At 41.2% G+C, this 1,153,433-nt stretch overlaps 7 protein-coding genes across 35 annotated transcripts; 4 read left to right on the top strand and 3 right to left on the bottom strand.

Annotated features, from left to right (window-relative positions):
* Positions 1 to 3,473: 3,473 nt before the first annotated feature.
* SIPA1L1 (signal induced proliferation associated 1 like 1) lies at positions 3,474 to 506,682 on the bottom strand. Of its 20 annotated transcripts, none has more exons than XM_079911870.1 (28): positions 506,031 to 506,682; positions 505,258 to 505,374; positions 505,001 to 505,179; positions 487,498 to 487,771; positions 479,626 to 479,696; positions 346,506 to 346,601; positions 300,459 to 300,525; positions 202,961 to 203,022; positions 148,625 to 150,427; positions 128,366 to 128,496; positions 122,309 to 122,497; positions 108,749 to 108,923; positions 99,830 to 99,933; positions 96,780 to 96,937; positions 86,437 to 87,010; positions 85,567 to 85,841; positions 76,193 to 76,462; positions 61,819 to 61,968; positions 56,808 to 56,932; positions 53,878 to 53,996; positions 50,438 to 50,880; positions 35,813 to 36,046; positions 34,633 to 34,798; positions 28,937 to 29,183; positions 18,167 to 18,313; positions 9,030 to 9,144; positions 6,323 to 6,407; positions 3,474 to 5,646 (listed from the first exon to the last, which is right to left on the bottom strand). In XM_079911870.1, exons 9-28 carry the CDS (start codon positions 150,120 to 150,122, stop codon positions 5,503 to 5,505), a joined length of 5,349 nt encoding a protein of 1,782 aa, XP_079767996.1. In that variant the 5' UTR covers positions 150,123 to 150,427; positions 202,961 to 203,022; positions 300,459 to 300,525; positions 346,506 to 346,601; positions 479,626 to 479,696; positions 487,498 to 487,771; positions 505,001 to 505,179; positions 505,258 to 505,374; positions 506,031 to 506,682; the 3' UTR covers positions 3,474 to 5,502. The 20 variants fall into 20 exon arrangements, with proteins under 20 accessions (XP_079767996.1, XP_079767999.1, XP_079767998.1 ...); XM_079911873.1 differs by lacking the exon at positions 505,258 to 505,374 and adding an exon at positions 505,780 to 505,854 and having other exon boundaries at positions 506,031 to 506,104; XM_079911872.1 differs by lacking the exon at positions 505,258 to 505,374 and having other exon boundaries at positions 506,031 to 506,119.
* A 58,479-nt stretch (positions 506,683 to 565,161) lies between these two features.
* Positions 565,162 to 737,099, bottom strand: PCNX1 (pecanex 1). Of its 7 annotated transcripts, none has more exons than XR_013827110.1 (37): positions 736,837 to 737,099; positions 706,039 to 706,247; positions 691,818 to 691,923; positions 687,674 to 687,719; positions 686,429 to 686,518; positions 678,172 to 679,875; positions 668,456 to 668,588; positions 662,348 to 662,532; positions 649,829 to 649,919; positions 648,265 to 648,322; positions 646,248 to 646,465; positions 640,473 to 640,626; positions 632,600 to 632,632; positions 630,876 to 631,047; positions 630,241 to 630,351; positions 628,073 to 628,164; positions 621,466 to 621,575; positions 620,943 to 621,048; positions 619,107 to 619,199; positions 616,212 to 616,362; positions 614,186 to 614,327; positions 613,334 to 613,511; positions 610,710 to 610,818; positions 609,736 to 609,865; positions 606,705 to 606,763; positions 604,728 to 604,943; positions 599,091 to 599,344; positions 596,612 to 596,842; positions 590,417 to 590,517; positions 589,497 to 589,647; positions 577,410 to 577,640; positions 576,280 to 576,554; positions 574,527 to 574,732; positions 572,128 to 572,570; positions 571,554 to 571,694; positions 566,412 to 571,366; positions 565,162 to 565,283 (listed from the first exon to the last, which is right to left on the bottom strand). XR_013827110.1 is itself a non-coding variant. In XM_079913209.1 (37 exons), exons 1-37 carry the CDS (start codon positions 736,987 to 736,989, stop codon positions 569,805 to 569,807), a joined length of 6,942 nt encoding a protein of 2,313 aa, XP_079769335.1. In that variant the 5' UTR covers positions 736,990 to 737,099; the 3' UTR covers positions 566,112 to 569,804. The 7 variants fall into 7 exon arrangements, 6 of the variants coding, with proteins under 6 accessions (XP_079769335.1, XP_079769333.1, XP_079769334.1 ...); XM_079913209.1 differs by lacking the exon at positions 565,162 to 565,283 and having other exon boundaries at positions 566,112 to 569,827; positions 571,330 to 571,366; XM_079913207.1 differs by lacking the exon at positions 565,162 to 565,283 and having other exon boundaries at positions 566,112 to 571,366; positions 668,456 to 668,585.
* A 67,867-nt stretch (positions 737,100 to 804,966) lies between these two features.
* Positions 804,967 to 878,502, top strand: MAP3K9 (mitogen-activated protein kinase kinase kinase 9). Of its 2 annotated transcripts, XM_079914263.1 has the most exons (12): positions 804,967 to 805,862; positions 813,068 to 813,481; positions 849,447 to 849,627; positions 858,811 to 858,959; positions 859,897 to 860,072; positions 864,015 to 864,255; positions 865,992 to 866,114; positions 867,387 to 867,540; positions 869,799 to 869,867; positions 871,309 to 871,421; positions 872,637 to 873,443; positions 874,557 to 878,502. In XM_079914263.1, exons 1-12 carry the CDS (start codon positions 805,460 to 805,462, stop codon positions 875,039 to 875,041), a joined length of 3,315 nt encoding a protein of 1,104 aa, XP_079770389.1. In that variant the 5' UTR covers positions 804,967 to 805,459; the 3' UTR covers positions 875,042 to 878,502. The 2 variants fall into 2 exon arrangements, with proteins under 2 accessions (XP_079770389.1, XP_079770388.1); XM_079914262.1 differs by lacking the exon at positions 869,799 to 869,867.
* A 40,088-nt stretch (positions 878,503 to 918,590) lies between these two features.
* Positions 918,591 to 960,894, bottom strand: TTC9 (tetratricopeptide repeat domain 9). Of its 2 annotated transcripts, none has more exons than XM_079914748.1 (3): positions 960,321 to 960,894; positions 932,824 to 933,006; positions 918,591 to 918,707 (listed from the first exon to the last, which is right to left on the bottom strand). In XM_079914748.1, the coding sequence occupies exons 1-3, from the start codon at positions 960,718 to 960,720 to the stop codon at positions 918,655 to 918,657; spliced, it is 636 nt and encodes a 211-aa protein (XP_079770874.1). In that variant the 5' UTR covers positions 960,721 to 960,894; the 3' UTR covers positions 918,591 to 918,654. The 2 variants fall into 2 exon arrangements, with proteins under 2 accessions (XP_079770874.1, XP_079770873.1); XM_079914747.1 differs by lacking the exon at positions 918,591 to 918,707 and adding an exon at positions 927,883 to 930,079.
* Positions 960,895 to 1,006,300: 45,406 nt separating this feature from the next.
* On the top strand, positions 1,006,301 to 1,030,279 carry MED6 (mediator complex subunit 6). Of its 2 annotated transcripts, XM_079909108.1 has the most exons (8): positions 1,006,302 to 1,006,401; positions 1,009,238 to 1,009,397; positions 1,010,465 to 1,010,556; positions 1,012,171 to 1,012,253; positions 1,012,560 to 1,012,668; positions 1,014,100 to 1,014,215; positions 1,023,778 to 1,023,805; positions 1,024,412 to 1,030,279. In XM_079909108.1, the coding sequence occupies exons 1-8, from the start codon at positions 1,006,380 to 1,006,382 to the stop codon at positions 1,024,540 to 1,024,542; spliced, it is 741 nt and encodes a 246-aa protein (XP_079765234.1). In that variant the 5' UTR covers positions 1,006,302 to 1,006,379; the 3' UTR covers positions 1,024,543 to 1,030,279. The 2 variants fall into 2 exon arrangements, with proteins under 2 accessions (XP_079765235.1, XP_079765234.1); XM_079909109.1 differs by lacking the exon at positions 1,014,100 to 1,014,215 and having other exon boundaries at positions 1,006,301 to 1,006,401.
* A 34,784-nt stretch (positions 1,030,280 to 1,065,063) lies between these two features.
* On the top strand, positions 1,065,064 to 1,068,782 carry LOC307182203 (disintegrin and metalloproteinase domain-containing protein 20-like). Its single transcript, XM_079913422.1, has one exon. It carries the CDS (start codon positions 1,065,139 to 1,065,141, stop codon positions 1,067,341 to 1,067,343), a length of 2,205 nt encoding a protein of 734 aa, XP_079769548.1. The 5' UTR covers positions 1,065,064 to 1,065,138; the 3' UTR covers positions 1,067,344 to 1,068,782.
* Positions 1,068,783 to 1,107,794: 39,012 nt separating this feature from the next.
* Positions 1,107,795 to 1,110,234, top strand: LOC307182630 (disintegrin and metalloproteinase domain-containing protein 20-like; the record flags this gene model as incomplete). The annotated part of the gene is made up of 1 exon (XM_079914022.1): positions 1,107,795 to 1,110,234. One exon carries the CDS (start codon positions 1,107,795 to 1,107,797, stop codon positions 1,110,186 to 1,110,188), a length of 2,394 nt encoding a protein of 797 aa, XP_079770148.1. The 3' UTR covers positions 1,110,189 to 1,110,234.
* Positions 1,110,235 to 1,153,433: the final 43,199 nt, after the last annotated feature.

The raw sequence follows: 1,153,433 nt of genomic DNA on the forward strand, positions 1-1,153,433 counted from the left end.
TGGGGATCTGGACACCCACTCAAATGTCTTCCTACCAGTCTAGTTACATAAATGTGTGCAGCGAGTTGGGGGTAGGTAGGGCAATAGGGAGTAGAAGTGTCAGTGCTGAGTGGGAGAACCCACACCCTCCCAGTCATTTATACTTTTGCCAAGGGAAATGGATTTGACTGGTGGATAGCCATTTAGTGATTCTGTTCTTACATGCTGAATTACAGAAATGTGTAGGAGAGGTACGGCTGGGTGCGCTCATTAGAGATTCAGGGAGTGTTCTCATATCTAAAAAAATGTGTACAGAGATGGGTCCCTTTAAGAGAACAGAGCATTCTGGTTAAGGACAGGAAGTGATGGGTGCATCCCTAGAACATGTGATGAGATCCCTTAAGGAAAGTATTTAAAAACAGAGTAAAATGCCCAAAGTTTAGGGGATTTTGCCTGGGAGATCATTCAGGTTGAAAATGGGTCACGAGGGATACAACTTGCAGGATAACATGCGCTGCATGTATTTGCAGGTGGGGCTGTCCTGGCAGAGGAGCCCTTTAAGGGGTATAGTGACGTGTGCTCATTTAGAAGTAATGGGAGGACATGTGAGACAGGCATGACCAAAGGCAAGTGCGGTGAAGGTGTATAATGAGAGGTGTAATGAGAGACAGGGAAGGTGAAAGCTCTCTTGGGTTTCAGGTATGATGACTTGGATGCGCTAAGGCATGAGAGGGGGAGATGCTTGGATATTTAAGGATGGAGGACCGGAGGGGCTCAGCTGACAAGGAAACAGAGGAGCACGACACTGGCCGACTCTTCTGGGGAGAGGTGGGAGACCCGAGGAAAGGAGAGCAGGAAGGGGACAAAGCAGCAGCAAATCAAACCATGGTTATAAAGATCTCCAAAAAGACAGCCAGTGTCTTCAAGCCTGAGCTGCGGCTTATCTAAAGGATATAGAGGATCAGCAATGCTTTCCTTCTCTCTGGACAGTGGCACAGAAAATGGGCTGTGATGCAGCATGAGGATAGATTTCTTAAATTTGGAGCAGGTATGAGGGCAGTCGGGAAATCTGCTTGTCTAGTAACTTTGAGGGTTGATAGATTCTTGGAGAGTAGGGTAAACAGGACGGGCTGAATTTGGAAATTAGTGACTGGAATTCAATGCTCCCAGCCTGGGACGTAGTCTCCCGGGGTTTGCACTCCTGTGAAGCCGCGCACTGTGGGCCTGGCTGAGGGCTCTTCACTGGCTCCCAAACTGTTAGCCCCTCAAGGTCACCACGGTCATTCCTTGCTGACCTGGTAACTAGTGTCATACCATTAGTGGTAGTTAAGGACAATCCAGTCACATCCAGGTAACACAAGAATTTAAAAGTCAAGTGGCAGAAAATTTCATGCAAAGGGGTCTCTAAATTACCTTTTTAGTAAAAAAGAAAAAAAAAGTTATTTTGCCCAAGCTCTCTTTAGCCATAATTTAAGCCTGTTTCCTCCGGCAAGGTGCTCTGTGGTTAGCCAACCTGTCAAAATAATACTCAGGTTTCTGGACATGGTCAAGAGCCTCGCATCATAACATCTATTTCTTTCAATTACTAATGGGCATGGCTATCCTCTTGTTATCTCTATTCTTCAAAGTCCTGCTTCTAAATCATCACCTGCGAAGTTGGAGAAAATACGAAGTTCCCACCCCAGGCCTGCCCAATTACAGATCCTGGGGATGCAACCCAGTGACCCAGGGTTTTAACCAACCCTCCAGGTGATTGTCATGCAAGCTCAAGTTTGAGTCACTGTTCTAAAATACACGGCAAAGGGTGAAAAGCCCCGGGCGGATATTAGGCAGAGTGGACGAGCTCATTCTGGCTCTTCCATCCCCCTCTCCTATTAATATGTCAGGACTCCTAGAAAAACAACATCAAAGCCCTAACATATTGGAGGTGGAAGACAAGGAAAGACACATAATTATTGAGTGCCTTGAATTTGCCAGTTACCGGCTTTACACATATGATCCCACTTAATTCTTAAAACAGTATGAGCCTGTTGCTGTTTCACCAGATAGGAAACGAAACGCATTAGGTAATGTACCTAAAGACACAGCCACTACACAATTGGATGGGATTTGAGTCCAAGTCAAATGCCTTTTTTATTAGAGTATGTTGATTCCTTATGGACAGGTCCGTAGTGGCATAATTCATACAGGGAAAAGGTATTACTGTGCTCTCATTCTTTTAAAATAACACAGTTCATCTTTAACAATGCCCACATCTTTACTGTTTAAGTGCATTTCTGACCAAGGTGTGCCACCTTGCACTTTAATCTCGATTTTGTTCGTTCTGGGGAAACAGCACCAGGTGGCTACCTATATCTACTGTGAGGTTGTAATCTGCTCAGGTCATTGCTCTGCATTTAACTGGAGGCAAATGGCTTAAGCTTGCTGGGCCTATTTCCTTTGCCCTTGTACTACCATTTTTATCCCCATCTACAGAGTCAGTAATCCAACACAACCCAATCTGTTTATCACCTGCAGCAGACTTGCAGTGCAACCAATTGGCCCCTCCAGTCAGCTCATGGATGAAGATCCTCCATCAATGTAGGTGGCGCCTTCTCCCAGGAACTCACAACCCACGTCCAAGCCCTTCGGAAACCCTCTAAACCAGGTAAAAATCATGGTCTAAACAGACTCTTTAGCTTGCTAATCAGAGTATCTTGTGGCATCCGGTCTTAGCCCGTCTTGTAATTCTAGAATTTGTAGAAGTGCTGAACCAAATAAAAGGAAGAAACTATACTGTCAGCTCTCAATTAGCTCCACCACTGGAGAGGAACAGTGACATGGTAGATTTAAAAAATTTGGTTCCATTTGGCTCTGGAATGCATTGTGATTTTTTTCAGTAGATTAACTTTCCTAATTACATTTTGCACAGCCTAATATTAACAGGCATTTGTATTCCCTCAACATACGACATCTAACATTGACAGTTGGGGAGATGCTGTAGAGGAGTCCAAAATGTGCTGGTCTCAGGGAATGAGTGTTGTTACGGACAGTCCACACACGGGTAATGAAGAGGGTGCTAATTATAAAGTGCTCTGCAAATATTAAATCGTAAGCAGAGAGGGCAAATTAGGAATTCTCTATGGACGTGAACAGACAGTATAAAAGCTTATTAAAATTCTAAAAGGGACAAAGTTTCAAGGATCATCTTGGGTGTTAATGGAGTCTGATGGAAAAATAAGGATACAAGGAGGGTCAATGAGTTACTGGGTGGTCTTTCAAATAAGAAAGAGAATGGACTTGAGGACATGGGGAGGGGGAAGGGTAAACTGGGATGAAGTGAGAGAGTGGCAATGGACATAGATACACTACAAAATGTAAAACAGATAGCTAGTGGGAAGCAGCCGCATAGCACAGGGAGATCAGCTCGGTGCTCTGTGACCACCCAGAGGGGTGGGATGGGAAGGGTGGGGGGCGCGGGGCACGGGAGGGAGGAGATATGGGGGTGTATGTGTGTGTATAGCTGATTCGCTTTGTTGTGTAGCGGAGGCTAAGAGACCACTGTGGAGCGGTTGTGCTCCAGTAAAGATGTTAAGAAAAGAGAAGAAAGGAAAAGAAAAAAATAAATAAATAAGAAAACCTCAAGCAATAATACCAAAGTGTTTTAAAAGAGTGTTTAAAATGAATTTTATTTGAATTTTACAAGTAGTCTTTAAAGGCTTCAAACAAGAACTCTGTTGCAAAACTCTAATAAATAGCTTGCCCCAAATCCCCAAACAAAATGTAAAACAAAATAAAAACTAAACTCAGAAGGATAAGCAAGACTTCAGAATGCTTGGATGTTAGCAGTATTTCTCATTTACAAAGAGATATCAGGCAATGTACAATCTCCTTCATACAAGTCAAAGAGAGAAAGAGACAGACAATTGAGATCTTTACAGAGCACTCCGAAATCTTCCTATTTCCATGACAGAAATGTCACCAGAAAAAAAAAAAAAATCCCATGGAGAAATCACAATCGTGAACGAAACTGTAGCATAAAAGTCTAGTGATGGGGGTGCGGGGGAGAAGAGAGGAAAATCCATCCCGTTTCTTTCAGGGATGGAGAGAGGAATGGGCTGAGATTACTTGGGGCAGGGAACTTCTGAGCAGGTGCCACTGGATAGCTGAACGTTCCCTTAGACCAGAGTTACCACTGAAGGGGCACAGGTGGTAATTTAGTGACAATTGTGAAGGCAAGAAACAAGGCCACCAGGAGCTCCCCTGGGGCCTCTCAGCACTAGTGACCCAGTTTCTCTGTTCTGTGCAGGACTGAGAGCCTTGGAACAATGGCCAGGGGCCCAAAGCAGCTGCATCACTAGACAGGAAAAATAGCACATCAATCATTTCTGCAGCAGAATCCTTTGGATGCCACACAAGGATGCAGAAAATGCTGGGCTGAAATTGTACACTGGGACATGCAGGTCTCAAAAGGCCATTCCATGATCACAGTCATTGCTCCTAACAAGTAAGTATTAAAGTTCACAATTTAACATTCACTTTTCCTAGTTACAAATACTGGTGAAGTCTTGCTTTGGAGAGAAGGATTTACTAATTTATTAATCAGATCATTTTGAGCAAGCTAAAAATACAATTTTGCCACATTGTTATCTTTAAAAATCTCAAACAAAAACTCTACTTTTGACCAAAATGCATATAAATCATATGATTTTTAGTTTGGAGGAATTCTGAAACCAATTACTGTTTGGAGCCAGGAGGCTACAGAAAGGCTGATCCCACTTTAGAGGGACTGACTTAAGCCAAACAAACAAAAAGGGCTCCAGCTCAGAGGAGCACACAGCACCTGGGACCATTTTCCCAGGGAAAGGAAGAAGTAGTGATGTCATAATGCAGGATGGGAAAGGGGTGTGGCCCACAGCCTCCGTCTCTGCCTCTCTCTGGTTCACTGATTTGTTATTGACAAGTAACCCCGTTCCTGCTCATCTCTGTGAGATAGATAGGGACAGACATCACTAGCTCATGCACAAGCCATTCGAGGGAGGTAGGCATTTTCTCAAAGCACCTCCCTCCCCAGGCATTTTAGGAACGAAGGTAAGAAAATCCCCCTCCCCAAATAAACAGTTTTTAAAAACTTTATTTTCTTCCTAGGAATAATGACATTTGTCAGGATACTGAGGGAAAGCTTGGGTTACCTGAAATAGATAAGAAAGAGCTGATGGAAATAGAGGCAGATGGGCCAGTGGGGGGAACCCTGGTCCTAGCCCCAGTTTCTTTTTAAATACATAACAGATAAAGATAGATATTGTGCAAAAAAATAAAGACATTCACATTTTAGCAGTTAAACTTTTATTTTACTTTTTAAAATTTTTATTTACCTTTTTCTTTTTCTTTTCTACAAAAGGCAGATAATGATTGTTGATCTGCAATTGTTGTGTTGTGCGCTCCCCTAAAGGGGGCAAAGTTGGGAGCTGGGGCGGGAGCTCGGAGGATGCCTTCCTGGCGGCACTAAGGGGCGCGCGCCCCTGCGGCCCCCCCCCTCCCGGCCTAGCTCATGTCGATGGTGTTGAAGACCCACTCTGTGAACTTCTTCAGCTTGTCGGAGGCGTTCTGGGATTCCTCCTGCAGCCTCAGGTTGTCCTCTCGCAAGTGCTGAACCTCCGCCTGAAGGTGAGCTTTGTCTTCTTTTTCCTGGGAGGGCGAGCAGAGCAGGAAAGAACTAAGAGGGTGGCCTCCCCCTGCCCAGCCGTGAGGAGTGGCTGTGGATCTGCATGCGCCCTTCACCCACTTCCCTCCTTCATTCCACTGAAGAGCTGTCTATGTGGCCTGGTGCTGGGCCTTAAGATGCTCTCACCCAGGGAACGGGACTCCCAGAGGCATCCGCTACAGGCTGATTTTGGAATGTAAATACATGACTGAGTAGTTTAATGTCTTTGTTAAGTTGCAAGGAATAAGGGCTGTCTTACATTTTAGACGATTGTTCTGGGGGCTCCTGTGTTAATATAAAGCCACTCAAGAAACAAACAAATAGCATCTAATTCTTTTGGTGCAAGAGCCTGAATAGCAGTGAGGACACGTGGGTCTGGGCTATGGACCAGGGGTGCGGAGGCTGGGAGAGGGCTGGCTGAGGTCTAAAGGCGTTCACAAAAAAGGGAACGCTTTTTCTGTGCGTGTGGCAATGAAAGCTTTCTTGCACTATGTGTGTCAGTGGGAACCAAGCTCTAAGCAGCTCCCTAAACATGTGTACGGAGAAAGTAGGGAAAACAACCACATCTTATTCCACTAACAAACACTGCTGACAAAGGGCTCTCACGGTTCAAGGGCAGCTTGCATGGACTGGGTGACCTGCTTTGAGAATACGGTTTACCTTCTTCAGATCTTCTCGAAGCAACTTCAGCATACCTTCCAGCTGGTCCACTTTAGAAGCCAGAGTGGGAGAGGAATTTTTACTGCTGGGAACAAGAAACAAAAGACCTTGCTGGCAGGACCCTCCATGGCTGGCTTTGTTTGGCTTTTTTTTTTTAAGGAGGCGCCTGAATTAATTTACAAAATGGTTTTCAATGTCAAATTACTCAGGATGGTGACACAACCGTGCATTTTCATTTTAAAAAAGAAAATGGCAGTCTTAACAAAAGGTAATACAAGTGTGAACTACAGCCAATCAATGGCTTCCTTTGTTTAAGATGCTGCATCTTTGTGACAATATAGGACAATAAGTGAAAATGGTCTCTTTGGCAGCGCAAGAACAACTTTCTGGCAGACACAACTGTCAAACAGTGAAATGAGTATCTATCTCTTTAGAGGCTCTAAGAAGAGGAGAGTTACTCCTCTGTGTGTGCATGTTGGCTGGGGGAGGGTTAGGGCAGGCTCTACGTTGGGGCAACCCAAGTAAGTAAAGCCTGTGGCCGCTCACCCGGTGGCGACTAAGTCATCGGGCCCACGTCTTAACTTAGACTAATTTAAATATCTTCAAATATTAAAAAAATAAGGCTACATCTTTCAGAAGCTTCTCAGTCCAACCTTAATGTCTTAAGCTCTTCGCTATTATGATCAGCAAACTCTACGGCCCACAATTTTCTTATTTTCTCCCATTTCATTTAAGTGCTAAAAATGGCCATGCCAGTGGAGCATCAGAAGGAAGGGGAGGCAGAGGACGAGAGGCCATGCAACCAGCTGGACAGAGGACAGCTTCGCGGGGGCTGAAGACCTGTCAACTCTCCCTCCCAGACTCTCCTCGACTTGAATTCAAGCTCCAAAACGTTTCCAGGTGAGTTCTAGCCAGAAACACCACCTCAGCCTCACACAACCAAAACTCTGAAGGCGTCCATGGAACCAACTGGCAGCTGCCTCTTTCCAGAGGTCAAGGGGAAGAGGTGGTGACTCTGAACTCTTGGCGTCATGAAATAAAAGGTATTCTTTACTTTAAAAATCAAAGTTCAAGTTGGAATTCCTGACCTAAAATAAGCTGTGTCAACGTCTTCTGCTAATTCTAGGTCCACAGCAAGCCCACAGTGGCATGGAGTGTCCCAAGGCTGTAAATAAAATGGAATGATAATGACCTCCTCACTTCTAAGAAAGACAGGACGACCAATCAAAAGCTGACAGTGAATGAATGGATTTTAAAAGGGAAGTGGTCAGCTGCAATCCACCGCACCTCACAAGTAGGTCAGGTTTGAATGGGTTGAAGGCCAAGGATGTGACAGAATAAGAGTGGTGTTGAACAGAAAACAGAGGCTGGGGATGGGGGCAGGGCTGTCCTTCACAAGCCGTTGAGTCCACAGTCCCCGCTCCTGGCAGGGCTGACGCAGCCACTGCAGGCTGTTAGTAACTCTCTGTGGCGTATCTTGACTTCTGAAGGTCTGCAAAATGAATTCTGTGACTGTGAGTGCACTGATAATCTTTAAGAACATATTTAACCCCATTTGCATTTGCTCGTCCACACCGAACAAAGACCCAATCATCATCCTCATCTTAAGCTTCTACAGGTTCTACAAAGATTTAGGAGCCGCTTAATAATCCTTTCTCAGGAGAACTGTCTTTGCTCACTCAGACTTCTCTTCATCCTAAAAAGGGACATTTGGGGCTCTCCCCTCGACTCTGCAATTTTTAAAAAAGTTCTCAACAGCCAAACTCACTGCCTCTTTCCTTCCCCAACTGTCCCAACAGTAGGATAAATGCAGCATCTGTTACACTCACAACAAACAACCCATTGCTCTTCTACTTCCTCTTGAAGAGGGTTTCCTTACAGACTTGCTTCAGAAGTCTTCAAGCACAAGTCGCCGGTATATCTGTGCAAACCTATGCCAACCTCACTCTTCCCGTTACTGGCTGTTTCTGACCAAGTTTTCTAGATACCTGGATTCTTATCCATCATCAAAAGGTTTTAAGAGATTTCAAGCTGATGAAATTATTCTCCATTAGGGAGGGCTCACTGTGTGTCCACGGCTGACTGCTGGGATGCTTTAATATATAGGAACGTCACACATTTATCCAACAACCTCACCATTTGACACGGAGGGGGAAATGGAAGAGTCAGCCTCTACATAGCTAAGCAGAAGTCAGAGTCCATGCCCTTCACTCAGCTACTGCTTTTAACGTCTTAGTTTACATGCATCTTGCCTATCCCGGTGGCCCAGTTCTAACGTAGGTCTGAAGCAGAACGCTGGGGGCTGCTAATGCAGGCACATTTACAAGCATGAGCAACTGACAGCTTCAAAACTGGCAGACTCAAAACCCAGACTCAAGGACTAAACGCACAGGAGTCCGAGGATGTTCAGCACACATGATTTCTCTTACCTTACCTAATAAACCCTGAGGATAGAAATGTACGACGGCATTAAATAATAACGAATATTCACAATGATGACCTTTAAGCCATCAAGAACAGTTTCATGGTGTTTAGAGTATTTGGTTACAAAGCATTCGAACGAAAAGTGACGTGTCTGGCACCAGAGTGATGACCTTCATTCAGCTGATACGTGTGGCCTCCATCGCCTCTTCCCCACACCTGCGGTCTGTCACTAATGGAGGTGATGTGTGGTGTGGAGTGGTACCCTCGCCACTGGATGACTAACCTGCTGTAAGACTTCATCTGGGCCAGAGCCTGCTCTTCAAGCTGGTCATTGTTGGATGCAGCACTCAGAGGGCGATGGTTTTCATCACTAGCAGCAAAGAACGAGGCTCTCTGGACTGAAACGGAGAGAAGAAACCATTCAGTATTTTGGAACTGGATCCTGGGCCCTCTCTATGGGGGCCCTCCATTTCTAAAAGAAATGGCCTACATGCACAGTCAGATCTAATCAAGGGGCAGGAATGCATCGGAAACCTTACCTCCCAACCCTTGTAGGAAAATTTTTTTACTGTTTTAGCTGGAAGAGGATAGTAACATTGTAATTTCTCTTTTAAAAACAGTTGTTGTGACTCAGCTTCGATTCCAGCTTTTCCCTTGCTCATAAAAGTACCATTCTATTGTTTCCCTGGAAACAGGCCTCGTGCCAAATTTCCAGACCGATGCTTTCCACTCAGTGACAACATAAAGCGCATTAAAGAGCTAGTACTAAGCTTCCTGAGGCTTCCTCAAGTATGTTTTCCCTAAGACTCCTGGCCACCTTGGTGGGCTTTAGCCTAGGCCCACACCACCTCTGTTTCAAAATACACAGACTTCAGGCTTGAGCCAAGAAACAAAATCAAATTAAAAAAAAAAAATCTCCCACTGAAAAACCAAAACTTCTTTGCAGCAACATGGATGGACCTAGAGATTGTCATCCTGAGTGAAGTAAGTCAGAGAAAGACAAATATCATGTGATATCACTTATATGTCGAATCTAAAAAAAGGGTACTAATAAACTTATCTACAAAACAGAAGTAGAGTTGCAGATGTAGAAAACAAACTTATGGAGGGAGAACGAGGGGAAGATGGCGGAAGAGTAAGACACGGAGACCACCTTCCTCCCCACAGATACACCAGAAATACATCTCCATGTGGAACAACTACGGAACACCTACTGAATGCTGGCAGAAGACCTCAGACCTCCCAAAAGGCAAGAAACTCCCCACGTACCTGGGTAGGGTAAAAGATAAAAAAACAGAGACAATAGGGACGGGACCTGCACCAGTGGGAGGGAGCTGTGAAGGAGGAAAGGTTTCCACATACTAGAAGCCCCTTTGCGGGCGGAGACTGTGGGTTGCGGTGGGGGGTGGGGCGGGGGGGGGGGAGCTTCGAAGCCGCGGAGGAGAGTGCAGCAACGGGTGAGGAGAGCAAAGCGCAGAAACTCCCGCACAGAGGATCGGTGCCGACCAGCCCGAGAAGCTTGTCTGCTCACCCACCAGGGCGGGTGGGTCTGCGAGCTGAGGCTCGGGCTTTGGTCGGAGCGCCGGGAGAGGACTGGGGTTGGCGGCGTGAACACAGCCTGAAAGGGATAGTGCACCACGGCTAGCCGGGAGGGAGTCCGGGAAAAGGTCTGGAGCTGCCGAAGAGGCAAGAGACTTTTTCTTCCCTCTTTGTTTCCTGGTGCGCGAGGAGAGGGGATTAAGAGCGCTGCTTAAAGGAGCTCCAGAGACGGGCACGAGCCGCGGCTATCAGCGCGGACCCCAGAGCCGGGCATGAGACGTTAAGGCCGCTGCTGCCGCCACCAAGAAACCTGTGTGCGAGCACGGGTCACTATCCACAGCCCCCTTCCAGGGAGCCTGTGCAGCCCGCCACTGCTGGGTTCCCGGGATCCAGAGACAACTTCCCCGGGAGAACGCACGGCCAGCCTCAGGCTGGTGCAACGTCATGCTGGCCTCTGCCGCCGCAGGCCCACCCCGCACTCTGTGCCCCTCCCTCCCCCCCCTGGCCTGAGTGAGCCAGAGCCCCCGAAGCAGCGGCTCCTTTAACCCCGTCCTGTCTGAGCGAAAAACAGACGCCCTCCAGTGACCTACACGCAGAGGTGGGGCCAAATTCAAAGCTGAGCCCCCGGGAGCTGTGAGAGCGAAGAAGAGAAAGGGAAATCTCTCCCAGCAGCCTCAGGAGCAGCGGATTAAAGCTCCACAATCAACCTGATGTACCTGCATCCGTGGAATACATGAATAGACAACGAAAAATCCCAAATTGAGGAGGTGGACTTTGAGAGCAAGATTTATGATTTTTTCCCCTTTTCCTCTTTTTGTGTGTATGTGTATGCTTCTGTGGGAGAGTTTGTCTGTATAGCTTTTCTTAGACCATTTGTCCTAAGGTTCTATCCATCCTTTTTTAAAAAATTTTTTTAAATTTAATAACTTTATTATATTTTACTCTATTTTATTTTATCTTCCTTCTTTCTTTTTTCCTTCCTTCCCTCCTTTCTTCCTTCCTTCCTTCCTCCCACCATCCCTCCCTCCCTCCTTCCTTCCTTTCTTTCTTCCTACTTCTACTAATTCTCTACTTTTTCTCCCTTTTATTCTGAGCCGTGTGGAGGAAAGGCTCTTGGTGCTGCAGCCAGGAGTCAGTGCTGTGCCTCTGATGTGGGAGAGCCAACTGCAGGACACTGGTCCACAAGAGACCTCCCAGCTCCACATGATATCAAACAGCAAAAATCTCCCAGAGATCTCCATCTCAACGCCAGCACCCAGCTTCACTCAACGACCAGCAAGCGACAGTGCTGGAAACCCTATGCCAAAAAAATAGCAAGACAGGAACACAACCCACCCATTAGCACAGAGGCTGCCTAAAATCATAATAAGGCCACAGACACCCCAAAACACACCACCAGACGTGGACCTGCCCACCAGAAAGACAAGATCCAGCCTCACTCACCAGAACACAGGCACTAGTCCCCTCCACCAGGAAGCCTACACAACCCACTGAACAACAACCTTAGCCACTGGAGACAGACACCAAAAACAACGGGAACTACGAACCTGCAGCCTGCAAAAAGGAGACCCCAAACACAGTAAGATAAGCAAAATAAGACAGAAAAACACACCGCGGATGAAGGAGCAAGATAAAAACCCACCAGACCTAACAAATGAAGAGGAAATAGGCAGTCTGCCTGAAAAAGAATTCAGAATAGTGATAGTAAAGATGATCCAAAATCTTGGAAATAAAATAGACAAAATGCAAGAAACATTTAACAAGGACCTAGAAGAACTAAAGACGAAACAAGCAACGATGAACAACACAATAAATGAAATGAAAAATACTCTATGGGATCAATAGCAGAATAACTGAGACAGAAGAACGGATAAGTGACCTGGAAGATAAAATAGTGGAAATAACTACTGCAGAGCAGAATAAAGAAAAAAGAATGAAAAGAACTGAGGACAGTCTCAGAGACCTCTGGGACAACATTAAACTCACCAACATTCGAATAATAGGGGTTCCAGAAGAAGAAGAGAAAAAGAAAGGGACTGAGAAAATATTTGAAGAGATTATAGTTGAAAACTTCCCTAATGTGGGAAAGGAAATAGTTAATCAAGTCCAGGAAGCACAGAGAGTCCCATACAGGATAAATCCAAGGAGAAAGACACATATTAATCAAACTGTCAAATACAAAGAAAACATTTTAAAAGCAGCAAGGGGAAAACAACAAATAACACACAAGGGAATCCCCATAAGGTTAACAGCTGATCTTTCAGCAGAAACTCTGCAAGCCAGAAGGGAGTGGCAGGACATATTTAAAGTGATGAAGGAGAAAAACCTGCAACCAAGATTACTCTACCCAGCAAGGATCTCATTCAGATTCAATGGAGAAATTAAAACCTTTACAGACAAGCAAAAGTTGAGAGAGTTCAGCACCACCAAACCAGCTTTACAACAAATGCTAAAGGAACTTCTCTAGGCAAGAAGCACAAGAAAAGGAAAAGACCTACAATAACGAACCCAAAACAATTTAGAAAATGGAAATAGGAACATACATATCGATAATTATCTTAAATGTAAATGGGTTAAATGCTCCAACCAAAAGACACAGATTGGCTGAATGGATACAAAAACAAGACCCATATATATGCTGTCTACAAGAGACCCACTTCAGAGCTAGAGACACATACAGACTGAAAGTAAGGGGATGGAAAAAGATATTCCAAGCAAATGGAAACCAAAAGAAAGCTGGAGTAGCAATTCTCATATCAGACTAAATAGATTTTAAAATAAAGACGATTAGAAGAGACAAAGAAGGACACTACATAATGATCAAGGGATCTATCCAAGAAGAAGATATAACAATTGTAAATATTTATGCACCCAACATAGGAGCACCTCAATACATAAGGCAAATACTAACAGCCATAAAAGGGGAAATCGACAGTAACACAATCATAGTAGGGGACTTTAACAGCCCACTTTCACCAATGGACAGATCATCCAAAATGCAAATAAATAAGGATACACAAGCTTTAAATGATACATTAAACAAGATGAACTTAATTGATATTTATAGGACACTCCATCCAAAAACAACAGAATACACATTTTTCTCAAGTGCTCATGTAACATTCTCCAGGATAGATCATATCGTAGGTCACAAATCAAGTCTTGGTAAATTTAAAAAAATTGAAATTGTATCAAGTATCTTTTCCAACCACAACGCTATGAGACTAGATATCAATTACAGGAAAAGATCTGTAAAAATTACAAACACATGGAGGCTAAACAATACACTACCTAATAACGAAGTGATCACTGAAGAAATCAAAGAGGAAATAAAAAAATACCTAGAAACAAATGACAGTGGAGACACGACGACCCAAAACCTATGGGATGCAGCAAAAGCAGTTCTAAGAGGGAAGTTAATAGCAATACAAGCCCACCTTAAGAAACAGGAAACATCTCAAATAAACAACCTAACCCTGCACCTAAAGCAATTAGAGAAAGAAGAACAAAAAAAACCCAAAGTTAGCAGAAGGAAAGAAATCATAAAAATCAGATAAGGAATAAATGAAAAAGAAATGAAGGAAACAATAGCAAAGATCAATAAAACTAAAAGCTGGTTCTCTGAGAACATAAACAAAATTGATAAACCATTAGCCAGACTCATGAAGAAAAAAAGGGAGAAGACTCAAATCAATAGAATTAGAAATGAAAAAGGAGAAGTAACAACTGACACTGCAGAAATACAAAAGATCGTGAGAGATTACTACAAGCAACTCTATGCCAATAAAATGGACAACCTGGAAGAAACGGACAAATTCTTAGAAATGCACAACCTGCCAAGACTGAATCAGGAAGAAATAGAAAATATGAACAGACCAATCACAAGCACTGAAATTGAAACTGTGATTAAAAATCTTCCAACAAACAAAAGCCCAGGACCAGATGGCTTCACAGGCGAATTCTATCAAACACTAGGAGAAGAGCTAACACCTATCCTTCTCAAACTCTTCCAAAATATAGCAGAGGGAGGAACACTCCCAAATTCATTCTACAAGGCCACCATCACCTTGATACCAAAACCAGACAAGGACGTCACAAAGAAAGAAAACTACAGGCCAATATCACTGATGAACATAGATGCAAAAACCCTCAACAAAATACTAGCAAACAGAATCCAACAGCACATTAAAAGGATCATACACCATGATCAAGTGGTGTATGCAAGGATTCTTCAAAATACACAAATCAATAAACGTGATACACCATATTAACAAACTGAAGGAGAAAAACCATATGATCATCTCAATAGATGCAGAGAAAGCTTTCGACAAAATTCAACACCCATTTATGATAAAAACCCTGCAGAAAGTAGGCATAGAGGGAACTTTCCTCAACATAATAAAGGCCATATAGGACAAACCCACAGGCAACATCATCCTCAATGGTGAAAAACTGAAAGCATTTCCACTAAGATCAGGAACAAGACAAAGTTGCCCACTCTCACCACTCTTATTCAACATAGTTTTGGAAGTTTTAGCCACAGCAATCAGAGAAGAAAAGGAAATAAAAGGAATCCATATTGGAAAAGAAGAAGTAAAGCTGTCACTGTTTGCAGATGACATGGTACTATACAAAGAGAATCCTAAAGATGCTACCAGAAAACTACTAGAGCTAATCAATGAATTTGGTAAAGTTGCAGGATACAAAATTAATGCACAGAAATCTCTTGCATTCCTATACACTAAGGATGAAAAATCTGAAAGTGAAATCAAGAAAACACTCCCATTTACCATTGCAACAGAAAGAATAAAATATCTAGGAATAAACCTACCTATGGAGACAAAAGACCTGTATGCAGAAAATTATAAGACACTGATGAAAGAAATTAAAGATGATACAAATAGACGGAGAGATATGCCACGTTCTTGGATTGGAAGAATCAACATTGTGAAAACGACTCTACTACCCACAGCAATCTACCGATTCAATACAATCCCTATCAAACTACCACTGGCATTCTTTTCAGAAGTAGAACAAAAAGTTTCACAATTTGTATGGAAACACAAAAGACCCCGAATAGCCAAAGCAATCTTGAGAAAGAAAAATGGAGCTGGAGGGATCAGGCTCCCTGACTTCAGAGTATACTACAAAGCTACAGTAATCAAGACAGTATGGTACTGGCACAAAAACAGAAACATAGATCAATGGAACAGGATAGAAAGCCCAGAGATAAACCCACGCACATATGGTCACCTTATCTTTGATAAAGGAGGCAGGAATGTACAGTGGAGAAAGGACAGCCTCTTCAATATTGGTGCTAGGAAAACTGGACAGCTACATGTAAAAGTATGAGATTAGATCACTCCCTAACACCATACACAAAAATAAGCTCAAAATGGATAAAAGACCTAAATGTAAGGCCAGAAACTATCAAACTCTTAGAGGAAAACATAGGCAGAACACTCTATGACATAAATCACAGCAAGATCCTTTTCGACCCACCTCCTAGAGAAATGGAAATAAAAACAAAAATAAACAAATGGGACCTAATGAAACCTCAAAGCTTTTGCACAGCAAAGGAAACCATAAACAAGACCAAAAGACAACCCTCAGAATGGGAGAAAATGTTTGCCAATGAAGCAACTGACAAAGGATTAATTTCCAAAATTTACAAGCAGCTCATGCAACTCAATAACAAAAAAACAAAGAACTCAATCCAAAAATGGGCAGAAGACCTAAATAGACATTTCTCCAAAGAAGATATACAGACTGCCAACAAACACACGAAAGAATGCTCAACATCATTAATCATTAGGGAAATGCCAATCAAAACTACAATGAGATATCATCTGACACCAGTCAGAATGGCCATCATCAAAAAATCTAGAAACAATAAATGCTGGAGAGGGTGTGGAGAAAAGAGAACACTCCTGCACTGCTGGTGGGAATGTAAATTGGTACAGCCACTATGGAGAACAGTATGGATGTTCCTTAAAAAACTACAAATAGAACTACCATATGACCCAGCAATCCCACTACTGGGCATATACCCTGAGAAAACCAAAATTCAAAAAGAGTCATGTACCAAAATGTTCATTGCAGCTCTATTTACAATAGCCCGGAAATGGAAACAATCTAAGTGTCCATCATCGGATGAATGGATAAAGAAGATGTGGCACATATATACAATGGAATATTACTCAGCCATAAAAAGAAATGAAATTGAGCTATTTGTAATGAGGTGGATAGACCTAGAGTCTGTCATACAGAGTGAAGTAAGTCAGAAAGAGAAAGACAAACACCGTATGCTAACACATATATATGGAATTTAAGGAAAAAAATGTCATGAAGAACCTAGGGGTAAGACAGGAATAAAGCCACAGACCTACTAGAGAACGGACATGAGGATATGGGGTGGGGGAATGGTGAGCTGTGACAAAGCAAGAGAGAGGCATGGACATATATATACTACCAAACGTAAGGTAGATAGCTAGTGGGAAGCAGCCGCATAGCACAGGGAGATCAGCTCGGTGCTTTGTGACCGCCTTGAGGGGTGGGATAGGGAGGGTGGGAGGGAGGGAGACGCAAGAGGGAAGAGATATGGGAACATATGTATATGTATAACTGATTCACTTTGTTATAAAGCAGAAACTAACACACCACTGTAAAGCAATTATACCCCAATAAAGATGTTAAAAGAAAAAAAAAAAAGAAAACAAACTTATGGTTACCAGGGGGTAAGGGGGGGAGGGATAAATTGGGAGATTGGGATTGACATGTACACACTACTATATATAAAACAGATAACAAATAAGGACCTACTGTATAGCACAGGGAACTCAATACTCTGTAATGTCCTATATGGGAAAAGAATCAAAAAAAGAATGGGTATATGTATATGTAGAACTGATTCACTTTGCTGTATACCTGAAACTAACACAACACTGTAAATCAACTAGACTCCAATAAAAATTAAAACAAAAAACAGAACTGTGATTTTATATGAAGGAGAGTGACCAACACATTGAAACTGACAATCAAGTTAGTCCTGGGGAATTGCCATCAGCTAAAATGGGGATTCACTGTTCACTGCTCTGTGGTTGTCTGACTGCTGAATTCCATGGCCTAGGCAATTGGCTCCCCCAAACTGGAGCTTGACTGAAGAGCAACTTTCAATCCTTCCAAGTAAGGGCAATAAAACAAAACCTCAAAACCAATCATCTGCTAGCACCATCATTTTACAAAGACCATTTTAGCATCAAAAAATCGGGAAGGGCAACCTCAGAGTCAGTCTATCAAAAAAAGACCTCTGACAACCTCATGTCAACACACACAGCAATACTTTTAGTTTTTTTCTATTTCAGCAGAGCAGGTCAGCACTAGTCTAAGGGCCTGCACTGAAGAACCACTGGCTTAACGCAAGCACACAGCAAGTAGGTTGACGTAGGAACGAAGCAGGCAGAAAGCACATCTGCTACCACACACCCGAGAGATGAGTGAGAAGAGCAGAGGAAGGAGCCTGGGGCCGGGCCAAGCAGGCCAAGCATCCTAACAGATCCAACTGTGCGTTGAGCAATGATGTCTTCACGACGTGATAAAAAACTCTCCCGGACACGTGCTGTTTTCATTCACGTGACAGTTGGGATTCCCCTGCACTCTGCCCTTCTCAGGTACAGGGAGGCGAGGCATCCGTGTGACGAATTCCTATGTAGAGGAAACACTGGGTTCCACCTGATTAAATCTGACAGTGGGGGCCCCTACCAAGTGCTCAAGGACTGTTAGCTCAGCTGGTTTCTGGCTGTGATGGTAAGATGTGTGTCCAGAGCACTCACACTGCCCAGGACCTCAGTGTGGCCCAGCCCGGACCGTCAGTAGACTCACCCTCATATGCCTTGGCGGCGTCCACCAGGTTGGACCAATCCAGATCCGCAGCAGCGTCGGGCAGGGGCATGAGGCCGGGGTCGGGAATGGGCGGCCTTTGGGTCTCCTGGATGTCATTGAGGGAGCTGTCCGAGGCCGAGAACTCTCCTGCAGGAAGGGACAAGGGAAAAGCTGCTTCTCATGCCCACAGGAGAACCACTCGAAGTTTTACCCATTTTCTGTTACAATATATTTGTCAGTCATTTGTTACCTGGAATCAGTTTCTAGTCTAACAGGCCGTCAGTGGTCACTCTAAAGCTGAGTCGAACTGGGAACTGACTTCCTCCAACCTTAATTCACTTTTGTATAACCTCCCACTGTCCCATTTCTAGTGGGGTGAGTCTTGGAAAAGTCAGTCCTGCACCGAGGCAATGTGTCTGCTTTGGCAGGAGCTGCTTGTCTACAGTGGGACCCAGGGCAGCTCCTCGTGTTTCCTCGCAGAGTCGAGAGATTCAGGCTGGGGTGAAGGGACCTACTTCAAGAGAGGTGGGTTTTGCAGCCAGGCCAGGGAGGCTTGCTGATGCTTGTTTGAGGGGATAGTAAAGCTTATTTTTAACTGCACTGGAAGCTGGGATCTGACTGCCCTCCATGTGGACTCCCTGCATCCCTGGCCCACGTCTGTTCTGTATCCCAGGAACGGCCCACTGGTTTCTGCAGTTGGATGTATCCAGGGTGGTGTGAGAACCAAATCAGAGCACGTGACAGTGAGTGCTGGGTCACCCAGCAGAGTTAACACAGGTTAACTGGTGTTGGCTCCTCCTCCTTCCCAAGGACACACTAAGCAACTCTTGGCATCAGTTTTCTTTGTTTTTGTTTTTTTAACGCACATCTTATAATCTTAAGTTCTTATTTGAGAATGTAAAAATACAAGGTACGATAGACTTTGGCAGTCTTAGTTGAGTGCCAAGAATAATATAGAAAAGGAAGATAGTTGATAAATGAGTTTATAGGGTTATAATCTTAAGTGTAAAAATGTAGAAAGACAAAAAGAAATGGTCCACATCAAAAAAACTTAAAAAAAATTCAATTATGTAAACTTACGACTAAATAAATCATATTTTAAAAAGATGGTACTCAAGACTCATCACTGGTTGATTACATTTTTTTGCTATTTTCTATGTTGTGGTGGTATCTATATGGTGGAAACTCTATACAGAAGTGTATCTGTATACATCTCTTCCCAGTCTGCTTTCAGTGACATCACTTTGGTAACCTGAAATCAGCTGAGGTAGGAGTATATCTACACCACAATAACTGACAAGTGCTGCAGGTCAGGGCCTGTGCCTCCTTCCAGGAGCTGATTGTTAAACGTTTACCAGCACAACAAGAACCATACTTCCAGTGAGGACAAAAAGACACTGAGAGATACTCAGCTGGGAAGTGATGTAGTAAACTTTGTTCATTGGGAAGATCATTTTGTTTTTTTTTTAATTCAAACAGAAAGTCACAGAAATTATAATCATCCTCATCAGTTCACTCAGTCCCATGTGATTAATTTTTTTTTCATCTTGATCTTTTGTTAGCACTCTTATGAATTCATCAGTTTTCCATTAGAGTTCTGAAAATGCTTCTTCATTCAGTTCAGCAATATAGTCAATTACCAGAAACCTGTACAGTTTTCGATTTACAGCAGCCCAACATCCCAAGCCCCTTCTAAGGTGACAATTTTTAAAAATACAAATATTAAACTACAGTAACAGCTCATCTCTGCTTATCCTGGGGACGGGAGGAATGGGTGAAATGAGCCCCTCTGTGCAGTGGAGGGCGTGCTGCTACCGCTCAGGTTCATATAGGTGGAGGAGAGAGGGAAACGTAGCTCAGGAAACGAAGATGCTCTCGATGGGGCAGCAGCTGGGGCAGAAACGAGAGCAGAGCATGTGTCTCCATGAGAGGGGTCACCCGCACAATGTGACTGTAACCCTAAAACTCATGCAAACACAAAGCTGAAAGTGAACTTCTCAGTTAAAATCTCTAAGCGACCCTGGAAATAACTGTGAATTAAAAAGTTTTGTCAATTATGATAGCCTATAAACCAGAGAACATTTAGTGCTTGCTTTCCCTTTCAAATTACGTAAAGAACTGGTCTGAAGTGCAGTTACTAGTTATTAATGTGCTTAACATTAGCAAAATTATGAGTAAATGGACATCAACAAATGTGGCCTGATATTAAAGGCTCAGTTGTATTTAAACATGCTCCCACCAAGGGTAAGTAGTTGGAATGATTTACAATGTTGGGTTAGTTTCTGATGTACAGCAAAGTGATTCAGTACATATATATATTTTTTTCGTTTTCAGATTCTTTGGAACAGACAATTTTGTGTGTTACACACAACCACCCTTCTGCCCTTTTATCTCTGGGGCCCAAATTTCCACTTGGAAAAAAAGAAGTCGCCCATTCCCCAAACACATCTCAGTATCTCAGTGGTGGTCACACCAACGAGGCCAAGGCGTAGGGATCAGCCCCCCAAGGACTGCTCAGTTTAGGGCGTGGGATCACTGTGGCTGCTGCCTGATTTTTAGGAAAGCAAGAAGAGGTGATGGAAGGAGCTGGGAGAGGGTGGCCCGCTCCTTCCCTCCCTCAGTGCCAGGCCTTCAGCCACAGGCTTCACAGGGAAGGTGTGAGGGGGGCAGATTTCCAGGCTGTTCTCTTAGTATGTGAGCTTCCAGAAGGCAGGGCCTACTGTGACATGACACATGCAGACAGGCTTTCACAGAGGGTTTATTTTTATCCCTATAAAGGTTAAAAAAAATGGGGAAGTGAAAGAAACATTCAAGGTAGGCAGGAAGTACTTGTAAGAGGAATGGAGTGCAGGGAGAGTGGTCCCAATGCAGGGAAAGAAGGGGAGGAAAAAAGGCTACTATTTAGGGCACAACTGGGAGGTGGTTTCTAGAGTCCAGATGGTAAAACGTGGTCATTTCATGTGTCAGCTTTGGTTCATAGACAGTGACCTTTCAGGGCAAAGAGAAATCAGGTTCAAGCCACAGTTGGACCTCTTATAAAGAGGGAGGAGGGGGAAGCTGATGTGATTCTTGAGTGATGTCTGCCACAGGGGAGAAGGGGAGAAGGGAACTGTGTAGGAAGCAGGATGGAGATGATGGAGGAACAGTCATGGGAGTGGGTTGAAAGCTCAGAAAAGATGCCGGGAGAAAGCAAACTAGGAAGGCAGGAGATTTAAAGAAAACACTGCTTCAGAGAAGCAGCAGAAGGAAAAGAAATTGGGTATAAATGGACATAGAGAGAGATAAAGCGGCAGAGTTCCCTGAAGGAAAAAGGGCAGAAGGGAGGTGGGGTTACAGCCACCTGCATGATAAGCAGGCAGACAGCTTCCATAATAGGTATCTGCTGTGCTGGGCAACAGTGGGAGGGTAGCTGCAGAACCCTGGAATGCAGCTGGACAGAGGAGAAAGAAAAAAAGCAATTTTTTTTTGGTCCCTGAATATGGCCCTTAATAAAACTGGGATCAAGTAAGGTGATGGAGGAACAAGGCATTTATGAATCAAAGGGAAGAATACGGAGGTGCCCGGCATCAATAAGCCTTTTCCTAAATAATACTCACTCACTCAATGAATGAATGAGTCAACGAGTGACTGGCCGACACCACAGCTAATATTCTCATAGCTGGGAAAGACAGAACAATGCTGTGGCTCAGGGAAGCCAGTGGATAACATTCTCTAAGAAATAACTAATCTGGTGTTAGCCAAATGTGCCCAATCCTAACAGCAGCTGGGATGTTTGGTAAAAAACACAATACAAACCAGACTTTTGTATTCAAATTCAGCAGGTCTTGGGTGAGGTCTGCAAATCTCTATTTTGAACAAGCAGCCCAAGGGAGAGCTTTTACCACATCAGGAGCCCCAGTTTTGTGGCTGCTGCACAGTGGCTGCCCCTTGGGCTCTGGAGCCCAAGAGGAGCTCATGTTTCTGGGTCCCATGGGACTCTAACACCTGAAGAGGCAGCTCTTGGCAGGCTACCACCCCCCCAGGGCACTGCCAGGCAGCAGACTGAAACACACCCCAGTCTTTCTGTGAAAGAGTCCTATTCGCTAGTCCTGGAGCTTTGGCCACAGGCATAGCCTTCTGTTCTGGCACATTTAGAGGCCTACGAGATGCTCTCAGGGAACAGAGGCCTGTGGACGCAATCTTTGTGTCCTCCATCTGCCTCACTCCAGCTCATAGGCATCTCCAGAAAGGCGCTTATACATACATGTGGTGTCCCAGTACTTATGACTGCCACCCGGCAGACACCTCCAGGTCCCTGGTGGTGGTGGTGGTGGTGGGGTGCTTATACTTGTGGTCCCATAGGACTGTACATACGTGCATACTTTAAAAGCTGCTGCCTGAGATTCCGGTTTCCAATCTAAGTGATGACTGAGACCTAAGTGATGACTGAATCTAAGTGATGACTGAGATCCATCCCTTGGAGACACTGACAGGTCTTGTCACACCCTCAGCTACCGGAGGCTCTTAAAAATAAACTAGGCTGCTTGGACAATCACAAAAGTTTGAGAGACAACCAAGAGCTAGGGCAGGGTAGGAAGACACGGTTCATCCTCTACATGAGGCCACGCCATCAAAGCTGGGAGAGGTGGCTGTTCTGCCTAATACGTAGAAACAAACACAGCATCGAGGAAGATGTGAAACAAAGGAAAATGTTCCAAATGAAAAACACAAGAAAAATCTCAGGAAAAATTCTCAATGAAATGAAGATAAGTAACTTACCAGATAAAGAGTTAAAAATGATGGCCATAAAGATGTTCACGAAGCTTGAGACAAGAAAGGATGAACACGGTGAGAACTTCCACAAAGACACAGAACGTAACAGAGAGTACCAAAGAGAAGTCACAGAGCTGAAGAATACAGTAACTGAACTGAAAAATACACTAGAGGGGCTCAACAGCAGACTAGATGAAGCAGAAGAAAGGATTGGTGAAGTCTAACATAGGGTAGAGAATTCAGTCAATCAGAGAGGCAAAAAGAAAAAAGAATGAAAAACAGGGAAGAAACATCAAGAGTACCAACATTCACATTATAGGGGTCCCAGGAGGAGAAGAGAGAAAGGGCAGAAAACTTATTTGAAGAAATAATGGCTGAAAACTTCCCTAACCAAGGGAAGGAAACAGATATCTAGATCCATGAAGTCCAGAGAGTTCCAAAAAAGATGAACCCGAAGAAAACCACACCAAAACACATAATTAAAATGCCAACAGTTAAAGAGAAGGAGAGGGACTTCCCTGGTGGTGCAGTGGTTAAGAATCTGCCTGTCAATGCAGGGGACACGGGTTCGAGCCCTGGTCTGGGAAGATCCCACATGTCGCGGAGCAACTAAGCCCGTGTGCCACAACTACTGAGCCTGCGAGCCACAACCACTGAAGCCCGTGTGCCTAGAGGCCGTGCTCTGCAGCAAGAGAAGCCACCACAATGAGAAGCCTGTGCACCGCAACTAGAGAAAGCCTGCACGCAGCAAGAAAAACCCAACCTAACCAAAAATAAATAAATAAATTAATAAAAAAAAAAGAGAAGGAGAGAATCTTAAAAGCAGGAAGAAAAGAACAACTTGTTACACAGAAGGGAACCCCCCCGTTAGACTATCAGCACATTTTTCAGGAGGAACTTTGCAAGCCAGAGGGGAGCCGCATGATATATTCAAAGTGCTGAAAGGAAAAAACTGCCAACAAAGAATACTCTACCTGGCAAAGCTGTCAATTCAGAATTGAAGGAGAAATAAGAGTTTTTCAGATAAGCAAAAGCTAAGGAAGTTCATTATTACACTGGTCTTACAAGAATAAAGGGACTTCTTTAGAGAAAGAGTGCTAATTAGTAATAAGAAAACATATTCAAGTATGTATCTCACTGGAAAAGGTAAATATATACTAAAGGTGGTCAACTGACCACTTGTAAAGCTAGTATGAAGGTTAAAAGACAAAAGTAGTAAAAATAACTATAACTGTAATAAATTAAGGGATATGCAAGATAAAAAGATGTAAATTTTACATAAAAACATGAAATGGAGTGGGGAGTAAAAGTTAGAGCTTTAGAATGTGTTCAAATTTAAGTTGTTCTCAACTTAAAACAGACTGTTATAAGTTGTTTTAAGTAAGCCTCATGGTAACCACAAACCAAAACTCTATAGTATATACAAAAAAGATAAAGAAACCAAAGCATGCCACTAAAGAAAGTCATCAAACCACAAAGGAAGACAGTAAAGAAGAAGAAAGGATCAGAGGAACTACAGGCATCCAGAAAACAACAAAATGGTACAAGTACATAGTTACCGATAATTACTTTAAATGTAAACAAACTAAATTCTTCAATTAAAAGATACAGAGTGATTGGATAAAAAATATATATCTAATTGTTGCTTCAAGAGATTCACTTCACATGTAAGGACACACACAAAGGGATGGAAAAAGATATTCCATGCAGAAGGAAACCAGAAGAAAGCTGGGGTAGCTATACTTACATCAGATGAAATAGACTTTAAGACAAAGACTGTAGTAAGAGACAAAGATCATGACATAATACTAAAGTGGTTATTCAACAACAGAATATAACATTTGTAAATATTTGTGCACATAACCTAGGAGCACCTAATTATATAAAGCAAATATTAATAGACCTCAAGGGAGAATAGACAGGAATACAACAACAACAGGGGACTTTAATACATCACTTTCAACAAATGATAGATCACCCAGACAAAAAAACAATAAAGAAACATTGGCCTTAAATGACATGTTAGACTGATGGTCTTAACAGAAATACAGAACATTCCATTCAAAAGCAAAAGAATGCACATTCTTCTCAGGTGCATATGAGATATTCTCCAGGATAGACCATATGTTAGGCCACAGCAAGTCTTAACTAAATTTAAAAAGATTAAAACCATATCAAACATCTCTTCTGACCACAGTGGTATGTACCAGAAATTGATTACAGGAGAAAACTGGAAAATTCACAAATAGGTAGAGATTAAACAAACAACATGCTACTGAACAACCGATGGATCTAAGAAGAAAGCAAGAGAAACTTAAAAAATACTTTGAGACAATTGAAAATGGAAATACAACATACCAAATTATGGGATGCAGCAAAAGCAATTCTAAGAGGGAAGTTCATAACAATAAATGCCTACATCAAGGAATGAGAATGGTCTCAAAAAACCAAATTTTACCTCTCAAGAAACTAGGAAAAGAAGAATTGAAGCCCACAATTAGTAGAAGGAAGGAAATAACAAAGATCAGAGCAAAATAAATGAAAGACTAAAAAGAGAACAGAAAAGGTCAATGAAACTAAGAGCTGGTTCTTTGAAAAAAAAAAATAAACGAAATTGATAAACCTTTCGCTACACTCAGGAAAAAAAGAGAGGACTCAAAATCAGAAATCAAAGAGGAGATGTTACATCTGATACCACAGAAATACAAGGGATCATAAGATACTATAAACAGTCATATGCCAACAAACTGGACAACTTCAAAGAAATGGAACACACAACTACCAAGACTGAATCATGAAGAAACAGAAGATCTGAACAGACAAATTACTAGTAAGGAGATGGAATCAGTAATCATAAATCTCCCAACAATGGAAGTCAGGACTCAGACAGCTTTACTGATGAATTCTACCAAACATTCAAAGGAGATTTAATACCATTCCTTCTCAAACTCTTCCAGAAAAATAGAAGAGGAGGGAACCCTTCCAAACACATTTTACAAGGCCAGCATAACCCTGATATGGAAACCAGACAAGGATGCCACAAGAAAAGAAAATTATAGGCCAATATCCCTAAAAACATGGATGCAAAACCCCTCAACAAAATATTAGCAAACCTAATTCAACAATATGTTAAGAGGATCATATACCATGTTCAAGTGGGTTTCATTCCAGGGATGTAAGGATGGTTCATCAATGTGAAAAACCACATTAACAAAATGAAATATAAAAATCATATAATCATCTCAATAAACGCAGAAAAACCATTTTACATTTTCAACATCCATTTATGATAAAAACTCTGAACAAAGTGAGTATTGAGGGAACATACCTCATCATAATAAAAACCATATATCACAAGCCCACAGGCGATGCCATACTCAACTTTGAAAAGCTGAAAGCTCTAAGGTCAGGAACAAGACAGGATGCCCACTCTCACCACTTTTGTTCAACAAAGTATTGGAAGTCCTACCCAGAGCAGTTAGGCAAGAAAAATAAATAAAAGGCATCCAAATCAGAAAAGGAGTAAAACTGTCACTATTTGCAGATAACATGTCATATACAGAAAACCTTAAAGACTCCACCAAAAAACTATTAGAACTAATCAAAGAATTCAGGAAAGTTGTAAGACACACCATCAATACAAAAAAACCTGTTGTTTCTATTCACTAACAACAAGCTATCAAAAGGATATATTAAGAAAATCCCATATACAAAAAAGAATAAAACACCTAGGAATAAATTTAACCAAGGAGGTAAAAGACCTGTACACTGAAAAATACAAGACATTAATGAAAAAACTGACGAAGACACAAATAAATGAAGACATTCAGTGCTCACGGATTAGAAGAATACTGTTAAAATGTCCATACCACCGAAGCCATCAACATATTCAAAGCAATCCCTATCAAAATTCCCATGGCATATTTTACAGAAATAGAATAAACAATCCTAACATTTGTATGGAACCACAAGAGACCCTGAATAGCCAAATCAGTGTTGAGAAGAACCAAAAAACTGGAGGCATCATGCTTCCTGATTTCAAATTTTATTACAGAGGTACAATAAAACAGTATGGTATTGGCATAAAAATAGACACATAGATCAATGGAACAGAATAGAGAGCCCAGAAATAAACCCACACATATATGATCAATAAATTTATGACAAAGGAGGAAAGAATATACAATGGGGAAAGGACAATCTTTTTAATAAATGGTGTTGGGAAAACTGGACAGCTACATGCAAAAGAATGAATGTGGACCACTATTTTACACCATATGCAAAAGTTAACTCATAATGTATTAAAGACTTGAGTGTAACACCTGAAACCATAAAAATCCTAGAAGAAAACATACATGGTAAGCTCCTTGACATAAGTCTCGGTGAAGATTTTTTGGTTCTGACACCAAAAGCAACAAAAGGAAAAATAAACAAGTGGTACTACATCAAACTAGAAAGCTTCTGTGCAGCAAAGGAAGCCATCAAAAAAATGAAAAGGCTACCTACCGAATGGGAGAAGATATTTGCAAATCACATATCTGATAAGGGGTTAATATCCAAAGTATGTAAAGAACTCATACAACTCAATAGCAAAAAAGCAAACAATCCGAGTAAAAAATGGGTAGAAGATTTGAATAGACGTGTTCCCAAAGAAGACATACAGATGGCCAACAGGTATATGAAAAGATGGTCAACATCACTCATCATCCAGGAAATGCAAATCGAAACCTATTGAGATGTTATCTCATAACTGTTGAATGGCTATTATCAAAAAGACAACAAATAACAATTGTTGGTAAGAATGTAGAGAAAAGGGAGCCCTTGTGCACTGTTCATGGGAATGTAAATTGGTGCAACCACTATGGAAAACAGTATGGAGGGTCCTCAAAAAATTAAAAATAGAATTACCATATGATCCACCAATTCTACTTCTGGGTATTTAACCAAGGAAATAGAAAACACTAACTCAAAAAGATATGTGCACCCCCATGTTCACTGCAGCATATTTACAATAGCCAAGACATGGAAGCCACCTTAGTGTCCACTGATGGACGAATGGATAAAGAAAATGTGGACACACACACAATGGAATATTACTCTGCCATAAGAAAGGAATGAAAATTTAGAGTCATAGATGTAGAAAACAAACTTATGATTACCAGGGGGAAAAGGAGGAAGAGGGATAAATTGGGAGATTGGGATTGACATATACATACTACTATATATAAAACAGATAACTACTAAGAACCTATTGTATAGCACGGGGAACTCTATCCAATACTCTGTAATGACCTATATGGGAAAATAATCTAAAAAAGAGTGGATACATGTATATGTAGAACTGATTCACTTTGCTGTACAGCAGAAACTAACCCAACATTGTAAATTAACTATGCTCCAATATAAATTAATTTAAAAAAGAATGAAATGTTGCCATTTGCAACAACATGGCTGGACCTTGAGGGCACTGTGCTAATTGAAAAATGTGAGAGAAAGACAAATACTGTATGATCCATCTCACTTATATGTGAAATCTAAAAAAAAAAAAAATTGAGCTCATAGATACAGATAACAGACTGGTGGTTGCCAGAAGTAGGGTGGGGGTAGTGAAAGATGCTGGAGGGAGTCAAAGGTACAAATTTCCAGTTATAAAATAAATGAGTCATGGGGATATACAGCATGGCGACTATTGTTAATACTGTACTGCATATTTGAAAGCTGCTACAAAAGTAAATCTTAATCTGAAACTAATATAATGTTATATGTCAATTACACCTCAACTGGAAAAAAATAAACCAAGCATCCTAGATGACTCTTGCGGTCTGGTGAGGCTCAATGCCTGTGGTCTGGGATTCCAGGTGAGAGGCTGAATGAGGGAGGGGTGGTGAGCCCAGATAATTGGAGCAAGCAAGCAGGACTTCCTGTAATTCTCATTCTTGAGCAAACCGAGTGGCAAGTGTCTGCGGACACTGGCCATCATCAGCAGGGCTGTTCAGCTGCAGCTGAAGACACACTTACCGTGCAACGACTTCATTCCCAAGGTGTAAGAAGGCCTCCGCAATGGAAGAGACTTGGGGAGAGAAGGGTAGGTGCTACTGAAGAGGACATCGTTGGGCAGGGCTTGGTCCAGAAGCGAAGCCCTTGAGGTGAAAAAGTGCTCCCTCTGGCCGCTGTAAATACTCTCATCGGACAGCGTTCTGTGCAAGGCCCGCCTTGAGGTGGGAGTGGTGGGAAAGGGAGACTGAGGAGAGGAGAGCGCGTGGAACTGAAAAACAGAGTCAAGACAACAGAAAGTCAATCTTCTGGGTCACACACCCAAGACCGGGGGCGGAGGATGGGTGCGTTAACAAAATCACTCTGGTAGACACAACCTTTCAGATCCTGGAGCCCAACAGGGAAGCCTCAAGGTCCACCATCATTGTCTACATCCTTAAGGGCTAAAACAGGAGTTCCGGGCGCCGCATCCTCACAGCCCAGCATGCTGGCTGCAGCTGATCAGTGCTCAGTACAAAATCCAGATGTGGGATTAAGCAGATTCATCACTATCGTGTCATGGTTAACAAGACTTTAGGATCAGACAAATATGGGTTTTATTTGAATCCCGTGTCTTTGACCAAATCATGTTATTGCTCTGAGCCCAGTTCCTCGTCTATGAAATGGGGTTCACCTCTCAGGATTATTATGAGGATTCCATGAAACACTGGACTGAGCACAACAGTACGTTATCAGTGGTGTTATGAAATAATGTTACGGTCCCCAGCGAAACAGCCATGGTGCCGGGAAGGTATCCTCAGAAGCTTGTCAAGCGATTGCATGTTTGCCAGGCAACAAGAGCCTTTGATCATCACAATATATTCACCCAAATAATAGGTGGCTTTTGAAAGCATTAACTACTAATATTATATTTAATGAGCTTGGGAGATAATTTATTTTTTTAGATGGATTTCTATTCGTGAAATAAAAATAGGGAAGTCATCTTTATAAGTGATAAGTATTTATACAGTTATATATAAATGACAAAAGCTCTAATAGCTGTATCTCTTGTTAATGTCTTTTGCCTTTGTGACCAGATTTGATTTTTATTTGAGATTTTTCTACAAATAGCAAGCTTTTGAGAATTCCATTCATGGAGAAAAAACAGACACGTTAACGATATTGAAATATCCAGCATCCTGCAAGCCAACAGAGTATGCGGTCCATTAACAGAGTTATCCTGGTGGCGCAGTGGTTGAGAGTCTGCCTGCCGATGCAGGGGATGCGGGTTCGTGCCCGGGTCCGGGAAGATCCCACATACTGTGGAGCGGCTGGGCCCGTGAGCCATGGCCGCTGAGCCTGCGTGTCCGGAGCCTGTGCTCCGCAACGGGAGAGGCCACAACAGTGAGAGCCCCGCGTACCGCAAAAAACAAAACAAAAACAACACCAACAAAAAACAGAGTTATCCTTATTTAGTTCTTCTTAGTTAACGGTTCACCTTGGCAGGGAGAACAATTTGGAGAACAGGTGAGGATGTGAGTAGGAGGGCTGAGTCACTGCTGGCAGGAAGCCACTGTGAAACTTTCCATGACACTTTGAAGGGATAGAGAGAGAATGATATGGCAATGCCTCCATCTAGGAGGCTGAGAACAGATCTGATGCTCAGACTCATTCATGGGTTCTGAGGTCTACCATGCTTCCGGTCCAACAAGCCAAGGGTTGATCAAGTCAAAGCTACCCGCAGTGTGGTATGCACAGCTGCAGCATAAATATGAAAAAATTACTAATCAAATGCATTGTCAATGAGCCCCAGGTGTAGCCAACTGTGTTCACTTCTTAAAATTCACAATGAGTTAAGCCCAAAGTACATACGTGCTTACCTTGAAAACTAAGCTGTTGTGATAAATGCTTTGTGAGTCTTTAAGTGGGAGGCGACTTGGTATGGAAATGATTTCCCTTCTCACTTCACACGGAAGAGTGGGCATTAGAGAGGTTAAATGGCTTGCTAATTGTAAATTAAAAAAAAAAAAAAAAGGGCTTCCCTGGTGGCGCAGTCGTTGAGAGTCCGCCTGCCGATGCAGGGGACGCGGGTTCGTGCCCCGGTCCGGGAGGATCCCACGTGCCGCGGAGCGGCTGGGCCCGTGAGCCATGGCCGCTGAGCCTGTGCGTCCGGAGCCTGTGCTCCGCAACGGGAGAGGCCACAACAGTGAGAGGCCCGCGTACCACAAAAAAAGTCACCTCCCTCCCCTGCAAGGTTCTAGGACTGTCACATAAGGCTCCTGCCTACTAGACCAGATTTCAGATCTCTCTATTCAAAAACTGCTCTCAATCATTTCTAGCACATCTGGGTTTGGCAAAGGGACTTCCTTTTCCAGTGACTATCCCCACCCTGATGGTTTTACAGGAGAGAGATTTTCCACCAGTTCTAGTTTCAGCCTCTTTGGGAAATGTTAATATACTTCAAGGTAGTAAACAGCTACCTTGAAGAGATCCTTTGAGCAGTGAGATTTATTCAGTTATAACATCCTGCACTAAAGGGAGGCAGGGGAGGAGAAGGAAGGAAGCAATCTACCTAGATGCTTTCTATCCGTTAAAAAATAGTAGGACCTAGCCTGGGCCAAGCACGTTGGGACGGCTCCTGACCGCAGCCCTCTTCAACTCCAGTCTTAAAGGTATGTGCACCTATCCAGTCCCCTAGGGCACCCTCTGTCTTCCTTGCAGGTCATACCTGAGATCGCTGAGTGGTGCTGCCCTGTGCTGCCACACCCTGGGAAAGAACCACAATACGATGGGTGGCAGACTTGGAAGGGATTTTAGAGAGCACCAGGAAGGGGGATCTCAACCGTGTTCCAAGGAGCCCTAAGGGTTCCTCCCAGCATCACTGCCTGGGGAGAGGAGATGTTCAGGTGGGACCCAAGAGCCCAAGGCACCCCACCCCTCCCCTTGGAGAAGTTCTGCTTTCTTAGTTCTACATGCTGGGCTGCCATGTGTAACTAACTGTATTAGGAAGAAAAGGGTTCCTGAACTTTAAAATCATTTGGGCACCATTGATCTAGTCTGGTCTTTTGTTTCAAAGCTGAGAAGCAAGGCCTAGAGAGGGGGCGTCTTGCTTCAGGTCCGTCTCCTTCCCCTCCTCACTCTTTTCACTCCTCCTGGCTCTCAGTGAAACGGGTTACCCGCACTTGCAATAAGCGAGTATCGGCTCTTCCTAAACACTAGAGCCGCATGAAGCCTCTTCCTTTGGTCTGTATCTGAGAGTACTGGCTAGAGAGCAAGGCTCTCAGTTTGCACTACTTACTGTCTGTTCACTTGCCAGACTCATGCAGCCCTCGGGGAGAATACAGTGATCCCAGCTCTGCCTGCCAATGAGGGTTCATACAACGTTAATAGCTCTGCCCTTTTCCTTGAGATACGAGTTCCACAGCAGCTGCGCGGGGCCCTGCAGCCACCCACCTCTCAGCTCCAGCCTGCCCAGCAGAGCCCTGCCACGTCCTGCAGCAGATATCTCACTCTGCTGGCAAACGAGCCGGGGAATAACCCCGTCATTTGCTATTCATGATGGCTCACTGGTAGCACTTGCTATGTGAGAAAGCCAATGTGGCGTGAGTGGTTTCCAAGTATCACAGCCCGAAGCAAGCTACTCCTTGTACCCTGAAGCCTGATGCAGTGGCTCGGAGCCTTGAGCCAGGCATGGCCTGGAAGACCTCGCAAGGGCATGTCAGCCTTACTGACACAGCAGAGGCACGGCCATTCAGATGATGAGTCTCACAAGACACACAGAGCTACTTAGCTGAACTCATCTGAAACCAAACCAAAAAGGATGAAACGAGAGAGAAAACAGAGCGTATTTCCAGCTCCTGCTTCCAGCCTTTTCACCATAATAGTTTAGCCAGCAGAAGCATTTTCTTTGCAGAGGGTCTCACGGTAATATAGTCACAACATAAAGAATGTGCATTCCTATTTCAAAAAGGAATGTTAAAGTAATTCACTTTGGAAATAAAAGCCAAGGCCTGAATAAGGGCAAGACAGACATTTGCTTTCAATTATTTCCACTGCATGAGTAAATCAAAAGGATGAAAGCTCTGAGCTTGCTCCTTTCCAAAAATGTTAAACTAAGAATTGGTGGAAAGATTCCTTTCAGGGCAGGTTTTATTTTCCTCTAACCTCAAAGGAAAAATCTGAAATAATTTTTGTTTTGAAACTGGTAGTTAAAAATTTTAATATACCTCTTTGGTTTTTGATGGATAAAGAAAGAAGTTTCAAGTACTATCTTTTGCAAGGTTGCTAAGGAAACCATTTGTGCCCTGGGTGATGAGTCAGAACTGTCAAGCGCTGGCTTATAAAATAGAAATTACAGAAGTCCAGAATGGCAAGTCTTTAAAATGATTTATGATGTTAATGTTTATAACTCATTGATTTCTCAGCAAAACTCCAGAATGGTCTTTGGAGCACATCTCATCTCTGTAAATGTTGATTTGTAAGTTCAGGAGGTATATCTGACCTGTCTGAAGGAAGATGCACACACACGTGTGGCACACGCATACACAGAGGCATGTACGTGTGCACATAAACTAGAATGGTGACGAGAAAGCCTGGATGAGACAAGACCGCACAGCTCATCTAGCTGAGCATGTCTCTCACCCTCTGATCACAGTCTGAGGATGGTGAGTGGTTAAGGGAATAGGTCAGCTTCCATTTTCAATCAGTTCTCAAAGGTCTTCTTAAATTAAGCTTTCTAGTCACTTCCAAGAGACTACAAATCATTTAACTAAGAACACAGAGAACAGAAAACATTAAAGTTTGTAGCCATGACCTTCTGGGGGGTGGACTCCCTTCTCTTGGGGCCACCCGGTACACTGCAGACAGGAATACCAAACGCTTGGCGTGAAATACCTTTGGGCCCAGCTAAGCCAACACTAGCTCTGAGCCTGGGAGCGTGAGACTGCACATTTTAGAGGACAAGAAAGCAGAGAGCCTTAGGTGGGCTTCAAGGGTCCCCAAGCTGAGGGGAGCAGAACAAACCCTTCCTCGTGGTCATGCAGGAGTCTGGCCACCAACATACCCACCAACTCTGAGCAAGTTCTCGGGACTTGACGGGGAGGGTGGCTGGGTTCCAGAGAAGGCATTTCTAGTCTGGAATTCTGAGAGTGGAGAGAAGGCTTTACGAAGTGAAGAGAATCTGGGAAGTTCTGAAGGTAAACGTGCAGACTTATGTTTGCTGGACTAAACAGCATGCAGTGTGTGGCTGGTAGGTCTGCCTGGCCAGGGGCAGGGGGCAGAGGCAAGGCCAGAGTGCAGGGTGCCGTGGACACACCCAGGGCAGGAAACACACTGGGGGCTACTGTGGAAGGAGGACGAGGACCCTTCGGACAGAAAGCGCTAAAGCCCTTTCAGAAAACTTTCTGTCTGACAAGGGAGCCATGGGTGTCTCTGCAGAGTTCTGAGAAGCAATGTCATCTGAGTAATAATGTCAAGAAAGTGTAGCCTGTGCACTGTAAGTAGGATACACTGGAAGAAAAAAGCCATGGGGGTAGGGACAGGTTAATATAAACACGACTCAAGAGATGTGGCTGCAGGGACAGAGCATCTGGAAAACATGTGAACCAATTACTGGGACAGTCAGCTGATGGTGGGAAGTGGGGTCTGATGAAGAGGAGCCTGGAACCACCACTTCCTGGAGGGTGCAACTGCCCCGTTTGGTCTCTCTCTAACTGCTATTTACCCCAAGTTCTACCCTGTACCTTAAAGTTCTTCTGGGATTCAGGAGTTGGGCTTTCCAGATTGATGAGTTTCTTGAGATCCTCCTCAATGGTGGACTTGGAGGTTGGCTTTGGGGATGCCCGGAGGTCCCTGGTTGAGGCACGCAGCCTGGTGTGGGCTATTTCATTGCCATCACTCTGATGACGCCTTGAAAGAAGAGGAAGAGAGGGTAGAAGTTAAGTCGACAAGGTTGACTCAAGGGCACGATGGGCTCTGAAAGAGGTAAGTCAATGGACAGCTATTAAAGGAGAGAAAAGGAGAATCACTTCTGTTCAATTACATTAGAATCTACTCAGATAAATGCTTGTTAGAGAAACAAGACCAATTTGAAATACAAAATAAAAAGCCTGAAGAATAAATCACTCTTTCATAGGAAACTATTAACTACATTAAGTCAAAATTAGCGACAGACTTATTAATAAAAGCCCACAGGGTATGAAGCCCAAATGCAATCCTGGTACAAACAAAAACAAAGTCATTCACTGAATCGTTTATTTTTTTTGTCAAAAAGTTCTTTATGTTCAGAGGTGGTCACTTACTTTCTAACAGTCCCTCTGGTGCCTCCTGGCCCATTTAGGAATTGCATGGGAAGGCTGTGATTAATAGCATCAAAGGGACAAGTGTGGTCTTAGCACCAGAGGGACGATTATTCTGAAGTTTGTTCTTCAGACATACTCTTTCCTAGGAGACTTAAGATTCTCAAATCTGAATGTTTTGCAATCTATCTTATTTAAGGAATGTGTCAGAGAAACAATTTAAGACAAGTTTCACTTAGGGGAAAAAAAAAAAAATCTCCCTACCAAACCACCCTCTTCCTAGCCCCTAGCCCGGCCTCCTCTCTTGTAGGAAATTGCCCCAAGCTTTTCTGTTCTCTGTCATGTTAAAAGCAAAATACCCAGCAAGAGGGCTTCCCTGGTGGCACAGTGGGTGAGAGTCCGCCTGCCGATGCAGGGGACACGGGTTTGTGCCCCGGTCCGGGAGGATCCCACATGCCGCGGAGCGGCTGGGCCCGTGAGCCATGGCCGCTGAGCCTGCGCTTCCGGAGCCTGTGCTCCGCAATGGGAGGGGCCACAACAGTGAGAGGCCCGCGTACCGCAAAAAACAAAACAAAAAACAAAACAAACAAAAAAAACCCAGCAAGAGAAGCAAAAGAATCCTTACTTTCTTGTGTCCATAAATCCCACAGAGTTTATGGTTCCTTCGGGTTTCTTCCATCCAATTAGGTACTTGCTAGTAGCACCCTGGCGAGGGTAGAAAGTCCTAGGACCGGAGGAGGAGGAAGATGAGAAGGGAGGAACGAGCTGCGAGGAGGTGGCAGGATGCAGTTCTTCTTTTGGTGAACTTCTGGCACTGGTGAAGACAACTGGGCTGGCAGAGTGTCGGGAGCTCAGGGTACTGAAGAGAAGCAGGACAGAGACAAAACGGCGCGTGTGCGTGTGTGCATCCTGGGGTCAGTATGTCAGCTATAAAAGCGTCGTCCAGGACAGGGGTTATGGCCAGGTTAAAGAACAATGAATATTTCATAAAATATTAATGGGGCTGGCTGGCCTTCCTTGCTTTCTCGCTTTAATTTAAATGTCTGCTGTCAAAGTGAAAGATGGTGACTGGGGCTTATTCTGCACTTTAAGTGGAAAAGTAAAAACAGTTAAGACAGTCAGGGACACTTTGAAGTATGCTAGCACCGCTGAAGTTTGTGACGGTGAAGTCTAGAAGAGGCAGGTCGTAGAGGGGAGCCGGCAGTAAAAGGTCTGGAGGTATCAAGGGCTCTCTGTCCTCCCTTCCTCAGAACTAAGGGTCACGGTGACATTCCCCAGGCCCGAGCTGAAGAGGGGATACAAGACTAGATCAGCCATAGAGCTCTCTACACACTCACGTCCAAGGCCAAAGGGGCACCTTGGGGTCTCCTTCCCCATGGCATCTATCAGTAACATTGACTCTCTACAAAGCTGTTTATCAGATTAACCTGGACCATTACCTTACAACATACACAAAAGTTAACTCATGATGGATTAAAGACTTGAATGTAAGACCTGAAACCGTAAAACTCCTAGCTAGAAGAAAACATAGGCAAGTAAGCTCCTTGACAGTGATTTTTTGGATTTGACACCAAAAGCAAAGGCAACAAAAGCAAAAATAAACAAGAGGGACTACATCAAACCAAAAAGCTTCTGTGTAGCAAAGGAAACCATCAATAAAATAAAAAGGCAACTTACTTGCAGCGGACACGGGTTCGAGCCCTGGTCCAGGAAGATCCCACATACCGCGGAGCGACTGGGCCCGTGAGCCACAACTACTGAGCCTGCGCGTCTGGAGCCTGTGCTCCGCAGCAAGAGAGGCCACGACAGTGAGAGGCCCGCGCACTGCGATGAAGAGTGGCCCCCGCTTGCCACAACTAGAGAAAGCCCTTGCACAGAAACGAAGACCCAACACAGCCACAAATAAATAAATAAATAAATAAATTTATATTAAAAAAAAAAGGCAACTTACTGAACAGGAGAAAATATGTGCAAATCATGTATCTGATAAGGGGTTAATATCCAAAATATATAAAGAGCTCATACAACTTAGTAACAAAAAAAGCAAACAATCCGAATAAAAAAATTGGGGAGAAAATTTGAATAGACATTTTCCCAAAGAAGACATACAGATGGCCAACAGGTATATGAAAAGATGCTCAACATCACTCAACATCAAGGAAATGCAAATCTAAACTATAATGAGACCTCACACCTGTTAGAATAGCTATTATCAAAAAGATAAGAAATAACAAGTGTGAGCAAAGATGTGGAAAACAGGGAACCCTCGTGCACTGTTGGTAGGAATGTAAATTGGTGCAGCCACTATGGGAAACAGTATGGAGGTTCCTCAAAAAATTAGAAAACCAAACTCCTAGATACAGAGTAGTTGTCAAAGGTGGAGGCTGGAGGGTGGGGGAAATGGCTAAAGAGGGTTCAAAAGGTACAAACTTCTAGTTATAAGATAAGTAAGTCCTGGGGATGTAATATTAGGCATGGTGATTAAAAATAAAAAACTGTTCATCACCAATGTATTTTAAACTTTGGTTAGAAATTACAAAACTAAAGTCCTGTAGGACTCAAGGAGAAGACTACTCATTGTACCTTTAAAACTCAGACAGAATTTTAAATAAACTAGAGATGAGAGTTTAAGCTAACAACAAACCTAGAGGGCCTTTAACTGCAGGATTTCCATTCTTTCTTCCCAGTGATCTCATGGGACCTACGGTCACACCACTTGAGCCCTGCTGAGTTTTCCAGCTTAGGCTGAGACCAAAGACAGGTCACTCCAGGGGACTTTGTTACTGAAGGTTAAGGTAACAGGATGTGGTCTCAAAGCATGCCTCACTAGCACTTCCACTGGTCAAAATCTAATGGTCCTGCTCTGAATAAAGTATGGATTTTAGTTCGTAAGAATGTATCAACATTGATTCCTTAGCTATGACAAAAGTATTATAGTGACATAAGATGATGAGAACAGGAAAAATGGGTAAAGCGTACATGGGAACTCTCTGTACTATCTTTGCAACTTTTCTGGAAATCAAAAACTATTCTAATAGAAAAGTTCATTATAAAAAAATAAGCAAAAACCAAAACAAGATACAACAAAAAATAAAACCCTAATGGTCTAGAGATTATATATGAGTGTGTGCATACATACATGTACAATATATATACACACACACGTACATACATACATACACACACACATATACACACATCTGAAAATGAATCTTGAACTCCACCTCAAACCTTACATAAAAATCAATTCCAGATGGGCTGTATATTTAAATGTAGATCTAAAGATTCTGGAGTGTAACATGGAAGAACATCTTTATGATAGAGGCAGAGGTTTCTTTAATAGGATCGTAAAGGAAATGATTGAACCCCATTAAAATTAAGCACCATTCATCAAAAGGCAAAGAGAATATATGTAAAACATATATGCAACAAGGGGCTCCTCTCCATACATAACTAACTTCTACAAATTAACAAGACAGACAACCCAACAGAAAAATGGGCAAAGATCTGGAAAGGAAGTTCACAAAAGAGGATATCTAAAAACCATTAAACATTGGTGCTCGACATTATCAGTTATCAAGAAAATGCAAATTAAAGCCACAAAGAGGGACCACTATACGCCTACCAGAACAGCTAAAATTAAAAAGACAATATCAAGTGCTAGAAAGGATGGGAAGCAACTCATCCACTGCAGGTGGGTACTTGTTACAACCACTTTGGTAAACTGGTTCACAGTCTCTGCTAAAGTTGAATATGTGTAAATCCTATGCAAGCAATTTCACTCCTAGGTATATACTGAAAAGAAGTGCATATATACATGTACCAAAGGACATGTACAAGAACTTGTATTATCTCCAAACTGGAAGTACTCCAATGCTCGTCAACAGTAGAGTGGATAAACAAATTGTGGTGTGTTCTCACAATGGAAATATAATACAGCAATGAAATAAACGAATGCTACTTACTTGCAACACACAGATGAATCTCCCCAACATAAGGTCGACTTAAGGACACCAGACACAGAGTAATACATATGGGATGATTCCACTTACACAAAGCCCCCAAACAGGCAAAATGAGTGTATGGCTTAGGATTCAGGATTGTGTTCACCTGGGGAGGAGGGGGAGGTGACTGGGTGGGCGGGCATGTAGGAGGAATGGTGTCTGGATGCTGGTCAAGTTCCAGTTCTTGATCTGGGTAGCGATAACATGGGAAGTTCACTTTGAGAAAACCCAACCCAATGTATATTTATGACCTGTGCCTTTTTTTGTACGCATGTTATACTTTAATGAAAACACACCCACAAAAACAAAGCAAAAATAGATGACCTGAAAGAAGGCCATGTCAGTCCCTGAGGCTTTGCAAAGACTGGAGAGACGGGGACAGAGTGTCGGGGGAGGAACAGGACACAGGGCAAAGGTGATCTCGAGGGTTTTCCACACTAACTGGGTCTTAACACTTCCGATGAAATATAACCATTTCCTTTATTTCTGTAACTAAGAAGGAGGAACCAGGTTCAAACTTCATAGAAAATATAACTTAAAAAATGACTAGCCATACCCTAATAATCCCTGTAACAATTTTCCCCCAAAGATTTTTCTATCTAGGGAAAAGGGGAAAGAAAAGACCCCCTCACAAAACCTCAAAGGGCAACATCACTTTAAAGGCAATGCGATCTCATTTAGTTTTTACCCCTTGATAACAGATATCCCATTTGTTTGCTTTGAAAATTAAGGGAATGGGACTTCCCTGGCGGTCCAGTAGTTAAGACTCCCCACTTCCACTACAGGGTACGCGGGGGCAATCCCTGGTTGGGGGACTAGGATCCCACCTGCCACGGGGCGACGCAACAAAATCAATAAATAAAATTAAGGGAATGCAAAACTCTTCCATTAGTGTAGTCAATTATTGATAAAGCAATAAGAACAAAATAATAGTAGGTCTCTGTTACGGAAAAGAGACTAAAAGTGGAAAGGTGAACCAAAAAGAAAAAAGCAGGGAGAGACACATAAAGATAGAGGCAGACAAGCCCACAGACGGTAACACCAGAGACCCAGGTTAACAGCAAATGCGTTATCAGCACAGGGGGCATCAACCCAGAGAAGCTTCTGAAATACTAAGAGTGCAGCCTTTGGGATACTTTAAAAGCATATGACAGGTGTGCAGCTATTTGTTACTTAGCGACAAGACCTAATCTTTAGTTTGCAGATTTTTTTCACCCAGCTATACCTACCTCACACACATTTGTAGCCCAGATGTGGAGATGTCTCAAGCCTCAACCCTGGTTAGTGTCTGAAGCAGATGCCAATTAAGTGAAAAACAGCGAATTAGGGTCTAATGGACTCACCTCTCCTCTTGGATAATCACGTGCTTGCTTCACCTGCCTTGACTGGTATCCACAAGTGAGTAACGTGTGTTTGACTGACTCAAGTCATTCTTCCTCATCAGCACGTTAAGATACAGATTGTGGTGCTTCAACCCAGAGATTGATTCGGGAGCTTGGGTGGGATGGGGTACAGGAGAGTTTGCACTTCTAACTTGTTCCCAGGTGATGCTGTGGCCCTGACTCAGACCCTAAAAGCCACTGTACCAGAGGCACATTTGACCGCTTATAGTTTACATTTCTCATCAATAAGTATCTTGATGTGATAACACAGTAAATTGCACAGTCTGTTAATTTACAAATCTTTCCTCCATGTTTTAGGAAACAGCTATGCTGCTTTTAGTCATAATGTATGTACTGCATAAAAGGGAGCGTTATGGAAAAGGCTTAGAAACATCAAAGGCAAGAGTGAAGTATACAGCATATACAGTTTCTGGAGCTCTTTCCTTCCTATGTAAATTCAATTACTACCATTATTTCCCTGAGAGGCACTTAATAGGTTGTCTTTGATTTTGTATTCGATGACAATACTCTTTGAAGGCAGGGATATCTTTGTATATTTAACAATGCCAGAATACAGTAGATTCTCAGTAAGATATTTATTGCACAGAGGGATTCTCTTTAGTATTTACAAAGCACACTATATATTTAATTTCTTTATCTTGTTTATCATCTTCTCCCCCAGTTTAAATGTAAGCTCCATGAGGGCTGAAATTTTTGACTGTTTTGTTCACTACTATATTCTCCCTGCTTAGAATAGCCCCTGGACATTGTAGGCATGCAATATTTGGTGAAGGAAACTGTCAAATAAATGACAAATTAGCCATCTGTTTTAAATGCAAGGGAGAGTTGTGCACAAAGATAGTGTATTTTACTCATACTCTATTTAAGACTGGATGTTGCTTTCTTTTTACTGCAAGAAATAATTACATCTACAGAGTATGCTTCTGTTTACAAGTGTATTCTTAAAAGGATAAATGCTTAATTATCCATGACCCCAATTATTGGTTTTATCTGTGACCACAGACCCTGATTATTGGTTTTATCTGTGAACAGGGCAGCTGACACTAGCTCCCGGGTGTGAAATGCCAGCACACTTTTGTTCACTAATGGTTATAATCAAGGACAGCCCTACTTAACAATTGATTAGATTTGGGAACCATGGTAAAAGCAAAAACAAATGATTAATCCATTGGTGGTTCTTCCTTCTTTACTGTGTACAATTCACAGCACGAAGGTGAGCACTTTAGTTTGTTAACCTGTCCCCTAATTCGATTGTCACAGGAGGATCACCTGGGAGCTTTAAAAATACACATCCCTAGGCCCTAATTCCAGAGATTTTAATTTGACAGAGTTGGGGTGGTGCCTGAGCTGTGTATGTTGGCAAAAATCTCCCCCAAGTGTGCACATCCATTGAGAACTGCTCGAATCTAGGTGAATTATCGTATTGTTATGACTTCATCAAAATCCAGCTTCACACAGTCAAGATCAAGAAGGAGGGCTTCCCTGGTGGCGCAGTGGTTGAGAGTCCGCCTGCCGATGCAGGGGACGCGGGTTCGTGCCCCGGTCTGGGAAGATCCTACATGCTGCGGGGCGGCTGGGCCTGTGAGCCATGGTCACTGTGCTCCGCAACGGGAGAGGCCGCAACAGTGAGAGGCCCGCGTACAGCAAAAAAAAAAAAAAAAAAAGAAGGGGACGGCATCAGAGCAGTGTTTCTGCAGCCATGAACTTTGGTCACCTGCAGGTGTTGATGTAAATAATGATTCCTTGGCTCACGTCCCATCTCCTAGAGCCCCAGAAATGTAATGTATTTTAGCAAACCCCCAAAGGACTCTCACATTCCCTAGAGCTTAAGAACTACTGCATTAACCCCTCAACTCTTCTCACCCCACAATGGGTTGTCTCCTCCTTCCTCTGTGGCCCCCTCCCCCGGCCCAGGGTGTGTGTGTGTGTGTGTGTGTGTGTGTGTGTGTGTGTGTGTGTGTGTGTGTGTGTGTGTGTGTGTGTGTGTGTGTGTGTGTGTGTGCGTGTGTGTGCGTGTGTGTGTGCGCGCGCGCGCGTGCGCGCGCCCGCACTGGGGCTCCTTAAGGCTCACCCATCTGCTGGCCTTGAACTACTTGGAGGGACCTGCACATACACACTTCCCCAAAGAATCTCTGAGTGGCTTTAATTACAAAACGACTGAAATGAAGTTGTCAGCTTCCTACTTTCAAAGGGGAACTGTGTGGCTGAGCTGTTTCATTATCCTGGAGATTTCATGTTAATTCAATAGGCTGCAATTTAGTTGTACACATGGCAAATTAAATCTCTCCCCAGGAACTGCGTAAGAAGCCAATAATACAGAACAAAAAGAGACGAGCAATAGATATGTTAGGAAATGACAAGTGCAGTATCTGCTACTTTTCTATCTGTAGAAAAAAGTGAGTTTAGCTGTGAATATGGCTAAACTGGAAGCACTAAGAATTTAATCAGGGTGTTCCCGGATTCCACACGAAGAGACACTAGCTTTCTTTCTTACATGAAGTATAGGGCATTTCCCCTTTCCTAAAAATGGACCAACCTTTGATTCCTTTGGTCATTCCAGGACATGAATTAAAAAAAATTTTTTTTTCATCGAAGTAGAGTTGATTTACAATGTTGTGTTAGTTTCAAGTGTACAGCAAAGTGATTCAGTTATATATATATATATATATATATATATATATATATATATATATATCCCTTTTCAGATTCTTTTCCATTACAGGTTATTACAAGATATTGAATATAGTTCCCTGTGCTATACAGTAGGTCCTTCTTGTTTATCTAGTTTATATATAGTAGTGTGTATCTGTTAATCCCAAACTCCTAATTTATCCCTCCCTACCCTTTCCCCTTTGGTAACCGTAAAATTGTTTTCTTTGTCTGTGAGTCTCTTCCTGTTTTGTAAATAAGTTCACTTGTATCATTTTATAAGATTCCACATATAAGTGATATCATATGGTATTTGTCTTTGTCTGACCTACTTCACTTAGAATGATAATCTCTAGGTCCATCCATGTTGCTGCATTCTTTTTTATGGCTGAGTAATATCCAATTGTGTAATATACGTCTTCTCTATCCATTCCTCTGTCAATGGACACTTAGGTTGCTTCACGTCTTGGCTATGGTAAACAGTGCTGCTCTGAACACTAGGGTTTACAGGACATGAATTTTGAAAAGGAAGAGAGGGCACACACATATGCATGATTCGTCATATAAACAGAGGAGAAGAGGCAACGGGGCATCTGAGAATTTGGGACAGTCTGAATCTATCCAAACTTCTCATCCTGACCTGTTGCTCAAATGAAACCATGAACCAAATGTGCTGCAACCTGGTTACTTACATTCCCAGCTGTGCTAAAACTTTATAGGAGACGATACTAGATGACTAGTTTCCAAAAAGGACGCCAATCACGGCGGGGGCCACTTTGCAGAGGAGGAGCTACACCTGCTTGCCGACCTCGCAAAGGGATGAACCCGTAGGACAGGAGGGCAGTCTGCATGTTAAAGAGTCAAAGCCCCAAGTGGTGAAGCTATAAGGGCCTGGGAAACAGTTCTGCAATTTCTTCATCATCAATGAGGCTACCGCCCCCTACCAAAGACATCTGCCGGCCACTCTCCCTGTCACCGAGAGCTGCTGAAGGAAACACCTGGAGTCACCACTATTCAGGCACGACACAGAGGGACGGATTTTAGACTGGCTGGGATGGTATTTTCAGGAGGGGGAGAGCAGCAATTAGTCACTTGTCAAATGACTGTGGCAAAATCTGCCCAAAGGCTGAATGCTGGCCTGATACCAAGGGGAGGGGAACTGATGGGTTTCCTGTGATTAGGTGCACAGATAACAAATAAGCCTTCGGGTGACAGATAATGCGGAGGATAATGATTAAGGACGACTCCTCCCACTGTGTTCAGCACTAGCCAGTTATGTCCAATACTGGCTCTACAATTTAGGAGAGCTTCAGAAGATACTAATTCTAAAGGACTGGGGGAAAAAGAAGTGAGGCAGGAATGATGAAGCTGGCAAAGGGGATATCCAAGTGACTGCAGTAAAGAAGACTGTTCATCTATAAGAGGGAGATATTTAATAAGTACAAGGGCACACGAATGCATAAAGCATAGGGGAATGAGTGGCTAGGCCTAGCCAGCAGAAGAGACCTCAGGGGTCACGGCAGACCTCAAGCTGAACAAGTCTGCAATGCTGAGTGAGTTAACAGGGAGCTAACAGGATAACTACGAATATTATCATTCTATTAGGCATAGCTGAGAAAAGTGTCACGTCCAGATGTGGCATCTAAAAGGATAAAGAAAACAAAGCAGGAAACTCGAGAAGCAAAGTTTCTTGGGAGATACATGTTTGTTGAAGGAAAAGTAGCTAGATAACTACACTGAGTGATGGAGTGCTTATAAAAGGAAATGACAGAAAAAGGACAGTTACAGTTTGCAATACCTTTGATAACATTTTTTTTTATTCTCAACAAACATATAAAAACAACCATTTAGTAAGGGGACTAGGTATTATTAAGTTACAGATAAGGAACAAGCTCGGTGAGATGGCGGGACTGGCCAGAGGCCACATGGCTGGTCCACAACAGAACTGAGACTTGAACCTGGATTTCAGTATCCAAATCTATTCTCCCTACATTTCTCTCTCAACTTGCCTGGAGGTGAAGGGCTGTCACTATATATATATATATATATATATATATATATATAAAATATATATGTATATATAGTTAAATTATTTTAACATCACCACTTGTTGGTATCTACAAATTTCATAATCTTAGACTTCAAAAATCTTCTTCAGTCTTTAGAAAAGACTCAGCTCAGAAACACTATTCTCTCTCTTAATCACAGATTTAAGCTGCAGCTAGAGGAATTCCAGATAGGTAGATACAGGACAAAATTTTGAAGAGGGAGGGGACTTAAGTACTGAGATTACTCAGAAAGATTATGGAATCTCTCTCTTCTTGAGATTATTCTTTCTTTTCTTTTAGCAACTGGATAAATTCTCACCCTAGTAGTATAGTAGGATGGTTTAAATATGGCAAAGAATAGAGACTCTGTCCTTGCAGAATTCCTGCTGGTCTTCAATTTAATGGCATTTGGAGAATTTGGGCTTTCTATATGGACTGGATGAATGCTTCAGTTGCTTCACAGAACCAAGTAATGAGAAACTTTTTGTCAGTGACCTCTGCATCAAGAAATCTGACCTCTGGGGCTTGACAGAGCTCTCATTTTCTCAATGTTGAAATTTCAACCATAGTCGTTGTATTTATTCATTCTTTGAGGTAAGTTGAACATCACCGAAGTTCTGGCTAAAATCATCACCCACTTTCATAAGCTGGAAGAAATGGAAATGGGGCAAGAGAGCTTAGGCCAGATCCCCTGGAGTCCTGATGTGTAAAAGCAAAATAAAAGAGAACCCTGAATGTTCACGCTGTCCGGGACCACAAAGCAAAAGTTACCAATGAAAACAATTCATAAACATATGACAAGTGGAGCCAACCACATGTTGGAGAGAAGTCCTGGGGGACTGTAGAGGCCTCACTTTAAAGTCTTAGTCCATAAAACATAGAAAAACAACAGTCTCACCCTAAGAAAAAAATGTAGAAGAGAGGTAATTAATCATTAGCAATTTTAAAAGATCCCAGGCAGAAGAGATTTAAGAGGGAAATATTACAGATAAAGACAACAGAATAATTTCTAAACAAAGAAGCAAGGCCTATTTTTCACCCAGGGTGCCAAAGAGGGTAGAGAACAAAATTTAAACTCACAAGTGCTAACACACACACACACACACACACACACACACACAGAGGCACTCATACATAGTCAGTACACTAGAGTAGCCTGAGGCATTCCTTACTGTTCCATGTAAACTGAATATAAGAAGTCCTTCTTCACCCCTACTCTCAAGAAACGTACAGCTTTTCTGGCATGAACAGTTAACTATTAGGTCAACCAGAAAAAGCACATTCATGAAACTGAACTGTACTAACATCTGTGGGCAGGCATTTTTCCTGGCCTTTAATCATGCCCTCTAGTGAATGTCAGACACTGACCAGCTTATACCCAGATATTGATTGATATTTGTAGATAAGCTGTTATAAAGTCTCTCCCTGTTATATTCTGCAGATTAAGAAATCTTATATAGACAACTAAAAACGCATGCCATACAAGGACTCTAGGTACACACTTACACATACACTTGTATATAAAAGCACTAGAGCTCTGTGCAAATACTGACAGGTCTATACAGTAAGCTTTGAAATGTAGTGGTAGTTTTCCAGAGCAGTCAGGAGTTAAGGATTTATGCTATTTTCAAACTGGTTTATTAGTAGGGACCTTGAGTCATCAGGCACAAAGTAGGAACAGAAAGGAAGAAATGATTCCTATTTGTTCATCAAAATGTACTGAACACCTATACTGCTGGTGTATTGAGCGCCTCTCTGTTATGCTCACAGCGGTGCACACTCTGCACAGGTGCTCAGGATGAACACACTGGATGAGAAGTTCTTTTGTACTGGAGGGTAGTAAAAGTGTGTATGTGATCACATAAGTGGGTACTAATCGGCACCAGAGCTCTGAGGGGGCCTACAGGAAGCAAGACGCAGCAGCAGAACGGCTGGCAACGAGTGGGTGCATTAGTCTGGACATTTGAACAGGTCAGGTCAGGATGTTACAGACAAGACGTATACGTGCAAGCCTGAGGTGGGCTGTTTGCTTTTCATTTTTTTATGTTTTGGCAGCACTGCGTGGCATGCGGGACCTTAGTTCCCCAACCAGGGGTGCAACCCATGCCCCATGCAGTGGAAGTGTGGAGTCTTAACCACTGGACCACCAGGGAATTCCCTTTAGCTTTATAATATGTGATCTTGAATCTAGTTCTGTCATTAGCAATGGCCCCTGGTCAGCAGGACTAGAGTTCTGTAAGCTAAGGAAGTCTTTGGTCACCACACAAACGGACACACGGCCTACGTCCGAGGCCAGAACTCTAAGACAAAAATGAACCCAGCTGGTAACAGTATACTAAAATTGGAACTATCTTCACCTCTCCTATGTTCACCACAGATCATTTTTTTGAGTGGTTTAACACCTGAAAGTGAAACAGCCATTACCAAAAAAAAAAATTTTTTTTAAAAATCTCTACCTAAATTCCCAAGCTTCATAGAAAATACATTCTAGGAAATAACACTTTAGAGCAATTAATAGACTTTTTAATTGTCGAAAGCTTTCAATGTGTATGGTTCCTCTTAATGACATCCGAATATAACAACTCTATATAACTACCAACCTACATTAAGCAATTCTCATGGGGGGCCACAAAAAAACCTGCACAATCATCAACAGGGAGACTGGAGGACAGAGGGAGGAGGAACACAGCCCAGGCAGAAATACGCAGTGGAACTTAATCACTGTAATTTAGACTTTGTCACCAAGTCCCAGGTACAAGCTCTTTTATGCACTGTCAAGAGATCTCCACATTAACTGCTGTTCCTGTCTTCCGAGGACACAAACGCTCTAATTTGCAGTGATTTTAGTTTCTCTAGCAATGTGCATTTGGTGGCTAAGTCCCCCTTTCCTCCAGAAAAGGAAGTCTGCTAAAGCTCTGATTATCCAGCTCACTCTGCCAAGATCAACAGATTGAAGTCACAAAGCATCCCCGTTACCAGAGTCACGAATGAATGTGACAAAACCTATCAGTGGGTGGGAAGCCTGGCCATCCTCCCTGAAAGGCCACATTCTTCCTTAGCAACTTTGATTTTCAACAGAAGAGTTATTTCTAAATGATGATTTAAATGATTTCTGCATGGTCAGTTGGAAGCAGAAAATGTGGATAATCCTTTAAGACCTTCAGGCAGCCTCAGTCAGCATATTCAGATAATGCAAGCCCAGGTGCTGACTTTTCAGAGGGTACTTTGTACATCCCCTGGGATTTGGTAGATTTGTGGGATGGCACAGCCCACGTTCTGTGCTTTGGTTTCAGAGGCCCGGCTCTTTTCAACTTTACTCCGTGGTGATGCCATTTGAGACAAGACTTCTATGACTGACTTTCTTCTGCCATCAAATGAAACCAGAGATACATCCCCAGATGGAGTATCATTTCGAAAAAGACATTCTCCTTTCAAAATGAAGAACGGAAAACCAAATCTAGGAGTCAAGGTAAACCTGAAAACCACAGAGGAACTACTGTTCTGGGTCAATGCACAGGCCATACTTAATGAGATGGTGGGTGTGCCAGAAACAGCAAGCCAGCGGCACAACTCTGCGTCAAGTGATTCTACGTCTATATTATATTATTACGGTATTTGACGCCTGGCTTTCTGTCTTCCAAACACTTCCTTATTCCACTTGAACCAAACAATCTATTTTCTGAATTATGGAAAGGTAACTGGATGCATGGTACCCAAGAATCCTGAGATGACTTTCCCAGTTGCCTTTCAGCTTGGAGGCCATGCGGTTTCCAGACCTGTGGCCATCACTTTTTTTTTTTTTAACATCTTTATTGGAGTATAATTGCTTTACAATGGTGTGTTAGTTTCTGTTTTATAACAAAGTGAATCAGTTATACATATACATATGTTTTCATATCTCTTCCCTCTTGCGTCTCCCTCCCTCCCACCCTCCCTATCCCACCCCTCTAGGTGGTCACAAAGCACTGAGCTGATCTCCCTGTGCTATGCGGCTGCTTCCCACTAGCTAACTATTTTACGTTTGGTAGTGTATTACTGCAATGTGGTGGTGGTAAACAGAGATAAAACTCCGGAAACACAATGGGAAGCTTGCGAATCTTATCAGTAACAATACAGACAATGGGAGAAGTGAATATTTAACTTATCAAGTTAAATCCAAATTAAGTCAAGGATGTCCTCTCTCATTAAGATTATCTGGGGTTTACTGACAGATTATGTGCCTGGATTCCCGTTTGGAAAGTAAAACGAAACTCAACTTCTCTGCTACTTTTCTTGAGGGCATGATAGTAAAAGAAGCCTAGAAGACAGCAAGGTTGGATGCTATCATACAAGTTGATCAACAACTGACAACAATAAAAGGTAAAAGGAGAAACCACCACAGAGATCAACAGGCCCCAAAAGAGAGTGACGGAATGTTTCCTCCCTAAAAGAAAGGATCTTATACTTTGGATTGTAGGCTCAAATCCAAAAGAGGAAATGAAAAATAGTATTTACTTTGCCTATCACCGCGATCTCCAAGGATACGGGGGAATGTGTACTTTTCTCTTCTGAAAGGTAGACGGGCTGTGTCTAATTTTATCTACACTTTCCTGTTGGACACGTCCCCCCAACACGTGACTGCCAGGAGCCAATTACTGAAAACAAACTGCGAACACTGGGTAAGCGATGTTCTCTGATAGAGAGGCAGTGTGAAAGATGCGTTCAGCATCATAAATGATGCCATGATAGTCTTGGAAAAGACCCCTTCCTTTTAAAAATATGGTCAAGATTTTCTTTTAATGTCTTCCAAAGACTGTCCCATTCTATATTCTCTATCACTAGCTGGAAGCCACATGACAAAATTCTTCTCTCATGCTGGTATGCAGCTAGGAACGTTTGTATAAAATCAAATACAGCTATGAAGAACAAATCTGCAAACCTTTCCCACAGTTTAAAATAATACACTAGGATGGCAGGAATAAAGGATTTGGGTGGTAAATAAAAGGCATTAAATATATAAAAATAACTGTCACTGTGCAAAAAAAACAAACCAAAATAAAAAAAAACCCTTTCTTTATACACTCTTGAGCAAAGGGAAGTGGGATGAGGCCGGAAACTGGCCGCAGGGAGGCCAGGAGCGGGAGGGGCAGCAGGGAGGGGCAGTTACCTGGTATGGGAAGCAGCGTCATTGATACTGAACGTGCTGTTCTCCCTGGTCAGAGGGTTTGAGCCGGCCTGGCTCTTGGCATGGATGTCCAAGCTCAGGGAGGACTCGGTTTTCCGGTCCATGCCGTGGCTCTCTGAATCTAAAGTCCGATCTGCCATGGAGATGACTTCACTGGAACTGTGCCACAGGGGGGCCACTTTCTCCTTGCCCGGCCCCGAGCGTGGTGACGACGTGGCCGCCCCCAGGGAGGCCGTGCTGCCGTGGCTAGGGCCGTAGGAAGTGGTGTCAATGCCGCTGTCTGCGGAGGTGCCTTGCAAGTAGTTGTAGCTGTTCAGCTCGGACTCGGTGCGGTCCCCGTCATACCACTTCTCGTCGCTGGGGGCGCTTGATGCGTTGCTGGAGAGGGTATTGCTGCTGGAGTGGCTTGAGTAGTGGCTCTCAGACTGCAAGGGAAGCAGGCTTTCCTTAACTACAGGCTTGGCTTCTTGAACAGCAGGGAGAAAATAACGGGGGAATGACCCTGTGAAATGTGTCTAAATAGGGGGTTCTCAAGACACAAAAACTCCTGTGAACACAAAAATAAGGCAGGAGGTATCTGGAAAAACCTACTCAGAAGATTCCATGGCGGACAGTGCTGGAAACTTAGTTTTTAGAATCCATTTTTCATTATTTGGCTTATGCTAAAGTATTGAGAGAATTTTAGCCAGGAAAAAAAAACCACCTAAACTGTCATTAAAGTCTTTAATATCTTAATCTTAAAATAGAAAGTGACACTTCCAAAGGGCTTATAATTAGAAAGACCCTATTGATCATAGTAAATAGAAGGCAGAATATAAGACTTTCTCTTAAAGACATCCTTTCTTTCCCCATATAGTATCTATTTAGGAGACAGCTTTCTAAGGAGTGCTTAGAGGTAAACTTACACAGAGGTGCCAAGAGAATTCAATGGGGTAATCTTTTTAACAAACAGTGTTAGGGGAACTAGATACCCACATGCAAAACAGAATGAAGCCGGGTCCTTACCACATAGAAAAGAAAACTCAAAAAGTCAAAGACCTAAGTGTAAGGGCTAAAACTATAAAACTCTTAGAGGAAAACATAGGTATACATCTTCATGACCTTGGATTATGCAATGGTTTCTTAGATATGACACCAAAAGCACAAAAATGATAAGAAAAAAAGATAAACTGGACTTCATCAAAATTAAAAACCTCTGTGTTTCACATAACCCAATAAAAAAATGGGCAAGGGATTTGAATAGTCATTTCAAGAAGATATACAAATGGCCAACAAGCACATGAAAGGATGCTCAATACCATTAGTCATTAGGGAAATGCAAATCAAAACCACAATGAAATAACACTTCACACTCACTAGGATGGCTCTAATAAGAAAAGCAGACAATAAAGATGGTGGGCATTGTTGGTATGAATGTAAAATGCGGCAGTTGCTGTGGAAAAACCGTTGCAATCCTACTCAAGAGAAATGAAAACCCATGTTTACACAAAAACTTCTACATGAATTTTATAGCAGCATTATTCATAATAGCCAAAAAGTAGAAACAATCCGCATGTCCATCAGCTGATCAATGGATTAAAAAAATGTGGTACATCCACAAAATTATTCAGCCATAAAAAGACATGAAGTACTAATACATGCTACAACATGGATGAACCTTGAAAACAGGCTATGTGAAAAAAGTCAGACACAGAAGGCCACATGTTGTATGATTCCATTCATATGTGATGAAATGTCAAATAGGCACATCTATAGAGATAGAAAGTAGATTCGCAGTTGTCGAGGGCTTGGAGGGGATGGGAGAGGTGGGGTGACTCCCTAAGGATACAGGTTTCTTCCTGGGGTGATGAAAATGTTCTGGAGTCAGATCGTGGTGCTGGTTGCGAAACTCTGTGACCGTACTAAACGCCACTAAACGGTACACTTTAAATGCGGGAACGTTATGATATGTGAATATGTGGTATATGAGTCATCTCTCAATTTAAAAAATGTGGGCAGAACCCCTGTTGCACAGTGGCTCAGTTGCTTAGAAAGAACATTTTATGGCTAACCAAAGAAATACAATTTCAAAAGATACCTGAGTAAAATAATATTTAAGTGAGAGGGCGGTCAGAAGTTCAGAAACTTGGTGGAGATGGAGAGAAAAGGAGAGAAAAGACTTGTGTGTGTGTCTTTACCAGCTGTGGGGAGAGGGCCACAGGAGGACCATCTTGTCTCACTTCAAAGTGAAAGACCTCCTCCCCTTGAAAAAGGATCAATCCCAGTTATTTTACTGGTGCTACTCTAGTTTTTCTCAATAGCAACTTCTGCATTATAAGGCCATCATTTATTTTTCCTATTTCCTCTTTAGCGCTGGACCTGGGCTGTAGAATTTGCTAGTCCTGGCCACGCGTGGCTGCTGGGCATTTTCATCGTGACTGGTCTGCATTCGGATATGCTGAGTGTGTAACGTACAGGACAGATGTATATGGAGATAAAACTCGAACCACATCTGGAATTTGAAGTGTTCTAGCCAAATTTTAAAAAGAAGAAACAGGTGAAATTAACTTTAACAATGTATTTTATCTAACCCAATCTTTCCAAAGTATTATTTGACCATGTATTCCATATAAAAATTGTTAAGGAGGGGAAATTGACAGGTGGCCTAGGGTAATCTAGCACTTACAAGTGGAACTGTGACAGCGTCACATTTCATCAGTAACTCTCTCTCCCACAGCCTAGCACGCTCATGAACGTGTTGTGCTCTCTTTAAGCTTCAATATTCATTTCACTGAAGCAAAACTGAGCCCTCTCATTAAAGTTCTGAGTATCTTATAAATTAGTGAATATGAAATACAGTATCTCCTCATCCTATAGAATGACATAAATATAAGTACACATTCCAGTGAAGAGACAGACCAAGGAAGTCAACTGAATTTAAAGAAGGAGGAAACGATAGCCTCTTCTTCCCAATTCCACCTGTAAGTGATAAGGAACTGTTTATAACTATGGTAATGGGACAAAAATGTATGTAGCCCTGGAAGATAAGAGAAGCAGTAGGGGGGCTTGTCAGGAAGCTGTCTGTCTCCTTGATCGGTGCTCCAGCCATACACACCTCATGCTGGCAACTGTGTAAGCAAATAAAATCTATATCTAGCACATTCTATTCCAGACATTAGGACTGTTTGTGATTGGATCACATGGCCTTCTATCCAAATCTTCAGGTGCATACCAATGAGGAATTTCAATTTATCTCAAAGCAAGCTTAAGGCCATTGGCAGTAGAAATTCCAGGGCTGTGGCAGCCAACGTCCACCTTCTACTAGGACGACTTCCTCTCTGACATTGGGGAAGAAAGAGAGAGCAGACCGGTACCATTTTCACCTTGCAAGAAAGGTACATGGCTAGGGATCTATCATTTTTATTATTTTACAGTGAACTTACGTGCCCTTGTTTGTTTGGAGACAAATGAACCACCGGATCCTGACGCATTAATCTCCCACCAGGGCTCTCTCGGAAAGCTGGCAGTACCTTTGATACTGCTGGGAGGTGGCACGTTGGCTCTGGAATACAGAACAGGACATTCTGGTGCGGGCACTAAACAGATACTGGCACAGGTTGACAAACGAAGACGGCTTGCCATTGCACCTCTCAGTTCACTGGCCAGCAAACTCGGAATTTCAGCAAGAAGCTTGTTGAAAGTTTACACAATAGACAGCATGTCAAAAACTAAGTGGCTGATGGATAAAGCTTGCAGCTGGTGACAGTGTGTCACATCATACACATTAGCATAGCCAAGTACCACCAAACCAGAGGCCATGAACAATGCGGCAAAGTTAGGAATCAGCTTTCGGTTTGGGGGGAAAGTCTCAAATATATGGATTAAATTTATGAAATTCATTCATTGCAAAGTGTGGCTAACCTCGCTTGGTCTACATTACCTAGACAGGCATGGATGCAATCACGTGTTACTTACCATGACACTTTGGAAATATTTTACCTGTATATTCATGCTGCTCGAGGACAAAAGAATTGAAATCCTGAGGTCCTCTATAACTGTAAGCTAAGCACAACAGAAAAGACACACAGCAACTAGTTTACTTAAAACAATTGCTTCCTTTTGGACTCCACTGGCATTCAGGATGGGGTTCAAAAGGTGAAAGGTAACACACCTAAGAGCTCACGGCAACAATTCTGCATTTCTGCAACACCATTCCTAACACGTACAGGACTGGGCGGTGTACTCTTTGACTCTCAACCGTATCCAAAAGCGGAGAGGCAGAAAAACAAACTGCACTGAGATAAGTGAGCCAATTAAGCAAGCTAAGCTCCACATCTCCCCTGGGCATCAGTTTATTACACACTGATGGACAGAGACAGGTGGGGTCTGGCTAACAAGTAAGAATCTGCTTGACATTTTCAACCAGTGACCTGAAGGTCATTAGAAAATTGTGTTCTTACAAATTGAGTGTAGGAAGGTCAGCCCTTTATACACTCAATACAGTGTATTGAGGAATGAGAACATAACAATTACTTGTCTTCATTCCTTCCTAGCATGGCTTATACCAGCAAAGCCCCAGATTCCTTCTGAAATGCCAGGCAGAAAGGGCTGGGTTATCCTTCTGGAATGCTGGAATATCAAAAGTTATAAAAATTTATCTGAACATTTTCTTTGAAGGCTTAGATTCTGGATGGAGAAAGGCCTTCGTTAAAAAAAAAAAGGCTTCTCTGGCAGGCTCTAGGGGTATCTTATTTTTTAAAAAAAGGTATACCTCACCAAAAGGATGAATGAATGTGTTAAAAAGGTTCACCGATATTCATTTCAGATTCATCTGTGCAACGTGGATGCCACTAAACTATAAAGTGGATGCAAGGAAAAAAAGACTAGAGAAGGGCTTATGTGAAAGAATGAAGACGGGTCTAGGACAAACCTTGTAATGACCCTTTCAAGTCCCAAGATACTGCTTCATTCCCCGCATGACTTCACATGAGTGGGAAGAGGGACCCTGAACAGTGCACAAGGGCTCGAGGGCAGCTTTGTTCAAAGGCTGCAACTAAGAGCCCGAAAAAGCTGCCAAAGTCATATGGAAGAAGGGATCCTGTTCACATGGCGCTACCCTCTCAACAGTATCAAAACACACGGGATTTGAAACATTCTGTCAAGAGCAGAACAGTGGATCAGAATATGCTCAGGTTTTCGGTGGCGGGGTGGGAGTTGGGATGAGAGTAGGGAGTGACGGACGGCTTCAGTAACGAGGCCCATCTCACTGAAGTGATGGAACAAAGCCTATCTTCAGAACCTAAGAATTTCGTTTCTCTTCCTCAACTCCTGTCTTAGCTGAATGCATCTCCACTCCCTTCCATGTTCTTGGGTTGTTTTTTCTGTTGATCCCCCATTGAGCAGCTGGGAGCCCAAACCTGGCTCCAACCTCTGCACTGAGGATGCCCTTCCCAGGCATGGAACATGGGCACAGTCGTTAAAACAGAACAAAACGATGCATTTGCAGAGAAGATAAAATGATGCAGTCTTTGCCTTACACGCAGATCTTTTTTCAGCCCTGAAATTTACTTCTTTTTATGGTACTCTGATGGGAAAGCTACTAGAGATAAGATAAAGGGAAAAAACCCTAACAGTCCAGATTCAAGTCCCTGATGTATCAATTGTGTTGATACTTAATTCCTGGTGCTACTGTGTTGAAACTTAATCTTTCTCATGGCAAAATTTTATTGTATCAACTAGTGTTTTGGTATCTTGTAGAACTGCTTAGAGAGAGAGGGAAGGGCGATGTGCCAGAAACCCAAAGGAAGGCTCACTCATGCAAATCTTTCCCTTCCAGCTGTTTTATCCTAAGACATTTCCTTAGCTGACAGCTTAATAGCAGAGCCAGGGGAAAAAGCATATAAAGGGAGGAAAGACATTCTCACCAAGCTACAGAAGTGACTAAAGAACAATTATATTTCTTTCCTTCTCTGCACATAGTTAAAAAAATTTTTTTTAACTCAACATTAAGAATACCAACTAATCTCCCACTTATACTGGGCAAAAACAAACAAATAAACAAACAAACAAGGGGGGAGGGAGATACTTAGGACACATGTGGCCTGGTACTCTGGCATTTTAACCTTGGTGCTGAAAATAATTCCTATGTTCTTTCTGTCTTTAAAGTCGGGGTTACTCAGAATTCCTTGACTTTTCTCTCGGGTCTTAATTGCTGCTTTCACTTATACATAAGCTAACTGAGACTTAATGCTCATTCCCATTTATGACCCAGGGCTGTATTATAGAACAGAATGCCTTGATGACATCATCCAAAGGTAACCAATGTCACCTTAGTATAAAAGCAACTTGCTTTTTGTAGGAACTGGTTACTTACCCATCTGGTCAGCAATGCTATCCTCACTTCTTTGCCAGCTGGGTGTGGATTTCCCGCTGCCACCAATGTCTGACTGGGTGTTCTGCCTGTCGATGGAGGCTGGGGATCTGCGGCTTATTCCAAACCTGTGGTGATTTCCCCAAAGGCAAAGATAACATCAGGGACCTTACCCATAAGGGAAGGTAGTCCTGGGAGTAATGAACTAAACTCTAACGACAGGTACTACTAGTTTTGCTTACATTTCTGTACTTGCGTCCTCATCCTCGTGCATGTGTACATGGATGCTGGAACTGTGGATGTTATGGTCAGTATACACCCCTCTGTTCAGAAAGGTATGTATGCTAAGTATGTAAACTGTGAACAAGGGCAGGGGCCATTAGGACCGAGCCAACCTAAGAGATATGCAGTAAGAAACCAAAAATCTTCTGGCCCTTGAGTAGTTAAGCTCAGACTGTCATTCGCACCCAAAAGAAAAATGTCACCATCCTAGTGTTCCGTTTGTGTCGTCCAATTGGCACATTCCAGGGGTTTCTCTTAACTCGGTTATCTGCTAAATCACTAAGGCACTCATTCTTGGAACAAGTATTTTCTGAGCACTTACTCTAAGGTCTGAAAAACAAAGATCGCTATCATTTACATTACATAGGGATCACTTCCAAAATGTATAAGTTTTTTTTTTTGTTTGTTTTGTTTTGTTTTTCTGGTGCTACGCGGGCCTCTCACTGCTATGGCCTCTCCCGCTGCGGAGCATAGGCTCTGGACGTGCAGGCTCAGCGGCCCTGGCTCACGGGCCCAGCCGCTCCGCAGCATGTGGGATCTTCCCGGACCAGGGCACGAACCTGTGTCCCCTGCCTCGGCAGGCGGACTCTCAACCACTGCGCCACCAGGGAAGCCCCAAAATGTATACATTTTAAATCGCCTTTAGGAAGGCAATTTGGAAACAGGTAAACTGGCATATATAAAGGCAAATGTCTATTCCTGGAAAGAATGTTTAGCTATTTAATGAGCCCATTTTAATTTTCCCTGTGTAGACTAATAATATAACGTAGGCTTAATTGAAGCATATGCCTTGATTAGTAACATCAGCAAAGCAAATACTGACTGAGCCCAGGAAAAAGGGCCAGAGTATAAAATTCAAAGATTCATGTGGAAATTTACAAATCTGAGTGTGGTTACTAATGAATGTATGAGTAATCTACACAATAAAACACAAAAGGGCCTGAATTAACTGATGCATGTGACAGGTGTCTTCTTTGCTACAAATTGATAAATGTGTGGGCAGAACCACCAAGCGGTGCTGTGCATTGGAAAGAGCAGGAGATTAGGAGGAGGAAGGCTGGGAGCCAAGTTCAGCTTCTACACCCAGAATCGCGGCAACTCTTATATGGATCCAGGAAGAAACATCTACATAAAAGCATTTGGAAAGCACGGAAACTATAAAATATTTTAGTAAAACTCCTACTACAACATCTCCCTCATTACTTTTTGCACAAATGACTGTCATTTACAAACTTGACTCCTACGCCTCACTAAACAAAGTTACCTCCATTATTAAAAACAAACAAAAACCTTGATTTATGAAAACTTCAGTGAAAGGGCTCATTGAAAACAAAGGATTCACTAATTATGATCTCTGCCACTTCCTCCCTAGGTGGGGTCCTTGTTTAGGTTAGGAGAATGAATATCCTCAAACTGGTCCTATGATCCTATTCTATTTAGTTATCCTATTTAGTTAAATACCTATTTATTAAATAGATTAATTAAATTTAATAATTTAATAGATTTATTAAATCTATTTATTAAATATCCTATTTAGTTATTTAGTTATATGCACTAACTAAATTAAGACTTTTCAAAAAGCCACAGTGGTTGAGAGTCCGCCTGCCGATGCAGGGGACACGGGTTCGTGCCCTGGTCCGGGAAGATCCCACATGCTGCGGAGCGGCTGGGCCCGTGAGCCATGGCCGCTGAGCCTGAGCGTCCGGAGCCTGTGCTCTACAACGGGGGAGGCCACAACAGTGAGAGGCGTGCGTACCGCAAAAAAAAAAAAAAAAAAAAAGCCACAGAGATCAAAGTAAGAAGTGGATCGGAATCTTGCTTTTACTTTTTGGTAGCAGTGGAAACCAAAGACAACTTTTTAAACTTCTGAATTTAAAGTCAAATGCTTTTTTGGCTGTCTGTTTTTAAAGAAATGATAAAGTAAGGCTGCCTTTCAACTTTGCCTTGAAAAACATTTTCATCCGATGAATTTTTAATTTCAGTTCTCACACACACTCCTAGTTTACTACGTGCCAGGGCATCAGGGCTATGAAGGTCCCATCCTTGAGGAGCTCAGACAAAACCTGTTCTAATTTGACACTGTGCCTCTTTCTGAAGAGATTCATTGTCCCTTTGCTTGGAGGAGCACTTAATACTTTAAGAGTCACGGTTCAGACTTGAAGGAGTTTTTAAGTAATCATTTGGCTGATACATGAAACGCGTTCACTGACCAAGAACTTCTACCTCGTGAGACAGTCCATTGCTCTCCAGGGCAGGCTGACAGCTTCGAAATACCTTCCTCATAATGGGCTAGAAACTCCTTCTCTATAACTTTCACTTACTGAGCTCAGTTGCCCTCAGAGACAGGTTTAATCCCTCGGCTAAGAGTGCTAGGAGAAAGCCATCGCGGCCTCCTTGCCTCCACAATGCCCACCTGTGGGCTGCACATCCACGGTTACGATTCTTACACCACGACCTCCAACTCCGCATCTGCCCGGTCCATCCTTCCCTCTGCACGTGCCCTGCCTCGTCAACATTCCTCAGAGTATGTGGCCCCAAAACACATCCCAAGGATGGTAGAACAGACCCTATGTCTTTTCATCAGTGTTGCTTTTTAACTCTCTCTCATTCCCATGCTAAACCGGTGCAGGTGCCTCTTCCGCCTTCACTCAAGTAGAGCAGGTTTTATTAACCAGCCTGTGAAACTGTGCCTCTCAACTGATTTGGATGGTCTCAACATCCTTACACCAGGGAGCAGGCAGCATACACCACGTACAAGCAAGGCACTGAGCCCGCTGAAGCACAGGGAGGGCAACAAAGGGGCGGATTACATTTATGGACGATCAGTGTGTCCGGACCTGTTGTTATTACCTCACACTTTGGAGCTTTTCCAAGTTTAACATTAATGAGTTTGCAGCAGACTCCACACACTCCTGCTTCACTGTCACCCTGTACCTATTGACTTTTACTGGGCTAAGTTAAGGAGTAGATGTAACGATTGTCCCCTTGGTAAGTGTGAACTTTAGGATCAAACCTGGCCCATGAGTAAGGCATGTGAATCAGACAGTGAACACCAATGTCTCTTGCATCACTGATACAGAAAACAATTGCTTGGGATCTAAAGGAAAACACTGTATCAGTATCTTCTTGTAAAGTTTCACCCCAGGTAAAACTGATGTTATACCGTATAGCAAATAATCCCCAGGTAACCTCAAAAGCAATGGCGAAAACCCTCAATACCACCTATGGCAGGTTTAGTATTAAATATCAAGTCAAATAATTACCACTGCATTAAAAAAAAAATAGTGTATGTAGCACAAACACTGGGAACCATGTTTCTAACATTAATATTCACCAAAAATTAATGTTTCAAATTACATTTTGGCATGCCTTGAGAGTGTATACCAAAATGGACAGAAGAAGCAAACAATGATTTTTGTCGTGGTTGTTAGCTCATTTATATTTTATTGCTGTATTAACACTGAAGTTGCAGTGAATTCTTACTTTTGAAGTCAAACCAGGCCATTTAAAATCTACTAATTAAAACAAGAAATAGCAAGAGGGAAGAGATATGGGGACATATATATATGTATAGCTGATTCACTTTGTTCTAAAGCAGAAACTAACACACCATTGTAAAGCAATTATACTCCAATAAAGATGTTTAAAAAAAAAAGAAATAATTAGTTGGGCTTGTGGTGTGGGCTAATAATAATACTTAATTCATAAAACTTCTTGCAGGGGCTCATAAATAAGAGCTAGAATTTTTTTTTACTAATTGTCACTGAAGTAATTAAAATAAGAAATGGGCATTTTAGATACGCTACCAAGGGAATCCTTGGTGGTAGGGTGGGGAGGGCCGTACATTTTATAGTGGTTTTTGTTATTTACTTTCTGCTAACATAAACATTTAGCAAAAACATGAATAAAATTATACTTAGCTATAAAAACCAACACAATACTATAGGATAAAAAATATCCATTATGAAATATTCTCATAAGCATAATTATTTTGTAATATGGTAAAATCTCAAGAAAGTACACAAATCATGTGCGTTTGTTAAAGGTAATTCGGGGAAAACTTGGCATAGAAACATCCTTTTTTTAAAAACCCCATTAAACACCCCATTTCTGATTTTCCAGTGGTTTCAAGTTCTTTATCAAGTTCGCCAGAGGTATCCCAGCAGGAAGCTGGTGATGAGCAAAGCCAGCTTATGTGTGTCATGTGATGTTTTGCTGCTAATTACTTCCCAGCTTCAGACATTCCAATTTTTTTTTACCTTTTAGTAGCCTCTTTAATCATGTACACTTAGCTTTTTACTTTGTGAGTCTGGTCAGAAGCAAACAGATTTCTAAAGCATGAGAAAAATCACTTTTAGCTTTGGATATGATAAACATTTCCCCTACTTTAACATCAATACAAACTCCACCCAGTGCAAGCAGTACACTACTGAGTTCCCTTTGGAGGAAATTTTAAGAAGGGGCAAAATCTGTACTATGAAACTAGACAATACATATAACGGAGGAACTGATGTAATTTGATTTCTTTGCCATTGAGTCCTTAGAGACTAAAGAATGATAAACTTCCTAAGAAGTGGTTTGAACCAGCCACGAAAACATTGTTTAATCTGGAGTATTAACCATATTTTCCCTTTTGCTCTTTTGTGAACTGATCCAGTCTGGCTGAATGGAAGTTCTTTTACACGTCTCAATTACATATGAGAGACAGCGATGCCAACTCCGGCACACCTACCCTTCGGGCATGGACTTTTGCCTGTAAGTGCCCCCGCCAGAGCCAGTCTCGCTGGATGAAGACAGATTGCTCGGGGAGTTGCGACATGGCTGGGATCTTGCTAAAGCCATGGATGAGACCGTCACATAGATGTCTGAACCAGGAGACAGCCTGTGTGTGCAAACCAAAAACGTGAAGTCAACAATTCAAAGGGAAAATCCCGAGGCAATGCATGATGGATAACATATAAATGGGACAAACGCAGCCACTTCGTGGAGATAATAAAAATAAAGCCAGCTGGAAGCCCACAAAAGAAATTTCCCCATAAGACTACTCCCTAAGGGGACAGCGGGAAAACTGCCTTGAAGGGGGTGGGGGCGTGAAAAAATAATAGGGGAAAAAAGGAAAACATGTATGTTTCCAAAAGCTGCCAGAATTCAAGGGCTGAATTGCTTATGCAATTTCGTAGTATGGCAGGGCGAAGTATAAATGAGCCCCAGTGACATTAACATAGCAATTAATTCCGATTTCCCCACTGGCTCTCTCAGAGTATATGACCACAGTGAGACCAGTACATTCTTTGTATGCTTCTTTGTTTTCCAATTTTATTACTCAAAGTCTGGAATGAATATTCAGAGATTGCTATTTAGTGTGTATACATTTGGTTGATAGTAGCATCACCACATAAAAACTTCCATGGAAACGTGCCTAGAACTGCAGTTGTTGAATTTCACTGAAATGACCGAGTTTATACAATAACACAGCAGAGATGTGCTCCACGTAGCCCACAATACACCTCTTTCTAAAATTAGGGATCCCTCACCCTGTGGACTGGCTCGACACAGAAACCAGAGCTTTGGAGTTCGGAGAGACGTGATTTTCTGGCCTCTACCTTCTCCACTCAAATAGGCATTGGGGCAACTGCTGGGATATTAACAAGTGAGCCTGCAGACTGTGACGAGACATCAGCTAAATCTCGATAACAGTGATATTTTATTTCCGAAGTGAACGCTGGTACAGATCACTGGCTCTTGTAGCAGGGCAGGTCATTTCCATTTTATAGCTGAGGGAGGGGAATCAAGGTCACTCTTTCAATAAGCCAGGCTTCTTGATTCTGAGTCCCTACAGAAGGCTGGGTTTTCTGTGCTTAATAAGACAGTTTGCAAGGGGTCTGCAGGGTCAGACGATTTTGCACATGAAGTCTTACACTGAAGCCAAAGTTTTGAAGCCTTGGGACTGAACCTGATTCACTGAAACATGGCAGCTTTTACAGCGAACCTGCGTACCTTCTGAAGCAGGGCAGGATGGGGCTTCAGGTACAGAAACTGACAGAAGGCATAATAAAATCACGTCGAGAAGCTTTTCTATCAGAAAAAGAATAAGGCCAGGCACCGAAAAATATGACCGCCCCCTGCCCCCGCAAATCCGTCTATGCCCACGTGGCAGATCTGACTTGGGAGCCCTGGTTCTTCCCTCAGTGACAAACCTGTTATCAGCTGTGATTCTGTTATCCCTTCTTTTCTATTAAAACATCTCCCAAACTTCTCACTGCTTATTCTGAAGTACTTGGAAGGGGACTGGAGTGGGGGAAGAATGGGAGGAGTAGGTTACAAAGAAAACGAGGTAAGGATCAAGGAATGGCATGAACCACTCCTTTCTGCTTTAAGAGTTTGGCTTTTAGATGCACCTAATACGGAGAAACTTCAAAAAACAGTTCATTTTGCAGCTGCTTTGATTTTCTTACTGCGAAGAGGAGGAGGTGTTACAGAAAGATGGAAAGAAAGGAGACAGCAGCAGAAATGTGAACGGGGTTGGGGCCAATGCCACGTCTGGGGGCCTGATGACTTTTTAGCTCTCTTTGGGGTAAACAAGTAACAGCCAGCGAATTATATTCACGGTGAACGTTAAAATGCTTTTGCATCTACGAAGAAGTGACAACGTGATTCCATAGCCAAAGTCAAGATGTAACTTTTGTATTTATATTTAGAGCTTGCTTTTCTTACCCTGCTCTCCAAAACGTACATTAAGCTAAAATATCTCATGCTAGTTCTCAGCCTCAGCTCTTTTATTTGGCAAATGTATCAGAAAATTCTATTTGGTTGCTGGAGTAATCCCAAAGTGAAAAAAATAGCATTTCCAGAAGGCCAGCCTTCATTCCAATGCCTTTTCTGAATTTATATAACTCAATAGTGGCTTTGTTTTCAGGCTGTCCACACACACAGAACACACATACAGCAACTGATGGAAATGCCACCCAAATGTTTTTATGACTCTAGATGTATGTATGGTAGGCAAAAAAAAATTCAGAATTAGCCCTTATTCTGATGACTTACTATTCTTTCCAAATACTCTGAATTTGATCCCATCTCACAAATATTATTTGAGCACAGATCTAGGTCAGGGAGTGGGCGGTACCCACCTGCCTGGCACTGGCTGCCTACTTCTGCCAGAGGCTGTGGCTCATCATTTCTGCAAGTTGGGCTCGTTGCTGTCTTGCCACTTTGAAAAAGAATAACCCCCGCATTGGCTCACATGGGAAGCCAGCATGCTAACCTCTTGAATCTCTGACCTCCCCCCTACTCTACCTTAATGGATCACAAATCTTCTCTTCTCTTTTGAGATAAACTCAGATCCTTCTACGTTCTCTCAGCCTTAATGAGCCCGGGCATCTGGATGTTAATGCCCAAATAGGTTTATAGGACTAAGATGAATACATCTTTCACTCGCCGTGAGATCTTTCGATTCTGTGGAATATAAGAAATAATCTTCTTCAAGAATGCTATGGTCACTGTCAGAAAGGAAACGTTCTAAAAATCTTTTAGCCTTAATTTCAGTAGATTCTCTTCCCTCCATTTCTATCGATTTAGCTGAGAAATAACTAAATGTTTTTAAAGTAACCGATCTTAAATGTTCTCTAGGGCTATGACTTCCCTCTGCAGAAATAAAACACCAGGGCTTTTGGACTGTACAAAGAATGCAGCAATTGAAAAAGTCATGATCATTAGCTCGACAGACAATACTCCCATAGTCTGCAGGACTGCACTCAAGTCAGCTTTCCATTTATATGCAGCACATTTCACTGCAATGAAAACAAAGAGTTGAATGGGATGGATTAGGAAGCGATGGTCCAAGATCAATATCAGTTCTTTTTTCCAGAAGCCTCCTCACGTCAGGATAAAAGACAGAAGAGAAGCGCCAAAAAAACCCCCCAGATTTCTGATAGAATAACCCCTGCCCCCCACCATACCCTTCCCATGACTCAACTCACAGAACTAACATTGATAGACTCTTATTAAATTGATCTCTTGAGACTGTGACATCCATTTATGGATAAGGAACTCTCAGCATCTGAGTAATTGATGCTTAATTTTTCTTTCCTGAGTATTTATGTACGGGTTTAATTATGCCTCTGTTTCCTGCTTTTTATTCCAAAGTGACAGCACTGCTTGGATGTGTCCAAGGAGATAAGGCCCTCTGTAAACTCAAGTGCAGACAGTGGAATGACGGCAAGAACAACCGAGAGGATTTCAGATAGCAGCAATGACTGACGAATGAGATATCCGAGTCCTTAATTAAGCACAGCATTTTACCACAACTTAGCCATTAAAACACTATTCACCCAGGGAACAGGATCCAGTCAAAGTCTGTTTTTAGCAATGCCTATCAACCAGGATTCTTCCAGAATTGTTTCAAAAAACTTCTCTAAAATTACTCAAGGTAATGTCATTCGGGTGCTGTATCCAGACTAGAGTTTGAACAAGTTGTATTCAAATTCAATCACCCCACCCCCCTGTTGTTTCATCTCTTCCTAACTTTGTGAACCAGAGCCATTCCTGGCTTTCTGACCATACGATCCCTATCAGCTATTCCGACTGGACCATGGAAGTCCTGTTCCAACTGGACCATGGAAGTCCTGTTCCGACTGGACCATGGAAGTCCTATTCTGATGAACCTCTTGTGACAAGATCAATTTACAACAAAGAATAACTCTTGCATAGTTAGGGAAATACAGCAACTCATCACACCGAGATAACCGATCATCATCTCCCAGCTGCTGGCAAGCTGTTGGAGCGTCACAGCCTGGCACCCATCACGGGTGCCTCTTGAGAAGAGTCAATTTTATATCTAAGGGTGACTCTACAGGACAGAACATAAAAATGGACTGCAGACAGGACCAGATACATCATTTGAGGGACTCAGTGCAACATGAAACTCTGGGTCTCCTTGTTCAAACGTATTACAAATTTCAAGCAGAACACTGAACCCTGCTGAGCGTGTGGCCCTGTGCAGCTACACCCCTGAAGCTGGCCCTGATTGCAGCACACGTGGCTGGGCCCCCTTAGCACACAAACACGCATGCGTTCATCTGGCAAGTATTTCTTGAGCACCATCTATAGATGGTGGTAGGCTTCATCCCTGCAGCATGGTGGCTAAGGTAGGGGCTCCGCAGTCTGGTGGCCTTGGTGCTAATTTCAGCTCCACCACTAACCAGCCAGGACTCTGCACAAACGATTTCATCTCTCAATCCCCGGGCATCCTTATCTGTAAAAGGGGGAAAGAGCCACCAACTTACTGGGCCTGTTGGGTGGATTAACTGAGAAAAACTCACATAAGGGACTCTGAACAGAGCCTGGTGTATGTGCCATTGAGCTGCCATCGTCATTTGTCATTTTCTAAATATAATGGGAAACTAGAAGAGTCAAACAAAAAGCCAGAGATTGGGAGACTCTAGGCTATTTAATCAGGCTGGATTCCGATTCTCCCCAGGAGTGGGGACTGGTGGGGAGACAGCAGTGAACTTGCTAGCAGGGCCGCAGTGTAGGAGTCAAACACCTCCCCTGCCATCCCTCCTTGTGTATTGGTGCTTGCTCCTTAAAAGGAGCCTGCAGATCCTAAAGAGGTGGGTCCAGAGAAAATGGTCCAGGGCCATCTTCGTGTGGCCTGAAGCAGTGTCCAGCAAGCCCTCTGGTGGTACAAGTCACCAGCCGAGAGCCCAGTGGCCAGAGACACACATACACACTCGGGTGAAGAGATCAATTCAACTCTGCTGACCACGCCCAAGGACACTCTGCCAATCTCATTATTTCACAACAATCGTTCCTGCAGGTAAAAAGGAGACTAAACCCACTTTTCCCGGCAAGCACTTCAATGATAGGTGGATCCCAGACTGCCACTCTGTCACCACACTGAGGGAGTTCCATGGGTGGAAGTAGACCTTGGTCAGACCAGTCACTGTCCCGGGCTCTGAACAAGAGGCTTATGGGGAGACTTCACACTGCTGACTGTGGGGGTGGGTCTAGGCAGCTCATCTGTCTCATTCTCACACGTTTACACATGTGTTGTGCAATCAACAAATCTTAAAGAAAAATGTCAGTGGTTTCAAATATAAGGCAGCGGGATATCCCTTTTTACCCCTGAGAATTATTTAAATTCCTAATGATAAACGTGTCCCTATGGCTGACGTGCCCTCGTCAGGCAAAGGGCCTAAGACTCCTGTTGCCTCCTCCATGAGGGGAGCGCTACAGCAGGACCCATTGTAGATCTGGCTTCTGGGAAGGCCTTCCCCGTGTCAGGTGTCTGGGGGTGGACAAGGGGGTGCTTTTGGAGGAAGCCCCAGGGCCACTGTGGGCCTTTAGACCCTTCCCATAAGGTGGGACCAGGCCAGGCCTCCCTGGGTGGTCCTAATGCAGCACTCCCTTAAAAAAAGGGCTAAGAGGGCAAGACCCTGCGGCTGGATGCACGTAGGAGAACAGTTCCTTACTGACATGCAGAACGATGGGCCCAGCTGCCACCTCATTCTCTTCCCATAACACCACCGCTTTCTACAAGATCACCTCTCAGTCTATTCTAATTCAGTGGATGGTTTTTGCAGTATTTCCTACACCTGCTCACCATGACTGTTCCCAGCACAGCAGCCCTCCTGAACTCAGCCTCTCCGTCTCACCGAGGGTAACCAGGATACTGGCGCTGAAGACGGCACAACTTGCTCCTGGGAAACACACTGACTCACCACATGCGTGACCTGCACTAGGCTGCAAACTGACTCATCAGTCCAGTCTGGCCAGCTCTACCCATAGCCCTAAGTACCCAACTGCAACTAGCTCTCTTTGACTTCCATGTAGCTGTGTGTAGAAGAGCATCTACAAAACGACACCAAAGACAAACAGGGACTAAGCCTCACCGTGTGCCAGGCCTGTCCTAAGAGCTCGGGTTGAACACAGAGTAACTATATTACCATAGTTAATCATCATGCTGACTCTGAGAGGTGGGGCTAGTGGCCCGTTTGGTTCCTGGCGATGATGAAGTGTAGACGGGATCAGGAACTTCCCACCATCACATCGCTCCCAAGGGGTGGGGCCGGGATGCAAGTCAAGGCCCCTGGACGGCCGAGCCTGCACTCCTGGCACATCTGGGAGTTTCTGGGCGGGTTTCAGTAAAACACTGGTGGCTCTGCAAGGAGGAGCCCCCTGGAACACTTCCCTGGGTGGAGTGCAAAGCAGCTACTTTCAAGGCCCAAGGAACGATGAAGCAATTCAAGAGCCTAAGCTGGGGACCACATGGGAGCACCCTGGTCTCATTCCCTGGCTCACTCTAGAGTTTATAAAGGAAAGGAAACTGGGAGGTGTGCCAGGCTCAGGCCGCTGTGCCCATTTCCTGAATGCCTGAAAAGGAAACACCTTTGTTCTCTAATCTAAAAGTGTGAACTTGCAACTTATCTAAACTCTGACCCCAATGTAGACGCCAGAGTACACTCACTCCTTTGAAGAGTTGGGGAAAAAGAGGCTTAAGAGCTCGGTGAGTTTAAGTTAAGTACAGCCCTCTGCTTTTCTACCTTAACTTGGCTGACAAATAAAATGCCATAATTCAGTCCCCACCTAACTGAAACCAAAGAGAGGAAATTCAATCAAGAACAACTCACTTTTCACTTTGAATTTTAGACAGCTTTACCCACAATATACTTTTAAAATATTCTAAACTTAGTCAACAAAAAGCAAAAAGCAAAGAATTCTACTTAAATCTAAGCTTCAATTCTATAGCTTTATCGGATTATAGCGTGTTTCACTTTTATGTGTCATTTAATTTTATAAAAATAAACTGATTTACCTGACTGTCCATTGATGGATGAATGGATAACAAAATGTGGTACATACATACAATGGAATACTATTCAGTCTTAAAAAAAGGGAAAGGGGGCTTCCCTGTTGGCGCAGTGGTTGAGAGTCCACCTGCTGATGCAGGGGACATGGGTTCGTGGCCCGGTCTGGGAAGATCCCACATGCCGCGGAGCGACTAGGCCCGTGAGCCATGGCTTCTGAGCCTGCGTGTCCGGAGTCTGTGCTCTGCAACGGGAGAGGCCACAACAGTGAGAGGCCCGTGTACCGCAAAAAAAAAAAAAAAAAAAAGGTAAAGGTTATGGACTTAATGACTCCCCCCACTCCCAAATTCATATCTTGAAGTCCTAACCCCCAACGTAATGACATTAGGAGGTGGGGTCTTTGGGAAGTAATTAGGTTAAGATAAGGTCATAAGGGTGGAGCCCCCATGATGGGATTAGTACCCTTATAAGAGGAGGAAGAAACCAGAGCTCTCTGCCGTGTGAGCACACAGCAAGAAGGCCCTTTCTACAAGTCAGGAAGAGGGTCCTCACCAAGAACCAAACGTCCTGGAACCTTGATCTTGGAATTCCCAGACTCCAGAACTGTAAGAAGTAAACGTCCATTGTTTAAGTCACTGAATCTATGGTATTTTGTTATAGCAGCTTGAGCTAATAAGCAAGAAGGAAAACTGGACATATGCTACAACATGAATACATTACACTGACAAGAAATAAACTAGTCACAAAAGGACAAATATTGTATGATTCCACTTACATAAAGTTTCTACTTATGTGAGGTACCAAGAATAGTCAAATTCACAGAGACAGAAAGTAGCATGGTAACAGCCAGGAGGTGGGGAGAGGGGGAGTTATTGTTTAATGGACACAGAGTTTCAGTTCTGGAAATGGATGTTGGCGGTGGTTGCACAAGGATGGAAACATACATAATGCCACAGAACTGTGGTCCTAATGGTAAGTTTTATGTTATGTATATTATACAACAGTAAAAAAAAGTTAAAAAAAAAAAGAAAAAAAAACACCAACTGATTTATTTTCTCCCAAATTGATTTACTTCTGCTCCTACTTCTTTAAGTTTTTTTGCTTACTGGTTTAACTAATGAAGTTTTTAAAAAATTCACTGCAAACCTATTAAAATGCCAGAATCAGTGGTTGGTCCTTGGGATACGATGATGAATAAGACAGGCTACCTTAAGTTGGAAAAATGGACCAATAAGATTAAAATGAGGTATAATAAATTCTGTGAAGGAAGCGGACAGGCAGCAATGTGAAAATTCCCAGGATGGGCAGATGAAGGCAGAGATGGGAGGAGACGTGTCGGAGAAGGTGAGGCTTGGGCTTGGTGTTACAATACCAGCAGTTGTTAAGCTGCTGAAGGATGGGGTAGAAGGCAGGTCAAGCCGAGCTGCAGGTATAAAGGTTATCAAGAGAACACCTGGCAGCAGAGAGTCACAAGCCTAGAGCCTGGGAAAGACAAAGCCACGTCAGTAAATCCACAGCGGGAGGTGGACTTGATACTGAAAGCTGTGCGGAAGGCTAAGGTGAAAGGCAGGGCCTGAGGAGCAATTCCCTTTGTATTAGGCCATCCCTGCAGTATGCAGCGCAGACAGGGAGAAAGTGGGAGGCTGTTCTGCCCAGAAAAATCTTAGTGTGAAACGAGAGCCCCTAAGGCAATGACAAGGAGGATGCTTACAGGAGGGACTCAACCGAAGGGCAGAACTTGATAACTAAATGGGTGTGGAGACGGGGATGAGGGTGCAGGAGGCTAATTATGAATTCTAGTTCTGCTCTGGCGACTTGGGCAGAATGCAAAGCCCTTCAGCAAGATGGGCAACACGTGAGAAGGAGGAGGTGGAGGGCGGGCAGGAGTATGGCTGAAGTCAGTTTGGGCTGGTGAGTCTGGGACACTGGTGTGACATTCAAGTGCAGATATTCAGTAGGGAGACGGGCATATGAATATGAAAAGTAAAGAAGAGGTCAAGACCAAACGTGTACTATCCAGGAACTGCCCACATACAGATGATGGCTGAGGTTACTAAAACAAATAAACTATTCAGAGATATTGCACAGTAGGGGATTAAAAGAAAAATGAGGAAGGAGTCATGGGAAACACAGCATTTGGGGGGGATAAGACAAATGCAAAGAGCTGACCAAAAAAAAAAAAATCAGGAGGAAAGTTTTGGAAGATAAGGAAGAGGAGTTTGAAGGGGAGGGAATGGCAAATGGTATTGGATACGCCGAAGCCCACAGCATCCAGTGGCTCTGGGAATACAGCAGTCAATGGGGATGCAGCCTGAGCACCTCCAATGAAACTCAAGAATTCCAAGAGTCAAGGTCCTCATGTCAACTCAAACAACTATGATCCAGGAGGGCCGTATTTGAAAGAACAAGTCATGAAACTTCTAGCCACAGCTAATATTCCAATCAAAGGAAGAGTAAAGAATGAATGCGTGCTGGCTTTGTCTGAAAACAGAAAATGACATTTTTATTAACACAGAACCTGTTATTTACACAGAACTTCGAAATAAACCTAGAAAACATTTCCTTGAAAATAAAGATTGAGGGACTTCCCTGGAAGTTCAGTGGTTAAAAGATCTTGCATGCAACACGGCACGCCCCACCCCCCCCAGAAAAAGAAGAGAACTCTTTTCATTTGTTTCAACAGTATCCTCCAGCACAGTCTTCATGCTCTGTATGGCGCAGCTGTGTCTGCAGAGGCGGGTGGAGTTAGGGAGGCTGCAAGTGTAGCCAGCTGTAACTCCATAAAGGAACCAACACTCCATCCAGCTGCTGAGCGCCAAATACAGTAGGGAAAGGGGAATAGTATAGTATCCAGGTAAAATGCAGAAGTATCAATGGTTCAGTAAGATCCGACATTAAATATTTATATAAAGCCTGGAAATACTTCATCTACAAAAAAGAGAAAGGAAAATTCCTTTGTGTGCCAACGTGCCTGTTGTTTATGCAAAGCCTCTGAAATAGTTAAGCTTTTCTGAACATGTTAACCCACATCAGGGTTTTATTACTGATCCCACATTATATTTAAACACAGTAATGTGTTAAGTTCAATGTACTATAGCCAGCTACTTATTTATTTATTCATGTGTAGGGTCTTCGTTGCTGTGCACAGGCTTTCTCTAGTTGTGGCAAGTGGGGGCTATTCTTTGTTGCGACGTGCAGACTTCTCATTGCAGTGGCTTTTTTGGTTGCGGAGCATGGGCTATGGTATGCGGGCTCAGTAGTTCAGTAGTTGTGGCTCGCGGACTCTAGAGCGCAGGCTCAGTAGCTGTGGCACATGGGCTTGGTTGCTCCACGGCAGGTGGGATCTTCCTGGACCAGGGATCAAACCCGTGTCCCCTGCATTGTCAGGCAGATTCTTAACCACTGCGCCACCAGGGAAGCCCTAGCCAGCTATTTTTATTTCAGTCCTACCCTTACACTCTAGATAAATTTGAGGCCGGAAGAGCAATTGCATCGTATTACCTATTTTTGTTAAATATTAATTCTGTCAATAAGAACTACTCCCACAAATACCATAAAATTCTGTACTTGAAAGGCCACCTAGGGAGCATAAATCTCCTGTATTTAAACCCAATCAAATCAGACTTTTTTCTACTTAGATGGCAAATGCGTCATCTGTTCTTACTGCATCAGTTTCTCTTAACAATGTATAGAGAGCACAAGTCAGTGAAATAATTCTTGTTAGAAACTCCAAATACCCATACCTTTTAGTATGTCAAAAATCCTGACCTTGGTACTAAAGGAAAAAGGATAATCTGTTCCATAAGTATTTTTTAAAAAAATTATTTCGAATGGCCTTTAACTCTGGGATCTTGCACACAATTTAAGAAAAACTATGCTTCTAGTTTCTAGAAGATTAAGCAGTAGATTAAGTTTCTACAAGCAGTATATTCAGTTTTCATCTAAAATGAACCGTGCTGGGTCCAACCGTGGTGAATGAAGTAGGCAGATTTGTGTAGCACGTGCAGAGTGGCTTGAGGCGGCTGCTAACTTAAGCTTAAATACAGCTGCTTTCTCTACAGTTAAACACAACTTGCCTAACCTGGAGGAGAAAGATAAACGGAACAAACGAACCGTGTAAAGGCAATACAGCTGACCCTTGAACAACACGGGTTTGAACTGCGTGGGTTCACTTCCACGGGGATTTTTTCAATACATACACTACTATGTTTACGATCTGCAATTGGTTGAATCCGAGGACGTGAGGGTCAACTACGGAACTTGAGCAGGTGCAGATTTTGGTATCCATGGAGGGCTCTGGAACCAATCTTTGCGGATACCGAGGGACTATCCTTGTCTGAGTATCAGGCTCATGCCACTATTGGTAAGGCAAGATTCAGGGAATGGCAGACGTGGGCATTCGTTTTGACTATTTGTGATTCATCTGAACGGTCCATATCACACTCTCTAGATGGCCCAGGTACAGATGCAAATGGCACCCAGGGCAGGGCTGGTATGAAGGGGAGAGTCAGACGGAGGAGGTGCGCCCAGCCAGGGGCCTCACTTCCACATCACAGTAAGGTGGTTTGTTCTCAGTAAGACTATGAAGGGAATGCTTAAATTTTTTAGTTATATTTTACTACGTTTCGTGGAGGAAATTATATTCCCAGGTACACTGTATGAATCTCAGGAATCTGGACGTATTCCCGATGAAGGCCACGAGTCTATTCTATACTCAAATATTCTGCAAACAGTAGCAATACAAAGTTTCTCAAACAGTACCTTCTATTTATGACTCAAAGTTGAAACTTAACTAATACTGCTTTACTAAAAGTTAAGAATGATGGGATAGGACAGCGAACTCTTAAATTTTCATGAAAGAATAGCCGTCTAATTACCACACCTTTCAAAATGAAGAGGAGACAAATAACCTGAAAATGTAAAGCTCAGATTTTACAAGCCCTCCGTCATAAGATCTTAAATCCTAGTCCAATGTCCTCAAGGATATCTGAAACTAAGAAGCCTCAGAGGGAAAGTGAGTAGAGGTTAAAAAACCATTGGCAGCCTCACTTCTGTCACTTGCATCTTATAGCTTGGAGAGCCCCAGGGCTATTATTATTAGTCTTATAGGGAGAGCACGCGGATTCCCTTTCCTCTGGGTGGAGTTATGATGAAAGGCAGACACAAGTACCCACAAAAAGAACCTCCAGAACTCAAAGATCTCCAACTGGAAAAAATGGAGTTGATGCCTTCTTTAGCACTAAAAGTTGCTTGCATGCTAAGAGGATAATTAGCTACAAAAAATATTTGCACTTTCAGAGGTCAGTATGTTCAGCAATAAGCTTTAGTTTCCGTTGCAGAAATTAAATTCAACGTGGAAGCAAAATATATTCTGCTATTTTATTATAGGGACTATTGTATAAAGAAAATAACACAAATCCAATTTCACTCATAAAAGCCTGATGACTGTCCTGGAGAGAAAGAAAATACCATTGAGAGGAACAAAAGGTCCTTCTCTAAACAATGGTTTCCTAGGTTCATCCTTCCAAATGTGGGCCAAATCATGAATTCCAGTTAACACACACCTCAGAGGGAGCCAAGTTTGGAATGTGCAGAACAAAGAATTTATTCAGCGACCACTTGGATGTTTTTCCTTCTCGAAAATAATGAAAGCAAGAGGAGTCCAGATGGGAATGCAGCCACTTTGGGAGAGGAATCCTTTATTGAGATAAATAGCAAGGCTCTGTAAATAAATCCCCAGTATTACATGAGGAATTTTAGAAAGACAACTAGGCTTTTTTTTGGTTGTCTGTTGTGATTAAACTATTTCTACATGGTATTCCAGTATTTCTGAAATAGTTAAGTGACAACGTTTTATGTCTTTTAAGATAAAAGACATCATTGTGTGGTTTTTAAAATCTCCAACTTTCTGCTCTCAACTTGAACCAACGACTCCTGAAGCATAGCTGGGATCTCTTTTCCTTGGCACCCTGTTCTTGCTGGACCTGGTTCCTGAGGCTCAGATGAGTCAGGCTCACATTTTTGCTCCAGAGACCTTCCTTCTACCCATAGCAGCTCCTGGAACAGAGACTTCTCCCCACCAGCTCTGAGGGTTCCTGATCCTTCTGCAGTGCGGGGGCCACAAAAACACTCAGAGATGTGATCAAGACAAGCACAGTGATGGGGAAAGGACGGTGCATGGACAGAAAGAAGTTGGCTTCTTCTAGGAGGGCACTACCAGGTTACTGAGTTAAACCGTCTCCTTCATTAGCCTAGGTAATTTGGGGTAACTGAATTTATAGTGCAATGATTTAATATTATGTAGTCCATTTGTATTCACTTTTTTTTTTTTTTTTTCGGTACGCCGGCCTCTCACTGCTGTGGCCCCTCCCGTTGCGGAGCACAGGCTCCGGATGCGCAGGCTCAGCAGCCATGGCTCACGGGCCCAGCCGCTCCGCGGCACGTGGGATCTTCCCAGACCGGGGCACGAACCCGCGTTCCCTGCATCGGCAGGCAGACTCTCAACCACTGTGCCACCAGGGAAGCCCTGTATCCACATTTTAAGAGTACTTTATCGAGTTCAATTTTTGGCCAAGGTTCTTAGTTCACAGTGCTGCATTTTACAGTGAATTCGAGACAAAAGTGCTAAGGCATGCTGGTTAAGGAAGAGTTCACCAGTTATCACCTGTGAGGGAATCCACTGTGACTTTCAACTTAACAGCAAACCTCATTTTGTTACTTTCTGGGATCCCTCAATCCCTCTCCTTTTGCTTACTTTACTCAGGACTGAGTGTTTTAACATATCCACTATTTTCTTTTACATTCAGAGCAGTGGAAAAATATGTTTGTGCTATACTAGTGGATTTCCCTTCTCACAATTCTTTATTAACAAAGTGACACAAACACAGACACTCAACCAAAAGCCTGCATTCTCTTGCCACTGTTGTATCACTCATCTCCAAAAGACACAGACTGTCAAAGATGATGATATGGTCAATGTCACCTCAAAGAGTCTGCCAAGTTCTAGCTCGTATGGCTACTGAGCGTGCAGTGATGATTTCTGTTGATATCACATGAAAATGAAAGAGCAAAGCCCAAATACCATTGTACAGAGAGCTGCACGCTTTGCTGGAATACATCTTCACTTATCCTGATGGCTTTGGAATGCTGCCATGCTTTGAAAACCACTAGCGCATGCATCTCAGTTTTAAGTTTTGATTTCTAGTAAAATATGGGAAGACCTAAAGCTAGTGCTTATGGGCCTGGCGCTATTTAAATTGGGGGCAGAGATTCAGAGAAAAGCTTGGGAGGCACACTCACCGCCTCTCCAGTGGGCGCCCGTCACTGGAGATGCTTCGGGGAATGTTGGCGGCTCGTTCTGGAGGAGGCATCTTCCCGTCTCCTTTCCCGGCATTCAGCCTCGAGGTCATGGGACTCTGCACCTGGGATGGAACTTGAGGTGAATGAGGCCCCTTGTTGGCATTCCTCTGCCACTTGTTATTATTTCGAAAGGGAAACTTGAATTCGTAGGAAACCCCTTCGTTCATTTTGTACTCCATCACTGGCATGCGGTAGGTCTCAGAGCAACTCCTAAGGGGAGGGCACAGAGAGAAGAAAAATCAATATTGATTTTTCTTGTTGGTGGAACCACACTGATTCTCATTAACAGTTAAAATGGATCAAACACTTCATTCTCAAGTTTCAAACCATCTTTCAATCATTAGGCCTGTAATTATTTTCCTTTCAAAAACCAGAATCCCAGGAAGTATTATACTAGTATTTTCTTTTGATCAATCCTAAATGCTGAGTCTGAGATACGGAGTCTTGAAAATTCAGTGAGACCTATGGTCACCCTGGTGGGGATGGGGGTGGAGTAGGGGGCAGAGTCAGCACTGAGACCTGGGGAGGGAAGGTGCCCAGACAGCATGGTGGGAACAGACCCCTAAGATGGGGCCTCGGAGGAAAGAGTCAGCTTTATATCCTTAATCGTAAGGGAAGCTTTAGATCCTTCCCTTACGATTAAGGATCTAAAAGGGTATATAGTTTTGAATTCGTTGGGATCCCGATAGTCAAAAATAAGTGGGGAGAATTCTTGAAATCCAAACTGAGAGCCAAATTTAGCTCAGGAGGAGGGGAAAAAAAGCCTGTTATTGAAATCAGCAATTATCAAATCACCAGGGAACAAAGCACAATCTGAAATCAGGCCTTTTTTTTCCCCCTTGAAAGCCAGAAATCTCCCATAGCAGAGCTGTCCCCAGGCAGCAGTCTGAGTGAAACTAATGGCAGGCACAAATGTCTTCCATCACTTTACCCTCTTTTTGTGCCATCATTCCATCCCCCAAAACTTAGGAAACGAGGAACCCACTTTCCATGACCTTTACCCAAACAACCAAGGAAGGTTCGACCAATTATTGACTTGATTGATAGAAAAATTACTGAAAAAACCTACCCCCACGAAAACATTAACTCAAACTGTGCATTTGAATTTCATCACTAAGAGAAAAAATGACTTTCTTTCTTAAAGACATTTCAAAGATTGAGAAGCAGGTGGGAAGATCTGGAAAGAAAAGATTAAGAGTAATTACGAAATAGTCCTTTAAGAGGTACTTTAGAGATAGCATAAGGGGAGTCCAGATCAGTGCTGCCCAACAGAAATACAATATAAGCCACACACAGGAGCCGTGTATGTAAGTTTTAAATGTCTAGCAGCCATACTACAAAAATAAAACGAAACAGGTGAAATTAATAATACATTTTATTTAACTCAATATATCCAAAATGCCATCATTTCAACATGTAATCAATAAAGCAGTATTACAAAATTTACGAGACATTTTACATTCTTGTACATTTGGAGTGTATCTTATACTTAGAGCACGTCTCACTTGGGACCAGCCACGTTACAATGGCTCTGTAGTCACAGGTGACTCATGGCTCCTGTACTGGACAGTGTAGGTCCAAAGGGCATCCAGCCGAAGGCCTGGTCTTGATTTAGGGAAGGTGCTTATGTTGGTGGGAGAATGAACACAATGGAACGGGCCCCCCTCTATGACCTTGTCCATGTATCTCAGGGTATGACTCATGACATTTTAAATGTACCCCACCATGCGTCCTCTCCCACGTCTCCATGACGGCCACAGGTTTTGAAAAGTGCTGCTTTTGGAGCATGTGCATTTGCTGGGGTCCTTGCCCTCCTCGGTCTTAGCCCAAGTCTCCAATGGGCACCTTTGCTTGGAGTTTCCTTAACCTCTCCCTCCGACTCCTCAAAAGCCTAGGTCTACCTTAATCTGACCCTATGCCCAAGAGGCTGCTATGCCCCTTTTAATGGTTTGATGACAATGGCTTTCAAATGTTTTGGACCACAATCCTGGTGACAAGTACATTTTACACTGTGATACAGCACAACCACAAATACACACACACATACACCCTTCCTCTGTCAGCTTCCATTCTGCTATATTCTGGGTTAATCCATTTCATTAAAAAAATACATTGGGTACAACCTCCTAAACTCATTTCATGATCTACTTAAGAATAACGATCTACAGTTCGCAAAACACTGTATGGCCTACTTGACATTAGTTTCAGCAGTTTTGACTTCTTATATAATAAACGCTTTCCTCTGAAATGAAGGATTATCACCTTAGGCCTTGATATAATTTCTAGCTTTGAATCAATATTTCTGACAAAAATATGCCATTACCATACTTTTTTGGTTGTTAACACAGGTGTTACTGCAGTGTATCTGAAGTCTTTCATTTCTGATCATGCAGTATCTAGAGCTCTGGATCTGGAAATACAAGAATGTTGCAAGAATGCAAAATGCAAGAATGTTGTAGCTTGCCAAAGAAATATTAATAAAAATTTATAATAATGCATGGAAAAATTTCTTTCTACCTCAAAATCAGCACTAGCTTTGCTTCTCCTCAGCACTGGTCTGTTTAACTTGTAAATTCAGTGGATCATATCATCCATGTCCCTTTCTTTTTTGTTTTTTTTGCGGTACGCGGGCCTCTCACTGTTGTGGCCTCTCCCGTTGCGAAGCACAGGCTCTGGACGCGCAGGCTCAGCGGCCATGGCTCACGGGCCCAGCCGCTCCGCGGCATGTGGGATCTTCCCGGACCGGGGCACGAACCCGTGTCCCCTGCGTCGGCAGGCGGACTCTCAACCACTGCGCCACCAGGGAAGCCCCATGTCCCTTTCTGTTGGCTGCCAGGAACCAACCACATGTACAGAACACGTACAGACCTTTATCATGTATTCCAGGGCATTAACTTTTCAAAAATTTCTCCCTTGGCCACATTTTCCATCTACCTCCCCCCATTCCCCATTTCCCCACCACACATACACAGAGATTCCCTCACTGAATTTTAATTCTGTACCTCCATAGGCTGATTCAGGCCCATATTGCATCAGGGTAGAGAATAAGTAAATAATTAAAATAGAAACAATCATAATGTAATATCAAATAGACAATATCAGCTTTGGGGCCTTAGTTTCTTTGTAAAATGAAAGACTTGTAATTGATAATTACTAAACTTTCTTCTAGTTCAAGCACTCTTTGAAAGAGTCTTTCAAGCTGCAGAATGTTTAATACTAAAACTGGTTAAAAGATCCCATTAGCCAAAGATTTTGTCTCCTCTCTATATTTCATCCCCACCACCCTTAGCATACTATTAGAGACCTTCTGCATATTCCATAATCACAGAATGAAGTACGATAAGGCCAAAGCAGGGAGAGAAGATTCATTTACAGAGAATGAAAAGCAAAGATTCCATAGCGCTGAACCTTTGCCACCCCGCCGCTTCTGACTGCCTTCTACGGGGGGGGGGGGGGGGGGGGGGGGCGGTGCGGGACACCACTAGCTTCTGCTCCCTTACTTATCCCTATGAGAATGAGGCATGGAACCCAGAAGTGGGCAGTACACTGAAGGACAAAGATAAAAGCTGGCTGTTAATGACATGCATGAAAGTTCATAAAAGGATTTATATTGTATTACTCCAAGTAAAATCTGGTGTTGAACAATAAAAACTCGGGCACCTAGAGCTCACGATGGGCCAGCACTAATCCGGCTGCCCTACACCAACTCTCTGAAGTACGAGTATCATTATCCCCGTTTATCAGATGGGGAAATAGAGGCCTAGAGAGATTAATTTGCAAAGACTACACAGTCAAGAAGAAGTGGCAGAGCCAGGATTTGAACCCACAGAATAAGTCTACTTGTAGATTAATCTTATTTTAGTCACTAACTAAAGGACATTTCTACTCCAGGTTCCCAAACTTCATCTTATACTGACTATTGCATTTCATTCGGGCATGGGCTATGACAAAATGTCAACAATTCTTAAAGAGCTATGGTCAAAAGGAATTACAATTTCGGTGCTAAAAGTGACACATGGTGACAAGCTGAAACCATAAGTTAATTGAAAAGTCACTCCATCTTCTTTCTCTTTTTCAGTCTTTTCATTCTAACTTTTTCCTCTAATTTCTTATTACCCACTACTCTCTCCTTTATTCCTAAGACACTAAGAAATACAGATAGAAAAATCAGCCGAGCGGTAATATTGGACAGAACATCACAACACCTGGACTCCTGAATCAGAAAAGTTGGATGTCTGGGGACAGCTGTGTCCCTAATCATTCATGTGACTTTGGCTTGGGAAAAAAAAGCGTAACCTCTTTGAACCAAAGTTCCTCATCTAAAAAATATGAGAGACTTGAACCAAATGATTTCTCACAGCCCTTCCAGCTCTAAAGCAGGATGCTTTTGCAGTTTGAAATAATTGTTTTTTAAAATGAAGAAAAAACTCTGCAACCCATTCTTACTTAAAAGGTGATCTGGTCCTTTTAGGTAATGTGTTTTTAGCGCTTCCTCTTGAATGGCCCTTGACTGCTTTCTTTAGGGAACTACATTCAATATAAGGGAAAAGGATATGAAAAAGAATATATACACATATATGTAAATACGTAACTGGATCACTGTGCCATACACCTGAAATTAACACAACAATGTAAATCAACTATACTTCAATTAAAGAAACAAACCCATAGGCTGGTGGCCCTCAACAGAATGATGGCCTACCACTCCCATGCGATACCATTCAGAGCATCACAACTGAATCTGCTATCTGGGTACTTGTAATTTTGCCTAGAGAATGACTGCTCAAGAGTCAGAGGTCACAGACACCAAGACATACAGCTGGTCATACACTCTGATTGGCGATGGAGGGGGTGGGGGTCCCTCCTGCAGTGCAACATCTTATTCTCTGGGGGGAGCCTTCTGATGACGTCTGCAGCCAAATTCCAAACCTGTTTCTGCCAAGACTGCTTCCATCATGCTGTCATCCTAGTTGGCCCTATTCACTCTCTGGGCAGCTACTAAACCTCTCTAACCCTCATTCTCCTCATTGTTTCAATGGAAATGAGGCTGCCATGAAGATTGTTTTTAAAGCCCAGTACACAGTAGGGTCTCAGGAATTTTGCTTTTCTTTCCCGGTCCTCTCTTCTCTTTAAAACAGTTGCCTCTGGAAACAATTCATAGAGGGTCTGCTTATGTCCTGCAAATAGGGAAAAGAGCTTGATTTAACAGGTGTTACTAAAGCCCCATTTGTTGCTGTTAAACTGGCTTTTTCACTTACAAGCAGCTCATGCAACTCAATATCAAAAAAACAAACAACCCAACCCAAAAATGGGCAGAAGACCTAAACAGACATTTCTCCAAAGAAGATATACAGATGCCCAAGAGGCACATGAAAGAATGCTCAACATCACTAATCATTAGAGAAATGCAAATCAAAACTACAGTGAGGTATCACCTCACACCAGTCAGAATGGCCATCATCAAAAAATCTACAAACAATAAATGCTGGAGAGGGCGTGGAGAAAAGGGAACCCTCTTGCACTGTTGGTGGGAATGTAAATGGATACAGCCACTATGGAGAACAGTATGGAGGTTCCTTAAAAACCTAAAAATAGAACTACCATATGACCCAGAAATCCCACTACTGGGCACATACCCTGAGAAAACCATAATTCAAAGAGTCATGTACCATAATGTTCATTGCAGCTCTATTTACAATAGCCAGGACATGGAAGCAACCTAAGTGCCCATCAACAGATGAATGGATAAAGAAGATGTGGCACATATATACAATGGAATATTACTCAGCCATAAAAAGAAACGAAATTGAGTTATTCGTAGTGAGGTGGATGGATCCAGAGTTTGTCATAAAGAGTGAAGTAAGTCAGAAAGAGAAAAACAAAAAACTGTACGCTAACACTTATATATGGAATCTAAAAAAAAAAAAAAAATGGCTATGAAGAACCTAGGGGCAGGACAGAATGGACTTGAGGACACGGGACGGGGGAAGGGTAAGCTGGGACGAAGTGAGAGAGTGGCATGGACATATATACACCACCAAATGTAAAACAGACAGCTAGTGGGAAGCAGCCGCATAGCACAGGGAGATCAGCTCGGTGCTTTGTGACCACCTAGAGGGGCTGGATAGGGAGGGTGGGAGGGAGGGGGATGCAAGAGGGAAGAGATATGGGGACATATATATATGTATAACTGATTCACTTTGTTATAAAGCAGAAACTAACACACCATTGTAAAGCAATTATACGCCAATAAAGATGTGAAGAAAACAAAACAAAAACAAAACAAAAACCACCTGCCTTTTCAAAACTAGTGACTCTTGCATATGAACATACGTGGGTGTTCGTGACTACATTTGATCCCCATGCCGGTGTCTGTGTCCTGGGACCCTCGGATCCCAGTGACCCTGAGAAGCATGGTGCTGGGGACGGAGGGCAGCGTATTTCCAGGAGGCCTGCTCTTCCTGGCGGCAGCACCAGCTGACAGACAGGAGAGTGACTAGTCAAAGAGCAGAGTAATTAGCTGCAAGGACAACAGCCGTGGGAGTGTGAAGTGCAGAGGAGAGGAAAAAAGTGACAGAAGAGCATTGTCTTATTTTGTTGAAAATTGTACCAAGGTGTTAATGCTTCAACTATTCCTTTCAAGTTGTTTCTGAAGGAGGGAAGGGGAGAGCAGGCTTCTAGTCCTCCAGAGGTATCAAGGGCATCATTTCAGACCCACCTAGAAGGTATGACGGTGGCTTTTCGGGTGGAAACTCTAGGGCAAGGGGCAGAGTGTGTCTCCGAGGCCTGAGGGGCTGTGCGGTGCGCTGCTCCTTCAGCCCAGTCCCCCATCCCGCGCTCTAATGGGGGCAGGTTCCTAACACTCTTCTGTCCCGTCACTGCCAGCTCCCTGGCTATGAGAGGATGACAATGATGCCCCAGAATTGGTGCTGGGAGATGAAGACAAATACAGCAAATACTACAAATCAAGGTTCTTTTCCCCAACAGAAAGCCAGTTTACCATCATACCTCTGCTTATGCTGGTACATAGGAAAGGATTTGGGTCCCGAGCATACAAAGTTAAGAGTCTGGATTCTGTTTTTGTTGGGTTTTTTTTTTGCGGTACGCGGGCCTCTCACTGCTGTGGCCTCTTCCGTTGCGGAGCACAGGCTCCGGATGCGCAGGCTCAGCGGCCATGGCTCACGGGCCCAGCCGCTCCGCGGCATGTGGGATCCTCCCGGACCGGGGCACGAACCCGCGTCCCCTGCATCGGCAGGCGGACTCTCAACCACTGTGCCACCAGGGAAGCCCCAAGAGTTTGGATTCTGAAGTTAGACCTGAATTTGCCAGATGAGGCTGGGGAGTTACTAACCTGAGTGTTGGTGTCCTTTAATTAGGAGTAATATTAATACTACTACTTCATAGGGTCGTTATAAGGATTGGATGTGCTAACCCATATAAAAGTGCTTTTCCTAGGGTCTGGCACATTAAAGTAATACTCAGCAAATATTAGTTGTTTTTACCAACACACCACAGAAGACGTACCTAGCCTAGTATTTTGCTGTAGACAAATCACTTCCTGTCACGGACCTGTCATCTATCCAGGGCCAGGCCTTTGGACCCATCTTTCTCGTAACTACTATTCACAATTCAATGTCAGTAATGTTGCCCATTCCATCCTCTCTCCTCACACACTCACACACACCTATTTCCCTCTCCCCCATACGAACTGAAGAGCTTAGAAACACGGGGAAAGACCCCTGAGCAGACAAGATGGTGTCGCAAGATCTACAGGCTTCCTCTCGAGTAGATTAGTCCTTAGACCAGTGTCTCTAACTCTGTACTGTCTAAGGTTGACAAGTTACACAGCTTGGTTATCTTCTCCAGTTTATAGATGCCTGTTTAGACATATAAACTATAAAGCAGACAATTTGTAGGAAAGACCTCGGGATGGAAAACAGACGAGAGGAAGAGGAGGAGAATCACAGAGCACTTGGAGAGCGTTGTAAGGACCCAGCTGCCTTTCTGATCACCCTCGAGTCATTCTTGAATTGTGGTTCAGCAAAATACTTAACATTAATACGATGCGGTTGAGGAAACGAAGGCAGCACTTTCAGAATATACCCTCCCTGCCCTCAAGACGGCTAAAACAAAAAGTTCTGGATATAAATTCTGGTTTCCAGGGAAATCCAGTCATCCGAATGGGAGCATTTCTTAAAACTATCAGGCAAAGGGATTTTCACCACATTCTGACATCAGCACATAATCTCTGGGCCATCTAGGAGGTAAGCAGTATTAAATACCATCCCAAGCACAGTCTGGTCTATAACACTTGGTTTCAGGAACTGAAGTACATTGATACTGTCATTGCGCTTACTTTTTAAAGGGCACAAATAACCCCTCGTAACTGTTTACATATTCTGCCATCTGATGTTCATGAATCTATGAGAGCTCAGGTGTAGGACAGGTCATGTTTTGGGGGAAAAAATAGCATAAAGAATATTGTCTTGGCTTTAGAAAGCCTAAGAATTAATTGCCGAAGCTTAACAGAAACTCTTAGAAAATAATGGGTTCAAAGCAAATTAACAGCTTGAAAAAAAAAACCCCAGCAAAAACAGCAATGTGCATGCCCAAAGGAGAAAAGAAACAGTTGATTAAATTTGTTCCATCAGGAAACCTCCCCAGAGACAGAGAAATTAAATTTTCAACAGTGCTGCTGGCTTGGCAGGAGCTGGGAGGGGCGGGGAGCTCCTGGGCTTCCCTTTGGGGAAGTCGGGAAACCAAACTGCCCAAGCATCACAAGCAGGACCAGCTCATTTGAAGCCAATTTCTGACACATGCAGATGCAGTTAAGGAAAAGCTTGGTAAGTCACATTCAGCCCTCCAGGCTGAGAGAGCAGGGGTCAAAAACAGCACTTTGAGTTTTGGACAGCAATTGGCTACAAATGGGAGATTTGGGGGAATAAGAGTGTCATGGAACATAAAAGAAAAAAGTCTAACAGTTTGTCACGCTGCGTCTCTTTTTAACATTAAGTGTTCACTGTTTCTCAGCTACTGGTGCAAGATGTTTAAAATGGATGTTACCAGACATCTCTATCTGTAATGGTGACTTTATATACTCAGAGATGTAAATCCTGTGAATGGTCCAAGTTAGTGATTCTTTCCAGTTGCTGCTGCCACATGCTGAAAGGGAGCTCTGTCCTGAGTCAGACTTTCCATGGAGGGAACTTTCAGCATCGCATTGTAAACCTAGCGCTCTTCATAACCTCCTACACTCTGACCCAGTTGGGGATGTTCTCCACGGTACACAAATGGCCCTGGACTCTCAGACCTACCTCCGTGGGGTGCAGTCATCATGTGGGGGGATAATGACAACTTTCACCGTGACAGATGTTCTCAGGAGATCGATCATCTGCTCGTGGCTCAGAGTGGCCACCGCCACCTTGCAGATCTCCACCAGCCGGCTGCCCTGCCTCAGCCCTGCCTGCCAGGCATAGCCGTAGGGCTCCACATCCGCCACGATGCCCTCGTAGTTGACGTGGAAGCCGAGCTGTCCCAGCCCATTCCTTCGCAGAGTCATCTCCACCGATTCACAGCCTTTTGACACGAACTGGACAAAGAAACAAAAGATACACAGGTTAATGAATGCAGCAGGGTCTTCAGTGGTACGCATGGCAAGCAGGGTTATTTCTGAATACCCTAATGCCGGCTGAAGAGCAGCCTGGTTATTCTGCCTTCACTAATCTCCATTCATTAGGCCGAAAAGAACACACTTGTCTCAACGGCTTCTCGGAGACCTACAGGGAGCTGGCAGCAAAGAAAAACGGTATTCTGCTACTCATTTTGCCCTTAAGACAGACATTCAAAGCAGCAGATACCCGATCCAACAATTCTTTTCACCAACTAAAGCAGATTGGTTGGGCTACATCATCAGTCACAAGGCAATGGGATCAGGTCACACGCAAATGAGTTTCCAACAAAAAATGCACAGTCAGTGTGTCTTCCCCCCTTTGTTCTACTACTTTTCCTTCTGAAAAAAATGATGGGAAGCAAGTGTGACATAAACTCTGTGTTCCTTCGCATTGTTAAGGGAGTTTTCAGAGGAGCTAATAAAACAGAACAAGCTTCTGTAACTTAGCTCTAGCCTGTACTGAAAGCTTTATGAAAGGGACATGCATGTAGGTAAGTGGAAGGAAAACACTGACCTGAAGCCTTTTGACAATCTCTTTGATGTCCTCACTGTTAATGAAACTCTCCACTGACACACATTCACCTCGCTCGTAGAAGATTTTGAGGCTGGTGTCGGTTGAGGTCCACCCTATCACATCTCTGCAGGAACAATTGAAAACCACGCTCTTTGTTTCCTGTTCGATGAGGACGATGAACTCATTGGAGACCCCGAGGAGGCAGTCTATCTCCATAGCCTTGTTGTAGTCTTTGGCCCGGACAGCCCACACGATGGCCCCCATGCTACTGAGCTCAGCTCCTGGGTACGGCTTAGACTTTTCTTTCTTCTTGGAGGCCAGAGAGATGAACGGAAACTTGCCGGACGGGTCAATAGGGGTGTTGGTGACGTTCTTCTCTGCCAGGTCTTTCAGGTATTCTTGACGTGTCCGGGTTGCCATGGCCCGGAACTTCTCTGACTTATGAGCAGCGTTTTCTGCATTAATCACTTTGGCCAAAAGGAAGTCCCTGAACACATTTGACTTAGGGAAAGTGACCCCTTTGGGGATGGGAGGTCCAAAGGAAGGCACATCTCTGGACCTGGTGACGGCCACACTAAGAGACAAAGCAAAGATCAATGAGAAAGAGGCTTGTCAATACTTCTCAGACTCACAGCATGAGAATAAAATACACTTTCTCAAAGACAAAGACGCCCTTCAGAAGGAAAATAACTGTCATCGTCCCACAAGAAGCAACACACACTTCTGCTTAACATGTGCGTACTTTGCATTCACTCATATTTAGGATTTATAGAACAAAATTTTTTCTGGGTCAAAATACCCAAAAAGCTTAAACTAAAAATTTAAATCAACCATAACTCCATGAAAAAAAAGATTTATTGTAATATTCTTCATAGTAGATAACATTTTAAATCCCTAGTGATTATTTCCAAAGGGGGGAGGGGGTTGGCTACTATAACCATATAACCTTTCAGAACAAGCACAGATTATGTAAGAACATAAATATTATCCCCATTTTAGATATGATGCCCACAGCAGTCAGCTTATGATGAAAATATCCACAGATGCATGACATAAGAGAAATGGATTAAATTTAAAAGAAATTAAACAAATATTATTTGTTGTCCTGTGTGTCAGGCCTTAAGCAACCAGATCAAAGAGCATAATTTTAAAACAAAAATTGAAATCTGAGTAACAGAAAGAGATTATGATTTTTTTTGGTAAGAGCAACAGTGCTTTAAAATCATATTTTTAAACTTTGGTCCCAATTCTCTACTTTTGGTATGGGAGTCTGACTATCTGTGAGACTATGCTCCTTTTCCCATTCCTTTAAGCAAGACTGATTTAAGAAAGCCTGTTCCACATGGACACATATACACTACCAAACGTAAAACAGATAGCCAGTGGGAAGCAGCCGCATAGCACAGGGAGATCAGCTCGGTGCTTTGTGACCACTTAGGGGGTGGGATAGGGAGGGTGGGAGGGAGGGAGATGCAAGAGGGAAGAGATACGGGGACATATGTATAACTGATCCACTTTGTTATAAAGCAGAAACTAACACACCATTGTAAAGCAATTATACTCCAATAAAGATGTTAAAACAGAAAAAACAAAACAGAAAGCCTGTTCCAGTCATTTCCTCTGCATCTACACTGCTAAAATTGGGACTAAGAAAAGGATCATACAAGCATCTGTAAGAACCTATTATTTTTAATCTCAAAAGGAAAAAGACTAAGTTTTTCCTAAAACAATAATAACAACAACAACAGAAATTAAATGGAGATAGGTTGTATGTTTTATATCATATTTCAAGATCTCCTTCCAGGACCTCAGCAAAGTTTGAGAGGGCTGCAAATGAAGATTCTAACAGATCAAACATCCCCTTTTCAAATTATCTAATTATTTAAAAGTGAGCCAATTATGCAACTGTATTAAGTATTAGCAGAGCAACACAAAATGTGTTTCTCCAGAACTCCCAGAATGGAAAGGACATAATCAGAGAGCGTGCATCTTTCAAATGAAACTGAAGAGCTCTGCTGCACTATTTTTTCTTTATTACAAGGGTTTGCTTGAAGATACTCAGCTTTGCTTTTCAGAAAATGATTGTTGCTTGTGAAAATAGGATAAATAAATAAAAATCAGCAACCTCAGAAGACAAACTATATATTTTGTTAGAAAATGCCACGAGACGGCCTATTTCTGAAAATGTCTTTTCAGAAATTCATTAAAAAAAAAAAAAAAGAAGACTACGTAGTTCACTTCACGACAAAGAAAGGTGGCAAGCAACATCCCATTTTCTAACTGGAGATGAGAATTCACAGAAACCTCCACATGCGTGTTAGCCTAATTACATCGGTATTAGAAAGGCAATTTTTCTTGTCTAATGTGAACTGTCTGGCTTGAATGCTGACAGCTATATAATTTTAATTTGATTATGTTATTTTTTTTCAAGTCAAGCAGATGACGCTAATATCCAGATTTGCTAGCTTTTCTAAGAGGAATCCCGTAAGGATCCAGAAATATTTAATATCTTTCATTTTTAAATTGGCAATTTCTTCTCTTGCTAATTTCACATCATTATTCTTTCTCAAGAAACAGCTGTGATTTTATTTTAAATAAGGAGAAGAAAATGCTTAGCAGAAGGTGTTGATATGAGGACCATCCATCCACTTGCCCCTTAAATTCACTGGTTATCTATAGACCTATTTATTAACTAATAGGACTTTAGACAAACATATACTGAAAGCCCACCAATAATTAGAAGCCTCTAGAATGAACTATGAGGGAAAAGACTGAACCCTTAACATATAATTATCAGTGATTCATCATGGTAGGGAGGTAAATGATAAAGACACTATAATCAGTTTTGCATCATTAGAAATAGAATCCTCACAGAAGAAGATGAGGAAGATGATACCCTAGAATGTCCTTTTCAAATAAAGGGTTTTGTTTTGGGCAAATTTAACTTTCAAGGTTTTCTACAAGGTTAAAAGCTCATTAATTTAGATGCCACCAATTCTGAACTCTTAATAAGGCCTGTTTTAAATTGAGAGAATATTTTTGCCTTCCTAAGAAGCCTTTCTAGAATTTCAGTGTGCTATATATAGATACTTGAGGTGTATTAATTATAAATGGTTTTTGCTTTTTTTTTTTTTTTTTGAGGTGCGCGGGCCTCTCACTGTTGTGGTCTCTCCTGTTGTGGAGCACAGGCTCCGGATGCGCAGGCTCAGCAGCCATGGCTCACGGGCCCAGCCGCTCCGTGGCATGTGGGATCCTCCCAGACCAGGGCACGAACCCGTGTCCCCTGCATCGGCAGGCGGACTCTCAACCACTGCGCCACCAGGGAAGCCCGGTTTTTGCTATTTTTAAAAGCAGATTCCAAAGGGCTTCTTGTCTACACTTATGTTCGCCTAGTATGCAATATTGTATCTCCTTAGAAATAACACATTCTTTAAAATTACAGCCATGCCTTATTTGCTCAGCATTGTCAAGGCCTAGTATGTTCTACTCAAGAGGGTTATCTAGATGACAGAACAGACAGAAGATCAGAGCACTGGGGGGTGGGGGACTTAGAGAAGTCAGGGTTCCTCAAACTCTGCCAATACAATCTTGAGTTTCATCTTAACACTCATCTTGATTTTGCATTCCACTGAAGAATATCTGTATTCATTTTAACACAAAAATCTGTTCTGTTCCCCAAATCTCGGAGTACAACTGAGGAAGCAGGAAGGTGTTCTGTTTCACTCTCATTTGACACATCCCTGAACCTCCTTTTGAACAGCTGGTAGACATTCTTCACTGCTCCAGGAAACAGACTCAGAGAAGTAAAATGATTTGCCCAGAGCTTGTTAGAGAAAGCCAGGACTGGAATCTGAGCTTCTGGATGGCCAGCAGTGTGACAAGACCACACATTCCCTGAGTGTGGAATCTTCCACTCCTGAAGTGCTTGCAAAAGGGACCATCCACAAGAGTCACATGGCCAAAGAGACCACCATTATAGGCTGTTTCTAATGAGCCTGGGCGTTTGTTGGCATCAAAGACCTTGGATGAAGTAGCAAGGTGATACATGGGAATGTTCCAGAGACATCTGAACAGAGGTCTCAATGGAAAAGAGTGAGAAGAATAAGACACTTGAACTTCTGAAGCACCATGGAAACAGCAATCAACAATGAAGTCTAAAAGGAAGGGGACTTAGCATCCAAACAGTAGAGGGAAGTTTCCCCTTGAAGCTTAGATCAGACGGCCAGCTTCGGGAGCTTTCCAAGAAAGCAGACCTTGGCAAAGGACAGGAGAGATGAGTGGCAGAACAAATGTGTGCTCACTGTTCCCTCTTGGGGCCTCTCCGCTTCTAACAGTCTTCAATCACCAGCACTCACTGGGCACCGACTATACGCCAGGACCAAGGATGAGACGTCACAGGCGCAGCCCTGCAGAAGCTCAAAGCCTGGTGGGGCTACCGCTCATGGTGTGAGTGCTCTCCTAGGGAGGTGTAGCGCGCTACTGGAAACACTTCGGAACGGCCGGCACTTTATCCAGTCCTGGGAGGTCAGGGGAGCACTCCCAGAGAAAAGAAGAGCAGGTGTTCATTGGATGAAAGTGGCAGGGGTGCGTGAGAAGAGGCATTCTTGCCCAGAGAGCGGCATGTGCAGAGAGGAGGGGCTGTAAGTAGCTCTATGCTGGGGGGAGGACTGGGAGAGGTGCCAGTGGACGCCGAGGGACAAGAGAGGCCAGACCTGAAGGGCTCCATGAAGGAGGCTATGCTGGGGAGTCTCAAAGTTGCCCCAAATGGGGCTTCCCTGGTGGTGCAGTGGTTGAGAGTCCACCTGCCGATGCAGGGGACACGGGTTCGTGCCCTGGTCCAGAAAGATCCCACATGCCGCGGAACGGCTGGGCCCGTGAGCCATGGCCACTGAGCCTGCACGTCTGGATTCTGTGCTCCGCAACGGGAGAGGCCACGGCAGTGAGAGGCCTGCGTACCGCAAAAAAAAAAAAAAAAAAAAAAAGTTGCCCTAAATGGTTTTAAGCACAAAGAGTGACATATTCAGAGTTTTGTGTTAGAAAAGTCAGCTACATGGGACAATAGGGATGCTGATTAATGATGGCTTGGAATAGACTTTCTGAAAGAAATTTCCACCTTTGTTATTTTTCTTCCTGGTTGAAGCTTGCATATTTATTTATTTTTATTCAAGAGGAGAAAAGAAGAAAAAGGCATGGTCATTTAATGTGCATACACAACACTCCCTGCCTAGACCAGATACTTTACTTATGGGATTTCAGGTAGATGTCAAGCCACCTTCCATTGAACAGAAAGGGAAATTTAAAATCTGATATGTTTAACTGTCTGGTCTGATTCCAGGTGCTTTTTATACTACCTCACACTAACTCCTTTCAACATTTATTACATCTTAACCACTGAATACAGAAATCTTTCTGAGAGGAGTGACATATATATCTACCTTCCCAAACATAGTTACTGACCACAATTTAACATGTTTTTGAAGACAGTCTTTATAAAAACCACTTACTACTCTACTAGTTTTGAAATGAACAATAATTCTTTAATTTCATCATAGAGTGAATCAAAGTTCTATCTTTCAATTGTTTAAGATGTCCTAAGATTTTTAAATAGTCTGTCTGAAATGAATCCAAATAAGGCCCATACATTACAATTAATTAATTTTATCTTAAATTTTTGTATTCTGTTAATGCCCCTCCACTTCTCTTACTTCACTTCTCTTTTATTTCTTGCAATTTATTTGTTGAAGAAACTGGGCTATGTGTCACACAGTCCAGAGCCTGAATTTTGCTGAATACAAACATGTTCTTTGGTCTTTTGTATTTCCTGGCCTCTCTAGAGGTTTGATTGGATTCACATTCAATTTTGGGAAGAGAGGATAAGACTAATTCCGAGATGCGGTTGTATTCTTCCATTATGAGACACGCATTTATCTCTTTTTATGATGTTTGCAGCCTTTGATGATCAATGCCTAGATCCATTAATTTATTACCTGTTAAAAAAAAATGGTGACAAAGATTTTGCACCATGTTTTTACAAAGTGAGGCCCTCGGGGTGAGTGATGGATATTTGGTTGTTTGGTCCCAAACCAAGTGACCCCAGACTGCTATGCTTATTGAATTTGTACCTTTAATGTGAATCGTTTTTCTACATCTCCCTTACTGGTAATCACTTATTGATGCTTTCAGTACATCCTTGCCACTAAAGGCTCATCTTTTTGATTTGTTGCTTCTAATCTGCTCTATCAACTGAAACCAGACGATTAAGCTCTTTGTAATGATACAAGTAAACTAATAGAGACCACAGGGTCCTCTTATCAGGTATGGGCATAATAAGCTTTTGTACACAGACGTAGTGATTCATTTCTGAGTTCTTGGCTAGGTCTACTCTTCAAGGTTAACTGGCCTCTGGCATTAACTTAAACTAGTCAGTTTTTCCTGTATAAACTTTCTAGTTCCGAGGGCGATACAACACACATTATTTCCATATTCACTATAGGGATTTTTGTCACTTTGTTCCCCCCTTGAATCCCAGAGCCTAGAATGGTGCCTAGTATATTCTGATAAGGACTGTAAAGAACTAGTGAAAAATAAATGAATGACAATAAAGCCTAAATTTGTGTTTCTGTATATAAATTTCCTCGCACGGTGACGGTGAGTAAATTTTCCTAGAACTATTTATACAGTGCTATTGGCTGGCCGAGCATTCCAAGGGCTTCCACTGCCCACTCATCTCTCTGACAGCATAGCCTTCTTACTGTACTGTCCACTTTCCTTCCTGTGTCTACGTGTTCATCTATACCACTTTCCACCCCTGGACTCACAGAATTATTCTCATTTTGCCACTGAATTCCACCATCTGTGCTTCAAAACACACACCGAATCCCATTTTCTCAGTTAAATGTTCTCTATATCTTGAGCCTGTATTGACCCCACAATTCTCTACACAATTAGAGCAAGACATTCCTTTGAGGAAATAACTTTCCACACTTTGGGCACCAAGTAGACGTCAGTAAATAAAAGTGAGTGTTCACAGTGGAGAAAGTGGGAACAAGAGATTTTAAATGATGAAAAGGCTTTGAATTATTCTAACTACACCTCTTAGAGATAAATGAGATTTAAATATAATTTGTACAAATTAAATGCATCTCTAAGCTTTCCCACCAGAGTATCCCTAATGAAAGAAGCCTATAAATTCACATCTCTAATGGTGTGGGGAGGGGCCAATGTATGAGAAAAGCCCACAGGTATGAAAACTCTTTGAAGACCCACATTGTATCTTAAAATTGATACAAATTTTCCATTCTACTTCATAATACATTTATTTTCTCATGAAAATAAACATCCCTTCCCCCAAGCATTAAAGACTACAAGAGAGGTACCCTCGTTATTCTGGGCCTTTAAACATCTCCTGGCATCACCACATACCCCAGGAAACAAACCTACTTGAGTTTAAGAAGGACTGAGAAAAATTCATGTACACAAAGTTTATAATAGGAAAAGATCACTACTTTAGTTCCAAAAATCACAGTGCACTGGGTCTTCAAGTAAGCTTGGCAACTAGGGAAATTCCAGACTAGCCCATGTCTTGTGAGCAGGGGTGTCCAGTGTCCCCCTGCAAAGGTTCCCAGCATCACAAGGTGGGCTTAAGAAGATGGGCTCTCCAGGTAAGAGATTAAAAATAAGAAAGAGAGAGAGCAAAAATCATGAGTTTCAGGCTGGGAAGGAGGGTTTGAAAAGAATAAAACAGATATCACTTACTCATCCAGCCAAGTAATTAAGAAGGTTCAGACACCTTTGCTCCTATCAGTCTATTTAGACTCGCACTGGCCATACTTCAGTGGCTACTGAGTACTGGAAATGTGGCTAGTACGACCAAAGAGTGTTAAATCACATTAAATTTTAAAAACTGACACTCGATTCAGTTCTTCAAACGTCTTTGAAGGAGAGGGAGACATACTTAAAAAGTATGTTTGCAATAAGCTATTATGAATCTACTTCTCCAATTGCAAATTGTATGAAATCTAAATACAGATTATTTCCAATGAAAATTGAGCATCCTGAGATGAGCTGTAAGTCAGAAATGCACTCCAGATTTCAAAGTCTTAGTCCAAAACTACATAAGGTATCTCAGTAATTTTTAAAATTTAAAAATTACGTGTTGAAATAATAATATTCGGATATATCAGGTAAATAAAATATACTATTGGGTCAAAAACATATTGTTAAAATTAATTTTACCTATTTCTTGTTCCTTTAAAAATATGGCTATTGGAAAATATAAAATTGATATGTGACTTGCATTATATTTCTATTGGACAGCACTTTATTTAGACAAACACCTTTAAAAGAAGAATCTCTTTTTAAAAGAAAGTACACAGCTTTCCGCTCCCCAAACTTCCTAGCGACCGTTGCAAAAAGGATTTAGTTTTCTATCTACAAAGTAGTATGAAATCCTTTGCCCGAATCCAGTACATAGAACATTTCAATTGCTTGGGGTATTTTCTAAATGCAAATAGTTATCCACCCCAATTACAGTCAAATGTTCTGCACTAATTCTTTCCTTCTACACCTAAATAAAGCAGCTTTTGGAGACCATATTCTTAAGAAAAAGCTTCAGATCTAGGTTTCCTTTGTTTGAGTTTCCACCCACTGAGTCTAGGAAGCTACAGAACTCCCTGGTCTGGGGTTTTCATATTGGCACCCGAGAAGTTCAGGAATAGCTGGTACGTCAGCAGCAGGGGCAGCAAAGACCCCTACTGCACATGGCATGGAGGAAGACAGCATGGCAGGGCCATTAAGAGACTGGGCTCTAAAATCAGACTTGGTACATTCAAATCTAAACTCCACCCAGTACCAGCCGACCTCGGGTAAGTTACCTTACCCCCAAGTGCTTAAATGTCCTCATCTGAAAACAGGGATTAAAACAGCACCTACCTCAGAGGTTTTAAAAATTAAATGAGGGCTTCCCCGGTGGCACAGTGGTTAAGAATCCGCCTGCCAATGCAGGGGACACGGGTTCGAGCCCTGGTCCAGGAAGATCCCACATGCTGCGGAGCAACTAAGCCTCTGTGCTGTAACTACTGAGCCGGCGCTCTAGAGCCCAAGAGCCACGACTACTGAGCCCGCATGCCACAGCTACTGAAGCCCGCGTGCCTAGAGCCCGTGCTCCGCAACAACAGAAGCCACCGCAATGAGAAGCCCGCGCACCGCAACGAGGAGTAGCCCCCACTTGCCACAACCAGAGAAAGCCCGCGTGCAGCAACAAAGACCCAACGCAGCCAAAAATAAATAAGTAAATAAAATAATTTAAAAAAAAATTAAATGAGGTAACACAAATAAGGTGCCTAGATCAGAGCTGGGCTTCTAATTAGAGCTCATCATACGTAGTTACTGTGGAATGGGCAAGGATGATGGCAGTCAGCAGGAGTCCAATGTAACCTTGACTTGTTTTGTTCCCTGAACTTGCTCGTTCTCCTATATTTAACCTGCATTACACCTAGGGATTAGACAGTTGTAGATCTCACAATAAACCAATTATCAGTCTGCACTGGCCACTTTCTGTGTAGGTGGCTCTGTTAATTCAAAAACAAAAATCCAAAATTAACAAAGCCTTGTCTTCTAAATTTTAGGGATGGAAAGATACGACAATCTTTCATATTTTGAAAAGATAGATTCCTATTAGGACATCTTACTAATGCTAGAACATCCGCGCACATCTTCTTGGCACTACACTCATGTCAACACAGCGTCACAGGTTCGTACCCTCTTCAACACCAACCCTCTCCAGGATTCTTGCAGAGGCCTCTGCAGGTAGATGCTTGAATTCTGATACTCATGAGACTAGGTCAACGAGGGACACTGAAACCATTCCACCAAATGCTTAACAAAGCATAGAAATACCCCTAAGATTGCAGTCAGAAATGTTAGAGGTAATCAAGTCAGTCCTAAGCAAGGGTTTGGGCTTTTAAAAAATAATAATAATAATTAAAAAAAAATTAAACTTCTCTTCCCTACTTATTATGATCATTCTTCTCTGCTTTTGGCATGGCAAAAGCAAAATATAATTAGCAGCATGAGTAATTAGCTGGTGTCCAGATGGCATGGATGAAGGATGCCACCTAAGAAGGAGGTGCAAATGGAAACGGCAGGTGTCTAACCAACACGTCTGGGGAATGTCAATGCCATCAGGTTACGTCATCCTGTGAATTCAGCCATCCGCAAGCATAGTTTAAAGACAGAAATAAATAGCAATAGACTTCCCACTGCAACTTCAGAAAGCAGAGCTGGAGGGGGCCTTCGATGTGACCGCGCACCAATGCCCATCCAGCCACCTCTGGAGCCAGTACCTGTAACAGACACTGTCAGTGCAGGGGTTGTGAACCCTGACAATGACGAAAACGTGCTGAAAGTGGGATCGGATGTTTTTTGGGCTGAATGGCTGTGCTCCAGGCTCTTGGAAAACAATTGTTACGATATCGTTTCCAATGTGCCGCTTCCGTAGGAGCTAAAAGAAAACATAAGCAAGAGACATAAATGACAACGCTCTGCTTGTAACTCCCCGATTCCCTTATGTAACTGTATTTAAAACATTCATTATTAATCAGTACATATTAGGGGAGGTAACCTACACAGTTATTGCCAATATTTTAGCCGGTCTTATCATTCCCTCCAAGGAAGAATATGGAAATGAATATTCAGAAATTTGCATAAAACACACAGTCCATTCAAATAGATCTAACTAATCTCTAGCATATTACGCCAAGTCCCAGCATCTCCAAATCTTCAGTTTCCATAACAACAGTTTTGTTCCATTTTCATGTAAGAAACTTGCCATAGGGAATATTTTTTAAAGATGAGAACGGCTAAAGTAATTACAACGCAATTTATGTTCTGATTTAATTAGCTTCATTTAAAGAAATGTGGCTAAGGTGCTTTCTGATAATACTTTTTATGGCACAAGCTGGGAATACAGAAATTAATAATATTCCAAAACATTCTAACAGTTTTAAAGCAGGTTAAATTTCAGGTTTAAATAGCTTCTTTAATTACAGTGAAAGCTGCTTAAGACCACCTTCTGTTTCACATTAAACGGTGTTTTGGAAAGGTAGCTTTCAAATTCAGGCACTCCAAATCATCCTAGCTCAGCGCCTCTCTAGAAAGGGGTTATTAGGGAGTTTAACTCAATCATGTGAAGAAAAACTGAACAAAATTTGTATTACTCATATTTATTACGTGGAGGCTCCTACCAGGAGGAAAACAACTAAACATGACATTTATATAAACTATCTATTAGACATAAGCTTGTATTTATAAACCTTTAAAAAAAACTCTCCAGTGACTTTACCTTACACAGATTACGTATCAGTAAAATCAGTGACTGAGTATTGGCTGCCAGCTGGGAGAAACAACAGCCTATTAGATTAGGGTTGCGAATTGGGAGTTAGAATGTTCAGGAAATGGACTTTTAACCTTAGGAATTTTAAAGCATCCCAAATGATCTTCTAATGAGGCCGTGTACTTCATTTCTAAACATGCAATATTATCAGATGTTACAAAATAAAGGCTGCTCTGTATTGATTGCTATATAAAATATACCCATTATCAAAGATTATTAATCTCCTCAGAATCTTGAACCTATCAAGCTCAAATACAATCTATGTATATGTCATTCCTGCATAGATGCCATTGTCTTTTTGATACAATGTCATTCTTCCTTCAAAATATGGCCTGATATGTAATGTTACTGTCTTACTAAAGGACCCAAATAGAAATAAACCTATCCATCTCACATTATATATAATGAAAAAAAAGACAGTATTTATAAACCAATTTCTGCAAAAAGATTTTGAAAGACACATTCTTTCTGGGTTTTCCAAGCATAACATAATCTATGTAGAAGAAATAAATTCTTTAGCTAGAGAATTTTAAATTTCTTAATATGTAGAATACAAATTATTCTTTCACTCTGATTCAGGACCATAATACTTTTGCCTTGATTGGACCCCAAATTAAATAATTTGGATGGATGTCCACCTAAATGCCAACTCACTCAGCTCAGCCCTTTGATTCATTTAGCTGGATATACAATTGAGTCTTGTTACTAAATTTTTTACCCCCATTCCCCCACATGTTACCTTTCTCTGCTGAGCAATCAGGTAGAATAAGCCTTCATCTCCCCTTTAAAGATCATTTGTTGATGTTCTTAAATTCTCTCTACTGTCTGGTCAGAGTGAGTTTAGTATATTTTTCTTAGCAGGGTATTTTCCTCTCAAAAGTCTAGAACTTGGAATTTGCATAAAACAAACTGTCAACAAACTCCAGATAGGGGAATTTATCTTAAAATAGGTTTATTTCAGATTTATAGCTGATTCATTGCTTTGCTTCCTACGTTTTGATTGCTTTGGTAATCGTAAGAGGCAAGATTTTGTTACTGAGATGTGTGATGTAATCAAACCTAAAGTGACGATGTGTTCAGATTCGATCCATATTTTGTTAAATTCTGTGAGAGGATGTGATTCATTCTGCAGCTGGCCCTGTGTTCTGTTAGTACAACAGTTGACACTAAGAAAATCTATGTCCGTTTTAAGGTCAGAAGTGATACTAGACTGCTGTGTTTGTAACAGCTACTGAAAGGAGAGTCTGTGAGTTCTCTGGTTCTTTTAAGTTTCAGTTTGGTATCATTTGTTTTAAAACATTTTTTAAAAACAACTACCACCACATACTCTTTAAAGCAGTTCCATTTCCATCTTGCTCTGTAACCATCTGCCATTTCTTAGTTTTCGCATTTCATCATCTCACAGACTACATTTTAGTACTAGGCCTTGTGCTTTTAGATCTTTTTAAAAGAAACTCTGTGTATGAGGCACACAAGAGGTACACAAATGCAATTGTTACTTATGTTGTCCCCTGAAGAACACATCAAGAAAAAACATTTTCCTGAGCCCCCATCGACATTCTGATTTTTCTCCAAGTTAGTGGAGGAAACCTCCTTTGAAATTTGAAATGAAACATCAGTACTTTCCTGCTTTGTACACTGGCCTCTTGAGATGAAATTTCACCCACTCATATGTGTTCTTTGCAACCCTGCAGAGTCATCTAATCACCATGATTTCAACTTGTTCTTTTCAGATTTCAGGAAAACCTCAATTCTCGTGGGTGAAAAGCAAATGATTAATTCACAAAGCCATCCAGCTGGCTGTTAACCCAGAATTTGTGTCTCTTCATTTGTTTTCAGCTCATTTGCTATTCCTTACTTCCACAAAGTACAAAGCTTCCTGCTGCTGTGACAGGTGCAACATTAAATTCTGGTTTAAGATTTTATAAACTTGCCACTTAGGCTTCTGGGGGAAATGAAACAAGGGCAAAAAAACCCACAGATAACACAAGGATCTCTTACCTGCTGCTTGTTGTTAGGTGTGTATGGCAGCATGGTAGAAACATGGAACATGATCTCATAGTCTTTGTATGTTGTGTACAGAGAATGGGTTCCAGTGGAATCAGCTACAGTAAAAAAAAAACAAAACAAAACATGAGACAACTGTAACAATAGGAAAAATAGTTCGTTTAAGAGATGGAGCTCAAAAAAAGAAAAAGGGAAATGGTTTAGGATGAAGACATCCTAAGAGAAGACACAGTACAGGAGTTCTTACCCATTTTTTGTACCCAACCCCCCCCTTGGCAGTCTAGTGAAGCCTTTGGATTCCTTCTGAGAATAATATTTGTAAATGCATAACATAAAATACATAAGATTTCAACAGAAATCAACAGATTGAAAAATACCACTATCAAAACAATTTTAAAATGATATAATAGCATAAGATTTATATAATAAGTTTGAGCAGTTGGTCTAATAACTACTATAATTCTGACATAGTGAAGTGCATAAGCAGTATCTTGACATACTTCCAACAACAAATAATATAGTATGAAAATACCTATGCTTTCTACTGGTGACAGAATCACAGGTAGAGCTTATACTACTGTGGTGTGTTGCCTACATTCATAACTGAAGGAAATGCTAAATTTCAATTAGGGGTCAGTGAAGATAAATGTAAAATTACTTCCCATCCAAGTTCACAGACCCCTGAATTCCGTCCACAGACTTCAAGTTCAGAACATTTTTTTCCAATACTTCTGACTCAAGCAAGAGAACCGTTTTGTTCTTAACAAATAGATGGAAACTTAACAAGACTGTAACGCTGAATAACAAAGGTATTACAGCAATGTCCAACAATTTAAGGCTGAGTGTGTTCTGTTCTCACCTTCCTTAAGGAGAAAAACAACCTCGACCCCCTTAATCATTAACAAATCAACGTGCTCATAAATACCTGGAAACCAAAGAGAATTATTAACTGTCCAATTGAAGGGGAATCTTTAGATTAGGACCTGGACTTACAGGCAGCAAAATGAACAGAAATGCATTCATTTTGGGTAAACTCAATCCTCCACCAACCATATTGCTAAGGAGCAAACACTTTACCGCATTTTAGAGAATGACGCTGCAAGACAGCCTCTGGCATGTACCGAAAGGCAGTAGTTCTCAAACTGGAGTGTGCATGGAATCTGCTGGGAAGCCGCTTAAAAGGCAGCTTCCTATCCTCCACTCCCAGAAATACTGCTCCGTAGGTGTGGGGCTGGGCAGAAGAATCTATTTTAATAAACACCCCCAGGGGACTCTAATGCAGTAGGCTGCACTGCCCTTAGGTGCTGCTCCAAGAATAGACCATAAGGGAGGTTTGCAGAGACCTGTTAAGATGTTCTAGAGCCCTGAGTTTCAACCCTGGATCTTAATTTTGAAGAGGGCATAAAACACAAAGGGTTTTAAAAACAAGATAAATGTAGAATAAAGCAAAGACTACTTTTGAAAAACTGCAAAGATACGTACCAACACGTAAAGCCCCAAGAAAAATATCTTCTAAATGTTAATGACGATTACCACAAAAAAATACAACTGCAATAAATCATTGACCTACTTAAGACAGATCTTGAGTATGAAGAAGGTTTCTATTGTTAAGGACCCTTGCTATAAATACCTCTAGAACTGATTCCCACATTTTACAACTTTCAAGTCAATGTGTCAGCTGTGATGAGTACTTTCGTGCGTTTCAAGTCAATTTAAAGCAAAGTTAATGAACTAGAAAACAAATTACCATCCAGTGTTCATTTACTACATTTTGCTTTATATGTCTTTCTAATTCTAAAGGCATTACTACCAGGAAAGAAAAATGAAGACAACCCTGAAGATAATTTGTTTTCTATTTCTTGTCCTTTCTCTCTTTCTGACGCTTGCCTCATTTCATACAATGGATGCTGCATGACCAGTCTTCTTCTAGGGACCTCTGAAAACCTCAGCTTTGCTGATCATTTTAAACAGTCTGGAAACAGTTTCAAAAGTTTCAGACATGAAACTAGGGCCAAAACAATGAAATTTTCTTTTCTGAGAAGAAAGGAATTCCAAAATCCTGAAATTACTGTACATAATAGAATTGCTAAACTTTACCAGAGAGAATGGAAACTGAATGTTTGTTATATTCTCTGAAGAATAAGGCATTTAATGTTGTTATTATTATTATTTTAGTGACCTTGAGACCATGAAACACTTAACAGAATGAAAATCAGGAAGATGACCATTGGGAAAATGACAAAAATCTTTTTTTCTCTGGTTGAAAAGAGTATATACTGAGTGATTTCTAAGGGGAAAAATATGTTTATAGAAGAGGGATAAAAAGAAGATAATGCTCCTTCCTATTTGTATGGAGCTTGAAAAGTCAAAAAATAAATTTGGGCATCTTATAGGTCATCTTGATAATCATGTGATTTGCCTCCAAATTATACTACCAGCAAATGGTGTATATCCACTAATAAGGTCAGCCCTCTACGCTAAGTCATAGAAAATAAAATTTCTAATATTCAAACTAGATGATAAGAAGACACTGAATAATTGAGGAATGATGAGAATATTCTTGTCAGCTGCTTTGAAAAGGTGTCGATAAGTGATAATACCCTACATTAGGCACTCCTATTTGAAGATGGTATGAAGAGGTTAATAAGTTTGTAGAAGCAGTTTCAGATCCGGTCGATGTCATATTCATCCTTGACTTCTCTTGGCTCAACTCTTTTGCTTTAAGGGGAATAAAACTTGGATGATAAAGGTGGATGTGTAGGAATCTGAATCAGGAAAAAGTAATTCGATTTTTATGTAACCACTTCCTGGTCACTAACAGATACGTTCGACTTCAGAAAAGCTAGATAAAGGATCAAGCCTAAGCAATTTGATTTTGGGGAAGTTCCTAGTTTTAAATATTTATGAATACAAAGAGAAAAGCAATTTCATGACCTAATTGCACGTAGACTAATAAAGTCAACAGAATGAAGAAAGCTTAAGCTCAGCTTATGAACGTCCTCACCACTACAGAACACATCAAAGGCAGAACAAAATCGCAGACAGGTTGCGGATCTGATTATTATCCATAGCTTGAAATCCTACAATAGTCAGCCGGCTGCTGAGGGCCATCCATTTAAGACCCCAGATCTCCCTTCTATGAAAGCTTGCCTCCGGGTCTGGGGATGCAGAGGTCAATGCTCAGAAGCACAGCCGGGGACAAGTATTAACATCTGGAACACTGGATGGCACACCTCTTGTAGTACTGTTCACGCCTCCTTGTAGTACTATTTCACACACGCAGTAACAAAGTATTTGGGGAAGTTGAGAATCCCACCTTCTCTGGCATCTACCATTTTTACTCGTGTTTTTTCAGTGTACCTTTAACCATGGTCAGGAGGTAGGTTACTTTACTTCACTGAGGAAGGGATCAAGGAGAGTTTGTAATACCACCCTTTGCCATGACAGGAGAATTCATACTGTGTCAGTTCAGGGAACGTGCAAGTATGCATGTGTATGTGCCCAGGACTGAAGGCTTCTTAAAATCACTAACATATGGTGAGAAAAGGATAAGCGACGATGTGGGACAGGTACTTAGGAATCAGTCACTACTATTTTCTACCTACTGAGCACTTTGCAAGATACCTGCAATTACCTGGATTCCCACCTGGAAGTAAGAAGACCTGAATTCCAATACCTCCAGCATCATTTACTAAATGACCACAAACAAGTCACTTCACTTCTCCACCCCTCGCCCCTCGATATTCTTCTCACTGTTCTGAGGATTGAAACAATGCATATGAAAGTATTAGCCCATAAAGATGCTCAAGAAATGTGTTGATCAGAACTTAGAATTTTGTGCAGTTGAGATAAAAAGTGTAGCTGCCTTAAATAGGGCCTTTTACATATTTTAATTTCTTTGCCAACTGCATCTCAGTAACACTCAAAGGAAAAACCTTACACTATAACACAGTTTAAAGTTTAGGAGATGAAAAAAGAAAACTTTTCTTCATTCATCAGTCTCTAGAACTCCAAACAGTCCTTTGCATGTGTGAAACATTTAAATAATGCTAGTTTTACTCCCTTCTTTATCAAAGGTTAAATATTCCAAATAAAGGATTTATTTTCTTTATGAAAAGTCTTTCATCTCCTCTAAGACCGTGAATCTCAACGATTTTTTTTTTTTTTTTTTTTGCGATATGCGGGCCTCTTACTGTTGTGGCCTCTCCCGTTGCGGAGCACAGGCTCCAGACGCGCAGGCTCAGCGGCCATGGCTCACGGGCCCAGCCACTCTGCGGCATGTGGGATCTTCCCAGACCGGGGCACGAACCCGTGTCCCCTGCGTCGGCAGGCAGACTCTCAACCACTGCGCCACCAGGGAAGCCCTCAACAATCTTTATAATACTGCTGAAAAATGGGGGAAGCAACAAGCATTCACTAATATTGTGGCAAATCAAAGAAGGCAGAGCTTTGAAGGAATGCTTTTCAAAGGGTTTCTAAGTCTCGTACGTGCTGACTTGACAAACATGCTTCATTCGGGAAATAATTTCCCCAATAATAATCCATACACACAGCTTAAAATGAGGGTGGTCTCCAGCTTTCAAATAATAAACTGCTTGGTGGGAAGCTTATTTTCGTATTTACTGTAGTGTGAGGGGATGGTAATTATCTAGAGGTTATGCCATCCAAATAATGAAACAAAAAAAGGAGAAAAAAATTTACTCCTGAAAGTTTCTTCATTGCGGAACTGGTCCAATCCCCGACACACCTGTAGCTTGTTTGCTAGGAGTCCTTATTTCTGAGATGGAAACTGGACTTTGTATGGAACACTGGGAAAAAGAAGAAATGGTTTGACAGTTCCATCAATCCTTCCTTTCCTGAGCCTCTTCCTCCTTTACCAAAGTACTAAAATCTGAATATAATTATAATACATGACAAGTGGAGCTGTCTCATGAGACGGCTTGAGTATTTTTAGCTCAAGGGCTCGAGAGAGGGGAAGATACAGCCACAAGGCAGAGCTCTGCGGGCTTCACTGTACCTAATTCTACATTTACGCTTTCTCTAAACACGTCATTAACCATAACACTAGGACCTGTTCTCCCTCCTTGATGCTTACTGGCTGCCTAACCTTGGGCATGTTAGTTGATCTAAAGAAGCCAATTCTGTAAAATGGGGATAACTGGCATCTAGCAGAGTTTGTGGGGATTAAATGAGATGACACGTAACAAGTGTCTAAGACTTCTACTTCTGGCCATAACAGCACTTGGTAGAGGACCTGCTCTCCCATTGTAAATAAATAGAAAAACAGACAAAATACCTGAAACAACCTTTTTTCAGACATTTTACAATAGGCAGCATTGGATAGTGTTCCCTGAGAAAAAAGTATCGAAGAAGGTGAGCCCTGTGATCCCCACCCAGCTTTCTACTTGGAAGTACTTTCCAAACAACGGCACAGAGCAGGGATCTGAAGAGGGGAGCCAGAACATGCTGGAGGTCTGGAAGGTTGAGGCGGCTGATACTTGCTGGGCAGAATACCAAAGAAGAGGAAACCACACGGTGAAAGAGGCTCGGAAACCAACACAGGGGTTCCCTTGAGTCTTGAATATTAAGCTGCACAAGCATAGAGTGAGGTTCCAAAAGCCAGGGAAAGAAAAAACATTCAGGTAAGGTACATCATGGTGACTACAGTTAATAACACTGTATTTCGTAAATGAAAGTTGCTGAGAGAGTAGATCTTAAAGGTTCTCATCGTAAGAAAATAAAATTGTGTAACTAGGTATGGTGACAGATGTTAACTAGACTTATTTTGGTGATCATTTCGGGATATATACAAATACTGAATCATTATGTTGTACACCCAAAACTAATACAGTGTTATATGTCAATCATATCTCAGTTAAAAAAGAAAAAAGAAAAGAAAAGAAAAACTATTGGGGAAAGAACAACTACCAGAGATTTGTCAGCCAAACCATTCTCAAAGTTCACACAGGGGTAGAAGTCATTCAACTTCTGACTGACCACAGCAGAGATATCTCACTGAATATGCTGGTATTCAGGTGCCTTAGCAGGAGGGCTAAATTAGCCAGAGAGTAAAGGCTACTCTAGGTATGCTTTTAAAGAGCCTAAGAACAAGATTCATAAAGATCAAGCTGTTCTATAATTAAATTAATTGCCCACCAAAATAAAATGACACTCTTTAAAGAAGACAACAAAATCCAGGTCCTCAATGAAGAAACATTCACAATGTCCACTATCCAATCAAAAATAACCAGACAGATGAAGCAGTAAAACGTAACTCAAAAACAGGAGAAAATCTGTTAAAGGGAGACCCCAGATGACAGGGATGACGGAATTAGCACATAAAGACTTTCAAACAGCTATTATAAATACGCTCAAGGCTTTAAAGGAGGACATGAACCTAATGAGAATAATATGGAAAATATAAGAAAAGAGAACTCCCCCCCGCCAAAAAAAGAAAAGAAAACCCAAATGCAACTTCTGGACCTGAAAATCAAAATATCTGAAATGAAAATTTCACTAGATTGGATAATAGCAGATTAAGACACTATGGAAGAAAAGAAAAATACAGTGCCTTAAATGCATTCATTGGAATTATCCAAACACAAGCACAGAGGGGAAAAAAAGTTTAAAAATCGAATCACAACTAGTAAGTGACCTAATATATGAGTAATTAGAGAGTCAGAAGGTGGAGGTGCAGAAAAATTAAAAAATGAATTTGGCAAATAATATTTTAATTTGATGAAGACTACAGATCCAAGTGACAACTACACTGTCATAGGGAGACGGAGTGATCCTTCAGGAACACATGTTCTGGAAAGCATTTTCTCTTTTTAAAGATCACACTGAGGGCTTCCCTGGTGGCACAGTGGTTGACAGTCCGCCTGCCGATGCAGGGGACACGGGTTCGTGCCCCGGTCCGGGAGGATCCCACGAGCTGCGGAGCGGCTGGGCCCGAGAGCCATGGCCGCTGAGCCTATGCGTCCGGAGCCTGTGCTCCGCAACAGGAGAAGCCACAGCAGTGAGAGGCCCGCGTACCGCAAAAAAAAAAAAAAAAAAAAAAAGATCTTATTGAAAGCATTTCTTAACACAGCATAAAGTTAGGTAAGATGTGGTGAGCTTATCTCACAGTACACAGAACCAAGTCTCACCTCTGGGTGTGTCCTGGCCAGTAGGACGCTGCTGGGGAGAGTGCAGAGGCTGGTTGATCCCTATTTCTGCGGTCTGTTATTGTTTAATACCCATTTAAGTGATGAGGCTAATGGTCTCTTCTAGCTTGGAGTAAGAGAGATAAACATGCATACTGTCTTCTTCAGGCTTTAGAATGGAAACACTTTCCTACTTTTCATTCCCTTTAGGAAACTTGACCCTCTGAAAGGATAGAAAAGGAAACTGAACCCTCCTTCTCAGGAGCTATGCCTCAGAAGGTTACACGGAGCCTTAAAGGAGAGTAGTTCAGTGAAAAGGAACCCGTCCCAGATGGATGTATTACATAACTGAAAAATGTGCCATTAGAGGCAGTGTGCTGATCCAGGCCTTTGCAGTTCCTGGCATGTTGGGGCAAAATGTGCAAAGTGCTTACTTTGCTTATTCCACTGCCTTACTCAGGGCCACACTGCTTAAGTCTGCCCTTGCTATGCATTTCTCACATTGCCCTTCATCATCAAGAGATGGCTGGGACCGTGTAAATACACACATAATAAATAATCTTACCAACTCCCAATCTGGCCATTCATTGACAGAATCAAGGCGCTAATTACATTTTCTTCCCAGACCCTTTTAATAGCTCTTTGTGGTGATAATTTCCATAACATAACAAATCGGGACAACGTGAAGGAATTACAAAGGAAATGTCAAAATATCTTGATAAAAAGACTTTAAGGGCATATTGAGATTTAACACATTATGCAGCTGCAAGCAGAGTATGGAACGTTCAAATAATATTTAAGAGTCTAGGCTATTTATGGTTTTTCATAGGTTCTCCTGCATGTCGTTTCCAAGTTGGCAACAGCAAAACCATGGCAACAGGAAATTCTTCCCTGCAGTAGAGTTTATGAATGCTTTTCTGTTTTCATGACTCAACTCCTTATTTAATTTCCTGTACAGAAAATCAGAGCGATTACTATAGACTGCAATACAGATGTGCTAATCCAAAGACCCTCTCAAAGAAAAACAGGTCACAGGTGTCTATGGATGGATTTTGAGATAAAATTTAAAATTGCCTTCACTCAGACGCATAGCAGAAGTCAACATACTCTAGATACTTGAGAACATAACTCTTTTATTAACCACCTGGGAATGGGAAGGGACAAACCTCTGTGTTCATGAGCTGTAGCTAAGCAGACTGCTGCACTATTGTGCTTTGAATCAACACATTTTACGAGCCAAACTAATATCAAAGCTAAGCCTATTTGCTTAGAGATTAAGTTAGACTATGGACAATAATAACAGGAAATAAACAAAAATACCTCTAGATATTAAAATATAAAAATGATTAAAAAAACCATACAATGACTGACTACACAGATATGCACAAGGATTATGAAATGAGTTAGTGAAAGTCAAAAATTCTAGGGCTTGCAACCAGATGGTTTTAAGTTGCAGGAGTTTTTCAGCTAAATATAGTGAAATTTGTGCAACACTATCCAGGGGCAATTCTGCATGATCTCCATCCACTGCTTTCTACCTTCCCCATTTCTGATAACACCATTTTTTTAAAAGTCCAATCCCAGCTACTTTGACTATGGTCTTCAATTGTTTTAGAGCCACATCTTCCCTCCCTGGCTTCTTCCTCTCCCCCATCACCAGCAGTTTTCTACAGTAAGTGGCCATGTTGTTTTACAGGCAACTTATCAGGTGAACGTCAACACAGCAGGAGGACAATATGCCTAGTAGGAGGGTATAAGTATTTCTTACTTTTGGTGTCAAGCTGCGCACGATACTTCTCAAATCCTTTGAGCCGAACGCGTTCTCCCAATAGCTGGAGGAATTCCTCAAAGGCTGGGCCGGCTGATTCATTGTTGTACATCTCTTCTTCCGTGCTCTGTCCAGCTTTGCAGTACATGATGCCTACTTTCTGCTGATAGTTCAGCTGTGAAGGCAGGTGATACAATGCATATAAATATAGGCAGACCCACTCCATCCGCTTAAATGCTAATAAGTCTTGAGGGCCATATGCCCATCAAGTAAGCTAACCTCTTTCTTCTCTTGAAATCCTTCTGCTTTCGTTCTTCCCCTTTTAAAAAGGGAGGCCTTAAGAATTTAAAAGTAAAGGTCTACTTTACAAAAGATACTTTATTTTTTAATTGAAGTACAGTTGATTTACAGCGTTGTGTTAGTTTCAGTGAATAGCAAAGTGATTCAGTTACACACACACATACACACACACACACACGCAATCTTTTTCAGATTCCTTTCCCTTACAGGTTATTACAAAATACTGAGTGTAGTTCACTGTGCTATACAGTAGGTCCTTGTTGGTTATCTATTTTATATATAGTTGTGTGTATATTTTAATCTCACACTCCTAATTTATCACTCCCTTGCTTCTCCCTTTGGTAACCTTAAGTTTCTTTTCTATGTCTGTGGGTCTATTTGTGTTTACAAAAGTTACTTTAAACTGTATTGCACTAAAAGCCCATTAAAGTTCTTATAAAATTTGGGGGCGTAAAATTGGAAGAGACTTATCTCCTAATGCCACTTTTCCAATATATTAAATTATAAACCTTGGTTATATCTTTGTGACAGCACTAGCATCAGACACTATGCTTTTCAACTATTTTTCTAGAAGACGAGTACCTGGATAGAAACTTTAAAAGGGGCCTCATAATGGCAAATCAGCTAGTGGTAAATATTCTTCCTCAAATACAGCTAAAACAGAGCATTCAAGAAATTTAAATATGATACAACATTAATAGAAACACTCATTCATCACTGAAAAGTTTAGTCATTCTATAAACAAATTTTAAAGTTGTATTAGTCATTTAACACTAAATGAGTTTTCAATCTTAAAATTTAGACTTTTAATTCTCCAGTAAAATCAGGGCAGTCCACATCACTTAAGCCTGTTTCCAGAGTGGCACTGCAACCACTGTATCAGTAAATTTTTATCTCATAAAAGGGAAGGGGGAAGAGAAGAGGCAAAATTTTAATAGCTAACATTTATTGAACAGCCACTGTCTGCCAATCACTGTTTAGTGTTTAACTTACATTATCTTATCCTCATAAAAGCCTACAAAGCAAATATTACCCCTGTTTGACAGATATGCAAAGAGAAGGTCAGAAAAGGGAAAAGCAAGTAACTGGTCCAGTAGGGAGAGATCATAAATTATCAGCCCTGTGATTCAGTTCTATTAAATATTACCAGGACTCAACCAGGCTTGTCGTGCTCTATTTCTGTCACTGCAACGTATGTCCATAGCCCCTTATTAGCAATTCCACAGTTGAAAACCAAATTTAAGCAAATACATTTGGCAGTAAAACTTGATATGAGCCGACAGTAATACCTTTTAATTTATTCCTCTTTCTGTGAATATTCATATTTTTTGGAAATATTAACGTGTTCGATTGTGGGGTGCTGCTCCAGACCCTGGGGACTATTACTCCATGCCACGTGCATTTTATGATCCTTCTAAAGCTGGACCTTTCTTAATTCGGAAACATATCCAGCTCCTATTGTTTTACACAAGACCGTGAACCTGAGCAACTCTTTTTCAACTTTCTAAACCCAATGGTTCAGAATGGTGATAACTAGAAAATGTCATGACGGAACTCCTGCTTGCTTTCCCCCCTCTCCACTGCGCGCTAACTAGTTGACAAGGAAGGTTCAGTAGCTTTTACATGACCCATAGGCATGAGAGCTCCTTAGGAGAATTGTGCAAAATTGATTTTACTCGGCCTACTTCCACAAGTGGAAGGCAAAGTTCCAAACGTGAAACTTGCAAATGACTGGATATACCAATGTCGGAATCTTTTTAAAATAGCATCCAACCTTGCATTATCGCTGCTTCATTTTAATTATTAACAGAAACACATTTAGGATTTAGTTCCCTTTTTTTTGAATGCCACATGCAGTAAAGAAAAAGAAAGTAAAACCTACCACATACCACTGGCAGCTGGCCTCCTTCAAAGGTCTGAATGTTACTAATACTTAGAGGGGAACTCCCACAGGTAGCGATTTCATCTTGGCTTTAGAATTCAGCTGAGTATCCTATTAGGTCTCAACAAATAAAAAAGTAGTGGTAGGCTCTATGTCTGTTACAAAAGAAGTCCTTAATGAAGCCAGATTCTTACTCTCCCCCTGCAGGGAGAACTGTCAAAGAAAAGGAGCAATCTGGAGCTGGGAGTTATTTGCTCTTTGGCTCTGTGCCTCCCAGATCAGCCTTCTCATGCAACAATGCAAAACAAAAGTCACCCTGTTCAGTGGAAAGCATCGCAGTGATATTGGATTTGTGGGTGGCTTTTTAAACTTCTTAGATAAAGGCCTAAGATTTCACTGGGCAATATTCAAGAGGATTCATTTACATATATGAGAAAAGAGTTCGGAGAGAAGATAAGTAACGGAACTTCCCCCAAACCACTGTGGAAGCAGAATGCAAGGACAATGAGACAGAGTACTGCCTTCTTTTGACGGGTTTCTCACACTCTAGTGAGCTCCACCTGCAGACAGGAGAACAGACTGGTATTTGCTGGTTGTGAAAGGAAGACTCCTTTAAGAGGATGAGGAAATTTGTTGGAATGTCAAATTTCCTCTGAACAGTGCCAAATGTCAGAGCTCTGTCCTCGGAGGTGACACTATGACTGTATCCTTGTTTCTGCTGCAGTAAAGTCGAGGTAGGTGGGTATTCTGTGAACACAGGCTCCTAGAATCTTCAGTTAGCAACCTTGTTCCCTGCCCAGAATATGAGAAGTTGTTAAGGAGGAGTTATGTAAGTAATAATGAGGAATATTTCAAGAGAAAGAGCAAATGGAAATGGAGTTTAGAGATACGGTTTGGGGATTTTGAATTGCTCTGAGGTTATATAAAACACTATATATTTTTTGAGACAAACACATCTGTATGGGTTTATGTATATGAATATGTAATACCTTCCTGTAATGCTCAAAATAGAGTTATGATGACGCCAGAAGCCATCTTGGAAACAGGTTCGGTTTATCCACAGTTTAGGATTTTGCTTTTGGATGACTGTGAAGTCATGCTGTACAGTTCCATCCTTGCATATCTATTGTTCATATGGAGCACTGATGGAAGTGTTTGGACACTCAACAAATGTTTGCACTGTAAAAAGTGATGATGGTCAATCCAACAGGACCAAGGTTCTGTTTGAGATAAAAGCCTTGAATCTCAATAAAGAAAGTGTCTTTCAACACCCACCAAAAGTGATGTTGGGCTCCCACAGCTGGGAACCAACAGTACAAAAATTGCTCTTCATCTCATAAAATAGGCACTTGAACAAAGAATCAAAGAAACAGGTACTGCAAAATCTGACTTACGCAGCCCTGAGTTCCTGGAAAGATGGATGATAAAGTCAGAGCTGTCTACCAGTAGAAACAGGTTTGAATAACCAAGTTCTCAGAGACCTCTTAAGTTCCGTATTTTCACCTCTTCTTTCCTGATGTCACAGCCAGAGGAAGGCCACTGGGGGCAGCACAGACCATGAGAACAACCCAGTTCTTCCCTTCTTACAAAATCTTTTAAATTGTCTGATTTAATCCAGAGATTTAAAACAGTCACTATGAGGTATTTCATTGTCCAGCAGTTCTCAAAATGTGGGTCATGAACCCTTGAGAGATGCCCGAGCTTTGTTCTGGGACACAGTTAACTGGAAATAGTTTGATCCTTTCAGTTCTTCCTTTCAAACTCTGACAGGTCTTAATAGAGCAGCATTTAATTTGAGGTTAATTTTGCCCCATTATTGAGGCAAAGTCATTTTGAGACTTTACCCAATGCTATGTGAACTGTGTATGAGGTTTTCCAGATTGCCTGGTGGGAGCAGGAACGATTCTCAGCCAGCCAGAGGTCTGAGGATTTGCCCCCTTCAATCTGAGAGTGGTTCTTACCCTGGCCGCAAAGAGTTTCCTCAAATACATGCACTTACCAGTACCCAGCTCTGCAAATCTTTTCTCTCTCTGGACTCACATCTCAATCTCTACTCAGGAAGACCCCTGGGCTTCAAGTGGGTGCCCCTCCCAGCTCCGCAGCCTGGAAACTCTCTTCAGGCAGAAATCTGGTGCAATGTTACTGTTCATTTGGTTCCCACTTCCCAGAGACCACTGTCCTTTGTTGCCTGACTTCCAATGTCATAAAAACCAATGTTTTGTTGTTTTGCCTAGCTTTTAAAAGTTGTTTCACATGGGAAAGTAAACTAGTTCCTCTCTTTTAATCTTGGCTGGAAACAGAAATCTGACTCCATTTTAAAGTCAACTACTGGTATATAATTTCCGAACAGTAAACACTGCATCCATTTGAGGCATACACAGTTTAATGATTTCTAATAAACCTCCAACCCAATCAAAACACAGAACATTTCTATCACGCCAAGTTTCCTGGTTCCCATTTGCTGTCCATCCCTGCATCAACTAACAGCCTCAGATAATCACTGTTCTTTTTTTTTTCCACTGTAAATAGGTTTGCCTACATTTTAAAAGAATATTTTTGCTGGGTAAAATTCCTAGTGAGAGCTCTTCCCTTTCAGCATTCTAGAAATGTGGCTTCCACCTTTTCATTATGCTTTATAGCTCAGGAAATGGTTAATTTTAATCCAATTGTCTGTCTTACTGTTCCTCTTTGAAAGTATTTTTTCCTCTGGCTATTTTTAAGATTTTTTCTTTTAATTTCAGCATTTTTTCCTATGATGGGCCTACATCTGATTTTCTTTGTATTTATCCTGCTTACAGTAGGCAGAGCTCCTTGATTCTGTCTCAATTCGTGTGTTTCATCAGTTTTGGAAACTTCTTTACTGGTATTTCTTCAGACATCAATTCTGTCCCCAAATATTGCTTTAATTTCGCTTCTCCTCCTGGGAATTCCATTACATATATGTATTTCACTATGGCCCACATGTCTTTTAGGCACTTTTCTGTATTTCTCATGTTTTCTTGTATACATTCTTCAGTTAAAAATTTGCTGGTAACTTCAATTCATCAATTTTCTGCTGTGTCTAAAGTGCTTTAACCCATCTGCTGAGATTTTAACTTTTTGTTTTTGTTTTTTCAGTTCTAGAATTTCAATTTGATTTTTTAAAAACAAATCCCAAGTTCTCCAGTGACCCTTGATCTCCATTTTTTATTTTTGCAGCCCCCATGAAATTAATGAAAACTCTGAACTGTCACCTAACTTCTTATCTGCAGCTTTATGCTATACTTAAGCCCCAAGCCTCTTACAAATCAGCAAATGTCCAAGGAAAAAAGTGCTGCAGGATGATTTAATTTTGATGAACCCAAGTTTCTCAATTATCTCTTTTCTAGAAGAGAAATAATTTTTGGTGTTATATCTAAGAACTCTTCACCAATCTTCAGGTCCCCCAATTTTCTCCTATGTCTTTGTCAAAAATTTTTATAGTTTTACATTTCAAACTATGATCCATTTGAATAAATTTCTGTATAATGTGTGAGATTTCGGTCAAGTTCATTATTTTGTCTATGTAATTGTTCTGGCGCCCTTGTTTGAAAAGCCTATCCTTCCTCCACCTTTGTCAAAAAAATCAGTTGGATATATTTGTGTGGAGCTATTTCTGGTTTCTCTATTCTGTTCCATTGATCCATGCATCTATCCTTCCAATAAGACACAGTCTTGATTACTGTAGTTATACCAATATAATATAATGTCTTGAAATCACGTAGAATGATTACTCCCACTTTATTCTTTTTCAAAATTGTTTTGGCTATCCTAGTTCCTTTGCCTTTCAATATAAACTTCAGAATAATTTTGTCTATAATTTCAAAAATCTTGCTGGAATTTTGATATCGATCGTGTTAAACTGATATCAATTAGGGGAGAATTGACATCATTAATAGGTTGAGTCTTTCAATCCAAGTACATGGTATGTTTCTTTATTTTATTTAAGTCTTCTGTGAGTTCTTTCATCAGTGTTTTGTAGTTTTCAGCATACAAGTCCTAAACATGTTTTGTTAGGTATATACCCAGCTATTTCATTTTTTATTGAAGGATTGTAAACGGTATTGTATTTTATTTTCAGTTTCCACATGTTCATTAAAACAGATCCAACTGATTTTTGTGAGTTGATGTTGAATCATACAACCTTGCTGGACACACCTTGCAATTCTAGAAAGTTTTTGTAGATTCCTTGGGGTTTTGTACATAGACTATCATGTCATTTGACATAGGGACAATTTTATATTTTCCTTTCCTTTATCCACCTGACTTTTATTTCCTTTTCTTGCCTTATTGTACTGACTAGAACTTCTAGTACTGTGTTGAATAGCAATAGAGACTGTGTACATCCTTGACTTGTTCCCATTAAGTCTTTCACCAACTATGATGTAAGCTGTAGGGTTTTTGTAGCTGTTTTTAATCAAGCTGAGGAAGTTCCTCTCTATTTCCGTTCTTATCGTGAGTGACCACTATGTCGTTCCTTATCCCAAGTTCCCCAGCCAATCTGCTTCCTTCGTTCCACCTTTCAGATTCATGTTTGCTTTATATACAGTGTACAAGGTTTTTAGCTGTACTTAGCAGGAAGAATAGGGGAAAATTACATCTACCCCATACTTCCAAAAGCAGAAGTCCAAATTTATTTTTAAAAAACACTTTGTCCAGTGTTTCTGGTTATTCTCAGTGGGTGGGCTGGTCTGAGACAAGCTACTCTGCCATTACTGGACATGAAGACCTTGGTCATTTTTTCAAATCCTCATGATTCACATTGATGGCATTTACTTTGGCTTGTTCTTCATAAACATGATAACTGTCTTAACTACTTCCTAAAGATTTACCACTGTATTGTCCTCCAAAAAGAATGACAAAGAGACTGGAAAAATTCAGTGTTGGGGGCAAAAAAATGGTAGGTAGAAAATTTATCTTCACTGAAATTTACTAACAAAAATTAAATTGCTTTAAAAAAAATGACATATGGGGTCTTCCCTGGTGGCGCAGTGGTTGAGCGTCCGCCTGCCGATGCAGGGGACACAGGTTCGTGCCCCGGTGCGGGAAGATCCCATATGCCGTGGAGCGGCTGGGCCCGTGAGCCATGGCCGCCGAGCGTGAGTGTCCGGAGCCTGTGCTCCGCAACGGGAGAGGCCGCAACGGGAGAGGCCACAACAGTGAGAGGCCCACGTACCACAAAAAAAAAAAAAAAAAAAAAAAAAGACATATGGATACTGGGTAGAAAGATCATTTTAAAAAAATCTGACAGAGATGCTGTCAAAATTATTTATATACATGTGCACAGACAGATTCTAATCTATTTTTATCTTTGGCATAATGTAAAGGAAATATTCTATACACACACACACAATAATCTTATCTAATAACATGCTGTGCAAAAGTTCTCCCAAAAATAGAAAGCTTCATATTGGGTATTAAAATGATGATTTATGTACTTGTATTGTTTGACATTAAGATGAATTTCAATTACACAGGAAAAGGCTCTTCATTGCAGCATTGTCTGTAATAGGAACACTGTTATCCATCTAAACGTCCATTAATAGAGGAACTAATGAAGTAAACTATGGTACAGCAACAAAACAGAATATTATGCAGCCATAAAAACAATGGGAAAACTTTCTGTGTACTGACATAGAAAGGTCTCCAAAATATATTACTAAGTGAAAAAGCAAACGTTTACAGCATGCTATATTTTGTATAAGAAAAAGGGAACTAAGACTACATATGCATATCTGGTATATCTGTATAAAGAAACATAGGAATACGTAAGAAACTAATAAAAGTGGTAATATAGGGGAGAAGAGAGGTGAGGGACAGGAACAGGGTGGAAATGGGATCCCTCAATGTAAATACTTTGATTTTTGGATCATTTGAAGATATTAGCTAATTAAAGTCCTGAATTTAAAGCACAATTCACAGTTTACAATCAAGAAGACTGAAGTATCTGCAAACAGTTCCTCTGTCTTTTTGGATTGTGAACCAAAGAATCCGCACTGCAAGTCTTAGACATGCTGAGCTCCTTCAACTGCAAACTGCAGTCCTACCCAGCCAAACATCTTCCAAATGCTACATGTTAATCATAAATCTTACTACTGGAAAGGACCCCATCCAGTCACCCACCCCAGCCTCAGCCAGGCAAAAGAGCATGGATGAGCCTGTGTAATCATTACTTGTGAACAGACGAGACAAAGCAACCAATGCCACTGTCTCCTTTCTCTGACCTGAGGACAGTCGTGTATATGTCTTCCTGATAATGTACATATGGAACCCATCTGGTGGCCATCTGAACTTTCAACATTCATTAGCTGATACCATAATCTAGAAGAAGATTGAAATTTCAGAAATGGTCATTGTTCTGCCAAAGCTTCATTCATAGAAAACAGGTTTTGGAAAAATTGTTTTCCCTATGGTTCATTCTTTAAATCCAGCTGCCTGAATCAAAGAGGAAAGTGGCTAGTCAAACTCATTTATCTTCAATAGAATAATGCACCAGGGCAATGAACAGGCTAAGTCAGCAGAGAATTTCACCCATGCCCTTAATCAAAGGAACAGTGCTATTCATTATCAAATAAACACTGCTTCTTTCCTTACATCTATTCTTGAGATGTATATTACAGACCTAATTAGATATGATTACTTTTCCCCTTTCACTTCAATAACTTGAAGGGCAACATTTTAAATAGAGAATCCAACAAATATTTTCATTTCTTTGTATTTTTAATAAGTATCTAGAAAAACAGTGGAGATACTCATTTAGGTAAAATCACTACTGTGTACAGGAACCTTGACATTTCCTAATGAAAACAGGTCTTCCAATTTTCTCTTCTGCAAACTGGCAACTGCACTTTACTTTTAAGCTCTATTCTGATCCTATTTGGGTTTTACATGTTATACTTAATATTGGGCACTGTAGCCTGTAGCAATAAAACTTGGATCCATATTTCCAGTTCCTTCTCCCACTCAAGGGGAGGGGAGGGGAGGATGAGGTGTACAGTGTATTGGGTAAGAAAGTGGACTCTGGAGCCTGAATGCCTGGATGCAAGACTTGCCTCCCCCAGATCCTAATTGTGACCTGGGGGGGTCCTTCCGCCTCTTTGTGCCTCGGTGCTCCTGTCGGCAAAGCAAGAACAATAATAGCACCTATATCAAAGGATTCTAAGGGTTAATTAAAATAATTCATGTAAATTGCTTCACACAGTTCCTGGCTTAGTCACTGCTCAGTTCCTGGCTTAGTAATCTGTTTTTATTACTGCCTTACACTCCTGCTCAGCAGGACTGCTTGCTGTCCCATAACCACATTCTGTGCTTCTGTCCTGCTGCGCTTTGTTCTCATTGTTCTGAGTCTAGACCACCGAACGGCTTATTCTCTAGTCTGATGAAAGGTCTGTTTCATCCTGATCCGTTTCATCCTGACCCATCTAACCAATCATGACTTGGCCCCACTGGCTTGTCTGTTTGCAGTTCTCTTATTATACTCGTTATATTAACCCTACCTTTCATTACAGTAATTTATGACTTTGTCTCCTTCAAAGGTAAGGACTGTGTCTTACTAGCCTATTTATTTTCTACAGTATTTAACAATCTGCAAAGAGTGGTTACTCAATTAGCATTTATTGAATTTGAAAAGTTACGCTTACTTCTGAAAGTTAAGCACAGTATATTATACTATCTATAACAGCAGCTTTCTCACAGGATGCTGATAAAGATGAAATGATACCTATAAAGGACTAATGAGTTATTATTTTATCATTATTCATGCGCAGTAAGTGCTTTACACGTGTGAACTCCTTGAAACAGAGCCTGGTATAATGACCTTTCATTTCTCTTGCACTGGGTAGATGAGATAAAGGTGTTTTTTAATGACTGATGAAGAAAAACGGCATTAATATGGCAAATTTAAAAGTAACTGAACTAGCCATATTATTTAAAAGTTGGCCTGAATAGATAATGAGATTCCTGATATTTCACAGTGTAGTGTAGAGGGCCAAAATAATTTGAGATGTGCAAAAAGAGATGAAAACTTGCAAATCTTAAAAACAAAAGGTAGTATCGTGCAAACGCGTACCCAGTGTTCAGGACTCCTAAGGGAAAGTGGCACTGCTTCTGAAAGCCTCGATCCTCTCAATCATAAAACAGGCCAATAACTGGAACCTACTGCCCACGGGTGCCATGAGGATTAAATCAGATGATGTTGGTAAAGAGCTTAGAACAGTGTGATAAGTAAACATATATATTTATCTAATGTGTTTTCATCATAAGAGATGCTCTCAATTATCTAATACGTGAAGATGTAGGACCATGATGGAAAAACTAAATCCAGAGTTGATCTAAATTTGCTGGGTCACAAACTGCTCTAAATTCTTGACAAAGTGAAATCATTGGCAGGTTATTTCATCTTCTTATTGACCTTTAGATGATAATGGAAATGGACATCAATCAATAGTGAAAAACCCAGGAAGGTATCAGGAAGGTGAATGTGAAAGCATGGGTAAGCCACAAAGCATACAATCATTTCTTAAAACTTTGGGAATTAAAATACCTACTTCAGTTCCCACATAAATATCAGTCTAGTCGAATGAAAAACAAATTTTTATATTTTTGTGAAATACTATCTTTTATAGTATATAGATATAACTTACATCTGCTCTTCTGTTCATTTCATTTTTAAATGGTAAGATGAAAAAAAAAAAAAAAAGAAAGAAAGAAAGAAAAAAGCACCAAAGATCTGAAAGGCAAAATGCCACAATATAGCAAGCAAATAGTGTTTTCTTTATTTAAATAAAACTTAAAGGGAGATGTAGAAGGTCCTTTCAGTGAGTCCAGTTTTTTGGTATTCATACTATCAATCTCTTTAAATATAAGGATGTACAAAGCATGAAATTTCAAAAAGTGATGACACAGATGGAAACTAAAAATGCTTTGCAAAGATTCAAATGCATAATGTACTGCACTTACAAGCATTTCTTTTTCAAAATCTGTATTTGTAAAGGCACTGAAATAATTAGTTTCTCACAAGGATTTCAAGGCATTAATAAAATTTCCTACCAAAAATATGACTCCCCAGACTAAACACCTAAGTACGTGTGTCCTCTGTTTTTTATCAGTATAATTCTGGGCTTTAAACGCTATGAATATATAAACGGAAAGAGAGGCCAAGTGGTGGTGTCCCTTAGTTCAGATAAAGAGCTGCTCATACAGAATAGCAGGTTTTAAACGTCTAGATTCTACTGCCTAGAATTTAGTAAAATTTCCAAAATAAAATTGGGGAGACTCACCTAGACTGCCAAATTTTAATTTTGCCGGAAGGGATTAAAGAAGATGACTAACACATATTATCGTCAATAATTTATGAAGGAAAGGATAGTTTAATATCCCCAAGAAACCCATCATTTCAGAATAATGGGCAGTTTTGTGAATTAAACAAATGTACCTTTAAGTTAACCTCATTATACTGCTCTTTCCTGTGTGGACGGGACCATATAGTGTTTATCACAGAGCAGCCCCATCTCCAACATTTTGTAAACACTAAGAGAGGGCACAAAACGTGACAGAGAGCCCATACAATGTCTACAATTGGAGCACCCATTTTTAAATTTAATATAAGTAAAACAAAGGGAAAAAGGAAGAAAATACCTCCTTTACACAAAATAATCTGTTGAATTTAGAATGTGCAGTATATGATTATATTATCAATGTCTAAATGTTGTTCTTTTCCTTGAAAAGTGTAGTAACTGAAAAGACTGAATCAGTAAAGTTGAACCTAATCATTATTTTTCTACTCTTCCTTTGTTAGAATAAATGCTCAAAATATTTATTGGAAGAACAGCACCCAAAATAGTTAAGTTTATGTATCAGTAGTCTTCTGAAGCATTCAAAGTGCTCAAATTTACATGTTATAAACATGGATACTCACAGCCTATTTGAAATATACATATGAAATAGACATTAGCTATGCTTTACAATAAGTGAGATGAATGGACAAAAGGAGCAGTGATTAGAAAAGTTACATCCAAATATTGGTTCCTAATAATATATTCCTATCAGCTGATTTAAAAGAGTGAATATTCCTTGAAACTGATTTTTTTGAACTACCATTCATTTTAATAAAATTCAAAATTTTTTCCTAATTAAAAAAATACCATCAAAATCTGTTTATAAAATGGAATTCAGTAACTGGACCAATTTTACTTTTGGAAGAATTTTTAAAAAGTGCAATGGGAAAGCTACTACCACTCACTGCCAGGACGCAATATGGCTAAAATATTCAAAGAAAGAATTAAAATAAGAGTATATAGATACAACATCTAATAAAACTAGCCCATATGCTCAAATGATTCCAAGTAGAATGTGTATACACTCTCTGGTTAGTGGATTTTCCAGATTATAGTTCTGCATTCTCTACTCTTCCGCCTCCTCTATATGGATTATCCTATCACTCATTTGTGTCTGGATCAATGGCTCCACATTAAGGTATAGGAAATATGGAAGAGAGAAAATCTTGAGCACTTTCATTTTATTACAAATTAGGACCCAGATTTTTTAAATTTTGAATTTTTTATTTAAACACCTCAGCTAAAATACATTTTTGGTGGTATTAATAGACTAAAAATTAAAGCTTTTAAGAATGGTGTGGAGTAGTGGCTCCCAGTACAGGCTTTGAACTTATTAACTGTGTGAACTTGGACTTACTACTGAACCTCTCTCTGTCTCATCTCTAAAATGGGGATAAAAATGGTATCATTCTCTTGGGGCTGGGACAATAGTTGGGATAACATATTAAGGTACTTAAAACAGAGCCTGGTGAATATGTTCATTAGTGTTAGCTACTGTTATTATTGTTATTGCTACTACTTATTCCTGGAGTATTTGAAAAATTCATTGCATTTATGGAAGATTACCAAAAGAGTTGAACATTGTTTAAGTACTGTATCAGTCAGTCCTGACAAAGAGAATTTCAACACATGAGAAATGTTCAGAGTTCAGAGTTAAGAAAAAAGAAAGTGAATAATTGAAAAGAGAAGATCCTTCACAAAAAATAGTATCAGTTTTCCCCATCAAAAAAGAATTATTCAGGGCTTCCCTGGTGGCACAGTGGTTGGGAGTCCGCCTGCCGATGCAGGGGACACGGGTTCGTGCCCCAGTCCGGGAAGATCTCACATGCCACGGAGCGGCTGGGCCCGTGAGCCATGGCCGCTGAGTCTGCGCGTCCGGAGCCTGTGCTCCGCAACGGGAGAAGCCACAGCAGTGAGAGGCCCGCGTACCGCAAAAGAAAAAAAAAGAACTATTCAGGTCTGTATTCTGGATGCCTAGTGGAAACCTGAGCAGCAAGAATGTTCTCCCCTGGAAGCCCCACTTACCCCCTGTTCGTCCAGTTTCATGAGTTGCTCTGTGACTTTGGGGGTGTTGAAGGCCAACCGCAGGCACTGGACGTTGAGCTCGGGAATCACGTGCTCCAGCACTTCCTTCAGGGGCAGTCCCCGGGCCGTCGAGTGCTTTGCCGTTGAGGGTATGGCATCCTCCAGCACTGACCCTCTCAGTGTCATGAGCTGAAAGAGAGACATGTGCTCCGGTGAGATGAGCAAATATATAAAATGCACTGAAAGCCCAGTCTGAGGTCCCCCTTAGGGAGCTGGAAATGACATTTGATTGGTTGAGCCAGTGAGGGAGAAAGGATGAGGGAAGTGATGTAAGATACTTTATATATGAAAAATGAGACCAACACTTTCAAGAAGACCCAGGTAAGTCCAACGGAACTCATAATCAAACCTTGCGAGGACATTTCCTTAAATACCAAATAGAGTGCATATTTCCCTAGAGAGCTCAGAAAGATCAAGGTCTCCATATAGCTATACAATGCCACTCACACACTCACCAGGAAATTAAGAAGGAGCTATTCCTGAGAATATCTGAAGACTAAATGCTGAGAATTTAGATGTTACACCTTTTTGAATTATAAAAGTAAGGGTGGGGGGAGAGGAAGTTTTAAATTTCATAACGTACCGTTGACTAGCTTAACCTATTCCCATCCCCAAATGCTGCTAGAACAGGACAGTGATTATAGGTAGTAGAGCGGCACCATCAACAGCATTTAAAATGACTTTTGCTTTACGCTTATGTCTTGAGATCCCTTCCATTATTATGAAATAAAAACATGAGCAAAGAATTTTCCTTAAGTAATGATGATCTGTCGAAGTAAACTAGTCTTAATTTTCAGACATTTCCATGTGGCAAAGTTGTCAGTATAATTTAAACACTGTACGGTGACCTAAAGAAAAAACCCATTAAGTCGAACGAATTTCTGTTAAGTGTGTAGGTTACAAGGCACTGTACTGCAACAGGAGCAAACGTTGAGGGCTGGGTGTGGCATGCAAGAGGCTGAGAGGTAAGAAATACCCATTCAGGAGGACATATCTACTAAGAAAAATTTAACAAGGTCAGGTTCTACAAGAGTCCAAAGGCAGAAAAGGGATCACCGTGGCTCAGGGCATAAGGAAAGGCCCTCATGGAAACGGGTGGCACTGAAAAGGGGCCTTGAAATCTAGGAAAAATTATACAAAAAGACAATGTCAGAGAGCAAAGGTGTGGAGATGAGAAAGATCGGGGTGTGAGTGGGAAAGAGCGACTGCTGTAGCTTAGCTGGATCTAAGCGAGCCCAAAGGGGCAGTGAGCGGTGAAGCTACAGGCAGGCCGGAGCCCGAGCCAAATGTACCCTGACGGGCCCGAATGTACCCTGACGGGCGTGCACCTCATCCGGCTCCAACCGGCCATATCAGAACTTGTTTGCATAGGGATGATGATGTAAGAAAATTCAGGTGGCAAATAAGATGAACTGCCGGAGGAAGCAACTACAGGTAGAGAAAACAGAAACAAACTGTAAACAGTCTTCAAGTAACAGGCAGAGGGTGTGACAGAGGATTAGCAGGGAAAATGGAAACCAAAGGAAGAATCACCAGGGAAGTAAAATCTATAACCGTGCCAACTGATGGAGAAGAGAGATGGGGGTAGGAAAAGCCAAGGTTACCAACCTCTGACTCTCAAGACAAGAAAAAGGTGCTTGGGGTATCTGCAGTCTGTTCATTTGATTAGTATCTTTTCTTTCATTTATAAATAGTTTGCTTTCAAATGACAGCTGTGTAAAAAATATCTTTTTCCTGTGACTTAATATCTAATTTGACAGAAATAATTTTTGTTTCATTTTTTAAATCACGGAAACGGCTGAGCAACTCGCGTGCTCCTGGCAACAGGAGGCTGCAAAGGCTGGACGTATTTCCAACTGAGAACCCCAGACGAGGAATGCTAATCATTGCTAATCCTGCACCACAGGAAGACAGCAACCCACCTCAAGAAAGCCAGAGCAGGGCCTCCCTGGTGGCACAGTGGTTGAGAGTCTGCCTGCCGATGCAGGGGACACGGGTTTGTGCCCCGGTCCGGGAAGATCCCACATGCCGCGGAGCGGCTGGGCCCGTGAGCCATGGCCGCTGAGCCTGTGTGTCCAGAGCCTGTGCTCCGCAACGGGAGAGGCCACAACAGTGAGAGGCCCGCGTACCGCAAAAAAAAAAAAGAAAGCCAAAGCAGAAAACCAAAAAGGAATGATTCCTTTTTATACCTGAATCACTAGTGTTACTGATATTTTTGTTAATGACTTCCAGAAACAGGAAGAGAATCCTCCTAAATCCCTGTGCACCCATGCTTAAAAGCACTCACACCACAGATTTTGTTCATAAACAAACGTCATGCTTCCAAATACATGTAAATTCCTTTTTTGTTTCTTTGTTGTGCAAAGCCTATTTCTACTGAAAGAGATTTGTTTGTATTTCTGTTCTCTTGATGCCATTTACTGAAGCAACAGCAGTGTCACTGTGGTGACTATGTTTTCTTTTTTCTCAATGGATTTATTAACAGGAGAAATCAATAGCGTGAGAAGCCCCTACAAAGGCATAAGAATTAACTCTTACTTTATTATATACTCAGTGAACTGCCTTCAATGGGAAAGAGTGAACTGCCCATCCTACAATGTGCAGCTCTGGAGCAGAACCAACATCTAGAGATATTTCTATCAAAGGACTTTCATTAGTTTATTTCTATGAAAACTCTCATAAAGATACTGTAACCGAGCAGGACCCTATGGGAGCCTTCCCGGGACAGGCCTTCCCCCATATCCTCTGCTTTAGCTCCTCTCTGAAGCACCTAGATTTGATGCAAATTTCCCGAGTTGTTTTGCAGATGTGACAACCCCCCACCAAATGGAAGAACAACTTGACTACCCTGAGTAGTTTTTCTCAGGCCTCCTGGAGCCTAAGGACTCATAATGTTAACCCCTGTGACACCACCTTGCTGCCTCACCATCAGCCAATCAGAGAATTGTGCACAAGCTGATCACCTACCCTGCGACCCACCCCCACTCCTGGCCTTTAAAAATGCTTTGCCGAAACCATTCAAGGAGCTCGAGGCTTTGTCTCCTTGCATGGGCTTAAGGTAAACCTCTCTCTGCTCCAAACTCTGACGTTTCAGTTTGTTTGTCCTCACTGTGCGTTGGACACACGAATTTGTGTTAACAATATTACAATTAAACCACACTTAAGGATTATTTCTATCGTAATGAAAAAACTTACACAAAGGCTAGTGGCGATTCATTAAATAAACATTAGAGAGGAAGGAAGGAATGAAGGGGTAGGGCTGTTTTAGGCATTAGGAATGTAGTCACGAATAACTCAGAATCCTCATGTTCCCTGAGCTTATATCTGAGTGGGAGAGTCACAAAATGAACCAAGTGGGCTTCCCTGGTGGCGCAGTGGTTGAGAGTCTGCCTGCCAATGTAGGGGACGCGGGTTCGTGCCCCCGGTCCGGGAAGATCCCACATGCCGCGGAGCGGCTGGGCCCATGAGCCATGGTCGCTGAGCCTGCGCGTCTGGAGCCTGTGCTCCGCAACGGGAGAGGCCACAACGGTGAGAGGCCCGCGTACCGCAAAAAAAAAAAAAGAAAAGAAAAGAAAAAAGAACCAAGTAAGTAAGTACGTTGCATGAGATAGTGGTTAAGTGTTCATGTAAAAAAGAAAGCCTGGAATTGGACATGAAATGAGATATGAGGGAGTAGAAATTTTAGATCCAGTGGCCAAGGAAGGCCCCTGTAACTTAAGAGTATAAGGCCAGAAGGAAAAGAGAGAGCTGCGGCCACGAGGATGCCTGGAGAGAACACTGAAGACAGAGGAATAGGGACTATCGGAGCCCTGAGACAGAGGTGTCCTGAGATTGCCCAGAGGGAAGGAGGCCAGTGTGGCTGGAAAAGACTAAGTGAGGGGGAGTTTTCGGAGATGAGGTCAAGGTCGGAAGCAGATGCGTCTGGACTCCTAGGCTAGCAAGGAGAATGACTTTTAACTGGAAGATGGGAAACCATGAAAGGATTTTGAATTGAGGAATGACAAGACGTGGATTACATTTCTAAAGGACTCCTGCTGGGCTTGAAAGGATGCAGGGCTTAAGGGCACAAGCAGGAAGAATGGTTTTTGGAGAAAGACGATGGTGGCTTGGCCCAGGCAGAGGCAGTGGGATTGGAGAAGCAGTAGAATTCTGGATACATTTTGAAGACAATTGAAGACAAAGTCAACCAGTTTTGTGGAAACACCCGATGTGGGGAGCAGGAGGAAGGAGAAGAGAGGAGTCAAAAGTGGCCTCAAGGTCTCTGGCTTGAGCAATTGTAACAACGGGGTTGTCACTGGTTAAACATTAATTTGAACATGAAAACTGGTGGTAATGTGTTTCTGAACCACGAACGACATTTGACTTGGATGTTTCAATCAAAGGGTAAGGAAGTGGCCCCATGGACCGTCAAATGGGTTGGCAGGAAAAGGACTGAACTACAGGACTAGAGAATCCTTAGGTGTGGTTTAATTGTAACTGCAGGAGGGAGGTACAGGTCGAGCATTTGAGGCTGAGGCAGGGAGAAGCAGAGGGACCACATTCACCTAGGATAGGAGTTGACCTGGAGAGAAAGGGGTGACCAGCCGTGGTGTGCTTGCAAGGCAAGCTGGAAGGGACAATCGTGGACACCAGAGACAGGATCTGAGAACGAAAGTACCGATTTAGAAAGCTTCAACGTCCGGCATGAAGAATGATAGGATAGTGGCAAGAAGAGAAATTGAAATGGATAAAAAAACATAGGAAAGGAACAGTATGATGAGGACTTAAATCAGAGTGGCCTTAGGGAAGGGGAAAGGTAAGGACAGGAAGGACAAAAACAGGTGGGAGGAGCTAAGTGTGGCTCTCAGGAATCTGGTGGCATCTGAGGAGCGACTACCGACACCCAACTTGAAAAACACAGTGTGTTCTCTGTGCTTTTCACGTGCAACAAAAGTACTGACCCTGCTTAACGATCGGCTTTGGCACAGAGAAAAAGGACCCTACAGCATGTGAGTTCTTCGTTTCTCTCGGGCCACTCGACACAACACATTAGATATTAAAGCCGTGCCTTTAAAAATCCTATTTTTAATTTCCCCAGAGTTCAAGCTGAGGAACAATTACTAAGTGAAGCCAACCCCTGCAAACTGCTTTGTATTCAATGGGGGAAATGAAGCCAAATGCCCTATTTAAACTAGTTTCAAAACCATTATTTTCTAGATACCTCAAGGGAGCATTAGGCATTAATGCATAACAACAATCCTAAAGTGATCTGGTTCAAAGAGGCAATAAATTGATAGCTGGCACAACTAAACATATGTTTAGAAAGAAAACAAAGGAAAAAAACCTCATAGTCCCAAACTTCACGAGTTTTGTTTTTTTTTTAAATGCTTTGTTGGCTATTTTATATTTCCTTTTCTTTTTTTGACCTGAATTTCATTTTAAAATAAAAACTCACATATTATGTGTACTTAGATCCCTAAAGAGCTCCAAGAACCTGTCTTACCCACAATTAGACAGCCTCTGGTTCAAAAAGCCCGCATTTTAGGCCTCCGAGAATAGGTCCAAGATGGCAAAGTGAAAATGCAAGAAGAAAAGAGTTTTCTTGGGTCACGAAATGTCCTAAGCAATAGTTTGGAAAAGTGAGTTAAGTCTTGGCTGACCCTCTCTGCCTCCTCAAGCTGGCTCGGTGCCTTCCGGCTGCCCAAGCAGGATATGTAATATCCAGTTTGGGATTCTGAGGACTCCAATTTCCTTGGGTCACACTTAATGGACATATCTTTCTGTGAATCAAAACTCCCATTCATTTATTGCATCTATCCAGAGCTAGATGGGAAGAAAGGGTCCAGATCTAACCATTATGTCCAGCCCTATCACCACCGGAATGAATGAAAGGGGTCTTTGTTTATTCTAAAGACATTTGTAACCATGAGCTATTAAATTTAATTGCTTTGCTACTGCTACTACTCTATTTTTTCCTCAATTAAATTAAGCCTCAAGTCTTTCTCATGTGCGACTTACCTCACTAGTTCTAAAAATTATTCGGTAGTTGTATGGAGATCCATTTTCTTTCGTTTCTTCAGGTTTTTCCCTTCGAATGCTCACAGCCACCGGACCAAGATTCTCATCTGCCCCAAAATAGTTCCAGTGTTCTTAGGTACAATGAGACAAAACAAAATTAGAATATTTATAGAATGCTTAAAAATGTTATATGCTGCCTGCTATGTAGATCACTCAGAAATTATACCAATAAAATGTAAACGCATTTAACAAAATCAGCATTCTTCAATGAGTTATAAAAGTAAAGACTTAGCTATGCAGGTTTAGTCTCAGAGGAGGTAAGACAACAGAGGTGGCCTGTTCAGGTGTTTACTACTCAGCAACTTACTGCTCTGCTATTTTTTTAAAAAGAAATTTATGTTTTCTCCTTATAAACAGGATATATTGTGTCAGGGCTTCTTAGCTTTCATAAAAACAACAACAACAACAAACTCCCCCCAAACCTATTGAGAACAAAGTTTGCATACGGAGGGATTTCCTGCAGATTAAAAAAGATTCCCTGGACTGGAGAGGGGTCTGTGAGTTACTGGGCAGCTTTCCTCCCATGGTGCCCAAGTAAGATGGAGTCTTAGCTTAGAGGTAAGAGCTTCAAAGTGCTCCTGGGAGGCAGAAGTTCAGACCCAGGGCTCTGGGCCTCACCAATGGTTCCCACATAGTAAGCACAAAAGACATTCCACAGAGCCACTGAACCTGGAGGGAAGTGAGGGCTGGGATAACGGGTCTCTCCTAGGCAACCAGTGTGGCCGTGTGACTAATGACGACTCAGGGGCCTCTCTCCTCAATGTCTGGCATTGCTCCAGACTCCAAACCTTGGCACAACCTTGGGGTTTGGGGGAAAGTGTCCAAATGACCGGTGTTGACTTTACCTTCCTCCTGACAAGAAGGAAGGTCACAATCAAAATTAAATTAATTTACAGAAAACGTAAAAAGTGATATTTACTCTACACCTAAATATCTACTTTTTAAAAAAAATTAAAATCGTTGATACAGACATGATACGTTTACAGATGAGAAAGCGAATAAAACAAATATATGAAAAGCCAGAACAGATAACTTACTGTTCGAACCTCCAAAACACTTTCTTTACATTGTCCTATTTCATTTACATGTGACATGGTTAAATGACTGAGTTGTGACATGGTAGGTTATTCTCATACAAAATGCATCAATATTTGAAAATCCATGTTATTCTCATACAAAACATGTATTTGAAAATCCATGAGAATAATAAGAAACAACAGCATAAAATATCTAATCATGTCATTTTAAAATTTAGGTAATAACGTATGAAAATGCTTTGCAAGTACTAAAGAACAATTATAAAAGATGTACTCATTAATATCACGGGCGCTCTAAGAATATTATAATCCATGGAAATTCAAAATAAGGGAAACACAATGGGAATACAAGCAACAAACATCTCATATATGGACAGCTGAGAAACAACCCAATAAACATCACAAAATTCATGTACAAACACTTACGTACGCCCTCAAAGCATAGCACGTGAGAATCACACTCAGAGGTTATTTACTCTTACTTTGCACATAATTTTAATAAGTGTGGTTGTCTGATTTTCAAGCCCACAGCTTGATTTCAGAGGTGTGATAATTCCAGGTGTTGACAAAGTCCAGGGTGTAGGGCTGATAGAGATTTTCATGCAGACAGCAATGGGACAGAACAACTGACAACAAGGAAGAAAACAGAAAGGGAGGAGACAGAAATAGTATAAAAACGCGGACAAGAACTGAAAGAGAAACGACAGCAGTCTGGGGCCATTCACTGAAGGAGCGAAGAGCTTAACAAACTTCAATAACGTCAGAGCATATTTTAACCCGGCAGCAGAGAACACCAGTGAATGTGTCAAAGATGAGCGTCTCATTCATTATATCCTGTTCCTTGCACTTCATGGACTCTACTGAAACCTGACTCTCCAGAAACTCCTCAAACACCCCCCACCACAAACCTCAGGAAGGGCAGGTGAGACTGCTATTCTCTGCTGCTGGAGAAATTCACCAAGACGGGGGTCGCTCTCAATTACTGCCAATAACCTCAACTCATCCTCAAGCTGTCCCTGGTCTGCTCTTGCTCTCCTTCTCCAGAGAAGAGGTCTCAAATATTCTCTGTTCTCCCTCAAACTCCCCCCATTTACCTTCTCTCAATCTTAGCAGATAATGCTGTCTACATCACAGAGAAGATAAAGAGCCATTTCAGAAGCAACTGTCCTCACTTTCCACCATCACACACACTTACCTGGGTCCAGACTTTTGCTTCCTTTCCTTTACAATCTAAAAGCCAATCTCCCCCGAGATTCTGGTCTCCACTCATTCCACCTTCCCAGGGACACTGATGCCTGGTCACCCGCCCTGTATCTTCAACTTCCCCTCTCTGCCTGCTCATTCCCATCATCATTCAATCAGGCTCGAGTTTCCTTCATCTTTAACCATAACACTTACCCTCAATTCCTTATCCACCTCCAGGTTACCTCCTTTTTCTTTCCTTCCACTGGAAACTTCTTGAAAGAGATGCCTAATTCTTCACTTTAGGATTCCTATCATCTGACGCCACTGCACAGTCACCAATGTCAGCCTTAAAGTTAAAACAAATGGAAACTTTTGGCCCTCATCCTGCTCAAATTCACCACAACAACTCGCCAATGGCACAGTTGGCCATTTCATTTGTTTTCTAGAAACACTCATCCTGGCTTCTCAGACACCACACTCTCCTGATTTTCCTTCCACCACTCTGGCTCTTCTTACTCAGTTTCCCTTCCTCTTCCCATCTGGAATCTTCCATCCACTCTCAGAACTTCCACTGCCATCTCAATGCTGATGACTCTCAAGAGTCCACCTGCCCGCTCTAGATGTCTGTGAGCCCTGGATCTTTACATCTACCTAACGGAACTCACTGTTTCTTTGTCCCATGGCACCAGGAAAAGTGAACCCATCACCTTCCATACAAACCTATACAGCTCTCCCTGCAACCCCAATTTCGGCAACTGCTACCACATTCCTCTAGTTGCTCATGCCAGACCCAATGTCATGCCTCGTGAATTCTAGTTCCTAAATAGTTCTCAAATCCATCTCCTTTTCCTCCGTCTCACTGCCACTGATTTACCCTCATCATCATTTGCCTGGATGTTTGTGAGTCTTCTGATTGATTGGCTTTTCCTGATTGGCTTCTAAGATGCAAACTTGACCATCACTATTAAGTTTAAAACCCTCCTCTGGTTTCCCACCTGTCCTTGGATACTTCTCGTGGCTTCCCAAAGGCTCTCACAGCCTGTCACCAGCCTATCACTCCAGTTTCAACTTGGACATTTCCATCATCCTTCTGAACTCTGAGAACCAATCATACTGAACTTCTCAACTCACTGTGCCCCTTCTCACCCGAGACACCCTACCTGAACATTCTTCCCACAACTCCTCTTTATTTGACTAAGTCCTCTCATCCTTCAGGTCGCATCTGAAATATTATTTAGACATCCTCTCAAAGAGTGATTGAACACTGGAGCAAAATGAAAGTGTGTACTTTGTATAGTAACAATAATACTTTAAGAATTCATGGGCTTCCCTGGTGGCACAGTGGTTAAGAATCCACCTGCCAATGCAGGGGACACGGGTTCGAGCCCTGGTCTGGGAAGATCCCACATGCCGCGGAGCAACTAATCCCGTGAGCCACAATTACTGAGCCTGCGTGCCACAACTACTGAGCCTGAGCTCTAGAGCCCACGAGCCACAACTACTGAGCCGGTGTGCCTACAGCCCGTGCTCCACAACAAGAGAAGCCACCACAATGAGAAGCCCGCACACAGCAATGAAGAGTAGCCCCTGCTCGCCACAACTAGAGAAAGCCCGCACACAGCAATGAAGACCCAACGCAGCCAAAAATAAATAAATTAATTAATTAAAAAAAAAGAATTCATAAAAATACAGATTAGGGAAACCAAATATTTAATATATTTCAACTACAAAAATTTAGAAATGTTACAAAAGAAAAATGTAAATTTATAAAAATACAAATATTAAACACCATCATTTGAGTATAAATTGGCAGATAAAATAATAGCGTATTTTAAAAAGAAACTAAATCCTACATAAAAATGAAGAATATTGATTTAAAAATGAAAAAAAAATTAAAGATCATTTAAACTTTTTTGTGTGTGTCGTCCTCAACACCTGGCTATATTTCTGTGCGATTTTTTCAAAGCTACTGAAGAAGTACATTTCTGAGTTGGGGGAATGCTGATGAGATCATTATAAACTAACTTCTAACACCTTCTTCAGACTCTATGTTCATACAAACCCATCTCTGATTTGATAACTCCAGGAAGATCTTTTAAAAACTTATTCGTGTGTTTGTGCAGAAACATCAATCTTTTTTTACTGAAAAAGAGCTCTAGCTATTATTTCCAAGAAAGCATTTCCATTTGATCTTTATTTCAGTTTCGTCAGTAGAGATGGAGATTCTGGTCTGGCTTCCTGTGTTAAATTCACTAATATCATGTTCAGACTCTACTTGTTCAAAAAGTCTTTCAACTTGAGTAAGAATTATTCTTACAATAAAAGCCTTGCTTTTTGGTCCACCATCCATTTTTCTGCTTCTGAGGATTACAGAAGTATAGACAAAAATCCTTTCTACACGAACACAACTTTCTCAGTTCAAAATCCGAATGCAATGTATAATTCGCCAATAGAGGAGTCTGGTTCAGCAAATTACCTTAAATAGAATTTTTGAGTCTTTAAACTTTGATCTCAAGACACATGACTTTTTTTTTTTTTAAACTTAAAACCCAGCCTTTTAGGGATATCCTGTGTCCAGTCCTTCTGGCCACTCTTGCCGCTGCCTGTCCTTCAAGTTCACTGGACTGCGGTACTTTCCTCTTGGGACCACAGGCTTAGGGCAGCACTTCTGTACTTGCTCCCCTCTGCAGCATGTTTTATTTCTTCCTACCAGCCATATACCTCCGCCTTTTGCTGGCGGTGCAATCCATCAACTGCAGAGAGCTCTTCCAGCCATACCCACAATCCGCTTTGTCTTTTTGGGGGTGGCGGGACAGAAGGGAGAGAAGGGGTACAAGGACAGGGGAGATGCAGATGATAAGTGTTAAAGAAAGGCCAGGAAGCCTTTGATGATGAAAGTCAGAGGGAGGAAAGGGAAAGGAAAGAGGAGTTGGAGACTCAAGCAGGGTGGTTAAATCTGCTGATGGATGAACTGAAATACAGGGATTACACCACCAAAAATAATGATATTTTTGTGCCAGCCTACTGGAATGCCAAAAACCAGTATTGCAATCACCCCATTAGAATGATATAATGCAGCAAAGTGAGGAACTCTGCCAAGCACTCTAATACGCACATCAACCATGAAAATACAGGCTTTGCCTTCTTTTTCACAGATGTGGCAAATATGATTTAGACAGAATAAGTCACTTCCCAGCCACAACTAGTAAACAGCAACACCAGAACTCAAACATATTATTTTAAGTACCAATTCCAAAGCTCATTTTCTTAGCCATTACATCTAACATTATCTTCCCAAACGTTTCTAAAACTGTATTGTGAATAAAAACTAGTTAAATAAAATGTGATGCCTAAAGGGATTAACTAGCCAGATGACACAGAAAGCTTTACTCCTTGATGTGCTAAATTGCCAATGGGTCACTGTGGGGTTTTTTCTGTTTGTTTGTTTTTTAATAAATTTATTTATTTATTTTGGCTGCATTGGGTCTTCATTGCTGCACGCAGGCTTTCTCTAGTTGCGGCGAGCGGGGGCTACTCTTCGTTGAGGTGCACAGGCTTCTCATTGCAGTGGCTTCTCTTGTTGTGGAGCACGGGCTCTAGGCACATGGGCTTCAGTAGTTGTGGCTCGTGGGCTCTAGAGTGCAGGCTCGGTAGTTGTGGCGCACGGGCTTAGCTGCTCCACAGCAATGTAATGTGGGATCTCCCCGGACCAGGGCTCGAACCCGTGTCCCCTGCATTGGCAGGTGGATTCTTAACCACTGCGCCACCAGGGAAGCCCTTGTCACCGGGTTTAAAGGGACCAATATTCATGTTTTATCCTTACATGCCTGATTCTCCGCTGCCTTCATTTCTCATTTTTAGCACCTAAACAAATTTTCAGCCTGAAGTTTTCTTATTAGTTCTAGTTCTTGAGTTTTAACAAGGATGGTACGAAGAGCACCAATGCCTAGTTCTGCTATCACTAGAACATTCCACACAAATAGCCATATTTCTGGCTGACATAGTCACAATAATAAATAATAAAATTTTCACATTTTTACAGAGGGGACATAGTAAATAGTTCAAAGCCCCAAGTAATTAGATCAAGTACAGTCACATCACCCAGTTTCAAGCTGCGGATAAGCATGTGTGCAAAAAGGCAAAAAAAAGTTAAAAGCCTGGCATTTTAATTGTAAGGAAAGGAAAATAAAATCACAAAAAAGCGGCAACAGCATATTCTGCTTTAAAAATGAAAACACAGGTTTGCCAAAGTGGAGGTAATAAGGATCCAACTGTTTAAATGGCTCTTTCCGAGGACTTCCCTGGCGGCAGGGGTTACAAATCTGCCTGCCAATGCAGGGGACATGGGTTCGAGCCCTGGTCCGGGAAGATCTCACATGCTGCGGAGCAAGTAAGCCCGTGTTTCACAACTACTGAGCCTGCGCGCCACAGCTACTGGGCCCGCGTGCCACAACTACTGAAGCCTGCGCGCCTAGAGCCCGTGCTCCGCAACAAGAGAAGCCACCGCAATGAGAAGCCCGTGCATCGCAATGAAGAGTAGCCCCCGCTGGCCACAACTAGAGAAAGCCCGCGTGCAGCAACAAAGACCCAAGGCAGCCAAAAATAAATTAAATTTTAAAAGTTTTTAAAAATTTAAATGAATGAATGAATGAATGGCTCTTTCCAAGAAGAGCACTACTCAGAGGTTCTGTCTCTGGTCCCCAAAGGGCTCATCCTAATTATAAGGGTGGAGGTTCCGTGAGAACGAAATAGCCTAGGACTTCGCATCATAATCAAAAGCAGGTCAGAGTAATGGATGGGGACATTTACACAGGACTGGCCACAGGCCAGAATTCTGTCCCAAAGCACTCCACTAAGCTTATAATTATGGTTGCATAAGAGTAATTGCCACATTTACAAAGTGCACAGTACTCTGAAGTTCCAATTCATCCTTCCATAGGTAACTCTTAAAAGGTAAGTTGGTCTATTTGCCAAAATTACATGAAGTTGTTAGGCTTAAAGTCTCACGTGACTAAGCAGCCCCCAGTAGCCCCCTAACTTGCCAATAAAAAGTAGACTAAGACCGACATTAATAAATTGCATACAAATGGTTAAAGAAAAACAGTACAAAGAAAGCGCTAATTGAAACAAAGGGAAAATAAAAAGTATCAGTGTCAAAACAGGAGATTTTTAATTGGCCATTGTCTATGACAAATAGCCAATAATTATATTTTAAAAAATTCAATCTCATGAGTGATCGAAGAAATGAAAATGTTTTGGACCTATAATAAATGGTCTAAAATAAAAACTGTAAATATTTAAAGTAGTCAAGAAAATATTAAACACTATACAGTCTTAAAATATCAATTGGACCTTCCTGGTTTAAGCTTTCTTAAGAAAAATTTGGCAATAAAATTCAAGGTTCCTATAAAGTTCACACCAGGGCTTTACCTTACGTAAATAATTGGACATGTGGAAAAAAAGTTACATAACAAGATCATTTATGTAAGGTCAAGGTTTTTAAACTTGTCTATGGATAGAAATTAGGGGGTCCATGAACTTGAATGAAAAAATTATACCTTTATTTTCACTAACTTCTAAATGAAACGTAGCATTTGTTAGTTGTAAATGAGCCAGCCAACTACAGTAATATTAGCTGTACATGTGACTTTGATGCCAATAGAAATCATACATTTTCATATCACATTACAGTTGCTGCAGACATATCAAAATATCAGTTATGCTCATCACAACTTTGAAATTATGGTAGTTATCAGATCTGATGCTACATCTTTTTGTTAATGCAATAAGAAGCATCTATATAGTATGTCACAAAAATTTTAACACTCTTGCAATTGTATTTTAATATGCTTGGTTTGCTTTGTACGTTTATTTTATGCACTTAAAAACATTATTCTAAGGAGAGGCCATAGATTTCACCAAACTGCCAAAGGGGTCAATGGGGGAAAAACAAACAAACAAACAATCAAAAGACACTTAGGAAGATCTAATGTAAGAATGATTTATAATAAGAAACTGGAACGCCTGAATATAGAACAGCTGGAAAACTTGAAATAAATGATGGCATAGCCAATTATGGAACCATGAAAAAATACATAAAACTATATTTAATGATCCTTATTTTACTTAAGAAATGAATATGTGTTAAAAAAAGATGAGAAATAAAATCAGTAGTAATCACATGATTAATTGGCTATAGTTGCTAATTTTTCTGTAATGAATATGTGACTTTTACAATAGGAAGATTTTTATAAGTATAAAAAATGTATTTGGTTTGCAAATGGTCAAAGAGTATATAAAGCATAGTTTACAAGGTTGCATATTAATGTAACTCTTTAAGTTTAATGTTAGTTACAAATGCCAGCTCAGGAAAAAAAAAAATTAACATCCAAATGAAAGAGATTATAATGAAACACCTGTCTCTAACTCAATGTCTTTATATTTAAAAAAATCTTCTGTATCTCCTTACTAGGGATATTGCAGCAAGATGTCTGTGTAAAATGCTTCTGAAGGGTTTGAAAGGAAGTCCCTCAGAAACAGTCAGAAATTCAGTCAAGGCCAAAGTCACTGCCACTCATGAGGGTGAAGCCCATGCAATGTGTCTCAAAAACTCGGCACAGCCCACACACTTGTGTCGATAGGGGTTGCTGAGGTTGCTTCTGCTGATGCTTCTCCATCACTGAATGCTTCTACTTGACTCGAATGCAGTTAGGGAGGTCTCTCCTCTTGCTGCCCTGAAGTTCAGATGCATGACCTCCCCGTACACAGCAGGGAACTCCAAGAGAAGAGAAGCAAAGCAAGTGGTACAATAAAGCAAGTATGTTTTGAGCATCTAATTTTGGTGGCTCACTGGTGTCTGAAGTTAATAATGAGGTGTGCATTTGAAAAATAGGTGGCAGGATTTATTGTATGTTAACTTGTACTGAAATAACAGATCTAAAGGGCCCTTATGTCCTCGAAACTGCAAAACAAAGAGCATAGAAATTCTTTGGGTATAGGAATTAGTAAGCATGGCATTCGCCTTGAGGCATGTTAACACACAAAGTTGAGGAAGCATTCCCATTTTCATGTGGATGGTTCATGTCAGCTGCTGTTATCGACTGTACCTGAAGGTTTTTGTTTTTTACATTTTATCTTGACCGCTTTTGGACTTACAGAGAAGTTGCAAATATAGTACAAAGCATTTCAATACATATATCCTTAACCCAGTCTTCCCCAATGTTAACATCTTATGTAACTACATATAGTACAGTCGTCATTAATCAGAATCAGTAAATTAACATTTACTAAAGATCTTACTCAAATTTCACTAGTTTTTCCACTATGTCCTTTTTCACTCTGAAATCTCATTCATTATCCCATGTTGTACTTAATTGTTATTATTTCTCCTTAGTCTCCTGCAGTCTGTTACAGTTCCTCAGTCTGTAACAGTCTTTCATGACCGTGACACCTCTGAACAGTATTTATCACTCAATTTGGGTTTGTCCGGTGGTTTCACATGATTGGACTAACGTATGCATTTTGCGCAAGAGAACCACAGAAATGATGTAACCTCAGTGCATCATTTCATGGAGTTCATGAAAGAAACCTGATTCATTCCATTAAGGTGGCACGTGACAGGTTTCTTCCCTGAAAAGTTACTATTTTTCTCCTCGTGGTTTACAAGTATCTTTGGGGAGATACTTTGAGATTATGTAAATCCTGCTTCTTCTCCTGTTTCTCCTCAAACTGTCATCCACTGACTTTAGCATCTATCATTTGTGTCTAAGAAGGTTTACAACAGTAAAAATCAGTCTCCATAATTGTGTTTTGGGTCTATGGGGATCGACTGGTGGTCGTGGTTAATTTCCACAAAACCACCATGACCACACACAGACTTATCTGTGGTCTCATTTTCTGAAAAGAGAGGAAAAGGAACTGTAACATACTATTTGGCGCCCAGAGTATAACACAAGGTCATGTACACAGTGGGCCCTCCCTGCCTCTACCTGATGCTATATATAAATATAAGATACACTGGCTCCTCAACGCAATAAATTTTATAACTTGCATCAGGACCAAACATTCATTCAGTTGGGAAACGTTTGCTGAGCCTGCCTAACCTGTGGTCCTTGCCTTCAAGGAATGCTTAGACTGGTTATGAACCAGGACGCCATAGAAAGCCCTGGGCAGAGACCAGGGCATAGGGTGACTTGGAACAGTGGTGGGAAAGCACTTGCATCTTTGAGAAGGAGCAGGTTATTCAGAATCCCAGGAGACACAGGGAGAACAACCCACTCTGATGCACGGGCGGGAGGAAAGGCAGGAGGGGAGCGCAATAAAGCCCTCCCGACTCCGGCGCCCATGTGGGTTTCTATCTGCACCGGGTTCACTACCCTCTCAGTCTACACACTCCCCCCTGTTAGGGGGTCTCACTACTTTTCCAGTGCTAGCCCTCACTTCCCCCATGTAATGTGAGGCCAGCTAGGGAAAGAGACCCACAGCGCTGCAGGGGAAGCTTGCCACCTATACCAATTCTCCTTGGCCTTTGTTCATAAACGTGGCAAAGATTACTGGACAACTAAGGAAAACCGACAGCATGAAAGACAAACAGAAAATACAACTCAGAAGACACAGATCACTTAAGGGAAAGAAACTAGAAAAAAAATTATTTGCTTTTGTTCTGCCTCTGAGCACTGTAGCTGGCATGGAGTAGATGCTTAATAAACATTATGTCATGAACAAATAAATAAATGTATGAATGTGCAGTTGTTAATTCTTAAAACTACTTAAAAAATATGAAGGGCACTCATTAATAGTAAATTGGATAATAAATTTTTGAGTAAGAAAAGATTCAGAAACGTATAAAAACTGCTATATATAAATAGGTAAACAAGAAGTACCTACTGTAGAGCACAGGGAACTATGCTCAATATCTTGTAATAACATATAATGGAAAAGAATCTGAAAAAGTATCAATCTTTCTATATGTATGTATAACTGAATCATTTTGCTGTACACCTGAAACTAACACAACATTGTAAATTAACTGTACTTTAACTAAAAAAAAAGAAAAGATAGAGAAGATTACAAATCAAACTATTAGAATTAGGAGAGGGATTACTTTCTCCAACTCTGCATTATTAATTTTCACAGTAAGCATGTATATACTTTTGTTTGATTTGTTTACTGTCTGCTTCCCTCCACCAGAATGTAAGCTCATGAAGGTGCTCTATTTTTTTTAGATTTTTCTTTTCTTTTTTTTTCACCTTTATTGGAGTATAATTGCTTTACAGTGGTGTGTTAGTTTCTGCTTTATAACAAAGTGAATCCGTTATACATATACATATGTTCCCATATCTCTTCCCTCTTGCGTCTCCCTCCCTCCCACCCTCCCTATCCCACCCCTCCAGGCAGTCACAAAGCAAGGTGCTTCGTTTTACTTCTCACTCCAAGTGTCCAAAATCGTGCCGAGCATGATGAAGGCGCTCATGCACCTGTGGCAGCCACAGAGGCGCAACACTTAACACCTCTCCTTCCAGAAAGGGCTCACAACCCATTCAGCCACAAGAAATGCAATTAGCTGAAAGTCTCTGGCTGTAGCATCTCTGGATCTTCCACAGTTTTCCAGTCCAGCCACACTCTTCTTGGGCAGCCCAGGACTGAGCATGCCAGGGGTGAGGGGGCCTGGCTGTTACTGCCCAACAAATGACTTCTCTAATGCTCTTTCTCGTTCCATGGCATTGGCTGAGACTTTGCCAGATGTGCACGGTGGGCTGAGGCTCCCCCTGCCCACTTTTGCTTCTTTTCCCTTTTACTTTCATGGTGTCAGACCTGCATTGTGGACTGAAGGCCTTCCCTGCTAACTTCTGCTTCCTCTGCCCTCTTCTTTCACAGGCGTTACCCCCAGGTCCCTAACAAACCACTTGCACGCCTATACTGTTTCAACACCTGCTTCTCAGAGGACTTGACCGATAATGTATTTGTTACATGATTAAATCATAAATGCAATCATGTAAAATGTAAACTGCTATGTGATCAGACTGTATTTGGCAAAGACAAGAAGTTGCATTTTGAGTAGGACGGACTAGAGATGGAGAGACTAAGACAATGGCCAAGAATTGGGGCAAGAGGTAACGCCGGCTTGAAGTGACAGAACTGGGATTGGGACACAGAGAACAGAAGTCAGCAGCAATTCGAAGGTAGACTCAAGAGGCCTTCCCAACTGACTGGAGGTTGAGAACAATGAAGAGAGGCAACAAAGAGGCTTTGGTGTTTCAAATCCAAGTGACTGATAATAATGGTGGCATTTACAGCATGAGGGCAAGGATGTGGGATGGGACGCTTGTTCAGGGAGAAAAATGAAGTCAAAAAATTTGTGTCCCAGGGTTCGAGTTGCCAACTAGATAACCAACCAGGTGGAAGCAGGTAATGGAGAGTGAGAAACGTAGCTAGAACTGAAGACATAGCCTGGGAACAGAGGTCTTTTATTTGGATATAGATGTATACTAATTACCTTTTCTAAAAAGAATTTTTTGAGGTCATTCATTATAAAGGAAATATGTAAGTTGTGCTAATGAAACAGAAATTGGAAAATAAAAGACAAAAGTGGAAACAAATGTGTTATTAATGAAGGTTATAAAACTGGAGCATCAAATTTGCTTCTGGGAGTTGAGGTAAAACAGGAGATACAGTAAAAATAAATAAATAAAACAAGCAAACAAATAAAACACACCTGTCATTAGAAAGGCAGGCATTTGGTAGCTACCAGAAAACAATTCCTGGCATCAGATTCTAAAGTAAGTATCTCACGTGGAACTTCCTAAAGGGCTGAAGGATGACCAAATGGCCAATGTCTCCCTCATCAGTTTCACTGCAAAAGCACATTCTGTTTCTATATGATTGGATCTTTACAAGATGACTTTGAGTAAAGTCAAGTGTTTGAGCAAATGTGGCCTTGGGCCAGTCTAGCTTGATTTCAAAAACAAAACAGAGAGGAGCAGTTGAGGCACATGCCCTTTTAACCAGCTTTCACAAACCTCTGCACGGAGATGGCTCAGGTAATATGAAATCCCAAACGCCTCACACATCAGAGTCCAGATGATCAGTGATGGGACTCGAGAGATCACGGCCAAGAAAGGAGAGGATGCTTGTTTTCCAAAGAGCAGACGTGCAAACCTTCCTACTGAATGGCCTTCTTGCTACCAGAATCCCTGAACAGGTGAAGAGACAACAGCAAAACGCTCCTAGGTGAGTTTCTCAAGAAGTTATTTAGTGCCCCAGATCTCTGTGAAAAGGGTTAAATAACTAGAGAGCTACCTTTGAACAAATTAAATACAGTTGATATGCTCTCAAGAAAAAATAAAAGACAAGGGCATTAAGACAATAAGTTATTATACATGTATGAAATCTTTCCCTATTAGTTTTGGCAGAAATAAACTGTTCAGTGCAAGAGCAGAACATGGCTCAGGAGAGCAGACGTGCTGACTCTGGAGTTTACCACTTCCTTGAAATACGACTGTCCACAAAAAACTAACCGCAGAATAGCTATCCTTAAAGAACTCTGAGCTATAAGGCATCCCATAGTACTTTCCTCAAGCTTAATGTTGCTATACTTACAGAAGAATTAAACAAACAAAATAAGCTAGGGCTTTACAAATAAGTTTAGCTGTACGATGTTCTCTGATGTTCTATATGTACCCTACGATAATCCACTAAAACTTACAACAGGTACTTAACGATGCTCATTTAACAAACTGAACCAGATGAACAGCTCCTGATAACACAACTGGAGAATATATCAGAGCACTAAAGCTGTCACTCCAAGTACAAGTGAAGTTCAGTGCATATATTCTAAAGAAATGTGAAAGACAGCTGATAAGAAGAGGGTGAGAGGTAAATACAGAAAATTGGACATTGCGAGACCAACTGAAATCCAACGTGTTTGTGTCCTCAAACTGATAATCCTGGAGCCCAGCGGACTGCTGAACCTGACTTGTGTGGGTGTGGGTGTGTGGGCGTGGGTGTGCGAACACTCACGTATGGTGGGGTAGGGTGGGGTGGAGGTGTAGGAGGAGGAAGGTAAACCAGAAAAGAACAATCAAATCTGGTGGTTCAAAGTTATCAGAAGAATAATCAGGTGCAGAGCATTAGTGTTTCTAATGGGAAAATGTTCGCAGATGAGCTTCAGACCAGATGATGGCAGCTGCTCCTGGCCGCTGGGCAGGGGGAAGAGGCCCTTTCCTATCACAGCATCTTCAATAACTTGACTTTGAGAGTGACACCCTGTCTGGCATCAGATAAGCCTATCAACACTTTTGATCAATGGAGCAACAAACACCACTGCCAAGGCAACCCATGGGCTCCTCTCTTTTCCATTAGTGCATCTTTCTGAATGGGATTCAGCGAGGATGTGCCTCAGACACTTGTACGCTCAGTGCAAAACCGAAAAAGCCCCATACTGCTACTTTAATCATGGTGACTATCTAAGTAAAAACTAAACACAAAATATATGTACTCAAAGGGAGATGACCAGATTAATTTTGATGCTATCCTACTGCCTAGTTTGTGCCTAAGAAGGATGTTGTTGTATCACTTGGACGTATCACAATGACAACTTTGCCTTGGGGTCTTATGAGCATTATGTGAGGAGGTTTGCATAAAGCACAAAGTAATAACACAATACATGTTAGCTACATTATTACTGTCATTTAATCCTAGGTGAGTCTCAATAAAAACACCACACACATTGGCAAAACAGCAAAGAGAAGTGGGCAGGAGGAAGGACCAGAAAGAACACTGATGGTGTGTTGCTTATTTCAATAAATGCAAACAGTGGGATTCCTCTACTGGGCCAGCATCTTTCCAGCAATGGACTTGACTTATGTGATAGAGCCAAATATCCTCTCAAGTCTAAATCTGCAAAATAATGATGTTCATAAAAACAATTTAATATTAAAAAGTGATGGCAGCTTCATCAGCCTAATACAATTAAATTTTACATATAATGTCAACAATATACACTTCAGTAAAGTGAATATTTTCCCTCCAGAGACTTAGCCACAGTGAAGTCAGGAATTCATTAAATGGCAGAATGGAAAATATCTGGTGATGAAGAGGTTGTAGTACAACCAGGTCAGTAGTGCTACTCTATGTTGCTGGAAGATAAATTACAACTGACGTTGTCGTACTCCTTCAACAAGGTGACTCACTTTCAGGTTCTGATTAGGAAAAATGAGTTAGTGCACTAATTTCACTGAATCAAGTTGTATATTAAAAATAAGACAGAATTACTTGTCTAACCCTATTTTATACTGTGATGAAAAGTACAGATACCATTTATATATGGAATCTAAAATATGACACAAATGAACTTATCTATGAAACAGAAACAGACTCAGAGACATAGAGAACAGACTTGTGGTTGCCAAGAGGGAAGGGGAATGGGGGAGGAATGGAGTGGGAGTTTGGGATTAGCAGACACAAACTACTATATGTAGCATGGACAAACAACAGGGTCCTACTGTATGGCACAGGGAACTATATTCAATATCCTGTGATAAACCATAATGGAAAAGAATATGAAAAAGAATGCATATATATGTATAACTGAATCACTTTGTTGTACAGCAGAAAATACAACATTGTAAATAAACTATCCTTCAAGAAAATAAAATTTAAGAAAAGTTTGGATACTATATAAATTTTTTAATACACAGTTATACTTTAAGGGTGTTAATTTCAGCTTCAAGTGATGTCATTCAGAGCCATAATTTGTTGTATCTTATCATATTGTGACAAATGACCTGCCTAATTTGAAAATTCTAAGTCGTATAGCCTAAGAAAACACAGCAGGTGCTCTCTGATATTGCGTTCCACTGGACCAGCTTCATGTATTAACTACTGCTCTGTGTCCCCTCTGTAAACCACAATGATAAATGCCCAATGGCACCAGCAGGCAATCTCTAGTGCCACACACACTTTCTGCTCCCACCAGTTGGGACTCCGTGCTGACAAAGAATCGGCTGTGTCTTCCCAAACCTGTTTATGCCAGTTGACTTGTTATTGTAATTATGAAATTTAATTAAATATTATGAAAGCTGATGGAATGTGAGTACAAGAGATAAATCTTGTTTCTATTAAAAACTAAACTGAAGGCTTTGGAAAGACTTCATAAAAGCAATCACTAAAGGAAAGCTGTTGGATTAGATGTGGGCGAGATCTATAAAAAATGAGAAAAAATTCTGAAACCTCAGATTCTGTAAGATTCAGATTGCTTTGCTAGTGTCTATATTTTTGCTCTTATGGTTTATACTATTCACACAATGTAGAATTCAAAATAGTAGAATCACTGTGAAAGAAACGCCCTCGGCCTCTCACAAGAGTTTAGCAAATATATAGCTATTATTATAAATTTTAATGAAAATAAAATACTTTGAGTACATATACTTCTGAAAGATTCCCTGTCTTTTTTTTTTAACATCTTTATTGGGGTATAATTGCTTTACAATGGTGTGTTACTTTCTGCTTTATAACAAAGTGAATCAGTTATACATATACATATGTTCCTATATCTCTTCCCTCTTGCGTCTCCCTCCCTCCCACCCTCCCTATCCCACCCCTCCAGGCGGTCACAAAGCACCGAGCCGATATCCCTGTGCCATGCGGCTGCTTCCCACTAGCTATCTACCTTACGTTTGGTAGTGTATATCTGTCCATGCCTCTCTCTTGCTTTGTCACAGCTCACCCTTCCCCCTCCCCATATCCTCATGTCCGTTCTCCAGTAGGTCTGTGTCTTTATTCCTGTCTTACCCCTAGGTTCTTCATGACATTTCTTTTTCTTAAATTCCATATATATGTGTTAGCACACGGTATTTGTCTTTTTCTTTCTGACTTACTTCACTCTGTATGACAGACTCTAGGTCTATCCACCTCATTACAAATAGCTCAATTTCGTTTCTTTTTATGGCTGAGTAATATTCCATTGTATATACGTGCCACATCTTCTTTATCCATTCATCCGATGATGGACACTTAGATTGTTTCCATCTCCGGGCTATTGTAAATAGAGCTGCAATGAACATTTTGGTACATGACTCTTTGAATTCTGGTTTTCTCAGGGTATATGCCGAGTAGTGGGATTGCTGGGTCATATGGTAGTTCTATTTGTAGTTTTTAAAGGAACCTCCATACTGTTCTCCATAGTGGCTGAACCAATTCACATTCCCACCAGCAGTGCAAGAGTGTTCCCTTTTCTCCACACCCTCTCCAGCATTTATTGTTTCTAGATTTTTTGATGATGGCCATTCTGACTGGTGTCAGATGATATCTCATTGTAGTTTTGATTTGCATTTCTCTAATGATTAATGATGTTGAGCATTCTTTCATGTGTTTGTTGGCAGTCTGTATATCTTCTTTGGAGAAATGTCTATTTAGGTCTTCTGCCCATTTTTGGATTGGGTTGTTTGTTTTTGATTCCCTGTCTTAATGATTTCTTTCAGTTAACTTGTTCCAATTATGTTAGCTAAGAGGGTATTTTCTCTAAGCTATAAGCTAAGAGGGTAGCTTAAGCTACCTTAAGCTACCTTTCTCTTAGCTATAAGCTAAGAGGGTAGCTTAAATTAGAAACTACTTTCAATGATCTGCTCTTAAATTTATGAAGTGTTATGACCTAAGCTGGATGAACTCTGGAATATAGGTGTTCAAATTTTTATTCCTTACTTTTGAAAGATAAAATACGTTGAACAAAATTTTACCAGGTTTAAAGATAAAAATATACTCCTTCCCTTTAGTCTAATATAATAGAGATCAAGGCAAAGCAGCCAAGAACATGACTCTAGTCAGTCTCCCCAAAGGTGAAATCCTGGCTCCAATATTACTAGCTTCGTGACAGCTTAACAGCTTAAAACCAGCCACTTAAACCCCAGTTTTCTCATCTGGAAAATGCCATCTATAACGATACCTACACCCCAGTGGGCATGGAGAGGGTGAAATGAGAAAATGCATGTCATACCAAATGCTAAGTTCCTGGTACACAGTAAGTCCTCAAAATGTTCATCATTAATGTGATCACATTGCCTAATGGGAAAAGAGCAACTACTACATAAACAAAGACTGTAAGTAACATGTTCTTTCTCCTGTTGGAGTGTCAGTTCTTTAGCAAGATGGCCTCACCTATAGACAACTCACAAACACCTGTGGAAAACTTCCCCAGGTTCCACAAAACAGGGCTTTTCAGCTAGGGGCAATTTTACTTCCTAGAGGACATATGGCAATGACTGGAGACTTTTTAGGTCATCACAGTTGGGGGCACCTATTGGCATCTGGGGTGTAGAGGGCAGGGATGCTGCTAAACATCTTATATCCTACAACGCATATGACACATCCCCCCAAACAAAGAATTATCTGGCCCCAAATGCCAAGATGGCAAGGTCGAGAAACACTGTAGCCCAAGGGACAGAATGAGAAAGAAGTGATTTCTAAAATCTGAACTCCAGAAGGTTATGCTGAGAAAATAAAGATGGCTTACAGGGCTTCCCTGGTGGCGCAGTGGTTGAGAGTCCGCCTGCCGATGCAGGAGACACGGGTTCGTGCCCCGGTCTGGGAAGATCCCACATGCCGCGGAGCGGCTGGGCCCGTGAGCCATGGCCGCTGAGCCTGCGCGTCCGGAGCCTGTGCTCCGCAACGGAAGAGGCCACAACAGTGAGAGGCCCGCGTACCGCAAAAAAAAAAAAAAAAAAAAAAAAAAAAAAAAGATGGCTTACAAATGAGTTTGGGATTTTCATTATCATATTGGTTTCAGGACCTATGCCATAGATGTTTAAGAGACATGGATACTGAACACCAAGACAAGATTCTTTTGGTCAATAAACTCTCGTGAATGGGGATGACCATGTAATAACCTCACAATAAATTTTATTTTAAAGGGAGCACTGTCATAAAGCTAGAGTACCAGAATGAAGTACTAGAAATGAAACTTCATTCGGAAGAATAAATCTCAAAAGGACTTAAGCAGGACTCAAAACCCCCAAACAGTAGGTGGGAAAACAAAAACTGCTCTAGTAGCTTGCATACAGGGGGCCTCTCACTTGGGCTCAATGCAGAAATTACTGAGCTAGCTAGTGGACCACAGGTGTATGTCCTTGCTCAGCAAGCATCCTGTTTCCTAGCTTGGGTGCCTGCGTGACAAACTCATTCTTCAATTAATAATGCTGCTCAAAAACACTATTAGAAAGCTCTTACGAGTTCATTTAAACTACTTTTCAATGAATCACAGAGTTTTCTTACAAGCATGAGATAAAACTGTATACAAATACAGTTCACATACAGTACAATCCAACAATATAGGTATATATTTTCCCCCATACAAAACGGAAAAGGAAGTCACCAACATGTTAACAGTACTTCTCACTCCAGTGACTTTTATACTCAAATCTAGAAGACCTAGGTTTGATTCCTGGCTCTGACACTTTTGTCAAATAACAAAATTAATTCTCACTAAAATTCCTGTGAAATGAATAGGAATGTATTATAATTCCCATTCACTGATGAGAACATTGAGGCAGAAAAGAAATGGTCCCGCACTAACTGTAAAAGTGCTAAATAAATGAAAAACAGCATTAAGATTGCTTTAGTAACCCTTAAAAAAAAAAAGCTGTATTTATAATATTTTTAACTTTATATGACATTTATCCCTAAAGGTGACACAGCAAGTCTTCTACACAAAGATTACAATTTCATCCATTAAATCAAAGGTTTTAAAAAAATTAATATTTCATAAGCTAGTCAATACAAGATATTTAATGTATCTAAAAGGAGGAAGTAACTCAAAAATGCAAAAGGAAATACACGGCAGCAAATAACTATTTAACTCTTTCACCATCAGGAGAAGGCATTCATGCAAATCTTACATCACGCTGCTTAAAAATCCTAATAGACAGTACTCTTTTTCAGAAAGTATGGCAAAAGAAAATGAAAAGAATAAAAGATCTCTACTCACCCTTCTGATAGAAAAACTTCCTGTAATAGTATGCGCCGAGATCCACGTGTTCCACGATGTATCTTTTCACTCGATCCAGGTGCAACACCAAGTTTTCCTTGGGCACTTCAAGTACTGCCACTCCTGCATTTGTACAATGGGAGCTGAGGGTAGACTCAAAGGAGGCACTTTCACATCCACTAAAGGAACCAGAATTTGATTTGGACAGGCTGATTTTCCTTTCCCCTTCTCCACCGATCTCATTCCGAAAATACGGACAGCTCATTACAAGTTCATTGCTTTTATCGTCTCCCTGGTCCATGCTGAGGCTTCCTTTGGAGTTCAGGTCCTCCGTGCTGCCCATCGGGGAGCTAAAACTGGCCGAGTGGGACAAAGGCCCCGAGACCAAGGATGCCACCGCAGCTGCCGAAGCCCCCGTGGTGGTGTTTCTCCTCTTAATTACACTGTGCCTGTTCATAACCGCCTCGTTCAAGTCAAATAATATACTCTGGACGTCGTAGTGGGCAAAGCACTTTGGGCACGTCCAGGGCCTGACGGAGTCTTCCGATCGATTATCTTCAAGATCCGACGATTTCCCAAGTTCTTCACCTTTGGTATTGCGTAATTTACGAAAAATGGACGAGTCTCCGGTTTCAGACTTGGAACGCCGCTTGAGTGGTTTTTCCCTTTCCTTAAAGAGCCTGAGGTTCTCTCTCTGTGAGATGGGCCCGTCTATGACATCCAAGGAGAAACCAGAGCCCTTGCCCCCACTGGCGATGAGAAAGTCACTGAGCTTGGTCGGAGTGGGACCTCGATCAGACTTGTCGTCTTTGTAGCCCTTTAACAAGTCAAAGAAGCTGTCTCCGGACGTTCCCTGCTTATCGATTGAAGATGTGCTACCGTATTCCCTGTGCAGTGACGGCCCCGTCTTGTAGGTGGGCGAGATACATTCATCAAAGCTATCCACATCAAGTTCACTTATGGTGATGTCGCTGTTGCTGCGCTGCCGTATCCGGCGCAGAGCTTTCCTGGGGGAGCTGGGGTAGGCTTCAGGCATGAGAAATCTGGAGTCCATGCTCTCCGACGGCCTCGTCTTGTTTTTCAGTGTGTTCTGTATGCTTTTTAACATGGCTGAGTCACTGGAATTGAGGCTTACAGAACTTCCCTGACTCACAGGACTGCTTTTGGAGGACATGCTCTCAAGGCAACTTGAGGTTTCTATTTCCTGGCTTGAACGGCTAGATTCTTTTACATTTTCCTTTCTTGGGGGCCAATCCGCAATCCTTGCCCGAACCCCCATCTTTGGGACTCCAGGGGTCGAGGTTATATGATGAGAACCTTCACTTCGAGGGGGGCCTACAGGAGCCATGACTGATGACCCTAAGCTGCCGTTTTGGGACCTGAAGCGTCGCATGTAGAAGTCGTCCGTGTGGACTTTGGGGGTGCCATCTGTGCCCACAACAGACGCCCTTTCAGTGGCAACCGGCCTTTCTGTCTGAGACCGTTTCAAGCTGGTCATGATGTAAAAGCAATCAGACTTAAACCCCTGCAGAAAGGACCATCATACCTAAGTTTTAAATGTGCACTTCCCTTTTGGAGAATGGCTCCCAGAAAATACATCAGTTGCATGAGATCTTAATCTTTTCCAATTAAAAGGTTAAACAATGCCTTATTTTCACACCTCTGAAAATCCAGACCCCTTCAAAACATTATAATCCACAAGAGTTCCTCTGCTTCACTTTGATAGACGGCTTTCTTTCAGAAAAAAACTGAATGGAACTTGTATCTCTGGGACTCTGTGATTGCCATAATCCCATGCTTTCTCTAAAAGAGACAAGGACAATTGGAATTAGCATTTGATAAATACATCTAAAAATAAACATGCAATTGCCAAAACCAGACACATGCAAATAAAAGACTCACTAATGGATTGTGACTCACAGTTCACAACCCATCTTTTTAGTAAAGCAGGCTTGAAAGGAAGGAAGAAAGTGAAAGCATTTAATAATATCCATCATTTAAACTATATATATTTTAAAAGACTATTAACACTTCAGATCAATTGAACTGTTTCATATCACTATGAAGGGGGGTGAGGGATCTCGTTCCAGGATATCAAGGCTCCTAGCCCAAGTAAAGACCACGTACAGACTCCAATGACCTCTAATAATGTAGAATATCATGAACCACTGTGCTGACCAGAAGTTCAAGGCATAACCAACAGAGTTCGATAATTAGAGCAACGTACAGTTTTTTAACAAGACTAAAAATTGAAAAATTCTGTTACTGAATATGTCACAACACTCACTTTTTAACCTCTTCTGTATTTCAAAACCCAAACTTGTTTTTTTGTTTCTTTACAAAGGCTTAACAGAGTTGGCAAGAGCAAATACAATAGAGAGAAAATAAAAAGGGTTTTCCCGGAGCCATTCTACCCATTAGCACGCTTCTATATTTCCCTCTATTACTATGCCAAAGGAGTATTTCAGAATGCATCCAGCATTTTCCACCACCTCTTCCCAAGCTCTGAGATCCATCTACCCTTAAAGCTAGAAACATTTTGCTCATTAGCAAAATGCCTTCATTTCCTTACACACTGCAACCCACCCCACCCTTTGGCACTAATTTATGAAGACAGCAGAAACCAAATGCTGCTGTGGACAGACCTTTCCATATCCCCCAGCCGACGACAGAGAACTGCTAACATCCTTCCAGGTGACAGGTGAAGAAACCCAACTTCCTCGGGAGCACATCAAGCAGGAGGAGAGAGGCACAAATTCTGAGCACAAAATCCTGCATGGTTGCATTCGTCGTGAAAATAAAGGCAGCGCACCCTTTTCCAAGGTTCCACAAATTACACAAGAGGTGGCCTTTAAATTCCTGCCAAATGCATGTTTGGAAAGATGCTGCTGAACCAGCACTGCGCTGCCGGGGCCGCATTGTCTACAAATCACGGCTGACACCCAGGCCGACCCGCGCTCGCTGCGCTCCGCTCCCCGGCAACAAGCACTTACTTCCACGGTAATTAAGCATCTCGCTAGTCGGCTTCCTGCCTCCCAGGCAGCCGCTTTAATTTCTCCTGCGCTATGCAGCATCATTTTAGAAGACTCGCTGCTATTTAAAGGCTGGAACATTTAGGGGTGTTTCAAAACGTACGGCCGCCTGCAGAATGCAGGGCCAGCTGAACTCCAGCCGGGCTCGCACGGGCTGCTCAGACCAGCCTGGCACAGAAACGCCAATTGTTTTCCCTCTCTCTCCTCTTCACCATCTTTTGTGAAAGGGATAATGGTTTTGCACAGCTACCCATTAAACCTGGCTTTTGAGCTTTCTAGATACTTCTATCGTCAGATTGCTATGATTTGACTTTATATCTGGGAACTGTCCAGGCTCCTTTTGAACTGTAAACCTTCAAGTGGAATAATGTGCTAACTGCTGAATCTGAAGGCAGCCCATGTGGCCACAGCCAAGGTTCAAGAAGTGTTCCTTATAAAATGGAAGGAAACTGGGCAACTGAAGCAAGATGCAAAATAAACACTAGCCTATTTCAAAAAAAAAAAAAAAATTGACAACCCCAAACCACAATTTATGAGCTATTTTGTAATGAACTAGGGGAAAAGAAGCTGTTTATTTCAGTGAAATGGCTTTCAAAGAAAGAATACACTGACATACAAAATAATTCTCAATAGATTCTTATGAAAATCAGATGTTTGCAATGCTTCTCACAAGCTCACAGAAATGCAAATAAATCACCTACCATTCCCAGAACGGACATTCTCTAAAAGGCCAATGCACCAATCCCACTGGGGTAAAAACTCTCTTTCCACATTTCCTTTCCCTTAGAATAGAGTTCACTGCAGGACTGTCTTTTTTTTAGGATATGTGAAGTTATATCCATTGTAGAGGGAAACTGAAGGCCAGCACCAAAATATAGTAAATAGCACTGACTTGAAAAATCTCCACTCTTCGCCGTCACTACTACAGGACACCTTTTCAGAACCATCTCATATGCTTCCTGTGTTTTTTAATGGGGTTTAAAAAACCTTATACAGATATAACTATATTTCTTTGTAATTTTAAAGAAATGCCAAGACTCCTATTACATCTTGATTATAATAATAATTCAATGTTATCTTTTAATTTCAAAATATAGACGGGCACATAGGGGAGAGAGTACCCACAGTTTAATGACCTGTAAAAACTGAGGAGGTTCAAGATGGACAACTAAGTTAATAACAGATTTTCTTTTCTTGTCATGAGGACCTTTTTTCCTTTTCTCTTCCCCTTCCTCTTTCCCATCCTTATTTATAGCAACAAACCCCTTTAGGCACAATATGAAACTTCAGACACAGAGTAGCATCTATACAAACATATATGCTTTGCATTTATTCAAGTACTAGTTGAAAATAAAGATGCCATCCATGTGTGTAATATGATGACACATCAATAACACCTAAAACCTACTCCTCGGGGTTGATGGAAAGAGCAAACATATGCTGACAGTTATTAGCAATTCTCCTAATTATCAGCAAACCTGCCTAAGCATCATTAAATATGGTAAAAAACGACAGAGTAGAAGGGCAATACTAATTTATAGCATGTCACCTCCATCTGTTGAAAGAGTAAACTATTTAAGAAATATCCTTGTTATATATTTAATTTTACAGCTCTAGGTACTATTTGAGTCCATGGTAGATCCATTTACCTAGAATACCAATACCAGTCTAGTTCCATGAGGTCCTGGAAACTATAAGAAAAGGCGAAGATGTGTTCAACGTCTAGTAGATGAAAGTCTTTCCATCACTCAAGGTCTATCACCAGGTAACCTATCAGCTTTTTCTGATAATACCATTCTTCCAGAAGAAGTACCTCCCCCTCTCCTATAAATCACCCTAAGCCTTTCTGCATTCTCTTCTGAACATAGACCACACACTTGGTGCTAGGGATATTTGGGGAAACAGTCCCTCCCTCCAAGGGAAGCTACAGGTATAAAAACAGTCCCTGTCATCCTGGCTCACTGAGACATTTACATTCTTGACCTCTCCCCCTCCTTCCCGAAACTCTGTCTTCTCTAGGCCTCCATGATGAACACGGTCTCCTTAACTTCTGGTGCCTCTTTCTTTTGGCTCATTCCTCAGGATCACTGGTGGGCTCCATTCAAAAGCTAGTGATTCCAGGGGGGTATGCTTGGCTTACTTCTCTTACCAGTCTTCAGAGTTTTGGAAGGGGCTGTAAAGGGTATCAGCATTAGGATGCATTTGAGCACCGAGTGCATTAGGATGAGATTGCAGGCCTGGGTACACTGGAGTAAAGATATTAACTCTGGAGAGCAGGGTGTTGACTTCATTGGATCAGCTGCCTGTGCAACTGAATGAAGCAGAATAATGAAATTACTTCGGGAGATATCTGCATGGTAGCCACTACTGTCTGGTGATGTCATAGGTACCCACAGCTTTAAATATTATTATCTCTATGCAGTTACCTCCAAATTTCATCTCATGACCCTCTCCCCTAAACTCCAAATAAAATATATGCACGTGCTCATTTGATATCTTCCCTTTTTATCTATTTTCAACAATGAATTAACTAACAAGTAAAAAAAATGGGAAAATAAAATTTTTCCAAGAAATAACTGGGTGATAAGGAAGTGAGAACAATAAATAATTGAAGGAACCAAACGAAAGGAACAACATGGGAAACTTTCTTTATGCCAAGGGCATAAAGAATAGTTTAAAGGTTACACAAGAAGACGTGGGAAGGAAAGAAAAAACCAACAACAACTTACAGTTCCTGCCCTGAAATAATCTGCAATACGATGTTACATTCACTAAAAAGATGTAGCATTCGCCATCAATTACTTCCATATTCCAAAATGGGATGTTGTTAGATTCCTTAACTGGTACAGCCTCAAATACAGGGCCAACTCTCAATGCTTCCAGGCAATAGAAGGAATTTTGATGATGAATAACTATACAAATACCCCGAGATTCCACAGATGTACAACATCAGTATTTATGAAAATGTCAATGTAAATAGTTTATGAAGTTGTATACACAGATTTAAAATACCCATAAATATTCTTGCTTTGGATTGTAACAGGAAACTTTATTTTTAAACAGAAATATCACACCACAGTGCTTGAACATTAGATTAGCTAAGATAACCAAAGAAGGCCAACAATTCTCTTTACATCCCTTCTTGGCTTTCCTGAATTTCACTCACATTACATAAAAGTAACATCTCAGATAGAAGGACGCCTCACTCTTTCAAGTTAGCCTGAAACACATACAAACGACTCCGTACAATGTCCCGGATAATTTAAGCTTTATGAATCAGCACATAACTTTTCAGACTGGACTACCCCCCTTCTTTCATTTCCGTTCTATCCCTTCAACAAAAAGCAGGAAGGACTGAGAAGAGAGGAGTTGATAAATCTAGTTCCTGCTCTCCAAATGTTCACTACCTAAAAAAGACAGCACTGATGGAGACAAAGTAGATGCAGATAACTTGCCCTGGAATTACCAAAGTGAAAAAAGAAGTTATGGATACAAAACATACATAACAGGATAAAGTTACATTTGAGTTTAGAGGTAAGAAAGCAATTTAAAATGTGCTTGTTTGGAGACCTCCCTGGTGGTCCAGCGGTAAAGAATCCGCCTTCCAACGCAGGGGATGCGGGTTCGATCCCTGGTGGGAGAACTAACATCCAATATGCCGCAGGGCAACTAAGCCCACTCGCCACAACTACTGAGCTTGTACACCTCAATGAGAGAGCCCACGCACTCTGGAGCCTGCGTGCCACAGCCAGAGAGAGAAAACCTGCATACTACAACTACAGAGAAGCCCAAGTGCCACAAGTAGAGAAACCCGAGCGCCACAACAAAGAGAACGCGCACCATAACGAAAAGATCCTGCCTGCCTCAACGAAGATCCCATGTGCCGCAACTAAGACCCAACGCAGCCAAAATAAATAAATAAATAAGGAAAATAAATAAATTAAATAAATAAATATTTTTTAAACAAGTGCTTGTTTGGACAGAGTGAGGACCAAAAGAGATAATAACATTTGCCTCCCACCCACCCTCCAAACTAAAAAAGTTCAACGAAGAAAGTTCCATTTCAAAGGCCTAGTAAGGCTTGAAGATACTTTGCATAGTTGCGGGTGAAGGAAACAACATGAAAATTTGGCAGTGAGCTTGATGGCAGAAGTGGGGTGATAAAATTAAAAACGTATGGAGCAAGATACATTATAGAATTACTGATGGGTACGGAAACGATTCCATAGCTGGCAAAGTAAAGGAGAATAGAATAAATTCGAACACTTATATTTACATATGACAAAATTCACGCAATAAGCAATTAATATAATGCCAAAGAGCTAGGCGTGAGGAGCTTGAAGTAGGGAGGTAAAAGGTAAAAAGCAGGGTAAAAGGTAATAAGTAGAAGGTAACAGTGGACCAGGATTATTAGGGGAAAAATAGTGTTTGAGGTGCAGCAAATGAACACTTTCAAGGAAAAGAAATCAGAGCTCACCAACTCATCAGGGGCATGGAGTTTCCACGGCCGGCACCCACGATATCAAGAGAGCAGACTAGATCCACGAAGGTAGTGAGCGTTTTGAAAATACTAATTTGTACATTAATCTTTGTTTAAAATCCATTAAAAAGTCATTCATCAACCCTGCAAACTGTGATCTAGTACTGATCATCCTATTACCAAACAGGATCTGGGGAAGGGCATGTGAGAAATGGATGTCAGGGGAGACAACCGATAAATGTCTACTATACAGGGGGAAAGGCTTATCAACTTTCCCTGAATTGTGCTTCAAATCCAAGTTATTAATTCATAAGAAAGGGTTCCATAAGTAAATAAGGCAGGGACACACTATCACCTCTGTTACGACATGATAATATATGTTAGTATATTAAGGCTCCATGAAATCTACAGTTAAAAAAAAAAACAAGAAAAACAAAAACCCAACACTTACTATTAAACTAAGATATTTCTTAACTGATTTGACCATGGACTAACTTAAAAAAAAATTTTTTTATACAGTGCATCCTATTGAATGTAACTGGGCACAAACAAGCCCAGTTTCAGAAGAATTCAGGATACAAACAAAATGGTATATACGTTATAAATTTAGCTATGCTTTTTAAAGTTATGTAAAGATATATAAACAAGCCAAAGGAAGCTCACCAAAGGATTTATAATGCTTGTTGTTACATAGTTAAGATTATGAATAATTTCTTTTTTTCTTTCTTTTTGGTATTTGTCTATATTATTTATTTTCTAAAATGAGTACTATAACTTTTATAATCAGAAGAAAAAACTTAGGAGAAAAAAGAAACATCATCCTGTTACTAAAAAATAAAATAAAATATGATCTGGGTATGTAGTATGATTTTGACTACTAATTATTAAAGACTGCACCATGTTAAACCTCCAATCATTCAAATCACCAAACAAGTCAAAATTCAACAGATATCAGGTCCTTCCAATAAGATGACCTTATGCTAAATCCCCTGATTAAAATGGAATCAAAGAGGGCTACATAAAGTATAGATTACTAAAGATTGTAAGGTTAGCAGTATTTACAGGATTTGAATAATTACTCAATACAGATGATTAACACAATGGCTTATATTGCCTCATTTCTTCGTATTTAATATTGCTTTTTTAATATTTAATACTGACATACCCAAGAGTCTCCATTTCACCCTTTCACAAGGTTGCAGTGATGTGGGCAGTCAGGTGAGGCTGCCTAAACAAAGCACAGACTGAGTCATCATCACTCGTTGCCCTTTCCTGGAACACATCTCTTTCCAATGTACACGTACTTCTCACCTTTTGTCCTCACAACCCTCCTTCTGCAGAGATTCGGGCTAAAGTGGAAGAAGGTCACCATTTGGACTGCAGACCAACACTCTGGAGAGCATTATAACAGTGCTATGAGCTATCGATGGCTCAAGGAACTGAAACTGTATATTTAACCCAGAAAGGAAGAATCTAGCAGTATTGACTTTCTCTGAGGGCAGGAAGGAAAGAGATGGTCTGAACTGTATTAAGTCAGATTTAAACTATACAAGCCATGAAAAATTGCCTTTGATCCACACATGATGAACCACAGCTGAGAATCTGCATCACTAAGGACAGCTTTTCAGGCTGCCAGCGTGGGCTATTCGAGCACTGTTCAATGCTTTACCCTGAGCTAGTCACTATCAGAGGGGGAGGCAAAGAAGGAACATTTCCACTCTCAGGTTCCTACAATCTAACTGGAAGAGGAAAAGAGGAGTGTAGGAAACCAGAGGCTTCAGTAAGACAGAACAACTGGCTTTGTCAAAGACATCATGGTTTTCTCATTTGAGTATTTATATTCCAAAAAGAATTTAAGAAAGGGCACCTTGAGGCATACTTAACGTTGGCTTAGGAAGAGTAGAAAGCCACATCCATAAGAACAACAGGTGAACAGAAAGTTCCTTCCACACGACACGCTAATATCCTAAACGATATTAATCACGATTGATATCAACAGTAACCATATTTCACATAGCAGCTTTTAAAATACCACCCAAGAACCAAGAGCTTAAAAGGAAAAAATTGAAACATAAAATCATTCCACATTGCCTTAGTGTTTCCTTAAATACAGACTGCAGATGGGTTATTTGTCTGTTTCACTGTACTCTTATTTCTGAGGGTAAACTCTCTCCCCACAGAGCTCGGAGAACGTGGGACTCCGCCATGCTTTCCACTCTCTGAACCTGTGCATCCTCTCAGCCCTCACAAGCACCCTGGGAGGTGAGTATCTCCCCTTTGGAGAGGTAAGCACACTGTGTCTGACAAAGCGCTCGCTGTGTGGAGGGCTCTCAATAAATACTGGGATAGCAGTTAGAGGATTTATGGCAGAAGAGCTATTTTGAAAATACATTATAAAAGAAAAAAGGCCTCCATTTGTAGCCTGAGTATCACTTCTGAAGCCCAATCCAGACACGAATCTCTACACCCAGTGGGGAAAAATATTGATAATTAACTTCCTGAAAATGCTGCAGTGGTCACGTCACTTGTCTTTCGTGAAACTTCAGAGGCCCCTCAACTGCAGCCCCATTATTGTGTGACTCAGGCCTGGAGCTCAGAATTAAGTGGCACCCACCCCTAAAAGCCTTCCTTCTTCCTGTAACAGCAGGGAATAGTCTGCCCTCCACAAACCAGCACCTTTTCCTAAGGCTCCACAGTGACTGAACCGGAATGGAGGGTGTCCCTCTTGACCTTACATTCAGAATTTTAAAACTGTGAGTTATCAGAATGAATACCTTGTCTGATCCCTTCATTTTCCACATGGGGTGTGTCTCAGGGCCACCGTTAAGTCCACCAAGGTTAAACGGCCGGGGCTGAGCCCACATGTGAAGCCAGACTTCCTCATTCCCTGACTCCTACCCTGTCTGCTTCACCAGGCTGTCCTTCAAGAACATGCTTTTTCAACAATCTGCTGTCACCAGTTGTAACTACAGTCTGAGCATCCATCTTGTACCACCTACTGTGCACTAACTACCTCCTTTACTCCCCACATCAACCTGCAGGCAGGTATCATCCCCCGCAGTTTGTATTAAGACCCTGCCACTCAGAAAAGACCGGGTCACTGCCGGGTCTGATCCCTAAGCCCTGTTCCTGGCACCGGAGGACCCACCTCCCATAAAATGCGTCTCCTTCTCCTACTTTCTGAAATTAACTCTACACATGGTTGGGGCCTTTCCTCCTCAATTAGATTTTAGGTTCTGGAGGACAGAGATCCATCCAATCCTTACCCTCAAAGCCCATAAGCTCAGTATCCTTGAAATGGAATCCTTTGCAACAAAAGCCATGCGGTTCCAGCGAAGATGAACTAGAAATTAACTGATACATTAATAGAATTTATACTGTAATCTAAAAAGTAATTATGGTTATCTCATAAAAACTGTGTTGAGGGAGACATGTCAAAAGAAGTCACCATCACTGAAATTTAATATAGATTTCAGCTTCATGGTTCTCTCTTAAGGAGTCTTCACAACAGTCGTGAGTGAAAAATAAGAGCGGTTTGACCCTCCTCTCTTCAGTCCACTCATCATCAAAGTACCTGAAAAATAGCCATAATAATGAGAAAATCTCTTAAAAGAGCAACAAGAAGTGAATCAGAACTGGATAAGGCACCACCACATGAGATAACTAATGCACAATAGAATCTGCTATAAGAATCCTAGCAAAATAAATAAACACATTCACAGGAAAAGGGAAGGAGGGGAGGTTAGTACAGCACAGGCGGCAGACAACAGAAAACAGAAATCAAAGATCACTGCCATCAAATTAATAATGGTCAAAATAGTTGTTATCTTTTACCGTCAAATAATTTTTCTCCCATACGAAGTTTCCACTTTGCTGCCCCCTTTTCAGTTGTTTTCAAAAAATGAATACGCTTTGTTTAAAAAAACACAAAACTGAAATAGTGCTAAAAAAGTGAAAAATACGTCTTTCCTTCAAGATATCCCAACCCCAACGGTAGCCCCCCGCACTGGTTCATGAATTCTTCCCGACTCTGCCGGGGGTCGGGAGCACAAACACAATAAGACAGGCACTGAATAAGAAGGAGGGAGGGAAAGGATGCAGTGCAGGGAACAGCTCACATCTGAAGAGATTTGACTTCAGTGCTTACAGAACCAGAAAAAAAAGAAAAGAAAGGTGGAGGGTGGGTGATGAAGCGTGAAACAATCTACTTATGTTCAGGAGAGGCAGGGGACCTCCCGTGCCAATCTGACATAAAGCACTCGATGAAACACTTCACAACTGACACATTTTGAATCTTTTATATACTTATCCTGGTTCTGAAAGCAGGAGCCCTGTACAAATGTTTCTGGCAACTTGTCAACAAAAATTAAGACAAAAGCAAATGAAAGAACTTTAAGTCAATGCACACCACAACCCTCCAAGGTTTTTTTTTTTACTATGTAAATTTTTTACTATATATAAAAATTTTAGTTTTCTTTTACTAATTATGTACATATACAAATATACATAAACATTATAACCTTCAAATGAAGTTATTTTTATCTATGCCTCCAAACTTAAAACCCTCTGATTTCGGGCTTCCCTGGTGGCGCAGTGGTTGAGAATCTGCCTGCCAATGCCGGGGACACGGGTTCGAGCCCTGGTCTGGGAAGATCCCACATGCCGCGGAGCAACTGGGCCCGTGAGCCACAATTACTGAGCCTGGGTGCCTGGAGCCTGTGCTCCGCAACAAGAGACGACTGCACACTGCGATGAAGAGTGGCCCCTGCTTGCCACAACTAGAGAAAACCCTTGCACAGAAACGAAGACCCAACACAGCCATAAATAAATAAATAAATTTAAATCATATGGGCTTCTAAGAAGACTTCTGCTTAAAAAAAACAAAAAACAAACCTCTGATTTTTTTTTTTTTTTTTTTTGCGGTACGCGGGCCTCTCACCGCTGTGGCCTCTCCCGTCGCGGAGCACAGGCTCCGGACGCGCAGGCTCAGCGGCCATGGCTCACAGGCGCAGCCGCTCCGCGGCATGTGGGATCTTCCCAGACCGGGGCAGGAACCCGCGTCCCCTGCATTGGCAGGCGGACTCTCAACCACTGCGCCACCAGGGAAGCCCCAAACCTCTGATTTTTAAATGAGATCTTACAAACCTATTATCACTTAAATGTTCATTTACAAACTAGGGGGAAAAAAGTTAAGTAAAATGCAAACTGACCAAGTGTTCAAAGATAAAACCTTGCGGCAGGAAGTCTTCTTTTGTTTCTTGGTCACCCTTTTCATTTTTGTGGCAAAGTGAAATAAATCCCCTAACTGGACATAGTAAGTTTGATCTTAAAATGTAGTCCTGTTTGCATTATCACTCGCTTTAAAATGTGATCACTTTGCCTATGCAGGTGTTTCTATAAAGTGCACGCAGGCAAGCACAACACTTAAACTCTCTTGCTCGAAACCTCACAATAACTTCCCTCTGCTCTCAAGGCAAGAGAATTTCCCAAATGCATGATGCATCTCCCTGGTTAACAGCACAGCCTCTCTGCACTCTCTGAACCTGAAGCTCCAGTAAAAGGGAAAAAAGGGGAACCAGCTGCGAGTACTTTAACGCACCTTGAATGCACTCTGGAGCCTCAGGAGAAACCAGGTGGCAACTTCTGCTGAAAACCTCACACAATTCTCTTCCCTCCTTCTTTGTGCTTAGTCCTACCCATCCCTCTTTCTACTGCTGAACTCTTTCTTTTCCTTCAAGACTGCATTTGGGTATTGCCTCTTCCAGGAAGTTTGTCCACACTCCGCCCCATCCCCTGACACGTTACCTTTTTACAGCATCCCTTGAGAGGACTGCAGGTAATTTATGGTGATTAAAAAACAAGAGAGGGATTCTCCACTTTCAAGAAATTGATTTCACTTTGCATTATTACCTTCTAACACCAGCTGTGCTGGGAATAAAAAGCGAGGGACGGTCAGTTTGAAGTTTTCTGACAAAGTAACTGATTTTGAAAATTTTTTGATGAAACTTTTGTTAAAATAGGTTTAAAAGAATGGATATGTTGGAGTAAAAAAAAAAAAAGTTTCAACAGAGCACAAATGCAAGAAAAAGCCTAACTAGTGTTACAACAATCGTGGGTGTAATAAGCAACAAAAAACATACAAATCAAAACAACACTGCATCATTTTATACCTATTAGGAAAAATTCTAGGGATGTCAGTCCTCCCACTGTTAATGGTGCTACAGTTAAAACAGACATCCTTGTGTTGGTAGAAGCAATGGAAACTGGTAGAACCGTTTCAGGAATTAAAAAAAGGTGGGTAAACCAGAAAATATTCATACTGTTGGGCTCCGTATTCTCTCTTTCAACATTTGCAAATGGATGGCTGTCCAGCAGCAGAAGGGATTTTCCTCTGCTGAGCCCCAGGTCTCCTCACACTTCCACCAGCCCTCTCTAATCATTGTTCCTTCAGCAATTTCCCATTCCTGTGAATTTCCCATTCCTGTGAGCTATGGGCATCCACTCTTTCTCTTACAGTCCCCAACACTCCCCCCACATTCTTAGTCCCCAAAAGGCAATCATAAAGAACATCTTGATTTTTTAAAGTCTCCTGATACACCACCCACTAAGACACAAGTGTTTCAGGCCAGGGACTGCACCTTATTTAACTTTATGATCCTTAGCCTTTAATAGAGAATGTCAACTACATCTGAACAGGAAAACAAGTGGTACAAGAAACATTGAGAAGTGATTTTTACCATCTGTGAGAAGGAAAACCTGTGGTACAAAGATACTCATTACTCTGCTCTTTATTTAGCTTTTCACTTATGTTTTTTTTTTTACCAAAGTAATGCATACACTCGTTAAAGCAAATAGTACCTTCAGGCATTTAAGGAAAAAACAAAACCAAACAGTAGTGCTTTATTTCATCTTCTCCATTCCCAGGAGCAATCACTTTCAATTCATAGCACTGTTTCCTCCAGTATTTCCATGTTCCTAAATAACATGCTTATGCGCTATTTCTTGATTTATCAATCTTAGATATTCTCTGCTGAAGTTCTGTTTTGGAAGATGAGAAGTAAGCATGCTTCCAGTAAGTGTCTCCCCACCTCCCTTGCCCTATTTTATGTAACTATGCATGGATAGATGTATAAGTGTATGTCACAGTTATATCACATATATACATCAGGATTTATATTACTACGGCTGTATTTGCTCAGTTGCTTACTTTTATTTTTCCTGGAGTTAATAACTGCTTCTTTTCGATTGCTTAGTTTCTATATACGTACCCTTAATTCCTTCTAAATTCAACAAGAGAAGCAAACAAACAAACAAAAACACTTTTCTCATTCTTGTTTCTCACATGGTCAAAAGTAACAGGTGCCCATTCCATTTCTCTCTCCTGGAGACTTCTCTCCATCTTCATGCTCCAATCCAGCCCTGCTGATCTCCAGGTCTACTGCACAGGCACCTCCAGAAAGACATCATCACCATCATCATCCTGACATTTCCTTCCCTCCTCTCCTGGGATGAATGCCATGCTTCCCAGATCTCATTATCTTTCTCTTTCTTAGTTTATTCCCTCATTTTAATGGACCACTATCCTCATTCAGCAACTGCCTAAGAAAAGTACCTAAGTGTTAAAGTTTTGAGTCTTGGCACATCTAGCCTTAATCTGACTGATGGTTTGGCTGGGTATAAAATTCTAGGTAGTAAGACATTTACCACTAGAATTTTTAAGGTATTATTTCATTATCTTCTAGCTTCTACTGTTGGAATTGAAAGGTCCAATGATATTCTGATTCCTGATCTTTTATACAAGTTCTTTTCCAGTAATATTTTAGGATCATCTTTTCAGTACTGGAGTGGCCTCTGTGCGAGTCTTTTTATAGTCCTTGTATTGGACACCCAATAGGCCTTTTCAACATAAAAACATACCTCTTTCAGTTAAGTGAAATGTTATTTATTTGTTTTGATATTTCCTTTTCTTCCTTTTTTCTTTCATTTTGTAAATGTTTTATTTATTGGATACTGTACTCCCTCAATAGTTTCTTATCTCTTCTCTCACACCCCCCATTTCTTTTTCATTTAGGTACTTGGGAAAATCTTTGACCTTTATTTTCAAACCAGACTATTTAATTTTTCCTATTTATTCTTTTTTTTTTTTTTTTTTTTTTGCAGTACACGGGCCTCTCACTGTTGTAGCCTCTCCCGTTGCAGAGCACAGGCTCCGGACACTCAGGCTCAGCAGCCATGGCTCACAGGCCCAGCCGCTCCGTGGCATCTGGGATCCTCCCAGACCGGGGCACGAACCCGTGTCCCCTGCATTGGCAGGTGGACTCTCAACCACTGTGCCACCAGGGAAGCCCCCTATTTATTCTTGAACTCAATTTTGAAAAAAATTTGTGTCCTCTCATTGTTTCTTCCATTAAAAAAAAAAATCTGTTCTTGTTTCATGACTATGATATTTTTGTCTTATCCCTGCTATTATTAAACTAATTTGAAAGTGTTCTTTTTTTTAATACTACTTTCATTTTTAAAAAAAAATTATTTGGCTGTGCTGGGTCTTAGTTGCAGCATGCGGGATCTTTGTTGCCACATGCAGAATCTTTAGTTGTGGCATGTAGGCTCTTTAGCTGCAGCATGCAGGCTCTTAGTTGTGGCATGCAGGATCTGGTTCCCTGACCAGGGTTCGAACCTGGGCCCCCTGCACTGGGAGCGTGGAGTCTTAACCTCTGGACCACCAGGGAAGTCCTAAAAGTGTTATTTTCATATTCAATGAAAATGAATGAAATGAAATGAAAAAGTAAATTTCTCAATTTACTTTTCTTCCATTTCTTGTGTGCACTGTCCTTCTCACATGGAAGGCTTTTCCTCATATGTCTGCTATCACTGGCCATCCTTTTACATTTAGTACCTGGGTGGGGGCAGGGCCTGGTGACTACTAAGTAGACTTTCCTGAAGGGGACTGGGTGGGGACCCATTGGTTTACCTGGGGAAACTGGACATAGGGGAAAATATAATCATTACTGCCTAGCACCTGTGTAGTCCCTTCATATATCTGGGGAAATTCTTTGCCTTATACAGAACCTGCCTTCTACAATAGAAGCCTAAAAGTGCCACACTGTCAGTTAACCAGCTATTCTTACAGATAGGGCACAGACATTACCTGCTCCTCAGCCAATGAGATGTGCACATCCTGGACTCTGAACTGAAAGGCAGCATCTGGAAAGAGCAAGGATGAAGCAAATACATTTACATGGAAGCTGGTGGCATCAGCAGTAGCGACGGTGCAGTAGCTCCCTCATTTAAATGCTGGTGGTGGGACTTCCCTGGTGGCACAGTGGTTAAGACTCTGCCTGCCAATGCAGGGGACACGGGTTCAAGCCCTGGTCCGGGAAGATCCCACATGCCGTAGAGCAACTAAGCCCATGAGCCACAACTGAGCCTGCGCCATAGAGCCCGCAAGCCACAACTACTGGGCCCGTGTGCCTAGAGCCTGTGCTCCACAACAAGAGAAGCCACTGCAATGAAAAGCCCATGCACCTCAACGAAGGGTAGCCCCCGCTCGCCGCAACTAGAGAAAGCCCACACGCAACAATGAAGACCCAATGCAGCCAAAAATAAATAAAAATAAATTTATAAAAAAAAAAGTGCTGGTGGTGACAATGCAAAACTGGGCAACCCGTGCTCAGGGGCAGCACCATGCCGGCCTTCTTGAGTGATGTGAGTGCTGTCTTGGCCAGCTGGCCTCCCTTGTTCTTGCCTATTTTTCAAACCTAGTTCTACAGGCTTTCCAGTGATTCAGCAAGTCACTAAACACTATTTCCATAAATTCCTTTCCTGCTGAAATCAGACTGACAGTTTTCCCCCTATACTGGGGACCCAAAAATGCTAGTACTCAGAGGTCATTTTTAGAATACACTTCACTTTCTCTAGAGAAGAATGGTTCCATTTCCTGCCTGGCTTCCAGCATTCTGGGAACCAAACTCAGCCAAAAATGTTTCAAATAATTCGTCCCTGCTTCCAGAGCCTTTACAACTACACCGGTTGGGGAAGGGACCCGACTATGTACCTACGACCAATCTCTCAGTGCGATCTTCCCAGCTACTTGGGGCCTCCAACTCTTGGACTGTATAGGGTCAAAATTTTCTAGAATTTCTCTGTAAAGGCCTTCACATGCAGCTCTCTCCTCATCACTAAATTAGTTACAATACATCCATCTCTCTTTGCTGACCAAAACAGTGTTGATAATGCTAATCTGCTTCTATTTCTTTTCCTCATATTCGACCTTGCATATTTGCATCTTTTTCGATTCCTTTAGTAACACTGGCGTAGGGTTTGGGAGGGGAAGAAAAAAACTGCAGCATGTGTTCAATCTGGCGTGTTTAACTGGGGACTGCAATGTTATTAGTCTGAACTGAAAACTTTCAATTATGAAATATTTGAAACATGCAAAAACTTAGAGATATGTAGTACCCCTCATCTGGATTTAATAAATGCCAGTGTTCTGCCAGATTTGCTTCAGATCACAAAGAAATAAAATGTTATAAATACAGAGAAAATATCAACTTCTAACCCCATTCTTCTCTCAGCCTCTCCAGAGAAACTTCTCTCCTGAAGATGCTGGGCACCCTTCCCACAAGTATTTGTATATTTATGAAATCTAAACAGTATCATTGGGAACACATCCTTTCCCAACTTTGTTTTTTCACACAAAACTGTCTTCTAGATTTACTCATGGTGATACAGAAAGATACAGATCCTTTACGATAACCTCTGTACGCTTTACATTCCGTGTATATACTTGGGTTTGTTGCTTGAAATCTAGGTTATTTCCAGTTCTTTGCTATTACAAAGACAGAATAGCCATTCCTTTCACACCTTCTTTGTGAACATGGGTCAGTCTCTCTAGAGGACTCTATAATGGGAAGTGCTGAAACCTTGAGTTGGAGCGTTCTTCAACATTATTGGATACTATCAAACTACACTCCAAAGCGGTTGTAACAATTTTACAATCCAACAGTCACATATAAAACATTTGCTGCCATATTTTTTACTTTAAATTATCAGGATCGCATAAAATGTTACCTTGTTGCTTCTACTGGCATTTACCTGATAATCAGTGAGAATTTTAATTCATTTATTGGTCTTATCTACTTCTGTTTTGTCCATTTTTCTACTAGGTCCCTGTTTTCTTTGTTACTGATTTGTAGGATTTCATTATATACTATGGATATTAATCTTCCATTAGACATGTGTCTGAATATTCTATAGGTTGTCTTTTACCTTTGTTTAAGGTATAATTTCTTATACACGCATTTAAAATTTTTAACATAGTCAAATTCATCTCTCCTCTCCTTTATAGTTTGGGCTTTTTGTATCTTGTTCAAAAAACAATCCTCCCAATCTCTAATATTATACAGACGTTTTCCTATATTTTAAGAGTTTAAATGTCTCTCTTTAAAATGCATGTCTTTAATTCATTCAGAATTTATTTACAGGAATATAATTTTAATTTTTACCACACTGTCCCACCATTGCTTTTTGAATAGCCTGCTTTTTCCATACGAATTTGTAATACAGGTCAAAAACAAGTTCCCATACCAAGAAGGTCTCTTTTTATAGTCTCTCTTCTGTTTGAATGGTCTATTCTCTATCCGTATGCCAGTGCAGCACCAATTCAAATATCACAGCATTATAATAAATCCTACTGACCACATTAATTCTACTTCTTCAATTAATTTTAGTATTCTGCCATGTTTCATGGCAAACTCTCTTGCCTTTGTTGCTTTATTCTATTTTTGAATTGCATCAAATTCATAAATTAATGAGAACTTGGTCGTTGCATACCTTCTGTTATCCTTATTATGAGGTACATTTTAATATTTTCTTATTCTGACTAGGATCATTTATGTAATCACATTTTCTAATAAACTGTTGCTAGTGTACTAAAAAAATCACTGATTTTTTGGTATATTTCATATCCAGTAATCTTACTGAACCCTTATTAGCATTAATATCAGTTTGATGGTTCTTTTTAATTGTTTTAGTTAGACAATCATATTATTTGCAAAACAACTTTTTCCTTTTGTTGCCTTATCAAGTTGGCTAGTAGTTAGCATGGCTTAATTTTAAAATGTAATGTTAAGTTAAAAAAAAAGGCTACATTCTACTTTGTAAACATATTTATATACCTGCAGAAGCACAGGGACTTTGAGAAAATGAAAATAGTTGATTTTTTAGGAGGAAGAATTTTCTTCTTTATAAATATTTGTTACATAGTTTTCAAAAAAACACATACGATTTTAGAAGTACTATGCAAGAAAATACACTCTATATAATTTTTATTAAAAGTAAACTGATGGTATTTTAATTTTTATTAAAAGTAAACATGACTTTGTAACTGACAGATCAGTTAGAAAGTCATGAAAATATGCCAGAATATTTAAAGGAGGAATAAGTCTTAACCACATGTGGGAATTTATTTGGGATACGATAAAGGCCTTGCCAGCTAGCCACCCAAATGGCTCTACTCCCTGCAGTCCCCCATATTCACTAAAGCAAATGGGGAGAAGTCCACTTTGGAGTGTGTTCTTGTATTCCCTATGGCATGATTTTAGGAGGAAAAACAGATGGATTATACTTTCAAGAGCTTTTTAAAAATGCTGTTAATTTGGACTTGGTTACAAAATGAATGAATGATGGAACCTTCAGTAAAACCATAAGGCAGGCCTACCCACCACCTTCCCAAAACCAAATTCAGTATCTCTATAATTAAGAGCACATATAGGAAATGACTTCAAAAAGTCTCCTGTAAGACTAGATCCCTGATGCCTAGCGAGTTAATAAGAAAACAGACAAAAATAACATCCTGACCCAACTGAGAAAGTTGTGTGGTACAAGTGAAACTAAAACTGAGAAATAAAATGAAAGGAAAGCTGTCAGAAAAATAAAAATGAAAGACATTAGGGTTACTGTGAAAGTGAAAGACAACAGAATAAATATGAAAATTTCCAAATAGAAACTCCAAAAGAGAAACTATCAACAAGTAGAAAAGAATCAATGTTCTCCATGAGAGGGTCCATTTCTCCACATTCCATCCAAGAACTTTTCATTTTTGCCAATTTGCTGATGTGAAATCCAAGTACTCTTTCTACAGTGAGAAATGGAGGGCATGATTCAGGGGATGAAAGGAAACAAAAAAGGTACCTTTAACTGAGGAATTAAAGCATGTTAAAGTACTGATAAAAACCTGTAAAAGTAACTAGTACTTATTTTAGAGTTAAAGTAAACAGCTACATTGAGTGGAGAAAGGGGTGAGGAAGAGGACAGAAAAACTAAGGACAAGAATTGATGACAATAAGAAAGGTGAAGAAATACTGCTGATATTTCTGTGTGGATTACATGCTAAAACAAAGCAGGCCTCTGTGTATTTTTTTAAAAACTCAAAAAATTAAATCATGTATTCATGTGAAACCAAAGAAAACTGGGTCTGCAGTATAGAGAAGAAAAATGTGCAACTACATTATAAGTTATAAAAGAAAATAGCATTAAGGAAGAAGAAGGGAAGAAAAGAATATAGATAGCAATATTTATTGAGCACTGACTATGTCAAGACACTGAAAATCACAATTACAAGAAGAAAGTGACTAGAAATGTACACGGAGTGCAGTAAGAGAATACAAGACAAATACCTAAGATTTGCTGGGGAGTTAGGGAAGGCTTCACAGAGAAAACAGTTGAGCTGAATCTGGAGGGTAAAATAGGATGGAACTGGATGCAGAGCTTAGAGAGAGTAGTTGAGTAAAAAAGGAACAAGTGCTATTGCAGAGAGAAATGAATCAAAACACACTATGGAAGCATAAAGAATAGTAACAATGGGATTAAGAATGTGGATGTAATATATAAACAGGTCACAAGAAATAGTTTTGTCCAGGGATTACACTCCAAACCTTATAAAGATACAAAAGAAAACAAATCATGATCAACACGTCAGAAAGAACTGATTATAATGCTTAAGGATTCACAGCTTTAAAACCATCACACAGGTTCTCAGATTTGAAAAGAAAAGAAAACTTAGTAATATACGTATGAAAGCAAAAGCTAATTACCTCAACTTACTGAAAGAACCTCAGTTGTTAATACAACAAAAAAACAAAATCCAACATCTTACTCTAAAGATGTATAAACCAAAAGACAGAAAAAATTTTTAAGGAGATAGTAATAAAACTGTATTTTTAAAAAAACAGAGGAAGCAATATTATTGGGTATCAAGATTAAAAGAGGGCTTCCCTGGTGGCGCAGTGGTTGAGAGTCCGCCTGCCGATGCAAGGGATACAGGTTCGTGCCCCGGTCCGGGAAGATCCCACATGCTACGGAGCGGCTGAGCCCGTGAGCCATGGCCGCTGAGCCTGCGTGTCCGGAGCCTGTGCTCCGCAACAGGAGAGGCCACAACAGTGAGAGGCCGCGTACAGCAAAAAAAAAAAAAAAAAAAAAAAAAAAGATTAAAAGAAAAATATCAAGCTAGATGTTATGGTAAAAGAAATATTTGTAGGTAATTCCGTGGTGGTCCAATGGTTAGGATTGCGAGCTTTCACTGCTGAGGGTGCAGGTTTCCCTGGTCAGGGAACTAAGATTCCACAAACTGTACAGCACGGCCAAAAAAAAAGAAAAGAAAAGAAACATTTGTAATAAAATACGACATTTTATGTCAAGTACTAACAAATGAAATCAAGGCAAAAACTGAGACATAGAAGGAGAAATCAGCTGAAAACAATCACATTTAGTTATTAATGAGACAAATTATTAACAGTGTGTCTACAGTACACCAGGTATTATTCTTGGCACCCAGGCGCTGAATAAAATTGACAAAATTCTCTGCCTTTCTTGAAGTTACATTCTAGGGAGAAAGACTGACTATAAATAAATAAGTAAACAAACAAATAAAATTTATTTTTGACATGCTGCGAAATGCTACAAAGGATAATAAAGCAGGAAAGGGAAAAATGCTGGGCGTCTCAGTTCTAAAAAACAGTCAGGGGACACATGAATTGAGAAGTGGACATTCCTGCCTCAGCAGAAGGAAGAAAGGGAGCAAGGCAATCACAGTGTCATACAGACCCAGTGCACAAACACAGCAATGACAAAAGAAAACAAAGAATGAAATTAATGAAACCAATAAAAGTTATACTGACCTCTATACCTACCCTAAAAATGGGATCAACTTTCTAGTTAATTGTCCATGGTATGTATATAAAAACTGAGCAAACATAAAGTATTTTAAAAACCTAAAATGTATATATATATATATATTTTTTGCGGTACGCGGGCCTCTCACTGTTGTGGCCTCTCCCGTAGCGGAGCACAGGCTCCGGAAGTGCAGGCTCAGCGGCCATGGCTCACGGGCCCAGCCGCTCCGCGGCATGTGGGATCTTTCCAGGGCACGAACCCACGTCCCCTGCATTGGCAGGTGGACTCTCAACCACTGCGCCACCAGGGAAGCCCTAAAATGTTATTTTTTTTTAATACACAGTCTATATTCTTGGATCAAAGTTTAATTTTTAGGAGCGTTCAATAAAAACAAAACAACTACGTGTATGAGCATATTGAAACACAAGAAGAAGTCATTTACAATCCTGAAAAATAGAACAGCAAACTTTCTCACCTAGTGGATTAAGCCAAAATCATACACTGAGGTAAATATGTGGCTTTTAATATAAACTATAAACTGAGAATTCAACTCAAAACATCAGAAAAGTACAGAAAAATGTTAATGAAATAAAGAAAAAAGTAAAATTTAATAAACATACTAATAGAATAAATAAATATATCTCAAACATAATTCTTTGATAAAAACAATAAAATCTTCATATCCCCAGAAATCACACTATCTTAGAAATGAGAAAAAAAATTGGAGATTAGATATATACACCAGAGAATATTTTTAAAAATCTGAAAATGAAAGATAAACAAGGACATAAATGATTTCCTATTAAAAACACAATAGCCTAAGTAGAATACTAGAAAAGACCGATAAAACTAAAGAAGAAATGAAAAATTATCAATAAAATACATCCCAAATATAGGAGATACAGAGATTGCTGGTAATTCTTTCCAACTTGAAGAAATTTTAATTTCTTAATTAAACTAAGAAATTACAGTGTGTTCTGCATGTATATGAAGAAACACACATAATAAACAAAACATGAAGGAAAAACCAGCAGGTTATCCAATCCAATTAAACCTAAGTTAAATAGGGTTTCAGTCTCAACACTCAAGATATTTAAGAAAACTAAACTATTGTATTTTACATATTGAGAGATTATTATTTGCCAAGCACTATAATAATAACTTTACATATGTTATCAGCAGATACAAATGAAATTTTAGGCAATATAATTAGTATTCCGCATAAATAACTTAAATGAGAACAAAAGCATAAGATCACTTAATAGATACAAGGTAGGCATTTAAAGTTCTATACAAATTTCTATAAGAATGGTTTCTATTTTTGGTACATATTTCAAACAACCAAAAAGGAAAACAACCGATTATTATTAAAGATTAGATAATTTTCTATGACCTAAAATGAAATGACAGAAATATTAGAAAAAAATGAGACAAAGTACAATTATTTTTTCTGATATCATGGACATGATAGCTGTTATACTGACAATAGTATTCCCAGGGTCTGGTATATTATCAGGCACATAGATTGAGAAAAATCAATAGTATATATATTAGGAATAAAATATATAATTACTTACATAAAGAGCTTACACAAATCAATAAACTTGTTCTTTGTGAAGTGACAACTATGGCTAACAAATGTTGTACAGTGAGAATGTATCATTTTACAATGTAAAAAATATATTTTGTTATTTAGAAAAGTAACTGGAAAAGAACAGGAAGAGCTGGCTCACAAGGGAAAGAAATACGGGAGAAAATGTTTCACCTTACTACCTTAAAAAAAGGTCACACTAATTCTCTAGTACAATGCTACTGGGATGCAATTAGCTAAATGCTTCTAAAAGCCATTAAAATGTGAGGGTTCTAAAAAAATAATCTGTAACATTAAAAATTAATCCATATAAATAAAGATATAAATTTCAGCATTTTTAACAGCAGCACAAAATGGAAGTAAACCAAATGTGTAACTGGAAAATGGTTAAGTAAATTAAGACACCAATTTTTTTAAATGGCATACACTACATGGGAAACATTTTATAATGCAATGTTAAGCTTAAAAGGAAGAAAACACATATACATATAAATGATCACTATCCGTGCATTTTAAAAATGAATCACCTTCAAGGTATTTTACTCATAAATAAAACAAAATTAATCTTCTAGATGGCTACTGAGAAGAACTTCAAAAAGTACAAATTCTTCAAATTAATTCCAAAATCCAATTTTAGAGTATTATGACTAAATTCCCATTTTTCTCAACATAATATTAAGGAAGACTCTAAAACATAGCATTTGCTGTTCTAACATCTAAGTCATTCATGAAAATGATGGGCTATGACTAAATAAGAATAATTGAAATAAATTTTTGAAAAAAAAATCTGTAATTTATTCCAGGAAATCTGAGGAGCTGAGGGAACTGAGGATGCACAGGGCTTCTAAACTCATGTGGTACATACTGTACTCATTCCAGCAGGTGTGGCAGGCAGACACTATCCATTACCTACCCCATATTTCTCCCTCCCAATTCTTCCCAAACAGGAGATTCTCAATTTGTTCGGGTAGTCATGGAGCACCTTGGCAGGTACTCTTTCCCCTACCCCAGGGGAGAAATCAGGAATTCTCCACAGCAGTCATGGACTCTCATGCCCCTCGGCCTTGGCCAGTGACTGGTCTAGGGGTAACTACCTAATGTAGTTCTGACCAATGAGAAGGAAGCAGGTGTCTGCAGCATGCAACTTGCTGGGTAACTTAAGCTCTCTTGACAAAAAGCAACAGACTGGGCTAGCAAGCCCTTGGCCTACCACCTTCTGCCTCCCCCTTCTTCCTCTTGGGAGTACAGGAAGCTTGGAAGAGCAATGGTACCTTGCACTGCCAAGGCCAGCCTGAGGGAAGATACCAAGGAAATGAAGGGCAAAATCCAGGGTCCCTCGTGGCATTCCTAAGCAGCACATGCACCAGCCCTGGAGTGTTGACTTCTGGGGCTGCTTCTTTCCATTTGCTTAAGTCACTAGACTGGGTTTCTAATGTCTGAAGCTGATCACATTCCTAACATATACAGCAAATAAATCTGAATAGGTAAATGTGATTTTTATTCACGAATACTTGTTATTTAATTTTTACCAAAAGTAGACAATATTTTGATCAAAGACATTTAAACAAGAGGTTGTAAGTAGAATAAGGGATGAAGAAACAAATTAATAAATAGGAGATGACAAGAGGATGTTTAAGATGCATCGCTAAATTTAGTTCCTATAGAAACGAGTCCACTAAAAAATATTTTTAAATCGTACATATGAAGTATAAATTTTGGATTTTAATGAAGAAGTCTCATTCTCTCAGCTCATATTTTAATGACTATTCAAGAAAAAGTTCTCCACATCAAATCTGGCTCAGGAAAATGAAGTGAATCTTCACACAAAAAATAAATTTACATAGTTTTCCCACTTTAAATGGGAGTTGGCTACTTGTTTTTTCAACAGTTGGAAAACTTGCTTTTGGAAATTCAAAATTACTTTTACATTTGGTAGGAAAAAGTGCAGAAAACTCTTTATTCTGTTTGTAAAGATGAATCAGATTCAAAGTGTCCTAGAGATGAATCAGCAACTAAGTCCAAATCCTTTGGTTTAAAAAAAAAAAAATCTCTTTATTACTCTATGTTTACCCATCACGTAAATTAAAAGGTCACAGTATTTCACACAGATATTTCTATAAGATCATTACTGCCCTATCTGATAAAACCTTGAATCTTTTATAATGTTTTAAATGTTGGTATAAAATTTTTCATGGGGGAGTCCATTGCCATGGGGAAAAATAAACTATAAATGGTGTATATTTAAAAAAACGATAAAAACTTTTTTGTCTTACTATGCCTTTCTCTACAAAAAGTAAAGTTGCAGTTAAGATTGAATAGAAAATGAAATATTTATGGCTGCTGCTAGTTTGCATGCATTCAAAATGCTTCAGAAAATTCAACAGAGAGGTGACTTAGATCATCTGAATTTACAAACTAAACCTTCACAAGGAAATCCCTACATGACCTCATCCGCAGCTTTCACCAGCATCCACGACACTTCTGATTACTTGGTTAAATGAAAGCATAGGGAATGACTGGTTCACTGAGGCTCTTGACGTACCTTCTCTCAGAACAGAAATCTACCTTCAAACATGTTGGAGCTCCCCACATGTCTGGGTGGGGAGTTCTCTGCAGTCTCCTTATAATCTATTGCCCATAATGTCTCCAGAAAATTAACAGAAAAGGTAAATCTTTAAAGGTTCATCTTTAGAAAAGCAAGGCTCTCTATATGGTCATAAGAACAGTATCTAGTATAATGCCTGGTACATTCTGGGCACTCAAGCAAAAGCACTACTTTTTCCTCTATTTTTCAGTCTATACCCTGATATTCGCTCAACAAATATCTATTACTCAACAAATATCTGAGGCGCTGTTCTACATGCTGAAGTTACTGCCCTAAAAATGTTTACATTTAGTGGGAGAGAAAATGAACAAATAAACATGATTTAAGAGCAACATACAGTACTCAGGCTTTGAATTCAACAAAATATTTTTTAACCTATTCCACCTGGAATGCCATCAAGAATATTAATTCTAAAAGTGGGATTTTGGTTTAAAAATCCTAAAAGACAACTTATTTACATATCACAAACCAATACTTTTAAGAATTACCTACAACGGTTTAGCAGTATTCATTTTCCAGCAAGCTGGAAGTATTTTCATTTCAACTGAATTGCATATGTTTTAAAAATTGAACTTGTACAAATTAGAAAATTAGTAGTTATTATAATAAAATAAGCTAAAAATATTTTACATTCTTTTTTGGCAGTCAACTCTAGCCTAGTATTACAATCCATAATATTCCTACCATGGAAAAGTGAGGTAGCTTTCTTTATATTAGTTACAACCTGGAAAGAGTCAACTTTCATTTCTGGGCCTCTTAAACACAGTATGAACTTGAGTAGGAGTCAATCATGACTGGTTTAATTTAATTTTACTTTGCTCACTTCCATCCTTTATATTTAATGAAGTACTTTCACAAGGACCCAAGTTTAACAGAACCATAGTCATATGAGTTACATAGGCACTCCAGTACTGAGTGCCAGAGCGAAGTCAGAAGAACAAACAGCGTTAAGTAGCCCCTTTGTGCAGAGAAGTACAAAAACACAACCTGTAGTAGCCATCTTTAGCAGCAAAGTCCTCCTGGTTTGCCAACAGCAGACTTCCTTTCTTATGGAATTAATGAGTGAAAAGGACTTAGTTAAAAATTTAATAAAATGTCAGAGGAAAATATGATATATAAATGAAGTTTTTCCATGTGTAAAAGTAATGAAAGAAATTACAAAAGAAAAAGTTAATAGATTTGGTTACATGAAACTTTAAAACATCTATATATTAAAAGGTAAACCAAAAACTAGTAAGAAAACTACACTACAACATAGGTTTAATGTACTGACTATACATGATAATTATATACATAATACTCTATAAAATGCTGAATTCACAGAGTCACTGTAACTGTAAGTCAAGATAAAATATTAAGACTCCAAAAGAAAGATGGGAAAAGAAACATTAATAGGCAATTCACAAAAGAAAACAATAGATAACTAGCTAAACATTTGAAAAATGTTTCTATTCAATAAATAAATACAAATGAAAAGAGGTTTTTTTGGGAGGGGTTGTTTTTGTTTTTCATATAATGTGATCATTGGCTACTGGGAGGAGTGAAAACTAGTTTCAAAAAAAGAACTTTTAGGAATATGTATCAAGAGCCTCTATAAGGTTTACAAACTTTTACCCAGTCATTTTATTCCTGAAAATGTCTTAAGGAGATATTCCAAAAGACAAAATTTTATGTAGAAGATGTTCATCATGGCATTATTTACAATAAAAAAGAACTGTAAACTACCTCAATGCCCCCAAACTATATAAATTATGGAATGTCCAAAAATATTATATACTCACAAAAATTAGTGCTTTTAATTATGAGAGAACACAATATAATATTAAGTTTAAATTTAAAAAACTATGTGTGCAATGTGACCTCAACAGCATAAAGAGGGAAAAGAGCTAATAACAACAGCACATACACAGATGGGGAGAATACCACCAGCAAGTAGTATTTTAGGGTTGGTAATGTTGATAGTGTTGGTTACCTTTCTCTTTCCACTCTACTGTAAATGCCAGGCTTTCTCCACATTCTAAGAAGATGGGGTCTCTGCCCAATCATCACTGTGCTCCCAGCATTGTGCCTTTCACACAGTAGGTACTTAGAAATATCTGTTGACTAAATTTAAAGCCAAAGGGAAAAAAATAAATATTTCATAGAAAAATTAACAAACACATACATATATACACACACGTAAATATACATGTATGTGCATGGATGTGTACACATATATATATACATCCAGAGTACCAATATCAAAACTTAGAAAGGGAGAGGGTAACTTTTCAGCATCTATGTTTATATTCTTAATATTGTAAAAAGCAGGGTAGGGCTTCCCTGGTGGCGCAGTGGTTGAGAGTCCGCCTGCCGATGCAGGGGACATGGGTTCGTGCCCCGGTCCGGGAAGATCCCACATGCCGCGGAGCGGCTGGGCCCGTTAGCCATGGCCGCTGAGCCTGCGCGTCCGGAGCCTGTGGTCCACAACGGGAGAGGCCACAACAGTGAGAGAGGCCTGCTTACCGCAAAAAAAAAAAAAAAAAAAAAAAAAAAAAAGCAGGGTAATCTGGGTACAGCAGGTAAGGGGAACAAGAAAGAAAACATCCAAAAAGTTGCTTGAAAAGTTTTTATAAGAATAAAATCAGAGGATGTTATAATTTTGAACTGTTATCTTTGTTAATGAACTCTGTAGCTCTTTATACTGAAGGTCACCTGTGGAGAGTTTTACTCAAGAATGCAAAGACTGTTTCCTTATGTTATAAACTGGGGGTAACTCACAAGGAGCTAAAGAATTAATGCAACAGAAAAAGACCATCTTTTCTCATTAGCCCATATCACAAAAGCATTTGTGTTTTTAAACGTTGTTTTTAATCTTTGCAATGATTTTTAAGTCTCTGATGTTTAAATTCCATAGTTTACTTTAAGGTCATCCACTTTAAAATTCAGTACCATATTCTCATTCATGCAAAAAGAAACAGTAATATTGTTTAAAAAGAAATGACGCATGTAAACTTTCTGAAATTGTTTGAAGGTTTCAGCACAGTGCAACCACAATTGGATTGATAATTAATATCAAAAGATAAGAACACTCCAAACCACGCTTGCTGAACAGAAATAACATACTAATTACATGAAATTTCTAAAAATCTTAAAAAAAAAAAAGAAATAACATAGTAGTGCATATTGCTACAAACTAACAGAAGATGCTACCATTCATAAATATGAGGGTGAAAAACTTTTGTCACCAATTTGATATTAATCCTTGGTACGTGTGAAAGTACTGAATAGAATGTTCCACTGAGACAGGCCATGGCTCAAAGTCTATAACTGGGTGAGGCTATGAATTTCAAATAAAAAACCCAACATGAAAAATATAAAGGGCAACCAGAGGCATCTTGTGCATCTCCTATGAATATTAAATGACTGGTTCAAGCAGGCTACATCTGTCAATCTCCAACATCTCCACTAAGGAGATTAGAAACTCAAATCCTTCAATTAACAGACTGATTACTTAATATTTCATTCACAATCCTGTGCTAAGTTCACATTTTAAGAAAGCTGATAAGTACACAAGCCTCTTAGATAGCCTCATCAACCAGAGGGCAGACAGCAGAAGCAAGAAGAACTACAAGCCTGCAGCCTGTGGAACAAAAACCACATTCACAGAGAGAGAGACAAGATGAAAAGGCAGAGGGCTAGGTACCAGATGAAGGAACAAGATTCAACCCCAGAAAAACAACTAAATGAAGTGGAGATAGGCAACTTTTCAGAAAAAGAATTAAGAATAATGATAGTGAAGATGATCCAGGACCTCAGAAAAAGAATGGAGGCAAAGATCGGGAAGAGGCAAGAAATGTTTAACAAAGACCTAGAAGAATTAAAGAACAAACAAACAGATGAACAATACAATAACTGAAATGAAAACTACACTAGAAGGAATCAACAGCAGAATAACTGAGGCAGAAGAACGGATAAGTGACCTGGAAGACAAAATGGTGGAATTCACTGCTGCGGAACAAAATAAAGAAAAAAGAATGAAAAGAAATGAAGACAACCTAAGAGACCTCTGGGACAACATTAAATGCAACAACATTCGCATTATAGGGGTCCCAGAAGGAGAAAAGAGAGAGAAAGGACCAGAGAAAATATTTGAAGAGATTATAATCGAAAACTTCCCTAACATGGGAAAGGAAACAGCAACCCAAGTCCAGGAAGCGCAGCAAGTCCCATACAGGATAAACCCAAGGAGAAACACGCCGAGACACCTAGTAATCCAACTGGCAAAAATTAAAGACAAAGAAAAATTATTGAAAGCTGCAAGGGAAAAAAGACAAATAACATACAAGGGAACTTCCATAAGGTTAACAGCTGATTTCTCAGCAGAAACTCTACAAGCCAGAAGGGAGTGGCATGATATACTTGAAGTGATGAAAGGGAAGAACCTACAACCAAGATTACTCTACCCAGCAAGGATCTCATTCAGATTCGATGGAGAAATCAAAAGCTTTACAGACAAGCAAAAGCTAAGAGAATTCAGCACCACCAAACCAGCTCTACAACACATGCTAAAGGAACTTCTCTAAGTGGGAAACACAAAAGAAGAAAAGGACCTACGAAAACAAACCCAAAACAATTAAGAAAATGGTCATAGGAACATACATATCAATAATTACCTTAAATGTGAATGGATTAAATGCTCCAACCAAAAGACACAGGCTTGCTGAATGGATACAAAGATAAGACCCATATATATGCTGTCTACAAGAGACCCACTTCAGACCTAGGGACACATACAGACTGAAAGTGAGGGGATTGAAAAAGATATTCCATGCAAATGGAAATCAAAAGAAAGCTGGAGTAGCAATACTCATATCAGATAAAATAGACTTTAAAATAAAGAATGTTACAAGAGACAAGGAAGGACACTACAAAATGATCAAGGGATCAATCCAAGAAGAAGATATAACAATTATAAATATATATGCATCCAACATAGGAGCACCTCAATACATAAGGCAACTGCTAACAGCTCTAAAAGAGGAAATCGACAGTAACACAATAATAGTGGGGGACTTTAACACCTCACTTACACCAATGGTCAGATCATCCAAAATGAAAATAAATAAGGAAACAGAGGATTTAAATGACACAATAGACCAGATAGATTTAATTGATATTTATAGGACATTCAATCCAAAAACAGCAGATTACACTTTCTTCTCAAGTGTGCATGGAACATTCTCCAGGACAGATCACATCTTGGGTCACAAATCAAGCTTCAGTAAACTTAAGAAAATTGAAATCATATCAAGCACCTTTTCTGATCACAATGCTATGAGATTAGAAATGAATTACACGGAAAAAAACGGAAAAAAACACAAACACATGAAGGGCAAACAATACGTTACTAAACAACCAAGAGATCACTGAAGAAAGCAAAGAGGAAGTCAAAAAATACCTAGACACAAATGACAATGAAAACACGACAATCCAAAATCTATGGGATGCAGCAAAAGCAGTTCTAAGAGGGAAGTTTATAGCTATACAAGCCTACCTCAAGAAAAAAGAAAAATGTCATGTAAACAATCGAACCTTACACATAAAGGAACTAGAGAAAGAAGAACAAACAAAACCCAAGGTTAGCAGAAGGAAAGAAATCATAAAGATCAGAGCAGAAATAAAGGAAATAAAAACAAAGAAAACAATAGCAAATATCAATAAAACTAAAAGCTGGTTCTTTGAGAAGATAAACAAAATTGATCAACCATTAGGCAGACTCATCAAGAAAAAGAGGGAGAGGACTCCCATCAATAAAATTAGACATGAAAAAGGAGAACTTAAAACAGACACCGCAGAAATACAAAGCATCCTAAGAGACTACTACAAGCAACTCTATGCCAGTAAAATGGACAACCTGGAAGAAATGGACAAATTCTTAGAAAGGTATGACCTTCCAAGACTGAACCAAGAAGAAACAGAAAATATGAACAGACCAGTCACAAGTAATGAAATTGAAACTGTGATTAAAAATCTTCCAACAAACAAAAGTCCAGGACCAGATGGCTTCACAGATGAATTCTATCAAACATTTAGAGAAGAGCTAACACCCATCCTTCTCAAACTCTTCGAAAAATTGCAGAGGAAGGAACACTCCCAAACTCATTCTATGAGGCCACCATCACCCTGATACCAAAACCAGACAAAGATACTACAAAAAAAGAAAACTACAGACCAATATCACTGATGAATATAGATGCAAAAATCCTCAGCAAAATACTAGCAAATAAAATCCAACAACACTTTAAAAGGATCATGCACCATGATCAAGTGGGATTTATCCCAGGGATGCAAGCGTTCTTCAATATACGCAAATCAATCAATGTGATACACCATATTAACAAACTGAAGAATAAAAACCATATGATCATCTCAATAGATGCAGAAAAAGCTTTTGACAAAATTCAACACCCATTTATGATAAAAACTCTCAAGAAAGGGGGCACAGGGCTTCCCTGGTGGCGCAGTGGTTGAGAGTCCGCCTGCTGATGCAGGGGACACGGGTTTGTGCCCTGGTCCGGGAAGATCCCACATGCTGTGAAGCGGCTAGGCCCGTGAGCCATGGCCACTGAGCCTGTGCGTCTGGAGCCTGTGCTCTGCAACAGCAGAGGCCTCAACAGTGAGAGGCCCGCGTACCACAAAAAAAAAAAAAAAAAAAAAAAAAGAAAGTGGTTATAGAGGGAACCTACCTCAACATAATAAAGGCCATATACGACAAACGCACAGCAAACATCATTCTCAATGGTGAAAAACTGAAAGCATTTCGTCTAAGATCAGGAACAAGACAACGATGTCCACTCTCACCACTATTATTCAACATAGTTTTGGAAGTCATAGCCATGGCAATCAGAGAAGAAAAAGAAATAAAATGAATACAAATTGGAAAAGAAGAAGCAAAACTGTCACTTTTTGCAGATTACGTGATACTATACATAGAGAATCCTAAAGATGCCACCAGAAAACTAATAGAGCTAATCAATGAATTTGGTAAAGTTGCAGGATACAATATTAATGCACAGAAATCTCTTGCATTCCTATACACTAACGATGAAAAATCTGAAAGAGAAATTAAGGAAACACTCCCATTTACCATTGTGACAAAAAGAATCAAATACCTAGGAATAAACCTACCTAGGGAGACAAAAGACCTGTATGCAGAAAACTATAAGACACTGATGAAAGAAATTAAAGATGATACCAACAGATGGAGTAATATACCATGTTCTTGGATCGGAAGAATCAATATTGTGAAAATGACTATACTACCCAAAGCAATCTACAGATTCAATGTAATCCCTATCAAATTACCAATGGCATTTTTTACAGAACTAGAACAAAAAATCTTAAAATTTGTATGGAGACACAAAAGACCCCGAATAGCCAAAGCAGTCTTGAGGGAAAAAAACGGAGCTGGAGGAATCAGGCTCCCTCACTTCAGACTATAATACAAAGCTACAGTAATCAAGACATTATGGTACTGGCAGAATAAGAGAAACATAGATCAATGGAACAAGATAGAAATCCCAGCGATAAACCCATGCATCTATGTTCAACTAATCTATGACAAAGGAGGCAAGGATATACAAAGGAAAAAAGACAGTCTCTTCAATAAGTGGTGCTGGGAAAACTGGACAGCTACATGTAAAAGAATGAAATTAGAATAACTCCCTAACACCATACACAAAAATAAACTCAAAATGGATTAGAGGCCTAAATGTAAGACCAGACACTATAAAACTCTTAGAGGAAAACATAGGAAGAACACTCTATGACATAAATCACAGCAAGATCTTTTTTGATCCACCTCCTAGAGTAATGGAAATAAAAACAAAAATAAACAAATGGGACCTAATGAAACTTCAAAGCTTTTGCACAGGAAAGGTAACCATAAACAAACGAAAAGACAACCCTCAGAATGGGAGAAAATATTTGCAAACAAATCAACGGACAAAGGATTAATCTCCAAAATATATAAACAGCTCATGCAGCTCAATATTGAAGAAGCAAACAACCCAATCCAAAAATGGGCAGAAGACCTAAATAGACATTTTTCCAAAGTAGACATACAGATGGCCAAGAAGCACATGAAAAGATGCTCAACATCACTAATTATTAGAGAAATGCAAATCAAAACCACAATGATGTATCTATCACCTCATACCAGTTAGAATGGGCATCATCGGAAAATCTACAAACAACAAATGCTGGAGAGGGTGTGGAGAAAAGTTAACCCTCTTGCGCTGTTGGTGGGAATGTAAATTGATACAGCTACTGTGGAGAACAGTATGGAGGTTCCTTAAAAAACTAAAAATAGAATTACCATATGATCCAGCAATCCCACTACTGGGCATATACTCAGAGAAAACCATAATTCAAAAAGACACATGTACCCCAATGTTCACTGCAGCACTATTTACAATAGCCAGGTCATAGAAGCAACCTAAATGCCCATTGACAGATGAATGGATAAAGAAGTTGTGGTACATATATACAATGGAATATTACTCAGCCATAAAGAGGAACGAAATTGAGTCATTTGTTGAGACATGGATGGATCTAGAGACTGTCATACAGAGTGAAGTAAGTCAGAAAGAGAAAAACAAATATCATATATTAACGCATATATGTGGAAACTAGAAAAATGGTACAGATGAACTGGTTTGCAAGGCAGAAGTTGAGACACAGATGTAGAGAGCAAATGTATGGACACCAAGGGGGGAAAGCCGTGGTGGGGTGGGGATGGTGGTGTGATGAACTGGGCGATTGGGATTGACATGTATACACTGATGTGTATAAAACTGATGACTAATAAGAACCTGCTGTATAAAAAGATTAATAAAATAAAATTTAAAATTTTTTAAAAAGCTGATAAGAATTGTATTTATTCATAGAATCAATTAATTCTACACTAAAAACTAGTACATACACATTTTGATACTTGCTTTCTATATGAGAAAAAATTTCTGTATGATGTAGAGGAGGTCTAAGTACATAAGTCTATAAAATGGGTGCAGGCCAAGGAAAAAGGCTTGCTCCCTACCCAGTTCTGGTATACTTGCCATTATCTTAGAATATCAATTCACAGGTCAAATTATGTTGACATTTTCCAGGGGAAAAGAAAATGTTCTGAAAAGCATGCCTTTCCTCCCCTGATACCCAATTTAAAAACATTCAAATTGAACATCCCACTTGGTTGACTGAGGGGTAAAGAAGAACTGAAGAGAAAAAAAGAAAAAAGCAGAAGAGAAACATTTTTTCCTCTTCTGTCATTACTGTTTTTAACCTAACATGTCTCTCAAAGTGTTTAGCTCCATGGTGATGAGAGCAAGAGAAAAACACAGAAACACTGAAAGAACAAATTCCCTCAGAATATTTTAGGGTTTGCAACACAAAGCTTAACATGGAATTACAGAGGCATTCAAGTTGAAAATAGATTCTTATAACTTAGTAATGATGTAAGATGAACAGTCTTTATAATAGCTTTAAAAAAAGCTGATACGTTCCTCCCCACCCCCAAAAAACCCCAGCCTTCTACTTGACTTTTTCACATTAGTAATTTCCCAATGTAAAGAATATAGAAGAAACCATAATCATTGTTTAGAAAAAAGGGTTTCCACTTTGCCCCCCAAGGGGACACTTGGCAGTATCTGGTGGTCACAACTTGGTTAAGAGTGCTACTTGCATCTAGTGAGTTGAGGCCAGGGACACTGCTAAACATCCTACAATCACACAACCTCCATAACAAAGAATTCTCTGGCCTCAGATGGCACAGTTCTAAGGCTGAGATTCTGGTTTAGAAGTAACTTTAACAGTGAAATGCAAAGATTTATAATCACCCCAGTTCCAAAACTTAGGTCAAAGCAAGTAGGGAAGTCTCCCAGGCTCTCTGTACTACCTACAGGCTGATGTTTGCAATGGTTCTACTTTCACATGGGATACAGTGCTGAAAACTGCTATAGGAAGAGATTTCACTGTTGAATAACTTATGAACTTATAAGAAATGCAGAGTACGGTAAAATACATTTACAAATAAACATGAAAAGGTACTTTAAAAATGTTAACCAATGTAAAATAATGATGACAACTCATTAAATGAAGAAAACATCAATGATACTATACTTTTGGTAGTAACAATGTCAATAATGTTCATTTCCACTGACTGATCCTTGCTTGCTAAAAATCTTTCACAATCTTCCTTCCCTCAGAGCTTTAATTACATGGCTTAAATTTATTCTTTACTTCAATTAATATTTCCTGAACACCTACGCTGTGAACTGTTCCAAACCCTGGGGCTAGGATGGTGAACAGAGCAGAAAAACCCTCACTCTTAAAGAGCTTACATTCTAGTAGGGGAATGCAAGAACAAGGATATCAATAAATAATGTAAAGATCAGAAGTGAAAAGTGCCCTGTGGAAAAATAAAATTAAAAAGTGATATGGCTAACAGGACATGGAAGCAACCTAAGTGCCCACTGACAGATGAATGGATAAAGAAGATGTGGCACATATATACAATGGAATATTACTCAGCCATAAAAAGAAACAAAATTGAGTTATTTGTAGTGAGGTGGATGGATCTAGAGTCTTTCATACAGAGTGAAGTAAGTCAGAAAGAGAAAGACAAATACCGTATGCTAACACATATATATGGAATCGAAAAAAAAAAAGAAATGGTTCTGAAGAACCTGAGGGCAGGACAGGAATAAAGACAAAGACGTAGAAAATGGACTTGAGGACACGAGGAGTGGTAAGGGTAAGCTGGGACGAAGTGAGAGAGTGGAATGGACATATGTACACTACCAAATGTAAAACAGATAGCTAGTGGGAAGCAGCCGCATAGCACAGGGAGATCAGCTCGGTGCTTTGTGACCACCTAGAGAGGTGGGATAGGGAGGGTGGGAGGGAGAAACAAGAGGGAGGAGATACGGGGATATATGTATATGTATAGCTGATTCACTTTGTTATACAGCAGAAACTAACACAACATTGTAAAGCAATTATACTCCAATAAAGATGTTAAAAAAAAAGAAGACCAAAAAAAAAAAAAAAGATACTCCTAAAGAAGAATAAGATGAAAGGACTTTCCTTCCTAGCTAAGATTTTGGAAAAGAAAAAAAAAAGCTGTTGTGTATATTAGTGTATCAAAATCTAAATTGAACTTTGGAAGTAAATAGTAACCCCAGAAACAGTCTGAAATTCAAATTTAATTTGGTCTCATTCATTTTATCTGGCAATCCTACACATAAGAGGAAACAGGTACAAAAATGTTCATAGTAACATTGTTTATAACAGCAATACCTGGAACCCACCTAAATCTGCATTGAGGAAATAATGGATAAACTGTATATTCACACGATAGAATATTAAGCAGCAGTGAAAATAAATGAATTAAAGCAACGAGAAATAACATAATGAATAACATTAAATAATGAATCTTAGAAACATTATTAAACTTAAAAACAAAAAAAGTAATATGGCTAAGATGGCTGATTGGATACTCTCATCAACTGGTCAGTCAAGGAAGGCCTCTCTGTGAAGAAGTGATTTGAGATAAGAAGACCTAAATGTCCAGAAGGAACCGGTTACACAAAGGAAGGACGTTCTAGGCAGAAGGAAGAGCAAGTAGAAAGACCCTAAAACCTGAACAAACTTAGCACGTCCGAAGTAAAGAGAGCAGGCGTGGCTGGAGGGCAGGGAGATGACACAGGGTTAAGAGAGACAGACAGCTTCAGACTGTAATGAAGCTCGGAGGCCTCAGTAAAAGCAATGTGAAGCAGCTGCAGGGCTCCACGGGCTTGTCTTGTGCGTGACCCAGCAGAAGATGCAAATGGCTTGCTCTAAGGTGGGATCAGCAGAGATGGAGAGAAATGGACAGAGTTGGGTACTTTTGGAGGTAGAAACAACAAGGCATGCTGATGGATCACATATGGTTTAGAAACTTGACATGCTGATGGATCTAGAAAGAGATGAATCAAGGATAACTCTTGAATGTCTAGCTTGAGCAACTGGTTGGATGATTCTCCTGGGGAATTCAGAGCGGGCGAGAAGCAGGTTTATAAACAGGATGACCAACTATCCTGGTTTGTCCTGGACTGAGAGGTTTCCTAGAATGTGGGACTTTCAGTGTTGAAACCAAGGAAGTACTGGGAAAGTAGGATGACTTGATCACCCCAGATATAAATCAAGAGTTCTCTGCTGAGGGTGTCTATTGGACATCTATGTGGAGCTATCAGACTCACAGTTTGAAATACAGGTGTGAAACCAACTCTGAGCTGGAGACACAGAACTGGGAATCACAGAGGCATACAGGTGGCATTTAAAGTCCCAAAACTAGATGACATCACCTCGGGAGAGAAGAGAAGGGGTCCTAGAACAGAGTTGGCATTTCTCTTTTTCACAGATAATATAAAGATGTCTGCATCAGTACAGTTCCCCATCTACACAGCCTTTCAGACTTAAGACTCCATGTTTTTGACTCTTACTTTCCAGATCTTGCCAGAAAATTATTATAGAAACACAAAGTAAAATGCACATCTCAGATGCTTTGGGTGACTTATTTAAGCTACTGATGGTTTGCTTAAAGCCTCAGCTTTGAGGGCCCCATGTCAGATCCTTCCCAACAGTCACAGACGAGCCCAAATATACAGAATAGGTTTGTTTATTGTCCATCCTTTCCCTTCTCTTTCCCAAAGCTTCACTGCAAAGAAATCCCACGACTACTACTGACAAATGTTTGGCCTCTTTTCCCTACTTCCAATCCCACTTCCCTCCTTTTCTAAGTATCTTTAAGAAGCATGACCTTCGGGCTTCCCTGGTTGCGCAGTGATTGAGAGACCTCCTGCTGATGCAAGGGACACGGGTTCGTGCCCCGGTCCGGGAAGATCCCACAAGCTGCCGAGCGGCTGGGCCCGTGAGCCATGGCTGCTGAGGCTGCGCGTCCGGAGCCTGTGCTCCGCAACGGGAGAGGCCACAACAGTGAGAGGCCCGTGTACCGCAAAAAAAAAAAAAAAAAAAAAAAAACAAAGAAGCATGACCCTCAACTACCACAATCAAAAAGTCACAATGAGGAAAAGGAACACAGAAAGAAATAAGTTGACCATAAAAGCTCTCCAAAGGCAAGTTTCACTTGAGAGAGGCCCACAGTTCAGCGCATTAGTCTCTGAAAAAACTGCTAACACCCTTGGCTGCAACTTAACTTGGGTACACTGGTATTCAAAAAAGGAACAATTACCAGAGTGACTCAACAGATGGCCCATTTAAACTATGGGATTAATACAATGTGTCTGGTGACCTAGTTCAAGTAACTAAATAGAAGCCTCCCAATTGGCCAACTTGTGATTGAAAATATCAAATGTTTGCAGCAGACCTTGTAAAATCTAACTCTATCTGGCCAATGTGGGCAGAGAAAGAGAATGAAACACGAGAAATAATCGAAAGAGGTCTAGGGCTTGGAATGGCCATAGCAGAATTACCTGGCTCCCCTGTGGGACATCTTCATCCCTATGAGGGTAAGCATCCTGGCTAGAGAGAACAAGAAGACTTGGGCATTTAAAAAAATACATTAAAAAATTAAAAAAAAAAAGACTCTGTCTAAAAGATAAGATAATTGAAACGGTAGAATTTCAGGGAGAAGCAATTGATGAGAATAAATTTTACCTAGCAAACCCTACTCTACCGATAAATGGACCACCCCCATTGTGGGTCCCTCTGTAGGGGCCCTCTTGTAGGGGCACAGTCACTCTTCAAAAGGACTTCCCAAATTCTTCTCTAGCACTTAAAAACACTCACATGCTGGATCACTCTGAACTCTTACTAAGTTTAATAAACGTGAAGCATTTTTAATCATATGTAAAGAAAACGAAACAGAAAAGGCAGACTTGAGTTTAAAAATAAAAACAATACTAAAAACCTCAGAAGAGTAAGGGTCAAAGGTTTCTGATCAAACAGCTTAAGCAATATCTTATTATATCATTATGCCTTTTCATTTTACTTTTATACTGAATACCAAATTTGTTTGATTTTTCACTAACAATATTAGAAATTTAAACATCCTAATGTAAATCACCCTTAAAACATTGATTCTCCTGTTGATTGACTGCTGATAACTACATTTTCAGGGCACTCAAAAAATATCATCATATTTTTATGTATGTAAAAAATACTCATATACAATAATTTTATCTACTACATAAATACCTTCTATAATCACCACATTCCTCTCTGTAAGGATGTACATTTTAAAATCCATTGGTAATAAAAGATCATTCCTTTATCTTTCAAAGTAATTTAAATTTTGTAAATGATAGAAATTCAATGAAAAAAACGCTGATAGCAAACTTCATAACATAATTGGGTTTACAGACTTCTGACATTATGCTTACCCACAGTAAAGCTATACAGACACATTTAATGGATACTAAGTTGCATATAATTGCCTGAAGCAAGAAATACATATTTTAATTTACATATTTTTAAATGCACTTAATTGCTTCACCTTCATTCCAGTGAAATCACTAAACGATGCTTCACATATCTATTCCATTAGCATTAAGATGCTATTTATAGCTTTAGAATTTAATGATCTGAAAATACATTAATCCTTCTAAAAAATGTGTTCTGTGATGTCATTATGGCTTTATAAGGATACGCAGAGCTTTTTACTGAGAGGCATTCTGACAAACAGAGAAAAGCAGACACCGTTTAAGTGAAAAAATGAAATGAAAAACTCCAGGTAGGAGTCTTGAAGACAGGGCGCTCAAGGACACGTGTTCTCCAAAGAAAGAGTCTGCTGTGCCCAGAGTCACAAGCCAGAGAGCCATCCTACTGCCCAGCAGCTGGAGGGAAAGGAGACCTCTGCAGGAATATTTCAATAAAAAGAATTATGCTGGAAAAGTAACATACTCTTAAAGTATTTTCATAATTAAGTTAATTTTAAAAAACCTATCCAGTAATGAAATGTAAGATACAAATGAACTCACAAAAAAGTTTTCAGTGAGCTCCTTTTTGCAAAAATATCTTTAAGTTTCTGATGCATATAACATTCTACAGAGTCTCTAAAGATTAAGACAAATTACTACTGTCCAGTGCTAACGAGCTATTAGGGGAGCTCTTTACATAAAACCACATAAGGAACAAAGCAATAAGCACCGCAGTATAATTCTGACAACTATTCCTCTGGCTGGATTTGGAAATTGTGCCCAGAGAGATGACACAGAAACAACTGAGAACAGGTGTGAGCACATGCAGAGGAGGAATAAAAGAGAACCAATCCCTAATCCTGGGCCTTTGCCCATGAAGGGGAACAGGAGGCAGCACCGTCATCTCCCCCAGCAGGTCTTCTCTCTGACCACCAGACCAGGTGAGATGTCCATCCTTTTCAGGGAATCCAAGGATCCCATTCTTTCAAAGCACTTTCCACACTTTACAGTGAGTTATTTGGGGGCAGAGATCAGCTCTTTCCATCCTTCCCAGGGAATCCAAGGATCCCATTCTTTCAAAGCACTTTCCACACTTTACACTGAGTTCTTTTGGGGCAGAGATCAGCTCTCATCAACCTGTACAGTCCCAGATACCAGCACAGTCACAAAGTACCTGCTCATTAAATGTTCGATATAAAAATAAATGAATGAGAAGAAAAAACAGTAAAAGAGAAGAAGCTATTTTCATGGAAGCAGGAGAACCAAAATGAAGAAAAGAGTAACTCCTTGGGAAATGAGACAGAAAACAAAGAGAAGTAGAAAACAGTCCAGGAACAGACTTACACATGTATGGTCAGTTGATTTTCAACCAAGACACCAACTCAGTTCAAGCAGAAAAAAATCTTTTTAAGCAAACAAACGGTAATGGATGGATATACAGATGGGGGGAAAAAAACCACCTCGACAATTACCTTATTTCATACACAAAAAATTAAAGATAGGTTATCAATCTAAATGTAAAAGATAAAACCCTAAAGCATCTTCAAGTAAATATAGAAAAACATCTTCCCAATATTAGATAGGCAAGGATTTCTTGGATAACACATAGTTAAGCACTAACCATGAAAAATTATAAATTGGACTTAAAATTAAATCTTATCCTTATCAAGAGACATCATTAAGAATATAAATCTCTCTGGGCTTCCCTGGTGGCGCAGTGGTTGAGAGTCCGCCTGTCGATGCAGGGGACATGGGTTCGTGCCCCGGTCCGGGAAGATCCCACATGCCGCGGAGCGGCTAGGCCCGTGAGCCAGGGCTGCTAAGCCTGCGCGTCCGGAGCCTGTGGTCCACAACGGGAGAGGCCACAACCGTGAGAGGCCCGCGTACCGCAAAAAAAAAAAAAAAAAAAAAAAAGAAGCTAATTGACCTCATATGGAGTATGAATTATTCTCACTAGAGGTGGAGATAAAAAATTACACGTAACATGAACAAGTTCTGGCTTCTGTAGAAGCTACAACTTAGACTTCCTTTTCTCTGTACACTGAGTCCCCTTTTTGAACACTACATGATTTTACCCTAATTTCAAACAATTTAAAATGTCTAAATAACTGATAAGTTTAATATCATCTCTCTTTTGAAGGAGGAGAATTCTAACCTAACAAGAGCTAAAATGTTTTCCTCGGGGCAAATCAAGTGTTTCCACTGCTAGTATATCCTTCTTTTTCTTATTCAACAATACTTCCAAGATAACTGACACAACTTTTTTGTCTTCCCTAGCTAACACTGTACTTTACAAACATCCAAAATTCTGGAAAGCAAATTCTAGGAATCAACGTTATTACAGTCTTTCACAGAATTTAAGTTCCATATACATTGGAAAGGAAAGAACAGACAGGGTGAGCTGAGAAATGTGCCTCCGATCAAGCGGTCTTAGAGTACATGCAATAATCAGCTCATCTCTTCCCCTCAGTGGAGCAAGCCGCTGGCAGTGAGCAATTGGTGTTTAGAAACAATTCCAAGAGGCTTGTGAAGGTAAACTACTGGCCAGCTACAAGGAATGTCAAATCTCCATGATGCGGTCTTTTTAGAGTTCACCATTAGAGTCAGCACTGGTTTACTATGAGATGCAGGAAAGCATTTCTCATGAGGAGCCGCTGCCAGTGAAGAAGCAGTTTTAGGCCAGCTTCCAAATGCCACCTGGCATCGCCCCAGGGATGAGGCACCAGCTCAGATGATATCTGCGGCAGAAGCAGCATCTCTTCACCCACAGGGGGTTGGGGACTTCACAACAGTTCCGCTTTCCAGCTACTCTGGAAGACAGGGGAAGGAAATGTCTCTCTCCACCTTTAATTCTCCTCGCAAGTTCTCTTTCTGTAGTCCAGGTCATATAGCTCTCTACAAGAACATCAGTGTACACAAATTGAAAAGCCTGAGGGTGAAGAGTTAAATCACACACACACACACACACACACACACACACACACACACACACACACACAAGCTGTATTCTGTATGAAAAGCTCAACAAAAACTACAAGTCCATCTGTCAGAGAAAGCGTCCTCTCGCTGAACAGGAAGTGAGATGGAGACCTGAAAGAGTAATTCCAAGAGCCAGTTATTTTTCATGGGGCCGGGAACTTCATGGTCATTGCCAATAGAAACTTATTGCCATATATAAAGGGCAGTGACTCCTCTCTTTGTAAATATTATGAAATACCAACCACTAGCTTGAATGTAATATAAACTACATTTGTTCAATGTGTGAAGCTTTTTCTTCTGCAAAAGGTCCAAGTAGGTAAAAGCCGGCCTAATCAAGAAATAGCTATTCCCTGGAAACAGGAATGTCAAAAGCAGCCGGTTCTCAGATGGAGGTCAAGAACTGAACAGAGAATATTTATAGCCGGCCACTCAAGCAGAGAATAACTGTAACAACAACGTCCTCGCCCATTTATGACACTTTACAGTTTACTAGAGAGCATTTTTGTATTCATTATCTCATTTGGAAAAATAGGCCAAGTCCACTCAGAACTGTAGGAAGTATCCCAGCACCAAAGAGCATGTGGCCCTCTGCCCTCAGAGGGAAAATACTCACAAAATCAAAATAACTGCATCTTCTCTTGTGCTGAAAAACAGTAACTAAAAAACTATCTTGCATACCCAATTTGAAAGCAACATCCCATGACCGCAGTTAGTGGTGAGCTACATGCAATAAACACGACCAAAAAAAGGGGTGTCTGGAAAAGAAAGACAGTAACTACTTACTAAGAAACCAGACTTTTTTTTTTCTTTATTTTTTGATTGTTCTTCAAGCACTGAAACGTAAAGGAAGGGGCCTACTTTGTCCTTTTGTATCCAGAAATATCAAAAACAGACAAAAACTCCAAAAAGCATCATGACCCTGGCTCTATTTTATAACATTTGGAAGAAAATGAACTTGACAATGAAATTTAGAGCCCTAGTAATGAAGACAGAGAGATCTGAAGTAGCAACAAGAGAAGGCAGAAAAGAAACGCTCAAGTCCAGATCCCATTCTGCCAGATGACTTCCCTGCCAAGGACGATATCCCTACCTAACAGGTGAAAGGATTATCCCTCACGCAGTGATTCCCAACTGTGGTTTCAGACAACCACTAGGGGACTCCAAAAATCTCAAAGAATATGGCAAAATTTCAGAACATAATTTTAATCCCACCAATTTATGGAGGACTAATGTACCCCAAAGACTGAGTGTAGGAATGGTTGGAAATCACCTCTCTGGGAACTAGGCAACAGTACAGCCTTTTACTTTGAAACATGAAGAGAAAGTAACTTCTCACATTTCTCACTCCCCTAGAGAAAAAGAGATCCTACTATATAACATTAGGGAAGAAGATTTGATTTTAAAAAAAGGGTATTCAACTGATGTCACAGCCTCCTCACAGAATTAATGAAGGAGGAATCCATCTGGTCAGAAATTAGAATGGCTGTTTTGAAGAAAAAAGAGTGAGCCTATTTTTTTCCCTGCAGTTAACACGTCAGCAAGTCAATCAAGCTTTCTATTAACTGAGCATCTACTATGAAAAGCAAAACAAAACATGGACAAATTAGCTACTGCTTAAAGATGCCCTCAGACCTTGCTTAGAAAATGGTAGCTACCTGGTGTTATTTCAGGTCAAAAAAGAAGCAATGGCAGAGTTAGCAATTCCTCTGTGGTGGGTTACTTTTTAAGACTACAAATTCCTCACCTGAACTCTTTTCTCTCTAATTTTCTTCCCACATCAGGTTGACCCCTTCATTCTTTACCTGAACTTGACTTTATTCCCATCCTCCACTTAGAACAAAGTCAAACTCCTCCCCCCTCTTCCTACCAGCTGCCCCCCCATGTCTTTCATATCAAAAAAAAAAAAAAAGGAAGGAAATGGGGAAGGAGAGGTAAAAAGATAACCCATTTTGAAGGAATGAGAATGAGGATTGGGAGACCAACTGTAAATGACTTATCCAAATCCTTTTGGAGAAGAGATTACATTGGAATCTTATCTGAAACAAACAAACAAACAAAACCCTATCAAGCTATCTTTGTGAAGGAGTAGTGAACTTAACAGAATCAGGAACCCACTGATAAAGAGACAGTGTTATAACGTGTTAAGAGTCAAAGTAGCAAATTAAAAAATAGGGAGGTTTCTTTATTTATAACTTTAGCATTGGGTCTGAGAATAAAATAAATAAATTTGAAATAAATCTGAAGTAAATCTAATGAGTGCTATGCAAGAAAATCAACTGATACACACCCCCAGCACTGTGAATACAAAGACCACAGTTCAGAATGTTAAACACGATCATGGAAAGTCTAAAAGTCCCATGAAGCCACTCATAAGTAAAACAGGCAGAAAAGATAGGATCACTATTTATTAATGATAATATTTTGAAAACAAATTAAAATTTGCTTTCTTCAACCATTTAAATGCAAAGATCTTAATTTGATGCCTAAAACTAAAAACACACTATAACACCCAGGAATCAAAGTTTGAGTGTTCTCCAACAATACAAAATTATAAAATAATTTAAAACTGGACGCTATTTGACTAATATAATTCAAATCAGTCTCTCAGTGGAAGAGAATAACGTCGCAAAAGTGGAATCCCGCATGCTGTTGCTGTCTAAAGAATCTTCAAAGACAGTGCTGTGTTCTTACTAACATTAACAGCTGCTGAAACAACAATTCTTTTAGAAACCCTCATTTTCTTCCAGGGGTGCAGTTTGCCAAAGAATCCCAGGCTAAAATCTAAATGGACACAGGGCCAAAACTGAGTGATAACACAAAATTCAGACTTCATTTAAAACAACTTTTACACTCTTTCCTTGGAAGAGAGGACAAAGGACAAAGCTCTCATCATTTGCTCTGTTTACACCACAAAGGCTTCAGGACAATAAACTCTGGGGCTGATTACTGGCCAACTGGTTGAAGTGCATCCCTGCTCACAGAGAATGTTTCTGTTATGGACAGACACTTAAAAGAAGCCCTCTGGAAGCTAAGAGGGCTGTGGCATACATACCAAGTTATTTTGAGCCTCAGAGAAAGAAGCCAGCAAACAAATCCTCAGAAACAATCAAAACACCACAAAGGGCAAATAGTTTCAGATCCAGGGAGATGTCTGTTGCTTCCTTGTGGTGTGATGATTTGAAAACCAGACAATAACCGGACTTACTGTAAACTGAAGCATGAAGTGGGATAATGGAGATGTGAGTCAGAGCAGGGTTCCCTGTGCTTTGCAATGTTGCATTGTTTAAGTTACGGGACAGGGGAGGGAGCAGAGAGGAAGGGTACATCAGACAGAATGAGGCAGGGGACAGATACACCATATCAAAAACAAGTCCAGGAGGGACCCTGAATTCAACTACCCTTGGAGAATTACCAAATGCAGCCTTCGGTCACTTGCCTTTTTTCTCCTATCTTTCTATCAGGGGAACGGAGACATTTCTTTTAAAGATATAGTATTCCTCTTCCTATATAATGGCTTACTTTATAAGACTCCCTCACTTAAAAACAAACAAAACAAAACCACGGGTCTACATAGAGAAATATACCCTACACCAAAAATCTCTCCCTAAAATGGTTAAAAACAAAAGCTAACCAGAATAGGCCAGAGCCCAGCTTCCCTTTAAAAAGGCTCCCTCTTTATCCTATGATGAAATGTCAACAACCTCTTGATATAAATACTTGAAGTTCAGATGATATTATGTTTAACACATTCCATATACAGGTATTTAAGAATTTCTGGGTGCCACCACCCAGGTTAGTCCTTCCTTAATAACTGGTGTGGGTCCCCCTGCACCACCCTTTTAATGGTGCGCTCTGTGTTCTGTGAGAACACATTATTAGCTCATGTTAACCACAGCTACTTCTGGGTGGTAAAATCACAGATGCTTTTCATTTTCATCTTCATTTTATGTTTGGCTGTACTTTCCACATTTTCGTAGGTATGTATTGTTTTTGGAAAAGTTATTTTTTAAATTTGGGAGGAACGGAGTGTTTTCCGGAGGTTTTCTGGATACTTCAAACAAATACAACCAAATGGATATTACTCCAAATGATTAGCAAAATACAATAAAAGAACAGAATTTTAGCCACAATGAATGCTGGGCCTTGGCTTGGATCTTTATAACCAACAAGCTCCACGCATTTGCAGAGTGAATAGATGTCCACTGATGTCTCCATCTTTAAAATGAGGACACTGGGCTTCCCTGGTGGCACAGTGGTTAAGAATCTGCCTGCCAAGGCAGGGGACACAGGTTCGAGCCCTGGTCTGGGAAGATCCCACATGCCGCGGAGCAACTAAGCCCGTGCACCACAACTACTGAGGCTGTGCACCACGGGTACTGAAGCCCATGCGCCTAGCACCCATGCTCCGCAACAAGAGAAGCCACAGCAATGAGAAGCCCGCGCACTGCAACGAAGAGTAGCCCCCACTCGCCGCAACTAGAGAAAGCCCACGCACAGCAACGAAGACCCAATGCAGCCAAAAATACATAAATAAAATAAATTTATTATTTTTATAAATGAGGCCACCATGCAGTAATAAAATGGGAATACCATCAAATTTTCAAGATGGGGCCAAATATTCAGACAGAAGTAGAGACAGCTGGTCTGTCTTCACACACTGTTTAGCAGTTTTCCAGAGTACAGAGCGGGTACCTACTGGTACAGATCAGACTAATTCTATTTAATTGATTTGAGAAGAAAATTTAAGAAAAATAACAAAAAACAAAGAGGGTGGGAAGCTTTCGCCAGGGATTAGCATTCATTTAGAAAATTGAGATTTCATTTCCACAAAGTTAGAAGGCATCTGCTACTGAGGGGATAAGACATCATCAAGCATAAAACTCCAGCTATTGCTACACTCCTTAAGAACTTTGGAATTCTTGACCTGGCCTGTCACTGCACCCACTGACGAGAGATACTGACTGCCATGGAAGAAATAATTCACACAATGTAATCTAGAAGCCATAAAGTGATGCTAAATTCCCACTAGACTTAAACTTTTCACGCCCAGTCTGTTGAGGTGTTGGCTAATGACCCAATTATTTACACAATATGCAAACTGAGGGCCATAAGTTTTCGTGATTTGTATTTGGTACTGAAGCATGGTCTCTTGGCTCCTAATTGCAAAAAGAGATTAAGTGAGAGGTATTAAACAAGGCCTTACGACAAACAGGACCAAAGTGCTTCGTAAACAGGCACCCTTTTTAAACACAGCCTAAATTGCTAATATGAAGGTCTCTAAGATTTATATCAGGGAAAAGAGCTTAACTAACCGTGTAATAAGGAATTTTATCAAGGATGTTCACTGACAGGAAATACTTTATCAATCAGTTTCTTAGAAACTCATTCTAAAATCTTTCAACTTAATTCAGCAGATGTGCTAACCATAATTTTATAATTTGAACACCTGATTTTCCAAAATGAACATGACAGTGTATAACAAATAGCAATGACCCAGACCAGCAAAGACAACCCAACTCACGTGCTCGTGCACATACACCCACAGACGCAAAACAGTAGTCACGCCTGCAAAACACAAAATTACACAGCGAGCTATGGCTTTCTTCTACTTCCTGTCAAAAGATGCATTCCTCTGAGAGGCCCACTCACAGATATTTCAATGTGAAAACAAAGATTTATCCACGTATTAAAAAGTCAACTCACATGACAAGTTGAAAATCTGGTCTTTTGGCTACTGACTGGCTAAGTCTGCTTGTCTTTTTCTCTTTAGAGCAGAAACAATAAGATGTTAAGTGCTGGGCAAGATCCCTAAGGCACCATCAGAGAAAACCCATAGGAAAACAAAAAACAAAAAACCTCATTAAAAGGCTTACTTTCTAGCTAAGAAAAGTCTTCATTTTATCTTTATCCCCAAATGACTTACAAATGTCCTCCACTTTAGAATGAATATGATTATTTTAATGTTTTGTACTAAAATAAATTGGAACAAAGCGAACTTATGATTCAGTGAAGACCAAAAAAAGACTTTCACCCACTTCATTGCCAGGTAACTGACAGGTGTCAATAAGTCAGAGAAGAAAAGGATATCAAATTCCGTCCTAAATATGAGAGACACTGATGAGTGGTTCAAGTTAGAAGATGCAAAACGCACACAATATAAACTTCCAGGATTCCCTCCTGCGTCAACCACGCTGCAGCAGTTAAGCTGAGACTCTCGGCAGCAAGACAGCCCCTGGGGGAGACCAAACTGGAGCTGAAGACAGGCAACCACTACTACCCCTTCACAAAGGAAAGGCTAGAAAGCGCGGAGGAATGTTCTAAAACAGACCCGCAAAACCCAAATTGCTTACAAATGTCAAATGTTCCACTGCTTTTCACTCTATCTAGGGAAGAAATTTGCTTTCACAAATGGGCACATACCCATCTTCAAACTCAAAGAACAAGTCTCCCTTTCTAGTTCCTTCAATCAGAATAAAGAGTGGAAAACATTTAGTAGCATTCTGGATAATTTGCACCAATTTAGATGATTCATGTATTGCTTCCCCAGACTAAATGGTCTATGGCTAGTGATTTCAAGTCAACAAGGGTGCGGAAAGCAAGACGTAATTACAGATCTGGGTCACTGTCTAGAAGTTCCCTCAGCCCAGTGGAGCATCCCCCAAAGGGCACCATTTCATTTTGAGGCATAAAAATAAGCCAAGTCTACAGATCCCTTTACACAGGAAATAAATGAGAAGACATCCTTCCACAAGAAATAAAAATATCAGTTCACTGAATTGATCTTTCAAAGAAAAACGTCAGTAGTCTTTTTCCCTTAAAAAACAACACTAAAGTTTTTGAAACAAGAATATGGAAATAAAATTCATTACAGGATTATAGCTTAAATATCTTGCATTTCTTGTCTATATTTGGCCTGCTGTACAAATGGCATTCCATTTGCAGTCTGGTCATCTCCCAATGCAAAAGATTTACTAGCTCTTTTCATAGGGGCCTCATTGATTGGGTGTTTCCATTTGATGGTTATAATCTTCTAGCATTGGCAACATTTGAATTTATGATCCTGGGCCCACAATGAAGGAAAAAAGCTAAAGACAGTTACATTTAAATAAAATTAAAAGAAGGATTCATTTTTTTAACAACAGAAAAATGCATGCACAAAGCACCAAAACCTAAAACTGGATTTCTACAAAAGATGTTATTGAGTCTGTAGTGTGGATACAATCTATATGAATTAAGGGGAAAAAAACCTTTTGGGTTTACTGTTTTTTTCACGTTAAACATTTAAGCGATGGGACTTCCCTGGTGGCGCAGTGGTTAAGAATCCACCTGCCAAGGCACGGGACACGGGTTCGAGCCCTGGTCCAGGAAGATCCCACATGCTGCAGAGCAACTAAGCCGATGCGCCACAACTACTGAAGCCCATGTGCCTAGAGCCCCGTGCTCCGCAGCAAGAGAAGCCACCGCAATAAGAAACCCGTGCACCGCAACGAAGAGTAGCCCCCACTCACCGCAACTAGAGAAAGCCCGCGTGCAGCAACGAAGACCCAACACAGCCAAAAATAAACAAAATTAAAAAAAATTTAAGCGAAAAATAACACCCTGAAAAAAAAAGGAAATCCTCTTCTGATTGTCATAAATCTTTCTCTGACATTTTATCTGTAATTACGCTCCCAAATTGAGAGGATTAATGATCTCTGAGTGGAAATGACTATTCAGTCTGTGGAGGCAACATTCCAAACAAGAACCGGGGGAGACGACTCCTCAAACGGCAAAGAATGGGTGTTTTGAATGCAGAAGTTAAACGACCTAAGAAATGTTTCAGACAAGGATGCTACAAAATCGTCTCCAAGACTCAGGCTGGGGCACAAAAGGAAATAATGAGATACTACAATTCAAAGTACCGTGCTTCATAATCTGTTGATAGGAGTGGATGCCTCCTCTATTACTGCTGCCACAAGGCGGAAACAAATTTAGGAAGTACATGAGGCAACTCTGTCAGTATGATGGCTAACTGTCAGAGTGCAGAAGAATGCAGTTTTACCCAAGTTTGCCAAAAGCATGCATTATGACCACACGATGAATGGAGCTATTTATATGAAAAAGTAACCAACACACTCTGAAAAGCTCACTGATGACACAGTAGGTCCTGTACATGCCAAACCTTCACAGGAGTGCAGGCGCGGGTGTGAACTCAGCAGCAGACCAAGCACCAGACTCCAGAAGATAAGCGTGTTGATGAAACTCATCAGCCACTGAAAATCTAACCCATTTCATTACGGATCACCAAGATGCCTAGTGACAGATCTTCGGACAAGTATCTGAGAACACATTCATAGCTTCCTTCTGTGATCCTGAATTTCTTCTCAAATTCTTTGTGATCTTAAACAACAAATACACGCACAGTATCTACGTTTACCTGAAGTGAAAAAGCATACAAAAACCATCCTACTCATACGTGGTAAAAGCACAAACAAATGCATGAGAAGAACAGAGATCAAAACCAGGAAAGAGGTTCCTCAGAGGCAGAGAAAGGATACTATTATGAGGGAGGATGGCCGTAGGTTTTTAACTGTTCCATAGGATTGGTAAACATTCTATTTGTCTAGAGTGTTGTAGCAGGACACATAATAAATATCTGTTATATCATCCCTTATGCAGTTTCTGTATTTGAGTACTCACAGTAATTTTTGAAGAACAAAAGCAAACAAGGAATTAGAAGTCTGGTATAGACTGTTCTAAGAAAACACAAGGGACAGCTCCACACTGTTAAATATATACCTATAGAAGGGGATGGTTTTCAGGTCAGCAGTCTAAGACCCTTTTCAGCGTTCACAGCCCAAGTGGGTTGATTAAAAGGCAAAACCTCCAGGGAAAGGAAAGACAGAATCCGAAAGCAATGTATTTCATTCTCATGTCTTTGAATATGAAATCACTGCCTGTGAATTGTTCAGAATGAAGAGGGTGCCCTCCACAGCAACACATCCTGTCAGGTTAGTTTAACAGTATGAGTTTGCCTCCCTTTGCAACTGCTCCCACATTCCCCAGGGAGAAACGAATGGAGTACTAAAAACAAATGGAGATGAAGTGAATCACCTACGGTCTTTTGGCTCCCAACTCAAAATGGCTTAAACAGAAAGGAAATGTTACTGGCTCACATGCTTGGACTTCCGGAGGAGAAACTGCCTTCAAGGCTGGTTCCTCTGTCCTCCACTCTGTGTGACTTCCTGCTTGGCCTGGAGCCACACCAGACCTCACACCAGCGCAAAACAACATCCAGAAGAAGAGAGGCAGAGGCAGGCTCTTCCGGTAGCTCTGTTTGAAGTATGAGAAGACTTCTGCCAGAAGCTCCCGGCAAACTTACTTTGGAGTCTCCTTGGCTAGAGCAGGATTAGAGAACCATTCTTGAAGCCAGGCCGCTGGCCAGTGAATGCCCACCACTGGCTGATGCCTCCTCCCCGATGAGTTAATCATGCGTGGACACAGCAGGGATGGGACTGCCCCTCACCAGGGCCCACCCTGGAGCTGTGGTCAGCTCCTCAACCCCGTAACATGGCGGGGGGGGGGGGGGGGGGGGGCGGGGCTTGTGGTGGTGGGGTAGATGAGATGCATAACATGGATTCAATCCTAATGTCTACTCACTAGCATTTACAGGGAAAGGCCTGAGCCATTCTGTGTTTATCAGAAGATTAAATAAATCATAATCGTGATGTATTTGTACATATATAAAGCTAGAGATGCAAAACTCAGATGATCAAATTAATTACTTCCTTTGAGAAAAGCAGATTTTTTTTGGCTTCACCGCGCTCCTTACAGGACCTTAGTTTCCCAACCAGGGATTGAACACAAGTCCACGGCAGTGAAAATGCTGAGTCCTAACCACTGGACTGCCAGGAACTCCCGAGAAAAGCAGATTTTTAAAAACTTTGTTCCTACACCTCCACTGCTCCAATGAGAAATTTAAAGACAGAAAATTAACACTTTATAAAGCACGTAGGTCATAGGAAGTATGGTATAGTACTTACTATATTCTTGTGCCATAGCTACAGAAATTCAGATAATAGCAACCACATTAACAATGTATAACCTGAAAAAAAGAATAAAAATAGTTAAGTACAGAAGACATTTCATTAAAAACAGTTGCATAACTTTGACAAGTCTTATTTTTTTCCCTGAAAGAAATAAACCAGTCTTTTTAAAGTAAGCAGCTGAACTTAAATTAAAAATGAGAAAAATATCTGCAGTATAAAAATTCTTCTATCTTCAAGTTATAATTATCTGCATCTTTTGTAGATCTGACCACCACCAAACAAACAAAGAAAATACATTTTAAGCAAGGAAAATTGCCCTGGACTGCTATTTATAAAACGGAAACAAAAGCAATTATTAAACGGACCTCAAAACCCATGTCATCTAACCTCTACAACACACATCCAACCTACTGAGTTCAACGCAACTTAAAGCTAGATAAATCAGCTTCAATTTCTAAATTCCTAAACTCAGAGATCTGAGGAAACAGTCCCCAGAAAAAAATGCACGTATCTGATTCAAATATTTGACTCTGCATTTTAATAAAACCTTTGAATATTCAGCATACCTTGAAATGCTAAAGAAACACAGCCAAAGAACTGGGGACTCTAAGACACTGGAATGTCTTTTAATATTCAAAAGAGAAAGGTCTGTCCCTATCCAGACCTCAGGACAAATAACAATATGGCAAGTCACACTCTTAATTCAGAAGGAGTTTAAAAACATAAAACTCTAACCATGGCTGCTTGGTGTTTCCTGGGGATGGTGTGCCTTGGCAAGGCTGAGGATAGTAACCGGCCATCAATCTACGAATATCATGTCTAACTTCACTTTCCTCAGTGTATGTAAGATTCAGCCACGTTGTTGGCATTAGTTATGGTCTTCAGAAGAAGAAAAAACTTTTCCTCTACCCTCTTGTATTCAATTCCTGGGGACTTGCAAATTCAACTGACGAAGACAAATTAATAAGAGAAGAGGCATATGTTTCTTTATTGATGTTAATGTTTTTACATGCATGGAGATGCCATGGAACAATGAGAACCTAAAGTGGCAGTTAGATCCAGGGGCTCATACGCCATTCTAACAAAAGGGCAATAAATAGTGGAGAAGTGACTAAACAAAGGAAAAAAGGGGGTTAGGCTCCTAAGGATGAGAAATTGTGGGAAGGTGACTAGGAAATGTATGGGAGATAAGAATTATTGAGTAAGATTTGTTACACAGACTCAAGTGTCATTCTCTTCTTCCTGGTATGGCAGATGGGGTGCCCTGCTTACACCCCAAATTTATGCCCTGCTTTACAAATGGAAATTTACAAATGGAAATTTATGCCCAGCTTTCTGGAAGAAAGGGGGAGGGCAAAAAGCTCTTCCTGTGTCTGATGTTTTTAGACTTCCTTCAGTCCAAAATAATTTTCATGCCAAAGTGGCATATTTTGGGGTGGCATATTCTGATCCCCTTCATGTTCATAAAAATAAAAAAAAACAAAAGCACTATTAAAATAGAAGTGCAAGTCTCAGAAAAGAAGATATATTTGCAATATATAAATCCAGCAAAGGACTCATTAGAATATAACAAACTCCGACAAAACAAGAAAAAGACAGGTCACCCAAACAGGATATGAAAAATGGCCAACAAGCACATGAAAAGGTGCTCAACGTCATTCATTACCATGGAAATACAAATTACAAACCACAAATGAGATCAAATTACATGCTCATCCAAATGGCTCATATGCAAATATCTGACAATACCAGGTCTTAGGATGTGGAGCAATTCAACTCTCATGTGCTGCTGTGGGAGTGTGAACTGGAAAACTGCTCGGCAATATCTAATAAAGCAGAACATAAACTGTGGCCTAGCAATTCCACTCCTGGGGAAATACCTTCTAGGAATGCATATACACAGGTCCTAAAGACACATATATTTAACGAAGCATTAATTGCAATAGCCAAGACTCAGTAACAAATAAACTGTGGAATATTCATATAATGAATACTACACAGCAGGAGGTCAATCAATTTTTTCTGCAAAGGACCAGACAGTAAATATTTTAGGGTTTGCAGGCCAAACGGTCTCTGTGCCCTGTTACAACTACTCAACTCTGCCACTGGAGTGCAAAACTAACCACAGACAATATGTAAATGAATGGGTGTGGCTGTGCTCCAATAAAACTTTATTTACAAAAACAGGCAGTTTGCATACTACACAGTCATGAACATAAATGAACCATAAATGATTCAACAACACAGATGAATCTCACAAACTTAGTGTCGAGACAAAGAAGCCAGACACATGACAGAATGTACCATATGATTTTATTTTATAAAGTTCAAAAGGAGGTAAAACGATGTAAATCAGGATAGTAGTTATCTTTTAGAGGGGGCAGTAAAGCCTGGGGGGAAGGAAGAATTCTGGCAGGCTAGTAATACTGGGTTCCCTGGTTTGAATGGTGGTTTTCCGGTTATACTCAATTAGGAAAATTCATCAAAGTGCTCCTTTATGACACATTTGTCTCTATATGTGTAACACTTGAATAAAAAAGTGATATATTTTCAATTTTTATAAATAAAGAATATGGGCCAGTAAGATAAGTGAATGATTTCTCAAAGCTCACTAGCCCCGGACATCAGACACTCGATGCAGTAGCTGCAGCTCTGTACCCTGCTAAGCGCGGTCCAGAAACAACACCCCCGCCCCTTTGCTTAGTGTGACGTCTACATTACAACTAAACCTCTGTGCTGAGTAGCAGGTAGGACTTCGGAGAATGAGCTATGATTAAATAGAACACACAGGCAGGAAGAGAATGCAATACAGAGGGAGAGAGGGAAGTAACAGATGGTGCATGAAGAGACTGGTGGAAATAAGCCCCTACATTTTAACATAATCTGCTGAATAATCTATACAGAATACAAAGTAAAGTAAGCAGCTTAGAAACACAATGTGGAAGGTTACTAAACTTGTCTTTTGGACAATAATAATGACATTTTAAAAGCTGACTAGTGCTCCTGAAAGACCGTTGAAAGGATTTTGTTTCCAGTACGACAACTTCTTCCAATCTAACAGGTTAAACGGGCAGCAAGCTTCAGCTTTCAAATGAAAAGGCAAATCGGACAGATAATATAGTCTTGACTTTTTAGGTCTGCATATTTTAAACAATTTCTATACCCTGGTTTCACCTCATCCCTCTATACTGTGTCCGAAAATTTAATTAGATATTGTGACTTCCCAGGGATCACAGGAAGCCATTAAATTACCAAGGTTGTGCCCAAATATATGAGGAGAGGCAGAAAATACAAAAATGCCAAACAAGATCATGGGCATCACATTCTATTAATATGGGCTTATATCATGAGTGAAATAAAGAGAGAAAGAGTAAAGAAAAAGTGAAAAGAACTGACATCCACTCACTATACTGTATTCACTGTATAACTGATAAGTGCAAGAAACTGAACTAGATGCTAGAAATCCAAGGACAAAGTTCCTGTCTTTAAGAAGCTCACAGTTATAAAGAAAATGAAAAGCCTATGCATCAATAATTTAAATCAAATGTCACAAAAGTTACACGATATTTACAAGTGCTATAGAGCTATGAATTAACAGAAGAGAATTACTAAATGGAGGAGTGAAATGCAAATGAGGAGAGATGGGTGAGGAAAGGAAGTCTTTACCTAGTAGGTAAGAGTTGAAATGGGTTTTTTTTTTTTTTTTTTTTTTTTTTTTGCTGTACGCGGGCCTCCCACTGCTGTGGCCTCTCCCGTTGCAGAGCACAGGCTCCAGACGCACAGGCTCAGCAGCCATGGCTCACGGGCCCAGCCGCTCTGCGGCATGTGGGATCTTCCCGGACCGGGGCACGAACCCATGTCCCCTGCATCGGCAGGCGGACTCTCAACCACTGCGCCACCAGGAAAGCCCTAAAATGGGTTTTGAATGATTAAAGATGGGCAAGACAAGAAAAGGAACAGAGCATTATTCCAGGCAGAGGGAGAGAATATGCAAAGGCATGGAGGCATGAATGAGCCACTCATGCTTGAGGAATAAGAGGAAATCTGAGGCTTCCAGAACATGGTGTATAAGGACAAGCTAAGACTGAGATGATGGAGGGACTTGTCAATTATACTAGGTTCAAATTTTATCCTACAGGCATTATGGAACCATTCAGGTGGGAACTGGGGGAATGAGAATGGAATACAAAGAATAGAGGGGGAGTGATAGGTCTCCAGATATATCTTCTTGCATAGTTTTGACATTTATAACCATAGTACTGTTAAACAAAATAAAAAGGTAAACAATCAAAATCAAACAGTATGTGAAGGTAACTCAAAATGAAACACATTCAGTAATAAGGGAACTGCATTACAAAGGTACAAGTAACCACACTTAACTGAGTACAGAAGAAAAGAACTAACCTAACCGCTTTGGAAGCCAGTATCTTGACTATATACTCTGAGACTAGAGAAAAAACAAAGAAAGGAATGTGAAAGACCAGAATGAACTGTATGGTATCAGACTGGAATCAGAGATATCATGGTTTTTAATATATTTCAGTAGATAATAGATATTGGTAGAGGCAGGTATGTGTAGCTCTGTCCTCTGACAAAGACTAGGAGCAATGATACCCCTGTAGCAATGAGCACATGTAGCACCCAAATACTGGCTTCTAAACACCATCCTCCAATAAGGGGAACCAGGACTACTTAGAGAAATGTCTGGCTGCAAAGCTAGGAAAGGGAAAGTACCAGATGAACCTAGAACATTTTGTGGTACAACAAAGTAAGGAGTGCTCAAAAAAGATAAGGATTTATCAAAAGGACTGGAACTAACCTGAAGGGGCCAAATCTGAGCAAAAAAATTAAAAAATTATATTAATACATTTTAATTTATAGGATAAAACAAATACCCATGAGTCCATATCGATAAAAATTAAGTAACTGAATACACAAATAAATGGGCAAGAAGGCCAAGCTCTTTCTTGTAAGAGAATTTCAATTAATAAGTGTAGAGAAGAATGATGGAAATAGAAAAACCACCATTTGACAAACAGCACAGATTAAAGAAGACAAAGGAAATAAAACAACTAAATGCAATGTTGGATCCTAGACTGGATCATGGTCCAGACATAAATATTAGTGAGATAGGTGATAAAATATGAATAAGGTCTGTAGCTCAATTAACATTACCGTATGAACGTGAATTTCCTGATTTTGATAAGTTTACTATAGTTATATAAGACATTAGCATTTTGGGAAGGTTGGTGAAGGGTATGTAGAAATTGACCTATTTTTGCAACTTTTTTTTTTTAAGTCTAAAAGTATTTCAAAATGAAAAGTAAAAAATAAAAGAAAGAAAGAAAGAAAGAGAGATAAAAGAAAAGAAGGAAGACATGAGAGACTGTGAGTTACAATCATCTTAATCTAAAACCTGGCTTCAGGCCCTCTTCTCTCTGCGCCAAATATTAAAGCTAATAGTTTTTTTTTTTAAGGTATATATATATATACATAAATGTATAAATGAGAAGCTTGCAAGTAATGAACAAATAGAATATTGTAAATAACTAAACAGAACTGAAAAAAGAACTGAATAGAATTTTAGAACTAAAAATATGATAATAGAAGTTTAGAAAAAATTAATGGGACTTCCCTGGTGATGCAGTGGATAAGACTCTGCGCTCCCAAAGCAGGGGGCCCAGGTTCGATCCTTGGTCAGGGAACTAGATCCCACATGCATGCCACAACTAAGAGTTCACATGCCACAACTAAGGAGCCCACGAGCCACAACTAAGACCCGGCACAACCAAATAAATAAATAAATATTAAAAAAAAAGATCTCTACATTTTTAAAAAAAATTCATTAGGTGAATAAATTACATTTGGACACAGATGAATAATGGAACAGGAACTGGAAGACAGATCTAAAAAAAACCATCTAGAATGCTTCCCAAATAGAGAGATGCAACCATAAAGGTGACATTAAGAGACACGGATGGTAGAGTGAATAGGTCTAACATTCACCTAAGAGGAATACTAGAGAAAGATAATGGAGAGAATCAATACTGTAAATGACACCACTCCTTGAATCCAGAAAGGCCAACAAACAACAAGCAGGGGGAAGAGCAATACTGAGGGACATCAGAGTAAAACTGCAGAACACTAAATAAAAAGCAATCTTAAGAGCAGCAAAGAGAAAAGAGAATCACCTACAAATGAACACTAATTACGATGACTCTTGATTTCTCAACAGCAACAATGGAGCCCAGAAAAGGACTACTATCTTCAGTGACCTAACAGAGATAACAATCAACCTGGAATTCTATAACTAAACACGATTCCTTCTAGAACAATAAACATTTTCAGCCAAACAAAACCGAGAGTTTACCATCAGCTGACACACTAAATTATAAAGGAAATGACCTTTGCACAGAAGTAAAATGATACCGGATAGAAGATCTGAAAGGCAAGAATGAATGATGACCTCACAAAAGACAACAAAGAGATGAAAGATGCTCAATTTCATTAGTCATCAGAGATACACAAGTTAAAATCCCCAGTGTGGTACCACTACATACCCACTGGAATAGCTAAAATTAAAAGCCATGTTGACAAGGATGTGGAGCAAACAGCACTTCCCTTATACCTTTGGTAGGAGTGTTAACTGCCCACCTGAAAAACCGTTTGGCGGTATCTACTAAAGATGAATGTATGCATACATTATAACTCTGCAATTCAATTCCTAGGTATATAGCCAACATAAACAGACACATGTGTGGCAAAAGACATGAACAAGGATGTTCACAGCAGTGCAATTCATAACAGCCCAAAACTGAAAACAACTCCAGTGTGTATCCATAACCGAACGAAAAAATAACCGATGAATTCATATAATGGAACGCTGCAGTTAGAAAAAATTTAATACCTGCAACGACATGAATATATAATGCTGAGAGAAAGAAGCCATATACAAAAATACATGCTATATGATTCCTTTCATATAAAGTACAAAACCAGGCAAAATTAATCATCAATGATTATAATTTGAAGTCAGAACAGGCGCTTTTCGAGTGACAGACTGTTCAATTTCTTGATCTGAGTGCTGGTTACATAGACAAGTTCAATTTTTGAAATTTATTGATCTGTCCACATATGATTTGTCACCTTTCTGTATGTATGTCATAGTTCAGCACAAATTTATTTAAAAGCAGAATGAATGATGAGCAAAGATACTGGCAGGAATATTACAGAAGAAAACTCTGTGTTCTTCTCATTGCAACCCACCAGGTGGCATACAATTTTCATTTGTATTATTACTGATGATGTTCACATTGATGAACTGATTAAGGTGGTATCTGCTAGTCTTCTCCACTGTAGAGCTACTTACACTTTTCCTCTTGGTAGTTAGTAAGTATTTCTTAGGGAGGTACTTTGAAGCTATGTACATATACTGTTCCTCATCAAGATTTCAATTAATCAATCCATTCATTCTTACATTTATATTATTCATCCAAGTATTCAGTGGGTTATAATATATTATTATTATGGTTTCTTATAATCCATTATTACCAATCAGCCCAGACTGGGCCAGTGGAAACCCCTTCAAGATGGCTTCTAGGTCATTTTGACATGACCTCATCATTTTGGGAGCACTCCCTTACTTTCTAAAACTAGATGTTTCAGTCTCATTTTGTACTTTCTTCACATTTCTCCAAGGAGCCCTGGTTCCTTTTATTAGAGAGTGGTATTCAGAAATCAAGATCCAAGGTGGCATCAAGATGGCAGTGTAGGAAGATCCTGAGCTCACCTCCTCCCATGGACACATCAAAACTACAACGACATACAGAACAACTTTCTCTGAGAACCACCTGAAGACTAGCAGAATAGCTCATCTACAACTAAGGAAATTAAGAAAAAGCACATCAAGATGGGCAGGAGGGGCAGAGACACAGTCTAGTCAGAACCCACACCCCCAGTGTGACAACCCACAAGCAAGAGGGGATATCACTAATATGGAAGTCCTCCCTAAAGAGCAGGGGGGCCCTGCACCAGTGAGATGAGCCCCCACAATGTCTGGGTTTGAAAGCCAGCAGGGTCATGTCCAGGAGAGCTGGAGGGCTATGAGAAAAGGGCCTGTGCACAAACTCACTCACTCTAAGTCCCAGTGCAGAGGTAGCAGTTTGAAAAGCATCTGGGCCATACATAAAGGAGATTCAATGACCGATGTTATGGCAAGTGCCAAAGGGGCAGGGATGTGCTGGAACTTCCTCCCAGAATGAAGTTCTGGTGGGTGCCATTTAAAAAAAAAAATTATTTTATCCTCCCTCTACCAAGCTGGCCTGGCACTGGTGGATGCTGTTTGTGACATCTGCCAGGTATCTTACTAGTGCCACTCACCCAGCCCCAGCTTACCCCTGTGGACCTGCTCCAGCCAGCACCCTCCCAAAGTAGCTCTTCTCCCATCACACCGACAGGCGGCCTCTGTCGGGATGGGAACCCCCCAAAGCAGATCCTGTCAATCTACACTGGTGCATGGCCTTGGTCCAAATCGCCACCCCTCCCCAACAAAGTGGCTCCTACCCCTGGAGGCCAGCCCTGCCCACCAGCACAATTGCAGCAGTCAGAGCCAAGCCTATAACAAGCCAGCCTGGAGGCCAACAGCGCATCTGCAAGAACTGGAGGACCACCACAAAAGGAGGGTGCGTGCACCCCACATGAGGGAGTCTTCTGGGGCACCCGGCTCTGGTGACCAGGAGGGATTGCTCATCTGGGTCCCACAGGTAACCCTCTACATAAGACCACTCCTTCAAGATGAGGAGACACAGCTGATCTACCTAATACATTAAAAAAAAAAAATGCTGCAGTTAGGCAAAATGAGGAGACAGAGGAATATGTTCCAATCAAAAGAACAAAATAAACCTCAGAAAATGAACTAAATGAAACGGAGATACCTATCTGATAAAGAGTTCAAGGAAGTGGTCATAAAAATGCTCACTGAACTCGGGAGAAGAATGTATGAACACAGTTAAGAACTTCAACAAAGAGATAGAAAATATAAAAAAGAACCAATCAGAGCTGAAGAATACAGTAACTGAAATGAAACTACACTAGATGAAATCAACAGCAGATTAGATGATGCAGAACAATGAATCAGTGATCTGGAAAAGAGGGTAGTAGAAATCACCCAAATGGAAGAGTAAGAAGAGAAAAGAATTTTTTAAAATGAGGATAGTTTAAAGGCTCTCTGGGACAATATCAAACATATTAACTTTCATATTATATAGGTCCCAGAAGCAGAAGAAAGAGAGAAACGTACAAAAAACTTATCTGAAGAAGTAATGGCTGAAAACCTCCCTAACCTGGCAAAGGACATCAAAGTCTGAGAAGCAAAGAGAGTTCTCAAAAAGATGAACCTAAATAGACCAACACCAAGACACATTATAATTCAAATGTCAAAAGTTAAAGATAAAGAGAGAATTTTAAAGGCAGCAAGAAAAAAGCAACTAGTTATATATAAGGGAATCCCTGTAAGACTATCAGCTGATTTTTCAGCAGAAACTTTACAAGCCAGAACAAAGCGGCATGATATATTCAAAGTCCTGAAAGGAAAGTACAACAAAGAATACTCTACTTGACAAAGTTATCATTCAGAACTCAAGGACAGACAAAAAGTTTCTCAGATAAGCACAAGCTAAGGCACTTAATATGCCTTATAAGAAATGTTAAAGAGACTTATTTAAGAAAAAAAGAAAGGCCATAACTAGAAATTAAAATATATGAAAGACATTTTATAATAACCTATATGGGAAAAGAATCTGAAAAAGGTCACAAAAGAAGTCTCAATAAATTTAAGAAGAGTGAAATCATATCAAGCATCCTTTCCAACCACAACAGTGGGAAACTAGAAATAAACTACAAGAAAAAAACAGGAAAAGACACAAACACATGGCGACTAAACAACATGCTACTAAACAATCAATGGGGCAATGAAGAAATAAGAAAATACCCTGAAACAAATGAAAGGTTGGAAGGTTGTGTTTAAACTTCCAAAATCTATGGGACACTGCAAAAGCAGTTCTAAGAGGGAAGTTTACAGTGATATAGGCCTACCTAAAGAAACAAGAAAAATGTCTCAAATAAACAATCTAACCTTACACCTAAATGACCTAGGAAAAAAATAACAAAGCCCAAAGTTTGTAAAATGAAGGAAATAATAAAGATCAGAGTGGAAATAAATAAAATAGAGACCAAAAAACAACAGAAAAGATCAATGAAAGCAAGAGCTGAATCCTGGAAAATATAAAAAATTGCCAAGCCTTTAATCAGACTCATCAAGAAAAAAAGAGAAAGGCCCCAAATAAATAAAATCAGAAAGGAAAAAGATGTTACAACTAATACCACAAAAATACAAAGTATCATAAGAGACTACTATAAACAATTATACACCATCAAATTAGAAAACTGAGAGGAAATGGGTAAAATTTTTAAAACTACAATCTTCCAAAAACGAGGAAGAAATAGAAAACCTGAATAGACCAATTTACTAGCAATGAGATTGAATCAGTAATTTTAAAAACTCCCAATAAATAGAAGCCCATGGCTTCACAGGTGAATTCTACCAAACATTTAAAGAAGAGTTAAAACCTGTCCTTCTCAAACTTTTCCAAAAATTGAGGAGGAAGGCAAGCTTCCAATCTCATTCTACAAGATGAGCATTAGCCTGATACCAAAACCAGACAAAGACACTGCAAAAAAAAAAAAAAAATTACACAATACCCTTGATGAACAGGATGTAAAAACGTTCAACAAAACATTAGCAAAGCAAATTCAACAATACATTAAAAGGATCATACCCTATGATCAAGTGGTATTTATTCCAGGGATGCAAAAATGGTTCAACATCCACAAATCAATCAACATCATACACCACATTAACAAAACAAAGGATAAAAATCATATGATCATCTCAGTAGGTGCAGAAAAAGTCGTTTTCACAAAATTCAACACCCATTTATAATAAAAGCTCTCAACAAAGTAGGTACAGAGTGAACACACTTTAATATAACAAAGGCTATATATGACAAACTCACAGCTAACATCCTACTCAACAGTGAAAAGCTGAAACGCTTCCTTTAAAATCAGGAACAAGACAAGAATGCCCACTCTCACCACTTTTATTCAACAAAGTATTGGAAGTCGCAGCTACGGCAATTAGATAAGAAAAAGAAATAAAAGCCAACCAATTCATAAAGGAAGAAGTAAAACTGTCACTATTTGCAGATGGCATGATACTATATATAGGAAACCCTAAAAACTCCACCAAAAACTATTGGAATAAATGAATTCAGCAAATTGCAGGATACAAAATTAATATGTAGAAATCTCTTGCATTTCTATAGACTAATAACAAACTATCAGAAAGAGAAATTAAGAAAACAATCCCATTTACAATTGCACCAAAAAGAATAAAATAACTTGGAATAAATTTAATCAAGGAAGTGAAAGACCTATAGTCTGAAAACTATAAGATATTGATGAAAGAAATTAAAGATGTCACAAATAAACAGAACGATATACTGTTCTCATAGAATGAAAGAGCTAGTACTGAAAAAATGTATTACAATCAGTATTAGAAAAAATGTCCAAACTACCAAAAGCAACATACAGATTCAATGCAATCCCTATCAAAATATCAATAGCATTTTTCACAGAATTGGAACAAATAATCCTAAAATTTGTATGGAACCATAAGAGACCCCAATTCGTCAAAGTGACCTTGAGAAAGAAGAACAAAGTTGGAGGTATCATGCTCTCTGATTTCAAACTATAATACAAAGCTACAGTAATCAAAACAGTAAGATATTAGCATAAAATAAGACACATAGATCAATGGAACAGAAGAGAGAGCCCAGAAGTAAACCCATACACATATGATCAATAAATCTATGACAAAAAGGCAAGAATACACATGGGGAAAAGACAGCCTTGCTTCAATAAATGATATTGAGAAAACTGGACATGCAAAAGAATGAGTCTGGATCACCCTATTATACCATATACGAAAATAAACTCAAAATGGATTAAAGATTTGAATGTAAGACCTGAAACCATAAAACTCCTATAAGAAAGCATGGGCAGTCAGCCCTTTTACATCAGTGTTCACGATATTTTTTTTGGATCTGTCTCCTCGGGCAAGGGCAACAAAAGCAAAAATAAACAAATGTACTACATCAAACTGAAAAGCTTTTGCAGTGAATGAAATCAGCAACAACTGAATGAGAGAAGATATTAGCAAATCATATATCCGATAAGGGGTTAATATCCAGAATATAGAGAGAATTCATATAACCCAATATCAAAAAACAAACAATCCAATTAAAAATGGTCAGCGGACCTGAACAGACATTTTTCCAAAGAAGACATACAAATGGCCAACAGACACATGAAAAGATGAAATTACAATGAGATAGCACCCCACACCTGTCAGAATGGCTATTGTTGAAAAGACAACAAATAACAAGTGTTGGCAAGAATGTGGAGAAAAAGAAACCCTCATTCACTGTTGGTGGAAATGTAAATTGGTGCAGCCACTATGGAAAACAATAAGGAGGGTCCTCAAAAAATTAAAAACAGAACTATCACATGAGTCAGCAATTCCACTTCTGGGTATTTACCTGAAGAAAACAAAAGTACTAATTTGAAAAGACATATACACCCCTATGTTTACTGCAGCATTATTTACAATAGCCAAAATACAGAAGCAACCAAAGCATCTGTCCATCAATAGACGAATGGATAAAGAAGAAGTGATACACACACACACACACACACACACACACACACACACACAACGGAATATTAATCAGCCATAAAGAATGAAATCTTGCCACTTGCAACAACATAGATAGACCTAGAGGGTATTATGCAAAGTGAAATAAGTCAGCCAGAGAAAGACAAATACCGTATTATTTCACTTATATGTAGAATCTAAAAAAAATAAATAAATGAACAAACGAAACAAAATAGACACAGATTCACAGATACAGACACACACTGGTGGTTGCCAGAGAGGATGGGGGATGGGAAGATGGGAAAAATCAGTGAAGGGGATCAAGAAGCACAAATGCCACTTACAAGATAAGTCAGTCATGGGGATGCAATGTACAGAATAGGGAATATAGTCAATAATACTGTAATAACTTTAAATGGTGACAGATGGTAACTTATCATGGTGAACTTTATCATTCATAAAGTATGTAAATGTCACTATGTTGTACACATGAAACAATTATAATAACTGTATATTAATCATACTTCAATTAAAAGAAAGAAAGAATTCAAGATCCAGGTGTTAGATGTGTTTATGGTTATTGGGGGCTACCCTCAGGCAGTCTTAGTGAAAGGGCTAGGGAATACAGTGGGTCCTCCATATCCATGGGTTCCACATCCACAGATTCAACCAAACATGGATGGAAAATATCAGGGGCGGCGCGCCGCGGAATTCCACAAAGTTCCAAAAGGCAAAATGTGAATTTGCCATCCACTGGTAAATATTTACATAGCATTTACATGTTATTTACAACTATTTAAATAGCATTTATATCGCATTAGGTATTATAAGTAATCTAGAGATTATTTAAAATATAAGGAAGGATGTGAGAAGGTTATATGCAAATATTATGCCATTTTTACATAAAGGACTTGAACATCCTCAGATTTTATATCTGCAGGGGTCCTGGAACCAATCCCCCACAGATACCGAGTGACAGATGTATATATGTGCTTATACATACATACATACACACATCTACATCTATATCCACAGGATTTTTCAAGGAACTCAATAAAGTGATTATATATAAAGTTTACATGAAAAGTCAAAGGCCCAAGAAGAACCAAGATACTCCATAAGAAGACAGTAGTGAGGGACTTGCCCTACCAACGATCAATTACAACATAGCTGTAAATGTAGATTCACACAGAAAGGTTGAATTATTTAATAGTGGTACTTGCACATATGTTTATCCATGTGGGAGAAAAATTAAATTGAATCCCTATTCCACTTTTTTTTTTTTTTTTGTGGTACGCGGGCCTCTCACTGTTGTGGCCTCTCCCGTTGTGGAGCACAGGCTCTGGACATGCAGGCCCAGCGGCCATGGCTCACGGGCCCAGCCGCTCCGTGGCATGTGGGATCTTCCCGAACCGGGGCACGAACCCGTGTCCCCTGCATCGGCAGGCGGACTCTCAACCACTGCGCCACCAGGGAAGCCCCCATTCCACTTTTTATATTAAATTCATTTCCAATTTAACTGAAGACTTGTATGGAAAAGGCAATATTATAAAACTTTTAGTAGACAAAAGAAGTCGATTTTATGGCCTCAGAATACATTAACAACATAAGAAAGAAAAACCATAAAGAAAAATAATAAATTTGTTCTGTATTAAAATAAAGAACTTCTGTTCACTAAGAGTCATGTACCACAATGTTCACTGCAGCTCTATATACAAAAGCCAGGAAGCAACCTAAATAGCCAATGACAGATGAATGGATAAAGAATATGTGGCACATATATCCAATGGAATATTACTCAGCCATAAAAAGAAATGAAATTGAGCTATCTGCAGTGAGGTGGATGGACCTAGAGACTGTCATACAGAGTGAAGTAAGTCAGAAAGAGAAAAACAAATACTGTATGCTAACACATGTATATGGAATCTAAAAAAAAATCGTTCTGAAGAACCTAGGGGCAGGACAGGAATAAAGACGCAGATGTAGAGAACGGACTTGAGGACACGGGGAGGGGGAAGGGTAAGCTAGGACGAAGTGAGAGAGTAACACTGACATATATACACGACACCAAATGTAAAATCGATAGCTAGTGGGAAGCAGCCGCATAACACAGGGAGATCACCTTGGTGCTTTGTGACCACCTAGAGAGGTGGGATAGGGAGGGTGGGAGGGAGACGCAAGAGGGAGGAGATATGGGGATATATGTATATGTATAGCTGATTCACCATTTTATAAAGCAGAAACTAACACACCATTGTAAAGCAATTATACTCTAATAAAGATGTTAAAAAAAAAGAAAAAAGGATAAACCACAAATTAGAAAACACATAACCAGCAAAATATAATTATCTAGAATATATATCTCATAAATTTGTAAGAAAGACAGACAATCCAACAGAAAAGTGGACAAAAATTATAAAAGGAAATACAAAAGCTCCTTAAATACATGAAATGATGCTTTGTTTCTTTAGTAATTAGGGGATTACAAATAAAAAGCACCTTTACACACCTATCAGGTTGACTAAATGTAAGAAGTCAGACAATGTCAAGTGTGTGGCAAAGATGAGGAGCAATGGAAACATTCAGACTCCGGTGGGAGTCATACACTGAAACAACCACTTTGAAAACTGTCCAGCATGAGGATACCCTACCAGCCAGCAATTTCACTCCTGAGTTTATGGTCTCCAGAACTGTCACTCAGAGACAAATACAATTATTCACAACCACAGAAAACTGCAAACCCAAATTCCAACAGTAGAATGAATAGGAAAACAAAATATGCCTTTGTTTGCAGTAATATCAGTCAACTCTGATGCTAAATGCATCAGTGTGGAAAAAGTCAAGGGAACAATATCCCTGAATACTTTTTCAGAAAAAGATTAGTGATAAACTAAATTTTTAAAAACTAGATACCAAGCTCACTGAAGGCTGGGTCAATACCCCTTAATAGTCATTAAAAGCTTTCCACAGTTTTGTGTTCAGAACTGTTGAATGTTTCCAAGATACAGACAATTAAGTCCTCCAAGAGATAACAGCATAACTTCCTATAGCTTTGAACACAACATTGAGCCCATGGCAAACACTAGATTAAACTAACAAAACCATAGGTCTCATTTAGTTTTTTAAAGAAGAGGGTGCTTGAATTCCCAAGGTCTATTGAATATACTTGCGAAGGCACCATCTACATTGTGATTTTCCAATTTTTTTCTTTAAGTATTTAAAGACTGAAAAAAATGTTATTTTGCTAGTCAGCTACTGAGACATGTGAGATTGCTCCTAAGAACTTATACCAACTAGACCAGCAATTCATTTAAAAATATATATTAGAACAGTATAACTTTCCACCGCTCATCCCCCAAAAAACCATGTTTTTAAATCAATGCAACAGGATTAAAAACAAAACACTCATATGAGCAAAATGCTGAGCTGTATCTGCAATCTTCTGATAGCAATGAGCTCTGATGACACCATGTGCTAAGCTGACCCAGCCGAGGTTAGAGTGAAGTGTGTCCCACGAACCTCATAACTACCCTCAAACCAAACCAACTGTAACAATTTGGAAAAATCATAAGCTATGTATTTAAATTTGGCATCAAAGATATAATCTATTTTCCTTGATTTTAAATGTTATATAATAGTGTTCAGAATTTAGAATATTATGGTCCCTATTTTATATTGGTGGGTGTATGTACAAATCTTTAAAACAGATGGTAACTTCCAGAGAAACATCAAGTGACAGTTCTAGCTGATTCAGCTCTAATTCATTGTTTGCTTTCTAACGATAGTATTTGAAAAAGAGCAATTCTGTAGCCCATAGAAAAGATCTCTATTTTTTTTAAATTTATTTATTTATTATTTATGATTGTGTTCGGTCTTCGTTTCTGTTCAAGGGCTTTCTCTAGTTGTGGCAAGCGGGGGCCACTCTTCATCGCAGTGCGCGGGCCTCTCACTATCACGGCCTCTCTTGCTGCAGAGCACAGGCTCCAGACGCGCAGGCTCAGTAATTGTGGCTCACGGGCCCAGCTGCTCCGCAGCATGTGGGATCCTCCCAGACCAGGGCTCGAACCCGTGTTCCCCGCATTGGCAGGCAGATTCTCAACCACTGCGCCACCAGGGAAGTCCAAGATCTCTATTTTAAGCAGAGGTGACAATCTTTACTTATGTAAGAAGCAGTAATACAGGTTAGCAAAAGACATGAACTGTAATGGAATACACTAGAGATAAGTCAGGGGAAACCATTCGTTTCATTCTCAAGGGTATGTACTAAGTGTATAGGTCTAACAGTCACCAAATTGACTAAGCCATAATTTTGCTCCACAAATTCTCCATTCTTTCCTTCAGAGCACACTGGATAGCAGAAGGCAATGTTTGCTTTCCTCTCTACAGCAGCAACTGTGCATTTGGCCTGAACTCTAAATAATCAGGTTCTTTATGAAATTCTTGAAATTCAGCCAATATACAGATCTTTTCACTCAAAATAAGCAAGAAGGAAACAGGCTCCAATCATAACTGTCACATTTAGCTACTCAAAATGGGGGAGAACAGCCTTCTCAGACAAGTTGGATAAACATGTACAGACCTCAGCCTCACCATACATGCTCCACTGTCACTGAAAGCAGAATTGTTGCTAAGAACCTGAAGTGGGAGTATTCAATTGGATGTCTGATGACATCAACATCTACGGCTTAAAATCTACTGCACACTGATCCTTGGGACTAGAGAAACACCCACAGTGGTCCTGAGGACTAGAGAAGCTGGGCAACATTCCAGACGACTTACAGTTTACCCGCACCCAGAAGGCAAAGAACCCACACATCTTCTGGGGAAGCGCACCCTACCCCATGTGGCTGGCCCTCCCGCCATGGCTCCCATGAATGAGAGCCCACGGGCACAGGTGGACAGAATCTCCACAACGCTAAATTCAACCTTTTGGTCCTATCATTTACTACAAATAAATCTATGATAAACAACTGAAGGGGTTTAGAACATGCTACTCTAAAACATGCTGATTTGGCATACTAACTATTTTGAGCTAAAGGCACTTAAAAACAACACGAGTGAGAAAGGCACTCTAACCTCACCTTTTCTTCCTGAAAACAGGAGATTAAAAAAAAAAAAAACCTCCCATGTGAAAGATACCCTCTCTGCACCTGGAAGAAAAGAACATTTTGATCACCAGAAACAGGGAGTCAAGGTTGAGAAGAACCTGAATAAACAAACTTTTTTAAAATAACCCTGTTATTTTCCTTTAGCCTCTGCCTGTATCTTAGTTATTTTTTCACAATCACTGCTCTTTGTTCAACCTGATAATATCAATACTTAGGCCTAACTGGTTCTTTGGGTCTTCATTTTCCTGTGAAAGCTCCCATGTACACGTTAAAAAAAAATATCTATATGCTTTTTCGCTGTTAACCTGTCTTATGTGAACTTAATTCACAGGCCCAGCAAGAGACCCTAGGAGGGAAAAGGAAAAGTGTTACCTCCCCTACTCATCATCGTTCTAAGAAAACCAGCAATGTGAAAAAAAGTATCAAATTCAAGAATGCCCAAGGAAAAAGAGTAGTAACATGACAAAACAAAGAACATGTTTTTAAAAGTAAAATAAATTTCCACAAGAAATGCAAGGAAATACGATATCCACAAGAAAAGAAAAGAGAAAATGATTATTTTTGGTTAAAACAAGATTACTGGGAAATAAAAGCAGGAAGGGTGATTAGCATCTGATCATGGAGGTCTGTAGTTGGATTCTACACCTTGGATCCCATCTCCAGTGGACATCCTGGGCTCTGTCCATTATCCTCTTACTTTGGCCTCTTCCTTTCTGCCTAGAAACATGTTCTAATCTCCTTTAATTCATAAAAAGCTTGTCCCTTGACCCAAACACTCCTCCAAAATAAAGAACTAATGCGGTAAGAAGATGTCAGTGATGATTTGGAAGTTCCTGGCTTAAATAACTGGGCAGATGGTTCTCTCACTAGATGAACAATAAAACAAAAGGGAAGGGTGGGAAATGGGGGAGAACTTGATGATGACATAGAAAATTTAAAGTGTCTTTAACAGAAAAAGGTTATAAACTAAGAGCCTGTGTACTGAACTTGGTCCATGGGCATGCTTTCTTTGGCCCATGCAGTATTTTACAAAAATTCAAGGTAATTAACAGGCAAATCCTGATTTACAGCTTCTCTTGAGAAACTGGGAGATCTGGTAACTTTGGGCCAACATTCCCAAATAGCAACAAAGGCCAGAGCAAAACAGCCTGCATGGGGCCTGCACTCTCCCCACCCATGACTGCCTTCCTGACCCTGAGTCTATGTCAACAGCCACTTATCACCCCACTTACCCTGTTGTTTTCCTTAGTGTATAAAAACATTTTTTTCTTACCCAAAGGCCTGCTTTTTACTCACTTACGTTGTTAGCCAGGCTCTTAAGCTTGTGAATCTGCTGTAGAACAACAGAGTCAAGAAAGGAGTTGAAAATGTGGGTCTCTGGCTGGTAAGAGAAGAGAGGGCTACAGTTGGGGTGTAAGGTAGGTTTGAAATAGGTTAACATGAAGACTGAGCTTACAAAAGAGAATGTATAAAAGGAGGTGGCAACTACCGATGGAACTTTAGGAAATGCCAATAATTCAAGTCAGTAAAAGACAGGGTAACAGTAACAATAAGTAAAGGGCAAGTTCAAAGAGTGAGAGGTTCAAGAGTTCAAAATGAATTAAGTTGATGGTGCACAGATTACAGCAAAAATTCATTCAGTTGTGAGACCAGTGCCATAGAGAGAGATGAGGGTCCACTGTAGAGTTATTTAGCAACAGCAACAACAAACCAAATCTAAACTACCCATGAAACTGTACTACGTATCAGTTAGTTAAGGTTAATAAGGAAAGATATATCTTTTAATTTCTGTCAATATAAATGTTATACCAAGTTCTCTCTGAAAGCCTTTTTCATTCACCAGAATTATCACATGATATCTAAATTAAGTTGTATTTTACATGTCAAAAGCATTTTCAAATAAAGAGCAGAGGCAGAAAAATACATTAGGCACAGTTCAACAACAAATTGTCAGAGAATCATTTTTATTATCATTAATAACAAAACTGGTCAGCTAACAAATGGAAAAAGTCACCAGGTTTTCCTCCAGATTTCTATGTAATGAGTAGAGGGGAAAAGTCCATTTAACATTAAAAGATATTTAAAGCATCACATTGGCAAAAGCCATCAGACTGTGAATAAGTAGGAATATTTCTGTACATTTGGTTTAAAAAGAGGGTAATTCAGAAACCCTGCAATCTAAGACAAGTTTCTCTGTAACAGCTTTTGTACTAGATTACTAGATAGATAAACAGGATACAGTATAAGGGTAGAATTCATAAGGAAATGGAAATTCAATATAAAACAGATGTGAAAATGCTCGCCCTCATTAATTATCAAGAAATAAACATGAAAACAAAAATGAAATAGGCATCATATAGCTATTAAATTAGCATGGTAATATTTTATACATTTATAACTATTAGATGAGCATGGTAATATTTTATACATTTATAACTATTAAATGAGCAAAACAATTTCGGTACACTGACACTAATAAGCCTGAATTAAAACTCCTTGTGGCCCTGTAAATTGGGATGGCACCTAAAATCGTAGTTAATGTTCAGCAAAATGCTCATAACCCTTGGAATTGATGGCTAAGTCATCAGTGGTGCTCCTAGAAATGGATCTTATGTAAATAATACAAAAGAATCAAAAGGTTATATGAATGAAAATACTCTCTGCTACAATGTTTGTTAAACAAAATAAAGAATCTGGAAACAAGTAAACTGTCGGACAAGAGACACATTATATAGAAAATTATAGTGCATCCACGCTAGAATCTATATGTTTATATATATACTGGAATGGCAGATGCATGGAGTATTTTTTTTAATGTTTCAATATTCTTTTAATAATAGAATAGGTGAAACAGGAAGAAAATCTGGCATCACGATTTTATAAAAGTGGCACAGGGACAAAAACTGTAGCCATAGTTCTAAAGAGAGAGCATAGAGAGAGATGGGTTTTAACAACCGAACTAAAAAGAGGTAACCAGCTTTAGAAAATGAGAAAGCTACCGGGGACCTCAGAGAAAATAGCTTTAACAAAATGGTAGAGACATAAATCTTATGCAGAGAATTGTTTACTAAATAATGGAGGTGAGGAAGTGTGCGAGTCAGGCAATGCTGGGAAAAAAGAAACAAGTAGCAATCTGGAGGAAAAACGAAACATGATAGTAGCTTGGGGAAGAATTAGGATTGAGAACAATTTTTTAGGCTATAAACTAGAAAGAGAGTGAGTAATCGGTAAAGAGAAAAATTGAAAATTCAGAAGAGAAGGAAGGAACACGATGAAATAGCTCTTGGAGGCCACATGGTACAAGTACTCAACTTATATGGAACGGAATTTTTTTTTTATTCTCTGTTCCTGTAAAGCACTCAAATTTGTCTACAGAAATAATACTTCAATGAAAATTTGGTATCTTCTTAAAATAAGAGACACTGTTTAGAACATGTCACCAACAGTATTTGAGCATAAAAGCAAGCAACACAATTCAAATAAATGATTCTCACACTGACTTCTAAAAATGCTAGAGGTCCTAAGTTAAACCCCAAATAAAAACTGTGTCAGGGTGATGAATGTTTTGCATGGATCTAAAATTCACATTTTTCTTCATTTTAACATCACTAAAATCAGGATGCATCTTATAATCCTGGCATCTTAGCACTGTGTCATAGTTTAAAAAGCTATGGTCTTTTCCTTAATGATACATAGAATAATAATATATCTTACAATTGAAGGCATCTTAAATTCAATAAAATGTGGTATCTCTCTGTCCTTACAAACTACTCTCTCGGGGCTTCCCTGGTGGCGCAGTGGTTGACAGTCCGCCTGCCGATGCAGGGGACATGGGTTCGTGCCCCGGTCCGGGAAGATCCCACATGCCGTGGAGCGGCTGAGCCCGTGAGCCATGGCAGCTGAGCCTGCGCGTCCAGAGCCTGTGCTCCGCAACGGGGGAGGCCACAACAGTGAGAGGCCCGTGTACCGCAAAGAAAAAAAAAAACAACAAAGAAAACTACTCTCTCACGTTATTATATAACTACAATAGAAAAGAGGAGAAGGGAAGAGAAACTTGGCATACGCAATTTTAAACTACTTTTCTTTTACAAAAATATAAAATTGTGAATATTTTACCAGGCAGATTTCTGTTTCTATAATTAAATGATCCCCATGGTCCTGATTCAATAAGGTTTATTCCTGCTCATAAATGTGGTACATAAATCACATATATATACATTTATGTTTCACAGCTCTCCATGTACTCAATAGCCATTTTACAGCACAGGAAAAGTGATATTTAAGGAAAAAGGACAACTAAAATAGCAGACTTTCACTTACACATACATTAAAACAAAATAATTTCCTAATGAACAAAAATCAGAGGCAATGTGCTCTAGAGCCCGTGAGCCACAACTACTGAAGCCCGTGTGCCACAACTACTGAAGCCCGTGCGCCTAGAGCCCGTGCTCCGCAACAAGAGAAGCCACCGCAATGAGAAGTCCTCGCACCGCAACGAAGAGTAGCCCTCCCTTGCCGCAACTAGAGAAAGCCCGCGCACAGCAATGAAGACCCGACACAGCCAATAAATAAATAAATAAATAAATCTATAAAAAAAAAATCAGAGGCAGGAACATTTTATTAAAGATTTAAAACTTTTAATAACAATGCCAATTAAAGGAACTATCAGTTAGGCATTTTAAAACATTCATATCTTTGCAACGTTTCTGTAAATCTAAAATTATTCTAAAATAAAGACTTTACTAAAATAAACAAGTAGATATACATATTAACAATTTTTACTGGCAGTTTCATTGGTGTTTTAACCTCAACAAATAGGTTATCTGAAAAGATAAAAGTAAGAAAAATACTTAATGAAACATTTACAGTATCAAGTTTCTTTGGCAATTACCATAATCACAACAATGAGCAACTCCAAACTGGCACGCATTACAAATTTTTAAATATTTTACAAGGAAACCAAACTCGGCAGCTAATAGATTTATTATACCCCTACCTATTCTACTGGAAATGCACAAGACAACCAAATCAATGAAATCAGCATCTTAAAATGTTTCTCCAGCATAATCAACTTATGTTGGGCCAGATTTACTCATAAAACATTTAAAAGTGATTCTGAATATAAATATGGGCTCTGTATCAAATCTAAAATAGGAACCGTGCCAGAAAATTCCTTCACGACCTGCTGGTTCTAATAACTCTGTAAACTTACAAAGCACTTTCACACAGCATTGTTCTTAGGATAAAATGAGTTAAACGATCTTCCAATTTTTAAATACTATTATTTACATTGTTTGTGGCTAAACTTTGGCAAAGTTCATCACAAAGTTCATCACAAAGTTAATATATATATCAAGCACATTTTTTTCATTAAAGGTCAGAGGTTATGATGGCTATAAAATTTCAAGACCATCAACCAGGATAGCTGTTACATCATCATCATGTAAGAAACTGCAACTAATTTCATTTGAAATAAGAAAAGGGGAATATGTAGTAGAATTCAAAACCTCTAGTACTTTATCACTCTTCTATAAAATGTGAAGACAATCAACATTTTCTATTTAATAAGCAATACATTAGTTAGAAGAAATAAAGAAACAGTTTCTGCCCTCAAGAAAATTACAGTATACAGGGGAAAGAAATATAAAGACCTATAACATGTGGCATAATATAGTAAGCGTTAGAGGAGTTTTATGAGAATACAAGGATGATAAAAAACATACCATTAACTGAGAAGTGTATTAGACCATAAGTGGATTTGCATTATTGCAAGTGAAAAATATTTTCTCTGGACTAACAGAGATATCTCCGGACTAAATACCTTATCAGCAGCTTATTTTAGTTCTCTGTAAAAATTTTTAAAAACTGGTAAGTTTTCATATTTAATAAACTCACTATAGTTTATTCCTAACCTAATAACCAAGAAACTTTGTTTCTGACCCTTCAAACTATTCAGATTTCACAAAGATCCTTAGAGCAGTTAAAACCAAAATTGGCAAATAAGAGCATCAGCCCTTAAAGGTAAAAAGATTTTTAAGAACTATAATGCCATATCTAAAGAATTCTAATTCCTCATTCTAATTCCTTGTAAGAAATGATTTAGTATCTTCTTTTGTGAGCTGCCTATTCAAAACTTACATCTTTGGCCAAAGGGAAGTTAAGAGGGAACGGAGGGTCTGGCTTTTACTGATTTACAGTTCTTTATGTATGCTGGATATGAGTCCTCTGTTCAATATATATGCAGTTGGGCTTCCCTGGTGGCGCAGTGGTTGAGAGTCCACCTGCCGATGCAGGGGACCCAGGTTCGTGCCCAGGTCTGGGAAGATCCCACATGCCGCGGAGCGGCTGGGCCCGTAAGCCACGGCCGCTGAGCCTGCGCGTCCGGAGCCTGTGCTCTGCAACGGGAGAGGCCACAACAGTGAGAGGCCCGTGTACCGCAAAAAAAAAAAAAAAAAAAAAATATATATATATATATATATATGCAGTATACTGCAGATATCTCCCCGTCACTGTGTGGCTTGTCTTTTCACTCCTTTAACAATGTTTTTTGACGAAGAGAAATTCTTAACTTTAATGTAGTTCAATTTATCAATTTCTTCGTTTATGGTTAATCTCAATGGAATTCAAATACTATTCCCTAAATGCAAAAAAGAGACACTTAGCCTACTTTCAATTAACATACTAGCCTGTTTATAAAAGAAAGTGAATATTACACATGCCTGAATATCTCATAATTAAAATGAGGGTGCCGATAACTTAGTACATCAACAACTTTTTTTTGGTAGTTTTGCTTAATCTCTAGTAACATAGAAGGAATTACTCTTACTTCGTATCCTGAAATGAGAACCAAAAATAACTTAGGAAGATAAAGGTGTTAAGACTGATAATTTAAGATATAATACCTGCATAACAAATTATCATATTATGACATAATTACATATTCTTTGAACAAGAACTTGCTTGACAGTATGAGGCATGCAAAGCAGCAAAGCACTTTAGAGACTTAAGTAAGAATCTGATCAAGAATACGCAAGGAGATGTCGTGTTTATATAAATTACACACATAGGAACAGCTTTCTTTTCTATTTTTATAATCTCTGTATTGAGCCATCATGCCACTAATCAAGGTTTATTTATAACAAGTACATCAAAATGACATGATGAATATGGGAAAAGAACCAGCCGTGGAACCCATGATATAAACATCTCATTTATGCAACAATCACTCGAAGAATACACTTTTTCTTGCCACTTTTTAGTTTAGTTTAGGTTGGTGTTAACAACAATTCATTCATTTGAAGAATTCAAAGAGCTTTCCAGTATTCTAACTCTGTACAAGAAGCCTTTCAACAAAAATATGCCATACTGCATCATCAAAAATTGATAAAAGCCTTGTAAACAATATTTGGTTAACCACCCACCTGTGGTTAAACTGCACAAACTAAAAAGCATACTTCATCCTGTCCTGGCTAGTCATGAACATCAATACCTCACTTATTGAGAAAGCTCCATCTGACAACCTCTACTCACCCTCACAATGGCCAATAAAAAGGAAAGAAGTGAAAGAACTGGGAGAGAAACTGCACTGGGGGAAAAAAGAAGTTTACAATGAATCCAGGGTTGCCCAGCAGCATCCACATTTCTGAAAAACAGCAGAATAGATATTGCAAGTTATATTGTTTATTCAGTTTATAAAGAACGTTTGGTGCATATACAGAGTCATATTTCACAGACCCCTCATCTCAATTTCACGGCCCCAGTTTGAAAGGCACTAAAACAGATGTTACAGAGTTTATGTACTGTACTTAGAGAAGAGCTCCTGTAGCATCTACTGAGAAGCACTCCACTATTCTTTTTCAAACACAATTCTAACAGGCTTATTCATGATCATTTCATAAAAGCATTAAACCAGAAACGGGACGGGAAATGAGACTGCTGCCAGAATCAGGCACACCAACAGCAGAAAAGTAAAGCCTGAAAGAGACATAAGTAGCACAACACCACTCAGTAGTCCTCAAAAGCTTCCCGGTAATTCCAAACACATCTTGGAATTATAGTCCATAACAATAACCTCCGGTATCAAGAAAAGATTATATTCAGTGTACTTAAAACAATTTTTCTCAGAAACCCTTAACATAGGGACTTTAAACCTTAAAGAGGACACTTCACCAAAGAGGCTATAAAGATGGCAGACACACGAAAGATGTTTAAAATTATTCGCCGTTAGGGAAATGCAAATTAAAGCCATGACGAGGTATGACTACACACCTGTTAGAATAGCTAAAATGAAAACTACTGGCAATAAGTGGCGGTGAGGATGGGAAGCAAGGAGAACTCTCAAACATTGCTGGTGGGGATGCAAAATGATACAACCACTCTTGAAAACGGTTTGACAGTTTCTTTTAAAGTTAAACATACACTTACCCTATGATCCAGAAATCACACACCCTAGGTATCTACCCAAGAGAAATGAAAACTTAACATTAACAGAAAAACCTGAACACAATTGTTTATAGCAGCTCTACTCATAATCATCCAAACTGCAAACAACCCAAGTGTCCCGCAATGGGTGGAATGTATAACTGGTACATCTGCACAATGGAAGACTCAGCAGTAAAAAAGAAGGAACTACTGATATTTGCAACAAGTCAGATGAATCTCAAAGGCATGCTATGTGAAGTAAGCAAGTCTTAGAAAGTTAAATACTGTATGTGAAAATTTATAGGATGTAGCTAAAGCAGTTATTAGAATTTTATAGCTATAAACTTAAGCCTATGCTAGAAAATAAAAATTTCAATTCACTTCCACTTTAAACTACATAAAGAGTAAACTAAATCTCACAGCAAGAAAAAGGAAGGATATTAAAGTTTAGAGCACAAATCTGAAAACAGAAAAACAGTAGAGAAAAAAACAACAAAACCACAGCTGATTCTTTTAAAAGGGCAATAAAACTGACAAACTTTTATTCAGACTGACCAAGAAAAATTAAAAAGACACCAATTACCAAAATCAGAAATGAAAGAGGAGGCATCACTATTGACCCTATAGAAAAAGATTATAAGGGAATATTATGAGAAACTGAATACCAACCTAATTTAGGTGAAAGAGACAAAATCCTAGAAAGATATAAAGTAGTAAAACTGATTCAAGAAGAAACAGAAGACCTGAACAGACCTGTAACAAGACATTCAACTAGCAAGTACAAATCTTCCCACAAAGAAAATCCCAGGCCCAGATGGCTTCACTGCTGAATTCTATCACATATTTAAAGAATAAATCCAGTTCTTCACAAACTCTTCCAGAAAACAGAAAAAGAGAACACTCCCCAGCTCCTTCTATAAATTTAATAGTATCCTGATACCAAAGCCAGACAAAGATATCACAAAAATAGAAAACAACAGATCAATATCCCTCATGAATACATATATACAAAATTCAATCAGTAAACCAAATCCAGCAACAAATAAAACAGATGAGATACTATCACCAGATAGGATTCATCCCAGGAATGCAAGTTTAACATGTGAAAATCAACATAATACAACATGTGAGAACAAATTAATTTAATACATTAATAAAGGACAAAGAGCCACATGATCATATCAATATATACAACACCCATGCATGATTTAAAAAAAAAAACTCAGCAAACTAAGAACAGAAGGGAACATCCACAGCCTATAAAGGGTATTTGTACAAAACCTACAGCTAACATCATATTTAATGGTAAAAGACTGAAAGCATCCTCCCAACATCAAGAACAAGATAAGGATGTCCACTCTCACCATTTCTATTTACCATTCTACTGGAGGTTTTAGCTAGTACAATAAGGCAAAAATCCCAACAAACAAACAAAAAAGTAAAGGTATCCAAATTAGAAAGAATTAAAACTGATAGCTTTCAAAGCCTCAATTTTCTAGATTTTCAGTACCCACACACACATAGTACCAAAGTAGACAACTTATGTTTAAAAACAAGAGCCAATGTGCTTTTTGTGTGGTAAATATTAAATCATGGATGTCCCTTGGCCTAGCTTGTCAACATCATCAGTAATCAGGAGTATGAAAGTTCTTCATTGGAATTAAACACAAGCAAGGAACTGAATATATCAATTTAAAGACTAACAGAAAAGAATATTTGCTGAACTAAAATTTATTCATTTTAAAACAGCTGACACATTTTCCAAGTGTCAATACATTTTAACTGTATCTTAATCCTTTGGAATTAAATTATATAGGCTTCATAATATCAGCTTCTCTCCTGACATAACATGCATAACTTTTTTTTCCACTGCTTGTTTTAGAAAGGAAGCAATAATCTAAGTTTCCAATATGAACTCGAACTATATTCTGGTGAGGGTTCCTTTCACGGTGATACTTATGATGAAATAAAATAAAGTTCTCCTCAGTCACCCTGGTCGATCAATTTAATTTCACAAGTCCACAGTCGCATACACAAAAAATATATAATTTTGTATTGCTTGAAACACAGAACTAGAACAATACCTGGCACCCACACAGTAGTTGTTCAGTGACTATTTTTGCAGGGAGGGTGAGTGGGGCAGGCATCACAGACGTGCTCCTTGTACGGGAATTAAGTGAATTAAGTTGGAAACTGGAGAAGAGTACGGAGGAAGACCCTGCCTTCTGGGACAACAAATACAGAGACAGATGTATGAAAATGACATTTACTTTCATCAGAGAGAAAATGAAGACATTTATCTCAACCTTTACAAGTACAATTGAAGCCACTTCCAGACCCATCTATGGAGGAAGTAACCACCTTGGTGAAGCTCTGTAACCAAAGGCAAAGGAAAAGCACACTTCAGGATTTACCCACAATCCCTGGCCACTAGAACAGAGACCGCGTTGGTTCCTTCAAATGCTTCCCTTAGAAGGCAAGCTTTCACATACAACCTTTTAGTTCAAGAAAGAGCAAATGCATGAGCCTGGCCCTGTCACACGGTCTACACGTCTGAACCAGAGAACAAAAAATATTTTATACTCAGAGCTGATATATATGATCTACATCCGAAAACAAAACTTCTATCTGCCTCAAGTGATGTTCACAGCATTAAACAGCTTTATCTGTCAAGCTGTTTCAAAGATTTATCCTAAATAAAAGGAACTCTCAATTACATGTTAAAATGTAGCCTCCAACCCCACTTGTTGCTGCTGCTGCTGCTGCTTCTTCCTTCATAAAACATCAAGTCCATCCTTTATACTGTTGGAAAAACATGGTTATACTGAAATTTAAAACTTCTGAACTAATAAAACCAACACCATGTTCCTATATTCTGGTGCGCCTGACCTCCCCTGAAACTTCCAGCAATCCACACGTGCTCCCTGCTGCCAAGTCCTTTTTGTTGCTGTGCATCAGGCTGCTAGCCCCAAAAATTAAGCTAACAGACCATTTCTGTGCACTTTCAGCCCTCGTGGTGGCCAGTATTTCCCAAAGTATCCAAACAAAGGCCTGTTGTCAAGGACAAGAGTCTATGTGGACCTGGCTGCAATGCCCGCGGCCATTAAGTAGATTTAAATACAGCTTGAACCGCCGGGTGGCAGAGGAGAAGGTGCTGACAGACTTGGATGAGCAACATACAGAAGTTCATTTTTCTCAGGCCATCAGTCAGTCAGTTCAGAAATATTTATCGAGCACTTTCTCTGTTGTCAGGCTCTGCTCAAGGTTATGGGCACATCACAGGGAATGAGACCAAACCGCAGGACCTCAAGGAGCCCATGCTCCACTCGGGAAGAGCACTAAAGGTCATCCAAAATGCAAAAAGCAAAAATTCCAGCTCTAGTTAGGGGAAGAAAATAAAGTAGTCAACTCCTTTATGTCCCAGGACAACATTAGTAAAAAACTGCATCGGATGCAAACTATTATATATAGAATGGATAAACAACAAGGTCCTACTGTATAGCACAGGGAACTATATTCAATATTCTGCGATAAACCATAATGGAAAAATATGAAAAAGAATGTATATATATGTATAAATGAGTCACTTTGCTGTATAGTAGAAATTAACACAACATTGTAAATCAACTATATTTCAATAAATTTTTTTTTAATTGCATAACTGATTTCCCCGCCTCTACCCTTGCCACCTTCTAATATACTCTCAGCACAGCAACCAAGTGGCCTTTGCAAAACATAATACACCCTTGCCTAAAGCCATTTCATGGCTTCTCATTACACTGGGCGTAAAGCTAAAAATCCTTGACGTGGTCTAAAAGCCCCTGCATGATATTCCAGCAAATCTTTCCAACTTCGAAGGCACCATGTCCCCAATTACTATGCTCCAGCCACACCAATCTTTAAACTTGTCAAACACACTCAGCTCTCCTGTCAGGGGTGGGGTTTTGTCTGAAATATTTTCCTACCTCCCAAGTCCCAATTTGGATAATCCCTACTCATCTTTGTTGGAAGCACTTTCTCCCCTGCCCCTATCCTCTTCCTCTCCCACCTTCACCCCACACACACCCTGAACTAGTTGAAAATGTAACCTGCAAACCCCAGCTCTTGCTCCGTGTGTGTGTGTGTGTGTGTGTGTGTGTGTGTGTGTGTGTTTTAAATAAAACATCAGGTTTCCTTTTATACTATTGGAAATACATGGGTATATTGCTTCCAGAGCACTTACTAGTTTACATGTATATATTTACTTATATGACCATACTGTTTTGTTTACGTCTCTTCCACTAAGCCCTAAGTTCCATGAAGACAAGTAAGGTGTCAGTCTGTGGAAATACAATGTCCCCAGAGCCTAGCAGGATGATGACTGACACCAAGGAGGTACTCAAGGAGAAAAGCAAATGAATTCTGATCACCACCAATGGGAATAACTGTAATTTAAACTTCAGAGAACTGCTCCCAAAGATAGCTCAGTTCCAAGAGCCACATTTTGTTTTGCTTGAGTTTCTGCTGTAATAAAGACTTTACTAGGAAAATGAAAGCCAGACTGATTAAGAGACTGCTGAAAATCTACTTGTAGCTGACACTTCCTTTCCAATCAGTTAGAAATGTATCTAATGTGTGGATGTGGTTTCTTTTTATTTTTAAATGTGGATATCCTGTCTATTTAAAAGGAAGAATTCGAGGATCAAGAGGAGTGTTTATTACTTAAGCACTCAGAGCATTATTTAAAAAATAAGACATTATAAATATTATTGTTATTAATTTAAATGAACCAACTTCCTAGTATGAGAACAGGCATCTTGATTCCTATTAAAACACTAACTTTGAAAATGTTCTCTGTAATGTATTATTAGGTGGCTACTCATACCTAATGTTGTCTATTTGAAGGAAATACTACTTTTTTTAGTTTCAGCTTTTAAGTTATAATGAAAACAAGTGTTTTGCTTTTGTCCAAATATGTATACAACAAAGAAAAAATTATAAAGGCCTCCACAGATGTGTCAAACAACGTTACTGTATGACATTTCTATACTAGCTAGTATGGCATGGTAATCTTAGAGATGTCCAAACATTACTTGTGCAATGCAAAAATATTCACAGTAGCCCTCTGTCAGAAACATGTTAATTACTACAATAACATGGACTACACACACACACACACACACACACACACACACACACACACACACACAGTACAGGCAATATACTCTGACCTTTTATAAACAAAAAGCAAGCAAAAAACCCATATTTCCTCTTTTTAAAAGATATTTGTTTTGATAAAAAAAATAACATTACTAACACAGGTGGATCACAAAATAATATATAATTTTGTGCTGCTAAATGTACCAAAAAGACTCAGTGTTAAACTAATTCTGTTTAAAGGTATCGGCCTCAAAGAAACACTTAAATTATCACCTGGTGAGCAATGTCCGGTTGGGCTCTTACATTAAGCTGCTTGAGGGAGGTCCAAACAAAGGGCATTTTAACATACAAAAGTGTCAGTAAAAAGGATAACTATTAAGACTATATGAAAAGTGATGTCCAGAAATAAAGATAAATCTTACTGCATTAAAAAAATGTTTATTTTACTTTTATAAATCATAAAGAAAAAAATTGCCCTTAATCGTTATTTTTATAATCAAGTATTTAAAACTTTAAGCTTACCATTTTGTTTCAATACTGGACAAAATTTTAGGCAATAATTCAAATACATCCATGCAATATGTTTGCTTCTCTGATAATTAAAAAAGCTAATAATAAAAGCCTCCCCAATCCCAACCTTACCCTATCAACTTTTCTGCTGAACACCTTCCATGTAAACTTTGGACTTGGGGGTGACAAATGAAGACATGAAACAATGACTCCATATTCTGATAACCAATAACTCATCTGCATATTATAAATGGTACATAACATCATTTGTTTGACTTCCAGCCCCAGGTGAAAGCTGCCAGTAGTCATATCTTTCTCATCTTTAGGGTTAACAACGTTTACCCTGTCCGCTGAGGGAAATTTCTGACTTATCTAAATAAAACTGAAGAATACATCATATAATGAATAGTCTTATTACCTTAAAATTAACCTGTTAGATTTTCCTTCTGTGTTCTTGAGGCTTTCATTGTCAAAGTGGAAAACCTCCAGTAAAATTAATGTACAGAAATCTGATTCTATTCTACCATACATACTCTTGTCTTCCATGAACGCACTGGAACTAATGTGCATGGGCTGAAGAAACTGGCGTGACAGAAGACTGTAGTCCCAAGTTACAAGGACACTGGCTCCATCTACTCTAATTGTGCACTCCCTTTCAGAGTCTAGAACAGCTGTGTGAATCACAAGAAATGGCCTAGCAGATCCCCAAGCCCCAAATGTACCAGAGGTCAGCTTTCTAAAGGCAACATCTATTTTTAAACTAATATAAGTTGGGTTCTAAATTTGACCTGCATTTAAATTATCATCTGGTGAGGAATGTCCAGCTGGACTCTTACACACTTTAAGTCGCTTGAGGGAGGTCCAAACAAAATTCATTTTATGCGCAACAGACAAAGCCTTCTCTTAGCAACTGGCATCCTCCGCAAAGGAAGAGCAGCAGTTGTGAAGAAAGAGCCATCCTGCAGCTGAGGGTCCCTGGAATTTACTTCTTCACATAACTAATAAAAGCAGGCCATTCTTCGCATTGAGATGGTTTCGGAAAACCAATTTCCGATTGCTCAGCACAAGAGAATGAAGGAATAGAGCATATTTTCAACAGTGTGCAGAGTACATGAATATCGTCCCAAAGAAGCCAACAAAAACCTATTTTTAAGGTTCCTCACAGTACATTTCTCTTTACAAAGTTCACAGGGCAATCCTGTCCAAAATAGCCTCATTGACAATGAAGAAAGAGTTTTCTTTTAAATTCTGGGCTCAGAAACTGGAAAATAAAAGAAAACTATGAATATCCTATCATAGTTATCAGTTAAATAATTATGGTACCAATTGATAATTTTGGAAATTGGTATCATTCTCAATTTTAAGAAAACAGAACTTCTATAATTTTTAAAACTTACATTTCAATAGTATTACAGTGGTAAAGGTTGACACTAGCATATGTACATGTATCCCTTAGGAAATTATGTCCTATCAATTTTAGTATCCACATTAGGAAAATCACTGCCAGGGCAGAGGTGAAAAAATAAAACAAACGAATCTCTGGAAAAAACACTATACATATAAACCTACATAAGTTATACAGCTATTTCTATAAACCACAATCACAAGAATTCAGTAAACTATTGCTAATCAAGAATGAAATTAAAATACCAAACGTGTCCATATATATATGTCACACCCAAAACCTATCTCCTCTCACTAGCCTACAATTCTGGCCCAATCCACCATACCTGAAGATAAACTAACACTACGATTTAGAGGGCAAAGCAAATCCAAGTATTTGATTTTCTAGATATGTGGATAATCAATCTTATATCAAGGTTCAAAAAATATAGACCATGAAAATTAAATGCACAGTATATGAACCAAAAGCCTTGATTCCATCATGCCTCCTTCACTTGCATTCATTCATTCAAAGAACATTTTACTGAGCAATATAGCTGAGGCTGCTTGTTGTTACCCAGTGTCCACTCTCTCCTTGTTCCTAACAGAACCCCTGATTTATCTGGGGAAAGCAAGACAACTAATTGAAAGACTACCTTTCATAGCCTCCTTACAGCTAGATGAGTCCACAGGACTAAGTTCGGGCCAATGAGACACATGCACGTGTTCTGAGAAAAGTAGGCAAAGAAAAGTTACGTAAAGCTGATTCTGTTCAGAATTTCACCTTTTTTCTTCCCTTCTTCCACATTTTAGAATATGAACATGATGCTTCCAGTAGTCATCTTAGGCCTTAAGGATGCACGCTAAGAATTTAAAGAGAAAGTCTAAGCAGTATTTCTTTAGTGCTGTCATGTTCAGGGAAGTCATGGTCAAAGATACTGGTAACTGCAGAGGCTACAGGATCATCTCTGATGCTGTTTTTGCCTCATTATTGCTACCAACTGTCTGGTGTCACATATATAGAAATATAAACAAGCTTATAAAATCTCTGAAAAAACAGGGCTTAAGGAACAGCACTTACTTTCTTTAACAAGAACTTAATGTTCTTAAAGAAGAAACAAAACATAAGAATCACAAGTCCTTTCTCTGTCTATACCTTTAACCTTTCACTTAAGCGTCTACATACTGAGGATGCGGTGAGTGTGTCTGTCTCCCCCACTCTCCTAGAAGAACTTAAAGGTTCTGAAAGAACTTAAAGAAGAACTTCTTAAAGAACTTACTGTTGTTCACTTTCGCAGCCCTAGAACCCAGCATATAGGAGATAGTCAATAAATGCTAAATGAACTTGAAGTGAATGAATGCAGAGCTCCTTCCATCAAGAGTCCTCCAGTGAGATAATTCCATAGTTCTGAATGATGCCAGTATCCGCTGGAGGGCCAACTCACATTCAGTGACACAAAGCACAGCACAGTGGAAAAACTGCCACTCCCTGGCCAGCTAAGGAGCCCTGCTTTTTACCTGCGGGGTGTACAGACCTCGCTCCCTCATGTCTCCGCAGGCTGAGTCGGGGAAGCGGGCACTGAGAGCTCCGGTCTCCCTATCTGCTCCCTTGCTCATCCATTACAAGTCTCCTGAGCACCCACCATGCACCACACGCTAGAGGAATGCCAGGAATAACTGTAATGACCGAAAGAACCGTCCTCAAGGAATCCATCATCCACAAAAAGTAAGAGAAAAGCACAGAAGCAATGACAATGTGACGTGAAAAAATGATGACTATACATAATGTGAGCTTCCCTTGGGGTGGCTGAGCACAGTTCGGAGCGCTTTACTCTGACTATCTCGTTTATTCCACACCATCACTGCTGGACTTCCTCTCTGTGATAGGGGCAGCAGAGACCAAGCCACCACACCAGTCAGGAGGTGACGGCATGGAAGACAGGAAAGGCTGAGCGGTGAAGTGAAAGTTGAACACTCAACAGAATTTTCCCGGGTTGAAAGGTGTATGCAGAAGGTTTCACATAGAGAATTAACCAGGCAGAAACACCCAGAGGCAAGAAAAGACTGTAGTTCATCAGAACAGCATGGCAGAATTTGCTGCCGGATCAGTGAACACAACTACCCAAAGCAGTTTTTAACACCTGAGGGCCTGAGCTTTCACGACTTATATCCAAAGGAGAGGCTCAGAGAGAAAGGCCTGATGATTTTTCATAAATATTTCTAAATCATGTGCCTTCAGGAAAGGCATGAAAGACTCTCTTAACCTGAAGCACATAGTATCGATCCTGCTCTATTTTTAAGCCCAGGTTATTAATATTTATAATTTTAAAAGATTACTTACTGGAGAGTAATAAAAGGACATCAAGAATTTTACAAAAGCATAGCAATGGACTGGAAAAAATTTTTTCCCAAAACTGAAATATTTCTTTAAAATGTCCCTACATAATGCATTTCCCTTTCAACTTTGAAAAGACCGTTAAGCAGATTCATGACTTAAAAATACAGTTCGCATTTGGCAGCAGAGTCAACTCTTTCAAACCTGATCTCCTCTCCCCTCCCCTTCTGTTTCAGTCATAGAAATCTAGTTTTATTTGGGCTGGCAATGTGCCCACTTAAACACCACACTGGAGCCTCCTGGAAGACAGCGGTGGCCAAGGAGTTTCAAGTACAAGTCAGGCAGAAGATTCCAGAAAGCCCCTCTGCCGCTGTTCTTTCCCCTCCTCTTGCAGGGATCTTGGCTGGAGCTCCAAGAGAGCCCTGTGGTTACGTGGACGGAGGCCTTATCCTCAGGATGCTGAAAGCCCAAAGGAGCCAAGACCCTCCCAATGATGCGGTAGAACCCCCCGACGCAAGCGCGTTCCCTACAGACATTTTATGTGAGCAAATCAAACCCTGTCTAATTAGATTCCTGTTCCTACTAGACAAACACAAATTTCACTGCAGATGCGAGTGAATATTTCAACTATACACAGTAAGATTTGGCAAAAAGCAGTTACAACTAGACTTACATACAGTATCAAAACATATTTCATGAGTCCCTGTCTTTTTTCATCAAAATCACACATTCTACATCCTTATTAAATAACCTTTTTAAATCAAAATAAATCTTTTCTAATTTTTTTCTTCGGACACAAGACATCTGGTTCTTGAAATAAATACCTGACCTACTCTGGGAGCTGAATGCGGAGAGTGAGCGGGGCCCGCAGAACAATCTCTGGAGAGCAGGCGTGTGGGGCAGTGTGCAGGGGGGGACTGGGAAGTTACACATCGATAACAGGCACAACACAAGCTGTTTACAAAAAGCTTCACTGTGTTTTGCAAGCCAGGTGAATTATTAGGTAAGATTCAATTTGGAGGCCTTTGATCTAAACTAATCTCTGGCAGCTACTGACTAAGCCCATAGACTCACACTGAGATTTAAATGTAACAGCATTCTTATTCTACTTGATACCCCAGTCATTTTATGTTTTAAAGGTATAGTTGCTTCACAGTAACTTCCTTGACATCAGTGAGACACATTCTTGTATTTTTGTGGAAATAGTATTGCACCCCTTCCCCCATCACCTACCATCAAAACAGCTAGGATTATGCCCAAAAAAACCCAGAATAATTCCACAGGGCTGGGATGGGGGAGGGGAGGGGACTCCTGTCTTTGGGCAGAATCAGAAATTTACTGACTGTAGAAAAGCCAGGATCACCTCCATTGTAACTCAATGTACAGCTTTGGTTTGAAGCTAGAAACAAAATCCAAATGAAGAAACTAAACAGAATATAATCTATTTCCCCTTTTATCTCTGTTCACTCCTTTAAAAAAGAGTATTCCTTTCTATTTCAAATATTTAGCCAAACTAACAACAAGCCTACTGTCACGTCAATACCACCAGACAACTACTGAATCCCTGCTCTATGCTGGATCATTACACACATATCCATTTTCTTTGCCTCTTTTTTTTTTTTTTTTTTTGCCACACCATGCAGCAGGTGGGGTCTTAGTTCCCCAACCAGGGATCAAACCCGCGCCCCCTGCATTGGAAGCACGGAGTCTTGACCACTGGACCGCCAGGGAAGTCCCAAAACATTGGTTTTCTTTATGGACAAAATGGCATAGTGAAATGTATATAATGTCTAGATTCAAACCTGGATTTGAATCCTGGCTCTAAGAATTACTAGAATTACTAGAATTAACCTTGGGCAGATTAATTTCCTTCACTCTGACATCAATTCCTGCAACTATAAAATGAAACTAATACTATCATTCTCCTAGCATTGTTGAAAAAATTAGTGCTAATGTATACATTAGGCATTTTGTAGCTATTAATATAATGCTAATTACTAGAAAGGCTTTATTTATTTATCAAAGATAAAATGAGATGAAAAAATTAAATTAAAAAAAGAAAACTAAAAGTATCAACTAAAATAAAAAGCAAAATGAGAGACAGAGTAACTTCTGAGTAACAGAGCCCTCTTAGCTCCTGCCTGGAACACTTCCAGTGATGGGAACTCACCACCTCAAAAGGCAACTCCATCATTCATGCAACGTTGCCTTAACACACATCGACGTTGGTATCTACCATGTGTCAGTTTCTGTATCAGGCTTGAGGAAACAGATAATTAAGACATGGTCCCCTGCTCTCAAAGAATTCATAGCTCCCTCTCATGAATACAGTATGTGACAGGCAATGAGGGAAGAAAAGCACAGAGTTCTGCAGGAGGGCAGAGGTGGGGCACACCACCCAACCTAGGGTGTCAGAAGGAAGGAATCTCTTGAGTAAAATCTTACAGAACAAGGAGGTAGAAAGAGAAATGCGGAAAGGGAGCAGCACCCTGAGGTGAGAGACAGCCCAGTGTATCAGAAGTACCAGGTTCAAAGCAGGGAGCAGCAGATGATGTGGTTGCCCAGCTTCCCATCAGAGGGCTGGAAGACCACAGAATAACACTGGACTTTGTCCCACAGGCTGTGAGGAACCTTGGAAATGTTTTAAGCAGGGAAGTGACAGGGTTACACATGCTTTTTTTGTACAGAAATCATGGCGGCAATGTGTAAAATGAACTGCATGCGGCAGGGGCAGAATGGGATGGTAAACCAGTAGTCCAGGTGAGCAACAATAACGCTACAGAGTTAGAATTCACATTTTAAGCTCGGCTAAGCTGTTACAAGATTTTCTAAGGAATTACAATTAAGCTGGGTCTTCTCTGGTTTCTGTAGAGATTGTGTATATATGTAATCTCCCAACAATATCAATGGCTCCAGAAGAACTGGATCAAGTGGCCTGGTGTGAAATTCTCACTCGGCATGGTACAATGTGGATGAAAGGTGAATGTAGGGACATTTTCAACTTCACTGAAAGATACCAGAAAACATTCCCCTCTCTCAGTTCCACAGCCAAATGCCTCTACTTATGATCAACTGTTACTAACAGAAATAAAAACTGAATCTCAAACATCATTTGCCTATGTGATGTGGATAATCTACTATCTAAATAAGTGTTTAGATTTAGGTAAAGAAGAAAGTTCTGATAGCCCCCAAATTTTGACCACTCTTAAGACTTTTTCCCCCAATGACTTTATAGCATGCCCTTGGCCTATAACTGTGAAGTCACTTATCAAAAAGAGCAAAACAACTCTGTGGGCATTGAAAAAGGTTCTTATCTGTGCTTAGTTATCAGCTGAAACTGTTTGTAAAAAGGAAGAATACCACACAAGTTGTCTGGCTGACTTTGAGTTGGCTGCTGCCTGTACATTCAGAAAGAAAAATGTGTATAAACATGAACATTCAGGCACAGGTATCCATCTGGACAGGATATTAACCCATTCCTCCATTCCTTAAGGGTCTTATTCTCTCAGAAGTATAACATCAACCAACTGGTTTAAGTGCACTTTAATTAATTTGGGTGAGAGGGAGGGAGGACGGAGAGAAGGAATCATCTCTTTTGAACACAATAAGGACCCATCTCCATAAGATCATTCGAGAAGTTTAAAAGCTTAAGCAACTAGGACCCCAAATTATCCACATGAAAAAAGAGTACCAAATTCTTATTTCCTTGAACCTCAACCTGTCTAAATCTTCCTTTGGATTCAGTCCCCTGGCACTGGATTAATGGCACAATTCTACTGAAGACATGAACTCAGGAAAAGGGTGGTGATAAAAAGTGGTTACTTATACCTAGCTGACATGGGGGAAACTGGCAGAAGAAATATTCTGATGACATAATGAATCATAAATTTATTTATTTATCTATTTTTGCAGTATGTGGGCCTCTCACTGCCGTGGCCTCTCCCATTGCGGAGCACAGGCTCCGGACGCGCAGGCTCAGCAGCCATGGCTCACAGGCCCAGCTGCTCCGCGGCATGTGGGTTCTTCCCGGACCGGGGCACGAACCAGTGTCCCCTGCATCGGCAGGCGGACTCTCAACCACTGCGCCATCAGGGAAGCCCTCAGCCCATGATTTTTAAACTCCGACACACCTAGTCAAAATGCCCTTTACATTTATAAAATGTATAGTTAATTTTTAGTATTTAATTTGGACTTAATCCTTTCCTTCCGAGAATTTTGCCCCATTCGATGAAGCAATCTCACAGCTGAAAGGGTACGAGCAAAGCAAGGCTCTAGAGCCAGGCCATGTGAATTCGGTCCTATGCACTTATATCCTCTGTGCCTGTCTCCTTCCCTGTCCGTCACGACCAACCTCACAGGGCTCTTGTGAGGATGACATGGGATAATCCACATAAGGGTGCTCAGCACGGGGTCTGGCACAGAGCTCCATAAACACTCCCAAATTGTTACTAGCCTTAAATAGTAAAAACAGGACAAGCACTAAGGGAGGCAAGATCCAAGCCCTCAAGACTTGACCCTTTTGTGGAAAACAGATGCTAAAAGCATAAAAACAACTATAATAACCAATGTGATATAGCTGTAAAGGGATATCATAGGATTTTTCAACTATCTTCCATCTTCATATACTACTGTCACTTTGTATCATTTAAATGCCACGAGTTATCCTTAATTACCTTCAACTTGGCCATTCTAATGGTCTATTCCTATAGTCCGCTGTGATCCCATTAACATGGCCTCCTGAGGTTGGTTTGAAGAGATTTATGATCACCTACAGTTGATTCCTCCCTAATTTTTAATGAATTTCTACTGATAATTACTTAAAATAAATTAGCTAATTTCTAGACCATGTAGCTTTTCCACTAGGAATCTACTGAGCTATTTGTTTTTCTCCAGCTGTTTGGATAATTATATTTAGTCCACATTTTTTTAAAGGCGGTAGAGAATGAATATGTTAATAATTAGCCCCTCTTTTTTGGACTTCCCTAAATCCTCTAATTCCTCTTAAAGCTTTTGCAAGAAGTTCAGAGTGAAGATGAATCAACTCACATCTCGGAGGCAGCTCAGTAGCTGGATACTGAGGGCTTAAAATCAGACAATTTTTTTTTTTTTTTTTTTTTCCCCACGGTACGCAGGCCTCTCACTGTTGTGGCCTCTCCCGTTGTGGAGCACAGGCTCCGGACGCGCAGGCCCAGCGGCCATGGCTCATGGGCCTAGCCGCTCCGCGGCATGTGGGATCTTCCCGGACTGGGGCACAAACCCGTGTCCCCTGCATCGGCAGGCGGACTCTCAACCACTGCGCCACCAGGGAAGCCCCAAATCAGACAATTCTTGATGTAATAAATATAAGAGCTACAAGGTAAACAGAACAGTGAATAACTACAGGCTTCCCAGGTGCACCCAGGTGCCTTTCCGCAACAAAAATCAAATGATACTAAATGTAAATTTGCATACAGTACTGAGTCAGAATGACCGGCCAGAAACAACCCGGAAACTAACCCCATTACCATAAAACCGGAAAATGCAAGCCCCATTGCAGAGCAGTCTTCCTGGGTTCCCTTACCCTGGTGCTCTCCGCCCAGGGCGCCCCTCCCCAATAAAGTCTCTTGCTTTGTCAGCACGTGTGTCTCCTCAGACAATTCATTTCAGAGTGTTAGACAAGAGCCCACTCTCAGGCCCTGGAAGGAGTCCCCGTTCCTGCAACAATGGGAAGCACACTGCCGCATTCTAAAGCCCCACCTTTGTGTCTGGAGGACTTAAAAAAAGAGAATCTCAGGGGCACAGGAAGTACCGGTGAAACTGACCCTTACTAATATAGCCAACTGATTTTTGGCCAAGATGCAAAGGTGATTCAAAGGAGAAAAGACTGTCTTTTCAACAAATGGTGTTAGAACAATTAGATATCCATATGTAAAAAAAGGAACCTTGACTGAAGCCTCAGACCTTATACAACTATTAATTCAAAATAGATCTAAATATAAAATGTGAAACTATAAAACATTTAGAACAAAGCATAAAAAACAATCTTTACGACCTGGAGCTAGGCAAAGAGTTCTTGGAAACTACACACAAAGCACGATCCATTAAAAAAATTAAAAAGATACATTGCACTTCTTCAAAATTAAAAATTCTTGCTCTGAAAAAGACACTATTAATAAAGAATGAAGAAATAAGGTACAGACTGAGAAAAATATTTGCAAATCACATATGCAGTGAAGGATATGTGTACAGAATATGTTAAAAACCCAAAAAAAAAACTCCAAAAACTAAACCAAGAAAAGAAACAACCCAATTTAAAAATGGGCAAAAAACTCGAACAGACCCTTCACCAAAAAGGATATATAAATGGCTACAAGTAAGCACATCAAAATGGCTGCAAAGAAGCTTCAAGTAAGCATGTGAAAAAATGTTCAACATTACTAGACATTATGGAAATGCAAAGTAAAACCAGAGATACCACTACACATCTACTAGAATGGCTAAAGTAAAAAGTACTGACAATACCAAGTGCTAACAGAGACGCCAAGCACCTGAAACTCTCTCATGCACTACTGGCGGGAATGCAAACTGATAGAGTTAACTCTGTAAAATGGTTTGAAATTTCCTTAAAAAGTTAAACGTACGCCTTCAATATTCTCCAGCCATTCTACTGCTAGGTATTTACCAAAGAGAAAGGAAAGCATACATACATGCGAAGACTGCTACACAAAAGTTCAGAGTAGCTTTATTTGTAAAACCTAAAAAACGAGAATAACCCTAATGTTCTTCAATGGGTTAATGGATAAATAAACTGGAATACACCCATACAGTGGGATTCCGCTCAGCTATTAAAAGGAACATACTATCAATACCCCCAACAACTTGGATGAATTTCAAAGGCATTCTATTGAGTGAAAGAAGTCAGCATCAAAAGACATGCTGTATGCTTCCATTTAAATGACATATTTGCATAGGCAAAACTACAAGGATGGAGAACACATCAATGGTTGCCAGGATTTAGGGGTGGAGACAGAATGAGGGAATATTTTGAGGGGATGGAATGGTTGTGGGAATAGTTACACAAATCTACATATGTGTTAAAACCCACAGAATTGTACGACATTAAAAAAGGCAATTTAACTTTTATTTCATGTTGTTTTTTTAACCGACATAAAAATACCTCAAATTTACAATAACATCTTGTATAACTAAATTATGTAAATATTGTACTGCATATTGCCACAGAAATGGCTTTTATAGACAATGGGACAATGGAGCAGTGTAGTATTAAGTATTATTTAAACCAAGTTTATTTATAAAGTATTTAAAAGACACCACAAAATCATCTCTTTCCAAAGTTAACTGCTCAGCCACAAAAAGTATGACTGCTTAATGAAAGAAAGCCAATATTCAGTAGAGCCCAACAGAGCTAGACATCTAAGCATCTGGCTTTTGAGATGCTGATGTTACAAAGCAGGTGAATCCACAGGGACACCGATGCATGAACCTGGAGACATCTGAAGTTTGTCCATTACAATCCCGTCCCATCTCTATCCCCACAGGGCTTTCCATACCTCCTCCATTTCCTCAACAGGAAGCACTCAATGCACATACAGTTTGTTTGAAAACACGAAGAGCATGTATACAAAAGGAAAAGGTCAAGGAAACCAGTTTCGTTGAGAACATCTGGACTCTGTCACCATGACCGCAAGTGGTTGATGCCGCCACAACGTGCCAGCAGCTGAGCCTAATTTCTATAAGCCTAATGTTAGAACTGAGGCTCTACTCAACGGAGTGAACGGAGGGGAAGACCAGCTCTCCACTGCACTACTAAGCCGAAAGAAACTCCAAAACGCTATGATAAAACATTTTCTAACACATGTCTCTGCACTATTTCTGTCAAACTGTGTTAGTCTTCTATTTCCTCAAAGCATTTTTTTACGGAGTCATTTTTGCCTATTTCAAAGAAAAACGATAACAACCACTAAAAGGGTAATGCAGATGTCACCCCACCCCACTTGCGCTGATGTTCCTTTTCAATATGCTCTATATGACTTAGCGCTGGCCGTTTGATTGCATAAAATAATTATCAATACGTTACTTTAAAAAATATTCTTAAAACAGAATTTTTTTTTTAAGGATGAAGCTTTGGATAATTTTTATTTTTTTCTTTCTATTTTTCTTTACTTCTTGAAGGTTCCCTATACTGAAACATGAAAACAGTTGAACTCCCTTTCTTCTACTCCTAACATAATTTGCCATAAATGATGACTGTGACCATTATGTCTTCATTTTTAATACTCTTACGGAAATCCTACTTTTTAGTGGCTCTATCTAATATCTCACTATCACCACCAAAAGCAAGGGTGGGAGTGGTTGAGATACACTAAACTTTCAGATAACTTCGCTCTCACCAATTATTACAAAAATAATTCAGTTACAAACATAAGGAGAGTCCGGTTATTTTTAAATGAGAGAGATTCCTCCTTGATCTGTTTCACTTGCTTGAGAACAGTGCACAGCAACAGATGAATATTTAATAAGCCTGCTCTGACTATAATATTTCAAGCCTAAAGTATATGCTACATTTTTTAAATAGATCTTTATTGGAGTATAATTGCTTCACGATACTGTGTTAGTTTCTGCTGCACAACAAAGCGAATCAGCCATATGAATACACATGTCCCCATGTCCCTTCCCTCTTGAGCCTCCCTCCCACCCTCCCTATCCCAGCCCTCTAGGTGGTCACAAAGCACCAAGCCGATCTCTCTGTGCTATGCTGCTGCTTCCCACTAGCCAACTATTTTACATTCAGTAGTGTATACAGCTACATTATTCTTTAAAAGTAGTACTTCTTGGGGTTCTTACAGGCAGGTGCTTAAAAATAATCACCGGACTGTACATGACTGAACCCTCCCCGACTCATGCACAGGCAGTGCTGCTCTTCGCTAGATGTCAAAAGTGAAAGGTGATGTCCCATGAGGCCATCACAGTAGTGCTCTCCTTTCTGTTGCCTAGGATGCTCTGATTTCTATTTGTCTCAGTAGCCAGCAAAGATCGTCTGCATTCAAAATAAAATCAATACACAGAATTTCATCCACACTCACAATTTTTTTTTTAAAGAAAACTCATTCATTTTACATGACTTGAAGCCCAAAGTGGAAAGTTTTTTTTCAGGCTGGACTATATCAGCAATGCCTACTGGCAAAACTGCAAGTTAGAAAATCAGGCTTGAGAAGGTAATTGTAAAGAGACAAATGAAGAAAGGAAAACTTGGATGCCATACGTGAAGCCTGGTGATACCAAGTCAGGGGAGGGATTCCGATTCCTAGGTACTGACAGTGGGGTGCATGGCAGAGGAGTCCTCACTTGAACAGAAACAGGGTTGCAAGAGGTACTCCACGAATCTCTGACAACTAAAAAAATTCTCATTCTATAATTTTAGTACAAGATTGAGATCTTTTTAGACAATGAGCTCCTTAAAGGAATTATCTTCTTCATCACACTAGCACGGTGCCTGGTACCTAAGAGACACTCTATAAATAATTGCTGAATAGAATTAAAAAAGAAATTGAATTGCATGAAAATGACCATAACTGCCAGTGGACACTATCCACTGGTCCCCTGAGGTACGCAGAACACTGCTGGTGCTGGCCATAGCACCGTCTCCTCCACTTCAGAGGGCTTGTACAACTGCTTAGTGAGTCCCCAAAAAAGAGAACTGAATTTTCTTAGACAAAATTCACTTTTCAGCTAATTTCTTGGTTAATAATAGCAGCGTGTACAGAGAGAAGTCTCCGCTCTGCCAATTCTTTGCAGCTCATTTGTGTCTGCATTACCAACATCACCTGCAAACCACGATTCTTAGTAGGAATCTTTGTAAGCCAAGTGTCAATTTTGTAGCTGGTGCTTTAATGAAAACTGGTTAACCGAATCTATAAGTCTACTGAGTAAACGCAGCATGTCACAATAGGTGAAAAGCAAACAGGAGTGAGGGCCCCTCCCCACGCTCTGGGCTGTGGAAGTCCTCCCACAATTCCCAGGAGGGCTGTGTTCCAAACGGGACATATCCTCTGACCCAGGACCCAAGCAAGGGTCCCGGTTTCAATTCCAATATTTAATATTAGTAAATTTTAGTTTATTTCTTAATAGCTTATTAAGAGCTCTAATATTTATTTCCTGCACTCCGACATATGCACCCATTTGGGAAAACACAGTTTTAGGTTCCTTGTGATGGCATTTCTGCTTTCAAGTTCCTGTTTCAAAGACAGATCTGTACCTCGCCCAGTTTATCTAACCTTCTACCCACAAGCAGGTCCTCAATTAAGGACTTTCAAGCCAGATTCCGACTACTCCTTCTTTCTAACCTAACTTGACTGAAGAAAAGACCAGAAAGCAGTGTCAGGAGCAGAAAGTCCAAGAGATTCAGAGAAAATCTGGGTTCAAAATCTGCCATTACCAACCGTGTAACTTGGGGCCGGGGAAACAACCATTTCTGAGACTGTTTCATTATTTCCAAAATGAGGAATTTTGTTCAACTGTCTTGGTTACTATGAAGATTGATAATTATTATAAAAGATTAATAGTGGTTATGAAGATAAAAGCAATTTTATTTCTATATCTATAAATATTAATATATTATCTTTATTATACAGATAATTTTATATATATGTGTGTGTACTTAATTTTAGAAATAAAGGCTATTTTACTTTTTTATATATTTAATTGTAGATAGTTAATAATTATTTTAAAGACTACAAGTAGTTTTCACTGTTTTCATTCATGTTCCCTCCTTAGTAAGTCATTCTATGAAGCACCAACTCTCAACAGCAAGAAATTCAAAAGACCTCTTTGTAGTTTCAAGTCATCCATTACTGTAATAAAGTTATTATGTAATTACAAAAATAACACCTCTTTAAGTGGAAATTACAAAATTCAAAATAAGTATAAAATATAAACTCAAAGTCACCCACAATCCTATCACCCAGAGATAAACTGCTAATACTGTAGTCGTTTTTAAAATTGAGATCGTATTATATAAAGTGCTTTCTATCCTTTGTAATTTAACATTATGCTACGCACGTTTCTCCATGTCATTTGGTGTCATTTGGATGCTTAGTCATAGTATGATAGTCTTCTACGTGTATGTGTCACAATTTAACCACTTTTGCGCTACCTGACATGTAGACTGTACCCAATTTTCACGTTACAAAAGCGATAAACAGGCTTGAAATTTTTATGTATTTTTAAAAAACTGTTTTTTCATAGAATCAAGTCCTAGAAGTGGTAAAGTAGGACATATCCAGTTTGAAGTTCTTTGGCATATACCATAAAATTGTTGTTTATAAAGTTCCTGCAGTAAAACCCCACTTTACAAGGTAACACAGGATGATAATTGGCTTAGAAATTAAACAGGCTGATTTAATCAGAGGCCCATAAACACACACACATGCGCGCGCGCACGCACACACACACACACACTCCCCTATCTTAGCCATTTCATCATTTTATTTGACATTAACACGATATATATTCTTTTATCAATTTCCTGATGTAGGGTCAACGTCTTTTTCATGAACAATCAGTCTCCAGACTGACTGTTAGGCTACTCATTCTCACACAAAACCACACCTAAGAAAATATCACCCACAACTTCCGATTTCCCTTTTCTATTAGACTGGAATACAAACTCAAAAGGCTCTCAAGACGCAAGCTGAGAATATTTATAGAAGTTTAATTATTCCTCCAGTCCTTTATAGTTGCATGACCATACTTAGCAGCATTCTTCTTGGAGGCTTGCCTTTGGAGGCTTTCCACAGTATTTAGCATATTTCTGTAGAAAAATAATGCTCACATTTAATCGGAGTACATAAAATTTTAATTATGCAATTACAATAAAAAGTACCACAGACAAAAAAGATTCTTGTTATAAACAAAACTGACTCATGATCAACATTCAACACAACCAGCCTACCCCAAAGGACATGGGCATCTAGAGGGTGGCTGCCACTTGTAGGTGTTGGTGTTCCAGGCACCCATGAGCTTGGCTGCAGAAGGAATAGGGAAGTGGAGGTCACCAAAGAGAGCTCTCATCTCTCAGCACCTTGCAAGGACTGAGTATTAAGTATACATGTAGGTGCAGTATAAACTCAGACAGACACAGGCCATCCCGGAACTTAAAGGTAGGGCAGCGCACAGACACAAACTTGCTGAATGGAGGCTGAGGACAACCAGGCAAGGTCTCTCTCCTATTCCCCTCCTCGACCCAAGTCCAAATGTTGGAGTCCAGGCTCGGTCCCCACTCCTGCTCCCTTTTCTATCTAAATTCAGCCAACAGTTGATCTCATCCAGTCTCAAAGCTTCAAATACAGTGTATGTAGTGAAGACCCTCAAATTTAAAACCCTAGACAACCTGTCCACCCAGCATGTCAAACTTAGCAGAATATGGATTCCCTACCTCCCAGACCTGCTGCATTCACCAGACTGGTAACACCACCACCATCCGCTCAGGGCAAAAGGCTCAGCTGTTCTTGACTTTTCCCATTTGTAACTCTACATGCAATGTAACAGTAGTTCCTGTCACCTCTTCACGTGTATGTGAATTTAGTCCCGGTATACGCTTCTTAAAACGTAAGCATCTAGGGCTTCCCTGGTCGCGCAGTGGTTGAGAGTCCACCTGCCGATGCAGGGGACACGGGTTCGTGCCCCGGTCCAGGAGGATCCCACATGCTGCGGAGCGGCTAGGCCCGTGAGCCATGGCCACTGGGCCTGTGCGTCCGGAGCCTGTGCTCCACAGCGGGAGAGGCCACAGCAGTGAGGGGCCCGCGTACTGCAAAAAAAAACCCCAAAAAACCCAAAAAACATAAGCATCTAGAAAGGAGGGGACCTGCTTTGTTCACGGCTGTATTTCCAGCCCCCAAAGCAGTCCCAGTACAATGTAAGTCCTTACCAAACACGCGTGAAAAGAGCTCCTAAAAAATTTCAGTATTCCTCTAGGAAGTGTTCCATGTATAATCAGGAGACCAGGAGAACATTTTCCAACACCTTTTAAAATATACAATACTCACAGGTGGGGAGTGATAATAGGCCACTACCCCAACACTCTCATTTCACAGATGTGAACCTTAAGGTCCAGAAATTTTACATAATTTAACTAAGACCATGAGAACACAACCTCTAAGGTAAATGTCTAATTATGTACAAGCAGCCCCACCAAACAATCACCCCCAGCATCCCTTCTCCTTTTGTTTATATACAACGCATCTCTTGCAAGTGTTTGCAGAACCTGACTGAGTTAATATCAGAGATGTGCACTTTTTTCATTTGGTGTATGTAAGAAAACATTCAGCAAGAGGCTTCCTGCAATGTCCCCAATTGCACAGTCTCTCGAAAAGCCCACAACTAGTTTGGAGGCTGCTGAAGTGAAAGAACAATCCCCAGCAGACAGAAACTCAAAGTCTAGTTGCCCAGAGTCAAAATCCCAAAGTCATTCCAGGAAGTTATTGCTGCAAATGTGGCTTCCTCCTTTTACCAACGCTTCCCTATCAGAAGCTGCTGTAAATTTCCAGGACAGAGAGAGAGAGAGAGAGAGAGAGAGAGAGAGAGAGAGAGAGAGAGAGAGAGAGAGAGAGAGAGAGAGAGAGTAGCTGAGTGTCTGTAATTTGGTAACTATCACCTGGTTTCAAATTTACTGTTCAAAGGCTTATCATAAAATGCACTCATGGAAAGCCCCACCCAGAAAGCTCCCCAAGGTAAACTTCCTACATGAGTGAAGTAATGTTACCTCACCGATTTTATCATTGCCCTGCCCCAATCTGAATACCCTAGTGCTTACAAAGATCCAGGTATCACTTCATTAAGCTCCCTCGGCATGCTGTAAGGGGGGGCTGCCAGGCACCCCCCACTGCTGCCACCAGACCCTGCAGCTGTTAAGGTCAGCCAGATCTCCCCTCAACTCCTGTGCCTACTCACCTAACCACATCAACTTCCTATCTGGGGCTGGGCATCACACATGAATGTATCCAGTGTGTGGCCCCAAGTTCTCCCTGACATTTGTTTTTATTGGACATAACAACTAGTAAATGACATGACAGGTTTTCCACAAGTATCTCTTCATCTACCCCTCATAAACACCACCCCATAAAGTATACAGCAATATCACCTTCCTCATTTTTCACGAGAATGCGGATGATCAAAGGGGTTCACAAAGGCGACCAATGTAAAGCCCACACCTGCACTGAAGTCTTTCACATCGAAAGCCCTTGCTCTTTTCCCTGCCCTAACCACATGGCCTCTTCAGAGAGCTGCACCCGAGTCTGTGCTACCCACCCTGACAGAGCACCCTTCAGTTCACTCACTCACTCACTACAGCTCCCTACTGCCTTGATTGGGCTGTTGTTGTTGTTTCTTTGTCTGTTTTGCAGGCTAAGATGGATTCACATAAAACTTTTTTGACTTCTATGAGCTCTCAGTTAATATCAAGGGGTGTGTACAGAGGTGTGTATGACAGAATAAACACAGAACAGGTACAAAATAATGTAAGAAAAAGACAGCAATGTTGCTCCCTCCATCTGTACTGCACTTCACAGTTTGCGAAGAGCTTCACATAGAATCAGTGCCTACCAGAATAATACATAAGCACTAAGGTTGAAGCTGGCGAAGCTGGGACTCAGTTCAGGTGGCTAGAAGAGGCATCTTGGAGTTGAGACTTTAAAGGATGGGGTAAGGCCTCAGGGAGGTTGGGGTGAGAGAGATGGGCATTCCAGAGCCTGAAAATGGAAAAAGACCTGAAGAGTCAGGACTGTAGGCTGGAGTGTCTGGTTTTCACCGTGAAGGAACAAGAGCTACAGATGAAAACCAGGCAAATGTTTAAACAAAAACACGGGGACTCGAGGGGAGACCTTCAAGATGGTGGAGGAGTAAGACATGAACATCACCTTCCTCCTCACAAATACATCAGAAATACATCTACATGTGGAACAACTCCTACAGAACACCTACTGAACACTGGCAGAAGACCTCAGACTTCCCAAAAGCCGTGTGGCTGACAGGGTCTTGGCGCTCTAGCCGGGTGTCAGGCCTGAGCCTCTGAGGAGGGAGAGCCGAGTTCAGGACATTGGTCCACCAGAGACCTCCCAGCTCCACGTAATATCAAATGGCGAAAGCTCTCCCAGAAATCTCCATCTCAACACTAAGACCCAGCTTGACTCAACAACCAGCAAGCTACAGTGCTGGACACCCTATGCCAAAAAACCAGCAAGACAGGAACACAACCCCACCCCTTAGCAGAGAAGCTGCCTAAAATCATAATGAGGTCACAGACACCCCAAAACACACAAGACGCGGTCCTGCCCACCAGAAAGACAAGATCCAGCCTCACTCACCAGAACACAAGCACTAGTCCCCTCCACCAGGAAGCCTACACAGCCCACTGAACCAACCTTAGCCACTGGGGGCAGACACCAAAAACAACGGGAACTACGAACCTACAGCCTGCAAAAAGGAGACCCCAAACACAGTAAGTTAAGCAAAATGAGAAGACAGAGAAACACACAGCAGATGAAGGAGCAAAGTACAAACGCACCAGACCAAACAAATGAAGAGGAAACAGGCAGTCTACCTGAAAAAGAATTCAGAGTAATGATACTAAAGACGATCCAAAATCTTGGAAACAGAATGGAGAAAATACAAGAAACATTTAAAAAGGACCTAGAAGAACTAAAGAGCAAACAAACAACGATGAACAACACAATACATGAAATTTAAAACCTTCTAGAAGGAATCCAAAGCAGAATAACTGAGGCAGAGGAACGGATAACTGACCTGGAAGATAAAACAGTGGAAATAACTACTGCAGAGAAGAATAAAGAAAAAAGAATGAAAAGAATTGAGGACAGTCTCACAGACCTCTGGGACAACATTAAACACACCAACATTCGAATTACACAGGTGTCAGAAGAAGAGAAAAAGAAAGGGACTGAGAAAATATTTGAAGAGATTATAGTTGAAAACTTCCCTAATATGGGAAAGGAAATAGTCAATCAAATCCAGGAAGCACAGAGAGTCTCATACAGGATAAATCCAAGGAGAAACACACCAAGACACATATTAATCAAACTATCAAAATTAAATACAAAGAAAAAATATTAAAAGCAGCAAGGAAAAAACAACAACAACAAAAAAAGGGAATCCCCATAAGGTTACCAGCTGATCGTTCAGCATAAACTCTGCAAGCCAGAAGGGAGTGGCAGGACATATTTAAAGTGATGAAAGGGAAGGACCTACAACCAAGATTACTCTACCCAGCAAGGATCTCATTCAGATTCGATGGAGATATTAAAACCTTTACAGACAAGCAAAAGCTAAGAGAATTCAGCACCACCAAACCAGCTTTACAACAAATGCTAAAGGAACTTCTCTAGGCAGGAAACACAAGAGAAGGAAAAATACTACAATAACAAACCCAAAACAATTAAGAAAATGGTAATAGGAACATACATATCAATAATTACCTTAAATGTAAATGGATTAAATGCTCCAACCAAAAGACACAGACTGGCTGAAAGGATACAAAAACAACACCCGTACATATGCTGTCTACAAGAGACCCACTTCAGACCTAGGGACACATACAGACTGAAAGTAAGAGGATGGAAAAAGATACTCCATGCAAATGGAAACCAAAACAAAGCTGGCATACCCAATTCTCGTATCAGACAAAATAGACTTTAAAGTAAAGACTATCACAAGACACAAAGAAGGACACTACATAATGATCAACGTATCAATCCAAGAAGATGATAAAATGGCTGTAAATATTTAGCACCCAACATAGGAGCACCTCAATACATAAGGCAAATACTAACAGCCATAAAAGGGGAAATCGACAGTAACGCAATCATAGTAGGGGACTTTAACACCGCACTTTCACCAAGGGACACATCATCCAAGATGAAAATAAATAAGGAAACACAAGCTTAAAATGATACAGTAAAGAAGGACTTAAATGATATTTATAGGACATTCCATCCAAAAACAACAGAATACACTTTCTTCTCAAGTGCCCACAGAACATTCCCCAGGATAGATCATATCTTAGGTCACAATCAAGCCTTGGTAAATTTAAGAAAATCGAAATCATATCAAGTATCTTTTCCGACCACAACACTATGAAACTAGATATCAATTACAGGAAAAAATCTATAAAAAATACAAACACATGAAACTAAACAATACACTACTAAATAAGCAAGAGATCACTGAAGAAATCAAAGAGGAAATCAAAAACTACCGAGAAACAAATGACAATGAAAACACGATGACCCAAAACCTACGGGATGCAGCAAAAGCAGTTCTAAGAGGGAAGTTTATAGGAATACAATCCTACCTCAAGAAACAAGAAGCATCTCAAATAAACAACCTAACCTTACACCTAAAGCAATCAGAGAAAGAAGAACAAAAAACCCCAAAGTTAGCAGAAGGAAAGAAATCATAAAGATCAGATCAGAAATAAATGAAAAAGAAATGAAGGAAAGGATAGCAAAGATCAATAAAACTAAAAGCTGGTTCTTTGAGAAGATAAACAAAATTGATCAACCACTAGCCAGACTCATCAAGAAAAAAAGGGAGAAGACTCAAATCAATGGAATTAGAAATGAAAAAGGCAAAGTAACAACTAACACTACAGAAATACAAAGGATCATGAGAGACTACTACAAGCAACTGTATGCCAATAAAATGGACAACCTGGAAGAAATGGACAAATTCTTAGAGAAGCACAACCTTCCGAGACTGAACTAGGAAGAAACAGAAAATATAAACAGACCAATCACAAGCAATAAAATTGAGACTGTGATTAAAAATCTTCCAACAAACAAAAGCCCAGGACCAGATGGCTTCACAGGCAATTCTATCAAACATTTAGAAAAGAGCTAACACCTATCCTTCTCAAACTCTTCCAAAATATAGCAGAGGGAGGAACACTCACAAACTCCTTCTATGAGGCCACCATCAGCCTGATACCAAAACCAGACAAAGATGTCACAAAGAAAGAAAACTACAGGCCAATATCACTGATAAACACAGATGCAAAAACCCTCAACAAAATACTAGCAAACAGAATCCAACAGCACATTAAACAGATCATGTATCATGATCAAATGGGGTTTATCCCAGGAATGCAAGGATTCTTCAATATATGCAAATCAATCAATGTGATAAACCATATTAACAAAGTGAAGGAGAAAAACCATATGATCATCTCAGTAGATGCAGAGAAAGCTTTCGACAAAATTCAACACCCATTTATGATAAAAACCCTCCAGAAAACAGACATAGAGGGAACTTACCTCAACATAATAAAGGCCATATATGACAAACCCACGGCCAACATCGTTCTCAATGGTGAAAAACTGAAAACATTTCCTCTAAGATCAGGAACAAGACAAGGTTGTCCACTCCCACCACTATTATTCAACATAGTATTGGAAGTTTTAGCCACAGCAATCAGAGAAGAAAAAGAAATAAAAGGAATACAAATCAGAAGAGAAGAAGTAAAGCTGTCACTGTTTGTAGATGACATGATACTATACAGAGAATCCTAAAGATGCTACCAGAAAACTACTAGAGCTAATCAATGAATTTGGTAAAGTTGCAGGATACAAAATTGATGCACAGAAATCTCTTGCATTCCTATACACTAATGATGAAAAATCTGAAAGAGAAGTTAAGGAAACACTCCCACTTACCATTGCAAGAAAAAGAATAAAATACCTAGGAATAAACCTACCTAATGAGACGAAAGACCTATATGCAGAAAATTATAAGACACTGATGAAAGAAATTAAAGATGATACAAACAGATGGAGAGATATACCATGTTCTTGGATTGCAAGAATTAACATTGTGAAAATGACTATACTACCCAAAGCAATCTACAGATTCAATGCAATCCCTATCAAACTACCAATGGCATTTTTCAGAGAACTAGAACAAAAAATTTCACAATTTGTATGGAAACACAAAAGACCCAGAATAGCCAAAGCAATCTTGAGAAAGAAAATGGAGCTGGAGGAATCAGGCTCCCTGAATTCAGACTATACTACAAAGCGACAGTAATCAAGACAGTATGGTACTGGCACAAAAGCAGAAATATAGATCAATGGAACAGGATAGAAAGCCCAGAGATAAACCCAAGCACATATGGTTACCTTATTTTTGATAAAGGAGGCAAGAATATACAGTGGAGAAAAGACAGCCTCTTCAATAAGTGGTGCTGGGAAAACTGGACAGCTACATGTACAAGAATGAAATTAGAACACTCCCTGACACCACACACAAAAATAAACTCAAAATGGATTAAAGATTTAAATGTAAGGCTAGACACTGTAAAACCCTTAGAGGAAAACACAGGCAGAACACTCTATGACATAAATCACGGCAAGATCCTTTTTGACCCACCTCCTAGAGAAATGGAAATAAAAACAAAAATAAACAAATGGGACCTAATGAAACTTCAAAGCTTTTGCACAGTAAAGGAAACCATAAACAAGACGAAAAGACAACCCTCAGAATGGGGGGAAATATTTGCAAATGAAGCAACTGACAAAGGATTAATCTCCAAAATATACAAGCAGCTCATGCAGCTCAATATCAAAAAAAACAAACAACCCAATCCAAAAATGGGCAGAAGACCTAAATAAACATTTCTCCAAAGAAGATATATAGATTGCCAACAAACACATGAAAGGATGCTCAACATCACCAATCATTAGAGAAATGCCAATCAAAACTACAATGTGGTATCACCTCACACTGGTCAGAATGGCCATCATCAAAAAATCTACAAACAATAAATGCTGGAGAGGGTGTGGAGAAAAGGGAACCCTCTTGCACTGTTGATGGGAATGTAATTTCATACAGCCACTATGGAGGTTCCTGAAAAAACTAAAAATAGAACTACCATACTACCCAGCAATCCCACTACTGGGCATATACCCTGAGAAAACCATAATTCAAAAAGAGTCATGTACCACAATGTTCACTGCAGCTCTATTTACAATAGCCAGGACATGGAAGCAACCTAAGTGTCCATCGACAGATGAATGGATAAAGAAGATGTGGAACATATGTACAATGGAATATTACTCAGCCAGAAAAAGAAACGAAATTGAGTTATTTGTAGTGAGGTGGATGGACCTAGAGACTGTCATACAGATTGAAGTAAGTCATAAAGAGAAAAATAAATACCATATGTTAACACACATATATGGCATCTTAAAAAAAAAAAGGTTCTGTAGAGCCTAGGGGCAGGACAGGAATAAAGATGCAGATGTAGAGAATGGACTTGAGGACACGGGGAGGGGAAGGGTAAGCTGGGATGAAGTGAGAGAGTGGCATGGACTTAAATATACTACCAAATGTACAACAGATAGCTAGTGGGAAGCAGCCGCATAGCATGTGATCAGCTCGGTGCTTTGTGACCACCTAGGGGTGGGATAGGGAGGGTTGGAGGGAGAAACAAGAGGGAGGAGATATGGGGATATATGTATACATATAGCTGATTCACTCTGTTATAAAGCAGAAACTGACACACCATTGTAAAGCAATTACACTCCAATAAAGATGTTTAAAGAAAAATAGAAATTGGGAGAATATATTAAAAATGCATGAACACAATTTACATTCGGTTGGGATACTGTTTGATATTCTTGTTTTCCTCTTGAAATTGTGTTTCTATTTCATTTTTTCACAGTAATTTTTATTTAAGTATCATAGTTTTATGTTAAAGATATTTAATTGACCATTTATAGTTCTCTCCAAAATATATTAATAAACTGAAATAAGAATTTTCTGCGGCCAAAAAAAACCCTTGTAAATGTTAATATATTCTTTCAGATTCAGTTATCACTAAAATTAGTTTTATTATATAACAGGTCAAAACAAAATAAAGTAAAAATTTCCAGAAATGAGTTATTTAATGAGTAAAATGGGGTATTCTTTTTTGTTTTTTCCATTTAGCTCCTGTGTCCACAGATGGATACTAATTATTGCTAGAGTAACACAGAGTTCAAAGACCAACTATTTTTACTTTTGTTTCTATAAATAAATAAGTTAAGGAGTCTTGGAAAAAGAAAAAACAGGGGGACTCAACTAAAACGAATGACTAGTTCTCCAAGAGAACAATGAACACAATGAGTTTGTTTTGTTTTTCGTTTTTTGTTTTTTTTTCATAAAGATGCATGGCTCTCAGAGCCATAAAGCCGAGACTTTTCCGAATGGGATTTTAGAGTTCCTGTCCTGCAAGACTCAAGCTCACCTTTTACACTTCTTCATTCCCTCTGTTTTCACTGGAAAAAGATTCAGACCTTTTTACTTATGCATTGCTATGTTACACTTTCATTTGTATATATCTGCATTTGGGAACCTATTTAAATATAGTGCAAGCTTTCCTAGTGGGACCATGCCTTTTATTCCTTTTATATGCCCTGTAGAATCTAGAATAATACTTGTCATGAAAGTCACCCTACAAATATCATTGACTGATCAGAAAATCATCTTTTAATAATTCTATTTTAAAAGAATTAGAACTGATTATAGGAGAAGCCCCTGTAGCACACACAGTTACCTGTTTCACCCTTTATACGCCTATTCATTTTTCCTTACTATGAGTCAGGCACTGTTCTAAGCACATTAACTTATACCGTCCTCCTAACAATCCTATGAGGCACATGCTATTATCACTATTATTACCACTTTACAAAAGAGGAAACTGAAGCACAGAGAGGTTAAGTAACTTGTCCAACATCACAAAGCTGCTAAGTGGTAGAGGCAAGATCTAAATCCAGACAGTCTGGCTCTAGAATTAATGCACTGAACCTCTACATATGAAAAAACCTCTCTCAAAATAACACATTATACTTGAAAACTTATGGGTCAAGTTTTGCTTCTTCAGTTTTTGAGCTGTGGCAGTAATCACATATATTTTTTTGAAAATTTGACACAATGCAAATTGCAATTACTTTTTTGAAATCACAAAAAATACAAAGATTTTAATATGCTTCTAAATAATGCATTTAGATTTGGGTTTTGCATGCTCTTTATTCCAGGAAGTACATCTGCTCTTGGCATCGAACACAACAAAATTAGCTATTTTATGATTACACAATAAGAATGTCAGTGCCATCATCTGATCAAACAGTGAATGATTAATGCTTCTACTTAGATTTCTTTTTAAACCTATTAATGTATAAATAGCTAAGCAAATATTACTGGATGCAAATAACCTGCTATCTACAAAGACAAGAGAGTTCTTTACCTATAAGTAACAGTCAACACTCACTTGGACAAGGCAGCACCTGATGGTGTATCTGTAAATATCTACACACAATGTTGGCTCAAAGAACCCCCCACCGATAGTAGTCAATGCTGACACAAATCAGGACACTGAGATGGCAATGACGGGAATGGCTGATTTCACATGACAATTAATTAAGTGCTGTTCCAAACAGAAAATTTTTCTGTAGAAATGTTCTGAAATCTTGCCTATGAGTTGTTAAGACAAAGCCAGTTTGACTTATATCCCAAATCATTAACTACTACATATATTAATAACGGATTTATAGATCGAAAGCATGCATATAGCATAACTACACTGATGAAAATGGAGAGAATAAATATGAAAGAGAAAATAGTTATCAAAATATACTGAAAGAACAAACAATTAAGGCCATTAAATTGGATTCCTGTGCACAATATGAAATAGTTCATAAAAACTAACTGGTAAACATGCTTGAGACTATGAACACCCATTTTAATCAGAAATAGTAGTAAACACTAGGCAAAACAATTACTTTTTACGAGAAAACATTTAATTTAGTTCATAATGCATACAAATCTCCACTTTAGGCACAATGTTTGGATTTTAAAATTAATATAATCTTGCTAAGAGGATACAATTAGAACACAGTGAATTTTATTACTGTGGCTTTCATCACAGTTCTATTAATGCCTGTTTTTTATCTATATAAATAAAGAGCAGCCTGGGAACTGTCCTAGTTTCTTTGAGAGTTATCAACTGAAGCTAATGTTTCCTTAGTGAGAAGGGTACTATGAACCTGGCCAGTTTCCTCTGCTATTTACATGGACACAAGCCAATGTGCAGCACGGGCAACACTAGCTTCGCGATGGAATCTTCGTATCCTCAAGTGGTGTCTCTCAATAGTCCTCACTGAATTCATTTGTTCAGCTAAAAATGAAGGGCAGCCATCCTCCCCTCCCCCAATAAATAGTAAGTTTAAAATGAGTTTAATTGTGCATATGATGGATGGCAGCCCAGTAACAGAGTGGAGCTCCCTTTAGGGGTAACATTAGCTTCTTCCAGTCCTGCTCATCTTTGAACACCGCTATAGTACACTGTCTTGGACATACATCCAATACATGAAACCACTCCTCTTCCCCCAAAGCAAAGGACTCCACACACATCTCAGTACTGACTGAATTACCAGTATATTGTCGTGTTACCTACTTGGACTCAACACACTTGTAAGGACTTATGAGAAGCCACCATTCAGAATATTTACTAGAGCACCTCAGTATATTTCCCCACATACCACCTCCAAGTCTGTAGCTGTGAAAATCTTTCTTAACTTCCTCTTTAAAACGAGACTGTTGTGAGAAACACAATGCTTGCAGCACGGCTAGCACATAGTAAACACCCAAAATATATACCAACAAAACAACATCTATTGCTGCGAATTCCCTTTAGCCTTAGATGCTGGTACTGGTGACATTACTGCAATGTCAGGGAGAGACTTTACAGCCTAGGACTAAGGGATGACCCTGGGAGAACTGACAGCAATTTTGAGTCCCATACCGTGTCTACTAAAAACAATGAATTAGATCAGGTTAAATAGTTAAATCAGTTTGATTCTTTCTTGTTGCAATATGATTAAGTATCTTGAATCAACAGGCAAAGCCCGCCAGGCCAGCTTCATAGAACATTTGTACATAAATACAACAGCTCTAGCTGATAAAATATATGCACACCAAGGTTTCAGTCTTAATCTGTATTTAACACCATTGGTTTCATTATGCGGATAAACCCTGGTGATGCAGGGGTTAAGATTCCGCCTGCCAATGCAGGGGACACAGGTTCGAGCCCTGGTCTGGGAAGATCCCATATGCCGTGGAGCAACTAAGTCCGTACGCCACAACTACTGAGCCTGCGCTCTAGAGCCCGCGAGCTCTAGAGTGGGCTGTTCATTTGTCAACAACAATATTTTTGTGACAACAATGGTGGTATATCTCAAAAAAAGGTTTTGACCAAAATGCTATATATATGACCTAACCTATTTTTGCCGTGATCATACTCAAAATGCTCCAAAATCCTAACTCACATTTACTATTACATATAGCATCTGGAGTGCCAAATCCTCACAGTACCAAAGTCCTCATTTACAAAATGGAGGTAATATCTTTTCAAGATTGAATGTCAATAATATACCATGTGGAAAAATTAATTCAAGATGGATCACAGTTTTCAGAAGAAAACACAGGACAATATTTTCAGGATTGGAGGGTAGGGAAAGGCTTTCTAAGACACTTAAGTAATAACCATAAAAGAAAAAATTGATAAAGTAGACTTAATCATAGTAAAAACCTGATTATGAGGTGACACTGTTAAAAAAAACCTGGGGAGAAATCAATGTAGAATATAAATCTAAAACAAAGAGGACTGATATCTAGGCTATATAAGGAACTCCTACAACTCAGTAATAAAATGTTCACTGCAGCTTATATACAATCGCCTGCTTTGGAGGGGACAACTCAACAGAGGAAGAGGAGATGCTGGCAATCTCTCTCCTGTGAAGAATTAAGGGGGACTTCCCTGGCGGTCCAGTGGTTAGGACTCCGCACTTCCAATGCAGGGGGTACGGGTTCGATTCCTGGTTGGGGAACTAAGATTCCACATGCCGTGTGGCGCGGCCAAAAAATAAATTAACTAATTAAAAAATTTAAAAAAGCATTAAGGGTTGGTAGCTGGAGGAGAGTAGACTGCCTAACACACTGCTTGAGGAAGAAGAGAGAAAAAACAAATAAATTAGATAGACACCAGGGCAGTTTGAGCTATTTAAAAATATACCTTTCACAGTGCCAGTAAGTCTGTGTTTAAAAGAAATGTGGATTTGGGAGGAGGGATAAATTAGGAGTTTAGCATTAACATATACACAATACTATATATAACAGAGATAATCAACAAGGACCTACCATATAGCACAGGGAACTCTACTCAATATTCTATAATAACCTATATGGGAAAAGAGTCTGAAAAAGAATATATATATGTGTGTATGTGTATAACCAAATCACTTTACTTTACACCTGAAACTAACAGAACATAAATCAACTATACTCCAATAAAAAATTTAAAATTTTTTTAAAATAAACAAAATAAAATGCAAACATATTAAAAATCCAAATATTAAAAAAATTTAAATAAAAGAAATATGGATTTAAAGTGGCAGTTTTGTTGTCCTATTGTTTTCAAAAAGCTTCTACAAAAATTTAATGCTAGAAGCATTATTCTTATTTGGGTTTATTCAATTCTCCAGATCAAGGAAGATACATTTGCATTGAAAATATATTTTAGTTAAAAACTTGGATTCGTATCATATCGCATTTTAGACATTTTGTTTTGTCTAAAGATAAACTTTAATTCCTCTACAATATACCAAGAAAATAAGGATACAGAGTGATCTAAAATGGCACAGAGTTGCCAATAATTATTAAAGTTTTTCAGCCATAATTCCTGAGCTGTGATTTTATACAATTATGCATTTGGTTCCGTCTAGACATGTTATTCAGTTGGACTCATAAAGCACACCGCCCAACCCCACAAGTGCTGGCAGACCAACATATAATAAAGTTATCCACTGTAGTATTACAGGACATGAAGATTGATAGTTTTGTTTTTAACATGTAGATGTTAACTACTTATAACAAAAAGACTTTTTTGACATTTATTGCAAGTTTTTCAGGTGCAAGTCTAAACAGAAGATAAATGACAGATCAGTTAATGTGTACTCATACTTTCTCATTTATTTACTCTTCTCTTTGCTATTTGACCTTACGTGCAAGGAGGTTGATTTGTTGCTATCCATACGCTGCGCCCTTGCAGTTACACCATGCAACAACTTGAGATGCTCTTCTGCACAAATCAGCAAGAGAGATATCTAAACGCCAGGGTTTTGTCTCAGAGGATTGTTAGAACCTGTTTAGACTGAACTGCCAATCAGAAAACAAAATAATTTACGTTTTTCCTTTTAGCTGTTACAACAAAAACGATTTCTTAGTATCATTAACACAATAGTAAATGAAAGAGTTGTGATCATGATCGCTAAGATGTCAAACCAACAAAAACTGCTACATAAAGGACTTTGTGACAACCAAAAGTATGTTATTTTAAGCTAAAACAAGACTGCATCCTACCACCATAACATGTGAGGGGAGAAATGTAAATATTAGATAAAACAGGGAAGTACAATTCAAAATAGTGGCTCAGGCACCAAAGACAGACAGATCTGGGTCCATCCCACCTCAGCCACTTACAAGTTACATGACCTACAGAAACCATTTAGTCTTGTTAGTAACATGAGGATATCTGTCAACATCTCACAGAATGAATATGAAGATTAAAAGAAATAATGGAAGCAAAAATCTTTAGCAAAGTTCTGGGTACAAATTAAACACTCAATAATGGTAATTATTATTATTATAGTTAACTTAAAATTTCTTCAATAAAGATTTGGAATTACTAAAAACCATAATGTAAAACAAACAAATTTAATCACAAAAATATACCAATTAAAGATTTCTAGTTTTGGCGTTTTATCTCATGATTCCAACAACGTTGTGGAAACCAACAGAACTTTAAATTTTAAACTAGCAATATAGGCAGTGGGAATAAGCCCTTCTCCTTCCTTTTTCCTGGCCCAAATAATCTGAGAAAAGGAATGAGGGGATAAAAAACAAGAACAGGGACTTACCTGGCGGCGCAGTGGTTAAGAATCTGCCTGCCAGTGCAGGGGACACGGGTTCAAGAGCTGGTCTGGGAAGATCCCACATACCGCGGAGCAACTAAGCCTGTGCGCCACAACTACTGAGCCTGTGCTCTAGAGCCCACGAGCCACAACTACTGAGCCCGCAAGCTACAACTACTGAAGCCCGCGTGCCTAGAGCCCATGCTCTGCAGTAAGAGAAGCCACCGAAATAAGAAGCCCACGCACCACAACGAAGAGTAGCCCCCGCTCGCCGCAACTACAGAAAGCCCGCGTGCAGCAATGAAGACCCAATGCGGTCATAAATAAACAAATATTAAAAACAAAACAAAACAAGAACAATCATTCAGGATCAACCATTGCAAGCAATCATTCGCTTAAACAATGGCACACATACAATCACAATCACAGTTAAAGATAAAACCAAAAGATTTCCATGTGAAGTCACAAATCTGCACACTCAGTTCCTCTCAGCTCTAAATCAACTTGTAGTCACACTGCAATGATTTTCTGGGGCAGATTGCAACTAACCAAACAAGTACCTATGCATGACAAAAATATGAACTTAGTAAAAAGGCACGACATCCTATTTCATGCAGTTCTTCATTTGTGCATTCACTCATCAAGTATCTATCTAGCTCTTACTCCCCACCAAACTCAGTCAAATATCAAAATGGTAACAAGATTAATCTTGCAAGGAGAAAAGCACCCTTGAAAAGTGTGGAGATGCGGCATAGGTGCCCTGTTTCTCACAGCACATGCTTCTGAACCTCTAGAGTAAAAGAGCAGATAAAGGGAGTAAAAGAGAGTGACACCAAATAGACGAGGCCAGAGCTAAAAGGGACTTGCCTGATCTTCACCCAGTACATTGTGGCTTTACAATAAATACCACTTTATTGTTGATAGGTAAGTTTCTGTTTAAATTTTATTTACGGTATTCATTTGATCAGCATATTTATTTACAGTTATAAAAAGATAAAGTCTATAGTGGCTTTGCCCCAACCAGATACCAATTTCTTCTTTTTTGATTAATTAATTAATTATAGCTGTGTTGGGTCTTCGTTTCTGCACGCGGGCTTTCTCTAGTTGCAGTGAGTGGGGGCTACTCTTCGTTGCAGTGCGTGGGCTTCTCACTGCAGTGGCTTCTCTTGTTGCGGACCACAGGCTCTAGGCGTGCGGGCTTCAGTAGCTGTGGAATGAGGGCTCAGTAGTTGTGGCTCGCTGGATTAGTTGCTCCGCGGCATGTGGGATCTTCCCGGACCAGGGCTGGAACCCGTGTTCCCTGCATTGGCAGGCGGATTCTTAACCACTGTGCCACCAGGGAAGTCCCAGATACCAATTTCTAAGTATCCATATTCCACCCATCCTTCGAGGACAGTTCCAAGACCACCTTCTCCAGAAAGCATTTCTTGATCGGCTTGAGCTGAAAGTTGTGTCTTGATGCCATGAATTCTTACAGCACTTTGCCTGCACCTACCTCTCACCAGTTTCCCTCTCGTATTAAGGTTATCCTCCTACACATCTTAGATCTCCATAACAATTCAGGTCCCTTGAGAGCAGGTTCATAAATGACTTACCTAAGACAGAACCTGAGAGGAGCTTCAGGGCTCAAAATAAATGTTAATAAATGCTTTTTTTTCTTTTAAGATTGAAGTTCAGCCATAAATTTCTCTAACTTCATCATGCTGCTAGTGGTATCTACATTTCCTGATATGCTCATCTTTAATCAGGATGCTTGCTTGAAAATCTTTACACAATAGTATGAGGAAATGATGAAGCTAGAAGAACAATTCTCTCCATAAAATACCCTACTTGGCCTTCATCTGAGACTTAACCACTACCACTCCATTTTTATATATATTTTTATATATATAAAATATATTTTATATATATATTTTTATATATATTTTATATATTCCACCACTACCACTCAATATTTATATATATATATATATATATATATATTTATATACTCGTGCCCCAGGACATCTAAAGAGTTGACAGAGGGTTGCTGAGTTTAAACCAAAGGTCCTAAATACTAAAAGCTTCCATCAGTATAATCATAAAATCAGAATTAAGGGCATTTCCACCTACCCTTACTCACTATGTAGCCTCCTTTAGCCTTTTTTAACCTTAATTTGCTCATACATAAAATGGGCATGACATTACCTCACAGTATTGATGAGGATTAAATGAGAAAACCTGTATGACAATGCCTGGCCCCAAGCACAGGTACACAGGACTTGCTCAGTCTCCATATTTCAAGATGGTAGACGGAAATTCTACCATAAAGCTTCCCTGTTCTAAGACTAACAATTTGATAACTCAAGGATCTCTTAGTTTCATCTCATGGTCAAAGAAAATTTCATATTAAAAGCTAGGAACTGGACTCCAGGATTACAATTCTCCTATAAAATATTCCATGTGGTGATCAGACTCACACTTAACTCTCATGTGCACTTTCCACCAGCATTAAATTTACTTGGAATTTTCTATTGTAGAGTGAGATTCGTAGAGGAGATGCCTCATTCTTGATATACTGGTCAAAAGACAATCACTGCACTAAAGCCAGCAAGTTTTTTTCCTTTGGATTTCTTAAACTGACCAACATTTTAATTGGTCACAAGGTAAAATGAATAGATAATGTGAAATATTACACAATTTCAAACATTCACTTACGATAGAACAGAAAGTCACATTACATTACATCATCAAGCAGGAAAATTTGGATCATGACAAGTTGGGTCTATTAGTGACTGCCCCACTTAAATGACAGAAGAATCAGGGTTCCGTATGGTGACTTGAGAACTTGGAACTTGGAGCACAACACATCCTCAATGTCAGAAGATAATAGTTTCTGTTAATACTGAAATAACGTTGAATTAGTACAAGGTCTAATAACATAAAATTTCCTCAGAAGGGAAGGTCTTCAGGTCAAAGCTCAAATTCTCACTAGTCATCAGGAAAACACAATCTAAATGACAATGGATATGACTCCATACCCACTAGAATGGCTAAAACTAAAGACTAAAAACTAGTGTTGATGAAGATGTGGAGCCACTGGAACTCTCAAACACTGTTAGTGACAGTGAACTGGCACAACCACTTCAGTAAAAGGTTCTGCATTATCTACTAAAGCTGAACAAACACATATCCAACCTCAGTAATCCCATTCCTAGGTATAGACACCCAACAGAAATGTACACATATGTGCCCAAAACACAAATACAAGGATACTCACAGCAGCATTAGTTTTAATGGCCAAAAACTGCAAAAAAGCCCCTCCAAATGTCCAGTAGTAGAGTAAACAAATAACTCATGGTATAGTTACACGATGGAATACTACCTGGTGAAGAAGGGACCTGTTATACTCATAAACATAATATTAAGCAAAGGAAGCCAGACCAAGGGGTACATACTATAAACTAATCTATGGTGATGTAAGTCAGGATAATGATTACCTCTGGTAGTACTGGTGGGTGGGGAAGGGTAGGGAAATGGGAGAAAACAGAAGGACCTTATGGAACGTTGGTAATATTCTCATTTTTAATTTAGGTGATATTTACACGTGTATTGTTTACAAAAATTTATCAAAGATAAAAATTTACGATCTGTGTGCTTTTCCATACTCATGTTATACCTTATTTTTTTATTTATAGGATAAAACATCAAGGTACTTATGAGTGCATGTGCCTATATATGTTACATAAGTATAAAAATACACAAATAGGGGCTTCCCTGGTGGCGCAGGGGTTGGGAGTCCACCTGCCGATGCAGGGGATGCGGGTTCGTGCCCTGGTCTGGGAAGATCCCACATGCCGCGGAGCGGCTGGGCCCGTGAGCCATGGCCGCTGAGCCTGCGCGTCCGGAGCCTGTGCTCCACAATGGGAGAGGCCACAGGAGAGAGAGGCCCGCGTACCGCCAAAAAAAAAAAAAAAAAAAAATACACAAATATATTTGAAAGAATAGAGTGATTTTTCTTCATATAATTGGGACGTTATACAATTCCTAAGAGGCACTTTTCTCTTATTACTCTATAACTATTTTCCTTTCTCTCAAATATTTTAGAATGAAAGTTTTTATGGCTGAGCTGTTGGGTACAGTATTGGATACAGCCATAAATCACTGCACGTTATCCTCAAATTTCTGCCTTCATTAGCAATGCTCAATGAACCAGCACCATGGTACAGGCAAATCTCTGCATGTCTCTATTTCATTAAGATACATTCCTAGAAATAAACTCCCAGGGCCAAAACATACCCTTAACAATGCTAGAAGTGTGCCATAAACTCTGGGAATTTTTCCATCAACATCGCTTAAGAAATCTTAGTAATCATCAGCTAGATGAACACTTAACTACATGGAAAACTTAGCTACCCAGGATAAATAATTTCTCTGAAGTTTTGCTTAAGTAATAGCCTCCTCTTCTTACAAAGATTTTAGAGCATTTTATATAAATGGGTACAGAGTCTTAGAGAAAATACTCTATAGCTAGAAAAGGACACCCTGAGAAATAAATTAAATCTATGACATCAGTATAGGAGTGATCAAAAATCCATCAAGCCTCAAAACAGAAATATAACGGAATATAAAACCGAATAAAAATTTTTTTATATATCTATATGTATTTGTATATGTGTACAGAAAAATTATATAAGGATTTTAAACAAGAAGTTAAAATATATTGCTGGGTTTAGGATCTGGGTAATTTTTAATCTTTTAAGTTTTCTGTTATTGCTTGTATTACAGTAAACATATATCCTTTTTAAGATTAAAAAGTTAACTAGAAGATATGAGAGAAAGAGTCTCCTGTTAAAAAATAGGATAATAGACATTTTCTTCCCTGTTCACAGAACAAATTAAATTGATGAGATTTATCTCCCATATATTTTTCATCAATCTTCCAGCATCTGCCACAGGGTTTCTGCTGTCAAATACCAACAAAACACATATAGCAGAAGAAATAAGGAAACAGCAGTAGCAGGAAATTGGCATCCCACCCCACCTTCAAACCGGAGCCAGTGGTTGTGACTTTACATCCATGGGTGGTCATTTTCTGCTAGTAAAGTCGTTCTTAGTTCCTAAGATAGAATTAAGTATATTGACATTTCATGGCTATCTATTAAAATCACCATAACCTCTAAGTGCCCTATATCTGAGCAAAAGACTTCCTGCTGCCAGAAGTGCAGCCTCAGGTCTAAAGTCAGTTATGTCCTAGAGACCCGTAATGGTTGATTCAGCTCCCTAGGGACACAGGAGTAAGTTACTCACCAGGTGGATTTTACCCATTATCTCAACCACCTTTCCCAAGAGAACTGATGTCACTTCATTTGTTAGGAGAAAAAAAACAAAGCCAAGTGGAGTTTACTCTCCCAGCCAATCATAACCACACTGGGCTATAGAAATCAAGCCAAAATTAGAATCTAAATTTCCTGATCCCTTCCTTCCAGGTAATGTCTTGCTTATTAACAGTAATTAAAAACAGAGCTTTGGCAAACCAAAGAAGATCAAAACCCTAGGATCAAAACAGCAGCAGTCTTTCTGGTGTCCCTTTGAATTCAACCTCTGTGAAGGTTGCTCACAATCTTGAATCAACCAGGAACTCTCCCACTTTGCAAGAAATAGGCTGACTCAAAGAGTAAACATCCCACTGATAGTAAAGGCCGTATTCTCCCAGGTTAACTTCAGACTAGAGAAAACTAAGAGAGTAAACACCTACATTTATACTGTTGTCATTATTATTTTTTTTTTTACAACTGAATTTCAAATGCAGGCTATTATGAAGACTCTCCTGACTACAGTTCAAGGGAAAAGGAACATCCTAATGCAAAAACATTTTCAGCTTTCCCAAATTCCACTTCAGCTAATCTCAGAAAGTTCTCTATTTCAACTTGAAAGTTCATGTTATACTTGACGTTAAATGTCAGGATCTTCAGAATACAGAATTCCAGTGGCTACAGTAGCACAAAGGCCACTTTAAGTGTGTCTCAGAACACAACCATTCTTACAGGGTTCAATATATCTCTAACCTATACAGACGAAGCATGACGACTGGTTAATCAAGTGTTGAACCAGAAGCTGAAAAGCATAACTGATATCAAATCCTAAAACCCAAAATACAGCTACACATACATTCAGTAGATCACTCAGCAGTAACAGTAACACAGCACCAACTGTGGACCAGGCCCTGGGGCTATGGCAACCAGCAAGACGTGTCCACTGCCCTCAATGAGCTCAATGACTAATAAATGATGACATATAGGCAGAAGTTACAACTGGATACACAGTATAATCATAACTACTATCATTTACTGAGAGCTTAGTACCTGCTTAGAATTGTACGTATTTTCATTTAAGATCCTCAGTTACCCTATGACGTAAGTGTTACAACCCTTGGGCAAGTTATGTCTCCTGTATGTGCCTCAGTTTCCTCATCTCTAAAAAGAGGGTAATACCTACTCCACAGGATTAAGGTGAGCGCCAATTCACGCAAAGCACTTAGAACACTGCCTGCCACATGGCAACTGATCAATAAAGGTCAGCTCTTACTATTTTTATAATCATTGGTGTGGTTGGTGTTATTACCACTGGAAAGACAACCAAGAAAAACAAAATAAAAATAAAGCAAAGGGAAGAGCACTAAGAGAAGGAAGAATGGCAGCCACCATCTAACAGCCAAAGGGCATTAGACAAGCTCCTTTAGTTTCCTCATCTGTAAAATGGGATGACACCACCTGCTCCATCCTCCTCCTCACAAGACCGTCCTGGAGGCCACACGAAAGCATCTTTAACCACAGAACACAAAGCTAAATATCATATGTTGTCATTGGCCAGAGGGCCTCCACAAACTTCGGAAAACAATGAACTTTCGCAGTGAGCCGTAAGTCAAGTAACTGGACATTAAATGACAATACTAACAGCAAAAAAATCAAGAGTATGTTTTTTTTAAAAAATCCCACAATAGCTGGATAAAAAGTAAAAAGCACAGTAAACTGTCCACTACCTAGTGACAACAAATATCATACCTGGAGCCTTGCACTGCAGAATAATCAGAACTTTGAGGGAAGTACTTGACATCGTTTTAAAGGCAACCACGAAGTGCTAAAAAGCAACAACAACAAACAAACACCCGACTGCATCAAGGAACCACAGGCTCGTTTTGGGCACAACAAGCAAACAGAGTACAGCAGATCTAAACTGCATTTTGCTTCAACTCTGAACACTGGAACAAAGCAATTTTCAAGCGTTACTCTTTATTATAAATAAATGTTTTACAAAGTTTCCTTTCACCTATGATACTAATGTAAAAGTTAACAGAAGGTACAGTTTCTAATTCAGGCTTCTACAACTTCAAACGCACAAACACAAAAGCTTCTGGCACTATTTTCATCTTGTGGTCGGTGTTGTGAGATCACAGACACCAAACAGGCAACTCCTGTCCTGCGAAGTTTTCTGAATAGACGCCATCCCTCTTCATCTGAAGGATCAACTCATTAACAGGCAATGTACTTTCAAATACGGTTTGCATATTTTAATAATTTTAATTAAGAAAATATTAATATTAGAAACATAAATGAGGTTTTCTTTTTACCCCTTTTTATTTTCCAAACGAGCTAAAATTAGCATCTATTTCCTACCTAGTCAGCAAAAAGGAATCCTTTTTAAAATAAATTAAAAGGTATGGAAAACTATTTGATTTTAATTAAAAATTCTGTTATGTTTACCTAATATCTACAGGACTTATTTTGTTTGATACAACAACTACAATAACAGGGAAGGAAAAAATATTTTGCAATAGCAATTCAGTTAAGAAATATTTGACATCCAGCTGTTAATGATCAACAGATGTTGAAGATTTTTACACCAATCCGAGTGTTTTATATTTAAGTAAGAGATAATTATGCTAAGCAATATTAATATCAAATTCGTATCTCCATATAGCACATATGCATTTAAATAGTTAACCACCAGTACAACCAATCAGAGAGAGACTCTGGCTAATAACTTCTCTCATCTCAAGACAACAGGAGATAGAGGAAAACTGCTTACATTCCTTAAGACATGGGGTAGACACTCCGTCAAATATTCCCCAAATATGGGGTAGACATCAACAAAGGGGAAAAAAATTGTACCTTGATTCTAATCCGAGACTCTCATTGAGCCCTCAGACAACAGAGAACCCTCTACACACCAGGGAACACGGAGATCACACTTTTCGGAGAACAGAGTTTCCCTAATTTACCTTCTCTCCACTTGTTCACACTTCAGAAGTCAATATACTCGTATTTTCAGCTTGCTAAATGGATTTTCTTTCTAACCTTGGGATAAGGAAAAACTGTCAATGAAACAATTCGATTGTACGTTGTCTTCCACTAATTGCAATTATGAACAAGTTTTCTCTCCCCAACTAGAATATAAGCCCTTTTTCATATCATAAATATGTTAAACTTGGTGTCTGCTAGCTTTCACTCAGCCTTATAACTCTGGATGCCAACAGGCCCTGGCCAGGGTAGAGGTGCCCCCACGTTTAGGGCACCTCTGGCTGTTATGGGCACAGAACAAGTGCCAGTAGCTCCCCATTCCAGGCTGTAGTGGTGAGGACCACATCATCAATTTAAATTTAAATCTCCCAGGGCTTCCCTGGTGGCGCAGTGGTTGACAGTCCGCCTGCCGATGCAGGGGACACGGGTTCGTGCCCCGGTCTGGGAGGATCCCACATGCCGCGGAGCAGCTGGGCCCGTGAGCCATGGCCGCTGAGCCTGGGCATCCGGAGCCTGTGCTCTGCAACGGGAGAGGCCACAACAGTAACAGGCCCGCGTACCGCAAAAAAAAAATAAAAAATTTTTTTAAAAAAATCAACGTTAAAAACTACAACTCGACAGCGTGTCAGGGTAAAGTCTAAAGGGTCCAACCCTGTTCTCTTGGTGCAAACAAAGGACTGCGCAGCACACACCTCCTGGTCCTGGCTCAATGGGGCCTAATGTCAACACCATTCTCCAGGAACCAAAGGAAAAGAGGTCACTCTTGTTTCTCACAGTTCTGCTAAGTACATGAACTATTTTCAAAAAAATAAATCACATCTCCTGATCTTCCAGGGTGAGCAAAAGAAATACTAACTGGGGAACTGTGAGTGGGAAACAGTAACAGGCATTGAAAAAGTCTGATGCATATTCATTCCCTGTCCTAAGAATCGTGAATCAGGAGAGTCTGGGAATTTTTTAAACTTCTGTCTTCTGAAGTTGCTCTGATTTCAGGACATTCTCCTATAACCCCAAGGAAAAGTACTGAATGGCATACTTTCATTTTTTTCATAATGAATGCTAATTTGATTGAGAATTTTATACTGGTCCCCTTGAAGTGAATGAAGTCTTTTTTTGTATCCACAGCGAGATGGGAAGGGCTGTAGCTCCACACTATTTGTAAAGGCTCTGGGTACCTAAGAGGTAGTCATGGGTATTACTTTCTGGGACATGAATTGCCTGGCTCTGTCCCTAATGCACCTGGCTAAGTATACACAGAAACTAGACCCCTGGTTCAGAGTACATGAACGCAAAAACATGAAACGTTCTAACACCACTGACATCTAACCTTCAAAAAATGTCTTGTTCTGTTGTGTTTTAATGACCATAGTAGGATTGCCTGTACAGAAACTGTTAACCAAAGAAAAATATTTCCAAGATTATCTGAATTTCACATGTTACTTATCTCCTATGGGTCCAACAGATAAAAGCTGTAACTCTCGGGCTTTCCTGGTGGCGCAGTGGTTGAGAGTCTGCCTGCCGATGCAGGGGACACGGGTTCGTGCCCCGGTCAGGGAAGATCCCACATGCCGCGGAGCGGCTGGGCCCGTGAGCCACGGCCGCTGAGCCTGCGCGTCCAGAGCCTGTGCTCCGCAACGGGAGAGGCCACAACAGTGAGAGGTCCGCGTACCGCAAAAAAAAAAAAAAAAAAAACCTGTAACTCTAGGCTGTTCTTGCGCCTCCCACCTAGGCAGATGCCAAAGGACTCCATGGAGCTTATGAAGAAAGGGGTCCCTGTGCAAGTACTTTTCAGCATCAGGAGGACGACAGTGGGTCTCTGATGGGAGAGGGTGGCATCACTGCATGGGCACTGTTCCTACTGCCTTCTTTTCTTTCTAAGAAAAGGGTCGTTGCAACTATAGCTACAGATATATACAAACACCATTCAAGATTCTGAGTTTACTTCGGTCTTAAAAGTCTAAATTCTACTTAGTAGAAATTATTCTCCTTCACCTGCTTAGCATAACAAGATTGTAACCATCAAGAAAAATCATTTGGTCATGACAGAAAATGTCCAGGAAGGAATTCTGCAAGCATATTTGCTGGTTTTCCAAAGGTTCTGTTGCATAAATCATCTCAAGTACATTTAATATCTGCAACACCTTCTGCTTCAATGTGATAAGGAGCTTCCGTTTGAAAACCCATTTCATTTTTACCCTTTCAAAAGCCCATCAGGAGGATTACAAGGAACTACAACAAGTATTAAAAGGTAAAATTCTTTATCAATGGTTAAATTTGACCAGATTTCAAAAACAATATATCGATTAGCCTAAAAGATTATTTCCTTATGAAAAATACTAAAAACAACAGACAGGACCGAGAATACTACTGAGGTCTTATATTTAATACATCAATTAACCCCCTCACGGTCTTATATTTAATACATCTATTAACCCCCTCACACTAGATACTGGGCCACAGAATTATAAAATGGAATTATGAAAGGCTACATATTTTCAGAGACAGAATGACACTGACAAATTTCTTATAGTATAAAAATCAAATCTCAGGACTTTTTGAACTCCAGAGCTGTAAGTACAAAATTTATCTCCCCACCTGCTACTGTAAACTGGCTCCCAGATGAATGATGTCCAGAAGCTTCCAAAGAATACTGCAATAATCCCCTCAATGTGCAAACTGCAACATTACGATGATACATTATCTTGAAGAAAATGTCAAAAGTCAGAAACAGGCTCTCTTAGGGTGACCGAATCCTCAAGTAACCACACTTCCCTCATATCTGGCTATCACTGCGCTATCAGAAAAACAAATCATATTTAATATTTATACACATTTATTTCAACTTTCTCATTCTTAAATGTTAACAAAGTTAACACTTTTTCATAATTAATTACTAGAATTACAAAAATAAATTCCAAGTTGCCAGAGGCAAAAAAAAAAATCCCATTACTGTTCTATGGGATTTGGCAAACCTTCTTGCATTTCCATCTATACTCTGGGCTTTGAGTCAAGTCAATGAAATCTTGGCTAGAAAGGAGGTATCTTAATTTAGGGTAGTGACCCTTTCTAAAGAGAATGGAAGAGAACGCCAATACTAAATATTCTATGTTTTTTAAATTAGCCTAAAAGATTTTACATTTTTAGTAACTTCGATTCTATTTGGTTATTTTATCTAAAAAAGAACTGTAAAGTGTTATTTGCATTTTGAAGCAACATATCAAAAGAGCATTTAAAAATCTTTATCACTAGCAAAACCTGTAGAACCCAAGAGAAAGGGGTCTTAATTAAAAAGTTAACTAGTTTTCCCATCAACTGCAATAGTTACTCCTTAGGAACAACTGCCCAAGATTCATCCAACATTCATTCAACAGGCACTGATATAGGACTTAACTGTATCTCACACACCATATCTACTCAGTCATGGAGAGACAATGATGAACAAAACAAAGTACCTGATTGGAGGAATCTCACAGACTGCACCCTTCTGTGCCACCATCTCTAGGTTCAATGAAAAAATGTGCTTCACAATCAGTCTTAGGTAGCTTTGAACAAATTTTCTCCTGACACTAACACTAAAAAATGAGAAAATGTTTACTGAGAAGTATAATAAAAGTATAACCTCTCCAAATAGCAGTATGATGGCTCTATCTTTATAAATAATCTAGCTGGCTAAAGGTTTAACCAGGGACTTCCCTGGTGGCGCAGTGGTTAAGAATCCGCCTGCCAATGCAGGGGACATGGGTTCAATCCCTGGTCCAGGAAGATCCCAGATGCCGTGGAGCAACTAAGCCCGTGCGCCACAACTACCAAAGTCCACCCTCCCCAGAGCCCGCGTGCTGCAACTACTGAAGCCCGTGCCCCTAGAGCCTGTGCTCCGCAACAAGAGAAGACACTGCAATGAGAAGCCCACACACCGCAACAAAGAGTAGCCCCAGCTCTTCGCAACTAGAAAAAGCCCACATGCAACAACGAAGACCCAAAGCGGCCAAAAATAAATAAAAAAAAAAAAAAAAAAAAGGTTTAACCAGAACCCTTTCGGAACTTCTGGGCAATAATACGGGCACAGCGGCCACCAGAGGTCTGGCTGGAACTGACTCTTTTCTGGGACTAGGAAAGCCAGCCCAGGGAAAGCCATACAGGGGGTCCAATTTAAATGCTTGGCCAGCCTTACATCCCGTGGGGAAGACTCCCTACGCAAGACTTTGGATCTGAAACAGACCCATAAACAACCTTCACCTGCAGCAGACTTAGTGGATATATATGTAAAGTCAGTCACAGAAACACCACTATTTCAAATAGATTTATGATAATACCATGCTTATGGTCATCTCATAGCCATGAACCCACGAAGCTGACAAGATTCTGAAAATTTATACAATCAGAATTAGAGCCCACAAAACAAACAACTAGGTTTCACAATCTTTCCTAGACAGTTAACCTTACATTCTTTTCCTACTGAATCTTAACTTTCCTTAGCTCTATCTTTTAAAGAATTTAGAAAAAATTTTATTTCATTCAAAGATATAGTTAAAGATAAAATTCAAATTCAGTATGAAAAAGAAATCATATCCTTCACCTCTGGGGCAGCCACCTTCACCTGCCCCAAATGCATCAATAGTTTCTCAATACCTACATAAACAGAGTCCAAATTCTTTACCTAGGGATTCCAAGTCCTAGACAAGTCGGTTCCAAGCTAATTTTCCAACTTACTTCCCTCTATACCTCTTCACACAGGCATCACTCCAGGCAAATTGAACTATTCTCTTACTAAACACACTCTCCACTTTACCCTTCACCATGCTTTTTCTCATATATTCCATCTGCATTAAGTGTCCATTGATACTTGTCTATAATTGCAAATTGCATCCACCCTACTATGCCTAGTTGAAGGGTAGCCTCTTCTTTGAGCCTCTGTTAGTGCCCCTCTGCTGAATTTCCACAGGTGGGCTCTCTATGTGGACAGATATGTGCTTTGGAAACCAAACATCATTGAAATCTCAACTCTGCCACGTACAAGTCAGGCCTCAAGCAAGGTACCTGCCTCACTAACCTCAATCTGAACAGCAAGGGGCCATAATAACTACTCTACAAGGTTTGGGGTTCTGAGCAACAACCGCTGCAATGGGTTTAAATCTCAATGCTAACAAATGGGGATGCTCTGACCTCGGGAAAGGAACTGACACACCAGGAGCCTCAGCTTTCTCACTGGTCAATGGGGAGGAGCTACACGAATTTCACAGCAGAGTAACAAATGTACGGGAGTCACTGCACAACCCTGCCTCCCACGCCCTGGGCCCCTGAGCCCCCATATCCCTTCCTCAGGATTAGCGGCCCTTCCTCTCTCCAGGCTCCCACCGCACCTGCGCTCCCCTCTGTCACAGTATTACCTGTCTCCTCCAACAGACGCTCCCTTCCCATGGCAGCTTTACGGCCTGAGCCTAGACTGCCTAGTATGTTTAGTATGAAGTGCTTCATCGGTGTAAATCAAAGCACACAAATAAAAAAATCAAGGCGTTGAGAGACTCCGAGGCTGAGAAACAAAGGAAAACACCTGTTGAAATGCTGCTTGTTCTTTAAGCTCCAGTTCAAATCGTAATAGCTGCGACTTCCCGAATTCCTGGAGGTGGAGTACAGCCCTGGCCCTCGACTGCTACCTCCTCTATGATGACTTCTATACTTTCCCAAGGAAGGTGCTTAACTTAGGATGCACACCCACTCCATCAATTCACTTCTTGTACAACTCCCCACACCCTTCCCTGCACTTTAATTTTTCCCATCATCTTATCTCCCCGATCAAAAGCTTGAGGAGTGGGGGGCTTCCCTGGTGGCTCAGTGGTTAAGAATCTGCCTGCCAATGCAGGGGACACAGGTTCGAGCCCTGGTACAGGAAGATCCCATATGCTGCGGAGCAACTAAGCCCGTGCGCCACAACTACTGAGCCTGTGCGCCACAACTACTGAGCCCACGTGCCACAACTAATGAGCCTGCGTACCTAGAGCCTGTGCTCCGCAACAAGAGAAGCCACTGCAATGAGAAGCCCGCGCACCGCAACGAAGAGTAGCCCCCGCTCGCCGCAACTACAGAAAGCCCGCGCACAGCAACAAAGACCCAACACAGCCAGAAATTAAAATAAATAAACTTATTTAAAAAAAAAAAAAAGCCTGAGGAGGGCAAGCCTTGTGCATGACTGGCCTTTCTTTCCAGTCCCTCCTCCGCTCCAAAGAACAGGAATTGAACGAACTACACGGGAGTGTCAAAGCCGCTAGAAATATATCATTCAAATCACGAGGTAATTCAACATCACATGGTTGCTCTGCCAGGTAATTCCTCACCTCTAAGACACTGAAGTCAAGGTTTGAAGAGACCTAGACCTCTTTCTTATCTTTCGGGAAGGAATTCAACAAAATCTCCTAAAATTCAAAAGGAAACATCTTCCCTGAATAAGGTTTTCATTGGTGGTAAAAGAATCAAAAACAACAGAAAACGGTGAACTGAAACCCAAAATGTCAGGGGAAACAACTCTGTCCTTTCGAACTTTATAATGCCCCCCCGCCCCGATACTTGAACATTCTTCTCTCCTCAAGCCAAATACTTTTCTTAGAAAAATAAATCCATGCTTTACATTCCATATTCATGAGTAGTTATAAAAACAAACTAGCATACACTCAGAGCCTTTTTAAAGTTATTGATTAATCAAATTAATGAAAGCTGACATACATTTTGAACTCACTATTTTCCAATGTGGATATCACCTCAATAAAACATCTGTTTTCTATCTCCAACATTTCAGAATCAGCAAACCTTTAACAAAAACACAATGCTCCCCATCCCACCCCCTTTTTAGTGAGGGGTGGTGGCAGTAAAGAAGAGGAAAAGGTTGTGATTCCAGAATTAAATACTGATTTTCCCCTCTCCTTGTCTGGAGCACATTCCTTGACAGTGTAAGAAGAAACAGAAGCTTCCATTTAATTCTGAGTTCACTGAAGCCCAAGGAGCTAATTGCTAAAACAGAAACTCATCGGAAACCAGCAGTCCTTTGTGTAGCCCTCTTCTCTGTGAAGTCTGCCTGGGAGAGCCCCGCTCAACCACTCCCTGGGACACCAGGGACCACGAGCTATTGGAAATGTCCTCCCCAAGCTAAACGCAACTGAGTCAAAAGAACAGCAGGGAAGCCAGAGGGGGAGAAACCCTGCTCTCTTGGGATTTTTGGATCAATTCCAAGAACTTTCCATCTCCCACTGCCAGCAGCACCCATCAATTCCCACAGTAACCGGCCCACAGCTTTCCAACTGGTCCAAAAGGGAGGCACGAAGCGCTTGAGAGCATGACCCAGTCCAATCACTGCTGAGGGGCTTAAACATTCCAATTCCACCTCCCTGCTTCCCTTAATCCCCAGGTTACCAGGTGGTTCTCTCCTTTCTCCCTTCGACTTGATGCTAAGATAATGAAGGGGACCTTTTTTTTTTTGCGGTACGCGGGCCTCTCACTGTTGTGGCCTCTCCCGTTGCGGAGCACAGGCTCCGGACGCGCAGGCTCAGCGGCCACGGCTCACGGGTCCAGCCGCTCCGCGGCATGTGGGATCTTCCTGGACCGGGGCACGAACCCGTGTCCTCTGCATCGGCAGGCAGACTCTCAACCACTGCACCACCAGGGAAGCCCAGGGGACCCTTTTTTTTCTAGGACTCTGCATAAAACCATTTTCCCCGTCCCGATGCGATCCTGATTCAAGTCTATTTGGTACTAGAGCAATCGTGTCCCCCCAACCACACTGTGCATGAATGTTTGCTTAATGAAGGACTCCTCTGGTATAGAAATAAAGATTTCAAAGATTCAGGGGTACAGATTTGACATCCAGGATAGGGTGAAGAAGCTGTATTCCCAAAAGGAATGAAGAGCAGAAAAAAGGGAGCTGAAGTGGATGGAGATGACCTTGTTTTTGTGAAGAGGATTCCTTATGCTGACTGAGCAGAACCACAAAGGCTGAGAGCATTTCCGTCCCCAACACACATCAAGGGCCCTGCAGTCAGCAACAGTGCCTCATGATGGTGACTTTCAACACAGAAAGGGGCATCGATCAATTCTAACATGTTCATCTGAAGAATTACTATGTCACAGAGATTTTTTAAATTAATAAGTAAGGTGGAGAATCAAATTAAAAGTGCTCAGCATGGGCTATGAACCAGTCCTGAAAGATTTCACATTGTCAACAGAATTTAATGACTAAAAGGGAAAGAAATAATGAGGGTGACAGGAGGTGCTGCAAAAAATAGTACTTGTCATTGCCCCTGGAGTCTATACCTCACTGATAAGATGCACTTGTTTTCCTTAGGGGAAATGCTGAGTAATGCAGCTGTGGGGTTCTAACGTATGCACGCATACATTGTAATATTTTTTTTTTTTTTGCGCTACGCGGGCCTCTCGCTGTTGTGGCCTCTCCCACTGCGGAGCACAGGCTCCGGACGCGCAGGCTCAGCGGCCATGGCTCACGGGCCTAGCCGCTCCGCGGCATGTGGAATCTTCCCGGACCAGGGCACGAACCCGTGTCCCCTGCGTAGGCAGGAGGACTCTCAACCACTGCGCCACCAGGGAAGCCCACATTTTAAATTTTAATAGACACTCCACAATTACTCTCTGGCAAGAATCCCACAGCAGTATGGATGAGTTCTTTAAACGTTTACCTACTGTTTGCATGACACTGTGCTAATTACAGAATGTAAAGTAATAAAAGAAAGACCTTTAAACATGACTCATCATCACAAAGACTGTAGGGGAAATGGAAGGAAATACATGAAAACAGTAGTTTGTCCTGATAAGAAGGTAAGATTATGGGTAAGTGCCCTTTATATTATCAGTAATAAATCTTTTTAAAATAAGCTTTAACAAAAGGCAGAATGGGACTACATCAAACTAACAAGCTTCTGCACAGTAAAGGAAACTATCAACAAAACAAAACGGCACCCTACTGAATGGGAGAGGATATTTGCAAAGAATATATCCGATAAGGGGCTAATATCCAAAATATGCAAAGAACTCATACAACTCAACATGAAAAAAACAGACAACATGATTAAAAAGTGGGCAGAGGATCTGAATAGACATTTTCCCAAAGAAGACATACAGATGGCCAACAGACACATGAAAAAATACGAAACGTCACTAATCATCACAGAAATGAAAATCAAAACCACAACGAGTTATCACCTCACACCTGTTAGAATGGCTATCAACAAAAAGACAAATAACAAGTGTTGGTGAGAATGTGGAGAAAAGGGAACCATTGTGCACTGTTGGTGGGACTGTAAATTGGTGCAGTCACTATGGAAAAACAGTATGGAGGTTCCTCAAAAAAACTGAAAATAGAACTACCATATGATCCAGCAATTCCACATCTGGGTATTTACTTGAAGAAAATAAAAACACTAGTTCAAAAAGATATATATACCTCTATGTTCACTGCAACATTATTTACAATAGCCAAGATATGGAAGCAACCAAACTGCCCATCAGTACATGAATGGATAAAGAAGATTTAGAATATGTGTGTGTGTGTGTGTGTGTGTGTGTGTGTGTATACATATATATACAGAGAGAGACAGAATATATATCAGCCATAAAAATAAAATATTGCCATTTGCAACAATATGGATGGACCTTGAGGGCATTATGCTAAGTGAAATAAGTCACAAAGAAAGAAAAATAACACATGATCTCACTTATATGTGGAATCTAAGACAAAAACAAAACAAACAAACCAAGCTCATAGACAGAGAACAGATTGGTGGTTGCCAAAGGCAGAGGGTAAGGGGTGGGTGATATAGGTAAAGGTGGTCAAAAGGTGAAAACTTCCATTTATAAAAGAAATAGGTCAGGGGGATGTAATGTACAGCATGGCAACTACAGTTAATAATACTGCATTGCACATCTGAAAGTTGCTAGGAGAGTAGATCTTAAAAGTTCTCATCACAAGAGAAAAGAAGTTTGTAACTATCCACATGTATGGTGACGGGTATTAACAACACACATTGTGGTGATCATTGTGCAATGTATGTAAATGTCCAATCAGTATGTTGTACACCTGGAATTAATACAATGTTATATGTCAGTTACACCTCAACTGAAAAAATGTAGAAGTTGAGAAATATTTGAGCTATACCAAACAAATTCCTAGAGGATCAATGCTTTTAAAAAAATCTAAATGAATGTGCCAATTTATCACGAATGAAAGTTCAGAATCTGAGTCTAAAGTTCATATGGGAAAATAAATGAGCAAGAATAGTAATTATGAAAAAGAAGAGTAATAAAGGAAACTAGCTTTAATACTTGCCAGATAGTAAGATGTGTTATAAATATACAACAATTTAAAAGTGTGAAACTGGTCCATGAATAGACCATCAAACCAAGGATAAAATAAAAATTCTAAAAATACTTCAAAGAGTTTGATATAGGATAAAACGTAACACTTAAAATCAGTGCAGAAAAGATAAATTCCTCAATAAATGGTACAGGCACAACTGTACAGCCATATGGAAAAGAAAATGGGATATCAACTAACAACAACAACAAATTACAAACTGATCAAACAATTTAAACATTCAAAAAAAAAAAGAAACTACAAAAGTACTAGGTGGGCCAAAAGGTTCATTCGGGTTTTTTCCGTAAGATGGCTCTAGTAGCACTTAGCTGTCTTTAACTTCATTCGAAACAATTTTGTTAGATTGTATGTGACAGCTGTCCTATCAGCATGCATTTAAAAAAAAGACCTGGGACTCCCCTAGAGACACAGTGGTTAAGAATCCGCCTGACAATGCAGGGGACACGGGTTCGATCCCTGGTCGGGGAAGATCCCACGTGCTGCAGAGCAACTAAGCCTATGCACCACAACTACTCAGCCCGCATGCCACAACTACTGAAGCCCACGTGCCCTAGAGCCCACGTGCCACAGCTACTCAGACCACGTGCTACAACTACTGAAGCCGGTGCCTAGAGCCCATGCTCTGCAACAAGAGAAGCCACCACAATGAGAAGCCTGAGCACCACAATGAAGAGTAGCCCCCGCTCGCGGCAACTAGAGAAAGCCTGCTTGCAGCAATGAAAACCCAATGCAGCCAAAAAAAAAAAAAAAAAAAAAAGCGGTTTCTCTGGTGGCGCAGTGGTTGAGAGTCCGCCTGCCGATGCAGGGGACAAGGGTTCGTGCCCTGGTCTGGGAGGATCCCACATGCAGCAGAGCGGCTGGGCCCGTGAGCCATGGCCACTGAGCCTGCGCGTCCGGAGCCTGTGCTCCGCAACGGGAGAGGCCACAACGGTGAGAGGCCCACGTACCACAAAAAAAAAAAAAAAAAAAGGAAAGACTTACCAAATTGGTGGATTTTTGTGTAGTCATTTTAATATTGAAGATGTAAGGAAAAAAGCAACATTTCTGGCATATTATGCTTTATTATTTCAAAAAAGGTAAAACCGCAACCGAAACACAAAAAAAGATTTGTGCAATGTATGGAGAAGGTGCTATGACTGATCGAACGTGTCAAAAGTGGTTTGCAAAGTTTCGTGCTGGAGATTTCTTGCTGGGGAATGCTCCACGGTCAGGTAGACAAGTTGAAGTTGATAGCCATCAAATCGAGACATTAATTGAGAACAATCAATGTTATACCACGCGGGAGATAGCCAACATACTCGAAATATCCACATCAAGCATGGAAAATCATTTGCATCAGCTTGGTTGTGTTAATCGCTTTGATGTTTGGGTTGTACATAAGTTAAGTGAAAAAAACCTTCTTGACCGTATTTCCACATACGATTCTCCACTGAAACATAATGAAAACATTCTGTTTTTAAAACAAATTGTGATGGCCGATGAAAGTGGATACTGTACAATAATATGGAAAGGAAGAGATCGTGGGGCAAGTGAAATGAACCACCACCAACCACACGAAAGGCTGGTCTTCATCCAAGGAAGGTGATGTTGTGTATATGGTGGGATTGGAAGGGAGTCCTCTATTATATGAGCTCCTTCCGGAAAACCATATGATTAATTCCGATAAGTACTGCTCCCAATTACACCCACTGAAAGCAGCGCTCGACGAAAAGCGTCCAGAATTAGTCAACAGAAAACGCAAAATCTTCCATCAGGATAACGCAAGGCGGCCATGTTTCTTTGATGACCAGGCAAAAACTATTACAGCTTGGCTGGGAAGTTCTGATTCATCCGCCATACTCACCAGACATTGCACCTTCGGGTTTCCATTTATTTAGGTCTTTACAAAATTCTCTTAATGGAAAAAACTTCAGTTCCCTGGAAGACTGTAAAAGGCACCTAGAACAGTTCTTTGCTCAGAAATATAAAAAGTTTTGGGAAGATGGAATTATGAAGTTGCCTGAAAAATGTCAGAAGGTAGTGGAACAAAGGGTGAATACATTGTTCAATAAAGTTCTTGGTGCAAATGAAAAACATGCCTTTTATTTTTACTTAAAAACCCGAAGGCACTTTTTGGCCCACCCAATATTAAAAGAAACCAGGAGATATCGTTCATCCTCTTTGAGAGTGTAAAACCCTTCTAAGTAGGACATAAAATCCAAAACCCATAAAATAGAAGATGAATAAATTTGATTATCCAAAAGTAACAAATTACACATGGCAAAAGTTACCATAAATGACAAAATATGAACCCAGGAAAAGAAATCAGCAGCTCCTATCACAAAGTGCTAACCTCTTATCTCATTAGATAAATGGGCAAAAATCACAAGAGTCCATTCACAGAAAGAAAAACCGCTCTTAAACACCCAACAGTATGTGCAACCTCATTTACGAGAGAAACGCACAGGAAAGCCACAAGAAGATTCCTTTCTTCAGCTATGAAACGGACAAGGATCAACGGTTTATTCACACACTACTGGCAAGTGGGAAGAGAAAGGCGTACATTGCTGGTGGGAGTGTAAATCTGTACAATGTCTGTGGAGGACAGTTTAACAATACTTATCAAAGATGTGAAGATACATATTCTTGGTGTGGGGTTTTTTAGTGGGAGAAACAACTACCGTACCAGAAGAGCATAAATGTATGGCAGATGGTCATGCTTTTTTTTTTTCTATTCTTGGCAGAGCCCCTTTTTAGCTGAATGGCTTTTGCTTCTTTTTTCTTTTAATTGAAGCACATATTTGACATACAATATTATATTAGTTGCATATGTACAATATAGTCGTTCGACACTTGTATATATTGTGAGATGATCCCCAAAATGGGTTTAGTTACCATCTGTCACCATACAAAGTTAATACAGTATTACTGACTGCATCCCCATGCTGTACATTACATCCCCCTGACTTATTTTATACATAGAAGTTTGTACCTCTTGATCCCCTTCACCCAATTTACCCAACCCAAATCCCCTCCCCTCTGGCAACTACCAATCTGTTCTCTGTATCTATGAGTCTGGACTTCGTTTTGGTTTTTCTGTTTGTTTTGTTTTTTAGATTCCACATATAAATGAAATCATGGGGTACTTGTCTTCCTCTGTCTGAATTATTTCACTTAGCACAATGCCATCCAGGTCCATCCATGTTAGGGAAAATGGCAGCATTTCATCTTTTTTATGGCAAATAGTCCGTTGTATATCTATACCATATCTTCTTTATCCATTCATCTACGGATGGACACTTTGGTTATTTCCATATCTTAGCTAATGAAAATAATGTTGCAATGAACACAGGGGGGCATACATATCTTTTCAAATTAGTGTTTTTGCTTTCTTCGGATAGATACCCCTAACTGGAATTGCTGGATCATATGCCAGTTCTATTTTCAGCTTTTTGAGGAACCTCCATACTGTTTTCCACAGTGGCTACACCAGTTTTAGGATACATATTCTTTAACCCAGAAACTCCTCTATATAAACCTGCACACTTAAAAGTTCAAGGACAAGCCATAGAGGCACTGTTAATAATATCAAAAGGTCAGAAACAACATAAAGTCCACTATTAAGAGACTGTATAATAAAGTACAATCACAAACTGGAATGAAAGAGTGAAAAGCACAGTACAGTATGCTACAATTTGTGTAAAACTAAATTTTAAAAAGTATATATACTAAACGTAATCTGACATTTCTGGATTGAATCCTTGAAGAGAAAAAGGGCATCAGCAGAAAAACTGTGAGATTCGAATAAAATCTACACAGTTTAGTTTCACTGCATAACCTTTTGGATTTTACTCTATGGTTATATATTAGCTATTCAAAACATAAGATTTAATTTTAAAAAACCTAATTACTTCCATCGTTCATGGTATTCATATCCTTCCACATACTGCTAACGAGAAACACCAAGGGTATGTGTATTGCTTCAACACTTCTAATATACTTCCATTATTGCACCTAAACACACACCTGCCTCAAAGGCTAGGTTTTAGGTACTTAAAGACAGAGGCCATGCCAACTCAGCTCTATTCTCAAAGAATACGGAGAACATTTGCCACATGGTAAGAGTTTAACAAATGAGAGCCAAAATTATTATGTTCTGGTCCAGTGATCCAATTTTTGATTAGTATGAAATTTTGTACTTCAAATAGCCGAACAATTCTTCTAGGGGTTTCCTGTGATCCTTAGTTCACAACGACACGGAAGAGAGAAGGGGCAGATATTGGTGAAGTACTTCTCACTGAGGATTTGGGTAGGAACATAGAAGTATTTTAGATAAACGACCCTCCAACCTCACTTCCTAAACATTTTGCTCTGTGCTAGAGCTGTAGGGACTATAAAGACAAGTAAGATGAAGTCCTTATGGTAGAAGTTAGGCATAATTAACGTCAACACTTGAAAAGGTGACATTGTGCAACTGCCTTGGGTTTTCAAAAACTTTTTCCGCAAAGGCCATTAAAATGCTTTTCAAAGAAAAATCACTCATTTAACAATAGAATAAAATGCTAAAACTCCAGTTTAGACAAAGTTTTGGTTTTCTATGATGTCTCTTCAGGAAAAAAACTTGTGGGCAGCATGCTTAAGAATGTCCAAAGAGCAGAAGACCTAAATAGACATTTCTCCAAAGAAGACATACAAATGGCTAACAGGCACATGAAAAGATGCTCAACATCACTAGTTATTAGAGAAATGCAAATCAAAACCACAATGAGGTACCACCTCACAACAGTCAGAATGGCCATCATTAAAAAGTCTACAAACAACAAATGGTGGAGAGGGTGTGGAAAAAAGGGAACCCTCTTACACTGCTGATAAGAATGTAAATTGGTACAGCCACTATGGAAAACAGTATGGAGGTTCCTCAAAAAACTAAAAATAGAGTTGCTATGTGATTCATCAATCCCCTTCCTGGGCATATATCCAAACAAAACTATAATTTGAAAAGATACATGCACCCCTATGTTCATAGCAGCACTATTTACAATGGCCAAGGCATAGAAACAACCTAAATATCCATTGACAGATGAATGGATAAAGAAGATGTGATATATACAATGGAATATAACTCAGCCATAAAAAGGAACAATATTGGGTCATTTGTAGAGACGTGGATGGACCTAGAGATTGTCATACAGAGTGAAGCTAAGTCAGAAGGAGAAAAACAAGTATCATATATTAACGGATATATGTGGAATCTAGAAAAATAGTATAGATGAACTTATTTGCAAAGCAGAAATAGAGACACAGATATAGAGAACCAATGTATGGACACCAAGGGGGGAAGGGGGAGGTGGGATGAATTAGGAGATTGGGATTGACATATATACACTATTGATACTATGTATAAAATAGATAACTAATGGAACCTACTGTATAGCTCAGGGAACTCTACTCGGTGCTCTGTGGTGACCTGAATGGGAAGGAAATCCAAACAAAAGAGGGGATATATGTATACGTACAGCTGATTCACTTTGCTGTACAGTAGAAACTAACACAACATTGTAAAGCAACTACACTCCAATAAAAATTAATTAAAAACATATTCAAAGTACAAAAGACAAATGACTTAGGAAATATTCTGAGGTCCCTGAATGGGTAAAGAAATACCACTGAATGTGTCACAAAAGCATTAACAGTGCCGTCCCATTTCCACCAGCCCAGAGCTCTAAGCCCAAGTACCAACACCATAAAGCAATATAACCTGGGGCAAACACTGATCTCTGTAAATACCTATTTTTCATCTACAAAATGTACAGACGACAGTTAAGGCTCCTTCCAGATCTATCAGACTTCTTTTCCTTCACACCCCAAATATAAACTAAGACCCTGCAGTCTTTTTACACAGACGTACACATCAACACACGCATTTGGTCCCCACATTACTACCCTATTCCACAGCGGCCTAACACAAACACAAAATGATATTTGCTTACAAACTGGTGCCATATATAAGCAGCTCTCAAGTGAATGAGAAAATGATTCATCCAACTGCATGTTGAAGTGAAATTGAAATGTGTACTGTGTACAGTGAAACAGTCACTGAATTGTGCATTTGTTCATGTTTAAGATTATAAACGTCTCTAACTTGGCTTTCATGTGATCTTCTATGTACTGGTTAATCCACATATAACTTCTTCTGCAAGCTATCTTTAGGAGTGCATATTGCTACGTGATATTTTTGTTTTGTTTACCACTTTTCACAGCACAGAAAAAAGAGGGGAACACGGGGGGAAAGTCACAGGCAAACTCATCCACAGGCAAAGATACATGAATGATCAGTGGAGAATTTTGTTCTCGTTTATTTAACACAATCCTTAGTTCGAACCTACTGGGTTGAAAGGTGACTGTGTAAAAGGCAGAACAGAGGTGAGTAGCAGTGAACATGCTAACAAAGCATGGTACAGTGCATATTAAGAGCTTAGCTCTGTCCATTGAAATTTTCCCTTTTAAAACACAGAAATAACATTGCGTTGCTAACAAATATGGTTTTCTTCTAAAGTAGTTCTTTCCCCCTAAATAACCAGCATTTTATGGTATAGGTCCTTTCTAAATAATATGGGGACAGAGAAGAGTTTTCCAAGAAACATACAAATGAGTTCACATGTCCACAGTGAAATGACACATCTGAGGGGATGAGGATATGAAATAACATCCATCTGCTGGATTAGCCAGAACAGCCTCCCTGAGGAAAGGAACTTGAACATGTTTCAAAGGAGGGAAAGGTGACTGACAGGTAGAGAGAAGAAAAGGAAATGCCAGGCAAGGAGAAAGATGCGCACAGAAGCTACCACTGTGCTTTCTCAAGAAGCAGAGATGCAATGGGACGTAATGTGTGGCAGGGATCTATTTTAGTCATTAAGATAAACCAAAAGTGGAGAATACATGTCACTTCACACTCTGAACCTCGGTTTCCTCATCTGTTACAGGGGAAGGGTGGTCCACATGACTTGGACAGCTCGTTTCCTGGTAGGCACCACACAGGCAATGAACACCTTACAACCCTGCAAGGTACGTGGCTTGGGAGCCCACTGACAGATGAAAACAGCAAGGCTCAGCATCCCGATGAGGCCTCCAGGTAGAGGACTTTAGATGTTAAAAAGAAAATGCACGAGGATTTCCCTGATGGCACAGTAATTAAGAATCCGCCTGCCAATGCAGTGGATACAGGTTCAATCCCTGGTCCAGGAAGATCCCACATGCCGCAGAGCAGCTAAGCCCGTGCGCCACAACTACTGAGCCTGCACTCTAGGTCCTGCAAGCCACAACTACTGAGCCCACACACTGCAATTACTGAAGCCTCTGTGCTCTAGGGCCCACGTGCTACAACTACTGAGACTGGGTGCCGCAACTACTGAAGCCCGCGCTCTGCAGCAAGAGAAGCCACCGCAACGAGAAGCCCGCGCACCGCAACGAAGAGTAGCCCCCGCTCGCTGCAACTAGAGGAAGCCTGCGCGCAGCAACGAAGACCCAATGCAGCCAAAAAATTTAAAAAAAAAAAAAAAAAAGGACAATAACTACTGTGGAGAAAGAAGGGGCATAATATTAAGACTGACTTCAAAAATCCAAGCTCCTGAACATAATCAACCGCTAAAATAATGGTTATATTCTTTTCTTAAGAGAGCAAAGGAATAAGGAACTGTATCTGTCTTCCCTGTCATGCTAGACAAAGGAAAGCAAAGGGGTATAGACCATCCTTTACTTTGAAGAGTGCCCTCTAAGAAGTCCTTTAAGGGAAACCCAAAGGACAAAGCATGGTATGTCTTCCTGTGACAGCAGTGGCTCTCATTTAATTATGTATTCCCTCTGCCTGCGGTGTCCCTAATGAGGGAGGTGTTACACTGAACATTCAGCATGTTCCTTAGCCGTTAGAACAGAGGTGAGCAATTAACTGAAGGGGGCTTCCATCCTCAGAAGCACAGAAGACAGCCCTCACACCCAGCTTTACCTCCAATGCACAGATACTAAAACAAGCTGTTATTTCTATACAAAAGCTTAATAGCAATTATGACAATGTACTTGTCATTACTTAATTGCAGAATTCCATACGTATAAATAAATTCACATCTGGTAGCAAAATAGAGTCCAATAAATAAAACTAGCCTTAAAAAAGAAAAAAACACTTCATAGCCAAATATTAGAAGTTAATGAGGTCTACTTATTTGTCAATAAGTCAGTTCTTCAAAATTAGCCCCAGCTCCATCCCATTTCTCTAGATAAATATGTGGAATTAAAGATTAAATTCTCTCTGTTGATGGGAGTCACTCTGGTAAAACAATTTGGGAGTATCTATTACAATATCCCATGACCTGACAACTGCCTAGAGAAACATATGCCCACGTACACAGAACCAAGGACAAGGTTATTCTTTGCAGCCTTCTTTGTAATCGGAAGCTATCGGAAACAACCTAGAAGATCACCAACAGGAAAATGGCAGGAAAACTATGGTATATTCCCATGACTAGTCTACATGACATTAGGCAGCAGTTAAAAAGGCTGAACTAGATTTATATCAACTAGCATGGACAGACCTCCAAACCATGTTCCTGAATGACAAAAAAATAGTTAGTGATATTCAATACAACACCAATTACGTGAAATTTTAAACACAAAATACAATACGTTTATATTATAAATACCAAATCAACGAAGTGTTTGCCTCTGGAGAACAGGGGAACCAGCAAGAGGAGACAGGGAGTAAATCTTATAAACTCATTCATTACTTTTATTAAAAAATTAATTAATAAAAAACATCTTACAAGGATGTTACTGGGTTATTAAATGACAGGAGTACAGAATCAGGCGAAATACAGATATCCCTGCAACCACTGCTAAATTCACATCTAATCAAACGCAAAAGAAGACAAACTACCAGGAGCAAGCAGAACATCACAAATGAAGCTGGGGTTTTATCTGATGAAGAACAGAAGACTGTCGACTTAAATGGCCACATGAAGCTTCAAGCAGGTATAACAAATTATTATTGGCGGGAGCTTGCACACATATTCTTTTTTCCAGGCTAAAAACTTGACAGCAACTGAAAGAGGACCTAATATAGAATCGTCAAGATTATGTTAACATTACTAAATTAAAACAGTGAACGCTCCCTTTAACCACTAAGAATCCTTTCCCACCAGTGGTCAATGTGTATGGGAGAATGCAAACTTAACTTTTTAGTAAAGGTCAGCTTACAGCAACAATAACAAGCAGGGTTCCCTTCTTGCAGGGACTCTCCAGAAAAATCAGGGCCTTGCGTGGGCACCATTTACCTCCTCAGCGAGGAGTGAACCATCAGCCAGGCTCTCGTTTATACACCCATCCATATCTCCATTCTTCAGGGAAAATAAAATGGCTCTTGATTCAGGCAACTGCATTGCCAATACTATGTCTATCTGTAAGAAGTCCTAGAGTGAAGAAGGAAGAAAGGAAGGAAAGAAGGAAGAAAGGAAGGAAGCGAGGGAGGGAGGGAGGAATGGGGCAGGGGGAGGGAAGGAGGGAGGGAGAGAGGGGAAAAATAACCAATTCGTTGTTGTAATACTACATATAATCAATGTAAGATTTACTTTAAATACAGTCAAACGCATCCTTCTCATCTTTAGTTACTATAATGCCGTAAGATTTAACAGAAAAGAAAAACTAATCATAAAAGACTAAATAATAACAAACTGTCCTCCTTATATCATTGTGTTAAAAATATCTTATAAAACAGCATGCAAAGTATGATCCCAATTTTGCTTTTAAAACATATACATGGTCACGTAGAAGGACAAAAATGAAAGAAAACTATTATAATATTAGCAATCCTGAAAAGCAAATGACCCAATTTCTCCTACAATAAATTACATGAAAAAAAGGAGAGAAGGGAAAATGTTACAGATTAAGAAAGTCTTGAAAGAGACAAACGCAATGCGTTCATCAGGCTTGGATCCTGATTCCAACAAACTGTAAAACGACAATTTTGAGACAAAGGAAGTGAACATGGACACCAGGACAAACTAGAAGTAAATGATATTAAATAATCATTAATTTCATTAAGGGTAATGACATTGTGACTATTTTTTAAGTCATTATCTGTTTAAAATTCTTACTGAAGTATTTTGGTTAAATGGTATAATATCTGGGCTGTGCTTTAAAACTCAAAAAAAAATTTTTTTAAACAATCATAAAGGAAGAAGATAGATGGAACAAGAAAGGCAAGATGTCTGTACTTGTTGAAGCTAGACTGATGGGAACATGGGGGATCGCTGTGCTATTCTATTTTTGTGCATGATTGAAAAACCTCACAAATAAAAAGTGAAAATGGTTGTAGGGGTAGTTATCCCTGGGTGGTAGAGACTGGGTGATCTTGTAGGAATTTGGTAATTTTTACTTTGACGTCTGTGCCCTTTAGGAACATCCACATTTTACACAATAAATATGAATTACTTTGGTTGTTTGAAGAAACAAATGTTACTCTTTTAGTGGATGGATGGGTCTCTCAGTGCCCAGTTCCAATGATGCCACCTCCATGGATTTAATTCCCCCTCTACAGACACCTCAATACATTGTACTTGTACTTCCACTAAATGCCTAATTACATTTGATCACTTAGTATGACAATTTTTAATCATGTCTTATTTCCCCCCTTAGAAAAATAAGGGGCATTTCTTTGTTATATTTCCATCCCTGTCAACGCTAAGCAAAAAGCTCTGTAAGTAACTGGAGTTAAACAGTTACATACTTAATTGAATTAACTTTCCCACTAATACATCCAGGGAAGAAACAAGCAGCAGTAGCAGTAGAATGTCCAACTGCTTGTAACTACAAAAGCTTTATGGTTAGAACATGCCCAGAGGTCCCTATACCCATCAAATGTTACCTAGACAATTTCTCAAACCATTTATTTTCCAATTGACTGGGGGTAAAAAACGTCAGTAGCAGAAAGGGGTCAGTTACTGAACTGAGTTAGACTTTTTTTTTAATGACTCCTTGAAAAAAAAAATCAAAGTCTATTAGTTCTTGAGCAACCATTCATTATTTAGCACTGAAGACTCCTCCAGAGCACTGATCAGTCCATTTTCATTAAGGAAACCATTACAAGAAGAACACAGAGCTAGCCATGTGCAGAAACAAACAATGGTTTGAGAAACATCCCCTGCTCTGAAAAGGCTGATGTTATCTGGAAGGGCTGTACACCCACACCTCTCAGAGACTCACTAGAAACTCTGGCATGTTCTGTGCAGATGTGAACAGTAGCTTTCCTCAAGCCTAGGGCCTTGCTTAAAAGTCATTTCCGGGGACTTCCCTGGTGGCACAGTGGTTAAGAATCTGCCTGCCAATGCAGGGGACATGGGTTCGATCCCTGGTCCGGGAAGATCCCACATGCCACAGAGCAACTAAGCCCGTGCGTCACAACTATTGAAGCCAACGCTCTCTGGGGCCCATGCACCACAACTACTGAGCCTGCGCCCTAGAGCCCATGAGCCACAACTACTGAGCCCATGTGCCACAACTACTGAAGCCCACGCACCTAGAGCCCATGCTCCGCAACAAGAGAAGCCACTGCAATGAGAAGCCCACGCACCGCAACAAAGACTAGCCCCAGCTCACTGCAACTAGAGAAAGCCCGTGCACACGAAGACCCAATGCAGCCAAAAATAAATAAATAAACAAACATGTCAACTAAAAAAAAAAAAGTCTTTTCCAAAAAGATACAATAAAGCCCTCCTCCCAGGAGAAGGAGTACCAAAACCCCCAAAACACGGCATACTGGACGTCCCTACACATAAGACTTCACCCACCATATGACCCGAATTTTGCTTGCATGATTTTGACGAAAGCCACTCAAATACTAGTGAAGACATTTACAAGTTCCTTTTATATCTAAAATATTCTTAGGTATTGACAAACATTAAAACAAAGCTCAGGTTTTAAAGCAAAACCCCCAACACTAAGAGTTTCCCAAGGCCTTTGAGACACATCAGTGTATCATGAAGAACTGGCAGGTGCTAGCTCTCCCCAAGTTTCACCTCTCATTCCATCCTGTGACCTGCTCCCAGAAGCCAGGTGTTCAAAAATGCTTCCACCCACCCAAGTTTTCAAGGCAGGGAGGGGAGGCAGAGCGATGCATAATTCCCACCCTGCCCTCCACCCACTCAAACACGGTTCATGTTATTGCTTCTCTGTTTTCTGATTCCTTACTTTAGAAGTTCAAATCTACTCCTAACAGCAAACTTTAAATTTATGGGACAGTCAAGAAAGTGGGTAACATGGTATCGTTAGAAAGAATCATAGCCATACAAATCCAGGGCCCCCCACATATGAGCAGGTACTAAGAAACAAGACACTCCTCCAAAGACAACTTAATTCCTATTCCCATGTGTTCTATTTGCCACCGACTGAATTTAGAAGAGGCAACGCTCTATTTGATGGGGACAGCTGTACTCTCAGGTTCTGAAGAAGATAAAGGTAAGAATTCAGTGAGAAGAAGTTGTTCTCACTGAAAAGAGAAAGGTGATGATAGCATTAGCAAATGTGCAGGGGTCACAGTACAGTTCTACAGTCTGTTAAAATGTTTTTTTTTTAAGAACAAAGACGAAGCTTTGAATGATAAATAAGCATGATGAAATAATGCTGAAGTGACCCCCAGGCATGCCAAATTCAAGTCAAATTAGTCACGGCCAAAGATAAAAGGAAAAATCTGCAATCATCCCTTTGCTACTCTGAATTTTTAATATTTTCATATTACATTATAGTCAACTTTCAGTTAATAAAATTTCCACTTGTATTTATCTGAAAAAATCTTAAAAATGATACAAATGAACTTATTTACAAAATGCAAACAGACTCACAGACTTAGAAAACAAACATATGGTGAGCAAAGGGGAAAGGTGCGGGGGAGGGATACCTTGGGAGTTTGGGATTGACATATACACACTACCATATTTAAAATAGATAAGCAACAAGGACCTACTGTATAACACAGGGAACTCAATATTCTGCAATAACCTAAATGGGAAGAGAATTTGAAAAAGAACAGATATATGTATATGTGTAACTGAATCACTTTGCTGTACACCTGAAGCTAACACAACACTGTAAATCAACTATACTCTAATATAAAGTAAAAGTTTAGAAAAAACAAAATATAAAATTTCAGCTATTATTTATCTGAAAAAGTTGCCTCCTTTTGTACCCTCAGTGCCACTGTGAAATAACTCAGGTTGACGCACAGAATCTAACAAGTCTACTCAAGGTCAACATTTGAGCTTTTTTCTTCTAAGAGTTAATATATTCAAACTCCTGTTATTAATCTACTGTCTCTGTCACTGGGCTATGTTTAAAGGAAACTATTGGATATAAACAGCTGTTCTCTCATGTTTTAAGGAAGACATAATCTGTAAGAAAAATGAGAAAAGGGGTAGGGTGCATCAGTGGATAAGAGGGAGTTCTACAGGATGGTCAGCCAGGGAGAAAATGTTCTCCAAGCTTCCATTTCTTAAGTGATTTGTGAATCTGCTATAGACATTCTATCATCTGGATGGCCAATGTAAGGCACTATGATTATTAGGTTTCTTGCTACCACTCCATATAACACCAAGAAAAGTCTAGGAGAATGCAATGACATACATATTTTTTCTCTCTTTTTACACTTACTAATGGTTGGGACTTCCCATAAAACAACAAAAAGGATGTCTTTATTTTTGTGTATTACACCCGCAAGCTATTAGTCTTAAGTAAATGTGACTAGTGTTATTCTTTTTTATTTTATTTTCAAGAAAAAAAAGAAGTGAAGAGCTTTTTAAAATTTCCTCAGTTACTCTCCCATTAAAAGCAGAAGCCTGGAATGCAATAACCAAACTGAAACAAGGGAAAAATTTAAGTAATATCTCACTCACCTACGAGTACCTAATTGTCTATACAAGAATGGGAAAATCCAAAGAAAAATATACTTGAGAAAATTATTCAAATGTCTTCAAGTTAAAGCTAAAGCACATAATTTAGTCAGAGATCATTTTCAATTACTATCACTGTTTCTCGTTGGGTGTTTAGAAAGAATACAGCAATTTTTTAAAATTGTTAAGGGAAGGAAAAAAGTATACTTTCTCAGTTCAATTTTATATTCTAGAACAACACTACTCAAAACATAAATAAATTAAAAAATACAAGAATGATGCATTCAATAAGCTACACATAGGACTACATATAAAATACAAGGTTTTGTGGGTTTCGGCTTTATGGGGTTTTTTTTGTCTTTTTGAATTTTTGTTTTCTTTTGAAGGAAGGGAATTGTTTTGGATAGTCCTTAAATAGAGAGAAGTTAGGAAAGAAGAATTGATTTAGAAAAGCCAAGAGTCATGCCGCCAGCAGGTGTGGAGAACTGTTGCATTCATGGCTCCTTCCCCTCTGTTGCCCGAGTGGAGCCAGTGTTCATGAATGCATAGGAGAAGACTCTCCCACCTCACCTAACAGATGTACTGTACCAGCATCATCAGATATTACCACCATTAAAAGAAGTGATCTAAGTGCCCAGGCGTTCAGGTTATTAAACTCAATTTAAAAGACAAGATGTAGCTGCTCCAACATAAAAGCTAAACAGGTTTGGCCCTCATAGTAACCCTAGAACTTAACACTTCTGCTAAGAACTGTCATATTCAAGTGTACCAACCAGGAGATGATCCTTATTTAAGAGTGTTTAAAAATACCTTAAGACATACAGGGAGTGCACTGAAGTTGCACATTTCAATAGTATACAGGTATTGAGGAGAAAAAAAAAAAGGAAATCTTGGAAAACAACTTCCAAGATAGAGGTGAAAACCAGAGGGCACTCAATAACATGCACCGATTTTTTCGTCCTTCGCAAAGTACCTGAGCTACAGCTACCTACATTGAGCAACCCTGCAGGCTGTTTGCCTCACCACTCAGCAATTTTTTGATGGTTGCAAAGTACTGCATTCTCAAAGGTAGTTTTTCAGTTGTGTTGCTAATTAAAAAACTTAGGCTCTTCAAATGGCTAAAAATTACAGAGATCTAAAAATCTTTCTTGGATTCCTACCTCTTTTAAAGAATGACTCTGGGAATGGTCAAATCAATGCTAACAGGAAAGTGTCTTAATGTACTTTCAAAACATTTTCAGAGATAATCATTCCCCAATTTCTCTTACTGAAATTCAAGGAAGGTCAGAAATAGCAAGCCACTTTGAAATCAGTGCTCCAATTACCCAGCAGGCGTCTGAAAAGAAGCCCTCAGCTCTGCACACAGGTTTACAGAGGTGAGATGCTCAGATAACCTTGACCGTCCTTTATAGAATGCAGCTCTCCGGAAGAGCTGACTCCTTAGGCAATCTGTTTCTGCTTCTGACAAAGCAGGCAATAGAAAATTCCCAAACTCTTTGTTTCAGCATCTGGCTGAAAAGAAGGTTAAGTACAAAGTACCAAAATCAAAGAAACTCACATAACCCCAAACCACTTTTTTATCTGAATTTAGGAGCTTAGCATATTATAGCATTTCAGCCTGTAGAAAAGTCTCTTTCAATCGAATTAAACTGTTATTTTGTTCAATGAGAATGTCACTTGACAACTGAGTAAAATGTTTGAGAAATATCCACTAAAACGTTGGGATAGGCACAGGACAGAACTGGGTCTCTACCTAGCAGTAACCGAGAGCAAATGTCAATCAATCAGATCATCCAGCCATCTCTCAATTCTTCAGGATACACTTGGTATTCCAAATTATATATTAATGCATCAGGGTTAACAAGGCTCTTATTCAGAACATGGGCTGGGGTACAACCTCCCATCAAATTTTAAGAAACACATAGAAGATGTTCTAAAATGCAATTATTAGGGAATGAAAATAGACGTATGTAACAAAAATATTTTTATTATTAAGTTGCCAGAAAAGTATCTGAAGTATTTACTGTAACAGTGAAAATGCTGAATTCAGAAATCAATGACTAAAAACTGCACAGGAGTCTCCCCTCTTCCCCATTTCCGCCTCTCAGCAGTAGAACAACAAAGGAGGAAACACCAGTGGGGAAAAAATATAGAATAAAATTTACTAAATCAAAAGTCTGCTGTGAGTGGCAGGTCTTCTAGGAATGAACACAGGAGTTCGACAAGCCTTTGTGACTTATCTACCAACTCACCTGATTCCACTTCAAAGTTGGTGGTAAATCTTACTTCCGAGTCCAACTTGAGGTATTCTCGCAAAACCTGGAGTAAAATAATTATGAACTTTAGTATAAGATTATTTTCAAATTCTGAAAATAGTAATAAAGGGGAAAAATCACAGCTACAAATCAAATCATAATTGCGAAATGTTATACTTTACCTCTAAAACCCTCTTTAATTTGTAATCTCTTTGTGTGCAGTTGAACACACACTTAAATTTAAGCCAACCGACAGCCGCTCCCACTTATACAACAAATTCCTAAACCTGACTGTTCAGTCTGGAAGATCACGTTTCTCTCCACATGATGTGATCAGGAAGTCTGGGGAGAAACCCAGGAACCGACATGAGTAAGAAGTGCCCCAATAATGTGATTTTGATGTAGCGGGTCTATCACCTGCCTGTGGGAACCACTGTTCCCAACCAGTGGTTCTCCACAGGGGGCAATTCTGTACCCCAGGGGGACATCTTACAATGTCTGAAGATATTTTTGGTTGTCACAACAGAGGAAGGGGTTATACTACTGGAATTTAATGGGTAGAAGCCAGGGATTCTGCTAAATATCCTACAGGCACAGGACAGTACAAAGACTTCTCCAGCCCAAAATGTCAATAGCAGCGAGACTGAGAAAGCCTGTTCCAAAGCAACCAAACATTCTGACGACTCAGAAATTCTACAGTTCTCACACTGGTCATTTCAGATAGGCTATATATAAAAACTCTACTATAACCATAAAACATTTCCTGTGACTGCAGGCATATTATTAGTTAAAAGAATACATATACATGCCCAACATTAAAATCTGCAGTACATGTACCTATTTCTAAAAATATTAAAATAAGTCAGACTATACATGTCCAAAAGGGCTTCCAAGAAACCAAGTTTTAATATTTGCTGAGATGAAACACTATTTCAAACTGGGTTAATTCCCAAACATATAAAATGGAAGCTTAGAAGAGTAAGAAGAACCAGAACTTTGTTTCACTCACAGATATTCCCAATTCCTGGTGAGGACAAAGGGGAAAATTTCCCAGCCTGTCACCTTGGATAGTAGGACATCTTTCATTCAGCCAAATATAAAGGTACTTCAAAACTTACATTACCTGCATTCAAAATGAGACTCGCTGAGGGCCTACCATGTCCTTGGCACTATGATCTTACATAATACAGCAGAACAGAGTTCCAGAAGACCCTGCAACAGGTCTTTCCTACCCTACCATAATCTGTGGGAAAAAGAAACCTAAAAAGAATATTCTGAGCATCAGATACCCCAGATGATGAAACCTGCAGTTTTCACATGATTGGCCTACAAATTGCACCTACAGAATGGGTAAGGAAGCCTGGAACACTTGAAATATATACTTTGTTTTGTTCATCTTAATTAATAAGTTATAACCAGCTAATTATATAAACAAAACATACCTGACAGTTGATTTGCACTAGTAGTCTACTTAGAGACTGAACAAACATGCCAATGTCAAACTCAAGAGAAAGGATATGATTTAAAAACATACTTAGAAAGATTCCACCAGAATTACTCCATTCCAACTGGATAACATTTCCATGATGTGGCATATGGGCTTATATTCTAATTACAGTCCGATTTCTTCCCCTGAATCTCCAGTGCTATAAAGAAACTACACAAATCAAACTCACCCACAATCATCCCAGGCAGCAAGCACCTGGGTGGTTGGCAGGTTGACTGGTATTCCTATCTCAAAGCACCAGGGGGTTCAGGAGTCCAGGTAGGATCTGCGGCAGAGGCAGGGTTCCAATCTAGAGCTCTCTACCCAGCCCTGGAGACCTGTGCACAAGCCCTATCATTAGGAAGCTTTGCTGAATGACACGCTTTTCCAAAGGCAGGGCTAACACACATTCTAGATTCAAGATGCCCATTAACTCAGTGTAGAGCCCAACATACCTCCACTACAAAAAGAAGACAACCGGGGAAGGCAGCCTCAGACAAAAGCAGAAAAACAACGACAAAGACAAACTTCTTAATATCCATACATGGCTGTGGCTTTACGAAGCAAAGTAATTTGGGGGCCTTCCTTTCTTCCTCCAATAAAGGAAGAAAAGAAAGCCCAAAAATGAATAGGAAGGTTCAGAAATATTAGTGCACAATCTGAAATTTAAGCCCCACCTCCATTTTTCTAGATTTAAATCAGCCTTCAAATAAAAATTCATAATTAAATTTCAAAACATAAACACTTCTTTTTTTCTGTCTCTCTCAGCAGTAAAATATATTCTGTTCCAAAAAGGAAAGCTTGCTCAATTTCCTGTCAAAAGCAATCCAGAGAAGGCCACCTACACTGTAAAAGCAGCAAGAAAAATAAAAAAAAAAATGCTGAAGAAAAGCCTGTATGTGTGGGAGTGTTCTAAGGGAAATGTAACTACCACTCTGGATTTTAAAAGCTTTTTTTCCTCGATCATTCTGAGAAATATAAAAATTAATGTAACTGCTAAAGAGAAGTTTGTCCTCTAACCTATCTAAGGAAAACAAGCCCTATGATGGATTTTAGTTCCATGAAAGAGAGGAGGGGGGTGGGCAATTCAAGGCCTTACCCCGTGATTTTCTGTACTAAAAGGAAAGGGTAGATTCTACCAAATAGATAACTTACACTTAACGTTCACAGAAAGAGAAGGCTGCTCTGACAATTAACCCTAACCCCATAACACCCTACTCCCATCTCAAACCATGCAAATTTTTAGACTAGGGCCAGCTTGGTCCTAATACGCTTAACCTAAACCTTTAGGAGCTAACCATTCATACACACAGTAATGAGACGACTAGACTGTGGATTAGTATAGCATTGAATTCGCCACTCTATCAATTTCCCCTTACCCTGCTTATACTTTCTGAAAACTCTAAATTCTAAGACAGCAATCAACCAGCCCAATACTTTTTACCAAAAGCCTACTGAAACACCCTCAGTACTAACGCAGAGGCAGTATGGTAAAAGAAAAAAAAAAAAAAGAAAGAAAGCTTAAATAGCTCACCAGAAAACTGAGGAGAAAAGAATAGCACAAAGTAAGTTGAAACTAAATACAATATTATCATTGAATTGAAATACAGTAAAGTGTCAGATTTCTGTAAATCATATTTTCCCTCGAAAGAAGTTTGTCACAAAAACAAAATATAGTTGAAGGGAAATAAATAATGAGCAGGGAAAAGAATATAGTAAGGAAATGATGGTGAATATTTTAAAACCAGAATACCAAAAGACAAATCAAGATATAACAGGAAGCCGCACAGGAAGGGCAGCTGCCAGACAAGACAGCACGGGAAAGCAAACCTCTTAAACCTTTCAAATGATTGGTTTCATAAGCTAATGATTTTGAAAAAGTCAACTCACAGGAGGGGTCTTTTTTGTTTTCTTTAATAATCTCAAGAAAGACAAAAAAAAGAGCTGCAAGACTAGAAGAAATAATTTCCCTGAACCACTTGAGAGTAAGTAGCTAACATCACGGCCTATCACCCCTACAGAGTTTGGTGAGTCATTTCTATAAACAAGGGCATTCTCTTCCAAAACTGCAATAACTATGACCATCAACATCCAGAAATTAACACGGACATAGTATGGTCATCTAATGGTCCCAACAGTGTCCAGGTTTGACTTTCTCCAATGATCCCAATAGTGTCCATTTTAGTAAAAGGATCCAATCCAGGATCTCACACTGGCACTGACCTTTCACAGCTCATTAGTCTATTTCAAACTAGAACTCCTCAAACTGTCCTTGACTTTCATGAACTTGACAATTTTGAAGATTTCAGACCAGTTTTTTTGTTTGTTTGTTTGTTTTTGCGGTACGCGGGCCTCTCACCGTTGTGGCCTCTCCCATTGCGGAGCACAGGCTCCGGACGCGCAGGCTCAGTGGCCATGGCTCACAGACCCAGCCGCTCCGCAGCATGTGGGATCTTCCCGGACCGGGGCACGAACCCGTGTCCCCTGCATCGGAAGGTGGACTTTAAACCATTGCGCCACCAGGGAAGCCCAGGCCAGTTTTATATTGAATAGAATGTTCCTTACTTTGGGTTTGTTGATACTTAATTGTTGATTAGATTCAAGTTATGACTTTTCAGCAGGAATACCACAGAAAAGTTCCTTCCTCTCGTTGCACCCTATCAGGTAGTATTCTATTTTGATTTTTTTCCCTGACTGGTAGTGTGAACTTATATCACTTGATTAGGGTGGTATCTGCCAGATCTCCCCACTGTAAAGTGACTCTTTTCCTCTTTGTAATTAATAAGTATTTTGCAAGGTGATACTTTCAGACTATATAAATAGCCTATTTCTCAACCAACTTTCACCCAATACTTTATGTCCACTGATTTTTTTTTTTAAAAGTAATTTTTTAGTCCGATAATTTCAACCATTTTAGTGGGGGAAAATGGTATTCAGAAACCAAGATCTGGGTGTGCGTATTGCAACTGGATTGTCACTATTCCTAGGTCATCTAGGTGAACAGAAGCACACACATATATGCACACACTTACTTCTTCATTTCTTTCTGTATCTATCCACGTACACTGAAAACTGTGAGTTCATAGTTAGCCTGAATTCCAGCCCAATACTGCAAGATTCATTCTAGTTTTTCCCTTTCCGTTCCTATAAGAGTGGTATATCTAGTTCCCATTAACCTCTATTTCCTTACTGGATTCACCCCCACCCCCATGTCACGCAATGCTGTCCTTACCTCTGACCCAGTATCAGAAACAGCCTGCTCTAAAGGATCAGTAACGGGGAAGCCTAGATAGACAAAAACGTCTTAGGTAAAAACCACTCTACACCAAACACCACAGAAAAAACTGCAACCCCACATCCAGGACCATCAGCAAAGGCCAAGTGGAGAACCAAGAGTTCTACACTCCCTGTCAGTGATGAAGCACTCTTATTAGAGACTACACATAACAGGATGCCGTTTTTACGGGGCCCAAATAGGCAAAGCTAAAAACACACAGTAGTTCCTCCTATTCTCAAAGGACACGTTCCGAGCCCCCCAGTGGACGCCTGAAGCCACAGATAATGTTGACTCCTATAACAGGTACATCTCGGAGATGCTGCAGGTTCAGTTCCAGACCACTGCAGTAAAGCAAATATCGCAATAGAGCAATTCACAAAAATTTTGGTTTCCCACTGCGTATAAAAATCATGTTTACACTATACTGTGGTCTACTAAGTGTGCAATAGCATTTTGTCTAAAAAAACAAGATACATACCTTAATTTAAAAATATCGCTAGAGAATGCTAACCATCATCTGAGCCTTCAGGGAATCATAATCTTTTTGCTGGTGGAGGGCTTGAAATATTTGGAGGATTACCAAAATGTGACACAGAGACACGAAGTGAGCAAATGCCTGACACGGGGTTGCCACAAACCTTCAATTTGTAAAAAACACAGTATCTGCGAAGCACAATAAAGCGAAGTGTAATAAAATGAGGTATGCCTATACATACCATGTTTTTTCCTACGCATACATTACATGTCATGCACGCACACATGATAAAGTGTAATTTATAAATTAGGCACAGTAAGCGATTAACAACAGTAATAATAAAACAGAACAATTACAACAATACGCTGTAATAAAAGTTATGTGAATGCAGTCTCTTTCAAAATAACTTATTGTACAAATTTAATGCCTTTTCTGTTTTAACTAAGCACTTACCACACACTGTGGCCATAACTTTTGTGGCCTGATATGTGGCAGCAAACTAGCACAAATTTCTTTTTCCTTCTTCACAATTTCACGGGTAGAAGATTCATTCTTACCTTACCAACAGCATATGATTTTTTTTTTTCCTTATTACATCAAGAACTTTCACCTTTTCACTTAAAGGAAGCACTTTGCGGCTTCTCTTTGGCACATGTGAATTGCCAGCATCACTATGCTTGTGCTTTGGGGCCATTATTAAGTAAAATAAGGATCCCTTTAACACAAGCAGTGCGATTCCACAACAGTCAATCTGATAAACTGAGCCGGCTACAAAGTGACTAACCAGCAGGGATACACTGGACAAAGGGATGGTTCACATCAGGGGAGGGACGGCCTGGGATGGCGTGACATTTCATCACATTACTCAAAACAGCGCACGATTTAAAACTTATGAATTGGTTATTTCTGGAATTTTCCATTTAATATTTTCAGCCCACAGCTGATCACAGGTAACTGAAACCACAAAAAGAGAAACCTCGGATAAGGGGGGACTGCCGTATTGTCTACAGATACACTCATTTTAAAAAGCAAGGGAGTGCTGAACATAAAATTCAGGACAGCTCTCCCCTCCAGAGGGAGGCAGGAGGGTGGGATCCTGGAGGAACACACAGCAAGTTCGAGTCCTGACCCTGTTCCAGTTCTTAGTGAGAACCTACACGTGCTGAGCACCAGTTCCTTAACAGACACAACAGTGCTTCACCAAACCACAAAGTCTAGCACGGTCTCAATTTTACATTTGCGATTTGAGGCTTAAAGAGGTTAAGTATGCTGCCTGTGGTCACGCAACTAATAAACAAGAGCTCAGATGCAAATCCAGGTCTGACTCAAATCCTCTTTCTACTGTGCCCTCTACTATTCCTCCAACAGGGGAAAGAAGATGGGCAGGAGAAGTGAAGTTACGATTCTGAGGATAAGACTCCTTCTGTGCCCCTGAATCATTTCCAGAATGGATTTCAGGGTATGGGAGAGTCTAGGCCAAAACCAGGGGGGTAAAAATCTTTCTGAAGGCAGGGACACAATCCTTTAGGGACAGTTTCTACCACATTCCATAGGCTACAAATTCTAGTTCAATTCCGTCACTAATAAGATCTCTCTTTAGAGGGCCCTGGTAAAATCCTACTAATTGTTTCTTGGTTTTGTTTTGAAATCAGGGGACAAGGGAGAGAAGACCAGCAACCCATTCATGAAATTCCAACCACAGCCTAAATATGGTGCATCTGTTCATGACTTAGGGCACAGCTTGAAACATGAAATCAGTGACACAATGTCGGGCCCTTTTGAAGAATTTATACAATGAGATAGGAAGGCAGAACAACAATACTACTCCAAAGGAAAGACTGGGACATCCCGGGAAGCTCAGATACCACTCAACCACCTGAGGGGGTTTAAAACTGCTAAAACCCCAAAAGATGGATCTCTGTAAAAAGAAAACAAAAGGGAAAAAAAAAGCAAAAAGATAGTATATTCATCTTCTCAAAGACTCAGAAATAAACACATTCTAACTGCATTTCTGGTAGAAAAATCTCCAGAGCCTACTGAAGTGATTAATAACAACTCACACCACCTGGTAAAGTCTCATGATCTGCACTAATGATTTAGCGATCTCAGTGCATGCTTTCTAAATTAATCTTAAAAATGGAGTAAGTTTTTCCATTGTTGATTTCCAGGGAGCAGAGTATAAACTGAATCAGAAATAATTGTAAGCCTAGCCTCTCTCCCAAACCCTCCCCCGCAAATTCACGAAGCTCTATCTTCCCTCTCTATCAACCTTCTCTTTCTGAAGAGGAAAAATCTAGACCTAGGCGAGAGACTAAAGAAAATGCTACAGAACAAATGAAATAAAAGGACATGTGCAAGATGGTGCAAAGATAAATCAAAACGCACTCAAGCTTTATATTGTAGCCTAAAATCGTCTACAATATATAAAGGTTAAGAAACGTAAAATCATCCTGTAAATATAATAAGCACACAAAAAGCACACACAAAAAAATAAATCTCACTAGATAAAAAAGGGAAGGCATTTAAAAGAACTCTTCAGGGCCAAGTCTTTTTTTTTAAGCTTTTTAGTTACTTTCTTTATGAAAAGCAATCAGGTGCTGTTGAAATCAGCATCAGGCATTACAGAGACAAGAAGTTATCCTGAGGAATTTCTCAGTGAGGATGACAAACTGAATAAATTAGTCCATAGGCACTTGTTTCTTTCATCCCACTTTATTAAGTTTACGTGATCACAAGATGAGCAGTAATTATCCTTGAGAATTAAGGGAGAATAGCCCAGCTTTAAAGGAAATTTAAAAACTGAAACATACATAAGAAAAAATGTATTTCTTTACCGTCAAAAAAAGAGAAATCCTGGAAACACATTAAAGTGTTTCATTGTAAATTCTCAGATAATGAACTTTGGGTAAAAATCAATATGGCTATTTGAAAAATAAATCCTCCCAAGCTAATCTAATTTATTGTTATTGAGACAACCCACTCATCAAGGGACTGCAGGAGCTGCATTTCTCAACATTAATGGACTTGACAATTCGTGAAGACACAGGAAAAATGTTCTTCCCAGAAAAGTACATACCAGTGGTTCTTTGATCCCAAATTGTACAAACTACTTCTTATTCTCCCTTTCCCTGTAATTCTAAGCATAAAAGTTCTACACAGAGAGAGTGAGTCAAGCAAATAAACTGACTAGAAAAAGGCTAAAGTGGTGATGACAAGAGAAAAAAGTCCTTTTACAGGCTTATTATCATCGTAAGGCTTCTCCATCTCTATCTATTCATTTGCTCAAACCAAAAACCTGGGATTCATTCTCCATTCCTTTCTTTCACAGCCCGTATCCACCCTGTTGAGACCTATAACTTCCACCTCCTGAAGACCACCTTGAATTTCTCACGCCTCCCCACCTCCACAGTCACCACACTGGTCTCAGCCACTGTTATCTCTCAACTAGACAGCTGACCCACATTCCTCATTCATCTTTCTACCCCTGATCAATTTTCAGAGTGGTCACACTGACTTTTTTTTTTTTTTTTTGCGATATGCGGGCCTCTCACTGTTGTGGCCTCTCCTGTTGCAGAGCACAGGCTACGGACGCACAGGCTCAGCGGCCATGGCTCACAGGCCCAGCAGCTCCGCGGCATGTGGGATCCTACCGGACCGGGACACGAACCCGCGTCCCCTGCATTGGCAGGCGGACTCTCAACCACTGCGCCACCAGGGAAGCCCCACACTGACTTTTTAAAAGGCTAAAGTATATATTATCCCCCTGCTGAAAATCCCCCAATGCTTTCCATGTACTGAGATGCCAAGAATGTGAAGGATGTACGATTTTACCCTAATTTCACACTAACAAGTTAGCTGCCACAGTTGTATGGATACTGGCAGAAGACATGAGACTCTTGGGTCAAAGACAAAGGACTTCATTACTCATAGCAATAGCAACAACCAGAGTATCAGCACTTTTGGTGCCAGTCCCTTCAGTCCCAATTCCCATGAGGTAACACAAAGAAGGCCAGATGACACCTGCACAGCAGTGGGTTGTGTAACAGGAGAGGAACCCTGAGCTTAATGAACCCAAGTCTTCTACAATGGGCAGTAAGCCCGTCTGACCTTTTCCCCAGGAGACACTGTCTTTATTACACTAGACAATAGTGTGCCTGATCTTTGCTCTGGAGGGAGACACTCTATCTTCCAAGGCTGCTGACCATACAAATCATCCTTGAAAAGGCAGTCCAGAACAAAGGTAGACAGTGCAGAAACTTAAGACACGTGGAAAAACTCTTTCAACACTAGAATGAAAGTCAAATTTCTCAACATGGTCTACAAGGCCCTAAAAAATTGATCCCTTCCTCTTCAATTTCATGTGGAACCCCCTGTCTCCCCAGCTTACTATGCTCTAGCTCCATTGGCCACCTTTGGTGTCCTCTTAAGTAAGCCAAGCTCTTTGCTGCCTCAGGGCATTTGCCTGTACTGGTCCTTTTATCTGAAATGCTCTTTCCCTGGCTTAGATGTCACTTCCTCAGGAAGACCTTCCTTCATCAATCTATCCATTTACAACCCCACACTCACTGTTCACTTACTCTTTTTTTTTTAATAACTTTAAAGGCTTTTTTTTTTTGGTTGCACATTGGGTCTTTGCTGCTGCGCACGGGCTTTCTCTAGACGCGGTGAGCAAGTGCTACTCTTCGTTGCGGTATGCGGGCTTCTCACTGCAGTGACTTCTCTTGCTGTGGAGCACGGGCTCAAGGTGGGCGGGCTTCAGTAGCTGTGGCATACGGGCTTCAGTAGTTGTGGCTCGCGGGCTCTAGAGCGCAGGCTCAGTAGTTGTGGTGCACGGGCTTAGCTGCTCCGTGGCATGTGGGATCTTCCTGGACTAGGGCTCAAACCCATGTCCCCTGCGTTGGCAGACAGATTCTTAATCACTGCGCCACCAGGGAAGCCCTCATTTCCTTTTTATCACTTTGATCACTCATTCACTCAGTCAATAACCATTTATTGAGCACCTACTATGTGCTAATCATTATTATTGTTTATTTATTTACTGACAGTCTTCCTTTTGAGAGTAGAAACCTTGTCTTTACATTCAGCCACAAAGGCCTAGAACTTAAAATCATGCCCTCAATAAAATCCTGCTGAATAAATGAACAACTATTACAATATGAAGTACTGAAATATTTCCAGGTCAATATGGGAAAACAGCAGAGCACTGCACCAAAGGATGGAATAAGAAGCTGAAGTCCTAAAGTCAAACCCTGGAGTCATCTTTTGGTAATACGTGAGCAGCTCTACTAAGCTCCCTGTAAAATGAAGAAAATCCCTCTCCTGCCTAACTCACAAGATTATGTGAGGATCAAATAGTGGAATCTACTTGGAAGCCCTTGCAATGCTAAATATAATTTAAAACAAGTAACAAATTGATAGTTAACAGTCATGAGATAGTTATTCATTCAACAAGAATATACTAGGCCCCTACTATGAGGCTGACCTTATTATGGGAATTTATAATAAAAATATATAACTTAAAATGAAATTAGAAAACGTTTTGTTTAATAAACTTGAAGGGGAGTCATTTTTCCCCTTTGAATACCCTATGGACATAGCTTAAAAACTTTCAGATAAAAGGTGAGTCACCTTTATCTGCCCCTGATCCCAGAATATCATGTTTTTTTGGTTACTTAAGTGATATATATATATATATATTCTTTTTCAGATTATTTTCCCTTATAGGTTATTGTAAAATATTAAGTATAATCCCCTGGGCTATACAGTAGGTCCTTGCTGGTTATCTATTTTATATATAATAGTGTGTATATGCTAATCCCAACCTCCAACTTTATCCCTCCCCTCTTTCCCCTTTGGTAACCATAAGTTTGTTTTCTATGTCTGTGGGTCTATTTCTGTTTTGTATGTAAGTTCATTTGTATTATTTTTTTCAGATTCCACATATAAGTGATATCATATGATATCTGTCTTTCTCTGTCTGACTTACTTCACTCAGTATGACAATCTCTAGCTCTATCCATGTTGCTGCAAATGGGCGTGATTTCATTCTTTTTTATGGCTGAGTAATATTCCATTGTATATATGTACATCTTTACCCATTCATCTGTTGATAGACATGTAGGTTGCTTCCATGTCTTGGCTATTGTAAACAGTTCTGCAATGAGCTTAAGTGATTTTTAAGCAAGCCATTCAAATGCCAATTTAGAAAAATTTTAGACTATATTTACATCCCTGAATGCCAATCTCCAAAACAGGAAGTTTTAGCCTTCTGACAAAGTTAGGAATTTATTAATTTTGTCTCCTTTAACTGACTTCATGTGAAACCAAACACAGTCTCTTCACTGCAACATGGTGTGTGTGGGTGTGGGTGTGGGTGTGTGTGTAAAATGAAGGGAAAGTAAGCTTCATCTTAGATTAAAAAGAGCAGCTTCAGAGTCATCGCACCAGGTGGCCAACAGGAGAAAATGCTGACGTGTGAGCAGAGGACGAGCAACTTGACTGCAAACAGGGACAGTCAAGGCAGACACACCCCACAGCTGGCGTGAGTTCACCAATAAATTCATCTTCTATGACCTCACAATAAAATTACTCGAAATTAATTAAAAAGGGTATTGCTGGGGCTTCCCTGGTGGCACAGTGGTTGAGAGTCCGCCTGCCGATGCGGGGGACACGGGTTTGTGCCCCGGTCCGGGAAGATCCCACATGCCGCGGAGCGGCTGGGCCCGTGAGCCATGGCCGCTGAGCCTGCGTGTCCGGAGCCTGTGCTCCGCAACGGGAGAGGCCACAACAGTGAGAGGCCCGCGTACCGCGCCAAAAAAAAAAAAAAAGAAAGAAAAGAGGTAAAGTGGAATGTGAGAACCATATGACTAAGATTCCTTTTAGATAACACTTTTCAAATTCAATATGCCTATACATAAATAACTAACAACAGGTACATAGTGCTGGTAAACAGGAGGAATAACACGAATAGGTGCTAATTCATGTTAGCACGAAGTTAAAATCAGGAAGAAAATATGAGAGACTTCCCTCATGGTGCAGTGGTTAGGAATCCGCCCGCCAATGCAGGGAACACGGGTTCGAGCCCTGGTCCGGGAAGATCCCACGTGCTGCAGAGCAACTAAGCCCGTGAGCCACAACTACTAAGCCTGCACTCTAGAGCCCAGATGCCACAACTACTGAGCCCGCGTGCTGCAACTACTAAAGTCTGCATGCCTAGAGCCTGTGCTCTGCAACAAGAGAAGCCACCACAATGAGAAGCCTGCGCACCACAACGAAGAGTAGCCCCCGCTCACCACAACTAGAGAAAGCCCGCGCGCAGCAACAAAGACCTAACGCAGCCAAAATAAATAAATAAATAAAATTTTTTAAAAAAAGAAGAAGAAAGTATGGAAATGGGGGAGAGAAGTACATGGGAAGGCTCTTTGGAGCTAAGAAAGACATCCAGGTTAAGAGGGATAGAGACAGATGATCCACAACGTACATATGAGAAACATTAGAGACACATGCGTCTATACATACAGACACACACACACACACACACACACACAATTACATTCAGTAGCTTTTCATTACCATGTGAAGGTCTCTCAAAAAATGCCTCCATACATATTATGTATTTTAAAGATGGCTACCTATTCCAAATCTGGGAGGAAGGGGACAGGAGCAGTTACCAAACTATTCACACAAGCCTCATTAACCACACTTTTACAATAGTAAATACAAATACAATATAGGCATCTAGAAACTTCTTCCTTGATACTGCTTTAAGTAGCCAGTGTCTAATCTTGTCTTTTGATTAAGTAATCTCCCTTATAAAAAATAATGATAGTTACTATCTGAGTACCTACAATACACCAGGCACATTATATTCTCTATCTCATGTAATCAATATAACAATCCAGGGAGCTGGGTATTATTATCCCCATTGTACAAAGGAGTACACGTAGGAATCAGTGAGTTTTAAATCTTACCCAAGATAAAGTCCCTTGGCCAAGGTCAAGCTACAAACTGAGTAATCAGACAAGCAAGAATCCAAACCCAAGTCTATTTGATACAAAGCCTGTGTTTCTACCACTGTATTATACAACCTCCACCTTAGAGTATATAAGATAATTGTAATTTAGGAATTATTTATACATTACTAGTTTATTGTTCAAAATATTACACAAAAATGCACATTATAAACTATAGCCTATGTTAAAATATGTATTTTATAAATTTTTTTGGAAAATATATGGTAAAAAAATTTATGAGTGATAGGATCGCTAGTGAATCTTCTCAATTTCTGTTTTTCCTTAATTATGATATATAACTTACAAAAAGTAGAGCACACACCAAAAAGCTACATTTTAGTACAGACGTTCTTCCCCCTGTTCTCTGGAACCTATCAAAACTAAATTTAGATTATAAAACACAAGACAAGTTTAACAGATGCTCAGAGTTGAACAAAAGGTGAACAACAATGAAAAATATGGCACCGCATTAAAAGCACAGAGAAACTTGGTAGCACTAAGGAAAAATAAATAGCCTTTTGGTTTTTGTATTATACTTAACCAAAGGAAAAAAAAAAGTAAGTAAAATAGAGAGGTAGTCAGAATTCCGTAACTTGAAGGAAATGCTTAGAGGAAAATTACCAAAACCAACAAAAGTGAATTCAATTCTAGGAAAACACCCTTGGAAACCACGGTACAAAGTCTTCATGGAAAACAGTCAGTTTTGGTGATTGTCCAGACATTTTAACAGATTAACAGTTAATTTGAAGAAACTACTTAGTGGCTCTGGAACGTTGTTTAAGCCAAACAACTAATTGGAATGTGAATGCCCACATTCAACCAAGTTTACTTTTCAAAATATATACATTTCTCATCTTGTTCAATGACCCTATGTCAGGTTCACACCACCTCTTCAGAAGCACTGTTACCATAACCTGAAAATGGGAGGTGCATAAACTTCATTTCCCTACAGGAAACCACCATTCAACTACTCACTATGTAATCTGTCTTCAAAGCCATCAAATAAAATGCATTCCAATAGAAAAAAACACCATGGGATCAGGAGGGAGAAAAGCAGAGCTTCAACTTTTTCCAAAATGTTTTACGATCTAAAACAAATATGGCAAAATGTTAAGACCTGGTGAAGCTGGAAGGTATTACATATAAGTCCCTACCTTTTCCAGTCCATCTGAAATATTTTTAAGTTAAAAAAGTAATAACGTTTGTGTAGATCAACACAACTCTCACTCCTCTCAGCACTCCTATATTGATAAAAACACACACACACCATATCTACATCCCTCCAGCCCAACCTGTGGCATTTTACACCCCTGTGGAAGCCATTTTTGACATGAATACCAAACATTCCCCAGTATTTAGTTTGCTCCTTTGCAAAGCATGAGTTCAGAAAAACTGCCATGTGACAGAATTAAAAAATTAAAAATTCTTACAACAAGGCCCTACTGTAGAGCACAGGGAACTACACTCGGTGTATTGTAATAACCTATATGGGAAAAGAATCTAAAAAAAGAATATATATATGTATAACTGAATCACTTTGCTGTACACTTGAAACTAACACAGCATTGTAAATCAATTATACTTCAATAAAAAATCAATTAAAAGTAAATAGGTAAATAAAATTTAAAATTCTTTATGTAACAATGTCAGAATAGTCATAAAGCACCTGAGAAGTTCTGTGTGTATGTACTGAATCCATTTCTAAAATGAAAAAAAATAAGTTTACTTCTCACAATGCACTTTTCCAGAACAGACAGTCCTAATCCCCCACGGGAAAGCACTGGCTCAAGACACCTTACAAATTGTGCCACCTACACCAGAAAAGTCACTTTGGGTATTAAAGTGACAAGAAGATCTCTATTAAGGGCAAACTTGTGACCTGAAAAAAACTAAACAGATCTTTAGAAAGTGAGTTTTTAACTTTCCTCTCAACTTGAAAGAACCAGAATCCACATTTGTATGGAGCTTCTGACTCCATGGGCAAAGGCACTACGTAGAAACTGCTGTCATATTCAGGAAACAGAGGGGGTGCATAAGGCAACGAGATAACCAACTGCCACCCTCTTCCCTCCACTAGAATTTAAGAAACACTCAGTCAATAATGAAACAAACTAGAAAAGCAGTTCATAGCTGAGCAGGACTTGAACACACATCAAGGAACTTGTTATGAGCATCAAGGAGTGGTTAGACCTAAAGAACATTTCCAATTGTTTCCTTGTTCTCAAAAACGAGCGTTACACTTGCCACAGTCTCAGCTAAAACGGGGGTCCATCTGTAACCTCACCCACCAGCCAAGCAAGTCAGATCTTAATTGAGATGTAATTATTTCCTTTATTAAAACAAGTATTTACTTCAATTCAAACGCTTCTTCCACATCAATTTGCAAAAAGCTGTAGTGTTCCAAAGATCACAGCGGCACAGACTTTCCTTTCAAAAAGTTTACAACCTAACTCATGGGGGAGGATATGTAAAAACAGCAATAACACAGACCGAAGTGTTGATAGGTACAACTTTAAAGATGGCAAAAGAACATAAAGGTCAGAAGGTCAACTTAATGGCAAGAATAACAAATAAGTTTCCAATGGGCAAACAAGAAGCAGAGGAAAAGCAATTAGGGGGAGAAAATAGAATAAGGACAGAAAAGGCTGCCATGCATGTGGTGTTTAAGTAAACAGAAAGTATAAACCATGGAAAGACATTTTAAATATCAAACACACAAAGAAACACTTAAACTCTAAAGGTTGCATGGAAATTTTCCCTGAGAGCCACAGGAGATGAACTGGCTTTACTATCCACTCAGTGGCTGTCTTCTAGCTTTGGCCTCATCCTGCATGTCGCCTACTTCAACATCGTTTCTGGCACCCGTGAACTTGTGTGGGATCAATCATCACGTGATTACAGAGACGGCCATGGAATCTCATCATTCTAACTGTGCTAGTTATCAGCACACGGTATGTCATTCAGAGTTACTGTTGTGCTGTGGACATTTACTTTTAAATACAGAGAAGCATTCACATGAAACTTGGAGGACTTGTAATTCTATCAGGCAGCTGAAACATAAATGACTATTTTTTTAACCTATGGTAGTGTTAATGGCTTATGAAGCTTTGTGATGGTGTTCGTTGTACAGGGAGAGGTAGGCTGGCACAGTGAGTGTGTGTGTGGGGGGGAGTCCCCCTCCAGTTTTATTGAAATATAGTTGACATATAATATTGTATAAGTTTAAGGTATACAACATAACGATTTGATGTATCTATATATTATGAAATGATTACCACAATAAGTTTAGTTACCAACCATCACCTCGCATAGTTACAAATAAATGAGTACTTATCACAGCAAAAGAGAAGGCTACAATTCTAATGATGAATTTGAAAACTTACTTTTACGTACAAAAATAGTTCCGAATTTTCAAATACTGCCTAAATTGGAAAATAATAACCTTCAACAAATTAGTCTGAAGAACTGCAATTAAATTTTAGTTGTTTAATTCCATTTAGGCCAAAATCCTTTCAAGAAAAAAAATATGTGGGACTTTTTCACACCTTGTAAAGCAGAAAACAAACTTTGCTACCTTAGACAGCAGAACTGACTCAACATTCACTTACATGAGATGTTCAGACAAGACAAAACAGTGGCTTATACATTTAAAAGGCCGCCTAGATCAAAGGAAGTCTGAGTACCGCACCTGGCAAATAATGCCACAAAGCACCAATGATGACAAATTGCAAAGAAAGTAGCTTATTTGCTGGAACCAACTGGAAAGGGCAGGAGGACTGAGGGGTTTGTGATGGAAGGCTAGAAGCATTCCACAAAGTTTTTAAACACCATGCTACAGAGCTTAAGATTACCCTAGAGGCAGTGAGAAACTACCAAAGGTTTACTGGAGACTGTCATCATCAGAACCAAATGTGCACGTATATATGTGGGCAAACACACACGCATATATATATTTTTTATTTCCCCCCCAAAAAAATTCCAACAGTGCTGTGGAAGAGAGCCTGCAAGAGGACAGACACTGAATACAGAAATGCTAGTACCAAAGTTGTTGCTATTTTCTAGGTGAGAGATGCCTGGGACCTGAACTAGGAGAGTGGGAAGCGAGAAAGGAAGGAATTTAAGAGAGACTTAAGACAGAACACTGACAACACATGCAAAGCAATCAGATGGGGTAACTGAGAAAAATGGAACCAAAGTCAACTGAAATCTCTGTCTTGAGGGACCAGAGAGGACACTGGTGCTGTTGCCCAAGTAAGAAACTGCATCGCCAGAAAATGAATCCCTACACTTCTCTCAAAATTCATATTTCTGTCAAGGTGACAAGTGATCTTTGACGTTATTAATATTTCTCTCCAACACTGTCTGAAATCATCCATTAACCACACAGAGACTGGTCCAAGAAACAGACTCAGCTCTAAATAGCATTTTGAAATTTGTCAATTGAGTTTACCTTGAAAATCTGTCGGGAAATAGTTTAAATTTATCAAAAAGACACCAGATACCCTACAGAAGAAACATTCCAAAAATAGGACTAACTCAAGATTCTCCATAATGAAAAACATTTGCTCAATGAATTTCATAATAGAATCTAAGGTTGACGCTCTACTTTATGAGTTTTAGCATTAACTCATTACATCACATTTTAAAATACAGTAAACCTTTTAAAAAACATATAATTTAATATATGGTAAATTATTAACAATGCTACTCAAAACAATACGAAGGTATACCTACACAATGTAATTAGGATTAATGCCTAATACAAGAGCTAAAAGACAACTTTTTAGCAAAAAATTACTCCATTTTTATCATACCACCACCTTCTTTTCTGTCCAATTTCAAGGTATAATCAACAAATAAAATTGTAAGATATTTAAAGTGTAAAGTGTGATGATCTGATATATGTATATACACTGTGAAAGGATACTTTCCACTGAGTTAAGTAGTAAGTCCATCACTTCCCATATTTATCTCTCTTTTCTTCCTGAAAGTAGAACTTTTTAAAAAATTCAATTATTGAACTGAAATGTCAATGATACCATACAGTGTTATCAACTACAGTCACCACATTATACTTTATATCTTCAGACCTTATTCACCTTATAACTGAAAGTTTGTAGCCCCTACCACATTTTTCATATTCAAAATCAGAGTAACTGACCACTTAGACCAAATGTCTTTGTGGAACATGCTAGTTTCTAAAGATTAATAGACTGATCTTGAACTGAGAAAAAAAAAACATACAGACCCAAGGCAATAATTCAAAGTACAACCATAAATGAACAAGGGACAATGGTTGGCCGAGGGCATAAAAATTAGGTTAAAAGGGATGGGGCAAAAGAAACGAACACTCACTGAGGGCCTCCTCTAAGTCTGGCACGGGGCTAAGAAGTGCAGACACTCACTCCCACCCCAAACCCACTATATAATGAGTCTTTGGATAATTCGTGTAAGCTTCATGAAGGTAGAGGGGGCTTGGCAACCAGCAGATATCCAGGTTCTCAATCAGCACCTGGCACACAATAAGTACTCCATAAATATTTATTAGGTGCATGGATGAATGTACGGAGGGCTGGTGGATGAATGAATAGATATTTTTAATAACAATGTTGGTCTACCCACAGAGACCCAAAGAGATCCTGGCAGCTTAGGAGAGAGGGAGCAAGAAATGGTCTCCAAGCCGCTCCGCTCCCTTCTCCAAATACAGGAGGCCACAGGAGAGTGGGAAAAGCATGGGCTTCCTCATCTGACTACTCCGTGACGGAAATGCACAGACTAATTCCTTAATCTTGAAGTTGTAAAAAGGTTTTAATGAAATAACATATATAGAGTACCTAGCAAGTACCTAGCACAGTGTATTTACTTAATAAATATATATTTACTTATATTTATTTACTTATATATTTACTTATATTTACTTAATAAATATAAATCTCTCCATGTACTGGGACAAGAGAAACGCCCCCTAGTGCTGACACAGTCTTGGTCTTAAGGATAAAGTCCAAAGGAGGGGTCTCAGTAAAAGGAATCCTAGTGTAGTGCACAGCAGGACAGCTCTGGAGTCATTGTAAACTATCAATCCGAAGGTCCAGCTCATCATATCACGTTAGAGGAATTAACAATCATAGCATGAGCCTTCACAGGATTCAAAAAGGGAACAGGACTCCGACAGTGCAAGGAAATATAAAATGAAACAACTAGCATATGCTCTGTGCTTGACAATTTCACACTTGCCCAAATCAGGCATACTTCTCTCTGCTATACTGTCAAAGCTACTTTATTGATAATATCTGAAGTATATTTTGTTAATTTGATGAAAGTATGCATCATTAAGGATTCTTTCTGAAAAAAAATTTCCTAAGGGTCCTATCCAGGCCCCACCTCTAAGAAACCAAGACAACTACACGTTTGGCTATAATTACGCCCTCATGTGTTTTCTCTTTCCTACTTTTATAGCATCATATCATACAATGCAGCCCAATTATAAAACATGACTAAAACCCCCAAACCTCTTATCCATAACCAAAAAGGTGAAAATAATATTTTAACAAATTCTAATATAAGTTTCCTCTTTTGAGTCGGTAGCAAAATAAATCACACAAATTTTCTTAACTAACTTTCTAGTTATTGCTTATCCATCGGGTGAAGTCAACGGCAGGTCACCTTTCCTCTTAATCAGCCAGCAAGGAATGTACCTTAACTTCAGAAGGTGCCTTGAGCATCTCATTCAACTATAAGCTTCAGTAATATCTAAAATGTTTGTTTTTTTGCAATACGAATCCACATCACCTAATTCAAACATGAATCTAAATCATTAAACTCAAATACAGAGCTAAATAATTTGCTTTTGGATGAAGGTCGTTTTATTCACTGCTGATTTTAGATGAGCATTTTACAAAGGATGTATATAGCTGGAGAACAGATTTGGATAAAGAGGGACCGTCACACCACAGACAGCTTCTCAAGTAAAAGTTCTTCTTTATAAACAAAAATCTGGGTATCCATCTTAAAGTTCAGAGAGCGTATTAATGGAACAAGAGATCAACAACGTAATATGCTAAGAACTTAAACCAATTTACAACGTCTCCACCTACAAAATAAAAGTCCCTTACAGAGGGTTCCAGTTAATGAATCAACATTTAGAAATGCATATGATGTAATTTGGTGAACAGAGGAACTGAAACTATATAGGGTAGCAGGAGAGGTACACCCTATTTTGATTAGGATCAGCCAGAAGTTATGAGAAAAAAGGATCAGTGCCCAGCAGAACAACTCGCTGAAGAAATTTAGGATGGTATGCTGGCAGGGAACAAAGAAAACTTGGGTATCAAGTCTTAAGCTTCTCCTGTGGGAGTATCCAATCAGTTTCACCCTTGCCAGTCTTGATGCCACACATGTACCAGGAAGCTTTCTGAAGATAATGACACTGCCCTAGAAATCTGCCATCTGGGAACAGTATCCATTTATTATACTATAAAATTCCTGTCTGCTTGGAAATATATTTCTCATTGCATTTAACGACTGATTTTCTAGTAGACAGCAATATTCAAAAATTTCCGTTTAAGCATATCAGATTTTCCAGAGTCTCATCAACCCTAGGTAACCAGACCACTGTTGTTAAACTACGAAACTCTTTTTAAAGCAAGTCCTGCAAGCGTAAGTGTGGTCTGATAACATTTTAAAATTAGCTTCTGCAAACTCTGAGCTCTACACCATATTAGAACACAATCTGTGCTTTATCTGCCCACAGTGTACACCTGATTTAATTTGGAAAATTTCTTACTACAGATTTCCTTCATCCCCAAATGCTAGTACCTTTCTATAAATACCTATCACTTTTTTACTATGATTACCTTAAAAAAATGGTGATTTTCAATTTTCTCTTAGCATCATTTCAGTCCTGATTAAGATGAGGTCCTTCTTGAAAATATGATTGCAACAATTTGATAACTCTGAAGGAGCTTGAAAAGAAGGTCACCCAAAACACAAAGTGGTCTTGTGGAAACTAGGAATGCCTCACCATATAATAATATCCTCTCTATTAGCATCTTTAATAAAGGATTCAAGAAAACCAGACTCTTGCACTTCTCAATGTTTTAATCAACCAATCTAAAGTTCAACTATTTATCTCATGGACCGTAAGCGCCAAAGCCACAATAAGGCATCACTATTGTAAAGCAAATGAGAATCATATTCCTCCATCCAAAAATTACTGGATGCCCAGAATGTGCCATTTATTTCAATGCCTTTTTGGCATTGAAAAGTCAAACAGAAAACACAGTCCCAGTCTTCAAGAACTTTACATTCTAGGAGAGCAAGCTAAACAGCTAAATAAAAAATCTCATATTGCAGAGCACAGGCTCTAGGCACGTGGGCTTCAGTAGTTGTGGCACGTGGGCTTCAGTAGTTGTGGCTTGTGGGCTCAGTAGTTGTGGCGCACGGGCTTAGTTGCTCCACAGCATGTGGGATCTTCCCAGACCAGGGCTCGAACCCACGTCCCCTGCGTTGGCAGGCGGATTCTTAACCACTGCGTCACCAAAGCCCGCGCGCAGCAACAAAGACCCAACACAGCCAAAAATAAATAAATAAATACATACATACATACATAAAATTTCAGTGGTGGTGGTGGTGCAGTGGTTAAGAATCCACCTGCCAATGCAGGGGACACAGGTTTGAGCCCTGGTCTGGGAAGATCCCACATGCCGCGAAGCAACTAAGCCCGTGCGCCACACCTACTGAGCCTGCGCTCTAGCCCGCAAGCCACAACTACTGAGCCCACACGCCACAACAATTGAAGCCCATGCGCCTAGAGCCCGTGCTGCGCAACAAGAGAAGCCACCGCAACGAGAAGCCCATGCACCACAACGAACAGTAGCCCCCGCTCGCCTCAACTAGAGAAAGCCCGCACACAGCAACTAAGACCCAACGCAGCCAAAAATAAATAAATTAAATATATATTTTTTTAATCTCAGGGATACTGTAAGAGAGGTACATGCTATAAAGTAACTAACTCTAGGAAGCAAGAAAAACACTACAGATGCTAACTTTTAAGCTGGTCCTAAAAAAGAATTTATTCAGCAGCAGAGAGGAGCGTTTAAGAAAAAGACAAAGTGTGTTAAGAAAAAGAAAACGGCAGCAAAGGACAAGAAGTCACGTCACACAAGAAATTTCTACATCACTGGAACTAACAAGGCTCAGGGACAGAGAGTGAGGACAGAAGTCAGAGAGCAAGCAAGATGGTCTTCTGCCATATTAAGGCATTCAGGGTTGCCTTAACCTATGGGCAGCCCATGGGTTCTGAGGAATTCCTGAAGCGCCTGCCTGCAGGAGCCTGTCCTCAGCAGATACTGGCTACTAGGAGTCACAGCTTTCCCTGAGGTCCCCAAGCCTCTGTGGCTTCCTCTTGCCTGGAGACGGGAGTGGGGTCACTGGGTAGGGAGAGGAGTGGACATCAGCTGTATACCACCCTCAGGGTCCTCTTGGTACCCAGCAGATATTGCATGACTTCAGATAATCTTAAAATGAAAAGGAAACCAGCAGAGCAGTCTCACTTCCCATCAACTATCAGAATCCTTTCTACACACCTTGATAAATGGTTACACGCTGGACAACAGCTACGATGTCTGCCCTGTGTCGTCATTTCCCCAGAACACTTGCTACAGTTCTCCTAGCCAGGCATCGTTAAAATCCTTTCTAAAATCTTCTCCAGCATAGGTCCCCCTTAGAATGTAGCCCACTTGGCCAGAGCTGGGCACAAAGAGCCTGCACGCCCTCCATCCACAGCAGAACACTATAAGCACATGAGGGTTTTCGAGTGAACAAGTTATCTCTTGGTTGCACTGACCTTTACAGAAGCACAGGACCTGGATCATATTAAATCTGTGGTCAAAAAAAATACGTGTCCTTATTCATCTGAACTGTTCTCATAAGCACCATTCACCTCTCCTTCAAATTACGTATCACAATTATAAGATAACGTTTATTTGTGGGATTATCTCAGGAATGTCTGCATTTCCCCAGCCCATGAACTAAGGAACCTGAATGCAGGTACAAAACTGGTTTTTGGTGTTTTGCTTTTTATTTCCTTTGTATTACCATTGTATCGTGAGGTCTTAGCATAGTACCTATTCCAAAGGAAGGGTTCAGTAAATGTTAGACGAAGAATTAGATGTAGACAAAATATTATATGAGGCAAGTTATGGTCAGTGGGACAGGAATGTTAAATCAACATTCCATGGAAGCCCAGTGGAGATTCTTTCAACTTCCTCTATGAATGAAAGTACTCATGGAGGAAAAAAAGGCATCAAAAGGCATCCAAGCTAATTTCTTAATGATGTTTCAACTAAATATTGAAAATAAGGAAAATATTTGGGCAAGAAAACAACCAATGAAAACTATGTTTTTAAAGAACAGTTATTTATATGGGAAGTAATAAACAGGACACAAAACAGTATGCGCCCCCCACACACATTCACATACACACACACACACACGCACGCACACACACACACAAACCTAAAAGGAAATAGTTTAAATGTTAATAGTAGCTACTGCTGGGTTGTGGGATTACTGGTGATCTTTATTTTCTTCTTTACACTTTATTGTAGTTGCCGTATTTTCTATAATAAAGATCTTCATCATCTGGGGGGAAATATCTAGATTTTTTAACTCATTCAGATGAAAGCGCTAAAACATTTTAAGTCTTCAGGCTTTATCGCAAAAGGTTTGTGGACTGCTTTTTTCTATGTCATACTTTATGGGAACATTGTAAAGCAGAACGAATGCTGGATAAGAAATTTCAGTCCCCAAGAAATATTAGAAATAATCCCTCCACCACCCCCAGATTGTTCTAATCTACTTTTTTGAGTCTTAACAATTAGTGTCAAAGGACTTATATTTACAGGTAATACTAAAAACCAGAAGCTAGCATCAGTGACCACACAGGTCCACAGAACATCAATTCCCTTCCACAACCTCAGCTGGGCCCTTCGAACAATGAACTACCTGCATCAACACCACCACACTGCACATCAAACTGAGGGACAGAAGGGCTTCTGATAACAGATCTCAGTTAAACATTCAGAACATAAACAAAAGTCCCTATTTGAATTAATAGATTCCTTCGTCTATGGTTAACAAGTTAAGAAGAATGCCACAAAATACTGTTCTTTACTAAATAAAAGAAGGAAAGTACACTAAGTATTCTGAAACATGAGGTGTCTAGCTTATGCCCTGACATCTACTGGAATGGGAGACTCTGAAATGGGAGTTTTAAAGTACCCTTCTGTATGTAAGGCTACATAAAACATAAAACAGTGATGGAAAAAACTACCCCTTTAAATAGATGTCAGACCTCCCACAAATAGTACTATCTTGAAAGCAGTCCAAATAGAAGTAAAAGGTTCTCTGAGCAATGGTCATTAATCATGTCTCTTCCTTATTCAAAGAATGGCAAAAGGGAAACATAAATTATGAAGAAGTGCACAGTTTCTAGATGGTTTAAACCCATACATAGCCCACTCAGAAAGACCCCTTGTACAACCCATCTCTTTCTGTGCACTGACAGCCTCTAAGCCCTGGCCTACTTGGCCCTGTTCTTTCCAACTGCCACCACCTACCCACCTCCTCGGGGTCCGTTTGCCTCAAGACTTCTTGCAGAGGAGCTAGCTCTACTTCATCCTTTACTGACTATCTCTGTCTCAGAAACAAACCAACCAACCTTCCTGAATAGTTTGGAGACTCATGAGAAATCACTACTAATAAACAAGTGAGGTGGTAAAAAAATATATATATGACGCCCCATGATTACTGATTCAAGAAAGCTCTTCAATGAGAAATTAAAATCCTGGCTGAAATGTAGGTAGTACCAGGGAGACGCTGATGTGAAACAGATGGGTCTGGGCAGCTGTAAGGTCCTAAAGCGCCCCAGGGGATTCTGACGTTCATCCAGGACTTGGCGCCGCTGTCCCAGATCCTCAGTCACCTGCCATCCACGCACTCGAGGGTCATCAGGCGCTCGCTACCTTCTGCAGGGAGGACTTCCAGGTTCCCCACCCACTCAGGTTCTAAGTCATCCTACTAGGAAAGAAAAGCAGCTATGACTCTGCAGGCCACCAAAGTGCCTCTGGAGTCTGGATGGTGCTACAGAAAGGGTAAGCTTCAGTCACTTTAAAAGTCCACTTATGTGAATTCACAGCATTCCCCAGGCTATGAAAAGAGAAGGGAAAGTATGTGTAGGAGCTACCTACTCTCAATCCTTAGTGTATAGGGTAGATAATGATATTCATGTTTCGTACAAAATTCCTTGTGAATAATCTCCCAAATATGCAAGATAAATTAGAATTCACTTCTTTGCTCACAGGTTGGGTCAATTAAAATCGAGGCAGTGGATTTTGCTGTGACAAAGACCTGCAAAGACATTTTTTTTTTACTGAATAACTTTGGCATTACTTTTTTCAAATTCATGGTACATTATCCTAAATTGAGTAACAGTGAACAAAATATTTTGCAAATATCTTTTGACTCTGGGAAAAGCTTTATATATTTTAGGCCTGTCTTTTTCTCAAGAAATGCCATTTTCTGCAAACTAGAATTATTTCTCACAAATTCAAATAATGAACCCCTTGTATAAAGTATGTACTGTGCACTGATATCTCAGTAACACACTTTGCTCTGCACAGTAGGATTTGGGTCCAAAAGTGATCAGCGTTGGCCTCTCTCCAAAAGGATGCGGAAATGCAAAGTTTCCATAAAATCATACTGATACTCTAGAAATTAACTTCAATTCCTCTTCGGCATTTTAACCATAACAAATTGAATCATACCAAAAGTATCTGCTTTAGGGTTTTATTTCAATGTTAAGCACAATAAAAACAACTATTTTAATGGCTCGAGCAACAAGAAAGCCGCTAATTCCAATAACTTAAGCACTGGAGGGTCATCATGCTGGTTAAGTCTCTTTTCCTCTGTGTAAGAGATAAGACACTTCTCCATGCACTAGAACAGCAAATCATGACCCATTCCTACTACAGAATAATGTCTGTAGAGGGAAAATGGTTATATACTAAGGGATCATTTCAAACATATGTACACACACCTTGTCATAAACACTCTTTTTACTCACCAAATTTTTATGTGCCTCTGTAATTCAGAAGGTCCTGACATCCAGAAAAGCCACACACACAACCTTCTCAGCTTTGTACCCACACGTCTTTGATTACTGAATTAAAAGCAAACTCTAAGTGTGGCCTTTAATAACTAATTTTTTTATTTTATTGAAGTATAGTTAATCTACAATGTTGTGTTAATTTCTGCTGTACAGCAAAGTGATTCAGTTATATATACATATATTCTTTTCCATTATGGCTTATCCCAGGATTCTGAATATAGTTCCCTGTGCTATACAGTGGGACCTTGTTGTTTATCCATTCAATATATGATAGTTTGCATCTGCTAATCCCAAACTCCCAATCACTACTTTTAAATAGCTCTGTATTAACAAAATTTATTCAGTCTATCTTTTAGTATCTATCCATATTGAGAATCAACTAGTGTTCATAGGAGGATGAGCATACCTAAAACAAACCCATGGGAAGGTACACAGTAGCAAGGAGAAAGCACTGAACTAGGACTCAAAAGACCCGAGTATGAATCTTGGTTAAGCCACACACTCATTCAACCTCACCTCAGGTAGGCCACCTTTCAATTAAACACAGTAAAACTTGACCTATCTAAACAATGCTGTTGAAGGTACGTATCAATGAGACAACACATTTGCAAATGATTTTTTTAATCTAATAAGGATCATTCAGCTGCTGGTCTAGTAAGAAACTGCTAAGACGCCCCAAAAGAAGTAAAATAGTGTTCCTCCGCTGACGCATCTTTGAAGTTTTACCATTTCCTTCCCCCTTCCCTCTCTCCCTTCCTTTCTTCATTTAACTGATCGTTACTGTGCTTCTACCATATACCAGGTGTAGTTCAGACCTGCACTGTCCAATACGGCAGGCAGCAGTCACATGTGGCTACTAAGCATTCAAAACAGTTCTAGTTCAAATTAATACGTGCTGTGAGCATGAAATAGACGCTAGGTTTTGAAGACTCTGTGAACAAAAGAATGTAAAATAGCTCAATTTTTTATGTTGATCACATGTTAAGATGATAATATTTTGGATATTCACCTTAAATACATTATTACAATTAATTCCATCTCTATTAGCCACAAAAAGGAACAAAACTGGGTCATTTGTAGAGACATGGATGGATCTAGAAACTGTCATACAAAGTGAAGTAAGTCAGAAAGAGAAAAACAAATATCATGTATTAACACATATACGTGAAATCTAGGAAAATGGTACAGATGAACCGGTTTGCAAGGCAGAAATAGAGACACAGATGTAGAGAACAAACGTATGGACACCAAGGGGGGAAAGCGGCAGGGGCGGGGGGGTGGGGGTGGGGGGGATGAATTGGGAGATTGGGATTGACATGTATACGCTGATGTGTATAAAATAGATAACTAATAAGAACCTGCTGTATAAAAAATGAATAAATAAAACAAAATTCAAAAAAAAATTAATTCCATCTCTTTCTTTTAGTGTGGCAATTAGAAAATTTAAATGTATGGGGACTCACATTATATTTCTATTTGACAGCACTATTCTAGAGTCTGCGGATATATTAGGGAACAAGACCATGTCCCTAACCTCATGGAGCTTATGTTTAAACAGCTATAGCCCTAAAATCTTCTGTAATCAACAGAAAAGGAAAACTTCTGCATAGAGAAGACTCTGGGATGGAGGCCACATGCACGAGAGCAAGACACACCTTCCCTTTAGTCTTTCCTTCCACCAAAGGTACGGCCTCTGGTCCCCAGAATAATCAATCAGTAAAATGGTAAGCTATGACCTTTACCATCTTGGGAAAGACTGCCCTTTCCCTTCTAAGATGCTTCTGAGAACATGACCGCTTTTAATCCGAACTTAGCGAGGGAGAAAAGCTTTCAATCTTGGGCATCAGCAGTTTCAAGGCATCATTTTTAGTACTCTGGGTTGTGCCTCAAAAGTACTGTAAAAGGTTTCCAATTGTTGGAAGATGTTTCTTAACAAAGAGCCCCTCTCTCTGGATTCCAATGCCCTCCTTTATTATGAGAGTTCTTTAGCATGTTCCTCTCCACGGGTCCAGTTAACCCTGCCTCTCCTCAGTAACTTTAGTTCCCCACATCACAAGCAGAGTGCTGCTAGATGAAGAGCAAGAAGCTCAGTTCAACAACACAAGCCCATGACAGCAACCTGAGAGTCTCTACTGGTCTAAGGACACTGGCAAAGGAAACTCAAGTCAGGCTGACTACCTGCCCGTTAAATGTAAGGTTCCTTGTTTTAAGATTTTAAAGAATTTCTGGAGTATAAGTTTAATTTAGACCAAATGCATCTGTCCTCCAACAGCACTTTTCCTACCAAAAAGGTACCCTGAACATTTGAATTTCCTATTCCACGTGTTAGGAACTTACCTTAAATTCAAACCACAGTAATGGCAAATGTTTTGCTTGCCCATACATCTTTCTGGCAGACTGTAAAGAAAACCAGGGCTTTCAAGAGATTGTCTACACTGTAAAATGCTCTACTGGGTACAGCGGGAAGCCGAGGGGCTCACGTTTCACAGCTGACAGTGTTATTTCCCATCTGACCCCAGCTCATGCTGCTCTTTCAGCCGGCATGCCCTGACCCCTCGGCCAACTTAAATGTTACACCTCCGGAAGGGCCAAGCCCAAAGCCCAGCCCTCAGAGAAATCATCCCCAGTAACCTCAAATCCAAAATAATCTCTCGCTTTCATTTTCACAGAAACCCAATCAACCAAAGTATTATCTCATATATTCCTTTCTCTCTTTTCTAGGTATTTCTAACACCTGTAACTCAGAAGAAGAGTGATGAAAAAAAGTCAGCATGACATCCGAAAATGTATCACCCTCCCTTTCAATCAGTCATTTATCTGAGCTTTATTCAACAACAAAGATGAGCCTAACATCCGGGATACAAAAAGGATACGTAGTCCCAATCCTCAAGGAATTCACCCTAGCTGAGGAAAAAAAAGTAAATGATGAACGCTGTATTAAAGGTGCAAACAGCCCTGGGAGCCACAGGAGGGCTCTTCTTCCTGGGTGACTGAGAAAAGCCTCACAGAAATGGTACTATATGAGCAAAGAATTGAAAAATGAGTAGGAATTGACTGGGTAAAGTGGGAAAGGCATGTCAAAGGCATTAAAGCACAGAATATTAAAAGAAATGACAGAACCACCGAGAAAAAAATAATATCTTCCAATATATTAAATGATTCATGTGGGCATTCAAGGCTCTACATAAACAGACCCCAGTCCCATTCTGCTACATTTCTCACAGTATAACACAGCAAGGAAGGGTGGGCTCTCCAGAACTAGTATGGGGTCAAATTCTACTAACTACATAGCCTTACCCAAGTTTCTAAACCTATCTATAACTCAGTTTCTCCATCTGTAAAATGGGGATGACAATAGTACCTTCCTCCTAGGGTTATTATGTTATTGTTAAGAGGAAATGAATTAAAACAAGTAATTATCACAAGTTAGGCATTCAATAAATGCTAGTATTATTATATTATTATTACCATTTCTATTATTATTATTATTTACTTTTCCATGCTAGACACTGTAGCAAATCTGAAATTCCTATCCTAAACACTTGTCCATGCCTCAAACTAAAGAATTCTTCATATGTCCCAATCCCACCTAGCAAGACACTGGTTAAATACCATGCCTACATGAAGTTTAACTGAGCCTGCTCCCCTCACTCACTGGGGAAATGAGTGTCTCTCTCTTCCTCCTCTGAACTCCCACAGTATTTTGACAGCCTCTCTTGGGGCATTCATCACTCTATATCACCATGGTGCCCATGCCTGATTCCCCTACAAGGCCATAGCTCTTTAAGAACCCATACTGCATCTCACTGATCTTCATCTTCCCCAGAGAACTGACACAGTCCTTTTCACATCTGGGGCACTCAATGTTTGCTGTCGAACAAATTAAAATACTCTACCCTTTAATTAAGTCAAGAACGGACAAAAGCTTTTGAAACTGCTAAAACATCTACCAAGTTATTCTTCCTAATAAAAACCCTCACCCAGAGAGAAACCTGATGTAATTCTACACAGCTCCTTTGTTAGTGAATCCTAAAGAAAAGTCAATAAAGATGGCATTCTTAGAGTGAATGACAACAGACTTGAGTCACCTTTAGACTGCTGCTGTGTAAACAAATCTCTCTCCTTTCTCCATTCTCTGAACAAGTTCTAATGTAAATTTGTCTAAGCCATTGCTGTTCTGTTACATGTTGACAAAAGGTGGGACAAAGTCTCCATAGCAATGTCATTTTCATTGATTATCCAGAGTCTAAAGCCTATTCTGTCTGGATTTTGCTGCTTTCTTCCACCCAGGCAAAGGCAGGCTGGCCTGGAACCACCCAGAACCCTTGGCCTACACAATAACAGTATCAGTATACTATGCACAACTCTTATCTCTGCTGTCCCTTATCTCCAGTGACAGTCCCCTGGAAGACAGAACCACCACTCTCCTCCAACACCCATCTAACTCAAAAACATAATTATTGGTAACTGTTACTTGACTAAAATCCCAAAGTTTAATTAACAGAAAAAGGTTAACTAAGATGGGCTTCCTCTTAGAAAAAGAACATTCTGACAGTCAAGCACATTCAAGCAATTCAAAGACAGTCTTCAATGACTATGCTTTTTTTTTTTTTTTTTTTTTGCGGTATGCGGGCCTCTCACTGGTGTGGCCTCTCCCGTCGCGGAGCACAGGCTCCGGACGCACAGGCTCAGCGGCCATGGCTCACAGGCCCAGCCGCTCCGCGGCACGTGGGATCCTCCCGGACCGAGGCAGGAACCTGCGTCCCCTGCATCGGCAGGCGGACCCTCAACCACTGCGCCATCAGGGAAGCCCCTATGCTTTTCTTTTTTCACTTACTTTGACTTTTCCAAAAGAAGAGCCTTAAACAATTAGGATTAACAAAACAACAAAAAAGGAGAAAACAGAATAAAACAGAACTCAAATAGTACTGGCTGGTCTTTAAAATATGTGTGCAATTATTTTCCACAGTAAAACACTGGATACCATGGATTCAAAAGGAAGGAATTAGGCACAGGAGAGAAGTGAGGTGGCCATTCCAGAAATCCATTCACAGAGACGAGGGTACCAAGAATGATCAACCTGACCAGGACACACAAAGTCCACCAGAAATCCATAAAATCACATGGCCAACGAAGTATCAAAGTAAGTCTGTTTAATTCAATAGCAATGCTACTTTAGAATAAAGGTTATTCTGAATGTTTCTAGGACCAAAAAGGTCATAAGCAAAGGCAAAGCACTAGAAAGCGTCTAAAACCAGTATCTACATGACTTTTCAAGCAGTAAAGCTATTGACACCTTATGTCAACAAATATAAAAAGTTCATAGCTATATGACTATATTCTCTATTTAAAAAAAAACTATTTCTGGGCTTCCCTGGAGCCGCAGCGGTTGAGAGTCCGCCTGCCGATGCAGGAGACACGGGTTCGTGCCCCGGTCTGGGAAGATCTCACATGCTGCAGAGCAGCTGGGCCCGTAAGCCATGGCCGCTGAGCCTGTGCGTCCGGAGCCTGTGCTCTGCGACGGGAGAGGCCACAACAGTGAGAGGCCCACGTACCGCAAAAAAAAAAAAAAAACTATTTCTAATGTATCGATCACCATGATCCCAAAATTGTCAAAATCACTATAAATTTACCATTTTCTCTATAATCTAGCTGCTTCTAAATACACTAAACAAGAGTGCTTGGGGGGTGGGGGTGGCACGGGGGTGGCCCAAACTCATTAAATGGATGGATGCTTTATACTTTGTCCAAAGGCCAACTGCACTATAGTAATACCCAATTATTAACATTCCTTTTTTTTTTTCCAGTTCTCCTAATTAAGACTGGGAAAACTTCCATTTTTTTCTCACATGTGAAACATGCCCAAAGAGGTTTGCTTACATGAGCAGCATATAAGTATTGCTAAGCCACTAGTACTTACATCTTTGGTCCTCAAGTGCCATAGATCTTATGTTCAAGTATGACCATAACCACAGAACTATGATGATGATTAAGACATCAGAGGAAACTTGCACAAGCCTCTTGAGGAAACTTGCACAAGCCTCTTGAGGAAACTTGCACAAGCCTCTTAGATAGCCTCATCCACCAGAAGGCAGACAGCAAAAGCAAGAAGAATTACAATCCTGCAGCCTGTGGAACAGAAACTACATTCACAGAAAGATAGACATGATAAAAAGGCAGAGGGCTATGTACCAGATGAAGGAACAAGATAAAACCCCAGAAAAACAACTAAATGAAGTGCAGATAGGCAAGCTTCCAGAAAAAGAATTCAGAATAATGATAGTGCAGATGATCCAGGACCTGGGGAAAAAAACGGAGGCAAAGGTCGAGAAGATGCAAGAAATGTTTAACAAAGACCTAGAAGAATTAAAGAACAAACAAACAGAGATGAACAATACAATAACTGAAATGAAAACTACACTAAAAGGAATCAATAACAGACTAACTGAGGCAGAAGAACAGATAAGTGACCTGGAAGACAGAATGGTGGAATTCACTGCTGCGGAACAGAATAAACATAAAAAAAATGAAAAGAAATGAAGACAGCCTAAGAGACCTCTGGGACAACATTAAACACAACAACATTTGGATTACAGGGGTCCCAAAGGACAAGAGAGAGAGAAAAGACCAGAGAAAATATTTGAAGAGATTATAGTCGAAACTTGCCTAACAAAAAAAAAAAAAAAAAAAAAAAAAAAAACTTGCCTAACATGGGAAGGGAAATGGCCACCCAAGTCCAAGGAAGCGCAGAGAGTCCCATACAGGGTAAACCCAAGGAGAAACACGCTGAGACACCTAGTAATCCAATTGGCAAAAATTAAAGACAAAGAAAAATTATTGAAAGCTGCAAGGGAAAAAAGACAACATACAAGGGAACTTCCATAAGGTTAACAGCTGATTTCTCAGCAGAAACTCCACAAACCAGAAGGGAGTGGCATGACATATTTAAAGTGATGAAAGGGAAGAACCTACAACCAAGATTACTCTACCCAGCAACGATCTCATTCAGATTTGATGTAGAAATCAAAAGGTTTACAGACAAGCAAAAGCTAAGAGAATTCAGCACCACCAAACCAGCTCTACAACACATGCTAAAGGAACTTCTCTAAGTGGGAAACACAAGAGAAGAAAAGGACCTACAAACACAAACCCAAAACAATTAAGAAAATGGTCACAGGAACCTACATATCGATAATTACCTTAAACGTGAATGGATTAAATGCTCCAACCAAAAGACACAGGCTTGCTCAACGGATACAAAAACAAGACCCTTCTATATGCTGTCTACAAGAGACCCACTTCAGACCTAGGGACACATACAGACTGAAAGTGAGGGGATGGAAAAACATATTCCACGCAAATGGAAATCAAAAGAAAGCTGGAGTAGCTATACTCATATCAGATAAAATAGACTTTAAAATAAGGAATGTTACAAGAGACGGGAAGGACACTACATAAGGATCAAGGGATCAATCCAAAAAGAAGATATAGCAATTATAAATATATATGCACCCAACATAGGAGCACCTCAATACATAAGGCAACTGCTAACAGCTCTAAAAGAGGAAATCGACAGTAACACAATAATAGTGGGGGACTTTAACACCTCACTTACACCAATGGACAGACCATCCAAACAGAAAATTCACAAGGAAACACAAGATTTAAATGACACAATAGACCAGATAGATTTAATTGATATTTATAGGACATTCCATCCAAAAACAGCAGATTACACTTGCTTCTCAAGTGCACACAGAACATTCTCCAGGATAGATCACATTGGGTCACAAATCAAGCCTCAGTAAATTTAAGAAAACTGAAATCATATCAAGCATCTTTTCTGACCACAACGCTATGAGATTAGAAATGAATTACAGGGAAAAAAACGGAAAAAAACACAAACACATGGAGGGTAAACAATACGTTACTAAACAACCAAGAGATCACTGAAGAAATCAAAGAGGAAATCAAAAAATACCTAGAGACAAATGACAATGAAAACACGACAATCCAAAACCTATGGGATGCAGCAAAAGAAGTTCTAAGAGGTAAGTTTACAGCTATAGAAGCCTACCTCAAGAAAAAAGAAAAATCTCAAACAATCGAACCTTACACCTAAAGGAACTAGAGAAAGAAGAACAAACAAAACCCAAAGTTAGCAGAAGGAAAGAAATCATAAAGATCAGAGCAGAAATAAATGAAATAGAAACAAAACAATAGCAAATATCACTAAAACTAAAAGCTGGTTCTTTGAGAAGATAAACAAAATTCATAAACCATTAGGCAGACTCATCAAGAAAAAGAAGGAGAGGACTCAAATCAATAAAATTAGAAATGAAAAAGCAGAAGTTACAACAGACACTGCAGAAATACAAAGCATACTAAGAGACTACTACAAGCAACTCTATGCCAATAAAACGGACAACCTGGAAGAAATGGATAAATTATTAGAAAGGTATAAACTTCCAAGTCTGAACCAATCCAATAACTGGACATTTTACCAGCATAAGTCTGGAGTTTATTAAATGAGAGGATTTGACCAGGCATAACTGAGAATAGGAATGAATCTCTATACTAAAAATATGGGTCCATCAAGTTACTAGTAGACTGCCAGCCCCCTTCAGACTTACAGACTACAACATTCTTTACTGGAGAAACTGACCAAATGAAAGTAAAGACCAAGAGAAACTGACATTTGAGAACTCTCAACGAAATGTCACAAGCCAAGCTCACCATCCATAGGAGAAGAACACCAGAAACACCAGCCCCAATGACAGGGACAGAGTAAAGGACAAAGTAGGTGATTAAACAGTTAATCCCACAAGGGGATGTAAATAAAGAAAAAAGAAAGGGAGACCCCTGCAAGTTAATGAACACTCAAGAAAGCAGGTTTGCTTAACGAGAAAACCAAGCAGGCCTGCTCAGCAACTAAACCATGAAACAGAAACATGAGACAAGGCCCAAAACAAGAAAACAATGGTGGCATGACACCCACATCCCACGCAGCGAACTCAGTACATTAATGATTCCTAGGACATGCTCCTCTGCACACACTAAAGACAAAAGCACAAGGAAAAGGTGCCATTATACTGAAACCTGAGATGATTTACCATATTTTAGTATATGTTACCGCCTTTTTGCTCATTTCCAGGGCACTGTGACAGTCCTGGTTTGACCAGTAGGGACAAGAAAACTCCCTCACCCAACATGGAGGAGGAATTGACGATGGAAGCTTGACGTCTACTGAAGAATGAGGAAGAAGGTGGTCTTCTCTCCCTCCCTACTTTTCCCTTGATTATAAAACTCTAGCCCACTAAGTTCTCAGCGCGGCACCCTCTTGCCCACCCACTTGTAAGCCTTCCACGTGTCCTATTCTAATAAGTCACTTCTTATATCTATCACTCAGCCTCTTTGAATTCATTCTGCACTGAGACATAAAGAACCGGAGCTCCTCGGAGCACCCCAAAACACATTTCAGCGGTTTCACCACCATGCACGCAGAACTTTTAATCAACTGTAAGACAAAGAGTATTACCACACAAAAAAAGGAACATCGTAATTACAAAAGGGACAATTTATCATGAAGACATGGCAACTATGAATGTATATGCACCTCAAAATACATTAAGCAAAAATAGAATTACGGAGAGAAAAGGACAATGCATGATTAGAGGAGAAGATTTTCACATCCCATCTCAGTAACTGACACAATAATTAAACCAAAAAAAAAAAAATCAGGGAAGAAAAATCAGGAAAGACACAGAAGATCTAAAAAGCACTATCAACTACCTTGACCTAACTGACATTCATAGAAAATCTAACAACTGAAGAATACACATTCCTTTCAAATGCATGTTACATTACCAACATAGGCCACATGGTGTGCTATAAAATAAGTCTCGATAAATTTAAAAGGATTGAAATCACACAGAGTATATTCTCTGATTACAATGGAATTAAATTAGAAATCAACAAGGTATCTAGGAAAATTCCAAATATAAGGAAATTGAGCAACACAGCTCTAAAGAGTTCATGGATCAACGATGAAATTAAAAAGCAAACTAGAAAATATTTTGAACTGAATGGCAACAACAATAACAAAAATCAAAATTTGTGGAATGCAGCTAAAACAGTACTTAGAGGAAAACTTAAAACTCTAAGTGCTTAATATAAGAAAATAAGAAAGATCTACCAAAATGACCTGAGGTTCCACCTTAAGAAACAATAAAAAGAAGAGCAAACTAAACTCAAAACTAAAAAAGAAACTCAAAACTCTTGTTATAATAATAACAAGATAATGAAATAGAAAACATACAGTCAAGAGATAAAATTAATAAAGTCAAAGGCTGGGTTTTAAAATTATCATTAAAACTGACAAACTTCTAGTTATACCAGTCAAGAAAAAAAAGAGACAAAACACAAATCACCAATATCAGAAATGAAAAAAACATATATTACCAGAGATGTTACAGACATTTAAGAGGATAAGATAATATGATATATAACTTTATGCCAACTAATTCAACAACTTACATGAAATGGACACATTTCTTAAAAAAATAAAACCTATCAAAATTGACACAAGAAGAAACAGAAAATCTAACTAGTCCTATCTCTTTTCAAGAAACTGAATCTGTTATCAAAAATATTCCAAAAAAACCCCACTCCAATTCCAGATGATTTCACTGATGAATTCTATCATACATTCAAGAAAGAAATTTAACTTTTTCAGAAAATAGAGATCACTGCCCAACTCATTTTAAGAGACTAGCATAACACTAATACTAAAACCTGATAAAGATATAACAAAAAACAAAAATTACAGACTCATGTCCCTTCTGAATACAGACACAAAAATTTTTAACAAAGTTTTAGCAAATTAAATTCAATAATATATTTAAAAGGTACATTATGAGCACATACAGTTTATCCCAAGAATGCAAGACTGTTTTAACATTTGAAAATCAATGTAATAAATAAAGAAGAAAACCTCAGGATCAGTTCAATAGATGCAGAAAAGGAATCTGACAAAATCCAACAACCATCATGACAAAAACTCTCTACAAACTAGGAAGATTAGAGAATCTCCTCAGGGACTTTGCTGGTGGTCCAGTGAGTAAGACTCAATGCTCCCAATTCAGGGGGGCCCAGGTTCAATCCACTGTAGGGGAACTAGATCCCGAATGCATGCCACAACTAAGAGTTTGCATGCCACAACTAAGAAGTCCGCATGCTGCAACTAAAAGAGAATCTCCTCAAACTGATGAAGGACAACTACCCCAAAAACCTAAAACCAATATCACAGTCAAAGGTGAAAGACTGCATTGTTTTTCCCTGAGATGAAGAATAAGGCAAGAATGCTCACATTTACCACTTTCTAGTCAACGCTATACTGGAGGTTTCAGCCACTGAAATAAGGCAAGAAAAATAAATAAAAGGCATAAAGATCAAAAAGGAAAAAGTAAAACTTATTTGAAGATCCTATGATCATTCTTGTAGAAAATTCCAAGGAATCCACAAAACAACTACTAGAACTAATATATGAATTTAGCAAGATTGCAGAATACACAGTTGATGTAAAAAAATCAAGTATGTTCTTACTAGCAGCAATTAGAAAACAAACTTTCATTTTTAAATCCTACTCATGGTCATACAAATAGTGGTATATATTGAGAAACACACACACACATTCACACACACACACACACAAACATATGTATATCTCCCCACAAAGTCAGGGAATAAACAAAGAAAGATGACAACACAGAATCCAGAAAATAAAAGATCCTCAAAGGAGAAAACCCAAGGGAATCCCCAAGATGGCAGTAAATCCAAAATGGCAGCTCTGTGGAGGCTCAACAATAAGCAGTTCAGAACCAGCAGGACACAGAGCTCTCTCTGGGAGAGACAGAGCCAAGAGAAAACTGGAACTGACGGTTGCCCTAACAAGTTTTAACATTTAAGTCTTTACAGTTCCATCAGAATGCTTAGAGCAAAATTAAGCACTTAATCGACAGAAAGCTAAGCAAATTAAAAACAAAGTAACCACTATCTCTGAGGGGGAAAAGTTGAAGAATAAGTAATCACTGAATACTCTCTGGCCAAGGTCATCAATATTCAAATGATAATACTGTAAGTACTGAATGATGGCCTAACCAAAAATTAGATAAAACTGTCATTGGGAGAATGGGGAAAGGGTAGCTGGGGAGCTAAATCATCACCTTCTGTAGGAAGATGTCAAAACGTAATGTTTAGAATTGAAAACTCAAGCTGAAGGAGTAAAAATAAATTATTTAGATATAGGACAATAAATGTCAAAAGAACTAGCTTAAAAAACAAAAAAAAAAACCTTGAAAATGATTGCCTCTGAAGAGAGGTAGAAAGGTTGGAGCACAGAATTTTTTCTTTTCAAGGCTGTATTAGTATTAACTATTTTACTTACTATTTAAACCAGGCATATTATGGCTTTGCTAAAAGTTAAAATTAAATTAAAATAAATAAACACTTCAAATAAAGATCTATAGTGTCCAACCTTGGGGCCACTGTCAAGGAAATATTTTTAACTGAATTTGGTTTCTCTAAACAAGTTTACAGACAAAAATCAGTTTGAGTAAAACAGATGAGAAACGTATATAAACAGCTGCAAAAAATTAAAACTATTTGTAAACTGAAGAACAAGTAGTTCAATAAAAACATCTAGTAAAAGTTAAGACTATAGAAACACTGAGTCCATATCAAATATATCCAGTTTCCTAATAAATACTGCAAGTGGTAATTAAGGAAGTAAAAAAATTTTTTTTCAAATATACTCATATCAACCTCAAAAAATATATAATATGTCCAAAAGGCCTTGCTACCCACTTTCAGTTCTTCAGCTGCCCACAGTACCTGGAGTATTTTTGAATACTCCTTAAGACCTCCAAACACCAGCGACATTCATAGCAGAGATGCACTGAATGGATACATTACAAATATTTGAGAAGGACCCCTCTCCATCCAGTCTCTAGAGAGTGAATTACTTCTGAGGGTATCTTTTGCAAAACAGCTTTTAAGTCACAAAAATACCAGGAGGGGAAGGAAAAAAGCGGACTGGAGAAAATATGATAAAATTTTGAAAAATACGTACAATATATGTCTAAAACACTGGTAACATTTTAACTCATTCTTTGAGATGTTAAGTGGGAGACTCTCTGGAAACTCTGATAAACTATTCATAGTTCTACTCAATCAGAAGCATTCTAATTAAATACATAATATTAATATAACTGTCTAAGAAAACACTTAAGGGAACTCTACAGATAGTTTCTAAAGTAGACTCCATCCTGTGGGGCAGTTCCTCATTAAAGATATATGCAGCCCATGTGCTCATTCCTATGTTTGTAATCTGTGATTATACAACTTAACATTACAGTCATCCCAGGCCATTCTGCATTTAAAGAGATGTATTTACGGACATATCCTGCCAAACAACCATAATACACTTAACCTCAGTTCAACCGCTGCCTGAATGAACTTGCTAGGATCACACTGCAATACAGATGCAAAACAAATATTAGGCCAAGGAATGTGATGTTCACATATTGAAAAAAGAGTGAAATCCTTATATAATGCCTCTTAGTCTCTAGGGCAGAATGTACATGAGTATTTAAATTCTGAAAGCTGGAAATCTAAATACAGAACATGGATAGAAATAACAAATTCTTAATTTTGGAAAAAGAAATGAATTCCTCTGAAGGGTGGAGTATGTTATCTCAGAAAGCAGCTCCAACTAGGTGGCAATAAAGGACAATGTTGCCTCTGGATCTATCCAAGCAAATTAGTAAGTCTAGAAACAGAAGGAAAAAATGAATCTGAGAACATTTTTTAAAGGTATTGTTCAGAGTAGATTACATTAGATTATTGCTTTGAATCCACTTGCATTATCAATAGCAACCAAAAGTCACTACCACCCAATCGCTACCTGTGATCTAAACCCACTTTGGGATGCCAGACTAATTCTTAGTGAATAAGTCCTCGCAGGAAGGTGAGCCAATGCACTCATTCAGTCAGTCACCAAATATGTGTTGGCCCAAAATATTTCCTTCAGAAAAAGGCTTATAAATTAAAAACTAGGAATGAGACAGTATGATAATGTCTCAACTGTGATTTATCATGTTTTCTGATTTCCTAATAAAATACAGACTTCAGGCTGTAAGGCCAACACTCACCATCAGTGGGCTCCGACTATGCACGTAGACCTCAGTTTCATTTTATCATTCAAGCAAGATGTAACACAAGAGTATACAAAGACTGTATGTGAAACTGTATCTCTGCTACAAGTCCATTTATAATGATCACTATTGAGAAATAACCACTCCTGGCCCCTTAAATTAATGCTCAATTATGCCTAGAATAAATTTATAAGAACGTGTATTTCAGTGGGTTTAAAAAACCCCAAGGCTGCCTTCTGGTACTTTCATCAATAGAGAGAGATCATTTTAATCTTTCATTTGTCATGAATAAACAAACCCTTCCGGAAATGTTCTCCTTATTACTCAAGGTAAGTGAAGTATTACTAGAATTCCATTTCGCAAGTCATCTAGACCACCACTGCCAAATGTCCTCGCAAGTGTATCTTATTCACACTAATGTTTCTCAGGATTGATGGCTGATTAAGTATAAAGTGAACTATTTTACCAGTGAGGAAAAAGCATTATTTTATCAAGGTCACTGTTGGATAATAAATAGAATTCAAGATCACTTTCCCATTTAGTAGACTTTTTCACTCTAAAACACCATTCTTACTATCAATATCAAATTCAATAAGCAAGCATTTGCCTTTATAATGTTACATCAATAGACTGCTTTTATTATACATACTTTCTACAAAATGGATACTCCAGAGCATGAACCATTTCTGTATATGTTAAATTATTAATGGTATTAAACAATAAAATATACAAATATAACTAATTTAGAAAGTAAACTGCGACGGCATAGATACAAAGTACCATCTCTGATTCAGCGAAATCCTGACATCAAAGCTGGAAGCAGGACCTCTGAATCCTATATCCATAAATAACCTTGGACAAGTGAGTTGACCCCTCTGATTCTCCATGTGTATATGCTTTACCTGGAGAACACCACCCATTTACTGAGAAAAAGAAGTGAGACCATGGATATAAGCTCTCAGGACAGTACCAACATAAGTAAGTACTGGCCATTGTTGTTGCGTTGTTTTTACTGGAGGGAAAGTATGTAGTAATCACACCCAAAAGAGTTAAACTTAAGCAATACACACACTAGTCTTTAAAAGTCTATCCAAATAGTGAAATAAGAGTACCACAAAAATAAAACAAAATATACAAGAACATATGAAAAAGTTATCCAAGGTCTAGTGTATTTTACCATGATTTTTTTTTTTAATAAACTCTTAGTTGTATTCTGACTTGAGTAGAGGATGTCTAAGATTTCATACATAAATCATTTACTGCTTCACCTCCTGGTATCTTGAAAACAGAATAAATCTTTTAATAAGAATAAACTAATGTTTTAATAAGAGATCAGAATGTTAATTAGCATTCTTTTTATAAAAGTAAAACTGTGGAAAACAGGCTAAATGTCCATCAACTTGAAAATGTATGAAAAAATATGCAGCTATAAAAAGAATAAGAGGGACTTATATATCCTAATATGGAATGATCTAAGACATGTCAAGTTTTTTTTAAAAAAACATATAAAGACTCTATGTTAAGACAACCGAAAAAATAACTGACGTTACATACATACATATTTATGCACTTAAACGCATACACCAAGGATTCAAAGTATGTGACCAATAGTAACCTCTTGGTTTTACTCTGCATAATCCTGTTATTTGACTATTTCAGTGAGACTCTATTTATACATTACTTGTGTAATTTATGAACCCCCAGGAAAGCTAGCCAATAAATACACTAGGCTAAAATCAAGTAAAAATACGTTTTAGACAGCACTTCATAGTTTACAAAAGGATTTTGTAATCCTTTCAATAAATCCTTTAACACATAATCTAATTTGATCCCCACAATAGCTTCTAGAATTTAAGGTAGTATCCTTCCTTTACAAGTAAGAACAGACTCAAGTATTTATTACTCCACAGTTAGTTAATGCAGAGCCAAAACAGAAACATGGTCTCCTGACTCTAAATTCAGTGTTGAGTTTCTTGTGCTACAGTCCCTCCATAAATTGAAATGCTGACATCTATACCGAGGCTCTCTAAACTGCTGTAGTGCTTCCCTTCTCATGAAAATTCAGTGTGGCGGTAAAGGCATTAGAGTGGGGAGTCATCCTGGGTTCCAGTCTTGACTACACCACCACTAAGACTTCACAGTAAGTCAAACCTTCGACCATGATTCTTGTGGCCGCAGGTGAGATTCAACAGTGATACTTTTAAAAACTACTAATACCCAGGCCTAACCTCCAGAGATAGGACTTAATTGGTCTAGGGCATTAGTACCTTTATTAAAAGCTCCCCTGATTATTCTAAGTTGCAGCTTGGTTAAGACCAGAGCTTAAGACTTAAATGTTATTATCTGATAAAAATGAAAGATATTAAAAATCACATGCTATGCGGCTTCCCTGGTGGCGCAGTGGTTGAGAATCTGCCTGCCAATGCAGGGGACACGGGTTCGAGCCCTGGTCTGGGAGGATCCCACATGCCGCGGAGCAACTGGGCCCGAGAGCCACAACTACTGAGCCTGCGCGTCTGGAGCTTGTGCTCCACAACAAAAGAGGCCGCAACAGTGAGAGGCCTGCGCACCGTGATGAAGAGCGGCCCCCACTCACCGCAACTGGAGAAAGCCCTCGCACAGAAACCAAGACCCAACACAGCCAAAGATAAATAAATAAAATTTAAAAAAAAAAGAAGAATCCGCCTGCCAATGCAGAGGACGTGACTTCGAGCCCTGATCCAGGAGGATCCCACATGCCGTGGAGCATCTAAGTCCATGCGCCACAACTGCTGAGCCTGTGCTCTAGAGCCTGCGAGCCACAACTACTGAACCTGCGCACCTAGAGCCCGTGCTCCGCAACAAGAGAAGCCACTGCAATGAGAAACCCACGCACCACAACGAAGAATAGCCCCCGCCTGCTGCAACTAGAGAAAGCCCACACGCAGCAACGAAGACACAACATAGCCAAAAATAAATAAATTAAATAAATAAATAATAAAAATAAATAAAATAAAATAAAACTAGTGAATTAAAAATTCACATGCTACGTACTTCCCCAGAGTTGAAATGAGGGATGAAAGTTATCATATATGGGAAAGCCTCATGTAAACAATAAAATGCCTTAACACATGTAACAGATTGCTATTTATTCCTTCCAACAGGTAGCACATCTTGTGTACCAGGCACGTGCTGGGATGGAGAGGAAAGGCATCATCCTCAAGAAGCTGGGAAGTTGCCATGTCCTCAAATTACAGCCAAGCAGGTGGTGGTGACCAGCCCAGCCTTGGGGTATGAAGGTGTGTAGGAGTAATGGTGGGAAGAGGGCTTAGAAAGGACAGTGCAGAGGAGACCCTTGAACTAGATCTTGACAACATTCTAGACAGGGCGCACATCACACCTAGGCAAGTGATTCAGGATGGCCAGAGGTCCTCGGAGAGAGGTCTCAGGACCCTGGGAATCCTTGAGACCCTTTCAGGGAATCTGTGAGGTTAAAACTATTTTAATAATAATACTGAGACACATCACCACCAAAAAAGTAGAAACAAATTCAAATGTCTTCCAACTGTTAAACAGACAAACATATTCATCTGTTTGTCTATGTATGAATATAAATATTCATACATTGGAGTAAGATAGCCATTAAAAGGAACAAATTAGTGATACACACAACAGCATGGATGAATCTCAAATGCACTGTGTTAAATGAAAGAAGCCAGATTCAAAAGGTTACAGACTGTACAATTCCATTTACATGACATCCGAGAAAAAGCAAAACCACAGAGCTAGAAAACAGGTCAGAGGGTGCTGAGGCTAGGGGTAGGGGAACATTTTGGGGTGATGGAAATGTTCTTTATCTTCACTGTGGTTACACAGCCATGCACCTTTGTCAAAACCCAGAGAACTATACGTTAAAAAGGGTGGACTACACTGTATATAAGTTATACCTCAATAAATTGAACTTTTAAGAATAATACCATGCTGCTGTTTGCCTTTTTCACTCTCATTCTCTCATAAGTGTTTTCCAGAAGCTGCATGACTTGATGATGTCATCACTCTGCACGGAGGGAATGTAAGCTTGTATATTCTTGCATTTTAAACTGTTCTCCATTTTAATTTGGAATAAATAGTGATAGATATAATCAACCAAAACAAAAGTTCCCTTGGGGCTTTGATAATGTTTAACAGCATAAAAGGTGTCTGAGACCAAAAGTTTGAGAACCGCTGCCATAGGTAACAGGGAGGCCCTAAAGTGTTCAAGCAGAAAGTAATGGGATCCAACTTTACAAAGAATGGTGCAGGGAAATTAGTTAAGAAGTTACTACAAAGGTCTGCGTAAGGCTGATCCCAGGATGCACTGGAAAGAAATTATGCCCACACATCATCTGTAGCTAGTTATGAATCCCAAGGCAGCTTCTCTCTGTTGAGCTGCCTCTTTGTCGGTGCGTTAATGTTTTGCTAAATAATTCCTTTAACTAGTAATATAGTTAGGAAACTAAATCTGCACCAAGAGCCATCCTACAATGCATTACTAAGTGATTTTTGCATTATTCACTCAATTGCCATTGTCCCTCTTCAAAGGATGCCAACAACTTAAAGCTGAGTTTTACATATTTTAAACTTGAGAAGTAACCATCCTAAAGAGGTACAAAAATTAACTTAGAAGTGGTTCAATATCTCAAAATCAATTAGGAAAATTAGGCAACTGATTAAAAAATCCACTTTATTACTTCTCGGAAATGTACTTTCATTTGTAACCAGAAACACTACGGCAATCCTAACTCAGCACAATTTTTCCTATGCCATGTGGTTTCTTCGAATTTGGGTTGGGGCGGCGGGGTGACGGGGCGGGGGGGGGGGTGGTGTTTGGTTTTGCTTTTGGGTTTGGTTTTGGTCTGCACAGTTCCCTTTCTTCCTAGAGAAAACTCATTTCTAAATACTAGCCCTATCCAAATTATTTTGAGTACAGATCTTTTTGCTATAATCTTCTCAAGCCCAGAACTCTTATAAGTACTTCGGGATGCCACAGAGATAGAAAAATTAATCTTAAAACCATCCATGTCTTTAAGCTTTAAAACAGAAAACAGACAAACAGATGACAGAATGATCAATCCATCATAGGCAGAAGGTAGTAGGTATCAGAAAGATGATTTCCTTCCCCTAAAAAAACTTACAGTTTTATAAGCCATTTTGAATGAACATGTGCATGTGTTTCAATCATCATCACATATTGCTTCTCTAATTGTTTTAAGTAGCCAGCCCTTTGACACCTCTTAGGTCATCCCGAACAGGTGGAAACTTGTCTGGAGAATTCAATTTGCCATCTTTTAAAAAATTCACCTATACTGCTATTCATGTGAAAGGGGGTAGGGGAACCCCAAACTTGGCCAAGGGAGCCGTGTATTACTAAGAGAAAGTAAAACTCGATCCTTACCTGAAAGTACAGTCCTTTTCATCTATCTCTTATACAAAAATCTTGGGAAATTAGTTTACAGTCAGTCCTACAGGAGATTCAAAGTTGAAACTGAACCTATGGATTGAAAAGGGGAAATAATTAATGTGAACCACATGTATAATGAAGATAAAAACATCAATTTAATCAAAGACGAAATTTCCGTACACTCGTTAAAGCCAAATGGTTTCTGCAGGAAACCTGTTCTCTGTGACTCAAATCCAAAATGGAAAACGTGGGTGGTTCTTCCTGACTTACCATTAAGAGTCAGCCAATTGGCTGCTGAAGTTTTCACACAACTTAAGCTCAAACGCTAGCCTCCCATCTGCTCTAATACTGTCATACCTTAGTGAAATGAAAGAGGCGTAAAGGCTTTCTTCAGCCTCAACTCAGTCTTTAACGGGGTACCTTGGGCTTATTCTGTCTAGACCATATTTGAACACACTGCCAAGTTCTTCAAAACTTCAAATCCAGAAGATGTGAAAAATGAGAGCTAAATCACAAAATAATTCAGGGGCCGTAAAGCTATCTCTCACTTCAGAGCTATGATTTCTGAAAAATGACTCTCTTGGGTACTACGCTATAGTAGCTATTTGAGGAGCTGGGGCTCTGGCCTGGTTATCTTCACCATAACTGCACTTCTTCGCCACTCACTATCTGTCAAGTCATGCCTGCCAACAGATACCATTCTTGAACTTCTAAACATATAACTCTGCCAGACTGGGATATGAATCCAGTAATTCTGTAGGGTACAGAAATACCCTCTCCACCCAGCACTAGTAAACTAGCTGGTGTGACACAGACAACTGAAACCACACACAACAGCACACCTTCAAGGTGATACTAGCACGGCAAGACAAGCACAAGGGCCTCCCGACCTTGACACCTGCAATCAAAGGAAAATCTGCAAACACCAGACAATAAAAATTCAGATAGACTCCAAGTTCCAGTTCCTTAAGATTGCAGGCCCAATTTGAAAGTTCCTCATGTCTTTGGAGGTGGTCTGAAAATTGCCAAGAGGCTCACAGAATCCACCCTGACTAGCAGAGAAGAGCTTGCTGTGAGCCACCAGTGACCATTCAGCAAGTGCTTGCATAATGATGCCTCTGGAGTCACACAGGAAAACCCACTGACCAGACTAAACCAATGGGCACTGGCTCCCAAAGTATTCATCTTGAGGAAGCTTCTGTGTGGAGACAATGAACAACATGAAATATATACACTCTTTGTACATTTAAATTTTAGAAAATTTGTGTTTGGACGCACTAAGCATATTACGAGCAAATACAGATTCATAAGCTCTTAGAGCTGGAAGAGACCTCAATACTCCATTATCACTGTGAAACTCTCACTTCACCAATAAGATTAAATCACAGTCTCCTGACCACCAGTCTAGTGCTCTTCCTTTTACATCCTACTCTCTAATTAGTTGTGGAAACAATATTTTGGAGCATATTAAAATCAAGTTATGACTCTACCGGACCGCATAATAAGTATCTCATTTAACCATGTGTTACAAAAGAAAAAATTAACATGAAAGATCAAGAAGAACCTTCAGAGTATTCCCTGCTGGGGAAGGATAGGGTGGGGTTGATTGTCTTTCTCCATATAAGTATAGTCTAATTTTATGGTCAGGAAAAAATATGGACAAATTATATATACAAACCATCTCTCTCTCTTTTTTAAAACTGATCCCTTCCAAACCAGTATCTTTAGCAAAAAGATACAAATCATATCTTACTTCATTTACACAGAATGTTGAAATGACAAAAATAGCAATGCTATCTTCTCAAGTTGAGGTTTAAAATATTTTCTAAATATTTTCACTGCACTATAATTAGTTTCCCCAATATATTTACCTTCAGAACAGATCAAGTAGAGCTATTTCCCTGTTGTAGTTTTCTTTAAAACTGATTTTTTTTAACACTTCTACGATAATAAGGTGCTCTTTCATTCTGTTCATTTCCTCAAATTCCAAATGACGATTCCTCAAATAAGCACATTTTTTGCAAAAAAAAAAAAAAAAAGCCTACACACATAAAAAGAGGACATAAATAATTTGAATAAGATAAAATACCTGCATAAATTTTTAAGATAAAATATAAATCTCTAAACAAATTCATAATTGCTCCCTGGGTTACCTCCAAAGACAGGTTTATACACTCCTCTCCTATTAAGCATACTTCAGTGAAAATTTGTGACAAAAATAGTACGAATTCTGCCATTCATTAGTTGTGTGATATTGGGCAAATCATTTAAGCTTTGGGCTTAAGCTTATATAAAAAGTCAGAATACTTGATTTCTAAGGTATTTTCTAGGTCTCTTAACATCTTCCTAATATATGAAGCATCATCTTTATTTCCCTTGAATTTCTAAAGTCAAATATCTCTTTAAATAATAAAAATGAGCATTTATAAACTACATTATGTCCTAGAACTTCCTAGGAGGCTACCACAGCATAGCGAAGTGAAAATTTCAGAACAGTCTAGACTTTATCTGCACGAAATGTATCTCCTTGTCTCATGTTTTAGCTTTTCCAAAAAGGTTCAGAAATGTACTTTCACATCTGGAAGACTCTACCGAAGCATCTTCCACTCTGCAGAGACTTCTAATTCCCTCCTCTTCCCTCCCCTATTGCCTCAGTACCCCAAGACTCTGAAACCTGCCCCTTTTTTTTTTTTGGCCTCAATGTTGAAAATGAAAACCTTTTAAGTCAATTACATTTAAAACCAGCTACTGTCCAAGTCTATATTTGAGAAGCTCTGTGTGCGTTTTTATCATTTAGTTATCTAGATTCTAATATCTAAAGAATTTGTTCCACTGATTCAAGCTGAAAATGTAATGATTTTTTTCATCTGAGTCCAAACTCCTTGTTTATTGTCAGATAAGCAAGGAAGTTCCAGAACACTGTATGTAACACAACTCACACACTTTAAACAATTTATTTTCTTTATATACCAACTGAAGATGTTGCCATCCCCAACGAGTTCACAAATAAAATAATCACTGGTATTGAGAATCTGTCATTTTACTAGTAGGAATCCTAAACAGTAGCTGCTTTTGCCAAGTTCATTCATTCAACATATATATATTGAATCCGTACTATGGACCAGGCACTATTTATTCTTCTTGCTGGGGATGTACAAACAAACTGACAAAAGTCTGCTTTTGTGGAGCCTATAGTCTAATGGAGAAGATATATAATAGGCGATAAACATAATATATAGACAAATTATATGGGATATACACATATAATATTAGAGGGGATCTGTGCTGTTAAAAAGAAAAAGGCCAGGATGGAAGAATAAGGGGATTCAGGAATGAATGGAGGGAAGATGGGTTGCACTCTTAAACAGAATGGGTCGGGGTAAGACTCACTACAAAGACAGCTCTGAGCCAAGACTTGAAGGAGGTGAGAAGTGAACCAAATTTAACTTTCCTAGTAATTTTTACCTCGTACTGATTATGCATGTAATAACACATGCCTTAAGAGAAAAAGTTCTGTGTATGAGCAAACAGAAGAGTAAATAAAAGAGAGCTGTGTGTAAACCCCCTTCATTTTTGCAGCTTTTTCTACCAAGTGAAACTTACATCTTCAATTAGGCATGCTCATTGTGTGTTCCCCTCCACACCCACAAGGGTTGTTCTAACAAAATTCTTACTTCTATGATTCATACTCCTCAAACCTCAAGAAGAAATTTCCAAGTATTCATTTGACACATAAAAAAAGCACCAGTGTTATCCAACCAACAACCCCACTGAGATGGCCCAACTACAAGTCAGGACTTAAATCTCAGGACGGGAACTCAATAGGCACTGGCTGAGCTTTTCCCACTGTGGTGAAACCTCTGCTCTTCTACAGGGTTTAATGGGAAAAGACTGGACTGTGAAATCAGGAGGCCTCACCACCAACCAGCCCTGTAACCTTGAGCAAATCACATCACATGATTTTCTCAACTATAAAACTAGGGTTTGAACCAAATGATTTCTAAGTCCCTTCTAGGGATAAGTCCACTTCAGAAAAAAACTTTTGGTAAATAACCCTATATCGAAAAGTATAATACTTTTTGACATAGGGCTATATGAAACCCTATATACCAGATCCATACACTCTAATTTGCTCCTCTAGTAACAGTATCAATTCATATCGACCCATGCATAAAATCACCACTCTCCCTCTCTGATCAAAAGATCCACAAGAATGGGCCTTGACTAGCTCACCAAGGGCAAAAGAATGTGCAAAAAGATGATATTCTCGTCTCAACTTTATTATCTACATACTCTTATTGCACCAGACTATCATAGAAATTCTAAAGTAACACAAGCATGAAACTGCCAGAGTTTTAAATATTCTTTATGCACCACTACCCCCAATTTTTTAAAGTGTGCTTTTAAATACTAGGCTTCCTTAAAAGTTACCTGTAACCCATTAGTGTAGCTGCTATGACATTATTTCAAATAGGCACTGTAGGGCTTCCCTGGTGGTGCAGTGATTAAGAATCTGCCTGCCAATGCAGGAGACACAGGTTCAAGCCCTGGTCTGGGAAGATCCCACATGCTGCGGAGCAAGTAAGCCCATGAGCCACAACTACTGAGCCTGCACTCTAGAGTCCGTGAGCCACAACTACTGAAGCCTGTGAGCCTAGAGCCCGTGCTCCGCAACAAGAGAAGCCACCGCAATAAGAAGCCACGTACCACAACAAAGAGTAGATCCCGCTCTCCACAACTAGAGAAAGCCTGTGCGCAGCAAAGAAGACCCAACACAGCCATAAATAAAATAAATAAAGAAATGTATTAAAAAAATAGGTGCTGTAACAAGCAGCTGTTTATTCAGGAGGGCTGAAAATCCTTGGTCCATTCTCACCACAGTTTAATGAAGAGTTCCCCGCTGTGCAAAGCCCACCTTCTCACTGTAGAATTTTAAAAAGCAAATAAACAAACCGAGGCTGGGAGCATCCTTTCCTGCCTTCCTCTGGGATATACTTACACCTGGACAAACATCTCCTCCAGCAACAAAATACAAAGAAACTATAGGGGACTAGGGGACTAAAAATGACTACACACACTGCAGTTGGGGAAATCATGAACAATAAGATACAAAATGGCTACCAACTGCCATTTCTGAGGTGTTGGGAGCAAAAGCAGGGCACTGCACATGATCCCTGCACACAGCACCACACAAGGGGTGGGCAGATCACCTCTGGCCCCACCCACGGCTCCACCCCTGCCCTCATCCCCCCATCCTCACCCCATTTAAGGAACCAGCCTGCCCTCCTTGGAGAGTGACCAAGGGAACCTGTTACTTGTTTCTGCTCCCTCACAACATGAGTCCCAATAAAGCCTTGCCTGAACTTCTCGTCTGTCCTCTTTTCAACTTCTACTGACTGAAGAGTCCAAGGACTCAAGTCAGTAACAGTACCACCAACCAGACACACCACCCGGGACTCCTTCAGAATGGAGTCTCAGAGTTATACGGGGAAAGAAGCAAGGTGGGTGGCAGAGTGTGCAGCATCCACTTTGCTCAACGACAAAAGCAGAGTGATCTCGGCTCTGGCTTCCCCTCTGAAGCACCCTGACCCAAGCAGGGGCTGCAGCTCCTGGGAGGGCACGTTCCACAGTGCAGTACTGACAGCCAACCACTCCCAGTCTCTTTCTTCAGCTCTCCTGATGATTTTCTGAGTTACCTAGCAGCCTTAATCAATCCCTTTCTGCTTACACTAACTAGAATAGATCTTAGTATCTGTAACTAAAAACCCTGACCAATTCATGTGGCACATATTCCTTTCGTTATTTCCCCATACCAGAGCTGAGACTGAAAGACACGAGTAATCCACAGAACATTCCACTGTAAGTCAAAAGTTCTTTGTTTTGAGCCAGGGCTCAAATCCACAATCAACACCTCCAACCTTTTCTTATATGTATTTTTTCCTAAATTTCATCACCTCTGCCACACAAAAAGAAGAAAATGATTTTTGCCTAACTAATTTTCTATCAATAAAGAGTCTGATGACAGTAACTTGGCAAGGTAGAGAACGAGATACAATAAACATCACTTCCTATAGCAGCTCAAGTTTATGGAGAATCCTGCAGGGTTAGGTAGCACTTTCAGAACATTTCCAAACTGCAGACAAGGTGATCTAATGCTGTGTTTGAATGCCAAAGCGATCGGCACTCTGTGCCAAGGCACAACTGAATTCACAAGGCGGCAATGAACTTTGCACTTATGTTCTCCCATCCCTCAGGGCAAGATAACCACGTTAAAACCACAGACACATCAGCTAACTAAAATATGACACTATTACCTAACGCCAAAAGCAGACTGGAAATGGTGAGAAGTGATTATGCACGTTAAAATTCTCTTCTTCGCAGAAAGACATTACGTCCCATAAAATCAATTAGCAAAGCGGAGAAATGTAATCAACTGTTACTAATACTGTTCTTTAAGATGGCCGCAGGATCTCACAAAGCACATTCGATATGTTTGAATAATAAAATTACTCTGCATATCAGGCGGCACAAAATCTTTCTCAGGTAATACTCAAAGGCACAACTTTCATATAAAAGATCACTTACACACTTCTGAAGCCAATTAATGACACTGATACTATTCACGAGGCGTCTCAATGCTCTGCCAGATAGAAAGTGGGTATTCAATTCAAAGGAAAGCACGAGATTCGAGACAGCCTACTAAAGTTCGTGCCAACCTAGCTCTGGGGCACAGGCACAGAGGCCTGCTTCACCTCTGTTGCTGCAGGACCACTTCCCCTCCCGCTGCCCCGAACTGCTTTCATCAAACACTTTACAGCGCACTTAGCTTTAACACTGGTGGTGGGAAGAATGGGAATACAGAAAAGTTAAAACATAACTCTACGATTCCCTAAGGACAGGCAAATCAATTTGCTTTAAAAAAAAAAAGAATCTAGGAAACTTGGAGCTTGGCTACTTCAAAACAAAATCTTTGAAACAATCATTTCATAGAGCCTATCGGCAAAGAAGTTACTAAGATGAGTACCGAGCTTTACTATGACTACGCATGTGCCATATGTGTCCTTGGGATGCATCTGTTCTCTTTTTTTTTAAGAAATGAAGTCTTTCTGGGCTAGAAATGACACATGGCCTACTATGATGTTTTTTATGGTTTCTCATATTTAGACTCTAACTTCAGTCAATCTTACTGCAAGTTTAATGCTGATTTATTAACAGTGTCAAAATCAAGGGATGCGTACATAATACCACAGATCAGTGATTCCCAAAGCTGGTCTGCAAAACAATACCTGCATCTGTAGGTCCTCAGGGAAATGAGGAAAAAAACTTGCTCATGAGTCTTACATAAAGCTAAATTTATCTCATTTAAAGGGTTGCCCTATATTCTGAAATTATGTCCTTCCTATTCTTTTGGTATACAAATGGCCTTTCTTTACAAAACGCTAAAAAAAAAAAAAAAGATCATAATTACATGTGTAAAATGCCAGAGTCTAGGTACCACTGCTCCAGCTCTTTGCCTTTCGCATCTCCAACATCCCAACTCCCCTCCTTCCAGCTGCTCAGGCAAAAATAAATAAATAAAACCTAAGGGCATTCCCGACTCCTCTCTCACACCCCACTTCTAGACCATGAGCAAAACCTGTCAGCCTTACTCTTAAAATGTGTCCCTATTCAACCACTTCTCACCAGAGGAAGACACAGATTGTTTCCATCACCCCCAAGAGGGATATCAAAATGGCCAATAAACACATGAAAAAGTCCTCAACTGCATTAGTCTTCAGGGAAATGCAAATTAAAGCCACAATAGAATACTTCTACACACCCACCAGAACAGCTCAAGTTAAATGGCAGGAAATACCACGTGTTGTCAAGAATGTGGAGCTCTCCTATGCTGCTGATGGACATATAAACTTGGGAAAAACTGTTTCTCAGTATCTACGAAAGTGAATATACACATACCCCATGACCCAACAATTCTACTCCTAATTATATCCCCCATAGGTGTCTTGACAAAAGACATAGACGGGAATATTCATGGCAGCACGATTCACTAGCCAAAGACAGGAAACAACTGTGGCACCATCATCCAATGGAATGCTCTACAGCAACCAAAATGAATGAACTGCAAATACCTGTAAGGCTATGGATGTGTCTCACAAACACAATGTTGAGTGAAAGAAGCCAGAAACAAAAGAACAGATTATGCGTGATCACGGTAAAATCAAGCTCAGAAACTGGCCAAAAAAAACCTAAGCCATGGTGTTAGTAGTCAGTGGGTAGTGCTTTGACTGGGAAGGGGTAACCAGGCCTTCTGAGGGACCAATAATATAATAGTCTGCTCTTAATCTGAGCATTGACTACACAGTGTACTCACTTTGTAAAAATTCATCTCACCATATACTTGTGCTTTCTGCCCTTTTCTGTATGCTTGTTATACTATGATATATAAAGTTACTCTTTTTTTTTTTTTTTTGCGGTATGCGGGCCTCTCACTGTTGTGGCCTCTCCCGTTGCGGAGCACAGGCTCCGGACGCGCAGGCTCAGCGGCCATGGTTTACGGACCCAGCCGCTCCCTGGCATGTGGGATCCTCCCGGACAGGGGCACGAACCCGTGTCCCCTGCATCGGCAGGCGGACTCTCAACCACTGCGCCACCAGGGAAGCCCTAAAGTTTTTCTTTTTAATCACCTTCCCAATAAGGCCTTCTCTAGCCCGACTTCTCTATCTAAAATTTCTACCACTCCCCAATATGTCATATCCTTCTTCCTCTCTTACTTTTCTACTTTAGCACTTGTCAATATCTAACACACTATCTTACATACTAGGTCTATTTTACAGGCATATCTTATTTACTGTCTCTCTCCACTCATTAAACTACAAATTCCACAAGTTCAGGTATTTTGTCCATTTTGTTGGGTGCTGGGTCCCCAATGCCTAAAACAATGCCTGGCAGAGAACAGGCACTCAATAAACACTGATTTAATTGATTTATTAATGATACAGCCTTGCCCAACTTAATTATGTTTGTGGATTCATGGCATGTATTCTTGCAGTCATCATGGTATATTTAAGCAATAAGCCAGTTGCTGTTCTGGTTGTACATTTCTCAACCTGGTTTCGAGACCTCTCATCTTCCTGATCACCCTCTGGATGCTCAAGTTTTTCCCATTTCCAGATTAGGTTCTGGCCAGTCTGGAGTACAACAGAACACTCTGAACTCATAACATCTGTTTTTTACAAATGAAGCATAAGGCTGGCATTAACTATTCTCTTATCATACCCACCCTGTGGACTCAACTTATACTGAGTTTAGGGTCAAATAAAATTAACAAAGAAACTTAACTCTAATTTTTCTCCCTTCACATAAACATATAAATCAAGAAATATTCCCATCCTCTAGCGAGGTCTTTGGTTTCTGATCCTAAATGTAGAAATTTTCTTGTATCTCTACCTTGCTGTAAGATTTTTTTTTTTTTTGGTATCTGCCTTTTTCTCCCCAATACCAAAAGTAAAATAAGAGATTGCATTGTATTAATTTGGCACAGATGTTATCAAAGTTATAAACAATGATTCTCTAAAAACTGTAAGCTCTTTCATCTACCCATCCATCACTGTAAGATTTTGCTCACCATTCCAAACCTCAAGTGCTTTTTAAAGCAGTGTTGTTTCTCAACCTTTTTTCACTGTCATTCCCAAAAGAGACTTTTTAGACATTTTTCTTAATAATTCTCCATGAAACTTTAATACCACAGATATACTGTATATGTCTATGTACTTACACTGTATATCTGTTTATATACTTATGTATATTGTACTTGAAACATTAAAAGATAAAATTTCTACCCTCCTCCCAGCAATTTCACTTCTTTGAACATGCATACTTTAAAACCTTGATTCTGTCAACTACCACATTACCTTACCTTTCTAATTTTACTTCACAAGTAAATTTGTCAACAAGAAAACCATTTCAGTCAAAGATGAAAGTTGTAACTAACAGAAGTCAAGTACAGAGTCCAATAGCACAGGAGGAAAAGCTTCCCTCCCAGCTGATGCAAATCCACTAAACCTACCATTTTTTAAGTCTACTTATCCAACGAGCTTCAAACCCACCAAATACCCACTCAGTATTTTCCATCTTCTTCATAAGGACAGCATTTTGTTAAACTAAACACTCTGTTGAAATCAAAAGACAGCAGTCCCTTGACTAATACCTATCGAACCTTCTTGAAATCTATTTTAAAAAGAAAACAAGATTAGCACAGAATGATCTGTTTTAGTCTCTCCTAAATCCCTCTAAAATCTGTTACTTTTCTTGGCCTTCTGGTCCAGGTAATCCCTACCTTCACTCTTCTAAGAATTTCCTGTTTCCCTAAGTTCGGATTAGTATTTTTTATTTTCCACATTATGTATCAGTACATGTTTTAAATGCAAATCTGACCATTCCGCTTCCTGGATATTTAAAATCCTTCCAGAGCTCCTCCTACCTGTAAGATAAAGTCCCAACTCCTCAGCATGATATGCAAAGCTTTCCACTATGAGGCCAAACAGTGGCAACATCTTCCCACTTCTAGGAAGCTTTTTCATAATCATTTTACTGTGTAGAGTAGAAATGTTCTTACACCCAAGCCCCAGCACCTACCTGCCCTCCCCAACCTATCCACTTCCCCTTAGTCTGTGCAGATGTGAGAAGCAACACCACCTCCGCAAAGAAGTCTTCTTCCTCACTCTCCAACCTAGCGTCACAAAGCATGTCACAACCAGCTTTACAGGCACTCTGCCTATATCTGGCAATTACTTGCTTATCAGTCTGTTTCTCCCACAATTGAGCCATTCAAAAAATATGCGCAAAATCTGCAGCAACATGGATGGACCTAGAGATGATCATACTAAATGCAGTAAGTCAGACAGAGAAAGACAAATATCTTATGCCATAACTTACGTGTGGAATCTAAAAAAATGATACAAATGAACTTATTTACAAAACAGAAACAGACTCACAGACATAAACTTATGGTTACCAAAGGGGAAAGGGGGTGAAATTTGGGATTAACATATATACACTACTGTATATAACATAGATTAAACAAGAAGAACCTACTGTATAGCACAGGGAACTATATTCACTACCTTGTAATAACCTACAATGGAAAAGAATCTGAAAAAGAACATATATACAGGTAGATATCTTTATCTACCTATCTAACTAGCTAGCTAGATATGGCTGAATCACTTTGCTGTACATCTGAAACTAACACAACATTATAAATGAACTATACTTCAATAAAAAGTTAATTTAAAGATATATATATAGGCAAAGAAATGCACTAAGAATACTTCCTTCAAGCTGATCATCTGAACTGGGAACCTGACACTAACCTTTGTGCCCCCAGCACCAGGAATGCCAGGACCCTATGGGAACTGGAATCCCAATCCCAATATGCATGTGGAAGTACAGAAACCAGAAACAAAATATAAAATAGATAAACAACAAGGACCTACTGCATAGCACAGGGAACTATACTCAATATCGTGTAATAACCTACATTAGAAAAGAATCTGAAAAACAATATGTATGTGTGTGTGTGTGTGTGTGTGTGTGTATAACTGAATTACTTTGCTGTACACCTGAAACTAACACAACCTTGTAAATCAACTATACCTCAATAAAAAAATAGAATATATAGTTGTACATTCATATAATTGAAAACTATAGAGCAATGAACTACAGCTACAAGCAACATATGGATAAATTTTACATGTTAAGCAAAAGAAACCCAGTACGTATGAAAACATACTGTATGATGTCATTTGTACAAATTTCAAAAATATGTAAAAACCAATCTCTGGTGTTAGAAGTCAAAAGAGCAATTACCTTTGAGGAAGAAAGAGGGCTAGTGATTGCAAAGACATATGAGAAAGCTTCTGGGGGTCTGGTAATGCTCTTTCTTGACCCTGCATAGTAGTTACACACGTGTATTCATTTTCTGATAACTTATTGACCTGTATCTTTACGATCTGTGCATTTGATGTGTATTCTACTTCCAAAAAGCTTTTTTAAATCATTGTGGTAATTTTAAAATTTTTCCTACAAGCCACAGATCATCCTAGTTATAACCTTTCTAAAACACTTGTAGCCATTCAGACCTATTTTGTTTTCATGCTTATTATGTGCCCTTTTTTCTTTTATACACTGCTTAAAACCTGGCTTCCTATGAAAGTAAAAAGACAGACCGCAGAATAGGAGACAAATTTTGCAAATCATATATCTGACAGAAGATGTGTGTCTAGAGTATATAAAGAACTCTTACAACTCAATAATAAAAGGACAACTCAATTATAAAATGGGCCAAGGATCTGAATAGACATTTCTCCAAAGAAGATATACAAATGACCAATAAAAACATGAATGATTCTCAACATCATGTTATTAAAGAAATGTAAGTCAAATCCACAGTGAGATACCACTGCACACCCATTAGGATCACCAAAATAAAAAAGCCAAACAGGGCTTCCCTGGTGGCGCAGTGGTTGAGAATCTGCCTGCTAATGCAGGGGACAAGGGTTCGAGCCCTGGTCTGGGAAGATCCCACATGCTGCGGAGCAACTAGGCCTGTGAGCCACAACTACTGAGCCTGCGCATCTGGAGCCTGTGCTCTGCAACGAGAGGCCGTGACAGTGAGAGGCCCGCGCACCGCGATGAAGAGTGGCCACCGCTTGCCACAACTAGAGAAAGCCCTCGCACAGAAATGAAGACCCAACACAGCCATAAGTAAATAAACAAATGTGGGGTTTAAAAAAAAAAAAAAAAAAGCCAAACAGTACAGAAACAAGTGTTGGCAAGGCTGTGGGCAAACTGGAACCTTCCTACACTGCTGGTGGGAATGTAAAAGGGTACAGCTACTTTGGAAAACAGTCAGGCAATTCCTCAAAAGGTTAAACATACAGTTACCATACGACCAGAAATTCCACTCCTAGGTATAGACCCAAAAGAAATGAAAACACATGTGCACACAAAAGCTTACACATGAATAGCAGCATTATTCTTAATACCCAGAAAGTGAAACAACCCAAATGTCCATCAACTGATGGATAAACAAAGTGTTAATATATCCATACAATGGAATATTACTCAGCAATAAAAATAAAGCACTGATTCATGCTACAATGTGGATGAACCTTGAAAACATTATGGTAAGTGAAAGAAGTCAGTCACAAAAGACCATATATATGATTCCATTTATATAAAATATGCAAAATAGGCAGATCTGTAGAAACAAAGTAGATTAGTGGTTGCTTAGGTCTGGGGGGACGGGAGGGGTGAGAGCTAAAGGGAATGAGGTTTCTTTTTGAGGTGATGAAAATGTTCTAAAATTGTGGTGAAGGTTGCACACAGCTGTAAATAATACACTAAAAACCATTGAATCGTATACTTTAAATGGGCTAATTATATGATATGTGAATTATATATCAATAAAGCTGTTATTTTTTAAAATCTCCTTTTTTCTGCAATGGCCTTTAACAGCTGTGATGAGCTCTTCAGAAGCGGGCCTCATTTTTCCTTATCAGCGGGATTTGAAATCCTACAATCACAACTTTTGTTTCTTGGAGCTCCCTACCCATCTGGATGAAACCACACTCCTTTTTATAGTTCTGCTGGCCGTGGAGGTACACTATCTGTTCTCTGAACTTTGTGAAATCTCTTCCTAAAAATCCAGGCCAAAAGATTCTCCTCCATCACGGCAAAACCCCAAGACGAAATAGCCACTTTCACCCAAAGTTCTCGGTATGAATCAGTTAGTCACAATTTCCATCTTCTGCCTTCTAAGAAAAGAACTACCAATAAGTCAAGAACTTACCAGATGTCTCCATTTATAGGGTTGAGATTTCCACGAATATACAGATAGTTGAAACACACCATTTATAAACTATTTTATCCCTGTGCCAGCTTTGAACTTACACATATTTATCCAGGGATGCATTTCAGATTAGGTTCTGGGATTGCAAAATCACAAAAGACACAGCCCTGGCCTTCAAGGTTTAACAGAAGAAGCAAACACAGAAAAATAATTTTAAGATGTTTTCACAAAGCTCCCCCAGCTTCCCTCTACCCTGGCACTTAAAACTTGACTTGTAATTTTCTGTTACTCATCTGTCAACCTGGCTTGCGCTCATGAAAACAGATGCTCCCTTTGAATTCCAAGGACTGAGAGTGCCCTGAACACAGGACAGTTTCAACAAACTGTTTGTTGATTGAACATGTAAATGAAGAAGCATGAGTATGCAAGGAGAACCAAATGTGTCCCACACAAGTTCCTGTCCTGCCCTCTTAACCTCAGCTCACTGTTACAAATCCCAGCCACACCTGGCTATAGTACAGTCCTTGTTGAGGCTGGCAGGTAGCAAATTAAGCTGAGAAAATACCCAAGTTGATTCCTTCCTCTGTCCACTCCCCTTTCCTCCATCTGAGCTCTTAGCTTTCCTACCCCTAACCTCTCCTCACCTGATACCCAGGGGGAAATGTTCAGGATGACCTTTCAAAGACAACTACTGATGAGATGGGATTTTCCTGTGTAATGCAGATGAAATTGATTTTATAGATCCAAGAACCCACCCTTACAAGGCCAGTGAAATGTATCTTTCCATCAGGGTCTTTAAAAATCCGAGGGAAAGATACTAGGAAAACTGAAAAGCTGGGAGGGCTTGTTAAGAAGGAAGGACGGGTGATTGGCATCTCCTGGACATCTATTATGTGCCAGGCACTGTGCGTGCTGCCGCCCCACTGCCATCCTAAGTGCTCCCACCTATCGGTACTAAATCCCACCTCTGAGAAGGACGTTACATACATTGTCTCATCGCATCTTGACAATAACCTTGTGAGTTAAGCATCAGCACTGTCCCCTTTTTAAACAGTAAGAAAGGTTGAGAAATTACCTGAGGTCACACTGGTAGGATGGAACCCAGGTCTCCAGTGCCAAAGCCTGTAATGCGCCCCTGCCACTTACTATGAAACACTGTGTAACACAGGCCAGCACCTTAGCCTCTGACTCCATTTTCTAAATCTCAACGATAAAAAATGAGGAAAACTCCTTCCTCAAACATTGGCGATGGAAATTAAATGAGACAATATATCAAAACAAGTGCTAGTACATAAATGACCCTGAAAAATAACACTGTTTCTTTCCTTGCTTCTCCTACTATGAACTCTCCCAGACTTAAACCCTGGGCAAGCAGTGGACACAATGTAATTTGTGTATCATCCCTCACACCCTGTCCTGGAGGGCAGGCTCTGCCTTACTCCCGTAGAATAGATGAAAGTGAAATCAGTGCCTGAGAAAAGCATCTGGGATGCCAGCTACCGCCCTACAAACCGTCAGAACCCACCACACTTGTACCCGGAAACTATTCAGAGAGAAATCTACGGTCAAAGCAGCTCTGGTTTTGCTCCCAGTGCCTCCTTCCTGAGGAATCCCAAACACCCCTCCCTAAGGCTTCTGTGCTCCACGTCACAGCCCCAGCGATAGAAACGCTGCACTTTTCCCAGGGCCTCTTTTCCTTCTCCCCATCAAACTGCACCTGAAAGCCCTCTTTTACTGGACAGATCTCTCTGTTTTGCTTGTTTTTAGAAGCCATTTTTAAAAGACAGGGAACATGAAAACAATGGTGGTTACCCCTGGGTGACAGAATGGTGGATGACTTTTTTCTTCAAACTTTCTTGTAGTTTCCCAATTTTCCACAAAGCCTTATGCAATGCTTTCATAATAAAAAAGAAAGACTCTACATTGAAATGATTTCCTTAGTCTCCTGCTGGTCATTTTCTTTTATTCTTCCTGAGTTCCCCAACAAGCTGGCAGCGTCTTGAGAACAGGACTGCTAAATTATCTGCACAACACTCAGCACAGGGGACTTCCCTGGTGGTGCAGTGGTTAAGAATCCGCCTGCCAAGGCAGGGGACACGGGTTCGAGCCCTGGTCCAGGAAGATCCCACATGCCGGGGAGTAACTAAGCCTGTGTGCCACAACTACTGAGCCCGCGCTCTAGAGCCCACGAGCTACAACTACTAAGCCCACATGCCGCAACTACTGAAGCCCACGCACCTAGAGCCCATGCTCCGCAACACGAGAAGCCACCGCAATGAGAAGCCCATGCACCGCAACGAAGACCCAATGCAGCCAAAAATAGATAAATTTTTTTGAAAAACCCAAACACTCAGCACAGTATCTGATGCACAGCAGGTGCCTGGCACAAAACAGCTCAGTCGATAGCTGTGGAGTGAATGATGAATGTTCGGGTAATATTTAGAAATGGACTTTGCCGGCTGATGGTGGGCAGACCAAGGTGCGAATGTGGCATGTCCTTAGTGGACTCGGATTATTGCAGTTGTGTATCATCATTTACAAGGTAGCTTTCAAACAGTCAATGCAGTTAAACATGAAAAGTCTGCAACCTGCAGACAAGGTGAACTACTCAAGGTGATTCACTGCTGCAGTGGTCAAGCAAGACCAGGATGGTGACAGATGCAAGATCCTTGTGCACCTTGCTATGAATGAGGACACCCCAAACTGAGCTCATAATAACCTCGGGGCTCTGTGCCCTAGTGAGATGGCACGTCATGGCCCTGGTCAGCCACCAAAATTCAACAACGCACTTTATTATTTTTTTTTTTTAGATAGAACTTATCTAATTTTTTTTTAAGATTTTTTTTTGATGTGGGCCATTTTTTTTTAAAGTCTTTATTGAATTTGTTACAATATTGCTTCTGTTTTTTGTTTTGGTGTTTTGGCCGAGAGGCATGTGGGATCCCAGCTGCCCCACCAGGGATCGAACCCGCACCCCGTGCAGTGGAAGGCAAAGTCCCAACCACTGGACCGCCAGGGAAATCCCAACAACACACTTTAAAACTAATCTTTGTCCTTAAGGTCAAATAAGCCTAAATACTAAAGCAAACTCTAGAGGGTTGATTTAACGTGAAAGAGAAGTCTCAAATATTTGGTTTGGAGGAATGACCTGAACACAAAGTTTAAAGAACGGTATGCTGGATCCAATAAACATACAAAGCCCACAACTCAACAGAAAAATCAGGGCAGTAAAAATGTTCCCCCTTTTCACCATGACCTAAGTTAACTAATTAACTTTTACTAGTGACTTCAATTCTGTTTGATCAATTGAATGTGTGTTTCCTAGAAGCACACTTGATTGCCAGGACTAATCTTACACCTGTTTCTTGTATTTGCAATTAACTTCAGTTCCATTAACCTCTCTTTAAAAATCTATATATTTCTAACATGCCTCCGACCTCTTAAAAGACACTTATTTCAAAACAATGCAGATGCTGACATGATGACAGCACGATAATTTTAGGGCGACAGGCAGAAATCAACGACAAGATGATAACTTCACAGCAGAATTCATGCTGCAAGATGAGAAAGTAAGCATTTCACCCAGAAAATACATTTCTCATGTTTTTTGGTCATGCCTTCAGTTGGGAAGTAAAATGAAAGTGTTCTTACTAGAAAAAAAAATTCTGTGGTTATTCCAAACTCTGTGCAGATTTTTATTGATTTCACCACAATTATAAATATTTACATTTCCTCTAGCTATTTGTACTAGACATAGTAGGAACCCTGAGCCTGGAACTTCTCTGGCAGGTAGGAGCCCCTCGTGAGGTTGTTTCCCACATCTCAGAAAACTGACCAAAGAGAACATTCAATGACAACTATTATTTTGACTCCACTGGAAGGGAGAAAAATACATTATCCAAAAATTTGGATAGGGATCAGACATACTCAAGTCTTCTTCAACTCCTAAAAGTTCACTCATGCACCACCCAAGTTTTCCTGGTGAAGCAATAGGAAGAAGTAAGAGAAATAGAAAGAAATGAAGTTAACTCCTGTGTAAACCATGCCTGAGTCCCCTGGAAAAGTGCAAATAGAGTCTCAAAACAACACAAGTTACTGAAACTTTCCAAGCTCCAGCTTCATCATCTGTTAAATACTGATAACACCTACCTCACAGAAATTCCATAAGGATAAAAATGAGATGGTATAAGTAAAGAACCTACCATAAAACCAACGCATGGTTGAAGTTCAGCGGAACGTATTTATGACCATTGTTAACGGAGCCCTGGTGGAGGTCACGTTGACAGGCCAAAGTCCTACAACAGATACAGGGAAAGAGACCACCAAATGGGTCACATGCCAGCTCTGGGAAATCCAGATCATCGCTTAAGATACAAAGAACTGTCCCTGACTCTCCACCGTGGTACAACACGGCCACCACGCTTAAAAATTACACCAGCAAAACCAGCCTTTCACTGGAGAAATGGGTGGGGAGCTTCCATCATCAGCATGGTATAGTGTTTAAGGGTGATGGTCATAGCAACCCTATTATATGTAGACAGGCTTTCTAGCATTCCAACAAGAAAACACATCCTATGCATACAGCCAAATCATGATTTCAACCATCTGGTCCCAACGGAAGACTGTACTAGACAATTCCCCAGCTCAGTGGCTATTGCAATGTCTGTAAATATGTATAAGAAGAAATTCTATAACAAGAACTCAACATCTTGGCTCCCACTCAGAGTCCTAATATCTATCTTGCAGGCTTATTATAAAGATTAGCAATAATGTCACACGAAGTGCCTGGCACAGTGGGTCCTCAATAAATGGTGGCCAATGTAAATTTTATTACTAGAAAGCAATAAAATCAAAAGGATGAACCTGTCATGATGCAACTGGGAATACAGTTGTTCCTTTTCAACCGAGAAGTTAAGCTGCATGAAAACGACTGGTTAAAGAACACAGTAACAAGCCTTCCAACGGGGAGTAAATCAGTAAACAGCAGGTTAATCAGTTTACCACACAAGAATGAATGTCAATGCGCCCATCCCGCTGGGTCAAATAAACAAAATGAGAAATGGTTCCTATCCTCCAAGAATCTACATCTGCCTGAGGAGAAATCACAGGGCGTTTCACGGTCTGTCTGCATGCCCTCCTTGACTCGAGGTCCTACGAAAGCAAAACCCACAATTTTACACTGCCACACGATGCACGCATTCAATAAAAATTTGGCAAACAAATGCGACATTCATTGGATGTTGGGCCTAAAAGTGTTATCTAACTCAAAAGTTTCCAAGCCTGGCTTCACTACTCAATCTGAACTTTCCAAAGACTGAGAATCTGAGTACTTAAAATGCTGCCCAGGTGATTCTGATACTCCAGGGAGACTGAGAACCATGCATCTCACCGAGCCCCCGTGAACTGTATGTATGAATGGCCTTGACAATGACCCGGTCCTAAATGCACGGGGATGGGCAACAGAACATAGCCTGGCACACCTGCGTGCAGCTCTAGAAAAGTCCTTTCTGATGCTCATTCAAACACCTGTATTTCCTCATTGTTCTACCCTGTGGGGTCTGAGAAAACAAAGGATTTCCAAATTGCCTAATGCAATTTATGACTGATGACTTCCCTATGACTGATTTTCAATTCCTGTGACAAGGGGTGACGTTCCTTCTGAGTCGTCTCCAGGTTAAACATCCTTGATGAATTAGGCATTAATTATTAAACTGTAAGCTCTTTAAGTATACAATGCAGTACACCAGCATTCCAAACAAGGGAGAAATCGAGGTGAGTTACAGCAACCAGAAAGACAGCAATGAAGGAGGTGAGCCTTGAAGGTTGAGAAAGTTACAGATAAAACTAGAGTTCAGGGGCTGGAATTGCCTCAGCAGGGACAAGGGAGACAAGATAATGGTGAAGAGCAAGATACGCAGGGAGGGGGATAAGAGAGAGAAAGAACGAAGTATATTGATTTCACCTACGTTTTGAATTGAATGGAACTAAAATCGAAAATGAACAAAGGCTCAAAGGACGTCAGAAATAGTTGGGAAGAGGAGAGAACAGAGGCCTTGCACATGAAGGCAGAAACACAGTCCTACAGTCCTGGGGAGGCCAAAGATATCAGATGAACAGGAAAGGAGAGACCCAAGAGAAAGGTCACGAAGCAGGCAGGAAAGCGCACGTTTTGATGTGCTGGAACCACTTAAATTCCTCCAGGTGGCACACGTACCTAAACGATCCATCAGAAAGAATAATCAGGCAAGACGCCCGGAGCCTGGGGCAGCAAGAGTCAAGCTGGTCAGAAAGGAGCTGCTCCAGCCACCCAGGTATAAAGGTCAAGGGTCTGTATCAGATGGTGGTCATAAAACAAAGAGGACAAGTTGAAAACGGTCAATTCAAAAGGAAGAGAAAAAGGCAAGGCTTACTCCTGGACCAGACCCAAGGTAAAAGAAAGGCAAGAATCAGAGATGACTTCTCAGAGGTGTCTGAAATGGTCAAAGAAGAAGCAGGCAGTGGTCAGGCAGAGAGAGTCAAGCAACCATGCAGCGGAGAGTAGCGAGTGCATTGGTGGATGAGTGCCAGGGAGGCTTTACTTACAAAAGCTTCAAAGTTCACTCCCGGTTCTACAAACGCACCCGGCAACAGGTGGTTTTGCTATTTTCTCTGGTCCCAGCACAGGCTGTAGTTTCTGTGTCAGCAGACAGGGAATGTCTGCTTTTGACTCTGAAATATGTAACATCACCACCAAAGTTAAAGTGCTTTGATAGGGCTCGGTGAAATGAGCCAGGCACAAGAGAACACATATCGTATGTTCCCATTTATAGGAAACGTCCAGAAGAGGCAAATCTATAAAGATGGACAGTAGGTTAGTGGCGGCCTAGGGCTGGGCGCAGGGAAGTGGGGTGGGATTGGGGAGAAGTGGGGAGTGACTGCAAATGGGCTGGAGCTTCTTTTGGGGTGATGAAGATATTCTAAAATTGTTTATGGTGCTGGTTACACTACTCTATGAACTACTGACCGATACACTTCAAGTGGGAAAACTGTACAGTAAGTGAATTAAAACTCAATAAAGGTTATTAAAAAAAAAACCTTAGGAGTGCAATAAATGGGTACTATGACTTCAGAAGCTTAGAGATTATCTCCCCAGTAAAAATGATTACTAGACTAGAGTTCAAATCAAAAGTCATTAGGCAATTTGGAAATCCTAAAAGATTTTAGGAAGTCTAGTAAGTCGTATTCCTCCTAGGGGAAAAAAATTAGGCATGGAAAAGATACAGAATTAAATATATAGATACCTTTCAAATTATTTCATACAATTGATGTAAGTTTTCTAAAACGTACTTCAAAAGGAAAGACAAAGACTTAGGATTTTATCAGACAATTATGTCAAGTGATACTGTACTGAATACCTATAGTTCAGTTTCTTAGAAGCTGAAATAAAATAACGTATAGTAAGCCAATTCAATGAAAAGCAAAAAGATTATGTAACTTAACAATTACTGAGCAGATGGGTCAACTTATTTTATAAATCTGAGGACCTGAGAAAAGCCCTAACATAAAGAGATGTTCTCTTACTTGAAAGATACCAGAGAACTACCCAAGCAATTTCTCCTCCACAATATCTACTGAAAAACATAGTCCCTGTTCCCCCGACGCCTTGCTTCAGTGTTAAAGCCATTACTGCTCTTTCCACTGAACACCCAGAAGGTGGTCAGTTATTCATCAAACGTTGCATTCGCTACATGTGTCGGGCCCTCAAAGGCACCCTTTTAAAATGGCTTTACCTTCTCTTTCTGCGTCACACAACCTGCAATGAACACACACCGCCGATGCCAACTGAATCTTGTGAACCAAGGATGAAACCAGGAGGGCAGTGAAGAAAGAGCAGTAGTGTTTCTGTTCAAACTGCCTTACGGATCCGAAGAACCAAGAACCACCATCCTATCTCTTGACTGAAGATGTTCCTAAAGAAACATCTAACTGTTGAGAAGGTATCAATTATCAGCAAATACTGCATTTCAAAGATACAACCATTTGCTACTACCTCCAAGGAAAGACATGTAATAACTTCAAAATATCACTGATTGAAATATGACTGATGCTTTCAACACTTTTACTTGAATCTTAAATGAATTTTAATTCAGTGGATTCAAATATATATTTAGCATATTTCACCTGCCCAGAAGAAAATTTTAAGCAACCAAAAAACCTAGGAATATGTAAATAGGCATTCTGCATTAGGAAACAAGGAGAATGGTCTCCCTAATAAATATGGTCTATTAGACCCTATTTGTTAACTGATCCAAGTTATGGAAAGCATAAAAAATAGAGACTTTGAGAAAGGAAAGAGCCAGGGTTTTTCCTACTACAACATCCTCCCACGTAAATAAAATCACTCTGGCCTGAAGCCATGTTTATTAAGGGGCGAGTCTGGTACCACACACCACGTACTGCCCCAATGGCTCCACACAAAGTGAAGCCCTCTGACACCCCAGAGGGAACCAAAATACCAAGTTCTCCCAAAAGCTGCTCAGGAATCACAGAATGCATCAAAGAGAAAGCTTTTCCATCTACCCAGAGAGAAAACCAGCTGTTGGAGGGAAAACGCCAACTTTCCACAATACATTCTGGCCTATGGGTTAAGCAGTTCCACAGAGTATGTAAGATGGAAACCAGTCTACTTTCCAGAAATAAGACCATCACAACGGGACATTACTCTAGAAGTTGGAACTTTTTTTCTCTCATTTGATCTCAAGAATTCTGAGAAGGGCAAACACTTTCCCCATTTCACACAGATGAGAAAACTGAAGCTCGTGAGGGTTCGCGGACCTGCCTAGCTGCCAACTTGACCTCACCCACGGATACCTCATACCCAACATGTACCCATCAGCTCAATTCTCCACCCAAACCTGGTCCTCCAGCCTTCCCCACTTCAATACCTGGCACCACCAGTATTCCAGTTGCTCAGGCCAAACACCTTGGTGTTCCCCTTAACTCCACTCTTTCTTTCACTGCGTATCACTCACCCTTCTGTGAGTCATGTTAGCCTCACTTGAGATGAGTCCAGAATCCAGGCACTTCTCATCTCCTCCACCACTGCTATCATCATATCCCACCTAGGTCATTGCTAGAACCCTTAATATCTCCCTGCCTCCACCTCTGCCCCCACAATGGAGTTCTATTCTCCACACAATGGAGTTCTGTCCTCTAAAAATATGTCAGACCAAACCCTCATTCTATCCTCAAATATGTCAGATCAAAACCCTTTGTACAAAACCCTCCAGTGGCTTCCCTTATCACTCAGAGTTGTTCACTGCTGTATATCCAGGATGAGAACAGTATCTGCCACCTATCTAGAAGGTGTTTACTGAATATTGCTGATTAGTAAGTGAAGGAAAAATGGCCACAGTCACAGAGCCAGGGCTACACAAATCTTCCAATGTTCTTTTGGTAACAGGAGACCAGATTTATAACAGCCAACAATCCACATGAGAGAAAATTCTTAAATTTTACTCTGCGTAACTGAACCTTATAACACATAATCAATACTATGTCAAATTTCTAACAACAAATTAAAATAAAAATATCATTTTATAAAGCCATGAAGGAACTGCCCTGGTGGTCCAGTGGCTAAGACTCCAAGCTCCCAATGCAGGGGCCCGGGTTTGATCCCTGGCCAGGGTACCAGATCCCACATGCATGCTGCAACTGTGAGCCCCCATGCCACAACGAAGACCCGGCGCAGCCAAATAAATAAATAAAGATTAAAAAAAGAAAAAAGCCATGAAATCTCACACTAGGTTATCTGAGTATTGCGGATTTGGCAGCATGCCAGCTTATTATCACAGCACTGGTACACAGATCTTCCGTGTGACATGATGTCACCATACGTCAAGACCGCCTCACACATAAATGACAAGGGCTCTAAAAGACACAGAACTGGGCACCTAGGAGAAGAGGTGCTAAGCATTTCTAAAACTCTACACGCTGGCACTACACCAATCATCTGAAACAGGAATTAAGTTTCTAGCGTGTTACAAGTAACATCAGAAAGGCTAGCTTTAAAACTGTCTCCTGCCAAAATTACAAGGAAAGACTTTCAGCTGAGTTAAAATGTTGATTATTTTCAGATCAGAGTGAAATTAATACTAAAATTATCCACCAATGAGGAATTTTCCCACTAAAATGTTTGAGTTAAAAACAAAAACTCTAAATTTCTCTTTTTTTAAGCTCTTTCAAAAACACTTCTACTATCTGCAAAAAAAAAGCCCTTAATCTCACTAAACCATAATAATAAATTCACAGAATTTTAACAGTTGGCCTTAAAGGAAACTGAATTCAACCCTCAACCTTCCTATTACAAATGAAAAAGTTACCTGGTATATAATAAGTGAACAATGAAGACCTGTTAAATGAATGAACAAATCAATGACAATCCGAAAGGGGTGTATGACTTTTAAGATCTCACGATTAATGGAAAAATCCAGGATCGGCCAAAACTAGGTGTTTAGATGCTCTTGGAGAGGGCTTGGAAGTAGAGGAAACGAAGATTTGAAAACCATATCTGGGTCCTCAGGAAAACCTTAAGCAAAATTCATTAAAGCCAGTTTCCTTCAGTTCTGTTACTTAGAAAAGCACTTGATAAAGTAAATTTAGCCAAGACAGGTCTCCTTGGAAACCAAAAGGCAGAATTGTCTAGTGTTTCTTTCTTCCTCCACACAAAGAATATTTAATGTAGAACTATTTTCATAATAAACAACTACAATTGTTTTGCATCAAAAGTAAAACAGGTGGCCTTTGGCAAAAAAAAGAAAAATCCAACCAGCTGTGCGGACTGGAACACTGAGAAGGACCACATCAACCACTAAAAGAATGGCAGCCACATGAGGGCAGGAGCCATGCATCCTTTTCCACTTGAAGCAGCCACTAGCCCCTGGCATAGAGTGAGAGTCAATAAATACTTATGAAATAAATGAGTAAATTACTCCTTATGGACCCACCCATGTAGACTTAAATTCATTTGGTCACCACTAAACAACGCTTTACTACAGGCCTACTATATGCAAGCATACTACATTTTTCCTCCATAGAAATTCTACCAATTGTACCCTCAAGTAATACACCCAACCAAAATATCCTTATAGTTTCATTAAGAAGGTGAGAAAGTATGTCTTAAGTAGCCTAAATTACTTACTAAAGCAGCCACTGAGTTTGCTGTTCTGGGTTCAATCTCTATCCTTCAACTCATCCTATACAACCCAGTCAGGTGAATTTTGTGTTCTTTGCACATCCTAGAAAATAAAACCATACTGTGTCTAAGTATTCTAACTCTGTACGTGGCCCACTGCTATTCAATGAGCAGAAATGGCAAATCAGCAACTACTGGATTGGAATGGGGAAGACAATAGAGTGTCAAGAAAAAAAAATAGTGACGGGTCTTATAATAACTGATCCCCATTGAAAATCTTGAGATTACTATCAGAGGCTTTCATTAAAGACCCCCTTTTAGTGCAGTGATAGAACTGACACAGATGGTTTGAGGTATTTATACCCATTGAGGTACACATCCAATCTTCAAGACCAATTCAAGGCCCATCACCTTTTTGAAGCTTTTGCAAGCCATTGGATTCAATATCCAATGAAGTGCTAGACTATAGCTCTTACTATACTAGTTGCCGATTGACAGCCTCACATACATTCTGCCATTTAAATCACCTTATGGGGGCTTCCCTGATGGCGCAGTGGCTGAGAATCTGCCTGCTAATGCAGGGGACACGGGTTCGAGCCCTGGTCTGGGAAGATCCCACATGCCGCGGAGCAACTAGGCCCGTGAGACACAACTACTGAGCCTGCGCATCTGGAGCTTGTGCTCCGCAACAAGAGAGGCCACGACAGTGAGAGGCCCGTGCACCGCGATGAAGAGTGGCCCCCGCTCGCCGCAACTAGAGAAAGCCCTCGCACAGCAACGAAGACACAACGCAGCCAAAAATAAATGAATAAATAAATTTTAAAATAAATAAGTAAATAAATCACCTTACTTCATTCTTTAAGTGGGTCTAGTCCCCTCCAAAAAATGAAAACTTCTTTGAATTGTTTTCTCAATTGTTAATCTATTACTTCTCTATTTCTCAGCACCTACAATAGCATAAGTTAAAAATAAGTGTCACTCAAACTTCCTGATTTCAAAATGTATTACAAAGCTAAAGTAATCTAAAAAGCTAAAGGTGGTACTGGCATAAAGACAGACAAACAGATCAATGGACTAGAACAGAAAGCCCAGAAATAAACCATCGTGTATATGGCCAGCTGGTCTTCAACAAGGATGCCAAGACCACTGAAAGGGGAAAGCACAGTCTCTTCAATGAATGGGGCTGAGAAAACTGGATACCCACACACAAAAGAATGAAGCTGGATCCTCGTCTTCCACCACAGACAAAAATTAACTCAAAATGGATTAAAGACCTAAATGTAAGAACTAAAACTATAAAACTTCCAGAAGAAAACACAGAAAGCTTCATGACACTGGACTTGGCAATGATTTCTTGCATATGACGCTAAAAGCACAGGCAACAAAAGCAAAAATAGACAAATGGGATTACATCAAAATTTAAAACTTTCATGCATCAAAGGACACAAAAGAGCAAAAAGAAAACATACAAAATGGGAGAAAATATGTGCAAATCATGCATCTGATAAGGTGTTAATATCCAGAATATATAAAGAACTCCTACAACTCAACAAAAAAATCAAATAACCTGATCAAAAGATGAGCAGACTTGAAAAGACACTTCTCCATAGATGATAGGCAAACGGCCAACAAGCATATGAAAGATGCTCAATATAACTTATCAACGGAGAAATGAAAATCAGAACCACAATGAGATATTACCTCACACCCATTAAATGGCACTATCAAAGAAACAAAATAACAAGTGTTAGCAAGGATGAGGAATAACACTGGTACACTGCTGGTGGGGTATAACCTCTATGAAAAACAGAATGGAGGTTACTCAAAAAACGTAAAAATAGAGCTACCATACGATACAGAAATCCCACCTTTGAGTATATATCCAAAGGAATTGACAGCAGGGTCTCAAAGAGCTATGTGAAAACCCATGTTCATAGCCACACTATCCACAATAGCCAAGAGGTAGAAGCAACCCAAATGTCCATCTATGGATGAATGGATAAATAAAATGGGATATAGACATACGATGTAATATTATTCAGTCTTAAAAGGGAAGAAAATCCTACCACATGCCAACATGTATGAACCTTGAGGACACTATGCTAAATGGAATAAGCCAGTCACAAAAAGACAAATACTACATGATTCCACTTATATGCTGTATCTAAAGAGGTCAAATTCATACAAACAGAAAGTAGAATGGTGAGTCCCAGGGATGGGGAGAGGGGAAAGGAGAAGTAGTTTAATGGGTAGAGTTTCCAATTTGCAAGATGAAAAGAGTCTGGACTTCTGTTTCACAACAATATGAATATACTTAACACAACTAAACTGTATACTTAAAATGGTTAAGATGGTAAATTTTACACTATGTGTTTTTTATCCCAATAAAAAAAGTAAGTGCAAACACCAAGTTGGATTTACTCGTTCTACCTCCACTGCCGGAGTCGAAGCAGCCTGACCCTTTCACCTGCTGGCAGTCATTTCCAAATTTCTTCCAAGTTGTCTTTTTTAATCAAGGGAACTGTACACGTGATCGAAGGCCCTCCCTTTACCTTACTGTCAAGCATAAATCCAAAAATGACATAAAAGCCATTGTGTTCTCAACTGGGTGGGAGAGAAGCATAACAGAATCACCTATTGAGTTTCTTCAAACCACCCAACCCCTCTACCCAGAGTAATACCCCAGAGTTCACTGAGGTCCTCCACCCTCCCCCAAACACACACCTGGCCCAACCCGCTGAAAACCACTATTTTAAAATGCTCCCTTGAAAATGACCTTCAGAACAATCCCACTGAAAGCAATTATTAGGCTGAGGCTCTAACTTTTTTTGCTGTACGTGGGCCTCTCACTGTTGTGGCCTCTCCCATTGCAGAGCATAGGCTCAGCAAGCCCGCTCCGCGGCATGTGGGATCTTCCCTGACCGGGGCACGAACCCATGTCCCCTGCATCGGCAGGCAGACTCTCAACCACTGCGCCACCAGGGAAGCCCTGAGGCTCTAACTTTTAATAGGCCTTTTCTGTGAATCCTATAGCTCTCCATAACCTATCATGTATCTACTGAAACATTATCGTCATGCAATTATTATACCTCATTTCCTATTACAAAGGATCAGTACTAAGATGCCAATTTAAAGAAAAAAAAAGTAACACTGAGACTTGGAAGAATCACAGGCATTTCTCAAACTGGAAAAGAGATGAGGGTCAGGAACCACATTCAGTCTCAAGCCTCCTAACAGGTTTCCCAAGGGCACATTCTGAGCCAGGAGTCAAACCCCACCCCAAACATATATACACACAGAGCACCCTCTCTTTACACATGAAATTCCAGCTACTCAGAAGTTAGACTCTGACAAAATATATTGGCAGAAGCTTCTGAGGTCTTCGCTGGGGCAGCCAGAAGTACGGTTAGGGAAAAGGGAGGAGTTAAATCAACTACACACTAACCCTCATGTCAAGAGTAAGAACACTTGTTTTCTAAGTCTTTGAAAGAAAAGGCAATATGGTTCCCAAAAGTCACATGCTTATATTTCTTGCAAAAATATGGGAAAATACTTCTTTCCATTTTTTTCCCTAACTATGTACAAGTGAAGCAAGGAATAAAAGTTAGTCAAACTGGGTGAAAATTTTAGAACATTCTATTAATGTATAATTATATATCCTATTGGTATCTCCTTATAAGTACCCTCTCTTCTTGAAGGCATGAGATACCACAGTTCAGTTATCACAGTTGCTTTGCTGAAAGCATCAAGAAATGAAAAGAAACTTGTAAAAACAAATAGTCAATCAATTCTGAGAACTAAGATGTTAAAGGAAATGCAAGGAGCTTAGAATATATCAAACTAGAATCCCTATCTAGGCAAATAATTGAGAATATGAAAAAACTGAATTCGAAAAAGATACTATAAAAGCCAATGTAAATGATATTGATCATAGTCAAGTCTCGATTATAGGAACGTGGTCATTCAGCACATGGTCCTTTGCTTTTTACTTCGAAACAGCTTTATTCCGAGAAGTTTGGAACTCATTCTAAAAGGAAGCAAAACATTAAGCCACAAAAAAACTACCAACGACTATACTTGTAGCTTTGGTAAAAGGCTTCCTGCAAAAAACAGAAAGAGAAAAGAGGAATAACCAAAATTCACTCTGGTGTCTGCGAAATTCATTTTTAACCTAAGACCTGCTTTGGAGGAGGAGAGAGGAATAAAGGAATCCAGCGGCCGCCACGGTTGGATGGTCAGTTGGCTCAAGTTGCCTCTGAGTGACCCCTGTATGTGTACACATCAGTAACCCTCCCTCTGCAGGCCAACGTTCTCCAGCACACATACATTCTCCTCGTGCCTCTCCATAATTGAAAAAAAAGGGAAATCTAACATTATGTAATTGCCCGCTTCCCACAATTTAAAGTTAGGCATACTACAATCCTAATTAGAGGGGGAACTTAGTGCAACATGACAAGTAACAAATTAGAAATCTACAGGCTGAAAATTCTCATCCCAGACCTCCTGAGGCCAAGAGAAACAGCTTCGCCTGCCTCTGTGGCACACCCCCAATGCACTACTGTTGACTAACGTCCAATGAAAGAAGCCCCTGACATTCCTCTGTGTCACTGTGGTGTCATCTCTCTAGATTTTCAAGAAAGTTTTCATGTTACCTTTGCAACTGGGGTTACCTCACTCCTCCCAGGCCAGAATAAAAGGAGAAAATGGATGTGGACCAGTCCTTACCCTCAAAAGATACACCCAGTGGATTTTCTTACCCACTTGATCACAAACCCAGTCACACTCGTGCTATTCTAACCCTCACTCAAATCACCTGCCTTTAAGAGATCCAAAGAAAAGGGGCTCTTTCCCACGTTTCTATGACTCGCTCCACAGCTCATCAGAAACCCACCAAAAGAAAAAATGAGCTCTCATCTGAGGATAAGTAACTTAATTTGTATTAAACCTTTGGAAAACAAAGGGCCATCAAAGTGTGTGGGCTTTGTTTGGCTTTTTTCTTCTTTATTAGCTAAGCACAGCAGAAAACTAAAAACAAAAATCCAATGAGGCCAATTTATTTCCCACACCAAACCAGTAAAAGCGCAATGGATATAAAGTTGGACTGTCGATCTAAAGGGAGAGTAGAAAACCCCTATTTTAAATAGCACTGTATGTGGAACAGACACAGATTTTTTTGTGAGTGCTGAAGGAATAACATAATGCTTTACCCTCCTCGGGAAAGGGAGAGTCCCTCATCTAAAGGGCAGTCACCCAAGGGGCAGGGATGTTTCTTCTCTCCTGGCTCAGATTACCCCAGCGGAAGTTGGGTGGTGCTATAGAAATCACTCACGTTTTCAACAGGAAGCTCCTACAACACTGTCCTGTTTTATGTGTAATTATACCTCCACCTAACAGATCCTCCCTAGCTCCTACCCCTGCCCCCAGTAACCCATACATGAAGCCACTGTTCCAAAAATAAGGGAGGCACACCACTTTCTTTTACAAATGAAAAATGAGTTTAAGAAGAGAAAAAAAAGGTGGTCAACTACAACAAATTAAGTCTGGCTTCTCTAAAGAACATCTAAGTATATTACGCTCTGAGTTAACCAAGATTCCTTTAAAAAAAAAAACAACCTACAGGCTCTACCATGTAAATACTTTAACTAACTCAATTTCTTTTGCTATAACTTTGTAATTTGAGTAACTCTAAACCTGAGTTACCAAACACTACATCCGTGTGGTTTTCATGGCTTTTCAACCTTCACGTACATTTTGTTTCATTAAGTTTTTCTTCTTCTCATTTTAGACATGTAATAAATACTGAACACTTGAGTGGGGGGAAAGAGCAGTAAATAAATTTTAACATAAGACTCTAAGGTAGGGGGGAAAAAAAAACCAGGAAGCAAAAGAGTACAGTTAAATCTGAAAACATGCCTTCCAATCACTGCATGATCACTGACTAGTTCTTCTACACCCTTTAAAAAAATCACTTCAACTTTCTGGGCTTCAGTTTCCTCATCTGTAAAATGGGGAAGAAGGGTGAAATGATTTATACTCAAAATCCCTCCTAAACCCAACAATCTATGAATCTGTTCATCAGGAAGCAAGAAAATGCAATTGCAAGTAAGACTATGGTTTACAAATTACTTTCGTACATATATTCTCAATAATTTTTGCAGCAAAGCAGTGAAGCAAGCATTGTGCCCACTGCTGCAAAAAAAGACGCTGTTTCAGAAAGTTCAGGAAGAGGTTCGATTACTTTTTAAGATCCCATAGCTGGAAAATTTGAAACCCAGGCCTTCTGAGGACAAATACTGGGCCCCATTATTTAAAAAATTAATTTAGGACTTCCCTGGCGGTGCAGTGGTTCAGAATCCGCCTGCCAATGCAGGGACACGGGTTCGAGTCCTAGTCCAGGAAGATCCCACATGCCGTGGAGCAACTAAGCCCGTGCCCCATAACTACTGAGCCTGCGCTCTAGAGTCCACGAGCCACAACTACAGAGCCCACGAGCCACAACTACTTAGCCCACATGCCACAACTACTGAAGCTTGCACGCCTAGAACCCGTGCTCCTCAACAAGAGGAGCCACCCCAATGAGAAGCCCGTGCACCACAATGAAGAGTGGCCCGCTTGCCGCAACTAGAGAACGCCCGCACGCAGCAAAGACCCAATGCAGCCTAAAATAAATTTATTTAAATTTATTATAAATAAAAAAATTAATTTAAATAAGTTACAACTCAAATAATTGCCTGCTCTGCAAAACTTTTATGGGGGCTTCAGCGTATCAGAACACCAAACCAGGGAAGGTCACTGCAAATGGCCCCATTGCACTGTATGTTCCTTGAGGCAAGCAACACACTTTTACCCACCACTAGAACCACAGAACTCAACAGCATGCCTCCCAGACAGAGGCACTCAATAACTACCTTTTGACTTAATACAAATCTCAAAAGATTAGGAATATGGTGACATTATGAAGGAAAATTTTTTTTCTGAATTTGAGATATGAACTTCTGCAATCTCAGTCCAAAGGAAGAAAGAAGCATTCTATAACAGAGCACTAGCTCTATATGTGGGGGATGAGTCTATTTGTCTTCCTTAGAGAAAGTCCAGTTCGGTCAGTGAATCAAAAGGCTCAAATCTGCCACGTCACCTGAAAATCTTCAGGCTAGGCACACTTCATATGCACATTGAAGTGGACCAACAGAAATGACAGCAGGACAGTGAAGACCAGTAGAAGCACATAACCATGTTATCAATCACTACATACTTTCCCCTAAACTGGAAAGAGTCAAAGAATCCATACTCTTACACTGTTCTGCCTATTCTCATGCTCCTGTTTCACAGCTCAAAGAGATAGAAAACAGCCATGTATTGAAAAACTCAAACTGCAAAAGTAAGACAGAACGGACACACGTCCCAACTCATAGTCAACCAAGATCCTCCAAAGTTTACAGAATCGCTCATCTCAAGCAAAATCATGACTTCAATAAAGTTACTAGAAGGACTTCCCTGGTGGCACAGTGATTAAGAATCCGCCTGCCAATGCTGGGGACACGGGTTCTGAGCCCTGGTCCGGGAAGATCCCACATGCCGCGGAGCAACTAAGCCCATGCGCCACAACTACTGACCCCGCAAGCCACAACTACTGAAGCCTGCGCGCCTAGAGCCCGTGCTCCACAACAAGAGAAGCCACTGCAATGAGAAGCCCGCGCACCGCAACAAAGAGTAGCCCCCGCTCACTGCAACTAGAGAAAGCCCGCGCACAGCAACGGAGACCCAATGCAGCCAATAAATAAATAAATAAATTTTAAAAAATAAAAAAATTTTAAAAATAAAATTACTAGAAGGTGTACTTTAAAACTTGTTAAAAAAAATCAAGATGGGCTGGCGGGTGGGGGTGGGGAGACCTACACCAAAATTACACACCTAATTCAATGCAAAAGCAAAGTTAAGAAAGTCAGGAAAAGTATGTAAGTAAGAAAGTCATATAAAATTTCAGTGAGCTGCTTTGCAATTATTACTGCAATTATTACCAGGAGTTCAAGTCAACCTTGTCACAGAATCCTACGATGAACTCACAACTAATACTGACACTTCACCTCTAAAAAGTTCACTGCACCAGAACTGCAATTTCAAACTCAAGGAGCAGTACCAGGAACCGCAGAGAAGCTAACAGCAACACCTACTGACTGTCTTGAGCCACTTGCCAAACTTGTTCTCTCAGTCAACTAGAGAAATCTAATGATACAGTCAACTTCAGGACTCCTTTACTTAAGCATAAAGAGATAAGAAAATAAGTTGTCAGCCACATAATACCATTCATCTGGCAAAATCTCTTATTTTGCCCCTAGCCATTTACGTGCAAATCATCACCCAAATCATTTTGAATGCACTGTTAATTGCTAATGCCTGAGTATAATTTATTCCATAGGAAAAAAGTTTTAATATTCTCGTTAATAACTGGTATGTCATCTAGTAGTCAGACACTTCAGTGACCATAAACTTCTTTATGAAAACCTTTTATCTGAGACTACTGCTGTTTCTACTGTTCTATATTATTTCCATCGGCTTTTTTTTTTCATCCTGGTAAAGGTGGCTTAATTGCAGCTTTCAAAAAATGAAGGGGGAAGGTGAAGGTCATTAAATCAGGATTTTAGAGAAAATACTGTTACTAAACTGGGTGCAGAGAATGATTGTATAGGACTTCATCTTGTACTTTTCCAAAAGATTAAGTCAGAGAATCTTTGCCTTGGATGAATATTCCATATGAGAAAACGAGAGAAAGTTGACACTTAACTCCCACAGAGTACCAGTATAAAAACAATGTCTTTAAGAGTCTGAGTCAGAGTTTCAACATGAAAGGTTTGCTTTACAGAGGAAACGCCAACCCCAGTCCATCCAGATAGACCTGGAACCTGATTCAAGTCAACACCTTTACTCTAAAATTTGCATCGCGTCACTGGCTCCCAGTTTAGAAATGTAATCGTTTAGCAGGTAGTAAGAATTTCAGTAAGTGCTGCCTCTAAAATACCCGTCATAATAAATAAGATCTGTAAGGTAAATGCAGTCTAGGATCCATCAGTCCCCAAAGCTTCTCTTCAAAACAAGCATCAACAACTCAAACATCTTCCTTGAAAGTGAGCCATTTCCCTTGCCTATGTTTTCCAAACGGTGAACCCAATGAAATTTCAACCTGTCCAACAAGATTACTTGTCCACCTAGAAATGCCGTGGAGCGATAGGGAGCTTGGCAAATACCCTTTAAGGTCAGGATAGAAGTTGGAAACAGATGGGGCGAAGGAGAAAAACTTCTTTTTTGCAGTACCTTCTCGCCTTCCCACCCCTCTTGTGGTTTACTTACTCCAAGAAAAGCAGGTTTGAGCAGCTCCGGCTTTCACTTCCCCCAGACCCCGGGAGAGAAACGAACCACCCGCGGGCAACGAGCTGCTCTTCCCCCTTTTTCACGATCAAACCTCTCGGCCTGTCCCTCCGGCATAGCCTGCAAAGCGCTCACCCAGGTGACTGAACTGGAAGAGTCTCCCGGTGGAGACGAGAGCAGCCTGGTGGGCGCAGCCACCCCAAGGGGTCGCGGGTCTCCTGGCCTCTCTCACAGACGCCTGGCGGAGAGTTGTGCAGATTCGGATTCCGAGGTGCGCGCGCCCGCGCGCGCCGGGCGCAGTGCAGCTCGGACTCGCCCCCCGCCGGGCTGCGCTATCAGCACGCCACCAAATCGGAAATAAAACTTTGACCGGCCTCTCGGCGTCCTGCTCCGTGCCCTGGACCCGAGCCCCGGCCAGAAATGGGGTGCGGGCTGTCAACAGTCTTGCACCCCCGCTCCCCTGCCCGGACCCGGGGCGCGGGAGCCACTTACCGCTCGGCCCGGCCTCCCGGTGCCGCCGCACGTCCGGGGCGCGTCCGCCGCGCGCTCTCCCTGGGGTAAAAAAGAAACCTTACAGACGGTCGGCGCGCGCTCACTCGCCGCCTGCTCTGCGGAGAACGGCAGGCGGCGAGGCAGGGGCGGGCGCCGAGCGGAGGGGGACCCGGGGGAGGCGGGGGCGGAATCAGCCCAACTCCCGAGCCTGGCTCCGAAGGGGACGCGGAATGCAGGCTGGAGAGCAGCCGGCTGGGGCCGCGCTCCCGGCGGAGTGGGGGCGGAGGTGCCCCAGTCCCCGGGCATCAACTATTGTCTGGGCGCTCGGGTCCCCACTCGCGCCGCCTCCGAGGCTCAGCGCTCCCCATCCCACCCGCCTGCCTCCAAGAGAAAAAGCTGAGGGGGCGGCCGGCGCGGGAAGCGAACTCGGTGTGACTGAGCGGCCGCGGCCAAAGTCCGAAGTGGACGCGGGGGAAAGGGGAGGTGCGTGCCGAGTGGGGGAGGGGACAGGTAACTGCAGAGGGGGCGGGAAGGCCCGGGAGGATTGGTGGGGGGAGGAAATGGGGAGGGAGCCACGGAAGCAGGAGAGGGTGGAGTGGCTGGCGGGGGCCGGCCTCTGAAGCCCAGACCTGGCCCTCCCCGGGGACCCTCCTCCCGGAGACTCAGCGCCGCTCTGACTTTTTGCTCACTCGCTCACGCAGACAGTGAACTCGCTCACAAAGTTGCCGGCGGTGGCGGCGCCTCCCTCGCCCTTCCCCTCCCCGCCCCATTCCTTCCCCTCCTTCACTCCCTCCCCAACTCTCGGGTGAGATCACCGCTGTGCAGCTCAGCTCTGCGCTCAAATCTCGCGAGAGAAGAGGCAGCTCAGCCCAGACGGCGGGGGAAGTGGAAGGAATTAGAGGAAGGTGGGGGACCGCGGAACTCCTCGTTGCTATGACGACGGCAAAGCCCTGGATTCCTGTCTCCTGCAGAGAGCCCAGGCAGCAAACGTGGGTGTCGTTTGCAACCTGCCCCCTCCCTTGCCCGACGCCCTAATGGTGGGGAAAGCAAGGGCTAGAAGCTAGAACCTATTTGAGAGGGCATCTGGAGAAGACCAGCGTCATGATATCTGGCTAAATCTGGCAAATGAGGCTAATTATTTAAGAGATTCTGGGACAGATTTCTGCCATAGAAGTCAGCACATATCTGAACCCCCAATTTCCTACCATATATTCAGTTTTTCGACCTTCCTGTCTAATTTCATCCCCCACCCCTCACCCACTCCGTACGCTCCCTCTCTCCTCCCCGCCCCCCCCCCCATCACCACCGCCACCACCAGACTGAGCTCCTTGAGGACCTGCCTTATCCATCTTTGTATTCTCAGCGCTTCCACAGGCTTGGTACATAGTAGGTATTTACTTAATGTCTATGGTGGGAAATGAACGCCACAAGCTGTACGTGTCCTCAGTACTTTCACCCTACCCTGGAAAGTACTTATGCTTAGACTATGAATTTCTGCTCCACAGTTTGGCTTTTGACTTTGCTAAACTATCCTTCCATTTCTGTTCACACATTATTACCTATTTTTCAAGAGTTACAATCCCTCCTTTCTCTTTCTCCATCTTTGTGTCATAAAAACCCTATTCACCATGGGGGACCAGGTAATCATTAAGCTTCTTCAGATACCATCCTACCTACTCCAAAATGCTGTTGAGAATGAAGATGACATTTTCTCATCCCCTGTTTCTTCTTTTGATTGTAGAAACTTTTCTTTGGGGGTTTTATATACTCACTGCCTAAATAAAATGGATACTGTTAATAGAAGTTAAGCTTAAACTTTCGATGTCAAAATGAATGAGTAAAAATAGATTCCGTGGGGCTTCCCTGGTGGCGCAGTGGTTGAGAGTCCGCCTGCCGATGCAGGGGACACGGGTTCGTGCCCCGGTCCAGGAAGATCCCACATGCCGCGGAGCCTGCGTGTCCGGAGCCTGTGCTCCGCAACGGGAGAGGCCACAACAGTGAGAGGCCCGCGTACCGAAAAAAAATAATAATAATAATAGATTCCATGATATGTGAATTATATCTCAATTTTTTTTAAATTCCATCTCTATTTACATAAATACGGGGAAACCATTTTTTAAATAAATCCCTTGGAACTAGAAACCCAAAAAGTACATAAAGATTCTTTTAGGTTACATGCAAGCTTAAATGTCATGTCGGTGAAAGTTTTTATGTTAGAAACCTAGTGATATAGTGATACAGTGATAAAAAACACTAGACAAAGTCAGGAAACTACGTCTTGAGTTTTTCTGTGTTGCTAATAATTGAGTCTCCTTGAGAAGTTATTTAATCTTTCTGATTCTTCAACTCTAAAATGAGGGGTAGCCCACATGTTAGGTCATTATAGCTTTAAAATTCTGTGGCTCTTAGACCTATACAAATTTCCAGTAAATAACAGATATTTTCCTTTTACATCAAACAGAATTTTTTAAATGTTTCATTTTACAGTAGGTCAGTTTCACAAAGTTCAGCTACATGTTGACAAGTTGCTTTTCAAGTTCTCGTCTCAACTGTAAAAACAACAGGGACTTCCCTGGTGGCGCAGTGGTTAGGAATCCACCTGCCAATGCAGGTGACACGGGTTCGATCCCTGGTCTGGGAAGATCCCACATGCCGCGGAGCAGCTAAGCCTGTGAGCCACAACTACTAGCCTGTGCTCTAGAGCCCGCGAGCCACAACTACTGAGCCCACATGCCACAACTACTGAAGCCTGAGTGCCTAGAGCCCGTGCTCTGCAACAAGAGAAGCCACCCCATGAACAGTAGCCCCCACTCACCGCAGCTAGGGAAAGCCAGCATGAAGCAATGAAGACCCAACGCAGCCAAAAATTAATTAATTAATTAATTTTTAAAAATTGACCATGTTACAGTAATTTCAAAGGGAATCCATTGTTATTTACTTTTACACTAACTCAAAACAGATTTCTTGTTATTTAATAAATATGCTAACCCAAAGACCCAAACTAAATACATCCACACCCCCACCAAAATAACTATAAGAAGGAAGGAGGGAGGGAAGGAAGGGAAGAAGGAAGAAACGAAGGAAGGAAGGGAGGGAGGAAGGAAGGAAGGAAGGAGGAGAAGAAGGGTGAGTCTTAAATTCACAGACTGGTATTTTTAGTATCAAAGTTTTACAAAGAAACACATTGGAGCATCACCATCAATCCTGTTGATCTGTTTTCAGGAGCTACCTTTCATAACATAGCACACTATTGTAAATCACTTGTTCATTTGCCCTGGCTCGGCTTTTAACATAGTTTTGCCCTTAAAGGATGGCTGCCAATCTGTATCCACCAACCCAGTACAATTTCAGAACCACCTGTTTTATGACTCCCAGATAGCCATTTGATACATTTGAAAAAACTGACCCAAGTGCTAGCCAAATCTATTAACTTTTTTCAGTGTTTCTTATGAGGCTCAAGAGATGGGTATTGGCCTCAAATTACAAAGATAATTTCCCTAACCTTCAGGCATAGTGGAAGAGTAAAGACTGTCCTAGGGTTCTAAAACTGCTCTTTCAAGACCCTAGGCTACTATTTACCCCTCATTGGTGGCAGAACTTTCAGCAGTATGTCTGAAGGAAATAAAAGGCAAAATTCACCAAAGCTGAGGTTTCAACTACCTGGTTCTCTGGGTCAAGGCACTCTGTCTGCATCTTCCCTGACCTTCCTGGGGTTTCAAAATAGCAGACAAGGAGCAGCAGAAGAGGGAAAGTGAGACTAGAGAGTTTGTCAAGCACAGATTAGATCTCAGCCACTTCCTGCCCACTCCATCTGTTGGCTGTCTATCCACTTCTGCCCAGCCCCCTCCCCGACACGCTCAAGGGACATGTAACCTTTTCTCTGATACGAGCTCCCTCCCTATTAACTTCTCAGTTTGTTAAAGCTCAGTTGAATTCACCTTCCTCTGGTTATTCGCTTCTACTCAACAATGCACCCTAACATATCAAATATGGAATGAATTTTGACACAAAGGCCTACCAAGCAAGGAAAATATATGTTTTTATTAATATTATAAACATTGATTCACATTTGCATGTTTTACAGTTAAAATCTGGTCTACCCAGCCTGTATCATCAGTTCAGAACTTCCTGTTATTGGCTATACAGCTATAGGGCATTACTAACTAATATTCAGAGAAATGACTCAACCATAAAGAAGGACCAAAGTGCTCCTCAAATCATCCAAGATTAAATTATATCCAGTGCTGTTTCACTTTTAGGATTTTATTGTTTCAGCCCTAGGTGATATAATTCTATTGACCTGAATACTAGATTTCTTAGAACACCTCATTCTCCCATTTACATTACAGTATTTATTACATGTTTAAAACATCAACTAGGCTTCCCTGGTGGCGCAGTGGTTGAGAGTCCGCCTGCTGATGCAGGGGACATGGGTTCGTGTCCCGGTCCGGGAAGATCCCACATGCTGCAGAGCGGCTGGGCCCGTGAGCCATGGCTGCTGAGCCTGCACGTCCAGAGCCTGTGCTCCGCAATGGGAGAGGCCACAGCAGTGAGAGGCCCGCGTACCGCAAAAAAAACAAAAAAAAACAAAAAAAAAACATCAACTACTGTATAATCAACGAACATTCCTCAGCAAAGCTATTACACTTCCTGTCCACCCTCCCACTCTTCTAAAGGACTATTTCATACCTTCTCCTCCTCCATCAAACCTCCTGCTTATTACTCACAGATAACCGCCATGCATCTTTCATTGGTAAAATAGAGGCAACCAGAAGAGAACGTAGCACACACTCCATCCCTACGTCTCTATCTACTAACCCACCTGCATCTGTCTGCATGTACTCTTCTGTCCTCCTGGCACTTAGGATAAACTCTCAGTGCTCTTAGCCAAGATTAACCTCTCCACCTGTGTACCCGTCCCATCCCCTCTGACTCCAGGACATTGATTCAGCAACTGTCACCTCTCTCTTGCATCAGGAAAATTTCCCTTTCTATTGGAATTGTTTCTGAGTGCTTACAAGCATGCTCTAATATCTGCTTGGTAAAAAATCAAACATTCATAGATTCCATATCTCCCTCTGTTTCAATTCGCCACTGGATTCTTCAAAAGGTTTTTCCACACTTGCTATCTTCAATTCCTCCCCTTCCATTGTCTTGAATCCTCTCTGAGCAGCCATTCTCACCCACCACTCCAGAAGAAACAGGTCTTCTCGGGGTCCCTAGTGACTGCCTCATTGTTAAATCCAGTAGGCAATTCCTATCCTCACCTCACCCAACTTCTCAGCCACTGGGGAGAGGTTGATCACTCTTATCCTTGAAACAATTTCTTCACATAGCTTCTGGATTAAGAGTCTGTCTTGAGTAACCTATACCCACTACTATATATAAAATAGATAAACAGCAAGGACTTACTGTATAGCACAGGGAGCTCTACTCAGTATTCTGTAATAACCCATATGGGAAAAGAATCTGAAAAAGAATATGTATATATACATACATATACTTATATTTGGTTGGCCAAAAAGTTCACTGGGGTAAGAGCTTACAGAAAAACCCGAACGAACTTTTTGGCCAACCCACTATATGTACATATAACCGAATCACTTTGCTGTGCACCTGAAACTAACACAACACTGTAAATCAACTATACTTAAATTTAAAAAATAAATAACGTGGGGTGGGGGGAAAGGGTAAATTAGGAGCTTGGGATTAACATACACACACTACTATATATAAACTAGATAACCAGCAAGGACCTACTATATAGCACAGGGAACTCTACTCAGTATTCTTAATAACCTATATGGGTAAAGAATCTGGAAAAGAATGAATACATGTGTATGTATAACTGAATCACTTTGCTGTACACCAAAAATTAACACAACATTGTAAATCAACTATGCTCCAATAAAATTGTTTAAAAATTGTCTTTTCTATATAATAAATAAATAACTAAATTTAAGTTTAAGAAAAAAAAGAGTTTTTGTCTTGATTCTTTTCCTACCTTTCTGGCCTTCTCAGTATCGAATCTCTAAACATAGAAGTCCCCAGAGCTCAGTCCTTAGACACCTTCTCTTTGTGGGCTCCTATTAGTCCGTGGCAGTCTCACCGGTCCTATAGCTTAAATGCCATCCATATACTGACTACTCCCAAATGTACATCTCCAGTCCAGATGCCTCCCCAAACTCCAGACTTACACATCCATCTCTGACTCAACGTTTCCAACTGGTTGTGTAGTTGGTATCTCCAACTTCATATGTCTAAAACTGGAAAGCTCCAGAAAATCCTCTCAAACCAGTGCCCTCCTGCAGTTTTCTCTACTTCAGTTAAGGGTACCCTTCCAGAGATTCAGAGGTTTTTGTTTAGAGCAAACGTCTTAGAGTTGTCCTTGATTCTTCTGTGTCTCTCAGATCACACATCAGACCAGCAATGAATTCTGTTGGCTCTTCCTTCAAAATACGTGCAGAATGCAGTCATTTTCTACCCACCACGACTCTCCCTCTCTGATTCAAGCCGTTTCTCACTTGGATTATCACAAGAGTTTCCCTATCTGGTCTCCTGATTCCAGCCCTTTCCCTCAATATTTTATTCTACACACAGAACCAGAGTGTGGAGCATAAGCAACACAGATCAGGTCACTTCTCTGCTCAAAAGCCTTCCAGGCCTTCTCATCACACTCAGAGAAAAAGCCAAAGTCCCCATTCTGGCCTGGAAAGCTGTTCATTCTCTGACTCTCGTCTGGAGCTCTGGCCTCATCTCCTTCCTCCCACCCTCCCTCTCTTCTTCCCAGCCATATCCGCATCTCTCTTTTCTTTGAATTCACAAGGCACTCTCCTGCCTCCAGGCCTTGCTTTTGCTGTTCCCTCTGCCTGGAAAACTGTTTCCCCAAGTGTCTACATGACTCACTCTCTGAGTTCCTTGAGGTGTCTGTTCCAAGGCAACCGTGTTGGTCATTTGTTGTCTTGCTCTTGCCTGCTGTCTTTCCTCCTGTGATATCTTACTGGGAGTGGACCCCCCATGGGTTGTGTTTCCCAGGCTTCCTTGTCTGCTGCCTCTAGCTGGGTGGGTTCAGCCACTGAGAAGCAGGAGAGGAATGTGGCCAGATAAAGGGGCAGACCTCTCTCCTCCTCTCTGTCTGCCTCAGGCAGTGTCTTAGCAGCAGATACATCTCCTCTTTGGCCCCAGGTTGTATTGGGTAAGAACCTTCCCCAGGCTCTGGTAATATCTTTAGGCTAAGGGTGATAGCAACTTTCTAGTGTTAAGAATCTCTGGGTTGCTTCATCATCCTGGTTAGCTTCTCAACCCTTCCATCACCTACGTAAGAGTTCCCCGGTGTTAAATTCCCTCTTTTTGAATTACCAACACTGGTTTCTAGTCTCCTAACTGGACCTTGATTGTTACAGTCACCCTTTATGAAATAGCAGCCCCCCCAACCTCATACTCCCCAGGCACATCACCCAACTTTATTCTTCTTTGGAGTCCTTATCACCCCCAGACATAGTGTTTACCTGTTGGCCGGTTTACTGTCTACCTCTCACCTAGAGTGTCTGCTTTATTACTGCTGCATTTCCAGCACCTAGAACAGTGCCTGACACATAGTAGACACTCGATGCACACTTGCCGAATGAGCAAAGAGTGCTGTTTTAAAGACAAAGTAAAAGGGCTAGCAGAGTGTGGTAGGCAGACTAGCTCTCCATGTCTGAATGCCTGGAACCTGTGCCTATGTTACCTTACATGGCAAAAGTCACTTTACAGATGTGATTAAATTCAAGATCTTGCGATGGGGAGACTATCCTGAAATTATCCAAGTGGGCCTAATGCAATCATAAAAGGGAAGTAGGGCTTCCCTGGTGGCGCAGTGGTTGGGAGTCCACCTGCCGATGCAGGGAACGCGGGTTCGTGCCCCGGTCCGGGAGGATCCCACGTGTCGCGGAGCGGCTGGGCCCGTGAGCCATGGCCGCTAAGCCTGCGCGTCCGGAGCCTGTGCTCCGCAGAGGCCACAGCAGTGAGAGGCCCGCGTACCACAAAAAAAAAAAAAAAAAAAAAAAAAGGGAGGTAGAAGTGTCAGAGTTAGAGTTAGAGAAGGAGGACTGACCCTGGAAGCAGAGCCAGAGAGAGAGTTGAAATGCTTCACACTGGAGGAAGGGGCCATGAGCCAAGCAGTGTAGGTGGCCTCCAGAAACAAGAAAGGGCAAGGGAAATGGATTCTCCCCTAGAGCCTGCAGAAGGATTACAGCCCTACTGACTTATTAATTTATTTATTTATTTTTGGCTGTGTTGGGTCTTCGCTGCTGTGTGCAGGCTTTCTCTAGTTGTGGTGAGCAGGGGCTACTCTTTGTTGTGGTGCACAGGCTTCTCACTGCAGTGGCTTCTCTTGTTGAGGAGCACGGGCTCTAGGCAGGCGAGCTTCAGTAGCTGTGACTCGAAGGCTCTAGATCGCAGGCTCAGTAGTTGCTGCGTAATTGTTGCTGCTTAATTGTTCCGCAGCATGCGGGATCTTCCTGGACCAGGGCTCGAACCCATGTCTCCTGCATTGGCAGGCAGATTCTTAACCACTGCGCCACCAGGGAAGCCCCCCTGCTGACTTCTTGATTTTAGCCCAGTGAAACCCACTTTGGACTTCTGACCTCTATAACAGCAAGACAATAGATTTGTGCTGTTTTAAGCCACTAAATTTGTGGTAATTTGGTATAGCAGTCATAGGAAACTAATACACATAGTTTTCTCAGTATATAAACTCTTAGGCATGACATGTGTCTTGTTTCCTCTTAGATCTCCACTTTCTAGCATAATTCCTAACACAAGCAAGGTACTCAATAAATGTTTGTGGAATAAATGAACAAAGTTTAATAGCAAAGGAGAATTAGGGCTCCGTCCTGATGGAGTGGCCAAATCGCTAACTGGCTTTACCTGATCTTAGAAAGGGTAGAAAGCATGTTGCTACTAGGAAGCCTCCTTGAGCTTCTGAAGCCATGAAGATAAGGGGGCCTGGGGCAGGGAGACAATCCAGGGTTTAGGCACCAACGTCAGCTACAGAGAATGAAGACCAGTCACAAGGGGCTTTGGGTGATACATTCGGGAGCTCGGGCTTTATTCTGTAGGCAATAAGGAGCCACTGAAGGATTTTCAGAAGGCAGAGACATATTCAAATTTGCACCTAAGAGGTTATACAACACTTAAAGCATGATATTTAGAAATCCATGGGTCAGAGAAAAGGTCAGAGCTAGAGTTATAAATGTGAGAGGCGGTAGCCTATAGCTGCTGGTACGTCACATTAAATAACGTTTTAATTGAAAGCACCATCACAGATTTTCTTGTCCTTCTCATAGGTATCTTCTTTTGAAACATACTCCATTGAGCTGTTCAAGCTATTCCTGGCTTTCTGATGATTTTCTTATTAACATGGGCTCCATACAAATTCCAGGAGGACTGAAAGTCCTGGCTCACCCATCCTTTTGATCCTTTCCTATGTAGGGATCAGCACGTTACTCCAGCAGTCATTTTTAAAAGAAATCATCTTTGGATCATTTCAAATATTTTTATTCATCCCTTCAATAGTATTTCCTTTCAGGGAGCTCTTTGCCCTTTTAAACAACTTGAATATTCTCTGAGGAGGTGGAAATTTCCTTCCAGTCACCCTTGTCTCTTTATTCCTTTCATCGGATTTTATGGTCGAGGATGTGTCAGGGAAAGAAGGTGGGGAAAATTAAAAGGTCCCTCTCCACTCCCGTCTTTTTAAAATCCCTAGAAATGAAAAGAGACTTGCTCGTGACTTGGAAGTTGTGGGCTGAGGCCTCCTAGAACCATCTGGCTTGTTCCCTTGCCAGCCAGAGCTGAGGCGACATTCACAAGGACCCAGGAACTGCAGGGGCACTTGAGTTTGCAGCTGCCTCAAGGCATCCAGGGAGAGCGCAGCAAGATTCTGCAAGAGAAATCACACCTGGCGTGTTCCTGAGGGCAGGGAACATATGTAACGAGGGTGTCCTTCGGTGGGCATACCAAGGAGCACAGCTGGATCATTAAAGCCATCCTAGCCTTTATTGAAGAGCAAAGAAGTAAGAATGAATAATGCTGATGGTTCGAGTATATTCAGGACCTTAAAACAGCTCAGCACTCACCCTGAATATCCTAAATTGTTTTTTAGAAATGAAACTTTTAAAAGTTTCTTTCCGTATCACTGATTCTTTCTACTTGGGGGGCAGTGATGAGTACATTTACTCAGGTATGAGAAGTGGCTGAGGACAATACATATAATTTTTTTTTTTTTTTCCGGTACGCAGGCCTCTCACTGCTGTGGCCTCTCCCGTTGCGGAGCAACAGGCTCCGGATGCGCAGGCTCAGCGGCCATGGCTCTCGGGCCCAGCCGCTCCGCGGCATGTTGGATCCTCCCGGACCGGGGCACGAACCCGTGTCCCCTGCATCGGCAGGTGGACTCTCAACCACTGCGCCACCAGGGAAGCCCCAATACATGTAATTTTTAAATTTATTCTGTAGATACACAGAGAAATGATCACCCTGTGAAGTGGAGGAAGATCTACTAGACCTTGGATTCTGGTGTGGATTTCTGGACTCAAACTCAACTCTAATATTATTTAATTTTCCTGTACTTCTGTTTCTTTAAATGCAAAAGGAGAAGGCCAAGGGCCCATCCCTTTTGACTAAACACTTATGTGTTGAGGCATTACCCTCTTTCAGAGGTCTCTATGCTCCTGGTCAAGAAGCTTTTGTTCCTGGAAAAGAAAATGTTTCCTGAACCTCCCTCCATTCCCACTGGTTTTGCCCTTTTAAACATGGTCTCTACCTTCCCCTCACCTCTCCTGCCCCTTCCCCTCACCCCCATTGCACAAGCCCATCTCAGATATCAAGGGCAACCCTAACTTATGCTGGTAGGGTGGACTCTTCTCAAAGGCACCTCCTGCTGTCCTCTCATGGTGGCTGTGGTTGGCACTGCTAGAGTGGATCTTCATCGTTGCCTGTGGTGCGGGTTGCCCATGTGAGCTGCTCTGGCTGGCAGTGGAACTCTCAGGACTGCTGCCCCCAGCTGCTTCCACCTCTCAGGACAATCAGCTCCGGCTCCTAGGGATGCTGCGCAGTTACGAGTTCGTTGTTCCATACTTCCTCTAGAGGGCAGCACAAATCACGGTCCCCGCCAAGTAGCTGGGGACAACTCAAAGATGCAGGGTTGACTTGTAGAATTCATTCAAATCTCCCTAGTCCAGACTGATACTATGGGAGCAAGAATGAAAGTATCACACCCACTGGTCCTCACCTGAAGGCAGTTCAGCGTGGTGGAGACAGAAGGACCTGGCCTCCATCCCACCTCCACCTCTGCCCTTAGTAGTCAAGTGGCTTTGGGATAAGTTACTTGACCTCTTTAAGCCTTGATTTTCTTACCTTTAAAACAGGAATAGTAATAATAATGGATTTTTTTAAAAACCACGTCATTGTTTGGGGGATTAAATGAGATAATACACATTTTGTTAGACCCCATGGCTTGGCTACCTAAAAGCCATCCACAAACCCCTTTTGCCCTTTTTTTCTTCCCAGACTTCCTCGTAGCCTCCAGAACTAGCTGGAATGAAACAGGGACTTTATTCCGAAAATTCTGATTCCAAGATACCCAGGGGTAGGCCCTTGACCCTTGAACAACACAGGTTTGAACCGCAGGGATCCACTTGGATTTTTTTCGGTAGTAAATACTACAGTACTACACAATCCGTGTTTGGCTGAATCTGAGGCTAAGAAGCAACTACAGATACCAAGGGGTGACCATAAATTATTCTTGAATTTTCAACTACTCTGCACCTTTAGCCTTCGCCTTGTTCAGGAGTCAACTGTACAGTACCATCCGAGTTCTCTCCATCACTCACATGCTTCTCCCCCTGCATCTGCCTCTATAGCATCCTTCTCTCTTTCTGTAGGTTGGTTCCTCGACTTTTTTGTCCACATGGGGAAAATACCTTCTGGGTTCATTCAGAATTCAAATATCTCCCAAGTTTACAAAATTCCCTAAGAGAAAAGTTTACAAAATACCTGGCTAACCGGGCTTCCCTGGTGGCGCAGTGGTTGAGGGTCCGCCTGCCGATGCAGGGGACGCGGGTTCGTGCCCCGGTCCTGGAGGATCCCACATGCCGCGGAGCGGCTGGGCCTGTGAGCCATGGCCGCTGAGCCTGTGCGTCTGGAGCCTGTGCTCTGCGGAGGGAGAGGCCGCAGCGGTGAAAGGCCTGCGTACCACAAAAACAAAACAAAACAAAAAAACCCCTGGCAAACCCAGCTTTGGATCAGGTGCCTGCCTCTAGCCCAATCAGCTGTGACCAGGAGCCCAGGACCATGTTGCACAAAAGGGCATAAAGGAACCATGGCATAGCTGTGGAAGTGGCAGTTCCCATAGAAGAGGTCCTGCAGGCAACAATAAACGTGTAGGATGGAAGAGTTATGTAAGAAGTATAAGTCTAGGTATCAGCCCTTAAGGAAATTCGTAGGTACTTGGGAGAAAACAGAAACGTTAAGTCTTCAGTTTAAATTGATTTTGATGCTGAGGAGGATAATGTAGGAGAAAAAACCTCCAAAACAATCAATAGTGGTGGAAGAAGTCTTGTGCTTCTTGAGGTCCAATCACTGAAACCCAATACAATGGTGGGGGTGGCCTGTAGGCCCACCTTTCCTTCTGTCTTGGAAGATGAGAAGTAAAAACACTTCCTCAAAATAAAAGATGGCTGGGAGACAGGTCTTGCCAGAAAGGGGAACCATTTGAGGTGGGATCTTTCTGCCCTGGGCAGGAATTAATGGAATTAGGCCATGAAGGGGGATTTGCTATCCATATCAAAGAGCTTACAAAATAGGATAAGGCGGGATTAAGTAGCATAATTAGAGTTTATGGAAAAGAGATCAAGAAGCTGGGGATGGCTCCACGAAGCCAGTGGATCTTGGCCCATGTGGTGAAGAAGTAGAGGGGGTGGGGCGTTCCTGGAGGGAGAACAGCAAACAAAGGAACTGAGGCTGGAGCACACGTGGAGTATCTGGGAATAGTCACGTGCAAGGGACTCCAGAGCAGCAGACCTGAAACTGTGGGATGCACAGGGAAAGCACCCAGCGTGCCTGCTAAATGCAGATTCCCAGGCCCCCAGCTCAGAGGTTCTGATTTAGCTGGTCTGGGTGGCTCCCAGGATTCCACATACTTAGCACCCTAAGAGGTTACAGAGCACACTCTGAGACACACTGCTGTCTCCACTGGCATTGCCTGCGAGGCAAAAGATACGGTTTCTCCTGTTGAGGATGTACTTAAGAATCTTCACTCAGTGACAGCAGCTGACTATCAGCCCAGGAGAGCTGCTCTTAGCCAGTGCCACTGTGGCCACTTCCTGGGGCTCCTTTGTGTCCCCAAACCCCAGAAGGGCAGCTGGCTTGGCCTTCATCTCATTGTAGGGGGATTACACCCAGCCCAAGACACAGCAGAAAGAGTCTAGCTGTTGAATTCTTCTTAGACAATGTTGCTGTTTATGTGCCTCTCTGGTTCATTTACTGTCTTTCATTATCTAACCACAGTTTTGGTTTTTTCTGGGGGGTGCTGTGCTGTGTAGCATGCAGGATCTTAGTTCCCTGACCAGGAATCGAACCTGTGCCCCCTGCTGTGGAGGCACGGAATCTTAACCGCTGGACCACCAGGGAAGTCCCCACAGTTAATTGTTTATATAAATTTAATAATCAGATTTTATATAATAGTAAAAGAGTGATTTATCTTAATTTTTTTTTTAAAGAGGTTGTTTGTTTGAAGAGTTTCTATTCCAAACTTCTCAAGAGTTGGTAGGTGTATATCTTAATCCTACATTATTTCTTTTTCTTTCTAAGCCACTTCTTAATCTCCTCTCCTGCAATTCAACCCACATAATTTCCATTAAGGTATCATTTTACAAGAAAACAGAGTTAAGAAGAAGTCAAGGGCCTCCCTGGTGGCACAGTGGTTAAGAATCCGCCTGCCAATGCAGCAGACATGGGTTCGAGCCTTGGTTCGGGAAGATCCCACATGCCGCGGAGCAACTAAGCCCGTGCACCACTACTACTGAGCCTGTGCTCTAGCGCCTGTAAGCCACAACTACTGAGCCCGTGAGCCACAACTACTGAAGCCAGCGCGCCTAGAGCCCACGCTCCGCAACAAGAGAAGCCACAGCAATGAGAAGCCCATGCACCGCAATGAAGAGTAGCCCCTGCTCACCGCAACTAGGGAAAGCACGCAGCAACGAACACCCAACGTGGCCAAAAATAAATAAATAATTAAAAACATTTAATTAAAAAAAAAAAGTCGAATCATTTGCAAGGTGTTGGGACTGAAATGGAAGTTTCTTAATACCCTGCCCCAGGGTTTTCTTATTAAGCAATTATCTTGTCATTATTTTATTCTTGAGTTGTTTCCTTCAGTTGTTTTCAGAAAAATTTTAAATGTTGTTAAGATGCTTTCCAGTCGCTTGAACCAGAAATTCCAAGAATACACACAATGATTAGATCCTCTTGTTCTCTGCTCGAATTTCTCTCATTCTTCCTCCCACCCCCAGTCGATATTTGCAACCATATTTCTCTGGACCTACCATTAGGATGAGAAAGAAAAGGCATCTGCCCTGTGTCATTATGTTCATTTAGTCCAGTGGTTCTCACTCCATCATCACCATGAATAGTCTGGGTCTTCTGTCTAATTTCCATCTTATCCCATTCTATTAGAAATGTTATTTCTATTCAGTGGTTAACTCTTCCAATACTCACAAGAAAAAACTAGGATGACTCAGTCCTCTTGGGTTCCAAGTGCCAGATATAATCCTATTTGAAATCTCTGTGTCCTGAGGTTGGTCTGGTTCTCTGGTCTACACTGCCCAGCAGCACACAAGATGAGAAACAACATTTATTGAGCCATAACTAGCTGGAGTGAATCAGCCCTACTCTTCTCACATGTGTACCACCCTGCTCTAGCAAGGTGAATGATAGCTATAAGGATACAAGTTGATCTCTAGGGTGCTGAATAATATATGTGGATCCCCAAGGATTCTGTTCTGGTTATTATTGTATAACAAATTATCCTAAAACTTAAAGGCTTAAAACAACCATTTTTTAAGTATGTCACAATTTTGTGGGTTAGGGAATTCTGGGAGAGCCCAGCCAGGCAATTCTCTGTTGTAAGTTGTACCCAGCAGGTAGTCTAGTGTCTTCACTCACAGGTCTGCATCTCGGTGGGGAGAGGAGGGGAAGGCTGAACTTCGCTGGGACTGCCAACTGGCTTCTTCACCAAAGCTGTCTCAGGGTGGTTGGACTTACCCGGCAGGGCTTTCTGAGTGTTGAGGGACAGGAAATGGAAACCACCAGTCCCTTAAGGTCTGGGCCTGGAATTGGCATGACATCACTTCTGCCATATTCTATTGGTCAAGAAATTACAATATTTGCCTATTCAGTAAAAGACAGGAATAGTAAGTGACATCTTTAACCCATCTCAGAGGTTATGCACCAAACATTTGTAGAGCATGTAGTAAGGCCCAGGCCCAGTGTAAGACTCTGCACGTATGGAGGAAAGTTAACACACTCCCTGCCATTGATAAGCCCACAGCCTAGAGGAGGAGAAGCTGTGCTGTATAGCTCCTCCTCACAGCTTTTCAGGAACTCTCCAAGAGAGTGAAACCAGGAATCCGTTTTAGAAGGAGATAATTTAAAAAGAAAAAGAGAGAAAGATCCACTGTCTAATCATCTCCAGTTGCCCGTAATTCAAATGTCTGTTTATCTAACAACTCCTGGCATACAAATAAATTGTGATGTGGAGCTGAAGCTTGAAGTGTTAGAGGGGGAAATAAATGGCAGAGACAACTTCTCTGAGGAACAGATCTTGTGTGTGCTAAGAAGAAATTGGAGTTGAGCTCAGTGATAGTGGGATAAATTCCAGACAACTTCCGTTCTCAGCTGTAAGGCAAGCAGTTAGGCCAGTTATCACCTTGCGCAAACCTGTCAATCACAAATCAGAGAAGGCTTCCCCTTGTAACAGCGTGTTAGGATCATAAAGGAAAGGCAGAGCAATCATGCGTCATCTTCTAGGGGAAAGAGGGAAGATAATGTTTCTAGTTCAGCAGCTTTGCAGCTAGGAGGCTGCCTCGCCCTGAAGCAGACCTGTTAGGCATGAAGCCACTTAACTTAATAGACGGATATGTCACAGTTTGTTAAGGTTTGAGATTTCTAGCAAGAGCAGGAAAAGAAGGTCACACTGTAATAGGACATTGTGTTCATGAAGCAAAAATATGGTTAAGATTCTAAGCACGGAGAAACTGGTTTACCTTCTGCTTTTTAGGGATGTTTCTAGGGGACACAACCATCAAGTCACTAACCCACAAACCTTAATGCCAGGTTCTTTGGGGCCTGTGGGCTTTGCCCATGTTGCTCTTACCTGATACGTCTGGCTGGTATGGAAAAGAGAAAGGAGAACATGAGAAGGTATTTGGGACCAGAGGAGTGGCTTTAGCAGCCCAGTATTTGGAAGGCACATGTTCCCAACCGTGATATAGATGATAAACGCTGTTGTTTAGAAAGGAGAGAAATCAATGAGGATTCTTATGGAGGGAAAAGCCCTCTTACAGGGTTTATAAGCTTTAGCTAGATAGAGATGTCCAAGAAAAGGATTCCAGGCTGGCAAAACAGCGCATGGAAAAAATGGGTGTGGTTCCAGCCGGTGGCACCTACTCAAGGGCCGGCATTGGCTGCTAATGAGCAAAGCATGGGACCAGGACACACTCGGGAGGCCTCGAGGACACTAGCCCATTCTGGCTTCTATGGGTGTTTGAAGGAAGTTGGGAGATAAGGCTAGCGAGATACGCGTGGCCAAGACAGGAAGCACTTGAGTCCTCTGCCAAAGTCTTTGCAGCCAGTATTCCTTATTCTAGAAATAGAAATTTCTTTGTTGGGTTCAAAGACTCTTGATAGATTCCTTTCCAAAGGTATAATCCATACTTCACAGAAAAAAGAAGAGCACCTGTATGCTTCATATATCTTTGTTGTCATCACTGTTAAACATCATTTACACATGGGATCAAATGCCTACTGGTTAGGTACCTATCCCTGTGCTCTCTTAGACTTCTTGTTCTTATATGTTTCTTGGTTTAGACATGATCTGAACTGTGTGTTGAACAATGACTTAAAAAATATCACTGAAAGTGCTTAGATGAGCAGTTATGAAATAAGGAATAAACTATTTCACACGCTGTGTTTTTCTAAATCACATTATTAAAATACTCAGTTTATTCCAGGAGAAGGAAAAATAAATGACATACATAAAGTAGCCTCCTGATAATGAAAGATACTGGTAATCCCCTGTCCTCTCTCCATTCCCCCCACATCCATTCTACCCATCACCTGAAATCCTACTTCCTCCACCACTTTCCCCCTAACCTTTCCAGCCTCAGCTGATTATTTCCCTCCCTGATCTCCTCTTGCACATACATCATTTTTGAATTCTCTCAGTTTTTTTTAACGCCTTTATTAGAGTATAATTGCTTTACAATGGTGTGTTAGGTTCTGCTTTATAACAAAGTAAATCAGCTATACATATATCCCCATCTCTCGGTTTTTAGAAACTAAAATAATAAACATTTTGAGAAGAATTCGATCAAGTTTTTATATTGCTCAAGGTCTAGCTAATAATAATAATAAAAGCCAACATTTATCGGGCACTTAACTGTGCCAAAAGCTTCACTTCCACTATTTAATACTCATAATTATCCTTTGATGGTGGTGCTATCATTATCCCCATTTTACAGGTGAGGAAACAGATGGACTCGAGGTTATATGGCCAGTAAATGATGAATTTAGGGTTTAAATCCAGGTATTCTGACTCCAGAGTCCATGTACTTTATTACTTCGCAAAATAATACCAGTAACATTTATTGAATATTTACTGTGTTCCAGGCATTGAGTTAAGCGTATTACAGGGACTATTTCATTTATTTTTCACACATTTCCATCAGCTTGATTCCATTATTGTCTCCATTTTAAGGATGAGGATATTGAGGTTTTGAGGTATGAGGTAGTGGGGGTTTGTTTTTTTGTTTTTGTGAGAGCATTTAAGTTCTCAGCAAATTTCAGTTATATAATACAGCATTATCAACTACAGTCACCAAGTTTTACATTAGAGAGATAGTGAGCTTTAACAGCTTTGTCAAGACCATGTGGCTAACAGGGGCTGGAACCCAGGTTGGGACTAGTTATGACTGAGTCTAGAGACCACAAGATTGCTGCCTAGTATAGCAAAGGTGAAGTACATACAATGCTCTACCTAATGCAACCACACCTTCCATTTATCAACATCCTTGTTGCTAGAATTCTCTTATTTCAACCTTTCTTTTCATGGCATGTTTTCCAACGTCTTGACTATCCTAGGCTAACCTTAGATAATGTCCATCTTAAGAAACAGTCTTCGGAACTAGAGCAGATATTTCAGATGGGATCTGATCAGACCATGTCACAAGTTTGGTTTCCCAAACAAAAGTATGAGGCTCTTAAACCAGAATCACTGCCTTTTCCCTTTCCATGGCCCTGAACCCTAAGCACCGTGTACCATGTCTGTTTCCATCTTCTGCCACATGCATGCTCAGCTCCAGTCTCTGAACGTGACAGTGGTTAGGATTTCCATCGTCATAGTGAGTGGGGTATCAGTTAGGAATGCTCCCCACTGTGAATAATACAATATCTATCAATAGCTTGAACAAAGAGGTTTGTAATTCTTACATCACAGCAGTCTGGACAAGAATGGCTGCTGGCATTAGTTTATTGGCTCAGGGATAGCAGGGCTGACCTCCTCCCTATGATTCTTTTTACCTTTTCTTCCGGGTTAGCAAGTCGCAGGCAAGCCAGGAAGAAGGGCTGTGCCAATTCTGTTCCTTTAAAAAGAAAAACTAAAGTTTTTCCAACAGCATCTTAAACAAATTCCTCCTCTGTGTCATTGGCTACGACTGGGCCACGAGGCACTTACTGCTGCAAGGGAGTCTAGGAAGCCAGGGGACATGACTGCTATAACTAGCTTCTTAGACCTTTCAGAATCCATTGCCTTGGGCTGGGTACATCTGCCCAGAACAAAGAAGAAGGAAGAAGAAGGTCCTGGATACCAGAGAGGCATGTAACCGTGTCTGCCATGGTAGAGCATGAAAATCATCTATGGCCCTATATCCAATGTCTAATTTGCTTGGGGATGAAATTAGTCTATGGGCAGCAATATATACATCCAGCTACAGCCTTCCTCCCTACCTTGCTAGTATCCATTTCAGTTTCCTGCTAGAACTGAAGTCCAGCTATGAATAGAAGCCATGAACTCAGCTAATTCCTGCTAATCTCTCTGAACCTTGTACCAGTTATAACTTCCGGCGATCTGAACAGATGTCCTGGTCTCGGACTCAGACTTGACCTCTAAGAACTAGTGCTGTTTGTTACCGATGAAGGTCTGCATCATGCGCCATTTTACCTTTCCAAATCAGACTTCTTGATTTCGGACTTGGACCTGGATTGGGTTTTGGTCTTGGCTGACTTTAGCTCAAATCCTCTTCCTAGCTGGGAACCCCCAGCATGCCTTGAAGCTCGAGCCACACCATTTATGACACATAATAGATTGCTAAAAAACTTCATGTTGAACTGCTTTGAACATTTAAATTCTCAGGATGTCAACGGCTGTTACTAAATGCTATTAAGGAAATAACCTCATTCAATGAAGATTTGTAGCAAGTTAACTTCATATTTATTAGGCAATATGGTCAAAGATAAATGAAGTTCCATTCTTAAAAAGGAAACTTCTGGACGTTTCATACACTGAATAATGCCACAACAACAGACAATGATAAAACAGGACAAATCTTAATATGGGTTGATCTTGTGCTGTATGGCCAATCTACACTGAATGTTGATGATTAAGCTTTCAGATTTACCTTAAAGAAGTAAAAAGAGAAAGTCAGAAGTCTTAAAGAATAACAGGGTAGCAAATAGGGTGACATCATGTATGAATCCTGATGCTTATATTCCAGGAGAGTGTCTCCTCTGAAGAGTGGAAATACTTTGTTTTACCCAGATAATGAGAATTATTTAAAGTACCATATTTCTCTATAGCTCAGAGCCAAGAATAAGCTTAACCACAATAACCAATTATACTAGAGTCCTAGTACATGTGCAGCCCTGAAATTCTGCAAAGCTTTTGATTTTCTATTTTTTTCTCTAATTGGTTTATCATATATATGTCTTATTGAAAGCCATCTCAAAGTCTTTTTTCAAAAGATAGGGTTTTTTAAGGTGGGATGGCGGCAATCCAAAGGGATCGAAGCTAATCAGGTCACAGTATACAAATTTGTTGTGATCTATTTCCCATGAAATGCAGCATATTAGAATAATTAGATACAGATAAATAAGTAGATAGCATGTGACTTTCATACTATGTCAATTGGACATTTAACATGGTCTGAAAGGATTTTTTTTTTTGCTATACGCGGGCCTCTCACTGTTGTGGCCTCTCCCGTTGCGGAGCACAGGCTCCGGACGCATAGGCTCAGCGGCCATGGCTCACGGGCCCAGCCGCTCCGCAGCATGTGGGATCTTCCCGGACCGGGGCACGAACCCGTGTCCCCTGCATCGGCAGGCAGACTCTCAACCACTGCGCCACCAGGGAAGCCCCGAAAGGATTTTTTAAAAAATACATTTTATTTATTTTTGGCTGTGTCGGGTCTTTGTTCCTGCACGTGGGCTTTCTCTAGTTGCGGTGAACGGGGTCTACTCTTTCTTGCGGTGCGTGGGTTATTCATGGTGGTGGCTTCTCTTGTTGCGGACCACAGGCTCTAGGTGCGCGGGCTCAGTATCTGTGGCGCACGGGCTTAGTTGTTCTGCAGTATGTGGGATCTCCCCGGACCAGGGCTCAAACCCGTGTCCTCTGCATTAGCAGGCGGATTCGTAACTACTGAGCCAATAGGGAAGTTCCGTCTGAAAGGATTTCAATGGCAATTACATCAAGAGGAGCTTGTGCTACAGACATTGTGCCTGTGTTGCTAACTGGGGGAAATTTCATACGCCGTGGTTACTGAGCATGCATATGTCAGGGAGGAGAGTTGATCATGAAAGTTCACCAAGTACTTTCTTGGTGTCCTCAGGGCCTCCTGACCTCTTAAGGTAGAGGCACAATTTTCCTTCGGGGAAATTCAAGTAATTGAAAGAATGCTTGGACTTCCCTGGTCCAGTGGTTAACACTCCACACTTCCAACACAAGGGGCACAGTTTTGATCCCTGGTAGGGGAACTAAGATCCCACATGCCACATGGCATGGCTAAATAAAAAATAAATAGAGAAAAAGAAAAAAAATAAAGAAAGAATGCTTAATTGAGACCTCAGAGTACCATCCCCTGACCAGCCATGACAACTTGGAATGATTTGTAGTGACTGTGGACACTATTGAAAAGGGTTCTACGATTTCATCCAGACTCAGTGGGAAAGACGCTCAGTTTGGGACTTCCCTGGCGGCACAGTGGATAAGACTCCACTCTCCCAATGCAGGGGGTCCAGGTTTGATCCCTGGTCAGGGAACTAGGTCCCACATGCATGCCGCAACTAAGTTTGCCTACCACAACTAAGGAGACTGCGAGTCGCAACTAAGGAGACCTGGAGCCACAACTAAGGAGCCCTGGAGCCACAACTAAGGAGCCCGCCTGCCACAAATGACTCGGCACAACCAAATAAATAAAAATCAATCAATCAATTAATTAATATTAAAAAAAGAATCTTGTAAAAAAAAAGAAATGCTCAGTTTCATTAATGGTATCTGTCAGAGATAGGGAGGAGGTAGAGTGCAGTGGGAAGCACGGATCTATGTGCCATCCATGCTATAGATCGGTGTCACCTGAGGGCTTGTTAAACCACAGGCGGCTGTGTTTTAATAAGTCTGGAATGGGGCCCCAAAATGTCCATTTCTAACAAGTTCCCAGTTGATGTTGATGGTGTGGATCTAGGGACCACTCTTTGAGAATGGCTTCTATAGGTTATAACATAAATCATTTTACCCAGGACATCTAAAGAACGACCATTGTTTCCAACTGTCTTAATCATAGAAGAGTCTTGATATATCACTTGAAGATTTTCTAATTTTAATTAACATACACCTCCATAAAGTCACTTGGAGGGGTTAACAGCCCTTTGTGCCCTGCAGAAATTGATGTGCTGGATGAGTTGCTTCATACTGATCGCTTGAACCTTAAGGAGATATTAGCTGAAGATAGTGCCGTTTGGAGTGTCGTCTAACCAACAGAGAATTGTTCTCCCAGTGCTGATTCAAAGTCAGGAGAATCTGCATATTCAGCCCTCTCTTGGTTCATGGATCATGTAATCAGAACAGAACACGACACCTGTCTTATTTGCTGAGTTTGAGGAAATGGCATTCTGCTCATCTAACAGTTATTAACAGGACTTAATAACTTAGTATGTGCCAGGCAGATCGGGTTTTATATATATTATTATATTTAATATACTATCACACTTAATCCTGATGTGAACCATTTTTCAGATGAGAAAACAGAGGCTAAATAACTTTCCTGAGGTCACAGAAAGAGTTAGGGGCACAGCTGGGACTCAAATCCAGGCAGTCAACCTCCAAGGCTTATACTCTTTAACTCCTACAGTCGACTGCAACTGCAGGCAGAACTGAATTAAAGAAGGGTTGGCTGAAGGGGCAAGGACAAGGACAAAACCCGGTTTCATAACATTTGAGTCAGACAATGTGTATTCAAAGATTCTTCCTCTCCACTGTGATTCTAGAAATGCTATTTTAATGCAACCTTGAGTCGCCTGGATCTCCATCGCTCTTGTGTGGCAAGGCCACCACGATGACATGTATGGGATGTGTAGCCCAAGAGCTCCACATACGTCATGCCATTGTCAATCATATCTCCTTTTAAACATGCCAGGGGAATTGGTTATTTGAAGGAATCTACTGGCAAATGCTCTCCTTGAAAATGAAAAATCTTCTTGTAATGACAAGAATCACTCCATATTCCAGTTTATAAGTCTGAATTTTTTTTTTTTTTTTCTTGGCAGGTAGGAGGGGTTTGGTTTGAGTGGGAAGAATTTAGCCCAGAGGACAAATCAGGAGCCAAAGCCACAGCCCATTTATTTTTTAATCGTTTTTCTTAAAACAAAGGTAGCAGGAGTGGGCATGGTTGCCCTGGATGTGAATTTCTCTGCCTGGGGAGTTTCTGCCCTCATGCCACGGGGCAGCTGCCTTACCCAGCAAGAATCCCCACAGTGGACTCCACGGCAGCCTAGCGAGTACACTGGACCAGACCACCAGCATCTGGAAGGCCAGCCTCATTCAATTTTTCGTAAAGATCAAGGAAATGAGAGAAAAACGTGAAGCAGTAGTTCTCATACTGAAGGCCAAAGAGATCGTCTGTAACTCTTCCACACTTTCATCCAAGGGTGAACTATCAAAAAGTTCAATGGCAGTTTCTCACAGGGAGCTCTCATCTTGGGAATCTTTTTTTTTTTTTTTTTTTCAGATTTGAATCCTTTTTACTCTGCTTCAGTTCTCGTTCTTAAAACACGGGGAGATATGAGAACATATGTATATGTATAACTGATTCACTTTGTTATAAAGCAGAAACTAACACACCATTGTAAAGCAATTATACCCCAATAAAGATGTTAAAAAAAAAAACAAAAAAAACACGGGGAGGGCTTCCCTGGTGGCGCAGTGGTTGAGAGTCTGCCTGCCGATGCAGGGGACGCGGGTTTGTGCCCCAGTCCAGGAAGATCCCACATGCCGCGGAGCGGCTGGGCCCGTGAGCCATGCCTGCGGAGCCTGTGCGTCCGGAGCCTGTGCTCCGCAACAGGAGAGGCCACAACAGTGAGAGGCCCGTGTACTGCAAGAAAAAAAAAAAAAAAAAAAAAAAACCACAGGAAATTTTAAAATTATATATTATTTTGTTGTTGTTGTTTGTTTGTTTTTACATCTTTATTGGAGTATAATTGCTTTACAATGGTGTGTTAGTTTCTGCTTTATAACAAAGTGAATCAGTTATACATATGTTCCCATATCTCCTCCCTCTTGCATCTCCCTCCCACCCTCCCTATCCCAACCCTCTAGGTGGTCACAAACCACCGAGCTGATCTGCCTGTGCTATGCGGCTGCTTCCCACTAGCTATCTACCTTACGTTTGGTAGTGTATATATGTCCATGTCTCTCTCTCGCTTTGTCACAGCTTACCCTTCCCCCTCCCCATATCCTCAAGTCCATTCTCTAGTAGGTCTGTGTCTTTATTCCTGTCTTACCCCTAGGTTCTTCATGACATTTTTTTTTTCTTAAATTCCATATATATGTGTTAGCATACGGTATTTGTCTTTCTCTTTCTGACTTACTTCACTCTGTACGACAGACTCCAGGTCCATCCACCTCACTACAAATAACTCAATTTCGTTTCTTTTTATGGCTGAGTAATATTCCATTGTATATATGTGCCACATCTTCTTTATCCATTCATCCGATGATGGACACTTAGGTTGCTTCCATCTCCTGGCTATTGTAAATAGAGCTGCAATGAACATTTTGGTACATGACTCTTTTTGAGTTATGGTTTTCTCATGGGATCCTTCTCATGGATGTGAGTTTCCCTGGATTTGTCTCTGTGTACTTAACTGATTTACAAAGCCATTTTGAATTGTGAAAATTCTGGGGCCATGAATAAGAAAGGGGAGGGAAGACATGACACCCAAACTAAAACCTGTGCTCCCAGAATAATTGCTCTGCTGCACCAGCTTCTTTATGACTCTTCACTTACTGTTATTTATGTTACAAAGCTGAAAGATCCCCCCTAATACCTGAGCTATATATAGAACAATGCTTCTCAAACTTTTCAACTGAAGTACCTCTAACAGCAGAAGGGTTGAACCCACACTCTGTCTCAACCCCATACTCTTCTGATATCTAAGGGTCCTGGAAGGAGCCTGTTCAAAGGCACATCCTCCTCAAGATCACATGTTTTAGCTAAAAAATTCATGTAGCTTTGCATTCCTGCTTTGGCCCTGGGGATGTGAGTTACTCCAGCATGGGAATGGGTGCAGGTCAGGCATCTACCTATTGAGCCATCAGATCAGCTCTGGATTTATCCAGTTTGGGCTTTGAGGTCACATGTGTGAGCAAATGTCATAGACCTATTACATTTTACTTAGAGCAGTCTAAGTAACCAGACTGTGCTACAGTCAGAATTTCAGATCCTTTGTCAAATACGAAAGGATACACTGAAGTCAGGTTTAGTTTTGCTGATTATGGTTAAGGACAGAGGAGATTGTAAAGGGAGAGGATGTGTGTAACTTTACAAATCCTGGTGGAAGGATTTGTAAAAATATAAACATCTTAAATGAGGGTTGAAAGGAGAGAATACAGTATGCAATGACTATATTCTGAATCATAAACACAGAAGTATTTTTATAAGAGGGATTTTGGAATGAGCATATACTAAAACATTTTAACTCTTTTCAGTGATCATATTAGTGGTGAGAGTATTGGTATCGTTATTCTGAGTCTGTTGTGTACAAGGTGGGATGAAACCATAGCATCCATGAAAATGAGCCACTTTTTCAGATCTTCAGCTTCCTGGAGGGTAGTTGACTGACAGCCCCAACTTCCACCCTCTGGATCTCCCATTACCATGCCCCCTCCTCCCAACGGATGAATGAGCACTGAGGGGGGCGGGGCGGGGTACATTAGTGCAGGCCTATTCCTGCTGGATGCAGGACTCCAACTCACATTTTGGCTTAAGGGCTCCCCATCTGCCTGGCCCAAACTTTCCTAGAATTGGGCTGTAACCTGGGGCTCTTCCTACCCATCCTCCTTCTTCCCCCAGTCACTTTCCCAGGTCTTAGACTTGCATTGTAGTCTGCAGACTGTCCCTACTACTCTTGTTTCCTCCCATTCACCCTTTCCAGGCTTTTCCTCTCCAAAATCTTTTGCATGTCTAATCCCATCTTGGTGTTTGCCACTTGAAAGACCTGAACTAACCTAAGAACAAATGGGTAATTATGAGATAACTCTAGTTGATAGGATTCTCAGTATGAAAGAAAGGCAATATAATATAGCATAAGTAAATAAAAACCCTGAGTCTTACATGTGAAATGGAAGTATCAGTAGTAATGTGTGTGAGTTATTTTATCTTCATATATCAACCATCCTCCAGGATGGTCCCCAGTGATTCTGTCCTCTGGATGTTCGTGACCTTCTGTCATCCCCTCCCCTCTGCTGACCCTTCCTGTGTAACTAGGAAGATCACTTGGGATGACAGAATGTGACTTCCAAGGCTAGATCATAAAAGACGTAGTGGGTTCTGCTTCATTCTCTTAGATCACTTGCTCTAGGGGAAGCCAGCTGCCATGTCTTGAAAACATTTAAGCAGCCCCTTGAGAGGAGCAGTTGGTGAGTTGTTGGTGAGCAGTTGGACCTCCTGCCAATAGGCAGTTGTGGTGAGCAGTTGGACCTCCTGCCAATAGGCAGCACCAAATTGCCAGGTTTGGGATGCTCTACCTTGGAAGCGGATCTTCTAGTCTAGTCAAGCCTTCAGGTGACTGCAGACCTGGCCAACATCTTGACTGTAACCTCATAAGAGACCCTAAGTCACCCAGATGAGCCTGTCTTGGATTCCAGACCCACAGGAACTATTTGAGATAAGAAATATTTATTGTTTTAAGCATCTGTGTTTGGGGGTAATTTGTTACACAGCACTAGATAACTAACTCACACACACATAAACACACACACATATTTTATAACATTCTCCTTTACTGAAAAGGCCTAAAAACAATGTCTCACCCTAGTGGGTTCCTCTAGTGCTCAGATTGTGGTTGTGAAACACCATTTTACTCTAAAAGTAGCCAGGGCTTCTTAAAAAGTGATTTCAGGTCCAGGGTAAGAATGGCACAAAATGGATCTGGAACATCTTATTATTCCAGATAGCAAGGAAGCTACAAAAGACTATTAGAGTCCTCACAGAAGGACTCAGGAGTCAATTTTAAGTGACTCCCACTGGCCCAAGATGGAATAGTTTGAGCTTCAAAAATGATCATACTAGTGATGGATTGAAACATATCAAATATGTGTAAATCCATGAGTCATAATGATAGTAAAAAAATAACTGGTCACCTTTGGAGGATAATGGGTAACTAATTTACTATCTTCAAACCTGGTTTAAAAAAATGGGAAAGAAGCAAACATTTATTGCTGGGGCCTCCCTGTGGCACAGTGGTTAAGAATCTGCCTGCCAATGCAGGGGACATGGGTTCAAGACCTGGTCCAGGAAAATCCCACATGCCGCAGAGCAACTAAGCCCGTGCTCCACAACTACCGAAGCCTGTGTGTCTAGAGCCCGTGCTCTGCAACAAGAGAAGCCACTGCAGTGAGAAGCCTGTGCACCGCAACGAAGAGTAGCCCCTGCTCACCACAACTAGAGAAAGCCCACACGCAGCAACACCCAACACAGCCAATAAATAAATAAATAAATAAATAAACACTTATTGCCTTTTCTATATAAACTGTACTATCAGATTAATAGATGAAGGAAACATCTCTGTAAAAGTATTCTAGCTAATAACAAAAATGAAATGATAGAATTCATACATCACCATTTTTCAGCCCATAATAAATTAATGGATCTAGACATTATCATCACCTTCTAACATCACAAAAGGAGGGACAACCAGACTTTATGTATCTCCTGATGAAAGAACAGAACACCACCTATAGGCTTGCCAATGAGATCAAACTGATCCCAATTAAGCTTCTGGATCCAGCTGCCAATTTGCAGGAAATACAGAAGACAGAAGAATATGTTGCACTGCACCGTGAATATTCATGTATTCATCAGAAAATCCATGTATTCAAATTCAAATTCATGTATTCCATCAGCAAAGTCCAAACCATGGGAAAATTTACAGGTCAGATAGCCTGAGTTATTTAACACAAAAATTGTAAGGAAAAGAAAGGGCTGATGGGGAAACACTTAGATTAAAAGAGATGTAAAAAACATATTAAATCTTAAAAATGGGTAAGAATAAAGGACAGTATTAGGGATGCATGTTTTGGTGATAAAACTATAAAGAGAAACAAGGAAGAGATTACTATAAAGCAGTGGTTCTCAAACTTTTAAAAAAATTTTATTTTATTAAAGTATAGTTGGTTTACAATGTTGTGTTAATTTCTGCTGTACAGTAAAATGATTCAGTCATATATATATATATACATATGTATATATATATATGTAAATATATATGTAAATGTTCTTTTTCATATCCTTTTCCATTATGGTTTATTACAGGATATTGAATATAGTTCCCTGTGCTATACAATAGGACCTTGTTGCTTATCCATTCTATATATAATAGTTTGCATCTGCTAATCCCAAACTCCCAATCCATCCCTCCCCCATGAGTCTGTTCTCTACATCTGTGAGCCTGTTTCTGTTTCATACATAAGTTCATTTGTGTCATATTTTAGATTCCACATATAAGTGATGTCATATGGTATTTGTCTTTCTCTTTCTGACTTACTTCACTTAGTATGATAATCTCTAGGTCCATCCATGTTGCTGCAAACGGCATTATTTCATTCTTTTTTATGGCTGAGTAGTAGTCCATTGTATATATGTACCACATCTTCTTTATCCATTCATGTGTTGATGGACATTTAGGTTGCTACCATGTCTTAGTTATTGTGAATAGTGCCGCTATGAACATAGGGGTGCATGTATCTTTCGAATTATGGTTTTCTCCAAATATATGCCCAGGAGTGGGATTGCTGGATCATATGGCAACTCTATTTTTAGTTTTTTGAGGAAGCTCCATACTGTTTTTCATAGTGGCTGCACCAGTTTACATTCCCATCAACAATGTAGGAGGGTTCCCTTTTCACCACACTCTCTCCAGCATTCATTATTTGTAGACTTTAAAAAAAAAAATTTTTTTTTTGGTACTAAGTTTTTATTTTTATTTATTTATTTATTTGCCTGTGCCACGCAGCATATGAGATCTTACTTCCCTGACCAGGGATCAAACCCGGCCCTGGGCAGTGGAAACACAGAGTCCTAACCACTGGACCGCCAGGGAATTCCCATTTGTAGACTTTACTGATGGCCATTCTGACCGGTGTGAGGTGGTACCTCACTGTAGTTTTGATTTGCATTTCTCTAATGATGATGAACATCTTTTCATGGGTTTGTTAGCCATCTGGATGTCTTCTCTGGAGAAATGTCTATGTAGGTCTTCTGCCCATTTTTTGATTGGGCTATTTGTTTTGTTGTTGTTGTTGACTTGTATGAGCTGTTTGTATATTTTGGAAATTAAGCCCTTGTGTGTCTCATTGTTTGTAGATATTTTCTTCCACTCTGTAGGTTGTCTTTTCATTTTGTTTGTGGTTTCCTTTGCTGTACAGAAGCTTGTAAGTTTGATTAGGTCCCATTTGTTTATTTTTGCTTTGATTTGTATTGCTTTGGGAGACTGACCTAAGAAAACATTTGTACGATTTATGTCAGAGAATGTTTTACCTATGTTCTCTTCTAAGAGTTTTATGGTGTCACATCTTATATTTAAGTCTTTAAGCTATTTTGAGTTTACTTTTGTGTATGGTGTGAGGGTTTGTTCTAACTTTATTGATTTACATTTACATGATTTACATCCAACTTTCCCAACACCACTTGCTGAAGAGACTGTCTTTTTCCATTGTATATTCTTTCCTCCTTTGTTGAAGATTAACTGACAGTAAGGGTGTGGATTTATTTCTGGGCTCTCTATTCTGTTCCACTGATTCACATGTCTCTTTTTGTGCCAATACCAAGCTGTTTTGATTACTATAGCTTTGTAGTATTGTCTGAAGTCTGGGAGGGTTATGCCTCCTGCATTGTTCTTTTTCCTCAGGATTGCTTTGGCAATTCTGGTATTTTTATGGTTCCATATAAATTTTAGGATTATTTGTTCTAGTTCTGTGAAGAAAGTCATGGGTTATTTGATAGGGATCACATTAAATATGTAGATTGCTTTGTGTAGTATAGCCATTTTAACAATATGAATTCTTCCAATCCAAGAGCATGAGATATCTTTCTATTTCTTTGAATCGTCTTCAATTTCCTTTGTTAATGTTTTACAGTTTTCAGAATATAAGTCTTCACCTCCTTGGTCAGGTTTATTCCTAAGTATTTTTTTTGATGCACTTTTAAAAGGGAGTTTTTTTTTTTACATTTCTTTTGTGATATTTCACTGTTACTGTAAAGAAATGCAACACATTTCTGTATGTTAATCTTGTATCCTGCTACCCTGCTGAATTCAAACTTTAAAAACACATCAGAATCACTTGGAAGATTTCTCAGAAAAACAGACTGCTGGGCTCCACCTCCACAGTTTCTGATTTAGTAGGTCTGATGGAGCCCAAGCATTTGCATTTCTATCAAATTCCCAGGCAGTGATGAAACTGCTGGTCCAGGGACCACTCTTGGAGAACCACTGCTATAAAAATCAGGACAGTGGTTACTTGGGATAGGAGAGTGAGAAAGAATGAAGGGAACTGTAATTGCAACAGGATACATGGAAGGGTTTCTGGGGTGGCTGGTCAAGTTCTATTTCTTGACTTTGGTGTTGGTTATAACAATGTTAGCCATGTAGGGACTTCCCTAGTCGTCAAGTGGTTAAGACTCCACGCTCCCAATGCAGGGGGCCCGGGTTTGATCTCTGGTCAGCAAACTAGATCCTGCATGCTGCAACTAAGAGCCCACACGCTGCTACTAAAAGATCACGCATACCACAACTGAAGATACTGCATGCTGCAACTAAATATCCCACATGCTGCAACGAAGATCTCACAGGTGGCAGTGAAGGTCCCGCATGATGCAACTAAGACCCGGTGCAGCCAAACAAATAAATAAATACTTAAGAAAAAGAATGTTAGCCATATAATAATTCTTTAGACTATACATTTGTTTCAGGTGGCTTTTTTGTATCTGTATTTTATTTTACAATAATAAGGTTAAAAAATTAAAATTGTGCAAGATTAAACAAATAACATAGACTTCCAATCTTCACAGTCCAATTGAGTGATTTCCTCACATTCCAAAACCAGAAAGTAGGTGTGACATATATGTCTTGTATATTGCATAGTCTATATTCTAATTCATGACTCAACATAGGCTGTCATGTACCCTACTACAGAAATTAGATAAATCAGTGAAAAATGGAACAATCTCATATATGAGAGACATTTGATAACTTATTCATAACTAGATACTTCTCATTCATCTTTATCAATAATACTTCTAAAGCATCAATGAAAGTTCAGTATACTGAACCCTGTGCTCAGTATAAAATGTTGGGAACAAGAAAGGAACACATAAACAAAAAACATGGGTCCAACCTCAAGGCACTTTTGGTCTATTGGGGAAAAGCGGATTTTTTAAAGCTACAAATAAAGCTACATAAAATTAGAAACACCGACTATACTTTTGGTTGCTCTCTTCAATACATTTGTTTTAAAAAAAACTTTACAGGAGTATAAATTTAGAAATCACATTTATAACCCAAGCCCCCAAATATTCTTAAAATATTTATGACAAAATTAAATTCTAGCAAAACTTTTATGGTGATATCTTTACAGTATCTTATTTTTATTTCATCTTGCTTCCTTCTTGCTACCATCAAACATTTATGCAGTATTTTCACTTTGTAAGACACTGTGTTGAGGGTTTTACAGTAGTTTGATTGCTGTGAATTAAATAGATAACCTGAGCACATTGCCATTGAGCTGGGGTGAGAGTATAGTATTAAGTGACAGTCTTCCTATCCCTTGCTACTTCAGTGTCAGCAAGATGGTCATGGTGTTCACCTTTTTCTTTTCTCTCTATTTTATCCCTTTGCATTTGGTATTAAATGGACAATGCAGATATTGTGAAACGGTGTAGGTTCCACCAGAACTCTGGCACTTCTGAGGAATGACCAGAATTAATTGATAATGTTGAGAGAGAAGAGTTGCAGCTGCACATTCATTCAATAAATAGATATTAAGAGCCTCTTTTATGGTTTTTAACTGTTTTTGTTTGTTGTTGTTTTTCTTTCTGTTTTTTGGCTCACACCATCGAAAATCAGATGAAAGCTATACACTTACATCTCAAAAGATGCCGAAATGCATCACAAAACTTCACGACACTTCCAGGCTGCTTGTCAGCATGTATGGATTTCCCACTGGGTTCAAGGACCAGGCAGAGAATACCAGCTTCGTTATACTGTACTATGCCCGAGTGTTGGAATAGAAATATGTAAACACATGTTTTCACTCTGTTTTCAAAGAGCTTTCATGCCAGTGAAGAATAAAATAGACACAAATATTTTTACTGCAGTAAGATCATATTTTAATTGAACTATGTACAGAAAAAAGCCTTTTGGTAAACACCACTATTATTTGTACATGCGTATACCTTTTTTGAAACAAAATGCCTAGAGCTCTTTATAAACCATATTATCTAGATGGAAAAAACAGGAGAAAAGAGAGGTTCTGAGCCTGCCAAATATGACTCAGCAAGTCGGTGACATACCTAGAAACAGAAAGGAGAAGTGAACCCAGTTTCCCACAATCTACCTTGAAACAAGCACTCTCTCCGTTAGCTCAGCACTGCAGTTGGGAGAGAGACACGGTCCTTTGACACCATAGGAGAAGGAAGTTAGTGAGTCAGCTCAACGTGGAGACCGGGTTTGAAGAGAGTCCTCCTGTGTGGGACAGAGCAGAACTCTGACTCCCAGCCTTAGTCACTGCCTCCCTGGTGGCTGGCGAGACCCGACCAGGATATATGCAGCTGCCCATCCTGGCACCTGTGTTTTCTTTGATCCGTAACACAGAACCTGTCACTTCTGACTTCTTAGAACAGCTCTTGCTTCCTGCAGGTAGACCAACTGGCTGGAGGTTGAAGGGGAAGAGAGTTCCAGCCTGTGAACTCTGTCCTGCAGACTTTCGGGCGAAACTTGAAAGCCCTGAGACCTCTTGGTGAAAAGCTCTCCAGATGAAATGACGTGTTTCTGTCCCCAGCACTTGCCTAGGGCTTGGCTCATATGTGGTTGTTTAATGGAATGTGTTGTGAAATTGAGTCAGTTCTTCATGACATGTTAAGTCAGGAAATGGTGTCATCATACGTATCAGAACGTGTTAGAGTTGTGTGCTTAGTATTCTTCTCTAAATTGTGGTTTCCTAAAAGGTCAACATGACTTTTATTTATTTAATTTTTAATGCCTAACATATGACCTGGAGCGCAGTAGATGCCCAATCAATTAATGAATTAGTGACTCTTGAATTATGGAGGTTCTATATGATGCTAGTTCTTGATAAAGGAAAAAAAAGGGAGTTGCAGAAAAAGGATTCAAACCCAATTTTTAAGGACATTTTTATTAGACTTACTGCTTATTTTTAAAAATCCAAGCAATAACTGGAAGTACAAAGAATAAAGTAATTACCAATTGCTTGAATCCAAAAATAACCTTGATGAAAATTTAGTGGATATCATTCTAGACATAACTTAATGCACAGATTAACAGCTAATATTTTTAAATATGAAACTGATCCATTCTAATTTCCTTCTGAATTGTTTCTCCAGCAGCCTTCTCTCATCAGAGTTGAGCTGTTGAGTTACAAGGCTTATTGTTACTGGGGAAGAACAAGTATGGCCTGGAACAGGGAGCATGGATCACAGCTAACTTCCTTGATCTCTTGATTTCAAACAAGAAAATATTCAGGAAAGCCAGATGTAATCAAGAGAGAAAAGGATTTTTAAGCTATGTCATCTCCCCCTTTAACATCAGTACTAGATCATAGAGCTTCTTCTCTGGTATACAGGGGCCCTCTCTCCGGTGTGTGATGGTCATGTCATGAGGCTGGCTACCCTAGGAACAGCATATCAGAAGACAGATGTGCTACAGATGAAACAGAAACCCCCAAACCTGCCCAATTCTCACTCCAGGAATTGTAGGAGAAGAAGGGTCAGACAGAGATGGAGAAGGTCAGACACAAAGTTCTGGTTTTCAACCTGCCTCAGAACCAAACTTGTATGCACAGAGGGAATCTTAAAACATCCACATAGCTAACCGAAGTCAAAGAACTGGAGGGCTGCCCCACCCATCCTACAAGGAGGTTGTCAATCTCTGGAGCGGCACTGCATGCCCCCGCCTCCGATAGGGCACAGGGCGATAGTGCAGCAACTTTGGTGGGGCTCAGGAGGATAGTTCAACCTGAGGTCTTGCTCTTTATCCCCCATGGCTTGGTGTGGCCTGCAAGCGTCCCAGAAGTTCCTGCATGACTGAGGGCAGGAATGCAGAGGAGCTGGCAAGGTCAGTGGACAGGCAGAAGCCTGCTCGTGTGGGACTTTAAGACCAGAGGCGACAGGCCAGCGCCATAAACGCCAGCGGTGGGTGCCTCAGAAGCCACAGTCCAGGAAAGAGCCTACAACTGCCAGTGCAAAGCAGAGATCACTGGTGATCAGAGGATTGAGCGTGGATTTGAGGACTCTGTCTTTCCCTCCCTGCTGATGACACCATGAGGCCATAAACTCCACAGACTCCACCTTGGAGAAGAGCAAGGAGAATCTGAGAGACCGAGAAGTTACCGCAATGAACTCCTTAAACCACTTCATTATATTAAGTTTACCAGATCGGAGTAAAATGTCAATCCCTCCTTCTTTGTATTCCATCCACCGCAACATAGCTGAAGAAGCTTCCAACCAATACCAGAGCATTTATTTAACACAAAGTGGTGTCTTTTCTTTGTACATAGGAGTATAGTGAACGTGCAGCTCAGCTATATGGATGTACAGATAAAAGTATACAGAGCTAAATATAAACAGTTGTACCAACATGTGACCATGTTTGTATGTATCCGTTAGGACGCAGTTGCAGGTAACAGAAAGCTCTTGTAGTTTAAGCAGACAGGGAGTTGTGTGCAAACAGAATTCAGGAAGGACCCAGGCATCAGGCTTCAGGCTTGGGCCTCTAGGTATAATCTCCAGAACAATGCTTTAGAACTAGTGTGTCAGGCAGTGTCTGCTTCTGCCACAATCAGGAATCTGGAGAACCAGTAAGATACTGCCCCAAATTCAGGCTCCACGATCATGCCATTCATGGTATATACTAAAAGCCCTAAAATATATCCATGTCCCAATCCCTGGAACCTGTCAATATTACCTTATGGAGAAACAGGGTCTCTGCAGATGTGATTAAACTGAGGAGATGATTATCATGGTAGGATTATCCTGGATTATCGGGGTGGACCCTAAAGGCATGGATACAAGTGAATGAATCCTTATAAGAGGGAGGAGAGGGAGACTTAACACAGACAAAAATGGAGAAGGCAACTGAAGATAGAGGCAGAGATTAGAGTGATGTGGCCACAAGCCAAGGAATGCCGGCAGCCAGCAGAAGACAGAAGAAGCAAGGAAGATTTCTCCCTAGAGCCTCTTGAGGGAGTCTGGCCCTGCTGGCACCTCAGTTTCAGCCCAGTGATACTAACTTCGATCTCTGGGCTTCCAGAACTACAGTACAATAATTTTCTGTTGTTTTAAGCCACCAAGTTCGTGGTAATTTGTTACAGGAGCCACAGGAAATTAATATACCACCCGAAGGTGATCTGGCCACAAGGAAGTCACCATCTTAGTTCTCAGTGGTGGCTCAGGAACCACGGGGTTGCCTTAGCTGCAACACAGGAGTCAGAAGCCCCAAAGGAATTGTGGGCTCCAGAGCCATGATGTAACTGCTGAAGCTCCAATGCCACCACCTTACCCTCACTGAACTCTGTGCTGAATTCATCTCAGAGAAGTGCATCTGATTGGTGGCTGCTAAATTCTATTGGAACAGGAGCTGCAAGAGTGTGGAAATACAGATCCACTTGTATCATCCAAGCCCCAGAAGAACAGGAAGACACAGTAGACTGAAACTGAAGAGATGTTAAATATTGCATCTACCATACTATCCACGCTATTTTTAGGAAAGTATTAAATTTAACATTACTCAAAAAAAAGGAAAAAAGAAAATAAATGAACTTGAAGTGAAAAGAGGAAAGCACCAAACTTCAGATACATGTTACCTTCACCACTCAAGATATTGCTTCCTCAAAGAGCCCCCTACAACTAAGATGAAAATATTATTGAAAACAAAACAAAAGTCAACAGGTTAAAGTGCCTTTAAACAACTGTTTTAATTTTAGACAAGATATTTTGACTTCCTGGTATACACTCATAGCTTGTTCCCAGTGCCCCTCTGAATACAACTGAAGTTTGATTATATTAAATTTACCTTGTCAAGGTTTTAACATTTACATCGACATGTATAGCATAAATCCCATAGGATTCAATGCTAATTTCTGATTCGTTTTCCTTTTTGACTTCCCTATTTTGATTCCTCTCCTAGGGCCTTGCATTTCAACTTTATCAATAAGTAATTTATTCAGGAAGGACCCCTAGTAATAAACACCGAGCTCTTGCATGCTTGAGACTATGTGCCTATTTACTTTACTCTTAAAGGATAAACTGGATAAATTGTTAGGTCACAAAACTTTTCTCTGAGCAGATGGTAAACGTTCTTCTATTGTCACCTAGCATTGAGTGTTGGGCAGGGTTTTTTGTTTTTTAAAAAAATTTATTGGGCTTCCCTGGTGGCGCAGTGGTTGGGGGTCCGCCTGCCGATGCAGGGGACACGGGTTCGTGCCCCGGTCCGGGAAGATCCCACATGCCGCGGAGCGGCTGGGCCCGTGAGCCATGGCCGCTGAGCCTGCGCGTCCGGAGCCTGTGCTCCGCAACGGGAGAGGCCACAGCAGTGAGAGGCTCGCGTACAGCAAAAAAAAAAAAAAAAAAAAATTATTTATTTATTTTATTTATATATTTGGTTGTGTTGGGTCTTCGTTGCTGCACGCAGGCTTTCTCTAGTTGCGGTGAGCGGGGCTACTCTTTGTTGCTGTGTGCGGGCTTCTCATTGCATTGGCTTCTCTTGTTGCAGAGCACGGGCTCTAGGTGCTTGGGCTTCAGTAGTCGTGGTGCACGGGCTTAGCTGCTCTGCGGCATGTGGGATCTTCCTAGACCAGGGCTTGAATCCGTGTCCCCTGCATTGGCAGGCAGATTCTTAACCACTGCGCCACCAGGGAAATCCCTGTGCAGGGTTTTTTGTTTGTTTGTTTGTGTTTACTACAGTTTACCTATTCATCCCCTGTCTAACTGGATTTCATAAGTCTTTAAAAAATGTCTGGCAAGAAGTTGTACTTTTAAAACATTTTTTTAATTTTTAAATTTATTTATTTTTTATACAGCAGGTTCTTATTAGTTATCTATTTTATACATATTAGTGTATATATGTCAATCCCAATCTCCCAATTCATCCCCCCAACCCCCACCACACTTTCTCCCCTTGGTATCCATACGTTTGTTCTCTACATCTGTGTCTCTATTTCTGCCTTGCAAACTGGTTCATCTGTACCATTTTTGTAGATTCCACATATATGTGTTAATATATGATATTTGTTTTTCTCTTTCTGACTTACTTCACTCTATATGACAGCCTCTAGGTCCCTCCACGTCTCTACAAATGACCCAATTTCGTCCCTTTTTACGGCTGAGTAAATATTCCACTGTATATAAGTACTACGCCTTCTTTACCCATTCGTCTGTCGATGGGCATTTAGGATGCTTCCATGACCTGGTTATTGTAAACAGTGCTGCAATGAACATTGGGGTGCATGTACCTTTTTGATTTATGGTTTTCTCTGGGCATATGTCCAATAGTGGGATTCCCGGGTGATATGGTAATTCTACTTTTAGTTTTTTAAGGAACCTCCATACTGTTCTCCATAGGATTGTACCAATTTACATTCCCATCAACAGTGTAGGAGGGTTCCCTTTTCTCCACACCCTCTCCAGCATTTACTGTTTGTAGATTTTCTGATGATGCCCATTCTAACCGGTGTGAGGTGATACCTCATTTTAGTTTTGATTTGCATTTCACTAATAATTAGTGATGTTGAGCAGCTTTTCATGTGCCTCTTGGCCATCTGTATGTCTTCGTTGGAGAAATGTCTATTTAGGTCTTCTGCCCAATTTTTTTATTGGGTTGCTTGTTTTTTTTGTTTTGTTTTGTTTTTTGTTTTTTGTGGTATGCAGGCCTCTCACTGCTGTGGTCTCTCCCGTTGTGGAGCACAGGCTCCAGACGCGCAGGCCCAGTGGCCACGGCCCACGGGCCCAGCCGCTCCGCCGCATGTGGGATCCTCCCGGACCAGGGCACGAACCCACGTCCTCTGCATCGGCAGGTGGACTCTCAACCACTGCGCCACCAGGGAAGCCCGGGTTGCTTGTTTTTTTAATATTGAGCTGCATGAGCTGCTTATATATTTTGGAGATTAATCTTTTGTCCTTTGATTTGTTTGCAAATATTTTCTCCCATTCTGAGGGCTGTCTTGTTTATGGTTTCCTTTGCTGTGCAAAAGCTTTTAAGTTTCATTAGGTCCCATTTGTTTATTTTTGTTTTTATTTCCATTACTCTAGGAGATGGGTCAAAAAAGATGTTGCTGTGGTTTATATCAAAGAGTTTCTTCCCATGTTTTCCTCTAAGAGTTTTATAGTGTCCGGTCTTAAATTTAGGTCTTTAATCCATTTTGAGTGTATTTTTGCGTATGGTGTTAGGGAGTGTTCTAATTTCATTCTTTTACATGTAGCTGTCCAGTTTTCCCAGCACCACCTAGTGAAGAGACTGTCTTTTCTCCATTGTGTATCCTTGCCTCCGTTGGCATAGATTAGTTGACCACAGGTGTGTGGGTTTATCTCTGAGCTTTCTATCCTGTTCCATTGATCTGTATTTCTGTTTTTCTGCCAGTACTATACTGTCTTGATTACTCTAGCTTTGTAGTATAGTCTGAAGTCAGGGAGTCTGATTCCTCCAGCTCTGTTTTTTTCCCTCAAGATTGCTTTGGCTATTTGGGGTCTTTTGTGTCTCCACACAAATTTTAAGATTTTTTGTTCTGGTTCTGTAAAAACTGCCATTGGTAATTTGATAGGGATTGCACTGAATCTGAAGATTGCTTTGGGTAGTATTGTCATTTTCACAATATTGATTCTTCCAATCCAAGAACATGATATATCTCTCCATCTGTTTGTGTCATCTTTGATTTCTTTCATCAGTGTGTTACAGTTTTCTGAGTACAGGTCTTTTACCTCCTTAGGTAGGTTTATTCCTAGGTATTTTATTCTTTTTGTTGCAATGGTGAATGGGATTGTTTCCTTAATTTCTGTTTCTGATCTTTCATTGTTTGTGTATAGGAATGCAAGAGATTTCTGTGCATTAATTTTGTATCCTGCAACTTTACCAAATTCTTTGATTAGTTCTAGTAGTTTTCTGGTGGCATCTTTAGGATTCTCTAAGTATAGTATCATGTCATCTGAAAACAGTGACAGTTTTACTTCTTCTTTTCTGATTTGTACTTCTTTTATTTCTTTTTCTTCCCTGACTGCTGTGGCTAAAACTTCCAAAACTATGTTGAAATACAGTGGCGACAGTGGACATGCTTGTCTTGTTCCTGATCTTAGAGGAAATGCTTTCAGCTTTTCACCATTGAGAATGATGTTTGCTGTGGATTTGTCATATATGGCCTTTACTATTTTGAGGTAGGTTACCTCTATGCTCACTTTCTGGAAAGTTTTTATCATAAATGGGTGCTGAATTTTGTCAAAAGCTTTTTCTGCTTATGATCATCTATTGAGACGATCATATGATTTTTATTCTTCAGTTTGTTAATACGGTGTGTCACACTGATTGATTTGCATATATTGAAGAATCATTGCATCCCTGGGATAAATCCCACTTGATCATGGTGTATGATCCTTTAATGTGCTGTTTGATTCTGTTTGCTAGTATTCTGTTGAGGATTTTTGCATCTATATTCATCAGTGATATTGGTCTGTAATATTGTTTTTTTGTAGTATCTCTGTCTGGTATTGATACTAGGGTGATGGTGGCTTCGTAGAATGAGTTTGGGAGTGTTCCTTCCTCTGCAATGTTTTGGAACAGTTTGAGAAGGATAGGTGTTAGTACTTCTCTAAATGTTTGATAGAATTCACCTGTGAAGCCACCTGGTCCTGGACTTTTGTTTGTTGCAAGATTTTTAATCACAGTTTCAATTTCATTACCTGTGATTGCTCTGTTCATATTTTCTATTTCTTCCTGGTTCAGTCTTGGAAGGTTATACCTTTCTAAAAATTTGTCCATTTCTTCCACCTTGTCTATTTTATTGGCAGAGTAGTAGTCTGCCAATTTTTTTTTGGCTTGTAGTAGTCTCTTAGGATGCTTTGTATTTCTGCAGTGTCCATTGTAACTTCTCCTTTTCGTTTCTAATTTTATTGATTTGAGTCCTCTCCCTCTTTTTCTTGATGAGTCTAGCTAAAGGTTTATCAATTTTGTTTATCTTCTCAAAGAACCAGCTTTTAGTTTTACTGATCTTTGTTATTGTTTTCTTTGTTTCTATTTCATTTATTTCTGCTCTGATCTTTCTGATTTCTTTCCTTCTGCTAACTTTGGGTTTTGTTTCTTCTTCTTTCTTTAGTTCCTGTAGGTGTAAGGTTAGATTGTTCATTTGAGATGTTTGTTGTTTCTTGAGGTAGGCTTGTATTGCTATAAACTTCCCTCTTAGAACTGCTTTTGCTGCATCCCATAGGTTTTGGATTGTCATGTTCTCATTGTCATTTGTCTCTAGGTATTTTTTTATTTCCTGATTTTTCAGTGATCTCTTGGTTATTTAGTAAGGTATTGTTTAGCCTCTATGTGTTTGTGTTTTTTACATTTTTTTCCCGTAATTTATTTCAAATCTCATATTGTTGTGGTTGGAAAAGATGCTTGATATGATTTCAATTTTCTTAAATTTACTTAGGCTTGATTTGTGACCCAAGATGTGATCTATCCTGGAGAATGTTCCCTGTGCACTTGAGAAGAAAGTGTAATCTGCCCTTTTCAGTTGGAATGTCCTATACATATCAATTAAATCTGTCTGATCTATTGTGTCATTTAAAGCTTGTTTTTCCTTATTAATTTTCTGTCTGGATGATCTGTCCATTGGTGTGACGTGTTAAAGTTACTCACTATTATTGTGTTACTGTTGATTTCCTCTTTTATAGCTGTTAGCAGTTACCTTATGTATTGAGGTGCTCCTATGTTGGGTGCATATATATTTATAATTGTTATATCTTCTTCTTGGATTGATCCCTTGATCATTATGTAGTGCCCTTCCTTGTCTCTTGTAACATTCTTTATTTTAAAGTCTATTTTATCTGATGTGAATATGTTACTCCAACTTTCTTTTGATTTCCATTTGCATGGAATATCTTTTTCCACCCCCTCACTTTCAGTCTGTATGTGTCCCTAGGTCTGAAGTGGGTCTCTTGTACGCAGCTTATATATGGGTCTTGTTTTTGTATCCATTCAGCAAGCCTGTGTCTTTTGTTGGAGCATTTAATCCATTCACATTTGAGGTAATTATTGATGTGTATGTTCCTATTACCATTTTCTTAATTGTTTTGGGTTTGTTTTTGTAGGTCCTTTTCTTCTCTTGTGCTTCCCATTTAAATAAGTTCCTTTAGTATTTGTTGTAGAGCTGGTTTGGAGGTGCTGAATTCTCTTAGCTTTTGCTTGTCTGTAAAGTTTTTGATATCTCTGTCGAATCTGAATGAGATCCTTGCTGGGTAGAGTAATCTTGGTTGTAGGTTCTTCCCTTCCATCACTTTAAAAATATCATGCCAATTCCTTCTGGCTTGTAGAGTTTCTGCTGAGAAATCAGCTGTTACCCTTATGGGAGTTCCTGTGTATGTTATTTGTCATTTTTCCCTTGTTTCTTTCAATAATTTTTCTTTGTCTTTAATTTTTGTCAGTTTGATTACTATGTGTCTCGGTGTGTTTCTCTTTGGGTTTTCCTGCCTGTGACTCTCTGTGCTTCCTGGGCTTGGGTAGCTATTTCCTTTCCCATGTTAGGGAATTTTTTGACTATAATCTCTTCCAATATTTTCTCAGGTCCTTTCTCTCTCTCTTCTCCTTCTGGGACCCCTATAATGCGAATGTTGTTGTGTTTAATGTTGTCCCAGAGGTCTCTTAGGATATCTTCATTTCTTTTCATTCATTTTCCTTATTCTGTTCCATGGCAGTGATTTCCACCATTCTGTCTTCCAGGTCACTTATCCGTTCTTCTGCCTCAGTTATTCTGCTATTGATTCCTTCTAGTGTATTTTTCATTTCAGTTATTGTATTGTTTATCTCTGTTTATTCTTTATTTCTTCTAGGTGTTTGTTCTTTAATTCTTCTAGATCTTTGTTAAACATTTATTGTATCTTCTCAATCTTTGCCTCCATTCTATTTCTGAGGTCCTGGATCATGTTCACTATCATTATTCTGAATTCTTTTTCTGGAAGGTTGCCTATCTCCACTTCATTTAGTTGTTTTTATGGGGTTTTACCTTGTTCCTTTATCTGGTACATGGTCCTCTGCCTTTTCATTTTGTCTGTCTTCCTGTGAATGTGGTTTTCGTTCCACAGGCTGCAGGATTGTAATTCTTCTTGCTTCTGCTGTCTGCCCTCTGGAAGAAGTTGTACTTTTCTCCTTGTCTGGTTGTTGTTAGTGAAGCTTCTTTGTATGTTTATTGGTTAGTTGGTTGTTTTTGTTTTGTTTGGAGAGGTAGGTTTTATTATTTGCATATTATTGCATATTAATCTGGGAACCAGTTTTCTTTGCCATCTTTACCTGAAACTCTCCAAAGACTTGTTTGGAAGATTAGCATTGGAAACTCCATCTGGTGGCCAGGTCCTGGGGCCTCTATTGGTCATAAATATTGAAGACACACAGTCAGAGTGTCCCTACAGGCTGGTTCTCTCTGCTAGAGCAAAGTACACTCCTGCTACAAGTAGCAACCTGAGAAGTGGCCCTTCATATATTTGCAAATGGCTCTCCTATTCCCAGTCTCTACTTTTTCTAGGATAAGTATTCCCAGATCATTTCCACATCTTTTGCCATCTTGACTGGATTTCTTTTTATCACCATCCCTCTTCTAATGTGCTTCCCAGCACAGAACACTGCAGTTATGACAATGACATATCTGCAAGGACACTGCAGGTCTGAGCAGACTTGGGCCTTCCTTTGTTTGGGACCCTGTAAGCCTATTAATATGGCTCAAGTTCGTGTGAACATTTTTGGAAGCTATATTTCACCATTTACTCATGACAAGTCTGTCTTTAATTAAAACCTCTAAGACTCTTTTACACGTGCTGCTGTTAAGCCATATCTCTCCTATCTTGGAGGTAGGTAGTGGGTTTGTTTGGGGTTTTTTTGCTGTTGTTTTTTGTTTGTTTTGTTTTAGACCTTCAGTTATTCTTTCTGTTTACGTTCATTATTTTAAATGTGATCCACCATTTTGAAATGCTGATCTTTTTGGATGATAATTTTATTATCTGACTCATTACTTATCCCTGATAGTTTCATGTCATAAGAGTGTCACCAATGTCTTCATCTGGGTAATAGCAAAGTTTTTGGAATCCATCAGGCATAGTCCTCACTCCTCCACTTGCTAGTTATATGATGTTGAATAAACTAATTGTCCATTCTGAGCCTATGAAGTGGAGATAAAAATGGTACCTGCCTTTAGGATTGAATATAAAGTGCTTAGCACCATGCCTCGAATATATTAAGCATCTAATGAAAGGTAATTATTGCTAGAATTATTGATTAAAATGTCAGAAAAGAGCCGACTGAAAAAAAGCCCCTTGGCAGTCCATTAGAAATTCCCCCAAAGTTTGCATTAACCCTTTAACCAACAACTTTTGGGGATGGTCTTAATAGTGTTGCATCCACCCAATGACATCATTATAGAAACTTCATTTTGTTTGTAATGCTATAATGAAAGATGCTGTTATACATGCTGCTCAAGTCTTGATGAACTCTGCTGTAGCATTCCACCAATAGCCTATGAAAAAGGAAATGAAGTTGGTCTGGACTTGTTCTTTCCTAGGCAACCCTAGCTTGCTGGCCTCCAGGGTTCACTGCTTCCCTTTATAGGAGCTAACGAATGATTTATTCAGCAAATGTCAACTTTCCTGATCTAGAGAGGTGGTTTTCACTCTAGGGTTCAATAGAGTGTCTCAGAGTATGCCCCCTTTCCAGGGGAAGAGGGGGAGGCAAAATGGGGGTGTTCCTAGCCTTCTTTCCCTGTGACACCCAGAGCATCTCTGCTTTGACCAGTTTTCTATGTTTGAGTTCTGTAGCCTCAGACTGCATTTTTTAAAAAAGGGCATCAGGAGGGATCTGAGAGCCATCATTTGGAAACAACTGGTCTGAGCTAAATTGAGATCTCGTTTTTTATCCTTTGCTCCCCTTGAGTTTAAAAACAACATTCCAGGTCTTTATGGCCTGTCACAGGTCACGAGGACAGCAAGTTTATCTGCAACAAGTTCCTTCTGACTTCTGAGATGACATACCTTACTTGGACGGAGAGACTCACATCCACCTGGGATGCTCAGAGCTCTGGACCCCTGGCTTCCGTTCATGCTCACCACTCCCTGTAGCTCCCCTTCCAGGATGAAGAGCTTCTTCTCTTCCTGGGAGGCAGGAGCACTGCCGGACCCAGTAGCTCTGTTTTCTCTGTCATCTGTTATAATTACACATCTTGCCCCAAGCAAAAGGACTGTGTCTTCCTTGTTCTTCCTCCTATAACTGAAAAAGCCCATTGCATTGTCTTAGCAGGACACGGGACCCAGCTGTTCTGCGTTGTAGAATCCCTATGGCTTTTACAAGTTGGGAATGACTGTCAATTTCTCTCTTTTTCTCTCTCTGTCTCTCTCATTTCTATTCTTGCTCTTTTCTTTGATTATTTACCATGTATATGTGGTGATCTGTCTAATCCTCTTCGTGTTTTTCTTTTTTATTTGCGGTACACAGGCCTCTCACTGTTGTGGCCTCTCCCGTTGCAGAGCACAGGCTCTGGACGCGCAGGCTCAGCAGCCATGGCTCACGGGCCCAGCTGCTCCGCAGCATGTGGGATCTTCCCGGACCGGGGAACGAACCCGTGTCCCCTGCATCGGCAGGCGGACTCCCAACCACTGCGCCACCAGGGAAGCCCCTCTTCGAGTCTTAAAGACATTCTTCTCTTCCTTGTTTGTGTGCTTTTTTTTTTTTACTCTTTCACTCAGTTTCTCATAGTGCTCTCTGTATAATCACATCTAATTCTTTGGCCATCTCCCATTTTTCCTCACCCATTTCCATTCATTTTGAAAATATTTATCAGGGTTTAACCATGTGCCAGACACTGTGTTGAGCACTGGGGATATAACACATGGTTCCCATTCTCAAGAAGCTGGAGGAAATAGACAAACAGGAAGTTCCAGAACAGTGATTACTTTGTCACAATTCCATTTTTGGTATTTTTACTCTCTTTTGAGCCACTTTCTTTTTAGAACCTGAGAGCATAGGATAACTCTGGAGCAAGTGATGACCTCTACCAGATGTAAAAGAACATGACTTTATGCTGATTGGAGCCTGAGCAATGGGTTTACATGAAAGACTAGAAAGAGAAAGGGAACTACCACATATTAAGTGCCTACTGCATGCTAAGCACAATGCTGGGCCCTCTAATATACATTATCTTATTTATTCACAATTACCCAAGAAGGAGATATTATAATGCTTACTTTACAATGATGGGAAAGTCAAGTTGAGAGAACCCTAAAGTCACAGAGCTGTAAATCAAGCTGCTGGGATTCACATCCAAGTTTGTCTCTCCAGTGCATCATGTTGCAGAACTTGGCCTCCTCTGCATGGGGTGGGGGGGGAGGGATGGAGTGGGAGCTTTGGGTTAGCTGATGCAAACAAGATAAACAACAAGGTCCTACTGTATAGCACAGGGAACTATATTCAATATCCTATGATAAACCATAATGGAAAAGGATATGAAAAAGACGTATGTATATGTATAACTGAATCACTTTGCTGTATAGTAGAAATTAATACATTGTAAATCAACTATATTTCAATTTAAAAAAAACTCAGCCTCCTTTGAAATGGTGCCTTAACCTTCCTTCTCCCTCCTTGACTCAGCGTACATCTCTCATCCTCTTCTCAACTCAGCCCGGCTCAGAACTCACTTCTTAAGCAGCCTTCACCAACTGCCCCAGAATATTCTTTACTTCTATGCAATCCCTCTTTGGGGTTTTTCATTATTTGTACTGGTTGACTTTTGCTTTATAGCTGTCCTGGCATTATTTTGTACTTGTGTCCTTGGCTTTCCTGAGCTGCTAGTTCCAGGAGGGCTGAGTTTCTCCCGCCTCGGTGACCAGCACAGTGTGTCCCCATTGTGGATTGCGTGCAGTCTCCTTCAGACTTGGTCCCCATCCTTTCCCTCTTCTCCCCCTTGGCTGGACTTTTGCTCTATGTCCTTTTCCTCTCACTTACTTATGGGTCTTTAAACCATCTCCAAATGATTAAAATCTGGGTCTCTACCCCAAGTACGTAGCACGATGGCTTCAGCTGTTGTCTTTATAGGCTCTGCCCATAGTAGGGGCAGGAGGGAGCTACTATGTGCCCATGGTAGGGGGTTGTAATCCACCAGCTATAAGGAGCAGCAGAGGCCAGAGCACTCGTTTTCCTCCTCCCACGGAGATGTTGTCTTCCTGGAACGCAGCCCAGCATCACTCATTCCCTTGGGAATGCCCCCTGAGACCACAGCTGGCGCTCTGAGGGACTCTGAGCTCTCCCCTCTGCTTTGTGACCAGCCCCTCCCATTTAACAACAGCCAGAGCTTCTGCTGCATTCGTGAGATACACGGCATTTTCCGATGGAACCGTAAGCTTTTTTTCCTCATTCACGTTTTCCAGACCTTGTCCAGCGAGTAAGGTCACGTTTTCATTGCCATCCCTGCAGGCAAATTTTTCAGGTGGCTGGAGAATAGGTATTGGTGCCATAGGACAGCATGTGTGGGAGTTTGCTCTACTTTTCTTCTCAGCTCTGTAGAGTGTACATATCCTAGCTGTAGTCTGTGAATCTTCATCTCTGACATGTGTGCCTAGCCCCCGACATCATTGTGTGGCAACACTGCCGTTGTCCCCACGCTAGGACTAAACAGTCAGGCCAAGGGCGAGCTTGCACACCATTGCCAAGCTTCTATGTCACTCCTCACACCTGCCAAGGAAGGTCCTTTCCCGCTCCCACTAATGCATCCCCATACTGACAAGCCTCTGAGCAGGTGTGCTGGCAATGGTTGCCCATCATTTTGTAAACAGAGAAAGTAAAGATTCTGGATAAGAAACTCATTCAGGGACACACACGGTGACAAAAAACACACACAGGGCTTCCAGGATCCAGACGCTGCCTGTCCTGACACTGTCTGTCCCAAGTCTGCCCAGGGAGTCTGGAAGTCCAGACACCGTTCTGGATTAAGCCATCACTTAATCCTTATAACAACCTTAAGTGGTGGGTACATGCCTTCCTCATTTTATATGTGAGAGAGGTTAAATAACTTGCCCAATTTAGGAATCTGGTGCCTTACAGAGCCAGGATTAGAAGCCAAGCCATCAAGTTCTAGAGCCTGTGCACTTGAGCATCCTGCTCTACAGGGTCCAGGCTGCACTTTACAAACAGAGCTTGAAGTATGTTAAAGAACTTCTCCAGCCAAAGCAGCAAGTCAGGGCAGCACCAAGGTTAGACAAGGATAGAGGGCAGTCGAAATGGCCCAAGAAGCATCTAGTCAGCCTCGTGGCAGGACAGGGGTTCAGTTCTAGCCCAACCAGGAGATGGCATTTCTCATGGCAATGTTAGAAATCCAGATGCATCTCTGTTTCTCTCTCTGTCTCTGACTCTCTCTCTCTCTCCCCCACCCTTTCTAATGGACATGAACCACCCCTCACTCCAAATCTGATCTATCACTTTCAAGTCGTTTCTAAGGAATCCCAGAAAACCCCCTACCCTCTGACACTATCCTTTCCTTAAGACAAGAAGGAACAAAAGAAACTCTTTTGATTGGTTTGTACTGAGCAAATATGGGTACGTTAATCCATTCACTTTCAAATTCCCTTTGTTTACTGATAGAAATTACCTGGGCCTGTTCTTTAAACTAAAAGTAATTTCTTCTGACGGACAGAAGATAAATAAACTGTGCCTCTGACCTTTGTTATTAAAGTATCTTTCCTTTTTCCTCAGAGTGTGCCAAAGCACAGGGAGATTTTAGTCTCCACAAACGCTTCTATTTTTTCTTCTCAAAAGCTGCATCTAACTGTACATGGTAAGTGCTAGAACTATGGCCCAGGAGACTATTTTCTCCACACAAAGGTGAATTCGTGGAAAAGTAGAGTGACCAATGCTGCAAGGATATTACCAGAAAATACAAGTAAACGTATCACCTGGGGTCAAAGTAACTAAAAATAACCAGCAGGGTACCAGAGCCATTCTGAGCTTCCTCCACAAAACTTTCCAGGATTCAGCAATTGAACACATCATTACAAGGGAAGTACTGTTAGGCCAGGTGCTGTTTTGGATGGCAGGGGCACAGAGTGATCAAAATAGATGAAATCCTTGCTCTCCTGGAGCTCATCTTCTAGAGGGGAAGAGACAGGCAATAAACAAATGAGCCAATAAGTATGTAATCTGTCATGTTGTGATAAGGGCTAAGAAGGAAAAAAAAGCAAGGCAAGGGGGAGAGATACTGATGAGATGAGGGTTTGCTAGGTGTGGTATAATGTGAAATATATTTAGTCTTTGTTCCCAATTCCTGTCACAAAGCTCCTAAAACCCTCGGAATGTCTTGAGTGATAGGAGTGTCTTTTGTATTCATTAAGGAGCCCCTTGTGAGCACACCTGAATTTATGCTAATGAGATGACTTAGCATGGGGCCGCTAGATAGGCTCTCAGGATGGGGGTGGCCACCAGAAAGACCCTGAGATTAGAAGGTTGTAACTTTCAGCCCCACCACTGACTTCTGGGACAGGGAAGGAGGGGGCTACAGATTAAGCTCCATAAAAACTCTTGAACGATGAGATTTGGGACCTACTGTATAGCACAGGGAAATATACTCAGTATTTTGTAATAACCTATATGGGAAAAGAATTTGAAAAGGAATATATATATATATATATATGTGTGTGTGTGTGTGTGTGTGTGTCTGTGTGTGTATATATATATATATATATATATATATATATATATATATATACTCAGTATTTTGTAATAACCTATATGGGAAAAGAATTTGAAAAGGAATATATATATATATATATATATATGTGTGTGTGTGTGTGTGTGTGTATATATACACACATATATATACACACACACATATATATACAGATATATATATATATATATATATATATATATATATATATATAGCTGAATCACTTTGCTGTACACCTGAAACTAACACAACATTGCAAATCAACTATACTTCAACTTAAAAAAAGAAAGAGAGAGAGAGAAAGGTTTGATGAGTGTGGGGGTTGGTGAATACATTCACATGCCAGAGGGTTGCACACCCCAGTTACATGGGGACAGAAGCTCCTATGCTTGGGACCCTTCCAGACCTTGCCCTATGTACTGCTTCATCTGGTGTTCATTTTTATCCTTTATAATATCCTTTATAATAAACTGGTAAATGTAAGTAAATGTTTCTCTGCTTTCTTTGAGCCACTCTAGCAAATTAATCAAACCCGAGGAGGGAGTTGTAGGAATCTCCCGTTTACAGCTAGTCAGTTAGAAGCACAGGCAACAACCTGGACTTGTGATTGGCCTCTGAAGTGGAGGCCGTCTTATGGGACTGAGCTCTTAACCTGTGGATTATAACACTATCTCCAGGTAGATAGTGTCAGAACTTAATTTAATTTGTAGGATACCTAATCAGTGTCCACTGAGAATCAGAGAATTCCTTGGTGGTTTTGGAAAACAAATATCAGAGTGAGGTAGGTTGGACCATGAAGGCTTCTCTGATAAGGTAACATCTGAGCAGAGATCTGAAGAAAATGAGGGAGTGAGCCTTGTGGTTTTCTTGCAGAAGAAACAGCACATGCAAAGGTCCTGAGGCAGGATTATGTTTGCCATAGTCAAGGGAAAGCAAGGAAGCCAGTGTGGCTAGAGCAGAGTAAGAGAGGACAAGAGTGACCGAAGATGCCAGACCTGTAGGGCTTTAGAGGCCCTCGTACAGACCTTGAAGCTTATACCAAGAGAGATGCAAAGCCATTCAGAATTTTGAACAGAGGAGTGATAAAAACTGACTTGCCTTTTAGAAGGACCACTCTGGCTGCTATGTGGAAAATGCTACCTCCAGAGCCTAGCATTTCTCACCATAAGCAGTGAGAAAGCTGATGGCCCAGGGGGGAAGGCAGGTAAAGGGTAACTGGAAAGAGAAATGCAGGATGTTTTGGAATCTAAAAAAGGAGGATCTGACCTAGTCTGAGGATCCAAGGGAAGGCTTTCTGGAGGAATTGATTTTAAGCTGAGACTTAAGAAGGATGAGTAGGAATAGAGGAGATAAAGAGGGGAGGGGAAGAGCTTTCCAGGGAAGGGAAAAGACACATATAAAGACTCTAGGCATGAAAAAGCATGGACTCATGGGGGGGGGCGGGGGGGGACCAAAACAACATTAAAGAGGCTGAAGCATAGTAAGCCAGGGCCAGGGTTGTGGGTTAATGCTAGTAAAGGAGGGGCCACGCACGTAGGGCTGCATCTAGAGTGGTAAGGACTAGGCATAATCCTAAAGCTACAGGGAGCCAGTGAAGGTTTTCCTCAAAAGACTAACATGATCAGATTTGCATTTTCAGAGGATGACTCAGGCACAATATGAAGAATACACTTACTCAGAGGGTGAAAATGGATGAAGGGAGACCAATTAAGAGACCATGTCTGGGCCAGAGAAGATAAAGGCCTGGACCTGGCAGGAGCAGAGGGGAGGGAGCTAAATAGGTGGGTTTGAAGGATATTTCGGAGGTGGAAGAGAGCAGATGGGGTCACTGTTTAGAAGTGGGCAGAGGGGGCCGTAAAGCAGCTCTCCATGACTTTCGCCCTTGGGCAACTGGGTAGATGGAGGTGCCCTTCCTGAGAGAGGGAATCAGAGTCCCACGTGGTTTGGAATTCCAGAGCCTTGGCCAATGTTGCTCTTGCCTCTTGAGCAGAGCTAGCACTGCCCTGTAGGTAGAGTGTGCTGGAGCCAGGTTATACTCGCAAGCCAGCTGCTCAGCATTTGGTTACTTGAAATCAGCTCTGGGGGTGGGGGAGAATTTACACAATGAGGACAACATTACAAATTACAGCTTTCCTTCCAAAGAGCCAGTTTACAGCACACTACTGTCTGCAAAGAAAACTTGGCCCTGGTTTCAGGCGCTTCAGTGACTGCTTGTTGGTACTTCAGTGGTTTGGGAATACAGGTCATCATGCTCCAATTTTGTTACAAAATGTTGACCTTGCTTCTTGGATTTAATGCATGGGTACCTTCCTATGTATAGCTTATCTTCTCTAGGCTCTTGCCAGAGTTGAGAATGAAAGCAGCTGTGGGACATTGGAAAGAACCCTGACTAACCTTGAGGCACTCCTAGGATACCAATCTTGGCTGCCTTTCTGTTTTATGGCTTCCTGACTAAACACCTTACCTCCCCTTGATATTTCATCTAATGTCAAGGATAAAAGGATTAGCAGGATATTTGAGAAGGAGGCAGATACTGGAAAGCACAATGGGCAGGATGCCAGAAGATTCATCTGTCCATCTATCCATCCGTCTGTCCATCCAACAAAAATTTGCTGAGTATCCAGTAAGTGGCATGGGCTTCCTAGTGCTGGGGGTATAAAATCAAAGGTATTCTTTGGAGTTCTCAACATCACTGGGGAGAGAGACTCATAAATAACTCTAATGCCAATTTTCATCAAGATGTGTTCCACTACAAGTGACAGAAAACCTAACTCAGAATGGCTTGAACAATAAAGACATTTATTGCCTCAAATATCAAATAGTCCAGAGGTAGGGCAGTTGCCATGAACATTACATAAATTTTAGTTCCTCTTCTCTGTAATACTCTTGGATTTGCCCTGTTTTATGTGCATTGGTGTCTAAACCAGGCTAGAGATAATATGGCTGCAGCAGTTCCAGCCATCACATCAGATATCACAACAGCCAAAGGAAGAAAGAAAACCATTTCTTCCTGTATCTTTTTTTTTTTTTTTTTTTTTAAGAAAAGAGGACACTTCTCACAAATTTCCCAGCAGATGTTCCTTCATGTCTTAGTTCCCAGAATCAGGTCATGTGCCCATCCCAAACTTCATCACTGGCAAAGGGAATGAGATAACTCTGACAGGCACAGACTAGTTAGGTTCTATTCCTAATGCTGAGAATGAGGTCACCATCCTCGAGTCTCATGGGGGCAGGAGTAGATACCTGAATAAAACTGAGCTCTGTTAGCAAAGGAGAATGGGGTGAGAGCTCTGGGTGTTTGGCAGGTGGCAAACTGAATCTACTACAGAGGACTAGGGAGATGCTATATCAGAGGTGTATGTACATTGCATGGTGGGGTTCATGGGGAAAGACAAAGTTTTTTCCTGGATGAGGGAGGCAGTTGGGAAGATTTCAGAAAGGAGGTGACTTGGGAGCTGGGCTGGGGATAAAAAATACAAAGCTGAAAGCTGTGGCAGATCCAGGTTGAGAGGGTCTTCTAAGCCCTTCTCAAAGGATCGCACTGGATCCCACGGAAAGTGTAGAGTCACTACATGTATTCTTAATATTTTAAAATCCTATTTTTAAATTGAGAAATAGGAAAGGGGAAGAAGAATAGTCACTTACTGAATGCCTTCTATGTGCCCGATGCCGTGTTGATGCTTTACACAGATTCCCTCCTTTAATCCTCACGACAACTCTGTTGGAAAGCTATCACTGCCCCATCTTAAAATGAACAAATGGCTCAGGGATCAGGGGTCCTGTCCTTATCAAGTAACAGAAGCCCTCGCCAGCGGATATTTGCTCAGGGATACGCCTGCAGGTGTGGCAGTTTCCAAGCCTCTGATGGGGGCGGGACAGGGCCCTCGCAGTGGAAAGAGCGTGGGCGGCTGTTGCCATGGGAGGTGATGAGCATCCCGGTTGGAGCCGCAGCGGCAGGGACGGCGAAGAAGTGAAGAGGAGAAGAGAACGGATGTGAATAGGGGCAAAATGCATGGGGATTCACGACCAAGGGCCTGTGTGGGTGAAAAGATGGAGTTTTTCAGGACACAGTAGTTCAACTAGAGTCTTTGCTTTGAGAATTCAAATTTGTTCCACTCCTACTGAGATATTAGGGAACATTTTGAGCATACCTGTCCCTCAAAAAACACTAGGTGAACTGCACCTAGTTTAGGAATACATGATACACATGCATACACACACACACACACACACACACACACACACACACATGCCCCTCAGACATTTACCAGCTTCCTCAGTTCACCATGTGTGTTATGAGTCACACTTATCCACATCTGGGGTTACAACTTTCTGCCTGATTTCCACCACTTCACAATAACCCACAAACTGCAGCCCTTCGGATGCCCACTTCCCCAAGCAAACTTCAGGTCTTTTGAAAGTGCCACATTTATTCTATTATTTATGTATTTCTCAACTACTGAACATGTGTAAGACCATGCTACCATTTAATAGGTTTCTATCTCTTTTTTTTTAAATGTCACTGATGAAGTTTTTGAGTGTTGTGCTCATTTTCCCCGTGAACCCTGTGGTTTTCATTGATCAATTTTGTAAAACAAAATTTTCAAGGATTATTTCAAATTTTTAGGCTTAGAATAGAATTGACTATACGTTTAAGGTTTCTGCTTCGAATACCTGGATGTATGATTACTCACTTTATAGAAAGGGGGTTTGGTGGGGGGACAGGGGAAATTGCGGCTTTGGCTTTGGACATACTGAGTTTGAAGTTCCAGCAGTTGGAACTGACTAAAAATATTGACCTGAAGTTCAGGAAAGAAACAACTAGGGGACATGTAAGTAGTTTGTAGACAATTAGCAAATAGCAAGTAACAGAAGCCACGTAAGTGAGAGAGGCTTCCCAGAGAAAGGTGTGGACAGAGAGAGTCTAGCAGGACACCTGAGGACACAAGCATCCAAAAGCAAGGCAGGGAAAGAGGGGCCAGGGAAGGAGCCCGGGCAGTGATGGGGCCAGAGAGGTGGGAGAGTGTGGTGTCAGGAAGTCAAGAGAGGTCAGAGTCCAAGATGGGAAAGGTGGGCCAACAATGTCAAAAGTTACAAAGTTCAGATGGAACGAATAGTGAAAGGTATTGGTTGAATCAGGGCATTAGTAATTCAGTTTTAGCCATAAGGAGGGCAGGCTTTGGGAGTCTCTTCTCCCAAGATTTTTAGATGTGAAGTGAAGCAAAAGAATGGTATTTTGGAAGGGAGCCAAAGCTGAAGGAAAATTTAAAAGCTGTTTTTAAACACTCCCATTTACCATTGCAACAAAAAGAATAAAATACCTAGGAATAAATGTGCCTAAGGAGGCGAAAGACTTGTACTCAGAAAACTGTAAAACACTGATAGAAGAAATCAAAGATGACATAAACAGATGGTGAAATATACCATGTTCTTGGATTGGAAGAATCAATATTGTGAAAACGACTATACTACCCAAAGCAATCTGCAGATTCAATGCAATCCCTATCAAACTACCAATGGCATTCTTCACAGAATTAGAACAAAAACTCTTAAAATTCGTATGGAAACACAAAAGACCCCAAATAGCCAAAGCAATCTTGAGAAAGAAAAACAGAGCTGGAGGAATCAGGCTCCCTGACTTCAAACAATACCACAAAGCTACAGTAATCAAGTCAGTATGGTACTGGCACAAAAACAGAAATATAGATCAATGGTACAGGATAGACTGCCCAGAGATAAACCCAAACACGTATGGGCACCTAATTTACGACAAAGGAGGCAAGAACATACAATGGAGAAAAGACAGCCTCTTCAATAAGTGGTGCTGGGAAAACTGGACAGCTACATGTAAAAAAATGAAATTAGAACACTACCTAACACCATACACAAAAATAAACTCAAAGTGGATTAAAGACCTAAATGTAAGACAAGAAACTATAAAACTTTTAGAGGAAAACATAGGAAAAACACTCTTTGACATAAACCACAGCAAGATCTTTTTCGACCCACCTCCTAGAGTAACAGAAATAAAAATAAACAAATGGGACTTAATTAAACTTAAGAGTTTTTCCACCACAAAGGAAACCATAAACAAGACAAAAAGACAACCCTCAGAATGGGAGAAAATATTTGCAAATGAAGCAACTGACAAAGGATTAATCTCCAAAATATACAAACAGCTCATGGAGCTCAATATCAAAAAAACAAACAATCCAGTTAAAAAATGGGCAGAAGACCTAAATAGACATTTCACCAAGAAAGACATACAGATGGCCAAGAGGCACATGAAAAGATGCTCAACATCACTAATTGTCAGAGAAATGCAAATCAAAACTACCATGAGGTATCACCTCATGCCGGTCAGAATGGCCATTATCAAAAAAGCTAGAAACAATAAATGCTGGAAAGGGTATGATGAAAAGGGAACCCTCCTGCACTGTTGGTGGGAATGTAAATTGATACAGCCACTATGGAGAACAGTATGGAGGTTCCTTAAAAAACTAAAAATAGAACTACCATATGACCCAGCAATCCCACTACTGGGCATATATCCTGAGAAAAACATAATTCAAAAAGAGTCATGTGCCACAATGTTCACTGCAGCTCTATTTACAGTAGCCAGGATATGGATGCAACCTAAGTGTCCATCATTGGATGAATGGATAAAGAAGATGTGGCACATATGTACAATGGAATATTACTCAGCCAGAAAAAGAAACGAAATTGAGTTATTTGTAGTGAGGTGGATGGACCTAGAAACTGTCATACAGAGTGAAGTAAGTCAGAAAGAGAAAAACAAATACTCTATGCTAACAGATATATATGGAATCTAAGAAAACAAAAAGGCTCTGAAGAACCTAGGGGCAGGACAGGAATAAAGGCGCAGACTTAGAAAATGGACTTGAGGTCACGGGGCGGGAGAAGGGTAAGCTGGGACGAAGTGAGAGAGTAGCATTGACACATACACACTACCAAACGTAAAATAGATAGCTAGTGGGAAGCAGCCGCATAGCACAGGGAGATCAGCTTGGTGCTTTGTGACCACCTAGAGGGGTGAGATAGGAAGGATGGGAGGGAGACACAAGAGGGAGGAGATATGGGGAAATATGTATATGTACAGCTGATTCACTTTGTTATAAAGCAGGAACTAACACACCATTGTAAAGCAATTATACTCTAATAAAGACGTTAGAAAAAACAAAAAACAAAAAAATAGTAATAGTAGCAGCAGAGATAAAACTAATATTAAAATTATAAGTAAAATTAATAAAGTAATCTATATTTAGTGTTTCACAGCTTACAAAACTTATGATAAATTCTTTAATAAAATATTGTTCTTCCAAGTACTTTACCAAACTAAGATGTAGTAACAGTAATAGTATTCATAAATACAAAATAAACATTGTGGTATGTCAAAAAAGAGAAGGAGATGGAAGGAGAAAGAAAGAGATGGAAATGGTTACATTTGGAAAGAAAGATGGTCCCTCCCTCCTCTAAGAATGAATAAGGCAAGATGAATTTAGGTACGGCAGAGTTTATACCCCACAGCCTCTATTCTTCTTGGGAATTGAGAGGAATGTAAAATAGGACCGCAGTCGCTTAACCGAAAAGGGGCTTATTTTTCTAGCATAATAAGAAGCAACAAGAAGAGCCAGTCTGAGGCTCATGCTGGGGCTCAAAATGTCACCAATGCCCAGACTCCTTCTATAGTCCTTCTCTGTCACCATAGGGACAATATGGCAGTTGACACTCCAGATAGCGTGTCTTCATTTCAGGAGGAAACATGAAGAAGGGTAAAGAAATTGCAGGCCAGCTATATAGCCTGCTCTTTTTAAATCAGGAAGACAATGGCTTTCCTGAAAGCCCTCACCCAGTGGATTTCCATTTATATCTCACTGGCCAGAACTAAGTCTGGCTGCAAGGGAAGCTGGGTAGTTAGTGTTTTTAGGAAGGAAAAAAGAGATATTGGGTAAACAACTAGCTATGCCTGCTGCACTGACAATAAGTAAGAATGAATTCTCAGGCAATGTAAAGGACACAGTTGGATTTTGAGAACACAAACTGCTAATAGCACTAATTTGCCCTGGGTTCCATCATCAGCTAGTTGGGTAACTGGGGGCCTAAATTTTTCTCATCTATAAGAGGAGATGCTTAAGCCATATTATTTCTAAGCTTTAAAAAAAATGTACAATCTATAATTCTAAGGGCTTATATAACATCTATTTCTAAAATAGCAGGAGACTACGGCTGACTTTCTTGGAAGCCTGAGAAACCTGTTGATGATTCTTCAAAAAATTAGTTCAGAAGGGCACAGTGTAGGACCCAGGGAAAATGTTATCTATAGGTATGTTTAATAAGGCTTACTAGCATGCGAAATTCAAGTTTTCAGTTAAATATGCACTTATGAATAGTTCTCTAATATAGACACCTAGAAGTGCAATTGCAGGCTTGAAGCCCATGAGATTTAAAAAATTTAACAGAACTGGCCGTCCAAAAAGACTGTACAAATTTATATTCCTTCCAGCAATCTTCTAGAGTGCCAATGTGCCTAGCAGAAAATATATGTAAACATGAAGAAATAAATATTATGAGTTCTTTTATTCTTTGTCAGATACCATCATATGCCCTTAAAAATCATTATTTTATGTGATTCTCCTAGCTACCCTATGAGGCAGGTAGTGTTATTATACCCATTCTAGAGATGAAGAAACTAAGGCTCAGAAAGATTAAACAGCTGCCCAAGGCCAGTCACTTCATCATTGGCAAAATTGAGACTGGAACCTAGGCTTATTTGACACCAAATCCATTGTCTTAAACCCTGTACTCTACTGCCCTACAATTTCTTCCTACTGGGTCTTTAGTCTACATGGAAAAATATGGAAAGACTTGTCTATCTTGCCTCAGGATTCTGTCCAGAAGCCCTGACACTGCAAAGGCTAGAACTTGGTAGAAATCAATACTACCCAAAGTAAGTCTGAGACACCACAAAGCCACAAAGCAGTATTATTCGATAAGAAAACCTTCAAGAATCACACATAAAGAGGTCTCCCTTTTATGGTTTCAGCAGTGTGAATAACATAGGAATAAAGGAAACTTATTTTCACCTTTTCTTCCCTTTACTCAGTAGGAACTAACTGTGACTTCTGGTTATGCTTTTAAAGAAAATCTCAGGCTTTTCCTGTTCTTTGTCATAGGCCTAAGGTGAGGCTCCCACAGGGCCGTCTCTGCCTATTTGATCCTCCTTGGATATGTGTTCACTCACAGAACCAGGCACTGAACTTCATTTTGTTATAATACATCACCACCACAGGAGGAAAAAGAAACCACTGAATGGACTGGAATGGGATGGTTTTGTCACAACAAGGTCAATAAACTGTAGTAGCGGTTAGTCAATGACCTGTTCTTGGAATCCTGCTAAGACAGAAGTGGCTAGCACAAGCAAATCTTCAGAGTTTCACCTGGGCCTTTTCAAGTGAGAAAGAAAAAGGGTAGAGGCAGGGTGGGAATGGTCATGACAAATCATGGGGTGCCTTGATGAGAGGAAATAACATGGCCTTTGAAAGATGTACAGTCTCACATCATCGAGATGGACGGGGATCATTACCAAGCAACGGTCAAGAAAGATGCTTAGATCAGTGTGCAAAGAACTAATGTAAGAGTCCTCTATCTCGAAGTCTGGAGAATTGTCATCAACTGATATAATCACATGGCTTTTCTTCTTTATTCTGTTAATCAAGTAGATTACACTGATTGTTTCTTTTACAGCTTTATTGAGGTTTAACTTGCTTACAATCGAATTCACCCATTTTAAGCATATAGTTTACTGAATTTTGGCATATACACGTACAGCCATGCAAGCACCCAATGTCTGCAGGACTTGTGTTTCTCTCTCCCATTCCTGACATAGGTAATTTAAAATTTCTCTCTTTTTTTCTTTATCAGTCTTGCTAGGTGTTTACCACTTTTACTAATTTCAGAGAACCAACTTTTGGCTTTATTTTATTGTTCATCTCTTTTCTAGACATTGACTTGTGCTCTTATCTTTTATTTCCTAATTTTTACTGACTTTGGGTTTAATTTGCTCACTTTGTTTCTAGTTCCTTATGTTGAATATTTAGATTTTCTTTGGTAACAGCTTTACTGAGATAGAATTCACATTCTATACAATTCACCCATTTAAAGTGTACAGTACAACGGTTCTTAGTGTATTCACAAAGTTGTGCAACCAAAATCAAATACATTTTACAGTATTTTTATCACCCCCCCAAAGAAATCCTATACCCTTTATCAGTCACCCCGCCCCTTGCTAACTTCTGCACTCAGCTCTAAACAACCACTAGCCTAATATCTGTCTTTATAATTTGCCTGTTTGGGACATTTCTTATAAATGGAATCATACAATATGTGGTCTTTTGTGACTGGCTTCTTTCACTAAACGTGTTTTCAAGGTTTATCCATGTTGTAGCATGTGTCAGCACTTTATTCCTTTTAACCACCAAATAATATTTCATTGTATGGAGTCACCGCATTTTATGTATCTATTAATCAATGTATGAATAGATGATTGATTTTAACATTTTCTTCATTCCTAATATATGAATTTAAAGATGTAAAATTCCCTCTGAGAACTCCTTTAGCTGCATCATATGAACTTTGATATCTTATATTTTCATTATAATTCTATTCAGAATATTTTCAAATTTCCCTTATAAGTTATGGATTTTTATAAATGTATTAATTTCCAAATGTGTGGGACTTTTGTCTATGTCCTGTAGGTTGAATAATCTCCAAGATCTACCTTCATGTTCACTGTTTCTTCAGCTGCCTCCAAAATGCTGTTAAAAACATCCAATGAATTTTTTATTTCAGTTATTGTACTTTCCAGCTCTAAAACACCATTGGTTCTGTTTTTATAGTTTCTATATTTCTGCTGTGATTATCCCATTATGTTCATTTGCTGTGACTATTTTTTTCTTAAATCCTTGAACATATTTATAGTGGTTGCCTTAGTCCTATTTATTGCAACAGCATCTAGATAACCTCAGAGTCCCTTTTTTTTTTTTCCCTGAGTATGGGTCACATTTTCCTGTTACTTTGCATATCTAGTGATTTATAATTGGACGCTGGTTATAAAGGAATGTACAATGTGGAGACTAGATTCTGCTATGTTCCTTTGAAGAGTAATCGTTATTAACTTGGCTAGAATCGAATTCCAAACTATGTTTTCCTGCACTCAACAACAGTTGAATTTTCTGCTCAGTTCTTTCAGCTTCCAGTTGATGCCTTTTCCTTCCCTTCCTTCTTTCTTTTTATTCTTTTTTTTTATAGATATTCTTTTGATGTGGACCATTTTTTAAAAATCTTTATTAAATTTGTTACAATATTGCTTCTGTTTTCTGTTTTGGTCCTTTGGCCGCGAGGTGTGTGGGATCCTAGCTCCCCAACCAGGGATTGAACCTGCACCCCCGACATTGAAAGGTGAAGTCCCAACTACTGGACCACCAGGGAAGTCCTTTCTTTCTATTCTTTTCTTTTCCCTTTCTCCCTCCCTCCCTCCCTTCTTCCTTCCTTCCTTCCTTGTCAAGAAATTGGGTGGATGTTTTAGATAGATTTTGGGTTTCACACCTCCTGCAGTTCATTTTGTTCTAGGATTTCCCCCTTAATTCTGGCTGAGCTGCCAGCCTGAACTCCCCCCTGACAATCCAAGACAGTGGATTGTGGGCGTGCTCAGGTAAAAAGTTGCAAACTTGCAAATCTCACAGGTATACTTTCTGCTTTTAATGGTGGACTGCTCTCTACTTTGTTTACTTTTGATAGGTCTCCAGTGTATTCAAATTGTTTTTTTAAAACATTTTGTTCAGGTTTTATAATTATTGTTTATGAGAGAGTTAGTCCAACCAAGCTGCTCTGCCATTATCAGAAGTCAAAGTTTGTTTTCAAACACTTTTTTTAAAAGCATACCACTTGCAAAGATCTTACAGGGAAGGGATATAGGTATGATGGAGAATGTGGTTTTGGAAAGAATCAAGATGAACTAAGAATGTAAAAATTAAGGAAATATAAGTCTTTATGGGAAAATTACATTCATCTCTCTGAGGTGCTTACATTAGTTTTTAAAAGGGAAAGAACACTGAAAAAGGAGTAAGCAGTCAAACGATTATACCAAACTTAAGAATCGGTATTTTTCATAGAAGACTTTGTTTAACATTGAAGAGATTGATGTCATTCTGCATGTCATTCTAAGTCTTAAATTTTAAATGTACTCTCTCAAATTGTGGTCAATTGCTATGTTAGATGTCTTCTAGTTGATCCCATCGCACTCAAAATACCTATAGCTATAAATGACAAACAACAAGCATTCCTGAGGCTGTTACTAAAGCAGCTGCCACAGAGCCAGTGAGGCTGACGTTGGTAGGGCACAGAGTGACCCCACAGACTCAAGGTCCCAGCTGCCGTGGGGAACAGCAGCACATCAGGGATTGGCCTGTTGGATGAGCAGAGGTCATGACAGATTTTGTCCCCACAGAAAAACTCAGGTTCACTCTTTGGCAAGAAAATTTTATAGTAAATATCTCACGCAGATCAAAATATTTTAAGTCACATGATTGAAGCTGGTTTTACAAGCAGATAACTGGTTAATGGATTAGCAAGATGGGCCAGTTAAAAACTCCACTATTATCACGGGTTCCCTTGGGTCATGAGTGTTCTCTCAGATTCCTCTTTTAAAAATGAAGCTCCTGGCCTTCCCTGGTGGCGCAGTGGTTGAGAGTCCGCCTGCCGTTGCAGGGGACGCGGGTTCGTGCCCCGGTCCGGGAGGATCCCACGTGCCGTGGAGCGGCTGGGCCCGTGAGCCATGGCCGCTGAGCCTGCGCGTCCGGAGGCTGTGCTCCGCAACGGGAGAGGCCACAACAGTGAGAGGCCCGCGTACCGGAAAAAAAAAAAAAAAATGAAGCTCCTCCTGTTAAGATCTTAACACTTTGGAATGAAAATATTTTTAAAAATCTTTCCTCCTCTAGAGCTGTGTTATAGCAACATGGGGACTATTGAGTTCAAAGTATCATAATTTTTGCCCTGAAAAACAGAGCTAACGACCCTAATTTAGATTTTTTTTTTTTTAAAGCAAGTTCACATGATCAAATGAACCATCAGGATTTAGGGCCAAAGAGAGAAAGACTTGGCTCTCAAAGATAAACTGAGATCCTGGCTAAAAGACAGAAGGGATGGGGTACACCATGAAAATGTTATGAGAGGGAGATAAGAGAGAGTTAAAAGGAAGCAAAATAAAAATTCAGTACCATGGTGAAGAGTCATCAACATTTCAAGTTCAAAGCCTTTTAACTGGTCAGGTATTGCTAGTATCTTTAAAAAATTGTTTAAAAAATTTAATTGTGGTAAAACACGTATAACACAAAATCTATCATCTTAACTATTTTTAAGTGCACAGTTCTGTGGCATTACATATGTTCACATGGTTGTGCAACCATTGGTATAAACATTATAGCCTTTATGATGGCTCTATGACAGTGTTTCCTAAGGCTAATAGTTTCTCCTTGAGGAAAAAAGACGCAGGGAGAAGACCTTGCTGACTGATGGGTGAAAGTTACAGGGAGGAAGAATTTTGGCTCAACATGAGAAAGAACTTTCTATGTTTAGATCTGAAACAGAAGAACAGGAGGCCGGGGAGCTCTCTTTGAAGGTGAAAAGTGTTCACACAGGGCTCTTAGACCATCTGTTGGGCATGTTTTGGAAGAGATTCCTGTCCTGGGTGGGAGAGGGCCCACTTGACTTCCTCCAACAATGCGATTCGATAGTTGAACTGACTTAGAAATCACTGTACAGTCAGGCTTCAGATGAGCTTATTGGAGTTCAAGTACACTAGATTTGGGCTTTAAAATAGTCACACTTAAAACCACTTATTGGCAGGTTATATCCTTTCCTGGCACACTGTCTGCTGGTTTTGTCTAAACTATGAAGAAATAATTAAAAGTAGGATACTTAGGTTTCATGCTTGGTCCAACCACTTATTAACCAAGGGATGTAGGTCAGGTGACTTTCACAAAAAGTCAGCTTTCACTTAAATGGGCTCTGTTGGCTTCAGGTTTGCCCCATTCCAATTCATTTTCAAAGTTGCTGCCACAATAATTTTTCTGAGATGCAAATCTAAGCACGTTACCTTTTCCCTCTTAAAAAATAATCTTTAATGGTATCCTTTCATTTTCAAAATAAAGTTCAAATTTCTAAGTGTGGCATCCAAGGCCATCCTGCTCATCTCTTGAGACTCGTCTCTAAGTCATTCTCTCTCTGAAATGCTAATCTTTAGCTGGAATGAATTATTTCAATTCTCCAGTCATTATTTGTCTCGTTAACTCCTACATATTCCTTAAGACTCAGCTCAGGTATGGTCTTTTTCAGGAAGATGTCCCCATTTTCCCTTATGGCTTAGCCAGAGCACCCTCATCATCTGTGGCCATGACTATGAACATCATAGAATAAGCTTGGGGGGGACTTTCAGCTCTTTGGGAAAAAAAATAAAGTGTGATCCCTACCTCAATCCATACATCATAATAATTTCCCAGTGGATTAAAAAATAATCTTGGAGTGGTGAAAATCTTTGAATACATGACATAAAACATAGAAGCCAATTTAGAAAGACTATTAAATACAATTATGTAAATGTTTTTGAATTCTCCATGTTAAAAACATTATAAAATATCTAAATATAAGATATTTAGATATATCTCTAAATATATCTCATATAGAGCCTCTATACATCAATAAGGAAAACAAACACATAGAAAGGGGCAAAGAACATAAATAGTATGCATAAAAGAGTTACATGTGGCTTTTAAACAAAGAAAAGATAAAATTTATTAGAAACTATATTAATAGTAAGAGAAGTGCAAATTAAAACTGCAATGGAATACCCGTTTTCATCACTTGATTAGCAAAGATTTTTAAATTTGAAGACATTGTTGGTAAAGATATGTGAACACAGGCATTCCATTCATACACTGCTGGTGGAAGTATAAATTGGTATGATCTTTATGGTAATAATTATCAAAATTACAAGTGCATATACCCTTGATCCAGCAACTTTACTGGTAGGACTTTATTAATAAATTTGCACAGGAGCAAAGTGACAGATTAATGAAGCTTTCCTTCTTTTTCTGTTCACTGCAAAAAATTTTAAACATACGAATTATCGGTTTCATGAAAGTCTCCTAAAACTTGCCTGTAATACATTTGGTATTTTGAAGGTGGTGGGTTTACGTGTACTTTAAATTATTGATTCAATTTCTCTAATAAGTATTGGTTTATACAGACTTTCTACTTTTTCTTAAGTTAATTTTAATAATTGCTTCTTAAGGTAATTTTGGTAATTCACATTTTTCTAGAAAAACTACATATTTTATCTAAGTTTTTCAATTTAATGGCCGCATTCATTTGTATCATTGTACTATTGATTTTTAATATAGTTACTGTGCCTGTTATTACATCCTCCTTTTTGTTAATATTGTTTATTTGAACTTCTTTTGGTTTTGCTTCTGTCTTTCTAGGTATTGTATCTCTTAATTTTTCAGAGTGAAAGTTCTTGTTTTTGTTGAATCTCTCCATTGTTCGTTTTTATATCATCAACATTTTTTCATATCTTAAGTTTTTTCTTTATATTACTTTCTTTGGATTTACTTTATTATTCAATTTTTTTTAGCTATCTGAGCATAAGGATTTACTTATTTATTTTAAATATTTCTTGTTTTAATAAATTTCTTTAAAGCTATAATTTTCCCTCTAAATATTACTTTAGCTGTTTTCCACAGGTTTTAACATGTCATGGTTTTGTTTTCCATCTTAAATATTTTATAGTTTCTTCTGATTTCCTCTTTAGCTCATGAGTTATTCAAGTTAATTTTCCCCAACTTTTTGCTCTGTAAAATTTTATTTTGAAAAATTTCCAGAGTAGAAAAACTGAAATACTTACACAATGAATTGAAATAATTGTAAAATGAACACCCTTATACTATTTACTTAGATTTACAAGTTATTAACATTTTGCCACATTTTTTCTCCATTAACTTTTTTTTTTGATGAACCATTTGAATGCAAGTTGCAGACATCATGCCTCTTCATCCCTAACTAAATATTCACTGTTATTGTTAGACATTTTATTGTTAGGTAATATCTCTCTTAAAGCCTATTAAACACTTTTTTCTTAAATTCTATTTTGTCTGCTATTAATATTGGTACATAGGCTTTCTTTCTTTTTTTTTTTTTTTACATCTTTATTGGAGTCTAATTGCTTTACAATGGTGTGTTAGTTTCTGCATATAGGCTTTCTTTTGATTGGCATTTGCATGGTAATTTATTTCCACTTCTTTATTTCAAACCTTTTTTAGGGGGAAGTAGTTTGTTTAGGCATGTTTCTAATAAGCTGTTTACCTGGGTTTTACACCAACAATAACTATCTGAGAAAGAAATTAGGAAAACAATACATTTACAATAGCATCAAAAACAAAATACTTAGGAATAAACTTAACTAAGGAGGTGAAAGACTTATACATGGAAAACTACAGAACATTGTTAAAAGAAATGAAAGAAGACACAAGCAAATTGAAACATCCCATGTTTATGGACTGGAAGACTAAATATAGTTAAAATGTTCATATTACTAAAAGCAATCTACAGATTCAATACAATCCCTATCAAAATCCTAATAGTACTTTTTACAGAACAGAACAATAATTCTAGAATTTATTTGGAACCATGAAGGACTGCAAAGAGCCAAATTAATCTTGAGAAAGAAGGACAAGCCTGGTGGCATCACACTTTTGTAATATATTTTGATTTCAAAATATATTACAAAGCTACAGTAATTAAACTGATATGGTACTGGCATAAAGGCAGACATGTAAACCAAGGGGACAGGAATACATCCATGCATGTAGTCAAATGATCTTTGATGAAGGTGCCAAGAATGCACATTGAGGAAAGGATAGTATCTTTAGCAAATAACGTTGGGAAAATTGGATATACACATACATAAGTGTGAAATTAGACCCTTACCTTATGCCACAGGCAAAACTCAACTCAAAATGGATTAAAGACTTATAAAGTAAGAACGAAACTGTAAATCTCATAGAACAAAACACAGGAGAAAAACTTCAGGACATTGGTCTTGGAAATGATTTCATGGCTATGACACCAAAAACATAGGCAACAAAAGCAAAAATAGATGAGTAGGACTACATCAAAGTAAAAAACTTTTGCACAGCAAAGCAAACAACATAGTGAAAATGCAACCTACATAATGGGAGAAAATATTTTCAAACCATACATCGGAAAGGGGTTAATTGCAAATATCCAAGGAACTCTTATAACTCAATAGCAAAAAACCCTAATAACCTAATTTAAAAATGGACCAAAGGCTTGAATATTTCTCCAAAGAAGACACACAAATGGCCAACAGGTATATGAAAAGATGCTCAGTTTCACTAGTCATCAGGGAAATCAAATCAAAACCACAGGGACTTCCCTGGTGGTGCAGTGGTTAAGAATACCCCTGCCAATGCAGGGGACATGGGTTTGATCCTTGGTCTGGGAAGATCCCACATGCTGTGGAGCAACTAACCCCATGCACCACAACTACTGAGCCTGCACTCTAGAGCCTGTGCACCACAACTACTGAGCCCACGTGCCACAACTACGGAAGCCTGCGCACCTAAAGCCCATGCTCCGCAACAAGAGAAGCTACCACAATGAAAAGCCTACCCACTGCAATGCAGAGTATCCCCCACTCACCGCAACTAGAGAAAGCCCGCGCTCAGCAACAAAGACCCAACGCAGCCAAAAAAAATCCAATTCCTCCTACATTTAAAAACAAACAAACAAAAAACAAAACCACAATGAGATATCATCTCATATCTGTTTGGATAGCTGTTATCAAAAAAAAAAAAAGACAGAAATGTTGAGGAGGATGTGGAGAAACTGGAACCTTGTACACTGTTGGTGAGAATGCAAAATGGTGCAGCAACTATGGAGAACAGTATGGAGATGCTTAAAAAATTAAAAATTACAACTAGAGCTACCATATAATCCAGTAATCCCACTTCTGTATATTTATCCAAAAGAATTGAAACCAGGATCTTGAAGAGATATTAGCACTCCCATATTCATTGTAGCACACAATATCCAAGATGTGAAAACAACCTAAATGTCTGTAGGCAGATGAATGGATAAAGAAAATGTGGCATACACATACAATGGAATATTATTCAGACTTAAAAAAACAAAGAAATTCTGCAATATGCAACAACATGAATGAACCTTGAGGATAACATGCTAAGTAAAATAAGCCAGTCACAGAAGGACAAATACTGAATGATTCCACTTGCATAAGCTATCTAAAATAGTCAAACTCATAGAATCAGAGAGTAGAATGGTGGTTACCAGGGAGTGGGGGTAGGATGGAAATGAAGAGTTCTATACACTTAAAAATTTAAGAGGGTAGATCTCATGTTAAGTGTTCTTACCACAGAAAAATAAAACAAGCAATTTGTTAATCTCTATATTTTTACTGCAGAGTTAACTAACTTACATTTATTGTTAGTTGATATATTTGGAATAATTTCTATCATTTTATTTGATATTGATATTTTCAGTTTGCTATTTTTTCCTTTGCTTCTTTCTTTCTTCTCTTATAAATTCTGTGGAATATGACAAAATTGAAGATACTTTTCTTTTTTTCCCTTCTTCTGGATTTGGAGCTATACATTGTATCATTGCATTTCTGTTCTTTTAGTGACTACTGTTTTTTTGGTTTGGCTACAAAAAACTATGTCACACATGTATATTCAGATGTTACCATTAATATTTCTAAATCTTTGGTGGCCAGCTGTAAGCAAGAGAGAACACAGAGGTTCTGTAGTGCTTGGGACCTCTCTGCAACTTTGCTTCTCCAAATGTGGTACAGGACCAGTAGAACGGTCATCACTTGACTGCCTCAGGTTAGAAATGCAGGCTGGCCCAACCCCAGACCTACTGAATGAAAAGACACTTTCAACAAGATCTTTGGGTAATTTTGCATACACATTAAATTTTGAGAAGCGCAGTTCTAGACATCATCATACCATTGTGATGTTTTCTTTTTATCTCCTGCTAGAATGTGACCAATATACATAGAACATCATCATTTATAATTCTATCCCTTAGACCTACACAGCAATTGGTACGGAGTGGATGTTCAATAAATGCTTACAGGATAAATAAAATGGGGATAATGACACTCCTACCAAGAAGTTGTTTGCTTTTGGTGAGGGCTGCACCTAAGGCTGGCTGCTGCTTTCTTACCAATGTTTGTTTTAACTATCACCCTCTATCAAATAATTGGACCCACTCTACCTTGGGCCCACCAACACTATCTGTCATTTCATAACCACATAGGAAAAGTTCTTTCACCTCTTGATGAAGCTGTTAACTTGGGGATTTAAGAAAGATTTTTTAAAAGTCAGAGATCAGAGAGCAGTTTATTTAGTGGCATATGTTAGGTTAGAATATTAGAAACATCCCAGAAAAAGTCCTTAAAAATAGGCCCAAGGAGAATGGAATTAGATTTGGCCACAGCCATTGCTCCTTGCCTAGAGGAGAGGAGCAGGATGAAAGGAGTCCTGAAATTTATCAGGAATAGAGTAAGAAAGGGGAGAAGCAAGGGAAGAATAAGGATGGCAAAGGGGGAAGACAAGAGTAGAAAGAAAAATATATATGGGAAGAAAAGAAATTTTCCATCAGGTTCAAGGACAGAGAAGAGAAGGAAATTTTCAGCATCCCATCTAGTGCTTAATGCTTGATAAGTGACCAATGAATTAAATGCAAATGCTTTAGCCTGACATTCAGAATTCTCCACTTAACATCCAAATCTCTCCCTTCAGCCACATTTTCCATTATCCCTGTGTGTGTGCCCCACTTCAGCCAAACAACGTCGCTTATATTTGTCCTTGTTGATCTGGGTCATTGCTCAAAATGCCCTCTTGATCTGGACTGTCCCCTTGTTATATTTCCTTCTATAAAAATTCTACTAATCCTTCAAGGCTCTTCCAAAATGCCCCTCTTCCTTGAAGGCTTTCTTTTATTCTCTCCAATGGATGCCCTATTCTCCCTCCTTGCAGAGAATCCTTTTCTGTGACTTTTATCTTCAAGTCCAGTTGTTTGTGTACCTGTTTTTTCTTATTCAACTGCAAATGTCATTGACCATTTTTTCTCTCAATCTCCTAGAGTACAGCCCAGTGCAGATCAATGCAGAAGGCATCTATTGGGCATGGAAAGTGAAATGATTTCAGTTTATTTGCAGTGACCTGATTTGGACCTTACCTAGAGATAGAGTGACTTCCTTCTCAAAAAATTACCCCTCACTCTATTTTAAAACTATATATATGTTTAAAATCATATACATTTTTTTTTGGCCAGGCAGATCTGTCTTCTTCTTTTCTGACTGAATGACAGCTTGGTCCCATGGAGAATTCCTCTCCCATCTCCTACTCCTGATGGCTCATCTTCAAACATGCATTTAACTTGGATTACTAACATAGCAAGCTATTCTCACCCATAGTTTTGACCACTCATGAGTGGCCTAGGAGGTTAACGATGTGTCATAATTTATGATCTTCCAGGGACTTGGATTTATAAGAGCTGCCTCGTGTGAAAGTGTAAACCACTTGAATATGGGCATACCCAGCTGACCACCCACCACATTTCAACACAGCTTTGCTGTTTGCTAGTCACTTTAGAATTCTGTTGACTCAGGAGGGGAAAGCCTAGAGTCTCAAAGAGGTAACTGGACTCAGATATGTTTGTTCGGCCTACTCAGTGTTGATTTGTATCAAATTTAGAAAAACACATTGGTTACCAAGATTTTTTAAAATTCTGATATATTTTTATTAAAGTCCTGAGTTTATATTAAGGTTCATTCTTTACATTGTGCAGTTCTATGGGTTTTGACAAATGGATAATGTCATGTATCCTCCACTCTATCATACAGCGTAGTTTCATAACCCTGCAGATCCCCCATGGTCCTCCTTTTCATTCCTCCCTCCCTTCTTCCAACCCCCTGGCAACCACTGATCTTTTTAGTGTCTCTGTAGCTTTGTCTTTTCCAAAATGTTATATGGTTGAGATCATACAGTGTGTACAGAGTTTTCAGACCAGCTTCTTTCACTTAGCAATATGCATTTCAGGTTCCTTCATGTCTTTTCTTAGCTTAATAGCTCACTTCTCTTTAGTGCTGAATAATATTCCACTGTTTGGACAGATCACAATTTGTTTATCCATTCACCTGCTGTAGGATACCTTGGTTATTCCAGGTTTTAGAAATTATGAGTAAAGCTGCTATAAACATTTCTTTTTGTTTTGTTTTGATTTTATTTATTTTTTTATACAGCAGGTTCTTACTAGTTATCCATTTTACATATATTAGTGTATACATGTCAATCCCAATCTCCCAATTCATCACACCACATCCCCAACCCCCCACCGCTTTCCCCACTTGGTGTCCATACGTTTGTTCTCTACATCTGTGTCTCAATTTTTGCCCTGCAAACCGGTTCATCTGTACCATTTTTCTAGGTTCCACATATATGCATTAATATACAATATTTGTTTTTCTCTTTCTGACTTACTTCACTCTGTACGACAGTCTCTAGATCCATCCACGTCTCTACAAATGACTCAATTTCATTCTGTTTTATGGCTGAGTAATATTCCATTGTATATATGTACCACATCTTCTTTATCCATTCGTCTGTCGATGGGCATTTAGGTTGCTTCCATGTCCTGGCTATTGTAAATAGTGCTACAATGAACACTGGGGTGCATGTGTCTTTTTTGAGTGATGGTTTTGTAAGGAACCTCCATATTGTTCTCCATAGTGTCTCTAACCATTTACATTCCACCAACAGTGCAAGAGGGTTCCCTTTTCTCCACACCCTCTCCAGCATCTGTTGTTTGTAGATTTTCTGATGATGCCCATTCTGACTGGTGTGAGGTGATACCTCATTATAGTTTAGATTTACGTTTCTCTAATAATTAGTGATGTTGAGCAGCTTTTCATGTGCCACATGGCCATCTGTATGTCTTCTTTGGAGAAATGTCTATTTAGGTCTTCTGCCCATTTTTGGATTGGGTTGTTTGTTTTTTAATATTGAGCTGCATGAGCTGTTTATATATTCTGGAGATTAATCCTTTGTCCATTGATTTGTTTGCAAATATTTTCTCCCATTCTGAGGGTTGTCTTTTCGTCTTGTTTATAGTCTCCTTTGCTGTGCAAAAGCTTTTAAGTTTCATAAGGTCCCATTTTTTAATTTTTGTTTTTATTTCCATTACTCCAGGAGGTGGATCAGAAAAGGTCTTTCTGTGATTTATGCCAAAGAGTGTTCTTCCTATGTTTTCCTCGAAGAGTTTTTTTTTTTTTTTTTTGCAGTACGTGGGCCTCTCACTGTTGTGGCCAGGCTCCGGATGTGCAGGCTCAGTGGCCATGGCTCACGGGCCCAGCCGCTCTGTGGCATGTGGGATCTTCCCGGATTGGGGCACGAACCCGTGTCCCCTGCAATGGCAGGTGGACTCTCAACCACTGCACCACCAGGGAAGCCCTCCTCTAAGAGTTTTATAGTGTCCAGCCTTACATTTAGGTCTTGAATCCATTTTGAGTTTATTTTTGTGTATGGTGTTAGGGAGTGTTCTAATTTCATTCTTTGACATGTAGCTGTCCAGTCTTCCCAGCACTACCTATTGAAGAGACTGTCTTTTCTCCATTGTATATCCTTGCCTCCTTTGGCATAGATTAGTAGACAATAAGTGTGTGGGTTTATCTCTGGGCTTTCTATCCTCTTCCATTGATCTATATTTCTGTTTTTGTGACAATACCATATAGTCTTGATTACTATAGCTTTGTATTATAGTCTGAAGTCAGGGAGTCTGATTCCTCCAGCTCCGTTTTTTTCCCTCAAGACTGCTTTGGCTATTCGGGGTCTTCTGTGTTTCCATACAAATTTTAAGATATTTTGTTCTAGTTCTGTAAAAAAATGCCATTTGATAGGGATTGCATTGAACCTGTAGATTGCTTTGGGTAGTATAGAAATTTTCTCAATATTGATTCTTCCAATCCAAGAACATGGTATATCTCTCCATCTGTTTGTATCATCTTTAATTTCTTTCATCAGTGTCTTATAGTTTTCTGCATACAGGTCTTTTGTCTCCCTAGGTAGGTTTATTCCTAGGTATTTGATTCTTTTTGTTGCAATGGTAAATGGGAGTGTTTCCTTAATTTCTCTTTCAGATTTTTCATCATTAATGTATAGGAATGCAAGAGATTTCTGTGCATTAATTTTGTATCCTGTAACTTTACCAAATTTATAGATTAGCTCTAGTAGTTTTCTGGTGGCATCTTTAGGATTCTCTATGTACAGTATCATGTCATCTGCAAACAGTGACAGTTTTACTTCTTCTTTCCGATTTGTATTCCTTTTATTTCTTTTTCTTCTCTGATTGCTGTGTCTAAAACTTCCAAAACTATGTTGAATAATAGTTGTGAGAGTGGACATCCTTGTCTTGTTCCTGATCTTAGGGGAAATGCTTTCAGTTTTTCACCGTTTAGAATGATGTTTGCTGTGGGTTTGTCATATGTGGCCTATTTATGTTGAGGTAGGTTCCCACTACGCCCACTTTCTGGAGAGTTGTTATTATAAATGGGTATTGAATTTTGTCAAAAGCTTTTTCTGCATCTATTGAGATGATCATATGGTTTTTCTTCTTCAATTTGTTAATATGGTGTATCACATTGATTGATTTGGGTATATTGAAGAATCCTTGCATCCCTGAGATAAATCTCACTTGATCATGGTGTATGATCCTTTTAATGTGTTGTTGGATTCTGTTTGCTAGTATTTTGTTGAGGATTTTTACATCTATATTCATCAGTGATATTGGTCTGTTATTTTCTTTTTTGTAGTATCTCTGTCTGGTTTTGGTATCAGGGTGATGGTGGCCTCATAGAATGAGTGTGGGAGTGTTCCTTCCTCTGCAATGTTTTGGAAGAATTTGAGAAGCATGGGTGTTAGCTCTTCTCTAAATGTTTGATAGAATCGCCTGTGAAGCCATCTGGTCCTGGGCTTTTGTTTGTTGGAAGATTTTTAATCACAGTTGCAATTTCATTACTTGCGATTGGTCTGTTCATATTTTCTGCTTCTTCCTGGTCCAGTCTTAGAAGGTTATACCTTTCTAAAAATCTGTCCATTTCTTCCAGGTTGTCCATTTTATTGGTACAGAGTTGCTTGTAGTAGTCTCTTACGATGCTTTGTATATCTGCAGTGCCCGTTGTCACTTCTCCTTTTCATTTCTAATTTTATTGATTTGAGTCCTCTCCCTCTTTTTCTTGGTAAGTCTGGCTAAGGGTTTATCAATTTTGTTTATCTTCTCAAAGAACCAGCTTTTAGTTTTAGTGATCCTTGCTAGTGTTTTCTTTTTTTCTATTTCATTTATTTCTGCTCAGATTTTTATGATTTCTTTCCTTGTACTAACTTTGGGTTTTGTTTGTTCTTCTTTCTCTAGTTCCTTTAGGTGTAAGGTTAGATTGTTTATTTGCGATGTTTGTTGTTTCTTGATGTAGGATTGTATTGCTATAAACTTCCCTCTTAGAACTGCTTTTGCTGCATCCCACAGGTTTTGGATCATCGTGTTTTCATTGTCATTTGTTTCTAGGTATTTTTTGATTTCCTCTTTGATTTCTTCAGTGATCTCTTTGTTATCAGGTAACATATTGTTTAACCTCCATGTGTTTGTGTTTTTTATGTTTCTTTCCCTGTAATTGATTTCTAATCTCATAGTGTTGTGGTCAGAAAAGACGCTTGATATGATTTCAATTTTCTTAAATTTACTGAGGCTTGATTTGTGACCCAAGATGTGATCTGTCCTGGAGAGTGTTCCATGCACACTTGAGAAGAAAGTGTAATCTGCTGTTTTTGGATGGAACATCCTATAAATATCAATTAAATCTATCTGTTCTATTGTGTCATTTAAAGCTTGTTTTCCTCATGAATTTTCTGTTTGGATGGTCTGTCCATTGGCGTAAGTGAGGTGTTAAAGTCCCCCACTATCATTGTGTTACTGACGATTTCCTCTTTTATAACTGTTAGCAGTTGCCTTATGTATTGAGGAGCTCCTATGTTGGGTGCATATATATTTATAACTGTTATATCTTCTTCTTGGATTGATCCCTTGATCATTATGTAGTGTCCTTCCTTGTCTCTTGTAACATTCTTTATTTTAAAGTTATTTTATCTGATATGAGTATTGCTACTCCAGCTTTCTTTTGATTTCCATTTGCATGGAATATGTTTTTCCATCCCCTCACTTTCAGTCTGTATGTGTCCCGAGGTCTGAAGTGGGTCTATCGTAGACAGCATATATATGGGTCTTGTTTTTGTATTCATTCAGCAAGCCTGTGTCTTTTGGTTGGAGCATTTAATCCATTCACATTTAAGGTAATTATTGATATGTATGTTCCTATTACCATTTTCTTAATTGTTTTGGTTTTGCTTTTGTAGGTCCTTTTCTTCTCTTGTGTTTCCCACTTAGATAAGTTCCTTTAGCATTTGTTGAAGAGCTGGTTTGGTGGTGCTGTATTATCTTAGCTTTTGCTTGTCTGTAAAGCTTTTGATTTCTCCATTGAATCTGAATGAGATCCTTGCTGGGTAGAGTAATCTTGGTTGTAGGTTCTTCCCTTCCATCACTTTAAATATGTCATGCCACTCTCTTCTGGTTTGTAAAGTTCCTGCTGAGAAATCAGCTGTTACCCTTATGGGAATTCCCTTGTACATTATTTGTCATTTTTCCCTTGTTTCTTTCAATAATTTTTCTTTGTCTTTAATTTTTGCCAATCGGATTACTATGTGTCTTGGCATGTTTCTCCGTGGGTTTATCCTGTATGGGACTCTCTGTGCTTCCTGGACTTGGGTGGCCATTTCCTTTCCCACGTTAGGGATGTTTTCGACTATAATCTCTTCAAATATTTTCTCGGGTCCTTTCTCTCTTTCTTCTCCTTCTGGGGCCCCTATAATGTGAATGTTGGTGTGTTTAACATTGTCCGAGAGGTCTCTTAGGCTGTCCTCATTTCTTTTCATTCTTTTTTCTTTATTTTGTTCCGCAGCAGTGAATTCCACTATTCTGTCTTCCAGGTCACTTATCCGTTCTTCTATCTCAGTTATTCTGCTATTGATTCCTTCTAGTGTATTTTTCATTTCAGTTATTATATTGGTTATCCCTGTTTGTTTGCTCTTTAATTCTTCTAGGTCTTGGTTAAACATTTCTTGCATCTTCTCGATCTTTGCCTCCATTGTTTTTCCGAGGTCCTGGATCATCTTCACTATCATTATTCTGAATTCTTTTTCTGGAAGGTTGCCTATCTCCGCTTCATTTAGTTATTTTTCTGGGGTTTTTTCTTGTTCCTTCATCTGGTACATAGCCCTCTGCCTTTTCATCTTGTCTATCTTTCTGTGAATGTGGTTTTTGTTCCAGACTACAGGATTCTAGTTCTTCTTGCTTCTGCTGCCTACCCTCTGGTGGATGAGGCTATCTAAGAGGCTTGTGCAAGTTTCCTGATGGGAGGGACTGGTGGTGGGTAGAGCTGACTGTTGCTCTGGTGGACAGAGCTCAGTAAAACTTTAATCTGCTTGTCTGATGATAGGTTGGGTTAGGTTCCCTCCCTGTTGGTTGTTTGGACTGCGGCGACCCAACACTGGAGCCTGCCCGAGCTCTTTGGTGGGGTTAATGGTGGACTCTGGGAGGGCTCATGCCAAGGAGTACTTCCCAGAACTTCTGCTGCCAGTGTCCTTGTCCTCATGGTGAGACACAGCCACCCCCAGCCTCTGCAGGAGACCCACCAACACTAGCAGGTAGGTCTGGTTCACTATCCTATGGGGTCAATGCTCCTTCCCCTGGGTCCCAATGCACACACTACTTTGTGTGCGCCCTCTGAGAGTGGAGTCTCTATTTCCCCCAGTCCTGTCGAAATCCTGCAATCAAATCCCGCTAGCCTTCAAAGTCTGATTGTCTAGGAATTCCTCCTCCCGTTGCCAGACCCCCAGGTTGGGAAGCCTGACATGGGGCTCAGAACCTTCACTTCAGTGGGTGGACTTGTGGTATAAGTGTTCTCCAGTTTGTGAGTCACCCACCCAGCAGTTACGGGATTTGATTTTATTGTGATTGCGCCCCTCCTACCATCTCATTGTGGCTTTTCCTTTGTCTTTGGATATGGGGTATCTTTTTTGGTGAGTTCCAGTGTCTTCCTGTCAATGATTGTTCAGCAGTTAGTTGTGATTCAGGTGCTCTCACAAGAGGGAGTGAGAGCACATCCTTCTACTCAGCCATCTTGAACCAATCTCCTCTGCTATAAACATTTGTGTGCAGGTTTTTGCGTGGACACAAGTTTTCAACTAATTTGTGTAAATAACAAGGAGCACGACTAATGGATTGTATGGTAAGACTGTGTTTAGCTTTGTAAGAAACTGCTAACCTGTCTTCTAAAGCAGTAATGAATGAGATTTTCTGTGGCTCTGCCGCCTCACCAGCATTTGGAGCTGTTAGCGCTTTGTATTTTAGCCATTCTAATAGATGTGTAGTGGTGTCTCATTGTTTTAATTTGCAGTTCCCTAATGACACATGATGTAGAGCATCTTTTCACATGTTATTTGCCATCTGCATTTCTTCTTTGGTGAAGTGTTTGTTCAGTTCCTTTGTCTATTTTAATTGTGTCGTTTGCTTTATTGTTGAGTTTTAAGCGCTCTTTGTGTATTTTGGATACAATCCCACAAAATATGTGTTTCGTAAAGATTTTCTCCAAGTCTGTGGTTTGTCTTTTCATTCTCCTAACAATGTCTTTCACAGAGCAGAAGTTTTAAATTTTAATGAAGCCCAACTTATTAGCTTTTTCATTCAGGGATTGTATTTTTTTGGTGTCTTATCAAAAAAGTCATCACCAAATCCAAGCTCACCTGGATTTTCTCCTATGGTACCTTCTAGAAGTATTATATTTTAAACTTAGGACTATGATGATCCATTCTGAGTTAATTTTGTGGAAGGTCTCAGGTCCGGATCTATGTTAATTTTTTTTGTCCGTGAATGTGCTGTTGTTCTAGCATCATTTTTTGAAGAGACATCCTTTCTCCATTGAATTGCCTTTGGTCCTTTGTCAGAGATCAGTTGGCTATATTTATGTGGGTCTATTTCTGTGCTCTCTAATTTGTCTCATTGAACTATTTGTCTATTCTTTTACCTATACCACTCTGCCTTGATTACTGTAGCTTTGTAGTAAGTCTTGAAGTTGGGTTGTGTCAGTCCTCTGACTTTGTTCTTCTTTAGTATTGTGTTGGCTATTCCTAGTCTTTTGCCTTTCCATATAAACTTGAGAATCAGCTTATTGATGCCCACAAAATAACTTACTGGAATTTTGACTGGGATTGTGTTGAATCTGCAGGTCAGGTTGGGAAGAACATACATCTCAACAATGTCAAGTCTTTGTAGCCATAAACATGAAACACCTCTCTGTTTTATTTACAACTTCGATTTCTTTCATCAGAGTTTTGCAGTTTTCCTCATATAGATCTTATACATATTTTATTATATTTGTACCTAGGTATTTAAATTTTTTGTGCTAATGGAAATGGTGGTGTTTTTTCTAATTTCAAATTCCCATTGTTCATTTCTAGTATATAAGAAAGCAACTGACTTTTGTATGTTAATTTTGTATCCTGCAAACTTCCTATAATTGCTTATTAGTTCCAATTCTTTGGGATTTTCTACACAGAAAATCATGTCATCTGTGAACAGATGGTTTTATTTCTTCTTTCCTAAATCTATATATCTTGTATTCCCTTTCCCTGTTTTATTGCATTAACTAGTATTTCTAGTCTAAAATTAGGATATTTAATATAAATATCTATATTTCTGGCTTCTCTTGAAAAAAATAGAGAACTGGGCAAACAGCCTATCTTGGAAAAAGTTGGCTGGAGTTGAGATGGAGTATCTGCTTCTAGTTTACTGTGGTCCCCACCATTCATGGTCACAACACTTTGCTCCTTTGTGAAAAATGGCAATCAAGAGAGGATTAAAATTTCTGTTTAAATTGAAAACATGGTCAAGGTATGCCAAGATCTTCACAAAAATCAGAGAACAGTCTCCATGGGCATGTCATTTGTAGGAAAGCCAGACCCTCCATAAACAGCTCCCTGTTCAAGTATTTGGGAATTTTTAAGATCTCCAAATACCTCCTTGTGAATGTCAATGGTCTACTAAACAGGCAGCCCCCATCTCATACCACCTCACTCACAGCTGCCTCAGCCTATCCCTTAGATCTCAAGGTTCTGCTTTTGATCTACCCCTTTCCCTACACCATTGCCATTTCATGTCAGTCTACCTGCTTCTGCCATTATTCTTTCAGGGAACACCTCACTATATCAGGAATCCAGCAGGGTGGACACATGCTGTTAGTGCTCTAAACCCACGATTGCCTTAGAATTTTTTGTGCGCTTAGGCCCAGATGTATTACGGGTTAACAGGCTGCACTGAGCTGACTTAGGAACTTTATCACCATGATCACACCATTTCTATGAGAACATGTATTGGAATTCCAAACAAGTAACTTAAGGTGGAATACAACTTGTCACTAAGTTGAGGCCACCTGCAGCCCAGTAAGGGCAGGAAGACCACTTTGACAAAGAGACATCAGCCACTTCACTGCTTTGTGCCAGGTTGGCCAAAGCTGGAGTTTGTGCGTAGAGCTACAGTATGTCACTGTGTGTATGTGGGTGCGCCCACACGCATGTGTGTTGCACATGCATGCAAGCATGCATGCACATGGGGGAGGAGCAGGGAAGGAGGGAAGGAAGCATCATCACAGTTCGCCCAGCATTCAGATTCTAATATTTGACTTTTCAGAACTTTGGCCCTTATTATCTTTAGGTGTTACACTTCCTTTCTCTTTCGTTGCTGGTTGTCATTGGCTGCAGACAGGCAACCAGTTTTAAGAATCTCCTTTTGAATTTCAGAAGACAGTTATCTAATTCATAAGGCAACAAAGCCAGGTATGGGAATGGTCAGGTTTCTTCTTGAAGTTATGAGCCAGTGATTCTCAACCTGGATGCACATTAGAATCATTAAGGAGCTTTAAAAACCTGCCAGTGCCTGGCCCTACCTCAGAACAATTGAATCAGATGCTCCAGGGTGATGCCCAGGAAATCAGTGTGTATGTGTATGTATGTGCGTGCACGCATGCACACACGCACACACACACGTGGTTCTAATGTGCAAATTCGGTTAAGAAGTACTGCTCTCAGGGTATGATGCTCAAGCTTGTACCCTTTCAGATGCTATGCTAAGATCTAATCATCTTGCCCCCTAACCTGTTCCACTGTGTGAGAACTCAGAGAGAAGACAGCCATTTATGAACCAGGAGGAAGTCCTGTACTAGATACAGAATCTGCCAAAGTTTTGACCTTGGACTTCCCAGAATCCAGAACTGTGAGAAATAAATGACTGTTGTTTGGAAAAAAATGATCTAATCATCTTATCTGAGCAAGGATCCTACGCCCATCCGTGCAGAGGAGGCTGCTTATAGACATTTTTCTTTAGTGGCATGACAGGCACCTGATACTTTAGAAGGGAATGGGATTTCCTTTCTAACAAACAATGTTCTCTCTTTCAAGAGAAGAGGAAAAGGTGAAATTGACATCTACCAAGATAATTGAAGCAAATAACTCCAGGCACAGATGACAAAAAGTTCTTCCACATATCCATTAAATAAAGGTAACTGTTGCTTTTACAAGAAATGTAATTTGTACTAAATCTTCCCCTCTTTGGAACTATCTATAAATTTCTAAATTAACTTGTAGCTGCTGACACATTTCTTACTGTTGAGAGAACATCTTCTTCCCTCCCCCAGGTGTGCTTTTCTTTTATTTCTTTTGCTACAGTTGGAAGAGCGGAAGAAGAGGAAGGTTTTTATCTGTTTCTTTTAAAGGTAACACCTAAAATCTTATCAAAACAGGACCCAGTTAAAAATACTTTCTCTCTGGCTCCTTCGGCAGTTGAGTAAGGGGTAAGCAGGGAAGGGATTCACACATTAGTTCCCTTGGAAGAGAACTGTTGAGTATCTGGCATCCTTGTGTGATGAGTCAAGCCATCAGAAGAGTGTAATTTGTGGAATAAACAACCAGGAATGGCACCCAAGTTCGTAAGTAATCAAAACTGGAGGCCATATCAGTTACTGTCTCAAGGTAAATTAGTGAGGAAAACTGATCTACTTTGGAAACTAAGCTGGTTTTCTCCTGTGGCTGGGAAATGTGCTCCACTCCTCAAAGGCAGGGAAGTCTGGTTGACTGTGTGGTTCATCCTACCTAAATCCATAGGTGGGGGGCACAGAGTAAAGAGGAGATAAGGAAGCAAAAATCTGAGGCAGTGGGGAGAAGTGAAGAAAGGTGAAGTGGGTGAGAACGGGAGGTGTGAGAAGGGTGTACCTTTAAATGTCCATACTCATCAGATCCCACTTGTAATTCATTGACCCTCATTGACACTGAATCATCTCTGAGCTAGGAGAAACCTGCATGGGCTGCAGAAGTTTGGCTCTTGAGTTTAGAATGGAACAGTGACCTGTCATCACTCACTGGTCACTGAAGGGTAGAGAGAAGAGAGAGTGGCTGTACTGAATGGTTGGCTGGAATCACCATCACTTCAGAGAAAACTATTCAAGATGCATGCACTATTGAGGCTGTCATCACAGCTGAAGACAGATGGCCTTCCTTGTTGTTATTACCACAGCTTCTGTCAGACGTGTTTATCGAGTGTCTGGCTATACTGCCAGGTCAGTTTAGTTAGAGGGGAGGAACTCATTTGGCACAAAGAGACAATCTGTGCAGAGGGGGGGCTACAGTGCATTTACAGGGGCAGGAAGATCACAAACCTAACATACAGTCTAGGGCACCAAGCTTGTTTCTTTCTTTTTTTTTTTTGCAGTACGCAGGCCTCTCACTGTTGTGGCCTCTCCCGTTGCGGAGCACAGGCTCCGGACACGCAGGCTCAGCGGCCATGGCTCACGGGCCCAGCCCCTCCGCGGCATGTGGGATCTTCCCAGACCCGGGCACGAACCCGTGTCCCCTGCATCGGCAGGCGGACTCTCAACCACTGCGCAACCAGGGAAGCCCCAAGCTTGTTTCTTATACATAGGAAATTTGACTTTTCTCTTTTCCAAAACTTGACTTCAAGATTATGAAAATAAAAATAATATTCATTTACCTGCATACATCTGGTAGTACATATCAGGTGCATACAACAACTTTGCTGGCTATTCTCCTTTGCCCCTCCCCCATCCATTCTCCACCCTTGTCTCTTTGGCTTCTTGTTGGGTTTGGCCAAGGTGGGGGGACAGTAACAGAAATCAGAAGGTGAGAGGAGAGGAAAACGGGGACATTTGTTTCCCCTGCTTCCTTGTCCACAGCCTCTAGGCAAGCACTCTTTTTTGGGGACTTATAAAATGCCTCATTCATTGCTGTGGTATCCCTCACAATATTGTCTCCCATGAAAGAACTCATATGCCAAAGGAATAGCGGCAATGGAAATGGGTCTAGAGAAAGTAAGTAGCTGCCCAAGGACTGTCAGCTAGAAAATGGAGTCAAGAATAAAACCAAGTCTGTCTGATTCTTCACTGAAGTGGCTACATCTCATTACTGCTATGTTGGATATGTCTTCCAATTTCATGGCAACATCAGTTTTCCCTGACCTGAATAATATTGTACAACGAATGGCACTAACAGACACATACAGAACATTCCATCCAACAGAACACACATCCTTCTTAAGTGCACATGGGAAATTCTGCAGAATAGATTATATGTCGGGCCACCAAGCAAGTCTTAACAAATTTAAGAAGACTGAAATCATATCTAGTATCTTTTCCAATCACAATGGTATGAAACCAGTAATCAATAACAGGAAGAAAACTGAAAAATTCACAAATACATGGAAATTAAACAACACACTCCTGAACAACAAATGGATCAATAAAGAAATCTAAAGGGAAATCAGAAAGTATCCTGAGACAAACAAAAATGAAAACACAGGGCGGGCACCGCGGGGCGGCTGTGGGGGCACAGGGCCTGTCACTGGGCTGAGCCCCGGCGGTGGGGCGGTGGTGGTGGGGGCAGCAGAGGCAGCTGCCGCCTCTGTCCTTGGGTCCGCTTCGCTCTGATCCCTGGTGTGTTGATTATTCCCCACCTGCTGCCTAATGGAGTCCAGGCTCTCACGTCACGGGAAATGCCTATACTGCCCTCCTCACTCACTTCCAGTGGCAGCTGCACTGCGTGGCTTGTGGGATCTTAAGTTCCCTGACCAGGGATCAAACCAGCACCCCTGGCAGTGAAAGCATGGAGTCCTAACCAGTGGACCACCAGAAATTCCCATGAATGACACACAATGCTAACACAGAGGAAAGTAAAATGGAAAGGTAGTGAGAAACTTGGTCCAAATGAAACTGCTTGAGCCCCTGTATGCAGCTATGACAGCTTTATACTAGGACTATTCAGTTACATGACCTAATAAATCTTCACCCCCCTTTTATTCATATAAGCTAGTTTGAATTGTGAATGATTCCTGATAGGTATCAGTAACTAGCAGTGAAGTGTTACAAATGATAGACTTTAAAAGGTACCATCCAAGGTAGGATTGAAGGTCAGTGAGGATTTGTCTGTCCCTGGCTAAGTTAGCTGTTCTTGTTTGGCTTTAACAAAGCAGCTGGTTAAATTGTCGCCCATTCTCTCTTGGGACTCAGAGCACATGCCGTTTGAGACTGAATCATTATTTAGCAGAACTTTTCAGGCTGTAGCATGTGTCTGCTGCTTCTTAAAGCTCTCAGTGAGTTTTTATGAGAAAGAGATAAGCTTCTCTCAAAGTTCGTCCTCTACAAGTAGAAAAAGAAGAAAAATATGTCTGATAAAAGGTCTTTTCTGCCTTTCATAGCTGACAGCCAGGTAAAACTATACCTTGCAGGATTGGAAGAGGTGAGTTCTCTGTCTTATGATGAAGTTTGCTCCAGCAAAAGCAGGAAGACTAGAAACAGAACAGAAGATAAGACTAAAACCAGGAAGGAGCCTGAGCTGGATGGCATTCATCCTCATGGTCATCAGAAGACATCATGACGGAGTGAAAGCACAAGCCACAGGATGGGAGAAGCTATTACAGCACATATAACTGACAAAGCGCTCATATCTGGAACTCTATAAGCAAACAAGAGACAATCTAATAGAAAAGTGGGCAAGATTGATCACCAGACATTTCACAGAAGGGGATATCCAAATAAACATGGGAAAATGCTGAATCTCACTTGTCATGAGAGAAATGCAATGAAAACAAGGGGGTCCCACTATAGACTCTACCAGAAAAGCTAAAATAAAAAAGACAGATCATACCAGTGTTGTTGCAGAATTGTTGGAGCCCTCAAACACTTCTGGTAGAAATGTAAATAGGTGCTTTGGAAAAGTGTGGTATTATCCATTAAAATTGAATGTGTGTATATCCTATTACCAAGCAATTCCACTCCTAGATATATGAGTGCATATGTACCAAAAGACACAGCAATATTACAACATTGTTCGTAACAGTCCCAAATTGGAAAACCCTAAACGCCCATCAACAGCAAATGGGCAAATAATTGCAATGAACTCTATACGCTGATGAACATGAACAAACTATTGCTACAGTCACCAGCACGACTAAATCTGGCAGATATAATTTTGAGTGAAGAAGCTTGACATAAAAGAACACATCCTGTAGGGTTCCATTTATGTAAGCTTCAAAAACAATATGTGGTGTTAGAAATGAGATGAATGGAGATCTTGGGGAGAAGGGAGGGCGTCTGATTGGGAGGGCACACTAGGAACTTCTGAGGGTCCTGATGTAGTCCTATTTCTTGACCTGGTGCTGGTTACACTGGTGTGCTCACTTTGCGATAATTCATGTGTGATTTCAGCACTTCTCTATCTGTCAATAACATTAAAATAATCTTTTAATCATAGACTATGGAAGAAGAAAAAAAAACAAAAATGAAAACACAACATACAAAAACTTATGGGTTTCAGCAAAAGAAGTTCTAAGAGGGAAGTATTTAGCAATAAATGCCTACATTAAAAAAAAGAAAGATCTGAATAAACAACCTAGCTTTACATCTCAAGGAATTAGAAACAGGAGAACAAACTAAGTCCAAAATTAACATAAGGAAGGAAATAATAAAGATTAGAGCAGACACAAATAAAATAGAAAGTACAAAGACAACTAAAAAAAAAATCAATGAAACTGAGTTGATTTTTTGAAAAGTTAAACAAAGTTGACAAACCTTTAGCTAGACTAACAGAGAGAGGGAGAGGGAGGGAGAGAGAGAGAGAGAGAGAGAGAGAGAGAGGTTTCAAATAAAATTATAAATGAAAGAGGAAGCATTGCAACCGAGACCATAAAAATATAAAGGATCATAGAGGTCACTATGAACAATTATACATCAACGAACTGGATAACTAGAAGAAATGGATAAACTCCTAGAAACACACAACCTACCAAGATGGAATCATGAAGAGACAGAAAATCTGAATAGACCAATAATGACTAATGATATTGAATCAGTAATCAAAACCTCCCAACAAAGAAAAGCCCAGTACCAGATGATCATTGGTAAATTCTACCAAACATTTACAGAAGGATTAATGTCAATCTTCTCAAATTCTTCCAAAAAACTGAAGAGGAGGGAACGCTGCTAAATTCGTTTTATGAGGCCAGCATTACCCTGATACCAAAACCAGATAAGGACACTATAAGAAAAGAAAACTACAGGTCAATATCCTCGATAAATATAGATGCAAAAATTCTCAACAAAATTTTAGTAAACTGAATTCAACAGCACATTAAAAGGATCCTGTATCATGATCAAGTGGGATTTATCCATGGGATGCAAGGATGTTTCAATATACACAAATCAATAAACATTATACACTACTTTAATAGAATAAAAATCATATGATCCTCTCGATAGATGCAGAAAAAGCACTTGACAAAATTCAACACCCTTTCATGATAAAAGCTCTCAACAAATGAGGTATAGAAACAACATCCCTCAACATAAAGGTCATATATGAAAAAATCCACAGCTAACATCATACTCAACTGTGAAAAGTTGAAAGCTTTTCCTCTAAAATCAGGAACAAGACAAGGGTAACCACTCTCACCATTGTTTTTTAACATAGTACTGGAAGTCCTAGCCAAAAGCAATCAGACAAGAAAAAGAAATAAAAGGCATCCAAACTGGAAAGAATAGCATAAAGTTATCTCTATCTGCAGATGACGTGATCTTGTATATAGAAAACCCCAAAGACTCCACCAAAAAACTCTTAGAATAAATGAATTCAATAAAGCTACAGGATATAAAATCAACATACAAAAATCAGTTGCATTTCTATACATTAACAATGAAATGTCTGAAAGAGAAGAAAACAATCCCATTCAAAGTGGCAACAGGGGGCTTCCCTGGTGGCGCAGTGGTTGAGAGTCCCCCTGCCGATGCAGGGGACACGGGTTCGTGCCGCGGTCCGGGAAGATCCCACATGCCACGGAGCGGCTGGGCCCATGAGCCATGGCCGCTGAGCCTGCGCGTCCGGAGCCTGTGCTCCGCAACGGGAGAGGCCACAACAGTGAGGCCCACGTACCACCAAAAAAAAAAAAAAAAAAAAAAAAGAATCTGACCAAAGTAGCAACAGGGAAAGGCCCCACAGAATGAACTTTTATCAGTCTCAGCTGGTCTGTTTATCTAGCTTCCCTTGCCAAAAGATTGCTTTCGGCAATTGCATGGGAGTGTAATGCAATTATGATTGAAAAGATGTGAGGAAAAATTATGAGAAGCACTTCTGGGAAGTGATTCTTTGCTGTTAAGAAGTTACACAAGGGAGGGACTTTCTTTTTTTCCTGTCTTGAACATTGTTATCTACATGGATACCTAAAACTGCAGAAGCCATGAGGAGAGCCATCCTAAGAGGACACCACTTTGAGGATGGGGGAGGCGAAAGGTGGAAAGAATTGGGTTCTTGCAGGAGGCGTGGGGACCCTGATTGGAAGAACCCTGGAATTGCCCTATCTCACCTAACTTCCTGTTTTATGAGACAATAAATGTTCCTTGGGCTTCCCTGGTGGTACAGTGGTTGAGAATCTGCCTGCTAATGCAAGGGACATGGGTTCGAGCCCTGGCCTGGGAGGATCCCACATGCCACGGAGCAACTAGGCCCGTGAGCCACAACTACTGAGCCTGCACGTCTGGAGCCTGTGCTCCGCAACAAGAGAGGCCGCAACAGTGAGAGGCCCGCACACCGCGATGAAGAGTGACCCCTGCTTGCCACAACTAGAGAAAGCCCTCGCACAGAAACGAAGACCCAACACAGCAAAAATAAATAAATTAATTAATAAAAACTCCTACCCCCAACATCAATCAATCAATCAATCAATCAATAAATGTTCCTTATGGTTCAAACTCCTTTCTGCCGGGCTTTCTGTTACTGTTAGTAGATGGGGGTTGGGGGTGCCCAGAGAAAGAGAACCAGTCATGGCTTTCTTGACATAAGAGAAGCCGTTTTGTGATCTGAGCCTGGCCACAATGCTTGTCCTTGAGGAGGTCTCAGTAATTAATGACCTTTAGGGAACAAAGGAATGAAAAGCAGTCAAGAAACAATAGTTCAGCAATGAAACAGAATCCTAGTTCCTCCTCACGGGATATACATCACCATCTGATACACATCTTTGAGTTCTGCAGGAACTAAGGTCCCTACCTAGGTGGAGGATGGTAACTGTTTAATACGACCCCAGTCTGGTCAGGACCTAAGGAATGATGACATTGACCTTTTCTGACCCTTATGACTTCAATCAGCTAAAGCTTGGACTCTGTCAACCTCTGCCCCAATTCAATGCTGAATTCTCCTCTGCTCAAGCCCCTTCAAGAATATGCACGTACGCTTAGCTTAAAATTTCCCCAGTGTTTTCCTTACTTGCTGCAAGTAATAAATACTGTCTTCTCCTGAGCTTTTGCTCCGTTTTATCTCTTGGCTTGACACCCACCAAAAAATGAACCCGGTTTGGGGGTAACATTGCTTCTAGCCAAAATAAAATGAAGATAGATACATATAGATTGTGGTTCTGGTATTAACTTCTAATATTTAAGGACATTGTCTAAAGGAAGTAATTTTGTCATGATCCAGTTTGGGTCCTCTTATTTGTCCAAACCTCTATGTAGTTCCTCTAAATGGTCACCCTAGCCATGGATCAAGCATCATATAAAAGAACTCCAGAAATTTAAGACTCACTGTCTTTTTTTTTTGTTTTTTTGTTTGTTTGTTTTTTGCCTTACATGGGCCTCTCACTGTTGTGGCCTCTCCCGTTGCGGAGCACAGGCTCTGGACGCGCAGGCTCAGCGGCCATAGCTCATGGGCCCAGCCGCTCCGCGGCATGTGGGATCTTCCCGGACCGGGGCACGAACCTGTGTCCCCTGCATCAGCAGGCGGACTCTCAACCACTGTGCCACCAAGACTCACTGTCTTTGCTCTGAGTTTGCTGCTTTGACCCTTCCCTTCCCTCAATTCTTCCAGCTTGCCTTTGACTTCTTTTTTCAGTCTCCAGTATTCAACTTCCCCTCGTCTTCAGGCTTGACCGTGAGTCCTGCCTTCTGCATTACAGCTTACACTTCTCACTGGTTAAGACTAGGAGTCTCCCTGCAACTACATGGCCTCAGTAGGACTTAGGAAAATGTCCCCGTGATTTCCCCTCTCATCTCATACCTCACTTGGGTGATCTCAGGACTTTTGCTTCTCATCCTTTTTGGTTTGAATTTCCCTTCTGGGTTCTACAGTTACCATGTCTGCTTACTCAGACCAGAGGTTTTAACCAACATTGCTATAACTCCTCATTCGTGCTGAACTGACTCAATGTTCCCCCTGTTAAGTCTGAGTTGACTTCAACTCTATTTCCACGGAGGGTTGCTTCTTTTCAGTGTGCACTTTATGGAAAAAGCCAGCTGCAGCTGTTACCTGGGAAGAATTCTCCCTCTGTGCAGTTCTGCATGGTTACCTCTGCCCCTTCTCTGACAGACAGGAATTGCAATCTTACTATGGCTGTTTTTGATAGAAAGGGAAGCGCTCTCAGATTGCATGCTGTGCTGTTTGATGCTCCCAAACCCCTCCTCATTCCCAGGTTTAGCAATCAAGGCTTTTTCTGTTCAGTTTTTCAAGCCAACAATATGAAAGCTACATTAGGAGGTGAGAGATATGCAAAAGTGTACACAAAGTTCCCTGCCCTTATTTTAGTAGGTGATGCCTGCCCACCTCGAAGGTCCAGCTCTTAAATTCCATGTTTCCAAATAAGATAGTAAAATATTCAATTTTACGGATTGCTAAATTCTTGGACCGAAGCACGAGCCACCCCCAACATGCCTGATTGGATAACAATGCAAAGTACAATGTTATAACATGTGCAACGCATTGTCTTCCCTTTTTAAAAACTCATTTTGTGAAACCCCGTAATTGAATCAGGCTTGAACTTCCCGTGGCATAAAACCAAATAGAATTACACTGATGCTAAAAATGTAAATGTATCCCAGATACCACTGAATGATGTATTCATGGGAACATTCAAGTCTGAAGAGTTGTGTGCACACACTGTGATAATAGAGCAGAACCTGAAGATCAGGCATTTGAGATATAAACACTTATGGGAACATTTTTAATTCCCTGCTTTTTAAAAATTGTAAGACCACTTTTTTTTTTTTTTTTTTTTTTTTTTTGCGGTACGCGGGTCTCACTTCTGTGGCCTCTCCCGTCGCAAAGCACAGGCTCCGGACATGCAGGCCCAGCGGCCACGGCCCACGGGCCCAGCCGCTCCGCGGCATGCGGGATCTTCCCGGACCGGGGCACGAACCCACGTCCCCTGCATCGGCAGGTGGACTCTCAACCACTGCGCCACCAGAGAAGCCCGTAAGACCACTTTTGACCATGAGACCCTAGAATGTGGGACCTGGGACAATCCCTAAGAGATCATTGGTTCATTCTCCAGATGGTAAAAAGGATGCCTGGAAGGGTAAAGAGATACACTCAGGGGCACTCAAAGTACAAAGAGAGCCAGGTCCAGGTTTGGCTCAACACACCTGTATGAGGCTGCTACCTGGTGTCTATTGTTGCTCTAGGCATTGGCATCCAGAGGTGAAAAAGAACCACTGCTCTTGTCGTAGCCCCACATGTGCAGATGTCTAGATCAGTCCTTGTTCCACTTTCTCCCGCATTCTGAATAGACTCCTTGAGAAATAGGAAACTCTATATTTAGCAGCACATGCCAAGAAGCTTAGGAAAAAATAGAGGAATATTTCCCTGTCTCCCTAGTCTTGAGCCCTACTCCCTAAGCAGAGTCCTACACTGAGTTGCAGAGAGTCAGTTAGCTCTGTTCCTTTCGGCTTCATCTTCCTGCCTCTTACTGCATTGCAGAAACTCGTCTCTTATTATTCACGTATAACATCTCCGTGGACAGACCCAGCCCGGTGACATTTCAGTTTATTGCAGTCTCCCTGTTTGATGGCAAGTTAGGGGGATATCTTTTGGAGAATGCACGTACAAAACACTTATTTGCCTTTTTTTTTTTTAAAAGAGGGTAGTCAATTTTCCAAGGAGGAAAATTGTGCAGCGTGACGCTTCTCCACCAGTGTGGAGATGCTGGCTCTGATCTTGGGGCCTGGGATCTCTCCTAGTGCTGTTGCCAGGCAGACTTGTTACTGACACACATTTCCTCCCCGATAAGTAGAGTTCTTCCCCCCTCCCAACTTCATTATGCCTGCAGCCGGAGCTCGGCTGCAGAGGGAGCCATGCCAGACACTCTGATTCACGTTCCTAAAATATCAGCCGGCCTGGGTATGCGAGCGATGCGGTAAATCTGGAAAACATAAATCAGATCGTTGGATGCTATATCTGCTCGTACACATAGGCTGCTGCAGCAGGCCACGGTGACATGCCCTCCAGCTTTGGGGGCTACAGCCAGGAGGAAGTAAAAGGACGTAGTTTGCAGACCTGGGAAAGGAGGGCAGGAGCTGACATGCAGAAGACATTTTAAACATGCGGACATACATCCCAGACACCAGACGTGAAGTGGAGCTCAGGCTCAGAGATTGTTGGGAGGGGCTGGAAAAGGATGCCTAAGGAGTGGCCCCGATGTTAGCACATCTTCCAGCGTAAAGAGCTTGTCGATGCCCTGCATTTGGACATCAGAGGGAAGGCTCCAGCTTTCCGAGGAACCCAGACAAGATGGAAAATCAAATATATAGAATCTGGAAGGTGGGAAACGTCCTTAAAGAACACTCTAGAGAAAGCCAACCAACAAGGCCCTTCCTTCAGTGAACAAAGTGCCTTCATTGAACCACTTAATCGTTTCAAATTCCGGAAAAGAAGGGCCTTGTCCATTTAGCAGAGTTCAGGCCATTCGATCCCAGGGCTTCTTGACCTGGGCCTGGGGACAGCTGGCTCGTCACAAATGGCAGTACTCCTCTGGGTCAGCGGTGCCAGGATTCCTAGTTCAAAAGTAGTTTTAGAATTGTATGAAAGTAAGGAGGGTTCATACCTTAGATTCCTAACCCTCAGTCACTGCTTTGCTAGGGTTAGGTCCTGCTATATCAGTGGGGCTCTGCCCTAAAATCAGATCAGGTTCCCTGGGGCTTTGTGCCTAAGGATGCAGGAGAATGTCTAGGAGTGAACAGGAGGCAGAGCTGGGATGAGATGGGAGGTGTCACCTAGGGATGAGATGGGAGGTGTCACCTAGGTGTCACCTAGGAGCACTTGTGAGTGTAAATTAAAGGAAATGAAGGAGCAATCAGAGGCCCACCCGGAAGTGTCCAGGAGTTACATCTTGGGGAGTCAAGAAAGACCCATGAACAGACTACCAGGTGGTAGGGCCAACGGCTCCACTTGACATTATGGTATCAGATGAGTGAGCCCAGCTCACCTGTCTCCAGGTGTTCAGGTGAATGAGACCGTCCATGTGTAACAAGGTGAGATACTGAGAAATTAATCATAGCTTATCTTTTGTGCTATTCTGACCTATCAGCGAACACGATGGAAAGATAATTTCCCCCTTTCCCTTCCAGGAAAGGCAGCCAGGGCTTTGTGTTCCCAGACCTGGGTATCCTGACCCCAGGCAGGGAATTTCCAGCTCTTTGTGAGTCAGGCCCACCTGGGGAATTAAGGAGGCTTCCAAGAAGGGAAGAGGGTTGAGGTTTAGGTGCTGTTTGGGTAAGAGAGTCAAGGTCTGACCCCAAGTAGGTGATAGAATCCTGGGAATTTGGAAAATGAGATGGGGTACATTTGTAGGATTCTCCACATGGCCCGTCCCCTATACTTTGTGCTCCTGCCGTGGCCAGATGAGACTTGGCTGTGGACGCTCATGGATCCTGGACACTTCTGTGGCCTTGGGAGCAGGGTTAAAGTTCCTCTTAGGGAAGCCTGGGGATGCAGAGAGGAGCCGTAAAGGCCATCTTTGTGGTTGCCGGAAATAGAAGTGCCCAACAGAAGGCAGGGACCAGCACATGGCAGAAGATTCAAACAGCAGAGACAGCTGCAGTGACAAGAGTGACCCACACCGATTGACAATAAACCGGTGAATGAGTTGATCTTGATGACCTTCCAGGTCCAAGATGTGTAATTCTACACGCCCTCTGTCTCCTCCTCGCAAGCTGATTCCCCCCCACCAATCCCACGACTCAGAATGACTGACACAGCACCCACGGATTTCCAGCACACCAGCACGCTCTGTTCTCCCCCTGCCGGGGCCAAGGCACTGGTTGTACAGCTGTGCGCCATTTGCACTCCACTGCCCCACGCAAGTCCATGTGTGTGGGTACTGGGGGGAGACGCGTTGCAGAACGGCCAAGTCCAAGATGCCGACAAGAAACGTTACATAAGCTTTTGCAGTTAATGAAGAGCACTTCTACTCCATTCCTTGTCAGACTGCAAAACCAACAGCTGCACGCAATCAGGCACCAACATGCAGGGAGCCATTCCCCTGTTTACACAGGAAGCTCCAGCATGCTCCATGTCCCTCCAGAATCACACCACCGAGCCAGCCAAGGTCTCGCTCTGGTCCTGACACATGGCTGGCTTGGACTTTGCTTTCTGAGTTCAGCCCACATCCTGAGTCATCTCCCCAGGAAAGACAACACTGCCACGTCCAAGCCTGAGCTTGCCCCCCTGCTGGCATTCAGCCAGGTGTGTTCAGGGTCCCGTGATGCCCTAAGCCTGGGGTCACTGATTTCCTCCTGTCCCAGTGCTGTCCCCCGTCTCTATGTCACTTTCCAGTGTGCCCTCCATGTTCATCCCATCTTTTTCATTAGTAAATTCGCAAGGGTTTTTCCAAGTCCAGTCTAAACACCTCTTTCTCTGAAAAGCCTCTTTAACTACCCAGGCAGAATTCACTGCTTGTATCTCTACACTTGGCCACTATTGCATTTCCCTGCGGATTGTAGTTAATTGTTTACCTGTCTTTCCCACTTATTAGATGGCAAATCCTTGGAGAAGAGAAGCCATATCTTATTAAACCCCTGAGCCTTATGTAATACTGGTAAAACGAGTATTTCTTCTTTTTTACAAATTCATATAAAAAGGCATACTGTGTAGGTGGAAAGCCCAAACTAGGGAAATATCTGGTTTTCAAAAGAGATCACAAGCTATCCAAGTCAAAAATTCTTGTAAAATTGTCTATGGAAAGATAAATTCTTTTTTTAAAAAAACAGGAACAAGACAATGATGTCCACTCTCACCACTATTATTCAACATAGTTTTGGAAGTCATAGCCATGGCAATCAGAGAAGAAAAAGAAATAAAATGAATACAAATTGGAAAAGAAGAAGCAAAACTGTCACTTTTTGCAGATTACATGATACTATACATAGAGAATCCTAAAGATGCCACCAGAAAACTAATAGAGCTAATCAATGAATTTGGTAAAGTTGCAGGATACAATATTAATGCACAGAAATCTCTTGCATTCCTATACACTAACGATGAAAAATCTGAAAGAGAAATTAAGGAAACACTCCCATTTACCATTGTGACAAAAAGAATCAAATACCTAGGAATAAACCTACCTAGGGAGACAAAAGACCTGTATGCAGAAAACTATAAGACACTGATGAAAGAAATTAAAGATGATACAAATAGATGGAAAGATATACCATGTTCTTGGATCGGAAGAATCAACATTGTGAAAATGACTCTACTACCCAAAGCAATCTATAGATTCAATGCAATCCCTATCAAACTACCACTGGCATTTTTCACAGAACTAGAACAAAAAATTTTGCAATTTGTATGGAAACACAAAAGACCCCGAATAGCCAAAGCAATCTTGAGAACGAAAGAAGGAACTGGAGGAATCAGGCTCCCAGACTTCAGACTATACTACAAAGCTACAGTTATCAAAACGGTATGGTACTGGCACAAAAACAGAAAGATAGATCAATGGAACAGGATAGAAAGCCCAGAGATAAACCCACGCACATATGGTCACCTTATCTTTGACAAAGGAGGCAGAAATGTACCGTGGAGAAAGGACAGCCTATTCAATAAGTGGTGCTGGGAAAACTGGACAGCTACATGTAAAAGTATGAAGTTAGATCACTCCCTAACACCATACACAAAAATAAGCTCAAAATGGATTAAAGACCTAAATGTAAGGCCAGAAACTATCAAACTCTTAGAGGAAAACATAGGCAGAACACTCTATGACATAAATCACAGCAAGATTCTTTCTGACCCACCTCCTAGAGTAATGGAAATAAAAACAAGAGTAAACAAATGGGACCTAATGAAACTTAAAAGCTTTTGCGCAGCAAAGGAAACCATAAAGAAGACCAAAAGACAACCCTCAGAATAGGAGAAAATATTTGCAAATGAAGCAACTGACAAAGGATTGATCTCCAAAATTTATAAGCAGCTCATGCAGCTTAATAACAAAAAAACAAACAACCCAATCCAAAAATGGGCAGAAGACCTAAATAGACATTTCTCCAAAGAAGATATACAGAGTGCCAACAAACACATGAAAGAATGCTCAACATCACTAATCATGAGAGAAATGCAAATCAAAACTACAATGAGATATCATCTCACACCAGTCAGAATGGCTATCATCAAAAAATCTAGAAACAATAAATGCTGGAGAGGGTGTGGAGAAAAGGGAACCCTCTTACACTGTTGGTGGGAATGTAAATTGATACAGCCACTGTGGAGAACAGTATGGAGGTTCCTTAAAAAGCTACAAATAGAACTACCATATGACCCAGCAATCCCACTACTGGGCATATACCCTGAGAAAACCATAATTCAAAAAGAGTCATGTACCAAAATGTTCATTGCAGCTCTATTTACAATAGCCCAGAGATGGAAACAACCTAAGTGTCCATCATCGGATGAATGGATAAAGAAGATGTGGCACATATATACAATGGAATATTACTCAGCCATAAAAAGAGACGAAATTGAGCTATTTGTAATGAGGTGGATAGACCTAGAGTCTGTCATACAGAGTGAAGTAAGTCAGAAAGAGAGAGACAAATACCGTATGCTAACACATATATATGGAATTTAAAAAAAAAAAAAATGTCATGAAAAACCTAGGGGTGAAACAGGAATAAAGACACAGACTTACTAGAGAATGGACTTGAGGCTATGGGGAGGGGGAAGTGTAAATGGTGACAAAGCGATAAAGAGGCATGGACATATATACACTACCAAACGTAAGGTAGATAGCTAGTGGGAAGCAGCCGCATAGCACAGGGAGATCAGCTCGGTGCTTTGTGACCGCCTGGAGGGGTGGGATAGGGAGGGTGGGAGGGAGGGAGACGCAAGCGGGAAGAGATATGGGAATATATGTATATATATAACTGATTCATTTTGTTGTGAAGCTGAAACTAACATACCATTGTAAAGCAATTATACTCCAATAAAGATGTTAAAAAAAAAAATTATGAAAAATACACATAACATAAAATTTACCATGTTAACCATTTTTAAGTGTACAGTTCATTGGCATTAAGTACATTTACATTGTTGGGCAACCATCACCACTATCGATCTCTAGAACATTTTCACCTTTCCCATCTAAAACTCTCTACCCATTAAACACTAACACCCCATCCCTGCTTCCCCTAGCCCTGGCAACCACCATATTACTTTCTGTCTCTGTGAATTTGACCACTATACGTACTCATATAAGTGGAATTATACAATATTTGTCTTTTTGTGACTCCTTATTTCTCTTGGCATAATTCCTCAAGGTTCATCCGTGTGCATGTGTCAGAATTTCCTTCCTTTTAAAGCTGAATAATATTTCATCATACGTATATGCCACATTTCATTTATTCATTCGTTGATGGACACGTGGGTTGCTTTCATCTCTTGGATATTGTGAATAATGCTGCTATGAACATGGCTGTACAATTATCTCTTCAAGCCCCTGCTTTCAGTTCTTTGGGGTATAAACCCAGAAGTGGAATTGCTGGATCATATGATATTCCTATATTTAATTTTTTGAGAAACCACCATACTGTTTTCCAGAGTGGCAGCACCATTTTACATTGCCACCAACATGCACAAGGGTTCTAATTTCTCTGCATCCTTGCCAACACTTGTTATTTTCTGTTGTCTTTTTTTTTTCCATAATTGCCCTCCTAATGGGTATGAAGTGGTATCTCATTGTGGTTTTGATTGGCATTTCCCTACTGATAAGTAAAATTGAGCAAAAGACAATTTCCTTTACTTTTTTTCTTTCAGATTAAAGAACTACATCATGTACTTTAGAAAATTTGAAAGATCGGGAAACAGAAATTAAAGTACAGGAACACGCAAGAGGAAAAAACCACTTGCAATCCAGTTACCTAGAGATAAACACTGTTAACATCCTTCCAGTCTTTCTTTCTATGTAAATGAATTTTTATGGCAAAAATTCATTTCCTTATTTAGCAACTCCCCACCTAGCCCTGCCCCAAGAAGAGACCTTTTTTGTTCAGGGAATGATCTGCTAAGTTCCCTGAGGGGTATGCTGGAGGTAAAAATATCTTGTTTGGTTTTAGGCTTAATATCAGGTTTTTGCTTTGCTGAGTGGACATATAACAAAGGGCAAGAGCCAACTGCTCAATGAGGACGCTTTTAGGGGCTGGAGATGGCGAAAGGGAAGCATGTGGCCGAGAAGAGGAACAAGTGAGGTGAGTGTGCTACAAGGGAAGAGAATTTTGGAGCAAAGAACAGATATCCATGGAGGAATCTGATTACATTTCTGTCTTCCTCCAAGAACTTCAGTGACATCCATATTGCTCATCAGGGGATGGTGGGGTGGGTTTGCTATAGAGAACATCATGAATGTACCAACATGGCTGGAAAAGAACAAACGCAGAGCCTTGACACAGGGCTGGAACAGAAAGAGACATAGCTTACGCTATGTGGGACCTTAGAACCTTAGAGATTGGGACCTTAGAAAACCTGGGCTCATACTATGCACAATGCTCTGTTGGCATTTTCCCATGTATTTAAGAGTCTCCTGAAGTATTCTATCCAGGCCAAGACTAGGAACTAGTTACCAAAAATCCACTTCCTCTTCCTGGGTTCCTTTGCAGTTAGATGTGCCCATGTGACTAGTTTACGCCAAGGGAGGGTGTAAAGAGTTTGTCCCATTTCTAGGCCAAGGCTTTTTTTTGTGTGTCTGTGGTACATGGGCCTCTCACTGCTGTGGTCTCTCCCGTTGCGGAGCACAGGCTCCGGACGCGCAGGCTCAGTGGCCATGGCTCACAGGCCCAGCCGCTCTGCAGCATGTGGGATCCTCCTGGACCAGGGCACGAACCCGTGTCCCCTGCATCGGCAGGTGGACTCTCAACCACTGTGCCACCGGGGAAGCCCTAGGCCAAGGCTTTTAAAAAGCAGTGGTGCCCACCTCATCCTCCTTTCCCTTCCTCCAGCTTGATAAGGGTGATGACAAGGCCCTAAGCGACGGGGGAGCCAAAAGATGGAAGGAACCTAGGTTCCTGAAAAACCAATGAAACCATGCAGAAGAAAGCCAGCTGCTGACGAGGAACACTTGTTTCCCATTGTTATGTGACTGTCATTTCTATTCATAACAGCCTAGTCTGTCCTGGCTAATATATCATCATCGAATGCAATTTAATTATCCAGTACTCTATTGTTAGATGGCTAGACTGGATAAACTGCATTTTGAGGTGTAATATTGTGTTTTAGTTCCACTACCCAGTAGTCGAGTGTATCAGATAAAAGGGTTTTGGCTGCAAGTAACAGAAAACCTAATTGGAATTCACAAACAAGAAGGGATTTATCGGCCAACTGGGAGCATAGAGGTAAATGGACTGTACTGACGGCTACAATGATGTGAAGACTCAGTTTCTTTCTACCTCTCTTCTTTTTTTTTTTTTGTGGTACGCGGGCCTCTCACTGCTGTGGCCTCTCCCGTGGCGGAGCACAGGCTCCGGACGCGCAGGCTCAGCGGCCATGGCTCACGGGCCCAGCCGCTCCGCGGCATGTGGGATCCTCCCGGACTGGGGCACAAACCGTGTCCCCTGCATCGGCAGGTGGACTCTCAAACACTGCGCCACCAGGGAAGCCCTACCTCTCTTCTTTTTTATACCCAATGTTCGTTGCCTCCTAGGGCTAACTTCCTGATGATTGTAGAAGAATTTCACGCTCTCTTGTTCTCACGTGACAGGAGAGTTTGTCTCTCACAATCAACCAACAGCAGCTCAAAGCTTTGCACTGACTGGCTCATCCCTGAACCAAACCTTGTGACCATGACAATTGGACTTCCAGTAGCGGAGACCAATCAGGGCTATCTTCTGGAGCTGAGAGTAGGTTTGGTCCCACCCAGCAATGGCTAGATGGCTGCCACCAGTGGTGCTTACCTTTATACAGAGATGGAGAAACTGCGTTGCTCAGATAGACAAAGGAGAAAGTCACTTGATTCCAGCTTTCCCTGAAACAAAGAAAGTTTCGGGAGATGCTAAATAAAAGTGAAGTAATTTCCCCCTTCTATGCATTGAAATATGTCTTTGGAAAAATTACTTTCTGCAAAAAAGATAAGAAAGATGGAAATGGTGAAAGAAGTAGATGATTTAAAGACAAGGACACAGAGTCAACAACCTGGGGAAAATTAAATGACTTGGAAATGAAGTCCGGATATTTGAGAAAGAATATTTTATATGAGACACTCTCATGGTGGGATGGTACGAAACAGAATTTAAGGGAAGGACAGTGGTATATCTGGATGTCATGTGTGGGAAATTAAAGCTCAAATCTCTTTCTCGGCTGGTTCTCTCTCTGCTATTGGAATACCTTGCACATTTATGCACATTGAGCGTGACTGTCAAGGACACTGTCTGTATGCTAAATTCAGGCTAGTTATGCTGACCTCAGCCTTTCCTCCAAACAGTATAAATTCATTTTCCTGGAAATCGTGGAATGGACTAGAAACAGAAGAGAGGTAGGTAGGTAAAGGCTTTTCTTCCTATACTGCATCACTCTTTACCTCTAAGACAGGAATTAGATAGGTTTTACTTGTTGGTTCACAGAGGAATTGGACCAATTATTTTTATGCACACAAAAATAATTCCTTTCAGCACAGATGCTCATTGATTGACTTAAAAACCCCCAGTGTGTAAAACCTGCACAAACAAAAGGCATGCAAAGAGATCTGCTATAATAAGATTAAGTTCAAATGGCAAGGCAGGTGTTGAATTGAAAATTAACTGGCAATGTCAACCACAAAATGGTCTAACTCACCTTCTCTACAGAAGCAAGGGAGCCTGCTCTGTTTGTTTTTCTGCCTTACTCCCTCCCCAATGCAATTCTCATATTTCCAATGCAATCCTCAAAATCCAACTCATCTTCCACTTCCTCCGTGGAATCTTCCTGAACTACTACAGCCTCTATCTCCAGACTCCCTGGCACTCACTGAAAAGGTACTAAAGAATAGGGGTTAAAAGCTCAGACTGTGATGTCAGCCCTGCGATCAACCTAGATCCTTAGTCCACTAGCTGTGTGACCTGGGACTCATCCACTCTGAGCCTCAGTTTCCTTGTCTGAAAAATGGGACCAAGAGGGTGACTGTAAGAATAAAATGAGATAGTGCATGCAATGAGATAATGCCTGGAGCAGGAACTCAAACAGGGACTTTAAATGTCAACATATTGTTCAAAAGTGCACCACTAGTCAGGACTTCCTGTTTGATGGCGGGTCAAACGGAAATTTGGATCTTGAAGCAATTTAGAAATGGGCCAAACTCACTTATGAAAATTGTTTTTGTGAGATTGTAATGAGATTTGGGGGAAGAGGCAACGTTTAACAGATTCTCCATCACCTAAAAAATGAATGAACCAATGAGCCATTACAAAGGATCATTATGAATTTGTTCACTGAAACAAATCTGTAAGGCCCTGGATTGAGCAACACAGCTAACCAGCACTTAAAGTGGTGAAAGTTTCTTTCTTTTTCTTTTTCACAGACGTCTATTGCTTGTGTGAGCAGCTTTTGACAGGAAAGAGCTCTCTGCAGGAGGCATCCTTTTGTCTTGTCACCAACCTTAAACCAGGCACCCCCATGCTCCACTCATCTCCGGCCCTAGCACCCCTTTCAAATCTTTTGATCACCCAATACCTTGCCTAATTTGTTGGTTCTTTCTGTAGATCAAAGAAACAGAAATGAAGAATAAGTAATTGTCAGATGACCAGATCTCTTCCCTAGTTTCCCCTTCAGTAATCCTGCGGAACAAACTGTGTGAACAAAATAGCACAGAAAGAAAAATCACAAGAAGTCGACAAGCCTGCAGGCAGTGGGGGATGGCAACGACTCTGATCGCCTGCAGGCAGTGGGGATGGCAACGACTCTGATCCCCTATCTCAACGATGAACCGAGATTAAGTCCCTTTTTCCCTTTAAAAACTTTCGTGGCCGAGCAGAATCTTCGGAGATGCTTTTCTAGGACACTGAGTCCACCATCTCCCCATATTGCGAGCATTCTGATTAAAAGCAACTTTCCTTTCTACCAACATCTCTTTCTCGGGTATTGATTTTCGAGCGGCGAGCAGCCAGACCTGATTCGGTAACACTTATTCACGTCCAGTGGTGAGAGAATGGGCCACAGAACGGTATAAAGCAGCTCCAGAGCTCTGGCCCAGTTCCCCCCCAGGCCTGATCTTGGGAAAGTTACGTACTCCCTCCCAAGTAACAGTTTCCTCATCTATGAAATGGGAATAAAATTCTCCCTATATCAAATGGTTTCTGTGAGAATTAAACAAGCCAATTCATGCAAAGAACTCAGTTTAGTATCTGACACAATATATATTCAATAAATGTACGGAATTATGGTAAAAATAACTATCCCACAATTCAGATTTCTTACTACTTTTCTTGAGCATTGTCTTCAAACGTGGACTCATTTGTTTAAGCACACCTTTACGTGAAACTTGGAGGCAGCACTTTGCTGTTTTATGGAATTTGCATTTTTTAACCAATAAATCTTTTGAACAGTGCTCTGTGGATATCAAGAATGATAATGATAAGGGTTGTTACAGAAAATCCATGTAAGAGATGGGAGAACTAGACCCATAGGTGAGGGAGGTTGGCATGATCTATAATTACTTATTTGAAAAATCAGCTCCTCTCCCAAATTGAGTTGATTTCCTACCATCAGCAAGACATGCTTCAAATTCTTCTTGGACAAGAAAATTTCTAAAAGTCTTATACCTAACCAAATCGTCTATGCCCTTGAACTAAATCTGGGAAACTCTGGGTTATGATATTATGCACCTAATACAGTAGGAATGAGCTTAAAGTAATTCTCCATAGAGAGATCTACAGAAAGGCTGTTCTTTGTATATATTCTGAGATGATGTCACGGTCTCACCTTCATTGGGAGGGGGCCAGGAATTGTGATAGGGCTGGGGCCCAGCAATGACGGCTGGCTCCTCTCACCTGGACCCTTTGAGAACAATGACCCTTTTGTGAGTTATCAGGCCTTTCTTCTGGTGAAAGGAAGAACAGACACTTGACCTACAGGTGCCTAACTGTAAGAAGGCTCTAACTACCAAGGCTAAAGGCCACAGACAGGCACTGGCCAGCCACTGAGGATGCACTGAGCCAGACAGGCATGGCCACTACCTTCCTGGAGCTTACACTCTAGTGGGAAAGACAGCAAATACATGATGGGTAAACATAATTACAACTGTAATGAACCCCACGAAATACAGAGAAGCACTGGATTTTATACTGGGACTTGATGGAAAGGCGAGAGGGGAGGTTAGGCATGAAATTGCAAACACAACTTTTATATCAAAACGAGCATAGATACATGACGTAGAACACAAACTTGCTTCAGTGTTAGAGATAAAGGTGGAGACGGCAGAGAAAGCGCATTTGCCTGGAGTGGGACTCGCTATGTCTCATCCTCTCCTGAGTTCTGTGTTGAGGCTTCCAGCCTCAAGGGGTGGCTGAGTAGCAAGAGTTTGAGAAACCCTGGCTGGGGCACAGTGGGCTTGGGCTCCAGGGGTGAAGCCGTCTAAAGACATGAGAAGACACCTTCTGGCTGGCTGGGGGGCAGCCCAGGGCCAGGAGATCCCTGGCCCAGATTGGCAGCCAGCAACTCCTTTACCTGCTGTGGCATTCTCCAAATTCATCACGAAGCTTTCAGTGTTGTCTCCTCAGCCCAGGAAGCCCCTCTTGTTTTAAGTTACCATCTAATCTTCCATCAGGGTGTAGATGAAACTGTTTGTCTTGGGACAGAAAGGAGCCAGTGGGGCATGTGGTGGTGGGAGAGGAGAGAAAGAGAGGAGACGGACCTCTGACTCACTCCCCTTTCCTACCGCACTCTGTTCTCTTTCTTTAGGCAATTGTCAACTCATCTGCTAATTATCTAAGTCCACCCCCTGGGACACAGTAGGCTCAAAGCATCTGCCGTATGATGTCAACCATCCTCTGAATACTACCTGCACTCCTGTACCTCCCCCACCAGCACCTTTAAACTCCTCTGATTAGACCAGCATGAGGCATTTCTGAGGTGTGGAGAAGGGCCACTCAGATTGCCATGGGACGATAAGCCACTGGTGGTGAGAAACGGACTCACAGAAGGCAGCCTTCTCTCTCACACAACGTGTGGGATGGAAACGCTTGGAAAAGTCTCACCCGCTCCCGCCCCCAAGGTGGTACCAGTTGCAGGAGAATCTCCAGAACCAGGAAAGCTCATGGCACAGTAGAACCTGAATGTGTCCAGGGACTCAGCCCAGAACTACTGAATCCTTGAATTCTTGAACCCCATCAAACCCAAACAGGCCCTGCCTAAAACATACTAAAGGATAACTGAGAAATTAAAACAACCCCTTAAAAACTTTAATAATTCTATTACTACAGGACTCTAGTTATTTGTAATGGTCTTTCACTTTCTTAGATCCCTTTGAGATAGGCTGGGACCTGGCACCTGGGACCCTTTACTGGAGTGCTTGCACCTGGACTAATGTCTCCTGCAGCAACAGAATACAAAGAAACTATAAGGGACTAAAAATAACTGCATGCATGAGCAGTTGGGACAAATTATGAGCAATAAGATACAAAAAAGCCACAAACCAAATGCCATTTCTTAGGTATGGGGAGCAAAAGCAGGGCACTGCCCATGATCCCTGCACACAGCAGCACCAAGGGGGTGGGCAGATCAGTTAAGCCACCCCTCCAGCTTGACCCACAGATCCACCCCTACCCTCACCCCATTTAAGGAACCAGCCCGCCGTCCTCGGAGAGCAAGCAAGGGAACCTGTTACTTGTTTTCACTCCCAATAAAGCCTTGCCTGAATTCCTAGTCTGGCCTGTTATCAATTTCTATTGATTAAAGAGTCCCAGGACCCGGTGTTCCCTGGTGGCGCAGTGGTTGAGAGTCCGCCTGCCGATGCAGGGGACACGGGTTCGTGCCCGGGTCTGAGAAGATCCCACATGCCGTGGAGTGGCTGGGCCCGTGAGCCATGGCCGCTGAGCCTGCGCGTCCGGAGCCTGTGCTCCACAACGGGAGACCCCACAACAGTGGGAGGCCCGCGTACCGCAAAAAAAAAAAAAAGAGTCCAAGGACCCAAGTCAGTAACACCTTGACGTGCATCATTAGCAGTTGTCTGGCTGTCAGGATCGCTTGTCACACATAAGAAAGTTTTTATGTTTGTGAGAATAATTACAATGTGCAGGGAATGCCTGTGTTGATCCATGGATGCTGTAATTAACCTCATGCTCCCTGAGATTTGCACACCTGTACACCAGCTCCACCATAAAATCTGATGCCTTAAGATACAGAATACTTTTTTTTTTATGCTGAGAATTTAATTCATGGTACATTTCAAACCAGTTGGAGAAAGAAGGAAATACCCAATAAATGGTATTGGGTTGACACGCTACCTGCTTCAGGGCAGAAAAACGGTAGCCTAGCCTTCTCTACACCACCTCACATCTTATCCAATAATTAATTCCTTATGATTAAAGAGCTAAACAAAAAACAAAACTAACAACTTAAAAATATCTGTATATATAGGATAATTTCAAAAAGAAATCCTGAGTTAGGAAAAGCCTTCTTAAAGCAAGACTTCAAATCCAGAAATATTAAATAAAAATAACTGAGATTTGATTACATGAAAATGGCGAACTGTGCGACCAAAAAAATGCCATGAACAAAATGAAAAACAATGGCACAGCAACAGTGGAAAACAGTATGAAGTTTCCTCAAAACATTAAAACTAGAACTATCCTATAATCCAGCAATTCCACTTCTGGGTATATATTTAAGTGAAATGAAATTACTATCTCCAAGAGATATCCACACTCCCATAGTCACTGCAGCATTACTCACATGAGCTAAGAGTTGGAAATAACCTAAGTTTGTTTGAGGGATGAATGCATAAAGAAAATATGGTATATATATATTCTTCTGCCACAAAAACAAGAAGGAAATCCTGCCATTTGCAAAAACATGGGTGGACCTTGAGGGCATTATGCTAAGTGAAATAAGTCAGACAGAGAAAGACAAATACTGGATGATCTCACTTACATGTAGGATCTTAAAAAGCCAAACTCATAGAAACAGTGGGATGGTGATGGCCAGGGGCAAATGTGGATGTGGGGAGATGTTGATCAAAGGGTACAAACTCCAGTTACAAGATGAATAAGCTCTGTGGACCTCATGTACAGCATGGGGACTATAGGTAACAATACTGTATTGTACACTTGAAAGCTGCTAAGAGAGTAGATCTTAAATGTTCTTACCACACACATACACATGTAAGATATTTTCATGATGTGACGGATTGTGATGAACATTTTTCAATATATTACATATTGAATCATCACATTGTACATCATAAACCTACACAATGTTATATGCCAATTATATCTCAATAAAGTTGGGGAAAAAAAGCCAAAAACAAAATTAAAAACTAAATGGCCAAACTGGACGCAAATAAAGATACACCTCACAAGCTGCCTCCTTAGCAATCTTTTCTCAGTAGAATCCCTCTTTATCAACACTCAGATTTCATAAAGCATACATACCTCTCCAATGTAACATGTTTAGGGACTAGATTTACATAGAAAACTTTATTTGTACATCTCCCAAATTCAATATAACATTTTAAACAAAGTAATATATTTATGGTGGAGGGGGCAGGAATTCTTTAGTTACTTTCCAAATACTGGAGGAATTTCAGAATCATATGCAGATGTTTTGAAGAGGGCGGAATGTCAACAAAGGGATGTGAGTCAGATGTTGACGGTGCTGAGAGGCTGTGTGGCTGCACACATGCAAATGTCTGTTAAAAGTCAGAGTCACTGTGTGGTCAACAGGAAGCAATGTTTTCTACATCTGACATACTAAGTAATTTGTTACGTTTACTGACTTTCTCTTTGTTTTAGGAAACTGGTTGGTAGTGATGGATTAGCAAAAAAGGGGCTACTGGTTAATATTTTCACTCTGTGTCTGGCTTTTAGGAAGGTTCCTGATGGTAAATGAAAGATACTCATATTCACAAGCAGTAGTACAAAGGATTAATATTGAGAAAAACTATAATTCTACATATTCAAATGTGAAAGAATAAACAACCACTAGAGAATGGGTGGAGAAGGGAAACAGACAACTCACAAAAGAAAAAACTGTGAAATTAGCCAACAAATACAAACAACACTCGACCTCACCAACAAACAAGAAAATGCACTATATGCATTAAAACAATGAACAACCATTTAAAAAATTTATCAGATCAACAAAAAGAAAAAGTTTAATAATATTAAGAGTTGTTGAGGATTTGGGAAATCAGGCATATTGCTGATGTCTGTGTACACTGATGAGGCATTTTTCCAGGCAAATTGGTGGTATCTATTAGAAATGGTAATGCACACATGCTCTATTTTAACAACTAATTTCTAGAAACCTATTATTCAGAAATACACATGTGCACAGACATATGCATAAGGATAAATATCACATTATTTGTAACAGAAAAAAATTTTGAAAAGATCCAAAAGTACACCAAGAATTTAAATATATTATGGCATGAAATGCCATATAGTTGTTAGAAGGAGTGGGGTAGGCTTATATGTACTGATATGAAAAGGTCTCTGAGGTAGATTAAATGAACAGAGCAAGCTGCAGAACAACATGTGAATATTCTACATTTATGTACATACATATATATTCATACACACACACACACTCTTAGGCAAATACATAAGAAAGGGGACTGAGGTGCTGAGAGCAGTTACCTCTGGGAGGGAAGTTGTCCTAGGAGGAGGTAGTGGGAGATGTCTTCTTGTTCACCAAACTTTCCAGTTTCTTTCCCAGCTGCGCTCCTCTCTGTAGGATATATCGCCACACTGTTGACCTTGGGAATGGCCATGTGACTTGCTTTGGCCAAAGAGATGTTGATCACTTTTGTGCTAAGCTGTAGAAGTCAGGGCCTCATTTGTCTTGTCTTTTTCTTTCTGCCAGATTGACAGTGTTCCAGATAGAGGCTAGGTTTTTCCATCAGCTTTGGTTCTGGTGTGAAAAAGGCAATAAGCAGAGCTTGTAGCCAACTCGTGATAAACATGTAGTGTGAACAAGAAATAAACATTTGTTGCTATAAGCCACTGAGATTTGGGGGGTGTTTGTTACGTGGCCTACTCTGACTGATACAAATAAAGGAACACTTCTACACGTTTTGTGTACTTCTCAACTATATAAGCATTTTGCAATATATATATATACACTCATATATTACTTGTATAATAAACTAATTTTTTTAATAGTTTAATTATTTTAACATTATTTATTTATTCATTTTTGTCTGCATTGGGTTTTCATTGCTGTGAGCGGGCTTTCTCTAGTTGTAGTGAGTAGGGGCTACTCTTCATTGTGGTGCGCAGGCTTCTCATTGCAGTGGCTTCTCTTGTGGTGGAGCATGGGCTCTAGGCACGTGGGCTTCAGTAGTTGTGGCACGCGGGCTCAGTAGTTGTGGCTCGCAGGCTCTAGGGCACAGGCTCTGTAGTTGTGGCGCACAGAATTAGTTGCTCCACAGCATGTGGGATCTGCCCAGAGCAGGGCTCGAACCTGTGTCCCCTGCATTGGCAGGTGGATTCTTAACCACTGTGCCACCAGGGAAGTCCATAATAAACTAATTTCTAAAAATTGACATCTTTGCAAAATTACAAATGACTATATGTCAAGGACCTTTGAGATTGTTGACAAATAGAGACTGCAAAGCTAAATGCTGGAATTCCAAGGGCAATTGAAGTACCTGCCTGAGACCTGCAGGCCAACATACCATGGCTACAACCTGAAATGCTGGGAAAAGGTAGAAGGTGTGTTTTATCAAACCAATGGCCAAGAAATACAGTGGTTAAGTGGATATGTGAGAATTCTTCTTGTGTACGTTAGTTGGGGAGGTCAGGGCAGTAAACATTCTACCCCCAACCACAATGACAAAGGGCATCCAAATACATGGTGGGACCACAGTGGTTGCTTTCATAGATATTGGGAGACATCGTTCTTCCATAGCAGGGATTGAGTGGCAATTACCGCTGACTCACAGCTGTCTGAATGTATCAGTCCCATCAGATATGCCCAGAACACAAAGAATTTGAGAACTACCAACCCAGGAAATAGAGCAGGTAATTGCATGTAGACTCTTATTTCCTGGTGGGGCTGATGTCCCATGCTAAAATTCCAGACTTAGTCATTGATTGCACAACTCCTGTGTCAGGCACTGTCATTGCCGTCAGCCATGCACACAATCTTAGCTCTCAAACTCACAGCTCAGATCAATAACACATACCCTGAGGCAGGGATAACAGTAATAGCAGTAGCAACCCTTTCTTAAGGGGGTAGCAGTTTCCAAGCATTGTGCCAGGTATATATTATTTCTAATTAAAAAAAAAATCCTGCATAATTATGCCTACTTTTTTGAATGAAGAAACTGAGGTGGAGAGAAATTAATGAACCTCCTTCAGTTCTGAGAACCCCTAGGTAAGGATCCATCTCAAGTTCCTTTTGTTGTCTAAACAAGTCACCTCCTCTGCAAAGGGATGATTGATAATAGCATCAAAGGGGGAGTGACTGAGCCTTGAATCAGAACTTTAACCTAGAGAGCAGGGCGCAGAGACCCAGCTTTTTGCCTATGCTATCTGCAGAGGGCGATTCAGAGCCTGGCTAGCGGCCAGCCTGGTGATCTGACTTAGGTTAGCTATGGTTAGCATTCCCCCCATCTCTGCCCTCGCCCCCTCCTTCTTCTAGTGCTGGAAGTAAACATCTGCCTTGCTCAGGGCATGAGGGTGGGAGTAAAGAAAGTCCTCACAACAGCAACAGTCCTTTGCTGTTGTGCAAAGAATTCTAGAAGATGCAGATCTGGGTTGTGGCAGCACGAGAGGCCCCAAGGTGCAACCCCTCAAGTCCCTTCCATGGCTGAGGCTGGGGAATCAGTCCCATGTATTTGCTATCAGCTCAGTACTCTGTTTAACTTTCTTCCTGGTGAAGCACTCAGCACAGAGAAATACCCTAGGAGATCTAACTCAGAGCTGTTCTTGGTTTCTTAAGGAAATTTAACCTAAACAAGGAGGTGGCAGGGCTCTCAGCCCCGGGACTGTAACCATGTGGGGCTCATCTTCCCACCCAACGGGGGAGCAGAGAACAGTGAGTAGAGGACGGTTCACCAAAGAGCCTGAAAGCTCCCGAGCAAGAGGCGTTGGGGGTGGTCTCCTTTCCCAGGCTCTCCTTCAGGACTGAGGTCACAGGGTTCAGCTGCCTTTGCACCCGAGGACCGGCAAGGCCCCCAGGGCACTCAGAACAGAGCCAGGGGCTTCTCAGTCAGATGAGAGAAATTCTGGGCAACTTTCAGGATGGCAAGTCAGAGTTTGATGAGTGGCTCAGCTCCGTATTGTGGATGGAAGTAAGGAGAAAGAAAGAAATTCATGTAAATCTCCCAACAGGCAACCCAGCTGGCACTGAAATGGCCGATAAGAGGGAAAACTTGAGCAAGAGGTGAAGAGGATATGAGGATGCTCCTGGGACACATGGGTTTCTCCCTGGGATGTGAGAAAACTGCACAAACATTTTGGTGGAGCACCTGGTGGCGGAGGTTTCATCAGAGTTATGATTCAGTGAAATGGAGCACCGAGTTTCTACTAGGGTCAGATTTTATCTTAATAGTGTTATAAATGACTCTACACCTTTATTTATGGACTCATCAAAGGTCAGAAGGGCTCAGTTTTTAGTTGTACTCAACTATGCTTTTTAGGAGAAATTTTGTGCCCTTCTGAAGCTAGTGTGCAAAATCTCAGGGGGCAGTCATTCTCAGGCTTGTGCAAATGGGCACCCCTTACATCTTATCTGTCCCCAGGTGTCTCACTAATCTCACTCTAGACATGGCCCTGGGGTCAAGCACAGTGCCAAGGGGAGAATAGGAGCTCAGTCATTGAATGAATAAAGGCACAAACAAATGAGGTAGAGAAGAAGGACAGTTATTGGAAAACTCTAGATACTGAATGTTTTCACAGCCTTTGAACACCGTTTTCCAGAAGGCTTGTGTGAAGGTAGATGAATGGGACCTTTGGTGCTGTAGTCATCTTAGTCAGCTTGGGCTGCTATAACAAAATACCACAGACTGACGTCTATTTCTCACAGTCCTGGAGGCTGGAAGTCAAGATGAAGGTGCCAGCTAGTTCAGGTCTCAGTGAGGGCCTTGTCCTGGCTTGTAGACAGCTACCTTCTCAGTATACCCTCACATGGCAGAGACAGAGGGCTTTGGTCTCTCTTCCTCTTCTTATAAGGACACCAATCCCATTGTGAGACCCCCACCCTCATGACCTCAAATAAACGTAATCACCTCCCAAAGGCTTCCTCTCTGTGAACATCATCACATTGGGGGTTAAGGCTTCAACATATCAATTTTGGTGGGACATAAACATTTAGCCCATGTCAGTAGCGTATTAAGATTACGTATGTTGGATCCCTGCTTCTGTACGAAAGTTTGATCACTGAGGTAGACAGAATTCTAAGATGGCTCCCAAGATTCTCACCCCCTAGTGTGCATACTCATGTAATCTCTTTCCTTGAGGTGAGTGAGCCTGACTTAAACAGGTGAGCTCTTTAAAGGGGGTCTAGCGGTCAGAGATGGAAGAAGTCAGAGAGATTGGAAATGTGAGAGGGATTTTCCTGGCCTTGAAGGAGCTAAGAGTTATGTCGTAAGAGGGCCTATGGAGGGGATCACATGGTAAGGAAACGTAGGAGGCTTCTAAGAGCTGAGAGCAATTCCCAGCAACAGCCAAAAAGTAAAGGGGACCCTCAGTCCTACAGCCAAAAGTAACTAAATTCTGCCTACAGCTGTGTGAGCTTGGAAGAGGACCCCATACTTCAGATGAGGCCCCAGCCTGGCTGACACCTTGATTTCATGTCATGAAACCGTGAGCAGAGAACCCAGCCACACCATGACTAGACCTCTGATCTATAGAACGCTGTTATAATAAATTCATGATGTTTTCAGCCACTAAGTTTACGGCAATTTGTTACACAGCCTAGAAAAGCAATACAATCTCCTTTCTACAGGAGATCAGCCCACATCTCTTGAGTCCCTTCATCTTACTAAAACCAGCTTCTGTTTGGTTGTTGATTACATTTTCCCTTATATTAATACACAACCTCCTTTCTTTCTTCTTCTTTCTTTTTTTCCCCTACTGTTTCCTTTGGGAATTTACACAGTAATTCAAATCTGCTGTGTACACATGGTTATTTTCACACTATTTAATGTAGAAACTATATTAGCTTCTCCCCAACCTCTACAAAGCATCTGCAGGGCACACATCATTGTGAGGCTACTGTTTTCCTCCCCCCCCCAACCAGTGTTCAAGTCTTCCAAAGCTTAACATTATGTTTATTACATAACAGCACGACATAAGCCCAAACAACCTGCTGCTGGGCTTTTAAATATAGCAACTGCAGAAATCTCTTCTGGGCTTGATGAAGAGCCACTTCAAATGTTTCCTAATTTCAGCCATTTTCTGGTCTATAGAAAACAAGGTCCAAAAATGGCTCTGCAGGTAAAGTGCACACACAAGGAACCCACCCCTCCCTCAACAATGACACAGAGGGCGGGAAGTGGGGAGGGAGCCGAGGGCCCTCCGGCTGTTGGGATTTGCAGGCGGCCTCTCAAGGAGTATTGCCTCTGTGTGAACCCCTCTCAGGGGTGAAAATGGAAAAGGCCCAGAAGTGGAGCCCTTCCAGGTTGGCACCTCAGTGATGGTCCCTCCCTTTGTTCCCTTTTCTAATTGCCGGGACCATTGGCAGTTGTATTCACCAAAGGGACTCTTGGTTGCATTAAGAGCTGACTCAATCTGGCTTAAGAACAGGGAATTTCTGGGCTTGGGAATCTGTTGAATAAGGGTTGTGCTGCTCCCTTTGACCTCCCCATGTTTGTTCTATTCTCAGGCACCAACACCCCACACAGCACCCCTCTCCTCCCCACCCCACCCAGAATCCCTGGGCTTGCCCCATGGCAAAAGGGTACCTCTTTCTCCTATTCCAGCCATCTACCCTGGGCTGGCTGGTTGGGCTTGGGTCTCATGCCCTTCTCCTAAATCATCACCATGGCCAGGGGGATGGAACCCATTGTTTGGCCAGGATGGGAGCAGGTGTCCACTTCTAGAGCAGGAGTTATGAGGCCACAAGGACTGGGGCGGGGGAGGGGAAGGGTGGATGTCCAAAGGAAAATCAGGATGCCATTGTCAGACAGGGTGGCATGGACACTGGGCAGGCCAGAACAACTGATGTCCTCAGCCGCCTGACCTATTCTAATGCAGGATATTTGGGAACAGCTGGGACCTGGAGAGGCAGTTGGGAGCAGGGGTTCTCTCTCCACCTCTGTGCTTCCACTGAGCCACCGGAATCCTATATGTTCATCTGTATGTGTGTGTGCGTTTCACCCAGGTCATCAGCTGAGGAGCAGAGTCAAGGTGTAAATTTATAACACATTTCTGCTCTGCCCTGGGCCTTCGAATTTCCTCTCCTGGCTACAAGGTGGTAGAAATTTCTGTGCTCTTATACCTGTACTCCTCTGAGAGTGGACTGCCTTCCCTCAATACACAGAAAATCTGGGGCCACGTGAGGACTTCACACCAGAGACCTGGCTTGCCATGTGTGGGAGTCTGGGTGCAGTAAGAAAACGGGAAGCTGGGGTAAGCCTGTGTCCCAGGCTTTGGGCTACTGCTTCTCTCCACGGGGTTGCTCTGTCCCCACTCATGACCTATCAAACCCGCCACCTGGTAGGACCTTTCTGTGCCCACTTCTAATGGGTTCTCCTTGTGCGTCTGTCAGGGGTGCCATGACCCCTGCTTTCTGGATTGGGGCAGGGAGAAGGCTCTCATAAGTTCCTTCTAACTGAGCTCTGGCCCATGGCAGACAGAACAAATACTCACTGACAGTTCAAGGTGACCCCCCCCCCCGCCACCAACTCCCTTGAACAGCTTCCATTTGTGCTCTGCCAGTGAGATTTTCCTATTCCATCAAAGGGTTAAACAGTTTTTGATGGGGAAAGCAGGAGATCTTCCTTATACAGGACACATATTTGGAAACTGGTCTCTTAGCAGTTGGGTGTGCCGTACACAAAAGGAAAGTGTCAGTTAGTTTAGCCCAATTTTATTAATATCGGGGTCTATTATAAAACCACTCTAAAATGCACATCAAAACTACAATGAGGTACTATCTCACACCAGTCCGAATGGCCATAATTAAAAAGTCTACAAATAACAAATGCTGGCGAGGGTGTGGAGAAAAGGAAACTCTACTACACTGTTGGTAAGAATATAAATTGGTGCACCCACTGTGGAAAAAAGTACGGAGGTTCCTCAAAAAACTAAAAATGGTTTTAGTTGAGTTAGCCATATGATCCGGCAATCCCACTCCTGGGCACATATCCAGAGAAAACTCTAATTCAAAAAGATACATGCACCCCAATGTTCACAGCAGCACTATTTACAATAGCCAAGACATGGAGACAACCTAAGTGTCCATCGACAGATAAATGGGTAAAGAAGATGTGGTAAACATATACAAAGGAATATTACTCAGCCATAAAAAATAATGAAATAATACCATTTGCAGCAACACGGATGGACCTAGAGATTATCCTACTAAGTGAAATAAGTCAGAAAGAAAAAGACAAATACCATATATCACATGTTGAATCTAAAATATGACACAAATGATCTTATTTACGAAACAGAAAGACTCACAGACATAGAAAACAAACTTATGGTTACTAAAGGGGAAAGGGGGTAAGAGTGGGATAAATTAGGAGTTTAGAATTAGCAGATACAAACTACTATATATAAAACAGATAAACAACAAGGTCCTATTGTATAGCACAGGGAACTATATTCAATACTGTAATAAGCCATAATGGAAAAGAATATGTATATATGTATGTATAACTGAATGACTTTGCTGTACACCAGAAACTAACACAACTTGTAAATCAACTTTACTTTAATAAAAAAATAAATGAAACCATTCTAATATATAACAGTATACCTTAAAATGTATCCTAGTGGGATTATCTATTTGATTAATGATACTTAAAGCATTAATTTTATATTTAACATAAGAATGTGATTGAATGATTCAGTTAGGTATTAAACTTGTATTTATTGAATATTTAATAAGTGTATGGTTGTGAGCCAAGGGATACAAAGGTATTTAACACTTAAGTCTCCTCCAGAAGTTTACAATCTACTAGATGAAATAAGTGGATAGCACAAAAATAACTAAATATGATTCTATATCAGAATCAGTCTGTTTCTTTAAAAAGACAGCTTACTAAGTTCACCTAACTCTCAGCTTGAGGAGTTTAACTGAAATTAGCTAAGGTTCGACTCAGGCATCCGGTAGAAAAAGGGCCACTCAGAAGCTCTGAATACCAGGAAAGATTCCGGAGGTTGCACAGAGAGCTGCAGTGTTGAAAGGAATCCTTTGACTTCAAAATGAAGTCAGAATCTTTTGACTGCCCTGAAAGAAGCTGTGTGAAACCCAAGGAAGAAAATGACTAAATCATTCTTGATTTCTGGCTTTACAGCAAGGCATACATGGAAAAGCAGCAGGAACATCAGATTCCCAATGGCACGTTAACCATTTGGAGAACACGCTGGTCCATGGATAGAGAATCCGTTACAGGAGATATGTCATATGAAGTCAGAACCAGAGAGTAAGAAAGAGGGGACACATGCTGAGCACTGGCAGGGTGGGCGAGAGTCACACGGAGAAGGTGTCTCAATGAGTTGGATCCCAAGTTTAAACATCTCTGGGAAGGGCCCTGGTTAGTCACCCTGGTCAGATGTTGCCCTTGGACCAGTCAACTGGGGTCATAGGGGGAGGGGTATGTCACATAAAAGAGCTGATGATTCTGTAGTAGCTGTGCAGGGAAGGTAACGATGTGGATCATGTGCTATCAGAGGGTGGGGGGGCTGGGGAGGAGCAGGACAGACAAAAACATGTGTTCAGTATGCCTGCCTTTAGCTGGAGAGATTTCAGTAGCTCAACTTCAACGTCCTGCCACTCAGCACTGAGTTACTCTTGTTGCTTCTGTGACTTGGATATTAAGCCCCAGTTATAAAAGTGAGTGAGGATGAGAAAACAAATCCCCACCCAGATTGTTGAAACTAATTATGGTTCTTCCCCCTGCACCATGTGAGTCCCCACTTTTGTAACCTGCCCCAGTGACTCAGTCTTTCTAGGACTGGACTTCTTGGGGCAGAGGTCCTTATTCTGAACCTGGATGTATGTCCCCAGCTTCACTATCTGCTGAGAGACTTTCCTTATGTCAACACACGACCTCTTGCCTTTTCCTGGATCCCCAGCGGCCATACTTTCAGCTCCACGTCTGCCCCCTTCCCGCTGCAGTTAACTGAGTCTTGATCACTACCTATCCAAGGCTGCTTTCAAGACCGAGCTCAGTGTGAGGGTTTTGCAGGCTTTGGTGGGGGTGATGCGATATGAGACTGAGTCAGTGTTCCTGGAGGCATTTGGCGCCAAAACTGTCGGGGAGGGCAGGTGGCCCCGAAAGACCATCCAGGGAGTTCTTACATTTTTCCTGCTTTCCTTGCCTCTCCACACAGAGGCATAGGGAATTTGTATAGGCTGGAGTGGCTGGGTGAGGGGAGTACAAAAAAGAAATCTTTTTTGATCCATCTCCTAGAGTAATGGAAACAAATGGGACCTAATGAAACTTAAAAGCTTCTGCACAGCAAAGGAAACCATAAACAAGATGAAAAGACAGCCTTCAGAATGGGAGAAAATATTTGCAAATGAAGCAATGGACAAGGGATTAATCTCCAAAATATACAAACAGCTCTTGTAGCTTGATATCAAAAAAAAACAAGCAACCCAATCAAAAAATGGGCAGAAGACCTAAATAGACATTTCTCCAAAGAAGGCATACAGATGGCCAAGGGGCACATGAAAAGATGCTCAACATCGCTAATTGCTAGAGAAATGCAAATGACGTATCACTTCACAACAGTCAGAATGGCCATCATCAAAAAATCTACAAACAGGGCCTCCCTGGTGGCAAAGTGGTTAAGAATCCGCCTGCCAATGCAGGGGACACAGATTCGAGCCCTGGTCCGGGAAGATCCCACATGCCGCAGAGCAACTAAGTCCGTGTGCCACAACTACTGAGCCTGCACTCTAGAGCCTGTGAGCCACAACTACTGATCCTGCATGCCACAACTACTGAATCCTGCAAGCCTAGAGCCTGTGCTCCACAACAAGAGAGCCACTGCAATGAGAAGCCCACACACTACAATGAAGAGTAGCCCCTGCTCTCCGCAACTAGAGAAGAGCCCAAGCGCAGCAACAAAGACCCAACGCAGCCAAAAATAAAATAAATTAATAATAATTTAAAAATCTACAAACAATAAATGCTGGGGAGGGTGTGGAAAAAAGGGAACCCTCTTGTACTGTTGGTGGGAATGTAAATGCATACAGCCACTACAGAGAACAGTATGAAGGTTCCTTAAAAAACTACAAATAGAACTACCATATGACCAGCAATTCCACTACTGGGCATATATCCTGAGAAAACCATAATTCAAAAAGACACATGCACCCTGATGTTCATTGTAGCACTGTTTACAATAGCCAGGTCATGGAAGCAACCTCAATGTCCATCGACAGATGAATGGATAAAGAAAATGTGGTACATATACACAATGGAATATTACTCAGCCATAAAAAGGAACGCTATTGGGTCATTTGTAGAGACGTGGATGGACCCAGAGGCTCTTACACAGAGTGCAGTAAGTCGGAAAGAGAAAAACAAATATCGTATATTAATGCATATATGTGGAATCTAGAAAAATGGTACAGATGAACCTGTTTCCAAAATAGAAATAGAGGGTTTCCCTGGTGGCGCAGTGGTTGAGAGTCCGCCTGCCAATGCCGGGGACGCGGATGCGTGCCCCAGTCCAGGAGGATCCCACATGCCGCAGAGCGGCTGGGCCCGTGAGCCATGGCCGCTGAGCCTGTGCATCCGGAGCCTGTGATCCGCAACGGGAGAGGCCACAACAGTGAGAGGCCCGTGTACCGCCAAAAAAAAAAAAAAAAAAAAAAAGTGGTTCAAAGCAGAAATAGAGACACAGACATAGAGAACAAACGTATGGACACCAAGCGGGGAAAGGGAGGGCGGGATGAACTGGGAGACTGGGATCGACATATATACACTAACATGTATAAAATAGATAACTAATGAGAACCTGCTGTATAGCACAGGGAACATTACTTAGTGCTCTGTAGTGACCTAAATGGGAAGGAAATTCAAAAAAGAGGGGATATATGTATACATATGACTGATTCACTTTGCTGTGCAGTAGAAACTAACACAACATTGTAAAACAACTATACCCCAATTAAAAACAAAAATCAAGACTTGCCAGCTTCAAACACCAGAATAAGAATAACAAAATCATACTGTGGATCCTGCCATAGACATTTGGCTGGTTTGTGGGAATGCTTGAAAACTACACGCAACATGCAAATCACATGACAACCAACAGACGGCCCTCCGGTGCTGTCCATTTTCCTGATGGGACCCTTCAGAAACCTCCATGGGGGTCTGTGTCATCTCCTGCTCTTCCAAGGGGATCAAAGGATGAAAGAGGGTCGTGAATGAAGCTTTTCAGTAGACTGACAGTGTGAACCACTTCTTGGACCATCCCCCTCTCCGAGGATGTGAAAAGACAGCCCAGCATCCGAGCTGTTTCCAGGACTCCTGGACATGACTTCTGAGACAGAGGCCAAACCAGTGCTCAAGTGGTGTCAGAAAAGGCTTCTCCTACCCTCTAGAGGGTGAAGAAATGTTTAAAACATCCAGTTTTTAAAACTCCAGGAATCTGAGACAATGAGCTCCAAGTTCGTGGTCTTAGAAAGAATCACTAGACTTAGAAACAACAACAAGAAAACCCTCAATGTCAAAAGGAAGGGGTGGTAGAGAGAGTGCTAAAGCCCTAGATATTTCTTTGTTCTTTTTGTTCTGAGTGTAGATAGCCAACTGCCGAGTTTCGAGTTTCGGTGGCTACAATGGAAGAAGGAAGAAGGTGGGTCTTGAAGGCAGTCCATCTGGGAGGGATCCCAGCTGGGCCCTTTCTTAGCTGTCTGAGCTTGGACAATTTATATTACCTCTTAAGCTTTAATGTCCTTATCTGGAAAATGGACATAATAGAATCTGCCTGATTTGAAAACTTAAATGAAAGAAGGCATGCAAACCCTTAGCTCACTGCTTGGCACACAGAAGAATCTAAGGAGGACACACGTTCTGTGAAAGGGAGAGGGTAGAAGGGGGGACAGGATGAAAGCAGGTATCTTAGGAAGGTGTCGCGATTGGGCCAAACCCACTGACAGCAAAGCTCCCTGAGCTTCTGACTTTGTCCTACTCGTCCTTGAATCTCCAACACCCAGCATGGGCCTTGTACAGAGTTGGCACTCAAGAAATGTTTGTTAGACTGAATGGAGCCCTAGCTGGGCCCGAGTCAGGGAGAGGTTTGCAGGAGGGGAAGGAAGGCAGGTGAGAGAGAAAAGGACACAGAGTGACAAAGCCTGAATGATGGAGATTCCAGATGATAAATGCTAACTTTGCCCTGTCTTTAGAGTCCCCATAAAATTAACGGACTTGAGATGGAATCGTTTCAAAAGTGTTTGGGGAGGCAGATGGGAAGCTTATGTCATTGTGTTCCCTTGCGAGCTCAAAATAATGGGTCGCGTTCCTGCCTGCGGGGGAAGGTAGGCATCCTTTCTGCAGATGCCTTTTGGAAATGCTACCTGCTCTGCAAGGCTGTCCTGGGCAGCTGGGGAGTGGGGCAGGTGGGGGGGAAAGTGCTGTGAGGTAGAACCAGGCAGGGAGAACTAGACGTTCCAGCCTCACAACAAAAGACACATCCCACATCCCCTACGGGAAGTGAACGCAGCACCAAAAGCTAACCAAATTCTCAGGCTGGGCGCCTGGGGGTATTTTAGGTCTTAGCTGCACAGGAAAGCTGTCAGAAAACTGTGAACTGCTCTGCAAAAATAGCGATTTGTTAGTTAATAGTGTGGGGAGAAGAAAATAACACCAGACCAAGGGATACAACAGGGTCCTTCCACTGCTTTGCAGCTCACCCCGTGTCAGACAGGGCCATCAACCTCTTTGGACCTGAGTGCTTCACCGACAGAACAAGGATAGCTTCCTTGAGCCCACCTGGGTCAAAGTGACCCCGTGCTTTTCTGTGCTCCAAGCCACGTAGCCCAGATTTTTATGTGACATGTATTTTGCTCTCTCTGGCATGAGATTTTTTTTTGAGATTTCAGTTAATTGTTTGTATAGCTCTTGACTCGGCCGATTATAAGTTCCCTGACGGCTGGGATCGGTGGGAAACGCAGTCAAGTATTATTCATTTTCAAGCACCCACTTAACCAGCATTGACTGAGTCCACCAGGCACCGTGCTAAACTCTAAGATGATAGTGCTGAGCTACTCAGGTACCATTCCCGCCCTTTGAGAGTGTTTCTTCTGCTGGGGAAAACGGATATTCATGATAAAATAGAACAGACCCAGAAAAACAGAGGCAGAGCTCCTGCATCACACAACTGCAGGGGGCAGATTCATACAGAACACAGTGGGAGTGATGTTCCTCAGGCTGTGCAGGGCAGCAGCCCTGGTGTCACCACATTCCCAGGGTCTGGCCTGATGCCTGATGCTGTAAAGGTTAGAGAGCAAAAGAGGATTAAATGAGGGGTCTTCCCCGGTGTGGTGACGGCTTTTAACGTGTGACTGTATCCGTTTGTCTTTCTGCACACACGTCCTGGCCCCTGTGACTGAATCTGCCCAGTGTAATGCCAGCAGAAGCGCCAGGATTCACCTTCTGGGCTGGCGAGGCGGGGCGGGTGGGCAGTGCCTGACCCCCTCCAGCTGTTTCTTTTCCTGCTGCGGTGACCAAGGCAGCTATAAGATGATGGGTTCTATCACCCTGAGCCCCTGAGAGATTCTGTGGAGCAGAGCAGAGCAGTCCCTCATTGGCGAAGAAGCATTTATAAAAGAAGTTTGTTATGTTAAGGCACTGAGACAGCGGGGTTGTTTGATACCCTGGCATAGACTGATCTATTCTGACTGATGCTCTCACTCTCCTGTGAGTTGGGTCATGGGGCCGTTTACTGGACCAAGCACAGACGTGATCAGTAAATGTTAAAAAAAAAAGAACTGAGAGGTGGAAGAGGAATGGACATTGATCAATAAGTATTATCAGTGCCTTTTCCTCAGCTCTTAGGAAGTGTGCTCTGTGGGATCTAGGCCCCGGACACAATGGCTGGATCGGTTATTTCCAATAGATGGGTTTCCTTCTACCCCCAAGGCCCTCTCTGTGGTAGGTAAGGTAATGCTGCCTTTTCCACATAGAAAGAAGCACACCAGTTTCTCTCCATTGATGCAAACCATCTGGAGGAAGGACGTAATTGAGGAAAACTCCAGGCCCCCAGAATTGGAGCAGTTGGGGTCTTTGCCTACCCAAGCCCCCCAGTGGGGCTCACACAAAACAGAGACACTTGCAGCTGTGCCGCGACCACAGCCAGAAGTAAGGACCAAAACACTCCATCCCCACTGCCGCAGACCCACTTCCTTAGACCAGGGGTTCTCAAACTCTGGAGTGTATTCGAATCACCTGGAGCGCTTGTTCAAACACAGACTGTCAACCCTCATTCCCCGAGTTTGTGATGCAGTACTCTGGGGTGGGGCGTGGGAATTTGCATTTCTAACCAGCTCCCCAGTGATGCTGATGCTGGTCCAGGGAATATATTTTGAGAAACCATTGTCTTAGGTGGATGTTCTGTCTCTCAAAGTCAAGGATAAAAGCAATACCTTTGAGATTAGCCCTATAACCTGCTATTAGCCTTAATGATACAGAAGGAACTCTTTTTTTTTTTTTTTTTCTTCCAGATTACCCAGTTCAGTAGAGAGGAAAGGATGAAGAAAAGATAAGTTTCAGGGAGGAGAAGGCCTGGGAAAGAATCCAATTTGAGGACTGTTGTCCAGAGGGGAGGGCTGATGGGTGTCACAAAGGAAGGTCCTGGGATGAGAGCCAGAAGGGACCTGGGTGCTGAGGTAGCCAGAGAAAGACAAGTTTGAGAGCTGATCGTTGGGTAGTGAAAAAGAGCACTGGATTTGGAGTCTGAGAACCTGCATTTCTCTCCCATGAGGCCTTGCAGCTCCTGGAGCCAAGATAAAACCACTCTGAATTCAGTCAAAGCTGATCTAACAGCTCTCGTGGGCAGAGACTGCCAGTTTTCTGGGTGGGTAAGCCCAGTCCATGGCCCTACGCCCAGTACACTATTTGTACTGGGCCTGAGACCCAGGGCAGGAAGCCACCAGGCACTGCAAAGCGCTCCGGCAACCTCCTGCTGATTTATCCATGCTCCCGGCAGGACTGTGCTGTGCCACGGGTTAGCGTGGGCGGCCGTGACTCACCCAGCCTCGTGGGGAAGCAGATGCTGCAACTGCAACCAGCGCTGCCACGGAAACAGGCTAAATCAATCTCAGATCCCTGCAGGGGCAGAAAACAAGCCACCTGCCGCCAGGGAGCTGGGGCTGCTCTGGTGGTGTTCTGGGTTCAGACACCAAACTGGTGAGCACAGCCCGAGCTGTGCTGGTCACGGAGCCGGTTGCAGAGCCAGGTCGGGATCAGCAGCAAAGAAGCTGGTGCAGCGACTACAGCATGTGACAAGGGGTGGACAGACTCCCCACCTCTGCTGCCTGTGTCTGATGACAGCAGCAGGGTTGGGGAGTGGGGGTGGGGTGGGGGACAGAGGGCCCTGGATGGACCAGTTCACTCGGATCCTGTTCCTAAACCTGTGGGATGTCTGCGCTGATTCGGGGGGGTGGGGGGGAGAAGAGATGCGAACCTGACAGACTCTTGACTCTCTTTCTGCTCTCAGATTTGCTAAGACCCAACTCCTATGAAGTTGCTCCCTCACCCGATGATGTGACCGCAAATACACCCCCAAGGAGACGAGGAAACGGAGGCCAACGACCTAAGCGAAGTCCCCCAGTTTTCTGAGGCAGTCAGGCTGGGCTCCCGATATCCCGAGCACCAATCCTTCATCATTTGCCACTAGACACTGCATCCCAGGGAAATAATTCGATGGGCCTTGCGAGATTTGCTTTGCCTTCAATATCTGCTCTCCGGGGCAGCGGGTGGTACCGTGAATAGCGTACTCTGCTCTTCCCAAGAGCTACAGCAAGTCTTTAGCCAGCTTTCCCCTCCTTCATCAACTCCTAAGCCAGGCGATGAGTTCCCACTGGCTCCACCAACCAGACAGAGGAAACCCCAAGAGTCTCCAGGTTCGCCCAATATCCCATCATTATGGCATCATGGGAACAGAGCCAGAAGTGGGCCCCTGGGGTTTTCAGGCCAGCCCCCCCCATGGGTGGGGGGCGGGGCGGTGAATGTCTACACTCAGCAGTCCCTCCTGGTGACTCTTGGGCCATTTCGCTAGTTGTCCCCTCTAGGGGTTCCCCGCCGAGGCTCACAGCTGGCTGTGGTGGCTTCGGCACATCTTCAAGCCCTGAGGCCCCCAGGTCCTGTGCAGCACCTCCCCAGCCCCACTGCGGCCACTTCAGACCTTCCGCTTCCTCGAGCCCCTCGCTTGCAGAGGGTGCTGTGAGGGACCTTCCCTTCCATTTCAGGGGTGGGGTGAAGGCTACCCGCTGGGTCTCTACCTCCTTCCTACCTTCGTCCTCCCTCGTCCTGTTTAAGGAAAATCCCTTCTGCCTCCAAGATCCCTTCCCCGCCCTCACTGTGTCTTTGATCCATTAATTATCTTTCTCCTAATGATTCAACTTCAGCTTTTCTGTGAGCTTCTCCTCTTCAGTCTATAATCACGTTTCTGTCTCTCCTACATAAACACAGTTAACCAAACATGTGTTCCACTCTGGTTACTCTCCTTCCCTAACTGCAAAGCTTCTTCTCAGAGCAGCACTTTTTCTCTCTCCTCTCTTACCACCCAAGGGGTCCAAATTTCTCTCTGTGCTGCCTGGCATCTCTGCTTCCTGCCCTGCTCAGTTCCCCCCAGTGGCTGGCATCCACCATGGGCACATCAACACCTGGGGCTGTCTCAGATGTTCCCAACACGTCTAGTCCCCGGGGCGCCAGAGCGGGCTGGGCTTCAAGCAGGGGAGTAGGGGAGGGCCCTCTGACCCCCAGCTGCACATCTTCTCTTGAGCCCCAGAGCAGCTGTACTTGTGTGCAAGGTTTCCTCAACGGTCTCCTTCAGCTCCAACTTTGTCCTCCCTACCTAACCCCCACTGCCAAATTGGGCGATACAACAGCTCACACAGGACCAGCCAAAAGGAGGGATGTCAAATAACCCCTTTATCTCCTCTGGCCTTTCGCCTACCAAAAATACTTTACCCTCCCCAAGTTACAGAAGAAAATCTCCCTTGCATGAAGGGTGGGCAGCAGAGACCGGAGGGTGCGTACGGTGGGGAGAAGTGTACGCTGGGGAGAAGCGTACGCTGGGGAGAAGCGTACGTTGGGGAGAAGTGTACGTTGGGGAGAAGTGTACGCTGGGGAGGAGAGCACCAGGCTCCTGCAGGGGCGCTGATGGCAGGAGCTGTCTGTCCAGCCACCCTGAGTCAATTCTTGTGGAATGGGAGAGAATCCTCCCAAAAGGACCTTTAGGGAGTGGAAGGAGAGGGTCTGATTCTCAGTCTTGGAGCCGAGGGGTAGGCTTTGAAAGATGTGAAAGATAACTTTTCCTTTGATCAGAGTTTATAGCTAAGAACCACCAGGAAAGAAGGGTGGGCTTGACTCCCGGGGAGGCCCCGCTTGCACCAGATTTGCAGGGTTTGATTTCACGGTGGAGGACACCTGGCCTCCCTGTCTGAGCGCTCGCATCTCCTTGAGGGGCCAGTCTCACCATCGGCCTCCTCCCTTGGGAGCGTGCGGCCCAGCCAGAGAAGCCTGGGCTCTAGGGGTCCTGAGAGCCGGTTCCCACTAGAGTTCGCCCACTGCGGGGACCTGAGCAGAAAGTGCCTGTGCTCTCTGTCGGTGCACCTGCCAGACGCAGAAGCTCTGGACTCCAGGTGCTGCCCGCAATGGCAAAGTCACTCTGTGACGCCAGAGCCCAGGTGGTCAGCTGGCTCTCCCCTGGCTTTTGGGGCCCATCTCCCGTCCCTGAACCTGGCCTGGCTTCTGGGAAATGCGCAGAACAGCCAAGTACTTACAGCCTCACGTAGATGCTTCCCAAAGTCCTTTGATATCCACCAAAATGTAGCCGCTCGCATTTCAAAGGGACCTTACAGCCCAGGGTTCAGCCCCCCTCAGGCAGGACTTCAGTCAGCTGGTCCACCTGTCTGTCTTGCGTGGTTCCCAGAACAGAAGGCTCTCTGCTTGATTACGTGGCCTATAGAAGGGACTTTGGTTAATGGAAATTTCTTCTGGATTTTGACCTAAAATCTGCCCCCTTGTGACTTCCACCCACCTGGTTCTGTTCTCTGGTCCTTTGGAAGAAAATATCTCCTCAGTCATCTAATTGGTCTCACAGTAGCCAGAGGAGGTGAGGATGGAATTATTGGCCTCTTTTATAGAAAGTGCATGCCTGGGGAGGTCAAGGAGCTTTGAAAAAGCTACAGGTGGAATTGGAGATAGAATCCAAGTGTCTTAATTTCCCAGACCAGTTCTCCTGCCATTACTCTGCATTTCTTAATCTTTGCCCATTATTGTCGAGTACCTACTGTGTGTACCTGGAATACCAGGTAAGGGGTGGAGGCATGGGACACCTGGAGCCTCTCTCCGGAGTCACTGATTCCAGCTCAGAGGACACACACACACACACACACACACACACACACACACACACACACACACACACACACACACACACACACACACACACACACACACACACACACACACACACACACACACACACACACACACACACACACACACACACACACACGATTCAAAACACCTGCTCAGCCAGCAGACTGGGTGGCCTCACCTTCACCCTCTGAAGTTCAGCCTGGAAAATCAGCCTTCTTCCTTATTTTTGCCGGCTCCCCGCCCCCAGCACAGGCTGAGAGGTAGGAAAGGGAAAATGTAGAGAAGATGATTTTAACCACGGAAGAGCCTGAACTTGAGAGGAAGAAGAAAGGCCTGAAGAGGAGTTTGAAAATGATAGCTGTCAACACGAGGCTTGGAAAGACGGCGGCACAGCGAGCTCGTGGGTGGGCGGGTGGGAGGGAGGCTCACCGGTGCCAAAGCTCAGTCGTGTGGCAGCAGGGAAGTAGGGACGCAGGGCCGGGGCTGTGAGAACTGCAAACCAGAACCGCCAAGGCCTGGTCTCAGCAAAGGCAGGCCCTAACAACTTCCCAGGATCTGGATAATTGGGCCAGGCTCCACCCCCGAGATGTGCTTTCATCTTTCTTAAAGGCACAGTGCCCTGATTCAGTGTCCGCTGAGTATCCAGCAACAGCACTTCAATTTCTCTCCCTTGGACGGCAGCACTTATTCTACTGAATCATTCAGGCACAGAGAGACCCAGGCTCTACTCTCTGCAGCTTGGGGATGCAAAAGCTGACCAGAGAGGGAGAACCCAGGGTTTTGACTTTAACTGCGCCCATTGCTCGACAGTCACTGAGCCCTGGGGGACGAAGTTCTGGAAAAGGACAGCAGCTCTCACTCCTTAATTTGGCAAAGTGGAGGAAAGAGCTGTCCCCCTCAACATGGGCAGATAAAACTGTCCTTCTCAAACCCAGGCATCTTGCTAAGGGGCAGATTGCCTCCGTGGGGCTGGGCCTGGAATTCTGCATTTCCAACCTGCTCCTGGTCGAGGTCGATGCTGCTGGTGCCTGAGTACTTGCATCCTTTGGGAGAAAAGCTCTACAGGGTGGACTGAAAGAGGAAGCGTTTGGGCCGTTTCAAAGAGCTCTGGTAATCAAAAGAACTTCCGTAGAGTCCCTGGGGTGAAAGCCAAGTTACTGAGAGCTGAGGATGGGGGTGGCAGCTGGGGGAGGGAGAGCAGATGTCACAGGGTGTGGGACTCCTGATCAAGTGACAGTAGCTGCCCACCTCCCGTCACCTGCCCTCCTCAGGATGTCAGAGGATGTGCTTCTCAGAGGAGCTCTCTGGATAAAGATGCATCAGCGTTCATCGGGGGACGACGGGAGTGTGGAAGCCTGGCCCACTCAGTCCTGCCCAGTCTTGCCTTCAGCTCCTCCCAGCATCAACCAGGCTGCACCTCCTGGGCCTGGGGCGTCATGGCCTGTCCCCTCTGCTCACTGGGTGTTCCTGGCTCCTTAGGGGCTTTCCACACTTTCCTCCCCTCTCTCTTCCACCCTATCCCGCGTCTTCTTTTTTTTTTTGCGGTACACGGGCCTCTCACTGTTGTGGCCTCTCCCGTTGCGGAGCACAGGCTCCAGACGCGTAGGCTCAGTGGCCATGGCTCACGGGCCCAGTTGCTCCGCGGCATGTGGGATCTTCCCGGACCGGGGCATGAACCCGCGTCCCCGGCATTGGCAGGTGGACTCTCAACCACTGCGCCACCAGGGAAGCCCTAACCCACGTCTTCTCATCCTCCGCATGACCTCAGAGAACACGCTGACCTAAAACAGAGGGTCAGACGTCAGCTCATGTGTTTCCCTGTTCAACCCCATCCAATGGTCCTCACGTTACTCAAGCCCTTACAATGGCTCCCAACGCCTCTCGTGACTCACCACCCATTTCTCTCCGCCCTCGTCTCCCTCCGTCTCTTCCTCACAGAGGCCTCCTTGCTTTTCCTCACACACACCACGCAGGCTCCCGACTCAGGGCCTTTACGCGGTTGTGTGAGGTTAATTCCTTCATCTCCTTTACATCTTTGCTTAAAAAACTTGTACACAAATGTTCACAGCGGCACTGTGCGCAACTGCTGAAAAGTGGAAGCAACCCAAGTGTCCGTCAACAGGTGAGCGGATAAAGAAGATGTGATGAGTCCACACAGTGGAATATCATTAGGCATAGAGGGGCCTGGGGTACCAACACGTGCTACAACGTGGATGCACCTTGAGAACATTGTTACCTGAAAGAAGCCAGTCACAAAAGTCCAGATGTTGTGATTTCATTTATATGAAATGTTCAGAATAGATCTACGGAGACAGAAAGTAGATTGGTTGCCTATAGTTGGAGGGAGGGAGGAATGGGTACAGAGTGGGTACAGAGTTTCAATCTGGGTGATGAAATGTTCTAAAGCTGATTGAGGTAGTGGTTGTGCAAATCTGTGAATATACTGAAAACCATTTAGTTGTACATTTTAAATGGGAGTGTAATAGGGAAGAAACTTTGTACTCTAGTACAAGTTAATCACTAAAGGGATGTTGCCTAGAAGCTGAAATTATACATAATGGCTCATCTCTGGGAACCCTGCCTCCCAGGTAATGAGCATTAGGTTAAAATACCTTTGTTTAGCTCACAGGGAAACATCCTGACCAGGCTCACCTGTGAATGGCAGCAGGAAGGAAGAAATTAACACATCCCCTCCGAGTCTGGCCAGAACCAGGACTTTCCCCTTTCCCCTTTTAGTATAAAAGAAGCCTGAATTCTAACTTGGGGAAGATGGTGCTTCGGGACACTAGTCCACCAGCTTCTCAGTCTGCTGGCTTTCCAAACAAGTTGCTATTCTGAGGACCCAACAGCTCGTCTCTCGATTTATTGGCCTGTTGTGTGGCAAGCAGTGTGAGCTTGGGCTGGGTAACCCTGGGACATTTAGCTCAACAAGAGATGCCTGCAGAAGCTCAGCTTCACCCTCCAAGGGCACAAAGGCTGTGTGAATGCACCACAGCACCTGCTGGAGGCGTCTCAGAGGTGACGACACCAACCCGGTGCTGCCCAGGGTCCCTAGAGCACTGCCCCCTCATCAGAGGATGTGTTTCCACTGATGGCCCTGTGAGGGGGGTTGTGTCAGAGCTGAGCCCATGCCCACGTGGGCAGGGGTAAGGACACCTCCCCAGCTTGGTGTGGGGTGTCTCTCTCTGAAGAGAGGGCTCAGGAACCCCCGGGCTTGAAGCAGAGAGGGGTGGGGGAACAAGACCCTATGTCTCCCCTGCCCCCGCATTCAATGCTCAATCCTAGTGAAGATCATTCTAGGTTTGTTTAAAACAAAATTATCTATTTTTTAAATGACAGAATTCTTTCGTTTATATTTTATGTAGCTTTAGCTTTAACTTTCAAGAACTTTAAACTTCGGTTTGCTTTATCAAAGAAAGCGCTGCTTGGTGATGAACAAAGGTACGCTTTTCTGTGCAGCAAAATGAGCTCTTTCGGTTGTACTTGGGACCAGAGAATCTGATGGGCAGGGTGGGCACCTTAGGGCTGGCATCGGCCCTCATCTTCCGCCCTGCCCTTTGCCCTACTGTTGTTTGCACTCTCCTTACCTGCCTGGAATATTGCTAGGGGTTCCTATCTCGTGGAATGGCTCTCAGATGTCTCTCCCTCTTCAATTCCTTCAGCCAGGTTCAATTCCCCCAAACACACTCAGGTTATTTCCCTGTTAACGGCCCTCCATGGCTTGTCACACAGCGTTCCAGGCACTCAGCCGGCCCCAAGCCATCTCCTCAGCCTAACAATCAGCTACCACCCTACCTGGGCCTTGTGCCTCAGTCAGGCGGCACTTCTGTTCCCACACTTCATGTTTCCTCTCCTTATGCCAATCCTTTCCACCTGGAGTGGCTTTCCTGTGGCCTCCTCTTCATAGCACCTCCTCCAGGAAGCCCTCCAGGGCCTCTCAGTTGAAGCCATCTTATGATCTTTGTGCCTCCCTCGTGGCACTGTGCACCTTCAGCCCAGCTGGAGTCGTTCTCATCCACGATTTCTCCACAAGGTTGTGTGGGTCTCAAGACCAGGACTTTTTTCATCCTTCTTTGTGATTCAATACTTGGCACACAGCAGGCCCTCAACAAGAGCATTTAAAGTGGTCTGACTCTGATCCCACTTCTGATCACCAACTAAAGATTCTAGCCACCAATTTTCAATGTGTGTGTTGGTGGGGGGAGGGGGGGTGTCCCCACACATCCAAGCAAGTCTCCCACACCAGCTGGGCGTCCTACGGTCGAATTCAATTCTGACACCGTCTACCCAGCGATAGCGTCAGATTCCACAGGTTAAGGGCTCGGTCCTATAAGACTGTCCCCCCCACCTCACCACACACACACTTCAGACGCCACTTCACAAGTCCAGGTTGTCACCCGTGTTTCTGACTGACTGGCTATAGATTGCAGGTTTCAATGACCCCCTCTTTGGGTTCAATTAATTTGCTAGAGCAGCTCACAGAACTCAGAGAAGATTTTACTCACTATATAACCTGTTTGTTATAAAAGGATACAACTCAGGAACAGTCAGACGGAAGCGATGCATAGGGCAGGGTATGGGGACGGGTACAGAACTTCCATGCCCTCCAAGCTGGACAGTCTCCCTGCATGTCCATGTGTTCACTAAGCAGGGAGCTCCCCAAACCCCATCCTTCTGGGTTTCTTTGGAAGCTTCATTACATAGGCATGATTGATGAAATCATTGGCCAAGGTCAACTGATTCAGCCTCCAGCCCCTCTCCCTTCCCCCGAGGGGTCGGGGTATAGGACTGAAAGTGATTAGTTCTGGCAACCAGTGCCATCCACGGGTGTGGGTTCAAGGTCACCCCATATCTCTCTCTTCACAGGAAATTCCAAGGGTTTTAGGAGCTTTGTGCCAGAAATGGGGACGAACAACAAATAAACATTTCTTATAAATCACAGCAGCACAGTATTAAATAAATGGATGTCGGGTTTGTTGTCTGATCTCTGTCCCGCTCCCACCCCGCCTGGCAGGAAGGGGCACTGGGGCTCTATTTAATTACTTTGCTGTGACCCACAGCTGCCAGGGGCTCCAGGGAGAGTGACTGCCTTGTTATCATCAAGGGCGCTGCTGGCCGGCATTAATGTGGGGCAGTCTCACTGCGGGCAGCTGCCTGCCCCCTCCAGGAAGCGACACAGGTGGGAACGGGCTCCCCTCGACATCTGAGGAAGCAGCCTTAGGAGCTGCAGCCCTATGTCACCATCATCATAGCCCTGTCCTGAACCACAGCTCTCTGCCCAGCCTGGAGGGAGCAAGACTCTCCCTCCCTGCTCCCCAGGCTTTGGAGAAGGTCAGGGACACATGCTAGCTCCACTCCTCTAAATTTTCAGGGGGTTCAGGGAGTCCCTCAGAAATCAGTCTACAGCTCAAGCTGAGGTCAGGTGGCAGGAGTCCACATTTCAGCACCTGCCCGGGGAAGCCGGGCTGCTTCCTCAGGTGTGAGAGTTGCTGGAAGCCCGCACTTCCTCTCCAAACTCCAAAGGTAGGGATCAGGCTGTCCGAGGAGGGGCTGAGATCTGGGGCCTGATTAGCTTTTCCTAAAGCCTTGGGGCTGAGAATGGGCTCCATATCCTTGTCTCCCCTCCACTTAAGTCACATGAGATCAAATAAGTGCTTTCTATAATGCTTAACAGACAGTAGGTGCTCAGGAAATGGCACTTCCTTTTTTCTTTTTGATTCATGCCCATTTTCTGCTACAATAAAATTTTTGATGGACTGTGTAAGTAACAGAAGACCCAACTAACAGGGCTTAAATGATATATCATTCTCACATAACAAGGAGTTATGTTCTTGGATTATTTTGGTAATTCAACAATGTAATCAACAACCCAGGTTTGTTTTTTCTTATCTCTCAGCTATCACTGACACGTGGCTTTTCATTCTCTTGCTGTGACCTAATAGTCACAAGAGGGCTGCCACAGCCCTTGCTATCATGTCTATTTTCAAGGCAGAAAGAGTAGAGGAAAGGGTGGAACCAGCCATGTTTTTTGGTTTTTTAATCAGAAAAGCAAAAGTTTCTGCAGTAACCCCCCAGTAGAGTTTCTCTTATGTGTCTGTATTAGTTTCATAACACTGCTGTAATAAATTACCACAAATTTAGTGGCTTAAAACAACATATATTTATTTATCTTCCAGTTCTGGAGACCAGAAGTTTGAAATGGGTTTCACTGGGCTAAAATCAAGGCTAAAATCAGCAGGACTGCATTCCTTCTGCAGGCTCTAGGGGAGAAGCTTGACTTTTCCAGCTTCTAAAAGCTGCCCACATTCCTTGGCTCATGGCCCCCTTCCATCTCCAAATCCAGCAATGCCTGGCTGAGCCTTTCTCATGCTGCATCACACTGACACTGACTCTTCTGCTTCCTCCTTCCATGTTAAAGGACACTTGTGGTTATATTGGGCCCACCTGGATAATCCAGGCTATTCTCCCTATGTAAAGGTCAGCTGATTAGTAAACTTAATTCCCTCTACAACCTTAAGTCCGCTTTACTGTGTAACATAGTCTCAGTTTCCAAGGATAAGGATGAGGGCATCTTTCTGAGGTCGTTATTCCACCTACCATAGCATCCTTGGTCAAACCAGATCCGGTGGCTACCACCAATTGCAAGCAAGATTGGTAAATCAATTAGCCTGTGAAAGGGAGTAGGAGATCACGACTGGTTTAGACTAATCACGTTTCATCATCTGAATCTGGTGTCTTTGTTAAATCAAATCAGGGCTGCGTTTGCAAGGAAAAGGGGTGAAGGAATGGATATTGGATTGGCTGCCAACTGCCTGCCACAGCATGCAGCAGCTGACTTTGGGCAGATTTCCCTGTCACATGTCAAGTTTGCATTTTGTAATGCAGTGGGATGTGAATGTTCCCAGGCTGTACACAAAACCCCTGTGCACTCCAGTGGACTCTAGTTCTGCCAGTGAATTTTCACTTCCTCCCCTGCTCCTGGCTCCAGCCCTCCAAAGAAAGAATCTGCGCAGACAAGATGATTTTCTTGGGCAAAGAAAATTATTCTATAATGGACAAAGAGGAGTGAATTAGATGGGAGAAGCAAGGTAGACTTTATTGGGAAAGTGTGTCAGTATACCTCATAAAAGTCTGATAGAAGGAAGGGGAAAGAGAATAGAATTAGGAAGGTAGTTAGGAGTTTTCCCAAGGTCTCTGAAGAGAGAGCACAGGAGCTGGGGACTACAGTCCTTGTCATTGGGTTAGAAAAATGTAAGTAAAGTCATGAGGATTTTGGAATGACTGCTTGCACAGTTGATTGTGACTCCACTCTGGAACTCAACCAAATGATAGATTCAACAGTAATTATTACAAGTAACTCCCACACTCCACTCCTCCCCCCTGGTGCTAACTTGCTAGTCAGAGGTGCTAGTCAGTGCCTGGCAAATCGTTAACACTGGTTTCAGAGTCTCAAACAGGTGAACAGGACTGGCGGCGTGAACACAGCCTGAAGGGGTTAGTGCACCACGGTTAGCTGGGAGGTAGTCTGGGGGAACGTCTGGAAGTGCCGAAGAGGCAAGACACTTTTTCTTGCTTCTTTGTTTCCTGGTGCGCGAGGAGAGGGGATAAAGAGCGCCACTTAAAGGAGCTCCAGAGACGGGCCCGAGCCGCGGCTATCAGTGCGGACCCCAGAGATGGGCGTGAGACACTAAGGCTGCTGCTGCCGCCACCAAGAAGCCTGTGTGCGAGCACAGGTCACTATCCACACCTCCCTTCCCGGGAGCCTGTGCAGCCCGCCACTGCCAGGGTCCCGGGATCCAGGGACAACTTCCCCGGGAGAACGCATGGCGCGCCTCAGGCTGGTGCAACATCATGCCGGCCTCTGCTGCCACAGGCTCGCCCCGCCCTCCGTGCCCCTCCCTCCCCCGCGGCCTGAGTGAGCCAGAGCCCCCGAGTCAGCGGCTCCTTTAACCCCGTCCTGCCTGAGCGGAAAAACAGACGCCCTCCAGCGACCTACATGCAGAGGCGGGGCCAAATCCAAAGCTGAGCCCCTGGGAGCTGTGAGAACAAAGAAGACAAAGGGAAACCTCTCCCAGCAGCCTCAGGAGCAGGGGATTAAATCTCCACAATCAACTTGATGTACCCTGCATCTGTGGAATACCTGAATAGACAACGAGTCATCCCAAATTGAGGAGGTGGACTTTGAGAGCAAGATTTATGATTTTTCCCCCTTTTCCTCTTTTTGTGAGTGTGTATGTGTATGCTTCTGTATGAGATTTTGTCTGTATAGCTTTGCTTTCACCATTTGTCCTAGGGTTCTGTCCGTCCGTTTTTGTTTGTTTTGTTTTGACTTAAATTTTTTTTTTTTTTTTTTTTTGTGGTATGCGGGCCCCTCACCGCTATGGCCTCTCCCGTTGTGGAGCACAGGCTCCGGACACGCAGACTCAGCGGCCATGGCTCACGGGCCCAGCCACTCCGCGGCATGTGTGATCTTCCCGGACCGGGGCACGAACCCCTGTCCCCTGCATCGGCAGGCAGACTCTCAACCACTGCGCCACCAGGGAAGCCCTTTTTTTCTTAATAATTATTTTTTATTTTAATAACTTTATTTTATCTTACCTTGTTTTATTTTATCTCCTTCCTTCCTTCCTTCCTTCCTTCCTTCCTTCCTCCCTCCCTCCCTCCCTCCCTCCCTCTCTCGCTCTCTCTTTCTTTCTTTCTTTCTTCCTTTCTTTCTTTCTTCCTTCTTTTCCTCCCTTTTATTCTGAGCCGTGTGGATGAAAGGCTCTTGGTGCTGCAGCCAGGAGTCAGTGCTGTGCCTCTGACGTGGGAGAGCCAACTTCAGGACACTGGTCCACAAGAGACCTCCCAGCTCCACGTAATATCAAATGGCGAAAATCTCCCAGAGATCTCCATCTCATCACCAACACCCAGCTTCACTCAACGACCAGCAAGCGACAGTGCTGGACATCCTATGCCAAACAACTACCAAGAAGGGAACACAACCCCACCCATTAGCAGAGAGGCTGCCTAAAATCATTAGAAGGCCACAGACACCCCAAAACACACCACCAGATGTGGACCTGCCCACCAGAAAGACAAGATCCAGCCTCATCCACCAGAACACAGGCACTAGTCCCTCCACGAGGAAGCCTACACAACCCACTGAACCAACTTTAGCCACTGGGGACAGACACCAAAAACAACAGGAACTACGAACCTGCAGCCTGCAAAAAGGAGACCCCAAATACAGTAAGATTAGCAAAGTGAGAAGACAGAAAAACACACAGTAGATGAAGGAGTAAGATAAAAACCCACCAGACCTAACAAATGAAGAGGAAATAGGCAGTCTACCTGAAAAAGAATTCAGAATAATGATAGTAAAGATGATCCAAAATCTTGGAAATAGAATAGACAAAATGCAAGAAACATTTAACAAGGACCTAGAAGAACTAAAGATGAAACAAACAATGATGAACAACACAATAAATGAAATGAAAAATACTCTAGATGGGATCAATAGCAGAATAACTGAGACAGAAGAACGGATAAGTGACCTGGAAGATAAAATAGTGGAAATAACTACTGCATAGCAGAATACAGAAAATAAAATGAAAAGAACTGAGGACAGTCTCAGAGACCTCTGGGCCAACATTCAATGCACCAACATTCGAATTATAGGGGTCCCAGAAGAAGAAGAGAAAAAGAAAGGGGCTGAGAAAATATTTGAAGAGATTATAGTTGAAAACTTCCCTAATATGGGAAAGGAAATAGTTAATCAAGTCCAGGAGGCACAGAGAGTCCCATACAGGATAAATCCAAGGAGAAACATGCCAAGACACATATTAATCAAACTATCAAAAATTAAATACAAAGAAAACATATTAAAAGCAGCAAGGGAAAAACAACAATAACACACAAGGGAATCCCCATAAGGTTAACAGCTGATCTTTCAGCAGAAACTCTGCAAACCAGAAAGGAGTGGCAGGACATATTTAAAGTGATGAAGGAGAAAAGCCTACAACCAAGATTACTCTACCCAGCAAGGATCTCATTCAGATTTGATGGAGAAATTAAAACCTTTACAGACAAGCAAAAGCTGAGAGAGTTCAGCACCACCAAACCAGCTTTAAAACAAATGCTAAAGGAACTTCTCTAGGCAAGAAACACAAGAGAAGGAAAAGACCTACAATAACAAACCCAAAACAATTAAGAAAATGGGAATAGGAACATACATATCGATAATTACCTTAAATGTAAATGGATTAAATGCTCCCACCAAAAGACACAGATTGGCTGAATGGATAGAAAAACAAGACCCATATATATGCTGTCTACAAGAGACCCACTTCAGAGCTAGAGACACATACAGACTGAAAGTGAGGGGATGGAAAAAGATATTCCATGCAAATGGAAATCAAAGCTGGAGTAGCAATTCTCATATCAGACGAAATAGACTTTAAAATAAAGACTATTACAAGAGACAAAGAAGGACACTACATAATGATCAAGGGATCAATCCAAGAAGAAGATATAACAATTGTAAATATTTATGCACCCAACATAGGAGCACCTCAATACATAAGGCAAATACTAACAGCCATAAAAGGGGAAATCGACAGTAACACATTCATAGTAGGGGACTTTAACACCTGGACTATAACACCCCACTTTCACCAACGGACAGATCATCCAAAATGAAAATAAATAAGGAAACACAAGCTTTAAATGATACATTAAACAAGATGGACTTAACTGATATTTATAGGACCTTCCATCCAAAAACAACAGAATACATATTTTTCTCAAGTGCTCATGGAACATTCTCCAGGATTGATCATATCTTGGGCCACAAAGCAAGCCTTGGTAAACTTAAGAAAATTGAAATTGTATCAAGTATCTTTTCCGACCAGAATGCTATGAGACTAGATATCAATTACAGGAAAAGATCTGTAAAAAATACAAACACATGGAGGCTAAACAATACACTACTTAATAATGGAGTGATCACTGAAGAAATCAAAGAGGAAATCAAAAAATACCTAGAAGCAAATGACAATGGAGACACGATGACCCAAAACCTATGGGATGCAGCAAAGCAGTTCTAAGAGGGAAGTTTATAGCAATACAATCCTACCTTAAGAAACAGGAAACATCTCGAATAAATAACCTAACCTTGCACATAAAGCAATTAGAGAAAGAAGAACCAAAAACCCCCGAAGTTAGCAGCAGGAAAGAAATCATAAAGATCAGATCAGAAACAAATGAAAAAGAAATGAAGGAAACGATAGCAAAGATCAATAAAAATAAAAGCTGGTTCTTTGATAAGATAAGCAAAATTGATAAACCATTAGCCAGACCCATCAAGAAAAAAAGGGAGAAGACTCAAATCAATAAATTAGAAATGAAAAAGGAGAAGTAAAAACTGACACTGCAGAAATACAAAAGATCATGAGAGATTACTACAAGCAAGTCTATGCCAATAAAATGGACAACCTGGAAGAAATGGACAAATTCTTAGAAATGCACAACCTGCCAAGACTGAATCAGGAAGAAATAGAAAATATGAACAGACCTATCACAAGCACTGAAATTGAAACTGTGATTAAAAATCTTCCAACAAACAAAAGCCCAGGACCACATGGCTTCACAGGCAAATTCTATCAAACATTTAGAGAAGAGCTAACACCTATCCTTCTCAAACTCTTCCAAAATATAGCAGAGGTAGGAACACTCCCAAACTCATTCTACGAGGCCACCATCACCCTGATACCAAAACCAGACAAGGATGTCACAAAGAAAGAAAACTACAGGCCAATATCACTGATGAACATAGATGCAAAAATCTTCAACAAAATACTAGCAAACAGAATCCAACAGCACATTAAAAGGATCATACACCATGATCAAGTGGGGTTTATTCCAGGAATGCAAGGATTCTTCAATATACGCAAGTCAATCAACGTGATACACCATATTAACAAACTGAAGGAGAAAAACCATATGATCACCTCAATAGATTCAGAGAAAACTTTTGACAAAATTCAACACCCATTTATGATAAAAATCCTGCAGAAAGTAGACATAGAGGGAACTTTCCTCAACATAATAAAGGCCATATATGACAAACCCACAGCCAACGTCATCCTCAATGGTGAAAAACTGAAACCATTTCCACTAAGATAAGGAACAAGACAAGGTTGCCCACTGTCACCACTCTTATTCAACATAGTTTTGGAAGTTTTAGCCACAGCAATCAGAGAAGAAAAGGAAATAAAAGGAATCCAAATTGGAAAAGAAGAAGTAAAGCTGTCCCTGTCTGCAGCTGACATGACACCATAAATAGAGAATCCTAAAGATGCTACCAGAAAACTACTAGAGCTAATCAATGAATTTGGTAAAGTAGCAGGATACAAAATTGATGCACAGAAATCTCTGGCATTCCTATACACTAATGATGAAATATCTGAAAATGAAATCATTGATTTCATTGAAATCATTGAAATCATTTATCATTGCAACAAAAAGAATAAAATATCTAGGAATAAACCTACCTAAGGAGACAAGAGACCTGTATGCAGAAAATTATAAGACACTGATGAAAGAAATTAAAGATGATACAAATAGATGGAGAGATATACCATGTTCTTGGATTGGAAGAATCAACATTGTGAAAATGACTCTACTACCCACAGCAATCTACAGATTCAATGCAGTCTCTATCAAACTACCACTGGCATTTTTCACAGAGCTAGAACAAAAATTTCACAATTTGTATGGAAACACAAAAGACCCCGAATAGCCAAAGCAATCTTGAGAATGAAAAATGGAGCTGGAGGAATCAGGCTCCCTGACTTCAGACTATACTACAAAGCTACAGTAATCAAGACAGTATGGTACTGGCACCAAAACAGAAAGATAGATCAATGGAACAGGATAGAAAGCCCAGAGATAAACCCGCGCACATATGGTCACCTTATCTTTGATAAAGGAGGCAGGAATGTACAGTGGAGAAAGGACAGCCTCTTCAATAAGTGGTGCTGGGAAAACTGGACAGGTACATTTAAAAATAAGAGATTAGAACACTCCCTAACACCATACACAAAAATAAACTCAAAATGGATTAAAGACCTAAATGTAAGGCCAGAAACTATCAAACTCTTAGAGGAAAACATAGGCAGAACACTCTATGACATAAATCACAGCAAGATTCTTTTTGACCCACCTCCTAGAGAAATGGAAATAAAAACAAAAATAAACAAATGGGACCTAATGAAACTTCAAAGCTTTTGCACAGCAAAGGAAACCATAAACAAGACCAAAAGACAACCCTCAGAATAGGAGAAAATACTTGCAAATGAAGCAACTGACAAAGGATTAATCTCCAAAATTTACAAGCAGCTCATGCAGCTCAATAACAAAAAAACAAATAACCCAATCCAAAAATGGGCAGAAGACCTAAATAGACATTTCTCCAAAGAAGATATACAGATTGCCAACAAACACATGAAAGAATGCTCAACATCATTAATCATTAGAGAAATGCAAATCAAAACTACAATGAGATATCATCTCACACTGGTCAGAATGGCCATCATCAAAAAATCTAGAAACAATAAATGCTAGAGAGGGTGTGGAGAAAAGGGAACACTCTTGCACTGCTGGTGGGAATGTGAATTGGTACAGCCACTTATGGAAAACGGTATGGAGGTTCCTTAAAAAACTACAAACAGAACTACCATATGACCCAGCAATCCCACTACTGTGCATATACCCTAAGAAAAACATAATTCAAAAAGAGTCATGTAGTAAAATGTTCATTGCAGCTCTATTTACAGTAACCAGGAGATGGAAACAACCTATGTGTCCATCATCGGATGAATGGATAAAGAAGATGTGGCACATATATACAATGGAATATTACTCAGCCATAAAAAGAAACGAAATTGAGTTATTTGTAGTGAGGTGGTTGGACCTAGAGTGTGTCATACAGAGTGAAGTAAGTCAGAAAGAGAAAGACAAATACCGTATGTTAACACATATATATGGAATCTAAGGAAAAATATGTCATGAAGAACCTAGGGGTAAGACGCGAATAAAGACACAGACCTACTAGAGAATAGACTTGAGGATATGGGGAGGGGCAAGGGTAAGCTGTGACAATGTGAGAGAGAGGCATGGACATATATACACTGCCAAATGTAAAATAGATAGCTTGTGGGAAGCAGCCGCATAGCACAGGGAGATCAGCTCGGTGCTTTGTGACCACCTAGAGAGGTGGGATAGGGAGGGTGGGAGGGAGGGAGACGCAAGAGGGAAGAGATAAGGGAACATATGTATACGTATAACTGATTCACTTGGTTATAAAGCAGAAACTAACACACCATTGTAAAGCAATTATACTCCAATGAAGATGTTAAAAAAAAAAGAATAAACTTTTAACTTTAAAAAAAAACAGCAACAGGTGAACAGCTGTAAAATAGGTTTTTGTACAGGAGGATATCTGAGTGCCCTTCCAGCTTGGATGACTGACAAATCTGTCATCACGTGTGGGGTCCCCGTCAAGGTCCTTTCTGTACCCCCGGGTGTCTAGGGCATCACTTATATTCTAAAAGATGGGCTCAGAACACAAAGAAGATGTAATTTGGAACTCTACCACTCATAGGGTCACTTGACTTCTCTTAGCTTCAGTTTCCTTAAATGCAAATGGCCTTAATAATGCCCACATCAGGGTGTTGATATGAGGATTAAAGATAACATGTGCAAGTCCTATGGCCCATAGTAGGCACTTAAGGAATTTCCACTCCTAAAATAAAGGAATTGAAGATGAAACGTGATGATCTGTGATCAAAGGGAAAACGCGGTTGTTCTTTGGGTGGTGAGAACAAAAAATTATCAAAAGCAAACATCTTGAAAATTTTAGTTTTGGGTCTTAGAAGTATTCAATTTTTTTCTGCTCTATACTTTCCACACTCAAGCTGACTGGTCATCCCCGCATCTGATAACTACCACGTTTACAGAACAGCACACCTATTCATTGGAAAGGGGAATACTAACTTGCTTGTCCCCTTTCAAAACACTGCATAAGATTCTCCCGTTCTCTATGACCTGAGTCCTCTGTAAATACGACAAAAGACTCAGGCACTGTTTTTGTGTTTGCAAATTTGTGAGCCTCTTCATTTTGACCAAGATCCCCCATTTGTTCAATATGGTAGCCACTAGACACTGAAATCTAAATAAGTAAAAATTAAGTGAAATAAAAAATTCAGTTTCTCAGTCACGCTGGTCACATGTCAGGAGCTCCATAGCTACAGGGGGCTGGTGGCTGTCATATTGAACAGAGCAGACTATAGAACATTTCCATCACCACAGTTCTACTGGACAGCACTCTCCCAGACTGATTCACCTAGCTTTTAATAAAAATAAACTTCAAAAACCCAGCCTGGGACTTCCCTGGTGGTCCAGTGGTAAAAAATCCGCCTTCCAATGCAGGGGAGGCAGGTTCGCTACCTCGCTGGGGAACTAAGATCCCACGTGCTGCGGTGCAACTAAGCCAGCAAGCCACAACTACTGAGCTCGCGCACCTCAGCTAGAGAGCCCGTGTGCCACAAACTACAGAGCCCACCCGCCCTGGACCCCATGCGCCGCAACAAAGAGCCCGCGCACCACAGGAAGATCTCTCGTGCTGCAACTAAGACCCGACACAGCCGAAAAAGTAAAAACATTAAAAAGAAAAGAAAACAAAAAACCCCGCCTGACAGTTGAAGTATTAGTCCTGATAAAAGGGCCATCTGGGGCTTCCCTGGTGGCGCAGTGGTTGAGAGTCCGCCTGCTGATGCAGCGGACACGGGTTCATGCCCCGGTCTGGGAAGATCCCACATGCTGCGGAGCGGCTGGGCCCGTGAGCCATGGCCGCTGAGCCTGCGCGTCCGGAGCCTGCGCTCCGAAACGGGAGAGACCACAACAGTGAGAGGCCCACGTACCGCCAAAAAAAAAAAAAAAAAAAAAAAGGGGCCATCTGGCAAGGACCGTTTTCCCAGGAACGCATTGCGCGAGAGCAGAGTCCGCCTGGTGACTTGCAGGTAGGGGAAGTTGTGTAAAGCCCGTGTCCCTGGGCTCACAAGGGCTCCAACTGGGAATGCCTTTCAGGCCACGTTATGTGCCAGCAGCTTCATGACTGGTAGCTTAACTAGTCACCAGTTCAGATCCAGGCTGCAGATGAAGTTGGGTGAAAAGGCCCCCTCGGTGCTTTCCACGGAGCAGTTAAGGGCGGCTGGCTTTCCTCACACTCTTCCCCGGCCACAGATGAATAGACAGCCATGTCCTTGACACCTTTCCTGCCTGTCAAAATCTCCCCCATTCTTCTCCACGGTCTCAAATGTCACCACCTCCAGGACCTCCCTGACTCTCCGTGAAGCCCCTCTTAGCTCTTTCTTTGCAAATCTCCAAGAGTACTTATGCATCGTGCCTTGAACCCGAGGTAGTCTGTCGGCCTCCTCTTCACCTCTGTTGGATAGCAAACTCCTTGGAGTGAAAGGCCCCATGTTTGTCACCCAGCCCAGCACGGGGTGCTATGTCTTAACATGGCAGACATTCATTAGCAGGACCTGATCCTTGTAAACCCCGGAGGGTCCACCCTGAAGAGTTTTGTGGGATGGCTCTGACCTATACACTTGTCACAGGGAGACCCTAATGGTGGCCTCTGTGCTTGCCACTGACTACAGCTTCATTCAACCACTGGCCAGGGCCCCTGCTTCGGAAGGGGCTGGAGTGTCACTACAAGCTCAGACCCCACCTCGGCCCCTTACTCACTGGGTGACATCAGGAAAGTTATCTCACCTCTCTGGGCCTCATTTTCTGTAAAATAGGGATATAAATACAGATCTTCCTCTGCTTAAACGATGGGGTTACATCCAATAAGCCCATTGTAAGTTGAAAATACTAAAATACTAAACATGATAGCTTAGCCCAGCCTACCTTAAACTTGTTCGGAATACTGACATTAGCCTACACTTGGGCAAAATCATCTAACACAAAGCCGATTTGATAATAAAGTGTTGAATAGCTCATGTGATTTACTGGCTACAGTACTGAAAGTGAAAAACAGAATGGTTATCTGGGTCCAGAATGGTGGTAAGTGTATGGGCTGTTTTCCCTCGTGATCTCAAGGCTGCCTGGGAAATGCGGCTCAATGCCCTGCCCAGCATCAGGAGAGAGGATCGTACCGCATCACACCAGAAAAAGATCAAAATCTGAAATTCAAAGTATGGTTTCTACGGAATGTGTATCACTTGTGCACCATTGTAAAGTTGAAAAATCATAAGCCGAACCATCTTAAGTCAGGGCCATCAGTAGTGTATCTCCCCTGGAGCTGCCGAAAGAATTAAAGAAAATAATGCACCTAAAATACATATTAAATGCCTGGCAAACAGTAAACACTCAATAAATCATAGCTATTGCATTATTATCATCATTCTCTGCAACAGACTAATTGTTCTGGATAGTAGCTTCCTGGCTTATTCATACCCATATTCCTGCCTTTGATCTTCAATTTCCTGGTTTCTGTCATCATCTATTCAACCAAGCATCTCCCAGACCCTGCTTGTCTCGGTCTGCCTAGCCCCCATCACGGGCACCTACCTGCCTCCTGTGAGACCCAGGATGGCCAGTCTCTCCTGGACATGGCCCAACTCAACGCTGGGTAGCGATGCCTTGCTCAGTCTGAGGGTACTCCGTAAATGTTGGCTGGTTGGAATTGCTGTTCTCAGAAAAACTAGCTCCTGACAAACATGTTGGGGTGGTCTCTGAGCACAGGATTCTAGCTCAAATGGGACTATGTTTCCAGGAAAAATGAGCAGGGTGTCAGGAAAATCAAAGGAGTGAGCCTTCTGAGGACATGTTATTAGGAATAATAAAACAGAAAGTATAAGCTGATTCTAAAAGTTTTCACTGAAATGGTATTTTGGAAAAAAGAATTTGGGACCCACCAAACTGTCGGTGATCAGAAAACAATGGTTTACACTGTTGGTGAGCATACCATTGTAATGGGTATTCTCTTAATGATGGGCCTCCAAAATGTGGAAGTAACAATACTTACCAAAAGGTCCATATCTTTTTTTTTTTTTTTTTTTTTTGCGGTACGCAGGCCTCTCACTGTTTTGGCCTCTCCCGTTACGGAGCACAGGCTCCGGACGCGCAGGCTCAGTGGCCATGGCTCACGGGTCCAGCCGCTCTGCGGCATGTGGGATCTTCCCGGACCGGGGCACGAACCCGTGTCCGCTGCATCAGCAGGCGGACTCTCAACCACTGCGCCACCGGGGAAGCCCGGTCCATATCTTTTGAACCAGAAAGACACTTCTAGAAATATAGTCCAATGATATAGTCAGAGTCAAAATTTATATATAAGAATATTGGTGGCGGCATTATTTACAAAAAGGAAACTTTGGAAGCAGCCTAAATAGCCAGCAATGTTAAAATGCTTTTGCAAGAGTGAAAATCCATCCTTTACTCAGTGGAATATCATAAAACACATTTGGTCTCTTCTGCTGCCCAGAAAACTCTTGGACCTGCAGCCTTCTCTTTTCACTCGCTTCAGGACCCTGGCTGGCCAAGTTCTTTGCACTGCAGAAGTGGCACCATGAGCCTCGAACAACACCAACAGAATTCCTCTGTGGTGTAACTTGCCAAGCAAAGAAACTGGGGCTTTTGCAACCCTGCGGCGTTCACTAATTACTACAAATTCCCTGGGTGAGAAACATAGCTCCTTCTCCATCATTTAATCTCAAGCAGGAGACAGAGAGTGGGGCGGAGGGACTGACCCGCCTCGGGGACATGGGCAAGTGAGTTCTGGTCTGGAGACAAGGCTGTTTTCTCAGAGTGGTAACCCAGTTTGGGCAGTGACCCCACGCTGAGCCAGTTCTTTTGTTCCATGGGATCAAACTTCCCCTCTAATCAGGTGGTAATTGAGAGGTTCCAAGGGAAACTGGGAGAGGAGGGAATGTTACTTGGCATTTGCAACACGTTAGCTGCAGGGGATTTCAGAGAGAGACTCTGACCCTCACAGTAGCCCCATAAAAAGTGGGGTTCTTGGTGGCTTCCCTGGTGGCGCAGCGGTTGGGAGTCTGCCTGCCGATGCAGGGGACACGGGTTCGAGCCCTGGTCTGGGAAGATCCCACATGCCGTGGAGCGGCTGGGCCCGTGAGCCATGGCCGCTGAGCCTGTGCCTCTGGAGCCTGTGCTCCGCAACAAGAGAGGCCGCGATAGTGAGGCCCGCGCATCGTGATGAAGAGTGGCCCCCGCTTGCCACAACTAGAGAAAGCCCTTGCACAGAAACGAAGACCCAACACAGCCAAAAATAAATAAATAAAAAATAAAGGAATTCCCTTAAAAAAATTTTTTTTTAAAAAGTGGGGTTCTTGGGGCTTCCCTGGTGGCGCAGTGGTTGAGAATCTGCCTGCTAATGTGGGGGACACGGGTTCGAGCCCGGGTCTGGGAGGATCCCACATGCCGCGGAGCAACTGGGCCTGTGAGCCACAACTACTGAGCCTGCGCATCTGGAGCCTGTGCTCCGCAACTAGAGAGGCTGCGATAGTGAGAGGCCCGCGCACCGCGATGAAGAGTGGCCCCCGCTTGCCACAACTAGAGAAAGCCCTCGCACAGAAACGAAGACCCAACACAGCAAAAATAAATAAATAAACTCCTACACCCAACATCTAAAAAAAAAAAAGTGGGGTTCTTGACCCATTTCAGAGACAGGAAAACTGAGACTTGCCAGTTACTGTTCCTGCAGGGTCTGAAGGGCATGGGGATCAGCAGCCAACTCAGATCCTCCCCACTCTCTCTTCCAAGCCACCTCATGCAATTAGCAGTGTTTCAAGAGGGCTGGCAGGGCAAGCGGGGGAGCCAGGTTCCAACGCATGGGCACCTCGTGGACTGAAGTTCCAAAGATTCCAAAGCACAGAGCATCCTGCAGGGTGGATGACCCCTCCAGCTGAGCTGTCAGGGTGGATGACCTCCTGCAGGGTGGATGACCCCTCCAGCTGAGCTGTCAGGGTGGATGACCTCCTGCAGGGTGGATGACCCCTCTAGCTGAGCTTGAATGCCCAGGCAGCCCTGAGGATAGGAGGGGAATATTTGCATGTGCACTGTTTTTTCCTACACCAGTATTTTATTCTAATTACTTGTGATTGATTCATTCATTCTTTTATTCACTCAATAAAATGTTATTGAATTCTCTCTCAAGGGCAGATCTAGCTTTTGCAGGGCCAGACACTTATTTGGGAACCCTCTGTAAGAAAACTTACAAGTAAAAAGTTAAGTACAAAAATGAATATTTAGAATGAGAAGGGAAATCACAACATATTATTAGTGTCTTGGACATTCAGCTCCTTTATTCTGAGGTTTCTTTGGGCAATGATGTGCCAGGCTTGAAGAGAAATGCTTCTCTCGTTGCAGCCTGCCACACTAGAATGTTCTGTAACTCCCAGCCCTCACAGGGGCCATGCAGGGGAGGGTCCTGAAGCTTGACCTTTATTAACTGCCGAGAAACTCCATGTGCTACGTGCAGGGATGAGCAAACACAGATACAGTCTGCTCTCTTGGCACTTGTCATCAAATACCATCAAATAATCACAGTAAATGTTTATAATTAAAAACTGATTAGTTCCATGGAGGAGAAGAACACAGAGCCATCTCTGAAGTTGTGTGACAAAGGGAATGACACCTTTAGGACACCTTCTCTAAGGCGGTGACACTTGTGGGGGTAACAGGGTGGACAGTAGAGGGTTCCAGACAGCGCATTACTCTGCTCCCCAAATGCTTGTTCATTCCTCAGTGCTGGTGTGTGAACGTGTGAGCTTTCCCACGCCAAGAAGGCCCTCGCCGGGTCCCCGTTCCACCTGCACTGCTGATCAGCTCTGCGAGGACAGGGCAGCTGGCCTGGCTCGTGAGGCTGCCGTGCTCAGTGCCCAAGAAGGCTGCTCCCACTCTGACACAGCTGAGGAACCGACGACATCCCTCCCTCCATCCTAACCCACTCCTCCTCTGGCTTGGATTTCATTCCAGTCTCCATCCCCAAGACACCATCTCCCTGTCCCAGCTGCATCCAAGTCTGGGGGCCCCTCAAAGGGCTGCAGGGCTCAGCCACAGCCATTCTTTCATGGAACACATCAGAAAGAAAGCCCTGGCTGGAAGGGAGTGCATTACCGGGAGAGTGTCACGCCTGGGCCCAAGGGCTGCCCAGCCATGAGGGGCCCCAGTGAGGAGTGATTTGCTCAGGGACTGCAAGGCTGCACTTAGGTTTGTCCAAGCTGCCCTGACAGGCAGCCTGCCCTGGGTGGCCGTCAGAGGTGGGACAGAGACCCCAGACCTACCTGTGGGCCTGCAGCTCTCCCACTTCCTCTGGCTGGTTTGCCTCTCACTTCTCAAGTCTCCTGTCTCACTTCATTACGGGGCTCAGCCTTCTGGCAATTTCCAGACGTTAGCCCCACCTTCTGCCCCAGCAGAGGGTTGCTGATGGCAGCCCAGGTGGAAGAGGGAGGCCAGATGGCAGGCGGCAGTGCTGACCCACTGTCACTCCAGGGATAATGGGCGCCTGGTGGAGACTGCGAGAACCTCGTGCTCGGCAGTCCTGTGCGCCTTGGGTCAAGTTGGGCGTGAAGGCGGGGGAGGCTGGAGGCATTCCCACTTGAGTCGGCTGCTCATAGCACACGGCATGTGTCCGCGAGGCACACACACAGACTTTCTTTCATAAAAGAACCGTATGAGGTAGTAAAAACAATAACCACAACTCATATGAGTGCAGTACTTTACAGTTTACAAGGCGCAGGAATAGCACGGGTATCGTCTCTCTTCTGCAACCCAGCCGGACACACTGGGCTTAGTTTGAGAAGAATAATTAGGAAGGGGAGGCAGACAGATGATGCTTTCTAATGAAATGAGCACAGCATTAGGTGTAAGGTAGCCATGTGACTTTGAGCTAATTATTTAACCTCTCCAAGCTGCAGTTTGTTTCTCTGTAATATAAGGATAATGTTAACTACCTGAGCACACCTGGCTCCCAGATCGTGGTTGCTAGTACTAGTCTCCAATAAAAGGAACCAGGGCTCCTGGGAGAAATGGCTGATTCTAGGACTAGAGCAGGAAATTTCCAAGATAAGCCTGGAGTACCTTGTAGTGCCAGAAAGTAAGGAAGTACTGAAAAAACAAATAAAACAAAAAAATCACCCAACTCACAATGATGGGGCAGGGTGGGGATGGGAAGTTCTGTGAAAGGGACACAGCAGGGAACTGAAAGAACTCTCAATGACCAAAGTTGGGACAATTTGACAATGAGATAAATAGTGTTATATTATAACCCAAGGTACAAAATAAATTTCCATGAGCCCATACTGATACAAAGAAATGATCAGAGAACAGATTTGTGGTTGCCAAGGGGGTCGGGGAGGGATGGATTGGGAGTTTGTGACTAGCAGATGCAAACTATTATACAACAAGGTCCTACTGGATAGCACAGGGAACCCTATTCAATATCCTGTGATAAACCATAATGGAAAAGAATCTGAAAAAAAAAGTGTGTATCTGAATCACTTTGCTGTATATCAGAAACGAATACAACATTGTAAATCAACTATACTTCAATAGCTTTTTAAAAACAGACTGCAAAGTAACACCAAAACAAAAAAAAGAAATGATTAGAAACATAAATAAATGGGTGGGAAGAGACAAATCTTCCATGCAGAAGAATTCCAAATAATTTATATAGATGCTCTGCCTTCAAGGAGGCATGAGTTGTGCCCGGTGACTTCCTTCCAAAGAGGACGGTATGCAAAGGGAAAAAGAGTAAGCCTAAAGCAGAGAAACCGACAAATCCTCTCTCAAGCCAGGTGACCAAGATTAACATCAACAGTGATACCTCATGTTAGCAGCATGTGCTCTTGATAGGATGTGATGAAAACGGCACGTTGCCTCTCTGGTCTTCTTCCCAGAACACATGAAGTCTGATCTAATGACAAGAAAAACATCAAATTACAACTGAGGGCTACTCTGCAAAATGCCTCCTCTTCAAAATTGTCAGGGTCATCAAAAACAAGGGAAGTCTGAGAAACTATCATGGCCAAGAGGAAGCAAAAAGTAATGTAATGTCCTAGATGAGATCCTTGAACCGAAAAAGGACCTTCTATAAAAACGAAATTTGAGTCAAGTTTAGTGAATAATAATGTATCAATGTTAATCATTAGCCGTGACAAATGTACCATACTAATGTAAAATGTTAATAATAGGGGAAACTGGGAATGGGTTATATGGGAACTCTCTGAACAATCTTCACCACTTTTCTATAAATCTAAAACTGTTCTAAAACTAAAAATTTAGTTAAAAACTATTGTCTGCCTCATAGTGTTGTGAGGATTATGATAAAGCATGAAAAGTGCTTAGCACAGTGCCTGGTAGATGGTAAGTTCTGGCAACTCGGTTATGATCAGGTACCAGAGAGGACAGAAAGTAGAGGAAGAAACACACCGGAGAGCGTATGAATGCAAGACTTATGACTCGGACTTCCCTGGTGGTGCAGTGGTTAAGACTCTGCCTGCCAATGCAGGGGACAAGGGTTCGAGCCCTGGTCCGGGAAGATCCCACATGATGCGGAGCGACTAAGCCCATGCGCCATAACTACTCAGCCTGCGCTCTAGGGCCCGCGAGCCACATCTACTGAAGCCCACGCGCCTAGAGCCTGTGCTCTGCAACAAGAGAAGCCACCGCAATGAGAAGCCCGTGCACCGCAACAAAGAGTAGCCCCTGCTCGCTGCAACTGGAGAAAGCCAGCTCGCAGAAACAAAGACCCAAAGCAGCCAAAAATAAATTAATAAATAATTAAAAAAACTTATGACTCTACGCCCAGCTGTGGCCACAGCACCTCATCAACAACTCCAGGGAGCTGCCGGCCTCCTGGAAAGGACTGTCACACCTTATCTCAGCACAATAGGGTTGCTCAATATGCATGGCTGTAAAAACCTATAGCTCAATGGATGGGGCAAGGGGTAGCAGTGCCTGCCGGTGCACTAATCAGACCCAGGAACAACAGATGATGGATGGCTGATTTGCACACAGCCAGTCAGAACTAAGGTGTGAACGTCGACACCCCCTGGGAAAGGAGGTTCCCCTACAGAGCTTTCAGTGCGTGCTGGCACCGGCTCCCCCTGCAGGGCTGCACGCTGCCTCTCTGATTAAAGTTGGAGCCTGGCCGGAAGCTCTGAATCTTGTGCTCTCATTGATCCCGTGGACCAGCCAACAATGAGATACCTCATGCCTGCCACCATCCTTGTGCCTGCCATGAGGTGAGACCATCTACACCTACCAGGTGACATGGGTCACTCTGGGGCTAAGACCTCACAGCTTTGATTCAATTCTTGCCCCCAAGGGGTGCTATCCAGACATAGACCAGAAAGATCAGTGAAGATTCCAGGGGGGAGTTGATGGCATTGGAGAAATCCAGCACACGGAGGAACAAACCCAGAAACCCAATACCCAGTGGGTTATTTTGCATCCTTGGGGTTGCAAGTGGTAGAAACCCAACTCACCTAGGTTAGGGGCACGAGGGAAGGAGGTTTGTTCACACAATCAGGCTTGAGAAGCAGAATCAGGGCTGCTCCATGAATTACCCTTTGGAACCGGGATTCCAGGGCTGAGAGGAGGCATTTTCTGTGGGTTTCTCGGATCTGCAACCCACCCCCAGTTGCCGGCTGTGTCCTTTCAGACCTGCTTTGTCCAGACTCAGACAGCTCCCAGGCCCACCATCACCCCACGTCACCAACAGAGGGGACCACTCACTTCTCTCCTCTGACCAAGCTTCAGTTAAATGAAAGCATGGGGAAGGACTCTAATTAGTCCACCTGGGCTGCCGCACTCACCTCTAGACAGGTCAGGAACCGACAGTTCCTGGAACAGAGAGGAATTTCTAGACAGAGTTTCTAATTATGTGTCAAGTTGTTAACTGAGAACCTGGAAAGGTAAAAAGAGAATTCCAATGGATCAAAGAGTTAGCAACTGCCTGAAACAGCTACTAATCCTAGGACTGGGGAAGAAAGGGAAGATGTTGGAATTATTTAAATGTAGAAATGGAAAGATGGGGACCCTGGGAGCTGGGAACCAGACTTCTGAAGAGGGGGCACCAGCTGGTTGGTATCTCTGAGGGGGATGCAATAAAACTGGTTTAACTTGGGTTGGAAAAACTACTAACTGGATTCAGCTGCTGCACAGGACTGCGTTGCTGCTGATGGATGAACAAATGTGGTCTATCCACCCGATGGAGCACGTACTATTCGACAGCACAAAGGAACAAAGTCCTGATGCCTGCTGATAACATGGAGAGACGCCAAAAATATTACGCTAAGTGAAAGACGCCAGACACAAGAGGACACAGGTTGTGTGCTTCTATTTTCATGAATGTCCAGAAAAGATAAATCCATAGAGACAGAAAGGACACTAGTGGCTGCCTCGGGTGGAGAGTGATTGCTCACAGGCTCGGGTTTCTTTACGAGCTGATGGAAATGCTGTAAGATAAGATTGTGATATGGTTGCAGAATTGTCAATAATAGTAGCAATTATTGAATGGCACACTTTAAACAGGAGAATTTTATGGCACGTAAATTACACCTCTATAAAATCTTTAAAAAAATAAGCAAGGATGATCCCATTGCTAGCCAACACTATGGTAGTAATTATTTTGCAAGATAGGAGTGTATTAAATCAACACATTGTACACCTTAAACTTACAGAATGTTATACATCAGTTATGTCTCAATAAAGCTGGGGGGGGAAAGCAAGTAGACAGAAAACCATAGGCAGGTTTTAACCCTTCACCCTCCTCCTGCTTCTCAGAATCCCTTTAAGGACTCTTCTCTGCAGAGCTGAGCAGGGAAGGTGTGGAGTCCCAAAGCATCATAGGAAAGGGTGAGTGTGAAGTAGAAAGGCAATTACTTAATTAGTGTCACAGGGAGGTAAGTGCTCCCCAAAGGAAGGAGGTTTCTGGCTTCTGAAAAAGGTCTGAAGGAGATGTCCGGCAATCAGAGCAATAAACATTCACAGCAGAGGGCCCGGGAGGCTGGGGAAGTAGGACAGGAACTCAGTTGTGGAAATACTGGGGAACAGGGCAACTATTGAGTAAGAGAGAGTCTGATGACAGCAGGAGTCACAGACAAGGCAGAAGCTCCTTCTATCCCCCTGGCCCAGAGTCAGCGACCGGAAGCTCGGTGGAATATTTCTAGTTCTGATGATTTGTAGACAGGAGGCACCTGGTTCTGGAAGCCACCACGTCCTGGTGTGCAAGGAGCTCGCCAGCTGCACCGCACCGGGTGGGTGTTTGTGAGGGCCACCGGGTCTGAAATATCCCCATTCAAGGGCTCGTCCCTCTGAGCTCACTGCTCCCTCCTCTCACAAAATGCAAATACACTTCAATGGCAGCTCTTTTGTTTTACTTCTGAAATATGTGTCACATGTCTACTATGCGCCAAGCACTTCTAAATCACTTTAGAAATCGAAACTCCAGGCGTTTTTCAATCACTCCTCGCCCTGACAGGAGAAAACATCCGTTGCTGAGCCCTGTCGGAGGGAACTGGGAAATCTGGGTGAGAGAAGTGCCTGAACCCAGACTGCTGTGGACATTCAGGGAAGGAGGAAGAGAGAGACAGAGAGAGACAGGGAGAGACAGAGACACAGAGAAGGGAAATTAGTGGTGCCAGGGCTGGGGGTGGGAACGGGGAGTGACTGCAGTGGGCGCCAGGCTCCTGTTTGGAGTCGTGAGGATGCTCTGAAATGAGATTATGGGATGGCGCACAACTCTGTAAAGATACTGACAGTCACTGAACAGTACACTTAAAACGGGTGAATTTTATGGTGTGTAAATTAGACCTCAGTAAAGTAGCTTCAGAAAATGAAAGTATCTCAAAAGACAGTTTTTTTTTTATGGACACTTGAGCAGATAAGGACAAGACAGCACCAAGGACTCAGCACTCTGCCAGCAGGCGCAGAGGCCACTGCTGTGAGAGCCGTGAGTGCAGTCGTTTCTGCCACACCCTCCCCTACTCCTCCGAGGGAGGGGCGTGGCTCACTGAATCCGGATCCTCCTGGCATTCAGCTCTGCCCTCAGCTTTGTTCTGTGCATCCTGAGATGGGGATTCGGGAGTGGGATGAGGGATGGTGGCTACGGGCTCCTACCCAGTTTTCACCCCAGTTCTGCAAAGAGGTTACTGAGTTATGGCTCAGCTATTAATAAGGTGGGGTATTGATTCCTATTCTGTGTGTTTACAAAATAAGACAGCATTTGAGCATTTCCGGTCTCCTGCCATAAAACAATCAAAATACCACCCAAGCCCAGTGTTACCCTCAGTGCAGGTTCTGATTCAGGATGTCCGGTATTGCCCTAGATTCTGCTTCTCTCATCAGCTCTGGGCGACGCTGATGCTACTGGTGCACGGACCACACGCTGAGCAACTTGCATCTAGAGCTTCTCTGCCAGAGCTGCAAAGCCTCTGCTGCTTCTCCTGGAGAATCCAGCTCCAAGGGAAGGGGCGGGCAGGCCTTTTTTGAGCAGAAGCTCATGGGAGCCACCAGGCTCTCCAGGAGTACCCCCCGGGGATGCTTGCCTCTGCACCAGGTTGAGGCTCCAGAGAGGCTGCAGGCTGGGACAACGGCAAAGGCAGTAGCTGCTTTACCCGACCCTCCTCCCACCCCCAACAGAGAAAGTGATGAGCTGCTGATTAAGCAGGAGGGGACCTGCTCCACCTGAGATCAGCCATTCACCACGGACTCCCGTTAGTGTGGGAGAGGACGGGCGCCACGTGTCCCCTCCTCAGCACCTTAGAGGCCCGACTCCAGCAGGTGACAGATGGGCCCTGGAGCACGGAAGAATTCTCTGCCAAAGGCAGGGACAGCCACCGCGGAACTCACATGGCTGTTCTCTCAGGGAACATTCCTTCAGCATCGCTAGGTGCAAAGCACTGCCGACGAGCACAGAGACGATTAAGGCCTGGCCCGTGTTTCCAGGAGCCCAGGACCCTGGGGCAGGCAGCGTGAAGTGTGAATGACCTGTGATACAGTGCACGGGGAGAAGGAGGCCCAAATACAGAGAAACTGTGGGGAAAGGAATACAGTTGTGAGCAGGGAGAAGAAAATTCGTTGCAGGACGCAGCATCAGAATGGAGTAGCCATGGCTGGGTCGAGTTGTGGTGCGTGGAGAAGAGCCGAGAAGAGGATGGGCAGTCCAGGAGGGGGAGGGAAGAGCATGTCTGCAGAACGGATCTGGTGAGTCTGCGGCGGCACGGAGGTGTGTGGCTAATAGTGTCTACTAAGCATTTACTACGTGCTATGAGAGCCTCGGGAAACGACAGAAAAGCAAATGCTCTCACATGATAGCACATTCGTGCATTCCAAATATAGAGAAGTCACTGGCAGAAAGGGCCGTGAGGAAAATCCAGAGCCGTGTAGGGGTTCAGACAAGGGACACATTTCTCTGGGCCCTGTGCTGGGAGAACTTTGGGAGCCTGGAGAGCAGACCAACAGGCAGACTGTCTGATTAACCAGGAATGGCCTTCTGGTCAAAGCACAGACCTGGGAAGTTTGGCCCTTTTCCACTGGCGTTCTACCTCTGCTTTCAGCAACTTCTCCGCAGCCTGCCTGACAAAGCCTCATGTGTTCCGTACCCCACTGCAGTGAGGCCGTGCCCTTGACCAGCTGCTACGGCTGTAAGGGTCACCTGACAAGTATTAAGAAAAACTACGCAGAACCCGGAAACAAGGCCAAGGGGTTATCTGCGTGTCCTTTTAATGTCAGGCTGAAGTACTGTTTAACAGGCTCACCCAAGGATTATCAACATTCTAGGAGAATGTACTATTGTTTGACTACACTATTTTCTATTAATTAAGGGCTCAGACTCCGAAGTTAAATGTTGTCTTGCAGAGTTGTATAGATGCAAATGACTCCTGTCTAGTAGAAAAGATAACCTCAAAGGTGAGGGCTAGTTGCCAGGAGGACATTAATGAGTTTTTTTTTTTTTTTTTTGCGGTACGCGGGCCTTTCACTGTTGCAGAGCACAGGCTCCAGACACATAGGCTCAGCGGCCATGGCTCACGGGCCCAGCTGCTTCACGGCATGTGGGATCTTCCCGGACCGGGGCACGAACCCATGTCCCCTGCATCGGCAGGCGGACTCTCAACCACTGCGCCACCAGGGAAGCCCCATTAATGAGTTTTGTATCCAAGCTATGTAGCCAGTATTCTTTCTTTAGTACGATTATGTAAACCCCAAGGCCTCCAGTGCTCTTAGAACCAGCCTGACCGTTCTGCTGTTTCCCTCCTTAATGAATGAACTGAATAAAGTTTTTGACATGCGTTCATTCCATATTTGTAAGAAAGTCATGCTTTAATTTTTGAACATTATACTTGCCCAGCTAAAAACTTAGGGTTCTAAGTATTATGAGAGACAAAAACATGTGAATTGATAATGCTCAATAGTATTAGAACTTTCTAATGGGCTACGATGGTCATTACCCAGGTCCCCTGTGGACAAAAGGAATCACAGATCCCAAGGGGAAGTTAATCAGAAAGAAGAGCTGATATAGACTAAATCAGTATGTGCCTACCTGAGGTTTGGGACCATTTCTCTCATGTGTGTCTTGCACTAGAAGTTCCCACAGACTTGCAAACCTTGATGTAACACCCATGCTTAGGAAACAACAGCAAAATACGTGAGTGTAACATACAAAGGCCGGAACCTTGGGGACTCCATGTTTGGGGACCTGGACAGGCCAAATGTCAGCCCAGCAGGGCCTGGGACAGGTCACATCGGGCAGTACAGACCCTGCTTGCATCATGATGCCACGTGGCAGTAACAGAAGCAACAATAGTCCAGTCCTTGGCCCTGCTGCAGGCTGAGCAGACACCTCCACCACAGTCTCTGCCTGACACTGGGAAGGAGGCGAGCCCTTTGGACTGAATCCCCTTAAGTCCGAAGGACAATTCAAGGCCTCAAGAAGAAGGTGTTGGGCTTCCAGCAGGTGGGCACCTGAATGACACACTGGAAATGAAAACATATAGTTATCTGTACCCCAAACTGGTCATACCACTTTATATACACATGGGGTTATGTAAGAGATTGCCTTTTAATAAGAGTCCACAGCTGAAGAGAAGTCTGCTCCCCAGCTGTGGGAAAGCATGGAAGGAACTGCTATCTCCCCCATCCCAGGGCAGGAAGGGAAGGCCTCGGAGAGCACACATGGCCGCCAGCATCTCCCAGATCCACGTACGAGGCGGACCACGGAGACTGGCATGGGACTGTGTATCACTTTGCACCTAGCAGAGCAGCCCACACCCCTGGCATAAAGTAACAATCCTTTGTTGTCATGGGTCAGGCTAGCGGGACCTGCCCCTCACTGAAGGGCTCAGCTGGTGGGACCTGCCCCTCACTGAAGGTCTGCGGGCTGCTCTGCTCCACCCCGCACTCAGTCGGGGCTCAGGCGGAAGGTGGCCATTACCTTCGCAAGAGGACAAGCGGAAGCATAGGAGGCCTCTTAGGCTCAGAACCACACACCATTCCTTCCATCCACATCACTGGCCAAAGTCAAGGTCAAGGGGTAGGCGCCTTGCCTAGGATAAGGCCGTGGTAAGGGTCTGGATGCAGGGAGAGGTGAAGGATTGGGGCCATTCGATCAGAGAAAGGCTGATGGCCTTGGGAGCCCCCATCTCCCGTGCGTCTGCCTCTTTCTGGCTGGGCAAGCAGAGCTGGGCCACCTCCAGCCCACAGGTCTGCGCGCCCAGCGAGTCTCCGGGGGGAGCAGGGGGTCAGTCCAAAGGTTGAATGGCATGGGTCACGCCAAAACGTACAGTCTTCTCACGCATTCTTTTCCCCCCTTTCCCTCTGGACTACCCTGGTGAACATTTAAATCATTCTAGAACTGTTTCCTTGAGCTCATTAAAGTGGTCTTCTTCCTACCTCATTGTGCAGGGGCGCTTCCAATCAGTTTAGTGACTGTGCTGGCATCCCAGGGGCGCTCAGCCTGTCAGATGGATCCTCACAGAGGCCCGGTGTCTACCATGTGGCCTCTGTGATCAGCAATAAGATCTCTACTGCCCCCCACTCCCCCTTGCGGGGATGAGAAGAATTCTAATGACCAGGCTGGGGACAGGGATTTGGGGCCTCACAGACAGTCAGTCAGTCGGGGACCCAACCGAAGTTACTGTTGTTTATTGAGTGTGAGTCCCAATTACGTGTCAGGCGAGTGTCGGGGGGCTCTCTCGGCACGGGGTGGAGATGGACCTGTCCCTGGAAGAGGAGTGGGTCCTCCGGGGAAGCTGGTGGGCCTTGAGAGCAAGGTGGCTGCCATGGAGGGGATGTGGGACTATAGGGTCACTGGCCAGGGATCTGGAGCTGGGGAGGGTAGTGGTTTCTGCATGTGGCTGAGGTTAGAAACGCTTTTACACCCTATTCACTGGCGCTGTAGAAGAGGAGTGTGTGGTGTGTGTGTGTGTGTGTGTGTGTGTGTGTGTGTGTGTGTGTGAGAGAGAGAGAGAGAGAGAGAGAGAGAGAGACACAGAGAGATGGGGGAGGGGTGGGGAGGGGAAGGGAATGATTAAGAGATCAAATTGCCAAGTAATTAGAGAACATGCTGGATCATAATCCCATTTACGTGTTACATGTTACCTATGACCAGAGCCCCCAGCCAAGCTCCGGCAGATGGAGGGCAGTGGGACGGGCAGATGTGCACACCCTGCAGTCATGCCCCCCCCCGCATTGTCCCCGAGGGGACTGAGACCAGGGTGGACAGGACTTACAACAGCCAGCGGAGGCCTGGCTTCAGGGCTGCGGGGTGTGTGCCTCGTTCCCAGCAAGTCTGCGGGTGGGAGGAGAGGATGGTGCTGGACAGCCACACAGCTCAGGGAGCCAGCCGTGGCCCAGAGTGGCCGCGGTGGCCTAGATTCCTGCTCCACAGCAGACTGGTGAGATCTGCCAAGCTCCTCTTCACGAGGAAATTGCAACCAAGACCAGATGGCTTAAACTGATTCTGCCCCTGGCAGTAGTGGATTTATCAGGGAGGGACCCCCCAGGACAGGAAGGCTAATGCCATGAGAGTGACCTGGGTGCTTAAGCCATTTATTTTGAATAGGGAATGAATGTGTCCTTATGTATATTCCACACTGGAGACACAGAGCATAACAGCTACACATAACAGTTAGACATCATTACCATCATCATCATCATCATCATATATCTCAAGGTTGTGTAAGAACTAACAGTTACACAGTTAGTTCTCCCTAATCCTTACACAGCCTTGGATATATAATAATTATTATTATTATTCCCATTTTGCGCACACACCCAAGTCTTCATTCAGCAAGCTGGTCAGTTCTGTGCTCACCGAGCCCTGAGAAAGGACAGTGGGGTGTGGAGAAGAAGTAGCCTGGAGGAGAGTGGATGGGCTAGATAGGGGTGGGCCCTAGTTGCAGGCTGGGTCCTGCAATTCAGTGCTGAGGTGACAAGAGACACTCAGACAATCCCTAGGGAGCCTCAGAAGGGCCTGAAGAACCCTGGGCTTCTGGAAGCTCCCCGGAATGCAGTGTGAATCACCCTTATCTAACTCTCTAAGGGATATAAGGCTCCTAAGGGTTGGGAACACGGCAACTACGAAAACCTGGACTGTATCTATGCACTGAGTCCCAAGTATGTGTTAGGCATCATGAACTTTAAATACATCGCAGGGTTTTCTCATTAAAATTTAAAACAAATACGTGAATACAAGCTTGTAAAAATCCAAACAGTGCAAATGTGTGTGGTGCGAAAGGTAAGTGACCCTTGACATGTCCCATCCTCCTCTCCTAGAGAATTTCCTGTTCCTCCTTAGAGATGGTATTTCTCCCACGGTTGACAGTTTGGTGTGTGCACTTTCAGGCCTGTTCACAGATACATGAGACAGTGTGGGTAAGCCCTTACTAGGAACCAGAAACTACTCTGAGTTTACACACAGACATACATTCATACTTTTTTTAAAACACATAAATGGGTTCACATTCTACAGTTTTTTCTAAGTTGCTTTTTAATTAATATGTTTTTGAAAGCTTCCCAAGTCACTACTTATAAATATGTTGCCTTTAAAAACAACATTTTATCTTTAAAAAAGCAGTGGGTGCACATGGTAAGAACTTTAATCAGAAGGATGAGAAATGGTATGTAAAATTTCCCGACTGCCCATTTCATTCTGCTCTGAAGTCTATACTTTCATTAATTGTCAGCACCTCATTCACATATATGTATTTTCACAATTTTTTACTCAATAGTTTTGTAACTCCCTTTTCTCACTTCATATATCGGGATCTCTTTCCTCATTAGCAGATAAACAACTGCTGCTTTCATTTTTAACTGCTGTGTAATATTCCACTGAATAAATGTATCATTCTCTATTTAATCAGTCTCAGACTTGTAGATGTTATTTAGATTGTTTCTAGGGTTTTTCCAATTATAAAAAATGCTGCAATGAACATCCTTATGCCTACATCTATGCCTATGTATATAAGTGTTGTATTGGAGATTGTGCAGTGGTCTCTGTTCACCAACCTCCCCTGCTTTCTTTAGTCATATAGCCTCTGGACTTTTGAGGGCACATGGCTGCCCAGAATAAAGACTACATTTCACAGTGTCCCAGCAGTTATGTATGGATATAGGATTAAGTTCTAGTCAATGGGATATAGCAGAAGTGATGAGTGCGACTCTGGGATTGTGGCCTTAAAGGGAAAGGATGTGCCCCCCATCCCTTTCTCCATGTGGTGGGGAAGCTGCCTTCTGCCATGCAGATGAGGGCAGCACTCTAAGATAGTAGAGCAAAAAATATGGAACCTAGGCCCTCAATGCCATGGAATCATGACCCCCCCGCCCCCACACACACCATCCCAGCCCTAGATTGATTAAGCTGAGCTGTCATGTTCCAGAAAGAAATATGTCTCTGTTACGTTTAAGCCACTGTTATTTTGGGTATTATAGCAATCAACCCAATATCCTAATTTAAATTAATATATTCATAAGATTAATTCAGAGCAGTGGAACTGCTACATCAAAAAGTATATGCATTGAGGAGACCTTCAAGATGGCGGAAGAGTAAGACGCGGAGATCACCTTCCTCCCACAAATACATCAGAAATACATCTACATGTGGAACAACTCCTACAGAACACCTACTGAACGCTGGCAGAAGACCTCAGACCTCCCAAAAGGCAAGAAACTCCCCATGTACCTGGGTAGGGCAAAAGAAAAAAGAAAAAACAGAGACAAAAGGATAGGGACGGGACCTGCTCCAATGCGAGGGAGCTGTGAAGGAGGAAAGGTTTCCATACACTAGGAAGCCCCTTCACTGGCGGAGACGGGGGTGGGGTGGGGTGGGGTGGGGTGGGGTGGGGTGGGGTGAGAGGGCGGGGGGAAGCTTCAGAGCCACGGAGGAGAGCGCAGCAACAGGATTGCGGAGGGCAAAGCGGAGAGATTCCCGTACAGAGGATCGGTGCCGACCGGCACTCACCAGCCCGAGAGGCTTGTCTGCTCACCTGCCAGGGCGGGCGGGGCTGGGAGCTGAGGCTCTGGCTTCGGAGGTCGGAACGCCGGGAGAGGACTGAGATTGGCGGCGTGAACACAGCCCGAAGGGGGCTAGTGCGCCACGGCTGGCCGGGAGGGAGTCCGGGAAAAAGTCTGGACCTGCCTAAGAGGCAAGAGACCCTTGTTTCCTGGTGCGCGAGGAGAGGAGATTAAGAGCACCGCCTAAACGAGCTTGAGCTCCAGAGACGGGCGCGAGTCGCGGCTATCAGCGCGGACCCCAGAGACGGGCTTGAGACTATAAGGCCGCTGCTGCCGCCACCAAGAAGCCTGTGTGCGAGCACAGGTCACTCTCCACACCTCCCCTCCTGGGAGCCTGTGCAGCCCACCACTGCCAGGGTTCCGGGATCCAGGGACAACTTCCCCGGGAGAACGCACGGTGCGCCTCAGGCTGCTGCAACGTCACGCCGGCCTCTGCCACCGCAGGCTCGCCCCGCCCTCCGTGCCCCTCCCTCCCCCCACCCCGGCCTGAGTGAGCCAGAGCCCCCGAATCAGCTGCTCCTTTAACCCCGTCCTGTCTGAGCGAAGAACAGACACCCTCAGGCGACCTACACGCAGAGGCGGGTCCAAATCCAAAGCTGAACCCTGGGAGCTGTGAAAACAAAGAAGAGAAAGGGAAATTTCTCCCAGCAGCCTCAGAAGCAGCGGATTAAAGCTCCACAATCAACTTGATGTACCTGCATCTGTGGAAAACCTGAATAGAAAGCGAATCATCCCAAATTGAGGAGGTGGACTTTGGGAGCAACAATATATATATATTTTCCTTTTTCTCTTTTTGTGAGTGTGTATGTGTATGCTTTTGTGTGTGATTTTGTCTGTATAGTTTTGCTTTTACCATTTGTCCCAGGGTTCTGTCTGTCTTTATTTTTTTTTCTAGTATAGTTTTTAGCACTTGTTATCATTGATGGATTTGTTTTTTGGTTTCATTGCTCTCTTCTTTCTCTTTTTTTATTACTTTTTAATTTAAAAAAATTTTTAATATTTATTATTTTAGTAACTTTATTTTATTTTATCTATTCTTTCCTTCTTTCTTTCTTTTTTTCTCCCTTTTCTTCTGAGCTGTGTGGCTGACAGGGTCTTGGTGCTCCAGCCGGGTGTCAGGCCTGTGCCTCTGAGGTGGGAGAGCCGAGTTCAGGACATTGGTCCACCAGAGACCTCCCAGCTCCACGTAATATCACATGGCGAAAGCTCTCCCAGAGATCTCCATCTCAATGATAAGACACAGCTCCAATGACCAGCAAGCTACAGTGCTGGACACCCCATGCCAAACAACTAGCAAGACAGGAACACAACCCCACCCATTAGCACAGAGGCTGCCTAAAATCATAATGAGGTCACAGACACCCCAAAACACACCATTGGACATGGACCTGCCCACCAGAAAGACAAGATCCAGCCTCATCCACCAGAACACAGGCACTAGTCCCCTCCACCAGGAAGCCTACACAACTCACTGAACCAATCTTACCCAATGGGAGCAGACATCAAAAAGAACGGGAACTACGAACATGCAGCCTGCGAAAAGGAGACCCCAAACACAGTAAGTTAAGCAAAATGAGAAGACAGAGAAACACACAGCAGATGAAGGAGCAAAGAACAAATGCAGCAGACCAAACAAATGAAGAGGAAACAGGCAGTCTACCTGAAAAAAAATTCAGAGTAGTGATAGTAAAGATGATCCAAAATCTTGGAAATAGAATGGAGAAAATACAAGAAACGTTTAACAAGGACCTAGAAGAACTAAAGAGTAAACAAATGATGAACAACACAATAAATGAAATTTAAAATTCTCTAGAAGGAATCAATAGCAGAATAACTGAGGCAGAAGAACGGATAAGTGACCTGGAATATAAAATAGTGGAAATAACTACTGCAGAGCAGAATAAAGAAAAAAGAATGAAAAGAATTGAGGACAGTCTCAGAGACCTCTGGGACAACATTAAACACACCAACATTCAAATTATAGGGGTCCCAGAAAAAGAAGAGAAAAAGGGACTGAGAAAATAGTTGAAGAGGCTATAGTTGAAAACTCCCCTGCTATAAGAAAGGAAATAGTCAATCAAGTCCAGGAAGCTCAGAGAGTCCCATACAGGATAAATCCAAGGAGAAACATGCCAAGACACATATTAATCAAACTGTCAAAAATTAAATACAAAGAAAAAATATTAAAAGCAGCAAGGGAAAAAACCAAATAACATATAAGGGAATCCCCATAAGGTTAACAGCTGATCTTTCAGCATAAACTCTGCAAGCCAGAAGGGAGTGGCAGGACATATTAAAGTGATGAAAAGAAAAAACCTACAACCAAGATTACTCTACCCAGCAAGGATCTCATGCAGATTCGACAGAGAAATTAAAACCTTTACAGACAAGCAAAAGCTAAGAGACTTCAGCACCACCAAACCAGCTTTACAACAAATGCTAAAGGAACTTCTCTAGGCAGGAAACATAAGAGAAGAAAAGGCCAACAATAAGAAACCCAAAACAATTAAGAAAATGGTAATAGGAACATACATGTTGATAATTACCTTAAATGTAAATGGATTAAATGCTCCAACCAAAAGACATAGACTGGCTGAATGGATACAAAACAAGACCTGTACATATGCTGTCTTCAGACCTAGGAACATATACAGACTGAAAGTGAGGGGATGGAAAAAGATATTCCATGCAAATGGAAATCAAAAGAAATCTTGAGTAGCAATTCTCATATCAGAAGAAATAGACTTTAAAATAAAGACTATTACAAGAGACAAAGAAGGACACTACATAATGATCAAGGGATCGATCCAAGAAGATATAACAATTGTAAATATTTATGCACCCAGCATAGGAGCACTTCAATACATAAGGCAAATACTAACAGCCATAAAAGGGGAAATCGACAGTAACACAATCATAGTAGGGGACTTTAACACCCCACTTTCACCAAGGGACAGATCATCCAAAATGAAAATAAATAAGGAAACACAAGCTTTAAATGACACATTAAACAAGATAGACTTAATTGATATTTATAGGACATTCCATCCGAAAACAACAGAATACACTTTCTTCTCAAGTGCTCATGGAACATTCTCCAGAATAGATCATATCTTGGGTCACAAATCAAGTCTTGGTAAATTTCAGAAAACTGAAATCGTATCAAGTATCTTTTCCGACCACAATGCTATGAGACTAGATATCAATTACAGGAAAAAAATCTGTAAAAAATACAAACACATGGAGGCTAAACAATACAGTACTTAATAACCAAGAGATCACTGAAGAAATCAAAGAGGAAATAAAAAAATACCTAGAAACAAATGACAATGAAAACATGATGACCCCAAACCCATAGGATGCAGAAAAAGCAGTTCTAAGAGGGAAGTTTATAGCAATACAATACTACCTCAGGAAACAAGAAACATCTTAAATAAACAACCTAACCTTACACCTAAAGCAATCAGAGAAAGAAGAACAAAAACCCCCCAAAGTTAGCAGAAGGAAAGAAATCATAAAAATCAGATCAGAAATAAATGAAAAAGAAATGAAGGAAACAATGGCAAAGATCAATAAAACTAAAAGCTGGTTCTTTGAGATGATAAAAGTGATCAACCATTAGCCAGACTCATCAAGAAAAAAAGGGAGAAGACTCAAATCAATAGAATTAGAAATGAAAAAGGAGAAGTAACAACTGACACTGAAGAAATACAAAGGATCATGAGAGATTACTACAAGCAAGTCTATGCCAATAAAATGGACAACCTGGAAGAAATGGACAAATTCTTAGAAAAGCACAGCTTTCTGAGACTGAACCAGGAAGAAATCGAAAATATAAACAGACCAATCACAAGCACTGAAATCGAAACTCTGACTAAAAATCTTCCAACAAACAAAAGCCCAGGACCAGATGGCTTCACAGGCGAATTCTATCAAACATTTAGAGAAGAGCTAACACCTATTCTTCTCAAACTCCTCCAAAATATAGCAGAGAGAGGAACACTCCCAAACTCATTCTACGATGCCACCATCACCATCATACCAAAACCAGACAAAGATGTCACAAGAAAAGAAAACTACAGGCCAACATCTCTGATGAACATAGATACAAAAATCCTCAACAGGGCTTCCCTGGTGGCGCAGTGGTTGGGAGTCTGCCTGCCGATGCAGGGGACACGGGTTTGTGCCCCGGTCCGGGAGAACCCCACATGCCGTGGAGCGGCTGGGCCCGTGGGCCATGGCCGCTGGGCCTGCGTGTCCGGAGCCTGTGCTCCACAGCAGGAGAGGCCACAACAGTGAGAGGCCCGCATACCGCCAAAAAAAAAAAAAAAAAAAAATCCTCAACAAAATACTACCAAACAGAATCCAACAGCACATTAAAAGGATCATACACCATGATCAAGTGGGGTTTACCCCAGGAATGCAAGGATTCTTCAATATATGCAAATCAATCAATGTGATACACCATATAAAGCAATTGAAGAATAAAAACCATATGATCATCTAATAGATGCAGAAAAAGCTTTTGACAAAATTCAACACCCATTTATGATAAAAACCCTCCAGAAAGCAGGCACAGAGGGAACTTATCTCAACATAATAAAGTCCATATATGACAAACCCACAGCCAACATCATTCTCAATAGTGAAAAACTGAAACCATTTCCACTAAGATCAGGAACAAGAGAAGCTTGCCCACTGTCACCACTATTATTCAATATAGTTTTGGAAGTTTTAGCCATAGCAATCAGAGAAGAAAAAGAAATAAAAGGAATCCAAATTGGAAAAGAAGTAAAATTGTCACTGTTTGCAGATGACATGATACTACACAGAGAATCCTAAAGATGCTACCAGAAAACTACTAGAGCTAATCAATGAATTTGGTAAAGTTGCAGGATACAAAATTAATGCACAGACACCTCTTGCATTCCTATACAATAATGATGAAAAATCTGAAAGTTAAATTAAGGAAACACTCCCAATACCATTGCAACAAAAAGAATAAAATACCTAGGAATAAACCTACCAAAGGAGACAAAAGACCTGTATGTAGAAAACTATGACACTGATGAAAGAAATTAAAGGTGATACAGACAGATGGAGAGATATACCATGTTCTTGGATTGGAAGAATCAACATTGTGAAAATGACTATACTACCCAAGGCAATCTACAGCTTCAACACAATCCCTATCAAACTACCAATGGCATTTTTCACAGAAGTAGAACAAAAAATTTCACAATTTGTATGGAAACACAAAAGACCCTGAATAGCCAAAGCAATCTTGAGAAAGAAAATGGAGCTGGAGGAATCAGGCTCCCTGAATTCAGACTATACTACAAAGCTACAGTAATCAAGACAGTATGGTACTGGCACAAAAATAGAAATATAGATCAATGGAACAGGATAGGAAGCCCAGAGATAAACCCACACACATATGGTCACCTTATTTTTGACAAAGGAGGAAAGAATATACAATGGAGAAAAGACAGCCTCTTCAATAAGTGGTGCTGGGAAAAGTGGACAGCTACATGTAAAAGAATGAAATTAGAACACTCCCTAACACCATACACAAAAATAAACTCACAATGGATTAAAGACCTAAATGTAAGGCCAGACACTATAAAACTCTTAGAGGAAAACATAGGCAGAACACTCTATGACATAAATCACAGCAAGATCCTTTTTGACCCACCTCCTAGAGAAATGGAAATAAAAACAAATATAAAAAAATGGGACCTAATGAAACTTCAAAGCTTTTGCACAGCAAAGGAAACCATAAACAAGACCAAAAGACAACCCTCAGAATGGGAGAAAATATTTGCAAATGAAGCAACTGACAAAGGAGTAATTTCCAAAATTTACAAGCAGCTCATGCAGCTTAATATCAAAAAAACAAACAACCCAATCCAGAAATGGGCAGAAGACCTAAAAAGACATTTCTCCAAAGAAGATATACAGATTGCCAGCAAACACATGAAAAGTTGCTCAACATCACTAATCATTAGCGAAATGCAAATCAAAACTACAATGAGGTATCACCTCACACCGGTCAGAATGGTCATCATCAAGAAATCTACAAACAATAAATGCTGGAGAGCGTGTGGAAAAAAGGGAACCCTCTTGCACTGTTGGTGGGAATGTAAATTGATACAGCCACTATGGAGAACAGTATGGAAGTTCCTTAAAAAACTAAAAATAGAACTACCATACGACCCAGCAATCCCACTACTGGGCCTATACCCTGAGAAAACCATAATTCAAAAAGAGTCATGTACCACAGTGTTCACTGCAGCACTGTTTACAATAGCCAGGACATGGAAGCAACCTAAGTGTCCATCGACAGATGAATGGATAAAGAAGATGTGGCACATATATACAATGGAATATTACTCAGCCATAAAAAGAAACGAAATTGAGTAATTTGTAGTGAGTTGGGTGGACCTAGAGTCTGTCATACAGAGTGAAGTAAGTCAGAAAGAGGAAAACAAATACCATATGCTAACACATATATATGGAATCTAAAAAAAAATGGTTATGAAGAACCTAGGGGCAGGATAGAATAAAGACGCCGATGTCGAGAAAGGACTTGAGGACACGGGGCGGGGGAAGGGTAAGCTGGGACGATGTGAGAGAGTGGCATGGACTTATATATACTACCAAATGTAAAATAGATAGCTAGTGGGAAGCAGCTGTATAGCACAGGGAGATCAACTCGGTGCTTTTTGACCAAAAATCGCTGAGCTGATGGTGGCATAGGGAGGGTGGGAGGGAGACATAAGAGGGAGGAGATACGGGGATATATGTATTTGTATAGGTGATTCACTTTGTTATAAAGCAGAAACTAACACACCATTATAAAGCAATTATACTCCAATAAAGATGTTTAAAAAAGTATATGCATTAAAAAACTGATTTTTAATGCCAAATTGCCTTCCGCAGCTATTGTACTAATTATACTCCTACCAACAGTATGTGAAGATGCCTGCTTTATCACACCCTTGCCAACACTGTCCATTATGAAACTTAAAATATTTGCCCATGAGTTTATAAACTTCATAATTCAGAAGTCTGCATTAATTTAACGATGATGGAAAGTCGGTTTTGCCTATGTTCATTATCCTTTTTATACATTATCTTCAATCTTTATCAGAATTCTAGGGCATGTTATCATTATCCCCATTTAGTTTACCTCTGAAATGTTAAGCAACTTGTCCAGGATGGCACAGCTGGTAAGTGATGGAGCCAGCCTTGAATTCAGGCTGGACTCACTCTAGACAAGAAACCAGACACTTTTTCCTGCATCATACCTTTGGCCTTGACGAAGCTTCCACCTCCCCACTCACTACCTGCATATTTACTGAGCAAGTACTCGGGGGTGCAGATAGGCAAACCAGCCTCCACAGCCAGGTCCAGCTGGGCCCTCTGGAGGGCCCACGCCTGACCGTCTCATAAGCATCTTCAAAAGAAAATTTTTTTCCTTTGGTTTTGTTTATTTTGTCTAACCCTGGAGGAGAAAATTGTCTTTGCAAGTAAACTTTGTATCATCATTATCAGTACCCTATAGTCTAGGCAAAGAAAACAGCGTCCTGACCAATAGAAGAGGTACCTCATCCTTATGTTGAGAATAATTACAGCTTCTTATCTTTGGGGAGGTGTGTGTAAAAGAGAGGAGAGGAGAAATAATAAATGTAAAACGCTTGGCGTATAGTAGAAACTCCATAAACTGCACCCATGTTTTTATTATTGGGGTTCCACCCCATCCCATACACCCCTGCAGCTCACAAGCCTGTGACATATACGCATGTATAGTTATCCTATTTTCCAGCCTCACAGAGTCATTCATTCAGAAAATATTAATATTTGTTGCCCAGTCTTGGCCTCCTTGGGCATGCCAGGGAATAGCGTTCACAACGTTAGGAACACATGCATAATGTTTACTCTGGGCCAGCACTGTTCTGTCCCCTGACTTCATCTCATAACCACAGCCCTAAGCCATAGGCTCCCCACTGTACAGTTGGGGGGTCTGAGTTCAGAGGGGCTACTGAGCAGCCATCCCGAGAGGCGGTGAGCAGCAGAGGCGGGACTCGAACCCCGGCAGGCTGGGGGAACTTCCTATGTCTCCTCCAGGCTCCGCAGCTTGTCATCACCACCTTAAGTGGCTGTCCCAGGTGCTCCTCCCCGTGGAGGACGTCCTTGTCACCTGCCCTGCCCGCCTGCCTCCAGCATCACCCTCTCCTGGCCACCCTCCCCCCAGTCTTCTCAACTCCCAGCTCTATGGCAGGTATTCCCAACCCCACCAGCCCTCAGAGCTCCTCGAGGGCAGGGATGTGTCTGATATATCTGCGTATCTGGGCCTGGTCTAGCCTAGTCTCTAGATAAAGGAGGAACTAAGAATGGGGATGCAAGGGCCCAACTCGGGGGAACAAAGCTACCTTCAAGCTCCCGCAGTGAGCCTGCCACCGAAGGAAGGGGCTCCCCTCCAAGAGGTGGGGGAATCTATGGGGGAGCGTTGGCAGGCCTGGGAGGATGAAATCATTAAAGCTTATTCGTTTAGGAAAGATGTTCCAACTCTATAACCTCAGTGTCCTAATCTGTAAAATGGGGGTAAAAATTACAACTATCTCCTGAATTAAATGAAATATTTCATTTAAAGCGCTGAGCCTAGTTCTGAGCACCGAGTAAGTTCTTAATAAGTGTTACCATCCTTATTACCCTCATTACAGGTAGCACAAGATACCATTTCCATTGCCTTTAATTCCTTCTACTTTCTGTGTTGTGTTACTTAAAGAATGGAATTTCCTCACAATGTTATTCTTGCCTGCTGAGCACAGGTTTTCTATCTTTGCAAAGGATAGACGCCTCTCTCCGAAGGACACAACCCTAGAAGGGTGAGCAGCTGGTGACTGCTGGCTCCGGAACGTGCTCAGCCCAGAGCAGGCTGGACCATGAGGGCTACCGACCCTACAGGGAACGTGCAGGCAGCGAGGCCAGGCTTCCAAGCCCTGCCTGGGTGTCCACCTGTGGTCCCTCTGGGTTCCCACATTACCCTCCTCTACACACACACACCCCTGCCTGCAAAGGCACCATTCTGGGCTGGGCTCTCAGGGAAGGCTCGGGGGAGGGTGCTCTCTCTCAGCCCACAAGACTCCTTAACTGCAGTTAACTCCAGAGTCACAGGGTAACTTCTCCTCAGGTTGTCAGCAGCCACCTGTGCCCCACACAGACCCTCCATCAGGGACCTGCAGACCTCACTCTGTGAAAGGGAAGAGCGGGGCCAAGTCATTCGTACAGACGGGAATTCAAGCCTTAAGGAAACGAGAAACAGGTCAAAGCCCAACTTACTACCTTTAACGGGCTGAATTTCCCCGTGGGAGGGAAACAAGCCCAGCAGCATAACATTTTGCTGCTGAACGGAACTTAGGTTGAGCTGGTCGGACCCTCCTTTCACGGTTGAGGACACCAAGAGGCGAGGTATCCTGGCCCCGAATCACAGAGGGAGTTTGGAACAGAGCCAGGACCAGGCCCCAGGTCTCTCCTCATGACTCGATCACACTTTTTAATTTAAGGTCTAGCTTTTGCACAAAGGAATTATCACCCTTTGTTCGGAAAGCCAGGGACTTGTAGGTTGGTGCTATTGGCACCTACTGGGTAGAGATCAGGGATTCTGCTAAACATGGTACAAGGCAAAGAACTGTCACGCCTCAAGTGTCAATGTGGTTGGCTGTCAGTGGGTGTAGGTAACAATCCAGGCTAATCACCCAGGCCTCCAGGAAAAGCGGAACTGCAAGAGGAGAAAAAGGTAGTAGAAACATTCTAGTTTAACAGGGAAGTGTCTGGCGAGAAAACAGGTAGTGCCTGCGGGGTACTTTCCACACCAACAAGCAATCCTCTGACACCAGCTGGGTGTCCAACAGTTCAATCCCATTCTGACACGAACTGCCTTGAGTTAGCACAGACCCCGCAGGTTGAGGGCTCAGCCCCACAAGACGGTCCCCACGTCAGACGCCAGTCACAAGTGCCGGGGGCCACCTGTACTTCTGACCCACCAGCTCTAAGTTCAGGGGTCCCACGACTCTCTCCTCAGCTTTGAGAATCCGCTGGATGGATTCACAGAACTCAGGAAAGCACTTTACTTACATTTACCAGCTTATTATAAAGAATACAACCCAGGAACAGCCAAATGTAATAGGAGAGACATACAGGGCAAGATGGGGGGCTGTGTGGAGCGCCTATGCCTGCTCTGGGCGCACCACCCTCCCAGACATTGAGGTGTTCACCAACCCGGAAGCTCTCCAAACCCCATCATTTAGTGTTTTTAATGAAGGTGTCATTACACAGGCACGATCGATTAAATCATTGGCCACTGGTGATTGAGCTCAATCTCCAGCTCGCTTCCTCTCTCGGGGTTGGTTGTGAGCGGGGGTTGGGCTGAAAGTTCTAACCCTCTAATCAGAGTTGACTTTTCTGGTGACCAGACCCTATGCTGAAGCCATCAACCCACCCCACCCCTGACGCCCACCATGAATCATCTCATTAGCACATAAGACAGTCAATTTCAAGGGTTTCGAGGGTCTCTCTGTCGGGAACTGGGGACGACCACATATTTATTTTGTATTTTCCCACAACAGGTTAACTCCAAGCCCTAGATGTCCTGGGCTGAAGGGGAAGGAGTTTTTTTGAGTCAGGAGACAAGAGCCCGGCAGTGCAAGGTGTCCTGTGTGTTCCCAGTCTCCTGTGTGGTTCGGTGGCCCTCAGACTTTGCAGGATTTAGATGGTGTGGGACGCCCCTGTTAACTCAATATGCTGTGACCAGGCTACCAGATCTCTCAGACGCCAGGCTTTTTGTAAAAGTTTCAGAAAAGACATAGCAAGCTTGAGTTTTTACTTTCTCCCCTTGCAACTGGACAATTTGCAGACAGGAAGAACAACTGAGTTTGCTTTCTCTCTGCAAACTACCATGCTGATACTGAGTGGAGAGAGGGAAGATAAGAGCCTGCCTTCCCTCTTCAGGCTGTTTACAACATCTTCCAGAACCCAGCAAAGAAGGCAGGAAGCGAGCCTACCAGGCAAGTCTCCTCAGTTAAAAGATGTAAAGATGAGGTAAACAATGAGGGGACTGTGGACACGGCTGATACGTTTCCTGCTGTTGGTGTCAGTGAGATTTCATAGGGGCCTTTTCCTGTCTTCACTCAAAATGAAATGCATTGACACCAAGGGAAGTGGTGAAACCATGGGCCAGTCTATGTTTTAGAAATCTGATATCTGGGAACCTGCAGGTCTGACCTGCAGACCTGAAGAGTCAGTCTTCTTATGAAGATCTGATACACAGGGGCTATCCAGACAAGGAGCTGACTCATCTAGAAGTGTGGTGGACTTCTACGCAAAGCCTCAAACCACAAATGCTTCACCCCTAAATTCTTAGACTTAGACACTTTTGTTAAGCACTGTGTGAAACAATGGGATGATTGGTTTCTTTCCCCTCCCCACAGTGACTACGTGCATCTTTTATAATATGCCCTTGCCGTGTGGTCAACTTGCAAGGACGAATTTATTTATTTTTAATTAAAAAAAAATATTTTTTGGTACGTGGGCCTCTCACTGCTGTGGCCTCTCCCGTTGCGGAGCACAGGCTCCGGACGCGCAGGCTCAGCGGCCATGGCTCACGGGCCCAGCCGCTCCGCGGCATGTGGGATCTTCCCGGACCGGGGCACGAACCCGTGTCCCCTGCATCGGCAGGTGGACTCTCAACCACTGCACCACCAGGGAAAACCACAAGGACGAATTTATTAATGAGCCTGTTCAGGGAGTTTCAAATGGAAGACCTTATAGGAATGTAGAGCAGGTGCTCTTCTTGTACATAGAAGTATGTGAGCCCTAATCCTCAACCCCAATCAGGCAACCGAGGTTACTGATGGTGGGAGAATAGAGATGGTGGGAATTTCCTGTAGAGGACTCATTACTGAAGAATTCTCTCTACCTCTTGATTTGACCTAGACTTTCCAGGGATAAAATAAGACTCAAGGTTTGATGGCAAAACAAAAAAAGTAATCACTTCCAAACTCCCAACACCCCTCCCCCTCTCTCCAAATTTTCAGCCTGACTCACTTCCCAGCAAAACAGTAATGGGTCCGAGCTGATCAGATGGCAACGGAAGTAGGTGTCCTTCCTGGTGGCTGCCCGTACTTATCAAGACGGGCTCATTGTGGTCAACAGCACAGTCTCTGAAACTGACTGCTTGGCTGGAGTCTCAGCTCTGTTACTTACCAGCTGTGGAACTTCTGGCAAGTTACTTCACCCCTTCTACCTCCATTTTCGCTTCTGTTTAAAGGGGGTAATAATAGCAAGATTACTCATAATAGCCAAAAGGTGGAAGCAACCCAAGCGTCCACTGGTGGACGCATGGATAAACAAAATGTGGCATAACCATACAATGGAATATTATTCAGATTTAAAAAGGAAGGAAATTCTACCACATGCTACAACCTGGATGAGCCTCGAGGACATCATGCTAAGTGAAAGGACAAATACTGTATGATTCCACTTACGTGAGGTACCTAGAGCAGTCAGATTCACAGAGACAGAAAGCACAGTGATGGCTGACAGGGAATGTGGCGGGGAGAACAAGGAGATAGTGTTTAGTGGGTAGACGTTCAGTTTTGCAAGATGAAAGGGTTCCAGAGATAGAGGGTGGTGACGGATGCACAACGTGAGAGTACTTAACGCCACTGAACTGTGCACTAAAAAATGGTGAAGATGATAAATTTTATGTAACGTGCATTTCACCACAATTTTTTAAAAAGCAATTAAAAAAAATAAGGAGAGGTCATAGTGCAGGGTTGTGAGGATAAAATGAGTTACTGTCAAGTCAATAGTTCTCTACCAGGCTGCTCCCCCCACGTCACACAAATCAGTGTGTCGGGCCCAGAATGTCACAGGGCGAATGCTGAGGAGCCCTGGAGAAACGCACCCGGCACAGGGTAGCTCTTGGTAAACAGTGGCTGTGATTTTTACGTAGTTTATATGAAAAGGATTTATCATGCCCCTGAGTTCCCGTCGCCTCTTCATAGGAGTCTGTTGCTGATGCAGAAGCACCCAGAGGACCGCTCATAGCAGCAAAGGCCTTGAGGGTGAAGTCTGCGGGTCTGAGGGCACGTGGCTTTGCTAACAGTTTTATATTACTTTATTTTCCTTCAAATTAATTTGGACCACAAACTCCGATCCCACCCCCCACCCCCCGCCCAAAGATGAGCAGAGATTCTGGGGTCTCATATGGGGCCAGACATCCAAGGAGGCTCCTCTGGCTGCAACCTGCCCAGGGTTACCCCCGGTGGCCCCCATCCAGCCTGTGTGAGCCCTGGAAGGCCCTCGAATCTTGGAGTCCAAGTTTGGGGTTGCAGCCTCCCCACGCCTCCATGAAGACCCCCTCCTCTTCTGCACATCCCATCCTCACTACTCTGAGGAAGCTGCAGACCTCTACCCCCTTCTGGCTGTGGGAGACGCCCCCTCTCCAGGCATGATTCACTCCAGGCCCACCTGGGGCAACGAGGGGCAGAGCTGGTGGCTGGTGGACCATCTCTGAGCTCCAAACTCCCTCTCCTCTCCACACATGACCTTTCTCCTCCGTCAGCTGCCCCTCCCTGGGCTCTGACAAGAAGGGTCAGAGGGAGACTGGAAGGTAGGAGCCGGGGGGGCGGGCGGGAAGGACAGTCCTGACTTTGAACCAGTTCTTGGTTCCCTCTCCAGCTGTTTCTCGGCACCAGCTGTGTTGTCACCGCCCCACAGGGCCGCTGCAGCTCCAGGCCGGCTCCCCAGGTCTGAGCACGCACCTCTTCCTTGCCTCCCCGCCTGGCGCAGGGGCTGCTTCCCAATCCCCAGCCCTGTGCTCCCAGAGCACTTTCCACTCACTACTGAGCCAGTGCCTGACATGACACTCTGTCCAGCCACTGAGCGTGGTTTCCATCTGGTGTCCTAGATGGCGTGTGTGGCAGGGCCACCAAGGCTCCTCCCCCATCCCGGCCGAGAGGCTGCTCCTGTGATGTCACCAGGAAACCGCCCAGGCGGGAAAGATCGCTCTGAGGTGTTGGAAGCACGCCACTCTCGGCAGGCAGACTGCTGACCTTGTCGCAGTCACCTGTCCCTGCCTGTCACAGTGGAAGCAGGGCAGAGGCCCCATCTGCCTTCTCCCGAGAGGCTGAGTGGCTGAGACACACAGTGTCCCCGCAGGTCCTGGGAGAAGGTCCAGCTCCATAGCCTCAAGGGACGGCTCCTGTGAGGCTCAGTGAAATGATGGAGAGAATAAACGTCTCAGCAAGACCTGGGATGCTCTAAGGGCAGTCCTGATGGTGAGGTTTATGACCGCGGAGCCCGCGTTTAGCTGGAGGCGAGGATGCAGGGGGGCCTCGCCAACAGGCACGGGCATCAAGCAGCAAACACGAATCCGGGAGCGCAGGCAGGGTAACTACCCCCAGGTAGTTTCACAGGCTCCGAGAGCCTTGTCATTTTGTTATGTTCTGTTCCTCACACCTCTTCTGGCACGTGTCTCTGGGGCTCCAGCCCACCCAACACACCCTGGCCCTCAACGCCTCCCCAGCCTGGGCTGAGCGCCTGCTGCCACCTGGTGGCAGTTTACGTGAGGACACCAGTGAAGCAGCCGCCGCTTCCCCTTCCTACATTCTGTTTGCAGAGACGGGGAGCTTCCTTGGCATTTCCTTCACGGACAGAAGGAAAGGCCACTCGGCACGTCACTGCCGCGCTCCGTTGAGATGTCCCGTCCCCGCGCACAGCACAGTTCTGGGAGATGGGACACACGAGGGGGCGTGGGGAGGGGTGTCACCGCTGGTAGGGCAGGTCGCAACAGGATAGCTCTGTCCTTCCCAGCCCTCCAGGAAGCTGTCTCCTTTCCAGTCAGGGATCTGGGCACCTCTTGAGGGAGGAAAAATACAAGCTCCGAAGCTAATGGAAAAGCTCCAGCGCATCGCAGGATTTATCCTCTTAGCCACACACCCACTCACGTTGCAGACCGCAATCCTGGCACGTCCAGACTCCTCCACTGGTGCGTGGTTTCAATTGTGAGCTCCTTGAGGTCAAGGACCTTTTGTGTCCATAATCTGTACCTAGCACAGGGCTGAGCACAAGAGGGGGTATTAAATGTTTCTTCAGTGAAAGACCTCTATGTCATCAGGTCAGCATAACCTGTCAATTCATCTTCCGGAAGCCATTCTCTTGTCTGTAGCTCACCTCTTTACCCCCAGGGTCAGTGGGTGCTATGTGCCACCCCTTGACCGCTCAAACCTAAGGCCCTCCCCAGGAACTGCCCTCCTTCCAAAGGAAGCTACTTAACCAAGGTTGAGTCTCCTCCAGGAGACTAGTCATATCCAGTAACTAGTCAGTGCCGGCAGGGGCGGTTCCAGCCTCTGTACCTCAAACCGGGATAACTTGGACCATCGAAGCCCCAGAGCTTCCCGTGGGACAGGCTGAGGCCTTGGCTGTGACTGCATTGCAGCACACCTTCTCCCTCCGCCCACCATGCACCCTTCACCCCTCCTAGGTTGAGGGCTCTCGATGCACCAGAGAAAGACAGCAAGAGGCTGAGGACAATTACTTGCCTATTTAAGGCAAAGAGTCGATGTTAGAGGGGCCTCCTTGGTAGCATGTAGAGGTTCCTGTTCTCCTTCAGCGAGAGGGCAGAGCAGCTGAGGCCTGGCCCAGGACAGAACACGAAGGGAACAGAGCTCCAGCGAAGACTGAATTTTCGACTTAGCGGGTGTGCCGTGCCACGGACAGGGCCTGGCTGGGAAACAGGTGAGACTTGAGAGAGGGATTGTGACGTGTCTGGAGCTCCCTGTGAGGCTGGCCGATGCCTCTGTTGTAACCGCACTGCAGGTCAACTTGACGCTCTTGACAACCTGAAGCCCCAGATCCCCAAACACTGGCCTGCAGATGTGACCCGCTCTCCGCTGCTTGAAGATGACTCAAAGGCCACTCATCCCCTCCTACCTCCCCTCCTGGCTCCCTGGCCCATAACTGGTCAGGTCACAACATCACCTGGCCAGGGGTGCGCTGGGGCTGCTAGGGGAAGAAGGGGCTAGGGGTTGAGGAGACCCGGCCGGTGTGAGCTGGCAGAGGCCAGGAGGCTGTATATGAGGCTGGATCTGGAGGGTGCTGAATCAAGAGAAACCGAATACAAAGTTGGAAAAGAGAGTTTATCAACATGAGACACTCTCCTATGACAGCAGATTGATATCCTGGCAAAGTCCCTAAAAGATTATGCAAATATACTGCTCGGTTGGTTCCCAGAAGGCTGGAAAAAGCAATAATCCACACTAAGTAGAACAGAAATGCCAGAATTGCCATGGTAAGTGGTAGAGAAGGAATCCAAGGCTCAGAGAAGTGAGCACGCTAAAATGGGTATGTTGCATGAAGTCAGAAAACCCACCAACTACATTCCACGGAAAGGAGGGCCAGCCTCCTATCACTTTGTTTAGCAAAATGATAAGAAATGTGTTGGTGACAAGGGCACCAGCACGACTGAGAAAGGTTAGTGGGGGCTGTCCTCTGTGGGCCAGGGCTAATGCTAGAAGATGCTGTTATAGAGCAAGATTCCTTGATAGCAGTGGGATGATAGAGTCTCAAATTAAAAGAGGCCAGGAAGCACAAGGCATCAGAAGCAAGGTAGATGCAATGATTGTGATAAGGAGCAAAGTCAGCATGACAGCTGGGAAGACTGACCCAGAGGGAACGTGGAAATGATTAATAGAACATGGCATTCAGAAGGGCAAGATAGAGAAACAGGCACCAACAAGGGTATCATGCAATCTATACAATCAAAAGAAATCAAGGGGGCTTCCCTGGTGGCGCAGTGCTTGAGAGTCCGCCTGCCGATGCAGGGGACACGGGTTCATGCCCCGGTCGGGGAGGATCCCACGTGCCGCGGAGCGCTGGGCCCGTGAGCCATGGCCGCTGAGCCTGCGCGTCCGGAGCCTGTGCTCCGCAACGGGAGAGGCCACAACAGTGAGAGGCCCGCATACCACAAAAAAAAAAAAAAAAAATCAAGGAGGCTGAGGGAAGTACCCCAATAAGAACTTAAAATCTGTGGCCCAGTTTCTGGGTCTGGGCCAGCTTTCAGACCTGGAAGTCAGTGACTGAAGGAAAAGCTGGGCCCTCAGGAGGAAGGATCCTGCAATACCACAGCAGCATATACAGAATGATTCCCTCTGTTCTTCCCCAAGGGATCTACGGGCCAAGGTGAAAATCCAGAGATTCTAATCACTGGTTGGACACAAACAGGATCTGAGGTCATGGATACTGGGCACCCAAAGCATCTTCATGATCCCTGTTAGAATGTGGGTCAGGAGGCACATGAGAACCATATAAATAAAATACAAATCAAGTCCTAGTGAAGGTCTGGTTTAGAGTGGGCCCACTGGGTCCACAGACCTGCCCAGTGTTTTATCCCTCATCCCTGAATGTATGATCAGAGCGGGCATACTTGGTAGTCAGGCAAACCAACTAGTCAACCACACTAGGGAAGGCCGAGTGGAAGAATATGAAACTCCCTCCGACCCCATCCCTCCACCCAAGACAGTACATCACAATACCTGTAGGGATGAGAAGAGATATAAAGGAGAGGGGTGGTGGCTCTCATATTCCCAACTGATTCACTAGTCGGGTCCCTACAAAAAACACAAATGCAAATTAACACTGCTTCAGGTACATGGTCACTCCGGCAAATGTATTCTTATCCATCTCTACTGAGAACGAAGGTCAGAAGCAGTCTGCATTCATGTGGGGTGGATAACACTGTACGTTTACGGTCTTCTGCCCTCCCTCAAAAGGCATGAAGGAAGCTGTGTAGACATGGTGCAGAAAATCACACTGGCCCCCTACGTTGATGACATCACGCCGGTCAGACTGGATGATCAAGAAGGGGCAAGGATGGTAGGACATAAAGCCTATAAAAATTCAGGAGCCTGCTGGAACTTCCCCTTCAATGTAAAGGACTCATTTCTCCCATGACTAAAAAGGACTCAGAACGCCCATAGGTCAACATGGATTCTGAAGTCTGCAAAGTCCATTTGTGAGAACACTGCTCTGACCCATTTGCCGAGTCACATGGAAAGCTTTGAGTGGGGCCCAAAGGAGAATGACTCTGCAGCCAGTCCAGGACGTGGTGTAAGTGGTCTCGCCACTTGGTCCTTACAACCTGGTAGATCTTACGATATTTAAAGCATCTATGATGGGAAAAGATGCTGTGTAGGGTTTATGGTAAACCTAATTGGAGAATCACAATGCAAACTCATAGGATGCTGGAGTAAGGCCATGGCATTTATACCAGCTCCTGGTTTGCTGCTGGCCTTGGTAGAGAGTGCCTGGCTACGTGACTCGTCAGACATTAAGCCGTAAGCCTGCATAGGCTCAGCAGCAACCCATTTGAAAACGGAAGTGGTACACAGGGCATTGGACGTGAGCAGGGAGAGGGGACACAGGTAGGCTGCATGAGTAGGCAGCCCAGGCTCCCCGCCATGTCATTCACTGCTGTCGCACGAGCTCACCCCTATGGCTAAGGGCATGTGTCCCTTATAACCAACTTACAGAAGAGGAAAGAAGCCAAGTTTGGTTCACAGGTGGGTTCCTGTGGTAGGTACATGCAAGCCAAAAATGGACTGTTGCTGCAACGCAGCCCCACTCAGGTGGCCCTTTAAGACAGCGGTGAAGGGAAATCACTGCAAGGCAAAAATCAGGCTATCCAGTCGTCCACTTTGTGTGGAATCAGAACGAGCCCAAGGCCAGAAAAAACATGAACAAATGGGAGTAGCAAATGGCCTGGCTGACTGGTCAAAGACCTAGGAGGAGAAAGATAAGGTGGTCAGGGACACAGGTTGGGGCACATGGTTGGTCTATGCGAGTGGGCGTGGTGTATAAAAATCTTTGAATGGTGTTAATGGCCACCAGAGAGCATCTACGATGGAAGAGGCACTAAACAACCAAGTGGTCCAAATGATTTGGGCAGTTGATACCTGCTATCTTCTTCATTAGTCACTCTTGTGCTGGCAAAATGTGTGCATGAAAGGAGTAGCCATGGTGGCAGCAATGGCAGATACACAGTGGGATTCCATTCACCAAGGACGGTCTAGCTACTGATGTTGCCAGATGTTTAACCGGAGGGCTAGAGATCACTGCTGTATACTGTATATTGACTCAATACCCACCCCTCAAGGAGAAAAACCATCCACCTGATGGCAAGTGGACCCCTTCCACTCTAGGTGGGGCAGCCACTTATCTTGACTAGAACTGACACACATTATGAGAATCGGTCTTGCCTTTCCTGCATGCAGGGCTGCAGCACTATGATCATATGAGGGTTTACAGAGTGTCAGACCCACTGACACAGGATTCCATGTGGCACTGAATAGGACCGTGGGACTTTACAGCAAAGAGAGTGAAACAGTGGGCACATGGTCGGGGGATCTACTGGTCCTATCATGTACTGGAAAAGTTGCTGCTCTGATAGAACAATTAAGTGACATTTTAAATGTGCAGCTGAGGTGCCAGTTTGGAGATGATATCCTGTGAGGATGGGGCACCACCCACACTCCAGGACTGCAGGATACATCCTAAATCAATGACCATTCTAGTGGTTCAGTGGCCCCAACTGGCGGAATACACCAGACTGGGAACCAACAAATAGAAATGGGAATGGTCCCGCTAACCATCTCTACCAATGACCCTCTTGGGGAACTTGTGCTTCCTAGTCCCACAACTTTAGGCTCAGCGGGTCTAAAGAACCTGGTTTCCAAAGGGAGAAATCTTCTGTCAGGGGATATAGCAAGAGTCCCATTCAACTGTAAGCTACGGCTATCACCCAGTCACTTTGGGTTCTTTGTGCAATGAGGCCAGTAGGCCCGAAAAGTCACCACCACGTTCTTTCCTTGGTGGAAAGGAAATTAGGAGAGGTGGGGCTGCCGTCTCGCAATGGTAGGAGGAGAGACACGCGGGGCATGCAGGTGATACACTGGAGTGTCTCTTGGTAATCCCTTGTCCAATTTAAATGGAAAATGGTCAGTCAGGTACAGCAGTCACTGCTTGAGAAGGGCCTGGTAACCAGAGGCTCAGAGCTCTCAAGGATGAGGGAGTCTGGGTCATCCCAGCAGGTAAGCCTAGCAGTAAGAGCAGGTAAGCACCTAGACTAGCAGAGGTGCTCGTCAGGAGAAATCTCAAAAGGGTGACAGAGGACGGCGACACGTGGATGTGAGCAGGGCAAGAACTGCATTGGGCGCTGTGGTGCTCTGCCCAGATTCCACTTCAGGATGGACATAATGATCCCTATCCCAGCTGCCAGGAGTACTGCCGCCCCAAGGTGTGTCCTCAGAACATCTCAGAAGCGCTCCAGATCTTCCCATGGATTTTTAACTAAAGCCTTTGTTGTAACTGCATCAACAGTTCATCAATCCAGCTTCTCCTGCTCCCTCACCTATACTGTCCCTGAAGAGCACTCTCCAATAAACTGTGCAAAACCCCCAGCCTCAGAGTCTGCTAACTAACGCCCTACGGTCAACACCTCAGTCCCAGCCAACACTGCCTCAAGGCTGAATCACAACAGCCTCCGAGGATGTCCTCAGGGCTTCCCTTGCAATTCAAATGTCCTGGACACCCCCCCCCCCCCAGATCTTCTCCATCATGCCACTTATTATGTGGATTATCTCAGGCCAATTACTAAAAATAAGGTAGACAAAACTTGTATGCCAATGGAAAACTGCATCGTCTATAGCATACTTCTCTGTCTTATCAGGTTCTGATTCTGAGGGAGTTATTTTATAACTTTGTAAAATGTAGGTATTGAATAAGTCATGTAAATTCTGTCTCCTCTAGTAGAGGTTCAGTGGACAAAAAAACCAAAACAGTTTGTCTCCATTTCACAATTCATTTTTAACATTCTTTTACTCCACATACACTTGTGCCCTTTTCTAAAAAATTTAAATTTGAATGTGTTATAACGTGTGGTTAGTGCTTCAGATTAATGCATCAGATAAAGCCTTGAACACATGTAGTACATTTTTATACCTGAGGACCATGATTTTACCTTTTCCTTAAAATTATCTTTTAAGCCTCAATTTTCACATATGCAAGACAGTAAAAACATATGGCAGGTTTGTTGTGAATTTATCTGGCACAGTTTACTTCGATAAACACTTTCCAAAGAGAGTCATTACTGCTTTACATAGAGTCCTTTTGCTCAGATTTGCAATGGAAATATAATTTATTACTTTCCAGAATCTTTGATCTGGCAAGAGTTATCATATGCCAGCCCTTTGCCACAGACATGTCAGCATCTTGTTTTAATGTCTTTACACTATTAGATTGTGTCTAGTCAGTCTGTCAGTGTCATTTATCTTCCGTCCTTGAATACTGAATATTTTCAAGATAATTTACAACAATCCCTTTCAAGCTAAACAGATCCTGAATTTTAAACTTTTTAAAATTAGATTTTGCTTTTAATCTCTTAAAACACGTTTGCTCTTAGTTTAAAAGCTATGAGACATTTTCCCCTGCCCAAACTGATGGGTGTATTTGGAGAAAATAATTAAATTATTCTTAGTTGGAAATGTAATGAAGTAGGAGGTGTAGTAAATGTGTGTCCTCTGAACTGTAAGATAAAGAGATTTTCCCATGTTTCAACTAGTGAACTTCACACCAGTGGGTTAGACCAATTCTCTGCAATCAAAGCAGGAAGGGCAAGGTGTTGAGTAATCCAATTAGAGCATCTCAGCAGAAGCAGAAGCTGAGTGTAACACAGTCGTATTGACACACCTGAAGGAAGAATGTGACAACAGAAGAAATGTGGTCTGCTTGGAGTCTAGAAAAAGGAAGCCAAAGATCAAAATTTGACAATGTTTACTGCAGAGTGAAAAAACTAAGACTGATGGACATAAATATTCCATCACTAAAAAAGTAGAAAAATTATAAAGCATGCTTTTCCCAAGGCAGGAAAAAAAAATGTTCAGAATTATAAAAAATGATGTTCCTTGTGCTCTTAATTCTATGTCCATAAACTAACTTCTGATGACCAAAGTGGCCTAACAGTTACCTTCTGATATGAGGCTGCAAGTGCCCTAATCTCCTAATCTGCCCTAATTGACTGAAAATGCCAGTCAATAAACTGGCATTTTCATCAACATATTGACCTTCTACTACTTTCATTATCATTAACTGCTTCTGAAGTTAATTCAGGTTCTGACAAAATCAAGTTTGAATACTAACCCTAACCAACGCCAAAGCCAAGCATATCTGAACAGTCTGCCTCTCCAGAAACTCTCTCTCCACATTAATTCTAGCTCTTAAGCCATCTTCCTCCTTTACCTAAAACACACTCTGTGCAACTTTAGTTACAAAGGGATGCTAATGAAAACTTCATTATGAAAAAATGCATCCTAAATTTAACCTTATTCTTCACGTTCTCTAGAAGTGCAGGGGCTGAGGAGCTTGTATTTTTTAGGCCCAATACCCAGTTCTATGAGGCTTGCTGTGCTGGCCGTGGGCAGCTGGGCCAGCGCTTGCCTTGGTGGTGACACCTCACCATCTAATCACTGGAGACACCAGAGCTTTTCCTGCTTCAGTACTTGTCATTTCTTTGGCCCTCTCACCCATGGCCCACATAACCTGTAAGTTTTCTTTCTGACCCGCATACCCAGAGGGTGAACCAACACAGGTTGAGAAAGAGAGATGTTAACTAGAACACGTCAGAACTCGTGCAATTGGAGAGTTCTCTCGTTTCCAGAAAGGAAAAGATATTATCCAAGTGAAGTATTTTTTGCCTCCCGTCCTCTGGCCCCATATTTTTGAGAAAAAAAAAAAAAAAAAAAAGTAAGTCTAAGGTCTTACAAAATGAATTATAAGCCTCTGGACTGGATGGTTTTCAGTAAATAAACCATTTTATTTCTCCGAACACTCAACTCACTCAGCTCAGCAGATTAAGCTTTAAGAAACTACCACTTAGCAAATTTCAGTGAAGTAACAAAACAAGAATATTAACAATTATCTGAAAAGGCTATTCAAATATTCCTCTCTTTTCCAACTGCATAAATGTATGAAGTCAGGTTTTCTTCATATCCTTCAATCAAAATAATGTAATGCAACACATTGTACGTAGCAGCAGATAGTTCAGATGTCTTATGCAATTTTTAAAATTTGGAAGCACTGTTTTAAATAAAAATGTTATGTTAACATGTAATGAGTTCATTATTTATTAATTCATTTAGAAATAACATCTTTAGTATTTGTTGTTTTAATTCCTAATGCAATAGATATCAGTAAATATAAGTATTTCTTACATAAAAAGAAGTTCTTTGGTAGCAGGGGGCTCAGTAATTTTTTTAAATATCAAAGTATTCTGAGACCACAAAGTTTGAGATGTGCAGTCCTAGAGAAATCCAACTTACCATAACTAACTAAAAAAGGAATAGGAAATCTGAGTAGTCCTTTAGAAACTGAACCCATCATTAAAAGCCTTTTCCTAAAGATCATCCTATGTCTAGGTGCTTACTTTTTTCTTTTTTTCCCCAACAAGTTTAGGAAGGAAATAATTTACATGGAGAAAAGCAGAAGCATGATGAGATGTAAGGCAGCCCCTCAGAAAAAAAGAGCAAACACTTGGACCTAGTCCACCTCAGTTTCTGCTGACTTTCTGTTCTAGGTCTGCTACAGATGCATCCTAAAAGAAACACCTTATTTTGTAGGTAGTCTGAGCCTTCGTTTCTTGAAAACAATACTCAAGTTCCAAAATGCTATGTACAGAACAGTTGCGGACATTGTGGCTAACTCCTTTGCACACATCGTATAGCAACCATGCTGTTTGCTGAGTGAACTCTGGGTTCCGGGCTAAGCTCTGATTTGTCTGAGCCAATCGTGGTGACTGTTCTTATCAGTGACCGGTTCAGAAAATCAGGACACAGGGACAGGTTAAGGATCTTGCATGTGTCAACTCTTACATTAATGAGATGCAAGGAGAAATATGCTCAGGCTTCTGGGAGATTTTCCCACTTAAGGGAGGTAACAGGAAGTGTTTTATTCTGAATGATAATGTGTATGGAGTGAGGTCTAGAAATAGACACCTAGTTCCAGTCTGAAAAGAAAGCCAGCATACACAGGAGGGCAGAGTTGAGAAAATTAGATACACGGAGCTGGAATAACATGATTAATCAATCCTGAAAGCCCAGTTTACCTTTCATTTTATAATGAGCCAATTTCCTGTTTCAGGAACTTTGAATTGGGGTTTTTCTTCCTTGCAACTGAAGCATTCTAAGTAAATATTTTAGAACTATTTAAATAGTATCTTAATGCAATTGTACCAAAGGAGTCATCCCCAAATTTATAAGCTAGATAAATCTGCATTTTGTCTAAAAAAAAGATATACCTTACTTTAGCCATTTGTACTCCACTGTTGAGTTCCCACTGGGACATCCTGTGTTATTAACTAGTACACAACTGAGAAGTGGTGGGTGGTTTTTGAGAGCAAACCCATTAACAGTATTAAAAACGCTGCTTGGTATCTGATAAAATTCAGTGCTGGCCTGGGATGGTGACTATATGATAAAGACAAGTCAGGATGCTTGTGCTTCAGGATGGGACTGGCCTGGAGTATCCTTACATGGGCCCGGTTATTATGGATTCATACAATGTCCTTGGGAGCAAAAAGGAACCCTGGACTGAAAGATGACTTTTCCCTTTCAGCACAGTTTACTGGGCACTGAAACTGAATGGTTTCTTAAAAGGCTTTCAGATAAGACGGATTCACCTCTTACCACTTGCTGTTAATATATATCCTGAGAAATTACAGAGCGATCTAGGGATCCTCTTGTACCAAATTACATTTTTCGAAGCATGAAGTTAATCATATTTAGTTTTCTTTAATAAGCACATATGAATGGGGGAAAAGGGGAATAAAACAAACGTTTTATATAGTAAGTGCTGAATGAATACCCCAATACCCCAAAAGCCATCATTTCGTCATGTCCTTACTTCACAAGGTGTGTTTTACCTTCCCCAGAGGAAAATGCACCTACATGGTGAGATTCATCGGTTACAGGCCAACATTTTCGGATCCTTTAGGAGAAAAAAAAATCCTAAGTAAACTGCACTTTACGAACGACGAAGAGCTTTTAGGGGACCCAAATTTCAGGTCAACTCCCTTTTGAATCTCTGGCTCTAAGATTAATGTAGATCACATACACAGAAAATCCCTTTCTTTGAAGATGTGTTTCATTTAACCAGCATGTTTCCTGTCACTAGAAAAAATACTGTCCTATAAGATCCTATAAGACTAAATGCCATTACATTTCTAGGTGTGCCACTGTGATCCTGGGCAGGAAGACAGCAAACTGTTTGGGACTCTGATGCCAATGGCACGTCACCTGCACCCTGCTGGCTTTGGTTGTTATTTATAGTTAAAATGACTCATATAGTTAAGTGACTCAGTCAAGAGTATATCTATTATCATTGTAAGTCAGCTTGCATTTTCTTGAAGTATTATACATGAAATCAGTGGGTTAGTACACACACCAAGTTAGCATTTGTCTGATTTTGATGACTATAACCTGTATGTTCTGTACTGTAATTTAGTGTGATACAGTGAACATGTACGCATTTTCATCCATCATCCTACATGTTCCATCTGATATTATATCATTAATAGGACACATTCAGATAAGTTCAGAAGATGTAAACTACAACCTTTCTGCCAAGTGTGAAAAGCTATCCTTTTATTATGAAATTTATACATTTCTATTATAAGCTGAATCCCATGTTAATAGGCCAAAGCTTCTGTTTAAAATGATTATTTTCAGAACCAAGTACATGTTTTTAAAATATGCTAGGCAGAGCTTAATATGGTAAACTCTGATTTTTCTTAATTTGACAAAAATGGACAGAAGGCAAAATGAAAAAAAATTTATTTCCTCCGTGTTTTATCCACTGTCGATACTGTATCTTTGATGCAATATATTTGCAAAGAAAAAACAATCTCAGCTTTTAGTTTCCATTTTAAACATCTACCGTATTTACAAGCTGTTTAGAATAACAAACACTCAGACACGCGCACACACACACACTCACAGACACACGTGAGTACATATATTCTTATCTCTGGTTTATACTGAATGCTGGTAGAGGCAATGAATACTTTCAGAGCCCATGATCAGAAAAGGGAAAACCATTCTCCTTCCTCCCACCTACCTTCCTGGAATCATTTTCAGTATTCTTTCTTCCATTTCCTCATGCAGAGCTCATTGCCAGACTTGTACAGGGTTAAGGTAATCATTTTTTACAATTTATTTTTACTTAAACTATAATAAACTTTAAAAAAGCATAAGCAGACATGATTTTTCCCCCCATTTCTATTATTTTGGTTGTAGAATCAAGTTTCATATATAAAAAATCGTGTTTAACCACAATTACACTAAATCCAAGAGTCATCTGGAGCAGCCATCTCATTCTCCACTACTACTCTGCTTCGAATTCCAGGGTATCACCCCATCTGTGCAGATACCACGCAGGAATTCATCCTTATCACAATCTTAGATGACATTTCTTCCTTCTAGCTTGGATCCTCTGAATCATAAATTGTCAGGTGCAGAGCTGAAGCATAGAAAAAAGGTATAACCCTATATAATAGGTGTGCCTTAGAAGAGAGCTGTCATGTAACCTTGTGATGACACTCAGCTCTGGTCCCCCAAAGAATGTTATGCTGCTTCCATAAAACGGCAGATAATGAAGTTCAGTTCACAAATAGAACTTATTTTCTCTAATTCAGAAAGAATATGTGGCTGATAGGCAGTAAAGAGAAATTCTTATCACACATAATTCTTGACAAGATGACTCTGGAGAGGTGATTCAAAGCAGAAAATATACATCTGTTTCAAACAAAATTAATACTTCACTCACATACCTACCAGATCTATTTGTATAATAATTAACTTCTCTCCAATCACCTAAACAAATGAGAAGGACTAGGTATATATGAACCAGATTTTTTTAAAAAAATGAAGTGAAGAAAAGAGAGGCTGGTTTTTTAATACTTAATTTAAAAAAAAACTATACATATCCAACGTAATATTAAAATTTATGCTGCACAAATACACGGTAATAGCTAATTTTCCTCTTTCTCCAGATAAATAAAACTCAATTTCCATATATGACTGAAACAGAAAGTTCAAAGTCCATTAATAGGCTCCAAGTATCATCTTAGCCTTGAATGACATCTTACCCTTGGTCTGTGTCCAAGCAAAGTAATTTTACGTGATTAAAATATACTACAAAAAAGAACAAGAATGAATATTGAGGACTTTAAAAAAAAGGGGGGGCTGTGTCCATATTCATGAAAAAGTAATGAAAACAAACACAAAAGTCAATCACAACGCGGGCAGCCTTTTATAGTTTTGTAGCTAGTAAACATAAATGCAAAGAATTCTCATGCAAAATTATTGTTATCTTCTTCTCAAGTCACATATTTGGGAGGGAAGAGTTTTGAAAGAAAACAATAACCTTAGCCTCTGGGCAAATGTAAGTTTAAAAGACTCAGTTCTGGATGAATGGGACTCAGTGCAGCAATCCACCACATGAAGATTTCCTAAGCAGAGGCAGAAGGATACTGCTCAGAAGCAAAGTGGGATTCGTTAAGGCTAAGCTACCCTTGCTTAGATTTGAGGCTGTTTTTTCTTATATTTTCATATGAGATGGAAAAGTAAACTAACCCAGGAAGAAAAATACATCTTTTTAATGAGCTGTTGTTTCTTACGTAAAAACTTGTATTTCCACTGCCTGACATTTGGTACACAGAGTAATTTTCCATAGTTCACTCGGGAGAGAAATCTTGTCTGACTAATTCTGCTTCAAGGGTCTGTAGAAGTATCTCAGATTTACTTGAAATATTAAAAAAAAAAACAACTTCAAATCTAATGGAAGTTAATCTTCCAGTAATGGAAACTCAAAGAAGGCAGAACACTGATAAGTCTGTTCGCTAATTTCCTGAAAGGTAATTAATCTCCTTTTACCTTAAAAATATAGAGCCTCACCACCTACTCTCCCAAGTCCCTTAAAGATCAACATCTTGTATTAATCTAGACTTTTGGAAAAATTATAGTTCTTTAGAAAAAAGTGAACATATAAAGTTTTATCAAGTATTGAAAAATGGTGTAAAAATAGGGCTTACACCAAGTTATAAACTGGAAGATTAACCAAAAATTTGAGTTATAAAATGATTTTTAACACTGAATAACAACAACAGCAAAAGAGCTAGGAATTTATAACTTATTCCAGAACTCTCTCTAAAGGGGGAAAAAGCAAAATCAAACAAGAAAAAAAACCCGAAAGATATCAATAAAACTATTTAAAGCAAATGAAAAAAACTAGCGTTTTAATTACATATTTTTACTTTCAAATTATGGAACTCTGAACGTTTTGGCAACTGTGAACTAAAGACGCTAATGTGCGTATAATGGAGTCTTATATACTAATCAAAAAGGCTAAGCAGGGAATCTAAATGAACAGCTCACTAATCTCCAAGGGGGTGTGGGGTGGCAGGGGACAGGGTTGAATAAGACATGTATAATCAACTTAATTAATGAAAGTGTGTATATTTCTGTATTATACTTTAGTTCCAATTATTTTTAAGACATGACTCCTTCTTTAATTATCAATGCTTCCCCTGATGCAATTATTAGAAAAGTATTATGATTTTAAAAAGACTATATGTTTTAGTCTTAAACATTTGAAGTTCAGGTTTTTTCTTTTTCTCTGTGTAGGAAAATGAAGTATCTTCTATTTAAGACTGGAAAGGCTCCACTTATCTTCTCATCTAGGCAATGACCATGAAGAGATCATATTCATCTCAGAAAGGGAACAAGCAGCAGGGAGCATAATTCCTCTGAGAGGATTTTAGATAATACAGATAGACAAACAGATCATATATTCAGTTTCAGAAGAAAAAAGAAGAACCTGAACCTTAATGGCATATTGTAGATTTGCCAAAATAAGGCAAACACAGAACAATGACAGCATCAGGAAAAATACATTTTAACTGGTCAATTTAGAAAGGGTACCTTTGTGTAAATGTTCAGTAAATCATTTGACAAAAAGTTTTTCAACAGTAAATTCTGCAAAGTGTGTGAAGTCTGGAAACCTCAACACAAGGCACATTGGCTCCTGAATACCCACAAAAATTTAAAATTGGAAAAAGGAAAAGTAAATCGGTTTTGGAGTGAAAATGCAATCAGAGGCTATATATTAGCTATTTACTTCCTTAGCTTTCATTCCTTCCACTGAAGTGTCATGTGATACTGTAAGATCTACATCAGAATTAGGAGGAAAAACAGCTTCTATCTCCTCTCACCTCATCAGAAGACACTTTAAACCCACACTGTCCAATACAGTAACCACTAAGCACATGTGGCTAGCAAGTACCTGAAATACGGCTAGTACCACATGCTGAAATAGCAATACTTTGGATATAATGGACTAAACAAAATGTATGACTGAAATTAACTTCACCTACTTCTTTTTACTTTCCATTCACGGGGGCAGAAAGATGGCTGCTCCTAAATGCTCAGATGTACAGTCTTCTTTGGAGTTTCACACAAAAGGAGAAAAATTTTCTGAAGGATTTAAAAAACGCCATATGTTGAAAATTAAATCTAAACTGCAGTTCCCACCTAGTCTAATTGTAAATCTGAGTTATATATTTCCCTGAATACATACATTTAAAAAAAAAAACCAATAAAATTTAAGTTATGAGACAACATATGAATTAAGTCAAGTTCATCACAGTTATAAATATTCCAAATTACAGCTACACACTATAAATCACAGGAAATAAAATTCAAGTAATAGAATAAGAAGAGAGGAGGAAAATAATAGGCAAAGTTTTAAAGAGGGATATAACAATAAGAACTGCACCATTTGGATAATTTTGTTTGAAAAACTTTTACTTGATTAACTGAACTGCATGTGAATAACTTCAAGAGCTAAGAACTCTTAAAATAAAAGGCAATCCATCCTTTCTTTAAATTCCAGGACGTTCACCTTCTTCTTTGAAAAGCAAAAGTATTTTTTCTTCCCAGAACTGACCCCAGCAGAACTTGTCCCAAGTGGGAGAAACAGGGTAGCTGGGACGCACACAGTGTTGGAGCCCATCTGAAATGTGGACACAGGAGCTGGCAGGAGTGTTCACGGGACTGAGTCACTGACTAACTGGCTCCGGGAAATGCCAGTGATGAAGCTACGTGTATCTTGAGATTAAGTATTCATTTTAAAGGAAACATCCAGTGGACTGGCATGAAGTACAGACTACTAAAGAAAAATGAGCAGCACAGTTCCTGCTACGTATAAGGAAAGGGAAGGGGTTAATCCCAAAGGCAATTTAAATAATGGTATTTTATTTTTATATATAAATAAATGTTCTGAGAAATCTCAGACTTTATAGTGCATTGTAAAAAATTAGTGCAGTTTTTTTCATTAAAGTTTTTAGCGCTCAAGGAATAAGATAAATCTATGTCTGTTCATAGTCTTTTTCACTGTACATTAAACTTTTATACTGCTATATGTCAAACTGAAGGTTTCTACACTTGTCTGTTTTTAAAAATCAAGGTAAATGGATTTCATGTTTTATGACAAAACATGGCAATTATTTTTGGCAAAAAAATTAGAAAAATATGAGATCATAGTTTAGAAAGCAAGAGTTTGTTGATTTAAAGCATAGGCAATGCATAGGAAAAAACTTTTTTTAAGGATGTATTTTAACAGAACTTTATCCTTCATGCACGATGTTTTCTCAGCAGCTAACTTAAAAAAATATTTCAGCTTTATTTGGGGATGGAGACAGTGACAGGAGTCAGGGTGAAGGGCGAAGGAGAGGTGCTTAACCAAGCCCACTCTATGTTCAAGTCTCTCCTACAGGATCAAAGGGATACCTGCAGGCATCTTCTGCTCGCTCCTCTTTTTTTCCAATCTCTTGGAATTTTGAGGGAAAAGAAATGAAGTTATAAAACACTGGCTCACACTTCAGCCCCAAGTTCTAGTACCCCAGTTTCGATTACAGTCACGTATTTATCTTCAATCTGAACCAGAAGTACTGTCTTGTCGATGTGGGATCTAGTACCTGGATCTCTGCTGCAAGGCACCCAACGGTGAATCACCTAATGATTCAGAATAAAACAAGCAGTTAGTGGCAGAGACCCTGAATACACTCACAGACTCTATCCTTAAGATTAGAGGTAGTAATTCAGTTTGGTAATTAAGCATAAGTACATAAATCAGCTAAAAACCAGGCATACCAGTCAGGCTACAAAAAAGTCAGAGCACCAGCTTCATAGGAGAACTTACGTGGCCTTCCATGCCCTCCTGGGGACTCCAGTCTTTCCAGCTGTTTCTCCCAGCTTTTAACCGAATACCCTCATCAGGCCACTGCAGCTCTTTCCTTTTTGACAGGTTGATCCCATCCAGAATCTGACTGGGATCCACAATCTGCAGTATAAATAAATATGGATCATTCATTCAAAAATGAATGAATGAATTCAAAAATTCACTTTCCCCTCGATGACAAATAATTATATAATCCCAAACAGAATTTCTTTCACAGTGTCTCAAATTCTCCACTGACTATAACGGAATAAAAAACCACCTAAAGAGCCACCTGAACTCCTTTTAGCCTCCTAGGAGACCTTAACTGCAATGGCCACATAACCATGCTGAAGAGGGAACAAATACCACCAGTGAAAAACTGCTTGCTTTCAGTTTTTATACTGGCAGAAACATTTTTTCAACATTCAAAACTGTTCTAGTCTTCAGACTAAGCAATATAAGGTGTGTCTTCACAAGAGTCCTTCACTCAAAAAAACAAGAAATAAAAACAAACGAGTAAGAGAAACAGTGCAAGAAGAACCGTGGGCTTACTCACCTGGACTCTGTAAATCACCTCCCCCTTTTTGGCATGGGAATTATTGGCAGGACTTAAGGTGTTGCCGGGCTGCGTATCAGCGGCACTGCTCTGACCACCGTCTGTCCCAAGAAAGCCCACGAGGGTGTGATGCTTGCAGGCTGGGATGCTTTGGCTGGAGCTGCTAGAGGAAGGCAGGCCATGCTGCACACAGGCCGGGCCGCTCTGACTGGAGGGTTCCATCTGGTTCACCACAGAGAGGCGGGACTGGATGGATGACGGTAAGTTGCGAAGCGATATCTGGCTGGTGGAAGAGCGCCGACAAGGCACAAATCCCGTGGTGGACATCCGGAGAGATGAGTGCCGGCTGCTATAGCAGTATGACGACTGGCTGGCTACAGAGGCCCGGGCAGGGGACTGCCGGACCAGGCTGGACTGCACAGAGTGAGAGCTGTGGCTAGCGGCTGGGGAGGGAGAAACAACAGCAGCGCTCCTTCTCAGTGGGATGACCCAAACACAACTGCTTCTTCAGTAGTTTCTAAGACTTTCTCCCTTAAGCCTCGCACCTTAAATTAGTTGGTGAATTTACTGAATTTAATATTTATACCTAAAACTTTTAAAGTTGCCAAAAAGAGATAAATATCTGAGATCTATTTTCTTATGTGGTTTTTGTAACATAATTTCTATTTGCTGAAGCTTTTTAAAATTCAAATTCTGGGGCATAAAAAAAATACAATTAAATAATTTATAGGAAATAGCAGGTATTTAGGTTGAGATAAATCCTAAAATTTCTTTCACTGAAATATTTCAGAATACATGAATATCTCATAGAAATGAGACAGTGAGAAATATTTATTAAGGATCTACTATGTGGCAAGCTCTGTAGCTACTATTTCTCAAAATACAGTATTAATGCCCTTTCAATCTATCCCAATGACAAGCTATACTACCTATAGAGGCACAGTGATGCCACACTGTAATATGCATGTACATTAAGGGATCACTACTGAATATGAATGATCAGTGATACTAAATAGTAGGTTATCCTGTGTCCTTTCTTCTAATGGCTCGATAGGATTCTTCAGATTTGTGAAGAGCGATGCGAAGATTATTAGAAAATTATTATCAATTATATTGAAAAATAACTACATGTACTTTTTAATCTGAAAATAAAAAGAGCTAATCAATGTTAAAAGTAAAAGGTGTATTTAAAGAACACTGGCAGTTTTAGGTTTTCACTCAGAAGTTAAAAAAGAACATAACAAAGTGTCGATCACACACCTATTTAGAGTCTTAACAATTCCAGTGCCATTACATTTTTTTGAATCATTTTAAGTAAATGTTTTTAAAACTTCATCTGATCCATGCAAAACAGAGGGGGAAAGGACAGTGCTGGATCAACCGACCAGCCATCCCGGAACAGGTAAGACCTGAGTCCTGCTGTATGCCAGGTGGATTACAGCTCTCATGTAAAAGGCAAATTAGTAAAAGAATAGCTTCCTTTGGGATAAGGAAAAATTTCTTAAATAGGATACAAAAAGTATTAATCATAAAGGAAAAGATCAGTAAATTGCTCTACACAAAAATTAAGAACTTAACAAAAAAAGGCAAGCCACTCTTCACAGAAAGAGAAGGGAAAGCCAAGATACAGAATGGAAAAAGATGTCTGTGGTACAGAAAACTGACCAAGAGTTCCAATCCAGAATATACAAATAAGAAAAAGGTAACCAAGTGGAAAAATGGGCAAGAGACTTAACATTACTTCAGAAAGAAGATCTGATAAACTCATTTAAAAGTTTCCAACCTCAGGTATTATTAGAGCAATGCAAATTAAAAATATGCAACTAAAGACCACCCCCCTCCTCCTGTCTCTCTGAGAGAGCAGGCAGCAGAGGTGGAAACAATGATACTCAAAGCTGGGCATTCCTCTAGACGACTGGTCAGAGTACCAATTGGTGTAAAAGAAATAAAAAAGAATTCTGGAAAGATTTTTGGCATTATGTATCATATCTTAAATATTCTCATATTTAAATATTCTCAAACTTTGACTTGATTCCATTTTTAAAGTTTCCAGCCTAAGAAAATAATAAGTGATTACAAAGATTTATATACAAAGATTATTACAACACTCAGAAGAAACCAAATCGTTGTTCAACAGGAGAGAAGTAAATTATATTAGTTAACTATTATTGGCCTTTAAAAATGATACTTTCAAAGAAATGCTATTTCAAATGGTGTATATTTATATATATTAAATGATTAATATAAACAAGTAGGATAACGTCCTATTGGGAATCAAACAAAACATTCTATTTATATATTTCTAAGTAGGTAATATGTCACCCTCTTTATACACACATACTACCTGAACCCCACAGTTGAGAGGCTGACGTTACACACATAATTCTGTTTCACATTACCTAGTGCTGGAGGGTAAGATGTGACAGGCGGATGGAGTCCTGCTCCCGGTCCCTGGCCTGGGTTTCCAGTGCTTCCTTGGGATGCACTGCTGTGGGGATCATTGGCAGTTGTCGCACTGTTACTAGTGCAAAAGGCTCCACCTCCAGCATCAGAATCTTCAATATTGCCACCACTGTTACAGCCAGCTCCACAACCTTTCCTTAACCTAGGAACAAACACCGGAGTAGGAGGCATGGTCCCAAGATCACTTCAAGATAGGTACTGTATTCCGAACATTTAATGCTACTAATGTTCACCTTTGGAAATCTTCATGGGGCAATCAACATTAAGCAGCAAAAGAGTCTATGATGTTCGCGTATCTCCCTCATACTCACTGCCTCCGTTCTTCTAATCAACTTCACTTTTACACTACACTCTATCATCTCTTCTACACCATAACAAAGAACTGCACATAACAAGTTGTTCCATTAAGATCTCAGCTGGAAATAGTATCCTTGTCACTGTATACAACCCACGATACCTAATTGATTTAAATTAAACCTAATTTATTCTGTAGCACACCTGAAGAGAACTGCTGTAATAATTTTTCTTCTCTTTTTTATTTTTTTATTTTTTTGCGGTACACGGGCCTCTCACTGTTGTGGCCTCTCCCGTTGTGGAGCACAGGCTCCGGACGCACAGGCTCAGTGGCCATGGCTCACGGGCCCAGCCGCTCCGCGGCATGTGGGATCCTCCCGGACCGGGGCACGAACCCGCGTCCCCTGCATTGGCAGGTGGACTCTCAACCACTGCGCCACCAGGGAAGCCCTCTTCTCTTTTTTAAAACGTAGGGTGACCAACTCTCCTGGCTTGCCCACAACTGTCTCAGTTTGGCACTGAAAATCCTGCATCCCAGAAAACCACTCAGTCCTGGGCAAACAAGGCAATTCCAGCACAACACGTATGTTTTGAAAAGAAAACTTCTTTGAACACTACCCTGGTTTGTATTCTTCCCTCTGTTTGAATAGGGGTAGACGTTAAAATGGTGAAATTTTACTCTTTAATGCTGGGTATTCCTGGAAGAATTTTAAAACACCTATTTCTGAGTCTGCTGCTCTAGTCTTGTTTTGGATTAAGTTTTGATATTTAAGGATCTGAACAACTCTTAATCTGAGATTTTTCTTTGCCATCCATCAAATTATGATGTTCCTGCACCATATATCATAATTTACCACACAAAAGGCAGAGGAAAAAAATTCATGTGCATACTTGAAGATACTAAATATCTGAGATGTGAGTGCTGACTAACTGTTAAAATGGCAGCAGTATCTCTGCACCTCACAAGGAGGAGTTTCAACATGGACAGCATGCTCCCCCTACTGCTGGAACGGAATACAAAAAGAATGTAATCGACTTGCACCAGTTTCTTTTATTTTTCTCTCATTTGCCCTGTTTGCTGACCCACACATTCTAATAGTGGCAATAAGCTGCAATAGAGAGTTTAAAAAACTACAAGGAGGGAATTATCCAAGGTTCTACTAAATGCTAGAGCAGTGGTTCCTGACCAGACTACTGTACATTAGATTTACTTAATAAGAGTTTGCAGATACAAATGCTCAGGTTCTACTTCATGAAGCTCAGGTGTAACAGGTTTTTATTGTACCGTGGCATCTGTACTTTTCCTACAATCTTTCCAGGTGGTGCTAATGCACACTGCCTAGACTAAGCGGGTCAGGACACACCACCACTGGAAAAGGCAGTCCTAGGGCTCACCTGTGCCAGGTTGACACTACGAAGTTTCTGATATTTCCCAAGCTGATAGGTCCCCCAAGAATTTCTTTAAGCTGTTCATGGCTGTCAGAGTAAGAAGTTGTCAGGGGTGAGACGAAGATCGGGTAGCCAATAGGCTGGTCACAAGATGAGTTTATCATGTTCCTCAGAGCTTGCTTGGCATTTTGGATGCTACCTCTCTCCGGGTTACGGTTACGTAGGAAAACAAGTTCCTGCTGTTGCCCTGCCCAAAGGCCTCGGACACACTCCTTATTCACCTGAAAACCAGAACACATGGGAATTAGGTTAAAGGGCCAAGAATAAAATTTATATAAACAGAAGAGTGGAAATGGGAGGGACATAAAAGACATTACGATAACCAACTGTGAAAAGCAGGAAACAAATATAAGCAGGTCACATCTGAACAGGAGTTAACTATTTTCCACTGTCATTAGGCTATTAAATAATAAACACCTACAGAGCTCTTCCCTCTGCTGTCTTGTAAAAATACCAAGTAAAATGTAGTCCATTTAGTTTTCTAAATTGGTGAAGCACTGAATTTTGTAACTAGGATAATAAATATTTTTGATAGAAATGAGAGGTAACAAACATTTAGAGTCGAAAGGATGTTTGTGATTTTGGGGGCTGATTAAATGAAGAAAAAACATTACAAACTATCAAAATAAAATGTCAGAGATTAAGCCTCCTAAAGCCCTGAGATGCTTAAAAAAAACAACAAAACAAAACAGCAAGTTAGAGTGAACCATTTACAGTTAGCTACTGTGAAGTACAAGCTGTAGTATTATTTTGCAACCTAGGAATCACATCTTATTAGCAATACAGTGCTGACATTTTAGGAAGAGATGCTTCCCCAAGAGCACATATAACAGGCAAGAGACTGCCAAGAGAGAAATAAGCAAAAAATGTAAGGCTTTATGGCACATGAAAAAATTTCAGAGGACAGAGTAAATTACTGACAAAATAAATTAAGAGCTCAAAAACAATAAACGTTAATGTAGTATGGTCATTATTTTTGTTTTCTATAAAAGAGTTTCAATTACTTTTTAAAAGTTTGGACACAGTTATCTAAGTTCCATTGTTTTCAGAGGCAAACGTGTGCCTCCAAACCTTACTTTAATGACCCTGAAGCTAAGGTAGCGTCTGTTGAGCATGATGATCTTGTACTCGTTGGCGCCGTCATCCATGACGTGCCGCAGAGCAAGCAGGGAGGGTGAGTTGGCGAGGACTGCACTCCGCCACGCAGGGTCCCCTTCGTGGGCTATGACGAGGTTCTTCTCATGAGACACAATGGCTTCGTAGAGCACAGTGGGGTCATCGTATTCATCCGGAGAAGTGAAATGGTCCTATACACAGAGATAAAAAATACACCTACAATTTTAGGAAAAGAAGAGAATGACTTCCAGGATGATGAAAGCTTCTGAAATTACTAAATCAGTTACTAAATTAAAAGTCTTAAAAAACTAGTTTATATATTTCATTTCAGCACATGTTAATATTATTAGAGATAAATTATTCAAGTTGGTTTTCATATCTTCATTCATTTTTTTTTTCTGTTAAAGGATTATCTCACTGCTATCAGTTAAGGGAGGCTAAAACTACATAAAAGGTCTCTAAATTGCGTTTCTTTTTAACTAGGTGCTTTTCACTTAAAGCCACATCTCTAGAATGATTATAATAAACCATTTTATCCTGCCTCTCATTTAGTTAAGATAAGGCTCAAAACTATGAGCTCTGAGGACAAATTAAGGGTCCTAGCCCTAGAGAAGCTAGTAAAGTCTTCCCTAAAAAACCTCTCGGCCTTATGTGACAAGTCGTTATTTAATATCTACCACATGCAAGACTACGTGGCAGGTAGCATGGATGAAACAAAGGAGTATATGAAATGTGTTTCCCATTCAGAAACCTAAAAATTAACAGGGGATACAGGATATAAATCCAAAATAATCATAACACAAATCAGAATTTCTGAAATGGTGTGCTATTAAGGAAACACAAATATTATATTGGCTGCCTTGATAAATTTTTACATCCAGGTAAAGTGACTCATTTGTGCTCAAGTCAACTGACTGGAGTATGTGCTATCTGGAGGACAGACAGTGACAGCAAGAAGCCGATGTCCCCAAGAATGCACTTCCAAGTCTGGGGGTTCATCTACATGAGACTAAGGGAAGTCTTCACTGTACACGTGGGTACATAATGGAAGAAGTTCTCCGATACAACATTTCATCTCACTCTTACAACAACCTGGTGAAGTAGATTGAGCAGGTAATACCAGAATTTTACAAATATCAAAACTGAAGCTCAAAGAGGCTTAACTGCTTCCTAGGTTTAGAAAATTAGTATATGATTGTAATGCCAGGACTTGAACACATTTTTTAGAGTATTTTTTCATTCTGATTTTTAAAAATTTACGATTATAAAAGTTAACTGAAACACCTTTTAAATCCAGTTGCTGTGATTAGGGAAAGCTACACAGTGCAGGTGGTCTGGGGCTGGATCTTGAAGAATGAGTACACTTTCAGTGGATGGAGATGGCACCGTGGGGGAAGGGAAAGGACTCCAGGCAAGACGACCTACTAGTGCCTCTCCAGACTTTTTATAAGGCTGGTGCACTCCTCGCTCCACTGCTTTGAGCTTGGCTCGTAACAGCTCACAGCTGTTCCGTTTTCTACAAACTGCCTTCAGCTAATGGAGCTGCCTGGGTAGGAAATGCCAGGAGAGGATTATTCCCCCCTTGGCTGTGGAGGTGCAAGGTACAAAACGGAACTCTGGGTGACATTCACACTCCAGAGCTCCCTCTGGAGACCAGGGGAGGCTAGAGCTCAGCTGAAAGACACTTCTGCTTAGCTTCTTCCCTTGCTCTTTCCTGCTTCCATCATTTCCTCACAGACTGTCCTGAGGGCATCCCCTCAATTAGTCTTTTGCACGAGAACCCTGGACTCTGACTCTGCTTCTAGTGAACATGCCCTAAGAGAATTTACTACTTAAAATACTGATGGATGGCTCTTGACTTCTGTCCATCACACACCAGCAACCATGCTAATCTTTCTTTTAAATACTGAGTTCACTTTCCTACACCAGCAGATAGCTAGATGCCATAAGATGTGCTCTCTTTCATCAAGCTGTTCAATTAGGGAAGGAATGACATCCTTGGATAGCGGTATTTGTACAATTATTTGAATGGAAAATAAACATACAGAGACAGGCAATAATCACATTCTTAATAAAACAGAAACAAAGTTGGAAATCATTATGCATGCCAAAAGTGGAGAATGCTTAGTCTTGTCCAAATATTTCTTCTCACTTAAAATAGTTGAATGAATATGTAAACTTCTATGTACATCATTCAGCACTGTTTTACTGATAAAATATTTGCAACAGGGACTTCCCTGGTGGCTCAGTGGTTAAGAATACACCTGCCAATGCAGGGGACATGGGTTCGATCCCCGGACCGGGAAGATCTCACATGCCGCTGAGCAACTAAGTCCGTGAGCCACAACTACTGAGCCTGTGCTCTAAAGCCCATGAGCCGCAACTACTGAGCCTGGGTGCCACAACTACTGAAGCCCGCATGCCTAGAGCCCGTGCTCCGCAACGAGAGAAGCCACCGCAATGAGAAGCCTGCATGCCACAACAAAGAGTAGCCCCTGCTCACCGCAACCAGAGAAAGCCCACGCACAGCAATGAAGACCCAACACAGCCAAAAATAAATAAATAATTTTATTAAAAAAACAAACTGAAACAATCAGAATGTCCATGAATAGTGAGATAGCTTAATAAATGGAGTAAAAATTATACTCTGGAATACTACAGAGTCATTAAAGAATGTGGTGTGCCTCTATATGTGCTAACTTAGAAAGGTGTCCATGGTAAACTAAACGGGAAGAAAGCTTGCACTCCAGATCAATTTCTATAGCATGATTACATTTTTAAAAAGGAAGATATTTATACATATAGTTGGAAATGTCTGCATGAACTTGGGGAAGTCAGAAAAGATAGGCGTCAAATTATTGGCAGTGACTTCTTTGTGGGGCTGTTGTATGATGGTATGGGATGACGGAAGGTGCTTACTCTTGGGAGATGTTTACTTTTCAATGTTTTTCATTAGTTTTCAAATAAATAAAAAGAGATAATGTTTCCAATTCTAGGAAAAGATTTCAAAAGCATTTTAGAAACTTCTCATAAGAAGTTATGAGCGGAGGCACACGAAATATTATTTTTCGAAAACAATGAAACTCATGTAGCAAACATTCACAGGGGGCCAAGCACTGTGCTAAGCAAGGGGGACATAGACATAGAGATTAATATTGTCCTTGTCCTCAAGGAGATCACAGATTGTAAGATTTTCATTATATATCTCTTGTAAACCAAGATAGACTTTAATTGGTTTATTTTACTTCTAACAACCAGGTAAATCCTTAAAGAGACTAGCGAAAGAGAAAAAAATAAGGAAATATGCTGTTTTATAAAATGATTAAATAGAGGACAAGAGAGAAAACATGAAAAGGGCAATTTGCGTAATTTCTCTGAGTTTTGATTAATCTTCATCTATAAAACGGGGATTAAAATAATTTTCTGGGTTGTGGGTGATATAATGTGTATGAGAGCACTGATACACTATAGGACACTGTAAAATTAAATATTACACAGATAACAGTTTTAATTTCTAAAGTAAAAAACATATAACACATTAGATTGGAGAATTAAAAAAGAACTGTAAAGGAAAAAAGCAAAAGTTAAAAAAAATCTATGAAATCGCTAAAAGCACCCTATCAAAGACTGTGTCTGAAACAAAAGTTATTACAAATTTCATATTTTTAGCTCTCTGGGAACAGGATCTTTTTTAAAAAATCAGGTTGATGTATAATTTACACACAACAAACTGCACCCATTTTAAGAGTACAGTGAGATGCGTTTCGACAAATGTGCAAACTCGTGTAATCACTGCTATAATCTAGATATAGAACATTTCCATCATCCCAAAGTTCCCTCCTGCCTTTTGGTATTCAATCTCTACATCCCAAACAAGCACTGATCTGCCTTCTGTCACTAGAGATTAGTTGGGCCTGTTTTAAATTTTATATAAATAAAATAATACAATATGTACTTAAAAATATTTTTAAATTAAATTTTATTTTTTTATACAGCAGGTCCTTATTAGTCATCAATTTTATAAACATCAGTGTATACATGTCAATCCCAATCTCCCAATTTATCACACCACCACCCCACCCCTGGCTGCTTTCCCCCTTGGTTTCCATATGTTTGCTCTCTACATCTGTGTCTCAATTTCTGCCCTGCAAACCGGTTCATCTGTACCATTTTTCTAGGTTCCACATATATGCGTTAATATGAGACATTTGTTTTTCTCTTTCTGACATACTTCACTCTGTATGACAGTCTCCAGATCCACCCACGTCTCTACAAATGACCCAATTTCATTCCTTTTATGGCTAAGTGATATTCCATTGTATATATGTACCACATCTTCTTTATCCATTTGTCTGTCGATGGGCATTTAGGTCGCTTCCATGACCTGGTTATTGTAAATAGTGCTGCAATGAATATTGGGGTGCATGTGTCTTTTTGAATTATGGTTTTCTCTGGGTATATGCACAGTAGTGGGATTGCTCGATCATATGGCAATTCTATTTTTAGTTTTTGAAGGAACCTCCATACTGTTCTCCATAGTGGCTGTATCAATTTACATTCCCAACAACAGTGCAAGAGGGTTCCCTTTACTCCACACCCTCTCCAGCATTTGTTGTTTGTAGATTTTCTGATGATGCCCATTCTAACTGGTGTGAGGTGGTACCTCATTGTAGTTTTGATTTGCATTTCTCTAATAATTATGTTGAGCAGCTTTTCATGTGCTTCTTGGCCATCTGGATGTTTTCTTTGGAGAAATGTCTATTTAGGTCTTCTGCCCATTTTTGGATTGGGTTGTTTGTTTCTTTAATATTGAGTTGCATAAGCTGTTTATATATATTGGAGATTAATCCTTTGTCCATTGATTCGTGTGCAAATATTTTCTCCCATTCTGAGGGCTGTCTTTTCACCTTGTTCATGGTTTCCTTTGCTGTGCAAAAGCTTTGAAGTTTCATTAGGTCCCATTTGTTTTTGTTTTTATTTCCATTACTCTAGAAGGTGTATCAAAAAAGATCTTGCTGTGATTTATGTCAAAGAGTGTTCTTCCTATGTCTTCCTCTAAGAGTTTTATAGTGTCCAGTCTTACATTTAGGTCTCTAATCCATTTGGAGTTTATTTTTGTGTATGGTGTTAGGGAGTGTTCTAACTTCATTCCTTTACATGTAGCAGTCCAGTTTTCCCAGCACCACTTATTGAAGAGACTGTCTTTTCTCCATTGTACAGCCTTGCCTCCTTTGTCACAGATTAGCTGACCATAGGTGCGTGGGTTTATCTCTGGACTTTCTATCTTGTTCCACTGATATATGTTTCTGTTTTTCTGCCAGTACTGTATTGTCCTGATTACTGTAGCTTTGTAGTACAATCTGAAGTCAGGGATTCTGATTCCTCCAGCTCCATTTTTTTTTACCTCAAGACTGCTTTGGCTATTCGAGGTCTTTTGTGTCTCCATAAATATTTTAAGATTTTTTGTTCTAGTTCTGTTAAAAATGCCATTGGTAATTTGAGAGGGATTGCACTGATTCTGTAGATTGCTTTGGGTAGTATAGTCATTTTCACAATATTGATGCTTCCAATCCAAAAACATGGTGTATCTCTCCATCTGTTGGTATCATCTTTAGTTTCTTTCATCGGTGTCTTATAGTTTTCTGCATACAGGTCTTTTGTCTCCCTAGGTAGGTTTATTCCTAGGTATTTTATTCTTTTTGTTGCAATAGTAAATGGGAGTGTTTCCTAATTCATATTTTTCATCATTCGTGTATAGGAATGCAAGAGATTTCTGTGCATTAATTTTGTATCCTGCAACTTTACCAAATTCATTGATTAGCCCTAGTAGTTTTCTGGTGGCATCTTTAGGATTCTCTATGTACAGTATCATGTCATCTGCAAACAGTGACAGGTTTACTTCTTCTTTTCTCATTTGGATTACTTTTAGTTCTTGTTCTTCTCTGATTGCCGTGGCTAGGACTTCCAAAACTTTGTTGAATAATAGTGGTGAGGGTGGACATCCTTGTCTTGTTCCTGATCTTATGAAATGTTTCAGTTTTTCACCATTAAGAATGATGCTTGCTGGGGGTTTGTCATATATGGCCTTTATTATGTTGAGGTAGGTTCCCTCTATGCACACTCTCTGGAGAGTTTTTATCATAAATGGGTGTTGAATTTTGTCAAAAGCTTTTTCTGCATCTATTGAGATGATCATATGGTTTTTCTCCTTCAATTTGTTAATATGGTGTATCACGTTGATAGATTTATGTATATCGAAGAACCCTTGCATCCCTGGGATAAATCCCACTTGATCGTGGTGTATGATCCTTTTAATGTGTTGTTGGATTCTGTTCGCTAGTATTTTGTTGAGGATTTCTGCAGCTATATTCATCAGTGATATTGGTCTGTAATTTTCTTTTTTTGTAGTATCTTTCTCTGGTTTTAGTATCAGAGTGATGGTGGCCTCATAGAATGAGTTTGGTAGTGTTCCTTCCTCTGCAATTTTTGGGAAGAGTTTGAGAAGGATGGGTGTTAGTTCTTCTCTAAATGTTTTATAGAATTCACCTGTGAAGCCATCTGGTCCTGGACCTTTGTTTGTTGGAAGATTTTTAATCACAGTTTCAATTTCATTACTTGTGATTGGTCTGTTCATATTTTCTATTTCTTCCTGGTTCGTTCTGGGAAGGTTACACCTTTCTAAGAATTTGTCCATTTCTTCCAGGTTGTCCATTTTACTGGCATCGAGTTGCTTGTAGTAGTCTCTTAGGATGCTTTGTATGTCTGCGGTGTCTGCTGTAACTTCTCCTTTTTCATTTCTAATTTTATTGATTTGAGTCCTCTCCCTCTTTTTCTTGATGAGTCTGCCTAATGGTTTATCAATTTTATCTTCTCAAAGCACCAGCTTTTAGTTTTATTGATCTTTGTTATTGTTTTTTGTTTCTATTTCATTTATTTCTGATCTGATTTTTATGATTTCTTTCCTTCTGCTAACTTTGGGTTTTGTTTGTTCTTCTTTCTCTAGTTCCTTTAGGCGTAAGGTTAGATTGTTTATTTGAGATTTTTCTTTTTTCTTGAGGTAGCCTTGTATAGCTATAAACTTCCCTCTTAGAACTGCTTTTGCTGCATCCCATAGGTTTTGGATCTTCGTGTTTTCATTGTCATTTGTCTCTAGGTATTTTCTGATTTCCTCTTTGCTTTCCTCAGTGATCTCTTGGTTATTTAGTACCGTATTGTTTAGCCTCCATGTATTTGTGTTTTTTATGTTTTTTTCCCCATGTAATCCATTTCTATCTCATAAGGTTGTGGTCAGAGAAGATGCCTGACATGACTTCAATTTTCTTAAATTTACTGTGGCTTGATTTGTGACCCAAGATGTGATCTATCCTGGAGAATGTTCTGTGCGCACTTGAGAAGAAAGTGTAATCCGCTGTTTTTGGATGGAATGTCCTATAAATATCAATTAAATCTATCTGGTCTATTGTGTCATTTAAAGCTTCAGTTTCCTTATTTATTTTCATTTTGGATGATCTGTCCATTGGTGTAAGTGAGGTGTTAAAGTCCCCCACTATTATTGTGTTACTGTCGATTTCCTCTTTTAGAGCTGTTAGCAGTTGCCTTATGTATTGAGGAGCTCCTATGTTGGGTGCATATATATTTATAATTGTTATATCTTCTTCTTGGATTGATCCCTTGATCATTATGTAGTGTCCTTCCTTGTCTCTTGTAACATTCTTTATTTTAAAGTCTATTTTATTTGATGTGAGTATTGCTACTCCAGCTTTCTTTTGATTTCCATTTGCATGGAATATCTTCTTCCATCCCCTCACTTTCAATCCCTAGGTCTGTGTCCCTAGATCTGAATTGGGTCTCTTGTAGACAGCATATAGATGGGTCTTGTTTTTGTATCCATTCAGCAAGCCTGTGTCTCCTGGTTGGAGCACTTCACATTTAAGGTAATTATCGATATGTATGTTCCTATGACCATTTTCTGAATTGTTTTGGGTTTGTTTTTGTAGGTCCTTTTCTTCTCTTGTGTTTCCCACTTAGAGAAGTTCCTTTAGCATTTGTTGTAGAGCTGGTTTGGTGGTGCTGAATTATCTTAGCTTTTGCTTGTCTGTAAAGCTTTTGATTTCTCCATCGAATCTGAATGAGATCCTTGCTGGGTAGAGTAATCTTGGTTGTAGGTTCTTCCCTTTCATCACTTTAAGTATATCATGCCACTCCCTTCTGGCTTGTAGGATTTCTGCTGAGAAATCAGCTGTTAACCTTACGGGAGTTCCCTTGTATGTTATTTGTCGTTTTTCCCTTGCTGCTTTTAATAGTTTTTCTTTGTCTTTAATTTTTGCTAGTTTGATTACTATGTGTCTTGGCGTGTTTCTCCTTGGGTTTATCCTGTATGGGATTCTCTGCGCTTTCTGGACTCAGGTGGCTCCTTCCTTGCCCATATTAGGGAAGTTTTCGACTATAATCTCTTCAAATATTTTCTCACGTTCTTTCTCTCTCTCTTCCCCTTCTGGGACCACTATAATGCGAATGTTGTTGCATTTAAGGTTGTCCCAGAGGTCTCTTAGGCTCTCTTCATATTTTCATCCTTTTTTCTTTATTCTGTTCCACAGCAGTGAGTTCCACCATTCTGTCTTCCAGGTCATTTATCCATTCTTCTGCCTCAGTTATTCTGCTATTGATTCCTTCTAGTGTATTTTTCATTTCAGTTATTGTATTGTTTATCTCTGTTTGTTTGTTCTTTATTTCTTCTAGGTATTTGTTCTTTAATTCTTCTAGGTCTTTGTTAAACATTTATTGCATCTTCTCGATCTTTGCCTCCATTCTATTTCTGAGGTCCTGGATCATGTTCACTATCATTATTCTGAATTCTTTTTCTGGAAGGTTGCCTATCTCCACTTCACTTAGTTGTTTTTCTGGGGTTGTATCTTTTTCCTTCATCTGGTACATAGCCCTCTGCCTTTTCATCTTGTCTATCTTTCTGTGAATGTGGTTTTTGTTCCACAGGCTACAGGATTCTAGTCCTTCTTGCTTCTGCTGTCTGCCCTCTGGTGGATGAGGCTATCTAAGAGGCTTGTGCAAGTTTTCTGATGGGAGGGACTGGTGGTGGGTAGAGCTGGCTGTTGCTCTGGTGGGCAGAGCCCAGTAAAACTTTAATCTGCTTGACTGCTGATGGATGCGGCTGGGTTTTCTCCCTGTTAATTGTTTGGCCTGAGGGAACCCAACACTGGAGCCTACCTGGGCTCTTTGGTGGGGCTAATGGCCGACTCTGGGAGGGCTCACGCCAAGGAGTACTTCCCAGAACTTCTGCTGCCAGTGTCCTTGTCCCCACAGTGAGCCACTGCCACCACCTGCGTCTGTAGGAGACCCCCCAACGCTAGCAGGTAAGTCTGGTTCGGTCTCCCCTGCAGTCACTGCTCCTTCCCCTGGGTCCTGATGCACACACTCCTTTGTGTGTGCCCTCCAAGAGTGGAGTCTCTGTTTCCCCCAGTCCTGTCAAAGTCCTGTAATCAAATCCCACTAGCCTTCCTGATTCTCTAGGAATTCCTCCTCCTGTTGCTGGACCCCCAGTTTGGGATCCTGACGTGGGGCTCAGAACCTTCACTCCAGTGGGTGGACTTCTGTGGTATAAGTGTTCTCCAGTCTGTGAGTCACCCACTCAGCAGTTATGGGATTTGATTTTACTGTGATTGCGCCCCTCCTACCGTCTCATTGTGACTTCTCCTTTGTCTTTGGATGTGGGGTATCTTTTTTGGTGAGAGCCAGTGTCTTTCTGTTGATGACTGTCCAGCAGCTAGTTGTGATTCTAGTGTTCTCACAAGAGGGAGTGAGAGCACATCCTTCTACTTCACCATCTTGGTTCCTAAAATATTATGTACTCTTTTTATGTTTGGCTTCTCTTACTCTGCATAATGTTTGAGATTCATTCTTGTTGTGGCATGTAACAGTAGATCATTTCTTTTTATTGCTACGTAACATTCTGTTGATGAACATTGGAGTTTCCGTCTGGGGCTATAGCATGGCTATGCACACTTGTGTGTAAGTCTTTGCATGGCCATACACTTTCATTCTCTTGGGTAAATACATAGGAGTGGAGTTGCTGCGTCATATGCCAAGCGTGTACTAATCCTTTAACATATAAGCCTTCTGTGGATTTTCATGAGTACATATGAACTTTGGAGATGACCAGTACTGACTGACACATCTATCTTTTCCTGGCCAGAGAGTCCTCACTGGCAACCCACTGTCTGGTCAAAGTGATGTGCAGTGAATGGCTGTTGCTTGTTACTTTACAGGTCAATCTCGCCCTTCTCAAAGGTGTATGTGAATCACAGAACTTCTCCAGGTTGCATCTGCGTTCTCATCTCCTCCCCTCCCCCAGCCCTCCATGGCCCCCAGTTCCCGAGTCCACCTCCTTACCTTCTCTGTTTGTCACTGTTGCTGTCTGTCATGGCTAATGATGACAGTGTGCTATACCCAACTGTGTTGGGCCTGATTATAAGGTGGAGAACCACTGTCACAGGCTAAAAACACATGTGAGGAAATGGACTGGGAGCAACAGGCAATAGCACTCGTAGGGAGAGATAGGGACAGACACGGAAGGATCAGAAAATACAGAGAGCCTGTGCCTCAGCTCCTCTATCCCAGATGGAGATAAAATACCTGTCATAATGTTCAGAATTAACAGTTAGTCATGCTACATAAAAGAGTATTTCTTATGTAGCAGACACACAATACCTTTTGAGTAATTCTGAAGTTTTAAAAATATTTTAATATGAAGTCATTATCTTTTTCTTTTCAATACACTGAATTTTGTCTTGAAACTCTAAAGCTAGCCTGAAGATGGACAATTCTATTTGATCTCTATTGTACATTTTCCCCATCATCCTCAAAATAGTATTCTTTTCACAGAGATTTTCAAATACTATAGCCCTTATCAGTAATGCTCCTAAATAATGTGGGGTGTTAACTTCATTGCAACACGTTTTACCTTATTTTATTTTATTTTTTGGCTGTGTCGGGTCTTAGTTGTGGCATGCGGAGTCTTCACTGAGACATGCAGGATCTTTCGTTGTGGTGCGTGCGCTTCTCTCTAGTTGTGGTGTGTGGGTTTTCTCTCTCTAGTTGTGTTGCGTGGGTTTTCTCTCTCTAGTTGTGTTGCGTGGACTCCACAACACGTGGGCTGTGTAGTTTGTGGTGCGCGAGCTAGTAGTTGTGGCACGTGGGCTCAGCTGTCCCGCAGCATGTGGGATCTTAGTTCCCCGACCAGGGATCGAACCTGTGGCCCCTGCATTGGGTGGCAGATTCTTTATCACTGGACCACCAGGGAACTTCCCATTCTAACACTTTAGATCACAGTAAAATCATCTGAAGAGTAATTCACCCTTTATTTGGTGGAAAGAGTCATCCAGATTTGAGCACAGCAGATGTGCTTTAATGAATATTGTCATGTGCTCTCTATCATCAGATCTCATCATTACTGTCAAGTGAAATGATTAGAGCAGCAAGTGCCCGTATTTAATTTCAAAATATATTCTTAAAGTGATCCGGGGCTTTAGATATACATTTTGGAGGCCTCATTTTCATTTTATTACCTTACTAGGATTATCTAATTAAGGCTGAATCTGTCCTAACCATCTATTACTCTATACAACATGCTGAATGGAGCTCATAGTTCAGTAACAGCAGCACTTACAAGACTCCAGAGATGCTGTTACACTGCACCAGAAGTCAGCTACGTCCACCCACAGAACAGGAATGAATTACAATCACGTGAAGTCAAAGCAACCATTACAGGGGCCATAGGTATTTATTTCCAGTTTATCACTGCTTGCATTTTTTCCTCAAGTTCATGCCCAGGTCACTCTCTAATATTAATATTCAAATTTACTGTTAGAAACACAGGTTTAGGCTCCTAAGATTTAATATCATGTCATGAATCATGTTTTTCTTTGCTTCGAATCAGAGTCTTTCTCAAAAGGATCCTAAGGAACATAATTTGCAAGTCAAGTGAAGAAGTACCATTAAACACCAGTAATGCATTAGAAATTCTCTACTCTTACCTGGTGAAGTTTAATGGACATACGAATTCCAGGGACTACTACTTTTCTCAGCAATTCCATGTCAGCAAAGATCCATTCGTCTCGAATTGAAGAAATTCGGAAATCTCCCTTAAATAGGGCATGCAATCCATAGAGGAATGACTCTAAATTACTGTTAAGATGAGAGATAAAAGTTTACATATTTTAACAAAGGTCTTCCATTACACTGATTCTAACACTTGGTTATGCATCAGAAGAATGTGGGAGTGTTTTGAAGATACAAATGCCAAGAACTAATGTAAGCACCCCTGAATCAGAATCACAAGGGACAGGGCCTGTTTGACCTGGGACCCTTGTTTATGAACTACTATAATAGTGAGTACCTGAAAATAAGCAACAGGCAAAGACACTGTAACTTAAAAGAAAGTAAGGAGGGCCTAATGGAAAACACGTAGGAATCACAGAAGAAACTTAAAATATGTGGCATTTCTTAATTCTAATTCAATTGGATGTATATGTCAAGAAATCCAGTTTATATTTAGTCCCCAAATCTAATGGACCACTATATTAACAGTATAAATGCTGTGAACAAGAATTGCAAGGAGAAATGGAAAAATAAAAAGAAATGAATTGTTAGAAAAACAGATGTATATGGGAAGAGACCAATCATACGTTATGAGTTGATTATTTCTTAAAATGTCTTAAGTCTATTAAATTCTCATTATCTATAGTTGCCCACACGTGTGAATTTTAAAAGCCAGTTCTGTTAACCACTTAGAACTCCACTGTGTTCGGCAAAAAGATCTATACAATACAATATCTGAAGAGGCATTTGCAATAAATTAGCACAGAATGCTTCCATTAAAAACTATTTCAGATTTTTCAGATTTCAGTTATAGAGCTTCCCAGTCTCTTTCTGAAAATAGAAATGCCTTCCTTACCTGGACATATGGTGGGATGCGGTCCCCAAAGCTCTCCGTCCCAGAACACAGAGTCCATAACAAAGAGTCACCAGGGATGAATCTTTGTCCACATCCAGTGGCTTTAAAAAACAAAGAATGGGGTGACAGGGTCAAAAGGCACAAATTTCCAGTTATAAAATGAATAAGTCATGGTGATGTAATGTACAGCACAATGACTACAGTTTAGTAATACTGTATTGCGTATTTGAAAATTACTGAGTGAGTAGATCTTGAAAGTTCTCGTCACAAGGAAAAAATAATTCTGTAACTACGTATGGTGAAAGATGTTAACTAGACTTATTGTGGTTATCACTTTGCAATATACACAAATATGGAATAATTATGTTGTACACCTGAAACTAATTAATGTTATGTCAATTACACCTCATTAAAAAAAGGAAAAACAAAAGAATGTTAGTTATCAGAAAGGAATATGAGTATTTAACAAGTCAGAAGATATCTATTTAATAAATCAGAGAAGTTCAGGAGCTCAACTAGTACATACTTTCTATCTCTCCAGATAAAAGTTCTAATGAAAAGAAACTTAACAAAACAGCATAAAATGAAGTGTGAATGTATATGAGGAGGTTCTTTGGAATCTTTAAATAAAATCTAGTACTTTATAATAATACTAGAACATACAAAAAAAAAAGTGGCTGTATTACAGAGTATTAGGATCTTAACTAAACATCTCAAAGTACTTGTTGATATACATCATTACTGATACTGTCCTCTCCTGAAAAATATAATATTCTATCTATATAGCCTATTAGTGACTATAACCATAGTAAAGAAAATCAAATTGATATCTGTAGACTACTGCTTCCCCTCAACCTTTTAATTTTTCAACAACTGCATACCTTGATTATTGACTATTACATATACATTATATATTAAAAATATATAATACAATAATTATATATATATGCACAAGCAAAATGGTATACTTTATATAATACTACAGAAAATCTTGGTAGCATCTCAATGACTGGAAACAATCTAAAGCAGTGGTTCTCAAAGTGTAATCTTGGGACACAACATGAGAATCATCTGGGAACTTATTAGAAATGCAAATTCTTGAGCCACTTCAGACCTATGAAGTCATATTCTGAAGGTGGTGTCCACCCATCACACTCCAGGTGATTCTAACGCATGCTAAAGTTGAAGAATCATGGATCTAGGCTGATAATGAGCTTAATTATTCTAACTTGGCCAATGGTATATATATTTGGCTTTATAAACCATTAACTTATAAACAAAAAAGGGCAGTTATCTAAGATACTAACTTAATATAGCTTGGTTAGTTAATTACCATCAATTGCGTAATTCAGTTAACAATAGTAACTGTGTAGGAGATCCTACATTTCTTTCTTTTCCGTCTCCCTCCCTTCCCTACCCAGTCAACTTTATATACTGAAAATGTATTGCTTTTGTGATGGGAAAAAAAAATTTTTTTTTTGGCTGCACCACGTGGCATGCGGGAATCTTAGTTCCCTGACCACAGATTGAACCCGTGCCCCCCTGCAGTGGAAGTGCAGAGTCTTAACCACCGGACCACCAGGGCAGTCCAAAAACATTTTTATTTTAAATCTAGTTCAGGCCTCTGCTACTGGCCAAGACAGAGTAATAAAGGCCGGATTTACCCCTTGCAACTGAAATGACCAAGAAAAGAATATACTGAGACATTGGATACTAATCTCTGAGAAATGGGAAACCCTACAAGAGTTTCCAGGCTGTAGTACAAGGAAGAGGAACACAGGTAGAGCCTAGAGGTCTCCAAGTTGAGTAGATAGCTGGGAGTCTGGGGAGGTCAAGGTGGCTAGAGTTTGCAAGGCAAAGTGCCAAGGAGAGACCTACATATAGAGAGCAAGCTCTGGAGATCTGCAGAGGCTCCCTCTTGAGTCCAGCAGATTACTGATCAGCACATACAGCAAAGGTCCAAGGCTGAGAACAGAACCATCAGAAAAAAAGCAGAAAGGAACAATGGAAAATTCTATGATTGGTTAGAGTGCTCAAAAGAATACTGCCTCAGTAATGGGGAAAAATTAGCCCCAGACTAAAGGCTGCTTTGGTCCCTCCTAAGAAAGCTAAAGGTAAACCCTGAAAAGATCAAACTGTCCCCAAGGAATTTGTGTCACAGAATAATAAGGTCAATAATATTTACGGGAATACAAAAATATCTAGCACTCATCAAGGTAAAATTCATCAAGTCTAGCATCCAATCAAAAACTGTCAGGCATGCAAACTAGCAGGTAAATAGGACCCGCAATTAGAAAAGTAATCAACTAATCAATCAAAACTGACCCAGAAATGACGCAGATGTTAGAATTAGTCAACAAGGACATTAAAAGAGTTATTATAACTGCATTCCATAAGTTCAAAAAGATAGAGGAATGACAGCATGCTAGTAGAGACATGGAAGGTTTATATCAGTATAAAAGACACGAGGAGTTCCCTGGTGGTCCAGTGGTTATGACTCCACGCTTCCACCACTGGGGGCCTGGGTTCGATCCCTGATTGGGGAACTAAGATCCCGAAAGCCCCACAGAGCAGCCAAAAAAAAAAAATTAAAGACAAAAATTAAACCTCAAAAATACAAAAAAGTGCAATGTCTGAGAATAAAAAAAATACACTGCATGAGATTAATGGCATATTAAACAATGTAGAAGAAAAAATAAATGATCTAACAAATATAACAGAAACTATGCAAAATTAAACACAGGGACAAAAAAAGACTAAAAAAAAAAAAATACAGGGCATCAGTGAGCTGTAGGACAACTTAAGGCAGCCTAATATAAATGTTAACTGGAGTTCCCCAGAAAAGGGAAACAGGAAGACAGGAAAAAAAATTTGAAAAAAATAATCACCAAAATATTTCCAAATCTGATGAAAATGGTATATACCTAGGGATTCAAGTAGCTCAATGAACTCCAAGAACAAGAAACATTAAGAAGACAGCACCAAGGTACATCATAATTAAACTGCTTGGGACTTCCCTGGTGGTCTAATGGCTAAGACTCCACGCTCCCAATGCAGGCGGCCCAGGTTCGATCCCTAGTCAGGGGATCTAGTCCCACACGCTGCAACTAAGAGTTCGCATGCTGCAACTAAGAGTTCGCATGCTGCAATGAAGATGCAGCGTGCAGCAACTAAGACCCAGGATAACCAAATAAATAAGTAAATTGCTTAAAACTAGTGAAGAAGAGAAAATCTTAAAAGCAGCCAGCAAAAAAAAGACATCATTATGTGGTACATACGGGCATACATTGTTTTATTATGTTTTGCATATACTGTGGGGTTTTTTTTTGGTTTTTTTTACAACTTGAAGGGTTGTGGCAATGTTGTTTTGAGCAAGTCTATTGGCACCATTTTTTCCAATGGTATCTGCTCACTTTTATGCCTCTGGGTCACATTTTGGTAATTCTCAAAATATTTCAAACCGTCCACCAGCAAAAAGATTATGATTTACTGAAGGCTCAGATGATGGCTAGCATTTTTTAGCAATAATGTATTTTGAAATTAAGTAATGTACATGGTTACAGTTTTAGACGTAATGCTATTGCACACTTAGTATACTTCATAACATTTACAACTGGGAAAAAACCCAATTCGTGTTGACTCGCTTTTACTGTGATACTCGCTTTACTGTGGTGGTCTGGAACAGAACCTGCAATATCTCTGAGGTGCGCCTTTATTATTTGTCAGAAACCATGCAAGCCAGAAGGCAGCGTAGCCACATTGTTAATGTACTGAGAGAAAAAAATAATTGGTTCAACCCTGGTAGCTCTATTTTGTCACTGTTGGAGAAGACATGTGTCTTACATCCTCAAATGCATTAGAAATTCTCACAAAGACTTCTTGCTAATACTAACAACAATGGTGAAAGAAATATACTGTCATTTAACAAGCAGGAAGCAAAGTCAAGCTGAGACGAATCTTTCCAATTTAGCATTCCAGGTAGTTTTAATGCAGTTAATCCAGGGCTACACTTACAAAAACATTATTTCAAGCTCTTCAGAAGACAGGTACAGCTATTATATGAAAGATTATTTCCTCCTACAATACATATAATAAGAGAAGGAGGAAAAAATGACTTTTTTATTTCTGTGTAATATGCAAGTTAGAAAACTATCTTGGAAGGAAATTAAGGCGAAAAAAGTCTGGAGGCAACTTTATTAACATTCAGGTGAGGGTACCAGAATTTGGAGTCAGCAAATCTTTCTGGTTTAATTAACTTCCTTCCCTAGGAAGAGGTTATTCCGGGAATGGTGATTCAGAAAACAGAATTCATGGTTTTAAGGAGGTAGGGATAATCTTGTTCAATTTAAAAAACTGGAGAATGAAGGGATTATTTTAATTTTCCTGACAATTTTCTTCTAGAGGGGACTACAAGAGTAGAATATAAGCCAGACTGATCTAGTGATAATAAGCTCTCTGAAGAGACTGGGGACACCCAAGTTTGGAGGTAAACCTTTTGAATATGATTTATTAGCAATTAAGAGGATGACTTCCTTGAGGTACATCCGTGACCTCAGCAATAATTTCTAAGAGATTATTTATTCCTTAAAGTTAGGAAGGATGGAGCCTGTTCCTGAGTCAGTAGACTGAGTTCCTAGCCTAGGTGACGATGGTTAAACCAAACAAAAGTAACCAATATAGTCTAAGCCGGAGAAAGGCTATTAGAATAATATGGTCACTCCAACCGTCCCCCACCTCCCCCTCCCCCGCCAAGAAATAAGTCCAAGGATTTGAGAACAGTGTGCAAAGCATTCTAAGTATAGTTCATTTATGGAAAAAAAATAAACTGCTTGTTATGTGTTTGAAAGAAGAGAAGATTAGCTTTGAGGGCCTCCATTTCCAGACATCGTCTGCTGGTCCTTTCTCTGAGCTCTTACAAGGTTATTTTATTCTATCTTTTATTCCTTCCTTAAAAATATGCTACTCTGCTCAGTATCTACTGTGCATCCAGTACAAAAGCTCAAAGGCCACTGTTCAAAGAGGAATTCCAAGGATGCTCCCTTTCTTATGGATGAAGTAAGAGAAACAGGCTGATTATGATGGGGTGCCTTACTCTAATTGAGTATCTGTGAAGGAAAGACTAAACTAGGTGCTACATCTAAAGACAGTCAGTGCGTACAGCCCCGACCACGATAAAGGCACTGGTTGTCAAAGTGGTTCACTATGCTCCACGGTACAGAGTAATCCTGTACATAGGATGCTGGTGGTTCAACTACACAAGACTTCGCACTCTGCCTTGGTACTGTGGTTACGGTCCCTGGGGTCTAACCAGGGGAGCAACACTGCCACAAGAGCCATGGGACCTAGGAGGAAAGCTGTAGTTGCTGAAGTCTGCAACTCAGCTTCCCTTTAGGATAAGACAAGTTATCCTGGAGTGCGGATTACGAACCCCTTGCATTATAATCACCCAGCATGACAAAGATCTTGGGTCCCCAGCCTAGACCTACAGAATAAGAATCTCACAGGCAAGGCCCATGAATCTGCATTTTTACACATTCCTGTATCATTTTTACCCATGTTAACATTTTAAAGTCAGTAGTCTAGATGAACATTGTCCAGTATGGTAGCCACTAGCCTAAATTTAATTGATTTAAATTTAAATCAATTAAAATTAAATTTAAAAATTCATTTCCTTAGTCATACTGGCTACATTTCAAGTGTCTCATAATCTACCATATGTGGTGGGTTAGTAATTACCATATTGGAACAACACAGAATGTTTCAATCATTGCAGAAAATTCTATTAGCACTGGATTAGACTTTGGATTTGGGACAAAGATATTAACTTATCCTTAAGTCTGCTGTGTGTGTCTGGGGGCTTGGGCCTGGGGATGCTCCAAAACGCAGTCTTTAAGAAAGTGCTGCACGTAATCTACAACCTAAATCTGTGTATATGTACGTACCTGCACAGGGTGGAGGGGTTGCTATTTGGACAGTGAGATTATGACACTGCAGATGAAAGAATGAGAAAGGTCGCTTACTCTAACCTGTTTTGGCAGTTGGTTTGGCCCAATCATAATGAATAGACAGGTTCTCTTACCCAGATAGTTAGAAAGAGGAAAGTCTAGAAAAACTAACCTCATGATAACAAACAGAGGTATTCTTTCCATCTTTGGAAAAACAGATTCAAAGAGTTATAAACGAAATAAACTCTACCTTTGCTCTTCGGGAAGAGCAATACTCTATCCAGTTGAGGTAAATCACACAGAAACTCTCCCTGGATATGCCTGCAAGTCGATGGTCATAGTCTTCATCAATGTTTGGATTAAACGTTGGGTCCACATCAACGTAATTTCGATCTGCACACAGACGTAGTCCTTCCTGCATCGTCTCATTAGCTAGCCACTCCTCCAGTTTAGAAGAGGTTGTAACATAATAAATGATACCCTAATGAGGAAAAGATAAAAAAAAAAACAAAAAAAAAAACTCAGGCTAAACCACAATCTGAATTAACTGCAAGTCCTCAGTAAATTAATTCCAACTGTTTATACTATAGTAGGAATCAAAAATGTATATTCCAGCTCAATACTGTAAGTATACTATTTTAAGAATGCTACAGTAATACATCTCAGGTCTTCCTGGATAAAAAAAAATTAATACTTTTAAAATCACAACCATAAATTCAAGAAGGCAACTTCAAAACAACTCCAGTCCACTGATTTTAGGATATTCTAAAAACAATTCTGTCTACTGAATTTAGGATCTTTTAAGAGAGATGAAAAACCTTTATTGTGGTGTACTTATTTTGAGAAAATTCTCATAGAAAGCTATTAAACCATCTTGTGATCCTAGGTCAAGTTATAAAAATATAACTAATAAATAAAGCAATAGCAATATACATCTTTAGAGAGAGGACATTCCACACACAAATGCACACATGTTAAAAAATGTTGTAGGGCTTCCCTGGTGGCGCAGTGGTTGAGAGTCTGCCTGCCGATGCAGGGGACACGGGTTCGTGCCCCAGTCCCGGAAGATCCCACATGCCGCGGAGCGGCTAGGCCTGTGAGCCATGGCTGCTGAGCCTGTGCGTCCGGAGCCTGTGCTCCGCAACGGGAGAGGCCACAACAGTGAGAGGCCCCCGTACCACAAAAAAAAAAAAAAAGTTGCAAAGTCGATTTCTTTAGCTTCCTGAGGTTGGGTTTCACCAAACATTCAACAGAGGACTCAGGCTTCAACCCAATCAGCACAAATAAGGTGGTACATAGAGGTAATAACACATGAATCATTAAGATTTAGCATACGTTTTTCCTCTTGAAAATGTTGGCTTAGCCTGTAAACCCCCAGTCATAACCATGCTGTACTTCTGTAAAATCTTTAGCAAAAACAGAATACCTGTGCAGTAAAGAACTAATCTTGCCCAAAGAGAGGTTTGGCCTTTGCACCTGGGTTCTGGGAGGTAACCTCTAATCCCACGCACTGTCCTGCCTGATAAGAGTCTTTATTTACCTGGAGGCTTAGAACCATGAGCTCTAGAGGATCTGGAGACTAAGGCTGGCCATGTGGATGGTCAAACAAGTCTAAATGACTGTGTGTCAAGACAAACTCTGTACACTGAGGCTCAGGCGAGCTTCCGTGGCTGGCAACGCTCTGTAGGTATTCTCTCACACCGTTACTGGGAGAAATAAACATTGTCTACACAACTCCATTGGGAGAGGACAACTGGAAGTTCAGGCCTTAGTGTCTCTAGACCCTGCCCTATGTGCCTCTTCCCTTGGCAGATTTTAACCTGTATCCTTCCACTGTAATAAATTCTAACCACGAGTATAATGGCTTTGCTGAGTTCTGTGAGTCCTTGTAGCAAATTATTGAACCTGATTGTGGTTACAGGGTCTTGGGAACCCTGAAATTGCAACTGGTGTCAAATGTGAGGGTGTTTTTGGAGACCTCCCAAATCTTGCAATACTTTCATTCAGTTTGTTGAAAGCAGTGCAAAGCAGTGGTTAATAGCAAGGACTCAGGAATCAGACAAGCCTGTGTTTTAAATCCCCAACTCCACTTGCTAGTTAGAGGACTTCGGCGAAGTTAACTTTTGATCCTTAACTTGTTTATATGTAAAACACGGACGTAATATTCCTTTAGAGAATTAGGTAAGATATACATATCATATATATACATGCGTGTATGTGTGTATTCCTTAATGCAGTGCCTGAAAGGTATGCACTACAGATGGTAGCTATTAATATTCTTTTTTTTTTTTTTTTTTTTTTTTTGCGGTACGCGTGCTTCTGACTGTTGTGGCCTCTCCTGTTGTGGAGCACAGGCTCCGGACGCACAGGCTCAGCGACCATGGCTCACAGGCCCAGCCGCTCCGCGGCATGTGGGATCCTCCCAGACCGGGACACAAACCCGTGTCCCCTGCATCGGCAGGCGGACTCTCAACCGCTGCGCCACCAGGGAAGCCCATAGCTATTAATATTAATGAACAAATGTAGTAAGTTTCACTAAAGAAGGAAATAGCAAGACCTTCACAAGTATAATTTACTGACTGTACTGGATACTACAGAATTTAAATCACTACTTAGAAGCAAAGCACAAGTTAAAAAAACAAACGTGCATGTGTGTGCGCACGTGTGCGTATACGTGTGTCTTTTCCAAGAGCCTCTGATACCAGATCTAAGTAGGCACATATCCTTACCTTGACATAGTAAGTGGTGAGTACTTTCCGAAGATCAAAGACTTGAAGCATAGAAGCAGCACTATTGTCAGTGATGCTATAACCCTCCAAAATATACTTGGTGACTATCACTTCCCAAGCTAGCCAGCGCTGGCTAAATGCAGCATTAAACGAAAGCACATGAGGAATATGGCCAGGTTCACAACAGCAAAATCCTTCATCTTCCTCAACACCTTCAGTAATGGCCTCCACTTCCCGTTGTTGACAGTAAGTACCTTAGAGAGAGAGAGAAAGCACTTACGACTAAGGGGAAAGAAACATGAGGTGAAAAAAACATGAGGTGGAAAAATGAATGCTTCAAAAACATAAGAAACTTAGAAAAAAGACATTTTATTTATAGCAATTGAGAGGATGCGATCGATCTGCCTTAGACTGTCCATTAACAAACTGCAGCATGCTCCAGGAAAGAGGCGCAGTATATACTCATCGCCTGCAGAATCGTAACGTGCACTAGCACATCCAAGGTTCTGAGAATTTGTGCAATAAAGCAACCTGAACTTTGATTCATTGATTCCCAAATTTTTCAAATTTGGGTTTACAACTGCATTCATATCAAATGAAGACCAAATGAGTCAATGTGTGTCTCACGAAGGTCTGAGTTAACTCAAAACTGGAGGAGTGGAACGAAAACTGAATCATCCCAGGGCACACGATACAGACAGACATGCAGAACTCAAAAGAATCTGGGCTGTATTCTCACCAGCACTGTGTCCATGCTGCAAGCAGAAATAGTATACACACATCCTACTTACTTGGCTATACAACTTGTAATGGTTCACTATAGTTTAATATTAAATATATAATTACAATTCTTCTCTGTTGCCAATTCCAACAATAAGTGGATAAGATTACATTATTGGCACTTGAGGCTTATCTACTGATAAGGCTTATCTGCTAAGTTTCACTTAGGTACCAGGTCTGATTGTTCTGTACTAGCAAACAATTCTTGGAAATTACATTCTTTTATAGATGATACTTATCTAATAGGCATTCTCTGCGTTAGTGTTATTGAAATAAAAATAGAAAATCAGATTAAATACAGAATTAGATACACAGCCATCTATGCCAACAACATACCATCCATCACATTCATGTTAATTTTTATTTCGTCCTGTGGTCTTGCTTCCATTTAATTTGTAAATTCCTTATAGGGCTATAGAGTGACTATGGCTAATTTTATAAAGGCACATATTAAAGTTACATTATAATAAAAGTAAGTGGGACTTCATAATAATTTTTTTCTTTTAAAGAGGATATATACAACATCCATATTTAAAACACCACTTTGAGAGAAAAAAATGCCATGAAATTTAGCCCCTGTTGGTGATGGTGGTGGTGGTGGTGATGGTGGTATGATGAACGATAAGACTGAGAGGTAAGCTTGGCCAAGCTAATGAGCTGTACTGTCGAGAACTCTAGAGCCTTCAACAATTTTATTATTTCATTTCTTGTTTAATTATGTTGACGAGCCCTTCCAAAATAGTGTTACATAGTGGTGAAAAAACTTTGTCTTGAACTTGACATAAACAGGAATGCATGCTGTGGCTGACCATTACATACGATACTGACTACAGATACACATATACACTTTTTCCAGAATAAGGATGTTATGTAATTTTATAAAGTACTTTTGAAACCAATAATGAAAATGAAATTTAACCAATTTGCTTTTAATAATTAATTTAAAGAATGAAAAACGGCTGAATTGGTGAGGGATACTTAAAAATAAAAGTACTAAAAAAAAAAAAAGTACTGCTGGTTCCTCCTTACTCTGGGCTCCGAGGATTTTTGTATCTATAGTCATAAACGAATTAAACTATAGTTACTTTTTTAGCCAGTTCAGTCATATTTTTACATCAGTATTACATTGGTTTTGTACAAGAGAGCCTTGAGATATTTTCCTTCCTTATCCATTTGCTAGAATAGATTAGAGAGGGCAGAAGAATTATTCAATTTCTAGAAGAAACTATCTGAGGCTGGGTTTTTTAAACTGTGGCATGAAGTTGGGTCTATTCCTTAGGTTTTATTATGTTTTTACTTTATTTTATTCATTTTGTCATCCTTCTGCAAAGTCTGTCAAAGGTTTTTAAAGTAAAGGAAATAACATAACGAGAGCTGTATTTTGTGCAGATGACTCTGGTAGTAGTATACAGAGAAGAGAACAGGCAGGAGTGAATTCAGAGGTTTGACATTTTCTCACAAGAGACAGAATGAGGTCCTTGTTCACAGGAGCAGAACAAACAGAATAACTGAATTAATGTGGGGTGTTTTCACTCTGACATACAAACCCCAGGAATATTTTCTACCCCAACATACCCAGTAATACATTTTGCTTAGAAAATGAAGTCAACAATAAGCACAGGAATATTAATAACCGAAAAAAGAATTTTGAGATTTGGAAAGGGATTCTAGAGAAACCATTACTAATTGTTTCCTGGATTAGCTAGATCCTTCAGTCACTTCATAGTGAATATAACTGGTAAAAATTAATAAAACTAACAATTATGAAAACCAGACACGTTAAAATTAACTTGAGTAAAAACTGAAAGGAATCCAAACAGAATAAAAATGTTTGACCTATAAAGTTTGACCTGAAAAACCACACTTGGTAGAAGTAACATTTAAAAATATATAGAAGTAACATTTACAAACTTGGTAGAAGCTGTAACCAGGAAATTCTGATAGACAAAAAACATGATTGATAACTCAAATATCTGACATAAAATTTACATGGAAAAGAATCTTGAGAATATCAGTAAAATGAAAATGGAAATGAAAACTATGAAGGTATTTAACCAAGATCTATAAAAAACTGATCAAGAAATTTTAGTTAAATGTCACTTAAAACTTAGCATCCACTATGAGAGACAATAAAATCAAAGGAATTAAATTGGCTTAATGGAGTATACATCAGAAAACACATCAAAATGCTCAGCAGATCCAAATATCTGCCTGGCAAAATACTGCCTGACAACACTCTTAATTAATATTTTGAGGAGCAGGCGGTAGATGGAACAGGGACTACCACTGTGAAGGAAAGAAATTAACCAAAGATCACAACAGCATTTGAGCAAGAATATAATCATTCCTCATCAAAGTTCTGCAATGAAGAGGAAGGAGAAAAGACTGTTACTTAGATTACTTAAACAGTCTACAAAATGATCTTTATCATATGCTAGCTGCTGTGATAGGTCCTGGATATACAATAAGTGAAGCAGACAGGACTCCTGCCCTTGAGGAGTTTATAATCTACAGCAAAGGTTTACAAAATACAGCCCTGGGCCAAATCCAAGCTAAGAGTGGTTTTGATATTTTTAAAGGGTTGTTTAAAAGAAAAATCAAAGAAGAACATGCAACAGAGAATGTGTATGGCTCCAAAAGCCTGCACTGTTAACTATCTTGGCTCTTCACAGAAAATGTCTGCCAACCCCTGGGCTAGAGAAGAAATAAACTTTAAACAAATAAATAAATATAAAATTAGAACTCTGCTAAGTGCTAAGGAGGTAAAAACAGGGTAATATGAGAGATAATCATGTGGGACAGGTGGTTAGAGACTAAAGCTTCTCTGAGAAAGTGACAGTTAAGCTAATTCTTAAAGATAATTAAGGAATTAGAGGTGGAAGATTGGCAGGAAGAGGGGAGACGTTTGGTACTTTCTGGGCAAAGGGAAGGGCGATAAGGAGGCCTTAGTAAAGAATTTAGCACAGCTAGGACACTGAAGGAAGGCCAGTGTGGCTACAGTGGACGAGGAGGGTGCTACAAAGTAAGGTGGAGAAACTGACAGAGGCCAGATCTCACAGCTGTCCACAGGATGTGTTAAGGAATTTGAATTCTATTTTAAATGCAATGGAAAGCCACTGAAAATTTAAAGCATGGAATGGAAAGGACATAACTGAATTTGCCTTTAAAAAAAAAAATCACGATGGCTGAATGAAGAATTACAGGTACGGCCTGCTATTGAAATTCAGCATGAGTTCAGAAAGTAAGGGGGTACTGTGTTCTCAAATTGATTTGAGTTTTGTTTGACAAAGAGTGAGAGTTTGGATGGCAAAGGATTTATCCAAAATTTTACTTGAATCTATTTGGTACCAGAGAGTAAAGTGGGGAGAGTGAAAATTTGGATCCATTTTTGATTTGGACAATTTCTGATCAATACGGTGAAATGAGCAGATAAGAAGGACCCCCTTCCAATTCACACATAGAAATTCTGGATAAAATAACCTCCCCACAAATACCTGTTAAAAAAGAAAGTTAAATTAAAATCAAAAAGCAAAGATGAAATCTTCAGGTGCCAACAATTTAAAAAGAAGGTGAAGTTATAGCAGTGGTATGTGTAGTGGTAAGGGGGTGCTGGCTTTTGGATGAGGACAGATGGATTAAATTTGAACAGCACTGGGTTAAGACCCTAGAAGAGATGGAATTAAGGTCCTGGGCTTCTGACAGAGAGTCAGAAACAAACCATAAGACAAGAATAGGAGATTGTAAAGAAGAGAGAGCAAATGGGTTACAAATAAATTACAAATAAATAGCAAACATTAACATTTACTACCTTGAGTTTTACACAAGTAAAATCTTATTTCCAATGAATGGAGTAACTTTAGAAAAGCACTTGCTCCATTAACAAAGATATTATGTAACAAAGGTGCAAACTTTCTGATTCAACACCAGGGTAAAAATAAAGCTATAGGGTACAGGTCTAATTTGATCCTCTATTTAGACAAATGCTTTCTTATTTCCTATTTCAGGTTAAAAACACCTAAGGTACTTCTTAGAATAGACCAAAACACTGCTTGGATGCTTTCTCTAAAAACTCTCAAGTCCAAAAGTTGCCTAGATTGGAAACACATGCATTAATAGGACTCCTTCAATTCCTATAAGACAAGTTTCTATTCCTGCTTACAAGACATTCAACTTACAGAAGTGGATAACATCAAGCTGGTATGTTTCTGAATGCATGATTTTCTGTGTAGAAACAGCTTCATTTGTCAGTATACAAAATTGTTGAAGGCTGGTGGGGGAATAGGGAGTAACTGCTTAATGGGTGTGAGGTTTTATTTGGGGTGATGAAAATGCTTTGGAACTAGACAGAGGTGGTGGTTGCACAAGATCGTGAATGTACTAAATGCCACTAATTTGTTCACTTTAAAATTGTTAATTTGATGTTATGTGAATTTCACCTCAATTTAAAAAAATTGTTGAGGACAAAGGCATGGCAGTTATATGAAAGTAACTTGGTTAGCTAATCTCTGCCTCACAGCATTCTATGCTGCCAGGCATCTAACGAGCATGTGCAGCTGATCACAATAAAAGACTAGCAAGAGGGCAAGCACAGAACAACAGAAATTCACTCTTACCAGGAAAAAACAAGTCTGTTATACACTATTGATACTACCTTTACATACAGAGCATACTGCAAAAATGATTCTTCTCTGAATGTGAAATTTGGAAAAAAACTAATAACTACTCTTTAGCAGCTTTTCTCATTCCAGAATTCCAAATACTAAGGACCTACTTTCATAACTTTTGATTTGAGATGTAGACACATCAAACTTAGATGTCACAGGAGTACGTTATAGAAATGAAAGGTGAATGTCTTACCTCTGAATTCAAGTCCCCGCAGCTGGAAGGTGACCAGCCCATTGCCTATCTCTATAAGGTGTACTAACGCATTGAGGTAGTCAGAGGCAAGAATGAAACAGTCCCCTGTACTGTAGTTTCCCCACCGTCCTAGGTGCAAATCACCACAAAGACTGTGTTGCAGGGATCTGGTTAAATGTTCATAAAAGATGGAATTCAGATTGTTGTCATCTGATCCTATAAGAAGGGATTAAAAAAATGTTAACTTTACCTTAAGTGCCCTTTATAACAACAAACAAGATTGTTAAAAGTATTAAAACTAATTTCCAGTTAGGGTTGTATCTATAGTTCTTTGACAAGGAAGATAATATACCCTTACAAGGGTACCCTGTACCCTTATAATACAGATACCCTTAGAATTTCTATATAAAAATGAAATATGGGATAATGGGAAAAAAATTTTCAAATGAGTTAGACGTAACGTAACCTCTCTGAGTCTCTGGTCCCCATCCATAAAATGTGGGAATTGGATTAGGTGAAATCTAAGGTCTTTTCTACCTCTTTAACAGTCCATGATCAAAATTTTCTATCACTGTTCAATTAACTATGCCTTATAATTAAAACCATGCAAGAGAAATGAAAAAGATAAAAGAAATTCAAAACTAGAACAAAAAGACATACTGGTAAAGGAAGTGGGTTAAGTAATACAAGATTTGAACAAATGAGATAGTCCAAAACAAAGAGAAGTTGGTCAAAAAAACTCCGTATACTGAGATGCCTAATATTAGCTAAACAGAAATAAACTGTATACACAGAAACAGCAGTAAAGAACCACCTACAAATTTTAGTCATCCTTTAAGAAAAAAAATTAGGATAAAACATCACCCAATAAATTAGAAAACCATCTTTAGAAGTAACCCATCCAAAGCAATAATCTGTAAATGGGTGCCCAAAGCACAGAATTGAAGAATGGCAAAACATACTAAACTTAATAATTACTTTAAACTCAGCCTAACTAAACAATAAAATAAAAGGGAAACCCTAGGCTCAAGCTTCAATAAAACAGTTGTAGCTAATGCTGTCTGCCCATTACAGAAGTGTGCATGTTAATTCAGGACATGGTCTTTGTGATAGGCATCTTCAGCAGCATAATTCCAAGCCCCCTACGAGGACATGCCAGAGCTGAGATGGCTGTTATATCTACCAGAACATGATAATGACAGTCATTAATATCAAATAACTAGTCCTCCTTAATCAAATTTATAATTATGAATCAATCTGATTACTATAATTTAGTTTCTCAAGCAGAGCATTTGAAGTAATCTGCGAGTTAAATGAATACAAATCTTCCAGTGTATCGGGAGTCATATTTCTTTAGTAAATTAATACACTGATATTCTGGTTGATACATTAATCTTTTATGGGTGGGGCAGTGAGATTCACCCTCTCTGTGCCAGATTACTAATAGGTGGGCCGACAAAAAGATGTTTCCCAAAGGACAAAACTAAGAACCAAACTTTAGATAATGGTAACACCACCAAAATGTCACCCACTGAAGCCTTATCTTGAGTGGCTATTTGGCTCCTCTAGATGACATCTCCGTATGTAATAAACTTAATGAAATTAACACTTATCTAACCATTTGGCGAAGCAGGGAAGCAAACATAGTAAGTTCAGACTGCATACTCTTCAATACACCTCATCAGTTTTACTTTCACTGTGCTCTACTTTTTTAACCTATGTAAGAACAATCTTTCAATGGAATTTTTTATTCTTATCAGCATTCTTAAAATGCATTTTATAAAAGATGGGTGTATAAATTTTAGATATTCTAATTCACATATACTTTGCTAAAGTAAAACAAAATAAAGCGAAGGATATTTAGTTTTTCAGAAATGCCCTTTGGATTCCATAGAGGATTCCCAATAAGTCGGGAGTGAACTACGTATATAACGAATTCCTTAGACATGCTTCTTTACTCACAAATAGGGCTATTACCTGGATTTCTATCAAGCTGGGAAGCCAATCTGGTATTTGAATGATCCACTCGTTTTGTGCTAAAAAAGGCAAAATGAAACATCTTTAGTAAGCTTTTTTATATTAAAAAAGTCTAACAATTAAAAGGGAGAAAACTATACAATAAAGATGAAATAAATATTATCGCTTTATAAAAATGAGAAAAATCTACGCATAACATATTAATAAAGCTCTTTGATAGAACAATTTTAGGGGTAAGGATTTATTTTTTACTCTTCCACCTCCATTATACATAAAGACAAGTTTTTTCTTAACTGATGTTTCACCGAACGGTGTATAGAAAGACACTGAGTTTAATGTAAAAAAATTTTTGATCAGGATGAAAAAAGGCATACTGTATACAGTTCCTAAAAATATACAGTGCATGAAACATTCCTTATAAGGGGAAGGTTATTAATGTCCAGAGGTACAGTGTTCTTTAGAACAGTGGTTCCCAAAATGTGGTCCACAGAACCTGAAGCAAGACACTTCAGATCTTGCAGGGAGTTTTCCAAATCAAAACTATTTTCATAATAGTACTGAACTGTTATTCGCTTTTTTTCACTGTGTTGACAACTGCACTGACGGTGCAAAAGCAACGGTGGGTAAGACTGCCGGTGCTTTAACATCAATCAAGGCAGTGGCACCAAACTGTACTATTTTTCACTGCTACCCACGCACAAGAAAAAACAATAAATAAAAATTCAAGTTTCCCTTAAAAATGTCCTTAACGAAGCAATAAAAATAATACTTTTGTTAAAATGCAGCCCCTCAGTACAGGTCTTTTTAATATTGTGTGTGGCAAAATACACATAAAGCCCTTCTGCTGCATTCTGAAGCAGGACGATTAACTGGAGGGAAAGCATTTGTGCAACTGCTTGAACTGTAAGTAGCAGTAGCTGCTTTTTTTCCCATGGAACACCATTTTCACTTGAATAAACTATGACTATTCAGACTTGAGTATTTGACAGACACTTCTCAAGTGAAGAAAGTAAGTCTGACATTTCAAGAAAAATAACTGATAAAGATACCTGTTGCCAATAATAAAAATTCAAGTTTTCAAGCAAAAATTAGAATTTCAGAAAACTTGCATCTACCACCATGCGCTTGATAGCTTCCCAATACTTCAACACTTTTTTGAGATTGGCGGTGATATGAATACATATATTTTTTAATATTGTACCGTGAAATGGGTCAAAATTTGGAAGATCTACATTACTCACTGAGCAGGTATTTTCCAAACAGTAGATAAAGATGTATCAATATAAGTGTATGCATGGGTAAAAGACCCATTCAAACTATAAGACATATCAGTGAATTCTGATGTAATACAGTCAAAAATTCACTGATATGGCTTTAGATTCCACATTGCCACTAACCTTTAAGAAACTACCATTTGTCGAAGGATCCAAGAATATCCACAATTGTCTAAAAAGGCTATTAAAATACTTCTTTCTTTTCAAACTGTATGTCTGTGTGAGGCCAGATTTACTTTATATACTTCAACCAGAACAACACAATGCAACAAGAGACTGAATGCAGAAGCAGATAAGAGAATTCAGCTGTCTTTTATTAAGTCAGACATGAAAGAGATTTACAAAACTATAAAAACAATGACATTCTTCGGATTTTTTTTGGTGGAATGGTAAATACAGTTATTCTTCATTAGAAAAATGTTATTTATATTAACATGTAATAGGCTTATTGTTGTTATTTTTATATTAATTCATTTATAATATAAAATGAGTTTTGACTTATAATACAATAAATATTGTACAGTATTTATTATAGTAAATAACTATGTAGTAGATAAAACCCCTATCAACAAAATCTCTTTGGAGACGTCAATAATTTTTAAGATTGTATGTAAAGGGGTTCTGAGATCAAAAAGTTTAAGAACTGCTGACAAAGATGTTATTCTGGGGCTTCCCTGGTGGCACAGTGGTTGAGAGTCTACCTGCCAATGCAGGGGACACGGGTTCGTGCCCCGGTCCGAGAAGATCCAACATGCCGCAGAGAGGCTGGGCTTGTGAGCCATGGCCGCTGAGCCTGCGCGTCCGGAGCCTGTGCTCCGCAACGGGAAAGGCCACAACAGTGAGAGGCCCGCGTACCGCAAAAAAAAAAAAGATGTTATTCTGGACTAAGTTTAAGTTGGTCCAGAAGAAAAAAAGGGTATAAATAACACTAAAATTCACCAAAAAGAGAAATACTATGTGTGATTTTAGGTAAAAGACCAGAGCAAAAGTTTCACATCCATAAGCCAGCTCATTGTTAAAGATTACCATTTTCACCTATTATATGTACCTACGTGTGAACGTGTAGAGAGAAAGGCAGTCGTGGAGCTGGCCAGTAGAATTATAAATTAGTACAAGCTCTTTCTGAATCAACATGTTAATACATTTATAAGCCTTTAAAATGTTTAGGCTCCATGATTCAGTAATTCCCCTTTAGATATTTTCTTAAATTAGAAAAAAATTTGGAGATTACATACAAGGATAGTTACTAGGCATCATATTAAACAGCTAACCTAAGGAATTAAGCTTAAATGAAGAAAATACTTTATGTACAAAGATGGTTATTTAAAAACCTATCCTCATGAAAAACTACAAATAACCTATAAAAAGTTTAGCTCTAAAAATAGCTACTTCTTAGAAAACTGTGAGATAACTACTTATGACTGTTACAATGATGTAACAGTGTATAGCATAAAGTTTCAAAGTATTATTAATGTGGAACAATTCTAAGAAATAACATTAAAAGAAAAAAGACAGAAAAATGAATATATTTAACTAGCACTATGTTTTAAAAATCTTATAAATAGAAAAAAAGGTAGAGAAAATAGAGTATCCTCTGACTCTTCCAATTTTATATAATTTTGAAACTTTAAGAATATAAAATTTTAAATATTTCAATAGAAAAAATGTTAACCATGAATAATTTATAACAATGCTGTCAATAGTTTTTCCTAGTAAAAAAGATAAAAACTGGCTTTCAAGTGTTGTTCTTTACTCACTTATAGTCTCTCTCCCAGAATTTCACAGGTCGAACATATGAAGTGATGAATATTGCACTTCCCAGGAAGGGGTTCAGTGGAGTAGAAAAGAAGGCTGATACGGCAGCCTGAACAAACAACATGGCTGAATCTATGGGAAAACTGGTTAAGGACCTTAACATTCATCTGATTGTGCACGCACGTTCACGCACCTGCGCGCACGGCGCACACACACACACACACACACACACACACACACACACACACACCCCTCACAAACACATTGCAATTACAGCAATTAGAAAAATGAGGTTCATCAGAGGAATACAGAAGAAGGTGTCACTGGACAGTATAAGGGGTAGAAGCAGAAAGACACAGCCAGTAAAGTACAGCCTGGCATGATGCTCTGCAGGGACCCAAATAAATATTTGCTAACATGTGTCTGGTAAAATTCCATGTATCACTCTTGGGTAGAGATGGTTTTAATTTTCCAGAAGATAAAAACTAAAATTTAAAGATACAAAAGTCTGCATATCAACATCTACAAGGTCACTAACCTTTATGTTTACTTAGAAAGTACCTTTAAGAAAGGATGAGAATAGAAAATTTTGAACGTAAGCTTAATTACAATCATGTCAATATGGAAAATGTTTTGAATGCTCATTCATTTATAAATATTTCTAAACACATTTTGTATATATTGAAAATTCCTGGACTTTAATACTCACATATATAAACATGAAATTTTTAATCAGCATTACTTAATTATAAAACCTTAATACTTTTCTCATGTTCAGATGATCTGTGGGCCACAGAAGTTAATACAAATTAAACAATCAAAATTGGTATAGGTGTGGGCTCAAAAGACTGTGAATTTTTGATAATTTATCACATGGTAACCTATATTCTATGCCTGTGAAAGGTTATGCCTACAAACCAACATTCTCATCAAGGATATGACTGCCCTTTCTTATCAACTTTTATTAGAAGGATACGGGGCACTGCAAAGGGCTGAGCGAAAGCATGGAAAGCAGAACCCCATGTAATTTGCCATGGAGCAATGTAAGTGTATACAAACTGCAATTTGTAAAGGAGTTCCCAAAGCTGTAGGAGGAAAACAAAAACAATCAGTAAAAAGCTTACCGTCAGATTTTTAAATTAGAAAATGAAAAACTTCTAAAATGATTTTCTTCCAAATAGGGAAATAGCATGGAAATTATTTGCCATTTGCTTCAAAGGAAAAGAAATATCACTGCCAAAACACTGAATGTGTTTTTAAGTAAAGACAGTTAACTGACATACGGATTTGTGTTTTATCAGTTTAAAAATTCTATGCTGTCTATTGGTTCTATTACTACTAACAAGCAAAACCAAAAAAAAAAAATATATATATATATATATATTTTTTATTCTGGCATTTCCCTCAAATTTTAGTGCTTTGTAAAATGAGTAAGTTTTAAATGCAATGTCAAAAGGAATTTGAAAGCAGCCAGGCAGGGGATAAAGTTGTAATTCAGTTGTCACTGTCTGTTTCCTAAGAATTTACTAGTGTGTATTAGGCATCTGTTCATAATCAGAATTGTTATTGCCAATGGAAGCATAATATACATTTTAATCTTATTTCAATTAGGATCTGTTTTGTTGTTGAACATTTCTTCAACACTGAAACAGAACTATTGTGCCCAAAATTGCCTCTGCATGCTAGGCAATGCAAGGCCCCATTCTCAGAACAGATCACAGAATCTTAAAAGCAAGAGGTTCTGACTAATTCAGTGCCATGATTCAGGCACCAAACACCTCACATGTAAATTATTTAGCTGATTTACAAATGAACTTGTTTAATTTCCAATTTAAAAAAGAAATCACAACTTCAACCAATCAGAAAATGCAGATGAATCCCTGCACTCTTTGCCATGACTCAAAATTATGCTGGCAACCCTCGGTACTAATGGGATCAGGATGACAGGAAGTAAAAGCATCATGTATACTGTCAGATACCATCGCAACTGCTTAAAAACAGTGACTCAGAACACTCTTCTGTTTCTAAATGGTAAACAGACTGTACTCAAATTTTGATTGTAATATTAAAGAAAAATGATATGTAATTACATGTTTAAGTAGTTAGTGGGTGAAAATAGCTTTGTATACATTCAGAGCAATTTTTTCTTGAAATATTATTAAGTTGGTGGTACACCTTACAATGATATCTTAAAATAAATATATCTAAAGAGATCCCTTGAATATTACTTGCTTATTATCACTGTTAAGTTCTATGAAGTAACCATATAAAATGCAAACTCCTTGCGGGCAGAGCTTTCTCTGTTTTGTTAACTAACGTAGCCTAAGCATCTAGAATAGTTCTGGAACATGGTACACTCTCAAAAACAATTTGCTTAACAAATGAAAGTATTAAGAAAATCCAAACTAATGCGAGTTAAGTGTAGTGACTATTTCAAGGACTGTTTAGTAAGATTCAATACAATTTCCAATCTAAATATTAAATTTGTGAGAAATCACATGCTTTTTTTATACAGACAATTCTCTGATTAACTTTCTGGCTCCCTCCTTTGATTAATCATGCTCACTAGAAGAGGAAATAAATGATAAAAATGCATACAAATTAGTGATTGAACAAATATAATATTGTGATATTGAGAAGCTATTTAGCATAACATTTAGTACAATATTTAGAAACTATTTCTAAAAGCTTGTTCAGATTAACAGTTTTCATTTTTACTGTCCCCATCCTAGGCCAGACCTCTATCACATCTAAATTACTGTCACAATCTCTTAAGCTGTTCTCCATACCTTTAGGTTCTCTCTTCCCCAATTCATCCCAAATGTGGCTGACCAGGCTAACTTTCCTAAAACTGGGATTTCATTGTGTTTTGTAGCTGCTCATATGCTTCAGCTCTCTGTCACCTATCAAATGGGATAATATATGTCAAAGTCCTTTGTATGTGGTCAGTGTTAACATGAAATCTAAACTACTTAATTTCAAATAATCTGACTACACAACCTATTTCACTTAGAAAGGCAGTGTGGCTCAGTAAGAAGCTTCTTGGAGGCAGAAGATGCAGGCTTTACCATCTCGTTTGTAAAAAGACTACAGGCAACTATCCCATGGGTGATAACAAATTTTAGGAGCATTCTGTAAACGTCAGTATATTCTGCAAATAAACTAGCATCTCACTGCTCCCACATGGCCTCACTGCCCTCAGTCTCCACCATCTTCATTCAGTATCAGGTTATTTCCTCCCTCCATCTATGAAGCAGCCTACAGTTTGGTTCAATTATTACCATGTTTGTTTCTAAAATTATTCAAAACCACACCCCCTTTTGGAAGAACCCATATATTTATATACTTATTAGAGTTCCTCTAATGTTTCCATATAATTTAATCTTACCTTCCTAGCCACGGCAAGAAATATATCTTCTATGGATGACAGTGACTGGCATTGTTTAGGGATTCTAATCCTAAATAACTGGTTGACTGAAGAAAGATACTACTTAAAAGATAATGAAGCAAATTGAAAGCAAGCGTAATCCTCACTAAATGGCATATTACTTAGGGAGACACTTTTTACAGATAAGGATGTTTCCTTCAGTGATAAATTACCTTGTTGAAGAGTATGGACATGAAGAACAGATCCAACAGCATAGTCTCTGAAAAAGCTTCATAGTCAATTTTGAAAAAGAGCACAGTAAAGATGACTGTGACATACTGATATGTAGGGCTGCTGAAAGAGGACCGTAGCAGCTTCAGACCAGCAATGGTGATCATTAAAGCACCTAATCTACAATATAAAGAAAGCACATTCATCAACTGATGACTGAAAACGTTAATCTACAAACTTCAGAAAAATCACCATTTCATTTACTAAACTTAGAATATATATATCAAATTTAAACTTCTAAATATTCCTTTTTAAGCATATGTATCATAATTCTTATCCTTTATATAAATAATCATGTTTAAAAAATAAGTAACACTATTGCAATTCTGACATTTGGTTCTCCAGTTTCTCAGTACTTCTATTGCTTAAACATTAACAGCATTTAGCACATACAAAACATATTAATGCTTACCCAACAACATGTACCTAGTGTAGTGGGTAGGCCTACAGGATGATTGTATAGGCAAGTGAGCACCTAAATGGTCTGATTCACACAGTACACAAAAATAATCATCTCCAAAACTTACCATCTAATATTAAAATTAACCTTATTTAATAAATGTCATCTCATAAAATGTTAGTTTACAATGAGATGTCTGGAGTAGTAATATGCCAAGAGCAGAAACAGATGTTCAGAAAAGGGAAGTCAAAGACAAAATTTCACTTGAATTTTTCACACAGTACTTTGCACCAAAGAGACACTCAATGATTACTTGTTACTAGATCAGTAACTTAAGACATTGCTATGACAGACCCCAACAGTCAAACTTAGATAAGAGGAGTACTGTACTTACTCTGTATCCAGTTTTTTTGGACTAGCAATTGTCTCTGCACTGCTACTAAGTTCATTGAGAACAATCAATGGATAGATGATATTCTTCTCCACAAAAAGAAGCCACACATGAAGTTTCTCAAACCACATCACAGTAGCTGCATCTAACAAGGCAATATTAAGTCAAGAAAACCATGTCATCTAATGCATAAAATAGTCTGGTAATGTGATAAGAAAGGAAAATCTTACCACTCAAATTCAGCTGTACTATAAATAATGTAAGTAATCCAGTATGTCAATCAATAGTCAATTTTATGAATTCTGAGACACATGCAACTTTCCAACTTAGATGTTAAATTTAGATGAACTGAATTTCATTTTAAACTTTTATTCCTGAAATCTCAGTTTTTAACCATAACTTTTTCTTATTTATGCCTATAACTTTTGGAGAAAAGATTAGTGAAGATTATTAGACTGCCCCTTTCCCCAAAAAGAAATAAGTGATCTATTAAATTATCTGTTTTTAAAATCCTTACATACACATACATCTTGTAAGACATACATCTCAGAACAGATATGAAAGTATATGTTTTGGATTCACACACTTCATAAGTGTCATTTTCATTGCCAGTAATATTTTCCCAATACTTTAATATTTAATGTCATTGGGGAAAGTGTCTAGGATAAGCTGAAAGATTTAACATACGGTCCTCCAGCTATCTGAAAATAGTGTCAACCACCTCTAGGAAGTTCTCTAATGAAACAGATTTTTCTTTATAGCTACTACAGTCAACTTTGCTAATGCCTAATACTCTCAATAAGTGAAAAATGTTATGTTGATTCAAAATTTATAAAAATTTAGACTAAATGTTTTGTTAAGATAAAAAACAAACAACATGATCAATGATTTACTTTAATGAAAACTGTTCTTCAAAACAAACCAGATACACCTGCTAACATTTATATATGAAAGCAATTAATCATTAACTATCGAAAATACATCATTCTGAGTTATTTTCCTTATGGTAAGAATAGGCCAGTACAGATTTTTATAGTTTTATGTCATTTCACTACAATCTACACATTAATATTTAATTATCTCCCCAGGATGAAAATAGTGATCAAGATTACAGTACCACGATGACTTAAGCAATTCTGCTAAAAGGCCCAGGAAATACGCTTTGATACTGCAAAGTCAAGTTTGGTATAGAAATCTTTCAAAAGCTTCAGAGTTCTTCTCTAAAGAAGTTAATTCATCTCCAAACAGTTGAGAAATTTACTCTCTATAGTAACTCATTAACTAAAGGGAAAGTCTGAGGAAAAAACATTGGCTTGTTTAATCCCTGGTATGTAATAATGATGACACAGGTATTAACTTTTATTATATCCCTAAAATGAGGAAGTATATTATAGGTCATGGAACCAATGAACCAGACTGATTACTTATAACAGAAAAGTCAGGGTTTAAAGCGACAAGTAAAAAGCTTGCCAAATGGACTGGCCTTCTACCTCTTTTTAGTCATTTTATACTTTATCCCAAATCTGAATGAACAGTAACAATTACAAATGTTTTTCACCTCTTTTCTCTTGATCAACTCTTTATAACCCTCTCTGGTAGGACATAGTGTCACTGGTGGAAACAGGAACGAAGACCTTTCTATTCCCTTTATGCTTTGAGTTAAAAATATATCAAATAGAAGTCTTAAAGAGGATTGAGTTGCCTGCATATTGCAAGGAAGATTGAGGGTAAAGGTAGGGACTGGAAAGAGAAGTCACAGACATACACTGAAGGATTAATCAATGAGAGGTCTGTGAAGAAAAACTTAGAGGAGGAAAGAGCAAGGTTTATTCTGTGGTAAGTTGGCATTTTAGCACTGACATTTATACTTCAACTGAAATGAAAGCAAAAGGTCTGATTCATTAGTGTCAAACCTAAGAAACACAAGCCGAAGTGTTACTTGATGATAGTTACTTAACAGTCACCTGTCAACAAAGTAAAAGAAAAAAATCCATAGTATTGAAAGGAAAAGTGTTAATGAAATACTTACTTCGAACTTCATACTGATTATACTCCACCGTCTTGAGCAGAGGGTGAGAGAAGCAGTGCCACGGTAGCTGCTTCCTAACTTGAGGCAGCACGTAATGGGTTACAAAACCCACGAAGCCGACAAGCGCATACAACACATACTTGAGCGCAGGCTAAAAGGAGGATAAAGTTGAGGACATGAAAAGTGATTCTGAGACCCAAAGGAGAACTTCTAATTTGTCAGTTCAATTTAGTCAACTATAGAATCTAAGAACTAAACATCTGTCTGCAGTTAACATTTCTATATTATGTAATTTTCTGATTAAATCAGCCATAAAAGGTAGTGACTGTTCACGTATTACAGATATTTTAAAATGTGTTAACTACTTTCCTTGGTGTCTCACACTGTCAATGTAATTAGAGTGTGGCCTGAGGTATATTGCTTGCTTCCCTAAGAATGTTCTATGTGACTTGCAGAGCAATGTATTCAATTGTTTTAGCTAGTAGAGATAAAGGACATGAGCTAAATAAAACTGTTAAGTTTGAGTGAAGAGCAAAATAGAATGAGGAAAAAGTTTTTTTTGTGGCTTCACATGGTTTGGAAGAGAGTTCTTATGTATGACTAAATTCACGAAAACCAAGTACCATCACTTCAAGTATTCAAATTAAAAGTCATACGTTTAGAAACTAAAGAGGTTTCCATCGGACCCCTGAAGACCCACTGGACCTCACTCAGCTTGTGAGGTACTCAGGAGTTAATGGTTCAAATTGGAAGAGAAGAAAACAGGCAAAAATGTTAAATTTAAATAATATAACCTTTGCTTCTGGCCAAATGGAATAATAGAGATTTACCCTATTCCACATGAATCAAAATAGAATAAAATATATGAACCAATGGTTTGCAATATACTAGACATAAGGAAATAATGAGTAAACACTGAGAGGAAGAAAACGGATGAGGTAAGTGTCAGGACTGCCCCAGCTTACTGCCCTTAGATACTTTCCAAGTTGCAGTGAAGGGAGGGGAATCCACATGAAGCCTGGTACCTCCTGAGTTGAGGAGACAGAACTAAAAGCCTGGAGACAGCAAAGCAGCTAGTGTTCACCAGAGCTCACCAGAGCAGACAGTGCTCCAAAGAGAAAACTGCATGGAGAGAGAACTTAGAAGATCTGCGGAGTCTCCCTCGAATATTCAGGGGAATCAGCACGTGTGTGTGGGAGAGAACTACATATGCAAAGGGAAGGAACCTCGCCAAGGGATTAGAGAGAAGAGTATCCAGCACTCACACAGGGCTAGGAATAGTGCCTGTTCTCACAAGCCAGGTTGGAAAAACTCAACATTCACAGGGCACTGGTCAGAGTATTCCAAAGCATGTTGCCTCAGTAGGGGGAATATTAGCCCTAAACTAAACAGCCCTAGTCTCAATTAAGCAATCTTAAAAGTTAGATCTGAGGGGATCAAACTGTTAACAAGTAACTTAATAGTGCCAAAAAACAAAGTTCAAGAGTATTTCTAGGAATACAAAAATATCCAATACACAAAAGGCCAACCTTATAATGCGTGACATCCAATCAAAAATTACCATGCATGCAAAGAATCAGGAAACTATGACCCATGGGGAAAAATATCAATTAATCAAAACCAACCCATAAGTGACAGAGAAATTAGAATTATGAGACAAGAACATTAAGAGAGTTAGAAGTGAATTCCATTTGTTCAAAAAAGTGAATAGAGGCATGAGAGATATAAAAAAAGACCTAAAATCCAACTTCTAAAGATGAAACTTGTTAGTTCTGAGACAAAAAATACACTGGATGGGATTAACTGCAGATTACATATTACAGAAGAAAAGATTAGTGAACTTAACAACAAAGCAATAGCAATAGAAAACATTCAAAATTAAACATGTGGTGGTGGGGGGGAAAGAATTTAAAATGAACAAAGCATCAGTGAACTGTGGGACAAATTCAAGAGGCCAAATATACATGTAACTGGAGTCCATGAGTGGGGGTGGGTGGAGGGACAGCAAAAGGAAAAGGGAAAAAACATTTACAGTAATAATGACCAAAATTTTCTAAATCTGATGAAAACTAGACCACAGATGCAATGTACCCCAGACACAAAAACATGAAGAAAACTACATGGAGGTGCATCATAATCAAATTGACACCATGTAGAAATACAGGTCTGCACAAGAGAATGAAGAGCCCCGAGGAAGGTAACCGCATGGCCTGCAGACGCGCAGCACTGTACCGCAGGACCAAGCATCGCCCACACCCGGGCCTGATTTAGAGGACGACGTTCTGGCCTTCCAGTTGTAGTGGAATGAGACTTTGGGGGGTTTAGAAGGATGTGAATCACGGAGGCCAGAGGGCATACGGCGTCAGTCCAGCACGGTTCCTGGTGTTTATGCCTGCTTGTATTCCCCCCCACATTGCAGCAGGGCTGCCCTGTATGACCAATGGATACGGAAGAAGTGGTGGTAGGTATGCCACATCCAGCATCAGTTATAAAAGGCTGGGCCTTCGCTCTTGGGCTTTCTCTCTCTAGGATCACTGGCTCTGGGGGAAACAGGCTGCCATTTTGTGAGGATATTCAGGCAGCCCCTGGTGAGGACCACACGGAGAAGAACTAAGCTCTCTGGCCAACAGTCAGCAAGAAAGTGAGGCCTGCTAACAGCCTCAGCTGATTGCAGCCACATATGACTGCAGCATCATAACACATGCTGAGCTGGGATCATCTGGCTAAGCCACTCCCAGAGTCACGACCCATGAGAAACCATGAGAAAATAAGTATTTGTTGTTAAAACCAAACAAAAAGTCATATATTTCGGCATTATGGACCAACACTACAATCAAATCAGAAGTGAATCCAAAGTTATTTTCCCCGAGTGAAAAGAATAAAATGATTCCTTACCTGCAATACTGTGAACACTGTGCTTACATGAATAGCAAAATACAGCACACCAATTACGATGCACACTACTAGGTCAGACTGTAAACGCTCGCTCTGTGGAACAAAACAGAATTATCTAACATTACACAAAAATTTAAACAAAATCTTTCCTCCCAAGTGGCCAAGCTTAAGAAATAAATTTTCATTGATCCTATTCTGTAGCACTTCTAGGTATTTCTTACACATAATAATTAACTACAATAAGTCTTATTTTCTTCCTCCGTTTCCTCATATTTTGGTTTGATACTGCAATGCCAAGGAAATTAAACTAAGCTTAACTAGTTCCACACACAGTAAACATATCATAACAAAGTCTTTTAGAATGAAGATTTTCCCCCCATTGGTCTGTAAGCTTTACATACAGGAAAAAGAAATGAGATATTTAAGTTCTTTTATAGGGTATATCCTTTTGGATAACAAAGTTATATTTTTATTGGCCTTCTGAAATGTTGAAACTGCATGTATATGTCCTGTTTTACTTATTGAATCTTGTTTTTTTTTTAAAAAAAATTTATTTATTTATTTATTTTTGTCTGCGTTGGCTCTTCATTGCTGCGCGCGGGCTTTCTCTAGTTGGGGGGAGCGGGGACTACTCTTTGTGGCGAGTGCGTGGGCTTCTCATTGCGGTGGCTTCTCTTGTTGCAGAGCATGGGCTCTAGGCACGCGGGCTTCAGTAGTTGTGGCTCGCGGGCTCTAGAGCGCAGGCTCAGTAGTTGTGACGCACGGGCTTAGTTGCTCCGCGGCATGTGGGATCTTCCTGGACCAGGGCTCAAACCCATGTCCCCTGCATTGGCAGGTGGATGCTTAACCACTGCGCCACCAGAGAAGTCCCTACTTACTGACTTTTGGTTCTTTTAGTGGTTGCAGTGAAAACCAGAAACCTCTTGATATCTTTGGTCATCAACTGACCCACAGATTTATGCTTTTAAGCTAATACATTCAGAAATACCCTATTATACTTAACATGAAATGTCCTTTGCTAACATGAAAACTAAAGTCAGAAAAAAACTCTTTAAATTATATCTTGAGGCAGTTTTGTATTTTCCTAAAGTTTTCTGAAGAATATATGAACAGCTTAAGTTCAGTGAAGGTAAATATTAGTCTAATTCAAGACCTATATAAATTCAGTCTTTCATAAATGGAAATATGTAAAATAACTTAGGAAAAAAATGTTTTATGTTTTGTTCCATATGGCAGATATGAATCTGTAGAATTCATTTTTTAAGTAATAACTGAAAGAATGCAGGTAACATTAAAAATTTTTAAATTACTACATCTGCTTGAGTATATGAAATTAGTACAGGTTATTGTTCTCTCCTTCAACCTGGAGAATAAACATACACACACACTTACCCTTGAAAAATAAAACACACTAAAAGACCAGCAGATGACTTATAAAGACAAAGTTTTTATCAACAAAAATAACAACAAAATAAATCTAATTTATGTTAATATTCACCTTTGAAATCCTAGTTTAAATTCAATAGGATTAAGAATTCTATAAACAATGAAATCACTTAATCTCACCTTATCTAAAAATAAATATTTAGCATACTGTTCTACATTGAAACAAACTTTGAGGAATGAGCATTTCTTACATGTTAAAATTTGAAATAAAAACCACCAACCATGTACAACTATATATGTATTTTTCCCCAGTTACTAAAATTGTGTTACCTCAAAAAGTGTTCGTTGTTTTATATAGTTCAGTGTTTATAGTGTTCAGTGTTTTATATAGTTCAATTGAACTATATAAAATTGAAGTCTTTCAGGTGATTTTAAAAAGCTAAAACTTACAACAGAATTTCTAAGTTTTTCAGGCAGTGGATCTTTTACTTCAGACAACGGGTCTTCTGGATTTTTCTCTTCTGTTTTTGGAAAAATCTTGGATTGCACCAAAGAGCTTTACATTAAAAAAAGAGAGAAAATAATTTAAAAATATATTTATAACCTAAAAACCAGTACTTCAAATGGCAAATAAAGTTTATGATAGAAAATGAAGTGATCCAAGTATATTTACTCATTAAGCTTAAGTTTAAGTTGCCATAAATTCTAAAAAGTTTTAGATGCCATAAATAAGCATACAATAAGAATATTTTTATGAAAATATAGTTTTAAATCTTAGGAGAGAAAAAGCTAACAAATACTTTCAGCCAGTGGTAATCAGAATGACCCAAAGTTAATATATTTTGAAATCAAATATAGATAAGTCAATAGCACTTTGACAAGGCATTGGAAAAACAGATTTTGGAAGTTAAGTTTGAAAGAAATGCCAACTTATTTAAATTTCTTTAATTCAGTAACAAGTAATCTCACTTACAAAAGTACAGATGGATCACTGCTTTGTCGACTGAGATGATAGGATACTGCCACTAATAAACCACAAAATATGGAGAAAAGCACTGGAATATGCTGCCCATCCCAAGAATCCTGTTGGGGAAAAAAAGTTTGACAGAACAATATGCTTCTAATTCACAACGTATCACATAATCCTTTTATGTCAGTATTTTGGAGAAAGATAATTAAACAAAACCTTTTCACATGTTATTAATTGCATTTTATTCCACATAAACTTAGATTTATTACTTTCTGATGAACTAGAATCTAACTGCTAGATCATTGTCAGATTTCTTTTGGTACTAAAACTCTATTATACACTAGGAATAATACATTTGTTTCTGATACATGCTGCTGTCAATTTCTTTCGTATTTTAAGTGGTATTAAGTTTACAGTAAACTACGTTCCCTTTTTTGAAAAACAAAATAACTTGGTGTAGCAAACTTCTGTTATATATAATAACGGAGTAGGAAAAGGTAATACATGATACAACACTTCAGGCAAAACAAACTGCTGACATTTGGTATGCTACTTTCTGGATGCCTCTGCTCATATAAAATGCCATTATGTCCTCCAGAGCACTGAATAGGCATCAGTGTTTCTTGAGTGAATAAACTGTATATTCCCAGAAATAAATAATACAAAGCTAGCTTCTAAGGCCAACCAAACATGTGGATGTGGATATGCCATGTCTGCTTTGCTCACTGCAGTATCTCTGGAGTCTACTAGCACAGTACTTGGTATAGGGTAGATAACACTGCTATAAGGAATAGTTAACAGTACTTAAGTATGGCCTGTGAGGTAAGCGCCTTTGTCTTTCTCTGGGGATTCAAGAGGAGAGAATGGCGGAGTGGGTAATCAAATAGTAGTTTATTATACAGCCTGCTTTTTTTTCCCATTTAGTAATAGTCTTGGAAATTGCTCCACATCACAACAGAGACCTTTTTTTTTAATGGCTACATCAAAATCTTATCATCATCATTGTATTACGTGTATCATACTATGTACTGAGCCCCATTCTCAGAGCTTGTAAGTACTTCCTAAATTCTTACAATCATCCTTGGAGATATGTACTATTACCCCCCCAATTTATAGATGAGGAAACTAATGTACAGATGGTTTAAGTAATTTGTCCAGTTAAGTGGTGGAGCCAGGAACTGAACTTCCTTATATGTTTGAATTTACTGAGAAGAAAGTTAAACGATATGTGAAGAGTTTGAGAATGAAAGAGAGATAAATACATAAGAAAACAAAGTAAAGGAGAAAACGAAATGTATGTAGGAATAGCATTTGCACAGTGATAGTAAGGTAAACATACCGGGTGTATGAGGGAGACAAGGAAGGCTGCGTCTAGTAGAAATGTGGGGGGAGAGGTGAAAGAAAGTTAAGCCTACAATTCCATGACGTGCAGTCCATGGATAATGCCTAAACCTTGACAAAATACAAGAAGTGTAAGTTAGTTGCTTAGAGATACGGAAGGAAATACCAAAAGAATCAGTTCAAAGAATTGAAAGTGGTTAACTCTGAGGAAGAAATAACGGGGTAGGGGATTGCTGTCCCTGGCACTAAGTCTTGTAGAAATATTTGACTCTTTAAAAGATAACTATGTCCAACTCTGGTAAAAATGAAAACTGAAAAAAAGATGTGCAGTACAACCACTCTGGAAAACTGGCAATTCAGTTTTAGTTATCTACCCAAGAAACATGAAAACATATATCCACAAAAAAAGACTTGCACAAGAACGTTCATAGCAGCCTTATTCATAATAGCCCTAAATTAGAAACAACCCAGATGTTCATCTCTAAAACAGCAGATAAACTGTGACATATTCATACAATGGAAATAAGGAGGATTTAAAACTAAATGGGATACTTCTCTGCAACAAAAAGGAACAAACTACTGATACACATAATGTAGATGAATCTCAAAAACATAATATGAACAAAACACATCAGTTACAAAAGAGTAACTATGGCATGATTCCATTTTTATGAAGCTCAAGCACCGCAAACCTATAATAAAATAAAAGCGGCTGGGGCAGAGCAACTGGGAAGGAACCAGAGGGAACTTTCTGATGGTGATGACACTATTTTGTATCTTGCTAGGGGTGTATATTACACAGGTATGTGCATTTGTCACAACTTATCAAATTCTGTACTTAAGATAGGTGGAATTCACTGTGTATAAATTTTGCCTCAAAACAAGTTCTGAAAAAAACCCAAAAGATGCTTGCATTTATTTAACAAATGCTTGACACTACTTTTTGTTGCTCTTAGACAAAAAAAGAAATCCTTAAATTGGTCTCAAAATGACTTATTTTATTTACATTAATAATTTAGAATAATAAGCAATACAATGATTAAAAGATGGATTTGTTCTACACACTGTATTGGGTCTGAACGTTTTCACTTCATTACATAATGGCCCAAATTCTGGCGATCTCTTAATAATATGTAAGCATCCAGAAAGTATATACATAAAAAACAGGAGGTACTAAAGTTGTCTTAGAGGAATAATGTTAACTTTTAATAAGCTTTAAAGTTCAAGGAAAAACAAAACGTAAACACAAATAAAGCAGAAATAACAGATGTAAAAGTCTACATTAGTGAATAGATAAAAAAATTAAACCATACCTAAAGGCATGCAATAGTGTTCCCCAATGAGCCTAACTGTCCAGAAGTAACTTCTATCGTCAATTTCTTGTGTATTCTTCCATAAATGCTCTATGTATGCACAAGCCATCAGGTGTGCTTTTTTTAAAAAAGGCACAAAGGAAACATCTATTTTTTGGCATATTGTCTTCCTTTATATTAACACACACACACACACACACACACACACACACACACACACACACACACACAGAGGAATATTATTCAAGCTTAAAAAAAGGAAATTTTGTCACCTGCAACAACATGGATGAAACTGGAGGGCATTATGCTAAGTAAAATAAGCCAGACAGAATGACAAATACTGCACGTTATCACTTATATGTTGGGGGGGAAACGTCAAACTCATAAAAACAGAGAATAGAAAAGTGGTTGTCAGGGACTGGGAGGTGGGGGAAACAGGGAAAGGTTGGTAAAAGGGTACAAACTTTCAGTTATAAGATAAAGTTTAGGTACGGCATGGGCAAATGGGTAAAGAGGGTCAAAAGGCACAAACTTCCAGTTCTGTTTAATATTTATTTATTTATTTATTTGGCTGCATCGGGTCTTAGTTGCAGCATGCGGGATCTTTTTTTAGTTGCGGCACGTGGGATCTAGTTCACTGACCAGGAATCGAACCCGGGTTCCCTGCATTGGGAGCGTGGAGTCTTACCCACGGGACCACCAGGGAAGTCCCAAACTTCCGGTTTTAAGATAAATAAGTTCTGGGGAGGTAACGTACAGCACAGTGACTACAGTTAATAATAATGTATGCATATTTAAAAGGTGCTAAGAGAACACATCTTAAAAGTTCTCAACACAAGAAAAAATATTTGTAACTATGTATGGTGACAGCTGTTAACTGGATTTATTGTGGTGCTCGTCTTGCAATATATACAAATATTGAATCATTAGCTGAAACTAATATAATGTATATGTCAATTATACCTCAATAAAAATTAAAATAATAAACTTAGAAATTTTTTTTAAAAGATGAATAAGTTCTGAGGAGCTAATATGTAACACAGTGACTATAGTTGATAACACTGAATTGTAGAACTGAAATTTGCTAAGAGTAGAATTTAAATGTGCTCACCAAAAAAAAGAGGTAAATATGTGAGGTGATAAATGTGTTAACTTGTCAGGAGGAATCCTTTCACAACGCATACGTATATCAAATCATCATACTGTACACTTTAAATATCTTACATTTTTGTCAATTACATTTCAATACAGCTTGATAAAAAAGAAACAAATTGTATGTCTTGGAAATCATTCCACATTTGCAGATAAAAAGTCTATTTTGGGACTTTCCTGGTGGTCCAGTGGCTAAGACTCTGACTAGTCTAGGACTGAACTAGGAGTTCACATGCTGCAATTAAAAGATCCTGCATGCCACAATGAAGATCTTACATGCAGCAATGAAGATCCCGTGTGCCACAACTAAGACCCAGTGCAGCCAAATAAATAAATAAATAGGATAGATAGATACATAAATAATTTTAAAGTCTGTTTTTATTCTTTTTCGTGGCTGTATAGTATTCCAGTGTAAGGCTATACCATATTTGATTTAAACAGTCACAAACAACAAATACTAGGTCGTTTACAGTTTTTGCTGTTACAAACACTGCTATGATGAAATCTCTGCACATAGTCTTTGCTCATTTATATAAGTACATCTGCACATTTATTCTATTACAATGGGGAATGCCTAAAACTAAAATAGTCTAATGTAAATGCCATGGCCAAGAAGGAAGGAAAATAAAAACATATCCCCCTGCCTGTCTTAGGACACAAGTTTCTAGCTGGCAGTTTTACAATTGCTGCTCTTCTGCTATGTAATTATAGTTAAATAGGCCTTTAGAAAATTAGAAAACTTACTGCATTGTTAACTTCTATGACTGCAACTTTCAAATAATGACCCACTTTCCAAAACATGTTCTCCAAACATAGATCTAAAACCTTTATACCAGGATGGTTTATAGGTAGTGTAGCTGGGAGAAGCTTGGATTTGGATCTCATTACCTCCAGTTCCTTCCTGGGCTTAATGTCATCAAGTATCTCCCTCTCTGATCAATTTTCCATCTCCCATTTTAAATGCAATCAAGGCTCAGATCTTTTTTAAAAAACAAAACCCAGAAAACAATCCTCATCGTGTGCACAGGTTTCCCGACTATATTCTAGAGAGAGTAGAATACGTTTCCTTAATATCTATACAGACCTAAACTTATATTAATCTAGCTTCCTCAGCCAAAACACCAAAAAAGCTGTTTTGTTAAAGTCACCAATATCCTATTAACTGCCAAATTCAATAAATTTTTTTTCACACTGTATTGCTTCTGAAGTTTCCTTTGTTGGATTCTGTTCCATCTACTGCTTAAATATTGGCATCTCCCAGTGTTCTATCTGCATCCTGCCAACCCAGGCTAGCAGTCTTTTTCTTATACTTTGTTGATGAATTCTAAATCTTTTCATCATTACTGCAAATAACTACCCACTATGTATCTCTGGATACCCCATTAATGCCAACAAATAAAAGTGTCCAAATGTAAACAATCACCTTCCCCAGTAAACTCAAAGATTTCCAATCATGTGCATTAATATCACCATCTAACCAGATGTTCAAGCCAGCCCCTACCCAGAAGTCATCCTGGATCCTACTCTGGCTCTTTTCATCCACAGAGTTCCCAAATATATTCACTGAATCCAATTTTCATTAAGTCCCTTATAATTAAGACGGCAGCACAAGAGTCACCCTACTTCTGATACTTCCTGCTTATATTTCAGTCTCCTTCACACTGGGGACCAAGTAATCTTTCTAAAATGCAACACTGATCATTTCCTTGCCTTACCTCGAATATTTGGTGGTCTTCCATCTCCACCCAATACGTTCAGGATAAAAGATATTTCATAATCCAGCCGTTGCTTACCTTTCCAGCCTTACTGTAGGCCATCTTTCCTCATGTACCCAAATTTCCAGCAATTCCAAATTATTTGCTGTTTCCTGTACATAACACACTTTCTTTACAACTCCATGGCTCTTCATCCCTTGTTTCAACTAGCTATTTCCTATTGTTCTTCAAATTTTGGTTAAAAAACCACCCCCTAGGAAAATCATCTTTAATCCCTTTAGGCTGAACAGGGTAATATCTTAATTCGTATACCTGTAACACTCTGTTTTCACAGCCTTCATCACCCTCTATTAAGAGCATCGACTGACTTGTTAATCACAGTTAACATATAGGCAAATTAAAAGCAGAACTAGGCACACAGTAAGCACAGTAAATGCTACTGAATAAGTGAAGCAAGGAAGGATGCTATGAGTCACTTTTCATAGCCCTTTCAACCCCATCGTTCTCTGATTATCTTGTATTAATCATAAAAAAATAAAATACCAGGAGCTGAGAGCTGTTTATGAGAAATCTAAAATTTTTACAGTTATAATTTGGTGACAATTGTTTTAAGATGGAACTAATAAGGCTCGTCCAGATTCTTCTAAACCAATAATGACATTAAATTTCAGTGTGTTAATTTTTGCTAGACTGTATTTTAAATTGCAGTCCTTGAACAACTTCTCCTAAGTTTTAAAAAATCTTGATGTGAAGAGTAGTTACATATATTCTTAAGTAGAAACCTAAAATTAATTTCATATTCTGTTATTACTATGCCCACCTCTATCCCAGACCAGCCGAGTTTTTACTAATCTGTTTCTAATATTAACCTATGATTACTACATGGAAAAGGATTTTCCTTTAGTAATGATTAACTATGAAATTGCTTTCAAATTCAAACTAAATGAGAATAAGAATAATGCTCAACATAGGAAGACCATGAAAATTAATGCTGAAGAGATACCAGGAAAAAACTCATTAGTTAATTTAAAACAATCTTAATATAGAAAAGTAGCCTTAAAGACACAACATACTACATGTATTGCTCACCTTTAAGGCGCCGTAACACAATCCGTATAGTAAGGCTACTGCCACAATGCTACAGATGAAACTGTAAAGTGCTGCAAGCAGGCTTGTAGTGGCTAGACAGGAAAGGGAAAATGAAATCAACATTTATAAACATTTATGGAGAAAACATACTTTAAAAGGTCACTGAAAAGTATTTAAAATGGTATGCTATTAACTATAACTAAATATCTACTTGTTAGATTTATAAAACTTCAGTTTCTTCATCCTATCCTTTCAAAAAATTCTGAGGACTTTCCTGGTGGCACAGTGGTTAAGATTCCGCCTGCCAATGCAGCAGACACGGGTTTGAGCCTTGGTTCGGGAAGACCCCACATGCCACGGAGCAACTAAGCCCATGTGCCACAACTACTGAGCCTGCGCTCTAGAGCCCGCGAGCCACAACTACTGAGCCCATGTGCCACAACTACTGAAGCCCATGTGCCTAGAGCCCATGCTCCACAACAAGAGAAGCCACCGCAATGAGAAGCACGCGCACCACAACGAAAAGTAGCCCCCCGCTCACCACAACTAGAGAAAGCCCGCGCGCAGCAACGAAGACCCAGCGCAGCCAAAAATAAAATAAATAAATTTATATAAAAAAAAACTGAAACGACAAAGGTTTACTATCAACAATTTCTGATACAAGGTAAAATATATTCCCCTTGGAAGTAATAAACATTTATCTACAGCAGAAAAAAACTGTACCTATATTATGCTTCAAGAATATATCTTATTATTTATAAAAGTATGGGAAAACGAAGCTTGCAGAGCCTGAAAAGAAGCTAGAAATGTATTATGTAGACTGTCTATGTAAACAGAACTTGTGTTACCCACAGAAATAAATGTATATTCCCATGTGTTAATCAATTCTCACAAAAGAGTAATGATCTAACTGCTAACAATAACAAAAAATAGATCTAATGGGATTACTAATAATAAGGAATAGAGGATGGCTAAGATAACAGACTTTAATAGTAATTTTATATGGTGACCATAAAAGAACTCTACAAGAAAAATTTTTCTTTAGGAGATATTAAAAACCTAACACCTTGCACAAGTTTGTAAATTATGACAAAGCCCACTATTATAAATTACCTACACTAAACCTTCTGCATAGTATTTAGATTAATATAGCACCTATAATAGTCCCCTAAATACTGAAATTGTTTTCTACCCATTAAGCTATGCTGAAGCCCAGCCCAGTCTTAATTCACACCCCTTCAAATTTTCAAAACAATAAAAATGCTCTAGATACATAGTGACATAGAAGAAGCTTAGCTTCTATTTAAAATTTAAACCATAATATCAACATTTTATCAGTAGAGATAATTTCAATGCATATACTTGGAAGATGTGGACTGCAAATGTGAAGTATAGATAGAAATAAACTATAAAGTTCAGTCATTTCTTTCCCTTTCATATTTTTTTCTATAGTTGTACACTCATCTTTCAATAAGATGTTAGATGGTTAAACTTTATAAATAAGGGTATATTTTAACCATGGTGGCTGCCCAAAGTGTAATTTTCAAGTTCTGCAAAACATTATTCCAGGGTAATTTTGGTATAGTCTTACTTATTTTGAAAATAAAATGTACATGTAACAGGGAATACATTTCTAAGAATATCAATTCATATCCACATATCCTACTCTAAAAACAGAGATATTTCTAAAAATTTTATTCAGTAAAATGCTTTTACTAAAAGCATTCTGGTTTTGGTGTTCCCATTCTAAAGATAAAATAAAGCTCTGGAACCAAATATATAGACTATCAAATGCATACACTAGTTCAAAATCTAAATATAATGCCATGTATCAGAGCTCAATCTATTTGATCTTCTATAAATATTTCGTTAAGTCTATTCAGGTTCCATGTAAACTCACTATAACTTTTACTTTAAGATGACAGTATTTTACCACTTACAAATCAACTCCATTATCCCTGGATCTTTCCCTAAAGTAGCAGCCTTGACTATTTTTTCCTATCTACAAATTAATTCCTGTTCTGTCTGTAATTATTAAATAAGTGCCTTTTTCTTTCTAATTACAATTCTAAAATAAAAACCGGAAAAGTAATTTAATGTTCAGTTTATTACTTAGTGATCTGTAAAAGTAATACTGTAAACTGTAATTTTTATAAAGAAGTACTCACCATTACCACCAAAGATATGGATATCCAATTGTTCACAAAGGTACATTACAAATGTATTCACCTGAGGCAGGAGACCAATGAAAAATACTATTGGGAAACAGAGTGTAAACACTATAGAAGGAAAGAAAAGCAAGTTAAAAACAGTATATCACATCCATCTTTTTGTTCATCTAAGATCATAAAATAAATGATAAAAAGAAACCCAAAATTAATATAAATTACTACGCTAGTTTCTTAAAGTTGCTTAAAACTACAAACCAAATTTCTTAAAATGTACCATTTTAAATTATTTCTCTCTAGATAACTGCCTGAATATTAAATAATCTTTCCAACTATAAACAACAGCTTTTAAAATTAATTCAACTGTTTTCACATAATAGGAACCTGAGATCCAAAGGAAATCTTTCATTCCATCTGCTTCAACAACAGAAGAATTACCATAATATTTGTTCATCATTAGCTTTTTTCATTCCTAACAGCCCTATAGTTTTGTTCCTCACTGAGAGGATGGCAATAAACAGCAAAATAAACCCAGTAAAACTATTTTTATCTATATAATTGATCTATTTATCAGTGAATGGTTTGTATACAAATAAATTAACATTAAGATCTAAGATACTTTAAAGATGACTCACCTATAACTAAATCCCTGGCTGATACAAGCACCAGCGGATTGGTGAAAGTTATTCCGTATAATTTGAACTTGGTTGTAGTAAGGTTTCTACTACCATAATCCAAGAGCCAAATAAGACCACAACACAAACAGAAATAAACTGGTCTACTGTAGGCAATGATACGATTATGACCCTGAAAATGATATTAAAAAAGAAGTCAGTTTATTTAATTTGAAGTGTCACAACTAGCTACTGAGATCTTTGATGGCTTATATTCTAAGGATTCAAAATGCTTCCATATGGAGGTCAGATTTCTGACTGTGGCAGAAGGGAATTACAAATAAGGATAGGAGGAAGAACAGAATAAACCCCATGATAATTGATTGAAATTAAGTCTCAGTATGAACTCAGTATTTTTAATATCCATATAAATAGATAGGTATAAGAATAAATGTGTGTATATACATGTATGTGTGTATGTTAAGTGTATACATGTATTTTTCTAGCTTTATCCACTGAGAGGACCTAGAAGCAATGACATTCTAGCAATAAAGATTACTAGCATCCAGCTCTTAGTTTATAAATAACATTATCCACTAAAAAGAACTAAGGATCCACAGAGAAAAGGCTGGTTTCAGGCTAGGGTCGGGAAAGTATAAGATGAGCTTGGAACAAATAATTGTGCCCAAAAGGAAGAAAGTACTTTTAAAATGATGAAGGTATGTCAAAAGGACACAGAAGGCAGCTTGATGGGCTCCCAATGGCCAAATCAGGAACAATTTGAGCATCAAAATAATGATAGTAACATTATTGTCCATTTAATAAAATAAGAATCCATGAATCCACACCAATACAAACAAAAAGGGAAAGTTCTTACAGTAAAAAGTCAACTTATAAATGTAGAAGGTCTGATGGAACTAAAAAAATCCCTATTTGGCAACCATCAAATGATAACTGATTCAGGCAAGAAACATCAATAGATACTAAAAACAACTGGGCAGAGGTTTGCAGGGCAACAGGACATATACACAATCTCAAAGTATCTCCTATGGTATACTTATTAACTACAAGAGAAAAATGGTAACATTTCAGTAGAGTATTGGTTCTCAAGGGAGAACCCCTTGCCCCCCAGGGAACATATGGCAATGTCTGAAGACATTGTGGTTGTCACAGTTGGGGTGAGGGTGCTATTGGCATCTAATGGGTAGAAGTCAGAGATAATGCTAAACAGCCTACAATGCACAGGACAGATCCTCCCCACCCCCAACTTTCAACAAAGAATTATCCAGCCCAAAATGTTAACATTGCAGTGTTTCAAAAACACTGCATACACTACCCTTAGCCAAAAAATCAAAGTTAACATCACCAGTAAAAGCATAAATTGACATTATGTGCGTCTGGATATGATGAGTTAGGAAGAACACAGCATTTTTGTAATATTCCTACCAAAAAAGCACAGCCTGTATCTAATAAAGAAGAAATATCAGACAAAGTCAAATTGAAGATTGTCTGTCTACAAAATTACTGGCCTGTACCCATTAAAAATGTCAATATTGTGTGAGACAAATACTGAGGAACTGCTCTAGATTAAAGGAGGCTAAAAAGAACAAATGCACCATCAGGGACTTTCTACTGCCAGTGAGAAAATAATAACATAAATCTTAGTTCAGTCTGACATATGACCAAAAAAAGGCTTTGAGGAATGTTAAGGAAACACAAGTTACAGGTGTATTAGAGTGACTTACATGTCTGGGAGAAGAAGAATCTGGTTGGACACTCTAAAAAAGAAACAGACAGATTATACTACTGAAGACCTGGTAATTTTACATTAACTTCCAAAATGCCCAAAATAATTTCAAGTAAATATCCCATAGCTAAGAAATGACCTACATTAATTCTGTTGAAACATCAACAGAAGACAAAACATCAGCTCCAGATACTGAGGTCACTGATATTAAAACATCTCAAATCTTTCCTAACTCTTACACTGACTATGATTAATTAATAATCTGCATCTAGCTTAATGTTTCTGAAGTGGCAAATAGCAGACAGATCCATCCCACTACTTGGCTCATTCCAACACCTAAGTACAGTTAAGGTAGAATGCTTTCTCACAGCAACATCACTCCATTCAGGAAATGCACAAAATATGGGTTAGCTTAAAAGAAGGATTCCAGTTCTGCCCACAAATTCCAAACTTACTAAACAATTCAATGGTAGTTGTGTTAAATATATTCTCTACATTTTCACATCAAACTCATCAAATTAGTTAAGCTGTATCCTTCTAAGAGACTTTAACAACTTTCCATAAAAATGTTCAAAATGTATAGTGCAGCTACCTCCCAAATCATGACTTTTCTCCAAAGTTGCTGTTCATTTTCAATAGCATACCAAACAGTTTCACTAGGATGGTCTATCACCAACCTACAAGTCTACATTGGACTAAACTCACTGAGTTTGGCATGTGGCCCCTGGCTGGATACGAGACCAGACAATCTTTAAACTCTTTCAATTTGAACATCTATCCTCCTAAAGCTCTGTTCCCGCCTTTCTTATTTCTGTTTATGATATTACTATTCTTCTAGTCAACTGGATTTTAAAAATCTGAAATAGTTTTAAAAATCTCAGTCATCCTTTGCCTTTTCCATATCTAACCATATTAAGCAGTGGACAAAATTAACAGGATAAGGGACATTGGATCCAGGGAATGAATTTAAATGGCTTGGGGCAATAAAGGGATGGATTAAGGGGAACTGAAATGAAAAGCAAGAAGAAAGGCCAGAAATTGTAACACAGAATCACCAAATTTAATCAGAGGGACTTAGTCACTGTCATTAGAGGTGAAGAAGAAGGAGCAGAGGCTCTAAGATCTGGGTTGGTATACAACTATCAAAAGCAAAGGAACTGGAGCAGAGTCAAGATGGCGTACTAGGAGGAAGCGGAATTCTCGTCTCCTCAAAACTGGGCACCTGCCAGGCACCCACGGGGGAGGGCACCTAAGGGAACGGAAGGAACCCCAAGTGACCGGGTAGGACGTGGCACGTGGGGGGAGTGAAGGGGGAGAAGAAGTAGAGGTAGGGTGGGGCTGGCACCCCTGAGGGGTGGCTGGGGGAGGGGAAGGGATCCCAGGCCCAAAGGGGGAAACTGGGGAACCATTGGGAGGGCAGAGGATCAAAAGGGAGCATGGCCAGCTTTCCCCTGCCTACTTGGACCCCCAGAAACCTGTTGAGATGCCGGGCCTGATCCTCTGCCCACCTAGGCCCCCTCCAGCCATGTGGGTCCTGAGGGAGTGAGAGGGAGGGAAGGGGGAGCAAAAGTAAAGGCCAGACCTCTGGGACTGGCACCCCTGAGGGGTGTCTGGGGGAGGTAAGGAGTTCCTACACCCAGCAGGACACACCCACAGTTAGGGGGTCCAGCAGCAACGGGGGAGACCCTGGGAGAGATGGTGGGGGAGGTGCACGAAGGAACAGAAGGGAACGGGGCCAGTGCTTTCCCTGTCCACTTAGGCACTGGGAAGCCTGTTGGGCTCCAGGACCTAATCCTCTGCCCTCAGAGCCTCCCTCCTGCCATTCAGAGCCCAAGCCCCACACCAACACCCCCACCCAGTGCCCCACCTCTACACTCGGAGATCCCCTCCATCGAGCTGGGCCTAAACCCCACCCACACACGCTCACCCACACACGCCCTACCTCCAAACTCCGGAACTCCACTCTCCAGAAGCTGTCCTTTCCACATGCTGCCTCTCCCCTTCTGCCAGGTGCTAAGCAGGGCCCCGCCCCACACTTGAACGTCACCCTGCCTAGGCCCCGCCCCACGCTCAAACATCAACCCCCCAAACCGCCTATGTCACACCCCACCCTAAACCCAACCCCTGCCTAAGTTCCACCCCCCAACTAAACTCCACCCCCATAGACAAGGCTTTTTTTTTCCTTTTCTTTTTTCCTCTTTTAGATTAGGGTTCTGTTTTACCTTGTTGATTCATTGTTGTTGATTTTTTAATTTTTCCTAATAAATCTTTTATTTTCCTAATTTTATTTTATTCTTTATCCTTTGTTAGTGATCTCTCCTTTTCACTTGTACCCTCCACCCTTTTTTTCTGCTGTGGTTTTATTTTACCCTGTTGCAGTTGTTTCAATTATACTTTTATTTTTCCTAATATATTTTTTAACGTTCTAATTTTATTTTGTTTTTTATTCTTTGATATTGTACTGATCCTTCTTTTTCTTTCTTTCTTCCTGTTTTTTATCTCTTTTTTTTACCACGCCACAAATTTTGCAGGATCTTGGCTCCCAGGCCAGACGTTGGGTCCAAGCTCTTGTGGTGGGAGCTCTGAGTCCAAACCGCACTAACAGAGAACCTCAGACCCCAGGGAATATCAATCGGAGTGAGGTCTCCCAGAGGTCCTCATCTCAGCATCAAGACACAGCTCTAGCCAACTGCCTGCAAACTCCAGTGCTGGATGTCTCAGGCCAAACAACCAGTAAGACAGGAATACAGCACCACCCAACAACAACAACAACAAAAAATATGTTACAGATGAAGGAGCAACGTAAAAACCTACAAGGCCAAATAAATGAAGATGAAATAGGTAACGTACATGAAAAAGAATTCAGAGTAATGATAGTAAAGATGATCCAAAATCTCGGAAACAGAATGGAGAAAATACAAGAAACATTTAACAAGGATTAGAAGAACTAAAGAGCAAACAAACAGTGATGAACAACACAATTACTGAAATTAAAAATACTCTAGAAGGAACCAATAACAGAATAACTGAGGCAGAAGAAAGCATAAGTGAGTTGGAAGATAAAATGGTGGAAATAACTGCCAGGGAGCAGAATAAAGAAAAAAGAAGGAAAAGAATTGAGGACAGTCTCAGAGACCCATGGGACAGCATTAAACGCACGAACATTCGCATTATAGGGGTCCCAGAAGAAGAAGAGAAAAAGAAAGTGTCTGAGAAAATATGTGAAGAGATTATAGTTGAAAACTTCGATAACATGGGAAAGGAAAGAGTCAATCAAGTCCAGGAAACAAGGAGAGTCCCATACAAGATAAACCCAAAGAGAAACACACTGAGACACATATTAATCAAACTATCAAAAATTAAATACAAAGAAATAATATTAAAGCAGCAAGGGAAAAACAACAAAAAACATACAAGGGAATCCCCATAAGGTCAACAACTGATTTTTCAGCAGAAACTCTGTAAGCCAGAAGGAAGTGGCAAGACATATTTAAAGTTATGAGAGGGAAAAACCTACAACCAAGATTACTCTACCCAGGAAGGATCTCATTCAGACTCGTTTGAGAAATTAAATCCTTTACAGGTAAGCAAAAGTTAAGAGAATTCAGCACCACCAAACCAGCTTTACAACAAATGCTAACGGAACTTCTCTAGGCAGGAAAACAACAGAAGGAAAAGACCTACAAAAACAAACCCAAAACAATTAAGAAAATGATAATAGGAACATACATATCGGTAATTACCTTAAATGTAAATGGATTAAATGCTCCAAACAAAGACATAGCCTGGCTGAATGGATACAAAAACAAGACCCGTACATATGCTGTCTACAAGAGACTCACTTCAGACCTAGGGACACATACAGACTGAAAGCGAGGGGATGGAAAAAGATATTCCATGCAAATGAAAATCAAAACAAAGCTGGAGCAGCAATTCCCATTTCAGACAAAGCAGACTTTAAAATAAGGACTATTACAAGAGACAAAGAAGGACACTACATAATGATCAAGGGATCAATCAAAGGAGAAGATATAGCAAGTGTTAATATTTAGGCACCCAACATAGGAGCACTGCAATACATAAGGCAAATGCTAACAGCTATAAAAGGAAAAATTGACAGTAACACAATAATTGGAGGAGACTTTAACACCCCACTTTCACCAATGGCCAGATCATCCAAAATGAAAATAAATAACGAAACACAGGCTTTAAATGACACATTAAACAAGATGGACTTAATTGATATTTATAGGACATTCCATCCAAAAAAAACAACAGAATACACTTTCTTCTCAAGTGCTCATGGAACATTCTCCAGGATAGACCATATCTTGGATCACAAATCAAGCCTTGGTAAATTTAAGAAAATTGAAATTATATCAAGTATCTTTTCCAACCACAATGTTATGAGACTAGATATCAATTACAGGAAAAAAACTGTAAACAACACAAACAGGTGGAGGCTAAACAATACAGCACTAAATAACCAAGAGATCACTGAAGAAATCAAAGAGGAAATCAAAAAATACCTAGAAACAAGTGACAATGAAAACATGACGACCCAAAACCTATGGGATGCAGCAAAAGCAGTTCTAAGAGGAAAGTTTATAGCAATACAATCCTACCTCAAGAAACAAGAAACACCTCAAATAAACAACCTAACCTTACACCTGAAGCAATTACAGAAAGAACAAAAACACCCCAAATTTAGCAGAAGGAAAGAAATCATAAAGATCAGATGAGAAATAAATGGAAAAGAAATGAAGGAAACAATAGCAAAGATCAATAAAACTAAAAGGTGGTTTGTTGAAAAGATAAACAAAATTGGTAAACCATTAGCCAGACTCAACAAGAAAAAAAGGCAGAAGACTGAAATCAATAGAATTTGAAATGAAATAGGAGAACAACTGACACTGCAGAAATACAAAGGATCATGAGAGATTACTACAAACAACTCTATGCCAATAAAATGGACAACCTGGAAGAAATGGACAAATTCTTAGAAAAGCACAACATTCTGAGACTGAACCAGGAAGAAACAGAAAATATAAGCAGACCAATCAAAAGCACTGAAATTGAAACTGTGATTAAAAATCTTCCAACAAACAGAAGCCCAGGACCAGATGGCTTCACAGGCGAATTCTATCAAACATTTAGAGAAGAGCTAACACCTATCCTTCTCAAATTCTTCCAAAATATAGCAGAGGGAGGAACACTCCCAAACTCATTTTATGAGGCCACCATCACCCTGATACCAAAACCAGACAAAGGTGTCACAAAAAAAGAAAACTACAGGCTAATATCTCTGATGAACACAGATACAAATATCCTCAGCAAAATACTAGCAAACAGAATCCAACAGCACATTAAAAGGACCATACACCATAATCAAGTGGGGTTTTTCCAGGAATGCAAGGATTCTTCAGTATATGCCTATCAATGTGATAACCTCATTGTAGTTTTGATTTGCATTTCTCTAATGATTAGTGATGTTGAGCATCTTTTCATGTGTTTGTTGGCAATCTGTATATCTTCTTTGGAGAAATGTATATTTAGGTCTTCTGCCCATTTTTGGATTGGATTGTTTGTTTTTTTGACATTGAGCTGCATGAGCTGCTTGTATATTTTGGAGATTAATCCTTTGCATTTGCATCGGCCATCATCAAAAAATCTACAAACGATAAATGCTGGAGAGGGAGCGGGGAAAAGGGAACCCTCCTGCACTGTTGGTGGGAATGTAAACTGATACAGCCACTGTGGAGAACAGTATGGAGGTTCCTTATAAAACTAAAAATAGAACTACCATATGACCCAGCAATCCTACTACTGGGCATATACCCTGAGAAAACCATAATTCAAAAAGAGTCATGTACCACAATGTTCATTGCAGCACTATTTACAATAGCCAGAACATGGAAGCAACCTAAGTGTCCATCAAGAGATGAATGGATAAAGAAGATGTGGCACATATATACAATGGAATATTACTCAGCCATAAAAAGAAACAAAATTGAGTTATTTGTAGTGAGGTGGATGGACCTAGAGTCTGTCATACAGAGTGAAGTAAGTCAGAAAGAGAAAAACAAATATCATATGCTAACACATATACATGGAATGTAAAAAAAAAAAAAAGTTTCTGAGGAACCTAGGGACAGGACAGGAATAAAGACGCAGATGTAGAGAATGGACTTGAGGACACGAGGAGGGGGAAGGGTAAGCTGGGTCAAAGTCAGAGAGTGGCATGGACATATATACACTACCAAATGTAAAATAGATAGCTAGTGGGAAGCAGCCGCATGGCACAGGGAGATCAGCTCGGTGCTTTGCGACCACCTAGAGGGGTGGCATAAGGAGGATGGGAGGGAGACGCACGATGGAGGGTATGTACATATGCGTATAGCTGATTCACTTTGTTATACAGCAGAAACTAACACAACACTGTAAAGGAATTATACTCCAAAAAAGGTGTTAAAAAAAAAGAAAAAGCAAAGGAACTGGGAAAGGAAAATATCAGAAGATGATGATGTGCCATTTTCAGAATGTGCCCAGCTGCCTGTCAGATATATAGGACTAAACCTTACAAGAAAGGTGAAGACTGAGCCATAAATCTGGACATAATTCATATACAGCAGGGGCAACAAAGTAATAAAAGAGGATGACTTCACTGGCAAGGAATTACAAACTGAAAAGAGGGCCAAATAAAACCCTAGAGAGTTCTTGTAAATTAAGAGGTAGTCAAAAGAACAAAGAGGCATCAACAAAGGAAAATAAAGTTACTTGCAAAGTAGCATAATCATGAGGGTAGTATAAAGTAACAGATCGGCAATGAGGAAAACATAAAAATGGAAGAAAGTATTCACAGGTATTTAAATGATGCAGCACTCACAGAGAATGAAGACTAAGAACGTAGATTTGGCAATTAGAGATTATTAGCCCACAAAGACTGTAATTTCAATACTGTAACGAGGAAAAGAGTATGGATGGATCTTGAAGAAATGGAGCAGTTGACAAAGGTGGTTTACTCCAGATGTCTATAAATGGAGAGAGAAAAGAGAAAGGATAGCTGATGGTATAAACAGAACTAAACAAATAGTCTTCAGGATGGGAGAGGGTTCTGCATGTGAGTATGTATCAGGCAAATAACCAGTACTGGCTAAGAAAGGAAAGAAAACAGTCCATGTTACCAGGGCACGCTGATGTGGCATGGAAAGTGAAAAATTTGGTATTTGATTCTCTCATTTATGGAAAGCTTAAAATTGATAACATTTGGTATCTTAGAACCATTATTTAAACAAAAGCAAAGGGACACTGATCTTCTGCTCTGTGTCCACAAAGAATGTATATGCTAGTTTTGACATTATTCTATCTACCAGTGATGGATCTTAGTAAATTCACCTACATAATAGAAGACTTAAAATATAAGAGTAGGACAGTTTCATTTTCTTTTAATTTATCAAATGAATTTCAAGAACTCGAATTCTTGGGAATTCCCTAGCGGTCCAGTGGTTAGGACCTGACACTTCCATTGCCAGGGTCTGGGTTATAACCCTGGTTGGGGAACTAAGATCCAGAAAGCCATGTGGCATGGCCAAAAAACACAAAAAAAGAAAAGAAAAAGAGAGAGAGAAAAAAAGAATTCGAATTCTTATTTATTTTAATACAAAAAAAGTTTTTAGGAAGCTTCATTCATATGTCATTATTTTTTAAAGTTTACATGTCCCTTTTGTTCCTTTCCCAATCTTAACGTAAACGTCCAAGGAAAATAAATCTAAAAATTATATTCTTACTATAATTCAATGAGTGATACAAAACCTTCTGCTTTTTAACATAACTATGATGCTAAAGTCTGAAGAGAAGGGAGATGCTGGTACCTTAAGTAGTGAATATTGACAGCTGGCTATCACCAGGCAGAACTGGAAGACCCAGATATCTCTGAAGAAGCCTTGTATGAGAAGAATAGATCCCAAAAAAGCCACAAGAATAGCCAAGATGACAGCTAACACATTTTCCAGGATCTCACGATTTCTGTAGACAGAAAAATGTATGAGTAAGTATATCATCATTACAAGAAATTAATCAGAGTGCAAAAAGGGAAGACATCAATATGAAGTTCATACTGTACTTGTTAAGATTTTTTTTTAGTACTGGGTTTGAACAAGGTTTTGAATCATACTGAAAAAGTATGTTCAGTTTAGATAGAAAACTGGCACACATTCTTATGTGCAAATAAAGCATGCTACAGTGGATTGTGAATTTCTTATTATAATACATAATACAGTTTCAATTTCTATGTTATAACTTTACTCTTCTTATCATCTGCTTCTCTGTCAAGTTTGTTGCCAAATAACTGAACAGAAAATAAAGGAAATATACAAAGAAACAAGTTCGAAAAACAAAATCTCAAAAGAGTTTCTAGAAAATTAAATTGGAAACATTTATATGACAAAGTTTGTAACCAAATTTTGATACCAAGTGGTTTCATTTCCCATGTCTAAATCATCTGAAATAATCAGAAATCTTACTAAAATTACTTAAACACAGGCTCTTACATATGTTGAGAATGAAGGCAGTGATAGACCATCAATGCTGCCTCTATCAAAGTTACTCAGACAATTCTATATTTTACTAAACTGACACTGTAAAAGAAGCAGTACGATGTTCAACATACTACATACAGCAATGAAGATAATTTTTTTTAATTTATTTTATTTTTTAGCTGCACTGCACAGCATATGGGATCTTAGTTCTCCGACCAGAGATCAAACCTGCACCCCCTGCATTGGAAGAGTGGAGTCTTAACCACTGGACTGCCAAGGAAGTCCCTGAAGATGACTTTTATAAATCATGCCAAAAAATAAGAATCTATCTCACTTCTTGGGGATATTTTATTCACAAAATGTTAAGTATGTGCTAAAACTCTGGATTTTAAAGAATATATACTGACACAGGAACATGCTCAGTACATTTGCTATACAAAGAAAGGAGGACACAAAACTGTATACGAAGATACAAGTTCTATTACTTAAGAAACATACATATACAGGTTTAAAAAGACAATATATCAATTGGTACTACTAATAATGGTTCTCTCTGGGTGGAAGGATTTGGGCTGGCCTCTGTCTTAAAATCTTTCTACATATTTAATACAGAATTGTTTTCATAATCATAAAAAGATTTTTATTTCTTTATATTACATCAATGCGCAATTTATAATCAATTGACCTAAAAAATAAAATTCACAAACATCTCTGTACTATTTCACTTGATAGTTCTCCCAGATTAAAACAAGTTCAATAGTAATTTCAAATCAATAAATGAAACACTGGTATTTTCATTTGTTCTTATATGGCAGTTGTGGAATTCCAGATTTGCCGAATCCAATGATCCCTGTCAGCCCTGTTACACTATATTCTGTCCATGTCGCTTGTCACTGAACACATGCTCTCCCTTCGGCTTTTGTTAGTTTTTAATTTTGATGAATCCAATTTATCAATTTGTTTTTTCATTGATCTGTTTTTGATGTCACATCTGTGCAATTCTGCCTAATCCAGGGTCACAAATCTTTTCTCCTACGTTTTGCATTTTTCTGAAGTTTATGTTTTAGATTTCACATTTAGGCCTATGATCCACTCTGAGTTAATTTTTGTAATATGATGCAAGGTAATAAAACAAATTCTTTCTTTTTTTTTTGCATATGGAAATCCAATGTTTCTAGCACCACTTGTTGAAAAGCTTATCCTTTCTCCACTTCACTGATTCGGGATATTATTTTGGCACTATCTAGGCCTGGAATTTTCTTTATGGGAAGGTGTTTAACTACAATGCCCATTTATTTAATAGATATAGGAACATGAAGATATTGTATTTCTTTCAGAACTTTGATAATTTTTATCTCTCAAGAAATTTGTCCACTGTCAAATTTATTTACATACAGCTGCTCATAATGTTTTATTATCCATTTATTACCTGTAGAATCTGTAGTGATATCCTAGCTCACATTCCTGATATTGGTAATCTGTAACTTTTTTTTTTTTGTCCTGATCAACCTGGCTAAAGTATTTTACTTTAATTGAGCTTTTTGGTTCCCTTGATTTTTCTCTACTGTCTTCTGTGTCCTCACTGATTTCTGCTTTGTTCTTTATGATTTTCTTTCTTCTGCTTTCTTAGGCTTAATGTGATCTTCTTTTTCTAGTTTCCTAAGGGGGAAAGTGAAGTCATTGAATTGACTTTTCTTCTTATTCAGTGCTATAAATTCTTCTAAGTACTGTGTTAGTGGCATCACAAAAATTCTGATTGTGTTTCACTTTTATTTAGTTCAAAATATTTTCTAATCTCCCTCTTAATTTGTCCTTTGATCTATGAGTTATTTAGATGTATTTAGCTTTCAAATATTTAGGGATTTTCCAAGGTTCTTTTGTTACTGATTTATAATTAACTCCGTGGTCAAGGAACACACTATGTAGGACTCAAATCCTTCTAAATTTGATCCTTATATTATGGCCCAGAATATGGTCTATCTTGGTAAATGTTCTGTGTGCACATAAAAGAATGTGTATTCTGTGGTTATGAGTGGAGTGTTCCATAAATGTCAATCAACTTAGGTTGGCTGACAATTATATCTTTGTTGATTTTCTACATACTTGTTCTATCAATTATTGAGAGAGGTGTGTTGAATTCAACTATAATTGTGAATTTATCCATTTCTCCTATTTCTATCAGCTTTTCCTTCAAAGCACTGTTTGAGATGTAGAAACATTTAGGATGGTTAAATCCTATGCATTAATTGACCATTTATCATTATAAAATGACCTCCTTTTACCTTGGTAATATTCTTTGCTTTGAAATCTACTTTGTCTGACATTAATTCAGCCACTCTAGCTTTACTGTGATTAGTGTTAGCATGGTATATCTTTTCTGTTTTTATATTTAAAGTGCATTTCCTGTAGGCAGCAAAGAATTGAGTCTTGCTTTTTTTCTAAAATTTGACAATTTCTGACTTTTCCAACTATCATACTGTCATTTATCTTCTGTCAATCTGTTTTTGATCTCTTTCCTTTTCTGCCTTATTTTAGATTAAGAGAGTAATTTTTATGAATCTATTTTATCTCCTTTATTTTTTTAACTTACTAGTTATAACTCTTTCTTTTGTTACTTTAGTAGTTGCTTTAGTATACGTTTTATGACAGTCTACTTCAAGTGACATAGTATAAGTATACGTACAGTATAAGCAACTTATATTTAATTCATATACAGTATAAGAAACTTATAGGAGTATACTCTTATATGCCCCCTCTTGTCATTTATGCTATTATTGTCATGAAATTTACTTTTACTTATCTTATAAATCACACAATACATCATCATTATTATTATTTTTTAAAAATTTTTTTGCTGTATGCGGGCAGCTCACTGTTGTGGCCTCTCCCGTTGCGGAGCACAGTCTCCGGACACGCAGGCTCAGCGGCCATGGCTCACGGGCCTAGCTGCTCCACGGCATGTGGGATCTTCCTGGACCAGGGCACGAACCCGTGTCCCCTGCATCGGCAGGCGGACTCTCAACCACTGTGCCACCAGGGAAGCCCCATTATTATTTTTGTTTAAACATCCAATTATGTCTCAAAGAGATTCAATTAGTAAGAAAAATTTTTACATATTTATTCATGTAGTTACTTACCATTTACAGTGATCTTTTATTTCTTTGGGTAGGTCCATATTTCCAGTTGGTATTACTATCCTTCTGCTTGAAAGACATCCTGTAATATATTTTGTAGTGTGGGTCTGCTTGAAAAAACTTCTTTCAGTTTTTCCTAGTCCAAAAATGTCTTTATTTCATCTTGGTTTTTGCAGTTTTGTTGGCTATAGAATTCCAGATTGAGTTTTTTTCTCCTTTCAATACTTTAAAAATGCGGCTCCATCATCTCCTCATTTGTATTTTTTCCAACAATAAGTCTGATGTCTTCCTTATTCTTGTTCCTCTGTACAAACTACATCTTTTTTTCTCTTGCAGTTTTTAAGATTTTATCACTGGTTTTGAGCAATTATGTGCCTTGGTAGTTTTTTTCATGTTTCTTGTACTTGAGGTTCATGGAGATTCTTCAATGTGTACATTTGTAGTTTTCATCAAATTTAGAAAGTTTTCCACCATTACTTCCTCAAATTTTTTTCTCTCTTCCTGTCTCCCTTGGTTTACTTTCATTTTGTATATTCTTTTCATTGGCGGATGGGAGTAGGAGAATGATTCTTTTTTCTTTGTTTCATTTTCAATAGTTTCTACTACCATGCTGTCAGCTTCACTTACATTTTCTTCTGTAATGTCTAATCTACAATTAATCTCATCCATTGTATTTTTCATCTCAGACATTTTAGTTTTCATCTCTAAGTGTGACTTGGGTCTTTTTTCTTCATATCTTCCATATCTCTACTTAATTTTTATTAACATGCGAAGTACACTTATAACTGTTTAATGTCTTTGCTAATTCTAATATCAGTGGCAGTTACAGGTTGGTTTCCTTACCTCCCTCATTATAAATCACATTTTGTCATTTCTCTGTATGCTTGGTAGTCTCCGACTGGATGCCAGATATTGTGAATCTTAACTTTTTATGTGGTGAGAATTTCTGGATTTCTACAAATCTTGTTGAGTTTTGTTATGCTACTTGGGAACAGTTTGATCCTTTCAGGTCTTGCTTTTATGACTTGCTAGGTGGGTCTGGAGCAGTGCTCATGCTAGGGCTAATTACTCCGCACTTCTAAGGCAAGACTTTCCTGAGTACCCTACACAATGCATCATAAAGGATTAATTATTATGGTGGGTGGGGATAGGCACTATCCCCAGCCCTGTGTGCCAGGCACTGTCCCTCTGTTTCTTTCACAGCATTCTGACCCTGGCTTCCTCATATACATTCTCTTACCAATACTCTGCTGAACAGTTGAGGAGACCCACGAAAAGTCTCTGAGGTTATCTCTCTGAGCAGCAATCCTCTCTCTGATGTTCTATCCTACAGACTTGAGCTGCTCTAGTCTCCCTGGACTCTGAGCTCCATCTCCTCAACTCAGGAAGTCTGCTGGACTCTACTTAAGTACCACAGCCTGGGGACTCTCTTAAGGCAGTAAGGTGGGCTCACATAATTTGCTTCCCATTTCTCAGGAATCACGGTCCTTTTCTGTCTTATTTCCAGTGTCTTGAAAACCACTGTTTCATGCATTTTATGCTTTGCATTGTTTCAGGTAGAAGAGTAAACCCAGTCTTTGTTACTCCATGTCAACTAGAAACAGCAGTTGGTCACCAAGTTCATAATTGACTAATACTGTTTACTATTATACCTTTTATAGTTAGTCATATTACATATAACCTTATGGTCATTAACATCTCAAATTCTCTGGCTTTTAAGTACAGCTGCACGATTCTTAATGATAAAAGTATTTTTTTAAATAAACATATTAAAATTGCCACAAAAAAAGCTTTTAATAGATTCAGGAGAGCCCATGTTTGGGAGCCTTACTAACTTAAGTTTTATCTCAAGAGAACCAAAATAGAAAACACCTTCCAACATGGAAACCAAGTCAAATACTCAATGGGTAATTGAATACATTTCAATTTAAAAATAAAATCTGCATATATCTTTAATATCACACTATATTCTCACCTATCAAACAGGGCCAGAAGTGTGAGTCTGTCAAAGTTAACGCCGATCCACAGCTGGGGCAGGATCCAAAAGCGGTAATAGTGTTTAACTTTTTGGGCAGCTTCTTCTGTTGGACCGTAAGTAGCTGCCAAATCAGGGCTCAGGTCAATGTCTTGTTGCTCCAACAAATCTGTATCGATGGTCAATAGTCTGTTCAGTCGAATCTGTGGAAGAGAGAGCTAAAAGAAAATCGGCATTGAAAGGCTTAAAGTGTCTTCAATCAAGTCATGCTTCAAGGGCTACGCAATCAGCTTGCAAATTATCTAAACCTCCTTAATTCTCTACACCAGTCCACTCTTGTGGATATTTTATGATTGTTAGAAACTACAGAAGGTGACAAAAGGAAGTGAACTACAACAAAGGCCTTTTGGAAAGATTTTACTAGGAAGTATTTGAAATTTTAGTATTTTATGATTGTATAGCTAGTGAATCCATTAAAATCACCAACAGGGAATCATTAGCGGCTTCCCTTCTCCCTACCCCTTCTCTTCTCTCATTAAGCTATGAACCTCACTACTGCGTCAAATCTAAGCTCCTCTGCACTGGATTCAGTGCCTTCAAATCTCAATTCTTCGTACAGTCTCTTATCACTGTTCAAATCTCTTATCACTGTTCAAATCCCTGCCACACTCCTTTATTTCTGTTTTGGCAGGCTGCTCATCTGAGGCTATACAGGATATTACCACATTACATTTGTTTCAGCTTCAACTCATCCATTCACCAGTTTCCCCTTCCTCTGAAAGAATCCAAAGTTTACTGCATTTAGCATAGCACTAGCCAGTATTTTGCTGTCTCAAGGCTCTCATACCACTTAACAGTGGAAAATACTAATATGCGATTTTATATAAAGGACTTGGGCAAACACAGATTTTGGTATCCGCACAGGGCCCTGGAACCAATCCCCTGCGGATACCAAGGGATCACCGTAATCATTTCCCCATTTCTGCTTTCCTGTGGAGTTTCCAGGAATACACTGCAGCAGAAGAGTAGGGACAGTCTTTATTTTTCCTACACAGGGGTGGGGTATAGTCAAGAAAATATGTTTCTTATATATAACAGCCATTTCTGTCTCTAAGCATTGACAAATATCTCCCCAAACACTTTTTTTCCCTTATCCTCTATGCCAGGGTTTCTCAATCTTGGCACTACAGGTACTTTCAAGCCAGATAATTCTTTGGGTGGGGGCTACGCTTTCCACTGTAGAATGTTTTACAGCATCCCTGGCTTCCACCCACTTGATACCTACAGCATCCCCGTGGTTGTAACAAGCAAAAATATTTCGAGACATTGCCAAATGCTGAAAACTACTGTTCTGTGCCAATTCACATCTATGGTTTTAAAACCCTGCTCACAACTCATCATCTTCAGGAAGCCACTAATAATTAATCTCTTTGGCACTAAATTTATCTACACGTACCTCATATCTCTTAAATATTGCTTATAAGGATTTCAACTGTTTTATCTTTTCTAACCTCAATATATATATTTTGATATATATCACACAAAGGCAGTGTTATCTTTTTAAAATATACCCACTGCTTCTCATAGGGCAATTTTTTATACAGCGATAACATCACTAAGCACACACACTGGTATATGAATAACTAATAGTTAACCAACAGTTAGTAGATAAGTACCTAATCAGTTAGCTATGTACCAAAATCATAATGTTCAAAATGAAGTTTTAAAATGGCACAGTTAAAAACGGCACAACCAGATTATGACACTGGTGAGTAAATAGACCTCTATGTACCCTCAAAAGTGTAATTACTGATTCATAAATAGCTAATTAAATATCACGGTGCTTTACGCTTGTTTCTTAACAAAGGACTTATGAGAAGAGATCCACTATGGGACAGCAAAGGTGATTTTGCCAGTTTTCAACAAAATTGATATGTTGTAACCTCATCAATTTTCTGATTTGTATAGCTACTTAATCTGAAAATACAGCATTTTATAAAAATAAAGGAAAACCTACCACATCATGTGGATAAAATCGAACTGAGGTAGAACTGGATACATGTGAATCCGTGTCACTAAAGAAAAATGAAGAAGACTTTAGGGAATAAACAGCTTGTCAAGTAGTAGAAAGAAAAATAAGTCTATTAACAATTACATGATACTTACACTGGCTACTTTTCCATGTAAAGTTCAAAGTGCAAAATCGAATTTTCCTAGAGTTGTGATTAGGAGCATAGCCTCTGGGTCAAAGTATCTATATTCAAATCTCCTCAACAACTGAATGAGATCTTGGACAAGTTATCTAACCTTTTTATACCTCAGTTTCCTCATTGGTAACATAGGATAAAAGTACCTCTATCACAAAGTTCTTGTGAAAATTGTTTAAGAAAGCAATTAACATATTGCCAGGAGCCATAATAAATTTAACCTATGATATAATAGTCTAGAACGTGACAATCCAGTTTCCACAGTTCAGTCAAATTTAGATCTCAAAACTTAAGACCTTACCACATTTATGGTGTAAGGAATTGTTCTTATCTTGAATTATATTAAACATAATAAAGTGTTCCCATTGCTCCATCCTCCTATTGCTTCCACTGCTACAAAATCATCTAAACACTCCAATCATTTTTGAGGGGGTGAATTCTGAAACTGGACTGAAGGAGCTTTATTAAAGAGTACAGTTTCTGAAATGTTCTATCTTTTCAGAATGCTAAGCTAAGTGATCACAAGACCCTATTGCTTTAAAGAGACCCTCAAAACTGAAAAAACTGCCCATAGATATGTAACATATAATTAGGTGTGTCCCACTATTAAATGGAAGTCCTAAAATAAGAATCAAATGACTCTTGTGGAAAAAAAGTGAGCTAATCAATCAACAATGAATTTCAACGCAGCAATTTGAATAGATGAGTAAGATTAAAATTTCAGAAAAAAATTTAACACATTCTAAACTATAATTGATTACGTTATACGATCAAGATTTCTATTTCTTATTTGCTTTCCTCCTAACTTCTCTGTTATCTTACATAATTCCTTCCTGAAGGAAGGAGAGAAAAGAAACTAAATGCAACATATGACCCATATTTTAAGAAATTCCTCCTTCTTACAGCTGGTAAACACATTTTAAAACAAAATGAAAGATAATCATTTAAAAAGACACTTGACCAAAACCCTCACACAGAAATAAAAATTTGAAATTACACAAAGAAAGAGAATCGATGGGTTTGAACTTAGCTGTGTAAATATTTTTCTAGTAAGTTTTTTCCATCATGCAATATATATACATAGTTAAATTTGAAATTGCGGGAAACCGCTGTCCCATGGTAAGATCTACAGGAAATTTTTACTTAATTTTTTTTAATACATAATAGCTTTTGTTTTAAGAATAACAGCTTTCTTTTTTTCCACAGCAAAAAATTCTAGTTTAATTCTTTGGCGACAAATGCATAATGACAATTTATTTAAGCCAATATAAACAAATGCTTTCAAAATAACTTTTCTATCTCAACGCTTACAAACTTTAAAAACGGCAAACATATGCAAGTACATACACTCTCCTAATATGACTTCACACATACCAGATATTGGATGCTCTTCTTGCTGCTGGTTCAAAATTCACAAGTGACATATCACAGCCACCAGTCTCATAAAGCGTAGAAGAGAACTTACCTAGCAAATAAATGATTTTTTTAAAAAAGCCATTAGAATACTCAGAAATTTTCCTTCATGAAACACTAATTTTAAGCTTGTTACAATCTAAGAAAATGTACTATAACCTTCTTTTTCCAAAATATTTAAAAAACAATGATCTACATGTAATTCAGCATGATGTGAATTGAAAAGGAATGCTAAACAGTGGGGCAAAATGTCAACATACATAATCAGGTGTTACAAGTGATTTAAGTCAGCTTCGTAATAGCAGCCTCCTTCTCTTTTCTCCTCCCAGCACATGCTCAATTCAAATGATAATACAAACAAACTGAATGTTGTTTAAAGGTCACCTGACCACTACTTACAAGTGGTGAGTAGCCATTTGGAGGGCTGCTTAAGTTTTAAGATAGCTCAAACTGCAAGACAACAAATTTATGTGATTACCTTCAGAGTTTTTTGGTTTTGTTTTACTTTTAAGAAGAAATGAAAAGTATCAGAATGGATCTAAGGAAGTTCAATGAATGAAGTATAATAATGTTGGTATTCAATGAATATTAATAGTTGTATGATTCTACAAGAACTCTATGAAAGAATTTAGGAACACCATTTTCTGTAGCCAAGTATCTACAGAACTGATAAAAGGCTGAGAAATTTTATTGGTTGCAAAGAATATAGGTTTGAAAAAAAAACTCTCTTAAAATGAACTGTATAACGTAAAATGATTTCTGATAATGGAATTTTAGAAACCTGAATACTGTCTGAAATGCATGCTGTACTTTGAAGATCTATAGTAAGCCATATCAATGGTGGGTAGGGAGCATAAATAAATGAATATAAATTTCTAGTAGGACAATAAGATGAGGTATATAACTGCAACTGTTTGGATCTAGTCCAGACTGCCTTTTGAGTATTTATGAGGTTTTTGTTTTACTAGCTAGAACTACTGAGGTTATAAATATGAGAAATCTAAAGGGCAATTTCAACTTGATGACAAGGCTAAAAGATTTCTTTTCCATGACTACAATGAAAACAGTATACAATAAGAATTTTTATTTAAGTGAAATCCTTGAAAAATGACAATAAAAGGCCCCCATAATATTCTAATATAACCAAGGGTTCACAGAACATTTCAACAATTACTTCTTTCGTCAAAAGGACTAGAATCAGAAAAAGTATTTTATTAAACAGGATTATTTGAGTACTTTCTATGAGTCATAATATTTTATCCTATTATGGTGTTTTCTGTAGTAGCATTTTTTTTGGTCAAAATACTCCTGAGATAAATTAGGGGAAAAGGCATTCTATGAAATGCTCAGCTCATTTGCTGCTTTTCGAAGGATTACTGAGCATGTAGATTACCTAAAACTCCGCTTTTTACACCCCTGTCTTCCAGCCATGAGTTACTCACTCTTCGCACCTCTAACAGAAACCAGAGCAGGGAACTAAAATGAAATGATAGAGTTTTTTGAAGTGATAGGGTGGGTTGCAGACATTGTTAGTAAAGAAAAAAGTTTAAAACTGCCTTGACTGAGATTTTAAAATATTTTTAAATTGTAACTTTTTATGCTGTGCTCTTTCCTTACTTATTAGCATGGATAATCAGAGATGGGCTGTGCTAAAATTAACTTAGATTAGCAGAAAAAAAGAAACACCTGATCAAAATCACAGATTGCATAAATGCAGAATTATAAAACCATATTAAATGACTAAATCAGAGTAACAGAGCTGGGCGGGCTTGTGTGAAATCCAGAAAGAATGGAATGCATAAATATTTGTGTTTATATCACATAACTTGTGTGTATTTTTGAAATAAGTTAATTCTATATTCAGTAGAATTTAAATTATTGGAGTATATTCTGAGTATTTAAGCATTCCATGGGATTTTTAGTAATATAAGTCCTGTTCTTGGGATATTAAAAATAATACATATTTATATGCAACTGAAATCAACTAAAATATTACTCTTTGTAATTTTCAAATGAAACAGTAAAAGATGATTAAGTCATTACTGCAACTATGTTGTCTTTTATGTATAGATGCCTAGTATGAAACTTATATAGAAATGGGTGCATTTTAAATAAAAATAAAACACCCCCCCCAAAAGCTTTTCAGAAAGAAAACTGGGAAAACTGAGTAGTTTTATTACTACATAAACCTACAACTACAAATCTACAACTCTGAATGCATACAAACCACGGAGTAACAAGGAGTAAAATTTAAACAAGGCATAAAACATGTCTAAGAAAAGGGCAGTTATAATTTCAACAAACGTGCATGACTTCAACAGTGCTGTTTTTTTCCCTTAAGAAGCGTCTGTCTACCTACTAACTTTACAAACATGTCAGGTTCATAAAAACATACATGGCATATGTCAGAACAAACTAACTTGGTATTAAGGCTTCACGGTGTAGTCCCAACTTAACTCCACCAAAAGAACAGATCCTATGTCCCTCTTACATCTTTGGGCTTGGCCGCTGACAGCACTTCAGAAGTAACAAATTTTATTCAGAAGATAATTCAGAAAAAAAAATTACACTAAAAAGTGGTTAGCTTAAGGTTTCAGAGAAAAACTTAGTAACATTTTAATATATGAATATAATAATCTACTAAAGACATCTTCAAAAATAACCAAAACAGAAATAAGTACATATTGCTATTGGTTTATAAAAATTAATAATATCTTAAATTTGTACAAATCTTCTTAGCAAACCTAACAACTTGACATATACCTCATTTGAGATTAAAACCATAATCACAGTTAACCTTTCTGAACTAATAAGTAAATGTGCCCTTATTAATAACCCTATTTTAATAAGTATTCTGTATTTAGAAAAATACTTCCATTTAAATATTATTTCTAATGAACGTTAACTGGGAAGAAAGTAGAACATCAATGAAATATGTCCTCCTCACATGCATTATGATTATAAACTAAGTTATCTCCTCATAATTCAACTCCCAGGTCATAACTAATTATATCTAACAGTATGGCTCTGTCATGATTTTAAAAGAAAAACATTAATTTCTGACAAACAAGATTGGAGGCTGGAATTTCAGACTTAATAATGACATTGGCCATGATATAGCATCTCTAAGATAAAGAAAGGTTAAGGCACCTGGTATTTCTGTTTCAAATATTCAATAATGATTGCTATTGTCTTCAAAAATTCAATTTAATTAAATTACACAAAACCCTATTTTTCTTGAGGTGGGAGAATTTCCAGTAACCACAGGTCAATACATAAGTGATGAACAAGAAGATAAGTAAAACTGAATACTGACTTAAGGAACAAGGACACTTGAAGCATTTCCCTGAAGTCACAAATTCAAAATAAACACTGGGGACTTCCCTGGTCGTGCAGTGGTTAAGAATTCGCCTGCCAACGCAGGGGACACAGGTTCGAGCCCTGGTCCGGGAAGATCCCACATGCCCCGGAGCAACTAAGCCCGTGCGCCACAACTACTGAGCCTGCGCTCTAGAGCCCGCGAGCCACAACTACCGAAGCCCACGCACCTAGAGCCTGTGCTCTGCAACAAAGAAGCCACCACAATGAGAAGTCCGCACACCACGGCGAAGAGTAGCCTCCGCTCACCGCAACTACAGAAAGCCTGTGCGCAGCAACGAAGACCCAACACAGCCAAAAATAAATAAATTAAATAAATAAATGAAAAAACAAAAAACCAAAACAAACACTGGCAAAACACTGATAAGACACAGAAATTAATGAGATTCTCTAATTAGTCCTATCAATAAAACTCACCACGTAGCACAAAGTTCAGTTAATATTGTGAGAAACCCTTAATGCATTCTTAATGTCACTCTCATTTCACTTATTTATCTTAGAAAGAGGTGGTTACCAGAAGGACAAATCACCCGTAGGGTTCTTCCAATCTTCCTAGCACCAACGACAAAGAAGGCCTCTTACATTTCTTGGACGATTTCCTTCTGTAGATCCCCACCCTACACCCCCATTCATTCTGCATTCTCCAAGCCTAACCCTGATACACTGCTTGACTTCTCACTTTTCTAGCATTATTCTTAGCGCAAGTAGGGCCTACAAGAGCGAAGAGAGATAGAGACAAGGGAGGCAGCTTTACAGTGTTTTTAGAAGACCACTGGGGGACTACACACACCTCTATGACGAACTTGAGTACTCTACGGAAAGTGTCTTTTTCTGGTGGTGATGAGTATCGTGCTCACAATGCCATTCCAATGAATACATGACACTTCTAAGAGAGAAGGCCTTGACAAGTTCCAATTTCTTGGATAGCACCCACCTTATTATGAGTGGTGCCTGTGAGTCTCTGAGGAAACATGAGTTTTCACCCAGACAGAAATGACTCATTTTACTGCTGCTTACAGGTTTATGGACCTGTTTCTCCCTAGACCAGGGATCAGCAAACTTTTTCTGTAAAGGGACAGATAATAAATATTTTAGGCTTTGTGGGCCAGATGGTCTCTGTTGCAACAGTTCGAGTCTACCGTTGTAGCGTGAAAGCAGCCACAGAAAACACATAAAATAAATATTTACTTTATTTACAAAACAAGCGTCAAGCTAGATATAGTCATCAGGCCATAGTTTGCCAATCCCTGTCCTAGACCAAAAGCCTTACTCTTATAAAATCTCTTTAATTCTCGTGCTAAATGGAAATCAAGTCACTATGTTGCTCCTGTTCAACACTGGCAACCAGCCCTTCTTCCTAGAACGTGCAATGCTGTGCTAGGTTTTTAAAACAGGAGAAGAATAAGAAAAAGGGTAGAAATGAGAAGAAAGAGGTTGGTTTAGAAGAGAGCTTTTGAGTACTGGTAAGAAAAGACAGATAAAGTCTATGGCTTGGTAACACTGAAAGAGATTCATATACTGATATACTTTACTGCCATGGTCACTGTTCGCTAGTTCTGACTTAACACAACATGTCAGTTCAGTAAGTGGAATCCCCAGATCAGGTGAACCTTCCAGAAGTGAATGTACAAGTTCACATTCTGATATAATTTCATCATCTCACATCTCCTTCAAAAGGGCAAGTCCTCCTCATCTTGGTAAAATAATCCATAACAATGACATTGATGACATTACAAATGATTAGATAAATAAACAAAAAAAAGTCACAGAATGGGAGAAGATATTTGTAATTTGTATCTGACACATTAGCTGTATCTAAAATATCAAAAGAACTCTTAAATGTCAATAATAAGACAAACAGCTTGATTTTAAAACTGAGTAAAAGATTTGGACACACTTCACAGAAGATATATAATATGTATAGTCAATAAACACACCAAAGCATCCTCATCATCCCTGCTCACAGCAGAAATGTAGATTTAAGCCACAATGAGATATCATTATCCACCCATTAGGGCTAACATTTAAAAGGCCAAAAATAGCAAATGTCAGCGAGAATGGGAACAACTGGAACTCGTACATGCTGGTGGGAATATAAAATTACTTTTGAAAACATTTTAGACATTTTATTCATAAGAGCCAATACCTGGAAACAACACAAACTTGTCCATTGACAGATGAATGAATATAAAATATATAGTAAGCTCATAGAATGAATACACAGCAACAAGGAACATACTGCTAACAACATAATGAATCTCAGAAGCACCATGCTAAGTGCAAAACTAAACACAAAAGGCGATATATTGTGTGACTGCATTTATATGAACTTCTAGGAGAGGAAAAACATAATGACATAAAGCACACAGTGGATGCCTGTGGCCAGGAGCAGAGGAGGCACGGACTGCAACGGGGGCACAATCTTTTGAAGATAATGAAAATGTTCTGTATCTTGACTGTGGGATTTCACAGACGTGCACATCTGTTAAAACGCACCAAATTGTACATGTTGAATGAACACAATTTATCATGCCAAAATTATATGTCAACAAAGTTGATTTAAAAACAAACAAGAAAAAAAAGACTAGTCAGGTAAAAGACCAAGTAGATGGATGAACATGAGACAGCATGTAGTCAGTGAAATTCCCACAAGTTACTAATCAAGGTTCTGGAGAATGAGGGACATTTGTTGTTTTGTTTTTGTGTTTCATTTTAAAAATATGACGCATCGAAAGATTCAAAAGCAGTACATGAAACGAAGAAAGTTCCCCACTCCCCACAGAAAGCCACTGCCAGGAGCAGTTTCTGTGTCTTCTGAACAATTTTTATCTACATTTTGTCCCAAAACAAATGGATCATTCTCTTCATACACACTTTCTAAACTTTACTTCTTTTGCTTACTAAGTAGCTTACCTTTTCATGTCGATAACACATATATATCAAGTTCTGAACATTACAGTTATGTTCATGAGTAATACATCAGGGTTTCTCTAGTAACAGACATTTAGATTGTTTACAGTTTTCCAAATTACAAGCAATGCTACCACGAATATCCACGTACATATATCTTTGCATTTTTGTGAAACCTGTGGATTAAAATATATCGGCATTTTTGGTCTATTGTTCTAAACCTCCCTCCAAAAATGTTCAATCTTGTAGTGGACTATTTCACCAGACCCTTTCCAACAATGGACATCACTACACATTCAGTAGATGAAAAATATCATAATCCTATTTTTAATTTGCAATTTCAAAAATTATGAGCAAAGTGGAGCTGTTTGCCCATAATTGCAAGCTACTTGTAACTCTCAACTTTTCTAGTAGGTCACTGATCTTAATCTTACTGATCTGAAGCGTTTATTGTCTTACTGTGGCAAAGACTGATGTCTGGCCTCCAGTATGCATCTTGTCCTTATCCCTCCTGAAAATAGGACCTTCCCCTCGCTGAATTTCAGCTGAGCCTATGTCTATCTACTTAGAGGCCTCTCCCAGCCTCTCCTGAAGCTAGAAGTTGCCACATGACTATGTATGAGCCCATGGAAGGCAGGAGAAAGTGACAGGCACAGTTCCCAAGTCACAGTCTGAAAGAAGAAGGCTAGCTGTCCTTGACCTTTTTTTAGCACCACCCTCCCCACTGCCCTCCTGTCTGGGGGGAAATGTCAACAACTGGAGCAGTCACTGTGGACCACGCAGGGAAGCCATATGTGGAAGATAAAAGAACCAACCCATCTGCTAGGGACAGCTCCCAACAGACTGTTATGAGAGAAATGTAAACTTCTCTCTAATTTCAGTCACTGATGGGGGATGAGGGAGGGCAGGTCTCTCCATTAAAGACTCTACCTATATTCTAACTAATGCACATACTAGTCAAATTTAATTTAGAATCTTAAGAATGTTAATGTTAGAAAGCAGTTAATATAGTGCTTCAATGAATTCTTTACAACACAGACTGGCAAGAGACAAATCAGATATCTCAACCAGTCTCTGTTATCTACTGTAAAATTCCTAGAGTAGTTCAAGCATCCCAAACTTTTAAAAATAATATGCCGGTAGTCTTTCCACAGTAACAATGATAAACTTCTGAGCATTTCCAGGAAATGACGGTTAGAGTAGATAAAATTTATCTAGGTTTATTTTTAATTTTAATATTTGTGGGGATAAAACAGACACTCTCAAACCCTGCCAGATAAAGTGTAAACAAACTTTCCATAAAGCAATTAAGAGTATACATCAAAGTCTCAATAATGTTTATTTCCCCTTGACGGATAATTCCATTTCACTGTATTTGTCCTAAGGACATAATCACAGCTGTACAGAAAGGGCTGTGCAAAGGATGTTCAGCAGAGTGTTTATTACAATAGAAAATATCAGGACTCATCTTGAAGACTAACAATGGGGTTAATTAACTGGTTAAATAAATTGTAATAAATAATAATGTTAACAATAATAGTGATGATTATTTATGTAATTTACTATTGCCAGGCATTGTTCTAATTGCTTTCAATATTTTAATAGGTATAATCCTCACCGCAAACCTATGAAGTATTATCACTATCCCCCCCTTTGATACCTGAGGAAACTGAGGCACAGGGAGAGAAAATAACTTGTCCAAGGTCACACAGCTAGGAAGTGGTAGAGCTCGCATTTGAGGCCAGGAAGTTTAACTCGAGAGTTCACTATTCTACACTACCTTTCATGTAGCTCTCAGTGATAAAATATTACGCAGTCTCTTAAGAACAAGTTAAAAAACAACATGAATAAATGTCCAAATGTGCTAAGAGAAAACAGCAAGAAGCAAAACTCATACCGTGACATAAAAGTCATACAACATCATCCCAGTTCTGTTAGAAAAGCATATACATGTATGCATTAAAAAAGAAAGGAAATAAAAATAAAATGTTAATAGTGACTATCTCTGCATGGTAAGACTGCAGATGACTTAATTTTCTTCATTTTATTTTCCAGTATTTGTAAACTTGTATTAGAACATGCTTTTCCCATCCTTACACCAAAAAGTATAAATAGAATACATCCCCCTAAATTCTTAATGCTTCTTCCCTCCAGAGATAATGAAGCATTTTTACTGTTTCCATAAAAATAAACATTTTACTTTTGTTTATAAATACTGGAGATATGGGGATATATGTATATGTACAGCTGATTCACTTTGCTATAAAGCAGAAACTAACACACCATTGTAAAGCGATTATACTCCAAATAAAGACGTTAAATAAATAAATACTTTGTGTTGCCCTCCCCTGCAAAAAGGTCCAAAAAATAGAATTTGTATTCAAAAACAACAATAAAGGGTAAGATCAAGGTTGCTGCAAAAAAGAATATAACTTTTAGTTTAGATGAATGAAAAAGATCTACCATAACACAGGAGACTAAAGTATGGACTCCAAGGTCCCTTTAAAGCCATCTTGACTTTGTATTTATAGTAATGAGAAGTACTTAATGACAGAGCCCAAAATGTTACAGAGTAGTCCATAATAATATAATCTATTTTAAACACTAAGACGAACATAAAAATCACTGAAAGTTTTATAGATCATCTGAGTCTCTGCTTTTTAAAAAAAAAAATTTAAAAGCCTCCAAATTGTATTTCTCCTTAATAACACATAGCTGCTAGAAACTGCTTAAGAAGGTCAATAGGGTGTTGCCAGATTTCCATTAAATCTTTTTCTAGAGCTGATCACATTTTCAAGGTAATAAGTTCTGTAGTAAAGCGGATTATCAGAAAGAATACCTTCTTTGTAAATACTTGTATAGTAATGAAATTTTTAAAAAACCTTAGAAAAATCAATTCATTACTCTTTAAACCTCTAATACATTAATGAAATTAAGAAAGTCTTAAATTCAGAGGAACACTACCTATGATATTTATATATTTTACATTTATGTCTTGATAAACATAGAACTCTATTGTCCTCATTTCTTGCCTGTAATAGTATTTTTATTTTTCACATGAAAATAGTTTTATATATACTTCTCAAAACATATCCTCACCACCACTAATTTCATACACAGAAAAAAAAAAAGACAAATTTTCCTGTTTGATCCCATCTAGAATACTTCCTCTGAGATGTGATATATATTAAGAGTTTAACTATCAATTATAATAACCTGTTTCATCACTACATCAATTTACTACTCTTAATTCACAAGCGGAAGCCAGGATTAACATAAAAACTGTCTCTTGTGTGACTTACCTGGGTAATAAGCAAAAGCTTGTTTTATTTAGTAAAACTGCAGTTTAATTCAGACTATAGTATGAAATCAACTGCAAATAAGTTCAACGAAAGGCTGATAAAAAGAAAATTAACCTTTAGAATGTGGTTTTTACAAAAAGAGTAACATGTTACATTGAAGGATTTGAGAAATTCTTTGATAGTAATTTCCTTTTCAAAGATTTTAACTTCAAAACTTACCCATCACTTACATAATTATTTAAACAAAGTTTCCATGGAAATGAAGTCTAGAAATGAGAAAGGAAGCCATCCAAATTTTTCCAACCAGGTTCTAAATTATACACTTATAATTCAGTTTTTAAAATTATGATGAACAATTATTATGCCTGTGGAAAATGGATGATGAAAATGTATTTTTCTCTGCTGATTAAGCTACTAATAAAACCTTATAATGCCATCGTCAATGAACTTTTCCACCACGTCCAATGCTACCTGATAATCTTGAAATGCTAGATAAAATGCAACAGAAAAATAAGGATTCTCAGGGTTTAGTATAGGAAATGGATGTGGTTATGTATTATGACACCACAGAGTAAAAATGTCAAAAACATAGTTAAGGAAAACTACCTAGCCTTGGAATTAAATAATGCCTGACTGCAAGTTTCCTTTAATCGAAAAAGGCTAATATTCCTCACTTTAAAAAGTAAACGCACAATTACAACATATACATGTATACACATAAAAAATTTATATACATCCAAACATATATATGTATAAGTGGATATATGTAAGTTTGAGTGTGTATGAGTGTGTTATATAAATGTATTATGTGTATTTATAAATTTTCACATGTAAAAATTATACATTTAAAATTTTCAGTTGCAGAAGCTAAATTTGGAAGGAAGCAATCCTTTGTAAATACTCCATACTTTCAGGGAATATCATGGCTAACTTCAACATATTTGAGTATACAGTATCCAAATTCATTCACACAATTATTTTACTACTGTTAATTAAAATCATGTAGAAAATTAAACTATGCAACAAAAACATTCTAGTGGAATGTATTAAAAAATCAGTGTCTACCAATTCCTTCAAGTTCAGCTGCAGTTCATTTTTAGAATCTTCTTTGGCCAACCTTATGTGCTATGAAACGAACAGGTATACACTGTCCATTGATTGTGTGTTTTGTGCTAATTATTACTAAGCATTCAATTTGGCAACATTCAATTACCACAGGCCAAGAACTATCAGAAAGCAGTTAACACAAAAGATAAAATCCAAATTTTAAGAGAATATCCTGAATATTTACCAGTAGATGCTAAATTGACATGTACGTATTCTCAATAATCTGCATGCGGTTTAAGCATGAAACTTTATAACTAAATCTTGCTTAGCAAGTTTTTTGAGCAAATTAAGAATTTTTACAAAGGAAAATCACCTACTGGTTCAATTTATTCTTCATTTGACAAGAGTTTAAAAATCCAAAATGGATTAAAACTAAGCTTAGCTAACCTACTACCAAATGATCAACGGACAATGGTGATAGTGACTGTAATTTTATACATACAAATTGACAAGTCCTCTGTTCATAGGAACTTTGGGTTAACCCAAGAGAAATGTCAATAAAAAGATACCATTTACTCAATATATTTGCAACTAAGGAAGCATCCCTACTATCAGTCAAGGCAAGTAACTAAAGTTTACCTTACTCTTCTCAAACACCCTCTTTATAGACTCCCTGCCCTCTTCAAATTACAAACTCAAAAGCAAAAGCACTCTAAAATTAAAATGTTTTATTGCCTTCTCATTTTATTTAGAAATCACCGTACATTCTAATGTATAAATATCTTAGATGACCATTTTCAGCTTTCTATAAGATTTGCTAAAGACGACAATTTTCATCAATATGCATATCTAATACTTACTAATTCTCTCTGTAACTAAGAGTTTTTACAAAATGGGTAAAGAGTCAATAAATAGCATATGAAATTTTATTACCTATTTTGGGCACCCTATACCATACATCCTTCTAGTAAAAGCATCAACTAAATTATCTTCTTTATAAATGAAAAACAGTTATAATATGGAGAAACAAAATCACAGTAATAAGCAAATATAATACTTTGAAATATGTATTTCTGAATAACAGGATTTTCTTCTTCATTATATTTACTTAAATTGCTATTAATCTGCATTTTGAGCACGAGAAAGCTGAACTGGACAGAGAAGTAGAAAACAAACCAGTATAAAATACTGTCTTTTTAAGGCATTACTGAGGCTTTAAACTATACCACCTCTCTGAGAATTAACTATTTAATAACTTATATTTCTATTTTAGATGTATTAACAGGAAAAAGGAAAAACTTTATAAAGTCATTTGATAGTGGTATAGAGCCATCATGTCCTCAGAATACTGCATTTAGAATTATAGTAAGTCCTATTTCAGATGATAGACATTGAAGTAAAATATAGAATACTTAAAAGAAAGATTATACAGTAATAGGCCATTAGAAAGTACTTTTGCCTTTCCTGCAGCAGAGAATTCAGAGAAATTAAGGTTCAATCAAAATAATTTTTTAAAACTCAACATTTCACCACATGGTACAAATGCCAAGAAATAGTAAAATTGCCCAAATCGTTATAACAGGACAGTAAAGCATGAACATTTATTAATACTTTACCATTAATAACGGACATGCTCAAAAGAAAATGTAGAGTAAGAGTTGAAAGAAACAGAAAAGGGAAAAGCAAATATCAAATTTTCCTTATACACAGGGCAAATCCTAAAAAACAGTGCTCTTATGCATAGTTCCAAAATGAAGCTATCTCAGGAGAGAAGTGTAATCAGTTACCCATTATCTGCCACATCAAAGTTTTACGTCACCAAGATTATATAAGGCCTGCGTACCAAGTTCATCGTGCAAACTGCTGCCGCCTACAGCAGATGCATTGTCATGTGATGCTTCTAAGTGGACACTCCCATTTCTCACCAGCAAGGAGGCACTAGCACTGAGCACTGCAGCCTGGGAAGGGGGGCGGGACTGGACTTTGACCTGGGCTGTGGACTGCTGGTCTTGCTGACCATCTTGAAGGCTAGGAAAAAACATGGATTGGGGAGACATTACAGGGAAGAAAAGAGAAAACAATAGCTAGAAGTCAATATAGAAAACAAATTAAAAAAAAAAAAGATTTCAATGTAACCTAAGAAAGAGCCAACAAACTTTGTAAAATATGCAGATCATACTGCCGGCTTAAAATTTCTGGTCTTTAGAAATCTGATTCATGGTGATGAACACAGAAAAATTTCAATGTATACGTAAAGCAACCAATCTGTGACACCTTTCCACCTCAAGACAACAAAGTCCTAGTATAAGGAAAAAAGTAGCAAAGAAGAGTCACAAGTACACTAAATATATGTAGGCTGTAGCTGGTCCCTCATAGAAAAAACCTATTTTTTAGTTCAATATGCATTTTTATAAATAACCTTGATATAATTATTCTAGAATTGTTCTTTCAAATATTCTGGCATCTCAAATTCACAATAAGACAACATTTCTATGCGCTTGAAAACCAAAGAATCTTTATCAAATGCAACCAAGATGACAATTTTGAATCAAAAGAAAATCACAAACTAGTGAAGAAAACCAGAATAAAAAACACTGACTCAATCAAGTGAAATAAAAATGACTGCTGAGATGCTAGAAGAAATATAATTCATATATAAAGTGTTTTTTCTATCAAAAGCCTACATAGTTCTGAAATAAGGCCACAGGCTTTATATACAAGTGTTAGTTAAAATAATTATGTTCCCTTAGTGAATTTTGTTCTTATCTTTTCCAATTCATATCAAAGTTTCATTACAAGAACCATCGTTTTACAAAACCATAAAAATAATTTGGAAACCAGTAATTTCTCAAGGGATATTATAGTCTTTTCTGAATTTTACAAAAATTTAAAAATACTTAGTATTTTGTGATTATAAATGTTATTAAAATTATCTAAAGTATCTAAAAATTAGATAAAATTAAGAAACTATATTATATTCTTAACTCATTTTTTGTTTATATATATTTTAAAACACTATGAATTTTAACTTTCTTAGTATAACACTCAAATTTAAACTGATGAAACTCATGAAAACACTCTGAGTATAATTATTATATGTCATTCTCTACATAATGTTCAATGCATATCTGCACTATTATTAGACCGTTTAGGATTTAAAAGAAGTATGCTACTTAGAATGGCCTTATTTGGTAACTTTATCATTTTCATGAGTATCAACTTCTCTCTAATCCTTTGAATTAAACGCAGCGGTTTCTCTGATGTCTATAAAACAAGACTAATCCTGCTGCAGACTGGGAAGAGAGCTGTAATTTGAAGCAGAGTTGAGCCTTGAACAACGCGGGGGTTAGGGAGCTGAATCTCCAGAGTTGAAAATCCGCGTACAACTTATAGTGCCCCTCCTTATCCACGGTTCAGCGTCCAAAGATTCATCCAATTACGGATCATGTCACCCTACAGTATTTATTATCGAAAAATACCCACATGTAATTGGAACCACACAGTTCAAACCCATGTTGTTTAAGGGTCAACTGTAACCATGAAATAAGACTAAGTAAAAAATACTTCACATATTGCTTAAAGCTGTGGTTATGGTAACAGAACACACTCTGGAACTGTACTGTCTAATACAGTAGCCACGCATGACTAAAGTAACTAAAATGTTAGTTCCTCATTCATGCTAACCGTATTTCAAGTGCTCAAGAGCTACGTAACACAGCTAGTGGCTACCATGGCTACCACAGCTACCAGAGTGAGCAGAAGCTAGTAGTTAGTGTGTTCTATACTGGACAGTGCAGATTATAAAATATTTCCACCACCACAGAAAGTTCTGTTACATTAATTTTTTTTCAGGCTTCTTTTAGAGCCAATAAAAAGTACATAATCTAGGGCTTCACTGGCGGCACAGTGGTTGAGAGTCTGCCTGCCGATGCAGGGGACACGGGTTCGTGCCCCGGTCCGGGAAGATCCCACATGCCGCGGAGCGGCTGGGCCCGTGAGCCATGGCCGCTGAGCCTGAGCGTCCGGAGCCTGTGCTCCGCAACGGGAGAGGCCACAACAGTGAGAGGCCCGCGTACCGCCAAAAAAAAAAAAAAAAAAAAAGTACATAATCTAAATAGAGCACAGGAATGTATGCAACATATTAAAAACAAATAAGTCTGCAAAACACTTACAATGCTTACCGGCACTAACTTTTTAAGTCATAACTATAAATAGTAAGTCCGTCCTTGGAAGCCATCTAAAGTTATCCATAAACCTTACCAAAATGACCAAATTTCACAAGGGAGAAAATTTTGAGTAGCTCAAGTACTATGATCCTTCAGATTCAGAAGACAAAATTTTATAATATACGTATATATATACTCAACAAATTTTTCCATCAATTTCTTCACTTAAAAGTCATAAACAAAGGTGCTATACGGCAGTTAGATGTATTCTAATGTGAACGTATTGAGAATACGCTAATCTTCAACATATCAATATATAAAAGGTTTTCAAAATATTAGGCAGTGCATGAAAATCAACTCCAGAATAAAGGAACAAAGACAATTAGCCAAAATCTATGCAGTTGTAAATGTCCAGTTTCTGAACATCAAAAGCTAGACAAAAAGTATTTATGTCCCTTGAATTCCTGTTTTCAAGAATCGTTCAACAAGAAAAAAGCGTATTATTTTTGCACAAATTGCTAGGAAAACTATTCCTGGAGGTGGTACTTCACCTTAAGCTAACTAATAATTGACAAAAATTAATCTTTTTTACCATACCAATTATATATCAAAACTATCAGTTTCAGAAAAGGTAGCAACTATTTCACAACACAGCAAAAGGTAGAAATTTAGGTTTCTAAACCATTAATTATCAGTAGCATCACTGACACGCAGTCTCACTAATTAATTAACTCTTCTAATTTAAATGATAAAAAAATAGTTGGTCTTGGTCTTTCCTTCCTCTGTACCACTTACTTAATATTTGACACATTCTGCCTTACACTGTTATCTTTGTATGTATCTCCTCAACTAAACAATAAGCTCTAAGAGTATGATCACATTATTGCTATGAATCTCCAGAGAACACTCAGAAGAGTATCTTGAACACAGTACACAAGCAACAAATATCTGGTGGATTCCTTCCTGTGTACCACAAAATGACATGAATTTCCAATTATGGACTCAGTTATTACTATGACCTTATTTGATTACAAGTCTTTCAATCTTATATTTAAAAAAATAAATTTAAGGGCTTCCCTGGTGGCGCAGTGGTTGAGAGTCCTCCTGCCAATGCAGGGGACACGGGTTTGTGCCCCGGTCCGGGAAGATCCCACATGCCGCGGAGCGGCTGGGCCAGTAAGCCATGGCCGCTGGGCCTGCGTGTCCGGAGCCTGTGCTCCGCAACAGGAGAGGCCACAACAGTGAGAGGCCCACGTACCGCAAAAAATAAAAAATAAAAATAAATAAATAAATAAATTTAAGAATACAGTAAAGCTTCTTTCCCTTCCCCCAAATGCACTGATGATTTATTTTCATTCCAGTCCATTAACTAGAGTTCTAAAAGATATCACATTTAGGCTGATAAATATAGAACTAACTCTTAATATTATTATAGAATTTTTAAATATTCATTTTTGTTTTTAGCTCTAGTAACTGGGAAGAATTAATAAGGGCCTACAAGGTTAAGTTAATGAACAAAAAAACTTTAAAAAGTAATTCTGAAATAGGATATTCTAACAAGCATAAAAAATACATGCAAATTCTCTTTGTGAGGAAATTGATGATTCACCCCCAATCTTTGGAGACATATACTCTACCAAGTTGCTTTTTAGACTGTCGATTACTTACACTATTCATTAAACTTTAAAATAAGTTAATAGATTTTACTGATATTTATAGAGTAGTTATAATTAAAGTGTTATCATACCTATTCCATTTCTTTTTGACAAGTTTTTCAAGTTTTGCATAACCATGCTATCCTATATTTATTTAAATATGAGATTATTATGTAACTCACATTGAGAATACCACTATTACTTTACCTGAATATTTTTGCAATTAAAAAAGATGGTTTTATTCAATTGGTGTTTCTCCTAATTCCTCACAGCTAAATTTTATCTTATTTCATTCATAATGAAGTCAGCCTCTTTAAGATACATGCAATCTTTGTACTGGAAATACCATGGAACCTTAACAAAATCTACATGCTGACTGATTATTGGAAGACTACTTTCCAAAAATCCTAATGTGAGCCCTTTACAAATAAAGGGCTCACAGCATATCCTCATTTGAATGGTGATGTATTTAAAACCTTAGAAATCCTATGTGGTTGGCTGGAGTTAGAACAGTTCTTTAATATTCCACCAGGCAGAGAAAAAAACCAAATTTGTCTACATTTGTTTAGTGAGTGAGATCCAAAGAATGAAAGGATTTTTAAAGACTAAAGAGGTTAAAAAAGATTAAGAAATATCAACATGGAGTGAGAAGGTAAGCAAAGAATATGTCTATGGCAAGTATAATTCAAGGGGAAAAAAAGAAGAGGTTAGAAAACACAAAATAGGAAAAGTAAAATGAAATGGTGAACACCTTCTGCAGGTTGGGACTATACCCCAAATCCATCAGCAAAAAAAAGTTACCTCAGGGAGCAAAGGAAATAGAAGAGGAGGGCTCACAAAAAGTAAAGGCACTCAGAAAAGATTTCTAGACCAAATGTTTCTTTTCAATGGTTGCTTTCCCATTTTTATATTTTAAACATTGGTTTAACTAATCCACACTGCATTATAAATTATGTATTACTGCAGGATTAATTAGGAACATGATCTATGAAAGATGAAGTTCCTGATTGTAATGTAAAACTCAGAAAAACAATCCAGTCTTAAATCCCAAGGGGAATATAAAATAAAGCAGTGATTTACAGATATAAGGATTTTGCTACTTTCATGAACAAGATTTTAACAAGGGAAGGGATTTATCTCTTCAAACCTACCATGCATTCAACAGCAGTTATTTCACCAAATTTTCTTCCTTTTGAATTTCAAAATGTAGTAAAATAATTTGGGTAATGATGCTTTTGGACACAAGAGATTAATAAAAGCATACAGTATAATAACATATGCACTGCTTAAGCAAGCACATATATTTTCGTCCATATTTGTATTCTTTAAATAAAGCATAAGTCTTTTGAATAGGTTTTTTTATATTTCTAATTCAAGCCATAGGCTCATTAGATTTGACATAACTGAGAATAAAAAAGCTTAAGAATTTCAATTAAAAATTACTCCCAAGATTATAAATAGATGCTTTCCTAATTAGGAATATTGGAAAAATAATTTTTTTTTGTTCAGCATACTACAGAGGTTGAGAAATTCACCATAAATGTACATACAAATATATATATCTGTATATATATATATCTCCAATTGACCATAAGTTACCAAAAATTAAATATTCTAGTTCCGTGTCATTTACTAGGTCCTGGTGTTTAATTTTCAAGCAATGCAAAATAAAATATATTACATTTTAGTGAAATAAAATAATCAAACTGGTTTATCAGGCTGACATCAACAAGCTCACCACTCAGTCCATATTTGTTCATACTGAACACTGTTCAAGGTGTTCGGGAAAGATACTGCATTAATATTACTAATTTGGTGTAGGAAAAAAAATGAAAAGCTGACTTAAGGCCTCTATTTACATTTCTATAACTGCCCTAAAATAATTTTTGTGATTTAAAATTGGCTAAACCAATCTGATCATTTTGTTTAAATAATGCAATATAAGACATGCATAATTCAATAAGCTCAGTCACATGCAGAGAAAGCCTAAAGAAGCGTACAGTATAGGAGAGAAACTGGAAGAAAAAAGAAAAACAAAGCTATTTAATAAATGCTTTCTTGAGACTGACAGAACAAGTTAGAGGTCTGTTACATGCATGCTAAGCTTGGTGGAATTTTAAAATACCATACCTTAGGGGTGATCCGATGAGCAATGTAGGAGGGGTAGGGTTACTCCCTGCATTGTGCCGGCGCCGTACTGCCTGGCGCCTAAATGTGCTGCGTTCACGGCGAAATGACACTGCCTCCTCGCTGGCCTGTGCTGCTGCATTAAGACAGACTTAGGTCAAACAGGAGCCTAGGTCAGAGGCGTAAACAGCAGCTGAGCCTGTCCTCCCCAGATACGGCAGATTAACAGTGAACCTATGAAAACCTTTTGGCTCAGTTAGTCAAGTTCCCTCTACTTTGAGGGTGGGAAGTCAGGGACTACACACAATCCTTTTTATTAAAGATAACTGTTTCTTTAAAAATAATGTTTCTGATGTTATCTGGCCTCACCGTCTTCTCTTCAACCTCAATTTTCTATTTTAAGATCTCTGTTGTTTTAAATCTTTTTCTAGAAGTCTTATTTAGTCCCATATTCCTCTACTAGCCCTTTAAGTCAGCCTTAAAGGTACTGTATGTGTCAGTTCCAACCAGTGGTAAAGGGGCATTAATTTCTTCCTTTCATGAAGACAGTAAAAGCAACAATGATAGTACCTGTGATGACGAGGAGTCAGGCAGTAAGTTTATCTCACACTACCCTGTGCCATAGTTTTGGCAGCATTAAATGAAACTGCTGCCTGCTATGCTGCACAACTAGCTTTTTAAATGCTCAATTCAAGGTAGCATGTGTATATGTTAACTGTAGAGTAGTTGGCTACCATCAAACTTTATTCAACTCCATGCCCTCACACTGGTCCCCTCAACACTAGGAAGCAAATGTCAGCAAAATATCACCAAAAAAATTAGAAACCCATAGCTTAATCCAAAAGCAATAAAGTACAAACTAAAACCAAATATATAACAATGAGAAAATCGAAACTATGGCTTAATAGAATTACATAAAATTTTATAAAACCATGACTGATTTGGGTTTCTAAAACAAAACGCAAAATGATGTTTATCCATTTGAATCTAAAACAATTGTTTCCTATAGTGATCTAAATATTTTAAGAATCATTTTGATTTTGCGAAAGGGTATTTTGATACTAAATATGAATAAAGACAAAACAACTTAGGCCAGATGACATTTTTTTTTTTACAACAAATGAAAATTTCTTTCTTTTCAGCAAGTATGAAATGGATTACAAAATCAACAGTGTTGTATTTTGACTTCAGTTCTCTGACAAGTGTTCTTGACATTTTGAAGGCGTTACTAATTCTCATCATTATTCTGCTTAGCAACAGCCATTTCCATCAATTTAAATGTTGATTTTAATAAAGTATTCTTTTAAATGTTTACACCTTTATCCCTTCCCCAGGCTGCCCCAGTGAACGTTCTTTGTGTAATTAACCCATTATAATTAGGAATATATGGATTACCTCCAGAAGACATGGACTTCTCTATCTTTAGGCAATGTTTTCTTTTATTAAAGGGATGACAAGCACAGAATTATTTCACCCACTTGGCAAGCTTCTGCTGGTAAGAAGTGTAAGTCACAAATAACGGGTCAACAATTTACATTCCTTCTTTCTTTCTCTGCTCACGCACTCCAGTGACATTCTAAAGTTAGAAAACTAAATCAGAATGAGGCTTTGGGGCTTTGAATCCAAACCAAACTTGACTCCCGGAGCTAATACTTCGTTTCTTTTCTTTCACCAGTTTTATTGTGATATAATGAGAATTCCTTTAATGTGAAAAGGCTGTTACTTGTGATGTAAAAGCTCATGTATACAAAAATTATATATGACCTGTGAGAATAAATAATGCTGATTAAATATGATTATTTAGAACTGTGCTGTCCAACATGGTAACCACTAGCCATATATGGCTATTTAAACTTAAATTAATGAAAATTAAAAGTTCAGTTTACCAGATTCATGACCCATACTTCAAGCGCTCAACAGTTGCATGTGGCCAGATACAGACACTTCCATCACCACAGAAAGCTGTATCGTATGGTGCTGATTTAGAGTCAAGGATGCCTGTTTGTCACTGTAACCTACAGAGCATATCGTGTGCTTTGCCTATTCCTGACAACCAAGACCTCAACAAAGGAAAGAGTAACCAGCACTGTCACTAAGAAGAAAACATAATATTGGCATGGCAGTCATTGGATGAAGGATAAAACAAAGCAAACAAGCCACTTGAAAGAAGAAATGAGAAGTTAGATGAGTGACTCGTATACCTGTTAATGGTTCTCAGACGTCAGTAAGGTTAATTTGGGTTATGAAATTTTAAGTCACTATTTTAAACCTCAATTCAAGACTTATTTTTGAAATTATATTGAAGATTTCTATTCTTTTGTTGTAATAAACTATTGCTCAATTCACAGGTCAATTCACTTCTCTTAAGAAACTATCAAACATTCATTCTAGTTTTAGATTGTTGTTTCAATCAAAATAACAGAGTAAATTTACCCAGATAGAATTTATAGGGGATAATTTAATCCATAAAATGTACTAAAATTATTCAGAAGGAATAGATGATCACTGAATACTGAGAAGAGGAAGAAGGGACATAGGAAACAGCTTTCTTTACTATCTTCCTTCTACTGAGGACTTAATGGGGTTAATTTAAAATAAAAGCTAGTTATTCCATAGTATTGGGACAAAAAAACAAAACTACAGTGTCCATTTGTAGTCAAAATGTTCTTTGGCTTCTCCAGAAGGCACTTTTTTTTTTTTTTTTTGCTAGTAACATACCACTTACATTTTGTTATCTGCAAAATAACTATTAACATTATTTTCTTAAGAAAATAGTTTTAGAAACATATCAAAAGTTTAGACGTCCACAGAACAACATATTAAAATGGAGTTCTGATTACTGCCCATGTTATCCTCTGTAATATTCAGGGTATAAATAACCGATGATAAAAGAATATTCAATGTTTACTAGAGCCATCCGTTTAACAGTAGCTAGGATCACACATTCAGCTGAAAACACTGTGCTATTATTTATGGTCACACAAATAAGATTAAACCATGCCCCCTCTGGGAAGGTGCTACTTATATAGAACATTTCCATTTGGAACAGATTCCAGTGGGGGTCCAGTTCTATTAGAGCCGAGGGGGAAAAAGTGTCTAAAGCTTAAAACTAATTTGCTGTAAGCATGCTCAGTCACATAAGTTATAGCCTTACTTGATGAAAATTCACTTCCACAATCCAACTACAAAAAACTCTTTTTGAATCCTTTAACTTTATAAGAGAAAGAAAACAACAACAACAAAATATTTTAACTAAGGAACCAGAGGGGAGAGAGAAAACACTTTAAAACCTGGTTTTGAAGTTGATATTGCTTAAAACTCAGTATCCCCTGGCAAAGAATAAAATTAACTAGTATAATAATGAGTATAAAATGCAAACAGTAAAAATTTAGCACTCTAGGTACAACTAAATTTTATGCATGTGTAGGTAAAGGAGAAAAAAACCACAAACATTCAAGTGATTCAAAAACCATGAATGGCAAGACAGATATAAAGCACTTTCAAGGACATATATTTAGACAAATGTGAATTTTTTAACATTTTAAAAAAAATTATAAGAGTCTTGACTTTCTAATTATTTCTTTGTGTTAAAAAGACTTCAAGAGACTGAATTACGATCATAAGTTTAAGAGATAACTTCAGATAATTTACCTCTATTTCTGGAGTAGTGATACAATCATTCAATTAAGTTTAAACATTCTCATGCACAAGGCACAGATATCCAATGATATTTTAGACAGCTGTGGTCTGATCTATTCCTAAAGACCACAGAGAAAACAAAATACACACCTCCCGCCTAAGGAGTTACTTCCCGTTTATCTCAACGAGTTAAGGAAAATTCTACACATTCTATAGTGAATTATTTTAATGCAGTATTTTTTTTTTAATATGGGGGTATTAAAACAATAGACTTCCAGTTTGTTTTAGTCTGTTAAAAAACAGGGAAAGCATTAAAGGCACTAATATACTTTCAGGATGACTGGGATGGCACAAAAGAACACAATTTGGTGAGGCAGGAGGTGAGGATTGTTCACACTGTATCTCAAAAATTGGAAAGTTATGAGCAAAAATACATATAGAAAAAGATGCCACTTAAAAATGATGCGAATCATACAGCTGACTGCTAGTGAAAGGATTCATATGTAATAAGCTGCTTTCTAGTTGTTACATGCTGCTATGGCTGGCCTCTTGTGATAGCTCAATGGCTAGTAAATGAATTGATAAAAATTTAGACAGAAGACACTGCTCAAGAAAGGTGTTGTTTTCAGAGGGCAGTGTCTATTGTAGGAAAAAAGGAGTAAATTTGGGAAGATCACGAAAATAAAAATGTGTGTTTTGGTACCACAGAAGCAAGCTGTTTAAGCCAACACTTTAAGAAAAAAAGATGAAAGTATGAAACAAATATATACACATTTCAGAAAATTAAAACATAAACATTCTGAAATACACTGAAATATTCTTCAAGGTAAAAATTATTTTACTTAAGAATTAAGTTACTATATGAAGAAATGAACATTCAAATGATTTTGCAAAAAAATTTTAAAGGAAATATTTTAGTCTAGTCATGAAATCCATTTTATCTAAACATCTTTTCCCTTTCTTACTTTCCATGTCAGTCAAGAATGATGCTAACATCAGCATGCAAAGATTTTGTTCTAATATAGAAACAAATGCTTACAAGCATCATTTTCTGGGAGGCCAAAGAAGAAGAATCTGCTGCACAATTTCTAAGCATTCATTCTGAATTAAAATAATTTCCATCTATGAAAACATTTTAAAGGTCTACTCTATTTTTTGAGACATAAACCAACAAACAGTAGCAACACAACAACAAAATTATTAGCTGTATCTTGAGTTAGAGAATTTGCATATCTTTATTGATACTCTCCATAATCCCAGGCAGTCACACAAATATGGTTGGGTAGACAAAGTTAAATGATACTCTGGAGTCATTTAGGAACAGTTCCTAAAAGATATATAGTTTAAGGATTACTTACTTTCATAGGTGGTTCCTAATCTTTTTGAATCCTTTGTGAATGGTCTGATAGACCCTCTCTCCTGGAAAACTGCACTCAGAAACAATTTTGAATATATTTTCAGGAGACTCACATAATAAGGGATCATTAGTGAAGAATATATATTTGAAGTGACATATTTGAAAAGGAAAACTTCCTTACAAATGGCATCAGTGTCTTAGTTTTCATAATAAATCTAAAAAGCACTTGACACATGGAAGCTTGTTAGAGTCTGATCATTAACTGTGAGACATGCTTAAACAGTTATTATTACTGTTTCACAATTGAGGAAATTGAGACACAGGTTTAATGGCTTGCCGGACTATCCAGTTAGTAATTAGAGGTGGTATTAAAATGTAACTGTTTGAATCCTTATACAGAACTTTACTGCTGCTAGAAAGAATGGGCTGGTTTTGGGAATTTGATACACAAACCCTTATTTGCCTCATCAATAAAATACCTCTTTTCTTGACACTGCTTTAAAAGAAGATAATTTTTTCAAGTAACTGAAGCATACAAACCTGCTTACTACATCTAATGAGCATTCTTCTATGTGGTTTTATATGTCTAAGCTTTCTTCTCGGTACAGACTAAATATAATACAATCTTTCCTTAGTCACATACATTTATTAGTGCGTTATACTGTAATACAGCATTAAGTTATGATACTATGATGTCCTTGAACAAATTAAGATAGTTTGCCCTGGATTTAATGACTCCCTACCATTCTGTTTTTGGCACTGGTGTGTATGGTTATTCCAGCTTCCGTAGAATTAGCAGTGCACTTCTTCTGCTGTCATTATTTTTAGCCTCTACAAGCACCCCTCCCTTTCTACTAATTTTCTTCTTCTCACTTACTATCTTGACTGGGAAATCAGAAAATTAAGTTTCTTAGAATTTAGAGTCCCTCTATTCAGTAAAATTAAACAGCTTTAATCCACATATTCTTGTCTGTTCAGTGGTCTTTGTCTTTTTTTTTCAATGATATTTGGGATCAAATTTACATGCATGGTACAAACCCTCATAAACTGTTTATCAAGAAGATTTGGTTTTTCTTTAAATAAAGTGATATTCCCTTAAAAAGAGACTATCTTTGGTTCCCAACACAAAAATATTATAATAGGATCCTATTTCATGCTTATAAAATAGTGACCCAAGTATTACATTTAAAATAATTTTCTCAAACAGAAAAACAGAGGTTGAGAAATTCAGAAAAAAATACAAAGAATAACAGAATGAATATAAACCTTCCTATTCTGGTTGCTCTTTACAGTCTGTTGAATCAGGCAACATGTAAGTTTAAGTTACCCAAAAGAAAACAGGATAATTTTCTATCGTATATAACTTGTCTGTACTTTTTATTCCTAAAATACTAGTCATACGTTATTAAAGATATGCTTTATAATTATAAAAGAAAAATTAAATGCAAAAACAAGAGATCATCAATAGAAAATGTCTTAGCCTGAATATAAAATTTTCCTGCCTAAGCAATCACAGAACATTATTGATGAAATCCTATTTTAACCAAAGTACTAGATCAATGGTGAGACGTCCTATGAAAACAATCATTTGCTATGTGACTCAGTATCAAAAGAAAAGTTATATGACCTATTGCTGCCAAGGTAAGATTAAAATCCGTATTACTAGATTAGATGTTAATAAAAATATTTTTCTTTTTGGTATTATGTAAGGAATTAGGAATTCAGATTATTTATTTTTACTATTATTGAGTTTCACAATGGCACAATGAGAGTATCTTTAATGTTTTTCTATATCTAATCATTTTCTTCAACTTTAAGGACAGGATACATATGAGTAGTGTAACAGACTGGCCTGTGAAATAGAAACATCAGCACTATTAAGCTGTTACTACGTGCCAGGCACTGTTGTAAGCATTTTACATCTATTAACCCCTTTAGTCCTCATAAAAACCCTATAGGATGGGTGAAGCTGGGGCAAAGTGAGAGTAGCATGGACATACATACACTACCTAATGTAAAACAGATAGCTAGTGGGAAGCAGCAGCATAGCACAGGGAGATTGGCTCGGTGCTTTGCGACCACCTAGATGGGTGGGATAGGGAGGGTGGGAGGGAGGCTCAAGAGGGAGGGGACATGGGGACATGTGTATGCATGTGGCTGATTCGCTTTGTTGTGCAACAGAAACTAACACGGTATCGTGAAGCAATTATACTCCAATAAAGATCTATTAAAAACAAAAAACAAACCCCTATGGGATAGAAACTACTATCATCTCCATTTTAAGATGAGGAAGCCAAGGCTTAAGAAGGTAAGCAGCTTTCCCAGAGTCACAACTACAATGAGCCCATATACTAACAAGGATGTATGACTCCACGTCACTGTATTAGGTACCTGCTATTTTAGAATATTTTATTTTACTACTTTAAAGTACACTTCCTTAGTTCCATCCTTCCACAGGACCAACACCCATTCAGCTTAAAGATAAGACAAAAAGAAATCATCAGAGAGCTCATTAACACGTCCAAATTCATTAGGATAAAATCTACTTATGGTTTATGTATAGCCATGTGAATGGTCAAGCAGTATCCTCTGTTGTGCTGACACATTTCAGGAGCAGAGTATGTAAAGCAGAATAGATAGCCAAGAAAAATTTCTCCTACTTATCAAAAAGAAGTAACAATCTAATAAATTTTACAAAGTACTTGGGAGTCTATATAATTTTTAAATAATGAAAACCAAAATATATCCCCTCCCACTACCACCACTCATCCAAAAAGCCCAAACAAGACCCTAATAAAATGTCATGAAAACCAACCAAATATAAATCCAATACGTTTAAGCAGTTTAGTTTTGATCTTATTTTTATTCTAAACACACTGAAGCTCAAAGAAAAATAGCCCCGACAATGCCTTCCTTTGGCAAAAAATGTTTTTTAACAGCCCATAGACGATTACATTTATTCCACTAAAGTGCCTGGAAATTTTTAGTTCATTATTTGTTTCTTATTAACAGTCGATGATTTGTTTTATTAAAAAAAAATAAGAACACAAACAAAAGCTGGAATCTCGAAAAATGAGGGCTCATCTTAGTCAAAGATCAGCACTGAGAAGCAAATAAGACCTTCATATAACTTTTCCTAAAAAACAGAACACCCCACGTCCCTGTGAAGAGGAAATGGCATTTTAAAGACAAAGACATAAGATTTACTATAGCTCTTACATATATTTTAGTATTTACATTTCAACAATATTTAGAACAGCAATATTTTTCTATCATTGCATATTCACTCTTAAAATTTATTTTAATGACAACTTTAATAAAAATTAAGCTATAATTTAAAACCCAATGGTTTCTTGCATATTGTGAACATATCTGATACGATTTGTGTGAGAAATCACTAAAAACATTTCAGACCTTTCATAAAAAACAGAATGATACCCACATCAAAGACTTGAGGGAATTTAATTACTATATTGTCACCAAATGATTATAACTTCAGATATAATTAGTTCTCAATATTTAGGTCTGACAGACTAGTTTCTTCCTTAGGGACTAAAGATCATTTTTTTACATTCCCATTAGAAATTAATCTTTGTTAGAAACTATACCAAAAGAAGAGAATGTTTACCACATTATGGACTTTTAAAACACTGTGGGTGAAATTAGAATTCTTTGAGAGAAAAAGCTTGTTCCTTGTTTCAGAATGTTTGTGCAAACAAAAAACTCAGCTTAACTTTTCATAAAAGACTGAACATTACTACACCAACATACTATAAACTTTAAAACTAAAGATATAAGCTTTATTAAAGGATATGAGATGGAGGATAAAAAAGCCACGTGCTAGCTAGCAACACAGGACTTCACTCTTCTGATTCTAGTCAAGAACGAGACTCCATAATAACCAAACAGTAAGCAAACTGTTCTGGGCAGAAGGAAATACCAAGAAACAGCTCTGAAATAAACAAAATGGCCGATACACACTGACAATATAAAATCACCTATCAAATTTTGCACAATTCCTCATAAACCTGAAATAAATAAGCTATTACTTTAATCAAAACAGCATCACTGTTATCATAGGGAGCACCATATATCCACTAATGGACAATAAATGTCAATATAAACTATAAACGCTGATTAATAAATTTGATGTGAAGTTACAGAAAAAAAATAAAATGTTTTTAATGCCTAAAACTTGAGTAAGCAAGAAATAAAACCAAAGAGACAGACAAAAAAAGAGCCACAAGTTTTCAAAGTACACAGTCAGAGCTAAAGTAATATTTGGACAAATCTTATATAACAGGTTGAGCGACCTGATTCTGAAAGTTCAGTAGCACACATTGTATAAGAGAGAACTAAAAATGGTTTGTTCTAATAATATTCTACATTTTGTTGTTGCTATGGCTGTACAAAGGAGGAAGGGGACCAATTCTTTGTTACTCCTGGTAAAACATTAACAGGTGGCAAATGGCTTAGAAAAGGTGAATGCCCTCAAGAACAAACTGACACACTCAAATGATACAACGAAAAAACATTTTCTTGGTGTTCACACCAAAACCTTTTCTAAGATAACCATCTCCTTCTTCATGGAAAGAAAGTTTATTTTAACAACATAGTGGAAGAGGGGCTATTAACACAAAATACACTCTAAATTGGTACTCCAATCAATAGCACCAAAAATGACAGTGACTCCTGGGTAAATCTCTTCCTGCAATTTACTTACCTCCACTGACTGCGTCTTGCTCTTCGCCTTCAGGAAACGCAACCTGGCTTGGCAAGCTGTTCCTAGATCGAGTGACTGTCTCTAACTGGGAAGCCCGTCCCAATAAAGACAGCTCATCTAGCACCTCTCCCTCTTTGGCCTCGAGATCTGATTTTGAAGTGGTTAAGGGTTCTATGCTTTCGGGTGCCATGAGCCTAGTGGAGTCATTCAAACACGCTACTGTGCCGCTGTCCAGGCTCAACACTCGGGCCCGAGTCTTGGCACTATTTGTGCTGGAAGTCCGCCGCGCTGTCCGCTTTTTGCCAGTTCCTTCGGGGCCCAGATGGGCTTTGTGTGCGTGCTCAGGGTCGGTGCCCCTCTCCTTAGGGTGTTTGGTCTTTAGGGCGCTGTATCTGCCCTCGGGAGACTGACATGAATGAGAAGTGGTGCTAGAAGAGCTGTCACTGCCGAACTGGTGAGCGGACTGAACGCTTGACGCTCGGCTCAAGTCACTTTGGTCACTGGAGTCCTCATCGTGACAGAATATAGCACTATGTGGCTTGGTAGCAGAAATACCTCGAAAGGACACATAGTCCCTATGCCGACTTGAATCAAAACTGCTAGCCCGTTTTTTTCCTGTCCGTCTCCTGCCTGACTTATGGCCAGAGGCTGTCCGGTGGATTAAGCTAGAGGATTTAGGTCGTACATCCCCTTCCTTTTGCTTTCCACCAACATCTTTACCAACTTTTGAATCCACTGAAACAGCTGGCTTATCACTCTCCTCCTCTTTGTTTTCAGCAGTTTTCCCAAGTGGTGTGTCCCCCTGTGAAGTGAATTCATTTGCATGGGGGTTTTTATTGGCTTCTTCAGATGCAGAGGTGCTGAGACCTTTCTGATTGTGCATATCATCAGAGCTATTAGAATGCTTGGCTTCTTGAACCCCACTATTCGTACTCACTTCCAAGGCAGTTTTTTCACTGCTAGTCCTTTTGTCACTCGCACAGCTACTCTTGTCCTCTGGCTCAGCACAGCACTCTTTCTTCTGAACAGTGTTCTTTCCCACTTGGGGAGACTCCTCGTGCTCTGACAAGATGCTCTCTATGTGAGTGGAGCTGGTCTGCTCGCTTTTGTAGCTGCTGACGGTGCTGTGAGTGTCCCGGTCCGTACCACTGCAGTAGCTCTCTGTTGAGCCACTACTGCGCGTGCTCAGACTCCGCAAGCTGTCCATGCTTTTGTCTGCTTTCAAGGGTTTGCTCTTCCCACTTTTGGTAGGTGGCTGAGAATTACTGTTTTTCAGCTCACCAACAAGCTGAAATTCCCCAGATAAACAAGAATTTTCCACCAAGGATTCTTTGGATCCAGAATGAGGCTTGGAAGATTCTAACTCACTAACAGGATCTAACCCACGTCTTTGCTGATACAGAGGGAAGTCATTCAGTGAAGTGTCTGGAAAAGCCACAGCAGAGCTAGAAGTCCGTGGTACACCTCGCGGCCGGTGATCTTTCCTGTAAGAGTGTGAATGTAAAGGGACAAGAGATGCTACTTCTGTGTCACAGGCACTGGATAGAGACTGCTCGATGTGGTGGTGGTGGCTGTGACTTGGCAGGCTCACTTTGTCACTGAAGTCTCTTGGTAAGTCCTGTCCACATGAGGATAAGGACGGCTGAATGGAGATGAAGGAATCATTGGAGACCAAACGGAAGAGCTTCCGATCAGTTGCCAAATCTGTTTCAAACATATATTTGGAAATGTTAACACAAATCTACAATCTGTTTTTCTACTCTTTAACAATGGAAAGAATTCACAGTGTACCATAAAAGTATAAACAATTTCTCAAGTAGCTTACTGAATAACAGTTGACCAGTTATTCCAAAGGGCTGGTTTTATTTCACTGCGGTACAAAGAAAGCATTCTACTAACGGAATGAACTCAATTTCCAAATCTTCAACTGGCTTCAGAAAACGGTCTATAGATTATTAACAATAAGATAAGAAGCAACGAAGGATTATACTTCAAATGAACCTGGATTTCTGTGCGAGTTCTGTCCCTAACTTACTAACTAGGTAACCTTGGGTTACCTTTCTAAGCCTCTGTTTCCTCATCTGTAAAATGTGATATCAATCTCAGTACCATGGAATAACTTAATATTGAGTTAATAACATAACGTTGCTTAGCACAATGTATGGTAGCTATCATTATTTTGCCTTGCAAAATTAAAAATCTTTAAAAAAAACTAATATAATTGCTTTACAAATCCACAAAAACCTAGAGTAATCAGAAACAAACAAAAAAATCAAGAGGCTGACCAATGCACAGACAAGATATGATATAATGATATAAGATATGTTACTGTTCACAGGGGTTGAAAAAAATTAAAACAATAATTACAGGGCAAAATACTACATTTTATCTTTCACCACGGATGCAACAATTACAAAATGCTTCATGAAAAAAATACATATCCCCTCCTATATCTGTAAGACTATTCCTTCAGTTCTCCATTTAGGGCAGTGATTAGTGACTTGAGTTATCATATATTCTATATATATAAATATAGATATAAATATAAATAAACCCATCTACCCACCTACCTACATAGTAATTTATCTTGAAATATAGCTTGACAACCGAAGTGTACAATAGCTGATTTTCTATATACCTTTTGACAGATAAGGATGGTTGAATCTCCTGTTAGCTCAATAAAATGAAATATTATTGTCTTATTTATCATAACTAGATAGGAAAAATACAATAACAGATTCTATAATAAGTTAGACTCTTCCCAGTAGAGTTACCTTAAATAATAAAAGCATACATTTTCCCTTAAGACTAATATAAAATAAAAATGAACTACTAGAAATACTTATGTACTTTAAAAAATCTAATGTAGATTAGATCTAAGTAATTAAAAACTTAGAGGTACCCTCTAGAATGTACCATATAAATTGTGATTTATAAATGACATATTAGGTTTTATCTTATGTTTTAAAGTCTTCAAGATAAGTGAAACCAATGTTCTTTTCATTTGTCCAAAACTGTGCCACTGTACTTGGGTTCTTATATTCTCTAAAAACCCAAATTTAAAAATTAGTACTGTATTTACTTTTCTGTAGTATTAATTTATAATGTTATTTCTAAAAACTCTCTATATCCCTAATAAGCAATTATGGGATGGTGTAATAGTCACATTTCAAGGATATGAATTTCATAAAACAAAAACTTAACTGAGTAAGTAGTTGAAAATCACTAATTCTAAAATACAACAAAAGACTTTTTAAAAAATACTAATGATCAAAACCAACTCCTTTCCAAGACATTAATAAAGCAGAAATTTAAATTTTTCATTTTAAAAGATGCAGCCAAACTTGCTTTAATACATGTGTTCTTTTCAGTGTTGCTAAATAAATATACCATAATAAGTTTGACTTTGTCAGGAAGAACTTTAGGTGGTTTTAGGAAACTTCCAAGTAAACATGTCTTCTTAGACATTTTTCTTACTGGTAGCAATACCGTCAAAGACAGCCTCAAATCAACCCAGAGAGATACTATTTTTCATCTAATTAAACTTTTTTCCAGTGACAGCTACCAGTAGTGTTCAGGATAAGAAAAGCATCTCACATACTGCTCATGGTGGTGCAAACTAGCGCAACCAACCTTCTGCAAAGCAATTTAGCGACGTTGCCAAAAGCCTTCAAAAATATACTTACCCTTTGATCACTAACTATTTCTAGAAATTTTTACTAAAGGATAAAAATCATATATGTGAATAAGGTTTTAGAAAAAGGTGGTTCGTCTCAGGTTGTTATGAAACTCCTTAAAACACAAAACTATAAAAATGTCCAATAAAATGAGGTTGAATAAATTACATTGTCTAGTAATAACACCATGCAGGCACTACAAATGTTTTCAAAGATTATGTAATATGAGAAAATACTCAGAGTGAAAAAGATGGCACTATATAAAAAATATGACTCCAGTCTGTAAGAGTTAAAGAGAATACTAAGGGTATATGTACGTATGTTTGTAGGAATGTTAAAAGTAATATACCATATTTAGCCATAAAAAGGAATTAAGTCCTGACACGTGCTATAGCATGCAAAGTGAAAGAAGCCAGACACAAAAAGCCGCATATTACAAAATTCCATTTATATGAAATGTCCAAAATAGGCAAATGCCTAGCAACAGAAAGTAGATTAGTGGTTGCCAGGGGCTGGTTGAAGGAGGAAATGGCGAGTATAATGGTTATGGGTTTCTTTTGGGTGTGATGCAAATGTTCTGGAGTTGGATAGTGGTCATGGGTACCCAAATCTGTGAATATACTAAAAACCACTGAATTGTATACTTAGCAGGGTGAATTGTATGGTATGTAAACTATATCACAATAAAAAATAAGGAAAAAAGTGACACGAAAAAATATTAACAACAGTTATCTCGATGGCAGAAGTGTAAATTATCTTCTTCCTCATACTTAACTGTATTTTCTAGAACATACTACCTTTATAAACAAAAATCATTATCTTCCTCTTCTCTTCTAGATCATCCCCATCAATTATAAAAAACAAGCCGTTATTTCTCTTACATTCTTAGAAATTCCAAATCTCCTCCTTTGTCCTCACTTCCCCTGCAAGCTATCACCTCCTACCTCTGATCTCCTTTACAAAAATTCACCAAAAAGTAGTCTATATTCACTGTTTTCAATTCACCTCCTCTGCCACGTATTCTAGTCCCACCCCATTAAGAAGCTTATCAAGGTCACCAACAACCTCTACGCTCAGTCCAATGGTCAAGTCTCAGTCTCATATAACTTGGCCTATCAGCAACATTTGACAAAGGTGATCACTGTACTCTCCTTGAAATGTGGGGATACATACCTCTACCTCACCAGTTGTTCCAATTGAGTCTCCCGGATTTATTAGACTGCAGTGGCTCAGAGCTCAACAGCTGGAACTCTTCATTCTTCTATCTATACTTTCTCTTTTGTAGGTCTCATCCAATTTTCTGGCCCCATAATAACTGAAGTTCAGAAATACGTGTAACTAGTTCCTGCATCTTCTACCCAGCCCCGGTACTATACAGGGATGGACTAGAGTTCTGATCTTGGGTAGGGAAGACATGAGTGAGGCTGGGGAGGGAAACTGTAGATAACCCCTTCTTAGAAAACATAGAGCACACATCCCCACAACCTCAGTTTTCTCCCAATCATCCTGAATCATGTTGATAAAATGAGTGCCAACTAGTCAACTAACTGCTAACTAACAACTAACTAAAGGTCACTGTCCTGTAAATCCAAACCAGTCAGAGAGCCAGAAGAGCCCCCGCTGATATTTAAGCCAGAATGAACGACAGCCACTAGGTGGTGCCTAACCGTAGCCAAGATCTACAGGGATTTGACTCAGGGAGCCAGGCTGCCTCAACTCCAGGCCAGCTAACCGTAGAGGCTTTCCCTGTTAGGTCATGAATTTCATGTTAACCCAACCCCACATTTGACATAACTGAATTTTTAATATTTATACACTGAAAACGCTTAAATTTAAAACCTCAACCCAGATTTCTTACCCGAAATCCAGACCTATCTAATTATCTACCAATTACTGCTGCTTAGAAGTCTAACAGCAACTCATACCTGATATGCCCAAACTGAACTCCCTCTCTTGCCCTCCACCATGCTCTCCCCACTCCTAAATCTGCTCCTTCTCAGTCTTCCCCCTTTCAGTTAATGGAGACTCCATCCTCCCCATTATTTAACCCCAAAATCTTAGAGTCATCTATGACTGCTATTTCTCTCACACGGTATTTCCAAATCCATCCACATATCTCTCATTAAAATCTGCCACACACAGTCAGACCACTTCTCACTACCCTGATCTGTGCCCCGATTATTGCAATAATCTGCTAACTGAGCTCCCTGCAACAGCCTTTGCCCCTTTTAATATACTCTCAACACACAGGAGCCGGAACAACTGTTAAAATGTAACACAGATGATGACACTTCTCTGCTCAAAACCCTAGATAGCAGTTCATCATCTCACTGGAAATTAAAAGCAAAATCTTTAAAATGGCTTTTACAAGACTGTAATTTGGCCTCACTTACTCTGTACCAGCCCCACTATTTCTCAAACCTGACAGGCATGTTCCTGCTTTAGGACTTTTGCCTGTGCTGCTACCTCTGCACCGAGGCCGCCTTCCTCCCAAATACCCCGACAGCTCGCTCCTTCACCTCCTTCAGGTCTTTGTGCTTAGCCAGCTTTTCCCTCAACCGTTCTATTTAAACTTACGATGGCCAGGGCCCCCAGCATGCCCCCTCTGTCTCTATTACTACATCTATATTTGATTTATAATAGTATGTTTCCGTACTAGTAGTATGGAAGCCATACGGGTAGAAATTTTTGTCTGTTCACCCATTATTTCTAGTACTTAGACTGGTACCAGGCACATATGAGTACTCAATAATAATTGTTAAATGTGAAATACGTGTGAAAATGTTACATGATGAAAGCAAGTTATAAAACTATGTAAAAGCAGTATTGCATAGTGATTAAAATTAGGATTTAGAACTCGATTTGAACTACAGAACTGCCACTTTGCAGATGGGTGACTTTGGGCAAGTTTCTTATAACTTTGCTCTAAGCTATGATACACTCATCTGTAAAGTGAAAATAATAACCGTATTAACTTCAAATGCTTGTTGTGAAGATTAACTGAGTGAATGCATATAAAGTGCTTAGAACAAGACCTAAACCAGGGTTTGATAAACTAAGGCCTGTAGAGCCAAAGAGGCCCTCTGCCTGTTTGTAAGTAAAGTTTTAGTGTAACACAGACATTCCCACCCATTTATACGTTGTTTACGGCCTCTTTCACTCTACAATGGCAGAGCTGAGTGGCTGCAGGAGAGACCACGTGGCCAACAAAGCTTTACAGAGGAAGTGTGCTGACCCCCCACAGGGCAACGGTATGCACTCAGTTACTGTCAAGCACCATTATCTATGTCAGTATGTATCTGCCAGGGTAGATTTATAGGCATATAACTCCCAACGTACTTGAACAAGGTACTTTCCAGAGGAAAATAAAGAGACCTATGACCCGTAATGGTAGTAGCACTAGCCCCTCTAAGATCACTATCGAGTTTCTGAGACACTAATGATTACATATTATAGAAAGGAATACTGTAATTCTCAAAGAGATTAATTCGCCTTTCCTTTTTATAAGAAAATAGCTTCCATACCATATAGTATGTTTAAAAGTATTTTTAAGGGGAGAGGGGTAGCTTGTGAGGGGTGGTCCACAGAAGCAAACAGTGACGAGGTACTGTAATTCCAAAAAAGCAGCTACAGTGATAAACCTAGAATGCTAAGTACCAGGAACAAAACATACTTGCAAGAATTAAACCTGGGTAAAACATTAAATTCATGGGAAAATGTCACAATTCAGTGATCTATTTGTAACTTCAGAAATAACTTTCATAATTCAGTACAGGAAATTTATCACCTTGCCTGCCTACCAAACATCACCCATAAGCTAATAAAAACAACAGGCTGGAAACAGGGAGACAGGTTTCTAATCCAATTTTGGCTCACTGATTATATAACCTAGGATAATCTCCACTTGAAATGGGTCTGACATATCCATCCTTTTATGTCTGAAAATTAAAAACCAAACTTGAAAATGTGGCAGTTCTTAAAAAAAAAAAAAAAAAAAGGAACTCTATAAAATCCAAAATACTCATTTATAATGGAGTTGTATAAGGAGAAAAAAAAATCACTTAAAACCAAAATTTCTATTAAAGATTAAAAATCTGCTACAGGAAGGCACCAAGCTGGAAGCAGACAGTTTCTCAGTAAGTCCAACAGCAAGTTATTTCTCTGTGAAAACACATTGTCATTTCTGCAGTTGGGCAACATATACAGTAGTTGGCATTTAGACGTCATACTGAATGGAAGAGAAGAGTTTTACATACTAGGTTATCACTAAGCTAAGCAAGATGCTCTGACCAATTAAAGGAATAGCAGATTCTTATCTCCCATCTGACATTCATTCTGGGGCACATGCTCATAAAGTTTCCCTGTTTACTTGGCAGAACATGTGTAGCTGAATTCCAGAAAGCTGTAAGTACTTATAACACTGTGTTACTGTTATGCTAGCAAATCATTTTATTTTAATGTTTCTAAAAAATACCATATTAAGTTATTATACACTTCTGCCAAAATATGAGCAGCACATTCCACAAACTCACCCTGGTCACCATAATACATAAGGGCATCATGAAGTAAAATGTTCTTACCCTGTTCTTCACTTCCTTCCTTACAAAGACTAGAGCTCTGGCCCAGACTTAAACTGATATCATCAGAAGTCTTAGCGGTGTCTGTATCTCCTACAAAGTGAAGAGAGACCCATGAAGACATTATATGAAAAGTAAAGGCCGTACAGGGTGGCATAACAAGGAAGGACGTGAGGGAGTACAGTAGATATGTATTAACTAAAGCAGTTTTTGTATCAAGGGCTACAATGATGGGAGATGCATTAAACTAACAGGAAGTATCGTGGACTGTCAGCTCACATAATTATTCTCATAGTGCTACAAACCAAATACGGAAAGCTTCATAATATTAGCTAATACAACTATTTCTTTCAAAAGAAGTTTTAAAAAGGAAATGCAAGTCATGTAATAACAAGTTGAAACAACATAAAATTCCCTCCCAGGGAAAATTAGAGAGTTATAAAATTATAGGGCAAAAATAACAATGAATTTATCTGAAATAGATGTATTGAATAAAAGGGATATATAAGATGTACAGGAAAGAAACTTTTTTTTAGTGTCTCATTCCTGCCCAATTTAAAGGTTTCACATTAAATTAGTCTTCTATGAACCTCATCAAAACCCATGAAAATATTTTCCCTCAAGGCAAAGAAGTTTCTTAAAGATCAAAATTTATAATCCATACAATGTAATGCAAATGGTCAAATACTTTTATGAAATTTGGATGATGAAAGGAGACCACAATTTAAATCAATTAATCTTTAATATAAGATACATAATTTTGGGCTTCCCTGGTGATGCAGTGGTTAAGAATCTGCTTGCCGTTGCAGGGGACACAGGTTCGAGCCCTGGTCCGGGAAGATCCCACATGCCGCGGAGCAACTAAACCCATGCACCACAACTACTGAGCCTGCGCTCTAGACCATGAGCCACAACTACTGAAGCCCACACGCCTAGAGCCCGTGCTCCACAACAAGAGAAGCCACCGCAATGAGAAGCCCATGCACCACATCACAGAGTAGCCCCCACTCGCCACAACTAGAGAAAGCTCACACACAGCAATGAAGAGCCAATGCAGCCAAAAATAAATTCATTAAATAAATAAATGTTTTTAAAAGTTTACCATAAAAAAAGATACATAATTTTATCCACAAAATAATTTCAAAAATGATTTTTCATTACACGTAAATATATGATACAGTTATCTTTACTAGAAACAAAAAAAGAAATGGGAAGTCAGAGGTAACTTTCGGGTTAGATCACACCTACCTTTAATAGTTGTTGCTGTTCCAAGACGAGAGGAACCAGATCCAATCTGAAAACATGACATGAAGTAAACGAGATGCTAGCTACGCCATCGGCACAGACTAGCAAGATTATCACATGAAATTATATTATCAAAACATGTTATCAGTCACTTTCACCAAAAGGCCATGATGTATCAGAGCCGCACTCCCTGTCTGCTGTGGCGCATGCTGCGCATCTAGTACAGATCTGCTGAGACACTGAATCCCTCTGCGTACTCAGGACTGATGGAGCCCCCAGGGCAAGAGTCTCCAACCTCGAACAATCGTGCCAAACGGTCATTGTCATTTTTATATTGCATCATGACATGTGCAAGTTATAAACAAAAGCAAAACTAGGTGTTAAGTCTATCTGAAATAAATTTAGACTTATCAGGGCATATAAAGGGAAAGTTTGGAGGACATAACATACTAACAAAGAGCAACCCAAATTTTACTTTCAAATTGTTAGTAAATCAATATGTTCTTTCCTGAGTTTCAGACAGAAAGTAAGTACTTCTTTGTAGGCTGCTATAACATATTTTTAAAGAATAAAAAAAAACTAAGCCATCTAAGAAAAAGGAATTTTTAGCACAAACTCTATAAACAGAACACTAAAATCTGCGGAGCTTTTAGGGCTTATATTCAAGATGGTATAAGACGTCCCTAAAATTTCATAACCATCAATTATTATACTACCATAAAAATCATAGAAACACCACAAATTCCATGAACACATTAAGGAAACCAAATATAACATGACAGTTACTAAATCAACAAGTCTGAGTAACTCTTTTTATAACCTGCTTTCAAGGGATTCAAGAAGAAAATAGGCAAGCAAATTTAACACCTTACACTAAAATCAAGAACATTCATATAATACTCATATTTTGCCAAATCTTTTCTTTCATTGATTCAACTGAAGTATACAATGAGAAATCTGGTCAAAATATAGGTTAATACTGACTTTGAAGGGGCATGAGGGACTTTCTTGGTCTATATTTGGGGGAGATAAATACAGAAAAGCATAAGAATAAAACATAACCACCCATTGTATCTGTTAAGATTGCTTTTGTCACCAAATAATAGAACTCAACTAATTAGGTGACTTAAAGAAATAGTTTTATGTTTGTCATCTAAGTTTGGAGCTGGTTTAATAGCATTTGTTCAGCAGCTCAATAATATTAGGGCTCTGGACGGCAGAGCCTAATTGTCTAATTGTCTGGACGGCAATTAAATGGGTGTACACATATGTAAAAATCTACTGAGCCATACACTTAATAAGTGTATACTACGCTGTATAGAAGTTATATGTCAGTGAAAAAGTAAGTAAAAATAAGCATACACATACAGGTTAAAACTGCTAATAAATTCTTATGTAGCCAATAAAAAAAAAGAGCTTGGCAATAGTTTTTGAACTGTTTATTAAGTTTGATTCTCCTGATTTTTCCTAATTTCTGCTTTCAATTAGCCATAAAAGGCACTGCAACTAGACAGAAAGAAAAAGGCCAAAAAGCATTTTACTGCAAGAGTTTCATTCTTATAACACCTGCTAAACAAGTTATAAAACTAACATATGTTATTTATCTACTAGAGTAATAAACATGTAACTTCCTAGACAGAAGTTTAAAAACAAGTAAGCAAACAAAAAACACCATTTCATGCCACCCTTCTAAGAATTTAAACTTAAAAAAAAATGTTTTTTGAATATGCGTACCGTAGTCATTTGCTCACAACCTCAAAGTGTTCTCTTTTTCTTTCCTTAACAAGCTTCCCATTTTGTTCAAATGTTGGGCATGTTATCTTCTGACTTATGAGAAGAGGGCCCAGACTCTGACCTAGGTGTGTGCTCTAGTTCTGCTCAATGAATGTATGGGAGAGTCTGCTGGAGGGCTTTGAGGAAAGACCTTTTCATGTCTGAGAAGATGATGAGCAAGGACAACTCTGCCCCACACTGTCACCTGCTTCTTAACTTTTCAACAGGGTCATAATTGAAGCTGCTGTGCTCATCCTGCAACTCTAAGGAAAAGCCAAAAGAACTAGGGAAATTCCAACCCAGAGCCCTAATATTATTGAGCTGCTGAACAAATGCTATTAAACCAGCTCCAAACTTAGGTGACAAACATAAAACTATTTCTTTAAGTCACCTAATTAGTTGAGTTCTATTATTTGGTGACAAAAGCAATCTTAACAGATACAATGGATGGTTATATTTTATTCTTCACGCTTTTCTGTATTATTTAAAATTTATCCCCCCCCCAAATATAATGGAATTGTGACTGTTCACACATGAAACTATAAGGAATTGAAAATATAAACCACAGTGCATACAAATAAAAGAATGCAATACAGTCCCCAAAATGTCACTGCAGAAAAACACTTAATAATATTAACATTCATGATAGAGTCAGTAAAGAGAATCAAGTTCCAAAGAACAGCACACTAAAATCCCTCTTTGTTTAAAAAGTTTTTTTGATTGTGACATTACAGATGATTTTTATTTTCTTCTTGTTATTTGCTAACTTTCTAAAAATAAACACATTCAGAAAAGGAAAAAATTAAGAAAAAAATGATATCTTCATACACTTAGAGGTAAAGTTTTTACTTAATAGGTTTGCACAAACTAAGATGGTCCAGTGTTTCTTCTCTTTGATAAGTGCCAAAGGAAAGTCCAGGAAGGATTATGGATGTCAGAGAAGAAAAACTACTTCCAACTAAAAGAGCAATCAGGCAAGGCCACCTCCTCCATGAAGCCTTGCCCCTCTCTCTAGCTGGAAACAATTACTTTCTCCTCTGAAATCTATAGCCCCTTTTCTGTACCATTCCTATGGCAACTATTACTTTGTATCTTGTACTTACACTTACTTGGTAACATATATTTATAACTTCAGTTACTTATAGACATTTACTAGGAAATTGCAAACTCTTTGAGAGTTAAGACCCACTCCACATCCCGGACAAACAAAATGCCTTAAATACCATCAGGCACTAAAATATTTTAAGGAAGATAAGTGATAAAAGGGAAGAGAGGGACGGGGCGGGGGTGGGAATGGAGAGTAGAAGATGGAAAGGAGAAGGGTAGCAGTGGCAGAAAGGAAAGAATGATCACAATGACTATGACAGAGCTACTGTGTTCAAGGAGTTCACTATCTAGTACAGAAGACATTTATATACAACTATGATAATGTGTAATAAGACCTATATAATAAAACATGTGTGAGAAACATGGTGTGTCTATATTGGTAATATCTCTACCGATATACAAAAAGCCCAACTTTACTTCCCCACTTCAGCTTCCCTAAAGGATAACAATAATTATGCCAATAATTCCTTTTGGTATAAAACAGTATAAAACTAAAACACCAAAATCTAAGTAGCACAATAGCTTCTGACACCTGCCCTTCTTTATTCAAGAGTTAATAGTTTAAGGAAAACCAATTAGATGTGCTGTGCATTTAGGTGCAGACATGCAATAATTACATTCAAGATGGGACACCCTCCCTAAAACAAGTAGGGCAAGTTCTAATGGACATGATGCCAAGGGTAGAGTTACCAAAGGTGGCTGGCCATTGCTGTGTCCTTTTGTCTGTCCTAACAGAAAAAGAAAAAGAAAAAAAAAAGGTGTGGCTCTTCAAAATTTGTTGCAAAAGTATAGGCTTATTCCCCAGGGTAATCTGATGTTGCTAATATTTGTCAGTAAGAAGAAAGGCCAGGTTTAATTAAGAATATAAAATGTGCAGCCATATTTAAGGACTAAGTCATTTCATTCTATCCAAAGAGACTGCGAAAAGCACAAGGGATAACCTATATGTCTCCAATACAGACAGACACCATGAAGGTAAATAAGCACACACTAGGAGCTAAAGTTCCTAAGGGCACTCACCACAACTGTCTCGGTCAAAACTGCCCCTGGGCAATTAGCATGTGGTATGTGCTCATCAACAAAGTACTTAATTAATGTGAAAATTCTATTTAAAATAATGGTAATAAAAGATAATCAGTAAACAATCAAAATATTATTAATCAGCAAGATAAACCCAAACACTGACTGACTGTTACAGACAAGAGAACACGTGAGACCACCATCAGGAGGAGGGAAAAAAGCAAAATACAACAGCACAGGTTCCTACCTGGTGGCCTGGATCAAGGCCAGCATAAGAATTTCTTGAACTGCAACCAACTGGGGGTGTGGCCTCTCGAATGAACTCAGACATTTCAATGCCCCCACCAGGATCACTGAAAAGGAGAATAACTGTCATTATTCTGACACCAATGGTTTTCCTTTTGTTTGTTTTTTAAGTTATTATCTTTTTTTCTGTAAAACTAACAGGTTCAGATATTTAATATAGCAAATTGAAAAAAATCATTCTTCTTTTATAAGTCTGGTAAATTTGAACTATTTTATAACCATGTCACTACTCCGAAACATTTAAAACTCTCTCCCAAACTGTCTATATCCAATCCAATATTAGAAACTGGCCTTGATTACAATTGTACCATACTAAACATAGCACATATTTTATGATATGTGCCATAAAACCACTCTAGCAAAGAAATTATTTGCCTTTTGTTTCCTAACAGCAAAGAGAAATTGGTCAGAAAGTAATCAGATCTTTTTTTTCAATTTATTTATTTTTAATTTTTTAAATTTATTTATTTTTGGCTGTGTTGGGTCTTCATCACCGCACACGAGCTTTCTCTAGTTGCGGTGAACAGGGGCTACTCTTGGTTGTGGCAGGCAGGCTTCTCATTGCGGTGGCTTCTCTTGTTACAGAGCACGGGCTCTAGGCGCACGGGATTCAGTAGTTGTGGCACGTAAGCTCAGTAGTTGTGGCTCGCGGGTTCTAGAGCGCAGGCTCAGTAGTTGTGGTGCATGGGCTTAGTTGCTCCATGGCATGTGGGATCTTCCTGGACCAGGGCATGAACCTGTGTCCCCTGAAATGGCAGGTGGATTCTTAGCCACTGCACCCCCAGGGAAGTCCCAAGTAATCAGATCTTACACTCCTCGATCTCTCCAAGAGCACAGTCTGATTGAGCTGCATGATACAATGACGAACATGCATGAGAACAATTATCCTGGTCAAGCTATCTGTATCTGTATTTCTTAAGTTAACAGAATTTAACTAGGATACTAACTTGTTTCACAGAGCTGGGAACCTAAGATTTCAGACTTGCATGTGTAGAGTTAGAAGGCACAAGTTTAAAAAGTGAAATGATGCTATGTAGTAAAAACAGGCATTAGAAAGACAAAAGAGAAAAGTACTAGGTTCAAAGAACTAAGGAAGTCCACATATAGAACTTAAAGATAACGGGATCCTAAAATAAGGGAAAAAAAAAAATCACACCAAATTTCAAATAACTTAGACAATTAAAAAAAATTTTTTTAAGTTGATATGTTGTATTTTCATTTTTATTCAGTTCAAGAAATTTCCTTTTTAGTGAGGGAGCCACTCGGCATACGGGATCTTAGTTCCATGACCAGGGATCGAACCCGCACCCCCTGTGGTGGAGGCGGGGAGTCTTAACCACTGGACCACCAGGGAAGTCCCCTAGACAATTTTATAATAAAGTTCCTCAAGAACACAACTTTTAGAACAATTCAAGCCTAAAAGTTATCATAATCCTATTTTTGCCCAAAGATTTTTACTCATTCTACCTGGTATACAAAGTCAGTCAATAAATTTTTTAGCTATTATTATCAAGGATAAAAGCTCTAGTATATATGCTCGACATTATTGTGGACATAAGCTATCTTACCATCTAGCATCTAATTCAACCTCCTGGTTAACAACAACAAAAAAATCAACTCCAAATTCTTCTGGTGAATCACCTCATCCCAATCTCTCATATGGCTGTGGGTAATGCTGACCCCACTCTCAAGTTTAGGGGTAAGCTCTACTGGCCAAAGTCAATCAGCATATCCCAATCTCTTGGTCACAGCAACTAGTAGTTCTAGAACAAGCACATGACCCAACTCAGGCCAGAAATGTTCTACTGTTGAGAGAAGAAACTTCTCTCTATCTGCTTGTCTTAATGCTGAGAAGATGAGTCCTGGAGCTGCCGTAGCCATTTTACAACCATAAGGGGAGAGCCTGTCTAAGAAGCCAACTAAAAGAAAAGCATAGCCTGGTAAAGGGCACCAGAGTCATGAAGCTACTTGAAATTCTGCACATTGCCACATCTGAAGACATCCCTTAAACATAGACTTTTCGGTAATGTGAGCCATAAATTACCTTAAGCCTGTTTGGGTGGGGATTCCAATAGCTGCAATCAAAAGATATAGGCAAAATACAATCTGCTTACAAGTTCACCTTCCATTTATGTACTTCTCACTATAGCTGTTTGAATTCTAGTGTGTTTTTTAAATTAATGGTCTCATAACTACCGTGTCCCTGCTTGCTCATTGGGTTTCTAACTCTAAGCCATTGGCTACAGTTAGCTAATGGAAATTACCTCTCTAACTTGTTACCCGTTTATAAAAATAAAACATAATGGAACTCAGTTACAAACATGATGGCCAAGTCCGCATACAAATGTCCCTGTGTGAGAAAAGTGGAGTATGACCAAATTTGCTGGCCATTTGGTGTTAAGTCACACGGCTATCTAGATCAGAATGAGAAATATTTTTCTTATTTGGCAAAATCTCAAGTGTGTATATACAGGCAGCCGTCACCCACTGAACTAGTGATGAGTAATAACCAGCAATACTGTTAACTCCATTGGAATGCATTCTCTAATTAAGATTGTAAAGAAATCAGAAGATGGAGGCCAAGGTGAAGACCAAGGAATAAAATGTTCTATGTCACAGAAAGGATAAAGTTTATACGCATCAGCTTTAGTGATATGTAATTCACATACCTTACAATTCATGCACTGAAACTGTGCGATTCAATGATTTTTAGTACATTCATAAAGTTGTGCATCCATCACCACAGTTGATTTTTAAACCTTTTTATCATCTCAAAAGCAAACCCATTTAGCTGTTACCCTTCCCACCCCTCCTCCCCCAGCCCTAAGCAACCACTGATCTACTTTCTGTCTCTATAAATTTGCCTATTCTGGATTTGTTTTTTCATATAAATGGAATGACATAATATGTGGTCTTCTGTAACTGACTTCTTTCACTTAGCACAATGTTTTCAAGGTTCATCAATGTTGTAGCATGTATCAGTGCTTTATACCTTTCTATGGCCAAATAATATTCCACTGTATGGATAGAACACATTTTGTTTATTCATTCATCAGCTGATGGACACTCTTACCCAGTTTTATACACCACTTCTGATAGCAAGTCTAAATGATTATAATTGGAACATAAAATTATTATTAATAACAAAGCAAATATTTACTAAATACTTAATACATTCCAGTCATAGGGTTGCGTGCTTTATTTCCATTTTCTCATGAAACATTCCCCTAAAAATCTATGATATAAATACTATCATCCTCATTTTACAGATGAAAAAACTGAAAACCGAAAGGTGTAAAAACTTGCGTAAGGTCTCAGAGGAGTAAACAAAATAAGCCAAGTCATTGGTATATGGAGTTCAGGTGGGAAGGGAGGAAACAAATAATACTTCCTCATCACTCTACAATGTGTTATCATATCTGCTCTTTCTGGTTTTTCTCCTTCACACATGAATGTAGGTACTCATAACCAGTAAGGACTGAGAAAAGATTTGAACACCAGGTCTAACTCTAAAGGCTATAGTCTAAGACACCAATAATGCCTTTTAACAAGCAGGCATTAAAGTTCTCTTTCCAGTTCAAAACCAAAAGAAACACCATTATCCAGGGAAGGTTTCTTAACCTCAGCACTACTGACATTTTGGGCCACGTAACTCTCGACTGTAGGAGACCATCTTGTGCACTGTTAGGATGGTTAGCAGCACCCCTGACCTCTACCCACCAGACGCCAGTAGCATTTCTCCCTGTGATAACCAAAAATGTCTCCAAATATTGCCAAATGTCTCCTGGGGGGCAAGGTCATCTCCAGTGGAGAAACAATAATCTAGAACTAATGCTCAATGGTCAACATTGAGTGGGAAGGAGGTATTAAGGGAGAAAAAAAGATGAAGGAAAAAACAAACAGCTCCTTTTATAGAAAAATATACCCTCTTGCAAACTTACTGTACCTTTCTCTTCTCTACAAATTCAGGAGCAGAACTTTTAGTCAGCTGTTGGTGTCCTAACATATAAATTGACTGAGTAAGAATTTTCTTTATTAGCAAGACTTGCAGATTTTCAGGAATGGAAATTTCAGCACATACCTGGGAAGTAAGTAGTTTACAATTCTCACAGAAGCAAAGTGGCCTACTGCAGTAAGCAGTACACCAAATTCAGGGAATCTCTACCTTTATGCCTTAATTTCCTCATCTGTTTAAAAATAAAAACAGGTACAGGGAAAGGCAGAAAAGCAGAAAGGGTTTGATCTGAATTATAAAGGAGACTTCACAAATTAATTTGTTGATTATCAGTATCATAAACTGCTCAGGCTTTAATTAGAACTTCACAGAGCCGGCACAGTACTAAATTTACAAATCTAATCTAGATCACAACGATGTTCCTCAAAGGAACATTCATAAACATTCCTTTATGAATAGATAAAAGCAAACTTCCTAAACAGAATAAATCTTCAGAAAATTTAGCCTAAAATTCACCTGTGTATATTTTAAATGGATCCTTAATTTACAATATTGTAAGCATCACTGAATGAGAAACGGAAAAAAAATATGGTTTGTCTCCAAATAATTGTATTCAAATTCCAAACTTCAGTGTGCTAATTTCCTCTGATGAAACGTTAGAAATGTAACACATACATTAATGGCTTTGACTCTTTCTCTAAGATAAAGATTGAACAAGCATTTCTGAGCTGCTATACCACAGCCAATGACAACAAGAAGCACAAGTAGTCGGTCCTACTATATTCATTCATTCACGCAACCAATTGACAGCTCTAGTGTACCAAGCATAGTGAAAGGCTCTGGAAGTAAGTGTATCTGTTTTCCTGTTCATTTTTGTTCAGAACGGAGATTTACAAGTGGGAGAGTGGGGGAAAGGAGATGTCGAAAGCAAAAATCTACAACAAAGACCTTATTTAATGGTGAAACTTAAAAGCACTCCTAAAAAGACAAGGATGTACACCAATACTATTTCAATTTAACCACATGTGAGAAGTTATACCCAATGAAAATTTAAACAAGAAGCATAAGGTCTAGAAAGGAAGAAATAAAACTGTCATCATTTACAGAAAATCAAGAAATAACCTACAAAGTTTTACCATTAATAAGGGAGTTTAATAAGGTTGCTGGATACAAAGTAAACTGCTACATTTAAAGGGAGAAAATCAAAAGGTAAATAGAAAAAACCATATAATAGCAGAAAAACTATAAAATAATTTGTCAAATTTAATAAAAGCTATGAAAGCCTTTTTTTTTTTTTTTGCGGTACGCGGGCCTCTCACTGTTGTGGCCTCTCCCGTCACGGAGCAAAGGGTCCAGACGCGCAGACTCAGCGGCCATGGCTCATGGGCCCATCCGCTCCGCGGCACGTGGGATCTTCCCGGACCGGGGCAGGAACCCGCGTCCCCTGCATCGGCAGGCGGACTCTCAACCACTGCGCCACCAGAGAAGCCCTATGAAAGCCGTTTAATGGAGAAATGATAAATCTTTACTGAAAGACATTAAAGACGACTAAATAAATGGAGAGATTTAATATCGTAAAGATACCAATTCTCAGCAGAGGAATCTACATAGCCAGTGTAATTCCAATAAAAACCCTAAGTTCTTGTAGATTTTGCCCAGTAGACTCTGAAGTTTACATCAAAGATCAAGGAGGGGCTTCCCTGGTGGCACAGTGGTTAAGAATTGGCCTGCCAATGCAGGGGACACGGGTCCGAGCCCTCGTCTGGGAAGATACCACATGTCGTGGAGCAACTAAGCCCATGTGCCACAACTGAGCCTGAGCTCTAGAGCCGACGTGCCACAATTACTGAAGCCCGTGGGCCTAGAGCCCGTGCTCCACAACAAGAGAAGCCACCGCAATGAGAAGCCTGCACATCACAACGAAGAGGAGTCCCCGCTCGCAACAACTAGAGAAAGGCTGCGCACAGCAATGAAGATCCAAAGCAGACAAAAATAAATAAATAAAGTAAATTTATTTAAAAAAAAAAAAATCAAGGAGCTGACAGTAGCAAATTAACTCCTGAAAAAGAACAAGGTACAAGGTTTGCCCCACTTGGTATCAAAAGTCATGTTATAAAGCACTTAGGATAGTGTGGTAACTGCACAGGCATAAACTAGATCAACAGAACAGAAGAGAGCCCAGAAACATACCCACCATGTATGAAAACTTAATTTATGACAAAATGACTACTGCAAATCACCAAGGAAAAGATACTCTGTTTAACAAATACCGATTAAACCAGTTATTTATAAAGAAAAAAAACAAATCCTGAATCCCTACCTTACAACAGATCATAATAATTTCCAACAAAACTGAAATGTGAAAACAAAAGAAACATGAAACTTTAAAAAGACAATCTTTCTGAGAGTATTCTTCTGATATTTGTGTAGGAATAATTTCTTAAACAAAACACAAAATTGTTAATTACCAAAAAATGATAAACTGTGTATTAAATTTAAGAATGTATAATAATCATAAGAAACCTTAAGAAAAGCAAAGTGACAAGCTACAAACTGGGAAAAGATGTCTGTAATGTACATAACCAATAAGGAGTAGTACAATGAACATATTTTTTTAAACTCATTTTTCTTAATCAATAAGAAAAAGAGAACTCCAAAGAAAAATAAAAAAGAAACGAATGGGCACCGGAAAGAACAGAAAACTTAAATGGACTATATATGTGAGATAAGATGCTCAGCCTCATTAGTAATCAGAAAGGTTAACTAAAGTCAAAATGAGACACATCTAACACTTAACTGTTAAAACGGCAAACTGTTAAAACTTACCAAAATCAAAGACTGAGGATATGAAACAATAAGGACTTTCACATTCTAACGGTGAGAGTATAAATTGGTACAATCGTTTTGGCAAACAGCTTGTATTACCTAGTAAAACTGAACGTGAAAATACCCTGTGGGGCTTCCCTGGTGGCGCAGTGGTTGGGAGTCCACCTGCTGATGCAGGGGACGCAGGTTTGTGCCCCCGCCCGGGAGGATCCCACATGCCGCAGAGCGGCTAGGCCCGTGAGCCATGGCCGCTGAGCCTGCACATCCAGAGCCTGTGCTCCGCAACAGGAGAGGCCACAACAGTGAGAGGCCCACGTACCACCAAAAAAAAAAAAAAAAAAAAAAGACAGAACTAATAAAGTTTCATAGAATGGAACACATCACAGAAAAATTAATTGTGGCATATAAATAAACTGCCATAAAGTGAGGAAAAGTATTTGACACAAAATGATATCCTTCATAAATATCTTCTTCAAATCAATAGTAAAAAACTAACCACCAATAGAAAAATATACAATTCACAAAATAACAAATACAAATGGAACAGCACAAGAAAAATAGCTCCATCTCACTAGTAATCCAAAAACTGAAAAAAGTAAACAATGAATTATTTACCAGTTTGTGAAAATACTAAATAGTGTAGTGAAAAGTACGAAAAAAGAAGCCCTCAAACTGCTGATCACAGTAATGAAAAGGTAAAAATCTTCAGAATTTGGCAATATATATTGAGAAACTTTAAAATGGGTGTAGCTTTCCGGTAATTCTACTTCTGCTAAATCATGATAAAAAATTTAGTCATTTAAACTTTGAACATCACAGTGATCTAGCACAAATTTAAATTAGAAAATAATTGAAATAACTAAAAACAAGATAGCTAAATTAAGGTACTATATACACACAAAATGGAATACAGTGTAGTCATTAAAAATACTATCACAGAGTTACACATAGCCTCATCCACCAGAGGGCAGACAGCAGAAGCAAGAAGAACTACAATCCTGCAGCATGTGGAACAAAAACCACATTCACAGAGAGAGAGACAAGATGAAAAGGCAGAGGGCTATGTACCAGATGAAGGAACAAGATAAAACCCCAGAAAAACAACAAAATGAAGTGGACATAGGCAACCTTCCAGAAAAAGAATTCAGAATGATAGTGAAGATGATCCAGGACCTCAGAAAAAGAATGGAGGCAAAGACCAGGAAGATGCAAGAAATGTTTAACAAAGACCTAGAAGAATTAAAGAGCAAACAAACAGAGATGAACAATACAATAACTGAAATGAAAACTACACTAGAAGGAATCAATAGCAGAATAACTGAGGGAGAAGAATGGATAAGTGACCTGGAAGACAGAATGGTGGATGTCACTGCTACGGAACAGAATAAAGAAAAAAGAATGAAAAGAAATTAAGACAGCCCAAGAAACCTCTGGGACAACATTAAACACAACAACATTAGCATTATAGGGATCCCAGAAGGAGAAGAGAGAGAGAAAGGACCCGAGAAAATATTTGAAGAGATTATACTCAAAAACTTCCCTTACATGGGAAAGGAAATAGCCACCCAAGTCCAGGAAGCACAGCGAGTTCCATACAAGATAAACCCAAGGAGAAACACGCCCAGACACATAGTAATCAAATTGGCAAAAATTAAAGACAAAGAAAAATTATTAAAAGCAGCAAGGGAAAAATGACAAATAACATACAAGGGAACTCCTGTAAGGTTAACAGCTGATTTCTCAGCAGAAACTCTACAAGCCAGAAGGGAGTGGCATGATATACTTAAAGTGATGAAAGGGAAGAACCTACAACCAATATTACTCTACAAGGCAAGGATCCCATTCAGATTCGATGGAGAAATCAAAAGCTTTACACACAAACAAAAGCTAAGAGAATTCAGCACCACCAAACCAGCTCTACAACAAATGCTAAAGGAACTTCTCTAAGTGGGAAACACAAGAGAAGAAAAAGACCTACAAAAACAAACCCAAAACAATTAAGAAAATGCTCATAGGAACATACATATTGATAATTACCTTAAACATGAAAGGATTAAATGCTCCAACCAAAAGACACAGGCTTGCTGAATGGATACAAAAACAAAACCCATATATATGCTGTAAACAAGAGACCCACTACAGACCTAGGGACACATACAGACTGAAAGTGAGGGGATGGAAAAAGATATTCCATGCAAATGAAAATCAAAAGAAAGCTGGAGTAGCTATACTCATATGAGATAAAATAGACTTTAAAATAGAGAATGTTACAAGAGACAGGAAGGACACTACATAATGATCAAGGGATCAATCCAAGAAGATATAACAATTATAAATATATTTGCACCTAACATAGGAGCATCTCAATACAAAAGGCAGCTGCTAAAAGCTCTAAAAGAGGAAATCGACAGTAACACAATAATAGTGGGGGACTTTAACACCTCACTTACACCAATGGACAGATCATCCAAACAGAAAATTCATAAGGAAATACAAGCTTTAAATGACACAATACACCAGATAGATTTAATTGATATTTATAGGACATTCCATCCAAAAACAGCAGATTACACTTTCTTCTCAAGTGTGCACAGAACATTCTCCAGGATAGATCACATCTTATGTCACAAATAAAGCCTCAGTAAATTTAAGGAAATTGAAATCATATCAAGAATCTTTTCTGACCACAATGCTATGAGATTAGAAATGAATTACGGGGAAAAAAACGTAAAACACACAAACACATGGAAGCTAAACAATACGCTACTAAATAACGAAGAGATCACTGAGGAAAGCAAAGAGGAAATCAAAAAATACCTAGAGACAAATGACAATGAAAACATGACGATCCAAAACCTATGGGATGTAGCAAAAGCAGTTCTAAGAGGGAAGTTTATAACTATACAAGCCTACCTCAAGAAACAAGAAAAATCTCAACTAAACAATCTAACCTTACACCTAAAGGAACTAGAGAAAGAAGGACAAACCAAACCCAAAGTTAGCAGAAGGAAAGAAATCATAAAGATCAGAGCAGAAATAAATGAAATAGAAACAAAGAAAACAATAGCAAAGATCAATAAGACTAAAAGCAGGTTCTTCGCGAAGAGAAATAAAACTGATAAACCATTAGCCAAAGTCATCAAGAAAAAGAGGGAGAGGACTCAAATCAATAAAATTAGAAATAAAAAAGGAAAAGTTACAACAGACACCACAGAAATACAAGGCATCCTAAGAGACTACTACAAGCAACTCTATGCCAATAAAATGGACAACCTGGAAGAAATGGACAAATTCTTAGAAAGGTGTAACCTTCCCAGAACGAACCAGGAAGAAATAGAAAATATGAACAGACCAATCACAAGTAATGAAATTGAAACTGTGATTAAAAATCTTCCAACAAACAGAAGTCCAGGACCAGATGGCTTCACAGGTGAATTCTATCAAACATTTAGAGAAGAGCTAACACCCATCCTTCTCAAACTCTTCAAAAAATTGCAGAGGAAGGAACACTCCCAAACTCATTCTATGAGGTCACCATCGCCCTGATACCAAAACCAGACAAAGATACTACAAAAAAAGAAAATTACAGACCAATATCACTGATGAACATAGATGCAAAAATCCACACAAAAATACTAGCAAACGGAATCCAACAACACATTTAAAGGATCATACACCATGATCAAGTGGGATTTATCCCAGGGATGCAAGGATTCTTCAATATACGCAAATCAATCAATGTGATACACCATATTAACAAATTGAAGAATAAAAACCATATGATCATCTCAATAGATGCAGAAAAAACTTTTGACAAAATTCAACACCCATTTATGATAAAAACTCTCCAGAAAGTGGGCACAGAGGGAACCTACCTCAACATAACAAAGGCCATATACAAACAACCCACAGCAAACATCATTCTCAATGGTGAAAAATTGAAAGCATTTCCTCTAAGATCAGGAACAAGACAAGGATGTCCACTCTCACCATTGTTATTCAACAAAGTTTTGGAAGTCCTAGTCATGGCAATCAGAGAAGAAAAAGAAATAAAAGGAATACAAATTGGAAAAGAAGAAGTAAAACTGTCACTACTTGCAGATGACATGATACTATACACAGAGAGTTCTAAAAATAACACCAGAAAACTACTAGAGCTAATCAATGAATTTGGTAAAGTTGCAGGATACAAAATTAATGCACAGAAATCTCTTGCATTCCTATACACTAATGATGAAAAATCTGAAAGAGAAATTCAGGAAACGCTCTCATTTACCATTGCAACAAAAATAATAAAATACCTAGGAATTGTAGGTAGTTTACCTACCTTTTGTCTCTCTAGGTAGGTCTTTTGTCTCCTTACTTAGGGAGACAAAAGACCTGTATGCAGAAAACAATAAGACACTGATGAAAGAAATTAAAGATGATACCAACAGATGGAGAGATATACCATGTTTTTGGATTGGAAGAACCAATATTGTGAAAATGACTATACTACCCAAAGCAATCTACAGATTCAATGCAATTGCTATCAAATTACCAATGGCATTTTTTTCAGAAGTAGAACAAATCATCTTAAAATTTGTATGGAGACACAAAAGACCCCGAATAGCCAAAGCAGTCTTGAGGGAAAAAAACGGAGCTGGAGGAATCAGACTCCCTGACTTCAGACTATATTACAAAGATACAGTAATCGAGACAATGTGGTACTGGCACAAAAACAGAAACATAGATCAATGGAACAAGATAGAAAGCCCAGAGATAAACCCACACACCTATGGTCAACTAATTTGTGACAAAGGAGGCAAAGATATACAATGGAGAAAAGACAGTCTCTTCAAAAGTGGTGCTGGGAAAACTGGACTGCTACATGTAAAAGAATGAAATTAGAACACTCCCTAACACCATACACAAAAATAAACTCAAAATGGATTAGAGACCTAAATGTAAAAGACCGGACACTATAAAACTCTTAGAGGAAAACACAGGAAGAACACTCTTTGACATAAATCACAGCAAGATCTTTTTTGATCCACCTCCTAGAGTAATGGAAATAAAAACAAAAATAAACAAATCGGACCTAATGAAACTGCAAAGCTTTTGCACAGCAAAGGAAACCATAAACAAGACGAAAAGACAACCCTCAGAATGGGAGAAAATATTTGCAAATGAATCAACAGACAACAGATTAATCTCCAAAATATATAAACAGCTCATGCAGCTCAATATTAAAGAAACAAACAACCCAATCCAAAAATGGGCAGAAGACCTAAATAGACACTTCTCCAAAGAAGACATACAGATGGCCAAGAGGCACATGAAAAGCTGCTCAACATCACTAATTATTAGAGAAATGCAAATCAAAACTACAATGAGGTATCACCTCACACCAGTTAGAATGGGCATCATCAGAAAATCTACAAACAAATGCTGGAGAGGGTGTGGAGAAAAAGGAAGCCTCTTACACTGTTTGTGGGAATATAAATTGATACAGCCACTATGGAGAACAGTATGGAGGTTCCTTAAAAAACTAAGAATAGAAGTACCATGTGATCCAGCAATCCCACTACTGGGCATATATCCAGAGAAAACCATAATTCAAAAAGACACATGCACCCCAATGTTCATTGCAGCACTATTTACAATAGCCAGGTCATGGAAGCAAGCTAAATGCCCATCGACAGATGAATGGATAAAGAAGTTGTGGTACATATATACAATGGAATATTACTCAGCCATAAAAAGGTACGATATTGAGTCATCTGTTGACACGTGGATGGATCTAGAGACTGTCATACAGAGTAAAGTAAGTCAGAAAGAGAAAAACAAATATTGTATATTAACGCATGTATGTGTAACCTATAAAAATGGTACAGATGAGCCGGTTTGCAGGGCAGAAGTTGAGACACAGTTGTAGAGAACAAACATATGGACACCAAGGGGGGAAAACCACAGGGGGGGTGGGGATGGTGATGTGCTGAACTGGGCCATTGGAATTGACATGTATACACTTATGTGTATAAAATTGATGACTAATAAGAACCTGCTATATAAAAAAACAAAGAAACAAACAAAAAAATACTATCACAGAAATAGTATTTTCAGTAGTTCAAAGTATTTCCTGAGTACCTATCAGTGCAAGACACTGTTCTGGAACCTGGGAATATAATAGTTTGTAAGAAAAACAAGGCCCTGCCTTCAGAAAGCTTATAAATGCAAACAAATGATTAAGGAAGATAATTTCAGATAGTGATTTATGCTATTAACAAAATTATTATAAGGTAAAATATCTGTTCAATGAACAAACAGGGTAATCATGTTAGGGATGGAGGAAAATGTAACAAAAAGGATGAAGGTTTTCAGTGCACTGGAGAATATACAGAAACATTACCTGTCTTAATAGATATTGAGTACCCACTTTTAGTGATATTATTTATATCTTGAACCTGAAATATTTCATATTATACTGACTGGAAACATGGCATAGTGGTTAAAAGCATGGCCTCGCCTCCAGAGCTTGACAGCCTAGATTATTTGATCTTTCTCACCTCACTTTCCACATCTGCAAATCAGGGATGATAACAGCAACCATCTCATAGAATTGTTTTTGAGGACTGTATGAGCTTAAAAATGTCAAGTGCTCATATAGCAACTGTTTAAAAATTATATTAGGGACACCTATTATTTCTATAAAGTCACTATAACCTTTTGACTATGATAAATAAATCCCTCTGTCAGAAAGAGAAAGTGGGTGAGGCCAAGGTAATGGGATAGAATGTGACTGAGGGCAGTAGGGGACTATTTTAGCTGAGACAGCCTCCAGGAACGCCTCCAGGAAGGGGTGACAGCTACACAGAGTTGAAACCTAGGAAGTCAGTCATGCTAAGATCTAGGGAAGGAACAGCTAAGTTTCTAAGGTAAGAACATAAAATTGAAAAAAATTTACAATGGATAAAATGAAAACTGTAGATTATAAATGTCAAGTAAAATATTATCACAGTTTGCTTAAGATATATATACACATTTTATTTATATGTATAAAAATAAATGTTTAGATTTATAAAGCCATGTTTTATTACTTCTTTAACCTGTTTTCCATTGGTTTTGGTCTTTGGTATGAATAACTATTACACTATTATGACTATTATTGTTCTAAAATGTTATTTATTAACAAGGCCAAGGATATTGATTTATCCCCAGATAGCCAGTCAGCTTTGCTGTGGTCTAATGTGACAATCACACTTGTCACTGTATCAACAGTGGTAAGATCTACCACTGCCTTAAAACCAGGTAAACAGAACAGGCATGACACAATGATCACATCATTGTACACATGCATCACTGTACATCGTTACAAACTGAGTGGCATGGGTTTCCTTACCTTGGGCCATTGCTGTCTTTTCTCCTTGTTGAACAGTTGCCTTGCTCAGCGCTGGCTCGCTGATCTGTGAAATCATTTGTGTTCCTATCTACAATCTCTCCAGCATCAAGTGCTCTGTGGAGTCGATAGTTGACCATCTTCAGAACAATGAAAACAGCAGCTATCACAGGACAATAGACTGCTACTATAATCATGGAAGAAGGAAGGGCCTTAAAGAGAAAGAAAATAAAGATAGGAATTTTAAAATATCTTATACTTTATTCAATGAGAGAAATCTGTAACTAAAATAATAAACACACACATTCTCACACAAAGCAACAATTGTGTTCCTAGCACTAAGTTGTAAAAGTATAAGACAGCATCACCCAATACAGTAGCCACTTGCTACGTGTGGCTATTGAGTGCTTGAAATGTGGTTAGCCTGAATTGAGATGTGCACTAAGAATAAAATAACACTGGATTTTGAAAATTCAGTATGAAAAAAAGAATGCAAAATATCTCAATTTTTATACTGATTACATGTTGAAATATATTTAGATTATACTGGGTTAAATAAAATATATTATTAAAGTTAATTTCATCTGTTACTTTTATTTTTAATGTAGCTACTAGAAAAGTTTTAAATTACATATGTGGCTTACAATATATGTCCACTGGACAGCACTGTTACAAAGTCCATGCCAAAAAGCTTATAATACAAGTAGAGAGTTAAGGTATCACATTATATAATATGTGAATAAGACAGGGTTGTGCTCCAAATACACATAATCTCTGTTTATGTGCTCCCTGTAACTTTTTTTTAGGATATAAACTTTGTGTTCTAGAAAATCCCAAGTTAAAACTTATGAGAATAACCTTAGAACTATGACTATAAAACCAGATAAGACATGGGGGACATTCAAAATCCAAATGTTTTATTTTAAAATACTTAAATGCTTAAAATACTGAAAAATTGTAACCTGTCAAATAAAACGAATAAAAGAATACAGAATAGAATCAAGCAATAAATAGATTTATTGAAATAAGTCAGAAGCATCCTGGGCATGGGGACTGCACACCCATCATACCTGAGAATTCAGTGATGTGGACATGAGTCCAGGGCTGGCAGGCTGGAGAACACCCCACTTGGAAGGCATGACTCAGAGTCACTGTTAGCAAAGCCTATAAAACTAGGCTCAAGTTATGCCCCTTTTCATGAGAAAAAAATCATCCCAGGTGTTTACAGCTCTAGATTTCACATATTTTCATAAGGTTCCACCTCAGTAATCTGAGAACATGGCTCTAAATTTACTTGGAAAGATATCCTCAAATCGCTTGAGAAGGTGAAATTGAAAAGGTTCTAATGAACCAGGGAGGTTTCAAAGACAGATATGATAAAAGTTTAAAAAATAAGACAGTTATTTGGGAGGCAGAGAGAGGGAAACAGTGTGGGATGGAACTGGGAGGCGGGAAAAGAAAGTAAATCAAGCCTAAAGTTTAATACTTTTGGGTTGAGTGCAGGCATAATAGGTAAATATTTGGTATTTTTATTTTTTAATTTTATTTATTTTTGGCTGCGTTGGGTCTTCATCGCTGCAACTTTCTCTAGTTGCGGCGAGCGGGGGCTACTCTTCATTGCGGTGCATGGGCTTCTCACTGTGGTGGCTTCTCTTGTTGCGGAGCACAGGCTCTAGGCGCACAGACTTCAGTAGTTGTGGTTCGCGGGTTCTAGAGCACAAGCTCAGTAGTTGCGGCACACGGGCTTAGCTGCTCTGCGACATGTAGGATCTTCCCAGACCAGGGATCGAACCTGTGCCTCCTGAATTGGCAGGCGGATGCTTAAGCACTGCACCACCAGAGAAGTCCTATTTGGTATTTTTAAATGCTTAGATTAAGAAGCCCTTCATATTGGTGTATCTAAAAAATTACACTGGTGATTTCAATTTAAAATGTCATTGAATAACAGATCTAGGCTTATAAAATGTATTTAAAATCTTACAAAATCCATAAATATCAGGTTTAGAAGAGTTAAGTACTCCAAAGATTTGTTAATTTACATAATTTACTTAAAATTTATAAATGCAATTTAAATTCAAGGGATCTTAAGCTACATGAAAAAACTGAATCTCTTAAAAATGATTGTTAAAATGTGTTCAATTTGTAAAGAGTTGAGTTTAAAATTCTGTTAATTTATAGCTTTAATAAATCTAACATTCATTGCAAAAAAAAACAGTTCCCTGAAAAACTTTTTCCAAACAGAAACACACACACACAAATTGACAAAAATTTCAAAGTAAACATGCACATAAATACATACAAACACATACACTGCTTAGAATATTTATAGAAGTTCTGCACGATGCTGATTTCCATATGATATGTTCACTTAAGAACTGGAATTCTTGGAGATCATTTAGTTCAACACCCTCATTTCCAGACTAAAAACAGAGCTACTGTATGATCCAGCAATCCCACTCCTTAGCATATATCTGAAGAAAACCATAGTTCAGAAAAATACATGCACCTCAATGTTCACTGCATCACTGTTTACAACAGCCAAGACATGGAAGCAACCTAAATGTCCATCGACAGATGAATGGATAAAGATGTGGTACATATATACAAGTAATATTGTACATATATACAGTATTACTCAGCCGTTTAAAAGAATGAAATAATACCGTTTGCAGCAACATGGGTGGACCTGGAGATTATCATACTAAGTGAAGTCAGACAGAGAAAGACAAATATCATATGATATCACTTATATGCTGAATCTAAAAAAAAAAGATACAAATGAACTTACTTACAAAACAGAAACAAACTCACAGACTTAGAAAACGAATTTATGGTTACCAGGGGGGAAGAGTGGGGTGGAGGGATAGATTGGGAGTTTGGGATTGACATGTACACACTGCTGTATTTAAAATAAAATGACTTTCCATGAAATTAATTATTTTAAAAGCATGTATCACTGTATATAGCAATATGTATATATTTATATATGTATGTGTATATATATAATATGTATATTATATAAAGAATAAATATAAAGAATTCCTTCAAAATCAATAACAAAGAGGCAGACCAATGAAAATAAAGGACGACAGAACTTACACAGAAAAATATAAATAGCCAATAAAAACAACATGAAAACATGTTCAACTTCATCAGTAATGAGCAAAATACAATGTAAAACCTCAACAATGTATCATTAACACCCATCTTAATGAACAAAAATTAAGAAATCAGACAAAATTAAGTATGGACAACCAGACCTCTTGTAAACTGCTAGTAGAAACATAAATTGATAGATACATCACCCAAGATCCAGCAATTTCTCTCATAAGCATAAAAATGAAAGAAACTCTTACACTCGCAGCATAAGACTTTTACCAAAAACTGGGGGTGGGGGGGGAACCTCAATTGAAAATCAAAAGGAAAATGGAAAACGGCAGACTAGTTACCAATGGAATGTAACAGTAAAAACTACAGCTACAGGCAGCAACATTAACTGTACACATACAATATGTGTTGTATTCCAAATGTAAACTTACGTTTTACTGTATTTTCTTGATTTTTTTGGTAATAAGCATGTATTTCTTTTATAGTTAGAAAAGAGAGCTAAAATTTTAATAGCGATAAAAAGGTTTTCATATTAGGAAAAGAGTATATTAGCTTTCATCTTTTACAAAGACATGATCTACATTCTTCTCATTAATGGATGCCTTATCAATAGGTCAAGTTCCACATCAAGGCCGTTTGTCACCTTATTTGCAAGAAGTTAAAAAAAAATCTTAACTCTCAATTATACAGCCCTGAATGGCAGGAAGTGTTAACAGCTGTCAGAGAGCTCTAGATATTCAGATCAAACATAGCCCCCAAAATTGTAGTAAGCCTCCTTACTAAGAACTATGTTAGATACTTTACATAAGATCAATCCTCTTAGAAGTTGGATGAATAGAAATGTAAATGAAAACTACAATTAAATATTACCACATACCCATTAGGATGGCTACTATCAATTAACCAGAAAAAAAAAAAAGGACAGAAAATAACAAGTGTTGGCATCGGTGTGGAGAAATTGGAACCTCTGTACGCTGTTGGTGGGACAGTAAAATGATGCAGCCTCTATGAAAACAGTATGGTGGTTCCTCAAAAATATTAAAAACAGAATTACCATATGATCTAGCAATTCCACTTCTGGGTATTTATTCCAAAGAATAAATCGAATCTTGAATAAACTGCAGGATCTCAAAAAGATATCTGGACATTCATGTACACAGCAGCATTACGCACAATAGCCAAGAGATGGAAGCAAAGCAGCGTCTATGAATGGACGAACAGATAAACAAAATGTGGTCTATATGTATGATGCATTATTCAACATTAAAAGGCATGAACTCTTTTTTTTTTTTTCTTTTTTTGCAGTACACGGGCCTCTCACTGTTGTGGCCTCTCCCGTTGCAGAGCACAGGCTCAGCGGGCCTGGCTCACGGACCCAGCCGCTCCGCGGCATGTGGGATCTTCCCGGACCAGGGCACGAACCCGTGTCCCCTGCATCGGCAGGCGGACTCTCAACCACTGCGCCACCAGGGAAGCCCTAAAGGAATGAACTCTTGTCGCATGCTGCTGCACGGATGAACCTTGAGAACAGTATGCTAAGTGAAATAAGCCAGTAACAAAAAGGCAAAATACTGGATGATTCCACTTATATGAGGTATCTAAAGTAGTCAAATTCATAGAAATAGAAAGCAGAATGATGGCTGCCACGGGCTGGTGGGAGACAGAGTGAAGAGCTGTTGTTTAATGGGTGTAGAGTTTCAGTTTTGCAGAATGAAAAGGTCCTGGAAATGAATTCCACAACAATGTAAATATACTTAACACTACTGAATAGAACACTTAAAATTGTGTTAAAATGGTAAATTTTATGTTACGTGTTTTTTACTACAATTTAAAAAGTTAGACGGACGAATGTTTCACTCTTTTCTCTCTGGTGAGGAAAGTCAAATGTTGAGAAACAAGCTAGGAGACTGAGCCATTTACACCACTTCTTAAATTCTGACAGTTTATCCTGAACGTTAAAAAGTTGTGTTATTTCAGCCAGGAGTGATAGGTTCAAGCTATTCAAGACGCCAAATATATTTCTGATAGGACTCTTGAGAAAGCCACTTGGAATCACAGAAATGGTCATACCGGAATTAACAGTGCCATGAAGTAAATTTATCTTACATTTCATTTCAAAACTCAAGTGAATAATTCTCCCCTATGGCAGGCACACTGCATGGCAGAAAGGCTATCTTTTACACAATGCTCATTTCGTTGTGCAGCAATGTAAAGACATTATGTTCACTGTCTATGCTTTGTGGTGGACTCTTAATTTTCTCTATTTTCTACACCACTGAGTCGAGATCTGAAGCATACTGTTAACAAATGCGTATCCTTCCTTAATATATTTGTAGCTGTTCTCAATTGGAACTGATTTCACTGCATCTTTTCCAGTTCATGTTACAACACTTAGTGCCGACTAACATACTTAGATATCAACTAACATCTAACACTTAGCGAACACCATGTGCTAGGCACGTTTCTAAGTGCTTTATGTATATTAACTCATTTAACCCTCACAATCACCTCATGAAGTCAGCACTATCATTCTTCCCATTTTACAAATTCAGAAACTGAAGCACAAAGAGGTAAGTAACTTGCTCAAGGTCTCAGAATGAGACATTAAGGAGCAGTTTGGCTCCAGAGTCCTTGCTCTTCATCATGATACCCAATTGTCTCTAAATCAGGGGTTGGCAGACTTTTTCTGTTTGAAACAAAAAATATTTCACAGTTTGCAGGTCATATGATCTGTCATAACCACTCAACACTGCTGTTGTAGTCTGAAAGCAGCTATAGGCAGCATACATGAACGTGAACATGAACATGGTGTTTTCCAATAAAACTCTACGGACACTTTGTAGACACTGAAATTTGAAATTCATTTAATGTTTACATAGCATAAAGTATTACTCTTCTTTTGATTTTTTTCCAACCACTAAAAACTGTAAAAACCATCCTTACTTAGCTCATGGGCCATACAAAAACTACATGGGCCGTAGTTTATTGATACCTGCTCTAAATCAAAGTTTATTTTCTTCTCTCACCAGTAAGATATCGTCACCAAACAAAAGATCATCAAGCACTTCCCCCTCATATATGCCAAGTACAAATCTATAATCTCCAACATCCCCAGTTTCATCCAACTATGAAGCAAAGTAACTGCTAGCAAACATAGGACAGTAATTGCTCTTCTCTTTCAGTGAGAAAGTCTATCAATTTACACAGAAAGCATTGGTTTGGGATTATCATGGAAAATTCCACTGGTTCCACAGAAATCACTGGAAAAATGAGAAAAACAATGGCTTTCAGAAACTATTTGACAAAGTTTCATGAAAAGAAACTAACTAGGGACAAGGGGCAGAGGGTCTCTCTGTACTATGAAGGAAAACTTCCGACGCAAACACTGAAGACTGAACCTCACTGTCTCTAAAACAGTAGATTAACTGTTAAGAGAATCGTAGAAGGGACTTCCCTGGTTAGGACTCCATGCTCTCACTGCTGGGGGCCTGCGTTCATGCCTGGTTGGGGAGCTGAGATCCCACAAGCCATGTGGCACAGCCAAAAGAAAAGAAAAACAAAACAGAATCGTAGAAGTGAAAAAACAAATTTAGGTCAGCCTTTCAAAACAAATAGATAGCAAGAAGGTCACGTTTCTACACATCTCCTTTAATTAGATATTTTTCCTCAAAATGTTTAGCCATAAATTTGTAATTAATAAATACAACTGTCATTCCCCTGAGGCCTTTCTTTGCTGCCTTACGATAAATCATAGTTCGATATCCAGCTATAAGAAAAAACTGAGTAACACTTTTGCTTCCAAGTTCAAAACACTAAATTCATTCAGATTATTCCTTTTAAGTCCAAGCGTCTCTCCTTGTGTGGTTTGGGATCACTGAACGCTGCCAACTACCAAGGTAGCTGGTGCTTTTACCAAGCTACAACATAAACAATCACTGAGATATTTAGACAGAAAAACTGAACTTAAATTTTTCTTAGCTTTAAAGTCCTGTCTGCTCTGTCAACATGTAATAGAAAAGGAAGTAAAAATAAAATTACAGCCAAAAAAATCTGGTAAATGAAAACAAAAATTAGCAGAATTTGAAGCAGTATGCCTTATGCCCTGGGGATGGGACAAGGAACCACAGATACTAATCCTGCCCTAAATTATAAATTCCATCCATCAATAATATCCGGACTAACTTTTCTTAAAACTTTTTCAGAAGAAAAACTAGACAGCGATAACAAGGGTACTCCCTTCCTTCCATAGTCTACCCCCAAATGCATCAGGCCTATGGCTATTCTGCTGGGCACAAATGGCCAACCGGGCAAAGAATTAAGAACCAGTCTTCATAAAGCTATACCAAGATAGCCAATTGGCCCTGGGTTCTAGCTTTTCTACTGGTATACCTGAAGCTGTGGGAATACCTGTACTTCCTCATCCTGATGGAAAATCCCTTCTGGCTTATTCACAAAAAAAGATAAATGCATAAGCTAATTCCTGCAAAGTGCAGAATTCAGTTCCATATCTGTATCCCCTTTCATTTCTGGCCAACAGAGAGAATGTTGGGGGAAAAGGGAGGGAGAAGGTCTTAGTAACCAAATATTGCCCATAAATTGTAGACAATGACTATTAATTAGGGGTAAAGAAAGAGGTTGGATCAGAAAGAAAAGGACTGTTTTTAAACCTTAGGGTTTTTGTATGTAGGCTGCCCCCAAAGGACTTAGGAAAGCCCTTGTGTCACAACCCTAACTCTAGGGATTCGGCCCTTGTCACAGCCCCCTTCGGGGGTTGACGATTAACCACTGCAGGTAAATACCTCCTTTCATAGGACAGGCTGCAGAAGAAAAAGAAACTACTCCCAATGTCAGGATTCAGGCATACTTGCCCACAGGAAAAAAAACCCAAAATATAACTTCCTAGAATTCCAACTACATAGGAAGTCAAACTGATTTCAGCAGGCCAGCTAAGAACCTCGAACAAAGTCAGAATACATTTTCCCCAAAGGCACTGGTTTACAAGTGACTACTGGAACTTGAGCCTATCCATATTTCTGCGGAAGTTTGAATTTTATCTACATACTATTTTAATACAAATACAATCATTAAAAATACTAGATATTTTTCTGTTTATATTTGCATTTTATATTTATGTCACTCTAAAACATATATTTGTATTTACATTTTTATCTACGGTAGAATGTTCTTTGTAGGAAAGCAACATTCAAAAATACGTATTAACAAGCTGCAAAGAGACCAAAGTAATATAGTACATACAACTCATCACCAATAATATGTGTTAGGCGCTAAAGATAGGCAGGATAGGCATATATAAAACATAAATGAGAAGTCAGGGCACAAATGTGAAAAATAAGGGAGGGAATAAGAGTCCTAAGAAATAAAAGCAAGGATGTCTACTGATGGACTAAAGTTATCTCCTATACTTCACAGGAATTTTCCTATACTTTTAATTTTCCCAACAAGGAAAGAAAAGGCTTTTAGACAATCTGAACCTGTAAATTTTGGTGAAAGTCAATGTCTTTACAGTTAAAATGTTCTATAAAATATATTTAGATATACTATATTTCTACCCTATTTCATAAAACAATTTTGTTCAATTCATTTACATATACCTTTAGCAACAGAGCTTTCTTCGTCACAAAAGCCATCATGAGTTATTTAACATAGGCTTACATAGCACATCATCATCATTTTGGTATATGTCATTTAAGTTACAAGACTTTTTAAGTACATGATGCTGTTACTGGAAATTCTGCTTATAACAAATATCCATTTGCATTTCATTAGGACAACTGTTCTTTTTCCATTCACATCATAAATGCATATTCCTATCTCCATAACTGAGTAACATTGTTTTACCTTTAATAATTTATTATGACATTCAATACTTGCAAATTATTAAGTTATAACCCTAGTAATAGTTACTATACCTATTGATATGTTAAGTTTTTTAGGACATTAACAAAAAAAACATGTTGTTGAAAACACAAAAAAGCAACTGGGTGAAAAAAGTAACTGAGCAAGCAGCAGGTAATATAAAAGACTTTGTAACGACTCTGATAATATGGTAATTCTTTCTTTGCTGAGCGATAATTGTTGGGGAGTCGGGGAATCTAGCCTTACACAGGCATACCTCTGAGATATCGTGGGTGTGGATCCAGACCACCGCAATAAAGCGAGTCACATGAATTTTTTGGTTCCCAAGTGCATATAAGTTATATTTACACTATACTGTGGTCTATTAAGTGTGCAAGCATTATGTCTAAAGAAAGGAACATATCTTAATTAAAAGATACTTTGCTAAAAAATGCTACATCATCTGAGCCTTCAGTGAATCATACTCTTTTTGCTGGTAGAGGTTTTGCCTCCATGCTGATGGCTGCTGACTGATCAGGGTCGTGGATGCTGAAGGCTGGGGTGGGCGTGGCCATTTCTTAAAATAAGACAGCAATGAAGGTTGCCACATCGACTGAATCTTCCTTTCATGAATGATTTCTCTGTAGCATGCAACACTGTTTGATAGCATTTTACCCACACTGGAACATCTTTCAAAATTAAAGTCAATCCTCTCAAACCCTACCACTGCTTTATCAATTAAGTTTTTGTAATATTCTAAATCCTTTGTCATTTCAACAACGTTCACAGCATCTTTACCAGGAGTAGTTTCCATCTCAACAAACCACTTTCTTTCCTCACCCATTAAGAAGCAACTCCTCATCTGTTAAAATTTTATCACGAGGGACTTCCCTGGCAGTCCAGTGGTTAAAACTCCATGCTTCCACTGCAGGGGGCGTGGGTTCAATCCCTGGTCGGGGAACTAAGATTCCACATGCTGCGTGGTGTGGCCAAAAAAATAAAATTTTCTTCTTATCATGAGATGGCAGCAATTCAGTCACATCTTCAGGCTCTACTTCTAATCCTAGTTCTCTAGTATTTCCACAACAACTGCAGTTACTTCCTCCACTGAAGTCCAGAACCCCTCAAAGTCATCCATGAGGGTTGGAATCAACTTCTTCCAAATTCCTGTTAATGTTCAATATTTTGACCCCCTTCCATGAATCACAAGTGTTCTTAATGGCATCAAGAATGGTGAATACTTTCCAGGTTTTCAATTTACTTTGCCCAGATCCAGAGAAATCACTATCTATGGCAACTATGGCCTTAAGAAATGTATTTTTCTTTCTCTTTTTTTTTTTTTGCAGTACGCAGGCCTCTCACTGTTGTGGCACCTCCTGTTGCAGAGCACAGGCTCCGGACGCGCAGGCCCAGCGGCCACGGCTCACGGGCCCAGCAGCTCCGCGGCATGTGGGATCCTCCTGGACCGGGGCACGAACCCGTGTCCCCTGCATCGGCAGGCGGACTCTCAACCACCGCGCCACCAGGGAAGCCCAAGAAATGTATTTCTTAAATAAGGAGACTTGAAAGTCGAAATTACTCCTTTTTTAAAAAAATATTTATTTACTTATTTATTTATTTGGCTGTGCCGGGTCTTAGTTGGGGCACATGGGATCTTCACTGCAGTGTGGGGGATCTTTAGTTGCGGCATGTGGGATCTTTAGTTGCAGCATGCAGGATCTTTAGTTGCAACATGTGAACTCTTAATTGCAGCATGTGGGATCCAGTTCCATGACCAGGGATTGAACCCGGGCCCCCTGCATTGGGAGCGCGGAGTCTTAGCCACTGGGTCACCAAGGAAGTGCCCAAGATTACTTCTTGATCCATGGGCTGCAGAATGGATAGTGTTAGCAAACATGAAAAAAAAAAAGAATTTCATTGTACATCTCCATCCGAGCTCTTGAGGGGCCAGGTGCATTGTCAATAAGCAGTAATATTTTGAAAAGAGTCTTCTTTTCTCAGCAGTAGGTCTCAAGAGTGAGATCTACTGTTGAGACATAAAATATACAGTAAACCGTGTTGTAAATGGATGTGCTGTCACCCAGGCTTTGCTTTTCCAATAGAGCACAGGCAGAATAGATTTAGCATAATTCTTAAGGGCCCTAGAATTTTTGGAATGGTAAATGAGCATTGGCTTCAACTTAAAAAGTCACCAGGGGCTTCCCTGGTGGCGCAGTGGTTGAGAGTCCGCCTGCCGATGCAGGGGACACGGGTTCATGCCCTGGTCCGGGAGGATCCCACATGCCACGGAGCGGCTGGGCCCGTGAGCCATGGCCGCTGAGCCTGCGCATCCGGAGCCTGTGCTCCGCAACGGGAGAGGCCCTTGAGCATCTTTTCATGTGCCTGTTGGCCAACAACAGTGAGAGGCCCGCATACTGCAAAAAAAAAAAAAAAAAAAAGTCACCAGCTGCACCAGCCCCTAATGAAAGAATCAGCCTGTCCTTTGAAGCTCTGAAGGCAGGCACTGACTTTTCTCTAGCTATGAAAGTCCTAGGAGGCATCTTCTTCGAATAGAATGCTGTCTCATCTACACTGAAAATCTGTTGTTTAGTGTATCCACCTTAATTAATGATCTTAGCTGGATCTTCTGGATAACTTGCAGCTTCCACATTAGCACCTGTTGCTTTACCTTGCACTCTGACGTTACGGAGATGGCTTCTTTCATCAAGCTTCATGAACCAACCTCTGCCAGCTCCAAACTTTTCTTCTGCAGCTTCCTCACCGCTCTCAGCCTTCACAGAATTGGAGAGTCAGGACCTTGCTCTGGATGAGGCTTTGGCTAAAGGGACTGCTGTGGGTGGTTTGATCATCAGGCCACTCGAGCTTTCTCCATATCAGCGGTAAGACTATTTCACTTTCTTGTCATCCGCGTGTTCACTGGAGTAGCACTTTTAATTTCCTTCAAGAACTTTTCCTTTGCATTCACAACTTGGCTGTTTGGTGCAAGAGACCTAGCCTTCAGCCTGTCTCGGCTTTTGACATGCCTTCCTCACTAAGCTTAATCATTTATAGCTTTTTATTTAAAATGAGAAATTAAAAGTGAGAGAGTTTCAGTTGAACACTTAAAGGCCACTGAAGGGTTATTAATTGGCCTAATTTCAATACTGTTGTGTCTCAGAGAATAAGGAAGCCTGAGGAAACCGAGAGAGGTGGAGAACAGCTGAAGCAGTCAGAAGACATGTTTACCAATTGTTTGCTGGCTTATGTGGACACGGTTTGTGGTGCCCCCAAACAACTACAACAGTAACATCGAGGATCACTGATCATCACAACAAATAATGAAAAAATCTGAAATACTGCAAGAATCACCAAAATGGGACACAGAGACACAAAGTGAGCTAATGCTGTTGGAAAGATGGTGCCATTAGACCTGCTTGATACAGAGCTGCCAAAACCTTCAATTTGTAAAAAAAAAAAAAAAAACACAGTATCTGTGAAGCACAATAAAGCAAAGTTCAACAAAATGAGGTTTGCTTGTATTAAAATATATATAGTAATGTGGCAGACTAGAGACAGAATGCTACAAAACAAAAGATGGTGAGAAAGAAAAAAACTGGAATGTACATTAACAGCAGAGTTTTCCCTCAGTTTCCATAATCATCTTTAGATCACTATTCAGAACAAAAGGAGGGTAAAAAACAATCATCACATAATTCCAAAAGATTCTTCAAACAATTCCTGTCTACAATTTCTCAAAGATAGCACACTGAAATTCTAGAAATTTTTCAAAAATGAAGGTAACAAACAGGTATTGGTCCTCAAATAGAATATCCAACAATCTATAGATGGAATTAATGACACAAAAACCCTTTCTAAAACAAATTCACGCTTTCCTCTATGTTGAAATGGTTTTCTGATGAGATTAAATTCCCAAGCCATCAAGCAATAGCCAACCTGAAGTATCGTAAAAAAAATAACTGATATACATCTGGAAATTATAATTGGTTATTAAAATATGTCAGAACAGCAAATAAAAACTGGAATATAGAGATATTCATGCATCTAAAATAAAGAGACCAGTACATATTTATCTTTCAATATTATCCAGATGGTATTATCTAGAGACTGATTCTGTTCTTTACCAAAAAGCCCCCCAAATGAAATTATAAGAACATTGAGAGGCACCAATGTTTTGTTTTTAATTTAAAAATTTTTTTTACAATTTTTAAAGGTTACTTTTCATTTACAGTTATTACAAAATATTGGCTATATTCCCCATGTTGTAGAATACATCCTTGAGCCTATCTTACACTAAGAGTTTGTACCTCCCACTCCCCTGCCCTTATATTGCCCCCCCCCCCGCCCCACTGGTAACCACTGCATCTGTGAGTCTCCTTCTTTGTTATATTCACTAGTCTGTTGTATTTTTTAGATCCTACATATAAGTGATATCATACAGTGCTTGTCTTTCTCTGTCTAGCTTATTTCACTTAGCATAATGCCCTCTAAGTCCATCCATGTTGCTGCAAATGGCAAAATGTCATCCTTTCTTATTGCTAGGTAGTATTCAATTATATATATATATATACCACGGCTGCTTTATCCATTCATCTGTTGGACACTTAGGTTGCTTCCATATCTTGGCAATTGTAAATAATGCTGCTATGAACATTGGAGTGACTCTATCTTTTCCAATTAGTGTTCTTGTTTTTTTTCGGATATATACCCAGGAGAGGAATTGCTTAGTCACACAGTAGTTCTATTTTTAGTTTTCTGAGAAACCTCAAACTGTGGAAAATACTGTTTTCCACAGTGGTTGCACCAATTTACATTCCCACCAACAGTGCAGGAGGGTTCCCTTTTCTCCACACCGTCTCCAGCACTTTTTACTTGTGTTCTTTTTGATGATAGCCATCCCGACAGGTATGAGGTGCTATCTCATTGTGGTTTTGATATATAGTTCCCTATAATTAGCAATGTTGAGCATCTTTTCATGTGCCTGTTGGTCAACTGCATTTCCTCTTTGGAAAAACGTCTACTCCGTTCTTCTGCCCATTTTTTAATTAGCTTGTTTGTTTTTTTGACGTTGAGTTGTATAAGCTGATTATACATGTTGGATATTAATCCCTTACCAGTCATATCATTTACAAATACTTTCTCCCATTCAGAAGGTTGTCTTTTTGTTTTGTTGGTGGTTTCCTTTGCTGTGCAAAAGCTATTACGTTTAATTAGGTCCCATTCGTTTATTTTTGGTTTTATTTCCTTTACTTGAGGAGACAGATCCAAAAAAATATTGCGACGATTTATGTCAAAGACTATTCTGCCAATGTTTTCCTCTAGGAGTTTTATAGCATCCAGTCTTACATTTAGGTCTTTAATCCATTTTGAGCTTATTTTTGTATATGGTGTTAGAGAATGTTCTAATTTCATTCTTTTACATGTAGCTGTCCAGTTTTCCCAGCACCACTTGGAAGAGACTGTCTTTTCTCCCTAGTATATTGTTGCCCCCTTTGTCGTAGATTAATTGACCATAAGTGCATGGACTTACTTCTGGGCTCTCTATCCTGTTCCATTGATCTGTGTGTCTGTTTCTGGAGAGGCACCAATGTTTTGATTTACGTGTTTTTCTGAGTAAACCTAACCATCCTGGAAAGAGAATGGGATATCCTATACTAAGAACTATCTTGATTCATACCATAAATTAGTAACTTGACATTTTGCTGTATGAATCACTCTTTTAATCGTTTAATCAGTCTAAATAAATCCCTGAGTGAACTGATAAAAACAATTCATCTAAACGGTAAATATGAGGACCAGAAGCTATCTCATAAAGTCCAACGTAAATTGCTTGACCTATTTCTTTTTTTTTTGACCTATTTCTTTATTCTATTTGTTTCTGATATATTCTATTGAAACAATTTTTCAGGATTCATAGTAAGTGAAAATAAGAAATCTGTCAACATGACTTTGCAATTCTAAAGAACGGAAGCTAGGTTACCTTTTTACTATACCTCACAAAACAATAGTTCAAGATATATTCCGTGAGATTATTTTATAGGCAAACCTATGTAAAATAATGCGACTCTTCTTGCACTTGTTAGCTATACTCCTATAAAAGCAGTGTACTATACAAGCACAAAATAAGTAACAACAGTTCAAATTTAAGGCTTAAAACTCAAAAGAATTTAATTCAATAACAAAAGCATTAAGCCAAAGTAAAACTACAAGGATCAAGCAAAAATAAATATTTTTAAATAAAATATGAATATACACAAAAAATTAGGTTATCAAACATTATTACTTGTGTATTCTTTTATGTTTCACTCAAATAGAACGGAATAAATTGCAAGCTGAGGTCCTAACACAAGAATGTAAGTCGGTAAAATTTATAATTAAAAGTATACTAGCTCTCGGGCTTCCCCGGCGGCGCAGTGGTTGAGAGTCCGCCTGCCGATGCAGGGGACATGGGTTCGTGCCCCAGTCTGGGAAGATCCCACATGCCGCGGAGCGGCTGGGCCCGTGAGCCATGCCCGCTGAGCCTGCGCATCTGGAGCCTGTGCTCTGCAACGGGAGAGGCCACAACAGTGAGAGGCCTGCATACCACAAAAAAAAAAAAAGTATACTAGCTCTCATGAGAGTACTAACAAAACCCATATTTCGTTTTTGCCCTGAGCTCACTCAATTGGCTTGAAACAGAATGATGGTATTGCATGCTATATAATCCACTTCTTCCTTTAAAAGTAAATGCTAAAATAGGGAATGCATCACACACTAGACGTTAGGTGAGATAAATATGAAAGCTGCCTACCAGAAAAAAAGAATGGAGAGCATAGCTTATCTTACTACCACCATTTCCTCAGTTTCCATAATGGCAACTCTGACACACTTAAATCAATAAATAAGAGTTTTATTCATTCATTCAACATATATTTACTGAACACCTATTAAGCCCCAGATATTCTTCTAAGGACTGTAAACACCGCAATAAATAGGATCCTTACTCTCCTTGAGCACCTTAAGGAGGATGACTATTGTTTTACCAAGTGCCGGGTACTTTAAATGGATTGCCTCACAACAATCCTTTGAAGAAAGTGCTATTATTATTTCTATCTTACAGATAAGAAAACTTAGACAATGAAGTCATTGCCTGAAGCCGGTAAGTGGCAGAAACAGGATTTACACCCAGTCTGACTCTAGTGGTTAAGAATCTGAGTTTTTAACCACTACACTAGACAGTCTCCCTCCAAGGCAGTGTTTCTCAACTTTTTTTTTTTAATTATTGCTCTCCTAAGGAGTCTCTTTAGGCATTTTTTCCCTAATTACTCCCTGTGAAATAATAAAAAATACATAGATTGGCTTCTGTCCCCGGTTCTTGATACAGAGCTCCTAAAACCCTTGCGGTTTCCTAAATGATAAGAGCGCAGGAGCATCTTCTGTTCTAATATTTGGTCTTCGGCTCTGGTTCCTGTCACCTAAATCCCTTGGAAGTTCCTGGGTGATGGGAATGCCTTTTGTTCTAATGAGGTGACTCTGGGTGGACTCCTGGATGGGGGCTGGTCACCAGAAAGACCAAGCCATGATTGGAAGCTTGGGATTTTCAGCCTCATCTCTCATTCTCCATAGGGGAGAGGGGCTGGAAATGGAGTTAATAATTGATCATGCCTATGTGATGGAACCTCCATAAAATCCCAATAGTATGGCGTTCCGAGAGTTTCCAGGTTGGTGAACACAAGGAGGTGCTGGAGGGTGGCACACTCACAGAGGGCATGAAAGCTTCGTGCTCTTTCCCGCATATACTGCTCTATGCATCCCTTCCAGCTGGAGGTGCACCTGTATCTTTTATCATAGCCTTTTATAATAAACTGGTAAACAGTACGTAAACTGTTTTCCTGAGTTCTGTAAACCTCTCTAGGAAATCAGTCAAACCTCAGGATGGGGTCACGGGAGCCAGCGATTTACAGTCAGTCGGTCAGAAGCACAAGTAACAACCTGGACTTTGGACTGGCATCTTAATTGTGGGAAAGAGGAGCAGTCTCGTGGGACTGAGAACTTAACCTGTGGGATTTGACGCTGTCTCCAGGTGGACAGCATCAGAGTTGAATTAAACTGTAGGACTCCCAGCCAGTGTCTCAGAGAATTGCTTGTGTGGGGGAAAACCCCACACATCTGGTGTAAGAAGTGCTGTGAGTATAGCAGTGTGAGAGTAAAGGAGAAACACACAGAAGTGCAGGTTTTCTAAACACTGCCCCTCAAGAAAGTTTACCACCACAGGAACACTGTATATCTATATGTACTGTGTGCACATCTGTACTTTGTACACAAAAATATTTGACAACCACCCCCCAACCCAAGAACTAATTTTTGCCCCCTTGAGGACAACAACATACCCACTAAGAAGGAGTGCTCTAGAGCAAAGTTTCGCAGCCCCAGCACTGTTGACATTTTGAGCCAGATAATCTTATATGTTGCTGGGGGCTGTCCTATGCAATATAGGATGTTTAGCACCTTCCCTGGCCTCTACCCACTAGAAACCAAGAGCACCGCTGTGCCAAAGTTAGGTTAGAATTTCCCGAAAAGTGCCAGTCCTTGAAACAACTGCTTCTCTTGCTGCTGTTTACCTATTCATAAGGACTACAGTTCCAGATTTTGTTCATAAAAGATTGTAATGGACAGGATATAAACAGACTGCAAATGTTGCATCTCTGTAGCTGGAGTGAAGGAGCACATGTAATAGTAGTAGCAGCGGCAAGAAGAAATAGTATTTTATATAAACACAGCAAGGAAAGAGGCCTGTATAAGACCAACTAGTAAAAGGATATTACATTTTCGTAAAATCCATTTATAATACAGGCATACCTTGGAGATATTGCAGGTTTGCTTCCAGACCACTGCACTAAAGTGAAGAGCACAGTAAAGCAAGTCACACAAATTTTCTGGTTTCCCAGTGCAAGAACATATGTGTATATATATATATGTATATATATATATTTACACTATACTGTAGTCTATTAACTGTGCAATAGCATTATGGCTAGAAAAAATGTACTTTTTACCTTATTTTTTTGTACTTTTTACCTTATGTATTTTTACCTTAATGTAAAAATACTTTATTGCTAAAAAATGCTAACCATCATCTAAGCCTTCAGCAAGTCAGAATTTTCTTGCAATAGTAAACAACGATCACTGATCACCATAACAAATTTGATAATAATGAAAATTTTGAAATATTGTGAGAATTACCAAAATGTGACACAGAGACACAAAGAGAACAGTGCTGTTGGAAAAACGGCACCAAAAGACTTGCTCAATGCAGGGTTGCCACAAACCTTCAACATGTTAAAAAATGCAGTACCTGTGAAGCGTAATAAAGCGAAGCACAGTAAAACGGGGTATGCCTGTACATTCTATAGAACAAGGCTAACTAACCTCTCCCACCAAAATGATGAGTGAGACAAATTACCTCACTTTAACTGTATGTGAGAACCGTAACTAAATCCCTGGGAGGTTTATAATGGGCTTCCACTGTATTCATATAATGTGCTAGTTGGGAAGGGGAGCCAAGATTAAAGATATAATTAGATGGTGATTTCAAGGCCAGCTCTGAGAGTTCTAGATTCAGAATACATATTGAAAAAGATCCAAGGACACTTAGTTCATCCCAATCAATCACAAGTAGGCTTTCAGAAACAGATTAATCAGAAAAGCACCGTGCAAGACTGTGGAGGAACACGGTGGAGGGTGACCGTGATGGTCCTCCGGAGGCCAGAGGGAAAAACGGCAGAGGCAATCTACATAACCCTGAACCAGTGGTTTAACTTCTAGGAGCCTCTGTTTCCTCATCAGAAAAATAGGGATAAAAACAGTGTCTTCATTTCACAGGGCTACGATGAGTGTTTAGTGAGACAACTTGAAAGGAGATAGTGCATGGGCATATAACAGCACAAGAACTATCTGACGTTGCTAATAATGCTTGAGCAATGTAGTGACAAATCTGAGAAAAGCAAACAAAACGACCTCTGAGTAGAAATGGTTCAGAGAAAACAAAGATTAACTACAAAAAAGAAGATGACGCAGGTAAGACTTGTGAGACCTCAGAATACACAGAGGTAAACATTAGTCTGATAGTGAACCACCAGAAGTCACTGGAAAATGGACAAATACTTCCATAACATAGTAAAGAAAAAAGAATCTATATTCCAAAAAAAACTTAGTATGCTCAATGGTAAAACACTAAAATTCCCATTAAAGAAGGGTACAAGGCAAGGTTGTTCATATTTTCAACATTATTTATTACATCAATAGATATGTAAAGTACCATACCAAGCAATTACACAAGAGAAAAAAGTATAAATATTGGGAAGAAGTTAAAATTATTATTTACAAATATAATTGCATATCTGAAAATCCTTTTAAACAGAAAACTTATTAGAAAGAATAACCTAATTCTACAGTGTCTGGTTGCAAATTTAATAAATTGAAATCAATAGATTTGGATGGGATCCTGGAACAGAAAAAAAGGACATTAGTTAAAAAAAGAAAGAAATCTGTACAAAGTACAGATTATAAGTTAATAATGGTGTATTAATATTGGTTCATTTCTTGTGACAAATGTGCCACAGTAAACTAAGATGTTAACAACAGGAGAAACTGGGTGTAGGATATATAGGATCTCTCTGAACTATGTTTACAATTTTTCTATACATCTAGAACTATTCTAAAATAAGGTTTTTTAAAAAATCATGATTTTTCTTACATAATAAGCAACAACCAGTTAGAAAGAATTGGTTGCACTTACAGTAGTGTTAGAAACTAAAATCTAAGAATAATAATCCTAAGGGAAAATGTGCAAGGTTAACATAAAGAAAACTTCTTTAAAAAAAAATCTACTGAGGGACATAAAAGAAATGAAGAGTTCACCTTCACTCAATATTATAAAGACATCAAACTTCCCTCCCTAAAGTAATCCAAAATTCAATACTTTTCAATAAAAAATTCAGCAACATCCCTGGGAAATGTAACAAAATGGAGGAATAAACATGCAAGAATAGCCAAAGAAATAACAAGAAGAAGAAATAACAAGGTAAGACTATTACTAAGAAGGAAAAATACATAAAACTAAGATCACTAAAAAAAGTATGGTATTGGGCTTCCCTGGTGGCGCAGTGGTTAAGAATCCACCTGCCAACGCAGGGTACACGGGCTCAAGGGGACATAGGATCGTCCCTGGTCCGGGACGATCCCACATGCCACGGAGCAGCTAAGCCCGTGCACCACAACTACTGAGCCTGCGCTCTAGAGCCCGTGAGCCACAACTAATGAAGCCCGCACGCATAGAGCCCGTGCTCTACAACAAGAGAAGCCACCGCAATGAGAAGCCGGCGCATCACAGCGAAGAGTAGCCCCCCCCCCCACCGCAACTAGAGAAAGCCTGCACACAGTAACAAAGACCCAACTTAGCCAAAAATAAATAAAAGAAAATAAATTTATTTTTAAAAAAAGTATGGTATTCATGTAAGAAAAGACATATTGATAAAACCAAATGCAAATACCCCCAGAGAAACTTAGATTAGAAAGGTGGCATTTAAATCACTGAGAAAAAGACAGGATTGTTTAATACATTAGGTTGATTGGGACAACTGCCTATCAAAAAAAAAATTTTTTTTTAACTAGACACTCATATATTGCTTACAGCAAAATAAATTCCAAATTGGATGAACTATAAAAACTATTAGATGTTTGCAATTAGATTACAGAGGACTAACATATAATTAATTCTTAACATATAACCTAGTAGAAAATGGATAAAGCATATGAACTACTACAGAAAAATAGGGAAAAAATGACCCTGAAGCTTATGAAAAGCAGCTCAATCCCACTCAAAGTAGGACAAATGCCAATTAAAACCACTCTAAGATACTATTTCTTACCTATGAAAATCGCAAAACTATGTGAGGCTGTGGCACACAGGAGCACTAAGAGGCTCTGATACACTGCCTGCAGGCATGCCAGTTAAGTGGTACAATCCCTCTGGAGGGCAATTTGGCACTCTCTTTCAAAACTACAAAAGCATTTACCCTGTTGACCAACCAATCTCATTTCTAGGAATTTATCTTAATATTATATCTAGACCCATGTGAGATGACATCTGTATGATTATTTCCTGCAGCATGGTTTGTGTTAGCAAAAGTCTGTAAACAAATTAAATATCTATCAGCAGGTAACATGATAAATAATATATCCATGCAATGCATTACTATGGAACTATTAAAAATAAAAAAAATAAACCCAACAAAAGTCCAGGACCAGACAGCTTCACTGGTGAATTCTACCAAACATTTAAAAACCTAATACCAATCCTTCTCAAAGTCTTCCCAAAAACAAAAAACAAAGGAACACTTACAAACTCACTTGATGAGGCCAGCATTACCCTGATACCAAAACCAGATACCACAAGAAAAGAAAATTACAGGCCAATAACACTGATGAATAGATGCAAAAATCCTCAACAAATCAAAACCACAATGAGATATCACCTCACACCTGTAAAAATGGCTAATATCAAAAAGACAATAAAGAGCAAGTGTTAACAAGGATGTGGAGAAAAGAGAACCCTTGTGCACTGTTGATGAGAACATAAACTGGTACAGCCACTATGGAAAACAGTACAGAGGTGCCTCAAAAAATTAAAAATAAGGCTTCCCTGGTGGCACAGTGGTTGAGGGTCCACCTGTCGATGCAGGGGACACGGGTTCGTGCCCCGGTCTGGGAAGGTCCCACATGCCGCAGAGCGGCTGGGCCCGTGAGCCATGGCTGCTGAGCCTGCGCGTCCAGAGCCTGTGCTCCGCAACGGGAGAGGCCACAACAGTGAGAGGCCCGCGTACTGCAGAAGAAAAATAAAATTAAAAATTAAAAACTGAATCACCATATGATCCAGCAATTCCACTTCTGCATATTTATCTGAAGGAAACGAAAATATTAACTCAAAAAGAGATATGCATTCCCATGTTCACTGCAGCATTATTTACAATAGCCAAGACATGGAAGCAAACTAAATGTGCATCAATGGATGAATGGATAAAGAAAATGTGATTATATATATAATGGAATACTACTCAGCCATAAAAAAGGAAATCTTGCCATTCGCAACAACATGGATAGACCTTGTCTGGCATTATGCTAAGTACAAAAAACCAGAAAGAGAAAGACAAATACTGTATGATCTCATATGTGGGGTCTAAAAACAAAGCAAAACAAAACGCAGACCATAGATACTGTATAAAGCACAGATTGGTGGTTGACAGAGTTAGGGGTAGGGGGTGGGTGAAATGGGTGAATGGGGACAAAAGGTACAAACTTGCCGTTATAAAATAATATATCATGAGGATGTAATGTACAGGTGATTACAATTAATACTACTGTATCATATATTTGAAAGTTCCCAAGAGAATAAATCTTAAACGTTCTCATCACTAGAAAAAAACTTCCTAACTATGTATGGTAAAAGATGTTAACCAGATTTATTGTGGTGATCATTTCACAACATATACAAATATTCAAACATTATGTTGTATATCTGAAACTAATATAATGCTATATATCAAGTATATCTCAATTTAAATAAAACACTGAGGAAGCCCAGTTGGTACTGATGCACAGGTGTTTAAGATATATTAAATGGTGGGAATCAGGCGCATAGCACAGGGAGATCAGCTCTGCGTTCTTTGTGACCACCTAGAGGTGTGGGATAGGGAGGGTGGGAGGGAGACGCAAGAGGGAGGAGATATGGGGATATATGTATATGTATAGCTGATTCACCATGTTATAAAACAGAAACTAACACACCATTGTAAAGCAATTATACTCCAGTAAAGATGTTAAAAAAAAAAAAAGATGTATTAAGTGGAGGGAAAACAATACATAGAATGCAGTGGTGGGGGACTTCCCTGGTGGCGCAGTGGTTAAGAATCCGCCTGCCAATGCAGGGACACGGGTTTGAGCTCTGGGCTGCGAAGATCCCACATGCCACGGAGCAACTAAGCCCGTGCGCCACAACTACTGACCCTGTGCTCTAGAGCCTGCGAGCCACAACTACTGAGCCCACGTGCCATAACTACTGAAGCCTATGCGCCTAGAGCTCGTGCTCCGCAACAAGAGAAGCCACCGCAATGAGAAGCCCGCGCACCGCAACAAAGAGTAGTCCCCGCTCGCCGCAACTACATAAAAGCCCGCGCGGAGCAACAAAGACCCAACGCAGACAAAAATAAATAAATAAATAAATTTATTAAAAAAAGAATGCAGCGGTGGGAGACGGAGACAGACATTTGAATTTGCGCCTGTAAGCTGCGGTGGGATTCACAAGCAACTATCCACAGTGGTTTTTTTTTTTTTAATTTTATTTATCTATTTATTTATTTTTGTCTGTGTTGGGTCTTCGTTTCTGTGCGTGGGCTTTCTCCAGTCGCGGCGAGCGGGGGCCACTCCTCATCGCGGTGCGAGAGCCTCTCACTGTCGCGGCCTCTCTTGTTGCGGAGCACAGGCTCCAGACGTGCAGGCTCAGTAGCTGTGGCTCACAGGCTTAGTTGCTCGGCGGCATGTGGGATCTTCCCAGACCAGGGCTCGAACCCGTGTCTCAACCACTGCGCCACCAGGGAAGCCCCCACAGTGGTTTTTTATGGGAGGTAGTGCAGGTGGCAACTGGGAAGATGGTGGCAGATACGAAAGAGGGATTTCACCACCTTTTAGTTTCTTTTTTATTTAACCACGCAAATTTATCCCCAAATTTAAAAATTATTAGATGAAAACATGATTTTTACAAGTTTTTAACAGGGAAGGTCTTTACCACAGGAAGAAAAATAGCAAATGTAACTACTAAAAATGTTAAATTTATATGCTCAAAAAACTCAATCAGGGCTTTCCTGGTGGCGCAGTGGCTGAGAGTCCGCCCGCCGATGCAGGGGACACGGGGTTCGTACCCCGGTCCCGGAAGATCCCACATGCCGCGGAGCGGCTGGGCCCGTGAGCCATGGCCGCTGAGCCTGCGCGTCCGGAGCCTGTGCTCCGCAACGGGAGAAGCCACAACAGTGAGAGGCCCGCGCACCGCAACAACAACAAAGAAAAACCTCAATCATACACTTAAAAGACAAATTATGGGAAATTTTTAATACATAACAAAGAGCTAATTTTTAAACATTCAAGGGGCTCTCAAAAATCACTTAGAAAGAACATGACTTTCAAAAAAGGATAAAGGATGCAACAGGCAGCTAAAAGAAAAAAGATATAAATGTCTACTAAGCCTATGAAAAGATACTCAAAGAACCTATTAATAAAAAAACAAAAATTAAAACAAGATGCCAGTTTACACTATCACATCAAAAAGACATAATAACCAATGCTGGTGAAAACAAAGGGCAACAGGTCCTTTCATACACTAGTGAGAATAAAAACTGGTACAACATTTTCTGAGGTATAATTTGACATTCGATTTTAAATGTACATAATTTGACCCAGCAATTTTTCTAGAAACTTATGCTGCGAACTTCCAGGTGTAAAATCTTAGATATACAAATGTGCACCACACTATTGCCACAGCGTTGTTTGCTTTTATTCTGGACCCTTACTTTGGATTATATGTACTTTTATTTTGGATTATGATTACCACATGGAACAATTTCTACAACTAGTAATATTTTCATGATAAAAAACCTAACAATGGCTTTTTAACTGGAGGGTGAAATGCTCAAGAATTATACTATACTGGGTAAAAAGCACTATATAAGCATTACTATTATCAGTACCATAAAAGCCCCCATTACAGCCAGAGTCAAAGTTATTCAGTAATTTATTCACTGCTGAAAAAAAGGAGATGAGTTAAACCAGCAACCTAAGCAGGAAACAATAAGGTATTTTCAGACAGTCACAAATAATAGACTAAAACTCCCAGGTAGTGACTGTTAGCATGAGGTGTTCACCAGCAATCACCTACAGGCTTTTTCTGTTGGTACATCTAGGGGGAGTGGCTTTTCAAAATACACTTGCCTGGAATCTCCCCCAGATACTGATTTATTGGAGTAAAGCAAAATAGGAATGCAGGCAAATTAATTCCCAGTTATTAGATGGTGGGCTTTTTTTTTTTCTAAGAAGAAAGGTAATGGCAGCTCTGTCCTATGTTATCTCTTGTGTAGAAGCCTGTGTCATATGGCAGGCCAGCAATTCTCAAGTGAAGTATCATGAGAGACACTAGTAAGGAATATAAAAAGAATTCCTAATAATCTTCCAAAGCTGCTGAGTAACTTCCTTTTAAAAGAAAAGAAAAAGCAGACTCAGGATTATCTCAACATCAGCCTCACGCCAGCCTGTGTTGTGATGTGCACCTTGCTACAGAAGGAAAAGGGATAAGCGGTTACTCAGAATGAGCAGAGGAGTGGAGGGCAGGTAGTTTGAAACCATCCAATGGAGAATTCTAATTCTGCTCACCCCACTAGTGAGCAAAAATATATAGTTATAATTAGCTGAAAGCCACCTGCCAATGCCTAGAACAGCGTGAAGAGCTATGTGGTGCACTGTGTGATTTTAGTTACTTTGACTTTCCGTGTTTTACCTACAGATATTCTTTAATAAGGAAGAAAGCCAAGATAGATACACAGTGAAAGTTTGAGTACCACTGACATTGCATAATGATGTGAACAAAAACGATGCTATAAACACTTGTCAGCAGTTGTGTAAGATTACCAAATCAAAGGCAAAGCCAACAATGAAAGGGAAATTTGGAACAAAACACTAACCATGTTAGATATCATGTTAAATTTTATAAATTCTAGGAACTGTAACTTTGAACAATTAAACAAGGTTTAAGAAAGCTTTAACATGTTGGATATATTACAATAAAATACTTGATAGCAGAGCAAACCATTACACCCAAGAACACCTATTCTTTCACTAAATGATCTTTTCCATAGAACAAAGATTCACTTGCCTGGTGGGATGATTATGGGAAATGATGTTCCAGCACAAATAACAAACCTTATAAAGGTCCCCCACCATAAGGCCTACCACAGTGCCCAGCATACAGTCAAGGTTGTGAATGTATGAATTATCCTCTGCATAAAGCCTTCTAGGAAATAACTGCATCCTCCTTCCAATTCCTGAACACTTTACGACACATAAGGGATTAGTCACAGTCTACCTTGTAATATGGTTGTGCATTTGTCTCATTGCTTCTAATTTATAAATTAGGAAAACAGCACTATAGGAGGAAGCTAAGACACTGGTGTCCATTTTGTGTGAATGAGGTCTAAAGTCTTTTTCTTCTTTAGAATTATTTCATGTCATACAATTCTTCATACGTAAAATATCTCAATTCAAAAACAGCCTCACATAGGTTAACGGTCAATGCTTGGTTTAAAAATCATTCAGAATACTCTCCTCTTTTCTCCATCTAAAATGTACCTATCACAGACATATAACCTTTCACTAATTTTTCTTATAAGACACAATTTGATTAATTGTTATAAATTGTAAAATTCCTTAAAGAATAGAATCCCAGCATGGTAAGGGAAAACAGAAAGCAAGCAAGCCATGTTAAAGATGATGACACTAAATGCAATATAGTATCCTAGGCTGGATCCTGAAACAGAAGAGGGACACTAATGGAAAAACTGGTGAAATCCAAATAATGTCTACAATTCTACTAGTACTGTACTGATGTTAATTTCTTCATTTTGACAAATGCACCATGGTTACGTAAGATTTTAATATTAGAGGAAGCTGGGCAAAGGGTATATAAGAATCTCTATACTATTTTTGTAACTTTCTTGTAAACCTAAAATTATTTCAAAATACAAAGTTTTTAGGTTGACAACTATGGTGCTTGGATCTGTTTAGTTTATGTCTAGACAACTTTCAGGGAGTGAGGAGGATTAGGAAAACAGCCACATACATGATTCAAGTTTCTCAAATTTGTGACTAATATTCCTGCCTATTCTCAGGGCAGCTGGCACTCAGGTTTCTATTTGGTTTGTACAAAGCTCTACAAATAGGACTTTTTTTTTTTTCCCTTAAAATCTCAAAAGGAAATGGCTTGCTTTCCCCTAGGTTTTCTTTTCTTTCTTATTATAACACAAAGCAACAGAGACTAGCACCAACGATACAAGTTATAAAACATGCAACCCTTCAGGTTCTCATGATAAAGGAAGGAAAGGAAGTGTGAACTATTTTACAATTCCAGCAAAGAAAGCATTTAATCAACTTTTAAGGGGACACGGAGAGGAACCAGAGGAATCAGAATCAGTAACTATTCCACTGTGGTTTGGTAAAATTCATCTGAAATGCTAAAGAAGTCAACAGTATAGTAGAATCTACAGAATACTTGTTGTAATCTGTGCTTTTCCATACCATTACTCTATGCTATCCTAGTGTTACTACCCCGGTGTCCCAGATGTCCTAGCCCACCTACAAAATAATTCTCTGTCCTCCCCAGCTATGCACAGAGACACAGGAAAACCGTTTGATTTAACTCAGATAAAATAACAGAAAGACTCAATCAATCTTCTCTCAAAGAAACATTTCTGCTTGTTTACCAATTACCTAACTGTGAAAATTATCTGAGTGCAGAGAATAGGAAAACTCAAATAGAAGTTGTTTTGTGATATATGTTAGTGCAGTTAAACATCCTTAGCTTGGACTAAGAAAAGTTTGGATTAAAAAGTACTTTAAGACAAATTCTGCCTATTATCAAAAACAGAATATTACTGAAATCATTTATTCAACATTCCGTTGAAAAAGAAATTTACAACCATTGACACTCTTTTTTGCAAAGTGTTGAGAAGAGCTGGGAAGTCAAGTACCCTCAATCCTGTTGATGAAAATTTAAATTAGTACTGCCTCTCAGGAGGGCAATTTGGCACTTGTTACCATTTTCTCCTTTTCAAAAACTTTTTCCTTGGCTTCTGTTATGGGTTCCTCTCTTCATTTTCCTTTTACCTTTCTTGTCTCCTTTGCTGATTTTTAACTGCTGTTAGGCTTTGGAGTTCTGGCCAAGCCATTTTCTTATTAATGAATTATACTTTCTCCCCAGATATTCTAGTCTGTGGCTTGGACTGTCCTCTATAATGCTGATAACTTCCAAGTAAACATTTACCAATCTTCTTTGCTAACTGCCCCCAGACTAGGATCAATCCCCTGACTAAAAGCTCAGGGTCATTCTGTACTTACCTTTTCACAACAATTCTAATGCTTGTAATTGTTCATTATCCCCAAGCTAGACTTGAACTTCCTTGAAGGCAAAAGCTGTGTTTTGTTCATTTCTAATCATTCATTTCATATTTGAGTTCTCACTATGTGCTTGGCACTGAACTAGGTCTTGACAACACAGCAGTAAACAAAAAGTCTCTGCCCTCTTAGAGTTTATATTCTAATGGGATAAGAGAGACATTAAGTAATAAATATATACCAATTTGTAACAAGTGCTATTAAATAAAGGAGGGTAGGAGGGCTAGGAAGTATTGTAGGAGCTGGGAAGTTGCTATTTTACAGTGGTTATCAAGGAAGGCCTCACATATAACTGAAACCTGAAATAAGTGCAGCATGTTAAGTCACACATATATCTGGAGGGGAGGAGTCATCCAGAGGTAGAATAGCAAGTGCAAAGGCCCTGAGGCAGGAACACAGTTATTGTGTGGGGAAAATTGTAAGAAGGCAAATGGAGTGGGGGGGGGTAAACACATGGGAAGGGAGGCTCTGAGCTGAGTGCCACGATCTGACTTACGTTTTAAGGAATCACTCAGACATCTTTATGAATAGAGAATAAAGAATGGAAGCACTGACCCTCATTAGAACACTGCAACAACCCAAGAGAAACATAATGATGGCTTGAACCAAGGGAGTGGTGATGATGATTAGCTGGATTCTAGTTAGGTTTCGAAGATAGAACCCACAAGATTTGTTGCTGAACCGGATGTGAAGAGAGAGGAAGAGAAGAATCAACGAGAGCTTTTTAAAGGTTTAGGAAAAACAGAGTTGCCATTAACATAAACAAGAAAGTCAGAGAAGCAATTTTATTTTCCCAGAACCCAGCAAATTGCCCAGCACACAGTAGACATTCAAATATTTATTTGTGAATTAAATTTAACTGAATAAACTCCCAAAAAGAAGCAGTGAACTCAGTGCTTTCCATTTGCTCTAATAATGCCTTAATAACACCAAGAGTCTTAGCTGAGAACCAGCTTCAGTTTTAAATTTACAATTCTCTTGGATATAAAAGAAAACTGCTATAAAGAGCTCTGTGACAGCCTGAGGATTCTTACACCCAAAGTAATTAACCTGTTCATTAATTATGTCGTATTCCTGGAAGATAGAGAAGTGCAAATAGAACTAACTCCCTGGGCCAGAATTAATGGAAAATTATAACACTTTGTGATAAATTTTCAGAAAGTGACAAGACTGAACAAGTCCCCTAAAGAAATAAGCCATCAGTTACTCAGTATTTTTTTTAAAATGGCTTTTTTACCTCTAGCAGCAGGTCCCTCCCAAACGATTTCAATGAAAAATTAAAAGTTGTTGAGAATGTGAAATTTAGTACATCTTCCTCCACTTTTTCTGCCAAGTGGTGTAAATGAGCTTCACTTAGGAAAGAAATGGGTATCCTCACCAGATTTTCTAATCCAGCACCCTTACTACAGCTCCACGAAGAACCACAACGTTAGCAGAAATACATTCAAAGGCATTCTCCTAAAATAAACAGTTACCAATCTTTCCTCCCTTCTGGTTATTTTAAAATTTTAACTGAAGCGTTAAGTATCACCTCTCTTCCACATTAGTCTCCCTAATGCCCCACCCTAACCCAATGTGTTTTAAAAAAGAAAATGCGCTCACAACTTTCGGTGAAAATGTATCTTAAAACCCTAGATCGTTCGGAGAAACTGATCGTACTGAATTCATCAACAGGCAGTACTTTCCTTTCTTCCTATCAGTCAGTACAAGGCCTTGAACCAACCCAAACAAATCTGCTGAAATGCCAGCCAGATTCCCCGTATCTCCCCCGCTCCCTACCCCCAAAGCTGGCCTGGAAATAAAAGCCACTGGCCACGGAGCCGAACAGAAAAGAACCACTGGTAAGCAAAAACAGGATTTTGAGAGGCAGGAAGGGCGAGAGTCAGATTTTCAACCACTACGTCTAAGCGAGTAAGAGCCCGGACTCCCCACAAAATATATTCCGCACCGAGCGGCACACATTCTTCCCTGCGGCTCCAAAAGCTCCGCACCCGGATTAGAGGCGAGGTGGAGGGAGAGTACTCCCCGGAGAGGAGGAGCGAGAACTGCCTCAGGGGCAGGGAGTCCCCCAGGGGTGTCCGGCGCCCGAGGAACGGAGCGCAGATAAGCACGCGCGCCAGGGACGGATGCGGCGGCCCTTGGGAGCAGAACGCTCGGCGCCCACCACCAGACGCGGAGGCAGGGAGCCCCACTCGGGCTTCACCCACCCGGCTAGAAAGGCTGGAGAGGGCAGGATCAGGAACCCCGAAGAAGGGGCCTAGGAAGCTACCACTTCCCAGAAAACGGGCTGGGCGCCCGGGGGCGGGAGGCGGAGGCTGCTGCTGATTCGCTTCTCCTGTCATCACTGAAATAGGGGAAGCCCTCCAGGGAGAGGACAGTGGGGAGCACGGGTGGGGGAGGGGAGCACCAGAGCGAGGGGGGCGGCGGGCCCCTAGGGGACCGGGGCGCGGGATGGTGGGGGGCGCGCACCGGGAAGGGGAAGAGGGCGCACCCCCAGCCCGGAGCCAGGGAGGCGCGACCGCCCGCCGGACTCGGGAAACCCGGCCCGCCAGAAGGGTATGGAGCCGCCCTCCTCCCCGCCCCCACACTCACCATGTAGAGGGTGAAGGGCAGGCCGAGCAGAAAGAGCCACAGGTAGAGGTGCAGCGCGTTCACGAAGGTGGCCTGGTGCGGGTCGTAGTACCAGCCCCCGCTGAGCGCGGCCCACACCCCCTGCCGGAGGATCTGCAGCGTCTGCGACCCCATCCCCACCCGGCGCCGCCGCCGCCGCCGCCGCCGTCGCCGTCCCCGCCCCGGCCCCAGCTCTGCCTTGGTCGCCGGAGCCCGCAGCTGCCCAATCTATCCCCCTCCGGAGCTCCGGGAGAGCCGGCCGGCGCTTCTGCGGTCGCTGGGATTGCTGCAGGAGGAGGAGGAGATCGAGGAGGAGGAGGAGGCGAGCGGCGGGGCGGAGGAGAGCGGAGAAGAGGTGGGGACCGGCCTTCGGAGCGCCGCCGCCATCTTGTTTCCTAACACCCGGAGCTGGAGCCAGGCCCCCGCCGCCCGCGGCCCGCCAGCGCCGCTGCCACCGCCGCGACCCCCGCCGGCCGCCAGCCCAGAGCCTGGCGGAGAAGGAGGCCCGGCGCCCGGGAGGCACCGGGAGCAAGCCGCGCCCCCTCCAGCTCCTCCTCTCCTCTCCTCTCCTCTCCCTCCGCCCCTTGATCCGGCTCCCCGCGGGTGCGCGCAGCGCCTCCGCAGCCGCGGGCGCCTCCTGGTGGCGCCCGGGGGAAGCGCGAGCGGACGCGAACGCTGGCCCGGGCCCGGGCCCGGGGGCGGGGCTGCTGAGGTTCCGGGGATAGCGAGTCGAGGCTGTGGTAGACCCCACTGCGCTCCCGGTACCCGAAGCTGGCAAGTTCCTTCACCAGTCCAGAAACCGGGTCTTCCACCCCCCGAGACCTTGTCAGCATCCTGGCTGACGAATTACGATATTTATTAAAGGCCTAGGAACAATGAGGCTCATATCTGAGATACTCCTTGAAGGCCGGAAAGGATCAGGTACAGCTGATGACGGTTGAAAACTCACAAACGCACCCACTTTGAGCAAGAACTGTGTTGGTCCATAAAGTGAGCTGGAGGCCCTTGACTGAGAAAAATAACCACGGCCAGGATTGGACAGATTTACTACTTCCAAAGACAGATAAATTAACAGAAGTTGCAAGAGGTGTAAAGGTATGGGGTGGACAGGTTGATCATTGTACACGGTGATTTTATTTTTTAACGTGCTGTAACTTGTAGCCATTTTTATTAATGGGCCAATTTAAACAGGGTTGAAAGATTAACGGCGTCTCCACCCCAAGTCACAACAGGGTCTCGTACTTTTCTTTTTATAGCTGTAAAGTCTGGGAATCATTCTTGGCTCTGTGTAATGTTTATATGGCATGTCTGATCTCATTGAATAAAATTTTTTTAAAAAAAGTTTGAAGTTTGAGTTTATGATAGCAATAAATGTACTCTCTATTCCTGGATTAAAGTTGCTATAATTAATGAGAAAAGCAAGAGAGCCAAAAGAAATCCGTGGTGACGTTTTAAGAAGAATATTGAAAAACAATTGCAATACCTCCCAGAGTCACACCACTTTACAGTTCAAACATTTCCACACCCATTTCATTTGACCTTCACAATACTCCTGTAAGGGCAGCATACAGGCTAGCCTTACTTTATGAATTAGGAAACCCAAGCACAAAGAAACTAAGTGATTGCCCAAGTAGTTCTCAGAAGTGGTTGAAAGACCTCTGGAACCAGCAGTCATCCTAACTGCATGGACTGAACTTTGGAAGTTTATTTCTCAGCACTCTCCACCTTATCCATTCAGATAAGAGTTTGAACTGGTCAATAACTGCTCAGCTTCTGGTCACCTGTGGCCAGTTTAAACGTATGGCCAGTTGTTCTCAAAGTGTAATCCCAGGACCAGCTGTGTCAACATTGCCTGAGAACTTGTTAGAAACACAAATTTTTAGGATTTCCCTGGTGGTCCAGTGGTTAAGGCTCTGTGATCCCAATACAAGCAGCCAGGTGTTCGAATCCCTAGTCAGGGAATTAGATCCTGCATACTGCAAGTAAGAGTCCCAGTGCAGCCAAATAAATAAATATTTTTTTTAACAGAATAGTTTATTTTAAAAAAAGAAATGCACATTCTCAGGCATCCAGAGAAACTCTGGGTGTGAAACCTAGCTATCTATTTTAACAAACCCTCTGGAAGATTTTAATATACCTTAAAATTTGAAACTACCAATGTAGAATACCATCCCCAGCCTTGATTTGTTCGTTTCCTTATAAGCACAAAGCCATGAAGTTCCAATAACATGAAATTGAGAGACGTGAATGAACGTGAATGAACACTGGCTAAAATATACTTTAAAATATATTAGTATGTCTAAAAGCAAAATTAAGGTTAAATATGCAATTTTACAATTAAGAGAGTGGCCTTGAGCCTTTGTCACAGACACAAGGTATTGTCAAGTGTTCATTTGTTTCTCCTGAAGAAGACAGGAAAGCTCTCTAAGCAGCTTTTGGAAGTGATCCCAAGCTTTTCCAACACAAAGGAAGATGTAAACAAGGATAAAATTCCAATACCACATCAGTTTCCACTCCAGCAAATATCTGCTGTAGTTTAATGTAAAAGGATTAACTGTAATTGGGGTGAGGTAGACTGGAAGAAGTGGAGACCAGAACTAGATACATCCATGGAATTGGAGGCAGACCCATCTGTCGTGACGAGTGTGTAGCCAGAAGACAGTATTTGGAGGGTATGTAACCGGCAGCAACCAGGAAGGCAGCCAGGATAGGCTTGTTCAACACAGAGGATGCGAGTGTGGTAAGCCAATGGGCAGTGGCTACGCGGCCTTGGGAAATCCAGGAGCAGACAGAAATTGGGAAATCATGGCAAGCTTTAAGGAAATGTGTTGCTTATAGCAAGGCCCCAACCTCAGTATTGTCTTCCAGGTCTGGATTTCTCTCCCTTTGGGGAACTGATGAAAACAAGTAGAATTCAGGTCCTTGAGAGGAGGTACTGGGCAAGTATGGAGGACAAGGACTTGGGCTCAAGGCAACAAGACGAGTATCCAAAGCCCAGATCTGGCAGACAGAGGGAGGCTTAGAAACAAAGGAGGCACTTAATACCTAGAACTGAGACTGCATTTCACACTGACCATGGTTACTTCATGCTGAGGTCCCAGAGTATTAATATAGAACTCTAATTCCCCTCCAGTATGGCTGGGTTTGATCCAAGAGCCTAGAAGTGGGAGTCACATGGCACCAGCCACTGAGTAAAAAAGGGTCAGTAGGATGAGCAAATCCAAGAGATAGAAAAGACAGTTATAGACTTCATCTTTGAGCTCTGGACTGGTAAAAGCATTTTAGAAAAATGCTAATTAACTGACGTAGGGAATTAGCCACTGAAAGAATTCAGTGAAACGGATGACCTTTCCCAGAGACGGACTCAGTCTTTGGGGTGAGGGTGGGAGGCAAGAGAATGCTGCAGTGCTTTTTATCTGTAGCTTTCAAAATTTTATGAATGTTGCCACAACAAGCTTCCTATTTTAAAAACAGGAAGCCGAGGCGCAGAAAGGTAACATACCCTATCATACCCATAAAATACAAGAGCAGGACAAAAACTGAGGAATCTAATTTGCTGAATGTTAACCCTCTTAGCCATGCATAAAGCCATCAATAATGTGACACTTAGGCTGTCAAAGTTAGCAGCAATGACTTACTGCCAAACCACCACCTGACATGTGTTCATCTTTCAGCTAATTCTATTAAAATTGTACTTCCTGACCAGGCCCCTTGAGGACTCAGAAGGCTCTGACAGTGGATGCTCTCTCCTGCCTGAAAGGGACAAAGCTGAGTGTGCAAAACCTTCTAGTAACCCCCACCCAAGCCCACCTCAGAGCAGAGGCATACAGACTGCAGCTCTGGTCAGTTTATGCGGTAGCAATGATCCACTTAGACATCATAGCCTCATGTCCTGCCGGCAACCTAAATGTAGCAGGTACCATGTCTTTCTCTACACACATGCCCCCCCAGACCAGCCCTTCTTATTTATTTCTCTTGGTGAAACCAACATTTTCCCACTCGCTCAGGCTTAGAACCTCATACACCCTCCTCCATGTCTAGCTTCCTAGGCTTTCTCTGGCTCAAGCCTTCCTTTACACGGCCAGATCGATCAATCTGGTGAAAACTCTCATAAGCTCAGACCACATAGCCTCCTGTTGCCTCCAATCTCTCTTCAAAACCATTTTGCATTCCACCAACAAATGAATCTCCCCAATCCACTTTGCCCGTGCCCCTCCTTTTCTCAGAAGCTTTCAATTCCCTTCTGGTGCCTAGAGTACTAAAGACATACTCGTTAGCCAAGCATTCGACGTCCCCTACAACCTGAATCCCTGTTTTCTCTAACTTAGCTCCCATTATTTCCTAACATAAAACCTTTTAACATGAATATCAGCATACACATTTATTTATTTTTATTTATCAGCCCATTGATTTACCAGTTTCTGCCTCTATACTGTTACTGATGCCATGTGCCTTACCTAGAAAACCTTACTCCTCCATCTGTCTACTAAGATTCATTATGACTATTTCAAACCCATTCATCTATTGTTTGAATAGCCTAGAGTACTCATATGTTCCATTCTTTTGGCACCTAAGTGTGTACTTCTTTATATCCCTCCAACTAAACTGTACATTCCTTGAGGGCAGGGCACTTCTCAGCCTGTCACACAATGCCCAGTAGCAAGCTGTTAAGATCAATTGACAGTCAATGTAAGTTGAATAAATAAAGCAACACAGAAAGCAAGGACTTTTCAATTAAAGATTTTAATCTGTTTTAGCTTTTAGTTGGTAACTCTTCAACAGTCAAAAGCATTTCACCAGCATAGAAGAAATAGGGAATAAAGGTGAAGAAATTTGGAAGAGACGGGAGGTGCCCTAGAATTCTTCCCTGATTCTCTTTTTAGTCGTTAGCTATATACCACTTTATAACACATCAGGAAAATGAAAGTCAAAGGGTGGCTGGGGCGGGGGTTGGAGGAGTGTGGAACTTCCCAAGTCTTACATAATACAATTGTAAAATACCACTATCTGGATATGGAGCTAAATATCAGTAAGTAAAATAAGAGCAGCCAGGCTTCCCTGGTGGCGCAGTGGTTAAGAATCCGCCTGGCAATGCAGGGGACACGGGTTCGAGCCCTGGTCTAGGAAGATCCCACATGCCACGGAGCAACTAAGCCCGTGAGCCACAACTACTGAGCCTGCATGCTACAACTACTGAAGCCCACGCCTAGAGCCCATGCTCCACAACAAGAGGAGCCACCGCAATGAGAAGCCCGCGCACCGCAATGAAGAGTAGGCTCTGCTCGCCGCAACTGGAGAAAGCCCTTGCACAGCAGCGAAGACCCAACACAGCCAAAAATAAATAAATAAAATAAAAAGGGAACAGTAAGGTATTAAAAAAAATTTTTTAATAAAAAAAATAAGAGCAGCTCGTCCTTCTTGGAAATCTCATCTCAATCTACTCTGTTGTTTTTTAAAAATGTCAATTCCATAAGATGAGTACTTTAGAACATGTTTTAATTGACACTAACTAGTTCAGTAACTCACTGTAGTTTTGCGTCATCCTAAGGGTATCTTCTGATGTATATTTAAAAATGCAATTCACTTTTCTTAAACTCACACACAACACTTCTGGGGCAGGGCAATGAAAGGAAAGGGGAAGTGTATAAAAACTCCCCCAATACTGGGAATTCCTGAATTATAAACAAAATACCCATGCATTATTCCCCATCTTTTGACATTAAAGGATTCTTCTACGTCAGATGTCTGATGTGTTTAGCTACACCATATTAAGAAGCGTGTTTACCATTCTGATTCAGCCAGGGTAACATAATTCCAGCAGGACCTATTGGGCCAACTGATGAAGCTGGGTGATTCCCTGAAAAGCTCACTTGATTAGTAGTTACCAGTGTCATCTAGAGCATCTGCCTGAAGTTATGCAGAAATGAGAAAGGTGTCACCTCTGGAGGCTGGATATCTGGTTTCCCTGGCAGGGAGCACCAAGAACATGCCTTGGTGGGAAGTAGTGTTTGGTAGTGGAAAGATAATGAGGTGTGGAATCAGATAAACTTGTGTTTCAGTCCAGAGTCTGCTACTTCCTAAATTAGTCCTAGACCCAAGTCAAAACATCCAAGCAGAATTCAAGAATCCTGAGGAATTCAATGTTGTAGACTCATTGCATTTAGTTTTGAGTGCTGTGGCTTTTTTCTAATGGCAAAAATGAATATCCCAATGATGTAATAAAAAGATCTTTCCTTTGGAGATTCTTCACAGCTTTCTTTATGGAAACCTTGACAGCACATGGGAATGTATTTCTTATTAGTTTTGTTTGTTCATGTGGTTTGACTTGCTTTGGTTTGGTTTTGGTTTTGGTTTTGATTTTTGCTTTTGCTTTGCTTATCGTCACTGGGATTCAGCAACTGTTGATATACATAAGCTTTTTCTAATTATGCACAAAGAGTATATTTTGCATCTATGTCCCAGGGGAGTGATATAGTCGGGATAAAATCTCTCAAAAAAAGATCAGTAGAGATCACTATGCAAAGTGAAACCTCCTTGTTTTTCTAGTTTTCTCACTGTCTTTCTCTAAGTATTTCCATCTTTTGAACTCATTATGCTCTCAAGTCCTGTGACAAGTGTTTTTCAATGTGTGGTCCATGAACCACCCAAATCACAATGTTCTATTAAAAACGTAGACTTCCAAGTTATGGCACATCTATACCTAGGGTGTTGAAAAACTCCTCCAGTGTTGGGAATCCCTGAATTAGAGAATTAATATATACACCCATTGTTTTCCATCTTTTGATATTAAAAAATAGAATTCCAAGCAGCCAATAGAATATTAAAGTAGCTTTTTTTTTAAATTTTTATTTATTTATTTTTTTGGCTGCACTGGGTCTTCATTGCGGTGCACGGGTTTTCTCTAGTTGCAGTAAGCAGGGGCTACTCTTCGTTGCGGTGTGCGGGCTTCTCCTTGCAGTGGCTTCTCTTTGTTGCGGAGCATGGGCTCTAGGCGCAGGTGCTTCAGTAGTTGTGGCACGTGGGCTCAGTAGTTGTGGCTCATGGGCTCTAGAGCTCAGGCTCAGTAGTTGTGGTGCATGGGGCCTAGAGAGAGCAGGCTTCGTTAGTTGCGGCACATGGGCTTTGTTGCTCCGCGGCATGTGGGATCCTCCCGGACCAGGGATCGAACCCGTGTCCCCTGCATTGGCAGGCAGATTCTTGACCACCGCGCCACCAGGGAAGTCCAGAATATTTATATAGCTTTTAATGAACCGACATGGATTGATCTTTAAGATACATAGTTAAGTGCAATTAAAAAGTGTGGAACAGAGCTTCCCTCGTGGTGCAGTGGTTAAGAATCCGTCTGCCAGTGCAGGGGACACAGGCTCGAGCCCTGGTCCGGGAAGATCCCACATGCCGCAGAGCAACTAAGCCCGTGCGCCACAACTACTGAGCCTGCGCTGTAGAACCCATGCACCCCAACCACTGAAGCCCGCGTGCCACAACTACTGAAGCCTGCGTGCCTAGAGCCCATGCTCTGCAACAAGAGAAGCCACTGAAATAAGCTGCGCACCGCAACGAAGACTCGCCGCTGCTAAAGAAAGACTGCGCGAGCAACGAAGACCCAACACAGCCAAAAATAAATAAATAAATAAATAAATTTAAGGAAAAAAAATAGTGTGGAACAGCATGTATAATATGTTACCGTTTGTCACATATATGTTATACATATATATATTATATATATATAAAATGTACATATATATAATATATATATATATAAAGAATAAGATTATGTATTGAATGTCCCTAATAGGACATCTGAGAAAATGACAGCAGAAATTACCATAGGAGTGAGACACTTACTTTTCATTGTATGTCTTCTGTACTTTCTGAATTTTATGTCATTCACATATTAACCATTTTTGAAAAGCAATTAATAACTTGGAAAAATAATGCAGATACCTAGGCTCTACTCGAGACTTACTAAATTGAAATCTCTGACATGGGGCCCAGACATCTGCATTTTTGATAAGCTCCCTATTCTTCTGCAAACTGGTATTGAGACCCACTGTTTCTGATCTTTCCTTTTAAAAAATTTCTTCCTTCTGTTCTTTCTCATGACCCCTCTACCACCACACCCATAACCACTTCTCCTCCCCTAACTTCCTTATCTAGTTTAGGTCTTGTGGTTTTGCAATTCAATTATTCCATGGCTAGTGCCTTTTCACTCCTTTACCTCCCACCCTGGCCATCAACCAAAACCTAACACTGGACCTATCTTCCTTTACTGCCCCTAGATTCCAAGTCCTAATCTCAGCTGCTACCTGGATTCTCCCTGGCAGTTCTTTGGTTCTTATTCAGTATCTGTTGCATCCCTCTTAATGACTTAAAAATAATCTCACCAATATTCTCAAGACATCTATATCATTCTCATAAGCACAAAGAAAACAGAGGATATAGGACTATAATCTCTCAATTTCCTGCCCTTCTACTTCTAAATTTATCTACACATGAGTGCATCTTTTTTTTCTTCTCTTAGTGGAAGAGGTGTCGTTGGGTGTAAGGAAATGGTTCCACCCATGCTCTGCGCCCCATCTCCTGCACTCTCTAACCCATACTGTTAACCTGGGTCCCTTAGGCACTGCAAGCATTCTCTTTCCGCTGGCACTTTCCTTGAGCCTATAAGCAGGTCCTCTCGTCCCTAAGCCTTCTGACTACTCCAGCTTCCACCCTCATTCTCCTCTCCTTCAAGGCCAAGTCTCTTAAGGGTGAAACAATGTTCCTCATCTTTCTCGAACTTAACTCTCATCACTGCTCTTGCCCAAATTGCCAGTGATTTCCTAGTTGCAGAGTCCAACAGGCACTTTTCAGTCTCTATCTTAGGTAATCTTTTTGCTTCTGGATCATTGCTTCCTCTTCCTGGTCTCCTCTTAGCTCCCTGATCACCCTAGTCTCAAGTGTCCTTTATGGAGATCTCATCTTCCTTCTACTCTTCAAAGGTGGCCAGTGGATTAATACAGAAAAAAACCTCTTATCATCTACCTCCGGAATTCTCCCTGGTCCAGAAGATGCTAAGGCCTCCCAGTCTCAATTGTGTAATGACCCTCAGCCTGTGGCAATTACCAGAAAATGAAAACAAACTCCATATGAGGGGTGATCAGAAATATGACATCTCAGAAGTATTTGTGAAAATCATTGTCTCAAGAAGAGAAAAATGAACTCTGCTTCAAATAGTACAGCTGTAATCTAAATTTGCTTTCTCCATTTTGTTTATTTTAAATCCCTCACTCCTAACAGCCTCAGGTTTACAAGGAATTCTTAAACTTCCTAATTTCTAATTTAGGAAGAGCCTTTTTTTAAAAAAAGATATATGTATATATTTTTAATGAATTTATTTATTTATTTTTGGCTGTGTTGGGTCTCCGTTTCTGTGCGAGGGCTTTCTCTAGTTGCGGTGCGCGGGCCTCTCACTGTCGCGGCCTTCTCTTGTTGCGGAGCACAGGCTCCAGACGCGCAGGCTCAGTAGCTGTGATGCGCGGGCTTAGTTGCTCCGCGGCATGTGGGATTTTTCCAGACCAGGGCTCGAACCCGTGTCCCCTGCATTGGCAGGCGGATTCTCAACCACTGCGCCACCAAGGAAGCCCTATGAAGAGCTTTTTAAAAGATTTATTAATTTACTTTTTTGGCCTTCAGGCTTGTATTTGAAAACCTGACATTATCTTATTGGGGGTTTGCTTGGCCCAGCCTCTCTACCATTCTGTTTCCAAGGTGCCTTTTGGACTGGTATGTAGTTTTTCATCATAAAAATAATATATTCACATTTTTAATCTGAGAAAATATAGAAAAGGGAGATAAAACTTTGTGAGCCCCCACTGGGTCATAACCACTGTAGATGTTTGGTATCTTTCTGCTCAGTGTCTCCACCCCTTCCCTCCAACTTATTTCTGTACCATATTCTAATTGGAGTTCAGAGCCTGATTTGGAAAGATTTATGTCAACACATGCCATGTACCTTGGCAGTTTGCTAAGTCTGAGAAAATTCAGAAGGCATTTTTTTCCTTCTGACTTACCCATGTGTTTCCCTTCGATGCTTGGAAACATATTCCTCTGTGCAATCTGGGTATTATTAGCCTATGGCTTCAAGTAACAGAAAATTCAATTCAAACTCACATAAACAGTAAGGAAAAGTATTGCTTCATAGAACTGCAAGTCCAGGGGGTAGGGCAGTCTTCAGAGAGTTTAATTAGTGGCTCTGGATCTATTTTTCTGCAGTATCCTGAGATGACTCCTCTGTGTGTTGGCTTTGACCTTGGACCACTTCCTTCACAGACACAAAATGGCTGTAGCAGTTACTGGTTTCATATAGAAATGCCATCAACTTGGGCGAGGTTGTCCTAAGACCAAGGAAACTTCTTTCCCAGGAGCCTCTAGCATTCTTGAATCAATCCCTGTTCTCAGGGCAATGCCACACACTAACTTTGGCCATGGTTCCTGAACCAATTACTGGCCATGGGAATAGAAGTACACTTAGACCAGGCAGTCCCAGATGTGGACTGAGACACAGTGGGTATGTTTGGAGGAGCAGGTGCCTAAATAAAACTGGATTATGTTAAGGATCAAAGAGGAGGTTTAGAGACTGAACAGACAGACAAGCATACGTGTGTTTAGAAACCTGGCCATTAAATTATTTATTAATAAAATTGATTTTATTTAATGCATTAATTAACTAACTGACTTATTTACAAGTTTTGGCTTATTATTATTTCATTTTTTAAAGTTTTAATAGATGATACCTTCATATAGTTGAATATCCAAAAATAACCAACCAAACAAACAAAAGGATATACAGTGAAACATACTTTCTACTGCTATACAGAGATATTTTATGTATATACAAGGAAAAAATATATATACATAGATAGTCATATAAACTCGCTTTCTGTACACAAAGTATAACGTTGTACACACCCTTCTGCACCTTGCTTTTTTCACCTAACAATATATATTGGAGATTACTGTATCAGCACATAAAGAGCTTCATCATTGTTTTTTCACTGCATCGTATTATACTGTATATAATTATATATTATATTATATGAATGTGCCACAATTAATTTAATGCCTAGGGATGGGCATTTAGGTAGCTAATAATGTTTTGTTTTTAAAACATGGCTATAATTGTTAATATTGCATATATTGGGCTGGTCAAAAAGTTCGTTCGATTTTTTCCACAGCATACCAAAGCCCGAACGAACTTTTTGGCCAACCCAATGTTTCATTTTGCACATTTGGGGAATATCTAAGGCATAGACTCGTAAAAGAGGAGTTAATACCAATTGCTCTACCCAGCTGTTGCACCAGCTTACACTCCCACTAGCAGGGTATGAAAGTGACTGTTTCAGAACACCCTCGTCAACAGAAATTGGTATCAGGCTTTTGGGTCTTCGCTAATTTGATCATTGAAAATAGATATCTCAGTGTAATTTAAAATTTATTCTATTGTGAGTGAGGCTGAATCACTTTCATTTGTGCTTTCTCTTCCAGGTCCTGCCTGTTCATATTCTTTGCCCATTTTCCTGTTGCACTGTTGGTCTTCCTTTCTGATTTGTACGAGTTCACCGGCTAAGGAAAATTAGTCTTTGGTCTGTAACAGAGCTGCAAATATTTCCATCCTAGTTTTTCATTTGTCTTTCAAATTTGATTATGGTTTTTCTATGCAGAAAATTTTTATTTTATGATATTGACTATAGAAGCTTTTCTTTTATGGTTCTGGATTTAGTGTCATAATGAGAAAGGCCTTCCCCACTCTATGGTGAATAACTCTCTTTTATCTTCTTCTAAAAGAGAAGATGGTTTCATTTTAGACATTTAAATATTATATCTACTTAGAATTTATCCTGGGCAGGTGTGAGAAATCAATCTAACTTTGATTTTTTTCCCATTTGACTTTAATTTTATGCTATTTAATAACGATATCCCTTCTTGCTTTGTGACGTTCAAGGTATTCCCAATATTCTCTATAAATATTTAAAAATCTAAGGTTTCATTGACTTTAATTAGCAAAACAATGGCCCAGAGGGTTTCTGTAACTCACCCTAGGCCATGGTATATTTTGGAGGTTGGGGAGATCATGGGATGAAAAGGTCTTAAAATCATATGAAGAATAATGCTTGTTACATTTCCATCATCATTGCTATTTGGAAATGTGCTTTCTCAGGACATGTACTCGCAATATAAACAATTAAAAACAATAAAGTCTGACAAGTGATTTAAGTCACTTAAGACTGGCACATTTAATGTTCTACCTAATAATTTAGGCTCTTTTTAGACACGGCATGAGTAATCTCCTAGAGGATCGGGACAGATAGCTGGCTCCTGTATGCATTTTAAGATGCTGCTGAGCCCCCAGACTCTTAATCAAGAGGCAGAACACCTCGGGGTCTGAAGCCCCCTCCAACGCTACCCATGGAGAGAGGAGCCCAGAAGTAAAGACAGAACAGAGACACATCTTGGTTCCTTAAGCTGTGGATTTTGACAGAGGGACACTCTACTTAACTCTCTCTCACTACACGGAGAATGTAATATGCACTGTGATTCTCCAGTTAGATAGAAACTAACATCTATCCGCAGCAACCGTGTCACGGTCACTGCTAAGTAAAAATCCTTTAACGAGTATAAACAGACTTCTGCTGTAGCACTGTCACATTGAGTTATAGTTATTTGTTTACTGCTCCATCTTTCCCAGGAAACCGGGTGTTCTCTAAGGGCAGAAGCCCCTTGTCTTCTTTGAACCCCTATAGCTCAGTACACTCAGCCCTCTATAGGAATGTGCTTATTGCGCGCTTCCTCTCTTACGTGAGAAGTCTGCTTATATACCCCACTCTTCAATCCTCACCATTTGTTGAGTAGCTTCCCTGTGTCAGTCACTGAACTAAAGTACTTCGCGTGCACTAACTTTTTAATTCTCACAACAGCTCTATGAGGTGGGTACTATTATTTTCCCCATTGTAATAGCGAGGAAACTAAGGGACAGATTGGTTAGTAACTTGCCCAAGGTCACACAGACAAAAAATGGTAGTGCCAAGATTCAAATCCTTGATGGTCTAACTCCAGTGCCCACTGTTCTTAACAGCTACATCACATCGTTTCTCCCCAGTCTGTTGGAAAGCGAAGAAAAAAAAAAATTCTAGTAAAACAGTACTTACTGGCTTCCCTGGCGGTGCAGTGGTTAAGAATCCACCTGCCAAAAAAAAAAAAGAATCCACCTGCCAATGCAGGGGGACATGGGTTCGAGCCCTGGTCCTGGAAGATCCCACGTGCTGCATAGCAACTAAGCCCTTGCACTGCAACTACTGAGCCTGCGCTCTAGAGCCTGTGACCCACAACTACTGAAGCCCGTGCACCTAGAGCCTGTGCTCCGCAACAAAGAGAAGGCACCTCAATGAGAAGCCCACGCACCGCAACGAAGAGTAGCCCCCACTCGCCGCAAGTAGAGAAAGCCCGCGTGCAGCAACAAAGACCCAGTGCAGCCAATACTAAAATAACTAAATTAATTAAATAATAAAAAAAACAGTACTTACAATTTTGCCTTCAGCCCATGGGATATGGGTTTTTTATGATTGCTGTTATTTGTCTAGGAAAATGCTTTGATGTTCTTAATTGATTGATCCCACTTCCACCCGACCCAGGGCAAGTGAAACAAAGAAGGCCAAATTACTTTGTATACTAAAGAAATAGGAATCTGAGTTTTTAGCTGACCGCTCAAGAGACAGCATATGGCACCTGAAAGAGATGAGCAGGGCATGAGAGAGTGACATCTGGATGGGATAGTGAAACCCTATGTAAGATCATAGCCGGGAGGAAATTTCATGTGATGAGGAAGACTTGAGAAATGTACAAATAACCCTGAACCATCAGCAATAGTTTGCAACCTACAATAAGCACATGTAAGAGGTGTTTTGTCAGGATTTGCAGAAAGCTAGAAAGAGGAATGGGCCTGGGGAGGCAGGCAGCAGATGCAGGAGTTGAAAGCAACAGTTTGGAACAGGTAGTAGCAGTGAAAAAAAGCAAATAGCATCAACAGCCCACTGCTAAAACCAAAGCCACCCAGAAACCCACAGGAAATACTGAGGCTGACTTTCCACCCGTAATCTGGAGGCTTGAGCAAAACTGACGCCCAAAAGCTGAAGGACATAGAGATGGCTGAGTTCTAATAACAAATTTTCTCCCCTTCTATGATTGAACCTGATTGCATTTGCTCAGCTGCATCACATAAAAATTTTTATCAACGTGTTTATCCTTTTCGTGTCAGTGTAGATCAGAGTTGGAGCCTCGGCCCTCTTGATATTTGGGGATGAATAATTTTTTGTTGAGAGGGGGCTGTCTTATAAGATGTTTAGCAGCATCTCTAGATGCCAGTAGCAGTAGCAAACCAGCCTCCAGTCGTGACAATAAAAAATGTCTCCAGGCTTGCCAAGTGTTCCGGGCGGGGGGAGGGCGGCAGAAATCACAGCATTTTGTGCAAAAATGGCTCCCAAACATATTTTGAGTGTTTCTACTAAGTCACACTAAGTGGTACAGCTTCTGAACATCTGCAGAGTGGCCAAGGGTGATGCTGCAGCAAGTTCCCAGGTCTTCAAGAATATTTATATTGTATTTGTGTAATAATAGCATTTACAGTTTTCTATGGCCTCCATTACAAAGTGATAATATTGCCATTAACAGAACACTGTGGTTTTAACGTTATGTACGAATAGAAATTAAGAGTTGGTTATACAAGTTTTCCCTCTAAGCAAAAGTCCATTTACCTTAATATGTGTCTGGGCTGGGTACCCAGCATTGATACAGAGTAGTAGCTCCCAGGAATCGGTTCTCCTACTTCCCAATGCCCGAACTATGTACTGCCAGAGTCAGGTCTGTTGGGAAGGCTGCATGATGAGCTCCAAGGATTCCCCACCTGTGTCTTCTGGAGATGTTCAAGATGGATGACATTCACACAAGCAGCACACTCTTGTGGGAGAACCCGGATTCAAACTTTGGTGAAAACCAGTGTTTTGCAGGGAAGTGAAGCATGGCAATAACTTATAATCATGACAACTATTATTGTCTCTACCAGCCATGGTCCTTCAGTGCTATTGCACAGATAAAACTGACGTGTGTGGTTCCCCAGGGAGCGCGCTGCAATTTGACCCATTCTCCTTGCTCCAAAAGCACATTTGAATACAAGAAAGTGAGAGAGACATCACCTACTCTGATTTATGATTCTAAAATATATCACCATTACACCTGAAACTAGTATAATGTCACATACCAATTTTACCTCAATTTAAATCAATCAGTCAATCACCATCAAATCTAATTGTCTTGTTAATGACAAATTATTGTGTGACATCTCACAGCTGATTGCCACACAGTGGACTAGAACCTCTGGTTCACGGGGAAGGATGTGGGATTGAGATTCAGACAGTCTGGGTTCATTTCTGGATTGCAATTTACTGACTTTTGCTTAAGAAAGGGAGTCCCTTTGCACATCTGTAGAATGCATAATAAAAGAACCTCTTTTTCTCAGGCTTGTTGAGAGGATTAAAGGAGGTTTGAAACAATCTGCTGTAAATTGCTGAACACGTGTCAATCACTGTCATTACCTCCCAGAACCACCGGCACCTTGCACAGGTCGCCCAGTCCAGCCCTGTAGGGTGCCTGGCTCTTTCCTGCCACAAGCCCACAGAAAAAGCCTCCTCAGTGACGTGGTACATATGTTACCTTCTGAAGGTGAAAAAGTTGCTACATTGGGGTGAGTTGAAATACTAATCCAACCCAAGTGTCAGGTCTGCGTAAGCAGCTGCTAATGGAAAGGAATTATCCCAGCTCCTATTTCTCATTGCTCCTGAGGATTCAAACAGCAGCTGAGAGCTGAGATTCTCTACCACCAGTTCCTTTCTCAGCGTTATAGGCTAGGTCAGTGTCCTGGGATCTGACATTAACAACTAGGAATTTCTTAAGCAGCAGCAGACTGGGAAAGGCAACTGTCAGTGCTAAACAAATATGTTGAAACTCATTTTTTTTGTGGTACGCGGGCCTCTCACTGTTGTGGCCTCTCCCGTTGTGGAGCGCAGGCTCGGGACGCGCAGGCTCAGCGGCCATGGCTCACGGGCCCAGCCGCTCCGCGGCATGTGGGATCCTCCCGGACCGGGGCATGAACCCCTGTCCCCTGCATCATCGGCAGATGGACTCTCAACCACTGCACCACCAGGGAAGCCCTCGAAACTCATTTTTTTTTACAGTAAAAGTCACAGAGATAGACAAATATGCTGAGTTGATTCATTCTTCTCAATACAGAGCTTTCATCTTGCAGGTGACTCATTCCGCTCATGCTAAACAGGTGACCCATTCTGTCAGCAATGGGATCCAGAGTTTTTGGAACACAGTGTGTCTCATTATGTCATCTAGCGGGGAGAAAACGTTGACTCAGGCTCTAAGATCCCAAGAGTTTTAATCAACAGGAAAATTTGATTCAATCATAGTCATTAAACAAATGGAAAGGAACCAGGAATCAGAGTGATAAGTAAGGTTGGGGAGCCCAGGCAGGAAGCATGTAGGAAAATGCCCTGCAGGCTTGTGATGGGCACTGTTGCAAGTCAAGGCTGGATTGGCTAAGAGACTGAAACAGATTCTTGGCCACAACTACAGAACCTGGGAGCTACCTGCACTGTCATCTTCAACATGTTCCTCTCTTATCAAGCAAACTCCACTTCCTTTCTTTACCTTCTGCTTTCCAAGTACTCATCCATCAGCTGTTCCACCAGTGGCTGCCCTTGCAGGAAAGAGTCTTAACTATTCTTACCTGGGTAAGAACAGGATGAGGACGATATCTCAGGATATTTTTTACCCTCCTCTCTCCACCCCCGTGAACATCTCCTACTCCCAATGCCCAGAATCTGCTCCTCTTTGCTTAAAACTTCAAACCATCCCCAATGGCCCACCAATTCTATGAAACTTTCCTTGACGTCACTCCCTGGCACATACTAATTGTTTCTTTTTTTGTAACACCTGCAACTTGTACATAACGCAGTTAAGGGACATCCAGACATATTTTTCTCTGTTTCATGTGTGCTGACCTTTTCTTCCCAAATAAATTATAAACCCCTGACGACAGGAACCACATTTTAAACTTCTTGAAATTGCATGCCTAATTCTGTGATTTGCCACTTAGTCCAGATGAGGCCCTCGAGATCTCTACGGTCTGGGAGAATTTAAGGAGACCTAAGCTGGTTTCTCTAGAGAAGAGCATCAAATCAGCCTTGCTGTGGGGTCTACACAAACCTTTTCCCACATCCTAGTCTCATGCCTGGGGATCAGGTCCCTAGCAACCTGAATCTGGGTCCCTTTTCTGGGATCCTTGTTCTATCCCATTTGTTCTGGATTGGGTGCTGGGCTCTTGTTCTTGTCAGTCCTCCCAAATCCTGCCTCTGAACCACACTCTGCAAGAATCAGTTCCGCAACCCATTATCCGCAGCAACTAGTTTGGACTTCAGGCTGCCCAGACCTCTCTACCACGTGGGTTATGCTCCAGTCACATATAGTTCATCTCTTCCCCTTCCTGGCACTGCCAGCCAGCCAGCTCCTCAGTCTGACTCTTTCTGCCAAGACCTTCTGGGAATGTCTGCCGTGCTCCAGGGCTTCTGGCTGACCTGTGTGTCCTTTCCACTCTGCCATCAACTAAGCCATCATTCTGAAATTAAAAAAAAAAACATCACCTCTAAGTTGGAGACAAGCATGCACACACACACACACACACACACACACAAATTCATTTATCGGTCGAGAAGATTTCTGTTACCTTCCTAAAATTATACTCTCCCTTTTCAGGCAATGATCATCATTTCTAAGTCTGCCAATGTCCACCTTGGAATTTTCTTTAAATCAAAGGGGCCTTTAGAGATCACTCATTCCAACTCTCTTATTTTATTTCTAGTCTCTATTTTGCTAGCCTACATTTATGCCTCCATTTAGAAGCCAGTGGCAGAGAACTCTGCTAATGATAACCTTAGTGAGGAATTCTCCTTGTCTGTTAGCAAACTACCACAGTGTTAGAAGACTTCATAGAAGGTCTCAACTTGGGAATCAGTTACCATCAAAATGTGTTTATCCGTTGCTGAGATGAGATCATTTCCTTCTCAGCCCCAGAAAGGAGACACATACACACCGTAAAAGTACACTCCCTCTCTCTCCATCCCTTTCTCTCTCTCCCTCTGTCTCTCTCTCTCACTCTTAATGTGATCAGCCAGCTTTCTGTCTGGAACAATCAAAATACCTCCCAGCTGGAATGACAGCGTCATTTTCTTGATGCTAAAATAAGAGAGTGATAAAGCAAGTCTCAGCAGGCACAGCAGAAATTTACTGCTTTTATGATTTGTATTTCAAAAATGATGCCATGCGACCAAAAATGCAAAGCAGAGCTTGTTATGTGTTGGCAAAAATATAGTTAAGGGCAGTTACCTCAGCCATGGCTTTCAAGCTCTGGAGGAAGAAACACTACTACCAATTTCCCCTCCTCACCCGAGGTTGCCATGGACACTGGGATTTTCCCGCAGCCATTCCCTCGCTGCGCTCTATGCTGTGAGCGGGCTAAGAAAATTGCAGTATTTCCCACGTGGTGCTCTTGCTATAGCTTTGAAGGTACTGAGGAGAATTGTGTTGGAAAGAGCATCACCAGGATTATGTCCTGCTTAGCCCCACCTCTTGACCGGGGGCAGTCTTTGGCTACACTTTCCAAACCTAGGATCTACAGGGTGTTCATGTTCCTCCCCTCTCTGCTTTGCTTGGAGAGGGAACTCTCCAGACTACAGAAAACCCCTAGGAATTTCCTCCCCCTGCAGGTTTCCAGCAGCTTACTTCCCACTTCTCACTTTGACTTGTCTTCTTTGAGATCCAAGTAAGGAAAACAATCCTGCGTTAACACTTTATGAGCCATGTAACTGTAGGACGGTGCCATTGGGAGGAAAACAAGATAGAACTCAGAAAAGATGGGTTTGAGTCCTGGGACTTCAGTCAGATCTTTGACGTCAGGGTATTGCAAACCCTCCTTCTTTAAAATGCAGACACTAATGTTTATTTTATTTTATTTTTTTAACATCTTTATTGGAGTATAATTGCTTTACATTGTTGTGTTAGTTTCTGCTGTATAACAAAGTGAATCAGCTGTACGTATACATATATCCCCATATGCTCTCCCTCTTGCATCTCCCTCCCACGCCCTCTATCCCACCCCTCTAGGTGGTCACAAAGCACCAAGCTGATCTCCCTGCAGGCACTAATGTTTAATCAGCTCATGTCATCTACGGAGCACTCAGGGTTTTTTGAGTAGAAGCTGCTTGCCTTTGGGTAAATATCACTCTGTCTGGGGACTTATTCCTGGACATTGGTTATGTGTCAGTGAAAAACTCCAAATGATCTGTGTATCAGTTGCTATTTCACACTTTCAGTTTATACAACAAACAAGAAAAAGAGCTTAGCTCAATTTGCTGGAATCTCCACCAAGACAGTCCGTTTCTATTTTGAAACCATTGTTGGTAAATTTTAATAGTAAAGAGAAGAAATGAGAAGAAATGGAAGCGGAAATGAGGCAGTTTATATAGTCTCAATTTCCACGGCTCTAAAATCATCCCTCAATCAACACACAGCTCAACCAGAAAAACCAAAACCTTTGGTTATAGGCAGAATTCTTAAGATGTCCTCCAAGATTCCTGGCCCCTGGTATCCTCAAGCCTTCTCCGAGTTGTTCAAACACTAACCTGGGTGCTGCTGTGCAGGAATTTTACAGGTGTAATTAAGGTCCCAAATCAGTTTCACCTTAAGATAGGGAGATTGTCTGGGTGGTCTTGACCTAATTGCATGGCCCTTTAAATCTGCAACTAGAGGTCAGAGGCAGAAAAAGCCAAAGAGATTTGAAGTATGGGAAAGATTTGACAGAAAGGAGATTCTCCATTGCTGGCTTTGAAGATGGAAGAGCCAGGTGACAAGAAATACAGCATTTCCAGGATGGCTGAGAGCGGGCCTCTGGTGACAGCCGACCAGGGAACAGGGACCTCGGTCCTCTAGCTTCAAGGCACTGAATTCTGTGACCACCAGAATGAACTTGGACAAACCTGAGCCCCAGATGAGAACACAGCCCGGATGACACCTTGATTCAGCCTTGTGAGACTCTGAGCCAAGTCATGCTCTTCCCAGATGCCTGACACACAAAAACGGTGAGATAATACATGGGTGTTGTTTAAGGTGCTAAATTTGTGATAACGTGTTACTCGGTGTGAAAAATGAATACACACTCCATAAATGGTTTGAAAGCTTCTTATCCAAGACCAAAATCCAAACTCCTCAGGACAGAAACCTACCAACCATTGTGAATCAGATCTATCAGGCAAGCCCCTTGCTGCTCCAAGTACGATCCATGGACCAACTGCATACACATAGCCCGGGAGCTAGTTAGAAATGCAGCCTCTCAGACCCCAGCCAGATCTACTGAGTCAAAATCTTCATTTTTTACAAATCCCCCGTGACTCATATGCATATTAAAGTGTGAGGGACACTGGTTAGCATTCTAATTCAGAGCTGGAGAAGCAGAATCAGCAAAACCTGAATTCCCAACTTGGCTCAGAGATTTACTAGCTGTGTGGCCTTGGACAAGTTGATTAACCCCTCTGAGCCTCTATTAATCTATAAAATGGAGCGAACAATAGTACCAGCTTCATAGAGCTGTGATGAGGCTTAAATGCGACAGTACGTAAAATGCGTTAGCCCAGTGTCTGGCATGCAGTAAGGGTATAATAAATGTTGGTTGTTATTGGATTGGACACTAAGAGTTGAGTGAGTTCAGTGTAAAGGATGAAAACCACATTAGTTGGAAACAATGCAGGATCACTGCAGTGAACGTCCTCCTCTGATGAAATATGCCATCACGGACCCCTCAGAGGCTGCAAAAGGTTATGACCTTGGATTTCTACCGCAATCAGCATCCCCTGACACCAGGCTGGGTCAGCCATGTCCTTCCATCTCGAAAATCATCTCTTGTAACCACCTGTGTCTCCCGTCCCCATTTTCCTTCTAACCTCCCCTGCCAGCATTAACCTATTAACCTCGCGGGGCTCCACCTCACTTAGCTAATGAGATCTGGCCAGAAACCATAGAGACTGTTGTCAGAACCCCCCAGCAGGTGGTATCCTTGGATATCAGTGACAGCTCACCCCACAGAAAAGATGAATAGATATGCCGGCCACAGAGCACAAGCCGTGTGGCTGTTTTAACAAAAATCAAAGGTTCTTTTCATTTTTGCTGGAGGGAATGATGACAGTGGTGATAGCAGCACAGAGAATAAGAACAAATGACAAGAACACACCGACAATTACAAATGGCCAATAACTAAGTCAGAGAAGTCATCTGTGATCAGTTCCGGAGAGGCCCGGCTCCCCCTCCTGGCTTCTCTACGCTTGGCAAACACGCCGCTCATTTGCTTTATCTTCTCATTCTGAGCCGAAGAAATGGTTCAATATAAATAATGAGGATGATATTGATAATAATAATAGCTCTCATTTGTTGACAGCTCCAAGTGCCAGGCACTTTCCATGAATTATTTATACTCGTTATAACAACTCTGTGAGGTAGACATTATTATGTTCCTTTTTAGTCAAGGAAATGGAGGCTCAGAGAGGTTAAGTGGCTTGCCCAAGTTTACACAGCAGGTAAATATTCGCCATTGGATTCAAACCTGGGTCTGCTCGACTCTGAAACCTCTGCTCTCATCACCTTGTCTCTACAACATAGCTCTTGTCCTGATTCCTTGTCTAGGCTCTTGACCCTCTGCCCGAACCCAGTATTTGGGCTTTTGATGCTATTGCCTGGTCAGCTGCTGCTGCTGCTTCTTCTTCTTTTCCTATTTTTGCTGAAGTATAGTTGATTTACAGTATTGTTGTAGTTTCAGTTGTACAGCAAAGTGATTCAGTTATACCTATATATATGTACATATCTATATTCTTTTTTCGATTTTTTTCCATTATAGTTTATTAGAAGATATTGACTATAGTTCCCTGTGCTATACAGTATATCCTTGTTGTTTATCTATTTTATACATGGTAGTGTGCGTTTTTTAATCTCATACTCCCAACCGGTTCGCTTCTGAATTGCCTTTCTTCTGTCCTTCCCAGGTGTGTACCACTTCTGGATCTTGTCTTCTCTACTCAAATACTCACCTGTCTGGCCCTTGGACACATGCAGCCCTCACCTATTTCCTGTTGGTCCACATGGTTCCGATCCAGGGTCTCGTCACCTCACTGCTCCGAAGTGTGCTGGCTGGGCCTGACCAATGAGGGGCTGGCGTGACACCCCTAGACTCTGGATAACTATCCCTCCATCTAGACCCCACCTCACAAGTAGGGTCTCTTATATCTACTAGCTTGGCGCATGACTCCAGAAGAGAATTTCCTGGATGTTTCCGGTGTTAAAGTAATTAAACAAAGAGGGCATTAGACTGAGGCGGCTCTAGTGTCTTGGCAGCCCACGCAAGAAAACTAAAACTTAAGCCAGAGTCAATGCACTCATATCCTGCAAAATGAAATTTAAGAACAGTCACAGACACCTAGGCTTTCCCAAAGAAGGTACCTACTTAAGCTATAGCCAAGCGAATAATCTCCTTGCTTTGCTTCCAAGTCCTCTCTATAAAAACCTCTCCCCACCTTCTGTCGGCTGAGTGTCCCTAACCACCTTTGGTTTTGTGTTGCCTGATTCGAATCATTGTATGCTCCAATAAACTCTGAACATTTTAATGTGCCCCAGTTTACCTTTACACAGAGAAACCACTCCGCCTAGGTTCTGCTCTCTGCTCCTGCTATGCCCCGTCTTGAATACTCAATTTCTTTCTTTCCAAACCACACTCTATTGCCCAGCTCATACCTGATTCAGTTTCCACCCTCCTGCTCATGGAATAACACCTGGACTTGGGGTCACAGCCCTTCACCATTTGGCCTCAATGACCCTTTCAAGCGCCAGCTCTATTTTTCAGCCAGCTGTTCCCTATCCTCTCTCCATGATTTTCTTCTGGGCCTTTACCTCCTGCTCCCACTCTGCCAGGAATGCTTCTTTTCTTTGCACTGTTTCTGTATCATCCAAGATCTAACTCAAAATCCGTCTTTCGCAAGGTCCTCCTGTATAGCACAGGGAACTATATTCAATATCCTGTAATAAACCATACAGGAATAGCATATGAAAAAGAATATATACGTATAACTGAATCATTTTGCTGTATGGCAGAAATTAACACAATGTTGTAATTCAACTATACTTCAATTAAAAAACATTTTTTAAATCCATCTTCTCCACAAAAATGGCCCTAATCCCCCCAGCGGAAAACAATCTTTTCCTTTTGTTAATCGGCTGTGGCACTTTATCTGCACTTTAGTGACACTTCACAGTTTTATACATTTTGCCATAGATAATTATATATATAATTTCCTGCCCCTTTCAGACGGTAAGGTCTCTGAGAGCAGAGAGCACTTGATTTTTTTCTTTTGGTAGCCTAACGATACCTAGCAAAATGCTTTGATAAATGCTTGCAGTAAATCGTTGATCCATCAGCTGGATGGTAGATGGATGGATGCGTGGGAGGATTGGCGGGACATTCCAGGCACTGGGACTCCAGCTGAAATTTTCCAGCCAGGCCTCCTTGTCAAGAGAAAGGCTGCACCTGTCAGGTGAGAAGGCTCTCATAATTATGGAAAAGGAAGACTAGCTTGAACAAATGGACCATGCTGGGAGTGAAATCAGGCCATGAGACTATGCATGGTCACCATTTTTTTTTAATGTTTACAGGCTATATCAGTAGGATAACTTAAACTACAAGTAACAGAAAAGCCAACTCAACTTCGAATTAGCTCCCATGGTAAAGAAACTTACTGGCACAAGTATAGGAAATCAGAAGTAGGGGTAGGTTTAAGGATTGGTGGATCCGGTGGCTCTTCCCATTCCTTTGCTCTCCTATCCCCAGTGCTGACTTTATCCTAAAGTTAGTTTCCCAGTTCTTAGAAAGCTTCTAGTAGTTATGGGCTAATTGCCTCCTTTTTCAAACATTCTGCTAACTTCCTACGGCTCTTTCATTTTCTTTTTGTTCTTTTTAAAATATATATATTAATACATTCATTTTCATTGTCCTCGAGATCTGCCGAACTCTGGATCCAGGCTCAGTCAGTAGGGCTCTGTGGTGCCTTATATGTCTCTGGCTCCTAAGTTCCTATTTACCATCTCCAGAAGGCTCAGCTTCTAGAGCAGCTGAAGGTATGTTTAGAAGGGTACATTTCCAGCAAGAGAGAGAGTGATTCGGAGCCCAATCTGATGATGTCAGATACGCTGAATTTGTCTCTCTGTTCACTCTGTTCTGGCTGCAGAGAAATAAGACAGTTGCTAGTGAGATTGGTGCCGTTTTCTGCAGTTTCTATACCACGAACTCTCTCATCTCTGAGATCTTGTCTCTGGTTTTGTCTTTGTTCTAAGGCCTCATCAGGTTCTCCTTTTGACATGCTTTTTAGATAGCATCATTCTAAGCTCTGTGCAAAGATTAGAAAAGGAAAAGGAGACAATGGCAGTGACTTTTTTTTTTAATATAGAATGAGTGTTGAGGGAAATAGTTCTGTTTCAAGGCCAGCATTAATTCTACTCAATTATTTTCCAGAATGTGGAAACTACTTGAGTCCCTTCCTCCTGTCCTTGTCTTCTGTTATTCAACTCTCCCTTTTCTTGTCACTATTTTTCTCCTCTCTTACTCTTTGCTCATTTCAGGAAGGCAACATAGCTGAGATTAAGAGTGTGGAATCTGAAGTCAGACTTCCTGGGTGGGAATGCTGGCTTTGAGGCCCAGCTGTGACTTTCTAGCCAATTATTTCATTACTCTAATCTTCTATTTTTTGTGGGTAAATCATACCTAATAATTATACCTACCTCCTAGGATGAGGCACATTCAAAATGATTAATAAGGGTTAACTATTTTAATTTTCTCTTTCATTAATTCTCTTTCAATTGGGTCACATTTTGTGCCTATTCGTCCCTGTTAAATCCCAGAGTGATAGACGGTTAGGAAATAGAGTCAGGATTAAACTTACAGAATCAACTTTCTAGTGAGGAATGGAATGGAGCCATTTTATTTCCTTCTCTTTTCCTTATTTCTTTTTCTTTTCCTTATTATAATTAGAGTATTTAAAGAGTGCTATGTGAATATAATTAAGGCAGAGATAAAAATGTACAAAACCAGTTGAGAGGAACACATATGTACTATACATGCAAACAGGAGAAAGTCCTAGTTCAAGTAAGAATCTCCCAGATGACAATATCAGCTTCATCTAGGCTTAGTTTATTCAGTTAGTGAGAGCACTTTCTGATAAGACCAAGAGGAGGGCTTTACTAATTCTAGAATGTGGTGACCCTGCTTTATCTCTTTTACGGCTATAGACTGCTCTCCTGACCCTGGCCAGCCATCTCTAAATGCATCCATTGTTCAAAAGATGATTAGTTGGAGGAGTCTGATGAGAGCAGTGCAAATTTATCATCTTAGTAGGAAACAACAACTACAATTGAGAGCACATTCTATCACGGTGGCGGGTTAGCCTAATGTTTGTAGATGAAGAGAACACAGACTGACATCATCGTAGACTTCATAAAAGACCAATAGGTTTGGAGTGATAGGTTCCACAGCAGTTGACAACCCACAGCAAGGATTACCCCTGTGTGCTTTGCCTTCAAGGCCCCAGCTCTTCCCAGAGACCACTGGAGAATTACCATCTATCCCTTCAGTTTCATGTTTGTTGAATGCATGACTGACTGAATGAATTTGTGTGTATGTATCTGGTTCCCCTCCTAGAATGTGAACTCCCCAAGGCCACAGCAAGCCTGTTCTATTCACTCCTGTATTCCTAGAGCTGAAGTGAGGGCCTAGCAGGTAGTAGACATTCAGTAAGTATTTTTTAAATAAATAATTTAAAATATCAATAATGCCAGTGTTGAGAGAAGGAATTTACTGACAGGAACATGATAATGCAGATGTCTTCACAGCTGTGAGGCTGCCTAAGCAGTCTCCAAATTAACATCAGAGTAATACTGGGTATTGTGAGGATGGGGGGTCACTTTTCATACACGCTTAGCATCTGACAACTTGAAATGACACACTACAGTGTGTGGCAGTGGTGTTGTACCAAGCTTGGAGTTTGGGTTCTAAAAGTCAACACATAGGGCAAAAATCATATCAATAAAAAATTACCATTAAAAATCTCTTAAATCACCCACGTAGTACAGATTACTTGGTTTTATGTATTCTGTGCCATCTCACAGTAAGTTCAACACAACCAGTTTTCCCCCAGAGTTGGAACAGATGGCCATGGCTCTTTCTTTGGTTGAGCACCAGATGAAGTAGTTGGCTTGAACTGAAGGGCCATATTGTTGGGGGGGAAAATTGCATATATAGGTATCTATTCATCTGCATTATTTTCTTTTGTTGAATGTGTAGCTGACTACAAGCAACTTAAATACTTGTGTACGTAACTCCATTGTACTATTTGGTCCTCAGTGTTGTCAGATGCTCTTCACTGTTTATCAGGAAGACAGGGGTAAAGGAGGTGGAAAATAACCCGTTGGGGGCACCACAATAGCTGGCATAACCAATAGGAGAATGTTAACCATAATGATTTTCCAAATTAAAAAAAAAAAGCCTTCTATCTAAATTGCATACATGCTCTAAATCCCTACAAAAAAATAATACAGAGCATGTGTGGGGTGCCTGCTATGTTCTGGGTACTAGGTTCTTTATGTATATTGTCTCATTGTACTGCCTCTAGTAACCCTTTGAAGAAGGTATTACAAGCCCTGAGACCCTGCTGTGATTCTTCACAAGAGCCAGGCAGGCACACAGGCTTGGCCCATTGCCTGAAAGAACACATTTAGCTGTAGCCAGTGATGGAGACACTCCCAGCCCAGCATGATATAAACATTCCTGTCCTTTTCTCTTGGGTTGTCTTTTCGTCCACACCAGGTCTGTCTTGCAGGGTTGCTTGGAAATCTCTTCCCCACTCCACAAATGTACCTGGGTATTATCTGCAAAAAAAAAGAGAGAGTCGGTCGACTTGTTTCAAGAGTTCTGCATTATGATGCTCACTTATTAGTAGCATTGGAAAATTTTAAATTCCACTTTGACGGGAACTTATGAGTTACGTAAAAACCAACTCATTTAAGGGGTGGAAGGAATCATATTCACTGCCTTTGTTTTTCTTTTGAACCTATTCTCTGCTTAGTGTCCTATTTTCTACGTTAGATAAATTCTTTGCTTCAACCCGCTCTCAGTGAAAAGACTACTAATACAGCACCATCACTTCAGACGAGCAGCACTGGAATATTCCACCTTGGTTATTTTTTACATCTCCTCATACGTTTTTCCTGAGCCCCTTTAGGCATCACAGTTTCTTCCACATCTTCCCAAAACATATTTAATATTGATCATAAGCATGGGCTGTGTTGTCACTATGCCTAAACTTTCTATCATTTTCCCTTCCTTTCTTTTCTATTCCCTTTTCTTCAGGAACCTGGCTTCATCCTACCACCAGCCATTGTGTTCAAACTGGGGAAAAAGAACTCGACTTGGCCACACTGGTGAAGATGGGAAAGGTGCTGGGGAAGGAGGCAGAGATGTGGTGATCCTACATCTCACATTTACAGATTGTGACAGTGGTTCTTGGGGACTTTAAGTAGATTTTCCCATGTTACCCACCTAGAAAGTAGCAGTGTTGGGAGTTGAACCTAGGTCAGCAAGGCTCCAAAACCCCTAGTTTCCATTACACCACACTGCTTACCACAAGCAGCAAAATCCCATTAAATGCAGGTTTGGGGCAACAATGATGAGAAGATTTGCATGAACAAACAGAATCATACATGATTAATAGTTCTGGTAATGTGACCTTGGAAAGAGGGGCCAGACTAAGTGAAGGACTTTCCTGAGATCACCAATAGCATGGGTGACCAGTGTTTACTCTGTGCATGGGACCATGCTGGATATTTTGAAGAAGACACAGGGCATCTTATAAGAGACAGGCTAGTTGAAGGGAAAATCTATGACTTGTAATATCCAGGGTACCTCCTGGATACAGAGAGCACACTCAAACTGTACAATTAAGAAGAGTTTAAGGGAAAAGAAGCAGACTCACAGATATAGAGAGAAAACTACTGGTTACCAGTGGGGAGAGGGAAGGAGGGAGGGGCAATATAGGGGTAGGGGAGTAAGAGGTAAAACTATTATGAATAAAATAAGCTACAAGGATATATTATATAACACAGGGAATATAGCCAATATTTTACAATAACTATAAATGGAGTATAACCTTTAAAAATAGTGACTCACTCTACTGTACACCTGTAACATATAGCATTGTACATCAACTATACTTGAATAAAATTTTTTAATAAAAAAAAGAGTTTAAGGGTCTAATCTACTTATAAAGTGTGGGTGAAGTTTAGGGAACTGGCACCAGCAATAGTGGGATTCTGTTACCCACCCCCACACATGCAGGGGCAAGGGGAAGGGGCAGAGCATAGCTGTGTGAGGAGGAAGGGACACTCGCCTCTCCCAGGAGCTGTGATCTTCAGTACAGAAAAGCAGCCAAGCTGTGGTGACCCATGAGGGAGGGAGCAACAGTCATAAATATCTCAACCTCACTCTTTCTACTCTTCAATCTTTTGGTGATGCTTCCCATTAGCTAATCCCAGCCAGAAGCTAGAGGGCCAGCATTGATTCCATCCGTAAAGCCAGGCAACTAAAATTGTCAGCAAAGAGATGTTACAGACCCATGTCGACATCTTCCACTCTGAAAATATGGAGCCCTATATCAGCATGAAGAAATTATAGAAGATGGACCTTCACCCCTAAACCCATAGAAGTGGAATGATGTCTGACAAATGGGGATTTGTAAGCATCTCTTTTGCCCCTTTCCTGTTGGTCTATTTCTGTTCCCCTTAAGCCTTAGTCATAAAAGTAAGATTACTAAGGAACATTTAACCTAACTCCTGATTTTTGCTTTACTGAATGTACACAACACCTTGCCTAAACTGTTGATTCTTTTCCCAGATTAAAAGGAGTATGAATGAAGAATTAAGCAGTTAAAGAATGACTGACTCTCTATCCCCAGATGCCCCGATAGCAAATTTGCAGGGAGACCATGTGGGTAAGAGAACATCCAATTGCAGGTAGCATCCAAGAGGAGACAGCATCCAAGAGGAGATCAGGAGAAGTCAGCAGGTCTGCACACAATGGAAAAATGACGAAGAATCTGCCCTCCTACCTTAATGATTAACTGAGATTGTTTCCCCTTTTTCCCTTTAAAAATGTCATGGCTGAGCAGAACCTTCCCAGTTGGTCTCTGGACAAGAGTCCACCTTCTCCCCAGATTGCCAGCTTTTCTGAATCAAGTACCTTTCCTTTCTACAGACACTTGCCCCTCAGTTATTGGCTTTTGAGCTGCAAGCAACCAAACCCGAATTCAGCAACAGTTTCAAGTAAGAACAGTTCAAATTAAATACTGAAATAGACTGCCTTCCTGGTTCACCCAAAGCGAGGAGCAAGTTTAGCTTAAGCTTTCAATTGCATCGCATAAGCAATGTGTTTGCTCAATCCTCTGTCCACTGCATAACTTTATTTCACTCATTCAGAGTTTTTCTCCATTATTTTTTATATCTTCCTTCCATTTTTGCTCTTTCCTTTCCTCCAGTAAAAAGGGCTGCTTGGTTTGTGCCTTCATCGGCAGACACTTGGAAATAATGCACCATGGCAGCTTTGCAAGGATTTTTCTCTTTCCTCCATCCAGAAAGAAAAAAACAAAAGGGTAAGGATGGCTTGAGAGATTAGATCAGAATGTTGTTTTATTGCAGCTGTTTCTGGATTGCAGGAGTCACCAGAGGGAAACAATGTGCTCAGGGACTGAAGGAAATGGTTTGGCTCCAATCTGTCCTGAGTCATCTGGGGAGGAATTTCTCATTGTTTGAGACGTTAATACTCAACAAAGATTTTGCTTCTCTCTGCAGAGAGTGTGTGTCGGGGGAAAGGCATGGGAACTTGACATGTGATGGGAGCAAAAGGAGGCAAATGCAAAAAAAGAACTGAACTTTGGTCAGGGCACAAACCATTTACTCTCTGGGCTCTGGTTTAGATGTGTAGCTCAAGAAAGATCCACCATCTATTTCTAAGAGCCGGAGGGCTGGTGAGTCAATGAGATCTCCATTTTCACCCAGCAGGCAAAATAAAGATGGGGTTAATTTAGGCAGGTGGATCTAGTTGATGAATGAATGAGTGAAACAAGTCCAGGGGAAGATTTTCAAGTGATATTTATGTGGGAGGCTCATTTTGGCTTCTCATCAAGTATGAAAGGCTAAATTTATTTGCTTGAGTGTTGCTGGCTCTGTAGGTATGTAGGACAAATAAATCCATCTTCACCTTTGCCCTCATATATATGTGTTATTGGTACTATTTGAAGAAGGCTCTGTGTTCTCCTCCCTGGTACTATCCCTGCTATAGATCCTGTAATCTCTATGGAAGGAGCCTGTAAAACACTCTGCAGTTTGGCAAAGATAAGGCTAGGTGGGCTGTGGAGACCTCTCCAACTCCTATTCCAGCTTCTCTTGGTAGATGTTTCAATTTACTTTTGGGCTCACATATTTTCCCCTTATTGATTTTTTTTTTCAGAAAGTTAGCGCTATGCATTGAATTGTGTCCCCCTAATAAATATTGAAGTCCTAACCCCAGGTACCTATGAATTTGACCTTATTTGGAAATAGGATCATTGCAGACAATCAAGTTAAGATGAGGTCATTAGGGCGAGCCCTAATGTAATATGACTTGTGTCCTTAGAAAAAGGACAAATTTGGACACAGAGACAGACTTGCATAAAGTGAAGACAATGTGGAGATGCAGGGAGAAGGCAGCCATCTACAAGCCAAGGAACGCCTGAGGCTACAAGAAGCTAAGACAAAGAAAGGAATAGATTCTCCCTCACAGCCCCAACCCTGCCAATGCCTTGATTTCAGACTTCTGGCCTCCAAAACCGTGAGACAATAAATCTGTGTTGTTTAAGTCACCCAGTTTGTGGCTTTGTTTGGGCAGCCCCAGGAAACTAATACAGTTACATATGATGAAATCTTCTGGTTCAGTCCTTCAATTTCTTCAGTGAAGACTGAAGTGTAAAATGTAAAATGGCTTAGACAGTCACAAAGTCAGTTGGGGATAGAGCTCTAAATTCCCAGATCATCCTTCTACCCATTGATATAACTGGTCTGATTTGGATAAATCACAGCAACTGGCTTCTATTGTTAGCTCAAGAGGATGGAGAAATGACATCCCTATCTTCTGTTTTTTCTTTTAATTTCTTTTAATTTATTTTTGGCTGTGTTGGGTCTTCGTTGCTGCACGTGGGCTTTCTCTAATTGCAGCGAGCAGGGGCTACTCTTCGTTGTGGTGTACAGGCTTCTTATTGTGGTGGCTTCTCTTGTTGTGGAGCATGGGCTCTAGGTGTGTGGGCTTCAGTAGTTGTGGCGCATGGGCTCAGTAGTTGTGGCGCACGGGCTTAGTTGCTCCACGGCATGTGGGATCTTCCTGGACCAGGGCTCAAACCCGTGTCCCCTGCATTGGCAGGCGGATTCTTAACCACTGCGCCACCAGGGAAGTCCCCATCTTCTAATATATATGCTACTAGACTTTAACAGTTTGAAGCAAGACTTTGATATTATTAACGTGGAGTTGGAATGCTTATTCTGTGTCAGTGTCAATGAATTTGTCTCAATGTCAATGAAGTCCACTTAATGCTCACTGGTTTAACTTTTGAAAACCTACAGAAACTTGAAGAAGATTGCTAGTGGGTTATGTATCTAAATTACACCTTATACATGAAAAGAGGTAACTACCTAGGGCACCTCTTGGGAAGGTCAAGGGCACTTTCTCCTACATCTGGTGGCTTCTCTTATAAGAATCTAAAGTTCTGGTGAAGTTGCTGGAGCTCCTGAGCCAGGGAAAGTTGTGAATGGTGAGGAACAGAATTAGGAAGGAACTCAGCCTTCCTGGCTCAGTTCTCTTCAGCTTCTCCTAGGACCCAACATCCTTCCTGGTGCTGCCCTTCTGGGGTGGTGGGGGATGGGAGGGCCCACTAATCTCTCCACACCTGATTCCTTTTTGGTCCTTATGCAGAGCTCTCAGCAGCCAGTCCCAAGATCCCATCTGACAAGGAGGGAGTCAACACTTTTGATTTCTTGCTCTATGGATGCTAGCACAGCCCACGTCTCACACATCTTCCCTAGGCTTCTCTGCATACTCCTCCCAAGCATCTGCTCCACGTCAGAGAGGTGGTTAGTAACTGGATTGGAATTGGGAGAGAAAGGTCTCACCCTTCATGCCATCATCATCTGGATTTGGTGAATCAGATGTAGAGATTTGGTGTAGAACCCCTACATACTCAAATATTCAATTTAAGTATAAGACTTTGGGCCCAGGGCTTCGCTGGTGGCACAGTGGTTAAGAATCCACCTGCCGGGGCTTCCCTGGTGGCACAGTGGTTGAGAGTCCACCTGCCGATGCAGGGGACACGGGTTCATGCCCCGGTTCGGGAAGATCCCACGTGCTGCAGAGCAACTAAGCCCATGTGCCACAACTACTGAGCCTGAGCTCTAGAGCCTGTGAGCCACAACTACTGAGCCCATGAGCCACAACTACTGAAGCCTGCGTGCCTAGAGCTGGTGCTCTGCAACAGGAGAAGCCACTGCAATGAGAAGTCCGTGCACCGCAATGAAGAGTAGCCCCTGCTCGCCGAAACTAGAGAAAGCCCACACGCAGCAACGAAGACCCAACACAGCCAAAAATAAATTAATTAATTAATTTTAAAAATAAATAAATTAAAAAAAAAAGACTTTGGGCCCAAAGGACATGGACTCACAACATAATAACTGAAAAAAACAACTTCTTAGAGAATATTGGCATTTGTTTGCCTGCAGGAAAGTTTTGATTTTGTAGCTTGAGAAATGGAGAGGAATTTTGGTGAAGGGGGAGCCAGAAAAGAAGGAAAGAGCTGTCTCATCACTATCTGATCCAGTTTGAATCCCTACAGTTCAGAGGAGAAGGGCAAAATGTGGACCCAGCTGCCTAAGAGAGACTGTGTGAGCTTCTGGCAACACACGTATCTTCTGCAGGAAGGGCTGCATTACCACTTCCAAGGGCCGTTAGGTACTTGTGCTTTCCTGGGCCCCTTCCTCAATGAAAAACATTAGAAATTATATTTTATAACTGTACTGATATACACATGAATATTAATATTAAAACATTTTCTTGGACCCCAAAGTTTAGTTTTTTCTTCTGGTTTTAAAAGAACTTATTTCATGGGGCCCTAAAAGTATTGTGGGCCCTAGGTACTGTGCTTGTTGTGCCTAACAGATGAAGCCGAGGCTTTAGAGCCCTGGAACAAAGTGTGGCACAGAGTTAGGAAGGAGGCCCTTCTTCCAGCTTCTGCATGAAATTCTCATCCACTCTGATATCATCATAATAAGAGGCATTGGGAAGACCCCAAGATAGCATCCACAGCACTGATTTGGCTTTCTCATGATGCGTGGTGGCATAGACAAGGCTACTTCAAGTGGTTCTGAGGTCAACGTACATGAATAAGTGGGAGCTAAAGCAGGAGAGGACAATCAGGATGGACAAGTCATGATGACTCTGGTGACAATTTTTATACTTTGAGACATTAATCAGGGTATTTTTGTCTTGCAAGTCCTTACACCTTTTATTCCTCCCTGATGCTAACTAGCATTTATGGCCAAAGAGGACAAATGATAGTATAGGGTTTCATAAACCAATACTTTCCCATTATTATTTTTATCTTTTGGCTGCACCACACGGCATGCAGGATCTTAGTTCCCCGATCAGGGATCAAACCCGTGCCCCCAGCAGTGGAAGCTCGGAGTCCTAACCACTGGACTGCCAGGGAATTCCCTCCCCCCATTATATTTAAGAAGATTTAAAATTTACTTACAGTAAAATTTATCCTATACTGTGTGGTTCTGTGAATTTTGACCAAAGTATATAGTCATGTAAGTAACCACCACCACAGTCAAGTTCCATCACCCCCCAAATTCCTCCGTATCTCTTTATAGTCAGCTGTTTCCTCCACTCCAGCCCCAGGCAACTGCTGATCGGGTATCTGTCCTTATAGTTTTGCCTTTGCAAGAATGTCATATCAATGGAATCATATTGTACGTAGCCTTTTGACTCTTCTTTCACTTGGCATAAAGCATCTGAGTTTCACCCACATTGTTGTATGTATCAGTAGTTTGTTCCTACAATTTTGGCACCAATTCCAATGTGTGTATTTTTTTAACACACCACTGAGCAATTTTCCGCCACCAGCTGGGTGTCCTACAGTTCAGCTCAATTCTGTCACTATCCACCCAGGCATATGATCAGATCCCACAGGTTAAGGGCTCAGTCTCACAAGACTGCCCCCCACTTCAGATACCAGTTGCAAGTCCAGGTTTTTACCTATGCTTCTGACTGACTGGCTAAAAATCAGAGGTTCTCACACCCCCCTCTGTGGGTTCAATGAATTTGCAAGAGTGGCTCATAGAACTCAGGGAAACATTTTACTCACTAGATTATCAGTTTGTTATAAAAGGGTGTAATTCAGGAACAACCAGATGGAAGAGATGCATAGAGCAAGGTATGTGAGAAGGGGCAAGGAGCTTCTATGCTCTCTGAGCAAGACACTCTCCTCTGCACATGTTCAGAGGAGGAGTTCAGAGGAGAGATCTGCACATGTTCATCAACACAGAAGCTCTCTGCACCCTGTTTTTTTGGGGGGTTTATGGAAGCTTCATTACATAAGTGTGGTTGATTAATTTTTTGTTGTTGTTTTTGGTCTGCACTGGGTCTTCACTTCACTGCGGTACGTGGGCTTCTCTGTTGTGGTGTGTGGGCTTAGTTGTCCCTCAAACCTGCATCCCCTGCATTGGAAGGCAGATTCTTAACCACTAGACCACCAAGGAAGTCCCTTGATTGATTAAATTTTTGGCCATTGGTGATAGAATTCAATCTCTAGCCCTTCTCTCCTCCCTGGAGGAGAGGGTGGGCTGGGGAGGTCTGAAAGTTCCAACTGTCTAATCACATGGTTGACTCCACTGGTAACCAGCTCCCAACCTTTGGTGAGTCCAAAAGTCACCTCATTAACATAACAGAAGATAACTTTATCACTCTCATTATTGGAAATTCCAAGGGTTTTAGGAGCTCTGTGTCAGCAACTGGACAAGGCCTAATACATACTTCTTATTGCAAATCACAATATCACCGTTCCTCTTTTTATTCCTGAGGAGTATTGCGCTGTATAGATGTACCAGTTTATTTATCTATTGTGAAAATTAATAAAGGAAAACCTCACAAAAATGTTGTCAGGAGGCCAGAAAGGGAAGTGCTCATGTACTTACCATTTGAGGTTGGTGCACATCCCAAAAGTAAGAGATGTACTTTACATCTCCAGCAGGAAGTGACACTGCTTTACTGCTGCCAGCAGGAAGAAGAAAGATTTCCTCCTCGCCTGGAAACAGCTCAGCCAATGAGAGCCTGTCACAACTCAACCAATGAAAAGTCACTATATTTCAACCTCCCAGTTTCCTCCAATGAACTTTTTGTTTAAAACAGCTCCTCCCAACTTCCCCTTCTCCTCTATAAAAGAGTTTCCTCTCTTTTGTGTTTCTGGGCTTGCATTTCGTTCACCATAGTTGCATGTCCCGAATTGCAATTCTTTGCTATTCCCAAATAAAAGTGTTTTGCTAGTAAAATAACTGGCTGTTTTATTGTTTTAGGTTAGCACCATTTACCTGTTGAGGGACATTTTGGATTTTTTCAGTATTTGGTGAACATGAATAAAGCCACTGTAAATATTTGTGTACAGCTTTGTGTGTGTGAATGTAGATTCTTATTCCACAGGGAAAATACTTAGGAGTAGAATTGCTGGGTCATGTGGTAAATATACATTCAACTTTATAGGAAACTGATAAAACTGTTTTCCGAAGTGACGGTATTAATTTGCATTCCCACCAGCAAAATATGGGAGTTCTAGCTGCTCCACATGCTTGTTAACACTTGATTCTCTCCTAGTTCTGAGTACTTATTATTAAGCCACTCTAGTGTGTATATTACAGTTTTAGTTTGCATTTCCCCAATGACTAATCATGTTGAGCACCTTACTATGTGCTCAACATACCTTCTTTGGTGAAGTTTCTGTTCAGATCTCTTGCTCTATTTTTTAATTTGGTAAGCTGCTACATTTTATTCTCAAGAGTCTGGGCTTTTGGGCATCAAAAGCCTGAGTCCCATTCCAGCACAACACTTTGACAGCGATTGGAGAGGAATTCTTCTTCAGCCAGAGTCAGCACTACTTTTTACCACTACTCCTCAAATGACCAAGCAAATATTCATAGGCAAATTATTGTAGATAAAATAAATATTTTTTATTCCAAGTGACAGAGAATCTGATAGCAAATCTATCAGACAAACCCAGAGATCCCATCCCACCCTAGAATGGTGGAAAGATCTGTACCTGCAGTGTAATTCTGACACTGACTACCTGGAATTAGGATAAATTTCACAGGTTGAAGTCACAGTCCTCCATAAAACTCCTCCCACTTCAGTTATCAGCCACAAACTCTGGGGATCCCAGGACACCTGCTGTTCTCACCAACTAGCTACAAATTTGGGATATCCCACTACCTCCCTCAGATTTGATAATTCACTAGAACAACTCACAGAACTCAGGAAAGCACAATACTTATGAATACAATCTTGTCATAGAGCATAAAAGTCAGGATTAGCCAAGTGAAGAAACACGTAGAGTGGATCTGCGAGAGTCCCAAAGGAAAAGCTTCTATATCCTCAGGGTGCATCACCCTCTCGGCACACTGGTGTGTACCACCAACCAGGAAGCTCACTGAGCTTCAGAGTTTTTTATTGAAGTTGATTACATAGGCACAATTGATGGAATTATTGGCCACACGATTGAGCTCAGTCTCCAGACCCCTCCCACCCTTTCCCAGTAGGTCAGGCTGATATCACACGGCTCAAAGCCCCAACCCTTTCATCACTTGGTTGGTCTTTCTCTTGTGAACAGTCCCCTTCCTGAGTCACTTGATTAGCATAAACTCAGGTGTGCTCCAAAGGCCCGTTATGAATAACAAGGACACTCCTATCACTCAGGAAATTCAGAGGATTTAGAGTCTTCCTTCTAGGAATCAGGGACCAAGACCGGTCAAATTCTACATCATACACCACTACTTAACAGATGTGTTGTGAGACTAATGCATTTAAAACCATGTGGTATATAATAGGCACTTGATAAGTAGTAATTACTAGTTGTTATTATGTTATAGCTTATATTATAAACTATTAAGAAAATGTCTTTGTATAATTCCTGTAGAGTACCGCATGTAAGAGGACACCTGACAAAGCATCTTGATGATGATGGGATTACTCCCTTTTTACTACTAAAGTTGTTAGGTCCCTTTGGAATTGGTAACAGGTTCTATCTGCAAAATAAAGACCTGCTAGCAAATCTTTTAGTTGTGAGGGAGAGGTGATTAAATGGAAAGAAGACAATTTTATTGTTGATTATGCTGACATTAAGATACATTTTAATTTAAAAATTTTAATACACAGGATTCAAAGAGGGTTGAAATATAAGTGTTCTTTCTCACCAGTGGCCTTTTGTACTATCTTTTGAAGATGTCTCCAAAAGCTGTTGCCTCATTAGCTTGCAAAATCTCCTACCCGAGCATATCATAGTTTCAGTGAATTTATATCCCAGGCTGGATTCTTCATTGAGGAAGCCTATGATCACATTGTTAGAATTTTTAATGTTAGCTACATCACTAGCGATATTTAATGATGTGGGAACTATTATCTCTAATATAGTACTACACACCTAGATGATGTAATTTTTCTTTTTGGATGACTTGAATTTTATATATATATATATATATATATTTATTTATTTATTTATTCATTCATTTATTTATTTATTTATTTTATACAGCAGGTTCTTATTAGTCATCAATTTTATACACATCACTGTATACATGTCAATCCCAATCGCCGAATTCATCACACCACCACCCCCACCACCCTGCCGCTTTCCCAGCTTGGTGTCCATACGTTTGTTCTCTACATCTCTGTCTCAATTTCTGTTCTGCAAACTGGTTCATCTGTACCATTTTTTCTAGGTTCCACATATATGCATTAACATACGATATTTGTTTTTCTCTTTCTGACTTACTTCACTCTGTATGACAGTCTCTAGATCCATCCACATCTCTACAAATGACCCAGTTTTGTCCCTTTTTATGGCTGAGTAATATTCCATTGTATATATGTACCACATCTTCTTTATCCATTCGTCTGTCAATGGGCATTTAGGTTGCTTCCATGACCTGGCTATTGTAAATAGTGCTGCAATGAACATTGGGGTGCATGTGTCTTTTTGAATTATGGTTTTCTCTGGGTATATGCACAGTAGTGGGATTGCTGGGTCATATGGTAATTCTATTTTTAGTTTTTTAAGGAACCTCCATACTGTTCTCCATAGTGGCTGTACCAATTTACATTCCCAACAACAGTGCAAGAGGGTTCCCTTTTCTCCACATCCTCTCCAGAATTTGTTTGTAGATTTTCTGATGATGCCCATTCTAACTGGTGTCAGGTGATACCTCATTGTAGTTTTGATTTGCATTCCTCTAATAATTAGTGATGTTGAGCAGCTTTTCATGTGCTTCATGGCCATCTGTATGTCTTCTTTGGAGAAATGTCTATTTAGGTCTTCTGCTCATTTTTGGATTGGGTTGTTTGTTTTTTTAATATTGAGCTGCATGAGCTGTTTATATATTTTGGAGATTAATCCTTTGTCCATTGATTCGTTTGCAAATATTTTCTTCCATTCTGAGGGTTGTCTTTTCGTCCTGTTTATGGTTTCCTTTGCTGTGCAAAAGCTTTGACGTTTCATTAGGTCCCATTTGTTTATTTTTGTTTTTATTTCCATTACTCTAGGAGGTGGATCAAAAAAGATCTTGCTGTGATTTATGTCAAAGAGTGTTCTTCCTATGTCTTCCTCTAAGAGTTTTATAGTGTCCGGTCTTTTACATTTAGTTCTCTAATCCATTTTGACTGTATTTTTGTGTATGGTGTTAGGGAGTGTTTTAATTTCATTCTTTTATGTGTAGCAGTCCAATTTTCCCAGGACCACTTATTGAAGAGACTGTCTTTTCTCCATTGTATATCCTTGCCTTCTTTGTCATAAATTAGTTGACCATAGGTGCATGGGTTTATCTCTGGGCTTTCTATCTTGTTCCATTGATCTATGTTTCTGTTTTTGTGCCAGTACCACATTGTCTCGATTACTGTATCTTTGTAATATAGTCTGAAGTCAGGGAGTCTGATTCCTCCAACTCTGGTTTTTCCCTCAAGACTGCTTTGGCTATTCGGGGTCTTTTGTGTCTCCATACAAATTTTAAGATTTTTTGTTCTAGTTCTGTAAAAGCTGCCATTGGTAATTTGACAGGGATTGCATTGAATCTATAGATTGCTTTGGGTAGTATAGTCATTTTCACAATATTGATTCCTCCAATCCAAGAACATGGTAGGTATATCTCAGCATCGGTTTGTATCATCTTTAATTTCTTTCATCAGTGTCTTATACTTTTCTCCATACAGGTCTTTTGTCTCCCTAGGTATGTTTATTCCTAGGTATTTTATTCTTTTTGTTGCAATGGTAAATGGGAGTGTTCCCTTAATTTCTCTTTCAGATTTTTCTTCATTAATGTATAGGAATGGAAGAGATTTCTGTGCATTAATTTTGCACCCTGCAACTTTACCAAATTCATTGATTAGCTCTGGTAGTTTTCTGGTGGCTTCTTTAGGATTCTCTATGTATAGTATCATGTCATCTGCAAACAGTAACAGTTTTACTTCTTCTTTTCCAATTTGTATTCCTTTTATTTCTTTTTCTTCTCTGACTGCTGTGGCTAGGACTTCCAAAACTATGTTGAATAATAGTGGCGAGAGTGGACATCCTTGACTTTTTCCTGATCTTAGAGGAAATGCTCTCAGTTTTTCACCATTGAGAATGATGTTTGCTGTGGGTTTGTCATATACGGCCTTTATTATGTTGAGGTAGGTTACCTCTGTGCCCACATTCTGGAGAGTTTTTATCATAAATGGGCGTTGAATTTTGTCAAAAGCTTTTTCTGCATCTATTGAGATGATCATATAGTTTTTATTCTTCAGTTTGTTAATATGGTGTATCATATTGATTAATTTGCATATACTGAAGAATCCTTGCATCCCTGGGATAAATCCCACTTGATCATGGTGTATGATCCTTTTAATGTGTTGTTTGATTCTGTTTGCTAGTATTTTGTTGAGGATTTTTGCATCTATATTCATCAGTGATATTGGTCTGTAATTTTCTTCTTTTGTAGTATCTTTGTCTGGTTTTGGTATCAGAGTTATGGTGACCTCATAGAATGAGTTTGGGAGTGTTCCTTCTGCCGCAATTTTTTGGAATAGTTTGAGAAGGATGGGTGTTAGCTCTTCTCTAAACGTTTCATAGAATTCACCTGTGAAGCCATCTGGTCCTGGACTTCTGTTTGTTGGAAGATTTTTAATCACAGTATCAATTTCATTACTTGTGATGGGTCTGTTCATATTATCTGTTTCTTCCTGGTTCAGTCTTGGGAGGTTATACCTTTCTAAGAATTTGTCCATTTCTTCCAGGTTATCCATTTTTATTGGCATACAGTTGCTTGTAGTAATCTCTTAGGATGCTTTGTATTTCTGCGATGTCTGTTGTAACCTCTCCTTTTTCATTTCTAATATTATTGATTTGAGTCCTCTCCCTCTTTTTCTTGATGAGTCTGGCTAATGGCTTATCAATTTTGTTTATCTTCTCAAAGAATCAGCTTTTAGTTTTATTGATCTTTGCTATTGTTTTCTTTGTTTCTATTTCATTTATTTCTGCTCTGATCTTTATGATTTCTTTCCTTCTGCTAACTTTGGGTTTGGTTTGTCCTTCTTTCTCTAGTTCCTTTAGGTGCAAGGTTAGGTTGTTTATTTGAGATTTTTCTTGTTTCTTGAGATAGGCTTGTATAGCTATAAACTTCCCTCATAGAACTGCTTTTGCTGCATCCCATAGGTTTTGGATCATTGTGTTTTCATTGTCATTTGTCTCTAGGTATTTTTTGATTTCCTCTTTGATTTCTTCAGTGATGTCTTGTTTATTTAGTACCGTATTGTTTAGCTTCCATCTGTTTGTGTTTTTTACATTTTTTTCCCTGCATTCATGTCTAATCTCACAGCATTGTGGTCAGAAAAGATGCTTGATATGCTTTCAATTTTCTTCAATTTACTGAGGCTTGATTTGTGACCCAAGATGTGATCTATCCTGGAGAAAGTTCTGTGCACACTTGAGAAGACAGTGTAATCTGCTGTTTATGGATGGAATGTCCTATAAATATCAATTAAATCTATCTGGTCTATTATGTCATTTAAAGCTTCTGTTTCCTTATTTATTTTCATTTTGGATGATCTGTCCATTGGTGTAAGTGAGGTGTTAAAATCCTCCACTATTATTGTTTTTCTGTCTATTTCCTCTTTTATAGCTGTTAGCACTTGCCTTATGTATTGAGGTGCTCCTATGTTGGGTGCATATATATTTATAATTGTTATATCTTCTTCATGGATTGATCACCTGATCATTATATAGTGTCCTTCCTTGTCTCTTGTAACATTCTTTATTTTAAAGTCTATTTTATCTGATATGACTATTGCTACTCCAGCCTTCTTTTGATTTCCAGTTGCATGGAATATCTTTTTCCATCTCCTCGCTTTCAGTCTGAACGTGTCCCTAAGACTGAAGTGGGTCTCTTGTAGACAGCATATATGTGGGTCTTATTTTTGTATCCATTCAGCAAGCCTGTGTCTTTTGGATGGGACGTTTAATCCATTCACGTTTAGGGTAATTATCGATGTGTGTGTTCCTATGACCATTTTGTTAATTGTTTTGGGTTTGCTTTTGTAGGTCCTTTTCTTCTCTTGTGTTTCCCACTTAGAGAAGTTCCTTTAGCATTTGTTGTAGAGCTGGTTTGGTGGTGCTGAATTCTCTTAGCTTTTGTTTGTGTGTAAAGCTTTTGATTTCTCCATTGAATCTGGATGAGATCCTTGCTGGGTAGAGTAATCTTGGTTGTAGGTTCTTCCCTTTCAACTCTTTAAGTATATCATGCCACTCCCTTCAGGCTTGTAGAGTTTCTGCTGAGAAATCAGCTGTTAACCTTATGGGAGTTCCCTTGTACGTTATTTGTTGTTTTTCCCTTGCTGCTTTTAATAATTTTTCTTTGTCTTTAATTTTTGCCAATTTGATTACTATGTGTCTCGGCGTGTTTCTCCTTGGGTTTATCCTGTATGGGACTCGCTACACTTCCTGGACTTGGGTGGCTATTTCCTTTCCCATGTTAGGGAAGTTTTTGACTATAATCTCTTCAAGTATTTTCTCTGGTCCTTTCTCTCTCTCCTCCTTCTGGGACCCCTATAATGCAAATGTTGTTGTATTTAATGTTGTCCCAGAGGTCTATTAGGCTGTCTTCATTTTTTTTGATCCTTTTTTCTTTATTCTGTTCTGCAGCAGTGAATTCCACCATTCTGTCTTCCAGGTCACTTATCCGTTCTTCTGCCTCAGTTATTCTGCTATTGATTCATTCTAGTGTAGTTTTCATTTCAGTTATTTTATTGTTCATCTCTGTTTGTTTGTTCTTTAATTCTTCTAGGTCTTTGTTAAACATTTCTTACATCTTCTTGGTCTTTGCCTCCATTCTTTTTCTGAGGTCCTGGATCATCTTCACTATCCTTATTCTGAATTCTTTTTCTGGAAGGTTGCCTATCTCCACTTCATTTAATTGTTTTTCTGGGGGGTTTTCTTGTTCCTTCATCTGGTACATAACCCTCTGCCTTTTCATCTTGTCTCTCTCTCTGTGAATGTGGTTTTTGTTCCACAGGCTGCAGGATTGTAGCTCTTCTTGCTTCTGCTGTCTGCCCTCTGGTGGATGAGGCTATCTAAGAGGCTTGTGCAAGTTTCCTGATGGGAGGGACTGGTGGTGGGTAGAGCTGACTGTTGCTCTGGTGGGCAGATCTCAGTAATACTTTCATCTGCTTGACTGCTGGTGGGTGGGGCTGGGTTCCCTTCCTCTTGGTTGTTTGGCGTGAGGCAATCCAACGCTGGGTCCTACCTGGGCTCTTTGGTGGGGCTAATGGCGGACTCTGGGAGGGCTCATGCCAAGGAGTACTTCTCACAACTTCTGCTGCCAGTGTCCTTGTCCCCAAGGTGAGCCACAGCCAACACCCACCTCTGCAGGAGACCCTCCAACACTACCAGGTAGGTCTGGTTCAGTCTTTCCTGGGGTCACTGTCCCTTCCCCTGGGTCCCGATGCACACTCTACTTTGTGTGTGCCCTCCAAAAGTGGAGTCTCTGTTTCCCCCAGTTCTGTCAAAGTCTTGCAATCAAATCCCAGTAGGCTTCAAAGTCTAATTCTCTAGGAATTCCTCCTCCCATTGCCGGTCCCCTAGGTTGAGAAGCCTGACGTGGGGCTCAGAAACTTCACTCCCGTGGGTAAACTTCTGTGGCATAAGTGTTCTCCAGTCTGTGAGTCACCCACCCAGCAGTTATGGGACTTGATTTTACTGTGATTGTGCCCCTCCTACCATCTCACTGTGGCTTCTCCTTTGTCCTTGGACGTGCGGTATCCTTTCTTGTGAGTTCCAGTGTCCTCTTGTCAATGATTGTCCAGCAGCTAGTTGTGATCCTGGTGCTCTCGCAAAAGCGAGTGAGAGCATGTCCTACTTTGCCATCTTGGTTCCAATCTGAGATGATGTAATTTTACCAGAGTTATTCCAATACAGGATAAAAATAATTAGAAGGAAGTGTTCCAAAATGCTGTGGGTGATTGTATTAGTTAGGATGGTGGAATTAAGGATCATTTATTATCTTTTCCTGAGCTCCTGGCTTGAAGAAAGTCCTAATTCAAGAGGAGTTGGTCTATAAGGGAAGGGGTGGGGTAAACCTCAGCCTGTGCCAACTACATGGAGCCAAAGGAATACAGATATGGCCACGGATGGGCAGACCTATGGATGGGGGCCAAGAAGGAAGATTCCTCTAAAAGGTGAAGAAATAAGGACTCCCAGAGTGAAGATTTTTGTATAATTATGACATTCACCAGACAAAAATAAAGAAGGACAGAATGAGGAGAAAGATTGAAGATAATAAGAGAATGCCAATGAGCAGCTCATCAGAACATGGAGAGGACATGTTCAGATCAAGAATTGGTCTGCTTAGGACAACATAGCTGATTCACTTTGTTATATAGCAGAAGCTAACACAACATTGTAAAGCAATTGTACTCCAATAGAGATGTTAAAAAAAAAAGAATTGGTCTGATTAATGCAAAAGTTATTTTCACTTTACTTAATGGGCTTGCTAGACAAGCTGACTCTTACATTTGCTATTTTCCTAATCTTTTTAAAGAGCATTTCCATTTTCTTTCAGACTCTGATGGAAAATCAGCTTCAGTTGCATTCTGTCACATGAACTAGCTTCAGTGAGCTCTATTAAGTTGGCTTCATAAATCAGCTTCTCCGATCCTTCATCATTTATTCTGCTCTCTCCTGGGTTCTCTCCCACTTGTCTCTTTCTGGCAAGGAGTTATCCATGGTGAGCACAGTGTCCTTGATCACAGCACCAAGTGTAGGATACTTTCTCACTCCTATCATCCCTCGGTCCTTTCTTTTCACTCCTCCTCTCCTAGGTCTTCGCTTTAGTGGATGTGTTTTAGATACTACTTTGTTCTCAACTCTACTTCCAGACAGGACTCTGGGCCAAATCTTATCTAGATACTTCTTGTGGGTGTCTCTGTCTTTGCCTACAAACTTGGCAAGCTTCTTCAGGCAGGAGTGACATATGGTGCATTCCTAAAATAAATTCCTACAGAAAGTGTCATGAAATTGGGGCTCTCAAAGCATCCGGGGGCTGGAATTAAGTGTCAATGGTGAGAAAACTGTTAGGCAGGGCTCAAGACCAAACTTAGACAAAATTGTGAAGCTGGCAGAACTTATCTTCAGACCTACCGCCCACTCTCCGTTCAGCCCTGACCACCCTCCTCCAAGTTTTCAAAGCCCACACACTCTTCCTGCATGTTCTGGTCCCCATTCCCAGGCTTGCCCAAACTGGACAGCCAGTAAGATTCTGGGTCTAATTTTCTATGCCTATGCTTATTCAAATTTACATTTAATTAGCTCTCAATCAATAATAAAAGAGCAAAAATATTGGAACAGATACTTCACTAAAGAAGATATAGGAGGGCTTCCCTGGTGGCACAGTGGTTGAGAGTCCGCCTGCCGATGCAGGGGACACGGGTTCGTTCCCCGGTCCAGGAAGATCCCACATGCCGTGGAGTGGCTGGGCCCGTGAGCCATGGCCGCTGAGCCTGCGCATCTGGAGCCTGTGCTCCGCAACAGGAGAGGCCACAACAGTGAGAGGCCCGCGTACCGCAAAAAAAAAAAAAAAAAAAAAAAAAGGAAGATACAGGAACGACAAGTACATGGAAAGATGATAAACATCATTAGCCATTAGGGAGATGCAAATTAAACCCACAATGAGATACCACCATATATTCACTAGGATGGTGAATAATAAATTGCTATCCAAAATTAAATTGTTTTAAAATTAAAAATTTTTTAATTAAAATGACTGATCATACTAAGTATTGGTAAGAATGTAAAGCAGCTGGTAATTCCATACACTGCTGGTGGGATGCAAAATGGTACAGCCAGCTTGGAAAATAGTGTGGACAGTTTTTTAAAAAGGTCAATATACACGGACTATATGACCCAGCCATTTCACTTCTATTTAGTTACCCAAGAGAAACAAAAGCATGTGTCCACACAAGCACTTGGACACAAGTGTTCATAGCAGCTTAATTTGGAATTGCCTCAAATTGTAAATGATCTGTATTGGTCTACTCAGGCTGCTGTATCAAAATGCCACAGACTGCATGACTTAAACAACAGAAGTTCATTTTCTCACAATTCTGGAGGCCAGAAAGTCCACAGTCAAGATTCCAGCAGGGTTCTGGTTCTGTTGAGGGCTCTCTTCCCTGTTTGCAGATGGCTGCTTTGTTCTTTCCTCTGATTATGCTTGGAGAGAGAGAGAGAGCTTTCTGGTGTTTCTTCTTCTAAGAACACTAATTGAATCCCATCAGAGCCCCACCCTTATGACTTAGTTTACCTTAATTACCTCTTCAAGACCCTATTTCCAAATACAGTAACATTGGAGGTTAGTGCTTCAATTTTGGCGGGACATACTTCAGTACACAGCACAGCCCAAATGTCCATCAACAGGGGAATAAACAAATAATTATGGTGTAGCCATATAATGGTATACTACCCATCAATGAAAAGAAATAAACTATTGCTTTACTCAATACTGTGGATAAAACTTAAAATAATCATGCAGAGTGAAAGAAGCCAGGCAAAAAAAGAATGTATACTAGGTCTTCCTATTTGCATTTAGAAATGCAAAGTCATCATTAGCAACAGAAAGCGGATTACTGATCGCCTGGGGATGGGTAAAGCGGAGAGGGACAGGAGGAAGGGATGATAAAGCGGCATGAGAAAATTTATGGGCTTGGTGAGTATGTTCATTATCTTGATTGTGTCCATGGTTTCCTAGGTAATGGTTTCATTACCATATCGTCTACTTTAAATATATGCAGTTTACTGTATCAATTATATCTCAATGAAGGCTGTAAAACTTTTAGATTTCATTAGCCCTCACTTGGACAAGTTTAATCCATTTGTAGCAAGGTTGGCCTCTCTTAGGTATCTTGTACAGAGCCGTTTCTGGCTCCTTCCTCACTCCTTCATCTCCTTGCCTGAGCCAGGAATTTCTTGTGTTCTGCCAAATATTGAGAGGCCTGCCTATGAAGAAAAACAATAATCAGATCTAGCAAAGTATTTTCTTCTAAAACATATTGTGAAATCTGAAGACAATTAGTTTGCTCTGTATTAACTTGTCTTTGAAGAAGTGATGGGCCATGTCTGGGGATGCGAGGCTATCACCTGAGAAATCATGTGATGACGTGATTATGAATGTATGATGTCTGCTCTGTGTACCTGGGTGTTGATGGCAGCAATAACCACTAACGTGTCTACTCAATGATTGCTGGTCTGCAACTTCATTTATAGTTTCAGCATATATATGTGATGATATCCCAGGAGTTCAGGCATCATCCAGGGGCTAAAGCTAAGTCCCCAAGTTCTCAAGCTCCAACGTAGAAGATGTTTCTTGCAACCATCCCCATAGGTAGCAGGGGCTCGTGGATGCTGGTTGGGTCCCAGCTGTGACAATAACAGTCAATGTGTGTAGCCTGGTAAAAATGAGGCCTAGCTATCTCTCATTGTGAAAAGCATGGCCATAATACTTTGCAGCTCCTGCCATCAGAAGGTGGAGTCTATTTCCCCACTTCTTGAATTTGGACTGGTCTTGTGACTTGCTTCTTGACCAATGAGATGTTGGAAAGGTGACACTGTACAAGTTCAAGAACCTAGGCCTAAGGGCTCTTACAGTTCCACCTTAGCCCTCTTGGCATGCTTCTGCAGCCATGTAGCCTGCAGTAGACAATTGAATGACATCAACTGGAGAGGAGCAGCTACCATCAAGACCCTGGTCCTGTAAGTGAGGTCATCTGAGATCATCCTGCTTTAGTCAACCCACCAGATGACTGCAAACTCATGAGAGACCCCAGGCACGACTGGGAGAACTGCCCTCGTAAGCCCAGTCCCAATGCAGAATCATGAGCAAAAGATGGTTATTGCTGTAAGTGGCTCAGTTTGGGGGTGATAGGTTATTTGTTGTGCAGTCACAGGTAACTGCAATGCTTATCTAAGGACCCTTTGTGAAATCTAAGGCAGTTCCCAGGAAGCTCCTTAGAACCAGTTTCTAGGGTTTTCACTGCCTTGCCTCACAATAGCAGGCAAGTCACTTACCATCTGCACCTCAATTATTTTGCTATTCAGATGGGAACAGCGGCGTGTATTGCAGAGGGTGTGTTGTAAAAAGTTATTCTTGTGAGATGTTTCTATATGCAGTTGTGGGAGAGTGAGAAGTTTAGCTACATATTTAGAAAGTGGGTCTATTTTGATAGTGTTGGCTAATAAGTTTTCTTTGTTGAGGCTGTTCTTAAATAGACTTAATGTCAGCCTGTTCTGGTTTTACTAGCAGACAGTCTTCAGGCTACTGATTACTGTCTCTTCCCTCTCGTTTAGCACTGCTCCCCTCCCCACGCCCTTCCTGTCACCTTTGGGGCAGGAGACCTGGGGATGTTGCAGCCTTGTACAGCTTTTATCCTTTACCTTTAGGAAAGCTTTTTATCTTATTTCTATCTTTTGCTCCTAGCACTGTGCCCTACATATAATAGGTGCTCAATATATGTTGAACGATGACACTATTAAACTGCCAATGCTTGGATAGAAGGGCCTAAGGAAGGTAAAAGTTTAGTTATTTCATTAGAGAGAGAAGCTGCCTATTCAAAGAGGCACATGCTAAAGTCTAGGATGGGTACTACAAAGGACCTTGGGGCAAATCCTATTTTGCAAGAATTGTCTGAGTTGTCCCTTTAATTATGCAAAGATAGAGCCAGTGGTGGCCCATTGTCCTGGAGGAAGGAAGCAAATATGGCAAGCTTTGTGGCTAGGGTTTGGTCTGATGCCTTGTGTGTGGTTGACTGTTGGGAAGAGGTTGGAGAAATATGCATCAGGGGCCAAGGAGTCTACCTGAATGAAAGGGATTTAATACTCAGACTACATCTCTTTACAGTTTAATATTATTCAACACTTCCGATGCCTGAGATGGTCCCAGCTAAGGTCAGCAGGCAGGAAGTGACACCAAGGCTTCCCAAAGGGTAAATTAAATCAATGGCAAGGGTGAGCCTAGAATGGCCATTTGGGCTCAACACTAGTACTGAGATTATCAGATTAGAAAGGCTGTTGTGGGCAGAATGTGTCTAAGGCTGGAAACCCTTCCTGACCTAGTCACCTAGTACTTTGAGTGAGCTTTCGAATCAATAACTGTGTGCATGTGTGAAACACACAGATGAAACTTCAGGAGCCCAGGTCTTTAGAGGTGAGGAAAGATCGTTATAACAACCAGGGGCTAAAACTCTGGCCTAGTGTAACAGTGTGAGGAAGGACAAGCTCTTTCTCTATTCCTTACACTGACAACAATTTTATCTCTGATTAAGAGTGTGGGGTGTGGGCTTCCCTGGTGGCGCAGAGGTTGAGAGTCTGTCTGCCGATGCAGGGGACGCGGGTTCGTGCCCCGGTCCGGGAAGATCCCACATGCCGCAGAGCGGCTGGGCCCGTGAGCCATGGCCGCGGAGCCTGTGCTCCACAACGGGAGAGGCCACAACAGTGAGAGGCCCGTGTACCACAAAAAAAAAAAAAAAAAAAAAAAAAAAAAAGAGTGTGGGGTGTACTTACAACTCCTAGAAGAGAACATAGGCAAAAAATTCTCTGACATGAATCATACCAACGTTTTCTCAGGTCAGTCTCCCAAGGCAATAGAAATAAAAGCAAAAATAAACAAATGGGACCTAATCAAATTTGCAAGCTTTTGCACAGCAAACCATAAACAAAATGAAAAGACAACCTATGGAAAGGGAGAAAATATTTGCAAACAATGAGACCAACAAGGGCTTAAATTCCTAAATATACAAACAGCTCATACAACTCAACAACAAAAAAACAAACAACCCAATAGAAAAATAGGCAGAAGAACTAAATAGACATTTCTCCAAAGAAGACATACAGACAGCCAACAGGCACATGAAAAGATGCTCAACATTGCTAATTACTAGAGAAATGCAAATCAAAACTACAGAGATACCACATCACACCTGTCATCATGAACAAATCTACAAATAACAAATGCTGGAGAGGGTGTGGAGAAAAGGGAATCCTCTTATACTGTTGATGGGAATGTACATTGGTATAGCCACTATGGAAAACAGTGTGGCGGTTCCTCACAAAACTAAAAATAGGGTTGCTATATGATCCAGCAACCCCACTCCTGGTCATATATTTGAACAAAACTATAATTTGAAAAGATACATGCACCCCTATGTTCATAGCAGCACTATTCACAATAGCCAAGACATGAAAGCAACCTAAATGGCCATCAACAGGTGAGTGGATAAAGAATATGTGGTATCTATCTATCTATCTATCTATCTATATCTATATATAGATATAGATATATTACTCAGTCATAAAAAAAGAATGAAATAATACCATTTGCAGCAACATGGATGGAGCTAGAAATTATCATACTAAGTGAAGTAAGTCAGAAAGAGAAAGGCAAATACCATATGATATCACTTATATGTGGAATCTAAAATATGACACAAATGAACTTATCTATGAAACAGAAACAGACTTGTGGACATAGAGAACTGACTTGTGGTTTCAGGGGTTGGAGGAGGATGGAGTGGGAGTTTGGGATTAGCAGATGCAAACTAGTATAAATAGAATGGATAAACAACAAAGTCCTACTGTATAGCACAGGGAACTATATTCAATATCCTGTGATAAACAATACTGGAAAAGAATATAAAAAAGAATGTATGTATATGTATAACTGAATCACTTTGCTGTATAGCAGAAATTAGCACAACATTATAATCAACTATACTTCAATGAAAAAAAAGAGTGTGGTGTGTAGAACTGAAGTACCTGGGTGCAAACTTCAATTCTACCAATTACTACCTTACAGTGTTGTTAAAAGGATTAAATAAGAGCTACGTGTTACTTGCTTATAGCAATACTTCATATGGAGTGAAAGATCAGTAAATGTTGGCTGTGTCCTTTCACAGGTGTAGGCAAGGATCACAGGGCTGAGCAAAATGTCCTTTTTTTCAACTGTGGTTCCATGGGCAGCAATGGCAGATTCTCTGGCTCTCCCTCTGAGAGGCACTCGGAACAAGTAAGGACTGGTGCTTCGTCATGACCATCAACAGTGTGTTCCAGTGCCCATGGTACTGATTTCAGAGGATTGTCACGTCCAGGTGCGAGCTATGACACTGTGTCTCTGGCCGCCTATCCTACACTACGAGCAACTTTAGGTGTCTGTCAGCCTCAAGGAGGCTCTCTTTGTCCCAGCTTCAAGGTGAGCACAGAGGTATGTGCAGGATTTCGACTATCACCAAAGGTAGCCCCAGGCAGGAAAGAAGCCCAGTTTCACCTGGCAACACTGAACCCAAGCTGTCTGATAAGACATTGAATAGAAATGTGACCTAGCTTTGTATACCTTAGTTGGAGTGAAATGTCTCATCCTAACCACCGCAGTGGTTCTTAAAGTGTGGTCCTGGGCCAGCAGCATCACATGACCTGGGTACTGGTTAGAAATGCACAGCTTCAAGCCCCATCCCAGACTCCCTGAATCAGAAACTCAGGGGGTAGGTCCCAGCAATCTCTGTTTAACAAGCTCTTGGGATGTTTCTGGTGCTTATGAAAGAGTTGGAGACCCAGTGCTCTCTAACATCCCTGAAAAATGATTGCTTGTCTGACCTCTGCTTGACCTCTTGTGATGGAGAACTCACCACCTCTGAGCATCCCCTTAAACACGTCTTGCCCAAATCAAATTCCTTGTCATTTTTCTTTCATTGGTTCTAATTCTACCATTCACTTTGGGGAGTGAAAAATAATAATAACCGAGTACCAGGTAACTTTGTTTACATTGTATTTAGTTAAGAGTTGAGTGTACATTAAATTGTGCAATTGAATTCTATATCCGTACTGACAATTTGCATAAAGTATGGTCTTGAACACTAGTGGAGGCACATACTTCAGGGTTTTTGTATACAGATCCTCTGTCAGGTATTTATTGCCCAATAGAATATTTATATATATACAGATTAAGGAAATTCTTATATTTAAAGAAAGTGAGTTGTAGTGTGAGAGGAGGCATGAAATAGTGGAAAAACTCCGACCTAGTGGCGAAAGGACATGAATTCTGGTCCTGGATCTGCTGTTGGTTAGCTCCATGTTATCGAGTGTGCAAGCTACCTGCTCTGCACCTTAGTTTCCTCATTTGTAAAATGAGGGGCTTGGATTTGTGGTTTATTTGGGGGGATTCTATGAGTCTTACTTTGGGAGGCAACCTTTGTGAGATAAGAAATGCATTTTCATGAGGCATATGTGTTGACTGGAAAGATTATATTAAGACAATTTATGACAAAAATCACACACCTGTTTCTCTAAGCATCACTTACATCCTGCTTTGGAATCTGGATCCTGGTTCTTTTTGCTCTGGAAATTAGCGATAGGTGGCTTGACAGAAGAGAGAACAGGTGCGGGAGGAGCTAACAGGGGCTTTGGAGAAATGAAAGACTTGCTTTCCTGAAATAAGCTTCGGCCTTCAGCCAAATTACTTGTGTAGATTTCCATCAATAATAAAAAAAAACCTCATGATAAATATAGGCTCAGTAAAGGGTCTTAAAAATAGGATTGAGGCTTGGGCTGTAGGCTTGGGTAGGGAACCTGAAGCAACTTTCCTCTTTCTTCTACTTTCCGTCTCTTTTCTTCATTTATCCATGAGCACTGATCTGAAAAGGAGACAGTTCAGGACTCTTAGATTACAAGTAACTGATTGGCCGATTTAGTTCAGAAGATATTTATTTTTTGAGTGACGGATGCTAGAGTGGCTACAGCTTTAAAGGAACAACTGAGTCCAGGGAGTGGGCTGCCCTGCTCTCAGCAGGGCACCGGGGGAATCTGTTTTATGGGGTGCTGCTATGAGATGACTCTCTGTATTTGTCTCAACTCAAAATCCAGATTCCCCAGGAAGAGATTCTGATTGCCCACTTAGGTCCTGTGTCCACACCGTGATCAGGGGAGGAGTCCTGTGATGAACAGCTTCACCAAAAGACCATGGAATGGGGTAGGGCAGCTCCCCAAAAGTATGTGTGTATGTGGGGGGTGGTAAGAGTAGGGTCTAGTGGCTGCTACCAGAAGGGGAGGGGTGATGCACAGACAAATGTCATGGTGTCCAAGGCTCCAGAGCCTCTCAGGAATAACTGCAAGTGACGGCACCATCAGGTGCCACCAAAGGGCTCCCAGGGCACAACTGGGGAATTTCAGGAGCTCTGAGAGCTGGCTGGCCTGAAGGCTGACACCCAGTGCCTGGTTTATATCATAGAAGATACAGCCAACTTCTCTTCTACTTCTTATGAATCTTGTAAATAGCTGGCATTCAATAATATTCATTGACTAATTGACTGACTGAATGAATGAATGGCACAGCTCTTACATGGGCTAGGGAGGGACTTCTGTCCTACATTAGCCTGAATTGAATTTGTTTAGAAACTGCTTAATGACACATCTTTTAGTCGCAAGGGATTGAAGGCCATCAGAGCTGTTTAGCAAAAGATGGTCCTTACTGGGATGCCATTTCTGGCAGCCAGGGACAGACCTGAACTAAGGTCTGAATGCCAGGTAGACTCTGCCCCTTGTCTTGTCTCCTCTCTAAATCTGCTTCACTCTTCCATTCAGATGTGGCAGTTTGGCATTCTTTAATTTTTCAGTCCACCTTGTCAGAAAATAGCTGTCTGTGCCTCCAGGATTTGTATCTGCTCTAATCAAGAGGCCAGGGTGACTGAATCTGAGTTACCTTCATTCCCACTCCAAACCTAGAGCAGGGAGGCTATGTAGCCCAGCTTGGGCCAGGGGTCTGCGTCTGGCTCAATCAACCAAAATGGCCAAAGTGGCGCTTGGAGGGGGCGCGTCACCATTATGATGTGGATTTGGGTATAGGAGCAGTTCTTGGAAAAGGAGAGATCTGAGCACACAATGCATCTGGTGTCTCCTACAGAAGACAAATAACATATTTGCTTACATTCGCAGTGCTTTAAGAATACTTGAGGGCTTCCCTGGTGGCGCAGTGGTTGAGAGTCCGCCTGCCGACGCAGGGGGCACGGGTTCGTGCCCCGCTCCGGGAGGATCCCACATGCCGCGGAGCGGCTGGGACCATGAACCATGGCCACTGAGCCTGCACGTCCGGAGCCTGTGCTCTGCAACGGGAGAGGCCACAACAGTGAGAGGCCTGCATACCGCAAAAAAAAAAAAAAAAAAAAAGAATACTTGACTCCTACATGACAGACAGGAGGCTTTCAGGGACACCTACAAGCTGGGGTTGATGGTCCCCAAACTGGGTGAGATCTTCCAGTTCTACTATTTACCAAATGACCTGGGCAAGTCATGTCACCAGGGCTGTGTGAAGGCTAAATGAGAAAATGTAGGGAAAGTCTTCATGACGGTAGATCATTATATAACCACTCTTACCTCTCTCCATTCAAAGTAGGACAACCAGGAATGTGCCAGGCAAAGATGAAGGCCAAGTCTCTTTCCTCAAAGATCTGATGGTCAAGGGAGGGGAGGAGATGGCAGTGCAAAGTGGCGAGGGCTCTGAGTGCGGGTCAGTCCTGTGTGACCCAGAGAGGAAACCTCCTGTGTGTCTTCAGGATGGTCAGGAAAGTGTTCCCAGAGTGTGGAGCTTTGGAGCTAGGTCTTCAAGGGTAGGTAGGAGTCCACTAGGCAGAGGAAGTTATGTTTGCAGGAAGTAGAGAAGGATGATTTTGAAGAGATGGAATTACAAAAGGGCCTGAGGCTGATATCACTACTGTCAGCGTCATAGTATTTATGCTGTGTAGGCCACACTTGGCCATCTGATTTCAGGGGTCCCAACCAGAAGGCTCTTTGAAATCACAGGCTCTTAAGATTCCTTTTCCCCAGCTTGCTGGTGGCGTCCGTTCCTCTGTTCATCTCCGTTTCTTCAGAGCTAGGAGAGATCTTGAGGGCGATCTGGTGCCATCCTCTGCTCCAAGGTAGGAATGGGTTGGTGTTATTGACGATGCGAATGTGCATGAGAGATGCTCCAGTCAGTAACTGGGGACGTAGAACCCAGAGCCGACTCTCCTAGAGCTCTTGTTCTCTATTGAGATGCTTCTCTTCTCGGGTCCCTTTTAAGTTTCAAATCTTCATTTCAGGTAATAGTTGAGATATTATTTATTTATACTTCAAATTTCAAGTCCTTCCTTGGTAGCAGTTTATAAAAAAGGAGAGAAGCTGAGTCAGGGAAGAAACAAACAGAATGGGAGGGCTGAAGGCTTCACCAACAAGAAGATAAATGTCCTCGGCTGTTAGTGGGTTCAGCATCTGTAGCAAGCCTACCCAGTGGAAAGGCTCCTTATCCAAACCACAGGCCTTGGGAACTCTGAGACCCAGGAGCGCTATTTTCATCGTCAATGAGTGGAAGGAACCCGGGTGTAGAATGTTAAGGGTTGGAGGGTTTATCAGAATCAGTTGTTATTATTTTATTTCCTTCTTTCCTTTCCTTCTCACTTCCCGTATTAGTGACCTGGTGTCACAGCCCCAGAAGAGAGCAACCCAGGGATGGAGAATGAGGCACGTGAGAGAGGGGAATGTGGAGCAGATGGCATCTGTAGACCCAGCTGTAGCTCACGAGGGAGGAGGGCAGGGCAGAGAGTGGGTCACTGTTGGAGCAGCTGGAGTGACAGGGGACAAGTGGGCTGCCTGCGGTTATTAATAGGCACTCGGACATATAGCTACGATCAGTGGCTTTACTTAGGGGGAGAACAGTCACACCCGGCCACATCCGCGCCCCGCACCAAAGACACCTGAAGTGTGCAAAGTGCCTGTTCTGAACCAGCTCGCCCAGGATAGGAAGCAGGCTGCCTCTGGTGGGAGTAGGGAGATTGGAGCTTGCTCAAGCTGTATGTTGTGGTTCTGCCTCTCTCTGTAAAAAGAAGGAAGGATGGAAAGAAGGAAAGAGTGGGGGGAAGAAGAAAGGAAGGAAGGAAGGGAGGGAGGGGAAGGAAGGATCGAGAGAAACACCAGGTTGCTCAGATTAAAACCCAAGCTCAGGCCAAGCCCCCATAGGTTTCTATTCTCCCACACCTAGCCTCACGTCTGAGTGGGGAAATTGTCCCATTTACCCATGAGAAATTCTACTTATGACGTGCTGGAGGCCCAGAAGAGGAGCAAGGGAATCTAAATGCCAGGAGGCAAGGAACAAGCGCAGACTGCCAGCCCTGACCCGGGAGGGTGGGTGAGGCCTGCGATGGGGATGGTGACGGGGCGTGGGATGGAGTCCAAATCTCAGACTTCCTCTGCGCTCTCCTTGGCCCCAAACAGACACCTTCAGTCCATCCTCCACGCCTGGAGACACCCTCTGGACGAGGGATTCTCTGCGTCTCAAGTGGAGGGGTTCGGCCCGGCCCTGGGCTGGGAGGGCTGAGAGCCTGCATAGCCTTTGAGCTTGAAGGGTGGGTGGGGCTGCCCCAGGTGTCACTTCTTGGCTGTCACAGCTTGGCTTGGGGACCGGTTAGCATAAGGGGGCGGGAGTCAATCTGCCTCCCCCAGTCCGGATCTAAAAGCCTTCCCGTATCGGAACCTGAAAGTCTTCCTGTGCATAAACGGGTGGATCTTGGATTCTGCCCCAACTCACACCACTGCTGTAACTTAATGGCTCTGGGCCCCAGTTTATATACAAAGGGGTTATTTAAAAGTACCCAGCACATAGTTTTTTGGTGAAGATGAAATGTGAAAGGCATGAGAAGTGCTGGACACCAGCCTGACACACTGAGGTGTCCGAGAAAGGTTACTTTTGCTGTTACTCTCCTCCAATCTCAGTGTGTTCTTTCACAAAGCCAGCGGACACCAGAAGACTTGGTGAGAAAGTTAACACAAAAACCAACCCTCTGGAGGAAATGGATTCCAACTAGGAAAAGTTTGGGGATCGAAGGCTGTTACCCGTGACTGGGTCTAGGGCTTCTGCTACTTATTACTGAGTTATCACATTAAAGAGCTTCCCTGAGCCTCAGTTTCCTTATTAGCAAAGTTGGTTAAAAAGAAACCTGCTTTATAGGAATTTTTTTGGGGGGGCCCAAAGAGGTAATATAATCCCATCTGCCTTTATCGAGGGCTCACTAGACTGCAGGCACAGTTCTTAGAGCTGCCCATGCATTACCTCAATCCTTAAAACCACTTCAGATTGTGGGCGTTTACATACATCCAAACTTATCAAATTTAAAACATTAAGTATGTGCAGTTCTTTGTATATCAATTATACTGCAGTAAAGCTATAGAAAAGCACTTTAGGCGGTAGGTACGATTTTTAAAATCTCCATTGTGCAGATGAAGAAACTGAGGTTTAACAGACACGTTAAGTAAATTGTCCTAGAACACACAGCCAGTCATAACAGAACTGGGATTCAAACACAGACAGTCTGGTTCTAGAAGCTATACTCCTAGTCAGTGCACCTATATGTAAAAGTGTTTTGGGAACTGAAAATGCTGTTTCCATGTTGGTTGTTGTTACAAGTGGTGGCCTCGTTGGTAGGTCAGCGGCATTGTCCTTGGACGCCAAATGAGGGCATGTGAATCGACTCCTAACCTATTGCCTGGTACTCAATAAGCTCTCAGTCACTCTCCCATCCCTTGCTGTTGTCCCCAAGAGACGACAAGACGCAAAAGAAAGAATGTCAATTCCATCGCGTATAAAGCTATGAGAGGGTGGAGTAGGGGGTGGGTTAAGGGCAAGTAATAAAATAATAAAGAGACAGATCACACTGCTGCAAGCAATGGCACCTTACCTGGGCATCAACACAATCCAAAGAAACAAAGAAGGGAAGTCTTCCAATCGGGATCGAGCCACCTTTAGTTCAACAGGAAGCACAAGATCATTTCCCTGACGTTCCACTGGCCTGACAGGCCGCCCTCTGGGGCTCCCACTGGCCCACGTGGGGCTCCATTCTGTAACCCAGAAAACATGCAAACGTCATCCCACAGACCTGACCAGTGTCGCGAGACTCATGTCACGTCTGTGAGCAAAAGGTGAACAGCCTTCAACTCTGCAAGGCAGAGCCGTTTAAAAAGTTTCTTTGGATAAGTCAGACATAGAAAGACACATACTGTATGATATCAGTTATATGTGTAATCTAAAAAATACAACAAATGGGACTTTCCTGGTGGTGCAGTGGTTAAGAATCCGCCTGCCAGTGCAGGGGGCATGGGTTCGAGCCCTGGTCCGGGAAGATCCCACATGCCGCGGAGCAACTAAACCCATGCGCCACACTACTGAGCCTGCGCTCTAGAGCCCGTGCTCACCGCAGCTAATGAGACTGTGTGCTGCAACTACTGAAGCCCGGGCGCCTAGAGCCCGTGCTCCACAGCAAGAGAAGCCACCGCAATGAGAAGCCTGTGCACCGCAACGAAGAGTAGCCCCCACTCGCCGCAACCAGAGAAAGCCCTCACGCAGCAACGAAGACCCAACGCAGCCCCCACAAAAATAAATAAATAAAAAATACAACAAACTAGTGAATAAAACAAAAAAAGAAGCAGACTCACAGATATAGAGAACAAACTAGTGGTTACCAGTGGCGGTAGGAGGGGGAATCTAGGGGTGGGGGAAAAAGGGGTTATTATGAGATTATATGAAATCATGTGTGTGAAACTTTTGAAAAGTGTAAAGCACTATAGAATTTAAAGAACCATTCATTCAGTGAAAATGAAAAACAAATTTTGGGGGGTAGAAATCTGGAAAGCTCCATGGTAAAATAGGAAGTATTTTACCATTTGGGCTTGAATGTTTTCTATGGTGCCCTTAGTCACTTTATGGAGTTCATGCTTTCTGGACTGGACTCTTACTACTTAACAGCTCTTGGCTGAACTCCAGACCTACATAATCAGCTGCCCACCCGACGTCTCCACTTGGGGGTGGGGCGGCGATCTCACACTGAGCATGCCTAGCAGTGAGCTGCTGAGATGCTCTCTGTTTTCCATTAATGGCAAGGCTACGCTTTCAGTTGCTCAGGCCATAAACCTTGGTGTTATCCTTGACCCCTCTTTCTTCCCCACCTCTTCCAATCCACCAGCAAAGCTAGCTGCTCTACCCTCAAAATATAGTTTACAATTCTGACCACCCTTCACCACACTCCCGGTCACCCCCGTCGCCTAACCTGCTGTTATCTGTTGCCAGGATTATTGAAGAGCCTCCCCATCTCATGCCCCTGCCCTTGTTTCTGCAGCCTATTGTGAACCTAGTGGCCTGAGTGTTCCTGTTAAAGTTGGACCACGCAACTCCCCTGCTGAGCACTCTTCAATGGCTCCCATCTCATTCAAAGTGTCAACTTAAAAACACACAACATAAGAGTTGTTGAGTTTCAGTTTTATTCAGGGACTTACTAAGGACTGTAGCCCAGGAGACAGCCACTGAGCTCTGAGGAACTGCTCCAAATTAGGGAGTCAGTTTACATACAAATTTTGGGGGCTAGGGAACACATGCAGTCAAGCATGCATCTTGGTAGAAGAGTGTTGCTGGTCACAAAGAACAGACATCTCAAGTTAATGACTTTAGTGCTTTTCTATGTATGGAAGATGCAAGAATCTGGGGTCATTGAAATTCTTCCTGAGACATGTGTCTACTATCTAGCGGCCCATTTATCCTGAGCACAGAGTGCCTCATCTTGTTTCGCCTTCTGAATTCCTCTCAGGGCACACTGTGAGTGGGAGACCCCAGTGGGTTGCGACTTCACCCTGGTAGAACTGGGTGATGAGTAATGCTTTTTGCTCTTCTTTGTTCACAAAAGTAAAAGCCAAAGTCCTCCTTTGACTGGAAAGTACCCCATGATCTGGCACCCCGTTACCTCTCCTACTTCTTGCTACCCTGGAACTCTCATACCCATTAGGTTGGTCTCCTTGCTCTTTTCTTCAATACACAGGTACGATCCTGCCTCAGGGCCTTTGCACTGTTGTTTCCTCTGCCTAAATGCTCTTCCCCCATATCTGTATGGTTGGCTTCCTCAATTTCTTCAGATCTTTATTTCAAAAGTCACGTTGCTAAGGACTTCTCTGGCCACTCTGAAATATAACCTCTTCTAACATTTCATCTTCCACTCTCTCCCTCCACTGCCTTTTTTCCCTTCTTAACACTGATCCCTCTGTAATATTATATTGTGTATTTTACTTGCTTATTCTATTTGTCTGTCTCTCCTATTAGAAGATGCGATTTATGAAGGGCCTTTTGTCTATTTTTGTTCACTATTGTATCTCTAGTGCCTTGAATAGTGCCTGTCACATAGTAGACACATGCGTAAATGTTTGGTGAGTAAATGAATGAATGGAATAAAAAACAAGGGACACAGAATTAGCTGTGGACCCTTTAGCAAGTAATTTGTCCTCTCTAGACTTGGGCTTCCTTGGATGTAAAATTGAGTTATTGCATTAGATGGTGCTAAGTTTCTCCGCAAATGACATGCAGCTAGTCTCTGAGCGAACTCGAAGAACTAGAAGTAATTGTGTGGCAAGAAAGGGCCAGAAGAGGGTCTGAAGATTTGGGTTCAAGCCCCAGTGATATCCATGGTCTAGGTTTTGGTTTCCACAACAATTGAAGAGGCTCCACCCAGTGATCACGAAGGTTACTTTCAGCACTTAAAGTGTAAAACTAGGGACTTCCCTGGTGGCACAGTGGTTAAGAATCCGCCTGCCAATGCAGGAGACACAGGTTCAAGCCCTGGTCTGGGAAGATCCCACATACCATGGAGCAACTAAGCCCGAGCGCCACAACTACTGAGCCTGCGCTCTAGAGCCCGCAAGCCACAACTACTGAGCCCGCGTGCCACAACTACTGAGCCCGCGTGCCACAACTACTGAAGCCCATGTGCCTGGAGCCCATGCTCTGCAACAAGAGAAGCCACCACAGTGAGAAGCCTGTGCACCGCAGCGAAGAGTAGCCCCCGCTCGCTGCAACTAGAGAAAGCCCATGCGCAGCAACAAAGACGCAACGCAGCCAAAATTAAAAATAAATAAAGTTACTTAAAAAAGAAGTGTAAAACTAGAAAAAAATGTCATTAAAAAAGAGAGAAATATGGCCGCCATACTCCTCAATACCACACGGTGGCGAGGTTGTCCACCATGGTCTCTAAGAGGGCATTGCTGCACCACATCTGTAACTACACAGCTCCTGCTCTCATAAAATCTATTTTTCACGAACAACTGTGAGAGTTGCTCATTCATCAGATCTTACTGGTTTATTTAAATAAGAAATAACAAAAATCTTTAAATTGATTTATTTTTTCTGATAAGGAGGCATTAATCTCAAAAGCGAGACAGTGAGCTGAAGTTTCAGTTAAGTCTTGGTCACCAACATGATTTAAAGACGGAGATTTGAAAAGCTGAAGAATAAAAGAAGTCTATGCCTGTGTTAGGTGAGTAAGACCACAGCTAAGCTAAATTACTGAATAGTTCTAAAAGTACCTAGCCACATGTCTGTCTGCATATAACTAAGAATGTTCCCTCCAGGAGGTGGAAAAGATAGGCAAGCAATGGACTGTTTATATTCCAGGAATTTTTGTTTGCTTGGAAGAGTCATTAAAGACTCTGAAAAATAAAAATGATTGTAAACAGTGATGGCATTCGCAGTGTGCCCTCAATTCATAGGAGTCATTATCAATATTGTTATTAATATTATTATTATTGTAATCCTCGGGGTCTATCTTTTTTACCTCCTCTACCATCTCTCTAACTCGCAATAATGCTTTCAGCTTGAAATCTATTTCATTATTACCAAAAAAAAAAAAAAAAGATTTTGTGGTTCTTTATTCTAATAGTATTGCATGGTTATTTTAGCTATATGGAAAATAAAAGTAAAACGAAGGCAATGCAAATTACCCATACTCCACCACTCGGCTCAGAAATAACTAATAATGAGATTTTGGGTACTACACTTGATGCACACAGACGCACGCATGCACCCACACACATTTGTAATCGTATTGTATGAAGGATTTTTTCACTACTTTTTCATTTGTTATACTATGCACATTTCCACATCCTTAAAATTTTTCATAATGATCATTAATAATAACATACTTTTCTGATTAGAAAATCTGTACATTTTAATGGTAGAAAATACTGAATAGTACAGGACAAAGAAAAAATATCACTCCTAGACTGGAGATAATCATCTAGACTGGAGATAATTATTCACATTGTTAAAAAAAATAAATTTATTTATTAATTTATTTATTTTTGGCTGAGTTGGGTCTTTGTTGCTGTGCGCAGGTTTTGTCTAGTTGCGGCAAGCGGGGGCTACTCTTCTTTGCAGTGCACGGGCTTCTCATTGCTGTGGCTTCTCTTGTTGTGGAGCACGGGCTCTAGGTGCGTGGGGTTTAGTAGTTGTGGCGTGTGGGCTCAGCAGCTGTGGCTCACGGGCTCTAGAGCACAGGCTCAGTAGTTGTGGAGCACAGGCTTAGTGGCTATGCGGTATGTGGGGATCTTCTCTTGTGGAGCACGGGTTCTAGGCATGCGGGCTTCAGTAGTTGTGGCTCACGGGCTCTAGAGCGCAGGCTCGGTAGTTGTGGTGCATGGGCTTAGTTGCTCCGTGGCATGTGGGATCTTCCTGGACCAGGGCTTGAACCCGTGTCCCCTGCATTGGCAGGTGTATTCTTAACCACTGCACCACCAGGGAAGCCCAGTTTACATTTTGATATATTTCTTTCAATAATATTAATGTAAATATACATTCCATAAAATAAGAAATATATTACATATACAGTTTTTTCTTGATTTATCCAATTTACTTTAAATTTTTTTTAAGATTACAACAGATAGTTTTCTATCTTTTTTTCCTTTCCACTTTATGTGATCATTTTCCCAGTCATTTCATGTTCTTCAAAAACCCCAATTGTACAGATAATCTTCCCTTTAATTCTCTTTTGATTGGACCTATTTGGGGTCCCTGATTAAAAGGCTTAAATGAAATTCTTGCAGACCCAGCATGGTCGTAAGAGGTGTAATTTCATAGAGAGCCGTCCCACGGGGCTAGCTCTGCAACCAGGCTGAAAGAAGCAGAAATTACATTTGATCTTTATTCCTTGATTAAAAGACTCTGATCATTGTTAAAATGCAACTTGGTCTCCAGAGACGAGACATTCTAAACAGTTGCCATGGGACTTTCCTGGCGGTCTGGTGGTTAAGACTTCGCCTTCCAATGCAGGGGGTGTGGGTTCGAGGCCTGGTTGGGGAGCTAAGATCCCACATGCCTCGTGACCAAAAAACCAAAACACAAAACTGAAGCAATATTGTAACAAATTCAATAAAGACTTTAAAAATGGTCCGTATCAAAAAAAAATCTTAAAAAGAGAAATAAACAAAGAGCTGCCATGGTACAGTTGTTTTCTGAACTGAGGTTTTTGTAGGAGATGCAAGGGAGAAGAAAGGAGGGAAGATTTCTTACCATTTTGTTGTTTCAAGCCCCATTAACTCTCAGAAGACAGGAATTAAAATACTATCGATTGTGATAAGAACATTTACAATTTATTGAGCACCTATCATGTATTAGGTACTGCAGGGAGTCCTCCTGACTTCATCTAATCCTCAAAACAGTCTCATTCTAGGGCTTCCCGGGTGGCGCAGTGGTTGAGAGTCCGCCTGCCAATGCAGGGCACACGGGTTCGTGCCCCGGTCCGGGAAGATCCCACATGCTGCGGAGCGGCTAGGCCTGTGAGCCATGGCTGCTGAGCCTGCGCGTTCGGAGCCTGTGCTCCGCAACGGGAGAGGCCACAACAGTGAGAGGCTCGCGTACCGCAAAAAACCCCCCCAAAAAACAACAACAAAAAAAACAAACCAAACAGCCTCATTCTATAACAAATGAAATGGAGACTCAGAGGAATGAAGTGCCTTGTCCACAGTGACAATGACAGTGACATTGACAATGATTTGGTCCCGAATGTTTGGCTCCAACTTCTGTCCTATCAGCCCTACCACACATTGTCCCCAAACATTTACTGAATGTCATATTACTGCAAATGGGGTTTATGAATCAGGAACTAGGGCTCCTCTCCTGAAATGGTGTACTGTGAGAGGTGAGAGGGGTGGGCTGACTCTTGGAAAAGCTGAACATCTGCCTGAGGGATTTTAGCACCAAAGTACTTATTTAAAATACTTCCCAGAAGACCTGAGGAGAGAGTGATATTCATTTACCAAATCATGCTTTAGGCTCAAATAATAATAACTACTACTACTTGACAGACTCCGTGCTAAGCACATAATATACATCCTGTCATTTAATCATTCTAGGAGCCCAGTGAGATAGTTATTATCCCCAATTTCCAGATGAGGGAGCTAGGGGGACCAGGGGATTAACTTGCGTAATTGCAAACAGTGAGTATGGATTCCGATTCAGTTAAAAGCCAAGGCCCCAAACTTTAATCATCAGTCTATGATGCCTGTTGGTTTTTTTCTCCCTCCCTCTCCCTCCTTCTTTCTCCCTTTTCTTTCTTTCTTTTTTTTTTTTTTTAAGGGAAAAATCCTGGTTTAACTCTCAGTCAAGAAGCCTCTGCAGGGCTTCCCTGGTGGCGCAGTGGTTGAGAGTCCGCCTGCCGATGCAGGGGACACAGGTTCGTGCCCCGGTCCCGGAAGATTCCACGTGCCGCAGAGTGGCTGGGCCCGTGAGCCATGGCCGCTGAGCCTGCGCGTCTGGAGCCTGTGCTCCGCAACGGGAGAGGCCCGCGTACCGCAAAAAAAAAGAAAAAAGAAAAAAGAAGCCTCTGCAGTTTCCTAGGGTGCAATTAACTAATTACTTCCCTTAAGTGCTCCTGAGTGTGATGGGTAGAAGAAAGAAGAAAATAAATACGTTTAATATCTAGTGGGTGCTAGGCAGCATGCTAAGAGCTCTTGTAGGACTTGTCTCATTTAATCCTACAAACCTCTATAAAAATAAGGTTCTATTTTTACATCTCTTTAAAAATAAGGAAACTGAGGTTCAAACAGGTACCCTGCCCCAAGTCACATGGATTTCAAAGGACAGAGCCAGGAGAAAGCATGATCTTCTGACATAAGTCCATTGGCAAGCCACATCACCAATTGCTATTATTTTCTCCCTGCCTTATGCTATACCTTTCAGTGTGGTAGAGAAAATGATTCTTTTTGGGGTGACATTTGTCACCCCTTGCTTAATAGTTGTGAAATCTTGGTAATTCTACTTGCCTTTCAAAGTCTTTTGCAATCTGCCCTTTTTTTATTTAGTAAAGTTTATTTTTCCATCACTCCCTTTTTGCTCTCTTACCTCTTCTCAAGCTGATATTTCTGTGATTTCTATCCACTGCATTAATTTCCATTTCCACGCTTCCTATTCTCCACTAATCAAGCTGTATACACCTTTGGATGCCCGACTTAAGCACCTCCTCATCCATTCCTCATCTATTCTTATCCTCAGAGATGGTAACATTTGATCACCTCCCAGCCCTACTCAAAAGCTTTCAGGGCTAAACTTTTATCTGCTAAACCAAACACAGACTTTTTTTTCTCAGCCTGGTATTCAAGTCAGTCATTCAGTCACAAATATGTACTGAGAAACAATTATGTGCCAGGAGCCCTCTAGGTGCTGGGATAACTGTGGAGAACCAGAGGGTTTCTGCCCTCATGGTGAACAAGCTAGACATTAAATAATTACAAATAGTCAATTAAATATTTACTTGTCTGAAACAAGTAATTACAAGGCCCTCGACAAATCTGGTCTCAACCTATCTTTTCAGAGTTCTTTCTCATCCTTTTACTGTATCCCTGGGCTTACTCAGGCTTCCCCACCTCTGTGGTGGGTCCATGTTCACCCTCCAATCCTGAATGCAGGTTCCTCCCTGTTCCCCTACATCCACCTCCAGGACTGGCTTTAGTTCTGCCTCTTCCATGAAACCTGGCTAGACAACTTCTGCTAGACAGCTTTAGCCTGAAGGATATTCCCTCATTTGAATTCCTAGCACTTATCCATTCAACAAATATTTACTGAATGACTTCTTGAAATGTTTGATGAATGACACTTCATGAAAGATTTAACTTATGTGGGTAATTAGACTTTTCCTACTGAGAGGGATCAAGGATTTTTTTTTCTTCTTTTCTGGGTGGGGAAGAAGTAGAGATCAAAACTGTATAGTAAAACATACAAAATTATCAATAAGCAAAGTGACAATAAAAATTGCCCAATTACTCATAATCCTACCACTTGAAAGAGATCACCACTGACAATTTTTCTCTATATCTTTTTAGTGTTTTTTTTTTTTTTCTGTTTGTTTCTCTCCGTGTGTCTACATCATTCTGGAAAATTCCTTCTTCCTCCAAATTAAATTTTTATCAAGAAAACCTTTCTTCTTATGGTCTTTTGTAAAACATGAAATACCTCTACCCCCTCCTTACTTGATCTCTTCTGTTTGGGAGTGCCATAGTTTTATTCTGAACAAAATTTAGGGAGTTTACTCAAAGACTCATCCATATCTTTTCCAGTTCACTGATCCTATGCACAGTAAGAATCTGAACACTCTTTTAGGGCATTTACTCAGAAATTCTTTCTCAAGACCTACTGCAGTTGACCTTTGGTATGGCACTCTACCCTAACTTCTTCAAGGCCTGAAATGGGTGGGACACATGAGTGTAGCCATACTCATGTACAAACCACAGAATGTCAGGCCTACAACATCATAGGAGATCTTCCAGTCCACCCCCTCACTTTGAGGTTGACCAGTCGGTTGAGTACTTGCCCAAGATCTTGCAGCTGGTGGCAGCAAAGCTGGAGATGCCAGCCCTGGCTTTCTTTCCAAATTGTCCCACTGTCTTCAGTGTGTCTAACAATTACCCCCAAGCTATAATTAGACGAAAAACACTCAGTGGATGCCAAATAAATCGGATCTATTCCTACCATGGAAGGGGAAAAGTTTAGTAGAGATCAGGCTAGATCTCTCAGCATGGGCTTGTTTTGAAATGTCAGAGAACCGTCTCACTGGAAATCTATATTGCCGTGAAAGGATTAAAGCACAGAAGAAATATTAGGGGCCATCTCTTTCTTCTTTCCTTTCTTTCTTTCTTTCATGTTTGAGAAGTGGAGGACAACGAAAGGATGTAGAAAAGTCAGCCTTGCTCATGAACTGCAGTATCGTTTTGATACATATTCAGCTTTGGTTCTTAATCTGATTTCTGTTAAGGTCACTGTGATCCAAAGTGCAATTCCCCCCAGGCAAAAAAATTCCAAGATTTGTAGAGAAACTGAGCCTCTTCAGAGAGACCAAGCCCACATCACCGACAGTTTGCGCTGTCCCACCCTCAGTTTGCGCTCCAGTAAAGTGGTCTTTCGTCTGAATTCTAAAAATCAGCGGTATTGGAATATCTTCTTACAGGAACCTAGGAAAGGGCGAGCTGTATGCAGTCTTCACAGAGGCGAGAACTGTAGTTTTAAGAGTTCTAAAGAACATTCCAGTGGGCCTGAAGGTCTTACTAGATGAAAGGTTACGGAAGGAGTCGGGGTGCAATTCAGTCGGACTGGAGTGGAAGCTGATCCACCTGGTAGGACTAGGGCAGAGGCAGCTCCGAGAGAAAGGAAAATCCAAAGGTAAGAAGGCGCTGGAGAAGAAAGAGCTCTCCCGGGGCCCGCAACCCAGCTCGCTTCTCCTCTGCTCACTCTCAAAATCTCACTTTAGGATGAGGAACACAGATGCTGCCCAGTGGAATCCCTACCTCTTAGCGGCAAACAAAGGGAACGGTCTCCTTCACCCTTTTTGGTCTGAATGAGGGCTCGGCTTTACCTTTGAGTATCCACCCATCCTTCCTCAGGCGCCCAATGAGGCCGCAGCCTCTTCCTGACGGGCGGTGTTGAACTCTCCCAGGAAACGGACAGGTACCTCGGACCAATGGTTGGAGATGCGGGGGTCCAATGGGAGAGAGAAATGGGTCAACCTGGGGTTTGAGAATGAGAGAGCCAGCACGTTGGGGAGGGAGGAGGGGGGGAGGGCGACGTAGGCGCAGGGGGTGGAGAGGGGCGGGGCGGGCGGCTGGCGGGGCAGCCCCAACCGCGGCTGGAGGAACCTGCGGACCGGTCAGCGGCGGCCAATGGGAAGGCAGGATGGTGCGGGGGCGGGCCCGGGCGCCGTGAAGCCCCGCCTCCTAGGGTCCGCAGGGCTGGGGCGGAGCCAGGTCCGCGTCAGGTGGTCCCGGGCGTGCGGACGGCGCAGGGGGCGGGGCGCGGCGCCGAGCGGTGAGCGGCGGCCGGCTGGCGGCACCGGGCACCAGCTGCGCGAGCAGGTACCCGCGGCGGAGGTGGCCAGGCCGCCCCAGGGGGCGAGCGCGAAGGCGGGGGCTCCGGCCCGCCGCGCCCCCATGCTGCGGTGAGCACTACGCGCTCTGCGCACTTGTAGCCGCGCTGAGCCAGCCCCAGCCCCAGCCCTAGCGAGCCGACTCTCCCCGCCCCGCCAGCCCGGCCCCTACCTGCGGCCGCCGTCGGGGGAGGGGGGTCCCCCCAGCTCTGCGGAGCCGCATGAACAATAGGCGGCGGCGGCTCCTGCGGGCGGCAGCAGCCCCGCACCCTATGGATCGGCCGCTCCATGGAGCCCTCCAGAGCGCTTCTCGGCTGCCTGGCGAGCGCCGCCGCTGCAGCCCCGCCGGGGGAGGATGGAGCGGGGGCCGGGGCCGAGGAGGAGGAGGAAGAGGAGGAGGAGGCGGCGGCGGCAGTCCCCAGGGAGCTGGGCTCCGACGCGCCGCTGCCCTACTGGACGGCCGTGTTCGAGTACGAGGCGGCGGGCGAGGACGAGCTGACCCTGCGGCTGGGCGACGTGGTAGAGGTGCTGTCCAAGGACTCGCAGGTGTCCGGCGACGAGGGCTGGTGGACCGGGCAGCTGAACCAGCGGGTGGGCATCTTCCCCAGCAACTACGTGACCCCGCGCAGCGCCTTCTCCAGCCGCTGCCAGCCCAGAGGCGAAGACCCCAGTTGCTACCCGCCCATTCAGTGTAAGGCGAAGGCGGGGCCCGGGAGCCCGGCGGGGAGCGGGGTGGGGGGTATGATGGATGCCTTGGGGTGGTCGCAGGGGGAGGGGAGCCCTCCTCGAGGGTTAAGCTTGGGTGGGCAATGATTGACCTGGGGGGGTGTGTGTGTGCGCGGGCTCGGGCTGCAGGGGCTTTGGCGGGTGCAATCAGTAAGATAGACATGCCGCAGGCCTCGCCTGGAACCTCGGGCGCTTGGGCTTCTTCACCTTCACGCGACCGCCTCAGCAGCAGCTCCTGATCCCACATCTTGAAGCCCCAGCAGGAGAATCTTCCTGTCTCCAACCTCCCCACCCCCCCAGTCTGGAAGGATTTTAGGCAAGCTGGTGGTTTCTGTCATAACATTAGTTCCCAAATCAGGGACCTTCCCGACCTCTTCTACCGCCTGTCCCCGCCCCTGAAAGGCATTTGCTTTAAAGGAGACGGGGGTGTCTCCCGCAGGGCTGGGCTGGCTCACAAGTCCCGGAAGCCTATGTGAACTCAAGGCTGAAGTATCTTTGAAATACGGTGTTGACTTCTTGGATCCTAATCTTGTATTTAAAAAGTGGTCCCTTAAGGAGTCTCAGCAAATAATGTGCTATAAGGGTGTGTGTGTGTGTGTGTGTGTGTGTGTGTGTCTGTCTGTAGGGGCAGGTGATGAGTGGAGAAATGATTAGCAAGGGAAAAGTATGTCATTCCCCCATGAGAGATCAGGAGCACAAGATATAGTGGCTAAGTCCCAGGGCCTTGACACCCAGACAATATATCTTCTCCTTTCTTCTCACCCTAGATCCTCGCCTATATTTGGTATTTGCCAAATCTCAGGGGAACCATGCCCAGGGGTCCCTCCCAGGGCCTTTCTTCTAGGGTCCTGTTTTCACCAGTTTCCCAGGAGCTCCCCTTTTCCACACCCTGAAATGAAATTTTCTTTGTTTTTCAAAGGAGTTAAATTGCCATTAGAATCCTTTAATCAGTGATGCTAGGTGGTTTTAGAAGAAAGATGTAAGTATCTTCCGGTGCAGTTTACACTATTTTGTATTTGAGGGTTTCCGTAATTTCTTTCCTGTTAAAAAAAGTATTGTTAATTCACTTATATCATTGTTTATTCCATATTTTGTATACTTTGTCTCTTAGCTCATTTAAAAAAGTCATTACCAAGGGCCAACTTTAAACATTTAATTTTAAAATTTTATTTGTAACAGTTATTTTTCTGGTCCTGTAACTTATTTTCACCTGAACAATTATATCTTAAGATGTTTATTAAATACCATTTATTAATATCAAAATCATAACCTCTTGTTTTTCTCCTGTCCTTTTTTTATTGGTGTTTTGACTATCAAATTGATGTTCAAATGTTTAATTTCCTTTGTTTCTCTCTCCCTCTTATTCAGTTTAAAACTTCCTCCTTCTACAGTTAATCTTTATAATACCTGCAGGTGACAAATTACTTTAAGTTGTTCCTAGGTGTTACACCTTTTTGCCTTAGTGCTGGAAAGATCAAGGCTAAGGGTCCTAGCAGATAATGCCTCAAATAGTGTTGAAGATGAACTTGGTCACATACCGGAAGAGATGTTGGCCTGGCATGTTAGAAAACAATGTAGTTTTAAACGTGTCAGATTTTGAGGGTCTTTGTGGGTGAGGTTTGGTGATTTTTTTTTTTTTTTTCAGAGACAGCTAATATCAGAGTAGAAGAGCTCTGTGAGGTTCATGAACGGGAGCTGAGTTTCTTTAATATCTTGTGCTCGCTGCTGTGAGAGCAGTCAGGAGCGAATGTGACTTAGGTGGGAAGAGCCCATGCACAGAAAGCCAGGCAGGTCTACACTGTGCCACTTTAGAAGCTTCTTCTCCATTGGGTGCCCAGGACTTCACCCAGACTGTAACAAAACTTACCTTGGAGAGAGTAGATTCTGATATCTAAAACTCAGATGATGGGAAAGTAGGAAGTACCTTGTACTTATTGAAAGAATTGACTTGAACAACAGCATTTGAAGGTCTTGGTAAGTTATTTTATTTAGCCACACTAAATTCTGATCTTGACTGGAATTAATTTTTGATAATTCAGAAAATTTAATTCTAGTCAAAAACCAATTAGAGTGCCTAGTGAAAGAGAGATACTGTGTTAAATACCAGGGGATAAGGAAATGAGAAGATGAGGAGGTACTTAGAAGTCACACGTGAGGGAAATTGGTGATGTAAATATATAATTTCAGTGCAGTGCTTTGCTCAAGGAAATCTTGAGCAAATCTTGGTGATCTGATAAAGGGCCTCTGGTCTGTATGCTGTGTCCACTGGTTCATTTCGTGTCACTCAGAAAATAAAGGTGATTGTTGACCTGGTCTCCAGAGACTTAGAATGAAATTGAGCCTCTGACAACTTTTCCCCAGTTACTTTTTTCCAACTTCCTCTCTGGGACATGAATTTTGATATTAGATTGTGAATAGAAGGCACAAAGTGAAGTAATAATGTTCAGTTTTACTTTCAAATACTGCTTTTCAAAGTGAAACTTCTGTTTCAAACTTTAATCAAAACGGAAGAGGGGGAAATTACTAAATCTTGTGACAAAGAAAGCATGTAAGAGTGATATTATAAATCATCTAACGTTTATAGAGCGCTTTTATCCTCTCCAATGTAGGTATCAGAGTTTAGCTCTCCACGGGGCTGACAAATATAAATAACCCAGGAGCTTGCTCATCTTCTTTATTTTAGTGAAAGATGGAAAATGTAAAGTTCCAAATGTATCATCTTCAGAGATATATAACCCTAGGTATTACAAAAAAGCTTCTCTTACAGGAGAGTTGTGTCAGTTTTCAAGCAGGGCATAAATTAAGGATATTACTAATTTACATTTCTTTTTCTTGCCTTCACTAGCAATATAAGGATGTATTTTCAGACATACTTAAGATTTTTAAATGAGTGAGGTATGTACCATTCACTTGCCCCAAACTCACCAGAATGTGCCTGTATATTTAGTTTCCAGGGATATAATTGAGAGGGAATAACATCTTGACTCCAAGACTGAAAGAGATAAGGTTTTGTTCCTGATATTCCTGGAAATATTCTTCCACAGAAACTGAAAAATGTGCTGTGTGAGAGTTGACCTGATTCTTACTTACAACCAGGTCTTGACTGGGGCAGGGAAAGGGAGGAGAGTCCCACATCCTCGCAGCTGCAGTGAAGGTCTAGTTTCTATCCAAAGGGACTTCTTAGCAGGGAAGGGAAAAGAAAGGACCCTCCCCACATCCCCCACTGTTTTGTCTTTCTTCTTGTAAGCTCTGTTCTGTACTTTTTCTGAAGGCTGGTCATAATATTTCCTCGACGAAATAGCAAGAACCTGAGAGTTTATGTTCTACCCAGAGAGAGATCATTGCTTCTTCGCCTTCCCCACAGAGGTTTTCTACCTTCTGTGAAATACCATTGGAGGAGCTGTCCTTTCAGCACCCTGGTTCAGAATCACATCTTTTAAATCCCCATATGTTTAAATAAATATCTAACACGTCCTGTGTGTTCACAGCTATGCTTCAGACCAGAGGAAAGAAGAGGGTGGGTACAAGAGAAAATACAACAGTTAATTCCCTTAAGGAGAATTCAGATATTCAGTTGAGGACATAAGGTATGTAAATGCACATTTATTAAAAAGGCACATAACTTTTCATCAGTGAAAAATCTGGCAGAAAAAACAAGTGTTTCTTCCGTCTATGACCATGGGGACTCCTAGGATAACTTACAGTTTTCTCCAAGAGGGTTTCTAATCTCTCTTTGACATTGGCATATTTTTCTCATTCATATAGATGAGATAAGGCAAGAATTAGTAATCAGTCAGGATTCATTTTAGGACCCAGAAACACTCAAGCTATTTTAAGCAGAAAATGATTTAGCACAAGAAGTTAGTTGCTTATAGATTTTTTTGGAAGGCTGGGGAGAAGGGGCTGTCGGCTGGACCTAGAGGACCAACTCCCAGAACATTGCAGACCTGGCCCACCAGGCAAGCTGCTGCTTCTCTAACTGAGATGGTACAGAATCAGGAGTTGCCATTGAAGCTGCTGACTTCTCAAACACCTTGTTGTAGTTGCTGTCCGATTAGGTGACTGCTTGGCCTTGCAACATTCCTTTCCACATCCACAGAGCTAATTGGACATCGACATGCTATTGCAGGAAAAACCCCACTTCTCCACAGCCATGCTTGCCAGAAGCAGCAGCAAGGAGATGGTCTCCGTCTCACTTCTGCCTTCTGAATCTTGTGCATCTCATTGGCTAACCAGCACTCTGTCAAGGAGTCTGGAAAATGTAGTGTTTTAGCTTTCTGACCTCTGTCGTACTGAAAGGTGTGCTGGAGGATTGTAGAATGGATGCTGACTGCTAGTCTGCAGGACCTGCCACACCATTTATTCTTCAAAAAGAGTGCTAGATGAGGTGATAATCTTTTGTATACCTAAAGGCAGTCCAACTAAGTTTTCCTAAGAGTTTCCTTTGTGCAGACTGCTGGGTGCATTACAAAATACAAATGATCAGCCCTAGATAGGATAGAAGTGCTATAGCTAAGCAAAAACAGAGTTTTGAGCCCCACCAGCATCTGAATGGAGAATGAAGGCTTCATGGAGCTGGCTGAGAATGGAAGAGAACAGTCAGCGGTGGGCAGTTCCTCTTTTGGTCTTGCCAAGAGTTCAGAAATATATCTTTGTGTTCTTATTTTTTTTAGCAAAGTGTGACTATTCTCTGTATTTGTTTCAGGAGGTCCAATTCAGTTTCTTCCCCCCAGATCTGAGTTTGGTTTATTTCATACTGAGATAGATTTTTTCCCTCATTTTACTTCCCTGTCTTTTGGTCACCAGCTGAATATTTGGCACGATAAGGACAGTGGTGAGTAAGGCAGACAGGATCCACCCTTGTGCATCTCACAGTCTAGCAGGACGATAGGCGATGAACAAGTAATTATAACCTTGTTGAGTCTTGCCAAATAGAGACTGCTGTGGAAGTGCTTGACTCGGGCCTGACCTCATTTAGTCGGGGGGTCAGGAAAAGTTCCTCTATTAGATTGATGGTTAAGCTGAGACCTGAGGGATGCCTATGAGTCAGCTAGGTAAAGACAAAGAAAGAGACTTAGAAGACAGAGAATAGGGTTTTGATGAGAGAAACATGAAATAGCACTTGGCTCGTATAGCAGCACCGTATCTAGCCCAAGGTTTATCATCACTGGTGGTTATTATTAACTATCCACGGAAGCCTTTCTAAGCAGAGCTAAAGATAGAATCGTAGTACCGTAGATTCAAGCTCTGGATTTGGGACGGGGAATGAGTGGTTGGGTGTGATACTGGAAATCTCAGGGGTGGACCTGTGGCCCAGGTTACTGCTGGGGTAAGATGTTGCCTAGGAGACTCCTTCCTCAAGCATCTTAGTCACCAGGTCTTGGTAGAGCCAAGTTTTGAAGATCTCCCAATTTCCTCCTTACTTTTTCCTCCTGTCATCATGGCTGCTGAGGTTCAGACCCTTGTGCTTGTGCTCCGGGGTTCCTGCAGTGGCCTCCGTTTGCTGTTATATTCCACATGGCTGCCGGAGTTGGTTTCCTTTCTAAGTCACAAGACTGACAACACTCTCCTTCTTAAAGATACATGACTCCTACCGTTTACAGTGTGAAGTTTAAGCCCCTCAGAATGGCTTTAACAACATTTCATGACCTGGCTGACCCCAGCAAGGCTTTGAGCCTCATCTACCCTAGTGCTTATAATCCAGCTGCCCTGGACTCCCTGCAGTTCCTGATAGGCCATATACTCTCATGGCCTATGTTCTTTTTTTCTTTTTTCCTTTTATTGAAGTACAGTTGATTTACAATGTTGTGTTTAATGTCTGCTGTACAACACAGTGACTCAGATATACATATATATTCTTTTTCATATTCTTTTCCATTATGGTTTATCACAGGATATTGAATATAGTTCCCTGTGCTATACAGTAGGACCTTGTTGTTTATCCATTCTATATATACCAGCTAGCATCTGCTAATCCCAAACTCCCAATCCTTCCCTCCCCCACCCTCTGCTTGGCAACCACAAGTCTGTTCTCTGTATCTGTGTTTTTGTTTCATAGATAAGTTCATTTCTGTCGTATTTTAGATTCCACATATAAGTGACATCATATGGTATTTGTCTTTCTCTGTCTGACTTACTTCACATACGGTGATAATCTCTAGGTCCATCCATGTTGCTGTAAATGGCATTATTTCATTTTTTATGGCTGAGTAGTATTCCATTGTGTATATATATCACATCTTTTTTTTTTTCAACTAAATGCTATTTGTTCTTTTTTTTAATTTTTTTGGAGTATGGTTGAGTTACAATGTTGTGTTGTTTCTGCTGTACAGCAGAGTGAATCAGTTACACGTATACATATATCCACTCTATTTTAGATTCTTTTCCCATGTAGGTCATTACAGAGTATTGAGAAGAGTTCCCTGTGCTATACAGTAGGTCCTAATTAGTTATCTATTTTATATACAGTAGTGTGTATATGTATCACATCTTCTTTCTGCATTCATCTGTCGATGGACATTTAGGTTGTTTCCACGTCTTGGCTGTTGTGAATGTTCTCCATGCCCCACGGTTCTTGCTCGTGACCTTCCCTCTACCTGGATTGTCCTTCTCCACCCTGATCGGCATTGCCTGATGAGATCCCTCCCACTCATTCTCTAGGGCCCATTTCAAATGTTTCCTTCCTTGAGAATCCCTTCCCCACTCGCCCTTAATCCCTGTCCTGCGGTGGGAATCAGTGATTTTCCTCATCTTTGGATCATACCGCTACTAAAGGGGTCTGGTTGTTGTGTGTCTGCCGCGGCACTGGATTTTATGCTTCTCGCTACCCAGTATGTACACAGTGAAATGTGAATAAGTCTCATGAAAATGATCTCCCCCAATTTTCCTTTTAGTTAGAATGGTTGCCCTCGGTACAGGATTCTGCGTGAATTCCCAAGTGGAACTTATTTCATGAGTACGCATTGAATGCCTGCTCTGTGCTAGTCGCTAAGGATAACGTAACAGAAAAAAAGTGAATCACATTTCCTGTCTTTAGGGAGTTTACAGTGAGAAGACAGAAAATCTAAGTGCACAGACAACTTGCTGTGTTTACCCACCCAGGTAAATGGGTGATAAAATGGTGTTTTTCACATTTTTTTGACTTGCTTCTTTTTTTCTTTTCTTTCTCAGTGTTAGAGATTGATTTTGCGGAGCTAACCCTGGAAGAGATTATTGGCATCGGGGGCTTTGGGAAGGTCTACCGTGCTTTCTGGATAGGGGATGAGGTCGCCGTGAAAGCAGCTCGCCACGACCCGGACGAGGACATCAGCCAGACCATAGAGAATGTTCGCCAGGAGGCCAAGCTCTTCGCCATGCTGAAGCATCCCAACATCATTGCCCTTAGGGGGGTGTGTCTGAAGGAGCCCAACCTCTGCTTGGTCATGGAGTTTGCTCGTGGAGGGCCTTTGAACAGAGTGTTATCTGGGAAAAGGATTCCCCCAGACATCCTGGTGAACTGGGCCGTGCAGATTGCCAGAGGGATGAACTACTTACATGATGAGGCAATTGTCCCCATCATCCACCGCGACCTTAAATCCAGCAACAGTGAGTACGGAGAGCTTACAAGCGCTTTCAGACTCAGTCCATGGCTTCGGTTGGAGTGGATTCCTCAGGAATCTTAGGGGGCAGTGAAACGCTTTGCTTAAAACCAGTCCCTCCTTGACTTGAGATGTAGGGGGTGGGATGAATGCCAGGAAAAATTGGTTTAGGAGGAGAAGAATGAGGCACCGGAGGGGGCTGGGATAATTCTGAGCTTTCGTGAGCAGGCGTGGTTGGCAGTATGTAATTCTGATGTACTGTGCAAACAAAACATATAGATTTATTTTTCCACTTGAGGAAGGGTGCCTGTGATCACAAAGGGGGTTTTCCTCTTCGGTGGAGCAACAGGTAAAGCAAACCAATACCACCTGTTTGCATTTCTACCTAACTCCCCAACCTGAGGTCCCCACCAGAGAAGGGGTATAAGCCAGAAGGGGCATGTTGTTCAAGCTGGGAGGCCCATTCAGGTGGCCATTTCAACTTGGAGAGTGCGGCCTGGCTGGTAGAGAACTACAGCCCTCCTGGTAGCCTTGGGGTGGTATTAATTAATTGTCATAACTGCCCAGTGTTTAATAGCAGGGAACTGAGAGGTAACTTTACTAAACATCTAGGACCCATAAATTGGACTGTAAAGCGAGTGTTACCCATAATTAAATGGCGAGTTGGTAGAAACTTCAGTCTCTTCCCTTGGCTGAATCAGCAGGCGCTGGGAGGATGCTGCTTTTGTGTGGTAATTTAGACTTTCCCTCGCCTAAACTGCATGGTAGAGAGGATACGGTTTGCTAAATGGCATATGCTTAAAATCACATTGAGCATCCTGTCCAGAGAGGAGGGCGTTAGGACTTTGGGGCCCCAGGAACTTCACTGTCTGCATCCTTCAGCTTTGAGCCCAGAAATCCTTCAGGCTTTGTTCTGTCCCGAGCTGTTCCAGATGTGGCTTATTTTCCTGTTGACGCTATTGTGAATCTGTTAACTTTAAAAAATACGTTTTAAATTACATAGGTAGTAAGTGTTTTTGTTGTACAAAAATTAGAAAGTGTAGATAAACAAAAAGAAGAGAAAGATCACCCATAATGTTTTCCTCCCAGTGGTATAAGCATTACATTTGGCATATTTTTCCAGACATTTAAAAAGCATATGTGGGGACTTCCCTGGCGGTCTAGTTGTTAGGACTCCATGCTTCCTTCCACTGCAGGGGGCACGGGTTCGAGCCCTGGTCAGGGAACTAAGGTACCACATGCCTTGTGGTGCGGCCAGAAGATAAAATAAAATAAAATAAAAATAAAAAGCATATATGGCCTATATATACACAAGTATACTTTCTGGTTTACTTTAAAATAGCATTGATTACCCTGACCTCTTCTGCCTGCACCATCTTCCCCCTTAATAAAAGCACGATTCATCCTTGTGAGAGTATGGAGCATTAGATATGTATTTTAGACGTAATGCATGTGAAGGATTTATGTTGCATAAAATAAAATCTGGTCTCTCTTTTCCTTCTGCCATATTCTATCTCTTTACTGTATGATTATTCTCATCCCTCCTGCAAAATCCTGTTCTATAAATGTATTAAATAAGTTAAAATTTTTGGTGACCCGCTTCTCAAAATAATTTCTACCTAGAGATTGCATTGGGTGATGGGGTAAGCACAAGCGGATGTGTTGGTAGAAAATGTGATATAGAAGCTGAATTTTAAAATGTTTTCTTACATCCTTATCTGGGAGATAAGGCTAAGTGCACTAACCTTATGTAATTGAGCCCATTTAAAAACTTGGGCTAGGATGATAGTAAAAGTTAATAATTTCCTCTGCGAAGTTTTAAATCTGGGTGTCATTTCAAGATGTAAGTACAAGGTTTTACCTTTTGTGGCCTGCGTTTAGAAGTCTAGGCTCTTGTGAAGGAAAAGCTAACTTGCCGAGGTTATGCTGTTTGCAGGAGACAACAAGGGACCTGAATGTCGTTCTGTCACCCTGGAGACAAAGCCCTGGTCCTTCTTTGACCTTACGTGGGTTTTAGGATTGCTGAGGGGGACCTTCAGGTATAGTGTATGGTGGTAGGAGTTGGACTTACACATAGGGCAGTATTTTAAAGGACCTCGTCAAGACAGTTGAGGCCCTGAAATGTCCATAGCGCCCTGGGCTGCATGGGTGGTGCTGATGTTAATGCCTGCTATAAATCTCACATGTGAGTTGGGGTGGCTCCTTGACATTTGTCTGTGGGCGGGTGTTTGCCTGGGATTGAATTTATCCAACATGAGCCCTGATGACACCATTGCTCTTGCTCCATTGCTGTGTGTGCATGACTTGAAAATCATTTTAGAAATGTTATGCTGCTTGTTTGCCTCCAGTCTGAGTGTCATAACTTCTTTGTGTTTTGCAAACCTGGGGATACTGGCCAGGTTCTCTTGGTTTTTATTAGGGGCTCCAGAGAGTTGGATTTTGATCACAGTCACGTGAGGGCAGAATTCTGTGAATTATATGTATTAGTTGACTTCGAACCACTAGAGAAAAGAGTGAAGTATATGGGGGGCTGTCTTTGTGTAAAAAGAAAGTAGTTGGTGATAAACATCTAGCTGTTACAAAAGGTTCAGTAAAAAAGTGATTTATTAAAATGCTTCATTATCCTGATGACCCACTTAAAAAAGTCATGTGCTGTCTGCCAGATGTGTATAGCATATAATATCCTACGTTCATATCATCTGTAGTAAGTTGTCTTTGAAAAGAAGGCCGGGATGGGGTTTTAGAGCACCTCCACATGTCATCAGGGACCCAGGCTCCTGTTTTTCTCTCCATCATCCCATGGTTTGCATCTTGGGGCTGTCGTATGGTCCAAGATGGCTGGTGAAATGCCAGTTATTTGGTCCAAGTCACAAGCCTGAAGGAGCAGGAAAAGCAGAAGCACAGAAGAAGCTGCTCCTGTGGCTGAGTCGACTCCCATTAACTTCCCAGAAGTCCAGCACAACGCATCTGCATGTATTCAGTGGCCAGGATGGAGTCCCACAGCCATGGCTAGCGCAGGGGCTGCTGGGAGATGGAGGATTTTATTCTGGGTGGTGTGGAGCCTAGCTAATAATCAGGGTCTGTTACCAAGGAAGAGAGAGAACACGGCTGGTGGGGAAGCAGCTGGCAGTCTTACCACGGAATCTGGGGACATGCATTGGGAGGATGTGTCATCCTAGATGTGGAGCATCTTAGAGCCAAACGAGCAGGGTTAGCCAGGCCCTGGGACGTGTGGCTCAGACCCCTGATTTAACTGATGGTTTCTACTACTTTATTACAGTGCATCGTTAACTTAAACATCTCTTCCTGAAACTACTCACTAAAGCCCTGGCTATAAAAGTGGATTTATGTGTCTCTGCTCCTCACGTTGGGGAAAACCAGCTACTTGATTGTTAGCAAAGGTGTTAGTGAAAGATGGTCTTTTCGTGGAAAGATTGTCCTTTTGGGGGTAGATAAGTGGATTTCAGGATTTTGGTTTAAGGGCATTTGGCAGAATAGCAGTTTAATAGGGGCCATTAAAAATAAAATTAGTATAAAATTGAGATATGTGAAAAAGCTTTGGAAAATGAAAAGCCTTACTCCAAGTGAAGCTAGTGTTATTACTTTTATTTTATTATTAAATAACTTCTTTCCTCCCCTTAGAAAGCACAGAAGAACATAGAGCTAAACACAATGTATGTTTTTCCATTTTTTTGGCATTTATCCATATTTGTTTTCACCCCTAAATCTTACCCAGGAGACCCTAAGAAGTCCATTGCTTGTAGTGTGCTTTCTCCCCTCCCCACTGCCCCCGACTGCTTGGTGTACTGTGACCACTTTCTTATTAAATAAATGGTCTTCTACCACAAGATATTTATAGGTTTTACATTATTCCACTATTTAGATACAGTATATTAACTAAACCAAACCGCTGTCTAATCATCATCATAACCAAAGCCCTAAATAATAATAATAGTAATAATAGTAATAATAATAACCACCACCAAACCCCTGTATAATAATAACCACAAGAAGCAACTAATGCTTATTGAGTGCTCTCTTTAGGTCAGGCACTGTCTTAGGCATTTTATGTGGCTTCTCATCTGATTCTCACAGCAGCCCTGCAGAGTGAAGACTGTGAATGTCTTTATTTTACAAATGAGGAAGTGGAGGGTCCGAGTGGGCAGCCAGTTCTCTAGGCTGTCACTGCCAGTCCTAAGACCAGATGTTGGGCCCAGGTCTGACTCCTCATGGCTGCACTGCTGCCGGCACTCTGCAGTGGGGCAGCCAGGGTGTTTCACTGCCCCCCTGTTTATTTTGTGTGACCCTGTAGTGCTTTAGTTTTATATAATTAGGAATAATATTCCTCTGCGCACAGGGAGCATCCACATTTCATTGACGTGAGATGAACTCATTCTTAATTTCATAGCCGGAAGAGCAGAGGTGAGCGGTGAACCGTGTTTGGTTTGGGACTAGCCATCCCTGCCTTCCTCTTTTCAAATGTCAACGTAAACTTCTACTGGGTCTTTGCTGCCTTATCGCCCTCTTCTTCCTCTGAAGGCATTTCCCCCTTAAGCCAAGCCGGTTTCCTCCTTCCCCTGGAATACACTGTGTGCTACTTCCCAACCACTGGGCCCTCATCACACTTACTGTTGCTATGGGAATAACCTTGCTTTCAGGAGTACCCTCGCCTCGTCTCTCTGCCTATCCAAACCCTACTCACTTTCCTGTGCTCGACTCAAACCCGGCCACTTCTCCTTCCCACTGGCCTGTCACTGGAGTCAATGCTAAGTAGTCATTTGGTGCTAAATCTAGATGACCTGATAGTATGCAGAAGAATGCCAGGGGGACAAGGGACCAGAGCCGCTAGTCCAGTGGCTGCAAGCTCAGATGCCTTGCATTCAGGGCCCATAGTCTGGGAAGCACCGGTGTAACGCTGTCGGGCGTGGTGGGCATGATGGTGAAGTGAGTGCAGGCTCTACCCAGCACAGGCCATTGAAGGACAGATCGAAACCGTGCTGGCCTGCAGCCCGCTGCCCTGTCGCATCCCCCGGCCTCCTCTCTTTGTTGCCTGTGCTGTCAGGAGCACCTGCTACATCTCCAAATGGATTTTCTATCTTTAGCTTCCAGGCACATGAATGAATGAATGAGTGAAGAAAGTATCGCTTGAATTAGTCTACTTGCAGGATCTCGGAGGGTAAAGGTTCCCCTTGTCTTGTTGGAGGACATCCCTTGTGCCTCACTCGCGTGGAAGTTGCTTTTCCTCCTCATAATCTCCAGGCCCTTGATCCTTCCTCATGTCAACCTGTTTCAGGCGCCAAGGGTGGCATTTTTTACAGGGCATTCGTTTCCAACCTCTAACGCCCCTGCCCTCTTCTTTCCCCACACCCTTCCCGGATGCCAGGCCCGAATAACTGTCACTGGCCGATGTCTCCCCTGTGGCCAGGTGCAGGCTGCCAGGTGCTGCAGGAACAGGCCACTCCCCCCGTCACCTGGGTCCACTGCCTGTCTGTCGCCTCCAGCCTCAGCTCTCCTGTTGTTCCCAGCTGTGAATTCCCTGCGGTTCTCCTCGCCACATCTGTTCCAGTTTTGTTGAATTGTTCAGTTGGCTGATCCTCTGGCAACTGGATGCCTGGGAGCACCCCCCTGCCACCCAGCATGTGCTTTGTGCCTTTCTCCAGCCTTCTCTCAAAGTTCCCAAGGTAAGGAAGCGGAAGACCCGCTTTCTTAAAGTGTGAGGAGGACAGAGCGTCCATCTCGCCCTTGGCGTCAGGCTGGCTATCACGTTCTAAGCCCTGGAGTGCCCCCTGACCGGATACTGGCCACAGCCCCTGACTGCGTTTCCTGTGCAGAATTTCTCCAGGCTGAGGGTTTGCCTGCTGTGAGGCTTGTGGAGCTCTGTGACCCACTGAATCCACGCCCTAGCGTCCTCTCTCCTGTACACTGAGGTGGAACCCCTTCTTGCCTGAGGGATGCAGCCGCTAAGGCACAGGCATCCCGGCAAGGAGCCATGTGGCAGAAAGGACTTAGACAAGAATGAGGAGTAGCTGTTATTTTCCTATAGGAGAATGAGATAAACTATACGACATTCCCAGGGTAGATCTAGCAGGCAGCAGAGTATCAGGCAGAGCACCCAGTTCCCAGTTCTTTTCGAGAGGTGCCTCATGAACGCATCCCCAAGTGAGATACGTCCAGCAGTACCTGGCTCAGGCACTGCCAAGTCTCTCTCCCCATTTCTGCCCTTTGTGGTTCTTTGCTACAAGTTCCCTTGCACGGAGAGTTGGAGGATGTCAGACATGTTTTGAGAGTTTTTCCTGGCAAAAGTGTACAAGCACTCACTCAATGAATTAGACTTCTCCTTTGGTTACAGGAGGCTATACCTAAGGTTGGCCAACAGGTACCAGGCATGTCCCAAAGTATTGTGTTCAGTTGATGGGTAGCATTTTCCATGAGTACAGAGACACGTTCTGCACGTCAAGATAAATACATAAGTGAATAAAGCTGAAATGAGGCAAATAACCAGTCAGGTGACTCAGCAGGAGAAGCTGGCGAGGCCAGGAGGTCTGACCTGCAGGCTTCATTGCACCTCTCGCTTCTTTAACTTTGCCTGGGAGCCTTGCTTTCCCCCTTTCGCTTGGCCGTGGCTGTCTCCTGTGCCGAGATGGTTCTCATTTGTGTGTCATTTTGAGCGCTTGGTGTTGGGACTATAACAGGAAGCAAAACCAGACACAGTCCCTGCCCTCGAGGAGTTCCCTGTGGGGTCACAGAGGAGGACCTAAAACCAGCACACAAATGCCCAGTGCGAGCGTGGCTCTCCAGGAGGCGATGGTGCCCTGGACAATCCCCCTGGATTCTCTTGCCTCAGGCCTTTCCCAAAGTTTGTGGGGCTGAGGGACCCCTTCTAAGGATTCATGAGGGTAACTGCCCTCTTCATGGAACATTTGCCCTCATTCCCCCCAGCTTGCTTGGGGAAGCTGCCTACCTTTCCTTCCTCTGGTGACTCTGGGGACTTCTCTGCAGCTTACTCAGGGGCAGGGAGAAGCTTGGGGCCCTGGGCAGCATTTAGACACCTAGAAAGCCTGTGTTGGAGTTGGAGCAGAGGATTGTGTTGTGTGAAGGATCTTGGTAGGTATTTCTGGACTGTGATTGAGCCTTGAGCTTGGGCGAAACAGCCACAGTGAGGGGTTGGGTTCAGGGCAAGAAGGGCTTTGCAAGGTGTACGGGCTCTGATGTCCACATGATTCTTTAGTCTCTTCCCCGTTACCTCTGTTTCCTCTGATTTGAGCCACGATTGAAAGTCAGGTAAATTATTATGTCTTCCCTTCCCCACAATCCTCCCCAAACAAATTTGGTAACAGCTAAGTAGCGATCTCCCCTTTTCGCAGGTGGCCTTTGGCACTGTCATCGCTCAGGGTCAAGATTTGTGCTTCGGGATCTCAAAGGAGACAAGAGCCTGCCTGTGTCTCCTTCCGTCCACGGCTCTTGGAAAATTTTCCATTCCTGACTTGGTGCTTTCCCTCATTCCCGTGAGGTAGCTCAGGGTCACTTATGGATGGGGAAACTGGGACACAGAGTGGTGACAGCGGTCTGGTTGAGGCAAGAGAAAAATGTAACTTCTTCCCCAAATCACCCATCCCTTTACCTTGGAGTCCCTGTCAGGACCCCCCATCGGCTTCCTGTTGAACCACACGTACTCCTCTTATTAAGCAAGGATCTGTACAAAGTGTGTGTAGGCTCATTTTGGGGGAAGAGGGTTACAGTTTTTATTAATCTAAGACTCAGAGAAGGTTATGAAGAAAGGATAACTTTTTTTTTTTTTTTTTGCGGTACGCGGGCATCTCACTGTTGTGGCCTCTCCCGTTGCGGAGCACAGGCTCCGGACGTGCAGGCTCAGCGGCCATGGCTCACGGGCCCAGCCGCTCCGCAGCATGTGGGATCTTCCCAGACCGGGGCATGAACCCGTGTCCCCTGCATCGGCAGGCGGATTCTCAACCACTGCACCACCAGGGATGCCCAGGAGAACTTTTTAATTGGACATCTGGGTAAGAAGAGGATGGGGGCAGAGCACCGGCTAGGCGCTCCCAGGCACATCTGGTGATCTCGCTGGGCCTCAGATTCCTCATCTATGAAATGAGAGGTTTGGACAAGATGGTCCCTGAAGTCCTTCCCTCCCAGGACTGACATGATGTGACCTGAAGTGTGAATGTGTGTGTTTGGGAGCGCGTGATGACCACACGGTCTGTCTGAGTCTGTGTGTCAGGCTACAGCGCACCCAGGCTCCCCACTTCCTGGCTTCAGTGCAGGGGCCAAAGCTTCTGATGGGGAGTCTTCGCCAAGCGGTTCAGCAGGGAAGCAGCTGACAGGAGCCCACAGGTGCTCCTTTCCCCCTTTGCTCCCCGGGACGTGACAGATGGCCTTGCCGAGACAAGATACTCCGGTCACGTGAATCATGACGGGGACTCGCAGTACACCAAGGGCAGCCTTCATCCTGGAAGCAGGGCGCAGTCAGTCAAATGCCACTTCTGTCCTTGGAGCTAAGCGAGGGGCGTCCTGGTGTCTCAGAGCCCTGCTGCTGCTTTCCCACTCAGTCCTCTGAATCAACATAAGGCTTTGTCAGACGGTTTTAATCGTGTGCCTCTGTGCCCACTCCCCCACAGGATAGCGGGAGACTGTGCCTGAGCAGTGCACTAGACGTGGCCGTGAGACACAGAAACGAGGCATTAAAGCTGTGGGTCACGCGTCCCCTTCTCTTCTAACTTCCTTGGGATTTTTGCTCTCTGTGGGAAACTTGGAGGTTTTGATATGAGAAGGAAGCATTTCCCCCTTAAGCTTGGCATCGGGAGCCACTGTGGTCTGTTGGAAGGAACACCGGCTTGGGAGTCAGAGACTGGGATTTAAACTACTTCTTGAGTCCCTGACACGGGGCACACCTCTTGGAGCGCCAGGATTCTCATCTGTAAAATGTGGAGAAGACAGAAGAGAACAGTGCTGTCTTAAGATGGCATGAAATGATGTCTAGCAGGTATCACCCAGGAACCACATTCAGTGAAGGGGCCACCCCTTTTCCCGCTCTTTCTATCCCTTGTTATTTTAGGCGTACACAGGGTACAGTTGGGTTTCCCTTTTTAAAGTCGTATGGGGATTTAGGCAGCCCTGAGCTGCCTTCTCCTGAGTCAGCCAGGGGTAGTTTTATGGGTGGGCAGATTTGTTTCAGTGGAAGCCACAGAAAGGCATCGATCCCCTGCAGCTCCTTCCTACTGTGCGTGGGCCTCTTGTGGGAAAGGCCTGTGCCTCTTGCTCTCTCTGGACCCAGCCTTAACTCGCAGTGCTCGGCCCCCTGAGAAATGCTGCCTCGTCTTGTTATGGCCTTTGGCCTGATTGCATGGGACAGCTGGCCAGTTTTATGGCTCTGCTGGCCTCTCAGCTGATAATTAAAATGCTTTTGCCCCAGGAGGAAGGCAGTATATTCCTGTCGCTCCCTTGTCTGCTGCCAGGGTCAAAGAGAATGCCCTTTCTCATATCCCCCTCCTGGGTTCCCCAAATCAACTTAGCATTCTTGTGGCACAGTCTCTTTTAAGACTCTGGAATATTCAGAGATTTTATTTTGAGCATTATTGTCTTTTTTTGGAAGGAGAATGGAGTGTGATTGTCTCTTTTCCTTCTCTGTATTGCAGCTTTATTTCCAAATCTGGGTTTGCCCAGCCCTTAAAATATTCTCAAGAAATGTTTGCGGTTTTGATCATCACAGATTCCAGCCCTGTGCCTTTTCCCATGCATGAACCCCCTTGCCTCCCAGTGTCCCCCAGAGCTCCAAACAATGCCAAAACTCTCCTCCTTTAGAGCCCGCACTTGAGATGTAAACCCCATTTTCTGCTGGAGATGAACCCACGTGAGCTCTGGGTGACACTGGGTTTGAGTCCTGGCTCTGTTGCTAGCTGGGACCTTCAGAAAAGGATGTACTTGCTTAGTTTCTGTAAAAGTAAAATGGGAATAATCATAATCCCACCTCTCTCATTTTACAGGGTAGAAGTAAGGATTAAATAAAATCACCTAGGTGCAGCTCTTAGCAGTGCCTGGCACAAAGTAAGTTGTCCATATAGCTAGCGATCAGTAGTATTGTAATTCCAGCAGCTATATTTATTCCCTCAGTATTTAGATCCACAATTTGTGATCTTGTACTTTTGAGTATAATTTGTCTTACACTTGCATTTTCAATATTTTAATCATATTTTCTCCAATTGCACTATAGATTTTTTTTTTCCAGTAAGCTTTTTTTTTTTTTTGGCCACGCTGCGCGGCTTGTGGGATCTTAGTTCCTCAGCAGTGAAAATGCAGAGTCCTGACCACTGGACTGCCAGGGAATTCCCCTGCACTATAGATTTTTACAATACAAAATGCATTGCATACACATGGTCAAAATAGTACAACTGAAATATAAAGAAAAGTCAGTCTCCTTCCTACCCTAAATTTATTTTTTAGAAGCAAAGGAGATTAAGGGGTTTTTTGGTCTCCTTTAACAATTTTTTTTCGTGAAAACAGAATCCCAATAGAATTCTTTTTTTTTTTGGTGTTTGTTTCTTTCTTAGTGTTTTAATTTTTTATTTATTAAATAAATTTAATTTATTAAAGCATAACATTTACATATAGTAAAGTATATATATCTTAAGTCTTGAGCTTGAAGAATTTATTTTTTTTCCTTTTTAAAAAAAATTTTATTGAAGTATAGTTGATTTACAATGTCGTGGTTAGTTACAGGTGTATAGAATATACATATATATATATTCTTTTGCAGATTCTTTTCGCTTATAGGTTATTACAAAATATTCAGTATAGTTCCCTGTGCTATACAGTAGGTCCTTGTTGATTATCTGTTTTTTTGTTTTTTTGTTTTTTTTCCTGTACGTGGGCCTCTCGCTGTTGTGGCCTCTCCCATTGCGGAGCACAGGCTCCGGACGCGCAGGCTCAGTGGCCATGGCTCACGGGCCCAGCCGCTCCGCGGCATGTGGGATCCTCCTGGACCGGGGCACCTACCCGTGTCCCCTGCATCGGCAGGCGGACTCTCAATCACTGTGCCACCAGGGAAGCCCCTATCTGTTTTATATATAGTAGTGCATATATGTTAATCCCAACCTCCTAATTTACCCCTCCTCCCCCAACTAGGATTCTTGACAGAAGAGGTGTTGTTTTTCCGTCTTCCACCTTTCCCTGCTCCCTACCTCCCCCATCCCTCGAATCCTGCCTAATACAGGACTTGCATATGGCACTCCCTATGTTTGGCAGAAATTCCAATTTTGCTGTGAAATCCTGCCTTTTCTGTCCCTAGTTCCTTTCTGGATGGACTCAAACTCCTTTACTGAGTGAGCTGCCTTTGCTCTTGTCCAGCCCTGGCTTTTATCTATTCATTTCATAAACTTTTCAGGATCTTGGGACCCTAAGGAAGGGGTTCCTTGGAGTTGCTGGGAAAGTCAGAAGCCTACTGTTTGCCTCTGGAATCACCCACCTCTGAAGGCTGCGTCTGTCTACCCATCCCTGGGAGCACGGTTGTGGGTGAGGCAGGGGTGAGGCCTGTCGCCACACCAGTGGGGCTGCAGGGCCCTGGCAGTGATGGGTCTTGTAGCTCACACCTCTCCCTGCAAATCCTTGAGACTTTTGCAACCTGATTTGTCTGATAAGGCAGTGTAACAGGAAGAAGGATGATTGAAAAAAGACAAGAAGTTATCCCAGATTCTGCTGTGCGAATCTGGCTTTTTTAATGGTCATATATGATTTGCTCAGTATACCTCATCTTCTCCTGCCATTTTAGCCATAGTGCACATTGCTGTCTGGACACTTCCTATATGTTTTTGTTTCTGCATTCTGTTAACCTTCAGAACCCCAGAGGAAGGGGAAAGCGGCATGGCTGGGGAAAATAGTGATAGTCTTCTGTTTCCAGTGATTCTAATTTTCTCTTGTGTTTACTGGTAAGGTTAGAGCTTAAAGGAGCCTTCGGTTGTGACCTGGAGAAATTGAGTGGCTTGCCTAAAGCCACGCCCTCGGGGTTGCTGAGTCTCGTGACTGTGTTCTTTCTCTCAGCCACCCCCAGACCCTGACAGTGGCCGGTTACTCTGTCTGGCTTTCCAGCCAGTCCACAGTATGGTAGACAGTGGTGGCATGAGGCTCTAGACACCATCTGAGGAATCAGGCATGACTGACTTACAGGGCCCAGAGGTCAAAGCTGAGGGGTGAAGTCTGTGTCTTTCCTGCTTGCCAACATGAACTTGGTCATTTTCTTCACTGTGTTATGTAGAAGGATAACAGTATTCACTGCTCTTCTAGGTAGTTGAATTTTCAGGAAAAAAAAACAGTAGAAACATTTTGCTTCTTTTTTTCCCTCAGCTTTACTGAGATATAATTGACGTATAACATTGTGTACGTTTAAGGTGCACAATGTGATGTCACACATGTATACTGTGAAATGATCACCCCAGTAGGGGTAGTTAACACATCCATCACCTCTCATAACTACCATGTTTTTGTATGGTGAGAACGTTTAAGATTTATTCTCCTAGCAACTTTCAAGTGTATAGTACAGTGCTGTTAACTAGAGTCACCGTACTGTACATTACATCCCCAGAACTTATTCATCTGGTAACTGGAAGTTTGTACCCTTCTCCTCATTTCTCCCATGTCTCAGCCCCTGGCAACCGCCTTTCTACTCTCTGCTTCTATGGCTTTGGCTTTTTAAGATTCCACATGTAAGTGAGATCGTGCAGTACTTGTCTTTCTCTGATTTATTTCATTTAGTGTAATGCCCTCAAGGTTTATCCATGGTGTCACACATGGCAGGATTTCCTTTTTTTATGGCTGAATAATAGTCCATTGTGTGTGTGTGTGTGTGTGTGTGTGTGTGTGTGTGTGTATACATACACACCTCATCTTCTTTGTGCATTCATCCGCAGATGGACATTTAGTTTTTTATGTATCTTGCCTATTGTGAATAACACTATAATGAACATGGGAGTGGAGACATCTCTTCTAGATGGTGATTTCATCTCCTTTGGATATATATCCAGAACTGGGATTGCTGGATCCTATGGTAGTTCTATTTTTTAATTTTTTGGAGCCTCCATACTGTTCTCCATAGTGGCTGCCCTGATTTACATTCCCACCAACAGTGCCCAAGGGTTCCCTTTTCTCCACGTCCTCTCCAGCATTTGTTTCTTGTCTTTGATAATAGCCATTCTAACAGGTGTGAGGTCATACCTCATTGTGGTTGTTAATTTGCAATTCCCTGATATTAGTGATGTTGAACACCTTTTCACGTGCCTGTTGGCCATCTGTATATCTTCTTAGGAAAAATTTCTATTCAGGTCCTCTACCCATTTTTTAATCAGATTGAAAAATATTTTTATATCTTAAGCAGTCAACTCCTGCCTACCTGAGCTTAGGGACAGGAGTCCCGGGGGTGGATCAGTAACAATCTCCCTGCGACTGGAGGTTCTTCTCTCCCCGTTCCCCCCCCATAGGAGACCTACCCTTTCTAATATTTGGATTAAATTATTTGTCTGTCCCATGTGCATAGCAGCTAGTGACAAGGAAGGATGCCCCATCGAGTCCCATGGGTGGTAATGGAAAATCAATGTAAATTTTTCCCATAAAACTTCTCTCAGTTGATTTAAGATTATTAGTGTAATGTGGCATTATCTGATTTTTTCCCCCTAGCTTATTATTCATGGTGAAGCAGTAAATGGCACTCCCCAGTATTCTTAGAGATAGGATGAAGAATAATCCCATTTTGTATTTGGTGCTATAGAATTTTGTTTGGAACAGTATCTAAGGTACTCCGGGCAGAGGTGGTGATAACCCCCATTTTACAGTAGAGGAAAATGGGGTTCAGAGAGGTTTACTGCCTTGCGCAAGAATAGAGCTAGAGAATGGTGGTGCCTGAACTTGAATCCTGGGCATTTGTCGGGCAGATCATCCCCGCATCTAGAATTGCAGGGAGGGGATCCTTCACTGTTCCAGCTCAGGGGCCTCTGACACCTGTAGACCTGAGGTCCTAAAATACACAGGAGCTGAGAACTAGTTTCTCATTTCTCCTTTCCCCCTCCAGAAGCACCACATGCGCCTCAGCTGTCATTCTGTAGCCTGCCTCAGCTTTGCTTCTTGTTAGAGTTGGCCCTGAACCAAAATTATGCTTACGTACAGCTGTGCAAAAGTTGGGTCATAACAGAAGTTTCTGCTTCATTGACTCTTGTTTTTGCCTGTGTTTGTGTTGTGGTTTTGTTTTTGGTTAAACAAGGGACGTATGTATAGATTTCAGATAAATTCACAGTTGCTGGTTTATGGAATTTAAAAATTTCTAACCAGAAGAGTAATGTAAACATTCAGAAAGGGTTTGGACACATTTGTTAATGGCAGAGCCCTTCGTGGTTTTTCAGGTGCCCTGACTCTTAGCTCCGTGTCATCTGGGAGGTGAGCAGGCCTTCCTGGGGCATTGCTTTTGCAGCTGAGTTTGTAACCAGATGGACCGTGTTGGACCAGTGTGGCAATTCCATGCCCCAAGGAGGACAGACCGCTAGGCATGTTTTGTGGTGCCCACTTATATTTTTAGATTAACGCTATGAAAAAGAAATTTGACTTTTCACCATTCATTCCTTAGTTCTCTGATTCGGATTGATTGCTGGGGGAACAGCACCCAGACTCTTCTGAGCAAAGATTCCCAGCTGCTCCCTTTTCCTGCCTGCCTCGCAAAGAGAATTTTGACTCTGTTGCAACTACTACTTTTCGAGCTTTTATGATGGGAGGAAAGGAGAGGGGACAAGGACTAGAGTCCTACACATTCAGCCCGACAGAAACACTTTTTAAAAAGGAATTCTAAGCAGGAAATTTGTGAGCTTCTTTGTGGAAGGGCCATGAGTGGGAGAAAAAAGAAGGATTTAAGAAGTGTTGCTGTGAGCCCTCTGGTGCCCGACAAAATAAGTCACATCCACCTAAGTTAGATTTCCTTTAGGATCCTCCCTGCAATGAACACATCTCTGCCCTGTGATTCTAACATGTGAGTCTGGCTTTATATGCATGGCTCTAGGTTGGATGGATCATGAATCTGGTCGGTTTTAGGCCCCTCATAAGCTTTCTGGTGCTCGATTTGGGATGTAGTATATAGGAGGAGCGGCTGAGATGGGAAAGTCAACCATAATGACCTTCTGGGAAGAGTAAGAATGTCCCCGCTCAGGAAAAAGGAAGGACATCCCTTAAGTACAGCAAATAAGGCACTTGAGCTTATTCCCAGCAGTTTCTGGCTGTGCCCGATATGCGCACCTTCCCAGGTAGCAGGGATGGAAAGAACAGACCGGCTTTCCCCTGGAAACTTGACCTGTACCACCTTGAGAATCTGTGTGGTCTTGAGTTTTCCCAGCCATAGTAAGATCCTCAACTCCATCCCACAGGGGGTGGGATTTGTAGAGTACTCTTTGGAGGTAGGCTGGAGAGGTGCGGGCACATACCTTGTCTCACCCAGCCCAGTGCGCGCGGAGGAGGAAGGAAGGTCCTAGGAAGGACATCCATAGCATAGAGAGGAAGACGGTGAGTCAGAACAAAGATAGTGTGACCTGCGGAGGCCTGGAGGTTGGTCACTCCTACTCTTAGGCAGAGAGGTTGAGGGATGACTCACAGGAAACTTTAATCTGTGTTTCTTAGCTTTCCAGGACTGTTAAGGACTGGTGGTTCAAAGTGGCAACTTCCACTGTGTTAAGGCTTTGTGCTTGGGGATTCCTTGCTTGCAAGGTGATGGTGATGGGTGTCTGCGGTGGGCGTGCTGCTTCCTCCTCTGCCCTCAAATCCTTTCTCCCGGGCTTCCCCGGTGGCGCAGTGGTTGAGAGTCCGCCTGCCGATGCAGGGGATGTGGGTTCGTGCCCCAGTCCGGGAAGATCCCACGTGCCGCGGAGCGGCTGGGTCCGTGAGCCATGGCCGCTGAGCCTGCGCGTCCGGAGCCTGTGCTCCGCAATGGGAGAGGCCACAACAGTGAGAGGCCCGCGTACCGCCAAAAAAAAAAAAAAAATCCTTTCTCCCCTTTGATGCCCTGGGTGAAGTGCAGGTCACAGAGCCTGGAGTGTTTGCCTTGTGCCTGGGTGATGGTTCTCAACCCAGTAGATCCTTGTGAGAAATGGATGTGTCTGCTATTATGAAGATGCTGTAGGCAATACGACAGGTCACTTTATCATAGGCCTACATAGATGTCTCTGCCACCATGTTCTTCCCACCCTCGGGAGCCATACTGTGTAAACACACCCAGACAACCAGGACAGTATGAAGCAGTGTGGAATGGTGTGCCAAGGGAATATGAGATGGTGTCTGAAGCAGTCAGAATCCTCTGGAAGGCCTGATGGAGGAGTTGGGAGAAGAAGGAATAGGATTCAGGGGGAACTGGTAGTAGGGTGGTGGGCCACAGCAATGACTTTCCAGGGAAGGGGCCTGTCCCAGCTCAGACAAGGCCAAGTGTTTGTTGACACTGTGTCCCTGTCACCCGGGTTCTTTAGGGAATTCCCAGACCTGGGCTACTGAACAGGAAAGCCAGGTTCCCAAGTAGTTGAGCCTTCCCTGTGGATACAGCTCCTGTCTCTATGTGGCTGGAGAGCAGAGTGTGGTACAGTGTTAGGGCCTCTGAGTCAGGCAGATCTGGCTTTGGGCAAGGTCCTCAACCTCTGAGCCCATTTCTTCTTCTGTCAAATGGGAATAATCCTAGCTTTAACTCACAGCACTGTAATGAGCGTTAAGTGAACTTATGCACGTAAGCCCTTAGCATAATGCCTGGCACAAAGTAAATGCTCAATAAAAGGGAGCTTTTCCTTTTCTTAAAATTCTGTTTCCAAGAGCAGCTGCTTCTTTAGTGGCAGCAGATATGAGAATAGACTCACAAGTATGTCACCAACTGTTTCCATTCCTATTGCCTCGGAACAAACCACCCCAAACAAGAGCCATTTCTTTATGCTCGTGGGGTTTGGCGTCAGGAATTTGGAAAAGGTTCAGTAGGAATGGCTTGTTCCTGCTTCTCAGCGTCTGGAGCCTCAGCTGGGAAGATGTGAAGGCTCTGGGTGAGGCCACAGATGGAGACAGGAATCCTCTGAAAGCCTTGTTTGTGTACATGTCTGGTGCCTGGGCTGGGAGGACTTGAAGGCTAGGATGGCTGGTGGGGTTGTCTGTGTGTCGCTCCTCCCTGAGCGTGGCTGTCTCAGGGCTCTCGGACTACTTATGTGGGGGCTCAAGGCTTCAAGCACAGGTGATCTGGTGAACAAGCTGCATCATCTTTTCTGGCCTGGCTTGGAAGTCCCACAGTGTCACTTCCTCTGTATCCTGGCAGTTAAAGTGAGCCTCAGGCCCACCCAGATTCACCCAGAGGCGAAGTAGACCCACCTTTCAGTGGGAGGGGTGTCAGGGTCCCACTGGAGGAAGCATATAAGATGGGAGATGTTGTTGTGCCAGTTTGAAAGTCAACCTCCTGTGCCTGCCCGGGAACTCTGGTGGCAGAGCTGGGGATACAAGGTTCTGGGGAGCCGGTGATGGAGCAGCACCCCACATCCACATGCCAGGAAAGAAGAATGACTCTTTGTTGACAAAATCATCAGCGGTCTGAGATGCTGACTCTTTTGTGATTATTTTTATCTAGTTTGTAGCTGGGTGCGTCCGAGGCCTGACAGAGATCTGGCATCTGTACTCAGTCACTTTGAGCCAGGATGGTGGGAGTGTTCAGGGCAGGCGGGTGTTGGAGGTGTTTTTTTTAATAAGGAAAGTGGCTGCGGGGGGGCTCTGCCTTTGGCTTTCTATCTCCTGCTGGTGCCGTGTCTGGACGAGCTCAGGGCTGGAGTCCCAGCTGTGTTATCTGGGCTTAATTTGCACAAGATGGCAATGGCTATAGGTGCCCAAGTGGATGGACGTCTTTTGAAATTAGTCATATTTTAGGATTCTGCCAACAGCAAGGTGTCCGGCAGACACACGCTGGGGACTCTGGCCAGCAAGGTGGCACCGGCTTTTCTGTTTTAATCACAGGAAGCTTGGCTGTAAGAAGACTTTTCCTCAGCGGCATGAGTGAGGTGGGAAGTGGGTAGAGCATCCAAAGAAGAGATGAAAAGGAAGTTCCTGTGGAAAGCTGGGGCTGGTCAAGGGGTCACTGAGAAATAGCTTGAAACAGCCTGATGAATTGCTGTGCCTGCCTGAGACCAGCCATTGTCAGTCTCTAAATAGAGTAGTTCCCTACCATGTCCCCTTCTATCCTTCAGCTCAAAAAGGCAGCAGAAATCCACCTCTCTTGCTGTTGAATTGCGTGCCAAGCACACATGTGGGCACATTCTGAAGAAGGCTGGTGCTCTGAGCTGTTTCTCAAGCGCTGGTCCGCACAGGTGCCCATGATTTTCCCTTATTCCCCGTGGCGCATAGTCACAACACAGCCAGCCAGAGTCGGGGCGTGGCCCGGAAGCCTGGACACTCCTGGGGTGCCGCGATACTGCCCCCGTATCGCAGTCGTGGTAACTACCCAGCCTGTCGGAATTGTGCTTAAGGCCCAGGTGCCTGTCTGAGGACTGGTTCTCCAGAGTAACACCCTGGCCGACCCTGGGAAGGTCATCTATCATATCCATCCCCTCTGGCCTGATTCTTAGCCCGGGCCGTTCCCCGAGCTCTCAGCTGCACACCTTTGGCCGACGCTGTGAAGCACGGGGCCCTGGCATCGGGGGCTGGCCCGTCGTGCCAGATCAGTGCAAGACGGAGCCGCTCTGGCAAATAACGTCTGGTCTCGGCATGCCAGGACCGTGGAGCTGCACGTGGTCCAGACGGTGGCAGTCAGTGACGTGTGTGTCGGTGGCTACAACTGGAAGCGAAGGAGCCGTGTTCCTCCGTGGTTGTGGAGAGGCTGGGGGGGGGATGGGCAGCTTTGGTCCCTGTTGGAAGGGAAGGGTGGGTGGGAGGATGTTGGTGCAGACGTAGGGGAATAGGGTCCCTAAAAGCCCCTGTACTCACTGGATGCTCATACCTTCCCGCGTGCCGTGCAAAGCCAGAGGGTCTTCCCCTGACTAGCCAGCCGTTCCTTCTCCCCGTACGTGTAATTAATGACTCTGTCTCTTCTCCCATCATCCCCATCTCCATCCCCAGTAGTATCTAGTTCACTCTTCACCACGTGACCTGGACAGTTGTAATACGTTACTTATTGTGTCCTTGCTGCCAGCCTCTTGCTTTTTCAGTTCCATTTGTCTCACTGCAACTGTGTTTTGCTAAAACACAAGTCTGATCACACCACTTCCCTGCTTAAAAACTGCCTGTGACTCCAGGGTAGATCCCAGCTCCTCCGTGTGGCCTGCGTCTTTCGCTCCTGCCCCAGTCCAGTGCACTCCAGCTCCATCTTTTCCTTTTCCCCCTCATGAAGGTTCTGCTCCAGCTACAAGGGACTCTTTCCTATTTCTCCAAGGCATCAAGGTTCTTTCTCTCTTTGGACTGGAATCACATTATTCCGCCTACCGAGAGTGGCCTTCTGATGCTCTCTCTTGGACTAAGCCCTGACCCTTCTTTACAGCTCCAAGAGCACATGTGTATTTTGTGACCATCTTCGGAGGAGGTCCCTTTGTTATTTCCAGAGTCCTCAACAGTAGGTGCTCAAATAAGGTGGGGCAGAATCAGATCATCGGTAAGCGCATGGCACCTGAAGCCAGTCATCTCAGCTCTGCCACTTCCTGGCTGTGTGACTTTGAGGCAGATCCTCACTTGCTTCAGCCACAGCTTGTTTCTTCATCTGTAAATAGAGGTGAAAACACTACCCATCTCCTGAGTTTTTTAAATGAGATAGTGCACGTAAAATGCTTAGCACAGTGCCCGGCATGCTCCGTAAATACCAGCAATGATGATGGTAGTGGTTACAGATGTGGCCTTGTGGCCAGAATGAATGGGCGTAGAGACGTGAGAATGAGGGACGTGCCTTCCTATTTTCCTCTATAAGATCATCTCTTCATCCCTCTGTGTTCCTCCCCCTTTTGCCTATCTGGGTGTCTGCTGACTTTTTCCAGGAACCAAAGCAGTTGGTATCTTCTACTGGCCAAAGTCAGTGGATTCTCACGCAGGAATGTTAGTAGGGACGAGTGTCCATCCCTAGGAGTAACAACCTGATACTCTCCCAGTTCTAGGTGTGATCCTGGACGTCGGTTGTATTTTAGAGGCTTTAGTTAACCTCAGATCCCTTTCCACCCATGGTGGTGGTGCCTCCTTCCCAGAAAGGAGGTGGATGCTCCAGTTCCTCAGGGTGGGGCCCTGAGGTCTGTGGACAAAGCCCAGCATCTCAAGAGTTGACTTGCTGGGGCATGTGACCCTCCGGTGAGGGGCTGCTCCTTGCGCCTCAGAATTCCATCCAGTGCACCTTGGCCATTTTTAATAGCTCCAGGCTGGACTTATAGGGGAGACTTTCTGACCCCTGGACTGTGATGGAGCAAGGAGAATCTTCCTCCCTGAAATAACCTCTTCCCCCATTTTTGAATAAGAAGAATGGTCCTTTCTGGGATGAATGAGCAATGAGTAACGTTTCCCTGTTAGTGGGCAGTGGAACCCAGGTCCAGAGTTTCAGAGCTGATGCTTATTCTTTGCCTTTCTGATATATGAGACTCAGTCTTTCTTACCGCTCTGTGGAAGGCCTTTCTGCTGTTCGGGAGGTGAATCACTGGGTAGGGCACACGTTTTAGAAAAGGAAGAAGAGATGCTGATGGTGGCTTGGTATGGGTGGGGGCAGGAACTGAAGATTGCCCTGTGAAAGGGACAGTTAGATACGCACTGGGCCAAGCACCAGGGGTCCTAGAGGTGGGTGGAAAGTTAGAGATGGGTCAGTGTTGGGTGTTTCATGGTCGTTACAGCCTAGTGGCTGAAGGGCTGATGGGAGAGGATTCTGTAAATTGAAGTGGAGATTCTGGATTGAGAACATTTTGTTTTGCGCTTCACTGAACAGCTGTGTTGGGCCCACCTGCTACTGCTTAGCACCAGATACACACCTGTCTCGAGGATGAAGTGTCGGTAGCGGAACTTCAGGATCCTGGGACTTCTCTGCTTTATGAGTTCTTATCCTCACACTTGTGAACATTTAAGTTTTCTCTCCCCAGCTCTCCCACTGACCTTCCTGATGGTTGGCCTAGCTATACCATCTAGAGGGCTGTGACTTAAAGATGATCAGTGGTGTTGAGTTTGCAGGGTCAGCCTGTATCACCCAAAGCAAAACTCAAAGCGTCTAAAATGGTGGCGCAGGAGGGTGACTTGTCCTGCCCGCCGTCCATACCTTTCGCCCAACCCTCAAGCTAATGTACTGTCTCAGCCGTAGTGCTCTTAGCACACCTGTGCCTTGAATTAAGGCTGGTGAGAGGCTGCCCCCCAGCAAGCGTTTGCCACTGCACCTTGCCAAAGCTGTCCCACTTTGAGTGTCTTCTAGCTCCTCAAGTATTTACAGCCTTTACTTCTAAAGCACTCCCATTTAAATGTCAAGGGACCGGTTCCCTCCCTTAGAAGGATCTAGAGCAATACTCAAATGGTTTGGTTTTAGAGACCCTCAGGGTTCTAGTGGAAAGGACAGTGGACTCAAGTAGAATTAGGTTTGACTCCTAGCTTCCGGGGCTTCTCTGCCAGTTTTCTTCAGCTCTGGACACAGTTATCCCTCCTTGTCCCTCCCAGTGAGAATTAGCCATAAACTTGACAGAGAAAACCACTCTTAGCAGTGGCTCTGTCCATACAGGACATAGGATTAGGTGAGCAGCCTGCCCAATTAATTTATGATCTGAGCCCACCCCAAGACACATCAGATGCAGATGTGGTTCATACACCGTGGCATAGGAGAGACCAGCACTGTGGAGATGCAAGGTATTGTAGAGATGAAACTATTAAACACTGGGACCCCCGAGGGGAGGGGGCAGCAAGGTATAGGGGAAGGAGCACGGGCAGGAGTCACCTCCTGCCTCTCTCTCTGCCTAGATGTGGAAAGGTTACTTAACCTTTGAGCCCAGCTTTCCCATTTATAAAATGAGGATGTTACCCCCCTTGCAGAGTTGCGATGAAGACTGGATGAGGTGACGTATGTGAAGTTCCTAGTATTATACCTGGGACATAGCAGGCATGCAAGAAATGGTAGCTATTGTTATTATTAAATGACATAATTTTAACAAAAAAATACATGTTTATTTTAGCGATTTCAACAATATAGATGAACATAAAAGAAAAAAATAACTTGTTACCCCAAATCCCAGTACCCAGAGATAACTACTGATAGCATTTAGGTATATATCCTTCAGGTGTTTTTCTATGTGATAGATAGCATATTCTTAACAAAAAGTAGTATGATCAAATTATGTATTTTGGTATACTAATACTTTATTATAATATAGTCACATATATTATTAAATTGCCTACTGCATCTCTTTTACACGTATTTTTAAAGTAATGCATGTACATTATCTAGTTTAACAAGCCAAATGATATCCCAAGGCTCATAATAAAAAATAAAGACCTCCTGCTCTAGCTTTTCTTACTCCCTGAATCTCCCTCTTGGTTAGTGATCTTCTTGAGGGAAGGTACTGGTTTAATTTATATTTGAACACTCAGTACTTAACACAATGCATATGGGCCCTCTATACACGTGGGCTTCTGGGGGGGAGGGATTTAAGTAAACACTTAATATAGAACATGACATTCTACTTAAAAAAAATATGCAGCTGAAACACGTTTCAAGTTGAATCATTTTATAGCAGCTTGGAGAGGCCGTCCAAATCTTTGGCTATATCTTATGGAGATTTTATTGCCTGGAATATTGCTTTTGGTTTAGATTTTCAATTTTAATATGTCTACTTCTGTTCTGCTATAAAGAGATTTTGTAGTAGTGGAATTGAACTTTGTATTAGTTAGATTAGGTGAGCTCTGAGAAACAGACACCCAAAGTAACAGTGGCTGAAATAAGAAGTTCTTCTCTTGTATGTAAAAGTTGGACGGGATACAGTCCATGGTTGGCATGGCATCTCTGTTCCACGAGCCCTACACTCCTTCCCATCCATAGCTCTGCCAACTTTTGGGCACGATCTTCTCCTCCTGGTCCAAGATGGTAGCTCCAGCTATCACGTTCATGTTCTGGGCAGCACAGTGTAGGAAGGGGTGAAAAGAAGGGCCAAAGGCCCTGAGCTGATGTGTTTCAAGACAGGTTACAGAAAGCAGCCACATGATACTTTTTAGTCACTTGGCTGTACCTTGGAACAGGGAGCCTGGGAAATGTTAATGTTATCCGTGGCCAGGTGCCCATCTTGAAATGGAGGGTTCTGTTACTATGGGAGGAGGGGAGAGTAACCACTGCAGGGCGACTAGCAGTCTAGGTCACAGATTTTAGGCTCTTTTCCTATCATTAATCCCTTGTTAGTCCTTTCATGATACGTTGCCAGGATTGCTAAAGTAGCAGTTCGTTTCTGCTGTGTTTTCACTTTGTTTTCTCTTTATCACAAATGCTGCTGACTCTGTCCTTCTCTTTTAACCCTTCCTTGGAGATGCCCTCCCATCCACTCCTCTGGAAGCACAGGCTTTGGGACACCTGATTGGATGCGAGATGATGGCAGACGGGTGGATCCTTTCCTCAGGGACAGTTACTGGCTGTTGTTTTGCAGAACGGTCTTCCAGTGGCAGCACTGTGGTCAGCAGTTCCCAGTGGTGGGCTGCAGACCCCTGGGGAGGGGGCTACTGCTAGGTGCCTTTGAATCTAAATGCATTGTAGAAAGTGTAACTATTCCTATTTCTGTTTTTCAAAGGTGTGTAGGTGCTGTTGTGTTGATAAAATACAAATTCATTTAAAAGCACTTTTCATCGGCGTGTTTAATACAGCATGGTGGTCCTGGGCTCTCATTGTGATTTCCTCCAGACCTGGCTTGTGTCCTGACCCTGCCTCTTGCACCTGTGGACCACCCTCTCTGAATTTCACTCTCCACGTCTGAAGTGGCTTCCCGAATGGTTGAGAGAATTAAATAAGATTATGCACGTAGGACTTCCCTGGTGGCGCAGTGGTTAAGAATCCGCCTGCCAGTACAGGGGACACGGGTGCAAGTTTTGGTCCGGGAAGATCCCACATGCCGCGGAGCAAATAGGCCCGTGCCCCACAACTACTGAGCTCGCGTGCCACAACTACTGAAGCCCGTACACCTGGAGCCCGTGCTCTGCAACAAAGAGAAGCCACCGCAATGAGAAGCCCGCGCACCGCAACAAAGAGTAGCCCCCGCTCGCCCCAACTAGAGAAAGCCCGTGCACAGCAACGAAGACCCAATGCAGCCAATAAATAAATAAATTTATTTAAAAAAAGAAAAAAAAGATTATGCATTTAAATAACTTAGCTCAGCTGCAGCGCACACGAAGGCGCCCCCGAACATGAACTCTGGTTATTGTTTTTTTCTTAATCAACACACACTAAAAGTACATCTGCCATCATAATAACATTTTGTAAGCTGAACGGACATATTTTAAAAGATTAGGAATCATTGCCGTAGCTTCTTTGGTGAAGCCAGTGTAGTCAACCCTCAAACAGGTATTTGGGGGCCACTCCTTAACTGACTTAATTAGAAACCTTTGCGGGTGGTTTGTATTCATTCATTCAGGACAAGTATTTATTGAGCGCCTATTATGCCTCTTCAGGTTACAGGCCCAGAAAGGGAGGTCATTACAGTTCAGCTTTGCCCTGGCTCTGGGTCATAGGACAAGGTCACTCATTGTACCGACTGTTCTCTGGCTTTGCCAGGAGTTCATCGCACACATCCGTTAACTTTGGTTTCCTCTTCTTTACCAAGAGGGGGTGGAACCTAATTCCCCAAGCACCCGGTTCTCCCCACCTTTCCGTAGTTCTTCCGACAGGGATTTCTGGCTGCCTGTGCCCAAATGTTTGTTGGGAAGCGCGGTTTTCTATGCTGGCTTAGCGCGGCTCTGCTGACAGTGCTGAACGCGGCTGGGTCCTCAGCGGCTGCCGGCAGGGCAGCACCACAGCTCTGCTGAGACGCAGAGTCAAGAAGTCTAGGTGGTGAATCATTTGCCCGGGCGAGCAAGTCTGTCTGGCCTCTCTTGGTCTTGCCTGGAGGGACAGTGGGCTGAGGGCCAGGGCGCAGGAGAGGCTGGGGCTTGGATGTTGGCCGTGCTCTCACTGCATGCTGGCGCCCCATGAGTGAGGCTCTTCTATGTGGCTCTGGCTGATTCAGCACCACAGAGGGCCTGCTGTGTGCTTACTGCTGGCCTGTTGGTACCCTGGGCTGCTGGGTGGGGCTGGAGCCCAAGGTCTTCTTCCCACCTCCACTGCAGGCAGTGGGCTGCAGGAAGCTAGCGTCTCCAGTGCTGACTCAGGCCTGGCTGTGTCTGGTGAGTGGAGCTTTTCTCTGGGGTAGAATCATTTGGCCTAACTCCTCTTCGCCCTTGAGTGTAGCTGTGCTTCAGCTCAGGTGGGTGGTGGAGCTTGGCTGACCCCAGGAGAGACCAACACAGCTTTCAGGGAATTATAGACTCTGAGAATGTCAGAGATGGGGGCACAGGGGCCTGGTGAAGATCGCACAATGCTGAAGCCAGAACCCAGGCGTTCTGGGTCTTCATCTGTTGCTTTTTCCTTTCTGCCTTGTTGAAGCTCAGAGATAGTTCTGGTTAAGGTGGGAGAGGATGCTGTGACGTACATCTGGTGGTTGAACTCTGAGCTTTGACAGGAGCGAGCAAGAGGACAGATTTCTCCAACTGGGAGAGATAGAAGACCCAAGCCAAGGAAAGCTGGAAGCCCCTGCAGGATACCTCTGGATACAGACTACGTCAGTTTCCTTCTCCCTACCCCAGCAAACTAACGAAAGCAAAGGCAGGATCTGGGCTGGGATGGCAGGCTGAACACATACAAATACTACCTCAGCTTGTGCTCTCTCTTAAAACCCAGCTAGAACTACAGGAACTCACAAGACCAACAGCAGAGTAGACAACAGTAGCGAAGTTTCAGAAGCTGGAAAACAGATGAGCCGTAACTAACTTAGGAGGTTTGAGAAAGATAATTTTAACCTGACAGTGAGGAAAGCAAAGAACGAATTTATATCACAGAATCCCTAAAAGTCTAGGAACTGGCAGCACCTGGTACCTCCAGAACTGGAGCGAAGCGGGTGCTAAAATAAAACGGGTCAGGTACCGATGATATGAAATGCATTCCTCCTCCACTCCGTGCGGCCAGCTGCCTGCCTTTCCTTTTGGAAGAGGAAACTGGTTTCTGGACTGGGGGACGCAGGCACAGGGTATGGGTATGGGGACTTTAATTTAAAAATGGAGTGATGAGATAACTGTTTACATACGGAAGCCTGCGACCACCTTGGCCCTCCCCCAAGTTGATTCCCAGCACACTGGCAGCCAGACCTTTATTTTCCCACAGTTGGAAGAGTGCTTGACCAGCTCAACAGAATGACCACAGGTGTTCTTGTCTAGGCTTCCCTGGCTCTCCCTCCAGAGAAGCTGGAAGTTGACAGATTCCTTCTGTGTGCTTAGAGGTTCTAGTTAGCTTTTGATCCCTCACTCCTTGCCCCCAACCCCCGCCCAAACTTATTATGGAAGACACACACACAAGGAAGGAGAAACAGCATGATGAACCCTCATGTACTCAGGCAGTTTCCATAATGACCAACTCATGGGTAATCTTGTCTCTTCAGTCACCCCACTCATTTCCACCCTTGATTATTTTGAAGTACATCTGCGACATTATGTTTTTTTGGGTAAATATTTCAGTATGTACCTTTGAAACATAAGGATTTCCTTTTTAAAGCATAAGCCCAATTTGGTTCTTGATCATGAACAGACAATCAAGGAGTACAGCAACTCTGAGCAAAAGTGCATTAGAGACCAAAGCACAAATAGAAAAAGCAGCTGAGACAGACTGCACTGGGAGAAACAAAGAAATAAAAAAAGAACCATTAGTAATATGCTCAGGTAAAAGAAAGGATATTGTGCCCGTATTACAGAAACAGGCATTACACGGCTACATGTGCTCTTGCCACTCAACTGAAAAAAAAATTCAGAGAACAAAACAGAGGTCCATTAGAAATTACAATCATGATAGGGGAAATGAGAAGAAACCCAATAGAAGGGTTAGAAGACAAAGTGATGACATCTCAGAAAGAAGATCAAAAAGCAAAAAAGATGAAAAATAGAGGAGAAAAGATAAGAAAACTGGAGGACCAGTAAAGAAAGACTAATACCTAAATAATAGAGGTTCTAGAGAGAGAGAAAACAGAGAAATATAGGGGAGGAAAATAACAGTAAGATACTTCAAGAAAATTCCCTGTAACTGAAGAGCATGAGAGTTCAGATTTGGAAGTACTCACGAAGTCCCCACCCAAGATGTATTCCTATTCCTTTGATATTTCAGAACACTGGGGATTAAGAAGAGACTAAAAATTTCCCAAAAGAAAAAGACATGTCACATACAGAGCATCAGAAAGCAAAATGGCTCGGGGCTCCTTAACTGCAGTGTTGGAAGCAAGAAATGGATGCACGATGCCTTCAAAACGATGAAGGAAAATCTCCAATCATTTTTATGCCAAGTATGGGGATGGAATGTAGACATTTTCTAACAAAAAAAACCATACCTTCCATGTGTTCTTTCTAAAGAGCTGTTGGAGAATGCATATCACCAAAGTAAGAGGAAAGCAGCAGAAAGAGAAAGTGGGGTACAGGATGTGGGAGATAGATGAAGGGAAACCCGAGGACTGTGAAAGGAGATCCCAGGGGAGCAGCTGTGCATCGGACATAGAGGGGGGCAGTTTAGATCCGGTAGTGTGACTCAGGACGCTCATCACCAACTCACCTGTTGCTGGTGTTCCGTCAATTTAACCTGAGGAATGACTCCCTGGGGAGCCTGGTCAGGATTCTTCTCTGTATTTGGCTGTCTTGCTCATGTGCTGATGAAGCTCTTTGTCCTGTTGGCTGGACGGACGGAAGTGTTTTCTTTGCCCAACCCCAAGAACCCGAGTGAATTTAGAAACAGAAAATACAGGGGGCCCACTCCCCAACCAAATTTCTGATGGATGTCCAGTATCTGCATCTCTCCCCGCAGTTCCCTGCTGCCACATGTCCCCACTGTGGTCATCTCTGCAGTTTTTCTACTACTCATACATGATCGTGCTTACTGACTTTCCCAGAAAGGGCTCTAGTCAGCTCTCTGGGACCATGGCCAGACGCTGTATTTAGCTTATTTCCTTGAGAGCCTTCATCTAACAAAGGCAGTATTTTTACTGTATTGTGGGTAGAATTGTGTCCCCCTGAAAAAGACGTGATGAAGTTCTAACCTGTGAATGTGACCTTATTTGGAAATAGGATCTTTGTAATCCAGTGAAGATGAGGTCCTATTGGATAGGGACTGGACCTCGTCCAATGCCTGATGTTTTTAAAAGGAGAGGGAAATTTGGATACAAACACATAGCGATGGGAATGCCATGTGAAGAACAGAGATAGACGCAGAGGGCAGATGGCCAGTGAAGAGGTTGGAGTTATGCTGCCCTAAGCTGGGGAACACCAAGAATTGCTGGCAGACACCAGGAGCTGGAAGAGGCAAGGGAGGATTCTCCCTGCAGCCTTTGGAGGTAGCATGGCCATGGCCGACACCTTGATTTTAGACTAGAATTCTTGCCGTCAGATCTGAGAGTGGATTTCGGTTGTTTTAAGCCACCACATTTGTGTTAATTTGTTAGGCAGCCCTAGGAAACTAGTATACACAGCTACATTTGTGCTTGTCACTCACTTTTACAAAGCTAAGCAATATCTTAATTTATGGATGTATACATAGGTGGTAAGATGACAAAGTGAGGTAAAGGGATAAATAACAGAAGTCAAGATTGTGAGACGTCTGGGGAGAGGGAAGGGATGTGATGGAGAGGAACGTGTGGAGCTTCTGAGGGACTGGATGGAGTCATATGGGTTTTCATCTTATTTTCTTTAAATCTTTTTTTTTTTTTTTTTTGCGGTACGTGGGCCTCTCACTGTTGTGGCCTCTCCCGTTGCGGAGCACAGGCTCCGGACGCACAGGCGCAGCAGCCATGGCTCACGGGCCCAGCCGCTCCACGGCATGTGGGATCTTCCCGGACCGGGGCACGAACCCGCGTCCCCTGCCTCGGCAGGCGGACTCTCAACCACTGCACCACCAGGGAAGCCCTTGGTTTAGTCTTCTTTTTTTTTTAAAGTTTACTGTCAAAGGTGTATACACATAAAAGAGTGTATTAAAAACACGATTTGGGGCTTCCCTGGTGGCGCAGTGGTTGAGAGTCCGCCTGCCGAGGCAGGGGACGCGGGTTCGTGCCCCGGTCCGGGAAGATCCCACATGCCGCGGAGCGGCTGGGCCCGTGAGCCATGGCCACTGCGCCTGTGCGTCCGGAGCCTGTGCTCCGCGACGGGAGAGCCCCCCCCCCCCACCCAAAAAAAAAAACTTTATTGCTAAAAAAATGTTAACCATCATCTGAACCTTCAGTGAGTCATATCTTTTTGCTGGTGGAGGGTCCTGCCTCATTGTCGAGGGCTGCTGACTGATCAGGGTGGCCATTTCTTAAAATAAGACAGTGAAGTCTACTGCATTGATTGACTCTTATTTCTCATCTATAGACAAATGATTTCTCTACAGCATACAATGCTTTTCTGATAGCCTTTTACCCACAGTAGAGCTTCTTTTGATATTGGAGTCAGTTCTCTCAAACCCTGCAGCTGCTTTATCAACTAAGTTTTATGTAATATTCTACCTTTGTCATTTCAATGATCTTCACCAGGAGTAGATTCCGTCTCGAGAAATCACTTTCTTTGCTCATCCATTAAGAAGCAACTCCTCATTTGTTAAAGTTTTATCATGAGATTGCAGCAATTCAGTCCCATCTTTAGGCTCCACTTCTAATTCTAGTTGCTGTTTCCATCACATCTGCAGTTACTTCTTCCATCCGAGTCTTGACCCCTCAAAGTCATCCATGAGGGTTGGAACCAACTTCTTCCAAATTCCTGTTAATGTTGATATTTTGAACATCATGAATGTTCTTAATGGCATCTAGAATGTTGAATCCTTTCCAGAAGGTTTTTAGTTGACTTTGCTCAGATCCATCAGAGAAATCACTATGGCAGCTCTAGCCTTAAGAAATGTATTTCTTAAATAGTTTTAAGTCTTCAAAGGCGAAGTTGCACCTTGATCCACGGGGTGTAGAATGGATGTTGTGTTAGCAGGCATGAAAACAACAAGAATCTCATTGTACATCTCCATCAGAGCTCTTGGGTGGCCACATGTATTGTCAGTGAGCAGTAATATTTTGAAAGGAGTCTTTTTCTGAGCAGTAGGTCTCAACAGTGAGCTTAAAGTAATCAGTAAACCATGTTATAAACAGATGTGCTGTCATCCAGGCTTCGTTGTTCATTTAGAGAACACAGGCAGAGTAAATTTAGCATAATTCTTAAGGGCCCTAGGATTTTTGGAATGGTAAATGAGCATTGGCTTCAGCTTAAAGTCACCAGCTGCATTAGCCCCTAAAAAGAGAATCAGCCTGTCCTTTGAAGCTTTGAAGTCAGGTATTGACTTCTCCTCTCTAGCTATGAAAGTCCTAGGTAGCATCTTCTTCCAATAGAATGCTGTCTCATCTACACTGAAAATCTGTTGTTTAGTGGAGCCCCCTTCATTAATGATCTTAGCTGGATCTTCTGGATAACTTGCAGCAGCTTCTACATGAGCACTTGCTGCTCCACCTTGCTCTTTTATGTTATGGAGACAGCTTCTTTCCTTAAACCTCTTGAACCAACCTCTGCTAGTTCCAGACTTTTCTTCTGCAGCTTCCTAACTTCTCTCAGCCTTCATAGAGAGTCAGAGTCTTGCTCTGGTTTAGGCTTTGGCTTAAGGGAATGTTGTGGCTGGTTTGATATTCTATCCAGAGCACCAAAACTTTCTCCACATTGGCACTAAGGCTGTTTTGCTTTCTTATCATCTGTGTGTTCACTGGAGTAGCACTTTTAATTTCCTTCAAGAGCTTTCCCTTTACATTCAGAACTTGACTCACTGATACAAGAGGCCTAGCTTTTGGCCTTTTTTGGCTTTTGACATGCCTTCCTCACCAAGCTTAATCATTTCAAGTTTTTGATTTAAAGTGAGAGAGTTTCACCTGAACACTTAGAAACCATAGTAGGGTTATTACATGGCCTAATTTCAGTATTGTTGTGTCTCAGGGAATAAGGAGGCCCGAGGAGAGGAAGAGAGATGGGGGAACAGCCAGTTGGTGGAGCAATCAGAACACACACAGCACTTACCAATTAAGTTTCCCATCTTATGTGGGCATGGTTTGTGGTTCCCCAAAACAATTACAACGGTAAGATCAAAGATCACTGATCACCATAACAGACGTAATAATAATGAAAAAGTTTGAAATATTGTGAGAATTGCCACGTGTGACACAGAGACAGGAAGTGAGCAAATGCTGTTGGAAAAATGGCGCCAATAAACTTGCTCAGCGCAGGGTTCTCACAAACCTTCAATCTGTAAAAAAATGCAATATCTGTGAGACACAATAAAACGAGGTATGCCTGTACATAGTAAATGAGCAATAATGGGTAGCTATCATTATTATTTAATCAACCATTCCATTTATTTATACAGTAAAAATTTATTACATGGTTATTTTGTGTCAGGGCCTGCCAGGCTTCCTACCAGGGTTCTCAATACCTTGAACTTGGAGTCCCATGGTTTCCACTTATGTATGAGACACTTAGTCGTAATCGTAGTAATGATAGCTGTAATGTCCTGAGCTCCTAATTATGTGTCAGGCATTCTGCTAGGTGCTTTATTACTGTATTGCCTTTAATCTTTATCCCCATTTTATAGAAGCAGGAATAGAGATGTAGAGTCTATGAAACTTACCCAGGGTTACATAGAAAATGTCAAGCCTGGGATTTAGATTGTCTGCTCTTTTTTTTTTTTTCTTTTTTCTGTTCTGCACTGACTGTTGTTACTGTCACCCTAAATCCATTATGTCCCAGACTGAACTTGGTTTCCTCAAATGGGCTTTGTCTTTCAACTTCTCAGTCAGGGGCACTACCATTCTACTTGTCACCCATGTCTGAAAGGCGGGAGATGTCTCCTTTCTCCATCAAGCCCCTATATCTGGTTAATCACTAGGATTTTAGTTCAAATGCATCTTTTTCTCCCTCTTTCTCTTATCCTGGCTGGTCCCCTCTTGACTTGGATTTGTTAGTTTTCAGCATTTGTTCCACTGCCCCCCATGAAAGGGGAGGTTTACACAATACACTTTCATGGACTTCACCAGATTTTGATAAAACACCCTTACGTTTTCCAAGAAGTAAAGCACAGTAGTTTGTTACTGCTGCAGCTGCTTGTCAGCGGTAGAAGCTTGGAATGGGCTGACAGCAGTGGTACAGATAAGTAAGCTGCTGTGAATATAACCTTTCTCTCCTACCCAGGAAAACATGTTTGGAGAGAACTATGCTCCACTCTGTTTTAAAAAGTAAAGCTTTCCCCTTTAACAAACAGTACTGGGAAAAGTGGATATCCACATGCAAAAGGATGGCGTTGGACCCCTATCTCATATGATATACAAAACTTAAAGAAGAATGGATCAACAACCTAAATATAAGAGCTGAAACTGTAATACTCTTAGAAGAAAACATAGGGGCAAATCTTCATGAACTTGAATTTGACAGCTCTTTGGTATTACATCAAAAGTACTGTATGAGCAACAAAAGGAAAAATAGATAAAGTGGACTTCATCTAAATTAAAAACTTTTGTACATCAAAGGACATTATCAAGTAAGTAAAAAGACAGCCTACAGAGAGGGAAAAATATTTGCAAGTCACATATTTGATAAGGGTCTAGTATCCAGCATATATAAAGAACTCATAACTCAACAACAAAACAACAGACATTTCTTCAGAGAAGACATACAAATGGCCAAAAAGCACATGAAAAGATGCTCAACGTCGTTAGTCATTAGGGAAATGCAAATCAAAACCACAGTGAGATACCACTTCACATCCACTAGAATGGCTATAATAAGAAAAAGGAAAATGACAGGTATGGTGAGGATGTGGAGAAATTGGAACCTTCATACATTGCTAATGGGAACGTAAAATGGTTCAGCTGCTGTGGAAAATAGTTTGATGATTCTTCAAAAAGTTCAACATAGAATTACCATATAAACTAGTAATTCCACTCCTAAAGAATTGAAAACAGGTACTCAAACAAGTATACGTGTACATGTGTTCATAGTAGATTCACAGTAACCAACAGATGGAAACAACCCAAATGTCTGTCAATGGACAGAAGGAGAAACAAATAGTGGTATATACATATGATTGAATATTATGCAGTCAGAAGAAGGAGTAAAGTGCTGGTATGAGCAACAATGTGGATGAACCTTGGAAACATGATGCTAAGTGAAGTAACCAGATGTGTCACATATTGTATGATTCCATTTATATGAAATATGCAGAATAGGTAAATCGATAGAGATAGGAAGCAGGTTGGTGGTTGCCAGAGGCTGGGAAGAGGGGAAAATGGGGAACAATGCTTAATGGGTATGGAATTTCCTTTTTGGGGGTGATGAAAATGTTTTGGCACTAGGTAGAGGGGATGGTTTACGACGTGAATGTACTAAATGCTACTGAATTGTTCACTTTAAAATGGTTAATTTCACGTTATGTGAATTTCATCTCAATTTTTAAAATCTCCAAAAAAAAAAAAAGTAAAGCTTTCACAAACTTTGTTGCTTTAATTGTTAATAGTAATGCGTACTTGGTAGATATCAGTATTTCAGGACACTGTTCTTGAGAATCATTGCCGGAATTATTAGCTGCCAGGATTATAGCCCGCTCTCCTTTGCTGGGGGCAGAATCCCTAGGCCAGGGCTTTCTAACTCAGATGCCTTCAGGGGCATTTATCCTGTTGCGATAAATGTTTGAGGTCAGCTGGATGTAAGGCATCAGGGAGTCATGGAGATTAGGTGCAACTGGGCTGGACGTGCACTGTCTAAATGCATTCCAGTTTAGACAGACTGCCCCTGGGCTGGTTCTTGCCCCGTCTTCATCTTTCGGCCATACCTCTTAAGCCATCTGACAGACTGATGTATTTTAAAAATCATCTTCAGCATGCCATCCCATTTGTAAAAACCAATTTCCTGTCGCAGAATCTAAACCTCTCTGCCTTCCCTTTCCTGCAGAGGCTCTGAGAAAGCTCAGCTGGACCCATACAGCATCGTGAAACTGTTACCCAGCTCCTACCTCACCCTGTCCCAGCCACCTGGTGGCCTCGGGTGACAGGACTGAGCCCCATTAGATCTGTAAGGGGAAAGGCTCTCTCTGAATCCTCCGTTTAAGGGCGACTCAGGGAAATGCTCAGCAGCTGGTTGCCGCCACTGCAGAGGGCATGGTGGGTTTCTGTGGTGCCACTTCCCCAGCAGTCTGCATGCATGTCAGTCCGTTATCTGTCTACCCGCAGAGAAGGGGAGAGAGGCACAGAAGAATCTGGAAAGAGTTTTGTGATTAGATGAGATGTAGGAAGTTGTTTTTTGTTTGTTCGTTTTCATCTGCCCAAGCTTTTAGAGGCTTGGACCCATCAGGATGCTGGAAGCTTGGAGCGGGTGGGGTGTGTCAGGGGAGCAAGGGGGAGGGTGTGGAGGAAGGAGGCTTAGTCCATTAGATCTAGGGAGTGGCTGGCACTGACTTCTCTTATGCTTCCAGCCCTATAGCTGCTTGTAATCCCTCTTTACTGCTGATGTTCTGGGAAGCATGTAGGACGTAGAGATCTTTGGCCCACGTCCTTTCATTATGTAACACTTCAGTGGACGTGTGCCGGGGCGGGGTTTGGGGGAGCAGGAAGAGAAAAGTACCGTCGTGTGACTTGAGGGACTCCCTGCGGCTCTTGCCCCCAAATCCAGCCCCCTTACCCCACTCTCCCCATTTAGACTTGAACAGCAGAGAGAATCTCCCTTCCTTCCCTGAAATCCCGTGTACAGAGCTCTGAACTCCCGGTGGCTCAGCGTCTGGCCCACAGAGGTGGTGCTGACCCAGGGCCCTTGGAACCGTCCCACCTGTGGAGATGGAGGCTCAGCCTCCTCGTATCCCAGGAGCTCGCTCGCTGCCGACTCAGGCAGGGTTTCTGGCCTTTGCTTACAGCACTTTAGTCGATGGGCGTTTTTGCTCTTTTGGGGGAGATTGGCTCCCACGAGGGCATGCTTCTCGCTGGAGCCGTCATGTTGGGTGAGCCTCAGCGTGTGTGCCCTCTGACCTCCAGCCTGTCAGCCACTCCCCAGTGGGTGCTGCTGAGTTCCTGGATTAAGGGAAAATCTCTGCCCAAATGACCTGCTTTTTTTTTTCTTTAGTTTTTATTTTATATTGGAGGATAGTTGGTTAACAATGTTGGCCACCTGAAACTAAGACATGCTTTCTTAAGACTTTAAATAAAGTCACGTGGAGAGGTTCATGGAAACTGTTGAGACACTGTCGGAAACCTTAGAAGCCCAGCAGGCAACCTCCACTCCTGGTGCTGTGAGAGTGCTCAAAGCCCAGCGGTGGCCTGGAGGTCAGGAAGGCCGGGTAGCCGCTCCTCAGCAGGGTAGGCTGTGAGTGGGCCGTATGGTGGCATGGCAGCAGGGAAGGCTCTCCAGCCAGGCTGCCAGGGTTTCAGTCCTGGCTTATTAGTTGAGTGGCCTTGGAAGATTTATTTAGTGGTGCTGTATCTCAGCTTCCTCACCTGTTTGTAGAGCAGCGACGGCCATCGTATGTACCTCATGAGGTTGTTGCGAGGGTTGAAGATAATGCCTGTAAAGTACTTGGCGCCAAAATGGGTGCGTCCTAGGTGTTTAAAGATGGCGGCTCCCACCAGCCACCCGTGGGAGCCACATGATGGAGCCTGCAGGAGAGGACAAGAGGATGGCGGGAGGGCTCTGTGTTGTGTGGTTTCCCCGTGATTCACGCAGACTCTGGTTTCTTCTGTATTCCTTTCCTTGCCCAGTACTGATCCTCCAGAAGGTGGAGAACGGAGACCTGAGCAAAAAGGTTCTGAAGATCACCGATTTTGGCCTGGCTCGGGAATGGCACCGAACCACCAAGATGAGCGCAGCAGGGACGTATGCCTGGATGGCACCTGAAGTCATTCGTGCCTCCATGTTTTCCAAAGGCAGCGACGTGTGGAGGTAAGGTCCAGAGGTGCAGGGTCAGCGCTCCCCAGATCTATTTTGGCTGCACAGATGCTTCGGGACTTGGAGAATTGGGGTTGCATAGAACCCCAGGCACCCCAGGTAGGTCTAGGTGACCCCTTCAGAGCAATCTACACTAAATCCCACGTTGCCAAAGGACAGTTTCTAACACCTTCATCTGCCAGAAATCCCCCCAGTGCTAGGGGGCAAGTACCACCTCTGTGTAGGCCCCTTTGTGTTGGTGATTGCTCCCTAGGAAGGACCAGGAGATTCTAGGGGCAGTGCGTACTGACCTCCAGGGTGGTGAGGGTACCCAGACAGTCCTGGAGACCTTCCCCACGGTCACCCTGGCTTGCTTAGCAACAGTGGCTGTTACTGTTGGACTTGTTCTCACTATAAGCCCTTCAGCTGATGAGTATTGTTTGTGCTGTCTCTTTTTTCTGGGTGGGCTGGAAATTATCCTTTCCAGTTATCCAGTTAAGCTTTCAGTCAGGGCTCTGTCTTGCCTGTCGAGCATTGATATAGAAATGGGAAAAGATAGGTCTCAAGCATGCGCCCAGAACTGCAGAGTCAAAGATTAGACCAACCGTGTCCCTTAGTTAATGTCAGCCCAAGAGGTCACAAGGACATGTTGGATCTAAAGATCTTTCTCCCACTGATGGGAGGATGAGCATCTACAGAGTAAGCATCCTCATGACCGTGAGACAGTAGCATCACCTTGGTAGGCAAAAGAAAGGACTGTAGATTATCATCGTATTTCATCTATGAAGTTGTTGCTTCTTGTTGTAAAGTGAGCTTGTTGTGTGTGTATAGTTTACTTGTTGTAAAGTGAGCTTGTGTGTGTGTGTATTTTAAATAACAGCTTTATTGAGGTATTACTCACATACTGTAAAGTGCACTTTTTAAAATGTATAAGTCAGTGGTTTTTAGTAAATTTACAATGTTTTACATTGATCATCATTGTTATTAGTTTCCTAAGGCTGCTGTAACAAATTACCACAAACCTGGTGGCCTAAAGCAATACAAATTTACAGCCTAGAGGCCAAAAGTCTGAAATCGGTATCAGCAGGGCCATACTCTCTCCAGAGACTCTGGGGCAGATTCTGTTGCAAATAAGGATTCTGGGTATTAGGACATGGACATATCTTTTCAGGGCCACCATTCAACCCATGACAACCACTGACTATTTCCAGAATATTTTTTTATCACTCAAAAAAACCCTCAATACCTATTAGTAGTCATTCCCTCATACCCCCTACCCCTCCCCCTACACCCTGGCAACCACTAATTTACTTTCTGTCACTGTGGATTTGCCTCTTCTGGACATTTCATATAAATGGAATCATATAGTATGTGCTCTTCTGTGACTGGCTTTTTTCATTTGCATAATGTTTCCAGGGTTCATCTATGTTTTTCTGAACTTCATCCTTTTAATAGCTGAATCATATTCCATCATATGGGTATACCACAGTTTGTCTGTTCTTTAGTTGATGGACATTTGGGTTGTTTCACTTTTTGTCTAATGTAAATAATGCTGCTGTGGACATTTGTTTACATGCTTTTGTGTGAACATATATTTTCAGTTCTCTTGGATGGTATACACCTAGGAATGAAATTTTCTGATTCATATGGTAATTCTATATTTAACTTTTTCAGGAACTGCCAGACAGTTTTTTACCACAGCCATTACCATGAGCAATGCATGAGGGTTCCAATTTCTCCACATCCTCTCAACACTTGTTATTTTTTATTATAGCCGTCCTAGTGGATGTGAAGTGGTATATCTCACTGTGGTTTTGATTTGTGTTTCCCTAATGACATCGAGCATCTTTCCATGTGCTTATTGGCCATTTGTATATCTTCTCTGAATAACTATCTGTTCAAATCCTTTGCCAATTTTAAAATTGGGTTATATGTCCTTCCATTTTTATGTTGAAAGGGTTCTTTATATATTCCAGATACAAGTCCCTTATCAGATACATGATGTGCAAATAATTTCTCCCATTCTGTGGGTTTTCTTTTCACTTTCTTGATGGTATCCTTTGAAACACAAGCATTTTTAGTTTTGACGACGTTCGGTTTATCAGTTTTTTCTTTGATTGCTTGTGCTTTTGGTGTCATATCTAAGAAACGAAGTCATGAAGTTTTATACGTATGTTTTCTTCTAAGAGTTTTGTAACTTTAGCTCTTACATATAGGTCCATTTTGTTCCGTTTTGTTCCATTTTGACCTAATTTTTGTATGTGGTGTGAGGTAGGAGTCCGGCTTCATTCTTTTACATGTGGCTTCTAGTTGTCCTAGCACCATTTGTTTAAAAGACTGTTTCTTTCCTCATTGAATTGTCTTGGCATCCCTGTCAAGAAGCAGTTCACCACAAATGAAAGAGTTTATTTTTGGACTCTCAATTCTACTCCATTGATCTATGTGTCTCCCATTTTGCCAGTGCCACCTGTTTTAAGAACTGTAGCTTTGTACTAAGTTTTGAAATTAGGAAGTGTGAGTCTTCCAACTTTCTTCTTTTTCAAGATTATTTTTGCTATTCCAAATCTCTTCAATTTCCATACAAATTTTAGGATCATTTTGTCAGTTTCTGAGAATTAGGCAGCTAGAATTTTGATGGGGATTATGTTAAGTCTGTAGATCACTTTGGGGAGTATTGCCATCTAAATAATATTGTCTTTCAATCCATGAACATGGGATATCTTCCTGTTTATTTAGACCTTCTTTAATTTCTTTCAATGATGTTTTATAGCTTCTGTATATTGAATCTTATTTCACTACACATTAATTATGGGTGAAGTACCTATTGTGAAGAAAAGAGTTTTCCTTTCCTTAAAATATCTGACTAGATCTCAGTAGGTTGAGCTGTATCCTGATATTCAACTGTCTTTCACCCACAAAAGCAGCAATTTCATATGCTTCAACCTACACTTTCATTGCTTGACTGTAGGCTAATGAGATTAGTTAATGTATTAATTAAGCTAAGCTGCTATTGCAAAGAGACCTACTGATGGTAGAAATGTACTTCTTTTTCAAGAGTAGTCCAGCCTGTCTATGCTGGTGGGGCAGCTTTGCACCTTGAGATCATTCAGGAACTCAGGTCCTTTCAGCATCCCTCGGCGTGTTATTCTTTTCTGAATGGTTACATCTGAGTGAAAGTGACTTCAGAATAATTATATCCCACAGAAAAGGGGAAAGAGAGCTTATCCATGGCAAGAAGCTTGTCTTTAATTTGGAGATGACTCCAAAAGTAGCTATTATTATTTCCGTTTTACAGATGAGGTAACCAAGGCTTAGATGATTGAAATCAGTTGCCTAGGTTCACCCAGGTGGTAGAGGTAAAGCTGTGATTTGAACTAGATATGTGTCTCTTGAAACTCTGTGCTTTTAGCCACGTCACCATCTATATACTCTTACTCCTGCGCTTTGGGCGCCCTCTTCCAGGGTGATTGGCCCACCATGCCTGGGACCCAGCAGCCTGTCCCAAGAGGGCCAAAGCATGTCTAGGAACTCGGGGCAGAGCTGGTTCCCAGACTGACTTGTAATGCATTTATTCCTCCAAGAAATGTTTGTTGAATACATACTTACTCTGTTATGACCAAGCAAGTGGACTTGCTTCCCGCTGTACGATGGAAAGTCCAAACACCGAGGCAACGGTCTTTTGCAGAGAGAAAAAGGATTTATTGCAGGGTGGCCAAGCGAGGAGGCAGGAGGCAATACTCAGATCTGTCTCCCCAGTTGATCAGCTGTTGAGCAGGATGTTTATCATGGAAGTAGGGAATAAGAGGCGGGGGCTGGGAAATGGTCGGTGGAAAGTTCATTTGTACGTTTCTGGAGTTCTCTGCCCAGGCTCAACTGTTCTTCATGCCTCTTCATGGGTTGCATGTGCAAATTCAGGGGGGTTTCTTATGTTACATGGGGTGGATTTTCAGCCTGTGATGTCTAAAGTTCACTATCAAAGTTCACCATTGGTTGTCCTAGTCCCTCAGTGTGCCTGAGGGGCTGTCAGCAGGTTGTCTGCATATCTGTGGTTTCCCTGGTATTCTGCAAAACAGGCTTGGTGTCTTCCACGTATCATTTTATTTCTATCTTGTTTCTACCTTATGGGCCTTGAGTGTGTAAGGTAAGGGTATGGCTTCATTGTCAGGTACAGGGCCGAGCCTGAATCCAACCCCCTTCCCTCCCACTCCCCTCCTGGAGCTCATGCGGGGCCTTGGGCCTCTGCAGTTGGTGGGTGCCCAGGGCCAGCTGAGTTTGTCTCACTGTTCTTCGAGTATAGTTCTCTAGGCCTCCTCTGTGCTGTGGTGGAGCGTAAGCTAAGAATGGCCCAGACCCCCTCAAGAAAAGCAGTGCCTGCCCTTTGGTTGTGTTGTGCAGGGAGGGCACTGGTGACAGCCAGAGGCCATCGTCCCACGGCGACTCTCTGCCTGTCGTGTGTAGGATGAGGTGGAGGCATTTTGTTAATTAATCATTTTACGTTTTTTAAATTACGGAAGGAAAACATGTTCACTATAGAAAAAAATAGAAAATATGAATAAACAAAAAAAGAAAAAGAAAAGGAAAGAAAAGAAAAAATCACCCACAACGCACTTCTAAAGATAATCTATGTTGACATTTTGGTGTGTTTATTCCTGTTCCTGTGATCACCCACCCATCCCTTAAAATGGGATCATTCTATTTTGTGAGCTGCTTTTTGAATGTAACAGAGCATGAACATATTGCCATGTTAATAAGTATTTATTATGTCAATAAATATATTAACATACACATTTATACATAGGTTAGTAAATATGTTGTCATTTTGAATGAGGGTCTGGTTAACAGCAAGAATAGTAAATTGTGTGTTACCTAACAGTTTACAGAGTACCTTCACATATGGTAGTTCAGTTGTCTTTGCCAAAGATTATTAAACAGTCAGCTTGGTTCCTGGGATGTGGGCTCACAAGCTGATGACCAAGTGCAGGAGCCCATTCAAGGGACACCCTCTCCTTTTGGAGGGCGGGTCCCTGAGTTGACAGTCTTAAAGTCCATGCAGGTTAATAAGAAAAACAGCCCTGGCCCAGCACGGGTACAGAATTGCTGCACCTTCGGTTGGGAAGGGTTGCTATTCACTCTAGGGCTCTTCTTCATTTTGAAAAAAATAAAACATCTCTCTCCCACATGTGATATTATCAAACAGTGGAAAAGATGACTGCACCTCTGGGAGCATTTCTGAGGGTTGGGTTCAGGCTTTGACTCTTGGGAAATCATTGGCAGCACTGTGGGCTCTGGTACTTCTCTGGGGGGAAGGGACTCCGAGGAAGAGCTCTAGCTGAGCTGGTACTTCGAGGCTGCTTGTAAACAGTCTTGAACAGACCTCTTGACCTTCTCTTAACCCTGGGAGGGCGAGAAAGTAGGCTAAACCTGAGGTGAATCATGTGGACTTCTCCTGTCCACCTCTCCCTGAGGCTCAGATCCATCTAATGTGTGTTTCTCCAGCCCCCTTTTTGGACTCTGTTCCTGACAGAGGAGCAGCAAGCCTTCATTTACATCACCCACCTTCTGTTATAAAAATACAGAGGAACGCTGGCAGAGGAACACTTCGACTGGTTTAGTCATCCCCAGAAAGCCTTCTTCCCTGAATGCTGGTACCCCTCGGCACGGCTCTCCCCAGCCACTTTCTCATTTCAGGCCTTTCCGAGAGGGAAGCACACGGTGTTTACGAACCATAGATGGCGGTTTCAGGATGCAGGGTAGTTATTGTTATTCTTACCTTGGAGCTCTTCTATGAGGTAGGGATTGCTGTCTCTGTTACACAGATGAGGAAACAGGTTTGGAGAGGTGAACTTGCTTTCTGAAGGTCCCACGGCTGTAAGTGGTAATGCAGGCATTCGACTCAAGTCTGTCTAAGTCTTTCTTGAGTAGCACTTCTCCCACTTTTCCTAGTTGTAGAGCCCTTCAAATGGAACGGAATGCCCATTAACAAAGGACCAAGCCAGGTGAGAGCAGAGCTGCCCTTGTGGAAGCTGGGAGGGGAGGGTCCCTGGCTTCTTTCCCTTCCAGGTGGCCTGAGACATCTCCACGGAGTAGAGCTCAGTGTAAACACCATCACAGAGGAAACGCCAGGACGCAAACAGGACGCGTGTTTGGATCTTCGAAAACACCCTGTCTTTCCAGGTGGTTAGGCTTGGGACATCGATTGTCTTTGCCTGGATGGAAGAAAGGGGTTTCGGAAACTTGAGTTTTTGTTCCTCAGGGTGGAAGTGGGCAGTAATGCCGAGAGCAGGCAACTGAAGATGGGAGTCTCTGTAACCGGGAATCTAGTTAGCAACGCTGAGAGCTCGTAGAGGTCACTGGGTGGACACTGCCCAGCATGACTGCTGTCTGGATAAGTCACATGAAAGGTTTGGCAGGAAGTGTCCTAGTATAGTTCTTGATGATATTTGGGGCTTACTCTGGGGCACCCAGGGCAGCCTGAAGGACCATCTGACTACACACTCACTCTTACACCCACCCACCAATCATTCATTATGTGAGGGCCTAGGCATCCCAGAGCCTGGGCAAGACCCTGAGAATGCAAAGATTAGGAACTACTGTCCCTGCCCTTTAGGAGCCCACAGGCTGGTAAACAAACGACTAGAATACCTGACAGCGCAAACAAGGGCTGAGTAACATGCTGTGGTGTCAGGAGGCTTCCTAAAGTGTCCAGTTGTTCCCATCAGCCTCAGACTAAGATCCGCCTTCTTGTCAGGACAAGACAAGACCTGCAACTACCAGTCTACTAGGCTTTTTTTTTTTTTTTCTGTCAAAATACATAAAGAAAATTACAGTATTTGGGGGGCTCACTCGGGGAAAGCCATTGTCCAAGGACACTGGCCAGTCCACTCCGAGGGTCCCTCTGTAGAGACCCCCGGGATGTCCTGGCACATTGGTGGGCACATTGCTCTCCTTTGGAGCCATGCCAGGCCATGCCATGGGATCCCTTGAGGGCAAGCCCATGCTGTTGTGCTCTCTGATCCCTGTCTCTGGAGCCCTGGCTCCTCCCTCAATTAGCAAAGTTTCACTCAGGGTTCAGCTACCTCCTGCCTCCGTCCTGGTCTGGTGTAGGTGACCCTCCTTTGTGCTGTCATAGTATCTCTGTTGTGACTCCTCTTTCCATATTCTAATTGATGCTTTTTCTATTCCTCTTGGTAGTCTCTTTGTGGATAAGATCTGTGTTTTTTTTATCCTGTATCCCAGTTCTTGGCATTGAGTTTGATGCATAGTAGATATTTAGTAGATGTTTAAAATGAGTGAATAAATGATGGTACATTTGAATCATATCTTGAAAGATGATTAGTAGAGTTTACCAAGCAGAGAACTGGTCGAAGGGCATTCTAGGGAGAAAGAATTGAGAATTGGTCCAGGTCCACCGTGACTTACTCCACATATGCCCTTAATATATGCTGCTAACCCTATCTAGAACTTGCTTTCCTCATCTGCAAAATGATGATAATACTTATCTTGCAGGTTTGTTGTAGGGATTGAGGATCATGTTTGTAAATGTCTTAGCATGCTGCACATACAAGGTACCATGATCGAATAGTTGCTGGGTTTATTATTTTTTTTTTAAATAAATATGTCTTCTTGTTGATTGTAAACTACTGATGAGTATTACCAAAAAATTGAGCTTTGTGTTGAATAAGGAGAGGCCCTCTTCCAACTGTTCATGGCCTTATGGTTTCTGGTCCTGACTTATTCCTGGAAGGATTAAACACTACATGAGTTTGCCTGGTTCTGCTTGTGAATTCATAGAATAATTATTCCGTAAGCGTTGTGCTCCCCATTCCCTAACTCACAGAACGTGTGAAAAGAAATTCTTCATGTGGACTTGAAAGGTAGGGAAAGAACTTGAAGCCCTCACAGCTGATGCGCTGCTCTGCTCTACTGATGCAGTCCACCCTTGTGAAACTTTCCCCTTTGAATCAGACAGAGGTCACCGTTAAGGATGCACTCACGCTGACGGGGGCAGGAATCTATTCAACCTAGTGGGCACTGAAAGAAATCTTTCACAGGAGCAAAATATGTTTGTTTTGAGTGGTCATCTCTCTGCTTTTATAAAGCTAAAAAAAAATGTATCTGTTGCTATATGATCCAGCAATCCCACTTCTGGGCATATATCCATACAAAATTATAACTCGAAAAGATACATGTACCCCTATGTTCATAGCAGCACTGTTTACAATAGCCAAGACATGGAAACAACCCATGTGCCCATCAACAGACGATTGGTTTAAGAAGATGTGGTATATATACGCAATGGAATGTTACTCAGCCATTAAAATAATGAAATAATGCCATTTGCAGCAACATGGATGGACCTAGAGATTATCATACTAAGTGAAGTAAGTCAGAAAGAGAAAGACAAATACCGTATGATATCACTTATATGTAGAAACTAAAATACAACATAAATGAACATATCAACGAAACAAAAACAGACTCATAGACATAGAGAACAGACTTGTGGTTGCCAAGGGGGAGGGGGGGAGGGAGGGAAGGACTGGGAATTTGGGATTAGCAGATGCAAACTATTGTATACAGGATGGATAAACAACAAAGTCCTACTGTATAGCACAGGGAACTATATTCAATATCCTGTGATAAACCATAATGGAAAAGAATATGAAAAAGAATATATATATGTATAAGTGAATCATTTTGCTATACAGCAGAAATTAAACACAGCATTATAAGTCAACTACACTTCAATAAAATTAAAAAAAATAAAAAATAATGTATCTGTGACTTAAGCTGAAGTTTTCTTAAAGCAGGAAAAAATGTATTCCCAGAAGCCTGCCTCTTCTCCCAGTTTATTACATTCACAATAGCAACCACAAAATAGACGTGGCCCTTGAGCACTGATTAAAACACTAGAGCAGTGCATTTCATTTCATGACAGCCTTGTCAGACTGCTTGTGTTATTTGCACTTCACACATAAGGAATTTGAGGAAAAAGACCAAGTGTGCTCGACTCCAGAGTGTTCGCTTATAGCCGGTAGGCTTTATGGTCTCCCTTTTATATTATAGCAGTACTTCTGTTTTGTTAGTCTCCCTACATGTCAGAGAGGATGTGGGATGCTCGTCAAAGCCTCGCGAGATATTTGCATGAAGTTGCACCTATGGTTCATGGTGCGGCTTCTGTCTTCTTCCTCTCCTTAGCTATGGGGTGCTGCTTTGGGAGCTCCTGACCGGTGAGGTGCCCTTCCGAGGAATCGATGGCTTAGCAGTCGCTTATGGAGTGGCCATGAACAAGCTTGCCCTTCCCATTCCTTCTACATGCCCGGAACCTTTTGCCAAACTCATGGAAGGTGAGTGCCCCCTGGCTGGAACAAAACTGGAGACCGTTTATTTTTCTATCGGCACTCGATAGATTGTGGCCAGTTCTGCGGGGTCAGTAACTGAAAGAGGAGGTGAAGTATGAGTCAGTCAGGGAGGAATCCTGAAGATGGTTGGAAGAGCTACTACACGATGATGTCAGCACCCTGCTACACTGGTGTCACCGGTGTCCCTTCTGTCCATCTAGTGACTGCAGAACGTAGCTTAGAAACTGAAGGCTGCTATCCAGTGCTTCAGAATATTATTATTTAATCCAAAGTAAGAAGGTATAGCAGCCTTTATCTCAAGACCTCTGAGTGTCTTACATATAGAAATGAAGATCTATGAAGAAAGGAATTCTAAAATTCACCTCGGCAAGCCCTATGATTTTGTCAGTGAGAAATCCTAAGCTGAGAGAGGTTAAATGGATAGGTGGTCACTCCATTGGTTAGTGGCTCAGCTGAGAGTGGATAGAATTCACTTTTCCTGACTCCCAGGCTTTTCATCCTTGCCTTCTCATCAGCTCATTGAGTTGGGGAAGGGTAGCTCATTTATTTATGGGAAATTGGGGCCCAAGGTGTAGTTACCCATTGTCAGGACTGGAATCGTGTAGTAACTTGATAAACTGTGGTAGCTGTAGTCCATGCAAGAAAACGCTTTGGACTTGCCTTACCTATGTGAAATCAGTAGTGAGAATGGAATGGGTGCAGAGCTGCTGCACTGGGTTTCCAGCTTCACTGTTGGTGATTGTGATGTTGGGCAGATTGCTTTACTTCCTGAGCCCTGTTTGGGGTTCCCTAAGTCCCAGTCTCTATTTCTGGAAGGAGAAATGAGAGGTGGTTTTCTGTCAAATGAGGTCACGTCATACCCTAAATCTTACATTTGCCTCTGTCCGCTAATGCTTCCTGCTGACTCCTGTGCCCCATGCAGATTGCTGGAATCCTGACCCCCATTCACGACCATCTTTCACGAATATCCTGGACCAGCTAACTACCATAGAGGAGTCTGGTTTCTTTGAAATGCCCAAGGACTCCTTCCACTGCCTGCAAGATGACTGGAAACATGAGATTCAGGAGATGTTTGACCAACTCAGGGCCAAAGAAAAGGTAAGAAAGAGAAGCAAAAGGTATGCATTGAATTAGTGGATCTTCTCCACTGGGGCCTCTGGACCGGTTCTGACACGACCACGTTCCTGCTTGGTTTGCGGCAACAGAGCAGCTTTTTCCTTCCTGGCTTTAACATGGAGAGTTCTCCAGGCCTCAGGTGTGACCTGAAACGATGGAGAAGTTTTCTTTCTTTTTGGGATGTGGCAGGAATAAGTGGGGGGAGTCAGGAATCCAAAGCTGTCCTTGCAGAGTATCTACTTTATTGTCCAAACTGGAGGAGGAGCACGGCTGGGCAAGTACCAGCAGCGTGTCTCGCCCCGCCGGCTGGAAATACGAGAGCGTTCTAGAAAGCTTTCTTTGTTCTGCAGTGGACTTGTAGAAGGGGTTTAACTGGATGTAGGGATACTTCAATACTGAGAGCAATTATCAGAACATCCTGCCAGTGTCTTTGGGGATCAGAATCAGAAACACCATAGGGGCTAAAAATACCATGAGTCTGAAGTTGTTTGGCATTTTTCATGTTTTAATGAAAAGGGCTCAAAGACTGAACCAACTGAGGAGTTCAGAGACCCATAGCCCATTTGCCTTTTTGTTTTGGAGACCATTCCTTAAATGGCCCCTCTCTATGCCCGTAGTGTCTGGCTAGCAGTCAGCATCACACAGAGGAAGCTAATCAAAGTAGTTCTGTTGTTTATCCTGCGGGGCCTGTGGCTAGGGGCCCAAGGGATGTCCATGGATAGACTTGGTTAATTTCTTCTTTCCCTTCTCACTCCCCTCTGTGGAAATTTGGGAAGCAGTATAATAATAGTAGAATCTAAAATTATCTTTATGGCTTCCCACTTCTTTCACTTAAGGTCTGATGAGACCTCTTCACCCATTTCATCCAGGAGTCTTATGGCCCCTGCTGCCAGCATGCAGGGCAGGTGTTATTAACTTTTTCATCTCAGAGCTGAGGGTCAGTGTCTGTCTAAAGTCACACAGCTGGTAAGTGAGGAGGCAGAATCTTGAACTGGGGTCTTCTGATTCCAAAACCATTTTCTTTCCAATATCATCGTTTCCCTAAACAAAGGACTTAAAAATCATTTCTGGAGCTGATTTGAAGATATAACTCTTTTGATGCAACATAGCAATCCTTGTGCTGTTTGGCAAGTCAGGGAGCATTCTGCAGGGGGATGCAGTGAGCTTATGACAATTCTTTAAGGACCCAGGGGGAGAGAGGGGTGGATCTGTACTGACCATTGAGCAGAATGATTAAAAGAGACTGTTCCAATTACTAGTTCTATTCCAACTAGAAGAACCCCAGAGTTCCTGGCCTTTTTTGAGATTGCTAAATCACTGACTCCTGCTTATTCCTTGTTCTTTTTTTAAATTTATTTTTTATTGAAGTATAGTTGAATTACAATGTTGTGTTAATTACTGCTATACAGCAAAGTGACTCAGTTATATATTTTATATATATATATATATATATATGCATTCTTTTTCATATTCTTTTCCATTATGGTTTATCACAGGATATTGAATATAGTTCCATGGTTATTTCTTTTGATTGATGGAATTATAAGGGTACCAGCCAGTAAGAAAAATGAAAGTTGGATTTTGTCAGGAGGTAGTTACTAGAAAAAGTCAAAGCAATTCTCGTAATAGCTAACATTTGTAGAGCATGTGCTATTTGCCATGCTCTGTTATGAGTGATTTATATGAATTCTTACATAATCTTGCATAATAAGGTAATAATTGCTGATGTATTACAGTCCTGTGATATTGGTGCTATTAACTCCGTATAACATGTGATGCCCATTTTAATTGCTCAAGGCCACAAATCAGCTACTTTGTTCCAGAGTCCTTGCCTTTAACACCCATGCTGTGATACCGCTCCATTATAAGGCTTGGAGTTGGGCAAGAAAGCTCATTAGCTTTCTCTCTGGAGAGATTCCTCTTAAATCATTGTATGTGGAAGATGTGATTGGCACACTATGGAGTTGATACCCAAATAGGTGTTTCGCAAGAAGGGGATTTACCACGCTGGAGGGTTTCCAGGTATATGGTACCATAGTTGAGGGCTCCATAAATATCCTGTTTTCCCGTATGATTCACTCTTCAGGTTGTCTCAACCTACTGCTGCTTCTGTGTATGTGAGGATGGATTGGTCTCTGGGCTGGGGTTCAAGTTCCCTTAAAGGAAGGAGCTTAAACCCAAGTCATCCCTTAGACAAAAGCACGCAGGAGAGAGGACTTAGGAAGGCTGAGATTAGCTCGAACTAATTTTCAGCTTTCCCATTTAGCAGCAAAATAACCAACCAGGAATAATTTTTCTGAATCTTCGATGTGTTTTTGTTCTGATGGTGAAAACAAAGCAGTGGGACCGGGAAGCCAAGGAGGTGGAGGACGCACAACAGTTAATCTTTGGGGCTTATTTGGGGCTTATTTCATCAAAGAAGGAGAAGTTCAAAAGTTCAAGCTCATTTCTCAGGCACTGTGATGTATCCATGTTTCCATAACGAAGGACCTGCATTTATAAAATTGTCTTCTCTCTCCTCCTCCTTCTTTCTCTCATTCATTCATCGACTCAGCAGTTAATCAGCAACTACTGAGGACCTACCACGTACCAGACAACTTTCAAGGTGCTCATCCTCTTCTCATTTTTCTCCTTTCTATCATTTTTATGGTCATTTTCATATACTCTTGAGAATAGAAGGCAAGTTGAACGGAAAACTCCTTTCATCAGAATACTTTATTCCCATTTTGTTTGTTTTCTCTTCTGCTCTCTGCCCGCTGCTCTGCTTCCCCGATATGTGTTCACATACTATTTTCTAGCCCTGGGTTCCATTTCTATAGTTTGTTCTAGTCCAGAATGACTTCTTATAGGGGAGCATTTCATTGAGAATTTTGAATTTCAACCACAGAAGTGTTGCTCTGGCTACTTTTTTGAAGAAAACTTCTCCCTTTTTAGACATGGTTCTCTCAGGTTGTTGACATGAAAGCTTCTTAAGTTTTAGTCCTCTGCCTCCACCCGACTTCGATCCTAGGCCTGCGGTAACCAGTGTTAACAGTTTAGAGTCCACATGTTTAAATTTTATACGCATGCTTTGTTCTCTTTCCTGGGCTCTCTCCTATTTCCTGATGCCATAAGCCCCCACCTCTTTCCAGGAATTCCATGGTGAGTTCCTTTGTGAATTCATGCAGGAGGAAAAAGGGGAGGGAGGGAAGAGGTTCTGCCCACCTTCTAGAGAAAGTGCCTGGCAAAGACTTCAGGAAATGTTCCCTCTTCTCTTTGCTGTGCTGTCCCCATCCTTCCAGAGCAAATGGTTGTCCTTTTAGATAAGGTGCCAGTTTAAACCACACGCTCAGTGGATTCACTCACCAAGTGAACAAAGATTTAGATGACGCGCCTCACGAACCTTTTGAACAGCCACCCTGGAAATACATTTATTTTCATTTGAATGTTAGGCGATGCCTGGAGGGTGATTCATTCACAGCACGCACATTTTAAGCTAGATCACAGTAAGTTGGCTCTGGCTTTAAAAAACTTTCCTTTATGTAACAGAAAGAAAAAATCAAAATAGAACCAAATCTGTAAAATTTGAGTATATGATTATATTTTCCACCCAAACGCCATCGTTTGTCCTGGTCACAGGTAATTTTAATCAGTCAATCAAGGGGCACAGGGCACTATCAGCCCCCGTCTCCAGGGCTTGGCCTGTGGCTCCTCGAGCTGTATCCTCAGGATGGCTCTTCGGAGCCTGCCTGGCCTCCGTTTGCAGTGGTCAGGTGTTCCTTTTCCAGCCAGCTGTTGAGCCCCCACCTCCGCTGGGGACTGAAGCGTGGGGTGTCCGAGGAGAGCTGTCCAGGCTGCTATGAGCACTGGCGCCCCAGGGGCGAGCCCCCTCTGCACGGACCACTTGCCACACACACCCCCGCCATGGTTCTACCTGCCTGGCAGGAGCTGCACACCTGGGAGGAGGAGCTGACGCGGGCCGCACTCCAGCAGAAGAACCAGGAGGAGCTGCTGCGGCGCCGGGAGCGGGAGCTGGCCGAGCGGGAGATCGACATCCTGCAGCGGGAGCTCCACATCATCATCCACCAGCTGTGCCAGGAGAAGCCCCGGGTCAAGAAACGCAAGGGCAAGTTCAGGAAGAACCGACTGAAGCTCAAGGATGGAAACCGCATCAGCCTCCCTTCCGGTTGGTGTCCGGGGACCTGGGGGAGGTGGGAGTGGACCGAGGGGCTGGTGTGGCAGGGGTTCTGTGGGAACCAGGGACTGAGCTCAGAAACGTGAGACCCCAGGGCTCATCACGGAGCTGGTTTAGGAAGGTCCATTCTATTCCGTGGAAAGCGTGGCCTGATGGAAAGCTTCCGCCTTCCAGGGGGATTTTGTAGTTTGACTACACACAGAATATGAGGGGAAGGCCGTGAGTGTGACAGGCCTGGCTGCAGGCTGCGAGTAGCACGGCCGTGCACACAGGCACATCTCACTATAGGCAAACCTGGAGAAGGAATATGTCACGGGGGGAAAAGAACCCCAGGGTATGTGTGTACGTGCGTGTGAGTCTGCAAAATAACTCATCTCAGGGTTTCTGTAAATAATTAGCTCTCTGTGTGCGGTTGAGATTAGGATGAACGTTTAAGGATTTGATTTACACATAACCTTTCAGAAACACATTAGCTGAACAAAGGTACATTTGCAGCAGGTACAGCCTTGGGAAAATGCAAAGAAATATGAAACTATGAATTAGAATCTCTGTGGGGTGTAACGTACCCACGGAGGGAGGTAAGTACTCAAGTGTGTGTTATGTAAATAAAGTTCATTGTATTCTGAGTCTGTAAGGCCCCAGGAAGCAAGCTTATTAGAAGTACAAGGAGCCAAGGGGAAATGGCATAATAGGAGTAGTAGTGGATGACTTTAAGCACTGGGACGGCGGCTTAGGTACAGACAAGAGAATCCACCTCATGAAATTCAGTGAATGTGTCGTTGCACATTTTTTTCTTTTCAGGCAACACAGAGTCTTTAAGCACCTCTGGAGCATCTGGCACGTGCCAGCATCTTGCTGTGTGCTAAGGCAGCAGATAGAAAAGCCGTGGAGCTCCCCTACAGGGAGATCACAGTCTAGAGGGGAGACCTAGGCGCAAACATGCAGATCTTTTTTATAGCCTTTTGATAGATGGGGAGAACGAAGCTCAGAAACTCAGAGAATGTACATTTTACATTCCTCATGTACGCTGTAAATGCCTTTGGAATACATCAGAATTTGGACCATTAACCGCATCTCCCTCACTTCCCCAGGTTCTGTGGGTTAGTCCTGGTACCCCGCACTTATCGAGGAGCATCAGTCTCCCTGCTTTGGTCCCTGAGAAAAGGAGGCGTGTACGGATAGACTGTGTGAGATGGAGAATTTTAAGTTAGATTTCCTAGAATAATCGACAAGGTCTCATGATATTTTTAAAAACTATTCTAAGCACGTACTTGCTACACCTATATACATTATATAGACATGTACATTATATAGACGGCTTTATGGAAACGATATGATGAAGTTCACTTGGGTAATGAAGTTTCCTTCTCTTCATACGTCCATCTTGCCATGTCCCTATGGGAAAAAGAAATGATTCTGAAAGAGAACATTTCCCAGGTGAAAAGGAGCTTCTCAGGAAATAGGGCCTGTCCCTCAAGTCTGCCAGGAAGTGTCAGTTCTCTCATAGGAATTTTTTTTTAACTGAGGTATAGTTGTTGTACAATATTACACAAGTTTCAGGTGTACAACATAGTGACTCACAATTTTTAAAGGTTATACTCCATTTAGAGTTATTATAAAATATTGGCTCTATTCCCTGTGTTGCAGTATATATCCTTGTAGCTCATAGGAACTTGAGAATGGGAAAATCCTAATGCACACGCATCTGTTTGTCTTTCCCCAAGCAGATTTCCAGCACAAGTTCACGGTACAGGCCTCGCCCACCATGGATAAAAGGAAGAGTCTCATCAACAGCCGCTCTAGCCCTCCTGCGAGCCCCACCATCATCCCTCGCCTGCGAGCCATCCAGTGTGAGGCTGTTTCCCAAATTAGTTGGGGCCAGAACACACCAGGGGCACCTGTCCCCTGCTCTGTCCAGCCACCAGCTGGTCCAGGCTGGCTCCGTCCATAACTCTGCCACCTCTCCTCCACAATATGTATACACACGCACATGTGTACGCAGACCCTTACCCCCCGCCTCGTCTCTCCATGACCTTGACCCTTTCACTCTTAGTGAGACACCAGCAAAGGGGTTTGTGGGTACCAGCGGGCTCTTTAGTGGATTACAAAGCAATCTGGGATGCGATGAAGGTACCCTGGCCTGGGGACCTTGTGCCCTCGCTGCCACGTTTGGGGCATCATGGTTTTTCTTTTCCATGCTTCCCAGGAAAGGGCTTTGTCAAAGTGTAGGTTCCAAGGTAAACTTGCCAGCTACTTTGTGATAGGCCGAATCCGAACCAATTTTATTTTATGACGGTGTTTATTAAAAAGAACTTATACAGACACACATATATGCATATATGTAAAGTGTGTTGTATGCCCTAATTTAAAGAGAGAGAGATTTCATCAAAACCCCCCCCCAAGACCTGGATTTCTGGCTTTCCTTGAAAAATCAAATCAAACCAGTGGATTCTTTTTTTCCGTACGCTCTGTATTTTGCCTCAGTCCCCTCAACTCCCTGTTTTCTGGGAACTGGGTCACTCCATCCATTTATGATATAAGGCCAGTCTCTGAAGCATTTGGCTTTCAACCCTTGCTCTAAGGTATCAGGGTCAGAAGAAGGCACCTCCTCTCCTATCTGTTACATTTCTCCAGGCCTGTTCCTTCCCCCTCTCCTACCCCTGACTTCCTTCTCCACAGTGTTGAATTCCTCACTTTCTTCCTTTCCAGCACTTTCTTACCAAAATGTCTTCACTTCTACATCTTCCTTACCCCTTATCTCTCACCTACTTCCTCACCTGCCACCTCGCCCCCCCCAAGCCAGTCCCCGGCAAGAAAACATGTTCCCGGAGTCAGGTCTGCTTGGAGCTCTGGTGACTGGCCGGCCTGAGTGCCCACTTTATGCTGGACTCGGGAGAATCTGGGAGGTTTTCTCACGTTTGGTACTTGGAAAGCACTGAGTGAGTGCTGGCTGGGAACTCCTTTACTTACCTGGCAGGCTCCACTCGGGCACAAAGTTTTTGACAAGGTCTGACTATCCCCCGCAGCTCCAATTATGTGAGTGTGCGTGTCCGGTCGGGGAGAGGCTAGTTTGGGGGGACCTCTCTGCTTTCCAGCTCCCATTCGACCTTTGTTATTCACAGTGACACCAGGCGAAAGCAGCAAAACCTGGGGACGGAGCTGTGTCGTCCCCAAGGAGGAGGGGGAAGAGGAGGAGAAGCGGGCCCCCAAGAAGAAGGGACGGACGTGGGGGCCGGGCACACTTGGTCAGAAGGAGTTTGCCTCAGGAGACGAAGGGTAAGAGCCAGAGGACGGGAAATCCTTTAAAACTATGATGTGGAATACCTTTTCCTTCGTTGCGTGTTTCGCCGCATTCAGAGAAATGACAAGCTTCTTGATCTTGACAATAGGGTTTTCCAATCTCCTTGTTCCCTGGAAGCCCCTAGGACAGGAGTTGGCATACTTTTTCCATAAAGGGCCGGATAGTAAGTATTTTAGGCTTTGTGGGCCACGTGGTCTCTGTAGTAACTGCTCAGCCCCACTGTGGTAGTACAGAAGCAGCCACGGACCATGGACAATATGTAAATGAACGAGCATGGCTGTGTTCCAGTAAAACTGTACGAAAACAAGGGATGGGCAGGATTTAGCCCATGAGTTACAGTTGGCCCAGCCCTGGAGGCCTCCTGTTCAGAGGAGCAAGTAGCCCAAGCATTCACTGCGTGTGAGGAGTTCAGCCTGAGTGTTCTGTTTACACCTGGCTCTTCCCCTTAAAACCTCTGCCCAGAGGAGAGAGGAGGAGGGACAGAGGTGACACGCCCCTTGCGTGGAGGCTCATCCTAGAGCAGGGGCAGGCAGAATAACCCAGCCCTGGAGGTGCAGGTGGAGGTGACTCCGGGGCCACTGGTACTTCCTTATGACCCCACCCACCAGCCACGCCTACCATGTATGAGTGGCCCCTCTAGGCAAAGCACATGGCACGCCCTGGTGCCTTGGATGTGCTTGTGTTCTCACTGTGGTCCTAGTGCTTCACAGACCAGTTGCTTGTAGTGCAGTCGTGAAGAGCAAGGATGCTGAGCCCAGGCTGCCGGGGTGTGAATCCCGGCTCCTCCACGCCCAGCTGTGGGACCTTACGTTTTCTCATCTATCAAATGGGGATTCTCTCCATACCCATCTCATGGAGTTGATCATGAATAAGCTCATACTTGGGAAGTCCCTAGAAGATGGGCTGGCTCGTCGTAAGCATATGTAAATACTTGCTCTCATGATTCGTCCGTGCTTCTCATGCAGTTCTCCTTCATACTCGAAGAACGCATGTCATGGGATATACTTCTTATTCTTGTGTTAGAATCTAGAGCCCTATTTCTTGACTTTTCCAAGTGGGAGGATAAGCAGTAGCCCCCTTCCTCCTTTTTAGTGGCTTTTCAAAGAGCTTCTAAGGTTGACTACTAATTAGACTTAGAGGTGCCCTGAACCTGTAACGAGCCTGGGTATTTCTCTGAATACTACGATTTCATGTCCCAAATCTACTTCCCCATGTCAGATCTGTGCCGAAGGTGAAAACAACAGGTTGGTTCATGACGTTGAAGCCAGGCTTTGGAAATCACTAGCTACCTTAGAACAGAATATTTAGATATGTAGGGCAGACTGCCTCAGCTGTATAAGAATTCAGTGATCGAGTCCTCTGGGGATTGCAGGTTGCTCTGCTCTACTAAGTTCTGTAGGTACAAGCACTCCTCAGTTTGTCCTTTGAGCCTTGGCTGGAAGTAGGGTTGAGCTGGGCCTGAGGAACCCCGTCACCCTGAGTCCCTTGGTGTTTCTGACACTAGTGTGTTTCCAGATAGGCTTTACCAGGCTGGCTATGGATGCCAATAGTTTCTCTGGTTCTGCTTCATTTAAAGGTATTTTTTGTCTTGCTAGTAAATTAACTGCATTTCACATCACACAAAACGTTAACTTCGGAGTTTTCTTACATTACATTAACTTACATAGATCTGCCCTCAAAACTTTCGAAGCAGTTCAAAATATGTGACTTAATTTTTCATGATTCTCGGTTCCTATTGAAGAAATAAGGAAAATCCACCCAGTCTCAAGAAAAGACCTCTTCCATGTCAGAAAATGTTGAGAGCCTCTATAGGATACTATTTCTAATGTTAGTTCCTGTTGACTGAAGAAAATATGTAATGACAAAAAGCTGTATTGAATTCAGTAATGTTAAGTGAATTTGCATCTCCATCCTTTAAAACAATAGTACATATCTGTAGGAAACATATGCACTGTCTGTAGACAGCGGGGACCTATGGATTCACAAGCCCCCTGTAATTAAGCTGTGGCTGCCCAGCGATGTTTGTCCCACAGATTGGGAGGTCCTGGGCCCGTGGTAGTTCCGGCCTGGTCATCTTGTTAAGATTCCTTCATGGTGTGGGGCTTTGCTGGCCAGACAAGGGGAGGGCAGCTGGCGACATGGCTGGGGCCCAGCCTTGAGGGTTCTCACGTGGGAGAGGCTGAGCTGCATGTACCCACTGTTGCCTGCTACTGATTCTCTTTATTCATTGAAGATCCCCTCAGAGACGTGAGAAAGCTAATGGTTTAAGTACCCCATCAGAATCTCCACATTTCCACTTGGGGTGAGTCTAATCTTCACCCTCTCATCACATGTACTGGTAATAACCCTCCCTCCATTTCCTTCTCCTCCCAGCGCACCCCGCAGAATCAAGCCTCATTATTGCCAGGGCCATGCTGACTTCCTTTTTTTTTTTTTTGGAAGCGGTACCATCGTGCACCTTGGGAAAATTCCTGTGTTGGTCTGACTTGACGTTTCCTTTGCTCCCCTGACCACTCCTGTTGGGATTCTCCCAGCATCCTTAGTTATAGGGAGACAGTCCATGGCTGTTTATCCTTTGGTCGTCAGCACTGGCTTTGACTCTGCTGATCTGGATTCCTTGGACCCAGAGCTGGAGGTGATGTTATAAGACTTCCAGTGAGAAGTCTCAGGCTGTGGGTTGGGCAGCACGCTTCTCTCTGGCTGTGTATTTTGGTTGAAACCACTGGTGGCTGGGAGGTACTTTAATTCAGTGGTATTTCTGATAGCACTTGAAGCAGAAGTCTGCAGTCAGGGAAAAAGTTGGTCCTTCTCCCTCCCTCAAGATGGGCTGGGAAGAGTGGGTTTTAGTTGAATGGCTCTCTCTAGCCCTAAAATGAGAGCCACCCTGGTTATATACTGGTATCTCCAGGGCAGTCATAGCCCACAGATTCCTCAGTCTTCCTTCTTTACTGTCCTTTAGGGGAAAGACCAGTGCTTCTGGGCCTTTGATGCCCCTATCCTATAAGGGAGTTGGCGGGGTACCCAGTCAGTGACCTTGGAGTTACTGGCTTGCCACTGTGAGCTGATTACAGGGTTTTGAAAGCAAGCGCCTGTCATTTTCCTCTCCATTCCCAGACAAACCGAGGGTTCGAGTCCAGCCTTATGTACTGCCCACATAGGTCTGTCCCAAAGTGCACTGGGTTGGTGCAGCCTTGTTGGTTGATTTTTGTTTTTGAAACATGGATGGCTTTGAAAGTTGCCTGAGCATGCCGTAAGCTTGGAAGGAGAAATTGAGAAAGGGTGTGAGTGGAGTGGCCTGGCCTGGCCCATCTCTGCTAGCTCATTGCCCGGTGCTTGCCTTGCATTGCAGATCTCAGCACTGCAGTTTTTCTAATGTCACCAGTGTGTTATAGTCAGCGCCTGCGGAGTGATTGCCTCTCCCTTAAGTTGGGCTTCGGCAAGACCCTGGCCAGTGCCCGGCAGTCCTTATTCTCGCTGTCCTCTTGCCAGCCTGCCCAGCAGGTCTTCCCGCAGCTCCATAGCCGCATGTGAGGGGTGGGTTATGTCTCTGCTTTTCATTCCCTAGAGCATGTGCACTTTTGCTAATGAAGCGGGTGGGCTCAGTAAGGCTTGTTGCCTATACCCCGAGGCTCTTGGGCTTTGCTGTAATCAAGCAGACAGGGAGAGGCATTTCCATAGGCCCAGGGAGCTGAGGGTAAAGGAAGTAACCAGTTCTCACAGTTTCCTCACTTCCTCTCATTCAGCCTCAAGTCCCTGGTAGATGGATACAAACAGTGGTCGTCCAGTGCCCCCAACCTGGGGAAGGGGCCGAGGAATAGTCCAGCCCTGCCAGGGTTCACCAGCCTTATGGAGATGGGTAAGTACTGCCTTTGTCTTGACTCTCCTCCTGTTCCCTCAGGGAATTCTTGGCCAAGCTTCTCGGAATCTTTAAGGACCCCTAGTACTGCTTCATGGGGGTGTTTCCTCTTTTCCTCAACTCCTGGTCCCCCCCACCCTCCACCCCGCTTGTTCCTTCTCCGTTTGCTCTACTCTCATTCCATTGAGTCTTCTCAAATCACTACTGCTGCCATGGAACCTGCCTTTGGCCTCCTATCCCAAGGGGCCAGTTATAGTCTTCTTAGGGCAGTGAAGAAGGGGGAGGCCTAGAATCAGGCAGTTTCCTTTCCTGGGTCTATTTCTGTGTATTTTAATGTGGGGAGTCCACAGAATGGGAGATGGTGATAGAAGACACCTCAGTGTTCCTCCAAGGAAGCTTTTCCAGTGTTGCCCTGTGATTACTGAATGGGTAAGGCCTTCTCCAGGCTCTCTCAGAAAGTACTCTTCTCTCTAGAATTCCAAGATCATAATAAGTCAGTCCACAGAGTAGATGGGCCTTCACCCACGCAGGGGGTTCTAATCCTTTGCAGGAGACTAGTCTTTTTCTTTTTTAAAAATTTTGGTTGCACCAGCTCTTAGTTGCGGCAGGCGTGCTCCTTAGTTGCAGCTTGCCGGCTCCTTAGTTGTGGCCGGTGGGCTCCTTAGTTGTGGCTCGTGGACTCTTTAGTTGGGGCATGCGAACTCTCAGTTGCAGCATGCGTGTGGGATCTAGTTCCCTGACTAGGGATCGAACCTGGGTCCCCTGCCTTGGGAGTGCGGAGTCGTAACCACTGGGCCACCAGGGACGTCCTGCAGGACGCTAGTCTTAAGACAGGTCTGTAGGCCATTATTCTAAAAATCCAAGGTCCCTTCCAGTTTCAAGTTGTAAAATAATTAGGGATCTGTCTGTTCTAGGAAACTCATACCGCACTTCTTGTGTTGAGGGTCCCCACGACAGAAGGAGCAAATTAGCAGATCGTCTTTTCTGCACATAGGAAAACAGGCTGTGGAGTGGAGAGTGATTTCCCCACATTGGTCACAGTTGAGTGTGGAGGCATGAAGCCCTGTTGGTTCTTTGTCCTGCACCTCAGACTGTTCAACGTCTGCATCCCTGGCACTAGGCCAGGGGCCTGGGGTCGGGGAGAAGGACCAGGTTCTTACTCTTGCCGCTTCGTTCCCATTTTCTGTTCCCCCTCCACTCCTCTCATCTTCGCAGAGGACGAGGACAGCGAAGGTCCACGGAGTGGGGAGAGTCGTCCACAGCCGTCACCCAACCAGTCCTACCTCTGTATCCCATTCCCTCGCGGAGAGGATGGGGACGGCCCCCCCGGCGACGGCGTCCACGAGGAGCCCACCCCAGTCAACTCGGCCACCAGTACCCCCCAGCTGACGCCAACCAACAGCCTCAAGCGGGGCGGCCCCCACCACCGCCGCTGTGAGGTGGCTCTGCTCGGCTGTGGGGCCGTCCTGGCAGCCACGGGCCTCGGCTGTGACCTGCTGGAAGCTGGCAAGTGCCAGCTGCTCCCCCCGGAGGAGCCCGAGCCGCCAGCCCGGGAGGAGAAGAAGAGGCGCGAGGGCCTTTTCCAGAGAGCCAGCCGTCCCCGTCGGAGCACCAGCCCCCCATCCCGGAAGCTCTTCAAGAAGGAGGAGCCCGTGCTGTTGCTAGGAGACCCCTCTGCCTCCCTCACACTGCTCTCGCTCTCCTCCATCTCCGAGTGCAACTCCACGCGCTCCCTGCTGCGTTCCGACAGTGATGAGATTGTGGTGTACGAGATGCCCGTCAGCCCCGGGGAGGCCCCACCCCTGAGCCCCTGCACCCGCAATCCCCTGGTCAATGTCCGAGTGGAGCGCTTCAAGCGAGACCCGAGGCAGTCCCTGACCCCCACCCACGTCACCCTCACGGCCCCCCGCGCCGAGCCCAGCGCTCACCGGCGGACTCCTTCCGATGGGGCCCTCAAGCCGGCGGCCCCTCGAGCCAGCAGGAGCCCCTCCAGCAACGGGCTGAGCCCCAGCCCTGGAGCAGGTGAGGCCTGCCCGCCCCCTCCTTCCTCTTGCCCGCCTTCGTGCTTCCCCCAGGAGTGGAGATATCGGGGTCAGCTCCGTTTCTCCTCTGGCTCAGCCAGTCGAGACAGGCCGCTCTGGGCCGCGGGAGGTGGCCGACTTCTCTCCGTCCTGTGCCTCAGGGGGTCTTCCCTGAGGAGGGAGAGCAGACAGGCAGGCTCTGGGAAGAATCCCATCAGGACTGCGGTGGGATGCTCAGGCCCTGGGTCTGGGAGTGTGCGGCGCGGTGCTTTCAGGACAAGGGCAGGAGTCCAGCTCTGTTCCCTGCAGAGGAGGCTGCAGTTACCGAGAGCAATCCTGCCCTGCACGCAGGAGGGTATTTTCGGCCACGCAGCTGGGCTCTTGTCTCTCGTTACAGTGTGAGTCCAGACACTCTCGGAAGGCGAGCTTCCGCCCGGGCATCACGCCCTCCATCACTCATCCCTTAGTCACTCATCCCATCGCTCAGACGCGGAGATGTGTCCAGGTGAACCGCTGTGCCGGTGCACGCGCTCGCCTTCTCCGTCTGACGTCCAGCACACCCTGACGTGCACTGTCACTCTGGGCCTTCCCCACCCTGTCCCTTGCGCCCTAGAAGACCGCAGTCTGACCTAGAAACCACCTCGGATCCCGTAGGAGAAGAGAACATGGCCATACCCTCTCAGTGAGATTTGAGTGTGAACGACAGTAGTACTGGACCATTCAGCTTGCCCTTCCCCTGCTTAGATTTTTTGGTTACAATCAGATAGGTGGCCTCTTTGGGAAAAGAGACCCCTAGGTTACTCGTCTTTAGGTTTCTGACACCTAGCTTTGTTCTTGTCACACGTTTATTAAATGGATGAACTGCGAATGAACAGACATTTCCTCAAGTTTCACGACAGATACGAGGCCCGTGTGTCCCATTATCATCAGATCACAGGGACCGTGGCCTTGTAGTTCACTATTACATCCCCGGTGCCTGCCAGCACGCTGCATGAAAAATAGTAGGCGCTCGCAATTCACGTTACCCCGAGCGGACAGGGACGCGGCGAGGTGGGGAGGAAGCAGCGTGTGTGGCGCCGTGATCGAACGCCTCTCCCTTTGTCTCTTTGACCAGGAATGTTGAAAACCCCCAGCCCCAGCCGAGACCCAGGGGAATTCCCCCGTCTCCCTGACCCCAATGTGGTCTTTCCCCCGACCCCAAGGCGCTGGAACACACAGCAGGACTCTGCCTTGGAGAGACCCAAGACCCTGGAGTTTCTGCCTCGGCCGCGTCCTTCTGCCAACCGGCAGCGACTGGACCCTTGGTGGTTCGTGTCTCCCAGCCACGCCCGCAGCGCCTCCCCAGCCAACAGTTCCAGCACGGAGACGCCCAGCAACCTGGACTCCTGCTTGGCAAGCAGCAGCAGCACCGTGGAGGAGCGGCCTGGGCTGCCAGCCCTGCCCCCCTTCCAGGCGGGGCCGCTGCCGCCCGCCGAGCGGACGCTTCTGGACCTGGACGCGGAGGGCCAGAGTCAGGACGGCACCGTGCCGCTGTGCAGAGCCGCACTGAACACACACAGGCCTGCCCCTTACGAGATCCAGCAAGAGTTCTGGTCTTAGCGCGAAAAGGGTTGGGGGCGGGCAAGGGGGAAGCAGGAGATGGGGGGAGCCGGCTGGCGCAGCCCTGTCTCAGAATTGGACCCCCTGAGCTCCCGCCCTCCTTCTTGCACTGATAATGCACTTTGAAGATGGAAGGGATGGAAGCAGGGCCCCTTGAGAGGGCTTCGTGCCCTGCAGGGCCCTTCTCCCCAGGTCCACTGGGAGGGCCGTGGCTGTGTAGGGCAGGGAGGGGTGCGTGCATGTCCTCCACCCTCCACAGTCTTCCTTGCCTTCGAGGTGACCCTGCAGAGTCCCTCAGCCGAATCTGTCTGCTGCCCCCTCTCCTCAGCCCCCTGGGTGTGCCCTCCTGGGCTCCCTCTGTTAGCCCTGAGTTCAGCCTTTCCAAACACCAGTATTGGATGTTCTGTGATTGATTTTGCACCTCTTCCACATTCTTCCCTGATACTCATGAATCAGAATCTCGTTTGGTGTGAGCTGTGAGCTTCTCTGTGTCCTGAGCCCTTCGGTGCCGGCCAGAGGACTAAAGGCAAAGTGCCCCAGTGTCGGGCACAGGAGTCGATGCAGCTAGTACCGCCTACTGCACTTCCAGGCGCCCCACTTATTCATCTGAGCCTCCCAGTGGTACGGACCTGCCTCTGTGAGACAGGGGTGGGGAGGGAGTTAGGAAATATAGTTGAGTTGCAGCAAAGAGGGTAACGGAGTCTGTCTGTCCTCACTCCTTTTGTAAACACTCAAAGAAGGGCAGAAACCAGCACCTGTTGACGGCACCCATCTCCTACCTGGGCTCCAGATGTGGTCAGACCAGGTTCTGATACAAACACACTCTCATCCCAGGAATAGTTTCCAGGGAGACTCACTGGTGACAGTTTTGAAACCAGAGGCAAAGTTCTTGTGTTTGTCCGTTTGGTCATCTGATCTGTATGTGTTCTTCCCTTCCCTTGATCTTTCTTGCAGCCCCTGGAATTAGTGGACTTCAGGTTATGTGTTTGGTGGGGAGATATCTCTGCACTGCACCAGAATAGCATATGGGGGTGGGTCCTGGACCCTGGGAGTTGGAACTGTGGGGATTCCTTCTCATCCATCATTACTCTGCGATGCTCTTGAAGTAAAACGGAGCGCTTTTTAGTTCCTTGTGTGAATGGATGTGGTGAGTGATGATGTCTGTAAGGTGCTCAGTGAGCCCCTGATGTACAGTAACCTTCAAATTCCGAGCACTGGAGGCCAACAAAGGCCTCTTGTCTCTGTGCACAGATAGCCCTCCTGCTGGGCTCTGGACCATGAGCTGGGTAGGAAGGACAACAGAGGCCAACCCTGACTTTTCTGGAATTTGTTTCCTTAACTTGAATGTTGAGCTTCTTCTGGAGCTTTCTGACGTGTATCTCCACATTTCCTCTTACCCTCAGGCTCCTGCAGCAAGTGTGAACAGTTGTCTTTTCATGGGAATAACAGCTTGACAGGAGTAGAGTCCTTAGGTCACGCTCCTCCCCCCTCAAGACTCTACACATCACTGTCTTCTGTCCTGGACTATTTCTCTGCAGGTGTTGGAGGGCCACCTGCAGGTTCCTTGCGTTTGCTGCCTGGATGCCAGGACAGGAGAGCAGCCATCCGGGCACGAGGGATGGATTTGGTCATTGCTTGCTCTGTAACTACAATAGAAGTCCTGCCCTGGGGAGGACAAAAGGGGAAGGCCTTGGCTTTCAAGTTGTTCGTTGTTTTACGAGCCCACTGGCAGACACTCTGGTTCAAGGGCCCCGTGTAGTCTTGGGCGGGGAGGCACTGTTGGTTTTGTTGTCCAGGGTTCTGTTATTGCGTCTCATCTCTCTCTGTCTCTTTGTTCAGCGAAGACAGTACGTAAGAGATTATTTTTGCCCCCATGCCCCACTCCTCGGCTAGGAGGGGGGAAGTGTGAATCCCGTCAGCAGTTCCAGCCAACCACGTGACTCCCCTTCATATCCGATGGGGAGAGGGACACAGATGGCCTGTTCTGTGCCCTTTCCCAGGACTCTCCAGGGCCCCAGGCCCTAAGCCACTAACACATCTCTAAACCCTTAGCCCCACTAAATGGCCCCCCGGTGGGTGCAGCATACAGTGTCGTCCAGACCATGCTGGCTCTGGACAGTGCTCTGTGGAAGGAGGCAGGAAGCCTTCCTTTGCTCATTTTCTGCTTTCTGTCATTTTGTTGGATTGCAGCTGTCTGTCTTGGAAGTGTAGTGTAACTGGTGAGGAGTAGACTGATGGCTCGCTGCCGCCGAGTAAGAGGTTGAACCCGGTTTTTCCTCATCCATCCAGGGCAAGACAAGGGAAGGCTGGGTGTCTGCTAAGGGAGCGATTATACCCGCAAGAAGCGGAAGCGAGGTTATTCTGAAGGTGCTTCTGTGGACTTCCACGAAGATGGAGGACTTACCATCTCGCAGCTCCTCCAAGCCGGGTCTCCGAGGGGCCCCTGCCTGCCACACTCTCTCTGTGGGGCAAGGCTCAGGTGGGATAAGGATCCTGTAATAGTAACAGGTTTGGGTTGCTTTCTGCCCACTCAGCTTCCCTTGTCTCCATGGTCATGGGCAGGGGCAGGCCTGGGAGCGGGGGATCAAACCCCTGCAGCAGCAGTAGCTGACCCCCTTTCCCTTTCCTCAGACACTTTCCCACCCCTCTTGGCAGGTGCTGCCACGTGGAAGATGGTGATGGGAAACAGATACTGCTCTCCGCCCCTTCTCCTTGACTCCTTCAGTTCCTTCCACTGATTTTGCACAGGACTGTCCTCTGTCCTTGGGGATCCAGGCCACTGCCAGGGGCTGAGTAGATGTCCCAGTTATTTTCGTATGTTATGTCTAAGATGCTTTGACAGATGCTCTTATCTTCCCATCTTTTAGTATCCGGAGGTCTGGTAGTGAAGATGATGGTGGTGGTACCTTGCATTTGGATGACTCAGAATTGTGCTAACCTTTGCTCTTGACCTTTACAAAATTACATTATTTGCCTTTTACATTTGTTATGCTTACTGGTAGAGAAGGGGAAGTGCTTAAAGATGAAGATTCAAGTGAAGAGAGGTTAAAAAGCTGCTTGGACTGATTGCTGAGTCGGGCACCAGGCTCCTGAGACCTGAACAGATTGGCTCTGTTCTCCGTTCTGCTTTTGCTGTCTGACCTTGGGCTTGTCTCTTAGTCCCTCTCAAATTTCCTTCCTGTAAAAGCAACCATCACCTGCTTCCCTCACAAGGGCAAGAGAGTGTGCATCAGAGCTGGTCCGTGAAGCCCGTGGCTCCCTGCCGGCGAATAGGACAAACGCTGAAGTTGACGATGCAGTTCTTAACCGCCTTTGCCTCTAGGGGACTTGCCTGCTTCCTCTGGCTTCTGGAAGAGGAATGATTTGGAGTTGGCTTAGCATGACTGATGGGGACGGTGGTCAGGCACATGCTCTTCTACTGCATTATGTCGCCCCTGGTGTTCACAAGCATCCCTCCTAATTCCCCCACCTGATTTGTCAGGCTGATGGTCCTACCATTAGTGTCTTACAGAGGGGGCGATGGGAGACGGGGAGCTGGAGGCAACATCCCGGTGATGATTCGGGGTCTCTTGTTTCTTGGAGTCATTCCCAAGTTCTGATGTGTTTAGAGGCTGGAAGCAGCCCGGTTCCAGAAGGAATCCTTGGGAAAGGGGGACATGGGTCATGGTGTGGGCTTCCTCACAAGGCCCCTTTCCCCTCAGACCACAGTTGCTCAGGGACGCCATAAGACACCCCAAGGGCATCTAGGCCTAACGTGGTATCAACAGTCTTGCTTCACAGCCCCCCGTTGGAGGCTTCTTCCCTGCTCCCTCCCCCACAGGGAAAGAGCCCTCCCGAGCATTCCTAATTCTTCCAGCTCGATTTTCACAAAGCACAGAGCAGCGGGTGCCGAGGGCTGGGTGCTCTGAGTGGTACACGCACGGTTGAAATGTCCGTGCGGCAGGCCCCTCTGTGAATGCAGGACCTTGACCTTTTCTGCGTGTGTTTCTTTTAGCCTGTGCCTTTGACTCAGGTGTGGGTCGGGCAGGTCAGAAACACCATTGTCTCCTGAAGAATTTCGGGGAAGGAGCAGGTGTTGCCGCTTCTGTAGCGGCAGGCTTCTCCTGAGGACTCTGCCAGAGACTGTAGACCGGGGTCGGCGGGGAGAGCAGCTCACAGTGCCTTGTAAGTGAACGTGGTGGCACGAGCGGCAGGAATCTGGTGATCGGAGCTACCCGCCTGCATGTTGTGTGATGTCGCAAACATCTCTCCCCTCTCTGGACCTCTGAGCCCAGCTGTGAACTGAGGATGATGAAGCACGAAGCCTTTCTAGCTTGAAAATCTGTGGTCCTGGGGCCCCTGGTCTAGCACTGGTAAGCCTCCCCTTGCTGGGTTGCTTCCTTTTGTGGAGAACAGTGTGTGTGCGTGTGCGTGTGCGTGCCTGTGCGTGTGGTTGGAAGTCAAAAACAGTCAAATATTGGCCATTTCATGTGGTTTGACCAACTAGACCACCTGCCTCTTCTCCTTGGCTTCAGGCCTGAGATGACTTCCTTTCAAGCTCCAGCTGTTGTGAGGAACACATTCCCAAATGTCTCTCTTTGTTCAGACAGAGCATTGTTTTCTTAGATCAGGAATTCAAATGAATAAAAGTCCACATCAGAAGGGGAAACCCAGTGCTACTTCCAGGGAGCCCTCAGTCCCTGGCTTTGCCCTGGCCTTGCCTCCTGGGTGCCTGCCGCCCCAGGCACTGGCTTTGGAAGGGCAGGAGGCAGAAACTGGAGTCCTAGCTGATTAAGGCTAATTAACGGGGCTTAGGTGGCTAATTAGCCTGACCCGGCCCGGGCTTCTGGTTGGCTGTACGGGCCAGGTGAGCCTCTCATTCACTTAGATTATTTTCCATTTGTCCTGTTACACTACTGACAGGCCTCACCCCGTCCCTTGTCCACTTCAGGGAGCCCTGATTTGTCCTGCCGGAGGTTGGGCTGCTCCTTGCTCTGGAGCCAGTAGGACTGGTTCTTCCTGATTCTTACCGGTTGTGTGGTTCCCTGCATCCCCTGCCCATGGCCTTCCTTTGGGTCTTTCACTCATGACCACAGCTAGTTGCAAAGAGCCTCGGGGCCCAGCTGGTTAGCTGAGGCATGAGCTTTTCTACTCCTCTCTTTGTTTCTCTTGGAAACAGACTTGCCTTTTCCCTGACCCAATCTCCTTCCTGACTGGTCTGACCCCCCTCCCTGCAAACACCCACAACCTAGTTTTACTAGCCTGATTGGCATGCGTGAACCTGGCAGCTAGATAGGTATCTCAGGACAGACACCAGAGTACAATTTCAGAGGTTCAGAGATAGGCCTTTCCTATTGGGATGTGTGAGCTAGACATTCAGGAAATCTGAACCCAGAGGTCAGATTGATTTATCAAGAGGGGTCCTGGTGAGTGATGGCCCCGTGGATGTGGTGGTCTTGCTGTACACTCCCTGTAGTCTAAGACCGTGATGTGTTGCCCATGTTCCTGAAATCCTTCACACCCAGGTACTTGCTTTGACAGATCCCGACTTTATTTAAAATTTTGATATTGTGTTCATCGTGCACTTTTCATTAACTTTAACTTTTAAAAGTATTGCATTGAAATAATGATTCATCTGGATAACTGAGTTTTGTTTTGTTTTGTTTTTGGTGACCCCTTAAATTCTGTGTACAACGCGAGTGCCTCACCTTATCCTAGTCTCAGCCCTACCTGTTCCTCCCCTGAACAAGCTCAGGCAGAGCTGTGAGGTAGGGTTAGGTCTTTCCTGGTTGCCCTTCCCTTCAGTCCTGAGTCGGGCGGTAGCTCTCTGAAAGTGTTTGCGTTTGAATAGGAATGTGTTGACTTAACAGCAGTGAAACACCTAGGGCAGTTTTCAGCCTTGGACCTGTGACTGAGGTGACTCTTCCTGGATGTCCCCCAGCTTCCTTTCAGCCTCTCTGAAACCCTGAGGCCACTTAGAGGTGTGTATGTGTTTTAAGGGAAAGGGAAGGGATTACAGTGGAGAGGATTCTTCAGAGTACATTTGAAACCTCTTTGGGCCATCTTTGAACTTGCAGAGAAGTGAATAAATCATTCTCTCTCCCAGTTCCAGAAAGGACAGAAGTTAGAGGTGTTTTTACTCCCGTGCCTGCCTAGCACTGTGCCTGGCCTACAGTGACCTTCAGCCGTCATATCACCTCCCTTGGGATCTTTTTCGCTACCATTATTATTCTCTGTCATCTTTATTTTACTCTCATCATTTATCTTTCCCTCCAGTTCCAGAAGCCATGCTGGCTGTGGCTCTTTTCTTCATCACTGAATGAGGCATGGGTTTATCCTGGCCCGGGTATGGGGACTAACAATAAATTATATGAAACCATTATATTTCTTCTAGGTGAGAGGTGCTGTCCTAAAGGTTTATATTCTTTTCTTCTTTTTTTTTTTTTTTGGACTCACAATAATCCTGGGAGGGTGGGGTGGGGGATATTACCTCCATCTAAGGACGTGGAAACTGAGGCTCAGATGGTTGTGAAACATGCCCAAGGTCACATGGCTAGGAAGCAGTGTTGCTGACATGTTTGGCTCCAAAGCCATGTCTTATTTTCCTCCAAACACATTTTAGGGCACTGTTTAGAAGTTCTGGGATAAAATCAGCCTAGCTTAGGTCCACTGAGGCCCTGAGGTAGCTCATTGTCCGGGGAGGAGTTGTCCTGTGGCTAAGCCATCACCTCCCTTTGTGACTGGAGACACCCAGCAGGACGTGGAATCTCCCTGGAGCTCAGCCGACCTCCTCTCTGCTCCTGCTGCTTCCTCGTCCATCATTTCCTCTCCACGATTGTTCAGGGACCTGTTCCACGGGGGCGAGGGTTGAGCGTGTCCATCCTGTAGCTCTTCTCCCAGGACCACTGAAGGCCCATGGGCCTCTCGCCTCTGTTTCCAGCCCACAGTTGCCCCATTACTGCCCTTTAGCACAGCTTCAACCCACATCCCTCCCGGGCCTCTGGAGTTTGGAAGCCTTACTGTAGCTCCTCTTGGGAACTTGAAATCAGGCTTTTGTCTTTGTATTGTATTGAGCCACAGCTCTTAATACCTAGTTGTAGCAAAGAAGGGAGGTGGTGAACCTGTCGACTTTCTCCTCTAACTACCCATGATAAACACACACACACACTCACGCTCACACACTCACAATCTCACACACGCATGTTCACACACACGGAGATTTAGTCTGAGACTATCTGTATCTTCTAGAGGGTTAAGGAAAGGAGTTGGAGATGGGTTTTACTTAATTCACAGAAAACCTTTCTTTGGGATTTTCCTCCCCCTTAGAGCCTTCAAGTCTAGGTAAAGTGGAAGTTCACATACACGTTAGTTTTGTTCCTCAGTATGTAGCTCCTAGTTTTCATCTTAAGCCCTCTCTGCTCCAGTGTCTTGTCCATGTGTGATGACCCCGTGTCCTTGAATTCCCATTTTGCTTTGGGATTTAAGTTATTGTAATTTGTCAACAATATTTAAAAATAGAAAAGTCCTGAAGGAAACTTATCAGGTTCTTTTCTTCGGCTTTTTTTTTTTTTTTCAAGGTACTGTAAATTGTTAACTAGGGATGCCAAGCAGGCTTGGATCAATGGCTAAACCTCTTATCGTATTACAGTGTGATGCTGATCTCAGCCTGGTCTCACCACCAGAGCACACACAGACTTGAATAAAACGATTACAATAATGACTTCTGGTTTGCTGTGGTGCTTTGTAAACTTGTCCTTTCCCCTCTTTTCTTGGTGATTATACAAGATGTCCAAGTAACTGGCTGTTTCTTGAGAATTTCCATGTGTAGGGGTGAAATAACTGGAGAGAGGGGCCGATATGGTACAGGAAAGAGGAGGTGGCTGAGGAACCTCCCTGAAGGTCCTAGAGCCCCCAGCTGGACCCCAGGGGCCTTTCTGAAGCGTAGCACTGACCAATGCCTGCCCGGGCAGTTCAGTTTCTTCACATAACTTCCTTTCGCCCAGGTCGTGAGTGTTGGCTTTCAGAGCTCCTAGCAAGTATGTGCTGTCTCTCACCCCCATCACTGTCCACACTGACATTCCTGGTGAAGCTGCAAATGTGGTTAAGACGACAAACACCAATGGACTTGTACACTTGTGGACAAGGTTTGCCAGCTGTGAGTCACGGGTTCCTCGCGGTCTTGATAACTCTTAATGGCACTTGCGAGCTCTGTGACCTTGGGCAAACCACTTAATCTCTCTGGGCCTCTTCTGGAGCAGAGGCTGATCACAAAGCAGGCTTTGTGCTCGCACTTTCCGTGATTGTGCTTTGGGTGGGGACGAGGGTGAAAACAGACAGAAGAATCTTGTTTGGGGGCATTCTTTGGCACTTTAGTCCACTATTTCATTATTCAGCTGCATGTGGAAAAGTGGCTTCTGAATTTCTATATTGACCCGTTCGTGCTTTAATACTGTGACCTTCACTCACTGCATCCCTCTTAGCCCCTTCCTCTGCTACCCACGGACGGTGACTGTGGTGGGTGCTGGGCGCTAAGACTGTGGGGGGAAAGGTGACCTTGTGCTGGACTTCAAAGTAGGTGTGACCAGGGCCACATAACCTTTGTCAGGCTGATTGGGCAAAGATGAAAAATTGACCCAACTCCTTGCTTGAGAAGATGCCATGAGAGGAGTATGTACATAAATTGCTCCATGTTTCTGCAAAGCGGTTTGCCCATGTGGCATTAATTCCATAACGCGGACTCAGAAATTTCATTTAGTAATAACAACTAGCTACAATGCGCCAAGCCTTGTGCTAAGACTTGACCTGCATTATCTCATTTACAACATCTCAACATCCTAAGAGCAGATCCCATTATTCTCTCCATTGTATACTGAGAAAAATGAAGACTGGAGTCAAGTAACAGGCCCAAGGCCACAGAACTCTCCAACGGTGAAGCCGAGATTTGTCTGATTCTAGCCTCTGCACTCATATCAAAGAATGAGTCAGATGCAAAGACTTGTTTAACAAGTCGTCTCAACTTTATTTACAGGAGGGTTCTAGTGACTACAAATGACCCAAACAAGATTTGGGGGGTCTACTTCTACCCTCTTCCTCAGTCAACATGGGCTCTGAGAACATGAGAGCATGGTTTTTTTTTTTAACTTTAATTATTTATTTATTTTTGGCTGCATTGGGTCTTCGTTGCTGGGCATTCTCTAGTTGCGGTGAGCGGGCGCTACTCTTCGTTGCAGTGTGGGGGCTTCTGGTTGCGGTGGCTTCTCTTGTTGCGGAGCATGGACTCTAGGCACACAGGCTTCAGTAGTTGTGGCACACGGGCTCAGTAGTTGTGGCTCGCGGGCTCTAGAGCGCAGGCTCAGTAGTTGAGGTGCATGGGCTTAGTTGCCCCATGGCATGTGGGATCTAGGCACACAGGCTTCAGTAGTTGTGGCACATGGGCTCAGTAGTTGTGGCTCGCGGGCTCTAGAGTGCAGGCTCAGTAATTGAGGTGCATGGGCTTAGTTGCTCCATGGCATGTGGGATCTTCCTGGACTAGGGATCGAACCCGTGTGCCCTGCACTGGCAGGCTGATTCCTTTTTTTTTTTTTGCGGTACGTGGGCCTCTCACTGTTGTGGCCTCTCCTGTTGCAGAGCACAGGCTCCAGATACGCAGGCTCAGCGGCCACGGCTCACGGGCCCAGCCACTTCGTGGCATGTGGGATCTTCCCGGACCGGGGCACGAACCCGTGTCCCCTGTATTGGCAGGCGGACTCTCAACCACTGCGCCACCAGGGAAGTGCCTGAGCTGGGGCTTCACAGGCCTCAGGGAGGCGGTGACACCTGAGTTGAGTCTTAAGGGAAGGGGGAGCACAAAGGCTTGAGGTGGCTTCCTCTCAGAGCAAGCAGCACACGCGTGTCTCTTCTTTGTGTGAAAGTGGCCCCAGGCGATACCTCACCCTCGATTCCTATCTCTGATTTTATTATTCAACCGTATGTGAGGTTACACAGCCATTAAAATTAGATTGTTCAAGAATAGTTAAGGAAATAGGGAAGTGTTCAAAAGTTAAAAGGCAGGATACCAAAAACTTCGAAAATAACTTGATCCCAATTATATACAGAAAATATATTTCCTTTCCTTTCTATCTTTTAAAAAAAATATCCACTTGGTCGGCATGAGAAAAAGATGGAAACAGTCAGTTACTGATATCTTTATGGAGGGGTATCATGGATAATCTAAAAAGGTTCTTTACTTTCAGCACTTTGAAGACTTTTTCTTTTCAATGAATATATGTTACTTTTACAGTCAGCAGAACCACGGTGAATACAGCAGTTTGAGGGCACCTCTTCATGATCTCAGGTTTCTCTGCAGATGTTCCAGAGGTCATTTGCTTCGAGGCTGCCCCCCTGCCCCAAGTAATATAGCAAGGTAACTACAGAAGCCCTGCTCTTGAGAAGTAGAATTGGGGCCAGGGCCAGGACCCGCTTCCTGGTCCTAATGGAATCTCTTCCTCACCCCCTTCCTCATCTCTTCCTCCCAACTGAGAGAGGGGAGCCACCTGCGCAATGCAAGCAGCACCTGGTGAGAATACATGAACAGAGAAAGTGCTAAGAGAGAAGGTGCATGCAGGCCTCCTAGAGGGCAGAGCTGGTTAGGAATGCCAGGTCCTGGACGGGCCTGCAGTGCGCTCTTAGGTTTGTGACACATGGACACACCCCTCCATGAAAGGAGCTGGGCTGGACCAAGGTACACCACACCCTGTTTACTTGACTATGGAATGTGCTTCATTCAAGGCTGGGATGTACTAATCCTCTGAGCACTCGGGTCCCCACCCGATCTAGTCTAACCAGCTTGAGTTGGAGAACATGTTTTGGCGTAGGGGCATTGGGTGGTGGTGGTGAAGGGTGGGCGTCTGCCCTGCCCCTCCTCTCAGACGCTGGTCACACGGCAACCACCCAATCAGGAGGGCCTCTTGTGCAGTCTCAATGGCAGGCGCTGGAGACTTCCTTGTGATAAGAGGAAAAGGGGGAGGGTTGGGACAGAAGATCAGCCCTAGCGAATACGCTCACGGAATACAGGTCTGATCATGTTACACCCCAACGTCTGTAGAAGAGCCACATTCTTTAGCACGGCCTTCACGATCTGCTCCTAACCTACGTTCCCAAACTCCTACCACACTTTCCCTGCCCCCAGCCCTTCCCCACACATAAGACCATACCCCTTTCTGTTTTCTGTAAGACTCGATCTTCCAGGAACAGAGGCCTCCTGCTTGAAGAGAATTCTCTCCTTCATGAGCAGGAAACTGCACAACTCAGATGGGACTTGACCCCACGCGCCGGGACTTGAACCCAGCTGAAACCCAGATTGGGACTTGAACCCGTAGTCATCTGAGATCACACACCTGGTCTCAGGACTCAGTGAGGCTCAGGTTCTTTATGTCTCACCGCAGAAAGAATTCAGTGAGATAAAAAGTGATAGGTAAGAAGTGGATTTATTTAGAGAGAGACACATTCCATAGACAGAATGCGGTCTGTCTCAAAAGGCAAGAGCAGCCTCAAGGTATGGGGTCATCTTGGAAAGTGAGAGCAGTCAAGGGAGAAACACATTCCACAGACAGTGGGCCATCTCAGAAGGCGAGTGGCCCTGAAATATGGGGTGGTTAGTTTTTATGGGCTGGGTAATTTCATAGACTAACGAGTGGGAGGATTATTCCAACTATTTTGGAGAAGGGGTGGGGATTTCCAGGAATTGGGCCACTGCCCACTTTTTGGCCTTTTATGGTTGGCCTCGGAGCTGTCATGGTGCCTGTGGGGGTGTCATTTAGCATACACTGATGTGTTACAATGAGTGTATAATGAGGGCTCAAGGTCTACTGGAAGTCAAATCTTCCGCCATCTTGGACTTAGTTGGTTCTAGCCAGTTTTTGTCATGTCCTATGTCTATGTCATTCTTTTAAAAGTTGTACCCTGCCCCCTTCCCTCCTGTTTCAAGCAGACGCTCTGCTATCTACCCAGGTGTCGAAGCTGACTGTACCTTAAGTGGTTGACAAATTAAGTGGTCACATTTGGGTTGGGGAGGGGAGAGGCAATGGAGAATTGGGCCAGAGAAAGAGAGGCTGGATTCTGCCCCTCGAAGTTCATAGTCCCCCTCGTGAGACCAAATATGCCAGGATGCACTGAAGAAGTTTACAATGGGAGTGAAACCGAGTGGGGCCCTGTGGGGCTCCCAGGCGTGGAGGCCTTTTTGTCCCCTGTTTCTTGTAGGCAAGACTCCAGCCTCCATGATCTTTCCTGAGTTCCAAAGAGCACATTTGAACATTTGCTAAGCAAGGGAGGAGCATCAGGAAACCGCCTGAGGCCAGATTACTGGGAGAGAGAAGCTCATCAAGATTAGGACGACCACCTGAGGCCCTGCACACACCCTAATCTTGTCAGCAACCCCACCCTTGAACTGTTGCTATAAAACTTCTCATCAAATCCTCCTGGGCTGGGACACAGTTTTTCGAGGCAGGATCCTGCTGTGTTCCCCTTTGCCTGGCAAAGTAGAAAAGCTATCCTTTTCTACTTCGCCCAAAACTCCGTCTCTTAGATTCAGTTTGGCACAGGTGTACAGAGAGGCTGAGCTTTTGGTATCAGGACTCCTGCAGGTCAAGACAGTCTTGAGGGCCATGGCTAGTGAGGGGCAGGGGTCGTTAAAGAAATACTGACTCGCATCTTGTTATTGTTTTATCCAACCTGAAGAGAAAAAAATCATCCCTCTGATAAATGCTTATGGAGGGCCTACTCTGGTCTGGGATGCAGGAGGTGGGGGGCTGGGGGGTCAGGCAGGTCAACGAATGATGCATTCTTATGACAAAAAGATGCAGTCGGGGGCGGGGCTGGGGGAACTGTGGCACATGAGAGGCAAAGCCCCATCTAAAGGCATCCACTAATAAAAAACGTGTTAAACGCGTCCCCTCTGTGTTTTAAGCCCCAAGAGTGAATGACTTCTCCCTTTTGGGAGTTTACCATCTAGTGGGGAAAATCGGGTAAGCTACAGACAAATGAAGCGCTATGAGAATATACTGTTTCTCTCTCTCTAAGTATATATGTATATATACATAGAGAGAGAGAGAAGGAGAGGGACGGGGGAGGGAGAAATGGGGTGGGGAGAGGGAGAGGGAGACAGGGAGAGAGGAGAGGTGGGAAGTGATGTCTAAATTGAGACCTGAAAGGTGAGTAAGGCTGAAATAGGCACTGGGTGGTAAAGGTAACTGAGATTCCAAGATTGCAAGCAGCCCATGTAAAGGGGATTTTTAGCCTCTGCCAGACTGCTTATCTTGCATTCCTCACCTCACAGGGTACTTTGTTCTTGTCCTCTTTTCTTTATCATTGTGTTAGGTTAGGTGATAAACAGGGGTGTGGGGGTATGGGGGGGGGGGTGATGCTTCCACCTGGGTTCCCACCTGTGCTATTTAGGCTGCCCAGGAGTGAGGAAAAAATGTATCTCTAAGGAGACTTTCTATAGGGAATCTGAACAGGCTGCGGACAATGGGAATAACATGGGATGTGGGGTTTAGGAGGTGGGTTCTGGGCATGGGGATCTTATTGCTGTAGCCATCTCTGAGCAAACGATGTTAATGACAGACTATAACGGCCCCTCCCTCCTTCGTCCCACAGCCCATACAGCAATGGTTTTCAAAGTGTGGCCCACAGACGTCCCGGGGTCTGCGAGATCAAAACCATTTTCCCAATAATATTAAAGAATTGTCTTTTTGCTGTGTTGATATCTGCACCGGGAGTACAAAAACAATGATAGGTAAAACTCCCGGCACCTTAGCACCTGCCGTGGCAGTGACACCAAACTGCACAGAACTCCCTGTATTCTCCACCACCACGTGCTTACAGTAACGGAGGAGGTGCCAATTCCACTTAAGAACATCCTGGATAAAACAGTAAATATTACCAATTTAATGACATCTTGACTCATGAGGTCATCTTTTGAAGGTTCTGTGTGATGAAATGTGAAGTTCCCATAAAGCACACCTGCTGCCTGTAGAGGTCGTCTCGAGGGAAAGCACGTGTGATTGAGTTGCTGGCTGCACTGGCTGCTTTGTTTTGTCATAGGTCGCCATTTTTACTCAAGAGAATGATTGTCAAGCCAACTATGGTTATTCGGGCTTGAGAATTTGGCGGATATATTCTCGAAAATGAATGAAGTGAGACTGTTACTTCAAGGAAAACAACTGACAGTATTTGTTACCCAATGATAAAATTTGAGCTTTCAGGTAAAAATTAGGATTTTGGAAAACTTGAGTCTGTCATGTGCTTTGACAGCCTGCTGATACTTAAAAGGTTTTTCTGATGAGGTCGGTGGCAATATTAATGACTGTGATTTTTTTTTATGTCATATAACGAAATGTGTCAACTTCTAGAAGTTCTGCATAACTCAGTGAACCAATATTTTCCATAATACAGTGAATGGAGCTACAAAATCAAGCATTCAAAAATCCACTCAGGGGCTTCCCTGGTGGTGCAGTGGTTGAGAGTCCGCCTGCCGATCCAGGGGACACGGGTTCGTGCCCCTGTCCGGGAGGATCCCACATGCCGCGGAGCGGCTGGGCCCGTGAGCCATGGCCGCTGAGCCTGTGCGTCCGGAGCCTGTGCTCCGCAATGGGAGAGGCCACAACAGTGAGACGCCCGCGTACCGCAAAAAAAAAACCAAAAAAAAAAAAAAAAATCCACTCAGGGACTTCCCTGGTGGTCCAGTGGTTAAGACTCTGTGCTTTCACTGCAGGGGGCGTGGGTTCTTTCCCCGGTCAGGGAAGATCCCACGTGCTGCAGGGTGCAGGCAAAACAAACAAACAAGACAAAAATCCACTCCAAGCCCAGGATAGACCAATGGGTTCTAATGCAGCATAGTATAAAAAGATCATGGATACGGTTTCAGATTCTACATTCCAACTAATCTTGAAGAAACTACAACTTGTTGAGTTTTGGTATAGTATCAAAGAAGAATACCCACAATTATCTGAAAAGACTATTAAAATATGCCTCTCCTTTCCAACTACATATCTGTGTGAGGCCAGGTTTTCTTCATATGTTTCAACAAAAACAAGATGTTGAAACAGACTGAATGCTGAAGCAGATAGGAGAGTTCGGCTGCCTTTTATTAAGCCAAACATTAGAGGGATGTGCAAAAATGTAAAATAATGACTCTCTTTTCATAGAATTTTTTAAAAATATAGTTATTTTTCATTAAGATACCTTATGTTTAAAATTTAACAAGTTTCTTATTGTTATTTTTAAATGAATCAATAATTTTTAAAAAATTTCTTGGTTTCATTTTCAAATACGATAGATAGAAAGCACATATATACACTGGCACTCTTTGGGGGCTTCAATAATTTTTAAAAGTCCTAGAGGATTTGAGAGACCACCAGATGGCGCTGATGAAAATAAAGAGCAGATCTTGTGTGTGTGTGTGTGTGTGCGCGCGTGTGTGAATAAACGTGGGATTTGCAGTAGGGAGTTTTATGGTGTGAGACGTCCTAATAGCAATGATATTTGTAGACTCCGTAGGAAGAAAGTGACAGGCCCAGGATTTAATCAGTGGGTTTTCACAATATAAATTAAATAGGCAGATTTATGCCAAATAATATGTTAGACTTCTCTTTTCTTTTTCTTTTTTTTTTTTACTTCCTCTAACAAAAGCCAAGTGCATTCCCTGGAGAAGCTCTGTGCAGCCTTGGAAACTAAGCAGATTAAACTGAAAGAGCTCCGTCTTTTCCATTTTGTGTTGTTAATAAGATAACATTAATCTCTGGGGTTTAAGAGGGAAATGTAGGCAGATTCATTCCAGTAAGGAGCGCATTGTAGTAACCTCCGAGCTGGCAGCTCCTTCCCACAGGTCCTTGGTGGCCCTGAGTGGGAGGAGAGGTGACTGGGTTGGGAGTCGTTGCGGTGGAGGTGGAGAGAAGGTCATCTTTGAGAGAGTTAGCTGGCCTCTGGAGGACAAAATAGTGTAAATGGCTGGGCTTTGTGTGAGGAATTATAAATGGGCGTTGGGAAAACTTGAGGCCAATTTATTTTTCCTTCAAGGGCAGTCTGAGATAGCTGACAAAGGACAGAACGCTCTTCCGAAGGTGAAGTGCTTATCGGCAACGCTCTTTTAAGGGTCACAAAGAAAAGGAACTAGAGCCTGAACTGGGGGCTGGCCCTCTGAATGGGTTTACCAGCTGCTAGAGAAATGGATGCAGTGTGGTATCGCCCATCCCTCCCCTCTAGGCTGGGGGTTTACATGTGCCTTCCACTCATATTGGGTTGGCCAAAAAGTTCATTCGGGTTTTCCGTAACATCTTATGGAAACCAGGTCAATACCGAAGAAATCTAGATATCTTCATGCCACCACCCACCATAGACTTTTTTAAACACTTCAAAGGTCAGGAAGCTTATTCTCTAGTAAAACCATCAGTGCAAGTGGCCAAGTTGAGTGGAAGATTTTCCACATAAAGATGAAGGTGGGCGTGACACTGCAAGAGGCTCATAAATAACAGGAAGGGATGCCGTTCAATCTTGGCTGCCCTTTCTCTTTTCCTTCTTCCCTTCCTTCCTGTTCTTCTTCCCACAAATATTTATTGAGCATCTACTAAGTGATAGGTGCTGAGGCAAAAGAGCTGAACAAGATGTACTCGGTCTCTAACCTGGTGGAGCATACAAGTATGTAAACAACAATACAAGTAGGTAAACAACAACAAAAACATACTGACAGGTTGTGGTTAGTGATGTGAAGGACAACGGGGTGGGAACCAGCTTGAGATAAAGATGGTCGGGGAAGGCCTCTCAGAGAAAATGAATTTAAGCCAAGATTTCTCAACTTCAGCACCATTGACATTTCAGGCCAGACATTTCTTTGTTTTGGTGACTATCCTGCCCATTGTAGAATGTTTGGCAGTATCCCTGGCCTCTGCCCACGAGATGCCAGTAGGAGGACCCTCCACCCCCATTTGTAAGAACCAAAAAAAAAAAAAAAAAAAAGACTCCAGACATTGCCAAACATCCCTTGGGACCAACATTTTTCCTGATTGAGAAGCACTGATTTAAGCTGAGACCCGAAAGATAAGGAGTCCCTCAAGAGAGGATTGCATTGGGGGGTCTTTGAGGCCATAGTAGAGTTTGGATTTTACTCTAAGTAGAAAGAAATCATTGTTTTTAGTCATGGGTGACATCATCTACTTTGAATTTTGAAAAGCTCCTCCAGGCTGTGGAGTGGAGGGTGGATTAACTAGAGTAACAGAAAATCACAGCTGTCAATGGAGGCTGTTACAGTTGTCTGCCCAACACCCAGGAAGACCTGGACTGGGGCTGTGGCACCAGAGGTGAAGAAAAGGAGAACACCCAGGTCTTGCTGATGGATTTGATGTGGAGATTCCATCCCTAAGCGTACCCCATGGGGCCTCCTTTGCTCCCTGGTGAAGTGTCAGTATTTGCTGGGGCAGGAAGGGGTGGGAGGTTGGGGAGATGTTAAACTTCACGCCCGACCCAATAGCTTCTGGTTCCCAGCTCTCGCGAGAATATGTAGTTGGTGTTAACATTTGGTTGGGATGATCCCTGGAAGTGTGCGTGCTGCGGTCAGGGCTCTCTGTCCCCTGTGATTCTGGCCGATGGAGAGCATCTCTTAGGCACTCAAGATTTCTGTTCAAAATCCTGGAAAGGCAGAAAAAGCAGAGCTGATTAATGAATGGAGGCTAACTGAGGCTGGATGCTCAATTCTCACTTTCAAAGCCAGTGATGATGCAAAATCCACTCGGCATCCTCAACTCAGTCCAGGAATCTTGTTCCTTAATGGGGAAAAATGGAAGCCCAGTGACCTGGCAGCTGGGGCTGGCAGTAAGCAAAGCTATTGTTTACGGCAATAAATCATAGCTGACCATGGGCCCCTTGTGTGAAGTCAGAGAATGATGGGCAGGCATTAGGGGAACAGGGGAGTGAGGATGTTTGGTGAAAAGCATTGTGTTACCAGGGATGTGGGAGAACAGCAGGAGCAAACTAACAAAATCCTGGGGCGCAAGGAAGGCCTGTTGGTTTGTTTTTAATTGCATAGAACACGGTTGCCAGAATTTTAAATCGTAGCGCTCTCGGCATGTAATTAAGCGAGCGGGCTTAGTTGGCACCAACTGGGATACCAGGCTGTTGATACAGCTTATGATCTTCTGATATTAAAATTTCAGGGGCCGAGTGTGTGTGTGTCCCTCTCCTATTGGTACAATTTTCCTCTGGGCCTCCAAGCTCCATGTAAAAATGACCAGCTCCCTTCATGTGGTTTGTTTTGGCGCCCGGATGAAAGCCCCATCTAGGTCTCAGTCTGTCCTGCGTCAGTAACATTCAGTTGAAGGGGTTTGTGGATCGGAAACAAAGATGGATCATCTCAGCCCAACCGTGGCATCCCAGTCATTACAAATGCTCCCGTGCAATTTCTTCTTTGGATTATCGTCACAGCATTTTAGAGCTGAATATGAACTTGGCAATTACCTTCTCACTTTATATATGAGAAATCTGAGGCCAGAGTTGTGGACTTCCTGAAGGTGACTCAGGTGATGGGTGGGATCAGGAAATGCCCGGGACCGGAACCTGGGCCCAGGGTCCTCTCTGGTATAACCCTGAGGCCCCTCCCATAGCTCTAGGCTGTCTCTTCTCCATCCTGCTCCCTGCCCAACCTCCTTCCACATGAACTCCCACCCTCTTGAAATACTGCTGTTCTCCCAGTCTTTTGACCAGAAGTGTGGCAGCCCTGCTGCAGATGTTTCAAGGAGAGAGAAGAGGAAGGTCACAGCCCAGGTAACTTAAATGCTTTATGAAATGGTAGACGATAGTTCACTTTTCAAGTCACGAGGGAACCATTTCACCTTGGCAAAGGCAACTTACTTAGTGGACCGTAATGGCCTGGAAGAGTTCCTGCCCCTCCCCAAAGTGAGCAATTTCCTCTGTTCAGCTCTGCCTGCACAGGCCCATTACATCATAAATACACTGTGTGTTTACCTGGCAATAATCTGGAGTGGGAACCTTTCAAGAGGTTCTCTTCGATCCTTCCTAGCAATGCACTCAGAAATGTGGGTGGGTGGGTGGGGGCAGGTGGAGGGCCTCTTCCTAGAGGATGAAAAGGAAGGCACACAGAAGGTCCCGAGAGTGACCAGAGGTCAGGACGGGGTCTCTGAGCCTCCCAGCCACCCCTCCTTCATGCTGCCTATTTGGACCTTGTTGCTACCGCAACAGATAGAGGATTTGAACGAGACCCAGTTTCCCCTTCCCCGGGCCAGTGAAGGAGGAGTTTCTCATATGCTCTTTATTAGGGGTGGATAAAGGAGAAATAGCTGAGGATCTTTGGGATTGAAAAGCATTTTTGTTTGTTTACGGTGACCATGTCCTGGATGTCTTGGATGCCCTGATTTCAAATATTCTGTCTTTATAAGTTCATGTACTTAACCGAAATTTACATTCCCGTTTTTGGTTCTAAAGATAGAGACATTACATTTATTTGGAAGTGGAATTCTTCACCCCCTTCCTGGTATCTGACTTTGAACCACACAAAGAACAGAATCAACACCCCGCCCTCACAATCACACCAGCTAATTATCTAGCGAGCCTGTGACGGGGCCCAGCAAGGCAGAGTGTGTTTGTGAGCCTGGGTTTGGGAATCCGTTCTGGGTTCAAACCCCAGCTTCCAGCATCATAATGGACAACCCTTTTCTAAGGCTGTTTCAGAGCATTAGCCTCCAGGTTACCCCTCTAATCCTTGGTGCCTGACTCAGGGCCTTTGCACGTGTGCTTTCCTTTCTCTGGAATGCTCTTCCCCCAGAGATCCACACGCCTACACCCCTGCCTCCTTCAAGCCTTTGCCCAATGTGATTGGGTGGAGGCCTTTCACGACCGCTCTCTAAAATTGCAGTCCGCCACGCCCTCACCCCATCTTCTTCCTTGCTTTGTTTCTCCACAGCACTTATCGCCCTCTGGCATACTGTACAATTCACCTATATTTCTTATTTATTGTCTGTCTTCCCCAGCTACAATGTAAGCTCCACGAGGGCAGGGATTTTCGTCGACTTTGTTCAGGGCTCCAACCCCAGTGTCTGGAACAGTGCCTGACTATTGGTAGGAACTTAACAAATACAAATGGATACATAAATTTGAGCAAAAGTCACTTACCTTTCTGAGCCTATGTCCTCCCTCTCTTAAAGGATGGTGTGAGAATTAAGTAAGACAACTGCTGGAGATAAAAATAACAGCCAACATATATTTCGTACTTGCTTATTCAGTGCCAGTTTTCAAATGCGCTAAATGCTTAATGGGGATTATTTGGTTTCATCCTCCCCCAAATCCTATGAGGTATTCGTTTTATCTTCATTTTACACAAGAGGAACCTGAGGCTTAGAGAAGTTGAGTCATCTATCCAGGGTCACACACAATGCAGGTCCATATTTGTTTGAGCCCAGAGCCAGCACTCTTAACCCTGACAGCATCGTGCACAGGGCCTGCTGTGTAGCCGTGGCTTGGCCAGGGCTAATTCCCTTCTCCAAGTCACAGAGCGTAAGAAGCTTGTGGCCCGTCTGCCCCCTCTTCTGTTGTGAACCTGTCCTTCCCACTGAAACTTGACATCTTGGAAGCCTCGCCTGTCCTCGGGAGGCATCGTGGTAAATGTAGCAGAGAGATGGTAGGTTTGTTCTTACTGTGTGATCTTGGGTAATCATGTCCGCTCCCTGGGCCCCAGGTTCTACTGGTCTGATGAGCACTGAGGTCTCTCCCAGCTCGAAACAGCCCTCAGGACCGTGGAGGACACCACCGGGTTGTGTGGTGTATGAATCATGACGGAAGATCCTGCCCCCAGGCTGTGGCCTTAACCCCACTCTCCTCAATAATACAGTCTATCCTGTTCTGACAGTTGCTGGCCTTTCCCCTCCCACACCTCTAGAGCTTGAACTTCTGGCTGCTGGATTTGAGGGGGAGGATGGAGGAAGCAACATATCTAGTGCTTCTCTAAGCACTTCTCTAGGGGTGAGACCAAGAGAAATAAAAGAAAGGCTTGAGAGCCCTTCCCACCCATAGTCACTGCCTGGGACAGCATCACTGCAGGAAATGGACTTCCTTTGTGGGCTCACGGGGGAGATATGCCCAGCCCTCCGGAAGCTCTGCAGAAGGGCTTGGGCACTGCTTGTAAAAGCTCATCTGCCCAACAGCCCCTTTCCGATTTCCCACCACACGTCCCGCCAAAAGAGCCCCCGGGATCCCCTTATTTGCCAACCCTAGAACTGTCTCACTTTAGTTCCAAGTTCTGAACTGGGATTTCTTCCCCTCCTTGTGAAATGGAGGTGACATGGAGGTTGATCAAGCCGCGCTAGCCGAGGTCTTGGGTTGTTCTCACTGAGTCATTCACTTACTCATCATTCATTCATTCAACTTTTATGTCCTAGATTATTTGCAAGGGATTCAAAGAGGAAACTAGTCAAATCCTGGCAAACTTAAATTGGGTAATTAGTCATTTGAGGAGAGTTACTAAAGGGACTTTTCAAAGGTGGATAGAGTGTAGAAAAACAAGGCGTAGCGTAGTACCCTGGAGCTAGTAATATAAGGATGATGTTATCAACCCTGGGCCGGAGGGGTAAAAGGAGAGAACATTCCCAGAATCCAAAAAGAGAGAGCCACGTGGAGAGGGCCACCTGGCAGGAGCTGTGTGTGACCTTAGGTTGAAGGACTTATCTTGCTGGTGGGGTGAAAACCTTGACCTCCTTCACTTCCCTCCATTGGCTGAACTCTGTTGATATAGTTGGTATGAGTCAGCCTCTTGGGGTTCACAGCAGGGTAGAGAAGAGCAGAGTGGGGATCTGGAAGGACAAACAGATTTCTAGCTCAGAAATCAGGCACAGCCTCCGTCCTCAAGGAGCTTGCATACCAGAATGGGAGACAGGAGTGCAAATTACAGTGTGATAAATGCTTTAACAAAGACATGAGCAAAGGACAGGAGGAGCTCAGGGTCAGAAAATGAAATCTGCGGGGGAGGGTGTTAATGTGTGTGAAGGTAGGGGGAGGTGGTTGGTTCCTGGGAAGGGGTTTGCAGACAAACTCTTTCTCAAATGATGATCAGGCTTCTTGGAGGAAGTAGTATCTTGAACTGAGACCTGAAATATCAATAAGAATTGACCAGGAGAAGAAAAAAAAGAAAAGGAGTCCAGGCAGAGTGAAAAACGTGTGTAAAAGCTGGAGGCTGAAGGAGAGTATAGACCTCTTTGAGAAATTGTAAGTAATGTAATATGGTAATGTAATGTGATAAAGTAATGTAACATAATAGTGTCGGGGGGATGGGTGAGAGATGAAGCTGAATTGAAAAGGGCTCACAGCATGAAGAATTCTTTTGCCAGACTAACAAATTTGGAATTTTGTCTAAGGCCAGTGGTAAGTTCCTAAAAGGTCTTAATCAGGGGAGTGATATTGTATTTATGTTTCTGAAAAATCGCTTTGGTTGAAGAGGAGAGAGTGGATTAAAGGCAGGGAGATTGGAAAGAAGGCTGCTTTCAGTAATCTAAGTGAGAGGTGACAGTGGCCTAAAGTCAACTGGTAAAAGAGGCAATGAAAAGGAGTATTAAGAAGGTAAAACTTGAGGGAGAGTTTAGTCCTGGGGAGATGGTGATACAGTTCACTGAGATAAGGATCTTTAGAGAAGGAAGAATGTGTGTGTGTGTGTGTGTGTGTGTGTGTGTGTGTATGTGTGTGTGTGTGTGTGTTGGGGAAGATAGTGTGTCATGATGGAGAAGATAGAAGGAATTAATAAATAATCCAGCTTTGGCACCAGCAGGATGGCCAAACAGAGCTTGCTGCTGAGACTGGAAGGAAGGGGGCAAGGCACAACCATTAAAAGAATGACAGGGCTTCCCTGGTGGCGCAGTGGTTGAGAGTCCGCCTGCCGATGCGGGGGACACGGGCTCGTGCCCCGGTCCGGGAAGATCCCTCATGCCGCAGAGCGGCTGGGCCCGTGAGCCATGGCCGCTGAGCCTGCGCGTCCGGAGCCTGTGCTCCGCAACAGGAGAGGCCACAACAGTGAGAGGCCCGCGTACTGCAAAAAAAAATAAGATAAAATAATGACACAACCATTAAGTACAGGATACGACAAAAACAGGTTAGAACCTACTAAGCCCAAGATGGCAGAAGACTCTACTTCTAGTAGACCTTGAGCCTCATTATATGCACGTTATAATACATTAGCGAGCTAAATGACGTATCCACCAACGCCATGACAGTTCCAGGGCCAACCATAAAAGGCCAAAAGGTGGGTGGTGCCCCAATTCCTGGAAATCCCCGCCCCTTCTCCAAGATAGTTAGAATATCCCTCCCACTCATTAGCCTATGGAATTACTAAACCCATAAAAACTAACCACCCCACACCTCCACTGCTCTCACATTCCCAGATGACCCCATTCCCTGGGGCTGTGGCTCCAGCCTTCTGCTCCCACCTTCTGCAACGGCCCACACTCTGTCTATGGAGCGTGTATCTCACTAAATAAACCTGCTTTCACTTTACTATGACTCGCTCTTGAATTCTTTCCTGCTGGAAGCCAAGGACCCTCACTTAGCAGCCCATCCCAGGGACTCACTCGAGACCTGGGACACGACCATCCCCTTGTGCCCCATTTTTTTCCTGCAACAGTGCTTTGAATGAGTTGTTCAGAAGAGGTCTTGGTGGAAAGCTATGGATCTGAGAACCATCTGGATGCAGAAGATGACTGCAGCAACGGAGTACCTGAGATCACCACGGAAAGAGCTTAGGGTTAGGAGAAAAGAAGAGCAGCAAACACTGGCGTTTTAGAGGATGATAGAGGTAGAAGAATTCACAAAGGAGATGAAGAAGGAGTGGTCTGAGAAGAAGGAGACCTAGGAGAGAGTGGAGTCATAGAAGCCAAAGAATATTGAGTTCTAAGAGGAGGCAAGAGAAGTAACCACACTGAACATTACTGAGAGGTCCTGGACACAGGAGTTGGTTAACAGTGTGATTATTCTTTCTCCTTCTGTGTCTTTTAATCAGATAGATAAGAAATATTTCCTGAGCATCTACAGTATGGTTGTTATGGGCTGAATTGTGTCCCCCCAAAACGATATGTTAGAGCCCTAAACCCTAGTACCAGAATATGACTGTAGTTGGAGATAGGGACTTTATGGGGGTAACTAAGGTAAAACGAGGTCGTATATGTGGGTTCTAATCCAACAGGACTGATTTCCTTATAAGAAGAGGAGATTAAGACTCAGACAGGCACAGAGAGAAGACCATGTGTAGACAAGGAGAAGATGGCCATCTACAAGCCAAAGAGAGAGGCCTCCAGAAGAAACCAACCCTGCCTACGCCTTCATCTCCAACATCTAACCTCCAGAAATGTAAGAAAATAGATTTCTGTTGTTCAAGCCGCCCAGTCTGTAGCAGCTCTAGCAAACTAATACAGTGCTTTACATCGGGACTTGAAAAAGCAAACATCACGGGCTAAGTCTCTCAGAGAACTTAGAAGTCTTTTAGGAAAGGAAGAAGCACAGAGATTGGCAACTGGCCCTTCTAGCCAGTATGACTCAGATTTGGGTAATCAGGCTGGCAATAAACCCTTTTGGAGGTTAGAGAAGCAAGCCCTTGCTCTGGGTGGGGGACATCTGGGGGACGTTTAAAGGAGGAGGTGGGGGACTTCCCTGGTGGTCCAGTGGTTAAGGCTCCACACTCCCAACGCAGGGGGCATGGGATGGATCCCTGGTCAGGGAAACTAAGATCCCACATGCCACACAGCACGGCCAAAAAAAAAGAAATAATAAAGGAGTAGGTGCGATTGAGCTCAGCCTCGAAGCGTGTACAGGATTGGGGTTGGCAGGGCAAAAGGGAAGGCAAGCCCCCCTCGGGCGACAAGGCTAACAAAGGGGTGGAGAGGAGAAAGTGGGAGGTGTTGAGGGAGATAGTCTGTCGTGCAGGCTGTAGTTGGAGAAGATGCGGCCCCTCCGGTAGAACTGTGGAGGATGGGGCTATCCACAGACGCTGACAGCCACAGGTCCTCCCGAGATCTCTTCTCTCATCCACGCTAATAGAAGCTTTAGCTGAGCACTTGGCTCTCTGGCCAGACATGTCCTTTGCGGTTAGGTGTGGTCATGTGACTCGGTTCTGGCCAATAAAATGTGAGCGGAAGAAGTGATGCGGCCAACCTCCCAATTGTAAAATTGTCTAAAATAAGAAGTGCACCCTCCCCTTTCACCCTTCTTTCCTCATCCCTGGTTGGAAGTGGACATGTGCTGGTGGGCACTGGAACAGCTGTCTTAAACCATGAGATGTTGAAGATGGCAGGAACGAGATAGACAGAGCCTGGAGGCAGACAACACGTGGCTGCTGTGTCAGGCCTGGACAGATCTCGCTTAGACTGTAACTGGAGAGAGAAGCTCCTGTGTTGTTTAATCTACTGTTGTTTGTACCTTGTAATAACAGACAGATGGCTAACTGATACATACAGGATGGGGCTAAATGTTGGTGGGACCTCTGGTTTGGACTGTATACAATGATAACTGCTAAAGTCTTTTGGGTGAGAGAATGGAGATTAGGGAAAGAAACAAATATTTGCTGAGTGCTTATCGTGTACTAGGCATTGTGTTAGGTTTAAGTATGTGTTACGTGTTAGAAGTATTTAATTCTCACGATGGCTTAGTAAGGTAGCTATTATCAGCCCTGTGTTAATGTCAGGGAAACTAAAGGTTCAAATAAGTTACGTCTCTTCATATGCTTCTCCATCCATCACATCACCAAGGGAATCTAGTTAGTAGGTAACAGAGTCAGGATTTGGATCTAGGTCAGTGTTTCTTAACTGGGGGCAGTTCTGTCCCCCAGAAGACACTTGGCAATGCCTGGAGAAACTTTTGGTTGTAGCAAGTTGGAGGTGGGGAGATAGGGGTGTGCTACTGGGTAATAGGAATGCACTAAATGTTCAACAATGCACAAGACAGCCCCCCACAATAAAGAATGATCGGGTCCCAAACGTCAATAGCGCTGAGACTGACAGCCCCTGAGGTCTGTTCTACAAAAATCCCATGTTCTTTCCATTACACCAAATTGGGTGGTGAAAGTTGAAGAGGGGGTTATGAAAAAAATGATATGGTAGGGTAAGAAAGTCATGAAAAAATTAGTTTAGGAAGGTAAGCCTAGAGGGGTGGAAAGATGAGCTGGAGATGGGAGAAACTGAAACTAAGAGACTAATGGAAACCACTGACAAGGTCCAGGTGAGAGGCAGGAAGGACCTGGAGGGTTGGGCAGTGGGGCCGATAAAGTGAAGAGAATTTAAGTGTCCATGGCAAGAACTTGCTGACTGAGAGCATATAGCAGATGGGAGAGGCAGTGAGAAGTAAAGACAGGCTAGTCAATGAGGATTCCATCTCTCCTCTCCCCTCTCCCCCCCACCCCGCCTCCCTCCCCTTCCTCCTCTGCCCATCTTTCCTTTCCCATCCTTCCCTTTTCCCTCTTTTCCCTGCAGCCCCTCCCCCATCTGCCTCTGGTACTCTCTTTCTTTCCTGCTGACCCCTTTCTGTAAAGGTCTGCTCTGTTTCCCCCTGACCCCCAGTTCTAGGCTGTGGGTCTCAGCTTCCACCTCCATCAAGTACAACTCGGAAAAATCTGTGTTTCCTCAGCTTTATCCCCCGTGACAGGAACCAGCAACAGTGACAGACTCTGACGTGTCTTTTCCATCTTGCTTCCTTCTCCATTTCCTGTTTGCAGGGTGGATTGAAACATTTGACCAGTGTATAGGATTGTTATAAAGACAGACCCGTGGCTCCCGCAATAGCCCTAAGGGAATTTCTGACAGGTCAGAGGAGGAAGGAAATCCTCTGTCTCACTTTTGCTGTTTTTTTCTGGACTGTTTTCCAAAGGACGCTAGCCCGTTGACAAGGTATCCCAAGGGCATTGGGGGGTGGCCTTCCTCCCTTTCCTAGGCCCCGGCCTGGCTTGGCAGCCTGCAGCCTGCTTCAGGGCCAGGGAACCAGCATTGCCTGGCGGGCCCTGAGCCCTGCTGGCAGAAATGTTAGTGTTTGGTCTCCATTTCTGCATCCCTGGCCCTCCTTTCCCCAAGACCCATTTTGAGGTCACTGGTGTCTCATGCCTTTGGAAACATTTGGTCAATAAGAGGGCTGTAGTGATAAACTGATTGCTTTCATGGCTTACAGCTAAAGTCAGCGACTGCCTGGCTCTGCCCGGGATCAACGACCTCGACAGAAGGGTCAGCACTGGTTCCCCAGCCCCTCTTCCCATCATGCTTCCCGGATGTACCGTATCCATCTCACCGCTTCTCTCAGGCAAGCCTGCCTGCGTTCCTCGCCTCTAGGCCCCCTCTGCTCATTTACTCTCTTTCCAGGTCCTTAATTTCCTCTTGTCCTCACTCCCACCCCACAGCTTACCATCTGCCATGGGAACCAGGTCTTGGGGAACAGGAAAGCAAATCCCAAATCTTTGGCCTTTGGCTCCAATCCCCTTTCTGCGCTCTTTCCCCTCCCTCTTTCAGGTATCTGCCTCCTCGTATGCTTCTCCATCTACCGCATCGCCACCTGTTTTGAGGAAAGAATTGGGTACCAGTCCTCTGTACCTTCGGTGGCCTCATTGCATGATGTTTTGGAAAATGCCTGCACTCTGGAGTTTAATAGCTTGGGTTGGAATCCAGGCTCTCTTCCTTACATGCCGCTCTGGGTATATTAGCAAACGTTTAGACACCAGTTTCCTTAGTCCATAAATCAGGGCTTACAACAGTATAGAACTTGCGGAGCTGTAAGGATTAAATGAATAATACATGTAAACACTTTGGGTAGTGCCTGGCACTTGAGAAGTTCTAGAAAAATTAGGTGTTGTTATATGGTACTTCGATTCATATTTATGAATCATATTTATATAAATATGAATATTTATTTATATTTATTTATAAATATTTAATATTTATGATTCATATTTATCATATTCATATTCATATTTATGAATCATATCTAGAACTTCGAGAAGTTCTAGAAAAATTAGGTGTTGTTATATGGTACTTCGATTCATATTTATAAAGTATAAATATGAATCGAAGTACCATAGCTCAACAAGAGTTCTTCTGTGTGTACGAAAGGCCGCCTTCCAGCCATGACGAGCTGAATCACGAGACACGATGGGGTGACCAGGCTATGGCTGGGGTGGGGGGGCACAGATCAGTGTCTGCTGCCATCAGAGTGGCCAAGCCAACATTGGTGATGCCCAGGAAAGGCTGAGCCAAATCCCCAAATCAGCACCGTCGTCTTGAGACGTGGGGACTGCCGTAGAGAAGGGGAGCTGAGCTAGGGAATGGAAGGTGGGTTCTGCACGGGCAGGGATGACGTCATTCCAGCACTCACTGGAGCATCAGGCCAGCAGTGGGCTGGGGAACAGAGAGTGTGTGCCACTGCAGGGGAAGGGATGGCCAAAATGGAAAACACATATGCTTCCCTAGGAAGCTGCTGGAGACAGGCAGGCAGGGGGCACTGCGTAAGCAGGACTGATGTGCCAAAAAAGACCTTTTTTTCCTGTTATTTCTTTAAAATTTGTTTTTAATTTCTATACAATTTTTAAAGGTTACTTTCCATTTACAGTTATTACAAAATATTGGCTATATTCCCTGTGCTGCACAATACATCCCTGAGCCTATCCTACACCTAATAGTTTGTACCACCCATAGCCCCACCCCTATATTGCAGTCCCCCGCCAACCACTAGTTTGTTCTCTATATTTGTGAGTCTGCTTCTTTTTTGTTATATTCACTGGTTTGTTGTATCTTTTAGATTCCACATATAAGTGATATCATACAGTATTTGTCTTTCTCTGTTTAAATTATTTCACTTAGCATAATGTTCTCTAAGTCCATCCATGTTGCTGCAAATGGCAAAATTTCATTCTTTTCTATGGCTGAGTAGTATTCCTTTGTGTGTGTGCACCACATCTGCTTATCCGTTCATCTGCTGATGGACACTTAGGTTGCTTCCATACCTTGGCAAGTGTAGATAATGGTGCTGTGAAATTGCAGTGCATGTATCTTTTCAAATTAGTGTTTCTCGTGGTTTTTTTTTTTTTTTTAAGATATACCCAGGAGTGGAATTGCCGGGTCATATGGTAGTTCTATTTTTAGGTTTTTGAGGAGCTTCCATACTGTAATAAAGACCATTTTAATTGTCACAACTGCCTCCCCTCCATTTCCTGTGCCCTTTCTCCCTTGTTCAGGTCCTCAATGCCATTCATGGGCTCTCCTTTCCCCTCCCAGGGGAGACCCCTTGGAAAAGCCCTGAGAGCAGCCATAGCTGGGGGTGAATGATAAGGTCTTCTATGTGTCTTCTAAGTTTTCTCTATGGGAGGACTGGAAGGCCTTGACTTTTATTAAAGAAAGAATATCGTCACCCAGCAGGAGGGCAGATGTTGGAGGTCTAGGCTTCTTCCTACTGCTTCCCAAGCGAGGAGCAGCATGTGGCATGCACGGCCCCCGGAAGGCAGGGCTTGGGGGCACCGTCCATCCTGGAGCACCACTCACATCTGACCTCCGGCATCACCCCTCGGACCCTGGCCAGTCAGGGACTCTGGCTCAGGATCCCTTCCTCCCTTCCTCTTTTTGTGAAGGACTGGGGGTTGGCGGGCGGTGATTGTGGGAAGTCGGAGGAATCAGATTGACACGCAGGACTGAGAGAGGCCGCTGCTCGGGACAGGAGGAGGAAGTTAGAGCAGAGGTGAGAGCAGGCCCTTAAGCTTTCACCTCCCCTCCCCTCCTGTCCTGCCTGACAGATGATGAACCGGGAGCCGGGCAAGGAGCTGTGATGCGCGGACAGATCCGGCTTTCCACTGGTTCATTAGGGAGAGAAATGATGGCGGCTGAGCTGCCAAGAGCAAACTCTTCTGGACTGTTGCTTTCTGACACCTTCCACAGCATTTCCAAGCTAATGGAGGGGTCAGGGGTATCTGATGCTGGGAGCATCAGGAAAACCAGGTGCCCGCAAGGTGAACAGTCAGGGTGTGTGCCCAGCGGGGTGGCGACGCCTCATGTCCTGATATGGTCCTCGTGATCATCCTGGGCTCAGGAAGGAACCATCTCAGGGTCTGTACCTCCAGACGCCTAAAGAGCACAGTGGCATGGCTGGGTGGGGTTACCGCCCTGGTGACTCAGCAGGAAGAGAGTTCCAGGCAGTGCTTACTCGCTTTTGCAGGGATCCCGCCTCAGGAAAATCCGAGGCCAGAGTATAGTGGTTGGGTCTGTTTGCTTTTTCCACACCCTTCAGCAGCAGCCCTGCCCACCTCCCCCATTCATCAATATAATGGTTGTGTTTTTCCATCTTAAGAAAAATGCAGCGCAAAAGCGTCTTTGAGCCAAGTCCCCTAGCCCCAGGGGTGATTTTCAAAATAGTGCCGGACACGAATCCTTTTATAGCAGGATGTCAGGGAGGTCCAGGCGAAGGAGGCGCAGGGCAGTGCCACTCACCGTCTTAAAGGGAAACACTATTTTGAGGAAGGTGGTATTCACGTTTTTTTCCTTTATTGTCAAAAACACATAATATTAAATGTACCATCTTAGCCATTTTTAAGGTACAGTCCAGTAGTGTTAAGTATCTTTACATTGTTGTGCAACACATCTCTGGAACATTTTCATCTTGTGAAACTGAAACTCTCTACCCACTAAACACGAATTCCCCCCTCCTGCCTCTCCCCAGCCCCTGGTAACACCTTTCTAGTTTCTACGTCTATGATTTGGATGCCTTTAGATCCTCCACAGGAGTGGGATCATACAGCATGTGTCCTCTTGTGACTGGCTCATTTCACTTGGCATCATGTCCTTGAGGTTCAAAGCACATTGATCTTTTAAGGACCCATATTTAGGCACGTGTGTTGGCTGCATGTCAGCCCTGCCCAGCCTCCACCTCAAACTTAAGCCCTGTTGTACAGGAGTCCTGGAAGTTACTCTTGCCCGAATATCAAAGAAATCCCATTCCTCCTTCCCAAATCCCCACTATGGTTCCTTCCCCAGTATGAGTTCCAGGAGACTCTGGGAATGTGCGAATCTCTCTGCTTTGGCCAATTTTTTGTTCAAGGCCTCATTTATTAAATGAGGCCACTGGTGTGGTAGTGTGTGTGTGTGTGTGTGTGTGTGTGTGCGCGCGCGCTTGTGTTTTCCTTTCTAGCTCATTCCCAACTATTTCCTTGCGTATATCACATACTATCTAAAGGGAACTTCTTGCTGTTTTTTTTTTCAGACACACCCGACATGTTCCCCATCTTCTTGCCTTTGCTCATGCAGTGTCCTCTACGTGGGGGATCATTTTCTCTTTTCTCATTGCGTCCATCTCCTATCCATATGCTAAGTCCTACTCAAACGGCACCTCCTCCCTCAAAGTCCCCAACTATTTCCTTGTCCAGAGATGATCTCTCTTTCCGCTGACACCACCCTAAAACACTTTCTTTTAAAACTTTAGTGTGGCACTTATATCATCATCATCATCACTTGGTAGTATTTATTGAGAATCTATTTGTGTCATGACAATATTCTGTGCCTTACAGTTTCATCTGCTTTTCTATCTTGTTGAATAGTTATTTATGCACGTCTTTGTTCTTTCTAGGTTATAATAATTAAGCAAATGGGATTTGGCATCAAACTTGGATCCTAGTTCTGTTTTTGGCTGTAGGACTTTGGGCAAATTAGTTTCTCTAACCTTCAGTTTTCTTGTTGGTAAAACCCAGATAATAGTAGTTCATATCAGATAGTTGTATGACATGAAATAATAATAATAGCTAGCATTTACTGAATGCTTATTATGCGCTCGGCTGTTCTCTAAGCACCTTTTCTGTATTATCTTACTTAATAATTTAAATCCTTTGTAACAACCCGATTTAGTAAGTTTACAGAAGAAGAATCTGAGATAAAGAAGGTTTAAGCCAGTAAGTGGAAGAGCCAGAATAAAAAGTTTGACTTTAGAATCCTTACTCTTTTCTTTATTACTTTTATTTTTTATTGAAGTAGAGTTGATTTACAACATTGTGTTAGTTTCAGATATATAGAAAAGTGATTCAAAGATATATAAATATATATGTGTTATATATATATATATATATATGCACATTCTTTTTCAGATTCTTTTCCATTATAGGCTATTATAAGATTAGAATCTGAACTCTTTTTTTTTCTCTCACTGCTGTGGCCTCTCCCGTTGCGGAGCAACAGGCTCCGGATGCGCAGACTCAGTGGCCATGGCTCACGGGCCCAGCCGCTCTGCGGCATGTGGGATCTTCCCAGACCGGGGAATGAACCTGTGTCCCCTGCATCGGCAGGCGGACTCTCAACCACTGCGCCACCAGGGAAGCCCGGAATCCTTACTCTTAATCCTTACCAACAGCTGCCCCCCTAGGGTGGATAATGTCCAGCACAGACGCGATAATATCTGTGTGATACTTAACCTGGCACTGGCGGGAGGCAGCTCTTATTCTTATCCTCATTCTCTTTACTGAGGGCTGGGGTCTCTCCCATGCATCTTTGTGTCCCCACAGCACTTCATAGTAGTAATAACTAGTATTTGTTAAGCATTTTCCATGAATTTGCACTTGCCAGAAATCGTGGGAAGTCTCTAGCCCTAGCACAATTAACGAATGAGTGATTGAATAAATGGATAAATGAAAATAGGAGGCAAAAACCCTTGAACAACAGGCAAAGCCTGTCTGGAAAGAGGGGTCATCCCTGCCGGGTTGTTAGCAAGTCAAGAAGACGTGGCAGCTGAGGAGAGGCCTCCCAGGGATCTGACTTATGCCCAATGTTCATCAGTGTTTTCATTAATGACTCAAAAGATGGAGTGCAGAGTATACTAATCAAATTGGAGAAGCCTGGGAGGCAGGATAGAAGCTGAGCACTTAGGAGGCAAGCACATGCTTGCAGACAGTACTTGACAAATTAGAGAAATAAAGAGAGTCAATAAACAGAGCTCCAGGAGCTGCAGGCTTCAAGTGGCTCCGAGGGAGCGGCTACCTCTGATGGATCTGCCCAGAGAAGCCTTTGGCCCACTTTTCTTTGGGCTTCACCTGGCTTGACTGCGTATTTGGGGACAAGTCTGAATGCAGTTCTCTTCATGGGGAATTTGGGCTTGGAGGCCTCATGGACAAAGTCCCCTCTCCAGAGACTGTCCCCATACTCCTTCCTGGGCTCTCCCCTCCTCACCCTAGCCATCTGCTTAGCTGGGTCTGATGGAGGGAAGGAAACGGTTCACCTGCTCCCCCCAAAGACCTGAGACTTGGTAAAAACATCAATGACCCCATGATGTCCCCTCCCTACCCACAATATGGTTTTGCTCTTTTCTACTTGCTACAGATTCTTATCATCTCATTTGAGGCTGCCCTGGAGGTTCTTGTGACCTCAGTTTTCCTTGGGACAATGTATTGGGTGTGAAAGGAGGGACAAGGAGAGTGTGACCTGGCAGAGAATGCCCTACAGCTACCCTGCCAGCCTCTGGGAGAAGACACAGCCCGAGTGGTTTGGCAGTTATGGAAATGCATGGGCTTTGAAGGTCCAGCTTCATCCTTCTGGGGCTATGTGGAATTTGGTAAGTTACTTAACTTCTCTGAGTCACGCCCCTTTGGTTACAAATAATTGAAAGCCACTTGGTTTGTCTTAATCAGAATGGAGTACCTAATTGAAAGAGTCTCAGAAAATCTGGGAGCCAGTGGAAGAGTCACCATGGACCATGGCGTGGCCTCTTTCTTCCTCCTCTTTCTTCCCTGGAGTTGCAAAGTTCTCTGTGCACCTGAATTTCAGCGCATCTGATTCTTTCTTCTTTCTGGCTTAGCCTTCATGGTACACATGACCACAGGCTGATGTTCCAGTCCCCCCGTCATGAAGGGCCTTACGGTAATGTCTCTATATCCACATCTACATTTCTGGGAAAAAAAACTGAACTTGCTGCTCTGGGGTCAAGTTTCCACCGTGGCCTGAGGAGTGTGGGGCATGCTTGGTACCAGCATGCCAGCAATGACCCACCTTTGTGGGTAGATAGCAGGTCCTCAAAGAAGAGAAAGAAGTGGAAAATCATTCAGTTGGGTGTTCAGTGCAGTCTTTAAGCTTTGGTTTTCTCATATGAGAATGGGAATGATATTACCTACCTCATGAGGATGAAATGAAATACTGTTCGAAAAGTGCTTATCATTGTGGCTGACATAGTAAGTGCTGCCCCTTGAACAACTGCTCTTATTCAAGTTGAGGTTCACTGGACTTGGCAGGAGGATCTCTGAGGCTGGATGGGCCTGGGTAGGAAAGGAGGGTCAGGCTGAAGGGATGGGATTTGGGAATATGGGGAACATGTCTTTTTTTTTTTTTTAAATAGATTTATTTATTTATTTTTGGCTGCATTGGGTCTTCGTTGCTACGTGCAGCCTTTCTCTAGTTGCGGTGAGCAGGGGCTACTCTTCGTTGCCGTGCACAGGCTTCTCATTGCGGTGGCTTCTCTTGTTGCGGAGCACGGGCTCTAGGCACGTGGGCTTCAGTAGCTGTGGCTCGCGGGCTCTAGAGTGCAGGCTCAGTAGTTGTGGTGCACAGGCTTAGTTGCTCCGCAGTGTGTGGGATCTTCCCGGAGCAGGGTTCAAACACGTGTCCCCCGCATTGGCAGGCGGATTCTTAACCACTGCGCCACCAGGGAAGTCCCTGGGGAGCGTGTCTTTATTCATCGCCTACAGGGGGAGACAGAGTTGTAAACAGTTGGGGATGGGGATGCTCAAATGTCGCTATTTCAGGGGGCCTGACTCCTCATTCCCAGCTGAGGCGCAGGTCAGTGCTACCATGTCATGGGCACCCAAACCACACTTTCCTTCATTCAGCCACAGAATGTTTGGGCAGTGACCTGGAAAAGAACTAGTTTATTCTAGGAACAGACAGGTTGAATTTTTTTAAGTCATCTCTAGGTATTCAGTGAAGTTGATCATCTAGTTATCGGTCTCCATTTTTCTGTCCCCCATTAGACACAAGTTCTTCAAGGGCAGAGATCATGTGTCAGGCTCATTTTTGCATCCTTGATGATAAGCATACAATAGTGGGGGTAATCCACTGGCCTTTCAACAATTAACTGATGTTAACTGAATACCCACTGTGTGCTGGATATCATTCTGGTTGCTGGAGTTACAGCAGTGAACCCTCATGGTGTTTGTATTCTAGTGGGAGAGGAAGACAACAAATAAGATAAATAAGTAAAGTATGTAATGTGTCACTGGCAGGTGTGAAGGAGAAGAAATAAAACGGGAAAGAGATGTATGAAATGCCAGCCGGCTGGGATGAGTGTTAACATTTTAAAGGGGACTAGTCAGGGAGAGCCTCACTAAGAAGGTGTCTTTTGATTAAAGACCTTGAAAGAAGTGATAGAGCTAGTCATGTTATTGGGGTGAGGGGGTGGGTAGAGAATTCCGGACAGGGGAAACAGCCAGTGTAAAGGCCCTGAGGTGGGCACCAAGAAGGAGTCCCAGGGAGACCAGTGTTGCTGGAGAAGATGGAGAGCAGTAGGTGATGCAGTCAGAGACTACAGATCCAGATCCTGTTGGATCCTGTCGTTCATAGTAAGTGGTTCGTAGTTCAGCTTTCACTCTGAGTGAGAGGGAAGCCGTGGAAGGGTTTGCACAGAGGAGTTACATGACTGGAATCAAGTTTTACAGAATCACTTTGTAATAGACTGGGGGAGTCAAGCACAGGAGTACTGGGTCCAACCGGTGTTGTTAAGGGGGCTAGAGATCATGTCTCAGACCAGAGTGGTACTAGTAGGAGTGGAAAGAGGTTGTCAGATTCTAGATATATTTTGAAAGTAGAAGTGATGGGATTTGCTCAGCTTAACTACTGCTGTGTTTTGCTAGCAGTGACGTAAATTCCAATTCCAGGCCCTCAAGTATAACTTGGCACATGGTCCTTCCTGCCAGCCAATCCTTCCCATGCACATCTCTGTCAAATATGCTCAGGGGTCACCCCCTTTCCATGGCAACCCAAGGTATAGAGAACTGCTAAGATCTCTAAGGTCACAGCCATGGCTCCTGTGCTTGGGAAACTCTGAAGTCAAGACTCCCACAGGAGGCATGAAGAATTTTTATTAAGGTGGCAGCTCTCTTTCAGTTCAGGGACCTGACGGTGAAGCCCAAAAGTCATTTCTTCCTTCCCTTCTTAGTTTTAAGGTACACATTGAGGGGTTCCAGGAGGGAGTTCCCAACCCAGGAAACAAGTTGCCAATCTAGAAGTACATGGAAGGTCCAGGGCCACTAAGAAGTATGGAGCTCGGGCTCCAAAAGAAATGGATTTGAGTCCCAGCCCTGTCACCATGGGCCTGCGTCTGTTTATAAAGGGTTCAATTAGATGAGCTTCTTTTAAGCTCTAAAGGCCTGTGAAGTTTATGCAATAAAAGCATTTTGTTAACTGAGATATTTACTTCTCTGGCCATGACTCCTTCAGAGTCCTCATTCTTTTACGATTTGCCTCCTACAAATCAGGATAGCTAGGTGAATTACAGTCTTCCAAAATGGCCTGACGGCAGAGAGGATGCCTTCAAGCTACATCACCAGGCTAAGGCTTGGAGAGCTCATCGTCCTCCTGTCAGTGGGCCTCGCTTGGCAGGCTGAGTGGAAGATACTCATCTTTGAGGCAAGAAGAAATAAGTCAGGAGAAAGGAGGGACGAGAGAAGGTGATGCCAGCAGGGTTTAGTTTTCTTGTTGCAGGTGTCTTTATTCTCGTTTCGAAAGCAAATGAAATGTTTCTGTCAGCCCCAGGGCTATAGGCATGACAAGGCATGAAGATGTGAAGAAGTGGCCCATCATTTCTTGGGCGTCACCAGGTCACCCTTCTCTAACTGGTTCTGTTTGGGGTCATCAGCCTGGTAGGAGAGGCTGTAGAGAAAGAATTTGAGCCCTCCTAACTTTGGACAGGGGGGAATCTTTCTTTTGTGGCAACACAGAGCCTGCCAGCTGTCTTGGAGCCAGCCTGGGAGCTATTCCTTCAAGCCAATGATGGGAAAGCCCAAATTCTCCCTCTGATCTTTCTGAACTGGTCACCATCACCCTTAAGACTATGTTTCCTAAATGACGCTTGAACGAGTGACACTGGTTTGCCGGTGACTGTTTATGGGGTTATCAGAGGAGGAGTCACATGCCATATAGTTGGTTTTTCCCGACTGAGACTCAGTGACCAAAGTGGTCAGAATTAGAAGTTTTTGCTTTGACGGGGAAAAGCTGTAATGCTTAGGCAACAGTGACACGGATGAGAGCTTCCCTGGTGACTCAGTGGTTATGAATCCGCCTGTCAATGCAGGAGACACGGGTTCGAGCCCTGGTCCAGGAAGATCCCACACACCGCGGAGCAACTAAGCCCGTGCGCCACAACTACTGAGCCCATGCGCCACAACTACTGAAGCCCACACACCTAGAGCCTGAGCTCCGCAACAAGAGAAGCCACTGCCATGAGAAGCCCACGCACTGCAATGAAGTGTAGCCCCCGTTCTCTGCAACTAGAGAAAGCCCGCGTGCAGCAACAAAGACCCAGTGCAGCCAAAAATAATAAAATAAAAAAACCCAAAAAACAGTGACGTGGGTGAAATTCAACACGAGAGCAGTAGAGGCTGAGGGAAGGCTGCATTTCCATTAGGGCAAATTTAGGGCCTAGGTCTTCCCTTGCCTTTAGCTTTGGGCAGAAGTAGGTGATGCAGAAGTGGTTCTAACTATTCAACTTCTTTTTCTTGCCCTTGATATTTATTGTGAACTCTTTTCCCTGGCTATTAAAGGTCGGTGGATTACCCACACTATTGTATGGCTATCATCAAGGATGCAAAAGAAAGCATGACGCATGGTCTCTGCCCTTGAAGAACTTGTGTCTAATGGGGGACAGAAACATGAAGACTTATGGTTAGATGATCACCTTCACTGAATAGCCAGAGATAACTTTAAAAAAATTTAACCTGGCTGTTCCTAGAATAAGCTAGTTCTTTTCCAGGTCGCTGCCCAAACGTTCTGTGGATGAGAACCTTTCTTTTGTTTTTCTAGCAAGATGTTCTACTGGTTAACATCTCTTATGCCACACTTGACAATATAAAAGCTCAGAATTTTCCTTCTAAATGTCTGTGCTAACACATTCGTCTTGCTCTTTGTTCTTATAAGTAGACCCTTACCAGCCAAGTGTCCCTGGTTCTCAACCCAAGAGACAATGGGGAGATGTTTCAGCAGATGATAAGAAGTTGACGGTTTGTCTGGACCCTTGTTCCTTGGCCTGTACATATGATCCCAGTGCGTCCCCAGGTCCCCACTCCTCACACTTCTATCTTCCATTCTAGTCTAGTCTAATACACTTCTATTCATTGGTACACAGGCATCAACTAATGGTAGAGCCCTCCTGCTGCCTGAAATTTACCCTAAAGCTGCTTTCGCTGCTGTCTTCTTGCTTGCTGCTCTCTTAGAGGAGTGGTCACAGGTCCTCATGACGGACAAGCCAAGGAGCTGGAGAGCGAGGGCCAGAAAAACGAAAGAATGGGTGGAGCTGCCAGTTCATGCATTGGGTTGATAGGTAGCCTCCCTGGCAAAATTCTAGGTTCTGGTTCCTATTCCTGACGAGGCTCCAAAGGTCAGAGGCCAGACTCCTAATGATTATTGTCACTCTTCTAGAAGGAGAAACTGTGGAGGCCCGAATAACCAAATGAGCTAGTGGGAAGGTAAAGGAGGCAATTCCAACCTGTCCCATCATAACAAGTACCTTTGGTTGAATGTCAGAGATTTCCTCTTGTTTAAGTGGTACCTGGTGGAATTATTATTTTTACTTTCAGAATACTAAATTAAAGGAAAAATCAACCTATGTGGCCAAGAGAAGGGGGAAAACCCTATCTATTAAGCATATTCTGTCCAACTCTCTTAGAGTTGGATAAAGGCTCAGGAGGGGAGGCCAGATTTTTTGCAGGGAGATCCCTCTCTGGTCCCAGTGGACCTAAACGTATCCATTTCTTCTTCAGTGTTTTGTCAACAAACATTTAGTGAGTAACTACGATATGCAAGCTTAGGTCCTCCTGCCTGGAATGCCCTTTCCTTGCCCACTTCCCTTTCCAGCCTGGGTCTAATCAACAGTCATGTATCCTTCTGACCTAAGCGCCCCAGAACTTTTCTCCCTTGATGAAGTGATAAGGCTTAAAATGCAAACTGCCTCAAAAAACTCATGCATGTGGAGACACTGAGAAATCTTTTCAGATCTTTCTCTAAAAGCCACCTTTGATGTAGAAGGAAAGGAGAGTAGAGAACAAAGGAAAGAAGAGGCTCCTGAAGTGAGAGGGACGAGCGGACTGAAAGGTGGTCCCATGGGCACCAGCAGGGAGGGTCAGGAAGAGGAGGCTGGGGGTCTCAGACATCAATCTGGCCAACTTCTCTAGTGTTGAAGAGGCTCAAATATTAACCCAGACTTTGATCCCGGACATTCAGGACCTAATGTAACTTTGTTCCAGGCTAACGAGAGATGAAAGCAGCCAGAGTGGGTTAGGACCAGATACAATTTGGCTGAGAAGAGGCAGTAAGAGTCTTTGACATCCCAGGGAGAATGGATTGCTCACGCTCCCAGGACAACTTCCCACATTACAGTGGCCAAGAATGTGGGCTTTGGAGTCAGATGGTCTGGGATCACATCTCGGTATTTCCACTTATTAATTCCACGACCTTGGGCAGTTTATTTAACCCTTCTGGTTCTCAAGTTTCTTGTCAGTAAAATGGTTGTTCTAATAATAACTGTCTCATAAAATGATGTTTACAAACCTGATAGGACCGTAAAACACTGTTCTGGCGCATAGAAGTCAACTGACGTTTCCTATTATAGAAGCAAATTATCTCACAGGGAGGAAAACAGGGAAATAAAGTAAATTGGGGAGTATGGATTATAGGGTTTGGATTAGGGTGACTGTGCAAAGAAGAACTTAGAGGTAAGCAAAAGGGGTTGGAAGTAGAGGTGGCTTGTGGGGTTCAGATCCTGATTCCCAAGATGTTTGGAGTGCTGGAATACCCAAAAGTCTCAGTGAGACTTAAGCATACAGTAGTTTATTTATAAACAACATGTAGCTAGATAAAGATATGGTCAGAGGAGTATCTGGATGCAGGGTTAGGAATAGCTGACTCTGCAGGCTGGCTGTCTCTGCTCAGGAGTCAGGCTACTCTCTTCTCTCTCTACTCAGAGCATGGCCCAAACACCAGCTGCAGAGCATCTCCCACGTCTTGTTAGAAAGGCAGAATCTTGGGCCTCCCTCCAGACCTACTGAATCCTAATCTGCATCTTTTTTTATTGAGGTATAGTTGACTTACCATTTTACATTAATTTCAGCTATACAACATAGTGATTCAATATTTTTATAGATAATACTTCATTTAAAGTTATTATAAAATAATGGCTATATTTCCCTGTCCTGTACAGTGTATCCTTCTTGCTTATTTATTTTATACACAGCAGTTTGTGTCTCTTAATCCCATACCCCTGTCTTGCCCCTCCCCTGACCTTTTCCCCACTGGTAATCACTATTTTGTCTTTTTATATCTGTGAGTCTGTTTCTGTTTTGTTATATACATTCATTTGTTTTATTTTTTAGATTCCACATATAAGTGATAATGTAGAGTATTTGTCTGAATTATTTCACTAAGCATAATACTCTTTAGGCCCATCCGTGTCCTTGCAAATGGCAGAATTTCATTCTCTTTGTGGCTGAGTAATATTCCGTGGTGTATATATACCACACCTTCTTTATCCATTCATCTGTCGATGGACACTTAGGTTGCTTCCATATCTTGGCTATTGTAGATAATGCTGCTATGAACATATGCATGTATCTTTTCAAATTAGTGTTTTCGTTTTCTTCGGATGTATACCCAGGAGTAGGATTGCTGGATCATACGGTACTTCTATTTTTAATTTTTTGAGGAACCTCCATACTGTTTTCCACAGCAGCTGCACCAATTTACAATCCCACCAACAGTGTACTAGAGTTCTCTTTTCTCTACATCCTCACCAACATTTGTTATTTGTAGACTTCTTGATAATGGCCATTTTGACAAGTGTGAGTTGATCTCTCATTGTGGTTTTGCTTTGCATTTCTCTGATGATTAGCGATGCTGAGCATCTTTTCATATGCCTGTTGCCTACCTGGATGTCTTCTTTGAAAAAACGTCTATTCAGGTCTTCTGCCCATTTTAAAAATTGTGTTCTTTGTTGTTTTCCTTTTCCAATATTGAGTTGTATGAGCGGTTTATAAATTTTGGATATTAACCCCTTATCACTCATATCATTTGCAGATATTTTCTCCCATTCAGTAGTTTATCTGCATTTTAACTAGATCTCCAAGGTGATTCTTGGGCACATCAAAGTTTGAGAAGCACTGCTGTTCACCCATCTAGGTCCCAGGTTCTCCATAGGGAATGTGTGAACTGCTACGATTTTTAAACTCTAAGCCAGGATATAATGCCATCAGGTATGCTAAGAACTGGAATACATTCTATATTGAAATTAACTTTATACTTTAGTGAGCTCATCTTTGAATAAAGTCTTTGCATATAGACCAGTAGCAAGAGGGAGCCACATCACCAGTACGCCTTTGCCACATCAAACATTCTTGGCCTCGGCATATATTCAGAGTTTAACACCAGCAATATTCAGTATGAGGTTTTTTTTTTTAAGTCACCAGACATAATTCCTCTATTAGTGGATTCACTAGACATTCCCTAATGCATACCTTCTATTAATAGTCTTATTCAAAATTCCCCTATTGCCACCTGCCAGGGGATGTAGGAAATCAATTTAAGCAACCTCCAGCAGTCCTAAAGAGAGACTTTGAAGTCTCTGTACAGTGAATCCCAGAAAGACTGAAGACCAGGCTAGCAACGCTCTTGCTGTGCATGAGTGCTCTGTGCCTCAGTTTCTTAACTGCAAAGTGAGCAACATGATTGACAAAGAGTTTTAGCTTCTCTCAGCTCCCTTTCCTCTTCTGTTTTACCGTTCCTTTTTCTGGATCTCAGAACACGCTTCGGCTAAGACCTTGGGTTCTTTTAACTAGAAACTGGTGCAAACCTGGGCAGGTGTAAGATTAGACCCAGTCTAGGAAAGTGGGACTTAGTGGCTTAAAAGGTAGCTGTGGTTACAAGGAGCAGAAGGAGAATGGAGGAAGTGAAAGAATTTAATTCTTCTACAAGTTCAATGACGGCTCTGATGGTACCTAAGAGGCCTAAGTAACCTCATGCTCAAAGGTTTCACAGTTCAGTCCACTGGGGATGAGGTGTCAGTACCTTGCTTATGCTGAATTATGTCCCACCGACCAGACTGCACCTGGCCCACAGCAGTGAAAGCCTGGAATCCTAACCTCTAGGCCAGTAGGGAACTCCCCTGGCATACCTTTTTAATCTCCTCATTTCCTCATCATAGAAGTTTCCATCAAATGTCAATCTACCATGAACTTATAACCATACCTGATGGTCAGACACTCCATCCCTACTGTCTTTACGTCTATCTCTCCATCTTCTCTAAATCTCTGGGGAAAAAAAAAAAAGCGTTTTCTCAACTTTGACCAATATGTATATTGATGCGTGCAAATAAACGAAATAAATACACGGACCAGAAAGGACCAATTCTGTTTGGTGTCAGCTAGGATCTCCTACCACATATTTATAGACTATTAGAACTGCCAGAGACCTCAATACTTCAGCAATTCCCAAATATGACTCTGTGACCCTCTATCAGAATTTTAGCTTCTAAAAAAATGCAGTTTCCAGGACCCCACATCTGTATTTTCTAAATGCTGGCTGGGTGCTCCTGACACCCAGACAGGATTCTGACTCACCTTCACCCATTTATAGTTGAGGACAAGGTAGATGAGGCCTGCCACACGTTCAAGGTACCAAAGCCAATGATGGCAGATGGAGGGTCAGGTTTCCTTTGTTATAGGTCATGCACTTATCTACATTTCTGAGTTCACATGTGTGTCAAAGAAACAGAAGCCCCTATGATGCTGAATCAAAAGTAATCAAAAAGTGAAAGTTTAAAGAACATCTTGATAAGGTGGGCTTTACTTTACCAGAATTATCCCCTGACTGAAAGATGAAAAGAACCAACAAGTCCCAAACATCCTTTCCCGCAGCTCCACCTTCCAGCCTGCACTCAGCAGGTACCCAAAGCCTCACTGATTTGAAGCTGGGGAGAGACTAAGAGCGCTCCATGGTTTTAACAATTTCAGTAGATTCTAAATCCAAGAAAATAATTTTTCTTATAAGCTGCCAGACTCCATTTGGGACTTATCAATACAAATAAAACCAAACGTAAAACCAGACCAAACAATAACCTTAGCTCAGGACTTCCGAGATGATCTTGGAAACTTTCGTGGCCCTCTAACTATGGGTGAGTGATGGGTCCTCCGTTCTCCATATGCCCCGCCCCAAGCTCTTTTCCTCCCTCCAGCTCAGCACTCATTTCTATGCATGTGAGTCTCAGCCCTTCCTCTGCAGCCCTGCGCTCTCCCCAGCAGGATGCCATGTCAGCACTGCCCTCTTTCCATGAATCCAGGCAGAACTCAGTCTTCTCCATCAACATGGAGCCTCTCCCCATGCCCCCTATTTGGCAGCACCTCCACAATGCTTCTCATCTCCTACGTTTTCAAATTAGTGGAGATTTCTAGTCAGGTACTGCTGGACTCCATCTTTGTTCTTGTGTCCTGTTGGGCGAAGGACAAGAAAGAATTATTATCAAATCTGTAGGTGGCACCAAGTGGGAGAAATGAGCAGATATGGGTGATGGGATCAAGATGAAAATGCTCACAACAAGCTGTAAGGGAAGACTGAAATCAATATGATTAAATGCAATAGGAATAAAATTGTGCATTGAGATAAAGATACAATGTGACGATACTGTATTATTCCATTTACATGAACTTTAAAAGCAATTTTTATTTTTGCAAGACCAATCTACGGGGCTAGAAATGGGAATAGTGGTTACTTCTAGGGTTTCCGGGAGGAGATTAACTGGAAAGGGGCATGAGAGAACTTTCTAGGGTGACAGCAATGTTCTATATCATGATTGTTGTGTTGGTTGCAGGGGAGTATTCATTATTAGGACTTATCAGTTTGCATACTTGGTAAGACGTGAGATATGTGCACTTTATAAGTTCCAGTCCAATATAAGATGGTGGATTTCAACAAGTAGAAGTACCTAAAAATGGAATGGGCTCTATTTGATATGAAACTCCCTGGAAGCATTCACGCAGAGACTAGAGAACCAACTGTTGGGGATGTCATAAGCTTCCAGGGTGGAGAGCTATGGTTTCCTGAGTATCTATTGTATGCCAGGCACTCTGCTAAAACCTAGAGACGTTAGGAATGATAATATTCCTCTGCTCGTTCATTGCAGCATTATTTACAATAGCCAAGATATGCAAACAACCTAAGTGTCCATCAATGGATGAACGGATGACAAAGATGCGGACAAGGATGAATGGATAAGGAATATACTACATTATATTATATATTTATATATAATATGCATATATAATGTATATAATTATATATTCTGTTAAAAAATATTCCTCTGCTCCTTCTTCTTCCTCCTTCTCATCTTATTACTATTATTATTATCATTAAATAATTAGCTAATGCTAAAGAATGCTTACTTTGTACCAGACGCCATCCAAAGCAGTTTACCCCCATTATTGCATTTAATCTTCACAGGAAATCTTTGAGAATGGTACTGTTATTATCCTTAGTTTCAGAAATGAGACACACAGCAAATAAGTGTTAAAGTCTGAAGTTGAACTCTGATTGGCTCACATTACAAAAGGTGTGTGAGCCAGAGTGGGGTCAGAAGTAGAGGCCCAGGGAGCAGATGACTGCGCTCTCTTCTCCCCTGCTGCCCTCTCTCCTACAATGTTGCAATCCTTGCCCCTCTGCCTTGGTTCAGTGGCAGCAGCTACGGAAGGGTCTGGAGTTGGGGGACATGGAAACTCCATGAAAGAGCAAGATTAAAATAACCAGGAAGGCCCCTGATGACATAGGACGGTCCTTGAAGCTCTAGAATTTTGCTGTCCAATACAGTAACCACTAGCCACGCATGACTATTGAGCAATTAACATGTGACTAGTTCAAATGGAGATGTGCTGTCAGTGTAAATTACACACTGGATTATGAAAAAAGAATGTAAATTCATCATTAATAATTTCTATATTGATTGTATGCTGTAATGGTAATATTTTAGATATCTTAGGCTAAATAAAATACATTACTTAAACAGTTTTATTGGGATAAAATTCATGCATTTAAAATGTACTTGAGGGAATTCCCTGGGGGTCCAGTTGTTCAGACTTGGCGCTTTCACTGCTGAGGGTCCAGGTTGATTCCCAGGTGGGGGAACTAATACTCCAGGTGGGGGAACGGGCAGTGCAGCAAAAAAAAAAATGTACTTGACAATGGCTTTCAGTATATTCACAGGGTTGTGCATCCACCACCATGATCAATCTTAGAACATTTTCATCACGTTTCAGCAAGAAACCCTGCACCACTGAGGCATCACCCCCCAATCCTCCCACCACCACGCCCAAACCTCCAGCTCTGGGCAGCCACTAATCTCCTCTCTGCCTCTAGTATTTGCCTATTCTGGAAATTTCATAAAAATTGAATCGTACGTATGTGGTATTTAGTGACTAGCTGCTTTCACTTAATGTTTTCAAGGTTCACCCATGTTGTACAATGTATCACTACTTAATTTCATTCCATTGTACAGATATGTCACATATTATTTATCCATTCATCAGTTGATGAACATCCGGATTTTCCCCACTTTTTAGCTTTTATGAATAATACTGCTACGAATATTAGTGTGTAAGTTTTTGTGTGGACATATGTATTCAGTTCTCTTAGGTATATACCTAGGAGCGGAACTGCTGGGTTATACAGTAACTTTATGTTTAACCATTTGAGGAACTGCCAAAATGTTTTCCACGGCAGCTGTACCACATTATATTACTACAAGCAGTGTATAAGGATTCCAATTCCCTGCATCGGGACACTTGTTATCTGTCTTTTGATGATAGTCATCCTAGTGGGTATGAAGGGGTGTCTCACTGTACTTTTGATTTGCATTTCTCTAGTAGCTAATGATGTGTTGAGCATTTGTTAATGTGTTTAGTGGCCATTTGTATACCTTCTTTGGAGAAATGTCTATTCAGATGCTTTTGCCCATTGTCTTTTTATTATAGGGTTTAATAGTTCTTTATATATTCTAGATACAATTATCTTATCACATAGATGATTGCAAAAATTTCTCCCATTCTGTGTAGTGTCATTTTGCTTTCCTGATGGTGTCCTCTGAAGCACAGAAGTTTTTAATTTTAATAGATAAAAGGTCCAGTTCATCTATTTTTACTTTTGTTGCTGGTGCTTTTGGTGTCATACCCAGGAAATCATCACCTAATCCAAGATCATAAAGATTTACGCCAAAGTTCTTTTCTTAAGAGTTCTATAGTTTTAGCTCTTAGATTTAGATTTTCAATCCATTTTGAGTAAATATTTTGTATATGATGTGAAGTAGCAGTCCAACTTCATTCTTTGGCATATGGTTATCCAGGTGTCCCAGCACTGTTTGTTGAAAAGACTCTTCTTCCCCCATTGAATTGTCTTAGCACCCTTGTCGAACATGAATTTACCACAAGTGAGAGGGTTTATTTCTGGACTATTATTTCTATTCCATTGATCTATATGCCAGTATCACACTGTCTTAATTACTGTAGCTTTGTAGTCAATTTTGAAATCAAGAAGTGTGGGTCATCCAACTTTGCTCTTCCTTTTAAAGATTATTTTGGATATCCTGGGTCTCTTGAATTTCCATATGAAGTCTAGGATCAGTTTGTCAATTTCTGCAAAGAAATCAGTTGGGATATTAATAGAGTTTGTGTTGAATCCATAGATCAACTTGGAAAGTATTACTTTTTTTTTTTTTTTTTTTTGGCCATGCCACGAGGCATGCATGATCTTCCCCAACCAGTGTTCGAACCCCTGCCCCCTGCAGTAGAAGGGTGGAGTCTTAACCACTGGACCATCAGGTAAGTCCCGGAAAATATTACTGTCTTAACAATCTTAAGACTTTCAATTCATGAATATGGAAAGTCTTTCCATTTATTCAGGTCTTCTTTAATTTTATTCCACAATGTTTTGTAGTCTTCAGAGTATCAGTTTTGCGCTTTTGCTAAATTTATTCCTGATGATTTAATTTTTTGATTGTTTTCTTCATCTTATTTTTGTTTAGAAAATATTACTAAAAGTAATTTTCTCTGTTTATTTTTACTTTTTTAAGGTTGGCTACTAGAAAATTTAAAATTATACAGGTAGCTCACATTATATTTCTTATGGACAGTGCTGTTCTAGAATAAAGAGGCTGAGATTAGAGGAAAAAAGGAACATAAAACAATGGAATATATCAAAAGTATGCATGCCGTGATGGCTCTGGAGCTACATTTGTGAAACCTAGTGTAGAATTTTCACCTATTATGGAAATCACAAGTGTTGAAGAGCTTCTGATTGCACTCAGAGATAACAGGTGTACTTGTCCCTACTCTGCACAGAGGGGATTTAATCAGATAAGAGTCTGCAGAGTTTTCTGTGACTTCTCAGCCCTTGGGCCTATAAGGGTAGTAAAGTGACATTGCCATTGCCTGAGCTCAGGCATGAGGAAACAGGGAAAGGGTGAGAAAAGACAGCTCATGCTGACGGCCTCAAATCCTTTCATATGGTATCCAGGAAAGGGAGTAACAGAGCTTTGCCGTTGACCCTGGTCTGAAGCTGACCCCTCTTACCACTTCTGCTCCTCTCATTGGCACTCCCTCGGGAAAATCTTCCTTGATCCTTCAGGATTGCTATAGATGCCCCTTCTTGCTGTGCCCTTGGTGTTTTCTGTAATATTTATTACACAGATTTGAAGTTGCCTGTTTACTTTTCCTTCTTCCCTATAGACTGTGAGTTTCTCAAGCAGAGACAATACCTTGTTAACCACCTACAGTGAAGTGATGGGAGTGATAAATATTGAGTGAGGGAATGATTGCGTGAGTATTATGTTCCTTCTTTCTTTAGAAGAGAGTAATGTCACAGCATCACATTAAAAAAAGAAAGATGCTTTGTAAGTGTATTTTGGTTCACTGGGTAGAAGTTAAATTTGTTGTTAGAAAACTGATGTGAAAACTAATGTGAGTTCTAGTTCTGGCTTTGTTACTTACTAGCTGTGTGACCTTGAAGAAGTCACTTATCTTCTCTGGACTTGATCCCTCATCTGTAAGTTGAGAGGTTGATTCAGTTTTAAATCCTTTCCAGCCCTAATATTCTGTGAGATGCTGAAGACAGGGCAAATCTGGCTTTCAATTGTTGGCTTACTTCCAGACAAGCAATTCAACAGAACAGCTGAGATTCCCAACATTTTGCAGGGGCCTCTGCCTTCTCCCCCTTCTCCATGTCTTAGCAAATATGAATAGCCAAGGGCCTCACTGAGGGTGGTTTTTTTACAGAATCCAATTTCAGTCCATTTAGAGGGGTACTTTTCATGCTGACTTGGTAATTTGAACTCTGTCATGCCTGATGGACTGAATGCATTTTCCCTGCCTGCGTTACCCGCTCTGGGCTGGTGGGAAGAGAAAGTGCAGGCATTGGGAGTGGGAAGCAGGGGCACTTTAATCTAAGCAGCTGCAGATCAGCTGTTTTGGCCTTGCAGCCAGTTTTGTGTTTCCTGCTCTGAGGCACAGGATGTGGATACCATGGCATTGGAAGGAGAGTGGGCGATGGCTATCCTTTTCCCTGACAATTGCCTTCTTCTTGCAGCGCAGAAGCCGCTAGCCTGTGGGAGCAACTGCAGCAAGAAAACTGTGTTGATTTTTGGGTGTGACTAGGAAACACCTGGTTCTGCAAACCATCAGAATTATTCCAACCGATTGTTGTGGAGTCTGATATATGCTTGCAGAAGGCATGTGATGGAGTATGGGGCTTCCTCTGCTCCCCTAACCCCCAAGTATCTATACTTGTTCTATTTGATCAGAGAGTAACCCAGGGACCTGCTGGAAGTTCACTTTCTTCTAGAGTGCAGTGTAGGGAAACACAGAAGATAAACATACAGGTATTAGTAGCCACACTATAAATGAGGAAACTGAGGCTGAGCAGGGTGGGAGGAAGAAATGAATGTTTATTCCATGCTTACTCTGTGCCAAGTACTGAGCTAGGAGACAGGTACTTCTTAATCCTCCCAACAGCCTTTTAAGAAATGTGACATTATGCCATGTATAGGTGAGGAAAATGAGGATCAGAAAAGTCAAGCAACTGCCCCAAGGTCACACAGCTAGTAGACATCAAAGCTGGTATTCAAACAAAACTCCATCTATCCACGCCGAAAGATCACAGGATTTGAAATAGTGGAGCTGGGTGTTCTGACTGCCTGCTGGGCTACCTCAGCAGTGGCTCCTTAACCTGGCTGGTCAGCGGAAACTTTTCAGGACGTTAAAAAACTATAGTAGCTTGAGCATCATCCCCATGATTCAATGCATCTAAGGCACAGCCTGAGATTATGTATTTTTAAAAAGCTGCTTCAAGTGATTCTGATGTTTTGGAAAAAGCACAGCACTGGAGCACATAGCTTCTCTTCTTTTTTTTTTTTTTTAGGTGGTTTTTTTTTAGAACGTGGTCACTGATTCTTTGACACACCTCTAACTGAGAGATGGGGTCTATATCCCCTCTCTTTGAATCTGGTTGGGCTTGTGACTATATGACAGAAGTGAATTTTTTTTTTTTTTTTTTTTTTAGATGTTGGGGGTAGGAGTTTAGTAATTTATTTATTTATTTTTGCTGTGTTGTGTCTTCGTTTCTGTGCAAGGGCTTTCTCTAGTTGCGGCAAGCGGGGGCCACTCTTCATCGCGGTGCGCGGGCCTCTCACTATCGCGGCCTCTCTCGTTGCGGAGCACAGGCTCCAGATGCGCAGTCTCAGTAGTTGTGGCTCACGGGCCCAGTTGCTCCGCGGCATGTGGGATCCTCCCAGACCAGGGCTCGAACCCGCGTCCCCTGCATTAGCAGGCAAACTCTCAACCGCTGCGCCACCAGGGAAGCCCCATAGCTTCTCTTCTAACCCAAGTCTCCTAGGATTTCTTCAGTCCTCAGAAGCCAAGATCCAGTGAGCCCTGCACTTACTTCAAGTAACATTTGCCACCGGATCCATCATTCATCCCAGGTTCAATGCTCAACGTTTATTGGCCACTTAGTATGTGCCAGGCATTGTACTAGGCATTCTAGCTGCAAAGATGAATAAACCACAGTGTCCGCCCTGAGGAACATCCGGATAGTGGACCAGACGAATAGGAATAGGAAGTTCTGATTCCTATTTGTAGCAGATGCCAGGCAGAGGTAGACTCATGTTGTTTGGAATGCAGACTAAGGAATCAAGGAAGGCTTTCAAGCAGTGATGACTTGAACAAGTCCTATAGGCGTTAGCATGGCAAAGAGTGGACTGGAGGGGTGAGGCATAGCCAACTGGGCAGAGGGAACAGCATGGAAAGGCCCAGAGACCCCAGAACAATGGGTTCGGGGAATCACAAGAAGCTAGGCAACAGTAGAATGTAGGGAACCTTGGGAAGAGGACCAGGAGGTGTCAGTGGGAGAAATCACATGAAAGACCTTGTGTGTTATGCTGAGTCTGGCCTTTATTCTAAAAGTGATGAGCAGCCACTAAAGATTTCTAAGCTGTGGCATGACATAATCAGACGGTGTTTTAGAAGGGCCACTCTGCTAGAAATGAAAAGGTGAACCGTAGGCAGAAGAAGCTGGCAACAGAGGAACAAAAGAATTGCAGAATTAAGAATTTATGTATGTCAAAAAGCACCATAAACAAAATTTGAAAACAAAGCACTTGGAAAGCATACTTGGCAGTGTTTCTTGCCCAAAATCATACTCTTAATAAAATTACATATTGATAATAAACATACCAATATCAAATAAATAGAAAAATCACAAAGAAGGAGGTACAAATGGTCAATAAGCATATGAAGATGCTCTTCACTAATAAAGAATTGTGAGTTCATATAACATTGATATACTATTATTTTCCTCTCAAATTGGTAAAGATTTGGTAAGTGATAATACCCACCTGTAGTGAGGGTGCAGGGAACAGGGCACTCTCAAGCCTGCAAGTAGAAGAGTGCTTTGGTACAAACTCTCCAGAGGGCAGTTGGTAAAATATATCAAAATTCTTAAAGATAGCCAAACGACATCCTTCTCAGATTTTATCCTCAGGAAATAGTCCTAGATATGTGCAAAATTTAGCTACAAGAATGTCTGTTGCAATATTATTTACAATAAAGATTGGGAACGCATGAGATAATCACTATTGTAAGATCGGTTACCAAATGAGGGTCCACCCACATAAGGAGGACGCTGTTGAAACAGTTTGCGAGACCAGCAAAAAATGGTACGTTCGTGTTATAGTGGGTGAAGTAGCACAAGGTGCAGAAAGTGTGTCCCATGTGCTACCATTTGTGACAAAATAGATACATACACTTGAAAATGCGTAACTGTCTCTGAAAGGATATACAAGTAGCTGGAGAGAAACTAGAGGCTGGCAGACAGGGCAGGAAAGAGAGTTACTTCCGACTCCAGATCTTTTTGTAATTCTTGAATTTTGTACCTGTGTATGCATTACATATTCTACAATATAAATACACATTTTGAAAAGTGAGTTATTAAAGAGTATGTACAGTATGATCCAATCTTTGTTTAAAAAAATGCATGTGCATGTGTACATTTATACCAAAAACAACCAAAAGATACATCCATAAGGATAACAATATCTGTCTCCGGTAGCAGGATTATGGGGCGGAATTTATCTTTTTTTTCCCCTAATATTTCTACAATACACATGTGAGGCTTTCATAATAATTACAATAAAAGTATAATATTTTTTCCCCAAAGAGTCTATCACAAAAGTCCAAGCGGGAGATGGCAAAGCAGGTCAGATCCAGGATGAGCGCTCCAAGTATAGCTCAGCAGTGATATCTGCAAACAAAACGTATAATTAAATACCAGTCCCTGTTTGGGGGAGGGACGAGGAGAAGGAAGCTGATGGTTTGTTAAGGGGAACAGAGCTGATGTTGCCTACCGGCTCTCTGAAGTCTCTGGACAAACGCACAGGAAGTTCAGTCCCACCATCTCAAACAAGTCCCAGGCAGCTTTTTTCTTTGGGATCATTTAACTTTGGGTCACAGTGAATGGAGTTCCCAGCACGCGTACCTACGTTACCAGACAAGCAGAAGACCTGGTCGCTTGTTCTATGAGGTCCCATGAGGTTGTCCTCACCTAGTTCTGGTTTTCAACCGTTTTCTTTGGAAGGATGGCAGCAATCTTATCATCCCCATCTGTCCAGCTCTGCCCCAACTCACTCGGTGAGGCAAGACCCCTCTCCTGTTCCACGCTGCGAATAGTTACTCTGAGTCCTTCTTCATGGCACGAAGACCAAAGGAAGACCCTGCCCATTTGAACTGGTTCTGCACACCACCTCTGACCTCATCTTCATCCTTCAGATCCTAACAAGCAGTCTGCCAACTCGCAAACGTTCTGGGCTGGAGCCTCAGGAAGAGGGGAGTTCTGCACGTTTGCCTGTACTATGCGTGCTGCGGGGTGGATTTGAGTTAGGGTCATGTGAAATCATTTTGGGGGAAGAGGGCAGAGAGGAGGACATGGTAGGGGTGGGGGAGGATGTGACAGCAGTATCAGCGTTTTTCCCTTTTTCCCTTCTCCAGAGGGTGAGCTATAGGCAACCAACTGGGGGCCCCTGGATATTTCTAGCACCTTCTTGCAGCCCCAGTTGGAAGCCTTTGAGGAGCTATGTGAATATAAACTGTGCTGCCGGCTTCTGGGCCCCTCAGAAGTGATTGGATCCTGCAGTGTTGGAGCCTCTGATTAAACAAATAAGCCAGAATTAACTTTGTGTTTCCTTTCAATCTCTACCTGGAACTGTGACTCTTCCCCAAAGCTGGGGATGGGGTGAGGAATGCTGGGTGGATTGTTTGGATACGTGCTGGCCCGTCAGCAAGGAGAATAAACAATACACAGAAATAACTGCTGGGTCTCAGCTGCCTTTTCCGCCACTAGGGAGTCAAGTGTTAGGGACAATTTTTCACCTTGGGCTAAATATGAAAGGCAGTCCACGTACCATCATTGACGTAGTCAAGGTTTGTCACACATACTGTCCTGCTTTTGAATGGTTGTAACTACCCAATATTATACTTTTTAGGGCAGCAACTAACTACAGAGTAGTTAACAGCTGAAGCTCTGGAGTCAGACAGACTCGGTTCAAATCCTAGCTATGCCACTTAAGGCCATGCAACATTGGGCTAGTTTTCTCTTTTTCAGTTTTCTTATCCATCAGATGGGAATAGTAGGGTAATTGCACAAAAGAAATGAGATTATACATGTAAAGATCTGAGGACAGTGCATTTAATAAATGCTCACTATTAATATTATTGCATCTGTATATATTTTAATTTGTACAATATTATCTCACGGATCACACAAAAAATACATGAAAGTGCTTCGAAAATTTTAAAGCATCATATAAATTAAAGGTATCATTGGTAATAATCTCCTATGACTATTTCTCAACTCTTCCAACTCCTTGAAGACTGGGACTACATCCTACGTCCCAGGGCAAACTGTACAATGACAGGCAAACAAGAAGCCCTCAGTAAGCGTCTCTGATTTGACTGAAGCAACATGGCATCGCAAAAAGGGCATCGGCATCGGGAGACTAGGCTGGGATAAAATTAGTTTAAGGCAGGAGAGCCAGTCTGCAGTCATCATTTAGTCATTCAACAAATATTTGTTGAACACATTCTATGTGCTAGATATTGAGTCCAGGTAATTTCATCAAAAGAGAGGCTACAGGTTCCCACACAGCCAAATCCCTGGGCAGTCTCCACAATGCCAGCCTACTCTAAAAGCACAAAGGCGCAGCCAGCATTGTACACCCCTGCGCAAATGGCTCATTGTTTTGGGGGAAGTCCCATCCTACCTGGCTGCAAGCAGCTCTGATCGAGGGTTGCGGGAGGGAGTAAAAGTGAGGGAGTGGGCCGCTTTCAACAGAAATGACAGGAACTGCTGCCTGTTAATTTATTTTTATTTACACTTAATTCGTCCGCAGTTCAGTCTCCCAGTCTATACAATGCTCTTTCCCCTAGATATCATCTCTCCCTCTCCCCGTCCCTATGTGGTCAGCCCCTGGCCCACTCTACCCTGCCCTTCTGCTGTCACAGCTGCCTGCTGGCTGGGAGTCTGGGAGAATGGTATGTGTGGTCACCAGAGGGCACTGAGAGTGGGCTTCGATGGCATGTGAATCCTGGCAGAGTCTCAGATCCCCAAGTGGGAGAGGAGAAAGCACACACCAAGACAACGAGCGAGGGAGGGAGGCAGGGCCTGAGGTTTTGGGGGTGGGGAGCGGGTCTGTGTGCAGGAATCCAGTGCACAGACTCTCAGACTCTGTTGGCTTAACCAACGCTTCTGGTGTCTGTCTCATCCCTGGATTTGTCACAGTTGCCTTGAGATGCTGCAGTCTGTCAGGCAGCTGTGGAGGGGTCCAGCCCGTGGGCTCCGTGCCCGACCCCTTTGGGATGGTGCACCTGCCAGGCTCTGCCTCTGCCGGAAGCACTGGCCCAAGTCAAAGCTGCAATGGCATTCCCAACCTGTGACAGTCCTCTCCGGCTGTTCCCGCTGAAGTTAGGTCCCTCTCAGCGGCTGCCCTACCGGAAAGAGGATGTCCCTTGTCAGGGCAACCCACCAGATTCCAAATCTGCACGTCTCCTTCTTTTCACACTGGGAGTAGACAAAGAGTTGAGGGGCAATAGAAGGAGGAAGTGGGGAGAAAGGAACAGAACTCTGGGAAGAGCTCTCCACCAGCAGGTGCCTGGATGTCCCGGGTTAGGCTCGGCTCTAGAAAGGTGTTCCAGTTACATGGCTTCCTTCTCTCTCTGGGAGCATCTGCTGAGCTTCATCTCCGTCAGCTGGATATATCGAATCACGTTGGTGTCTGTGAGGAGAGAAACACACCTTAGGGAACAGCTGGTGAGGGGAACTCTTGGGTCTGTGGAGAATCAGACCAAAGCTGTATCTGCAGACCATGGACAAGCCAGACGCACCCAGCCAAGGTCCAGTGTGGCTGAAGGGCAACCAGGATGTGGTTCCTCTCTCTGACTGCTCCGCGTCTCCACGTGGACAGGTCCCTGTGACCCAGAGGACAGATGGCAAGGAGAGGAGAGACAGGGGAATTTCTCCCCTTATGTCTATGGAGCAGCAAACCCCAGTGGTCCTGAGTCAGCACAGTTAGTTGGAGTTTAACCTCAGGCAACTTAGAAGTTTCTCTGAGCCTCCTGTCTCGTCTGCAAGAAACAACCTCCGTTTTTGAGTGCCTACTTTATGCCATGTTTTTAACCTTCATCGTCTCACTGAACCCTCATTATAATCCTGTAAGGTATGTTTCATCATCCTCACTGTGACCAAAGTTAAAACTGGGCCCCGGAGAGATTAAGTCAGATGCCCAAGGAGACACACATAGTTGCTGCATCTGAATCCAAAGGCTGCCTCTCCCAGGGATCATAATATCTTCCTCATAAAATTGCTATGAGGACCAAAGTAGATATGTCTAAAAGGGCTTAATCCAAATGATCAATAAATATTAGTTGATTGTAATGTTTTTTTTAAAAAAATAATTTTATTTATTTTTGGCTGTGTTGGGTCTTCGTTGCTGCGCGCAGGCTTTCTGTAGCTGTGGCGAGCGGGGGCTACTCTTCGTTGCGGTGCGCGGGCTTCTCATTGCGGTGGCTTCTCTTGTTGGGAGCATGGGCTGTAGGCGCGCGGGCTTCAGTAGTTGTGGCACGTGGGCTCAGTAGTTGTGGCTCGCGGGCTCTAGAGCGCAGGGTCAGTAGTTGTGGCTCACGGGCTTAGTTGCTCCACGGCATGTGGGATCTTCCTGGACCAGGGCTCGAACCCGTGTCTCCTGCATTGGCAGGCGGATTCTTAACCACTGCGCCACCAGGGAAGCCCCTGTAATGTTTTTCAGTTGGAGAGTTTAGAAGAAATTTGCTTCATTGTCTTATCTCGTTCTTACTAGTAAGGTTAGGCAACCACCTCACCACAAACTGGGGAATTTCCCCCCAGTTCCAGCCCTTAAATTAGTGAGTGTTCTAAACATAGAACAACTATTTAGCCCTGCACACACCAAAATATGAATTAGGCTGCCTGAGATGTTTACTTCCACAAGCACAAATGAATGCTGTATAATATTCCAGAATGCCTGGCAGGGCACCCAGAACAGTACTGGCAGATAGCAGGTGCTCAAGAAAACTCTGTTGAATGAGTCCCATTCTTGGTCCTCAAGTGGCTTATAGTAGAGCTGGGGGAACACGATTTATATACAGAAAACAAATCAACAACACATAAAAATAAAGATATTAGTGTTCTTTAAAAAAATAAAGAAAAAAGCATATTGGGTATTTGCAAATTCATCCTAGCAAGACTCCTTGGAAGGAGAATTGCATTAAAAAGAAATCATCCATATGAACAACCACGGCAACAGCAAGTCAAAGTCATGGTTTAAATGATACCTTCTCAAGTGTTCCCTGGTGGCGCAGTGGTTGAGAACCTGCCTGCCGGTGCAGGGGACACGGGTTTGATCCCTGGTCCGGGAAGATCCCACACGCCGCGGAGCAACTAAGCCCGTGCGCCACAACTACGGAGCCTGCGCTCCAGAGCCCGCGAGCCACAACTACGGAGCCTGTGAGCAGCAACTACTGAAGCCTGTGCCCCTAGAGCCCGTGCTCCACAACAAGAGAAGGCACCACAATGAGAAGCCTGCACACCGCGACGAAGAGTAGCCCCCGCTCGCCACAACTAGAGAAAGCCCCTGCGCAGCAACAAAGACCCAACTCAGCCAAAAATAAATAAATAAATTTATTAAAAAATAAATAAATAAATGATACCTCCTCAGAGAGGGTGTTCCTGACCACCTGGTCTGAAATAGCACCCCCTTTAATCTTGATCCTCTGACTCTGCTTTACTTCCTTCATAGCACTTACTACTACTAAATATTACGTTATCCATTTGTCTGTTTACTGTCCATCTCCTTCCATTATAACATAACGTCCTTGAAGGTAGCAACTTTTTTTTGTTCCCTGCTATTTACCCAGCACCTAGAAGAGTTCCTGGCCCATTGTACCTGCTCGATATATACCTGTGGCATGAATGAATGGCGGGGCTAGTGGATGTGATTTAAGCAAATGGTACAGATGACACCTGCTCTAAGGACTAGGATCTGACTGAAGGAGTTGGAGCATGCTTCCTGGAGGATGCTGGGCTTAGCCCCCAGATTATCCATTTGTATTCTGTCTCATCAACCAGAATGTGAGCTCCTCACAAGTGGGGACCGCGTCTTCTCATCTCCATCCTTGGCACCCAGCACAAATCTTGGCACATAGTAAGAATACAATATGTACCCGTTGAATAAGTAAAGAGGGCTGGATTCTCGGTTGGAGAAATGAAGAATTCCATATTCTATTTGAAAAGAAGAGATGCCCAAGCTCCCTGGAACCCAGACCCCAGGCAAAGGCATGGACTATGTGTTCTCCTTGTTCCAGGACCTAGCACACACCTGACCCTTCATTTGCCATTTCCCTCCCTGCCTGGCCCTGCCAGCCAGGAACTCTGACCACGGCAATGAGACGGCCTGGGAGCTGCCCCAGGGGGCTGGTGGTAAGGAAAGAGCAGTTGCTGCCTTACCTGTTGGCTGTCGGGTCCTTGCTTCTTTCAGGTAGTAGAGTGCTTTGTCGTAGTCTCCAAGGTGGTAGAAGGCCACGCCGGACCGGTAAAGGGCCTTGAAATTCTCCCCTTCTTTCTTCAGGACTTTGAGGCAGTACTCTTTGACTCGTTCATAGTTCACCAGCTCAGCCTGGAGCAGGCAGGCTACAGAGGAAGGGAGAAAGAAGGGATAGTGTCATCACCACAACAGCAGCAGGCTCTGAATGTCTCCCTTTGGTTTTTCCTCTCTGACCGGAGAAGGTTTACGAGTGCTGGGGCTTTACGGTGCGGTTTATGCCGTGGAGTTTGTCATCAAATAATCCAGGGTTCTAGGATCCAGTTTCATCTTCAACAAGCTCTGTGACCTTGAGCAAGTTACCTGACCTTGTAATATGAATTGAGTCCTAACCCCCAGTGCTTTAGAATGTGACCTTCTTTGGAAATAGGGTCTTTACAAAGGTAATCCAGTTAAAGAGAGGTCATTAGAGTGGGTTCTAATCCAATCTTACCAGTGTCCTTATAAAAAGGGTACAATAGACTGAATGTTTGTGTCCCCCCGAACATTCACATGTTGAACACTAATTCCCAGAGTGACGGTATTTGGAGGTGAGGTCTTTGGGAGGTGACTAGGTATTGAGGGTGGGGCCCTTATGACTGGGATTCATGCTCTTATAAAAGAGAGCATGAGAGAGCTCCCTCACCCCTTCTGCTATGTGAGGACACAGTGAGACAACAGCCATCTATGAACCAGGAAGTGGGCCCTCACCAGACACTGAATCTGCGGTGTCTTGATCTTGGACTTCCCAGCCCCTAGAACTATGAGAAATAAGTGGTTGTTGTTTGAGCCACCCACTGTGCAATGCTTTTGTTACAGCAGCCCAAAGAGACTAAGACAAATGAGAAGTTTGGACACCAAGACAGACACACAGGAAAGACGATGTGAAGAGACACAGGGAAAAGATGGCCAAGGAATGCCTGGGGCTACCTGAAGCTAGGAGAGAGGCACAGCTCTCAGAAGGAATCAACCCTGCCAACACCTTGATCTTGGACTCCTAGCCTCCAGAACCATGAGAAAGAACGTATCTATTGTATAAGCCATCAGTCTGTGACACTTTTGTTGTGGCTACGGTAGGGACAAGCCACAAGAGGCAATGACAATACTAACCTTGGCCAATATTTGTCAAACGCTTCCCTTGTGCCGGATGCTTGCTTCGTTGCTTTACTTGTCTCACCTGATAGAATCTTTGGGATACTATAACGAAGGTCCAAGTATTATTCCCATTTTACAGATGAGGAAGCTGAGGCCCAGAGAGGTTTAAGTAACTTCCCAAGGACACACAACATGAAAGAGGCAAGGCTGAGATTTAAATCAAAACTGTCCAGCTCCAGAGCCCAGGTTCCTCACTGAGCTGTTGAAGGGATTATATGAAATGGTGGCACAGTATTTGACACAGGGCTTGGCACATAGTAAACACCCACACTGTTACTTCATGTCATTATAATTCTTTGCAGCCCCTGCAATCCCGTGGTGACAACTGCCTCTACTTTCCTCAAGTTCTCTTCCACACGTTTGTCTCTGCAGTCCCTGGGAGCAGGGGCCTCTGACGGGCTAGTGACCAGCCTTATACAGAGCACACCTCTGGGCGTGAGAGACCTGGGGGTCCCAGGCAAGAGGAAGCTGAGGCTGGCAGCTGCCTATGTGGGGCTCCTTCCTATTCCAGAGTCAGTTATCTCTGAGTAAACCGTCTCCCCCTTGAAGCTTTCTCTCACAGCGATCAGTCACAGGGCCAGGGCTAGGGCGAGGGTGAGGAAGCTTGTACCCTTGAGTGAGCACCTCCTTACATACTGTGCCCTAGGGGCCTCACTTGCCTCACCCTAATCCCAGCCCTGCTGAGCTACCTCGGCCTCCATTCCATCCCTCAAGCATTCAGTAGGCGTTGACTAAAGGCAAAGAGGGGTGTCAAACACACTGGAGGAATTTTTTAAAAGGGGGTGGGGTGCGGTGGCGGAAGGGCACCTGTCTGCTTCTTCAAAGTGAATGAAAACAGACTTAGCAGGTCAAACTGCTGCTTCCTGCCAAGACCTGGCTGGTGGGACGTGGGACGTGGGAGGATGCTGATGCGCTGCTCCTTTGCACCCAGGTTTCTCCCACGTTGGAAGAATCATCCTCGGGATAGAGTCAAGTCACTGATTTTAATCTTCAGGGGTCTAACTTCTGCTGCTTTGATTCCTTAAATAACTTCCCAGGGATGTGAACTGCTGATTAAGAGACCAGATCTTTCATCGGGCATTTTAGACCCAAAAAAACAAAAAAAACCCAAACAAAAAACATCCTTTTGCAGGCTGAGTTGGCGCTATGACAACCAGGAAGTGGCAGAGAATCAGCCCAGATCTGGAAATTGACCCATCACGTTCCACTCGCTACAGGGCAGGAAGCCAAACAAGTCGACAGAAGCAGCAGGTTGCTAACACCGTGGGCATGGGCGTGGGTGGCTGTGGTCTCAGAGACACGCAGACCTGCTGGCACACTAGGGGTCCACCCTGCCGAGCTGATGCCACCAGCTCCCTGCCCTCTCTTCCCTCAGCTGTGGGGTGGAGGCCCCCCTGCCCCCCTGCCCTACTCCGTTGCTGCTGGAGTTTGCCTTGGTGCTTTCACAGCTCTGCGGACAGGGAGGGCTTCTGTCATGAGGTTCCCGCCTGGGAACCTCACTGGCTGCTACCTGTGTGGGACTTGGCTCTAACAGCTGCCCCCAGAACTGAAGGGTTTCCTGTCCAAGCTTCCACAGGCCATCTCGTGTCCTCCGTTCTCAGCTGAGAGCCCTCTTCCTGTCCAGCCCTCCATCCTCAGACACTTCTGTTTGCTGACCTGAGCAGTCTAGGAAATGGATCTCTGTTTGTTTTAAAAAACAGTGTTTGAATGTCTAAAACTGGGGTGGGGGGGAAGCAAAAAGGCCTGGAAACGGGAAAGTCCTCCCGCTAACACACCGTCCCCCCACCTTGGGCAAAAGAAGGATAGCAGTCGATTTCCAGGACTCATTCAGTGAAAATGCCTGGAATTCCCCTGCAGATCTGGTGTGAACTGTGAGACCTGGTTGTGGACCTGGGTTCAGACCGCAGGGGAGGTGGGGCCCGGCAGGTTACAGGGTGTGGAGGCCCTATTGGCACCAGAGGCAGAGCCCAGGGAGATGGAGAAATCTGGAGTTAGCTCGGGTCCAGATGGGCTGCCTTCCCAAAAGTCTGCACCGAGAGGGGGAATCCAGATAAGAAACAAGGGGTGGCAGGCCAGAGCTCTTAAGAAGGCCCAGGGTGGAGGAGGCAAGAGACAGTCTGGGCTGCACTCAGCCCTACCTGCAGGTGATGTTTAGGTACCTCTCTTGTTTGGGTGGGGAGTTATCTGGGGTACATATAACAAGTCCATGGGATAAGTAAAATGGGATGTTTGTAGGCACATTTTAGAGTTGAAGAAGTTAAGAAGGAGAGGTTGACCAGCAGTCTCTTGATGTTTCTTCCATGTTTCTCTGCCTGCTACCCAGGGCCTGGGGGCTGCAGGAAACCCTGAGACTAGGTCATTTTGTCCCATTGCCTTTTCTTCCTCTCTGTCGTTAATCCCTTACCTTGTGTCAGAGGATACCTTACCTTACCTCAGTACCTTACATATACTATGTCTTTTCATCTTCACAGCAAATCTATGAAACAGGTTCTCCGTTATGCTTCTTTTACTGATGATGAAACCCAGTTCCAGAGAAAGTAGGTAACCTGCTGGAGGTCACTCAACTAGGAGGTGGCGGAATTACGATAGCCTCCCACTTCTGCCTGGCTCCCAAGACTGTGCTCTTGCCCATGGGTACCTGTGGGTCTACGTGTGAAGCCTTTAGAAACCACATCACCCCTCGTAAAAGACAGGGCACCTGTGTAAACAGCCTTCCTTTGGGTCCCAGGGTCAACAAAACAAAAACTAACTGCACAGAGCACTGTACAGGGCACTGGGATGAGGTGGTGAACCAAACGCCCTGCCCCGTCCTGGAGCTGATGGACTGCTGGGGAGGGCAGATGGTGCGTTATCTCAAATACCCCCGTGTGCCAAGAGCTGTGAAGGAGAAGTGATGAGTGGGAGCCTCCTGAGGGGGGAGGGCCCTAAACCAAGATCAAGTATCGTGGGAGGCTTCTTGGAAGAAGCAGTGTTTAAGCTGGGTTCCAAAGGTTGTGTTTCTCAACCTCAGCACCATAAATATTTTAACCTGGGTAATTGTTTGTTGGGGGGGGGGGTGTCCTGTGCATTGTAGGATGTCTAGCAACATCCTTGTGTTCTACACACTAGATGCCAATTGTGACAAGCAAAACAATGTCTCCAGATATCGCCAGATGTCCCCTGGTGGGGGGCGGGGGGAATCACGCTTGTGTGAGAACAGTTGATGTAGGTGGAAAGGAGAAAAATCTTTCTATGTGGGGGGGGGGGGGGAGGGAGGGATGGAGGAAGGAAGGAAGAAGGAAAGAAAGAAGGAAAGAGAAAGGAGGAAGGAAGGAAGGAAAGAAAGAGAGAAAAGAAAGGAAGGAAGGAAGGAAGGAAGGAAGATAGAAAGAAAGAGAGATTATGGCTTATTTGAGGAGGTTTGAGTAGCCAAGCCCAGCTGGAGCAGAGAGACTGAAGGGAAGGGTAAAAGGGAATAAAGCTAGAGAAGCAAGATGAAACCAGGACACACAGACCCTTCTGGTTCATGTTGAGGATCTGGGACTTTATTCTTAGGGCAAGAGTGGATTTGGATGATAAAATAATGGTGACTCGGTTGACTCAAGCTGAGGCAGAAAGGCAGGAGAAAGGGATTCATTCAAGCGGCACCCAGGAGTCAGAACTGACTAGCATTAGGGAACCCCTGAAGCATGTTCCCTCTGCTGTTACACTCACGTGCTTGGATCCCGTCATCCCGGGAGATCCTAGCTTGCCATTTTGGATCCACTGAGGATCCACGAGTTCTCTTCCACATTGTAGCAACCTGGTCTCCGTTTGAAATAAGGTTTAAAATACGAGTCTCTGTGCTCTACTGTACGGCACAGATCACTATGCTAAAGAGTACTGGGCTGGGAATCAGAAGAGCTGGATCCTCGTCCCACCTTTGCCACTAGCCAACATTAGGAAAATCACTTTCCCTTTCGGGGCCTCAGTAAAAACGAGGGGCCCACACTTCATTGAGTCATCTCTACCATACCTAACAGCCTGTGAATATCAATGTTTGCCACTTAATAGAAGGATGAAATTGTTTCACTGGTTCCTCTTCAAAAGGACTTCTGTTCTATTACTTTTGGTAAAAGGCATCTTCTGCTGCAGATGACAATCAGAAATGGGGGGGGCAGCGATTGAAGGGCTTGTCTAAGACAGTCCTGCCATGTGGAGATTTGTTCTGGCACAGAGACTGGATTATGTTCGGATGTGGTCTTCCCAAGCCAAGGCTCTGGGGCAGGATCTTCCCTGCAGGGCGTAAGCACCGCCGCTGTTGGCCAGTCCCAGCTTAGGAGACAGTGGACTTGGGAAGGCAGGCCTCAGGCTAGATGGAAAGGGAGCTTGTTCTTGTCCATGGCCTTGGCTCTGAGTATATATTTGGCTTCCAAGATGCAGTTATTAAGCAGCAGATGCCCAGTGGGGAGACATGTCCAAAGTAGACATGTGGAGATGGGCCCGGGCTCCCAGACCACCATATCTAGAAGCTCTTTTTGGAGAAATATTATGAACTTTCTGGTCTCTGGGTCTTCTGACAAGTTTGAATAAATGCTGCATCCTGGAGTCAACCAAGCTGTGGAGAATTAGGACAAGCTTCCATTCATACTTGGAAAGGAGTGCTAGAAGGGAAACTGCCTTGCCTGAGCCTACCATGGGGGCAGCAGTAGTGGCCAGTGCAACTTACAAGAGAAAGGTAAACTTGGAGGACAAAATTGGGACGGTAAGTCCTCAATCGCTCCTCCCATGTGGAGATTCCTCTTCCGTTGCCAACCTTGGGTGGTTAGGGTATGATTTTATGGAAAGAGCTTGGCAGGCTTTCTTAGCTCCGCAGAGGACTCTTCGGTAGGAGAAAGAGAATCAGAAACTTAAACAGCCCCAAGCACTCACACACAGAGACAGAGGAAATCATAAGTTTGATGTTCCCCAAGGCAACCACACTGAGACCTCAGGCTAAAACACGTCAGGCTCTCCTGGCTCTGCCACCTGTTTTGTTTCTGTTTTTCCTGGTGCATGCAGGGCATGGTGACAGCCCGGGCAAAACGCCACTTGTTGGCATGAGATGAAAGGAAACTGGATGGGAGGAGGAAGACCAAGTTCATGTAGCCATTGGTTTTCTTCTGACAGCCGATTCACTACCATTTGCCCTTACCTGCTGGACGGGAGGGAAGCATGGGCTGTATGGGAGGGAAGGAGAGACCCATCTGGGGCCAGGAGTGAGGAGGGGGAACCTGCTTCATGAGGCTGCTCCCTGTTCGGAGGTGAATCGTGTCCTCCCAAAAAGGTATGTTGGAGTCCTAATCTTCAACACCTCAGAATGTGATCCCATATGGAGAGAGAGTCTTCATAGGGGTGATCAAGTCAAAATGAGGTCAGTAGGGTGGACCCTAATTCAGTACGACTGGTGTCCGTAGAAAAAGGAGAAATTTGGACACAGAGTCAGACACACACAGAAAAGACGATGTGAAGAGACACAGGGAGAAGGTGGCCACCTACAGCCAAGGAATGCCAGAGGCTACCAGAAGCTAGGAGAGAGGCCTGGAACAGATTCTCCCTCACAGCTCTCGGAAGGAGCCAACCCTACCAACACCTTCATCTTGGGCTCCTAACCTCCAGAACTGTGAGACAGTGTTTCTCTGTTATTTTAAGCCATGCCGTTTGTGGTGCTTTATGATGGTGGCCTTAGGAAACGAATACACCTTGCTGGTCATTTCTTTGGGAAGTGGGCCCAGGAATTGGCTATGACGTTCCTGGGGGAGATTTTCCCAAACCAAATTATCTGACCCATTTTCAAATTGATTTCAAGGGGCGTTGGCATAGGAGTCAAGTGGAAAGAGCTTAGATCAGGATAGAGGTGACATTCGGGATATTTAACAACTGGTATAGGTCCTAACCACACGGAATAGGCACATGGGATTGTGCCGGTTCTGGGGTGTTCTGGCTGCGTCAGTGCTGGAGCTGGAGATACGGTCCCAGGCTGGAATCCAAGCTCTGCCACGCACTAGCCCTGGCCCTTGGGCAGGTTACTTCCTCTCCCTCGGTCTCCTTCTTCTCATGTGTTAAATGAAGATAATAATACCTACGTTGTAGAGACTCTTGTGATGATAAAATGAAGTAATTAATGTATGTTATATGCCCCACACAGCGCTGGGCACAAACACTGATTCTCATAAATGCTAGTTCTTTAGGAAATCACTGGTCGAATGTGGTTTCCCCAGCAACGTGTTATGTTAACCAGAGGAAATTTCCATTTTGAATCCTACACACAGTGCAGGAAACTACAGCTTAATTTAAAGCCAATTTTCAAGAATAGGTCAGATATATTTTGGAGGGTAATTTAGAGGTTCTTTCTTTTTTTAGCATCTTGATTCTTTTTTTAAAAATTGAGGTAGGGACTTCCCTAGCGGTCCAGTGGTTAAGAATCTGCACTTCCACTGCAGGGGGTGCAGGTTCAATCCCTGGTCGGGGAACTAAGATCCTGCATGCTATGCGGTGTGGCCAAAGAAAATAAAAAAAGAAAAAAAAATTGAAAAAAGGTTGAGGTAAAGTTGACATAACATGATGTTCATTTCGGGTGTACAACATGGTGATTTGTTGTTTGTATATATTGCAAAATGACAGAGGGTCTTTCTGTGGCAGAGCAATGGGAATGTAGTGTGTGCAGTGAAATGATGGGTATCTTTACTTATTAGGCTTCATATCCAGGACTGCTATGACCCACCCAATTTTACCTTTCCATAAAAGTACTGATTTTCCTCTCTTTGTACACGAATGCTTACACTCAGAGTTCTGAAAACAACTTTCTTTTCTTGATTTCTCTCTTTTTTTTTCTTTCTGGACATTTACGTTGCCTCTACATTTTAGATACTGAAGTAACTTTATGATAAATATACTCATGGAGGTTTTGTTTATGTTAAATATAACCTATAATCCCAGGGTTACAATTACTAGGTCAGGGTGTGTGCCTGTCTGCGTGGCCTTTGCCACGTAACACGCAGATCTTCCCCCTTGACAGTGGCTGTTTACTTAGAGCCTTGGGCCCTCCCAAACGCCTAGGAATCTTCATTTCAGAAATAATCTATGTTTGGCTTGCTTTTATTTCACTGGGTTGTGGGGAGGGCAAAGAAGACAGCTGGAAGGAGATGGGCAAACCCCAGTTTGCACAAAGAGATGTCTACTTTCTAAGGGAGATGAAGAATTTAGGGGTAAGGCAGACCTGGGTTCTAATCCTGACTGCCCCTGGCCAGTTAGGCGGCCTTAGAAAGTGACTGGCCCTCTCTAAGACTCGTTTCCTCGTCTCTGAAATAAAGACAGCAACTCTATCGAACTCACCGGTCTGTTCTGAGGATGAAGTGAGAAAGTGCACCACAACGCTGGATGCAGCGCTGGGCCCACAGCAAATGCTCCGTGGACATGAGCCGATTCAGAGATCAGCAAAAATGCTCCGCCCCCAAACCTGTGCGGCGAGGGCAGAGCCCATCCCCGATTTCTCATTTTTCCTTTCATGGTCTCGGATGTACATAAACTCACACTTGCCACAAATGTTTCCCACACCTAGGTTTGATGCTTGGTTTTACTTACCAGTTTTCCTTTCAAAAGTGTGCTCAAAGGTGTGTTTTCCTATCGGGGGTAGGTGGGTATGTGCAGAGAACATGATAAAAGCAGCTTTGCAGCCAGAAAAGGGGGCTTAGAGAAAGAATGGGGTAGGGTTCTGGGACTATTTTCTTTTCACTTATAGATTAGACGGCCTCTGAGTCAACAGTTGGTTGTACCCTCCTCCCACCCATCTCCATCCCTAAACTGCAGACGTGAATGCTGCCTCCTGCTGCTCTCAGCCCTTCTCTCATCACGAGTAGATGATTGGGTACCACCGCCGATATTTCACTGACAGCTTTTTGGATGGGGTGGCAGACAGACCCAAAGTTGCTGGGCTCCTCTGGAGTCCTAATAATTTGGGAAAGCTAGGAGCTCTAAAAGCCAGCTGGGGCAGGAAAATGAATAGGCCTTGTTCCTGACTCTATAGGGCATGAAAGAGCCTTCGAGAGAAGACGGAAATATTTTTATGGAGAAGTCGCTGGCCAGTTTCAGTGCCTCTGAGTTAGTGGATACAAGACAATGTCCCCAGCACTAGCATTCACCTGGCATCCTTGGGTTCAGACAGCTCGCCTCTCAGAGTTTCAGTTTTGAAGTGGGTAAAAATGAAGGTAATTATGGCTGCTCCCCACCTTGAAGGCTTGTGAGCGGGCTGAGAAAAGTCAGGGTTTCCCTGACATCTGATGAGAACCCCACAGTGTTTCTCATTAAATCATCCACGCTAACTGATCGTCATTAGTTAACATGGAGATTCCGGAACTCTGTGATCCACATTGTTTTCTTAAGTCTGTTTTTTTTCGGCTGAGCTGCACAGCATGTGGGATCTCAGTTCCCCGACCAGGGATGGAACCTGCGCTCCCTGCATTGGAAGCGTGGAGTCTCACCCACCGGACCGCCAGGGAAGTCCCCGTAATCCACATTTTTAAAAAGTCCCCAGTGAGCACCTGCAGGTGGGCCGCCTCACCTGAGCTAGTACTTTACATTCTACCATTTTCGATGTATGTTTCTTCAGGATCATCTATTGGTTAAACCGTGAGAGCCCAGGATAACCATGGGAGGCCCCAGGATTACCCACAAGGGCAAACAGGTCCCAGAAAGCCATGCCCTAGAGCCAGGAAATCTGCACATGTAGGCAAACAGCTGTTTTCCGACAGTCAACATGTGACATTTTGGGTTCTTTCCTTCTTAGTGATTAGAGACTTCTGACTGGTGAATAGGAGCCCAAGCCAAGGAAATGAAGAAACAGGGTAGAACGCTGAGATGCTTCCTGATGAGCTCAGGAGAATCTAGCCTTGCACCATAGGCAGTATTCATCTATCCTCCCAGAAGGGTAGTAAGAGTAAGAGCAGGTAACCTTGATCAAGCATGAATTGGCCAGGGAGTGTTCTAAGCATTAACCCATTTAATCTGGACAACAGCCTATGAGGTAGGTTCTAGTATTTTGCCCATTTTCTAGATGGGGAAACTAAGGCCCAAGGAAGTTCAGTCACTTGCCAAAGGTCACAAAGCTAATATGCATCAGGGCCGGGATTTGATTCTAAGCCATCTGTCACCTGAGACCGTGATCTTAAGCATTACCCACAGTGCTGTCTTAGAATGTTCAACTGCCTATAATGAATTTTAATTCAGTTCCTTCATTAGACAGCTTTGAGGCTTGAGTTCTGCTTCTTGCCAGGTGCAACTGTGGGACTCTGTCGGTACCAAACTGTGCTCATTTTATTTGTATACTTTATCTGTATACATCTCATTTGGAAGCTTCCTATATAACTCTCCGGGACCCTCTACCCCTCTTATGTCTCTGCATTCAAAGACAAAAACAAACAAACAAAACCAAGTGCAAAGTTTCCACCAAGGCTTCTCTTTTTTAAGTCCTAAAACCACCTGCATCTCCAATTCCATTGAGAGTCGGCTGTGATCCTAATAGGGCTGACATGACACATCTCTGGTTTCTTCCTGAAACAACATCCATCTTAGCTGCTGCTGGCCAGACTAACACCAACAGTATTATTTTTTAATTGAAATTTTTATTGAGATAATATTAGATTCACATACAGTTGTAAGAAATAATACAGAGATCCCTTGCACCCTTTATCCAGTGTCCCCAATGATAACATCTTATAAAACTATAGTATAATATATTGACTACCATATTGACACTGATACAATCTGCAGATCTTATTCAGGTTTTCCAGCTTCACTTGTACTCATGTGTGTGTGTGTGTGTGTGTTAATTCTATACCATTTATCACATACGTGGTTTCCTGTGTCTACCCCCAAAGTTAAGTTACAGAACAGTTCCATCACAGGAGGGATCCCGTTGCCCTTTTATAACTACATCCATATCTCTCCTGTATCCCCACCTCCTTTTTCACCCCTGACAACCACTAATCTGTTCTCCATGACTAAAATTTTGTCATTTCAAAGTGTTACATAAATGGAATCATATAGTATGAAGTTGTTGAGAATTAGCTTTTTTTCACTTAGCACAATCTTGAGATAATCCCCTTGAGATGCATCCAAGCTGTTACAAGTATCAATAGGTCATTCCTTTTCGTTGCTGAGTAGTATTCCATGGTATGGGCGTACCAGAGTTTGTTTGACCGTTCATCTGTTGAAGGACATCTGGGCCATTTCCAGTGTTTGGTTATTATGAATGATGCTGCTATGAAGAGTTGTGGGCAGCATTCAGTCTCTCACCATCATTAGTATGATGTTAGCTTTAGTTTTTTTGGTAGATGCTCTTTATCAAGATCAGGTAATTCCCCTCTATTTCTAACTTGCTGGGAAGTTACCATCTTTCTAATACCTGTGAATTATAGTACAACCCTCCCTGATGGTAACACTTTCACAGAACATGTAGGGTGGTCTTTTTATAATGAGGCCAGATCTACAGGTACAGTCATCAGGTGGGCCCTTTTGTTTCCCAATGAATAAAATCATTTTTCACAGCCACAGACTCAGCTCGTGCCCATCATGGTAGCTATTTATGACATATACCTTCTTTGCTTTCCAGACAAGCATCTGTAGGGCATCTGTGAACCCTCACACAGCAAAGCTACATCATACTGGTTTACACACATTGTATGCTCAGGAAGTAGCAATACCAAACACTTATATAGCGTTTCATGACTCACTTGACCTTGACAGTGACTCTGGGAAAATAGGTCTTATTAGTCCTGCTTCCAAGAGCTGAGGCTTAAAGAAGTTAAGTGATTTGCTAAGGCCATTTGAGTTTTAGGGAAAGAGCCAGGACTGTCTAAGCCCAAGCCCACATTGGTTCCCCTCCAGCAGAGCTGGTGGGTAAAGAGACCTGGACTCACTGATTCCTGAAGGTCTTTTCCAAGTCTAAGGCACTGGGAAGCTATGACAACTTCCTGCTGACTCAGGAAGCCAGCACCCTTCAAGTGGCAGTATCTTCATTCACATCATTCTTGCCCTGCCTGGCGCCTAGATAGAGTTTCCCCATCACTGCTGATGCTGTTCCCATGACCAGGGATCGTCTGCCTTTATCCCATGGGCTAAATCTCCTCTGATTCCATTCACATGAATTTCTGACCTTCTATTTTTCCAATCTAGCACATGCTTAACATGGATTCAAATAAACATTGCGAAGTGTTTCTTTTGTTTTGTTTTAGCGACATTATTCTTGGAGGTCTCTTTACACCATTCCCAAGCTGCCCTTTGTTTCCCGCCCTTCGAATTCTTCACATGGATGTCCCCAGCATTCAAGGGCTGCTGCATCCCTCTCACCATCACCACACAATCCTGGGTACAGGCTCTTCGTAAACGTATTCGATGAGGATTCATTCATCACGGCCTGTGCCGGGGCTTTGTAAGGAAATGGAGAGCATTCAAAAGATATTGATATCTTCAAGGAGTTTATATTCTTCTTATTCACCCTCTGTTGGCCACTACTTGGCTGTGAAAGTGGCATTTGAAAGAGCTCAAGTGAAAAACCAGTCTAAAACTCTTATAAGCTAAAAGCTTATGTTGATAGTCCTTTAAGGGATATCGAAATCTGCTCAAGAGAGTTGTAACGCCAAAGCCTGAGGTCAGCTCAGCCTTTTGGTGCCTGTCACATGCTCCTGTTCATGAGGGAAGGAGCAGACTTGGGTGCTACAGCAGCATACTTACAAGTTATCCCATCCACGGCCCCCAACTCTTATCGACTTCATTGCGGTATATACACAGAGAGAAGTGGAGTAGTAGGAAGAAGGTAGGACAGGATTACTGTTTGTCTTCATTAACACCCTTTCTTGGGTTAGAAGTGGGACTTTGGAAGGGCCAGTTGGGCCATCTGGAATATGACAATGAGTATATACCCAGAAACATTCAGAAGAAACCCATTGCCTGATAGTATCTTTACCTTGTTAGCTCTGGCCAAGGACACATGTCATGCCCATTGGCAGGAATTCTGAGCCAGGATGGGGGAAAATCTCAGAAGCCAAAATGCCATCTTGTTCTCTTTTCAGACTTTAAAAAATACCTCTCCTGTTCTGATCACCTCTCCCTCCATCCTTCTGTGACCCCAGCAACACCTCTCCTGTTCCTATTGCCTCTCCTGCCATCTTTCCATGCCAACAGGGCAAATACCACGTAACCAGATATGTTTGGAGATAAGTTAGTTAACAGGCACACGTGTAGCAGAAAGAGCACCTTTGTGGCCTCTCTGTGGCAGCACTGTGTGTATTAGCAAAGTATTGGAAATAACTTGAAGATCCATCAGTAGGAGATTGGCTAAATAAATAACAGGGCATTGGTATAATGGAACATGACGCGTACATTAAATCATGCTGTAGAAAAATAATGACACGGAAAAATGTTTTTAGTGTAAAATATTGGTGGAAAAAGTTGTGAACGTTTGTGCAGTACAACCTGAATCTTGTGAAAGATAAATGTGTGTGTGTGTGTGTGTGTGTGAGTGTGTGTGTATCAGGGTGAAGAATGTGTGATAACAGGCATCAGAGTTCCTCTTAGGGAAGAAATTATCTTTTTTTAGAATACCCTCATCAACTGTGATTTTATTAAAAAAAAAATCACCTCTGCCCATTATGTCTTCAAAGAGAGAAGTGGGGGAACCTGGGAGGAGAGATGCAGGAAAGGCTTCTGAAGGGTTTACTGAGCAGAAAGCACTGGCTGTTCACGGAGCACCAATTTGGAGAGACCCAGGGTCATGAGAGGACTCCAGGCATTGTGGCAGAGGAGTGCCGGTAAGGCGGGATTGAAAGGAGGCTCCAGGGGACATGGCTGCTAGTGCTTTTATTCCCAGGACACCTGATCAAGCCAGGCGCTTTCCTCATCCGACATGAGGAAGGCAGCTCAGGAAACTGGCGCCAGCATAAGACACAAGAGAACAGGCAGAGCAGGCATGAGGCTGCCAGCTTAGCAGCTTCTCCCTCTTGCAGGGGCCTTGCCTTCCTCCACAGCCTCCTTTCCCCAGAGCACCAGTCAACTTTCTTGCTTGTGAAGCTGCCCGGGGAACCCAGCTGATCACAGCATATATCTTCTCTTCCTGGAACATCCTTGCTCTCTGCTCTCAGACTCTGAACTGGTCTAACTTGTGAGAGAATCCGAAGTTCTTTCCCTACTAGTTCAGTTCAAAGAAAGGGTCAGAGAATCCTGGGGCAGAGGATGGAAAGTGGCAGAGAACAGACACCGTCTAACTGAGGCTTATTCGCTTGCACAACCTCAGGCCAGAGACATGTCTGCCTAGAACCCAGCAGTTTCTCATTTATTGATTTACTTATTTATTGTTCGCTGTGTTGGGTCTTCGTTGCTGCACACGGGCTTTCTCTACTTGCGGCAAGCGGAGGCTACACTTCATTGCAGTGCGCGGGCTTCTCATGGCGGTAGCTTCTCTTGTTGCGGAGCTCAGGCTCTAGGCGTGTGGGCTTCAGTAGTTGCGGCACGTGGACTCAGTAGTTGCGGCGCACGGGCTTAGTTGCTCCGTGGCATGTGGGATCTTCCTGGATCAGGGCTCGAACCCATGTCCCCTACATTGGCAGGTGGTTTCTTAACCACTGCACCACCAGGGAAGTCCCAACTCAGCAGTTTCTAAGTGTTTTCTGGACCGCCTTATATCCTGAGAAGCTGGAAGCAGGCATAGACCTCAGGGCCCAAAGGTCCTTGGTTCTGCTGGAGCTCAGCTGCCCTTCAGAGGAAGCCTGATGGGTTACTTGTTCATCCAGCCCCGTGGGCCCAGGTAGGAAACATCCATACCAAAGACTGTTGGTTCACACCGTGCTTGCCTCCCCTGCACTTAAGAGCTGAAACTTGCTCTTAAGTGGCTACAGTGCAGGGGAGGCGAGCAAGGTGGACCCCTCTATTGCTCACTTGCTTCCCATGCTCCCCCATAGCCTCCTTTGCTGAGTCCTTTCTCCTCCCCTCTTGCACACTTTCCCGCCATAGTTCCTACCGGAGTAGGAGTTAGATTTACACATAGCCATCATCTATTTTTTTTTATATTTTATTTATTTATTTTTGAAATTTATTTATTTTTGGCTGCGTTGGGTCTTCATTGCTGCGCACGGGCTTTCTCTAGTTGCGCCGAGCAGGGCTACTCTTCATTGCGGTGTGCAGGCTTCTCATTGTGGTGGCCTCTCTTGTTGCAGAGCACGGGCTCTAGGTGCACGGGCTTCAGTAGTTGTGGCATGTAGGCTCAGTAGCTGTGGCCCACGAGCTTAGTTTCTCCGGCATGTGGGATCTTCCCTGACCAGGGATCGAACCCGTGTCCCCTGCATTGGCAGGCGGATTCCCAACCACTGCGCCACCAGGGAAGTCCCCGTAGCCATCATCTATTAAGCATCTGTTACGTGCCAGGCACTGTGCTAGGCATGCGTGCATGTATCCTTTAATTTCAATCACCATCACAATCCTGTTTGGTGCATACTACTACTCCCATGTTATAAGGGAAGCAGAAGCTTGTCAAGATTAGGACCATCCCAAGGTTAACGGAGGAGTCGATGGGAAGTCAGGAGTCAAACCCAGATCCTCTTACACTAAGTAAAGATCTTTTCCATCAGGCCACCTTGCCCTACAGGTTTTCTGTGCTCCCTTTCTTCCCTCCCATCTTCACTGGCACACACAGGAACACAGCCCTTCTCTCTCTCTCTAGGTATCAGGGAGAATTCCACACAAGTTCCAATGACCCAGTGGCACCTACAGCCTGAGGTTCAGGTCCATTCAAGAAAGGAGCTCCGTTTTGACTCAGCATGAGCAGTTGGCCTAGAATCACATCCCCCAAATCCTCAGATCTGGCCCAGACTCCTCAGGGCTCTCCAGTCTTGAGCCAATGGTGGCAACTCTCTGAGATGCTATAGCTTAGCCAGCAACTGCTCCCTGAAACTCTTGGCCCTGCCGCTGCCAGTTCATTTCCTAACAGCTTTTTTTTTTTTTTTTTCCCCTCCATCAGAACTTCCTGGCCTAATACAGCTAGTCTTGCCAGATTTCTTATGGTGAACGACTGCCTGCTTAGAACCAAAGTCTGAATTTTGGAATAATCTGAGAAGGTGTAGCAGCAGTAGGTAATCTCTGGTACCATCGATTCAGATTCCAGGGCCCAGGCAATGTTTTATAGAGGCTTCCCACCCCAATCTGGTTTCTCTCTGAGACCCTCTGTCTGACTCTATCGTCCGGGGAGACTGCCATTTACTTTGGTTTACCCTCAGATTTGCAAGGTTACCTTGGAAATCTTAGTTGAGATCTTTATGCCTATTTGTCAGCACATATCAGTAAACGGGAACAAAAGAGAGCTCGTTTCCTGTTTCCTTCCTAAATCTGGTTGCTTCCAGAGAGAGAGGCTAGAAGGTGGGGGAGAGGGGAACTAAAGGGTCTTCAAACTCCTAGACAGTTCAGCACTTCCGAAAGGGGACTCGGAGGGCATGTGACCCAACACCGATTGTTTACATATGAGGAAACTGAGGCTCAGCGTGATGTGACTTTTCCAAAGTCACGGAGCAAGTTGACGGCAGACTCTAGATTAGAACCCTGTTCCCACAACCGCATGCCATGTTTTGAGGCGAACACAGTGGATTTGAGATTTGGGCTGTGAAGAGCCATGGCAAGTATCCAATAAAGATCTGATGATTGAGTGAGCTTCCTTCTGGGTGCTGTGTCTGAGCTATCGATGGGCAGGACTTCCTAGACTCAGGGGCCAACAAGCATCTTGGACATGGACCACCCATACGGTCCCTTCCTCCACACCAGCGGCACATCACTAGTGCTCAGGACCAGTTTGTATCACAAGCTCTGACCCAACTTTCTTCCCTGCCTCACCAGCAGATGCAAACCGTCACTCACGTGCTACTGAGTCCAAAGGGGCGTCTCCCTACTGTGGGGTACCATGCTGCCAGGATCCAGCCCTGTGTGTGCATGGGGGTGGTGGGCACTGCAGAAAGGATAAGTCATATTATGGGGAACTAAGAGAAAGTCTGAGGCTTGGGATAAGTTTGCTTGACATCTTTGGTGTTACAGTCTGACAGGATTAGACAAGGCACAGATAATGTCCAGAACGGCATTAAAAATTATGTGTATGAGGTAGGTTTTCTTCGGGAATATAAAAGAAGAAAGCAAAACTACCCATAATCTTTCTACACAGATAATCCTGTCATCGTTTTTCGTAAAAAATAAAAGTAATAATGCATATACTTAGAAAAGTCATGCACTATGGAAAGATTTAGAATAAAAAGTTAAAAAAGGACATGGAGGAACCTTAAATGCATATGACTAAGTGAAAGAAGCCAGTCTGAAAAGGCTACACACTGTATAATTCCAACTATAGGACATTCTGGAAAAGGCAAACTATGGAGACAGTAAAAAGATCAGTGGTTGCCAAGGGTGGGGCGTAAGACATAAAGAGGCACAGCACAGAGGATTTTTAGGGCAGTGAAAGCACTCGGTATGGTACCACAGTGATGGGTACATGTCATCATACATTTGTCTAAACCCACAGAATGTACAACACAAGAGTGAACCCGAAGTAAACTGTGGACTTTTGGTGATCATGACGTGTCGGTGCAGATTCACCAACTGTAACAAATGTACCCCTCTGGTGGGGAGTGCTGATAACGGGGGAGGCTAGGCATGTATGGGTGCAGGGAGTATATGAGAAATCTCTGTCCCTTCCCCTCAATTTTGCTGTAAACCTTAAACTGCTCTAAAAACAATCAAGTCTTAATCTTTAAAAAAAAAAAAGAAGTGAAAGTCTCTCCCCAATTTCTCTGCCCAGTCCCTATTCAAGCGAAGCGAACAGCTTCACTTGCATAATTTCAGATAATCTTCTTGAAAGCAAGTATTGTACTAGAGTAGATGTTGATGCTAGTTTATATCTTTTTTCTTTTTTCAGACACAAAGCAAATAAACACTGTTTTGCATTCTGCCTTTTCACGTAATAACAGATTTTGGAGACTGGTCTCTATCAGTCCACACGGAACTCTCCCATTCTGGGTAATGGCCACCCAGTTCAGAAAGAATGGAGAATTATTCTTTCCAGAGCTGGAAAGGACCTTTGAGATCCTGGACTCCAACCCTCGGTTTTTAGACATCAGAAAACTACGGCCCAAGAGGTAAAATTCCTTGACCCAAGGCAGCTGGTGAGTTAGAGACAGAACTTGCTGTCCACGCCACTCTTTACCAAGTCACGCTTCCGCTGTGTCTTTGATGGGGACGTCTGAAGACTTTCAAAGAACGTCCCTCGCATTCTGCTCATCAGAAACGCTTTTGTTTTACTATATTAGCAAGTGCTTTTTTTGGTGGAGTACGTGCATTTGGGGAGCAGTTTTTTTGTGTGCGTTTGAAACAAAATGGGAGAGTCAGCATCAATAGATATTTAATGCAGAAACCACGCATCAAGAGAGTTTTCCTGGTAGGTACTACTCAAGTATCTCTTTTGTCTTAAAACTGTTAGAATTAAAGGTGGAAATTTACTTCATTGGGCAGTTCCCACTTTTTTTTTTTTAATGTATTTATTTTTGGCTGCACTGGGTCTTCATTGCTATGTGCGGGCTTTCTCTAGTTGTGGCGAGGGGGGGCTACTCTTCGTTGCGGTGCGCGGGCTTCTCATTGCGGTGGCTTCTCTTATTGCAGAGCATGGGCTCTAGGTGCACAGGCTTCAGTAGTTGTGGCACGCAGGCTCAGTAGTTGTGGCACGCGGGCTCTAGAGCGCAGGGTCAGTAGTTGTGGCACACGGGCTTAGCTGCTCTGCGGCATGTGGGATCTTCCCAGACCAGGGCTCGAACCCATGTCCCCTGCACTGGCAGGCGGATTCTTAACCACTGCGCCACCAGGGAAGCCTCAGTTCCCACTTCTTATTTCTATTCTTTTTTTTGTTCTCCTAAATATCCCTGCCCACTTAAAAGGATAATTTACACTTCTAATACTTTGTAGTTTATAAAGTACGTTATCTTCTTGCTTTTCACCCTTATCTTGCGAGTCAGGCTGGCATGATTATACCCATTTAATATGTGAGGAAACTCAAGACCAGATTAAGTTCACATATGTAGCGAATGTGCCACCAGCTGTCACACGAGTCTCCCTTAGTTCCCGTCCCACTAGACACAGGGCCAACTGGTCTATTTACTGCTGGGTTTGGGGGAGGGGTTGTTTTTGTTTCTTGGGAGATGAGGTTTCGGCTCACAAAGTTAGAACTTATCAGCCAGTCATAAAAACACAAACTAAAAAATAACTACTACTTTACAGGATGTTAGGAGAGAAAATGTTCCATGCCACACAGAATAATACTGTGTCCAATCTCGTTTAGCACTTAAACCAGAACATATTTTTAAATGATGGTATCATCACTCTCGTGACATTAAAACTGACCAGGTCTGGAGTAATGCATCTGCACAAGTCCAGATGTTATTCTTCTAATGGGTCACTTCCCGTCATTGTATCCACAAACTGGTTACTGAAAAGTAATGGCTGAAATGAATTCCTACTCTTACCACATCCACTTAAATTTCTCAAGACCTCTAAACTGGAATTCACACACTCTGGAGCAAAGGGGATAAAAACTAGGGGAGGTATGGGTGGGGCTTCTGTAAGCCTCCAGGCTCATTAGAAATTATGACTCATCAGATTCTCATTCCTCTCAGGTCACCTTCCTAGTGACATAGAACCTGGTTACAGAGAGCAGGACAGTTTCCCCTTAACCACCCAGGATGGTCGTGGAATGGGAATCCTAATCACACAAGGCACAATCATGGTAAAAGGAATAACTTACAGAAGACAAGACTGGAGGATGGGCAAGCGAGTTGCCCTAAAAATGTCAAGGCTTTTCCTTGTTACAGTGATGAGATGTATTTTTTGTTGCTTCAAAAGATAGATAGACTATGGATGGATTGATAGAAATTTCAAGGAGGCAAATTTTAGTACCTAAGGAAGAAACTTCTAAAGATGGAGGTTGTGGGGTGAATGGTTAGGACTATAGGCTTTGGAATTACAGACCTGGCAGATGAGAAATCCCAGTTTGCCACATACTACTGTGTGACCATGGGCAAGGGACTTAACTGCTCCAGCATGAGTTTTCTTTCTCACAAAGTTATACAGGTACATATGCAAGTTCATGAAAGGCAGTGACCTTGTTCTTTATGTTTACTCCTGTGTTCCCAGCCCTCAAGGCCCAGCGTCTAGCACCTATTAGTTGCTCAATGAATATTAATGAAATGATTGAATTTCTTGGATCCTTAATGAGACAGATGCTGGGATAAGCATTTTCACTCCTTTCAAACACATTTGTGGAACATCTACTGGGTGCCAGGAGCTGGGCTCCTCACGGTAGTCTTTACTACCATTATTGTTACTGCTATTATTATTATAGTTGTTGTTTTGTGGTGGTGGTTATTAAATAAGTCACTATAGGTAGTGGTGAGTATCCTTATTTTGGGAAATGCCTAAGCTCACGCTGATAACAAGGTGGTAATGTTGACAAGGAAATTCACACACCTCTGTAAGGTATGGAGTCATAACCAAATCTGAAATCGTAATTCTGGTTTTCCATAACTCTCGAGCTAGCTAGTTAGCACTTCCTTAGCACTTTTGTTCTTTTCCCACAGCCACACTGTGGCAGGGAAACTTTGCTCCACAAGCTTCCTCTCTGTAAACACTGTCTGTAATTTCAGTGCTGTTTTAAAATCCTTTTGGCTGAAAGAGAAGAGAAGGTCCACTTGGATATATTTCAACCCAGGATTCTTTTAGTTCAAGTCAGCTCTCCTTGGCACTACACATTCCCCTTCCTTTTTTTTTCTTTTTCTTTAATTGAAGTATAGTTGATTTACAAATGTTGTGTTAGTTTCAGGTGTATAACAAAGTGATTCAGTTTTATATATAATATATATATATTATATATAATCTCATACTTTTTCAGATTCTTTTCCCTTATAGGTTATTACAAAATATTGAGTATAGCTCCTACATCCTGCTTCTTTTTAAAAAATATTTGGGAACTGTTGGTTTTGAGTCCTACCAGACATGGCATCATTTCATTGCTGATATGAAAATGTGTGTGTATGTTTAAGAGGAAGATAATGAGCTTTACACTGCTTATGATCATTTCAAGGCCATATGAACGCCAAGACTAAACTCTTTTAATCTTCTGTCGTATTATCTTTGGCTTTTTTTTAAAGTTTGTTTTTGCCGCACCACGTGGCTTGCGGAATCTTAGTCCCCTGACCAGGAATCGAACCCAGGGCCCCGGCAGGGATAGCACCGAGCCCAGTCCCGGACTGCCAGGGAATTCCCCTATCGTTGGCAGTTTTTTTTTGTTTGTTTGTTTGTTTTGCGGTACGCGGGCCTCTCACTGTTGCGGCCTCTCCCGTTGCGGAGCACAGGCTCCGGACGCGCAGCCTCAGTGGCCATGGCTCACGGGCCCAGCCGCTCCGCAGCATGTGGGATCTTCCCGGACCGGGGCACGAACCCGCGTCCCCTGCATCAGCAGGCGGACTCCCAACCACTGCGCCACCAGGGAAGCCCCTATCTTTGGCTTTTCAAATGTCTGGTACCACTGTCTGTGCTAGAGCTGTGCTTGCTGCTATGTAATTAGGAATGGACCACACTAATCGCGTTGGTGATAATGGCAAACTCTGGTCCCAGCATGGACCTCTGACTTCCCAAAGCCAAATATCTGGGAATTAGAAATTGCTGGTTGGCTGGTTGGTTGAAACATTTGGCTTTTATCCCAGCTCTTTGGAGGAGGCACAACCTAGTGAAGAAAGAGAAGAGCTGGCAGGAGAGGATGTCCCATCTGAAGGTCACTCCCAACCTGTGAAGCTTTGGGCTGCTCCACACCTTGGCCCTCCTGTCCATCCTGCAGCCAAGTCCCCTTGCCTTGGATGGGGCACTCCCATGCCTTTTGGCTGTAGGGACTCTTACTTGAAGATATCTTAGACAGTTTCTGGCTACGAGCCACCCAACTCATTACTTTTGCAGGTAAACTAAGGAACTTCAGAATCCACTTTAGAAACTCAGCCCAAAGTCCACATTCAGAATTTTCTCTCCTTGAAAGCATTCTACAAGTTTCAATTCTCACATCCTTTCTTGGAAGATGATCTTTGAAGCCACATTTACAGGCTTAAGATTTATTGGCCAAGGGGCTGCCTGAGGAACAGCCTCAGGTTAACAATGGCTTGACCAGTCAAACTCTCCCATCCAGATGGCAGCATCCTGACTGAGTAACTTAGCATGAAGCCCCTCTTCTTTCCCCTCCTTTGCCAGCTCTTATCCCAACAATTCATCTTCTGGCTACCAGGTTACTGCTTGTCTCTAGCTCTTGACCTCTTTTTTTTTTTTTTCTCACTGAGTTCTTGCATTTGTAATTTATCCATCTTCCTGCTTGGTTCTCTGGTTCCCACACCAATTTCTGTGGGGTACCTTTTGTCTTAGAATCTGCCTCAGGGTCTATAGCTAATTCTGTCCACCTTAGATGTATACACTCAGTCATCTTCTGGTGTCCCATTGCAGGGGTGGCTTTAAGGGTGCCGTCACATAAGACCCATGCTCAGAAGGGCCTTGTATTTGGTTTAATGCTCTGCTGTTGACTTCTTGAAATTCTAATTATTTTACCTTTGAAACTGTGTTTTGGAAGTGAAGCCTGATTGGATAATGGAGCATGAAGTTGAGCAGAAGACAGAGGTACAACTATTCTTTGCAGGCCCATGTAGTATATAGCATTCACGATGCCCCATGAGCACGGAATTCCAGTGGATCCACAATGCAGGGGAGTTCAGCAACAAACAAGAGGCTTAGGTCAATAACTAAGTAAGCACACACGTTGACAGCCGAAGAGGCCAGGCTTTCCATTCAACCCAGAAATTGCTTCAAATGCAGAAAGAGAGCAATGGTGTTCTAAGAAACAAAAATAACCTAAAACCCCATCACATCCTTTCTTGCTTAAGTGCCCTGTACTAGCCAGCCACTTATGCTGAAAATGATGACAGAGGAGGAAAGACTAGGGTAGGAGTATGGAATAGCTCCTTTTCCTTTCCTTATTCATCAGAAAGCCAAGACTGGTAGAAAGGGCACCTATAAAGTATGCATATAAAAAGGGAAATAAAAGCAGTTGAGTTCATTTTGTCCGCATTTCCATGGTTCCAGTAAGAATAAACTACAGGGCTTCCCTGGTGGCGCAGTGGCTGAGAGTCCGCCTGCCGATGCAGGGGACGCGGGTTCGTGCCCCGGTCCGGGAAGATCCCACATGCTGCGGAGCGGCTGGGCCCATGAGCCATGGCCGCTGAGCCTGCGCGTCCGGAGCCCGTGCTCCGCAACGGGAGAGGCCACAACAGTGAGAGGCCCGCGTACCGCAAAAATAAATAAATAAATATGCATGTACAAGCTACGAAACGTGAATTGTGTAACTGACATGATTTCATATACCAGTTAAGTGTTTTTATATTTCCACTTAAAACTGGCATTGCACACTATAAAGATGAATAGTAAATTCATGCCAATAATTTAAAATTGTAATTTTCTTGAAATGACATTAAATAGCAGATAAAAACACCATTCCAGTCGAGAGAGAAACCATGAAAGAAAGGGGAAAAACTTTATCTTTTAAAACTTTTAATGACAACTTTTTCCTGCTTTTTTGAACAAGGAGCCCCACATTTTCATTTTGCTCTGGGCCTCACAAATTATGTAGCTGGCCCGGTCCCATGGCTTCAAGACATGTCCACAAGCACTGATAAAGCTGGCTCCCATCCAGGCCTTTTTCTTGCGTGACTTCTTTAGGCCTTGTCACTCCCCTGTCCTGCGACTTTCAGTTGGCATCAATGGATATTATCTGCCCCTCTGGTAAAAAACAAAACAAAACAAAAAAAAAACCCCGCCCAAACATAGCTCTAAATGGATGAGAAAATGGAGGTAAAATGATGTGGTAGGGACTTATACAAAGTCACGAGGTATGCCAGGAATAGGGACATAAGCTGACTCTCGTCTAGCCTTCAGATCCAATGCCATGGCCTGTCAGCACCCATCTCCACTGTGGGCATTTGAGTCCTGAACATCATTTGAAAATACCAACAGAGTCATGCATTGCAACATTTTGATCAAACCCAGCTGGGGCCACTACAGCCCCACAGGAACAGCTGTAAAGCAAAAGGTTCTGTCCTTCAAGAGGTTTTGCACAGACCATTCCAAGGCCCCAGGGGAGTCTTGTGTCTTGCTCAAGGTCAGTGGGAGTTGATCGACAGGCCAGTACATGCTTCTTTTGCAGCCTTGCTAAGAATCACATGTCTACATCTTCCCAGGCAGAATATCTGTTCTAATCATTGTATCAAAGTCATTAGAAATTCTGAAGGAAGAAGATGCTTCTCATTTCCTTCCTTGAATTTCTTAGAGAATAAGACATGCAAAATCAAATCTGGGGGTCTTGCACCCCTGGCCAGATCCCTGCTAATCAGAAGGAACTCCGAGGCAGAACAGACCACAGCCACAGGCACTTTGCACGTTGCCTGCACACCCTTCAAGTGGTCACCTCAAGTCATCCAAATGGATTTTTAGGTTAACATCTCTTAACAGATTCTAACCGCCCCCTTGCTGTTCTCTTGGAGTCTTCCATTAAGAGTGCAAGGGTCCACTGAACCTAGGTTTCCTCCCGAAACCTCATAATAGTCTTTTGTTTAGTGCTGAGATGCCCTTAGCAACACAGCCTAATCCTCCAGGTGTTTCTGGGCTAGTTCATGTTGCTTCTAAACCCCAAACCTCTCCCTCTATGCACAGCTGTGTGGAAGGACAGGTCCTTGAGAGAACCAACATCTTCAGACTGCTCTCTCCTGAAGCCCACTGGGCTGCTCAGCCAGCACTGCAGCCCCAGTGGAAGGGCCAGTTGCCTTTTTGCTGGAACAAACTTGCAGTTGCTGTCTCCTCCCTTTAATCAGGCACGGGGGTGGGGTGTGGGGGGGGGGTAGATTATCTTATGGGCCACGCTGCACTGTTCTGGTTCTAACAGCAATAACAGCGATCATCTTTCTTTCTCTTTCCATCAAATGCTCATTGTAAACACACATTTACAAATTTTGGGTTGCCATTTAAAATAATCTTCACAAAAATATTTTAGTGAAACGTAAAAATGCTCTGACACAATGATGGCAAGTGGGAATAAAAACAGGATACGGGAGGTCCTTAGCTTTGTAAATAGTTTATGTTTAGGTATAGAAAAAAATACAGGAAGGAAATATATCACAATGGATTTCTTTAGGTTGGTGGGATTAAAGGTAATTCTGTATTTTCTAAACGAAAATACATTTTATAGGTAAGCATTACTTTTGTAATCCACAAGTTATTAATATTAATAAGTGGTGAGCACCGGAGAAGGCAGCAGAGGGGGAAATCTGCCATTGCTACTTTCCATTCTCTCGCCACTAAAGTTTTCCAAAGTGTGTGGAGGGGTGGGTATGGAAGTGGAGGAACCGTCCAGATCTTAGCCCTGCCCTGAGTGGGCTGGCCTGACCAAGGACACAGCTTAGGTTTCACCTTGGAAATGTAACCAATTCTGGGGTAGAAAGTAGGCAGTGCTAGCCATCGGCAGGCAGCCAAAGCATGGGGTGAGGGGCAACTCTAGAATGCCCATGGAAAACACTGAATATAAGACTCTATTACCACTCTGAAATCACTGCATTAGTGATCCAGAGTGCCCCCTCCTTCCCCCATGGCCACTCTGCCCTTTATATTCATCAGGCAGTAATGAATATGCCAGAGACTTACGGGAAATAAAGGGAGTCATGGTGTACCTTGCGATGGATTGAAATAGTCCATCTATGCTGTATTCCTACTACTTTATCTGCTGCCGTTATTACTAGTACTGCTATCAGCACCACCATTTCCACAATTGCTACTACTACTATTATCATTAATCCTTTAAGTTTGTAAACCACTTAACAATCTACAAAGTGCCTGGGCTTTGCCTGACTAGAGATGACACCGGACGTGGCGTTATGGGAAGGCAGAGGTAGGCTGGCGCCAGAGATCTCAAAGGGAACTGAGCTGACTGGCACTTAGGAACAGAGCAGAATTGTCCATACATTTGTTTTCATCCCCAGCTGTCTGGGCCCCAGACAAATCCACCGTCCCCAACCACACCCATTCTCCCAACTTGACTCTGCTACAACTGTCCAGAGCTAGCTTAGGCAACTTCAAGGATTAAGGATTAGGAGCGATGGCCTTTATCTGGCCAGAGGAGCTGCATCATGCCCAGATCCCACCAAATGGGGTGGGAGAAGAGGAGAGAGAGTGTTTTTCAAATATAAGGCCATTGCCTCTGCCAACATCTTCCACTTTCTCACATGAAGCCCCTGGAGTGACCCCGACTCCTCCGGTTTTAGAGACTTTAAAATTTTCTGTGCCAAAGTTAATTTTTAAAACGCCCGCCTTTGACCTTAACCCCCAAAGTGTACTCGGGAATGTATACCTCACCTTCTTATCCCAATAAAAGGGCTCCGTTTTCCTCAAGCCTAGCAGCTAGCTGGTGTGAGAACCAGCGCTACACGGAGTGAGGCAGGGAGAAGAGCTAGAATGCAGCACAACTCAAGCCCAACCTTGGACTAGCTTTCCGTTGAGATCGCTCTCTTCACCTGGCAACCCGGGCCCCAGCAGAGCTCAGAGAGAAGAAAGTGCATTTTGGAATCCATTTTGCTTGAGATGCTGAAGGCATCGTAGCAAACTGCCCTTTGCTACTGGGGCCAAAGAAACTTGGGGAAGGACTTGACCCGGAGGGATGCGGTCAGCTGCGGGGAAGGTGAGGGCGAGCTCTGGTGCTAACGATCCCTGAGGCAAGCAGCCACTGGGCATGCCGTGGGTGCGGGTGGCCCACCCTGGGTGCTGCTGCCCGCATTTGGACCCAGGGCCACTGGCGAGCAGTAGTAGCAGTAGCAGTCGCCGCCAGGCCGGCTGGGTCCCCATCTCTCCGTCCAGTTATTTATAGGCGAGCTTTACGAGGATGCGGGGGAGGAATGCGAGATGACAACGAGTTTTGGAAGGTATAATCCTAAAAGTCACACTTTTCCCAAAGCGCCCCCCTTTCAGGTTCTCCTTCCCAGAGCGGCACGGTCCCAGCGGGGGCGTGTGCGTCGCGGCGCGCCGCGGCGGTCGGCTGTGACCCGGAGGCCCGGGGCTGGGGAATGGGGACCGGCGCCTGGAGGGAGATCGGGAGGGCAGGGAGAGGAGGGGTCGGGGGCGCGGCGCGGCTCACCTGCCAGGCTGTTGTAGCAGTCGATCTCGATGGCTTCCACCGTCTTGCTCTGCTCCTCCGAGAGGCTCCCGGGGTTGGGGGCCCCGGCCGGGGAGGCCGCGCGCGAGTCCCGCTCCCGTTCCCCGGAGGCCGGCAGCAGCCCCTTCAGCTCCAGCAACGCCCTGTGGTATTTGCCGATGGCTTCGCGGAATTTCTTATCCTTGTAGCACTGCGCCCCTTGGCTCTTGAACTCGTGCGCTCGCCGGATGAACTCGGCTGGCTCCGCAGCCGCGCCACCCTGGCCCCGCGCCGGGGTCCCTCCGCCGCCGCCCGGGACGCACAGTGGCGGCTGCGGCCGTTGAGCCTCGCCGGCTGCCGGCGGGCTCGGGTTCCCCTTGGCCGCCGAGCCCTTCCTCTCCATTCGGCCGCCACCCGGCGCCCAGCGCGCGCCGCGATCCGCCCGCCGCCGCCGCCGCCGCCGCCGCGCCCTCCCGGGTTTAAAAGCGCCGGGCGCCTGCCCCACGCCTGGCAAGCTTGGCCGCGGCCGTAACACCCCGCGGCGGTCCGTCGTCCCGCACTCCCATTCTCCTCGCCAGCTGCGGGAGGCTGCTCTCTCCTCCTCCTCCTCGGATTGCCTTCCCCTCCTTCCCTCCTCCCTCCCTCCCTCCCTCCCCTCCTCCCGCGCCGCCCGCTCTCCTCCTCGCCCTCCTCCCCTCCCTCAACCTGCGGGCGGTGGCGACCTGGCCCTCGCGCGCTCCGGGGCTAGCGGTGAGGGGGACCGAGGGCCTGCTGGGGTTGGCGGTGATTGTCGCTGACCCGGAAGAAGCTTGGCTCGCCTGAAGGAGGGGAGGATTAATGACAAAGACTGGCCCTTTCTTTCCCATTCAATCCAGCCCTCGGAGACGCGCCTAGTCTGAAAGAGGCACACGGGGGAGGGGGTCTGTGTGTGTGTGTGTGTGTGTGCGCGCGCGCGCGTGTTCTTTGCAGTGAGGCGTTAATATTTTTAAGGTGGCAGGGCCTCTTTTTTTTGTGGATGCAGGTTGTCGCTGAGGTGTGTCTCCGTGTGTGGCTGCCCAGGCGCCCAGAACACAGTGGGCACTTCAGCGTGTAGGGCGCTGGATTCCAGGAGCCGCCGTGTGTCGAAGCCTGGGTGTGCAGGCAGTTGTGCAGAATGAATCAGACATCAGAGATGGAAAACACCTGTTACTGTCGGTCATCAAGGCTGGGCGTGCATTCGAATTTCCATTTACAGGACAGTTCTGCCCTGCTTCGGGAGGTTCCATCCCTTCGTTCATTCATTCTTTCAGTCTGCCCTGAGCGGCGGCTGTCTACTGGGGATTTGCTGAAGTCAGGGGGCAGACAAAGATAGTCAAGGAAGGGATGCCCTGCTCACCATTAACTAACTCCCAGTCTACTGGGGGAGATACACCACCCACCGGCAGAGTCACTCTGCCAGGTAGAGATTGGTAAGTGTCATCAGGGAGGAACAGAAAGTCCCGTGGAGCCCCAAGGAAGGGAAGCTTTGTACCGGAAATGGCCTTCGAAGGCCTTGACAGATGGGTAAGATCTGGGCATGAGGAGATAGAAGGAAATGACATCTCAACCAGAGTGAGGAAACAGCAGAGGGCATGATGTTCGGAATCTTGGGTGTGTTTAGGGCATTAGTGGTGTGATTTTTATGGCCTAAACAAAAGTAACTGGAAATGATCAGGTTAGATTATGGAGGCATTTGGATGAAGCGTTTGCATTTGATTTTGTAAACAGTGGAGAAGGCTGGCCTGTTTTTTAGTGCTCCCCCCTCCTTTATGATGCTGAGAAAAAAGTATATGTATATATAGTCTACAGCAGTGGTTTTTGAAGCATGGTTTCCAGACCTGCAGCATCAGGATCACCTGCAAAACAGAAATGCAGTTTCTAGGGTCCCACTCCAGACCTACTAAAATCAGAAACTCTAGGCATGGGATCCACCCACCCCCACTTGGTTCAGATGCACACTCACGTTTGAGGACCCCTGCTCCAAAACCTTGCTACTCAAAGTGGAGACCTTGGGCCTGTAGCACCAGCATCGCCCGGGAACCTGTTAAAGGTGGAGAATCTGCAAAATCCCAGACCTACTGACCCAGAATCTGCATTTTAACAAGATTACCAGGTGATTCATATGCCTGTGAAGAGTGTGAAAAACACTGCTCTGGAGGATTTGCAAAGTACAGAAACGTATAAAGAAACCCCCAACCCTACACCGTCACCCAGATATATTCTTTGTTAATATTTTGATGTAATTCCTACTGGTTGTTTTCTATACATCTGTATCTGTACAAAGTGCTCTTTTAATGAACATGAGTGGTATGGGACGATATATACAGTTTCCTGCTCTTTTTACTTTACATTAAATGTGATTAAATAGTCTTTTAAAGCCTTATTTTTAATGACTTCATAATATTCCCTTTGTGTCTACAGCATAGCGTACTTAATCATTTTTCTGTGGTCAGATAGATTGATTCCAATTGTTCGGTATTACAAAAAACACTGAGATAATACAAATAATAGATACCACTTATATCCTAACAATCCAGTGAAATAGGTGCTATTATTATCCCTATTTTGGACACCAGGTCACAGAGACTTGCCCAAGGTCACACTGCTAATAAGAAGTAGAGCTGGGATTTAAATCCAGGCAATCTGGTCTCAGTATCTATGCTCTTAACTAACTATATTTATACTTAAATTTTTGTCCTAATTTGTTTTTCCTTGCAAGAAATTATGCTAATGTCTAAAAATGTCTCGGAACATACTTTCAATCTGCTTTTTAGAAAGGTTGTATTAACTTGACCTCCCACCAGCAACGTACTAGTTTCCCAACATCCTTGCCACCATGGAGGATTAAATTTTTAAAACTATTTTCTAATTTGATAAATAAGAACTGTGTATCGAACAAACTGGGATATCTCTAATTTCAAGGGTGAACACTTTTCACAGGTGTACTTACCATTTGTATGGTACTGAGGGTTTTTATTTGGACACAGCCTTAATGTACTAAATTGTACCTTATATGTTACAGCACCTTACTTTTCTAAGTGCTTGAACATCTTTATTCTCATCTAATCCTCCTCATAGCCCCAGAGAAGGAAAATGTTTTTTTTTTAACATCTTTATTGGAGTATAATTGCTTTACAATGGTGTGTTAGTTTCTGCTGTATAACATGGTGAATCAGCTATACATATACATATATCCCCATATCTCCTCCCTCTTGCGTCTCCCTCCCACCCTCCTTATCCCACCCCTCTAGGTAGACACAAAGCACCGAGCTGATCTTCCTGTGCCATGCGGCTGCTTCCCACTAGCTATCTATTCTACATTTGGTAGTGTATATATGTCCGTGCCACTCTCTCACTTCATCCCAGCTTACCCTGCCCCCTCCCCATGTCCTCAAGTCCATTCTCTATGTCTGCATCTTTATTCCTGTCCTGCCCCTAGGTTCTTCAGAACCGGAAAATGATTTTCTACTCACGCAGTGAGTTTAGAGTAGTTTCTGATCAGTGAGAGATCATACTAGTTCAGTGGTTAAGAGGCTTTGGACTTAGACAGGTGTGGGTTGGAATTCTAACTTTGCTGCTTCCTGAGCAAGTTATTCAACTTCTGACAACTTCAAATTTCCTCACTCATTAAACGGGGTTACTACTTACTTCACAGAGTTGTTGTGAAGTACATTGTAAGTGCTCAGCACATTATGACTTTAATTATGACTCATTAAATCTTATCGTTATTGGATCACATAATAATGTTACGGCAGACTCAGTCCATATTTGCCAACCCCTGGCCCTTTTCACTTTAGGGTATCGTGTCAGGTAGAGCAAAGAGAAGAAACTGGGAGTTGGGTGCTCTGAATTTTTATTGTTACCTTCCTACTTAGGTAGGAAGAGCCACTGAAAGCAAATATCAGATGAACATCCAGGCCTGGGATTTGGCTACGGTCAGAGATAAGATGTGAATTGGGTCGTGATGGTCACAGTATTTAAATGTGAGAAGTACTGATGTGCCCAATTGCTTTTTGTTTTCCTTCTGTGTCCTGGCTTAATGGTACAGTGTCTCATTCTTCAATGTTGGGTTTGAGGACAGAGCTGCAAAAGACACGTAACACACGTGGTACTATCCTGTGTAGGAAACAGAGCTCAACATAAGAGCTTCAGACTAGCTTGGATGAAGGAGAGCATGAGTGAGGAAGGGAGGGAATATTATGGGCGGGGGGGATGGTGTGAGAGGAAACTGACTATGCCCATCTGTCCCACACTGCAGAGCCGTGTGTGTATGTCTAGAACAGTTTTGTTTGCTTGTTTCTAGTATGCTTCTGTCTCTGTCTAAGCCACTCATTGGTAAGTGTGTGCTGGTTTCTCAGAAATGGCCTCCTCCCTTCAAATGGAATTAATTAGGTGCCAAAGGGAATTTCTCAAACATCTTTTCATTAACTATTGACTATATGCAGAGCACTATTTCAGCGAGTGAAGATCCAAACGACAGACAATTTGGGCATGGATTTAGGATTCACAAACTCAGTGCTTCTCAAACTTTAACATGCATGTGACTCCACAGGAGATCTTATTAAAAAGCAATTCCCTGGGCTTCCCTGGTGGCGCAGTGGTTAAGAGTCCGCCTGCCGATGCAGGGGACACGGGTTCGTGCCCCGGTCCGGGAAGATCCCACATGCCGCGGAGCGGCTGGGCCCGTGAGCCATGGCCGCTGAGCCTGTGCGTCCGGAGCCTGTGCTCCGCAACGGGAGAGGCCACAACAGTGAGAGGCCCACGTACCTCAAAAAAAAAAAAAAAAAGCAATTCCCTGATTCTACTAATTTAGGGTGGGGCCCAAGAATGTGTGTTTTTAACAAATTACCAGTAGATGATGATACTGCTGGTCCATGGCCCACATTTTGGGGAGAAAGTATTTAAAGGAAAGGGACATTCCATCTCTCCCCTTCTCTCCTGGTCTTTGCTTTCTCCCAGAGAAGACTTGTTCATTAGATTGGGCAGATTCCAGGAAATTAATTGGTCCACATTTCACAAGGGCAGGGTTCTGAACCTCCATGCAGTTTCCTCTTCTATTTCGTGCAGCAGGAATAGGTAAGCTGAGCTAGAGCCTCCTCTTGGGATCTCGCCGTCTTGTTTTCTCTTCCTCAAATGCATAGCCAACCATACTTTTTATTGCTTCTCTTTCTGGCCCAGTATGGCAGGACAGAGGGTGAGATTTTGGTGTGTAATGGGGAGGGAAGCATTCATGTAGGCCTTTACTATTGGCCTTTACTTTTTCTCCAATCTTGTTTTTACAGGAGAACCCTGCACTAAGAAATTGGGCACCTATTCAGGTGGAAATAAAGTAATATTTTGACTTCTCATCTATAGATGATTCTTGAATGTATTGCTTGCTCATGAACCTCACAGGGGAGAACAATGGTTGAGCCATAGTAGGTTTCTACTACATGGTTGGTTTCATTGATTCTTTGGCCCAATGTCATCAAAACCTCTTCCTTCATTCCTAACAGGCAAGCACGGGGCATAGGTCAATGAGTCCTATGCATGATCGATCATACCACTAATGGTAATAGCTCATTGCCGCTGAGACACGTTGCAGGATTTCTTAGAGGTGTATGTGGATTATTTCGATGGGAAGAATTTGGTGTGGTACACAGCAGAAGGCACAGTGCTCCTGCTGGCTTTACGGGCCTCAGGCTCTGTATGTGCCCTTGGTCCTGACCTTGTTTCTGTTTCTTTGCGTCTCTGCCTTTCTCACTGCCTACAGGTCTTAGAAGACTGAAGCCTCCCTTTCTTTCCAAACTCTCTCCGGAGCTTTCTTACCTCCTAAACAGATGGCATGTGCTGCTTTTTTCTCTTCCTTCAGCTCAGTTTCTTAAGCATATGTGAAAGACATATATTTGAATCTCTTTTATACTAATCTAAGCTGTTCAGGGTTTGGTCACATGCCAACAAAACCAATGCTATTTTCGGGATGTTTTTCTAATGACACTCAATTTCACAATTTACCTGAGAAAATTACAGCATTTCCATCACCAGTTTTTAATCCATATTCAACCTTCAAAAATCCCTCTATGGACAAGTGGGAGATTTTTAACTATCTCATCCCCAGATGTAACATTAACCATATGAGGCTAATGTGAGTTTCATATTTTCATACCCCCACCCCCACCCCAACAAGAAATTTCTCTATCATTCCAGAACCTGGTTCAGTCTGGTCTTATTTAGAAAAATAAACCCTCTCTCTCTATCCTTACACTCTCCTGCTACTCAGTCCACTCTGCACCCCCCAGTCTTCCCATCTCCAATATCAATTGTAGCCCTCCATGGGGGCTATGATGTCAGTTATTTGGATCTGCTACCCTGTCTTCCTTAAGGGATTCTTCCTTCCCCTATTCCATGTGGTCCTGGTTGAGCTGTCAATCATGGTGTCTATATTATGATTCATTTTTTATTGTTTTATTTTTTATTATTTTTGGCTGCGTTGGGTCTTCGTTGCTGTGCGTGGGCTTTCTCTAGGTGCGGTGAGCAGGGGCTACTTTTCATTGTGGTGTGCAGGCTTCTCATTGCAGTGGCTTCTCTTGTTGCAGAGCACGGGCTCTAGGTGCGTGGGCTTCAGTAGTTGCAGCACACAGGCTCAGTAGTTGTGGCACACGGGTCTTAGAGTGAGTGAGCTTCAGTAGTTGTGGTGTGTGGGCTCAGTAGTGGCAGCACATGGGCTCTAGGGTGTGGACTTCAGTAGTGTGGCACAGAGGCTCAGCAGTTCTGGCGCATGGGTTTAGTTGCTCCACGGCATGTGGGATCTTCCCGGACCAGAGATCGAACCTATGTCGCCTGCATTGGCAAGTGGATTCTCAACCACTGCACCTCCAGGGAAGTCTAGATATTATGATTTATAATAAGGAATATATAATTGATCTTCATCTCTGTTTCTGGCACAGAGCTCCTAAAACCCTTGGAATTTCCTGAATAATGAGAGCAACGAAGGTGTCTTTTCTTTTTGCTGATGAGATGATTTTGGAACTCACCTAAGGCTGGAGGCTGGTTGCTAGTGGAGTCAACCATGTGATTAGAGGACTGGAATTTTCAGTCCTTGGACATCCAACTTCTGGGGAAGGGGGGAGGAGTTGCAGCTGGAGTCCAATCACCAATGATCAATTATTTAATCAATCATGCCTATGTAATGAGGCCTCCATAAGAAACCCAAAAGGACACAATTCAGAGAGCTTTCAGGTTGCTGAACACATGGAGATTTGGGGAGAACGGGATGCCTGGAGAGAGCATGGAAGCTCCGTGCCACTTCCCACATATCCTGCCCTGTGCATCTCTACTATTTGGATGTTCCTGAGTTGTATCCTTTTATACTAAGTCGGTAATCTAGTGAGTAAATGGATTTCCTGAGTTCTGTGAGCCTCTCTAGCACGTTTATCAAACATGAGGGGCGGGGTGGGGGGGAATCATGGAAACCTCTGATTTACAGCTTGTTGGTCAGAAGTACAGGTAACAACCTGGACTTACGACTGGCATCTGAAGTAGGAGCAGGTGTGGCAGTCTTGTAGGACCTGTGGAGTCTGATGCTATCTTTGGGTAGACAGTGTCAGAATTGAGGTTAATTGTAGGACACGCAACTGGTGTCTGAAGTATTGCTTGTTGGTGTCGGGTGGAACTCCCCCGCCCCTACACTGGAATTGGGTGCTCAGAACACCAAAAAGAGTGTCTGAGCCTCCATCTTCTTCTGCTAGTGCCTATTCTAGGCTGGGCCAATCATTCCGTACCATCTCTCTACCCTGTAGTGTTTGGTCAGGGAGGAGCACGTGACCCAAGTAGAGAATCAGAATTTTCCCTGAGAGATATATACGGACACTGGGAGAGAGTGGTTTTTTAAGTTGGGAGGATTTGAAGTGGGGGCTATCGATGGCCATCTTGCTTACCACCTAGGGAAGGCCTATCTGAAAACCGAAGTTGAACAGAGATAAAAAGGATATGAGGGAGAGACAAAGCTCTAGTGCTATCCATTAAGTTCTTAGATCCTGCAGTTTTTAATGCCCAGATACTTCCTTGGACTTCCTAGCATGTGAACCAATCATGATTCCCCTTTACACTTGAGCTTGTTTGAGTTGTCATTTACAACCGAAAAACTATGGACTTATATGTTCCTTCTCTGGTATTTACCCTTTTCACCTACTACCTACTGCCACCCTAGTTTGGCTGCTGTTACTTGTGGCTGGTAACCACAGCCATGTCCCCCTGCCTAGAAAACATTTTTTAAAGTTCTTTTACACTCTTCAAAAGTGGTTTACTTATTCATTTATTCTTTTTTTTTATACAAAGGTTTATTCTTTTAAAACTTTATTTATTTATTTTAGCCGCAACCTGCGGCATGCGGGATCTTTGAGGGCTCTTAGTTCCCCGACCAGGGATTGAACCCGTTCCTCCTCCAGTGGGAGAGCGGAGTCTTTACCACTGGACCACCAGGGAAGCCCCTTATTCGTTTATTCTTTTTTTTTTTTTTTGCGGTACGCGGGCCTCTCACTGTCGTGGTCTCTCTCGTTGCGGAGCACAGGCTCCGGACGTGCAGGCTCAGCGGCCATGGCTCACGGGCCCAACCACTCCGCGGCATGTGGGATCCTTCCGGACCGGGGCGTGAACCCATGTCCCCTGCATCGGCAGGCGGACTCTCAACCACTGCGCCACCAGGGAAGCCCCCATTTATTCTTAACTTTGTGTTATGGAAAAAATTTGAACATACATAGAAGAAATAGCAATGTAACAAATCTTCAAGAACCCATCATCCCACCATCATAAACAATTAACAGCAACCCATACTTGTTGCCATATGTTCAGTTTTTCATACATGTCATTCTCTCATATCTTTATACCTTTGGACTTCCAGTTCCCTGTGTGTTTCATCTTTCTGTATTTCTCATTTACTTGCTCTTAGAGCATTAGGCCTTTCAGGCAAAGTCACTCAGATTTGCTTCAAGACAGCACAAATGTCACTTCTACTGTGAAGCCTTACTGACCTCCATGTACATATTTTGTGTTCCTTCTGCTGTGTTCTGATAGCTCCTTTTTCATAATTTTATATTACATAACATTTATTCATTCAACATTAGTTCAACAAACACCCATTGAAAAAATTTACCATTTCAGGCATTGGAGATCTATCAATGAACAAAACAGGCAAAAATTTTCACATTCATAGAATGGAGGGAGACTGACAATAAATATCATAAATAAATAAATTATATAAGATGTTAGAATGTGATGAGTACAATGAAAAAAAGGGAGTTTAAGGGGCAATTGGGGTGTGTGTGTGTGTGTGTGTGTGTGTGTGTGTGTGTGTCTTCAAGTTTTAAATAAGGAAAATCAGATAGGCCACACTTATTACACTGCATAATGGTTATCTACTTGCTTTTTTGTCAACTAGACTGGAGCTACTGGAAAGTAGGGATAGTGTCTTATTTTTTTTTTTGTAGTTTTGTAATGGTTGTGGAAAAAAAGGAATAAACAGAAGAATATAACTCAAAAGACTTTAGGTATCAAGATTATATAATAAAAATCAAAATGTCCTTCTACCGCTGGGCTCAGTCTTCCCAAATCCTTCCTAATGGAACCACTGTTCCTTGTTTCTTGTGAATCGCTCCAGAGGTTACCTATCCATCTATCTACCTACCTATCTATCTATCTATCTCCATATCTATCTTAAATTATAAGTATTATCTTGAAAACCATTGTACTTCAGTATATAGAGAACTACCACATTTAAAAATATACCTATACAGTATTTGTTTATATGGATGTATCAGAATGCTTGTACCAGGCATCAGCTGATGGGTGTTTAAGTAGAAACGAAGATGGCTTTATGAACCACTCAACTAGTTTGGAAGTCGGGTAGCACTGTGAATCTGGTAATCAAATTTTTCACGCTTAACTAGGTCAACAGCTCCCTGTCAGGGAACAGCCCAGTCTCCTCACCTTTGTGTTTATTATTTAATTTCACCACAACCCAGTGAGGTTGTTATTAGGATGCTTGCATTACAAAGAAGAAACCTGAGTTTTCAGAGGTTAGGTCATTTGCCCAAGGTCACACAACTTGGCAGTGGGGAGCAGGCCTGCCTGACTCCAGAGGCCATGCTTTTTGCTACCATTGGAGGTTTTGGTACATCTGCTGGAGGTGAAGTAAATAGGATTTACACAGACTGCCTGGTGGACTGTCTTAGATGACCTTAAAATTCTTTAAGAATCTAGAAATTCTCTAATACAGTGCCATGCCTCACCGTCCATTCTCTGTCCTCTTCTGTCTGGCTTTGCCCTGGGAGACTGACCCCTGCACCAGCTGGGCTCCTTTGCCCTCTTGCTGCCGGTCAGCTTTGCCCAAAGGAAAGCCCCAACATGAGACTGGAGGATGGGGGAAGACAGAGATGAATAAATTTCTTTCCCACTTTCTCTCTCCCTGGGGAACCATGGTTTTGGGGGTGACCATGTCCTGACACTGTGGTAGTTATGATGGAGTGCCCCCTCCTCCTTGGGTCCACCTGTCAGTGGACTCTGATAACACAATTCCTACCTTTTGCCCAAATATCTTCCCTCTCCTATGGTCTCTGGATGCTTCAATATTCTTTCTTGGTGCCAGTAACCGTGCCCACACTTTTGTAAGTAATCTCAGTATTAAAAGTCTTTTCAGATGAACCATTATTAGAGTTAGATTTTGTTTTCTGTCATGACCCTATTATAAATATTGTTTTAAGATGTTATGTCTTTCAGGAGACCCTTAAAGACCTGATGCCGTCTTTAAGGGTCCCAGACTTGTAGTCCTGATACTATAAGACCCAACGAGGGCTTCCCTGGTGGCGCAGCGGTTAAGAATCTGCATGCAGCAATGAAGACCCAACACAGCAAAAATAAATAAATAAATAAAAGAAAGAAAGAAATAGAAAAAAACTGTTTTTAAAAAGACCCAACGAAATTTGTCTTTACTGGTAAAATTTCACATTAATAGGGCAAGCTATTTGGAGCTAATCACAACCTTTTTACTCTCAAATTCTATCTGCTTGGCAGCAGCCTATTCAGCCAAACGCTGAGACCTGATCTGCTGTTGGTATGTGAGGTTGTGCGTATATGGATTTTTTCTCTTTGTTCTGTGCCTCATAATTTTATGTGTGCATCGGGAGTCATTTAACATTTTAACAGCCTTTTCTGAAACACAAACCCATAACTTTTTTCCCCTACAGAATTGCTGGAGAGATGTATCAGTTATCCAAAGCTGAGTAACAAATTATCTCAAAATTTAGCAGCTTAAAATATAATTTACTGTTCTTAAACAGTCCCACAATTTCTGTGGGAGCATCTTAGTTAGGTGATTCTGGCTCAAGGTCTCTCAGAAAGTTCCAGTCAAGCTGATGGCCAGCACTGAAGTTATCTGAAGGCTCTACGGGAGGAGATTCCAGTCCCGAACTCACTCACATCAATGCTCGGAGGTGCACGTCCATTTGTACCCTTTGGTTGGACATCTTAGTTCTTCTCTAGGTAGGTTTCTTCATAGGCTTCTTGAATGTCCTCATGACATGCTACCTGGCTTCTGCCTAGGTGAGAGTTGTAAGAGATCCATAGTCTTTTAAAACCTAATCTCAGAAGTGACTTATCATACTTTCTGCCATAGTCTATTGGTCACACAGACTAATCCGGGTACAAAGTGGTAGGGGACTACACAGGTTGTAAATACTAGGGGGTAGGGAATATTGGGAGAACGTCTTTGGAGCCTGGCTACGTCAAGAGAGAAATAGGTATTTGTTTTTTTATTGTACCTATCTATTTGCTAGAGCTAAAGGGGAATTTGTGTACTATCAAAAGAAAAATAAAATGAGATAAGCTGACCATTGCTCATAATATGTATAAAAGCATGCATTTTTTCCCATGTCAGCACCATTATTTGTTTGTTTATTTATTTATTATACAGGAGGTTCTTATTAGTTATCCATTTTATACATATTACTGTATATATGTCAATCCCAATCTCCCAATTCATCACACCACCACCACCCCCTCCCGCACACCGGCCGCTTTCACCCACTTGGTGTCCATACGTTTGTTCTCTACATCTGTGTCTCAATTTCTGCCCTGCAAACCGGTTCATCTGTACCATTTTTCTAGGTTCCACATATAGGCATTAATATACGATATTTGTTTTTCTCTTTCTGACTTACTTCACTCTGTATCACAGTCTCTACATTCATCCACGTCTCTACAAATGACACAATTTCATTCCTTTCTTATAGCTGAGTAATATTCCATTGTATATATGTACCACATCTTCTTTATCCATTCATCTGTCAATGGGCATTTAGGTTGCTTCCATGACCTGGCTATTGTAAATAGTGCTGCAAGGAACATTGGGGTGCATGTGTCTTTTTGAATTATGGTTTTCTCTGGGTATATGCCCAGTAGTGGGATTGCTGGATCATATGGTAATTCTATTTTCAGATTTTGAAGGAACCTCCATACTGTTCTCCATAGTGGCTGTATCAATTTACATTCCCACCAACAGTGCAAGAGGGTTGGCTTTTCTCCACACCCTCTCCAGCATTTGTTGTTTGTAGATTTTCTGATGATGCCCATTCTAACTGGTATGAGGCGATACCTCAGTGTAGTTTAGATTTACCTTTCTCTAATAGTTAGTGATGTTGAGCAGCTTTCCATGTGCTCCTTGGCCATCTGTATGTCTTCTTGGGAGAAATGTCTATTTAGGTCTTCTGCCCATTTTTGGATTGGGTTGTATTGAGCTGTATGAGCTGTTTTTATATTTTGGAAGTTAATCCTTTGTTGATTGGTTTGCAAATGTTTTTTCCCATTCTGAGGGTTGTCTTTTCATCTTGTTTGTAGTTTCCTTTGCTTTGCAAAAGCTTTTAAGTTTCATTAGGTCCCATTTGCTTATTTTTGTTTTTATTTCCATTACTCTAGAAGGTGGATCAAAAAAGATCTTGCTGTGATTTATGTCAAAGAGTGTTCTTCCTATGTTTTCCTCTAAGAGTTTTATAGTGTCCAGTCTTACATTTAGGTCTCGAATCCATTTTGAGTTTATTTTTGTGTATAGTGTTAGGGAGTGTTCTAAGTTCATTCTTTTACATGTAGGTGTCCAGTTTTCCCAGCATCACTTGTTGAAGAGACTGTCTTTTCTCCATTGTATATCCTTGCCTCCTTTGTCATAGATTAGTTGACCATAGGTGCGTGGGTTTATCTCTGGACTTTCTACCTTGTTCCACTGATCTATATTTCTGTTTTTGTGCCAGTACCATATTGTCTTGATTACTGTAGCTTTGTAGTATAGTCTGAAGTCAGGGAGTCTGATTCCTCCAGCTCCATTTTTTTCCCTCAAGACTGCTTTGGCTATTCGGGGTTTTTTTTGTCTCCATACAAATTTTAAGATTATTTGTTCTAGTTCTGTAAAAAATGCCATTGGTAATTTGATAGGGATTGCACTGAACCTGTAGATTGCTTTGGGTAGTATAGTCATTTTCACAATATTGATTCTTCCAATCCAAGAACATGGTATATCTCTCCATCTGTTGGTATCATCTTTAATTTCTTTCATCAGTGTCTTACAGTTTTCTGCATACAGGTCTTTTGTCTCCCTAGGTAGGTTTATTCCTAGGTATTTTATTGTTTTTGTTGCAATGGTAAATGGGAATGTTTCCTTAATTTCTCTTTCAGATTCTTCATCATTAGTGTATAGGAATGCAAGAGGTTTCTGTGCATTAATTTTGTATCTTGCAACTTTGCCAAATTCATTGATTAGCTCTAGTAGTTTTCTGGTGGCTTCTTTAGGATTTTCTGTGTATAGTATCATGTCATCTGCAAACAGTGAGAGTTTTACTTCTTCTTTTCCAGTTTGTATTCCTTTTATTTCTTTTTCTTCTCTGATTGCCATGGCTAGGACTTCCAAAACTATGTTGAATAATAGTGATGAGAGTGGACATCCTTGTCTTGTTCCTGATTTTAGAGGAAATGCTTTCAGTTTTTCACTGCTGAGAATGATGTTCGCTGTGGGTTTGTCGTATATGACCTTTATTATGTTGAGGTAGGTTCCTTCTATGCCCACTTTCTGGAGAGTTTTTATCATGAATGGGTGTTGAATTTTGTCAAAAGCTTTTTCTGCATCTATTGAGATGATCATATGGTTTTTATTCTTCAATTTGATAATATGGTGTATCACATTGATTGATTTGCATATATTGAAGAAACCTTGCATCCCCGGGATAAATCCCACTTGATGATGGTGTACGATTGGATGTGTTGTTGGATTCTGATTGCTAGTAGTTTGTTGAGGATTTTTGCGTCTATATTCATCAGTGATATTGGTCTGTAATTTTCTTTTTTGTAGTATTTTTATCTGGTTTTGGAATCAGGGTGATGGTGGCCTCATAGAATGAGTTTGGGAGTGTTCCTTCCTCTGCAATGTTTTGGAAGAGTTTGAGAAGGATGAATGTTAGCTCTTCTCTAAATGTTTCATAGAATTCACTGTGAAGCCATCTGGTCCTGGACTTCTGTTTGTTGGAAGAATTTTAATCACAGTTAATTTCATTACTTGTGATTTGTCTGTTCATATTTTCTATTTCTTCCTGGTTCAGTCTTGGAAGTTTATACCTTTCTAAGAATTTGTCCATTTCTTCCAGGTTGTCCATTTTATTGCCATAGAGTTGTTTGTAGTAGTCTCTTAGGATGCTTTGTATTTGTACAGTGTCTGTTGTAACTTCTCCTTTTTCATTGCTAATTTTATTGATTTGAGTCCTCTCCCTCTTTTTCTTGATGAGTCTGGCTAATGGCTTATCAATTTTGTTTATCTTCTCAAAGAACCAGCTTTTAGTTTTAGTGATCTTTGCCATTGTTTTCTTTGTTTCTATTTCATTTATTTCTGCTCTGATCTTTATGATTTCTTTCCTTCTGCTAACTTTGGGTTTTGTTTGTTCTTCTTTCTCTAGTTCTTTTAGGTGTAAGGTTAGATTGTTTATTTGAGATTTTTCTTGTTTCTTGAGGTAGGCTTGTATTACTCTAAACTTCCCTCTTAGAACTGCTTTTGCTGCATCCATAGGTTTTGGATCATCGTGTTTTATTTGTCATTTGTCTCTAGGTATTTTTTGATTTCCTCTTTGATTTCTTCAGTGATCTCTTGTTTATTTAGTAACATATTTTTTAACCTCCATGTGTTTTGTGCATTTTACGTTTTTTCCCCGTAATTCATTTCTAATCTCATAGTGTTGTGGTCAGAAAAGATGCTTGATATGCTTTCAATTTTCTTCAATTTACTGAGGCTTGGTTTGTGACCCAAGATGTGATCTATCCTGGAGAAAGTTCTGTGCGCACTTGAGAAGCAAGTGTAATCTGCTGTTTTTGGATGGAATGTCCTATAAATATCAATTAAATCTCTCCGGTCTATCGTGTCATTGAAAGCTTCTGTTTCCTTATTAATTTTCTGTTTGAATGATCTGTCCATTCATGTAAGTGATGTGTTAAAGTCCCCCACTATTATTGTGTTCCTGTCGATTTCCTCTTTTATAGCTGTTAGCAGTCGCCTTATGCATTGAAGTGCTCGTATGTTGGGTGCATATATATTTATAATTGTTATATCTTCTTCTTGGATTGATCCCTTGATCATTATGTAGTGTCCTTCCTTGTCTCTTGTCACATTCTTTATTTTAAAGTCTATTTTATCTGATATGAGTATTGCTACTCCAGCTTTCTTTTGATTTCCATTTGCATGGAATATCTTTTTCCATCCCCTCACTTTCAGTCTGTATGTGTCCCTAAGGTTGAAGTGGGTCTCTTGTAGACAGCATATATATGGGTCTTGTTTTTGTATCCATTCAGCGAGCCTGTGTCTTTTGGTTGGAGCATTTAATCCATTCATGTTTAAGTTATTATCGATATGTATGTTCCTCTGATCATTTTCTTAATTGTTTTGGGTTTGTTTTTGTAGGTCTTTTTCTTCTCTTATGTTTCCCACTTAGAGAAGTTTGTTTAGCGTTTGTTGTAGAGCTGATTTGGTGGTGCTGAATCCTCTTAGCTTTTGCCTGTCTGTAAAGCTTTTGATTTCTCCACCGAATCTGAATGAGATCCTTACTGGTTAGAGTAATCTTGGTTGTAGGTTCTTCCCTTTCATCACTTTAAATATGTCATGCCACTCCCTTCTGGTTTGTAGAGTTTCTGCTGAGAAAACAACTGTTAACCTTATGGGAGTTCCCTTGGGTGTTATTTGTCATTTTTCCCTTGCTGCTTTCAATAATTTTTCTTTGTCTTTATAATTTTTTCCAATTTGATTTCTATGTTTCTCGGTGTGTTTCTCCTTGGGTTTATCCTTTATGTGACTCTCTGTGCTTCCTGCACTTGGGTGACTATTTCCATTTCCATGTTAGGGAAGTTTTCCACTATAATCTCTTCAAATATTTTCTCGGGTCCTTTCTCTCTCTCTTCTCCTTCTGGGACCCCTATAATGCAAATGTTGTTGCGATTAATGTTGCCCCAGAGGTCTCTTATGTTCTCTTCATTTCTTTTCATTCTTTTTTCTTTATTCTGTTCCGCCACAGTGAATTCCACCATTCTTTCTTCCAGGTCACTTATCCGTTCTTCTGCCTCAGTTATTCTGCTATTGATTCCTTCTAGTGTAGTTTTCATTTCAGTTATTGTATTGTTCATCTCTGTTTGTTTGTTCTTTAATTCTTCTAGGTCTTTGTTAAACATTTCTTGCATCTTCTCGATCTTTGCCTTCATTCTTTTTCCGAGGTCCTGGATCATCTTCACTATCATTATTCTGAATTCTTTCTCTGGAAGTTTGCCTACCTCCACTTCATTTAGTTGTTTTTCTGGGGTGTTTTCTTTTTCCTTCAACTGGTACATAGCCCTCTGCCTTTTCATCTTGTCTATCGTTCTGTGAATGTGGTTTTTGTTCCACAGGCTGCAGGATTGTAATTCTTCTTGCTTCTGCTGTCTGCCCTCTGGTGGATGAGGCTATCTAAGAGGCTTGTGCAAGTTTCCTGATGGGAGGGACTGGTGGTGGGTAGAGCTGGCTGTTGCTCTGGTGGGCCGAGCTCAGTAAAACTTTAATCCGCTTTTCTGCTGATGGGTGGGGCTGGGTTCCCTCCCTGTTGGTTGTTTGGCCTGAGGCGACCCCACACTGAAGACTACCTGGCTCTTTGGTGGGGCTAATGGTAGACTCTGGGAGGGCTCATGCCAAGGTGTACTTCCCAGAACTTCTGCTGCCAGTGTCCTTGTCCTCACGGTGAGACACAGCCACCCCTACCCGCCTCTGCAGGAGACCCTCCAACACTAGCAGGTAGGTCTGGTTCAGTCTCCTATGGGGTCACTGCGCCTTCCCCTGGGTCCCGATGTGCACACTACTTTGTGTGTGCCCTCCAAGAGTGGAGTATCTGTTTCCCCCAGTCCTGTCGAAGTCCTGCAACCAAATCCCGCTAGGCTTCAAAGTCTGATTCTCTAGGAATTCTTCCTCCTGTTGCCGGACCCCCAGGTTGGGAAGCCTGACATGGTGCTCAGAACCTTCACTCCAGTGGGTGGACTTCTGTGGTAAAAGTGTTCTCCAGTTTGTGAGTCATCCACCCAGCAGCTACGGAATTTGATTTTATTGTAATTGTGCCCCTCCTACCGTCTCATTGTGGCTTCTCCTTTGTCTTTGGATGTGGGGTGTCTTTTTTGGTGAGTTCCAGTGTCTTCCTGTCGATGATTGTTCAGCAGTTAGTTGTGATTCCGGTGCTCTTGCAAGAGGGAGTGAGCACATCCTTCTACTCCACCATCTTTATCCAATCTCTAAAAGCATGCATTTTTATTACAAAAGCCACATGAAATTCAGGATGTTGAAAGGAATTTAGAACTCAAAGCTCTTTCGGTTTTTTGTTTTCCTGTAAATTTAACTTCCTAATTTTAAAACTAGAAAGTATTATCAATGCACTTTTCAGATGTTAAAATATCATTGGTTCCTGGAACATCACTTTGAAGCTACTCTGCTGATAGGAGATTGTTTTCCATAAGATTATTCTGTCATTAGCTACCTTATGGTCCATTGGGTCTTAACCTTCTGCGTGGAGGAGTCATGGATTGCTTTGACAAGTGTTGTCAGTGACAGAATCTGATGATAATGGTGCAGGCTACAGCATCCAGCACCTGGTTCTGGTAGCATGTTGCACACACTGCAGATTTATTTAGTGGCATGATTTAGAGACATTGTTCTTGCCTACATAGCCCTGGGTCTTGCCCTGGTAATTCTGTGAGCTACCCCATAGCATTTTTTTTTTTTTGCCGTATTTTGCTTGTTTCTATTGGCAAATTTTGCTGAATATTTATGTAATTGATGTGAAGGCGCTATGCTAAAGAGAATAAAACACAATTTAGAAAGAAGTGAATTGGTCATTTACTGGTTATTTTGGATTCAGTGCTTTTTAAAAAAAACTGTGCTGGAGTAAAATACATATAACATCATGGCATTAGGTACATGCATATTGTTATGCAACCACCACGGCCATCCAATTCCCAAATTGTTTTCATCTTGCAAAACTGAAACTCTATACCCATTAAACAGGAACTTTCCCTTCACCTTCATAGTCTTTTTTCTCTTGTGGTAAAAAGCATAATATTTACCATCTTAATCATTCTTTAAGTGTATTGTTCAGATGCGTTAAGTATATTCACATGGTTCTGAAACAGATCTCCAGAACTTGTTCATCTTGTAAATCTGAAACTCTATACTCATCAAACAATTCACCTCCCCTTTCTCCCAGCCCCTGGTAACCACCATTCCATTTTCAGTTTTTATGAATTTGACTAGGTACCTCACATAATATTTTCCTGTGGTTACCATTGCAATTACATAAAACATCTTAGGGTGATAGCATTCTATTTTAAACTGATAATGACAGTTATCAATTTAAATAACTGAAGGACTCTTTAATAATTCTTGTAGAGCAGGTCTAGTGGTTAAACTTCCTCAGCTTTAGTTTATCTGGGAAAGTCTTAATTTCTCCTTAATTTTTGAGGGGCAGTTTTAATGAGTATGATATTCTTGGTTGCCAGATTTTTTTTTTCTTTCAGTACTTTGAGTATATGATGCCACTCTGTTCTGGCCTGCAAAGTGTCCACTGTGAAATCCACTAGTAAACTTAAGGAAGCGCTCTTGTATGTTATAAATCATCTTCTGTTGCTGCTTTCAAGATTCTGTCTTTATCTTTGACTTCAATTTGCTTGTAATGTATCTCAGTGTGGTTTTTTGGGATTTATCCTAGCTGAATTCTTTCAGCTCCTTGAATCTGTATGTCCATTTATGTCCTCAGATTTGGGAAGTTTTGCCATTATTTATTCAAGTAAGATTTCAGGCCATTTCTCTCTCTTATTCTGTGAATCCCTAGTATGTATATTAGTCCTCTAGATAGTGTCCAATAAGTACCTTACGTTCTCTTTGCTTTTCTTCATTCTTTTTCTTTTCTTTTTGTGCCTCTGACTCAGTGATTTCAAATGACTTATCTTCAAGCTCCCTGATTCTTTCTTTTTCCTTATCAAGTCTAATGTTGAACTCCTCTGATGAATTTTTCCATACGTTAGTTTTTTTGAGCTCCAGAATTTCTGTTTGGTTCTTTTTTATAGTTTCTATCTCTTTCTTTATATTCTCACATTGCTTATGCAACATTTTCCTGATTTCATTTAGTTTTCTATTTGTGTTCTCTTTTATCTCATTGAGCATCTTTATGACAGTTAAATTCCTCACCACACAGCTCATAGTTCTGTGTTTCTTTAGAGTCAGTTTCTGGAGTTTTATTTTGGTCCCTTAATTGGCCCATGTTTCCAATGTTCTTTGTGTGCCTTATAATATTTAGCTAGGATTGGGGATTTGAAAAAATAATCACCTCTCCCAGTCTTTGTGGGCTCACCAATCAGCTCAACTGCAAGTTCTAGGACATCTCAAACTTTTTCTGATCTATTGCTCCCCCTGGTGTCTACCTGTGGTCTGCAGCTCTAACATGCTTCTTGCCTCCGTTTTCAGAGTTTCCAAACTCTGGTACAAGTCGGGCAAGATAGAAATCTTTCCCTCAGGCACCCCCTCAGACAAGCTAGAATGCTGGACACATGGTCCACTCTTTTGTTTCCATATTAAGAGGGAGCTCTGGTCTGAGAGATTTCCTCCCAGTTGCTCAGCACTATGCTGCACAGAGGAAGGGCAGGCATGGGTTTGCGAAATGCTGCAAATTTACCTACCCCTGTTGTTGGAAGGTCTTCTTGGTTTTACAATGACCTGGCTGCTGTGGCTTCTTGACTGGTCTCTAAAGTTCTCACAGAGGTAGTCTAGTCCATGTATTGTTAACTTGGTGTCTCCGTGGGGAAGGAGGGCCTGAAGATTCTTAGTCCACCATCATGCTGACATCACTCTCTCCCCCCATAGCCTTTTTTTTTTTTTTTTTTTTTTTGCGGTACGCGGCGTCTCACTGTTGTGGCCTCTCCCGTTGCGGAGCACAGGCTCCGGACGTGCAGGCTCAGCGGCCACGGCTCATGGGCCCAGCCGCTCCGCGGCATGTGGGATCTTACCGGACCGGGGCACGAACCCGTGTCCCCTGCATCGGCAGGCGGACTCTCAACCACTGCACCACCAGGGAAGGCCCCCCCCCCCATAGCCTTTTAATCAATATTTTTTCTACTCAAATCACTCAAATTTGAGTACCTGACTGGTACAATATTGTTGCCCTGGTTTTGTGATGTTGGAACTGGGAAACCATCAAGGTCTGATGAATGAATGGAACATTTCAAGCCAAGGAAGAGAGCTTTTCCTGAGCAGGTAACTGTTCTTATGCAACTCAAATCACACTATTTACCATCACAAATGTTTGGATTTTATGGGACTGTCTGTTGCCTTGTGACCACCACCTGTGAAGTGTGGGCTCGTAAGGAGCTGTTGAAGATGACCAAATTTTCTTTCCCTTCTCTTATACTCAAGATCTCTTCAGATCTGCAGAATTGCATCTAAACTCTTGCAGATTCTGCTGCTGTGGCAACAATCTGTCACCAGCCAAGCTTATCATTATTTATTTCCTTTCCTTACACTGTGCCTCAGCCCTCCCACTCACAGACTGCAAAGGCTTTGTCAGTAAATTCAGAGCTGAGGTGTAGGCCTGCGAGGGAGGTATTTGGTTGTAAAGGTTGGTAGGGCAGAGGAAAAGAATTAGGATGAACAATGAAGCTTCATTTATACTTCTGTTTCTTACATGTACCAGGTAATCTTATACTGGGGTTGTAAAATATCTGACCTATTAAGACCAGAAATCCAGGGCTCTCTGAACTTTCTCGATAAATCAAAGTTCAGGCTCACTGGTGGGATTTAAGGAGGCTGCTTATGGCTAATATTAAGAGAGAAACATGTGAAAGCATATATTACACCACATAGAGAAAGTTTATTAACAATTCCCCTTTTTTTCTTTACCTCTTTCCTTTTCCTCTCCTTCCAATTTTTCTTTACTTCTATTTTCCAGCAACCAAGTTGTACTGTAGCTGATAGATTTATTCTATATTCACCAAGTACTCTTTTGTGCTGAAAAGGTAAGGTACTATTGTTTTGAGTTGGCTATGTGGGAGAAGAGGCGAGGTCTAGTGAAGAATTAAGAATCAGAATGGATAGACCCGAATGTGGGGCTGGAAGAGCAGTACAAAGGTATTATGAGGGCTATCATGATATGAGTTGAGGACTATCGGACGGCTAGGGAGCAAGTTCAAAATAGCAAGCCAAGGGTTCATTTCCAAGTCTTGCACATTAGCTTGAAGACTTTGGGTAGCACAATGCTCAGGATTTTTTTGAAAAAAGTCTTATAAAAGTATAGCTGCCTATTGTACCAATCCTCTTTCAGTTAAAAGAAAAAGCCAGAGAAAGATGAAGTGTTGTTTTATCTGGGCTCTGGAGTTCCTCCTGAGCCCTGAGAAGGTAGTCCTGCCAGCCTCGTGTTTCTGGAGCCAAAAGAAGAGCCAAGTAGAATATTTGCTTTGTGAAGCAGAGACTCCTGCTGGCAAAGGTGACTTCTGCTGTCTGGGGAGGCACTCGGCTCTCCCAAGCTGTGGAGTGGGAAGCCAAGAATCAGCCCTTTCCCTGTACCTTCAGGACTGAAAATTAAACCTCTTGGCCTCAGCTTGGTCTTGGGCCAACCTGTGACAGGCTCTACCTGCTTCTTCTTCCTTAGCTACTTATAGTGTTTAAGCTAGACAAAAACTTGTTAAACAAGATAAACTCAACACAACCATTCAAAACCCATAATTTTAATGATGTAACTTATGTGAAATAAAATGTGATAAGGCTCCATGGTACAGGAACAAATCACTGAATCATTGAATAGGTGGCAGTGGGGGTTAGGTAGTGGGAGAGGGACCTCAGAGGCTACCCTGACCGAACTGTAGTGATTACAGTGAGGACTCTGAAGCCAGCTTTTGTGTTCAAATCCTGGCTTTGTCGTTGATCACTTGGGTGCATTCAGCAAGTGACAACTTCTCTAGGCTTCAGAGTCCCCATCTTAAGATTGGAGACAATAGTACTTTATAAAACTGCTGAGAGGATTAAATGCCAAAATTCATGTCAAGTGTTTCATTGAGTTTCTAGGGCATAATAAATGCTTGATACATGTTAGTTATTTTTGTGGTAGTTATTGTCACCATCAAGACTGAGATAATAGATAGAAAATGGTAGCCAGCATAGCTAAAGAATGTGGGCTCCATGACCTTGGGAAACCTCTCTAAACCCCAGTATTCTCTCTATGGTCATTGTGGGGTTTACATGAAAAAAAAGCGTTGTCTGTAATTAGCTCAATATCTGAGCAACTGAGATATGAACTGAAATATAGAGAAGTTTGGTGCCAAACTAGAAAACCATCTCAGTGCTTTCTAAAAATGGGGGGATGTAGAGGAGTTTGGAGTTGAAACAAGCTCACTAAAGTTTGAATTCAAAGGTCTAATATGTTTTTTAAACAATAGAGGCCAACCTAACTTACATTCAGGCAAGGGATATCATCATTCTAGTTTAGGCTGGGCTCTTCCCTAGGAGAACACCTAAGTTTTTGCAATGATGAATTTGGATTAGAAGAGGGAGTTATGAGACTGACAGCTATAAAGGGTGTTTAGGCATTACCCTGTTCCAAACACTTAAAAAATCAATTGTTGTTTGTGTTGTTTCTAGAAAACCATGTGACTTCATTACCACCCTCTTTGAGTCACCTGTCTCAGATGTAGCCCAGGTAACTGCCTGGAATGAAAATGATCTAGAATAGTTTAACAGATAGGATCTGCTTCTTAACAAATACCAGGGTTTTTTTGTTTTTTGTTTTTCATGCTGGATCTTAGTTCCCTGACCAGGGATCAAACCTGCGCCCCCTGCAGTGGAAACACAGAGTCTTAACCACTGGATCACCAGGGAAGTCCCAAACACAAGGTTTTGAGAGGTCTTTATTCAACAAGTAAGGGCAGGAAGCCAGAATAGAATATTAAATCAACTCATGCTCATGATGGGACAATAAAAGTATCCATCATACCTGTTTCCTTTAATATTTTTGACACAGCCCCAGCATTCCACTATATACTCAATGGCTGCCAGAGCTCCTACGTTTACATATGGGATTTATGGATTTTACTTGGTTTTATCTGCCCAGTAGACATAGTCACTTGGATAATTCAGTGGCACGTGAAATACAATGAAAACAAAACCCACCTATTCTACTCCTTTCTCCAAACTGCTTTCCCTCCTTTCCTATTTCAGTAAATCATTCACCCAACTGCCAAGCTAGCTATCTTGAATTTTGCCTTGCCTCACCCTGGGTTCTTCATCAATTCCTATCAATTCCACCTCTTACACATCTATCATTTTAGTTCATTTCTTACTGTTACTTCTTTAGTGGAGGTCATCTTCTTTTCAGGCTTAGATTATAGTAACCAATTTCTAAGTTCAAGTCTGACCTTGTCACTCGGTTCCTTAGAACCTTTCTTTAGTATCCTACTGCTCTCAATTCCTCGATGTAGTTTACAGTGATCTTGCCCCTGAGTTCTGCTCTAGGTTTGTCTCTCCCAATCTTCATATATTCTATGCTCCAGTCATTCTGAACATTCACTTTCTTGTTCTCTCTTGCCTCTTGGCTTTGCTTCATGCTCTTCCTTCTGCCTTGTAATTTTTCTTTCTTTCATTTTCTTTTTCTGGCCGCACTGCGTGGCTTGTGGGATCTTAGCTCCCTGACCAGGGATTGATCCCCAGGCGCTCGGCAGTGAAAGCACAGAGTCCTAACCACTGGACTGCCAGGGAATTCCCTGCCTTGCATTTTCTTACCACTCCTGTTCAGTTGGTGAACTCCTATTCTTCTTTCATGTGTCTGCTTAGACATGCCTTCTTCCAGGAAGTCTTCCCTATCTCCCTCCTGTGGTTTTTTTTTTTTTTTTGCGGTACACGGGCCTCTCACTGTTGTGGCCTCTACCGTTGCGGAGCACAGGCTCCGGATGCGCAGGCTCAGCGGCCATGGCTCACGGGCCCAGCCGCTCCACGGCATGTGGGATCTTCCCGGACCGGGGCACGAACCCGTGTCCCCTGCATCGGCAGACGGACTCTCAACCACTGCGCCACCAAGGAAGCCCCCTCCTGTGTTTTGTATCCTCTTTTTATGCTCTCAGATTGCTCTGCTTCCTCCATCATAGCTCCAATTATAATGTAGTTTAATTCTCAGAATTTTTTTGTCCATATCTCTCACTAGACTGAAATATTGAGACCATGTCTATCTTATTCACTGTTATTTCTCTGTCATGTAGCACAGTGGCTGGCACAGGAGTTTACATTCTAACTGTTTTTTGAATGACTTTTGAATAATAACACAAAAATATTCTTTTTTTTAATTATTGCAGCTCTCTTAAGGTAAAATCAGCCATACTTAGAGATATCAACATGTAATCAGAAATTGAAAGATCCTGAAGTTCTCTCTTGATCCGCATCTCCTACAAGTCCATCACTGGGACTTGCCATCCCATCACATGCTCAGTCCAGTGCAGGTAGCCTGTAGAAAGAAAGAGTGAGCCAATTGCTTGATGCAGGACTGCTGAAATGCTGACTATGGTAATAGCTTGAGATGTCAAAAGTTTCCATCCCTTACAGATTCAAGAACCTATAAACTCATTGGCTTCTTATTGAAATATTTAGAAATGACATATGACACACTATGTTTGCATTGAACAACCAACAAATATTCATTGAGCATCTACTATGTGCTGGATCCTATTCTAAACATCAGACAAAAATCCTTTGAGAAGCTTTCATTCTTGTGGTTTACTTAATCCTCTGACAAACCAAACCTGCTAAACCCCTCATTACTAATCATAATGTAACATCTGTGAGAAAGACTTTGTTAGACTTGTGTGTGTGTGTGTATAAATTTTTTTTTTGCTGTGTTGGGTCTTCGTTGCTGCATGCAGGCTTTCTCCAGTTGTGGCGAGCGGGGGCTACTCTTTGCTGCGGTGCACCAGCTTCTCATTGTGGTGGCTTCTCTTGTTGCAGAGCACAGGATCTAGGCACATGGGCTTCAGCAGTTGCAGCACGTGGGCTCAGTAGTTGTGGCTTGTGGGCTCTAGAGCGCAGGCTTAGTAGTTGTGGTGCATGGGCTTAGTTGCTCCGTGGCATGTGGGATCTTCCTGGACCAGGGCATGAACCTGTGTCCCCTGCATTGGCAGGCAGATTCTTAACCACTGTGCCACCATGGAAGTCCCCATTCTTTTTTTTTTTTAACTGAAGTATAGTTGCTGTACAATATTATATGTTACAGGTATATGATATAATGATTCACAATTTTTAAAGGTTATACTCCATTTATAGTTATTATAAAATATTGGCTATATTCCCCATGTTGTACAATATATCCTTATATCTTATTTTAAACCTAATAATTTGTACCTCTTACTCTCCTACCCTTATATTGCCCTTTCCCCCTTCCCTCTCCCCACTGGTAACCACTAGTTTGTTCTCTATATCTGTGAGTCTGCTACTTTTTTGTTAGATTCACTGGTTGGTTGTATTTTTTGGATTCCACATGTAAGTGATGTCATACAGTATTTATCTTTCTCTGTCTGGCTTACTTCACTTAGCATAATGCCCTCCAAGTCCATCCATGTTGCTGCAGCATTCTTAAATATATATGAAAAAACTGAACATATTTGTACAGTTTTTTATGTTATCATGTGGCAATATGTCTTAAAGAAATAGCATATCATACCTGATACATTGCATGCCAGATAACACAACACACAGATGCATGGTATTAAAATGTACATTATTGGCAACATTTACTAAATATTCTTATGTTGATGGACATGGCTTCTGTGATAATGGCTGTTTCATCTATTTTGTCGTAATATCCATATACATTTGTGATATTAGCTATTGTTAGTTACATATTCATTACAACACTCTACAGATTCATCCCCTATGGTTCTGTCACTGAAAGGATGAATTCATCTGGGAGGTCACTTTCTGCAGTCAACTTTAGTTACAGCAACCAAGAAGTCTCAACGGGCTTCTGTTGGTGCTCTTTAATACACCAGATCAGACCCTTGTGAAATGCTGAGTGGGATGAATGCTATGATGCACCACCCAGACACCCCTTCAGGAGTGAAGAGCTTATGCTCAGCTGTTGGGACAACTCTGAAGTGCTATCCCAGTGCTAGAGCTTCTCTTGAGGCTGACTAAACCCATTGTCAGGCTTGCATCAGAGCTCAACCTTTCCCTCGGCTGGCTCCTGTTTCCCTCCCCTCTTTTCCATGGAAGTTGATTCCCAAGCCATGCTTGCTAAACACCTCAGAGTCTGTCTCCCTGAGAGCTTACTCTGTGACACTGAGTTAGACAGTTAAGTGCTCAAGGACCCTCTAGCCATCTCAAGCAACCTAGTTTTTAGGAGATGGTTTCTGATCCCTATAAGGTGTGTGCCTCCCCTAAACCCTTTTCTCAGCCCCTCAGAGACCAGGTTCTGGGCAGCAAACCTAATTCCAGACTCTACCTATTGGTAGAGATGAGACCCAGAAGACATTGCCTGGCTTGGGTAGGATTAACCCAGGAACTGTTCAGGCTAAGTGAGGATGCACTGTCATCACGGATGTTTGAACTGGGAATACAGAGATTTAAAATGAAATTCATTTTGTTGGTCCAAGGCAGCTTTTCTCAATTTTTTTTTCATTATTGAGCCCTTAAGGAGCCTTTCTAGAGGCTTTCCTCTAATTGCCATCCTTCCCCATGACTTTTTAAGGAGGGAAGGTGTTTTTTTAAAACAGTTTTATTGAGATATAGTTCACATACCATAAAATTCACAATTTAAAGTGTACAAATCAATGACTTTTAGTATATTCACAGAGCTCTACAATCATCACCACAATAATTTAAGAACATTTTAATCAACCCCCAAATAAACCCTGTACCCATTAATTATCACCCCAGGCACCTACCTTCATTCCCCCCAGCCCCAGACAATCACTAATCCACTTTCTATTTCCATAGATCTGCCTTTCTGAACATTTCATATGAAAGGCATTATATAATATGTGGTCATAGGACAGATACACTATACATGTATTTATGTACTGCATATATATCTGTGCTTTATATATAAAGAGAGTGAAATTTTTTTACACACCCCCAAGAACCAGTTTTCATTGCCCCATTGAGAACGCATGACCCCATGCGACACTTAGTTTCTACACAGAATTTTCCTAACCAGTTGCAGATATCAAAACTGAGTCATTTGTTGATAATACATGATTATCAAAATGAGGTCTTTGTGTAATTGGTTTTAATTACTACCACCACCTTCAGAACTTGGCTACAAGTGAACTCTTCATGAGCTTAAATAGGAGTGGGTACACTTTTTCTGATTCAACCCAAATATGCCTTTATAAATGGAAGAACCTGATCCTTAGAAGTAGCAATCTGTCCTCCATCTTTTACCTGCATCTGCCTTTGAATGGATACCTGGAGATGTCACTAGGGTGAGCATATAAGTCAAAATTACTCAACAGGGTAGGTACTTCATATATTTTTTTACTCATTGGTGGATGAACCATGCATTAGAAACCCTGGATTGTACTTCCAATCCTGCTACTAACTAGTTGTGCAAGTCAATTCTCCTTCCTGTGCCCTAACTTACTTATTTGCAAAGTGAGGAAAATGGGCCTCATGACATCTAAGACTTTTTCTCATTCCAACGTTCTATGGTTAATACTAATTGCTTCTGTTTTAAAGCTACAAATAGCCCTTGAAACTTTTGTAGGATTTTTTATATCAGATAAATAAAATGGAATAATAGTGCCATTATTCTCCTTTGGCCAGTTAATTTTCACTGAACAATTCAAGAAAAAAAAATATTTATCAACTAATTACTAGGTGCTGGACATTGAACAAAACTAATATCATTTCTTCCCTCCTGGAACTTAGAATCTGTTGGAGAGAACACGGGGTGGGGGGAGGGGAGTGAACAAACAAACGAAGATATTTACAAGCAGTGATAGATGCCATAAAATAAAACAGACAAACCCAGTGAGAGCTCATATGAATTAAAGGGAGAGGGAGGCTGCCCTTACATGGGGCAAGCATGGAGGATACAGTCAAGCAGAGACCTGATAGGAAGTTTTAATTCACTCAACACTCAACAAATAACTATTGAGCTCTTCCTGTGGGCCAGGCACTACTCTTGGTGTTAGAAATAGAGCAGTGGAAAAAATCCAAAGTCCTGGCCTCAAGGAGCTTGCATTCTGGAAGTGAAAAGGGGGCAGAGGTGGTCTACAGTCTGTGAGTGTGTGGGAGTGGTGGGTGGGATGGAGTTACATCTCAGGCCAAGGAACTAGCTGGTGGGAAGATCCTGCAGAGGTCAGCTGGGTATTCCAGGAACCAAAATCAGGCCAATGTGGCGGGAGCATAGCAAGTGTAGTGAAACTTGGTTGGAGAGGTGAACTGGAGCTAGATCATAAGCAGTTTCACAGGCCATGAAAATGAGATAAAAAGGTTAAATGAATATGGCTTACAGAAAGAACCTAGCATGATTTTGAACTGAAGCCACCAACTCTAGGTTTAAAATTACTTTGCTGTGTAGTAATTTAGCTAATGATTGAGCCCCACATCCATACCGCAATGAGCCATATTCTTAAATCTGGAAATGCAAGAACTTCTGCAGTGTATGTGTATTGTTTACCCACAGGGCTGCTATGATACCAGTTACTTGGCGGGGTCATGGCAGTGGTGAATATGTGCGCATCCCTGGGATGGGGAGATGGGGCTATAGCTTGTCTGGATCCTTAAAGGTCAGTGATCCACAACCCATAAAAGAAGAGGTCTAATCAAAGGATTTGGGCCAATAGATATCTACAGCAGCACCAAGAAACATATTTGGTCATTTATTCATTTACTAATGCCACGCTGGACACACTGAAAGCTTATGACCACAGGAGTTGCCCCAAAGAAGACAGAGACAATTTGACTATTACAATATAAATGTGATAAGTATTGTGACAGAGAAGTGCTGTGGAAGCTATGGGAACATTTAAGAGAGCTACCTAACTCACAGTGGTGATGGGGAGGGTCTGGGAAGAATTCCAACACAACTAACTCGAGTTGCCTCAACTAAGTTTTGAAGGACTTCTAGGAGTTGGCTGGGTAAAGAAAGGGAAGGTTATTCTAGGTAGAGAGAACTCCATGAGTAGAAGGATCAAGATGAGAGAGATTAGAGTGCATGGCTAGGGGCAAAAGGAGAGAGATGAGGTTGGAGAGGAGAACAGAGGTCAGGTCACAAAGGGCATTGTAATCCATGTCAAGGAGTTTGGACTTCATCCTGAGGACAATGGAAAACCAGTTTATAATTTTAAGCAGGGGAGGGACCTACTATAACTTCAATAATGAATAATAATAGTTAGCACTCATTGGTTTCTTACAGTGTGCCAGGCGCTCTTTTGAGGATTGTCACGTAGGACTCACTCTCTTTTCTAGAATCCTTTGAATTAAGAACTGTTATTAGCACCATTTTGTAAACGAGGAAGCTGAGGCACAGTTAATGTAGGAACTTTTCCCAGGGTGGTTCAACTAGTAAGTGGCTGAACTAGAATCCCAAACCAGACTGTTGGCTCCACAGAGAAGCACTTAACTACTGTGCTACCTATGTAATTCCTTGTCACCCGAAGTGTGGTTCCTGGGCCTGCAGCAGAAGCATTATCTGGAAGCAAATCTCAGACCTCACCCCAGACCTACCAAGTCAGAGACTGAATTTTAACAAGTTTCCCCAGGTGATTCGCAGGCGCATTAATGATTGAAAAGCACTGGCCTAACGCCCATGAGAGAACTGGGTCAGAGGTGATGAACTGGAAGATAAATATCCCATCGAAGGAGGAATACTGTTTTAGTTCCAGTGGATTGTCGAATGTCAAAATGCAAAGAGCACCGCCACCCCTTCTGCAAGTTCATTTTTCATGTTTGGATGGCAAGGAAAGGATGAAGATTTTTTAAAAAATATTGTGTGGGGCCTCACTGTGTTGGCTAACAAAAGATGCTTGTAAGTGGCGTGTGCTGTAGCAGCTGCCGGTGTAAAATCTCTGGCCCACATTTTAGTGATTTAGAGAGCAGGGAGAACCTTCTGTTCCCTTGGGTCATTTATTTAGTCGCTTTTTATTGTCACTAGGATGACAAATATTTGAGGGTAATGATCAGGGAATAGGTCTAGGGGCAAGGGGCCAAGGAATGCCCTCCACCTGTGTTTCACCTGGAGTTTTGAGAATTGCCTGTTCTAGGTGGCTCTTATGTTGTCCATTCAAGTTCTCCAGGATAATGCATTGGGGTTTGGAGCCAAAGTCGTAGGTTGGTAATGAAAAGCAATTATTTTCGTGGTATGTGTGAGATCTTACGGTTAAAGTTGAAGACAACTTGTGAAGAATATGGGGGCTCAGGATCTTGGCCATCTGACCTTGTCTTTTCGGAGGGTAATCAATATACATATGTTTGGGAACCACTTCTGCGAGATATCCTGGGGGATAACTGTAAAGTGTTAGAGCCTTACAACGTATGATGTAAAAATAAGTGTCTTTAGTAAGGCTGCTCTATTCTCTCACTGCCAAGAAAGCCAAAGTAAGAAGTATAGATTTTTCTTTTGCAGACTTGTAGGGAGCCATGAGAAGTTTTAAATGGTGGAATATATATAATTGTATTTTAGAAATATCACTCTGATGGGAATACGAAGAATGAACTGCCAAGGGTAGAGACTGAAGATCAATAAGAATATTTTAGTGGTCCAAAAGAGAGATGATGAGGTCATGAACAAAGTCATCGGCAGGGCTACAGAGGAAAGATGAATTCTCTTTGCTTCAGACATTGCCCAGGCACATAAGACTCTAGTCCACAGCTTTCCCTTGACCTCTAGCTCTTATTCCAATTGCCTTCTGGATCGCACAGTTTTATATGTTCTATAGTCATCTCAAGCTTAATATGTTCAAAACTCCCCTTCTCCTCTTTTATTCCCTGTCTCAGTGAATGATATCAAACCATTCACCCAAGCCAAATAACTAGGAATCACCCTGGACTTTTCTCACTCCCACATCTATTCAGTTACTAAGTTCTTTAAATTCTACGTTCTTGATGCCCATCGCATCCATTCCTTCCTCTTCATTCCATTGCTATTTTCCCTACTCACGCCCATATTCTTTTTCACTTACACCATAGGCAATAGTCTCTCCAGTCACTTATACCCTTCAAACTGTCTCATACAATTGCCAGATTGCGGTTTCTAAAATGAAAATCTTACCTTATTATTACTCTAAGTAAAAAAATTCTCCAATGGAGCCCGAATTGCCTACAGAATAAAGCCCGAATTACTTATCATGGACTACGAGCCCTCCAATTACTGGGCTTCACTTTGCCTCTTACTGTTTCTTATACTCACTCATCTCACTCATTATCCACCTTATCCAGACATAGGGAAATGTTTGCAATACTTTGAATATTCCAGGATGCTTCATTTCTAAATATTTCTGTTTCACTTCCTTTTTCCTCCGTACTCCTCTCTTTCCTCCCCTCCCTACCTCATCTGGAAAAAACCCTTCATCTTTCATGTCAGCTCAAATGTCATATAAAACCTTTGCTGAAAACTCCACCCCATTGCTCCCCTTATTTCCTGGGTAGAATTTCTTAATCCTTAGAATGTAGTAATGGTATAATAATAAATATTCATAATAATTATTTATTGAATAAGTGAAAGATGGGTGTGTGCTCTTTCCCTAGTTCGTTAGTAGAAGAGTTTGGTTATTTGTTTTTAATATTACATCACTGTCTAGGAGAGCTTATTCATTCCCGTGGGCTTCAGTTACCAACTCTACATAACTGACTTCCGAAGAAGCTCTGGTTCTATGTCTTTTAAGGCTTATCAGATAGTCCAGTGGGAAAAATAAACCAGAGGCAGAGACAGTAATCCAAAGTCTGTTATAATAACCTAAGTGAGAGGCAGTGAGAATGGAAATTAGGGGAAAAATTTAAGAGCCGTCGGAGAAATGAGTTGCCTCCAGGTCAGATGAGGAGATTCCTGCCACTGCTCTGAAATTACACAGCATGCGCTGATGTCTACTTCCCAAATGGTGAAGGCTGACACAATGAGTGTTCACTGGCCTGAGAAGGTCAAGTATTTTCAGAGCACCACTCCTTCTCTCTTCCCTTCTCTTCTCAAACTCCAATGTACAGATGCTGAGAAATCAGCAAAGTTGGGAAGCAAGAGGGAAAATCTCAGTTTCTCCGTTCCCTACCCAAGCCCCGGGCCTAACCTTTGTACTTGGGCTTCTCAGATATAACAGATAAAATCAAGACTGCCAACTACCCTTAGCAGTTGCATAACATTAGACCAAAAATTTTCCTTTATTCTCTCTATTCACAGTTTATGGCTTTTAGCAGATTGGCATATGCTGGACACGTGAACCCATTTCAACTTATTAACAGATCTGGATTCACATTGAGTAGCGTGGCTCCAGGACAAAATCCTCTGTGTGGTCAGGTTTGACCACAGGGAATTACAGGACTTTGGTAATTGCCTGGCAGGCCTCATGGGGGAAGCTGCCCTCCCCACATCGTACTTGTGCATTGTAGTTTTCTGGAGGGAGCTGCAGTCAGTGACTCAGGCCTTCTTGGGCAAGCCATGCTCATATGCATATCTTCATTTCCAGCCCGGGCACCTCCATTTGGAAGTCTTTTTACCCGGGGCTTTGGCTGAGACATTTTCCAAGCCCCTCCACCAGGACCTCATTATCAGGGAGGTGATGAGGCCGTTTTTCTCACTTTGACTCAGTACTTTTCACACCTAGCCCTTTCCCCTCTTCCTTCCTGTAGACACACAGGTCTGTAAAAGAGCAGGAGCTTTTTGTTCAGGGCTCCTTGCCAGGGAGATGATATCTCCCATCTGTGCTTCCATTGATCCTTGCCTGGGGCCATTCCATGGAGGAAAATGCAACACTAGGGAGCCAATGCCTTTCGCTTCTGCCTCTTGCTTGCACTGTCGCAGTAAATGAATAAAGAGGTTTGATTGTTGCTTTCATTTTGGCTTGTTATCCTAATTGAACACCTCAACATCTGGCAGCTTGGCACAGACCTGCCTGGTTTCTCTGTCCTTTAAATAGGTATAAGAATATCCTATCCTAACCCCATTCTGTTAAGGGTGCTGGGCTCTTGAAACAAGAGTTTTTTCTTATACATTCCATATATTCTATTTTTACTTTTCACTCTAGCAAGATTCAAATATTTCGAGAAAAGGAGAATGGATAATTCAGATGCACGTGAGACTACACTGGATAGGATACTGAAACCTCTTTAAAAAAAACAAATATTCTTGCTTGGCCTACAGAATAATGTAACCAATTTTGGCCAGATGGAGCATGATTATGAATTAGCTACATGTAGATGAGATTGGAGACATAAACAATGACCCGCTGCATAGCTTTAAATTATACAGACGAGGCTCTTTGCCCATGGTGGTTTAATTATACTTCTTCATTCAGGAAGCCTAATGAATTTTATAATTACCTTTTCCTCTGAAGTCTGCAAGTGATAATTCCCCATCTGGACTGGTAAAGAAGAACCCACATCAGGAAATATTATTGATGTGTGGAAAAACTCAGGACTGCACTTTTTTGCTGACCATTCCCATTTTTACGCATACTCAACAGCTGATTGAAGTGCTTGCATCTGGGAGGAGGAGAGCAAATTTCTTTTACCTCTCCAAGGTCTATATCTCCACTACTTTGGGAGTTCCTGCCTTAGATTGGTCCATCATCAGTTCTTGTCTGGGTTGTTAGGAGCTATTCCTTAGTAATCATCGAATTCAGCCTCCACACTGACATCTGAGTTTCCATGATCAAATAACAATCTCCATTGACTAGCCGATGCCTTTAGGATCAAGTCAAAACTCTTAGGCAAATAAGATCTGAAACAAATGGGGCACAAGGGTCTTATCTTTCAACATCATCTTCCAGCATCATCACATTGTTTGCTCAATGCACAATATACCTGCTCTCTTTTGAACAAAATCCCTTCCACATCTGAATTTGCATTAGCTATTCCCCCAGCCAAAGTGCCCATTGCCTTTTGTCTTCTAGGAAAAAAAAATCATACTCATCTTTTCATACAAGTTCAAATTTCGGTTTTTGTGTTCAATATGTGAAAAGCAGAACAGAAAAATGGGAAAGAGTAAGGGGACTGGAGACTTGGGCTCCACCACTGATCACTGTAACCTCAAGTGACTTGTTTAACTTCCCTCAGCTTCTGTTTCCTCATATGTAAGGTAGCAACTTTTCCCTTCCACCTTTACTGAAGTATGATTGACAAATAAAAATTGTATATATTTAGGTTGTACAATGTGGTGATACATATACACTGTGAAATGAATACCACAGTCAAGTTAAGTAACACATCCATCACCTCACATAGTTACCATTTTTTGGGGGGGGGTGTATGGTGAGAACACGAGATCTACTCTATTACCAAATTTCAAGTATACAGTACAGTATTAGTAACTATAATCACCATGAGAGTCCCAGAAGTTATTCATTTTTAACTGAAAGTTTATACCCTTTGACCAACATCTCCCCAGTTTTCCTCAGCTCCTGGCAACCACGATTCTACTGTCTGGTTCTATGAGTTGTAGATTTAATAGTAAGTAATACATGAGGTTGTTGGGATGATTAAGTGCAGCAATCTTTTAAAAGTGCTTAGCACTGTACCCGCCATATTGTAAGTACTTAATATGTAAATATTAACTATTATTCCTATGTTTGCTGACATTTTCTCCAACTTGATTGTATTTTAACTTTGTTATGTTTCAGCTTAACCAGCCTTTTATGCCTAGAATAATATTAATTTGGGTGAATTGAATGAGAAAGGTAATAGTCATTACCAACTCTAGTTCCTTTATTCCTTAGCATTTATCACAGCTGTATCTCATGGAATATGGTTGAACAAGTGATATTGAACTGCCATGTAACAGTGATACTTTTAAGTGTGATTCCACCAAGAACTTTTAAGCCAGGATCAAACTTTTCTATTTTGGGCATTCTTAGAGTCCAGTCAGGTATTTTTAATGCTTTGCATTCATAATAAACAACATTAACATAACCAAATAATTTCAACACTCTACCTTTGTAAAACTCTTTCTACCTATGTTTGCTATGTCTGAATGGAGAAAAATATTTTTACCGAATTTATACACACAAGTGTGATTTTTAAATACCACTTTGAACTGACTCTAATTTAAAATTTGACTTATTTCAATGTTAACTACGCATCAAAATTAAATTTATTTTCATTCTATATCAAAATGCCACAGATACATTGTGATTTTTAATCTAGCTTTTGAGATCCGACAAACTCTTTTATGTAAATATAAGTTTCTGGTAAGAAGGGTAATAAAATTTGCAGCACAAATTAATTATGAATTACTTATCTCATCTTTGAGTGTATACATGTGTACAACTATGTCTTATCATCTAAAAATACAAACTTAGGGGACTTCCCTGGTGGTCCAGCGGCTAAGAAACCACGCTCCCAATGCAGGGGCCCCAGGTTAGATCCCTGGTCAGGGAACTGGATCCCACATGTCGCAACTAAGAGCTCGCATGACACAACAAAAGATCCTGCATGTGTCAACTAAGACCTGGCACAGCCAAATAAATAAATAAATAAATATTTTTTAAAAATACAGACTTAAATGTCTTAAGCATAAAAGGATTTCCCCATTATTCCACAGCTCCCCATGAGCTCCCCATGAAATTTACAGTTGATTTGTCTTCTGTAAGCCTGTAATAGTAACATCTATTACATCACTTTTCAATTTGTATTACAATATTGGGTCACGGGGCCATTTTGTACTCACCCACCACTGACAGCTCAATAGATAAATACAAATGATTAGATGAATGATCACTGAGAAGACAGATTGTTTCTCTGAGTGATTTGTCCACAAATCAGACAGATATTTCCATGTTTGTATATAGCATGTTAAAAAACAAAGCCCTGAATGCTAGCACATGTATAATTTGGTTTTACATTTTACATGGGTATATGGCATATCCAAATAGGATATGCATTGATACTTTTCTTGCATATAACTTGGGAATAACTTTTGGCATGGACTGGAGACACAAGAAAAGACACTAATTACAAAGTCTATCATCTCATACATTTTTTCTGTTTTTAAGTTTTATTTGGCTGTTAGTGAATTTTTTATCTTGTTTTAATCCAGTTCTGTGAAATGACATTGAATGTTACAGTTGAGCACTCACAGGAAGGTAAAGAATTGGCTCACATTATATGTCAGGTTCTCATTAAGCCATACTCACAAGGACAGATAGTCTGTGAAGCAAAGGGTCACTTTATCTGGCAGGAAATGGAACATGAACCCAGAAATTTTCCTTCTACCAATAAACATTTGGTAAATGTTCTATATAAATACACTTTATACATGACCCTAAGAAAATAAAATTATTTTCTTAGGTCCACATATATGAAATTTAGAAATAGACTGTAAGAAAACTCAGCAGGAGATAATTATTGGAGAATACGAAGAGCATAATTACTAGGAAAGCAAGCTTGGTATCAGAGTTACCAGGCAACCAATCCCAAGGGAAAGTAACGTGAAAGTGGATTAGGAGATGGAGTCATCTAAATACCTGGGCAATTAGGTGTCTGAGAAGGAGTGAAAGTGGACGTGTTATCATTTCGTGGAATCTAAAGAAAATGTCCTAAGTCAGCAGAGAGAGGATAAAGAGAAGGGAACTATCTGCAAACACAGATTTTATTAACCATTTCCTGACTTTTCCCTGTACCTACTCCCCTCTAACGAAATCACATTCATCACTCATTGGCAGCATCTGCAAAATAATAAACTTAAAAAAAACCAGAATATAAACCTTTCCCCCCATTCTAATCTTGCTTACACATAGGCAGATTTTTCCAGGTAAATGTGTGTGTTCGTGTGTGTGTGCACGTGTACCCATGCACATTTGCTCTCCTGTATACTGAGCTGAGAGCGTGAGTGAAGGAAGGGAGAGAATAGCATTCGAAGTTTCCAGGTAGAACCACTTCCAAGGGTTCAAAGACATAAACACCCTCCGCAGTTCTGGAATCTTCGATAAGCTCAGTATTGTAGGAGGGATTCAGAGTGTGAGTGGTGGTTTGTGGTTTGGAGATAAAGCTGAAAAGCAAGTTGAGGCCCGCTTACATTTCATTCTGTGGGCAGAAAATAGGGAGTCAGTAGAGATTTTAGAACAAGAAAACACTTTTCAAGGAAAAGTTTCCCTAGCAACAGTGCTCAGGCAAGACAGAACGAGGGCTGAGATGAAAAGCGCAGCAATGGTGACGCAGAGGAGGAGCCTGATACAAGGGAGGTGCCTGAGGAGAATGGACGAGATTTGGTGAAGTCACGAAGAGGGGAGGCAAGGTTTCTCAGCTAAGATCAAGAATACAGGCAGGGGCTTCCCTGGTGGCGCAGTGGTTGAGAGTCCGCCTCCCGATGCAGGGGACACGGGTTCGTGCCCCGGTCCGGGAGGATCCCACATACCACAGAGCGGCTGGGCCCGTGAGCCATGGCCGCTGAGCCTGCGCGTCCAGAGCCTGTGCTCCGCAACGGGAGAGGCCACAGCAGTGAGAGGCCCGCGTACTGCCAAAAAAAAAAAAAAAAGAATACAGGCAGGAGTGAAAATCTTTCAGTGTGGGACGCAAAACAGCAAGTTGGAGCTGTCCAGAAGGCAGTTGCAAATATGTTCCTAGAACTTAGGAGAGAGATCTAGATTAGGCTACTTTGTAAACCGTGATAACATAGATGGAAATTGAAGCCACAGTGTGAACTGGATCATCTAGAGAGGAGAGTGAAAAGCAGGAAGATAGAAACAATGAGACATGGAACTAAGGATTAGAGAATTTGAGGGTAAAATAGAGGAAGAGAAGCCAATGTAAGAAGTAGAAAAGGAATGGTCTGAGAGGCAGCAGAAATGTTAGGAAGGTAATGCTATGGAGACCAGAAAAAGATAGTTTTGAGATGTTGGGGGTGTCTAATGCTTCCAGATTCTGTAACCAACACTCAAAGGATGCATTTCCTTCTTAAGCATACATGATCATATAAGGCATAAAGCAAACCTAAACAAATATCAAAGAATATTATTATAGAGAACATTATTATAGAGAACATTATTATAGAGAACATGTTCTCTGAAAACAATGCAATTAAGTTCGATGCTAGCAACAAAAAGATAAATTTTAAAATGCCATAGATTTGGAAGTTAAAAAAATACATATAAGTAACTCATGTGTCAAAGAATAAACTGAATTAAAACTTAAAGAACACTGAACAAATGATAATGAAAACACTATACTTCAAATCTTGAGGTATACAGTGAAAAGGTTTCTTCAAGGAAAATTTATAGCCTTACATGCTTATTGAAGCAATAAGTAGAGGCTGAAAATTAATGAACTAAATGTTCATCCCAAGAAATTAGGAAATGAACAACAGAATAAAGCCAAAGAAAGTAGAAGGAAGGAAAGAAAAAAAAATAAAAGCAGAAATAAGTGAAATAGAAAAAGATACCAAAAGAGAGAGAGAGAGAGAGAGAGAGAGGGAAGGAAAAGATACCACAGAGTGAGTTAATAAAGCTAAATGTTGTTCTTTAAAAAATACAATCCAGGGCTTCCCTGGTGCCGCAGTGGTTAAGAATCCGCCTGCCAATGCAGGGGACACGGGTTCGAGCCCTGGTCTGGGAAGATCCCACATGCCGTGGAGCAACTAAGCCCATGTGCCATGACTACTGAGCCTGTGTTCTAGAGCCCGCGAGCCACAACTACTGAAGCCTGCATGCATAGAGCCTGTGTTCTGCAACAAGAGAAGCAGTGAGAAGTCCGTGCACCACAACGAAGAGTAGCCCTGCTCGCCACAACTAGAGAAAGCCTGAGCGCAGCAACGAAGACCCAATACAGCCAAAAGTAAATAAGTAAAAAAAAAAAAAAGAAATTTATAAAAAAAAATACAATCCAATTGGGTAAATCATTAGTGACATTAATCAAAAAAAAAAAGAAAAGATATGATTAAAAATGGGGACATATGTACAGCTATAGCCTACATTAAGAAGACAATATGAGAATACTATGAACAATTTTATCACTAATAAGGCCTAGGAATTACTTCTTTCTTTCCTGTAATCTTATTGAGGAAACTACCAAATCCTTTACTTGTAGGTCCCTAAGAGTAAAGCAAAATCTACCAGCAGAGTTGCAAGCTATTGCCTCAGCCACTCCTTTCCCAAGGTTTGCTGGCATAGTCACTTGAGATATAGCAATTTGACTTTCAGCATCACTTTCTGGGGCCCTAGTTGCTGTGGTTAGCTAACGATCTTCTTTGGGATACTCTCTTTGCTTCACTCCAGAATTAACAAAACAGCTCAGCAGCCTGCTCCGCCCAACAGGATGAGACTTATTAGCCATCTTTGAATGTCATAGTGAAGTCTAATCAATTTAGTCAGCTTTTGCAATTTTTTTAAAATAACATTTTTGGTATTTATTTTTATTTGGTTGCGCCGGGTCTTAGTTGTGGCAGGCAAGCTCCTTAGTTGCGGCTCCCGGGCTCCTTAGTTGTGCATGCGAACTCTTAGTTGCGGCATGCATGTGGGATCTAGTTCCCTGACCAGGGATCGAACCTGGGCCCCCTGCATTGGGAGCTTGGAGTCTTAACCACTGGACCACCAGGGAAGTCCCAGTCAGCCTTTGCTATTGCTTTGTGATGCTGCATGGAGTCTTATTGGAGGTTTAGTACTGCCCAGTCTCATGGATACTTGACCACTGTCCTGCAATGGGAACAAAATCCAAGGAGAGGTTCTTGGAGGGAAGAAGATTCTGTTTCTTCTGGACTAAGCCTATCTGTACTCTATGTTTGGGATTCTAGGGTTGAACTCTTAGTGATCGGGTTTTTTGGTCTACAATTATAGCTAATTCCTAAGGTGAACAGCTGCCTTCAGAGGTACTGCCCAGGGTCAGGTTTTGGTATTTGCCATGCAGGGGTAGTGTAGATTTTCTCACAACCCTTAAAATACGAAATATTTGGTAACATATCTCTCCATGGACCATCAAGTCCATTCCCAGAGGTTCCAGGGTAACTTTTCAGAGATACCTCCTAAGTAATTCTGAGGTGATTTTCTGTCCTGTTCTGTATTTTGAAGTAGCTGGCTTTTTGCTCATTAAATAAGAAAGAAAAAACTCACACAACTTTAATATTTCCTAGAACATTTTTCTGGTAGGATATCACACAAAATACAATCTTGTGTTTTTCTTTTTATTCTGTGGATTTCCAGAACATTAGCATAAATGAAGTTGTTGTTGTTTGTTCTACATTGTTCTAAGATCAAGAGAGATTTTAAGTTTTCTTATAACTTCCCATAAATCCATTTCCACTTAACAATCCCATTACATTTATCCATTATTGAAATGCAGAAGTTTGTTATTGATCTGAGGGCCATTGTATCATCCATTCATTTATACATGATTTGTTAATTCAACAAATATTTGTCGAGCACCTAGTACATGGAAGACACCATGCCAGGGACTAGATCAATTATATCAGGCAAACACATACCTGACCGTGTCCTTGTGGAGTTTACAGTCTACAGAACTTCTTTTTAGGAAAGAGTCTTAATTCAGGCCCTGGAATTATAGAGGTATCCCTATAAAGAAGGGCACACAGGTAAAGAAGTGGGAGGATATGATGTGTGTGAATTTAGACTATTGGAGAGAATGTTAAAGAAGGTAAAACATGGTAAAGAGGAGCAGTGTGTCAAGTATTTAAAAGGCACCTATGTGAGGAATCTAGATCGTAGCCATATGGAGGAAGGTGCGAGCAGGTAATTGTTTCTAACGTGCTATGAATTTCTTTTAACCAATCAGAAAATCATTCCTACCCTCTTACTGAAGAGCTTTTTGTTTTTCTCTTTCATTTGCACTCTAACACTTGCATGTCAAATGATGTAAGTCCCCAAACCACAAAGCCTCAAAGGGCCATATTGTATATAGGGGAGGCAGGTACAAATTTTTAGCATATCCTACAGAAGAGGGAGTAGATTACATCACCATTATTGACTTTATAGAAGAGAGAGTACAAAGCAAATTGTGTGTGTCTGTTGGGGGGTGGTTTAACACAATAAAACCTTATTTCTTATTTTTATCAAGGTCCGATGTAGGTCAGCAGGGAGGTTCAGCACCATGGTCAGCCATTCAGAGATCCTGGCTCTCCCCATGTTCAATCCATGACTTGAAGGTCTCTGTGATATCTACCAAGTGGAAGCAGAGAGAGAGAGTGGAAAAGGCACCCATGCTTTTGAGCAGCTTGGCCTGGGGATGACACTAATCACTTCCATCCATATTCCATTGATGAGAACTACCTAGGTAGCTACATCTAGATACAAGGGGAGTGGAAAACGTAGATCAACGACGTACTCACATAGATAATAATTTGTGAGTAGCTAATTCATCTGCCTCATTCAGTCTCCTCATCTGCAAAATGGGAGTAATAATAGCATCTGCCTCATAAAATTGTTAGGGGAAAACTAGGTAATTCATCAAAGGGCTTGGCACAGTGCCTGATCCATAGTAAGTGGCTCAATAAACAGCAACTATTTTTGACATCCAGTGCAAATTTCCAGTTAGAACTAATACCTTTGTGGCATTCTACCCCTTAAAGTCTTTAATAGCTTCTCATTTCCTTTGAATAAAAAAATAACTTATTGGGCTTCCCTGGTGGCGCAGTGGTTGAGAGCCCGCCTGCCGATGCAGGGGACACGGGTTCGTGCCCCAGTCCGGGAAGATCCCACATGCCGCGGAGCGGCTGGGCTCGTGAGCCATGGCCGCTGAGCCTGCGCATCCGGAGCCTGTGCTCCGCACAGGAGAGGCCACAACAGTGAGAGGCCCGCGTACTGCAAAAAAACAAAAAACAAAAAACTTATTTACAAGGCCATCTATCATCTGACTCCTACCTTCTTTCCTCGTCTCTTCCCACTATTCCTCCTTCACTTATGTGATTCAGTTTAAACTGGCCTTTTCCTGGTTCCCAGACCAAGCCACTTTCCACTGCAGGGTCTGTATGCTCTTCTCTCTGCTTGAAAAGCTTGAGCCCCAGCTCTTCATGTGGCTGGTTCATTCTCATCCTCCAGGTATCAGCTCAGATATATCACCTCCTCAGAGAGGTCTGTCCTGACCATCGTATCCAAAGTGGCTTCCTCCAGTTAATCGCTGTCTCATCTCCCCCCACTTTTGTTATCACAGTCTGTAATGCTCTTCTTTATTTATGTACTTGTTTATCGTCTGTCTTTTCCATCAGACTTTTGACTCCTTGAAGTCAGAGGCTTTGTTTACTGCTTTATCCTCTGCAACTAGAGCTGAGCAAAACACAGAGTAGGTATTAAATGATTGGTGGCTGACTGAATGAATGAATGAATTTGCTGAAGAGTAATTGAAGATCTTCTCTGGGTCTTTTACCTTAGCCTATCCACATATTCACATTTCAGTATTATTATGTCCATACAGCTTCCAGGTAGCACTCTAGGCTTCCCTCTCAGCCTTGAAAATACAGACTATACCCAATGCCACTTCCCTTCACTCCTGAACATACTCTCCTCTGACCCTCATCATTCCACAAAAACTATTCTTGTTAGGGGCTTCCTATTTACCGAATCCAATGCCTGCTTCGTAGCCCTTATCTCACATATCTGCTTCACACTGTGAGTACTCCTCTCTTCCTGAAACTTTTCTGCTTTGGCTTCATACTACTATAGATACCTTTGTAAGCAGTGGTTATGAACTGGGGGCAGTTTTGCCCTCCAGGGATATTTGGTAATGTCTGGAGACATTTTTGGTCATCATAACTGGGACGGGGTTGCTGTTACTGGCATCTGGTGGGTAGAAGCCAGGATTGCTGTTAAACATTCTACAATGTACAGGACAGCTCCCCATACTTACAGCCAAGAATTATCTGGCCCCAAACGTCAATAATGCAAAGGCTAAGGAACTCTAGTATACAGAATGTCCTGCAGACACTTCATGTATAAGATGGACATGTTCAAAGATAAATCATGGGGCTTCCCTGGTGGCGCAGTGGTTGAGAGTCCGCCTGCCGATGCAGGGGGCGTGGGTTTGTGCCCCGGTCCCGGGAAGATCCCACATGCTGCGGAGCGGCTGGGCCCATGAGCCATGGCCGCTGAGCCTGCGCGTCTGGAGCCTGTGCTCCGCAATGGGAGAGGCCACAACAGTGAGAGGCCCACGTACCGCAAAAAAAAAAAAAAAAAAATCATTACTCCCCTTTTCACCTACTTACTTGTTACTTGTTATTCCTAATTTGATTAACAACACTTAGTCTTATAAAGCAGTATCCTGGGAATAATTTTTTGTTTCCTGCCTTTCCTTCCTCAAGCTCATCTACTAGTCACTAATTCCCTTTTGATTTTATCTCCTAAATATCTGTCATCCTTTTTCTTCCCTCAGCTACTGCTGCCTTTGTATGAGTGTAGACATCATTTAGTTTGCAAGAGTCTCCTAAACGGACTCCCTGTTTTTAGTCTTATAAATGCCTCAACTCATGCTCCTTGGACAATCTTTCTAAAATGGAAGCCCAATCACATTTCTCCCACTGTCTACAAGATAAAGGCTGAGCTCCCAGGTCTGGCCTACCATGCTTACCATATGTTTTATTACCTACAGATCTGTGTTCTGTTGTACCTCTTCCTAATCCTCTTCTAATAAAAACACAAGAAAACAGAACCAACAAAACAAAACAAAAAGCTTGATGTTTCACACTTTTGTTTATTGGACATGATAACCCCTGTTTTGGAATGCCTTCTCCACCAGGACCCTACCAGGCCTTTCTCCTTTGAAAACTCTGCTCTGTGCATGTGCATGCTTTTATTGGGACACATACTGTATACATACCATCTCAAGTATAAAATCCCAGTTCAAAAAGTGGAGTATAACAAAGCAATATATTTGTATGCCACTTAGAGTTAAAATTTTTGAATTCCCAGTCTATGAGGTAGAAAATTCCAATAAATTCATGGTCCCCCACACCCTTACCTCTGTTTTGTGGTTAAATTCTGGGGGAACCTTCATAGTACCTAAGTTTTGGAACAGATACAGGCACTAACACTTCATCACCATGAAAAGGGCTTCTTCAGATTTGCAGGTTCTCTTCTTGGCATCTGGGTCTTGCTTGCAGATATCCTCATCATTTTGCTTTTATGGAGCCTGAAAATCTTTCTAAGGCTTCCTATGGCTTCTGCATTTCACAGAATTATTCCCTCTCTGGCATCTTGCTATCTAGCCCAGATTAGCCGGAATGCAGACATTAGGTCTTTACTTAGGGACCCAGGGGTATTCCCTTTCTTTTAATCTTTTTAATATTTTGCTTCAGAAGCATTTCCTGTCTTGTGAAAATTTTGTATCTGAGGCATGTAATATTTTCTTCAATGGCTTTAGACTTTTAATGGGCTTAGTCACATAAAAGCTAATGACTGTCAAATTTTTCCTGCTTAGTCCTGCCCATCCCCACACTTGAGGTAGGGTGAAAAACAACGGCCAGTAGCTCCTAAACTGAACAGTTCATTGGATACACCTGAAAGAGCTTTTAAAATGAAAGATGTTACCACCCCCAACTCTGCACAATCATAATTTGTTCTTATAAACGATCACAGGAGATCAAGGTCGAATTTTCTTTCTTTTTTTTTTGCGGTACGAGGGTCTTTCACTGTTGTGGCCTCTCCCGTTGCGGAGCACAGGCTCCGGAGGCCCAGGCTTAGCGGCCATGGCTCACGGGCCCAGCCGTTCCGCGGCATGTGGGATCTTCCCGGACCGGGGCACGAACCCGCGTCCCCTGCCTCGGCAGGCGGACTCTCAACCACTGCGCCACCAGGGAAGCCCAAGGTCGAATTTTCGAATCCCTCAGTGGTGGACGTTGGGCAGGGCTCTGCTCACTCTGTTTTTCCTCAAAGTCTCCAAATTTTTACCCCGGTAGTATGCCCTGCCTCTACCTCTCCCTCCTTTGGCGCTGCTCTCTCCTTCCTGCTAGCAGCTCCTAGCCTCTCCCTCCCCTTCTTACCCCTTCCCTTCCCACCGCGCTCCACCTCCCAGCCCCGCCCCGCCCTTCTCTGCCTCGTCCCACCCCTCTCTCCACAACCCAACTCTACTTCCCGGCTCCATCCCTCCCCGCTCCTCCTTGCCCCGCTCCACCTCCTAGCCCCGCCCCACCCCTTCTCTCCGCTCCTCCCCTCTTCCCCGCCCCACCCTCTCTCAGCCCCGCCCCTCAGCCCCGCCCCGCTCCACCTCCTATTCTTTCCGCTTCTTCCCTTTCCCTGCCCTGTCTTCCTGGCCTTGCAGTCTCCTCCCCTCTTTTGGTTCCTCCTCAACATTCCTCTGCTCTGCAGCGAGCTCTTTCGTCTCAGACTTGTTACGTTTACTCTGCGCCGGAAGAAGAACCTGAGGACGCTTTTGGGACTATGGCGGCGGTGGATATCCGAGGTAACCTGTGCTGTCCCCTTTGTTTCCTGATTGTTTGGGAGCTGGTTTAGGGATTTATAGCTCTTGGGGGCAAGATTCCGGTTCCCTTGTGATGTCTCCCAAGCTCTTTGGAATGTTTTCTGTGAACGACCCAAAGCGCCAATCTGTCGAAAAATTGCCTAGATTTTCGCAGTTTTTCAGGAGTCTCTTAGAAGAGTCAAAACGAAGGGGTTGGAATAAGCTCTGGGCTTTGAGCCCTGTGGTGTTGTCCTACGTACGTATCTCTACAGCAGTATTGGGGCTGTTCTGTCCAGGTGAAGGAACGACAGAGAAGGGGGTGGGGTCATGAGCCGACAGTGTTTGGTTCATTCTTGGCACTTGGCCTGGGGTCTACCTTATTGCTGACGTTTGAGGTTCCTTTTTCTATATTAACCAAATTGGAGTCTAGCACACATATTCCAAATATATTGTCATTTATATATTGTCAAAATGTCCAGTGATCTTCAGCAGTTCTGGATAATGTTTACTATATGTTTGTCTTTCGTTATAAGTGAGAATATCAAGTACCTAATTTCATTACTTGCTGACTGTTAGAGAGCTGTATTAGAGCCATGTCAGTATGCTCTCCCTTGCTACTGAATACAGAAGAGGACCATTTAGTCCACGAGGCTGTTTAGCTTTCATAACTTTTTACTTTTTATTTAGATTTGTTAGGTCCATTGCAAAGGCTCTAAGGTGGGAACATGTCAGAAGAACAGCAAGGGGGCCAGTATGGCTGAAGCACAGTGAGCGAGGAGGCGGGAAGTAGATGAGGTCAGAGAGAGAATTGGTGTGGTGGCTTGTTCATACAGGAATTGTAGGCCGTGGTAAGGCCTTTGGCTTGTCCTCTGAGTAAAATAGAGAACCACTGGAGGGTTTTGACCAGAAGGGATGAACGTAACCTGACTTACTTTTTTTTAGGATCACCTTGACTGCTGAGAACACTGTAGGAGGGGAGACCGGTTAGGAAGGCATTTTTGTAATGCATGGGGAGTTGGGGGTGGCTCAGACTAGGGTGGTAACAGTGGAGATGGTAAGAAATAGTTGGAGTCTGCTTGTTTTGGTAGTGTAGTCTATTGGGCTGTGGTCACAGGTAGCTTCTATGTAGGAGAACTAATATATCCTATTTCACAGCCACACACCACCCTCTTAACCCCAGTTAACTAGTTTGTAACTGAACATACTTGGATACTGGAGTGTGTGTAAATTTATGTCCTTAGCCCTTAATCATGAATTAATAAACATTTTCTAATTCTTACCAAACAGGTCCTGTGCTAGTTCTGATGAGTAACCCACAGCCCCAGTTCCTTAAAAAACTCAGCATTTAATGGGAAAACATTTGTACTTGTGGGTTATTAATAATCAATTATAAAACTATATAAAAACCGCTATGAGGACATAGAGAAAGAAACCATTATTTCTGCCTTGCAAAGTAGAGAAAGGCTTTGCAGAGATTAGTGACATTTAAAATGAGTTTAATCTAGCTTGACCATTTGAATATCTAGTAAACCTGTACCTTTTTAGAATGAAAGACGTTTCTATATTTTTTAGAAGTGCATAAACTAGAAAAAAAAAGAGGCACAAACTAGGACAGCCTTTGGTTAAGCCAGAAATAAGTTTGTTCATATTAATCTTAAAAGAAATTGACTACCAGCACTACCACCATCATCATAATGAACATTTATTGGGTTATTACAATGTACTAAGCATTTTACATATATAATCTAGCATGCAGATACTATTATAATCCCTATTTTATAGATGAGAAAACTAAGGCATGGGGAGGTTGAACTTTTCCATTCTTCCTTCTTCAACCAGTAATTATATAGGCAATTTGATGTTTCATGACTTACAGCTAGTGGGATTTAGTACTGTCAGTGGTATGAAACATTGCAGCCAGTACCAAATAAAAGCTCATTAATTAAAGCTATCTAGCCCTACTTATCATGTCTTTGTTTTCTTTTTCCATTTTGAAAAATTTAAAGTTTAATTCTTTAAAATGTGAAATTGTATGGCTGTAATTAAGGGCATTCTACTTTTCATTTGCCCCTTTTACATAATTATTATCTCATCTATAATAATAGATTCCTAACTTATTTGTCTCTTTAATTGGAAGATCTCCCATTAGTGGCGATGGATGTGTTTTCTTTGGCATACATATTGTTTGAAAATTTTTGAATTAGTTGCCAACATTATAAAAACTCAGGATTTCCGATATTTTGAAAGACCTCTCTAGATTTCAAATCCTATAACTTCTTCACCTAATTGAGTTATTCTTTAAACATATAATGTACTTTTATTTATTTATTGAATCTTTGAATTTTATTTATTTTTTATACAGCAGGCTCATTAGTTATCTATTTTATACATATTAGTGTATATATGTCAATCAGAATCTCCCAATTAAACATATAATATTCTTTATATTTCCCTACCTTTGTATATGCATTACCTCTGCTTGGAATTACTTTGCCTCTCTTTTCTCCATGGTGAGCCTCTATTTATTCTTTAACATATAGTGCTAAAACCCACCTCCTCCTCATCCCATGAAAAACCATTCCTGTTCCCTCAGGTAAGGTATTCTGCTTGCTCCACTGTGCTCTCATAACACATTTATTCATACCTTTATTATGGATCTTGTGTTGTCATTGCTTTCTTGCATACTTAGCTCTTCTGCGGGACTGTGAGGGTATGTAGGTTAGGATCCACGTCATCCTTATATTCATAGTGCCTCCTACATTATATGCATAATAAATGTTTGTTGGATTGGATTTTTTTCTCTTTTCTCATCCTTTATCATTTTGTTTCTTTTCTATAGATAATCTGCTGGGAATCTCTTGGGTTGACAGTTCCTGGATCCCTATTTTGAACAGTGGAAGTGTCCTGGATTACTTTTCAGAAAGAAGTAATCCTTTTTATGACAGAACATGTAATAATGAAGTGGTCAAAATGCAGAGGCTAACATTAGAACACTTAAAGTAAGTTATTATAAGAAGGTAGCATTTTTGCCAACTGCAGATTTTGTAATGAATAGTTCTTTCAAGCTGTGAATCATGAAGTACAGAGTAGAAGTGTTGGAAGAACCGGAGTTTTGTTTGGGTTTGTGCAGATTTGACATGCAAAGGAATTATTAGTAGTCACTTGTAACCTGGGAAGTCTTTTCTTTATAACTGCACATATTACTGTCTAGTTAAAATGTAACTATGAGGTTTAGATGTAAATCTCATTGATTTCCGCAATGCAACTGTTACCTTAACCAGGTAACTATATATGTTGTCTCCTCTACATGTAATTTGATGTCTTAAACCATAGTCGAGTTTATAGTAGATTTTTCTTTGTTTGACAAATAAAATTTTAGCCAAATTTAGCAAGATTCTTCAGACTTGGGATGCTAAATAATTCATTACTATTATAAAAGTTTCTGAAACAACTGTGTAATGAAGTTTTTCATCTGTCAGCTAAACATGGAGAGCAGGGGTTCTAAGAAATTAAATTTCTGGTATTTTAAATAGCTTTTGTTTTGAGGTAAATATTTACATTTACTGAGATACCTTGGTGTTGCTTTTAAACATAGTATGTCAGGAAAAAATATGTTGGGGGTGAGGATAAGGTTTTTGATGTTTTCTGGTTGGGTACAATATATAGTAGTGATCTATATTAAGACAGGTGTAGTGTTCATGTATATTTTAATATTTTATATATATTTATAGATCTCCTTGGTCAGGAAGCATCCTGGTATTTTGGTTGCCTGTTTTGAAATGTAGGTTCAGTGTACTCTCATGACTGAAAATACTCCGATTTAAGTTCATCATGAATTTTTGTAGAGAAATTTTGTTGTTGTTTAAAAACGAAATCTTACTTTATTTGAGCCCCACCTACCTGGGAAAAATAGCCAGTTTTATTGAACAGCCAATTTTTCATATCAAACATAGGCAGTTTTATCCTGTTTACAATGTTGCTATACTTTTATGTGATAATTTGAATGTTCTAGAGAATTGTTTGTAGGGCATTCATAGATCTCTGAGTGTCTGTGTCCTGTTTTCAGTCAGATGGTTGGAGTGGAATACATCCTTTTACATGCCCAAGAGCCCATTCTTTTTATCATTCGAAAGCAACAGCGGCAGTCCCCTACTCAAGGTAAAATATGTAAACTTTAGGCATTATTTTCTTCTTAAAATACCATGATTTATTTACTCCTGAGCTATATATGTTCTTATTTTTGTGGATTGGGTTCTGTTTTAGGGATTTGTAGGAATCCATGTGTAGGCTTCCTATGCTTTCCCTTCTGTGAGGGGCCACACCAAGTGCACCTTCCCTCTAGTAGTGAAATGCAGTGTGTACTATGTCTGCTCAGAGCTCAGGGAAGACCGTTTGAGACTCTGAGTCCAGAATTTTTATTGAGGGCTGATCATGTAGACGTCCTCTGCCTGTCAAATTCTAGTCTCTCAGAAGGAAATCAGGTTTAATTCTTGGCAGATGCAGTTGCACCAAATTCATAAAAGATCAATGGAAAATCCTCATTGATACATTCAATCAAAATTACCAGACAAAAACTTGCTTTAGAAATCATACCGAAAAGTATAGAATTCAGACTTGATTTTCAATCAAAGAGCTAGTCACCTATTCCAGAGATGACCAGCTACATCTCTTAAATTAGATACTCTCATCAAGACCTTTGAGAATAACCTTCACCCTAGTATTGATTCCAGAGAATGACTTGCTACTGAAGTTGTGGTTCCAGAGTCAAGAATCCAAATTTACTTTCAAAGTCAAAGATCTAGGACTTCCCTGGTGGCGCAGTGGTTAAGAATCCGCCTGCCAGTGCAGAGGACATGGGTTCGAGCCCTGGTCCGGGAAGATCCCACATGCCGCAGAGCAACTAAGCCTGTGTGCCACAACTACAGAGCCTGCGCCCTAGAGCCCGTGAGGCACGACTACCGAAGCCCGAGCACCTAGAGCCCATGCTGCGCAACAAGAGAAGCCACCACAATGAGAAGCCCGCACACTGCAACAAAGACCAAACACAGCCAAAAATAAATAAATAAAGATAAATTAATTAAAAAAAAAAAAGTCAAAGATCTAGAGTCCCTGCCCAGAGAAACTTAGAACAAAGACAAGGCTGGGGACAAGAGTTCCATGATGGAAGGGTTCCAGGTACAGAAGCGACAGAAGATGGCACCAGCCTCACTAGCCGCTGTTTTATTCCGTAGGACCTCGGACTGGGGCACAGAGGCAAGTTCAGTGTGTCTGGTATCTTCATCCTGGGCCCTAAATCTCTCTTGCTCTAAGGTCTTATTCCCCAAAGTGTGGTTGACTGACAGCAGCATCGGATCACTTAGGAACTTGTTAGAAATGCATCGTCCCTACTGAGTAAGAATCTGATTTTAACAAGATACTCAGGTGATTCAAAAGCACGTTAAAGTTTAAGAAGCACTGCTCCTAGGGCAAACGTTTTTTTTAGCAAACTTTTTCTGTGAAGGTCCAGAGACTAAATATTTTAGGCTTTGGAGCCTCATGGTCTCTGAGACAACTATTCAACTAGTGCCATAGCGGCCTTAGATAATAACGCAAATGAATGAGTGTGGTTATTTTCCTATGTAACTTTATTTACAAAAACAGGAATTGCCAAACCCTACCTTAAGCTTTAGTGTGGGAAAATGTTAAACTTTAGTTGTTCTTTTTATGGAAATATATTTAGCAGTTTGTGTGCATAGCTATATTGATAAACATTTTTTTTCCTCGCTGCTTTAGTTATCCCACTGGCTGATTACTATATTATTGCCGGAGTGATCTATCAGGCACCAGACTTGGGATCAGTTATAAACTCTAGAGTGGTGAGTGTCTTTACATACTTTAAACATTAAAGAAAACTTCTAACCGAACTACCTTGCTACCGAGAATTAAACAGGAACTCCTCTCCCTTGTGTACGTTGGTATAAAGTGTTGACTATTAGAATATCTTAAGCATTGGTTCCTGTGGGCCAACTCCATGTTCAAAGTATATACCACCCCTAGATACATAGTGATTCAGGTTCTGAAAAGCAGAAGATTTACTGTCTTTGCATATGTAATATTTTGTGTTCACTTTGTAAATTTTGGATGATTGATGAGAAATTCAGAATTTGTTTTCTTTTTCTAAGCTTACTGTGGTACATGGCATTCAGTCAGCTTTTGATGAAGCTATGTCATACTGTCGATATCATCCTTCCAAAGGGTATTGGTGGCACTTCAAAGATCACGAAGAGCAAGGTAGGTGGGACACCGGGACCCTCCTAAAACACTTTTTGTTACTCAGAGAATGAAGCTGCTTTCTTTCGGAAGATGGCTATTGATGATTTCTAGCTGTGTTTTACTTCTCTGTGGGAAGGTTTCATAGGATGATGACATTGTCAGAGCTATGATTCATGTAACTAGATGTGGTAATAATAGCATTCCCATAGGAACAGGTACAAATTTTAATCTCTTTGGTACATGATAATCTTTGATAAGTTGATACAAGGTTTTAAAATATTTAGGACATGTAGGGGAAATCAGTGATGAGGAATGAGTAATGATGATATTTCCTGCTTACCAAACTGTTGAGTCATCTTGAAATCTGGAACCCAAGTCTTCCAAGTTTTTGAAATAGGGGAGATGCTCTTAAAGCCCTATCTCCAGATGAACAGTCTGTTTTCTGATCTTTCTATGTTACCGCCTGTCGTGATGCCAGGTCCTCTAGTTGCCATAGCTGCTAATCTGCTACTTGTTCTGTACCATATTTTACTAATAAAAGTACTTCTAGAAATGTATCTATAGCAGTATACCTATATTCTGCATTTCTTTCTAGAGAAATAGAAACTTAGAATGAATTACTATGGAAAAGGTAGCCTTTAAATAAAATTCAGACCCGTGGAATGAATGGTCTTTGAGATACAGTTATATTTATTCGTAATAGTAGGTCCCGGCGACAACATTTGACTTAGGAAAGTTTGCATCAGTTGAATAAACTTCTCCCAAGAGCTCTTTGCCCCTACCCTAATGAAATGTTTGGAGTAAAACTTAACTGGAACCCTATCTTTATAGACAGTCCACCAGCACACTCCCCTCCCAGGGAAAATCCCACACGTGATTAGCTTCATAATTTTTCTTGCAAGTTCTTTTCTCTCTTGTCTTTATGATCTTCTGTTGTTTGGTTTGTCCTGTTTTTTTCAGTGGATTATAGTCTTCATAATTGAGTATGGTTACTTGAGTTTATGAAAGTTGCATTTTCCATTTGTACCTATTAGGTTTTGCGGGAAAAGTCTGTTTAATACACTTAAAATATACACAAGATAATTTCAAACCAATAATCTGAATGTGACTTAGGTAATTATGGAAAATTTAGCCTTAAAGTTTTCCATAATTAAGTAATTATGGAAACATAAGAACGATGTTTATCCATGTTTACATGCTAAAACCGAAATGTCTTTGAAAGATGTATCAGCTTTTTAAATGTTAGAATTTTAACCTCATTTCAGAGGGAGAGTTTGAATGCTTCTCTGTATATGCTATGTTTAACGTATTTGGGGGGATTATCTTTGGAATAGCAGCCATTAAAAATAATAAAATTTGAATATATTCATGGCAGACAAAGATTTGTGAAATAATAAGGCACCAAAGTAGTTTAGACAATGTTTTGATTTGGACCTTATATTTTAATAGATAAAGTCAAACCTAAAGTCAAAAGGAAAGAAGAACCGAGCTCTATTTTCCAGAGACAGCGTGTGGATGCTTTACTCCTAGACCTTAGACAAAAATTTCCACCCAGATTTGTGCAGGTAATTAGAATGCGTGTGGTTAATTTTGATTCAACACTTTTTCCTGGCATATTTATTTTTAATTGAGGACTGTTTCAGATGTGACCTAAAAATACTGATTTTCCTTGTTAGTTAAAAAAATGATCTCTGAATCAAAGAAAGGTTTCTCAAGGACTTAATGGAGGAGGTGGTAAAGGGAATGGAATTAGTACTGTTCCGTGCGCTTAAGTTTAATTCCTTATTGAATCTTCGTAAACTGTGAGGACTGAATATAATAATATTCTCATTCAGAAGGTTGCTGAAAGTGTCATAGATGGTAACAAAACTAGAATTTGAAACTCATGCTGTTTTTACTGTACGTGCTGCCTTCCACCCTGATGTAGAGGGTATTTAAGTCCTTAAATGATAGAATAATAAAAACTTTGTAATAAAAAGAATAGTACATTTGATGTGGAGGGTTTGGCCTGATAAATGGAGGAGGCAGGAGTAATAATAAATAGACTTATAACATACATTGGAGCTATATGAATTCCATTATGTTGTCTTGGGCATTCCAACAGCAATAGCAGGTCCACGTACCGTGGTACTAAATGAGCTTTTGCAGAGAAGTAAGTGTGAGATGGAATATGTGAACATGTTATTCTTATGGTTTGCCTCAGCTCTTACTTATCTTTACAGGGCTGTGTACACACAAGGTCATGTTTTTCCTGTGGAGGGCCTATTTAAGAGATTTTCAAGGGTTGTTTTAGACTGAGATTTTTCACACCCTGAGATGACTTTAGAATAGGCCTTTCCTTCCCCCTTCCCTGACTCTACTGGATGAGGTGTACTGTTGGAATGGTGACGTGGTGGTGAAGGGAGCAGGGGCCACAGTTGGAACTCAGGACCAAAAAGCCAGTTTAGAGAAATCTCATGAATTGCGCGTGAAGATGAAACAATGTCTGTTGAATAAATAAATAAATGAATTATAGCTCTGTGTAAGATGACGAGTAGTGACTACAGAGTGTAAGAGGTTAGGTGTGGTTGGCCATTCGTGGCAGAACACCTAGAACTGCACAGTACAGTAGCCCCTAGGCACATGTGACTATTGTGCATTTGAAACACAGCTAGTCCAAACTGAGTTGTGTTATGTGTGAAATACATACTGGGTTCAAGCACTTAGTACAAAAAATTTATAAAATATTTCATTAATAGTTAAAAATATTGATTATATGTCAGTGATACTCTTTTAGATACATTTGGTTAAAAATAATAAAATTCATCTGTTTCTTTCTGAAAATGTGACTACTAGAAAAATTTAAATTACATATATAGCTTGTATTTGTGGCTCACATTATATTTTGGGCAGTGCTGATCTAGAAAATGGGAACAGAAAATGCAAAACCAAAAACATGAAAGATGATCAATGAACACATACTCAGAAACCAAGAAAATCCCTCAGTGTGTTCTTTGTCTAGTTTCTTGAGGTGTAAAGTTAGGTTGTTTGTGATCTTTCCTTTTTAATGTAGGATTTATTGCTATAAACTTCCCTCTTAGTACTTCTTTTTCTGCATCCCATAAGTTTTGGTATGATGTAGTTTCATTTTAATTTCTCTCCAGATAATTTCTGATTTCCCTTTTGATTCCTTCTTTGGCCTACTGGTTGTTCAGGAGTGTTTTGTTTAATTTCCACTTATAAGTTAGCAGAAGAAAAGAAATTACAAAGATTAAAAATTATGAAATAGAGACTAGAAAAACAATAGAAAAGAATCAGTGATACACCAGAAACTAACACAACATTTTAAATCAACTATACTTCAATAAAAACAACAACAAAAAAGCAAGGAAACTAAGGGTTGGTGTTTTGAAAAGATAAACGAAATTGACCAACTTTTAACTAGACTAACAAAGAGAGGAGACTCAAATAAATAAAATTAGAAGTTGAAGAGACATTACTACTGATGCCACAGAAGTAAAATGATCGTAAGAGACTACTATAAACAGTTTATATGCCAAGAAATTGGGTAACCTATAAGAAATTCCTAGAACATATGACCTACCAAGACTGAGTCATGAAGAAATAGAAAATCTGAACAGACCAATAATGAATAAGGAGACTGAATCAGTAATCACAAACCTCCCAAAGAAATGTCTAGGAACAGATGACTTCATGGATGAATTCTACCAAACATTTAAAGAGAATTAACACCAATCCTTCTCAAACTCTTCCAAAAAATTAAAGAGGAGGGAACACTTCCAAATTCATTTTATGAGGCCAGCATTACTCTGATACCAACGACCAAAAGACACTACAAGACAAGAAAACTACAGTCCAATAAAAATAGATGCAAAAATTCTCAATGAAATACTAGCAAATCAAATGCAGTAGCCCATTAAGAGGATCATATATCATGATCAAGTGGGATTTATCCCTGGGGTGCAGAGATGGTTCGACATACTAAAATCAATCAGTATGATACACTACATTATCAGGATGAAGGATAAAAATCACATGATCATCTCAATAGATGCAGAAAAAGCATTTGGGAAAATTCAACATCTTTTTATGGTAAAAACAACAAACTAGGTATAAAAGGAATGTACCTCAACATCATAAAAGCCACGTATAACAAACCCTTTTTATGGTAAAAACAACAAACTAGGTATAAAAGGAATGTACCTCAACATCATAAAAGCCATGTATAACAAACAAACGGCTATCATATTCAGTGGTGAAGAACAAAGCTTTTTCTCTAAGATCAGGAACAAGACAAGGATATCCACCCTCCACACTTCTATTCAGCATAGTGCTGGGAGACCTAGCCAGAGAAATTAGGCAGTAAAAGGGATCCAAATGGGAAAAGAAGTAAAATTGTCTGTTTGCAGATGATATGATCTTATACATAGAAAACCCTAAAGACTCCATTAAAAAACTGTTATAACTAATACATGAATTCAGTGAAATTGCAGGATACAAAATCAACACACAAAAATCAGTTGCACTTCTGTATACTAACAACTATCAGTAAAGGATATCAAGAAAATCCCACTTATAATAGCATCAAAAACATACTTAGGGATAAACTTTTTGTTATCAGCTTTATTGAGATATAATTGGTGTAATAACATTGTGTAAGTTTAAGGTGTACAACCTGTTGATTTGATACACTTATATACTGCAAAATGATTACCACCATAGCATTAGCGAACATCTCTGTCATGTCACATAATTACTGTTCTTTTTTATGGTGAGTTCATTTAAGTTTTACTCTCTTAGCAACTTTCAAATATATAATACAGTGTTACTAACTATAATCACCATGTTGTGTATTAGATTTCCAGAACTTATTTCATCTTATACCTTTCACCAACATCTCCCCATTTCCCCCACCCCCTCAGCCGCTGGCAGGCACTGCTGTACCCTCTGTAGGAGTTTGAACATTTTAGATTCCATATATAAGTGATGTGATATATCATATTTGCCTGTCTGACTCCACTTAGTATAATGCTCTCCAGGTTCATGCTCTCACAAATGGCAGGATATCCTTCTTTCTCATGGCTAAACAATATTCCTGTATATGTGTGCGCACGTGCGCGTGTGTGTGTGTATCACATATGTCTCTCTCTCACACAAACATATATATATCTCACATCTTCTTTACCCATTCTGTTGACAGACATGTAGGTTGTTTCCATACCTTGGCTATTGTGGATAATGCCACAGTGAATGTGGGAATGCAGATGTCCATTCGAGATCTTGTATTCATTCCCTTCAAATATATACCCAAAAGTGGGATTGCTGGATCATATGGTATTTCTGTTTTTAATTTTTGGGGGAACCTCTGTACTGTTTTCCATATTGGCTGCACCAATTTGTATTGCCACCAACAGTACACAAGTGTTCCCTTTTTTTTACACCCTCACCAACACGTGTTACTTCTTGTCTTTTCAATGGTAACCATTATAACAACTGTGAAGTGATATCTCATTGTGGTTTTGATATGCATTTCCCTGATGATTAGTGATGTTGAGCACCTTTTCATGTACCTGTTGGTCATCTGTATGTCTTCTTTGGAAAAATATCTATTCAGGTCCTCTGCCCATTTTTTAATTGAATTGTTTGTTTTTTCACTGTTGAGATATATGAGTTCTTTATATATTTTGGATATTAACTTCTTATCAGATATGTGATTTGCAAATATTTCCTTCCATTTTGTAGGTTGCCTTTTCATTTTGTTGATGATTTACTTTGCTGTGCAGAAGCTTTTTGGTTTGCTGTAGTCTCACTTGTTTATTTTTGCTTTTGGTGCATTTGCTTTTCATGTCAAACCCAAAAACTCATCACCAAGACTGATGTCAAGGAGCTTACTGCCTATGTTTTCTTCTGGGAGTTTTATGGTTTCAGATCTTACATTCCAGTCTTAAATCCATTTTTAGTTAATTTTTTTGTGTGGTGTAAATTAATTGACCATATATGCATGGGTTTATTTCTGGACTCTCTATTTTGTTCCATTGATTTATGTCTGTTTTTATCCCAACACCATACTGTTTTGATTACTGTAGCTTTGTAATATAGTTTGAAACCTGAGCTATCTGTATTCCCACATTTATTAGTTTTGTGAATATTTAGCATTATCCACAATAGCCAAGGTATGGAAATAGCCCTAATGTCCATCAACAGATGAATGGATAAAGAAACTATGGGATATACATATAGTTTAATATTATTCAGCCTTAAAAAAGAAGGAAATTTTACCATTTGTGGTGTCATGGAAGAATCTGGAAGATATTGTGCTAATTGAGATAAGTCAGTCACAGAAGGATGAATATTATATGATTTCACTTACATGAGGTATCTAAAATAGTCAGATACAGAAAATATTATAGTGGTTGCCAGAGGATGGAAGAAGGGGAAAATAGGGAGTTCTAAAAAGGCTGTAAAATTACAGTTATATAAGATGAATAAGTTGTAGAGATCTGCTGTACAACATACTGCTTACAGTTAACAATATGGTGTTGTGCACTTAAAAACTTGGTAAGAGGGTTCATCTCATATGGAGTGTTCTTAACACACACACACACACACACACACACACAAACCCCAAACTAAAGGAGCAGAAGAAATCTTTTGGAGGTGATGGATATGTTTATTACCTTGATTGTGGTGATGGTATCACAGGTGTATGTATATGTCCAAACTCATCAAATTGTGTATATCAGATATGTGCGGTATTTTTCATGTATCAGTTATACCTCAGTGTACCTGTAAAAAAAAAAAGAAAGGAACCAGAAAATACTCTGAAGTTTTATTACTCTTATGTGTTTGTGAAGGGAGGAGTACTGAAATATGAGACTTAAAGTTTCTATTAAGGTCATACTGAGAAGAATCGTATATGCTCGACAAAGCAGTTTTGGTTAGTTCTGTGGTCCAGTGTGTTTATTCACTATTTTAAACCCATAACCTGGTACCACTCCTGTAAACATACGTTTCCAGGTACATTAAATGTTATTTGAAATATTAAAACAATAACTATCATCACTAAAGACAAATGAAAGCAGTGGTAATTTTTGTACATTCTTTTTCAAATACACCCTCTCTTGAAGTAAACTTAGATATCCTCTACCTCATCTTCTTGACCCTCAGCACTGACTAGCTGTGAATTATTGATGATGGTAGTAGGGACCCATTAAGTGTTTAAAAACAGTTGCAACGAAATAATGTGGTTATTTGTTTGTTTTAGGAAGATAACCATTCATGGTATAGAAGATGCATAGGAAAATGTGTCATGTACCACAATATTCATTGCAGTTCTATTTACAATAGCCAGGACTTGGAAACAACCTAAGTGTCCATTGACAGATGAACAGATAAAGAATATGTGGCACATATATACAGTGGAATATTACTCAGCCATAAAAAGAAATGAAACTGAGTTATTTGTAGTGAGGTGGATGGACCTAGAGTCTGTCATACAGAATGAAGTAAGTCAGAAAGAGAAAAACAAATACCGTATGCTAACACATATATATGGAATCTAAAAAACAAAACAAAAAAATGGTCATGAAGAACCTAGGGTCAAGTCGGGAATAAAGACGCAGACCTACTAGAGAATGGACTTGAGGATACGGGGAGAGGGAAGGTGTAAGCTGGCACAAAGTGAGAGTGGCATGGACATATATACACTACCAAATGTAAAATAGATAGCTAGTGGGAAGCAGCTGCATGGCACAGGGAGATCAGCTCGGTGCTTTGTGACCACCTAGAGGGGCGGGATAGGGAGGGTGGGGGGGAGGGAGGGAGAGGCAAGAGGGAAGAGATATGGGCATATATGTATGTGTATAACTGATTCACTTTGTTATAAAGCAGAAACTAACACACCATTGTAAAGCAATTATACTCCAATAAAGATGTTTAAAAAAATGTGATGTTTGGAGTCAAGGAAGTTAGATTATGGAAAGCCTGAATTAATTCTGTGGCCATAGATAGAGAGGAAACAGATTCAAGGTATATTTCAGATTTAGCATTGCCTAACTTTGGTGGTTGGATATGGAGAGATTGGCATTATGGATGTTTCTGAGGTTTCAGGCCTAGGATTAGAATCAACTTGGTGTTGAACCCAAATTCAGAATATAGGAAAAGAAACAGATTTGGGGTAAATATAGTTGTTAGGGGTTCTATTTTCATTAGCCAACCTCCAGAACATTCAGTAGCTTACTACTGTGTTTGGGTTCTGTGGTACTCCAGCTGACTGACAGTTCCTTTTTCTCTGGCTAGGGGTCCTGACTTGAATTCCATGTACTGTTCTATCCTGGTGAGCTAGGCTGGACACTGTAGAAAGCTCAAAGACTCTCTTGAATCTTAAAACAAAAAAACTTCACTTTGTAGAAAGTTATGGAAATTTAGAAACGCATATAAAAATAGAGGGAATAATAAAAAATGAAGCCCCCATGTACCTATTGATATTATCCTGCTTCAACAGTTATCAGGCGTGGCCAATCTTGTTTTCTCTCTTCTTCCCCTATTTCCTCCCAATTATTTTAAGCAGGTTGCAGACTACCTGCTTCCATGAGTTTTTACATTTTTCTTGTAAAGGTTTAGCCATAGTCACCCTTAAGTTGTCATTTTCCAGAACCTCACCTTCTTTTAACCATCCAGGGGCCAAAAGCCAACTCACAAAGAGAGAGAGTATGTCAACTCTATGTAGCAGACCTAGGAGAACTTTTAATAATCAAAGTTCTCTAAGACTTTTAATAATCCCTTTGTTTCTCCAACCCACAGCATTTCTCCTCAGATCTGGAGAAGAAAATAGATTCTTGGTCTCCTTGAAGCCTTCTGTGAGCCCCTATTTACCCATTTTGTCTCCCAGAACCATTTGTAGCTTAGGACTTCTGGATCCGAGGGATGTCGCCCCTTTATGGGGGTGCTCAAGAGAATATTGGAGAAGTCCTGCATTTTTCCTTGAAGCTCCTTTTTCCATATTTTAACTTTTGTTACTACTGAAAGTTACACCAAAACTGATGTGATAGGAGTTCAGGCCTTCAGTGCCTTTTATTATCAATGTCTTTTCAGTGCTGTTTTCAGAAGCTGCTAGGACACCATAGGATATTGCTTCAGTTAGGTTTATTCCAAAGTTACCTGATAAATTTTGTCAGAAAGGCCGCCTCTGTTCTATTTTCCCATCTTAAACCACATCCTACTAGTTTGTGTGACAGTGTTCACTAGAAAAGATTAGACAGTGTGCACTAATTAGGTAATGACATTATTTCAATGTCTGGATATGGTCCAGTGTCCAGTATAGTTCAAGTGGTTCAGTGCTAGCAGTATAAGAATATCCCCTCTCGATTTCTCATTCCTCAATGTTACACCATCTATATCCTCTCCTGTTTTAAAGTAAGGAAAAATTATTTGTTCCCTCAAATTACTTTAGACATGTTTAAGTCCTAATATGTTCATAAAACAGGTAATAATGTTGTTGTGTTGGGGATTCCCATGACCACCCCCATGTTTGGAGATTTGCTTCAAGCACTCACAGGATTTATTACAGTGACATAGTAGGGCTATACAGCCAGATATAAGGAAAAAAGGCATTAGTGGAGTCTGGAGGAATCCATCTGCAGGCTTCCTTACACTCTCTTCTTCCCATGAAGAGTCATACAGAGTACACTCTTGCCTCAACAGTGAAAATGCAGCAACATGTAAGTGATATTTCTGCCTAAGGAAGTCCATTAGAGACTTGGTGCCCACGTTTTTGGGGGAGGTTTTTCAGGTAGGTACTTTCAATCTAGCACATACCAAAATTCCACATTCTTTGAAGGAAGGCAGGTATTCAGCAAAAACAACTTTTTTTTATACAAACAGTCTAGGCATAATGAATTGCCATTATCAGTTACAAAATGGTGGGAACCCTCCTGAAATCCAAATTTCCAGATACCAGCCAAAGGCCAACCTCGCAGCCTGGCCCTTCTAAGGATAGTAGCTCAGACCTTCTATATTAACCTTTTGTGTACAATGGGTAATAATGGGAAGCTCAGTTTTGGTCTTATTAAATGTAATGGTTCCCAGAACTTGTAGTTGGAGTGGGCTAGTAGGCAGTTTGTAGCATGAATCTGGATCATGTGACATCAGAAAATTGTGTAGTCGCTAGTCATAGGAATAGATAAGAAGCTTAAGGAGGGCATGTAAATTCAGAAAGAAATTCAGAAAACAAATGGAGGCATTAAACTTCATAAAAATAAAGAGAACACTTTTATTCTGAGATGACAGGGAAGTATAGAGAGGTATTTTTTATGTATATATGTCTGTATATAAAGGTGTAATAAGTTTGGAGGTAGATGGATGGGAGAGAACATTGACACCCTTATTGGCTGAGGGTGAGGGGTAGGTTGTGAGCCTTGAGGAGGAAGAAGGAGGGAGAGGAGGAGGAAAGTGTTTTAAAGCATTTAACTTGGGTAGCGAGAACAGGGAGATGACAGGGCCCACTGAAGTAAAAGAATTGCTGTGCAGAATGAAGGATCTGACCTTGTTCCTGACTCCTAGTGCCCCCATCATTTTTTCCTGCAGTTTGATTTCTAATAGTACACTCAACAGAAGCCTTATATTCATATAAAAATACCTCTTTTTCTTTACGTTCCATACCTGCCAACTTTAAAAGTCAGACATCCAAATTTCATTCTACTTACTTATAGCTCATATCGCCTGTGCAAATAAGCCTCTGGAGTCTTGGAAGGCTCCATTATTCCCTCTCATTGGATTCTCCTTAGCAACTTTTTATAAAGCATTGTAGCCTCGGTGCAGAGGCAAAGGGCTTTGTTGATGTTCAAGGGTTTTTTTATGTTTGACTCTTTTGTTCTAGTTTTAGATTTGTGTCTTTTCTGGAACAGGAATAAGAAGTAGAAAATGATAAATTTACTTTTTTATGGTACGTGGATAGTAGTTTCTCTTGATGAAGTCATTTATAATATAATTCGCATGCAGGTGTAATTTTAATGAAAATTATGACGTCAAGAAGCAAAAAGCTTTGCTAACCTGCCCTGTTTTCTTCTTCCTCTTCCTTCACCCCTCTTCCCCACTTTTTTTTTTTTTTTTTTTTTTTTTTAATTACAGCAAAAGTCTGGAGAAAAGCCTGTCCCAGGTATGGTTCATCTGATAATTCTTATCAAACTTGAAATAAGACCAAACAGCCTGTTTAACTCAGTAACAATCATAACATGTGAGGTGAATTATGATCATTTTGTCCTTTTAGACTCTCTAATGCCAGTTTGTTACTCCTAACCTTTGATCTGCTGATTGCCAAAAGGTGGTGCTTTTGTGGTAGTGATATTAGTATTTGAAAGATGCATTAGAGTGGGATGAACAGGTATTGAGGGTGTGTGGAGAAGCTGAGGTGATTCTAGGTTGTCAAAAGTTTGAAAAAAGGCCTTCTGTTTCATCATTGAGAATAGGTATTGGACTGTCCATTGACCTGGCATAGAATAATTATGTATCTTTTTTATGCATAATGTCTTATTTAAATGTCATGTGTTTTTGTCTAGTATCATAATTTGCTTGTATTATCAGGTTTTTTGTTTGTAAATTGGTTCTTATACATCTGCCTGATGAAACAGCTAAATTTAAAACTTGAGATAAGTAGTTCTAAATTAATTTGAGAGTCTGAACCATTCACATTAACTGTTGTCTAAACTGGTCTTATCCCTCCACCCTCCTCCCCCTCCAAAAAATATCTGCTTTTGATGTCTAGTGGATCAGACAAAGAAAGAGGCAGAACCTATACCAGAAACTGTAAAATCTGAGGAGAAGGAGACCACAAAGAACGTTCAACAGACTGTGGGTACTAAAGGCCCCCCTGAAAAACGAATGAGACTTCAGTGAGTATTGGACGAGAGAGACGCTTGGCAAGACTCCTCTTGTCCACATTTTACCTCATTACTGTGACAGGCTCTTGAACTTTAAAATTCTTTGTCACAATCATTTGTATAGAATGTGCTTGTTCTTTGAGAAAGGATGTAAGGATGCTCATGCTTTCAGTCTGAATATTTTTAATGTATCTTTTGTAACCTTTTCCCTACTGGACTTGAGCAGCTTCCTCCCTCACATATTTACTGTGATACATGTTTAAAGATAAGATAAAGGTATTTGTATAAATTAGTTTATCATGACGTTTTCCCCCTTATTTTCCCTCTGAAATATTTCCAGATGCATTTTGTAAACACAAAGGATTAATGTTAAAATAGTAGCTAAGCTTATTTTCTATTATTAGTTGCATATTCCTCAGTATTAAAATAGTAAGGTTACTAACAGTTTGAAAGGTAAAGAAAAGGAAAACAACCTCATTAAGCAATATCACCACCCTACAGATACTATAACAGTGTTGTGGCATGGAAGCATGGAGTCTTAGCCACTGGACCACCAGGGAAGTCCCTGTGTGTAGATATTTTTAAAACCATAGTTTGTAATTATTCTGTTCATACAATTTTACTTTATCATATTATGTCTGTTGTATGTGCTATTCCATGTTTACTTAGTTTTTATAGACTATACTTTGTTAACTGAATAATTCCTATGAGTGATTATATCTGTTTTCTTAAACTCTCCCTGTGTTGTACTTAAGTTTTTACCAATTTACAATTTGCATTAAGGCTGTAGTGATTACATTATTTAAATAAGGCTGTAGTGTATCATGAGTTTTCAGTACTTAGTATTTATCTCCTTAGTATGGAGTCCCAGCCATAGAATCATTAGAATCTGTACGTTTTTTTTTTTTGGCCTGTTATTACTCTAACAGCAAAATATGAAAGTACCAAGTTCTGTAGAATCTCGCTGAAACTGAGTATTGTCACCTACATTTTTAGTGCCAATTACGTAGCAAAAAAGTGGTGTTTCATTATTTTAAGTGGTTGAATAATTTCTCATCTTTGATTCTTACTTTTATGAAGTATCTGATTTTCTGTATTGTGTAAGATTTTTTAGTTTTTTTATTTTGACATAATTTCAGGCTTACAGAAGAGTTGTCAGAGTAGTACAGAGAATTTCTCTATATACACCTTTTGCCCTAATTCCCCATATATTAACGTTTTCCATATTTGTCTTATTCTTTAGTCTCTGTCTCTCTTTCCCTGTCTCTAACTCGTGTTGTCATTTGCTGTTTCTCTCTCCTTCTCTCTATGTATGTGTGTGTGTGTGTGTGTGTGTGTACATACACATATAATACACACATATATACACCTTTTATTTTGGATTGAGAGTCGGTTGCAATCGTGATGCCCATTTTCCCTAAGAACTTTAGTGTGCATTTCCTAAAATCAAGGACATTCTTTTACATAGCCTTGGTAAAATTATCAGAATTAAACCAGTATGATACCATTATCTAATCTGTAGGTCTTATTCAGATCTTGCTAGTGATGCCAAGAATGTCATTTACAGCAAAAGAATATCCTGAATTGTGCATTAGATTTAGTTGTCGTAGCTCTTTAGTCTCCTTTAATCTGAAACAGTTCTTTAATCTTCCATGTTTTTCATGACTTGATATTTAAAGAGTTTAGGCCAGTTATTTTGTTGAATGTCTCTTAATTTGGGTTTGTTTGATATATTTTCATAATTAAATTCACCTCATGCACTTAAAAACATTTTTTTTCACATTCCAAGCATTGTTTATTCCAGGATTACGAGAATGATTCAACAATTGGATCTATTACTCTGAATTAACATATTAATTGCAAAAATACACTTTTGTTAGGAATACCATGGAAAAGATGCTCGTGGAGGCGCGTGCTGTCAACTTGTCCCATTCCTGGTGATGTTAACTTTGATCACTTGGTTAAGGTAGTGTTTGTCAGGTTACTCCACTGTAAAGTTAGAATTTTTCTTTTTCTAATTTATAGGTATTTGGGGGGGGGGGAAGTAGTTCGAGGTCTGTAAATACCCTGTTATTGCTCAGAACTTTTACCCTCCAGTAGCATTCACTGATAATTCTTGCCTAAATCATTTATTACTATTATGGTTGCCGAATGGTGATTTTCTTTCTAATTCCTTCATTCCTTCTGTGTTTATTAGTTGGCTTTCTGCTATAAAGCAGAGCTTTCCTTTCCCCCCCTGCTTATTTATTTATATCTAGACTCTTGGATTCTTATTTATTCAACGAGTTATATTTCTTTACTCTCATTAATTTATATTGATGCTCAAATTGTCCCAGATTGGGCCAATGGGAACCGTTTCAAGCTGATTCTTAGGTCCTTTTGACATGACCTTGTCGTTCATTGAGGATTTTCTTTATGTTTTGGCACAATAAGATATCCCAGGCTCATTCCAACCCTGGAGTCAGCCATTTCTCTAAGGACCCCTAGTTCCTTTTGTTGGAGAATATATTTGGAAATCAAGATCTGTGTGCAAGGTGTGTTCATTTGTTACTGGGGTGTCATGGCTTCTGGGCTTTGTCAGCTGATAGAGTTAAGAAATAGATATATACTGGGACTTCTCTGGTGGCCCAGTGGTTAAGACTCTGTGCTTCCACTGCAGGGGGCATGGATTCTATCCCTGGTTGGGGAACTAAGATCTTGCATGCTGCGTGGCCAAAAAAAAAAAAGAAAAAGAAATCGATATGTACATATGTGTGTGACATGAGTGAATACACATATGTCCACACACACACACACATATCTGTCTACTCTCTCTCTCTCTCTCTCTCTCTCTCTCTCTCTATATATATATATATATATATATATTTTTTTTTTTTTTTTTTTTTTTTTTTTTTTTTGCGGTACGCGGGCCTCTCACTGTTGTGGCTTCTCCCGTCGCGGAGCACAGGCTCCGGATGCGCAGGCTCAGCGGCCATGGCTCACGGGCCCAGCCGCTCTGCGGCATGTGGGATCTTCCCGGGGCACAAACCCGTGTCCCCTGCATCGGCAGGCGGACTCTCAACCACTGCGCCACCAGGGAAGCCCTATTCTATATATATTAAAAGGAACCAATTCACACTGATAACACCAATTCCAGTTTATTCATCACAGGGTTTACGCTGTTCTCTTTCACATTTGTAACTTTCTTCCACATTGATTAGAACTGTTTCTTGTTATACACAATGTTTGTACTTATTTGCTTAATCCTAGAATAACAGAAAGTTGTTTTAGAATTGCTAACCTATACCTCTGCAAAAAAAGAAACCTCTTAATTAGAATTCAGTATTTGCTTAGACTTCTTTTTGTCTTTAGTTTGTAGATATATAGTTCAGATACTGTGTTTAAAAATCACTTGGGTTAATTTTTTTTTTCCCCCAGTGTGGTTACACTACTCATTTATCAGATGTTCCAGTTCATTTGGTTCTGCTTTGAATTCCATTTTAGTTTTTCCCCTCATTGTTATTGATTATTTTGTTTTGTTGTTGTACTGTGGGATGTGTGAGTTATTAGCATAGTTCTTAAAGTCAGACCTGTCCAAAAGAGATTCTAAGTATCATACCCCTTCCTCATTTCTTCTATCTTTTCCACCTTATTCCTACCTGCCCCTCTCACAGAAATGAACCTAATTAGTCTCTAGTTTACCTTTACTGTATTTCTGCTGCGCAAATGAATAGATGTTTTCTTATTTCCCCTTCTAACACAAAAGGCAACATAATTTATGAACTTTTGCACTTTGCTTACTTTCCACTTATTTAAGCATGAACTTTGATTTGACATAAAGATATTAACTCTAGTATTTTTTCAACTTTTTATTTCCAGCAAAGCTCCTTTTTCTTTCACTTACATTATTTTAAAATATCAGTTAACAGAAAGTACACAAAATAATAGTACAGTTCATTGTACCTGTGTAACTTACCATGCAGGTAAAGAAATTGAACATTGCCAATGCCCCAGAAGCTCCTTTATGTCCCTTCCTAATCACAATGTTTGTCCCGATTAGAGGTCACACTTATCCTGTTTTATGGTAATCACTTATTTTCTTTACATTTTTACCACATCACCTTGCATCCCTAAATAAATTTTTAGTTTTTATTGCCTACTTTTTATTTTTAGTATGAATAGATTTAGTATGTGTATTTCATGTATGACTTACTTTGTTCAATACTATGTTTGTGACATTTATCATAGTTGTTTCATGTTATTGTAGTTCTTTTTTTTTCATTTCTGTACAGTATTCCTTTATATACATGTATTACAATTTTAAAAAATCCATTCTAATGGTGATGGACATTTGGATTGTTTGTAGTTTGGGGCTATTGTGAAAAATTGCTTTTATGAATATTCTTTTTGGTGTATATTATAGGCTGAATTGTGTCATCTCACCCCCAAAATGTTGAAGTCCTAACTCCCAGTACCTCAGAATGTGACGTTATTTGGAAATAGGGTCATTTCAGATGTTATTAGTTAAGATGAGGTCTTGCTAGAGTAGGCTGAGACCCTAGTCTGATGTGACTGGTGACCTTATAAAAAGAATGCCACATGAAGAGACAAAGGGAGACACCATGTGAAGATAGAAGATTGGAGTGTTGCATCTACAAGCTTAAAAACACCAAAGATTGACACCAAATTACCAAAAGCAAGGAGGAGGCAAGGAAGGATTCCCCTGTAGGTTTCAGGGGGAACATGGCCCTGCACATACCTTGATTTTGGACTTCTAGCCTTCAGAACTTTGAGATAATAAATTTCTGTTGTTTTATTTTCCAGTTTATACTCCCACCAGCAGTGTGTGAGAGTTCCTATTGTCCACAGCTTTGTTGACCCTTGATACTGTCAATTGAAGAAAATTTTAGTCATTCTGATGGGTATACAGTGGTATCTTGTTGAGGCTGAAATTTGTATTTCCTGGTGATCTGATGATGTTAAGCTTTTTTTCCTGTGATTGTTGGCTACTTGAATATCCGTTTTTGTGAAGTGTGTCTTTTGCACATTTTTCTACTGTTTTGTCTGTGTTTGTCTTATAGAGTAAGAAGAGTCCTTTGTATGTTTGGATAAGAATCCTTTGTTGGTTACATGTATTGTGTTTAAATGTATCTTCTCTCCACTCTGGCTTGCCTTTTTACCCTTTAATGGTGACCTAAAAATGATCAGAAGTTCTTAATTTTAATGTAGCTCAGTTTGTCAATCTTCTCCTTTATCGTTAATGCTTTTTTGTGTCTTGTCTGAGGTTTTTCCCTACATTGAGGTTATGAAGATATACTCCTCTGTGATTATCTACAAGCTTTATTATTTTACACTTCACATTCAGGAGTATAGTCCATTTGGTTGGGATTGATCTATAAATCAATTTGGGGAGAATTGACAATTTAGCAGTTTAGCAATATCGAGTATTCAGAACCACCGACTTGTTATATTCCTCCTTTTATTTAGGTTTTCTTTAATTTCTCAGAGTAAAGTTATGAGCTTTCAGAGTACAGGTCTTATACATGTTTTGTTAAAGTTACTCCTAAGCATAACGTATTTTTTTTATGCTGTTGTAAAAGATGTTTAAAAAATTTTAATTTCCATTTGTTTGTCTCTAGTATATAGACCTTGTATCCTGTTACTTTACTAACTTCAATAATTAGTTCTGGTAGCTTTTTTGTGCATTGCTTAGGAATTTCTACATCCATGATCAGTGTCATCTGGGAATAAAAAAGAGTTTTATCTTCAATCTGTATACCTTTCAAAAAATTGTGGTAAAATATAAAAAACATAAAATTTACCATTTTAAGCACTTTAAGTATACAATTCAGTGACATTAACTACATTCACATTGTTGCACAGCTATCATCACCATCCATCTCCAGAACTTCTTCATCGTTCCAAACTGAAACTCTGTTCATTAAACACTCCCTTTTTTCCCCTTCCTCCAGCCCCTGGCAACCACCATTCTACTGATGTCCTGATGAATTTGACTGCTGTAGGTATCTCATATAACTGGAATCATACAGTATTTGGTTTTTTGGCTTATTTCACTTAGCATAAGGTCTTCAAGGTTCATCCATATTCTAGCATGTGTCAGAATTTCCTTTTTGAGGTTAAATAATATTTTGTTGTATGTATATATGTATGCACACACACATTCTGTTTATTCATTCCTCAGTCCATGGACATTTGAGTTGCTTCCACCTTTTCACTATTGTAAATAATGCTACTACAGGGACTTCCCTGGTGGTCCAATGGTTAAGACTATGCGCTCCCAACGCAGGGGGCCCGTGTTCGATCCCTGGTCAGGGAACTAGGTCCCGCATGCCACAACTAAAGGAGCCTGCATGCCGCAACTAAAGAACCCTTGTGCTGCAACTAAAGATCTCACACGCAGCAATGAAGATCCCACCTCCCACAACTAAGACGCGGCACAGCCAAACGAATAAATAAATATTTTTTAAAAAATAATGCTGCTACATACAGTGATGTACAAATATCTGGCAATACATGTGGGAAGGGGTGCAGAGCCTCCGTGCCCTTTCTGGGTGCACCACTCTCCGAATCTCCACATGTTCACTGACCGGAAAGCTTTCAGAACCTTGTCCTTTTAAGGTTTTTATGGAGGCTTCATTACATGGATATGATTGATTAAATTATTGTCTATTGGTGATCAAACCCAACTTCAACCCCCTTTCCATCCCCAGAGGTGGGGGTGGGGTGGGATCGAAACCCTCTAATCACAAGGTTGGTTCCTCTGGTGACCAGCTCCCATTTTTAGGTGACATAGGGGCTTTCCAAAAGTCACCTCATTAACATCACAAAAGACACCTTTATGGTTCTCCCCTCAGGAAATTCCAAGGGTTTTAGGAGTTCTGTGCCAGGAAGAAGACCAAATATATATTTCTTATTATAAATCACAAAATCACACCTAATAATTAGTGAGGTTGACCATCTTTTTATGTGCTTATTGGTCATTTGTGTATTTGTTTTTACATAAAATATTTTAATAAAATTAATTATAAAATTAAAGCAGAATATTTGCATATCTTTGGAGAAATGTCTATTCAAGGCTTTGGCACATTTAAAAATATTTTTTAATTAAGGTATAGTTGATTTACAATATTATGTAAGTTTCAGATGTACAACATAGTGGTTCACAATTTTTAAAGATTATACTCCATTTATAGTTATTATAAAATATTGGCTATATTTCCTGTGCTATACAATATATCCTTGTAGCTTATTGTTTTTATACATAGTAGCTTGTACCTCTTAATACCCTTCTATCTTGCCCCTCCCCACTTTCTCCCCACTAACCCCTTATTGGTCATATCATTTGCAAATATTTTCTCCCATTCAGTAGGATGTCTTTTTGTTTTGTCAATGGTTTCCTTTGCTGTGCAGAAGCTTATAAGTTTGATTAGGTCCCATTTGTTTATTTTTGCTTTTATTTGTTTTTCTTAGAAGACAGATCCAAAGATCTATGATTTATGTCAAAGAGTGTTCTGCCTATGTTTTTTTCTAAGAATTTTATGGTTTCTGGTCTTACATTTAGATCTTTAATGCATTTTAAGTTTATTTTTGTATATGGTTTGAGAAAATGTTTTAATTTCATTCTTTCACGTGTAACTGTTCAGTTTTCCCAGCACCACTTATTGAAGAGACTATCTTTTCTTCATTGTATATTCTTGCCTCCTTTGTTGTAAATTAATTGACCATAAGTGCATGGGTTTATTTCTAGACTTTCTCTGTATTCTGTTCCCTTGATCTGTGTGTCTCTTTCTGTGCTAGTACCATACTGTTTTGGTTACTGTATCTTTGTGATGTGGTCTAAAGTCAGGGAGTGTGATACCTCCACCTCATTTCTTTCTCAAGATTGTTTTGGCTTTTCAGGGTCATTTGTGTTTCCATGCAAAATTTAAAATTATATGTTTTAGTTCTGTGAAAAAATGCCATTGGTATTTCAGTAGGTACATTGAATCTGTAGATAACCTTGGGTAGTATGGTCATTTTACCAATATAAATTTTTCTGGCCTATGAACACAGTATGTCTTTCCATCTGTGTCATCTTCAGTTTCTTTCATCAGTGTCAGTGTTCCGAGTTCAGATCTTTTACCTCCTTAGGTAAGTATATTCCTAGGTATTTTATTCTTTTTGATGTGGTTGAAAATGGAGTTGTTTCCTTATTTTCTCTTTCTGATAGTTTGTTGTTAGTATATAGAAATGCAACAGATTTCTGTATATTACTTTTGTATCCCTCAACTTTACTGAACTCATTGATGAACTCCAGTAGTTTTTGGTAGCTTCTTTTGGATTTTCTAAGTATAGTATCATGCCATCTGCAAACAGTGACAGTTTTACTTCTTCATTTCCAATTTGGATTCCTTTTATTTCTTTGTCTTGTCTGATTGCTGTGGCTAGGACTTCCAATACTATGTTGAATAAAAAGTGGCAAGTGTGTGCATCCTTTTCTTGTTCCTGATTTAGATGAAATGCTTTCAGCTTTTGACCATTGAGTATGGTGTTAGCTGTGGGCTTATCATATATGGCCTTTATGATGTTGAGGTTTGTTCCCTCTATACCACCCACTTTCTGGAGAGTTTTTATCATAAATGGATGTTGAATTTTGTCAAAGTCTTTTACTGCATCTATTGAAATGATTATATGATTTTTATTTTTCAATTTGTTAATATGTATCACATTTATAGATTTATGGGTATTGAGCCATCCTTGCATTCCTGGGATAAATCCCACTTGATCATGGTGTATGATCTTTGTAATGTACTGTTGAGTTTGGTTTACTAATGTTTTGTCAAAGATTTTTACATCTATGTTCATCAGTGATATTGGCCTCTGATTTTATTTTTTTCTGATAATCTTTGTCTTGTTTGGATATCAAGGTGATGTTGGTTTCGAACAATGAGTTTGGAAGTGTTCCTTCCTCTGCAGTTTTTTGGAATAGTTTGAGAAGGATAGGTGTTAACTCTTCTCTAAATGTTTGGTAGCATTCACCTGTGTAGCTGTCTGGTTCTTTGTTTTTGGGGAGTTTTAAAAAATTGCTGATCACTTTTTTCACCAGTAATCACTTTCATTACTGGTAATTTGTCTGTTCATATTTTCTATTTCTTCCTGGTTTAGTCTTGGGAGATTGTACATTTCTAAGAATTTGTTCATTTCATGTAGGTTCTTCATTATTGGCATATAGTTGTTCACAGTAATCTTTTATGATCCTTTGTATTTCTGTGGTTATAACTTCTTTTCCATTTCTGATTTGTTCTTGATGAGTCTGGCTAAAAGTTTATCATTTTTGTTTCTCTTTACAAAGAACCAGCTCTTAGTTTCATTGATCTTTTCTTTCTTTTTTTAGTCTCTATTTCATGCATTTCTGCTCTCATCTTTATGATTTCTTTCCTTCTAACTTTGAGTTTTGTTTGTTCTTCTTTTTCTAGTTCCTTTAGGTGTAAGTTGGGTTGTTTGAGATTTTTTCTTATTTCCTGAGGTAAGGTTGTATTGCTATAAACTTCTCTTTAGTGCAGCAATTCATTGGTTATTTAGTAACATATTTTTAGCCTCCACGAGTTTGTGTCTTTTGCAGTTTTTTTCTTGTAGTTGATTTCTAGTCTCATAGTGTTGTGGTCAGAAAAGATGCTTGATATGATTTCAACTTTCTTAAATTTACCGAGACTTGTTTTGTGGCCTAGCATGTGATCTATCCTGGAGAACGTTCCATGTGCACTTCAAAAGAATATGTGTTCTACTGGTCTAAGTGTGCCCTTGTTTCCCTACTGATTTTCAGTCTGGATGATCTGTCCATTGATGTAAGTGGAGTGTTAAAGTTCCCTACTATTATTGTGTTACTCTCAATTTCTCCCTTTTAGTCTGTTAATATTTTTTTTCTATATTTAGGTGGTCCTACATTGGGTGTGTATATTTTACAATTGCTATATTTTATTGGATTGATCCTTTGATCATTATATAATGTACTTCTTTGTCTCTTGTAACAGTCTTTGTTTTAAAGTGTATTTTCGCTGATATAAGTATTGCTACTTTGGCTTTCTTTTGATTTCCATTTGTATGAAATATCTTTTTCCATCCCTTCACTTTTAGTTTATGTGTGTCTTTAGATCTGAAGTGAGTCTTTCTTAGGCAGCATATTTATGAGTCTTGTTTTTGTATACATTCAGCCACTCTATGTCTGTTTTTTTTTTTTTTTTTTTTTTTTTTTGTGGTACGTGGGCCTCTCACTGTTGCAGCCTCTCCCGTTGTGGAGCACAGGCTCCGGACGCGCAGGCCCAGCGGCCATGGCTCACGGGCCCAGCCGCTCCGCGGCACGTGGGATCCTCCCGGACCAGGGCACGAACCCGTGTCCCCTGCATCAGCAGGTGGACTCTCAACCACTGCGCCACCAGGGAAGCCCCACTCTATGTCTTTTGATTGGAGCATTTAGACTATTTACATTTAAAGTAATTATTGGTATGTATGCTCTTATTGCCATTTTTATTGTTTTTGCAGTTCTTTTTTGTTTCTTCTTCTTTTGTTCTTTTGTGGTCTGGTGAAGTGTTATGTTTGGATTCCTTTCTCTGTGTGTATGTATCCCTTACAGATTTTTGGTTTGAGTTTACCATGAGCTTTATATGTAGCTATCTGTCTATCTATCTATGCTGTTTTAAGTTGCTAATCTCTTGATTTCAAACATTTTAATAGCCCTGCATTTGTACTTTCCTCCTGTCATGATTACTGTTTTTGACATATTTTGTATCTAGTTGTTTTGATATCCCTTAACTGTTTACTGTAGATATAGATGATTTTACTGCTTTTGTCTTTTAACCTTCCTACACACTTTGCATGTGGTTGATTTTGTTACCTTTACTGTACTTTTGCCTTTGCCGATGACCTTTTTCCTTTTGCAATTTTCGTGTTTCTAGTTGTGGCCTTTTTTTTTCTTGCTTAGAGAAGTCCCTTTTACTTTTCTTGTAAAGCTGGTTTGGTGGTGCTGAGCTCTTTCAGCTTTTGCTTGTCTGTAAAACTTATGATCTCTCCATCAAATCTGAGTTAGAGCCTTGCTGGGTACAGCATTCTTGGTTGTAGGTTTTTCCTTTTTCATCACTGTAACTATATTGTGCCTCTCCCTGTCTGCAAAGTTTTCTGCTGTAAAGTCAGCTTTATGGCCTTATGGGAATTCCCTTGTATGTAACTTGTTGCTTTTCCCTTGTTGCTTTTAATATTCTCTCTTTACCTTTAATTTTTGCCATTTTACTTATAATGTGTCTTGGTGTGTTTCTCTTTGGGTTGATCCTGTTTGGGACTCTGTGCTTCCTGTACTTGTATTACTTGTATGTCTGTTTCCTTTCCCATCTTAGGGAAGTTTTTAGCTGTTATGTTTTCAAGTATGTTCTCTGCCACTTTCTCTCTTCTCCTTCTGGAATCCCTAGATTGTGAATGTTAGTATGTTTGATGTTGTCCCAGAGACTCTTAAACTGTTCTCATTTCTTTTCATTCTTTTTTCTTTTCTCTGCTCAGCTTCAGTGATTTCCACTATTCTGTCTTCCAGCTTGCTGACCTGTCCCTCTGTATCATTTACTATACTGATGATTCCTTTTAGTGTATTTTTCATTTCAGTTATTGTGTTCTTCATCTCTGTTTGGTTGCTCTTTATATTTTCCTAGTCTTTGTTAAAGACTTCTGACTTCTTGCTCTGCATCCATTCTTCTTCCGAGTTCTTTGATCATCTTTATAATCATTACCCTGAACTCTTTCTTAGGTAGAGTGCCTGTCTCCACTTCACTTATTTCTTCTTCTGGGGTTTTACCTTGTTCCTTCATTTGGAATATGTTCCTCTGTTGCCTCATTTTTGCCTAGCTTGCTTTTTCATTTCTGTTACTGGTAGATTGGTTATGTTTCCCAACCTTAGAGAAGGGACCTTTTGTAGGAGACATCCTGTGTGTCCCAGCAGTGCAGTCCCCTCTCGTCATCAGAGCTGTATGCTCTAGGGGTCCCCCCTATGTGGGCTGAGTGGGTCGTTCTGTTGTGGTGGGCTGACTACTGTGGGTGGTCTGGTAGGCTTGGTTGGCCTCCAGTATCTTTGGTTGCCAGGCCCTGCCTGTGCAGAGGCTGCTGGCTGCTGGTGGGTGGGGCCAGTTCCTGACACAGCTGGCTGCAGTGTCTGAGGTGTCTTAAAGCTTGTGTTGGCCTGCTTGTGGGTGGGCTGGGTCTGCAGGCTGCAATTGTCCTGCAGCTGGTGCCTGCCCACTGGTGGGAAGAGCTTGGCCCCAGTTCCTCTGGCCACAGGACCTTGGAGGTATCAGGTCTAGTGCCTGTGCACTGGTGTGTGGGGCTGGGTCCTGGGCTCTGTGTTGGGCAGGGCCGTGTCCAGAGGCAGCTGTGGGCTCAGGGGTTCTTAAGGCAACCCGCCTGCTGGTGGGTGGGGCTGTGTCCCTGCCTAGTTAGTTGCTTGACCTGTGGCATCCCAGTACTGGTGCCTACAGGCTGTTGGGTGGGGGCAAGGCTGGGTCCTGAGGCTGATAAGCTAGAGGGAGGATTCCAAAATGACGCTTGCCAGCACCAGTGTCCATGTGGTAGACAACCTCCCTAAAATGGCTGCCACCAGTGTCTGTGTCCCCAGGGTGAGCTCCAGTTGCCTCCTGCCTCTCCAGAGACTCTCCAAGATCATCAGATAGGGCTGACCCAGGCTCCTTTCAAATAACTGCTTCTGTTCTGCATCCAGGAGTATGTGAGATTTTGTGTGCTCCCTTTACTTTGTCTCCATTTCTCCTTCCTTCCATCCACTCAGGTCAAGGAAGTAACAAGGATTAAAAAGATCCTGAGGTGGGGTCATGCTTTGGTGTGTTAGTGGATCAGCAAGGAGAACAGCTGAAAAGGAGTGAACAAAGTACAGAATAGGTAGGAGATGAATCAGAGCGATAAGGTGGAAGGGATGGGTAGTGGTGTCAGGAGTTGTACTGGGTAGGACTTTATAGAATATTCTGTAGACCGTTATTGTGAATGAGATGGGAAATCTTTGGAGGATTCTGAGCAAAGTAATGATGATATGACGCATCATTACTTGTAGAAGAATTCACTCTGTCTCCTGTGTGGGAATTGAGTGTTGCAGATCAGAATGGAAGCAGAAGACAAATTAGGAGGCTATGGCAGTAATCAAGGTGAAAGATGATGGTAGCTTTGACCATGTGGTAATAGTGGAGGTGGTGAAAAGTAATCAGATTCTGTGTATATTCTGAAGGTTGCAACAATAGGATTTGCTCACAGATTAGATATGAAGTAACAAAAAGAAGAATCAAGGATGACTGTAAGACTTTTGTTCTGAGCATCTCAAAAGATAGATTTGTCATTAACTGGGATGGGGAAGACTGAGACAAGCAGATTTAGGGATGCGGATGGGAGGGGGGAGATAAATAATTCAGTTTGGACATACTTATTTTGAGGTGTTAATTAGACATTCAAGTGGTGATGACAAGTAGGCAGCTGGAAGCATGTATCTGGATATTAAAGAAGTCTCAGGCTGGAGATCACATTTTGGAGTCATCTGCATGTATATGGTCTTTAATACCATGAGGTGGAATGAGATCACCAGTAGGATGAGTGCAGAGAGAGGGGAAAATACCCGAGGACTAAGCACTAAAACACTCCATCATTCAGGGTTGTGGAGATATGGAAGAATAGCAGTGAATATGAGTAGCAGCAGCCAGAAGTGAGCCCCTGAAAACCAAATGAAGAAAGCAGTTCAAGGAGGAGGGAGTGGTTAACTTTGTCAAATGCCAATGATACGTTTTTGAAGATGTTGTTCCTTTTTCGTGAAATTTTTACATTTTACCTCCCAGCTTGCTTATTTTTACTTCATTTTCACGTCTCAGATCAAGTGTCTCTTCCTCAGGGAAGCCTTTTCTGACTCACACTAGTTTATACATTTTCACAGGCCCTAACATTCTCTTTTGGGAGTTCTCAACACAATTGTCCTTATTTGTTTAATGTCTGCCTCCTGTATTAGACTTTAACTTCCATAAGCAATATCAGAGTTGATTGTTGCTGCATCCCCAGCATTTCTCACCGTGCCCAACAGCAGTAAATGTTTGCTGAATGAAAGGATGAATGAATGAACACCCAGGTCCATGTATGCTATGACTAGCACATTTTAGGATGACTTAGAAAACTCCACCCTAACACTCTTGGCCTGATTCATACTTTGGAACTTGAGTAACAGCAAAGCAAAATGCTGAGTTCTTGCCCTTGAATTTTTTTTTTAACATCTTTATTGGAGTGTAATTGCTTTACAATGGTGTGCTAGTTTCTGCTTTATAACAAAGTATATCAGTTATACATATACATATATCCCCATATCTCCTCCCTCTTGCATCTCCCTCCCACCCTTCCTATCCCACCCCTCTAGGTGGACACAAATCACCGAGCTGATCTCCCTGTGCCATGCTTGCCCTTGACTTTTGCCTATGAGGAACAGCAGAGAGTGTGGAAGGCAACACCACCATCGTTACTATGCGACAGATGTTTTACGTGCGTTATCTTTAATGTTCACATCAATCCTGTAGGCAACTGATAGTGGTGTTACAATCAAGGAACTAAAAATTTGCAGAGATTGAAATGTGGAAGTACTATTGCTAATAAGTGGCAGAACTCGGATTCTCCAACTTTAAAGTCTGTGCACTGTCTTCTCTGCTATGCATAATTTTAACTCTTAGTTTAATGATGAAGAATACAGCCTAGGTTCAAATACTACTTCATTTTTTGCCATCCGTGTCCTTGAGTATGTTATCCAATCCTTCTGTGCCCAGTTTCTCCAACTATAAAATGGGGATAACAGCAATACCTACATGTGAGGATTGTTTTTTGAAAGTTAAATTAATTAATATTATTTTACATTAGAACCTGATACTTGATAAGCATTCAGTAAGGATTGGCTACTTTCATTATCACTTTTCCTTCTGAGGTGACTCAGTTTAGCTGTCACCTCTTTTAGGAAACCTTTCTGATTGCCTCTTCTCCCCTCCAGTAACTTATGCTTCCAAGAACCCTGTGTACACCATCTTAGAGCACTTATCCTCCTCTACTGTAATTCTGTAAATTCTCACATCTGTTCATCCCAGCTAGACATGGAGCAACTCTAGAGGGCAGGAGAGTCTCCACAGCTCTGTACAGTGTACTTGGCACCACACACACACACACACACACACACACACACACTCCCTCTCTCTCTCTCTCTCTCTCTCTCTCTCTCTCTCTCTCTCTCTCTCTTGCCAGATTCCTTTCCGAAACTAATTCACTGGAGATCTTTTCAGACCATTACCTGCTTTTAGGAAAACCATAGAAACAGAAAGCATATTTTCCTGTGCTTTCCTTTGACTCCATGAGTTTTGCCTTTTAATATCTTTTTGTAATTCTCATCTCATTTCTGGCTCTTTGTTTATTAGCCTTATTCTTTCCTCTACCATTTCTACTTCAGATATTACAAAGGAGCCTATACCTTTTAATGCTTTGTCTTAGTTATTATGCCACACACTTATTCCCTTATACCTGGTTAAAGGGTGTAGCCACAGAGCTAGTATAATGAAAACACTGGAACATATTTCCAGGGTTTCCTGCTGAGAGCAACCCTGCCTTAAATAGAAAGAACTAAATACTAAGGAAAAGTAAAAGACATTTAATTTTGGAAGTTAGGCGCCTGCTTATCTTTTGATTAAATACAGAGAACCAAGAATATCTGCCTTTAATCAGACTTTCTAAATTAATGAACTGTGGGTCATTGGACAATGATCATGCAATGTCTTCTCTTTCCAAAGACATTTTCTTTAAATCAGTGAATATTTTGCAATACTCTATTTCCTGTTTTAAGTTCTTTTACTCTTCTTGAGTAGGGACTCTTAAAAACAGAGTAGTACTCTGATAAAAACATAATGATACTGAGGCAAGGAAAATGAGTTGGACTAGAATTACTGTGTAAAGAATTGTTAATAGTGAGGGAAGGACACTGCCCCTTGGAGCGGGACCACTGTCTGAGCTTTCTCCATAGGCTGTAAAGTCACAGTAGGGAGGAGCACACTTGTATCTACAGTGGCAATGTTTTTCATCTTTGTATACTCCTCTCTTATGACATTTCTATAATTTGCAGAGTTGAGGGTTGAATAATTGACAACAGCTCCTTCTCGTACATATCTTGCCTAGAGCATGCAAGGTGCCATCTTTTACTTCTCCAATATCAACTGTATCCCTCCCAAAGTGGTAGCTGGTTTCCCAACACTTGGTACCGTTAACAGTGTTATCTGAATTATGGCGTTGTGTTATTTTAGATTGGGAATTGTTTCTATATATTCACACTGCACTCCTTCACACAAAATATTTGAAGGAAGACATCTTTTGTATGTTGAATTTCCACGCCATATTGGCCACAACAATCTCCTTGCACATTAATTGTTTTGTAGCAGCTTGGGGGACACTCCTTGCTTTTTGGTCAAAAATATATTGACATTGTTTATTGTGGCTGTTGTACATTTTGTGATAACAGTAGGTGCTGTCACCACAAGGCATCCCATCCTGCACATAGAAATTGTCTGGGCATCACCTTGAACTTCCATTGTACCACTCAGGAAGGTCACATTCACTGACATGTGCTCTACAGAGCATTCCAAGAGAAGCAAACTTACATTTTACATAGCAAGGTCCAAAAGCACAGTCTGCCCAAGGTTTCAGATCCCTTCTGCACTGACATTCTGAGCCCACAGCAATCTTCTTCACCTTCCACTACCTTGTTGCCACATTGTTCCAATGGGATAATGTTTTGAGAAGCTGGTGTATTCATCAGACAGACTCCTTTGTGGTTAATGAGGTTAAAATAACTTCCATAACTGCAGTTGCTAAAAGCACTGGTATTTGTATTATAGGCATTCATGATGCAATGTTTTTTCCTACATGAACAGAATTCCTCTGTATGAGACATACCAAGATTATGACCCAGTTGGTGAGTAATGACCACTGCAAAATGAAAGCAATCGATTTATCTTTGAGGAATTTATAAACTGCTAGCCCAAAATGACAGTAGCACATTCCTGAGATTCAGGCCAACTTAAATATATTAGGAAAATCCTTGCACACAAACAGATCCCCCAAATCAGGTGGCAGACGGGGATAAAGATGAATACTTTTCCATTCACTGAAGCTGTCAAGAAGTTGACTCATGTGTTGTTCAACATTTATAAGATTCCCCTGGTTCCAAATCTCAATCCCAATTAAAGAAACATGAAGGCCTAGCCATAGGTAGATGGAATCTGTTACATTGATCACATTTAATATAACTTCTGTTGCCTTTGAGACATTGTTATTTGAATAATTGAAACTGTAATTGTCCACCACCACAAGCACACTCCACAAAGGGCCAGTGGGTCCACCAGCCATGGGAGTAGCTATTTTGTGGCATTGTGGCAGTTTTGAATTCTCTGCCTTGAACTCCAGCTTCTGACATATTTATTTCCTCTTCTAAGCTGCATTTCATGGGAATTGAACCTTGTTACTGTCTTATGCAACTGGTGTTCAAATGTGGTAGAGTCCTTAAGGGCTCTGTTTCATAAGTGAGATCATTTATCAGTGGCATCCCTCGAAAGGCCCCCAAATGCTGGACAACCAGGGAATTGGGAGCCCTTCCACATAACCATGAGAGTAGCAGTTATTCTGGATGAAGGGCTGATTCTCATGGAAGCCGCCCTGCTCCATGTAGGTAGGTGTCTGGAAACCAAGAGCTTCTTAGGCTGTAGACGAATGACGTGGGTGCCAGCTGTCGGCCAGCCCGCGGGACACATCGAAGGCTCCACGTGCTCTGGGGGCGTTGGAGGCCTTCCGGGGAAGCATTGCGTGGGAGACCAAGTGCCCGTTGGGCTGAGTTTGCGAGGAGCCCGCGCGGGGGCCAGGAGTACCTGGAGCCTGAGCCGCAGGAGGGCGCCCAGCGGCAGGCACCCGGCCCACACCGCTTTCGCTTTCCAGGATGCGGCCTTTCGGAGAGCTTGGGGGCAGCTGTCAGCTGTGCTAGGAAGGTGGGTGTTGGAGACTTGAGTCTGAAACTCTTGCTTCCGAGGCAAATCCTCTTCCAAGGCGGTAACCCAGCCTCCTGGGTTCGGCGGCCGCCGCCCCGCCCCGCCCCAAAGAAAAAGGGCGGTTCCTCAGTGTGTGTCCGTTATAAGGAACTGGCGCCAAGGTTCCAGGGTCTGGAAGGTGGCCACAGAGAGACTTAAGGGGAAAAGCAGAGTGAGAACAAGAGGGAACTGAGCAGGCAATCACTCGGTTTGGAGGGGAGGAGTGAGAGGGTGTACAGTAGAGGAAAGACAGCAGCAAAAGGGCGCACTGGGGTGATGGGAATTCAATTCAGAAGAGAGAAATTTAGGGAATCTTAGCACTCTGGAACCAGAGGCTATGGAAGTTGAGAGCCCAAGCCTGGTTCACTTCTTGGTGTCGGTCCTGAACAAAAAGGCAAAACTAAATTTTCATTAACTTGTTTCCACTGTGGGCTGGTAAAAGTTTGCTAAAGCCAGCAGCTGGTTGTTTGTAAGAGCGATATAACGTAAGTGAGCTTCCGTGAGGAAGACTAAGAGGGTGTTGCTGCATTTTTGCTAAACACCTGAAGTAGATAGTGAAGTGTGTGTGTGTGTGTGTGTGTGTGCTTGTGAGAGAGAGAGAGAGAGAGAGAGTTAGGGACTGCCAATACTTTAATATAGTATCATTTTTTCACCCCTTAAAATTTTTATTTTAATAAAACAGCTTTATTGCAGTTTATTTAATCTATAATAAACTGCACATATTTAAATTGTGTAACAAGCTAAATTTTGACATATGTGTACACCCCTGAAACCTTCACCATTATTTGCTTATCTGTTTTCCTGTTGATGAACATTTGGCTTGTTTCTAGTTTGAGACTATTACAAATGAAGCTGCTATGAGCCTTCATGTATAAATCTTTGTATGAACCTGATCTTTCTTTTCTCTTGGGTAAAAACTTGGGAGTGGATAAAGTATATGTTCACATCTTTTGCCTGTTTCTTGAGGAGTTGTTTCTTTTCTTACTGAGCTTTTTATATATTTTGAATAGTCCTTTAGCAAATATATGTTTTGAAAATATTTTATCCCAATCTGTGGCTTGTCTCTTCATTCTCTTAATAAAATATTTTAAAGAGAAGTTTGTAGTTTTGATGAAGTTCAACTTATCAATTTGTTCTTTTATGGATTTTACATTCTCTGCCATATCTAAGAAATCTTTGCTTAACCCTAGGCCCTAGGTTTAAAAGATTTCTCCTAAAAAGAAAAAAACATTTCTCCTCTGTTTACTTTTAGAAGTTTTATAGTTTTCAGTTTTACATGTTGGACTGTGGTCTATTTTGGACTGATTTTTGTATGTGGTTCAAGGTATGAAAGTAAGTTCTTTTGTTTTCCATTCAGTTGTTCCAGCACTGTATGTAAAAAGACTATCCTTTCTCCAGTGATTTACCTTTGTACACTTGTCAAAAATCTGTTGCCAAATTTGTGTGGGTGTATTTCTAGTCTTTCTATTCTGTTCTATTGATCTATTGTTACACAAATAACCCACTGTTTTGAGACTAACTTCATATGTCTTGAAATCAGAAAATGGTAGTCCTCCAACTTTTTCTTCTTTTTCAAAGTGGATAGGCTATTCTAGATCTTTCGCATTTCTGTTTGAATTTTAGAATCAGTTTGTCAAATTCTACAAGTAAAACCTTCTGATTGGTCATTCTGGGGAAAATTGACATCTTAATGATGTTAATTATTCAGATCAGTGAATAAGATCTCACCACTTATTTAGGTTGGTGTTAATTTCTCTCACGGATGTTTATAGTTTTAAGTTACAGGTTTTTCACAGCTTTTGTCAGAATTATTGCTAAGTACTTAATTTTTTTTTTTGGCTGTGTAATAGTATTCTTTAAAAATTTTAATTTCCAGTTCATTGCTAGTATATAAAAATAGAATTGACTGCTGCATATTCATCTTGCGTCCTTTGAGCTTGTTAAACTCACTAGTTCTAGTACCTTTTTTTACAGATTCCCTCGGATTTCTACATAGACATCTATAAATGTCATCTATAAATAAAGACAATTTTAAATCTTCCTTTCTAATCTTGAATCCTTTTATTTCTCTTTCTTGCCTGATTGCACTGGCCAGAACCTCTTGTCTTGTTTCTGATTTTAGGGGGAAGGTATTCAATGTCTTACCATTAAAATCTACCATTAGCTGTAGATTCTTCCATAGATGCCCTTTATCATGTTGAAAAGTTCCCTTCTATTGACAGTTTTCTGGGAGTTATTATTAGGAATGGATGTTGGATTTTGTCAAATGATTTTTCTGATCTATTGATGTGATCAGATTGTTACTGGGCTTTCTCCGGATTCTTGGACAGCAGTAGTACAGAAATGAATATCACTCCCAAAAGATTCTTAGGCAAGCAATACTTTTTATTGAAAGGATAGCTTGTGCACAAGGGAGATGGTGAAAGAGTGCCAACTCCCCAAGGATGTTCAGGGAAAGGGTTTTAAAGGCAGTGTGAGGGCCACAGGGTGCCTGATAAGCTTGTGCTCAGTTCTCAGTTTGGTTGGCATCAAAGTGAAGTTTTGAATGTCATCAGCGTTCTGGTTTCTGTTGGTCTGGGGTCCATGTGCTTGCAGTCAGCAGTTTTCATCGGGTGGGGGTCTGCTTCCTGAAACAACAGCTTAGGAGTGTGTGTCAGGCCTGTATCTCTAGCTTTTAGGGAGCTGGGAGTTCAGTGATTCTGCTCTCTGGTGGATTTATAGTTCCGCTTTTGTCCTTTGGAAATTGTACATACATCAGTGGGACAGAGATAATCTTTTGCTTCTGTGGGTCTCTAGTTGTTGTCTCAAAGACCCAAGCCTTCAGGTGCTTTGTTTTACTGGGCTTGTTAGGCCTGTTTGCTCTAGGCCGTTCCCTTGCTCCTTTTCCAAAATGGCTGTGTACTCTTTGTCTTCCTTTCTCAATGTGATTATTCATTTTAACTTTGTTAATATGGTAACATACATTGATTGATTTTCAGACCAACCCTATATCCATAGGATAAATTTTATTTGATCATGGTGTATTATCCTTTTTATATATTGTTTTTTTAAATAAATTTATTTATTTATTGGCTGCGTTGGGTCTTCATTGCATGCGGGCTTTCTCTAGTTGCGGCAAGCGGGGGCTACTCTTCGTCGCGGTGCGCGGGCATCTCATTGTCGTGGCTTCTCTTGTTGCAGAGCACGGGCTGTAGGCATGTGGGCTTCAGTAGTAGTGGCACGTGGGCTCAGTAGTTGTGGCTCGCGGGCTCTGGAGTGCAGGCTCAGTAGCTGTGGCGCACGGGCTTAGTTGCTCCGTGGCATGTGGGATCTTCCTGGACCAGGGCTTGAACCTGTGTCCCCTGCCTTGGCAGAAGGATTCTCAACCACTGTGCCACCAGGGAAGCCCTGTATATTGTTGAATTCAGTTGCTAACATTTTGTTTAGGATTTCGCCATCTATGTTCATGAGGAACATTGATCCGAATTTTTGTATTAATGTACGTTTTAATCTGATTTCCACATCAGGGTAATGGTGGCTGCAAAGGACTATAGTTGGGACATATTTCCTCCTCTTCAGTTTTCTTGGAGAGTTTGTATAGAATTGTTCTCTCTTCTTCCTTATATATATTTTTTTTTCCATGATTTTTTTTTTTTTTTTTTTTTTGCGGTACGCGGGCCTCTCACTGTTGTGGCCTCTCCCGTTGCGGACGCGCAGGCTCAGCGGCCATGGCTCACGGGCCCAGCTGCTCTGCGGCATGTGGGATCTTCCCGGACTGGGGCATGAACCCGTGTCCCCTGCATCGGCAGGCGGACTCTCAACCACTGCACCACCAAGGAAGCCCGTGATGAGAACTTTTGAGATCTACTCTCTTAGCAACTTCCAAATATACAATACAGTGTTGTTAACTATAGTATCCATGCTGTATGTTATATCCCCAGGACTGTTTTATCTTATAATTGGAAGTTTGTATCTTTTGACCCATTTTACCCAACGCCCCCACCCTTGCCTCTGGCAAATACCAATCTGATCTCTGTATCAGTGGGTTTGGTTTTAGATTCTACATATACACGAGGTCCTGCAATATTTGTCTCTCTCTGTCTGACTTATCCTGGAATAAATCCCACTTGATCATGGTGTATGACATTTTTAATATATTGTTGAATTTGGTTTGCTAGTATTTTATTGAGTATTTTTGCATCTATGTTCATTAGAGATAATGGCTTGTAGTTTTCTTTTCTTATAGTGTCCTTGTCTGTTTTTGGTATTGGTAATGAGGACCTTATAAAATGAGTTTGGAAGTGTTCCTTCCTCTTCTATTTTTGGAAGACTTTGAGAACAATTGGTATTAATTCTTCTTTATACGTTTGGTAAATTCACAGTTGAAAATATCTGGTCATTGACTTTTCTTTGTTGAGAGGTTCTTTTTTTTTAACATCTTTATTGGCATATAATTGTTTTACAATGTTGTGTTAGTTTCTGCTGTATAACGTACTGAATCAGCTATATGCATACATATTCCCCATATCCCCTCCCTCTTGCATCTCCCTCCCACTCTCCCTATCCCACCCTTCTAGGTGGTCACAAACCACTGAGCTGATCTCCCTGTGCTATGCAGCTGCTTCCCACTAGCTAGCTATTTTACATTTGGTAGTGTGTATATGTCAATGCTACTCTCTCACTTCATCCCAGCTTACCCTTCCCCCTCCCCATGTCCTCAAGTCCATTCTTTACATCTGTGTCTTTATTCCTGCCCTGCCCCTAGGTTCATCAGAAACATTGTTTTTTTAAGATTCCCTATATATGTGTTAGCAAATGGTATTTGTTTTTCTCTTTCTGACTTATTTCATTCTGTATGACAGACTCTAGGTCCATCCACCTCACTATAAATAACTCAATTTCATTTCTTTTTATGGCTGAATAATATTCCATTGTATATATGTGCCACATCTTCTTTATCCATTCATCTGTCAGTGGACACTTAGGTTGCTTCCATGTCCTGGCTATTGTAAATAGTGCTGCAGTGAACATTGTGGTAAATGACTGTTTTTGAATTATGGTTTTCTCAGAGTATATGCCCAGTAGTGGGATAGCTGGGTCATATGGTAGTTCTACTTTTAGCTTTTTAAGGAACCTCCATACTGTTCTCCATAGTGGCTGTGTCAATTTACATTCCCACCAACAGTGCAAGAGGGTTTCCTTTTCTCCACACCCTCTCCAGCATTTATTGTTTGTAGATTTTTTGATGTTGGCAATCCTGACCGGTGTGAGGTGATACCTCATTGTAGTTTTGATTTGCATTTCTCTAATTAGCGATGTTGAGCATCCTTTCATGTGTTTGTTGGCAATCTGTATATCTTCTTTGGAGAAATGTCTATTTAGTCTTCTGCCCATTTTTGGATTGCGTTGTTTGTTTTTTGATATTGAGCTGCATGAGCTGCTTGTATATTTTGGAGATTAATCCCTTGTTAGTTGTTTCGTTTGCAAATATTTTCTCCCATTCTGAGGGTTGTCTTTTTTTTTTTTTTTTTTTTTTTGCTGTACGCGGGCCTCTCACTGTTGTGGCCTCTCCTGTTGCGGAGCACAGGCTCCGGACGCGCAGGCTCAGCAGCCATGGCTCACGGGCCCAGCTGCTCTGTGGCATGTGGGATCTTCCCAGACTGGGGCACAAACCTGTGTCCCCTGCATTGGCAGGCGGACTCTCAAGCACTGCGCCACCAGGGAAGCCCCTGAGGGTTGTCTTTTCATCTTGTTTATGTTTTCCTTTACTGTGCAAAAGCTTTTAACTTTCATTAGGTCCCATTTATTTATTTATTTTTTTATTTCATTTCTCTAAGAGGTGGGTCAAAAAGGATCTTGCTGTGACTTATGTCATACAGTGTTCTGCCTATGTTTTCCTCTAAGAGTTTTATAGTTTCTGGCCTTATATTTAGGTCTTTAATCCATTTTGAGTTTATTTTTGTGTATGGTGTTAGGAAGTGTTCTAATTTCATTCTTTTACATGTAGCTGTCCAGTTTCCCCAGCACCACTTTTCTCCATGGTATATTCTTTCCTCCTTTGTCAAAGGTAAGGTGACCATATGTGTGTTGGTTATCTCTGGGCTTTCTATCCTGTTCCTTTGATCTATATTTCTGTTTTTATGCCAGTACCATACTGTCTTGATTACTGTAGCTTTGTAGTATAGTCTGAAGTCAGGGAACCTGTAACATTTTTCTTTCTCAAGATTGCTTTGGCTATTCGGAGTCTTTTGTGTTTCCATACAAGTTGTGAAATATTTTGTTCTAATTCTGTGAAAAATGCCATTGGTAGTTTGATAGAGATTGCACTGAATCTGTAGACTGCTTTGGGCAGTAGAGTCATTTTCACAATGTTGATTCTTCCAATCCAAGAACATGGTATATCTCTCCATCTATTTGTATTATCTTTAATTTATTTCATCAGTGTCTTATAGTTTTCTGCATACAGGTCTTTTGTCTCCTTATGTAGGTTTATTCCTAGGTACTTTATTCTTTTTGTTGCAATGGTAAATGGGAGTGTTTCTGTAATTTCTCTTTCAGATTTTTGATCATTAGTGTATAGGAATGCAAGAGATTTCTCTGCATTTATTTTGTATCTTGCTACTCTACAAAATTCATTGATTAGCTCTAGTAGTTTTCTGGTAGCATCTTTAGGATTCTCTATGTATAGTATCATGTCATCTGCAAACAGTGACAGTTTTACTTCTTCTTTTCCAATTTGGATTCCTTTTAGTTCTTTTTCTTCTCTGATTCCTGTGGGCAAAACTTCCAGAACTATGTTGAATTATAGTGGTGAGAGTGGGCAACCTTGTCTTCTTCCTGATCTTAGAGGAAATGGTTTCAGGTTGTAAACACTGAGAATGATGTTGGCTGTGGGTTTGTCATATATGATCTTTATTATGTTGAGGTAGGTTCCCTCTATCCCTACTTTCTGGAGAGTTTTTATCATTAATGGGTGTTGAATTTTGTCAAAAGCTTTTTCTGCATTTGTTGAGATGATCATATGGTTTTTCTCCTTCAATTTGTTAATATGGTTTATCACATTGATTTGCATATATTGAAGAATCCTTGCATTCCTGGGATAAACCCCACTTGATCATGGGGTATGATCCTTTTAATGTGCTGTTGGATTCTGTTTGCTAGTATTTTGTTGAAGATTTTTGCATCTATGTTCATCAGTGATATTGGCCTGTAGTGTTCTTTTTTTGTGACATCTTTGACTGGTTTTGGTATCAGGGTGATGACGGCCTCATAGAATGAGTTTGGGAGTGTTCCTCCCTCTGCTATATTTTGGAAGAGTTTGAAAAGGAATAGGTGTTAGTTCTTCTCTAAATATTTGATAGAATTCACCTGTGAAGCCCTCTGGTTCTGGGCTTTTGTTTGTTGTAAGGTTTTTTTTGTGTGTGTGTGGTACACGGGCCTCTCACTGTTGTGGCCTCTCCCGTTGCGGAGCACCGGCTCTGGACTTGCAGGCTCAGCAGCCATGGCTCACGGGCCTAGCCGCTCCGCACATGTGGGATCTTCCTGGACCAGTGCATGAACCCGTGTCCCCTGCATCAGCAGGCGGACTCTCAACCACTGCGCCACCAGGGAAGCCCTGTTGGAAGATTTTTAATCACAGTTTCAATTTCAGTGCTTGTGATTGGTCTGTTCATATTTTGTATTTCTTCCTGGTTCAGTCTTGGAAGTTTATACCTTTCTAAGAATTTGTCCATTTCTTCCAGGTTGTTCATTTTATTGGCATAGAGTTGCTTGTAGTAGTCTCTTAGGATGCTTTGTATTTCTGCGGAGTCTGTTGTAACTTCTCCTTTTTCATTTCTAATTTTATTGATTTGAGTCCTCTCCCTCTTTTTCTTGATGAGTTTATTAGGGAAGTTTTTGACTATAATCTCTTTGAATATTTTCTAAGACCATTTCTTTTTCTCTTCTTCTTCTGGGACCCGTATAATTCAAACGTTGATGTGTTTAATGTTGTCCCAGAGGTCTCTGAGACTGTCCTCAGTTCTTTTCCTTCTTTTTTCTTTATTCTGCTTCCTGGAAGTTATTTCCACCATTTTATCTACCAGCTCACTTATCCATTCTTCTGCCTCAGTTATTCTCCTATTGATTCCTTCTAGAGTATTTTAAATTTCAGTTATTGTGTTTTTCATCACTGTTTGTTTGCTCTTTAGTTCTTCTAGATCCTTCTTAAATGTTTCTTGTATTTTCTCCATTCTGTTTCCAAGATTTTGGATCATCTTTACTATCATTACTCTGAATTCTTTTTCAGGTAGATTGCCTATTTCATCTTCATTTATTTGGTCTTGTAGGTTTTTACCTTGCTCCTTCATCTGTAATATATTTTTTTGTTGTTTCTTTTTTTCTTTTTTTTTTTGATGGGTTGGGCTGTATTCCTGTCTTACTGGTTGTTTGGCCTGAGGCATCCAGCACGAGTTTTCAGGCCATTGGGTAGAGCTGGGTCTTGCTGCTGAGATTAGGACCTCTGGGAGGCCTCACTCCGATTAATATTCCCTGGGTTTTGGGGTTCTCTGTTAGTTCAGCAGTTTGGACTCAGAGCTCCCATCACAGGAGCTTGGGCCCAACCTCCAGCCTGGGAACCAATATCCCGCAAGCTGCATGGTGCGGGAAAAAAAAAGAGAGAGAGAAGGAAAAAAAGGAGCAGTACAATATCAAAGAATAAAAAACAACATAAAATTCAAAAGATAAAAAATATGTTAGGAAAAATAAAAATATAATTGAAACAACTGCAACAAAGTAAAATAAAACCACAACAGATAAACGAAAAAGAAAAAGGGGGGGTGGGGTGGGGTGGGTGGGGGGAACAAGCCAAAAGCAGAGAACAGTAACAAAGTATAAAGAATAAAATAAAATTAGAAAAATAAAATATTTATCAGAAAAAATAAAAATATAAATGAATCAACAACAGTGAATCAACAAGGTAAAACAGAACCCCAATCTAAAAGAGGAAAAAAGAAAAAAAAAAAAAAGCCTTGACTATGGGGGGCAGAGTTTAGACAGGGGTGGAACTTAAGCAGGGGTGGGGTTTAGGGTGGGGTGGGGCCAAGGCTCAGGACCCATGCAGTCAGAAAAGGCCTTGGGGGCGGGGCCTAGGCAGGGCGATGTTCAAGCTTGGGACAGGGCCTCTGCTTAGGACCTGTGCAGAAGGGGAGGCAGTGCTTTCAAAGGAGGGCCTCTGGAGTGCGGAGTTTCGGAGTTTGGAGATAAAGCCCTGGGTCAGTGTATGTGGGTGGGGTTTAGGCCCAGCTCATTAGAGGGGGTGTCAGAGGGGGTCTCTGAGTGTAGAGGTGGGGCCCTGGGTGGGGGTATAGGGGCGGGGCTTGGGCTCTGCACAGCAGGAGGGATGCTCCAAGGGCAGAAGATTAGGCCCAGCAGCCCAACAGGCTCCCCGGTGCCTAAGTGGATGGGGAAAGCGCTGGCCACATTCCCTTCTGTTCCTCCACGTCCCACCCCACCATCTCCCCCAGAGTATCCCTCATCCCCACTGGACTCCTAACCTTGGGTGGGACCTCTGGGTGTAAGAACTCCTCCCCTCCCCCAGCCACCCCTCAGGGGTGCCAGTCCCAGAGGTCTGGCCTTCACTTTTGCTCCCCCTTCCCTCCCTCCCACTCCCTCAGGACCCACGTGGCTGGAGGGGCCCTTGGTGGGCAGAGGATAAGGTCCAGGGTCTCAGCAGTCTCCCAGGGACCCATGTGGGCAGGGGAAACCTGACCATGCTGCCTTTTGATCTGTCCTCCCAACTGTCCCTCAGTTTCCCCCTTCGACCGTGGGATCCCTTCCCCTCCCTCAGCCGCCCCTCAGGGGCGTCAGTCCCGTCCCATCTCCACTTCTCCTCCCGCTTCACTCCCCCCATGCCCCACGTCCTACCCGGTCACTGGGGATTCCTCCCATCCCCTTAGGTGTCCATGGTCCCCCACTGGTGCCTGGTAGGTGCCCTAGTTGTGTGGAGACATGAATTTCGCATCCTCCTAGTCCTCCATCTTGACTCCGCCCTCTGTTGAGAGGTTCCTGATTACTGATTCAATCTCCTTCCTAGTAATTGATCTGTCTACTTTTTCTGTTTCTTCATGATTCAGTCTTAGTAGGTGGTAGATTGTATGTTTCTAGGAAGTTATCCATTTTTTTCTAGGTTGTCCAGTTTGTTGGCATATAATTGTTCATACTGTTGTATTATGATCCTTTGTATTTCTGTAGTATCAGTTGTAACATCTCCTCTTTCACTTCTAGTTTTATTTGGGTGCTGTTTCTCTTCTTTATGAATCTAGCTAAAGGTTTCTTCTATTTTGTTTATCTTTTCAAAAAATAAACTCTTAGTTTTATTCATCTTTTCTTTTTCTGTTATCTGTTTAGTCTCTATTTCATTTATTTCTACTCTGATCTTTGTCGTTTCCTTCCTTCTATGAACTTCGGGCTTAGTTTGTTCTTCTTTTCCTATTTCTTTGAGGTGTAAAGGGTGGTTGTTATTTGAGATTTTTCTTGTTTCTTAATGTAGGCATTTATTGCCATGAACTTTCCTCTTAGAACTGCTTTTGCTGCATCCCATAAAGTTTGGTATGTTGTATTTCCATTTTCATTTCTCAAGATATTTTTTGATTTCTCTTTTGATTTCTGCTTTGACCCATTGGTTGTTATAGCATGTTGTTTAATCTCCACATATTTGTGAATTTTCCAGTTTTCTTTTTGTAATTGATTTCTAGTTTTATACCATGGTGGTTGGAAAAGATGCTTGATATGATTTCAGTTTTCTTAAATTTATTAAGACTTGTTTTTGGCTCAACATGTGATCTATACTGGAGAATGTTCCCTGTGCTCTCGACAAGAATGTGTATTCTGCTGTTTTTGGAGAAATGTTCTGTATATGTATTATATCTGATGTTAAGTCCATCAGATATCACGTGTAGTTTAAGTCTAATGTTTCCCTGTTGATCTTGTGTCTGGATGATCTCGCCATTGATAAAAATGGGGTATTGAAGTCCCCTTCTATTATTGTATTGCTGTCTATTTCTCCCTATTATTTCTTAATATAGGCATTTAATACTATAAATTTCCTTCTAAATACTGCTCTAGTGGCATTCTGTATATTGTGATTTTTGTTTTTATTTTAATTTAAAATAGTATTTAATTTCCCTTGTTTAGTCATTGAAATTTTCAATAGATTGTATATATTTTTTTAACAGCAGTTTTAGGTTCACAGCAAAATTGAGTGGAAAGTACAGAGTTCTCACATACCCCACTCCCTTGGCTCCACACAAGTGCAGCCTCCCTACCATCGACATCCCACACTTGAGTGTACATTTGTTATAATCGATGAACCTACATTGCTATGTCATTATTATCCAAAGTCTGTAGTTTACACTAGGGATCACTCTTGGTGATATACATTCTTTGAGTTTGGACAAATGTATAATGACATATATTCACCATTTTATCATGCAGAGTAGTTTCACTGCTGTAATAATCCTCTGTGCTCTGTCTGTTCACCCTCCCTCTCCCTAACTCTGTGCAGCCACTGATGTTCTTTACTGTCTCCAAAGTTTTGCCTTTTCTAGAATGTCATATTGTTGAAGTCTTACAATATACAGCCTTTCAGATTGGCTCCTTCACTTAGTAATATGCATTTAAGTTCCCTTGTGTCTTTTCATATCTTGATAGTTTTTTTATTTAAGCACTGAATAGTGTTTTGTTGTTTCGATGTACCACAGTTTATTTATCCACTCACCTACTGAAGGACACCTTGGTCACCTCCAACTTTTGGCAGTTATGACTAAAGTTGCTATAAACATCTGTGTGAAGGCTTTGGTATGGACATAAGTTTTCACCTCATTTGGGCAAACACTAAGGAGCACAATTGCTGGATTGTGTGGTAAGAGTATGTTCAGTTTTGTACATAACTACCAAACTGTCTTCCAAAGTGGCTGTACCATTTTGCATTCCCACTAGCAGTGGACTAGAGTACCTTTTGCTCTACTTCCCTGCCAGCATTTTGTGTTGTCAGTGTTTTGGATCTTGGCCATTCTATTAAGTGTGTAGTGGCATCTTGTTGTTTTAATTCACTGTTTTGTGGTGACATATGACGTGGAGCGTCTTTTTATATGCTTACTTGTCATCTGTATATCTTCTTTGATGAGATGTCTGTTCAAGTCTTTTGCCTATTGTTAAATTGGGTTGTTTATTTTCTTATTTTTGAATTTTAGAAGTTCTTTGTGTAATTTGCATAATATCCATTATCAGATATGTGTTTTGCAAATATTCTCACCCAGTCTGTGTCTCTTCTCCTTTCTTAACAAGGTCTTTACAGAAGTTTTTTTTTTCTTTCTTTTTTAAACATTTTTATTTATTTATTTTTATACAGCAGGTTCTTATTAATTATCTATTTTATACATATTAGTGTATATATGTCAATCCCAATCTCCCAAGTCACACCCTCCCCCGGCTTTCCCTGCTTGGTGTCCATGCATTTGTTTTCTACATCTGTGTTTCTATTTCTGCCTTGCGAACTAGTTCATCTGTACAGTTTTTCTAGATTCCACATATATGCGTTAATATACGATATTTGTTTTTCTCTTTGTGACTTACTTCACTCTGTATGATAGTCTAGGTCCATTCACGTCTCTACAAATGACCCAATTTTGTTCCTTTTTATGGCTGAGTAATGTTGCATTGTATATATGTACTACATCTTCTTTATCCATTTGTCTGTCTATGGGCATTTAGGTTGCTTCCATGTCCTGGCTATTGTAACTCGTGCTGCAATGAACATTGGGGTGCATGTGTCTTTTTGAATTATGGTCTTCTATGGGTATATGCCCAGTAGTGGAATTGCTGGGTCATATGGTAATTCTATTTTTAGTATTTTTGTTTTGTATTTTTGTTTTTTGCGTTACACAGGCCTCTCACTGTTGTGGCCTCTCCCGTTGCGGAGCACAGGCTCCGGACGCACAGGCTCAGTGGCCATGGCTCACGGGCCCAGCCGCTCTGTGGCATGTGGAATCCTCCCGGACCGGGGCACAAACCTGTGTCCCCTGCATCGGCAGGCAGACTCTCAACCACTGCGCCACCAGGGAAGCCCTATTTTTAGTTTTTTAAGGAACCTCCATACTGTTCTCCATAGTGGCTGTATCAAATTACATTCCCACCAACAGTGTAGGAGGGTTCCCTTTTCTCTACACCCTCTCCAGCATTTGTTGTTTTTAGATTTTCTGATGATGCCCATTCTAACCATGTGAGGTGATACCTCATTGTAGTTTTGATTTGCATTTCTCTAATAATTAGTGATGTTGAGCAGCTTTTCATGTGCCTCTTGGCCATCTGTATGTCTTCTTTGGAGAAATGCCTATTTAGGTCCTCTGCCCATTTTTTGATTGGGTTGTTTGTTTTTTTAATATTGAGCTGCACGAGCCGTTTATATATTTTGGAGGTTAATCCTTTGTTGATTGGTTTGCAAATATTCTCTCCCATTCTGAGGGTTGTCTTTTTGTCTTGTTTATAGTATCCTTTGCTGTGCAAAAGCTTTTAAGTTTCATTAGGTCCCATTTGTTTATTTTGTTTTTATTTCCATTACTCTAGGAGGTGGGTCAAAAAAGATCTTACTGTGATTTATGTCAAAGAGTGTTTTCCTCTAAGAGTTTTTATAGTGTCCGGCCTTACATTTAGGTCTTTAATCCATTTTGAGTTTATTTTTGTTTATGGTGTTAGGGAGTGTTCTAATTTCATTCTTTTACATGTAGCTGTCCAGTTTTCCCAGCACCACTTATTGAAGAGACTTTCTTTTCTCCATTGTATATCCTTGCCTCCTTTGTCATAGATTAGTTGATATAGGTGTGTGGGTTTAACACTGGGCTTTCTATCCTGTTCCATTGATCTATATTTCTGTTTTTGTGCCAGTACTATATTGTCTTGATTACTGTAGCTTTGTAGTATAGTCTGAAGTCAGGGAGTCTGATTCCTCCAGCTCCGTTTTTTTTCCTCCAGATTGCTTTGGCTATTTGGGGTCTTTTGTGTCTCCATACAAATTTTAAAATTTTTTGTTCTAGTTCTGTATAAAATGCCTTTGGTAATTTGATAGGGATTGCATTGAATCTGTAGTTTGCTTTGGGTAGTATAGTCATTTTCACAGTATTGATTCTTCCAATCCAAGAACATGGTATATCTCTCCATCTGTTTGTGTCATCGTTGATTTCTTTCATCAGTGTCCTATAGTTTTCTGAGTAAAGTTTTTTGCCTCCCTAGGTAGATTTATTCCTAGGTATTTTATTCCTTTTGTTGCTGTAGTGAATGGGATTGTTTCCTTAATTTCTCTTTCTGATCTTTCATTGTTCATGTATAGGAATGCAAGAGATTTCTGTGCATTAATTTTCTATCCTGCAACCTAACCAAATTCACTGATTAGCTCTAGTAGTCTTCTGGTGGCATCTTTAGGATTTTCTATGTATAGTATCACATCATCTGCAAACAGCGACAGTTTTACTTCTTTTCCAATTTTGATTCCTGTTTTTTCTTTTTCTTCTCTGATTACCATGGCTAGGATTTCCAAAACTATGTTGAATAAGAGTGGTGAGAGTGGACATCCTTGTCTTGTTCCTGACCTTAGAGGAGATGCTTTCAGTTTTTCACCATTGAGAATAATGTTTGCTGTTGGTTTGTCGTATATGGCCTATTATGTTGAGGTAGGTTCCCTCTATGCCCGTTTTTTGGAGAGTTTTTGTCATAAATCGGTGTTGAATTTTGTCAAAAGCTTTTTCTGCTTCAATTGAGATGATCATATGGTTTTTATTCCTTAATTTGTTAATATGGTGTATCACATGGATTGATTTGCATATATTGAAGAATCCTTGCATTCCTGGGATAAACCCCACTTGATCATGGTGTATGATTCTTTTAATGTGTTGTTGGATTCTGTTTGCTGGCATTTTGTTGAGGATTTTTGCATCTATGTTCATCAGTAATATTGGTTTGTAATTTTCTCTTTTTTGTGATATCTTTTTCTGGTTTTGGTATCAGGGCGATGGTGGCCTCGTAGAACGAATTTTGGAGTGTTCCTCCCTCTGCAATTTTTTGGAAGAGTTTGAGAAAGATAGGTGTTAGCTCTTCTCTAAATGTTTGATAGAATTCGCCTGTGAAGCGATCTGGTCCTGGATTTTTGTTTGTTGGAAAACTTTTAATTACAGTTTCCATTTCATTATTTGTGATAGGTCTATTTATATTTTCTAATTCTTCCTAGTTCAGTCTTGGGAAATTGTACCTTTCCAAGAATTTGTCCATTTCTTTGAGGTCGTCCATTTTATTGGCATATAGTTACTTGTAGTAGTCTCTTTTAATCCTTTGTACTTCTGTGGTGTCATTGTAATTTCTCCTTTTTCATTTCTAATTTTATTGATTTGTGTCCTCTCCGTTTTTTTTCTTGGTGAGTCTGGCTAAAGGTTTATCCATTTTGTTTATCTTCTCAAAGAACCAACTTTTAGTTTTATTGATCTTTGCTATTGTTTTCTTCATTTCTATTTCAATTCTTTCTGCTCTGACCTTCATGATTTCTTTCCTTCTACTGACTTTGGGTTTTGTTTGTTCTTCTTTCTCTAGTTCCTTTAGGTATAAAGTTAAATTATTTTTTTGAGCTGTTTCTTGAGGTGAGATTGAATTGCTATAAACTTCCCTCTTAGAACTGCTTTTGCTGCATCCCATATGTTTGGGTCATTGTGTTTTCACTGTCATTTGTTTCTATGTATTTTTTACTTTGATTTCTTCAGTGATCTCTTATTTAGTAGCACACTGTTTAGCCTCCATGTGTTTGTGCTTTTTACAGTTTTTTTGTTTCTGTAATTGATTTCTAATCCCATAGTGTTGTGGTTGGAAAATATGCTTGATATGATTTCAATTTTCTTAAATTTTCCAAGACTTGATTTGTGACCCAAGATGTGATCTATCCTGGAGAATGTTCCATGTGCACTTGAGAAGAAAGTGTATTCTGCCACTTTGGGGTGGAATGTCCTGTAAATATCAATTAATCTATCTGGTCTATTGTGTCATTTAAAGCTTGTGTTTCCTTATTAATTTTCTGTTTGGATGATCTGTCCATTGGTGTAAGTGGGGTGTTAAGTCCCCCACTATTACTGTGTTACTGTTGATTTCCCTTTTTATTTTTGTTAGCATTTGCTTTTTGTATTGAGGTGCGCCTATGTTGGGTGCATAAATATTTATAATTGTTATATCTTCTTGGATTGATCCCTTGATCATTATGTAGTGTCCTTCCGTATCTCTTGTAACAGTCTTTATTTTAAAGTCTATTTTATCTGATATGAGTATTGCTACTCCAGCTTTCTTTTGATTTCCATTTGAATGGAATATCTTTTTCCATCCCCTCATTTTCAGTCTGTATGTGTTCCTAGGTCTGAAATGGGTCTCTTGTAGACAGCATTTATACGGGTCTTGTTTTTGTCTCCATTCAGCCAGTCTGTGTCTTTTGTTTGGAGCATTGAATCCATTTACATTTAAGGTAATTATCGATATGTATGTTCCTATTTCCATTTTCTAAATTGTTTTGGGTTCGTTATTGTAGGTCTTTTCCTTCTCTTGTGCTTCTTGCCTAGAGAAGTTCCTTTAGCATTTGTTGTAAAGTTGGTTTGGTGGTGCTGAACTCTCTCAACTTTTGCTTGTCTGTAAAGGTTTTAATTTCTCCATCAAATCTGAATGAGATCCTTGCTGGGTAGTAATCTTGGTTGTAGGTTTTTCTCTTTCATCACTTTAAATATATCCTGCCACTCCCTTCTGGCCTGCAGAGCTTCTGCTGAAAAATCAGCTGATAACCTTATGGGGATTCCCTTTTATGTTATTTTTTGCTTTTCCCTTGCTGCATTTAATATTTTTTCTTTGAATTTAATTTTTATTATTTTGATTAATATTTGTCTTGGTGTGTTTCGCCTAGGGTTTATCCTGTATGGGACTCTCTGCACTACCTGGACTTGGGTAGCTATTTCCTTTCCCATGTTATGGAAGTTTTTCACTATAATCTCTTTGAATATTTTCTAAGACCCTTTCTTTTTCTCTTCTTCTTCTGGGATCCCTATAATTCAAATATTGGTGCCTTTAATGTTGTCCCAGAGGGCTCTGAGACGGTCTTCAATTCTTTTCATTCTTTTTTCTTTATTCTGCTCCTTGGCAGTTATTTCTACCATTCTATTTTCCAGCTCACTATTTGTTCTTCTACTTTAGTTATTCCGCTATTGATTCCTTCTGGTGTATTTTTCATGTCAGTTATTGTGTTATTTATCTCTGTTTGTTTGTTCTTTAGTTCCTCTAGATCTTTGTTAAACTTTTCTTATATTTTCTCAATCCACGCCTCCATTCTATTTCTGAGATTTTGGATCATCTTTACTATCATTACTCTGAATTCTTTTTCAGGTAGGTTGCCTATTTCCTCTTCATTTATTTGGTCTTGTAGGTTCTTACCTTGCTCCTTCATCTTTAACATATTTCTTTGTCATCTCACTTTTTTTGATGGGTGTTTTATATGTATCAGTTAGGTTAACTTGATTAACTTGATTATCTTTGCTTAAATCTTCTACTTCCTTATTCATTTTTTGGGGGGGGTGGTTGTTCTATCCATTGCTGACAGTGTGCTAATACGTACAAGTAGATTTTGAATTTTTCTCTTTCTCCTTTTTTTTTTTTTTTTTTTTTTTTGCGGTAAGTGGGCCTCTCACTGTTGTGGCCTCTCCCATTGTGGAGCATAGGCTCTGGACGTGCAGGCTCAGCAGCCCTGGCTCACGGGCCCAGCCACTCCGCAGCATGTGGGATCTTCCCGGACCGGGGCACGAACCCGTGTCCCCTGCATCGGCAGGCGGACTCTCAACCACTGCGCCACCAGGGAAGCCCTCTCCTTTTTGTTTTGTCAGTGTTCGCTTTATGTATTTCAAAGCTATTTGTTAAGTAGATACAAATTCTTCTTGAATTTTATCCTATTAGATATATCTTTATCTCTGTAACCACTTCGTCTTTTCTGCTACTAATATGGTTTATTTCCTTTCTTTTGCCAATATAAATTAGTAAACTATTGTTATTATTTTAGAGTACCTTTTCTTTCCTCTCAATTCAGACGTTGAACCTTTTTCTCTGGAGCATGTTGAATTAGATTCTGATTTGCATTTAGAGCCAATAAGGGGCAGTAGGAGTATGTCTTGAGGATACTAGGCATCCCCTAGCAGGAAAATTTTCCCAGCTGAGATAATTACAGCATCTCCAGCTAGAGGTGGTTAGACGTCTCAGACAGGAAAGGTGTAGTCTCCGTCCCTGGTAAAGGAGAATCAGGGGTACTTGGGAGCATCTAGATACTCAGAACCAATCCAGTCCACCTGGAATTCCTCTTTTCAAGTGTCAAGGTTTTTTCCCGTCTCAATCAGATTTCCCACTACAGTCTTGGCAAATCTCTGTATTCAGCTTACTCTGTGATTCTGTAACTCCACAGTTAAATTTTGATTTTCTTTGAAGTTGGCCATGTGGCTAAAAGAGAGATTTGGGGGAGGGAGGGCGGGGGCGTTGTCCACCATTATCAGAAATCTGAGCTGAGAATTTAGAGCCTTGAACCTCATTTTGCAAAATCTCCATTAGAATTTCGTATAGCTATTCCACACCTCAGTCCTTGAGATACTTATAGGCATCATCACAGCCCTCCCTTGGTCCCCCACACACTTGCTTCAGTAGGGCACTTCATCACAATCAACGTGAGTAGTAATTTAATTAATTGTGGTGTTACTATGTGCCCATTCCCCATTCAAAAGGAGTTCAGGGCTTCCCTGGTGGTGCAGTGGTTGAGAGTCTGCCTGCCGATGCAGGGGACACGGGTTCGTGCCCCAGTCCAGGAAGATCCCACATGCCACGGAGTAGCTAGGCCCGTGAGCCATGGCCGCTGAGCCTGCGTGTCCAGAGCCTGTGCTCCACAATGGGAGAGGCCACAACAGTGAGAGGCCCGCGTACCGCAAAAAAAAAAAAAAAAAAACAGTTCAGTGTTGTGTTAAGGCCATGAACATACCCAAGCCAATCCCAGAGTCCCATCTTGTCTGTCTCTCTTGGCAGCACTCTTGGTACCAAGTCCTGTATCCGTCAAGATCTAGTTCAGAAAAGAGAAACCCACCAAGAGCAATTACTATAGGGAATTCTTGAAAAGGTAATAGAGGACTGAAAAGGGAAAAAAGGGGACACTGAGGTACACAGAAGTATGAGTTGCCAGAAGGAGTTCTACCCGTAAGATTGGGGGAACAAAGGGAAGAGGTTGGGGTTATCATAACCTAGAAGCTGTCACAATGGGCCTCATATGTCTGGACCTGGAGTGTAGAAGATAGGGCATTACAAGCCCAGGTGATGCTGGTAATTTTGGAACTCAGAAAAGGGGTTTTGTGGAGTTGATAGCTGTACCTACTATAAGGTAATGCTGAGCTGGTGCTGGTTCCTTAAGGACTTGGAAAAAGGTCCTCTAAAACTCTGACTCAGATATCAGAGCAGGGGTGTGTGCTCTTTTATGGGGCTTGTATCAAGGAGATTTGTGGTATAGCCAGGGAACATCTGAGAAAGAGACACTGGCTGGCTGGTGTGGGTTGCCCAGGGTACTGGAAGATGGCTCTGTACATCTGGTTTTCAGACTTCTGAGGAGGGGGCACTGTCCCCTGGGTACCTTTGATAGGGCTTGATGGAGCTGGTTCTGGGAATGTGGTAACTGACTCTTGCCACCAGAGCAAGATCCCATTGCAGGTGGTGGTCACTGAAAGTAACAGCAGGCAAACAGGTAGAGCCCCATGTCCTTTCGTTTTGCCTTTTATTCTCCCTCTCATGCCCTTCTTGACAAAACTCTTCAGGAAGCCAGCTAGAAATGGGGTAATATAATGTGCAGATTCCCATCTTCAGCTACATAGACAAAGTATAAATTTTAGTTTTGGGGGCTTCCCTGGAGGCGCAGTGGTTGAGAGTCCGCCTGCCGATGCAGGGGACACGGGTTCGTGCCCCAGTCCAGGAAGATCCCACATGCCACGGAGTAGCTAGGCCCGTGAGTCATGGCCGCTGAGCCTTCGCGTCTGGAGCCTGTGCTCCGCAACGGGAGAGGCCACAACAGTGAGAGGCCCGCCTACCGCAAAAAAAAAAAAAAAAAAAAAAAAAAAATTTAGTTTTGGGGTTCAGAAAATAATTGATAATCAGCGTAAGATGTGTCAGCAGAATGCTGCTGTAGCTTCTGTGGTGACAGGTAATAGCAGGTGATACTGATCTGTGTGAAGCTCTCTGATGTTTTCTGTTGTTTTATTTAGTTGTGGCTCACTAAATTGATTTCATGACCCTGAATGGTTTGTGACCTAAGTTTTTGAAACACTGAAATAGCTGTGACTAAGAGTGTGTGGAGACAAGGTAAAATAGGGGTTTTGGGGAGTTTGAAATAGCTGCTGGAAATAGAAGAGTTAATTACTGATACAGAAGAAGATTCTTACACTGCTTGAAGTACAGGTAATGCTAGAGAGGAAGGGCTTTTGTGTGACACCAGTTCACGTAATTAATGGTAATGTGATGGTCCTTCAGGACTTGTCTTTGGAATAGTGCAATAGTGACAAAGACTGGTATGACTCAAAGATTCTTGGCAATGAAATTTTCTATTATTACCACATATTTCTGATGAAGCTTAATATAGGTTATTTTCCTCTTTATAATGCTTTAATAATCCTCTTCCAACTCACACATTTCCATCTTAATACTCCCAAATCTGTAGCCAGGGATATCATGAAGAGAGACATGGAAAGGAAATCTGGTCACTAGGATTTCACCTATATCAGAGGTGCTTTCCCTAAGAGGTTTCATCTAGTATTCTTGGCTTCCAGTATTCATACATTAGTTCTGGAAAAGTATCCAGGAGTGTACAGGTGTTTTTGACATCATAATGCTGAGGATATTTCTTACGCTCTCTACTACTGAACCCATTTGTGTCCTTATTTAGAATATTCGGCCACCAATATGTGTTCAAATGTGTCTCCAATTTTTTTTAACTTTTGTTTTTAAATATTAAGCAAATTATTGATACTTTTAAATTTTATTTATTTATTTATCTGTCTGTGTTGGGTCTTTGTTGCTGCTCATGGGCTTTGTCTAGTTGCAGTGAGCAGGGGCTACTCTTTGTTGCGAGTTTGCGGGCTTCTCGTTGCAGTGGCTTCTCTTGTTGCGAAGCACAGGCTCTAGGCACATGGGCTTCAGTAGTTGTGGTTCACGGGCTCAGTAGTTGTGGCTTGTGGACTCTAGAGCACAGGCTCAGTAGTTGTGGCACACGGGCTTAGTTGCTCCATGGCATGTGGGATCTTCCCAGACCAGGGATCGAACCTGTGTCCCCTGCATTGGCAGGTGGACTCTTAACCACTGCATCACCAGGGAAGCACAAATTATTGATACTTTTAACTGAAAATCAGAAAATGAGTGAAATTAGCTTTTACCTGAGGTAAAATTTATGTTTTTAACAGGTATGAAGAAAGTCCATTCAAATTGTAGTCTTTGAACATTTTAGTGAACTGATTCTAGTTTTAAATTCTTCAGTCCAGCTTTCTCTAGAGAATTCAGCTAACTCACCAGCCATGTAAAATATAGAATGGAATCTGTATTTACACAGCCAGGATGAGTCTCTAATGATTCAGAACATGATGCAGCTGGGCTGGGTGGAGAGAAGGCTGCTGCTTCCATGCTGTGATTGGAGGCAATGGGGCTGTGCCCAAATAGCAGCCCCTTTCCCTATTACACCGTCAGTATGGATGCCTTCCTTTGAATGTACAGGGATTTTCTGCAGGTAAGAATGCGTTATAAAATAAAAATTTGTCTTGATTGGAGGAGTCTCACAAAACTAATGAGTCCATTAAGTGAGGCTTAGTTTGACTGCTAACCTCAAACAGAAATGGGGGCTAGATAAGATGTCTGTAGAAGAGAAGGAAAGATGGATCAAACTGTCTGAATAAAGGGATAAAAAAAATGGTGAGCTTTGGATGGGCTGTCTACATGCTTACTGAAGCTAGCAGAGTATCAGTAGATTTTTGGGTAGAGGAGAAATTGGGAGTCAGATGTCAGTCTTTTTAGTAGGGAAAATGTCATGCCAGTGTACATGTTTAGAGAACAGTATATAATGAATCTTTATCAGGTTCAATAATTACCAACCTATGATGCATTTCCTTCATCTCTTTCCCAGGTAACCTGCTCTTCCCCCACCCCTTGCCCTTACTTATATATGAAACAATCTCAGGAATTTTATTGATTCAAGCCTTGTCCCAATTGAAATCACCTTCTTCTCTCTCTCCAGCCCCCCACCCTCCCTGCCCCAACCACCCCATCCTACCTCTTCTTTCTGTTTTCACTTTCAGCACTGAAGCTCTGATGGTTCACCTCTTCCAGGACATAGATCCATAAAGGTCAGCCCTGCACCCTGAACAGCTCAGAGGGAGGAGCCAGACCAGTAGCGCCTGATGCCCTGCCCTCTTCAGCCCTAAACAGATGCCTCCATAATGGCAGTGGGTGAGGCCCTGGTGCACATCAGAGCCACTCTTCTGCTGCTCTCATTTGGGGTGTCTTTGTTCATTTCTGACCACTCTCAGGCCAGGGCCTCCCAGCACTTCTCCTCTCCAGAACTGGTGATCCCCTTGAAGGTGACTGGCAGGGGCAGAAATGCAAAGGCTCCGGGCTGGCTCTCCTACAGCCTGCGGTTTGGGGGCCAGAGACACATTGCCCACATGAGGGTCAAGAAGTTCTTGGTTTCCAGATACCTCCCAGTGTTCACCTACACAGACCAGCGTGCCCTCCGCCAGGATCAGCCTTTTGTTCCTGATGACTGCTACTATCATGGTTATGTGGAGGGGGTTCCCAAGTCCCTGGTTGCCCTCAGTACTTGTTCTGGAGGTTTTCGAGGAATACTACAGATAAATGATCTTGCTTATGAAATTGAACCAGTTAGGTTTTCTGCCACATTTGAACACTGGGTGTATAAGATAGACAGTGATGATACACAGTTCCCACCTATGAGATGTGGGTTAACAGAAGAGGATATAGCACGCCAACTGGAGTTGCAAGAGTTGCATAATTTCACTCTGATGCAAAGTTCTTACACAGGCTGGTGGACCCACTTGCGTTTTCTTGAGTTGGTAGTGGTTGTGGACAATCTTCGATTCGTTCACTCGGAAAGTAATGTGTCAGTAGTGCAGCGTGAAATACTTGATGTTGTCAATATAATAGGTAGCTTGTATCACTCTTTGGAACTTGTTGTAATTTTAACTGGGCTTGAAGTCTGGACTAAAGGAAACCCAGTTCCCATCGATAACATAGATAAGCTTTTGGAGGATTTTTCTGTTTGGAAGTATTTTAGCCTTGATCACCGACTGTCACATGATGCAGCCCATCTTTTCATAAAGAAATCGTTTGGCATAACGCTTGGAGTTGCCTATGTTGGTGGAATATGCCAGCGTCCTTTAAATAGTGGAGTTAATGTTTTTGAAGACGAGAGTCTGTATGCTTTTGCAATTGTTGTGACCCATGAACTCGGTCATAATTTAGGTATGCGGCATGATACTGAATGGTGTGTGTGTGAACTTCAGTGGTGCATAATGTTTCCTGCCAGAGAGGTGACAAATAAATTCAGCAACTGCAGTTATGCCAAGTATTGGGACAATCTTATCAGTAATGGATTATGTCTTTACTCTCCTCCACATCCAGGGAATATCTTTAGGCTGAAGTATTGTGGGAACCTAGTGGTTGAAGAAGGAGAGGAGTGTGACTGTGGAACCATAGAGCAGTGCAAAAATGATCCCTGCTGTCTGTTGAATTGCACTCTGAAGCCTGGAGCTGCTTGTGCTTTCGGGCTTTGTTGTAAAGACTGCAAGGTCATGTCATCAGGGACTTTGTGCAGAAAACAGGTCAGTGAATGTGACCTTCCAGAGTGGTGCAATGGGACATCCCATCAGTGCCCAGAAGATGTATATGTGCAGGATGGGATTCCCTGTAGTGATGGTGCCTACTGCTATCAAAAGAGCTGTAATAACCATGATGAACAGTGCAGGGAGATATTTGGCAAAGATGCAAGGAGTGCACCTCAGAGTTGCTACAAAGAAATCAACACCCAAGGAAATCGATTTGGTCACTGTGGTATCAAAGACACACAGTACGTAAAATGTGCATCCCCTGATATCCTGTGTGGGAGAGTTCAGTGTGAAAATGTGGGAGTAATTCCTAATCTGATAGAACATTCCACAGTGCATCAGCTTCACTTCAATGACACCACTTGTTGGGGCACTGATTATCATATAGGGATGTCCATATCTGATATCGGTCAAGTGAAAGACGGCACAATGTGTGGTCCAGGAAAGATATGTATCCGCAACAAGTGTGTCAGTATGGTTCGTGTACCACAAGCCTGTCAGCCTGAGACCTGCCATATGAAGGGGATCTGCAATAATAAACAGCAATGCCACTGCAATCCTGGATGGGCACCTCCCTACTGTGAACAGCAAGGCAATGGAGGTAGTAATAGTAGTGGCCCACCTTTTAATCCCCAAGCAGAAGAGACAGGACTGAAGGAGAAGGGAAAACAGCCATTATTGTGGCTTATTCCTTTGACTTGTTTATTTTTATGTTGCATCTTTGTGCTTTATGAGAAACATAAAAAGGAGGAGGCAGAAACGATGGAAGAAAAAGAGACTGAGGAGGAAGAAGGTGACTAAGGCTCCTGCTTCATTTTTTTTTTAAATCTCTGGTTTTTCCTTTAATAGTAGAGAAGTATTAGGGCATGTCTGACTGTTTCAAGAAAATTTAAGGATCCCTCCTGTCAGAATCATAAGCATTAATATTTCACTGAAGGATTCCTAGCATGTTCTTACTTACTCTTCAGTGTGTTAAGCAATATTAAAAGTTCATTTTTTTTCCTGGAAGTCATCTCTTTATGTTTCCTGAGCAAAGGCATGGCAAAGTCACATTTTTAAGCTAATGTCTCATCAGTTGTAAACCTCCTCCCACCTTTGTATTCTTAAAATGTAATGTCCGAGATGTGCCGCTACATACCCCGTTGCTGCTTTGCCAGCTCTTTTCCAGGTAGCTGTGCCAAAAGAGGGCAGTAGAAGTAGCCTGGAATGGTGGATGAAGGGAGCAGGGAGTTTACTTTCTTGTGTGCTAAAAGTTACTCTGTCATTTTGGTAGCCACATTTGGCTTTGGATTGCAGTTTTGTTGACCCTGTTAGAACCACCCTCATTCTTCATTAGAAGTACCAGCACCAGATGACCACTGATACTTTCAGAGATCAGAGTTGCAGCTCTGGGGTTAGCAGTGTGGTCCTCCTCTGAGTTGCTGAAGCACCAGCATCAGCTAGTCACTTGCTCTCCTTAGAGGTCTTGGTGCCTGCTCTGCAGGGGGCCTCCTTAAATCACCAGTACTTGAATGAACCCAACCTCTTTCCTTTGTTCCCTTGGCCCTAGGACATCTAGGTGCTTTCAGTAGTTACTTCATTATGATAGTTTGAGTTCTCCAGTAGCAGACACTGAATTAAAGGTTAGAGAGAAAGGTTGATGAAGTCAGTTGTGCAGATGAGAAATAGCCTTGGCCATTTCACATTTCAGCCTTGGCCAACCTGGCAGCAAGCTCTAGGATGAATATTGCCTGACAGACTAGTCTTGAATTGGTCCAAAATGGCCTGGTCTTCATTCCCTCCTCTTGCTTATTCACTGGATGTGAGTGCCCTGGGAAGGGTAAGAGCTTGGCCGTGCACCTCCCAGCAACTGAGACTGACCCCAAAGAGCTAACATCTGGAGGCTCTATGCTGATCATAATCCCAGCAGCTGGTCAGCAAGACTTTCCTGGGAGGAGGATGAAGGTGGCTCATTGGGAAATTCCACAGTCTGGTCTTTGCATTGCTCTGATCAACTTTTCTTTATATGTTCTGGAAACAGCTCCTCCAGGATTCTGGCAGGCATCTCTGCCTGTGGGGAACCATAGAAGAGGGAGGTTAGTGGGATGAAGCAGAGACCCTAGTACTGTGTTTGGTTCTGGGGCTAAAGTTGATACTGTCTCTCCACTATCTGTTCTAGTTTCCCTCATCTCTAGATAGCATTCTGATGACTTGGGTTGGATGTTAACCCTGTGTTATTACCCAGGCCCTTATCTTTAAAGCACCCGAGTGCCTGGTCACCATGTCTTTCTCAGGCTCGGATTGCTGAATCTATCCATTTATAGTAGCAATAGAGCTAGAAAATACAAAGAGGCACCTAAGGAGATCACCTGGGTTCCACACATACGCCCTACCTCCTCTCAATGATTAGGCTCCAGTATGCCTGTCAAGACTGTGACACCTCTTCTTGCTACTGCAGGGACACAGGGAGCCCCAAATGCCCAGGTGGGACTCCAGCTTTGTCCCACTGTGAAAGTATGACCCATTTGGTGACCCTGCAGAGCCTAGAGTTGCAGGGGACAGGAGGCACGAACCACCTCAGTGAGTCATAGGTAGTGATGGTAAGTGGTGCCACTTCTCCTTCCAGCCCCTGGTTCCCACCCATGTAGAGGCCTCTGGTTTAGTGTGTACAACCCATCATGGAATGGTACTTGTATTAGGGTTCAGCAGAGAAACAGAACCAACAGGATATGGTGATTTATATATTTATCCTTTCCCCAGAAGAGGAAGTAAAGCCCTCAGGGATGTTTGTTCTTCCTGGTATCCGGTAACTTAAATACTATGATGTGAAATTAATAATGAGATACTATGATATAAATTCAATATGTCTTATGCTACATGTTAAGGGAATAAGAGGAAATAACAAGGAAAAAGAAAGGAAAGAAAACAAACAGGAAATATGAATGCAAATGTATTCATATAAAAATAAGAACATACTCGCAACGTATTACAGTCCTTGTTTCTATAACTGGTCACATGGTTGTAGCTGGTATTTATGACCATCTTCTTTTACCACCCACTCTGTTCCCTTTGCCTTCAGCAAGTACTTCATCTAATCATTGTTCTTTACCTGGTGGGGTGATCCAAACCTTTATTCCTGAAGGGTCTGGGCCAATGCTGGATTGGGTTGTTATAGTTTTCCACTGACCTTAATAACAGGGCATGGTAATACTGAGACACCCTAAGCTATTTCCTGTGTTCCAGACCTACTCTTCCTTACCTTTACTGTGGAGAAGTAGTCCAATTTCCCCTGGGTAATCAGGATCAATCACCCCAGCCATCACCATAGTTCCATTCGTTGCCTATTGATTCAGAGGCATGAGGAGCCCAAACTGGCCAGGTGGCAGTCTTTTTTTCTTTTCTTTTCTTTTTAAACATCTTTATTAGAGTATAATTGCTTTACAATGGTGTGTTAGTTTCTGATTTATAACAAAGTGAATCAGTTATACATATACATATATATCCATATCTCCTCCCTCTTGCATCTCCCTCCCACCCTCACTATCCCACCCCTCTAGGTAGACACAAAGCATCGAGCTGATCTCCCTGTGCTATGTGGCTGCTTCCCACTAGCTATCTATTTTACATTTGGTAGTGTATATATGTCCACGCCACTCTCTCACTGCGTTCCAGCTTACCCTCCCCCCTCCCCATGTCCTCAAGTCCATTCTCTATGTCTGCGTCTTTATTCCTATCCTGCCCCTAGGTTCTTCAGAGACTTCTTTTTTTTTTTTTAGATTCCATATATATGTGTTAGCATACGGTATGTGTTTTTCTCTTTCTGACTTACTTCACTCTGTATGACAGGCTCTAGGTCCATCCACCTCACTACAAGTAACTCAATTTCGTTTCTTTTTATGGCTGAGTAATATTCCATTGTATATATGTGCCACATCTTCTTTATCCATTCATCCGATGATGGACACTTAGGTTGCTTCCATGTCCTGGCTATTGTAAATAGAGCTGCAATGAACATTGTGGTACATGACTCTTTTCTAATTATGATTTTCTCAGGGTATATGCCCAGTAGTGGGATTGCTGGGTTGTATGGTAGTTCTATTTGTAGTTTTTTAAGGAACCTCCATACTGTTCTCCATAGTGGCTGTATCAATTTACATTCCCACCAGCAGTGCAAGAGTGTTCCCTTTTCCCACACCCTCTCCAGCATTTATTGTTTGTAGATGTTTTGATGATGGCAGATGGCAGTCTTAACTTCCAGTTAATAGAATCATTGTTGTGTCTCCTGGTGGAAGCATTCCTCCCTCTAGGACTAAGACCTCTAGGCCAGCAAAGAGTAAAGTCATGGAAACAGGAAGCAAAAACTTTGCTAGTGGGTCACTAAGGTTAATAATGAGTGGTGTTGGGCTTTCCTGGTGGCGCAGTGGTGGAGAATCTGCCTGCTAATGCAGGGGACACGGGTTCGAGCCCTGGTCTGGGAAGATCCCACATGCTGCGGAGCAACTAGGCCCATGAGCCACAACTACTGAGCCTGGGCATCTGGAGCCTGTGCTCCTCAACAAGAGAGGCCACGATAGTGAGAGGCCCGCGCACCGCGATGAAGAGTGGCCTCCACTCAACGCAACTAGAGAAAGCCCTCACACAGAAACGAAGACCCAACACAGCCAAAAATAAATAAATAAATAAAATTTAAAAAATAAAAAATAATGAGTGGTGTCAATTCCATTTCCACCTTGATTCCTGGACTCATGAATCCTGGGTTTGGGAGAAACAGCACCATATATTGGATGTTGATTCAGGGCATATACAGCATTCTGGAGACCCTTGCTCCAGCCCTGTAAGGTATGGCCACCTAGCTGGCACTATAACTGAGTCTTCAAAAGGCCATTCCACCATTCTGTCAAGACAACTGCTTCAGGATGGTGGGGAACATGGTAAGACCAGTGAATTCTATAAGCATGGACCAATTGCCACTTTTTTTTTTCCTATGAAGTGAGTTCCTTGATCAGAAGCAATGCTGTGTGGAATACCATGGTGGTGGATAAGGCATTCTGTAAGTCCATGGTTGGTATCTTTGGCAGAAGCATTGGGTGCAGGGAGGGAAAATTACATCCAGAGTGTCTACTCCAGTAAGAATAAAATGCTTCCCCTTCTGTACACGAAGCAGTCCAGTGTAATGAACCCTCTTCTGGCATGCACCCACCAGGTAGCTGTCTGATCACTGCAGGAAATGTTGCCATATTTGGGGCTCAGTGTTGGTCTCTGCCACTGAAGATTGGGCAGTTATTGGTGGCCGTAGCTTGGTCATCCTTGGTGAGTGGATGTCCATGTTGCAGAGCCCATGTATAACTGCCAACCCTGCCCTGCCACCATGGCCAGTTTTTTAATGAGCCCATTGGGTGATGACGGGTGGCTGGGGAAAGAGGCTGACTGGTATCAACAGAATGGGTCATCCTGTCCACTCGGTTATTAAAATCCTCTGCTGATGTAAGCTTTTGGTGAGCATTCACATGGGACACAAATATCTTCATGTTTTTTGACCATTCAGAGAGGTCTATCCACATACCTCTTTCCCATATTTCTTTGTCACCAATTTTCAAATCATATTTCTTCCATGTCCCTAACCATGCAGACAAACCTTTGGTCACAGCCCATGAATTGGTATATAATCACAGATCTGGCCTTTTCTCCTTGTAAGCAATGTGCACAACTAAGTGAACTCCCCAAAGTTCTGTGCACTGAGAGAATTTCTCTTCACCACTATCCTTCAGGGATGTCCCAGAGAAAGGCCGTAGTGTTGCAGCTGTCCACATTCAGGTGGTGCATGTATAGCACGCAGAACCGTCTCTAAACCAGGCCCAGATCTTCTCTTCCCCTGTCAGCTGATCACAGGGAACCCCCCATGAGGCTCCCCTGCTTGGGCCTGACTCTGTATATATCAGTTCCATTTGATGATGGAGTGTACTGTGCAGGCCCACTTTATGGCGTGGTGGGTCAGATAATAGCCATTTCATGATGGGCAACTTGGTGGCCCATCATCAAGCATTCAGTAGCTACCATGGCCCACTAATACGCCAAGAGCTGTTTCTCAGAAGGAGAGCAGTCATCCGAAGGTGATGGCACGGCATGGCTCCAAAATCTTAAAGGCCTGCAGTGTGATTTACCTATAGGAGCCTGACAAAGGCTCCAAACGGTGTCCGTACCTGCCAGAGAGACTTCAAGCACCATTGGATGTGCTGGATCATATGGACCAAGTGGCAGAGCAGTTTGCACAGCAGCCTGGACCTGGGGCAGAGCCTTCTCTTCTTCTGGGCCCCACTCAAAACTAACAGTTTTTCAGGTCACTTAGTAAATGGACTGGAGTAACACACCAAATGAGGAAGGAATATGTTGCCTCCGAAATCCAAAGAGGACCACTAGGTATTGAGCCTCTTTCTTGGTTGTAGGAAAGCCAGATTCCACTTCCTCTTTATCTTAGAAGTGATATATTGACATGCTCCATACCACAGGACCCCTATAAATTTCACTGAGGTAGAAGTGAATTTTAGTCAGATTTATTTCCCACCCTCTGACACGCAAATGTCTTACCAATTAGCCTAGGGTTGTTACTACTACTCACTCACTAGGTGTAATCAACATAATATCATCAATATAATGGGCCAGTATGATATCCCGTGGAAGGGAAAGGTGATTGAGATCCCTGCAAACTAAATTATGAATAGGGCTGGAGGGTTGATATGCCTCTGAGGGAGAACAGTGTATGTGCATTGCTAACCTTGCCAGTTGAAAGCAAACTGCTGCTGGCGGACCTTATGGACAAGTATGGAGAAAAAGACATTTGCCACATCAATAGCTGCATACCAGGTACCCCGGGATGTGTTAATTTGCTCAAGCGATGAAACCATATCTGGTACAGCACCTGCAATTGGAGGCACCACCTGGTTAAGCTTACAATAAAGTAATCCACTGTCATTCTCCAAGATCCACCTGTCTTTTGCACAGGCCAAATAGAGATGAATGAGGATGTGGTGTGAATTACCACCCCTGCATCCTTCCAAGTCCTCGATAGTGGCAGTAGTATCTGTGATCCTTTGAGGGATGTGGTATTACTTTTGGTTTATTATTTTCCTAGGTAGAGACAGTACTAATAGCTTCCACTTAGCCTTTTCTACCATAATAGCCCTCACTGCATAAGTAGGGAACCAATGTGAGGATTTTTCCAGCTGCTAATATGTCTTTTCCAATTATGTATTCTGCAACTGGGTAAATAACCACAGGGTGGGTTCAGAGAGCCACTGGACCTACTGTGAGATGGGCCTGAGCTAAAGCTCCATTGACCACCTGACCTCCATGAGCACCTAATCTGACTGGAGGGCCACAGTGATGTTTTGGGTCTTCGGGAATCAGTGTCAGTTCAGATCCACTGTCTGGTAGTCTCTGAAAGGTATGATTATTTCCTTTCCCCCAATGTACAGTTACCCTGGTAAAGGGCCACAGGTCCCTCTAGGGAAGGCTGGGAGAAAAGTTAACTGTACAAATTTTCATTAGTGTATCAGGGTCCTTCCTCAAGGGGAACTGGTCTCCCATTCATTCAAGGGGTTTGGGGTCTGTAAACTGGCTTAACTCTGGGAATTGATTGAATGGCTGTGACTCTCTGTTTTTCTGAGTTAAGTGACTTTTGTTCACTTGACTTAGAGCTTTTCTGCTTATTTAGATCAAGAGAGAATTTCCATTTCTCTTCTAGGAGCATCGTGATTAACTCACCAAGACCAAAAGTTTGCATGAGTCTGACTTTTCTGATTGCTGCTTTGTCTCTACTGTTCATTATGGTAATCTTGCCTTCCTTGTCTTTGGTGCTTGAGTGCCACCACTTGGCCCCTGCCACCCTAGGATACGTATATTCCTATTGCATTTAGGCTTCCCAATTGAGTGGCCGTGGTTCCCACTCTAAGATCTGTCCTCCAGGGAAGAGCCATCATGGAGCCCTTCAAGGATGTTAGGCTCCCCTCATAAATTTATTTCTCAAAATATTAGTGAAAGGTATGTCCTCTGAACCCCTTCAGTGTGGGTGAGTAAGTCTTAAATGACAAGTTCACTCTAACATTTCAGTCTCCCTAAGCCTCTGAATCCCTTCCTTTACATTAAACCAAGAGAGGCTGGGTATTTCCAGTTAGAGCCCTTTCTAACTCCCCAAGCTGCAACATGAAATGCAGAATCTCAGCTTAGTGAGCCCATACCAATAAATTCAGCCTGATCCAACTTTACGTTCCCTTCAGCATTATCCTACACCCTCAGAGTCCATTCCACACATGTTCCCTGGACATCTGCTTGTATAGATTAGAAAACTCAAATAGTCTCATGAAGTGTAGTACACACCCTTATGGGTCACACTTTGTACCTCACCTCTAGAGGTCTGCTAAGTCTTGACTCTAGTTGTAGGTCCAGAAGCAGAGCGTGTAGTGGGGTGGGTCCTGAGGAGAATCAGCATTGTTTTCCGTGGCAGCTATCTCAGGGGAGGCCATTACTGTTTCCTCAGGCAATGCAGGGTTAATCCCCTCAGACAGAGATGGAGAAGCTGCTACCACTGTGGGTGGGGAGGCTGCTGCTACTGGGTGTGTGTGTGGGGGGGAGAACTCTTCCCCTGGTTAGGAAGACTCACTAGAGAAGGCTCAGTTTCCGCAGTTTCATCAGGGTCTTCTCACACATCCCATCCCAACTTACAGGATCTCGTTCTTTCCTAATCAGTCCCTTCACTTGAACAGTGAGGCTGGGAGTTCAATTTGTGTTGTAATTCAGCCTATCTCAAAATGAGTTTCTGTATTTCATTTTCACCAGTTTCAGCCCTGTGACTCCTAGAGATAAGGCTCTACTTCAGGGCGTGTGTAGGAGCTCTTAGATCACTTACGGAGTGCCTGAGCTGGGAATTGGAATCCCCGGGTTCATGCTTTTCTTTCACCACTTTGTCCAGCAACATTAGGCAACCAACCAATGTCATTTATCCCTTAGTTTTAAAAAAATATCCAAAAGTATCCACTTCTCTCTTTGCTTCATAGAGTGGTTGATTAGGAGTTTCCGATGCAGATATATTACCTATCTTTAATCAACAGTTCACCACAGACTATCAGTACTCTCTTTACTACTGGAAAGAGTTATTAGAGTCTTTAATCAGATTAGAGAGCCAATTTCAGCAACGCCAGAACCAATTCAGAAAACTCATCTTTAAAATTCTGTTCCTCTAAAGCCACTCCTGGTATCAAAATCCATATTAGTCCAGGTTTTTTAGAGAAATAAAACTGGTAGTATATGTGCTCACGTGATTATAGACCCCAAGAAGTCCCACAGTCTGCCATCTGCAAGCTGGAGAACGAGGAAAGCTGGTGGTGTAATTCATTCTGAGTCTAAGGCCTAAGAATCAGAGGAGCTGATAGTGTAAGACCCAGTCCAAATCTGAAGGCCTGAGAACCAGAACTGATGTCCGAGGGTGGCATAAAGGGGTGTCTCAGCTCAAGCAGAGAAAGCAAATTCACCCTTCCTCTCTGCCTTTTTGTTTTATTCAGGCCCTCAATGATTGGATGATGCCCAGCTGCACTGGTGAGGGTGACCTTTTTTTTTTTTTACTAAGTCTACTGATTCAAATGCTAATCTCTTCCAGAAATACAGACACACCCAGAAATCATGTTTTAGCAGCTATCTGGGCATCCCTTAGCCCAGTCAAGATGGTACATAGAATTAACTGTTACAGGGATATAAATAAACCCCACATATCAAGGGGAGTAGGGTCAAAGAAGTTGCAGCCCTCTCTAAGCTACCAAATGTATCACACTCTCTTGGTGAGATTATGGGGAACAAAATTCACATACAGTGCAGGTGGTAAAGACAACTGGTAGAACCTCTATGGAGTGGAATTTGTTGATATTCAGCAAAAATACATGTGCACTTAACCTTGCACTCAGCAATCCTTCTGGAATTTTATCCTAAAGATATACTTCAAAACTTTGAAATTACTTTGGTATAAGGTTATTTGTGGCATATAATGGCAAAAGATTGGGAGCCTACCCACACCAATGCCTACCCACAGAGGACTAGTTGAATAAAATATGATACTTCCACACAATGGATACGTGGCAACATTTAAAATGGATAAGCACAATTTCCATACACTGATATGACATGATCTCCAGGACCTGTTCTTAAGGGATACAACGCTATATTCATCACGTTACATGTAATATACAGCTGCTCTTTCTGTAAGAAAGAGGATTGGTTCAGATAGGCACATTTATTTTCTTTTATTTGCAAAAAAAAGAAAGATTGGAAAAATAAACCAAAAGTTAATAAAATGGTTACTTAGAGGGGAATAGGGAAAATAAGATGAGGGAGAGTTCAGAATAGAAATAAGACTTATTTGAACAGCACTGGTTATATGGTTCAGTTTGGGATCATGTAAATGACTGATATAAAGAAAAATTGACCCCTAAAATACCAATTACTCAAAATTGGAAACAAATAAATAAACCTAAACACATATCATGTTGATGACATAACCACACAGACAAAAGAATTGTTTCAAGTGACTTTCAAACAGTCTTATTGTTAGTAATAATATTGGTATAATTACTTTGACTGTATTTGATATACAGCATAGGATAAAGCAAAAGGTAGCAAAGTTAATGTAACAGAAAAAAGTTACAAGTAAGCAATCAAAGAAGTCAAATTAAAATTTTATTATCTTTCATTTTGAAAGAAAGTATTAATATGAATTCATGATTTTTTGGTCGACTTATTCATGTATAATTTATATACAATATCATGAATGCACCTACTCTAAGTGTAACAGTATGATGAGTTTTGACACATAATACATATGTATCAACATATGGATCAATACCATTACCTCCCAAATTTCCTTGTGCCCCTGAGCAGTCAGTGCCCCTATTCTCTACCTTATGCAGCCACTGATATGATTTCTGTCACTATAGAATGTAGCCTATTCTAGAATTTCATATAAATTCAATCAAATAGTATTATCTGAGTCTTGCTTTGTTCACTTGGCTTTTTTTTTCTTTCTGAGATTCATCCATGTTGTTGCTTGTATCAGCAGTATTCCATTATATGATTCTAACAAAACTTGTTTTTTCAATCATCTGTTAATGAATCTTTGGGTTGTTTCCAGTATTTTACCTGTTTGTAAGTAAAGCTGCAATGGACATGCATATACAAGTCTTTTGGAGAACATGTGTTTAATTTTTGCCGGGTAAATATCCAAGAGTAGAGTTATTGGGCATAGAATAAGTGTATATTTCATCTTATGAGAAACTGCCGAAAATGTGTTCCAAAGTCTTTATAACAGTTGAAACTCCCACCAACAATGGTTGAGTACTCCAGTTACTCTACCCTCCAGACTCCTGGTGCCATCAGACTTTTAATTGTACCATTTTGGTAGATTTGTAGTGGTATATACTTGTGGTTTAACTTGCATTTCCCTTATGACTAATGACCTTGAGCATTTTTTTCATGTATTTACTAACCATTTTTATGTCTTCTTTTGGAAGTGTTTTCATGTATATGTACATTGAATATTTTCTCCCAGTCATTTTCTCACCAGTGTCTTGGGAGAACAGAGAATTTTAATTTTGATTAAATCTAATTTACCAATTATTTTATGGTTAGTGCTTTTTGTATGCTGTATAAAATTATTGCTTACCCTAATATTACATAGATTTCCCCCTATTTTGGGGAGAGTTCTTTTGTTTTAACTTTTATAGTTGCATCTGTGATGCATCTTGAGTTTATTTCTGTTTACTATGGAAGGTGGTGGCGGGTTTTCTTCTTTATTTTTAAATAAAAATATTCAGTTGTGGCAGAGATCAAGATGGTAGAGTAGGAGGATGCTGGGCTCACCTTCCCTCATCAACACATCAAAACTACAAGTGCATATAGAGAGACTCTCACTGAAATAGACCTGGGGACTAGCAAGAAAGCTCTTCCACAACCAAGAATGTAAATAAAGATCCACCCAGAGTCTGTTAGGAAGAGAGGAGAAGTGATTTGGTTGGGACCCACATCCCTAGCAGGGGACACACAAGAGGAGGGGGATATCACAGGCTCGGGGATCTTCCTGGGGGGTGAGAGCTTTGAGCCACATCTTAGGAACCACAGCCCTGGGGTCCAACACCAAGAAGATGAGCCCCCTTAGCTGGTTTGAAAACCAGTGAGACTTAACCAGACGACTATAAGAAACCGAGACTCTGCTCTTAAAGAACACATGCACAGACTTGCTCACTCACAGTCACAGTGTGGAGGCAGCAGATTGAAAACTGCCTGGGGTTCTGGCTGGCCTGCCAGAACTGCCCCGGCACCTGTTCCCAGCTCCCCTCCCCAGCCTGCACTGAGCTCCTGCCCCAGCCACTCTTTCTCTCCACTAAGGTAGAGGCTGCCATTGCCAACAAGAGTGTACACACTTAGAGGGAATGGAGCTGGCTCAGACGCTGGCCCTGCCTCTGACCAGGACAGAGGCAGCCACTGCCAGCACATGCATCAGTGCACACACTTGGGAGGGAGCAAAACTAACTCCATGATGGAAAACACCATCACTGGAGCGTGTGTCCCTGTGCATACTCAGAGAGTGGGGGGTGAAATAAACTCAGTAATGTGATGCCAACCCCTCCAGCTCTGACCTAGCCTCTAACCAGGGTATGCACACCTGGGAAAAAGTGAAATGAGCACAGAAGAACAGTCCCAAGCCCTCAGGACCCAGCCACACCCCAAACCAAGGTGGGGACTGCCATCACAACCTGGAGAAACCCAACTCCCTCAGGGCTCCTGCTCCAGCCCTTTGGACACTGCCTCCACTCCTGACAGGGAGTGCTGAACATTAAGCATGGGAGAGGCTCAGGCTTACACCTGGAATTGACTCTAGCCCCTGAAACTCCAGCCATACCTCCCACCAAGGCAGTGGTGGCCAGCACACCCCAGAGGATGACACAGCCAGTGCTCACTTCAGATCCCGGTTTCCCAGCAAAGCCACTGGGCACATGTAGACTGCATAGGGATGCCCCCACACAGGACATGTCTTTAAGACCAAGACAGTTAACTGTTTCACCTAATTTCATAGAAATAGAGAAAATTAAACAAAATGAGAAGACAGAGGAATATGTTTCAAATAAAAGAATAAGAAAAAACAAACCTGAAAAAAACCAACTAATGAAAAAGAGATAAATAATTTACCAGATAAAAGTTCAAAACTTTAGTAATAAGCATGCTAATTGAACTTGGGAAAAGAATAGATGAACATGGAATTTTAATAAGGAACTAGAAAAAAAAAGAACCAGAGTTGAAGAATAAAATAACTGAAATGCAAAATACACTAGAAGGAATTAACAGCAGAGACAGTGATACAGAAGAACACATAAGCGATCTGGAAGGTAGAATAATGGAAATCACCTAATCAGAATAGAAAAAAACCCCAAATTTTAAGGGAATTCTGAGACAATGTCAAATGTATTAATATACACATTACAGAGATCCCAAAAGGAGAAGGGAAAAAGAAAATGGCCAAAAATATATTTGATGAAATTATGGCTGAAAATGTCCTGAAGCTGAAGAAAGAAACAGGCGCAAGAAGCACAGAGTCCCAACAAAGACGAACGCAAAGAGACCCACAACAAGGCATATAATAATTAAATGACAAAAGTTAAAGATAGAGAATTTTAAAGGCTGCAGAGAAAAACAAAGAGTAACATGCAAGAAAGCCCCCATAAGGCTATCAGCTGAATTTTCAGCAGAAATTTCATAGGCCAGAAGGGAGTGGCATGATATATTTAAAGTGCTGAAAGAGGAAAATCTACAACCTAGGATTCTCTATCCAGCAAGGTTAACATTCAGAATTGAAGGAGATAAAGAACTTCTCAGACAAGCAAAACTAAAAGAGTACACCAGCACTAAACCAACCCTACAAGAGGTGTTAACGGGTCTTATTTAGGTGGAAAAGGAAAGGCTACAACAAGAAGTAAGAATTTTTAGAAAAGAAAAATTCCATTAGTAAAGGCAAACATATACTGAAGGCTGTGAATCAACCACTTAAATAAGCTAGTGCAAAGTTTAAAATACAAAAATTTTTAAATCAACTGTAACACAGTAAACAATTAAGGGGTAGGTATAAAGATGTAAAACACAAGACAGTTAACTGTTTCATCTAATTTCAAAACCTTGGGGAGGGGGGTAAAAACTGTAGATCCTTTAGAATGTGTTTGAACTTAAATGACTATCAGTTTAAAACAAGTAGATGTAATAATATATTGAACCCCATGGTAACCACAAATCAAAAACCTACAAATAAACAAATGGCACCTGATCAAACTTATAAGCTCTTGCACAGTGAAGGAAACCATAAACAAAATGAAAAGACAACTTATGGAATGGGAGAAAATATTTGCAAACAACATGAACGACAAGGGCTTATTTTCAAAAAATATACAAATAGCTTATACAGCTCAATAACAAAAAAACAAACAACCCAATAAAAATAAAATGGACAGAAGACCTAAATAGACATTTCTCCAAAGAAGACATACAGATGGCCAATGGGCACATGAAAAGATGCTCAACATCACTAATTATTAGAGAAATGTGAATCAAAACTACACTGAGATATCACCTCACACCAGTCAGAATGGCCATCATCAAAAAGTCTACAAAGTTTCCAAATTGGTACAGCCACTTTAGAAAACAATATGGAGGTCCCTTAAAAAACTAAAAGTAGAGTTACCATATGATCCAGCAATCCCACTCCTGGGCATATATCCAGAAAAGACAAAACCTCTAATTTGAAAAGATACATGCACCCCAATTTTCATAGCAGCACTATTTCCAGTAGCCAAGACATGTAAGCAACCTAAGTGTCCATCAACAGATGAATGGATAAAGAAGAATGAATGGATATATGCATATATAAAAAATATTCCATTATATATATAATTGAATATTGCTCAGCCATAAAAAAGAATGAAATAATGGCATTGGCAGCAACATGGGTGGACCTTGAGATTATCATTCTAAATGAAGTAAGTCAGATAGGGAAACACAAGTATCATATGATATCACTTAAATGCGCATCTAAAATAATGATACAGGGGACTTCCCAGGTGGTGCAGTGGTTAAGAATCCACTTGCTAATGCAGGGGACACAGGTTCGAGCCCTGGCCCGGGAAGATCCCAAACACTGAAGACCAACTAAGCAGGTGCACCACAACTACTGAGCCTGCACTCTAGAACCCATGAACCACAACTACTGAGCCAACGTGCCACAATTACTGAAGCCCGTGCACCTAGAGCCCATGTTCCACAACAAGAGAAGCCCATGCACTGCAGTGAAGAGTAGCTCCCCCTCACCGTAACCCCTCACTGCAACTAGAGAAAGCCCGCACACAGCAATGAAGACCCAACGCAGCCAAAATAAATAAATAAATAAATTTTAGGGCTTCCCTGGTGGTGCAGTGATTGAGAGTCCGCCTGCTAATGCAGGGGAGACGGGTTCGTGCCCCGGTCCGGGAAGATCCCACATGCCGTGGAGCGGCTGGGCCCGTGAGCCATGGCCGCTGAGCCTGTGCATCCGGAGCCTGTGCTCCGCAATGGGAGAGGCCACAGCAGTGAGAGGCCCGCGTACCGCAAAAAAAAAAAAAAAAAGTAAGAGACTTTTAACACCCTGCTTAAATCAAGGGACAGATCATGCAGACAGAAAATCAATAAGGAAACAGTGCTCTTAAATGACAAATTAGACCAGCTGCACTTAATACATATCTAAAGGAAATTCCATCCAAAATCAGCAGATGGAGAAAAAACAGCCTCTTCAATAAGTGGTGCTGGGAAAACTGGACAGCTACATGTAAAAGAATGAAATTAGAACACTCCCTAACGCCATACACAAAAATAAACTCAAAGTGGACTAAAGACATAAATGTAAGGCCAGACACCATCAAACTCTTAGAGGAAAATATAGGCAGAACACTATGACATAAATCACAGCAAGATCCTTTTTGACCCACCTCCTAGAGAAATGGAAAGAAAAACAAAAATAAAAAAATGGGACCTAATGAAACTTAAAAGCTTTTGCACAGCAAAGGAAACCATAAACAAGACGAAAAGACAATCCTCGGAATGGGAGAAAATATTTGCAAATGAAGCAACTGACAAAGGATTAATCTCCAAAATTTACAAGCAGCTTACACAGCTCAACATTAAAACAACAAACAACCCAATCCCAAAATGGGCAGAAGACCTAAACAGACATTTCTCCAAAGAAGATATACAGATTGCCAACAGACACATCAAAGAATGCTCAACATCATTAATCATTAGAGAAATGCAAATCAAAACTACAATGAGATATCATCTCACACCAGTCAGAATGGCCATCATCAAAAAATCTACAAGCAATAAATGCTGGAGAGGGTGTGGAGAAAGGGAACCCTCTTGCACTGTTGGTGGGAATGTAAATTGATACAGCTACTATGGAGAACAGTATGGAGGTTCCTTAAAAAACTAAAAATAGAACTACCGTATGACCCAGCAATCCCACTACTGGGCATATACTCTGAGAAGACCATAATTCAAAAAGAGTCATGTACCACAATGTTCATTGCAGCTCTATTTACAATAGCAAGGACATGGAAGCAACCAAAGTGTCTATCAACAGATGAATGGATAAAGAAGATGTGGCACATATATACAATGGAATATCACTCAGCCATAAAAAGGAATGAAACTGAGTTATTTGTAGTGAGGTGGATGGACCTAGAGCCTGTCATACAGAGTGAAGTAAGTCAGAAAGAGAAAAACACATACCATATGCTAACACATGTATATGGAACCAAAAAAAAAAAAAAAAAGGTCATGAAGAACCTAGGGGCAAGATGGGAATAAAGGTGCTGACCTACTAGACAATGGACTTGAGGATACGGGGAGGAGCAAGGGTAGGCTGGGACAAAGTGAGAGAGTGGCATGGACATATATACACTACCAAACGTAAAATAGATAGCTAGTGGGAAGCAGCTGCATAGCACAGGGAGATCAGCTCAGTGCTTTGTGACCACCTAGTGGGGTTGGATAGGGATGGTGGGAGGGAGGGAGATGCAAGAGGGAAGAGATATGGGGACATAGGTATATGTATAACTGATTCACTTCGTTATAAAGCAGAAACTAACACACCATTGTAAAACAATTATACTCCAATAAAGATGTTTTAAAAAATCAGCAGAATACACATTCTTTTCAAGTGCATATAGAAAGTTCTCTGGGATAGATCACACGCTAGGCCACCAGTCTCAACAAATTTAAGAGGATAGAAATTATATCAGGCATTTTTCCAACTACAATGGTATGAAACAAGAAATCAATTACAGGAAGAAAAATGGGAAAAACACAAACACATGAAAACTAAAAAAAAAAGCACGCCACTAAAAATGCAATGTGTCAATGAAGAAGTTAAATAGAAGTTCAGAAAATACCTCAAGTCAAATGAAAATGAAATCATAACTTTCAAAAGTCTATGGGATGCAGTAAAAGCAATTCGAAGAGGGAAGTTTATAATGATACAGGCCTACCACAAGAAACAAGAAAAATCTCAGATAACCATCCTAGTCTACCATCTAAAGGAATTAGAAAAGAACAAGGCCCAAATTCAGCAAAAGGAAGGAACCAATAAAGATCAGAGAGGAAATAAATAAAATAGAGACCAAAAGAAAGACAGAAACAACAATAAAAAGATCAATGAAACTAAAAGCAATTATACTCCAATAAAGATATTAAAAAAGAAGAGAGAGGACCCAAATAAACAAAATAAGAAATAAAAGTGGAGAAATTACAACCAATATCACAGAAACTCAATCATAAGAGAATACTATGAACAGTTATATGCCAACAAATTGGACAATCTAGAAGACATGAATACATTTCTAGAAACATACAATGTTTCAATCAGGAAGAAAAAGATAATCTGAACAGACTAATCACTAGCAGTGAAATTGACTTAGTAATCCAGAAACTCCCAGCAAACAAAAGTCCAGCACTTGAAGCCATCACAGGGGAATTCTACCAAACGAATAAAGAATTAATACCTATCCTTCTCAAATTATTCCCCAAAATTAAAGAGGACTAAACACTACCAGATTTATTCTATGAGGCCACCATTACCCTGACACCAAAACCAAAGATACTCCAAAAACAGGCGATATTACAGGCCAATATCTCTGATGAACATAGATGCAAAACTCCTCAACAAAATATTAGCAAACTGAATTTAACAATATGTAAAAAGGATTAAATACCATGATCAAGTGGGATTTATTTCAGAGATGCAAGGATGATTCAACATTTGAAAAAAATCATTGTCATATGCCACATTAACAAAAAGAAGGATAAAATATCACATGATCATCTCGATAGACACAGAAAAAACATTTGACAAAATTCAACACCCATTCAAGACAAATCTTTCATCAAGTTGGGTATAGAGGGAACATATCTCAACATAATAAAGGCCATTTATGACAAACCGACACTAACATCATACTCAATGGTGAAGCTTTTCCTTTAAAATCAGGAACAAGACAGGGATACCCACTCTCACCATTTCTATTGTATTTAACATATTATTGCAAGTCCTAGCCACAGCAATCAGACAATAAAAAGAAATAGAATTTATCCAAATTGGAAAGAAAATAGTAAACTGTCACTATTTGCAGGTGACCTGGTAATATATGGAGAAAATCCTAAAGTCTCCACCAAAAAATGATTAGAACTAATCAATAAATTCAGTAAAGTTATAGGATACAAGATTAATACACAGAAATCTGTTGCTTTTCTACACACTAATAATGAACTATCATAAAGACAGAGCAAGAAAACAATCTTGTTTAAAATTACACCATAAAGAATAAAATACCTATTAAACTTAACCAAGGTGCTGTAAGACCTGTGCTCTGAAAACCATAAAACACTGATGAAGGAAATTGAAGATGATACAAAGAAATGGAAAGATAGCCTGTGTCCCTGGATTGGGAGAATTAATATTAAAATGGCCATATTACCCAAAGCAATCTACATATTTAATGCAATTCCTTTCAAAATACTCATGACATTTTCCACAGAACTAGAACAAATACTCCTAAAATTCATATGGGACCACAAAAGAGCCTGAATAGACAACACAATCTTGAGAAAAAAAATAACATAGCTGGAGGAATCACCATCCCAGACTTCAGAGAGTACTACAAAGCTACAGTAATCAAAACAGTATGGTACTGGCACAAAAACAGAAATATAGATCAATGGAACAGAATAGAAGGCCCAGAAGCAAACTGTCACAGTCTACAACAAAGAAGACACAAAAGTACATTGAGGAAAAGACAGTCTGTTCAAAAGGGGTGCTGGGAAAGCTAGACAGCTACATGTAAAATATTGAAATGAGAACATTTCCTCACAACATATACAAAAATAAACTCAAAATGGATTAAAGACCTAAATGTAAGACTGGAAACCATTAAACTCCTTGAAGAAAACATAGGCAGTACACATTTTTATATAAGTCTTAAAAATAAATTTTATTTTGGATCTGTCTCCTCAGGCAAAAGAAACAAAAGAAATCTGTTGTTTTCTTTTAAAGCAACTAACTTTTACTAAAAGTAAAAACACACAAATGGGATCTAATTAAACTTAAAAGCTTTTGCACAGTAAAGAAACCATCAACAAAGTGAACAAACAATCTACTGAATGGGAGAAGATATTTACAAATGATATATTTAATAAGGGGTTAATATCCAAAATATGTAAACAGCTCATACCACTCAATATAAAAAACAAACAAATAAACAACCCAATTAAAGAATGGGCAGAAGACCTGAAGAGACATTTTTCCAAAGAAGACATACAGATGGCCAGCAGGCACATGAAAAGATGCCCAGCATCACTAATGATCAGGGAACTACAAATCAAAATCACCATGCAATAAGACCTCACACCTCTCAGAGTAGCTTTCATCAAAAAGACCACAAATAACAAATGTTGGCAAGGATGTGGAGAAATGGGAACCCTGGTACTCTGTTGGTGGTACTGTAAAGTGGTACAGCGACTATGGAAAGCTGTATGGAGGTTCCTCAAAAAAGTAAAAATAGAACTACCATATGATCAGAAATTTCACTCCTGGGTATATATCCAAAGAAAATTAAAACACTAACTTGAAAAGATATATGTACCCCAATGTTCATAGCAGAAGTATTTACAATGGCAAAGATATGGAAGCAACCTAACAAATACTGTATATTTTCACTTAAATGTGAAATCAAAAAAATAAAACGAGTGAATATAACAAAACAGAAACTGACTCATCGATACAGAGAACAAAGTAGTGGTTACCAGTGCAGGGAGGGGTGAGAAGAGGGGGAAAACAGAGGAAGGGGATTAAGAGGTACAAACTACTAGGTATAAAATTAATAAGATACAAGGATGCGCAACATACAAGGATGTAATGTAAAGCACAAAGAATATATCCACTATTTTATAATAACTCTAAATGGAGTGTAATCTATAAAAATATTGTCACTATGTTCTACAGCTGAAACTAATAACATTGTAAATCAACTATATTTTAATTTAAAGTAGTAATAATAAAGTCCAAAAAAGGATATTCAGTTGTGCCAGAGTCAATAACTTTCATTTCCTTGTTGAATTACTTTGGTAAATTTGCCATAAAATCAATAGAGTATGTATGCATGGATCTCTTTCTGGACTCCCTATCCTGTCCCATTGATCTATATGTCTTTTCTTATGACAAAACTACAGAGACTTCATGAATAGGTAGAATGGATGAACCTCCAAAAATATGCTGAGTGGAAGAAGCAATTCTCAAAAGAATGCATACTCTTTAAATTATATGAAATCCTAGAATAGGCAATATTCTATATACTACATATTCTATATTTTATTTGAATATTTAAATATATAAATCTAGATATGTAGTAAGTTTATTTTCATTCAGTTCAAGTATTGTCTAATTTCCCTCATGATTTGCCCTGTCACCCACAAGTTATTTAAAGGTGTGTTGATTAATGTCGGAATATTTGGGTGAGTTTCCTAAATTTTTTGTTATTGTTTTCTAAGTTATTTACATTTTGTTCAGAGAACATTCCGTGAATAATTTTAAACCTCTTAAATTTCCAGAGACTTATTTCATAGACCAGCATAGTGAATGTTCCATGTGCACTTGAAAAGAACGTGTATTCTCCTATTGTTGGGTAGAATGTTTCCTAATATCACATAAGTCAAATTGGTTGATACTTCTGTTCAAGTCTTCTATATCTTTATTGATATTCTACTTGTTCTATCAATTAGTGAGAAAGGAGTGTTGAAATCATCATATCACTTATAATGGCCTTGTTTATTTCTCCTTTTAATTTGCCAGTTTTAAGCTTTATGTTTATTATGTTTTTATTATTATGCACCTATACAGTTAGGACTGTTATGTTTTCTTGATGAAGTGACCTTTTTATCATTGCAAAATGTCCCTCTCAATCTCTGGTAGTAATTTTTTGTCCTGAAGTCAACTTTTTCTGGTGTCAATTTATCAACTGTACTTTCTTATGATTAGTGTTTGTGTAGCTAACATTTATTATTATTTTTTATTGGAGTAAAATTGCTTTACAATGTTGTGTTAGTTTCTGCTGTACAATGAAGTGAGTCAGCTATATGTATACCTATATTCCCTCCCTCTTGGACCTCCCTCCTACCCCCCATCCCACACATTTAAGTCATCACAGAGCACCAAGCTGAGCTCCCTGTGCTATACAGCAGGTTCCCACTAGCTATTTTACATATGGTAGTGTATTTATGGCAACCTAATCTCCCAATTAGTCCCACCTTCCCCTTCCCCCAATGTGTGCACATGTCCATTCTCTATATCTATGTCTCTATTCCTGCCCTAAAAGTAGGTTCATCTCTACCATTTTTCTAGATTCCACATATAGGTGTTAATATATGATATTTGTTTTTCTCTTTCTGGCTTACTTCACTCTGTATAACAGACTCTAGGTCCATCCACATCTCTACAAATGACCCAATTTTGTTCCTTTATATGGCTGAGTAATATTCCATTATATATATGTACCACGTCTTCTTTATCCATTCATCTGTTGTTGAACATTAGAGTTGTTTCCATGTCGTGGCTATTGTAAATAGTGCTGTGATGAACATTGGGATACATGTGTCCTTTTGAGTTATGGTTTTCTTTGAGTATATACCCAGTAGTGGAATTGCTGGGTCCTATGGTAGTTCTATTTTTAGTTTATTAAGGAACCTCCATACTGTTCTCCATAGTGGCTGTATCAATTTACATTCCCAACAACAGTGCAAAGGTGTCCTCTTTTATCCAAACCCTCTCTAGCATTTATTGCTGTAGGTTTTTTGGTGGTGGCCATTCTGACCAGTGTGAGGTGATACATCATTGTAGTTTTGATTTGCATTTCTCTAACAATTAGTGATGTTGAGCATCTTTTCATGTGCCTCTTGGTCATCTGTACGTCTTCTTTGGTGAAATGTCTATTTAGGTCTTCCACCCATTTTTTTTTTTTTTTTTTTTTTTGCGGTACGTGGGCCTCTCACTGTTGTGGCTTCTCCCGTTGCGGAGCGCAGGCTCCGGACGTGCAGGCTCAGTGGCCATGGCTCACAGGCCCAGCCTCTCCACGGCATGTGGGATCCTCCCCGACTGGGGCATGAACCCGTGTCCCCTGCATCAGCAGGCGGACTCTCAACCACTGTGCCACCAGGGAAGCCCCCCACCCATTTTTTAATTGGGTTGTTTGTTGTTTTTGACATTGAGCTGCATGAGCTCTTGGTATATTTTGGAGATTAATCCTTTGTCCATTGCTTCATTTGCAAATATTTTCTCCCATTCAGAGAGCTGTCTTTTTGTCTTGTTTGTGGGTTCCTTTGCTGTGCAAAGCCTTTTAAGTTTCATTAGGTCCCATTTGTTTTTTGTTTTTATTTTCATTACTCTAGGAGGTGAGTCAAAAAAGATCTTGCTATGATTTATGTCAAAGAGTGTTCTTCCTATGTTTTCCTCTAAGAGTTTTATAGTGTCCAGCCTTACATTTCTGTCTTTAATCCATTTTGAGTTTATTTTTGTGCATGGTGTTAGGGAGTGTTCTAATTTCATTCTTTTACATGCAGCTGTCCAGTTTTCCCAGCACCACTTATTGAAGAGACTGTCTTTTCTCCATTGTATATCCTTGCCTCCTTTGTCATAAATTAGGTGACCATATGTGTGTGGGTTTATCTCTGGGCTTTCTATTCTGTACCATTGATCTATATTTCTGTTTTTGTATCAGCACCATACTGTCTTCATTACTGTAGCTTTGTAGTATAGTTTGAAGTCAGGGAGCCTGATTCCTCCAGTTCCATTTTTCTTTCTCAAGATTGCTTTGTCTATTCAAGGTCTTTTGTTTTTCCATACAGATTGTAACATTTTTTGTTCTAATTCTGTGAAGAATACCATTGGTAGTTTGATAGGGATTGCATTGAATCTGTAGATTGCTTTGGGTAGTATAGTCATTTTCACAATATTGATTCTTCCAATCCAAGAACATGGTATACTTCTCCATCTGTTTATATCATCTTTGATTTCTTTCATCAGTGTTTTATAGTTCTCTGAGTACAAGTATTTTGCCTCCTTAGGTAGGTTTATTCCCAGGTATTTATTCTTTTTGTTGAGATGGTAAATGGGATTATTTCCTTAATTTCTCTTTCTGATTTTTTGTCATTAGTGTATAGGAATGCCAGAGATTTCTGTGCATTGATTTTGTATCCTGCAACCTTACCAAATTCATTGATTAGTTCTAGAAGTTTTCTAGTTGCATCTTTAGGATTTTCTATGTATAGTATCATGTCATTTGCAAACAGTGACAGTTTTACTTCTTCTTTTCTAATTTGGATTCCTTTTATTTCCTTTCTTCTCTGATTGCCATGGCTAGGACTTCCAAAACTATGTTGAATAAGAATGGCGAGAGTGGGCATCCTTGTCTTGTTCCTGATCTTAGTGGAAATACTTTCAGTTTTTCACCATTGAGCATGATGTTTGCTGTGGGTTTCTCATATATACACTTTATTATGTTGAGGTAGGTTCCCTCTATGCCCATTTTCTGGAGACATTTTATCATAAATTGGTGTTGAATTTTGTGAAAAGCTTTTTTGCATCTATTGAGATGATCATATGGCTTTTATTCCTTAATTTGTTAATATGGTGTTTTACATTGTTTGATTTGCATATATTGAAGAATCCTTGCATTCCTGGGATAAATCCCACTTGATCATGGTGTATGATCCTTATAATGTGCTGTTGGATTCTGTTTGCTAGTATTTTGTTGAGGATTTTTGCATCTACCTTCATCAGTGATACTGGTCTGTACTTTTCTTTTTTTGTTATATCTTTGTCTGGTTTTGGTATCAGGGTGATGGTGGCTTCATAGAATGAATTTTGGAGTGTTCTTCCCTCTGCAATATTTTGGAAGAGTTTGAGAAGGATAGGTGCTATCTCTTCTCTAAATATTTGATAGAATTCGCCTGCGAAGCCATCTGGTCCTGGACTCTGTTTGTTGGAAGATTTTTAATTACAGTTTAAATTTCATTTTGCGATATGTCTTTTTGTATTTTCTAATTCTTCCTGGTTCAGTCTTGGAAAATTGTACCTTTCCAAGAATTTGTCCGTTTCTTCATGGTTGTCCATTTTACTGGCATATAGTTGTTTGTAGTAGTCTATTATAATCCTTTGTATTTCTGCAGTGTCAGTTGTGATTTCTCCTTTTTCATTTCTAATTTTATTGATTTGCATTCTCTCTCTTTTTTTCTTAATGAGTCTGGCTATAGGCTTATCAATTTTGTTTATCTTCTCAAAGAACCAACGTTTAGTTTTTTTGATCTTTGCTATTGTTTTCTTCATTTCTATTTCATTTATTTCTGCTCTGATCTTTATGATTTCTTTCCTTCTACTGTCTTTGGGCTTTCTTTGCTCTTCTTTCTCTAGTTGCTTTACGTGTAAGGTTAGAGATTTTTCTTGTTTCTTGAGGTAAGATTGAATTGCTATAAACTTCCCTCTTAGAACTGCTTTTGCTGCATCCCATAGGTTTTGGGTTGTTGTGTTTTTGTTGTCACTTGTTTCTATGTAATTTTTGATTTCCTCTTTGATTTCTTCAGTGATCTCTTGGTTATTTAGTACTGCACTGTTTAGCCTCCATGTATTTGTGTTTTTTACAGGGTTTTTTTTCCTGTAATTGATTTCCAATCTCATAGCATTTTGGTCAGAAAAGATGCTTGATATAATTTCAATTTCTTAAATTTTCTGAGGCTTGATTTGTGACCCAAGATGTGATCTATCCTGGAGAATGTTCCATGAGCACTTGAAAAGAAAGTGTAATCTGCTGTTTTTGGATGGAATGTCCTATAAATATCAATTAAATCTATCTGGTCTATTGTGTCATTTAAAGCTGTGTTTCCTTATTTATTTTCTTTTTGGATGATCTGTCCATTGGTGTAAGTGGGGTGTTAGAAAGTCCCCCACTATTACTGTGTTACTGTCAATTTCCCCTTTTATGGTTGTTAGCATTTGCCTTATGTATTGAGATGCTCCTATGTTGGGTGCATATATATTTATAACTGTCATATCTTCTTCTTGGATTGATCCCTTGACCATTATGTATTGTTCTTCCTTATTCCTTGTAACAGTATTTATTTTAAAGTCTATTTTATCTGATATGAGTATTGCTACTCCAGCATTCTTTTGATTTCCATTTGCATGGAATATCTTTTTCCACCCCCTTGCTTTCAGTCTGTATGTGTCCCTAGGTCTGAAGTGGGTCTCTTGTAGACAGCATATATATGGGTCTTGTTTCTGTACCTATTCAGCCAGCCTGTGTCTTTTGTTCAGAACATTTACTCCATTTACACTCAAGGTTATTATCGATATGTATGTTCCTATTACCATTTTCTTAATTGTTCTGGGTTTGTTTCTGTGGGCCTTTTCTTCTCTTGTGTTTTGCACCTAGAGAAGTTCCTTTAGCATTGTTGTAAAGCTGGTTTGGTGGTGCTGAATTCTCTTAGCTCTTGCTTGTATGAAAAGCTTTTGATTTCTCCATCGAATCTGAATGAGATCCTTGCTGGGTACAGTCATCTTGGTTGCAGCTTTTTCTTTTTCATCACTTTAAGGATATCTTGCCACTCCCTTGTGGCCTGAAGAGTTTCTGCTGAAAATTCAGCTGATAACCTTATGGGGATTCCCTTGATTAACCTGATACCATAATATAGTGGACAAGTGTGATGTTCTGAGGAGTGTCAAGATGATCAAATTATTTTTAAGCTATATTGTGGCAGAGAAGAGAAGGGTTAACATAGCCTTGAAGTGAGATTTTGAATGTATACTGCTTTCTATCCCAGGAGAATGCTAACTGCTTTTGATCTTCCTTCCTGATAGAGACTGAAAATAATGTATCTGTCAGATCAATGGGTATATATCATGTGCCAGATACTGTGCTGATCTCTTCCAGTAAAGTTAATATACCCAGCATGCTATGCATGTTTGAGGCCTCTACTTGGGTAAGTTTATGGTAATTCACCAAGACTTATTTGATCTTTGCAGCAGAAAAGCAGTAAATTAAATGAGAATGTGATGTGGATCACCACTTTTCAACCTTTAAGTCATTAGTGATCTTCTCTTTCACTCATGATGTATTAGTCCTTCTGTTTTACTATTTTGGCTGGAGGTGCATGGATGTGGGGAAAATTTTTAGGTCCTCTTACTCGGTATTTCCTTCCACTATAACTTTTACTCCATAGACCAAAGAACCACTTTGAGGATACTGTCAACTTCTGAGTTTAGGCACTCAGGACCCAGGGAAATTACCACAGAATGGGTTCATGTGCCCATTGGACCCATTGTGAGATGCCGTTGGATCAGGATTTTATTTCTTATATGGTCTCCTTCATGAGGCATTTTGGTTTCTGTGGTATCTGTGTCAGGTCGGACCTTGCATCTGATAGTCTGAGTATTCCCTCTTTCCCCATTGAGTGGTTACTCTGGTACATGTGTATCCACTTGACGAACATGCCCCTTTGGGAAACAAGGTCCTGTTGGGGGAACAAGTCAGGGGAATATTTATTTTATATATTTGTGATGACATTTCAGGGTCCTTCCTAAAAAATACCTGGTCTCTCCTTTAATTGTCAATAAAAGATCGGTGATATTCTGACTTCGGTCTGAAAACTGGACAAGAGATGCCCATTGCAGAAGTTTCATTAGTCTATTGATCACCAGCTTTTGATCTTTTATTGGCTGTGTAAAGTAATAAATGCCCTCATTACCTGCCCAGCTATCTCATCCCTAGGAGAACCAAGATCTATTAGAGATAGCATCAAATACACTTATGTCAGGGCCCAATGTTTGCAATTACAGTCTTACTGGCCATCACAGTAATTATGTCCACCGTTGTTTTTAGTTAAGGGCTGTCTCCTTTTTTCTACTATCATTGTAGGTCATCATATCTGGCCTACAAAGACAGCTACCACTGAGGTCCCAATGATGCCTGCTTTCCTCTGACAAGTGAATTTCTTACAGCTTGAGTGAAGATGGTATCCTCTAGGACCTCCAGATAAACAAGGTCAGCAGTGATTTCTCTGGTCATTTGTAGTAAATCCATTTCCTAACAAGCCTTCTTCCCTGAATATTCTGACCCCCAAATTCACTTAACTGCCAAAGTAGTTCTAGCATTTCCACCTCAATTATTATAGTCCACCAACATTTCCAAGTCATGAAGATGCAATAATTCCAGCAGCACATGAGGATAAGCTCTGGGCATCCTTGCAAGAATGTTAAGTCCTAAGAACTTCCTTATTTAAAAGCTTTTCCCTATATAAGGACAACCCTCAGACTGGGAGAAAATATTTGCAAATAAAGCAGCTGACAAGGGATTAATCTCCAAAGTATACAAACAGCTCATGCAGCTCAATATCAAAAAAGCAAATAACCCAATCAAAAAAATGGGGGAAGATCTAAATAAGCATTTCTCCAAAGAAGACATACAGATGGCCAACAAGCACGTGAAAAGATGCTCAACGTCACTAATTATTAGAAAATGCAAATCGAAACTACAGTGAGGTATCACCTCCTACACCGCTGGGGGGAATATAAATTGGTACAGACGCCATGGAGAACAGTATGGAGGTTTCTTAAAAAACTAAAATTACCATATGACCCAGGAATCCCACTCCTGGGCATATACCCTGAGAAAACCATAATTCGAAAACATACATGCACCCCAATTTTCACTGAAGCACTATTTACAATAACCAGGACATGGAAGCATCCTAAATGGCCATCAACAGAGGAATGGATAAAGAAGATGTGGTACATATACACAATGGAATATTACTCAGCAATAAAAAAAGAATGAAATAATGCCATTTTCAGCAACATGGATGGACCTACAGATTGTCATACTGAGTGAAGTAAGTCAGACACAGAAAGACAAATATCATATGATATCACTTATATGTGGAATATAAAAAAGAGGGGGTACAAATGAACTTATTTACAAAATAGAAGTAGAGTCACAGATGTAGAAAACAAACTTATGGTTACCAGGGGATAAGTGTGGGGAGGGATAAATTGGGAGATTGAGATAGACATATACACAGTATTACATATAAAATAGATAACTAATAAGAACCTACTGTATAGCACAGGGAACTCTACTCAATACTCTGTGATGGCCTATATGGGAAAAGAATCTAAAAAAAGAGTGGTTATATGTATAACTGATTCACTTTGCTGTACATCCGAAACTAATACAACATTATAAATCAACTATACTCCGATAAAAAATTTTTTTAATGAAACATGAATAGAAATAAGAGCATGGACAATTAGAAGTACTGGAAAAAGATATTTCATTAGGCTAAAATCTATAGCATTCATGGAAGAATGAATGACACATTAATGAAATATAAAAATTAAAAAATTTAACAAGTAAAAGCTTTCCCCTATATAATCTTATATTCTATTTCTCCTGATCCAGTATCCTCAGGATATATTCCTATATATATCCTTCTGGCTTCTAATGGTATATGTTAGCCAGTTCCCTACATTCTCTTGAGAAAGGATCCAGTTCCTCTCATACTAAGAACTGTACAGCCCCACTTGGGCCACTTTGAGGACTGACCCTAGTTATAGGTCTAGATGCTATGAGGGGAAATTAAGGACAGATCTTCAGGAGGGTAAGCGTAGTCTTTGGTGAAGCATGGTCTCCAGGCAATGAGAGACTGCTCTCTTCTAGCAAGTGTTAAGGAATGAGTTCTCCTGGCCCAGAGTGTTCAAGAAAACCTCACAATTCAAGTTTTCAAATGCATCCCCTCAGATGTCCTCATCCAAAATCTTAGGATAACAATTCTCCTCTAATAGGACCTTTGATTTTTTAGGAGAACATACCAGACATCTAAACCCAGTGATCTTTATAATTCTGCACATTTATGACAAATATTGGGTATTATTTTCAGTACAGTCTGTAGGATGAGATTCTCTGTAAACATTGTCATAGAGGTCTTGGGACAGTCACACCACACTCACATTTTTTAACCTGAACCTGCAATTTTCTTTCTTCATGGCTTCTTCACTAGTTAACTAACCTCATAATTCTTGCATTTCTAATTCAGATACCAGGAGTAATGTATAATCCAGGGCACTACTTCTGTCTGTACCTCATCCCAGCACACCACAAGTGAGAGTCTTAGTTTACAATGTTACTGCACACTAGTTTCTACTGGCTGGACTATGTGTTCTAGTTGCAATCTAAGTAACTGATCCAATTCTAAAATCTCACATCTTATGGATCCTTCTTTGAAGGAACACTTCTTGTATCAACTGTTAGAAATGGATCCTGAGACAAGAATTTGAGTATGAGCAGTTTATTTGGGATGAAATTCCAAGATTTGAGTGCATGGTAAAGGAGTGGGAAACTGAGACAGGAAAGGGATAAAAGCAAATCAAGCATACATTAATGGGTGAGTGACCACATGAGCAACTAGGACACAATTCTACTGTGGACTCTCTGAGAGACACTGTCAGATACCTCAGAATTGTCCCATGAGGACTGGGGAAACTGTGAGATTTATTCGCAAAACATTTCTCGTTGGTTAAGAGTTGCTTCCAGATGTATTCACTCCTTTTTGCTCCTAGCCTGCTCCATGGATGGGCCAAATACACTCCTGTAAAGTAGGAAGCCACTAGTCTGTATAGGAATTGTCACCATACTACAGAAGATACATATGCATTTAATCCTTGCCTCAGCATCTATTTTCTAGAGAATCTGGGTACAGTATATGATGGTCCACTCTACATCCCCCTGTTCCACCTTAGTTCACTGGCAGCTGCAGGAGACAGTTTCCATTCTCTGACAGTTTCCTATTTCAAATGCTGTATCTCACTTCTTTTCCTGACAGCTTTCTCCTACACCATGGAGGAATATTCCAAGGTGTGTTTCACATGACTTAGAGAGTCCACAGGGAATGGCTCCAGTAGCCCACAGTGGAAACTTGCTCATAATATACTTTTTTTTGTGCTTCCCAAATAAACTAACTCCACCTAAACCCTGGTCTCAGCACATGCTTTTTGGGGAACCCAAATTTAGAGAGTAGGTAAGACTCTATGTTTGTTATAAGGAGGTTAATTTTATCCACTAATCTTGATATAATTGACATACTCAGCCCTAATTAACTCAGCCAACATAAAATAACAATGCAGCTTTTCCTCAAATTAGAAATATTGCAAAAGTTACAGCTTCTTGTAAAAATTTGCAAGGAAAATAATATGACTCTAACAAATTAACTTTAAAATATAATACAGAATCTTAATTCACCACTAAAGCAGTGAACAATGACTTATTCAGTAAAGTGTATTGGGCTAACTGGCTAGCCATTTGAAAAAACATATGGTTGGATTTCTATTTAATTTTTTATAGCAAAATAAATTCCAAATTTAAGCATGAAAACTGAAGTCAACATAATCCCAGAAAATAAAAAGGATTATCTCAAAGTTATCTCAAGCGAAAATATAAAACCCAGTAAATATAAAAGAACATTAGATTGACACATTTGACTGTAACAAAATTAAAAATTTTTTATACAAAAAACAATTTCAAAAGAGAATCAGTAAATTGGAGCAGCTGCCTTTTGTCTCCATATGAACATGTATAGGAATTACTTTATTTACTGCTAAAATTCCACTGACATCTCTAATTTAAGTGATTTCAGCAATCAACAGCTCTTAGAGAGTAAAGATTTGTTTTTGTTTTTCTTTTTTAGTTATAAACCTTTTTTTTTCTGACTAGTAGATAAATTGTTCATGTTCTTTGTTTTCTTTTTGGTAGAATGGGAATAAAGATATCAATACTCAAATACTGTTTATGATTTAATTTGAAAAAAATGTGGGGGTCTTTTAGCAGAGGGACTATCATCACAATAGTTTTACTGGAATATTCAATATGTCTCACTACAACATCCTTTCATGTTTAAGATGACACAGTGCCAGACTGTTAACTCTTTATATTATTCAACAAAATACCTTCTACTCTCTGATAAGACAGTAAGTTCTCTTTTCTTCTGCCTTGATTACCTTGGAAGTGGAAAAGAAAATACTAGAAAAAAAAAGAAAAAAGCAGGTGGCTTCCCACAACCGTAGTGGGTGAGATGACTCAGGCACCACTGTGATCATGGTCTGCTGCAAGTCTGGGAATCTGATGGGGATGCAGCACATGATGACCTTGTTCCCCTTTTCCAGCAGCACGCTTACTGCAGTGTTTCAACAAGCGCATCCTCAACACACTGCACTGCACTTGGGTGTCCATCCTTCACATCACGTTGCCATTTGTAGTGTTTTATCATGTGTAACATGGGGAATCCAGGAGGTTAAGAAATACAAGAGGAGGATCCCAGCTGTTTATGAAAATGACAAATGAGCAACTCATATGGATAATGGGTCCCTGTCTCTGAAAGACCCTTCTCTGGGAGAAGAGTCTACATTGTAGGGTCTTGAAGACACAATAAACTTCTTATGGGACACACACACACACACACACACACACACACACACACACACAAGTCTCTTTAAGCCATGAGAAGATACAAGGAGAATTCAGCAGCCTGGAACCCTAAAGACAGCTCTCACCAGAACCCAACCATGATGGCACTCTGATCTCAGACGTCTAAGCCTCCAGAAATTTAATCACTCTAGAAATAAATGAGATGCTACACTGGACATTGGGAGATCATGACCTGAGGAAACAGGAAGAAAAGATGATTGAAAGGTGACATCAGTCACATAATGGCCCAGATAAGTTCAAACCACCTTCAGTGAAAGCCTCAATCTCTTTTTTTTCCCACTACTGTTTTTATTTTATTTTTAATTTTTTTCACATCTTTATTGGAGTATAATTGCTTTACAATGTTGTGTTACTTTGTGCTGTATAACGAATTGAATCAGCTATATCTATACATATATCCCCATATCCCCTCCCTTTTGCATCTCCCTCCCACCCTCCATATCCCACCACACTAGGTGGTCACACAGCACCGAGCTGATCACCCTGTGCAATGTAGCTGCTTCCCACTAGCTATCTATTTTACATTTGATAGTGTATATATGCCCATGCCACTCTCTCACTTCATCCCAGCTTACACTTCCCACTCCCTATGTCCTCAGGTCCATTCTCTATGTCGTCATCTTTATTCCTGTCCTGCCCCTAGGTTCATCAGAATCATTTTTTTTTAGATTCCATATAAATGTGTTAGCATATGGTATTTTTTTCTCTTTCTGATTTACTTCACTCTGTATGACAGAATCTAGGTCCACCCACCTCACTACAAATAACTCAATTTTGTTTCTTTTTATGGCTGAGTACTATTCCATTGTATATATGTGCCACATCTTCTTTATCCATTCATCTGTTCAGGGACATTTAGGTTGGTTCCATGTCCTGGCTATTGTAAATAGTGCTGCAAATGAACATTGTGGTACATGACTCTTTTTGAATTATAGTGTTCTCAGGTTATATGCCCAGTAGTGGGATTGCTATGTCATATGGTAGTTCTATTTTTAGTTTTTTAAGGAACCTCCATACTGTTCTCCATAGTGGCTGTATCAATGTACATTCCCACCAACAGTGCAAAAGGGTTTGCTTTTCTCCACACCCTCTCCAGCATTTGTTGTTTGTAGATTTTTTGATGGTGACCATTCGGACTGGTGTGAGGTGATACCTCATTGTAGTTTTGATTTGCATTTCTCTAATGATTAGTGATGTTGAGCATCTTTTCATGTGTTTGTTGGCAATCTGTATATCTTCTTTGGAGAAATGTCTATTTAGGTATTCCATCCATTTTTTGATTGGGTTGTTTGTTTTTTTGATATAGAGCTGCATGAGCTGCTTGTATATTTTGGAGATTAATCCTTTGTCAGTTGCTTCATTAGCAAATATTTTCTCCCATTCGGGTTGTCTTTTCATCTTGTTTACGGTTTCCTTTGCTGTGCATAAGCTTTTAAGTTTCATTAGGTCCCATTTGTTTATTTTTGTTTTTATTTCCATTTCTCTAGGAGGTGGGTCAAAAAGTATCTTGTGATTTATGTCATAGGGTGTTCTGCCTATGTTTTCCTCTAAGAGATTTATAGTGTCTGGCCTTACATTTAGGTCTTTAATCCATTTTGAGTTTATCTTTGTGTATGGTGTTAGGGAGTGTTGTAATTTCATTCTTTTACATATAGCTATCCAGTTTACTCAGCACCACTTATTGAAGAGGCTGTCTTTTCTCCATTGTATATTCTTGCCTCCTCTATCAAAGATAAAGTGACCAGGGCTTCCCTGGTGGTGCAGTGGTTGAGAGTCCCCCTGCCGATACAGGGGACACGGGTTCGTGCCCCAGTCCGGGAAGATCCCACATGCCACAGAGTGGCTAGACCCATGAGCCATGGCCGCTGAGCCTGCGCATCCAGAGCCTGTGCTCCACAATGGGAGAGGCCACAACAGTGAGAGGCCCGTGTACCACAAAAAAAAAAAAAAAAAAAAGATCAAGTGACCATATGTGCATGGGTTTAGCTCTGGGCTTTCTGTCCTGTTCCATTGATCTACATTTCTGTTTTTGTGCCAGTACCATATGGTCTTGATTACTGTAGCTTTGTAGTACAGTCTGAAGCCAGGGAGCCTGATTCCTCCAGCTCCGTTTTTCTTTCTCAAGATTGCTTTGGCTATTCGGGGTCTTTTGTGTTTCCATACAAATTGTGAAATGTTTTGTTCTATTTTGGTGAAAAATGCCATTGGTAGTTTGATAGGGATTGCATTGAATCTGTAGATTGCTTTGGGTAGTATAGTCATTTTCACAGTGTTGATTCTCCCAATCCAAGAACATGGTATATTTCTCCATCTGTTTGTATCATCTTTGATTTCTTTCATCAGTGTCCTATAGTTTTCTGAGTAAAGGCTTTTTACCTCCCTAGGCAGATTTATTCCTAAGTATTTTATTCTTTTTGTTGTAGTGGTGAATGGGATTGTTTCCTTAATTTCTCTTTCTGATCTTTCATTGTTAGTGTATAGGAATGGAAGAGATTTCTGTGCATTAATTTTGTGTCCTGCTACTTTACCAAATTCATTGATTAGCCCTAGTAGTTTTCTGGTAACACCTTTAGGATTCTCTATGTAAAATATCATGTCATCTGCAAGTGACAGTTTTACTTCTTCTTTTCTGATTTGGATTCATTTTATTTCTTTTTCTTTTTTGATTGCTGTCACTAAAACTTCCAAAACTATGTTGTATAATAGTGGTGAGAGTGGGCAACCTTGTCTTGTTCATGATCTTTGTGGAAATGATTTCAGTTTTTCATCATTGAGAATGATGTTGGCTGTGGGTTTGTCATATATGGCCTTTATTATGTTGAGGTAAGTTCCCTTTATGCCTACTTTCTGGAGGGTTTTTACCATAAATGGATGTTGAATTTTGTCGAAAGATTTTTCTGCACTTATTGAGATGATCATATGGTTTTTCTCCTTCAATTTGTTAATATGGTGTATCACATTGATTGATTTGCATATATTGAAGAATTCTAGCATTCCTGGGATAAACCCCACTTGATCGTGGTGTATGATCCTTTTAATGTGCTGTTGGATTCTGTTTGCTAGTATTTTGTTGAGGATTTTTGCATCTATGTTCATCAGTGATATTGGCCTGTAGTTTTCTTTCTTTGTGACATCTGTGTCTGGTTTTGGTATCAGGGTGATGGTGGCCTCATAGAATGAGTTGGTGAGTGTTCCTCCCTCTGCTATATTTTGGAAGATTTTGAGAAGGATAGGTGTTAGCTCTTCTCTAAATGTTTGATAGAATTCGCCTGTGAAGCCATCTGGTCTTGGGCTTTTGTTTGGTGGAAGATTTTTAATCACAGTTTCAATTTCAGTGTTTGTAATTGGTCTGTTTATATTTTCTATTTCTTCCTGGTTCAGTCTCGGAATTTTGTGCTTTTCTAAGAATTTGTCCATTTCTTCCAGGTTGTCCATTTTATTGGCATAGTGTTGCTTGTAACAATCTCTCATGATCTTTTGTATTTCTGCAGTGTCAGTTATTACTTCTTTTTCATTTCTAATTCTATTGATTTGAGTCTTCTCCCTTTTTTTCTTGATGAGTCTGGCTAATGGTTTATCAACTTTGTTTATCTTCTTAAAGAACCAGCTTTTAGTTTTATTGATCTTTGCTATTGTGTCCTTCATTTCTTTTTCATTTATTTCTGATCTGATCTTTATGATTTCTTTCCTTCTGCTAACTTAGGGGTTTTTTTGTTCTTTTTCTCTAATTGCCTTAAGTGTAAGTTTAGGTTGTTTATTTGAGAAGTTTCTCGCTTCTTGAGGTAGGATTGTATTGCTGTAAACTTCCCTCTTAGAACTGCTTTTGTTGCATCCCATGGGTTTTGGGTCATCGTATTTTCATTGTCATTTTTTTTCTAGGTATTTTTTGATTTTCTCTTTGATTTCTTCAGTGATCTCTTGGTTATTAAGTACTGTATTGTTTAGCCTCCATGTGTTTGTATTTTTTACAGATTTTTTTTCCTGTAATTGATATCTAGTCTCATAGCATTGTGGTCAGAAAAGATACTTGATAAGATTTCAGTTTTTTAAATTTACAAAGCCTTGATTTGTGACCAAAGATATGATCCATCCTGGAGAATGTCCCATGAGCACTTGAGAAGAAAGCGTATTCTGCTGGTTTTTGATGGGATGTCCTGTAAATATCAATTAAGTCCATCTTGTTTAATGTGATATTTAAAGCTTGTGTTTCCTTATTTATTTTCATTTTGGAGGATCTGTCCATTGGTGAAAGTGGGGTGTTAAAGTCCCCTACTATTTTTGTTTACTGTCGATTTCCCCCTTTATGGCTGTTAGCATTTGCCCTATATATTGAGGTGCTCCTATATTGCATGCATAAATATTTACAGTTGTTATATCTTCTTCTTGGATTGGTCCCTTGATCAGTATGCAGTGTCCTTCTTTGTCTCTTGTAATAGTCTTGATTTTAAAGTGTATTTGTCTGATAGGAGAATTGCTACTCCAGCTATCTTTTGATTTCCATTTGCATGGAATATATTTTTCCATCCCCTCACTTTCAGTCTCTATGTGTCCCTAGGTCTGAAATGGGTCTCTTGTAGACAGCATATATACGGGTCTTGTTTTTGTATCCATTCAGCCAGTCTATGTCTTTTGGTTGGATCATTTAATCCATTTACATTTAAGGTAATTATCGATATGTATGTTCCTATTAGCATTTTCTTAATTTTGGGGGGTTTGTTATTGTAGGTCTTTTCCTTCTCTTGTGTTTCCTGCCTAGAGAAGCTCCTTTAGCCTTTGTTGTAAAGCTGGTTTGGTGATGCTGAATTCTCTTAGCTTTTGCTTGTCTGTAAAGATTTTAATTTCTCCGTCAAATCCGAATGAGATCCTTGCTGGGTAGAGCAATCTTGGTTGTAGGTTTTTCCCTTTCATCCCTTTAAATATGTCCTGCCACTCCCTTCTGGCTTGTAGAGTTTCTGCTAAAGATCAGCTGTTAACCTTATAGGGATTCCCTTTTATGTTATTTTTTGCTTTTCCCTTGCTGCTTTTAATATTTTTTCTTTGTATTTAATTTTTGATATGTTGATTAATATGTGTCTTGACATGTTTCTCCTTGGATTTATCCTGTATGGGACTCTCTGTGCTTCCTGGACCTGATTGACTATTTCCTTTCCCGTATTAGGGAAGTTTTCAACTATAATCTCTTCAAATATTTTCTCAATCCCTTTGTTTTTCCCTTCTTCTTCTGGGACCCCTATAATTGAATGTTGGTGCGTTTAATATTCTCCTAGAGGTCTCTGAGACTGTCCTCAATTCTTTTCATTCTTTTTTCTTTATTCTGCTCTGCAGTAGTTATTTCCTCTATTTTATCTTCCAGGTCACTTATCCATTCTTCTGCCTCAGTTATTCTGCTATTGATTCCTTCTAGAGAATTTTAAATTTCATTTATTGTGTTTTTCATCATAGTTTGTTCGGTTTTTTTCTTCTAGGTCCTTGTTAACGTTTCTTGTATTTTCTCCATTCTATTTCCAAGATTTTGGATCATCTTTACTACCATTACTCTGAATTCTTTTTCAGGTAGACTGCCTATTTCCCTTCATTTGTTTCGTCTGGTGGGTTTTTACTTTTACCTTCATCTGCTGAGTATTCCTCTGTCTTCTCATTTGCTTAACTTACTGTGTTTGATGTCTCCTTTTTTGCAGGCTGCAGGTTCCTAGTTCCCATTGTTTTTGGTGTCTGCCTCCAGTGGGTAAGGTTGGTTCAGTGGCTTGTGTACGCTTCTTGGTGGAGGGGACTGGTGCCTGTGTTATTGTGGATGAGCCTGGATCTTGTCTTTCTGGTGGACAGGACCACATCCAGTGGTGTGTTTTGGAGTATCTGTGAACTTATTATGATTTTAGGCAGCCTCTCTGCTAATGGGTGGGATGTATTCCTATCTTGCTAGTTGTTTGGCATGGGGTGTCCAGCACTGTAGCTTGCTGATCCTTGAGTGGAGCTGGGTCTTAGCATTGAGACGGAGATCTTTGGGAGAGCTCTCACTGATTGATATTAAGTGCGGCCAGGAGGTGTATGGTGATCCAATGTCTTGAACTCGTCTCTCCCACCTCAGAGGCTCAGGCCTGACACCTGGCTGGAGCACCAAGACCATGTCAGCCACATGACCATGTATGTGGGGAGTTTCTTGCCTTTCGGGAAGTCTGAGGTCTTCTGCCAGTGTTCGGTAGATGTTCTGTAGGAGTTGCTCCACATGTAGATGTATTTTTTATGTATTTGTGGGGAAGAAGGTGATCACCACGTCTTACTCCTCCTTACTCCTTGAAGGTCCTCCCCAAAGCCTCAATCTTTATCTTTAAATTATATAGGGATATTTCTGAATAATTTTTTTTTCACCACACTATGTGGCTTGTGGGATCTAAGTTCCCTGACCAGGGATTGAACCCAGGCCACAGCAGTGAAATCCCAGAATCCTAACCACTAGGCCACCAGGGAACTCCCTGAATAATTTTTTTTTAAAGTCACACAAATTATATGTTTCTAAAATACAATGGTGGGACAGGCACAGGATGGACACTCTCATTCCAAAAGGGAGAAATAGGAAAGAAGAAAGGAGCGACCAGTCCCAAGTATGTCCAAAATCTTAAGGCAAGAGAATAATTAATTCTCTTTGGCTCCGTGTTCTTCCCTCTAGGCACACTGGGGATTTTGTTTCACTTCCGGATCCATTGGAGTGAAGGTCCTGCCTTCCAGATACACTGGGCTGGCAGTTCTAGGTTGGACATCCAAGACTCCTGGAGGCCTGCCCCATGGTTTTGCTGAGCACAGCCCACACTGCAGTTCTCATGGACTGAAGTCATATGCCTGTGGCTCCCCAGGCTTAAATAATGTGCAGTGGTTCTACTAGTCTGGGGTCCTGGAAGTGACCTGCCCCCATGGCTCTGCTGGGTACTACCCTAGTGTGTGCTCTGTAAGGTGGCCACCTCTCCAGGGTCATAAGCCCTCGGCTCCAGTAATCTCCATCCTTCAAAATCTGGGTGGAATTTGCACACCAATGGAGAATGCCCAGCGTGGACACTGCCAAAGCCTGCTGTCTGTGCCTTCTAGAGGAGTGGCTACTGTTGCCTGTGCTGTGGAGTGCTGGGAACGGAACCCAAGTGTGTGGCAACTCTGTCATGCCTCTGATAAGGCATGAAAAGGTCCTGAAGGCACTGGAGACCCCTCCTTTGAAATTGATCTGATGATCTCTGGATCACCCTTTGGAGCAAGGGGGTGATTCTGCTATTGTCTTGTACATAGCTCCTGACTTGTGGAGATGACTTACTAATCTTATCAAGTGGTTTGCTTGACCACATCCTTAGTGTTCTATTCAGACCATGCTTTCTCAGTCTTTTCTATATGGATGACCTGGGAATTTTCCAAATCTTTAAAGTTCCACTGTTCTTTGATGAATAATTCCATCTTTAAATCACTTTTCTCTTCCTACATTTTACTAGAAGCTTATAGCAAAAGGAAATAAGCCAGCCACTCCTTCAACACTTTGCTGAGATATTTCCCCAGTTAAATATCCAACTTATTTTCTAAAGTTGTACATTCCACAAAACACTAGGACACAAACCCACTCCAGCCAAACCCACTCCAGCCAATTTCTTTGCTACTTGATAACAAATGGCTTTTCCTCCATTGTCCAATAACATAATCCCCATTTCTGCCTCATTAGTATGGCCTTTCCAGTCCATATCCTACCAATCTGTTCAAGATTACCTAGGTATTTTCTAAGGTACTTTCTAAGGAGGTTGGGGGTTTTCTATGCAACTTTTCTCTTTTCTTTCTAGGCTGTCACCGAGAGTCTGTCCACAGCACTGTAGGCTTTCTAGTCTTCTGCTCAAAACTCTTCCAATCTCTATCCAATACCTAGTTCCATGCCATTCACACAATTTCAGGTAACTGTTACCTACAACAGTACTTCCAGGAACCGATTTTATGTTATATTATGTTAAGGCAGCAAAACACCATTATTGGGTGACTTATACATAAGAGAACTTTATTTCTCAGTTCTGGAGGCCAGTAAGTCCAAGATCAAGGCACCAGCAGATTTAATGTCTGGTGAGAAGCACTTCCTGGCTCATAAATGACATCTTCTCACCATAACCACACAGGGTAAAAGGGTGAAGGATCTCTCTGAGTCATCTTCTATAAAAGCACTAATCACCTTCCAAAGACCCCACCTGCTAATACCACCACCTTGGGGGTGAGGATTTCAAACGTTCATCTTGAGCACACCCCAATCAAGATTCAGAAGTTTCCCATCACTCCAGAAACTTCCCTCCATCCCTCCCTTCCCTCACATCAGGAAAAGAGTGATTTAAATTCTATTCCCCTATATTACTATGGACTATTCCAGAACTTCATACAAATGAAGTCCTATATGAAGTTTCTTTGGTCTGATTTCTTTCTATCATCATAATATCTATGAGATAGATACATCCATGTTCTTACACATGTTGGAAACTTGTTCAGATTTATTGAGGATTATCCCACTGAATGAATATGCCATTTTGTTTGCCATTCATCTATTGAGTACTGGTTGTTTGTTTCCAGTCTCTGGAATAAACTTGTGAATAATGCTGCTATGAATATCCACATACGAATCGCTGTGGGGAACGTCCTATGGCTGGAATCACTGAGACGTAGGGCAAGTATAAGTTTAACTTTATTAGAAACTATTATTATCCAGCCTACCTTTTCTACTCGTGACACTATTTATTCTTTTGTTCCGTAAATCACCCCCAACACATTCCATTTTTATAAAGTATGAGAGAATCTGATTCTTTCCTCAAAATTCTTACAAAAAGAAGCTTCCACTCTCCTCTTCCATTTCGTAATTTCTTGATTACAAATTGAAGCCTTGTCTCATTTTGGTTTCAGGGAAAAAATGTCAATCACTGTCTTAAAATTGCACCAAACCACTGATTCTTCCCCTGTGACTTCTCCAAGAGACCGTGGGACCATTAAGCCCAAGCTATACACTCCGTTTTTCCTAATTTCTCCCATGTTTCCTCCTCTCTAAGAGCCCTGTGCCAGGATCCCCAGGATCACTTAGCACAGCCCCTCCCCCTCATGAATACACCATTGTTATGTAAGAGCTTCCCCCTCCCTCCTCCACCTCTCTGGGGAGGCCCAGCCTCCAGCCTCTCTCTGCTCTCCTCAGGACTAGACTGCTTTTTAGGAGTTGCTGTTGCAGGGATAGTCTTGCCTGCCTCCCGCTGGAGTGGATTTCTTTGGTCACAGGCTTCTTCACTCATGGGGCCTGCCTGGGCCCAGGCCCACCTGGCAGGTGATCTCTGGCTGCCTCTGCTCTGGCTACTCCTGTTTCCGACCTGCTGCTCCCATGACCCCCCAGGTTGGCGCTTCACTTCCTCTGAAATTGTGATCCCCAGGAAGGTGTCCCACAGAGTGCGTGGAGCTGCAACACAAGGCCAGCTCTCCTACAAGATTCGCTTCAGTGGCCAAAGACACGTGCTTCACATGAGAGTCAAGAAGAGCTTGCTGCCCAGGCATTTTCCTGTTATCACCGATAACGACCAAGGCGCCATGCAGGAGGACTACCCTTTTATCCCCCGAGACTGTTACTACTTTAGCTACCTGGAAGGGGTTCCTGGGTCCATGGGCACACTGGACACCTGCTATGGGGGTCTGCGTGGCATGCTGCAGGTGGATGACTTCACTTACGAAATCAAACCACTGGAGGCTTCTTCCAAATTCGAGCATGTGATTTCTCAGCTTGTGTCGCAAAAAACACCAGCAGAGGATGCAAAATGTAAGATTGAAAGGGAAGATACAAATCAAGCATATGAGGAGCCGATGACTGCTGAGATACCTAGAGCAGGTCCTGCGTATTTGTGGTGGCCGCATAGGAAATACTTAAAACTTCACTACACAGTTTCTAGATCATTATTTCTTAGGAACCCTAATCATACACGTATAATAGAGTATGTAGTGATTATAAACAACATATTGCATAGCATTTTCTACCAGGGTCAACTTGAGGTTTTGATTCGTCTTATGTGCATATGGGATCGCTCGGATAAGGTGAATTTACATAGGTGGCCTAATGCTGCAACTGCAGTAAGGGAATTTGGTTTATGGAAATGGTGGGGATGGTTTAAACAAATTCCTCATGATACTTCAATGCTTTTCACAGCACATAAAATCGTTGGGTCCTCATATTTTAGCTCCCATGAAGGAATATGCAACCCCAATTGGGGAGCATCGTTTGTATTTGTTTTAAATTATCACATATTTTTAGCTGCAACTGTTGCAGCACATGCAATAGGTCATGTTCTGGGCTGTGTACACGATGGTCCAGGTTGTCACTGTTTTCGAAGAGAGCACTGCATCATGGCTCCTGAGCCTGGTCTTCTAGATATGATGAGCAATTGTACATATAGCCAACTGTATAGGCGGGTTTCTATGTGGGATCCTTGTTTGAGTATACCAAATGTACCATACCGTAATTTTCCTTATGTAGCTTCTCGCTGTGGTGACAAGATCATAGATCAGAGGGAAGAATGTGACTGTGGCACCTTAAAAGACTGTGCTAGGGATCCGTGTTGTCAGAACAATTGTTCCCTCACCCGTGGCAGTGATTGCAATGAAGGAAGTTGCTGTGTTAAGTGTAAATATGCTCAACCTGGAACTCTTTGCAGAGATACTCTTGGTATTTGTGATTTACCAGAATACTGTAACGGGACAACGCATGTTTGTGCAGCTGACACTTATATCCAGGATGGAACCCCATGTTCGCCATTAGCTGTTTGTGTGAAGGGAAACTGTAGTGACCGTGATATGCAGTGTCAAGCCCTCTTTGGCTATAAAGTAAAAGATGCTGCACCAGCATGCTATAATACATTGAATATCTTAGGTGACCGATTTGGGAACTGTGGTGTGAGGGTGCTTCAAGGAGGAGGAAAAACTGTAAGATGTGAAAAAGATGATGTTCTGTGTGGAATGCTGCACTGTGCTAATGTGAAGGTACTTCCTGGTGGTGGGGAGCACACTACATTTCATCATATAGTAGTACAAGGTACTAAACCAGAAAGCTGCTTTGGGTACGATGCCCACTTTGGGACAGACTCACCAGAAATGGGGCTTGTAGTGGATGGTGCATCATGTGGCCCAGGATCATACTGTAAGAACCAAAACTGTACTTCTTTTCAAGACATGCGTTTTGACTGTGATGTCAAGATGTGCAATTACAGAGGGGTATGCAACAACCGAAGACATTGTCACTGTCAGCGAGGCTGGAAACCACCAAATTGTAGCCAGAAAGGACCAGGCGGCAGTGTAGATAGTGGCCCCCCACCTGCCAGAGAAATAGGTATTCGAGCCAGGCTACTAGAGAATATAAACAGAGGAACAGCTCTACTGCTTCTTCGTCTTTCCCTTCTTTTGCTTTCAGCGGTGATAGGTGCCTTTTTCCATGTAAAAGATACTATGGAAAACAAAAAATAAACTGTTGGAAAAAATAACCTCTTGAACCCAAGTAAATACAAACTGGAACACACAAAATGGAGAAAATTACTTTGGCACTTACTGGAAGAAATGATCGATAATCACTCTTACAGGATTAATTACGTAATTCTATAACTCTTCCCAAGTTGTTATCTTGAAATAAAATGACTTGGCAATTTAAAAAGGGTCTGTGTGGTTAAATGCATTTAATATTTTATATCTGATCATAGTCTTACTACTCCTGTAGATGATAGTGGGAACTGTTAGATTCAACAACAAGAGGACTTATACTTATTTATGTTGTGCATACTAAAGTTTCACAGATATGCCTGTAGCACTCCTTGTTTGAACCGGTATGCACTTGTTTAATAGTTTATTAGACTTTCCCTTAGTTGATTATGTACTAGATTTGTGTCATTCGTTCATGTTTTTGCTAGTGTTAAATAAGCCTAACATAAAAGACACCTTGACAGATACAGTAGGAAGATCAAAAATTTTGGCTCATAAGTGCATGAATATCAACAGTAGTTCAACAACCTGCTAAGTATGTGATCTTGTCCAAAGTCATAGGCTTTCAGAGGATCAAGGTTATATGTGACACGTTACACTGAGAGATGAAATATACTTTTCTGGGGTTTTGTGATGGTCCAAAGAAAGGCCCCAAGAAGGGCCTGGAATATGTTAGGCACTTAATAAATGCTGACTCTTTCATTCTCATTATTATCTTGGGTAGTGCTAAAACAGAAGTATTCCAAGTATAAGAACTTCGGCATTTGATATCTTTTATTGTAAAGCCATCACACAAGGAGCCATTGATCACTGATTTATCACTTCTTATGGGCCCTAGTTATTAATGTCATACCATCTCACATTTAAAATCCTAGGAATTGCCCAAGCACAGCGAGTCTATAAAGTACAGGATGAAACTGCGTGCCTGATGTATAATACGTACAGGAACAAAAACTTACATAAAAGGAAACAGGAAGCAATCGCTTCATCAGAGAGTATTAGAAGCAGGTCTCATAAGTGAGATGTGTTATATTCGTGCTATTAAAATGTCTCAGACGTTGGATCAAATCCCTTTCTAAATATGGAGTCCAGATGAGGGTAGCTACCTAAGGGAAGAGGAAGGATGCAGCAGTAGAGAATCAATGGGATTGCCACTCTGTGACATTTTAATTTGTCCAACTTTTATAGAGTTCTCTTAGGCAGCATTTCTTGTCCACAGAGCTTATCCAGTAGAGTAATCTGGATCTTCATCCTTGACAGGTCTGAGACCCAGTTTACTATACCCTTGTCAAACATATGTTACTGCATTCGCTCTTTGCACCAATATCTATTAAAATCGAAGTTGGATGACCATTTACGAACATGGTTACTTTGCCTTGATCCAAAGGCACCTGATGAAAACAAAGTATCTTTCTTCCTGTGGGTCGGGGTGTGTGGTCGGGGTGATTTTGTTTCAAATTAGCAGTCCATTTGCCAAAAGGTGAAAACTGTGGCCCCTGTAGCTTTTTTTCTCTATTTCTATTTTTCTGATATCTATTCATGTCCTTATTGGTCTTTTTGCACTGGTGAAGGACCTTTTGTTTCCCTCAAGGTGTTTAATTTGTAGTACCATACAGTCAATTGTGTATGTTTTCTCTTTGGTTACCAGGCTATCTCCAAAATCTTGACCTAAGTGTTTTACCCTGAGGCTGAGTGTGATCTCCAGTCTATTTTATGTTTCTAAACAACATTTGATATTCCAGGTATAGGCCATACTTTTAAAAGGTGGCTGTCTCGTGTTAAGCTCCAACATGGGTATTCCTGAAAAGCAGTTTCTAATTGGTGCCAGATACGTGAGACTGAATCATTACAGCCAAGTTCATGTGGTTGGATTATTCCCAGTCAAATAAGGGCAGACACGCTCAGGGATAGCCTTAGAAGATTTTTTTTTTTCCTATTGCTAGGGCTATGGCATATCAAGAAAGGGTGAAGTTCCAGAACAAAGGTAAGTGGGAGCACCAGAAGGTGAAGAAGAGAATCAAGGGGGCAGAAAGGAAAACAGGGGGAAGGATAGGAGGAAGGTGAGAAAGGAGTGGGGTTGTGAGACACACAAACATAGGTAGACATAGAAAGACAAGGTCTCTGGGACAGGAAGAAGCAATGTGAAAGTTGTATACTAGGGGTCACAGAATATTAGAATCTGTTCAAAATCTTTCCTTTCTTGGCTTCTTTGTACCAACTTGATCTCAGAGAGACAGCAATGAGCTGTCCTGAAGAGGGATCTTAGTTCCCTGCCCAGGAATTGAACTTGGGTAGCCTGGGTGAAAAGCCAGGAATCCTAACCACTAGACCACCAGGGACTAGAGGCTAGAAGAAAAGTCCCCATGGCTCTTGCCCCCATTTGAAAGCAAGAATGTTTCAAGGAGGCAAAAACTGCAAAAACAGGTACAAATTTATTATTAGAGACACAGCTCAATAAATGGGAGAGCACCGGAGAAACAGTTTGTTTATTTAATACTGAAGCAAGACAGAAATACACACCCAGAGAGAAAGGAGAGAAGGAGTATGGGTGTCCTCTCTAATCTAATGAGGAGTGCAGTAAAGAGGTGATTTAAATCACTTATATAGGATGGTTCTTCCGGGTCTTTGTTTACCTTTGGTCAATCATCTTGTTGCTTTTTTCACACCTGATCTGTCCTAGGGCCCTCCCCAACATGCACGTGCAACATTTTGCTAAGATGGATCCCACCGCAGAGGCCCCTGGGGGTATGTCCACAGGTTATTAGGGGGTGGCGCCCCTCCCTTTTTGACCCCCGAGGAGCCTTCCTGCGCATGTGCAGACAGGGAAGTTTTCCTTGACCTCAGGAGTGGTCATCTTATCTCTTTACTTCAGCAGAGCTCAGCTCCTGCCACTAGCTTTGCCCTTGGAGTGTCTGGGGCGAGAACAAAGCTTCACTTTTACTCCACTTGACAAACACCAGCTGTGCAGCCCAGGGGCCCATCTATCTCTACCTCAAACTGAGGTAGGCTGCCCATGGTGTGATGGCTATTCTAATGCCCTTTCTTCTAAGGTGCCACACTCACAAGTCTGACATGCCCAAGGAACCAAAGGGCCACTACAGTTTGAGATCGTACTCAATGAAACCATGCAACTTTGAGAAGAAATTAATAGAGTAAGGATCTTTCTGGCAGACCGTATTTCTAGAGTAAATCTGACCAGCAGTTTGGGTAAAAGAGGAGTTTGCCCGGGTAAAAGAAGTCTGAGGTAGAAGGAGGGACATGACCTACCTTAGGAAAAATGCCTAATTCTCTGCTTGTCCAAAATTCTCCAGAAAGCAGAAGAAAATTACTGACCTCAGTCTGACAAAAGGTTGACCTTCAAGGGATGGTCATGGCCCCGCAACTCCAACTATGAAGAAACAAACAAAAAAACCAAAAACAAACAAAAAATAATAAGAAGAGATGGAGGACTTACCTCCACACCAAAGATCAGTTGATCAGTTCTGTTTTTGACCCCACCAGGCAGTGCTGGAAATTCTTCCACCTTCTCCCAAGCAATGGCACCAACTTTTTTTTTTTTTTTTAAGATTTCTGTGACTCCAATAGAGGGTAAAGCCTTCACTGAGTTGAGGCATAACAGAGAACAACAGCAGACCAGGTGACTTCACAGCTGAAGCAGGCTCAGGGTTTCTGTAAGAGGAAGAATCGGAGGAACTGTCCTATATTTTAACTTTAGCAGCAGTTTCACCTTTAACCAAGACGAGTGCTTGAGGCTCTTTCCTGTTATCCTGCCCCTTGAAGGAGTCCCGATAACCAACAGAACACTATTGCTGAGAACTGTTTCTGCAAGCCTTGTGGTAGTTTTAGCTACTCATGGGGTATGAGTATAAGAAAGGAGAAAGTAGATGGGGAAGAGTACAACATACAGGAAAAACAGGAGACTCTCTATATTGTTTGTTAAAAAATTTTGCATCTTTATCCTCGAGGAGTCTGAGACCTCTCAGGCCAAGATTGTTGCACAAGTCCATTCCAGTTACCATTGCCCAAGCAAGGGAGTTCCAGGAGTCTGGCAAGAGTATCACCTGCGTTCCAAAGGTAATCCTCCAAGCCTCTACTGAGGAATAGCAGCCTTAACTTCCCTGCTACTCCGGGTCAATGACTCCATCCATAATGGTGACTCCTGCTCTCACAAGCTAGTCTTTGGACATATGATGACTGAGGGGCCTTGATGGCCACTGTACCTTGCAGTTCCATGGCATTCATGCTGTATCCTTGGCAAAAGTGCATTCTCTGTGGACCAAGACCTACCTACAGCCCTGGAGAATACACAGTTGCTGGGAGGACAAGCAGAAAAACCACCAGTGGATCATTAAGAGTCATGGTAAGTAGGGCCACCCAACTTCTACTCCTTGCTTCCCAGTCCCATATATTCCTCATAATGGATATACAGTACCATGTAGCAGTCTTTGATTGAACATACACACTGTACCCTGAAGGATGGCACTCTATCCTTCCAGGATATTGTTTCTGAGCTGATGTTTCGGCCGTGCCTTCAGTAGCTCATTGCAGTGCAGTGTGCGGGTGGTTGCCAGTGAATACTTGATGTGGTGCAAACAATGGATTCCATTGGGATGGGCCCATTCCTTTACCTCATTCACTGAAGGCTGAGGTCTCTGTTCACATCCTAAGCCACGTGGGATTCCATGGTTAAAGATCACACATTTCATAAGCAAGCCCCCAATACTGATGCTGGCTGTGGCTCTGCAGGCACAAAAGGCTACTTATCACATCTAGAATTACTATCTATTCTTGCGAGGACCAAATGCTGGCCCTTCCAGATTGGAAGGGGCCCACGGCAGTTGACTTCCCACCAATTAACTGCTAGGTCTTCTTGAGAAATAATGACTTCTCAGGACTTCAGCAATGATCTTTGTTGTGGCAAGTTGGACATTTAGAGATGGTAGTACCTGGACTGACTTTCTTGGCAAGTGGGAGTCTATGCTATTGAGCTCAGTGTAGCCACTACCTCTGCCACCATGGCCACTCTGTTCATGTGCCCATTGTGCCAGTTCCATGGTGGTTAATGGTGAAGATTGTCTAATGTTGATTGGCTGAGTCATTTTGTCTGCCTGGTTGCTCAGGGCCTTTTCCAGGATGGATGCTTCTTGATAGGCATGAAGCTGTGCTACAAAAATCCAATCAAAAATGTGCAGAAGGGCTTCCCTGGTGGCACAGTGGTTGAGCGTCCGCCTGCCGATGCAGGGGACACGGGTTCGTGCCCCGGTCCAGGAAGATCCCACATGCCGCGGAGCGGCTGGGCCCGTGAGCCATGGCCGCTGAGCCTGCGCATCCGGAGCCTGTGCTCCGCAACGGGAGAGGCCACAACAGTGAGAGGCCCGCGTACAGCAAAAAAAAAAAAAAAAAAAAAAAGTGCAGAAGACCTACATGGACATTTCTCCAAAGAAGACATACAGATGGCCAAGAAGTGTATGAAAAGATGCTCAACATCGCTAATTATTAGAGAAATGCAAATCAAAATCACAATGACGTATCGCCTCACAACTGTCAGAATGGCCATCATTAAAAAGTCTACAAATGATAAATGCTGGAGAGGATGTGGGGGAAAGGGAACACTTTTATACTGTTGGTGGGCATGTAAATTGGTGCAGTCACCATGGAAAGCAGTATGGAGATTCCTTAAAAAGCTAAAAATAGAACTACCATAAGATTCAGCAATTCCACTCCTGGGTATATATCCGGATAAAATGAAAACACTAATTCAAAAATATACACACACCCCAATGTTCATAGCAGCACTATTTACAATAGCCAAGACATGGAAACAACCCACATGCCCATCTACAGACGATTAATTTAAGAAGATATGGTATGTGGGACTTCCCTGGTGGTCCAGGGGTTAAGACTCTGCTCTACCAGCACAGGGATCACGGGTTCGACCCCTGTTAGGGTAACTAAGATCCCACATGCTGTGTGGCGTGGCCAAAAGATTTAAAAAAAAAACCTGTGGTATGTGTATACCCTGGAATAGTACTCAGCCATAAAAAATGAAATATTGCCATTTGCTGCAACATGGATGGACCTAGATAATATTATACTAAGTGAAGTAAGTCAGGCAGAAAAAAGACAAACATTATATGATATCACTTACATGTGGAGTCTAAAAAATAATACAAATGAATCTATATGCCAAACAGAAACAGACTCACAGACATAGAAAACAAACATATGGTTACCAAAGGGGGAAGGGAGGGAGTGGAGGGATAAATTAGGAGTATGGGATTAACAGATACAAACTACTATACACAAAATAGATAAGCAAAAGGGATTTACTATATAGTACAGGGAACTCTATTCAATATCTTCTAAGAACCTATAATGGAAAATAATCTGCACCATATAGTGATAGATAGATAGATACACATAGAGATATATAGAGAGATATATCTGAATCATTTTGCTATAAACTGAAACTAACATAATATTGTAAATCAACTATACTTAAAAAAGAGAATCTTCACACTTCCTGATTGCAGCTATATGAGCAGCCACAGAGCTCTACCCTAGAACACCTTTTTCTCTGACACTCTAGTCCTTTTTATTTCAGGCCCTGACCAGCTCACAAGGCTCTTAGCCACCTGAAATAGTCTAATTGGAGACCTTCCACATAAGGTAGACGACCAAGGTACTAGCCATAAAACTGCCCAAGAATATTAGTTTTTGTTATTTCTCTCTTTTTAGAGTCATCTCTGAAGAGGAATATTATGCAGTCATCTTCCATGTTTGGTTTGAACCCACATACCAAGCCCACCCAACCATGCACCAAAGTCAGGCATTTTATTCCTCATTTAGCTGACTGAACAAAACCCCCATGTGGGCATATATGGAAGCTGAGTGAAGTGACTGGTGAAACCATGGTGAGTGATACGATGACTTCAAATACCTGCTCATACAACGTACACATGTCTTCTCCTCTTGTATGAGCTTGGTATTGGATGTTCTATTTTGAGTTTTCTGTGAATTGCTGCCAGATCCATCTGATTTTATGGATTGCCAGGCCCAGAGAAACCTAGCTGATACACAATGATTCAGGACATGTGCTCATATGGGGCCACATGGACTAAAAGCTCACTTTGCTCAGGTTCCCCCAATGCACAGAGAGCTGTTTCTCCATAGTCTGATGGCATGGCCTTGTTACAAAACCCTACAGCCTATGTTGTGATTCTCCTTTGGGGCCTGCCACAGATTCCACACCACATCTTCACCCCTACCACCAGTTTCCCACAGGGTCAAAGACATCAGCCGTGCCAGACTTTATGGCCCAAATTATGGCTTCTGCTTACACAGGCTAGCAAGAAAGCAAGGCCCTTTCTTGCCTTGTGTTCCCACTCAAAGATGGCCACCTTCATTATCATCCAGCATCATATTCATAGGTGTGAAATGTTTGCTTCAGTAATGCAAAGAAGTATATATATCAGCCAGCACCTTCCTTGTGGTAAGGAAGGCACCATGAAGCAATTTGCCTTTACTCTCGGGGTATGTCTGAATATTACCTATACCACTGTAAACCTAAATACTCCGATAATGTGAATTGTCCCTGAATCTTTGTAAGATTTATCTCCTAACCTTGCAATGTATATCTCCTTATAAGCCCTCTAATGAACTAACCAACTCACGTTCGCCTGGTCCCATCAGCATGATGCTCTTGATATAATGAATCAGTACGATGTCCTCTGTATGTTCTGAGGGTCTAAATCTGTTCAGATAATATGCCAGATGTAGAAAGGTGGACATGGCCCTGGAGGCAAATATACAAATATGGTTATCCATGCCACATGAATGCTACCTTCTTTTGATGCTTTTTTCTGATCCAAATAGAAATTGAGTAGTTAACCAAATCAATGGCTGCATGCTATGCACCTGAGGCCATTTTAATATCCTCTAGCAATGATAGTATATCTGACATAGAAGCCACAGTAAAACATTATACTTGGGAGAGTTAGTTGTCTATAATCACTCATTAGGATCGATAAGTTTCCTGTAAAGGCTGGATTGGTGATTTCAATGGTGATGTGAAACGTATAACCACTACTGCCTCTTTTAGTCTTTAATGGTGACGCTTGTGTCTACCTTCCCACGGTGAACAAATTCTAGTTGTTTCTTCTGAATTCTAGTTGTTTCTCTATCCCTATCATATTGTCTCCCAAGGAAATGGTTGTAGGTTTCTTGGGGAAAGGACTGGGAGAATCACTACATAATCTATTTGTCATGATGTTGATATGTCCTTCCTCCCAGGAGCACAGCGATCTCTTTAGTCAACAGAGTCTGTATTTGAAAATTAGCTTTGCCACATGAACTGAGCAGGCATCACTATTTTTTTTTTTTTTTTGGTGCGACCATTCTCAGTCTCCTGCTCCTCCCACTTTGCCTTCTTCTGATTATAGATGTTAAGCAGCACTCTCTGACTACTCATCTGTTTGTCTTAGAATGACATTGTCTGTTAGCACCTCAGAAGTCCTTAGGTGAAAGGTAAATCACTTCAGCAGCCCCTCCAATATTGGCAATTTTGATGCTAATTCTGGTCCTGTAGTTTCAGGCTCTTAAGTGCAGCCCCTGACCTCTGTTACTTGGGAGAACTCATTATCCTCAGAGCTCTTAACAAACACTGGTCTGTGACAATGTATCATCAGACTGTTCTACAGATGAGGGACTCAACTGAACTCCTTAAAGATGATGTTGCCCCTTGCACCAGTACATTTTAAATAATTTGTATTGATGTATAATTGACATATAATATTCTATTAGTTTTAGGTGTACATCACTAATCATTAGGGATATTAAACACTTGTCAGAATGGCTATCATCAAAAAGACAACAAATAACAAGTGTTGGCAAGATGTGGAAAAAAGGGAACCTTCGTGCACTGTTAGTGGGAATGTAAATTGGTGCAGCCACTATGGAAAAGAGTATGGAAGTTCTTCAAAAAATGAAAAATAGAACTACCGTACAATCCAGCAGTTCCCTTCCTGGTTACTTATCCTGAGAAAATGAAAATACTAATTTGAAAAGATAAATGTACCCCAATGTTCATTGCAGCATTACTTACAATAGCCAAGATAGGGGGGCAACCTAAGAGTCCATCCATAGTTGAATAGATAAAGAAGATGTGATATATATATATATATATGTATTTATATATATGTATTTTTATATATGTGGTATGCATTACATATATATATATACACACAATACATCTATAGAGTAAAACATTACTTAGCCATAAAAAAGAATGAAATCTTGTCATTTGTGGCAACATGAATGGCCTTAAATGGTATTATGCTTAGTGAAACAAGTCACCCAAAGAATGACAAATACTATATGATTTCACTTGTATGTGAAATCTAAAAATCAAGACAGGGCTTCCCTAGTGGTGCAGTGGTTAAGAATCCGCCTGTCAATGCAGGGGACATGGATTCGATCCCTGGTCTGGGAAGATCCCACATGCCGTGGAGCAACTAAGCCTGGGTACCACAACTACTGAACCTGTGCTCTAGAGCCTGCAAGCCACAACTACTGAGCCCGTGCACCACAGCTATTGGAGCTTGTGTGCCTAGAGCCCATGCCCTGCAACAAAGAGAAGCCATCACAATAAGAAGCCCACGCACTGCAACGAAGAGTAACCCCTGCCCGCCGCAACTAGAGAAAGCCCACGCACAGCAACGAAGACCCAATGCAGCCAAAAATAAAAACAATAAATAAATTTATAAAAAAATAAAAATAAATAAAAATCAAGACAAATGAACAAACATAACAAAATAGAAACATAGTCATAGATACAGAGAACAGATACAGAGAACAGACGGTTGCCAGAGGGGAGGCAGGGGAGGAGAGATTGAGAGGTAGAAACTTCCAGTTACAGAACTAATGAGTCATGGCTATGACACGTACTCTGTGCAGTATATAGTCAATAATCATGTAATGTCTTTGCATGGTGACAGATGGTAAGTAGACTTATCATGGTGATCATTTTGAAATGTATAGAAATATGGAATCACTATGCTATATACCAGGAACTAATATAGCGTTTTTGGTCAATTATACCTCGAAACAAACAAACAAACAAACTCACAGAACACGAGATTAGATTTGTGCTTACCGCAGGCAGGGTTGTGGGGAGGGATGAAGGTAGTCACAAAGTACAAACTTCCAGTTTTACAATAAGTAAATCCAGGATTGTAGTGTACCACAGGATAAATATAATTAACACTGCTGTGTGTTATATGTGAAAGTCATTAAGAGAGTAAATCCCGAGGTCTCATCACAAGGAAAATATAATTGTTTCTAATTGCTTAATATTGTATCTTTACGAGATGGATGTTTACTAAACTTATTGTGGTAATCATTTCATGATGTAAGTTACATCATTATGCTGTACACTTATACAGAGCTGTTTTTCAATTACATCTCAATAAAATTGGAAGAAGACATTGCAATTAAAAATATAAAATAAAAATTGTATAGATAAAACTTTAAAAAAATTAAAAATAAAGTGAAGGAGGCTCACCTGCTTATATTAAAGCATCAGCCTGAGGGGCAGGCATCTAATTTAACACATGCATCCGGGAGCCTGCTGGAATACTCTCCAGTGACAGAGACTGGTGGGTGCCATCTTTGCACTCTCCCTTTGCCATGCTCCAGAGCACCCGTTTCTCCTGGAAGGGACCTTTTCCATGCGTCTGCCGCCCAGATCTTTGCGGCTGCTGCCAAAGGCGTGCATCTTAACTGCCTGGCTCTGGAGGCCAGGGGAGTTTGCGTTCCTGTCCCGTAGGACTGTAATAACTGATGTCACCTAGAAAGGCGCTCATACCCCTCTGTCTGGCACCCAGATATTTGTGGCTGCTGCCAGGAGACACCTCTACATTGCCTGGCTCTGGAGGACAGTGGGACTTATGATCTTGGGTCCCACAGGATTGTAGCCAAGAGAGAAAGAGTTCTTAAACAGCTACCGCCCCCAGGACACAGCAAAAGGCAACAGACCCAAATGCTTGGTCTTTCTGTGAAGGAAGCCTATTAGCTAACCATCATGACTGCGATCTGAGGGGCAGGCCTCTAACTAAACATTCATCTAAGGGCTGACTCTAATCCTTTTCAGAGACCTTGGAGGGCGGGCACTGTCTTAAAGCTCTCCCTCTGCTACACTCCAGTGCACCAGTGTCTCCTGGAGGGGAGTTTTACTCCACCACACTGCTGGTGACTTAGTTTTTTATGTCTGGTGGCCTGGTTTTTGCAGCTGCCACCCATGGGACACCCCTTGTTCACCTGGCTCTGGGGGACAGTGAGGGGGTGGGGTGGCTTGTATTCCCATCTCTCCCCTGCTTAGAAATCCCCTAGAAGTTTCCAGCTCCCCTTTAACATCTAGCTTCTCCACCCATCAGTCCATTCTAATACCAACTACTTACTCATTTATGCTTCTTTTCAAATTTGCCTTATTTTCTCATTGTCACTCTAGACTCCAATCCTTCCTCTTGGGTTTCTAAATTTTCCCTGGGCATCCACTCTGGGGCTCCACAAAAAGTGGTACTTTTTTGTTTGAGGGATACCCAACATATGTAGACAGTAAAGGGCTTTGCACCTAGGGAGGACATAAAGGACAAGCCATAAGAACTCAAATTCTTCCAGAAACCTTCAAACAACTGGCAAAGGAAGTTGATATCAGGTCGGTGATGATACAGTGTCGGGGAAAAGGCTCTTGAATCCATGAAATGGTAAATTCCTTTAAGGAACCAGTAAAAGTACCTATATAATAGTCCCTAAGAAGATCTTAATAGAGGAGGAATAAAATTTTGCACTAGACTTTCTTAAAATTAATTAATTAGTTAATTAATTTTTGGCTGCATTGGGTCTTTGTTGCTGTGCGTTGCTTTACTTGCGGTGACATGGGCTATTCTTTCGTTGTGGTGGCAGCCTTGTCATTGTGGTGGCTTCTCTTGTTGCGGAGCACAGGCTCTAGGTGTGCGGGCTTAGTAGTTGTGGCTCACGGGCTCTAGAGTGCAGGCTCAGTAGTTGTGGCGTGCGGGCTTAGTTGCTCCCCAGCAAGTGGGATCTTCCCGGACCAGGGATCGAATTCGTGTCCCTTGCATTGGCCGGAGGATTCTTAACAGCTGCGCCACCAGGGAAGCCCCTGAACTAGACTTTTGCAAGATATGGTTTGGCTCAATTAACGTGAATGTTTCCTCCTGTGTCACAGCCAACTGCCTAGTTCTTCTTAATGGTAAATTTCCAATTTCCATAGTAATTGTTATGTTCGACTTTTAAATGATCATTTATGTTTTATCACCAAAACATCAATTTATCTAGCTGTTCAATTGATTTACTGTAATAGACTATAACTTGAAATTCTCATGTAATCATTTTTATTTTCTTTGACACGTTTTTATTTTCTGCCTCATCCCTAACATTAATTTGTTTCCCTTAATCTATTAATTGATTCTTTGTACTAACCAGCTTTTGGTTTTATTGATCCATTCTTCTGGTTTTGTTTGTTTTCCATGTCTTTTATCTTAGCTTTTCTTTTGACTAATTCTCTCTTTATACTTTCTCTTGGTTCTTCTTTTTCTTTTTTTGTAAGTCGGATATTTATTTTCTGTCATCTTAAATAATAGATTTCATATGAAAATTTTTTCCTTTTTATTACTTGCCACATAACTTATAATTTCTATTTTGATACCCTTTTTGATTTGGGGGGTTATGCAAAGTAGTATTACTAATAGTGTTATAGATCTTAAAAGTTCTCAACACAAGGACAAAATATTGTAACTATATGAGGTGATGAATGTTAATTTATTGTGGTTATCATTTCACAATATATATGTATATCCAGTTATGTTGTTCACATTAATCTTATATAATGTTATGTGTCAATTTATCTCAATAAAACTGAAAAAAAATTAAATTAAAAAAAGTGTTACATGATGTTGAAGTGGCACTTTAGTAAGCAGATTTACTTTTGAGGTGTCAAGTTCTATTTTTATTGGATGTGCATTGTGTTTTGTTGTATAGGAAACTTTATAGTACAATGATATTTGACTTTTTTTTTAACCGGAGCAACAGATGTCACTCAAGCACTTAAAACACACATACAGATAGGCCATTTTTTAAAATATTTATTTATTTATTTTTGGCTGTGTTGGGTCTTCGCTTCTGTGCGAGGGCTTTCTCCAGTTGCGGCGAGTGGGGTCCACTCTTCATCGCGGTGCACAGGCCTCTCACTGTCACGGCCTCTCCCGTTGTGGAGCACAGGCTCCAGACGCGCAGGCTCAGTAGTTGTGACTCACGGGCTTAGTTGCTCCGCGGCATGTGGGATCTTCCCAGACCAGGGCTCGAACCCGTGTCCCCTGCATTGGCAGGCAGATTCTCCACCACTGCGCCACCAGGGAAGCCCACAGATAGGCCATTTTTTTTAATGGTTTCCTTTCCAAAAAGTTTATCTTTAGATTAAAATACACTTTACTTGCCCTGGATTCAAAGATTTGTCTTTACATTTCTAAATATGTTTTTCTGCAAAGGTTTGTAAACATAAATTTCAATAGATAAAATCCTGTTTCACCATTGACTTATATCATAAAAGCACACATTCACCTGCTCAGAAAGGAAGCCCTGGTTAGCTTAATTGACAGTATTCAGAAAGCTTTCAATGGGCTTTATAGTCCCATGGCAATTGGAAAGTTAGAATTTTCCTGATTTTCTCTACTTCATGAAACTTGTTTTTAATCAACGTAGTAAGTGTACTTCAAGACAATGCAATTAACTTTGAATTTTTTTGCTTTCACTAATCTGTACAGAAGAGATCTCTAGCACTTTTGTATAGAAGAGTTACCTTTGATTCTCTGCAAAGTGTTATGCAGCAGATTTTTGTTTGGTTTAGGAATCAGTAATGGGGGATTCTTCACTGTATAGCATGGTATGGGAAACTCTTGCCACCTTTCCAGTTGCCATTTCATTTGTTTTTCCAAAAAGTATGAATTATGGTTTAGGACTATGAAAAAAGTCATGGAGGACAGAAATGTATTAGGCACAGTCCCATTCATCCCGTAGCCTATACTCTATAAAAAGTAATAAGACAACTACATGAATAATTCTAAAACTGGATTGTTAATGATCACTATCAGGAGAAATGTGCAATAAAGGCAAAACGGTGAATTTCCTAATTGAATAATGTCAAGGACTAATTTTAAGTGGTTTGAAATTGGACTGAATTGGAAACTGAGTAGCCAACTCTCTAGTTCTAGCTATAGAAATTAGTTAGAATGGAGGGAAAGACTCCTTACTCCCTCCAAAAGGAGATCTTTGTGGAATGTTGACTTTGAGGTGTTAGAAAACCATTTAGGCTACTAGAAATGTAGCAGAAGTCATGCACACTGTGATAAAATTTGAAGCCAAGGTGAAAGTTCAGTTTACCCAGCAAAGAGGATACAGCAATAGTTCTCATAGTGTAGTCCCTGGACCACCACCACCAGCAGCAGCATCTGGAAGCTTGTTAGAAAACCCAGTTTTTCAGGTCCCATTCCAGATCTACTGAACCAGAAACCTTGGGGATGGAACACAGCAATCTGTGTTTTGATAAAGTCTCCAGGGGATCCTGTGCACACTACAGTTTGAGAGTCACTGGGACAAATAAAAAAAAATGGAAGAGAGCTAAAGACCCCAGTTGAAGGTTTATAAGGCTGAAGAAGACAAAAGGAAGTCTCAAAGTTGGAGAGGATCCATGGGAGCCAAACATTCATGGAAGCCATGCGAGGAGAGAATTTCAAGAAGGAGATAGTCAGTATTGTCAAATGTTATAGGAAGTTTAGTTCAAGTTGGGGCATTTGTACTAGTTCACAAATAGTACAGATGTGAACTGTTGTGCAAGCTTCTTAACCTTTCTGAGCCTCAATGTGTGCACCTGTAAAATGAGTCTGGAATCATGCTCTTCCAAAATTTTAAGATTTTTAGTGAATTAAATTATATACTAGATGTCAATTATGAAACCAGATGATTCATGAAGTAATCTTTCTGTACCATAGCCATTAAATTTGGCCATAGTTCTAAAACCTAACTTTGGTATTAAAGCTCTCAAGATTGGTGATTTTTTTTTTTTTTTTTTTTTTTTTTTTTTTTTTTGCGGTACGTGGGCCTCTCACTGTTGTGGCCTCTCCCGTTGCGGAGCACAGGCTCCAGACGCGCAGGCTCAGCGGCCATGGCTCACGGGCTTAGTCGCTCCACGGCATGTGGGATCTTCCCAGACCAGGGCACGAACCCGCATCCACTGCATCGGCAGGCGGACTCTCAACCATTGTGCCACCAGGGAAGCCCCTTAGATTGGTGATTTTGATAACAACACTGCCATATACTTGCATGAGTTAAGTGACGGCAGAGCAGATACTGGAGGATTATGTAACTTGGCTAGATATCAAGAACATACTAGTGCTGAGGGACTGGCATGGACGGTGGAGATGCCTTGTTTTCTGGATGTAAATTTTTATAAACTGCCACGTGGAAGCGTGACAGTTAAGATGGCTGGGTTAACTATTTTTCTGTTTATTAACACTAGAAACACACAGTTGAGATTTGAGTCATATTTATGGGAAAGCAACAGAAGCCATACTGATGAGTTATTTTGTGTTTTTTGTGAGAATTGTAAAATGATGACAAATATCACTTTGATTTAACAGATAGATGTACTAAGGTATACAGTAGTGATGCTTAAAGTGAGAATATATATTATTTGTTAGGTGCTTAAATTTTTCACTGCCCCAAATTTTGTTTCATGAAAATCTTCCAGCATACTTGTAATTCTTACTATTTATTTGCTCCTTCAAGATCATTTCAAGGTTCTTAATAAGTGCTTATTTGGATGATGGAATGAATGGGAGACTGAAGACCTATATTCTCTTAAATTGAATATATGCTTTATCTGATAAGGGTAACAGATTATTAGCTATGGCATTACCTAGAATACATGTATATGATTTAATCCATTATTGACTATTAGCTGAGTGCCAGCCTTTATTGGAGTCAGATCCATAAGGTGACATTTTATGTAGTGAAAAGGTAAGTAAAGGTCTGGACTTTTAGAACAGTTCCCTCGGCATTTAAGATATGAGGAAAAGTTGGAGAAGTAATACACTTGACTAACCTGGATGCTGTATGAGTTCTGAAGTATCAAAAGAAGTGACTAAGGCGAGAGGCAATGCCATATACAAATTCTTGCACACTTCACAATACATTCTCTAATAAATCCTATGGCCCTATATGTTTCTGTCTCTGCACAGAGATAAGTTAAACAAACAAACATACAACAAAAAATGTAAGCCAAACAATTCAAAATAAAATACAAAGGAATCACAGCACTGAAGGAGACTATTCATAAACCTTAGCAACCCTGTTCACAAGACCATCTCTGCAATCCTAAATTCTCCTGTATTCTACAACTGCTCCAGACTCTTTCCCATGAATCCAAATAATTTCCTCCCAGCAACTATGTAGTATGACTTAACCTCTCAGGCTAAGTCTCCCCATCTTTCTTACTGCTCCAGTCCCCAGGTTTGCAAGGTGTCTCTTTTTTGGAGAGATTGGGGTTGGGGAAGATTGGAAGAATAGGGGTAAGGGAAGGGATTAGCAGTCTTACTTTAATAAACCTTACGCTGATCACTTTATAATCTTCCTGGTTCAGTTCAGGTGATGCTCTGGGGGAGGGTGTTGATACATTTGCTCAGCCCCAAAACTCAAAACAAAACCCCAAAGTTCAAATTCAAACCCTGAACTATTCTTTCCACTCTCCTTTTTTTCATCTTTCTTATATACTGTTTGGACTTACAATGACTTTGTACACCAAAACCGACAATACAGTGTCATAGAGCTCTGTGATATATTTTAGTCAAAGCCTAGTGGAGCTCTGAAGAGGAAATAATTTACATTGCCTGTGGAGTAAGGGAGGCTTCAAGAACCTGGTGTCCCTAAAGCTGCATCTGGAAGATGTGGAAGTTCATGCAATACTCAGGGAGTTAATATCTCCTCCAGGATGGAGCATGGAGTGAATGAAGAACAGTGGTAGTAAAGGCAGGCCAAAGTCATATTACAAACGCCCTTCAATTACTTGCTAAGAAAATTGGAGTGACTACTGTAGGCAGAAAAAAAAAAAAGAGAATCTCATCATTATTTATGTCTCTTAGATAACTGTCAGCAGTGTGGGAGATAGACTTGAGTTCATAATTAAGGTTTTGTTTTTGTTTTTTAAGTTTTTTGGCCGCACCCATGGCATGTGGGATCTCAGTTCCTCCCCACCAGGGATCGAACTGTCGCCCTCTGCATTGGAAGTGCAGAGTCTTAACCACTGGTCTGCCGGGGAAGTCCCCCTATAATTAAGTTTTTTGTTTGTTTGTGTTGCTCTTTTAGACCCGGTGGGCCTAGATATGAGTGTTAACTAGATCAGCCTAAAGGCAGGAAGGAGATCAGGAATTTCTTTTCTACAGACACTTAGGGGCGAATTTAATAGATAGAAAGGTGATAAGGGATTAAACCAGAAATATTTCAGTGGCAACAGAGAGGCAGGGATAGATGGAAAGATTTCAGGGATAGCATGAGTCTTATGTCACCTGCTCTCTATACTATTATGTGATCTCAAACACTTGACAGTTGAGGCTTCCTCTGACTCACCCTGGCAAATGGCACACGTTGGGGGCTGTTTGCCAAGCTACCTGTGGTTCATTTGCTGCCCATTAGGTTGCCAGCCTCTTTATGGCAGGGATCATCTTTTCACCTCTGTGTTCCTCGAGGTTCCTAATGACCTACAGAAAGGTGTGCTGAATGGTTGGTGACTGAGTGGAAACTAGACATTCATAAATGACTGAAGATTACAGGCTATCTGGCAGTAAAAGCACTAGCATTAAAGGTTCACTGATACCAAGACATTACATCAATTACCATTCAACCTAAACTCTCATAGCACTTTTCCTCCCTATTTTTATTAAGATGGTGAACTACCTGATCTCAGGGAGGCAGCAGTGAGGGGGGTGGTGTGAAGCAAGATCTTAATTCCCTGCCCAGGAACTGAACCTGGGTAGCCTGGATGAAAACCAGGAATCCTGGCCACCACGCCCCTGGTTCTTACCCCCAGTGAAAAATGCATTTCTCATGGAGACAAAACCTGTAAAAATAGGTACAAGTTTATTATTAGAGACACAGCACAAAAACAAGTGGGAGCGCACAGAGAAAGTTTGGTTAGTTAAGATAGAAGCAAGGCAGAGATGCACACCTGGAGAGAAAGGGTGTGGGCAGCCTCCCTAATGAGGAGGAGCCCAGGAAAGAGGCAGTTAAGTCATTTATACAGGGAGGTTCTTCCAGGTCTTTGTTTACCTTTGGCCAATTATCTGATTTTTTTTTTCACACCTGACCTGCCCTAGGACCCTCCCCAACATAAGTGGGCAACTTTTTTCCGAGATGGATTACAGCCCAGAGGCCTATGGGATGGCCTTAGCATCACATATTATGGGATAGTGTCCCCTCCTTTTTAACCCCCAAGGAGCCTTTCTGCACATGTGCAATGTCTCCCTTGCCCCAAGGATGGGAAATGTATGACTTCTTGATCGTTTAACAGGGTTTAGCCTCTCTCTGTCCCTGCCATAAAAGTGTCCAATGTCCAGTTATCTACTCTATTCCTGTTGTTGTTTCTTATATTGAAGTGCAGATCTCGAAATATAGACAGGAGTCTGGTCATAAATATGTAGTCTGGGGCCCGTTTGTCTTTTGCCTCAGGAATTGCAAACAGGGGGCTGGTAATGAATGTCCGGCCTGGAGCTCATCTTCTTACCGCAGGAGGTGTGAACAGGAGGCCAGTTGTAAATGCCTAGCCTGGAGCCCATCTATCTCCTGCCTCATCCTTATCCCACACGTAACTATAGAGGCTAGAGTACTGGCTTCAAAGTAACTTTTTCAAACCTGATTTTATTGAGCTGATTTTATGTGCCAGGGAGTGTTCTAAGAAGAGACCCACAACACAGGAGGTACAGGTTTCTATATCCTTTGACGGTTACTACAAACACGACTTAAGTCCCTAAGTCCCGATTGCAAACCAGCTTGCCGGACCAAACCTCTGACACTCGAATTTCTGGGGGTAAGCGTGAGTATGTTACTACGGATCGATTGCTTTTGCCTGGCGGAGACCTATCTGGAAGGGCCCTGCACTGGGAAGGCAAAGGAAAGGAGGTCAGTCAAGGACGTACTCCTCGGGAGGGACCCAGAGCCACTGAGATTAGGGAAGCCAAGCTGGCCTGTTTGGCTGGGCATCCAAGCGGGTCGGAGAGTTCAGTCATGTTCGCCCCCGCGGTGACGCGCGCCCTGCGCAAGAATAAGACCCTTCGCTACGGAGTTCCCACGTTGGTGAGCGCCGTGAGAAAAAAGTGGGGGAGGGATTCCGGAAGGGGTGGGACCACAAGTCTGGCTGGAAGGAGAGTTCTGTGAAAGTGTAGCGCGTGCGACCGGGAACCGCAGTCTGGGCTAGGAAGGGGCTGGCGTTTAGGCGGTCCTAGTCTCCTAGTCTCTCCCCGCGCTGGTAGTGGGATCTCGAGTCCCCCTTTTACCTCTTTGGTAGTTACCTGGATGTGCTTCTGAGAGTGATGTCAGAACCAGATTTTAACCCAAGTCTGGGTGATTACTAACCTTCCATCCTACCCCGCTCCGCGCCCGCCCGCCCCCAGCTACAGCTTGACGACACTCTGCATCATTGGAACTAGTTGTATTTACTTAATTTAACTGTATAATTTCGGGCATCTTCAGGTGTCAGCTTATTAGTTTGTGAACTGGCTTAATTCTTCCAGGCTTGTGATGAGTTAAATAAATCCTTGTGAATTGAACGAAGCACGTTGTAGCAGCCCTCAAAACATGGTCGCTGAATTATAGTTGATATTTTTAAAGCACGTTGAAAGTAGTTTGGGTGTCTATTTCTTTGCATCTGTTCCTACGCGGAGTTCCCAGAAGGTTGCGTTCGTCTTGAAATTTAGATTGTTGTTGGCTTAACACACCACCAACCCGAGTGGGAATCCAGCGAGACCACTCCGTTTCTTTTCAGTTTGACCTTGGCAAGTTACTTTGCTTCAGCAAGCCTTGATGTCATAGTAAATGAAACAATTTAAATGAAAAGCATGTGGACAAAGTCCACTTTCTTTTAAATAGTTTATTGCTTTGGTATGGATTTGGTACAGCTGAAGTTACTAGCTTTTGCATTTAAGCAGGACTAAAGGAAAGAAGTGACCTTAGAAAAGTAATGAGTGTTTTTACTCATCTTTGATGAATGCGGATTTCTTGCTCATCTTCGGAAACTCCTTTTTATCTTTCTAAAAGTTTAAAGAAAGCTATAAGACAATGTAGCTGGTGGGGAATGTGTAAAAACTATCCTCCCTGTAGATTCCCCTGCCACAAAATAGAGATCCATTCAAAAATACTGTGATTGTAGTCACTACCTTGAGGTCACCTGCATGTCCCACTGGAAGACAGTTTGATTTTGTTTCTTATCTTTCAAAATCATCAAAGCTAAGCTCTTAAAACCAGTAGTATTAAAGTACCTTCTAAGGTTTCCCTCATTTGTTTTATTTCATGGAGTGGAGACTACCACAGTAGACTTCTTCCCAAGTGTATTTCTCTATACTGATCTCTGTGTCTATATTGGACCTGTACTATACTGGACCTAGGTCTGTGCTGTTTCAAAATATGGGTCCTAGACATATAACTACTTTTGTAGAGGAAAATGTTGAATTCAGTACTCTAAAACCCAATACTACTAGAAAGACCTCAAACGATACATCTCTTCATCATGTATCAGTCAAATATTCCATAATTACTATAGTATACTACTATACTTCAAGTTGAAATTATTTCCTCTCTTAGATAAATGTTAATGCTTGCTTCATAAGAATCTTTATTCAGCAACATACAGAAGAGGACTTAGAGTACCAGGTATAGGCCAATAATACTGTCCTTCCCTGCTCTCCCAAACCACTTGAAAAAGAGAGTATATTTGTTGTTTCAGTTTCCGCACTGTGCATTTAGTCGGCAGAATTTACCTTTCTAATCTGACCAGTGACTACTGGTTTATACATTCTAAAAAATGAGCCCATTTAATGTTTTCTGTTCAGTTGTTTTTAGTTTATTCAGTGTTATGCAACTATCACCACAGTCTAATTTTAGAACATTTTCATCACCCTAAGAGAAGCACCATACTCACTAGTAGCCACTTCCTGTTGTCCCCTACCCTTCTCCCATCCTAGTTAACCACTAATCTACTTTTGTCTATAGATTTCATAGAATAATACAACTTATGGTCTTTTGTGACTGACTTTGTTCACTTAGCATAATGTTTTCAAGGTTCACTCATGTAACATGTATCAAAACCTCATTCCTTTTAATGGCTAAATAATATTCCATCCGTTGGAATATTTATTTTTCATTGATGAACATTTAGGTTGTTTTCATTTCTTGGCTATTATGAATGATGCTGATATGAACATTCATGTACGGATTTTTGTATGGATGTGTTTTCATTTCTCTTGAGTAAATACCTAGTAGTAGAAATGCTGGGTCATATGGTAACTCCATGTTTAACATTTTGAGGAACTGCCAAGCTATTTCCCAAAAACTACGTCATTTTACGTTCCCACCAGCAATATATGAGGCTTCTGATTTTTCCATTCTTGCCAACAGTTTTCATTGTCCACTTTTGTTTTTAAATTAAACCCTTACTAGTGGGTGTGAAGTGGTATCTCACTGTGGTTTTGATTTGCATTTCCCTAATGACTAATGATGCAGGACATTCGTTCATACAGTGGATTATTGTTTATCTGTATATCTTCTTTGGGGAAATGTCTATTCAAGTCCTTTGCCCATTTTTAAATGGGGCTATTTTTGTTTTTATTGGGCAGAGGTTTTCTTAAACACCTGGAAGCAGTAAGTTTCCCAGTGTTTGTCAAGGGGCTCTGTGTGCTTGATTGGGTATGCCTTCAGTACCCAGGCAGGTTACACTTCGCCTTAAGCTGTTACTTCTTGCTTGCTCAGAGCCTCAAGGTTAGCCACAGGTGAGTGTTTAGGGCCTTCTCAGATCTCTCCTGAGCTTACGCGCTGCTCTGGGCACGTGGACAGTTCTGCTATGTGCATGTCCTTCCAGAGTGTCAGGAATATGTTTGAGCTTTTCAGAGTCCGCTATGGACACCTTATGCCTCATATTTTCCTTTGAGTTTTTTGGTTAGACTATTCCTTGCCCTGTTTTCTACCACCTCAGGCAGTATGATGTTAAACAATGGCCTCTGAAGTTTTTCAGCAAACACTTCCAGGGAGAAGTCTGTTTGCACTAGTTGAACTCCAAGTCAGGAAAACTAAAGACAGCCTTGTGAGTGGGTTTTCCAGGGAACCACCAGACTGGTCAAATAATGAAAATTCTCAGGGAATAAGACTTCAAGGAGCTCCACCCCATTATGCCCCTTCCAGCGGCTACTGCTTTATATCATGATTTTAGACTGCTGGTTTTCATGTTTACCAAGGAGTGTGGGTCGAGTCGTGGGAACAGGTAGGCTAAAAATGCCACCAAGCTTTCTGCTTTAACCGAGATTCAGTCATTCTCCTTACATAAATGTTCCCAACATCACTGCAGGCCTTTTTTAATTTCCAAAGTTCTGAAAAAATAGATTTGACAACTTTTGCCAGTGTTTTCATTGCGTTAATGGAGAAGGTTTTGGAGATTCTTACTCTGCCATTTCACTGATGTCACTTTTTTTGTTTTTGGGGGGGCTCTGGTGAGATTTTTCTAAATTTTCATTTGTTTATTGCTCTTTGAGGCACTTTTATGATGGTTCCTTTAAAATCTTTGCTAATGTCACTTGATAGTCTTTCCTAATTCAAGTTGCTGTTTCCTGATTCTTGTAACAAGTGAATGTTTATTTTATCTTGGACGTTCTGTATAGTATGTTAGGAAACTTTATATTCTCTTTAGGTCTTCTACTTTAGCAGCGGTCACCATGCTTGCATTAAGCTTGTGGATAGAAGTTAATGTAGGTAGAGTAGATCAAACACTGTGCCCTGGGGGTACTCCAAGTTCAGAGGGTTGGGGTGTACAGGAGGGACCAATACAGGAGACTGAGAAGGGTTCTCAGTGAGGTAAAAGGAAAACCAGGTTTAAGGGAAGAGAAGGAAAATGTGATCAACGGTGTCCAATTTTGCTCATGAAATAAGATGAGAACAGAGAGCTAAACGTTGCATTTAGTAACATGGATGTCCGTGATGGTTGGAATGGGTCTGAGAGAAAGTGGAAAGAGCAGCAAGCACAGACGACTTGTTTGAGAAATTTTACTGCAGGTGAGAACAAAGAAACGGGATAAGAACATGGGGAAGTAAGGTCTAGAGAAATTTGGTAATAAGATGGGAGAAATGATAGCATTTTTTATGATGAATCATGCAGTGTGGTGAGCAAGATTTTTGATGAATCACTGCCCTTCAGTATATAAGATGGTTGGGATCTAGTGCAGAAATGAAGATATTTAGCTAGGAGTGTAGATACCATGGTAATGAGTGGTCGGTAGTACAGTGCCATGTTGACACTAACTATGTAGCATTAGTACAGACTTCATAGATTAAGTGCACAGTTCTCCGTAAAACTCCCCTCATCAGACACCGCTGAAAGCTGTGCGATATTAGGCCACCTGTGCTTCTGATCAACTGGTTACAAATTCAGTGGTTCCTGATAGCCCTGAGCGAAAACAGGTAGTTCCTGAGCGAAAACAGGTTCAGTAATTCAGTAGAATGACTCAGAACTCAGGAAAGCACTATACTTAGGATTAGTGTTTTATCATAATGGTTATGAATTGGGAACAGCTGAAAGAACAGGCCCTTAGGGCAAGGTCTGGGGAGGGTCCCAAAGGCAGAGTTTCCTTGTTTTCTCCCTGTGGAATCAGGGTATGCCACCATCCCAGCACATTGATGTGTTCACCAACCAGGAAGCTCATCCAGAGTTTTTTATTGGGATTCTATTATTGGGATTTTCATCATCTATGGTTGATTGGATCATTGGCTGTGTGACTGAACTCAATCTCCTGCCTCACTTTCCTCCTTGGAGGTCAGGAGGTCAGGTGGCTATCACATGGCTCAAGGTCCCAACCCTCTAGTCACATGGTTGACCATCCCCGCATGACCAGCCTCTATCCTGTGACTATCTAGGGACCCACAGTGAGTCATCTCATTAGCATAAACTCAGCTGTGGTCCCAATAACAAAGATGTTCCTGTCACTCAGGAAATTCCAAGTGAGTAGCTCCCTCCCAAGAACCCAGGACCAAGACCAGACAAATTCTTTATTATGTAACACGTGGGTATTGCAATGGCAGTTGTGCAGAAAAGAGATGATGGGGGCCTAGACTAGAATATTAGAAGAAGATATAGTCCGAAATTGTCAGATTTAAGAAATATTTTGACAGAACTCAGTGATGGATTAGATGTGAGATAGGAATTAGAGGAGCTAAAGATGACTCCAGAGAAGCTGGCTTGAGTAATTGGATGAAAGTATTTGACCTTAATTGGGATGTGGAAGATTGATTAGCAGCAGATTGGGGCAGAAAGAGTGTTGGGGTAAAAAATCAAGAATTTTTTCATGTTAATTTATATATACCTGTTAAACTTTCAAGTGGAGATGTGAAGTAGGAGGGCAGGTCTTCACTTCAGTGGGATGTTTCCCACTGAGAATGTACATTTGGAAGTTGTTAGGTTATAGAAGCTATTTAAATCCATGGAACTGGATGGCATCACCTAGGGACTCTCTTGGTTGTGAATAGGTAAAAAAGGTGTGAAGACTGAGCCTTTTGAGATACTCCAACAATTTGAGATGGGAAGGTGAGGAAGAATGAATAAAGGGAGGCTGAGAGGAGTTAGGAAAATCACAGGTGTGTCTTTTTGTTACCAACTGGGGTTCTTGGCCTTCCTTAATCAACAGATATTGATAAGAGGCCAGACAAGAAATTCAGGCAAGACTTTATTAGCAGGGGGGAGCGAAAACAGGTAACAGGTTCCCTCGCTCGCTTGAACCCCTAGGGTGGGGGCCAGCTGATTCCTTACATGGGGAGAGCGTAGGGATGTGTCCATGGGTGGGGCTAAAGGGGTGGTTTAGGTGGTCTGCCCACCCCTTTGTGGTGTTGAGTGTAGGGGGCATGTGCAGTACCCTGCTTTTACTCCTGACACCGTGTTTTTGAGCCTGTTATACACCCAACAGTTTGTACTTCCCACGCCCTCACCCCTATTGCCCCTCGCCTCTCCCCACTGGTAACCACTAGTTTGTTTTCTATATTTGTGAGTCTGCTTCTTTTTTTGTTTTATTCACTAGTTCATTGTATTTTGTAGAATCCACATATACGTGCTATCATAAAGTATTTGTCTTTCTCTGTCCGATTTATTTCACTTAACATAAGGCCTTCCAAGTCCATCCATGTTGCTGCAAATGGCAAAATTTCATTCTTTTTTTATGGCTAAGTAAGATTACATTATACGTATATATACATGTATATATACATATATATATATATACACACACACACCCCCCACATCTTTTTTTTTATGGAGTATAATTGCTTTACAATGGTGTGTTAGTTTCTGCTTTATAACAAAGTGAATCAGTTATACATATACATATGTTCCCATATCTCTTCCCTCTTGCGTCTCCCTCCTTCCGACCCTACCTGTCCCACCCCTCCAGGTGGTCACAAAGCACCAAGCCGATCTCCCTGTGCTATGCGGCTGCTTCCCACTAGCTATCTATTTTACGTTTGGTAGTGTACATATGTCCATGCCTCTCTCTCGCTTTGTCACAGCTTACCCTTCCCCCTCCCCATATACTCAAGTCCATTCTCTAGTAGGTCTGTGTCTTTATTCCCGTCTTACCCCTACGTTCTTCATGACATTTTTTCCCTTAAATTCCATATATATGTGTTAGCATACGGTATTTGTCTTTCTCTTTCTGACTTACTTCACTCTGTATGACAGACTCTAGGTCTATCCACCTCATTACAAATAGCTCAATTTCGTTTCTTTTTATGGCTGAGTAATATTCCATTGTATATACGTGCCACATCTTCTTTATCCATTCATCCGATGATGGACACTTAGGTTGTTTCTATCTCCGGGCTATTGTAAATAGAGCTGCAATGAACATTTTAGTACATGACTCTTTTTGAATTATGGTTTTCTCAGGGTATATGCCCAGTAGTGGGATTGCTGGGTCATATGGTAGTTCTATTTGTAGTTTTTTTTTTCTTTTTTTTTTATAGGAGGCATTTTGTTGCTTGTATTGACCTTGCAGTCTCTTTTTTAGATGTTGGGGGTAGGAGTTTAGTAATTTATTTATTTATTTTTGCTGTGTTGGGTCTTCATTTCTGTGCGAGGGCTTTCTCCAGTTGTGGCAAGCGGGGGCCACTCTTCATCGCGGTGCATGGGCCTCTCACTATCGCGGCCTCTCTTGTTGCGGAGCACAGGCTCCAGACACGCAGGCTCAGTAGTTGTGGCTCACGGGCCTAGTTGCTCCGCGGCATGTGGGATCCTCCCAGACCAGGGCTCGAACCCGTGTCCCCTGCATTAGCAGGCAGATTCTCAACCACTGCGCCACCAGGGAAGCCCTATTTGTAGTTTTTTAAGGAACCTCCATAGTGTTCTCCACAGTGGCTGTATCAATTTACATTCCCACCAACAGTGCAAGAGGGTTCCCTTTTCTCCACATCCTGTCCAGCATTTATTGTTTCTAGATTTTTATGATGGCCATTCTGACTGGTGTGAGATGATATCTCATTGTAGTTTTGATTTGCATTTCTCTAATGATTAGTGATGTTGAGCATTCTTTCATGTGTTTGTTGGCAGTCTGTATATCTTCTTTGGAGAAATGTCTATTTAGGTCTTCTGCCCATTTTTGGATTGGGTTGTTTGTTTTTTTGTTATTGAGCTGCATGAGCTGCTTATAAATTTTGGAGATTAATCCTTTGTCAGTTGCTTCATTTGCAAATATTCTCTCCCATTCTGAGGGTTGTCTTTTGGTCTTGTTTATGGTTTCCTTTGCTGTGCAAAAGCTTTGAAGTTTCATTAGGTCCCATTTTTTTATTTTTGTTTTTATTTCCATTTCTCTACGAGGTGGGTCAAAAAGGATCTTGCTGTGATTTATGTCATAGAGTATCCTGCCTATGTTTTCCTCTAAGAGTTTGATAAGTTTCTGGCTTTACATTTAGGTCTTTAATCCATTTTGAGCTTATTTTTGTGTATGGTGTTAGGGAGTGATCTAATCTCATACTTTTCCATGTACCTGTCCAGTTTTCCCAGCACCACTTATTTGAATAGGCTGTCCTTTCTCCACTGTACATTCCTGCCTCCTTTATCAAAGGTAAGGTGACCATATGTGTGTGGGTTTATCTCTGGGCTTTCTATCCTGTTCCATTGATCTATCTTTCTGTTTTTCTGCCAGTACCATACTGTCTTGATTACTGTAGCTTTGTAGTATAGTCTGAAGTCAGGGAGCCTGATTCCTCCAGCTCCATTTTTCGTTCTCAAGATTGCTTTGGCTATTCGGGGTCTTTTGTGTTTCCATACAAATTGTGAAATTTCTTGTTCTATTTCGGTGAAAAATGCCAGTGGTAGTTTGATAGGGATTGCACTGAATCTGTAGATTGCTTTGGGTAGTAGAGTCATTTTCACAATGTTGATTCTTCCAATCCAAGAACATGGTATATCTCTCCATCTGTTTGTATCATCTTTAATTTCTTTCATCAGTGTCTTATAATTTTCTGCATACAGGTCTTTTGTCTCCTTAGGTAAGTTTATTCCTAGATATTTTATTCTTTTTGTTCCAATGGTAAATGGGAGTGTTTTCTTGATTTCACTTTCAGATTTTTCATCATTAGTGTATAGAAATGCCAGAGATTTCTGTGCATTAATTTCGTATCCTACTACTTTACCAAATTCATTGATTAGCTCTAGTAGTTTTCTGGTAGCATCTTTAGGATTCTCTATGTATAGTATTATGTCATCTGCAAACAGTGACAGCTTTACTTCTTCTTTTCCAATTTGGATTCCTTTTATTTCCTTCTCTTCTCTGATTGCTGTGGCTAAAACTTCCAAAACTATGTTGAAAAAGAGTGGTGAGAGTGGGCAACTTTGTCTTGTTCCTGATCTTAGTGGAAATGCTTTCAGTTTTTCACCATTGAGGACAATGTTAGCTGTGGGTTTGTCATATATGGCCTTTATTATGTTGAGGAAAGTTCTCTCTATGCCTACTTTCTGCAGGGTTTTTATCATAAATGGGTGTTGAATTTTGTCGAAAGCTTTCTCTGCATCTATTGAGATGATCATATGGTTTTTCTCCTTCAATTTGTTAATATGGTTTATCACGTTGATTGATTTGCATACATTGAAGAATCTTTGCATTCCTGGAATAAACCCTACTTGATCATGGTGTATGATCCTTTTAATGTGCTGTTGGATTCTGTTTGCTGGTATTTTGTTGAGGGTTTTTGCATCTATGTTCATCAGTGATATTGGCCTGTAGTTTTCTTTCTTTGTGACATCCTTGCCTGGTTTTGGTATCAGGGTGATGGTGGCCTCGTAGAATGATTTTGGGAGTGTTCCTCCCTCTGCTATATTTTGGAAGAGTTTGAGAAGGATAGGTGTTAGCTCTTCTCTAAATGTTTGATAGAATTCGCCTGTGAAGCCTTCTGGTCCTGGGCTTTTGTTTGTTGCAAGATTTTTAATCACAGTTTCAATTTCAGTGCTTGTGATTGGTCTGTTCATATTTTCTATTTCTTCCTGATTCAGTCTTGGCAGGTTGTGCATTTCTAAGAATTTGTCCATTTCTTCCAGATTGTCCATTTTATTGGCATAGAGTTGCTTGTAGTAGTCTCTCATGATCTTTTGTATGTCTGCAGTGTCAGTTGTTACTTCTCCTTTTTCATTTCTAATTCTATTGATTTGAGTCTTCTCCCTTTTTTTCTTGATGAGTCTGGCTAATGGTTTATCAATTTTGTTTATCTTCTCAAAGAACCAGCTTTTAGTTTTATTGATCTTTGCTATCGTTTCCTTCATTTCTTTTTCATTTATTTCTGATCTGATTTCTTTCCTTCTGATAACTTTGGGGTTTTTTTGTTCTTCTTTCTCTGATTACTTTAGGTGCAAAGTTAGGTTGTTTATTCGTGATGTTTTCTGTTTCTTAAGGTAGGATTGTATTGCTATAAACTTCCCTATTAGAACTGCTTTTGCTGCATCCCATAGATTTGGGTCATCGTGTCTCCATTGTCATTTGTTTCTAGGTATTTTTTCATTTCCTGTTTGATTTCTTCAGTGATCACTTCATTATTAAGTAGTGTATTGTTTAGCCTCCATGTGTTTTTTTTTTACTTTTTTTCCCTGTAATTCATTTCTAATCTCATAGTATTGTGATCAGAAAAGATGCTTGATATAATTTCAATTTCTTAAATTTTCCGAGTCTTGATTTGTGACCCAAGATGTGATGTATCCTGGAGAATGTTCCATGTGCACTTGAGAAGAAAGTGTAATCTGCTGTTTTTGGATGGAATGTCCTATATCAATTAAATCTATCTGGTCTATTGTGTCATTTAAAGCTTCTGTTTCCTTATTTATTTTTATTTTGGATGATCTGTCCATTGGTGTAAGTGAGGTGTTAATATCCCCCACTATTATTTTACTGTCAATTTTCTCTTTTATAGCTGTTAGCTGTTGCCTTATATATTGAGGTGCTCGTATGTTGGGTGCATATATATTTATAATTGTTATATCTTCTTCTTGGATTGATCCCTTGATCATTATGTAGTGTCCTTCCTTGTCTGTTGTAACATTCTTTATTTCAAAGTCTATTTTATCTGATGAGTATTGCTATTGCAGCTTTCTTTTGATTTCCACTAGCATTGAATATCTTTTTCCATCCCCTCACTTTCAGTCTGAATGTGTCCCTACGTCTGAAGTGCGTGTCTTTTAGACAGCATATATATGTTTTTGTATCCATTCAGCAAGCCTGTGTCTTTTGGTTGGAGCATTTAATCCATTCACATTTAAGGTAATTATCAATATGTATGTTCCTATGACCATTTTCTTAATTGTTTTGGGTTTGTTTTTGTAGGTCCTTTTCTTCTCTTGTGTTTCCCACCTCAAGAAGTTCCTTGAGCATTTGTTGTACAGCTGGTTTGGTGGTGCTGAGTTCTCTTAGGTTTTGCTTATCTGTAAAGCTTTTGATTTCTCCATCGAATCTGAATGAGATCCTTGCCAGGTAGAGTAATCTTGGTTGTAGGTTCTTCCCTTTCATCACTTTAAGTATATCATGCCACTCCCTTCTGGCTTGTAGAGTTTCTGCTGAGAAATCAGCTGTTAACCTATGGAAGTCCCCTTGTATGTTGTCATTTTTCCCTTGTTGCTTTCAATAATTTTTCTTTGTCTTTAGTTTTTGCCAATTTGATTACTTGTGTCTTGGCGTGTTTCTCCTTGGGTTTATCCTGTATGGGAACTCTCTGCCCTTCCTGGACTTGGTGGCTATTTTCTTTCCCATGTTAGGGAAGTTTTCGACTATAATCTCTTCAGATATTTTCTCGGGTCCTTTCTCTCTCTCTTCTCCTTCCGGGACCCCTATAATGCGAATGTTGTTGTGTTTAATGTTGTCCCACAGGTCTCTTAGGCTGTCTTCATTTCTTTTCATCCTTTTTTCCTTATTCTGTTCCACAGCAGTGAATTCCACCATTCTGTCTTCTAGGTCACTTATCCGTTCTTCGGCCTCAGTTATTCTGCTATTGATTCCTTCTAGTGTAGTTTTCATTTCAGTTATTGTATTGTTCATCTCTGTTTGTTCTTTAATTCTTCTAGATCTTTGTTAAACATTTCTTGCATCTTCTCGATCTTTGCCTCCATTCTTTTTCCAAGGTCCTGGATCATCTTCACTATCATTATTCTGAATTCTTTTTCTGGAAGGTTGCCTATCTCCACTTCCTTTAGTTGTTTTTCTGGGGTTTTATCATGTCCCTTTTCTGGTACATAGCCCTCTGACTTTTCATCTTGTGTATCTTTCTGTGAATATGGTTTTTGTTCCACAGGCTGCAGGATTGTAGTTTTGTTTGCTTCTGCTGAACATTATTGCTACGATTTATGTCGTAGAGTGTTCTGCCTATGTTTTCCTCTAGGAGTTTTAGAGTCTCCAGTCTTACATTTAGGTATTTAATCCATTTTGAGTTTATTTTTGTATATGGTGTTAGAGAATGTTCTAATTTCATTCTTTTACATGTAGCTGTCCAGTTTTCCCAGCACCACTTATTGAAGATACTGTCTTTTCTCCACTGCATATTCTTGCCTTCTTGGTCATAGATTAATTGACCATAAGTGCATGGGCTTTCTCTCTTGTTCCATTGATATACATGTCTGTTTTTGTGCCAGTACCATAGTGTTCTGATTACTGTAGCTTTGTAGTACAGTCTGCAGTCAAGGAGCATGATTCCTCCCCCCCTGTTCTTTCTCAGGATTGGTTTGGGTATTCAGGGTCTTTTGTGTTTCCATACAATTTTCAAAATTATTAGTTGTAGTTCTGTGAAAAATGCCATTGACAATTTGATAAGGAATGCATTGAATCTGTATAATCTGTATATTAATTTTGTTGTTTTCTAGTGATGTCTTTAGGGTTTTCCAGGTATAGTATCATATCATTTGCAAACAGTGACAGTTTTATTTCTTCTTTTACAATTTGGACTTCTTTTATCTCTTTTTGTTCTCTGATTGCCACGGCTAGGACCTCCAAAATGTGTTGAATAAAAGTGGTGAGAGTGGGCATTCTCTTACCACCCACCTATATAAATACAGCATTCTATCTGAAAGTAGCAGAATACACATTTTTTTTTTAAGAATACACATTCTTTTCAAGTGCATGTGGAACATTTTCCAGGATAGATCACATGCTAGGCCACAAAACAAGCCTCAGTAAATTTAAGAAAATTGAAATCATATTAAGCATATTTTCTGACCACAATGCTATGAGACTAGAAATCAACTACAGGCAAAAAACTGCAAAAAACAGAAACATGTGGAGGTTAAACAATATGCTACTAAATAACCAGTGAATCACTGAAGATTTCAAAGAGGGAATCAAAAAATACTAAGAGAAAAATGAAAATGAAAATGCGATGATCCAAAACTTATGGGACCCAGCAAAAGCACTTCTAAGAAGGAAGCTTATAGCAATACAAGCTTACCTCAGGAAACAAGAAAAATCTCAAATAAACAAGCTAACCTTACACCTAAAGGCACCAGAGAAATAAGTACAAACAAAACCTAAGGGTAGTAGAAGGAAAGAAATCATAAAAATCAGAGCAAAAATAAATGAAACAGTGACTAAAAATACAATAGAAAAGCTCAAGGTAACTAAGTGTGGTTCTTTGAAAGGATAAAGAAAATTGATAAACCTTTAGCTAGACTCATCAAGAAAAAAGGGAGTGGGCCTAAATCAATAAAATTAGAAATTAAAAGGGGAAGTTATAACCAACACCACAGAAATTAAAAGGACTATAAGAGACTACTGCAAGCAACTGTATACCAGTAAAATAAGCAATGTAGAAGAAATGGACAATGTCTTAGGAAGGCACAATCTCCCAAGACTGAACCAAGAAGAAACAGAAAATATGAACAGACAAATTACCAGTACTGAAATTGAATCAGTACCTAAAAAATTCCCAACAAACAAAAGTCTAGGACCAGTTGGCTTCACAGGTGAATTCTATCAAGCATTTAGAGAAGAGTTAACCTCTATTCTTCTGAAACTATTCCAAAAATTTGCAGAGGAAGGAACACTCCCTAACTCATTCCATGAGGCCAATATCACTCTGATACCAAAACCAAACATACCACAAAATAAAATTACAGGCCAATATCACTGATGAATATAGATTCAAAAATCCTTAACAAAATATTAGCAAGGTGACTCCAACAAATACATTAAAAGGATCATACACCATGATCAAGCAGGATTTGTCACAGGGATGCAAGGATTTTTGAATACCTGATTATCAGTCAATGTGATACACCACATTAACAAATTGAAGAATAGAAATCATATGATCATCTCAAAAGATGTAGAAAAAGCTTTTGATAAAATTCAATGTCCATTGATGATAAAAATCTCTTCAGAAAGTGGGCATAGAGGGAACATACCTCAACATAATACAGGCCATATATGACAAACTTACAGCTAACATCATCCTCAATGGTGAAAAGCTGAAATCATTCCCTCTAAGATCAGGAACAAGGCTGGTGGTATTCTTGAATATACCATGTACATTTGACAAGTGAGGGTGAGGCTTATTGGGCCATTCCCTCTTATTATTTGCTATGTCCAAGTTTTCCCATCCTCAAAAGGGAAGATCATTCTGGAGAGTCACATCTTCACGGGTCAACTGTTTAGTTTAGCCAAGAGTCAGCAGCAAACTAATACTTGCTTTTCAAAAGGAGTATACCTGTAGTCATGTTGGGGAGATGATGAATCTGAAGCCTCAAGGGGTAGGGCCTCTTGAGTAGAAGCTGCCTCCCTTTGCAGGAGGCTCCATTTGCAGTATCATCAGTCACAGAGGCTGGTAACTCAAAAGGTTCATGGCTGTGTGAGCCCAAAGGTAGAGAGTGTGGAACAGCTTGCTGGCAAGTTTCCAAGACAGCCTTTTGGTTTGGGTCTTGTCTTAGTCCATTTGGGCTGCTAAAACAAAATACCATAGACTGGGTAACTTATAAAAACAGAGATTTACTTCTCACAGTTCTGAAGGCTGGGAAATCTAAGATCAAGTCTCCAGCAGATTCAGTGTCTGCTGAGAGCCTGCTTCCTGGTTCATAGCCAGTGCCTTCTCACTGTGTCATCACATGGTAGAGGGAGCTAGGAATATCTCTGGAGCCTCTTTTATAAGGCGCTAATCCCAATAATGAGGGCTCTATCCCTAAAAGCATCTTTTAAAGGCCCCACCTCCTAAAACCATCATCTTTGGGCGTTAGGATTTCAACATATGAATTTTAGGGGAACACAAACATTCAGGCCATAGCAAGTCTCACTCAAAGGATGCTGATTTCAGATTATCCAATATAAAGAAAAAATAAGGTTCCTCAAAGAAGCACATAACTCTCTCCAATATTCAAAGAGTTCAGTATGGTGCTAAACCTCTTTCTTGTGTGTTTGGGGGTCAAGGAGGCAGCAGTTTTTCCTTGTTTGACAGAAAGATTGAGCTTTGTGAATCCTCACAGAATCCTAAACAGTTTTGCTTGTTGAGAAGCCCTCTGGATTTTGTCACGGTTAATCAGACAACCCTGCTAGTGGAAATGTGCTAATGTCAGTCGGAGCCATGAGACTGTGGCTTCTGATATGCCAACTAACAAGGTATCATCTATACAGTGAAATCTTTGGACACCAGAGAACAGAGGCACTAAATCCAGACCCACTCTGCTTACGGCTCAACCAAATTAACTTCTAATGTTTTTGGCCCATCTAATGTCTAAATCTTCATTGTGGACATCCTTTATTTCCACTCTTAGAATGCTTTGACTCAGCAGCTACAGCTGCACTGCATTTTGGCTGGGGCTACAGGTCTTTCTGCCTCCATTATCATAATAACATCCTTCCACATCCTACTTTGGAGGAGAATGAGCAACAATTAAAGTAGCATTTGATTGACTTGTTTGAATCCTAACTTTTGCTACTCAGCCTCTAAACACACTTTAAAGGTAGGACAGAGGGGAACCCTTAGTCCCTTCTTGTCTACTACTTGGGCAAGACCATTCAGTAATGGACCCAGGTGAGTCTTCTAGTATCCTGTAAGCTGGCCTGTGGGGGCTTTTGTTCTTTTATTCCAGAAAACTATGTCCCTGTCAGCACGCCATCTTTGTCACCAAAAACTGTCCAGAAATGTGATAGGTCTAAGATTTTACCCTACATGCAACTTAACAAGTTAGCCTGCCACAGTTTCAAGGATGCTGGCAGAAGATAATATGATGCCTGGTTCAGAAAAAGGAATTTATTACTTATAGCACAGCAAGGAGCATGAGTTTCAAGTTCTTGTCAATTTAACTTACTGTAAAATCTCAGTGGGGTGAGGCAGAGGGGTCCTGGGGATACTGCACATATAGTACTTTTACATCATAACTGAGGAACTCTATGCTTTGGGAAACCAAATCTTTCATGGTAGGGTGGCAAACCTGCCCAATTTCTGCCCCGAAGGAAGACACTGTCTTTATTATATTGGACAGTAAACAAACCTGTCTTCTGTTCTGGAGTGTGACATTTTATCTTCCAAGTCAGTGCACTATGCAAACATCCTTGAGGATGTTCTAGAATAGTACCTGTCAGTGCTTCTGCATGTAAGATGTACAGAAATGTAAGAGATGCATGGAGAACTGTCTCCCTCCAGGTAAAGATATAGATAAATGTATTATCTAGTTCAGCCTTCTGAGAGGGACTGGAGGCAATTATACCCCAGTAGCAGTAAACACACTTCATCCCCAGATCTTGTGTTATAAAAAGCACAGTGTGCTCAAAGAAACCAGGTATCCTTGAAGAAACTGCTAATTACAGGACTCAAGCAGGTAAAATACAAGATAAGCCTGAAATATTTTGTGCCAAAGAGTAATGAAATGCTCAAATAATGATGGAGATATGTTGAAATGACACAGATACCAGCTTAAAGATGCTCCCGTGGGTCAAATCCAAGGCAATTTAGCATTAAAGTAAGTGAATTAGAGTAATGGACTATAAGCCTTTAATTATATGGAAGCCAACGAGTCCATACTGACACAATAAACAAAGGAAGTAAGGGAAGGGGGAAATCTGTTTATTACAGTAGAATGCCAAGTAATACATGTGGATAGAATGATGGGTAGAAAATCATCATTTGACAGTCTTCATTGTAACAACTCTTTCAGTGGAGGATTATCAATAAATCCTAAAATTAGTGGGTAAAAAATTGATGAGGAAAAGAATAATAACATAGTCTTAAAGTAATTCTCCATAAATTTCACATTAATTATAAAGAGAAACATGGTCACTTTTCAGTAGAGCCATCTATTAGACAACACTGTAAGTGTTCAAAGTTAACATAACCAATAATAGGACTGACCGACATCTTTACCTACTGATAATATGTGCTGAGATGGACATAACATTGATCACTTTTGTGGTACTGATTCCAAAAATAAAGTCACAGCTAAACGAAAATTGATGGATTTTCTACAAAATAATTGTAGTATATTCTTGTCATGAAAGACAATAAAAGACTAAGGAACTGGTCCAGGCTGTAGATTAAAGAGACATGGCAACTGAATGGAATATGTTAGGACAGGGAAAAAAGATGTAAAGGACAATTAAGGAACAGTTGATGAATGTGGTCCATGAATTAGATAATAGTATTGTATCGATATTAAAAGTGCTGGGGCTTCCCTGGTGGCGCAGTGGTTGGGAGTCCGCCTGCTGGTGCAGGCGACGCGGGTTTGTGCCCTGGTCCGGGAGGATCCCACATGCTGCGGAGTGGCTAGGCCCGTGAGCCATGGCTGCTGAGCCTGCGCGTCTGGAGCCTGTGCTCCGCACTGGGAGAGGCCACAACAGTGAGGGGCCCGCGTACCGCAAAAAGAAAAAAAAAGAATAAACTAGAAGGAATCAACAGGAGAATAAGTGCATCAGAAGAACAAATAAGTGGATGGAAAACGGATTGGTGGAAATCACTGCTACAGAACAGAATAAAGAAGGAAAAATGAAAAGAAATGAGGACAGTCTAAGAGACATCTTGAACAACGTTAAACACACATTTGCATTACAGGGGACCCAAAAGGAGAAGAGAGAGAGAAAGAGGCTGAGAAAATATTTGAAGAGATAATACCTGAAAACATCCTTAATACGGGAAAGGAAAACACTCATGCAAGTCCAGGAAGCGCAGGGAGTCCCATACAGGATAAACCCGAGAGGAAAATGCCAAGACACATATTAATCAAATTGACAAAAAAAAAAAAAGAGAAAATATTAAAAGCCACAAGGGAAAAGCGACAAATAGCATACAAGGGAATCCCCAGAAGGTTATCAATTGATTTTTCAGCAGAAACTCTGCAGGCCAGAAAGGAGTGGCAAAATATATTTAAAGTGATGAAGGGAAAAACCTACAACCAAGAATACTCTACCCAGCAAGGCTCACGTTCAGATTTGACAGAAAAATTAAAAGGTTTACAGACAAGCTAAGAGAATTCAGGAAAACCAAACCAGCTTTACAACAAATGCCAAAGGAACTTCTCCAGATGGAAAAGAAAAGGCCACAACTAGAAACAGAAAATTACAAATGGGAAAGCTCACCACTAAAGACAAACATACAGTAAAGGTAGGAAATCATCCACGTACAAAATATGATATCAAAACCAGCAATTGTGAGAAGAGGAGACTACCAATGAAGGGTATTGAAAATGCATTTGAAATTAAGAGACCAGCAACTTAAAACAACCTTGTATGTGTATGTGTGTGTGTGTGTGTGTGTGTGTGTATATATATAGATGGCTATATTTAAACATTATGGTAACTGCAAACATATAATCTACAAGAGATACACACACAAAAGCAATCCAAACACAACACTAAAGTTAGTCATCAAATCACAACAAAAGAAAACAAAGGAGGTAGGTAAGAAAAAAGATATACAAAAACAAATCCAAAACAACAAGATGGCAATAAGGACGTACATATCCCTAATAACCTTAAATGTAAATGGATTAAATGTTCCAACCAAAAGACAAAGACTGGCTGAATGTATACAAAAAGAAGACCCATATATATGCTGTTTCAAAGAGATGCACTTCAGTTCTAGGGACACATACAGACTGAAAGTGAGGGGATGGAAAAAGGTATTCCAAGCAAATGGAAATCAAAAGAAAGCTGGAGTAGCATTACTCATATCAGGCAAAATAGATTTAAAATAAAGGCTGTTACAAAAGACAAAGTAGGATACCATATAATGATCAACAGATCAATCCAAGAAGAAGATATAAAAATTGTAAATATATATGCACCCAACATAGGAGCTCCTGAACATATAAAGCAAATGCTAACAGCCATAAAAGGAAAAATCAACAGTACACAATAATAGTGGGGATTTAACACCCAATTTACAACAATGGACAGATAATCGCAAAAGAAAATCAATAAGGAAACACAGGCCTTTAAATGACACATTAGACCAAATGGACTTAATTGATAGTTATAGAACATTCCATCCAAAAGCAACAGAATACACATTCTTCTCAAGTGCACACAGAACATTCTCCAGGATAGATCACATGCTGGACCACAAAGTCCTCGGTAAACTTAAGAAAGTTGAAATATCAAGCATTTTTTTCCCCAACAACAACAGTATGAGATTAGAAATCAACTTCAAGAAAAAAAAACTGGAAAACACACAACACGTGGAGGCTAAACAATATGTTACTCAACAACCAATGGGTCACTGAAAAAAAATCAAAGAGGAAATTAAAAAATACCTAGAGACAAGTGACAATGAAAACACAATGATCCAAAACTTATCAGATGCAGCAAAAGCAGTTCTAAGAGGGAAGTTTACAGCAATACAGTCTTACCCCAGGAAACAAGAAAATCCTCAAATAAACAACCTAACCTTACACCTAAAGCAAGTAGAGAAAAAAGAAAAACCAAAACCAAAGTTAGTAGAAGGAAAGAAATTATAAAGATCAGAGCAAAAATAAATGAAATAGAGATGAAGAAAACAACAGCAAAGATCAATGAAAGTAAAAGCTGGTTCTCTGAAAAGATAAACAAAATTGCCGAACCTTTAGCCAGACTAATCAAGAAAAAAAAGTGAGAGGGCTCAAATCAATAAAATTAGAAATGAAAACGGAGAAGTTACAATGGACACCACAGAAATAAAAAGGATCATAAGAGACTACTACAAGAAACTATAAGCCAATAAAATGGACAACCTAGGAGAAATGGACAAATTCTTAGAAAGGGACAATCTTCCAAGACTGAACCAGAAAGAAATAGAAAATATGAACAGACCAATCACCAGTACTGAAACTGAAAGTGTGATTTTAAAAGTTACAACAACAAAAAAAGTCCAGGACCCAATGGCTTCACAGGTGAATTCTATCAAACATTTAGAGACGGGTTAACACCTATCCTTCTGCAACTCTTCCAAAAAATTGAAGAGGAAGGAACACTCCCAAACTTATTCCATGAGGTCAACATCACCCTGATACCAAAACCAGATACCACAAAAAAGCAAAATTACAGGCTAATATCACTGTATTAGTGATATTAGGTGACTATAGATGCAAAAATTCTCAACAAAATATTAGGAAACTGACTCCAACAATATATTAAAAGGGTCATACATCAGGGTCAAGCAGGATTTATTCCAGGGATGCAGGGAAGTTTTCAATATCTGCAAATCAGTGTGATACACCACATTAACAAACTGAAGAATAAAAACCATATGATCATCTCAATAGACGCAGAAAAAGCTTTTGATAAAATTCAGTGTCCATTTATGATTAAAAACTCTCTGGAAGGTGGGCATAGAGGGAACATACCTCAACATAATAAAGGCCATATATAAAAACCAACAGCTAACGTCACACTCAACAGTGGAAAGCTGAAAGCATTTCCCCTAAGATCAGGAATAAGACAAGGATATCCAATCTCACCACTTTTAATCAACATAATTTTGGAAGTCCTAGCCATGGCAGTCAGAGAAGAAAAAGAAAATGAATCCAGATTGGAAAGCAAGAAGTAAAACTGTCACTGTTTGCAGATAACATGATAGTTTACATAGAAAATCCTAAAGATGCTACCAGAAAACTGCTAGTGCTCATCAATGAATGTGGTAAGGTTGCAGGATACAAAATTAATATACAGAAATCTCTTGCATTCCTATACACTAACAGTGAAAGATCAGAAAGAGAAATTAAGGAAACAACCCCATTTACCATCACATCAAAAAGAATAACATACCTAGGAATAAATCTACGTAGGGAGCAAAAGACCTGTACTCTGAAAACTATAAGACAATTATAAAAGAAACTGAAGATGACACAAACAGATGGAAAGATATACCATATTCTTGGATTGGAAGAATCAATATTGTCAAAATGACTATAGGACCCAAGGCAATCTACAGATTCAATAAAATTCCTATTAAATTTCCAATGGCATTTTTCACAGAACTCGAACACAAAATTTTTAAATTTGTGTGGATACAGAAAAGACCCTGAATAGCCAAAGCAATCTGGAAAAAGAAAAATGGAGATAGAGGAAACAAGCTCCCTGACTTCAGACTATACTACAAAGCTACAGTAATCAAAACAGTATGGTACTGGCACAAAAACTGAAATATAGCTCAATGGAACAATATAGAAAGCCCAGAAATCAATCCATGCACTGATAGTTAAGTAACCTATGACAAAGGAGGCAAGAATATACAATGGAGGAAAGACAATCTCTTCAATACGTGGTGCTGGGGAAACTGGACAGCTATATGTAAAAGAATGAACCTAGAACATTCTCTAACACCATGCACAAAAATAAACTCAAAATGGATTAAAGACTTAATGCAAGACTGGATACTATAAAACTCTTAGAGGAAAATATAGGCAGAACACTCTTTGACATAAATTAGAAATATCTTTTTGGCTCCACCTCCTACAGTAATGAAAATAAAAACAAAAGTAAACAAATGGGATGTAATTAAACTTCACAGCTTTTGCACAGCAAAGGAAACCATAAACAAAATGAAAAGAGAACCACAGAATGGGAGAAAATATTTGCAGATGATCTGACCGAGAATCTCCAAAATATACAAACAGCTCATGCAGCTCAATATCAAAAAAAACCAAACAACCAATCAAAAAATGGGCAGAAGACCTAAATAGACATTTCTCCAAAGAAAACATCCAAATGGCCAAAAAGCACATGAAAAGATGTTCAACATCATGAATTATTAGAGAAATGCAAATCAAAACTACAATGGGGTATCACCTCACACTGGTCAGAATGGCCATCATCAAAAAAGTCTACAAACAATAAATGCTGGAGAGGGTGTGGAGAAACGGGAACGCTCCTACACTGTTTGTGGCAATGTATTGATAAATTGGTACAACCATTATGGAGAACAGTATGGAGATTCCTTAGAAAACTAAAAATAGAACTACCATATGATCCAGCAATCCCACTCCTGGGCATATATCCAGAGAAAATCATAATTCGAAAAGATACATGCACCACCCCCCGCAGTGTTCGTTGCAGCACTATTTACAATAGCCATAACATGGAAGTAACCTAAATGTCCATAGGCAGAGGAATGGATAAAAAAAATGTGGTGTATATATATATATATATATATATGTATGTGTATGTGTGTATATATATATATGTATATATGTATGTATATATATATGTGTGTGCATGTATATATGTATTTGTATATGTATATATATATAAAAGAATAATATAATGCCATTTGCAGCAACATGGTTGGAGCTAGAGAGTATCATACCAAGTGAAGTAAGCCAGACAGAGAAAGACAAATATCATATAATATCACTTATATGTGGAATCTAAAAAATGATACAAATGAACTTATTTACAAAACAGAAACAGATTCACAAACATAGAAAACAATCTTATGGTTACCAAAGGGGAAAAGTGGGGGGAGGGATAAATTAGGAGTTTGGTATTAACATATACATACTGCTATATTTAAAATGGATAATCAACAAGCACCTACTGGATAGTACAGTGAGCTCTACTCAATATTTTGTAATAACCTATATGGGAAAAGAATCTGAAAAAGAATGGATATATGTATATGTATAACTGAATCACTTTGTTATACCTGAAACTGACACAACATTGTAAATCAACTATACTTGAATATAAAATAAAGATTAAATTAAAGAAAGAAACTTTCAAAAAAATTGTGAAAGAAAAATCTCATTGGTAAAGAAAACATACAGTAAATATAGTAGAACAGCCGTTCATAGCGCTAGTAGGAAGATTAAATGATAAAAGTAGTAAAATCCCTATATCCACCATAAGTAGTTAAGAAATACAGAAAATAAAAAGATGTAAAATATGATGTCAAAGAGAGTAAACATGGGTGTAGGGAAATAAAATTTCCTATGTAGGGAGGGTTATTAGAATGCATTCAAACTTAAGAGATCATCAACTTAATATAATCAAGTTTATATATGTCATTATATATAAACCTTATGGTAACCACAAATGAAAAGTCTATAGTAGATAAACACACAAAAAAGAGAAAGGAATCTAACATAACATAAAAGAAGTAATCAAATCACAGGGGAAGAGAGCAAAAGAAGAAGGAAAGAACAAAAAAGAACTAAAAAAACAACACCAAAACAATTAACAATATGGCAACAATTACTTTCCTATCAATAATTACTTTAAATCCAAATTGACTAGATGCTCCAATCAATAGACATAGAGTGGCTGAATGGATATGAAAACAAGACCTGTATATATGCTGCCCACATGAGATTCACTTCAGATCTAGACACACACAGACTGAAAAGTGACAGGATGGAAAAAGGTATTCCATGAAAATGGAAATCAAAGAAAGCTGGGGTAGCAATACTTACGTCAGTGAAATCAGACTTTAAAATAAAAACTGTTACAAGAGGCAAAGAAGGACATTACCTGTGATCAAGGAATCAATTCAAGAAGAAGATAGAACAATCTTAAATATGTATGCACTTAACAGATGACCACCTAAATACAAAAAAGCAAATATTCACAGGCATAAAGGGAGAAATTGACAGTAATACAATAATAGGGGACTTTAATACCCCACTTACATCAATGAACAGATCATCATGAAAGAAAATCAATTTAAAAATTGGTTAAAAAAATTGGCCTTAAATGACACATTAGACCAGATGAACCTAAGATATATATATACAGGGAGAAAGTTCTATCTGAAAGCAGCTAAATATACATTCTTTTCAAATGCATATGGAACAGTCCCCAGGATAGATCACATGCTAGGCCACAAAAGAAATCTTGATATATATTAAGATTGAAATAATCTCTACTGACCACAATTATAAGAGATTAGAAATTAACTACAAGAAAAAAAAAAAGCAAAAACACAACTGCATGGAGGCTAACAATATGCTAG

Source organism: Stenella coeruleoalba (genome assembly GCF_951394435.1).
Source record: "Stenella coeruleoalba genome assembly, chromosome: 2".
NCBI lineage: Eukaryota > Metazoa > Chordata > Mammalia > Artiodactyla > Delphinidae > Stenella > Stenella coeruleoalba.

Bases quoted from the DNA above. Each gene is read 5' to 3' on its own strand.
- SIPA1L1 (XM_079911871.1), bottom strand. From the start codon at position 150,122: ATGACCAGCTTGAAACGGTCTCAGACAGAAAGGCCGGTTGCCACTGAA. The intron at 54,497-56,807 runs GTAAGTAACCAG...TGTTGTGCTTAG, and splicing joins TAGCATTGCTGACCAGATGG to CTTACAGTTATAGAGGACCT. The intron at 5,647-6,322 runs GTAAACCGTATT...TCGCCCTCCCAG, and splicing joins TTCGAGAAGATCTGAAGAAG to GAAAAAGAAGACAAAGCTCA.
- PCNX1 (XM_079913206.1), bottom strand. From the start codon at position 736,989: ATGGGGTCGCAGACGCTGCAGATCCTCCGGCAGGGGGTGTGGGCCGCG. The intron at 668,589-678,171 runs GTAAGTAAATTG...GTCTTAATGCAG, and splicing joins GCAAGACGCAGTCAGTGGAG to CAGCACAGGCCAGCGAGGAG. The intron at 606,764-609,735 runs GTGAGTAAAGAA...TGCCTTTTTTAG, and splicing joins TTCTGGGAGAGAGACTATAA to CACAAAACGAGTGGATCATT.
- MAP3K9 (XM_079914263.1), top strand. From the start codon at position 805,460: ATGGAGCCCTCCAGAGCGCTTCTCGGCTGCCTGGCGAGCGCCGCCGCT. The intron at 864,256-865,991 runs GTTGGTGTCCGG...TTCCCCAAGCAG, and splicing joins CCGCATCAGCCTCCCTTCCG to ATTTCCAGCACAAGTTCACG. The intron at 873,444-874,556 runs GTGAGGCCTGCC...CTCTTTGACCAG, and splicing joins GAGCCCCAGCCCTGGAGCAG to GAATGTTGAAAACCCCCAGC.
- TTC9 (XM_079914747.1), bottom strand. From the start codon at position 960,720: ATGGAGAGGAAGGGCTCGGCGGCCAAGGGGAACCCGAGCCCGCCGGCA. The intron at 933,007-960,320 runs GTGAGCCGCGCC...CTTCCTCTGTAG, and splicing joins CTGCTACAACAGCCTGGCAG to CCTGCCTGCTCCAGGCTGAG. The intron at 930,080-932,823 runs GTAAGGCAGCAA...CTCTCCTCACAG, and splicing joins AAGGACCCGACAGCCAACAG to ACACCAACGTGATTCGATAT.
- MED6 (XM_079909108.1), top strand. From the start codon at position 1,006,380: ATGGCGGCGGTGGATATCCGAG. The intron at 1,009,398-1,010,464 runs GTAAGTTATTAT...TCCTGTTTTCAG, and splicing joins CTAACATTAGAACACTTAAA to TCAGATGGTTGGAGTGGAAT. The intron at 1,023,806-1,024,411 runs GTATGGTTCATC...TTTGATGTCTAG, and splicing joins TGGAGAAAAGCCTGTCCCAG to TGGATCAGACAAAGAAAGAG.
- LOC307182203 (XM_079913422.1), top strand. From the start codon at position 1,065,139: ATGGCAGTGGGTGAGGCCCTGGTGCACATCAGAGCCACTCTTCTGCTG.